The sequence below is a fragment of the Sarcophilus harrisii genome, chromosome 5 (genome assembly GCF_902635505.1).
Source record: "Sarcophilus harrisii chromosome 5, mSarHar1.11, whole genome shotgun sequence".
NCBI classification, from domain to species: Eukaryota; Metazoa; Chordata; class Mammalia; order Dasyuromorphia; family Dasyuridae; genus Sarcophilus; species Sarcophilus harrisii.
In genome coordinates, this window is record NC_045430.1 from 148,133,634 (window position 1) to 148,946,224 (window position 812,591).

Consider the following 812,591-nt stretch of genomic DNA (forward strand, 5'->3'; position numbering starts at 1 on the left):
AGATGTTTAGCACCATATATACCTTCTTCCTAAAAATAAAAGATCTTTTCTACATTTATAAAAGAGGATAGATAATGGACTAGAAGGAAACTTATAGATCATATTCTAATGCCTTCATTTTATAGATGATGAATATGAGGGATGGAGTGGTTAATTCACTTTCCCAATTTAACAGAAATTTGAATTTGAGCCAGGTTGTGAGGATATGAACACAGATTGTCTCTGACCATATCATGTTGCCTCATTGAAGAGATGATTATAGACTTTTAGGAATACTAATTTTTTAGGATTAAACAAGAAAGCTTTTTGCTAAAATATAGTACTTAAAGATGGCACTCCCACTTAGAGGAGAATCCCAGAGAGGGGCCTATCGAGTTATGGTTAGCCAAAGCAAAATTGTAAAGTAGGCAAAAATTGTGAGATTTGGAAGGTATCTCAGTTCATCCATTACCTCTGGTGGACACAAAACTCTTCTTTATAACTTCTCTGACAATGGATCATTTAACTTTTGCTTAAAGACCAGCAAAAATAGAAACTCACTTTTTATCAACTACATTGTCACTGCCCTAATTGTTAAAATATTTTTTATCCCTCTGACCTGAAATCCACTTGCCTGTGGATTTGTGAAATATACATTCTGAATACCTTTTCTGGGCTTTTGATCCCTTGATTGTATCCCTTCTCTTGATAACTAGTAGTCTCTGATTGTTTGCTTCTTTTCAATCAAAATTTTTTTCCTAGGTCCTTCATTCACCCTATGGTATAAATAGCTGGAAAACACTTAATGTCTTATGCTTTCTATGTCTATTTTAATACTGTCAGTTAAAAGTTAAAAAGTGAAGTTCTGATAGTGGAACTTTAAAAAGCAACAAGTGTAAGGGGAAATACATGGGTTTAGCAGGGCTTCTCTAGAACTCTAACATCACACCATATAGTCACTTGTCTATATTGTCATTATATTACACAGATATTATTCATAGATTTCAGTTGAATGGGTTCTGTGGTGATGAAGAAGGCCTTTGTATTTGAGGGAGAAAAGTTTTAAGGAGTAAGAAGCAGAGGGCAGGATCACAGTTTGAGCAAGCCAATATCAAAAATTGAGAATGTGGATGGATCAAAGATCTGAAAGTACCAGAGGTAACAAGTCATGTCTGAATTGTGAGCCAAGTAAAAATCTATATCACTACAAGATTTATGGAAAAGGGTAGTTCTTAGCTTCAGTTGGGTAGTTCTGTCTAAGGGAAAACAACAGAGTATTGAGACAAAAGAGTTTTCTCAATTTACAATACTCATTTAGTTTGTAGAGTTGTTTGTACTTATGCTTGTGACCAGTCCCAAACACTTGGGAAGTTTATACCTCACCTATTCCTTATTGTTCTCCATAATAGGTGCTAAATCTAAGCATCTAGTTTCATTCCAAATTGGCTAGACCTCACTGGAGCATTTGGTTCTTTTAAAGCCAGCAATTAGTTACATATTACCATTCACAGTCAATCTCTAAACATAACAAATTGTCCCAGGAAATTTTATGAAACAAACCTAGAAAGAAAAATGCCAAGGAATGTAAACTGATTGATTGGGTTCTGCCAATTTCAGTAGCTCAAAGCACCCAGTTAGCATCACTTTTCTGACATTATTTCCTATTCTAGAGTCTTACAAACAAATCTTAGTCAGCCAGAATTGAAGAGAATTTGAGTTTTGAGTAAATAACTGAAAAACACTAGATTACAGAATGGTTGATTTTGATTTTGCATTTTCAGCTGTTTTAAAAGACAATTTAGAATTTACACTTAATCTGATCAATTGTGCCCATTCAGCCATTCCTATGGTTATAATCAGGACAAATTGACTATGCCTTTGTTCTTTTGGTTATATTTTCTAGATATGACTTTAGGAAAAGAAAGTATAATTTTTTTACGATCTTTTGGTAAATCATTATAATTATCAGAGTTAAACATGGATTCATCTATTCTTCTTATTCTTCACTAAACCTATTGATTATTCCCTGGAAGCAAATTAGATACCTTTGAAACTATAGGAGCTTGTATAAGACACCAAATTTAGATCAACTACCACATCTTTTATAATGCCTTTTCCTGATTCCCTAATTCTCCCCTACAAATCACATTGTATAGATTTTGTATTTGTTTATCTGCTTACAACATGTTTAACCTATATTGGATTACTTGCTGTCTAGAGGAGGAGGATGGGGAGAAGAGAGGAAGAAAAATTTGGAACATGAGGTTTTGCAAGGTGAATGTTGAAAACTATCTTTGCATATATTTCAAAAATAAAAAGCTATTATTAGAATATTTATCTGCTTATATACTATCTCTCCTGAGTAGAAATAAATTCCTCCATGACAGGATGTATTTTCATTTTTGTCACTGCATCTCCTGTGCTTAGCACAGTGCTTGACACATTCTATATGCTTATATTATTGAATTGAACACAAGGATAGCATTTAATATAATGAAGCCACAACTCAACTAAATAATGCTCTGGTCCACTGAATACTATAGAACAGTGAGGTAGATCATTCCTTTGCCTTATAAGTCTATCATTGAAATGAAGTAAAACACAAAAAATATGTAACAAGAAAGATGAATAGCTTGTTCTGATGGGAAGCAAAGGAAATTTACTTTAGAAATAAAATTTTAAATTGATTCATCATTTTCAATGTTGCTGTTATTGTTTCTATATTCACTATCTTCTTCAGAGGTTTTTTTCTATGAAACCTAGAATGAAAACTGTGACAAGCAAGAAGCCATGAATCAGAATACAGATAAAAAGAGAGATAAAAGGACAACATGATTAGAGATATTTGTATAGTCCATAAGGACTATAGAACTAATGGGGTATTTGATCTTGGGGTACTGGGAATACTTATGATAGGAAGGGTAGACTCCATCTTCTGAGATACACAACTACTCATAGCAGAAGCATAGAAGGCATTAATAATGCTTGGTGTCTTTAAAAAATAGAATTATTTTATATTAAGTTCTGTCTAAAGCATTCATGTGATTTCACAGAAATTCTTTGGATTTGCTATTCCTGCCACACTTGCTATCTGGTTTGTCCTATTTCCATTATCAGGAGATTATTAAGCACCTATAACTGCTGGTTCTCTGTGAAGTTCTAAAAAAGGAGTATGGGAGGTTGCAAGAGAACAAAATTATTTGAGAGTACGAGAGACTTGTATCAAAGACAAGGAAGAAGAATCATAAAATACTGAATCCGACATGTCCAATTGAAAGAAAAAGGAAGCCTACATTTTAGCTAGAGTGAAAAGAGACAGAATTTTTTAAGGCAAAGTTAATATCCTTGTGAGCAATCACATAGATTGCTATTAAGAGTTCTGTGTTTTCATCTGTAATAGTGGTAGATTGCTTAATAACAAATAATTAATGCCTATTATTCAAAATAATAGTAATACATTTAGACTTGGAAAGTATTTTAGAGATCATCTAGTCTAATTCTTCCATTTTTAAGAGGTAATAGAAAAAAACAGAAGGGAAGTGACTTGTCAAAGATCATAGATGTGGCAAGAGGTAAAGTTGTGATTTAAACCCAAATCCAGCATTCAATCTGTTATGCCAACCTGCACTCTTTTTTTCAAAGGTCAAATATTCAATTCAGTCTGGTCATCTTAATGATCCAAAGCAAATTCAATTATTTATCTAGATATTAGCATTCCCTCCCTCTTGAAATTACTTTGCACTGATTGATATGTGTTTCATTTTTGTCTTAGATTCCCATATCCTATCACACTACCTTGAAAACAGGAGATTCTTAAGAAATATTTAATGAATCAAACCATCTGGAATAAAATTAATTGCTGAGCAAATGAACTTGTAAATGGTTGATCTGATCACAAAGAATTAAAGAATCTGACCTCAGAAGGGACCTTGGAAGATAGCTGGTCCACCCTGAACCTAAATTCCATATCACCCCAAAAAGTGCCAATCATTCCTTCATTCAAAAATTCAATGGAAACTGGGTAACTATAAAAATCCATTATAAGTGAGAGTGTAACAAACATGAGAGTACCTCTAGAACCTTAAAATACTGATTTAAAAAGTTGAAAATTATGAGGTTCCCCCAAAATAAATTATTCTAGTAATGCATCCTAAATATAACTTTTCTAAAGACAATTTAAGCAATAATGTTGTTTGTATCTTCTCCTTTCATTCCCCCACCCAGATCCCCTTTATGAATGTAAAGCTCCTCAGAGAGAAAAGACTCCTTTGCTTGCCCTTGTATCTGTAACACTTAACATAATTCCTAGCACATAGTGAACCCTCTATAAAAGTTTCTCTTTATTTTCCTTCCTCCCTCCCTCTTTCCCTTCCTTCCTTCCTTCCTTCCTTTCTTCCTTCCTTCCTTCCTTCCTTCCTTCCTCCCTCCCTCCCTCCCTTCCTTCCTTCCTTCCTCCCTCCCTTCCTTCCTTCTTTCCTTCCTCCCTTCCTCCCTTCCTCCTTTCCTTCCTTCCTTCCTTCCTTCCTTCCTTCCTTCCTTCCTTCCTTCCTTCCTTCCTTCCTTTCTTCCTTCCTTCCTTCCTTCCTTCCTCTCTTCCTCCTCCTTCCTCCTTTCCTTCCTTCCTTCCTTCCTTCCTTCCTCTCCTTCCTTCCCTCCTTCCTTCCTTCCTTTCCTTCCTCTCTTCCTCCCTTCCTCCTTTCCTTCCTTCCTTTCCTTCCTTCCTCTCCTTCCTTCCTTCCTTCCTTCCTTCCTTCCTTCCTCCCTTCCTTCCTTTCCTTCCTTTCCTTCCTCCCTTCCTTACTCCCTTCCTTCCTCCCTTCCTTCCTTCCTTCCTTCCTCCCTTCCTTCCTTCATTCTTTCCTTCCTCCTTCCTCCTTCCTCTTTTCCTTCCTCCCTTCCTCCCTTCCTCCCTTCCTCCCTTCCTTCCTTCCTTCCTTCCTCTTTTCCTTCCTCTCTTCCTCCCTTCCTCCTTTCCTTCCTTCCTTCCTTCCTTCCTTCCTTTCTTCCTTCCTTCCTTCCTTCCTTCCTTCCTCCCTCCCTCCCTCCCTTCCTTCCTTCCTTCCTCCCTCCCTTCCTTCCTTCTTTCCTTCCTCCCTTCCTCCCTTCCTCCCTCTTCCTTCCTTCCTTCCTTCCTTCCTTCCTTCCTTCCTTCCTTCCTTCCTTCCTTCCTTCCTTTCTTCCCTCTTCCTTCTCTGTCTTTCTTTCACACACATGTATACACACCTGCCATTTTTGGGGGGGAGTGGTGTTAAAAAGGATATGAATGCAAAAACATGAAGAACAGAGAGAGAAAATAGAGAAAAAACTCATGTGAACTAAATAATGACTTGGGCTCTTTATGAAAAAGAAAAGCCAAGTGACTTCCTGGCTTCCCTACCCCCACCTATTTTGTTGACTAAGTAGTTGATATTTCTGATAATATATTACTTACGAGGCAGGATTATATATCGTGTTTGTATGTTGTCTAGTGAAGAATTTCATTATTAATTCATCTTCTCACATACTATTTTATCAGCATATGAATCTTTCTAGCTATGAGGTATAAGACAAAACCAGATACAATTAAGAAAAGAATGAGTTTGGGGAAGTTTTCCTCAAATTCAAACAGATTGCAAATCTTGTTTCCATTGAATTCAATACCTACCCTAAGCACATGATTATTAAAGGAATCATACAAAGTTTTATCTAGGGTAAAGTTAATGGGAATAGAGGCTGGAGTAGAAAAGAAGTAGGGGATGTGCCTTCATAAAACCACGAAATGTATACAAAATATAATGAATGCTAAATTGATGGACTCTATACTGAATTATACTATGAATTTTCTGTAAAAGACTTCCAATAAAATCTAGGAACAATAATGTTTCCCCTATATATCCAGTAGATGTTGTTAATTCATTATTTCCATGTTTGATCATATTCAAATAATCCCATGCTAAAATGTTAACTCTAGCTAGGATTGTGGGTAATGGAAGGGGGAATGTGTGGAATATTAGAAGTCATATAATCCAATCCCCTTGTTTTATAAATAAGGAAATCGAGACTCCGAAAGATTAAATGTTTAGTCCAAGGCTACATAGGTTGTAAATAGCCAAGTCAGGATTCAAATCTATGTTCCCTGATAGCAATATCTAAGTAACCATTTTTGGTAATCCTATTAGGCTGGAAAAGTCCAAGCAACAGACAATATATATTGTCTAAGAACCACTATAGCCTAAAAAGAGTCTGTAATAGTCTACCCATCTCAACTACAGGTTGTGATATTAGCCAACATTAATTAAGGTCATTGAATAGAAGCTCAGTCTCTTTCTGACCTACTATATATCTCACATCTTGGGAGTTCTGGGTTTGGGACTCTCAAGTACTGGAAGATGAATTATCGCTTGTGTCAAGAGGTAAGACTCACTTGCTAATGGGAAGATCAGTTTTTTATTAGGCAAATTATATATAGAGGAACAATTGTGCCATTTCTTTCCTACATGGCCTTTTATTCAATTAGGTGACACAGTTGATAGAGTGCTGGGCCTGGAATCAAAAAGACTGATTTCAAATCTGGCCTCTGACACTTACTGTGGGACCCTGAGCAAGTCACTTAACACAATTTCCTCACCCGTAAAATAGTGATGATAATGTCTCTTCAACTCAGAGTTGTTGAGGTTTAAATGAGGTAACATTTATAAAACAGTATATCCTCTGACATATAGAAGATACTAAATAAAAGTGTATTTTCTTTCTTCATTTCAAAGGACCATGTGAAACACTACCAGGATCTGGGATATGTAGCATTTTGGATAGCTTCTACAAAACAAAAAATGCCCGGCTATTACTTAGCCCTCATAGTCCTAAGCTGGGGGCAACCTGAAGAGTGATTACTAGTACAAGAATTTTACAAAACAAGTACCAGGAGTTAGTTAATTTAATACTTTGAAATAGCTCCAAAGGGAAAGAGAATTACAGCATAGGTGAACTGCACAGTGTGACTGATCACAGCAGGGGAATCATATAATCTAACAATAATATTGTGTAAGCATAGAAGATATAATGTGTATAAAGTACACAATCATTCAAAGCTATAAACTAGAGATATTTTCCTCACTAAATTGCATTAAACATTTATATTTAGGTTAATGATGTCCCCTGGATTGCCATGGAGGCATTATCACTAGTAAGTTGGCTACAAGGCAATGTATTCTTTGGCATAACTCCTGCTCTATATCCAGTAGATATAATAGTTAATATTTAGATAGTGCTTTAAGGTTGCAAACCACTTTACAGAAATTGTCTCATTCAGTTTTCACCATGACCCCATGAAGTAGGTGCTAATATTATAGTCATTTTACAGATGAAAAATCAAGGTTGAAAGAGGCTATCTCTCTCTCTCTCTCTCTCAATCTCTCTCTCTCTCTCTCTCTCTCGCTCTCTCTCGCTCTTTCTCTCTCTCTCTCTTTGTGACTTGGCCAAGGAACTGAGAACTGAGTGGATGGATGCCCATCAATTGGAAATGGCTGAATAAATTATAGTATATTAATATATTAGAATACTACTGTTCTACAAGAAATGATGAAAGGCTGATTTCAGAAAAGCCTGGAGAGACTTACATGAATAGATGCTGAGTGAAGTGAGCAGAATCAGGAAAACATTGTACACAGTAATAACAAGATTATGTGATCATCAGATCATCAGATAGACTTGGCTCTTCTCAGCAATGCAATGATTGAAGATAATTCTAAAATGATCAAAGAGGCTACACATGTCCAAAGAAAGATCTGTGGAGTTTGTTTTTTCTTTCTCATGTTTTTTTTTCTTTTTGTTCTTTTCTTCTTTCACATGACTAATGTGGAAATGTTTAATATGATATATCAGACTCCTTGTTGTCTTGGGGAGGGAGAAAAAATTGGAAATAAAAATCTTGTAAAAGTGAATATTGAAAGCTTTACATGTATTTGGAAAAAATGTCATTAAGTGATGGGGGAAAGATCACATGGCAGGATACTCTCAGGAAAAACAACCAACCAATCAACCCTGGAAAGTCCTCCATGAACTCAAGCAAAGTGAAAATGTACTGTATACAAAATAGTAGCAATGTTCTGGGATGACCAGTGGTAAATGGCTTTGCTATTCTCAGGTACAATCACTACAACTCCTCTGAAGGACTTATGATGAATAATCCAATCTATACTGAGAGAAGGAACTGGTTATGTTTGAACATAGACTGAAGTACTCTCTCTTTTTTTAGCTTATTTTTTTCTTGAGGGTGTTTATTTTCAGGAGGGTAGGAAATTTATGTTTTCTTTCACAACTTGACTTTAATGGAAATGTTTTGCAAAACTTCACATGTAGTTGAGGGAACCTAGTAATGAAAATTTTTTAAAAAACAAAAGTAAAGGGGCAGCTAGATGGTGCAGTGATTAGAGCACCAGCCCTGAAGTCGGGAGGACTCAAGTTCAAATGTGACCTCAGACACTTAACACTCAGCTGTTGTGTGTGACTCTGGACAAGTCACTTAACCCCAATTGCCTCAGCAAAAACAAAACAAAACAAATATAAAAAAAGATTTTTTTTTGTTTTCGAATGTAATGGGGAAAATATTAAGTAAATAAATAAAAAACAAAAAGGATCATATGGACATATAGTTATATTCCATAGATATAGAGCTGAAAGGGAATTTAGAGATCATAAAGTGAGAAAAGTGAGGTTCAGAGAAGAGAATTGACTTTCTCACAAGGTGATACAGATAATATATGGCAGTTACCATTTGTACTCATGTCCCAGCACTCATTATATGACTCAGGATAGAACACTGAGTTAGAGTCCAAGAAAACCTTGATTAAAATCCTTCCTCATGCACACAAACACACACACACACACATATATATGATTATGATCCTGGGCAAGTCATTTAATCAATATCAACCTCAGTTTCCTCATCTGTAAAATAAAGGAATGAGATAAGTGTAATTTTAAAGTTTCTTTTGGTCCTATATCTATATTCCTATGGCTCTATCATTATCTTGGAATTTATGTAAGGGGCTTAATTTTGCTCCACTGAGTCAATATTTTTGTATTAACCAACCCAAAACACAGCAGCACCAAACATTTTCTATACTTCTTAGTCAAATGTATGACTGTGAAGGTGTCTGCCATAGGAAACCATCTGTAACAGCTTGCATTTTCCTTTCTTACAGTTTTATTATGGCTATCTCCAGTATATGTTTTGGTAATTTTCACAATGATTTTATAGAGATGAGAAAACAGCCATATAAGTCAGTAATTTCTGGTCTTTTTGACTACCTTTTATTTCTCTGTAATAATACCATCAATGATTTCAGGTTATCTTCAACTCTAGAGGCAATGTGGTGGACAGAGAATTGGTATTGAAGCCACAATGACCTACTGTCCTTTGCTTCTCTTTGTATCCCCGATGTAACTTAGCATAGTACCTACCACATAGTAGGCACTTAGTCAATGATTATTGATTAAGCGAATGACTTACCCAGGTTCATGTCCTGTTTCTCATAATGTATAACCTTCTGCAAATATTTAACTTCTCAGTACCTTTGGCAATTGTCTAAGACAAATTGCAGAGAAGATGACAACATACACTAATATAGGGAGTTAGGAATTCCATAAACTTGTGAAATCTAGATTTAGTCCTCATTTGTAATCAGCTCTAAATCTATTATCCTTTGGTCCTACAATCAAAGTTTAGAGGTCAACATTTAATGTTCTTTTCACTGTGGCAGGGCCTCTTGATAGATAAATTATTCAGCAATATTCCGAGTATTATTGTCAAGTTAAGGAGTTCTTAACTTTACATAAGATAAAGGAGTCTTAGGCTTGTCAAGTGTATTTACCAATGTCATGAAGGATCCATCCAGAGTTCAAATAGAAGAAATTTTTCACATAACTGGCAAGATCTACTCTATGGTTCTCTATTCAAATGACATTGTATTAGTTTTAACAAGACCTAGAACATTATAGACATTTTTCAATGAAATCACAATTGCTCAAAAAAAAGAAGAGATGAACAGGAAACAAAAAATCAACTGGATGAAGAATACCTACAATTATTCTATTGCCAACATTAAAATGTATTTAGATGGTCAGTCCATTGAGTTAGTCTATTATTACCTCTATCTTGGACAGCACAATATCTTGAACTGAATAGGAGGATAGCAGTCTGGATTTAATTTAGGAAATTTGCAGTGTTTACAATGATTTTGACTTACTTTCCAACACACATACATAAAGTATCTTTTTTAAAACAATATTTCTTGCTATGTGTATGCTAAACATCTTCAAAACATAAAATATCCTACCTAATCTTTGATGAATCAAAATTATAAGTAACTCAAAGGGAAATCTGATTTTGGGATGGAAGATATAATAGCATATTATTAATGGTTATTTATGTGAAAAACTTGGCATATGATAGATATCATCTAGAAAATATAGGCTCCAAAAAGGCAGTGGGCTAATAATATAGCAAGAGTGATGTACAACAAATGGACAGTCTTAGTACTGTACTGATAAGCACACCATATTAGATAGATAGATTTGAAGTGGATGAATCAATCATCTTTGAAGAGAGAGTTTATAGAAGAATATTCACAGGAATTATACAGGCTAGGTTCTATTGGATGAAAATCTTCATCTGTGAAACAATCTAGAATTAACAAAATTATTGATATATTCAATTATTGAAGTATACAGATTTTTAGGAACTGGTAACTATATGAAAATTAATAAAACTTCAAAAATGTATTTCTATACAAAATTTGATCCAATAGGAACCATCCAGACAAAGAAGAGAGATATTTAGCATGTATTTATTTCCCTGTACATTTACGTGCCCAGTCTCTATTGCAATGGGGATGATGGCACATTAAAAACATAATCCTATTATCAACTGGATCCTGCTTGATTTATGGAGAAATCTTTGAAATACTCAGCATGAGGCAGTATTAATTTGCTGTCACATCCTAAAAGAAAATAAAACTAATCTTGATTTCCAGATATAACAACAACAACTAAAAACCTAATGATAAAGAAATAAGCATTGCATTACTAAAGCTTTCTGTTGTAGAGATCAGGTCTGGTACTAATAGATCTTCATGTTAATAAGCTTGAAATAGATCAGATAGGAATTTTTATTTTCATTTTTTCTTCAAATTCTTATTTCACTATATAGCTTGGTTTATCTCGGAAATTCTAATTTCTTTTAGTTACTGAGTCTGTACTTGCTCACAAAGCTCTCCTAGAATTCACATCTGGGAAATAATCTGTCTCATCTGTAGTCCTTTCTACTGACTGAATGGCTCCTTCCATTGTGTCTATTTAAATGGGATACCCAGGCAAGCCTTCTTTTCATTTCTCACTACACTTCACTCAGGACTTCTCCATCATGTGGTTTATACTTTTCTTCCATTTTCCTACTTCCTTTTTGCTTCTTTTTATATATTGCCTTCTACCATTAAAATGAAAATTCCTTAAGAACTGATACTTTCTTTTTGTTTGTACTTGTATTTACAGTGCCTGATTATAATAAATGATTCTTAAATGATTATTGACAGACTTTGACCCAGAGCATATAGTGTTGTCAGAGGAATCTGGGACCAAAAATTTGGTCTGCAAATCATTATCTACAAAATAATAGTAAGAAGAAGAACTATTTGGCCTACATGCTCTTTTCCCATTCCTAATATTCCTTCAAGACTGAAATTATAGAATCTATGAACCAGCAACACAGTTCATATTTCATGCTGCATAGCATGGTGGAACTGTATTGAATCATGGGTTGGTCTCATTACTGACCCTGTGTGGCAGAAGAGAAGAAATATTTTTGAAGGGAGATGGTTTCCTTGGTTAAGTCTGAGATTTAATGTTCAATGTTTCTAATTCTATGCTGTTGATCAGACGAAAGCCTGGTTATTTCGCACATATGAATCATGTTATAGTTTCAAAATACTTTTCTATCATTAGCAACTTCTCAGTATGAATCAGACTAATTTTATTATGTCTTCCTAACAGAGCAAGAAATAGAAAGAAGGAGACATATCTTTTCCAGATTTATCACAGGGAACTGAAGGCAATTGCCTTCCTACATCCCTGAGGTTGATCTAATTCTAACAACAACAATAATAATACCTAGTATTTACATAATAATTTAAGGTTCACAAAGCATTTTAAAATTATTATTTTATCCTTAAAATAATGTTGTAAGGTGGGTGTTATTTTTATTCCCATTTACAGATAAGGAAACTGAGGCAGACAGAAGTTAATTGTTCAGAGGGTCATATGTGAATTCTGGTCTTCCTGAGTCTAGGTCCAGCACTCTATGCAACTAATTCTTGCTGCCTAATTCTATCCAAATATTTTAATTTGGTCTTATAATCAGCATGATTTCTGGAAATACAGGATATAGTTGTAGAGTATTGAGCAGGCCCAGGTAATTCCTAGTTTCTTGAACATGGGGAAGTCCAAATTGGTCCTAGAGATCTGCTGGGCAGAAAGATGGGGTTTATATAACCACAGTCTTCCCATCTCTGCAATGTGGGGAGAGAAGTGCATTCCTGTATTTTTTTATAAGGTCAATTTTGGTTATTAAAATTTCATAAAATTCACTTTTTATATATGTTGCTTTTGCTATTCTTTCCTTTTAGATTGTCAGTTCATTATATGCAGATGTGCATGTACATATGTATATTGTTTTATTGATTCTTATATCACTTTACATCAGTTCATATTAGTCTTCCTCTGCTTTTCTGTATTCTTAATTTTTCTTTAATATTAATTTGTGATATTTTATTTATATAATACAATTTGTTTTGCTATTTTCTGATTCTTCAGCACCTACTTTGTTTTGTTTCTTAAAAAAAGAAAAAGAAAAAATTAGTATATCATTACATTCCTCTGCACTTCCTAGACTTTTTCTTCCATGGGACAGAGACTATCTTATCATGGGAGTTTATTTTGCCCTTGAACTTCTCACACGAAATGTGTTTTCTGCCCCTTGACCCTTCCCTCTGTTGGCTGCTTTTCCCCAGAACTTCTAGTATAAGGAAAGCTCCTAGGTCAGTTATGTCTTCATTAAAGGGTTGGGTCTCATTCCTGATTCTCCAGACTTTCTCTCCCTCACATCTTCTCAGTTTCTGTTTGTCTCTCTTCCTTCCCATTAGGATGCATCCTCCTTGAAAACAGACAGGGACTATCTGTTTCTGCTCATATTTGTGTATCTAACCTTTAGGACAGTGCCTGACATGTACTAGGTACTTAATAATTGCTTGTTAACTGTAAATATTTTCCTATATGTGAAACATTTTATCTTTGATATCTTTAGAGTAATATGTCTAGCAGTAGAATTAAAGGGTCAAAAGTTAAAGACTTTTTAGTCACTTTCTTAGCATGATTTTAAATTGCTTTTTATAATACCTATACCACTTCATAACTCCAAGAACAATGTACCAGCATGGTTGCTTTCCTACAATCCTTTCAACACTCTTACTCATCCTTCATTCTTTACCTAGAATCAAATCCACCATGGAAATGTAATGAATTGAATAGCAATTTTGAAATCACTGCATTTGACTTCTTGCCAGGTACCAGTCTTTCAGGGTCATATTAAGTTAATGATAGAGCTAAAGTTCAAATCCAGAAATTGTCACTCTCAGACACTATTCCAGCCTGTCTCAATACCCTCATTGGTAAGAGGACTAATTAGACATGGATTTTTAAAAGAGACACTGTTTCACACAGCCAGGTGCTAGGGGATTTGGGAGCTTGGGACAGTCACTTGAAATTAATGTCAGCACTTCCTATAAAGCTATCTCTGTCCCAGTGATGGGTGGTCTTGCCAGATGGTCTTATAAATCCTATTATCCTCTCATGCCCTCTTCTTCTCTGTCCTACAGTCAAATTCTTCTGTGTTATCATTGTCTCTAGGAAAAGCAGAGAAAGAAAACTCTGCATAAGTCCTGCATACTTGAAACTAAAAGTATTGATGATGATGATAAAATAATCCAGCAGAGACATTAATATAATATAATCAAAGGGCCAGAAATATCATATTTTGCACATTCCCATCCTATTTTAAGGAGCTCTAAAAATTCTAAAACTTTCTATGGCAAAGGATTTGACTTCATCAACAGCAAAATTATTACTCCCACATAACTAAATTCTATTCTGGTACTATTTAAAACAATTTTCTCCCCTCTACTCAAGAGAAGTGTGACCATTGGTCACTATCTTCTTAAACATGTTTGTTTAATTGTTTTTTAGTCATATCCAATTCTTCGTGACCCCATTTGGGCTTTTCTTGGCAAAGATACTGGAGTGATTTCCCATTTCCTTCTTCAGCTTATTTTGCAGATGAGGAAACTGAGGCAAACATAATTAAGCAACTTGTCAAAGATCATTTCAGATTTGAATTTAGGAAAATGAGTCTTTCTGACTCCAGGTCTGGCACTTGATCTACTGTGCCACTTACCCGTCTATCTTCTTATATGAGACATCTCCAAAAGTTGTATGGGAGATTAGAAACTGAAATAGAATTTCATTCCCTGAGATGTTCTGGTATTTTAAGTAACTAGCCATGGGGAATGACACATGTCAACTTTGCATATCTTATAATATGTCTTCTGTCTTCATGTAGCAAAGTCTAATAAGGAACAAAAAGGATACCGATATAAATAATTGTATTATCCAACACAACAGAAACATACCAGAATTACAAAACAAAGTGTTCTGTTGTAATCTTGGGGAAAGTTGTTATGAATGTGAATGGAGGTGGATCAGGAAAATCTTTAAAATGAAATATGTCTGATTTTAAAAATGAACAGTAAAAGATTAGTTGATTAATTCATAAAGGTATGACCTTACAGAGACTATTTAAAGATACAGGAATATTTAAGGATCTAATTTGGCTAAAGCATTGAGTATAGAGTTAAATAAAATGTAATGAGATTTAGCATATAGTAATGAAGATGAAAAGGGAATATGATGGCCAGGTTATGAGTTTTTATTTTTTTAGTACCATATAGGGGAACTAGAACTTAGGAGGAAATAGGGAGCTACTGAAGATTTTTGAGAAAAAAAGTGATATGATCAGATTTATACACAAGAAAGAATATTGTGCTGTATCTTTAAAAAGTATTTATTTCCAAGTAAAATATTCTCTAACTATTGAGTATTTTAGTGCCATTGCTCACTCTACTAGATTTCATTTTTCAGGCTTATGGCATAAAAAGAAGGACCAGGGAATGAAATTGGAAAGAATGAGGAAAATTAATGTTGGGAAAGCAGAAAAAAGAAAAAAAGAAAGATTCAGATTGTGGAAAAACAACATGAAAGCAAAATACAATACCAATGTGAAATGGTGGGTAAAATAAATTATCTGGGTAGTTCAAAGCAAATACACATTTTGAAATATCTAGATAATTTGATGAAAAGTGGGCTTGGGCTGATTTATAAAACAGAAGCCTTTACAATTTTATTTGTTAAGGCATGAAATCTTTTAACATGGGTGGGGTGAGGGGAGACAAGGCATGTAAATAAATAAATATGTAGAGAGGAGAAGAAGAGAGGGAGGGAGAGGAGAAAGATGATGGAAAGAAGTTCAGTTAGAATTACAGAATAATATCATGAGCTCTTTGAGGAAAGGAACAGTCTTTTGGTTTTCTTTGCACCTTCAAGGTTTAGCAGTGCCTAGTACATAGAAGGTACTTAATGTTTATCAACAACAACAGCAAATCAGAACTAGATTGTACTTACAAATCATTTGCTGAAACTTTATTTTATTGATAAGTTAACTGAGTCTCTGAGAGAAATCAGAGTATTTTAGGATGATAGACCAAGAGATGGACAAAAGCTCAGAAGCCATATAGTCCGACCCCATTATTTTATAGATGAGGAAACTGGGGCACAAGGAGGTGAATTTATTTGCTCAAGGTCATGTAGGCAATAAGCATCAGAGACATAATTACTGAACCTTACCTGCCACTGTCATAGGTTAAGCAAAAGAAACTATATGGAGTCTAAGGCTTCTGGTTACAAGCGAGATATCATTTCCACTACACCACCAGTTTCACAGAATCGTAGCTTTTTGGTACAGAAAAGGACAATAAAGTTAAATTGTGAACGTACATCTTTGCATCTTGTTGGCAGTGTTTAATTTCTCTGCTATATTACCCTACACACCACTATACCACTTACTCTTGATGTGTGAATAGGGATCACTCATCAAGCCTAAATTTTTGGAAAGTCATTTGTTTATTAATAAGTTCCAACTGACATATGATTTTCTATATTGTACAGAATGCAACAAAACGGTGCTATAAAAGAGTAGATAACATAAAAAGTCACATGGAAAGAGACAATATTGGAATCTCGCTGAAGGAACCACTAAATTGGGCACATCTCTTCAAAACCTAGTTATCTGACTTTCCATTCATTTATTATTTCCTCCAGGAAAGTCTCATCAATCCCCAGAAGTGACCCGCGGTTCTTATAGGCTAGGCCAGCAGAGTTCAAACTCCGACGCATCTGAAAGAGTTGGAAAGTCTTCTGCTACAGGTCAGGCGATGAGAAGACCGGCCTAATTTCAGAGAGGTTCCTCCCGGGAAGTTTAACAAGCAGATGATGCATGTTTCTTTTTAATTATTATCATTATTTTTGAATACAGCAACTACCGGGGCTAAAGACGCTGCTTTCCTAATCGTTAAGTATTTACTTAATTTTTGCCAGCCCCCTTTCAACTTTTTCCTCTTTTCAGCAGCCACTTTGACTAAGTGAGCAGCTAGCGAGGGAGCCCGGTTCGGATTCCTCCGGCCTCGGGGTGGACAGCACTGGGACTGGGTTCAATTTGGGCTTTCTCCGCGCCCCTCTCTTCCTCACTCGTCGCTGACCCCTCCCTCACTAGCTTCCCCGCAAAGACTGAGAAAGGTTGAAGCACTTTGCTGCGTCGCAGTGAGAAGTGCCGGGAATAAGCCGGTCGTCGGGCCCAGAGCCCAGCACAACTCTGGGAATCCCCGGGAAGCCCGGCGCTCTCCAGTGGGGGCTGTCACTCTCTCCGGTGCTCTCCTCTCCTTCCCTCAGTGCTGCCGTCCCAGCCCGGCCTCCCTTCCTACCCTGCCCGGGGAGCGGCTTCTCCTGCCCGCTTCTGCCTGCCACGTGAGGGGCGTCCCCGGGCCTGCCGCGAACGCGAGGGGTTCGGGTTACTAGCAGCCGGCCGCGGTGCGCGCTTTCTCGTGCTGCCGCTCCGGCTCCGGCGTAACCCAAGCCCCGGCACCGCAGCTTTCCTGGGCAACTCGTGCCCGGCGCCTTATTGCCCAGCCGCGGATCTGCCACCTCCTGCTGCAGCAGCTGCAGCAGCTGCAGCAACAGCAGCATCAGCTGCGGGAGCAACCGCCGCGGGCAGCTGGAGTCAGAGAAAAGCGGAGTGGAGAAGAGCGAGGTGGGGGTTGGGGGAGTGGAGTGGCGGTGATCCGGGCTGGAGAAGCGGGAGGACAGGAGGAAGATCAGGGCGAGCAAAAGGGGGGATGCTCTGCCCTCCCCCCTGTCTCCTTCCGGGAGGGAGGATGCAGACTCTGAAACTGGCGCTGCTAGGCTGAGGCTGGAGCACTGGAGGTACAGCGCTGCTCCGTGTGTGTATGTGTGTGTACGTGTGTGTGCGCGTGTGTCTCCTGTGCATAAAGAGGTGAGGGGAGGGGGAGGGAGAGGAGGAGGAGGAGGAAGAGGAGGTGGCGGTGGTGGAGGAGGAGGAGAATGCCAGGAGCAGCAGCAGCAGCAGCCGCCGCCGCCGCTATGCTCCCAGCTCAGGAGGCTGCTAAGCTCTATCACACCAACTATGTACGGAACTCCCGGGCCATTGGCGTGCTCTGGGCCATCTTCACCATCTGCTTTGCCATCGTCAACGTGGTGTGCTTCATCCAGCCCTACTGGATCGGGGACGGCGTGGACACTCCTCAAGCGGGCTATTTCGGGCTCTTCCACTACTGCATCGGCAACGGCTTCTCCAGGGAACTGACCTGCCGGGGCAGCTTCACGGACTTCTCCACCCTGCCCTCCAGCGCCTTCAAAGCTGCCTCCTTCTTCATCGGGCTCTCCATGATGCTCATCATCGCCTGCATCGTCTGCTTTACCCTCTTCTTCTTCTGCAACACGGCCACCGTCTACAAAATCTGTGCCTGGATGCAGCTCACCTCCGGTAAGTGCCCGCCCGCCCCTCTCTCCTACGGGAGGGGAGGGAACTCGAGGTGTCCGGGGAGGGAAGTGGCAGAGCCCGGAAGGGGGCATGGGATGAGAGGAGATCATGAGGGGAGGTTTCTCTTTATGGAGAAACTTAATCGGACAAGGGTTGGGAAGAGAAGTGGACAAGGCCAGTACTCAGAAGTCATCCCCCCCTACCCCATCAGATGGCAAACCATCCCGCGGCGTTTGGGTGCCTTATAGAAAGAAGTCCAAGGGAAACCCACCTGAAGAGACCAGTTAGCTCCTAGTCAATTGTTGGGAAGAGTCCGTTTGGAAAGGTGAAAGAAGAGTCACTGAAATCCTCAAATTGGAGGAATCTGAGGGTGTGAGGGATAGGGAAAAGTGAAGAAAGAGAATTTGGGAAAGGTCTCTGGAGATTTTGGTCTTGAAAATTTTTTAATCAGCCTGTCTGATAAACCTGGAGCCTCTCTGGTCTATGTGTCTGTCATTGCTGGAGGGCAACTGAAGCCTTTGAGTGCTAGGGTTGGTTTGTGTCCATCTGCACCAGGCTGGTTAAATAAAAAATCCTTGGTTTACCTTGGACACTTGAAAATTCTCTACTGGTCTCAGTCTTTTAAATGACAAATGCAGAGTTCTTTGGAGATTTCCCAATGTCAAGTTTGTGATTCCTGCTTTTTGGCTGTCAAAATATCGTTTCTCTTCCCATCCCCACCAAGAAGGAGAAAGTCTTCTTGGGAGAAGGTTCAAGTGTGCTTTCCTTCATAATTCCACTTTGGGGAGTGCATTTAGGGAAGTAGAAAACAAAGAAAACTAATTTCATTTGCATTCCCTGGAAAGATTTTGCCTATTTGAGTGAGGCTTTGGCTAGGTGAAATAAATATTTAAAAAAATCAATTGCCAAGCATCAGAGTGACTTTTACCGCTCCCCCCAATAAATAATAAATCAATGCCTTAGTCATTTGAAGAGTTTAGAAGTAAAACTGTTTCTTTCTCGTTCTTTCCCTTCTTTTTGATCAACCTCTTTTGGAATCCCCTTTCTACTCTGACCCCCTTCTTTTCCAAACACTAACCCTGCTGTCTTAAGTTGATTGGCCCATTCCTGTCAAGATATATCAGAAAAAGTTGTCTAATTCCAACACGTCTGGTAGAATGTCCAAATAATGAATGCATTTCAGATAGTTAGGCTGTCTCATTTGTATTCCCTTTTATTTTTCTGATTTTTCAAAGGGGTTAGTTTTAAGATTTTATACTTTATCCTAAGAGCCTAGCACTGTTCTAGGGAGCAAGACTTCAGGTTCTGAATTTACAAGGCAATTTGACATATGGACCTCTCAGTATCTTGTCAGTGTTTGATTTCTCTTCTATTTCATCCTATATAATACTTTTTTGATATGAGAATGGCAAATCTCCTTGAGACTAAAACTGTGTGAAAGTCATTTCTTTTTATAAAAAAAAGTGTCCCAGTTGAATGATTATACCACACCACTCTAAATACCTGTATTGGAAGGATACCAAGAAATGGCCATGAATACATCGATATGGGAATTTTGAAATCCCTACAGAAGGATATTTGTTTTCCTCATAGGGGGAAAAAAGATATTTTCTCCACACTTTTTTTCCCCTGAACTACTGTCAACTTTAATGGCACTTTTATACATGGTATAACTTTAAAATTTATGCCAAAAAATAGACTCTTTGGAATGAATGTGTGCATAACAGAAACTCAGCTAGCATTGCTCTTTATTCCTATCCCTGGTTTGACCCTGGAGAGAAAAAGGACATGGAGGATGCAGATGTTTGGGGAGAGACGACCCTGCACAACTAATATAATTTCTGTCAGTCAACTGACCTATTTAGGTTTGCTGATTCAAATCAGACTCATTATTCAAACCACTGCAACTAACCTTGGATAAAGATATCTTGACATATGTTTATAAGATTTTATACATTAAAACCTAACCATAGTACGGCACTAGAAAGAGAAGTCATTTTTTTGGAGAAACTTCACAGAGCTTCAGTTCACAGCAAGCTGGGTTTGACTTTGAAAAGTATTCTTTTCCTTCTTGCTCAGGATTTAATGTTTTGAAGTTGCTTTTAGTATTTTATAAAGAATAACCATCAAGCATAAGAAAAGACACTTTAAATTTTAAAAAATGAGTGTCTTTTCCTTTGAAGTAGTGAAGAATGTATATTCTCAAGAATTTGACATAGATTTTTCTTTCAGATATTACTATGAAATGTTTAGGACTTCTCAAACTGAAATGATAGGAGAAACTTTTTTCTTCACATTTGGAAAAGTATATATCCATACATGTGTTTCAAACCTTTATTTAAAAAAATTCTGGATAAGACTTATGGAAAAATAATTGTATTTACTGAATCACTGAAAAGCACAATTTTTTTGTTACAGAATCAAATCACATTAATGCAGAATCAAATTAAATCAAAAGCAATAACATTCACTGTTTTGTTAATGAATATGGCATAAAAGGTCCTTCTAAAGGATAGCTATATTTAAAAAGGTTTTCCACTTTTATGAGCTTAATGATATCAACAAGACATTTTATAGTATATATTGTGAACTTAATTGAAAACTGTACACTGTTATCTTCTTACCTTTAATTGGTCTCTGGTACTTACCATCTACACGTATCTAGGCTAATCTTCCATGTAATTTGCCAAATATGAAAGACCAGATTTAATTCACCATTCATGTTTAGAGAATGTTTAACTCTTCTGGAAGTCAAATGATAAGTTTGTGTATTTAATTATCAAGGTTATTTCTGTTTTAATGGCAACACATCATACAAGTTCAGATCTAAAAAGTCCATATGGAATGATAAATATTGATGGTAATGAAAAACATATATTTTGTTCATTGCAAGTCCATTACCGAGAATCTTCCTCTTTTTTCCCCTCCTATTCCCATTTTGAACACTGGTTTGGGACCAGTACACTTGATTTATGATAATCACTGCTATTATCACAGATTTATATGACATTTAAAAATGTGTAAAGTAAGTTAGTCAACAAGTCAAGTTAAAAAACATTTATTAGGTACATAATATATTCTTGGCAATGTGTTGAGCAGTGGGTATGCAAAGAAAGGCAAAAAAGAGTTTCTTTTGCTTTCAAGGAAATCACAATGTAATGGAGAGACTAAACAACTAAGACAACATAACTGAAGCTCTGTGAACTTTCTCCAAAAATGACTTCCCTTTTTAGTGCCATAGTAAGGGTTAGAATTTAATGTGTAAAACCTTGTAAATATATATATCAAGATATCTTTATCCAAGGTTAGTTGCAGTGGTTTGAATAATGAATCTGATTTGAATCATCAGACCTAAATAGGTCACTTAACTGACAGAAATTAAATTATTTGTGCAGAGCAGTCTTTCTTCAAACATCTGCATACACAAGACATAAACAATTAAGTACGAATAAGATTTATACAGGGTAAGTTGGAGATTGATTTCAGAAGGAAGGCACAGGCATTAAGGGATACCAGTTAAGGCCTCTTACAAAAGAAGTTATTTTAGTCGAAATTTGAGGGAAGTCAAGGAAGCCAGAAAGCAGAGATAGTAAAAGAGAGAGTTCAGGGTCAGAAGATGTGTGAATGGGAAGGAGATCAGTGTCACTGGATTGAAGAGTAAATGGAGTAAAGGGGAATTAATGTATAAAAAGGTTGAAATATTAAGAAAGGGCCAAGTTATGAAGGTCTTTTAAAAGTCAAAAAGAGGATTTTGATCCTGGAGTTAATGTGGAATTATAAGAGTTTATTGACTAAGGGTATAGATAACATGATCAGACTAAAAGAACAGTTGGATATCTGAGTGAAAGGATGTATTGAAGTAAGAAATCTTGAAGAAGAGAAAGCAAACAAACCATTGCCCTAGTTCAGGCAGAAGGTAATGAGGGATTGCACCAGGATAGTGATATGGTCAGAGGACAGATACAAGAGATGTCCTGAAGGGTGACTTGACAGTAATTAAATTTGGGGTGGGATAGAGAATGAAGAGTCAAGGTTGACACCTTGGTTGAGAGCCTAATTAACAGGGAAGATGTTTATACTCTTGACAGTAATAGTGCAAATTAGAAAAGGTGAAGTTTGGGGAACAAGATAATTAGTTCTGTTTTGAACATGTTAAATTTAAGATGTCTATAGAGCATCCTATTTAAGATCCATTAAATAGTTAGAAATAAGAGCCTGGAGGTTAAGAGATAGGATGGGGATGGGGTAAATATATCTTTGTATCATTTATAGATTCTAACAATTGAATAGATGATTATCAAGCTAATTAATGTTGAAGGGGAAGAGAAAAGATCTCAAGACAAGGACTCTGGGATACCTATAGTATGCAATCACAAGCTTGATAAAGTTACAATGGAGAAGTATGAGCAATGTTCAGATAGATGGGAGGAGAATGAGGTGAGAATGGTATCTTGAAAATATAGAGAACATGAAGAAAATGTAAAAGAAAATGAAGAGAGTGTGAAGAAGAGAGTGATTGCTGATGTCAAAGGCTTCACAAAGGTCAACAAAGATGATGATTAAGAAAAGATCATTAGATTTGACAAATATGATTTCATTGATAACTGCAGAGAGCAATTTCAGTTGAAGTATGCTCAGCAGACTTCAGAGTTCAAAAGAAAGTTAGGGAAAAGGAAGTAGAGATACCAATTTTATACCTTTTTCTCAAGCAGTTTAGTTATAAAAAGGAGAAGAGATGCTGGATGATAGATAGCTTGTGGGGATAGAAGGATCAAGATAGGAAACATGAGTGTGTTTGTGGGCAATAGGGAAGAAGCCAGTAGGCAGAGAGATATTTAATATAAATGAGAGTGAGGATGATAGATGGGGAGATCTGGAGAATCTAAAAAGGAATGGGCTCATTTGTACATGAAGAAGGGTTTGCTTTAGCAAGGAGAAAGGTGACTTTTCATACAAGACAAGGGTAAAGGAAGAGATAGCGGTGGGGGAGAAGCATTTGAGTGATATAAAATTAGAAAGGGGTAAAGAGATAATCATGGACAAATGACCTCATTTTTTTCAGTTAAATAAGAAATGAGCTTTTTTTCATACATACATACATTCATATGTACTTTTATATACATTGCATTACTTGGTCCTCACACCAATCCTATGAATTTGGTACTATTATTATTCCCATTTAACAGATTAGTAAATTGAGTCAAAAAGAAATTAAGTGATTTTTTTCTTGTTTACATGGCTAGTCATTTTTTCAGACAGATTTGATTATAGGTCTTCCTGAGATAAAGTCACCTTAATGCTTATCTAATCTAATCAATCCATTGGTTGTTAACCTGAAGTCTATGGCCCTCAAGAAGTCTGCGGGTTGATTTGATAGGGGGCTGTAAGTTTAGATGAGAAAAATTATTTTTTTTGTTTCTACTAGCCCTAACTGAAGTTTTCTTCTCTATTTTAAAAACATTATTTTGAGAAGATTCCATAGGCTTTAGCAGATGCTAATGGGAATGATGACTCAGAAAAAAATTTGAGAACTTCTCATCTTGTCTAATTCCTTCCTCCTATTTTACATATTAGAAATTGAAAAATGAAGGTGCCCAAGTTCACTGCAGAATAAATAGCAAACCTGGAATTCAAACCTAGAATCTCTGATTCACTTCCAATGGTCTTTTTATTGCTTCATATGAAGTAACTTGTTCAAGATCATTGAAGTAGAAAAGAGAGTCAGGATTCAGTTCTAGACCTTTTGATGGAAAATTCCATGCTCTTTCTACTTTGCCATACTTGCCTGAAAACATTTTAATTTACTCCAAAAACATTTTTTAAACATGCTAGCCATGTTTGTTAGCACTGAAAACTTTATATGAAAACCATGTCATTTTTGATGCTGGTATGAGGTCCCTGACCTTCTCCTCCCTCTGTTTTCTTCAAATAATTATCAGCCTTCCTAGTGCAGAAACAAGTCACTGTTTCATTAACGCTTTCTTAATATATGGAAATTATGTGGATATGTTAATTAGTTTCATACACCATTGAGAAAAGGTTTAAAATTACATTCTTTTTTGTTTTATGATACCTAAAACTCTCAGTACAATATATAAAGTTATATATATGACATATAATTTTATATATTGTATTATATGCATTCAAAGAGAAAAGAATTTGATTACAATCTGTTTCCTTCCTATTGTGGAGAAAAGGTGAATCTCTAGTTATTCTTGTAGGTTAATAAACTGCTCCTATGTTGGTGAGGATGGAAAGAGAATGTCCTACTTTTAAGAATCTTGAGCCCTCCTTTTTTCCTTTTAGATTATAGATTAGAGAATTATCATTTTTCTTGAGTGTGATTGTGATTTTTTTTAAGGAGGACAATAAATTTTGTAATGTTTTACAGACTGCTTAATGTCTTAAATTAATTCAGAGGCATATATATAATCAGGGTAAACTGAAGAGCAAATTCAGGTGGCACATTTTCCTTTTGAATTTGGGGTGCTGCGTTTTTCACTAGCCGAAATCTCTAGATGGAACTGAAGATTTTGCATAAATCCAAGTACGGATCATTAAATTGAATCCAACCATTGAAAAACAAATGAAAGCCAAGATAGCCACAACCATCCCATCGTAAGCATCTGACAAATTCTAATGAAAGAGGTGAATCTCTCTGGCAAAGTTAGAAGAATTAATTACACGAATTCAATGACTATTGTGAGTAAGTTCACCATAGTGGAAACCATGTTTGCAGAAGAATCAGAAAATGTGGGCTCTGGGGCTCTCCTATTGACTCTGTCATTCACTTTTATGCAATCTTGGGCAAGTAATTTAGCCCAACCTGGGGTCCCACTTTTTTCATCTATGAAATAGAGATAATAATACTTTGATAACCTACTTGACTTGTCTAACAAGGTGTTTTTGAAACTAAAATAATATAATGTATGTAAAACACAATGCAAATGTTAATGTGTAGTAAATGGATGAGATACTCTTTCTGTTCTCGTATTCTAATGACCAGCTCCTTTTCTAAAATTACAAAATGATATTCTTTATGTGAAAATGAAGCTAAAAAATAAGAATACTTTAGAAATAGTTAAAAACACAACTACCTCTACTGATATTACTGGACTTGGCACATTGTTAGAGTTCAAGTAAAAGGAAAAAAATTAGACAAGCCTAATTTTAAACTCTTAGCATGCTATGGCTAGAAGTAAAGCTACATATCTTTGACAAATTCCTTCTTGGCATTAGTTCATTATTTGCTATCACTATGCTAATTTTCCCCTAGAAAAATCCTTTCTGACCCATGGAGTTTTTTTTTTGTTTTTTTTTTGTTTTTTTTTTGGTTAATCTATGATTTTATTGATGTGGCAAACACTCAATGAGAACTCCTAGTTTTACATCTTAGTCTCAGTTTGAGAGAATAGTTTGGGGCAATGAGAAATTGATTATCACATAGCCAGGTCTTTCTGACTTGAAAGTATGTTATCTATTAGGCTACTTGGAAGATGATAAATATGCCTAAGGAATTAATAATTCCCCTTGCAACTCTTCCTTTCTCCTATACCATTTTTACTTTGTTCAAATTTTAAATATCAAATAAGTACTTAAATCTAGTTCCTCTACTCGGGAGGACCCTGACCCATGTTAGACTTTCTGTGTCCCTGTTTAGATGACATTATGATAGGGAAAAGAGAGAAAGACCATTATCCTTTCTTTTCCATTATACCCCTATTTCTTTTCTATCAGTCTGGCCCCAGACTTTGACTACCTTGCTTGTCTATATCTTTAAGATTCAGAATCCAAGGTTGAGTATGGTTGGGATTTATCTCAGACTAAGAGAACTGAAGACTCTCTGATTTTACTGTTGTTGTAAGCTGCTTTTGCATGGTTTTACTGTTGTAAGCTGCTTTTCCTGACAACTGACGAGAACACTAGAATAGGGAAGTCTTTGCTCAGATGGAACTCATAACACCTTGAGTGGAGGAGCTGTGAAGAAGGCTGAAAGAGAAATTAGGCTCTATTGATACATTGTCAACCCTTTTCCTGGATGGAGAGTCAAAAGACCACAGGCAATGTATACTGATGAGAGCTAATCATAATAAATTTATTTAGTACTTTGATCTTTGCAAAATACTTTCTTCTACCCAGCTGCTACTAAAATTTTCATTGTGTGACAATATGTCCTACCTGCTAAAAAGTTTAGGTTTCTTTAATGTAGATTGAATTTTCAAGAAGTGTAATAAATTTATGTTATTTGAAATGAGTAATTTATAAACTTTTTCTCTTTAAAAATGGCACAAATAATTTGTCAGTTGAAGAAGTGTTGAAAAATATATTAATTTGTGTGTCAAAACAAACTATATTTCATTACACAGAGTAGTTTTTAAGTGAACATCTGTGAAAAAGAATGAAGAGCATAAACACACATAGTATGTGTTGTATGAGTATGTGTGTATATGTGTGTGGTGAGTTCTTCATTTAATAGATTTTTGCTAAAACAAAAATGCTAACAAGTCTCTTATATTGTATTGTACTTTAAAAGAATGATAATAATAATTATTATGCAATAAAAATGTTAAGCAAAATGTTTTCTATTTGAGAATGTGAGAATAAAAGGTTTATAATTACAGTTTTAATTTGGTAAAAGATAGGGTGTATTAACTGATATTCCTGATGTCCAATTTGTTACAATTTTTATATGTGCCTTAGAAATCTTTTTCAGTGAGGAAGATTTTAAATGAGAGAAGAAAAAGCCAATAGAGCTTATTCCTATAGGTGTAGCCTGTGGTATAGCTCACTTCTGTGTGTGGTGGGAAGAGATAAACCATGAAGAGAGCAATGGAAGGTCACACTGGTGTGAAATGAAAACAGTCTTCAGTAGAATTCTAATTCAATGGATTTAATAGGATGGCAATAAGAATGGTTTCAAATATGGAATATTTAGAAAATACTTGAACTTAGGGTGTCAGAAAACAAATCTAACTAATTTGAATTCTTTCTTATCATGATGAATTGACTGGCATCTTTTGCTTGATATGAAGAGGGACCAAGAAGCTGACCTCAACAGTAACTCAATTATATCAAGAAGAGCTTCATATTGGAAGAAAGGAGAGGCTTGTTTAACACAAATATAATGTTGATCTGAAAAACTATCAGGACATTGTAAAGGAAATATTATAACATCCCAAGTCCTCCTATACATACCCCATAAGTCATTTAGTTCCCAAAGCTTAAGTTAGTTGAGTCAAAATTTTCCTAAGATTTGGAAACTTTGGGATGGTCCAATGATGTGGTCTTTTCATTCTTGCTATTGCAGAATGCCTAGCACAAAATAAGTGCATAATAAATGCTTATTGATCGATTACATGTGCTTTGTAGGCTTGTTCACTGTTTAAATATAACAGGATGAAATGTCTTTTAAGAAAAAGGAAAATCCTTTTCCAAGTAGTATAAATAGCAACAATATGTCACCATTCTCAGAAAGGCAAAACTAAAGAAAACAATCCATTTTTTAATAGGAAGATTTTGATGCTGACACAAAGAACTTCATTGTGTATCTTTTAATACATGGGAGCTCTCCTACTCTAAGAAAACAAAATCCTATACTGTCTAGGGACTATCCAGTTAATCTCCATGGGGGAAAAGATACAATTTATAAGCCTAATGAAGTTTTCTAAGATTATAGGATTATAGGAAGTCAGAGCCAGAGGGGATGTTAGAAATCATTTGGCCTAACATCTTCATTTTTACAGATGAAAAGCTCATGTTAAATGGTTTGCCTAAGGTCATATAGCTAACCAGTGGCAAAATTAGGGTTAGAACCCAGAGCTCCAATGGAGTGCTCATTACTGCCTGCTAATTGCAATCAGTTCTATGATTCTGAAATAGGTCATCAGAACAAAAGGCTGTGGTAGAGAAAAAGGAAGCAGGCATATTGAAGCAGATGAAAAAGAAACTATAACTCAGAAACTGATATTGAGCTAATAAAGAGAACTCTGAATATCTTACAAAGGCAGGGAGAGCAATGAGCTTGGAGGCAGAGGATCTTGCTGGGCAAGTCACCTAATTTCTTTGCCTTTCAGTTTCCTCATCTGTAAATTGGAGATAATAATGCTTGTACTACCTACGTCACAGGAGTATTGTTAGGAAAGTGCTTTGTGAAATCTTATGTGAGCCAGGCAAATACAGTGATAGAAGACAGAACCAGTGACTGAGCTTTAGTAAGGAAGACTTGATTATATGAAACAAGTTCATATATTATTATCGCTTAAAATTTCAAGAATCCTTCAACAAGTATACAGGGGTATGCTCTAAACATCCCTAAGTGTGCTCCATAGAAGGGAAAGAGAAAAACTAATAGAAGGACAGGGCATTTGTAGCCCTGACAGAGGATTCAGTATTTGAAAACTAGCCAAGCCAAAATAAGATCTAGCTTTGAAAAATGACAAGGTCACAGCAGATCAAACCCCCAAAAGAAATAAAACACAACTATCTTCTCTGCTAGAAGAAGTGGTATTGAAAAGTCATGGAAGAAAACCCAGGACTGAAACTCTTGTGGCATTTGATAACATCATTGCTAAGAGAAATGTAATGGCAGTCTGACAAAGTGGATACCTGGGATAGACATTACTGTGTGGGAGAGTGTGTAAATCCTAATTACCAAGAAAAAGAAATTTCAGTTGAATCTCCTAAAAGGGGAAGCTATACTAGATATTAAGACCTGTGTATCTAAAGGGAGATATTAAAAATTACAGATTTTGAAACAAGCTAATCTAAGGAAAAAAATCACTGCACAAATCAGAAAACAAAATATTTTTTCCCTCTTAAATTTAGGTTCAGATTTGAAAATTTCACTGATTTTAGTAATGAATAAGAGTCTCTCCCATTAAAAATCTTTTTAATTCATGTATATCATATGAAACTGTATATTGAATTTATATATTGAATCAAGGCAGTTCAGTGAATAGAGTGCTGAACTTAGAGTAAGGAAGCCCTAAATCCAAATCTAGCCTCATAATTACTGCATGACTCTGGGAAAATCCTTTAACCTGTTGTCTGACCAAATTTCTTCATCTATAAAGTGGGATAATTAAAAATTCCTTCCTAGGGCTGTTTTGAGGGTAAAATAAGATATTATTTATAAGATTATTACCAAAAATTAAAGCAATATACAAATGCTAATATAAGATAGGGCATATTAGGTAATGTTTGTGCTTATTTTAAGACAAGGTAAAATTAAAAGTATTGAATTAAACTATTTTTTTTGAAAAATGTAAATTAGGATAAATTTGATCAATTAATAGATACAATGGGGAAAAATCTACCCAATCCAGAATTCATTTTGTCAGAGAATAATGTATGCTGTGGCTTTTTTCCCCTTTCCTACACATTTAAGACATTTTCCTGTGAAGTACTTTAAAATATTCTCAGGTATGTCAAGTCAGTGTTTGGTTATTTTATTTGGTGAGAAAATCAGAATGTATTGATTATGCTATAATAGATAATTTAAATCAATCATTCCCTTAAGTCTGGAATTCATTCACTCAAACTTTAGCTGTAACTAATTCTAAATAGAATTTTAGGATTGTAGAGCTCAAAGGAATATTAGATCTGGTTTATTTCTTCTTCATTATCCCTTGTTCTTGTGATTCCCATTATGCCATATTACTCTCTCTCTCTCTCTCTCTCACACACACACACACACACACATACACATACATGCACGCACACACCACACACACACACACACACACACACACATATATACACATTTTATGGGTGGCTAGGTGGATATGGTAGGCCTTGAGTCAGAAACACTTTACTAAGATGAGCCATAGTATCCCCTGATTCCCAATATTATTTGTTGTTATTATTTAATTTAAGATTAGGAACTCTTAGAGATCTAGAACTGTCAGCATATGTTGGTTTGTATAGTATCTGTGACATATTATTGAACAAATAAATATCTAAATATTTAATGAACACATTTTGTTGATGATGTAATGTTGGTAGTAATAATAGTGCTGATGATAAAGAAGTGACATATTCTAATAAGGGTAATTGTAAACTATAGTCAAGTACCCTAATGTGATATACCAAACCATCAATTAATTACCCTTACCGCCCAGCTCATGGTTTAAGTTTTGCAAAGTGTTTTATAAATGGTATTTCATTTTATCAACTAGATACAGCATTTCTAAATGCATTATATTTCCCTTTAAATGATTCTTCCCTTAAATTTCCCATTTTTGTTGATAGGACCACCATTCTTCCAAATTTCTCAACTTTGGAGTCGACATAATTTTCCCTCTCTTTAAATACCCAATATCCAATCAGTTGCCAAATCTGTTGTAAGATTAAAAAACCAAATTATTAACATTTCTTTCTTAGTTTGGTACTCCCACGTCTTTATGATTTCATTATATTAATTAATCCTCTTTGTGCATTTTGATGAGATGTCCTTTAGGACATTTTAAGCTTGCTTGTTAACTGTTCTTCAGACATGGCATCTCACTTCCAAGTTTTTTGTCTTTATACAAGTTATACAAGTTATTCCCCTATGAGAGTCATGCACTTTGTTCTCACAAAAAATTGCTAGGTTCCTTCAAAGTGCAAGTCAGGTGCCAATTTATATGGGAAACCTTTCCTTTTCTTCCAGTTATTATGATGCTCTTGGATCATAGAATAAAAGATAGATTTGAAAGGGATAATGATTAACAAGTGCTGAGCAAATAGTTGTTGAATTAAATTTCTGTAATTTTTGTTGTACAGGGCCTAGCAAAGCACCAGGCAACCAAGTGGCCCAGTGGATAGAGGGCTGGTCTCAGGAACACATGAGTTCAAACCAAACCTCACATACTTTTCAAATAATTATTTGACCTTTACATAAAGAAAATACAGGTCATTTTCCCTATGCATTTTAGAAAGAATTATGAAAATTGTTTCATAAATTTAATTGAATAAAGTAATGAAAAAAGGAATCACATTTTGAAAACTGTGCCTGAAAACTTTAATGGTGGTTTCACCTTATAAGTATTTAGGAGCTCCTATTCATTTTCCTAAATTATAGGGGAAAATAAGTAGACAACATTAAGATTAATTCTTTTTGTCTCATTACCAAAAGACAGATTGAAAAAGTTTAATTTCTAATGACAATATCATAGCGTAGGAACAAATTGAAAGTAGCAATTTTTCTGTTATGTTTAAGTATAGCTATCTGATGATTAGATTCCTAAAAATTATAGGAGTGATGTTTCATTGTAGCTCCAATAAGTAGACTAAGAGTTAACTTAAATTCTCATCATGTTATTATCTTCCAGACCACTGTATTTTAAGTAGCTCAGTCAGAAGTGGCCTCCAGAAGTGAATTCTGACGCATCCATATATTTAGCAAGGTAGGGACCCCTCCCCAACACATTTTTGCGTGAATCTCCTTGCCCTAATAGAAGAAGAGCTCTGAGGGGAATCCTGGATCTATGAGGCTTGCCTCCTCAACTGTTCTCTTTTATAGGTCCTGGCCTTAGAGCAATTTTCTTCTTTAATTAGTTTTTGACTAAAAAGGGGTGAAACTAGTGGTGAAGGGGGAAGGAAAGGAAGGAAGGGCAAAAAGAGAAAGGAATCTTAAAACTTGAATATATAGAGAGAAGAACCACCCTCTTATAAAGAAATAGTTCTAGGGTATTGAACCCTTCTGTCCCTAGAAATGCCTGAGCAATGACCACTTTTTTTTTTTAATCAGTTTTGTGGGTGCCTTAAATAGCCTTCCTTCCTGATTTCTAACTCTTACCAAGCTTTGCTTATTCTCCTGCTTCTTCTGGCTATCTCTTGCTTTAGGCTGCTTTTCCTATTGGCTCTTTATATCTTCCAATGAACAAAACTAGGATTTTCTGGTGGTTAGTGTCCTATCTGTACTTTGTAAGATAAAACTCAAGAAATCTCCTTTTATGTCAGGTGTGAACCTAACAGCATTTATATAGCATTCTCATATCAAATAGTTGATTTATAAATTTAATCAATTAGAATCTTTAAGCCTTTAAAAATATCAAAGTAATCAGATATAGAAAAGCTAATGAACCACAATGCTCTGCAATTAAATGGCCCAGTGGATAGACTGCTGGACTTAGACTAGAATAGTCCTGAATTTTAGATATTTTCCAGTGGCATGATCCTGAGAATGTCTCTTAGCCACTCTTAGTCTCTGTCCTCATCTGTAAATTGAGGATAATAATAGATCCTTCTTCACAGAGGTATTATGAGCCTAAAATGTGATAAAACACACAAAGCAATTTGTAAACTTTAAAAACACTATATAAATTCTAGGTATCATTACTACATTCATTACTTTGACTTCAGACAGATCATTTTGGCACACAAATTTTGAGAGAGAGTTATTTATTTGGTACTCAGGACAGTCTGTGTCTCTCTTTACTGTTTTATCTGAAAGATTATTTTTCTTCATATTTTTGTCAGTTTTCCTTAAACAAATATTCTTTTTCTGTTTCCCCCCTTCAGCAATCAAACTGTTTACATATGAAAGGGGGAAGTAGTTTACATCATAAGAGTACTGAAATTTCATTCCCAATGAAATTTTCTCAGGAACATTCAGGACAGAAATCGAGGTCCTTAAACCCCATCTCTTTTTCTTGTTCACAGGTCTTGGTTCCACATTTTGGTTTCAATTGCTTGCAAAAACAAGGTCATTGCCTTTTCACTTGAGAGCTACTTCAAGAAAATATTTCTTTCAGAAAGGGGGAAGAGGTTTAAGATATACCTGTCTTCAAGCATATGAAAGATGGTTATATAGGAGAGTTAGGTTTGTTCTTCTTTGCATCCAAAACAAATAAGTAGGAATTAAAGGTAGAAGTCATAAAGAATTATATTTTGGCTTGTTATAAAGAAAATTTCCTAATTGGACATAGCCATAAATGTAATGACTTACCTCTGGTGTGGTGGATTCCCTGTCACCAGAGGTCTTTAAACAAGGGATGAATGATCACTTCTTGGGCACATTCAATAAGGGATCCCTTTTGTTCTGCTATGAGTTGTACTAGATGACTTGCAAAATATATTCCAATTCAGAGATTCAACATTTGAATCTTTCTAAAAGGAATTAATCAGATTTTTTTTAAAAAGACTGGAGGCCCAACCTGCAATCCACTTGTTCAGAAAGTGTGAGCAGTTGAAATGCAAGAAGTTCCCCAAGGAATTGACTTACAAAAGCACAGTTTCTTGCTTAGTACCAAATCCTTTTTCATCTCATATTTTAAAAAAATTTCTTTCTCTCCTCACCTGCTTCTTGGGTCCTCTGGTCCCAATATATACCAAAGAATTCTGTGCCCAAATAGAACAAGTAGTAAATCTGAAATAGTACAAATTTTGTGGTTCAATATCACATATTAGTGTTGCTGTGGGATCTCTTAATATTGTATTGACCGAATTTAATATGCTTTTAGATTCAAGAACAAAGAAACAGAGTCAATGTGTGTTCATTTGAAAAGTGCTGTTCTCTTTCTTTGTGCACCATTGCAGAAATGATTTTAAAAATAGGACTTAGAAAAACTTAACAACCAAAAAAATAGTTGTGGTAGGCATTCCATAAACACTTTGTCTTAATCACGATAGATTTATTCAAAAAGGAGCATGATTTTCAGATTCATTTCAACAAACATTTAAAAACCATCCTTACCAAGCAGTCCTCAGCCTAGTCTCAGGGTAACAAATACAGTCCATTTGGAATTTATTTGTAAACTTTGTTCAAGAATATAGTTGCTGTGTTAAATGAAAAAAAAAAACAAACAAAAAACCCCAAATCGATATAAGGAAGGTAACAGGTTTCCTGTTATAGGAAACTATATTTTGTATACTTCTATACTTTGTAGTTTTTATTTTATCTTTTTTTTGAAAAGTAAAAATGTTTTCTAGGAAATTTTCCATGAGAATAAAACTGGTCCTCCAGTCGTTAGAAACTGTATTTTACTTTTATATTCCCAAGACTTAGCCCAGTAGCTGGCACATAGTAGGTGCTTAATAAATGCTTATTGACTAATGTACATACCTTAATTCAGAGAACTATCTTACTAATATTTGATATTGGTCAAAATGAAGACAGGGTCAAAGAACAGTGATTGCATTGCTCCAACTACCACACAAATGGAAAAAGTAACTCAGATGTACTGACGTTAGGTTAGTATCTTAATTATCTAAAAATATAATATTCAGTTCAGACTAGTGGATGGAATTCTCTAATCCTTATAGATAAATAACAGCTGGGGTTATAGTAAAATTACAGTTGTATAATCATTTTTCATACTGTCAACTTCTTTAGGGCAATTATGTCTGCACATTTATTTTCATCCCAAGATAGGAAATAACTTCAAATAAGTAAGGAGGAAGATGAAAAATCAATGGGTGAATTTGGATAAATATTGATGTCTCATAATCTCTACCCTTTCTAAATCACATCAATTAATCTTTACTTCTATTTCTCGCTTTTAAGCCAAAAAAGGAGCATGTCTTTGTTGTAGATTGTATTCACACTTTCCCTATAACAGTCCATCCAAATTCCTATAATTCTATGTCATTGGGTGAAATTTTGAGTGCTGGACATGATGGGGATATTTCTCATGAATGAAGATGATGGAAGGGGTGTTTTGTTTTGGATGGAAAGTTAAGGGTTGATGCCCTTATACCCTCTCCTTGAACAATATGTTTTTATTAATAAACATTCAATTGACTTCTCAATTTGAATCTTGATATTATCATTATAAAAGGACTATCAATATTACTCTAGTAAAATAATAGCTACCAACTCCAAAATGTAGCATAATGAAAATTTCCAAAGTTTCTTCAAAAAGTTTGATTGAAACCCAGAAAAAGAAATCAAGATAAGGATATATTCTCTTGTTGAGTTAGTTAATGAGACCTAAGATACCATATGATTCGGTCTGATTTAAGTCCCATTGGAAAAAAAAAAACAGGATCTATTTTTGAATCCAAGTATAGAAATGATAAATATGAACCAAACTTGATTATGCATTAACATTATGTGTGTGTATGAATATTAAATGACACATTCTAAATGGCTCACCTTGACAGCCTAGGCAAAAAGGATTAATCATGAAAAATATGTATATTTTTAAAGGAGACTGATATTTTAAGTGCAATTCTCTGTGGTCTCATCTTTAAAACAATAAAATGAAACATTAGGGAACTAAAAAACCACCAAACACCTGACAGTATAAACAATTTGAAAGCAGATTATTTGTCAGGGAAGAAAGTCTCTCAGTTCTTAAGCTGTAAGGTAGCTTAATCATCTGATTTTAGAGTCATACAAGGTGGGAAGAAATAGAGGACAAATGAGGAAGACACAGTTCAAGTAGCTAAACAGATGGGACTGACATGTGACAAAAACAGCAGTGATCTTGTGCACTTTCCATCACCACTGCTCCATTTACAGACTTTTAGATAATGGGAACAAGAGAGGAATTGTTAAATCAGTGCTTCATACATGGCAGAAAAGCCAGACTATTTAGGAGAGTCAAATAATGTCTTGAACAAATGTGGCTTGGATGTTCAAGTTGAAATTCTCAAGGAAAGGGAGAAAGAGGTAGATATAGAGGAAAAGACACAGACATAGGGATAGAAAATCAGTGCTGAGAAGCAAGAAAAAAACTATATTCATCCAAAAAAGAATGTTTTATTTGCAAGTAGAGAGAAAGACAATAGAAAATAATGAAAAATGAACTTGAATATCCTTCAAAACAGAGTAGCATCAATTTGCCCCTTCTTAAGGTAAAATAAAATTTTGTCACTAAGAAATATAACCAATTCTCTCCCTCTTCTTATAAGAAATGTTTTCCCCCATTTTATTTTGCAGTAGTTTATAAAAATAAGCTCTCAGAAAAGAAAAAAAATATTGTCTAGAACTGATCAAGTTATTTTAAGCAGACATTTGCTACTCAGGAAAAGGGTTCTAGAAGATAAATTACATTACAGTCTGATGTTTCTTGAAGAAAATGTTCTTTGTCTTTGAGTTTGTGATGATTTTATGATGTCAGGCTGCTATGGTAACTGCCATTTTACTAAAGAGTAACATTGATAATCAACTAAAATCTTGAACTTGTTGATGTGATCTTTTAGATCTCCTTGTTTCTCCTGTTATAGTGTTTTCTGTGCCATTTTGACAATTAGAAATGATGGTTGTATTACTTTACTCTCACATTTTTCATTTTCAGATATATCATAGCTGTGATGTCATACTAGACAGTTTAATTGTTCTGAAAAAATGTTTTTCACATTTTTTCCTATATGACAATCTAATGCATACTCCTAGATTTTTCTTTTTCTTTCATCAAAAAAGAAATTACTTAATCTTGGTTTCATAAGAAAGATGATAGATCAGATTTCCCATATTTGAAAATGGAATGCAACATATTTTTGAATGATATAGTTTGCTTGACTGTTTCTTCTTGTTTCTTGTTTCAAGGGAAATAGGGCCATTGGGAAACATTAATTTTTGAAACTCTTAAAGTAGAAATAAACATATTAAAATAGTTATTAAATTTGAGATTTTTATGACTGCCCTTTATGTCATTAACTTAAAGATGAGACGCAATATAATCCAAATCCACAGTAGGTCATAGCTATATATTAGGGTTTAAAGAATAATCATGATTTTAAAAGATAAATAATGATAAAACATATACCCTTCTCCTGGAGGGTGATAATCCAGACATGAAGAATAAAATACACATTCTCAGATATTGCCATTTATTAACCAGAGATAATTACTACATTTATTACCAGCGATCTTCTATAGAATGAAAATCATGGTAGGCCAGTGAATAATGAAAAAATACAAAGAAAGAGCATCAATAAAACATTAAAAATACTCAGAAGAAAACAAAAAGTACAGTAAAGGATGCAAAAAATAATTGTTTTATTACCTAGTTATTTTATATATAATTTGTATAAATGTATATATATATATATATATATATATATACATGCACACACATTTCTGAAAAAAACAAACTATGCAATAGAAATCCAGAGTTTCTTATATTGTCTTTTTTCAAGTCCTCTGAATATAAAAATATTTGTGTTTGGTTCTTATTTCTAAATTAAAATAAAAAAATTAAAAGCACTATCAGAGAGCAGCTAGGTGGTACAGTGGATAGAGCACCAGCCCAGAAGTCAGGAAGGACCCAGGAAGGCCTCAGACATTTAATGAGTCCTAGCTGTGTGACCTTGGGCAAATCACTTAGTCCCAATTGCCTCAGGGGAAAAAAAAACACTATCAGTAAGTCATATCTGATTTTCGTAACATACTTGTAAAGTAGGTAAAGGTAAGTTCAAGTAATATCATTTCCTTTTTATAGATGAAAAAACTGAATCTCAGAGAAGTTGAATGACTTGTCCAGTATACTAGAAAGTGAGTGATAGTCAAGACTTTAGAACTTTTGCTTTTTAGTCTGGTATCCTTTCTAAATTTGATGTGCCTCTTTAGATGATTGAAAATTGTTTTCCCATGATAGTCATTCTTTCCTCCATAATTATCCTAATGGCTGAGGTTGATTCTATCACTTTTCTAACCCTCATAACTATAACATTAGGCCTTGGGCAACTTCAATTTTATGCTTATTGAAATTTATTCAAATTTAAGTCAAAAAGAGGAATTTAGGAGAAGAAAGGCTATGCCTTCTCTTTATGATAACTTTACATTGGTAAAGTTTGAATGGCAATAATTGTTTGAATTCTTCTCAAACAAATTTGTTAAGAAATCTGTTGGGAGTAAGAAATTATTGTGATATATAATGTAACTGAAAAAGATAGGAATGGGGCAGATTTTTTGCTATGGAAAATCAAGATGAAAATTAACTTAATGAATTATAATTTTAATTGTACTTGTAGATTTTAAAGCCAGTTCTTATAGATTTAATGTTTAATTTTTGGTTGTTAATATAAACTGTCATAGAAAATGTATCCCTGAGTGTTTGAGCCTTTTTAAATTTTCTAAGATGAAAAATTCCAAGATATCCTGTAGGGATAATTTCAGCCTTTCATTTGCCCAATGTAATCAAGCAAATTTTCATTCTTGTGACAATACAAGAGCATCCTATTAGTAATTTCCATTCTTGACAACTTAGACTTTGTCTTGTTGATCTATTTCCTCTCCAACTTCCAAATACTTGCACCAAGGCAATATTCTTATAGCAAGAATCCCTCTCCCTCCCACTCTCCTTTTCCGCTTCATCACTTCTCTTTTTTACCTGCTCAGATTTAAATTTCTGGTGCCTACAGTCAGAGAACTCAACTATTCAGTACTTCCCCTCATGCCTCCATAATGCCATTCCTTAGATTTTGCACCTACTTTGCTTGTTCTTATCACTATGGCTAAACAGAGCTTTCCCTTATTTCTTTTATCTGCTACTTTTGACCTGGAGTTTGGTTAATGGTAGTTAATGTGCTATTCACTTTTTTTTTTTTTTTTTAGTAAGCTGTCTCTTCCTAACCTTAGTAACTCCTGGAGAGCTGGGGTCTCTAAAAGATCATTTTTGATGTTGTATAAATTTACAAAAAATGTAAGCCTAGCTTATCATGTGTTTACAATCTGTGATAGAGATATCTAGTTGGATAATGCAATTCAGTTCAATAGGTAATTATTATGTGCAATATACTACACTACCAAAGATGAAAAAACAACATGGGAAGCTTATATTCTACTGGGAGGAATCAGCAAGTGTACAGATAAGTGGGTATAAGAAATACACTTTATGAATCCAAAACATTTGAGGGATGGGAGCACTGATAATAGAGTAGGGTATAAGGTAATAGTTTATCTAAAAAGGTAATGACGGTCTCCGGCTCCATTTATCTTATTTGATTTACTTACAATAAATCTAAGGTAGATGCTATTCTTAAATCCATTTTACAGATGAGGAAACAATCTGAGAGAGGTTAAGTGACTTGTCTTGAATCATACTTTATGTGTTTGAGGCAAGGTAAGTCAAGTCTATTCAGCATCTTGACTTGCCTAAATCCATGGTAGACAAATTTGAGTGGTTTAATTTTAGGATAGAAATCTACCCCCCTCTCTAATCATAAGCAGTGTTATTCCTGGACATGTGTTATTTGTAGGTACAATATTGGCACAAGTTGATTGTACCTACCATAGCTACTCTTAGACATTCTCTCCTCCATAACTGTCATATAGCGTTAACCCCAGCTCCCCAGTTCTAGTATTTTTCTGCAGGTATTTTCAAAATGGTAAAAGCAAGCTTTGGAGCTGGCAGCTATGAATAAACTCTGTCACTCCAATCATATTTTCTGTGAGCCTGGTTCCAAGAGGAAGCTCTTTCTTCAGAGCTATACAAGGAGAGACTCGGCTTCATTCTTTTTTTAAGCTTTTTATTTTCAAAATATATGCACGGACAATTTTTCAATATTGACCCTTGTATAGCCTTGTGTTTCAGATTTCCCCTCCTTACCCCCACCCCGTCCCCTAGATGTTATGCGATCCAATATATGTTATACATGTTAAAATATATTTAAATCCAATATATGTAAACATATTTATATAATTGTCTTGCTGCACAAGAAAAATCAGATCAAAAAAGGAAAGGAAATGAATACAAAAACAAAATGCAAGTGAACAATAACAAAAAGAGTGAGAAAGTTGTGTTGTAATCCACATTCAGTTCCCACTGTTCTCTCTCTTCATCACTGAACAATTGGAACTGGCTTGAATCATCTCATTGCTGAAGAGAGCCATGTCCATCAGAATTGATCATCTTATAGTATTGTTGTTGAAGTGTATAATGAGCTCCTGGTTCTGCACATTTCACATTCACATACCACAATTTATTCACCCATTCCCCAACTGATGGGCAGCCACTTAGTTTCCAGTTTCTTGCCACTACAAAAAGGGCTGCGACAAACATTTTTTGTCAGCTTCATTCTTTAGTTCTGGATGGCACAGTGAGGATCAGAAGGACAGACACTTGGCACTTGGGTAGGACTGCTCTACTTTAAAAACTGTTGTCATGTTTACAAGCTATTTTTTGAGGAAACACATCAAATGAAATATTAAAAGAAATCAACTATTTTATGCTGTTATATTAGTCGATGTAGCTGGGAGATTATAGTCCATTGCAGAAAGAAGGGGAATCTATCTCCCCATTGCCAGAACTTTCAGATACAGTATGGCATCAGTGATGAAAAGCAGTAAATTAGAGTGGATAGGAATGCAGCAGTAGGAATGTAAGAAAGACAAAAAGAGAAAGATAATTTATGCAAGGGATCACCATTTAAAAAAAACTTTATAAAAATATTCTGTCATTGAATTATATTAGTCTTCTTTATTTATGTTTCCTTAGGCCTTGGTTTGATTCTGTGTTCTTGATAGATTCTATGATAAATTATTCATTTGTATATAAATAAAGATAGCAGAATCTGGATGTGAGAAGTGTTGAGCAGAATGAAAGTAATCACTGTAAGGTAAGAGGTAATCCTGCATAAGCACATAAAATCTGAATTATGACACTTTATTTTTTTGTACAACACCTTATTAGTCAGGAGTTAAATAGGCTGTGAGTTTCAGGACTTAAGAGGCCTAGGGAGAGGATATGTCCTGAAGGCATGGCATAACATTGGACAGATTTTAAAAAGTATGTGAGTATCAGTAAGACAAGATCAAACTAGGGATGTAGGCAGATCCAATGAAGTAAGAAGACACAAGTTATCTGTCATAAATAAAAACAGGTCTCAGTCTAAACTCTCAACCACAATCAGAATTCAGAAAAAATAAGATTACCAGAGCCAGAGTTCATAAGGGAAAGCCAGGGTTCAAACCAGAACAGTATGAATTAGGAGAAATAAAAGCCCATGGAAGACAAAATAAACTGTTGCTGAACAGAGGCTTCCTGAAGTCTCTTAGTATTTATTTATTAGTATTTATACCTGATTTGGGGACCCAGGAGCAAGAGCAGACAGAGAAAACCCTAGCAGTGTGGGCACATTAACTTCATATTAATTACTATTACCCTACTGTTGGGTAGATAGTAGATAATTATAGTACTTTAAATCTTAATGTTCAAAGACAATTTAGTATTCTTCTAGTTAAATGTCCGTTTGATATAGTCATCCACTTTCTACAAATTCCTGATAGATGATCACATTTATCTTCTTCTTGAAAACTTGTAGTGTAATGGAGTAAAAAGAATTTCAAGGCATCCCTGTTCCATTTTAGGATAGCTCAATTTGGTAGAGTTTTTCCCAAATTGAACTGATTTCTGCCACCCTGTAACTTCTGTCCTACTCTTGTTTTCTAAAGCCATACAATATGCAAAAGCAATTTCTTCTATATGACATCCCTTCATGTATTTGAAGATGGATATCATGCATTCTTAAGGTTTTTTTATCTCTAGAATAAAGATTCCTAATTTTTGTTTTTCACATATCGTGGTTTCTAATTTATGGAGACTTGAAAGTTGTCACCCTCAAGTCACAATCAAAATCACTTTTCTTTTTTGACAAACTCTTTTTGCTTTGTTGGTATCCTTTGTTCACCCAAAAAGTTTAAAAAAAACCAAGTCATTCCCAATGTTTACATATTCCTATAGAATCCTTCTCTTCTCTCTAAAGAAAAACAGTAAAGCAAAACTGACCAACCCTGGAATGTCAATATTTAAATATTGTACAGTGGAAATGGTTATGACCCTAGAATAAGAGGTCTTATATTCCAATTTTAGCTTTATGGTCAAACCATTTAACTTCCTTGGGTTTTAATGATCTCAACTGTAAAATGGGAGTGGAGGGAGGTGTTAGAAGAAATGATCTCCAAGCTCCATTACAGCTTTATATATATAATTCCTTAGTATAACAGTCCTCAATTTATGGTATGGATTCAAAGTATAGACTACTGGGATTTGCCAAGACCATTTCAGAGGTCTTCAGATATTCAGATTTACTTATTATATTCAAATATACTTAATATTAGTGAAAACTCTTTTCATAATAAGCCTAACTTTTCTTATTTTCAAATACAGTAAATGTTGATAAGATATAATTCATATAAACAAAAACTCTTTTCAGTCCTCAATAATTTTTAAGACAGTAAAATGGTCCTGAGACCAAAAAATCTGAGAACTACTGCCCTGGAGTATTATTTTTAAAATATACTGGAATATCTATCTTCAGAAAGAAGAAAGTTGTTTTTCATCATCTAAGACCAGAATTTGTGATTCATTGCATATAATTTGAGATCAGCTGTCTTTTAGTATTGTTTCCATTTATATTCTTTATGTTGTTCTCTTGGTTTTTCTTTTTTCACTTTGTATTAGTTCCCACAAATCTTCCCATGTTTCCCCAAAGTACTCATACGAACTGTTTCTTGTGTTGCAAAAACATTTTGTTACTTTCATATTCCAAATCTGTAATTTGTTCAGCTATTTCCTGTTAGAGCTTTCTAAGAGTATAAATTGAACTTTGTATTTCCTGTTTCATCTATATGGAGAAGCAAATAGCAAACCACTCCATTATCTTTGCCAAGAAAACCCTAGATGAATCAGGAAGAGTTGAACATGACTGAGCAACAATATCCAAGATATCGTTTATCTTTCTTATGATACAGTGAAACTATTTTCTATTTTTATTCTCTTACACTACATATTTCTAGGAAGCTAGAGATTACATTAGCTTTGATATGTAATTATTTGCTTTGGTAAATGCATGTTGATTAACTTGAAATCAGTTAGCATTTATTAAGCATTCATTGTGTATTTGGCACTGTACCGTGATCTTATAGATCTGACATGGATGTTTACTTTTGCTCACCAATTTTCATTGCAGAAGACATAGATCTAATAAAAAATCATACTGTGCTTACATTCATTCAGTGAATAAATATTTATTGAGTAATTTTTATGGGCAGGATATGGGGTAGGAGAAAGAATAAAACTCAAAGCCTCTGCCCTCAGGGAATTTATAGTAAAATGGAGGAAATTTACTTATATAGGAAGTAAAGCAGAGCATGATCAGTGTGCTTTAGAATAAATAATACTATGAAAGTTTAGAAGAAGGAGATAGATACAGTTGTAGGCAATTAGGAGTGACTTCATAGAGAATATGGCATTTGAATTCAGCAATGAAGATGGTATAAAAGACAGAAATGGTTATTGTCTCAGGAATAGGAAACAGTAAGAGAAAAGATATGGAAACAAAAAAGAGAACGTCAAAAGAGTAATTTAGTTTGGCTAAAGCATGAAATGTGTGAATGAAGTAAAGCTAGAAAAGTAGCTTAGAACCACATTGTGGAGTCTCTTGAACTCTAATCTATCTAGTTTAAATTTTAAACTATAGCAGGAAATATAGAAGCATTGAAGGTATTTGAGTGTAGTAGTGATTGAAGGATTATATATTAGGAAGATAAATCAATAAGGTATTGGAGAGAAAGGAGACTGAAACTGTTAAGAGACTGCTGTAATCTAAGGGATACTAGGGAATAAATTGAATGTTTTGCAGAGGTAGAATTGATACAATTTAATGCCTTATTGGTTCTGGTGAGTAAGAAAAAGGGAGACTTTATTATAAATAAAACAACATGTGTGTGTGTGTGTGTGTGTATGTGTGTGTGCCTTTGCACAAATGGCCCCAGTTGTCTAGAATGCACTTCCTCTTTACCTTTGCCTTGTGGCACTATAACTTCCTTGAAAGTACAGTTCAGGTCCCATCTCCTATATGATATCTTTCCTAAATTTACCAGCTATTAGCCTTCTTTTCCTCTTGATATTACTTTGTTTTAATTTTTAAATTTTGTATCATCTTACTTGGGTATTCATTTGTAGATTATGTACATGTGTTATGTTGCCAGTGGATTGGAAACTTTGAGAACAGGGATGGGATAATTTTTGTCTTTTTATCACATATAACACATAAAATGTCTTGGACATAATATGTACTTAATAAATATTAATATAATTCAATAAACAACTCATTCTCAAAAATATAAATTTTTTAAAAAATGATTCAAAAATTATTTTAGATCTTAATCTCATAGCAATAGTATAGAACCAAAGACTATCAGTGTCTGTCTAGGAGGGATTTACAAGAAATTTTCTGAATCTAGTTAGTCTGAAATGTGAATTAGTTGATATGTTTTATCACAAACACAGAGCCAATGTACACTCTCATTTTAATAAGAAATGTGGCATGATATAAATAGATAAATTTGTGGGAGGGATCATGTCATTCAGATTTATAATAAATACAGTCATTTCCACATACACACCAGCAGCTACAAGAGAAGCTAAAGTAGTTTCCATTGCCCTTTCATTTTCAGCTTTTAGAAATACTCTGGACAAAGGAGGAAGTGTACATCACAGACCAGCACAAAAGGATGGGCTTTGGGGGAAATGGAATAAAAAGAAAAAAAATTCATTTTGATTTTTACTGATAATATATTACATAGATCTACCAAATTAAGATATAATGATGTACAATATTGTGAGCATTAATAACAATGACAGTATTGAAGATTAAAGCAAAAATGTAGTGTTAGTAAAGTGATTTTATTAAGACATAGTCATTATAAAAAAGAAGATATGCTATAACTGAGGAGTGAAAAATGTGGTTGCTTTATACAAACACATTTTAATATTTGACCAGTGATTTGTACTCATAGAACTTAGAGAAAAATAGTGAAAGAGGAGCAGAAGAATTCACTATATTGTGTCACAGTGGTTTTTTGAATCTATAAGTGATATACACCTTTTTATTATGATGTACTATTTCTATTATATGGCAGCTTGGCAATGCAGTAGATAGGGGTGGGTCTGTAGTCTAGAAGACTAGAGTTCAAATCCTACCTGAGACATTTATGAGTGTGACTCTGTACAAATTACTTAACCTCTCTCAGGTTCCTAATCTATAAAATGGAGATATCAACAATACCTACTTCCCAGAGTTGTAAGGATAAAATGGATAATATTTGTAAAGCATTTTGCAAAACTTAAAGTGCTATCTAAATTCTAGTAATCATTTATATTTATATTCATATTTTATTTACTTTTTATAAAGTACTGAATGATGATACCCTTGCTGAGGAAGAAAAATCATTTTAGGTTAAAAAAAAACTTTTTCTCCTAATGCATCTGTGTTGAAGGTTTGAGATTAATATCCTAGGCCCCAGGGAACTTAAAACTGGCAACTTTAGTTACCTTAGTTGGTAGACTTGAGATCTTTGGAATCATTAGAGAGATGATTTTAGATCCTCACAACTTTACAGTGAACCTTGGTGATCTTGAACCTTAATTAGTATCAATGTTGGGATCCAGATCTTTGGTAGTAGTCTGGGGACTATTATGTTTGGTTCTGGACTTAAGGCCCATGAGCTTGATGATCATGGCCTTGGGAAAATTGGACTTTAATGCTAGCTTTGATGATCTCTATTCAAGCACTGATGATTCTGGCTTTGTTGCTCTATCTTTTTCAGTTTCTTCTTTTTATGCTTCTTAGCAAAGTTCCTCTTTCCCAGAAATTTGGGGATAATCTCTTTTAGAGGCTTACACCTCTGTGAATAGTTTAATGATGTCATTTCTGTACCACATATGTGATTAGTGGTGGACAGTATAGTTCCTAGATATGAACACCTTTACACTGTTGCTGCCTATGTTGTCAGATGCTCTTCAGAGCAGAAGTTTACTAAGTAGAAAAGAGAAAATGCAGATACATATTTTATAGAGTGAATAAATGTGTCTTGTATCAGAACTCTAACCATTTGGTCTCTCAACACAACTACCACAAACATTCTCATACACTAGGCTCAGGAATGTGAAAAGTACCTGAAAATCAACTTTTTAAAGAGCAATTCAATTGAGGGAGAGAAAAAACTTGTGCAGAGAACTTGAACCTTGAGATACAAAGCCCTTTGAGAGGAGAGAATTCAGACTATTATCCCAATTAATCCATCATGAGAAGACAAAATTCACAAAATTTTGGCCAATGTGAGTAAAGATTCTGAGACCATGAAGCCGCATTTCTGGATTAGGTCTCTGGGTAAGGGAGTAGGGTTAGGGAAGAGCATGTGTGGGATGTGGTTGCTGGTGGTAGAGCAAATACCATCTGGAAGCTTCTTATTTTAACTAATTATTCTTTTTAACTGAATGTAAAATTCAATTATTTCTTCTGCCGTAGTACTGGTGCTTTTAGAGATTTATAAATTTCAGCACCCTGGACAAAGTTCTGGTTATCTTACCTGAAATAACTTTATAACTCTGTCTTGAACAAACACACATGTATGTAGAATGTATGTCTGTATACATGAATGTGTTGTTATTTATCAAGTGCATGTAAATGTTGCTTGATTAAAAATAAAAATTTATTTAAAAGTATTCCTGAGTTCATAGTTTTGTAATATTTTTCCTATTCAGTGATACTGATACTGCAATTACTATTTTGTGTAGAGATGTAAAATTTGCATATTAAAAAGGAGCTTATCCATTTCTACTCAAAGAAAACTGTGCATATTTCTTTTTATTCCATTTCCTCCAAAGCTCATCCTTTTTGTGCTGGTCTGTTATGTACACTTCCTCCTTTGTCCAGAGTATTTCTAAAAGCTGAAAATGAAAGGGCAATGAAAACTATTTCAGCTTCTCTTGTAGCTGCTGGTGTGTAGGTGGAAATGATTGTATTTGTTATAAATCTGAATGACTTGGTCCCTCCCACAAATCCAAATTATTGGCCTCTTACTCCCCATAACTTCATTCAGCAACCCACAGTATGAAATCTACAGAAATGTGACATCTATTTTAATACTTCCTTTCACTAAGTAGACACATTCTTAGTATTCCATCATGCCAAGTCTAGAGCATCTAGGTGATTCAATGGATAGGGTTCTGGAACTGGAGTCAGAAAGACCAGAGTTTAAATTCAGGTCTTAGACACTTATTAGCTGTGTGATCCTGGACAAGTCACTTAATTCTGTCTCGTTTTTCTCATCTGTGAAATAAATTGGAGAAGGAAATGGTAAACCATTCTAGTATCTTTACCAAGAAAATCCCAAATAGGATCATGAAGAGTCAGACACAACTGAAATGACTGGACACCAACAAAGCTCTAGGAGCTATCATCCCTACTCTTGAGTTCAAAGTTCTCATGGTATATTCTGGACAAAGTGACATTTGTTCATTTTCACTTTCAGATCTCTGTGCTTTTGCTTAGGTCATCAGTCCTCTCAGAACAACAGTTTTGATCTTAAAGAAAAAGGACAGGAGGAAATCAAAGAATATTCTTTTTTCTTGACCCTCTATAAATTTTTACTGACTTTCTATTTATGGGCAAATGGCTGTCTTTCAAAATTATTTCAATGGGGATGTGTTAAAATTCTGCAAATAATTCTTGGAGTGAAAACTTATTGATCTATATGTAAAATGCCAGTGTCTTCTAAGACTTCTGAAGCCAGTTTTGTTATTAGATTTTGAAGATTAACATACACAAGAAGATGGACATTTGTATGTAGGACTAAATTAATGTCAAATGGAGTTGTCATCAAACATTATTATGTGCAGCCATTGACAACAGGACAAGAAATGAAACATGTATCAATTTTGATAGGCTATAATTTGAGTTGGGATTTTGTATGTTTATTTTTGTATTTGCAAGGGACTGACATCTGTTTTTGACAAGTGTCAGATTGTACTCTCTTATAGAGTGGAAATGGGCACTGGTAAGGACATTGCTCTTAATACTCACCCTGTGCATTGTAGCACAGACTTTATGCTGTCTTGAAAGTGGATTGAAGAATGAAATGATCATGCTGCTTGAAGAGCTCTCTTGATTGAGATATCCAAAGCAGCACACCACAATTTAGCTAACTGGAGTAAAAAGATGGTCATGAATCTGTGATCTGTTTGATAGGAAATTGAGATTTATTTCCTTGTACTTGCATTTACTTGGCTAGCAAGTGCATTTTTATTACTGTGACTTCTCTTTTTCCAATGAATATAGTACAATTGAAATTATACTTTATTGTCAAATGAGATGTGAGGATCTCTTGTAGGTACACATGTGGTGAACTTCAGCATAATAATCCTTTTGTATTGCTGGCATTTCAGAAAAATGTTTTAAAATTTTGTTGATAATGACAGTCACAGATGAGCTCCAAAGCATAGTAATGAGTTACCATGAAATCTGATCCTATCAGTACCCCTCAGCCAAAGAATGATGTGGACTTTTCCTTAATAGATGCTGTATAGGATATATACATATCAAGAGATTATGTGTTATAATAATAATATCTAGCATTTATATAAGCACTTAAAGTTTTCAAAATTTGTTATCATGTATATATACACATCAAATCTGGTGATGTATCTGAATATGTTATCTCATTTACTCCTCACAGGAAATATGTGAGATGGGTGCTATTATTGTCCCCATTTTACACATAAAGAAACGGAGAGAAATTAAGTCATTAGCCTAGAGTTAAAGAGCTGTGTAATACAGGATTTGAACTAATAGCTTCCTTAACTCCATTTCCAATATTCTATCCATTGTACCACCTTAGAATAGCTTAAAATATCTCACTTAATTGTGTATACTCTATTTAGAAAACGAATGTATAGTGGACCAAATTGTTCCATTGCAACTATTGCTCCCTTGCAGCAAGGTTTTGGAAGCTCTGTTACCAATTCCATACAAGTGGCATGATGTATATAGTGAATAGGTTGCTGGAATTAGGAATTCTTGGCTTCAGATTTCATCTGCTTTATATGTCTCATAGGATTCATCAGCTCTTCATTATGAAGTTTTAAAAAGGTTGTGATTTCATGGAGAAAAACCCACACCTAGATTTCTCTACACAGTTTATTAGGGAATTTTTTTTAGCATGGAGCAGGGATTTACTGATTTCTTAATGATTTGATATAACTTAAAGTTTTTAACTTGTTTTGTCTAAATATTACTAAAAACTAAAAAATCAGGAAAATGTTTACCTGGTATATTTAAACTATTTCTTTGGAAAGGAAATAAAGTTAAATAAAAAATAAAAAAAGTTTTTGCAGTTGTACTCTAGTCTAGTACAAAATATATTGTAGAAATGAGGTGCAACTTGCTAAATTAATTACCCTGAAGTTGTAATTATTAGATAAGTAGCCTAGTTAAACTAATGATAATTTTCTCTATAAACTTGTTTTTATACTCCTCCTCTCTCTTGGTTTCTTTCTTCCTCTCCTTGTCCCTTTACAAATGCAGTGATTACTCCTAGTTTGATTGTACTACCAGTGTACTTTCTCCCCCTCATCCAGGGACTTAATACATAGGTGCCAGATTTAATATAGACAGCACTTCTGATTGCAAGTAAACTAGCAGTCCTAACCTCTTCCATTAGCATGCACCACCACTTGGATTTCATCTCTCCTTAGAATCCCTAAAAGAGTGAGTGAGCCATTATTTAATTTAAAGGATACTACTACAATGTCTGCTTAGTCAAAAATATTTTTGTCACTGATCTTTCATTTATTATTGTTGTTCAGTTATATCCAATTCTTCATGACCCCATTTGAGGTTTTCTTGGCAAAGGTAGAGAAAAAGCTAGAGAGCTTTGCCATTTCCTTCTCCAGCTCATTTTACAGATAAGGAAATTGAGGCAAACAGAGTTAAGTGATTTGCCAAGACTCACATACTTATTAAGTATCTGAAACCATATTTGACTCAGGGAGATGAGTATTCCTGACTCCAGGCTCAACATTCTGTCCATTGCACCATTTAGTTGTCTTTCTGATTTTTTATAGTGTTTGAAATTATTTCTAACAGTCATTCCTTTACCTAATCAAACAATAGAATAAATGGTTAATAATACTCATTGAATAATTGAATGCTTTAACTACAGATTCTCATCAAAATACAAAAATATGATGTGAGACAGTTGACTTGTTATCACATTGTCACTAAGTGTTACTAACTGTAGCATGGATTATATTACCACTAGCTGAGATTTGGGGATTGAAGGAAAAGGGACACGTCAGTATGTCTGGATATAGGGCACTGTATTAGGATGTTGAGGCTCAAGTGGATAATGGGTTGTGTTAGGTAGTCACGGGTCAAAATGAGGAATAAACTTTTAAAAAATCATCTTTCTTTGAACTGCTGGGGGACAAGAGTAGACATGGATTGAGGAGTTCCATGACAAAGTCAATCTTTTCCAATTCTTTATAATTCCTCCTCAGACTGGTCCTGGCACAGAATACGTAGATTGGGTACAAGGAGTTGACGGATAATAAAACTCAAGACCCTTCCCTATCCTTATTCACTTTAAGGAATATTGCTTTTGGGGATATACATTTTAAAAATTAACTCATGGTTCTGTTTGCATATATTCCTTTCCTTAAAGATTTGTTGGCACAGTGCAATTTTGATACAGACTCTCTGGGGAAGAGAGCAGGGAGGCTTCTAGGCTTCAAATGCTTTGGAGGTCCATTTGCTAGACGAATTTCACACTCATTACTTGTCCCACTTTCAGACTTGAAACTAGCACAATATCAGTTCTTTTAAAGAGTGGTAGGAGAAAAAAAACATTGTTTCAGGGGGCCTTCTGGCAAAGCACATTGATTTTATTTATAGATTCCTATTGATTTTTGGTGTTACTTTAATCTGTGTTGGTGTGAAGTACGCAGGATAATTGCTGTAGATGGGAAAAGATACCTCCCAAATAGCAGGTGGTGTTGCATGTGGAAAATCTCACATGATTGATTTGGGTAAAGGAGCTTTAATTTTAAAATTGCTTTTGAACTTTTCATTATGTGGAAGGGAGAAAATGGGGAAGGGTAAGAGAGGATAATCACACTTGGCCCCTGGATATCTCCCAGTCTGTTGTGTGGATTAATGAGGTAATACATGTGTAGCATTTGGTATATCTTGAGCGATGACTCTACATAAATATTAGATATTAACCTGAATACCATGTAGAAGTACTTGGAAATAATATTTTTCATCCTCAGTTCCTAATTGAGAGGGTGTTACTATAATAATTTACATATGAGGGTTATATGCATATTGGTGATGGGAAGAAAAAGCAAGAGATTGGAAGAAGGGGGGAATTTTGGAGAGTGAGAAAAACCAACTTTTCAGATTTAGAGAAATTTTAGTGGGCTTGTGCATATTTCTTCTCTTTAATTCCATAATATTGAGTTGTAATATTGGAAAAGTTCTCTTTGGTAAGATTAAATGTAGACTTTCAACAGAAATTTGATTGAGATCCACTTCCTTTAAAGGGATGATCTTAAATATGGCCACTTGGGATATGTGAGTAAAAGGAACAGTTCTCAGCCCTGTAGTTGAGGGAGATACTGCTAGTGCTACAACCTGCATCACCATTGACTATTATTTATCTCTTTGGTTATTTCTCTAAGAAAAGATTCAAAAGTATGATTACTTAGAAGAACATTAAACTGGGAACTGAGTGACTTGGATTTTCATCTTAGCCCTTGTAATTCTATGTTTTCTTTGGTCCTTTACCAGTTATATTACAAATAATCTCTAGGGGGGAAATGTCATGAGATCTTTAGTATTTAGGAACATTTGGCCAGAAATAGATTGATTAAAATGCAAACTGCTACCAATTATTTAGGATCTGGTCACATAATCATAGAATTATAGACATAATTCTAATTAAAGTTAATCCAATTCATTATATATTTAGTATGTACTAATATGTGTGGAACATTGATTGTACCGAGTATTAACAAATATAATATTTCGCTAAGGAATAGTTTCTTCCCTCTTGGAGCTTAAAATTTTATAAGAGGTTAACACACTGAGAAAAACTTTCACAACATAATATATGATAACTGCAATAGAAGTCCCAAAGTGCTTTGTGAAGTCTGAGAGGAAAGAGGTCATTATTAATAGGTAGAATGAGGAGAGATTTCCAAATAGAGGAGGAAACATGAGAGAAGAATGATATTCTAGATATAGGCATAGCACACATGTAAAAAGGCTTGGAGGTAGGAAACCACAAGCTGTGTTCAGAAAAAAAATGAAAGTTCATTCTTATTTATAACTAATATTATGCTTCTTGTTTCTTATATTCTTGACTTGAAAAACCCTTTTTTATTGCTTACTTGCACTTTGGACTAGTGACCAGATTGTAAGAGAAAACCAGAGATGAAATTCATGTTGACCATTTCTTATTTTTACTAACATAAACAGTTTCAACATTCTGATGTGTGAGATCAATATGCAAGAGTTGTTTTAGTTTGGATTTCTACAAATATTAATGATTTGGAATAATTCTTATATAGCTATTGATTGTTTGGATTTCTTCCTTTGAGAACTAACTGTTCATATCCTTTAATCATTGACCAGTTGGGAAACAGCTCTTAATTTTATAAATTTGAATCAATTCCTTTTATTTCTTGGGAATTAGACTTCAAAGAAACTTGCTGCAAAAAATGTTCCTAGTTAGTTAGCTACTTCCCTTTTGATCTTACCTTTATTGGTTCTGTTTGTATAAAGCTTTTTCAAATTCATATAATCAAAATATATCAATTTTATTATCTATTAACTTCTTTATTACTTATTTTATATTATTGATTCTGCCATCATGAAATGCAAAATCTAGTTAGAGGAATAGAACACATACATGAATAACTACAATAGAATGCAGAACTTATAAATATATAAGAAAATCAGAGAAGTTTATATCACCTCTTCCCCTATTCATAGGTTTGAACAGTAACTTTGTTTCTCTAATTTATTTATCATGTTGTCTTTTATATTTAAATTATTCTTCCATTTAGAGCTTATTTTGTTATATGGTATGAAATATTAGTCTAAATCTAAATTTTCTAGAAAACTTTAAATTTTTCTACCAGTTGTTGTTAATAGTGATGAATCCTTATCCCAGTATCTTCCTTCTTATGGTTAATTCAATTCGTGGCTACAAGGCTAATAGGTTTTTGCTTCTATGTTGTATATACTTTATTATAAACATAGTTGACCAAATAATAACAAATACAATAAAATCTGTGATTATATCAATATATGTAGAAAAAACTTTTGACAAAATTTAATTCTTATTTCTATAAAAAAAATCTACTGGAAACAGAAATAAATCTTCCTTTTCTTAACATAGTTAATTTTATTATGTACAGTAAAAATGCTAGTATCACATGCTATGAGAATAAGTGAGTTTATGCCATAAAGATCGGGGATAAAACAAGGGATGTCCATTGTCTCCACTAATAAATATCATACTTGAAGTAGCAGATATCATATTAGCTATAGCAAAAAAGATAAGAAAAAGAAGTTTATGGAATAAGCCCAGGCAAAGAAAAAACAATGATCACTTTTTTTCAGATAATATATAGTTTATTTAGGGACTTTTAGAGAACCAGTTAACAAAGCAATTGAAATTTTTCTTATTCAGTGCCATACCAAGAATTCTTTTATAGAGCCAGAAAAAGAAATAAATAAATTCATTTGGAGGAGTAAAAAGTGAAAAATTTCAAGGGAAATAATGAAAATAAGTAGGAAGGTAGGACTCAAACTAAGCTACAAAGCAGTAATAATCACAGCTATTTGGCCTTGGTTAAAAACATAGGGAACTTTATTATTTTAAATGATTTTTCTAACTAGAGGCTAAGATCAATTATTTCTATGTGCTAAAAAATTACAAATGCTATCAATATTCTTTAAATTTTAATACCCAGTGGTAGGACCATAGTTATGACTATGTACTCATTTTTATCCAATATGAATTTATTAAGCACTTATTACATGTGGGACACTGTGCCAGGTTTTGATGTCATTGAATCTGCCATTATGAAATGCAAAGTCTATTTGGAGGAATAGAACATATACATGAATGACCACAATAGAATGTGGAACTTAATAAATATATAAGAAAATCAGAGAAATTTAAAATATTGTAGATGGTCCAAGGATAGAAAAATCAGTTTTGATTAGAAAGGTGATGGGAAGGAAAGTTTGGTGAATGAGATGGCATTTGAGTTGGGTCTCTAAGAATGGATTGGTGTGGTAGAGATAAGTGGGGAAAAGGCATTCCTGGCATAGTGAACAAGAGTCAGAGGCAGGAAAGTTCAAGGAATATGTTTATATGTGAGGAGTGTGTGTGTGTGTGTGTGTGTATTGTGTGAGCACGTGCGCGTTTAGGCCAGAAAGTAGTCCAGTTGACTTTGGCAAAGTCACTCTTCCACCTAAATTTCAATTTTTTCAGCTTTCATCTAGGGATAACAATATCAGTCTTATTCTACATTGTCTGCCTCAATAATTATTGTAATGATTTAATGAAATAACAAATGTGAAAGTATCCAAAATAGTTATTACTTTAAATCCTGAATCAAGATTTTCTTTGCACTTGGCCAATTTGTTGAAATGTTGTCCCATTTTCAGAATAATCAGACTTTTCCTGCAGCTTCTATCATAATTGGTTTATAGAGAACGTCTTTCATATATGAAAACTGTTTAATATTGTTCTGTTTTAAGATAATTTTCTAAAACACATAAAATTAAATGTTCTAAACCATCTCTGTCACTTTTAACTTACATCTTCTAGTAATTTGGTTTTGTATTTTATTAAATGACAATTTAAGATATATTATAGGATCTGTGAGATCCTGAAGTTCTTTTGCTATGGGACTCCCATAGGAAGGAAAGAGACACTCCTCTTATGATCCCCGCTTATTGATGGTGGCCTGATTTCTGTGCTGAATGTTAGGAATTCTAAATCAGAATTCATTCTATAGTCACATTTCTGACAATCAGTTCTGAATTACATCTTGTTATTTAACTCAGAAATATGTTTTGCTTTGTTTTAAGGAAATCAATGGGGGTAGAAGGGTGGCTACAGATTAAATGCTACTGGAGTGCATATAGCAACTTTTTCTAAGGTTATTAGGAAGGCAGCAAAGTCCTTTTTGATCATGTTGATCTATAATCTGAGGTGGTTGGATAGGTGACTTCCAAGGTGCCTTCTAGCTGTAAATGCTGTGATTTATGAGTATACAGCCACAGACAGCCACCAGATCTCACCAGGTAGCCTTTTTCCTTTACTAAGTTTTGAGACACTAAGACAAAGATAAAACAGAAAAACTATAAAATCTGTTATGGCTGAAGAAAGACTAGGAACACTATTTAATCTTTAACTGAAAAGGTTGGAGCAGAGGGGTTTCTCAAGTCCCTGAGCTAAACTATTGATTTTTTTTCTTTTCTCTTTTGGTAGAAATACTCTGTGAAATCCCTCTGAGACAGAAAAGCAGCTTTCTGAATGAACAGAGCCCAGCTGCTTTTGGTTAAATGATATAGAATCTCTTTGCTAAAATGTTATCCTTCCATTCTGGTGAAAGTAGGGACCTCAAAGGAAAAGGTTAGTCTGTAGGAAAGGTTAATAAAGGGGGGCCCTTTTGCCCTTTACTAGATATAGAAACCCAGGAAGGGAATGGTGACGCAAAATTGTACAGTTTTAAATGGGGAAACTCTGGTATAATCACAGGAATTAATGAAAGTAGTAAGACAAAAAAAAGTAGTAGTCAGATAAGGAGAGAATCATTCAAAAGACAGATACCTGAAAAAATGAGGAAGGCCTATTGATCTCTTCTTTGAAAGTGGCAAAATTTTATTTTTAATGAGAAAAATTGTTTTTAATCCCAACAGAGACATGAAGAATTATTTACAAGACTTTGAAAATTTGTGAAATAAGAAATTATGCAGTTTAAGGCCAAGGCACTGGAACATATAACTTTTTGAGGTTCCTTACTTCAGCTGTGGTTTTCCTTTTACTTTCATAGAACTCTTTCTGTGGGTTTTGAGGTTTATTGTCACTTAATAGAGTGAGATTTGCAAAGCTATCCCAAAAAGGCTAATTATTTTTTTTCCTAGGCATTAAGCCAACAGGCAAATTGTCGTCAAGTGAATGATGGTGACTGTTTTATGGCCATGTAGGTTAGACTTATCCCAGGCATAAATAAATAAGAAAATAGGAATGGAGCATATAACCTGGCAAATTTTGCTTTTTGTATAAAAATGCAGCTATTTAAATGACAGTATGAATATTGATTAATCTCTAACTTCTACTTTGAACAATGTAATGAATAATTTAGGGAAGGGATTCTTAACATGGAGTCTAAGAACTTATTTTATAAAAAACTTCAATAACTGTATTTCAATGTAATTGGTTTTCTTTGTTGTACCACTTCCGTTAATGCAACTATTAAGTAACTAGCATTTATATAGCATTTTAAAATTTGCAAAGTGCTTAACCATGTTAAATCATTTGATCCTCATAGCCCTGTGAGATTGGTATTATTATTCTTCCCATTTCACAGATGAAAAGACTGAGCGGTTATATGACTTGCACAGATAATATCTTAAGCAAGATTTAAACTCAGATTTTTTTTTTTCATTTGAGAAGATTTATTTGTGCTAACATTATTTCCCCCCCTTTTTATCGTTTCCTTTTTTTTCTGGTTATTCATGTACGTTGATTTTTTTAATGCACATTTCTTTATGAATCATGTTGGGAGAGAATAATCAGAAGAAAAGGTAAAAACCACAAGAGAAAAAAACAGAAGAAAAAGGAAAAAAATGAATGTAGCATATATTGATTTACATTCAATCTCCATGCTCCTCTCTCTGGATACAGATGGCATTTTCTATCCAAAGCTTATTGGAGTTGCCTTGGTCACTGAACTACTGAGAAGAATCAAATCTTTCATAGTTGATCATCACACAATACTTGTTTCATTTAGCAGCAGTTCGGGTAAATATTTCCAGGTCTTTCTAAAATCACCTTGTTCGTAATTTTTTAAATAGAACAATAATATTCCATTACTTTCATATACCATAACTTATTCAGCCATTCCCCTATTGAAGAACATCTAGTCATTTTCCAGTTCTTTGCCAGGTCTTCTTGACTTCAGATGCACATTTGCAATACAGAAGATAGATAAATACATTTATCACTTACTTCCTTACCTCCCAGCCAAAAGGGTTTGGCTAATTGACAGAACTCAGACAGAGGGAGAATACCATCACTCACATTGTTATTCTCTAAAATTCCCAAAGTGTTCTCTTAGTGGTTATCCACAATACAAATCAACTCCTGGAAAGTTAAAATACCTCAAATTTTGTGCTAGAATTACCGTCATGTCATGAATGTCATATCCTATGATTATAAACAGTAAGTGAGACATACAAGTGGGAGATATATATCTAATACATCTAATGTCACATCTCAGACAGTGTGTGTGTGTGTGTGTGTGTGTGTGTGTGTGTGTGTTTAAAAGTGGGGAAAAATAAATAGCTATTGACTGGGGAAATGGTGAATTATAGTCAGGAGAACAGAAGCCTTAGAGGTCTTTTGAATCTCTTATCTTCAAGTATCATATAGGAGAGAAACTTATTTTGTTTGGATAATGAAGGCAGAGGACAAGAGAAATATGTTAGACATTGCAATGAGGTGAATTTAGTTTTAATGGTAGGAAAAATCTTTCTAAGAAAAAGTTATCCCAAAGTAGAACTTCCCTAATTGGAAGTCTTCAGGCATAATCTGAATGGATACTTGACAAGAATTTTGTCTGGTTCTGGGTTGGACTGTGAGATCCCTTTTAGGTCTAAAGGATTCTATGCCCAGAAACCCTAGTCTTCTTTCCTGCATTAAGTCCCATCTATCCTTTCTCATAACTATCTCAGCAACTATATTCACTCACCAGGGAAAGAATTGTATGAGCTAAGTTCAGTGATACAAAGAGAATCATCACTATTGCTCCTTTTTTGTTTAAATGTGCTAGTTGATTGTAGACAAGCAGAAACACTGGGGAACTTGCCAGCATAATTGTGACTCATTCCTGCCATATTGCCTTTTCTGTTGTGTGAACAACTTCTTATTCAAAGTCCAAATCAGAATGGCCCCTGAAAGTCATTATTATAAACTGTCCTCTTTATCCATTAGAATATAACTTCAGCAGTTGTCAATCAGTTACTCTTTTATATAAAATGAAGATTCACAATGAATGTCTAAAGTGAAAATGCCCTATTACAATGGAAATAATGCTGGATTTGGAATCAGAAGATCTAACTTTATATCCTGATTTGATCAGTGAGTTACTTCTCTTATCTAAAAATGAGGAGGTTGAATTGTAAAACATTCATTCACTAAGTTTTTCATTATTAATTTTCTTATTATTGGGCATAAAGAAAAATATAGATCTGGTAAGCAACCATGAGGCTTACATATCACCCAATATCAAATGCTTTGTTTATGTTCCTGTAATACCTTTATTTAATTTTATTTACATATATATCTATACACATACATACACACAGAGAGACAGACATAATAAGAGACAAGATCCTTTTAAAACAGGAATTTTTTCTCGGTCTATTGAAGCCTATGGGCCTTTTCTCTGAATAGTATTTTTAAATGTCTAAGACAAAATAGAATTAGAAAGAGAACCAATTACAGTTGATTGAAATAAAGTTTTCAAAACTTTTTAAAAACTAGTTCATGAGTCCAGATTAAGAACATCTGTTCTAAAAGGATAATAAGACAATCAACCTGTTGTAAGGATAAAGAACTAATTGGTTCCATCCAGAAGGCTTTAGTAAGAATGGAACTAAAGCCTTCTTTAGGTCCTAGTAATAATCTATGGGCATTCTTACAGAGTAAACCTAGATCAAAGCAATTGATTAAAGAAAGGCAGTGTGGTAGAATGGATAAAGGGCTAGGTTAGAATTAGGAAAATCTAGGTTTATATCCTACTTCAGTCATTGCTTGCTGTGTGACTGATGGAGAGTTACTTAGCCACTTTGATACTTGGTTTTCTCATCTGTAAAATAAAAATGGTAACAGCACTTATCTCACAAGGTTGTTTTGAGGAGTAAATGGGATAATGTATGTAAAACACTGTTATTACTGCCTAAGTGGAGTTTGGGCAGAAGAACTTGAAGACCCACTTATATGGATGCAGTTAACAAAAGATCTATCAACCTGAGCTCCAATCTGTGAGGGTATAATCTTGTTTTAGTCACTACTGATTGAATTTCATGGTTCCCATACACACTATTCCCATGTTGACTAACTCTAGAGTGGTTTCATCTGATTGGATCTGCATTTACTTTTTCAATACTAAATCCCCTTTCAGGAATCATCCCTATATCAGAATCACTCTGGAACATTTTTCTCTCAGATCACATTACATATTTTATTGCTCAAATGTAGGCAATCTAAGTACTCAAGGCCCCTCGATTTGTAAATGCCTAGACATATCCTGTTCTTCTTTGGCCTTGAATCCAAAAGAACTTTAAATCTGGCTATGGAAGATATCCTATCAGTACCCCCAGTGCTTATCTCCTTTCCACTTGTGATTTTTTTTTTCCAGACTCAAAATTCAGCTGCATTTTTCCTGATCCTTAATAATTCTCTCCTTACTAGCATACCAGCTCTGGTTGCCCTTCCAAATCATTTCATCGTTAGCATTGCAGCAAAGTCAATAGGCTTAGTGAATTGACCATTGCTATAGCTTTATGGATATAGGGAGAATTTTCACTTAGCTGCATATATCCATGGCTCTCTTCACTTTCTTGTGAGTTTTCTTACCTTGATTCATCCTGATGTTGCTCAGACATACTAAGTTATAGAAAGGATGTGTCCCACCAACCAGTTATTTAAACCTCACTTAGCTCTCCTCTTAAAAATATCTAACAAAATCTTCAATCAAGCCTCTTGTCACCTTGATGATAAGGGAAAAAATATTCATTGGAATATGAGGAAGATGAGAACATATTTACAGGTAGAGTGCCAATGGTTGAAATGGAATGAAAATTTCATTTAAAAAAATTCTAATTAAGCAGCTAATGTGACCACAACAAAGTCTTAAGACATTGGGAAAACAGAAACAACATCTTAAGGGTTGTGGTAAAAGATGTGTTCAAACACATAAGACTTAGAGAATCTTTGTCTTTGAGATAGAATTAAAAGAGGTGAGAATTAATGAAAGTATGGCTAACATGTTGAAGAGAATATGTTGTAATACAGAGAGTTTCAGTGATGAGAGAGTTCTCATTGGATGACTGAATTCAATAAAGTCAACAATATGGTTTTGTGATATTTATTTATTTGTGATATGGCATTTGTGATATTAGTAGCCTTGGAGTAGAAATGGGAAAAAAATGAATGAGGAGATTGTCCAGGACTGGATATTGGTATAGTAAACAAAGGTACCCAAAATGGCAGCACTCAAATTATTGGCAATGGGAGTGAAAGATAGTGCAAAGGCTAATCAAACTAGAACTGTGTCTGATTAGGAAAATAAGAAAAGACTAGGAATCCCTGGTTCTCATTTTCAGTGAGAGGGAAGAGTAGATTAAGTAGATATCAGAGAGTAGAAGAGATTCAGAGTTGGGAGGCTCTTTTTATCAAATTGGAGTTTTGAATTCAACATGTTGGAAGTGGAGTGGTTCTAAGTGCTTCAAAGTAGACTTTATGAAAAAGAGATGAATGAAGTCCAAGAATATCAAAGTTAGGATATGAAAGTTGTCATCAACATAGAAGTAGAAGGAATGGATTTCTAAAAAAGAGAGTTGGTTGGTCTTAAAACACTTGCTTTTTCTTTCTGTACTTGTTACTGACTCAGTCAATCAGGTATAATTACATCTAACTTTATCCAGCTGTGTCTCCCATTTCAATAGGGAAGTTCTCTGCTGTAGTCCTAATGCACAATTATATTAGCAAATTTGTCTTTGTGAATATATTTCATGGTTATGGCTCTAGCCACATTCTTAATAAATCATTCCAAAATGTTCTGTAAATATAACATAGAGAAAATGAAACAAATGAGAAGCTGGTTAATTTGTATTAGTGATGGGTAAGTCCATTTGTGGCTTACTGAATTTTGAAAAATATCCAGGAATATGGAGGAAAACGAGGGTGGGAAGAAGAAAATGAAATAAATGAAGCTTACTGCACTATAGAGTGCTTTTTCCCATTTATTTTTGCCAAGTGTGGTTTGCTGTTAATTACATATTTATGATAATACTTTGTAGTTTCCTCGTGAATGTCCTGAAGCATGTTTTCTAAAAGTAATGAACATAGAATACCCTAAGCCCTCCAGCTACATTGCTCTTCCATTAAATCCCAGCTGAGAAGTGGGGTGAGACTGACTGCCAGGTTTTCAGTAAGAATTATAGAGTTTGTAGATTAACTTTTGTTGTGAGAATTAACTGGGCTGTGATGAATATCCAGTTGAAACTTTGAAGGAGAATACACTGATACCCGTTTGATAAAGTCTATGCACATTCTACTTTCTGTGCATTTGAATAATCATTATGGATTTGAAAAAGAACTATGACTGCCTACCTGAGGACAGAATTGTGTCCACTTTACAGCTGTATTCCAAATGATTTAAAGACATTGATGAGCTGTTATTAGCAATTTTTGTGCCCTGGGATAGAAGTACAAAGATACTTCTAGGATAAATGGCATGAAACACTCTTTGATTTCCTTTTAAAGACAGATTCAGTTGGGGGAAGTAGGAAAGAGAAATTCTAAAACCCCATAGAAAGAAGATAGGGACAATGGTAAAATATAAGATTGGAATGGGGAAAAATTTGTCTGGGACATTGCTACTAATTGGAGTATTTCAATTAATAATTTAAATGAATATTTCTTGCTAACTATCAAGAAGGAAAATAAACATTTCTTAAATGTTTACTATGTACTAGAGACACTATATGATGCATTTTACAATTATTACCACATTTAATCCTCACAACGACACTGGGAGGGTCTGTTATAATATCCATTTTACATTTGAGGAAAAGAAGGCAAATAGAACTCAAATGACTGGTTTGGTATAATAAATGTCTGAGGCTAGAATTAAACTTGGGTCTTTCTAACTACAGGCCTAGTATTCTACTGCGCCATCTACCAGGGTTAGAAGTTAATAAGTTCAGCTTTTTTAGCTGAAAAAGTACAAGTGTCAGCATCCTGGGGCTAATCACTGATTATCCTTCCTTACTTATGGCTTCAGGACAGTTATAATATAATAAGTAATTCTTTAGGCATGAGAAACCCATGCAGTATGTTTTCTTGGCACCCTATTTGAAAATATGCTGATCTCACTTTGACTAGATGATTTGTATTACTTATCACTTATTCAGATTAAAACATTTTGCTATAGCTTTCCTAGCTTCCAGGACATTTGAGTATGAGGGTATGTCTTCAATGTTGGAATTTGACTGTTACACTGGGGGTGAGAAACTGATAAAAATGGGAATTTTGAAATATAAAATGTGGCTAGTTCTTTACCAGCATTGAGATTCTACAAGTTAATATGTGTTATGTATATGCATGGAAACACAATATGGCTACCATTAGATACAAATATGTATATGTATACATATATGTATTTATATGTAATATCATTCCATATATGCTTATAATTGTCAGTTCTTTCTATAAATGCAGATAGTATTTCTCTTCATATATCCTTTGTAATTAATTTGGGTATTTATAATAATCAAAATGGTGTATTCATTCAAAGTTGTTACTAAAACAATAGTACAGTAGTCATCTTTAGCACATGGTTGGGGGGTAAGAAGTAAAAAAAGAAATTTATGTAATTTTATTATATATTTAAAGGGAATAGCATATAATAAGCTTTCACTTTCATGTATGACCATTTTTAAAAGATTTATACTGTTATAGAAATGCTTGTTTTATTCCATAAATTAAAAATAACAATATTTTTAAAAAAGAAACTCATATATGGAATGATTTTTTTCAGTGTTGGAAACTCATATCTATAATGCATTAGACAAAGCTTACAGAGAGTAAGTGACTTTCATTACCACAGTACCCATACCTCTCACTCCCTGTATGCAACAAACTCCTATGGCACACTAAAACCTCCAGGATCAAATATATTGGTTGTCAATGTCCTTCAGTCTTGTCCTTTTATACACTTCCCATCTTATTACAATCATCTCTGAGATTTCTTCTAATTTACTCTTTACCTTTCTTGAAAGAGAATAGTTCTTTGCATGTTATTTCTTATTTTAGAATGTGTGATCCTTGAAGACAGGCATTTTTTGCCTTTCTTTTAAAACCCAGTGTTTACTGCATTGTCTAGAACAGATTTGGCCCTTAACAATTACTAAAAAAATTATTGACATTCCATCATGAATAAACTGTCTTTCTGCCTATATATGTATGTGTGAATATGTATACACGTATACACACATACATAGACCACACATACACATATATGCGTATTGTATGTGTTTACACAGAATTAGACAAACAGGTTATTTAAAAGCTGAGTTGTCATGAAATTTCAGAACACAATGAATTGCAAAAAATTCTTCTCTCTCTGTGAGATGTGCAGACATATGGGTGTCTTAACTGAACATTTTTAAACATTTCCTTTAGTTGTACTCCCTACCTCTTAGTACTCAAAAACATGGGAGGGAAAATTGCATTTCAGTAATGGCCCATTTACAGTTAGGTACTTTCCAAGGCTGCTGCTTGTCTTCTGCATTCTGAAGTGCAGACATTCAGCCCAAGAAGCAGTTAGCAGATTTGTCATTGTAATTCTTTTACCATCATTTCTTGCCTCTTGCCTAACTTGCCTCTCATTGGGAATTCACTGCCTTTGCTTTGGCTGTTTGTCTGTAGAGGACAGTATTGAGTGAACCTGTCAGCTCATTAACAGTGGAGGAGGTGATTTAAACTTGTCACTAGGTATATGCTTTTGGACCCAGGAGGCCTAAATTACAAGACATTTTGAGAAGCAGCCTTTGACCAACAAGTCTGGTGCTTTTCAAATAGCATGTTCTTAGTGCATTTTAAAAACACTGGCTCACTTTTTGTAGCTGATGTGCCATATTTTTTTAGTTCAGAAAACTTCCTCTAAAAGACCCCAGGCTGGGAGATTAAGCCCATACTCAAAATAATCAGATCCAGGTCTTTTTCTCCCTTGTTTTTCTTGAACCTGGAAACAAGCATCATTATCAACAGAGGGACAAGATTTTCTTTCCAGTAGGTGGTGATATTCCAAGGGAGACATCCACAACATTAGAATGACTTGAGTGTAATTCTCTTTGAATGTAGAGGTGTGTGTGAACTATATGTATTCCCACAAGTCATTTTCAAATCATGGCTCAATTTGTCTTTTAAGCTCCATTTATCCTGACTTATTAGGGATCCCCATTATCACCCACCTGTTGGGATCTACCAGGTTTTGGAACCCATTCTCTCTGAAGGCAGTTATTTCTACTTAGCACACTTCTAATTGGAAGTTTTTCTTTACATTGAGTTGAAATTTACTTTTCTCTCACTTCCTCTCATTCAGGGAGAACATCTAATCTGTCTTCCAAGTGATGCTCTTCCAAATATTTGAAAAACAGATATATTTTGTCCTAAGGTGTGTGGGTGGGGTTTCCTCACTTTTTGTGTCATAAACCAATCATGGCAGTTTGGTAAAGCCTGTGGAAGCCTTCTAAGAATAAATGCATAAAACAAAATGCAGTTAATGGTCATTTAAGAACCTCTGGAAGCAGAGATGATCTGGCAAATTTCTTGCAACTGGCTTTTCAAACAGAAGATACTTTTGAATTTAATATGCTTTATTAGCATTTTCTCCACCAATTTCTTTTTTCAAATAGCTTTTTATTTACAAGTTATATGCATGGATAATTTTACAGCATTGACAATTGCCAAATTTTTTGTTCCAATTTTTCCCCTCCTCCCCACCCCCTCCCTTAGATGGCAGGATGACCAGTAGATGTTAAATATATTAAAGTATAAATTAACACAAAATAAGTATACATGTCCAAACTGTTATTTTGCTGTATGAAAAGAATCAGACTCTGAAATATTGTACAATTAGCCCATGAAGGAAATAAAAAATGCAGGCAGGCAAAAATATAGGGATTGGGAATTCAATGTAATGGTTCTTAGTCATCTCCCAGAGTTCTTTCACTGGGTGTAGCTGGTTCAGTTCATTACTGCTCCGTTGGAACTGATTTGGTTCATCTCATTGCTGAAGATGGCCAGGTCCATCAGAATTGATCATCATATAATATTGTTGTTGAAGTATATGATGATCTCCTGGCCCTGCTTGTTTCACTCAGCATCAGTTCGTGTAAGTCTCTCCAGGCCTTTCTGAAATCATCCTGTTGGTCATTTCTTACAGAACAATAATATTCCATAATATTCATATACCACAATTTATTCAGCCATTCTCCAATTGATACTCCACTAATTTCTTAAGCCTAGAATATCAAAAACCCACTAAGTCAAGCCTTTATTTTGGTGTTTGCCAGTTTCTAAGGTGTAAATGCTTTTTCTTAAAAAAAAAAAAAAACTACATTTGGCTGAACTGGTTCTTGCATACCCCCTACTACAGATCTATTTTCAGGCAAAATATACCTGATTCCTTAAAATGATCCTCATACAAGATTATTTATAAAGCCCTTCCCAATCCTGGTCACTCTCCATGAAGTCTCTCTAGCTAACGAAAGTTCTTTCTTCAATGTAGCCCATTAGATTGAACATAGTATTTCTTCAGATGTATTGTGACTAGAGAAGAGTTCAGGGGAATTATCATTGCCCTACTCTTGGACATTATTTATTTCCTAAGGTAGCCTAAAATTGCATTGTATTATTTTGTTGAACTTGCAGTTCATTACTATTCCCCAACTTTTTTTTTTCAAAGGAATTAGAACCTATCTATATCACCTTCTTATATCAATGAAGCTTTTTTTTAAATGCCAATGTTATTTTTACATTTATCTGCATTAAACTTCATCTTAAGAAAAGCCTACAGGAGACTCTAGATTGTCAAAGCCTTTTTTGAATTCTGACTGATTTACAGTATGTTAGTAATTTTTTTCCTAACCTTGTGCCAAATGAATCCCATCATTCTTTCCAACTCATTGATAAATAAGTTAGTCAGTATGGGACCAGGTGAGGCACCTAAGTGGTGCAGTGAATAGAGGGCACAGCCTGAAATCAGGAAGATCATCTTTTTGAATTCAAAGCTGTCTTAGACACTTAATAGCTCTGTGACCCTAGGCAAGTAACTTAACCATGTTTGCCTCAATTTCCTCATTTGTAAAATGAGCTGAAGAAAAAAAAAATTGGCAAACCACCCTAGTGTCTGCCAAGAAAATTCTAAATGGAGATAGACATAACTGAAGCAACTGAGTAACAGTTAGGACCAGGTACAAATTCCAGGGGTATGTTTTTTTAACAGACCATCTTCCAAGATGGCACCAAAGTAATAATGACATCTCTTTGTTTCCAGTCTTTCATCTAGTTCTGAACCATAGAATCACAGATGTAAAGCTAGAAAAAATTCTATGGTTTGATTGTTGAATCTCATTCTTTTACAAATGTGGAAACAGAGGCTCTGAGAGGCTGGATGACTTTTTTTTTTCAGGTCATGTCTTGGGATCCTAGGCTCACCAATGCTCGGTAAGCATTCCTACTCTATTTTTAGGTCACTGTGTTTCTGCTCCACCTCGCTAGAAGACATGGTGCTCTAGCTATCCCCTGAGGGATTAGTCTATAAGTACCCCCCATCTGGATCCTCCTCTTGGCTGTTCCTCAACTAGCTACATGTCATGTCACCATATGTGTACCTTTAACACAGTGCCTGGAAAATCACAGACTCTTAATGCATAGTTTTCATTCATCAATTCACAGGGATAGCAATCATCAGAGATGTGATTTGAACCCACTGACATGAGAGTCCAAGCTCTTTCAATTGTCCTATCCTGTTTCCCCAACTGTATGATTATTGCTTAACCCACATCTTTCCACTCTGTCTACAAAAAGAACATGAGAAGCATTGCTAAATGTTTTGATAAAATCTCAGTAAACTATATCCTTTCTTCTCTCAGTCTAGCAAACCCTGTCAAAAAAGGAAATGAGGTAGCCTGACACATTGTGTTCCTGGTGAAGCATTTTTATTTCTTTGTGATCTTACTTCTCTAGATATATTAATGTTTATAAATTAGGGACCCTACAGAGTCACAGGTAAAGTTGTTTATTTTTTTAAAGTATTTGTTTTGGAAATGATCTTTTATGATTTTATTATCTATTTCTTCTAGAACTGACAGATTGATGGTTTGAATCACTCTCTCTATTATCAACCATATTTTAAAATATATTTAGCACACTTGAGAGAAAGGAATATATATTTATAGTTTTTGTTTCAAGGATCATGTGACTCTTTGATTGATAACAGCTCACATTTATATGGTGCTTTAAAACTTGCAAAGCACTTTAGATGTACTGTCTGTGTCTGATGCCATGCTAGTTCTTGGCCCCTGTCTAATCTCATGAACTTTTTTCATGAAAACATAAAGAGGGGACAGGCAGATTTTCAAAGATAATTTTGTTCAGCAGACCACATCTTACAGTCCCATACTGAGTGAGAATCATTCTACTATCACCTTTATTGTTTTAACTTAACAAAGCATTTACTTTATTAGAGACATTCTGCTTTAAAAAGGACATCTGGGGGTCATGATGCCTCAGAGATGAAGACTTTTCTTCTCATAGTGGTGCCCTCACAATGATGAGAGGGGGAAGCAGGCACTAGGAGTGACATTTGGAATAGGTTTTCGGGGGGGGGGATTAGGAAAGATGGGAGAGAGGATAGCTTGTCTCTACTGCTCTCAGGACTATGTCTGAGGCAGTATGGCTCAGAGAATAAACTCTGCTGGGATTGTTCTCTTCATTCAATTGAATTTGTGCCAGCTGTCCAAATTTTTAGATTCTTCTTGTCAAGCAGGGAATCTCTCCTGCTTGAGATAAAATATGAAATTCTGGGACATATGCTTTAGAAATAAATGTATATTTATTTTGTATGTATATAATATATATTTATGATATACCATATTATTTATGTATGTATATATATATATATATATTATATATCTGCAAACAAGTTATATTCCCATTCCAATTCCCTAGACTGTATTTTCAGCCTGTAGAAAGATGTTGGGCACACAAAGAATTCTTAATAAATGCTTATTGATAAATTGATTGATACAGAGGTGCTTTTGTTCAATAGCTGCTAAATATGAACATCACATGAGGCCCAACACAGGGAAAAATGTTTCCCTCAAGTGTACACCAATGTCATGAAAAATGTTTCAAACAAATGAAATATTTGATATGAATGGCAAGGTTCTATAAATGTTCTTATTAGTAGGTGAAATGTTATTAATCATATCAAATCCCAGAATACCACAAAGCTTTGTTAGTGAAATATATAATTATTCAAAGGGATTACTTTAACCTCCCAACAATAGAAAAAAATTCTGAAATGGCTTAAAAAGGCATGGAGCAGCTATAGGGCACAATGGAGACCATGCTGGACTGGAGTTAGGAAAACCCGAGTTCAGATTCCATTTCAAACAATACCTGTGTGACTCTAGCAAGTTCCTACTTTGCCATTTCTGGACTCAGTTTCCTTATCTATAAAATGGGGATTTAATACTATAGCACTTAACTTCACAACTAAAATGGGAAGCAAAATTTAAAGCACTTTGAAAAATCCTGCACCTTCATATAAATACAAACTAAATTGCCCAGATTGTGACATTACAGCTGGATAGACCTCATAATTGAGTTAATTTGTTACTCCACTAATTATGGACTGATATTGTGGATATAAATATGTAATAAGCTGGACCCAGAGTTGAGTAGGAGGAAGAAATCTGAATAGATAGAATTTGGAAAATTGTGCGGTACTTTCAATGACTCTCACCTGTTTTTTTGTTGCAAAAAACTATATAATTTTAACATCAATATCCTGCATATGATGCTGTATGGCTTACATCATAGAACCTTTCTCATGGACTTTGACATTTATTCTACCCTTCTACCTTCTCTCTCCTCTCTTCAGCTCCCTTTTGTGGATTGCCTTTTATTATAAGAGTATAAAGTTCTCAGTAACAGTTGTTTTTGCTCTTGTAGTTGTCTTCTCAGTATTTAGCACAGTGCCTGTCACACATTAGGTGCTTAATAAATGTTTGCTGTCTTACCTTGTCTATACATTCTGGCCTTGCTGTTCCTTGTATAGAACATTCTCTCCTCTGCCTTTTGTACCTGTACAGAGGCTGTGCCCCATGAAGTTGCCCCCCTCCCCTTTACCTTCCCAACTCAGCTCAATTGTTATCTCCTACTTAAGCCTCTTCTTGATTTCAGCAGCTAGTGTGTCTTCAACTTAGTACTTGATTTCAGGAGTTGGTATATACTCAACTTGCTTTATATTCACTTTAAATATATTTTGCATATATTAACTGGTATATAGAGAGGCAGTATGGTATGCTGGTTAGAGAGTTGGCTTTGAAGTCACAAAGATCTGGATTTAAGTCCTGTCTTTCACACATTTTTGGCTTGATATCTATGGGTAAATCATCACAATGCAGTGTGCAATTCTTTGATTATAGTTGTCAGCATTAGTCGAGAAAGTTCCAGACACCATCCTTTATTTATTTATCTATCTATTTATATATCTATCTGTTGTTTCACCTGGTAAAACTTGAGGGTAGGGACTGTTTTGTCTTTATGACTTACATGATAGGTACTAAATACTTCTTAACTAATCAACTGAATGAAGAATCAAATGTTTTTTGTTTATTAAGATAGAATCAATTAATTTAATTTTTCTTGATGTATTTGGAGCTGTACTACATCCATGGCTTTCTAATTTTCTTCTTGAATAAATTATTCAGCGTAGACAAGTGTGACACTTCTCAGTACTCTACAAAGTTTTGATCTATTTCATTTCTTGATCCTGAACCTTATTTTTCCAACATATTCATATGTCTCTTTGTCTTATCTTTCTCATTCTGTATGTGTGTGTGTCTGTCTTTGTCTCTGTTTCTCTCATTGTGCCCTATGCCTGCTGTCTCATTGAAGTTACCAGATCACACAGCTGTATACTGACTTATTTTTAACTGATCTTTCTGAGGTCTTTATAGAATTTATCTCCTTCTTCTACTGCACATAAGCGGCACTTATGTTCTTGGTGAGTACATCAAAATAAATGAATAGGAACCTCACTTGCTATGTTAACTTGCTGCTTTCAGTGTTTCAATGAACTAACTCCTAATTTCTTTATTTAGATAACCATGGAAAATTTGTTGGGCATTGTTCACTCAATGGCAATTTCTTTATATCTTCTGGTTTTATTTATAGTCACAATATTAATATGCCCTAGCTTCTTTTTATATACTCTAAATTCCCATTAGAATGTAAGCTCCTTGGAACTAAGGAATCATTTTTTTTGCTTGTATTTAAATCCTCAGTGTTTACAGTACCTAATAATGCAATATCTAAATATAGTAATATCTTTGCAAAAGCTCTATACATCTATTCATTTATCCAGCTATCTAGCTATGTATATATCTTTTTCCACTACCAATTAGAAAGAAGGTGGGAGTTATAGAACTGAACCTCATGTTGAGTTTTTGTGTTTTCTATAAGTTATGATGGTCAAAAACTTTATTACTAAATGGCTGAGGTTTTAGTTATGGTCCTCAGGATCATCAAACTATCATTGAGTCCATACTTGAAAAGCTTCCCTCTTGGTAGAAACTTCCAGAGTTTTTGCTCTGCTGGTGTTATCTTTGAGACTGTAGGGTCGTCTCTTCCCCATGAATAAGCATTGGAGTAAGACTTTTATGGAGGGAGATTATAACTACCCCCATACCTCTCCACATCCATACACCTACACACCTTCTTAAAGAATTATGCAAATGAACTCTCAGGTTTCTGAAAAATATACATTTTTAATTTTCAAAACAAGTGACATTTTTTTTTTCTCAGTAAGAACTAATTAAGCTCTTACCAGCTACTATACTAAGCACTGAAGATGCAAAGAAAGGCCAAAAATAAAATTGATCTTTACCCTTAGGAAACTCTACATTCTAATGGAGTAGATAAATATTTAAGAAATAACATAACTTGATTTTTTCTTTGGGAGGCTTTTCATAATAGAGAGAAAAGAAGAATATCACGAATTGCTCATTTCCCCAAGTTTTTGGAAGATTAGGAGATTACAACTAATTCCATTAGAAGTAGAGGAAAACTGAGCACATCCATGTTGTTTCAGATGGCAGGGGATTTGATGCATTCTGACATCATGTAAAGTACCATGCCTTGTTTAATCACAGAATAGGAGGAAGCTTCTTGCTGACTCACTTGCCTTATGCTAATCCTCAAAGGTGCTTGAATTAAAAGGATCCCTGCTGGAGGTAGCTGGAAAAGGAAAAGCCAGGATGATGTAAATATGCTAATTATCTTACTGCAAATACCATTACATTGTTACATTTTCCTTTTATTTCTTGGCTTAGTCAATGCCTGGAGGGGCACACAGCCTCATCATTTGCAGGGGAAGTAGGGAAATTAAGTTTTAGAGTATTATAATGACATACATTGTAGAAAGGAAAGGAAAAGATTAAGGAAAGAAATATCAGAGACTCAATATCTGGAAAAAAAATCTTAATTATAAGACTATTTTATGCTGTGGAATCATTTTTAAAAGAAATGGGAGAAGCCTTATTGTTTGAAATACTTAAAACTGTGTAAGGACAAAATACACAAGTTATTATTAGGGAGAAATATACATGTTTGAGGAGTGGGTCAGTTGATCAAAATTAACTATCATCTGCAGTTTTTATAAAAATTGGAGAACTGACCACTGAATATTTTACTCTTTCATTACAAAAATCAACTCATGGCCCCATAGAATTATATATTACCTTTGGAATGATGTTTTTCCCTTATTCCAAATTTTTTACAATGTCTGCATATGTAGTCAAACTTAGTAAATCTTCTAAATATCTTATCATTGATAACTGGAGCCCCAGACATTACTGATATGCCAAATTTAGAAACATCTTACATCTTCATAGAAAATATTAGGTACGGTAGAAAGAATGCTAGATTTAGAGGGCCAGCATTCAAATCCTCTCTTACTTAATACCCATAAGACCATGCTAGTTGTATCTTCTTTTGAATCTGTAAAATGAGTATCTAAATAGATGATTTCTAAGTTTTCTTTCAGCTCTCTACTTGTGATCTCTAGTATCTGGTATGACTTTGTAAAAACAATGTAAAAAAAGAACTTTGTAAAAACATAAACTCTAAAATTACATTTTCCTTCAGCCTCTTTTTATAAATTGATCAGTGACTTATTCAGATGATTTCTATCCACATTTTATTTAATTCTTTTACCAGTACCGATATCACTGAGGCAATAGTAATGGCCTCTAAATCTTGTGTCATAAATTTATTATTATAAGAATATTCCACAATATGTTCCTTTACGTTGTGGAGAATCCTTCAAATAGAATTACCTTGCTCCTCCTGCTATAGCTCAAATTCCAATTAACTCCTAGAACCATGGATCTGAATAAAGGAAACTTCATCATCATCATTAACACTAATAACTGACCAACTGACATAGACAAGCAAGACTAAGAGTTCCAGGAATGGCAGTGTCCTTCAGATCACAGATCCTGTATGCAACCAGCTCCTGCAGAGTTGACTTCTAATCTTTATCCCATGAAGCAGAGAGTGAATTTGCTGGAGAATGAATCTGGCTCCTGCTTCTGCAGTTGATGAAGCCTCAAACTCCTTAGCAACCACAGCTATTGAAGCCCAAGAAAAGAAAGTTGACATCAAATTCTTGACTGTCAATTAGTCCAACACCAGAAACAGATTTAAAAAAAATCAGTAGAAATGACAGAAAAGAAGATTTATTGTCGTCTCCTTTGTTATTATATCATAAGGTCCACAGCACCCTTCTGTTTGATGTATTGCTAAAACTTTATTTACATGTTGTCTCCCTTACTACACTATGAGCTCCTGCAAAATAAGAGTCAGTTTTTGCTTTTCAATATGTATTTCTAAGTATTTAGCATCATGCTTTGCACATTGCAATTACTTAATAAATGCTTTTTCAATTGATTCATTTGTAAGGAACACCAGTTTGGGCCTGGATTGCTCTTAGCTCTTGTTACTTCCAACAAGCTAGTTTTGTTCCATGCATAGTCTGGGAAGTTAAGGCCCACTTAGGGCAGATCTAAAGATGCATTTTTGGTAGACTCTTGAAGCTACTCAAGAATATAATTACATTCTCAATTTGGAGTTCCAATCACTCTAGCGTCCCAAAGAATAAGGACTAACTCATGGCTCAATGTTACCATCTGGGTTATCTAGACTAGGTAGTGCCTTTGGGATTGGTGCAGAACAAACTAATGACTGGAATTAGTACCTTAATATTTGCTGCTTTGTTACACACTGAGATTGAATACCTTCCTAGTTCTATGATCCCAGAAAAGGAGTCCCAATAGGATAATGACTGACCGGAAGAAAATAACCTGAACTAATAAGGAACTTCATAGATGTAATCAAACATATTAATTGCACCAAGGGAGTAATAAGAAACCAAGATAGTCTAAATGGTACTAGATATTGGGCTTTTTTTGCAGTCTGCATTGGCTTCTGGGGAGACAGCCAATGAATAAATGCAATCAGGCCATCTAGTGAGAGTTTACAGAAATATAGGCAAATGCAAAGATAATAGTAGCTACTTGATTCTGGGGAGGAAGGAAAGAAACTGTGGATACAAGTGGACATAAAGACCATAACTTTCATAGAAAGAACTACTCAAAGATTTTATGAACCTAATGCACATTAGAAAGATAAGTATATATTTAAGTATTTGAGTTGATTGCATGGAAATTCTCTGCCTGGGTTCTCACAAGTGACCTAGATTTTAGCACAAACAGGATTTTCTATACATACATATGTATGAAGGAGATATTTTAATATGAACTTAAAGAGAATTTAAGCCATTGCTTTAGATAAATGAAAATGTTATTATAATATTGTAAATTTTAACTTGGTTTTAACTCCAAATTATTCTGTTGGCTACTTTTTATTAAGTAAAGTACTTATGCATCTTGGAGAAAGGAAAGAAAAGAATAAATTTTGTTAATAATAGTAGTATAATCTGCTTTTCAGAACACTACTTTTAGGTTTATAGGGATTAAATTCAATTATTAAAGTTTCTCAATAATAACTAAATAACAGCTCTGCAACCACCTAGGCTTAGAGTTTAGAAACATCTGAATTTAGTTCAATTCTAGTTCTTTCTAGGTAGATCTTTATTTTACCTCTCAGCATCAGGCTAACAATAACAATTTAAATATGGGACAGACTGATTAAAAGAGCTTATAAAAATGGAAAATGGACATATGAATTCAGTTATCAAAGAATATTTTAACTTCTGGTGAGTATAATTTCTTTTGTTTCCCCAAGAGATATAGTCATAGTTTAAACAAACTCACAGTATTAACTAGTTAAATTCCTCCTCTACCATTATCATAGATCCTAAGATTGATCTATTTAATTCTTCTTTATTTCTGTCCTTTCCTTTACTCTATTGCTCTCTAACTTTGTATCCTTTTATCTCATCTATTAGTTCTATGTCTTCATGATACTCTCCATGTGCCAGACTATGTTTGCTGCCACAGTTCCTGACTTGATTTTAATTTTTCAGCATCCATCTGAAAGCCAGATTATTTCTGCTTAACCTCACAGTGCCATACTCAGAAGTTCCTTCCTTTTCATAGCTCCCCAAATCCTCAAAATAAATAACCACAGTTTTTTATTTCTTTTCTTTTTTGTTTGTTTATTTGCTCTGGGATGGGTGAGCCAAGGGGCTATTCAAATTCTTTCAAAAATGCTGGGGTTCTTTCTGAATATATTTTCTGTAAGCATGCCTACTACAGTTGAGGATTAATATAGAATTATACGTTTTCCAGGATGAGAAAGACATTAAAGGTCAGTCATAAGATATATACTATTCAAGTTTCATGAAAATTATTACCTGTATTCTTCTTGAAGATCTTCAAGGTAGCCCATTTCACTTTTCAACAACTATAATTATTGAGAAATTTTTCTTTATACTGATTCCTTTTCATGCATTGCTTCTAGCTCTGTCCTTTCAGCTAAAAAAATATGTCCAAGATTTCTTCCATCTATCTCATAGTCCTTCAGATAACTGAAGGCATTTAGTTTTCATGTGTTTTCTCTTTTCCAGGCTAACTATTTTTGAATCATTAATTCTCTTACCTCTGAGACAAACTGTGAAGTAGGTATAGATTTTCCTTATTGCCTTTCCACTTTTCACCTCTGTGCCTCATCTTCTATTTGTGTACATCACTTACCATTTCTTATTTTCCTTTTCCAAACCAAGTGCTTTTGGCAGCCTTGTTCTCTGAATCTTTTCAGTTCCTTTTTATTCTGGGTCAAAATTTAATTGTTCTGTACCCACAAAGCTCGACTCTTTTACCTGTTTCTCTAGTATATTATATATAATAATGAATTCCCTATGTATATGTGCTTTATATCACTATTTTAGTATAAACTCCCAGGGATGATGACATATTAAACTTTTTCCAATCCTCCTACCCTTAATAATAACACTTATCACACTGTTTTACACATAGGAATTACTTAGTAAATGTTTGTTGAGTTTAACTTAATTGTAGTGGTAAACAATCTGATTATTTAATTGCTACTAATATATTAATGGTAATTAACATATTGATATTTTTCTTTCTCCAGATGCCATTTTTTTAATGTGAACATTTCTATAGATAATCTTTTGATTTACCAGAAGGATTCTGGCTATGGCAATTTCAAGAAGGCCAAAAAGAGATATCTGTTGTGGATATAGATAGCCTTTTAGTTACCATCAAATAATATGACAAAAGTCAGTTGCCTGCTATGCATATACATTGAACTGAACAGTTCTTTAATCATCAGTGGAAAGTAAAAAGAATATTATATTTGGATTTGGAATACCTGAGTTCAAGCTTAGCTTGATTGTTATCTAGCTGAATGTAATTAGACAAATCATACATTGAGTCTGTCTCATTTTAACAGTAAAATGTTATATATATTGAATATATATGAAGCACCTTTGAAATCTGTTAACTATTACATGAATACATGAGATGGTGGTATCCTTCATTATGTTCACATAGAATTTGCTACTGTTACTTTATCTTTATAAAAAATTTCTAAGAGTAAAAAGGATGACCAAATTTTTAAGAGTTTTTGTTTTTGTTAAACAGTTATGAGTAATGTAGAGATGTGAGAAGACATCTTCTTTCACAAGTTTGAAGAGGTGGGAGTGCCACAGATTTAGAACATTGCATATGATTTTAAATTTTACTGGATAAATTTATTAATTGTGCCGATCTTTATTCTCTTTTCTTCTTTTAGAAAAAAAATGTGCTATTTATTGAACAGGAAGGCTCTGGAAGGGGAGGGAGAGAAGAATACTGGGAGAAATTTAGGTTATATAAAACAAAAGAGAAAAATAAACTTTATTTTAAAAATAGTTACCATACTGTAGTTTTAACATTGGATTATCAACATTCTCTAAAATACATTGGCAGAAAACAACTTGCTTAAGCAGCATCAAGTTTAAATCACATCTGACTTCTGGGTAGGAGTAAAGCAGTTGATGGTTGTTGGAATTTTTATCCTTTGTTGACAGTGTTTGACTATATTGGAAGAGCCATAGAGAAGGTGGCAGACATTTCTTATGTTAAAAGGAAGTCTGCAAATAAACAGGAAATGTATATTTCTTGTGATCAAAGGGAACGGAGAAAAGGCAATGGATACTTATTAAAGATCATTTCTGTATTTTGTATATCACCTGAGTATTCATTCTTCTTGTCTCTTAGATCTACTGTTTAGCATATACCTAAGGGCGTTATCCCTAAAATTTCTTATCAGCTTCTTATTAGCAAGGCTTCCAACAATGGTCTTTGTCTGTCATGTGCCCCTTAAGGAGTTTTATATATTAGTGTCCATTGCCATTTAAAAAAAAGAAATATTACTCATCTAAGCTTATCTTTTTCATATATATGAGTGAGAAATAAGAATTGAACTAAAAGTAGAATATGGGTTTTAGAGAAGGAATAAAGTGTTTTGTTTTTTTTAAGCAGGGGTTGAGGAAAAACAGTAGAGATTAAGAAAATGAAAAAAAAAAAAAAAGAGTCAATGGAAAATAGAAGAGTTGCATAGCATGTATACCAGAAAGATAGAGTGATTCATTATGAGACAGATCAGAATGAGTTTTCTATTGAAATAAATACTGAAGAGCTTCCAGAGAACAAAGGGAAGAGTAGGAAAAAGAAGGGTGGAGCCAAGAGTCTTCATTCATCGAGAGGAATTCCAAAAGCTACATTCAGAGATAATGAAGTAGAGGTAGATGGTTATTTTTTGTTAATGCTAGGATGGAATATTTGTAACTTTGTACATTATAATGGTGCAGTAGATGTCACAAGAAGACATTTATTTCAACATGTCACATTTTCTTCTCCCAGTCTAAAAATTAAAAACAGTTATAATGTTATTTCTTATGGTGTATTACATTTGCCTTAAGATGATGCTAGTTTTCTATTCCACAATTTATTTTCCAAAAATTAACTTCCCAAGTAGAAAAGCATGTCTAGATAACAGTTTTTGCTTTAACGATTTTAGTGATCAAAATGAGTCAACAGTGTAACACAGTATCCAGAAAAAGCTAATGAGAACTTTGACAGCATTGAAAGAAGAATAGTTTCCAAAATGAGGGAAGCAAACAACTCCATTGTACATTGCCTCACTTGGACCTCATCTAAAGTATTGACTAGCAGTTCTAGATATCACATTTTTGGAAGAACTCTGACAGATTTGGATAAAAGTAGTCAGGATATTGAACGTACCCTAGTTTTTGGTGTTCAGTTATATCAGTTGTATCCAGCTCTACTGACTGCATTTAAGTTTTTCTTAGCAAAGATACTGGAGTAGTTTCCAGCTCATTTTACAGATGAGGAAACTGAGGTAAATAGGGTTAGGTGACTTACCAGAGTCACACACATCTAATATCTGAAGCCAAATTTGAACTCAGGTTTTCATGACTCCAGACCTGGTACTTCATATGCACTATATCACCTAGCTACTCTCCTTAATTTAAGAAAGTCAAATTTAAGTGGAAACAGCAGCCACTAAACTGGACATGAGAATCCTTTAGGCCACATATTTATGTCCAGTTTAGTGGCTGCTGTTTCCACTTAAATTTGATATATTAAATTGATATATTAAATTTGATATATTTGATATATAATATGATATATGTTTTATTGTATTTTATTTATTTTATTAAATATTTTCCAATTATGTTTTAATCTATTGGGGCTACACTTTGGGAATGTTGTGAGCCACATATAATCTGGGGGTTTGTGCTTGATACCTCTACTCTAGATCATGCCACAAGAGGATCAGTTAAATGAAGTAGTATTTTTAGAAGATTTAGGAGAAATGATAATTCTTCTACCATATAAAAGGCTATCAAGTGGAAGAGAACTTAAGAAAGGAAAGAAACAAGCATTTATTAATCACTGGCAATGTACCAGACATTGTGTTAAATATTTTTTACAAATATTATCTCCTTTGATTCTCACAAAACCCTGGGAAGCAGGTACTTTTATTATCCCTGTCTTATGGGTAAAGGAACTAAAGCAGACACAGGTTAAGTCACACAACTAATAAGCATTTGAGGCTAGATTTGAACTCAGCTCTTTCTGAGTACAGATCCAGTGCTCTCTACATTCTACCATCTAGCTGCATTTAGATATGTTCTTGGTCCCAGAGGACGGAACAATGAGCAGAGTATGAAAGATGAAGAGAGGCACATTTTAGCTCAATATAAGGGAGAACTTCATAACAATTAGAATTGTCCAAAAGCAAAATGGACTCTTTTAGGTGGTAGGAAACCCCTTCAAATAGAAGTCTTTAAGGAGAAGACAGCTGCCCACTTGTCAAGTATTTTGTAGAGGGGATTCTTGTAGATTTGTGTTAAACTAGGTTGGAAAGAAGAAAATAGGCGTTTATGAACCACCTGCTATGTTTCAGGCATCATTTATTTTACAATTATTATTTCATTTGATATTCCCAACAAACTTAGAGGTAGGTCCTATTATTATTCCAGTTTTATAGTTCAGGATATTGAGACAGAAGAAGGTAAATGACTTGCTCAATATCACACAGGTTAAAGTGTCTCATCTGGATTTGAACTCAGGTCCTCCTCATTCTGTCTTGTGATGTATCTACAATGCCATCTAGTTGCCAGATTGTCACAGAGATAGCTTTTAATGCAAAGAGTTTGTGATCCTGTTGGACAATTTATTTTCCATTGGTATGGTAGATAAGAATGCAAATTGGTAGATAAGAATGCAAATAGGTATTTGTGATTATTGTTAGCTTTTGCATTTTTTCTTTTCATTATTTTGTCATAATTGTGAAAGGCAGTATAACATCAAAGAGAGATGGCTTAATAGTCAGAAAGCCTTGAGTTTATTTCTATGTGATTTCCAGGCAAGTGATTAAATAACTCAATTCTTTAGACAATTTTCTAATTATAGCAATGAGATACCAGCTTTTGTTGGGAAAAGGAGTTTCCTCTTTTGGGAGTTCTCTATACAAATGAAATCATGGGTCTATGCCCTATTCCTATATCCCCCTTTATCATAAATAAGGTAATTTAGGTAAATTAGTTACGATATGTATTTATCACATCCTAAGGAATACTGTCATTCTACTCCATACCATGCTAATAGACTTTCCACCTATTTGTTTTTATTCACTTCCCCCTCTCCTCAAAAAGTATATACTACATATCCAACACAATAAAAGGTAATTTGGGAGTATACACAGTTTTAAGATCCTGCTCACAGACACTAAAATCTCACTGTAATTAACCTTGTGTTTTTCTTCCTAACTTGCTAAGTGGTCATATTAATTAATAATGTAACTATTAAGCAACAAGGAAAAAGTTTCACTTTGTTTCTGATTCCAGTCATTACATTCTTTTCATTGTGAAAGATCATTTCATGTAATTGTTTCTGCAATGTTTTCAGTCAGCCTTTTCAATTTTTTTTCTCATCTGTTCCCTACATTCTTTTTGATTCTGTCATTGGAATCATATATGGCAGCTTTACCCAGTCTCCTACTGATTGTCACTTGGATCATCACTGGAAGTGACAATTTTGCCACAGCCCACAGTCACTTCTTCAGCCCACTTCTAGCCTTCATCCTCTGTGACTATCCCAGAGATCATCTCATCATACTCTCATCAGTTTAACTTGCAGAAGGCTTAACAGTTTCAGCCTTGATATATAGTGAGTATCGGGGGGGAGTAATTGTGTAACAAGTGGAAAAAATTAATTGCATGGCAAATGAAACAATGAATCTCATGTGCATTCGTGTCTCCTCAATTTCTGCCCCATTTTTATAATGTTCAACTTTGACACTTCATAACAATTAATTTCTTTAACAGTCATTGTCAAGGACAACTGATAATCTGACCTAGACCATGAAGATAGAATTGTATATCTCTATGGCATTGATTTAGATTAAGTGCAAACTAAAAGAAGATTGTTTCCATTAGCTTGAACAGAGAGTTTCAATCTAAAGTTATGCCTTAGTATAATGTATCTTTAAAAGAAATTCCTTCTAAATTCACCCTATCCCATTTTGATAGTTTTATGAATGTTTTATGTTTTCTTTTAAGAATTAGGATGAATATGGAAGGGAACAGAAAAAATAAGGAGGAAGTTAAATGGACAAAAATTTTATAGAAAGAAAAGGGGGATGTCTGCGGTAAGAGATAAGAGAATGAATAAATGAACAAATGAAAATCATTTATTAAGCTCTTACTATGTTTTATGACTTGTGCTAAGCTAGATAGGTATAAATATCAAAAATAAGGAAAAAATTGTTTCACTGTAAAGTATATGACAAAACCCAGAAGGAAATCATCCACAGACCAGAGATCCTTGGGTAACATCAGTATGTCAAATGTCTGTGCCAAGTCTTTGGAGGTATATGAAGGATTTTAGGAGACAATAGCATAGAAAATGATTGTCCATCTAGTTGGAAGGAATAGAGATGGTGACAATCATCTCATCCAAAAGCCATAAGTAATCAAAGAATATAAAGATGATTGGAAGGGCTACTGGGGAAGAAAAGTTCACTGATGTCCTTAGATACCAATTGGAGAGAATAAAACATGGACAAAGGTGGATGGGGACTGGAACAGAGATGTAATCATAGTTACTCAAAGTCAGAAGTGGGGAGATTGGCTTCTTCCTTGAATTGTCCCCTATCCAGGGAAAATATCACATATCAATAATTAATTAAACATGGGGTGGAGAAAAAAATTTTCTGAATACTAACTCTAATGAGAATGGATTTGAATTGAGATAATTAATATAAGTATAAACTCAAAAGACCAGTTGGATTTTACTATATTTTGCTAAGATGATGCTAAGAGAAATCTGAAAACTGGTTAAAAGATTTATGACAGAAAGCCCAATCTTGGATCAGGAAACTAAATTCAGGGCCTGATAGAAAAATTGATTCTCTAATTCAACCAAGATCCCCAAAACTTATACTTTTATGTTATTTGCTATGTCCCCTCTTCTAATTCACTAAGCCATTAAGATATGGGTTTGAGTACTATCTTTTTTCCTTGAATATCTTAAATCAATTTCTTGGTTAAATAGCATATGGTAGAATGTCTCTATTAACTCTGGGGACTTACTTATTGTATTCTTACAATCCTGTCTTTCCTTTAAATTTGCATCTTTCCCATTAAGCCAGGTAATGACCACAGCCCTACAATTGCTATGAATCACAGATCTCCTGAGCAATATGTTCTCCTTGTCCATTCATGTTATTTTCAATGTTCAAGACTGTTTGGCAGCAGAGTAGGAAGAGTGGGGAAAGAATGGTAAGATGGCAGATGAGACAGCTTCTTTGCTGTGAAATAGGTGAAGCTATCACTCCAAAGAATCCCATACAGGCAAGTGATCTTGAGACAAATCTTGGGGACTGTAGTTGTCTTTGTAAGGAATCATGGGAACCTATCTTACCATGAAATAAATGCCATGACCTATTCGCACCTGGTACAAAGCCCCACTCACCTATAAGCTGGTTCTGATTCTTTCCCATGGGAATACTATAATAAACACATTAGCATATTGGAACTGTTCTTTTCTATAATCTTTTTTTTCAAAAAAGCACAATTACTCATGAAACATGGAGCATATAGGGAGTTAGGAGGATAATCCTAGCCAGTAAGCCACAGGACTTACCACCAGAGTCATGAGAAATAGTCTTATTACATTTTCTACAAGTTTCTGAGAGGTTTTGCTGTTGTTATAAAAGCACAGCCAGAGTTGGCCTTCTACTTTAGGATTAAAGTGTGCCTAATCTCCTAATAAGCTAAATACATTGACCGTATATAGCATCTTCTGCAAGATGGCATTAGTGACAATAGTTATATAGTCATTCCCATAAGGGATTGGAGGATTTGGAGTTTTTGTTTGTGTGGTTTTGTTTTGTTTTGTTTTGTTTTTTGGTCCAGATTTATGATTTTGTTGATATGGAGGCCTTCAGTGAGGAAATGTTTTCAACTTGTGCAGAATAATAATTTAACAATTTGTAGTCTACAATTTTTGGTCGTAGAAAGCTATCTAAAGCTATCATATAAATAATATGTGTCAGAAGTAGGCTTTGATTCCAGATTTCCTGAATGTAAAGTTGGCTCTCTCCACCAAGATATCCCTCAGGATATGTTGACCCTGGTAGGAATTTCATTGAAAGGGAGGAAGCAAGCCATTTTTGTCGTTTTAGCTACCATCATCAAGATGGCATTGTATCATTGGGATGAGGTCAATTCCATGATGGAAGTTTAACATTTTTGTTCCTCGGGGATGGTGGGAGATTGGCAGGCAAATTTTCTGGACACCTTACTGTGTCCTTGGTCTGGCCTGAGCTCACACATTTGATTTGACTGGAAATACTCGTTGATGTGATCATCAAAAGTCACAATAACTTTGTGAGGTCTTGAATAAGCCAACACAGTCTGTTTCTCACTTGTCATTGAAAAGATGCAACTTTCTATAGACTTTCTTCAAAAGAGACAGCCATAAGAATTAAGATACAGGAGCCCATCTAATGCTGATCCTTGGGGCACAGGCATTATGTCCATTTGAAGGGAAAACAATTAAGTCTGAATATTGGTCTCATATGTGACTATGATTACAAACGTTTTCTTTTCCTAGTTAATAATAACTAACTCTCTTCTACATTAATCAGATTCCAGGAGAAGTGCTTATAGGGCTGAGAAGTACTCGAACAATTGGGGAATACAGAAATAGCTGTGAAAGAATCCTTTCAGAGTTGTGTTTTAGACACATTAGTCTCCACAATGAGCCGTTTCTTTGCATTCAAGGTGTATCAAAAAAGGATCTGAAATGAACTATTTCTTAAATTACTGGAAAACCTTAGTATGCTTTGCTAGATCAGATTAACAGAAGTTTCTGAATTTCCCCAGATTTGATCAATGAATAGAACTGGTTGGTTGGGATTGGGATTTCTAGAACTACTTGAGTGGTTCATGTAAAGAAGACTTCACTGCACTTGGTGCAGTTGACTTGTACTAAGCATATACTAATTTTATATTTAGGTATATCCTTGGGAAGGGAACTTTGGTTTGAAATCTGGATAGAAGTTGTTTGCATCCAAATATCCTAAGCATTTTGTCTAGCAGTACTTGGAACCGAAGGTAATATTTCTCTTGTATTGAATTATGATTGGGGGATCATATAAGAAGATCCCCATAAGAGAATAGGTTATATTTAGATTCAGCACATTATGATACTTTCCAACTTTGACTTATAGGTTCTTCTATGACATTGATTTCAACCAAAGTGTACATATGTTGAGGAAACATAACTTCTCTGGGGGTCCTTAGTATTTCTAGCTCAAAACTATGTCCATAAAATTTGTACTATCTCCAAGTCCACCATAGGTGGGAAATCAGAACTAGTAGCTTGATCTCAATGGTTAGAAGTAATTAAGTTGTGGAATGGGATGTAAAAATGTGTGTACTCTCTCCCTCCCTGCTTCCTCCTCTTTCTCCCTCTCTCCTTCTTTCTCCTTCCTTCTTCTCTTCTTCCCTCCCCCTTTCTCTATTTCTCTGCCTCTATGCTCCGCCTTCTCTTGCTCACTCTCATTCTCTCTCTTGTTTTCTCTCATTCTCTATCTCTCTCTGTCTGTCTTTGTGTATCTCTCTGTTTCTTTCTCTTTCTCTCTCTCTCTTTCTCTCTCTCTCTCCTCCCCCCCTCTCTCTCACACACACACAGACACACACACACACATGTGTGTGTGTGTTTGCATCCTGTTGCCTAAAATACATCTTTGCATGGAATAGTAGGTACTTCAAATGTTTGTTGAATTGAATTGAATTAACAGGATTGTTAAAAGTCTTAGTGAGGACCAGAAGAACCCCTCTATTGGACTATTTTTAGAGAACGGTGGGACTTAGCAGACAGTCTCATTGAGGTAACTACTGTAGCCTTGACTCTAGAGAATATCCTTGGGAATAAAGATATACAGAAATTTGTAAAAATCCTCACAGAAGCAGAGTTCTGGAGATTCCAAGTGCTATTTTGGGCTAGGTTACTTAATTCAACTTCTACTTAAAAATTGTTTGCATTCATCAGATCATCAATTGGATTGGACAAGATAAATTGATTCCTTAGTGGTCTAGATCCATGACAAATTCAGTTTTATGGTTTGTGTTGCCTTCTATTTGGAGGAACAATTTGAATGATGGCAAGTAGTTCTTAAATGTTTTTAAGTCAAGACAATAAGCAAAAGAATACATACCCATATGCACATATACACATATCAAGCATAAATGTACTTCTTATAAGAGAAAGTTTTCTAAAAAGTTAGAGCTATCTAAAAATAAAATGGGTTACCTTAAGAAGTGCTGGGTTCCCCATTATTGGAAGTATTCAAGGAAAAGCTAAATGGCTTTTTAAAGGGTACATAATAGAGGAAATTCTTGTTCAGGTACAGATTGCACTAAATGACCTCCAAAGTTTCTTGACAATCCTGAAAAATTTGGGCCTATTATTTCTATTCTTTTTGCATATGACCACTACCCTGCAAGGACTGTAGTTAGAAAATGCAACTCAGTTCATCAACTTTTTTTTAACTTCTAGAAAAGAATTGATGAGAAAGCTTGTTGAAACGATTACTTAAGATAAGAACTTTTGAGTTTTTTCTGTAAAGTCAAACTTCATTTGTTTCCACAGGTTATATTTTTTATGGATTATATAATTTGTTATCTAAAAGTTTCAGAGCAAGTTCCTTTCTCTTTCTTGACCTCAATTACTTCATCTGTTAAATTGAAATGATTGGACCAGATCACCTCTGAAATCGTTCTAGCTCCGAAATTTATGTTCCTATAATCTGTGACAATTACTAATGGGTAATTAGGCCATTTTCTGTGGTATTTGCTGAAAGAATATAAACTGATTTTGATATTAGTCTGAACAAAATATAATTAAGAAGGTAAATTTACTGAGAAAATGCTCATAATGTATTCTAAAGCCATTTAAAGTGATTTTTCATTTTTTTCACTGTGTCATTATTTTAAAAAAATCATCACTTTCTTACATTTGCATGTATAACTTAAAAGTTTAGAGAAAGAAGGGACCTTATGGATCATTTTTAGACCAACACCTTCTTTTTACCCACAATGCAACTAAAGTTAAGAGAACAAAAGTGACTTATTCTAACAATGCAGAGAGTAAATAATCAAACTGGGACTTGAATATAGGTTTTCTCACTCCAAATCTGGGAGTCTTTTGATTACCATGATGTCCCTGTACTTGGGAGTCTAATATATGTCATTTATTTATTATCAGTAAATATTCATTTGTCATCCCATATACCCATTTCATATGTGTACATATAAAATGTACATATATGTGCAATTATTCATTAGTTTCATTTCCTTAACAACTTATTATAGTTAATAAAAAATTGACTATTATATTTTTTTGAATATACATTTTACCATGTTTCTAAAAGTAGGAAAAATGTGCATAGTATTTCATCGTCATTCTGTAGACAAGATTGAGACTATGAATTTCAGTTCTGGTTATAACTCTTAATGATGATTAGCAGTGTGATTTGTGAAAAGTTACTTAGCTTTTCTCCGAGAATTGTCTTAGTAACTATCCCTTTTCTTTTAGAAAGTATATTAGAAAAATTTTAAGAAGATAAATTTTAGATTAAAAATGATTAGACTTTACTTTTTCTCATATACAAGAAAAATTAAAGTGCTCTACAGAAGGTTTTGAGATACTAGAAGAGAAGGCAAAAATTGGTTTTCTTTCAAAAATAATTCCTTAGCAAACCATTGTTGCTCCCAGAACTGTTCTCTTGTGAATGGTTAAAATTAGAGAAAAAATATTTGGCATCATGTGTTAATGATGTTGTCATCAAATGCAACCATCCAGATCAATTTTGGCAGTACTCAGAGCAGTGGAAAATTATTAGTATTTGCTAAGAACCAAAACCAGTAGAGAAGAAAAATCTGTGTAATCCTATAGGTGTTTGGAGCTAAAAACCCCAAAACAGAAAGCCCAAAGTAAAATAAAATTGTACTTAAAACCAAACAAAGAGTAATTGGCAGCAGGTGTTTGTCAGAAATTCAATTTTGGAAATGCTAAATTTTTAGGAAAAATTAGGAAAGGTAAAATATAAATTCATTTGGAAGCAGGTGTGGAATTGATTGCCGTATAATAATCATTTTTGCCATTAATATTAGAGAAACTGGCACATGAGTTTAGTATGAGAATGGATTATAAACAAGAAATAAAGGATCCTGGGAGGAGCAAATAAATATCGAATATTATTAAAGAAACAGTGGAATTAATTTATAGTGAAAGATTAAAGTAGTACTCAGAGCCCATCTTTGTTCAGTCTTGACACAAAGGAATTATAATAGCATTCTACAAATATTTAACACTTGTACAATACCAAGAAGGGAATGAAAATTATTTATTGTGATGTCAGATGTGTATAACCAAGTGTACCCAGATATGCTTCAATTATTTCAATTATCAAGAAAAAAATTTTTTTTTATTATTTAAAACTATTGGATGGCCCAGTAGTCTCCCTCTGGAACTTTAAGAAGTTTTGAATATTGATGTGAGACTTAAACAAAAAATGAAAATATACTCCATTACTGCTTATTAAGCCTCTTCACTCCACCCACCAGTACTTTCATATATTGAATGACATAAGAAGGAAAAAATGATAAAAGGAAAAATTAAAAGCATGGCTGAAGAATAAGCCACTCTTCTTTTTTTCTGAATGTTTTCTTTTGTTTTTTTTTTCCCACAAATTTATCATCCATCATCAGTCATTTTTGCTTTGTTTATGAAATTAGTAACTAATTTTCTTAAATGTTACTTTGGAGAAACTGCTAAAAACCCTGATTATTGGGTGCTTTGCTGTAATGATTTATGCATTTTGTCATATAGCACTCTCATTGTACATAGAGTATCTCTTTCACTATAGTGCAGAAATTGTTTATAGCAAGTGTTACCCTAATCATTGGTACCAGGGTTATAATAATATTATAATAGAATTGAATGACTATATGGAGTTTTGGTTATTAATTTTAAATAGCTGACCTAGTTGGATTGCCTCAAATAGCCATTTAATTTCTGATTTCCTCAGTCTCTATGGAAATTAGATGAAGTATTTATTGTTTTTGCATTATGTTGTGTGAAGCAGAATATTTCTTTTTTGTAGAGATAACATTTTAATAAAATGGATTTGGAATTTTGTTTTCAACAAAAATGATAATGTCTTTCAGAGATTTTTTGGTTCACTTTGATATATAGTGCATTCAAATCCCATCTCTGATACTTAATTGCACGACACCAGAAAATTCACATAATAGCTCTGCCTTATAATAGTTCCCTAAAAACTTTTCTACCAAATCATAGATGAACTGTGGTCTATGGATATGAAGTTTTCTATTCTAGGTAACCCAAGGAACATGTATGTATTTTGGTAATTCAGTTTGGCTATCCATTAAGCTGTCTATCAGTCGATAGATATATTACACACACACACACACACACACACACACACACATGCCATAGCAACTCACCAAAGCCATTTACAAAGAAATAGAGGGTTTGTGGGATACATCCTAGACAGTGTTAGAGGAATGTTTGTGCCAATTAAACCATGGATTCTGGACTTATCATAGTAATAAAATAATGCACATGAAATTCCAATAATTAAATATATTTGTGACTTTAACTTGAGTTTCCTCCTCCCAAATAAAAATAGCAACCTATCTATACCTGTACATCCTATTTTTACTTTTGCCAGAGTTCTTTATAAAGTTCATCACGAAGAGGGGGAGAAGTGGTGGTTGTGTTGACATTTCACCCAATGGGTTGGAGGCCTGTCATTTTTTTTTAACATCAGGCTTTCCATCTCTTATCATGGATCTTGTCAAATGTCCAGTCCATCTTTTTTTTAATTTTGCATTTTCTTTGTAACTTCCTCCATGAGAGTTGTAAGGATCTCTGCAGTTATCTAATCTAAATTATATATGACTAAGATACCCTTTACAGCATACCTTGATCATAGTGTCATAGAGAGATCATCAGTTTTGAAATAAGGAAAAAATGAGTTTAAATCTCTACTTAGATGCTCAGCTGTGTGTAACAGGATCAATCACTAAATCTCTCTGCATTTCAATTTCTTCTATACAAAACAGAATTATCTTTTCACCTACCTCACAGGATTATTGTGAGGATCAAATAAAATGATCTCTCTTTTCTTTCCCTTTCTCTCTTTCTGTCTCTCTGTTTCATATACATAAAATATATGTATATATGTACACAGAACATATATATCACTCTTCCTCTTTCTATATATTATATATAACTCTATGTAGAGAGTAATACATATTATATATGAGTAATTATATATTACATATTATATTATATAATGAGTTTATATAGAGACAGATAGCAAACATTAAAAAAGCTATAGAAATGTTAATTACTTTTGTTTAGCAAATATTTAGTAGCACTATGTGCCAGAGTCTGAGCTAAATTCTGGGAATAAGAAGATAGAAATTAAATAATTCTTCACTTTCAAGGGGCATGGAAGAAACTACAAATACACAAACAAGTAGATGTAAGGTATATGATATATTATAGAAATAGATTTGGGGCAAGATTGATAATAACTGGAGTGGACATGGATCGGGAAAAGCCTGTTGCAACAGTGATGCTGAAGCTGAAGTTTGAAGGCAATTAGGGATTTGAATAGGGAGAGGTAAAAAGGAAAGGCATACTAGTCATGAGGGCTATCCTAAGTGCAAAGGAAGGCAAGAAAACATTATGTACAGGGAATAGAAAAAGACAGTATGATGAGAACATAGAAGAAAAAATGAGAGTAATATGAAATCTGTCTGTAAAGATAGTTTGAACACAGATTGTGAAGGAGTATAAATGTGAAACAGAGGAGCTTACATTTTATTCTAGTGCAATTAATAGACAATGTAGCACAGCAAATCTTTATTAAAAATTTGCTTTTTTTCCAGACATTGGACACACACGTATGAGCAAAAACTAAGACAGTTCTGAACAGCAAGACATTTACTTTCTAGTGGGCAAGGCAGAACACAAAAGGGAGCTGAAAATGGGGTTGATAGTTAAGTTCAGAAAGTCGGAAGCACAGGCAACAGAGGGATGGCCTGGGTAGATGGATATAGGTAGATGGATTTAAAAGAGCATATTTGAGAAAAGAATAACACTATAGAAGCTATTGCAAGAGTTTAGGCAAGAGATTATAAGAGCCTGAATTAGGGTGGTGGTTGTTTGAAGAAAAAGAACAAATGCATATGAAAAATGGTGTGGAGCTTTGACATATGATTGTATACTAGGGATATGAGAGAGAGTAAAAATTCCAGAGTGATTCTGAGGTTGCAAACTAGTGGTGCATTTAACAGAAATGTGGATAGATAGAATGGTAAATTTGAGTAAAAAAATTACTGAGTTCCTTTTTGAATATGTTACTCTGATATATCTATCAGACTTCTAAGAAGAATTAAGCAGATAGTTAATGATGTGGAATTGGAATTCAGGAAAGAAATCCCAGGAATGGTTATCTTGACTTGGAAGTCATCTTCATTGGGATCAAAATTAGACCCATGGAAGACTGCCCAGGATAGAGCATTGGGATATATACATAAATAAAGAGTGTGATGTGGACTTTCAAAGAAAAGTGAAAGAGCCTGAGAAAGATTGAGCAGAAAAGTAAGAGAAGAACATGAAAGTATAGTAACAAAAACATAGGGGAAAAAACACAGAGATGGGTAAACAATAGTGTAAAATCTTACAGGGTGCTTAAGAAAAAGAAACACTAAGAAGAGGTCACTGGATTAGGTAATTAATTGCACCTATGGGAGAGAATAAAATATTATTTGTGCTTTTTTTTAAAAAAAAAAAAAGATTATAGAAGAGAACAGTTTAAATCTATTAACATTTTATTTTGGTATTTGGTATGTTGTAATATTTTGTTATGGTACACTCATGGGAAAGAATCAGAACCAGTTTTTAATTGGAACTTTGTACCAGGTGCCAGAAAGACATGACATTTGCTTCCTTATAAGTTAGGTTTCCATGATTCCTTCCAAAGGCAATCGTAGCCTCAAGCTTTGTCTCTAGTCATCTGCCCTGAGTAGATTGCCTCTGTGGAACTCACTGAGGGAACAGACTTCCCCTACACCATGGCAGTGAAGTTGCCCCTAGGCTGCCTTGTCATTCTTTCCCCATTCCATTTCCTCACCCACCTTTTACCCTGATGTCACATGATCTTGAACACGGTTTTGCCTAGTTATGGTTCCTCAAAGGAAAATAGTGTTTGTCCATACTGATATTAACCTGAAAAAGTTGGCAATGTGCATGGATCATCTCCATTTTCACCTAACTTTTTATAATATTATTAATGAATGTATCTAAATATTCCATGAACATTTTCTGCTTTTACTTTTTAGAGTAAAGAAAAAATGAATCAAAAAGCATTTATTAAATGTTTATTACATGTGAGGCACAGTACTAAGCCATATAGTTCTGCCCTCCAGGAATTTATATCCTAATAAGGGAAACAACTTTTGGGAACAGTAGCAAAGGGAGGGTGGTCAGAGAAGTCACTGGGATGATGCATCGAACAAGAGAGCACTTAATGAATATATTTTTTCAAGTACCAGTAGTTATATTGATTTGATTATGGTTCTCAGAGCAAAAAAATAGAAAAGGGACGAGGAAGGGTCAGTACACATTCAGGTATCAGGCTGAAATATAGCCAGGCTAAGAAAGCATAACTGAATAGGGTTGGCTAGATGGAGTGAAGCTTTGAGAGCCCATTAGCACAGCCTGATTCTAGGATTGTGAATTCCTAGGTTCTTCCAATCTAAGCAACAGGGCAGAAAAATGCACTCCATTTATTTATTTCCTGCTAGATTAAGACTGCATTTCCCTTGATTTATTTATAAATTCCCTCCTTCAAGGTTCAAGGGCAATTCCTCTTTGAGTATGTTTGAGTTTGATAAAGAAGTTTGTGTTTATCTTAACCTTTCCCTTCTTGATTTTTATAATCAGTTATACATATTTTTCCAGGCAATCACCTCCCTTCTCGTCTATCCTATAATCTGAATAAATGAGGTGAAAATTAGATTTTAGCCTTCATTTTTTTTATCTTTTGTAGTGTCAATCTGGCTTATCACTGTGCTTGAATACTTTATTGATCAGGGTCCAAGTATACCTTTATAAAATAGGATTTTCTGTAAGTCACTTGCTTTCCTTATGTTTCTGAGAGCTGTGATTTATATACATTTAGAAAAGTTTAATAACCTAATTTATAAGATTTTTAAAAGCATATTATTGTATTTTGGGACAATAAAAACTTAAGACTTTTTAAATAAAGCTTTTTATTTTCAAAATAGTTTTCAACATTCACCCCTGCAAAACCTTGTGTTCGAAATTTTTTTTCCTCCTTCCTTTCTCCCCCAACACCTTCCCTAGATAGCAAGTAAAATAATATATGTTAAATATGTGCAAATCTTCTATATATATTTCCACAACTATCATGCTGCACAAGGAAAATAAGAACAAAAAGAAAAAAAATGAGAAAGAAAACAAAATGCAAGCAAACAACGGAGACAAAAAAATGAAAATACTATGTTGTGATCCATAGACAGTCCTCTCTCTGGATGCAGATGAGTCTCTCCATCACCAGTCTATTGGAACTGGCTTGAATCACCTTGCTGTTGAAAAGAGCTATATCCATCAGAATTGATCATTGTGTAATCTTGTTGTAGCTATATACAATATTCTCTTGGTTCTACTCACTTCACTTAGTATCAGTTCATATAAGTCTCTCTTTCTGAAATCATCCTGAATACTTATGACTCATCTGCTCATTGTAGTTAACAAATAAGCTTCTCTAAGAACATAGTGTGGGAACAAAATTCTTAAATCTCAATTGGTCTAGTCAAAAATAATCAGAAGTGTACAACAAAATTTTAAGGCTGTAGATTCTCAAACTGAAATGGAAAATAGCATTTGACAATGAAGCTCTCATAATGAATATGTTTAATGATGCATATTACCATATGTTTTTTCCTCTTATTTTTCAACATTAATAACACAGGAAAGCATAAGATTGAAAGTACTTTTCAATACTTATCTCAACTGCGTACCATAGTACTGGTATGACTTGGTGACACTGACATGATATCATTATAATCAATGGCTGTTTTAGAGACATTCATTACTCCCACATTTAAAATGGTGCTATTTGAATTTAAGTATTATAGAACAATACCAAGACTACATTACATAAAAAGAGAACAAAAAAAAAACTTGAAGATTTATTTCATGGCTTCTACAAGCTTGGTCACTTTATCATGTATCTCTTTCCATAGTCATAGAATCTCCAAATTGGACAGAATCTCTCAGAGCATCTAGTCACATCAATGAACACGAATCTTAGGCATTATAGCTCTGATATTTGGTTGTCCATCCTTTGCTAGAAGAGATCCTTTGATGGGATAATTATTGATCTAAAAATCATTGCATCTACAGGTCTTATTCTTCAGAGAATTATAGATGTATAGCTTGAAGGGATTGCAATGGCTATTTGGTTCAACCCCTTCTCTCAGAAACCGGGATATAGGGAAGGTAAACTAATACTTGTGTAAGGTCCCACGGAGTAGAGTAGAGTCAGTCTCCCACTGTCTTGTTATTTATCCTGGCAGAGTGTTAGTTCTCTCTTCAAAGTTTTTTACTATACCAAAGCTGGTTTCCCATCATTCTATATTGCCAACTTTAGTCCTAACACTACTTCTTGCTGTTCCCATGACTTGTTCTCTGACTTCATTCTCTTAAAAAAACAAACCAAAACAAAAAGCAGTCCTCCATGCCTAGAATAACCTTTCTCTACCGCCAGCTCTTAGAATCCTTAGTTTTTTAAAAGGCTCAACATACCTTCTCTTAGAACCCTTTTTTGATCTCCTTAGTAATGTGTCCCCTCCTTCCTTAAGTCATCTGTTTTGAATTATCTATGCATATTTTGTATCTTTCAATAAAATGTAAGCTCTTTGGGGTTAAAGACTTTTTTGGGGAGAAAGGCAGTAGCAACTAAGGAAGTAGGGCTAGCCTAGCACCTTGCCTTGATCTCAAGGATCTTTCATTGTACTGTGGGAGATATATTGGGTATATAAGTATAGAGAAAATCCATAGAAAACAAATACAATGTAATTTTTGAGGAAAGATACTAGCATCTGGGAGATCATTAAAATGTATCCCCTAAATATTGATAACTCTAAGCCAATCTCATATGAAAAGACTTATAAAGGCCATACAAAGACATAAATAGTTCACTGCCTTATGTGAGGGGAAAAGATCTGTGCAGCAGGATATTTAATACTGCAGTGGCAAATATGTACTGCAGGAAGATAATCACCCAACTGTCTTAATAAGTCAACCAGGAAGAAGCTAAAAAGGAAATGAACAAACATGGAATGTAAAACAATTGCAGAAGGACATGATTGGCAAATGAAGGTGTCTAACACTGACATAACTGAATAGTTCAATGACGTTCTGAAGGCTTTTCAGGAGGATGAGAGAATCAAATGGTGATGGAAATAGAAATGCTATAAGAGCCAACAAGAAGTGAGTTTAATAGAAAATGTCTCCTTTCTGTCTTGTAAACAATGAAGAACAGGAATGATCCTTTGACTGTGCATTCAGGAAATTAGGTTTATTCAAACTGAATTAGGTTCAGTAAGAACATTTCAATTAAAAGGCAATATGGAATTAGTTATGTGGAATAGGTTACATCTATGTTCTGAAGTTTTTTGGCTTGGTTTACTTTGAGGGGAATACATTGGCTTCTTGATTTATGACTTACAAACACAATTTTCGATTCTAAGAACCTTTTTTTTATAGATCATAATGTTGATAAATTACCTCCCAGGAATGAAAGAATTGCCAATACATTTGGTAGGTGGTACCTACTCTATCCTGAGCTTTACACTAGCAAAGTGCTAAGAAAGAAATATAAATAAGATATAGCACAGTGGGTGTGGGAAACATGCTGGTTGTGGCTGACCTGGGTTCAAATCCTATTTCTGACATTTCTGGTTAGTCTTTCAACAAATAACTTTACCTATTGGGCTTCTGTTGCCTCATTTGTCAAATAAGGGGGTTGGAACAAAGAGTCTCTGAGGTCCTGTCACTTTTATATCTATGCTCCTATAGTGCTAGAGCTGGAATGGCTTCCATGATCATTGACTCTAACCCTCTCATTTGTCAGATGAGGAACTAGATACCTAGAAAGGTAATGTCACTTTTCCATGGTCACAAAGAAAATAAGAAGCAGAATTTCAATTTGAATCCAGTTTATTTGACTCCAAATACAATGTACTTTTTACAATAAAAAGTGGTAGAAGTATTTAGCAAATAGTTAAAGATTTCCATGAGGTATAGCTTATAATTGTGAGGTAACAAAACTTGCAGAAATGAAGTCCCAAATTTGTAATACAACTTAAAGAGAAAAGGGCTAGGTCTCAGATCCCAATCTCTGGCCTTTGAGGCCAGAGGCTACATTTTTTTCTATTCTTTCACTAGAATCAGTCTTTGTATATATATTTTAATCTGGTTATTTGTTTACTTATTTCCAAATTTCTTTCTATTTATCAATTATTTTTAATAATATTGTAGTTTTTCATGATACTGATAGAATATAGACTCTTTAGCCATTCACTGTTGGGTATTCTGGTAGGTAGGCCATTGCTACCAAATAACCATAATAGAAAATAAAATAAAATACTTGAACAAAAGAGATGGGAAGTACTGTGTAAGATCTAAGGAAGAAAAATTCATTTTCATATTAAGAGAACAGGGAGATCTTCATAAAGGACAATCAGAAAGATTTTAGATCTTAATTGTAATAGGCAGAAAGTCCCAATACTATCCAATAATAATAATAATATGCAATAAGAATAATATCCACTAGAATTTATAGTGCTTTAAGGTATGCAAAGAACTTTTCATATTTCATTTCATTTGATTCTCCCAACAATCCTGTGGGGTAAGTGCTATTTATTTTGCACTATTTTGCAGCTGAATAAATTGAGGCTAAGTGACTTGCCTAGCATTACAAAGGTGGGAAGTCTGAGTCAAGGATTTTAATTCAGGTGAATACAAATCTAGTGCTCTATCCACTGCACCAATTCTATAGATGGAGTAAAAAATAAGATGACAGGATTTTTCTAAATTAAAAAATTTTTAATATTTGTAGAGGTGAAGGATTATCATCTTTCTCACAAAAATAAACAAACAAACTTTTTAAACTTTGGTAGTGTTCCACTGAACTTGGAAAATATTGTTTCAAAAATACAAATATATTGGATTACTTGAAATGTAGGCCAGAAAGTGGAGGAAAGGGAAGGAAAAAAATTTTGCAACACAATGTTTTGCAAAGTTGAATGTTGAAACTTATCTATGAATATGTTTTGAAAATAAAAAGATTTAATAATAAAAACAAAATGGAAATATATACTAAAAGATAGAAGTATTTAACAAACAAAAACATTGTTTCAACAGTGCTCAATGATGGCTTATATCTCTCTTGGGTTGCTATCATTTTAACAATAGCCAAGGATTTTTAAAGAACATGGGCAATAATAAAAAAGGAATATCAAAATGATTTTTCTTCTTAGAGGTAACATTTCAATTTTTAAAATAATCCTCAAATTTATATGAAGTTCTGAAGCAATCTAAGGAACTAGATTGAGTGACCTCAAGAAATACTTAGAAAATTAAAGTGCCCAGATGTTAAAGTTTTTTTTACCTTAAAAAGTATTTGAGGAGAAAAAGGACTACATATGCCATTATATGTAATTCCTCTTACTGATTGACAGACTGTTTTAGGTGAGTTAAAAAAAAAACAACAGAATAAACTAAGAGAACATTGGCAAAGTTTCAGAAGAAAAATGCTAGAACACTCTTCTTTGATCTAACATAGAGGGATTTCCCAGATCCTTTTTTTCTATCATAAAGAAAAAAAAAAGAAAAGAAAACATGGAAAATGCTTACTTGGGACCCTTTCAAAATCTACCTCTCTTTTGCTGATTATGCAGAAGCTTATTTTTAAATATATGTTATTTATCTTGTTAATTACTTCCCAATGACATGTAAAAATTTTACATTTGTTTAAAAATATTTTGAGTTTCAAATTCTTTCATGCCATATCATTCTTCTCCCCATCCTTGAGAAGCCAAGCAATTTTATATAGATTATACAGGTAAAGTCGTGTATAACATATTTCCACATTAGCCATGTTGCTAAAGAAAACAGGCAAAAAAAGAAAAAAATTATTAAAGTATACTTCAGTCTGAATTCAGAGTTCAAAAGTTCTCTCTCTGGCAGTTGATAGAATTTTTCAACATATGTCTTTTGAAATTTTCTAGGGTCATTGTTTCAATCAGAATAGCTAAGTCTTTCACAATTAATCATTCAGAATGAAGAAATATCAAATGCAAATTGTTGATCTTAACTGTGTACAATGTTCTTCTGGTTCTCCTCACTTTACTTTATATGAGGCCATATAAATCTTCCCAATGTTTTCTGGAACCATTCTGGAACCATACTTATCATTTCTTATAGCACAATAGTATTCCATCCCAATTATATAAAAACTTGTTAAGCCATTTCCTAATTGATGAACATCCCTTCAATTTCAAATTCTTTGCTCCTACAAAAAGAATGACTATAAATATTTTTGTTCAAATAAGTCTTTTTCTCTTTTCTTTTCTTTCTTTTGGATATAGACCTAGTTGAAGTATTTCTAGGTCAAATATACAGTTTTATAATTTTGGCTGTACTTTCAAATTGTTCTCCAGAATGTTTGGACTAATTTACAAGTCCAACAATAATGTATCAGTGTCTCAATTTTTTCACATCCTCTCCAGAATTTGTTACTTTCCTTTTTTGGGAGGAAGGGAAGCGCGGGGGTGGGGGGGGGTTATATTAGCTAATCTGAAAGGTGTGAAGTAGCATCTCAGAGTTGTTTTAATTTACATTTCTTTAATCTGGAGAGATTTGGAGCATTTTAATGTGACTATTGATAACTCTGATTTCTTCTTCTGAAGACTACCTGTTTATTTATATGCTTGGTGATTTGTAAAATGGGAAATGGCTCTTTTAAAAAAATAATTTGGTTTATAAACTCTTCCATTATTTATAGATCTGATAAACATATCTTTCCATGCTCCCATAATTTACTTGTATTATACCTTTTATATCTAAACCATTTACCCATTCTGACCTTATCCTGGTATACAGTATGAGACATCCTATTCCTAGTTTCTTCCAAACTGCTTTCCCTTTTCCCCAGATATTTTTCTTAAACAGTGCGTTCTTGTTTTAAATGTTTTTGTTTGGGATTATCAAATACTAGATTACTATGGTCATTTGCTCTTCTCTTCCACTGATCTTCCTCTCTATTTCTAAGCAAATACCAAATTGTTTTGGTGATTTACACTTGGTAATATAGTTTGACATCTAAACACTTAGGATACTTCGTTCACATTTTAAAAATTTATTTCCTTGATATTCTTGACCTTTTTTTTTCTTTCAGATTAATTTTGTTATTTTTTTCTAGCTCTAGAAAATAATTCTTTGGAAATTAAATTGGTATGACACTAAGTAAATTAACTTAGGTAGAATTGTCAATTTTATTATATTATCTTGACCTACCAATGAGAATTTGATATTTCTCCATTTAAAAAAAAATCTGATTTAATTCAAGTGAAAAATACTTTGTAATTGCATTCATCTACTCCCTAGGTTTGTCATGGCAGGTAGACTCCCAAGTATTTTATACTGACTGCAGGTATTTTAAATGGAATTTTTCTTTCTATTTCTTCTTTCTGAGTTTTGTTAGTAGTACATAGAAAAACTAATGATTTACGTGAGTTTATTTGATATCCTACAACTTTACTAAAGTTGTTAGTTGGTTCAGCTAGGTTTTTAGGTTAATCCAATAGGTTCTATAAGTATATGATCACATTATCTGCAAAGAACGATATTTTCACTTCCTCACTGCATAATTTTATTCCTTCACTTTCATTTTCTTATCTTATTTCTATAGCTTGCATTTCTTGTACAAGATTGGAGAATATTATGAAGATAATTGACACCTTTGTTTTTATCTCTGATCTTATGGTGACGACTTCAAATTTATGGCTATTAAAGATAATGCTTGATGATGATTTTAGATAAATACTACTTATTATTTTCAGCAAGACTCCATTAATTACTTTGCTTTACCCTTAGAAGTCTGTTTATATAAGCTTATTATACTGAAAAGAATATCAAATGGCAAAAAAAAATTAAAACTAGAATTATTTAAGCATTATTTTAAAATAAACTTTGGAAAAAGGAAAATTTCAGTCTTAAATAGTAGTGTTAAGTGAAATATCTGGACTTAGTGTGGGCAAGAAAAAGGCATCTCAATAGCCTACTTGTTACACAGATTTAATATTTAATTACATAGTCATGTTGTTCCAAATCAGAGCTCATTAAAAACAGCAATCAAGTTTTTGTAAAAATTCATTTCTATTTTATTTTCAGCTCTAATTTTTTCTTCTTTTCACCTCCCTCTTCTCTACTGAGAAAGTAAGACAAAAATCCATTATAAATATGTTTAAACAAACAAAACATGTATTCATCCCCCTCAAATGCTCTCTTAGACCAGTAACCTTCTGTAGGTGACTAGAATTTTTCATCATGAGTCCTTTAGATTGTGATTGGTCATTTCTTTTATCTTAAGCCTTTCAAGATGGTCCACATTATTGTCATTACTATTTAAATTATTTTCCTAGTTCTCACTTCATTTTGGGATGTTATACAAGTGTTCCCAGGATTCTATGAAGTCAGTCCCTTCATTTTTTCTAGTACAATACTACATTTATATACCATAGTTTGTTCAGCTATTTCCCAATTGCTCAGCAGCATCTCAGTTTTCATTTCTTTGCCACTATAATAAGAGCTATTATAAATATTTTTATACATATAGGTCTTTTTCCATTTGCTTTGATCTTTTTTTGATCTAGTAGCAGCATCTCTGGGTCAAAGGCTATGTACAATTTAAAGGTTATGTGTCATGAGTCATACTCCATTCCTCTCAGTGCCTCCCTGTGGTGAGTACATAGATTCACAGTAAAAACCACAAGAATTTCTTATTAATCATAAGAATCATAAATATTTCAGAGGATAAAAAAACTGTCATAGAGATAGCAAGATTTAAGGTCATGGTTTTTGATGGGTTAATGCCCACTGCAGATATATTTTCACCTTCCTAATGATACAATAAGAAGTTGAATTTTCTATTCAATAAAAATTGAAATCCCAAGAATTTCAAGATAATTAGATTAGATGGGTAAATATAAAATTATATTATAGTAAAATTGAAAATTTCAGTTTTAATTCTTTTATCTCTCTGCTTTGTAACTTTTCTAAAAATAGAATTTTCTTATAATTGAAGTCCAAAGTGATTGTACTTGATATGTGAAAAGGATTCTGTTTTTTGTTTGTCCTAGCCATGTTCATTGTGCAATTAGGATTTCCACTAAATAAAAAACTGATAGCAAGCTTAAAATGATCATCTTTATCAGAATAATTGATATTTTTTATTCTTTAATGAGAAAATCTTTGTTTAATTAGTTCTTTTCTTTCTTTTTCATTTTCAGCTTTTTTCCTTCCTCTCTAGATCTCTAAACACCTTTCACACCCTTAGGAGAACTAGCCAGAGTTACACTTGATCAATTTTGCCTTATGTCTACAAGAACAATTTTCATATTGATATCAGTAAAAATCCTATATAGTAAAGACTTTTCTGGGCTCTTCATAAAGGATCATGGGAGGATCTGCATTTTTGTGTAACACTTGACTGCCCAAATCTTCTAAGGATAGGGTACATTGAAATGGAACACAGCTGTCTTGATGTTTTGAAAGAATGTTGAAAAGAAGAGACTGTGTGCAATCAGATTTTTTAACCCCTCCCCCACACTTTCAAAAGACAATAATTTATAAATGTATAATTGAGGCTGGGAATGTCAAGTGCAGTTAAAATTTATGCCAAACTGGAGCAGAGCATGAATAAGATCCCACTGATCTTAGCAGCATATTCAGTGGTCCAAAATATGCTTATTGAAATCAACAAAAGAACTTTTAAAATATCTTAGTTGAGGGGCAGCTAGATGGCACAGTGGACAGAGCACTGACCCTGGAGTCAAGAGAACCTGATTTCCTATCCGGCTTTAGATACTTAAAACTTACTAGTTATGTGAACTTTTGTTAGGCCCCAATTGCTTCACAAAAAAAGAAAGAAAGAAATTATCATCACTGATATCTGAATTTTCTTACTGATTTAAAGAGAAACTTGACACCTGAGAATTTGACCAACTACTTTTGAGTTATAGTGTCACATTTGTGAATCTTAAATAATGTGATATTGTTAGTGAAAGAAGTTATTGACATTCAACATTCTTTGATATCAACTCAGAATAAGAGAATTCATTCTTGCCAATAAACAATTATAGAATAAAAATTATTGTAAGCACATTATTTTCATTCAGCCTAGGTTGCTACTGTTCTAAAGAAGCTAAGAAACGGAGAGGTAAAATTCAGATTCAGAACCCTAGTTTAGCAATTTCAAAACAGTATTTGCTCAAGCAATTCCTAAGAAATCAATTACTCAACAAATATGTATTGATCCCTGTTCTAGGCAGAGAATGAAACAAAACATTCTTTTTTTTTTTAATAGCCTTTTATTTACAGGATATATACGTGGGTAACTTTACAGCATTAACAATTGCCAAACCTCTTGTTCCAATTTTTCACCTCTTACCCCCCCACCCCCCTCCCCTAGATGGTAGGATGACCAGTAGATGTTAAATATATTAAAATATAAATTAGATACACAATAAGTATACATGACCAAAACGTTATTTTGCTGTACAAAAAGAATCAGACTCTGAAATATTGTACAATTAGCTTGTGAAGGAAATCAAAAATGCAGGTGTGCATAAATATAGGGATTGGGAGTTCAATGTAATGGTTTTTAGTCATCTCCCAGAGTTCTTTTTCTGGGCATAGCTAGTTCAGTTCATTACTGCTCCATTAGAAATGATTTGGTTGAACACGTTGCTGAGGATGGCCTGGTCCATCAGAACTGGTCATCATATAGTATTGTTGTTGAAGTATATAATGATCTCCTGGTCCTGCAACATTCTTTCTTTTTAAGGAATGGGGGAATCTAAATTAAGACAAAATGGGTCATCTGAGAAAATGCACATTTTCTTGTTGTTTATAATATTAATATTTTTAGATCTGTGCTTCCTCTTTAAAATGTACAGAACCTAAAATCATTTATTTATGCATATTTGTATTTATTCTCACTCATTTTTGCAACTATTTTGCATAGCTTGATGTGATACAATTAATGCCGAATTTTGGAGTTTGAATACCACCTCAGATACCTATCAGCCTTGTGTCCATGGGAAAATCACTTAAACTGCTTCAATTTCTTCATCTATAAAATGAGTGTAACAGGCTCAAAAAGGACTGTGATATAAAATGTATTGACCTTAAAATGCTATATAATATTGGCCATATTTATTATAGTTTGGGGCTATGGGACATACAAAAGTGAATGGAATTGCCCTTGTCCTTAAGGAGCCGGTATGGAGAGAAGTAAGGAAAAGAAAACAAGTTAGAAAAATCCCTTTCCATTTAGGATAATAAGAAAAGACTGTGAAGGATTTAATCTTCACTTTGTGAAGATTTAAGTTTGGCCTTAAATTATAGACAGGATTTAAAAAGTCATAGATTGAGGAAAAGGCATCAGAGGAAGGGAATGGAAGAGCAATGACAAGGAGGTAAGAAATCAAAAAGCATATTTGGGATACCATGGCCATGAGTAGGGGTATATTAAGGGATGAGAGGAGATAATAAAAATGGGGCCATATTGTGGAGGTACTTAAATGTCAGGCTATGAATTTTGTACTTTATTATGCAGGCAATTGGGTCCAAGTTACTCTAGTCATAGCAGCAGTAAAGAAAGATGACTTTGACTATAGAATTTTGAACTGAAAGGAATGAATTTTGATGATGCAGATTTAAGGCTGGAAGGGATCCCAAAGGCTATCAAATCAAACCCCGTCATTTTCCAGGCGAATCAGCCTAGGCACACAGAGATTAAGTAACTTGCTCAGACACGCATAAGAATTTTAAGGCCCTGAGAAAAACATTTTAGTTTCTGTGATTCAGTTCCTCAGCTGTAAAATAATGAGTTTGGATTTTTTGGGTCCTGGAGTCCTTTCTAGATTCAAAGTTATGATACCATGATCCTTTGAGATCAGTAACAGGTGGGTATCCTGTTTGTTTGTTTGTTTACTGTACCCTGGGGTTCCTGTGGTTAATTGGGTTCCATTTGCAGTACTTTTTAAATAAATGAGCCTCAGTTGGTTTGAATCTCTGAGAATACCTCTTAGATCACTTGCCAAAAATACACATTTTAAAAGTAAAACATCTATTTGGAATTAAAATAGCAAAGGAATAGATTATAGCTCTACAAGTGGAAAGGATTTTTAGAGGCTATGTAGTTCAACTACTTCATTTTATAGAAGAAATAACTGAAGACAAGTATGAGCAAACAAATTGCCTAAAATGACATGGAACAAATGATTAGATTGAGATTTGAATCCAGGTATTCTTCCTTCTAATGCAATGTTCTTTATACTATCTCACATGACTAAATGACTTCTAGGGATTTAAGTCTGGGTAGCAAAGAGTGGAGGGGAAAAATGCTGTGGGAAAAGAATCCTAGGGAAGATATCCCATCCTTTGAATAGAGAATGAATGTCCTTTGGGGCCAAGAGGGTTGGGGAAGATGAAGCCATATAGAATCTCTTGTCTAAATTTTGAACCATCCAGTAGTCAGACATCCTAGTCACAGCCGGATATCATCTTGTTCTATCAGCTCTCTCAGTTTATTCTCAGGCAGTCAGCAAGAAGGCTTAATGGATTTTGGCTTCCCCCATCCTTCCTATCCTGTCATGGATATTTCCTACATGAGGATCTCCATTCTTTGAAGGTATCTCATTCTGTAATTGCTCTCAAGGCTTATACATTATAGAGGAAGAAGTCAGGGAGATCCATCTTTAGTACAGAAAGTAAAGGGAAAGGATAGTTTTAGAGAAGAGCTAGAATTTGGAAGTTCATAGAGTCATTGATTTTGCCTTAAATGGAACCTTGGAGATCCTAGAATCATAGAATTTGAAAGCTGGAAGGTACCTTGATGGTCATGTAGTCCAGCTTTTACATAAAAGGAACTTGTATGGAGATAAGAAAAAAGAGCAATTTAGGGGAAAATGGGAAGAATTGGGGTGCAAAAATCCTGAATGGAGAGTTCTAAACTTTGAGGCCAGAAGAAGTGGATTCTTACTCTGCTACAAAGGCTTACACAATTGTACACATGCTAGACAAGTCCTTTAACTTCTCATGTCTAAGTTCTTTAAGGGCTAAATGACAGCTTTTCCTCCAAAGCTTTTCTAGTTCCCAAACTATCATCCTATAAACTTAAAATTATATGCTTGTCCTGTAACTGAGATGACTGTTTCCTCAACTATTCTCACCTTTAGGAAGGTCCAAGGGAGATGATTGGGGATTCAACCTCATTCTGTAAGGCAGTAGAGTAAGTGATGCATCTGTTGAAGCCTCATAAAATAGAGCCTCCTGAAAATGAAGAAAATGAATCTGATTTTTTGAAGAATTCACTAGCTGGGATTCTCTTTTAAGTTCAACCCTCCCCTTTGTAAGAAGACTGTGCTTTTCAAATGAAGATTCTTGGAAGTATGGCTGCTCTTTTTGTCTACCTTGCTGAGACTTAACTAGTATCATTACAGGAAAAATTGGCTCTCTGATTTAGCAGTTTCTGGATAGCTACTCACTGCTGAAGAGGCAAAAGACTCCTTCTCAGTTTCAGACATTATTGCTGTGGGAATCAGAGGAATGGCTTTTGTAATTCCTGGGAGCCTGGCTGCAAGAACCTACTGAAGAGGAAAAGGGGAGGGGGAATCCTTTCACTAAAGCATAGACGGGCTCTTAGAGAAGTTACATCACTGTTAAGACAGTCTTTCAATTCATTTCTTAAAATGTTTGCAGTTCTCCCTTAGAGGAAAGGTGATGTAAGCAAAATCAATTCATTTGAATGTACTCTTTGAAAGAGTAAATTGTAAACACTTTCTCACACACCAGTATAAAATTGATATATCATTCCAAGTTTTGATTTATTGTGTCTCTTGAAAAGTAATTCAAACCATGAAAAAAAAGGCTGACAAATTAGCCTTCATATGTATTTCTAGGTTAGACTAGAAAACTAAATAAAAGGATGTAAGGTTTTACCACCAACTCATTCCTACTTTACCTCAGTGACCCCATCTGTAAAAAGGGACTAAACCTGTAATTTCATTGGCTATGGGGATCTCTCAGGTGAGGACATTTCTTCTACCGATGTAGGTCAGCAGCTTTGTTAGATGCAGGTGTAAGAGAATTAGGGACAAAATGAAGCCCTGGCCAGTTAGTGGATAGCTAACAAAAGGTTTTCAACAAGGATATAAGTAGTACTTAGCTTTTCTGAATGTAGCCTATTTCATTGCCTCATGGAAACATATCTGGTCATTTGGGTGGGTAAATAATATGGTAACTCCCTATGGTAGCCAGAAATCCACAACATCAGGAGAAGAACAGTCTTCATGTGGCTAAGACTTTTTAAGCTCTCAGGTGAGCACAAAGCTGAGGAAGCAAGAGCCAAACTGGTGCTATTTCTATAGCTAATCCCTTTTGCAGAAAGGAAGAAAGAGAGTCTGTATCTATAGAGGGAAGGACTCGGAAACAAAGCCAATCTGGTCTTGAGATCACTTATTGCAGGAAAAGAACCCGCATTGTGAGGAAACATTGACAGATATTAATCCTGTCACAATCTTGTTTGAAAAATGTAATCTTAGAGAGTGGTCTAGATTAGGACTTGTTAAACTTTTCCCACTCACGACCCCTTTTTGCCTGAGAAATGTTTATGCTACCCTAGGTATATAGGTATCTAAATCAAACATTTATTGATGATAAATAAGAAATTTATTTTTAAAAAATTCTGTTACACATATAATTTTACTATTCATTAAAGATGAAAGCAAATTTGCATACTCATGAAATTGCTGTGCTTGTTTATTTTTATAAAAATAATTAAATCTTAGTGGAATATTTGACCTTTTACTGTTGCCAAATTTTTCACAACCCCTATGTTCAGTTACCTTATGTTCACAGTGTTGCAACCTACACTATAAGAAGCTTTGGTCTGCAATCAAGAGAACAAGTATATGTCCAAGACAAAACTTGAATTCAGATCTTCCTGAATTTGTTTATAGTTTTCTAGCTAATCTTCCAGATTGCATCTCTCCCTTTTGTAAAATATTATCTCACAGAAATATGACCAAGATTAATGAAGTAATGCTTATTAATCAGTTACTTGATCAATCAATAATTTACAAACCTTCCCAAATACATTGTATGCTCATAACAGTTCTTCCCACCTGAAATGCCCTTCCTAACTTTGCCACTTTGGTGAATTTATACATCCTTTAAATCACAGTAGAATAGAGAATTTCACAGTGATTGCTGTATCTTTTGAATTCATAGAAATTTTCTATTGTCCTTATTTGGTGATTAATCATGTACACTGCTCCCTGTGACAACTATTATATTGTTGTCTTGATTTTTAATCTGTTCCTTTGATTTTTATCAGTGTAGGAAGCAACCATTAAGAAATTCTCTAAATTAATTCAATTGAGTTCACTTTATAGTTTTAGAAAGCTGCATGAAGTATGGAGAGGTTAATGTGACTTGTACAAAGTTAGGATATGTCAGATGGAGGATCTAAACTGGCTCCATATGAAGCTGGCTGCCTATCCATTATCTCTTGTTATCTTTATTATTAATTATTATTTTTAAATATATAGGACTCTTTCCCCAACTGATTGTTAAGTCATTAAGCAATACAAGTTTAGTCAAGGCTGAGGTACATTACCAAGACTTATACTGGGCATTTGGCCAGGACTCCCAAAGTTATGATGTAAAATGGTCTGTAAGTAGAAGCTGAAATGACTTTCTCTCGTATCTCCTGATGGACTAGCCAGGTTTCAAATAATTTATTTCTCACATGTCTGACCTTGGACTTGGACTTTACTCATGGTCAGTGTTTAATGATCTTTGGCCTAAGGATTTTTTTCTCTTGACACCTCCTTGGAAACATATTTTCAGACAATCATTGGGGTCTCCTGGTAGAAGTCTCAAGATGAGTCCATGAACTTTGTTTTTTTACCTGGGAATTTGTTATTTGTTGTTCATTCATATTTGACTTTTTGTGACTCCATTTAGGTTTTCATGGCAAGAATACTGGAGTTACTTGCCATTTCTTTACCCCAGTTCATTTTACAAATAAGGAACTGAGTCTCTTGTCCAGGGACACACAGTTATTGTGAGGCTGGATTTGAATTTGGGAAGATGAGTCTTCCAGATTTAAGGTCCAGTACCCTATCTACTGCCCCACTGAGTACCCTACCTGGAAATTATTGAAAATTAAATGACCAAGAAAGGAAAACTTGTATCTTCTTAAAAGATTTTTTGTAATTTAATTTGACAAAGATTAAAACAAATGCCTCTAAGTAATGATTTTTACACAATTTGTACATCTATATCCATATTGTCTGCCTTATAGTAGGTACTTAATAATTGCTCATTGGTTGACTGATAAATATACATAAATTGGAGCTCCTTGAGGACAGGAATTGTTTTCTGCCTCTTTTTATATCCCCATAATTTACCATATTGCCCAGCACATAGGCTTTAATATTTTTATTGAATATTGATTAATTGTAATTCACAAATGCATTGTACCTTTTATTAATTCAATTAAGATAACTGATTACTAATTTTCCAATCCTACTTCCTTTTTACTCCACTCTTGTATTCTTTCCCTCTTTTCCAGCTTCTTTCCTCCTTTCCTTTCCCTCTTTATTTCCCCTATCCTCCTCTCTTTTTCTACCTTTATCCCTTTTTCTTCTTCCTTTTTCCCATTCCCTTTCTCCTTTATCCTTTCCTCCTTCAACCCCCCCCTTTTTTTTTTACTCTTCTCCTTTTTCCACACTAGGAAACAAAGCAACATTACCAAGAATGGTAAATAATTTTTTTTATATATTCAGAATATACTCTCCTGTGTTCTGTTTTTCAAACAACATTATTTCATATGAATGTTCTTTTGTATAGATATAATTAACCTATTTTTGCCAGCAGAAATGCCAGCAGAAAAATTCAACATATTCAAAATGGAACTTTTTGGGTAAGGGGGAGGGTAATTTCAATTAAATGAGCATTTATTAAGCATTTAAAGACAAAAGCAGAATAGTCCTTGTCCTCATAGAGCTTACTTTCTACTGGATAGATTCCCCCAAGTAGAATTCTGAGTTAGAAGTGTATAAATAGTTTTATATTTCTTCTAATTTCTTCTAACAGGATGCTACAAATTTATATACTACCAGCAATGACAACATATATCTATTTGTTCATAATTTCATGTTAGAGGGTTATTGTTTTTAATTGTTATTAATATTTAAATATGCATATAATTCCACCTGAAGTTATTTTAATTTGTATTTCTGGTGAGGCCCAAGTTGATTTACTGTTTGTTTTTCCTCAGGCATAAACCATTCATCTTCTTTAACCACTAATGAGGTAGAATCTACTTTTTGGCTATATATCTTTTTTTGTAGCTCTTTATATATTTTGTGTAGTAAGATTTGTCAGTTATTTGTGACATGTATTTTCCTTTCATTTTCTAGTTACTGTTCTGATATTTATAATTATCATTTATTTATTTATTATTATAAATTATAAATATTCTGAATATTTTATATACTTTCTAACACATTGATTTTGTCATTGATGGTATTGTTCATTTTCTTGGTAGTTGTAAATTTGTCTCCCCTCTAAAACTGAAACAAATATGCTATTATTTTTCCTATACATTTTGTTTAATTTTTTACCCTTTCATCTGAATGTATTTAGCAAATTTTTATTCAGCATTTACCATATGCAAGTAACCATGTTGGAAATTATATTTGGAACTTATCAGGTATACAATGTGCCATCTGAATTATAGCACTAATTGATCAATCAATTAATGAATCAGCAAGCACTTATCCCATGGTTACAAACTGCTAGAAATTATGTAGGCTCTGAATATATAAAGACAAAATTATATCCTATAACTCCAGAGCTAATATTTCCCTCATGAATTCCAAAAGCGGCAACCTATGTAGCAGAAAGAGTATTGTTGGAGGGCCAAAGAAAGAACAGACTCATCAATGAACTGTTGGAATTTAGATTGGTCCCACCATTCTGGAAAGTAATTTATAGCTCTACCAAAAATTGTGCCTGTTTTTGTTACATCAATATTACTGCTCGATATAAACCTTTAAAAACTCATGGACAAAATAAAAGGATAACTATGTCCAAAAACATTTATAGCAATACTTTTTGTTCCATAAGGAACATTGAAATGAAGAGTATTAAGAGTCCAACATAAACGAACTGTGTCATTAACTATTCTGAGCCTCAGCTTCCTAATTGGTTAAAAAAGGAAATACTAAATATTTTTCCTATCTATTTGACAGAGTTGTTACGAAGAAAGGATTTATAAAGCTTAAAGTGTGAAATATTGTTTTACAAAGTTAATTGTTTGTGCTTCTGCCAGTCCTCCCAAAAAATTAGTTAAGTAATAATTCCTTTTAACAATGTTTTATTAGTTCATCATAGAAGATGTTCTTATGATACTTTGATTTTCTATGTAAAATCCTTATTATATTCCCAAGTTTTTGTATTTTTACCTAAACACCTTCCTTATTAGGTAATTAGGTAATTAGGCAATGTTTTATATTTGGCAATTAAATTATATATATGTGTGTGTGTGTGTGTGTGTGTGTGTGTGTGTGTATTTTCCACTTAGCAAAAATCTGCTTTTTCTTCCTTCCAACCTATTAGCTCCCCAATTAAAAAAGAGAAAAACAAAACATCTCTTAACAAATATATATAATCAAACAAAACAAATTTCTAATTGGTCATGACCAAATAATATATCTGTTTTGTACTGTGACTCCTTTCTCTCTTCATCAGATTAATAGAATGCTGCCTCAGTAGCCTATGGAATCATAATTATAAGTGTTCATTGTGTAAACAAAGTTCCTATTTAATTTAAAGTTATTTGTCTTTATTATTATGATTCTCTTTTCTGGTTCTGTTCACTTCACTCTGCATCAGTTTTGTTTTGTTTTTTGTTTTGTTTTGGTTTTTTTGTTTTTTAGTTTTCTCAGATTTCTCTGAAACTATTTCCATCCTAATTTTTTATAGTATAATAGTATTCTATCACATTTATATCACATAACTAGTTCAATCCATTGATAAATACTCTTTCTGATTCTTATTCTTCACCATATCAATAAGGACTTACAAAAACATCCCTAACTCAAAGAGTTAGGGATGTTTTTATAAGTTCTTATTTGGAAGTTTTTCTTTACCCCTTACAACTAATCCCTCCCTTAATTTATTTCTCATTTCCCCTTCACCATTTCCCCCTTTTCCTTCTATTTTCCTGATCGGTGAAATGTATTTTGGTATCCAACTTTGTATGTGCATGCATATTCTTTCTTTCTTTTTTTTTTTGACTAGTTCAAAGGAGTGTGAGGATTAATTATCTGTCATTGCCTTCCATACTCTCTCCTCCTTATTTGTATAAATATCTATTTGCATGGCTTGATTATGAGAGAATTTATCCTAAATTGTTTTTCTTTCTTTCCCACCTTACTTTTCCTTCCTTCTTCCTATCCCCCAGTGAATTCCTCTTACCCTATTTCTATTCTTCTCTGAAACAAAACAGAACTATACCCAGGCCTTGTCTAATTAGACTCCTTGTATGACCTCTGATAATATTAGGGTTCAGAGAAGTCACATGTATCATCTCCCCATGTTTAAATTTAAACAGTTTGCCTTTTAGTTATTTAGTTAATTTTATTTAATTAGTTAGTTAAATATTTAATTATATTTATTTTAGTTATTCAGCTATTTAGTTATTTTAGTTAGTTATTTAGTTTGTCTTTCTATGTTTCTCTTTACTCCTGTTTTTGAATTTGAAAGTTTCTACACAGCTCTGGTCTTTCCATTAGGAGTACTTGGAAATGCTTTATTTTCTTAAAGATCTATTTTTCCCTTGTAGGATTACAATAGGTTTAGTTGGATAAATTAATCTTAATTGCAAACTTATATCCCTTGCCTTCTAGAATTTCATATTCCAATCTCTGTGCTTTGCAGTGGTGGTTGCTAAATTGTATGATGATTCTGACTGTGGGCCCTTGGTACTTACTTTCTGGCCACTTGGAGTATGTTTTTTTTTTTTTTAATTTTTGCATCAACAATTTGTAACTATGCCCAAAAGGCTATAAAACTGTGCATTTCATTTGATTTCTATTGGACTGGTAAATAAAAGAGATCATAAAAATATTTGGAGTAGCCCTTTTTTGTAATGACAAGAAACTGGAAACTGAGTGGATGCCCATCAATTGGGAAATGGCTGAATACGTTATAGCATATGAATGTAATGGAATATTATTGTTCTATAAGACATGATGAGCAGACTTGTTTCAAAAAAGCCTGCAAAGACTTACATGAACTGATGCTAAATTAAGTGAGCAGAACCAAGAGAACATTATACAACAGCAGTGACAAGATTATGAGATGATCAATTGTGATAGACTTGGCTCTTTTAAAAAATGAGATTATTTAAGGTAATTCCAATAGACGTGTAATGGAAAGAGCCAGTGTATCCAGAGAGAACTATGAAGATTGGATGTGGATCAAAGAATATTATTTTCACCTTTGTTGTTTTTCTTGATGTTTATTTGGTTTTTTCATTCCCATGTTTTTTCCCCTTTTGATCGGATTTTTTTTTTTTTTTGCAACATGAAGAATCTAAATTATGTTTAAAAGAATTGCACATGCTTAACCTATCTCAGATTGCTTACTGTCTAAGGGATGTAGGAGGGAGGAAGAGAGGGAGAAAACATTGGAACACAAGGTTTTGCAAATGTGAATGTTAAAAACTATATTTACATGTATTTGGAAAAAAATAAAATATTATCAATAAAAATTGTCCCATAAGCTCTAGTATTTGAATACAACGTTTCTTAGGAGTTTTCATTTCGGGGTTTCTTTCAGGAGATGACTGGTGGATTCTTTGTTTTCACTTTTTCTAATTCTAAAAGATCTGAACAATTTAAATTTTCTTTTACTGTTTCATGAATTATGAAGTCTTTTGTGGGTCATAGTGTTTAGTGTTTCTTAAGATTTTTCTTCTTTTTTCCTCTTTTTCCATGTATTTACTTTTGTTATGAGATACCTTGCATTTCTTCTTTTTCCCCATTCCATTCTTTTGTCTTTGCCATCTCCTGAAGTATTTGTCTTCTATTTTTGACTCATTCTGATTTTTAAAGAGTTAATTTCTTGGACAATGTTTTGTACCTTTTGTGTAAAGCTAGTGATCTTTCCAATACTTTCTTTTATGTTTCCTTCCATATTTATGCTTCATCCCATATTACTCTAATTTCATTTATAAAAAGAACAATTAAAAAGGTTCCATACCTAACACTTGATATACTTCTTTCAGGAATTCTAGTTGAATTTGTGTTGAAGTTCTATTTTTGTCTAAGACTTTCCTTATACAGGTTTATTTGTCTAGATTTATGTCTCAAGTATCTCTGTCACCATAATAACTTTTTATGATGGAATTCTTTTGTTTGCTAATTCTTTCAGCTTATTTGTTATATGTTTTGATAGCTGATAGAAGGAGTCAACTAAATAAACATTAAAAAAATAACTTGGTAATATTGCTCTCTTATTCTTCCAGATTAAAATCACTATGAATCTGTAAAATTCATATAAAATCCCAAATGGATTTTAATTGATATTGGATATATCTGTAAGTTAATTTTGGTAAAATGTTAATCTTTCCTTAACTCAGGTCCCTCAGTATAATATATCTCTCAGACAATTACAAGATTTAGATTAGCATTGGATCTTAGTCCAACTCTCATATTGCAGATGAGGAAACTGAGGCCCAGACAGGTCAAAATGATTTGTCCAGACTCACAGTGCAGTATTTGGAAGTGTTATTATTTGAAATTATGACTTCTGACTCAAAAACAAAAACTATGTTATTAATTTTTATTTTCCATTACAGATTTACAATTTTATTTGAATAAATATTTTACATCCATGAGCAAATTATTATTTAAGTATTTACTATTATTTGCTGCTATTGTAAATAGAGTTGCTAGCATATCATTCAAGGTACCCTGTAACCATCATTCATCATTTTTATGATGCAAATAAGCCACTATTTGCTCTGAACAAAATACTTTAAAAATTAAACATAGCAGTATTTTTCACTTATTGCACTTCTTAGTCATTTTTGTAACTATGATGATGTAGCTTGTTTTTGAAAATGATTTACAAAATCTGTTTGTTTCCTTCTTATGTTTCTCTCAGAATCCTAATACATGTGCAGAGTCTCTCATAAAGAAACTCAGATAATGTATTTTATGAGTTTCTAAGTATTTAAGTTGTCCTCATTAACTTGTTGCAGCCTCTTTATACTCACCATGTGTCTTTCCACTGTCTTTTCAGTTATTTGTAGATTTTAGTTCTTTTCAGATCATGGAGTTCCACAGTTAACCAACTGTAGTGCATTTCTAGGAGACTATTAGTGTCAGACAGATGGCCTTTTGCAACAGCAAGCAATTTGGGGTCATTGAAATCACCACACGATTTCCCAAATGCAATCCAGTTTATTATTCTCCTCCTACCAAATTCTAGGCCCAGATCATTATCCATCTGTGGAGTATATCAAGGATTCAATATTGATGTACTAGATCAACAGGCTGCTTGGGAAGTATGTATTTAAAAAATTTACTTTGTTTTTTCAGTGTAGACAATTAGACTAATAATATTGAGGGTATTGGCAGGGCTGTATAGTAGAATGATTGCTAAATTTAAAGACGTGAAATTCCTGAGTTCAGATCACACTTTTGGTGATTACTAACATTACAACTGTGGATAAGGCATTCATCTCTATTAATTATTTTTATTTTTAAAATGGGGAAAACAATGAAATAATGTATTTTGCAAACTTTAAAATGCTACGCCAGTATCAGTTATAATTATCATTATTCACTGAAAAGATAATAAATAATATTTCAGGGCTCAGTGGAATTAATGCAGTGATATATACAAATAGGAATATCACCAATATGTTTACTTTTGTTTGAATTCTTTGCAAGATTACCTTCCATTATATGACTAAAAACAAACAAAAAAAAACAACCTGGCAAATAAATACATATACACACACATATACATTAAATTAACTTTTGACTTACATATGTATGTATGTGTATATATGTATGAATATAATGAAGTATAAAAATATCAAATAGATATAGTTATATAGATTTTTCTATATCTATGTAATATAAAGAATTCCCATTGAGGGTATCCCAGTGCTAATAAAGATCTTCAACTTTTCTGTAATTCGTAGTTTTTGAAAGTAATTTAAACTGCCGAGGCAATAAGTAACATCCGCAGAATCACATAGTATCAGAGATTTGATATGAACTATAAACTTTCTTAACTATCTACCATAAATCATCTCTTTGAATATTCTGGATCTTATAATTAAAAGGATAGCTGGTGAAAGTCTAGGAAAGAAAGTAGTGAATGACTATGACTGCCTCAAGAACAAGTCATACTAGACTAACCTCATTTCCTTCTTTGACAAGGTTGCTGTAAAGGTGGATAAGGAAGGTTATATAAGCATTTCCAGGTGCCTCAAAAGTCTTAAAGCACTCTTTAAGCTAGATGGTGGGTAAATAGTGAAAGGTCTAGAAAGATGAGTCTTTCTCAGTTCAAATCTTGTTTCATACCCTTGTTAACTTTCCTCATCTATAAAATGAGCTGGAGAAAGAAATGACAAAGTATTCTAGTATCTTTGCCAAGACCACTGAAAATGAAGTCATGAAGAGTCAGACATGACTGAAAAATGATTGAACAAAAAACATTTTTGGCACACCATCTATTTTATTTATATTTTAGTAAAGTCTTTGATAAATTCTCATATAACTTTTGTGAACACTATGAGCATCTTGCCCATCTTGAGTTAGTTAATAGTAACAGAGCTTAATCAATGATCTGAAGTATAGTCATTTTTAATTTTCCCTCAGCTTCAAAGGGATGTCTCAGATACTTGTTCTTGGTTCTATGCTGTTTAACATTTTTATCAATAGCTTATATAAAGATATAGCTAGCATGGGTATGTAATCTGTGCATAAGAAAGTCAGAATAAATAAGTGATCTGTTAGATCAAAGAATCAGGACCCAAAAGGAACTTGGCAGACTAGATTATTGACCTAGATGAAATAAAGTGAAATTCAACTGAAATGCATGTAATGTTTTATATTTGTTATTTTGCAAGTACAGGGTGAGGAATGTGTGATTAAAATCAGTTTATCCATAAACGGTCTGGGTGAGGGGTAAGGGGATCAGTGGACTACAAGCTCCTTCTGGGTCCACTGTTTGTTAAGGAATCCTAAAAGCTAATGTAATCTTGGACTACATTAGCAGTGTGTTCAGGAGTTAGAAGGTGATTATATTATGGTATTCTTCCCCAGTTGGATATATATGTAGTGCTGTGTTGTAATAAGTATTGCATTCCTAGAAGGCATTGATAATTTGCAAACAAAACAAAATTAAAAACATAACAGATGGTGAAATAACTTGAGATAAAACCATAGGAAGAGTAGTTAGGTTGCTTAATGGATGAAGTACTGGATCTGGAATGAGAAAAACCTGAGTTTTCACATCCAGAATTAGACACTTACTAGCTGTGTGACCTTGGAAAAATCATTTAGCCTCAGTTTCTCATCTGTAAAATGCTAATAATAGCACCTGTCTTTCAGAGTTTTTGTGAGGAGCACTGAGATATTTTAAAGTGCTTTACAAATTTTAAAGTATTTTATAAATGCTCACTATTATTTTTATGGTTGTTAACATTTTTATTATTACTACAAAATGTGAAGAAACTGGAATTCTTTAGCCTGATGGAAATAAGACTTAGAAGTAACATGATAGTTTGGAGCTCTCCAAATTTAGATGCAATAATCAAAGAAAACAAACATGTATTAGGTGCATCTTGTGTGCCAAGTCATGGTGCTAAGACTTTCTGCTGCATGATTCCAGAGAGAAGAACTAGGAGACATAAGTAGAATTTTCAGAGAAGTATATTTTTGTCTTCATATTTGTAAAATTTCCTATATACAAGGGTTAATTGAAAGGGACATAATATACCTTAGCATGATGATGATGAATTTATTAAATGTACTTTCTCTGTTTGCCTGTCTGTCTTTCTCTCTATCTGTGTGTCTTTCTGCCTCTGTGTCTGTCTCTCTGTCTCTGTCTCTCAGTTGCTGAGGACATGAATACAAGAAAGCAAAAAAAAAAAGTTCCTAAATATAAGCTCAAAAAGATTATGTTTTTGAGGAGAGCTAGAAAGAGGGAGTTTACAAAAAGAGATGAGCAGGTAGGTGTTGCAGTAGATAGAGTTCTGGATCTGGAATCAGGAAGATTCATCTTCCTGAGTTCAAATCTAGCCTCAGAAACATTATCTCTGTGACCCTGGGAAAGTCACTAAACCTGTTTGCCTCAGTTTCCTCATCTGTAAAATGAACTGGAGAAGGAAATGGCAAATTACTCTAGCATCTTTAGCAAGAAAATCCCAAATAGGGCCATGAAGAGTTAGATATGACTGAAATTACTGGATAAAAAAGGAAGAGATGGACAGCAAGGTGAGTTTGTGTGATATAATAGAAATGGAAATGAAGTTGGAAGTCAGAAAACCCAGGCACAATCAAATTCCAAATTCTTTGTCTTGAACTGGTCATTTGAATTCTCAGGACTATTTGTGGTTCCTCCTCAAACTCAGAGGCAGTCTCTATATCTCTGGAGGATCCCAAGCATTTGTTCTTGGTCCTGGATTAGTTATCATGTTTATTAATGACGTGCATAAAAGTATGCCTAGGAATCTTGAAGGGCAATAGTGATAGCATGATTTTGAAATGCTCAGGAAGTAATGTGGACATCTCTGTTCTGGCAAAGATAAGATGAAATCTCACCCCTGACTCTGTAGCCCTCTGAAGAGTTCCTTTAATTTCTCCATTTTGAGTATGTAATCAAGTCAGCTATTCTTACTCTTTTACTTTTTTCCCAGTTCCACTCCTGACCTTCTAGATTTCTCTGTGTCCTCACATGTTTTCTGGCTTCTTCCCTCTTTTTTAGCTGCTTTCTAAAACATAGTTTTACCAGAGACTGTTAAATGATAGGTTTCCTTTCATTAAAGAAATATAACCGAAGTTTGGATAGCTTGCCAAGTGTGCCATAGAAAGGATTTCAGTCACACATAATGTAGATTAGAAAATTTCTGAAGTTCTTTCCATTTCTTAGGTTCTGTTATTTTATAAGATGTGTGTGTAATAAATAGATGTTATATAGTGTTAAAATATTTGTAAATGAGTTTTTACAAAGATTAGCTCATTTTTCTTCACAAAAACACTGGGAAGAGGAAGGTGCTATTATTATCCTTATTTTACAGATGAGAAAATGAGATAGAAAAAATATAAGTGAATTTTGCTGAGTTACACAGAAAATAAATGTGTACATCTGTATGTATGTGTATATCTATATAGGTATGCATGTGTATGAGTATGTATATATATTCATATCTGAATATACCTAAATATATCTAAATCTATGTACATATATAAGTACATATTATATATGTATATAATATAATTAAAGCCTACATTTCCTATTTATCTAGATATTAATATTAAGTGGAATATTTAATAAATATCTCTGAGTCTCATTTGCCATAGTCTCGCGATTTTATACACATGCCAAAAATACTCAAGGAGAAGCTTCAGTGTTGAATCAGGACTGTAAGTCAAATGTTTTCTTAAGTTAATAAGCACAGCAGGAGCTTATCTTTGCACCCCTCAAGATGACAGTAAAGAATTGGTATGCTCGCAGAAAATCTTCTATAAAAATAGCATGCATAAATGTTTTGTGGAAGCTTACTGTTCCCTCTCTGTGTTTTCATTAAAGTTACAGGTTACATATGTAGAAAATGTTCCTTAAAACATTGTATTGGCAGTTTTAAAAGCTGGTGTGTAATTGGGTAACTTCTGATGTTTTCTCCCAATATATAAAAAAAGAACAAATGGATGGCTTAGGGTAACTCTCCTGTGATGAGTTTATGGGAAAACATGGACAAGAACCAAATAGGATTTGAAATTATAGAGGTACTGAATGATCATCATTGGTGGAGGAGGTGTTCATGTTGATAAAATTGCTGTTCTATCAAAGTGACAAAGTGAGTTCATATAATTTGGAAATCAGATAGACCAGGGCAAGATAAAAAAGGAGTGTGACTTGCCTAAAGCCAATAAAGGACAGAGCTTGGATTTGAACCCATTTATAGGACCATAGGATTTTTCAGTGGTAAAGACAATTAAAATTATTCTAATTTCCAATCCAACTTTCTCATTCTACAGATGAAGAAACAGACCCAGAGAATTTAAATTACTTAATGAAGATAGGAAAGCCAAAATTTGATTATATCCCACTTCTGATTCCCTAGTTCAGTGCTTTTACTATTTTTCACAAACAAGCTTTTTATCCACCTTCTTACCATTGCACTTGTAGTCAAGCTGTAATTCTCATCTCCCTTCCTTCAGAACCTTGAATTCCACTCCTTATGATAAATTTTCTTTTTCTATTGCCATCTCCTCATATTATAGGATGCCTCCCCTGCTATTCCTTCTCTCTTTTGTGTTTTGTCTTGCCCAATTAGTATGCAAGCTTCTTGGGGACAAAAGACTGTCTTGTTTGATTTTATATTCCCAGCACTTAGCACAGTGTATTTTCTCTCTTTCCCTCTCTCCCTCCCTCCCTCCCTCCCTCCATGTCTGTCTCTATGTCTGTCTCTGTCTCTTTCTCTCTCTCTCTCTCTCTCTCTCTCTCTCTCTCTCTCTCACCCACCCACACACACACACATACACACATAAAGACTTAAAAGAAATGTTTAGTCTTTTATCTTTGAAACTCAAATACTTTTTACATTGTCAGTCTAATATCTGATATTTACACAGTGCCTTACACCACGTTATCCAGACTAATATGCACTTGGACCTTAGAAAGAAATAATGGAAAATTTTTCTACCCATTTTTAAGATGATGAAACTGAAGTTCTGAGAGTTTATATAGTTTGTCCCTAGTTGCAAAGCTAGTTAGTGTCAGATCCTACCATATATTCTTATCCCAAGTTCAGTGTACATTTTACAAGCCCACCCTAACAAGTGATTAGTTAACCTAATAACCTTCCTGCAAGAGAAAATGACTATTCTCAGTGAACTATTGTTACTTTTAGTTTTTCTGACTTTACAGCTCTTACTATCCATTCTTTGGCCCATTCATCTCTATTTACTGCTTTGTGATATTCCTTTTATTTGTTCATTAACTTTTGGAATATCTTTAACTTGTCTATACCTTTAGGTCTAGTCTCCCCAACTGGACTGCATATTCCTGAGGTATTTTAAGGCATCCAGGTAGTATAGTGTGTAGACTTGGAGTCAGGAAGACTTGCCTCAATTTCCTCATCAAGAAATTGAATATAATAATAGTATCAGTCTCATAGGGTAATTGTGAAGATAACTTAATATGGTTGAAGTGCTTTCTTCAAAACCTTATAGATAGTTGAGATCGCATAGATAGGATATATCTGTCTAATTTCTTCTTCAAGAACTTCTGAAATTTTTTATTCAATAGTTTTAATCAGCATAAAGAAGAGAAGAAAAAGAAGGGGAAGATTCTCTTCACATTTCATTTATTACCTGAGCTCAAAAATGTGACTTTATTTACATTCTTATTCCTTTTTCCTTTAAGCCTCATCACTAGAACAAGCTTTTTCCTAATAACACTGCTATTTTTTAAAATCAGAACCACTGAGAAACTGGTATATTGTTTGTTCAAACTTTTGACTCTGTATCTGTGGAAAAATTTATTTCAGTTGTAAATTTATTCTTTATCAAGAAACAGAATTTTCATTCACGGAAAAGACATAAAAAATCATGAATGTAACAGTTGATAATCTAATAATAATAATGATGATGATGATGGTACTAGTAATGAAAATATTATGATTTCATATGGATATGGTCTCATTTTCTGGCAACATTCTTTATATGTGTGCCTCTATAGATACTAAGCTGACTTTGAATGTCTGATCTTGATCAAATGAAATCAGACTGAACTGATTTGTCCACATTAAGTTACTTCTCTGTCATTGAATGCTGGATTTTGTTTCTCAAATAGACCTATTTCATTCTTCTCCTTTGTGGTGATTTTAGTTCTGTGGCTTTTGAAAATAAATATTATTGTATTGTACAAAGTAACAGCAATATTGTAATAATAATCAACTGTGAAAGACCTAGCTTCTCTCATCAATACAATGATCCATGACAAGTCCAAAGGACTCAGGATGAAAAATGCTTTCCACTCCAAAAGGAGAAATGATGAAATCTGAGTGCAGAATGAAACATAGTTTTTCCCCCAAATTTATTTTTCTTGCTTTTTTGCAGCTTGACTAATGTGGAAATGTATTTTACATGACTTCATATATATTATGAGTATCTGATTTCTTGCCTTCTCAATAAGTGGTAAAGGGGAAGAGTAAGGGAGAGAATGTGTAACTGAAATTAAAAAACAAAACTAAAAAGAGAATGGGCATTACTCTAATGAAATATGGAAGAGTTATAGTGTTTAAAAATCACTTTTCAGTGGTAGTGATATTTCAGTTATTGATAACCATGGGAAATTGGACATATCAAGATTCCTTTGAAATCATAAAGAATTGAGATCACAAGGTAGTACAAAAGAAACCATGTATATAAACCAAAAACTCTTAAGAACTGACAAAATTATTGCTGTGAAACAGCCTAATCAGCACTAGGAAAACAGGATCTTGAAAAGGAATCAATAGCTAGAAAAATTGGTATTTATTCCTCAACAGTTTGGTACAGGCTTCTTGAATTTGAAAGAATAGGGAGAAGGCCACTCTAAAAAGTTGCTAACGGTTGCAACAGAAAAAAACAAACAAAAACTTGTTTTGGATATTACAATACAAAGACAACAATTCTGAAGATTGGGAAAAGATCACTGTTACTGACAAAATTTACTTTTTCCATAAAGGCTATAGGAAAATTGTTGTCAGAAGAAGCCTGGAGGAGACTCTTAAGATTTTTTATACCTTCACCAGGCTATGAAATTCACATTCCCCCAACAAAAATATTGGACTCTTAAAAGTTGCACCTGGAAGATTTGACCCTACTATTGCAATGATTGACTCTGATAAATATATTAATGTATCAAGTAGCAGAATTGTTGTGGAATGATGGAATACGCCATTTGTCCAATTTGAAATGATTTTTTATCATTCAAGGTATAATGGAAGGTCAAGAAATGTATTCAAGAGATGGAGATAAATTTGCTTCAGTGGTTTGGAATGCACATTTGATTTAAACCCCATTAAAAACCTATAGAATGCTAGGAATTACATTCATAAATATAATCCTTGTTACTGGAGAGGGAGAGGCTGATGTTTTGCTTGAACTTCAGAATTCTAAATAGTAGGACTAATGCTGATGAGTGTCCACACTAGAGTGCAGTAGGGCTAAAGTGGATTGGGTATGCACTATAAGTCCAGCCTCGGTATTGTGAGCCCTTGGGAATAAAGAACTCCCAGGCTATCTAAGGAGAAATGGGTCTCGTTCACGTCAGAAATGGAGCAAGTCAATGCTTCTTTGAACTTTAGTGGTTGGATCAGACCTATGTGTGACTATTGTACTTCTAGCCAGGTAGAGAAAGGAAGACCGAGTCTCCAAAGAAGAAAGAAAATTAAAAGAAGACAACCCAAAATCTACAATCAAAATTAGACTTGAAAAAAATAAAGTTTTTGTTAAAGTCATGAAAAATAGCAAACATGGCAAAAATGTGTGAAAAATCTTATGAACACAGTACCAAATTATATAAAATAAGTGACTGAAGTTTACATAAAGCAGAATATAATGGGTGTTAAACTTGTTAAAAAATGAAAAAATGTAGAAAGGTTACTGGATACCAATAAATTTAATCATTTTATTTTGTACATGTTTTGCAAATAACTATTTGTCATTCCCTTTAGACCTGTTTCCTATTCTAATTTTCCCAAGAATATGTTCAGTGTGCCTAAAAATCTAAGTTTACATCCCAATATTCTTGTTTAATTATGACAAGCAATCATTTCATACACCTATGCAATAATCCAAAGAATATTAAATATAAAAGAAAACACAATAATAATATATTCACAAACCATTTCTATACAAATCCCACTAACATACAAGAATAAAGAAAAATAATAATAATTTGAGTAGTAATAGTAATAGCAGCAAACTACATTTGCATAGCCCATTATGATTTATATATAAAGCACTTTTCTTCATAACAAAATAAATTTGGTATTGTTATTGTACAGAACATGTTGGCTGGCAAAATGTGCTTTAGAAAAACACCCAGTATAATTGAGCTTGACTCACATCCAGGAACCATGTATCTGACTCCTCCATCAAATTCCTATAGTTAGTGCAATAGACAATGTCATCTGATCCTCAGCAGGAGTTGTCATATTAAAAGTCAAGTATCATAAATAGAATCTTTTTTTTAAATTGAATTTCCTAGCTGTATGTTACCAGTGTTTATGAGAACATATTAAGTTTTATGGGCTTATTTTGTAGTTTGTGTTTTTTTTTTCTAAACTCATTTTATTACAGATGATCATTTTTAGTTGATTTACTGGATTTTCCACTTTTTTATTTTTTTATATTTTTTATTTTTAAGTTTTTGAATTAAAAAATTTGTATTTTTTCTAATTTGCAAACATTCATTATTCTCTATTCCTCCTACCACTTTATCAAATTCGAAAAAGAGAAAAATGATTCCTTTGTAAGAAATATGCAGTCAAGCAAAACAAATTTTCCCATTATCCATGTCCAAAAATATTTGTCTAATTCTGCAACTTGCATCCTTTGTTTGTCTCTCAAGAGAGTTTATTAGAAGTAACATAGTATATCCTTACTTCCTGTCTTTAGAGAACATGAATATAATGCTTATTTGTTAAGTATAATATGGAATTTTGGATTTAAATGTGAAATATTAATCATGTCATGAAAGAAGTCCTCTTTAACTGTTGAAAAAACATTTTCAATCTTTAGTCAACCGCATTTATTAAGTGCCTATGAGTCTATTACTTGCTAAATGCTGGGGTAGAAAGAAAAACAAAATATATTGCTTATTTTTAAAGAGTTCAGTCTAATAGAGAAGATAATATGCAAAAATAATGCATAATAACATGATATATTCAAGATAAAGTAAGCTACAAAATGAAAAGCACTAGCATTAAGGGGGACCAAATGATAACAGCTAGTAATTCTTATATATGTTAATAAAAAGAGGCATTGAGTTTTATAAAATGTATTTATACTATTGAGATAATGATATAATTCTTACAATTTTCTTATTAATATGATTAATTTTGTATTATTCCTTTTCCTTATATTCTACCAATCTTATATTAGGAGGATAAATCTCCCTGATAAAAGTGAATAATGGTCTTAGGACATTACAAAGAGTAATATTCTACTGGCTAAGATTTTACTTAGGATTTTTGTATTTTAATTCATAAGTGGGATTGGCTTATAATTTCCTTTTTTGTTGTCTCAAGTTTGGGAATTAATATATATTTGATAATTGTCTGAAATACCATTAAATTTTATATTTTGAACAGTTTGGGTACATTTTTCCCCTTCAGATTTTACCCTGCTAACATTAAATTGTAGAATAAAGGAGTGAAAGATGACAGATTGCAGCATGAATCCTCTAATATTTATGAAATATTAAGAGAATCAAGAGAGGGCCTCAAATCAATTAGAGAGATACACATTCAAGGATTTGGGGAAAGATATGGGAAAGAACTGGATAGAATGGATGGAGAACATTGTGATCTGTCTCAGAGAGGGAAATGTTCATCCCAATGAGATCATGAATCCAATAAAGAAAAAAAGAAGAAGTTTTCTCTCAGAAAAGGTTAGGAAAAGACTTTGGAAAATAAAATTAATCTATGTAGAAATAAACATTTAGAATTTCCAGGTCACAGGAACTACAAAATGGTAGACTAGATAATATTTCTGAGTCCCATAAATTTTTATACCTCTCCAAAACAGAAATTGTGCCAAAGATAAAGCAACTTTAGTTGTTTCTGTGTTCTGACACTAAAAATGTCTAAGAATGAAAAATAAGTTAAAAAAAAGAAACTCCTATCTAAGAATTGATCCTGAGTTCACATAACATTTTTCCCTCTTAGTATTATCTTCAAGGTCATACAGGCTTATGCTGAAATCTACCCCTACACTGTGGTTTACCCTACTTTCTGTTCCTAAAGATGTGACAGCTCCAGGCTGTGGAAGTTTCCTTCAGTCTCTACAACAAACTTGGTCACAGACCTTGAGAACAAAAGACTGCGAGAGTCCACAATCCAGAAGTATCAATGCTGCAAAACTCTGAACTACTTACTGGCTGCTTTGAATTGCTGGTGTCAGTAGTCCCTGAACTTTCAGCAAAGGGACAAAGAACAAAGGTACACAGAGAAGGGCACATCACTAGGACAGGATATTGCGTCTGTGAACAGTTGTGCAGTGCTCCACCAAGCCTGAAAAAGAGCATAACACATCTCTGGAGCAAATTTTGACCATCTAAAAGTTGATTGGAGCAGACGCTAAAGATACTTATTTGTGAATTTCCCAATGTGTCAGGAATTGAGACACTGAAATCTAGCCTCTAGTGAGAGTCAAAAATAATCAAAAATAAGAAGAGAAAAAGACCAAAAGTATCAAAGATTAAAGGAAGAAGAAATCTCAGAGACCTTGAACATAAACACACACACACACACACACACACACACACACTCACACACACAGATACACACAGAGAGACATTCATATATTCAACAAGAAAAACAGCAACAAAAGTAGGAGATATGGCCTCCTGAATCATTGCTGCAAAATGAAGGAAAATGATCTAAAAATCGATGAGATAGAGATCCCTTTTGAATTAAAGGAGAACATGAAATCACAAAATGATATTCCTGAATAGCTTAAAAAAGAAATGAGAATTTTGAGAGCAGAATTTATGTCCTATCTAACAAAAATAGAAACAGCTAGGTGGCTCAGTGGATAAAACATTAGGCCTGGTATCAGAAAGACCTGAATTTAAATGTGGTCTCATACATTTCTGTAGCAATATGACTCTGGGCAAGTCATTTAAATTCTTTTTGCCTTAAGACTCTGCTTGACAGTATCTTTGCCAAGAAATCCCCATGTGGGGTCACAAAAAGTTGACATGACTGAACAATTCAATAACAACAGCAGCAGTAGTAGCAGCAACCAAAAAAAATAGTAAAATAGAAAAATTCAGATGTGCAATGGCAAGCCTACCAAATAAACAAAAGATGAATAATACATAGGGAACACAAAAAGAAAATGAAAAAAGAAACGATCTAGAAAAAGAGAAACAAAAAACAAAACATTAAAAGAAAAGATACTTATTATACAAGTAAAACATATAGATCTCAAAGATATAAAATTTAGAGACAGTTTAAGGATCAAATATCTCCCAATATGACAGGACAAAAACTCTTAATATCCTAATGAAGGAAATAATAAAAGGGAATTGCCTGGAACTTCAGAAATTTTTAAAATGAGGTTTCAATTGAAAGAATTCAAATTGCTTCCAGAAAAAAAAACCCAAAGCTGCAAACTCCAAGAAAATGTAATAATTCAATTTAAAAATTATAAATTTTATAAGCCATCAGGAGAAAGATCTACAAATTCAAAGGAAAGGATATTTAATGACTATTATTACCCACTAGAAAAAGAAGAAGGAATAGAATAACATGTTTCATGGAGTAAGAAAGCTCAGGATATAGCCTACGGTGACTTATCCTGCAAACCTGAGCCTAACTATACAGGGAAAAAAGATGGATGATCAACAATAATAAAAATAGTTTGAAATATTTTTGGGGAAAAATGAAGTTATTAATTGCATCTTGAACAACAGAAAAGCAGGAGACAATAAATTCAGTCAACCACAATAACAATGACAATTGAAAAAACAGTAAGAGATTTCCCTCTAACTCTGAAGAAGGAGATGGGTAAAGATGGAAATCTGGGAAATGCAACAATGGGAATGTGGACAGAGGGCATTATGCACAGAATCAGGCAATATCCTACTTTCTGGGAAATACTTCTTTTGTGGGACTACTTTACCACATGGGTGGGTATATGAAAGAGGGTTAGGGAAAGGAAGATAGAAAGGAATGAGTGATATATCAAGGTCTAATCAAGGGCTGTAAGTAAGAGGAAGGTTTCTTCAATGGTTTCAGAAAGAGAAGTCCCTACAGGATATTAAACATAAGTTATCTAGGAAAAAACTGACTTCTCAATTATAAACTTTTGGAAAAATTGGAAAACAGTGTGGCACAAATTATGCTTAAATAAATATATCAAACTTCACAATATATTCTAATAAAGTAATAATTCTAATATAATATGTGACTTTACTATTAAAAATAATATAAAAAATTAGAAAAGAAACATATCTCATAGCTCATAGGTTAGAGGGGTATTCCTTATTAAATAAGAGGTAGAGGTAATTACAAAAGATAAAATAAGTAACTAATTACTTGAAACTGAAAAGTTTCTTCAATATTGTTGTATCTAGAATAAGAAGGGAAATAATAAATGGGGGAACTTTATATCAGATTTCTCTGATGAGGTTTTGCTATCTAAGATATAAGTTCCATTCCCCTATAGATAAATGGTCAAAGGGTATGAACAAACAGTTCTTTAAAAAGAACTGCCAAATATATACAACCATATAAAAAATGTTTCAAATCACTAATAATTAAAGAAAATATAAATCTAAACAACTCTGAAGTTTTACTTTATCCTGCAATTTGGCAAAAATTACAAAAAAAAGATAGCAAAGTCAATGTTAGAGGTATTGTGGGAAGATAAATATGCTAATACATTGTTGGTGGAGATTTGAAATACTATGACCACTTGGGGAAGCATTTTGAAATTATGTAAACAAAGTGACTAAAATGTTTATTTCCTTTGAAAAAGAGACTACATTACTGGATTTATATCTCCAAAGTAGCCACTAATGAGAAAAAAAGGTTTCCATATACTCTAGAATGTTTAGAACAGCACTTTTTGTGATAAATAAGAATTGGAAACAAGGAGAGGGCCATCAATTAGGAAAAGGCAATTGTGGTACATGGATGTAACCGAATATTACTCTGCTATAAAAAGTGATGCATGTGATTAATACAGGGAAGCTTGAAAGATCTATATGAACTGATATAAAGTGATAAGAGTAGAGCCAAAAACATACACCCAAACCTCACAAAAATATGTTACAGTAACAATATAAAAGATACTATTCTATAGACAATGGCAGAAATAAGTTAGGAGAAAGAAAAGGAGGTAAATTCTCAATGAATAATAACAAAATACAGGTCAATGTCTCATTAATTGAAGACGGAAACTCTTATCTTACCTCTGAGAATTGCCATGAAATCCTTAGGTAACTGATTATTTTGCCAATTCCTATACATAATATATTTATATATTACATATATATTACATTATATATAATATATTTATATTTGCATTGCTAGGTGAATTTCCCTTTCTCTAAGAGAAGAATGGATTTTTATGGTGATGGATTGCAGGGTCCATACCCACTTTCATTATATCTAGATAGTATAACAAAAGTTGTACATGTGTTTACTTTTTGGTTAATTTATTGTTAATCCTCTGATATCTCTATCATCTGAATACTCTTCAAATACAATGTGAACATAGAAGACAATGTCTGCAAAGTTGCCGTGTCATTTGTCAGTTCTAATAAAGCTGCCTGCCTACTGTTGCTTACAAAATCAAGATTGTAGCTTAAATAGCAAGTGATCAGGGTGTGTGTTTATGTAACTGATACAATATAACATTAGACTCTTATCTGGTTTTTTGAAATGGTGTCTTCCATAGTTTGTCATTAGGCACAGGATTTTTCTGTGCTTTGTTAAGGATTTTGTTTTTATTATTTTTTGAGAAGAAAATAAAAGGATTATATCTTAGGTTAATTTGCATGTGATATTTCTGCTTTATTTAATATTTATGAAAAGGATAAAATTTAGAATTTGGTAGAACAAATATTGTAATTTGATATGTTGCCAAGAGCAACTTTTCCTCTGTATTTCCCTAATGAAGGCCTACTATATTCAGGGCACTGTGCTGAAGACCATGGGAAACAGGAAATTTGAGTTTAAATTCTCACATTAGTTTTGCATCCCATGGCTATATACTTTAACTTTCTGAGCCTCAACTTTTTCATTTGAAAAATGAGGGTGATAATAACAACAATATATATATGTAATTCAGTACAGTTCAACAAGGTGAGGAATAGGAAAAAAGGAAATAGGCACTGGACCTTTGAATTCATTGGTAGAGGGAACTCCTAGATGGAGCAACTCCCTGTACCAATGCAGATTGACACCTTTTTTTTGTATCTGATAATATTAGAGCTGCCTAGAATACTGAGGGGTTAAATGATTTACCCAAAGGTTACAAAACCAGCATACATACATATATGGGGGAGGGGGGAGGAGAGAGAAAGAGAGAGAGAGACAGACAGACAGACAGACACTGAGACTTGAAATCAGATCATCTTGCCTTTGAGGTCACTTATCTACTCTGCTATGCTTCCTATCACACAAATCAAGAAATGATTTTAACATACCTTTGAAATCCAATGTACTGTGCTATACTCTTAAACAGAGATTTAGAACATGTACCTGAAAATAAGTAAAAACAAAGAATATGCATAGTAATAGTAACACATCATAATTTCAAGATGGAATTTTTATTTGAGAACATTCATTCCAGAATGGACTGTTACATTATTTATTTAGAAAGGGTTTGTTAAGCAAATTAATAGGCAAAAGAGGTTGTGGGGACTTGTTTGATCTTCTTAAGTAAATAAAACAAATAATTCTAATAGACTAATTGTATGAAAAGATATTGTTTGTTACAAGTAAATCTTATCATTAAAGTGGTCTTAGAGTGTCTGTATATATAACCTTATTGCTGACATTTAGTTGGAATTGCTATGTGTACTTTAATAATATCAAAGCTGTATTTCTGTTCCATGAATAGATTTTTCATGAATTCAGTCTGACCTCCCCAACAGTTATCTGAATGGTAAGCTTTTTGCTGTAGAGAGATAGCTTTTGATGAGGATTTGGATTATAAGCAGACCAATGGTCCATGGGGGATCAGAGGTTCTATATCCTATTTCAATTTTAAATCATCTCATCCTTGGAGTACTTAACATATTATGCAGAGGGTCATAGGCAAGATAGCTTGGATTGTTCAATTCAGGCAATTACAAGTCAAAACAACTCATGCATTAGTTTTTGCTGGTGGCGAGAGCCTAGAATTCAAGATAATACCAGCAAAACCTCATGATTTTCATCAGGATAACAAAGTATAAGATTATAACATCACCTACTAATCTAAAACAAATGTAATTAAAATTGATGGAAAGTGATATTCCAGTAAATCAGATAATGCTTCAATGTCATAATGGTCTGGGATAGTAACATTTTACTCTGGTCACTTGTTTTCTAAACTTCACTTTAACCATCATTACTTCATTCAGCTTTGAGTAACAGCAGCTTAAATGACTGCCACTTCACTGTTGTCTATCTAAAACTTTTTAAATGAATATATAACACATTTAGCTTAATAACATGTTCTCAAAAATGCCAAATTTACCTCTATTGAAGAAAACACATATATGTGAAAGAAATGCTCTAAATTATACATTAATTATACTTTTTATAATTCTTGTGTGTTTGCCACTGTCTAATTACATTCTTCTGCCATCAGCCACTGCTTACCTTCAGGAGATATGAACTATAGAATCTTATTAGTTACTTCAGAAGTCAGTCAACAAGATAACTTAAGAAATCTGAAAAATGCCGGAAATATGGTACAGTGGAAATGTACTTAACTTGGAGTCAGAGGACCTGGGTTCAAATGCTGTCTCTGCTATCTATTATATGTTGGACCTTATTATACAAGTCCCTTAGCCTCTCTTGATCTTGATTTCCTCAAATGTAAAATGATTCATTTCTCTTTGAGCCATATTCCTGATTCCCCAGACTTTCTCTATCATGCTAAAGCAATTTTTTTCACTCTGGAATTTCACTCCATCCCTGAACTTCTTCCACTGGAATTGGTGGTAGTATTGGTTGTAGTCTTTAATTCAAAAAGGACCAATGACATCACCAAGGGGGATGCTTGATTGGTTACTTCCTCTCAGAACCTCCTTTTAAAGTAAGGAAAGTGCCCAAGTTGGACATATTTTTGTTTTTCACTAGGTTCCACTCCCGACTCTTCATATTTGCTTCACTGCCCCACCACAATAGTACCTTCTCCCTCCCCAATATTCAGTCCCTCAGCTTTTTTTATGCATTACCTTCTCATGCACAAAATAAATGAATGTGTTTAGCACAGCGCCTAGCATATATTAAGTGCTTCAAAAAACTTGTTGATTTGATCTGTTGAACTAGATGAACTAGAAGGATCTTTCCTATCGACATATGTTCAGTTCTGTAAACATCTATTAAATTCCTATTCTTGGGATATGCAGATAAAAAGAAAAACTATTCCTAAAGGCTACCCTCAATGAGTTTATACTTTACTGAGAGGATATAACATGTATAAAAGCAATTAGGTAAAACTTGTATTAAAGTCACATATTAAGATACTTTATGAGGAATTGTTATATAGGAAATATTCTTTGCTGCAATGATACCTTTGGGAGTTGAATTAATTCATTTTTTTCTTTAACACAGGTAAAAAGCCTAAATAACATTTCCTACATTAAATACAAATCACAGCTTCCAACTTAAAAATTGTTGCCATTCTCCACAGAGCTGAGAAACTCAGCTTCTTGTTGGTTAGAGGAGACCTTGATAGTTAATTTTAAAGAGGCTGCCACCTTCACAACTCTAAACCTCTGTGTGTCTGATCTTTGTCTCCTGTCTTACAGGAAGAGAGGGTCCTTCTTGTTAACATTAACTCTTCCAATAATCCCTATATCAATCATCCTCCTAAAAAAACCATTTTACATAGCAGAGTTAGAGGCAAAACTATTAAAGATTCCTTGTTCTCATCCCATCAATCATCCTAGATCTTTCATACACCTTCAGTCTCTTCCTCTTTATGGACTTGTTTCCCATTTGTCAGCAAAATTGCTCAAGTTTCCCCAATTATAGCAATATCTTCCCCTCGACTCTGTTGCTACCCAAACCACCAACCTATGATGCCTCTGCTCCCTTTCTGCTGAAGTAATAGTAAAGCTGTTTTTCCAGTCACTGTACTTTACTACTCCATCATCCGGAGATTCTTGCCATCTGTTGCATAGGCAGCTGTATAGTGTAGGGGATAGATTACTAAAATTGTAGTCAGGAAGACAAGTTGAAATTCTACCTGAGATACTTAAAAGCTATGGAACTCTGGGCAAGTCATTTCCTTATCCTTCATTTCTCCCTCTGTAAAAATGGAGAGATTATATCTACTTTCCAAATTGCTAGAATTGAAGAAGATAATATTTTTAAATGCCTTTAAAACCTTAAATTGCTATATGAATGCTAAACATTATGTTTTCCACCCTCTAACACTCTACTGAAACTATCCTTTCAGACACTAATAGTTACCCAGTTGCCAAATCCAAGCACCTTTACTCTTTCCATCTTCTTCTTGCCTGTTGGAAGCATTTGATACTATTTAATATTCTCTCCTCTCAGAGGAAAAGCACTGGCCTTGGAATCCAGGAAATTTGAGTTTAAATTCTCACATTAGTTTTGCATCCCATGGCTATATACTTTAACTTTCTGAGCCTCAACTTTTTCATTTGAAAAATGAGGGTGATAATAACAACACTTGTATTACCTACTGCTCAGGATTGTGAATTGGAAATGATTGACTAGTTAGAGCAATAAAGTAATAATTTATTGATAAATATCAACTTGGAGAAAAGCTGTGAAAACTGTAGTGGAAAACCTATCCTTGGACTTGTGCTATTCCACACCTCTATCAATTATTTAGACTAAGGAGTAGGTGACAAACTTATCAAATTTTAAGAAAACCACAAGTTGAGTAGGGGGGGGAGCTAACATGGTAGATAATGATTCAGTTCCCAGAACTCAATATAATATTTCAGATATGGTCTGATCAGGATAGAGGATCACAGGTTTTACCTCTCTTGTTTTTCTCATCATTCTTCTATTAAATATAGCCAAAGATCAAATTAACTTCAAAAAAGGCCATATTGTAATCCTGGTTTACATTCAAGATCTGGTAAAAATGTTAATTTCAAATGTTGTCTTCATCCTTTGAATTTTCACAGCACTGTTTGTACATCTTATTCATACATTCTTTTGTTTTGTTTTTAAATTATGACTTGCAGAATATTTTCTTGCTCACTCAAATTCTAGGTCTCTGATAAGACACCAGAGGTTGATTATTTCTTCTTATGCTAATTAGTGATAACTGGAAATTTAACAAATTTATAGATAGGGTAAGATTTGTCTTACACTAAGCTTGCAGAAAAAGAGATGAAACCTCTGGGACTGAAATAGTGGTGGCAAGTTTAAGTGCAGAATTTGATCATAAGATTGACCTTCAAATTCCTGTCCAAAAAGAATAAAGGATTCTCTGTACTCCTGAAAAATATAATTAAATCAATAACTATGAGACCAGTGTCAGTTTTGATTGTTGCTTTACTGATGTCGGGAGGTGTTAATCATTTTGTCCAACCCCATGTGTGTTTCTGCTGAGATAATTTTTGGTGTTCATGCACTGAAAAGCTGGCCCTGCCTATCTACCATCCCCAGTTCAAACTTTCAATTGTATCTATCCCATTTCATCTATCATTTAGTTAGTCAGTCAACATTGTGCAGTATCTGCTCTGAAGACTCACCTAGGACATGTTATATTTGGCATTATTAGCTAGAATTTCTTCACCAAATGAGAAAATGTGTAAGAGGCAATGTGGTATAGTATAGAGAGCACCCAGCTAAAAGTCAGGAGATCTGGTTTTACATACTGTATCCGATACTGCCTAGATGTATGAACAGAACAAGTAACTTAACCTTTGTGATTCTGAGTTTTCCTTCTCTATTAAAAAGAAACACCAGTGCTCTTTCACAGGGTTGTTGTTAGGAAAGTGTTTACAAATCTAAAAAAAGATGTGCAAATGTAATCTATTATAAAAGTCATCTTTTTGTAAAATCATTATTTGTTCAGTCATTTCAATCATATCTGATTCTTCATAACCCCACTTGGGTTTTCTTAGTAAAGATAATGGAGTGGTTTGCCCTTTCCTACTTCAGATCATTTTACAGCCAAAGAACTGGGGCAAACAGCATTAAGTGACTTGCCTGGGCTCACACATCTAGTAAATGTCTGAGGTCAGATTTGAACTCTGAAAAATTAAGAGTTCCTGATTCCAGATTCAGTACTTTAACTACTGTGCCACCTAGTGGCCTAAAATCATTGTATTAGATCAGAAAGTTTTAGAGCAAATTATAGTCAGTTTTACAAAAAACTTTACTGTTTCTTATATTACTATTCTTCCTGATTTTCCCCATATTTCAACAGCATGCAACAAAACCCTTTCTTTAGCTATAAAGGAGAGAAAACTCTTTGTGAATGTCTTCTGACCTTTATGCTTAAAAAAGAGCAAACATCAGAACAATAGGACGTACCATTGCACCCCTGGTTTCATCTTTGTGATGTTTTATCATTGAGACAGCTATGTAGCACAGTGAACAGAATGCTGGGCCTGGAATCAGACTAAAATTCAAATCCAGCCTCAAATATTTACTGGTTGTGTAATCCTATTTGTCAATTAACCTTTTTGTCTCAGTTTCCTCATCCATAAAAATGAGCTGGAAAAGGAATTGGCAACCTCCTCCAGTATTTTTATCAAGGAAATTCCACAGGGTCATAAAGGTCTGAGTAAAATAACTGAATGATGATTAAAACAACAAAAATGGGGATAATAGCAGCACCCACTTTGCAGACTGGTGAGGATCAATTGAAGTAATATTTACAAAGTGCTTAATAGAGTGCCTATTCATTCTCTCCTTTGATCCATCCCTCTCCATGTACTATCTAGCTAGAGCATGTCTAAACATTATATAGATATAAATATATCACTAAGTTCTTTATACTAAAACTGTAATGGGAATAACATTTTTCTTCACATAAAAATTTTCAGAGAAATTGAAGGATTATATGGTGAGTCAAGAAAATCAGATCTTTATAGGTTTATTTGTGTTTATTCTCTGAAGAACAAGTTTTTGAATTGGTTTCATTGTATTATGCTATTGAACTATGAAGGGATATCATAATCCAGATGGGGTAGATTCTTTTCTGAGAGGAAGACAGGATTCAAATGGATGATAAAACAATCTTGCTAGAATAAGATACAATAGAAAAGGAAAGTTACAAAGGTCACCTTCATATCTATAGTAACTCTATGGGAATGATTCAATTAAATTGTATAGTGCTGTAATATATTCAGTTTAATGTAAGGATGTGGATCTTTTTTCCCCCCTGAGGCAAGGGGTTAAGTGACTTGCCTAGGGTCACACAGCCAGATTTGAACTCGGGTCTTCCTGACTTCAGGGCTGGCGCTCTATCTATTATGCCATCTAGTTGCCAATGAATGTGGATCTTTTTAATACCTATAACTCCTATTACAAATAGATTTGTGGATGATAAATTTTTTAGACACGCACTTATAAATCATGTATTGTAGTTTTAAGCTGATATATATTTTCTAACATTTATAATCATAAAAAGACTGTCAAATACTCTATGTGTATATGCATATACATACACACATGTATGCTTAAAATAAAAAAAATCAGATAGGCATTATTTATTGATGAATTTTTATTAGTATATTTCTGCATCTCATATTTATAAATTCTTTTTAAAACTTTTAACTCCCATATTTTTGATCTAATACCATTACAGTTCAGGTAACGTAACATCTTAAAACCCAAATATATTAATGAAAACAAGATAAAACTCTTGCTATAATTTTATTATCATGTTTTCTCTTCAATTTTATTTGCTTTCAGAGTTTACCTTTTTAATTCTAGCTTGAAAATTTCTTCCTTTCTCCCCAGACACTCATAATTTTTATACTACCACATTTCTTAGGTTTATCAGATTATAAAAGTGTATCAAATCAATGAATCCTTCGTTAGGTGGTTGAATTTCCTCTTCACTACTCTCCATCTTGAAGATTTACCCAAAGATAGTTTATTTCTTATTGAATTTCTGTCAAAACATGCCTTTCTTTCTGCCTTTGTTTTACATAGTGAGTTCTTTAGCAGATTTTCACTTTGATTCTAGAGTGTATTCATTTAAAAATGAATTTTAATATGGCTTCTTTTAATTAGTAACCTAAATATGGGTGGGTCTAAGTTCTCAATTGTATATGCCAGGAAGAAGAGTGACACAGCTAATCCAGACTGTTTTTGACTTTGAAATATATTTTTCTCTTCATATAATTATATCTAAAATTAGAATAATGAAGACTATAAAGATGGAATAAGTTGGAAAGTAAGCCAGATTTCCAAATACTGTCTCCTTATCAATTTTTCCACCTTCTCAGTTCTATTCTATATTTTCAGACTTTGCCTAATGACTGAGTAGCATTGACTGCTGAGAGAATAATAATTGCTAAGTACTTGGCTGTTAAAAAAAGGCAAGGAGAAAAATGAATCTACCTAAAACAGATCAATTCAGTGAGTATCATTTAAAGACAATACATCTTTTAAAGACATTCTTACTGTTGAACATTACTCTTTGTTTAACCAAAACAAGTTATAGTCATTGGGCTGTGTTAAGTTTTGTTGGTGTTATAGTTCTAAACCATAAACTGAGGCAACACTTAAAAATAAAAAAAACCCTAAAATTTTCATTAAGTTTTATTTTTTGTATGTTATTCTAGCTTATTTTCCATGCTTTCTTCTTTTTAAAGATTTTTTTAAAGCCAGATAATGATTCTCCCTAATAGTAAAATCTTAAAAAAAATTTTTTTCTGCATTAAAATTAAAAGTAAAACTATTTGTCAGATATTGTCAAGAGTTGGGCTACATAGCCTCAAGAGAAAAATAAAATTAATTTTAATATCATCTTAGATATATTTTGCCAGTCAGAAAACATTTATTAGGTGCCAACTATGTGCCATGCACTCTGCTAAGCACCGAGGCAACAAAGAAAGGAAAAAGGCAATCCCTAATCTCAAGGAGCTCAGAATCTAATGGTGGAAACAAAATGTAAGGTATAGGAAATTAGGAAGAGAGTGAGAGGAATGGAAGTAAGTGAAGGCACTGTAGATAGCCTTTTCAACATGATTATCATGTCATAATTAACTAAGCAATTAGAAGATAATATTATCAGCTCTTGATGATAAAAATGGACAGTAACAAATTGAGTAATCAATATTAATATCTATATATCTTTATATGGGTATAGAAACATTTAATGGCATACAAGTTCAGCTAAGGGTTTTGTTCTCTTCCAAATTCATCAATTCCCACTTCTCAATAATCCCAGCTGGATGAATGGTTAACTCTGATTCTCTTAAGGGGAATTCATTCTAGACTGTTTATTTCTTTTGACTATATTTGTGAATATTAAAATCATTCAATGAGATAGGAATTGTTGGATTTCTCAGTTAAGAAAAGGAAAAGAAATATGACTAAATATGACCTTTGATTTTCCTAGAGTACTTTATCTGGAAATTCCCTTTCCTCCTTCCATGTTTCATATTTACATATACAAATGTAAAAAGGGGATAACACCCATTATAATGGAAACTCCTTGAAAGATCAATTTTCATCTTGGAATCCAAGGACCTTTCACAATGGCTTGCAATTTTCTGGGTGCTAACAAAGGTTTGTTACTTAGTTTATTTAGATTGAATCTGAAGGAGGTAATACATAAGATATACTATTATTAAGAGGAAATAACACTGAATTTGGAGTCAGAAGACCAAAGTTCGAATTACACTTCTACTTACATAACTTCAAGCCAGTCATAGCATTATTTCTTCATCTATAAGAATTGGAAGGGTTTAAATTGATTAGCTTCTGATGTTCCTTCCATATATAAATCCATAATCCTATGCAAATCTGGTTTTCTTTAAGGCCCCATTCATCTTTAAGTCAGTGACATTGACTTTTAAAGCTGTCTACTCCTCTCCACAAACTATGACACTGGCCTCTTTGATGTTCCTCTTATAATATATTCCATCTCCCAACTCCCATCCTTGTTACAATATTCTTTTTCCTCAACTCCACCTCCCTGCTTACCTGGCTTCCTTTTAAGTTTCAGATAAAATCCCACTTTGTGCGAGAAGCCCTTTTCAGTGTTCCCCCCTTTTTTGAGGCACACACACGTTAATGTATAATTGTTTGCTATTAGACTGAGAGCTCCTTAAGGAACTGTTTTTGCCTTTCATTATATCCTCAGCATTTAACATAATACCTGACACATAGGAAACTCTTAATGAAGGCTTCTTTCATCGATTTGGCTTTCCCTTATGTAGGAAATAAATTATGTGGGTTTGGTGATTGATGAGGTAGAATATAGGTTTTGAGGTTGGTGATTCTCTGAATGTTTCTTTAACCAGATGGTTCCGCAGGCTGGATGCCATATGACCATGTTGATACTTAGTAATATTATTTAATTGTGTGTTTATTAAAGCTTGCAATTTCTGGCTGCATATTGTGCCATTTTAAAGCATCTCCTTGGCTAACTGTGCATTTGAGGTGGTGATTGTTGTTTTTAGTATATCATGCAGGTTGGCAGTGATCACTTATTTTCTCCTGCTATATAGAAAGCCAAAAGCTGGAGGTTTCTTATTTTTGTGACCTTACTTTTCCACTACCCAAGCTAATTTTTCTTTAGCTAGTTTTCTTGTTTTAGACACATTTCAAAAATTGATATTTGTCATTTGATTTGATAGGTGATTTTGGGAACAGTGATTGGTACTGCATATAAGATCCCTGGGTCCTACCTTTGACTGATATGACCTTCAGCGAGTATCATATTTGCTTTGTGCTTCAGTTTCTTCCTTTATAAAAATGGGGAAAAGACACACAAGATAAATGTAAAAGATGTTTATAAAAATATGAAAAAAATTATGTACTTTTTTTCAGATAAACAATGCTTCCATTGGATTTCAGTGTCATGAAATTCTATCTTAGTAAAATACTAATTTATATTTCTGGGAAAGTCAGTGCTCTAAGCTCCTATTTAAGAATTTAAAGTGTAAAACAAAAGTTGATCCATTTTGATAAAGAGGTAATTCCTTGTGCAGCAACAATGAAATAACAGATCTGATTTTTTAAAAAAATGTTAGGATTAAAAACTAAACTAGTGAAAATGAAGTGGTATTATTTTCTTAAGGGAAATAATATTCTGTTCAACCTAGAATAACCTAAAGGAAACACTGGCATCAAAATACTTATACATAATATTATATATCACAGTTAGCTATATATGTGTCTTATTGTCCTGCTAGAATGTAAGCTCTATAAGGACAGGTCTGTGTCCTATCTAGACATTGTATCCTTTCCCAAATGTCTACATTGTGTTTTTGCACATATATTTCATGAATATTTGATGAATGATGAGAGAAAAGAAACAGAATTAACAGTTTCAGATGACAGAAAATCAGGATAAATCAGTCACCTCAGCGCTTACTACAATTCATTCTTCTCAAAATTAAAAAAAAAGAACTGGTGATCTTTTAAGCAGACATATTCAGAATTAATCTTAAAACTTAATTGTTCTTAAGTCACTGCTGTGGGAGATGTAAGTTCAGAAGAATGTTTTCCTAAAAGAGAGACAGCTGGGTTAGAAGTGACTGTGGATAGAACATAATTTTGAAGGTTATAGTGAGCAGAGTAGAAATTACAGTAATATAAAGCTAATTTACTGAAGCCTGACAGCTTGATTGATTTATTTAACTGAATGTACATTAATGTACAGTTTTAAGCTCCCTAACATCCACCTATCTTTACCACTTAATAGGGGTTATTTGAAAATTAACACAACCATTGTATAATTTGCAAGAGATAGGGAAACTATTCTTCAGCAATAATTTGCAATTTAACTCATACTTCTAATGAAACTGAGTTTTTCATGGAATATCATATTTCAGTGGTGGTAGCCAAGGGACAGATAATAGTTCAATGCCCACAGATTGCCAATAAGTAGGTAGAATTGTAAGTGCCTATACAGAATAGTTAGAACATTCAGGGATCTGTGCATTTGATGACCCTCTAACACCATATTTTTTGTCTAGGTTTCTGAGGAAAATAGAGAACAATGAAAGGAAGTTTATATAGGCAGGGGAAGGAAACATTTAGCTCTGAAATGACATTTAGCATTATCACCAAGGACTCCTAAAATGCCAGATTTATTTTGAGAATGCTTAAATCAAGTCTTAATGACCTGATACTACCTTTTTATTACAAACAAATATTATTCCTAGAGTTGTTGTTGTTGTTTTTAGTTTAAGATTAGGAAGAGAATGTGTTGAATCGAATTTTAGGAGTCCTCAGTCAAGTGTGGACTACAGTCAAATGGTCCTAGGACTTAAAAAGTATATCGGTATGCTGGATAGGAAGGCACAGGAGTGCAACATAACAATAGACAACTGTAGCAATTAGAGTCCCAGTATCTGAGTTTGAATTCTTGCTCTGCTATTTGGAGCCTTAGGTTTAGGGTTAGAATTGATTTTAAAATCCATTTAGTGCAGTCTTTTCATTTTACCAATTACTATCTGGATTCCAGTGAGATTGGATGACTTGCTCTTGATCACAAAGGTAGAATTTATGCTAGAATTCAGGTCTTCTGCTTTGAAAGCTTATATTCTGTCTCCTGTACAACCCTGAGGCTGTTCCCTGTTGATCTTGGAGAAGTCATTTAATGAAGCTCAGTCTCTCTGGAAATGTTTCCTTATTTGTAAAATGAGTGACTTAGATGAGGGACCTTCTAGCTCTAAAATTTATGCTTCTTAGAACATTTTCTAATTTAATTGCAGTAAAATTTTAAAGTAATTTTAAAAATTTTAGTCAATTTATCAATCTCTTGAGTAGATATTTCTGAATTCAGTTATTTAATATTCACTGGTGACCATAATCAACTTTCAGTTCATTTTCAGTGATTAATGAAATTGTGGCTCAAAGCCTCATCAGTATGTTGCTGTCTATACCTACATATTAAAGATATATATGTATGTGCCCAGTAAAGTCAAGGGTGCTGATCTTGCTTGATTCATTGTATTCATGCATGCAATTCCAAAGAGAATCTTGGGAGAAAAGTGGACTTTAAAACTCTTTTCCACAAATTTCTTGTGGAGTTTTTGTTTGGCAGAGCCCTCTAAAATCAGTTTGGGTAAGATAGGATGTCATTAACTATTAAAGAGCTTCATTAATATTTTCTAACCCTAAGTCAAAGAGAGGCTCGGTTCAGAGATACTGATATTGTTAGAATGAGAGAATGAATTCAAAAGAGAGACTAAATACATGCAAGTGATAATTAGCTTACTATGTCAGAAAAAACATTTGACTACTGGAAACCAACTCATTGGGAATTGAAAGACCTTTATCATTTATTGGAGAGAAAGCTATTTTCCCTTATGTTATGCCTTGTTACATAAAGATCCTTTTTTAACAAAAGGTAAGTAAGGTCTAGGATAAAAGAGAGGCAGCAGAGAAATTGTAGCAGTTGAAGATTATAGCTGAAATTTAGTGGGTTACAATAAAGAAGAGCGAGGAAAACTGGATAACAGGATATAACATTTAGCAGTGGAGATGTTACATTAAGAAACACTGCAATGTGGTGCCTGGTGTGAAGGCAGTCCAAAAGAGAGCAATGCTGGTGGAGAACAGGCTCATCAAAAGTAGTATGATGACCTCTCAGATTGTCTAAGATGACAGGAAAAGATAATGATAAATGTTGGAGGGATATGGAAAAACTAAGATACTAATGCATTGTTTCTGGACTTGTGAAATCATCCAATCATACTGGAGAACAATCTGAAACTATGCTGAAAGGTCTATAAAACTATAAAAAATATATAAACATATATATATATATATATATATATAATAAAAATAAAAATCCCTTTAACTCAGCAGTGCCATTATTGGGTGCGTATCCCAAGGAAATCATAAAGAAGGGAAAAGGACCCATGTGTGCAAAAATGTTTGTAGCAGCCCTTTTTGTTGTAGCAAAGAATTGGAAAATGAGGAAATGCTCATCAGTTGAGGAATGATTGAACAAGTTGTGATATATGAAGATAATAGAATATTATTTTTCTATAAAAATGATGCACAAGCTGATTTTATAAAGACCTGTAAAGATTTACATGAACTGGTGCTGAGCAAAACAAGCAGAACCAAGAATACATTATATATAATAATTGTACAATAATAACAAATAAGCAGTGATCACCTATGAAAGACTTGGTTCTTTAATGAATTTAGACTTCTTTTATCTCTAATATTCTGAGGTAATATGATACTCAAGTCAAACAAATGGAAATATACAGATGAAATTAAAACTTTTGAACATATCAGTCTTTTAAAAAAAATTTAATCCAGTATGAAAAGACACATTCCAGATAGTTTTCTTAATCTTTTTTTCTTTCTTTCTTTCTTTCTTTTTTTTTTTTTTTTTTTGGTAGAATAGACATTGCCACTTTCAAACCAATGGGACATAGTGGAAAAAGCAATGCATAAATTAAGTCCAGAAACCTGTATTCTCATCCCCACCCTGACACTTATTAATTATGTTACATTTCACCTCTGTGAATCTTGTTTTTCTCATCTATAAATAGTGAAAAATACTTAACACTGCTTTCCTCTCAGGGGTATGCTGAAGTTCACATTTGGAATGGGAAGGTATCATGAGGTGCAGTTGGGTTGAGTGGATAGAGGGAATCAAAAAAACTTAAATTCAAGTTCTTCCTCCACAACATATCTTTTGGATTTAATTAATAAGTCACTTTACATTTCAGTGTCCTTCTAATCAACTCTCTAAAACTATGAATCATGGAATAGTTGTCATGTTGATCTATATTGGTAGAGATGGTTTCCATATTAAGAGTCCTAGACATAACTGAAATCACAAATTTAGACTCCTACATTTGAAACAACAACAACAAAAAGTCAATCTATATAGGTAAATCTTTTCCTTTTTCTCCCCACCCCAAATCTGAAAACCTGAGAACCTTGTCCTGTTCTTTATTGAAAAACTTGAAGTACATTGCTACAATTTCAAAAGAAACAGACATATTCTGCCACCTTCCATTTCTTCAATTTGATTTCAGGTGAAGAAGTGACTCTTCTTGCCAAGGACAATCCCTTTACATGTACTGTTGCTTCTACCCCTTACCCCCTTCTCTATTTGATTGCCCTTTCTATCATCCCCATTTTCTATTTTGTCTTCATTTTCTCCCTATATACTAGTTTCTTCCTAGTGCCTACAAACATGCTCGAGTCTCCCCATTCTTCAAAAAATAAACCTCATTTTTTTGTAGAATATATACATCAGCTGTTACCCTACATCTCTCTGTTCTCATCTTTTAGAAATCCCTCTTTAATTAGTGCTTGCCTTCCTCTTACTTTCTTCTAAACTCTTTGAAATCTGCATTTCTGTCTCATAATTCAAAGGAAATTGTGCTGAGAATTTATCAGTTATCTCTTAGTTGATATACTTAATCCTCATCCTTCTTATCCCCTCTGTAGAATTTAACACTATTGGTTACTTTCTCTTCCTAGTTATTCTTTTTTTCTCCCAGGTTTTTAGTACACTAGTTTATCTGTCTGACTACTTTTCTCCATTCCCATTTGATGAATATTCATTGATGTCATGTTCACTCTCTTTGGATGTCATATAAATGCTAGGCTCCCTTTTATTTTTTCTCAATAGTTTCCTTCAAGTCACTTACTGATCAGATCATCTCTGCTAGGTTGAATTATCATCTCTATATACATGATTCTTAGATCTATATACACAACCCTAGTCTCTCTAAATAACTACAGTTCCATATCATGAACTAACTTTTGGACATCTCAAATAGCATGTTCCATAACTTTCTCAAATTCAAAAGATCCAGAACAAAGTTCATAACGTTTTCCCAAAACCTACCCCTCTTCCAAACTTTTTTATAATTGTTAAGGATATTACCATCCTCCCAGTCATCCAGGCTCTCAGTATTGATGTCATCCTCAAGATTTTGCTCTGAGATCCATTCCATTACTATGGTCTTTTAACACATACTCACATCTACATTCCCCTTATTTCTACTAAACAGCTACTGCCATAGTCTAGGACTTTATTACTTCTCACTAGGACTGCTGCAATTGTCTTCTAATTGATCTCTCTGCCCTAAGTCTCTCTGCACTCCAATACATCCCAGATTCAGCTGCTAAAGTATAGGTTTAAGCATGTCATCCTCCTCAATAAAATCCAGTGGTTTCCTATTACTTCCAAAATCAAATATAAAGTCCTTGCTGGCACTCAAAGCCCTTTATAACCTGGCCATTTTCTATCTTATATGAATCTTCCTACATTTTATTCTATAAGCCAGCCATGTTGGTATACATGCCATAACATAAGCACAACACTATATCTCTCATACCTCTACACATTTAAACTGACTATCTGTTCTGGAATGTTTTCCCTCCTCATCTCTGCTTCTTGATTTCCCTATTTTCTTTTAAGACTCACCTCAAATTCTACCTTCTACAGTAGGTCTTTCCCAGTCCCTTCCCCAACTTAACCTGCACCTATCTTCTCCTCTGATATAATCTTTCAGTGATTCTCTATGTATATTTGTATGGACCTAGTTTTGTTCACTAGCATTTTGTCTTCCCCATTAAAATATGAGCTCCACGAGAGCAGAGACTGTTTTGCATTTTTCTGTATCTTTAGCACTTAGCATAGTCCCTGGTAGATAGTAATAGTTTAATAAAGATTTGCTGACTGACTGACTTCCATTATCAATAATATAATACAAAGGCAAATACCACATACTACTGGAATTTTTTTTAAAAATCAAGCCAGTTTGAATGCCACCAATTCCCTGGCACCACACACACACACACACACACACACACACACACACACACACATTTTTCCTAGAAAGAAAATCAAATTAATAACATATATGAAAACGTTCTTTCTTTCCTTTTTCTACTATCAATCAGTAAACAATATATTCACCATTGCCTATGGTTCCATAGTCCAAAATAGTTGTAAGCAAACTTGAAAGCCTCACTAGGGAACAGGTTCACTTAGTTCCCTGGTGCATATACAAACTCTTTTATGTGATGACCCAATAATTATACAATTTTGGTAAATATGCATGGTTTAGCAAGTGTAGTAAAGTGAGAAGACTATAACCATAAGACTTAAAGCCATCACATTGTTCTTCATCAAGAAAATACTTAATTAGCCATTTTCCTAAAGGTAGCTGAGGGATGGACTTAGTTTCTAACATCAATGCACAAGAATTCTAATAATTCTTCATTATCTTCATTATCTGCTCTACATGTTTTGAAACTTCTGAAAATTAGAATAATATTATATACATAATATACATTATATACATAATTAAAGCATACAAATTATTTAATGGTAGTGTTCTTTGTAGATATTGATATTAGCAAGCATCTCTCAATGTTATTAACCTTTAAAATGCTGTTAAAAGCTAATGCAAGATGGGACCCAAAGTACTCACTTTTATTGCTTTGATTAAGAAGAAAATACCTCGATTATCTTTTAAATAAATTGATAAGGAAAATTTCAGAATATTTGGTTCAAAGGAAACTTTTTTCTTGATCACTATCAACCTGAAACAATTTTAAATGATAGAATTCTTTAAAACCTCTTAAGAATGACCTGTTTGTCAATGTTCATAAATGCAGTTGCTATTTTGAGGCTGTCCTTTTATAAAAACAGGTGAACTGACACAGATACACATTAGATAAAAATTAAGATGTCATGTCTTATGCTTTCAGTGGATTAATTTCCTTCAGAAGAAAATGATTGTGTTCCAATTGAGTGTAGTTTTTTTAAAGTGTATTTTAGTTTAAGTTATGTTTTAGCCTCCTTCCTGAGGGAAGAATCAAAGGCCAAATATTAGAATTCAGAACTTATAAAAATGATGCCATAGAGAGACAGTAGAGTTGCACCAGTGTGTAACACTCACAGTTTTCTAATAAAGTCATGCAATAGGAAGCATACTGAGTTTTTACCAACAGTAATGGCATTTTCCCAAAAATAGCTACCTTGCAACACTATGCTGTGGTGTCTTGATGTAATGTGTCATGCTGTTTCTTGCTTTTTCCCATGATGACATGATGCATATATTGAGTGCAGGTGTGACAATCTCAGTAAATTTAGCAATTCTCAGAGGGGCACAACAGTGGGAAATGAAAATAGTCATAGTAACGACTTCATAATGGGATCCTACAAACCATGCCAAAGCCTGCTTGCATTCTCTCACTTATTGTATAACATTCAAAGGCAACTCCAAAAAAAGGCAAATGTAATGGCATGAAAACTTGGCTATACCTCATAATATAGTAGACAAGGGCTTGGAATCTATTTTCCTCTACTCACCTTCTTAAAGTGGGAAGACTAAAACAGGTAGGTCCCAATTAATGTGAATAATGAATTCTATGAAGTTGTCATATGTATTCAAATTTACACTATTAAAATTGTGATTATATAAAATATAGTAATTGGTTATATTCCACCGAAAATATCTAATTCTATTTAAAATGTGACTATTTCATAATAGTTTAATCAAGACCTAGTTGCAGATTTGAAATCAGCCCTAGGTTCAGAATTTTTTTCATCAGATTTCATTCAGATATTTTTTCATCTTCAGTGACAGTATTGACTCAAAACTGTTTACCTCCTGAAAGAAGTAAATTTTTATCAGCCTTCTTACATAACTGAGCTATATCAGTGGAAATGAAGACTATAAAAGTCCTAGTCTAAGAGGCTCATGCATCGTTCCTTCCCCATTGTTATCTGTGCTTTAAATAGATGGAAGTCAGTCCTTGCTTTCAACCTAGCTGCTTCATGTAAACATGATAAGATTCTTTTCTTCCTAAATTTGTTGGTGTTCAGTTGTGTCCAACTCTTTGTTGTCCCATTTGGGATTTTCTTGGCAAAGATACTGGAGTGATTTGTTATTTCCTTTTCCAACTCATTTTCCAAATGAGGAAACTGAGGCAAACAGGATTAAGTGACTTCCCCAGGGTCATACACCTATCATGTAATAAGTGTCTGCGGATAGATTTGAACTCAGGAAAATGAGTCTTCTTGACAAAAGACCTGGCAATTTGTCTACTGAACTCCCTAGCTTCCCCAAGGTACACACATAAAAAATCCATTCCCTTGTAAATTAGAATAATAACATCATTGGTAAGGACACTTGGTAGGGAGGGATTATAGTAAGATAAGTTTCTCATTCTTCCCTCTCATATTTTCTTTTAAGGAATAAAAAAAATATTTCATCCAAAAATAGTGGTTTCCTATTAGAGCAGATAGATTGGTAGCCTATAGAGTGTGTCAGTTCATTTTATTTCCACCTTATTTTTCTACTGAGCTGCCTACAACTTTTAAAAAAAATCCATTTCATGGATATGACATAGAACCGAGATATCCCAGGAGAAGGTTCACTAAATGAAACTCCAAATGGTAGATGTTAAGTGGATTTAATTACTTTATTTTTCAATGTTCATTTCGGGGGGTAAAGATCTGAGTCATCTCTATGTTGCTGATTAATCTAAGAAAAATAATGAAGATGGAAAAATTATGGCAGTGATTTTATAACTTTATCATGTATGATCTTTTCAATAAAATTCCACCTTTTCCATAATCTACCTAAATTATTGTTTGCATTTTATTCAAATCAAGAATTTATTACAATTTTGTAGTAAAACATAAATTTGAATAATGAAAAAAATACAACTCAATCTACAGATTTATTTACTCATAAAAATCCATTGCAAACTCATTTAAAATAGGAAAATAACAGTACTAAAATGTGATGGGCTTGTTTTAAAATGCAAAACTTTGTTGCGTTGGGAGGGGTAGGAAAGGGAGGCAGGGAGAAAACATTTGGAATACAAAATTTGACAAAAATGAATGTTGAATGTGTTTGGAAAAATAAAATACTATTGAGAAAAAAAGATAAAATGCAAAGTTTCTTGAAGTATGCTTTCAGTGATGATTTTTTAATTCATAATCTTTTCCAACCACTAATTGGGTTTGATATTTTGTTCAATAATATCCTCTCTGATTTGCCTCTCTAACTTCCATTCACATTAGCAGAATGAGGCCACATAAGTACTGCCCACCACTCAGGGTTTCAGGTGTAGCTTCTGAAATTCTGGGTTTCTAATACTTTTATTCATGAGTCCTAACCAGTGTGCTTCTTCACCAACAATTGGTCAGACTGTCCTTTGGGCTTAGCTGGTTTACAAGTGCTAGAATAATTTATACTGATTCCAGGGAATTCTGGGACACTTTCCTTCTCTTTTTCTTATTAAGAGGTGCCCCTGTTTTGAATCTATAGATTTGGTTTAATCATGGAACAATTCATCTATTTCTCTACAATATTAGGCAGATTAAGTTCTGTTCAGTTAAAGTCCAAAGCAAAAGACAAAAAAGTGATGATTTTCTCCAGTGAATCCCCTAAAACCATGGTATACAGTACAGAAGATCTGGAAGGAGATTTTCTCTAGTAGATCCTTGTAAAATTATCACAGAAGAAGCCCTCACTTTTTGTGGCTACTTTTCCAAATCTCATTCATATTGATTGGCCAGATCTTGAGAGGTTAGCTAATAATAATTACCCTTAGGATTGTAAGAGTAAGCCTGATGGACTGGACTTCTACTTTTACTTCACTCACAAGCCACCAAAGATATGTTTTCCATCAACAGTCAACCAGCCAGACTTAATTGACTTTTGACAAAGACATTTATTAAGTAGATATAGTTATTTAAAATAATAATTATGTGAAACATTTCCCCAAAAGTCTGGAACATAAACTCATTTCAATATTTTATTTTTATTATGAAGTTAAATATGTGATAAAAAATGAACATTTCCATATAAATGTAGAACAGAAGAAAAATATACATAAAACAGTGCATCTCTATACTATATAGTTTGCTTTCCCTTTTAAGTATCTAAAAAATTCAGCATATGACTTTCAAAATTGCCCTGCATGTCTTCATTTCTGGATTTTCTCCTGTTCTCTTCTCATCATTTAAAAAGGACCCTCTCTTCTTTATCGCTATCCCTTTTCTGAAAATCTTATTGCTAGATTTTATCTTCTATATCTCACTTACCAAAACCAATATGGAAAACATATAACCCTTATAAAAATATACAGTCAATATACAATATATACAATAGATATACAATATATACAAGATATACAATAGATTTCCATATTAGTTATATCTAAAAATGTATATTTAATTCTACATTTTGAGTCTATCACTTTGTCAATAAATAGATGTTCCATCACAGGTCTAGAATCTATGGTTGGACACTTTACTAATTGTTTATCTGATTCTTCTTATTTCACTCTGCATCATTTAAAACTGTCATACTAAGTTTCTCTGAAATGGTCCCTTTCATTATAACTTAAAGCCTCAATAATTTTCAATTAAATTCACATGTCATGATTCACTCAGTCATTCCCCAGTTATTAGACCTTGCTTTTGTCTCCAATTCTTTGCTAAAATAAAAAGAGCCATTCTAAATAATTTTGTGCGTAAGTATATGTTTCTTTTTCTTTGATCTTTTTGAAGGATACGTAAAATAGTGGTAACAATGGGTCAAAGGTTATATACTGTTTAGTAATTATTTGACTGTAATTCCAACTTGTCTATTAATTGCTGTACTAATTTACAAAACCACCACTTGAATGCTATTGTGATTGTTTTCTTGCATCCCCTTCAATAACTGTAATTTCCCTTTTTTTGGTCATCTTTCCCAATTTGATAGTTATAAGAAGGAATCTTATATTTTTAAATGTTACTTATCTGAATATTAGTAATTTGTGAATTTTTCACAAGTTTTTTGTAGTTTTGAGTTCTTTCTTTGCAAACCATCTGTTCATTCCCTTTGCCCTTTTATCTATTCGGCTGTGACTTTTATTATGTACTTTAATCAATTCCATATATGTGTGGAATATCAGCCTTTATTAGAAAAATTTTGCTACAGATTTCCCCCACATATTTTCCTTTTTATCTTAATTGTCCTTGTATTTGTACATAAGCCTTTCAAATTTTTGAAATTAAAATTGTCCATTTTATGTTTTTTCATTTATCTTACCTGCTCATGAGTTCTTTCTCTATCCATAGTTGCAAAAGATAATTTCTTCCATGACTTCTATTTTTTGTGATATGATCTTTTATATCTAAGTCTTGTGTTTATTTGAATGGTCTTTGCATTTTTTTGAAGAAGGGGAGAAATCAGTTAACTGACCAAAATGAAAAATATAATAGATATTATAGCATTTAAAACTTCCATAAAAAGACAATCTGCCAACTTAATGTACAGTTGCTTAGGCAGTATTCTGAAAGTGATGGGGATGATCTTGCCTGCATTGAAATTTGACATACACCCACTCAGTCCTGACCCCATTATATATACTGTGTTAAATAATTGGTCTACTTCATTCCCCATTGGAGTGAATTCTTCATGCTTGTCTTGACCCTACTGACTTTGAATATTGTTTTCTTTGGGAAAGAAATGGATGCATTTATTCAGGAGCCAAACTAGAATATATGAACTGTGTTTTGATTATTCTTCCTCTCTTCTTCTTCTATCAAGAAAGTTGGATACTCTTTATAGATTGAAAACTGCATTAGGAAGAGTTTTTTTTATGATGATGTCATAGGGCACAAAAGTGAAAAAAAATGACATCTAACTCTGAAATAAAATTAAAATCTACTCTGATAGTGTTCCTTGTGGTTGTGGACTGGATTTTATCTCCAGCTATTTTTTTTTTTAGTCACTGGGAATAAGATATGTCACTTGCATCTTCAGTCTTCATTTTGAGCTCTTAATGCCCCTGCTTCTTTTTTCTTCCATAGGTTGAAACAGAGCAAAAAATATCATGACCTCTTGCCATACATTTGCCACAGTGATTGGTATCACTGATTGGTGTCCTTAAACAGGTATAGGATTACTATCACCTCTCATTTTCTCACTCCTCTGAATCTAGAATTTGTGTTAGTCTTAATTTTAAAATAAGAACATTGATATTGAACAATATTGAAAATGAACTACATTGAATTGACTATTAAACCGACTTATTCTAGCTCCCTTAGGATTCCTTCTTACAGGTTTTCAAGTTGTTTAAAAATCTTATGATCTAATTTGCTTCTTATCCCAACACTATGTAAATCATGACTTTAGCTGTTTACATGGTTAGAGATAGTCAAGAAAAGATTAAAATGAATCAATCCATGTTTGTACTGATTTCTTATGTAAATCTTATGTTTTGGATCGATTACTTATCAATTCAACCCTCCTCATGATTATATTTTATGACAGTGATGTCACATGACAAATACTTGCCTTTAAGATATTATAGGTTTGCCTCATAGGATGAGGGGAAGGAGGAACTTTCCTTTTACATATCTTTTCCTTAGATTAGGTATTATCATTTCTTTAGTTATACTTCTACATACATGTAGATACAATTATCCTTTTTACACACATGTTAATTCATTCAAGTTTTGATTTATTTTTTTCTTCTTAAGTGGGACAGAAATTAATGAGCTTGTAAGAATTTATATTCTGTCATTGAACCAGGAGTGAACAATCTGCCTCTCTCAAATTGTTTCTGTTAATCTTATAACTCACGTACCAATCTGATAGCTCACATATCAATACAAGAAGGTTGTGCTAATAATTTTTCTTCTTTTCTTTTTTTCTTTCCTGAGGCAATTGGGGTAAGTGACTTGCCCAGGGTCACACAGCTAGGAAGCATTAAGTATCTGAGGCCAGGTTTGAACTCTGGTCCTCCTGACTTCAGGGCTGGTGTTCTACCCACTGCACCAACTAGCTGCTCCACAAATTCTTTTTTTTCTGGAGTCAGTCTAGTTGAAAGACTTTGAAATAGGAGGCTTTTTCTCTGTACTGGAAGGAAACATTAGGAAGATATTAGCCAGGACCCTGTGGTCTCTGAAAAAAAAAAGGGGGCTTTCATTAAAAATGTCTAGAAGTGGTAAAACATGGAAAATACCTTCCCTTTCTTTTACTGATTCATCTATTCTTCAAGAAACTGTTGTTGTTGTTGTCCATTTGTTTCAGTCATATCTGACTGTTCATGACTCCATTTGGAGGTTTCTTGGCAAAGATAATGGAGTGATTTGTCATTTTGTCTTCATCTCATTTTTCAGATAGGAAAACTGAGGCAAACAGGGTTAAGTGACATGCTCAGGGTCATACAGCTAGTAAATATGGGAGACCTGATTTAAATTCAAGAATATGAATCTTCCTAATGCATAGATTAATCTGTAGCCACAGTGCTATTAAGGACCACGCCTAAGGATGAAGGGGCAGGTTGATTCTCCAAAAGCCCCCACAGTTGTGAATCGTAATACACTTGAAGGAATTGCAAATCATCCTTCACTGGCCCAGATGTTGTTTGTGAATTAGGAATGAAATAAATCTAAGGCAAGAAGGAAGAAGAGAGAGGTCAGAGAATTAACTGCCTCTCAGTCTCCTTGTATCACTATCATCCTTTCACATGAAGGGATCTATCTTACTGGACAGAATTAGTTACCCAGCAGCCACTAGCAAGTTGCTCCAAATGTGTACATTGGGTGCCAAAATGTGTACAATACTTTCTAGAGCCCCCACATTGGGGTGCCAAAATATACCATCCGGAGTAGCTCTCTGGAGGATCTTGGGAACCAGCCTGAGTCTTTGGTCTTAGTCTGGAGGAGTAATGAAGCAGGGACCCATGAAAATGGTCAAAGATGGAGTCTATTTCAAGTCCTCTCAGCCCCTAAATACATTAGAACCATTACATCACTACAGCACACTGCACAAGTGCTAACTATAAGCACCCTTGCTTCTAGTAGAACACTGATGGTCACATACCTCCTTCCCACCACTTCTCAGGAAGGGTGAGATGCTCCAAGGAGAGATGAGAGGCAATCATCAGCAGGTTCCCTCTGGGCTGAAGGGTTTTATATTTCATGGAGAGTTTCCCTACTGTCTGTGGCTTTCTATACTGTGCCACTTAGCAGCTCTCCCCCCTCACATATCAGTGTTTCTCAATTCAATAATAACTCAGCATTTTGCAAATTTTTAAGCTTCAGAATGACTCCAGGGATTCTGGAATGTCCCAGTATCTCCTCATTATCATAGACACAGAGGCTAATTTTTTAGGACCTAACTCCCTTTGGTTCTGTTCGTTTTCATATCTCCTTTTTAAAATTCAAACAACAAATATTTATTAAGATCTACTACACACATGTCTTTCTGGAACCAGAAGGGAACCGTAACTACAAGTGTTCATGGGTGAATATGGAGCCATGAACAGGGACAGAACCAGAATTGGACCAAAAGAAACTACTGAAATTATAATAGCTCAAAGGCAGGACTTGTAAGGTTGGAGTTTGGGTCAAAAGATTTCTGCTTACCAGGGAAGGTCATATGAATGTAGTATTTAATTGATTAATTTAGAAGTAACAAATGTCTCTCCAACCTCCAAGTCTCTGATCTTGGTTCTCTTTTCTCTTTAAAATCAGTTCTGCAGTGATTTTATACACTTCTATAAGTTTACTTATCACTCTGCAAATAACTCTCAAATCTATAATAGAATCTCAATATCTCTTTTAACTTTAACACATCAATTAAATTATAAACTCTTTGAAATCAAGGATTAACTTTTAGCTTTCTTTGCACACCTAGTATTTAAAGTGTCTGACACACAATAGATGCTTAATAAAAATTCTGGTTGACTAACCTCTGAGCTCTAGCGTCAGCTTTCCAACTACCTTCCAACAATCTTTCCGTCCATATATACTGCCGGCAACTTGTGGTCAAGATGTTAAAAACTGATCTAATCATGTTCCCTCCAGAATCTGTACCATGTCCCAAATCCTGTATTTTTTTCTATTTCCACTAATGATTCCAATATTCTTCCAGCCATTTAGGCTCCAACTCTTAGAGCCTGAAATAAAAAATCTTTGATTTTTACCTTCTGTCCTACATTTCCAATCAACTGTCATCATTCTGGGAAAATTACTTACTCTGCTTATCTCACTTTCTTCATTTGTAAAATCGTGATAGAATCTATCTCCCAAGATTGTCTGAGAACGAAATGAGTAAATATTTGTGAAGAACTTAGCAAATCTTAAAGCACTTATAAATGGTAATCAGTATGATGATGAAGATGAAGATGATAATAATATTATACCACCTTTTATCACATTTCTTACATCCCCTATACTCATACTATCATTACCTACATTTAGGCCTTAGATGTCTCCCACTGACCTTATTGCATTAATTTCTTGATTAACCTAATTAATCTCCCTAAATCTAGGCTCTGCCAAAATAATTTTAGACAGTTTTTTTTTCTTTTTTATTACAAACAATTATCATCAATAAATGCAATCATTTCAACATATCAAAACTAACAAGAGGTGTATATAAGAAATTATACATTTTTATTATGTTCAGTTTGTTTTTAAGGAAATATTTTATAATTTTATTGCTACATTATTGGAAATTCAGAGTTGATATAGTATTAATAATGAAGATTATCAATAATTAAATTTAATAGGATAGTAACATCCTAATGCATAGACTTAATTGTGTCATTCATTCCCTTGCTCAAAATCTTCACTGGTCTTTAAAATAAAACATAAAATTCTTAACTTGGCACTTTTGGATCCTTCTAAAATCTGTCTCAAACCTACTTTTCAAATATTACATCATTCCCTTTTGTGAAACCTATGTGACATTCAAACCAGTTTAATAGTTATCCCCCATCTAACCCTGCTGCTTCTACTTTCATGGGCAAGTCCCCAGGTCTGGAATACATGTACTCACTTCTTAGATTATCTTGATTAATTCTTCTCTTCCTTCAAGGCATAACTCAAGTGTTACATCCTCCATGAAATTTTTTCTGGCCCTTTTTGCCATTCTCAAATTTAAAAGTGTTTTTTATCCATCACAACACTTCCTATAGTACTTCAATCTTTTCTTTGCCCCCATAATATTGTACCATGCTTTATGTTTATTTCTCTACATATCCTATCCTTATAGAGGGTCATAAGTATCTTAAAAGGAGGGGCTTTGTACTGATTTTCATCACTGTATCTTAGGACATGTGTGTAGTAGATCTTAATAAATATTTGTTGTTTGAATTTTAAAAAGCAGATATGAAAACGAACAGAACCAAAGGGAGTTAGGGCCTAAAAAATTAGCCTCTGTGTCTATGATAATGAGGAGATACTGGGACATTCCAGAGAAACAGCAGCAGAGGATGGGGGACATGACACGTACAGATGATTACTTAATAGCTGCCTTTCATGATGATTAGTATGATGACAAGTTGGAAAGACAGGGAGATGACCTTGTCAGTAATGTTCCAGATCGAGATAAACTGCAGGGGACCAAAAATAGAAGCAGGGAGGACAATCAATCATCTAATTAACATTTATTGATTGCATACTATGTATAAAACACAGGTTCTACTGGGGATACCAGTGAGAAAAAAATCTAGTCAATGACTATTAGACCAAAAATCTCCAGAGGGCCTGTAATATAATCTTTTATGGAAGTAAAACTAGTTTGGTGTCACCACAATCAGCCCTAAACTTTCTCTTAACCTTCAGATTAACATCTCTAGTTTCCTATTAGACAGCTCTAAAATATGTAGATCCTGTAATGGGCTAAAGCTCGAGTTGATGCACTGAGGTCCCAAGCACATGAGGCTAAATAGTAATTGGACCATACTCTATTAATATATATGCTTGGAGAAAAAATGGCCCCGCCCACTCTCTGTGCAAGTCCTGATGTGTTGTATAGGAAATGACGATTTTGGTGGGTGGAGGCAGAGGAGCAGGAAGAGAGGCGGGGAGAGATGGCTGGCTGGTTTCTGGTCTGGCTGGCTTCTTGACTCAGTGGCACACATTGCTATTGTGGTCCTCCCTTCACCTCCGATCCCCCTTCACCTCCGATCCTTCTTCAACTCTACTGAGAATAAAGATTGAAGATTTTCCCTTAACCTGAATTCCTGACTCCGTGGTCATGTGTGGTCATCACAAGATCCCATACATATTTTAAAAGCTCTATGTTCAAAATTGAATTCTACCACTGGAAACTGAGTGGATGCCCATCAGTTGGAGAATGGCTGAATAAATTGTGGTATATGAATGTTATGGAATATTACTGTTCTGTAAGAAATGACCAACAGGATGATTTCAGAAAGGCCTGGAGAGACTTACACGAACTGATGCTGAGTGAAACGAGCAGGGCCAAGAGATCATTATATACTTCAACAACAATACTATATGATGACCAGTTCTGATGGACCTGGCCATCCTCAGCAAGGAGATCAACCAAATCATTTCCAATGGAGCAGTGATGAACTGAACCAGCTACGCCCAGAGAAAGAACTCTGGGAGATGACTAAAAACCATTACATTGAATTCCCAATCCCTATATTTTTGCCCACCTGCATTTTTGATTTCCTTCGCAGGCTAATTGTACAGTATTTCAGAGTCTGATTCTTTTTGTACAGCAAAATAACAGTTTGGTCATGTATACTTATTGTGTATCTAATTTGTATTTTAATATATTTTACATCTCCTGGTCATCCTGCCATCTGGGGGAGGGAGTAAGGGGTAGGAGGGGGAAGATTGGAACAAGAGGTTTGGCAATTGTCAATGTTGTAAAGTTACCCATGCATATAACCTGTAAATAAAAGGCTATTAAATAAAAAAAAAAGAAAAGAAAAGAAAAAAAATTTGAATTCTACCTTTCTGGCAACTCTCTCTCTCTCTTTCCTAACTTCCTTACTACTTTTGAGGGCAACTAACTTTGAAACCTGGGTATCATCCTTGACTCTTTACTCTCACTACCTGTCCTTTTCTACTCTTGCCAAATTCAAACATCTTTGTTTTATACTTCTTTCTGTCCTCTGACATTGTACCCTGGTGTAGGATTTAGTCACTCCATGCTTGAAGTATTGTAATACTCTTCTGCTTAGCTCCCTGCCCACTCCAGGCCATCTTCCATTCAACTGTCAAGTTGATCTGAAAGTGCAGATCTGACCATATCACTCAATCCCATTCCATAAGCTCCCAATGCCTTTTTAATCACTTTCAGGATGAAGTATAAAATCCTTTGTTTGACTTAAAAGCCCTTCATTACCTAATTCTTATCTATCTCACCAATGGTCTTACAAATTGTTCCATTTCATTTGGTCTACAATGCAGTGAAATTGGCATCCTTACTATTCCTTGAATAAACTGCTCTATTCCCTAACTCTGTGCATTTTCACTAACTATTCCCTATGCTTGGAATACTCTCTCTTTTCATTCGGAGTTATCCTGTCTTCCTTCAAGTCCCAGATAAAAGTCCTGTTTTCCATGAGAAGACATTCTTGATCCCTTTTATTGCTAGTGTCTTTCCTCTTTGTGTGTGTTTGTGTGTGAGTATATATATATATATATATACATATATATATACACATATGTAATAAATATGTCTTTCTATACACACACACACACATACACATATCTCCATGTCTCCATATATCTGTACACATACATCCATCTACAGGATGTCTATTTGTCTATCTCCCTCTCTATCCTGTTTGTACATAATTATCTTCTCAACTGGATTGTGTACTCTTTGAGAGCAGGAACTGACATATATATATATATATATATATATATATATATATATATATATATATATATATATCATCAACACTTAGCATAGTTTGTGGCACATTTAAAAAGCCACACACTATACTCTTAAAAATGTGTACTATCAGTTGGCAACCCAGTTATGGAGATCAAAAAGTTTTGTGATACAAAGATGATTCTAAGACTTCTTGACTGAAGCAGAACCAAGAGAACAATCCACATAAGAATGTCTCTCTGAAAGGCATCATCTGAAATGGTGGTGCAGTGGATAGAATGCTAAAGTTCAAATCAGGAAGACCTAAATTCAAACTTAGCTTCAGGCACTTATCAGCTGGCAGACTGAGCAAGCCATAGCCTCTTAAGTTTCCTTATTTGTAGAACAAGGAAGATCTGATTGTTTCTAAGATCCCTTCTCAAATCTGTGATCCCATGAATTAGATTAAATTCAAAGATCAATCTTGGTTCCATGATGATTTGTGCCATCTTCCCACCTGTAAATAAGACCATGGGTAAGTATTATTTCAGTTATTTTTCTTTTTTTATTTCATTTTAATGTTTTTCTTTTAACCAAGGTTAATGATGTCTATGTATATGGGGGTGGGTGGGACAGAGTTATTGGGAAGTGATTATAACATAAAAAAATCAATAAAGTTTTATTTCAAAAGAATATGTAAAAGAGTCATTTGCAATATGATTTCAGACAAATATCAAGAAAAGAGGTGGGTTTTATTGGGGAAAGAGTGCTACACCATTGTCAAATAGTCTTTAGGTAAAAGTAGAATAAAATTAGTATCATTGTTGAACAAAGGATCACATGGAAAAAGATTACTTTCTAGAGGACCTGAGCTAGGGAGAAATACAGAAGGCCATATCTTAAGCTTCCTGGTACCCCAAGGGAAGAAAGTAGTGAGCACAAGGTCTCTCAAAAAATGGCAGGGAACTCTTTGAGAATTGATGCTTCCTTTAGTTACTTGGGAGTTGAGGAGAGAGAGGGGGGAACCCTAATAAGATTGAATGCAGCCATATTAATGGAAATCACTAGGAGCCACTGTTGGGAGATAGAGAGCAGTTGTTACAATGGCAGTGGGGCCTTCTGTTGAGAGTTGTGGGGAGAAAGTGAGAGTGGGGTGTACAATGATGGCAGGCATCTTCTACATTCTTCTAGTCTTAGTTGCCTTATCTCTAAGAGATGACACTAATACTTGAAAGTCATTTTAATTGCTTTTAGCAAATTGACTGCATTTAATGAATGCCAAAAGAATGGAAAATAAAATTATAATCTGATTCTCAAGTTTATATTTTTATTTCACCTTAACAGTTTCCTTCCAAACATTATCTAGTTTGCTTTCTTTGAAACTTCAGTTTCTCTTTAAAGACACAAAGTGTTTAGACTGAGACTTTTAATTCATTGAAAATATAAGCTACTTAAAAACAACACTGTTCATTCCATATCACTTACACCTTATGAAAAATAATGATTGGCTTTATTAAAATTAGTTTACAGCTGCAAGCCAATCTAATATATATAATAATCTTGACTGTAGTGTGCAAATTTGATGGTTAACTCAAAGACTTCAGTTATTGAAACTGATCATGTATTTTAACCCTTTCAGGAAACCAGAAATCTTTAAAACTATATAAAAATAAATCTAGAATTTCAATGTCTGACATTCATATTCTCAGCATCTCAAAAATATAACAATGTCCTACTTCTGAGGCTGAACAAATATTAAGACTGATTGTAAAAAGAAATATTTAGAAATGTCAGAGCAGTCTCTCTATTTTCATAAAATATTGAGCATAATTATCCAGCAATAATTATCCTTACATTTTAATTGTTCAAAATAGAAGCTAAATTGGTTGATGATGAGAATTTTTATTTCTTATAAGTTAATTCAACTTGGCATGGAGTATGTAAGTGCTGGCAACATTCTTGTTATTTGCAGCAAATGTGAACCCATGTTCACTATGAATTACTTTACTAGTGTGTTTATTGCTCACCGAGTTAAATATTTGAAACTGTAGGACAGGGCATATAAATGAAATATGCTTTGTCTATTTCTCCTGCCAGTCCTTAACTAAAAATAATAAAAACACACATGCAAGTGTATTCAATTTATAAACCTTGAAATCAAGGGATTTTTAATTCTTTGTATCCCCACTGACAATCATAGTGAATAAATTAGTATGTAGCACTTCCTCTGGAGTTACTCTCCTGACTCCTACTTGAAATGGCAGTTTGGGTTCACAAAGGGCAATTCCTCCTCCTTTCAAATATCTTGAGAGATCCTCAAGAGACTATGGTTTCTATTACTGTCGTTAAGTAGCATCCATTCACTGTGTTTACCATTATCATTCAACCAGGAGAACTCTGTTAGCTTTTGGGAAAGCTAAACCCACAATAACCTTTCCTTTGCACACATGGTATCTGGGGAGAGTGGACACAAATTTAAAACACAGCAGTAGAAAGACACTTGTGCAGAAAACATGTGACATCAGTATTTCTGGAACCAGAAATTCTTATTTCCTTTCTTAGAGTTCTTTTTTATTCTTTTAACCTATTTCATTTAGTTTTTCAGTTCTGAGTTTTCTCCTTCCCCCTGCCTATCCCCTATTCTTTATGAAGGTATGAAAAATAAAACCCATTACACATATTTATAGTCATGCAAAGTAAATTGCCCCAATAGCTATATCCAGGAAGAAAAATAATATGAAAAATAAATAGCAGAAAATGTTTCAATCTGTTCTCTCACTCCACCCACTCTATTTGGAGGTGGAGAGAATGTTGAATTATTTATCCTTTTGAATTTTGGTTGGTTGTTCTAGAGTCACTGATACTAAGTTACTAAGGTTTAGATTTAGTAAGTCTACTAAGAGAACTCTTTAAAAATTGATTATCTTCATAGTATTGCTGTTACAATATAACTTCTGATAACTTCACCTTCATATGATCACACAAGTCTTATGTTTTTCTGAAACCTTCCCTTCATCTTTTCCTATAGTGCACTAGCATTCCTTCTCATTCATATACTATAGCTTATTCAACTATTCCTTAATTGGTAGAGATTCCTTAGTTTCTAATACTTTACTAAAACAGAGCCTATGAATGTTGTTGCATTTTTCTTTTTCCTTTGATCTCTTGGGTAGATATATGTGTGTGTACATACATACATATGTATGTATGTACACACACATATATCTACCTAGTAGTAGTATTTCTAGGTCAAAGGATGTGATTTGTCCTTCATTATCAAAGAGGAGTATGACATCAGCGAGGAGATGCCATATGCAAGTGAATTGGATGTAAGTGAGGAAAGGAGGTCTGGGCAAAGCCAGCTTCACTTTCTCCTCCAGGGCCATCTGGATTCAGTAGCAAAATAAAGATCAGGACACTTGCAGATGGCCCTGGATACTGTGGGAGACTTCGGGGAACGGAAAGATCCTTAGGGTTTCTGGCCAAAACAGAAGCAATTGCTATTGCATTCTACTCTGAGCCAATCAGGCCCAAACAATGATCCTTGTGAGCCTTGGCTTGAGACTCGTTGGGCCAATTAATGAAAGCCAGAGTGATCTGGGTTTAAAGTATCGTCCTTAAAAAAAGAAATCTAGCTTGTAAACCCTGAAATCTCTTGCAAGGTTCAATGATCAAAATTTATATTCCTTTGGGATGAGCACCCAAAGAAAAGGATATCATACCCTATGTGGTAGGAGGGGAAAAAAAGAAAAGGAAGGGAAGGGAAAGGGAGGGGGAAAAGGTAGGGAAATGGGAAGGGGAAAGGAAAGAAGTATATATACATAGTTTGATAGCATTTTGGGCTTTGTTCCAAATTGCTTTTCTGAATGATTGGATGGTTTTGCAGGTTCAATAACAGTTCCCTTATAGAATGTGTTTGGTGTTCAAATGTATTCATTGTTAATGAATTATAAGATAGAGTATTTGTTTGCTTATAATTGATTGGCTGTTTAACTTCATTCTCGAAGAGGAATGAAATGGCATCACTGTGTTAGAGTCGAGTTACAATGAGTCCGACTGGCAGATCAGATCAATAGGAGCTTAGAATGCTCTGCCCTAGGTTTGGACACAAATAGTCCCCATGAGCATTTGGGGTGGCTTCTCAAACTTTGCACATCTTGTGTTTGCCTTTGGGCTAATTCAATACTGCTTTTCTCATAGAGCACAGCACCTTCTCTGATGAGGGCACATCATGCTGGGCATTCCCATGCCAGTGTCTCCCATGTCATACAAGTGATTCTAAAGTTGAGATGCCTTGAGAGTGTCCTTGTATTTCTTTTTTCTGATTATCTTATAAAATATGTGACAAATAAGTATCTACTGAAGTTATCTGTATTTGAATGTGTTGTGTTAGACTGTGTTACAATAAGCTTCATTTACTATCAACTGCTATTTGGAAATACAAGTTAGCAATAAATGAGAATCTGCATCCAACAAAGATTCATAGCTTATTGGGCATCAACTCATCTTTTTTTTTGTTTATTATTTTGGCCATGTTGTTTTTTATATTTGTTCAATTTTGCCATCTATGATCTGTAAGCCATTACATCAGTTTCTAGGTTTATGCAAGCCAGTTTAGACCTTGGATATATTTCTTCTCCCTCCATCCTCCAAAAGAATCTATGTGGTTCTTCAAATTCATGATGCCATTCTGTATTTAAAACTTCTTGTGAAGAGAAATGAAATTTCTAGAGAGATAATCCCTTGGCATCTGCTGAGGCTCAATTTCACCCCAGAGATGTGAACATACTTCTAACCCTAGAGTATTATCACCCTGGAAGGAAAAGATATTTGGGATTGCTAGAGAGGTAACCACCTTCCCCCTCAAAGTTTCACTATCCAAATGACTTGTCTTAAGAGTGAAAGGCAACTTTTTGTAGTGGCAAGGACCTGGAAACTGAGTGGATGCCCATCAGTTGGAGAATAGCTGGTAAATTGTGGTATAAGAATGTTATGGAATCTTATAGTTCTGTAAGAAATGATCAGCAGGATGAATACAGAGAGGCTTGGAGAGACCTACATGAACTGATTCTAAGTGAAATGAGCAGAACCAGGAGATCATTGTACACAGCAACAATCAGATTATTCAATGATCAATTCTGATGGACGTGGCTCTTTTCAACACTGAAGTAATTCAGGCCAGTTCCAATGATCTTGTGATGAAGAGAGCCAGCTACATCCAAAGAGAGGACTGTGGGAACTGACGGTATATCACAACATAGCATATTTACTCTTTTTGTTGTTATTTTCTTGAATTTTATTTTTTTCTCATTTTTTTCCTTTTTGATCTTTTTTTTTGTATGTGCAGCAAGATAATTATATAGGTATGTATACATATATTGGATTTAGCATATATTTTACCATGTTTAACATACATGAGATTACTTGCCATCTAGGGGAGGGGATGGGGAAAGGGAAAAAAATAAAACATAAGATTTTGCAAAAATAAATCCATGCATATGTTTTGAAAATATCCATGCATATGTTTTGAAAATAAAGAGCTTTAATAAAATTTTTAAAAAGAGTAAAAGATAAAGATTATATCTTTGCTCCCTCATTTGGTGGCTTAATCCTTTTTCTCTTATGCAGGAGAGAAGCAGAGTCCTTTTCTCTTCTTCTAAGAGTCTAATGTTCCCAGGATTTCCCCTTTCTCTCTCTGATATATTGGGTTTGAGAAATGCACATTATTTGGCTGGGTGATTCTCTGCTCTTTTAGGAGGAGAATGAGATATAATAATCAAAGGACTTATCCAAGATCATAAGAGCCAGAATCTGAAAGCAGACGTTCTCTCTTCAAGTTGAAAGGTCTTTCTATGCTACTACATTATCCCCCCTGACATATTCCAAACAATAACAAGTTGTCATTGTATTAAGTCCTGATGTTTTAAGGAACAATCCTCAGGTAAAAATGGCTATGTTATTAAAAACAAACAAACAAACAAAAAACTTACCTGGATTGGAGTACAGAATAAGAAAATTGCTCAAAGAATGAGTGTCTATAAGCATGTTTCAGCCTAAAGCATATTTCCATGGAGAATAACAAATTCCCCAAAGTAGGATTTGACAAACTTTTCTTGCCTTTTAATCACTGAGAAATTTCCAGAGGAAGAGGACTTTGATTCACTCAGTTGCAATTTCTTTCAACCCACGGGAGATTAGTATTTAATAAGCACACATCAAACCTCTGCCCATTGGATATCAAAATGCTTTGATCTGGCCTCGAGTTAGCACAGAAAAAAATTAAAAATTATAGTTAGCTACTTCATATCTATCTGATTGATTTCTGGATTGGTTTCTGTAGATTGTTTGCAAATATTGTCATTTCACAATAGTTTGGACATGGAAAAGCATAGTCACACAGGGTCAGAGTTAGCAGACCACTTTTCTATGTCCAGAAGATTGTGTCCAACATGTTCTTTTAATACTGTACTATTGACACAAGAAGATTCCCTTATCTCTTTATCTACTATTACTTTCATGGAAATGGCCTATGGCGATACCCATACTACCTGTGGTTTTGAGGAGGATTAAGTAGTTTTACAAATTTGTGGAAGGATAATTACTCTGTGAATCCTACATATTAAGTTGTTATTTAGTAATTTTTCTGTCACATCTGACCCTTCATGAAACCATTTGGGGGTTTTCTTAGCAAAGACACTGGAGTCGTTTGCTATTTCTTTCTCCAGATTATTTCACAGATGAGGACCTGAAGCAAACAGAGTTGAGGAATTTGCCCAAGGTAACACAAGTAGTGTCTAAGGCTGTATTTGAACCCTAGTTCTCCTGACTCCAGGGGTAACACTCTATCCATTGCACCACCTAGCTTCCCATAGCAAAAAGTACCTATAGTCCAAGTCAGTTAAAAATCACTTTTTCTTTTCTCCTTTATTTACTTAATTCTTTTGCAAAATTGTTTAATTGCAAAAGTCCTTAAGATCATTTAATAGTTTGGGGTAAACCCGATTCTTTAAGCAATGACTCTGCTTTGTCCCTTAAAACATCAGTATTTGATCCCATGACAATCTGAGGTTAATCTGTAATTGCTTAGACTATGCCAGGGAAATGATATAATAGAATGAAAAGACTAACTTGGAGTCAGAGGATATATTTCAGTTTCTGGCTCCTACTACCTATATGATCTTGGACAAAATCATTATGTATCTTGTTCTCTTCCTAAAAGGATAAGACTGAATCAAATGTCTTCTCCACTTCCTTCATGTTTTCAAACCTAATAGCGATGAGCTTCAATTTATGTTACAGACTTCATGTCAGGAAAGGATTCAAATAAAGTCTGACCCTTCCCTCTAATTTTGGGGAGGGTACAAAATAGTGAGGAGTAATATGGTAGGTTATAAATGATATATGAAGGTTGATCAGATTTTTGCAGATTGAGTAGGATTAGATTGTTTGGCACATAATGTTCATGTGCTGCTAATACCCTTTCAATTACTGTGAATCTCCATGATTCAAAGTCAATATGCCCCTAAACCAACTTAAACAATAGTGGAATTTATGCATTCATTTCCTTATGAGAAATATTAAGTATATATATTCCAGATTTTCTTGAGTTCCATGGGAAATGTTCATTATCAGGCATATTTAAAGCCAGATTAGAATTTTTTTCTTTGGCAGTTGATTTATAGAGGATATTTTTCTTTTTAAAATATTTTATTTTTCTCTAATTAGATATTAAAATTATAACAATCTTTTTTAAATTTTGAGTTCCAACTTCTCTTCCTTTCTTTTGCCTCTCCCCCTTTAATGAAAAGGCAAGCAATTTGATATAGTATATGCATGTACAGTCATGCAAACCATATTTCCAAATTAGTCATCTTGTGAAAGAAAACAGACTGCAAGGAAAAAAAAACAAAAAAATGAAGAAAGCTTTTTAAAAAATATGTTTGATCCGCATTCAGACTTCATTGCTTTTTCCTCTGGAGGTGGATAGCATTTTCATCATGAGTCAGGATAACATTTTTCTTAACTTTCAAAATGTTAACTTATTTGTCATTCTAGTTTTAAAACTAATTTTGGCTTCACTATACAATTCTAGACCAACATTTCCTGTAGGGCATCAATTATAGTAATAGCAGTAATAGAAAAAAAATAGTAAAGAGAATAGCATTTCTTTTACTTCCATCCCATTTTTTTCAATGTTTAAATAAGAAACAAAGGTGGTATATGAAAAATAGGAGTCTGGTACAATGATGATGACAATGATGATAACAACAAGAACAACGATGATGATGATGAGTTATATAGCATTTTAAATCTGTTATCTAACCTGATACTCCAAAGAGCTCTGTGTGTTGGTGTTGCTAAAGAGAAAATGAATCTAAGATTAAGAGGATTTCACTACTGGAAAGTGGGTTCAAAGGTGGAAGGTGGGTTCCAAATCCAAGGTTTCCTGGTTCCAATTACAACTTTATATCTCCTAGATCAAAGGTAGACACAATTTTATACTCATGTAATTTTTTGGAAGTTTTTCATTGTTTTTATTCTCCTGTATTGATATGGCCATATTTATATATTTTTATTATAGTTTTTTATTTACAAGATATATTCATGGGTAATTTTTCAGCATTGACAATTGCAAAACCTTTTGTTCCAACTTTTCCCCTCCTTCCCCCCACCCCTTCCCCCAGATGGCAGATTGACCAATGCATGTTAAATATGTTGAAGTATAAGTTAAATACAATATATATATATATATATATATATATATATATATATATATATATGTTGGACATAGAATATATGTCCAAACAGTTATTTTGCTATACAAAAAGAATCGGACTTTGAAATAGTGTACAATTAGCCTGTGAAGGAAATTTAAAATGTAGGTGGACAAAGATACTCTTATGTAATTTTAGAAGAATCCTTAACTAGAGGAATGGAAGACTAGTATGTAAGAAACTGTTTTTCCTTGTAATATTCAGAGAGCTAGAAAACTGATTATTTGTTTTCTCTTTTTTCAATATTCTCATAATTTTCAGAAATATTTTTGGGAGAAATGATCTATTAGAATAGCTTCAGACAGTGCTTTTTTAAAAGGGATTTCTTTTTTTGTAGCCTTCTTTGTGAAATAATATTAGATTTGATAAGCACAGGAATTAAGGTTAATTGTTTCTTTTTTTATTCTGGGAAGTAGGGAATCTTTTCATTACTCAATTTTGGATAGATCCAGGAGGAAGTACTCATTCCATGTAATACTTGGCATATAAGACTGCGCCAAAGTGTCCATGATAACTTAGCCCATGCTATAGCTGAAAGGGCCCTTAAAAGAATTGCATATATTCTTTGGCCTGGTACCTTCCCCAAAAGAGAATGCAATATCAAAATGGGCAAGAAATCTTATGGTAATCTCTAGTTGTTTCTGTTATTTACTTTCTAGAGTTAGTGAACAAACCACATTCCTTTTCCTTCAATGTTTTTTATACTTTGCTTTCTATCCTTAAAACAGTTTCCTTGCTGGATCCTGGTCATCAGTGACTTAGACTAATGCAGTTCCTTGTCAGAACCCTCACTTCTAAGTGTCCTTGTCTTCTAGGTATCTAGAGGACTTAATGGATAGTCTGTGTGGGTACTATACTTAATGAATACCAGTTATGTGACCTTGGGTAAGTCACTTGAACTTGGTTTGCCTCATTTTCCCCATTTGCAACATGAGGATAATAAGTACACATGCATATATGCAGGGTTTTTGTGATGATAAAATGAAGTAATATGTGTAAAATACTTTGTAAGCCTTATATCATTATGTAAAAACTAGCTATTATTAGATAGTACCCTGAATTGATGGGAACATTTTTTCTTTCTACTTATTTCTTTGATTTAATTTATCTCAATCACTTCAGCTAAACGCTTGCCATTATAAATCATATTACCATTATTAAAAGTTATACCTACAAAATCAAGTTCCAGTTAGTAAGGATTAAAGTAGAGGCCGACTAATGGATTGTAATTCTGTTGTCTGACAAATGGTTTAGTTTAGAAGAGTTAATGAACAGGTTGTCTGCAGTGTGATAATTTTTTTCAACCATAACAACTCATAACAGTTCTTTTGAGTTAGAAAGGGATAGTGATATTTGTTTGTGGAAAGAAAATTCATAATGGCGAACTCACAGATCTTTAAATTGTTGAAGAATTTAAATAGCCTGATTTATTTTGGCAATTAATAAAATTCATTGCTTTTCCCTATCTTTTTCCATTCAAGCGATTTATTCAAATTCCAACTATACCATAATCTCCTTTATAACAAAAATGTATCAAAATCTTCCCTAGCATAGCTTTTACACTACACTAATAGTCACTCAAATCAATAAACATTCATCAAGCATCTACTATGTGCCAGACATTATGCTTAGCATTATAAAAAGGTAAAAGATATTTTTTGCCTTCAAGGAGCTAACAATCAAATAATATAATTTAATCTTATCATATATTAATCTGGATCTATTGTAACCTTTAGATACCATTTGAATATAGTTTATGAGTATTTATCAATAACATTTTCTCTTTGACAGCGATTTAGGGCTGTTCTACCCACTGCCAGTCTCCGCTTAACAACAGAAGATACTTCATATACAATCATATTGATTATGAATAGAAGGCTATATCCTAAAACTATAGTCATGGTAACCAGGGAGCTTCCACTCTCATCACCTGGAGTCTGAGCTGCAGCATTAGTAAGATGCAGCATGCAAAATTTTCCTATGTTGCTTATCTAATCTAAATAATTTCCAGTTTCACTTCACTACATTAGGGAGCTCATGTTTATGTCATCTTCTTCTTGATGAATTGGACTTGTACACCAATCACTAGCCAGGTCTTCTCTGCAGTTTTAGGACTAAGTACTGTTTTTCCCCCTGGGCAATAATTTAGGAGATAAAATATCACTCACAGGGTTTCCCATTTTAGTTCAATTTATGACTCATTACTGTGAGTTCAAATCTGGTCTTAGACACTTACTAGTTATGTCACCTGGGCAAGTTATTTAACCCAATTTGCTCCAGTTTCCTCATTTGTAATATGAGCTGGAAAAGGATATGGGGAACCCTTACAGTATCTTTAGCAAGAACACCTCAAATCTCATAGAAGTCAAACTTGATTGAAAAATGGACTTAACATCATCAACAACAAAAACAATCTGCAGAGTTTTGTCTTAGACTCCGAGAAAGACATAAATTACAGGCTTCTCAATAGGGTTAGGAGGATTCAGAAGTAGTCCCTGAGTTGGACTCAAGATGGTAATTACCTATGTGATATTGTCATTTTGACTCCCTACCTTGAGACAGCATGGTATAGTGGATGGTTCAACCTTCCTCAAATACTTAGTAGCAATATGTCACTGGAAAAATCAGTTAATCTTCCTGGGCATCAATTAACTCATCTGTAAAATTAAAAGGTTGCCCAGGTAGCCTCTAAGGCCCCTTCCAGTTCCAAATCTATGATTCCATGGGGGACAGAAATGATTGGAAAAAAAGGCAGTACTTTCCCAATCTGAGTAAAAATGCTATCATAGACCATAAGATCCTATAGAACAAGAAGTTTGTAATTAATTGTGAAAAAGACTGCACATACCATCATATCCAGCATTCTTTCTAATGCTCTTTGATCATGATGACCATCACTATCACTTTACCCAGTTGTGGAATGGGAGTGACAATATTTACTGACCTTGATGAAATGTAGCAAAGCATAACACATCCCTGTTTTGTAGATTTCTTAGGAAGTCTCAGATCATAGAAAGACAAAGCATTCATATTTTAATTAATAGGACCAGTAAACTGTATAATGCAATCTCACACTTAATATTTTCCATTTGGATTCATATAATGAAATTGAATTATATTAATGAGTATGTAGATAGTATGATTGAGAAATGATATGCTATAAAGTTGGGCTTTAATGCTTTAATCAAATGTTTTAGATTAATGTACATTTCTTATTCCCTTAGGTTAGTAAATACATGTTATATATTTCAGTAATTTATATTGTGAAAAACAATATGCCAACATTATGCCACTGATGAGTTTTTAGGGATATTTTTAAGATGTTGGGGGAAGGGTGTTTCAGAGAGAAGCTGATGAGTTAGAAATTTAGCCTCATTTGGAATTGCTGCACTAAAATACTGCCTACAAATGCTCTTTCATTTTAAAATGCTGCTGGCTAGTCTCTGATTGAACGCAAGGCCTGATTAGAATAAAATTTGCCCTTGTATTACAAGAATCATTTGTTTCAGAACCTACAAGAGATCAATAACAGACTTTAATGGCAATAATAAAAGAGATCCTGATCCCAAATAGCCCTCATTTTCATGAGAGCAACTTAGTTTTCATTCCTTTTTTGAACAAGAGTCAGTGAAATGTATTTTTTCAAACAAATGACTCAAAATCATATCCATATGTTCTCCAAAATATAAACCCAACTAATATATCTTCACAGTTCTGAGCTCAATTCCTTGAGTACTGTAGAAGAAACAAAAAAAACATATCAACTATAGCTTTCTCAACCCTTTTTTTCTGCACAATTCATTGTTGATTGCACTAAACTTTTACTCTGATGACAATAAAGATTTTCCCTCTAAAAATTCTTCCCAGTTTGATTGCTCAGTGTGCTATCCATGCATATCACCATTTCTTATTTGGAGCTCTAACAAAATTAGCTTCCAAACTTCAGGCTACTGAATAGATACTTCCTCTCACAAAATTTACTAGTATATCTAGGTCTCTCTCTCTCCCAATTCTCTCCTCTTCTAGTTGCCTCCAGTACTTTTCTTTGCCAAGTCAACATTTAATTAACACCTAAAACGTGAATACTATGCTACAAGTGGACAAATTGCTTAATGTCTCTGAGCTTCATAGAGTTTCCTCATTTGTAGAAGAGGGTAATTTTGCTGCCATTATGTGTCTCATAGGAGTATTTTATAGTGAGCGTCTTGAAAAACCTTAAAACACTAGTTAAATATGAAGTCTTTGGTGAGTTCAGTGCACCCTGTGAGCAAAGGGATGTGGGCAATGTATAATATATGTATGGATAATGAATGATGTACTGGCTTCATCATCCTTAATAGCCCAGAAATCAGCCAAACAGATGAATTGTAAGAAGTAAGGCACCTGCTTGGCATTTACCTTCTTTAGGAAGTAAATTCATAAGGTTGTATGACATCCCTATACCCATTATTCACCTTGATGGACATGCAGACACATTTTGCATTCCCCAAGCAAGTAGGTTTACTGCTTTTTGATAGTTTGACAGTTCATTGTTGTGATCTTTTAAAATCTATGTTCAAATTATAGTGTAAGAAAGGTACCAGGAGAAACACTTCTAACCCATCCCACATCTTCTAGAAGAAGCATATTTTGTCCATTCTCAAATAATGAGATGTTCTATTTTTGAAAACTTTTAAGATTGTCTTACCTGTATAGTAGAGAAAATGCTATTCCCCCTGCTTCTCATATACTACAACTAGTATTAACAATAGTAAAGATGATGATGATGATGATGACGTTTTCTTAGCCTTCTTCAAAGCCCATTCAAATACCTAAGAATTTCTTCTCTCTAGAAAATCTTACTTCTGTGTAAAGTAAATTCTCTTAGGCTGTAAATTAAACTCATTTTTTCATGTTCTTTTCTTAGTAGAGGTAGAAAAACATTATTTTTGATAATATCTAGCCATTATTCCCCACAGTTTTTCTTCTCTGATCAACATTCACTCATAGACAATAATGATGCCAGATGGGAAATTCAGACAGATGTGAACAACCATTACATAAAATAAAATGCTTAATGCTTTTTGCTTCTTGAAGAGTAAAAGACTTTGGGATACTGAATATTCATTCATTCAAAAGGCATTTATTAAATGCCCTCAGTGTTCCTAGTTCTATCAGAGAATTAAAGTGATATAAAGTTGAAGTTATATTTGTTTCTTTCCTTTGACTAGATGATGTTACTAGATTATGGGAAATAATATATTTTCTGTCCCCCTTTTGTAGAGAACGCTATGAGGTCTTCAAAGAAATTGATTGCTACTGGAAAAATTCAAGCCTTTTATTTTAAGAGTCACTAACTGAAAACAGATGGTTTTAACTCCCACTGTTCTCTCTTAGAATGAAGTTTTTCATATGCTTCTATAGGATGGATTCACTTCCTGGTCCCAGTGAATCTCATAATGCAACAATATGTACTTATAGGAACAAAAGTGAATTGGGCATATGCAATTATTATTTGGTGTATGCAATACTTCGTAGCCTCAAAAGCCTCATTTCCTGGAGAAGTTTCTAAACTACATATCTGATAGCTGAAATGTAGATAACTTTAGGGTTTATAGAGCCCTCCATGGACATTACCTCATTTTCAAAAGAGTACATATAAAATGAAACTTCTTATTCATCAAAGAATAAAAATTTCAATATATTACAATAATAAATGAAGATTTATATATGAAGCCATAAACTTGCTATATTACATTTGATTTTAATAAATGTATCATAAGAATTAAGTCAGTGACAAAATTTTCCTGCTTGTGTCTCCTTGAGAATTTCTTTTTCTTCTACTTTTCTAAATATTTTAAATATTTTGTTGATGATCTTTTCTTTTTTGCATTTTTATCAGTTACCACTAATTCACCTCAAAAACCACTCTCAAAAAAAGTGGGAGTTCTCCATTCTAATAGAACAATAAAAACAAATCAAGTACTGACCTTGTTTGAAGATATCTTTCATTACTCACTTATAGGCCTCTCTCTCTCTCAAGAGACTAGAGACATTCTACCTCCTCATTCCTCTGAAGTAATGACTAGCTAATGTGTTGATAGGAGTTCTGAAGTTTTCATCTGGTTTTCTTTTTCATCGGTGTGTTTATTATGTAAACTGATCTTTGGTTCTGCTATTTCATTTTACATTAACTTATAAAAATCTTCAAAATGAGCAATTTTGAAAAAAGTGATTATGGGAAAAGGAAACAACAACAAAATTTTCCCCTACCAACCTCTCCTAGGTGGCAATATCATAATTGGGAAGGGTTGTAAAGAGAAAGGTCAAATGAATTTGACCATATTAGTTGTACAAAATATTTCAGGAGCAAAGGCCCAGGGGAAAGACCTGGGGCTTTGTTATGTAATCATAAGCTCTGCTAAAGCAAGCAAGAAGTTTAAAGAAAGATAAAGACAAAAAAGAGAGTTTTGAAAGCAAAATATTGAAAGGATATGTGTATGTATATACACATACATATACATATAAGGCATTTGTATATATATGTAGACCAAAAATTCCTATTCCACAGCTTTCTCTCTCTCTCTCTCTCTCTCTTTCTCTCTCTCTCTCTCTCCCTCTTTTTCTATATATATGTGTGTGTGTGTGTGATTTATATGTGGAAATGTTCCTTTTTGTGTTTATTTATTTAAGAATAAATTATTTCATAAAAATAAAGTATATATTGTAGTGATATAGCTAATAGATCATTGTATTTGAAGTTGGGAAGATTTGAGTTCAAATCACTTTTAACCTTAGATATATGATCATGGGCAAATTACATAATCATTCTGAATTTCAGGCAGTTCTTTTTTATCTATTTACTATATTATGCAAGGTCTATGGTACATATTAGTAGAAGAAATACCTATACCTATCACTGAAGAATGTTGACTTAAGTATCTTACATTTATATAAGCACACTTCCTTTTCAAAGTGCTTTCTCCTATATTATCTCTTCATGGTAATCCTGTGATTTAGGAAAGATAGATGCAATTATTCTCTGGTGGAAACATGAGAAAACTGAGACCCAGCAAACATAACATATAAAAGATATTAATTTTCAGATATTTTGCCATTCTTGTTTGATAGCTCATCAGAAATTACGGAACATCCTTCTCATTGTGAATGTAAATTATATTATTAGTCACAGTGGGTGTATTTTGTTAAAATTTTTTATTGATGCCCTTTGTTTTTTGTATCACCGTACTTCCTCCATTGTCTTTCCCCTCTTCCTCTCAGAGAACTATTCTGTATAGCAAATAGTATTTTAAGGACAAAAAAGAAAAATATAAAAAATAAGTATCTTATCAATAATATATTGAGAAAGTCTGAAAATAAATGCATGTGTGACATTGGTGGACCTCTTACTTGTGCAAAGGGGCACTTTGGGATTGTCTTCTCACCTCTTCTTTTGAAGCTATGCTTGAACTTAATATTGCAATATTAATTCTTAAAATTTTTGTGTATAGACTTTTATCCATTTACATTATTGTAGGAATTGAGTAATTTTTAAAATTTGGTTCTTTGTTTCTTTTAAAAAATGTTTATATTTTTCATTTTTTAGGTTATAAATGTATTTTTTTCTCCCAGTTAAATTTAAAACATTTTTACATTTATTTTGAAAACTTTGAGTTGCAGATTCTCTCTCTGTTATCCTCACCTCCAGTCTCCAGTAAGGAAGCACATATGATGTGCAAAACATTTCCATAGAACTGACGTGAAAAGAAAACATAAATCTCCCCCAAAAAAATCCTCAAGAAAAATAAAGTTAAAAAAGAGAGGGGGAGTATGCTTCAGTCTGTATTTAGACGCAATTAGTTCTTTCTCTGGATATGGATAGGATTTTTCATCATAAGTCCTTCAGAGTATTAGTGGATCATTGTATTGCTGAGAATAGCAAAATCATGAATAGCTGACCATCCTACAACACTGCTATTAATTTGTACACAATAAATTTCACTGTGCTTGAGTTCATGGAGGACTTTACAGGTTTTTTCTGAAAGCATCCTGCTCATCATTTCCCACAGAACAATAATATTCCATCATAATCACATACCACAATTTATTCAGCCGTTCCTCAATTGATGGGCATCCCTTCAGTAAAGGACTAAGAAGAGAATTGTATTTTTGTACATTTGATCCTTTCCCCTTTTTTCAAAATTTCTTGGGATTCATTTGTCTCTGCTTATTTCAATCTGCACCACTTCATTAGGATCTTTCCATGCTTTTTTGTATCCATCACATTCATCATTATCTTTCAGTACAGTAATATTCCATTACATTCATGTACCACAATTTAATTACTTCCCAGTAAATAGATATCTACTTTGTTCCAAATTTCTTGGTACCACCAAAAGTTCTTCTATAAATATTTTGGTTTATACGGGAACTTTCTTCTTCACAATAATATCCTTATGGTTTAAGTCCTAAGGGGTATATTATGGAATCTCTGGATCAAAACGTGTGGATATTTTACTCACTTTGTTTTCTTTTTTCCAAATTTCTTTCCACAATGATTTTATCAATGCACAACTCCATCAAAAATGTTCTTATGTGACTATCTTTACATTACTTCTCCAATTACTAATTATTCTCATTTTTTGTTGTTTTTGCCAAATTATAGGATGTAAAGTGAAATCGCTAGTTCATATCTTTGCAAGAATAGGGAGTAAAATTTGACATAGATCAAGAAGAAAGTGAATAATATTGCTGGCAGCTAACATATGTTTTCAAAGTAGCAGCAACTAAATTTAAGGCATTTATATAGAAACAAAATAAGTCATGTCCTCAAAAAATATTAAATTTTACATGATGGAAGCAACATATGTTGTCATATGGCTAAAAAGGGAACATATGCATAATAGCAACAAAATTATTGGGGTGAGCTATGGGAGAGAAGAATGAAAAAATCAGTGAAGTCCTCTTGGAGATGGTGATACTTGATCTAGATCTTGAAGGGAACCAGGGATTCCAAGACAGAAAGGTGAAAAGAGAAAAACATTCCAGGAATAAGAGAGAAACTTTGAAGAGAAATCAAAATAGGATATAGAATGCCTTAAATTAAGCATCATCAAGATCCCCTCTATCATATAAATGAAGAATAGTTGAAAGGCCTTTTATCTCTGAAATGGAAAGTGGATTTTAATTAGAAAAACAAACACCAACTTAATTCTAAAGACTAACATCTATATTTTCAGAATATTTCAAAAACATGTAATTCTAAAGCTTGAAAATTGATTATTTTATAACATTGCTATGCAGAGGATTGCCTTTTTTCTATGGATCGCCACTTTAATTTCTTTTTAGTCATTTCATCAGAGTTATGTCTGAAAAGTAACAAATTATGATACATATTCTACCATTGTTCTATGCATAATATGCTCCAGAGTTGTTCATTTAGATTTAATATACATAAACTGGATATTTGGTATTGCGTGTTGAGGATGAAGAAATCTTTCACAACTAGTAGGCAATATTAGAAGTGTCTGAAAAACCCAGAAATAATTAACTATAAGTATTTAAACATAATGATAGAAAATGCTATTTTTTTGGTGTTGTAGGGATGAAAAACCATGAGACGTAATTGTAGGTCAAAGGGAAATTACTGTTTAACTCACCTTAACATAATTGAGAACTACTGTGTTTCTATCTGTATCTGTAATTTGTTCTTTGTGTCATAGGGGAAGTAAGGGAAGTAATGATCATGCCAAGATGCTCATAAAATTGAGGTTGAATTTTAAAAAGTTGATCTGTGTAAATAGCATGCTGCATAATTTAAATATTTATTTTTTAAAATGTTTACTAGGCAGTTGGTTTATCCTACTCTCTTTTGAATGATGGCTGCAGTTTCACTGACAAATATTTAACTAACCTAAGCACTTCAGTTTACTGTAATGCTTCAAAATTTTGGAATTCTGTATATTTTGTTTTTCTGAATAACTAAATATTTAAACTTTTGAACAATAAACCCTTTAAACATTTGAAATCTCTTCAAAGAGGCGGTTATCAAATTATTTCTCATAGAATCTTGACACTGTATATTAGTTCTCAGATAAAATTGTTAATGTTACTGCTATTTTTTATTAAATATTATATATGAAATAATGTCAATATATGCATACATAATAAGTATGACATTTTAAACATATGTATTAATTTGCTTTTTTCTATTTTTTGATACAGATACAATTTTACTTCAAAAATTTCTCAACCTACTACTTTGACATAGGCAAAATGGTAAAGAGGGTGGAATGCTGAACCTAGAGGCAGGAAGACCTGTATTCAAATATGCTGCTTTTACCACTTATTAATTATATAATTGTAGGAAGATTAGTTAATCTTTTTGAGCCTCAGCCAACTCCCTACTAAGTTGCAGAAAAAGTATAATTTATAGAGGTATAAGGCATTCCTCCATGACAAAATAGTAAACTGTTAATCTGATTCACATCATGCTTAATAATATTTTTTATATCTTCAACTCTCCAGGACAAGCATTTATGGGTTGACATTTTGTGTTGATTTTAAATGTGTTCAGTGGTTGAATTCTTTTGGGATATACAGCTTTATATATGTCATAAGTTTCTGTCTTACAAAAATATTTGGTGTAATTTAACCTTTTCTTGACACAAAGCTCATTAACCCACCATATATAATCAGAGTAAGTATGAATATAAATTAACATATTGTCTGTAGATTTAGCTCCCATTAAATATGAGAGAAAGGACTAAATACACACCTGGAGCTTACTTTCTTTAAATAATTCCTTGATAATGCTTTTTGTCCTGTGCTATTTTCATATAAGTTAAGCTTGCCTAGCTCATTGCCTACCTAAGACAGATAGTCTTTTCTCAAGAATAATTACTGATTTAACTATTGTTATGAGAAATGATGAGTAGCATGTTCTCAGAAAAATCTGGAAAGACTTACATGAACTGATGCAAAATGAAATGTACTGTGCATAAAATAACTGCAAAATTGCAAGATGATCAGCTGTGAATGATTTAGCGATTTTCAGTAATACAATGATCCAAGATAGCTCTGAAGGATTCATGATGAAAAATGCTATCCATCCCCAGAGAAAGACTTGCTGGTTTCTGAATACAGATTGAAGCATCATTTTTAACTTTATTTTTCTTGAGGGCTTTTTTCCTTCTCACTTATGGTCTATTTTTTCACAACATGACTATTATAGAAATGTTTTGCATTACTCTACATGTATAACTTATATTGAATTGCTTCTCTTCTCAATAAGGTGGGATGAGGAGGAAGGAAGGGAGATAATTTGGAACTAAAAGGTTTTTTAATGTTAATTTTTAAAAAATGTAACTGGCTGGGAGAAAATAAAATGATAAATAAAAAGGGAAAGAAAACAAGAATAATTACTAATTCAAAAGTTTAAGCAACCTTCATCACTACCTTGCAATTGTCTTAAGTTGATTTTTAATCAGAGTCTTTTGGTTTGTCAGAAACATTCAAATATTTGATTTAACCTGTTATTTCTTCATCACTAATGCACTGTACCAGTTCAAACTCGGTATTGTTTTCGATCAATACTTTTATCATATTTGCATGTTTATTAATGAAAGTTGAAAAAAGGGAGAGGGAGTATAATATTGTGAGAAGATCTGTAACTCTCAAGATAGAAATCTTAAGGTCAAATTCTGCTTCTGATACTACCTATATAACTTTGGTGAAGTCCCTTAAGCTTCCTGGGCATCCCTTTGTTCACATATAAAATGAAGGTGTTAGATTATATTATTATTAACATTCCTTCTAACTTCAAATGTATATGTTATGAATTAAAAATTTTATGAAGTTTTTTTTTCTAAATTCTTACTCTAAAATCTGGAAATACTTCATTATCATTACCAAAAACTATTGTTAAAAGTTTTCTTTAAAATTGCTGTAGAACATCTCAAGTCATAGCCACATAATAAATTTATTTCCTTAAGTTCTGTCAATGATCATTTTTGATATTCTAAATATGTTACTGGAGAAAAGCATTTTTATTGATTCCTTTAAAACAAATTTATAAATTACCAACCAACCAAAGAAGTCATGCTATTCTCAGAAAAACCTGTGCTTCTACACTGATCTTTTGCTAAAGGTAAAACTATTCAGAAGAAGAAAAAAATAAATATTTTTGCATTGGCTTGTGGTCTTTAAAGTAAAAACTTAATGTGTTATATGTTAAATTTTCCAGTCATGTATGGTTTTGGAAGTCTTTAACAGACAATAACAACAACCAACAACAATAGCACTGGTTCATATAAAAATTTAAATGTTACAGATTGCTTTCATAGATTATCTCATTTGATCCTCAGAACAACCCTTTAAGGGAGGTACTATTATTAGTACAATTTTATATGTGAGGAAAATAAAGTTGCAGAGACTGAGACTTGTTCCAGCTCATAGAACTATTAAGTGCCCAAGGATAATTTCCTTAAAAAAAACCAATTCTTTCTGAAGCTTTTCCTCACTTTTCACTAGAGTTAGTTTTAATTAAAGTCAGAAGATGGCTTTGACAATGCAGTCATTTCTATAATCCTCGCTTTAAAATGGGTTTGGACTACACAGCCTGGCTCTAAAGTCTAAATTTTTCTACCCTAATTTCATTTTCTTGAGAATTTATAATCTTTGAAATGAGGATAATATGAACTGTAATATATACCTAACACAGTTATTGTAAGGCTCAAAACAATATATGTATATAGAGTCCTTTGGAAATTATGTGTCATTTACATAGATAATCCTAATCAGTGTAGTTTTAAGCTGTAGCACTAGATGGACAAGAATATAAGTATACTTCAAAGGAATAAGCTGGGTCAAATAACACATTCCATTTTTTCTTATTCATAGGACAAAGGAAATAGAAATAGTAGAATGAAAATGTTTACTTGAAAGCAAAAAAATTACTCTACTTGGTAATAATTTTTAAAGTATATTTGCAAGATTGATATGCTGTCAAATATATATTTTTTGTAATCACTTCTTTAGGAACTGCATTTTTCGACACTTTTGAGTCAACTATTTGTAACAAAAACATTTTTTAGAAATGAATCATACATCTGTGATACAGCCAATGGAGTGTTAGAGGGGAGTTGATCTGGGGCTGTAGGAGCATCTGTATCTACAACCAAAATTGCTATAACTTTAAATTTGCCACAATCTCCATTAAGTTCTGTGAAGTCCAAGTTAGCACCCTAAATGCCTTAGAATCAGCCAGAGTCAGGATAAGCAAAAGTCCTTGGTCTTATTCTTGGTCTTTAGGGGTAGAAGTGAAGGGGATGGATGCAGGATCTCCATGACCTTCCTTCTCTGCATCAACTGCCAAAGTGACCCTGGCTTGTCTTACTCCACCCGCTAATCCCTCCCACAATTCTCTGTATACCCCAAAAGATCCAGCCAGCACAGAATAGTGGGAAGGGCCATTTTCCAAGCATATGCTAATAGAGTATTGTCCAATTGGTAATTAACCTTAAGTGCTCAGTTGTCTGGCCCCAATGTACTTACTCAGAGTTTCAGCCCTTTACAAAGTTCCTTATTCCCCTTTTAGACATATTCTCTGTGGTTAATGTTTAAATTATAATTTTTTTAAGTTTTTATAAAAATATAAATATTTAAAAGTTATTGATCTATTGTTAATAAAATCTATATCTAGAGCATTTAGAAAATGTATATGTAATCTCTTGTTTACTGTTTTCACCGAATAACACCTTGCTCTTTGGTCAAGAATATCTATTCCTTCCTTATTCTTGATGTAAAATATGATGGTATCTGATTTTGGGTTTGGATTGTGGATTTTGGGTTTTTTTTTTTTTTTGCTGGACTTTGAATATCTGAATAGAGGGTATTCATAGTAGTTCCAGACTTGGCTTTCTTGCATTGGATGAAGTCAGAGTCATTGGTGGCTTTGCTGTCAGTTTCAATATCCAAGTTTTATGTTCTTGCCAAGATATTTTCATTACTTTTGGAAGTTATCTATGGTTCTGAGGAATGACTCTAATTATTCTGCTTCTTTCCTTTGCAAGTCCCAAGGAGAGATCAAAGGATAACAAATCATTGCCACAGGTTAAATTATAGCCTTTGTTAGACAGTGGTTTCATTAACTCAGTACCTCCTTTCTAGATACACTGGTATTGTTATCTTGAATACTGTCTTTTCCCAGGGACCTATCTGTACAAAAATATTTGTAGCAGCTCTTTTAGTAGTAGCAAAGAATTGAAAAATGAGTAAATGTCAAATTGGGGAATGGCTGATTAAGATGTGTTGTATGAAGATAATGGAATATTATTGTTGTATAAAAAATGATGAACAGGTAGATTTTTGAAGGGCCTGGAAAGATTTACATGAACTGATGCTGAATGAAATAAGTAGAATCAGGAATACATTGTATATAATAACAGCAAGAATGTGTGATAATCAACTATGAAAGACTTGGTTCTTCTCAGTAGTTCAGTGATCCACAACAATTCCAATAGACTTTGGACCAAAAATGCCTTCTGCATCCAGAAAAAAAGAACGATGGAGATTGAATGTAAATCAAAACATGTTATGTTCACTTCTTTTTCCTGTTTTTTTTCTCTATTGGTTTTTCTCTTTTTCTCTCCCATCATGATTCATAAAGCATTTGTGTATTAAAAACAAATAAATTTTTCAAAAATAATATTGTCTTTTCCCAAGTAAGGGAGCTGAACAAATAGATGTTTTCAATGTCTCCTGACAGCCAAAATTTGAGATCAGATTTATGTCGTATTTAATGCACGTTAAATAAATTTACAGTGTGCCTTACAAGGCAGCAATTGCTTATTGACCATTGTGTGTGTGTGTGTATGTGTGTGTGTTCACACACATACATATATACATATACATACACAAGTATATGTATACACATATAAATATGCACGAGTGCATACACATGTGCATAAACATACAAGAAATAAGTGCCTTCTGACAATTTTCACTGAGGTGTCTATTGTGAAGATGCTAGACAAAATCTTGAGATAGATTTGATTTCCTTTCAGTTTTCAGGATAAAGTGAAGGTGTATTTATTTTATCTAGGAATTAGTGGTTTAGCATAGTTTTGTTGAACAAAAGAGAACCTTTGGGAAACTATTCCTTGTCCTTTTTGTGTCTAGATTTCTTCCACTGATCACACCATAGTAAGACCATAAGGCCAATTAAATTTTCTAATTTATCTAATATAATGGACCAGTTAGTACTACCTGTTACTCATTGTCCTTCAGAATTTGTACATTTCTGAATGGTTATAAATACTTGCTCACTAAATAAATTAGAAAAAAAACTGGACTTTCTCAGTGACATGGGCTATAGAATGTGTAGTAAGGCTAGATCAAAGCATAATAGTGTTTAGCTTTTGCAAATTTCTTCCAACTGCTTCAGATATATTCCATTGCCGAGAATAACCATCTTTACCTGTGAAGCAATATAACTCTTCATTTCTTTTGTTGCTAATTTGGTTCCAATGAGAATCACATTTCTCATTAACTTTTAGATTGTCAGCTGTAGAAGGAACTTCACTGATGGACTCATTATCAGGAGAGTCAGATAAAGAATATTCTTTTTCCATCCCATGCATTATGATTGAAGCATTTACATCACTGAATTCACTATCTTAAAGTTCACCACTGGATGAATAGATGAGCTATTCCACATTAGTTCTAAAATCTGTTCATTTCTCAGACATTTTATCAGTAAGAATAGAAAAAAGTATATTATTATGACCAGCATGCTATAAATTCTGAAAATTGGAAAAGCTATAAAAATAGAAAAATAAATTAAATAGAATTAGAAATTACATGCAAAAGTAAAATTTTTTTTATTAAATAAATACATTATTCACATAGTTTCATAAACATTTAATGAATTCTAATGTTGCTCCAAGGGAAAAGACTATTATAGGCACACACATACATATACACAGCTCAGTAGAAATTCATGCAGAATGATTTCCTCTTGTTTACAATAAACACATAAAATGCTTAAGCATATGTAATCATTTAACATTTAATACATTATTACCTATAAAATTGCTCATTTTCTTTCAGTTGAAAATTATTTAGAAGAAATATTGATAACAAAGATACTGAAAATGTCATGTCTAACACTGTATGTATAAATGGATACAACTGGTCCCTCCAGTACAAATAAACTTTAATAAGCTTAAAATGAAGCTAAGACTTTTGTAATACCCTACACTGTGTTAATTATAATAATGGTAAGGAAGATAATGTTGCTTTCATGTATATGTATATGCTTTCATGTGTGTGTGTGTGTGTGTGTGTGTATGTGAGAGAGAGAGAGAGAGAGAGAGAGAGAGAATGGATACAATTGATAAACTTTATTTTTTATTAATGCTTTTTATTTTCAAAACATATGCATAGATCATTGTCAACATTCACCTTTGCAAAACCTTTTGTTCCAATTTTTCCTTCCCTTTCTCACATGTCTCACCTAAACAGTAAGTAATCTAATATGTTAAACATGTACAATTCTTCTATCTATATATTTCCACATTTATTATGCTACATAAGAAAAATCAGATCGAAAAGGAGAGAAAATTAGAAAACAAGATACAAGCAAACAACAATTTGGAAAAGGAAACAATATTATGTTGTGATCCACACTCAGTTCCTGCAGTCCTCTCTCTAGGTGCAGATGGCTCTATTCATCACAAGACCAGTGGAACTGGCCTGAATCACCTTGTTGTTGAAAAAAAACATATCCATCAGAACTGATCATCATATAATCTTCCTGTTGCTGTGTACAATGTTCTCTTGGTTGGTTCTACTCACTTCACTTAGCATCATTTCATGTAAGTTCTCCAGACCTCTCTAAAATCATCCTGCTGATTGTTTCTTACAGAACAGTAATATTCCATAACATTCATATACCATAACTTATTCAGCCATTCTCCAGCTGATTGGCACCCAGTCAGTTTCCAGTTTCTTGCCACTACAAAAAGGGCTGTGAATAAACTTTAATAAGCTTAAAATGACACTAAGACTTTTGGAATACCCTTTATTGTGTTACTTATATAATGGTAAGAAAGAGGATGATTTTGCTTTTATGTATATGTGTGTGAGCATGTTTGTATGTGTGTGTATATATTATATATATATGAAATATGTATATGTATTTGTATGTAAATTCAGAGTATTTATTAGAGCACTTAACTGTACCACAGTGAATTCTCAGCATTAACTATTGTTCTGTACTGGTTAGTGTGCCTTAAAGTATCATTTGCAACCTGAAATATCTGTCATCTACTTTATATTTCCAATAGAAATGACCTATATATTGACTCTTTAAACAACAGTATTACTGTCTCTGTTTTCAGTTTCTTGGAAGTTCCACCAGTACATCTGGCATATTATTTTGAGATCAGTTTTCTTAAAGTATCATTTCATTCACATATTTCCATGCTCATAGGTTTTTAGTGTCTATTGATGAAGTACAAACTTTTTTATATTCAAGGGTCTCTATTTAGAGCTCTGAGTCTAAATTGTTAATTCAACTTTATCTTACACAAACTTTTGATGAACTGGTTTATTATATATTCCTTCTTCTATACCTTTTTAAAATTATTTCACTGTAGTTCACTCATTCTTTCCTTATTCAACAAATAATCATTGTACACTTGCCCATACACAAAGAGTCAGTCCTTTACAAAGCAGTCAAGAATAATCAATGATCTATCCCACAAATTACATGTTCTTGAAATATTCTGAGAGTTATATTATTGTTTGTTTTCTTCCTAGTCAAGGTACTATACTAGGTGGTATGATGAATTCAAAAACTGAATTCTGCCCTCAAGGAGTTTATACTCTAGTAGGAGAGGAATGTGTCTGTATAAATAATTACAACATGAAAAAATTATATGATAAATGTCATGAGAGAAAGAAAAGGGAACTACAGGTGATCAGAGAAGCATCACAGGTTCTTTGGTGTAGAACTGGAAAAGATCTTCAAAGTTTTCTATTCTAATCCCCTCATTATACAAATGAAGAACTGAGGCTCAATGTCTGGGCATAACTTGTTCCATATCATAGTTTGAGCTGAAAGGGACCTAAGAAATCATCAACTTCAGTTCCATCATTTCATAAATGAGAAAGCTAAACGTCATTGTGTCCCTAGTGTCAAACAATTAGTAGATATTTGAAAAAGGACTTGAATCCAGGCCTTCCTAACTCTAAGTCAGACACTCTAGCTCTCCTATCATGCTGATTTTCACAAGTAGGAAGTGGCAGATACAGGATTTGATTTCTAATAAGACTCTACATCTTGTTCTCTAGAGCTCACTTTTCTATTAGAAAAGCTCAGGGAGGGTTCACTGGAAGGATGCTAAGATAAAAGAGGGACAATGAGTAGGATTCGAATCAGCGTGAGAAGGTAGGGATGCAAGCTAAATCTCCAGCCAATTTCAAACTTCTTTTTTATCAATAATTTCAACCTTCAACCATTACCTTCCTACTTCCACTCCTCCCATATTTCCACTCCTTTTATGAAGTCACTTGATTTTAATAATCTGGAATACCCCACTCCATGGTTTTTCAATTACTTGGTTGAATGAGAATGAATAATCATTTTTTTCAATATTCAATATCCTTGTGCCACAAGCTTGATTTTAACTTTCTATAGAAGTTCTAATGAAATACTATATTTTTGAAAAACATATATTGCATTTATCAGATACATAAATTTAAACTTCTTCCAGATACTATCAACTCACAAACATTTGCTAAGCATCTACAAAGTGTCAGCACTATACTAGGTGCTGGATATACATATGTAAGAAAAGAAACAATCCCTATTTGAAAAATTATATTCTGATGGAGGAAGCAACAAAGGTATATACAGAATAACAATAAAGAAAATAAATATAAAACAGTTACCTATGTGCAAGAGATATCATTCTTATTCTTCATAGTTAGCTAATTCATTAATGAAGGTCCTTCTTAAATTCAAACTAATAGAAGCTACAACTGAACCTCTATCATTCTTATTTAACTGTTGGGCAATTATATTGGGCTTTTTATGAATCTTTCTTCTATAATTTATTATATTAGATATTCTTAGTTCTTATTATCTACAAATTTGATAAGTATGCCTTTTATATACAGTCATCCATGTTATTGATAAAAATGATAGTCAGAACTTGGCCTAGGAGAGATCCCTGTTGCCTTCTACTAGAGATTTTCTTTGAGGTTGATCTTTTAATTATTTATTTCTAGTTATTTAAGATGATTTGAATATACGTAAGTATATTTTCATTTGTTTCATTTTTACATGATCATAAGAGACTTTATCAAATTCAATTGACAGAAATTGCAAAGAGACAGATTTGAGTTTTAGATAAACAAAAAAAAAATTCTGGTAATTAAGTATAAAAAGTAGAATAACCTAGCTCTGAAAATAATGGGTTACCTATCATAAGAGAGCTCTAAGAAAAAATTTTTTAAATACTTGGATGACCACTTTTCATATATATTGTAGACAGAACCATAAATAATGAATGAAAAATGGGGCTTTGCCTCAGGGTGCTGACATCTATATTTTGGGAGTTGTGCTTACTTCCCACTGAGACCACTATCTCCAACCCTTACTTTGAAGTCTATCTTGTACCAAGTTATAGCATATCTGGCCCCAAGCTGCTACTTCCAGGGTCTGCTTACTTGAGCATTCTTTTCTCCAGACCCAGTTTCATTTTATAGTATTGTTTTGTTATTTGGTTTACATTATAGGACTTATTGATTTTACATACATATACTGATTTTGCTTATTTCACTATATATTGGCTAATACACATAAATGAGAAAGCTGAAGGTCAAAGAGAAAGCATGATTTCCTAGTGTCATACAATTAGTAGATATTTGAAAGCCTTCCTAACTCTAAGTCAGACATGACTTTAGCCCTCCTATCATCCTGATTTCTACAAGTAGGAGGTGGTAGATCCAGGATTTGATTTCTAATCAGACTCTACATCTTGTTCTCTAAAGCTCATTTTTCTATTAGAAAAGCTCAGGGAAAGTTCATTTACTTTGAAGTATGTCCTGTACCAAGTTGTAGTACATCTGCCCCTAAGCTACTACTTCAGGGTCTGCTTACTTGAGCATTCTTCTTTCAAGGCCCACTTTCACTTTATTGTATTCTTTTGTGATTTTGCTTACACTGTAGGAGTCACTGATTTTCACATACATATACTGATGCTACTTATTTCACTCTATAGTAGCTAATGCATATTTTGCTATGTTTTTCTGAAGTTCTCCTAGTCACTGTTTCTTATGGTACAACCTATTATATTTATTTTTATTATTTATTTAGCCATTTCTCCCCTTGATAGGCACTTACTTTGTTTCCAGTTCTTTGATACCACAAACTCCCTTTTTGTTGTCCTTAGCATTTAGTGCAAATATCATCTCATTTTGGGCTTTACCCTTCTTTATTGTTCTTACAAAGTCATGTCATCCTTTTGGTATTTGTTTTTAGTTGTCTGTCCTCATTTCCATCTTTTATACATTTCCTTTGAAAATCCAAATGCATTTCTGAACTTCTTCCTTAACAATCACATCAATCTTATTAAACACTTCCCCTTTTTCTTGCTCAAGAGAATCATTTGTAATTCCATTTAAAAAATTTCATGCTTGAGAACCTCCCCTTTCCCTTCAGTCATCTTCCCTTTTAGAAGCTTCAAACATGGCATTATACTTTCCCTGACTCTGAATTCTTTAAACTATATTCTTCTTAAGCTTAGGATCCATAAGAGAGCAAATTTGAATTCAGAAATACAAGTTCAAATCCTGTCTCAGACATTTATTATTTACATGGTCCTGAGAAATTCACTTGGACTTTCTGCAGTTTTCTCATTCTCAGAAGGGAGACTGGACTTAATGGTCTATAAGGTCCCTCCCAGCTCTAAACGTATGATCCGATAATCATAAATTCAAAAAAGGCCAAATCCAGAGCATTGCTTCCTATTTACCATTATTCACATGACACATTAGTTCTATCATAGTTGTTAGAATGATATATTAGTAAAGTCATTTCTAGTCATATGAAAAAATGCTCTTAATCACTATTGATTAGGGAAATGCAAATTAAGACACCTCTGAGATATCACTTCACATTTCTCAGATTGGTTAAAGTGACTGAAAAAGATAATAATATATGTTAGATATGGGAAAACTGGAATACTAATGCATTGTTGGTGAAGTTGTGAAATGATCCAAAAATTCTGGTGAGCAATTTGAAACGATGCCCAAAGGCTATAAAGCTGTGCATACTCTGTCTTTTTTGTCTCAACTTAATAATTAAGCTCCTTGGGGCAGGAACATTTTCATTTATGTTTCTATATATACAGAGCTTAGAAAATTTCCAGGCATATTGTAGACTTTTAAATTAATTGATTTTAATTGATGCATGGTGATTGATTGAATCAAATTTAGTCTATACAATCCCTTTTCTCTAATCCTCTACTCTCTCCGTTTAAATTTTTCTGAGGGGAAATATCTATATCTACTCTATCACATTTTTTCTCTGGAAACCTTTTGATCAGATCAGCCAATCATCAGACAAATATATGTTTTTTGTTTTTTGTTTTTTTTTTTGGTTTTCTTAATCCACTTTAGTTGTATTCTAGCCCTGACCAAAAACTCATTAGTTTTATTTCTTAAACCAAAAAGTGGAATCTCATTCTCTGAGATTATATTATTACTCACATGTTCATCTTTTCATATTTTCTAAAGTACTCAGCTCTGATCAGCAACAGTGATTGATACCTATTCATACCTTTTAGATCTTCAATTTTATACCCATCTCCTTAAAATCTCTAGGGAGCTTTTCCACATTCTTTCTGACAACATTTTGCAATATAGTATGTATCATAATAAAAAGATCTCCAAATTTACTGCTGCTACTTTTGGGATCTTAGCAAATCACTTCTCTGAACTCAGCTTATTCACCTATAAAAAATTAGGTTCCTGATAGTTATCAATCCAGTGATGTTATGAACTTAAATAAGCAGCAATCTTCAATTTTGGCAGCTGTCAATCATAGCTTAGATATATGCCTCGGAAACATAATGCCCCTTTTTCCTGCCTTTTTATCTCTTTAAGCCTTTGCCATCATCCCTATTCCCTTCCTTTTTTTTTTAAATGTCTTAATAAAGCTGTCCTGGACAATACCAACCCCATTATAAGTGCCTTTGATCCCTTACCCTTCTGTTTTCTCTAGCAGCTTGTCCCACTGTTATTCCCCCTTTCTAAACTTTAATTCTATTTACTAGTTCCTTTTTTATTATCTTCAGAAGTGCTTGACCCTAAATCCCTTAAAGGTGTTATTCTTTGTCTTTCCTCCCTTTTTTAGCCCAAGGCCTGGAAAAACCTTTCTGCTTTCATTACTTTCACTTTCTCTTCTCTCATTCCACACCCTTTAGTAGTCTAGTTTTCAGTCTTGTCACTCCACTGAAACTTCTCTCTCCAAGGTGACTAACCACTTCCAAGTTGTCAAATCTAATGGTATTTTCTCAGTCCTCATCTTTCTTTTTTGTTTAAAGTTCTCATGATTCTTGATCTCTGTGTAGCCTTTGACATTGTTGACTACCATCTTTTGCTAGATATCCACTTCCCTCTAAAGCTCTTTTGGCAGAGTTATGTCATTGTTCTGTTGCCTAAAGGAGAGTTGTTCCTTCTTAGTATCCTTTATTGAATTATCATCTAACTGTCTTTCCAGACTTCTATCCTGGACTCTTCCCTTCTCTCTCTGGATAACCTTATCTGCTTCCTTGGTTTTAATTCATATGTCTATTCAGATGAGTGACAGCTCTGTAAAAATGCTTGTCTATTGATTAGAAATGATGGACATCACAGTTCAAAAATTATCTGGTCTGATTTCCCATGGCAAACAGTTGCCTGCCACTCCAATATGTTTCCTTTTTTTGAGGTTAATAACCTTTTGAATCTTAAGGAATCTCTGAATCCCCAGCAATCTTTCTGTGGTGCATAAAAAGCTGATTCCTCTGTACTCATTGTATGTGGGAAGAGCGATATTTATGCAATTCCAATGGATTTTTTGCAATCTATGTCAATGGAGGATATCTTTTTCTTCTTTATTTATTTCCCCTAGATAACTGTTTTTGATCTCCCAGAGAACACATCTTCTTCCCTGATAAATTGAAAGAAATAGAAAAATATTTCTCCAACCAAGTTTTCTTCTCTCGCAGGTAGACCAATTAGCATTTTGTGGATCCATAACTGTTGATTGCTTATAACAGGAAATATATCCATGGAAATCTTCGCTGGTCAATGGAACATATTCTCTATACTGGCTGAAATTGAGAGCCTCTTTTATCTCTCATGACTACACTTATGGCTAACTGCCTATTTGCTATGATTATTTGCTGACCCACGGACCCCTGAGTGACATTTTTTAATAGTGTACTTTATCTGGCGATAGCTTGCCCAGGTGTTCATAATGATTAATTAGTAATTAGCAAACAACTGCCTGTGCCCTAATGCAAATAGTAGCTTCAGTCAACTAAAGTCAGTAAATATCTGAGAAACAGCTTTGTTAAAGAATTCCAAAATCACAGTAACTTCTCGTCTCTTCTTTCTTCTTACTGAACCATATCACCCACATATAGAGAAGCAGAGCCCTAAATAAAGAGCCCCTACCTTATGAGGTAATGAATTCTCTGTCACTGGAAATATTAAAGTAGAGATTAGGTAAGCAGAATTTAGAGATGCCGCAGACAGTGATCATGGATGAGTTTGGGTGAGGAGACTTCACAGTCTCCTACTTGGTGTGGTTAATTCATTTTCTGGATGATCAGTCTGTGAATGTTAGAATTAATAGAGAATTGTCACCATCATAGGGAAAGTACTGTGAATAGAGCATCAGCTGTAGAGTCAGGAGGACCTGAGTTCAAATCTGAATTTAGATTTGTGTCACTAGCTGTGTGACCCACGGACTTATCCCTATTTGCCTCAGTGTCCTTGTCTGTAAAATGAACTGGAGAAGAAAATGCCAATCCCAAAAGAGGTCACTCAGAGTCAGATAACAAAATGCCACCATTATGCATTTTTTTGGGGAAGGAATCTAGTCTGAATCTATAAAGTATGAAAAAAGCTTCTGGTGTAGAGACTCCCTTCACAGATACAGAATAACTAATAATTCAAGAGAAGCAAAGTGACTTAACCAGTGAGCCAATAGCAACACTGGGGATAGAGTTCAAGCCTCCTGATTCTAACTTCATTCTACTTTATTGTTTCCTTTCCATTAATATTGGAAAGAAACCTATCCACTTTTTTCCTTCTCCTATATGAAAAGGTGCATTAAGTCATTGGGTAAAATCATTCACTTATAACGACTGCAGATAGCTTCCACACTAGATAGTTCTCCAAGCAGCTAAATAAGCTATTAAAATGAATCAGTGTGCTGTGACATTTTCAACTCAGATCATCTCAACCAGGAATTTCAAACTTGGATCATAAAGTCAAAGATCTGGTGATATTAAGGAAGAGGGAACTTTAAGAATAATCTAGTTCAACTTTCATATTTTACAGATAAAGAAACCAAGGTCCAGAAAGGTTAAATAGTCTACCTAAGGTCACAGAGCTCAAGAGTAGGGGGCAGAAAAGCACTTGAGTTTCCACTGAATTGTTGGATTACTCATGAAGGCCAAAAAGAATAACAATATTACCAAACCTTGATTTCCATTTTTAAAAAGCATGTATTTATTAGAAAGAGAGAGAGAGAGAATGATTCTATATTAAAGCAAGGTAAAAGTGATACTTAAAGGAAGTGTTTTTAAGAAATGCTTTAGTCTCTGTATTTTATTTCATTCACTCAAGAGTGTTTTTGGAAAGCTTAGGACACAATGTAGAGAGATATAGGAAAATGAAGTAGTGATAGAAGTGCAAAGGAGACTAAAGTTTGGTCAGGGTCAACAGAGGATGATAAATAGGACCATAACAGAGCAAGGCAACCAAGGCATTTCCCTAAAATGCTGAATGTTAGAGGCACTGACAGCATTATTCTGGGCTATTTCCTTTCTTCCTCACCACTGGAATATCAGCTATTCCCTTTGAAACGCTTCTATTTCATTCCTATAGTGCCACTGCTGTCCTGTTGTCCTCTCTTCCCTCACAATTCCTGGCTAAAAGATTGATATGAAATTCCTCCATGTTGGTACTCAAGACTGAAATTAGACAAAATTTTGAAATAACTGAAGCAGAGAGAGAAAAGTAGATATAGTCCTAAACCCGGAGTCAAGAAGACCCAAGTTCAGATTTTACTTCATACACTTACTAATTGAGTGACCCTGGGCAAGTAATTTATCCTCCCTCACACTCAGTTTTATCAGCTAGACCAATATGGCCTCTGACTTATGTATGGCAAGAGTCAAATAGATTAAGCTATAGACAGAAGATTAAGGAATCAAATGAAAGTTTAATTTCAAAGTGAGAAAAATGGCTTGCAAACAAGAAAATGAACTTAACACATATGCCAGGGCCCCATCCCTGGTAGGGGGACCCATTTTAGTGTGGCTGAACTTTGATTTATAGATTTGTGATTAGACAAAGTGTCAAACAGTGTAGTATAGCAACAGTAGTAAAGCACAACAGCAAAAATAATGCAAGATTGTCTAGTGACAAAAAAAATCCATTTATAATTGGGCTTTATGTCAGAACTTGTAGATGCCTGAATTCAGGGACTATCAGGTCATCCAGAGAATGAGTGCAAAGGAGTCTTTACTGGGCCTTAGATTCTGGAAAACAGGTTTTCTTCTAATATTGTGAAACTCCCTCACCTTAAAAATGGGGGAAATAATAGCAGCTGTTTCAGAGGGTTACTATGAGCAAAAAAAATAAATGTCATAATACATTTAAAGTACTTCATAGATGTTTATTCTTATAATTGTTGTTATTGAATATATGGAGAGGATTTTCTTTATGTTGCTTATTAGGGCTGACCCTAGCCAAAATTGTGAAGTAGCTGCCAACTGGTATAGTTGTATAGTACTGAGTTCAAATTCTGAACCAGAGAACAAAATGGCAAACTACCCCAAATCTGTGTCAAGAAAACTCCAAATGGGGTCACAGAGCCTCAGACAGAACCGAAAGAACTGAACATCAGAGAGACCCTCTTGGATGGCTGATCCCTGGTCTGATGTTTCAATTGCTGGTAGGATGCTACAGCATGATACATTTCAATAATTATTTCTTAATGGTTATAGAATGATAATTTGGAACACAAAGTTTTACAAAAATGAATGTCAAAAACTATCTTTACATGTATTTGGAAAAATAAAATACTACAGAAAAAAATTTTTTAAAGATATGTATGAAAGACATATCAGTATTAAGAGCAAAATGATTATTTCCAGCTATGGCGATAGAGAAAGGCTTCCTAAGAGGCAGCATGGTATAGTGGGAAATACAGTGAATTTGGTATCAAAAGACTTGGGTTCAAATCTTAACCTTGCACAAATATGACTGTGAGCGGGCAATTCATTAACTTCTCTAAGTTTTCTGAACTACTTTCCAGCTCTAGAGATTTTAATTCTATTAAGGGAGAGCCCTATTTTCCCTATTTTCTCATTTTCTCTCCTCTCCAAATTGAAAAAAAAAAAAAAAAACAAATAGCCCTCTTCTATTTCCTTAGGGTGCTAATATCTATAATGGCAGTTGGTAGTAATAGACTAATCAAATATTCATACTCTGTTTCTTATCCTTGTTTAGATTACATAATGCCTTGGTTCATTTTAAGTGCACATTTCCCATGCTATAAAATAATATTAATGATAATTCACATTTAAATAGTGCTTTGTATTTTAAGCACTTAAGTAATAACAATCAATATATACATTATTCCTAGATTTGTAAAACTTTTAGTGTTTTTTTTCTCAGTTGAAACACATAACAACCCTGTGAGTTATATACTGCAGTTAAAATTATTCCCATTTTTACTGATGAGGAAGTTAAGTATCTAAGAAGTCAAATATTGAAGAAATTTCAGAGGCAGAATGCAGACCTGGGTCCTTCCTCTCTATGAGCACAGCACTTTTGTACCATAACAAGCCTTTGAAAAAGTAGTGCAAGTATTCCTACATTAAAGATCAGGGCATTAAGGCTCAAAGGAGGTAAGGGACTGGCCTATAACCAGATATCTAACTACTAAACTATGAGCCTGGGAATTAAATGCAATCTCTTGACTCTGAGACCAGGCTCTTGCTTGGATTCAGGCTATGGCTCTTCCATTAATTAGCCTTTTGAATTTGGACAACTCAGTTCAGCTCTTTGGGCTTCAGTGTCCTCATGTGGAAAATAAAACTGTTTAAAAGATCATCCCTCAAAATGATAGCACCTCCCCCCTACCTGCCACCCAGGAGTGCTTGTGACAATAAAATTACATTATATTTTAAAGCATTTTGCATATTTTCCTGGCACAGAGTAGGTGTTTCATAATAAATTATTGTTCATTTTCTCCTTTCATTTGTAAAACTTGATCTTGTGACTTGCCTAGAAATCTAGTTCCACATTTTCATGAGTTTGGTTTATCAAAAAATTTCCCTTATATTTCTATCATTTTCACTCTAGGTTGGCTCTTTAGGACCAAGGTGACCATGTCTAGTTCCCTTTCCATTTGGTGGGACTCCAAAAAATGAGTCAATCAAACTTGAAGACATCTGTTCTTTCTCCTTGTTTTGCAGGATAAACATTCCTAATTCCTTTATCGAATGTAATTTTCAGTCCACTTACCATCTTGGTCATTCTCCCCAAAATTCTCATACTTGTCAATGCTCTTCCTTAACGTGTTTAGAAAAAAACGTTCCTACTGAGATATGGATTGACCAGGCCAAAGTCCAAAAACAGGAGCTTACACTAATGATAATAATTACAATTACTACAACGATAGTATTGATCTAATGCTTTAAAGCTTGCAGAGCACTTTGGTCAGTCAGTCAAAAAGCATTTATTAAGCACTCATCATGTGCCTTGCACTGTGCTGAGATGGTAATGCAAATGCAAGCAAAAAAACAAAAAAAAAAAAGGCAATCTCTACCTGCATTTTTCTCTTGCCTAGGAAGGCAAGACATAAAAAGAAAGTAGAAAAGGGTTGGAAGGAGAGAAAGTACTTGGTTTTCTGGGGGAAGAAGAGGGTGAGAATGAAAAAGAAGCACTAAGAAGTGCACCCTAATGGGAATGAAGATACATTTGACTTTTGTCAAGTACTAAGTATACCTAAATGGTGGCTCTGGAAGAGTCAAAGGAAAGGAGAAGGTGCTCTGGAGTTGTGAGTTTCGAAGCCAGCATGATCTTTCAGGAGGAAGAGATTGAAGGGGCAGGATGAAAAAATCCAGAGACATGCATTTTATCCTCAGAACAACAGTGGGAGAGAGGTGCTATTATTATTCCTGTTGTAGAAGTGAGGAAATGGATAAAGGTTAAGTAACTTGCTCAGGACCACACAGGTGGGAGCTGTGTGAGGTAGGATTCAAATAGGTCTTTCAGGTTCCTGGTCCAGCCACCCAGATAAGAAGTGTACTGAAAAATATGATCATATTAGGTTTAAATCTTTCCTTTGACTTGTATTCTGTCTGGCATATGATCTTCAAGAAGTCCCTTCCCCCTTTCCTAACCTCAGCTACTTTGCCTGTTAAATCAGGATGATAATGACTGTATTCACTTCATAAGGTTGTTAGGAGGCTCAAATGAAATAAGGTATGCTAGGTACTTTGCAAACTTGAAAGTGTTTTATTACTGACAGCTCTAATTATCATTATTATTATTTCTCTATTAATACAACCTCGAATGCAATAATGGTAGGAAGTATGAGGGTTTCTTATGTCATCCTGCTGATTGCTATTTACCTTAGCACACTTACACTTTTTCCTCATGAATCATGGTCTAGCTGATGAGCGGAGCCCTGAAACTCTCTCTAAAACTCCTTGAAGGACAGATTCTCCTTGAAACCTGGCTTCTGTAAAGACCCCCGAGGGAAACAGGATAAACAGCTTCATTCTGTTATCCTGATAAACAGGCACTTCCCCCATTGATAACACTCACTACTGATTAAGCTTCCCATTGAATTAAAGATCAAACCTAGAGACACTCATTCAATTCTACTGACCAGCCCCCCATCAAGAGCAAAAACCCCGGTTTGTAGATAAAGTGATCCAACCTGGGGCTCTGTCCCTGCAGAGGACCTATTATGCCATCACTGGCATAGCAGCCACCTCTGCCTGCTGAAATGATATTCTCTTTCAGTGTTACTCTCTCTTTCCTCTCTCACCTATTTCCCTAACAAGACTTTATACTGCTCTGTTGGGATTTCTCTGCTAGAAACTCTCTATCTCTCTGTCAGGACTCCTCCACTAGAAAACTTTGTTTTTTTATCGGTCAAGCTTTTCTGGTTTGTAAATTCCTTTACAAAGGAACTCTGTGCCACCAGAAGGGGGTTCCCACAACTCCTTATCTTGCGCAGAATCCTAAGGGGATTTAGGGGAGCCAAACCTCTTTATTTGGTTCCCTGAACCCTGAACCTGCCACTAACCTCATTATCTAACTCTCTGACCACCAGGAACCCTAATCTCATCATTTGGTTCTCTGACTGGGAAACCCTAAATCTAATCTCATCATAGCCATGCTTTCTCCATCCTCAACTTGGGTAGTTCAATTTTTAAAAATGTAAGTATGAGTCTTATGCATTTATCCCTATTAAATTCCATCTTCTTAGATGTGGTCTATTATTCTAACCTACTGAAGAACTTTATGGTTCTTGAGTCTGTGATACAGTATGTTGCCTATTATTCTGATAGCTGCCATCAGCAAGTTAGATTGGATCTCCAAAGACAGCTTCCAGTCCTAAAATTATATAAGTCACCTCACCCATTGGGTTTCTGAATTTTAAATTATCCACTAGTTCAGAGAATTTGATTAGCAAAGGATTCTTGGATGGGTGCCTGATACTGTATGAGATACACAGTTTTGCAGATATGAAACCCTTTCTTTTGGGTAAAAATCCTTTAATTCTTGCCATGATAGAATGAATGCAAATGAGAAGTGGAACTGTTTTGTTTTTTTTTAAACAATATCTTCAGTAGTTATTTAAAAGATATTTGTTGATTGGTTAGTTGAATAATGACCCTGAATACATCTCCCAGTTGTGCTCAAATAGGGTCTTCAATAATTTGAGTTCTTCTTTGGCAGTTGTTGTCTCTAACCATCGTGATCTGTTTCGTAATTAAATAAAGATGGAATAAATGATCCATTTATCTCTAATAAAAGGGAGTAGGGAAAATATATCTCTTTTCAAAGCTCAACTTATTTGAATGTTTTTCCTCCTGGTCCCTTCTAAAAGTCTAAAACAGCAGTTGCTTGCAACTTTTGAACATTTGTGAACATTAAACAGCTATATAACCTAGAAGGCAGCTGGAATATATCCCAGCCTGCCATGTGCAACTTTTTCTCACTCCAGGTGTTCTCCCTTCTCGAATGACTGACTGCTCACACATTGGCTCTAGTCCAGTAAAAGAAAGGGAGGAAAAACCTAGGGACACACATTTACCACTATTTCAAATAAAGCCTTTTCTTTTTCCTAGTATTCATTTGTTGAGCAGCAACTGGCATCTACTAACATGCAAAAAAAAAAAAAATCAACAAAACCAAAGCAGTTGGTGCATGTAACATAAGTTCTTACTTTTCTTCATATATGTTTACAAAAAGAGAATTTCTATAGTAGTAGTCCTTATTTTAAAAACTATCTATTTTAGATTTATATCAGTTATCTATTTGTGGTTAATCCCATGTAAATAATGGGGCAAAAGACTCCTTAAGACACATTGGGAAAACTACTATCAGTGGATTTCTCCTTGTAATAGAGAGATGTACACTATGAGGGAAATCAATTTTGGAAGATGGAAGAACATAAAAAAGTTTTAAACTAGAATTTCTGTAAACTGAGGGTTTGACTTGGTAAAGGAATAAGATGGGATACTAAGAATTCTGGATAGCAGATAAAAATGGTTGAGAATCATTATCTGAGGTAATCAGGGAAAAAGAATGAGACATACTATTAATTATATCACACTGTTTATATATCTTTCATAAAGTGAGAGCAATAAAATTATTGGAAGTGATTTAATTAATTTGGTTCAATTCAGCAAACATATGTTAATAAGATCTTACAATGCATCATAACACATCTAGGTAGCTTAGTAGATAGAGTACCTGGGTTAGAATCAGGAAGACCTGATCCATATCAGGAATTTGGAAACAAGAGATTAAAATTCTAGGAAGAGGATATTGGAAGAATATTGTCCTTTGGGATCCATCTGCATAGAGAATAGGGTTATTATCTGAAGCCTATCATACATACATATTTAAAATTAATATTTACAAAGTGCTTTTATTAATTAAGACAATATAGGTATAAATTATTATAACTGATCCTGGAAGTCCTTTTTAGAAATAATGAATTATATGGTAGTTTTTCTTCTTTTTTTTTCTTTTTGAAAAAGAGAGAAGTATATTGGAGAGATAGTTCCCAATGGACATTTCACACACAATTTTTAAAAGCTTAACATTTACTTTTTAGTTTCAAGAGAAAAAATTTATGTGAGAAATTTTTAAAATAAACATATAGACAATCATATAAGTGATCATAAAATATATCTGTATTGTTTTCCTATTACTTCTCTCCCCTCCCAAAAAAAGCAATGGCTTCTGATTATATAGTATAATAATCAACATTTCAGGCAAATCAAAAGTAAATGGGAAGACACACCAGTGGGTAAATAAATTGGCATGTATTACCAGGGATTGCTTATAGTCAATAAAAGCTTACTAGACTTCAAACTCAGTATGATTCAACAGTGTGATATAGCAGCTAGAAAGTAAACCAAACCTAATACTTTCTTTTTGAAGTTACAAAGGCAATGTCCTAAGAAAGGCAATGGAAGTGCTAGTTCCTCTGTGTTAGGATTAAGTCCCTGGAATACCGTATTCGGTTCTGGATAACACATTAGATAGCCATTTTTTCTTTTGTTTCTGTTTATAGGTATAGAATTTGGAGTTTAAATTTCAGTTTAAGAAAGACTTTGATAAGCTGATACTATCCAAAGATGAAATCCTTAAGGTTATGTCATGATACAGGTTTCAAGAATTCTGTGTACTTACTCTGGAGAAGAGCAAACTTTAGGAGATCATGATGACTATCTTCATGCATTTGAAAGACTATTGTACTTTGCTCCAAAGGGGAAGACAAATGGTAGTGGGTAGAAGCTACAAAGGGACAAATTTAGGTTAGACATTAGAAAAACTTCTTAATTGTGGCTATCCCAAGGTGAAATAGATTGATTTGGGGAGGTCTTTAATTAGGGCAATTGATCACTTGGTCAGGCAACTGGTTGGAATCAGAAATCAATTCCTTCTCTAATATTTTATGATTCTGTGATTTGTTGTAAGATCCTTGACTTCTGAGAAAAATAGGGTGCACAGATGCTGATGATTAGGGGCAATTCAAAAGTCCTGTAGGGGAAGAATACTATCAAGGAAAGAGGGAATGTCATATTGAGTATAACCCACACAAGCTTTTTATATGGAGCATTAATATTGTCTAATGACTAAGAATTACTGTTTTCTTCTCCTGAATGTTTCATCTTCCTTAATAGCTTTTAAATTAATAGACTCAGTGTTGCTGAAAGAGAATCCTCATTAATGTGTCAAATAACATTTGGGCTATCATATAGTAAAGATTTTTTTTTTTACAAAAACACAATTCATGCTTAATCTTAGCTAAATATTTGAAATGGAAAGGCTTCACTGACCTTCTTGTGAAAGATGTAAAGCCTAGAAACCTAAGGCAGTCTTTTAGTCTTACTGTTTTTACTCATTGATGCAAAATGGGACATTGCATCTATAGACTGTAGTGTTCCATTTGGTTCCATTTGGAGCTAACCATTGGGCAGGGATGAGAGTGAAGCTCCATTGAATATCAGGAGTTACATCTTTCTTGAATATTTTTTCAAATAATTTATGGTATATTACTTTATCCTATTTGAGGGTCAGTAAACTCTTCTCACAGGAATAATAAAACTCACCCATATACAGAATTTTAAGACTTCTGTAGTGCTTTTCTTACAATATACCTGTGAGGTGGGAATTACAAGAGTTATTATCCATCTTTTATAGATGGTGAAATTAAGGTTTACAGAGATTAAATGATTAATCAAAGGTCACAGAAGGGTAATTATAACTGTTTGAATCAGAATATCTGACTCCAATTCTAGGCTTCTGTCCACTTCTCCACACTTTCTCTATGAGCTAATCGAGCTCTGTTGCTAGGCATCCCACCCTTCCATATTGCTTGGAGGAAGGGATCTGACTCATGAGAAGCTCTGGTATGGCTATTCTCAACTACAAAGATAAAAAGGACATCACTGGTTCAATCACATTAGGAAATTATACCCATGACATTGAAAGGCAGTTTGACAAAAATTGAAAGTGGACCCAAAATCAAAACATCAGTTTTGAGTTTTGTCTTCAGTACTTACCAGCAAATATTATGAATTATTAAAAATTATGAACAAATAATTTGACTTTTCTGAGCCTAAGATTATTTATCTATAAACTGGGAGGTAGTAACAATTGTACTCTCTACTTCCTGGTTACTATGAAGAAAGTACTTTGGAAACCTTAAAGTCTTGGGGGGATATCTGTTATTAATATATTACTCCATTTGTAATTTTTGGTCTGAAAAGTTTAAATATTTATAAATAAATGAGAGAAGTGGTAGCTTATATAGATTAAGGGACCCAGAAATAGACATTTCATTTAAGCTTTTATCATCAAATAAATCTAGTATTGATTGTCAACTGATTAGAAGTGATCAAAGTAATTTCTGCAGAGCTATCAGCCAAGAAGGAATCCCCAGGAGCAAAATAATCAATCTAGTTGCTTCTGGACAGGACTAAACTCAAATTATTCCAGAGAGACAACTATCTGATGACTGTAAAATGGCTATTCTTGTAAAATATACTTTCATCCTAGAATCTGTCTGCAGAACCCATTTTTTCTCAAGCTAAATAAATGTTGGAAGCATCAAGGAAATAAATGGGTAATACATGCCTGTGTTTGGGAAAATTTCAATATTTAGATGCTCACATATGCCATTATTCACTTTTATGGTTCATTCCTTTTTCTGAGAAGGGTACATGAAAGATCCTAGGAACAACAAAAATGGGAAATTTTCCCAAATTAATTGTCCATTATCTCTATTTATATTTTCTCCTTTTTGTTACAAAAGTCTATCCTAAATGTAATGGAATCTTTACCCTGAGCTCAATTTGATTATTCATTAATTTTTGCCTGAGACATCCATATCTTGAAAAGCTCAGTAATATTGCTTATCTCTATTTCTGCTTACTCTTACCTGTGCTCATCCTCCACATCAGCTTACCCTTAAGTGTATATCTTCTTTCCCTCATCCCCATTCCAATTTCTATTTCCATTTTAATTGTTATCTTCACTTATTGAAATATAGTGGAACAGACAGGAAAGATTGTCTTATTTTCTGATTTTTATATGCTCAGTGCTTGGGATATAGTAAGCACTTAATAAATCTTTTATTTATCAATCTTATTGCAATTTTCTCACCAAATTTTGAATACCTCTCAAATTGAAATGCCTAGAAGGCAGTGCACTATAGTATAGTTATCCCTTCCACAATGTGACTTTCCCCATCACAATTTCAATATATTCCAGGTTGGCATAAGCAATTAAATGGAAATTTTGGGGAGTTTTGTGGAAGCTGCAAATGACATGTGAGGGCCAGATGATGACAGAGAAAAAGTTTAGAAGCTCAGAAATGCATTACACATATAGTATTGTATAAAATGAACTTATTTTATCTTTTAATTCAATAATAATTCTGATTTCTTCTTTGGTACAAAGGGAGGATCAAACAATTTTAATGTACTTTCCAGATTGCAGGGGCATCGAGCTCCTAACCCTCCTGATGTATAAAAGATAATTGTAGAGAATGTACTAGATTAGAAATTAGGAAATCTGAGTTCTAGTACTGTTTCTTACTGATTGGCTGTTTGACACTGTCATGTTAAATCAGTTAACTTCCTGAGACTTCAGGATGTTTCTTTGTAAAAAAGAAACAAACAAACAAAAAGACAGTTCCCAAATATATATGACAGCTGCATATATGTTTTATCATTTAAAATTTTTAAAAATTTAAAGTTAATGCAAATCAACAAATACAAATATTCAAATAATCAAAGAAGAGAAAAATACTTATACACTAAAACTGTAAAGGTCTTGTGAAGATCGTGTATTTTAAAATCAGCACAAGACAGGAATTCAGGTTAGGGGAAAATCGTCAGTCTTTATTCTCAGTGAAGAAAGATCGGAGGTGGAAGAGAATCGGCGATAGCAATGTGTGCAGCTGAGTCAAGAAGCTAGCTCGACCAGCAGCCACACAACCAGCAGCTCGGAGTCCCGAACCCAGGCCCAATCTCTCCCAGCTTCTCTTCCTGTCTCTCTCTCTCTGCCTCCACCCACCAAAATTGTCATTTCCTATACAACACATCAGGACTTGCAGGGAGAGTGGGCAGGGACCATTCTTTATCCAATCATGTATATTAATAGAGTATAGCCCAATTACTAGTTAGCCTCACGTACTTGGGACCTCAGTGCATCAACTCAAGCCTCAGCCCATAACAAGGTCTGTTATTTTAAATGTACAATTAATTTTACCAAGCTAGTTATAAAACTGTGCTGTCAGCTTCAATGTTCCTTTATAAGCCCCACTTTTCTGTATATATTTTCTGGGTTTTGTCTTAATACAGTTTTCTGTATCTCTACACCCCACCAAATATATAGTAAACTTGCAGATATGTTCTTTTTTTTTTTTTTTTTTTACTTTTTTTTTTTATTTGATAGCCTTTTATTTACAGGTTATATGTATGGGTAACTTTACAGCATTAACAATTGCCAAACCTCTTGTTCCAATTTTTCACCTCTTACCCCCTACCCCCTCCCCCAGATGGCAAGATGACCAGTAGATGTTAAATATATTAAAATATAAATTAGATACACAATAAGTATACATGACCAAACCGTTATTTTGCTGTACAAAAAGAATCGGACTGTGAAATATTGTACAATTAGCTTGTGAAGAAAATAAAAAATGCAGGTGGGCAAAAATATAGGGATTGGGAATTCAATGTAATGGATTTTAGTCATCTCCCAGAGTTCTTTCTTTTTCTTTTTCTTTTTTTATTTAATAGCCTTTTATTTACAGGATATATGCATGGGTAACTTTACAGCATTAACAATTGCCAAATCTCTTGTTCCAATTTTTCACCTCTTACCCCCCACCCCCTCCCCCAGATGGCAGGATGACCAGTAGATGTTAAGTACATTAAAATATAAATTAGATACACAATAAGTATACATGACCAAAACGTTATTTTGCTGTACAAAAAGAATCAGACTCTGAAATATTGTACAATTAGCTTGTGAAGGAAATAAAAAATGCAGTTGGGCATAAATATAGGGATTGGGAATTCAATGTAATGGTTTTTAGTCATCTCCCAGAGTTCTTTCTCTGGGCATAGCTGGTTCAGTTCATTACTGCTCCATTGGAAATGATTTGGTTGATCTCGTTGCTGAGGATGGCCTGGTCCATCAGAACTGGTCATCATATAGTATTGTTGTTGAAGTATATAATGATCTCCTGGTCCTGCTCATTTCACTCAGCATCAGTTCGTGTAAGTCTCTCCAGGCCTTTCTGAAATCATCCTGTTGGTCATTTCTTACAGAACAGTAATATTCCATAACATTCATATACCATAATTTATTCAGCCATTCTCCAATTGATGGGCATCCATTCAGTTTCCAGTTTCTAGCCACTACAAAGAGGGCTGCCATAAACATTCGTACACATACAGGTCCCTTTCCCTTCTTTATGATCTCTTTGGGATATAAGCCCAGTAGTAACATGCAGATATGTTCTTATGTGTACTTTATGTTCATACAACAAAATGTAGATGAGCTCATTCTACATATAATGATTTAAACCCACAATAAAAAAGAAATAAATGTAACCAATTGCACTAATTAATCTCTTTACACATCACAAGGCTGTTGTGGAAAGAAAACCCTATAATTAATACCATAATTTCAATGCACTGAAACATAAATACACCATAACAATGAATTTTCATACTCTCTAAAAAATCTTTTAAATTTATTATTTATTTAAAACTTTTCTTTTTAAATTTTGTATTCTCTGCTTTTCCTTCCTTTTACCCCAGTCCCCATTCATTGAGAAGGCAAGCAATATGTGAAATTATGTAAAACATTTCTGTATTACTCATATTTTTTTTAAAAAGCAAGATAAACAAAGTGAAAATTCATACTTCAATTTGCATTCAAAGTTTATCAGTTCTCTTTCTGGAAGTGGATAGCAGTTTTCATCATGAATCTTTTGGTATAATCTTGGATCATTTTATTATCTAAGTAGCAAATCTTTCATAGTTGATCATTACACTGTCATTAACATTAACATTACACTGTTATTAACATTGTTATTACTTTGCAAAAGGATCTTCTAATACTTCCCACTTAAATTTTCATCAGTTCTTTTTTGAGTTGCCTCATCATTTCCCACAAACTTTTATACTTTTAAAGATACTTCTGAAAAATAAAAGTAATTGGAATTTAATGGCTATGTGAATTTCCATGAATATCTCCAGAGAAATTGTGCATATCTCTTCTGTACATGTCATTTCTTAAGGAAAATCATTCACTAAGATTTATCAGATATAATATTGGAAGAATATATTTAACTTTTCTCCAAAAAAATTACTTTTATGAGATGAAGAAAGGAAAAAAGGGAGAAAAGAAAGGAGAAATAAATGGAGCATGAGAGGAATGAAAAAGTAATGTCTTACAATGTACTAATATCATCATTTTACAGGTGAGTAAACTGAGGCACAAAAGGTTTAAGAGAAATGCCTAAAGTCACCCAAGTAACAAGTAAAGAAATCAAAATTTGATCCTACTTTTGGACACTAAAGCCAGTGCCCCTAGCTGCAATCATAGGATTGCTACCCACTTACAGAGTTATTGTGAGACAAGCACTTTGCAAAAAAAGGAACTTTGTTAAAAAGGAACTTACAGGTAAGTTGTTATTATTGCATATTAGTATGACTAAGCATAGATTGCTAAATTGTTAGACAACAAATTGAAGAAATTGAGGAATGAATGGAAATCACTTAACAAATCACAGAATTTCAGAACTGGAAAGGAACACAGTTGTCAAAATGACTAATACATGCATGAAAAGGAATTTTTTTCTATGACATGCCCAACAAGTGGCCAGTTGTTAGTCAATAAATATTAATAAATACCTACTACTAGGTATTATCATACAGCCTTTGCCTGAATATGGGGGAATCCTATGCATCTATATGCGTGTATTTCATTTTTGTGTAACCTTTAATTTTATTAAGCTTTCACCCACCTTAGGAGGGAATATGAGCTACATGTGCAAAAATGTTTGTGGATGCTCTCTTTTGTGCTAACAAAGAATTAGAAAATGAGAATATGTCCATTAATTGGGGAATGACTGAATAAGATGTGGTATTTCTAGGTAATGGAATATTATTGTTCTGTAAAAAATGAAGAACAAGATGGTTTTAGAAAGGTCTGGAAAGATTTACACAAACCGATGCTGAGCAAAACAAGTAGAACCTGAACATTGTATACAATAACAGCAAAAATGTGCAATGATCAACTATGAAAATCTTGGTTCTTCCTAAGAGTTCAGTGAGCCAAAACAATCCAAATAGACTTTGTACAAAAAAAATGCCATTTGCATCCAGAAAAAGAATTATGGAAAGTAAATCACATGCTATATTTACTTTTTTCCTATGTTTTTCTCTCCCATGACTTTTCCCTTTTGTTCTGATTTTTCTCTCTCAAAATGATTCATAAAACAATGTATTTTTAAAACAAATGAAAAAGATAAATTTAATTAAAAAAAGCTTTTCCTCACTTAAGTTAAGCTTACATTTACCTCTTTACAATCTTCTCCTGTTTGTCTTAGTTCTGCTATCTGGGACTGGACAGAAAACATTTAACTCTTCTTCCAAAAGATAGCTTTTCACATTTTTGAAGGCCAAATCCATGGAATTTTGAATTAAAAAGAAATAATTGATTTGCTGGGCCAGAGGATTAAGTGGTTAATAATGATTAAGATATGTTTAGGTAAAAACAAAACAAAAGTGACTGACATATTGCCTTTAAATAAAAAGAAAGACTTGGAGGAAATATATTTACTATCCAATGGCAACTATACCAAGAAGGGTGAGAATTTGCCTTAATCTTGCTTCAGAAGATATATTCCCATAAATGTCATTTTTATTATTTTGTATAATTTTTTCTTTTTTACATTATTAAAGTTACTGTCCATGTTGTTTTTCTAGCTTTGTTCATTTCACTTGGCATCAGTTCACATAAATCTTTTCATGATTCTCTGTAATCATCGTGCTACTGGTTTCTTACAATGCAGTAATATTTCATTACATTATTATGGATTACAACCTATTTAGCCATTTCTAAGATAATAAGCATCTACTTCATTTCTGGTATTTTACTATTACAAAAAGTACTACCCTAGATCTTTTGCAGTATGTAGAGCCTCTCTTTTTGTTAGTGACCTTGTACATGTCTCAAAATAGAATCTAATCCAGAGATTAGGGGCTCCAAATATTCTCCATCAAACTACACTCAGTTCACCTGACTCCTGACTGTGCTATTTTTATTAACTTCTGAGAAGATGTCTAATATGAGAATATATACTTAGAAATAAGAAGGAAATGCATTTACCTTTTTCAGCACAGTAGTTAGTGGATGCTAAATGGATTTCAATGAACCTTCTCTTCTTAAGGAACTAGTCAACCAGTTATTTTACTTGGAAATAGTTCTATATTATTAATTCCTTGATCCTCTTATACAGTGACATAACTTTTAAAATATACATTTCATATATGTAGTCTCCAAAGGAAAAGATAGGTGAATATATCCTTTTCATTTTAAAAAATCCCTTTAAATTTGCTGAGTCCTTAGTTTAGAAATTATCAGGTTCCTAATTGAATCCCAGGAGTTGTCATTTTCTAAAGTTGTTCACACTAAGAAAAGAAAAAAGTCTCTTAAAAATTGCTGGGCAATGCTGAGAGTAAGACACAAGTTAACTTACTACATAAGGATTAAGTTTCATTTATATCCATTTTGGTGTTAAAACTAATAGTCCCAATGCTCTTCTTCAAAGATGAAGTCAATAGGAATTTTATAGTGTGACTTTGGACAAGTCAGTTAATCTTTCTTAGCTTTATCTAAGGTTCTTCATCTGTGAAATGGGGCTAATAACACATCTTTCAAGTTCTGAGAATTAAATATTATACTCTTTGTAAATCGTTTTTGCAAATCTTGAAGTATTATATAAATGTCATATGGCTAAATTAAACATGTATTATTATTATTATCCCTAGTAATGGACAATAGCTTATCGTTTTTTTTTTAACAAAAGACCACAGTTCAAGACACACTCAGGACGTGCCATTGACTTAGAAATCCATACTCTTGCCCTTCTTCACTAAAGCAGAAACTGAAAAAATTTTTTCTTTGAGACATTCTCTCAACCTAGACAAGAATCAAGCTTTGTGAGAACTTTCCTTTTATACCATTAGGGAAAATCCTAGAACAGATGGTAAAGAATGCCACTTTAAATCCCAGCACTCCAAGTCCAAATTTCAGAAATAGTTCTCTTGCCCTTCATTAATGGCAAAATAAACATATTTCTAGCCCTGCTGCAGTGCAGCAGATATTTAGATGGTACTTACTTATGGAAGGATAAGATAAATTTTCTTTGCCTTGTTCTGAATCAGTTCACATCAGTTCAGCAGGTACTTACCACACACCTGCTATGTCTATTGTGCTAGACATTAGAGATACAAAGGCAAGAACAAAACTGTCCTTGCTCAAAAGAAGCATCTATTCTAGGGTGGTTGGGTTGGATACAATGGACAGAGATTAATAACTGTAAAATATGTAAAATTAATTTCAAAATATGGGAAAGAGTTTAACAAGGGAGGTAAGAGGGGGTTAGCATATGAAACTTGAGCTAAACCTTCAAAAGAATTGAAGGATTACAAGAACTCGAAGTGAGGAGGGAGAGCCTTCCAGGGATAAGGGACAGCTTGATAAAGAACCCCGAGAAGGAAAATGAAGTGTTATATAAAGAGAACAGCAATTTGACTAAAGTGCAGTGTGGTTAAAGGGTAAGTATTGTTAGATAAATCCAAAAAGATATCTAGATACAGATCTTGCTATTAAGAACTAGAGAAAGAAAATAGAAAATGTTGTTTTGTCTGTGTTGCTTTTTCTGTTTTCTCAATGGAGACCTAAACCTGGGCCAACCTCCTTGGATGAATGGAGTTAACTCAGGATAATTCAGTTACTATGTATAATTTATGGCAACAGAAATGCCCTATATCTAATGTCCTGGACACATACATGCTTTACAGAGAATTAGAGATTTCTGATAACTTTTTCTCCTTTTTCTCTTGTTTCTTTTCTTCTTTCTTTTCTATCTTGGTGGAGGGTGAGGACGTTAGGGAACACTTATCTTTTTCCATTAAAAAAAAACTTTCATAACCAACTAAAAAGATCACTTAGATATACACAATAGATAAAAAGAGGGTTATACGTGAAACTCCAAATCTCAATTATTTTTGTCTTCTTTTTCTTTTTAAGTATATAATAAGCTCATTATTTTCCTTCCAAAGCTGTCTTACTTGTCTATAAGTGCTCACAGCCTTCTTTTTGTTCTCTATGTTTAAAAATCACGTTTCAATGATCTTTTCTTTCTTTTCTATTCAGGCAACCTTATCCCAATCTCCCTTATCTTTTTCCACTCACTCCCAAAAAATGGAGGGGAAAAGGAAAACAGAACCTTTTAACAAAAATGCATTGTCAAGGAAAAGACTGCCACAGTGCCTCTGTCTGAAAGCATATTTCTTACTTTGCATTCTGAAATCATCACCTCTCTGTCAGGTAGTGGATAGCATGTTTTGTCATCAGTCATCTGGATTCAGAGTTGGTCATTGCATTGATGCTTAAGTCTTTTGAAAATTTTTATTTATGTAAAGCTGTTGTTACTGTGCAAATTGTTCTCCTCGTTCTGCTCACTGTATTCTGTATCACTTCATGCAAATCTTTTCAAGCTTCTTGAAAACCATTTCTTTAATAATTATTTACAGTGGACAAACATACCATTTATTCATATGCCATAATATAGTCAGCCATCTCCCAATTGATTCATGCATCCTTAACTCTGTTCTTTGGTGTAACAGAGATGCTATAGTTTTGAATATGTAAGTCCTTTTTTCTTTTCCTTTGATTCAATTATTTTTTTATGATTCTTTGCACAAGCAATATATCTAACAGACCAACTAGAACTCAATATCATTGCTTCCTGATAAAGACAGTAGAATGGAGAGTTGAGAGTGCTACAATTAGTTAAAACATAGGCATTTGTTTAAATGCTAGCCCTCACTATCTGTGTGATTTGGGGCTAGTCACAGAACTTCTTTGAGGTCTGGTTTTCTCATCTGCAAAATAAGGGAGTTTGATCTTCCCAGCTTTTAACAATAAGAACTTTTCCATATTATAGGAGCTACTTGGGTAATAACTATCAGTTACAAATAAAGTTAGGCATCCTCAAGTCATTGATGATGTTCTTTGGTGAGATTAAATAATTATTTCCCCCCTTCCCCATGTAGAGTGATACTTGAACCTTGATTCAGGTTATAAAGGGACACAGATTTGCTACATCCTTGTACTGTCTCTTGAGTTGCCACTAATTCATACTCACATTCCATGAAAAAGCATGGTCTAGAGGCAAACATGACATGTCACCATCAGATTCATAACATGGTTTCTGACAGACACCTCACTGGTCAGGTCACTGTGGATGTTGAAATCACATTGTTTCTTCACCTCCTGGGTGACACTTTTATATATTTTCAATACTTTATGTGTATTCCCTCAATTTAACCACCAAAACCCTCTAGTTTAATATTTAAATTTATGTTTGCACTCATTTCTTTTCCTCCTTTTTTTAGTGGTACATACAGAGAGTCTGTAGGATGGTAACTATAGCAACAGCAGAACAAGAGAAATGAGATTTCACCCCCCAAAATGCATATCATAGGGATGTTGGCTAAGAGCTGTCGATCTGCCAGCTTTATCACATACTAGGAAAAAGGATGCTTGTGTGTATTTCAGTTATTACTGTTATTTTCTACCATTTTAAAAATAAGATAATATTTTCCCATTTTTCTTTTCTTTTTAGATCCCTAAATTCATGATGTTCAAAAAATTATATTTGGGGATCAAATTTTTATCAAAATGGATAAAAATAATAATGCTTTGTTCTTATACATGAGTAAATCTTGTGTATGCACAAAATGTGGCAGGGGGAAGACCATTTGAGGCTTTGTTAATCTTTCTTGATGATAATAATAGTGGAAATCAGATAATTTATTCTTTCATTGTCACCATCCTAGGATCATCAGCTAAGAGAGTGAATTCTCTGGAATAGTCAAGGCCTACCAACATTGAGGAAGGAGAGGAATTACTTAGTTTTGTTTTGGGATTGTCGTGGAGTAGGATAGGACAAGTAGTAATAAGGTGCAACCATGAAAAGATAGCAAAGAGTCTGTGTTTCATTACTTGAAGTTTTAAATTATACAGAATAAAAAGGGAATTTATAAGTGAGATATAATCCTTTACCTTTTAAATAAGATAAAAACGATCTTCCACTTTTATAATTTTTTTGGATTGTCTTTTAAATTAATAGAAGTTGTAGGGGTTGGTGATAGTAGGATTCAAAGATGAATAGAAGGTACCACAGAGATCTCTGAAGTGTGTATATTGTCCAACCCTTTGCTGAATCATCCCTCCCTTTCCCCCCAACATATTTCCCAATATATGAAAAATCATGCTTCCCAAGTTATCTGATATCATTTTTGGATTGCTGTAATTGTCAGAGAATTCTTCATTAAGTGGAAGATAGAACATGGAATGTAAACATTATGGACTATAAGTTTTTTTTATTTACTGATTTTACATAATATTTATTAAACAATCTCAGAAGTCTCAGAAAAGGTGTGACTTTATATATTTCCTAAAATTAAAAGAAATATTTAAGAGGCAAATTGCTAAAATTGGGGTGCAATTTTATTTCCCTCCTCCTCTTTCTGATATTATTGATTTTTCCTTGTTGGGTGCCTCCTACTTTCTCTGTCTCTACTCACCCATTTTATTTTTTCCTTAAGCCACTCTTTGTGAGTGACTCTCATTTCCCCCCAAAAGGACTCATTTTTTCCTGAATTTGTCCTAGCCAAATTCACATCTATCATTTGCCCTCATCACATCTTACTTTAGATTATATGTGTCAATGTACAAGTTATATCCCCTTTCTCAGAATGTAAGGTTTTGAAGGGGAAAATTGTATGCTATGAAAAATTATTTTTGACCAGTTCCTCACATATAGTAATTACTTTATAAATATTTGTTAAATTAATTTGTTATACTAAAGAAATGGAAATAAAAGGTATAGATTTAGAGGATTTGGTTTAGAATTCTTTTATTTAAATTCTTTATCTGTAATCTCTAAGATTCTTTCTACCTTGAAATCTTTGATCAAATCACTCACTTTGGCTAGATTTTGTATTCCTTGACAGACATTTGGAGAAATAGTAGTCAAGAAAGATGAAAGATAATTGCCATACTTCAGACCTATAGCTACTATTTCAATGGTCTCCATTTTGAGTTACATTCAAAGTTTAAAATACCCCAAGCAATGTAATTCAAACAAAATTCAAGAGAAAATATTTTGTTAATGAAGCTGACTAATGACTTAATTAATCATACAAGACAAAGGTTCAGTTGTAAAAATCAATACTGTGTAGAAAAGGTCATTCCCAATGCTAAACTAAATAAAGCAGTAGTAGCACATAGTCAGTTACCAGTTTTGTGAAAAGATTTCAGCTTCCCAAGTTTCATTTTTACTTAAGTCTATTGAATTTCAGTTTCTTTTCCCTTTTGTCTACTTCATTTCATTCCCCCCAAATCCTTCGCTTTCCTTATTTTGCCTCTTCTCAGTGTTCCTGGATGTGGGAATTAAGAGTTTAATGCAATAAGGAGAGACAGACAGACACACACACACACACACACACACACACACACAAAGAGAGAGAGAGAGAGAGAGAGAGAGAGAGAGAGACAGAGAGACAGAGAGACAGAGAAAGACAAAGAGACAGAGACAGAGACAGCTCATTTATTATGGCCTCACGATGGCTTCATTATATGACAGTCACTTGTTGACTTGCCCTTTGCACTTCTAGTGCCTGGGAAATGTGTTCTTGCAAGACTTAGATCTTTTGCTGGTCTCTACAGAACGCAAAGGGGTATGCAGGTGAATTTCAGAGTGAATTTAGATGAGAAACATATTTTAATTTCAGTACAATTGGAGATACAATATGTATTGTTTTGTGCATTTAAAAATTATTCTGAGAAGGGATCCATAAGCTTCACCAACTGCTAAGGGGGTTCATGATACCAAAAATATTAAGAATCCATGATTTTAAGTGAAGATAACTTCCCACGCCGCCAAAGTTTCCATTATTTTGTGGGTATTCCCTCAACTATGATACCCTTCATAAGATGCCATAGCCCAAATATTTAGTAACTTCTGGCCAGCTTTCCAGTGATAATTCATTCCAAGTTTACCATAGGCAAGTCCTCGTATGTCAGATAAAGTCAATGACTTGGTCTGTTCCAAATTGGCAGAGCTTATCCCGGTGTTTATAATATACTAGCATAGCTTTATAAAGACAATGAGTCATCTCTACTACCTAATGTGGTGTCAGAATAGGGTTTAGGTGAAGGTTTAGGAGGTTAATGACTAAATAACGACATTTCAATGATTGTTCTCCTAAGTAATAAATAGGAGGGCCTGATACACTTGAGGTATTGTTGTTGTCATTGTAGGTGATTCAAAAATCTAAAGCCCAACTGCCATATCTCTTATAAAACTTCTCTTGTTGCTCCAGCTCTCTCCCTTTTCCAATTATCTTACTTTTTCTTATCTATACACAGTAAAATGTAAACTTTGAGGTTAGACACCTTATTTCTTTTCCCCCTACTTAGCACAGAATCCCTGTATCTTAAATGATTAATAAATATATGTATATATGAGTTTGATATACAAATGCAAAACTTTTTATTATTCTGTTTTTCTGTGCATATTGAAATGTTTGTGTTTGTGGATAATAAAAAAGAAATGTATTCAGAAAAAAGTATATGAAATTTGAATTTGAAGTGAATTCATCTATTCCCACTGTTCTTAAAAAGCTTCCAAACTAGTTACAGAAACATGATATTCTTTAAAGACCTGACAAGTTGAAGAGCAGCAAAGGAGATAAATAGTGGTTCAATAGAACAACACAAGCAATGGCGCAAGGCAGAACATGATTAATTGGCAACTCAGTGGTACAGGCAAACCCTCTATGGGATCAGAGGGGAGGGAGGGATCAGTGAGAGCTAATCATTAGAGGGAAGACTTCATAGGCTAGCAGAGCCTTGGAATAGACAGAAAATAGGGTAAAGGGTACTCCATTTGAGAAATTCTTCCTAAGTCAAAGACTCCCAAAACTGTCCCCAATATTTCAAATTATTTTGTAATCATGTTGACATGGAAGAAGCCTTTCCTCATGCTCAACCAAATCCTCTTATGCTTTCATGTAAGCCTGTTTCTTCATGTCTCTCTTTAGCAAATACAGAGAATAACTACTCAGCATCCTCACAAAGAATCCTCCTATACTCGAAAGCAATAATCAAGTCACCTGTTAGTCATTTTCTCTCCAGGCAAAGCAAGTCCAATTTCTTTCATCTTTTCTCAAAGGACCTATTTTCCATTCCTTTAATCATTCAGGTTGTTATTTCCTAGCCCTTCTCCTGTTTTTCTGCATTCATTTTAAAAATAGGATGACCCCAAATGGACACAATTCTTTAATAAAAAATGGGACCATGGAAGAATTTTTTCTAACCCCCTTAGCTCTTAATCTTTTTAAAAATAAGTTATACTGTAATGTTGATTTTTTGCCACAGTTTTGCTGACTTAGTTTATCAACAGCTATGATTTCCACTCTTTTTTTTCCTTCCATACATATACCTAGTCATCCATTTTCCCCATTTTTAAAAACATTTTTTCATTGAATTTTTTTCCTGATTTTTCCCCAAAGGGTCTTCAAAATTACTCTTGTAAAATTCCACCCAATTTTGATGTCTGTTTAATTCCCAGGTGATTTTGATTCCTTCTTTCATCTCTGTACTTCAGAATGATAGTAGTCTCACCTAACTAAAAATTAACTTTGTTTACAAATTTATAGAGCACTTTCCAGTCTTGATTTATTTGCCTAGGTTATCAATAGGACAGCTTTCTACTATATAAGCCTTACCCCAATCCATTTGAGTAACTGTTCTTCATACCCTGTATGGCACTCTATCTCCTATCTCTGTGCTTTCATATTTCAATGAAAAAAATTATGCCATTCACTAAGAGCACTCTATCTCCATATCTTCTGCCACTATCTTCTTATTCACACTTGTTTCACATGAAGAGATAGCCCTTCTCCCTGCCCAGGAATGTAATCCCATTCCATCCCATCTTCTCTGCAAGAATGCATTTCTATCATCCTCATTCTCTCATTGGGGATTCTCTCACTAATCTTTAATTTCTCAGTCTACTGACTGCTTCTCACTTTCAAGAACATCCTCAAAAAACCCTCAACTTATACATTTATCCTGGCTAGCTATCAACCTGTATCTCTTTCCCTTTTATGACTAAACCGCTTGAGAAGCCAGTCTACCATTGGGATCTCCATTTTCTTTCCTCTGAGTCTCTTCTTAGTGCTCTATAGTTTGACTTCAGACCTAATTATCTGACTAAAAGTGATTTCTCCAAAGTTACCAGTGCTCTCTTTATTGTCAGATCTCATGGTCTTTATTCAGTTCTCACCTTCTTCACCTGTCTATAGTCTTTGATCTATTGATCATCCCCTTCTTGATACTCTCTTCTCTATAGGGTCTTTCCTGACTCTCCTCCTACTTGTTTCACTACTCCTTTCAGTCTTCTTGCTACATCTTCACCCAGGTGATACCTGCTTACAATGAGAATTCCCCAAAGCTCAGTCCTGGGCCCTCTTTTCTCAATACACTATTTTGCTTGATGAAGTCAAGGGGATTGGTTTTGGGTTTTCTTCGTATCCTCAAGACTTAGCACAGTGTCTGGCACATAGGCAAAACTTAATATATATTTGTTGACTTTGTACTGATGACTGTACTTGACTTTGTACATTCCATATCTGGAATGAAATCTCTCTTCACTGCTGTCTCATAGAATCTTTCATTTCTCTTAAAATGCATTTCAAACATCATCTTCCACATGAAACTTTTCCTCATCCCCCCATCTCCTAGTGCTTCTTTCTCTCTAACCTTGTTTTCATTTTGCTTATATTTACTTTCAATATATTTATCTATGTACATGTTGCTTCCTACAATTGAATATAAAATACTTGATAGTAGTGACTTTTAAATTTGCATTTTTAGTATCTACAACTTGCTTAAAAATAGTAGGCAATTAATAAATATTTACTGATTGATTGTTATGTCGATTGGAATCAAAACATTTGAGTCACATTTCCTACATCCTCATCCATTCTCCATTCTCATAGCTATTACCCTAATTTAGACCCTCATCTGCTTACAGCTATCATAGCTTCCTTCTTATCTTCTTTGCTTCCAACAATTTCTTTCTCTAACATATCATTCACACAGTTGCCATAATAATCATACTAAGGCCTAGGTCTGACCATTAATATTTCTTTCCCCAAAAATTTTCAATTGTTTCCTATTGCCTTTAGGATAAAATTAATACCATGTACAATTTGACTCTTGCCTGCCTTCCAGGTGAGTTCTATATGATTCACCTTCAAATAGTCTATATTCAGCCAAACTGGAATATGTTCTTGGAAAATGTCACAGAAAACTTTCCCGCTGTGCTTAGAATGTATTATAAGGTTTTTAGACTTCTTTTCCTTCCAGTATTATATCAGATATAAATTCCTTTGTAAAGTTTTAAATTAAAAATAATAATAATAATTATAATTATTATTATAACAATGACAACAACCATGTATGTAATGCTGTAAGGGTTGCAAAATACCTTTCATCTTATCTTATTTTATCTTTACAACAAGGTAGGGACTCCATTTTACACATGAAGAAACCAAGGATGACAGAGACTAAATCACTTTCCTGAGATCACACAGCTACTAAATATCTGAAACAGTATTTGAGCTTAGAACTTAATAACTACTTATACAGGACTCTTAGCTACCATACTACCTAGCTGCCTAGAGGTAATTAATTTCCCCCATTTGTTATTTCTCATCCTTCAAATTATATTTATTTGTGTACAGATTAAATCCCCCTAGTAAAAATAAAGGCACCTTATAGAAAGAAGGTCTTTGTTTTCCTCCCACATGGTCTAGCACAATGTCTGGCATTCATTTGTTAAACAAAAATTGTTATGAACTGTGTGCCATGTATATTATGCAAGTTTCTGGGCATACAAAGTCAAAAGAAAAAAAAAAAGCTTACTTGGATTCCCATATTCTGGGAGATACAGGAAAGGGGAAATAATTGATATGCATAATGTAAATGTGAAATTTGTCCAAGACAAATATATGATGTATACAAATAGTAGAATCTCCTCTTATTGTTGAGGATATCATGAAAGCATTATGTAGCTATTGAATTGAACCATGAAAGAAGCCTGGAATTTTAAGAAACAAATATAGGGTGGTATACCGATTCTATACAAAGTTTCAGAGGTTTGATATGGAACTGACTTGAATATATTGTGCTTATAGTTTTATTCATCTTCCCTGATGTTATATCATTAGAAAGAAATAAAACTGGTCTTGAATAACTTGCTAATCAGAAAGCCATACTGGCTATTGGTTGCTAGTTGATTAAAAGAGGTAGGAAACCCAACCAAAAGAAAATTATCCTATTATGAATGGAGAAAAAAATTCAGCTGGAATTGGACTTTTGGAGTTAGGCAAAATATAGCAAAAGCACAGTGAATCCTCAGTGACTTTTTCTTGTGTCAATGTAGGCTGGTCCCACCAAAACAAAAATTCAGATGAGCAAGTATTAAAGAAAATTTATATTTTTTTCAAAGCATGAATCACTTGCCATTGGAATCTTTTACTTTCATTTCAGTGATTATGTTCAATCACATACAGGGGAAAACATTTTATCTAACCTGAATTTATTTTTAAAGCTGTCACATGTGAGCAAAGTATGGAAATGAAGGGCATCCGCAATTCTGATGTTGAAAAGTAAATTAGGAATAAATGATGATAATTAAAAAGTGCAACCATGTCTTCTCCTATATACATAAAAGTAATGAGAAAGAGCTACATTGAAAGAGCTATGAGAAATGAGGGTGACATATGCTTAGTGGGCTTCATATGAAAAGAGCATTATCACACTACCCATACTTCAGTGTTCTTTGGAGTTTTTTTTCGTTTGTTTTGTTTTGTCTTTTAGATGAACGAATGACTAAGCTGTTTTATGGGAGAGAAAATTAAACCTCCACTGGGATAATATTCGATAGGAGAATTGAAAAATATGAAAATAAAATTTTAAATGAACTTTCTATTCCAAGAGATGAATGAATGTCTCAGTAGAAATAACCAATGGTGTTCAAATGTCATGAATAAATGCAATTAACTAAAGCAGTCACTTGTCACAATTAACAAAGTATATCAGTGTAAATGAAAAACAAATCCCTTTCAAATACAATAATGAAAAAGCTATAAAAGTTACAGATGTAAAGATTATAAAGTTAACTTGCTGGCCAAAGCCCTCCAAAAGTCATGTTACATTCCTCTTCGTCCAAGAAAGACTGAACTCACAAAATTTATCTGTATTTCAAATATGTATATATATGAATATATATAAATATGTATGTATATATGTGTATATATACAAACATCTATAACCTTTGCCTTTAATAAATTTGTCACAAAATACAATAATTAAATAGTTAAAAATAAAATTTTAAATATTAGATTGTTTTCTTGAGCTCCCTGGAGCTGTAATTAGAGATAATAGAATTATTATGTCTCTTTAGGATATCTCTAACAATCCCACTGTGACCCAGTGTCTGCTCTTGCCAACACATCATTGCCTTTTTTTTTTTCAGCTCTGGACTGATAAACACCATTCTTGTGACTCCAGGGGGTTACTAGTCCTTGTCTTGGTCTCCAACTAATTCTCTATTTCCTTCTCTGATAATTCTTCTTTCTTCTCTTCCACTGGTTCAGGTCTCAGCCTCCTATCATTTTTTCTCTTACTTCACTTCCATTTATAACTTGAGCTACTCTTTCTATATAGATAAGTCCCAGATCTCCAGCTCTTTCCCCCCCTTTAAGCTCTACATTTCAAGCTGCCTCCTGAATATTTTCCTAATAAAACCTTAAATTCCATGCGACCTAAACCCAAACTCATTTTCATTCTTTCCTACTGATATCCCAATTTCTGTTAATGACAAAGTCATTCAGTCTCTCTGACTTAAACGAATGTCTCTTAAGATATAATCTATTGTGCCAAATACATTCTGAATAAATTCATTTAAACAAAAGACATTCCTAATCCAGATCCCATCTGGAGGGCCCAAACAGAGCAAACATTGTGGGGGAAAAAAAAAAAAAAAAAACCTTTGCTCTAACTTTGATGCCAGTGCTTCTTTTCCTGTTCATTTCTCCTGTCTGCCCACTGATCTATCCTGCTATCTATCTATCCCATTCCTCTCTTCTCCACATCACCTCTCCATTTCTCCCTACCCTTCTACTCCTCTTTTTCTCTTCCTTCCCTCTCCCTTTTCTTTTTCTTTCTTCCCCTTCCCTCTTCATTTACAAAAATATTTTCTCTCCCAACTTCTCTTTACCTCTATAGAAAAAAATATTTTAACAAATATGCATAATTAAGCAAAACATTTTCAGTTTGACACATACATTTCATTCTGTATCTTGTGTTCCTCATCTCTCTATTAATATTTGGGTAGCATGAGTGGTCCTTTAGAATCATGGTTGATCATTACATTGATCAGAGTTCTTAAGTCTTTCAAATTTTTCTTTACAGACAATTGTTATTTTAGACTTTTTTTTGCTTCTACTCATTTTACTAATATTTACTGAAATAAGGTTCATACATATTTCCCAGGTTTCCATGAAACTATCCTTTTAGTAATTTCTTATAGCACATTAGTAGTCTATTATATTCATATAACATAATGTGTTCAATTATTCTCCAGCTGATATATACCCACTTAGTTTCCTGTTTTCTGGCACTTCAAAACCAGCTCATATAAACTATTTTTATACACATAGATCCCTTTTCTTTTCCTTTAGTGTTTTTGGTAATTAGATCAAGTAATACTCTCATTGGTTAAAAGGATAGGGTATGCATATTTTATTCACTTTGAGGAAATATTATCATATGACTTTCCAAAATGACTGGACCAGTTCACAGTTTGGCCAGCAGTGTATTATTGTGCCTGTTTTTTCTCAGCCTCTCCAACATTTGTCATTTTTCTTTTAAACTTCTTTGCCATCTGAAGGGTGTGAAGTAGAATTTAAGAGTTGCCTTCATTTGCATTTCTCTAATTCTTAGTGATTTGTAACATTTTTAAGATTGTTGCCAGCTTGGATATTTTCTTTTGAGAAATGCCTTTTCAAGCCCTCTGGCCATTTATCAATTGAGAAGTACTTCTTATTCTTTTGAATCTAAATCAGTTCCATATATAGACTGATATAGCAGAGAAAGGACTAGACAACCATCTATCTATATCTATCTATATCTATTATCTTACCCTTTTAACCCAGTGAGACTATTACTAGATCTGATTCCCAATGAGACCAAAGGAAAAGGATCCATATGTATAAAAAATATTTATTTGAGCTAGTTTTGAAGCGATAGAAAACAGGAAATTAAATAGATATATATATCAATTGGTGGGGTAACTGAACACATCATATTATATAAATGTAATATAGATCTATCTATCTATCAAATAGCCCTTTAGCTGAAAAAAATACTGCAAATATTTTCCCAGTTAATTATTTCTCTTCTAATTTTAGTTACAATGGTTGTCTACTGCTTGCTGCTATACTATGCACTTTATTCTATACAAAACTGTGTTAACAGTATTAACATGAGGTCTTAGGAAATCAGAAATTCACTGGTAAAATCACAAGAAAAATCTAAAATAGTCTTGCTTTTATAGTCAACCTTTAAACCCTAAAATAATTGTTTAAAACACCTTTCATCCCATTAATCTGATTGACTAAGGAATTCCCTTTGATGTTCACCTCTTTAATAGCATCTTGTTTTGTATACAGGATTTGGCACTAAAAATAAAAACAGGAGCCCAACTTACCATTTTTTGTCATTTGATAGATAGTGACCTTAAGATATTTTTATAACTCTCTATGCAATTAGTGTACACAATTAGGGAGCACAGTTAGTTACCTCTGGTCAAAGAACTAAGATCATTATATTTTATAATATGCTAACTTTTGTTTTCTTCCAAATCTGGGATTCTGTTATTTATAGAGAGTTTCTGAAAAGAGAAAATGTTTTTTCACCAAGGCAGACAGAGAAAGGTTCTGCAGTTTATAATTTAAGAGAGCTACATGGATAACTGAGAGAAATTTTGGAAGTAAAAACTTGAACCCTGGTCTTCCTCACTCTAAGTCTGATGATTCCCAACATTATTGTACTGTTCCATTATTTCTCTACTATGAAAACTAGAGTTGAGAAAATGATGTTATGAGAAAAGGGAAAAAGGTAAATGGCTCAAAAAAGGTCAAACTTTTAAAAATCAGTGTTAAAGGGGTGCTTTGTGAGCATTTAGGCAAGAATGTGGTAATCACTGAGCCAGCTTGGCTTCATCAAAAACAGGGATCAATCAGTCAATCAATCAAGAAGCATTTCTGAAGGTCTTCCTATATTCTGGGCATGTGCTCAATACTGGGTATACAAAGAAAAGCAAAACAAAATCCTCCAGAAGTCCCAAACATAGCATTTCCATACTAATCTTATTTCCTCTTTCAGCAAGGTTACTAAGCTAATAGATCTGGGGCATGTGATACGTGTATGTCCTTCATCCTTCTCAGGTCATCCTGACTTCAAGCCTAACTGCCTAGATGTCCAAAGAGAGAGTATTTATCCTCATATGTGGTTAGATCTAAATGTCTCTTCCAACTCTAACATCCTGTTATTCTCTAGTAACAGCTCACATTTATCTAATAGCTTATAATTCCATTTAATTTCATTCAACAAACTTTTATTAAGCATCTACCTTGTCAGGTTTTGTACTAGATACAGGAATACAAAGATGATGATGATGGTGATGATGATGATGATGATATTATATGGTGTTTCAAGGATCTATTTAAGTGATTTATTCAGCAACATAAAACTAGTCATCCTTATAGCCAGAACTACTTCTGACTTGAAGGCCAATGTCTTTCACACTGTCGGTTACATGTTGGTGAGAGTCAAAAAGCATTTGCTAAGCACTTACTCTGTGCCAGGCCCTATGCTAAGTGCTAAGGATATAAAGAAACAGAAAAATATGACCCCTGACATCAAGGAACTCACCTTCTAATGTGAGGAGGGAGCATACAAATAACTATGTATATGTATATGTATGTATGTGTTCATATATATGTGTATATATGTATATATTTGTATGTGCAATATATATACATAGATATATATGAAGGTAATTTCATAGGGAAGGTACTAATAATCGAAAGAAATAGGAGAGTCCTTCTATAAAAGTCCATGGTTGGTACACTAGGAAAAATTTTTAAATTATCTACAACTGTATCTTGTTATGCTTTAAAATTATGTTATCGTTTATTTGTATTTTGAACTAGAATTCTTAGAGCATAAACCTCAGATAATTAGCTATTTGATGGAAACTGAAGACATGCTTTAGGAATGGTTTTGTCTAATTTTAAATATAAAATGAGAGAAGGAAGGAAGGAAGGAAGGAAGGAAGGAAGGAAGGAAGGAAGGAAGGAGGGAGGGAGGGAGGAGGGAGGAAGGGGAGAGAAGAAGGAAGGAAGGAAGGAAAGAAGGAAGGAAGGGAATAAGGAAGGAAGGAAGGAAAGAAGGAAGGAGGGAAGAAGGAAGGAAGGAAGGAAGGAAGGGAGGGAAGAAGGAAGGAAGGAAGGAAGGAGGAGGGAAGAAGGAAGGAAGGAAGGAAGGAAGGAAGGAAGGAAGGAAGGAAGGAAGGAAGGAAGGAAGGAAGGAAGGGGAGAGAAGAAGGAAGGAAGGAAGGAAAGAAGTAAGGGAGGGAAGAAGGAAGGAAGGAAGGAAATAAGGGAGGGAGGGAGGGAGAAGGGAAGGAAAGAATAAAGGAAGGAAGGGGAGGGAGGGAGGGAAGAAGGAAAGAAGGAAGCAAAAGAGGGAGACAGGGAAGGAGGAAAGGAAGGAGGGAGGGAAGGAGGTAGGAAGGGAAGAAAGAAGGAAGAAGGAGACGACAGACAACATGAGGTCCAGAAATTATACATCTATTGTTTTTCTCCCCCTAGAAAATAAAATATATTTTTGTAGTGGGCTATTAGCATGGAAAGTGCTATTTAGTGTGGGAAAAACAGTGACGACAGTAATTTAAGATGTTTGGTGATAATTAGAGTGAGTTATCTGATACAGTTCAGTTCAGTATATTAATATAAATGGAATTCCACTTTCGCCATGCCTAAGTCACTATCTGGGAGTAAACTGAGTGCCTGGGGAGGTCTGTTAACTTATTCAGGACACTAGGGTATCATTTAAGTGCATTACTATAGTTTTCAGTTACTCTAAATGGTACCCTAGTGGCCTTCAAGATCTAATTTGCCTCCCTCTGTGCTTAACTCACTCCCAATAAATATAGATCTTGAGTACATATGCTGTAGGTCAGGAATAGGCTGCCTTTTAAGGAATGGGGTGCCCGGGAGCTAAACCTCTGTCATTGGGCCAGGAAAAAAAGAAAAAAAGAATTCTGGAGTAGACTGGGTGCTTTTGAAAAATCCCCAATGTAAAATTAGCTTCCCCTACATGTTACTCAAATTGGTGATTCAGTAGGATTATAAGGATACTCTTTGAAAATGGCAGAGACCTTGGGAGGGTATAAATCTTTGGACACACTCCTTGTATGTAAATTACAAAGAACACTGGATTGTTTTTTCCCTTGCTCAGTTCTGGCTAACTGAGGCAATAGAAGTTTTGAGTAAGGATAAGGGGAGTACAAATGTAATTTTGGAGCCTAAATTACTTTTGGAGAGGGCAGTCATTGAGGCAGGGGCACATTAAATAGCCAGAAATCATAGTTCTTGATCATACTGATAAACAGGGGATTAATATACTTGTGACCTACCTAGATTTGGTCAAAATATATGATAATGCTTTCCATGTACTCTTGTGAAAAAGTGCAAAGTATTGGCTAAACATAAGTTCATCTGATAGTATAAACTTAATATAAGTCAACAGTATGACATGGCAGGCTGCTTGGGTTTCTTTAAGAGAAGTATATATGTAAGACTAAGGAGGTGACAGAGTTTGGCAATGCTACTCCCCATCATTCATATCTAGAGTATTGTGTTCAGTTTGGGGTAATATCTTAAAAAGAATAGGGCTTCAAGATCAGCTCAAGATTGGATCATTTAAAGGGACTAAGAATACTTATCTGGGAGAAAAGGACAGGGTAGAATGCTGCTGCTATTCACTGATTTCAATTGTGTTCTATTCTTCATGACCCATTTGGGGTTTTCAGTGTTAAAGATTACCAGAGCAGTTGCTGTTTTTTTTTTTTAATCTAGCTCATTTTATAGGTGAGGAACTGAGGCAAAGAGAATTAAGTGACTTGTCCACAAAGGATCACAAAGCTAATAATTGTATGAGGTCAAATTTGAATTCAGGAAGATATATTTTCCTGTTTCCAAACCCAATGCTCTATTCATTGCACCATCTAGCTACTTAATTTCACATGTTGAAGTAAAATGTTACTGTGATGAAAAATTTGAACAAAAAGTTACCAGTGGAATTTGCTGTATAGGAAAAAACTTTTTTTTTGACAATTAGTGCTATCCCAAAATGGAATGAGTTGTCTCAGCATCAAGGGAATTCCTTTTCAAGCAAAGGCTGAGTAGCCATTTATCGAGGATGTTGTATTCAATTTTCATTTTGATCCAGATTAGACTATCTGACTTCTGTGGTCCATTCTAATTTGGTGATGCCTATGGAAGAGGGCATTCCAAATGGAACTGGGGAAAATTTTAAGAGAGAGCCACAGATAATCTTATAGATTCTTGCAATTTGAAATGACCTCAAAGGCAATGAATTCTTTTTACAATATTGCTAACTAAGGATCACCAAATAAAAGAAAACTTCTCTGGAGCAAGGAACTGTTCTAGTTCATTGGAATTCACTATCTGATACTGTGATTTTCCATTTTAAGATCATTTTAATCATTAGCAAATTCTTAATTTACTTTGGAATTTTGCCTAGAAATCTCATTAGTGGTCAGTGATGTGACGCTAAAAACCATGGTACAAAGTCTTTTCAGTGGATGTTATGGTTTGCTTATTGTAGACTGATGTTTGTATTGTCTTTGTCAACTGATTTGTGCTCTCAGTAATATAGGTATATGCTCCAGAAGAGAAGCGCACCCCTGCCTCCTTCTGCTTTCTGATAATTGTATTTGTCCTCCCATACCATGCCACCATATCTAATTCTACCTTCATTCTGTTCCTCATATATGAAATCCAACCTTCCTCTCTACCTATTAATATCCTGTCCCTTGATACTCCATTCAAATATAACATTGGGCCTTTCTTTGCTTTCCCAGTTGGAGATGATATCTCTTTTATCTGATCTCATAGCACTCTAGACTTTTCTCATACAATTAAAATATTTTAACATGAATACATAGATTTACATTCATGGTTTAACTCCACCTACTAAATCAAAAAATACCTGAAGACAGAATGCATTTTTGGTAATTTTCTCCCAGACTTAGCACAACTAATTGTATATAATAAGTACTGTTTTCTGAATTATTTTTTCTCTAATGTTTTAATAACTCACTAAATTACTAAGTTACTCAATACTTAAGTACTTATTTAAGTAATACTTAAGTACTCACTTAAGTACATTAAGTTACTAACTAAGCTTTGCTTTATAAGATTTATTTATCCCTCAGGTAACTGAGTTTGAGAGCTTCCTTTACCAATGCAGATAAACAACTTCTGTATAAGTGAGTTGACAAGGTCACACAGTGAATATGTGCATAGAAAGAGTATCTTGACTTCACAGTGGGAATTTCAGACCCCATGGAATTCAGTGAGAATAGTATCTCATTGACAATCTGGCTTTTGCACTGATTGGAATTACACATGCTTTATGACCAGCACCATATACAATAAAACTTGCCTTAACAAGGAATAATATATTCTGATGGTTAGGGAACCAGTGGCATTGCTAATGTTTTAAGGACAAATTTAATTTACATTAGTCTTATGATTTTTAAAATTTTTAGGCTCTCAAAATAATCTGATTCCCCTTTCTTTTTAAGAATATTTCTGACTGTTACATATAGAATAGTTAAAGATATATGTAAAACACATAAAATAGCCTAAAATGTGACAAGGCAACTTAATTCAGTACAAAAAGCCCTATTTGGGAAGTCAGAGAATCTGTGTCTGATTCCTGAGATAGCCTCTCACCTATGTGACCTTGGGAAACTGCATGTCAGTTTTTTTCTAATGAAAAATGAAAGGTTTGGATCAGATAACCTCTGAACTCTAAATCTGTGATTCTCTAAAATGAGAGAAAGCAGTTCAGCTGAATATAAATAGAACAGCTGCTATTTTTGTTATTATTGCTTCGATTCAATTCAACTGTGCACCTCTCCCAAAAATTGCTGAAATGGTTTGTATGTATAGAAAACCTCTAAGAATTTTATTTAATATCTATTATAAGAATCATATTTAGGAACCAGAGATCATGAGTTCTAGTCCAATATGGACCAAGGTTACATAGTCAAAAATTGAATCCTATCTCTAACCTGCCATCTTGAAAATGTACTCGACTTATTAATAACAGGTCATGTTGTGAAATAGGCTGTATATGCCATTCTGATGGGTTGACTACACTGTTCAAATGCCAAACGCACGTTTGCCTGAAAGACTACAGGCTCTTACATGGAGCTCAGAAGAAGTGATAGATCTCTGAAAATTTTTGGAGTTGATTACGTGATATGGGAAAGATTGACAAAAGTCCATTCATTCAACATGGTGTGCCCTTACCAAAGAAGGTGCTGTGCTCTATGATCAAAACAGAATTGCAGTGACTCAAAAGAAACATGACATGCACATACTCAGAGACATCTCCACTCCAAATGTTCATGTGGACTATATTGTATCCCACCTGTGGTAGAACCTTTTGAACTTGTACTGCGCTCATCAGCCAGTTGGACACACTGTACTTTGACTTCAAAATAGCAATATCCTTTTGCTCCTTTTTGAGAATGAAGGACAATAACCTAGCAATGAACATCTGTCTATATTTTTTCAAGACTCATTTCATATATTATCTCTCCTAAATGCTACATCCCAGCCAAACTGGCCTCCTTGCTTGTCCCTATATATTTCATTCTGTCTCTTATTTCTGTGACTTTGCCACAGGCTCTCCTTCCTTCCTGAAACACTCTTCCTTTTCACTCTTCCACTTAGATTTTCCAGTTTTCTTCAAGACTCTTACTCACTTCCTACAAGATTAACTTTGCAGAATTATTTATCTAATTATGTATATACATATTCTTCCCCTACTACAATCACCTTTCCAACTCTTAGTAGAATTTAACTCCTGAGAGAAGGGATGATTTTGTTTTTATTTGTATCCCTTGTGCCTACTTTAATATACCTTGTAGGTGACTGATAAATACTTACTTAATCACGCATTTACTGAGTACCTACTATATGCCAGTCTCAGCTTAAGTGCTAGACAATATTACTTACAAATGTAAATATACAAGTTAATTAAGGGAAACCACTAATCTAAGGTAAATTTTTAAAAGCTTATGCAAAGAAAACTGGGGTTTCTATAATATGCTATATGTGAAGAAAGAATTTATTCTAAAACTGGCAAACAGACTCTGGAGTGGCACAGGGTTAGGAGATAGAACATTATCATTATAAATAACAAGTGGGCTCTTTGAGAAGGGGAGTGATATGTAATAGATCTATAAATATGAGCAAGAATTAAATTGCAAAACAATTTAAATTTTAAAAATAGGTAAATTTGATCCTAGAGGCAACAGGGAGTTGATAACATTTCTTGAGCAAAGAAGTAACATAATCCTTTTGCTTTCAAAATACCATTTTGAAAGCTGTGTGAAGAATGGATTAGATCAGGAAGATTAAAGAGGAGGAAGACTGTTACAATAGTTTGGGTAAGAGATGAGAAGGGCTAAAATAGGGCAGTAGGCCTGTGAATTAGAAAAAGGGGATGAATGTGAGAGATGTTGAATCAATTTTTCATAAAACTTAGCTTTTTAGATATGGGGGAGAATGGATATGGAAAGTGAGAGATCAAAGATAACTGCACAGTTGGAAGGATTAGCAATAGGAAAGTTAAGAGGAGAAAGAGTTTGATAGAAGGAAAGATAATAAATTCTGTTTGAGAAATGTTTAGTTTGCTGTGTTTCTGAGATTTCCGGTTGGAAACATCTATTAAGCAGTTGATGATAAAGTTGGAAGAGATGCTGAATATGTTGACTTAAGAGTTATCTACATAGATGTTGTAAAAATTGCTGAGATTGTTTTGAGAGAGAATGTTTTGGGAAAGAACAGAAGAGAACCCAGGACAAAATTTTGAAGAACAACCATTGGAAGTACAATATGGATAGAGAGAGGGCAGATAATATCGCAAAAGTTGGAGAAAGAACAACCAAAATAGTAGTGGGGGAAGAAGTTGTGTCAGGAAAAAATAAATGAACTAGAGAGGAAGAAGGATGGTTAATACTATTAAATATTCTATAAAGGTCAAGAAAGAAGAGGACTGAGAAAAAGCCCTATGAATTTGTCAATTAAATCACTCAGTAAACATTTATAAAATGCACCTGAGAGGTGACTGAGCTTTGTGATAGAGGAATTTCCTTTAAATCAGTGATTCTCAAAGTATACAATCCAGGGATTCCTGAGCATCCCCAGAATCCTTTTATAAAGTCATTGACAACTATTTTCATAATTATTTTCATAAGGATAACAAAGATTTTATCTAATTTCATATGTTGGTGAATATAACTCAAATAAACACAAATGCTTTAGGAGAAAAGATTTTTAAAATATTTTTTCTAAATGTAAAGGGGTCCTGAGACTAAAAAGTTTGAGATCCTCTACAATAGATCTGGGATCTATCTGGGAAAAGAGATCTGGGATCAGTCTTTAATCCTAACCTGGAGGTTAAGGCAAAGGCTTGGTATTTGGAGATTCTGACCCTATAGGATTATATGGAATTAAATTATTAATACACATTCAGTGAATGCCTGGTATTTTTTTCTTTAATTTAGTATTTCCCCCTATTAAATGTAAGAATAATTTCCAACATTTGTTTTAAAATTCAGTTCCATTGATATAGGTTATATACAGGTAGTCATGCAAAACATTTCCATATTAGTCATGTTGTGAAAGAAGGCACAGGCAAAAATAAAAACCCAAGAAAAATGAACATTAAAAAAGTATGTTTCAGTCTATTCAGCCTGTCTCAGTTCTTACTCTGGGGATGGATAGCATTTTTCATCATTTTGTCTTAAATCATTATATTGCTGAGAAAAGCTAAGTCATTCACAGTTCACCTTATGATACTGTACGTATAATGCTGTATCTGTGTATGTCTTCCTGGTTCTACTCATTTCATTTTGAATTGGTTCAAGTAAGTCATTCCAAGTTTTTCTGAGAGCATCATTTCTTACAGCACAATAGTATTCATATACCACAAATTATTCAGGTATTCCTCAAGTGATAGGCATTGCTTCAATTTCTAATTCTTTGCCACCAGAAAAGAACTGCTGTAGTATTTAGGTAGGGATAGTTCCAAATTGCTCTATTCACAGTTCTTTGCCACCAGAAAAGAACTGCTATAATATTTCAGCATAGTTCAAAATTGCTCTAGATAATTGTTGAATCCATTCTCTACCAACAATGCATTAATGTCCCAATTTTCCCACCTCCCCTCTTATATCTGTCATTTTCCTCTTCTGTTCTATTAGCCAATCTAATAGCTGTGAGGTATTGTGAGGAAATACCTCAGATATGTTTAAATTTGGATTCCTCCAATCACTATTGATAGTGATATTGACATTGATCAGTGGTGATTTAGAACATTTTTAATGGCTGTAGATAGCTTTGATTACTTCATCTAGAAACTCATTGTTCTCCTTTTTTGATCATCTATCAATTAGGGAATTCTTTTTTTGTTTGTTTTTGGTTTTTGTTTCTTGTTTTTAATTTTAATAGCCTTTTATTTACAGGTTATATGTATGGGTAACTTTACAGCATTGACAATTGCCAAACCTCTTGTTCCAATTTTTCCCCTCTTTCTCCCCACCCCCTCCCCCAGATGGCAGGATAGACCAGTATTAAAATATAAATTAGATACACAATAAGTATACATGACCAAACCGTTATTTTGCTTACAAAAAGCATTGGACTCTGAAATATTGTACAATTAGCCTGTGAAGGAAATCAAAAATGCAGGTGGGAAAAAATATAGGGACTGGGAATTCAATGTAATGGTTTTTAGTCATCTCCCAGAGTTCTTTTGCTGGGCATAGCTGGTTCAGTTCATTACTGCTCAATTGGAACTAATTTGGTTCATCTCATTGCTGAGGATGGCCAGGTCCATCAGAATTGGTCATCATATAGTATTGTTATTGAAATATATAATGATCTCTTGGCCCTGCTCATTTCACTCAGCATCAGTTCGTGTAAGTCTCTCCAGGTCTTTCTGAAATCATCCTGCTGGTCATTTCTTACAGAATAATAATAGGGAATACTTTTTTATAAACTAGACACATTTCACTATATGTTTGAGAAATGAGGCCTTTATCAGGGAAACTTCAATTTTTTTCAGTTTTGATTGCAAAATATTCAATTTGATTGCAAGATTCCTATCTCCCCACCATTTATTATATTCTCCCTCTCCTCAAAAATGTTTTGCTTCTGACTACTACCTTCCCCCCAATGCACCTTCCTTTCTATAAGCATTCCTTTGTATCTATTTCTCTTTCCCTCCTACTTTCCTAAAGGGTAAGATAGATTTTTTTACATAACCAGGTGTGTATATTACTCCCTTTTTGAGCCAAGTCTGATGAGAGTAAGGTTCAAGTGTTCCCACTATATCACCCATATTCCCGTCCACTATAAAAGCTATTTCTTGCTTCTTTTATGCAGGTAACTTATTATCCCATTTCTTTCCCTTTCTCCAAGTGGAATGTTTGTCTTATTCTAGCAATAGGGAAAACAAAGAAAACAGTAGTTGACTTCTAGTAGTTTATTGTCTACAGACAGAAGTTTAGATAAAGATGGGGTATGCTGAAAAAAAGATCACTCCTTGGAAGCCAGAACTCCAGAGTTCAAATCCCACCTTTAATGCATATGACCTTGAACAAATTCCCAAAGTTTCTTGAACCTCAATTTTCTCCTCTGTAAAAGAGGATGGTGAGATTAAATTACCTTTAAGCTCCTTCCTAGCTCTAAATTTATGAACCTAATAACAACACAAGGTAAAGCAGGCTGTGCTCAATAAATAGAACAACCAGTAAGAGACATAAAGGAGAGAATGCTCTCTGACGACCGAGCTGTTGAGCTCAGGGAAGATTTTGTGGGAAAAGGGAAAACCATAGCCAAACAATGAAAAAAAGGACTTGAGATATAGAGAAGAGGAGAAAAAAGCATTCAAATATACAAGCAAGGGGATAAATACTGGGTAAGCAACTTACCAAAGTGAGAATGCACTTGGAAATTTAAAGAATAATAAGTCAACAAGTTGATCTGGGGCATTGAAGGACAATTGGGTTCTTTTTTTGTTTGTTTGTTTGTTTAATTGGCTTCTTGAAGAACAAAACTAATTTGCAAAAGTTATAAGAATGGTTTCTGTTTAGGTACAATTTCATTTTAATACTAGTCACAAAACTGAACTTTATAGAAAAACTAACTTCAACACCTCCATAAGCCTGTGATTTCTTTAGCATAAGGACTACTCCTAATGCAGATATCAAATCTTCCAAGGCTTAGTAGATGGCGTCCACAAGAGTTACTAGAGCAAAAATAAAAATGCATCTCTTGACGGTTAATCTTTTTAATTATGAGTCTTCCATAATTTATCTAGATTGGTCCATAGATGACAGATTAATACTTTATTTCTGGGTCTTAAAGACTTTTACAATTTGGTAGAAATTGTGTTTTTAGCCATCTGCCTTGGAAAACTGAGAATTATTTTCCCCTTGCCATGAGTCACCTGAGAAAGATCTTGGTGAATATTATAAAATTTACTTTGATTTACTGATCCCCAGAATGATAAGAATTTCTTTCTACAGATAACCAGCTAATCAATTGGTATTGTAATCTCTTTTGATTCATCCATAAATTTGGATTTAAATGAGGCAGAGATGCCTGGAAAAATTTTTCCAGAGTCGTCACTGTCTAGTGGCAGACAGAGTCAAGATGACTGGAGATGACTTGAGGTGCATCAGATGACCTGGCTATCTTTGATGTCAAACCAAGCTCTAAGCATTCCCCGCCAGCTGCTTCATCCGCCTTCATGGCCATTGGAACAAAATGTTCTCATCCATCTATTTCACTGGGGAAGTCTTCACATACTTGGGATAGCCACCCCACCTAATTCACCATAGGGTTTGAGATCCCTCAACCTGGGTTAGCCCATCTACCAAAATGGCTTGCTGGAATATGGCCACTGGTGGGGCCACAGGTGAGAGGTAAATCAGATGGACTAGTTTTCCCTGAACACACCCCACACCCTAAAATGCTAAGATCTTTTCTTCAACTAAATTGCAAAGCATTTAGACTCTGCAGCAGAAAGCTCAATTCTCTTGGGCTGGCCACAATATTCAAATGCAAATGCTTTCCAAAAAAAGATTATTTTATGGAGAACTCACAAAAGCTCACATAGTGGTCAAAGAAATCAATACAGGAACACTCCCAAGTTCTCTCTAGAATTGATTATATAATTGAGACACACTGGCACAAGACCCCACCCAGCGTGGCTTGCCCTCATCAGAACAGGTGTTGTGCTATATGAACAAAGCAGAATTAAATTAGTTCTAAAAAAAGAGAGAGAGAGAGATGGGAAAAGTTAGAAAATTCACCCCAAATATATAAGAGCAGTTTGTACCCAACCTGTGGCAGAGCATTCCAAGCTTATATTAATCTGAGTAGTCACAGCCAAACACACTTTAATTTGACTGTAATGTGAGTGATATTATTCTGGTTCTTTTTGAGAGTGAAGGACAACAAGCAATCAACCAACCAGTTAATCAATTATATGTCAAGTAACATATGGATGATGTGAAATGTACTTACTAAAGACCTTAGAATATTATTTCCAGGTTTTTTTGGTCCATGTAATACCTGCAGTTTATCACTCCTGTCTAGCCATCTGCCACCAATTCTGCCATCTATCCACTGTTCACTCCCCTTTATCCCTAAACTCTATGTGTTCTTGTAACATAGAGACATATAAAGAGATGGATTTAGTATATACCTATCCATGTACCATAACTGCTCCTCCACATCATGGAACTATAGCCCAGAGCTGCATGTGGGTAATAGAGTTGCTAAATCAGTGCCACCTATACCTAGTGCAGCAAAGGATCCCTTACAATCTCTTTCTGACATTTGTCCAACCACTTTCCCATTCTGAGCTGAAGCTGCTGCTACTAATACTGTTGTCCAGAATGCCTCCAAGATCTTCTACTGGCACTATTGCTCTGATCCAGGCTGCCCCCCTCAACCCCAGTGTCACAGAGCTCTCTTGCTGACCTGCTAAGTTGTCTTAGACTGAAAAATTGTTTCACTCTGACTTTTTGTTGGCTTTGATGTTCCACAATTTGATTTGAGGAGTTATTTTAAAGTTGTTTGGAGGGGAATGGTTAGGAGAGTTCAGTTTGATGGCTGCTCATGTTCCATCATCTTGGCTCTACCTATCTATAAAAGTATTTTATTATTTTAAATTCACAAGCCTAAGTTAAGGACTCCTGAATTAAATGCTTTGTGGTTCTTAGCATTCTTTGTTGCCAGTTATGTCACTCTGTCACTATCACTGCAAAAGGAAAAAGGGGCTACATAGACTGTAGGAACATTGGGTCTTTTTTCTATATATCATAGTCTATTGAAGTCAATGGTTAAATCTCCAAGTATTCATCTTATTGGTGTTGAATTATTCCATACTTCAGTCCTCGTAATTAGAAAGAAGACATAATCCAATGTTGGAGCTATACTAAATCCTACCCACCTCCCAACACGGTAAAGTGCACTTGAGCTTGTCCACTTCATCAGTCTGCTTTTGGAACAGGTCTCAAGAACCCAAGCTCACCTTCATGCTATGATAAGATATCAAAGCATTATTCATAAGAGTTTATTTTAATGGAATACCAGATTTTATAACTGGAAGATACCTTATAAATAATTTAGTGTTACCCTATCATTTTCTGGATGAAGAGACTAAAGTCATGAAGGAAAAGTGACTTGCCCAACAAAAATAGCAAATAAGTGAGAAAGCCGGAAGGCAAGGGAGATAGAAAGCTAATGGAGAGTATTCCAAATATATACTGTGATATCCATGTTTGCCAAGTAGCAGTGAAGTTCTGTGTTGGACTGTGTTTTCCTGGGTCTGGCATGAAGGTTTTTAGCCTTAGGCTAATCCATCTGCTCAGTTTTTTTTCTTGGCCCTGGTAATTCCTGCTGCTGATTGGGACCTCATCTTTCTTACCTTCTGTTCTCACATTCCATCTGTCTCCAGCATCATTGCTTTGCTTCCAGGTATCAGCAAACACTTTGGTCTCAAGGCAGCCATATATTCTTTTTCATACTTGTAACAATTCTCTTTTTTGTCTCATCATTTTTGAACCCTTAATTTGAGTGTTACTCAGTAATCTGTCCATGACTTTCTCCAACTGCCAACAAAAATGTCAATCCATATGATCAACCAATCTATCTAAAACCAAGTTTATCATTATTTTCCTGAAAAGGACTCCTCATTTTACTTTTTTTTCCAGTGATACTTCCATTTCCTACTTATTGCCCACATAAAAACTCCAGGAATCATGTTTTTTTTTTCTTTTATCTCTTTCATCCAGTCAGTTTTCAAATGCTTTCCTTTTTCCCTTAGATTTGGATTTAACACCTGTCAAATCCATCCTCTGATCTCAATTTCTTCTCCCACTTTCCTAGAATAGATCCACATTACTGACCATTTGGACAATTGAAATAGCCTTCTGTTAAGTCTTCCCACTTTTATTTTCTTTTCCATTCAAATATGTCCCTAATATTATGCCTAAAATAGTCTATGATATACCATCTGGTCTACCATTTCTCTGCTCAGAAAAGTTAGTAGCTCCTTGTTGCTTCCAAATATAGTTCATATTCCTTTTCATGCCATTCAAAAGTCTGTATAATCTAGTATTACTTTACTTTTTCAACTTTGTAACTGTATATTTTACTTATCTCTTATCCCCAAGCAATATGGTCTATGTTATGCCCCCTGGATTAGCCTTATTTTCCTACCTTGATGTCTTTGATTAAGTAGTTCCCTATCTTGAAATGATCTCCCTCTCCTTAATGTGTTGAATTTCTATCAATCATTTAAAATCATAAAAAATATAAAATGTTATATACTACATGAAATTTTTCCTAATCCTTCCAGTTTAACAGTGATCCATCTTTGCACATTTTCTTTGCATATCTTTAACAGACCTTTCATTAAATACTTTGAATTATAGTTGCTTTGTCGCTTATCCTTTTTCTATACTGTGTGCTCCATGGGGGCAAGGCCCTGACTTAATCTAACCTGTGTGACTTCCTCAATATTTAACAAACTCAATATGCTATCTCATAAATGTATAAGAAGAATCTTCACAAATGCTTATTGAATAAATTAATGAAGTAGCTTTTTCAAGTGTCATATTTTCAATTCTTATATTTCAATATACCCTAAAGTATTCTGAATGGGGTTGATTCCAACTTTGATTTTTTTTTAAAAAGCCAGTGATAAATTGCATACATCAGTATCTCTGTTGTACTCTTGGCTTCTCAGCTAAAAGATAATGAGCTGTAGCCATATATATGGTAGTGAAAATATGAGAAAGTGATACAGTTCCCACAGTCATTTAAGCTTTTGTTGGAATAACAGTTCTCCTTTGAAGTGCAGTGGGAGTATTTTTCCCACTCAAAAAGAGTCAAGCTCCTCCATGTGTATCACACATCCTAGTCTGCAATATGTTGCTTATGTTTTAAGAATTTTTTAATTGCCAAATTCAATTCATTCTGAGGAAAGCAATTCTTCCCTTCTTTAATGTTCTGACTTCATAACTAATATTTATTAATGTAATTATGACATTTATTACAATCATCTTATTTTCCTTCTTGGAAAATAAGGGATTCTAGGAAATATGGAAATTCAATGACGTTCCAGTGAGAGGTCAAAGATGTTAAGATAGGACGTGCAAGTCTTCCACTAAATCCAACCTAAACTTGCTAGAATTTATAATCCCATTTGTTTTGTGATAGCACCTGAACTACTACCTTTCAAAGAATTAAGCCCTTAGGAACTTGTTTCATCTGCATAAACTTCTTACCCTGATGCTATGGGATACCAAGAAAATCTCATCGAATGATCATACTTTCATAGAAATGATATGAGTTTATCTACACAAATTAGGCAGTGATAGCATAAAAATAGACACAATTAACTACAGATGCCTAGCCACTTTTCTGACAATGCTTACCACCAAGGACTGGTACTGGATCCCTCAAAATTATTTATACCCTGTCTAATTTTATATATATGTTTGTATGCATGTATGTATATATATATGTATATATATATATATATATACATATTTTTTTTCATTTCACTAGGCAGAAAAGTTAGGGAAGTACCACATTCTCTATGGCTCTTAAAGAGTAGAAGACAATATCTTACTTCCACATCTCTCTTTAGGGAAATATTGACTTACTTTCTGTGGGTATACATTATTGCTGATTTACTCTATAAAAATTCAAGCACCTAGGATTCTCCATCTGCTTCCTGTGTGAATTTCAATAAGTCACTCCCTTTCTATAAACCTCAGTTTCCTCATCTATAAAGGAGGTGGTATTGAATGGCCTCTGAGGTCCCTCCCAAGTTTTTATCCCATGAATCCCTGAATGTTCTAGAACATACTACATCCTGATATGTCCATGTCTTTTTTCATGGAAGTACAATCAATTTGGCAGTAGGCATAGGATTCCTCTCACTATATGGAGTGTGGAGGGAAAAGAGGAGGAGTAGAAATTGAGAAAAATAAATCCTCCGGTTCCTCCTCAACTTCATAGAAAAGCTTCCTTATAGTCTCCCTACCCAATGGAGGGTAAAGCAGGATAAAATAGATCTTAGAAAATAGTAACAACAACATTAATATTTAGAGTAACTTAGACAATAATCAAAGAAAGTGGTTTCTCACCTGAGAATGCAGTCATAAATCTAACTTTATGCATGGTTTTTCTTTGAAGAGATTGATCTCCGTCCTTCTAAAAACAACTGAAGTCTGTTCCAAATTAATTCATTTCTCAAGAGAGTCTGTGCAAAGAATTTATGTAGAAAGCTGCAAATTAAATTAATAGCTTCCCTTAAAAGTCTGTAATGTATGCCTCCAAAAAGAAAACATTGATAAGCAGTCATGGGATGACAGATTTAGAAATAAAATAGCTTGGAAGTGTTCCACTCTTACTCCCTCACCCCATCCCCATTTTACCTATATAAAAACAATAATAAAAAGATCAAATTTCATCCTCAAGGTTACACAAGGAATAAGTAATAGAGCAAGACTTTGGACCCTTTGATTCCAAAGTCAGTGCTTTTCTTACTTAAACTATATTGCCTTCTTCACTATAACACAGATTCCACTGTTCAATATTCCAAAGGAAAAGGTTATCTCTCTAAAGGCAGTGAGTAGCAAATTGCTCATACCAATATTATTAGAAGTAGTTGTGATTTTATTCAGCACCAAAGAAAGAAGTTGTGGACAGTCTTGTCTCCTTTTTGAAGAATTAAAGTTGTAGTAATGAAAGATGAAAGGAAGGGGATAAATCTATGTTTATTGAAACAGCACACTTCCACTTTCTCAACCCTTTCTCCCTTCTTAAGAAACTCTATTTTATACTCTCCTCTCATCTATAGATAAAATTTCCTTCCCATCCATCTCTCTTAATATCCTAATTTCAGGTTCTAGAATTATAGCTGTAGATCCACACATATACACACACCCTCCATTCTTTTCATCTCCTGCTTCTTTATTATCACTATTCCCTTCACCTTTTCCTTAGTCTTACTTCATCTCATTTATACTTATTTGCTGTACTATAACTTTTAGAATACTCTTTCTATTGCAATCAACATTCTATATCCTATGAACTTTTCCTATCTTTTCATAGTAATTGAAACCTGGCTTTCTCCTTAGCATACAACATTATCAAAATACTTTATCATGGAATAGGAATACGCTTACTCCTTGATCTCTACAACGGCTTTGATCTGTGGTCTATCATTCAAAGACCTCTCCTTTTTTGAAGGACATATAATCCAATTACATCATATTCAAACCTGGTTCAATCTACCAACCTTGGAGTTACTCATCTTCTTCTAATCAATAAGCATTTATTAAATATTTATTATGTGCCAAAAATTGTTCTTGATGCTAAGGAAACAAATGTAAAATACATAGTCCCTTGCTTTGAGGAGCTTACATTTGGGGAGAAAGCATGTGCACATCTAAACATCAATAATTTCAGCATCCAATTTACAGTATTACTGTTCAGTTCATCTAGGCAGTATTACCGCCCTCTCTCTCATTTCAGTATGTGTTGCTGATCTTTTCTGTTATTTTCTTATTCTCCTAATCTACGCCTACCAATTCTGATTCATGTAGTCAATGCCCTGAACCATTGCAGGCTCGTTCCTTGCTTATAGGTGAGCTTACCCTGAAGAGTAATCCTACCTTCTATAGATACTTAAAAAAATAAACCAAAGTTTCACATACTCCAGGGTTAACAAAGAACATTTCACAAACCTTTTGAAAAATATCTGACCCATTGGAGTAACAATAATCCCCAAGTCAGTGATAGGCTAGCCTTACAATTAATCAAAAACTCTCTGCTTTGAAAGTGAAAATACAAGATCGTCATAGGAGAATCCTATTCAATTCAATAAACTTGTTTTGAACATCTGCTGTATGTAAGTAAAAATGTTAGGTTCTGGGGAGAAGTAGCAACAATTTAAAGGCTCTGAAAACTGATTGACATGGTGTCATAGGACCAGGGTTCCTAGTTTTTAAAATGAAAAAAATTAGATTATTTCCCCTGAAAAAGCCAATAAAGCTGCTTCTATGACTTGATTGTCTCCTGCCTTGCTTTAGGAAGCTTCCTGGTAATCTAACATCATAAAAAGTCCCAACAGGTTGGAGTCACTACTGCTCCTATATGATGTATGCCTGAAGATCAGACACATTTCTATATGGAGATGAGGATGGATACATCAGAGAGGTTAAGTGCTGCTATACCCTTATTGATAAAAGTGTCCCCAACATCTAACCCAACTAGAGTACTGGCAGTAGGTCCAGCTCTAACATATGGGGTATCCCCTCTAATGATTTAGATATCAGTCCACTCATTCTTACCCATCCTGTTCCAAAGACATACAGGTGTTTGTTTTTTTTTTTAGCAGGGACAGCAAGTGCTTGTATTTTAACATTGACCAAAAAAAAATTCTATGTACATTATCCTTTATTGCTAACTTAGTTTCCGACTCATGTAAATTCTAGAACTTTTATCCATGTCCTCCTATAAAATACCCAGAGAAGTCCCGTTAAAACCCTAGGAACTTTGCTTCTACCTTGACATTGTTTCTTTAGGGCATGGAAGTTATCTACCCATCATTCTCTATGAGACCAATCGATCTCTTTTTCTACTTAGACATCTTATTCAGTATATATGTTATCCCATTTTTCCTGTACAGTTTTTCTGTTGTAATGTCATGCAATCTGCTCATGCCTGCAATGCAAAGATAAATAAAATATAGTTGCTGTTGTCAGGGAACTTACTGTCTAGTAGTGGGCAATAAACCACATGTACAAATAGACACAAAATGCTCTGAGAGCTCACTGGTGGGATAGAACATAATATAGCTAAGAGAAGTAGCTACTGTATTGTCAGTGTTCCACAATGCATCTGATCAGTTCCAGAATTGTGCTTATAATAGAGCAAAAACAGCGTAATTTAAATTGAAGACAATTTTAATATCATCCTCAGTACTCATCATCTTTAATATTATGAAGTATGTAACTCATTCATAAAGTAGAGAAAACTACAATTCATTCCCCTCATCCCCTTTAGGTCTGTAACTGTCAATTCCCATGGAGTCCGAATATTGGTGCCATTTACTGGCTATATGAACTTGGGCAGGTTACTAAATCTTCTTGGACCTGACTTTACTCATCTGTAAAATGGGAGGGTTGGATTAAAGAAATGTTGAGGTCCTTTCAAGCTCTATGATTCTATGCCCCATTAACCTGTAAGTCATTTAAATTCCTAAAATTGTTTTCTCATTTCTAAAATGGAGAAAATAACATTGGCACCAACTACCTCCCTCACATGGTTATTTAAAGGATCAAATGAAATAAAATGTTGTGTTCTGGGAACTTGAAAGTGCGACGAATGTTAGTCATGCTTTAATTGTTAATTTTCTTAAACCTCAAATTCTTGTCTGTAAAATGGGGATAACAAAGTTAGCATTACCTATATTCCCGGGTTGTTTTGCAGATGTAATCTATCATTCCCTACATATGTCACTTTATGCAAACCACTTAATCTCAGTGGGAGTCAGTTTTATTATCTTCAAGATAAAGGAGTAGCACTTAATGATTTTACAATTCAAAATCTATATTCCTATGTATGTAAAGTAATTTTAAACCAAAATCCATTTTAAATTACTGATATTAGTATCATTTTCCCTACATCAATTAGAAAACTAAGAAGTTTTAGACTATGATTCTTAGTTTATTTCTGAATGCCTTAAAAAAAATCCATTGCACTTGTGAATAACTGGCTTTTCATAGTCGTTCACTCTGGAATATGACATGAAGCTTGCTTTCCTCTTTAACAGTGATTTTTTTAAGCATCAGGTTACAACTCAGCTGTGGCTATGATTGACAAAATATAGGTGCATTTGGGTATTTACTTATCCCTATAAAATTGTGCATGACAGGACAATGAGGGGTAGAACTAGGCGGATTGTCAACATACTTAAAATTTGGGAAAAACCAAGTATAGATCTGAAAATCTGATTTGTGAGATTCATAACTATTCATTCATTTCTTAACTATGGCTCGTTAAATTTAACAGTTGTATAACTTGGAATTCACAGATGACAACTGCAACATATTTTGGGTAATAAATTACTAGCTGCTTTAAGAAATGTGGCTGATTTAACAATGCTTTGTGGGGAAGTAATAGAAGCACTACAATCTGTCTTTCTACTGTTAAAGAGTTTATTTTAAGAGTTTAGATTGCCACAATAAATATTCTTTTAATCCTTAGGCATACAAGTAAGTCCACTCTCAAAGGCAGTCATTTACTTGTCTAGTAATAAACAGTAATTTATGATACCCAATATCGATTTACATTTATTCTTTAACTCTGTGGCAGTGGTGTAAAGCTGTTTGGTTGCTCTTGCTGAAAGTGCTATACAATTATCTGCTGTTTGAAACAAAAATACTGCCTGTGTTTAAAAAGAGGAAAAAAGGGAGTGAAAAAGATAGGAAGTTGGAGTAGGGCCTGAAGTTTATGTGAGTTGGAAACTCTTAAGTCAGTGATAATGAATACATTGCTAAACATAGAGACAGCAGCTATATGGCATGGTGGATAGAACACTTGTCTTGGAGGCAGGAAAATCTGAGTTCAAATCCTATCTCAGACAGGTAGCAGCTACATGACCCTAAGCAAGTCACTTAACCTCTCAACCCTCATTTTCCTCATCTGTAAAATGGGGAGAACAATAGAATCAACTTCACTGTGTTCTTCTGAAGAACAAATGATATAATGGAGAGCTTTGCAAATATTATATAACTACATGAATGCTAGCTAGTAGTAGTAGTAGTGATGGTGGTGGTGGTAATGGTAATAGTTATTAATGGTGATATAGTCATTATCACCAGGATAGTAGTAATAAATGTTCACTTCCTCTGCTAAAAACCATCAGTTCATGTCTTTAAAACTCTCTTTATCTATTCCATTGCTCTTACTGTTTCACCCGTTATTGGTGAATTGTTATTTTTATTATTAAAATTATATTATTATTAAATATTATTATTGGTTATTGTTTCTTCCCTGTGGTTCCCTACCCCATTGCAATTCATGTATCCAGGCATTTTGATTCATCTTGTGAAATAGGAACATTAGGGAATACTAGGGGCTCCATTGGACATATAAGCAACCACAGCATTCCAAATGCTACTAACCAAAAGATAAAATAAGGGTTGGCAAGAACCAATGGATCCTATCAATGATTTTCCTAGTAGGAGGGTTGAATTTGTACTTATTAACATACTCAAGATACTGATTAACTCTCTGACTTGGTATTTATATAATTAATTCACTGGCCTCTGAATGGGATTTATCTTTTGAGGGAAAACTTGAGAGCTGGAATTTTTACATTTCCCACAAGTTCTGGAAATCAAAAGAAAAAAAAATTTACTAGACCTAGTCATTCCCAACCTACTGCATGGGTTGGATTCAGTAGCAGCTGTGTATGTTAGGCTAGGATTTCCTTCCAAAGACCATATGCAGGTGTAGGAAATAAATCCACATGTGTTTGCATGTGGTTTTTGTACAATTTACAAAACTGAATTGACTGCAGCTTCTCTCATTGAAATTCAAAGTAATGCTACTGAGATATAATATGCAATTTCTGGAAATGGATGGGTATTGAATTATACCTGGTAGCGGTGGGGTAGGGACAATGCTGATTGTGCACTGGGAAAAGAGTAATAATGATATGGTCAGTTTACCAAGAGGCTGCCAAGGAACTAAGGAACAACTTTATATACTTTTCAATTCCACCTATGTTATTGCCAACTAACGGAGTAGTTACTTACTGAGAGGCCCTAACCTGGGCACTGCATTTCATTTCCAATTTAGCTGATCCTCTGCCTTTCTAGGAGTGATTTTTTGTTATATATATTTTGTATCTCTTTATTGAATGACAGCCTTAGTAGCATATTTCCTTGCTCTGTAAATTCCAGTGGCTCTCTATTGTCTCCAGGATCAAATATAAAGTCCTCTATTTTAAGTCCTTCATAATTTCACCTTATATCTTAAGCTCCAACCAGATTCTCCATCACTTATTCTCATACAATGACATCACTCTCTTTGTCAAAGTTCCTCTCGGTGGACACTCCATCTTCAGAGGGAGCATTTCCCCTACTTTCGTTCATTCCTGGAACTCTTTATCACCTTGTTTTGACCTCTTGGCTTTTTTTTTAAAATATCAGCTAAACTCACATGAAGCCTTTCTTCTTGAAGCCTTTCTTCATGAAGCCTTTCCCAATATTTTTAAATCTTTGTGCTTTCTTTCCCTCTAAAATCATCTTCAATGCATCCTCTATGCATCTTGGTTGTACCTAGTTTTTGCCCATTGTTTCCTCCCTTAAAGGGAGAGTTCCTTGAGAGCAGAAACTATCTTATTGCCTTCTTTGTACCTAAGCAGTGTTTAGGTAGTTAATCAAGGCTTGTTGACTTGGCTATGAGACTTTAAACAAGTGTTGCTGGCAATTCTCTACACCTATAAAATGCAAAATAGTTCCTAATCTGGAATTATAGAGTTTCTAAAACAATAGTCTTCTACACCAGTAAAATCTAGGAAGCAGACTTTTCTCTATTCCCTCTTCTCCTGCACTCCCCACCCCCCAAATAATAAATAAATAAGAATTTTATCCAAGGACAAAATGGTTTGGTAGGATACTGATCTTAGAGTAGGATATATTGAGGTTTGATCTTGGTTTCATCACACTAAGTAATGGCACATTAAGTATTACCATAGGCAAGTCATTGAACTTCCGTATCTATAAAATGGGAATAACAATATGTACCATTCCAGTCATTTTACAGGCTTCTTACAAGGATAAAATGGGACACTAGATGAAATGGCATTTTGTATGTTGTACAATGTTATATAAATGTAAGGGATTGTTATTTCTTGTCCACACAACATTATTGCCCCCAATTCCCAATTATATGTGGCTTTGGTACAGACTGGAAATGGGAGGTCTTTAATGGATCTTCAGCCAGAGTTTAGAAATAATCATCCTCATGATAAAGCATGTCATTAATTTTTCTAAAAATCTTTGTTCCCTTGATTTTTATCCTTACTATCATTAGTATCATCATTTCACTACATTACCAGACTAAATAATTCTCTACATCTCCTATTTAGTGTTTGCACCTTTTAAGTACTTATAGATTTCGTTTATATCATCATTTAATCATGTTTAGCCAAGATCTACACATTTAGTTTCTTCCCTATTTCTGCATCAATCCACTTTTCCATAAAGCTGAAGTTTTCTTTTGTATTCTGAACTGTTCTGCTGGTCCATACTTTGCTAAGAATAGCTAGCATTTATGTACTGTATTTTAGATTTGCAAAGTGCTTCCCATGTTACAGCAAATACTCCCACAGCATGAGTTGTGTGAAATAGGTGCTATTATTATTATCCCCATTTTACAGATGTTAATGAGATTAAGTCCTTGTCAGAGGGCTGCAGCCTCTTTAGGCTTCCCTCAATGCTAGCACAATTCTTTATACAGGCTAAAGTTGTTAATTTGATTCAAATGGAGCATATCAAGAGAGATTTCCTGAGAATTATCAGAAGAGGCAGCTTCTCCCTTTGCTGTCATATGATTCAAATCCTAAAATGGATCTGTAAATACAGAGATTGGGAGAGTTACTTTCCATGATGCGGATTGAAACCTGTATATTCCTGCCAGTCTTCTGTATGTTTATCCGTATTCTTTGATAGTTTGCCACAGGGGGTCTTTCCTGCATGCTAGAGGTCTTCCTCACTTTCTCCTAATGTTGTGAGGGTACCTGTGGAGCCCCCTGCTATCTATCTGTCATCTATGGCTTTTGATATATATACAACCTGTCTTAACTTACTATCATACAACTCCTTGACAATATCCCTTTTTCACCTATATTGCCTATCTCAGATATACATAGTATTTAGATAACCTCTATAGAGCATTCACCCAAATGTTTGTTGAAATATGGGTAATGGACATTCTTTATCTACTAGATCTTTCCTGTGTAAATGAAAAGCTAAAACTCTGGGGAATTAAAAAAATTTATCTCTGTCCATTATTAAATCTAAGTTTTTTTATGATGTTTCTCCCAATTTATTTGAAGTTTTTTAATTTTGAATTTTTTGAAAATAAATTTCCAATTTATTTGGAGCTTTTTCAAGAGCCTTGAGAAATCTCTTGGTGGTTTTTAGGAAGAATGGAATAATAGAATGCATTTGATTACTTTTTATTCTTGGATTTTGTTTGATTTCTCCTATCTTGAGAAAATTTGTGGCTAACCCAATTAATCACTACTTTGTACCTTTTTTCCCTATGACTTTATAACAATACTTCAGTAGGCCCTATAATCTCATCATTGTGCTTCCACTAATGCAGATCTTGATCATCCTCTGTCCATATTATCTTATGGATCCTCCATATTTGATCTACTACTCAACTTGTGGGAAGCTTTTCTATCAACTCATTATTCAGGATGTTCATCAGTTATTCTTCATTCTTATTACAGACTACCTTCTTTTTCTGATAATGCATTTCCCCAGGGATATGGCACATACCTGTTATTTCATGTAGCATTATTGACATATACTAGCCCTGACTGTTCCTACCATGGCACTGTCCACCAAATTATGGGTCATCTATAACTCTGGTTCTTTGGAAATTAAAGAGCTGTGAGATTCCTAACTATGTGCCATCATGAAGAGAACGTCTATGATTAAAATATGGGGCTTTGCTCTAGTAGCTTAAGATTTGCAGTTTCCCAAAATGCATCTGATCCTGCTCACTTTGTCCTATTTTATTTTAAGGACATCTCATTATCTCTTCTCAGTGACTCTACCTCCTATGTGTAATAATAGATTTATTATGAAACTGCATTTCATAAGACAGACAATAAACATTGCATAAAAAAACATATAATTTCCTGGAGTTTGATTCAGTTAGAACAATATCATTTGCAAATAGAAATATCAGGAGGACCTTCCCTTGACTAGAAAATCTGTCTCCCATTTGAACCCTATGTACATTATATCTCATGGCTAAAGTGACCACATTTTATAAGCTTACATCTCTATTTTTCACCTTAATGTTGTTCATTTATTTTAATCATGTCTCACCCTTCATGACTCTATTTAGGTTTTCTTGCAAAGATACTGGAGTAGTTTGCTATTTCCTCCTCCAGCTTAATTTTTACAGAGGAAGAACTGAGGCAAACAGGGTTAAGTGACTTGTCCAGAATCACACAGCTAATAAGTATGTAAGACTAGATTTGAACTCAGTCTGACTATTCATGGTGCCATCTAGCTCTCTCAATGTTATTCTTTATTTAGTATTATTAAATGGAGAATCATTGAACAGAGGTGGTCTCTGTGCTTATATCTGTCAAAAAGCTTTGTATAATTTTAACATGCATGAGATGCATTTTGGGAGAAAAGACTTTTAAGGGTACATTTTGCTCTAGTGAATAATCAATTCTTTTTCATAGAAAATTTTCATTTTCACTCCAATATTGAGAGCATGTATTCTTTGCTGCTTTCATTCATTGGTTGGTTTGCCACCCAGAGTGAAAGATGTGCCTTGACTGATGATAGTTATAGAAGATAGATTTTTGTACGTGTGCAAATGCTTAGTTTAAGAGTGACAGGGGAAAGAAGAAACAAGAAAGAAGAGCACACTGAGAAAAGGAAAAATAATGGTAAAAATTAGAAGCAGTTTCCTTTATTCCAAAAGTTTTCAGTTTTTTAAAGGAACAAATTTATTGAAAAACAGTAAGAGGGGGCAATTAGATGGCATGTGAATAGAGTGCCAGCCCTGGAGAAAGTGGGAGCTGAGTTCAAATCTGACCCCAGACACTTAATATATCTAGCTGTGTGACTGAGGCAAGTCACTTGACCCCAATTGCCTAAAAGTTTATTCTAAAGAAAAATAGTAAGAGAAGCTAAATTTATTAAATGCAACTATATAATGATTAAGTGGGAATATAACTGAAATTAAAAAGAAAGATCTTAGGTTAGAAAAAATAGCGATAATTAATTACAGTGTGCTCAGAATCACAGTCTCAGACTGAAGGAATATTGTAGTCATTTAGTCCAACCTGTACTTGGACAAAGATCTCCTCTATGATATTCAAAAATAATTTGTCATCCAGGATTTGTGGGGCAGCTATGTGGCAACAGTAGATAGAGTGGTGGGCCTAGAATCAGAAAGATACATCTTCCTGAGTTTAAATCTTCTTTCATTCACTTACTCTTGCCCTGTTTGCCTCTACTCATCATCCATAAAAATCAACTGGAGAAAGAAATGGTAAATCTCTCCAGTATCTTTGCCAAGAAAATCTCAAATGGTGTTACAAAGAGTTGGACACAGCTGAAATGATTGACCAATAAAATTTGTTTGAAGATCTCTGGTGAAAGAATATTCACTACTTCCCAAGAAAGGCCTTTCTATATTTGAATAGATTCAATTGCTAAGATGCTTTTCCTTATATAAAGCCCTCTCTGGTTTTCCATCCATTGATCCTAGTATTTCCATCTTTTCCCATCCTATGATAACTTGAAAATCACTGAAGGATTCAGTAGTTATAGCTTCTAGTCTTTTCAGTACTCTGTGATATAGTTCATCTGCACTTGTCTTGGTCACTTGGTCACTTGAACCCAACTGGGGCTTCTAAGTATTCTCTTATATCCCTTCTTGTTGGAGAGTTCTAATAATATATTAACTATATGCATTTTCACCTTCCCAAGTGAAAGATTATTCTGCTTGCCAAAGAAAACTGAAACAAAATATGAATTGAATGGTTATATTTCTTCTCTGAGGCCTAGAATTGTCTCATGCAGCCCAAGCAGGGAATTTATTCTTTCTTTGATCGTCTTCTTTTACTCAGTATAGTTTTTTTAAAAATGAAAGAAAAACTGTCCTATTTAATAATATCAAACTACATGATGAATTTTAGAAAGATTTTCAATAAAATATAAAAACAGTTAGCTAATATGTAGAAGATAAAATAATTAACTTTTCAGAGTTTTCTGGAAAGATTTTCTTTGAAAATCTTACTCATTTATCAATAATTATGGATTATTGAATAAGTTCTTTTCCTATGTAGATGTAGAAGCTGCATTATAAAAGTGTACCAAATAAAGGAGTCTTTTCTCTGAGAAGAAGATGTGAATTTGCAAATAATTAATAAAAGTTTCTTTCTAAGCTTTTTTTTTCTTAGAAGGCCAAAATCCCTACTCAGAGTCAAGTTTTTTGAATAAGCTACCTATGTAGTTCGAAAATTTCTCCTATTTGTTTGTATTGCCACTATTAGTGTTTTATTCCTTTGGATTAAGACTGTTTTCTATTAATGTGCAGATACCCATAGGATGACTTGTACATTAATTCTTTACCAGCCATTTAAATTTTAATGTGCATTAAGTAATTCTTTATCAGTAGCTAAAGGCAGAAAAAAAAAGTATGATAGAACCTTTTGGGTTAGATGGTGAAATGAAAGACTGTGAAGTTTTAAAAAGTGGCTGAAAAGGGGAAAAGGGTAGTTATATATGGTGATGATATTGTTTTCTTGATATTTATACTCTTCTCTGAGTAAGTGATCAAATCAATCTATTGCTACTAAAAAAGGGAAAAAAATGACATGAAAATCCACTATCCTTTGTTTCTTCTTGTAATTTTTTGATGACCCAGATGAAAATTCCCTTTCTTAGGTTCCTGTATGTGCCAAAATGTTTGTGGCAGCCCTGTTTGTAGTGGCTAGAAGCTGGAAAATGAATGGATGCCCATCAATTGGAGAATGGTTGGGTAAATTGTGGTATATGAATGTTATGGAATATTATTTTTCTGTAAGAAATGACCAGCAGGATGAATACAGAGAGGCTTGGAGAGACTTACATGAACTGATGCTAAGTGAAATGAGCAGAACTAGGAGATCTTTATATACTTCAACAACGATACTGTATGAAGATGTATTCTGATGGAAGTGGATTTCTTTGACAAAGAGACCTAATTCAGTTTCAATTGATCAATGATGGTCAGAAGCAGCTACACCCAAAGAAAGAACCCTGGGTAATGAATGTAAACTGTTTGCATTTTTGTTTTTCTTCCTGGGTTATTTCTACCTTCTGAATCCAATTCTTCCTGTGCAACAAGAGAACTGTTCGGTTCTGCACACATATATTGTAACTAAGATATACTGCGACATATTTAACATATATAGGACTGCTTGCCATCTGGGGGAGAGGGTGGAGGGAGGGAGGGGAAAAATCGGAACAGAAGTGAGTGCAAGGGATAATCTTGTAAAAAATTATCCTGGCATGGGTTCTGTCAATAAAAAGTTATTATAAAAAAAAGAAAAAAAGAAAATTCCCTTTCCTGGTGACCATGGTCCTACATGAATTATCTCCTTTGGAATGAATTTTTAAATTTATATGCCAAGTACCTGGGACAATTCTTTACATGAACTTGTTTAGTCATTTTTCAGTTATATCCAACTTTACATTATCCCATTTGGGGTTTTCTTTTTAAGTTGCTATTTTATTTTTCTCCCACTTACATATATATATATATATTGGCTGAGGCAATTGGGGTTGAGTGACTTGCCCAAGGTCACACAACTAGGAAGTATTAAGTGTCTGAGGCCAGATTTGAACTCAGGTTTTTCTGACTTCAGGCCTGGTGCTTTATCTACTGTGCCACCTAGCTGCCCCATAAAAACAATTTTTAATATCCATTCTTAAAAATTTTGAGTTCAAGTTTTCTCTCTCACTGCCTTATCCCATCTCCCCAAGACAGTAAACAATGTGATAGAGGCTAAACATGTTCAATCATGCAAAATATATTATAACCATATTAGTCATGTTGCAAAAGAAAACACAGAGCTAAATGAAAAAAAAAAAAACAGAAAGTGAAAAGTAGTATGAACCCAGATTTGATCATTTCTTCCTTTGGAAGTAGGCAACATTTTTCATCGTGAGTCTGCTAGAATTGTCTTGGATCATGGTATTGCTGAGAAAAGTTAAATCATTCACAGCTGATCATGTAGAATGTTGCTATAGCTGTATAAAACATTCTTTTGGTTCTCATTTCACTCTTCATTATTTCATGTAGATCTTTCCATGTTTTTCTGAAATCTATGCATCATGTTTTCAACTCATCATTACAAGCATATACTGTTCCCCAATTGATGAGCATCCCCACAATTTCCAACTTAACTACTATTAAAAGAGCTGCTATAAATATTTTTAAACAAATAGTCCCTCTTTTGTTAATTTCTTTGAGATGTAGACCTAGTATTATTGGTATTGCTGGATCAAAGAGAATGCGCAATTTTATAGCCCTTTGGTGTAGTTCCAAGTTGCTCTTCAGAATGATTAAATCATTTCACAACTCTACCAACAATGCATTAATGTCTCAATTTTCCCACATCCTCTTCAACATTTGTCATTTTCTTATTTTGTCCTATTAGCCAATCTGATAACTTCAAGGTGGTTCCTCAAAGTTGTATTAATTTGTATTTTACCATTTGGGTTTTTTTTGCAGAGATACTGGACTGGTATGCCAATTCCTTCTCTAACTTATTTTATAGATGAGGGAACTGAAGCAAATAAGGTGAAGAGACTTGGTCAGGATCACCCAGTTACTAAGTGTCTGAGGCCACATGTGGATTCAGGAAGACTCATCTTTTTAATTGCAGGGTCAGCACTCTATACACTGTTGGGACTTTAAGTAATGTAGTGGCTAGAATAGCAGTCTTAGAATCAGGAAGCCTGATTCCAGCCTCAAACAGTTTGGATGCTCAGCAAGTCACTTCACCCTGTTTGCCTCAGTTTTCTCATCTGTAAAATGAACTGAAGAAGGAAATGGAAGATACTCTGGTATCTTTGCCAAAGATGGAGTCATGTAAAATGGTATCATGAAGAGTTGGGCACAACACAAATGATTCCACAACAAACAATATGTGACCTTGGTCAATTCACTCAAACAACAAATACCTACTATGTGCTAGGCTCAGCCCATAAATGAAACAATCCCTGCAATTTAAAATTTTCTCTATTCTTTCCTTCCCCTGGTAGTGATCTAGAAGTGCAAGGAGAATACAAACCTAACATAGACAACTGAGGCAGTTATATTTAATAGAATAAATGACTAGATGTCATTAAAGACCAATGCCTTTTGTGATGTGACCAGTCCCAACAATTTCCTTAGCTAACTTCTACTACCTACAGATAAAGTCTAATAGAATTGCTTCTCTGAGATCTGTTTTCCAAGAAGTACAGTATGATTAGTCCTCTTGAATCCCCTAGGGAAAAAGTCTAAGGAATAAGTATACACACACACACACACGCACACGCACACACACACACACACACACAGAATAGAAAACAGACATTTGAAACCACACTGTCATTCAGAAGTTTTCTAAACTATTTGACATTATTATGTTTCTTTTTAAAATTGCTTTATATGGTATTGATTAATCATAACAAGATCCTAACTTTTTCAGAACAGCCAGTTTTTCCAGCTCACCAGCATCAGAATATACAATGAAACTATGATTTATACCTTCCTTTCAATTGTTTCAATTGGGTAGAAACTAGTTTCACTTAGCTCCAGGCTGCTTTATCAGAATTTCTGCCATATTTTAGTACTCTTTTAGATGATAACAGCTCCCTTTTTTGCAGTTATACTGGAAGAGTTGAGGGATAAGGTTAGGGAGGAATTTTGAAGACCAGAGCGGTATATAAGTTGATTTATTAATCTTTTTTTAACTACATTTTATATTGTACAATAGTCTTTGATCATTGACTAGATAAGAAATAAATATAATTATTCCTTTCACATCTCTGGGGTTAGAATTATAGTATCCCTACAATCTGGAAAATCCATGTAAAATATGTTTACCCTCCCTTTGTTCCAAATAAGTCATAATTTTTTTAATGGAGTGTAGAATCAAGAAAATTCATTTTTATGAATTCAAATCCAGCCACAAATACTTCTGAGTAAATTTCCTCATCTGTAAAATGAGATGGAGAAGGAAATGGCAAACTACACCTTATTGTAACATTTGGGTTAAATATTTGGTCAAAGACTCTGTGTCTCTTCTGGTCTTAATGAGTCATCTGTGACTTCCATAAAACTCATTCAAAATTTCCATTTAACTTATTATGCCAAAATTTTCATTTAATTATTATGCCAACTAAATATATTGAAACTGTCATGGGAAAAGACACAATGTAGAAGAGATAAATATGTTTTCACAAAAAAGAATCTCATTTCTTACATAATCTTTAACAGTCTTGTGTTCAAAAGACAGTTTATCCCTATGTTATTCACTCACACTGCTGATAGAATAAAATTTTGCTACAGTTTTGTTGAGGGCTTAGTCTGTTCTAGTTCCTTTAAGTATTTTCTCCCTGCTTTGTTCATTCTGAACATTTTTAGTACATATGAATTCATTTCCAAGTTATTCAAAAACATTTTCTATGACAATCACAAACACATTATATCAACCCAAAGCCAAATAAAGAAGCACTATCTAGTTTCCCAACATCAATTAATTTTTGTGTTTCTTTCAAAGAAAGTCTTCAATCTGATCCAACACTGATTTGATATTACTCAATGAATAACAATCACCTCTAGTGACCTCTGTGTAGTCATACTCTTTCCTTTGAAAGCTGATTTCAATTTTTAAAAAAATATTTATTTTCCAAACCACTTGAGCTTTAGCAAGAGTCCTTGTTATTTTTCTTTTATCATTTGTTGCATTACAACTGCAGGTGCTTCCCCAATCCGATTTGCATTGCTCCTTAGTTTGTAACTCTTTAAACTTTAATATCCTTTTGACGTAATAATCCATTCTCTTAGATCTTTTTCATCAGTATATAATCGAAATTCACCAAATTTATATGTGTAGAGGGTGTGGATGTGTGTATACATACAATTAAACAAATATTTCTATGAAGTTTCAGATATTAGATTCCATCCTCCATGTCTTTATTTTTTTTACCTTAGTCCATTAATTGATCCATTCATCTTTTTATTTAAACTCATTTTCAGTGAGAAACAGTCAAGGGATAAGTAAAAATTTTATCTGTTGAACCTTACAACCTCTTTAATGAGCCCTACCATTCTTAACACAAGAGATTGGCATCCCATCTGTTCAAGTAGAGACTATCTCCTCCAAATGGTTCTTATCTAGGAAGGCAGTCAGTCCTACACTTAGCCTCCATATGGTCACTCCTGTTTCCTAATCTAAAAAAAGATTCAATGTTGTGGGAGAGGGCTATATTTTCAATAACACTAGTATATAGAAATGATTTCTAAAAGCTTTCAACTCATCTTTTGTTTTCCCTTCTACTTCTGACATTTCTACTTCCCCCAAAAATAAAATAGCCAATAGAATCATCAACTATTAGGAAATGTAATCTCCTGCCATATTTCCCCATCTAGACTACTTTAAATGTGGCAAAATTAAAAACACATAGCTTCTTATGGCCTACCTCACCTCCATACCAATGGATCACTTTAAATAAATATTGATCACACAATCACTCAATAAATCAGAATAATCTCACCAAGCTATGTCTGAATGGAGACAGAGCTTCTGTGATCATTTTTCTGTCTTGACTGACAATACTGATTCCTAGATGTGAAATAGCACTTGATTTATTATATGCATCTATTTTAATTAAGATAGATAAAATTATTGGTCTGTCATTATGGTGCCCTAACATAGTCATTCATGGATGCAGACATCTTGAAACATGAGTGTGCACATGTGTATTCATAAAGGCTTATCTTCAGTTATATACTAGAAGGAAGGAATATGATTCACTCCTTTCCAATAATAACTCCTCTTCCCCATTTCTCCTCTAACACAAATGACAGTTGAACTGGGTAGACTTATCTAGGATGATTTATACTTAGTTCTTCCTATATACTAATTAACATACTAGAAGATCTTTTGAGGGCCTTCCCAATAAGGGACCTAGTCAGCTCAAACTGTCCCTGGAGAGCACATAGTTAAATTTTTAGTGTGATCATTTAAATCTGGAAAATTGGTAATCACTATTACTCACAGTTCAATTTATTGTTTTTGACAGTCTGAATTTGGAAAAAGTGTTAATTCAGACTAAATTTGAAAGTATGTCCTGAATACTTGTTTTGTTGTTCTTTAGAAAACATGGTTGTTAAAGTTTGCCAGCATATTCCTGCTTCCAGCACTTTCATTTGGATTTGAAATTAAAAGACCCTTCTCATTTGGGTAAAAACTATTCAGAAGCTAGAAAGATTTCCAGGCATTTTTAACTAAGGTTTTTTAAATAATTTACTGTATTGTGAACTGAAGTCATAATAGAGTTCCTAAGGCAAAGGATGGGTTATTGTGGATTCTTCCATGGAGAATAAAAACCTTCAGATTTTAGTTTAGGTGGCCACTTTGTCAAGGTGCTTTCCTTGGGCATATTCTATAATTATGTTAATCAAATTTGCAAGTGACCAAGGCATGTATTATCACGGAATGATCGATGCTAACATTTTCCATAAAAATAGCCTTTATTAGTCCACATTAACTTTGCAAATTAGAGTGTTGTGACAGCTGAAGAACTTGTGAGAAATGTGCTCTTAAATCCAGATATTAAAACCTTTGTGAGGGTAATATCACAGGATGCTAAAAATACTTTTGACACTTAGAAATGATAGTTCAAAAATTATTTGAGTGGGGAAGGGAGGGTAAGTGGTTCATTTGCTGTTTTCAGAGCAAAGGCCAGAGTTTAAAAATGGGTCTTACCAGCTTCTTTGTATGTTGTAACCATCTGTCTTGGTTCACATTGCCAGAATGCTTTTTTTAAGTGAATAAAATGACTGAATGAAGCATAAATATGTCTTTAAGTATACTGTCCATCACAATTTATAGATGCTTTCTTCAGGTCCAGAGCTTAACAGATTTCTTTGGCAATGGCAAAGATAAAGCCTTTCCTACAAATTCATATATAAAACTGGAGTATATAAGATTCCATGGAGACTGAGAATAGTACAGTGAGAATCAGTGATAGCTTTAGAGCTAAAGACCTACAATCAAGATCTTTAACTTTTGGGGGTCTCAGTTTCTTCATTTGTAAAATGAGGAATTTGGACTAGATGAGTTTTAAGGTCACATCCAATTTTCAACCTATGAACCCATGATTGTTTTCTTTGAAAGAGGAATTGAATCAAATAATAAGTTTATTATGATCATGGGTTAGGGATAGAATGCCTTCTATGTGCTATACATTTGAATGTGTGCTCTGAAGAAAATGTCAAAAAAATTATTCTGCCCATAAAGAGTCTCTAGTTTAATTGGGTAAATGAAGACACAAAACAAGTTACAAAACATAAACAAATAAAAAATCATAGTCTACAAAATAAACCTTCCCATATTACCTTATTGTATATTATACCTCTTATTTGTAAGGGATAAATAAAATGTTAAATTAAATTAAAGGAAGATTTCCAGACCATTTGACTCTCATTTTTCTCTCTGTAAAGTCTGCTTTCTTATATCATTTGTCCTGACAGCCCAGAAATACTGGATTCTCAATGTATTTTTAGATGATGAAGTAATATGGGAAGGCTATGGTCCTTTCCCTCTCCACCTAAAATCACAAGTGCTTAAGCTCCAAGACCCAAGGGAAAATTAAAAGTTTAAAGACTTTTTTTGTTATAATAACATAAATTGAGAACTGTAAGGAACTTCAGAGGGCATCTAGATCACATTCTTCTTTCACAGATTAGAAAACTGAGACACAGAAACAGTACATAATTTGTCACCTTTACAGAAGCAATAAGTCATAGAAAAAGATTGAAAGTGAGGTTCTCTGGTTCCTAATCCACTATGTTTTCCACCATTTTTGTGGCAGTGCTCTATACAACAATTTCCTTCTCAAAAGTTTTATCTTAGAGATAAATAACTAATTTACATGAACTGATGCTAAGTGAAGTAAGTAGAACCAAGAGAACATTGTACATGGCAATAACAAGATTATATGATGATCAATTCTGACAGATGTGGTTCTTTTCATTAGCCCAGGTGATTTGGGACAGTTCCAATGGTCTTGTGATGGAGAGAACCATCTTCACCCAGAAAGAGGATTGTGGGAACTGAGTGAGGACCACAACATAATATTTTCATTTTTTTGTTGTTTGATTGCATTTTGTTTTCTTTCTTATTTCTTCCTTTTTGATCTGATTTTTCTTGTGCAGGATAATTGTAAAAATATGTATAGAAGAATTGCACATATTTAACATATGTTGAATTACTTGCTATCTAGGGGGAGGGGAGAAGGGCAGAGGGAGGGAGAAAAAAAGTTGGACCACAAAGTTTTGCAAGAGTGAATGTTGAAAACTATGCATATGTTTTGAAAATAATTTTTTAAAAAGAAATGCATATCTAATTAAGAACACCAGAAAATCCTCTAAGCAATTTTTTTTAAATGAAATTCAAGAAATAGTGAGGAAAAGAAGAATTTTGGAAAGTCTAGATGCTCATGATTTTTTACATTGATTAATATTGTTATCAGGTTTTTTCCCCCTTTGGCAGTGAGAAGCTCATAGCTTACTTAATAAGGACTAGATCCTAGGCTTCAAAATTCTACCCTCTTTTCATCTCCATTTTAAAGGAAAGGTATTAGGAGACAAAACAAATAAATTATTAAAAATGTGATGATTGTTAAAATGATGTAAAATTAAGACATTTTTACTTATCAAAAAATGGATGAATTTATTAAAAATCAAAGAAGGCTCCCAAGAATGGCTAGGTTTTATGACTTGAAGAAAATGTTGGTATGGTAAATGGAAATAGGAGGAGAAAAAACTGTTGGCAGGCAGAGAAGAGAAAGCTGTAGTGGATAGGAGAAGGGAAAAAAAAAAACTAGTACTTATAACAGAAATAAAAGCAAGATTGGTTCTTCCTTTGGCTCTAGGTGTCTCTCTATTTGTCCTGTTTTATAAATTTTGTTTCCCTATTGAATTGTCTGCTCTATATTCCTGTCAAAGACTCCCTGACCAAGGGTACTTCTTACCACTTAACAAGGCTGTAAGCCCAATTTACTCCTCATGACTGACTAGGGAGGGAAATAGGCCTGTTCCAAACAGCAGCAATGGCCTAAGATACTGCTTTATTTATATTTATTTCTGTTTAGTGACTTCTGGTACTTTTTTTGGACTAACATGTTTATGAACACTCGGGTGTTTTAGTTTACAAGAGGGCTTCCCCAGAGTAGTAACATGGGTAAAATAACTTACAAACTTTTATAGTGTGGAACAGAGAACTGTTGCTGAAGGCCATGATTTCTTCTCCCTCATAAGACATCATATTTAGTGAGATAAGTAAAATGTTAGCCATATTTAAAGTGTTCTCTCAACAGAAATTGAAATATTGAAAAATAAATGGACATGAAAAATAACTGTAGACTCTTATAAAGCCAATAAACTCCTAAAGTTTATTCTGAGCAACTCTTAATGTTAACAGCAGGTTTAGAGACAAAAACTAAACAAAGAGTTAGAAAGACACAGGTAGAAGTCCTACCTCAACAGCTTTTGGCTACTGGGGAAGTCACTTACTCTCACCTTCAGTTTCCTTATCTATAAAATAAGATGGACTCATTGCTTCTAGTGTCTCTTATAGCTCTATGACCTATGACTTAAAAACCAGAAAATAGCAAGAGCCAATCCACCACCCATGTCTTCATTTTGTTCAATGAATATTCTCTCTATAATGATGCACAGAAAAATATTTTCAAAAGAACATATCAAACAAACTTGTAGAAACTTGTAGAGATATAACACAGAGGAGGGGTCAGAAAACAATTTGGAATAAATCTAGGATGAATAGTCCTGGACTATTTTTTAATGTAGATTCTTATAGGAAATGAAGGACATTGATGGAGAGAAGTGGGAAAGGGTTTTTTAGATAAAGGAGTACTAGCATATACAAGAATGAACAAGTTATTTATAGATGATAAGTTGATTGGCTTGACCAGAAGCAGATTCAGGTAGGGGAATAATAAAAAACGAGGTTAGTTGAGATTGAGATGTTGGAGAGAAATTTTTATTTAAATTCAAACAACATTTATTATGTTGTTAATTCTCATTTTGTGTTGTGTTTTTGCTTTTAAAACTGGAAGTAATAAGTAAACTAACCCTTAAATTCCAAAATATCTAACAAGAACATGAAGATATATGGGTGTACAGATATAGCTTAAATGATGAAACTGCTATTGTGATAATAATATCTAGTCATTTTGTGTCTGAATATATGGGCTTATAGATTCTGCTGTGATACTTAGCAAGGCTCCCTTGGAAGCTCTTCTTTAACATTCTCTATTCTGCCTATCTCTGGAAACACATACTGTTATGGATCTGTTACTTCAGAAGGCCAGTATGGAAATGTTACTTCTTCTACCCTTATTAAAAAAAAAAAAAAAAAAAAGGCAAGATCTAACTGATCCTTTCAAGCACTGTGCTTTATTTGTTTTTGTTTGCTTGTTTGTTTTTTGTTTTTGTTTTTGTGTTTGTGTGTGTGTGTGTGTGTGTGTGTGTGTGTATTGCTTATGAAATATCTTTATTAGGAAAAACCTGGTCAATCAATTAATTGGGTTGTTGGTTATAGAGTCCAAACAGTCAAGATTGCCTATTTACTGAACAAAGTTATGACCATGTCAATCACTTTTCAAAAATATTATTGACCTTCTTATTACTTCTAGCATAAAATACAAACAACTCTACCTTTCTATTTAACTTCCTTTACAGTCTGGCTTCAGATTCCTTCTTTCCTTTATAGGCTGTTTTCACATTTCTTCCCTACCCATACTTTGTGTCCAACCACACCGCTATTACCATACTACAATCCAAAATTCTGGCATGCTTGCTGATGTTCTACTTTCCATATCCATGTCTTTGCGTTGGATCTACCCCATGCTTGGGAATGTTCTCTCCTCTAACTTTTAGCTCTTGGAATCCATGGTTTCCTTCACTATTCAGGTTAAATTCTACCTTCAGCATAAAGCCTTTTGTGCTCATTCTAGCTACTAGGGTCTTTATTACTTACCAAGGTTACCTTCCACCTATTTTCTTGTATGTACAGATTCCCTCCCCTCCCCATATTAGACTGTAAGCTCTTTGAAGTCAAGGATTGTTTTTGTTTTCCTTTGTATTTAAAGGACTTAGCATAATTCTTGACATAGGTACTTTAAAAATGCTTGTTGGAAAAGATAATGACAAATGTTGGAATGGATGTGGGAAAACTGGGACACTAATAGATTGTTGGTGGAGTTGTGAACTTTGTAACTTTACCAAAAGGGCTATCAAACTCTTCACACCCCAAATTTGATCCAGCAGTGTCTCTACTGAGTTTATATTCCAAAGAGATCCTAAAGGAGGGAAAGGGATCCACATGTACAAAAATGTTTGTGGCAGCCCTTTTTGTAGTAGCAAGAAACTGGAAACTGAGTGGATGCCCATCAGTTGAAAAATGATTAAATAAGTTATGCTATATGAATGTAATAGGATATTATTGTTCTATAAGAAATGACCAGCAGGATGATTTCAGAGAGGCTTGGAGAGACTTACATGAACTGATGCAAAATCAGGAGATCATTGTACATGGAAACAAGATTATCCAATGATCAATTCTGATGGATGTGGCTCTTATAAACCAGTTCCAATAATCTTGTGATGAAGTGAACCATCTAAACCCAGAAGGAGGACTGTGGGAACTGAGTGTGGATCACAATATAGCATTTTCATTCTTTTTTATTGTTGTTTGTTTGCATTTTATTTTTTTTCTCATTTTTTTGATCTGATTTTTTTGTGCAGCAAGATAATTGTATAAATATGTGTGCATATATTAGATTTATCATATATTTTTCCATATTTAATGTATATTGGATTACTTGACATCTAGGGAAGACAGTGGGAGAAGGGAAGAACTGGCTTTGCAGGGTAAATGTTGAAAAATTATCCATGCATGTTTTGAAAATAAAAAATTTTAATTTAAAAAAGTGCTTGTTGATTCATTGAATTAATCGACCAACAAACTTTTTTTAAAAACTTACTACATACCAAGTATTGTGCAAAATCCTGAGAATATAAAGAAAAAATAAAATTGGTCACTACCCTAAAGGAACTTATATTCTATTAGATGTAGAAAGCACTACGTGAAATCTGAGAAAGAGAAGTTACTACCATAGTGGATGTGTAACCAGTGAATATCTCATTGAGGACATGGAATTTGGTTTATGATTTAAAGTATAGATTTAGTAAGAAGTGAAGAGGAAGTAGTGGAATTCTAGGCAAGGGAACAAAGAGAGTAAAAGTATAGCAGTAGAAAGTATGAGAAATATATATTTTTGTGACAAGTGGTAAATTGTATATGTTGATGAAGCTATTGGGTGTGGGATAATAACATAAGAAAAACATGTGGAAGAGCATCAGATAATAAAGATTCTTGAAAAGTTTAATTAGTAGTAGGCTCCAAAGATCAGAAGAATTTAGATCTGATCCAAAACACAACAGGGGTTCCTGTTTGAGAAATGGAATGAAGAAAATGCTTTTTGAAGAAAATTATTCTAGCTTGTCATGAAAGCTTCTAAGCAAAAGGAAGTGAATCTGGATTAGAGGCTGGACCTCTGCAAGGTCAGGCAAAGTCAATTTGAAATGAATTTGCTCAGATCAGTTCTCCAGAATTTAATAATAAGCCAGACTGTGGTTGAAAGAAAAATGATCAGGAGAACAATGGTGTCATTTATAAAACTGGGAAAACTGGAAAGAAGTGTCTTCATGTGAAGGTAAGAAGTTTGATGTTTTTATTTGCCCTTAAAAACAGGCTTTTTAGTAGAATGAAAGCTCTTTGAGGTCAGTGACTATTATAGTTTTTATCATCATATGTCCAGTTGATGTACATATCATCATATGTGCAGTTCCTTGCACATAACAAATGCTTAGCAAGCATTTGTTGGTTTGAATTTAGTTGAAATAAGTAGTTGAAACTGAAATTAGTTGAAATTGAAATTTTTAAATTAGTTGAAATAATTTCTATATCTCTAGTTAAAATACCATTGTCATACTTTCATTCTATCCCATTTTCTACATATTTTTTGGCAAGAAAATTTCTTTTGCAGACAGTATAACAAAGTTTCTTTTGTTGACAACACTTGAACTTCACAGTTTACTAAAATTACATTCTGTTTTAATAATTATTTTAATATTTTGAGTTCCAGATACTTCAAGGAAATGTATTAAAGGAGCAAGACACAAACCTGCATTATTTGTTGGACCAACGGACATCTATGTGCACAAGCTTAGTAACTGCAATAAACACTGGTTAGGCAATTACCTGACTATAATTTGCACACACAAAGGCAAGAATTTGGAATATTAAAGGATGAGATGCATTTTGGTAAAGACATCTGTTCTGTTATTCCTTAGAAACTTAACATGTTATTTTCACATTAACCCCAATCCTTGGAGTCATTTCTAAAATTCTTTCTAAGACAACCAGATTTGGAAACATTTGTAATTACTTCTATATTTGACAAAAAAGCTGTCCAGTATCATTTCTACTATATCATGACAAATATTAGAAAGATCATAGGTCAATTTTCCTCAAATCATTTTTAAATCATTATAGTCATCAATCAATAAGAATTTGTTAAGAACCTATACATGTGCCAGGCATATACAAAGTATAAAGAAAGCAAATAAAATGTAACATTGGGGAGAGGAGAGGCATTGGGCTGTAAAGACCTTTTTCTATTCAATTTTAGTTCAATTCAAGTTACCAAGTATCCCACAGACCCTACTCTATTTTAGGCAAAGTGCTCTAAACTTATGATGTGAAGACAATAATGACAAATCCCCTGCTCTCAAGAAGTTTTCATTCCACTAGGGGGATACATTCACAAAGATAAGTAACTTTGAAGTATAAACAATATAGCACTAAATAATTTCAAGAAGAAAATAGAATTCAAATCTGAAGGCTCCTCTGGCAAGGTATATTTGAACTATACTTTGAAGATTGCCAAGGATTCTAAGGGGTAGAGGTGAAACACCACAGTCATAGGGGACGAGCTATGTAAAGGTCAAGTGGGATGCAAAGGATAGCATTTTGTGTATGGGAGACAGCTAGCAGGCCAGTTTGATTGATTTATGGAGTCCCTGAAGGGCAATGCTACAAAATAAGCCTGAGTAAGTAGAAGCCTTCCTTATCATGGATGTCTTTTAGACATAATAGGAAACCGCTGAAGATTTTGAGTAAATGAATGAGAGATAGATTTTGGGAGTATTCATTTTATTAGCTCTGTAGAAAGAGAGAGGAGAAGGGAAGAACTGGAAATACATATGAGAACATGCACATATTTAAATATATAAAAAGAATATATGAAAAAGATACAGGGTAACCTACTTGGAGGTGGGGAGAAGGTGCTACTTTGCAAAGACATTTTCAGCTCAATTAAACTAACAATTTAACAACAACAAAAATAATTAGAGCATTTGCAATAGTCCAGATATGAGATGATGAGAGCTAGAAATAGACTGTGTGAGGAGAGAGAAAAGCATAATTGCAAGAGATACAGCATAGGTGACTGGTTAATGGGTAGAGGAAGAGAAAGGAGAGATTCAAGAATGCCTTTAAAATTCTATCTCAGGGTTCCTGGATTGATAGTCATGCCCTTAAAAGAAACAGTGGGAATAGTAGTATCTTTCAATATTATCTTACAGGATTATTGAGGGGATTACACAAGACAATGAAAGCAAAGGTATTTTGTAAACCTTAGAATTTGCTAGATAATTAGATATTACCTTTAAATGTCCTTTAGAAAGAGTGACTTTAGAAGACTTAGACTTGTTTTTATACACTGGCTGTAGGGGCAGATGAGCTTGTCAGAATTAGACAAATGGCACCAGTTCCATAGACCAATTGCCTTCTCTCCCTGATGCTGTAACATAAAATTAGTAATTTGAGTATAAAATTTAGAATAATACATAAGCAAAACACTAGCAATTTTCCTTTAGAATATATATCAAAATAGTCATGATCTCCTTCAGTTTTGAATTTGCTGAATTGGATGAAATTGTTTTAAATTGTCTGTATATGTGTTGTGTTTTTTAGTGATTCTCAGCTCACTTCTACTTTTAAAAGATTTATAATTCCCTCTTTAGATTGATTAGGGGTAATTGAATGCCATAAAAGTCACTCTGACATCTTTATTGTAAAAGTAAAAACTTCTCCACTTTTGGGTTTATTTTTTATCTTACTTTTCTTAAAATTTTGCTCCTCATACTAAAATATGAAAACTCTATGGACCCTACTACATAAACTCAGCACAGCCCTATTTTTTTATCTCTGGCATCTGGATTATTTATCCTGACCAAGGTCTTCCCTTTATTTTCCATTGCCAACTTTTGACCTATGTTTCCCGTGAGGATTCATTGAATAATCAACATTATACTGGTTTCTGCCTTTTGCATTAATGTGCCAAGGGTGTGCTATAGTGAGCTAGAATAAGCTCAGGGAATCTGATTGTTAAATTTTAGTCAGGAATATGTTTACATCAGAATGAGCAAATGATACAAATGAGGATTCACAGATTAAACTTAAAAGTGTATTATAAGAATGGTATTTTTTAAAAAAGCACTTGTTAAATATTTACCAGCACACTGCTATTGTGCCAGAAATAATTTAAACAGAAAAGAAAAACATTTTTATTATTCATCTCATTTTCCTCATCATCACCACGTAAGTCTGTTCATCTATATTCTTCTCCCAAGCTTCAATTTTGATCAAGCTTTGAACAAGCTTCCAATCCAAGCTTGTATAATGGAAGGGATGATTCTTCTATTGCTGTAAGCTTCTTTAATCATCACTTTCAATGTCTCTCCTTAATCCACTGGCTTCTGTATCCTCAAATTCTCCTGACTCTTAGAAATGGATATGAATCAGGGAATATAAATTTAAGTTCTTCTATTTTGCTCTATGATCTGGGGTGAGTCAGCTCACTTCTTTGGATCTCATTCTTCCTCTGTAATTGAGACAGTATAAGGAGATGATCTTTGTTATTATTTTTGAAGCGAACTATGATATCAGGGAAATGATGCCATGACATACAAGTGATTTGGATTTAAGTGAGAGAAGTCTGTGCCAGGTCACCTACCTCACTTTCCCCTCCAGCACCGAGTCCAGTGGCCAGATAGAGATCAGAGTGACTGGAAATGGTCCTGGATGAAATGGGAGATTTTGGCTTTTTTAAGTTAAGGTCTTCAACAGGTCTCAGTTTGACTGGAGTCACACCCATTCAGTGATTAAAGCTAGGTAACAATTGAGGCAAAGAATCTCTTCTTTATTTAATTTAAAAAAAGCTACATAAATAAATAAGTCTGGAAGGATCTCTAAAGTCCCTTGAATATATAAATTCCATGGTCCTATAAGAAATAATATAGATATTCCTACCTTTAACTTAGTGACCATTATCTTCCTTTGCCTCCCATCATCTTTTAGAATTAAAATAGAATTAGTTGCCAAATCTGAAACCACCTGAAGAAAAGAGATGCAGTTACTTATTAGCAAAGGAGCAAGAGGTGAACTTGTTCCCTGGAAAATTCCTCATCATATTTTCTTTTAGTCTCATCCAGAGGTATGTGGAAAATATTTAACAAAGTGGCTCCCCTAAAAAACATGCATGCATGACATACTTGTAAGTTTAATGTGTATTAACATTTTCTCCATCACTTTCTTGAATCTAGAAATCAACAGCAACAACAAAATTAAATCTTGAATTGTAGCATTTGCTGGTTTTTTAAGTGTAAATGTTCTTGCTGAAAATTAATCATCAGTTCTCATGATTCTGTATGAGCTGGCCTCAATACTCCTCTCATCCCATTTTAGTTTAATCACTTAGAACTTAGAACTTACAAAACCCATGATTAGAGCAAAACTGTCATCACCTAGATGGAAAAAGCAAATATTTTTTCTTCCTTCCCATGAGTTTTCTGAATCAATAGAATGAATGCAGTCATCTACAAGTCTATTATAAATAAGCAGATTAAATAGTAATGCTAAAGAAAATCATATAAACCTTTATATATATATATATATATATATATATATATATATATATATACCTATATATATATTTACATAGAGAGAGAGAGAAAAAGAAAGATAGAGACTTTCAGTTTTATAAAGTTACATACACACATACATACTAATCCTCACAATAATCTTGTGAAGGTAGATGCTATTATTAGAATACCCATTTTATAGATGAAGAAACTGGAAAGTGAGAACAGTTAACTAATATACCCAGGGTCACACAGCTAGTATGTGTTTCAAATACTTCCATTACTTCCTGATTCTAAAACTTGCCCTGCCTTTTGCCTTAAGAAGTAGACATTTTAATTATTAAGCCTATGCTCCATAGGTGATAACTAGATGACTTAGTGGATAGAGCACTGGACCCATAGTCATGAAGACCTGAGTTCAAATATGGCTTCAGAAAAAGGGGCAAGCCACTTGACTTCTGTTTACCTTAATCTATGGGAGAAGGAAATGGCAAACCACTCCAGTATCTTTGTGCCAAGAAATCTCAATAGTCCATAGAGTCACAAAGAGTCAGATAGGACTGAATGATTCAACAACAATAACAATGGCTCTTAGAGTTTAAAGAAAAAGGAAAAGACCCAGGGATGCAATATATATGTGTGGTGGTGGTCATCAATTGAGGAATGGCCACACAAATTATAGTATTATTTATTCCATTTGTGAATATATTATATTATGTGAATATAATGTATGCTGTTGCACAATAAGAAATGATGAAAGGTATGTTTTCAGTGAAACCTGAATAGAGTTGTAAAAATAGATGCAGAATGAAGTTATTGGAACAAGGAACACCAATTATTCAGTAACACCAACACTGTAAAAAACAAACAACTCTGAATGTTTAAAAAGTCTGATAAATAAAATTATCAACCACTATCTTGGAGGACTGATGATGAAGCAAGCTACCCATTTCTTGACAGAGGTGATGAACTCAGGATGTAGAAATGTGTTTGTTTGTATGCATAAGTGTGTATATATATATATATATATACATATATATATATACTTATAAATATTTTTGACATGGACAATTTGAGAATTCATTTGCTTGGTCTGTGTGTATGTGTTTCCCCAATCTACCCTTGTAGTGGTAGGGAGTTAGGTGGGAAGAAGAGAAAATTAACCTTTGTTAACTGAAAGATAAAATAGTTTTTTTAAAGAAAGCATTTAGATGTTTGTAAAATTTAATTGCATTAGGATTATAATTGTTTTCTCTCCCATATCAAGTCTCTTATACTTATTACATCTTATTCTTCATAGGATCTCCCCTATCTATTTCTACTTCAACCCTCACTGTTCTCTGACATCCTACTCTGACCAGCCTGACCCAATTGGGGAACCTTACTACTATTCCTTGCAATTTTCTGGCTTTGGATACAGTTTTCTGTGTTCCATGACATTTCACATGTTCTTTGGTCATTTTATAATTCTAAGAGATAAAGAAAAGACTATGAATGTAAATATGTGGATTTTCAATCTTTAATGGTAATTGTTTCTAGCTTTAAAAGTCATAGCAACACAAAGAACTTAAAAGAAGCTGTCTTACACTGTAATTTCATGGACATATAAAACTTGTTCCTTGAATAGGACACTCTAATATATTATGTCTAGGATTGACTTCCAGAGGGCATCTAACTCAGCTTGTCACTCTAGATCGAACTGAGCATTTACTCATCAGTCAGCATAAACAACTGAGTATTTACTCATCAGTCAGCATAAACGATGATATATGTTATTTTAAAATTATCCAGAAGAATTATTCAGCTTTTCAAAGTAAATCATTGAAATGTCTGACAATTCATGGCAGGAGTGATGATTTGAGAATATGAATATATAGATGGAATACAGGGGATATAAATTATTAAGGAAGAAAATGCTTCCCAAGGAATTGACTAAGATTATAGTGATCCAGAAAGTTAGCAGTTCAAAGGTAATAATATGACCTGTGTATCTCAACAATGATTTCTGATATGAGGAAAATGTGAAGGTCCTAACTAGCAGCCATGCCACAAAGCTCTTGCGTCTATATACATATTCTGGTTCTAGTTGTTTCCTCCATTAAAATATAAATTCCCATTACCCATTTGATAAATGATCAAAGTATGTGAACAAATAGTTTTCAAAAAGAGAAATTAGAGCTATCAATAGTCATATGAAAGAAAGCTCTCAATCACTATTGATTAGAGAAATGCACATTAAGACAATTTTGGGTACCACCTCACATCCATCAGATTAGTTGATTTAACAGAAAAGTAAAATGACAAGACCTGGAAGGGATATGGAAAAATGTAAACACTAACGCACTATCAATGGAGTTATGAATTGGTCCAACCATTCTGGAGAAAAATTTGGAATTATACTCAAAAGGCTATGAAACTATATATATATATCCTTTAACTCAACAATACCACTACTAGTTAAGAGATTAAAGAAAACAGAAAAAGATCAGCATATAAACAAATATTTTAGGACCTCTTTTTCTGATGGCAAAGGAATGGAAATTGAGGGGATGCCATCATTTGGGGGATGGCTGAATAAGTTGTGGCATATAGTTGTGATGAAATGCTATTATGCTATAAGAAATGACAAAAGGTTTCAGAAAAACCTGGGAAAACTTATTTGAAATGATGCCAACTTAAGAAAGCAGAACCAAGAGAACACTGTACACAATAATGAGAATGATCTGATCAAGTGTGAAAGATTTAGCTACTTTAATCAATACAATGGAATAATTCAGTTTCAAAGGATTCATGTTAAAAAAAATTGATATCTACTTCCTATAAACTCTGAGTACAGATTAAAGTATACTTTTTTCATTTCCTTTTCTTGATTTGTTTTTTGCAACATGATTAATATAAAAATATTTTTTCAATTAATTGCCATGTACAATATATATTATTTGTCTTCTCAATAGATGACGAACAGGCTGGATCATAAAAATCTAGAACAGATTTTTTTTTAATTAAAAATAAATAAATATTGAATAAACTTTTAAAAGAATATATGCTTCATTAGGATAGAAACTATTTTTGCCTTTCTTTGTATTTCCATTTTTATCAAATGCATAAAATATCATAAATAATAAATAAGACTTGTTAATTAAATGCTGGGCCATACCATTAGTAGTGTTATTTTTCTAGCTATCCTCTACTTGGCATTTGGCATCAAGCAAATCAAAAGTGGCAGCTGAGGTTCTGCCAGGAGGTACCACTGCTCTCCTTGATGTCATATTCCAAGAACATGAGAGAATAATTCTTGAAGGGAATATTTTGGGCCATTTCTTTATACATTTATCAAATATGTCTAACAAAGGATATGGCTAAAGCTATCATTTATAATTTTTAATAGACATAATGAAATTTACTATTATCTAAATAAGACTAAATTGAATTTGGTTCCCTGATTCACCAAGACTGAAAATAAATCTTTATATATAAATTTTCAAAAATAGAGCAAATATATGAGAATAGATTATGAAGACAATGAGTTGACACGTGAATACAAAAATTTAGCCAGAGTTTAAGCCACTTTTTTCCTATGTAATACTTGTATCTTACATTTAAAAGAAATGTTGCTAGAGAAAAGGGGAGGAAATATACCTCTTCCCCATCTTGAGGAAGGTTGGAAAATAATGAGTACAAAATATTGTATATCTTATCAGATGCATTTGTGTTAACTGTATTTCTTTATACAAATGAGGGTCCATCGGGTGGGGGTAGGGAATATGTTTAGAAATAACTGTGGTATGAAAACATAAGGCATTAGTATAACATTTTAAAATAAATGAATTAAAATTTTAAAAACATATTTAAATAAAACTCAGGATGCCAGAAACCAGTATCTTTGATCAAAAAACTCCTGCTCCAAAGTCTAACACAATGACCCTCTATTTGAATTATAAACATTTATTCTGCTGTTGCCTGTATGTATGTGAATGTAAATAAAATTATGTTAAACAAAATGAAAGTTGGAGAGGAAAATCGGTGAATGGAAAATAGAGAATGCATAAACATGTGTAGCCTAGCACATCTTCCAAACTGTTTAAAGAAGACTGTGGTGATTTTTTAATTAAGCATTCCATCTGTAACTGTTTTCTAGAGAACAATATCCACTTTAAATTCTCAAACAACAAGTAGTGTTTGAGGATTCCCTGCGGAGGTGGAAACTGGCTTGTATAAACTTATGCTGGATAGGCAATCCTCTCCAGGTAGGCATGGAGGAGAGTAATTATTTCCTCCCACCTCCCACTCCCATGTAGGACTAGAGGGACACTATGCAGAATGAGGTGGAATCAATTCTCAGACAGGTAACAAGCATTTATTTATTAACCATCTACTGCATTTTCAGTGATATGGGGGCAGGGGAAAGGAAATGGAGAAGAGTAGAAGGCATGGTCTCACAGGAGCTTAAAATCTCATTTAGGATAGCAATCTGTGCAGATATGAAACAGCTAGTGAGGGCCCAGGGTAGTATACCAACAGCAAGAATTCAGAGAAAAAGACATATACGTTTGTTACTGGTCAGGGCAGTTTTGTGGACAAGAAGTTATTTGAATTTTTTTAGAGAGGACAAGTTTTGAGATTGTGAGACAATGGGGAAAATATCATGAGGGGAATTCTACTATGCTATAAGAAGTGATGAGTTCAATGATCTTAGAAAAACATGGATAGGCTTGCATGAAATAATGAAAAAGGAAATAAGCAGAACCAACAGAAATTGTATATGGTGACAACCATAATGTTTTAAGAACAACATTAAGTAAATAAATCATTTTGACAATTACAAAAATCCAAATTAACTACAAAAGACATGTGAAGGAAGATGCTACCTCCATCCAAAGGATTAACTGATTTTTTAAAAGTATGTATAGAACAGTAACAGACACACATTTTATATTTATATGCATATATACATATTTGTATCTAACGTTAGCTATCTTTAGGGTGAAAGTAAAGTTAGGGTGGATGAAGGAAGAGTTAAAAGATAATTTAAATATACATTTTAAAAGAATGGCAAGTTGTACATAATGGATTTGCACTTTCATGTGTAATCATCTTTTTTAAAAAAATTGTTATACTATGCTACAGAAATATTTTATTTATTTTTTGAGTTCAAAATAAAATAAAGAAAAAAAGAAGAAAATGAACCTAGTATATGAAGAAGATAACAAGGAAAGATAACAATGCCTGACTGGAATAGGAGGTTTAAGGTGATAGAGTCACATATTACTTGGATAGTTATCTATAGTGACCATTTGATGGAAGAATGGACAATATAACCGACTGGACAATTTAACACATTATTTCCTGGTCTTCCTCAAGTCTCTCTCCTTTCCAGACCATCCTGTCCAAGAGTTGTCCTTGTAACTCTGCTTTTTAATAAACCCTAAATGCTTGTTAACTTCTAGGATCAAAGGTGAATTCAGAGCCTGGTCTTTGAAGCTCTCCAAATCTCTTGCCAGACTTGTATACTATACCTCTTCATGGATTTTACAATAGAGCCAATGGTTCTCTTGCTACTCCTCAGAGCCTTGGCCCTGCCACATCTCTAAAATGCACTCCCTTCTCTTAGAATCCCTGGATTCCTGTAAAGTTCAATTCAGGTATCATATCCTACATGAGACCTTTCTTGGTCTCCCTAGCTGCTTCTACCTTCTCTCCCACCTGACTCCCCAGAAATGGATATAATTTATATAGATTGATATGTGTATATGTTGTATCCTTGATAGAATAAAAGCTATTTTCAGGACACAGGTGATTTAATTTTTGTCTTTGTGATCCCATTGCATAACATAGGGCTTGATATATAGATACTTAATAAATGCTTATTCACTAAGTAATAAGACTTGATTCTGAATAATGGAAATTTCTTAAATAGGGAACTGACTTCTTGATAGAAAGAAGCTTAGTTAGGTATATTATCTTTACCCATAAGTAGCCATCTGTACAAATGACCAAAATGGACTATAATCAGACTAGTCCCATTGTAATCCAATTACCCCAAAGTACCTTCATGACTCTTTTATAAAATATATATATATGCATATATATATATATATATATTATTTTCTCAACATGTGACACTTAGTATGAGAGACATGGTTTCTGGCTAATTAATTACTTTATTAATAATGTTAGTATTTTATTAATAAAATAGGTCGGTACCACTCTCAAATGCTAAAGATGAATCATGGCAATGGGTATACAGTTTTTATGCTCTTAGAAAAAGGGTGTTCCTGAGTATGGCAATCAACTCTGATTGATTAACACTTAATATGAAGAATTAATATTACATAGAGAGGCAATCTAATCAAAGAATTACCTCCCTTCCTCCAAATGTGACTAAAGCACAATGATCTTTCCCAACTGGTTTGGATCTGAACAAGATGGTTAAGAAAGTTAATACAATTTTCTTATTAGCAATGTACTTCAGAGACTGAACAACTTATAGGCTTCTGGGAAAAAATCCTAGAAATTATCATTTCTTTCACATAGGTGTACAAATATTACCTACATGACACACAGCAGGTCTTCTTAAACTCTTTCCACTCATAATCCCCCTTTTTGCCTGAGAAATTTATACGTGATCCCAGGTATATTAGATATATAAAATATGTATACAAATCAAACATATACTGATAATAAATCATCATTTTTCAACTTCCATATTCAGTTATGAGACCTCACAGTGGGTCATGACCACAGTTTAAGAAGCTAGGACATAGTGGATAGAGAGTGCTGCTGTATATGGAATCAAAAAGACTTGAAATTCTTTCTCAAAACTCTGTGACCCTATTTCCTCATCTATAAAATGAGATACTAACACCACCTACTTCACAGGTTTATGAAGTCCAGAAGAAATAACATAGGTAAAGCACTTTGTAAGTCTTAAAGGGCTATATTAATATCAGTTATTATTATTATTATAACAATTATTATCACCTCTACCTAAAACACGTGTTTCTAGGAAAGACATTAAAAATATCAAAGGACACTGCTCCCAGGAGTACAGAAATTGTAGACATTCTGAGACATTTGCTTACTTCGAAGTTCAGAAATGGGAGGAATTATAAGAGGGTTTGAAGAGGAAAGAAGAGAAATATATATTTCATAGCACCCAGTTCTGTCTTGGGGATTGCCATGGAGTGACATTAAACCTTTTATCCTCTGTGCTTCTTCCACTCCTCTGCATCTGTCCAAATCCCACACCAGGAATGTTTATTTTCCTCTTCATCTCTGCATGTCAAAAATCCTCATTCTAGGCTCAGCTCAGATTCTACCTTCTGTGGGAATCTGTCCTTGGTTCCAAGCTTCAGGACATTGTGCTTGCTTCCTCTTCAGTTCTCTTTTTGCTTGCATATTAATGTGTCTATTATATCAAATTTAAACTCCTTCAGGGCAGTGTTACTTATTTTTGTGACTTTGTGTCTTTACTGTTTAGGACATAGTAGACATTTGTTAAATATGTTGAATTCAGTTAAATTAATTAGGAACCATCTTTTTTATTTCCAATTTATCATCATAAGTTAATATTAATTTCACAAAAATCTCGTTAACCCCATAGGCATAAGAAATATTCATGGCACATATTCATATATGCATTTATACATACATTGTACATATAATGCATACATACATATATGCAATTAAAGGTAGAGAAATTATTCTCTATCTTTAAAGATACCTTAAAGAAGTTCTTAAAGACATGTATCTTAAAGACCTCACCTATTGCAGTAGCCTGCTACTTGGTGCCTCTACCACAATCCTCACCCTGTTCCAGTCTATCTTTCAATCAGATGCAAAAGAGAGCTTTCCAAAGTAAAAATCAGATGGTGTCACTTCCCTATTCAGTAAATTCCAGCAGTTTCTTTTTTTACCTCCAAAATTAAATGTCAAATCCTCCATTTAAGGTTCAAACCCCTAACTTCATAACGCCCCCTCTTTCCAGTCTTTGTACTTGTTATATATCTCCCATATACTCTTAAATTTAATATCACTGTCCTCCTGGCTTTTCTTCATGCAAGGCTCTTCATTTCTCAACCTCCAGCATTTTCACTGTCTTATCTATCTGCCATGTGGCCCTCCTCATCCTCACCTTCTGGTTTCCTTGGCTTCCCTCAAGTCTCAGGTAAAATCCCATCTTTTATAAGGAGCCTTTCTGGATTCTGCACAATTTCAAAGCCTTCCCTCTATTCATTATCTCCAATTTGTCCTGGATACATTTGTTTTGTTTATAATTGTTTACATGGTGTCTCTCCATTAGACATGCATTACTTAGAAGAAGGGACTGTCTTTTGCCTTTCTTTTTAACTTCAGCACTTGACACTATTCTGGGAACATAGTAGATGCTTAATAAATATTTATTTGCTGGTTGAGATAGATTTATATTGTAAGAAAATTAATTGTCCTTGATGTTTCTTTTGACCCTATATTCCAGAAACAAGCACCACATCCCTTTAAATTAAAAAAAAAAAACTAATCTTTCCAACAGTATGAAATTTGCTCTAAATTTTCCAGTGCTCTCCTACTCCTCTCAATTGGTTATATTTAGCTCAGCTATAGAAGCTGACCTTTTCAACAGGCTGTATGACATGATGCACTCACCTGAATGGTTCTTAATAGACTTGAATGATGATAATATTCCTTCCTCCCCATTTCCCCTAAAGCTTTGCCCCCCCATGATAAAAACCTACAACACACACACGCACACACACACACACACACACACGAGTATTTGGGGGAGTTTCTGCATATTAATTAGGTAAAATAGAAGACATACTTCTGCAATCTGGCTAATAAAATGAATTAAAATAAGCTTGAGTTCTCTGAGATTTATTGAGAGCTGGATTTTTCACTGCCTTTGTGCTTAGCAGCTTATATTCATTGGCCTCTACAGTAAAGAGAACTGCATTAGGAGTCAGAAGATCTGGGTAAAATTCTTGGCTTTGCCACTTATTAGTATGTACACTTGGATAAAACACTAAACTAGTCTGGACTTCAGGTACAGCAGCTATAAAATGAGAGGAGGTAAATGAGGTTACCCCAACCTGCCTTCGGACTTGAAATCTATGATCTGAGGAACAATGAAGAGGTTATATACAAAATATGGCTCTGAGCTACCTTTTTAATCTTATTTCATGTTGAGTAGTCCAAACCACATGACCTGCTAGCTGCTCTCTATATACATAATTCTATTTCTCATTTTCATGCCTTTATTAAGATGTTTCCACATGTACTCCATCCTCATCTCTCTGCAGAGAATCTAAACCGTTTAGGGTTTTTAGGGGTCCTCAAACTTTTTAAATAGGGGGCCAGTTCACTATCCCTAACACTGTTGGAGGGCCAGACTGTAGTAAAAACAAAAACTTTGTTTTGTAGGCCTTTAAATAAAGGAACTTCATAGCCCTGGGTGAGGGGGATAATCGTCCTCAGCTGCCACATCTGGCCTGCGGGCCGTAGTTTGTGGACCCCTGAATTCTAAAGCTTCCTTCCAAGCAAAGACATTTAGGTACCATCTACTATATGAAATCTTTTCTTTTGCTCCTAGGTGAACGATCTCTCTGAATTTTTGTTATACATGGTATGCATAAGACATTACTTATCTAAAGCCACTGATCTATGGATTTTTATCTACCACAATAGAATATAAGATCCTTCAGGCAGGCACCTTTGTGTTTCTATTACTAGTGTCTAGCAGATGACTTGCCTTCCATAATCTATAATAAAAGTCTATTGAAATAAGTTGAACTGGATGATTGGATCTCCTTCCACACACTTTGTAAATTAAATCCCAGAGTTTTGTAGAATTTTATTTCCTGATGGTGGTTTGCAAAGGACAGCAAGGTTGGAAACTAGGGATTGGTTTGTAGTAATAGCAGGGGTGAGGAGATGGGGCTGGTTAAGAACTAGAGATTGGTTTGTAACAGTAGCCATAAATGCCTAGTTAGGACCCAGGGATCTGAATCTAAATCCTTTTTTCCTTGCTTAGCCATTTATTTATTTTGGTCACAGAAGCCTCTATCCCTTTGTCAGAGTAGTTATTCTGACAGTAATAGTTTGATTAGGATTAAAGTACCCAGTGCAATTATGCTATCTATTATGACAGCAATACTGCTGATAACAATGGTGATGATGATAAGGGAAAGGCTTTTTGTATAAGGGAATAAAAGGCCGGCTTTGCTCTCTTGCCACCTGGCATCCTAACCACTCAAAATTTTTTCCAGAATTCAGCAATCCTTTTTTAAATGAACAACCATATTGATTATTAGAATATTGAAATAAAAGGAACATTAGACAATAAAAGAAAAAAAATGATTAACTTTTGCTAGGGGATGATCATGGGCCTAGAAAATTGAGCCCAGCCATGTTACAAAAAGCTTCCTACTTTTTTGTGTCAGAATAAGAATTGGATCTATAGTCAAGAGCAGTTGGGTTTGATCTAACCCCAGACCAACTTGCTCTCCTACTTCCTTCTTATATGATGCTGGGTCTTGGGTTCTTTAGTTATAAAATGGGGATGTAGAATAAAAGAACTAAATTCCCTTTTGCCTCAAAAACTATAACATTAAGTCTGGAGAGCAGTTATGTCTCAGATTTCTGGATGAAGAGCCAGTACTCACTTTCAGGAGGGTCATATAATGTTAAATATTTGCTTTCTTTGGTGATAATAACCCTCCTTTGCATCCAATATTCTCTATTTTTTTTTGTGACAGGCTATGACAAAAGTTTAGTATTTTTCATTTGAATTAATTTAAGTACAGTATTTTTCTGAGAGATCAGAGAAAGAATAAAAAGGAAACATCTCTGTAGCCTGGAACCAGCATATATAAGGAATATAGGTCTGAAAAGATGGAAGACTCTCCTGAATGAAATCTTGATTCTACCGTTAAACGTAAATATAGAGAACAAGAAAAGAAGAAGGGTTGAATATGGCTGAAATGGCTACTTTGGGCAGAGCTTATTCATCAGATAAAATTTTAGAAGGATAATACAAAAGAGTAGCACAGCCCTACAGTAAGATTGAAATTTAGAGGGCCATTAGTAAACATAAGCATAAACATAGTTATGAGTATATGTGTGTATGTGTATGTGTTTTTTATGATGTATGTATGTATGTATGTATTGACTGGCTCCAGGCCAGAGAACTTGAATTCTTGGCTCTACAGCTTACCTACATAGTTGACCTTGGGCACATATCCAAGGTTGAGATAACTCTGCTAGCAAATGACACTGCTTTTCCTTAAGGAAAAGCCCCCCCCTTTTTTTTTATATCAATAGACTTTTGCTGGTACTTTTTAGACCTGGCTTGTGATTTCATTGGTGAAAGGAAACTCTCTCTAACAAATGTTATACAAATTATAGTCTTAGACAGTTGCTTATGGTACTGAGAGATTAAATAACTTTCCCAGGGTCACAGCGTTAATAGATGTCAGAGACAGGAACTAAAGCTAGACCTTCCTGAATCTAAGAACATAGTGCTTGTTGACTTCTCTGTTACTAGGACCAATCCACAATCTAGCCTAGGAGGATGTCAGAGTCCCTTATCTTCTAAGACTCTTTTGGTATTTGGAAGCTGAAGGTGATGAGAAGTGAAATGATTAGACCAGCTGCAAGAAGTAACATTCTCTTTTTGTTCCCCAGAATTCTTGTCTCCAGTATTTTGTATTACTGCATTAAGAAACAAATAGGAGCAATCTAGGTTCTTTCAACAATTCTAGATAGGTATCCCTATACAGAATCCAAATTCTAATCCTTGATACATACAGTCTGTGTGACCTGGACTCTGCTACTATCATTCAATAACCTTTCCTTCTTCTAGCTCACATAATCCATGTTGATCACCCATTCAGGATTCTGGTGATTGGTCTCTACCGATCTCTAGTACACTCTGCTTCCCCCTCTTCCTTTATCTTAGTACCTTCCTTTTCTTTCTTTCTTTCCTTCCTTCCTTGGTAAATTGATTCTGTATATTTCTGATTTGTATATAGTTGTTTACATATTACCTCTCCATTAAATACTGAGTTCTTTTAGAGCAGGAGATATTCCCCCACACACACACTCCTTTCTTTGTATCCTCAGCATTTAACAAACTTTCTGGTACACAGTAGATGCTTAATAAATGCTTCTCGCCTTGCCTTGTTGACTTAACCTTTTAGTTTAGGATTCTCTTCTAAGGTTACAAGTTACAAAGAAAGTGTTTGTTTGCAGGGGTAGAGGAAGTTCCCTCATCTAATCCCTATCCTAGGCCAATGAAATCATTCTTTGCAAAGGTTTTTAATGTGGCATCCATGAACTAATTTTTTAAAGTATTTTAATAATTGCTATTTAGTATAATTGGTTTTCTTAATAATATCATTCTCATAAATGATCTAGGTTTCAACAGATTTTCAAAAGGTCCTAGAGTACTAAAAATATTCCTCCTTAATATATCAATTGTGGTATACAAGCAAAAAAGTCTTAGAATATTTTAGCCAAGGTAGACAGACTTTCAGGTTTTCAAAATAAATGTCCATCAAAGCTAGATGAATTGACATTCAGATTAATGTTTTTCAATCATATCCGACTCTTCATGATCCCATTTGGAGTTTTCATAGAAAACTTCTTTTTCTAGCTCATTTTTCAGATAAGGAACTGAGACAATCTGAGCCAAGTGACTTGATCAGAGTTACACATCTAGTAAGTGTCTGAAGCCAGATTTGAACCCAGGAAGATGAGTCTTTTTGGTTCTCTATCCAGTGTGCCATCTTCAGATTAATAATATAATTCAAGATTTGACCCACAGAATAGGATCTGTGAGACATACATACATGTTCTCTCTCTTTCTCTCCTTCTCCCTGTCTTAGTCTGTCTATATGTTTGCTTCTCTAGCTCTCTCTCTCTCACTCTTTCATATTTTATTTTCTCCATTTGAAAAAAAAAAAAGCTTCCAGCCTTAGCAACAGGACAGAGAACTTCCTCTGGTATGTTTGATTTTTATGGTCTGTTGATAGGAGACCATTTGCCATGCCCCTTGTATCTAAATTCTCTCTCCAGGTTTAAGAAAAACTAATTGACCAGGCTGAGTGTGTGCCTTCCCTGAGGCACAGTTGGGTTAGAACTATGAATCTAAAACACATTTCATCCCCATATATTTGTTTTAGGCTTACTTATTTTGGTGCCTAACTGATTTATGCCTAGCCCCTCATGAGCCTTAAAGCAATTTACAGAATTAAAACCACAGAATATTGGGATCGTTTCACACCCTACCACCAGGCAATCACCTTTGCTGCCATGTTAACATCCCAGTTGCTATTGACATTGCATGCTGTGAAGTAAACATTAGAACTAAATTGGTCTAGGCCTAGAGCAATACTCTAGTAATCCTTTTCTCCTAGCTAGTGTCTCTATAGATTTTCTGGAATTTATTTTCTCTCTCTTTCTCTCTCTCTCTCTCTCTCTCTCTCTCTCTCTCTCTCTCTCTCTCTTTTTTTTCTCTCTCTGTATGTCTCTTTCTCTTTCCTTCTTCCCCTCCCTCCTTTCACTCCCTTCCTTATTTATGCTCTATGAAGTGCCTCATAAATACCATAAAGATTCTTTTTCTGACTAATAATAATTTATCACTAATAAACCATCCATTCTTTTGAATTCAGGGATTATCTGCGTGCTCTTTTGTGTGGTATAATGATGTCATAAAAGTTTCCCTTGTTTCTTTACTTTTGCTTAATTCATTATATTTTGAGGCAAAGCTGTTTTCAGGTGTTATTATTTTTATTTTGTTTTTAGTTATTATTTGTTTGTCAATTTATACACTATAAGAACCTTAAGGAGGGTAGAGATTGTTTAATTTTTTTTTTTTAGATCTGTGTACTCAGTACCTACACTGTACCTGATGTATTTGTTGCTATTCAGTTGTTTTTAGTTATGTTCAACTTTTCATGACCCCATCTGGGTTTTTCTTGGCAAAGATTATTGGAGCAGTTTGTTATTTCCTTCTCCAGCTCCATTTTACAGATAAAGAAACTGAGGCAAACAGGGTTAAATGACTTGCTCAGGATCATGCAACTAGTAAGTGTCTGAGGCCAGATCTGACTCAGGAACATGAGTCTTCCAGACCCCTGTGTTCTATCCACTGTTCCAGATAGCACATGTTTAATGACTTCTTACTGATTTTGTTATGATAAAAACAAATATAATGCAATTATCTTCATTTTCATTATGATAACACTACTCCTTTAAGGTTAAAGTTCCTTAAAAATATTACTTAACCGTGATCCCTGCATACTTCAAGGTCTCCAACTGCATTGTAAGTCAGCTAGATAACAAGCTTCTTGATATCTTCTCAAAGTGACCCATGTACTATTGTACAAAGTTCTCAATAAATGCCTGTTAACTAACTTCTTAGTAAATACATTAAAGGTAGAAATTCAATACTTAATGACTGATGATTGAATAGAGATCGCTTTTCCACTGAGGATGCCTGACAAGAAGACAAGCAATCAGTTCTAGTCATTAAAGAAGTAGAATTAAAAGCTACTAATTTAGGGAACATAAAGCTAGAGGATAACTGCAAAGTCATTTGTTCCAAGCTTTCATTTTATAGATAACAAAAGTGAAACCCAGAAGTGAGACATGATTGACCCAAGTGTACTCAGGCAAGTAAGGAACAGGGCTAGGTTTGGACCCATATCCCATGATTCCAAGTGGAGGACTCTGTTACTCTACCACACTCCCTGGGCATAATTCTGTGCTGTCTTGATATTTAAGTTAAAATTATGATTTTAAAAGCCATATTTTTACATGTCACTTTTCTACATTTTAAAAAATTATAATAGTTCAAAATACTGTAGCACTTCACAGGCTACAGAACATACAAATCCTTAAAATAGATATTGATATCAGATCAATGACAGAGTACTTTGAAGTTTATAAAATGTTTTCTTCACAATAAGCCCATGAGATATGCTAGTCTTATGCTCATTTCATGTATTAGGGGAGGGAGTATGATGTAGTTGAAATAACTCTGGTTCTAGAGTCAGTGGCTCTGGGTTCAAATATCCCCTCTAATCTTTATTGTCTTCAACCTTGAGCAAGCGGTTTGACCTTTATGGACTACATCTATATAATGAAGGAGTTGGATTGGGGTCTCCCAGGTCCCTTAAATTTGTCATACTAGAATCCTAAATGGAAACTTAGAAAGTTTAAATATACATAATCATGTGGTCATTAAATGGTAGCAGAAGAATTTGAACCTAGAATACCAGGTCAGGACAGATTGGAAATTCTAAGGACAGAGAATTTTTATCCCTTATATGTCTCTAGGGTAGATAGAGTGCCAAGCCTGAAATTAGGAAGACTTATCTTCTGAGATCAAATATGGCTTCAGGCACTTCATAGTTAGGTGACCTTTGACAAGTCACTTAATCCTATTTGCCTCAGTTCTCTGATCTGTAAAAAGAACTAGAGAAGGAAATGACAAACCACTCAAGTATCTTTGCCAAGAAAATCCCAAATGGGGTGACATAGAGTCAGAACCACTGGAAAACAACTAATGTCCATCAAATCAGTGTTAGCTAATGGTGTATTATATGTATTTCTGACATAGAATAAATCTTAGTCAGTTCCACAGAAGAGCAAGATTATTTTAGAACTTTCCAAAGACTAAAGAGCCTTTTTTATGAGTTTCATTATCTAAATCTACATCTAAAAACAAAAACTTAGGACAATGTTCATACTGTTCCACAGGTTGAGAAGGATAGCATAATTTCCTTTTTTATGTGAAGAAGCAGGGGTCAGGGGGAAAATAAGTAAAATATGAGTTTGAATTATATATGAATTTGAATTATTCATACTCTTCTTTCCAATTAGTAAATGCTGCAATGAAAAATACAGTGAAAGAAATCATAAGCTGGGAAAGCTAAACAACGAAATATACATGTGATGTATATTAGAGTAATGAGAAGTATATTTGGAGTCAGTTTATTCCTTCATCAATGAAGAATGTTATTAATTATTTAAGTTGTCAGTTGATTATAGAAAAGTACTAATCAGTGTTTGAAATTACCTGTGTGTTAAAGTGATAAGATGACAGACTCATTGAAATATATTAAGTCCTATGGGGATGGGAATGTTGGGGGTGGAATTCATTTCCTGTGCCTCATGGATATTTTGAGGAAAAATAAAATTCTAAGGAAAAATCTATTATTGAGGAAATTCTTTGCTTTAAAGATATGAGAGCAGAGGATCAGACATCCAGAATTGGAAAAGCCCTCAGAGGTGATTTTATATAAGCCTTTCATTTTACAGCAGGAAGAGCCAAGTTCAGATCTGGCTTCAGACACATACTAGCTGTGTGACCCTGAGCAGATCACTTAATCCTGTTTGCTCCAGATTCCTTTTCTATAAAATGGGGATAATAATAACATCTATCTCCTAGGGCTCTTGTGAGGAACAATTGAAACCCAATATTTGTCACATAATGGGAGCTGTATAAATATTTGTTATTTCTCTTCCCTTCTCCTTTTACAACTGAAAAAATTTAGGCCCAGACAGGTTAAAAAAAAAAAAAAAAAGCTTGGCCAACAAGGTAATAAGTAGTGAAACTGGGGTTTAAACAGATTTTCTCACTCCCAAACTAGCCTTCTGCATGATCTGTCAGAGAAGATATCCTTTTAGAAAGCACTGGTAAATTTGACAACTCAGTTGATACAGCCCAACTCATCTAAAATTAGTTCACTCGAGGGAAGATTTTCCTAAAGACAAAGAGAAAAAGGGAGATTGAGGGGGGACACAACTGAAAGGGAATTAAAGGTGGGAATGACAAAATCATTCCAAAAATAGAGTCTTTTTGCAAGGTGTAAAAACAAAAATAAGGTGCAAGATATTTATTGCCTTCTCAGGCACTTTTAGCAAACACTCAGTGTTGCTTCTAATGGATGGTAGGTGTGCCTGCTCTCCTTTCCCAAGCTTCCTGTCACACACCCTTCACTTGTTATAAGTAGCATTTCACCTCATCTTTAGTTCTCCCCTTTTGCCACATGACCTGGCCACTCTAATAAACTTATTTTGGAGGAATTGGCAATTTTGACCTCATGAGAAAATGTGATATGCAACAGCATTATATACAAATGCAAGGTCTAGAGAAGAACTGAACCCTCCATTGAAAAAAAGTGTCTCTTTTTTGTAACTTTCACAGTTCAACCATTTAATTAATAAGCATTTATTAAGTATCGTTCTGCCTCAGGCACCATGCTAGATGTGAAAAAGAAAAAAAAAAAAAAAAAAACAAGCATACCTGTTCTCAAGGAGCTTATATTCTATTGGGAGAAATAATATCTGCATATGTTCTTACATGCTAGGCAATTTTGAAGGGAAAGATTTTGGTATCTGGGCTGGGAAAGGGAGGATCAGAAAGGTCTTTGTGTAGAAAGTAGCATCATCAGCTGAGTTTGGAAGGAAATAAGGGATGCTATCAGACAGGTGAAAGAGGAGTGTATATCATGCATGGAGGCCAGACTGTGTGCAGAACTATAGACATGGAAAATGGGAATGTCATGTCAAAGAAACAGCAAAAAGGCCAATTGAGCTGCACTATTGAGTGCCAGAAGGGGAGAAACTGGATAATATTGCTGCAAAAAGTAGGTTGGAGCCAGTTAGATGAACAATCAGTCATTGGATACTTATTGAATATTGTGTGTCCAGCATTATTGTGGCACAGATAGTGCAATGCTAGATTTCCCCGTCCCAGTAAGCATAAGCAAATGTTCTACAATTTGGAATCTTTCACTGGAAATGGATATGTAAATGGCACCTTCCATTAGAGCATGCTCCTGGGGAGTTGTATGTTTTTAATTTTTAAGCAAACTTTTGTTCTCTCTTTATTAATATTATTTTAATTCATCAAACTAAAGAAACAAAAAAAAATTAAATTGACAACTGAACTTTGCTGTGAAAATGAAATACAAAACAGAAAAAACAACCAAAATAAACTGAGACATTAATGTGTACCAGTTCCCTTTAGTACTATTCATTTATGTTTATCCACATGCCATAGACAAAGATAGCTCTTGAATATTGTTCCTAGCTTTATGTCTGTACCATTTGAGATACTTTTAAATAAGACTTTCACAATCATAAAAAAGAAACAAAAACTATACATTCTACTTTACAACTGTCTCTTCTTCCAATTATGTTCAGCCAGTGACCTATCATAATTCCAAAGGTCTTAAGATGAAACATAATATTCACCTCCAGAAAGAGTAACAGATGGACTCAATTTAAAGCATATTCCAGTTACTTCTTTTTCTTGTTTTTTGGTTTTTTTTTTAATTTCCCCTTGGAAGATTTCTAATGCAGAGATTTGTTTTGGATGTCCATACATATTTGTAATGATTTTTATTTTTCTTTCCTTCTCAATGGATGGGGAAGAGGAAGAAGAATGAAAAGCATTTGAAATAAAAATAAAATGAAATTGAATTTAAAAAGCAAACTTTGCATGTGGTTTTTTTTATGTTTTATTACAGTGTCCTTGGCCAATGATCTTAGCATAGACTTTGCACATTTGATATAATCAGCATATCTTACTGTCTGAGAGCATTAAATTTTGAATTATTCCACACTATCTTTGAAGCTAATAAAAGTCACCCTTATGTAAGACTGTCCTATTAGATGGAACTATCTTCCCCTTGACACTTGGTAAGGATTTAAGTTTCTAAAGTGGTTTGAGTAAGGGAAGTTCCATGGAAATTAAAATATTCCTGCTTTTGACTTTATGGCTACTTTCAAACAATGACTTGCAGGTAGCAAAACCAAAATTTCCCACTGTTGAAATGGTTTTTCTCCACATATACACCAATAACCTTGACAGACCACTTGGATCTTCTGCAGTTTCTGATTGCCTGACCATAGTATATGGACTGAGTGTTAGCATAGTAATTCCCTGGACATTTCAGTGCATCATGAAGTCTTCCCCAGGTAATGACAATTCAGGGATAATTTTCATTGCCTTACCATGTTCTTATGTCTTTCCATTTAAATACATCTCAGTCAGGTGAGTCAGATCTGTGTGTTTATTTTGTTTATCAAAGAAAACCATAAGCAAGCATTCTTGGTTCTTGGATATTCTACAATTCTCCTTGATTTGAAAAAGGATTTACATTTACACCCATATGCACATGTACATGCACACACACACATACACATACACTGAAAGTACCCTTGAATACTCCTTGAGTCTTCTGACAGCAATGTAGAGATAACCCTTTATTGACAAGGAAACTGATGTAAAGAGTCGTTTTTCCCAGCTGGAAGGAGAGATTCATGAAGGGAAGCAGAAGCATCATTTAATAGGGGAAGCCCATGAACTTTGGTGGCCTGGGGAACAGACGTGAGTCAAGGCAAGTAGCCTTTGTAATTAACCACAAATGCAGACACTGCTGCCCTAAAATGAAGATAAGGGCTTGGAGCCTTCTCTGTCTCACTTACCTGCTTAAGGAGTGATCTATCACCAGTGATTATTGCTGTTACTTTGACTACCCAGTTATTGAGACCTGGCAAATGTATCCCATCTCCACTTCCCCTCTCATGCATCATGAGAGAGCAGTCTCATTTATTTGCTATTTATATTTTTATAATATACTTCAACAACAATACTATATGATGACCAGTTCTGATGGACCTGGCCATCCTCAGCAACGAGATCAACCAAATCATTTCCAATGGAGCAGTAATGAACTGAACCAGCTACGCCCAGAGAAAGAACTCTGGGTGATGTCTAAAAACCATTACATTGAATTCCCAATCCCTATATTTATGCCCACCTGCATTTTTGATTTCCTTCACAAGCTAATTGTACAATATTTCAGAGTCTGATTCTTTTTGTACAGCAAAATAACGGTTTGGTCATGTATACTTATTGTGTATCTAATTTATATTTTAATATATTTAACATCTACTGGTCATCCTGCCATCTGGGGGAGGGGGTGGGGGGTAAGAGGTGAAAAATTGGAACAAGAAGTTTGGCAATTGTTAATGCTGTAAAGTTACCCATGCGTATAACCTGTAAATAAAAGGCTATTAAATTAAATATATATATATATATATATTTATAATAGATTTTGTTCCCATATAAAGATAAGCTGATTTTCCTTGTATTCTAAATGAATGCTTACCATAAATGGATTGACCACACAATTAAGGAAGGACAAAAATATAGTGATGGGTCCATAGATTTCAATGTAATAGGGACCCTATGTTGCAGTTCTCTCTCTCCATCCTTTAATTTTCCTCTTATTCATCTCTCCCTCCTCATCTCTCTGTCTCTCTGTCTCTGTTTCTCTGTCTCTGTCTCTGTCTCTGTCTCTCTCTATCTCTATCTCTGTCTCTCTCTCTCTGTGTATGTGTCTCTCTGTCTCTCTCTGTCTCTCTCTCTGTCTCTGTCTCTGTCTCTGTCTCTCTGTCTCTGTCTCTGTTTGTCTCTCTGTCTCTCTCTCTCTCTCTCTCTCTCTCTCTCTCTCTCTCCCCCCCCCCCCCCCCATCCATCCCCTCTGTATTTTTCTCTCTTTCTCTCTTTCTGGATCCACCTTTTTTTCCCTTCCCCTAATAAAAGGTACCTTAAGGACTTAGTTTTGAGGCCAGACAAATCTGAGAGTAAAGAGAGAAGTAAGAGGCAGTCTTCTTCCCTTTGTATTATAATTGTGGGTACTCTCCAGAGGACTGAGCTCTTCCTATGATTTAGTCAGCACAAGAATCTGCCTCATTATTATCTGCCTTAAAACCAGGGTCAATCAGACAGCCACACCATAACATAAGGAGCCTTTTCCCCAAGAGCTCCCCTATGTAAGATTCTGTAACTTCCTATATCCTCCTCCTTTAATCCAATATCCCAGATGACAATCTCGCTTCTGAACCCAGAGTACTCAACAAAACTTTTAACTTCTCCATTAACAAAAACAATAGATGTGATCCTTTACCTATAAAATGCATCTGATCCATCGTGCCCAAGAAACCTGGAGTAGGAACTCTGGAGTAGAACTAGATTTGAAGTTTAAAGACCTGGGTTCAAGTTCTCTTTATTACCTATGTGACTGCATGTCATTTCACTTTTTTGGCCTCAGTTTCCCTCTCTATAAAAAGAGATGATTGGATTAAATGACTTCATTTAAATTTATGATCTCCATACAATGATACCCTTGCAAGTACAACTTTAATTAGGACTAATATATTATCTAGCTCAATCCATACCTGAACTGGAATCTTCTTTATAAATGCTTGAAAAATGATCTTAAACTTCTACTTGAAAATTTTAATTATGGAGGATTCATGACCTCCTGAGGCATCCAATCCCATTTCAAATGGCTCTGATTCTTAAGTAAGTTTTCTTTATATTATATTGAAATCTGCCTCTCTGAAATTTCCACCTATTAAACCTTTTCCTGATATCTAGGGACTGACTGGAATAAAGCTCATTTCTTTTCCTTTCTTTTCTTAAATTACCTTTTATTTTTTCAAATACATGCAAAGATAAGTTTTCAGTATTCACCTTTGCAAAACCTTGTATTCCAAATTTTCTCCCTCCAATCCCCCATCTACTCTCATAGATAACAAGCATTAAACATACAATTCTTCTAAGCATATTGCATATGTGTCATGCTTCCCAAAAAACAAACAGAACAAAAGGGGAAAATAAACGTGAAAAAGAAAAAAAACAACACAACAAACAACAACAATTCCCACCTCCCCCAAAAAGGTGAAAATACTACTCTTTGATCCACATTCAGTCTCCACAGTTCTCTCTCTGGATGAGGATGACACTTTCCATCACAAGTCTTTTGGAATTGCCTAGAATCACCTCATTGTTGAAAAGAGCCAAGCCTAACACAGTTGATTATCACATAATCCTGTTATTGCCGTGTACAATGTTCTCTTGGTTCCAATCACTTTGCTTAGCATCATCTCATGTAAGACTCTCCAGGCCTTTCTGAAATCATTCTGCTGGTCATTTCTTAGAAAACAATAATATTCCATAACATTCATATACCACAATTTATTCAGCCATTCTCCAACTTATGGGCATCTACTGAAATTCCAATTTTTTGTCACTACAAAAAGGGCTGTTACAAACTTTTTTGGACATGTGGCTTCTTTTCCCTTTTCCATGATCTCTTTGGGATACAGACCCAGGAGAGACACTGCTGGATCAAAGAGTATGAACAGTTTGATAGCCCTTTGGGCACAGTTCCAAATTGCTCTTCAGAATGATTGGATCAGTTTACAGCTCCATCCAGAAGGCAGGCTAATCTCTTTTCTACATGATAAGTCTTTAAATGTGTAGATAGCTATCATGGTCCCTTCATATCTTTTCTTCTCTAGATTATGCATTCCATTGATCCTTTTTTTTAACCTGATCACCCTGTTGACCAGTCTTTTCTGTCTGAAAATATCCCATTTTGCCAAAAAAAAAAAAATAATTTTTTTTTTTGGTGGTGAGTGAAAATCAGAGTTAGTGACTTGCCTAGTGTCACAGAGTTAATAAGCATCTGAGGCTGGATCTGAATTCAGGCCCCTCTGATTCCAGGGCGGGGCTATATTCATTATACTACTTAGGTGTATCTCAGCACTTTGAAACTTAAGTATATTTGTGATCTCAATTATAGATGTGCTAGACTGGCACAGATTTGTGATCTTTCTATTCTTTAATACCATCCTGAAAAATTATTATGCATGCCATTCCATAAATCCTTTATAAAGATTCACCCAATGAGATTGGGGCTTTATAACAGTGTATTGGGTACCACAGCATATACAAGTTATCTATACAATATCTCTATCTTTGGCTTACTCTATGACCATTTTCTAGTTGTATATATTTTTTATCTTTTACTTTTTGTTCATAGTTTTTTATTAGTAATATATGAAGCCCTATTCATAACTTCCATACCTCTCTCCATCTCTCTTTGAGTGACCTTTCAATTTAGGTTATGCAAGAATAATAGTATTCGGTGATTCACAGCCATATAGAATCACCACAAGAATGTTGACATTAAAAATCTGGGGGTTCATTTCATATCCATTGACAGAATTATCCCCTCTTTCATTCAGAACACTGTGCTTTTCTTCGTGTTTTAACTCAATGAAAAAGCATATTGATCCTTTTGTCTCTAATTTCGGTAACTAGCACTTGTGACTATACTAGATTTTTAAGGCATTATATATTATATAAATGTTTTTATACATATACACACTCACATATTCTAAAAAAGCATGTCTCTTTAAAAAGCTATATGGAAATCTTAAGATTAAAAGAAGTCTTGGAGACATTGGTGAAACTTCTCCTTGTTCAGATCATTTAACTTTAAATCCTAAGTTTTAAAAAGATTAAGCATAATTTGAGAAAGGTCACATAGGCAGTCAAAAAAAAAGTTAAGATTTGAATCCAAATCCTCTAACTCAAGTGAGTTTTTTTTTTTCACACTACAATTTTGCTGCCTATTCTGACTCATGCAGCCAAGAAGATATGGGGCAAAAGGACAAACCCAGAATTTGAAATCAGAAGACAAAAGCAAGTCCAGGGGTCTTCCATATTATTATTCAGTACTGTGAAGAAGTTTCCCGAGCTAGTTTCCTTACTTCTAAAATCAAAAGACTAATAATATGTATTGCTCAGAGTTGGGGGGAAGCATTTTGTAAACCATAAAACATTATAAAATGCAAGCTATTATTAGTCTGTAATGAATCCAGCATTTTTATATTATTCAGACATCCTGGAGTTCACCTGCTCAAAATGTTTTATGGAGAAGGAAGCAAATGTGAATGAGAGCTGTGTCTAAATTAAAATGTTATTTTGATTATATTTCATATTCATGCTTAAGTTCATCTTGTCTCAATGTTAAAACCTCTTCTGAGCCATTTCAGTAACTCTGCCTTAAATAGTTTATGATGTTAGTAATTCATACTTAGCATTTATACATAGTACCCTCAAGTGTATACTTTAGTATGTGTAATAAAGAGGCTGCAAATAAAATTAGAAACTTGTCACTTCATTCATAATCCCAACATCTTTCAACCTAGTTCTTAACATTTCCAAATTTGCAATTTTTTTGGCAAAAGTTTTTGCGTGGTATAGGGGTCCAGATAGTTTCACAAGACATAGAAATGTTGTAACAGAAGGAATTTTAGAGATGATATAGTTTCACCTCCCTCCCATTCTGTTCCAGAGAATGGTTATCCTCTCTCCATTTTGATGAGGAATTCATGACTTTTCAAGATATCCCATTTTATTTGGCTATGCTCAGATTATGAGAAAGTTTTTATTAGGTAATAGGATTATTCAAGGGACCTTGATCTATTCTTCTTGGGCTCATCCCATTGGATTATGAATGAAGTTAAGCTGAATTTGAGCTTCCTTGGCCACTTTCAGTGATACAATGAAAGATTTGTGCTTTGATATGAAACAACCCTCTTTGTGATCCTTTCATTTCCAATCAGTAGACATTAAAGAGGAAGAGACACTTCTGTCTTCTATCATGAACATGAACTTTTTATGAGATGCCCTTGGGCAATAGGGGAACATAACCTTTTATTTACTACCATCCAATATGGTGGAGGCATGGAAATGGTTGAAAGCATATGGGCTTCCGAGGAGAACTTGTCACTGGGAAAGGGAGAGGGAAAGATAATATTCTCCAGTCCATTATGGAAAGTCCTAGAGATACTTGTTCAAGAGCGAAGAAAAAAGTCAGTATGAACATAAATTATCTCTCCTTTAACATTTTCTGTGTGGCAAAGTACCTTTTAATTCCTCTCTCTTCCCTTACTTCCTTCACTGAGACCAAGAGATTAATAAGGGAATTGCCTCATTTTCCCAAAATGTAAATCCTTTAATGCTGATCCCTATTTGTCACTGGAAATGGCCAGCTCAATTCTATACATTTCAAATAGGGTTTGCTCTCCCTGGACAAGGCTAGGGGGACCCTGATTACCTCCATTTCAGCTTCAAGGGGTAGAGACTAGACCTATGATGTTATTGGTATTGAGAATTCCTAGATAAGGAAGCTTCTTCTACCAATGCATGTCAACATCTTCTCAAAAATTTAGTCTTAGAAATTTGCAGAGCACCCAGAGGATGCCTTGCTCACTATCACACAGGTAGTATATGTTAGAGGAGGGATTTAAAATCAAATATTTTAAACTCTCTCATCACATTGTGTTGCCTTTTATTACAATTATCTTTAGTCTAATTCTGTTACTTGGCAAATTTCACCCATTGTTATGCCCATTAGAGCAACACAAAATCTGATCGCTTTCTCATATAATAGTCCTTCAAATATTTCAGGTTAGTTTTCATGTTCTCCCATAACCTTTTCTGTTTGACTCCAAACCTTCTCAATTCTTTCATCTATTTCACATGTAAAATAATCTACAGACCTTTGTCCTCCTTGTCATCCTATCCTGGATATTTCACCTTTGCCAACATTCCTCTTAAAGGCTGGCACCCCGAACCAGACATGGTACTTCACGTGCTTTGCATTCAAGAAAGTCCAATAAGATTATTATGTACTGTTGGAAATGCCTTTATTTCTGTAAGGTAGAATTCTATAATGCCCAAGATTCTTTCCCTCTGAATTTCTGTCACAGCAGTTCTCCTCCATCTATATTTGTAGAATTGACTCTTAAAATCTAAATATAGGGGACAGTAGAAAGACCACATTAAAAAGACCAAGAGTTAAATGTCAAGATTCTCACTCTCTGACTGGCCTTGTGATCTTATTGTATCATTGCCCTGATTACCAAATACTTTTTGGACCCAGCCCCTTCAACTTTCAGTTTAGTCCTCATTTCACCGTACTACACATTTGTGGATCTTGAGTATTATGCTATCTCTCAAATGATAGCAAACTTGGTTCCACAAGTACATCCATAGGATCTTTTAAATATCTTCATACAGAATTTGACTGATCCTGGAGATGTGACCTTATTTAAAATGGGGAGGAAGCTCTCTTGTGGTTTTCCTTCTTATCTTGCATTCTCTTTTCCTCTAAAAAAATGTTTATTCTATGGTTTCCAGTTCAAGTACTGTATTCTTTGGGAATAGACTATTGTCTATTCACAAGCAAAATAAAAGTTGAGTAATTCTTCCTTCACTCTATAATCTATTAGCTTTATGCTGTCTTCCCCAGGCTGTCTTATACCAGTTTTTCTTTTTTTTTTTCCCCCAAACACAATATAAAGGGAGGAAAAGGTTTGGTTTTTGTTTTTCTTTTTGATTTGAAAGTCTCAGCCTATTCAGTAGTATAGCTTTCCTACTTCTGTTGTTACCAGTTCCTTCCACTTTTTTAGAAAAAAGAAATTATCCATCCATCTTTTTTATGTATATTCTTTTTAAAATCTAGAGCTCATCAGAGAACTCTTTCTCTCTGAAGCCATATTGATTTCTTTAGCTAGTTTCCTCTTTTCTCTATTATTCTTAATCATATAAGCAGAATATTGTTTTTAAGAGCTATCCATTCCTCCTAAGCCATTTGCACTTTGGGAATTTCTAGAAATGAGATCATAACTATCTTTTTTGACTTGAGTTTTTGAAATCTGCTTTATTATGGTTCAAGAAATCAGCCTATATTCATATTGCACATTAAGTTTTGCATAGCACTTTATGTACTTTGTTTCATTTGATCCTCTCAACTATTCTATGACATGGGTATTGTTACTACTCCCATTTCACATATGAGGAAACAAACTCCAAGAAATTAAATAACTTGACCAGTGCCATCCAAATGGTAAAAGTTTGAGGCAGTATTTGAACCTAGAAATTTAACCTAGATTTTAAGTCCTACTACCCACACTGCCTCTCAAGTTCATGGCTGTCTATGACCAGCATTGTCCTTCATTATTAAAATCTAAAAGATAATATGACTTCTTTTTCCCATAGTTTCTAGCAGTTTTGAATCACAAAAGGATTCTTCTTAGAATTAAATCTAGGGTAAGATGTAATTCCCTTCTGAGTAATGAAAATTATCAGCAAGGCAAATGAAGTACTTATCAGATGTGCTGATTTTAGCTCAAGAAGAGTTCTTAGCAGATGTCCCAATATCTCTCAGCAGTGCTACTATACCTTACTGGTTTCATGTCCAATATTATTAGGAAATCATTCCCATCCTTTCTGACCAGGCAGTATTCAGTTTACTTTTACAGTGATGTCACACAGAATCCGGGAATCATTCATTACCGGATCCTAGAAATGGAACCTGTACCTGACTAATAAACTCTCCCAAAACTTGCCCAATAAGTAGTCATTTAGTTCTCACTTCAAGACCTCTAGTGAAGGGGATCACACTGCCTTTTAATGTAGCTCATTTAAATTAATTTTTTCTTACATTTAACCAAAATTTGTCTGTCACTCCCCCCTGCTCCATTTTTTTCTATATGTAGCTGAGTCTATCCCCATTTATCCTCCATCAAGTACTCAACACAGTGCTTCTTCCTTCTAGTATATAGATTTCCATAGCTTCTTAATTGACAATCCTTTCTCTTAGATTTATTACTACTTAATAGGAAATATCCATGATTATATTTTAGTCATGGCGTCTATCTTAGCATATCTCAGTGGTATGTTTTTCCTTTTAAACTTCAAGTTCACTTTTAAAATGATTCATGTTCTATGTATCTTGAGGTCACAAGTACTGTTCCCAACTCCCTTCCTTGTTGATTGCTCTTGCGGCTTGCTGTATTGTATTACAGAATTAAAAAATTAAATATTACTGTATATAGCCTTTGATGGCCAGAATTCTTTCCCCTCTTGGCCTGTACCTCTTGAGCTTTAGGAGGCTATGACAGAGCTTTCTGAAGTTGTAGGATAAGTTTGAATTAATAATAATAATCCTCCTGGGATGTTAGCATTAGAGAGGGGAGAAGGACATGGACTCAGGCCAGTCGATGGATAGTCTGTTTTATTCAAAGAAATTGAAAATTCTACTTGAGGAGAAAAGGAATTTTATTGCCTGAAGGACTTAATTCATTTTTATTTAGCCTTTCAACTTTTGTGTCATTGAACTCTCAGCTTTTTCAATAGTTCTTCCTTTCACCAAACCTCAGGGCACATATTATACATTCCCCATCAATAACCATAACCTGATACCATATTTTGGTCATTTATTTCTTGGCCTTTCTTGAAAAGGAGCAATAAGTATATAGAAACACCATATTGAAGTAGATGACCATGCAGGTCCCTTACTTCCCATTCTTAGATTCTGTGATTTTGTCTGAAAAGTGGAAATAAAGGTATTTGGGAGCCAAAGACTGTGGTTTTAAATTCTGACTCTCTAACTTACCACCTCAGTGGTCTCAGCTGGATTCTTTACCTCTTTGGTGGCTGCTTTCTCTTGAGACTTGGTCTAAATGACGTCTAAGATTTGTTCTGCTTCTCTGATCCTAAGATATCTATGTCTAGTATCTTTTCCAGGTTACAAAAGAGATTCCAGGATTGCACTGACAAATAACATCAAATTAACACATCTTCACCATTTCACACTGAAGGGTTAATTTTCTGAGGTGATCAATTCAGTTAAAATACCAAATGGAGATTTAATCAGGTCCTTTTCCCAGTGCAATTCTCCCACCTACTTTGATCATACACATCCTGAGATGTACTGAATGGCTATTTCTTTCTTAGAGGTAAAAACTTCAAACTGAAGCTCTGGGAAATCTTATTAATGTCCCTGTTCTTCCACCTTCCTCCATATATGGAACTTTCTGATAAAATGTGATTAGTATGTGACAATCACCTTCTTTGCAAACACCATCATTTGTCCTATCCATCATGAAAATTGTTATGCAATGCAAAATCTGCACTCTTGCAAATTCTTTCGTTTACAAATTCCCCATCTGAGCTTTTGCTTTGGTCTTTTGTTAAAGATAGCAGCATTTCACTATAATTTTGGTGTCAGAGTAGATGAAACCCATCTACAGAAGAATGTGCATTGGAACTGGCAGGGAGTAGAATGATTGGCATTTGAAATAAAAGCTTATTGTGTCATAGCTTGAAAATATTTACTGGTAAATCAGATCTCTTGATTGTGTCCAAGCCAATATAAGAGTCATCGAGTTCTGTAAAATCCCTTTCCAAATAAGAAATTATAGAAACTCCCAAACAATTGAGAGTCTAATCAAGAGAGTTTCCTGACTATACCCAGAAGTCATTGGTTTATAGCCAGAATTATTAAAATACCTAATCAAGAAAAAGCATATATTGTCTCTTTAGAATGCCATGCTTCAAATGTTATAGAATGAATGCATTATATGTATACATTGATATACACCATCTAATTTTATACACTCACTGTTATCCAGAATAGCTCAGGGTTTTCGTGCTGCAGGTAGAGTGCCAGGCTTAGAGTCATGAAGACCTGATCTAGCCTCAGACATTTACTAGCTATGATCTTGGGCAAGTCATTTAACCCCCATTTGCCTCAGTTTATTATCCATAAAATGAGCTAGAGAAAGAAATGCCAACCCACTCCAATATCTTTTTAGGGAAACCCAAAAATGGATAATGAAGAGTTGAACATGACCAAAAATGACTGAACAATTATCTAAAATAGTCAGAAAATAGCCTATTGTGATTAATCAAGCTTTCTATTTAATAGATTATAGGTATTATGTCATATAGACATTGGTGATTTTTTTCAAAGAATATGATTAAAATATTTCACCAATAAAATTTACGAGGAGACAAAATGGTCTAGTCATGGAGGAGAGCTTATATAACTCAAATTTTCCACTAGTATCTTCCTGATACAGGAATAATTAAGGAATGCCCTTGTCACATTGAGAAGATCCACATAGTAAATCTATGACAGAATATGGTCAAGGCTTACATGGGATAGGAAAATGCACAGATGTCAGTCAGTTGATTAGTTAGCAAAAATTTATTAATTGTCTATTATGTGCCAGGATTAAATCATCTGGAGTATATGAGAATTTGTTAACTCTCAAATTACATTGAACATAATTGATATTTCTTGCATGTAACAATATTATTTTTATTTTTTAAGTTTTTGAAAATAAAAATATTTTGCAATGTAAAAAAGAATTTGGGACACCATCCCTGTGAATGAGTGCAAAACAAAAACAGAGAATGGGAAAAACAGTATCAATATCTTAAAGATGATGTTTACAAATAGGTAAATACTGCTGGAACTAAGATATGGTGTTTTGTTTTTAGATGAGACCAAGATACAACTTTCTGTTCCACAAAGGGTTGGGTCATGGGCTTCATTTTGAAACTCCTTTTACAGAAAAACAATTCTGCTTGCAACCTTTAGGCTTTTTTACACAAGAACGTTTTGAACTCATTAAGTTTGTACAACCAAAGAGACAAATGTAGTTAATGAAACAAAACTTGAGAAGGTGGTACATGTACTCACACACACAGATACAGACACAGACATACACACACACACCCCCATGCAAAATGGAGAGCAAAAATGTAGCCTTTGAACTCAAACTGCTTTATATCAATTTAGCACTGAGTTTTCAGATGACCAATTCATAAAAAATTTTAGCTAAAAGGGACATTAGGAATCATTTAGTCTAAATCCTTATTTTTATATTTGAATAAACTGAGACCCTAAGTAATCAATCAATTGGTTTGTTCAAGTTCAAAAACTAGTCAAGGTCAGGAACAAGGAAATAACTTGAGTCTCCAAATTCAACAAGCCAGTTGTAAGATGCTGTTACCAGTAAACGTTTGACTATACTATACATTCTGATAGGATGATAATTGCATTCTGTTTCAGTTTAAGAATGACCACTAATTTTGGAAAGAAACATAATAACAATTATTATTGTTAGAAAACAATAGGAAACAATAACAGAACTTTTTCATGAGAAGTTAAGGGATTCTATGACCTAAATTCACAGAAAATGAGCAACTTTTATTTGTTCAAACAGTCAAATGAATCTGTGATCTCACTGATTCAGTTCCCTCCAGTGATTCAGATCACTACACATCCATGAGGACACATATAGTACAATTCTAATCTCCATTCTCCCCAATGTTCACTATAAGGTGGCTCACTCAAGGGGCAGTAGCCTTTCTTTACTTTCTCCTAATAACACAAACATAGCAGTAGAGAACTTTAGCTGGAAGCCTGACATCAATTTTTTTTTAATTTTTATTTTCAATAAAGTTTTATTTTTTCCAAATACATGTAAAGATAGTTTTCAACATTCATTTTTTGTAAAATTTTTCTCCTCCCCTCTCTTATCTTTCCCATATTATATAGTTTAAATATGTGCAATTCTTATAAAAACATTTCCATATTTGTCATGTTGTGCAAGAAAAACCAAGCTAAGAGGATAAAAACCAAGAGAAACAGACAAAGAAAAAGATGAAAAGAGTATGCTTTAATCCTCATTCAGTCTCTGGATATAGTTCTCTGGATATGAATGACACTTTTCATCTCAAGTCTATTGAAATTGTTTACCATCAATTTTTATACATTATTGGTGGGTCAACCTCTTTTGAATATTAGAAAGAAGATGAGGAATCATCAGAGAGTACCCCAGGAATTCTGAGCACTGGGTCCAAGAAATATCTGATCACATAGCTGAGACTTCATGGAGTTCTTTGAACTTCTTAGCCATTGAATAACCCACCTGAGCCATCTTTTCACTTGGGGACTACTTAATATTTAATTTCAAGATTGTCTTGGTCTCCTATCTATCTGAGAAAAGAACACTAGTCCTCACAGAAACCACTGTTATCACTCCCAATAATTTCACTTGACCGATTTTGTCTGCTAACTTTCCCATTGTCCTTGCCTTGATCAGACAAAGTTTTGGTTTTGGTTTTGGTTTGTTTTTTTTTAATTAATGAAGGATTTTTTATTTAAAAATGCTAAGCAAATAGAATTAACAAAATGAAAAGAGGCAAGAATGATGAGAAAAAAGGGGAAAGAAGAGAAAAAGAAAGAAGGAGAATGGGAGAGGGAAAAACAATATGAAAACATGATTATAAAACGGTAGAAAGCATGATTTGATATGTAGTAAATACACTGACAATCTGGAATCTAGTTCTGGTTGTAAATCACTGCTCATGAATAGTAATATTGATATGGAAAGTAATAGAGTTTATACTTATATTATTATAAGGAATGTAAAACTTTCCTTATAATTCTACTTTTTTTTTCCCTTTAAATTCATTTCTGTACTTAATGACTCTCTATGGAACCTTACAAAGCACTATAAGCAAGATTCCCCTGATGCGTCAACTTTTAAAATGTCTCTAGGTCATTGGTTCTTAACTAGTTATAATTCAAGTCTGATAGAGAATTTTAGTAACATCATTCGATAACAATTTTTTTTACCCTGAAGACAAAATCAATGAGAAGTCATCAATAAAAGATTCCCAAGATTCCATAGAAGTTTGGGGAGTGTTATTGGAGCTAGATCTTTGCTGGTTTATATGAGTCGCTGGTCACCATACTAGACTGGGAAAACCAGTTGAGAATTTTCTCAGTGCTTTACAGACTTCAGGCAAAATATCTAAAATCTTTGTGTACCTCAGTTTCTCCACCAACTTTGTATAAATAAAGTCAGGAAACACTTTACTTGAATATTCCTGAAATCCACTATGTGCCATTAATTTTGTATGTAATAATATCATTAATATCAATTTTTAATTAAAATTAATAATAATATTTTGTTCCAATTTATCAGTCGTGTTCAACTTGTTGGGATTTATTTGGGGGTTTTCTTAGCAAAGATACTGGGGTGGTTTGCCATTTCCTTCTTTAATTCATTTTAAAAATGAGGAAACAGAAGCAAATAAGATTAAGTGACTTGCCTAGGATCACACAGTTAGTAAGTAGCTGAAGCGAGATTTGAATTTAGGAAGATGAATCTTCCCTAAACAATATATCCTAGATAGCATTTATATGTCATTTCAAGGTTTATAAAGTGGTTTTTATTATTTTGCTTTATCATCACAAAGACCCTACAGAGTAGAGGCCATTATTATACTGCATATAATATATATTATATGAAGAAACTGAGGTCAAAAGATTAACCTGGCCAGAGTGATCCAATTAATAAACTTCTAAGGCAGAATTCCAGCTTGAATCCTCTTGAGTCTATGTCCAGCATTCTAATTAAGCCCCCAAATTGCCCATCTGGAATGACAGTAGAACTCAACTCCACTGTCCTGCTTATATCTTCCTATTGGCATTCTCCTCCATGTCACTGAATTGCCACTTGGACAGATTCCCTGAACTGAATTCTTTTCATCTTTTCTCATGAGTCAGTAGCCTTAGGTTAATGACTTGTAACTGCCTTTCTTTGAATTCCCTCCAAGTTTTTCACCTCTTTCTGGCATTGAGATATCTTCAGTATAGCACTGTAACCTAAATAGAGTTAGCTTGATGTGAGAGGGGAAAATAACCATCTCTTTTTACTATGAACTATAACTTTTGTGTTTATGGAGTCCCAAACTTTTAGCCAATATATTTTAACATAAGCCCATAGGTAATTTACTTTTGATCATTATTCCTAGATCTCTTTTTTTGGCCATTTCCAATAGCTCCCTTCCTATTGGATGTCTTTGAATGAGATTATATAGTCTCTCCTCTGTTATATGAACTAACACTTATTGATGCATCATTAAATGACTAGAATTTGATACAATGAAAAATTACCCCATCACTGCAGAGGAATTGAATTCCAATCCTGCCTTTTTACTACCTGAAAGATTTTGGAAAAGTCACTTAACTGCCCTGTGCCTCAATTTTCTCATCTATAAAATAAGGGCATCATCTAGTGGAAATTTGATGGGAAACTACTAATTGTCAAAATGGATTCATTCTTCTTCTTGGTGTCAGAGAAACAATGATTTCACTTTATCAATCCTGAACTATATTATCTTCTTAAAGAAAATCAATTCTCTTCTGTTAAAATATTGTATCTAACAATAGAAGACTAAGATTTTTTTTCTCCCTGGATATGCCTTTTTGAAGCATCATGCCAAATGAAAGAAAATGGGCTTTTGTATCAGGGAAACCAGCGGTCCATTGGATATAAAGTATTTTTGTGCCAGAGTAAAGCAGGACTGAAGCTCAATAAGTGGAAGGTTGTGTAATTTTATTCATTAAACATTGCTTTCCTTATTTAAACTTGACCTTTAAGGTTTGCCAAATGAAATTTGGGCAATTAGAAAGCAGCGGTGATTTTGCATCATAAGGATATTTTGTCATGGTGATGGTTATTTTTTTTTTACCAAATATGCAGTGTATTCCACAAGTAAATTATGTGAGAGTCTCTCATTCACAATAAGAAAAGACCTCTCTGGTCTGTATACTTCAATGTCTCCTCAGAACTCCATGCAGATAAGATTTACAGCTGAAAAGATTCTTAAGAGATCATCTAATAGACTCCTTTGCATGTTTTATATTTCCTCAAACCCCTATAATTTCTTATTTTTAATTTCAACATATGAATGGAATTTTATCATATCACACAATCACACATAAACATATGTCTCTCACCTCCTCCCACCTCCCAGTTAATGATATGTTTCTATAAGTCATTCAATTGCATTATTCTCCAAGTTCTTGATATATCATTTCACATTGCTAGACAGTAATTCATCTGAAATCAATCTGAAGAGTTTTAGTGAACTCGAGTTCCATGCAGGGATGGGTTGGAGATAGATCAAAAAAAGATTTTTAAATTTTCATTTTCAGCATTTACATCTCAGAAAACAGCAAACACTACAAAACAGAGTTTGATGTATTGACTTTTGATTGACTGGACTTTAAAAGATTATGGAGAAAAATTTAATACTGTAGATTAAATTTAATCTGTGTACCTTTTTGGGGGATGAGAGCTGATTGTTAAACATTTACCAGCATATCCTTGCTTAAGTGTCTGTGTCAGTTAGTAAGCATTTATTAAGCACTCGTATGACATGAAATCCAGCAAAGCTAATGAGATCTTTGGCTAAGTTAATAAAAGTGTTGCATTCAGATCTGGAGAAGCGGTCATTCTGCTTTACTCTAGAACATATCTGGAATATTAAGGTCATTTGGGAGCACCACATTTTAAATGGCTTCAATTCCTTTCTTTCACATGTTAGTACTTAAAGTCATAAAACTAGTTTATATCAATGGGGGTTTGAACTTGGGTCTCCAGACCTTTACTACCACCAAAAATATATAATTGGAGATAATATCAAAGATTTCAGATGTGATTGATTGATTGAAATAAGTGAAATACATGTCACAATCTAGCCTCTTTTTTAACTTTAAAGACTTGTCTGATTTCAATTAATTTCGATGCCTGTTAAATAATATCAAGCTATACCTTATGCTTAAATAATAGAGGGAGTGTACTATGATGGAAAATGCTGGATCTAGTGTGAAGAATAGCTGAGTTCAAATTCCACTGCTAGGTTTTTACAGTTTGTGATTCTTTTGAGTTCCTTAAAGCCTAAGATGTAGTTACAAAATCACAGATAAAGAGCAGATGGGATGCTGTCTACATTGTTGGTTAATGGTTGTAGTTTCCACCCTAATGAAGTCATAGATCTTTGCTCATATTCACATATACCTTAATTTAGTTACATCATTGGGAATTGTGTAACAAAATGTTTAATGATCAACAATTCACAGACTCAGACTGAGAGTGTGCACCATGTTTCTTCCCATCATTATCAGAATATTTGAAAGGCAGGTTTATAAATTTCTCTCCATGGCTTATCCAATGACAGGCATCAGGATAGTCCCCGTAGGGTCTAATCATACTATTACCATTGCCAGAGTCTTTCACTAGCTTTCTATATAGATGATGCTTCATCTATAAGAGAGTAGGAAGAGGAGAGATGTCAGAGAAAATTACAGTCTACATTCAGAAATGGACATAGTCAGAAGAATGGACAACTTGTCCATAAGTACGCTTTAGGTTAACACAGAAACTTTTATTCCCATCTTATTTTGAATTTTTCCTAGCATCTTAATACTAAAAGATACCTTTGTGAACTATGGATTTCATTCTATTTGGGCAATGAAAATGGTTCAGTCAATTACACTTTCTGCATTTCAGACAATAGTAATGTTCATTCAAATTGTTTCTACCTCCTGCAGGGAGAGGTTTACATTCAAACATAAGCATTTTCAGAGAAATGCCTTATGGCATAAAAGATTGCAAAATACAGTTCTGCATTACATTTTAAAAACCCATAGACTTGATTTTCTAAGCCTGACTTCCTTCATATTTCCCCTTATATTCATTTGTAACTTATGTTATTAAGGTAGAGTACTAGCTGTGCCCCTCTAAAATCTGTTTCCTATCCCTTATTAACTACAGTGAAATAAAATTATATTATATGAAAGACTGCTGAAGAAAGGTTTACAAATAATTTGGAGACAAAAATCACTTAATCCTAAAGAATTTGTGGGTAAAACAATCATAGAAATTATGGACAATAATATGACAAAAATTTGGGGATGCATACAAAACAGTCTTTAGGGAAGGGGAAGAGATGGGAACAAGAATTTATCAAACACCGACTATGTGCTAGGCACTATGCTTCACAATGACCTTAGGAGAAAATTTATATCTCTAAATATTCTCATCAACAAAAATTGATAAACTGAGCATCCATTTTAAATAAGAACAACAACTATAAAACCAATAAATTAAATCACTCTAATTAAACATCAAAATAGAAAACTTGAAAATCAAGGAAGATAGCAATAAAATTGAAAGAAAAAACATTGAATAATAAAAACTAGAATCTATTTGGGGTAAAAGCAATAAAATAAACTACAAACAAATTTGATTAAAAAGTAGAATAGAGGAAAACCTCCTAGCAATACTAATGTCAGTACAGTGAAAAGTGAATAGTCTCCAGAATGTGAACCAAATGAAACTGATTTCGGTAAATAGGCACTGTCTCTTTTATGTCTTACTCTTTAGAAATCAATCATCAGAGGCCCCTTCAGCACTAAGACTGATGACATCTTCTTACAATTGTATGACACACCTAAAATAGCAATGCAACAAGACAAACTATTTTATTTGCTGTGGATTAGTGACAGAAATCTCTGGGTTCTGTTCCTCTGTGAAATAAAAGATGCTGCTCAGGAAGTAGCCACATGTGCATTTTACTTTTAATGGACTCCAGAGAAGAAACCAAATTGAGGAGGAATGGGAGGGACTGTGATTTAAGATAGGAAATGTAGAATAGTCGGATTTCCTATGAAGTAGGAAAACTACTTGTTTAGGGTTATTGTCAGAATAAAACTCAAAGGGGAGAGAAAGAGAGAGGAATTTTAGAGGGGAAATTTCCTGGAGAATAATTATGAATCATTTTTTGAGGTTCACATGTCCACAAAGTTGTGAAAAAGTCCTGGCTTCAAACAAGCGGGACTCCTACCGAAATCACATGCTGGGAGCCCTGAATGAGGCAATTGATGTCTCCTGCTTTAGCTATATTCTGTCCCAATTTATGATACCTCTCTTTTTGCTTGGAGGCTTATTATCCATGCCATTAAGTTGTAGCACACTCTCCTTTCTCCTCCTTTCTAGCAATAGATATTAATTTCTCTGTTTTCATCTAGGAGAATATGGAAGAGGAAAGAGTTCTGGGACCCTTCATATAAACTTGTTCCCCAAATAAAAGGAACCATCTTTTGAGGTCCCATATAATCTGTCTCTCACCATGCTTAGAAATTATTCCCTCTACCTTCTACCTCTGCCTGTTCAAGTTGTTCTTTTCTTCAAGATTCAAATCACTCTTCTCCATAAATCCGTTCTTCCCACTCTTCCCACTCCACAATCCCACAAGTAAAAATTATCTCTACTGCCTCAAATTTCTCACCCCCTTTTGTCTAGATCTCTCCTTTTTCATTTATCTCACAAACCTCTGTCAATTATTGATGAATTTGTTCTCTTCATCCTCTATATTATTAAATAATTCCTATGGTTTTCTTGATTCCTGATCATATGCTTCAGATTCCAGTTACCCATTGTGTCTTACCTTTCTGTATTTGTGCTTCTCTTGTCCCTTTTATATTTGTGCTTGGTTTCCACCTGCCTTCCTCAATTTCTGAGTCATTACTTATCATTATCTCTGGTCTCATGTGTGCTTTGCCTCTGTTTTATCTACCTAATTATCTGCCAAGTGACTTGGTCTGATTGTGCACATATTTAGTGTGATACAATCAAAAAACCATTGGCTAACATAGATGCAAATCTCACATCATATCTATGTAACTTTATATAAGAATTCTTCTTAAGACCCACTTTTCTTATTTGTAAAGTGAAGGTGATGAGCTAGATGGCTTCTGAGTTCTTTTCCAATTCTGGATCTGACTTTATGCTCTAGTCAATGATTCTTAAACCTATTTTTGCTCTTCATGAAGCTCTTTGGCCGCCTAATGAAACCCATAGACTCTCAGAATAATGTTTTTAAAATATGTAAAATAAAATACATAAGGTTACAAATGAAATGTAATATTAAAATTATAAAAAAAATTACCCATTGAATTTCACAGACTTCCTTGAAATATATCCTTAGATCTAAAATATATTCATGGACTCCCCCAAAATCTATCTATGACCACTGATTTTAAGAACTTTCACTACCATGCTTCCCTGTATCTCCCAGCCTTGTTTCAAAGCTCTTAGACACCCATCCTTCCCTATTCACAGCTAGGTGGGACAGTGGATAGAGTAGAAGAGTTGACATCAGAGAGATCTGAGTTTGAATGCTGCTTTGGATACTTAATAGCTATATGATACTTAGTAGTTATACTTCTTTCAGCTCCAATTTCCTATCTGCAAAATGGAGATCATAATAATGCCTACTTCACAGAATTATTACAAGATTCAAGCAAGATAACACAATTAAAGCATTTTTGAAACTTTGAAGAATGATATAAATGCTAGCTATTAAGGTGGCTAAAAGTAGGCACTGTGGAGCACTTAGATCTTGGTCAGAAATCAAATATACTAACGTCATACGCTATATTCTGGGCCATCACCGGTTGTCTCGACTTTTGTCTTGTTCCCAGAGTTTGGTGACTGGAAGAGAGAGTGAAACTGAAGGCTTTGAACAACTGTGCTTCACTTAAATCTAATTCATCCATAAATCAACATATGACTCTTGATGTTATTGGTCCTTTTCATAAACAAAGGGCAAACAATATTAACATTAATATTCCTGTAACCTATGAATATTAACTATTACTATAAACTACTACATATGGTCCACATGTCTTACTCATGTCACATGTCACATGTCTTATTCAGTCACCAAGTCAAGTCCAAAAGGCCACTTAGTCTTCTGGATTCAGTACTGCTAAATGGTTTAGAATTTCTAAATGATTAGATATTTTATATTTTTTGTTCCTCTTGACTAGGAATTAGATGTGGAGCCAAGATTCTGAAGGCATCCTTATATTCTTTTGAGCATCTACATACTCATGTGATTTAGCCCATTCAATTTTAAACTTAGTTTATATCCATCACCATTTATGCCTAGGCCTGATCAAGATAGTTGATGAAATCAGAAGTTGGAAGTCAGGTCCTTTAAATTTTATACAATATATGGATTGGTGGGTGGAATTGGACAATGTCAACCTAGAGAAGAGACTTAGAACTGACAGGTCAGGAAACCCAGGTTGTTTCCAAGTATTGGAAGAGCTATCATATCAAGATATATCATATCATATAATGAGGTCCCCAAGGGGTAGAGAAAGGATTAATTGGTGGAAAATTTAAAAAAAAAAAAAGGATAAATGTAGACTTGATATGAGAAAAAGTTCATCCTAATTAGAACAATCTAAATGTAGAATGGAATATCTCTGCAGTACTGGTTCCCCTTACCACAGGTCTGCAAAATGGGATTGAATGAGCCCTGCTAATGTATGTTGTTGAGAAAGTTATTTTTTTTGTATTATCAAACTAGATGATCAATGAAACTCTGAAACATATGATTCTGCATAATTACAGTCACTGAAGGGGAGATTAAAGGCTCCTTCCAAACTGGTGGAAGACTTAGAAATCATTCCCACTCAATCTGAAATGCTTGTTTACATGGCTTACTTTGCGACATAATCCAAGTACATTTCTTGATTTAAACAGCTTTTTAGTTTAGGAAAGTGAAATACCGGCAGCACAGGGTCTAGGGTCTCTCAGAAGAATTTTTATGAAAATTAAATCACCTTCCTTATAAACACATCAAGTAAGCAAAATTCCAGTAGTCATTTTATGCTAAATGATTTTCAGCTTGGCTGAAGTCCTGAGGAGTGCCTACTAAAAATACCTGAATTATATTCATGTAACCCAATAAAATACTCCAGTGGGGATGTTATCTCATCAATGTAGATATTCCCTCCAGAAAGATAGATTGTAACCCATTCATTCTGACTCACAAAGTGACAGTCTTGTGTATGGCCTCCCATTAATTCTCCAAAGGGAACTCAACTAGTGTTCTGTACACCTTCCTTGTTTGCTCTTGATTCTGTTAAGAATACCAAGGCAACCCTGGGGATGTATAATGGTCAGACTTTGCTCTTGTTATGTGACTACTCAACTTCTTGTTTCCTCTTAAAATTCTTTGTTGTTATTATTATCATTTCTTTTGTAATATGTTCCAAACTATTCCTTCTCACTATGTATTCTTTACTCTACTACTCTTTGAGTGATTTTCATTTTTAATTCTTCAGTTATTCTAGTACTCCATGAATTATAGTCATTTAATAATACTAGAAGAGTACTGGTCTTAAAAAGCTAGCTGGTGCAGTGGATAGAGTACCAGCCCTGGAGTCCAGAAGATCACAGTTTAAATCTGGTCTCAGGGGTTGACATTTAGAAGCTTTATGACCTTGGGCAAATAATTTAACCCCAATTAACTCACAAAAAAGTCATTTTTTGAGGGCAAAGGTTTGGGATGATTAAAATAATATTGATATTCCTCAAAGGCAATACAGGCATCTGTACTTTTCCAGTCCTGAGTTCTGCTCACTGTCCATTTACTAAGCTTGTCCAAGGTGTATGTAAGTATACAAGGAGCATGTAGGTGTATGTACACATACCTACATATACTTTTGTACAGTCACTTTATATTGAGCTTTCTGCCTTTATAACATAATTTGGAAAATGGACATGAATTACCAGAACCTTATGGAGAACCAATAAAACTACCATTGATGAAGATGAAGATATGATCAAAAGAGTACTCCTTTTAAAAAAAGGGACTGGGAACCTTGAATTTTCAGAATTATTCCTTTCATTTTTAGAAGAAGATTCTGGAAGCACATAATAAAAAGTCAATACCTAGAAAGAAACAAGAAATTGAACTGCTGTTAAAATATAGTTATCAAAATAAACCAGGCTAAAGCCATACTATTTTCTCTCTATTAAGGTGCTATTCTTAGAGATAGTGAAGTCATAGTAGATGAGATATAACCCAACTTTTGTAAGACTTCTGATTCCATTTCAAATGCTTAACTAGCAAATAAACATGGCAAATGTAAAACTGATTAGAAAACCATACTCAAAAAGTAATTTTTAGTTGTCTTGTGTTAGAGTTGGGAAAAGCATCTAGAAAACAGATTTGGTGACCGAATGTCACCAAATATTGGCTATTAAAGGAATCTTAGAAATTATGTGGACCAAAATCCTCATTTATAGAGAAGGACCCTGAAGCCCAAATTAACTAAGGGATATTCATGAACATGGACAAGAACTTATTCTCATAAGCTCCATTCATTCTGTTGCTATTTTGACTATATGTTGCCTATTGAAAGCAACATTAGAAATCAAATTTTATGCTGACAAGAACCTATATATCTATTATTTAATACAAAATTCCTTTATAATTCTCTGCCTCTCTTAGTAACCCAATTATCTCAATATTTATAGTCATAGTCATAGTTATAGTTAATTAATTCAGGAGCAGCTAGATCGTAGTAGATAGTGTCAGGCCTGAGACTCATCTTCCTGAGTTCAGATCTGGTCTTATACATGTACTGGTTGTGTAACCTGGACAAGTCACTTAATCTCGTTCACTTCAATTCCTCATCTGTAAAATGAGCTAGAGAAGGAAATGGCAAACCACTCCAACATCTTTGCTAAGAAAACTTCAAAATGGGGTCGCAAAGATTTGGACATGATTGAAATATTTGAACAAACTAGTGCACAACATTGCTCAAAGTAGTTTTGCCCCAATTATGTAATGACTAATTGATTTTTCTCCTTATATGAATTAGAGAGAAGTAACCAGAAACAAAAAGGATAGATTTCTTTAAAGATACATACATGATGTTGCAACATGATGTAATAATCAAATCCAGAAATTAGGAGGGAGAAAAAAGGGATAAATTTCTGGTAAATAAGGAAAAAATAAAAATCTAAGAGTCAAATGGGAACATTGACTGAACATGAGAAATTGATAACAATAATGAACCTGACGTCAGGTAATATTTTTTGCTGAGAAGCATCATATAGGTTTTGCTGGAGAGAAAAAAAACTTTTAAATTTTGTTTGTATATTGAAGCCCCAAAGGATAATCTCCCAAGGGTACTCTGACATCCTTCACCATGCATTCCTCTTTGTTTTCTCTCAGTTTGTTCCATAGCTCCTTTCTTCTATTTACATCTTTTCCCTCTTTTCTGCCCTCTGGTCTTCATCTAGCATCTTTTTCATGACTTCTAAGAGATCTTAATAATACTCAGAAAGGACTTTTTTGTTCAGTTCTTTCTGATTTTTCATGACCCCATTTGGAATTTTCTTGGCAAAGGTACTGGAGTGGTTTGCCATTTCCTTCTCCAGTTCATTTTACAGATAAGAAAACAGGGTTAAATGACTTGTTCAATGTCATAGTAGCTAGTAAATGTCTGAAGCTATACTTGAAGTCAGATCTTCCTGTTTCCAGGTCTGGTGCTTTATCCACTTCACCACCTAGCTTGTTTCTCAGAGAGGATATTATGTAGTAAATAAGGGCTTTGCTATCAGGGAAGTTCATTTAGTACCTTTGTTATTATTTGATCTTCGTTCTCTAAAAGAACCAATGACATAATAAAGGTGATGTTACTAATGTTCTAAATGTGCTAAAAAAAAAAAAAAAAAAAAAAAAAGTAAGAATATTAGCTCTACAATCCTTACTAGGTTACTATGAGGAAATTACTGATTACACTTTTTGAAATGTGAATTATCATTAGCCTTTCTTTGTCCTATTGAAGAACAGACCCACAACAGATCATATATGTAAAAAGCATGAAGCAGTATGACAAAGTGGGTAGAAAACTAGCCACAGAGCAAGAAAGACTTGGGTTTGAGTCTCAAATATCAAGTGACAAATGTTGGCCATGTGACTCCTCTCACCTCTTGACAGATATTATCGGTATAACCCTGAGCAACTCACTTAATGTTTTGGTGCTTTCAATAACTCTCAAAGAATAAACGTTGGAGAGGAGAATCATTTCCTCATCTGAAAGTTCTCCTATGTAAGTAATAGAATAAACAGTTATAATAGTTGCAATTTTCCAACCTTGCTGCACTCTGCAGATGCTAACTATTCTGGATATCTCTCTCTTCTCAGGAACCAAAGAAACATGTGAATGTATATGTTTTCTCATTTGATAAGAAATCAAAGGTCTAGTACCTCTCCCCTCATAAGAAAACACAGGTAGGACACTCTCATCATGCAATTCACTTCATCTAAATCAAAATATCAGCATTTCCAATGAGAGAATATCACTTCCTCAAATGTCTGCCAGAGGATTATTAGACATACATGAAGCATCAGAGCTTCCATTGTCCCTGGCATCATTTTTAACTTAACCCCACCTTTATTCAAACATGATAGCCAATGATGTAAGTCACTGAAAATATGCATTAACATGCCTCTTTGGTCTCCGATAAATTTGGAAGTTCGCTGAAGTCTTTAGATTTTGAGTATTTTGGCAGCTCATATTGTTCTACAATTTATCAGTTGATAACTTTTGTTGCCTCAGAGTCATCGTGTTTTCCCAAGTGGAGAACCTTTGGCTGTGCACTGGAAACATATGCGTTCCACAGCAATGAAAAGTTATTAAATCGGGACTGTGGGGGAATGTGGAGGAATGATCTGTTTGTCATTCCAGGGAAAACAATTTAGAACACTGTTTTTAAAAGCTTAACAAAATTACTTAAAATCTTTCAGAAAAACCACCAACCTTTTTCATCTGGTCCCCAAGGATTACATTTATCTTTGAGATCTAGTTGCTGCAAAACACTGATAATGCACAAATTCTGTGAGGTGTTAAATCTCCCTCTACCAGTGGCTTGCCGAATTAATCAAATTACCTTTTAAAGTTAATGCAGTCAGTGAGAAGAGTTTAATGATATTCAAAACCTTCATGGTAATAATTACAGATGAAGAGGGTCAGTCAGTTGAGAATTAATGCAAAAAGTGTACAGAATGATAATCTGAATGAATGTGTTGAAGCGTGCATAAAAAGCATGTGGAAAGTGAACCACAAAGGGGAATTCATTCACTTTTCTTTGAGAGAAGGGAATCAATGAAGGTTTGTTAGGATCTGAATTCAAAAAAAAAAAAAAAGAAAAACTGGAAGGCTCTAGCAGTTTGAGCAAGAGAAAGAGAAAGAGCAGAAAAGGAAGTTGGGGAGGCAAAAGAAGACTGGTTATTATTTCTTGCCATGGACACCTGCATCTGCCATTTTGGGGTGCTGAAAACAGCTGTTATCATTCAGCTACCACTTCCACCCACAAGTCTCTTCTCCCTGGTGTCATCTTTCCTCACACCTTTTTTATTTTCTATATCTATTTTTAAAAGGAAAGAAAACAGTACATAAATTATCCCTCCCACTCGAAAAAATAATTGATTGTAGGGAAGCATTACAAGCTGAAAAGCTGAGATGGCTTAAAGTAAAACACAGTTTTTTCCTCTGTTTTCTGCTTCCCCACCTAACTCCTCTTATCTAACAATTGAAAGGGATTTTTAAGGCCTTTTTTTTTTTTTTTTTTTGTTCCACTCTGTTAAATAATATCAAGCTTCCACATCTACACATTTTGGAGTTAGCATTGTCTATTTGCTATATTTTTATAGGAGCTACCACAGCAGATGGTGTGGTAACGTTTTTTAATTTGATTGGCTCAGTAAACAGATGTGTAACTCCTGTGTCCATGTGTTACATTAAATTCCTTCTGGATGTGAACATTAACCCAACCCTACAGTCTTCTAAATACACAATTTCTGAGACACTGTAGAATTGCAAGCGTGCCAGATACTCGAATAGACCCAATGAGCCACATCCTAAATCATGTGAGATAGTGAGAAGGACAGCCTTCGCAAAGAAAACTATGGAAACTTTTTTATGTGCATCTATGTTTCAAGGACATGAATTTGGAATTTTATAATTGAGATGTATGTGTGCCTGTGTGCTCAATTCTGACCTTATATACAGCCAATTCAGAAGATCACCTTTATAGTGAAATTTGAGTGCTAAAAGAAGGTTTTTTCAAATGGGGCTTGGAAGTATTGATTTTATTGTACATATGTGTATATGTATCTATTTCTATGTTGTAAGATGGGAGAGCGAGACAGAGAGAGGAAGGGAAAAGACAGGAAAAAAGAGAAGATGAGAAGAGAGGAAAGGAGAAAAGTGAAAAGTAGTGGAGAGAAGAAAGCAAAGGGATGAGAAGGGATAGGAGAAAGAAAGGAAGAGAGGGGATTAGGTGAGCAATAAGATTCTTTCTAACTATAAATCCTATTTCTCCTATTAATTCTACATGACCTGGAGCACAAAGTATCTGACTAACGCCCACCTAATACTCCCCAATATAGTCAAACTAGATTTAAATGTGATTGGGAAATATTTAACAAAATAAATAAAATCAGAGTAAAATATAGATGATGCTAATATGTGATTTTCTGATTCTATTATGTGGCTTCTAAACTACTTACTTCTGATTTACTGGGTCCATTTCTATTTTTTGTTTGCTTATAATATTCTTTGATGATGATTATTGTTGTTACTGTTATTATTAATTCATTATAATCCTCTTTTTTGGAATATGCCCAAACCTTTTCCTTCCTATAATGAACCCCTTGCTCCACTACATTTTGGATGATTTTCCCTTTTAGTTCTTTAAATTCTCTAGTACTCCATGAATTATAGTCATATAAAATATTGGAAAAGTATTGGTATTAAAATGAGGGGTCATTATGTGAGGGCGAAGTTTGGGATCATTCAAACACATATTTACACAGACAGACACACACCGTTGGGTTGATGCCTTGGAGATGGTGAATAATTTAAGATGTTTTTAACAACCACATAATTTCTTCTCACTATTGAAACCCTGTCATAAATTATTCTTGAAAAATGTGTGGGCCTGGACTTAAGAGAAATTTATCAACTCATCCACAAATACTTGGAGGTTCTCTGAGGGGAATTGTATGTACCATCTAATACTCTTAGTACCTCTCTACAAGGGTCAGCTCATAGTATATCAATAGTATGTGTAACTTGTTAGTGCACATACATAGTACACTGTCATGTTTAGAAAAGGAAAGACATCTAATGACATAAGACTACTACACCATTACAGACAGGATCCATCCTGCTTTCTCCCCCTCTGTCTGCAGAGCTCAAATCCACCTCAATTAAATTAAAAACCTCTTTTTTTTCTTTTCTTTTTTTGCTGAGGCAATTGGAACTAAAGTGACTTGTCCAGAGTCACACATACCCTCTTCTTTTAAATGTATTGACTTTGCTCAGCTCCATGCCATTGGAAATATCTTTCTTTGCATTTTCTCCCACAATAGCCACACCCCTGTTCCTTTCCCATTTCTACAACTAAACTGGGTTCCTTTACTTGAATGCTAACACCCCTTATGAATCAGATAAGCAGGGAGACCCATCAACGAGTTTTGCTATTTGTTATGGTAATGTCATTTAGAGGGAAGCAGTTAAAACTATTGGCTAAAAAGCAACATTAATTATCCATGAATTTAACAATATCCCTAGCCTGCACATATAAACACAGATAATTGAGAATTGCCTATAAATAGACTAGTTTCCTAAAGGGAAATCTCCATTCCCAGTTCTTTTCCCATTACACTTCTTGAATGAGCTCATGTGTTTGTAAAAAGCTTTGACTAGTCCTTTGATATTCTTAGATAATTACAAACCAGAGGTCTGAAAAGTATGTCCAACAAAAAATGACTTTCCAACAACTAATACATTTAAAAGGTAAAGAGAAAGCTATTTCAAGCATATCTTAGAGTATAGGTTTTAGTACAAAAATGAGTCTCACTAGTTATACACAGGATAAACAACTCATTGAGAATGTACCACAAACAGAAGAAAATGAGGCAATTAACTGTAAATAGTACACGTGGCTTGTTTTATTTGTTTATAATATTGTTCCTTGCTTCAGCTTGTTGTAAGACTGATTAGCTAATGTTCAACTAAAAACATCAGAAAACACCTGTTTGAGTACAAATGCACCTTTGGTTTCATGAGTGTATTTTCATAATTGACTTAATAAATTGAACTGAAAGTTGATAGTAAAGAAAATTGTGGCAAGTTTCAGGGAATATTAATCATTTATCTGGTAAATGTCAAACTTGATATGACTGAATGTTAAAATGATAGAGTTCTAAGAGGCATTAGATAGTCTCATTCCTTTATTTTAGAGATGAGAAGACTGAAGCTCAAAAAAGTGTAACAACTTTTCTTTGATCCTACAATCCAATCTAACCCAATAAATATTATGGTCCTATTATATGCAAATCATTGAAGACAAAGCAAAAATGATCTCTGCCCTCAAGGAGCTTATATTATCCTTGAGGGGGGAGGAGATATAACACAGAACAGAGAAGTCTAAATATGAATTCTTTTTCTTTTCAAATAATCAAACAATTAATTGTGGAGCTCAAGGCTTCTGTGGCACTTGCATCAAATCTTGAAGGAAAAGAAGGATTCTAACTTAATTTGACAAGCATAACATCACCATTATTAATAATAGTAAAAATTAATACTTCTAAAACAAAGTTTACAATAAACATTCCATTATATTATGTCAATTTATCTTCATGTTAATCCTTTGGAGTAGATGCTATTATTCTTGTTTTACAGATTTGGGAACTGAGGCTGAGGTCCCACTGATAATAAGTGTCTGAGGCAGGATTCAAAGTATTCTCTTTGACTCTAAGCCAAAGCTCTATTCACTGAATCATCTTGCTCATTGTAAAGCACTTCTTACACATATAAGACATGGTGTTTATGCTGGGAATTAAAAAACAAAAATAAAGCATTGCCTGCTCCCAAGAAACAAAAACAGAATAAACAGATAAGTCAATAGGAAAAAAAGTTCAAGGCGGAGCATGAAGAAGTAGGGAAATCTATACAGGTCCCTTTCCTGTAGGGGGAAGTAAACTGAGCTGAGCTCAGTATACTAAGCATTGCCTTGACAATAAGAGATCTTCAGAAGTACTACTGGCTGCCTAAAAGGGAATGGCTTGTCCTCAGTGGAATCCTGCCAAATCTGAATGTTTGTTTTTTATAAGATGCTGAGGAAGTACTTGAGATGAAGATGAGAAGGACATGGAGAACAGCCAGTGAAAGGCATGGAAATGGGAAATGGAATGTCAAGGAAAAATTAGTGGGCCATGTTGGCTGGAAGGAAGAAGAGAAGAAGGGAAGTAATGGGAAATTAGCCTAGAAAGTTAAGTGGAATCTCAGATTGTGGAGGGCTGTAAACATCAAATGCAAGAGTTTGCATTTCATAATAGGGAACCACCGAAGCCTTTTAAGGAAGGGATGATATAGTGATGATGAGGTTTGACGCAGGGCAGAGAGTTGTGGGAACCCCTTCTGTTCGGCGCAGGTCCTTTGTAAAAGAATTTACAAACGTGAAAAGTGAGACTGGCAAAAAGAAATTTTTTTGACACTGAGAAGTCAGCTTTTGCTAGGAGGCTAACTTGTGAGAGTGACAAAGTCCTAGCAGAGAGATAAAGAAAGGGTGTAGAGAAATCATGTCGGAGAGATAAACAGGGGCAAGGGTGTGTTAACACTGAGAAGCGAGGGTCTCTTCTCAGGGGGCAGGGTCCTGGCAGGCAGCTATGCCAAGGAGAGAGAAGGGTTCCTTGACAAGGCATGGTCCCTGCTTTGAGCCTCTGCTAGGTCCTGACAGAGAAGTAGGTGAGATAGATAAAGAGGGGTTAATGCTGAAAAGAGAATGTCTTCTCAGTGGCCAGGGGGTTCTTGGAGGTAGTTATGTCAAAGAGATGTCATTTGGGCTGGTGTGGTCCTGCTTTTAGGTCCTCTGCAAAGAAATGAGTTTAAAATTGCTGTTTTTATAAGGAAATCTGAGACAGAAGTTTCAATGTAAGGAGATTCCCTCAATGCTATCACTGCCCCCAGGCCTAGATTTCCAGTGGAATGGGAGCATTTACTGGGAGTGGTCCTGAGCCAATTTTTAGTACAACAGAGTTCAATAGAAATCTAGATCTCCAGCTAAATGAGACTACTTAAGTTTGAGCTAAGTAGGAGTGGTTCTGGACTCAACTCCATGGAGAATGTAGCTAGTGCCACCAAGACAACAGAATGAAACCATTTTATCTTGATTCCCTGAGGCAGACCTCTTCCAGTAGAGTTTCTCCAGAGTTCAAGGAGAGTTTCTCAAGTGTTTACCCAAAGTCAGGACAGTTTCAGGGTTCCCCCCATCAGTTAGACTTGCAACTGGGAAAAATAAATTTTGATATCTGCATTGATGATAGTTTGAAGAGGGAAGAATTTGGGATCAAGAATTCCAATTAGGAGACTGTTGTAGTATTCCAAGTAAGTGGTAATAATGTCCTAATCTGGATCATAGATGTTGTGAATAAAGAGAATAATGTTAAAGATGTTATGAAAATAGAATGTACTAAACTTGGCATTTGAAGGAGTGTGGGAGTTGAGAGAAAGGATGATGTCAAGGATGGCTGATTAGAAAGGTCATGGGAATCTCAACAAAGAAAGGAAAGCTTTTGGGGGGAGTAGTTTTAGTAAAGAAGGTAATTCTATTTTGGACATGTAGAATTTGAAATGTGTAAAATACATCTAGATAGAAATATCCAATGGGCAGTTCATAATGTAAGATTAGAATTTAGGAGAAAGATTAGGATTGGATTGATAAGTCTGAAAGTTATCTTATGAGATCACTGAAAGAAAGTATAGACACCATAGAGAAGAAGGTCCAGGTCATAGCAACTGTAGGAGACATTGATAGTTGGAGCAGAACTTGAATGATGATTCAGGAAAGAAAATTGAGAAATGTCCAGACAGGTAGTGGGACTCAGTGCCATAGTAAAATGAGGAGGACAATTAAATGTATCAAAAACTTTAGAAATCAAGAAAGATGAGGACTTCAAAAAGATCTAGAATTTAAGAGCTCAATAACTTTGAGGAAAGCAGTTATCTATTGAATGGTAAGATAAGGATCCATCTAAAAAATGTTGAGAAGTAAAAAAAAAAAAAAAAAAATGGAAGAGGAAAATATAGAGAACTTTTCTCTAAAGCCTTTTTCTGTGAAAGGGAGAAGAGGTAAAGAATCATATTTTAGAAGAATAATAAGATCAAATAAAGAATGGTCAATTGTGGTGTTTTTTCCCTAAAGGTGGGAATCCATATAGACAGCAATGAAGAAGCTAATATATAAGAAAAGGTGAAAAATAAGAAGGGGGTGTATGATAAAAAACAAACTTCCTCAATTGAAGGCACTCAAGAGCATAAGTAGAGAAGATAGGCTAGGCAAGCAGAAGGGTTTCTCTTCTTCAGAGAATAGGACAAATAAGGATCTCACCATCTTTTTAAAAATAAATGAAATTTTCTTTTCCCAATTGTTAATATAATGAGCTTTTGGTTAGGAATTAAACATTTCAAGCTATTCCCCTGGAAGATTTTTAAGAAATAGGAAGAAAGGGCAGCTATGTGGTGCAGTGGATAGAGCACCATCCCTGAAGTCAAGAGGACCTGAATTCAAATTTGGTCTCAGACACTTAACACTTCCTAGCTGTGTGACCCTGGCCAAGTCATTTAACCCCAATTGCTTCAGAGGGGAAAAAAAAGGAAATAGGAAGAAAAAATTCTGTGTAAATATTAAAAGGAAAACTATGTCAATGTTTCACATGAGTATAAGTTTTTAAATGATCTTTCCTTCAGGAAAGAATGGATAAAATATTCCCCCTTCCCAAACCAACTTTTATGGTAGAAATCTTTCAGTCATCCTAAAAGTACTAATGGGAAAAATAAGTATGGCAAACAAACTTATGTCCCTTCCTCCCATCCCATAGAATCTAGATCAGTCTTGATTGTCCTTAATAAATGTTTATTTGTTTTATTCCTCATCTCCACTTTTCATAGGACAAATAAGGAGAGAAAAACAGGTGGCATCAATAGATTTTTTAAATCATTGTAAAGAAGAAAATAAGAATTATAACTTGAGCAGTCCCCATTTTTTTGATAAAGTAGAAGACAAGGTCGTCAATTGAAAGATAGTAGAAGTTGAATGGTATGGATGATTCAAGGAAAGAAGAGAATATTTCTAACAAATTTTGCAGGAAGTGTGACTGAGAATCACTTGGAGAAAAATACAGTGATTGACATATAAGAGGGAATGCTTAGTTAAGAACTTAGCATAACTAGTAACAAGAACGGAAGAATAGAGAAAGTAGATGGTAAAAATAATGTTGGATTATGGTTTAGCTGGACAAAGGGGCATGAAAGTATAGATATAGTTGAATTGATCAAGAAAAGTTCCAGATTGAGAAGGAAAGAAGATGAGATCAGAGTGGACTGATGGACTAGAAGAACAGTGGGGTGGAGTGGTTAGAGACTGGAATAAGGATGAAAATACATTTAGGGTGAGGTGAAGAGAGAAATAAAGAGATGGGAGGATTTGTCTGATACAGACATTTCATTGTTCAGATTAATAGACATAAAATGGATATAGTGATGGTAAGATCAAAAGTATGGCCATGTGTGACTGAGGTTAAATACAAGAAACACGTAATGGGCAAAGAATAGGGAGATGAGCGGAGAGGTCAGAGTGTCTCAGATGAAAAGACATATTATGGATTGAAGTCCTCAAACACAGGGGTAGTGATTGAAAGGAAGATAAATTTGATGAACTAGTTGCTTAACTTCTTAATAAAGAAGAGAGAATGGTCTGGGAGTCTGTTGTTTAACTACAGGATCTGAATAGGATGGTACAAGAGGGGCATAGTGAACCTTAGGAGGAGAAGTGGCAGAAGTGGAAGTGATAGAAGCAAATGTGTTTACTTATCTTTCGGGCCCAGTGGATTGGGTAATATAAGAAAAAATCCACCTAGTTTAGCCGGGAATCTTACTCCTTCTAGAGGAGGCTGGGAAACAAGTTTCTAGCCTCATTATATATTATTCACATTCCTACACTTTACAGTCCAGTCACCCTAGCCTTCTCTCTACTCTTCACATATGGCACACTTCCTTCTCTGCCTTCAGGATTGGGTTTATGCATTACCTTCTTTTCAAGTCTTTCCTGGTGTCACCAATTGATAGTGCCCTCCAATCTTAATTAATTGTAAATGTTTATTAAATGCATATTATGTGCCAGGAACTATGCTAGCCCTACTTTCTTATGGGTAGGGGGTGGGCTGGAGGAAACAACATACAAATAAATTAATACATACAAAAGAAATACATAGAAGATGGAAAATAAACTCACATGATTAGGCACTAGCAGCTAGCAGAAGATGGGGTTTCAGTTTTATCTTAAAGGAAGCCAAGGAAACTGAAAGGCTGAGGGGAGGGGAGGAGAATATTCTGTCTGGAGGTACAGAAAGGAATGGCAAGTATTTGTACGTGTGTGTGTGTGTGTGTGTGTGTGTGTGTGTGGTACCTGTGGATGGTGTGTGTATAGTAGGCATTTGGCGATTCATTATTGGTAAAATGGTTGAAAGGAAGAAGTGAGATGAAGGGAACTTTGCAAACATAGAGATTCCAGAGAGAAACTTTTTTTTTTTTTAAGCAGGGATAGGTTTCCAGGGAGGTGAGAATAAGGAGATGGAAATATAAGAAAGTAGGGAGGGATAGCAATAGGTTTCTAGGGGTGAGAATAAAGGGATGGAAATATAAGAAAGTGGGGAGGGATAGCAATAGGTTTCCAGAGGTGAGAATAAGGAGATGGGAATATAAGAAAGTAGGGAGGGATAGCAATAGGTTTCTATAAGAAAGTGGGGAGGGATAGCAATAGGTTTCCAGGGGTGAGAATAAGGAGATGGGAATATAAGAAAGTGGGGAGGGATAGCAATAGGTTTCCAGGGGTGAGAATGAGGAGATGGGAATATAAGAAAGTAGGGAGGGAAAGCAATAGGTTTCCAGGGGTGAGAATAAAGGGATGGAAATATAAGAAAGTAGGGAGGGATAGCAATAGGGTTCCAGGGGTGAGAATGAGGAGATGGGAATATAAGAAAGTGGGGAGGGATAGCAATAGGTTTCCAGGGGTGAGAATGAGGAGATGGGAATATAAGAAAGTGGGGAGGGATAGCAATAGGTTTCCAGGGGTGAGAATGAGGAGATAGGAATATAAGAAAGTGGGGAGGGATAGCAATAGGTTTCCAGGGGTGAGAATAAGGAGATGGGAATATAAGAAAGTAGGGAGGGATAGCAATGAAAGGGGACTTTGCATGTAAAAAAACTGGGTAGCTGCTTTGTACCATAGGATTAAGGAAGAGAACAAGGTGGGAGTGGATGGTAAGTAAGGGATTCAAACAGAGGACTCCTGAAGTTTATTCTATTCCTTTTGCCATGCTGCCATTCAAAATACCTAACAAATACACCTATAAAATAAAACCTAAAATAGCCACACAGAAGCTCTATCTGCTCTCAGTACTCGTCAGCAGTGAGGGGCATCTCAATGAATAAATTAGCAAAGAAACATCAAGAATGTAGCAGTTTAGTACAGCTGACAATGAATAACACTCCAATCTCTTTTTATCTATTTCTTTTGAATGGAATCAGGTGCCAGTAATGAGAAATTCATCACTGCAATTTAGACAGCCAATGTAATGAACAGATGTTGGGTTTGGGGATGACAGGAGAGAAAGTCACCAGAAAAAGAAATCGATTCCAGCAGATTTAGACTTTAAACTATGGATGCAGTGTGAGTGTGTGTGTGTGTGCGGGTGCTGGGGGAGACGGTATGCTCATTTTGTATCAAAAAAGAATTTGGTCTTTTGAGACAAAGTATTAAATAATATAGGCCTTTCTCCTTTGATTCCTGAATCTTCAAGGCCTGTAGGTACACTTCATTTATTCTGTGACCTAAGATAGGTAAAATTGTCTGACAGATTTTAATAAATGTAGCTAGGAGGGCTAAATTTATTTAATTCACTTGGTGGGGGGAATCTAGGCAAAATTATCCATTGTTGAGATGAAGGAGATTGTATGGAGGTTGTTTCTTCTCTTTTGGTGTTTTTGCCATGGAAGGAGAGTAAGGGTAGGTCCTTCATCATAGAATCATGTGGTGCATGAGCCTAGTAAGAAACAATATGGAGGGAAACTGATGGTAGTATAAGTAAATGATCATTAAGAAGTTAGAAAGATAGATCAATGTGTTCATCCTCTTGGCTCTAGCCATTCTATGAATCTTCTTCTCTTAAGCCTTTATCATTCTGTGGTTCTTGCCCTAACTTATAGCTATAACTTTTCCTTCTCCAATATAATAATAACAATGAGAAGAAAGATGATGATAATAACTCATTTATAGAGCACTTTCAGATTTACAGAGCACTTTAATAAATTCTCTCATGTTATCTCTCACATATCCCTGGAGAGTAGGTGCTATTGTTATTCCCATTTAACAGAAAAGCAACTGAAACAGATAGTGGTTAAGTGCTTGCCTCATAGATAGTAAGAAGTTGAGACAGAATTTGAACTCATCCCTTGATCCCAAGTCCAAAACTCCATCCATTTTACCACTTAGTTGTATTTTTTCCTTACAATTCATTAATGTTAACAGTTTTAGTATTTTGGTCTTAGGCAACTTTACTTAATAAAGTTATAAAATTTGTATTCCATATATATATATTAAGTATAAAATATTTAATAAAATTATTTAAAATACATACATTGTATATATAAACTATCCGATCTATGATAATGACTTGTTGGCAATTGGGCAGGTTAAGTGAACTAAATAAAGAATGCCATGGTGTCAAAACCTGATCTGGAATTATAAACTTTAAAATTCTAATCTGTAACAAAAAGCAGCTGAGGCAAAGCTCTGAGAACAATCAATTTATTAGGGAGACTGGTAGTCCCTAAAAGAAATCAGATCCAAGACCTTCACTGCAGTTAAGGATGCCCCTACTCATGGGAATGGAAGTTTTTTTTAACTCTTAGGTCAGTAAAAATAAAAAATGAAGCAATATAATTCCATGATTGACCATCTTCAGAAATAGGGGAACTCCTCCAATTGGCTAAGGGAGAAAAATTATTGAGCTTCCAGGTTTAGCTTCCATATGTCATCTGGCCATCTCAGCAAGAGTTCTTACAGGTCATCAATCACTAGTATTTGGTCAGCAGCATTCTGGGGTTCAAGAACCCTATGACAAGGGATCAAGGTAGTTGTGGTTTTCAAGCAAAGGTCACTTAGAGGCAGAGGTAAGAAACTGCTATCATAGCAAATTCCTAACACAAGTTAATATAAGTCCTTATAACAGGTCTCATAGTATAAATCTGTCCAATAAGTTGATACAAGTAATATCATCAATTCATGGTAGGTTAATTGATTATGACTTATTCTTATAGTATTAACTATCGTAATTAAATCAAACATAATTCTATTCTGTTTAATTCGCTAACATGATCACTAATATCCATTGAATCACAGTAACTATTGATTAAATTCAGTAAGGATGTCAAATTATTTTCATAGAGAGTAGTCTAAGGGCAAGAAGCTAAACATCTGCCCCAGGCAAAAAAGATTATGAACAACAGTAAATTCACATTATAGAGAGTTTCCTGTTGGGTGTAAAGACTATCCAAATAGTCAGTAGGACTGACCTGAGGAAGTCAGCTTGTTTCCATTTGCTTTTAAAATATATTCACAATGTACTGAAAATCATACTGGGTTTTGAATCTGAAGACTTAAGTTCAAATCTGTACTGTGCCCTTTTATAATTGTGATTTTGGCCATAGGGGGTGAGCCACAGGGGGTGAACCTCAGGGGATGAGACTAGATAATCTTTAAGGTCCCTTCCAGTTTAAACATTATAAAATTATTGTGGCAAATTAAGCACCACGGTGTTCTGAGCTTGTTTCTTTCCATGAATATCTTAGATTAACAAGTAACTGATCCAAGCCTGAAACTTAGAATTTATAACTTTGTTCTTATTCCCAAGACTTTATTTCATTTTCCATTAAAATGCAACCAGTTAAGGAGAATCATCTCTTTTATTCTTTCCCACTGAAATGTGTAAAGTGGTGATTTATTCCTTTGCTAAATTTGTGCTGTATCAGTTACAAAGTCATCCAACTAATAGTTTGATAAATGGAGCCATAAGATATTACAATAATAATAGTCTGCCTTAAAAGATTATAATCAGTTACTCAGTTCACGTACATAACACAATAAAATATTCCTTTCCTTTTTATTTTCCTTTTGGTGAGATTTTTTACTTCCTATTTTTATAAGGTTTTTTTCCTCTAAAATTTAGGCAGTCGTTCTATATAAAATGTTCATAACACCCGTTTTTATAGCTAATTACAAATCTAAATTTCTATGTATCATTCTTGAATTTCAGAGTTTCATACAGTTAGGTGGCATAGATTTATAGATAGATAATATCAGTAAATATAACAGATGATTTCACCATATGCAATCTAAGCTTAATCAAAGTTGATGATAAAGATAGACCATGAAGAACTGGATAATTCTTATTCTTTGTATATATTACTTCACACTAATTAAATAAAGTATAGCAATTAATATATATATTTGGATAAATAGGAGTGGCAGTATTAAATAATGAGAGGTAATAATAATAACTAGCATTTATATAGTATTTTGAAGGTTGCAAAGCACTTTAAAAATATTATTTCACATTATCCTCACAATTCTAAGAAGTTGGGTGCTATTATTATCCTCATGTAACAGATGAGCAGACTAGGACATGTAAAAAACTTGGTTAACTTGTCCAGGGTCACACACCTAGTAAATGCCTGGAGATAGTTTTGAATTCACTTCTTCCTGACTCCAAGGTTTACACTCTGATGTGCATCTACTGCCTAAATTATAGAACATTTAATCATGTCTAAATTCTAGGATATTCTCAAAGGAATTCAAATTTGTTATTCAGAGCAAACATAATAATAAGAACTAAGGCAACAAACTATCTCCTAGAAAATATCCCATTTAAATTCAAATTCAACAAACATTTATTATTGTCTACTATGTATAACACATTGTGCCAGCTAACAAGCACATAAAGACAAAACATTTTCTTCCCTCAAGGAGTTTATATTCTATTGAATGATTATCATGAATAGATTCTTTTAATTCTTCAACTATTTATTATATCCACTATGTGAAAAGCACTGTATTCTCTGTTATTGTGACTAAAGAGAAGGAAATTCTGTTTCATGTTCATATAGAGCTTATAGCCTGGGGATGGAGGGAGGGTGGGTAGGAAAAGGTCTTTCAATAATCAAGGATTTATTAAACACCTGCTTTGTGCCATATACTGTTCTAGATGTTCTAAGTAGAGAAACAATGAATGAAGCATTCCTTGCCCTCAAGGAGCTTACATTCTGTCAAAAAGCCAGGTATGAATGCCAGTAACTCCAGGTATAATTTTAAAGAGCAGAAAAATCAATTTGCGCGATCTTGGACAGATTTTGGTTTCTTCAGATGTAAAATTAGTGTATTAGATTTGATCATTTGTAGTTCTAGTACGTGTTCCTGAGATCTTATTAATTAAGGGCCCCTGGTGATCATGGTCTTCAAAAAACCAATGGATTTCAAGAAAGAATATCTAGAAAGACTCTCATACTCTCATGAAAGAAATAGCTCCAGAACCAGGAGGTCATTATACACTTCAACAACAATACTGTATGAGGATGTATCCTGATGGAAGTGGGTCTCTTCAACAAAGAGAAGATCTAATTCAGTTCCAATTGATCAATGATGGACAGAATCAGCTACACCCAGAGAAGGAACACTAGGAAATGAGTGTGAACTGTTTGCATTTTTTGTTTTTCTTCTCAGATTATTTTTACCTTCTGAATCCAATTCTTCCTGTGCAACAAGAGACCTGTTCAGTTCTGCAGACATATATTGTATCTAGGATATACTATAACATATTTAACATGTATAAGACTGCTTGCCATCTAGGGGAGGGGATGGAGGGAGGGAAGGAAAAAGTCAGAAAAGAAGTGAGTGCAAGGGATAATATTATAAAAAAATCACCTATGCATATGTACTGTCAATAAAAAGTTATTACAAAAAAAGAAATAGCTCCAAGAGCTGTCATTCAGCAATGATGGATTTTCCCCTTATTAGATAGCTGATGCTGACCAGATCATTTTAGCTCTCATGTTCAGATGCCAATAGAAGTCTTTAAAGTTCCTTATAAATTTGAGATTCTATATTTCTGTTAGTGGACAGTATACCAGTTCCAAAATAAATATAGTGGCACACAAGATAGATAAGAAATTAAGTATTTATGTGTGGCAGGCTCTGATCAGCCCAAGCTGACACTATGACTAAGATATATACTCAAAAGGAAATAAGCATTGTAATAATCAAAATAGGAACAAGCAAGAAAATGCAATAGATAAGGAGGAAAAGGAGCAGAAAAAATAACAGGATTATAAAAGTAAAATGGTAGATACTGTTTTGACTCTTGATTCTCTTGGCTGCTAAAACAACCCCTGAATGATGGAAGTATTTAGCGGTTTAGGTTAAAGAAACGGAAAAGTTATTCCTTTATTAACATAATGAAGCCCTCACTTTGTGTTGGCTGCTTTGAGATTGGGACCAGGGGTAAGCATGAAGGAGCAAGAGAGACATGAGTCCAGTTACTCTCTGGAACTGTTTTTAGGCTCTCCCTGTCTTTGGCAACTTCTCTTAAACAGTAAATATTTATTTTAGCAGTTAAATACTTTAAAAATTATATTTGCTTGGTTGGAGTCAGTCACTTGTGGAATCTGAATACTTAACAGCATCCTAAACTTCCTAGAATAGTTGGACAAAGGCATTGGCTTTTATTCAGTAGAGAATAGGGTGCCTTTTGAGACTGTTGAGTAATGGGTTGAAGTGACCCAATCTATCCTTTGGCAACATTTATCTGGTATCAATGTGTAAGATAGATTATAGGTCAGGAGCAGAAAGATCAATTTTTAAGACTACAGCAAAAGTCCAAGTTACAAGTAATAAATGCCAGAAGTGAGAGTAGAATCAATTTGGATTCAAACACATATTAAGCTTGTAATATGTTCAAGGCATTTTGCTTGGTAGCGAAGATGCAAAGGGAAAAAATGACATTCTTTATCCTTGAGAAGTTTACAATTTAATAAGATGAGTTTTAACATGTGCATAAATATGATAGAGTAGAACATGAGTGAATAGCAACAGGTGGATATGAGACAGTGTAGTGGAAACAACAGAATTCATTAACTGAATTAGAATGTAAAGTAGCAATCCCAAATTGTGTGAATGAATATGCATGATTTATATTTAATAGTGCTAAACTTTTTGTAAGATTGCAGTTATATTTTTTTGAATATAAGTAGACTTCTCAATGGATGAAAAATTCACTCTTAAGCCTATGGGCTCCCTTTATTTGTTTACCAGAGCAGCTAGATGGCACTGAATAGAATTCCAGGTTTGGAGTCAAGAAGGCTCATCTTTTTGACTTCAAATTTAGCCTCAGGCTCTCACTAGTTATTTAATTCTGTTTGCCTCAGTTTGTCCTCGTCTAAAAAATAAGCTGGAAAAGGAAATAACAAGCCACTCTAGTATTTTTGCCAAGAAAATCCCAAATGGGGTCACAGAGTCAGATACTATTGAAAAAAAAACTAAACAAGAACAACAAAATTTGTTGTTCATGCTTAGTACAAAAAAAAAAAATAGCCTAATCTGTCCAAATGATCATAATTTATGTATTAATGAATTCATGTTTCACAATAGACTTCTTTCTTGCAATCTTTTCCCAAAGGCTTTAATACATCCCTTTTGAGCTTTTAGAATGAATAGATATTTATAGTACCTAGTCAACATAGCAAATGGAGCGCAAGACTTAAAAGACTCAGGAAGCAATTCAAATTTTGTCCCAGATACATATTAGCTTTGTGACTTCTAGGCAAGGGATCAGTTTCCTCAACTGTAAAATGAAGATAATAGCACTTACCTCACAGGGTTTTATGAGAACCAAAAAAGATTTTATATATATAATATACTTTACAAATTTTAAAATAGCATATAAATTTTAGTTACAATTATTTTTGTTTCTATTAGCTTTTTAACCATCTTGTTTTTCATATTCTGCAAAATAAAAACTTGAGTTCCTAAGTGATGGTAAAGAGTCTTAAGAACTTAGAAGAGATGTTAACAATAGTCAATATGCTCATATTCTGTGAATGAGTAAACTGAGAACAAAAAAGGTAGACTAGGTTATACAAGGTCACACCATGAATTAGTGATAGAACTAAACTGATAATTTTCTACTACAGTAACTATTAGATTCCACCTTAGAACTAGAAGATTATTTTCTTAATGTCTGTTAAGTTGATTAAGTTAGTGATATCTTATATAATACTAATATAGCATACATCCTAGAACAAAAGGATCTTGGCCAGTTATTCTTTTACCTTTCTATAAGATCAGATGTTGTTTTTCGGTCATTTTCAGTCGTGTTTGACTCTGATTCCATTTGGAATTTTCCTTTGCAAAGATACTGAAGTAATTTGCCATTGCCTTCTCCAGTTCATTTTATAGATGAGGAAACTGAGGCAAATAGGGTTAAAATACTTGCTCAGAATCACATAGCTAGGAAGTGTCTGAGGCCAGATTTGGTCTCAGGAAGATGAGTCTTCCTCACTCCAATCCAGCATTCTATCCACTGTGCCACCTAGCTATTCCAAAATCAGCTTAGGATAATTGTATTGAAAAGACTCACAACACTTTCATGTGGCTCATGGGTGTTAGTGACTATGTTTTCCAATTCACAAAGAGTTAAAGTCTTCAATGAGTAGGAGACCAGGGATCCAGGTCATGAACTTCCTGAATTTTCAAATACAGGTTCAGACTTCCCTGTCTATTCACTACTCACCAAGAAAATGTTCCTGCCAGATGATCTGTGGCAGAAAGGAAGCCTGGCTAGAAAACTTATGATAAGGATCTATGAAATCTAGAGGGTTTGGCCAGATGGGACAGGGCTGGAGAGAGTCTCAATTAATATTTTTAAAGGCAGTGAAAGCCCTTCTACAGTTAATAGAGCAATTAATTCTACAAACTTCTCGGCTTCTCCAACTGCAGCGTTTCATAAGCTCAATTATTTTAACCCTTTGATTTCAGCACCTGACAAGTATCCTTTAAATTTCCTCAACACTTTCCTCAAAACTTAATTAAGAATTTTTCCTTTATTTTGTCTACCCCAAACAGCATGACCAGAGTACTTTATCCCTTGGGTATTGACCTTGAGATTTTGCCACTCTTGTCATCTAGGCAAAAATCCAGATTCAGTAATGATCAGCAAATATGCTATATCAGTAAGTAGATTAAATAGTTCATTAAGATTTTAGGAAGAAATGTTATCTATGTTTTGGAGGGGTCATCCTCATCATATTAATAATTTCATTTCATTGAATATTTTCTAGCCTAATCAGTTCTAAAGTTAATCACTTATTCTTTAAGACATCTTCAGAATATTAAAAAAAACATCAAAATATATTTGGTTAATCTAAACGTAATTTGTTTTTCTTCATATATTTACCTTCTAAAGGTATACACACACACACTTACATGCAGCATAAACCAGTTGATAAATAGGTTTCTGTTTTGTTTTGCTTCCAGGGGAAGATAGTATAGTAAAGCTCCCATTATTAAACTTGAAGGACGCAGAATCAATGGTCTTCAGTGTAATGCCAATAGAAGTGTTTTATACAAAGGTATCTCTGAAATAAGTCAGCCAAGTTTGACTTTGGTTAAAAGAAAGTACTAAATTGTTCATTTCATCTTGCTCTCTAATAGTTATGGTAATGCCTGGATTTATAAATTTTCTAAAAACACTGCAATGTCTCTATAACAAAGTCAGGCATAGGGATTTTTTAATTTACAAAAGTTTATATATAACATGGGGAAGCCAAGTGGACTGGGTTTTTAAGGATTTTGAGGAACCAGAATAAAGGCAGGAAACGCTTGTTTTTCAATATTGGGTCAGAAATAGAGAAACCTATTAACTGGGGAGGAAAAGGAATTCTGAGTGGAAGAAGAAGAGCACCCATAATGGTATAGGAGATAACACTGGCAAATGGTGAGGGGAATAGTGGAGTCTTTGGCAGTAGCGTATGGTACCATGGAAAAGGCAGTTGTGAGTTCAAGATGGCATCAATTGGAGGGAAGCCAATGGCAGAAGAAGTTATATCAATGGAAACTGCGAATTATGGCAGAAACCCATTGTTTCAAAGACTTCCCAAGAATAAGTTACAGCTTAGGGAAAATTCTTTCATGGAATTTAGAGCTGAAAGGCAAATGGGGCCATGCCCTTCCTTTTAAAGGTGAGGAAAAAAATGATTGGAGAGGCCAGAGAGAATAAGCAGTAGAGACTAGATTTTGACTCTAAATACAAACAAACCCTCCTAATTGATTAATTATAACAACATTAACAACAATAATCAATAAATAGCTAATGATAATAGATAATATTTATATGATAATATTTGTGGGATACTGTACTAAGTACTTTACAAATATTATCTCATCTGATCCTCACAACATTATTATTATTATTTCCATTTTTAAATTGAGTTCTTTAATGAATTGATCAGGATTCTAGAGTACAAATGGATAACTACTCAACATTTAGATTTAGCAGGTACTGTTTCCAAAAATGAAGTAGGTTCCTATTTGACTTAGACTTGACACAAAATGAATGCTTTCACTGTACCTTAATAATCTTTTTTTTGTGCCAAACAAATTAAAAAATCACACTAAAGACCAGGTATTTTGATAATATGAAACTATTGATGTACATTATCTTCTTTGAGTCCTACAACAACCTTGTAAGGTAATATTAAAGCAAATATTATCCCCTTTTTAATTGATGGAGGGATAACATGGTGTAAAGGCTGGCTGGCTTTGAATTCAATTCCCTCATCTGACACCCACTGGCTATGTGATTGTGGGCAAGTCACTTCAATATGGAGTGTTCTAGGCCACTTTTTAAGACAAGCTAAAGATCAAGGATCAGTTACCTTTGGTAGAGGGAAGTCACTGACATGAAATGATGGATCCCAGCTCCCAAAAATTCATTTTTAAGGAAACTGCTTCAAGTGTTTAAATGAATTGTCCAGAATGACATAACTTTTTACAGAGACATGGTTCAAAGCTAGGTCTTTCTGACTTTAGGTTTAATGCTCTATCTCCTGTACTATACAACTTTATTCCGATTTTTTAGTCATAGCTACTTGTGACAAAAGATAATAATTCAAACAGTATATTTGAATATCATATATTTCCCAGGATTCTGTGATCTCCTAGGTGTTTGTGTTGATTTATTTTGGTATCAGTCCAGATTTAGGAATTGATTTTTGCAAGAAGGACCTATGCTGTTAGCACTTCAAATTATTTATACTTATTTCTTAAGAAATTTGAAGAACTTTTCACAATAATAATTAAAACTATAAAATTTGCAGAAGATGCATGCTGTAATATTCTAGCCATATGGAACCTTAGCATTGCAAGTGGTTAAACAACTTTCTCAAAGCAAAATCTTAATTCAGTAGAAAAATCTTGAGGAGAATAACATGTCCCCATTGTAAACTCCTTTTTTTGGCAGGTATTGGGGTCTGGGCAGAAAGTGAGAGAAAAAGCAAATAATCACAAGGTAGGAAGAGAATGACCTTAAATTCCTAGAGATATCTCCAAGTAGAATGGGTTGCCCCAGAGGAATGAGTTTTCTGTCATCAGACTTTGAAATAAATGGTAGAGGATTACTTTGCAGAGGAGATCCTCATTCAGGTTTGAGTTCACTGCTGAGGTCCCTTTTTACTCATTCTGTGATTGTGGGATCCTGCAGTAATGGATTTTTCCACTTCATTATTGAACTGCTGAGGATGCTAGAGCATGCCAACTAGCCTCAAAATCATTCCTCTGCAAAATAGTGCTGATGCAGGGGAAAAAAATGAGCTACCATTCTTGGGATCCTGACAATCATTCCAAGTTAAGCATTGAGGGCACTGAGAATCAAGTAGCACTTTATTAATATAAAGAAAATCATCACATTACTATTGGAACTAACCTTCCCCTTTATGAGTTAATTACTCAAAATATTTAGCTAAACAAGACATTTAAATAAATATATTTCTATTTCTTCCTGGAAATATCTAGATCCAAGTGACTAAATGTTAAATGGACATTATTAATATAAAACTATAAAAGTGGTTGGTAGGAGAGATGAGGACAGCTTAATATAGAGTTTATGATACTGATTAATGTTCTTAAATTTTTGGATTGAAATTCTCAAGTGATATTAAAATCTTTCATTTTGTGACAGGACAATTTCACTGGGAATAAGATATTTTTCTTCAGGCTCAGTGATCTGATCAAGAAAACTTTAAAGTGAAAATGGAAGAGAAGGGAGAATAATACTCAAAACAAAACAAAAACAAAAAATAAGTTTGATAACATGGAGAGAAACAGGTACAAAATAGGGGGGGAAATAGACGTGAAAATCTCCAGAAGTTTCCAGGAGAAAGTAACTTAAAAAAAGGCAGAAAAAATATTCATTATCTTAGACATCTATTTATCAATGAACAAAGTCTGAATAATAAACAATGAGAGCTAAGCTTTAGGAGAGCAGATTCCAAAAAGTTTTGATTTGATCCCATGACCAAAAGTTCTAAAAAAAATAAATAAATAAGTATTTTTAAGAATTTAAGAATTAAATTCCTAAGAAAAGCATGAATAAGCTTGATGGGGAAAAAAAGGGAGACACATGAAAAGAAACCACAGTGATGGATCAGGGAACCCGCAGAGGACTTTAGACTTTAAGTGGATATGTACAACAAATGGAAGTCAGGGAAGTTAACAGAAAATCAATCAATGAACAATCATTACATAATTACTGTATGCCAAGCACTGAGGAGAAATACAAAATAATTGCAAAGTCTTTTAAGTGAATCAGGAAGTGAACGAGAGGTGAGAGTAGGTGCAAAATGTGATTTTTTTTTTGGGGGGGGGGGGGGGGAATGTAGCCAATGAGGCTATTTGTTGCTATATCACACATAATTCCTATAAAAGTTTTACCACCACCACCACCACTCCATACCTCCAGGCTGGCAGAAGTGGAAGAGAAAATAGATTTTATCAATTGTAATATTAAATTAAATGTATGTGCTATATAAATGTAAATATTATCAAGAGACAGAGACAGACAGAGACAGAAAGACAGACAGACAAACAAAAGTCTTAAGACTACCTATCATGAAGGACTAACTTCCTAGCTTAACATTTTCTCTTATAGAGTAAAAGATAATGACTCAGTCTGAACCTTTTCAAGTTTACACTGGTTAACAGAACCCTAACGGTCCAGGGGTCCTCAAACTTTTTAAATAGGGGGCCAGTTCACTGTCCCTCAGACTGTTGGAGGGCCAGATTATAGTAAAAACAAAAACTTTGTTTTGTGGACCTTTAAATAAAGAAACTTCATAGCCCTGGGTGAGGGGGATAATCATCCTCAGCTGCTGCATCTGGCCCACGGGGCCGTAGTTTGAGGACCCCTGCAACCCATCAAAGGCTGATTCCCTTTGTGATTTGTTAAGACTGAGTCACACCATGATGGGACCCTTATAACTGAAAAACTGACCAGAAAGAACAGGTTCCAGCTCTGGGATTCTTGTTCTGCCCAAGAATTGACAATAATCCTTTAGACGCCAAATATTACAGAAGGAAATTTCAGGTTGATAAATTAACTCACACACTAAGATGGATATAGGTGGTATCTCAATATAGGATAGTATATAAATTACTAGCCTTGGAGTCAAGAAGATATCAAGTCTCACCTTTGCTATAATCTGTGTGCTTGTGGGGAAGCCATTCAATCTTTCCAAGCTCTAGGGAGTTTGCTAAGTGTAGGGAACTTGCTGAGTCTATAAGTGCAGAGAAGGCACCAACCTGTATTGATAAAGGAATCTTTCATTGGATGCTCTCTTTGCTGATGCCATCAGAAGTATAGTCCCTATCTCATGATTATTTCCAGTAAACAAATTACCCTGACTGGAGGAATCCATGAATAATTCAATCTGCAGCTTACCTTGATTTCTCTAAAACTAAGTCATCAGCCTGAAAGTCACTAGGATCAACCTGTGCCCCAATACGGCCTTAACTAATTCTGTTCCTCTTAAGGAATGCTGGAGGTTGGGGAGGAGATTGGAAGCAACTGTCCCAGGTAGCTGACTGATTGATTAAAAACTATAATGGAGAAATGAACAAAAGTAAGTATCACTTGCTATTTGGACTAGATAGGACCATGTTAACAAATGACAGAGAGAGCACAAAATCACTCAGCTCCATTTTTGCATATTTTCTTCAATCATCAGAATAATTTTCAAACCAGAGAGGCTAACAAACCATAGGAAGGGGGGAACTGAAAACAAAAATAAATGAGAAGATGGCCAGGCACCTAGAGGACTTCATGAGTTGGAATCAGTTGACAAAATAAATTACTGAATTTATAATCACAAATTCTGACAAGATAGGGGAGGCAAATTTAATTGGAGGGGGACTCATCTGGATTACAAGAAAGCCTTGGTATCTTAAGACGTTCACATTACTGATGATTCTAGGGTTTGTTGTTATTGTTTAACTTTTTGTGGCCCCTTTTGGGGTACCCCTCTGTGAAAGACATGGATTTGATCCCAAGGTCTCTTTGTGATATATTGTGGGTCTTTATGGATAAAGGCATGCTCAGCAAGGGGACAGTCCATTTCAAACACAATCTAACCCATATTCCCTAACTTTTAAATCCCTCCTTGCAGGAGAAAAGCCAGGGAGAAGTGGTAAACAGGGATCATGATAGTAAAGAGAGGCAGATCTCAGGAGTGGGTCACAGGAAAGTGATGGGATCCTTGGGATGGCAGTGCCAGGCCAGAAAGGGATCTGAAGGAATCACGCTCTGTGGTATAGGGCTTCCACAGAACAACAAGATAAAGAAGGTTAGAGGACCACTGGAGGAAACAAACATGTCCCTGGATACTGACACTGTGAGTCAAAGGTTGATGTCATTTTTGACTCTGTGAGTGCTAAAATTCTGTGATTGTGACTACTAAGCTAGATACAGTGATTTTTAAAAATACAGAAACTACTGAAAGAGCTGCAGTTCTAAAGATGGACCAAAGTCATCCTGTTTTTTAAAGAGATGCTACAAACTATAGACAGGCAGAATTGGCTTCAATCGCTGTCAAAAAGCTAGAATAGATTATTAAGGTTTTATCAACATTGAGGATGCATTTGGAGATACATAAATGAAAATGTTGTTTACTGTGCAAAAAGAACCGTTCCTCGAATCCAACCATTTTGGAGAGTAGTTTGGAACTATGCTCAAAAAGTTATCAAACTGTGCATACCCTTTGATCCAGCAGTGTTACTACTGGGATTATATCCCAAAGAGATTATAAAGAAGGGAAAGGGACCTGTATGTGCACGAATGTTTGTGGCAGCCCTTTTTGTAGTGGCTAAAAACTGGAAACTGAATGGATGTCCATCAGTTGGAGAATGGCTGAATAAATTGTGGTATATGAATATTATGGAATATTACTGTTCTGTAAGAAATGACCAACAGGATGATTTCAGAAAGGCCTGGAGAGACTTACACGAACTGATGCTGAGTGAAATGAGCAGGACCAGGAGATCATTATATACTTCAACAACAATACTATATGATGACCAGTTCTGATGGACCAGGCCATCCTCAGCAACGAGATCAACCAAATCATTTCTAATGGAGCAGTAATGAACTGAACTAGCTATGCCCAGAAAAAGAACTCTGGGAGATGACTAAAAACCATTACATTGAATTCCCAATCCCTATATTTATGCACACCTGCATTTTTGATTTCCTTCACAAGCTAATTGTACAATATTTCAGAGTCTGATTCTTTTTGTACAGCAAAATAACGTTTTGGTCATGTATACTTATTGTGTATCTAATTTATATTTTAATATATTTAACATCTACTGGTCATCCTGCCATCTAGGGGAGGGGGTGGGGGGGGTAAGAGGTGAAAAATTGGAACAAGAAGTTTGGCAATTGTTAATGCTGTAAAGTTACCCATGCATATATCCTGTAAATAAAAGGCTATTAAAAAAAAAAAAAAGAACTGTTCCTATATAGTTCCCAAGAAATTTCTCTGCATAAGGATTGAGGAAGGGGTTGGATCCAAAATGAGGTAGTGGTTTAGAATGTCTTCCTGGATTATGAGCAAGGGAAGGGTATCACCAATAATTAAATAATGATGATAGAGTTAACAGTGAAATACCCAACAGCAATAACATATTGCAAACAGCCTTAATTTACCCACTACCCATAAAAAGGAAGTAAACATTTACTTCCTGCCAAGCTTGTTTACCACCTCTTCCTGGTTTTGTCAGGGAAATGAGGAAGGCATCTGGGAAATGGTGAAAACAAAATAATGTTTAATTAGTTTTTAAATATTTTGAATGAAAACATTAAAAGAAAATTTCATCTTTAGTTTTTTTTTTAAATGAAAACAGCTATATTCATAAGACTCAATGTTGTTTGCATTCTCAGTGTTTCAATAAGGCATTGTAGGCTTGAAGGAGAAAATGTAACTATTTATAAAATAAAAGCAAAATTTCCATTATAATGCTATAATCAATTGTTCTAGTGTTGATTTCCAGATTTCCAGAGACTAGATCCTATATAAGATCAGTTTAAATTTTGGAACAATAATATAACATAGCAACATAACATTCCCTATGATTGTGTAATTTCTAGAGGCTCTTTGTCAAGTAGACTCTCCAGTTCAATCTATTAAATTTATTTGTTAAAGCGGAACTAAATAAGATATATAAATAGTCTAATTTAAAGGAAGTGATACCCCTTACTCAAAAATATCTTCCTTCAAGTGTGCTACATCATCATGCCTTTTTCCTAGCCTGAAATGCTAACCATGGACGTCACTCCTTTCGATGACATAATAAAGACATATGCAGCATCACTACAAAGTTATAGTTAGATGTCTGTATGTTGTTTAACCTTCGAATCCTCTTTATTATTATTTTTCAATTGTGTCTGACTCTTTGTGACCCCATTTGGGGTTTTCTTGGCAGAGATACTAGAGTAGTTCACCATTTCCTTCTCCAGCTTATTTTATAGATAAGAAACTGAAGCAAACAGGGCTAAATGGCTTGCCCAGGTGACAGAGCCTGTAAGTGTTTGAGGCCAGATTTCAACTCAAAAAGAGGAATCTTCCTAACTCTAGGTCTGGCACTTTAGCCACAGTACATCTAGCAGCTCCATCAACCCATCTAACCCTCTACATGCAGCAAATTAGAGTTCTGTTTATCACTTGTACTTCTTGGATTTTATAAGATAATGGACCAAAAGGTAAGTATATTTGAATGGAAGCTAGAAGAAAATATGGACTGGAGACAAGCTGTTCAGATACACGCCAAAGTGAAAAGAGAAAGAACAAGAAGGGAAGGGAATGAGAAGGAAGGCAATGGAAGAGAAAGCAAGGGAAGAAAAGGCAAGAGAAAGCAGAGAAGGAGAGGGAAGTAAAGGCAAAGCAAGAGAAGGAAAGGAAAAGAAAGAGAAGGGAATAAGCATTTATGTGGCATTGGATTTGAACTAAGGTCTTCCTGACTCCAAACTTCTATCAATTTACACTACCAAAGTGACAGGTGTCACAATAAAGGAATAAATTAGGAAAGGATATCAGGGATGAACTTACAGATTTAACCTCACATTTTCCTAGCTCTGTGACCCTGGCAATTCATTTAACTTCTGTTTGCCTCAATTTCCTTACCTATAAAATGGGAATAATAATTGCATCTACCTCCCAGGGGTTGTTGTGAGAATTAAATGATATTTGTAAAGAGTTTAGCACAGTTTGTGGCACACAGATTCCCTAAGACATAAAAAGACTTTTGCATGACTTCAAAAACTTGCGGGGATCATTGGATTCCCTGACATGTGAAGCAATGGACAATAGATTGGTTTTGGACTATCTCTTGGCTGCTAAAGAAGGTGTATCTGTGAATGTTTACATACCTTCCTTCTAGGACTTCTGGCGATCTTTTCCAACACCATGTTGATTTATATTGTTTGCTATTCCACTACTTGAGTGTACAATTCATGTTTGTTACACCACACCGAGCCTGCACTGACTGTGGGGAGAGTCATCCCTAATAGCCTCTGCGTTATTGCTATGTGCTTGTGTAATACCTCCCATGCTGATGGGTTTGTGCATAATAAGACTCTTCAGCCCAGAAACCCGCTAGCAACCCCCATTTCCCTTTGGTGCTTTTCATCTCCCTTCCTGAGAAGTCAGGGGGGTCGTGATCACCTCCTTTTCGGTGCTTTCACCTCCTTTCCTGAGAAGTCAGGGAGGGTGTGATCACCTCTCCTTGGGGGCTCTGACCTCCCTGAGGAGTCAAGGATGGCATGACCACGTGTGTTCTAAAACAAAAGAAAGCAGATGTAATGGGCTGAGGCTTGAGTTGATGCACTGAGGTCCCAAGCACGTGAGGCTAGATAGTAATTAGACTATACTCTATTAATATATATGCTTGGAGAAAGAATGGCCACTGCCCACTCTCTGTGCAAGTCCTGATATGTTGTATTGGAAATGATGATTTTGGTGGGTGGAGAGACAGGGGCAGGAAGGGAGCCTGGGAGAGATTGCTGACTGGGTTCGGTTCTGGTGGCTGCTGGTCTGGTGGCTTCTGGTCTGGCTAGCTTCTTGACTCAGCTGCACACATTGCTATTGCTGATTCCCTTCTACCTCCAATCTTTCTTCATCTCTATTGAGAATAAAAGATTGAAGATTTCCCCCTAACCTGAATTCCTGACTCCAGCTGATTTTAAAATATGCGGTCATCACAGTAAATACTATATAAATACTAGCTATCATCATAATCAATTTGCTAATTCCAGGCCTAACACTGTATCCACCATACTATAGAGCAGCAGCCTCTTTAATCCTCTAATATAATCACTGAGACTGTCTTCTAAAAATAATAGTAAAAGGAAAAATAAATTAATCTATAACATACACTTTAATTTGTAATGGTAAAAAAAAAAAAAAAAAAAAACCTGGAAATAGCTTGTATGTCCAATTCATTATGTAAAAGCAGCTTGGTTATAGTGAGGAGAGAAAAAGCTTTGGAGTCAGAGCCTCACAATACATATTGTGAATACCTCTTCATTACCTCAATACTTTGGGCAACTCAGTTCATCTCTATAAAATGAAGGGGCTGAACTATATGTCCTTGAAGGTCCCATTCAGCTCTAAAGCCATGATTCTATGATTATAATAGAATGATATTGCACCACAAATAGAAAGCCTCTAAAGGACTATAAAAGGGCTTACAAAGAAAGCAGAATTAAAAGCATGTTGCACATTGACTATAATACACATGTCCAACAACAACATCGAATAAGTATACAAATGCAAAAGCAGAGAAAGATACAAAGAGGCCATTTTGGAACTTAGTTCCTTAAGGCATTTTTTTTTTGAGTTCAGCAGATATTTTAGATTTTTTCTTGAAATAACTCAATAAAAAAGCAATATTGGTATTTCAAATTAAGGGATTTGGCAAGATTAGATAGATAACTATATAAAAAGCAGAGAAGAGGCAAAAAAAATAATTCATTTTTCACTCATTCAGCTAGCACTCGGGATTGAAAGTTAATTAAGGAGAAAAAGAGGGAAAAAGGAGAGGGTCAAAAGTAGAAGATATTAGAAATTTTTAAAAGGAGAAGAACAGCAGAAGAAAAAGATTTAGCTAGAGCTAGTACTGGTAATGATTTAATAATTACAATAATAGGAAAGGGATGGCTGCAAATGTGTGATTTTAAAAGAATGATTGATTCAAAGCATTCAAAAGGAAGGAGAAAATTGGCAGAAATTTTTCATGACTAGGCATAGCTGACTTTGAAGTCAGAAAGATCCAGGTCCAAATGCCATTTCTGGGACATCCTAACTATTGGACTCTGGGAAAGTCACTTAACTTTTCCATGATGTAGAAAATTCTGGAAAATGATGAACTATATCAGCAAACTTAACTGTGAGAGAAATTATCCTTTCTTATATTAATAACCAATTATTGAATTAGGATTAGAGAGTTTGCTATTTCTTCATCCAGAAATCAGCCCTTATGGACAATCTTCATCAAAGACTTACTCAGACTAAGATCTAATAAAAACCAGTAAAAGAAATTCCAAGACTATGCAAATGAGTGGATTCTTGCTCATTGTGTTTACTCAAACATGTTTGGGAAAATGTGGATTTTCCCTTTGTCAGAAAGGTGATATGGAAATAGATAAATCCCCTTGACCAAGATTGGATGCTCAGGGTCCTATATCTCAGGACCCTTATTAGAATATAACCCATTTCATTGTTTTTGTTTTCAGCAAAATTGTTTTCTTCATTAATTTCTTTATTCTGTCTTTATTTTTGTAGAGTTCTATTTTTCCAAAGACAATTTTCAACATTCACTTTTGTAAAACTTTGCATTCCAAATTTTTCTCCTTCTCTCCTTACTCCCCCCTCCCCAAGACAGTAAGAAATCTGATACAGGTTAAACATGTGCAGCTCTTCTAAACATATTTCCATATTCATCATGCTGCACAAGAAAAAATATAATCAAAAGGGAAAAAATATGAGAAAAAAAAACAAGCCAACGACAACAACAAAAAGGTAAAAGATACTTTTCTTTCCTCCATATTTAGTCTCCATAGTTCTCTCTCTGGATGAGGGTGGCAATTTCTATCTCAAATCTATTGGAATTGCCTTGAAATATATCATTGTTTAAAAGAGCCAGGTCTATCATAGTTGATCATCACATAATATTATTGTTACTGTGCACAATGGTCTCTTAGTTCTGCTCTCTTCATTTAACATCAGCTGATGTAAGTCCAGATTTTTCAGTAATCATTATTTCTTATACAATAATATTCCATTATATTTATATACCATAACTTATTCAGCCATTTCCCAACTGATGGGCATATATTTAATTTCCAGTTCCTTGCTACTACAAAAAGGGCTGCTACAAACATTTTTGTACATGTGGGATCTAAAGACAATGCTGGATCCCTTACAGGATTGCACAGTTTGATAGCCCTTTAGACATAGTATCAAAATGCTCTTCAGAATGATTGGATCATTCTGTGATTCTATCAACAATTCATTAATGTCCCAGTTTTCTCACACTCTTCCAGTATTTACCATTGTTTTTTCCTGTCATTTTAGCCAATCTGAGAGGTGTGAAGTATACCTCCTAGTTGTCTTAATTTGCATTTCTCTAATCAATAGTGATTTAGAGTATTTTTTCATATGACTAGAAATGGCTTTAAATTCTTCATCTGAAAAATTGTCAGTTTTTATCCTTTGACCATTTTCTCTCATTAATTGTTAATCATTCAGAGTTGATTAACATCCTCAGGAACACCCACTCTTCCAAGGGCATATAAACTATGAGTCTACCACCATTATTTTGCATTTGAGAGTGCCATTGAACTTTTTTATTAATAAAAGGTTATCATTATTATAAAATGGTTGTTTACCCATAAACTATATGGCTCAAAACTTTTTAAGTGTCACAACTCGAAGTTCCCAAAGTTGCCCTTTTCTAAGAACCTGATGGACTTAATAGAGTAAATGATATCATAATAATCTATTTTCCTTTTCTTGGATAAGAACCTTATTTTCCTTCTTTTGAAGGGTTACTTAGTTACAAAAATTGATTTGAAAATAGCTGAAGCTGAGAGAGTTATGGATGGGCAGAGAGATTTACTCAGTATCTGAAAACTAGTGGGCTATAGACCTAAGAAGAATGAATTCCAGGTGGTAGCCCTATCTTAAAAGGTACTAGCTGCTAATGCCAGGAAATGTTTAATGCTCCCTTTGGTGAGATGTAGCAGAAAGAGCACTGGATTTGAATTAAAAAGATCTCATTTCTTATCCTTAATTTACCTCTTTGTGACCTTGGAAGAGTTACTTAACTCCTCTAGGCTTGTTTCCTCATCTTTCAAAGGCAGGAGATGACCAATATTACCTCAAAAGTCTCTTCCAACTCTATATCTATTGTATCTTGATTTGGTTTGTTTCTTTCATGCTATTTTTAATTAACATACATTTTTCTCACTGTCCCGCCACTACCCCCCATTTAAAAGAAAAAAAGAAAAACAAAACTCCTGTAATAAATATGTACAATCAATTAAAATAAGTTCCACATTATCCATATGATTTATTTTAGTCTTAGTAAAATAAAACAAAAACATTATCATGACTTTAAAAGTTTGAAAGATTTCTATATAAATTCAATATGTGATTCTGCTCTAATAAGTAAAGGCTTCAGATTCTACATATGCACTGATCTGGATGGCAGATCAATCAAAGTGATTTACCTGTGATTCACCTTATAACTGGAGCCAATTACAATATAGTTCATTTATTACAACCACATTGTAATAAATATTATGAGAAACATCTAGCAAAAGATTTTGACAAAACATTTAACTGTAAAACACAATATGGGGATTAAGATGTTACTGCAATTAATGATGTCACCAGTCTTTGCAATAAATGGCATTTAACTATAATGACTATGGCTAAATGGCACTCCTTTGACCTTCCTCTCACTTCTCTTCCTTTGCTATCTTTGTAAATCTAATGAGTTGGAATTAGTGTGTGGCACTAATCAATCAGTTTGTTCTTTCCAGAATTTTCTTGCCAGTATTTTCCCTGTAATGTGCTCCTCTTGGTGGTTTCCATGCTTATAATTAAGAAGTACAATTAGAGGATTCCACTTGGAAACATTCAGGCTAAGACTTCTGCTGACCAAAGACACTACTGTACCTTTAGTGAAAACATCCTCAGAATTCTTGTGTAATTACCTGTTTGCTCCTATTTTGGAAAATGGTTGTGATACATGTATAAGAATTCTCACAAAGGCTTTTCATACTTATATGCAGTTAGTGAAAATCTGTATGAAATATGAACTAGCAAAATCATTGACAGTACCAGAAAATGTTACCCTACAGTGGCAGTCTCAGTGAAAGGAGAATGGCTCTTCACAGTGAGTTAATAGGGTTGGAGGCACCTTAGGGACCTTTTCTAGTTCATACCTCGTTTATAGATGAAAAAACAGGACCACTGATGTCAAGAGACTTGCTATGGCCACATAAGATTTGAAGCCTGGTCCTCTCGCTTCAAATTCAGTGTTTCTTGTTTCCTCTTCTATTTCATACACATACACACACACACACACACACACACACACACACACACTCTGCATCTCTTAGTTCTTTTTTTAAAAAATATCCATAGAAAGTTAAGGAACTCCCCACTTGGTTCAAGTGCCATCTATGATTTTAAAAATATCTGCTATTTAAGAAAAATATATGTCTTTATTATCTCGTCTTAGAATATGATCTTGTGTATTTATAAAATATTATATTAGGGACTTAAGAGGGTATGGTCTTTCAATGGTAGCCACTTTTCAAACAGCCTCCTTTGGGACCCATAGAAAGGTAGAAATGGCCACTGGGTAAATGGCTTCTCAAGAATGTATCTCTATGGAGCACAGGATGTAAGATGTTAATAGTCAGCAGCCCCACATCCTCATGACCTGCTAAAGCAGAAATTCTTTAGGGACATTAAAAATTGCAGCATTTGCAATAAGATAACCAATGCAGGAAAAGAGAGAGAAACAGTGGACCAAATCCAAGGGAGCAGGCAGGAGCAAGCACCAAACACAAGCTGGGAAAAACAGGAGCTAGAAAGAGCAATAGTCAAAACTAGAAAAGGTGACAGTGTGAGAGCTGGCAGGGACCTGAGCAGCCTCCATGAGCCACTCTCGTTTTACAGTTGAGGAATATGTCAAGCAGTCCTTGCACATAATCACCAAGGAGGGATCCCATACAAGGTTTTCTGGGTCTAGGTTCAGTCCCTCATCTTTATGCCTTTCCTGATATTTGATGCTTGGGAGGCAGCTAGGTGGCACAGCAGATAGAGTGCTGAATCTGGAATCAGGAAGACCCAATTTCAGAGTGGCTTCAGATACTAGCTGTGTCTCCCTGGGCAAATCAATGTTTTCCTCAGTTTCCTTAGCTGCAAAATGAAAGTGATCATGCTATCTACCTTGCAAGGTTATCGTGAGGATCAAATAGATGTTTATAAAGTGCTTGACACAGTTCCTAGAACTTATAAAGTGTTTATTATATCTAGTACTACATATAATATATACGTTATTATTATATATAGTACTGTAAGTGTTTATTCCTTTCCCCTAGTATCTATTAAGAGACTGAACAGCAAAAATACCAGTGAGCCCTAGGTCAATAGCCTGGATCTTTTGGTTCAAATCTGGTTCTTGCACTTAACAGTTGGGAGACATCACTGAGACTCCTTTTCATCATTTGGAAAATAGATGATAATAATAAGTTTCACTATCTATCTAATAAGGTTGTTCTAAAGAAAGCATTCTATTAGTCCTAAAACTATAAGCAGATAAGAGATGATGAGCTAGATGCTCTCAGAAAAACTCGGAAAGTCTCACATGAGCTAATCCAAAGTGAAATGAGTAAAACCAGAAGAACATCGTACGCAGTAACAGCAATGTTGTAAGTTGATCAGTTGTGAATAATTTAGCTATTCTCAGCAATAAAATGATTCAGGACAATTCCCAAGGACTCATGATGAAAAATACTATCTATCTGATTGTGCCTGAATACAGATTGAAGCATATATTTTCTTTCTTTTTCTTGTTTTTTTTTATTCTGAACTGTATTTTCTTTTATATGACTAATACAGAAAGGTGTTTTGCATGACTATGCATGTGTATAACTTATATCAAATTGCTTGACTTCTCAGTGAGGAGGGTAAGGCTTAAGAAAGAATTTGGAACTCAATTTTTTAAATGAAAGTTGAAAATTGTCTTTACATGTAATGGGGGGAGAATTAAAAGAATTTTTAAAAAGATATAAGTGGACAGTGAAGGCAAGTTGTCACTTAACAAAGAATGCTTGCTTGCCTGTGGAATCCTTTTTTGTAGATTAGAATTTCATTGATTCATTCAGAAAATTTTCTAGAATTTAAGTTTTTTTACAATTTTCTCTAAATGACTAAAGGAACACCAAAAATAATAAAAGTGTCTGTGAGTTCTGTGTGTCATAAATTCAAATGAATATGATAGCTGTAAGTAAACATTATGAAAAATATTAACTAATAAATATCAATTAAATTTTAAAAATAAAGCGAGATAGGTGGAACATTTGTTGAAATATATGCAATTTCCACTGGAACATTTATCTAATATTGTAATAAAATCACAGCTCTGGATCAAAATTTAGTCAATGAAGACAGAGAGAGGGAAATTGATATAAAGTAGCAATTCAACACAATTCAACATAATTCCTATGGAATTAGCAATCTGAGAACAAAAGTAAAAGATTAATGCTTTGTTTAAAATCAAGTACGTTAGAAAAAAACTAGACCCAGTAACTTGAAGCTATAGAAATCCTTGTAAAACATTGATCGCCTTTATGTGCATTGCCAAGTTTATTAACAAACTGGTAATGAATTTTTTCTAACAATTAGACACAAGCAGAATTTCATGAAATATTAGAATTTTATCTTTTAATATTAGTTGTCTTTTCTCTCCAAACAAGTATATTAATATGAAATATAATTCAAAAAGCCTATCTTTCCTTATGCTTCATATACAACAGAAGTCTCTGCTATTGACAAGTAGAAAAGATGATGTTTCACACCTGTCATCTTTTAGCATTCCATTTCCAAATTTTGGCACCACAATATAGCTGGTAGTAAGATTCCTTTTTATAGCCAAAAGACAAATTTCCTTCTCCCAAAGCCTGCGATTAAAAATGGCAACCATCCATTAGTATATCATGTCAGTGATAGTGCTTTGTAGCCATCAGAAATACTAAAGCTAGTTCCATAAAAAAGATGGCAATGCCGGTGTAACAGTATATTTAGAATTGCAACTAGTAGGGGGTTTATGTGGAATTTCCCCATGGGATGGGAATTTAGTGGAGAAAAAAACCAAGTTTAGCACCTAGTAAGCAAGGCTATCAGTCAAGTTAGGAAACAACTATATAGTGTGCTTCCTCCCCAACTATTCCTCCAGCTTCTACAATCCATTCCCTAATTCGGCCTCATCAACAGTGGCCCTCAATGACTTCACTCATAGTTGATGGTCTTCCCTATACAAGGTCATGTGCTAAATTTTCCTACATCATGAGGCTTTATGTGTTATGGTTTCCTTCACGTATACAACTGAAATTTGGTTTGAGATTTTTTTTTTTAATTTGTTTTTAAAAGTTGATTCAAAAGTAGTTTTCATATTCTTTGCCCTGGGTGAGTTTTGTGATGTACATCCAAGATGACAAAATTCATAATTAAGACTCAAAATCAATTGAAAATGAAAATTTAAAGTCCTGATAATTTGAATTCATTCAACATGATGTTTTCTGTTTTTTCCCAACATACTGAAGGAAAACTCCTATTGGTCTCTTTCGGAGTTTAAATGTTTCAAAGAATCAATGATTCTCAGAAAAGCCTTAGTTTTCATTTCAGACTTTCAGTTTGTGATTTCCATAAGAGAGGTATGTTTCTATGTTCCTTATTCCTCATATCTGTCCAAGTGGCTAAAGATGACAGAAATATATGACAGTAACTTCATATTGTTTCATAAGCCCAAAGAGGAAGTCACTGTCATTTATATCAAATGATTTAAAATATTTCCCTCACTTGAAACCTTATCTCTATAAACAATAGGACACAACAGTGATGTATTGGCCCATCCTAATCCATCAAGTGACACATCTCTTGGCTGGATTTTTTGATAAAAGAACAATCCAATTCTAGAGCCCCAGAAACACCCAAGGATGACTCCTTGGAACTGGATCATTGTTAACAACCTATTTCCTTTAAGCTGATTGTTCTCTCATGGTCCTAGCTTTAATGAGAAGTTTTTTTCAAACAAGTTTGTGTAATCTGATTTAATTGTCAGAAATAACAAATCATCAAAGAACTAGAAACTCTGATGTCTCACTAAATTTAAGAGAAAAGAATACTTCAATGAAGTAGAAATGCTTTTTGAAATGAACTGAAAAGCAGAAACATTTATTTAAAAAAAACCTGGATCCAGGTGGATCTCTCATGATAAAAATAATTTCTGTTATGAAGATCATTCTCTTTATGACTTAACTAACTATTGTTAAAAAGAAACTCATTCATTCATTCATTTATCAAATAAGAATTTTTCCCCAGGTGCTGAAAAAGTCCCCTTTCTTTTTTTCAAATAGGATACATTGGTTAGAATTTGTTGTTCATTTCCTCATGCTTATGGGAATCTGAATAAGTGAAATTCACCTAATTGATATTCTTCTCTGATCTGGCAAAGCGTGCTATATAGATATGGGACCAAATGGAAGCCATGGGGCTAGAGGAAGCATCTCAATTTATCACTATCACCCCAGTATGTTTTCTTCTCAACAATAACATAAAACCTCTAGTTATGATTAAGCCAAAAATATGGCAAAAAATTAACACATTCCCTGCTAATTCAATTCATAATAAAAGAATAGGCTCTGCTTGAATGAGGGGAAGCTGGAGGGATTTTTTTCACCATGAATAAGTTGAATGTAAGGAAGCCCCCCACCCATTGAGTATGTGACAGATTTATGAGAGAACTTAAGTAAGAGTCAAACAGGATGGGTGGGCATGAATGGATTGCCATCTGTGCCACTGGAATTATTTACCATAAAAATGAGATCATTATTCATTGAAGTTTATAAGTTGCTCTTTTTATATCACTGAGTGGTGAGATTTTTTTTAAAGAGATTCTTTGACAGATGACTTTGACAGTCTCATGAAATGTCACCATTATTTGTAGTCTCTTTCAACTATCTCTCTTAAAATTCTTCTGATACCATTTTTATGGCAGGATTTTTCCTTCAAATGTTTTGTTTTTTACAATTTTTTTACGATGTGGGTTTTTTTTTGTTTTAAGATCTAACTTCTCTCCTCTCCCTTCCCACTCCCCTTATTGAGAAGGCAAATAATTTGGTATAGGTTATAGATGTAAAATCATGCGAAATATATTTCCATATTAGTCATATGAAAGAAAAAGCAGGCCAAAAAGGAAAAAAATGAATAAAGTTTTAAAAAGAAATATGATTTGATTTCAATTCAAACTCCATTAGTCCTTTTTCTGAGGGTAAATAGCATTTTTCATCATAAATCCTTTGGAATTGTCTTAAATTATTGTATGAGATTAGCTAAATCATTCACATATGATAATTGTACAATATTGCTGTTGCTACATGTAATGTCCTCATTCTGTTCACTTAACTTTGCATCAATTCATGTAAGTCTTTTCAGGTATTTTTGAAATCAGCTTGCTTATCACTTTGTTATAGCACAATAATATTCCATTACAATCATATACTGCAGCTTGGTTAGCCATTTCCCAATTGATAGGCATCCCTTCTAATTTCCAATTTTTTGCCAGCATGAAAAGAGCTGCTAAAATCATTGTATACATATGGATCCTTTTCCTTAAAAAAAAAATTATTGGAATATAGACATGGTGACGCTATTGCTGGATCAAAATAGTATGGATAATTTTATAGCCCTTTGAGTATAGTAGAAAATTGCTCTCCAGAAAGGTTGGAGCAGTTCACAACTTTAACAACAGTACTTTAATGTCTCAGCTTTCTCACATCCTCTCCAACATTTGTAATTTTTTAAATTTTCTGTGATACTAGTCAATTTGATTGGGATAAAGTGATAGCTCAGATGTGTTTTAATTTGCATTTCTGTAATCTAAAGTGATTTAGAGAATTTTTTCATATGACTACAGATAGCTTTGATTTCTTTGTCTAAAAACTACTAGTTTTTATCCTTTGTTCATATCCTTTGACCATCTATCAATTGGGGAATCACTTCTGTTCTTATAAATTTCACCTAGTTTTCTATATATTTGTGAAATGAAGTCTTTATCAGAGAAACTTGCTGTAAAAAAAATCCCCTGTCAATTAAATTATCAAAGCAAAAAAAATTAATTAATTTTAAAAATCCCCTAGTTTGCTATTCTCTTTCTAATCATGGCTATATTGATTTTGTTTGGACAAAACCATTTTAATTTAATTTAATAAAACTATCCATTTTATATTCCATAATGCTCTCTGTCTCTTGTTTGATCATAAATTTTTTTCTTATCCATAGATGTAACAGGTGAACTATTTCTTGCTCTCCTAATTTGCTTATGATATTTTCATTAAGTTAATTTTGCTTATATCATGTTTATGACAGAATATTAAAAATGTCCTAATAGAAATCCTCCCTCTAATCTCTATTCATGTTGTTTCATGCAATTTCCTGTAACTGTGCTGTTGTGTAAATGAACTTCTACTTTTCTAGGGCTGTTAGATGGTATAGTAGATAAAGTCCCAGGGACTATCTGACTTCAAACATTTATTAACTGTATGACTCTGGCCAAATCACTTAACCCCATTTACCTCAGTTTCTTCATCTATAAAATGAGCTAGAAAAGGAAATAGCAAAAAAGAGTTGGACACAACTAAAAATGACAGAACAACAACGAAATGTATTAATATTAAAACTATACTTCCTCAAAATGTAGTCTGTCTTTGGTGATTTAAAATGTACCCCAGGATTCTAGGGTAGAGTAGCAGTGATTTTGGTTAATGGAATGCTAGCTAAACTCATTTGTACTATATATGTGATTATATTTCCTCATACTTTTTGTTTCTGTCATTATCTAAACATTTGGGACCAAATTATTAATATCTTTGGACTCTAAGAACTGGTTTTATGGGAAGGAAATAATAATAATAATATATCCTTTATATGTGCTGAATGAATGTTAGGTTTGATAGTAAGTTTGATATTGAATGACAGTTTTTATGTTATGGTCTTGTGACCTACAGACAAATGTATAAGAAATGTGATTATAAGTCATTATTCTATTTCAGTGTATTTTATCTATGTGAGTATTGCTTTGGTGATGCAGACTGAAAAGTAGATATGACTGCCCCTACTTTGACATGTGAAAATTTTCATGTAAATCCTATATGGGGGGACATGTCCAACATTATAGGGGTCTTCTGGTTCTTTTGAAAGGTTTACTTAAAATTTTGAATTTCTGCTTATTAATTTTAATTCCCCTAAATTCTATTCATTCCCCTAAATTCATTCTAACAAAAGTAGTTAGCCTTTTATTCATCCCTTTTTGGTGTCATTACCATAGTTGATTTCAATCATTTATCAGGGACATTCTTTATTTCTACAATTTTAGTCTGGGTAACTTTTTAAATCTTTTATAAATCAACATCTATTTTACTTAGCAATCATTCTCTATTTGTATTACATTTTTATAGCTTTGTCTAACATCCCATGGTTCTTTGTTATAATATCTCTAGGAAATAGTAATTTTTTTATCTCTACCAACATCTACATATATATATACACATATAAAACATGTGAATATATATGCTATATAATATGCGTATGGTAGATATGTATACATAAATATGTACACATATATCATGTACAAATCAGTAATTATATATTTCTTAGGAAATTATGACCCAGAATTCTTGAAGTATCCCCTTTCTAGGAAATTTGAAATGGCAACAGTTCCTGGGGATAGAAAGGCAGCAGATTTGTGGCTCTGATAAAATATCAAGCTAAATTAACTATCCAAACATACTTTTTGGAAAGAGGTTTTTGATAGCTCAAGTAATAATGTTGAAATAGCTATGAAGTTGAAAGCTGTGGTTATGAATAGACAAAAACCTTACTAGGGCTTTCTTATACAATGAAAGAGAATCTAGATTTTTTTGTTTGACATTCTCTATAAAGTTTGGGATAGATTTGTTTGGGAAATGGATTTATGTTATGGGATAAAGGGATGTTACTTTAAATAGCTAGGCTTTCCCCCAACTACTCATTTCATGCTTTGTTGTAAAAAAATAATCAGACTTGACCCAAAGGAAGGAACACTGAATTTGGAATCAAGTTTCAAATCTTGTCTCTGCTTTGAGATCTGTGTTATCTTGGGAAAGAAAGTTTCTTTTGCTTGGCCTCTATTTCCTCATTTGTAAAATTAGAGGATTGGTTTAGATGATTTCTAATGCCCTTGCCAGCCATGAATCTGATGATTTTATCAACTCAGTTAATTGAAAACCTAGTTACCCCTAACCACTGAAAAACCACAAAGGTACAATAATTTTGAGAGCTGCCTGGAACACTGAGAGACTAAATTACTTTCTCAGGATTCCAAGTGTGTATTAGTTGTAGAACTTCAAAATCTACTTTTTTCTGCTGCAAATTTTTATAACCTGTATAATGTAGTACATTTTATATTAGACATGAAGGATGTCTTCCTTCATGTTGTCTCTGAATTTGCCTGAATAACCATGAGCTCTGTGTGAGCTGTGTTTTATTCTGGGTAAAGGAGGTTCATTATTCAAAAGCACCTTGCTATTTGTAATTCCCCCATTTACAAATATGGCATCTGAATTAGTTTGCACCAGCCCAGACCCCTAAGCTATATGAGGGGTTTGAAGGGGCAGCTACTTAAAAGATCAAAGGTGGTGATAAAAATTAAAGGACAAACCACTTGATGAGGAATACCAGAGGTTTTAAGATATGGATGCAGGTCACTTAATCTTATAGTCATGAAGGAAAAATTAATGCAACACACTGGTTCATTGCTAGATTTCTTATAAGGAATTACAATAATATCTCTGTAGCAACCTCAGTCAAGCAAAACAAAACAAAACAAAACTTCACAGATTCTCACATAGTATTCGAACCTCAGATGTTCCTTTCTATTAATTATGAAGGGAGAAATGGCATAAAGAGATAAGACTCCTTTGCGGATAGCTAGAAGCTTCGAAAGTCTGCCAACTCTTACTTTGGGGCCCTCATTGTTCTAGGTGCTGCACTTTATGAACCCAAAACACACATGTACATACTCCATACATCAACTCATGAAAAATTTCATTTTTCCATATTAAAATAAATAAAATAAAATTCCATTCCATTTCTATATTCCCTGAACTAAAATATACCTAACTCAGCAACTGAGATATGGACAGTCATTTTGCTTTGCCAATAGAGAGGGATTTTGATGCATTCTCCTCAACCTTCCCTCTACCCAATTCATTCAGTTGTCTTTTCTTGTCCAGTCAACCTCCAAATATTTCATAAACCCACCTCTTCTCTAGCCAACACAGCCACATCCCTAATCCATCTTGCCAGGACCCTTATATATAGCACCCTGTCGTCTGTCTTTTTTTTCTCTGATGCATTCTCCATGTAGATGCCTAATTGATATTCCAAAAGCAAATATTTGACCATGTCACTTTCCTGCTCAAGAAGCACCACTGGCTCTCTCTTTCCTATAGGATCAAATACAAACTCCTCATTTAGGCATTTAAAGCCCTTTACAATCTTGTTCCAGCCAGCCTTTCCAAAAGGTATAGGTAAAGGAGAGCTTTCTTTCTCTGTTCAATAATGTGCATAAGGATAGAGGTGGAAAATTTAATATTATGTACAGAAAAACATGTTCAAGTTTTTAAAAAAGAGGTTAGGATCATGGCAAAATAGAAAGAATAAAAGATTCATTCCTCTAGTCCAAAGATAGATAGCAGGGTAGATAAGCAGTAAGAGATTTTGATTATGAAATTGTTGCTTTTTGGAATAGGATTACAGATTCAAAAAAAATACTGGCAGGAAAAAATGTTCAATGTTAATAATAGCTACATGAATATTATTTAACATTTCTGTAGACTTTTGTCAGGCAGCTAGGTGGTACAATGGATAGGGCACTGGGCCTGGAATCAGAAAAGCTCATCTCCTTGAGTTCAAATCTGGTCCTCAGATATCTGGGTTGTTTGCCTCAATTCTTTATCTGTAAAATGAGATGAAAAAGGAAATCAGTGTCTGTGTTCAGCAAACTCCAAATGTGATCATGAACAGACACAGATGAATTAAAAATAGAATTTTATTTGCATAAAGTTCTTTATCATCATTGGTGTTTTATTCAAGACAACTTATAAAGGAAAAATTTTCAAGTGACTATCATTACATTTTTATATCAAAATAGATGTTTTTTTTTTCCTAAGCTAAATTTTTTTTAATATCAATTCATTTAATATATAAACTCATAGAAATAATTTTAGGTTTCAAAGAGGCCTTAGAGATTATCTACCTCATCCCTTCATTTTACAGATGAAAAAACAATTTATTTTTAAATTTATATTTTGTAGAAATGTCATAGAATAAATTTTCCTATACTGCCCCCTTGTCAATCCCATTTTCTTTTCACTTCTTTGAAGATATGCTTTCTCTACCTTTTACAAACATGATTCCATGGTTATTTCTATATTAAAATTCTTTCGAAGCATCTGTGTTAGTTTTAAATAATTTAGGTTTATGGCCATCCCGTGATGTTTTGATTCCTTTTGCTTTATTCATAAGCAGATCTTCCACTCCTGTTTTTATCCTCTAATGTAGCAATTTTATTAGCATAATCTGTACCATTTTTTCCCCTTATAGTTTCACTTCCCCTATAGTGGTTGAGGAGGGGAGAGGCCTCTCCCAGAATCTCTGAAAGACTCCTGGCTTCCAAACCATTATTTCTCTTCAAGAGACACTAGAGACTGACTTTGTAAAGCCAATTGCCATTTTTTTATTCATCATGATCAACTTTTTTTTTCCCCAGTTGGAAGCTTAATACATGTTCTCCCATCTTCCACTGATACTCACATTTGTAGACAAACCTCTCCTCCATGTCAAAGTTTCCAAGAATAGTCTTACATTAAATAGAGGTATATGGTGGAGGACAGTTATGTAAGCATATGAATCCAAGTTCACAACCAACTTTGACAATTTTCACAGACTTTTCAGATTCCCTTGAGAGGTAGTTTAGTTTAGAGCTAAGTCCAAAGTTAGGACAGCATAAGTTTAAGTCCTGTCTCTGATATCTACTGATTGTATGAACCTGAAAAAGTTCCTTAACCTTTCGTTTCTAGACAACTCTCTAAGACTATATAAATTGCAAAGAAAGTGCCAACTTGTATTAGAATTTTTTCACTTGAAAATTCCTTATATCAATGAAATCACAAGTCCAATCCCTATCTCTATCCCTTCAGATTCTCAGCTCCATTTATTTAACAAGCAAAATTAATTAAGTTACTTGCCAAGGTAATTAGTTATAAAGTTCATTGACTCTAGATATCCTGTGGTGATTGCCTTTCCTGTGTGGAAGGATGATCACGAGACCCTGAACAATTTAATGTTACAAAGAAATAGGACTTTAATTAAATCTTCCTGTAGAGAGTGTAGATGTGTCCCTTGTACCTCCTTGAAAGAATTGGGGACATCTAGCAGACACATTTCCAACCCATTCCCCAATAATATATAGGTCTTTAGTTGGGGATCATTATAATATCAAAGAATTGTACTTTAGTAATCTCAAGTTTATTTCTTTCAAAGGAGAATTCAAAGCACAAGATGGTACTATGAGTCTGGAAGGTGAAACTGGAAGGAAAAGGAGAATAATTGGGAAATTTGATTATGAACTATTGTGAATCACTTGGTTTTGCGTTTTTCCTAAAGAGTAAAATAGAGGCTGTCCTGTATCTAATAAGCACTGTTAGCTACCCTGAGTGCACATTTAATAAGTGAGGGCACTTTACCTCCACATATGTACATGGAGGAGTGGACACCAGCTACAACCCAAGATTTCCAAAGGAAAATCTGGGCAGAAGAAAATGAACCAAAGAAATAGATTGGAGGCTTATGTCGGGGAGGATCTTTGAGACTGAACCAGGTCTATATAATACCAAAATTGGGGCCTTAAACTATACATTATATCTGTTTTATAGAAAATGGCATTTTGATAAAAGACTTCAGTTAAGCTTCTTGACTTTCAGAAAAAAAATTAGGGAGTTGTAGATAATATCAAGTGATTGAAAAGTAGAATTTAACATTTGAGTTTCCTTTTTCTTTTTCAAATCAAGCAAATCTTAAGTACTTACTATGCGCAAAATATTACACAAAGACAAAAACCAGAAAGAACCTCTGTCTTCAATAGTATTCTTATAGAATTCTCATATACAACTAATTCTTACCTTAAAGTTTGCAAAGTATTTTATATCTGTTATCTCACTTGATTCTGTGAAGCAGATACTACTATTATCCTCATTTTTATAGATGAGGATACTGTCATAAAGAGAGGGTAAAACATTCATTCAGTCAGGGTTTAAAGCAGGATTTGAATTCAGATTTTCTAGACTCCACATCTAACATTCTAACACCATCCCACCCAGCTGTCTCTATTTATTCAAGAAGCTTACATTTAGCATGAGAATTTATATATGATGGAGGGGATAGAAATCATTGAATCACAGAATTTCTGAGTTGTAATGAACTTTTTTTTTTAATTTTTATTTAATAGCCTTTTATTTACAGGTTATATGCATGGGTAACTTTACAGCATTAACAATTGCCAAACCTCTTGTTCCAATTTTTCACCTCTTACCCCCCCACCCCCTCCCCTAGATGGCAGGATGACCAGTAGATGTTAAATACATTAAAATATGAATTAGATACACAATAAGTATACATGACCAAAACGTTATTTTGCTGTACAAAAAGAATCAGACTTTGAAATATTGTACAATTAGCTTGTGAAGGAAATCAAAAATGCAGGTGGGCATAGATATAGGGATTGGGAATTCAATGTAATGGTTTTTAGTCATCTCCCAGAGTTCTTTCTCTGGGTGTAGCTGGTGCAGTTCTGTAATGAACTTCTAAGGCTATCTTCTCTAAGGAAGAAGTTTCCCCTTTATAACAGACCTGACAAATAGTCTTGATGCTTTTCCTCCTCCTAAGAAATTCCATTACACTTTGGGATAGTTCTAATTATAATGGATCTTCAATTTGTCTCTTTGGAATTTTTACCTGATGTTCTTAGTTATCCCCTTTGGGGCCCCGCCGAATGAGTTTAGTCTCTCGTCCAGAGGAGAGCTCATCAATCCTTGAACAGCAATATCACTGCTTTCTCACTCCCCACTCCATTCTTTTCTAAAAATTTTCCCTTGGAAGTTTTCCAATTTGTCAATGTCCTTCTTAATTGTGAGGTCAAAAACTGACCACAATTTCATAGCTGCATTCTAACCAGGGCACAGTGTAATTCCTTACTTCTCCCTTGATGGGTCATCCAATCTACCTTGATGGGTCACCTAACCTACCTTGATGAGTCACTGCTAGGCCATCAAATTGGAGTACTGTTTTTACTTTTTTCCTCAAATCTAATTTGCATAAAACCTTGTACAGCAATCTAAGTGTGTTGTAGTTGACCTCCCTATCTGCTTCCAGTAGGAGATGGGTGTGAAAATAAAGATTTTGCAATTGATCTTTAGCAGAAACTTTTTTTGTGTTATATAACTGAGTGACTCTTGAATTCAAATATTGTCTCAAAGATTTACTGCTTATGTGACTAGACATGTCATTCAATTTCTCTGTACCTTAGTTTCCTTACTTGTAAAATGAAACATTAAATCCTTGAAACTTCCTTCATACTCTATATGTATAATGCTGTGATATTACTCTTTCTGAATGTGGTTCTTTAAATTTTCTAAAAATCCCTATTTATTTTCTTCTTGATTGGCCATCAGCCTTTCACAATAAGTATTTATTGGATATAATAACTGGGTGTAACTAGTTTCTAGTGCATAACTGTGTGATACATATTTCCCCCTTGAAAGGAATTAATTTTACTTTTGCATTTTGGGGGATCCTTGATTTGGAGTCCAGGAACCTGGTTTCATATCCTGCCTGTGTTGTCCATTAAATATGTGTGATTCTGAATCTCATTTCCTTCATTTGCCAAAATGAGAGGGCTGAACAAAATAATTTCTAAGATCCCTTTCCAATACTAAATCTATTTTCCCAGCATTTGTACATTGAGGTTAATACTATTTGTACCACCTGCCTCACAAAAGAAATGTGGAGAAAGTCCTTTTTAATTATTATAGTGTTTTCTACATGCCAAATATTAATATTAGAAGCATGGCCTATATCTGGACTATTTAGTGTCCATCCATTTGGAATGATTTAGATGAACACTGACCAGAATAAACATGGTGATTTTTGGAAGACTCTCTCTTACCTAGAAACCTTGCCTAACAAAAGTGAATTGTACACATCTTTTGAATGAAACAATGCTGGGAATTAAATATGGTATAGATACCTATCATTAATATTAAGTTGATTCAACCTCTTGCCAGTTATTATTTTTTTCTTTTATGAAATTACTTTATATTTACTTACTTGAGGATGTATCATATTTTCTGCCCTCCTCCCCAGAAGAATATCAACTCTCTGAAGGAAGAGACATTTTCATTTTTATCTATATTGTACCTATACTTAGCATAGTGCTCATATTAGGCCCTTAATAAGTATTTGTTGATTTGAAGTGCAATATGGCCACATTAGAAGGCTATACCTTATTTTCTTTTATAAGGCATTAATCACACTAACTTTATCTTCTTCCATCACACATTGATAATTTTAAAGGGTCAGATACCCTTACTCTGAATTGTGATATTTATTTGAAAACAAAGCACATAGTTACATTAAACATTCAGAAAACTATCACTGCAAATTGTCAACTTGGTAAAATCAACAAAATCACTTTTTTCTTTTTTTTATGTTTGTTCTATAAGCAAAATTTAGCACCTTTCACAGAGGTCAGACTGTCAGTTCTAGACACAAAAATTCTCCTCTTCATAGGGATAAGCCCAGCAGCAGAGGAAGAAATAATACATAGTATTTCTCATCTTCAAAGTGCCTTGCACACATTCATTAACCCTGTGCTTCAGTACCTTTGGAAGGGAAGTGGAAGAAAATCACATTGCCTGTTTATTCTCTAACCTTACCACTGAGACTGCCAACTTCTGTCATCAGTGGTGCTGATTCCTCTGTTTTTGAGGTTCTTGCTGTGAAAACCCACACAGTTCCCTTAGGCCATTCATTCCCCTCAAATTGCAAACAGCTTTTCATGTGGCACTTCCTAGTACCCAACATGAACTTGGACTTCAAAGTAGAATTTTCATTTATCTGCAGAACTACCATTTATTCTTCACACAGGACCACTCTCTTACCTATACCACTTTCTGATAATTATGAGAGCTATACTGACCAATACAAAACTGATGCCCCAATTGAAAGACTCCATGAGAGGGAAAAAATTTTAAATAAATAAATGAAAAAAGAAAAAAAGTAAGAGTCCATGGTTCAGGGATGAGTCCTTATTTTAAACCTTTCTTAATACCTAAACCTCATTCAGTGAAAATAAACATTACACTATACCTAGAAAATCCTTTGTATATTGATAGAAATATAGTATAGTATAGTATATAGATATAGAAAGTAGTATTTAATTCTGCAAACACTTGATATTATGTTCAAAGTACTGTGGTATATGCTAGAGATAAAAAGGCAAAAGACCTGTCAAGAAATGTAAGTTCTCTGAGGACAGAACTATTTCACTTTTCTATTTGTATGTCCACTTTCTAGGAAAACATCTAGCATGTAGATTATTTTTAAAATGCTAATTAATTCCTTCATTAATTGATTCTCTTTGGGGACACAAAACATCCACATAAAAAAGTAAATATGCATGACAATTTGAGAAAATATTTTTTGTTGTTCAGTCGTTCAGTTGTGTCCAACTCTTTGTGACCTCATAGATCATATAACATCAGTGATGTAGATGGGCTTTTCTTGGCAAAGATACTGCAAAGATTTTTCCATTCCCTTCTCCCAAGGAAATATAGAGCCCAAGTAACTGAAAACTTCATTAGATTGTAGGATCACAGATATAGAGCTAGAAAGGAGCTTAAAGATCATACATCCATATCTCTAATTTTACAGATAAAGAAAGTGAGGCTCCCAAAAAAGGGAAGTTATTTAGTCACACTTACAGAAATAAAAAATAGCAGATTAATATTTGAACTTAGATCTTTGGAGTCCAAATACCTTGTTAGTTTTACTATACCAAATTAAAGTATAATTTTGATTGAATGTTGGAAGAAGCTAAGGATTTTAAGAAAAGTTATGTATAAAAAATGTGTGTGTGTGTTGGTGTGTGATCTCATTTGCAGGGGTGGAAGAGAGAAATAGGCAAAGACAGAGAGACAGAAAGGCAGAAATAGAGGAAGAGTCAGAGAGAGAGAGTTGATACACACAAAGGGACAGATAGAGAGACAGAGAAAGGAAAGATTTATTTCTTAAGACTAAGGTCAATATTTTAGAAAGAACCTTCATGCTTCAACACCACTTTCAACAACTATTCTAAATGAACCCTTGGAAGAATGAATGGAACTGCCAAAGATTTTAATTTATTACAGCAGAATGGCATAGAACCTAAAGGAAAAGCACCTAGTTAAAGCTAAGTAGTCAATATCACTCTCCATTATCCCCACCTCCTGAATAAACTCAGTGAAACCCTATATCAAATACAAAATCTTCTGGCACTCAAAGTCCTTCACAACCCAGTCTCCTCCAGACTTTCCTTCTTATACCTTATTACCTCCTACATACTCTTCAGTCCAATGACACTGGCTGTTCCACAAACAAGATGGCCCATCTTTTGACTCCATGCACTTCTTCTTCTTCTCTCCTATACCTGGAATGCTCTCCCTCCCTATCTCTTCCTCTAACTCCCAAGTAAAGTTCCACTGTTTACAAGAAACCTTCCTAAACTCTCTTAACTGGTATTTTCTCTCTTAATTATTGCCTATTTATCCTGTATATATATTATTTGTACAATTTTATTTGCTTTTTTCTCCCCCATTAAATTGTGAGCTCTTAGAGAACAAGACCTCTCTTTTTCCTCTCTTTTCATCCACAAGGCTTCACACAGTGCCTGCTGCATAATAGGAGTTTAATAAAATACTTATTAGCCGACTGGAGGACTAAATACTCAATCATCAACTTTATTAGACAGTAAGTTACAGAAGAATAGTCATCTGTCATGGAACAAGTATTTTCTTCACTGGGAGGTTAAATACTTGTCATCTTCCATTCCTCACAACATCATTTTTATGGGGTATTTTTTGGCAAAAATACTGGAGTGGATTGCTCTTTATTTCTCCAATCTCCCCATTTTACATTTGAGGAAACTGAGGCAAACAGGTTAAGTGACTTGCCCAACAGATTAAGTGTCTGAGGCTACATTTGAAGTTGTTCCTCAGGCTCAGCTCTCTATCCATTGAATCATCTAGCTGCTCCCCCCACCCCGAAGTATCTTACACTGATGAAATCACAGATTAGGGGAAAGTCAATCGAGGGCTTTTTAAAGTTATGTTTGTGTGAGGATTGGAACAGTTAGCATTGTTACATCTTTGTGAAGGAGAGGATGAGACAATGTCACTCTTTGAAAGGGATGAAGAAAGTGGCAACCTATCTCCCTGCTGTTGAGCATCTTTTGTAGGTGACTTAGCTTGTTTTAAACTAATGCTGGTAAGGCTCACCATGCCTTAAAATCCCATTGACATCAGGTTTGGCCATCAATAGCAATCAAAAGCTTAATTGCCTCTATGAATGATAGTGTACTAAAAAACATTTTTTGAAAATTTGCTGAACAGCACTTGGGGAAATAGCAACTCTGGGACAGTTATTGATTGCTTTAGAATCTGTGTCATTAGGATAAGGGATTTAGCTAATAAATGTTCCCTTTGCTTGGCCTGACTTAGTGAAAAGTGTCTAGGAGCCTCTTTGAATAGTCAATTACAATGAATTTCCTGGCCCTCTGAATGTTAGAAAGTCAGTGGTATTTAAAAAAAATAGACACAGGAAAACATTCTTTGAAGAGAATTTAAGTTGGTATCACCTAGCTCATTAAAGTGAAATTTCAACAATTCCAGTTCCAATTAAAGGGACTCTGACTAATTGTAACCAAATGTTGTTATCTGTTAAAAGAAGCAAATCTCACCCCTAGTCTCTGCTTGTAGCTCAGAAGTGGAGCCTCTGAAACTTCAGATCAGGACTTTGAAAGGAGATGGTAAATGGAAACCCTCCTTGACACTGGACATGAAGCAGGCTTTTTTCAAATACAAACGATTAATGTCTCATCTTAATCATGCCAAATATTAGTACATACTAAACGTTAAATTATGATCTCTGGGAATAGCTCCTTTTGAAGGTCCCAAGTGTGGTTGCTGGGAAAAAGCACCGTCTTGTCCTGTGGTATTTCCAGCATAGGCTTATAATTTCACTGGTAGGCCATGAGGTGAAGTAATGAATTGAATGCTGGGCAGTCAGGAGAATGTTAGTTTAAATGCAACTTAGACACTTACAAGCTGTGTGACCTTGGACAAGCCACCTAACCCTATTTGCTTCAGTTTTATCCCCTGTAAGCTGGAAAGGAACTGGCAAGCCACTCTAGTATCTTTGCCAAGAAAACTCAAAAAAAGGTCATTAAGGTTCAGACACAACTGATGGGATTGAATAATAACAATAACTTCCTGATTCTGAGACCTTGAATCAAGTTCAGTGATATGCCTGTGGTCACACAGACGATGTTTATGAGAGGCAAGACTTGAATTCGGGTCTCTGCAGCAGTAGCCTCTCCAGTTTTTCATGTTGTCCCTGCCTTTATCATTAATTTTTAAAAAATAAAATATTATCATTTTCACTCTACAAGTAAATATGTATTACCAACCAATGAATGACAAGCCTTTCTATTCATTAATCTTCTTTTCCATTTAAATGTTCTCCTTTATTTGTTCTTCTCCCTCATTGCCCTTTGCATTCAAAGAGGTTGCTTCTAAGGGCATAAATCTTCATGTGCACCAGTGTGCTTGTGAAACCTGATGAGTACCCCACATTCATTTTCACATCATTCGTTTCTGCTCAGTCTCTTCACTGGTTTGTTAATACCTGGCTCTCTCATTGTACCTCTGCCTTTTCAAATGCCTTGAATGCAGAGTTACCTCCGGTCAAAATGGGCCACTTCAGCCCTGATTGCAGCATTCTGAGACTGATCTGCCGGGTACTCCTGCAATATTGATGCAGCCCCATTTGAGCATCTCCTTCTGTCATTCTTTATAGCATTTCTCCTGCAGGCGCTGCTCACTGTTGCTTCAGCTCTCCATACCAGGGCTATTTAGCATTCCTGCTGTCATCTGTCATTGACATATGTCCAACCCAGCAGAACACAACTTTAGCATTGGTGGCTTGGCTAGGCTCCAACCCAAGGGGTGTAAACTGGCCCTGTCACTAGCTGCATGGGTGGTGCTGATTGAATTGCTTAAGATGTAACGTATCATGACTATGGAAAACCTAAGTCCTCCAGCTTTTGAAAAGGTTAGACGTGACTTTGTACACAAACTTGATGCTTCATTGGTGGCTCCCTTTTCATTCTCATTAGTCTTCTGAAAGATGTAAAAACCATCTTAATCCAGTTTTCCATCTTTTGATTCTCAGTAGACAACTAGTGAATGTACCACATAGACACTGGTTGCTAAAATCAACTCTTGAAAGTCCCAGTTTAAGCGCTATAGATGATGGTATTAGCTGATGCTCACTGCATTGAGTATCACAGATAAAGTGCCATGAGAAGAAAAGGCAATAAGAATGGAAAACATTGTCTCAAATTTCAAAGAGTTTTAAATTAAGTTGAAGTAATGCAATAAACACATGAAAAAGATTTCAGAATATTTACAAAATAATATCTAAATTAGTTTAGAATTAGAGTTTAATGGCTAGATTGTTGGGCAGGAAGAGATGCCTACTGATCCTGCCTGTGATACTTACTAGCTATGTGAACATGGGGAAGTTCCCAAAACTTAATTTGTCTCAGGGAACTCAAGTATAAATTCACTGACTAATAGATTATAATTTTGTCAGTGGAATGGTGATCCCCACACTGAGAGCTCCCCACACTGTCAAAATCAGAGATATTTGATATGTTCTCAAATACAAATGAAAGCATTCAATTTTGAATATCTGCATGAATTATATATAAGTTCTTAGGGATTGTGGGGTAAAGAAGCAACTAAAACAGATTTCAGAAAAACTTACAAAAATTTATGTGAACTGATGTTAACTGAAGTGAGCAGAACTAGTGGAGCATTGTATATAGTAATAGCAACATTGTGTGATAATCAGCTATAAATGACTTAGCTCTTATCAGCAATACAATGATCTAAGACAGTTCCAAAAGACTTATGATGAAAAATTATTTCCATATCCAGAGGAAGAATTGATAGAGTCTTACTGCAGATTGAAGCACACTGTTTTCACTTTCTTATTTTTAAAATATTTTAACCATTTTGTTCTGTTTCTTCTTCACAACATGACTAAAATGAATATATATATATATATATATTTTTTTTTTAAAAAGGAAGCAGCTAAAGGTGGGATTGTTAATGAAGGAGATTTGCATGAAGGAATAAAATTTTGATCATCTTCCCAGAAAAGAATGACTTTGTGTGGTTTCAAGGAGAGAAAAGATCATACAATTAGCTGGAAGGGTATGTACAAAGACATGGAGGTAGAATCAAAACAGCTAACCTGGAAGGCTAGCTAACTAGTGGTTTGAGGTATCGCTCCCAGGGCTCTTAGGAATGACAAATAGATTTCCTTGACTGAAGTAAAATTCTATGAAGAGAAGCAATGAAAAATAGTATTCAAGTCTCCATTGTCCTCAAAAGTGATGACTCTTATCACTCTGAAATCTTATGGTTCTTTGTCTCCTCCTTTTGCACTTATAATTAGCGGTTCTCCAATCTTATTTACCCAACTTGCTTGTGAATTCCTTAAGAGCAGAGGCTGTGTCATTCATTTTTACATCACCAGAGAATAAATAAATCAGTTCATTTAACCAATCAAGCACTCAACAAGTTTTAAGATCCAGTTGAATTATTTTTATTTCTTGAAGCATTAATTTATAAAAAAGCAAACCCCAAAACCTTAGTATGAATGAACGAATGAAATGAGCATCTATTAAGCTCTTTCTACATACAACTGTACTAAATGCCAAAGAAACTAATAGAAAAGTAAAACTCTCTCTGCTCTCAAAAAACTCATTCTAATAAGAGAGACAACCCAGGTTTCAGCTACAAGTCATATAGAAAGGTCTCATGCTCTTTAAGGAACAATAACAAAACATGTGGTCATGTATTTTCTTTAGTATTCTTTCCACATATAAAAACCATGTCCATTTGATGTCAAACCATTTGATAATGACAAGGACTTGATAATAAGAATGTTCTTTTTAGGGTCTTCAGTAGCTGTAGCCCTTGTAGAAGCCTTTGCCAGAAAACATCTTCACATGGATTGCTTCCTTGGATGATAGCTATCAGGATGGGGCTAGAAGAAGGATCAGTGATAAATTGGTAGGGGAAGAGGGAAGGCTGCCACAATTAGTACTTTTGAGTATGACTCTCCATTGGTAGCAGTTCAGGGTGGTGAAAAAGAAAGCAAGCTCTTCTCCACAATAATTACTCTCCTAAATATGGCATGGGCTACAATAGAAGCAAGACTAGTGGTATGTGAGGGACACTGTTAGTCATACTAAATTCATTAAGGTGAGAGGAGGAGTGGTAATCTGACTTCATATGACACTTTGTTTACACTTATGGTACTAATTGATCTACTGATCCAAGATCTAGACCTAAGAAATCTAGAATGATGTATTTTTTCTAACAGAACTTACTTATGTTTTAAATGTTTAATATGTTATAGTAATTTGTATATGTGTCTTATCTCTCAAGTCATCTCCTTTGTGAATACTTTCCTAATTCCCACTGGATTCCAGCAACTGTCTCATTCCCCGCTACTACCAAAAAAAGTATCATGGCAAATGAGTAAGGATGGGTGTGTGTGTGTGGTTCAGTGGATAGAGTACTGGGCTTGGAATCAGGAAAACTCATCTTCATGAATTGAAACCCAGACTTAGATAATAACTTTGTGACCCCAAGGAAGTCATTTAAATCCTGTTCACTTAAGTTTCCTCATTTGTAAATGAGCTAAAAAAGGAAATAGCAAAATGTTTGCAAAAAAAATGATTGAAATGATTCAACAACAACAACATTGAATAAGGAGCTGGTCTCAAAGCTAGAAACTCCTGAGCTTAAATCTTATTATTATCACATCTTGACACCATGACTGTGGCCAAATCGTTTAAATTCTCAAGTGTTCTAGGCAATTTCTTTTCATTTGACATAAAATTATCAATCTGTCTTGAGTATCAATCTGTCTTGATAGAGGGAGTTTCCTCACCTAATATTTCAATTTGCCAATGAAATCACAAGTCTTCCTTCTATCCTTGTCTTTATAATTTGTAATGCTTGCTTTTTTGTGCACATGCTGCTTCCCATTTTTTTGAGATTAAACATTATTTCAATTTTGTTTTTTTTTTCATCTGAAGTGCCTAGCCAGTGCCTAATATAATAAGTAGTCATTTAATTTGATTGCCAATTTATTAATTGGGTCATTTATTTGCAGGACCCATGTCTTAAGTTCCCTGGTAGTCACCATAGTTCTCACAAAATGCTTTACAAACACTGGGCATTCAGGAACTGCCAATAGATTGATGGATTGAAGAATGGATAGATGGGTAGAAAGATGGATGGATGGATGGATGGATGGATGGATGGATGGACAAACAAACAAATGAACTAACACAGTGAAGACCCTTCTCTACAGTTCTCTAGTCCCTTAGGAAAAAAGAAGAGTAATAGTAATGTAGGTTCTGTTTAGGGATTAGTAGCCATTGACTTTCTGAAGCAAACCAAACTTTCTAGCAAAGGAGAAATGCTGGGAGGGGTTGGGTTTTTGTTGAAGGCATTTCCCAAAACAATTTTTTAAAACACTCCAATGCTAGATATCCAAATAATTAAATTCCAACATATAATTATATTGCATAAAAGAATTACTAATACAACTATTTGGCTATGCCCTTTTAGAACTTAGATATTATAATTACAATAAAGGAAGAGTACTTAATGATTCATTTTAAAATATTATGTGAATTCTCTGCCTAAAAATTATTGCAGACCTATAAAATGAAGCAGTTATCTATATTTAACTATTATTAAATGGCCTGATTAATTTTTAAAGGAATTTATGAACAATATCTATTTTATGAATGTTTTAAGAGACTTATCTCAAACTTTCTGCCTTTCTATAAAAATAACTGTTGAATTAAATCAAAATTATATGTAAGTCAGGGCAACAAGTTATATTCAAAATGTTACATGTGGCAAGTACTCAAAGGTTAAATACTGCTCAGTAGATTTTTTTTATTTCAAAGATATAAAGAGAAATACATGGGCTTTGCAATGCTTTGCAAATAAATGTGTTATTTATATATATATATATATATATATATATATATATATATGCAATGGATAATTATGATGATGGTTTGATTTTTGGATGGTCAAATACATGAGAGAGTTAGGTTTAAAGAGTCTTAGTCAAATAATTGTTTTGCCCTCATGTAACCTTGAACAATCAATACAGGGAAAACATTTACTATCTGATAGGGACTGTGCTAAGCATTAAGGATAGAGAGAAAAAAATCTAAAACAACCCTAAAATAGCTGAGTAAGTGATTTATCTTTTGTTTGCTGCAGTTTCCTCATTTGTAAAATGAAAATATTGGATCATATGAGCCCTAAGGATCTTCAAGCTCTAAATATGTGATACTTCTAAATCTATGTGTATATACATATATATACATAAGTGTGTATATGTACATCTATATATACATGCATTTGTCATGTTGAAAATATAAAATTATTGATATATAAAATATGTATGTATATGTGTATATTTTTCACAATACTCTTGTTTTCTATCCATAGCTTTGACAAACACACACATACATGATTGTATACACATGTGTATCTGTCTATCCATCTGTCTTTCAAAGCCATGGATAGGAAACAAGAATATTCTGAAGTCCAACTAAAGATTTTACTTTGACTTTTTGACTTTCTTTTCTTTTGACTTCTGCCTTTCTATCTCAATTTCCTAATTGTAACAGCAATTTACTTGACTTCAGACTTCCAATTCCAAAGCACAATAACTTAGTTTGTTCCTAATTGTATACTGACAATTGCATCTGACAATATAGAATTTCATAAGAAAAAAACATAACTTGATTGATATTGAACCTACTTGTGATGTTCATGTGCATCCACTCTCTGCTAATGAAAAGTGAATTCATGGGAGAGTATACCACAAGTTTATAAGGTAGATGTTTTGCTATTACTTTTCTACCCATGCTATCTCATCAAATACCTTTTTGGAATTACTTGTCTCTTCAAAATATTGAAAAATAAGCACATCACTGGGAGCTCATGACCAATGTCATCTTACAAATATAAACCTCAGAATACCTTGAACTTCACTCAGAGGAAATCATCTTACAAGATGGGGAGATAACCCCCAGATGTTCACTCTGGAGAACAGAGGATTAGCTCCAACAAGATCAATCTGTGGCAGAATCCCCACGTGAATTAATTAGTTCTAACAAATTTCACTGAAAATTATAGTCAAAATGGTTCAGGAGGATTTTTTCCATCTGTGATTATGGAGACAGTCTACATTTAAAAATTAGTCACTTTGATAACATGCTACATCTTAAAGTGTCCTACTTATGGCTAAAGAAGTGGGCAGCACATCTCCTTATTCCTTGTAATAGTAAAGAAGAAGTCTTTCTGTTAATCATCAGAGTTTGAAATTTTTATTGGATATTTACATGAACTTAGAAATTTCTTATGCAGTAGCTATGCTAGAGGGGAAAGGACTCAGATTTTTTTGGAACTAGGCCAGCCACATTTTATTAAAGAAGGTTAAACACGGCATTTTTAAATGTAGCTAGTAGGGTTGACACCTATGATGTTAACTTTTCTCAATAACTTCAAGAAAACTAAAAGATTACAGGAAGGAATCAAAAAATTTCTATGTTAGAAGGTACCTCTGCAACTCTCTAGTTCAAGCCATACACCACTGTTACCACCCTCCCAAAAAACAAAACAAACAAACAAACTTTGCTACCACAAGCATAATAGCTCATTCATCTATCCTTATGCTTGAAGACCTCAAATAGGTGGAAAACCACTATCTCCTAGGGGTCCCCAAACTACAGCCTGCGGGCCAGATGAGGCAGCTGAGGACGATTATCCCCCTCACCCAGGGTTATTAAGTCTCTTTATTTAAAGGCCCACAAAACAAAGTTTTTGTTTTTACTATAGTCCGGCCCTCCAATAGTCTGAGGGACAGTGAACTGGCCCCCTATTTAAAAAGTTTCATGACCTCTGTTAGGGTATCCTGTTTTATTTTGGCATTACTAGAAAGACTTGGAGATTGTTTTAATTTTTTTTCCACTTTACAACAAACCTAGACGTGCTTCTTTGAAACATTTCGGAAGTCAAAGAGAGTAAATTTAATCTTCTTCTATAAAGACAGACTTTCAGGTACTTGAATAGAGCGTTCATATCTCCTCCCCCTAAAAAAAAAAACCCTCTTGTCAAGTCTAAACATTCCCAGTTCCTTCGTTTATATAGCATAGACTTAAAGCCCTTCACCATCCTTGTTCCTCCTCTGGCCACTATCAGACTTATCCATATCTTTTCTAGGGATATGCAAACTGAACAGAATATTCCAGATGTGACTTGACTGGGGGACAGTACAATGTGAGAACCATCACCTTTATAATCCTTAAAAGATTAACCTTTCATTCTTTGGTTGTTACTACTCACCAAGACAGGTAGAAGTTTAGGCACTATGATGGCAAATTACCATCGCCTTCCTGTCATTCAATAGTTTCTTCACACATTGACCAAGATCTTGAATTCTATATCTCAAATCTTTACCAGCTGCGTGATTAACCTCATACTGTACTAGTCTCTTAAAATGTCTGTTTTAAAGAAAATGGGACCCAATGATTTAGGATCAGGATGCTTAAACTAGTTAAAAAGCGAAAGTTTCACTCAAACAACCAAACAACTTGTTTGACTAATTATTTCACATAATTGGCTGGCTGTTTGACGTGGAGACACAGTCTATTTCAGTAATTCATTATTATTATTTTTGCGGAGGCAATTGGGGTTAAGTGACTTGCCCAGGGTCACACAGCTAGGAAGTGTTAAGTGTCTGAGGACAGATTTGAACTCAGGTCCTCCTGACTCAGGGCTGGTGCTCTATCCACTGTGCCCACCCTTTTATTCTTAAACTATGCATCATTGATGCATTAAACTGTTAATACGTAGTAACTTAAAATGAGCGCAGATATATGCTATTTACTCATTAGAAATGACTGTTAGATTTTTTTTACTATTTGTTCTTAAAAAAAATTTTTTTTGGCAGGAGGAAACGGAAGTGTGTATTTCAAAAATAAAATCACATAACCTATATTTTTGATCACAGCTGTAATCCATAAGCAACGTACAACAGATTAGTGACTTAATATTTACCTTTATATACCAAATTTGTCCTGTGAGTTAAGAATGCTCATCAAAGTATATACAATAATTCACCTGAAATAAGTGATGCTCTACTGTGTATTTGGAAACTTGCTTGAATTTTTCATCTGTCAAAAATTCTTAATTATCCTATGATCATTTTGTAGACTGAGGAAGTTTAGGGAAATATTTTAAATCAATCAAGAAATATTTAAGAGCCTATTTTGTGCCACTGGGTTTGTTCTAAGTGCTGAAGATATAAAAAGAGGCCAAGATGGTCCCTCCCTCAAAGGGCTTATAATCTAGGTAGGAAAAAAATTAATGCTGGAAAATTATAGGAGGTTTTAAAAGATGTGACTTTCCAAATGACAGATGTCTTTATATGCTATGCAAGAACCAGAAAATATGGAAATAGTGATGAATAGCAAGAGACTTTCATCTGCCTAGAGGCAAATGTAAGGGTCATGTGGGTAGTCTCAGAAAGAATCATGTATGATCATATATGAACATAGTATCATGTATGAAAATCAGATTCTAAATTAAGCAATGCATTTTAGGAAAAGCTTATGCTTGACCATTAAGAAAATGCATCTTCATTCCAACGTATGGCAGAACTTGACTGAATTGGCTGGAGAATTCATTTTAATAAATAGAGTCAATTCTTAAATAATTTGACTAATAGAGAAGGAAGACATTCTTCACATAGTCCAAAATATAAAATGGAAAAAAATTGGGGCACTGAGGACATACTATGTAAACATTAATAGAAGTAACTGACTTTCCATTCTTGAACACAGAAAAGAAATGGGGAAATGTGTCATTTTCTTCTGATTCATTATATGAGAGATCATGTACTCATTATATGCTTAATACACTATGAGACACACTCTGTTCATTGATTTTGCTTATCTTTGTTAAAAGAGAAAGTTCACTTTGGGTATAGATATAAGGTTGCATCTGGAAACAGGAATGTAAAAACCAAAAGCATTCATAAATTTTTTCTTCTTTTTAAATAATTGATATTGGTTACATTTTTACTTAGAATGAATCATATGATTTTGGGGGGCACTTTTAGTTGCTAAATGATGTTTTGTTTTGATTACTAAGAAAACCAGTTGATGTTTCATGAATGTAGCTATTCATGATATGTAGAGTGGTAGGGAAAAAATGAAATCCATAAAAAAATTTTTAAGAACATTTTTAGTATCAGATTATTTTCTTACCAATCAACCCACTTCCAAGGTGGAATGGAAAATAACTAAGGAAGAACCAAAATTAAGAAAAAGAAAATATGAGCAGGAGTAAACATAATATTTTCTTGATTCTGAAAGCTATAATTCATGAATACTTCAGTCTGTGGGACTATAGGGATAATAAATAATTTTTAACTTTTTTGTTTTTCATGGCTAAGGATCATGATATGAGTCAGCTAGATGGCATAGTAGATAGAGCACTGGACTTAGTATCAGGAAGACCTAAATTTAATCTCATTTCACACAACAGCTATGAGACAAATCACTTAATCTCTATGGGCCTTAGTTCTCTCATCTTTAAAATGAGAAGGTGGGACTTGACTTTATGATTGCTTCCAGCTCTATGTATCTATGATCATATAATTTAATCTTCTAGCAAGGGTAACAGATGACTAGGGGTCAGAGTGTGTACTCCAATGGTAACCTGCTGATGTCAAGAGAATTCAAGAAGGAATTCTAGAATATCAAATGAAATTTGTGGCAAATTCATAAAAATAACATGAAAGAATCACACAGGATGAGTGAGAGTGTTTGAATTTCACTTAGTGTTATCAGAGGGAATATTCACATCAGTGAACTCACAATTCCATTATATCATTCCATTACATTTTTTATGCCAGAGGCCATTTGGATATTTATAACATCATTCATGGGCTGTACAAAATTGTCAACTTATGGAACTCAAGCAGTAGGAGATTGTTGTTGCTAGTTTTCAAGCTCATCATCACCTGCAGTTGCCTTAGAAATGATTTCACTACTCTTATACAATCCACCAATCAGATGTTCATGACCCTGCTTCACAGTATTGGAAAATAAGCAAACTAATGTCAGAGTTGGACTTCAAATACAGTCTTCAGACAATGGTTTCCATTGCATCATGGGTGTACTTGGAAGATGTATCAGGTGTGCTGGCACTAGGAAAATCTACATACTGTCCTGGACTACCTCTTAAATATTTGATGTGAAGGCTATGAAAAACATTATACTTCATATATTGTAGAATGAGGAAACATAATCATTTGACTTTTTTATGGAAATAGACTGAACAAATAGCAAAAGCTGTTGTTCTAAGTATTAATTAGTGTTCACTGTCAATGATCTTCATTTTTTTATTATTTGGAAGTAGAAGTGAGTAAATAGGAAAATCGGAGCTAATGCCTTTTAAGGAATTTGTTCAGTGTTGAATGCTTCTCTTTTAATTAAAGAAAACAAATTTTATTGATATGTTTTGTTTTATATTACATGTACAGAGATTCCCACTTTAAGAGAGATCTCTTGTAACAAAGTAAAATACTTAAGGAAAATTAGAGCAACCTCAAATCAAAGTATGTGCAATATTCTACACCTTACTATCACACACACACATATCTATTTTTAAAAATTAACAAAAATGTATTTTCTTTCTCTCCTACCCTACACCCAATTAATAAAAAGAAAAGAAAAACAAATTCCTTGTTATAAAAAATATACATAAATGACTCAAATGAAAAGATATGAGAAGAAAGCCCCAATTCACCCCTTTTTGCACATAGAAGGCCTACAGGAATTACATATTATCCATGTTTTTGGACTTTTTCAATGTATTGATCAATTGTGTTGATTTCTTTCTTCTTAGACATATTATTTGTTATATGTTATGGCTCTCTGGAAGGGTGAGGGGAGATGAATGCTACAGATAATTCTGATGATGTAAGAAATAGAAAATATCAATTAAAACTTATTTAAAATATACATTGTCAAGTAAAACAAATTCCCTCAATGGTTGTATATAAACATATACATATGCACATATATATATATATATATATATATTTATATACACATACACACATCTGTCTTTTTTTACTTTAAATCCATCCTGTATCTCTTATAGATTGCATTTTTAATTATTGTTCCTCTGGAATCACAGATGACTATTGGATTGATCACAGTTCTTACAGTTTCCAAAGTTGTTGGTTTTTACCATGTTGTTCTTGTATAAATTTCTAAAGGATCTCCTCATTTCACTGTTCATCAGATTATAAAAATCTTCAAAATTGTTCATTTTTCTAATATTGATGTTTCTCCTTCTGAAGAACCCAGTCCTTTGAAAATGAGAGATTTCCTGTGGTGACTAGCTGGTGTTTGTTTTTTATTGATGTACTTTGACCTCAGTGACAAATTTAGTCCAACATTGAAGAGGAAAAGTTTTATACAGAAAAAGAAATAAATGAGGAAGATTATACTATCTTCTGTTTAGGATGCTGAATAAAATATTCATTCAAATACAGGGAGGATTAAATTTTATCAAACCTTCCTTTTGTTATTTATACATGCATAGAAAGGCCTACCATATGAATTTTGCGGGGATTATTCCTATTCAGATTGTGTTAGCCAATAAAAATTGAAGTACTGTGGAAATAAGAAAAAGCAGTTGAACTTATATGCCCAGAAATAACAAAGCAGAAAGTAAGGACAGTAAATCTAGTTATTTTTCTTAATGTACAACATATTCAAATGATTTTATATTATGGCTTCCTAAATTTTCCAAACTAACATAGTCTATTTTTTTCCCAAGAATTTTTGTTTGTTCTTTTAGCTGCCCTTGCTAAATATTGTGAAGAACAATGGCAAATTGGGATACTTCCAAAAAGAAATTGCCCTCCCTTTAACCTCAATTCCCAATAAGTGTTTCATTTAGACAATTAAGTATGACAGTGGAAAGAACAGTGTTTCTAGAGTTAAAGGATCCGGGTACAGGTTCATTCTACCTTGTAACCCACTTAAACCCTATGGACCTCGGTTTCTTTCTTTTTTAAATAATAGCCTTTTATTTTCAAAATACATGCAAAGATAGTTTTCAACTCTAATTCTTGCAAAATCTTGTATTCCAAATTTTTTCTCTCTTTCTTCCCACCACCTTCTTCCCTAGAAGGCAAATAATCCAATTTATGTTAAACATGTCATTATTCTGTACATATTACTACATTTATCATGCTGCACAAGAAAAATCAGATCAAAAGGGGAAAAAATGAGAAAGAAAACAAAACTCAAGCAAATAACAACAAAAAATACTATGTTGTAATCCACACTCAGTCCCTGCAGTCCTCTCTCTGGATACAGATGGCTTTCTTCATCACAAGATCATTGGAACTAGCCTGAATCACTTATTGTTGAAAAGAACCACATCCATCAGAATTGATCGTCATATAATCTTGCTGTTGCTAATTACAATGTTCTCCTGGTTCTACTCACTTCACTTAGCATTAGTTCATGTAAGTCTCTTCAGGCCGTTCTGAAATTGTCCTGCTGATCCTTTCTTATAGAACGATAATATTTCATTACATTTATATATTTGGCCATTCCTCAACTGATGAGTATGCAGTTTCCAGTTCCTTGTCACTACAAAAAGTGTTGCTACAAACATGTTTGCCCATGTGGGTCCTTTTCCCTTTTTTATGATTTCTTTGGGATACAGACCCAGTAGAGATGCTGCTGGATCAAAGAGTATGTACAGTTTTATAGTCCTTTGGACATAGTTCCATATTGCTTTCTAGAGTGGTTGAATCAGTTCACAATTTTGCCAACAATGTATTAGTGTCCAAGTTTTCCCACATCTCCTCCAATATTTATCTTTATTTTTTCCTATCACCTTAACCAATCTGACAGGTATATAATGTTACCTCACAGTTGTCTTAACTTTCATTTCTCTGATCAATAGTGATTTAGAGGAGTTTTTCATTTTAATGTCTTCATCTGAAAATTGTCTGTTCATATCTTTTGATCATTTATCAACTGGGGAATGGTTTGTATTCTTATAAATTTGAGTCATTTTTCTATATCTTTTAAAAATGATTTCAGTTTCTTAATTTGTAAAATAAAAGACTTAGACTGCACAGCTTCTGATTTCTCTTGAAAGTATCTATGAATGAATAAAAGAGATTTTTCCCTTTGCTATTAATAAAATGGAAGATTTCTTCTCCATGTTCATTATCAAAATCAGTTGGTCAACAACTCAGTGATCCAAAGGATTGAGCACTAGGTCTGGAGTCAGGAAAACCTAAGTTCAAATCCAGGCTGAGAAACATAATAACCATGTGATTCTGGACAACTTCCTTAATTTCTGTTTGCCTCAGTTTCCTTATTTATAAAATGGACATAAAAACAGTAACTACTTTCCAGGGTTGAGCAGCTCAAATGAGATAACTAGGGTTTTTTCTTGTTAATTTTTTTTGTTGTTTTTAGCAAAGAAACCTACTTATCCACATTGATATCAAAACAGAAATCAAGGAAAGTATGTCAGAATATGTGCAAACAATTCAGATTGAAGGTGCTATCCCATTTTGAGAGAAATAATTCACTCGAGATAGAAAGGTTCTCTCTTACTCAAGTGGAAATTCCCAAGAACTCTAATGTAGCAGAGTGGCAACAAGGACATGATGAAGACTACTACCTACTCTTATGTAAGCTTTCTCTCAAGGCCCTGAAGAGAGGTTGGAATCTGATAAATCCTCTCTCTTAATACTGGAAACCTAGAAAACTAGCAGATACTATAGCAACTGAATTTCTTGTCTCTCTCCTTTTCTGCCAACTACATGAAATAATAATTGTAAAGTACTTAAACAGTATCTGATTCATAGCAAGAACCATGTAAATGCTAATTGTTCTTAAGCATTAACTGTATGCCAAGCACTATGTAAGCCAAATGTTGGAGATATAAAGAAGAAAAAAAAATCTCACAATCCTGTAGCCAAGGGGCATACATCTTAATGATGGAGACTATATGTAAGTACTCGATCATCAAATATTTATTAAGAGCATACTATATGCCAAACATTGTGTGAAATGTCTAGACACATAATACATACATATATATATATATATATATATATATATATACACATGAGAGAGAGAGAGAGAGAGAGAGAGAGAGAGAGAAGATGAAAGTAGTAAATTTTTAAAGGATGGCATCATTTGGAGAAAACTGGAAAGACTTGAACAAAAAAGAATTTATGACAAGTCTTAAAGGAAATCAGATAAACTAAGAGGCATAAATGAAAGGGCAGAGCCTTTCAGGTATGAAGAACAGTCATTGCATAGTCATGGGGCCAGGAATTGGGCTATTGTATGTTGGCTAATGTAGCTGGATTGTAGAATATAGGTAATAAAGTATCATAAGTATGTTAAAGCAGGAAGGATCCAGGTCATGAGGAACTTTATATTTAGAATAGAAGGATTTATATTTGTTCATGAAAGTAATCAGGGTAACATTGTTAATCTTATACGTTCATAAAATCACCTTGGCTTAATGAAAAATGTAGTAAAAAGGAATAAGTTGTGGTATATGAAGATAGTGGAATATTATTATTCTATAAAAAAATGATGAACAACGTGATTTTAGAAAAGCCTGGGAAGATTTATATGAACTGATGCTGCAGGAATCAAGCAGAACCAATAATACATTGTACACAATGACAACAAGAATGTGCAACAATCAACTATGAGAGACTTGGTTCTTCTTAGTGGTTCAATGATCCAAAGTAATCCCAATAGACTTGGGACAGAAAATGCCATCTGCGTTCAGAAAAAGAACTATGGAGATTGAATATAAATCAGCACATGCTTTTTAAAAATGCATTAAAATGTAGAAAGCCAATCCAGTGATCCAGACAAAAATAACTTTTTCAACTCTGTATCACCCATTCACTCTCCTGGACCCCGAATATCAGCCATCATTCCACATATACAAGAAGAGGACTTCACATCATTTTTCCATCTGATGACAACAAACATCTGGTCAATTCTGTTTTCTCTTCACCAGCTGGTATCCTTAGAATGAACTTCAGCCCTGCAGCTATTTCAATGAGGTTATTTTTTTCTCATTTTGCTTTATAGCAAAAAGTAATTTTCTATTTTGTTCTGTGCAGTTTTTATAACATAAATATTATATATTTTTACCTTAAACTTTGCATGTTTTAATCAAGCTTCTACTGAGTTCTCCTCAGTAGAATCTGAGTTCTCCCAGGTATGGCTGCAAGGATCTAAAGGACACTTTAGAGAGGCATTTATCTGGTGAAGTCTGTTCTTTCATCAGGACATTTTTCAGAGAAGAAGATGCCTTTAGCTTACTAGAAACTAGAATTATTCTCTTTTCTGAAACTGAGATGCTTTCATAGTATCTGGCTTCATAGAACCAGTTTTGGATGGAACTCTAGAAGACATTTTGTTCTAGTCTTTCATTTTACAGAAGAGGAAAGTGCCAAGGATCACACAAGTGGTAAATATCAGAAATGGGATTTGCACACTCTCCCTTTGTCTGCAGAACCTTTCACATTGACTCAGTACTTCTATTTCTATTACCTTTATTTTCCCTTTATTTATGAGATTATGAACTCCGTCAACTATGATATTTTTGCCATTCTTTGCCTGTCCACCAGTTAGCACAGAGACTAGTATATAAAATACCCTTGATAAATACTTATTGACTTGGTATGTGTTACATAGATGACCATATTGAAGAACCTTTTTTTTCAGGTACAAATGTTTAAAACACATCTTATTTAATTTATTTTTAACTCGGCACTGTAAAAAGAAATATTCCTGTTATGGATTCCAGTTGAGTTTTGAGTCATTGTCATATTTCTTATTTTCTGGCACATAAAAAAGTTCAAATTCAATTAAATAAATATTGATTGATCACCTATTCTGTGGATGGGTGTACACATGCACACAAAGGTGTCTAGATCTAGACCTAGACATGATAATAAATACAAAGATGAAGATAGATCCATTGTTCAAGTATATAAAGCTTTGAAATGGATTCATGATTTAGGTCTAAAGGAAAATACTATAAGAAAATTGGAGAACTAGAATCAAAACAAACAATTCTGATTACATCAAATTAAAAAGTTTTTGCACAAAGATTGCCAATACAAGGGCAGCTAGGTGATGCAGTGGATAGAGATCCAGCCCTGAAGTCAGGAGAACCTGAGTTCAAATCTGATCTCAGACACTTAACACTTCCTAGCTGTGTGATCCTGGGCAAGTCACTTAACCCCAATAGCATCAGGAAAGAGAGAGAGAGAGAGAGAGAGAGAGAGAGAGAGAGAGAGAGGGAGGGAGGGAGGGAGGGGAGGAGGAAGGAAGGAAGGAAGGAAGGAAGGAAGGAAGGAAGGAAGGGAAGGAAGGAAGGAAGGAAGGAAGAAAATAAAGAGAGAGAGAGAAAAGAAAGAGAGAGAAAAAATGAGAAAGAGAGAAAGAAAAAAGAAAGAGAGAGAAAGAAATGAGAAAGAAGGAAGGAAGGAAAAAAGAAAGAGAGAAAGAGAAAGAAAGAAAAAGAAAGAAAGAAAAAGAGAAAAAAAGTTAATACAACTAAGATTAAAAGGAAGCAGAAACATGGGAAATAATTTTTACAGTCAGTGTTTCTGATAAAGGCCTTATTTCTAAAATATATAGAGAACTAAGTCAAATTTAGAACAATATAAGTCATTCCCCAATTGATAAATGATAAAAGGATATAAACAGGCAATTTTCAGATAAAGAAACTAAGACCATTTATACTCATATGAAAAAATGGCCTAAATCACTATTGATTAGACAGTCTTTCCCAAACTTTTGACATATGTGCACCCCTTGTCAAAACAATGGATTGTATTTTAATAACAATCAAAATATATTTTTTTCTTTCTTGGTACATACACAAAATAATAATAAATGAAAAATAAAGTTATTCATAATAAAATATAAATCCATGCCAGAAGGTTTGTCGCATGTGGAATAAGAGCAATTGTTGGAATTGGCTTCAGATGGATTCTTGAAAAGTAAACATAAGGAGTGTACTTCAACATCATTCTGGTTACAAATACAACATGTGTATCCTGTTTTAACAGAAAAAGTTCTGAAATACATCTTACCTTTTCCAACTTCATATTTATGTGAAGTTGCTTTTTCAGCATTGTAGACATTAAGTCGGAAAAAAAGAACAGACTATTGGACTTGGAGCTGCATCTCAGATTAAAATTAACAACCAGGGAACCAAATTATGACGATCTATTATCTCAGCACAAACAATTTCATCCTTCTATATAAAAATAATCAAAATCAGTAGGACTTACTAAAGCACATAACAAACCTTTCCTATAAGAAAAATCATACAAAAGCTAAAAATACACAGGTGCCTGGAGAAGCCACTAACTATTAACAAAGTAAATTATCTCTGTAACGAAGTGCGGTATACTCATGCCATGTCACACCAGACCATCTCATGCCTCACAAGATTGTCTTGACTTGACTCATGAGAACGTAGAATTAGATGCAGCTAAGCATGGTGCAGTGCATATCCTCACCAAACTCCAGTGCAATGGGTACCCCCACCAAACTCTTCTTGTACCCCTGGGGGGTATAAGTACCAAACTTTGGGAAACACTGGATTAGAGAAATACAAATTAAAATAATTCTGAGATACCAAGACTATAAAAAGACATACCCTTTGATCCACCAGTGCCACTATTAAGTCTGTATCTCAAAAAGATCATAAAAGAGGGAAAGGATACCACATGTGCAAAAATATTAGTAGCAGTTGTTTTTGTGGTGGCAAGAAAAAATTGAAAATTGAGTGGACATCCATCGGTTGGAAATGGCTGAATAAGTTATGGTATATAAATGTAATGTAATAATATTATTATTCTATAAGAAATGATGAGTGGGCTGATTTTGGAAAAGCATGGATGATGAGTGAAATAAGCAGAACCAGAAGAACATTGTACACAATAACAGCAAGATCAATTATGATAGATTTACCTCTTCTCAGCAAAACAAGAATCCAAGACAATTCCAACATATTTGAGATGGAAAATGACATCTGCATCCAGAGGGAGAATTATGAAGGTTGAAGCATACCATTTTCATGTTTGGGAGGGGGGGAGATTGGCTTTTCCTTTTTCATTTTTTCTCATTTTGTTCTGATTTTTTTTCACAACATGACAAATATGGAAATATATTTTAAATGATTATACAAATATAACCTATATCAAATGGCTTACTGTCTTGGGGAGGGGAGAGATAAAAGAGAAAAATAAGTTTGGAATTCAAAATCTTATAAGAAAAAGAATGTTGAAACAATATTTACATGTAATTGGAAAGATAATATACTGTTGAGGGCAAGGGGGAAAGGAGTACAACTTAAGAAAAGTACACAAAAATCTGTAGTATGACATGTGACCAGTGCTATTAGAAAGGTCTAAGCAATAAAATGTAAATTCTCCAAGAAAGCAAGGGAGAAAGAGAAGTAAGCATGAAGGGTTAAGAGACTCTTGTAGTTTCCCTTCCATATGTGCAGCTGGTTTTGATGAATTCTTTTTAAGGTCTAGGTTTGATATGTGATAGATATAGATAGATAGATAGATAGATAGATAGATAGATTCATACATAGATATATACATAAATATATAAATAGATTATACATAGACACATAAATACATGGGTAGATACATAATTAGAAAAATAGATTCATACATAGATTAAAAAGATGATACATGGATACATAGACACAAAGTTAGAAAGATCCATAGTTAAATACATAGACACACAGATAGATACATAGTGAGATACTATATTAATATACATAGATAGATATATAGATGGGATGTATAGTAGGATAAGAGAGACTGAAAGAGAAAGTGCATTTATTATGGCCTCATAGGACTCAAGGAAGGCTTCAAAGAGGAACAACATCGCGAAGGATTTTGACAGAAATGAGAGAGGAAGACATTCCATTCAGAATAGATAGCATAAATGAACAAACTAAGGCAGGAAAAGATGAAGTATATCTAAGAACAGTGAAAACTTGATTTGCATGGAGTATGGAGTATTTGTGAGGAGAGGAGGATTGGATGGATTTGTGGGAAATTAATCTAGAACTCAAAGTCAGAGACAGATTGGGGAATTTAGTCTACATTTCAGGCAAGAAAGAGCCATTGATAGTTTTTGTACAGGGGACTAACATAATCAAATGTATGCTTTAGGAAACTCTGTGGTGGTGGCATGCAAACTGAATTGGAAAAGATTCAAATTTGAGTCAGGGAAACCAAGGAAGAGGCTACTAAAAATAACCAGGGGGAATAGTCAGGACCTGAGTGAGGGCTGTGAGATTGGGAATGAAGAGTTCAATGCACTATCCTCAGAAACATCCTGTGGTTGTGACTCTTATAGTTCAATCACATGGACAACCTTCCCTGCAACATTCATATCATGCTGTTATAAGTTGCTAAAGTGGTGAGGAAAATCTAATGCTTATATATTGGAGGTACAGGATACCTATTTGCTTTTTCTAATCCTGTTCCCTTCTATTTCTAAGCCTTTGCTTCTTCTTATCTACATACCTGGAATGAGCTTCCTTTCTTTTCAGTCAGTTGAAGTCCCTCATTTCCTAGTGAAGGGGGCGGGGGGGAGGAGGGTTGTTTGTTTGATGTGGGTCTTTTGTTTCTTTTATTTTGTTCTTTTGATACCCATACTACATCAGTAATTACTTAAATTCTCTACATTGCTTGACGTGTAGAGATCTAACCTGCTCTAGAATCCAGATCACTTTGAGCTGGAGAAGAACCCAACTAATTTCTGAGTCTACTGTTGCAAGTCCTCTCAAAAAAAAAAAAAAAAAAAAAAAAAAAAAAAAGGGGCTAGTGTCTTTACCATGTCTATTTTGAGAGATAATTTTTTTTATCTTGCTCTTGTCCTTGTGATAGATTTGTTTAGCTCCTTTTGAGACATGTTTCAGTTTGATTCAAAAAGCACTATTTGCCCACCAGTCAAGCTTTTCAATATCTTACTCTCCATTCTCCTTATTGTTCCTTTGCTTTTTAAGAGAAAAAGAAATGACAAAAATACACCTCATGTAAGTGGTAATTCAACAATATAATTCTTAATAAACAATATTAGAGTTTAAATAGGAGCAATAAAAAAAAGAGCCCTTGTTCTATAGCAAATGTTCAATAGCTGATGTGGCTGGATGGGTCTCATGATTGAAAAAGCTTCCAAGGCTTGCCAAACACATTGCTCCAAAAGATCATTTTTTCCAAAAATGTCATTTGGCATGTATTTTATTGTGAATTAAGTAAATTTTACTTTAAGCTAAATATTGTGACTCATGCACCTGGAAAATAAAAACAGATATATATTCAAACAGTTACAAAAAGCTTTCCCATAAATATTAAACAGTTCTAACCATGGTATAAAATTTGTTTTTAATTAAACTTTAATTCTTTGAGGAGCTTTTAAAGTTATATCACCTACAAATTTTAATTTCTCCTCTGTGTACAAAGTAGGGTCCAGCTGTTCTTTCTATTGTCATTTCTCAAAGAGCAAATTGATGTTGCAAAGAACATCAAGAACAAAGTGAGTAATGTCCAAATGTTGTTGAACAAATCCATTTCAGTCATCAATTCATTGTCCTTAGTTTTATCCACTGACACTCTCAAGATAATTGGTTTTATTTATTGATGAGGAGGTTTTCTATATATTTATATTTTTAAATAACTTTTGCACCAACTCATGAAATCATAGTGAACAAGGAAATTGATCTAACATCTACATTTGAAAATCAAAGTGGATGAAAACCACATTATTACCTAGATTAAGACATTTACTTTGTTGGGCCGCCATTTGAGTTAGTATTAGAGAAATGCAACACATGAATAAAACATGGGTCTAAAATTGAGTCATAGGAGGAGATTGAATTGGACTAATTTGGGAAGATGCTTAGTTTCCAAACTAACAATGGGAAAGATAATTTGTTTAAAATCAATATTCTCTTAATGATGCAATATAGCTGTAAAACATAGAACATAATGATTCTAAAATGGCTAAAACTATAAATTAACTTAAGGTTAATGGAAAGACACCTGTTTGATATAAACAGGATTGTGTTTCACTAGCAACTTGCATGCAACATGTAGATTGAAAACTGCCATTCAGGATATATATATATTTTAGTAAGAGTTGTGACCTGATTACATATCAAGAAGGAGAAACAAGTTAAGCATTTCCAGGAGTGCATGAGCCACAGGATGAAAAGAATAAAAAGGCATGGAGAAAGAAGTTGCATCCTTCTTTGGTGAAGAAAGTATTCACTGCAATTATATCATATATCACCAAAAGTTTCACAAGATCAATTAAAATTTTTTTTCTCTTTCAAAGCTTCCTACCTTGAACTACTTAAACCAATGTACATAAATAAGAAAATTTCCAGGTGAAATGTATTATTTCTTTGTTTTGAAACAGTTGTTGTATTGGTCTTATCCATGCCATTATGATGGAATGAAAAGGTTTTGGGATTGTCAAAAAAACCTGGGTTCAGGTTCTATCACTAATTAGCCTGTGCCATTAGACAAATTACTCTTAGCCTCAGTTTTTTTTAAACCATCATAAGAGAGAGCAGGTAATCATTTTATATGCATTCAGCCAATCAACATGCATTCATTTATTAAGTTTTCACTAATGTCTTTACAATAATACCAGCCATGGCAAGTTCTCATTTGTATGTTTTATTCTTGCAAGTCTCTAACTCCTCTAAGTCTTGTATCCTGGCTCCAGTTTCAAAGTGATTATTCTTAAATTTCCCTTGCCAGGACCCTGCCTTGCCTTTCCACTATTTCTGATTCTGTCTCCTGGGTAATGAACTAGCTCCAAACTCAATACTGTCAGGGCATGTCCTTGCAGACCCCAAGGAAACCTTTCAGATGTAGCTGGTCTGTCCCTAATCAACATGCAACACATCTTCTATTGATTTCTGTTATAAAGGAACCTTTTTTTTTTTTTTCATTTGTAAAAAGTTGGCCCCAATCCCCTCGAAGGTCACATCTAATTTTAAATCTGTGTTCTTGCCGATCCTATGAAAGTCAGATGTTTATTTATCAGATTTTCTCAAAGTGGGCATCCCTAGTATTTTGTCCTTAACCGTCTTATTTTAAATTTTACAGTCATAAAAAAACTCAACACACCTATATAAGCAGTAGAATTACTGTCCCAGGAGAATCTCCTCCAAAGGAGATGACTCTTTACAAGTACATATTTAATGGCATTCCTTAATGTTGTTAGAGCTTACAATGTTCTAATACCCCATGCATTATTGATATTGATCACATCATCAACACTATTATAAGTGGAAATAAAATAATATGGCAGATTAGCAAACTTTCCCAAAGCTATGAAATGGAGACTTTCATTAACTTTTGTGAAAAAGCACTAGAAATAAGATGACATGAAAATAGTAGATCTGAACTCTTGGTATGAAAGCTACTTAGTTTCCATTGGAGGCAAAGATTTTTTTAAATCTCTGTAAGAAAAATGTCACAGAGTAGTTTGGAACTATGCTCAAAAAGTTATCAAACTGTGCATACCCTTTGATCCAGCAATGTTACTATGGGCTTATATCCCAAAGAGATTATAAAGAAGGGAAAGGGACCTGTATGTGCATGAATGTTTGTGGCAGCCCTTTTTGTAGTGGCTAGAAACTGGAAACTGAGTGGATGCCCATCAATTGGAGAATGGCTGAATAAATTGTGGTATATGAATATTATGGAATATTACTGTTCTGTAAGAAATGACCAACAGGATGATTTCAGAAAGGCCTGGAGAGACTTACACAAACTGATGCTGAGTGAAATGAGCAGGACCGGGAGATCATTATATACTTCAACAACAATACTATATGATAACCAGTTCTGATGGACCTGGCCATCCTCAGCAACGAGATCAACCAAATCATTTCCAATGGAGCAGTAATGAACGGAACCAGCTACGCCCAGAGAAAGAACTCTGGGAGATGACTAAAAACTATTACATTGAATTCCCAATCCCTATATTTATGCCCATCTGCATTTTTTATTTCCTTCACAAGCTAATTGTACAATATTTCAGAGTCTGATTCTTTTTGTACAGCAAAATAACGTTTTGGTCATGTATACTTATTGTGTATCTAATTTATATTTTAATATATTTAACATCTACTGGTCATCCTGCCATCTGGGAGAGGGGGTAGGGGGTAAGAGGTGAAAAATTGGAACAAAAGATTTGGCAATTGTTAATGCTGTAAAGTTACCCATGCATATAACCTGTAAATAAAAGGCTATTAAATAAAAAAAAAAGTCACAAATGAAAAGCTTCTCCAAGCATGCTTTTAAAGTAGAGCATTAAACACTAAAGCAAATTGTTGAACGGACATGGGCAAATTATGATTATTCTAATCAAACATACAAATAGAGGGAAATTTGCTAGCTAATGTTTATAAGCCAAATCATTAGTCACTAAGTATACTTTTCAGGGGTGTAATGTGGTTAGGGCAGAGCAGAGAAAGCTGGATTTACTGGCTTATTATTCATAGTCTTCCCCCAAACTCTTTCTCTAAGTGCCACACCATGATATAAAGGTGACTCTTGGTTTTCAAAAGAAATGCTAGCAGAACTCAAATTCTGAAAAACTTTTGAATATGTTTCTGGCTACAAACTATGCATTTGTGATCTATGGATTAGTTTCACTAAAGACAAAGAAACATCTCCAGAAAGTTGGTTAAAAGACATAGAATCTTATGAAGTAGTTAAAAATATCAGTTTTGGAATGTTCCTTACCCCTGGACCACAATTGCCTGACAAGAGGACACTGTTGAAGGAAATGAACCATATTCAAGTCAAGACGTATGAGAGCAGGGACTGGTGTCTTATCTAAACTTTGTATCTTCCCCAAGACCTAGCATAGCACTCTACAGAGAAAAGAATTTTAAAAGTATTTGAATTGTTGAATTGAATGTCTATGCTCTTGTGATGAATAAAACATGGATAAATAAAGAAGTCATGATTAAGTTGAAGGACAGGTCATAAGTTTTCCTCAGAGACAAAGGAGTTCCTTAAGTTGGTCTTATCATTCACTAAGGGAAAATAAGAAGTATCATCTTGTTGAATCCTTACAAAGTGTTAAGTCATTAGAGTTGATAGAGACAATAATTATCTAATTTAGCATGGTTCAGTATGATTGATCTGATCCTACCAGGAGATGTTATGGGCCAGAACTTGAAACAAAGTACTATGTAGAACTGATAGAAACAATGCTTGTGTTCACACCTTTAGAGAGCTCATATAAAAGCAAGAAGTTCTTAGGGCCAGAGAGCACTCTGGGAGGAAACCCATAATCCCACTCTCAGATCCCACAATCCCATTCTCAGAGAAGGAGTATAAATAGAGCTTCAGTGAGCCAGTCAAGTTAGTTCAGAGAGAAGCCCTCTCTCAGAGGCAAGACAGATTCATTCCAATTTTCACCTTGGTGCTGGCTGGAGACATTCTGAGTTGAGCTAGAGGAGTCAGATCCATTCCATTTTCCACCTTAGTGCTGGCTGGAGGCTGAAGGACAAACCTTTGGATTTGGAGACATTTGGAGGAAGCTCTTGGAACCAAGCAGAGAGATAGGCCACCAAGAAAACTAACCAGGCTATATTGAAGGACACAATTAAAGATCTGAACTTTTATCACCTGGCTGTGTTTTGATGTGATTATTACTTTTAACTGAAACTAAGGCTGCCTCCAGAAAACCTCCCCGAGAAACCTGCTCCCAGAGAGAACCGTTATATTTTAGAAAAGAAGAACACCACATCATCTCATGGCTTTTTTCTTGGGATGTTCAAGATTACCATAAGCAAACAATACCAAGAAAATAATTGTAAATTGTATGCCAGGATTCATGACAAAATGTTATGAAGAACTTGACCAAATCCACCAGATTAAATTAAAATAAAGTTAGATGGTCAATGACTTGGAAGTAAAAATAAACATGTTGAAAAATATAGTTCAGAACTAAGGAATTAATCTATATATTATGAATGATTTCTTGAAAAATAGTGCTAAATAACCCTGGGCTTGGTAAGATTATTTTGCTATGATATAGGAAAAAAATGAAATTGGCCATAATTTAATAGAGAGGATATAACTAGTTACCAATAGTAGAGTAAACTGTCCCTGTACAATCAGATCATCAATTGCTTAAAGGAAAATTCAAACTAAATTCTCAATGTGAATCATAGACTCTTAATAGGTAGAAGGAATCTCAGAGTTCATCTAGTTCTACTTAGTCATTTTCCTAACCAATTTTCTACAACATACCCAACAAGTAGCCATGCTGACTCTTCTTGAAAACATTATTGAAAGAAAATCCACTGCTCACAAGAAACTAGATGTACTTTTGATTCACTTTAATTGTTGATAGAATCTCCCTATCTCAAACCTAAATCTGCTTCTTAACATCTGCTAATTTTTATTCACAGTTCTGCCCTTTGAGAAGAAGTAGAACAAAGCTAATCTTTTTTCTATATGATAATCCTACAAATGCTTGAATAGCAACTTCTCCTGGCTCAAAGGCCTAATTATCTCAAATAGTCTGTGTTTGGAACATTTTATAAGCTTCTTACCCATATCTACCTCACTCTTTTAAACATGACCAAGTTTGTTTATGCATTTCCTACATTGTGATGACCAGGATAAAATATAGTATTCCCAAAATGACCTGGCCTGTCTTATTTCCATCATAATAATATGATACCTAGGATTTATGTAGTATGTAATATGTGCCAGATATTATGCTAAGCCCTTACAATTATCTTATTTTGCTCACAACAACCCTGGAGAAAATAGAGATTAAGTAACTTGTCCAGTGTTACACAGAAATTGTGTGGGACTAAAGATGAATTCGAGTCTTCTTGCTTCTAGGCCCAATACTTTATCTTTTGTTGCCTAATTGCCTTATTCTAGTTCCTATAGCCTGGGATAACATTAGCTTCCCCCACCTTTTTTTTTTTTTTTTTTTTTTTGGCCTCCATGTGTAGTACCTAGGGAACTTTTCTGACAAGTGAGCCCCAAGAAAAGATATTCCAGAATCAAGGCATTGTCTGTGTCAGCACTTACTTATAATCACAGCTCATAAGCTCTAAGCAATGGGCAAATTTTCATCAAGAAGCCAGAGGACCCATTTGATGAACACAAAAGACGTACAATTGTTGTTTAGTCATATCTGACTTTTCATGACCCTATTTGGTTGTTGTTTTTTTGCAAAGATTCTGAAGTGGTTTGTCATTTCTTTCTCCATCTCATTTTGCAGATGAGGAAACTGAGACAGAGTTAAGTCACTTGCCCAGAGTTACTCAGATAAAAACAGAATGAGACCAGATTTGAACTCAGGAAGATAACTCTTCATAACTCTAGGCCTGGACTAAGTCTGTTGTACCACCTAAATGCCACAGAATTAAAGAAACAATAAAACCCCATCCCCGCCCCCATGAAAACGTGGGACATACTCTCTCACAAGTTATCAGGACCCTGGTGAGGGAGAGCACACCAAAAGAGAACATGTGTGACTGACAAGGACAATGAGAAAAACATGTGGAATTGAGGCAAATGAGATTAAGTGACTTGCCGAGTCACATAGCCAGTCTGAGGTTGAATTTGAGGATTAATCATTCTGATTCCAAGGCCAATGCTCTATTCACTGCACCACCAAGCTGCCTTTTCTTATACTTACTCATGATAGAAGAATTGTAGATTAATTCACAGATGTGTAAGGTGTAAGAGTGCAAGGTAAGAGTATAAAAAAATTCTAGAGATTTCAAATTCTTCATTCATTCTTTCATTCATTCAACAAATGTATAAGACAATTACAGAGAAGAGAAGCTAAATAGATGTCAGTGGACCTGGATGAACCCAAATAAATTTAAGAAGTCAGCATGTTCCTCTGTTGAATTCCCCTACATATTTAAGAGGATCAAAAGTTAGGGAATTGTCCTAAACCCTCCTTATTGAAGAACTTCCTCTTCATGTATCAAAAGGAGAACAAAAGAATTAGGATAACCTTAGGGCAAGTCATTTAATTTCTTTGATCTTCGATTTCCTAATTTGCAAAATGAGGAGATTGGACCACATCACCTCTGATGTTCCTTTAAATTGTAAGGAAGCTGAGGATCACTTATGTGAAAAGTAGTATAGCAAAGTACAGTTCTGATGCACCTAAAGGAAAATGATAATTAAATAAATTCACCCCAGAGAGGAATCTGAGCATTTATCTAGGTGAAATCTGATAGAGGTTTATGATAGTCAGGCCAGAGGGAAATACTCAACCATTCTGTAAGACATTATGAAGGAAATGGGCTGTCATTTTGAATTCAGTCTCCACAGGTTATCTAGAAAGGGCCATGAATTGCTGCTCTCTGACTTATTAATCTTTTTGGACAGGCTCATTAGTATAGCTTCACAGGTCTTCCCCACAACAACCAGTCATCTCTAAGATGTTATCTCATCTTATAATAGGTAGCAAGGAAATTAATTAATAATTGACTTTGCATGCCTTCTAATTAAAATGAAATAAATTCTAAAAGTCTGTGATATTTGGTTCTGTGGAAGGCCTCTAATGAGCTGATTTGGGAATGATCTTAGAGATGGAGTCTTACCTCCATCACTTAAGTCAAATATTTTCCATCTCAGGAATCAAAGCGTGGCTATAATTCACCTTAGAGGACATCTCAGAAAAAAATGCGCATTCCTTCCTTGAAAACTGAAACTCTTTTGTTTTTGTCTTTGTAGCCATGGATAAAAAGCATAGTGGCTTACACCTTTTAGATGCTTAATGAGTGTTTGTGGAATTGAATTGACGTCTCATATGCAAGCCTTCAGTGGTGAACAAATAAAAAAAAACAAGCATAACTCCATATTATCTCTGTTATTAGAAAAGCCAAATGATACTGTGACGTGCTGTCATATTTATAAAGAGGGCTTTTCTTCTCAGAGTGCCTAGAGAACTTTATATACCTACACACATACTGGCTGCCAGGAGAAGACCCCCACTCCTTTCCATCTCTTGCTACTCTTACATTACATCTTCTACATACAAGAGAAATATTCAGGTGTATCGATCATCAGTTAATAATTGTTAATCTACACTCAGAACTGGCTGTCCAAGTAGTGCAGTTGGTAGAGTGCTGGGCTTGATGTCAGGAACATTCATCTTCCTGTCTTCAAATCTGGCTTCAGACACTTACTGAGTGTCTGAGTGATCTCAAATTATTTAATTTTATTTGCCTCAGTTTCCTCATATGTAAAATTATCTGGAGAAGGAAATAAGCAACCACTCTGGTGTCTCTGCCAAGAAAACCTCAAATAGGATCATGAAGAGTCAGACAGGAGTAAAAAGCAACTGAACAACAACATTCAGAACTAAGAGAGAAAAGTGGAAATTGATCATTGAATGGAATAGCATGAACTGTTGGTACAAAGTCCCTTAAATTGACGAATACCAAATATTAAAATTTAGTATTTGGAATGACTTGAGGGACGAAAAGGTAGGAATCTAATATGTAAAAAGATTGTCATAAAAATTCCTTTTCTTGTACTATGAATTAAAGAAGGGGATCACAAAGATTTTGTGTTTAGGAATTATGTCTATGGATTTCATTGGTATCCAAAGCTCCCGGATGCAGCAAATCCCTCCATCAAAACAAGTTGGCATCATCTTCTCAACTTAGAGAGTTTCCTAGAACACTGAGAAATTAAGTTATTTTCCCAGGACTTCTTAGCTATTATGTATTAGAGAAGAGACCTAAATAAAGATCTCCTAGTTTAATGTGTAAGAAGAGACTATCCTTCAGCATCCCTAAAACTATATATTTTTTCACAAATGGACATGCCTTCTAATGGAGAGAGTTATGAGACAGAGGGAGAAAAATAAATGGAAACAGGCAGAAATTAAAGAAGGGATTTCGATAGAATTATTTCAGATGAAATAAAGAGATCGGGATCATAAGATAAAAAGATCTGGAAAGAATCTTGAGGGCTACATAATCTAAATCCCTCTTTTTACAAATGAGGAAACTGAGGCCCAGGGAAATAAAACAAATTTTCCAAGAAGTAAATGGAAGAGTTTGGATTCAAATGGAATTCCTCTGACTTCCAAGACTCTAAGAATAGAGAAAAATTAGATTAGTTATGTTTGGCTCCATAAAGTAGACATGGGAACAATAGATGGGGTTTGCAAAGAGGTAGATTTAGACTTAATTTAAAGGAATGTTTTCTAACAACTAGAGTTGTTCAAGAGTAGGATGTCTCAGAAGGTTGAGAGTTCTCCATCACTGAAAGTAATTCAAGAAATTACTAGTTGAAGATGTTTTACTATAAAGAAGATTCCTGCTTAGGTATGGATTGGAATAGATGCTGTCAAAAATTCTATGAGATTATTGTCACTTAATGTTTCTGGATTTTTATCAAGTACTACCTTGTAGTCAAGGTTACCTAATAAAACAATTAAAAGATATTGTGACTAGGAACCAGACCTGGGGCTTCATTGCTATAGAACATGTCCATATGAGAAAAATACCTACTCTGAAATGTATTATCTTAGAAAATTAAGAATCTGAAAAGTTTAGAGATTTGCCACAGAACATAGAACCTGCATGTAACAGAAGTGGGACTTAAGTTTAGGTCTTGCTCATTTCAAGAGTCACTGGCTATCTCCTACTCCATACTGACTTTCATGATGTTACTAGTAACTAATAAAATGGCTAAAAGATCTTGTGATTATGGAATGCAAAGGAAATATTCCATATCAATGCTAAGTATGTACATAAAGCACATTGTTACTTTATCCAAATTTGTTAACCTTCTTCTATTTATTAACCTTTTAATTTCTGTCCTCTTGCTTAAGCTATTTCTATGCCTAGAATATTTCTTCCCTTTCTCTTCACTTACTGAATACCCTACTGCTCCTTTATAACTTAAATAACACCCCCTCTATAAATCTTTCCCTGATCTCTCCAGCTAATCTAACCCAATCTGATTTTTTTTTCATTTCTCTAATCCATTAATACAGCCTTGTATATTATGATAATCTATGTTTCTTATCCTATAGTGGATTGTAATCTATCTGGGCAGAAAACATATCTTGCCTAAACTTTGGATCTGTCCTCGTACCTACTACCTAGGAGACTGCTTAGTGGTTAAGCCCTTAATACTTATTTTTTTGGTTTTTCATAATTCTTAAAGTTAAATTAGTCTATCCAAAGAGGATATTTCCTTGTTAAAGACTATGCTCCCCTAACACATGAATTTCTCCCATTTTCTTTTCAGTGACATGTACTAACCATCTGGCTTGTGGTGAATGCTGTAGAATGCTTCTGGGAGGTACAAATGTGTTAATTGCTAGGTAGAATGTCCTTTGGGGAGATACAGATGTGGGGGGAATGCTATAAAATGCCCTTTGGGGAGATATAAATGACACTGAAAATACAGCCCTTGCCCTGAAAGAGTTTCTAAAAATTAAAGTTGGAAAAGAGCTTGGAGAGCCCCTAGTCAAGCCCTCTAATTTTACATTTGAGGAAATTAACATCATAGAGAGAAAGTAACTAGTCCAAAAGGATAATGGACACTAAACGCCAAAGCCAAAATTGGAATTCAGATCATCTGACTCTTCAACTAGTGTTCTTCCATTACACTATTTTAATAGACAAAGTCAGAAAAAAACTATTTATCCATACCTGATCAATAATGCCCTCGGGTGGACTATCCAGTCCCACAAGTATGTAAACTTTAAGGCTAAGGGACAATATCTTATAAAAGGGAGTCTACTAAGAATTCATATTTGATAGTAAAAATTAGATTTGTATATCTGTAGCACTAATTCTTGCTGAAGGTGTGGTAAAACCTCTTAGAAAATTACATATGGCAGAAGGGGCATATGTCCAATGCTGGAGTTACGTTGGAGTGCAGCCACAATCATAATGGAGCCAAGTGAATAACACTTCATGGGGTGGATATTGAAGGGGAACTTTAGCCAACAGAAATAATGAAGATCTATTATGGGATTCATAAAAGAAGAAAATAAGACCATGGTTTAAAGGACTACATGCAGAAGCTTTTTGCCTACCAAACAACCTAGTGACATACAGTTTCTCCATCTGCAGATGATGAAAATATCAACTAACTATTAGGGCTCTTAGACTGACAGGTAGGTCAAATCAAGACTTGATGTTCTTTGCCATTTAGGTGATAATACTTCTGGAGTGATTTTAAAAATATGACTAGATGTAGGGAGTAAATTACAAGATGTATAGGAATAAGATATTCAAGAGATTAAAACTCCTTAAGAGAAAATGGCTGTGCAACATCTACTCTGTAATGGTTTTACAATGGGCAACAGATTACAAGTATATGGAGCATATGGGGAGGATTGTGGAGTGAAATATAAGTGTTAGTAAAAGCAAAAGTAAAAAAAAAAAAAAAGAAAAAAGATGGCTGTGAAACATTTAAATGATACATAGGAGATAGTTCATAAGAAGGGCAAAAACAGGCAGGGCAATGTGATTGTTACCCTGTTAAAATCAATATATACCTTTTAAAATCAAGTTGTACATAATATAAAGATTTATGGTTTCATACACATCATCCTCTTTTTCTGTTCTTTGTACCTAAATATAGTCATGATTTTGATGTTCATAAAATGTTGACAGAAACAAAAACACCACCAACAATGTTATGAAGTTGTTCCTCTGTGCCGAGATTTCAATAGCTCCCACTATAACCAGGGGTTTTTATTTATAAAGAATAAATGAAAAAAGGAGCATATGATATGATCCCTGCCCTATAGGTGCATCTGGATGCCTGTATTTAAGGGCATACAATCTAATTGTAGGGAGAAAATACAAACATATTTGTATCAGCAGAGAACAATAAAAATCCACTTTTATATTGCACCTTGAAGTTTATAAAGTAAGGTTCAGTTAGAGCATGACAAGTTTAATGTGTCTCTGAATTTGAAATATTCACTAGGCAATTGATGATTCAGGCCAGAAACTCAGGGGAAAAAACTGAGATTGAACATATAGATCTTGGAGTCATCTGCTTTGAAATAGCCATTAAACCACTGAGACCTAATAAGGTTACTAAGAGACTATGTGTGTATGGAGAAGAAAAGAAATCCTCAGACTTTTGAAGAACATTCATAATTGTTGTTGCTATTCAGTCATTCTAGTTGTATGCAATTTTGTCACTCCATTTAGGGGTTTTCTTGGCAAAGATAGTATAGTGATTTGCCATTTCCTTCTCCAGTTCATTTTACAGATAAGGAAACTGAGGTAAACAGGAGTCAGTGACCTGCCTAGGGTCACAGTTGGTAAGTATCTGAGACTGTATTTAAACTTAGAGCTTCCTGACTCCTGGCTCAAATTCCAACCACTGTGCCACCTAATCACCCCTCACCTATAATTAGGAGATGCAATATGGACAAGCTAGCAAAGGAGACTGAGAAAGAATAGACAAATAGGTGGGAGATGAATGACAGGAAAGGAGTGCTATGAAAATCCAGAAAAGAGGGGGATCAACAGACTGGAATGCAGCAGGTAGGTTGAGAAGGATTAGGATTAAGGGGGGGAAAACTATCCAAATTGGAATTTAAGAAATCACTGATAACATTGGAGAGTGCAATTTCAGATGAATGATGAGGTCAGAATACTGATTGCAAGGAGGTTCAAAAACAAATGATTAGAGAGGAAATCAATGTATATAATGAGTATATAATGATAGATGGACTGTAAGTATGTAAATAGGTTTTTCAAGGAAGGAAAGGGATAGAGAAGATATAATATGATAGCTAGGGGCTGGTTGAGCAGAGTTTGATGAATTTTTTTTAAGCATCAAGGGAACTCAGGCATGTTGGAGGCAATAAGGAAGGAAATAATTGAAGCATTGGTTTAGAGATTAGAAACTGGACAAGGGGAAAATTATTGAAGGTGCCATCTGCTCACAAAAAAAAGGGCATGGAATTAATTACACAGGTAGAAAAAGATTGTCCTTGACAAAAAGGGCCACCTCTTTCTCACAGATGGGAGGAAGGAGTCGAGTGTAGAACTCTCAAGGGTTTTTGAGGTAAAATTATTGAGAAAAGAAGAAACTCATGTCTAATACTCGCAGTTTGTAGTATAATGTCAAGACAGTTTTGACTCCCTAAGTTCCATTTAGTGATATAGGAATAGGAATGGTGAAAGCATACAGTGGGAGTAATATAGAACTGACATCTGGCAAGAGAAAAGCAGTAGATATAACTTCTCTTGCCAGGCTTCAGCCCTGAATTATTCCTTGCACCATCCTGAGAACCTAATTTGGTGTCATTAGCCACAATTCCACAAAACATGAATATCTTGATTTATTACAAAAGAAAGACAAATACATGTGAGAACTTCTCATAGCAAGTACAAAGGAACCCATAATACAGGCAGAGCCTTGGGTATTTTTTGTCACAACAGAAATGGGAAATTACTGGAGGAGAAGGAAGGGGAAGGGGAGAAATTCCTTAAAGCTGAGTCATGAGCAAAGTAAAGCCTGAGTGGAGCTCTCCAGGGAATTGTTAGACCGTGAAGGCAGTAGGATAGACTTGCTTCTGTGAAAAGTCCCAGCTACCCAAATGCTTTATCAGGCAGAGTTAGGTAGTACAGGTTTATAGCTGACCTGACTTCAAAGGCACTGGGAATTTAATGGAGTTCAATTGCAAAAGATAACATATTAGTTTAGATGGGATTTCACCTCTGGAAATTAGGGTGACTCAAGAAAACAAATTCAGAAGGCCCTTCACAAGGTCTTGTCAAATAGCTGGTGCTCAATTCCACAGTTATGTATCCCCATGACCAACCAACATCCTTAACTCCCAGGCCACAGAAATCTAATTAAGGGCAGCTTTTAAGAGGAAAAAAGAAGGAAGATCACGGAGTCCTAAATCTAGAGTAAGGCAGGATCTTAGATGTTATCTAGTACCCAAAGTTTGAAATCTTTTTTGGTCCTTCTTCCAGTTGGCTCTCAGTAAAACCATACTACATACTCCTGTGTAATATAAAAGGAAATAAATTCTAGAGTTCACCATGCTTATACAAATTAGAAAAAAATAAAATAAAAAATAAGCATAAATGGTATTACTTATAAACTCTCTCCTCTTCCATTACCATTCAATTACCTTAAATATTTCTTATGGTGAAAATATGCACTACAAAGGATGGGTACATTAGTGCCATGTGGACTGAGTTCAGCATTGATCCCAAATATATTTAGAAATTACCCTTTCCATTCTCCAAACTTTTTACCCAGAACTTTTTACACTGTATATTTCTCCAGAAGCTTGCCCAACTCAGCATGATCACCTGCAAACTGTTCTTCTCCTTCTAGCCAAGAAAAAGACTGCAGCTTAGTCTAGTGGATGCAGAACTAATTTGTAGCTTGGCATCCCCCCAAATCCATGGTCCCAGATACATTCCATCAAACCCTGGTGCCAACAGATCCCATTCAGAGCTGGATGATGGTGGCTCTCTTGTGACAGTATTTTTTGCCCACTACTTAAACTTAATTGGGAGCAACTTCCTGCATGACAAGCCTCCCATTAAAAAAAAATTTCAGGATGACACCTAAAATCTGTCCCATTCACTCAATGCCAAGAAATTCCTGACTCATTTCCAAGGGAAAAACAACTTGCAGAACCAACAAGTAGGCAGTTCCAACTCCCCTAGAACTGTAACTTCACATGCTATTTAATTAATAGGTTTCTTACTCAACTGAATTATTTAAGAAAGGGAATGGGAAGGCAGAGGCTTGGTCCATCGGCTGCCCTCTACTCTGCTCTGTTGTCTTTATTGCCTATATCATTTGCAGAACCTGACCAGGGGGATTTCTTTTTACAATTCCAATGGGACTTTGCTCCTTCTTGGATAATGCCAGAATAAGAATTGTTTAGAACTCAAATACATTACTAAGTCTAGGGCAACTTAGGCAGGATGCTGAAAGTATGATATATTTTGAAGCGTATATCCTTTTGGTAAGGTTCCCAAGGGAGACTGTCAAGTCTCCATTCTTGGAGTTATTTAGGAAGAAACCAGATAAATATCTACAATGAATTCCTTGGTCATTTACCCACCTGAACGTGGAAAATTGGAACAGATGATTTTCTGAGATCTCCTCCTGGTGTAGAGCCTACTGATATAAAAAGTGCTTTAAACTTTGCAAATCTCTATCTATCTATATCCCTTGAATGTTATAATAATTTTGCAAGATAACTACTAGCACAGAGGAACTGAGAACTTTTGAGAGATAACTCTAAATAGATTTTCCTTATACTACTATACAATTTATTTTGTGTATTAAAGACATTATCCTACAAAAGGGCCCATAAGTTTTACCATTATATAAAATCTCCCTAAATCAGGCTTTTTTCTAGTCAAGCTAACTCATTTACAATTCCTAACTACCCAAAACTGTGTAATTCAATTTCTCCCATCTTGAAGACCTTACACTTGGTATTTTCCTCACTTAGTCAGCAACGTTCCTTAGTTCTTTTCTCAAAATATCTTATTTTCTTCTTAAACAACAGCAACAACAACAACATCCCAAATTGCTCAAAACTCACCTGATCTGGAGGATCTTATCTTATGGCATTTACCCATGATTTCTTCAAAGACTTCAGCAACACACAACATTTAGATACATGTATCTCTGCAGTTAAGTTATCATGGATTGATTTAATACATTTTTTCTTATCATTTTTTTAGTTGTACAAGATATTTTTTTTGTCTGAACTGCTTCTCCCATAAGATTATGGGTTCTTTGTGTCCAAGACTTCAAGTTCTGTCTTTTTTATATCCACTCAATATATAGTGTGTGCATCCAGTAAATGTTTTTGACTAGTGAAGATTCTTGCGAATACAGATAATGGTATACACAGTAGTAACAGACACAGCTAACACTATTATCTTCCCAGCATGGCAGCTTTGACTACAGAAAGTAAATAAAGGTTTGAGCTGGGAATTATTCAATGTATACAGTTATGGGTAGCATCCATGAAGAGCATTCTCAGGGGTGACCCCTTAAGTACCAGAGTCACAGGCATAATGAAGCATCCAATACTTTGGATCATCACAAATGACTCGTATATGGACAGAGATGCACAATGAATTTCATTATGCAGAATTACATGTAGTATAGAATTTTGTTGTAAGCAATTGACTGAAGATGATTTCATTGAGCACTTACAGAATACATTAGTTATAGACTATCTTTTGCTGCAATGGGGGACCTACCTGTATTAGAAAACATATTATCTTTTCTCCTGCCTTTCTTTATCTTTCATTTAAACCAAGCTCTAGCTACACTCCCATTCAGTGCTGGTTTCCTTGGTTACCAATGACTTTCTGTTATTCATTTGTGGATTTTGGGTGTTAAACAAAATATCTCCCTGCTTTTGTGTTGCCTTGACAAAGGTTAGAGGTAGCGATTATACTTTTTTGTCTCGAGAAAAGCAATGCATTTTTTTTCCAGTAAGATTATTACAGTGAAAATAGACTAGCAAATGACTTGCTTGAATTTTCATTATTGAAGAAGACTTATTTCTTTTCGTCATAGGTTTGAGGATTTTTGACATTTGGTTTAGAATGTTATAATCAGCCTGGCTGTGCTGAAAGGATCATTTAGGCCTTTCTATACAAACAAAATAGGCTTAAGTATGGTTTACTTTTTCATTTAAGTCTATATAATATACTTGAATTGCCTGAATTTGATGTAAATAACAATAGTAGTTCACTTTTGCAAGAATATTGGAGGGATAGCAACTCTGCCATTTATGTAGCAAAAGTATCTTCACCCCCATTTTACAAATGAGAACACTGAGGCTCAGAGAGATGTGAAGTGACTGACTTGGGACCATCACAGTTATGGAGGTTCAAAGTCAGAATCTGAATCCATGTCTTGATTCTGAGGCCTCTGAGGCCAGGGCTCTTTTCCATACAGGATACTAAGACTTGGGAAAAGAAGAGATATGAACTACACTTATCCTTACATTAATGTTAAGTATTGTTCCACTCAACAGTGTGCTAAAATGAGCTTAACACAAGTGAATGATGATTAAGCATGTAAAGGGCACATCTTTTCTATACAGCAAGTCATGGGGATGGATTATATTATGAGATATGTAATCTAAAAAAAATTCAAGTTTTGCAGTAATACTTCCAGAGATGCAGCCTGTTTCAAAAGTTTTCACATTCTTAAGATTAAGACAAAAGAAATATCATTTAGAGATCCTTTAGTTTAGCATCCTCATGTGAAGAATGAGGAAAAAGAAATGAAAAGAAAGAAAATAACAAGTCCCCAAGCCAGTTGGTAAAAGAGTTCACCCTAGACTGCCCTCCTTCTGACTCACTGTCCAATGGTTTGTAGTTTCTTCTGCATTCTGTGCTGTCTCTGTTCATGCTTCCTATGTTTTTGGACACTTTATTCTTTTTCATTTTATTTGATTTTGATTTTTTTCTCAAAAGTATTTTATTCCCCCCAATATATGTAAAGGTAGTTTTCAACATTTTTTTTGGTAGAACTTTGTTCCAAATTTTTCTCCCTCCCTCCCTTTTCCCCAAGAGAGCAACCAACCTGATATAGATTAAACATATACAATCCTTATTTCCATGTTTGTCATGTTGGGGCACTTAACTCTTAAAAAAAAGAACTTTTACTTGCTGTTTTCGTGGTATATTCCTATTTATTATGTAACATGTCTATTTTGATGTTTCATTATGGAAAAGTTGTAACTGTAAAATAGTGATGCTGTTATAATATATTAAATTATACCACCTTCAAATTCTTTCTCCAGTGTTCCATCCTCTTCCCTCAAAAAGAAGGCTCCCTTGAATGTGATGTCTAATAATAACAATACATTAGCTAAATATTTACTCATTTTTGTCACAATTCAACATGACTTATTTGTGCCTAAGGATATGTTCCTTCTCAATATTACTATTCTGAAGGGTTCTATATTAATTTAACATTCATAGAGAATGCTTTAATTTTTAAAACACTTCATTCCATTTTATGATTTTTATAATGATCCCAAAGTAATCTCTATGTCCATATTCTTAAAATTAGATGGCATGTTTATTGAAGATTTTCATTATGTTTCAGGATTTCTACACTCCACAGCACCAAAGGATCATTAGAGCAACTGAAGCCAGCCTAAAAGCTCTAGGAAAGGAAACTGCCAAGAACTGTCTTTAGTGACACTTGAGCATATTCAAATTATACATATATAAAGTCTCTCAAAATACACAACTTAAAAATTAAAACTTTGGACTTGAGTTATTCAGAAGAATAATCATTTGGCATATGTATGCAAGTAAGTGCATATAGATACAAATATATATGATGGAGACAGCATGGTATGGCAGATGACCTTAATATACCAAGAAAGTACATTAGCTCAAGTTCTCGCTCTGACACATATTGGATGTTTCCCTTAGCAAGTCACATAGCTTCTCAGGGTCTCAAACTGTACCCACAAACATTAAATTAAAGGAGTTGTAAGCATGCATGAATCAGATTATAATGTAATTGGAAAATACTTAAAATAAGAATACAATAAAATATAGATAATGTTAATATGTGTTTTCTTAATATGCAGCTAGCAGGAATCCTTATGTACAGTTTTGTGGCCCCCGTTTAAATATGAGTTTGACAATATTACTCTTAAATTAGGTATGAATTGCAATCTGTATTGGTGGTGGGAGCTTCTTCACCTGAAGTGCCTAAGAGCAATGAAATCATAGGAATGCCCTTGTCCTGTGCTCATTGATGTAAAGGGCTCCCTTTTAGATTGGTACCTCTCTGCTGTCTTAGGGATAAAAGTCCCAGGGTACAAAGAGAGTGAATAATTTGCCCGGGTCTCACAACCAGTATTTGTCAGAAGCAAGATATGAAACTATATATGTACCTGACTTTGTGATTAGCTCTCTTACTACCACATTATACCGCCTCATCAAAATGTACATATAGACATGTGTATATGGATGTATATTTGTATAAATGTATGTATTATTCAATCTGGGATCTAAACATGAATTTAAAATATACACTCAGAGTCTTATTACTCAAGACAACCAGACTATCAACTAGTAACCAGAAGCCCTATATAACTTTAACCTTGCTGGGTTGTTCAAGTTGGGAGACATAGAGCTCACAACATTCTTTTGTGTAGCCTAAAACAGATTAAAATGTAAAAAGATTTAACAAAATAAATAAAAACATAATACAATATAGATAATGTTACATTTTAAAATTCAATCAATATGCAGCCCTCAGGAATCGTTTTATATAGTTTGCTGCCAACCTTCTCCCCTCACCCCCCAACAATTTCTTTTTGAGTTTGACATCACAGCTGCACAGTGCTTGTTTCATATAAACCTTGATGATGGGCAGGCAATAGTTCATTTGGAGACATGAACAATCCTGAGACATAGACTTCAAAAAAAAGAGTGATGGATAAAGCTACTTGCTCTCTGGTCAACACATTCATCTCCCTTCCAATAAAGACTTTGGACAATAAATGACCCTGAGTTTGATACAGATTTCCCCATTATTTGTGTTCCAGATTAAGCCTCCGTGACACTGCCTTACCATTCCCTCATCATGCCCCACCTGTTAAAGTTTCTGTTGACTCTTTATATGTTGTCTTCCCTCATTAGAATGGTCAGAGATTTGCTTGCTCATATTGTATTCCCAGAATTTAGCTCAGTGCCTTGCACATAGGAAGTGCTTAATAAATTCAGTTACAGAAAAAAAAAAAAAAAAAAAAAAGAAAAGCAATATAGTACTTAGCATCTCACATGTAAGGTGTTGGAGATCACTTAGCTGGTAGGGGAAAAATATAGATAGATAGATAGATAGATAGATAGATAGATAGATGGTGGCTAACGAGTTAAGTGGTAGGATTTTGGTTATTACCACCCAGAGATGAAATTACATATATTTTCTAGGAAAAATGCTCTGCTAGTTACACATTTGCTAAATGTAGTGAGTTTAGGTTAGTTTTTAAGGAAGCATATACTTGTGAATTTTTGCTTAACATTATTTAAGCTATCTGTTCATCTACATGGGTGGTATTATTGGAAAAACATTTTACAAAATATGTGTTAATGGTACATGATTATACAGTTTTTCAGTACTTCAAAAGTGCATGATTTTATTGGTATAGGTATCCACAGCATCCATCAGTGCAGACCCAAACCTCTCTATATCTTAGTAAAAAATATTCATATGTTTCTGAGGCCAGATTGATATTGAAGAATCTTCAACCAAACAAATCAAAACGTGATTATCAGTCTGTTATTGATAGGCTTTATTGTACTTAGACAAGATTTTTTTTTAATAATAGAAGTAGTCAACTCTCATTAGATCCATATGCAAGCTAGGCAGAAGAATTAATGTGACCTTGAGTCAGGGACATCTGATACCTACAGGTACTTAACATTTCTCTGGCTAAGTTAATAACAGTATCTCTTTTCTTAAGATCACTGTAGAACCAAATAGGTTAGCATGAGTAAAAAAACAAAACAGAACAAAACAAAACAAAAAAAAATTCCACAAGGCTTACAACAGTATATAAATAATAAGTTTTTTGCAAAGACTTTCCAGTTGAAAAGGTTGAGGGAGAACTTAAAGGATACACAGTCACCCAAAAAATAGACATATTAGGACTTGAATGAGTGGGAGACCATTTGGCAGGGAGGTAATGGATTCAAGTTGCAGAAGGAAGCATATGTACTTGGACATAGACAATGAGGGAGTTTGTTATAACTGTACATATCCAAAAGCGTTTTGTTTCTTATTTTATCTTTCTTATTAAGTCAATACATAGACAGTAGGGAGCCTTATGTACATACAACTTGTTTGTTGTTTATTCGATTGTGTCAAACCCTTCTTGACTCCTTTTGGGTTTATTTGTTTCTTTTTTTTTTTTTAAGCAAAGATAATAATAGAATGGGTTTGCCATTTTCTTCTCCAGTTCATTTTTACAGATCAGGAAACTAAGGCAAACAGCGTTAGGCAGCTTGCCCCGGTCCACACAGCTATTAAGTGGGTTACATTGGAACTCGGGATGATGAGTCTTATTCTAGTCCTAGCACTAGATGTCTGGGACTAGACACGATGTCACCACCTGGTGGTACAGCTAAGTGGTCCCCATTCCTATTTGAATTTGATACTACTACTCTTCATAGATGAGTTGCAAGCTTTATTAGTAGAGGGAAAAAAAAAAATATTTGCTCATTTGAATAAAATATAATAATTTGAATAAAGTAAAATAATTTAAAAATGAAATGAAATAAAAAGACTTTAATAGAGGATTCATCAATTAACATCTTTTTGTTGTTTATTAGTGGCAGCTAGGTGCCACAATGAATAATAGAGCATTACTTGAATCAGGAAGACATATTCCTGACTGCAAATCTATCTGGCCTCAGACACTTCCTAACCATGTCACTCCAAGCAAGTCACCTAACCCTGTTTACCTCAGTTTCTCCATGTGTAAAATGACATGGAGATGGAAAGGGCAAACCCCTTCAGCATCCTTGCCATGAGAATACCAAAATGGGGTCATGGACTGTGAGATTCTACATCTACAAATTGTTAGTTCTTATTAATACCATACTCCCCTGTATAGTTGATTAAGGAACTGACCTTAGGGTCAAGAAGTTCACATTCTCTTTCAGACACAGACTGGCTATGTGATCTAGAACAAGTCATTTAACCTCCCAGTGCCTTAAGCAACTCTCCAAGTCTATAATTTGCAGAGAAGTTTCTGATATCCTTTGGTAAAAAGTAAAAATAAAAGGTTTCCTCTTCAAGAATGAAATTATAATCTAAAAATCTAAATCTAAAAATAATTTATCACCTTTCTTTCTGCTGATGTCCTTACATTTATGCAATATATTACAAACTAATAGAAAATAATGGAAGTCAAGAAATATTTTATTTCTTGAAGGAAAATGATTATAGATAATTATGGATTCCTATCCCAGCAACCCCAGCAATATTCTGGACTTGTTTTTTTTCAACTTTTAACTTTACTTCAAATAGGATTTCTTAAAGTAAGACTACCTTTATCCTTCTCAAATAGTAAATAACTTTTTTTTACCTTAGCCTTCATTAGTACTTTTTTATTTCCTTTGATATTTTTATTCACCTGTTATTTTGGTATTTTATACTAGTATCATCACAAGGATCATGAGATAATAGATTTAGAGCTACCAAGGATCTTTTTAAGCCATCTAATCTAATTCCTTTAATTCATGTGTGGCATTAAGTTCCACTTTTGGGTTACTTCACTTACCTCAACCTATATTTGACAACCTATATACTGACAAGTCTGATTTTCTGAGAGAGGGGGTTAGCAAGGCTATCATGCTTCTACAACTCTATTCAGCTGCCATGGTTCTGAGCATCCCCATGATATGGGATAAGAATCTAACTACATTGAACATAGCACAGTGTTCCATATGCAATAGTAGTTTAATATATTCATTTTGGCTGAACTGTATTAGATTGCTGCATCTGTAAAATAAATCATTTGGTCTAAATGATCTCTAAGCAAGCTTGCTCCTTGGAAGGAAAGTTCTGGCAGATCTAGGATAGCATTCTAAAAAGCAGAGATATCACCTTGCCAACAAAGGTCCATGTAATCAAAGATATGATTTTTCCAGTAGCAGTTTTATAACTGTTGAGAATTGGACTGTAAGGAAAGCTAAGTACCACAGAATCAATGCTTAAGAATTGTGGTGCTGCTTCTTAACAATGGGATGATTCAGACCAATCCCAAAGATCTTGTGATGAAGAGAACCATCTCCATCCAGAGAGAGGATTGTGGAAACTGAGTGTGGAACACAACATAGCATTCTAACTCTTTTTATTGTGTTTGCTTGTATTTTATTTTCTTTCTCATTTTTTTCTTTTTTGATTAGATTTTTCTTGTGCAGCAAGATAATTGTATAAATATATGTGCATATATTGGATTTAACATATATTTTTACTATGTTTAACATATATTGGATTACTTGCTATCTGGGGAAGGGATGGGAAGCAGTGGGGGAAAGATTGCAACACAAGGTTTTTGCAAGGGTTAATGTGGAAAAATTATCCATGCATATTTTTTGAAAATTAAAAAGCTTTAATAAAAAAAGAAAAAGAAAGAATTGTGGTGCTGGAGAAGACTTTTGAAGTCCTTTGCACAGCAAGGAGATCAAATCAATCAATACTTAAAGAAATAAATTCAGATAAAATACTGAACCTGAAAGTTAAATACTTTATTCATCTAATGAAAAGAGAGGACTCACTGGAAAAGATCTTGGAGAAGGGGACAATAGAGAATGAGATAGATAAAATGTCATGGAAACAATGAATATGAACTTAGATAGACTTTGAGAAACAGGGAGGATAGAAAGGCCAGCTGTACAGTGGTCCACAAGGTCAGGAAGAGTCACACATGCCTGAATATCTAAATAACAACCATCTCTAAGGTTCCTTCTACCTTTAGATCTGTGATTCTCCAAGCCTCTGATATTCATTAATAGTTGGAAGAGAAAATGGTATTTTATCAAAGTACAAACTAAAAAGAGTACCTTGTTCCCAGTTATCACGCCTGCTTTTTTTATTATTATTATGCCTGCTCTATATGAGGGCTGTTAGTATTTTAACTGTTCTAAACCATGTGTTGTTAATGGCATTAAGAAGGTAATGGCATGAATTTGTCAACTGAGATAGTAATAATTGTTTGAATTCTTGCTGAGGATTGAAAATCAAAACAAATGTTTGTATACATTATACTTAAAGCTTTCACATTGGAAATTCTTCTCTCTGACCAAAAATTTCCTCTGCCTCCACATTTTTTTTATATTTCAATTCATTCTTCCCTACTTTTCCTTGCCCATTACTGCAGTCTTTGGATCTGAGTGCTAGAGCTATTTCCCAACTACATAATTTTTTAAAAGCTCTATTTTCTTTTCCATTTTAACTAAACTCCTTTCCCTAGTTCATAGTCACAATCAACTCATTCTACCCTATAGATAACAAATCTCTCATTTTGACAAGCAAATAATGAACTGTATTATTTGGCTAGTGACTTGCCACCATTAAGCAGTCTTGATGATATGTAGGTTCACTTAATCAAGTGTTTTTCAATAGATACTAAAAAAATTATTTCTCTGCTCTCTCTTTGGCAGAATAAAAACATGCTATTAAATCATAAAGCACTCATGAGAAGGGAATTATATGTGGGTGCTAAATCATAAGGGTACAATTATGAAGAGCTTTCAGATATATTTTTGTGGTGTTATAGGGAAGATCACTTAATATCTGGAAAATGGCTGGTTGGTACAAAGAACCTGGGTACATAGTAGGTGCTTCATAAATATTTACTGATTGATTTCGCCTGACTATTAATTACTCATTGGGTAACTTCAGGAAAGTTATGACTTTTATGAGCCTATTTGCTCCCTATAATTTAGTAATAATAATAATAATAATAATACCTGTGAACTCCACAAGATTTTAAGGATCAAATGACATGATACACATGAAAACATTGTGAAAAACTGAAAATATGAAATAGCAAGTATGAAATAGCAAATATTACAAAACCTATATGGTCAAGTATATTCATGTTTTTGCATATTTTAATGACTATATGTACATACACACATAAATACACATGCATACTTTTATTTGTTTTGGTTCAGACTTGTGATTTCATTAGTCTGCAGAATTCCCAATATTGAAACCAACAGAGATCAAAAATTCATTTGTCACTCGGAGTCTTAGAGTACTTTTTGTACTGCTGAAAGGTTGAAGTTAGTCCATAACTGGTCCATAGTCTCACTGATTTTCTATCATGTATGCATCTCTTATACATAAGAGAGAGAAATGATAACCATATCTTCCTGCTGCCAACCCCATGGTACATCTTTTTAGATACATACACACATGTTCAAAGTAGAGAATTACAGAACTAAACTCAAACACATCTTTCAACTTCTCACATCTGATTTCTCCTTTTCAAGTGGATTAAAGAAATCATATTTACACATTTGATTTTGGGAATCTTGAATATGACAATATAATATTAAAGTTTTAACCCTTATCTGAAGTATCCTAGAAGTAGTTCTCTTCTTCATTCTTATAATTATTGGATTCAGCTTAGTCAGGTACTTTAGACAATTTAATTTCCTTCATTTTTCAGATGAAGAAATTGAGGCTCAGAGATTTTAAGTGATTCTATCATGGCTTTAATAAGTGATATGATAGCATTTGAAATTGGATCTACTTCCTTTGAAGTTTTCCACTATAATATGCTACCTCTTACTATTTATTAACTAATTTATTAACTAAATGAATAGTTTCTGAATATCAATCATGTAGAAGATACCAGAAGGTAAGAGGGGAAAAGGTTTTATGACAATTATATAATACTATAGTATAAAGAAACATAGATAGGGATTGTTAGAGTTGATTTTTTCATATGCCCTAAGACAAGACACATAATTGCAAGATCATTTCATATTGTGATACTCATGAAAAGCATCTTCAAAAAGATTACTATGTCTGTGAAATAATCACACATTGTGCATAATATCAGTTGCAGAAAGTATAGAAGTTCTTTATAATGGGTAAAGAAATTCTACAAAGAATTTGTTAAGACCACCTAAATTAAATTCACATACACTTTACTACTTATTGTCTTGAATACAAAGGCAAAAATAGATGAACATAGTGAGGGATACATTGTAAGTGTTACTAAGGAATAGGAACTAAAAGTGACCAAAGATTTGTACATAATACAGAAGTCACACATGTTTACTTCATGAATACTTTCTTCAAGAAAAGAAGCAATAAACATTAGACAGGAGTACCAAATAACATCACAAAAAAAATGAAAGTAATATAGGTTAACACAAAATAAAAGATTTGTTACTGATATGTGTCATTCCTGAGATATCAGTCTATGTATTATCATATTACTGACTTATGAAAGAAAAGATCAGTTATCATAAAGCTATAAAAAAAAAGAACAATAATGAGAAACAGATAAGGAATGTTTCCAGCTATGGAAACAATTGAAACAACTCAAAACTGATATACTCAACCAATTATTGATAATATAAATGAATAGTGAATAGTAGGAAGGATATCTACTAATCAGTCAATCAGGATTTATTAACAGATTATGTGTCAGGCACTGTGCAAAGTAAACAATGGAGGTTTAGTAATGAAAGGCAAGAGTTAATCTCTGCTCTTTAGGAGCTCAAGATCCTAGTGGAGAAGACAACAATCAAATATGTACAATCTCTATATAGGACAAATAGGAAATAATTAACATAGTGAAGGCCCTGGAATTAAGAGAGACTGGGGGAGCCTTCATGTAGAAGATGGGTTTTTGTTTGGGACTTGAATTATAATGATTTTATAAAATTTTTGTGATGTAGATCAATTATCATAACAAAGAGACTGAAAGCGTCTAAAGAGCACCATAGTCAGTAAATACTTAATTTACTTGCCAAGTGGAAAGAAATGATGGTCAGAAATAACACTAATTTCAAATATAACCTTGTTTATAAAATCTTACAAAGAATAATAATGGAAGATTGTGAGCAGTTTCATACAGTAGGGAGAAGCCAGTTTCAAAAATTCTTGGTAAGAGCCCAAAATAAAGTCATCCGAAAGGCATCCAAAGATGAAAATGGATGGAAGTCAAAAGCATGAGAAAAATGAAAAAGGTCTTCAAAATTGTCATAGAAAACTTTTTTTTTTTTTTTACCATCAACGACAATAAATGTAACACCCTTAGACTCAAAGTCTAAGATTCTAACCCATTCACCCAAATGTGCTCATAGAAGAAATATAAATAGCACAAACAAGATTAGGAAAGCATTCAAATTAAATCAAATTTACTCAGAGTAAAGGCAGTACAATTGTGAAGACATGAAGCAAAGGGTGAGACCACTTCAAAAAAAGTCTGAAGGAAAAATTGGTGAGATAATGAAAATATTAAAGGTGTGGAAATAATTGTCACTCTATTAATAGCCTTCCAAAAATGGCTAAAATTATGCTACTATTAACCTATATGCCTACTTTCCCATATACATTTATGTATGTATATATTTTAATGAAAATCACCTCTAAAGGCATTGGGAGCATCCTTAATGAATTTATTGGAAAATTTTCACAAATGATATTTCATAGTGGAGCACATTTTTACCATCACACAAATAACAGATTCTGTTCACTCTGTTTGTGAACTCAAGGCCTCACTTTAATTTTTTGTTTGCCCTGAAGTCAGGAGGACCTGAGTTCAAGATTCAGCCCCTTACCACTTCCTAGCTGTGTGACCCTAGGCAAGTCACCTAAGCCCAATTACCTCAGAAAAAAAGAATATACATTACCCAGATCAGAATAGTCAGGTGAATAAGTACTTTTATGAGACTTATTTATCACTCTTCATATCTGGAACAGATAATACAAATGGACAATGAGTTGGACCTGGCATCAGTCAATAAAAGGAGATCTAGCTTACCTTTAGGAAAAATTTTAATTCTTTTAAGATCCCAGATTTCCCCCAGAAGTAAAGGTTCAGTTTTTTAATCCCATTATTCTACATGGGTTGTTATTTGGCTACAAGACACACAACATAACAATAGTATCTAAAGAGTTCAAAATTAGCATCACAGATAATAGTTAATGGATACATGTACATTAATTGTCAGCTTTGAAGAAATTATAACATGTAACAAATGAAGGAGAGAGTTTCAAAGATAATAGGAATTAAAGATATAATCAAGAATATAAAAAAAGGTACATTAATCAGTTGGCACAGGTGAGGGATGATAAACAGATGATTTGAATTCTCCTCTGAGATCCTTAAGATTTCAGGAGAGAGGAAAGAAGACTTCATGCAATGGGTAAACTCATAGAAGGCAGGATATACACAAGAATCATTGAAGATGAAGCGTCATAGATGACTTTCAATCTCCACTTTTGGAAGAAATGTCTAAATTAATGAAGTTGCTGGTCCATTTGTGTATATTTTAGTATGAGCACTTCATAAGAGATTGTCTGTGAAACCTAGATTTGTCTTTAATAAAAGGAACCGAATTATTTCTTTAACAATGATTTTACAATTGGACCATTTATCTGTGAGCATGTTTCTAAACATAGTAAATCATTTGGCAAGTGTCCACACAGCCTTTTGACTGTATTTAAGGAGTAAAATCAAGCTGTGTGTTTGCCCCTACTGTTGCTATTTTCACAGCATGGCTTTAACCATGCCATAAATTCTGCCCTAAAGGACTAAAACAAGTAGGTCTTGACTGATATTAATGATAAATGCTTTGCCCTAAACATCACATATCCATATGTAGTCTTATTTGGAACAGTCTGATTTTTTTAAAACATTCTTTCATCCCATATATATTGTTTTGCATTGAGAAGAATCCCTTAGGATATCAAGATAAATATGCTTAATGCTTTATGCATTATCACTATCTGCTTTTAATTAGGTGTCTAGTTTGATTTATAGATAACAGATCAATTTCTCCATATGTATGCATACATATGCATATATAATAAATGTACTACATAGAAGCAAGCAATATGATTTCTATACAAAAATAAAATTCATTTCCTTTGTTACAAAATCAATTAATGAACATTTCAGCACTTACTTTGTGCAAAGTAATGTCCTAGGCACCTGGAGAAATACAAAGTTTATGTGAGGCATAATCCCAGCCTTCATGGAACTAATGGACGATTAGGAGATAAATATAAACATGATACTTTGTGACATACATTGAAGAATTATAAAGCAAAATCTTTTCTTAATGAATTGAGAGAACAAATATCATTTCCTGAAATGGTTTGATATCAAATAATTCTAATGAATGATTCTTTTAGGAAACAGAGTATATTATTATTATTCTAAATATTGCTCAAGGTGAAGGGCAAACTAGCTAATATTGTTATAAAATCCTAGAAGATTATAGATACCACAGAAGTTATAGTCCCATCATTGTAAATATTTACAATTTTCCCTAATACCATGTACAATTTAATTATAATCATACTTACCCATATTAAAAGAAAAAGGGCATGTTTCTTTCTCTATATCTACTAGAATTCTCTTGACCCTCACCCTCTCAGATACCATGAATAAAAGCTGAATTTCTTGAGCTTTATGAGATGGATGTACTAGAGCCAGCTTGAACCAGTTTGGAGAACCAGTTATTAAATTTTAAATGATTATTCACAACCTCTGAAATTGGCTACTGCTACACATTGGGGCTTGATTTTATGTTATAGTAATTGTCTATATGTAAGAAAGGGATAGAGGATATGTTAATAATGAAAATTAAACATTAAAAATGTGTCAGGTACCTTTTTAAAAAAAAAAGAATCAGTTGTTTAAGTCCTCTACATCTTCTGTTTCCCTAAACACCTCACCTAAAGAGTCTTATTGCAACTATTCTTTAACTATTTTACCTCCTACTCTGGGTTTGAGTCAGGAGAATTCCCAAATAATGAGGCTAAGGATTACATTATTAAGGGCAATACCATTAGGCAACAAATATTCTTTAACATGTTCCTTCATTCATTCAGTGGTGGTCATTATTACTGTTAAGAAAGAAAGGAAATCCAAAAAAGAGAGAAGTAGAAGAGAGAAAGATATCTTTTCACCTTGATTCCATCCTCTCTTTAAACCATAGATAGCTGAGTGAGCACATTCCCTTGTTTTCCTCCTCCCCCTCTCCCCCCCCCCGCACCCCCCCCCATGATTTCTTAATTGTACCATAAATTTGTTTTTGACTGAGAAACTTTAGCTCCGTGGATGATTGGGCCACAGATCATCATGGGTGCTTCCTACATCCTAGCCATTGCAATGAAGGAAATCACTGTGACCTACTATGAATCTTGGAGTCCAGATTTGTGTCCTTGCCTCAGCTTTTGAACCAGATCTTTGGCTTTATTAACCTTGATAATCCAAAAGTACCTAAATGCCCCATTTCCTGTGACCTTTTATCCTCTTGACCTTCAAAGAAGTAATTTGGAATCATGCATCTCAGATCCATGTTGGGTTTTAGAAATGATTTCCTTCTACAATTCTGTCTTCAACCAGGAACTTTTTTTTTTTTTTTTTTAAACAAAACCTGACTAACAATGAGTGATCAGCACACCATCTGCTTTGTCAGCACAGTTGAACTGATTTACCCAATGCTAGTTTCAGGATTAGATTTCTTTCTGATCAATCTCAGTTTGGACAAATGATCAATCTTTTTAGCTGCAGAAGCAGTAAGGGGGAGAAAAATGTAGTGATATGTATTTGCGTTATTCAAAGTTCCCTCTATTTCCAAGAACTAGGGGATAACTTTTGAATTATCTGTGTATTGTAAACAATTTATCTTCACAATTACAGTAGTGCTTGTTATTGAGATTGCCATCTTTTAAATAATTTGTATCATGAAATGTCTGTGCTGGAGGGAGCTGTAAAGGTGCTATGTAAGCAATACAAAATCAGCTTCCTACTCACCTTATGCTGAAATGTGAGGCTTTCTGAAAATCGGTTACTCATTTCAGGAAAAAGCCTGAAGTATTACCTTGAAAATAATTTTAAAATATGGTAGATTTATACAGACTAGAGACATAGATTTGGGGCTCAGCTCCACAGAGATGATAGTTAAAAACATGAGAATGAGATTGTCAAGGGAATAAATGTAAAGATAGTGAATATTCACCTTAAAGGTTTGAAAAAGACAAAGAAATAGTTACAGAGGTAGAAGGAGGACTATGAGAATATACAGGTCTAAGAGTGGGGAAGAAAATACATAGGACACAGAGAGCAAATATTACCTAAAGAGCTTATTAAAAAGGGGTGATCAAAAGTATCAAAATATGTAGAGAGACAAAGAGGATGTGCATGGAGGAAAAAAGGGCACTGGATTTTGTAACTGGGAAATCATTGAAGACCAAATAGAAAGAGAAGTCTCAGTGCAATTTTAGCTGCAAGAAGGAGAGGATAAAATTTTTAGAAAGGAATTAAAGGTCAATCATTCAAGCAATAAATATTTATTAAGGACTTATTTTATATCACATACTGTATTAAGCACTTGCAAACAACTTTTTCAAAAAATTAAGGATTGAATAGGGGATGAGAGAAAGTAATAGCAGAATAAGATAAAGGGTTAGCCTTAGTAGTAGGAAGGCTATGTCTTCTATTACCATAAAGAAAAAGAGAACATGGTAATTGTGTGAAATTTTGAATAATGAAAGAGAAATGAAGCCATATTGAATGACTTCAAAGTTCTTTGACAAGAAGAGGATTCAGGGGAAGAAGAATTTCATTCTTTTTTACAAGAAATGTTACAGGGGAAAAGAAAGCAGTTTGGCAGAAATTAGGTTTAGACCAATTGCTTTTAACGGGCACGCGCGCGCGCGCACACACACACACACACACACACACATACACACACTGAATAACATAAATATGAAAAGGTTCAACATAAAAACATCAGAAAAGATGAAATTGAGTTTTTACAACTCAAGTTCAGGGAAAGTTCGGTTTTTTGAAGTCACAAATCTGCCAGACACATAAATTTAAGATTATCCTAAATCCAAGTTTTGTTCTGCTTGGAGAGAAATGTTCAAACTGGCAGAGTACCCTTATGCCATCAGACTTCTTTCTAATACAAGACATTTTGAAGAGCTATTTATAGGAATCTTATTTTAAAGAAAGGTTACAATATGATTTCAAAAAACAAGTTTGGGTTAATATTCCACTCCATCTGATCTAGAGATTATAATCAGTACTGTTTTTATTTTTTGTCATAAAGCCCTTGGCAATCTGGTAAAGCTTATAAATATTTACTCAAAATAATGTTTTTAAAAGCGCAACATAAAATATATTGAGTGACCAAAAAATCCAACTTTATTAAAATACAATTATCAAAGTTTGTTTATAAAAAACAAATTCAAGGGTCCCAGGTGAAGAATTCCAGAGCTAAGAGAGTAATGGACACAGAATCTTCTCTTATTATTGCCATTCAGTCACGTTGACTCTTCCTGAGCCCATTTGGGGTTTTCTTGGCAAAGATACTAGAGTGGTTTGCCATTTCCTTCTCCAGCTCATTTTACAGATGAAGAACCTGTGACTTGCCTAGGGTCATGCAGCTAATAAGTATCTGAAGCTGGATTTGAATTCAGGTCTTTCAGACTCCAGACCTGAGCCTCTCATCTTCCCCTAATTTTCTCTTAAAAACCATTTGAATATTTTTTTGGCTATTATATTTGTGTCCTCTTGAAGTATTCTAAATTGTCTCTTTCTCTCTGTTATTAATACCATAATACTTTCCACTGGAAAAAAAGGTCATTCCTTTAAATAGATCATAATTCTAATCCTTAAAGAAGATGATGAAAACAATCATCTTAACTAAGCAAGGGATAACAGTAATAAGAATAAGAATAGCTGCTAGAATTTATAAACCTAAGATTTATAAAGAGCTTTACAAATATTAACTCATTAGATCTTCACAACAACTCCAGGAAGTGGGTACTATATTTATTCCCATTTTAAGGTTGAGGAAAATGAGGTAGACAGAAGTCAAATGACTTGCCGGGGCCACAAACTAATACATGTTGGAGGTCATATTTGAAAATTCACTTCTACCAAGACTCTAGGTTCAGAGTTTTATCTAATAAGATATTTTAAGTTTAGCTACCATCCATTGTCCTGGGTTTTTAGCTTTTGTAATTGACCTTTTACATTTTCCTAAAGGGATATGTCTGAAAAAGGACTTAAGATGGAGAAATATTTGAAACTTAAAAAAAGTTTTTATTGTACTTCCAGATTTCCCTTCTTTTTGTGCTAAGTACAACTACTTGAAGCATAACTCTATTAATTCTAGTGTCTTATTTTTGTATCTGCTAACCAGTGCCAAGATATATTGTTGTAGTTGGCCAAAGATAAAGAATATTTTGCATTTTATTTTAAAACATTAGATGCAATAAAACAATGAGATTGGCAAAACAACTATTCTGGATGCTATAACACCATGCCAAGTGACATTTCCTTGAATAGGGTTATTTTTTCAACCCATTTCACATTTGGAACAGACAAGACCTAGGATATTCAACTTGGGTATCTAACTCCTGAATCTCCTGAACAGTAGTCAGAAGACTATGCAGACCAGCAAAGCTGTCTGAGGTTGAGATGGTCAAATTTAAAAGCAATTAGAAATTTAAAGTACTTTTATCCTGCTGGTCATGTGGCCAGTAGCTAGCCTAATCCCCTTATCCAGCTATTACAAAGTGGATATTGTGAATCTAGGCAATGACTCTTCTAATAGAGTAAAAGTATAATGAGAAGTGTGCTCAAGCCAATTTGAATCTCCTGAGCTAAATGTTAAAATTTCAGTGTGAGCATTTATATCCTAGAAATTAGCAAATACTATAAATTGGGGCATTGTTTATTATTTTGTTGAGTGTTTAGATTTGTGATGGGAAAATATTAATAATATAGATTATATTTAAATGTGTCATGTGTGCATTTTCAGATATGTATAGTCTATTATTAAACATTTCCCAGCACATTGCTCTAGAATGTACCTTCTGATTTTTATATAATCCAATAAATTTTTTAAGCACAACACCTGTATCTTTACCCCATGTATATGTGAGCATATGTATGTGTTTGGTTGGATTTGCATTGCATCTGTAGGCTTACAAAGGTTAGAAAACCCATTAATTCCCTATTCCACACCAATTATCTATCTGAAGTTATTCCAGAACTACTTCTAAATAAATTAGGCTGTCTCAGCAGTCTGGTATCTCACACATCAAGTGGGACTATTCAGTCCTATATACATTTTCTCAATATCCATGAGTTGGGGATCATTCTTTCAGAGAAAAATTCTTATCCAAATAATAGGAAAGTATAAAAGACAAAAAAAAACAATTTTAACTACAAAATTAAGAAACTTTTGCACAATAAAATAAAAGAATAGAAATTGGGGGGAGGGGAGAAAGTGGGAAAGAGTCTGATGTCTAAGATTCAAATATAGAAGATCAAAAGTTATTCCACAATAAATATATAGTTAAAGATTCTAAACAATTATCTTTTTTTAAAGTTAAGCATTTATTAAATGTTTAATATATGCTAGCTACTATAATAAATACTGAGGATACAAAGACAACAATTAATCATAAATTCTAATGGAAGTACTATGGTTATGTTTATGCTCATTTTACAGAAGAGGAAAAAAAGCTAAGTTAAGGACAATCAGATCTTTATTAGGTATTCACAGTGGGTCAGGCATTGTACTACACATTGAAGATACAAAGGCTTGTCCTTAAAGAGCTTACATTCCATAGGGGAGACAACCTTATAAACACAAACATACACATAAATAGGTTCCATATATACAGACATACAAACATACATAGTCATATATATGTATGTATAGACACATATATTATACAAAATAAATACAATATAAATATAAGATAGTATAAGGGAGGGATTTAAGAGATCATACAAGGTCTATATGTAGAAAAAGGAATGAGCTGAGACTTAGAGGCAGGAATCATTCCAGGCAGGGGAGGAAGTCAAAAAAAGGCACAAATACAAGAAATATTGCACCATGCTTAAGGGACAACAAGAATATCAGTTGGGATGGATCAGGGAGTCATGGGAAGTAAGTGCAATATATAATGAGACTGGAAAGGTGAGTTGAGATCAGATTATACTTTAATGTTACATTATGAAAATATAACATAAATATGTATGTGTGTGTATATATATATATATATATATATATATATATATATACATATAGGAAGTGTTAAGTATCTGAGGTCAGATTTGAACTTGGGTCCTCCTGATTTCAGGACTGGTGCTCTATCCCCTGAGCCACCTAGCTGTCCCCTATATGTACTTTTAACATTTAAAATGAAGGGCTTTAAAAGCCAGAGTTGATATTTTGTCTGAGTCACAGAGTTAAATAGTTAAGTGACATAGGCAGATCTCAACCTTAAAAAAAAAAAAATCACTATATGGAGAGAGTGTGTTGGAGTTGGGAAAGACTTATGACCGAGAGACAAGTGAAAATGAGTCTGAAATATATATTTTAAAAATAAGGATGATAAATTATAAATGTCCATATGAAAATATTTCCCAAAAAGGAATTAGAATAACTGAGATTTCATCTCACATTGTATAAATTAGAAACATGGATCAAAGTTAGAGGAATTCTGTAAAGATGGGCATACTATTAAATACCTGAAGGAGCTATGGATTTGTCTAGCCACTTTATATATCATTTTGGAATTATGTAAGAAAATTGTTAGTTTTGACTCAAAAATTCTACTCCTGAGCTCAAAAACAGGAACAAGGAGCTGTCTAATCCATACCAATATACCTTTAACAACCCTAAAGATGTGTTAACAAAAAAATAGAAATCAAGTAAGTTCACATTGATTAAGGACTGACTAAAAAAAAAAAAAAACCAAATATCACTGTAATGTGAAAGTGTTATACAGTAAGAAATTCTGAATATAAGAAATTCAAGAAAACATGGGTAGATTTATATAAACTGATATATGGTTGAATAAATAGAACCAAAAAATAATATCTACAAAGACTACAACAAATAAAAACACCATATAAACTCAAATTATTGAGTAACTAAAATAACTAATAAAGGTTGTGTATATTTTCAGATGCAGTCACTATATTTCTGTTTTCTGCTGAATTATTTTTCTTTGTCAGAAGTCAGAATTCATTACAGAAGTTTTTCTTTTTCCGCACTCTATCCCCCACACTCAAGAAAACCCTATAATGTTTAATAATCTGTTAGTAAAGAGAGATGAGAATGTTGTTAGTGAAGATTTGTACAACCTTTGAGGGGAATGAGATAAGAAGTCTATAAAAGTAAGAAATAGGCAGTAGAAATGAAGTCTTACCTGAATACTTTGAATTTGTCATGGGTAAAGAAAGATCAACTTCACAATTGTCTCCTGCAGTGTTCAGCAGCCCTGAAAAAAAAGCTGAGAAATCAGATGGTAGAAAGCACAAATGGATGAGAATATTAAGATTAAAAATGGGAAAATTTCAGGGTAAAGGTGTCCTTGAGTATTATCTAGTAAAATATTAAAAAGATCAGCTATAGGTTAAGGCTTAATAGAAAAGTGAATGATGCTAGAGTATAGGAAGTAAACTGGAAGAATAAAGATAAATCAAGGAGCTAAAGATCATATTAGGGGGTAAAAAGTAGATTATGTATGATTGAGAGTAGAAAGAGAAAGAATGATAGTAGATTATGGTTGTAAAGCAAAATTTTGAAATTCAAGATTTTAGAGATAGTCCAGTTGTAAGAGGTATGAGCTATAAGTATGAGGCACCCTAGGTGGTGATGTTGATGAAAAGACTGATTTGGAGTCAGGAAAACTCCACAGACAACCTTGATAATTGTTAGATTTGTGGTCTTGAATAAATCATTTAACCTCCCTCAGTCTTAAAGCCCTATTCTGTAAAATGTGGATATCTCACAGGATTATGGTGGGAATCAAATGAGATAACAGATTTTAAAAGCATTTACAAATCTTGAAACTCTGTATAAATACTAGATGATATTAATTATTCTTCTAAGTAGATGATTGAGGTGAGAAGGAAAACATTCTAGGAATTGAGGAACTTGATTTGTAGGGGCAGATTTCCAGAGGGATTATCAATATGAATACTGACATCCCAAAGGATGGTGTCAGGAGATATTGTTGAGAAAAAAAAAAGTATTAAATTTATTCTAAAAATTGAGAGTCAATTTTATATGTAATATAAAGAAACTTGCATATAATGTCCTGAGCAATTAGAGATGATGAAAGTTTAGAATTAGTCAAAGTAACTAAAGATGGTGATTCTATAAGAAAAAAGATCCTGGCCTTGAAGAAAAAACATGGAGTAACTGAAAAGCTGTCATGAGAAAAAAAGATAAAACTCATTCAGTTTAACCCCAGAGGGCAGAATTAGAAATAATTGTTAGAATTTGCAAAAAGAAGTATTTAAAGGCATCCCCAAGAATTATTTCTGATAATTAGAGGTGTCTAAAAATAGAACTACCTGAAGAAGTAATAGGATCTTCTTCATTCAATGAGTTCAGGAAAAGACCAGATAGTTATATATACACCATATCTTATAATGAGCACCTCATGTGTAGGTCAAACCAAATAGCCAGAGGTCAATTCTGGTTTTCCAATTCTATAATCCTGTCAAGGACACCAAGGTTTTAATACTAACTCAAATATTGACTACCTAATTAATGAGTGACTTGATGAGTAACTTTGCTTCTCTGTACCTTAGGAATTAGCCTATCAGGCCGGTTTTAAGGAAATCACTTTGTAAACCTTAGAACAAGATAGATTTGTAAGGTATTATTACTCAGAGATAAGATGATTCATTTTCATTCAAAGCATCAGGAAGTCCTTGAGCCTAAGAGGCAAGACTGTAAATAGCAGCAGGCCTCTCCATTAGTTGAGTTATTAAGAGTAAAGTAGCAATATTTGGAGTTTATCTCATAACTTTCAAGGTCAATTACATAGATACATAGGAATATTCTATTTATTCAAAATTTGTGAAAGTTAAAATGACAAGAATTCATTTTGCAGTGTTTTGTGATTTTCATTGATATTTATGATTTTTGGATGGAGCCCTGGGAATCATGAGATCTCAGAATTAAAAGAAAAAGTTGTTGGTCGTGTCATCAAATGATGCAGGGGTCCTCAAACTACTGCTGTGGGCCAGATGCAGCAGCTGAGGATGTTTATCCCCCTGACCCAGGGCTATGAAGTTTCTTTATTTAAAGGCCCACAAAACGAAGTTTTTGTTTTTACCATAGTCCAGCCCTCCAACAGTCTGAGGGACAGTGAAATGGCCCCCTATTTAAAAAGTTTGAGGACCCCTGATTCTAGACTTTGCAAAAAGTCTCTAATGAGGGACAACCTTATAAGCCAACCCCTTAAACTTACAGACAGTACTAACTGCTAGGAACTTTTCCTTATATGAGTCTTAAGTTTGACTCTTTATAACCTCTAACTATCATTCCCACTTCTGCCCAATGAGGTCAAGTAAAAGAAGTCAAATTTCTTTTCCATATGATGGCCTTTCAAATACTTGAAGGCAGCTATCATGTCTCTTTTTTTTTTTTCAGTCATGTCTGACTTTTCAAGACCCCACTTGGGATTTTCTTGAAAAATACTAGAATACAAGAAATTGCCATTTCCTTCTCCAGCCCAATTTACAGAAGAGGCAATTGAGGAAAATGATTAAGTCATTTGCCCAGAATCATACCAGATAAGTATCTGAGGTCAGATTTGAACTCTTCCTGACTCTAAGCTCAACACTCTCCACTGTGGTGACATCTACCTGCCAATTCTTATCTCTCATTTACATCAAATAAACATACTCTGTTCGCCAACCAGTTATCACATGGTTTGATCTATATTTCTTCACTGGCTTGGTCATCTTCTTTTAAATGCTCTCCATCTCATCAGTGTTTTCCCTATAAAGTGGTGCCCTGGACTGAACACACAATACTAAAGGTCTGGTCCACCAAGGACTAAGTTCAAGACTATTATTTTCTGGCCCTAAACATAACGTTTTTCATAATGAATTCTAAGATTATATTAACTTTGTTTGCTCCCATATTATAATGTTGGCTCAGGCTGAATGCACAAATCTTTTAGCGATGAACTTCTATCTAGAGTGCTTCCCATATCTTGTTCTTGTGAATTATTTTTTAGCTCATTAAAAATACTATACAATTATTCTCATTGAGTTTCATCTTAGAGGCAGTATGCATAGTGGATAGAGAGGCAGTCTTGTTAGTAAAAAAATGGAGGTTGGGGAGTTCCTCTGACATGTACTGATTCTTATTCTGAACAAGTCACCTCTAGTTTTACCAGGCTCCTCTCTAAGGCTAAATGTTGCAGAACAGGTGTCAACTTGAATAGAAAAGGGAAATTTCCTGCATTTCCTTTACCAATGAAATTTTAAAAATTGTATTAGCTTAATTCCACTGTTCTACTTTGTCCACATTTTTCTAAATCCTGACTCTGTCTTTGTATTAGCTTTCCCTCCCAGTGTTTTATAATCTGCAACTTTGATAACCATGACATCTATGCGATTATTTCAGTCACTGATACCTTACTTCACAGGAAACCTCCTCCCAAGATAGCATCAAAAAAGGATGCTCTTTGATCTGACAATTAAGGATTAAGGATTACTCTTTGATCTGACAATTCACCCAACTGAACCATCATCCAGTCTACTTTTCTTCATCTTTTCCATAAGGATATCATGAGAGGCTTTATAAAATGTTCATTTAAAATTTAGATAAATAATTTCTCTCCCATCCCCCTGAGCTACTAGTCAAGTAACTATCAAAAATAAGTAAAGTTAGTCTGGCATGTCCTGCTCATGATGGAACTATTGGTGATTAGTATTCCCTTTTCTAAATATTCAGTAACTCTCCTTTTAATAATTTGCCCTAAAATTATGCCAAGAATAGAAATAAAATTCATTGTCTTCTAGTTTGTAAATTACTAGTTCTCCCATATATATCATTCCCATTTCCCCTTTCATGCCTTTGTATAAGTCATCACCATATCTAGAATTTAAGTCTTCTTACCCCCATCTCATAGAACACCTTGCTTCTCCAAGGAACAACTTAGTGATGTAAGACTTTTTCTATGTCCTATACTGCCCTCCTCTAAGTAAGTGGCATTTTCTTTCTCTTAAATTAACCAATATAATTTTTTTTATAGTTTTTTTGGTTTTGTAATTTAATCCACCAATAGAATGTAAGCTCTTTAAAGGCAGAAACCAGCTCATTTTTCATTTTGTAAGCCCAACACCTAGCATTGTGTCTTGCACATAGTAGGCACTTAATAAATGGTGTGAAATTGAATTAAAGCGCTTGTAATACAATTAATTAAAAGGTATAGAAAATAAGCTCCTACAATGCTTGTTATTTGTTGACTTAATTTTTAAATAAAGCATTTGATTCCACAAAGCATAATGTCGCCTTAAAGCAACTTTTTTTTGTATTGTGATAACAACTTTATGTAATTGGTTTCCTTTGTTTTTATGCTTTTTAAAATATTATTATGAGAATGGGTCTGTAGGGTTCCACAAACCACACAAAATGATTAACAACCCCTAGGTTAAAGACTTTCCTTCAAAAAAGTGTCTCATAAGTATGTCAGAATCATAGATGACTTGAAAATGCAACAGATATAATTTTGTTCAATAGTCCTCTGATTATTAATATAAAACAAGATACAAATTGAAGAGAAATATCCTTGCCAAACCTGCACGCTAAATTTATAGATGATGTCCAGCATAGAGAATAAATGAAATGAAGTTAAATTTAGTAAATGTTTATTAAAAATGCATTTTCTGAAGAAAGAGATGTCCTCCAGATGTTGCTCTTTGAGGATGACTCTGTGGTGATTGTACTGAACCTGGGAGTAGTGCCCAAATTATTCAAAACACTTAAACTTTTTAACTACATTTGAAATGTCAAGAAAAACCAAAGAAAACTTATTGCTAAGACTATAGTCTATTTTTGGATGGATACTTGGTGACTCATGTGTGTATGTGTGTGTACATATGTATATGTTATGTGTATGTGTCTGTGTCTATGAGTGTGAAAATCATTTGATACCACAATCTGTGAAGCATTAACATGGTAGATTACTCAACTTGAATTGAATAATTTAAAAGTGTATGTTGGCACAAAAAGCTTATAATATGTTACTAATGAATCATTGCATACTCAAAAGAAGTGAATGGAAAAGAAGGTAGGGATAATTGATAGACAGCCTGCATAGTCCATTGTAATATCTAGAGATTTGTATAAACCATATAATAACAAAAGATTTAGAGGAAGACTTATGTTGCTATGTTGTGTAGATCTCTTTTGTAGGATTGTGGGGAAAGAGGAATATATTCCACACCAAATTAAAGATCATGGAGGAGTCATGATTTGCACCAATAGATGGATTACCCACATTGATTAGATCACAAATCTATGGGAGGGAAATCCAAATCTTAATGTAATATTGTTTTCTCACAAGAGTATTTTAATCTGCAATTTGACAATAACAAAAATTCTTGGGCCAAGTTTATAAAAATTCTCTTCTAAGTAGTTTCCACTGCAAGTAATTGATTTCATATTGGAAAATGACCCATATTATAAGTTGAAATGTTGTTGTCTTTTGGAAAGGCTCTAATGAAAAGTGATGGTTTATGTAGATAGAATTACTTTATTTTATAGTTTCCATCAGTATATTTAGCAGGCGGGTTCATCTATAAAAATCAACCACTGAATTGTTTTCATTGTTTAATTCTCAACAGAGAAGGTTAGCAAAACATTATTCAGAGATTAAAAAACACATTATAATTATAACAATCCATTCAACACCAAAAAAGGCTTATTAAGAATTTAACTGTAAAAAAAATGTCAGGAAAGTCTCAGCTGTAGTTCCCACAGCAACCATGTCTCATTTCCACCTCACATTTCTATAATACAATTACATTTAGACCTGAATTGTGTTCAAAAGAGCAAGAGTTATAGTTATAGGTTACAAAATACTCATTTCCCTTGTTTATAACTTTACCAACAGAAAAGAAAGCTTGGTTTCAATGAGATTTCCCATATGTTTTATGTTTGCTCCAAGATTATTTCAGAAACTAGGACAAAAGAACACCATATCTCTAATGAATTTTGGGTTGAGGAAAGAATTCATCTTTCTCTTGCCAGTTTTATCTTCTTTTTCCCCCTTAGCACTCAAATTGATAGGTGACTTCCCAATATGTTAGTCTCAAATGCCTTCTATGATTGAGAAATGTGGGATAGCAAATTTCCCTGCTTTCCCTTCTCTTGCTCTCCAGAATAACAATCACAAATTCCATTCAGACTTTTCAGACTTTCTGGGAAAGAATAACTTCCTAGAAGACAGTAATTGTATCTTCTTTCTCTACTCTCACTATCTAAAGCAGTACCTTGTACATAATAGGTATTTGTCTTTTGTTAAATTGAATACTATAAAGATTTTCATATTCTTTCACTTCATAGTCAGTTTCCCTCACCCAAAACAATAATCTTATCTTAGTGTTCAATACTTATATACTGTATCATTGGCTATCCTGTATATTCAGATTTTTAAAACAGATTTATTTTCTTCTGGGATATATGGGGATAGAGAACTAGCATCCTAGTGTAAGACCTGCCAAGTTCTTTTCACAGATACTCATTCACATTTGACATTCATTTGTACCCAACTCTCTCCTATGACTCCAAGCAGCTGTAATATTTACATCCTGACAAAACCATCAGGCAGGTTGGGAGTGACTGACAGGCTTCAGAGCCATTGGTGAGTTAGGGGGATGTCTGCCCAAGTTTGTAAAGACTTTCCCTGGAAGAATGGGCAGATGGAGAATAATTTCTTCCAATGGTCATGAAGGTAATAGAAGCAGTTGGTATGGAGTGCTTAGAGCTTGCTCAGACATCAAAAATGCCAAGGTCATCTACCACAGCCTGGGACATCACTAGTCATCTTGAATTTTGTCTTGACATTGGACTTTTCAGTGACTCTGGAAGATATGCCTTTGTAAAGTTCTGCCTCACTTAAGTACAACTCATCTACAAACCAAAATGTCATCTCATGATGTCATTAGTCCTCTTTGAAAATGAAGACTAATCAAAATTTTCTTCTCTAGTCTATCTATGGTTTGTTGGGTAAATAGGTTTCCAGGTAAATGATGTACTTGAAACATAAAAAAACATGATCTAAACATGAAGATAAACCTTCAATCTTTGGTTATAACTGGATTGGAAGTTAATAAGCTTTTCCACTGGACCATGTTTCATTTTAAAGATTTTTTTGAAATTATAAATTATAAAAGACTCAACTACAAAAAAATTGATTATAGATTTGAACCCAGTATAAAATCAAAAGTATTAAAACAGCTAAATATTAATATTAACTAGTGTTGATTACCATTAATTTTAATTCTGAGCAAAATTTAAAGAAATACATCTATCAATAGTTTCCTGTCTCATGCACTCATTTTTATTCCCAATCAATATTTGATCAAAACTCAGTTTTGATTCAGTGGAATATGCATTTCCAATTTAACCCAAACTCTTTTTAGATTTTGGATCATCAACGCCAATGTTTCTTACTAACCTTAATTCACAGTACACCCCTTCTGTTATTCTATAGTTTGGTCAGACTGATTTGCTCATTGAACTCTGATCACATGCTCCCTTCTCCCACTTCAGTGCATACACATTTTCAGTGCATATATATTTGCATATATTGTCCTAGAAAATATCCTCCCCCAAACTCTACATGTTGAAATTTTCCTCTTCTTTCACAGCTCAAATACCACTTCCTTCATAGAGCCTTGCCTGAACTTCCAACTAGAATTCCAACTAGAACCTTTCATGCTATTCTTTGACTTCTTTTTGCCACTTAATTATTCGTATCTACATTCATACCCACCCATGTTGCTATATTTCTCTCTCCTCTATATTATATGATTGTTTTCATCTTTTTGTCCCCAGTTCCCATTATATTGTCTGGAATATAGTATGTATTTAGTTAGCAGTTTGAATTGGATTCTTCTATGAGACCTTAAAACTTAAAGTAACTTTGTGTATTTTTTTCTGTTCATGTAATAAAAGATCAAGAGACTGCTTTCTTTTCATCCCAGACTAATTCTTTGAGAGTTCAAGCTTCTTAAATTGCCTTCCACACTCAGACTCAGAAAAATCATGCAGGTAAAGGTGATCTGTGCTTCCCAACATGATGCCCTGATGTCACCCTTCCAAGAGGGTATGTGACACATCACGATCTCTGTTTAATTTTACCTCTTTACTCATTGAAGTTAAGGTTCAGGTTTGATAATTGAAATATATTTATAGATAATTTATCCCCTTTCCAATTCCTGCAAGTTTCTTGACATTTTAGAACCTGATCTAATCTTTAACAGAGACTGAAAGTTATCAACATCTCAGCCTGGATGATAATATAACATAAAACACATTTAGAGCAATTGATTGATTAAACAAGTATAAAATTGTGGTTTCATGTCTCGAATGAAATTTTCCAAAACACTAATTTGGTACTATTCAGACTAATCTAATTTGCCTATGTGAAATTTAGAGGTAGCATATTAATTCAAAAATGTATTAGAAGTATATGTCCCCACACACTACTCAATATATGTACAAATATGTACCACATATTCTCATTTAACATTGTTTGTTAGATAAACATTGCCTTTCATTTTCACATGACTCAGGGATGACTTGTAGACTTTTCTGTCCTAAAGATGTTTATAATATACCCTCTGGATAGTTTTTTGGGTCCATATTGCAGATTTACTGTATGGATCATAAGATTTTTTGACCCAAACTAATAAGGTTCAGTTGGTTTCTTATATTGTAGTAGAATCAATTATTTTTTCTCCTTTGTTTTCAAAGAGGATTAATGACATCATGGGATAATGTTCTAACTTTTGTGTGAATTGGATTTAAATGAGACAGAATTGCACAAACACATCAGCTCACTCTGTCTTCCAGAGCCATCAAAGTCAGTGGCAAGACAAAATTCAAGATGACTGGTAATGATCTGTGACACAATGAATGACTTGACATTTTGTTGTCTGACTAAGCACTCCATAGCAACTGCTTCAATTGCCTCCATGACCATTGGAGCAAAATGTTCTTATCCATTCATTCTTCCAGAGAACATCTTTAAATGTTTGGGGTAGACATTTCCCTACATCAGTGAGGTCCAATGATTACCTTCAACCTGATTTAGTCCATCTTCCAAGATGGTTTACTGGGGTGTGGCTCCTACACATGCTACAGCCTCTTGAAGCCACAGGTGAGAATTGAGCATCTGTTAGATACCAGTGAGAACTTAGCAGTCCCATTCTTGAGGAGCCCCAGTCATACTCTCAGGTGATTCACAGTTTAATCATCTTTCCAGCCTATCTCACCTCTCTACTAGCTTCATTTTCCCTGCCCCAAAATATGGGAACCCTCTTTCCCTCCTGATTTCCAATTTCCTTTTTATATCTTTTGTCTTCCCTATTAGATTGTAAACTCCTTAAGAGTCAGGATTATCTTGTTTTCTTGCATTTTAAACCCTGAATTTTAGTGCAATGACTGGAATATAGTAAGTGCTTAATAAATGTTCAAACTATCTACCTGTTTTCTACATTTAACAAATGAGAAAAATAATAATTATTATGAATAATATATAAGTAAAGTGTACTAATAAATAAATGCCTGAAATTGGAGTCAGAAAGACGTCAGTTCATGTACAACTTTTGCCACTTTCTGTGTGAAAATCATTTAACCTCTGTGCCACAGGCAGCTCTTAGAACTTATCTAATAAATCAGATAATAGTTAAGGCTGAAATCCTTTAAGTTCCCCACCCTGAATTCACAGATCTTGTATATGTGTATTTAAAATAAGGTATTGTACAGGTACAATATAGTTTATTAGTAGCAATAACCATTTACATTTATATAGCAAAACACTTTTCCTATAATAAAACTTCAAGATAGACATGCAATTCTAATAATAGTCATTTTATGGGAGACACATCTGTGGCAGCTAGAGATAGGACTCCAACCCACATTGGCTCCAGCCAATGTCCATTTCCTTGCTGTATGCTACAACTACACATGAATTTCTTCTCTGATTCTTCCCACATCCCTGTGGAATAGATAGGCTATTTTCAGATAAGTTAACTAAGGTCCAGAATGATTAAGGCACTTGACCACCAGACATACAGTTCCAGTGGCATACCACTGGATTTGATATTTTTTTTCTGCCATTCCTCAAAATTGGGAGTTTTTTCTTCCTCCATTTTTTCTCCTCCTGACTTTTTTTTTTTAAATGAACTTCTATGGATCAAATTGCAGCATCTAACAGCTTTAGCAATCCTGGGAAACAGAATGGCAGCACACTATGTATGATTTTTTTGGTCACACTTGAGCTAATGTATTGTGTAAAGAATATGATATTCAAAAGTATAATTATGCCCTATCAAAAACATCAAAAGTAAAGGCAAAAAAAAAAAAATCAGAGTCTTCATGTAATGCATCTCACTTCAAAATACAAGCAAGAGAATGCAAATATTATTCAAGCATGCTCTGAAAGCAGCATATATATTCCCCCTTTACTTATGGTATAATAAAGTAAATAGCTGTCAAGTTAACAATTGAAAATAACAAATTGAAAAAAAGCACAACATGCATGAGCTTATATTATAGTGTGTACTTTTTTGAGTTTGTATATTTTATTAGGAAACTTAACCTTGCCCTGGCCTTAATTGAATTTCTTAGAAGTCTTTTCATACAAAGATGAACAAAAGGAAGACACGGGGTTTATGGAGTTGTTTTTATAAGTGTGAAATAGGAAAACCTCTGGCTTCGCTAATGTTAACATTTGAATGCAGAGTTAATTGCAACATAATGAAGGTCTAATTGAAATTTTTATTCATGCATGATCATTCTGTCTAAATTTTTCTACTGTAATTTAATTTTTTCAGACTATAATAGATTAACTTAAGTACTATAACATTTAGTAATTTGTGTTAAGTGGAAAAAAGGATGTCAATTTTCACCTAATGTTATAGCTTAAAAAGAATTTTAGCCAATTTCCTTGAGCCTTTTCCAGGAAAATTAAGTGATGACCTAAAGAAAATAGCACAGTATGTGTCAGCTTACTTCTGCCATTTACTGGCTATATAACTATAGGCAAGTCATTCACCAGAGATGATCTTCTTCCTCATTGTGGAATAAGAAAATCAATACCCACATTATCTCACTCAGTAGGTTGTTGCGAGGATCAAATAAGAAAATTACCAAATGAACAAATGCTTTAGTGATCATAAAGCACTATACAAACAAAAGTCCTTATTATGAACTTTCTCAAACTTTTATTTCAGTAATGTCTGACTCTTTGTGACCCCATTTGGGATTTTCTTGGCAATGATACTGGAGCAGTTTGCTATTTCCTTCTTCAGTATATTTTACAGATGAGGAGACTGAGGCAAACAGAGTTAAGTGATTTATCCTGGGTGACATAGCTAGCTAGTACATATATATACATGTCTAATATGTATACACACATGCATATTTGGTTTCACATATAATCATAAGTATATATGTTTATGAAACCAAATCTATGAGGATTCAGCAACATTATATCAGTTTTCAAATTAAACTTTTTTATTCTATTCATCATTACCTAGAAAAGTAGCAACCTGTTTTACTAGTTCTATTATTCAATTTTAACAAGCATTATTTATTCTTTTACTCTATCTTGCTTAAACCAGGAAATTATAGATAATCATTACTAAACCATTTACTAAATGAATTAGAATCCAAAGACAGGGAAAACAGCTGATCTATAATGCAAACATAGGGAACACAGGTGATATAGACCTCGAAGACAGGGAAAACAGATGATCTGGAATGCAAAGACAGTAAATAGCTGATCTAGAACACAAAGATAGGGGAAATTGTTCATTGAGAAGATAGAGGGACCTGCAGGCAATCTAGAACACAGAGAGTATGGGTGATCTAGAACACAATTACAGGGTTGGTGGTCTAGAACACAGGGATGTGAGTGATTTAGAACACAAAGTCAGGGGTGATCTAGGAGGCACAGGTGATCTAGAATGCAATGCCAGGGAAAGCTGGTGATCTAGAATGCAAAAGACAAGGGAAATGGTTGGGCTAGAACACAGGGAACACAGGCAAACTACAGCTCAAAGAGAGGGGAAATGGATGGTCTTGAATGCAAAAGGATGGGGAAAATTGGTGATCTAGAACACAAAAACAGGGGGAAATGGATGATCTAGAAGGCAAAGACAGGAAAGCAGATGGTCTAGAACACAATATCAGGGGAAGCAGCCAATCTAGAACACAAGTACAGGGAAAGCAGCTGGTTTTCCCTCCACCCTCCTGTAATTCCAGTTTTCTGCTTGGATATGTATTTGCAAGCTTATTTTTATCCTCAACTGATATGCTGATATATGTATTTGATTATGCCATGTGCTTTGACACTAATTTTAATTTGCACCACTGTTAATTCAGGCTTCAATTTAATTCACATGGAATATTTTTTAGCCTTCTAAAGTAGGCAAATATTTCCCAAATCAGTTTACTTTAAATGGATTTTAAGTATGTTTAGAGAAGAAAGACATGGGTAATGATTAATGGCTGAGGGGTATCAGAGCTGCCTTGGGTATGCGTGGTTATTATTGGTCAGATACATTATTCTGAACTGAGGATCTCAGGAAACAAAGGGAGCACAAATTTCTCCCTTGTGGTTTGACTTGAAAGTGGCTTTGCCTTTATGTATGGAAGCTATTAGTCTCCCATGCATGCCAAAACAACATACCAGGATTTCCTTCTAAAATTTAATTAAATGCTGGTACAGTTTTGGGAGGAATCCATTAGTTCTGTTATTCAGGACCCAGGACTTCCTAGATTTTGATTTTCTGTAATATCCATTTGGCTTTAAAAAACTATTACAATGTTACAACTGGTAAATCTGGTTAAGGATATTTCTCCCCATTATGTGAGGTTTGCAGATTGCTTCTTATCCCAGTACTACAAAGGAATATAACTTAATGAGCCTTCCCAATTCAAGAGTAGTCAATCTCATCATCATAGACTTGGTGATAAGGAAAGTATGGGATAGAAATGCATAAAAAACACAAACAATGAGTCAAATCATATACATACACACACATACATGTATATATATAAAACCATTTTCTACCCTGATGCCCTCATACTATTTATAGCAGTTTTTAGTAAAATGAGGAGATGGAATTAAGTGATTTCTAAAATTCCAAAAATCTATAATCTAACTGTTGGACATTCCTAGATCTGACTTTATAGCATCTTCAACAGTTTGAAAAGACCTTTTCAAGGTCGTATTCTAAAGAACATCTTTAGATCATCTCCTGTTGATCTCCTGTTCTAAAGAGGGGTGTTTGCATGGGTCACAAAGTTTGGCATCTAAACATAGGTCCTTACATTCCAAATCCAATCTACTTTTTTCCATGTTGTCCCATTTTGAATGGGTCAAGCTTCTGCCAAGGATATCCCAGAGCTATTCACATTCTTTCTGATTTTCACCTACAGAGTCTTTAAACCTGGAAGTAGGAATCTTTGAATCCTCTTTCTTCCCACATCTAATGTGCAACTGATTTCTATTCTTTCCAGCTTGGCAGTATTTCTCAACCATCCGCTTTTCCCATTCATACTGCCACCATTCATACTGTTCACCGGGATTATTCCAATAACTTTCTAATTACTTTTCTTTTCAACAATATCTCCCTCTTTGATCCATCCTATAAACTGCTGCAAGATTAATCTTAACAAAGAATGACTCTTGTCCCTTGCTCAAAATCTTTCAATGGTTACCTAATAAAGTCCAAACCCTTTTCCCTATCATAAAAGGCTTTTCACAATTCAGCCCCAAATTACTTATCCAGTTTGCTTTATGATGAATAATAAATCCTTTCAAACTGCAACTTCAAACTTAAATATAAAACAAGAAAAGGAAAATAAATTACCATGTATACAACAGAACATAAGAGAGGATTCAATACAAATATTATACGTTGTTTTCAAAGCTGCCCAGCTTTTCTTTGCCTCTTTCTGGATTTTCTTTTGTTCTCTTCTGTGCAATTTTTACTTTATTTTTTTTCTCCTCTCCCTTCCCAAATCCCACCAATACCCTTAAGAAGGCTATAATTAAGCACGGTTATAAATACATATACAAAGATATTTATAAACATACACATATATACACTCATACATATATACATATGACCGGACTATACTTATTGACTTCTATTAGCTATTTCTTTGAAGGTAGAGTGCTTATTCCTTAAAAAGTCCAAGTCATTCCATGTTTTTCTAAATAAAACAAGTCATCATTTCCTTCACCATAGCAATATTCCAAACCAATCATATCTATCTGAGAGATTGTTAATAAAAGTTTTTCCCCCAATTTTTTACGTTCTTTCTATTCTTGACTGCATAGGTTTTATATATATAAGAAAAATGTAACTTAGAATAATCAAAATTATCCATTATATACTTCAACTATTCTCTCCTCTTATATTACAGGTTCAGGATTGATATTGTGTAATCTGTTTCCTTTACATGTTTTTCCCCTAGTTTCTTTTAAGGCCTTTTGTTGTTTTATATGATCTTTGTTATTATTTTTTCTAACTTTTAATAATTTAATTGGGATCACATTGAATAAATAGCTTAGGTAAATTTTTCATTTTTTATTATATTAGCTTTATCCATTCATGAATAACAAATATTACTTCAATTATTTATAGCTGACTTTATATTTTAAAAATGGTTTTTGTTTATGTCCATTCCTGTGTATGTTTTGGCAGGTATGCTCTCAGTATTTTATACCGTCTAGTTATTTTAAATGGTCTGAAACAGTATTAAATATTATTGCTGACACTATAGTTTCTCTATTTTTTTTATTAAATCTATTTTTGCTTTAACTTTGGCTGAGATCATGATTACTACTCTGATTTTCTGTATAATAAATTCTACTCCTGACATTTATTTCATCTTTGTGGGTAGCTCTCATTTTTATAGCATTTCCTGAAAGCAACACATGGTTGAATTTGAAATCTGTTTTCAGTTTCTATCTTATGGGTAAATTCATCCCATTCACATTCTAAACTATTATTCTCTCCCTCCTACCCCATACTTTATTATCTTATTTATTTCTATATTTAAAAGATATTTATATATTTCTAGATATATATGTTGCTTCTCTTTAATCTATTACTTATGAGAATGAAATTGTATCACTCCCTACCCTCCCTCATACTAGCTTTTTCTGTATCAATTTTTTATTTTATGCTTCATTTGTGAGATAATTGTTCCTGTTTAACCTTTTCCTACAGTTTTATTTTATTAAATCTCCTCATCAAAAACACCTCAGCCCAAGCTTTTTTTTCAAACTACTCAAATAATGATGACAGTCATAAAAGTACTAATCATTTTCACATATAAGAAATGAACATTTTGATGTCATTGATTCCTTTATAATTCATTTTTAATATTTGCCTTATTTCTCCTAGGTGTTATATGTCAAATTTTCACTTAAGTCCTGCTGTTTTTTTTTTATTTTATTAAAACTTTTTATTTACAAAACATATGCATGAGTAATTTTTCAAAATTGACCCTGACAAAACTTTCTATTCCAAATAGAAAGGCTATCCCTGCTTTTCTTTCTTCACCTGAAGCATTACATATTCTGCTCCAGGCCTTTACCTTCACTCTGTATATACCACTGTGCTTTAAATGTGTTTCTTGTAAACAACTAATTGTAGGATTCTGGCTTTTAATTCAATCTGCTATCCACTTTCATTTTATGGGAGAATTCATCCCATTCACATTCACAGTTAAAATAACTAATTCTGTATTTTTTGCCATCTTATTTACCCTAACTTGTGCATTGTTGTTTCCTTTCCCCCTTCCCTCATCCCCAGTTTTTTGCTTTTGATGACCACCTCCCTTAAACAGTCCTCCCGCTTTAGAGCACCCCCCCTTTTTACACCTTTCCCCTAATTCTTCTGTTTTCCCTTATATTAGTCTTTCCCTTACTTCTCCCCCTTTCCCTCCTACTTCCCTATGAGGTGAGAAAAGTTTCTCTATGAAACCAGATATGCCTGATATTCTCTGTTAGAGCCAAATCTAATGAGAGTAAGATTCATACAATGCTCATCTCCCTCCCTTCTTTCTCTCAATTATAATAGGTTTTCTTTGCCTCTTCATGAGATATAATTTCCCTTATTTTACCTCATTTTCCCTCTTTTTCCAGTATGATTCTCTTTCCACCAATAGTTTCTTTTTCATATTATCATAATAAAATAAAATTATACCCATGTTCTCTAAATATATCTATAATAAAACTATAGTTCTCAAGAGTTCTTTCCTTTTTATCTTTTTTTTTTATGCTTCTCTTGAGTTCTTTTTAGAGAACAAATTTTTTGTTCAGTTCTGGTCTTTTCATTAGAAAGAAGTGAAATTCACCTATATCATTGAATGTACATCTTCTTTCCTGAAAGATAATGCTAACTTTAGCTGGATAGTTTATTCTTGGCTGTAATCCAAGTTCCTTTACCTTTCAGAATATCAGATTCCAGGCCCTTTGATCCTTAAAGGTGGAAGCTGCTAGGTCCTGGGTAATCCTAATTGTGACTCCTTGGTATTTAAATTGTTTCTTTCTGGCTACTTGCAATATGTTTTCCTTGGTGCAATAGTTCTGAAATTTAGCAATGATTTAATTGAGGATTTAATTTTGGGGTCTCTTTCAGGAGGTGATTGGTGGATTCTTTAGATGACTATTTTACCTTCTGATTCTAATCTCAGGGCAGTTTCCTTTTATGATTTCCTGTAAGATAATGTCTAGGTTCTTTTTTTTTTTCATCACAGCTTTCAGGAAGTACAATAATCCTTAGATTGTTTCTCCTAGCTCTATTTTCCAGGTCAGTTGTTTTTCCTAGGAGACATTTCATATTTTCTTCTACTTTTTTATTTTTGTGTGTATTTGTTTGACTGATTCTTGAAGTCTTATTGAGTCATTTACTTCCATTTGTGCAATTCTAATTTTTAGTGTATTATTTTCTTCAGTTAGCTTTTTTAGCTTCTTTTGCAATTGGCCAATTGTATCTTTTTGTTCATTGTATTTTTTTTTCCATTTCACAAATTTTGTTTTTCAGTGAATTGGTGTCTTTTTCATGTCTTTTGCAGGGCATTATATGCTTTTTCCATTGCTTCTTACAATAATCATTTCCCAATTTTTTTTCTAACTCTCTTTTAAGGTACTTTATGCAATCTTCCAAGAAAGCCTTGTGAAATGGGGACCAGCTCATGTCTCTCTTTAGGGCTTCATCTTTGCCTTTAAGAACTTCAGGATTTAGGTCTGTTCTTCTTCTCTCCATAAAAGCTGTCTATAGTGAGAGGTTTGTGTGTGTGTGTGTGTGTGTGTGTGTGTGTGTGTATTTATTCATTTTTTAAGACTTGAGGTCTATTCAATGCAAAGGAGTGATAGTTGCTTTAATTTGCCTTGGGGTAGTTCTGCTGACTGATTTCCAGTGCTGGGTAATGGCAGCTAGGTCTGGTGTTCTTCCAGGCTTCAGAGGTTTACAATTTGCCTTTGACAAAATGCAAATCTGCCAAATCACCTGCTTGCAACCAGGACAGAGTGGCCTAAGAAGCTCCAGATTATTCCCAGGTGGGTGTAAACTACAATGCTCTGAATGTTGGTTTGAGAGAAGGTCAAAGGGAGTCACAGAGAGTCATGACTGCTCTCCACCATCTTGGCTCCACCCCCAGGAATAGTCCTGATGTTTTTGTTACAAAAAACCTGAAATTTTTTCAGTTCATTAAATGTCCTTTTTTATTTTTCATTTAGGTACATAGTTAACTTTGCTGGGTCTGTTATCTTTGATCATAAACCCAGCTCTTTTGCTCTACAAAATATGCTTTCTAAGTCTTATGGTACTTCAATGTAGTAGCTGCTAGGTCTTATTTAATCCTTCTTGTAGCTCTAGATATTTAAATTGTTGGGGGGGGGGAAGGATTAATTTGTTGCTTCCAATATTTTTCCTTTAACCTGGAAGTTTTAAAACTTGGATATGGTATACCTGTAAGTTTTCCTCCTATGATTTCTTTTAGGTGATAATCAGTGGATTTTTTAAATTTCTGCTTTGCCTTCTTGTTCTAAAACTTAAGAGAAATTTTTCTTGATAATTTATTGTAAAACTATATCAAGATTCTTTTTATTGTAATTTTCAGGTAATCCAACTGTTCTTATATTACTTGTGTTATTACTCCTTGCTCTGTTCTACATTTGTTCTCCAGCTCCATTGTTTTTTGGTGAGATATTTCACATTCTCTTCTATTTTTCCATTCTTTAGATTTTGTTTTATTATTTCTTGGTGTCTTAGAATGTCATTAAGTCCCTTTTGCCCAATTCTAATTTTCAAGCAATTATTTTCTTCCTTAATTTTTTGGTTCTTTATTTCAAATTGGTTAATTTTCTTTTCATAATTTTCTTGATTTTTCTTAGATTACTCTTGTTTGTTCCTAATTTTTCCATGATCTCTCTATTTGATTTTTAAAATCCTTTTTAAGTTCCTCCAAGAATTCATTTTATACTTGGGACCATTTGACATTTCTAATTGAAAAAGGAGTGGATTTTATGCTCTATTATCTCCTTCTGAATATGAATCCAGATCTTCTCTTCCCCACAGTAGCTATCTATGCCTGAATTCTTTTTCCTTTGCTTACTCATTTTTGTTTGTTTGTATTATTTTGTTTTTTAGCAGTTATACATGTAACCAAGTTATAGGTTGTTATGGGCCAGAACTCTTGTACTTAAAACAAGGATTCTTACAAGGTGAAATTAATAAGACAATGGTTATCTAGTTTAGCTTGATGATTAATAGTTCTCTAGTTCAGTACATGTGCTTAGTACTTAATAAAGTTCTACAAGATTCACACCTATGATGATGTAATTATAACAGAGTATATAACAGCCAGCAGGGACTGAGAGGCAGATTCATTCCTTAGTCCACCTTTGTGGTGGCTGGAGGCTGAAGCACAGGCCAGGGACTGAGAGACAGATTCATTCACTCCATCTCACACCACCTTGGTGGCAGGCTCTCCTTCTTAGCTTCTCCACTGAAACCAAGACTCTGGAAGGCTCTAAGAAAGCTAGCAGGGGCCCCAGGCAAGGAAATTAGATTGTGAAGGAGATAATAAAGGATTTGGACTTTATCCCTGGCTATTCTTGTGGTGATTACTTGTACTGAAATGAAGGCTGCTCCCAAAACCTCCAGAAAACCAAACAAGAACACTACAATAGGTATATGAATGGTGCTCCAAGTCTCAGACCCTTCTTACTGTTATTTTCTGAGATCTTTTCTGGGCATTACCCTCTCCATTCCTAAGACATGGCTAGGGCCCCCAACCATACTGTCCCACATATGATCTTGCTCCCTTGGTCTCTTGAGTGACTATAAACTATAGTTGCCCTCTGTTCTGGTTCTGAAACTAGAGACTGATCTCTTGCAAGTATCCACAGGGCTCCTGCCCATCACTCCTCACTGGGCTAGCTCCTTCTTTCCTACAGCCACAACTCAGGATGGATTTGGTCTACACAACTGTACTTAGCAGCCCCAACAGTGGAAAGTCTTTCAGTCTTCTGCTCAGCTGTCATTCCCATATTGTCCATGAAATGACACTTCCTAAAACCTCCCAACTCCAACTACCCAAAGACTGGTTGTTTGTGATTCTGCAGTCAGCCTGAAGTTATTTGCTCTTCCCTTAGGCTCAATCTCTGCCCCCTAGAAGTTAGGTCTTTCTTGGGTCTTCTGCTTAATCCTAACTTTTGTCTATTTCTGCTGCTCAACACTCCTTCTAAGGTGTCTTTTTTTTTTTTTTTTTTGTCAAGGAAATTTGGAGACATGAAAGTTTTCTGACCTACTCTGCTATTTTCCTAGAATTCTCTCTACACTCTTTTCTGCCTACGGTGTTTAGTCAACCTGAAGTGTTCATTCTCCAAATACATGCTTTGTTTTCCATGTTTATGCCTTTATTCCCTCTGTTCCTAGTGCCCAGATCATCTCTCTCCTCATTTTCCTTCTTCAAGTATCTTTGTCTCTTAAGGAAATCCTAAATGATGCCAGAAAGAGTTGGACGTGATTTAAACAACTGAACAACAATCTGTAAAATGATCTTCAACATGAGTTTGAGTGGTCAATATAAACAGTAAAAGAGAACTGATTTGTTTTACCATCCATGTATACATGTTGCTTACCATTCCACTTTCATGACATTTCTTCTAGGAGATTCTCTTGTTTTTAACTTTGAAGTAAATTTTAGCTCAAATCAGCACTTTGTTTTCAATCCAATCATCTCCTCTCCCACGATCCTAATAAATATAACAGTAGCAGAGAAGACACCAATCATATTCCATATTCCGTGTATGAAAGTGAAAAATATTGGCAAAACTTTATATATTTAGTGTTCTAGAACTTGAATCCTTGCCAGACAATTGATATTCTAAATGATTATTGTTCAATGGCATGGGTAAATACCATGTTTTATGGAGACTCTAATTGACAATGTCAGTGATTGGCTTTGAAAGAGAGAGTGTTATATAAACTAATTGTTATATAAACCAATCCCATCCTCCCCCACATCAAGTATAGAATAAGCTCTGGTGACCTTTACAACACATAAATGGTTATGGTATTGCCATCTACTTTGGAGAATCAAAAAAGGATTGTTGGATTTTTTTCTTTTTTAAAAAATTTGTTTTTGAGAGGTAGTATAATAAAGTGGATAGGGAAGACAAATTCTAATCTATTCTCAGATGTTTACTAGTTTCATGACTGGGAGTTAGTTGCCCTAGGCCTCAGTTTCCTAATTTGTAAAATAAGGCAGTTGGACAAGATAGCTTCCAAGATTCCTTTTCTTTGAGTTCTATGATCCTTTTGAAGGTAAGGGCCCATTCAAAATCAATTATGCTATCCACAATTCTATAAGAGACTAGTCTCTCTCAAACAGGTATTCTTTCTTTGTTTGTATAGCAGCAGTCAATTGAAGGGTAGGCACTTTAATCAAGTCCACAGTGCAGTAAAAACCTCTCAACTCTAATTTTCTGGCAACTCAGGGAAAATATTACAGATAGCAAAATAGAATAAATTGAGGGAAAATTAGGTAGGATATTGTTAGCGATTCTTTGAGACCAACATTAAAGTATACTGCAACCACTGACTGAAGTATTCATTATGGATTTTCTGCCAAACTTGTTTTCCCAAGGGGCAGAAGGCTTTTGCTTAGTCCCTATTGTTAGTTTTAATCAGTTCCCCCCACTCCCCCCAAAAAAAAACTCTTCTAGAAGGTAGCATAAGGGTAGCTCTGGCTCAAATAGCCCCTGCAAGGAATATTTTAAAAACTAGCTTGGTGATTCTGGGCAAGTCAGTTAAATTCTGTTTCCTTCATTTTCCTCTTCTGTAAAATGGAGATAATAATAACATCTACTTCCCAAGGTTGTTGTGAGGTTCAAATGAAGTGATATATGTAAAATGCTTTGCATAGCTTAAAATGCTACTTATTATGTTCATGCTGATGGTTGTTGCTGCTGTGGCTGTTATAGTAGGAATAAAAAAAAATTGGCTAGAAATTAGGAAGTTACTAATCAAGGACTCTAACTCATAAAATCAAATATATTCACCTGAAAGCTTAGAGCTTCCATAAAACATGGCATTTACCTACAGTTTCTACCCAGCAAATACTCTGCACTTAAAGGAATTACATACTTGCTGATGATCAGATCTTCAGCTTGTTCTGACTATTCTGTGTAGAGAAAACACAAAAGGCAGTGGAAAGAAAATCAATCTAAAACAAGGCAAAGAAGAGAGAGGGTACCTTTTTCAGTAGATTAAAAACTGCAAATTATATACATATATATATAAATTTTCATAATATAAAGAGGCTCATGAATTTCATTTTATATATTTTCTTTTCAAAGAAAACTTAATTTAATATTTAAACTAGTAATGCAACTCTTAAAAAGTAGGGTTTGTTCCCATATAAAATCCCCTCACAAAGATTATTACAGAGAAGCTGAAATATTTTATAAAAGGCCTATTGCTCTGCATTCATTATGTAATTGATTATCACTGTCAGAGTCTGATAGTAGTACATTATTGCTAAGTAATAATATTGGTGGAGAAAAGCTATCATTTCAGACTAGCCTTGGGGCGTTTAAGTTAAAGCTCAAAATTACATGGTATTTCTGAATGTTATCATCCTTTGGTATGGAAATAAAGATGTTACAAATGTTCTGTTCTCTAAAGCGACTTCAGTTCACATCTATCTCCCATAGCAAGTGTCACTTTTAGATGGACAGGAAAAATTCAAGAATATAGGAGATAAAAATAAATAAATAAACGAATGAATGAATAAAAATAAAAAAAGAATATAGGAGATGTGGCTTCTGCAAGATAAAGCTTCTGAGGAGGGTCCACAAATTTAAAAAAAGGAAATGAATTATCTTAGTGTTTTCCTCATAGTGGGGGTTAAAGTGAAGAAGGAATAGCATAACAAATGGTGGGAGCAAAGTTCATTCCAGAGTGCTTTATCCCAATTCAGAATGCACGGTGGGAAATGAGGCTCCAGAGGAGAATTAAAACACTTCCTTCTCGTTCTTTTGCACTTTAAGGCCAGCTTCAGAAGTGACAAATGTGCCCCAGCTACCTTTTTATGGCAATCTGTTGAAAACAAGGAACAGTGTAGATGACTGAACATAAGAGATTTGACCTAAGTCTGTGAAAGATCAGTTTTTCAAAGACTCATCTTCAGTGTACATGATGGCCAAACAATGCCAGTTGTTATATAAACAAAACATCACCCCTGCAAAATAAATAAATAAATGTTGAGTTTTTATTGAATTGATTCTTTTCTCAACTAAACTAATAATGAGTTTTCACATGGCATTGACAATTTGTTTCTCCATTGTGTCTGTCCAAGCCTACATTCCTATAATTCATATAAATTAAACAATGAAAAGTAGAAGTACAAGAGAGAGCCCCTCATCTCAAAGTTAACTGGGCCAGCATATTTTTTGAAACCTTGCTCTTTTGATAAGAAATAAAATAGAAAGATGTAAATAACAGAAAACAGAAGTAAATTTTGTAAGGGAAGCCACAAAGGACTGGTGGGAGGAAGAAAATCAAGGACCTTGCATCTCAGCTTCTGCAAGTTCTGGAAAAATTCTAAAGAGATGCTGGATGGAATCCAGTGGGATGAGGTAAGAAAAGACATGGGGAAAAATGGAATGTGTTCAGAGGAAAATTAATGTTTACCCAAGGGAAATACATGGCATGTAGCAATAAGTGAATTAAGAAAAGCATGGATTGCTCTTGGGGGGGGGGGGGGGAGAAGCAATTGAAGATCAGCAAAAGACCTATGCGGGATAAAGAGTATCACGTACAAAGGGGAAAAAGTTTAAAAGAATATAGCTGAGAGAGAAAAGGGGATCATTTCTCTAATTTAAGCTTTCACAGGGAGAAATGACAACTTTCAGACATAAAAGCTGCCAAAGGTTACAAAGAATCCTCTGGAAGGGCATGGGTTAATTTAGGTAAAGGGGAGAGGTGGAAGTGGCAGTAGAAAGTAGGGAAGATGTAAATTAATTCTTTGCTTCAGTAATCTCAAGAGAGGGGAGAGGACTGATTCAAGAGATGGAACTCATTTTACTTAAAAGAAGAAAAGAATACAGGAAGAAAATCACGGCAGATAAAGCTTCAGTCAGATCGGCTCTCCTTCCAAGTCCTAATACCAGAATTTGTTTCAAGAGTAAATCTTTGTGTGGTTCTAGAAGAAGCTGAGGATGGGCTGGGGAAGGGAAGACAATTCTCAGAGCTCAAAAAAAGACGCGAAAGACTTAAGTATGAGAAAGGAATGTGAATTTAATAAGAGGGGAGCAAAAAAGAGAAGGAGCAGGGATGTGGCTGGTTAAGGTTGTAGGGAGAAACCTAATTTTGACCTATACCAAATTAATTTGTGGGTGCTGCCAGATGGAATAACATGTCTCATAAACCTAATCCAACCAATTTGTTAGGAAATAATTCTGTTCTGAAAACTGTGAGAGAGCGAATGGGACACTAAGGGAGCAATTTATTTCAACTCCAGGCAATCCTTTGATAGAGCACAGTACTAAGAAATAATCTGTAGGGGCTTACAGGGGTCAGACCATTTGAGTGAGAGAAAAGTATTGCTTCCAGGAAGAAAGACAAAGAGCAATTGTTAATAAGAGGAAATCACAAAGCAGTCTTATCATAAGGAAGGTGCTTTGATACTCAGTATTGAGATGTGCTATTTGTTATAATTAACTAATATTTGAAAAGTGTCTGGTGATTTTTATACACTTTAAAGATCCATAAATTAGCATGTACAAAAGATACTTCCTGGATGACTATTAGGAAAATAAACACAACATTTTTAAAGGTCAAAAGAAAGAAAGAATGCTGGTCCCAACCAAAGAGATTGCAAATTTCTAAATGCACCAAATGAACAAAACTCTGAATATATGGAAATAGAACTATTACGTTGCAAATATGGTAACTTTTTTGACATTTAAAATTTCAGTGTATCTCAGAGACTTAACTCTTCCACATGATCTCAGGATCTCAAAATCTAGGGATAAAAATTATTATTAAATTTTGCTTCTCTACCTAATTCATCCATAATAGGGAGAGGCTCTTTTTTTTTCCTTTTTGTTAGTAGAATATTCAAGATCTTAATTTGTATACTTCATCTCATCAGTGGATCTTAGCTATCATCAGTGGGTACTCCCTTTATTTGTACAGATTGAACCACAGTATGTAAGTCTCCTTCTCATGCTGGACTTTTTTGTTCCTTTTTTCTTCCATAAACTCTCCATAAAGAATTTACTCTATGTGTTACGGAAATTCTTAAACTTCTTTCACTCACAGTCCCTTTTAACCCAAGAAATTTTTATGTGATGTATATATAGGTGTATAAAATAGATATGCAAATCAAACATTTACAGATAATAAATCATCATTTCACAACTCTTAGATGCAATTACAAGACCCCCATGTGTGCTTGTGACCCACAGTTTAAGAAAATGGTTGTTAGAAGCCCTCCTCCAGAAGTTTTATAAATATTTCATGGATTTCAGTGTAACATCCTGCTAATTCATATTTTATCTCTCTTATCTTACTTATCTCCCAAATCACTTATTATTTTCTCATGGCCATGTTTCACCCCCATACTCCAACTAACCATCAATCTATCTACAGGGGTCACTTTGTCACTTGTCTGCTGCCTATTGTCCCACTTTTTGACATCTGGATGTACCCTCCCACCAGATCTGCCCTTTCTCACCCATCTTCTTCCTTATCTTTTCCATTTCCTGGAAAATGAAAATCAAGCTCTCATGCTTCATTCCATATTTTTGCTTTCTATTTCTTGCTTGCTCTAGCACAATAAACAATTCAATAATATCATTCATTTTTTTAAAGTATGTCTTTTGATTTCCCTATATATCAATTCTGTGACTTCCTGGGGGAAAAAAATTCCTTCCCTGTACATCAATCACTCTCCTATATGTATTACTATTCCTTATTAGAATGTAAGTTCCTTGAGATTTAAAAGTTGAAGGGATACCCATAAATTGAGGAATGGATGAATATATGGGATATTATTGTTCCACAATAAATGATGAGCATGCTGATTTCAGAAAAGCCTGAAAAAAACTTAAATGAATTGGTGCTGAGTGATCAGAAACAGACCATTGTACATAGTAAGAGCTAACATTGTGTGATGATCAATCATGATAGATTTGGCTCTTTTTCAACTATATAGTGATCCAAGGCAGTTCTGATAAACCTGTGATAGGAAATACCATCCACATCCAGAGAAAGTGGTATAGAAACTGAATGTGGATCAAAGAATACTATTTTTACTTTTTTATTTTTTCTTTCTCATGATTTTTCCCTTTTGTTCTGATTTTTCTTTCATAAATCACTAATATGGAAATTTTTCTTAAATAATTGTACATTTGTGACCTATATTAGATTTCTGGTGGGGGGGGGAAAGAAAGGAGGGAAGGGAAAAATTTGGAACTCAAAAATCTTACAAAAATGAATGTTGAAAACTATCTCTATATGTAAATGAAAAATAATAAAGTACTATTAAATGAGGGGAGGAAGAGGAAGTACATAAGTTCCTTGAAAGTAGAAACTGTTTGCTCTTCTTGTATTTATATTACCAGCATTGGGCATAGTGTCCATCATACAGTAAATTTTTTTTTCACTTACTTGCTAATTCAGATGCTTTAAGTCATTGTTGATAATATAATAAAATTTACTTAGTACTTGGCATATTGCCTGGCACATAGTAACCACTATTTAAATATTAGCTATTATTATTATTATTATTATTTATGCTCACCATTACTCTTCTTTGAATCATATACAATTGTGATCTTTTGAGATTGTAGTATTTAATCTATAATGTATTAATGTATTAATATATGAAGATTTACAACTACATAGCATCATCTGTAGAATATTTGTGTTTAAAAAGATGTGATTTTGGAGGAGTATTTAAGGGTCATTAAAAATACTATATAGTTTCCCATATACAACCCAGCCTCATATTTCCCTTATATTCAAATTCAGGGTCCAGCTTATAGTCCATTTTAAAGTGTCTCTCCTGGATTAATTTACTAATTCAATGAACTGTCTGCTCAAATGAATGTTATAATCTAACATTATATATTCTTTAATTACTTTGTTTTTCCTATATGAATATCTAGGTTATTTTTTAGAGTGACTCTGGATCTCCTTCTTGATTGCTAATAGTCATAGTATTCCAGGGCTTGATGCAATCAGTCCAGCACCCGGTGACAAATAGGATTATCTATAACACTTTAGAAAGAAAAAATTAGGACTATCCCTGTTGCATAACTTATGCATACTACATCTCTGCAACAGGAAGGAGAGATATTTAACAAATTAGGATGAAATGTATTAAATGGAAAGTAAAGTGCTGTTACATAATATACTGATTGCTTCTGAAATTCTTTCATTTGCTTTTCATGAATTTCATTCCAATTTTGAAGAGTGAGTTTCTTGATAGCTCATTACTGAGCTTTTGTTTTTGTTTTATTTTGGTTTTTTAGTGCTCTGGGAAAAAAGAAAACAATCAGATCCTGAATAAATCCTTAATTCTGGTATTTTTGTTCTGTGTATAACTTTTTCTATAACATACAATTTTGCAAGAATTATTCCAGTAATTATTTTAGCATATTGTATTTCACTATATTCTTGACAATGCATTCTCATTTACAGCATATCTATCTATAGAATAGGTGGTCTAAATTTAGAAGAATTCTCCTCTGATCTTATTTTAAGAGGAAAGGGATAAATCACTAATAGTATTTGTTTCTCTTTTTTCTTCTTTAAAACAACAACAACAACAAAACAATGAAACTGTCCAGATTCTCTCTTTGAAATGAGATTTTTACAACTTTCAGAGTAATGTTATATCTCCTCTTCACAACACCAGCTATATCTACAATGAGTCATTATAGGATCATGGATCAGCTTCCATTGTGAGGATTATATTCATGAAATAGTAAGAGGCAAACTCCAGACTTATAGAAAATCACAGAAATTCTCTGGAAGAGCTCTCAATAAACATCTAGTCTAACTTTGTTTTGCAGATGAAGAAACTGAGACTTCCATAAACCTAAAGGATTTGCTTGAGCCTTTATAAATAAGGGGCAATAGGTGATGCAGTGGATAGAGTGTTGGACCTAGACTCAGGAGGACTTATCTTCATAAATTTAAATCTAGTCTCAGACACTTACTAGCTGTGTAATCTTGGTTAGGTCATTGGTCCTTGGTTAGGTCATTTATTTGGAATTGTTATTTAATTTCCAGTTGGTTTTTAATCCCTGCTGGCCCTTTATTGAATATAATATTATTGCATCGTGATCTGAAAAGGAAGCATTTACTATTTGTGCCTTTCTGCATTTAATTGTGAGATTTGTATGCTTTAATTCATGGTCAGTTTTTGTGTAGGTTCCATGTACTAACGAGAAAAGAGTATATTCCTTTCTGTCCCTATTTAATTTTCTCCCAGAGGTCTATCATATCTGGGTTTTCTAGAATTCTATTAACCTCTCTAATTTCTTTCTTGTTTATTTTGTGGTAAGATTTGTCTGATTCTGAAAAAGGAAGCTTGAGGTCTCCCACTAATACAGTTTTGCTATCTATTTCTTCCTGTAACTGGATTAATATCTTCTCTAGCAATCTGAGTGCTCTACTACTTGGTGCATATACATTTAGAATCCTTACTACTTCATTGTTTATGGTACCCTTTATCAAGATATACTTTCTTTCCTTATCTCTTTTAATTAGATTTAATTTTACTTTTACTTTATCTGAGGTCAGAATGGCTACCCCTGCTTTTTTTTTTTTTTTGCTTCTGCTGAAGCATAATAAATTCTACTCTAGCCTTTTATCTTTACTCTATATGTATCTCTCTATGTCTACACATTATTTCCAAGACTGACTGTTATCCATGCTTTTTTATAAATTTCCTTTTGTACTCTTTTGTACATTTTTTAAAAATGTTTCAATGTTTCTTTTTTGACATCACTATCCTCTTCTGTATATTCCTCCCCAATTAAAAACTGACAGAAAAAAATCAGAGGAGGGGAAAGAAGTCTTGTAATACATGAGCATAGTCAAGAAAAAAAGATTCCTCATAGTTGGAATAGCCAATATTCTTTCTGTACATTATTCATTACCTCTATGTTAGCAGATAAGTAATGGGTACTGCCACAAGTCCCCTAGTCATATAGTTTGTTGCTGCATTGATCAGCATTCTCAACTTTCAAAGTTATTTTTCTTTACAATGTTTCTATAATTGTAGAAATTGCTATCCTGGTTGTTTACTTCATTCTGTTGGTTCATATTACCCAGAATTTTCTGCAGTCATCTCTCTAATTATTTCTTATCCACAATAATATTCTCTTTCATTTATACTCCACAAAGTATTCAGCCATTCCTCAATTATCTAAGAGACAATCTTAAGGCATATCTTTAAATTTTAGTTTCTTGCTTTTGTTTTTTTCTTCCAAATAAATTCTAAAATAATATTGTCAAATAACAAGTCAAGGAAACAATCCATAATTTCATCTAAGAGAATGACAATAATGAAATAACATACCAAAACCTATGGGATACAGTCAAAACAGTTCTTAGGGGAAATTTCATATCTCTAAATTGTTATATGAATAAAATAGAGAAAGAGGAGATCAATGAATTGGGCATGCAACTAAAAAAGTTAGAAAAAAGAACAAATTAAAACACCCCAATTAAATACCAAATTAGAAATTTTGAAACTCAAAGGAGATAATAACAAAACTGAAACTAAGAAAACTATTGACCTAATTAGTAACTAAAAACTGGTTTCATGAAAAAACCAACAAAATAGATAAATATTTGGTTAATTTGCTTAGAAAAAGGAAAGAATAAAACCAAATTACTAGCATCAAAAATGAAAAGGGTGAATTTATAGCCATGAGAAAAAGAAATTAAAGCAATAATTATGATCTATGTTGCCCAATTGTATGGTGGCAAATCTGACAATCTAACCAAAATGGATGAATATCTTAAAAATATAAATTCTCCAGATTAATAGAAGAGAAAATAAATTACTTAAGTAGTCCCATTAAAAAAAAAGAAATTTGGCAAGCCATCAATGAACTCTCTAAGAACAAATCCCCAGGGCCAGATGGATTTACAAGTGAATTCTATCAAACATTTAAAGAATAATTAATTCCAGTGGTTCTCAAACTTTTGTTTTCAGTATCTTTATCCTATTAAAAATTATTGAGGATATCTCCAAAGCATTTTTGTTTATCTGGATTATATTTATAGACATTTAACATATTGGAAATAAAAACTATTTTTGAATTTGTAGATACTCTAAAAGGGTTTCAGAGATCCTCAGGATTCTCTGGATCATACTGTGAGAACCACTGATGTAAACTATTTGGAAAAATAGGTAAAGAAGGAGATTTGTCAAATTCCTTCTGTAACACAAATATGGTACTGATCCTTAAAGCAGGAAGAGCTACATTAAAGAAAATTACAGACCAATCTTCCTAATGAATATTGATGCAAAAATTTTAAATAAAATATTAGCAAAAAGATTTATACCAGGAATGGAGGGCTGGTTCATATCAGGAAAACTATCTCCATAGTCAACCATATTAATAACAAAACCAATATAAGTCATATGATAATCTTGATAGATGAAGAAAAAGCTTTTGACAAAATGCAGCACCCATTCCTACTAAAAACACTAGAAAGCAGAGGAATAATGTAATTTTCTTTAAAATAATAAGCAATATCTGTCTAAAACCAATAGCAAGCATCATTCGTATGGAGAGAAGCTGGATGCATTCCCAATAAAATTATGACCACTATTGTTCAATTTTGTACTAGAAGTGTTGGCTTTAGCAATAGAAAAAGAAAAAGAGATTAGAGGAATTAGAATAGACAATGAGGAACTAAAATTATCACTCTTTGCAGATAATATTATGATATAGTTAGAGAATCCTAGAAAATCATCCCCAAACCTACTTGAAACAATTAATAGTTTCAGCAAATTTGTACAATATAAAATTTATCCACACAAATCATCGGCATTTCTACATAAAACTAAGAAAGCCCAGTAACAAGAGATAGAAGGAGAAATTCTACTTAAAATAACTAGACAAGAGCATCAGCCTTGAAGTAGGAAGATCTGAGCTCAAATATGACCTCAGACACTTAATACTTCCAAGCTGTGTCATCCTGAGCAAGTCATTTAACCCCAATTGTCTCAGGAAAAAAAAAAAAACTAGACCAAATAAAATATTTGGGTATGTACCTGCCAAGACAAACCCAGTCTGTGTATGTACACCCCAATTGTATATGAACACAATTACAAAATACTTTTCACACGAAGTCAGATGTAAACAGTAGAAAAAATATCAATTGCTCATGGGTAGGCTGAGCTAATATAATAAAAATGATAATTTTTCCCAGATTAGTCTATTTGTTCAGTGCCATACCAATCAAACTGCCAAAAAATTAGTATATAGAGCTAGAAAAAATAAAAAAAATTCATCTGGAAGAGCAAAAGATCAAAAATATCAATGAAATTAATGAAAAAAATGTAAAGGATGATGGCTTTAGATCTGAAACTATATTATAAAGCATCACTTATCAAAACCATCTGGTACTGGATAAGAAATAGAGTGGTGGTCAGTGGAATGGGTATTGATACTGTGATACCTGTGACACAATAGTCAATGCCTATAGTAATCTAATATTTGATAACCCCCAAACTTCAGCTTCTGGAAAAAGAAATTACTATTTCACAAAAATTGCTGAGAAGCCTGGGAAATAAAATGAGGGAAACGACATATATCTACCTTTCATACTAGATACCAAAATAAGATCAAAATGAATACTTGATTTGGGTATAAAGGGTGATATCATAAACATATTAGGAGAGCAAGAGATAATTTACCTATCAGACCTTTGGAGAAGGGAGGAATTTATGCCCAAAGAAGAACTAGAGAATATTATGAATGCAAAATGGATAACTTTAGTTACATTAAATTAAAAAGTTTTTGCACAAACAAAACAGAAATAAGATTAAAGGGGAAGTACAAATCTGGGGGGAAAATTTTCACAATCAATGTTTCTGACAAAGGTCTCATTTCTAAAATATATTAAAGAACTGTGTCAAACTGATAAGAATATGTATGTCATTCCCCAATTGATAAATTGATAAATTCGTTAAAGGAGATGAACAGACAATTTTTGTATGACAAAATTAAAACCATTTATAATCATATGAAAAAATGCTCTAAATCACTATTGATTAGAGGAATACAAATTTTTTTTTTATTTAATAGCCTTTTATTTACAGGATATATGCATGGGTAACTTTACAGCATTAACAATTGCCAAACCTCTTGTTCCAATTTTTCACCTCTTACCCCCCCCCTCACCCCCTCCCCTAGATGGCAGGATGACCAGTAGATGTTAAATATATTAAAATATAAATTAGATACACAATAAGTATACATGACCAAAACGTTATTTTGCTGTACAAAGAATCAGACTCTGAAATATTGTACAATTAGCTTGTGAAGGAAATCAAAAATGCAGGTGGGCATAAATATAGGGATTGGGAATTCAATGTAATGGTTTTTCGTCATCTCCCAGAGTTCTTTTTTCTGGGCATAGCTGGTTCATTTCATTACTGCTCCATTGGAAATGATTTGGTTGATCTCGTTGCTGAGGATGGCCTGGTCCATCAGAACTGGTCATCATATAGTATTGTTGGATATTGTTGAATATATAATAATTGGAAATTGTTTTTTCTTTCTTTTAAACTTCATCATAACCACTTTAAAGATTAGGAAGTTTGTTTTGCTTATAACTATTGCCTCTTGGGTATTATCATCTCCTTAACTGTATCCTTCCTTATTTCTAGTAATTTCCATGCTCCAGTTTGATATATTTCTACATTAAATTCTCCATGTGTATGTTTAACCCTCTATTCTCAATTTTATATGTGATAAAAGTTAATCCAATCTCTATTCTCTTTCTTCCATGTTCAGGTACTTTTTTCTCAAGAACACAATTATAAGAAATGACAGATTATTTTAATTTTTCTTACATCCCTCAGCACAGAACCAATCTATTCCCCCAGTACTACTTTTTCTTATTTATCTTTGTCAATAGCATTTGAAGACATTAAAGTTCTGAAAAACTTCCTTTCCTCTTATTAGAATATTAGCACTGCATCATCACAGTTTCTCCCAATTGCTCAAATAAATTTGTCTTTCTTGATTTATTTTGGATTTTGTGTTTTATATTTGAAAATTCCTGCTGAATTCTGGCATTTTCATCAGAAATGTTTAAAAATCCTTTATTTCATTAAAAGTAATTTTTTCTCTCTAGGGTGATATTCAGTTTTCAGACTGAATCATTTTTTTTTTGTAAGTCTATCTTTCTAACGCTTTTGGAATATTGTATTTCAAGATCTTCTCTCATTAAAAACAGAAGCTACCAGATCTTGGGTAATCCTGCTTATGGTTACTGGTACTTAAACTGTTTCTCTCTGGATGCCTGAATTACTTTTCATTGATGTGGAAACTCTGGATTTTGACTATGACATTATTAGGACTCTTCATTTTGGGGGTTCCTTTAAGAAGGTGATTAGTGCATTGTCATTATGTTTACTTTGTCCACTAGTTCTAAACAAAAATGCATAGCTTTCATTTGTGACTTCTTGAAACGTAATATCTAAAATTTCTTTAATGGTTTTCAGCTGATCCAATGATTTTTAAATGATCTGTTTTGATCTTTCCCCCCACTTCAATTTAGACATCAAATATCATGTTTTCTTCTATTTTTTTTTCAGTGTTTGAGTTTGCTCTAATATATTTTTATCTTATGTGGGTATTGATTTCTATTTGGTTTCCTCTGGTTTTCAGGAAGTTTATGACTTGGGTAAATTGTACCATTTTTTTCTCCTAAGTTATTTATTTTTATCCATTTCCTTCCTCCAGAGTTTAATTTCATATTTTTAACCTTGTGCTCCATTTCTTCTAAGAATGTGTGTAATTCTTCTGAAAAATCTTCTTTTTTCAAATTTCAGTCTTTGAATATAGTTGCTATGAAGTCATTCTATCCTTTTTATACTCAGGAATATTTTCTTTCTTTTACTCATCTCTCCAGTTTTAGTTCCTGAATTGGGACTTTGTGCCATCTCCAGGTAACAACCTTTGCTGCACTCTTAAGTCACTTCAGTTCCTTTACTGACCTTCACCTCTCAGAGTTAGGACCCTAGTGATCTTTGAAATTCAAAGCACCGTATCTTCAGGGTCCTCTCTGAAGTTTTGGGATATTATTAGGACTTCAGAACTCCTGATTATTTATCACTTCCCACTGCACTGCATCTCTTGAGGTTTCCAAGGTCTCCAACCTTGAGGTCTTCTAACCCACCTGGAATTTTGTTGGGAGTGTCCACCATCCTCATTCCCTGACACAGAGTCTTGCAGCAGGCAGCCAGAAGTCCTAAACTATTCATTATTTCTTCTTTGTATCATAATTAGCTCCTAACATTTTGCTTAATAAATACTTGTTGAAAAATAACTGTATAAATATGTATACAAATATTGTATTTAACATGTTTAACATATATGGGACTACCTGCCATCTAGGAGAGGGAGTGGAAGGAAGCAAGGGAAAAGTTGAAACAGAAGTTTTTGCAAGGGTCAATGTTGAAAAATTACCCATGCATATGTTTTGTACATAAAAAGCTATAATAAAAAAAAGAGGACCAATTTTTTAAAAAAGGAAGAAAAAGAAAGTACCACAAGTAAAAAAAATAATAAACCAACTAAATAAATAAATACGTGTTGATTTGTTAATTAATACATTTTAATTTAATTAAAGTGAACAAATAAGGCCCATCCCATCATTTAAAAGACCACAATTTCCTCCTGCCTAATTTCAGAGTTGTATTAATTCATTTTCATTAAGCTTTTGCCAGTTTGGGGTTAATCTGGTAAGGGTCATAAGTGCAATAGGTTTTTAAATTCCCAAAATGAAATTAGTACCCACTTTCATAAAACCCAAGTGTCATTATCTTTAGTTAAAGAGAAGATTGGGGAAGGAAGGTCAGGGAGATCAGCCAATTCATAAGTAGTTAAAAGATTCCACTCACATGATAAATCAGTGCAATTTTTCCCCCCTTTTTACACTACCAAATCTTGAAAGAATGTTCATCAGCCATGCTCCTAGCAGGTTAAATCCATGTGTTAGAAATTAAATCTCTTTTATGATTTCTTTCATTGACAATTTGATGCTAGGTTAAGTTTCATTTTTTTGCCAACAGAAGGTATTTTTTCCCTTCAGTGTAAGGATTGCCTTTCCAATACCACACACCTTTTCAGATTTCACCTGCCAACCCTAAAACATAATTTTATCAACTTATCCAGGTATGTCTGTCATGTGTCAAAGTCAGAAAATGTGGCAAGAGATAGGAAGGAGTCTTTATCAGGATATTTAAAATCTTGACTTCTTGTTTTCGTTTTGGACCTGTTCCCTCCTGTCTCCTTTCCTCTCCTCTAGGTCCATCCCTTTTATCCCTACAGCCCCTTCCTAAATAACTGGGAGTGGGAGGGAACAGTAATACTTCTTTTGAAATCTCAAAGTAAATACTTCTCACTAAATAAAAATATTATTGACAGGTTTAGAATACAGGGTATTTTTTCTATTTAATTCCCATAAATAAATGACATTCACATAGACATTTAGAGTTTCTAGATGTTATTTCATTTGAGCCTCACAAATTTATAAGGTATATACTACAAGTGTTTTATAACCATTTTTCAGATAAGATACATTTCAAGTTATCCTTTATGGTCTAATTTTTTAAAAAGATGAAAAGAAGAACTTTTATAATGGAAATAACAGTGTCTCGAGTCAATAGATCATATTCAAATTTCACCTCTTGACATTTACCACCTTTTTCATCTTATGTCAGTCACTTAGACCTCTTGAGTTTTGATATAACTTTTAAAGGTCCTTCCAGTTCTAGATTTATGATTCCATTGAGTTAAAAGGGCTAATAAAAATGAAGGTAGAAAAGACTTTCTGTTCTCTTGCAGTTCTATGTTTTAAATGTAATTATTTTCTTAGAATAACATTAAGCATACTAAGAGAGAGGAGAGGCAGTCAAATAAAAAAAAAAGGAATCGAGCATAAATGGAATAGAAGGTGCTTATCTAATCCAGGGGTTCTCAACATTTTTCATGTCATGGACTCCTTTGACTATCTGGGGAAGTCTAATCTCCTCTCAGAATCACATTTTACATACATAAAAATAAAATACCTAAGACTATAAAGAAAAGAAAACCAACTATATTAAATATGTTTATAATTTTAAAAATTCTCACCCCAAGTTAAGAGTTCCCGATCTAATTCAGTCCACTGATCTTATAGATGAGGACATTGAAGTCCAAAGAAATTAAGTCATTTAACTCAAGATCGCATAACTAATAAATGCTAGAATCAAATGCAAACTCAAGTCTTTTAACATAAAATTAAGGCTCTTTCCATTATATAATAGCAACTCTCAAGGAATACTAATTTTTTTTTGTAAAATAACATCCAAAAGATCTAGGATACCCTGGCAAATAAAAGAGAATGAAACTTCTTCAGGCTTTCTGGGAATTCAGTTCATAGGAGCTCAGTTAGCTGCAGGGATGTTTGAATATGCCCAAAAGAGGTACACACACATACACATAAGAGGAAACTTTGGGACTTTCTTTTTTTTTATTTTAATTTTTTTTATTTAAAAAAGTTAATTTCTATTTCAAATACTTGCTAAATTATTAATTTCAAAATTTCATTCATTATTAAATTCATTCCATTATTTTGCTGGAAAGACTGGGGGAGGCAGAGGGAAGGATAGGTTTAGGACCTGTGTTTTCAATGACCTAGGAAACTATCAGTGCAATTTAAATTCTTGAAATTATACACATACATGTATGTTATATAAGTATGTATATATATATATATACATATAGAAAGAGAGGGAAATATAAATATAGATATAGTGTTTTACAAACTTTAAATAATAATATGTTAATAATCATTATTATTCGAGTCTTCATAGGAATGGAAAAGTTAATGACTTACCCAGAGTCTCATGGCCAGTATGTATCAGAGGCAGGGTTCAAATTCAAGTTTTTTAGACTCCCAGGCCAGCTCTCTATTTGCAATTTTACACTGATACTTAGCGAAGACCCAAATTTAAAAAAAAAACTAAAACTAAAACTAAATAGAGGGTTTCAATGAAGAATTAGCATGAGTACTGAATTCATAATTAGATGACCTGGATTTGAATCCTGGATCTGCCACATACTATCCACATCAACTTAGGTAATCTTTTAACTTTTCTAGGGCCATGGTTCCTTATCTGTAAAATGAAGATATTAGACTCAAAGATCACCAAGGTCATTTCCTGCTCCAAATTGATGATCTTATAGTCCTTTGTGGAAAAGTATCATATCATAGATATATATATATATATATATATATATATATACTTGTAAAATTATATAATTTATAAGTAAATCAAATACATACATTATAAACATGTATATTTGTAACATATAGATATATTTTAAACTTTAAAATATGAGTCTGAAAAGGGATCCTTAGTCTTCACTGGAAAGACACATTTTTTTTTAAATCCTGCTTATTAAGGCTATCTAATTGAATGCCTTTAGTTTAAAAACAAGCAAACTGTGGCCAAATGAGTTTAAATCCTTTGTCCAAGGTCAAATAGGTATAAGTTTCAGATTCAGACCACCACATTTCCTCTCCCACCTTAACTAATTTTTATTTATTTGTTTATTTATTCATTCATTTTTGCCATTAAGTGTTCCTAAGTCTTTAAAGCGAATTGTCAAGAGAAGCAAAGAAATATGTCTAAGAAGAAAAGAAATAGCAAGCATAGGGCTGTACCAGTGCCAAAGAGTGTTTTAGGAAAGGTACAGATCAAGGGACACTGTTTACAGAGGGTCCTTCCAGTTATCAATGTGCTTATGTCCATTTCAAATGAGTTAAGTGGTTTTTGATGCCATCCTCATAATGAGAAGTGAAATGCTAGTTGCCAGACTGGCACTGTATGGTAATGGGATTACTTGACCTTGTCCAATGCAGTCAATAGATGACTTAGCTAGTGAGTCAGAGAATGAGAGTGCTGGATCTGACTCCCACTCTTTAACACACACTTCTAGAGGAAGACCTACTCACACATGTTGAATTATTTATGTATGCACGATATCTTATATTTAGTGTCTCAGAGCACCAATTGATATATTCATAAATTTAATTTTTATTTTAAACAGAACTGGGAGGTAAAAACATAACAGGCCCCTGATAGGGGGAATCTACACTTTACAAATATGATGACGGGCGTGCAGACTTATTAGCACACACCAAATAACTGGTGGAAAAGGAATAAACTCCACTGCTTTAAGCCCCTATAATAACAAGTGGAAGAAAGACATTGCAAGGAAGGTCAGTAATATAATGTAACTAATTAGGGTGCAGGATAATCATTTTTCAAATTAAGGTCTTGTGCCTTGCTCATCAAAATATGGACTGAGACAAAGGTCCCTGCTCCAAACTTCAAACATACAGAAATTGTGAAAAGCAAACACATCAGTCATTAATTCATTCGTTTACTGATAAGTTATATTGAATTCAATAAAAGTAGAAGAGGTTAATTAAAGTAAACAAATGGTAAGACTTTTCAGAAGTCTAAATAGGACTCCAATAAAGGAATTACTTAATTACTCTTCCTTGATGTCAGGATTGGCCCCTGTTCTCCTTTTAGTTCCAACATATTTAAGTACTGTACCATAGGTATGGCTAGGAACGCAGTTCAATTACATATGGAAATTAATTCATGTATGCTTATTTAAATGGAACAAGCAGCTAATTGGGAATAGAGAAAAAGGTGGCTTGATTTTTTTCCTCATTTAAAAAAACAGCCCAGTTGTTTTGATCTCTTGTAAGCCCATCCCAGAGAATATGTATATTGATATATCTATACATTAAACCTCATTAATTCTCATTCCACCAATTTAAAATTTGTGATTATTTTAATACTGAACTATAGTATACCTTTGCATTATCTAAGTAGGGAGGGGAAAGAGATTGGCTAAGTCAATTAGCAGTATAAACTCAGGAAATGTTTAATCTGCTTTAGAGGAAAGACTAATAAACAGTTTCCAGGCTTCATTTTAACAGCAGCTTTTGCATTAAAACAATGAAATTGCTAATTACAAATGATTCTTATTTATTTTTTAAGCACTTAGAAGATTCTAAAAGGACAGACCCAGCTACTCTTCTTCCAGTCTTGTCAGCAATGTTATTGTATGAACTTTGTGGGTAATTAATACTCTTGGATATCAGGATTGGAAATCAGATGAACTCCCACATTAAAGACTAATTTACATCAATCTATAACTAAATACACTTATGTCAAGGAATATGCTTTGCCCCATGCAATACAATCAAATCCTTGTTATAATGGAGTTCTACTATATATAGTTACTCTTCTTTAAGAAATTCTGCCACTAATTCTCTTCCTTTGTCCTTCAGTCATTGCAACCTATACATCTTTCTAGTGCAAAAAATATATATATATATAGTCATCCCTCCTTGTTAATACGGGCCTTCATCAACTTACTATCCATGGACTATTACAGTAGCCTGCAAATTGGTCCTCTTGTCTCAAATATCTCCCTTTCCCAATCCATTCATCAATCAATTGCCAATATGATTTTCCTAAAGATTAATTCTACCTGTGTCACTTCTCGACTCAAATAAATCTAGTCTATTATAATAATTTGCACACTAGTTGGTCTCATTCTAATTTATTCTTGTCATTGCCTCTACATTCCATCTTTTCATCCTGCTCTCATGATTAGAAGTTTCTAATGTATCATTCAAAAAAATCTTCAGTGGCTCTCCCTTCATTTGTCGTCCTCAAGTCATTTTAATTGAATCTCACTGTTCTGTGATCTCACTGGGGGTTTTCTTGGCAAAGAAACTGGATTGGTTTGCCATTTTATTTTTCATTTTCTATTCCAGATGAGGAAACTGAAGTAAAGAGTTAAATGACTTGCCAAGGGACACAAATCTACTTAATATCTGAGGCTAAATTTGAACTTAAGTTCTCCTGACTCCATGTCTAGGACCCTATCCATTGTGCCATTTAACTGCCCTCTCCCTACTTTGCCTGTAGGATAAAATATAGTCTTTTTTTTTTTTTCTGAAAGCAAACAATATCATCTTTTGTTTTATTTTTAAGCAGTATTTCATTTTTCCACATACATGCAAAGCGAGTTTTCAAATTTATCTTTGCAAAACCTTGTGTTCCAAATTTTTCTCCCTTTCTTCCTTCCTTCCTCCTCCCCAAGACAACATGCAAGCTGATATAGATCAAACACATGCAATAAAATAGAAAGTCTTACTCCTGGCATCCAAAGCCCCCTACAATCTTTCTCTAAACCATCTTTTTAGCCTTATCTTACACTACTTCCCATAACTTAGTCTGTGTTCCAGCCAAATTGGACTATTCCTTGTTCTATTTATTTCTCACTCTCCTTTTTACAACTTGCTCTTCTCATCTCCATATTTTTGCTCATACTGTATTTCTGAAATGGGAAATTCTTCCTTTAAGTCTCTATAGAGATCCTTCCCCACAGCTGAGGAAATAAACCATTTCACAAACTAAGTACTAATTAGCAGCAGCTGCCTAAATTCATCAGACCTTTAACCCAATGTGAACTTTTATCTCAGCCCTTTTCTGAGCACAAGTAATGTTAAGTGAGTAAGTCTGAGGTGTGCCTGATAAATATTTAACAACTAAAATCTGAAGAGGGAGGAATGCATACACATACTTTTATACACACTTTGTTTAGTCTAGAAAATCAACAAAACAATAAATCAAGCTGGGGCGACTAGGTGACTCGGTGGATAGAACATCAGCTCTGAAGTCAGGAGGACCTGAGTTCAAATTTAGCCTCAGACACTTAATATTTCCTGGCTGTGTGACCCTGGGGAAGTTACTTAATCCCAATTGCCTCAGGAAAAAAAAAAAAAACAATAAATCAAGCCTTGATTTGTAATAATTACTGATTTCTGAGGCTTAAGTGTTCTCCTTAAACTTTAACATTGGGTTGTTTTAAGTGGACTAGAGTTGGCTCTAGTACACTCCAGAGATTTTGTGTTACCCTTGCATATAACATAAAGTGTATTCACATAATGGACTTTTAAACAATGTTTGTTAAGTTGAGAGATATGTTATTTTTCTCAATCACTATCCCATTTCCCAATTTGAGCAAATTAATATTTATTTCTTTTTTAATATTTCTCTTTCCTTCTCTAGTTCTATTTCCTACCACAAAAAAAAAAAATAATAATAATAATAATAGTTTTCCCTCAGTTAACTAGCTAACACACATATGAATCTCCAGACTATGTAAGGACATAGCTCTGCATGCACATGTCACAACTGATTCCCTTGAAGGTGTAAATTCTTTTACTTAGAGTGGATTAAAGGTAAGTGGCATCTTGACAGAATTGAGAAGCTCTTTTATTTTTCTCCAAACTTTTTGTCTCTTTATTTCTTCCCTGTTGGCTTCTGCAATTGTTTAATCTCCCCTCCCACCCACATTCCCTTGTTGACAGTTCTTTCTGACATTTTAGGACAGTTGCAAAGGCCTTTCAAATTACCATTAAGTTTTAATACCAAAAATTTACCTGAGGACAATTAAGTTTTTTCAGTATACTCCAACCCACCAGTACTTCATATCCCAGGTGGACAAGTTACCTACTTTCCCAGAGGTAACAAGTATTATGACTACTGTTCCCATTTTCTATTTGCTGATGAAGAAGCTCTAAGGATGATGAGTGTATCTCTCTTACCAGGTGTTTCATTACAGTGACAGACAATCTATGTGTGAAGGTTCCCCCCTTAGTAACTTGGCAACTCGGTTGGCATCAATTTTGTCAATTACTGTATGCCTGAATAATTGATAGAGTTAAGTGAATGCAGGCTCCTCTCTCCACCAGGTTCCCCTCGAGTGCTTCAGCAACATAAGGCAATTTATCATGCTTTTTGTGCAACAGTGCAGAGACTTCGTAAAGAATGAATTTAGACGTCCTCTTTCCTTTCAGAAAATAAGTGCTTATCAGTTTCCCCAAGCTAACAGCCTTAATTAGGGCAGCTGAACTACTGATATCTATAGACCCGGTTATTAATGTCATCCCCAACTTCCCCCACTCTAACCCCCACCATTCACTTCATCCATATTTCTTCATTTTCCTTGGGAAAAAACCAATTATAAACATTTGTGGCTTTTTATTAAAGGCGTTTTCTTTAACAGATTAGATAGATCTCTTTGGCCAGAGAAGAGCTTGTATAATTACTTACTCTGAGGAGCAATTAGCCACTTTTGTACTTATTTGGAAAATGAAAGTTACTATAGGTATGTGCAGCATCTGCCCGAATAATCTCCTTTCAGAATTTGGAAGCTCCTCAGTACTTTGGGAAATGTATAAAATTAAATCAGTGGTCAGGTACATGTTGGATCTTGGACATGTTCTGTGTACTCAAAGCTGTTTTTTTTTTTTTCTAGAGCCTTTATATATTCTCCAATTTCTTCTCTCCTCAGTTTGAGTTAGTATGTTTTCATTTCCCTTTCTCTTCAAGTCTTTTCTTAAGTAGGCTTCAAGAAAGACAACAGGTTAAAAGAGGATATAGCTGTCATTTCTGGGTGACATTGCCTTTTAAAGTGAATATGCCAAAATTTTATTTAATTGAAATATAACATTTATTTAAATACCACAGAGAATCATGGATTTAGAGCTGGGAGTGTCTTTAGACATCAATTTATCCAATTAATCTAGTCTATCATTTAAGTGAGTGAATCATTTCTGTATCACTGACCCCTTTGTCAATCTAATGAAACCTATAGACCTCATCTCACAATATGCTTTTAGGTGCATAAAAGAAAGGATATAACATTACAGAAGAAAGCAACTTCATTAAAATACAGTCATCAAAATATTTTAAAAGCAAATTCACAGCTTCCTGGTTAAAAACCCTGTTCTATTCCAAATCTCTCTAGATCAGGACAACACTCACAGAGAGGTAAAATTACTTACCCAAAATTATACATAACAAGAGTCAGGATTCAAACTCAATCCTTCTAGTTGTTCCTTAAAAAATAGAAGTATGTCAGTGGAAAAACAAAGAGGAAAGAGAATCTGAAGAAGTAAAAGGGAAATCCTAACCTGTGTTAAAGGTTTGGGGTAGGAGAAATGTATCTTTGAAAATGAAAGGAAGAAAAAGTGTCATTGAATAATTGGAGTCTTATCATAAAAGGAGAGCTTTACCCTCCAAGAAAGAAACAGCTTTTTGTGTTCCAAGGAATGACTATAAATCAGAACTTTCGTAACTGAGTCAAGTACTCTCAGTTATAAAGGCAGAGTGTGTGGGGCAGATACCTTCCCACTGGGCAAAGGAAACAGCAAATCCACAGTATCAGAGGAAGCTCACTTTTTGGAAAGACCAATAAGTGAAAGAAATAGAAGAACCACAAACTAAGTATTGGCTAGCATTCTATGGTAACTAATAATTCTTTTGATCTAGAACCTGGATGCTAAACCCTATTATTTCTTTGCATTTTAATAGCTGCAAGTGATATCACCCTCTAAACTCAGTGCTCTGGAACAAAGGCTTAGTTGCCCTACCTAGTGATAGCTTTGGGGCAGCTGGGTGGCTCAGTGAATAGAATTCCAGGCTTAGAGTGTTAGGAAGACTTATTTTTTTTCAGTTTAAATCTAGCCTCAGACACTTAGCAGCTCTGTGGTCCTGGGCAAGTCACTTAACCCTATTTGCCTTAGTTTACTCATCTGAAAAATAGTCTACAGAAGGAAATAGAAAAACCTTCCAGGATTTCTGCCAAGAAAACCCTAAATATGGTCATGAAGAACTGGACATTTTTGAACTATACAACAAAAGTAAAATCTTGATTTATTAATTATTTATATATTTTATATTTATTTATATATCTATAATATGTTATATGTATTTATCTATTTATTAATTATAATTATTATTTAATTACATAAATAATAATTAAATAATTAAATGTGACAAGTAATAAAATAATTAGAAATATATATTAATTATTCTTGATTTAAACTGTTTTCAAAATGTAAGTAAAATTCCAAAATCACATGCTCTTTTAAAAATCCTTATTTCATATTTTGGCTCCATCTAAATCTCTATGTTCTGAGACAAAGAAAGTCTCCAAGTATCCTACCTAGTTCTAGTTCTAATGTGAATTCATGGCAGGAGAGAGGCTATCCAGTATGGGTCTGAAGAACAATAGGCAAGGATTCAAAGTAAAAGGGGCCTCTAAGGCCATCTTAGTCTAACAACTCATTGTATAAATGAAGAAACTGAGTCTTACAGAGGTTAAATGTTTTTTGCTTAAGATCATCTGACTGGTAAAATGAAACGGTGGTATTTGATCCCATGTTTCAGTGACTCCACATCTAGCACTTTTCACTGAGAGGGCTACTGAGTTAGATGGGCTGGTAAAATTATAAAGAAAATTCCTGCTTGAAGACTAATATGGAAAAGTGTTTTGCATGACTGAACATCTATAACCTGTATCAAATTGCTTGTCTTCTCAATTAGGGGCACATGAGGATGGTGGGAGAGAATATGGAATTCAGAATTGTGAAAAAGAAAGGTTAAGAATTATTTTTATGTATAATAGGAAAAAACAAAATGCTAAAATTAGATAAAACAAAATAAAATAAGAGGATATGAGCTACTTAGAGGCAAGAATGACCTTAACTTTTATATTTGTAACCCAATTGCTTAGCAAAGTTAATGACATATAGTAAGTATAGGAAGAAAGAGGAGGAGAAGGAGAAGGAGGAGGAGGACAAATGGAAAGAAGAGGAAGAGAAAAAAGAGGAGGGCAAAAGCAAAAAGAAAAAAGTGAAAGAAGAGGAGGAAGAAAAGAAGGAGAAGAAGAAAGAGGAGAAGGAGGAATAGAAGAATAAAAGAAGGAAAAAAGAAGAAGATGAAGAGGAAAAAGGTGGAAGAGGAAAAGAAGGAAGAATAGAAAAAGAAAATGATGATGATGACAGTGGTGGTGGTGGTAGTGATGATAATGATTCCTGTTTAGACTTTAGTCATTCTTTATTTGTATCCAACTCTTTGTGATCCTTTTGTAGTTTTCTTGGCATAAGTACTGTAATGATTTGCTATTTTCTTCTCTAGCTTACTTTACAAATGAGGAAACTGAGGCAAATAAATTTATATGACTTGCCCTGAGTCACACAGTTAGTAAGTGTCTAAGGCCAGATTTGAAATAAGAGAAAGGAGTCTTCCTGACTCCAGGGCTGACTCTCTATCCTAAAGCACCACCTAACAGTCTCTGTCTGGGCTAGGGGACTTCTAAGGTTCTTTCCAGCTCTGAAACTCTACAATGTATCCATATAAGAGGATGTTGTAATGAAATGTAAAAGACTAAGTATAAAGAAATTAGAAAAAGTTAGAAATCATGAAAAAATTAAAAAGCAGAACCAGAAAAACAGAGTATTTACTAAGTCTAATTATACAAAAGGAGACATACAAATAAATAATTTGTCAAAGAAAGCTATTAGAGATCCAAAAGCAATATCTGAGATGGTTAAGAACATCATTTTTATTTTGAACTTTTGAAATTCACTTTTTTACAAATATAAATGTTTCCAAAGCAAACTTATTTGATTTTGCTTGGATTTAATGTCTTTTAAAATTAACTATAGTAGAAATGTGAACTGGAGGCATGGAACATTGAATTCAGGGAATATTTCCTCTGGGTTCCTAGGCCTAGAGATGATTCATTCTGTTTCTTTCCTTTTTACCCCATTTCAAGACAAAAGGACACAAAAGAAGAAGTTCTTTTGTATAATCAGATTTTCAGAGGAACCTCAGGGGCATTTCAACTCCTCACTTTCACTTACTTTAAACATCCAATCTTTTAACAAATCTTGTCATTTCTATCTTCATAACACTTCTCCTGTGGCATTTCACTCATCCAATTCTGAACTCTGATTCCAACCTCATTAACTCTCCCCTGAACTATATGCATTATTATTGTTGAGTTTTTTCAGTCATGTGTGATTCTTTATGACCTCATAGACCTCCATCCATGTACTTAGCCATTTTCTTCTCCAGGGGAAGACAGAGGTTAAGTAACTTGCCTGAACTCACACAGCTAAGAAGTTTCTGAAGCTGAGTTTGAATTGAGGTTTTCCTGACTCCAAGCCCAGTGCTCTATCCACTGCACCACCTAGCTGCCCCCTCACCTGAACTGACAATAGTCATTTAATTGGCCTTCCAAGTCTCCAATCTCTTCTCTTCCCAGCACATCTTCCATTTAACTGCTAAACTGATCTTCCTCAAGTGTAGGTCTCCATGTCACTCTCTTATCTCAATAAACTCAGGTGATTCCCCATAACCTCCAGGATTCAGTGTAAACTCTTTAAGTTTAGCATTTAAAGTTCTTCACAATCTGGCCTCTTCCTACCTTTCCTTTCCTGATTATGTTTTACTCCATTACACATATATCCTCAATAATTAATGTACAACGTCCCTTTTCAAATATAACACCTCCATTGCCATAACAGCAAAAATAATGATAATAACAACAATTAGATAGTGTAGTGGATAGAGTGCCAGGCCTAGAGTCAGGAAGACTCATCTTCCTGAGCTTAAGTTTTCTGTGTGACCATATGCAAGTCAATTAATACTGTCTGCCTTAGTGTCCTCATCTGTAAAGTAAGCTAGAAAAAGGTATCATGAATCTTTGCCAAGAAAACCCCAAATTGGGCCATGAAGAATCAGACAGCCATGTCAAATTATAATTATAAATTATAATATCTAGCATTAATACAGAGCCTATCGTGTGCCAAATACTATTCTAAGTATTTTATAAATATTATTTCATTTAATCCTCACAACCATGTGAGGTAGATGCTATTGTTAACCTCATTTGACAGTGAAGGAACTGAGATAGAAGTTGCCCAGGGTTACACAGCTAGTGAGTATCTGGATTTGAACTCAGGTGTTTCTAACCCCAGATCTAGCACTCTTACCATCTAGCTGCCTTTAGGAAAGCAATGACCTGTCAAAATCATAATTTTAAGCTTTAAGAGCAACACTATGGTACAAAGTAAATTACTAGTCCTAGAGAAACAGTTCCATGCTTTGTTCTGTTTTTTAACAGACTGTGTAATTTCCAACAGGTCACTTAATTTCTCTGGACTTTCATTTCTTCACCTGGAAAAATGAAAGGTCTGGACTAGGTGGTCTGTAACATCACATGCAGTTTGGACAGTCTATAATTTGACCCAAAATCCATGCGGGAACCTCTAATGCATATGATTTGGCCAATAATTGCCTAGGAACCAGATGTTTTTAGGACCATCATCCTACAAGTCCTGACTTCCAATGGAGCTGCCCAGCCTTGCCCAATGAAAGAAAATTGGGAAATTCTATTTGCAGAAGGGCTGATTTTAGCTCAAACTTAAAGGAAGAAACTGGACTGCTGGAGCATTCCAGACATAGGACATAAGGAAATAACCACCAAAAATCTGTGGATCCAGAAGATGGGGTGTCACATGTGAGGGACAGGAACAAGGGCAGTGTCACTGTATAAAATGTATAAAAGCCTGGAAAGGTAGGAATAATCCAGGTTGTGAAGTTCGTCAAAAAAAAAAAAAAATACTTGGTCCTGAAGATAATAGGGAGCCATATTAAATGGGAACAGGGGTAACTGTTTGATACTTCAGGAAGTTTGATAACTGGGTGGAAGATGGGACTAGAGTGAGAGGTTGACCATCCAGCAAGCTGTGCTAATAATTCAAGCATGAGGTGATGAGGGTCTAACATCAGTGGTTGGACCATTGCTGATTGTTCTTGGGTTTTGTGGGGTTTTTTAACACAAGAACTTTTCTTTCTGGAAAAAAAAATCATTTAATCTACATAAAACAATAAAAATGTTTATCCCAGTTAAAATAGCAAATAACCCACCTTTCACAATTGCAGCTTTTATACTTTTTTAAATAAATTAAGTCTCATGACTTAGCTCCCCCAAAACATAGCTCATGTTATAGAGAGCTCACATATTTTAGAATCATTAGATGTTAGAACTAGAAGGAACTTTAAAGATTATTGGAAACAAGGACCTTTGGTAGTCCAAAAAACTTAGCTTTTCATGTGATAGGCTAATATCTCCTTTTACCTGCCATCTTTTTCTGGGATCTTTTACAACCACACCTTTTTATGCTGGAAATATCTATATTCTATGTTGTATTCCCCTTGGTGCCTTCTTTCCCGTGGCATTGGAGTTGAGAAACCTTCTCTTCATCATCTCTCCTTCCTCCACCAACCAAAATTCTCTGATCTTTGCTGCTTTATTGCTGCCCCAACCATTGGGTTCCCTGAATGCCCTAAATGTGAGATACCTTCCTTCTTATGGATGTGTTATCAATTCGTTGCCCTAGACTTGGCCCCAGTGTCTACATAAACATGTAAAGGGGGGAAGATAGAAATGTGCCACCTGGCTATGGATTTAAACTCAACAAAATTATTCAACTTCCTCTAAATCAAACAACTACTTGTGATGTAGATGGCCATGTGATACAATACAAAAAGCCCTGTAAAAGCAGCTTAGGATATTTTCCCAATTTCACTTCTTGAGCCCTCAGCTTCCTCAACAAAAACATGAGAAGACTGAACTTGAGACCCCCTAGAGTCCTCTCCCACTCTAATCGTTTATTACAATTAGTCCACAAAAGGTACCTAAATTCCTAGAATCCATCCCAGGTTAATAGATAAAGTTTGTTATATGAATGAATCCCTACTATCAGACTTTTGATCAGATCCTTTGTAGTATCCATTTACTTGGCAATAGTATTTTTTAAGGGCCAGAAAACATTTTGTTACCTGGTGGGATAGAAATAATTGTTGGGTTTGGAATCAGAGGACCTGGGATCAAATGCTGGCTCTTCTACTTCATAGCTCTGTGATCTTGAACAATACATTTGACTTCTCTGGAATTCAGTTTCTTCATCTAGAAAATGTGCTTTGGACTAGAAGAGCTCTAAGGACTATTTCAGATCTAAATCAATGGGCCTTTTATCATCTCATTCTTCTTTTAAGCTAACATGTCTTGTTCAATAGTGTGGTGCTTGTTCAACTATTAAGAAGCCCCCGCCCATAAGTCCCCAGAACTCTATTGTATTTAGACTCTAGCAATGGGTTATTGTCCACATCAGCAAGTTGATCTCACTAACCAAAGAGATACCAAACCAGAAACCTAGACTAATGGGGAATCAGAAATCAGTTTGCTAAATCTTTACTTTCTTTTTTTAAATAATAGCTTTTTATTTTTCAAAATACATTCTGAGATAGTTTTCAATATTCACCCTTGCAAAATCTTGTGTTCCAAATTTTTCTCCTTCCCTCCTCTCCCTTTCCCTTCCCCTACACAGTACACAACCCAATATAGGTAAACATGTGCAATTCTTCTAAACATTTTCCCACATTTATCAACCTGTATCAGAAAAGTCAGATCAAAAAGGAAAAAATGAGTAAGAAAAAAACAAGCAATCAAACAACAACCACCTCTTAACATTTATTGAGGATCCCTCAAAGAACTTTTGTTTACATGGATTTTATCCATCAATATATACTATGTTAGAAATTAAAACATCTTTGAATTGTTATGAAAATAATTTTGACCTTTTAGATCTCCTTAAAGGGTTTTAGGATTTCCCAGATATTTCCAGACCACACTTTGAGAACCTTGGATGAAATGGAAAGAATTCTGATTTTCCTTAAGTGCAGATCTAACCATGTCAACCCATACTCAACCAACTCTTCAGGCTCCAAGATAAAATATTTGCCTCTAAGATAAAATATTAACTCTTCTGTTGAGTTTTTAAACCCCTTATACAACCTTACTCCTCAAATTTAACTCGTATTGATTCTTTCATATTTATTCTCTGTGTATGATCTTTGCCCCTTCTTTGGCTCACATTCTTTGATTATTCAGCCTCAAGGTACTCACACCCTCAGGATACTGAGTCTTACAGTGTAAAACACATCTTTCTAAAATAATGGCCAAAGCTCAGTACAGCATCATGACACTTGACAACTTGCTCAGTATCCATGCTTGCAAGGAACAAAGTGATAATCCTTTTCACTGGCTTTAGAGATTGACCCATACTACTTGATCATACCAGTATAACATACCTATCTTTCAGTAGTCACTAAAAACTTTATTGAAGAAGTAATTAGAATCTTTAGAATTTTTTATGTACCCTCAAAACTATAAACTTCTAAAGAAGTTACCTTCTGTAACCTAATTATTATAGTTTGAATACAACTTATTTTCAAACTAAATAATCTACTTTTAGAGAACTGAAGTGAATTTAAGCAGTGATAACAACAGCCATATGGAGAGAACTTATCTGAATTCTTTTATTTCATGTCATTCAATTGAAAGAACCTAATAGGTGCATGACATTATACTAGGTAAAGACAAAATGAAATAGTCCTTACCATCAAGAAGCTTACATTCTACCGGAGAGATATACAGCATATATACATCTAAGTAAATAGAAAATATATATACAAAATACTAAGGAACTTTAAGAGGAAAAAACTCTTCATAAGTAGGGGCAGAGGGAGGGAGAAGAATTAGAAAAGATCTCATAGAGGAAGAAGATGGCCCTGAGGAAAGTATGTGATTCCAAGAGGCATTCTCTCCATGAAGAAAGAGTGGATTTAAGCATGAGGGAATCACTTCTCAAAGGTATGGAGGAATAAAATGTAATATTATATATAAGGAATAGGTAGAAGGTGAATTTGATTGAAATTCAGTATTCACAAATGGGAATAATATGAAATAGTACTTGAGAGGAACTTGAGAGCCAGAGTTCAGGCATTCTTAAATTACAGGAAATTACACTGATGATATTTGAGTAGGAATCTGGCAAAGTCTGATATAATTTTAGGAATATCCATTTAATAGATTTGTGGAGGGTAAATGTAAGAAAGGATATTTTGGATGCAGCAAAACAGGCAAATCAACTAAAAGACTATTGCAGTAGCTTAAGCAAGAAGCAATGAGAATTTGTAACAGATTTATTGTGGTTCAAAGAGAGACAAGAGTACAGTTGCTAGAGATGTTAAGAAGGTAAAATCAGTAGAGCTCAGCAGCTGATTAGCTGTGGGGCATGGGAACTTGAAGACCGCTTAGGTTGTAACTTATGTGATTGATGGTGTCATAGACAAAAACAAGAAAGTTAAGACTAGAAGTGAGTTTGGGGAGAAAAATACTATTATGGATTACATGGGTTTTTTTTTTTTATTTTGAGTTTGAGAGATGAGGACTCTCATCTCCAAAATGATATTTTTACATATGAAGGCTTCCTAGGATCCCTTAAATAATATTGATATTTCAGTTTCTAATAAAGTTTTGCAGCACCAATTTCCACGATGAATATTTTCCATTTCAGCTGTTATCACAGCCCTTTAAAAATCAATGTTGTGTCCTCGTTCTGTAGTGTTATGAATTAATTCTTGGCAAAATTAGCAATGGAAGTCAAAAGGAAATGTTTGATGTGTTACTCTTTCTTAAAGATGCTCCCTTTCAGATAACCCAGGCTTCTCCCTATAAAGCTCAATGTCAGAGTCTAAGTTTTTGTAAAGACTCATTAGAGGATCTTTGCTTTTAAGATAACCAGAACAAACACCCAGATAGGGTTGTTGTGATAAACATTGGTCCTTTGAGTGATATCTTGTAAAATAGTCATTTATAGAATGATCCAGAGAGATGTTAATAAAGTGAGGGTTATATGAACACTTTCCCATTTTTCTCTTTGTGTTTTTTTCCCTTTCTAAGCTGCCTGTCTTGTACTTGGCTGTATGATTTTCCCTGATGGCTGGGATTCAGACGAGGTAAAACGGATGTGCGGTGAAAAGACAGACAAGTACACACTTGGGGCTTGTTCAGTCCGCTGGGCATACATCTTGGCTATTATTGGAATCTTGGATGCCCTGATTCTCTCGTTTCTGGCATTTGTGCTTGGTAACCGACAAGACAGCTTGATGGCAGAGGAACTGAAGGCAGAAAACAAAGGTAAGAGTGCTTTAGGGAACTATCTCTGGGCAGCCTCAAGGACAAAATTTAAATGGTGGTTTCCCTCCCCACCCCCCACCATTAAATACCAGTGTATTCCCTGTAATTCTAATTGGTTGCATCATCTAATACACAATAATTTATTTTTGCTTAATTCTTTCAAATGGTATCAATTTAGGATTTTCCCCTACAAGCTCAAAATAAGAGCCTATTTGCCTAGACATTTCCAAAGCTTCTATTCCATTGACACCATTTAACTAGCCCTCTTCTAATTTTTTTTCTTTCTATCTCATTGTCCCATTCTGATTTGATGTTGATGCTTGTAAATATGGGGATGCCTTAATGTTTTATCTATTTAGATAAATGGAGAAGTAATTGTGTCAGTCTCTAGAAAAACATGTTTTTAAATTACTTGTGTACCAGATTAACATAAATTCCCAGAAAGGCATAACCTTTACCAACTTTATTGTAAAATTAATTTCAAAGTATTAATTTCAGGCTTTGTTCTGTAGGATTGATACAGTGATATTCAATATTCAGATCATGAGCTTATCAATGGAAATGTTTCCACCAACACTACAAACTATTCCCTGACTGCCTATCCTATACAACCTCTGTTCGTGTCTGTGAGATGGTATTACTGACTCCAAATCATTAAATCTGGAAGTTAAATTAATTTCATAGTTGGCCATGTTTAAAACCAATCATTGGATAACCAGAAGGCCTAGGACCATCTCAGGGAGAAATTTCTTACCCCAAACACTAAAAACCAGGATAGTAAATAAAGAAACAGTGAATGATCATAAATAATCCAGTAGGTCAATAATTGGTAACAGTACAAGCAGTTGTTCAAAATGGGTCTTTTAATTTTCTTGCTATATTTCTAATCATATTTCTTGTAAAAAAAAAATTTCAGCCCGTCCTTTGCTACCAATTTAAATTCATTTAAGTAGAGAATCATCATCAGCTGCTACTATTTGAACTTATATCACCACCTTCAAATGATCTTTCTCTAGTTTTATTTTTGTTTTGTTTTTATTATAATCTGGAATAAAACATTCAAAAATAAGAAACTTAGCTTCCTACTTCAAATTGTCATTTAATTGAAAAATCCCCACATAAATTTTAATATGTATTAATATCCCTACATGATATTAATCTACAACTAGATCTACATCTACAACTAGAAAATTGTGTTCTAAGAAACTGTGAAACAGGGAGATTCATGAGTGCAGTAATCACTTAATGAAGTTTTTATATCCCTGATTAAGTAATCTAGAAATAATATAATTGACTAAGTAGCAACAGATTGGTATGTTATACTCTGCCACTAGTGAGTATGTTTTCATTTCAAAAATAGCACTGTGTGCTGGGTTTTGGGTGCTGGATTCTGAATGGTGCTACAATAAAGTCGACTTAGATACTGATAATTTCCAGGAAAACCATAATAATATTGCTATTTTCAGTAACTAACAGAACACATGATGGCATCAATCTTGATGAATTGATATAAAACATTAATAGTGCATTTTTACTTCAATGAATCTATTAGGTCTTTGATTTTTGAGCCTACTGCTGAACGACCTGTACCTTCTCATCTTCTGAAATTCCTACCATATTAGCCTATGAGTTTTCCATAAATCATCTGCTCAACAAATAGAAGGAGGTCTGTTCTGAGTTATTTTAACATTCAGTTTTGTTATGATCTGAGTCTATAGTTACTGTTGTTATAAATAAATATTACTAGAAATAATAATAAAAACTATTATTTATGGGTGTTATTATTACCAGTAAGAACAATATTAATAATAACCTCATTGTCAGTTATTATAGCAATAATACCGACTGTTTATAATTTTAACACACTTTTATATCCACTAACTTACTGGAGTTAGTGCCAATAATCTTTATGGTACTTGATGAAATAAAATAATATGTGTCCAGTCCCTGAAAAAAAAAAAATCTTAGTCTCCCCTGTCTTCCTTTAAAATTCAGCCCAAATCCTTCCACTGTAAGTGCCTTCCCCTTGAAATTCCCTTCCATTTGTAGAGTATGTATCTTGTATGAACAGTTGTTGGCATTTTGTCTCCTCATTAAAAGGGAATTCTTCAAAGGCACAGACCTTTTTTGGTCTTCTTTGTATCCCTAGATCTTAGCACAGCGCCTGGTACGTAGTTATTACTATTTGTCCTTCATTCTTGAAAAGGAGCCATGACATTAGGAAGTAGGTGCCATGACATGTAAGTGAATTGGATTTAAGTGAGGGAGGGCTGTGCAAGGTCACCTTCCTCACTTTCCCCTCCACAACCATATGGATCACAGCAAGCACTTACTAAATGCTTTTCTGACTATTTGATTGACTGACTAGAAAGAGCTAAGTTCATTTGTGTTTTTTGTTCTGAAATACCAGCTTTAGACTTCAGAAAAGCTCTATAGTGGAATAGTTTGTGTGTCTATCTTCTATATAATAATAGAGGCAGAACATTTTTTCCTCAGGAGTTAGTATATTCATTATATACTCAAGCAACTATTTTTTTTAAAAACCCTCCAAAGGAAATATCACTCAATTCTGGATGAGAGAGGAAAAGTAAGAAATTAGGAAAAGGGAAAGCAAGTTAGCAACAACAACAAAAAAGGTCATCGGTGGCTGGCCAATTGGAGGTCTTGATCTATTCCTTAAAAGATAGTAATCCACCACTCAGTTCTGCAATATGCAAGAAGAAATGACCAGGAGGTGAGAAGAATGGGAAGTATATAAGCATTTATATAACCCTCATTCTGTGCTAAAAAAATTTACAAAAATTATCTCATTTGATTTTCACAACAAGCACACGAAATTGGTGCTATTCATATTATTATTTTCTTTTTAAGTTAAAGAAACTGAGGTAAACAGAGGTTAAGTAATTTGCTCAGGGTCACACAGCTCATGTCTGAGGTCAAATTTTAATTCAGATCTTCCTGACTTTAGGCCCAGTACTCTATCCACTCTGCAACCTAGCTAACCTCCCCCTAAATGTATTCCATCTTTATCTGATCATTGTAGGCTATTACTGCATGAGAGAAAACAATAAGTCTTGAAACTGAATGAGGTATAAGAGAAAGAGCAGTGACCTCAGAGACTTGAGATGCTTTTTGCTTCTATGACTCTTAAGCAAATGACTTAAGGAATATTCAATTTGTATGTCTATAAAATGGAGATAATTACCTAGCTTGCAGGTTAAACATTTGTATTATTACCTACTTCAGAGAGTACTTGTAAAAGTTTTGTGAAAGTTACTGTGTGTTTTAGTCATTTTTATTTGCTAAAAAAAAAAAAAGAGGCGCTGTAGTAGACAAACAAAATAGCTACACTGAGGCAGAAAGACCCACCTTCAAGTCTCACAATTGAGTTGTGTGAGGAGGAGTCACACAATTTCTCAATGACATTCTAACAAATTCTGACACTAGAAATTGCAGAAGTAGTTTCCTTCCAGGGATGCTCTCTATACCCCAGATGCATTCACTTATCTCATCCCATACCCCAAAAAAGGCAGGTAAAAATTATTATAGACACAGTAATATACTCCAGCTACCATAAAATCTGGATGTGACTTTTCTGAAAACTAGAAAATCTACCTCTAGATAAATTAAATTGAATGATAATGATGCTGGCAACTTAGAAAACATTTTGCTATACCTTCCTATTTCATATCATATGTATTTTTTTAAATCATTCATTTCAGGGCAGCTAGGTGGTGCAGTGGCTAGAACATGAGCCCTAAACTCAGGAGGACCTGAGTTCAAATCTAGTTTCAGACACTTAACACCTCCTAGCTGCATGACCTTGGGCTTAACCCCAATTGCCTAAGGGGTAAAAATCATTCATTTCCCAAGTTTTTATATAATTTTTATAAAGAAGCAGGTAATTCCCCACATGATATCTGTAAGTTATCGTTTCTTCCTTTCCATTACAGTTAAAGTATTATCTGGACAATTTTTTAAAAAGATTTATTCTTGAATGTTGGAAATTCATATCAATTTTGCTAATTGTTACTAGTTTCAGTTGGGGTAGAATCTATTAAAGAAGAAAAGTAAAGCTAAAAACAGAAATGAGGTTTGAGAACCGTTTGTATCTTGCTGCCTCTCTATTACTATTAAACAGCAATTTCTGCTATCAAAGCCCAGTTTCATTTCATTTACTTTGTTAGATCAGATGCATTCAAAAAAGAAGCAATCTTTAGACTGCTTTGACAAAAACAAACAAACAAAAACCAACATGTCAATAGCCCATTTTTGTTGTACTCCTAAAAATCAGAAAGGTGGCATGGAAAAGTGAATAGGGAACTGGGCTTGAAGCCAAAAGACCAGGATTCAAGTTCTGCTTCTGACATCAGCTCTGGTGGCTGGTGATCTTTAGAGTCATTTAACTCCTTGATGGTCTAGGTTATTCCATAACTCTACAAGTCTCTGAAAAGGAGCCAATCCTGAGGAATTTTTTAAGAGGGGCATTTCCTTACCCAGGAGATCCTGTTAACAATGACATCAAAGAGTCCAGGTCCCATCCTATTGAAATCAGTTTAATATGTTCTATTTCCTCCATTGTGCCAATGGAGGAACAACCATGTGTACTTCTGAACTTTCCTCAACAGTAATATAGATGCAATTAGGCTAGAATTTATAAGTTATGCACCAAATATGACCATATCTACTCATCTAAAAATAGTACCAGTTCTCTTATTATTGGCCCAAGGAGTACAAGTCAAGAGTAAAAAAAAGTATTCCTTCTTGTTTTCAACTTTAACTATATGATTTCTCAATGAGAGCGCAACAGTCAGCATTTAACCTTACTATTCAGCTTAATAATATATTTTAACATTTTGAACTGTGAAGCCAATTAATTATGGAAAATTAAAGTTTTATCCAAATGAAAAGAAGAAAATGAAAAGCTTCATTTTCAATTTATCTTATTAATTACAAAAGGACAAATAATTACATTTTCCAAAGATCCCACACTATAAATATCTCTCTACTTGTCAGATGTCGCTCATAAAGAAGCCTCTTTCTACATATAGATAGAGGGTCTTAGGGAGCTACTTATCAAATAATTGAGTTCTCCAGAGAGCACATCGGAAGGCTATTTGACTTTCTATATTTAACTGTATTTTCCTCTTTTGTATTTTAGCTAACAAGAGGTAACTTAAGCCATTTATATAGAGGGCTTAAGCTTTTTATAATCATATGACACAGGACTAGTATGAATTCCACTTTATTTGAATAAATAATTGTGAATTACTTCAAAAATTGTTTTGTAACCACAATCTATCATGCTCTTTCAAATGAACTCAGCAAAATTTAACATGGCAACTACTAGGTATCACAGTGCATAGAGCTCTAGGTCTAGCATTAGGAAGACTCATCTTCCTGAGTTCATACCTGGCTTCAGACACTTAATAACTGGGTGACCCTGAGCAAATTATTTAACTCTGCATGCCTCAGTTTCCTCATCTGTAAAATGAACTGGAGAAGAAAATGGCAAACCAATTCAGTGTCTTTGCCAAGAAAACCCAAAGTGGGGTTATGAGAAGTCAGAAAGAACTGAAAAACAATTGAACAATATGAAGATAGCCAGAGAAGATAGTCATGGAATTGGGAGATGGAGTATTATGTGTGAAGAATAGCAAGAAGACCTATAATAATTGCATTGGAAAGGAGAAAGTAGAAAAGAGAAATGTATAAATATATAGGGAAAATATGTATAAATAAGTAGAATAAATATGTATAAAAAAAGTAGAAAGGAGCCTGATTGTTAAGGACTTTAAAAGTAGAAAAGGGTAGTTTGTATTTGATCCTGGAGATAATAGGATGCCATTGGAGTTTATTGAAAAGGAAGAATCACATGGTCATACCTGCACTTTTGAAAGATCACAGTTGGCAGCTAAGTAGATGATGGATGAGAGTGAAGAGAGATTTGTAGCAAGGAGATCAACCAGAAGGCCTTTGTAGTAGTCAAAGTGTTAAAGATACAAAGTGATAAGGGCTTGCACCAGAGTGGTGGTTATGTAAGTACAAAGAAAGGAACATATGAAAAAAAAAAAAGCCGCAGAAATAGAAGTGACAGAATTTGACAATAGATTGGATATGTGGAGTGTGTGCAAAAGGGATCCTGAAGATGTCATGAAAGATAGTGTGCCTGAGTGACTGTGAGGATGTTGGTAACCCCAACAAAGAAAAGGGAGTCAATAAGAGGGGAGAGATTTGATGAAAAGAAAATGAACTCAGTTTTGGACATGTTGACTTGAAGATACCTACAGAACACCCAGTTTAAATTCTGCTAGATAGTGGGAGATACAAGATTGGACATTAACAGAAAGGTAGATCTGAGAAGCATCTACATAAAAATGGTAATTGAATCCATATAAGCTGATATGATCACTGAGTTAAAGAGAGAGAGAAAGAAGAGAAGAAAACTCAGGACAAAGTCTTGGAAGAACCCACAGATAATTATGTTTTTGATGAAGATTCAGAAAAGGAAACTGAGAAGAAATGGTTAGAGAGATTGGAGGAGAACCAAGAAAGAGCAATGTCATAAAAACCAAGAATGTCACAAAAACCTGATTGTAGGTAGCTTTCTCAGTGAGATTATCTATGACAAGAAAGATATCATGACTAGAATTTGACAAAAAGACACACTGAGGCAAATCTCTTTGCAAGATAACATTTATTAACAAAGGTATGCTCCCTGCCAAGAAATGGGTCTGTGGATTGCCTCCACTTATGGCAAAGATCGGAGCAAAAAGATAGTCCCCTTTTATAGGTTTTGGGGCATACAGAACAAAGAAAATAGATGAGATGAGACCATGGGATTGAGGGCAACAGAATTGGTTACAAAGGTGAGATACGAGGCACACAATATGAAGGGTTGGGATTTTTGTAATGGGGGCTGGCAACAACCTCTACCCCTTCTTCTCTCATGAGACTAAGAAATGTTCATTGTTTGATTGCAAGTGCCAGATAACAGCCCAGACTTTTGGACAGTAAATCAAACATCTTTGAAGAATAGCTTAGTAGGATAAAGATCTTAGACTCAACTTCCTTGCTTTCACATACATTCACCAAGGTCAGTTCAATTCCTTGAGACAAGAAGAGCTGGATTTTTAAACTTAACACAAGATAGGCCATCCGAATTCTGACAAAGTTGTCTCTGACAGAAAAAGAAATATGACTTATGCATTTACAGGAAAAGCATTTACAGGACAAAAATCAATTAATTGTAAATAAGATCAATAAATAAAGGATATAGGATCAAGCATAATCTTTTCAGAGGAGTGATATAAAGTGCTCTCCAGGATAGTCAGAATGAGTCAGAGACTTTTTTAAGAATTTAGTACATCAGATATGTTTAACCCTTCTCTTTCCCTCATTTTATCTAATTTAAAAAAAGAAATTTCCGTTAGTTTTCCTTATCAGTGTCATCTTCTTTTGAACTGAATACTTCTGCCTTGCTTTCATCCTCTGCATGTTTTTTTTAAAAAATCTACAAAAGTAATTTGAATTTTCTTCACATCCACATGCATCTCTTTAGACAATTCCCTTTTTTCTTTATTATTAGAACTGTTATTCTTCCAGTTCTCAAAATTTTATTCTTGAGTGTATCTCATCCTTGCTAGGCTGACTTCCTCCATGGAAATTTATTCTGTGACTAGCTAGGTTTTCTCTAAACACTTCAAAATCTATTCTCTCCAAATCTACAGTGAATGTCAGACTCTTCCTGGTTTTTTCCCTCCATCTATCTTACAAATATTAAGATGGAGTGGTAACTCATCCCCCAAGTTAAATTTCCCCTCAAAGTTTATCTTTAATGTAGGATATATAGATTTGAGATTCATTTTTATGAAGATTATAATTGAATCTTTGGGAGATATTAGGTTTTACCTAAGGAAGAGGGACTATGAAAGAGCTTTAGGGGGAATATGACACTTAGTGGGTGGAACATGAATAATAATCCAAGAATGGAAACTGATATGAAATAGAAAAACAAAGAGGAAACCTGTGAGCCTGTGGAGTAGCAGATTGTAGGAGTAATTCATTTTTGGTCTTAGAATGACATGACTGGAGAGAGACAAGAGGCAAGAGAAAGCAACGTCATAGAAGCAAAGGGAAAAGAATATGCAGTATAAGGTAGAGATCAACAATGTCAGAAGCTTTTAGAAGGGTGATGAGAATTCATAAAAGGTCATTGTATTTAGCTGTTTAAAAACATTAGTAACTTTAGAGAGAGGAATTTTAGCTAAGAGGTAAGAATAGAAATAAGATTGGAAAGGATTGGAAAGTAAATGGTAGATGAGGAAATTTAAGAAAACAGTATAGAAAATTTTTATCAGATTGGTTATGAAAGGGGGTGGGAGAGAGGGAGGAGAAAGAAGAGAGAGGGAGAGGGAGAGGGAAAGAGAGAGAGAGGGATGGAAAGAGGAAGAGAGGGAGAAAGAAGAAAAGAGAGAGATAGGGAAGGAAAGAGAGAGAAGGGGGAAGAGAGAGGGAAAGAGAGAGAGTAGGAAGGAGGGAGGGAAATGGAAGGAGGGAAGGAAAAAGAAGGAGGAAGAGAGAGGGAGGGAGAGAAGAGAAGGAGGTATTCCTAGAAGAGAAAAGAAGGTTTGGGATTCAGAACACAGAGAAGAGGATTGGCACATCTATTCATCAGAAATTGGGACAAAGTGGGAGAGAACAAAGAACAATGATGAGTTTTGATGAGGAAAAAAGGGAGTTGATGAGGAAAAAAAACCTCAGTTTTTTTTTTATAACATCCTCTCCTGAGTAATATGGAGGAAGTGATGGAGTAGGAAGATTGAGAAGGAAAAGAAACAATTAGATTGGCCTATGTGGATGAAATGATAAACTGAAGAAGAATAAAAAGGCTGACATGCCAGAGTACGGGCTCAGTGGAGATAAACTAAAACGTATGCATGGTAACCCAGTCAGTAAGATTGTATGCCCATCTCTAATAACATTCAGCAGCATAGGAGAAAAAGTTGGAAAGGTAGAGGTTGCAAAAAGCTCTTTAATTCCGGGCTTAGTTTATTGTCCACCTGCTGTACTTGTCTAAGATACATGTGGACTATTCCTCATAATCTCAACAATATGTATTCTTTGTATTCCAATTTATTATTGTATATATTGTTTGACCAATCTCTTTTGAGTCTTGATGAACCCCATTAAATAACTTTTATACTATTCTAGGACTCAATGCAATCAGCACAATGCCATTTACAAACAGGAACACAGGGAGGTTTTCACTATCTGCGGGAAATTTTTCTTTCATTTAGACTCTGCACAGGCTATCATCCATGACAATGAAGAATGAATACTTTTGGCAAGCACATGTATGCTTTTTTATGCCTTGACTGATAGTAACAATCAGGCAATCTTTAAGCAAAATACTATGGTTATATCTATCAAGGAATTTTTATGTGACCTTGTCTTCTAGAACAACAAAAAGCATGTACATTTGCCCTGAGCTCATCAATACTGATATTTTTAATTTGGATGCAAATTGCTATCTACCTATGTATTCTCATGCTATGTGATTCTTTCCCATGTCTTCCCATAAGTCTTCGATAGCCCTTCAAATATTTTAATGCAACTTTCATATATTTTCTTCTTGTTTTCTCCTTTTTGAAGCAAATACCTCCAGTTTCTTCAACTATTCCTCACATAAAATAATTTCCAGATTTCTCATTGACCTGGTCACTCTTCATCCATTTTAACTGTTCCTCTTAACTTGAGGTTCAGAACTGAAAAGAATACTTTGGATAAGGGAAACTCCATTATCTCTTTCTACTTTGGGAAAATTAGACAGGACTTGCATTCAGGATGTTGTTAAGGTGTTAGCTTATTCTGCTTTTACTGTTCTTCCCCAAGTAAAACATATAGTGGGTGGTTCAGATGCCACTTTTTAGCAGGTAAGGAGTAGGGCAAAGGAGTGTTTGGAATAAGGGAAGTAAGTCTCTTTTTCTCAGAATCATGAAATGCAAATGTTTTCATTGTAACTCACTATATGAGACATAATCTTCCAGCTTCATTCTGTAGAAGGCAGCAGAGGATGATGCAGGCCTCTACCTATTAGTACCAAACTTGCTTTTGCATAGTTAAGTACATAGTAGGCAAGAATGAACCCTATCTGACTGACATCCCTACCTAACACTTCTGAATATGAACCCAGGATGCCGGATGACCAGCTACATTTGTCCTGTCTAGACCCCAACCCATGATGCACTTGTCTGTTGTCCTACAGACAAAAGTAATTCATTCCAGAGAAGGTTATAATGGGAGGGGGAAAGAAAAGCTAAATTGGATGTAAATATGAATGGTAAAAAGTAAGTGAAAATGAATAAAAAACAGCTTGAGTAAAAATGATTTTTTAAAATATTTTGGAGTTTAATAGAGTATCATAAACTCTGACTTGGACATCATCAGCTTTTTCTGATAATTGGATTTTTGTTCAGTAGATTCTTCTTCAAAATATATTTTATAACATTTTGAAACATTTCATATATGTTCTCATTTGAGCCTCACATCAACTCTTTGTAGACCAAGTTTTATTATCCCCATTTTAACATATGAGAAAACCAAACAGTGATTTGCCTAAAGCATATAACTAGCTAAAAACATTAGAAAACAAAAGTCAGCCCTTTCCAACTTGCAGCCCTAAATTCTAGAGGACTGAGGGGAGAGGGTAAAAATGAGAGGTGGGAAGAAGATGGGAAGAGGGCAAGAGAATGTGATCAACCAAATCAAAGGGTGGGGTGACTTCCCCACTCTTGCTTTGATAGCTAATGGTGGAGTTTATCACTCCCCTATGCATTAACCTCTGGTGGCTCCCTATTCACTTTAAGATCAAATACTATTTTGCTTTCATTTCACCCTTTTAAAATTTCTATTTTTGTATAAGTTTTATACTGTGTACTGTGTATGTCTATCTATATAAATATAATTTTATTATGTTTATTATATTATATTATTATATAGTTTTTTTCATAGATTAAAAACAAGGAGCAGAATTAGATTAAGGTCAATAATTTTTTAAGAGAAACATTTTTGTAATACTCTTACTTTTTTGAAGAGACATATTATATTTTAAAATTTATTTCAAGTGTTGCCAGACAGATTTATATCCATGTCATTAATACTAATTTGTGCATTTATATTATTTTATTTTATTTATTAATAGTATTAAAACTACATACTTTTGTATATATGCTTTGTATTATAAATTATGTTGTATTAAAGCTGATTTCTATTAAATTATATTAAAGCCAAAATTCACATAATTATCAGTTGTGTCTAGAAGTTCTGAAATAATACATGTGTGACCTAAGAAATGAAGGGCCCTGTGGAGCCCTGTAGCTTTCTTCTATTACCACAGGAACATGATGAATTTATCACCTCAGTCCTTGGGGAAACCAAGAAGAACCCAACCCTTAAAGGATAGACGTAGGGTAAAAGATAGGAGAGGCAGGAAAAAAGGGAGAAGGAAGCGTGTCCGTTTTTATGGATCCTTGGGGATAACAGGGATCAGGGTATAGAGAGCAGAGGGTAGGAAGAGAATGGATAGAATATCCCAGGGAGAGAAAGGAAACCCAAGAGGAACATCTCAGGTCTCTGTGCTATGAATAGTGAGGTTAAAGGAAAGGGTAGCCTGGGAGCTCTAGTTCTAAGTAATCCTATTAGCCTCCAAGTTAGCCATTTATTTCTAACAAGTACTAATGGAAAATAAGCCCTCTGAAGGCAGTCTCCTCAAGCTCATCACAGTGCCTTATATATAGAAGATATTTGACAGATTTTGAATTTCAATTTCAATTTATCTTGGTCATGAGAAAAGAAGCACAGAGACATAGATTCATTCATTTATTAAACCCCTAGACTGTATTTTAAGCACCACATGGGTCTCTATTGTTAAAGGTTAATTCCCCTGGGCTAAATGAGATTTAATATTTTATGTTAAATTACATGCCAATACCTTCTAGCTCAGAGGAGACTTCCCCCCATTTTCATTCCAGTCCTAGATTTTTGGACTAGATATGCTCATCACTAGAATTCTAATTTCAGTAGATTTGGAAAAGTGAGAAAGAGCCACTTAGACAGTGAATATAGCTCCATTACCATTTTTTAACCCAATATCCCTAAAAATTGGATTTGACAAGAGCAAATCAGAATACCACCCACCCCAATCAAAATAGATTCCAAACAATCTGTGATTATTCCCTTCTGTATTGTGACTTTCCCCATTGGGTTTCCATATATTGTGGATCCACATAAGAGATAGGAATTTGGGGAGAGTTTTGCAGAAGCTGTAGATGACATGTGAAAGCCAACAGACCTCACAGAAAAAGTTTAGAAACCTAGAAATGCATAATATATATATATATATATATTATTGTATAAGATCAACATATTTTACCTTTTAATACCGTAATAATTCAGACTTCTCTAGTACGAAGAAAGTCCAAAAAACTTTACGTGGATTTCCTAGATTTCAGGGGCATCACACCACCCCTCCCAACCCACATGTATTGTTTAAAAAAAATGTAGGTCTATGAGAAAAGGAAAAAAAAATACACTGAAAAGGCTAAAAATATATTACAAATAATTGTAATTTAAATTTTCCACCATTATTTTAAATTTTCTTGAAGTTGATTTAATTGAAAATCTCTAAACCTCCCCGACATTTTATTGTTTTCAAAGTGATGAGACATACCAAAACAGTAAATATTAATGAGACACAGAAGCAATTTCATGCATATTTTTTGGTGTCTACGTTGCCAGTCTATGGCCTTGTCTTTTTCTTTCTTTTAAGATCTGTCCTAATTTCAGGTTTCTGAACTGAAGATAATTTTAATGGTTGCCCCAGCATGTGTAAGCTAAGAAGTACAAGATTGCCTTCTTTTAAATGGGTTATTTTTATCTTGCCAGGTAATACTGTTTCACCCTTTCAAGCATGTTGCTTTTGTTTCAGTGCAAATCTATTATTTCTAACCTTTGCAGTTGCTACAGCCACTTTTAATGACTATTTCTAAATTTCTCCAACAAAATCCTACGCTAATGCCTTGCTCAGCACAGTGGAGAACACTGGCTTCTTGAAGAATGTGCTACTGTTTCTTTCTGTATCTACAGCAAAAGAAACACGAGATGTGCAAATTTAGAGACATCTCCACTCCAAATGTTCCTATGGACTATTTGTGCCCGACCCATAGTAGAGCCTTCCAAGCTTACATCTGTCTGATCAGGCACAGTTGGGCTCTGACGTTGGAGTGTCATTTTGGTCTTCTGCAAGAACAAAGAACAACAATCAGTTCCTACATAGTCTCTGTAGGTGGTATAAAATAAAAAGATTTTCCATACAATCCCAGTTACAGATTACAGCGCTGATTATCCAAGAATTAGCCCAGCTCATTTGAGGGAGGCTTGTCACTAGGAGTTTGACCACCTGCTGATGAATTTTGTTTTGGCCATTACTTGGGGAGCCCTCATTAATGCAAGGGATGGTGAAGGAGGGGGTTAGAATGAGTATTCAAATTGATGAAAACAATCCTTGAAGTATTGGAGAAGTGGTTATTAACTTCTAATAATGATGACAATAGCGAGCATTTATATAGTACTTTAATTTGTAAAACACTTTATTTCTCTTATTTTATTTGAAACTCACCACAACCTTGGGCACTAGATGCTATAATTGTCCTCATTGTACAGAAGAGGAAACAGGCATAGATTTACACTGGCCACTTAACTAACAAGTGTCTGTGACAGGATTTAAAATCAGGTCTCTGACTTCAAATCAAGTTCTCTAGAATGCAAGATCCTTGAGGGAAGAAGCTGTTTTCACTTTTATTTATATCTCCACTACTTGGTATAACATCTGGTACACAGTAAGTGTTTAATAAATACTAATTTATTGACTGGCTGCTACAATATTATGGATTTAAAACAAATAAAAATGGGATTTCTAAACTGCATATAGGTATCTCTATAGATATATATCAAGTTAGAAAACTATATGTTAACATTACTTATGTTTTGTTGCATTTTTATGTTGTTAAATATTTCTTATTGTTTTCTTGTTAGGCCATTTCATTCATGCCCAACTCCATGGACCCATTTGGGGTTTTCTTGGCACAAATACCAAAGTAGTTTGCATTCCCTTCTCCAGTTCATTTTACAGTTGAGGAAACTGAGGCAAATATTTTTAATAATTTAATAATTCTTTATTTTAACCTCACATGGGAGCCATTCAAGAGAAGTGCATACCATATATTTGGTACTTCTGCACTACAGTACCTATTTGTTACCAATATATCATTTATAAGAGTTCTCTCCAGCACCTAACCTACTTACACAAAGCATCTAATCTTATTTTTATGTTGTTTTCTACATATCCCATAGTAGTTTATCTGCTGAGTACTTTCGAACACTATGCTTAGTGTATATGACCTGCTACTTCTGCCTTCATATCTTTGTATCATTTACCCCCCATGGAAGTTAATCAGTTGATCAATCAATAAACATTTATTGAGTGAAATATACTTCTTTCTCACCTCAGTCTTACATAATCCTTAGGTTTTTCAAAGTTTGCATTTAGTTTTTAATAAACACTCCTTGAAATTACTTTGAATTGATTCAAACCTGTGAGCATGTTGCATTTCTTCCTAGTAAAACATAAGCTCCTTGAGGGAAGAGATGGTTTCATTTTTGTTTTTCTATCCCTAGGTCCTTGCAAAGTATTTTGCCCATAATAAGCATCCATCAAATTGAATTTAATATGGAAAGGTCAGAAATATTCTTGGTTCTAATTTTAGTGATCTCCTTGTGATTCTGTTTTGAAACCATTTCCTCCCCAAAAAGCCATATGATCAGCAAGCTATGCAGAATTGGTCCTGCCAAAATGATGGAGATATTCAGTGTCAATCATCAGATCTGGCCTCAGAGCAAGTATACAAATTTAAGCTGAACAGAAAGTGAAATTTCAGCAGGGGGCAAAATGCTTCAAACCCCACATGAAAGAAAAAGATGATTTTGAAAAATTCTGAACAGTTTTTTTAAATATCTGTTTTATGTCAAGTCATCGTTTTTTCCCCTTTTGATATCAAGGAACACTTTGGAAATGAAATGATGACTAACACTTTCTCTTTTTTCATTTGATGTAAGTGCCCTTCATTTTGTAACAGGGCACTGTATTCGTGTCCTTGACACTTGGCAAAGAAGACACAAACTCAATTCCAAATAAAATACTGCATAGCTCTAAAAACGTCATCATGTTTTGAAGATCCAAGGAATCTGAATACTGTTCTGCTACTACCTGTTTCTGTGCCTATGGACAAATCACTTCTGAGGCTCACTGAATGAGTCTCAGTCTCCTTATCTGTAAAATGTAATTGGAGGGCTAGCTGTCTAAGGTGTCTATCTGGTCCCACATTTTATTTGTTTATCACTGGTCCTACATTCTATGACTGTAGGCTGGCATTGGTTGGGAATTTCTCCTTTAGAAAATGAATGGATGCTTAATTACAGGGTAAGGCTCAAATACCCAGCTTTTAGGACAGGCAGAGGTGAATAAGGTTTAAGTAATATAGATAAGCTGCCCTAAGACAGTTTGAAGCATAAGGTTTCATAGTGTAGCCCATAGAGAAAGAAAAGTGATGTAGGTAACACTGAAACCGTGTTTTATCTGGGATTGCCATTAATTGGCAACCATTTATTTAGTACATGATGCTGAGGATATAAAGAAAAATTGAAAAAAGACCCTGTCCTCATGGAGCTCCAATTCTACTGCAGAAGTTGTTAATTTGGATAAAAAAAAAATGTCTTTATATAAATATAACTGGTTTCCTGTGTAATCCTGTGTAATTTGTTTTATGCATTTTAAAAACAATATTCTTAAAAGAGGCCCACAGGCTTCCCTAGACTGCCAAAGAGGTCCATAACCCCCCAAAGTGTGTGAAATGAGGGAGAAAATAGGTACCTAAATATGTGAAACATAAAATAATCTTATAAAAAAAAGTTCTAGTATATGGAGAGGACTGAGAAAGACTTTCTGGTTTTGAGCTAAACACCAAAGAAAGTCATAGATTTTTAAGGCATGAGATAAGAAGAAAGATCATTCTAGACATGGGGGACAGTTTATATAAAGGCAGAGAGAAAGGAAAGGGAACATCATAAGCAGGGGTTTGCCAAAGTCATCTCAAACTGGCCCCCTGAAAGGTGGTTGTTAAATTCTTATTGTGATCATGTGCAGCATGGAAATCAACAAAAGTTACAAATCAGGACTTGATTTATTATTATTTTCTTGATTGTTTAAACTTAATAAAATAATGGTAATATATCCATAATAAAGATTAAACTTAAAAGTGTATCGTGCATATATTTTCCTTTTGTGAGCTAGTTGTTAACTATTTATCTGCACACTCTTGGTTGTATGTGAAGAACAATGGGTCCCATATGGCTGGATGGTACAGTGAATGGGGGAGATTCTATCTGTATGGCCACCTTCCACAGTTGGAGAACAAAGGTTCTCCTCCATAAGTAAATGACTGATTTTATGAGTCCTTCTGGCCAAAAACATTCCCCCTTGATGTTCAAACTTACGGCAAGGAACATCCAAAACTTGGCTTGTTTTAAGCTCTTTAATACCCATTCTCTTTGATACTATCCTATACCCCAAAGCTTTATACCTTGGTGAAAAGAGTGTTCAGAATTTGTGCTGGCTTATATAAAATCTAGGGCAGCTAAGTGTCACAGTGGATAGGGCACATTGGACTTGAAATCAGAAAGATGGCTTATGATTTCAAATCCAGCCTCATTTACTTGCTATGGGAATCTGGACAAGTCATGTAACCCTGCTTGCCTCAGTTTCCTCATCTGTAAAATGAGCTATTCCAGTATCTCTGCCAAGAGGATTTCAAATGGGATCACAAAGAATTGGACACAATTGAAATTATAGAAAAACAGCACATAGAATTTTAAGAACTCAGTCTCCTCATTACACAATGAGGCATCAGAATAGAACTTTAGAGGAGAATTTAGACAACTGTGGGATGCAAAATAAAGTTTTCTTAGATTATGTGGACCAGATTTGTTGAGTGTATGTCATGTGTTAATTTATTTTTCTAATTGCTTTATTTTAAACTTATAATTATAGAACATTGGAGAAATATTCTTAAGAGATTAAAGAACATTTTTCTGCTGATTCTTTGATCATGAGATCTAAGAGCAAAGATACAAAATTAAGCAAAAGGGTCGGGGGTGGGAGGGAACAAAAAGCCCTTGAAGCCCCATGGAAGGGAAATTGTCTATATTCCTGACATTACTGTTGCTGAGCTCTGTCCTTGTGGAGGGTCTACCAATTGATTCTCTAAAAACACAGTATTTACCTATTTTCTTGCTTGTATTACTTGCTATACTGTTTTTGTCATCTCGGTGCCTGACTTCATAATGGAGAACAATCAACCTGCCCTCAGCCAACATTACTCATCTGCCTTATTAACTTGATGGTGTCACATCTGCTATTGTGACTAGAATAATGTGCAGTTTAAATACTAAAAACTACAATATGATGCATTCAGAAAGTCTGATGCATAAATCAGCTGTTCAAACCCAAAGGAGCGAGTATGACCATGTTGCCAAGGGACCCAGAGGACAGAGTTGTAGAGGGCAGGGCACGGAAGGGTTATGGAGCTAAATATCAGTTATACAAACACATGTTCTAACAGAGTCACTTGAGAGACTGTCACTGAAAAAAAAAAAGCCTCAGAGAGGTCAATAAATACCCTTTGAAACAGCGAACAGGTATTGCCAGATGCAGAAACTCAAAATGGTAGTGAAAGAAGGTTCAGTTTGAAGCATTTATGGGTTATTGTAGGTTGGGATAAAACAACAACAACAACAACAAAAATTCCTTCCAGCCCCAGAAGTCACAGTACAAAATTCTGGAGAAGGGAAGCTATTGAGCGGACAAGAAGTCATGAAATCATCAGATCCATACTGGCCCTGTTGAACTGATGGAGAATTCAGCATTGTCTGTATATCAGTGAGTCATCCACCATTAATTAAATATAACCTGCATGCTGGACACTGGGCTGGGCACTAGGAATAAAAAAGACTGTGACCTTCAGGAGCTTACATTCTAATGGAGGAAACATATACAGATATATAAAAACACATACAAGACAAATACAAACTTTGAGGAGTGAGAGGCACTAGTAACTGCAGGAGACCAGGGAAGGTTTCATTCAGAAAAGGGCACCCAAACAGTGGTTCCCAGAGGTGGAGTTAAGGAGGGAGGATCTCTTGTAGTGAGCATTTAGATTCCAGTGGAGCACATAGTGAAGTTGCAGAAGAGGAGATAAAAAGAATAGTTGGTTTAGGATGTTGGGCTCATTGAAAAGAGAAGAGTTTGCAATCACACTCACTTGAAAATCTCAGAGTCATAAATAACTAAAGCTCGAATGTACTGTTTGAACTGACTTATTCTTGAGGAAATAATTGTCCAAAACTTTGTTTAGCCAACAATGTTGTGCTCAAATCTTGCTTTTCTGGGCTTCCTTAAGAAGGGGTATTTGTCCAATGGCCACCAAATGAATATTGTGCGTTGGACCTCTTGGTTTCCTCTAGAATCATACTGGAAATTATTGTATTCAAAAGTAGCCCTTTGACCACTTGCCATCTTGTTCTGTTCCTACCTCCCAGAACATTCCTGAAATCATCATTCATAATAACAGTAGCTGACATTTATAGAGTACTTTAGATTTTTGCAAGTCACAATATATACATTATCTCATTTGATCTTTACAAGATATGGCTTTGTCTTAAAACAAATAGATAGATCTCTTTCCCCTCCCTCTTCTACCTCTTCTATTCCCTCCCTTTCTGTCTGTCTCTGTCTCTCTATCTCTTTCCCACTCCCCTCTCAATAAAAATGTAAGTTTTTCCTTCCAAGTTCATAGGCCCTCAGGTTAAGAATCCCTGATATAGAAGAATTTTACAGATGAGAAAACAGAAGTTCAGAAAGATTAGGTAATTTGTCCAGAGTCACATTGAGAATTTAAGATGAGATTTCAACCCTAGCCAAGTTCATTGTATTTTCCTCTGTACCATGCTGTCTGCAGTTTGGTTTTTACTCTAACATTTTTGAGAAATATGACCAAAAATAATCATCAGATATTAAAGTTGCCCATTGGAAGAACGATGTGCTCAAAATAAGAAAACTGTATCTACTTTATAAAAGGGCATTCGAAATTTCCAGTGGGCTGATAAGTATGTAGCCTAAGATAAGCTTCTTTAAACTCTATGGACATATGCCAAGAAAGAAAATAGAGATTCAAATGGTTTTTTTTCATATATCAAGAGCCATTTTCTCCTTCATAAGTCATACTTTAGGTCTTATATGCCTGTTGCATTAGCACAATTCATTCTTCTATGAATATTAAGTCAGGAACATCTCCCAATAATAAATTTCCTTGCCCATTCATCATGATGCAGGAGATGCTATTCTCAGGGAGTACCAAGAAGGGTTAAGTTCATTTTTTTTCTCTGAGTGCTAGCAGTTTCCTATAATACATAGGAAAAGAGCAATAAAAAACTAGAACTTCAGACATAGGGGACTTCCTCAATATGGAATCACACTCATTATCTTTGAGCCAGATTGTCAGAGCTTTTGTTCTAAATGTATTTTCTTTAGTTCAGAAACATTTTTCCAAGTGTTTCTTCTAGAACCATAATATATGATCCTTTTTTAGGGTGACCAAAATCATAAAATCACAGGGTTAGAAAGTTGAAAGATAATTCAGGAACCATCTAGTTTAACATAGTAAGACATCCAATAAGTGGTCAGTTATCCTCTGTTAAAGATGGTCCCAGAATGTCAACCCATTCTTGAAGACATCCATTCTAAGTACAGGTCTATGGTTAGGAACTATTTTTTCTGATATCATTGCTACTTCTCTTCCCACCTCCCAGTTTCTATCTATTGTTCCAGTCTTCCAAGTCTAATTGTTCTTGTATATGACAGCCCTTCAGATACCTAAAGATAGTTCTCATGCCCTCCCTGAATCTTCTTTTCTACTTAAAATATTCCAGTTTTCTTCTATTGATCCTTACATATCATGAACTTGAGAGTTTTTGTTATCCTGCTTTGCACTCTCTCAGAAACTTTCCAACTAAGTATGATACAAATGTAGTTTCTTCACTCCACCAGCACCCTCTCTTCATAATTATGGGATAGGTGGGGTAGAGGAGTCATCAAAGTTCAGTGACACAAAACAAAGGAAAAGAAAATAGTTCTTTAAGAGCAGAAGAAAGAGAGGATGGAGTCAAGATAGCTAAGAAAAAGCAGAGACTCCCCTGAGTATTCCCCAGAACCCTTCTAAACACCCTCAAATAATGCCAGAAAGCAATTCTTGGAGGACAAGAACCCACCAAAGTTCAGGATGAAATAATTTTCCAGCCAAAGACAACTTAGAAAGGTCTGTCACACCAGAGTGAGAATAGAGCACAGCCCAGCACAGAACATGCCAGCCCAGCCCCAGCCCCAGTAAACCAGGTACAGGCCTTGAGAACCATTGAATCTGCAGTAGCAGCAACAACTTCCAGAGCTCAGCCCAAGATGCTAAGTAGAATCAAACAGCTGATGAAAAGGAGATTATAGGGATCTCTTTGCTAGCACTGAGACAGGACTCTATCACTTTACCTATATCCAGATCCAAGTCAAGGACCCAGGTAGCAGCCCCAGACCAAAAAGAAGCACCAGCACACAAAAGCTTGTGACCACAGTGGAACAGAGACCCTGATCACAGTTTCAGGGCAGAAAGGAGTGCTTGTGGTTGCTCACAGATCACAACACAGGTGAAGAAAGTAATAAACTCACCTCTCCTTATGTCATAACAACTTGGAAGGACTGAAAATTTGCAGGTGCCTAGAAGTACCTCTGAAAATAGCTACACAAGACCTCTGAAGTATGGGACAATATGCTCTCCATCTTGGAAGCAGAGACCTACTTTAACAAAGAATTAAAAGTCAAGAAATAGGCTGTGAAAATTAGCAAATAACAGAAAAAAAAATCTCACCATAGAAAGTTACTATGGTGACAAGGAAGATCAAAGCACATATTCAGAAGGACATAATAATGCCTAAACTCTTACATCCAAAGTCTCCCAGAAAAATATGAATTGGTCTCAGGCCATAGAAGAGCTCAAAAAGGATTTTAAAAATCAAGTAAGTGAGGCAGAGGAAAAATTGGGAAGAGAAATGAGAGTCATGGCAGAAAAGAATGAAAAAAGAGTCAACAGCTTAGTAAAGAAGACAAATACATGCCACACCAAAATGCTATGGGAAAATAACATCTTAAAAACACACTAGGCTGAATGGCACAAAAAAATACAAAAAGTCCTTTAAAAAGCACAATTGGTCAAATGGAAAAACAAAGGCACAAAATTCACTGAATAAAAAACTCTTTAAAAGTAGGATCGATCAAATGGGAAAGAAGATACAAAAATTCAGTGGAGAAAATAATCTTTTTATTAAGTATCTTATGATTTTCATTTTTCTGTTTATCTTTGGTATACTTTTTTTGTCTTATATTCAAAAGTCAAATTCTGTATTCAGCTCTGGTCTTTTCCTTAGGAATGCTTGAAGGACTTCTTTTTCATTGAATATCCACTTCTTCCCCTGCAGGATTAAATTTGATTTTTCTGGATAGCAGATTTTTGGGTTGTAATACTAGCTTTGCCCCCCAAATATCATATTCTAAGCCCCCTGATCCTTTTATGTAGAAGCTGTTAAATCCTGTATTAGTCTAATTGGCTCCACAATATTTGAGTGCTTTTTTTCTAGCTACTTGCAATATTTTCTTCTTGAGTTGAGAGCTGTGACGTTCCTGGAGTTTTCAGTTTGGGGTCTCTTTTGGTATAGAAATCTATCTTACCCTACAGAAAGTAGTAGGAAAAGAGTATAGGAGAAGGGAATAGGTGATAAATGGAGGGCAGGTTGGGGTAAGGAGTAGGCAAAAGCAAAACACTTTTGAAGAGGAACAAGGTAAAAGGAGAAAGAAAATAGAATAAATAGGAGAGAGGTGGGGTTGGAATAGAAGGGAGGGAAATAAAATTAGCAATGGTAACTGTGAAAAAATATGAAGCAATGGAAAATGTCAAACATTTCCAGAGAAAAAGCTATGGAGACTGAACACATTCAAATCATACTATTTTCATTTTTTTGAAATTTGTTTTTTTTTTCTTTTTTTCTTTCTTGTGGGTTTTTCCCTTTTTTTCCTGAATTTTCTTTTACAATATGACTAATATGCAAATGTTTAATATGATTGCACATGTATAACATAGATTGCTTGCTGTCTTTAGAAGGGAGAAGAATAGGGAGAAAGGAGAGGGATTAGAGGAAGGGAGAAAAAATTAACTCAAAATCTTACAAAAATGAATGCTGAAAACTATTTTTACATGTAATTGGAAAAAATAAAATATTGTTAGTGTGGAAAAAACAATTCTGTGGTATTTTGTCATACATATTAAATTGTGTAATGGGACAGAAAAGGAAAATGACAAATATTGGAGGAAATATCGGAAAAATAAGACATTAATGCACTGCTTGATGGAGTTGTGAACTGATTGGATCATTCTGTAGGGCAATTTGAAACTATATCCAAAGGACTATAAAATCACTCATACTCTTTGACCTACTAGTTCTGTATCCCAAAGGAGATTTAAAAAAATAAGAAAAGGACCTATTTGTACAAAAATATTTATAACAGCTCTTTTCTGATTGCAAAGTATTGGAAATTGAGGGGATGCCCATCATTAGGGAATGTCTGAAAAAGTTGTGGTATCTGATTGTGATGCAATACTATTATGCTATAAGAAAGATGAGCAGGATGCTCTCAGAAAAACTGGAAAGACTCCCATGAGCTGATGCAAAATGAAATGTACTGTGTATGTAAAAGGATCAGTTGTGAATTAACTTAGCTATTTTATTCTCAGTAATACAATGATCCAAGACAACTCTGAAAGACTTATGATGAAAAATGCTATCCATATCCAGAAAAAGAACCGATGGTGTCTGAATACAGATTGAATACACTTTTTAAACTTTATTTTTCTTGAGCGTGTTTTTGTCTATGATTTCTTTCAAAACATGACTATTATGGAAATGTTTATGTGACTACACATATATAACCTATATTGAATTGCTTGCATTCTTCATGAAGGGTAAGGGAAGGGAAAAAGGAAGAGAATTTGGAATTCAAAGTTTTAAAAACAAATGTCAACAGTTATTTTTACATATATCTGGAGGAAAATAAAATAATAAATAATTTTTAAAGAGGAGAAGGAAAGTTAAAGTATGTGATGAAACAGACAAGATGTTGAACAGAGTAATCAATCAACAAGAATTCATTAACCACATACTATGTGTCAGGTATTATTCTAAGTACTGTGATACAGAAGGAAGAAGGAAATAATAGAATAATCCCTGCCTGCACTTTTCTTTACTCTTTCAGAAATGTACACTTGAAGAGGAGTGGTCAATCAATCCAACCAATGAACACAGTTAGCTACAGTTAGCAGTTATAAAAATGACTGAAAGTTTCTATCTTTGACATGATGTGAAAGGAAACATAACATCACTCATAGTCAGCTCTGGCTCCTGGACTTCTCCTAGCTGCCCACCTCTGATACACTATTTTCCCTTTCAAACCTCCAAGCTTTGAGTTGAGCAGTACTTACAAACTGAGTTCTATTTCTTTTACTTCTTAAATGCTGAAGCTAACAATAATAGCTAACATTTATCCATTGCTTACTATGTGCTAGGTCTATTTGAAACTCCCAACAATTCTGGGAGGTAGGTGCTATTATTATTCCCATTTTCAGTTGAAAAGAGTAAATGGATTTCCCAAGGTCATACACTAGGAAATACCAGAGGTCAGATCTAAACTCAGATGTTCTTTGCCCAAACCCCATATTCTATTCACTGTGCCATATAGCTATTCTTTCCCCACTATTTAGAAGAATACTGCTGAACTCTCTAGTTCCTGGAATCCCTGGATTCTAAATATGTCTATATATTTGTGGAGCAGTTTAAGTCTAGACTGCATATATGTACCCACTCATTAAATGTTTTATATGCATTTGTTTTATACAGAGAGAGTATACAGTATAAAATATGCAAATATTTACAGTATAAGTATGTAAATGTTTCCATCTGGTCATGTAATATGTTTTATTATTATTATTTATTATTATATTTTATTATTATTATATTTTATTTTTATAAATTATGTATTTATTATTATTGCAATTTTATTATTTTATTTTTGCAATACTATCTTAATAGAGTTTAGAGAAATATAGCTGCTTTGGGGGAAAAAAATGGAGCTTCTCCCAGCTGGGGACTCAAAACTCATTATAATTAGCTAAATGCACATTAACTATATCCAATAGACTAACAAGATAAGTGTAACCACCCAGTGAGAGACAGAGTTAGAATAATAAACCTTGCCTATTCCCTAAGAAACACTGAGAGCCCAGCATTTCCCCGGTATAATACTTACCTGAATAGGTAGAACCAGATAGATCACAGAACTTCACAGAACTGAGTTCCTTTTTAGTGACTAAGGAGCCTATAACCACTGGAGCAATGTTACCTGGTGCTTAAACAAGATAAAGAATGAAAATGGGAATGAGGATAAAGAAAGAGACAGATAGAGACAATGAGACAGAGACAAATATCAAACAAAATGCTTTAGGAAAATGTAAGGCAGCAAAGAATACAAGCAAAGGGTAGGGTAACTAAAATCTGCTCTGACATCATAGGAGGAATTATGTATCTTGCTAATACATGTGTATATATGCATATATATATATATATACACACACACACATATGTGTATGTCTAGTGAGGTATGTGTATATATATACATACATATCAGGAAGATTTATCTTCATGGATTCAAATCTGTCATCAAATACTAACTGTGACTCTGGGAAATTCACTTAACCCAGTTTGCCTCAGTTTACTGACCTGTAAAATGAACTAGAGAAGGAAATGGCAAACCATTCTAGTATCTATTCCAAGAAAATCCCAAATGGAGTCACAAAGTCAGACACAACAAAATAAAACAACAACAAATGCGTGTGTACACACACACACACACTCAAAGATATGTCATATATTTATAAGCCATTCTAAATTGTCTTTCATACTCTCCTTTTTAGTCAACTGACCTGATAGATATTCCCTTTATATATAAAATCATCCAACTCTTGCCTCTGTTCTTTACTCACACTCTGTCATCTGAAATGGTGTCTCTTCTTACTTCTCTTCCCAAAATCCTTTGCTTCAAAGTACAATTCAGATGCTTACAAGATATCTTTCATGATCCCATTAATTATTGAAACTTTTCTTCATGAAAATATTTTGCATGTACTTTTTGCTTACTTATCTATTTAGATATTATATCCTCTAGTATAAGGTAAGTTCCTCAAGGAAAAGAATGATTTTTTTTTGTCCTTATATTTCCAGTACTCAGTGCCTTGAATATATATTGAGCTTAATAGATGTCTGTCATACAGAATTGAATTGCATTGAATCACTAGAAGATTTGCTCCATTAGAAGAAGCTCAGGCTGATAGGTAGATAAGGAACAATCACAAGCTTGAATCTTCTAAAGGGGTCTGTCTCTGAATAATTGGATGAAAGATAAGAACACTTAGCTAAGCACATGAAACAATAAAAATAGAAAATCTTCCAAATAGAAAGAAGGGAAATTACTCTCTCCCCTGATTGGCAAGAGTTAAATGTTGCTAAATCATTGACTGTCTATACCATGGTAAGAACATCTCATTTTTTCCTCACTAAGCATTGTAAATAAACTTAGTGCAAGCAGAAGTAATAAGAAATGAAGCCTGATACAGGAATAAACCTTAAAGGAAGAGAGTGTAGATCTATATTCAGTTGTCTTCCATATTGGAAAGCAAAGAAATTCTTACTTGAGCCTGTAATGTTTTCTTTAATTCACTTGCCCTGCCTACTAGATAAAATTCTAAGAACTCACCCATTATTTATAACTCTGTCAAAAAAGCAGAATAACCCTCATTCATGCACATTCTTTAAAGTACTTTTCCCCCAAGGTGAGGAGTTATTGTTCTCATTCTACATATAAGAAAACTGAAACCAGAGAGGTTCAATAACTTCCCAGAGTCATGCTAGAATTTACAGAACTTACTTACAGAACTAGAACTTACACCCAGGTCTTTGACTGTGTGAAATAATTCATTTGTACCCTTATTCTATTGCCATAAGTATTAATCAGTTTGATATGATTTCATAGAGGTAGAAATTATATTAGGACTTAGAGCTGTGCCCTGCAGATTGTAAATTCACTTGTGTAATCATAGGTAGCTAACTAAAGGACCTCTGTCCTTGTGTTTCCTTGTTATGGTGACCAAGTCCAATATGGTGGAAGTGATACAATTTCATGGAAAATTTCACAATGTATTTTTTATACTTCTGGACCACTATCTCTTATGCAACATGAGCCTGTGACAATCTTATGACTCTTTTATGACCACTTGGTCAGTGGCCCCATGTTTCGCTCAATCCAAATTGCTGGCATATCATTTTTTTGGCTGATACATTATTTTTTGCCCTCAAAACAAGGTCTGTCAACCACAAGGATTCTCTATTTTGTGTAGTCCCTCTAGAACATTCAAGTATCAAATCTGGTATCAAGTCTTATAAAAATAAGGCCCTAGAAGAAAGGGGCATCTCAGATTATGAGAAAGTGCTGGAGTCCATTTAATTGGAGGGAACCATGAACTCTTTAATAAAGTGCCATTGACTTAGAGCTCTGCCTCAGTGGTTTTTCTTGCAGATTGGGCAATTATGATCCGCACATGGCTCCAGATCTAGCAGTGCCCTTTTTATTACACTATAATGTTAATAATAACTACCATCCTCTCAAAAAACCTTGTTTTTGTTTTCCTTACTTCTGCAATACTTCAAAGATCTATAATTTGATCAAAATGAGTTCATACTTCACTGAAGCAGATCACAATCTTCCCATGACTTAGTAAATAATCTTCATAATTTGCCACAGCCTAAAAATTCATCACTTGGTTGATAGCCTTCTGGTAATGAGCTTCTTGGAATGTAGCTGAGCTTGTCCACAAAGAACAGACCTGCAGTTCACATCTGACTGATACTAAAAGCTTATTCAAATGGGAGGAACCTGAAATAGTTTGGACTCAGTTGTCATACACTTCAAGAAGCTCAGCTCTCCTCCATAAGATACTGTAATAGAACTTCAGGGGAAGATGGCTTCTTTGATAAATATTATATTGTAACTCTTGGTTGAACAATCTTAGCTGTTAAATCTAAATTTATGCCAGTTCTGATATGGAAGGATTGAATGAGGGGACAGCAATTTGGAATTGCCATTTAGGTGCCAAGTAAAAATAGTCACTCAAAATGAAATGGCCATGTGTGATTTATAACTTGTGTGAGCAGACTTTGTTGTAATTATCATGGTATGTAAGAGAGGGAAGGCAATTTTATTACCCAGTCAGATATAGCCTATTAGCAAAGGCAGTCCTAAGAAGAATAAGCAACTACCAACATTATATCAACTCTTGAAAGGTGATAAAATATCCCTTCCACCAACTCCAAAAAAAATAAATAAATAAATAAAAAGCAAAAACAAACAAAAGAACGAACTTGCCATGGTCCCCAAATGTTACCACCATATCATACTTCCTTTTAAAGTATAAAATGTTACTTGATAGAAGGTATGAGAATATATTTAACCAGACAGTCAATAAATATCAGTCATATATCAGGCATATTTGAAACTTCTTTTTAGCTCAACTGCACATATTAAGAAATAAATATTTCTCTAATCTTTTCCAGATTTAACTTTGAGGAAACTAAATAGAACAAAAGCTAAGGGCTTTTTTGGAGAAATGGATTAATGCTTCTCTAAATAAGAATTTAGCCTCCCAAAGTAATTGATGCCTAAATATAGATTCCCAAAAAGAAGCCTTTCCCTTCTATCCTTGATGGAGGGAAATAATCAAGAAAGGCATTCTTGCTCTGGAATGTTAACTTTGGAACTGCCTTTTAAGATATTATAACACTTTCCAACTAATGATTCCTATAAATGTACACTAAAATTGTCTTGGGGTAGAAAGAGATGCCTGAGTTCATGGGCAAACCACATATGCCATTTTGGACATTGCCCTCTCCAAGTTAGAAGTGGTTTGTATTTAGAATAATGATAAATTTAGTGAAATATTTTAGGCACATTTTGTCTAAAATGCAAAATGCAATATTTTTTTTCTTCTAGGGGGCCAACATATAAATCATTAATACATTATCAGTCATTAACACCATGTTGTGTTGATTTTATTGGAGTAGCTCTAGTAAAGCTGAAAATGAATGGAACACAGGAATAGGAGGTATATTTAAGTCTAAAAGAAGAAGAGTGAAATGTCTAAAAGAGAGAGGACAGTTCTGGAACAAGAATAGGGAGAAGTTAGAATAGAATGGGGGGAACATCATCAAAGTACTAGCTGGAAGGCCCAGGGATATTTAGGTGAGAAAAGGCACCAAAAGAGAAGAAGGATGGTAGAGTATTCAATTTGGAGCTTTAGAACAATGAAATTGATAGATTATCTTTTCTGCCACTATGAATTTAGACAAGTCATGGAATGTCTCTGGGCAGCAGCTTTAACATTCATAAAACAAGGAGGATGTGCTGAATGATTTCCAACTATAACATTCTGTGATCCTAGGAGAAAGAAAATGGAATAGGAGAGAACCCTCTATCAACAAGCATTAGTTAAATGCCTGTTTTTAAATCCTGCCTCAGAAACACAGTAACCATGTGATCCTGAGCAAGCCACTTAATCTTTCTCAGCCTCAGTTTCCTCATCTGTAAAATGGGAATAGATAATAACTCCTACTTTATCGAGTTGTTGTAAAGATAAAATGAGATAACTTATGTAAAGTATTTCACAAATATTCAGATGTTATATAATTGCAAGCTATCATTAGGAGCTGGGGATACAAATGGCAAAAGTGCATTTCAGATATTCTGTATAAATAGAAACATTAAATAAGATAAATAATAATAGATATGCTAGGAAGGAGACAAGAAGAAGAAGAGAAAGAGGTCAAAAAAGGACTTATTACTTTCTAGCACCAAAACAAGGCAAAGATTTAAGTCACACAGAAATGCAGAGGATGAAAGATGCTGATAGATAAATAGATAGATAGATAAATAGATAGATAGATCATCTTTTTGTTAGGAAAAGAATAAAAGGCCAAGAATGACTTCAACCCTGCAACACTGAAAACCATCACTTCTTTTCTACACTAAAAACAAACTCTCACAATTTCCAAGGGACTTCCCAGAATTTTTTTTTCAGGACTAGAGTTTTGCTATACTTAATATTTTTTGAAATAACTGGGACACATTATATTTTATATATATACTGACATTTCACTGCAACTATACTTATCGAGACAAATTTTGACCTATCCCATTCATGCCCTACATTGATCCATCTGCCAGTGAAGAATCTAGGCTTCCTTTTTAAAATTTCCTTTTTGACTTCCTATCATAAGCCATAATGGGACTGAACATGCATCACTAGACAGGATGCTTCCTGACTGTAAAAAAGTCTCAACAGCCCACTTATTCTTACCTTGACTACAAGCACGGCTCCTCCTGCCCAATCTGCTCTTGTCCTTTTCGAATTGAATAAACACCACGATAATCAAGTCTCAAGTGAATTAGCTGGGCAGATGTCAATAATACAATAAAACTCCTCTTTCCTTAGCCACAGTTTTACAAAGACTGTAGAGAAGTATTGTAAATAATGGGAAAGTATAAATGGATTTTGGTTAACAATTTAATATCAGTAAGGTACATTATAAGTACTGGGAGAAATGGCCAATACTGACTTCCCTCATTTCAAATAAATCAATAGAGCCTTCTCAAGGGGCATTTTATTCTAAATTCCTTCCCAGCATTTTTCTTGAATTATTACAGTAATAATAGCTCATATTTATATATTGCCTTAAAATTGACAGAGTAGTATTGTCACAACAACCCTATGAGTTAAATAGTGCAAATATTAATTTATGCATGAGGTAACTTAAGTTCAGAGACAGGATTTAAATATAAATCTTGATTCTATCTTTCTTTCTACTACAACTGACTATTACATCTTTTCTGAAAGATAATGATAAATTATGTTCTTGCCCATGATGGAAGAGGGGAGGGGGGAATGTTTCATTCTCATTAACTTCTGGAATAAGGTTATCTATCTGCTTGATTGCTAGAAGAAAGTTGTTACTGTTTGTTATATTATTATTCAGTCATGTACAACTTTTCATGACCCACTGAGGGTTTTCTTGGCAAAGATTCTGGAGTGATTTACCATTTCCTTCCCCAGCCTATTTTGTAGATGAGAAAACTGAAGCAAGCAGACTTAAGTGAGTTGGCCAGGATCACACAGCTAGTAAGTGTCTGAGGTTAAACTTGAACTCAGGAAGATGAGTGTTTCTGATTCCATTCCGGCACTCTAGCCAAGAGGTCACTTAGCTGAAACGCCTCATTTTTAGGGTTCCAGTGATTAGCACATTAGCACATCAGCTCCATTTAACCACTTAAAATTGGATTCATTTTTACAAAGAGATTTTTTACTTCAAAGATACAGTATGAACAAAATTACAAACATTTCCCCCAATCCCCTGGGGACATAATTCCCTTACATTTACTGCATCATTCTCTGAGGATGATTGGCTTTATGGTCTAATACTCAATTCCCTCATAACATTAGTCCTAGAAAATTCAAATCCAAAATCTGGTATAATACCCAAGTCTTTGTTCCATAGGGTTTGCCGGTGGATTGGCTGCAACCTCTGGCCTGGATCCCTGATCCCTGGGGGTTTAGCTCCCAGGTCAGAGACTTTACTCTCTGGACCTAGAATGGTTGGAAAGAAAGGCCAAAAAACCAGGCCTGACTCTCTGGACCAAATGGCCTAATGGGGGAAAAAAGAACACATCTCTCAGGACTGTTCCCCTTAGCATGCTGAGAGTGAAGGAGTGGTTCATCCTCACATGTAAGTGCAGGCCACCTGAGTTGTTTAGTTAAATTCTTTTAAAGATTTTTGACTCTTCTACTACACAGTCCTTGGAAAAGGCTGCTCCCACCCATATGGCAGAGCAGCACAGTATGTCCACAACTTTTCCCATCTCCTAGAAGCAGGTCCCCTAGTATTTTCCACACAATTGATACTATTTTAGGTAGTTTAAACATGATCCAATCACCCATTACATATATGCTTTATAGAGCTGAAGTTTACCATTTAATGATGTCAGAAGAACTATAAATTAACCATATCACATGGCAACGCATTAATGAGCTATAAATTAAATATTAGAAAATAGATGACTAAAAACAAATGCCATGGAGAGTTGGGGCTGGTGAGGAACCTGATCCTAAAAGTTAGAGCCACTATGTAAGGAATTCCACTCCCTCTTCCTTTCACAGAAGAAAAGACTAAGTTTCAGAGAATCTCTTAGTAATTTACCTGAAGCCACATGGATAGCAGATTAGAGATGAAATCTGAACTCCGGGTATCTGGCTTTAGATTCAGTAATCTTGTCATCAGGCCAGATGCTGTTGTTCTACAGGCAAAAACAAGACTGTTCTAAAATCTGTTCTAAACACAACAAATGCTACATGTTCTACTAGTAACCGAGGAAGTTAAGGATTGTGGCACAAAGTCTAACAATCAATGTGGTCACTGCAACAAACCTGTCAAAATGCACATGCTTTCCAGTACATTCTGTGTATGATCTCAAGACCAAACCTTTGTTGAAGCTAAGAAAATGCAGATTTCAATGAACTAAGAGATATACTCCTTGCCTCCACTCTTTTAAAAAATGTCTCTCTTACACCCTCCAGCACCAAAAATGTGTTGTCTATTTTAAATTTAATTCAGTCTTGCCATTTCACCCAGTATTTCAGAGCTAATCATTAAGAGCTATAAAATAACACATTTTCTTTTCACCTTCCCCAGCTCCTCAGGCAATATAAAATAAGTTATTTCTAAAATTTCAAAACCATCTGCTGACTTTCCCCCCATTTCCTCCACACACACACACCCAACTTTTTTTTTTCATTTTAATATAAGCAAACATGATTTTGGGAAATAGTGGTGTCTAAATCTAACCATAAGTTACCCTTAACCCTTTGGAATCTTGATTTCTTAAAAGGTTAGAATGCTGACTAATCCCACACCCAGCCACTGGCTACTGGCTAATCTGGAAATGAAGGGAATCAACAGCTATAGGTCATTCCATGTAAAGTATAAATGAAGAGTTCTCTTTTTCTGAAAGGAGAAAGGAACTGTGACTGATTCACAAGGGTCTTTTAAAGAATAAATAAAGCTCTTTTTCCAGAGCCAGGGAAAATTCCTACTTCTGTCCTACAAAAGGTATTTTCTTATTACAAATATAAACATCAAAAATCCTGGCATTTCATAGTAGCATTTTGTTTATTCATGAGCAACATCCTTAATATGAATTCCAAATACAGCAAAATCTTCTTCCACTATTGTACTCAATTCATTCTTTCTCTCTTGCTGCTGAGATGAAAATGAAATCTGATTTTTAAAATTTAAAGGGAAAACTGCAAAACTGTGCTGAAGGTGTAGCATGTAGACTAGGCCCTTGCACACACTGTTGCTTAGCTATTAAGGTAGCTGTGGATGCAGATACTTAGATAAATAGATAAAATGTGAGAGACGCTTCTATGGATCTGCAATCTCATTGATTTAAGTACCACCTGCAACAAAATGATTCACAATCTGTCTGTGCCTTAGAATATGGTAGGTCTAAGAAGAGTTGGACAAGACCAGTTGATAATTATTAGCTAATTATTAGATAGCCAAACATTAAAAAGTCTATTAATCAATCATCAACTAATTATCAGCTGACAGCACATTAAAATTGATCCTGTCAGTTGATTAGTTAATTAAGCATCCACTCCTTCATACACTGTTCTATGTCTTGCCCCTCTACTTGGACTACCACCTCACCTCTTCACTGACAGCCTAGAATCTGTCTCTGGATCACTTAACTCTGGTTATTTTGTTGTGGTCCAGTCAACCACATCATTTCCTAGTTGTAACATGCCACATGTCTTTACCTTTTCTTCTCCCCTTATGTATTATTTTCTTTTGTTAGAATGCTAGCTTCTTGAAGGCAAGGATTATCTTGCTTGAATATATTTGTATGCCCAGCAAGTCATACGTGTCTGGAATGTTATAAGGGTTTAATACATGGTTTATCTATCCATCCATCTATCCATATATCTATCTAACCATCTATTTATTTATCTGTCCATTTATTCATCCATCTACCCATCCATCTATCTGTCCATCCACCTATCTTTCTATCCATTCAGATATCTATCCACTATCAATTTACCCATTCACCTATCTATCTATCTATATCCTTCTTTAATAAGGAGTCCTCCTAAATTACCTGACAGCCTTCTAGATTATTTGACATTATATGGATTCCTACACAATGGAAAGAATAATCACTAATATATATTATAATGATGTTAAAATCAAATAGAAATGGGAGCCACTAGACCATACATAGGGCAGTTAGGTGCATAATGGTTAGAGCAATGGTCTTGAAGTCAGCAGGACCTGAGTTCAAATCCAGCTTCAGACACTGATTAGTGATGTGATCCTGGGCAAGTCATTTAACTTTGCTTCAATTAAGATTTGCTTCAATTTCTCCATCTGTAAAATGAGCTGGAAAAGGAAACAGCAGATATTGCAGTGTCTTTGTCAACAAAACCTCAAATGGGGTTATGAAGAGTCAGACACAATTGAACAACTCAACAACAAACCATATATGGGGATCTTTGTGGACCACATATTGACTTTGATTTTCAATGTAATATTATCTATATTTTACTGATTTTTATTTGTTTGGTTAAATATTTCCCAATTACATTTTAATCTGGTTCAGGCAGCACTTGGGAAGTGTTTTGGGTTGTATGAAGCCTACAAGCTGCTAATTTGATACCACTGATTTATTACATACTCATTGAGTATTTATATGAAACATGAAGAAATCAGTTTCTTTTTTTTCTCATAGAAAATAAAACAAAAAAATGAAAGAAGTTAGCACCATAACCGCCACATAGTAGGCACTTAATAAATCAATTCTGCAATTTTCTATAGCAAATTACTATCACAAAACATTGTGGTCACAATTTTGTGAGAGAGTGGTACGAGGATTAATTTTTCTTTTTCTATAAATGAAAAAATAGCTTTAGAGCAGTTCATATGACTTACCTAAGAAACAGAGAGTGTTCTCAGTAGAATGAGAAAGCAAACCCTCATCTCTTAATTCTACTGAGCATTCTTTCTATATAGCAGACCAAATCATAGTCTGTCTCTTTGATCAGCTATAAAGAAAGCATTATTTCTTTTCCATCTGACTGCTGCCCCCCTGGGCAATATGACTCATTTCATTTCTCAGCTGCTTGCTTTGCACAAGGATGATGAAGTCATTTTACTGGAGAGTTGACTTGCAGACCTTCAGGACTGGATGATGTAAATATTCCTCAAAAGAGAACAACAGAGTATTTTTAGTAGGACACTTTCTGTATTTTTTTCCGCATGTGCCATCTCTGTAAAAGTTGTGTTTCTTGAGAAAACTGAAATCACAGAGACTACACCTTCCCAAAATACTCTGACTCCCAAGTTCTTTTAGAGATTTGAACATGATTCTGTTGTTTTGAGTGTTTGAGGAGAATGAAAACAGGAAATTGTCAGTCACTTGAAACATCTCAGCTCAGTTAATAATAGAGATTTTTTTTTCTCTATGCAATATATTTGATTGACAGACTGTTTCATGGACAGATTTTTAAGACACTGAAAGGCGAACTGACATCTGAGGGAATAGCCTTTCAATTTCTTTTGTAAAGCAAGAGAAGATAGTGGCTGCTCGTGCTTGAAGGATTTCTATTTGCTGAAAACTGGCTCAGAATGGTTGATCAAATCTTTGGAATACATACCTAAGAAAACATTGTCTTGGGAAAATATATTCTTTTAAATGTTTGAGCTTTAATATATAGGGGGAGGGAGAAATTTATAGATGATTATAATGGCTAGCCTTTATACAAGTTCTTTAAGTTTTGAAAAGCCCTTTGTATATATTATCTGATCTGATTTTCACAATTCTGGGGGGTAGTTGCTTTTACCCCATTTTACAGTTTAAGAAACTGAAGCTGGTAGAGCTTCACAAACATGGTTAATTTGTAAGGCAGGAATTTAATTACACTTTTCTGATTCTTGATCCAGCACTCTCTCTATTTTGCCACCTTGCTGCTAAGAAATCAATTTAATAAGAATATGAAACTCCTACAAACCCTATGCTAGGTGTTAAAGATACACAAACAAATAATAATAATAATAATACCTGTCTTCAAGAAAATTAAATTCTATTGAGTAGAAATAACTTAGACACAGATAAGCAAATCCACCCTCCCTTCTCTCCCTCTAAAAATTGTCCAAAACTGTTTTCTTTAACCAAGCCTGTGAACGAATTGGTGAAGGGAGCTCCTGGCAATTACTTCATTGCCAGCAGCAACTCCAAAATGTATGTCCTTCAAAAGTTGAAGAGACCAGGGAACAACTGAGTGATTTGCAGAGGGATATAAAAAGACCAGGCATCCTCAAACCCTGTTCTGCCTCACTCCAAGCCCCGAGCCACTCCTCTAAGCTGCCTTTCTGAACAGTCACACTGGACACTGGAGCAACACTATTGCTCCACCTAGTTTGATCCAGCTATTGGAGCAGGAACTTTAAAAGACGCTAAAGACACCAGAATGAGAAGGGAAAACATTCCGGACAAAAGCATAGCTGCATGTCGTGAATAGAAAAGCAACAATAGACTCATTTGACCAACACTTACAGTGAATAAAGAGGGAAAATATGAAATCAGTCCAGAAAGATAAATTGGTTCCAAATTGGGAAGAATTTTAAATATTCAACAGTGGAATTGTAGCTTAAAGTTAATAAGAAAGATGCTAAAATTTTTTGAGTAAAGAATGACTCAAGCAAATCCTATGATTTATGAATATCTATTTTGTAGCTAAGTGGTACAGTGAATAGAGCACAGGGCCTGGCATGAGAAGGACCTGCATTCAAATTCAACTTCAGACACTATCTGTGTGATTCTGAGTAAATCACTTAATTCTGTCTCAGTTTCCTCATCTGGAATATGAGTTGGAAAAAGAGATATCAAGCCACCCTAACGTCTCTGACAAGAAACCTTCCCTCTCCCTTGGCACACCAAAAAAGGGAATCACCGAGGGTTGGACATGCCTGAAAAATGACTGAACAACAATATTTGGCAGCTACGAAGAGGATGAATTAAAGTGGGAATCCAGTAGAGGGAGAGAGACCATTTAGGAGGCCATTATAATTGGTGGTACAGTAGCAGACAGAGCAAAAATCATCTCCACTCATCTGATCTATATTTTGCTTTTGGATCCAGAAGACTCTAAAGGAGAAAATGAGACTGGTGACTTTATACAACCTTCCCTCACTTCAATTCAATTCACTTGCATGTTACGGCATTACCTCCCTGATGTCATAGTCTTCTTCAAGAATAAAGGACATACAATAAGAAAGAGCACTAGGTCTGAAGTCAGGATGATATGAGTTCCTATAAACTTCCGACACTAGCTGTGTGACTGGACAAATCACTCACCATTTGCCTACCTTCCTCATCTGTTAAATGGGAACAATAACAGTAATATTTGTAGAGGGACTTTCAGACTTTAAAAGAGTTATGTATATGCTAGATGGTAGTAGTCTTGGCTGTTACAGTCATCCAGGTGAAAGAAATTAGGGTCTAATTGAGAGTAATGGCCATATGAGTAGATAAATGGATAAGGAAAGAGATTGAGCTTGTGTTTCCTTAGTGTAGGGTGCTTCCATCAATAGTCAGTCACTCACAACACCAGCAGTGAGGAATTTCCTCCATCAGTACAGTTTGATACTTTTTCCGCAACTTCTTATCCTAAAAAATTAACAGGGTCATGGGGAGGTTAAGAAATTTGCCCAGGTTCACATTTTCAGTATATGTTAGAGGCCAGTCAAAACTCTTTGGATTTTCCCCCAGAGGTTTGAGCATCCTTGTCAAGTGTCCTTGTTAGTAAAGAAAACTGGTTTTTAACCACTAAGTTTAATTTAATTTCACTGTGATGTCTGTGACTTCGTTGATGTCCCTACTGGCCTCTGAATGATGAGCATTTTAATAAGCCTCATAATTTCACAGCAACCTGCCTGCAAGATGTTATAAGGAGTAACTGAGAAAAAAATATAAAACACTTAAACAATCATCGCACAGACGATGGAGAGATGATAACTATTCCAGCCCAGGAGTCAAAGAATAACTTCTATAGAAGAGCAAAAGCCTAAGCCTCAGATATCCAATGATACTGGGGAGGGTGGGATGGTAGGGAGAGGGTTGTCTGAATCCATGAACCAACCCCTTGATGGAATGGAGTCAGAGAAAATCTCCCCTCAGCTCAAAGCCCATTAATTTTAATAGACTCAAAACTCTACTTTGAAAAGAGTCAAATACTTAACTTTCTTAGTTTGGGATGCTCAGGTAATTTAAACAAACTTATCTACTAACAAGTATCCTTGATGAAAATAGCTAGCATTTATTAGTACTCAAAGTTTTTAAACACTTTATTTTTTATTTCATTTGATCTTAAGGACCTGGCTGGGCCATTACTGGCCTTCTTGATTTTTTTGGCTTAGTATGGACTCTGAGGGCTCTGGAGGAGAGAGTGGGGCCAATGACTTTGCCCAGCTCTGCCTCACTTAAATCCAACTCATGAGCAAGTCTAGACATCAGCCTCTTGATGTCATTGTCACCACTTTATTAGCTATGGGAGCTGGGACAAATTATTTAATTTCTTTTGGCATTAATTTCTTCATCTACAAAAGGGGGATAATAGCATCCAACCCAGGGATTCCTGAGGACAAATTCAACATTCTAGACACTGTGCTATCTCTCCTTTATTGAGAGATCATGAGAGTAGAAAAGCACTGGCCTTTACCTTAAGAAAACTAGGTTCAGGGCAGCTAGGTGATGCAGTGAGTAAAGCACCAGCCCTGAAGTCAGGGGGACCTGAGTTCAAATCTGGCCTCAGACATTTAACACTTCCTGACTGTGTGACCCTAGACAAGTCACTTAACTCCAATTGCCTCAGCAAAAAAAAAAAAAAAAAAATAGGTACCTGGGTTCAAATCATCTCAGACAGTTATGGGCTTTGTAATCTCAGGAAAATTATTTATCTCTCTGATTTCAGGTTTTTGATCAAATTTTAAGTTAAAATTTATTGATTTTTAAATCAGATTTTAAATTTCAGATTTCAATCTTTCTAATTTATCAGATTTCTTTTCTTTCTTTCTTTTTTTTTTTTTTTTTTTTCTGAGGGAATTGGAGTTAAGTGACTTGCCTAGGGTCACACAGTTAGAAGTGTTAAATGTCTGAGGTCAGATTTGAACTCAGATCCTCCAGACTTCAGGGCTGGTGTTCTATCCACTGAACTACCTACCTGCCTCTAATTTCTGAGATTTCCTACCTTTAAAATGGCAATACTAGTCCTTGTATAACTTACCAGACACCTATGGGCTTTGTAATCTCAAGCAAATTACTTTTCCCCCTGATTTTAGATTTTCAATCAAATTTTTAGGATTAAATTAAAATGTACTTATTTTTAAATATTAGATTTTAAATTTCAGATTTTTGGATTTTTTATCTAATTTCTCAGATTTCCTACCTTTAAAATAACAATACTAGTACTTCACAGATTATTTTGAGAAAATATATGGTAAATTTTAAAGACCTATATAAATCTGGCTATTTTTATTTAGAAACACCAGAATATATAAGATTGTTTTAGTCTGTGGATCTATGATGTGTAGATGAGAAACCTCAACAAAAATAAGAAATTTAAGATCACAAAGCAAAGAAGTAGCAAAAAACTGGAATTATAACCACTATGTCCTGCCAATGATGGTCTATATCCTGGATTCACAATAGCAGCATCTCTTCTCCCTCCCCCCCCTCCCCCCAGAAAATGAATTCTTCTCCCCATCAGATTTCATGCTGACAGTCAGGCATTCTAGGCAGAGTTCTTTCATCTGCTCTGTAATCCTAACTCCCTCTTAGCCAATTAGGAAGCTTTATGATTGCTGGAGGGCTCTTCGTGATCCAAGCACACATTCCTAATTAAGCATCATTTATGTAACCACTCCCATTCTTAACCAGTGGGAGAAAGGAACACAAGAAACTCCTTAAGATGGTCATATGGTTTTTCTCATCATTCAAAACAGGTTCAATTTAATCCAATCCCTATTTAATAAAATGCATGTCTTTCTTCAATCAGGCACTCTTTGGGGAAGAAGTTAGCAAATTTAGGGGCAGCTATGTGGTACACAGAATAGAATGAGGGGCCTGGAGTCAGAAAGACTCATCTTCCTGAATTCAAATCCAACTTCAAGTCACTCAACTTTGTTTGCCTCGATTAAAAAAAACAAGTATACTTACACTTTAAAAGATAATCATTTGCTTAATGTAAATAAGATTTCAGTCTCATTGATATTTATTAATGTAATATATAATGTCAATATAATTAATATCAAAATGAGCCATTTATTAATGTATTTTTAATTGTTTCATTGTCCACATTTATGTGTGAATTTCTGAGACTATGGATAGGAAGACCTAAATTCCAATGCTACATACACTACTTATTATTTGTGTAGCCTTCATCATGCAACAATATCTTTGAGTCACAATTTCTTCATATGTAAAATGAAAACTCTGCCATACAGAGTTGTTGTGAAGACTGAATTAAATCATTTACAGAAAAGTGATTTATAAGTTGTAAAACACTATGAAAATAAAAGATATCTTTAAAAATAAGCCTTCATTGGATATTGAGCTAGAGAAGGAATTGGTAAACTACTCAAGTATCTTTGCCAAGAAAATGCTAAGTGGGATCATAAAGAGTTGGACACAGCTGAAAAACTTAGAAACCCTGCTCCCTTCCTCAACCCAGAAGACGGATCACGTTTTATTTTTGAGACTTAACATCGTAGAATGGAATTTTGGATGGGCTTGAAGTCTGGCAGGCCTACAGTTAAATCCTGCTTCTAATACTCACTAGTTGTCATGGACATGTCCCTTACTTCTCTGAACAGTGTCTTCACCTGTAAAATGGGGCTAATGCTCTCTCAGATACCTTCCTCACAAAGTTGTCATGAGTTTTCAAGGGCAATTATATGCAAAATGCTTTACAAATCTGAAAGGTGCTAAGTATCACTTATTGGGACTTTGATAAAATTATGCAGATGATTTTTATATGACTCTTTTATATGAGACTCGTTCAAATTTTCAAATATTGAGTGGCATTTTTCTTAACTAAGTGATAGTCACTAAAGCCCTCACCTCAGCTTAGAAACGTGCTTTCTGAAGTTGAAATTTAACCTATTGTATTTGAATTGCCTCTGCTGGGCTCAAGAAGCAAGAAATTATTTACTTTTACACTTGACTGCTGGTTTCCTTACTTCTTGAATTATTAAGTAGCATGAGAGTACTTTCATTCTTTCCATACTTTGACCTGTAGCCTCTGCAATTCTTGCAGAGATTGTAGGGAATTGTGTCCTCTCCTTCCCTCCTGTTTATTTTTCCTCCTTTTTTCCTTAAATCCCTCTAATCTGAAAAATTGAATGAAAAAAATACCAACCCCCAAATGCTCTCTTAACAGAATCTGATTCCCACTTATCTCTCCTATTTATTTTTTCTCCTTTTTTTGTTTGTTTTAATTTGTTTTGTTTGTAAAAGCTTCCTATTCTAAAGTTAAAAGAACGATAACAAAACAGAAACCACTAAATGCCAAATGCCCTTTAAACAGAGCCTGATTCTCATCTATTTCTCCAATTTATTTTTCCTTCTTTTTTTTCTATTGGTTTTAATTTGTCTTGGTTTTTTTTAAGTCTCTTATGCTGGATAGTTAAAATTAAAATAACAACAACAACACTAAATGCCAAACGCCCTTTTAGCACAACATAAATCTAATTAAGGTGGATGTTACTGGGTTTTTCCCCCACTCCCACCTCCATAAGGTCAGAGCTCACCCAGGTCTCTGAACCCTACTAGGAATCGTGTCAAAATGGATATCAGCATTTAAGAAAAAAAAAGGCCACAGATTGAGGTATTTTCATCACAGGCTTCATTATAAGATGGGGAAACATCTGTGTGTTCAAAATAGAAAAGAAAGGCAGCCAGCCAAGAAGTCTTATTTTCTCAGTTATCTCAAAGATGACATAAACAAAGAGTGAGGGACTTGGAGAAATCAACAACAGAACATAGATGGAATGAAAGCATATTGCTCCTTTACTAATTCAGACTAGTTGCCTTTCTTCTTCACTTCAGAATTTTTAGCTCATGTTCTAACCTGAAAGTTTATCTTTTCTGAAAAATTAAATTTTAAAAGCAGGAAACTGCACTTTTAAAATTCTAGAAGTGGGGCAGGGTTTTTAAGGGGAGGGTCCTACATTTGTTATTGTTTTATGAGATAGATTTTTACTGGAAGCAGCACAGTTGAAAAGCCAAAGGATTAAATTCTAATGGATCTTCAAAAAAAAAGAGAGAGAAGACACCAAATGTTTAAGAGAAAGCATTAGAGATTTTATTTTCTTCAAAGGTGACCAAGAAAATGATAATAGTCAATCCATAAGCTAACTTCCTCAGATTCATAAAAATCTTTAGAAAAGTAATCTGCTCATGAATAAAGGGATCATAGAATCATAGATTTAGAGAGCATTAAACTCAACCTCCCTCATTTTACAGATGAAAAAATGGAGGCATAACTGGTTAAGCAACTTAGGAAGCAATTAGTAAGTGAGTAATCTAATAAGTAATACTAGTAAATTATCCTGAGGCAGGATTTGAATCCAGATCTCCCTGACTCCAGATTCAGCATCCACTTTGCCATTCAGCTGTCTAATCATTTTCCTTCTTGAAAATGAAATGGTCAATTCTTCGATTTATAAATGGTCAGACAGACAATTTTCAGATGAAGAAATTGAAACCATTTCTAGTCATATGAAAAGAAGGTGCTCTAAATCACTATTGATCAGAGAAATGCAAATTAAGACAACTTTGAGGTACCATTACATACCTCTCAGATTGGCTAAGACGACAGAAAAAGATAATGATGAATGTTGGAGGGGATGCAGGAAAACTGGAACATTGATGCATTGTTGGTGTTGTTTTTCCAACCATTCTGGAGAGCAATGTGGAACTATGCCCAAAGGGCTCTCAAAATGTGCATATCTTTTGATCCAGCAGCATTTCTACTGGGCCTATATCTCAAAGAGATCATAAAGGAGGGAAAGGGACCCATATGTGCAAAAATGTTTGTGGCAGCCCTCTTTGTAGTCGAAGAAAGTGGAAACTGAGTGGTACCCATCAGTTGGGGAATGGCTGAATAAATTATGGTATATGAATGTTATGGAATAATATTGTTCTATAAGAAACAAAAGCAGGATAATTTCAGAAAGTCCTGGAGAGACTTACATGAACTGATGGTGGATGAAATGAGCAGAACCAGTAGATCATTGTACACAACAAGATTATATGATGATCAATTCTGATGGACATGGCTCTTTCCACAATGAGATGATGGAGGCTAGTTCCAATAATCTTGTGATGAACAGAGAGAATTGTGGGAACTGAATGTAGATCACAATATAGCGTTTTCACTCTTTTGGTTCTTGTTTGCTTGCATTTTGTTTTCTTTCTCATTTTTCCCCTTTTTGATGTGACTTTTCTTGTTGCAACAAGATAATTGTGTATATATGTATGTGTGTATACATATAATGGATTTAACAAATATTTTAACATGTTTAACATATATTGGGTTACTTGTCATTTGAGAGAGGGGCATAGGGAAGGGAAAGAAAATTTGGAACACAAGGTTTTGCAAGGGTTAGTGTTGAAAATTTATCCATTTTTGAATAATTTTTTGAAAATAAAAAGCTTTAATAAAAAAAAGAAAATGAAATGGTCAGCATTCTACAAGTAATATTCCATAGAAGACTATGGCTTTATGATCTTTAATCCTTTGAAAGGTATAATAAAAATAACTTTGTTTGCTGATATAATTATTAATAGCAAATATGATGTTTCCCTGAGTTCAAATCACACCTGCAGCACTTATTAGACACATGAACCTGCAAAAATCACTTAACCCCATTTGCTTCAATTTCTTCATTTGTAAAATGAGATAGAGAAGGAAATGGCAAACTATTCCAATATCCCTGCCACAAAAAACCTATATGGAGTAACAAGAAGGCAGACATGACTAAATCAACCAAACAACAAAAATAATATAAAATAGAAGACTTATTTTGTCACCATCATGAAGAATGTCCAGCACAAAGTAAAAATTAAAAAGAGATTCCCTATGGATGTTAAGGTTCTCTAAATCAGTGGAGTGTCAAACTCAAATAAAAATAAAGAGATACATTCAGGAAATATATTGACTTTAAAAAATCACATACTAGCATTATATATGTTCTCGGATATTTTTATTTTGTTAAATTTTTCCCAATTACACTTTAATCTGGGTCTAAACATACCAGGAAATGTCCTGAAGACTAAGTTTTTGACACCTCTGTTCTAAATTGTCTTGTTTATGGATATCATTGTGCTAATTGCATAAAGCACATAAACATCACAATCTATTCAATGAGAGCTATGGAATCAAATTCAAAAAAGTTTCACTTCACCATCCATAGAGGAACAAAAAGAGTGAATAAAATCTTTATTGGTTATTGGCTAACCAATGAAATGCAGCTGGATTGATAGTCTATGCAGCTTGTCTAGTAATATATACAGACAAAGGGAATGGGCAATAAACTACCCTCAGAGTTGAAAAGGAAAACAGTGGGCTGAATTTCTATTAGCTTTTTTGCCTCTATTACTTTTAAGGACCCCAAACTTCTCTCTGAAATTCATCTTTTTAACATCAAAATAGAACACTCTAGTGGTATCCCTAAAATTTCAAGAGTTCTAGAGGAAGTGTCCCAGCACCTTAAACACTTTTGCCAACTCTATGAAGGATTAATGAGAGGACGTAGGCAAAAATCACTAAAAACTGAAAGTCTTGAATGGGTTGCAATTTGCATCTGTGAACGTAGTAGCAACATTAATGAGATTATAGATCTGTATCCAAGGCTCACATAAGTGTACATTATAATGAAGGAATGGAAGCTGTTCTGAAATAAACCCCTTTCTCTAAAACAAGTTTTATTTTTCCCAAACTATTTAGGAGAAAGAACACTAATTCAGTCTTTTAACCAAAAATCTCTAACATGCATGAACAAAATCAATCCAGCTAGGAGGATGATAAAGAAAAAAATGTTTGCATCAAATATTTCCAATAAGTATCTGACAACCCAGATATATAGGGAACCAACTTAAATAAATAGACCATGAGCCATTTTCCAACCAGTAAGTGGTTAAAAGATAAAAAGAAATAGGAATTTTTTAAAATGCAAACTATTAACAATCACATGATAGATTTCTAAAATAATTAATAACAAGAAATGCAAATAAAAACTCTAAATTTTACCACACTTGTTTGTAAATTGGCTAGATGGAAAAAGATAGAACTAGTCAATTCTGAAAGGGCCATAGAAGGTCCAACTAATACATTAATTAAGCTTGAATTAATCCAACTATCCTGGAAAGCAATTTGGAATTATACTTTAAAATTAACTTGAAAATCCGTTATTGTTGTTTCTGTTTTTACCCAGAGACTCCACTACTAGATATATAATCCAAGAAGGTCAAAGACAATCGATCAGCAAGCATTTATTTAGAACTTAATTCCCAGGCATTGTGCTGTGTTATAGGTCAAACATGAGTTAGAACTTGCTCCCAAGGAGCTTATATTTTAACAGGTTAGATAACTCATACATACACAAGTTGGCTCAAAATATATATGCTATGAATTCAGGATAATTGTTGGAAAGGGAACAGTAGTTACTACAGGAATTATGAATTTTGAAAGAAAAAAGATTCTAAGCAGGGTTGAAGAGAGAGTATATTCCAGGCATGGGGTAAAGAGGTGGGAGGTAGAATGCCTTGTCTGAGGAAGGCTAAGAAAGATCAGTGGGACCAGGTTACAAAAGACTTTAAATGCCAAATACAGGACTTTATATTTGATCCTAGAGATAAAGAGTTACTGGAGATGATTGAGTAGAAGAGAGGGATGACATAACTAGATGTATGCTCTAGTAAAATAATTTTGGCAGCTGTGAATGATGAATTGGAATGAAAATACTCTGGAGACAAGGAGATCATTTAGAAGGCAGGAAGTGCAGAGAGCTTGAACTCAAGGGAAATTTTATGAATTCAAAGAAAGGAACATTTTGTAGGAGATGTTGAAGAGAGAGAAACGACAAGATTTGGCCATTGGTTGAATATGTAAGGGTAAGTGAGAGTGAACAATCAAGGATGACATCAAGATTATAAACCTGAGTAACTAAAAGTATGGTGGTGTCCTGAATAGTAATAAGAAAGTTCCAAACAATTGTAGGTTTTAGGAAAAAGATTCCATTTTGGATATTTGAGTTTAAGATGCTTGTAGGACAACCAGTTTGAGATGTCCAATAGGGAGTTTGTGATGCAAGAGATGTTCACAAGAGCAAAATTGGGTGTACGTGTGTGTGCGCATATACATATTAATCAGAGCCAGAGAAATTGGGGTTTAAGGCATGATACTAGCCCATAAACCCCAAGATATCTTGCAAGATTTCAGCAGTCAAATACATTTCTTTGAGCAGAGCATCTGCAGGTAAGAGTATGATATCCTGTGTTGACAGAGGGAAGGGAAAGAAATGAAAAAAGAAAAGAAAAGAAAAAAAAAAACTATTTTTGCCTGAATGGCCAGTTCCAGTTGAATCCCCAGTGAGGTAGCTCCTCTGGCTTTCATTAATTGGCCAACAACAGATCCCAGGCCAGACCCCACTTGAGAATTGTTTGGGCATCGATTGGCTCAGAATGGATGTAATTTGCAATTGTTTCTGTTTTGACCAGAAATCCTTAGGTCTTCCCCTCCCAGATTTCTATTACATACATACATACATACATACATACATACATATATATGTGTATTTAGGTAAAAGAGGCCATTCTCTGCCTCATTTTTTACCTAGCCTTAATTATTGATTGGAGGTTGCCGCAGTTAAACTGACACCTATTAAAGATTTTAACTTTAAAATATCAAGGTCTCCCTCTGAATCCAGGGCCATCTCCAGTTGTCATGATTTATGTCTTGCCACTGGACCCAGATGGCTCTAGAGGATAAAGTGAGGCTGGTGACTTTCGATAGCCTTCCCTCGCTTATATTTAATTCACTTTCATGTCATCGGTATCATTTCCCTGATATCATGATCCTCTTTGAGAACAAAGGACAAACAACATAGGCATATATAATAACACATGTGTGTATACATGTGTGCCTAGTAATATTATGGCTAAGTCAAACAGTATATACAGTTTAGCAAGTATTGAGGTTCAATTCCACATTGTTTTTCAGAACAGACTTGTTTTTATTTTACTATAAGCCCCCCAACATTTATCATCTTTTTCTTTTTGTCTTTGCCAAATTGATAGGTATAAAATTCTGAACCTCAGAATTCTTTAATTTGCATTTCTCTTCTTACTACTGATTTGGATCATTTTAAATGTAGTTATTGATTATTTAGCATTTCTTCCTTCAAAAGCTTTTTAATCGTCTCTATTTCTATATTGTCCTTATCTATTTTTATCTATATGAATCTATATAAATGTTATCTATATGAAATATATCGGTGATCTATATGAAGATCAGGTCTTTGTCACATTTTTATAGTTAATAAAATTCCCAATTAACTTTCTCTCTTCTAAATCTAACTGCATTAATTTTGCTGGTACAAAAACTTTTCAATTTTAATTCATTAGAATTGTCCATTTAGTTTTCTATAATTACATCTATTGTGAAAGATATCTCCATCCCAAATTCAGTGCTTTTCCCATCACACTATGATTGCCTATTAGAGATACTTATTTTCTCCTTGTATATGAGTTCGATTTTTTTTTACCAGATAAAGAATTGAGCCACTCAGGAGTGGGAGTGTTACAAAGAATTCTGAGGCAATCATGATACTAGAATCATGAATCTGAATCACTTTCTGATTATGGATATTGCAGCACTTCAACCTTCAACTACATTCATTCATTGTTCCCTACTTTCAGACTCCTAACTTAAGATCTTCTGTAGAAACTAGAGGATGGCTGGAGTTATATTAGCTTTCTAGTGATGGTCTTGCTTGTGAGAGAAATTGTAGGGTTCTTTAAAAAAAAAATGAAAGTAATTCCAAGCATGGCAGGCCAGAGGGAAAATGAAAAAGGACCCTAATTCAGTAGCTATATGCTTCAGGAAAGGAGTTTGATCCTAACTTTATATGATTCTGGGTGAATGGGGATCATGAAAGGGAAGAATTTTGAACAGGGTTTGTCCACATGGCATAATATTTGGCATCTTTGGGAAGGAGAAGCCAAGATGACAGAATAAAGGGGATTCACCTGAGATCTCCTCCCAAAATCTCCAAATGTCTTTAAATAACGAGTCTAAACAAATTATAGAGTGGCAGAATTCACAAAAAGGCAGAGTGAAACAATTTTCCAGCCCAAGGCAATTTAGATGGTCAGCAGGAAATGTCTGTTGCAACAGGGTGAGAGAGAACCTCTTTCTCACAACACAGACTGGGCCAGCAGACTGAGTCCCAGCAAAGCAGGAGCAGGTCTGGATAGGTTTGGGAGGGAGAGATGGAATCAGTAGCAGTTGTGGCTTCCAGAACTCTCAGTTCACATATGGTAAAGGGATCAATAGTATATCTGAAGGAGATTTACAGGGGTCTCTTTGCTAGCATTAGGGAGAAGTCTCTGTTGCATTGCCTATATTTGGATCTGGGTCCCAGTCCTAAGTCTTAGTCTAGAACAGAAGAGCTTGCCACCACCCAAGATCAGAGGCCCTGGTCACAGTTTCAGAATTGGAAAGAATCCTTGTGGTTGCTCACAAACTATTGCACAAATACAGGAGAGTAGTAAACACACCTCTCCCTAGATCATACTGCTTTATCCCTATGTTTTCTAGTATTTTTAATAGGAATGGGTGTTGTATTTTGTCAAAAAGCTTTTTCTGCATCTAGTGAAATTATCATATGATTTCTGTTGGTTTTGTTATTGATATGGTCTATTATGGCAATAGTTTTCCTGATATCAAACCAACCCTGAATTGCTGATATAAATCCCATTTGATCATAGTGTATTATCCTGCTGATAAGTTGTAATCTCTTTTCTAATATTTTATTTAAAATTTTTGTATCAATATTCATTAGGGAGATTGGTCTGTACTTTTCTTTCTCTGTTGTGGCTCTTCCTGGTTTAAGTATCATTACCATATTTGTGTCGCAGAAGGAATTTGGCAAGATTCTTTCTTTGCCTATTTTTCCAAATAGTTTACACAATATTGGAATTAATTGTTCTTTAAATGTTTGGTAGAATTCACTTGTAAATGCATCAGGCCCTGGAGATTTTTTCTTAAGGAGTTCACTGATGGCTTGTTCATTTTTTTTCTAGAATAGGACCATTTAAGTAAGTTATTTCCTTTTGTGTTCATCTGGGAAATTTATATTTTTGTAACTATTGATCCATTTCTATTAGATTGTCAGACTTGATAGCATACAGTTGGACAAAATAGCTCCTAGTTATTACTTTAATTTCTCTTTTCATTGGTAGTAAGTTCACCTTTTTCATTTTTGATTCTGACAATTTGATTTTTTCTTTCCTTTTTCTAATCAAATTAACCAAAAGCTTATCTATTTTGTTTATCTATCATATGTTTCATAAAACCAGCTTTTAGTTTCATTAATTAAGTCAGTAGTTTTCTTAGTTTCAATTTTGTTAATCTCTCCTTTGAGTTTCAGAATTTCCAATTTGGTATTTGGTTGGGGTTTTTTAATTTATTCTTTTTCTTGATGTTTTTAGTTGCATGCCCAATTCATTGATCTTCTCTTTCTCATTTTATTCATATAACCATTTAGAGATAGAAAATTTCCCATAAGTACTGCTTTGGCTGCATCCCCATAGGTTTCGGTATGCTGTCTCATTACTATCATTCTCTTACATGAAATTATGGATTGTTTCTGTGATTTGTTGTTTGATTCATTCATTCTTTAGAATTAGATTATTTAATTTCCAATTGTTTTTTAGTCTCTCTTTTCTTTGCCCTTTATTGAATATAATTTTATTGCATCATGGTCTAAAAAGGACACATTTACCATTTCTTCCTTTCTGCATTTAATTGTGAGGTTTTTATGCACTAATACATAGTCATTTTTGTGTAGGCGCCACATACTATGAGAAAAAGGCATATTCCTTTCTGTCCTATTCAATTTTCTCCAGAGCTCTATCATATATAGGTTTTCTATTGACTTCCCTAGTTTCTTTCTTGTTTATTTTGTGGTTAGATTTAGTTGATTCTGAATGGGAAAGGTTGGGGTCTCCCACTAACTCTGAAGTTCTTCCACTTGGGAAGCAGAGTTCAATTTAGCATAGAGTTAAAAGTCAAGAAATATCCTGGGAAGAGAGCAAACAACAGAAAACATTCTGATTCTAGAAAGATACCATTGTGAAAAGGAAGATCAAAACATACTCTCAGAAGAATACAACAAAGTCCAAATTCCTGCATCCAAAGCTTCAAAGAAAAATATGGATTGGTCACAGTCCAAGAAAGAGTTTTAAAGGGATCTTAAGAATCAAGTAAAAGAAGTGAAGGAAAAATTGGGAAAAGAAATGAGAGTGATGCAAGAAAATCATGAAAGATGAATCACCAGCTTAATAAAGAGGCACATAAAATACTAAAGAAAATAACACCTTAAAAACAGAATAACAAAAATCCAATGATGAAAATAATATCATGAAAATCAGAATTGGACAAATGGAAAAAGAAGCACAACAATTCACTGAAGAAAAAAAGTAGAATAGGCCAGTTGGAAAAGGAGGTACAAAAGCTCACTGAAGAAAATAATTCCCTAAAGGTTAGAACTGAGCAAAGGAAGTTAAGCTAATGGCTTTATGGGAAATCAAAAAACAATAAAAACAAAAGAATGAAAAAATAGAAGAAAATATGAAATATCTCTGGCTGACCTGAAAATAGATCCAGGAGAGAAAATTTAAGGATTATTGGACTACTTGTAAGTCACAATCAAAAAAAAAACAAAACCTAGACATCATCTTTCAAGAAATTATCAAGGAAAACTGCCCTTACATTCTAGAACCAGAAGGTAAAATAGACATTGAAAGAATCTACCAATTACCTCCTGAAAGATATCCCCAAATGAAAACTCCCAGGAATATTATAGTCAAATTCCCTATCTCCCAGATCGAAAAGAAACTATTGCAAGTAACCAAAAAGAAAAAAATTCAAATATTGTGGAGCCACAGTAAGTATAATATAGTATTTAGCAACTTCTACATTAAAGGTTGGGGAGCTTGGAATGTTATTTTGGAGGGCAAAAGAGCTAATGTTACAATCAAGAATCTCCTTTCCAGCAAAACTGAATTTAATCCTAAAAGGAGAAATGGATATTTAATGAAATAGAGGATTTCAAGCATTCCTGATGAAAATGCCAAAGCTGAATAGAAATTTTAACTTTCAAATATAAAATGCAAAATAACCATTAAAAAGGTAAACAGGAAAGAGAAATCATAAGGTGATGTTATAATTATTTTAAAAAGTAAAATTAAATTAAGGAATGATAAAGAAGAATACACTGGAAGAAAAGAGAGTTAGATAATATAAAAGAGGCTTGAAAAAGGTTTTACAGTGAAGGGGGAAATGGAGTTAGTGGAGAGGGCAACATATGAACTCTCATCAGAACTGCCTCAGAGGAAATAATATACACTTGGGTGATGAAATCTATATTACTATATAGGAAAACAAAAAGGGAAGTGGAAAAAAGAGCAGGGGACTGATAGAAGGAAGGGAGTTCAGAAGAGGTTAAACTCAAAAGCAAAATATTTTTGAGAATGGAACTAATAAAAGAAGAGAGTAGGATAAAGAGGGGAAATAGGATTGAGAGAAATACATAGTTGATAATCATTGCTGTGAAAAAAGTTTGCTTTTTTTAACAATGAGTTTCTCTGATAAAACCCTCATTTCTCAAGCATAGAAAACTGAGTCAAATTTATAGAAATAAGTCATTCTTCAATTGATAAATGGTCAAACAGGCATTTTTCAAAAAAGTAATCTAAGACTATCTGTAATCATATAAAAATGCTCTAAACCACTATCATTGAGAAAAATACAAATTAAAACAACACTGAACTATTACATCCCATCTGTCAAACTGGATAATATGACAGAAAAGAAAAATAACAAATGTTGGAGAGGATATGGAAAAATTAATCTACTATTGTGAAATTGTATACTGATTAAATCATTCTGAAGAATAATTTGTAGTGATGCCCAAAGATCCATGCATATCCTTTGATTCAGCAATACCATTGCTGGGTCTGTATCCCAAAGAGATAAAAAACAAAAAGAAAGAGGATGGATGTGTGCACAGATATTTATAGCATCTCTTTCAATGGTGGCAAAAAATTGGAAATTGAGGGGATTCTATCAATTAGGGAAGACTAAACAAAATTGTGGTATGTGATTAAAGTGGATTACTACTATTCTTTAAGAAATGGTAACCAGGATGCTCTCAGAAAACCATAGAAAGATTTACATGAACTGATGTAGAGTAAAATGAGCAGAACCAGGAGAACACCGTACATGGTAATATATATATATATATATATATATATATATATATATATATATATATAGTATGATGATCTACGATGAATAACAGCTATTCTCAACAATGCAATGGTCCATCAGAGAAAGAACTGGTAGAGCCTGAATGCAGATCAAAGATACTTTTTCTTTCCTTTATTTTTCTTGGGGACTTTTTGTCTATGTTTTCATTCACAGAATGGCTTACATGTAAATGTGTTTTGTATGACTACATATGTATAACCTATGTCAAATTGCCTACCTTCTCAATGGGAGGGGAATAGAAGGAGGGGGAGAATTTGTAATTCAAAATTTGAAAAAAATGTTAAAAATGTTTTTACATATAACTGCAAAAAATATGTTAAATAAGACATTTGGCATCTTTGATTCACTGAAAAGGAATAAACATATTAAATATATTCCCTCATTAAATCAAGTGTTTATTTTTTATTAAAATTGTTAGGAAGAGGGGTAATTTACCACCAAAAAATCCAATTCTACATTGTAAGACTTTCTCCACCTTACTAAGAATGTTTGTCAGCCCTAGGTAGGGGGAATAAAAACATTTTTTGGTGCAGAAAATCTTTGACGTAGTAAACACTGTTACTATTCCTTCTTTGAGGAAAGAGCACAAAGAAGAAAGCAGAAGTCAAAATGAATCTTCCTGTTTTACCTGCTTCCAGTGGGAGATCTGAGACCCAGGGTGTGTAAGTGGTATCACCTTTGTGAATTTGCTTCTAGGGAAAGTGGTAAAATGTCTGTGATATTGACATGGCATGACATGCTAAAACAAATGAGTTTTGAATGTTCTTTCTCTGTGATACAATTCACAGCACACTAAGTCCTTTATTTGATCTAAAGAAGTAGTGTGGAATGGGGAGGGCAGGTAGAGAAGAAGTAGGCTTAGCTAAGGTCAAGAGAGACCTGAACTTAAATGTAGTCTTTGATATTAGCCATGTGACCTTGGACTACGTGACTTAACTTGCATGAGCCTCAGTCCCTTATAACTAAGGGTGTCTTGGAGCCTGCTAACTTACTGTTTAAATTTTCAGTGTAATTATTTAACTTCAAAAATTGGCAACCACTACAAATCAATGCATGGTTTTTTGTTAATTAAATAGACAAGAAGTCAATAAAGAAAAATTCATAATTTAAGTTAGACTTAAAAGTGTGTTCTTTGTACATTTTTTTCAGAGTTGATTATTAAATATTTGCCACCACTTTCCTGTCTGTATCTGTAAAATGGGAATGTCAAGGATGCTTGTAAAAACCTACCCACAACGTTGCAATAAAGAAGATATTTTGTCACCCTTACAAAGGTGGATGGTGTCATCAGTAAAATGCTCATTTTTCAACTCAGGAAAATCTGAGTTCTAATCCTATCTCGGTCACTTTCTAGCTAGGCAATGCTGGGCAAATCATTTGATCTCATCAGTTTCTTCAACTGTCAAATAGAGTTACCAATAATACGTACTTTCCAGGGTGATTGCAAAGATCAAAATTATATAACATGTGTCTAAACATATATGTATTGTGTATATATACACATATACACACACATTGCTTGCTATTATTATTGGCACTTGACTTAAAAGAGGATACAAGCAAGCCTTGTTTATTACACTTCAGTTTATTGTGCAGATATTGTGTTTTTTACAAATTGAAGTTTTGCAACAGTCCTGCCTTAAGCAAGTCTATGGTGTCATGTTTCCAACATGTGTTCACATCATGTCCTAGTGAAAAACTTTGGTAATTCTCTCAATAACTTGAATTATTTCATTATTGTTATATCTGTTACGGTGATCTGTAACCAGTGACCTTTTACATTACTATTGCAATTGTCTGGGGGTACCACAAATAATACCCATTTAAGATAGTGAACTTAATAAATGTTATATGTGTCCTGACTACCAACTGACCCTCCATTCCCCATCCTCTAGCCTCTCTATTCCCTGAGATATTGAACAATATTGAAATCAGACCTACAGTTAATAATTCTATAATGCCCTCTTAGTGTTCAAGTGAAAAAAAAGAGTTAATCAATTCAACAAACTTCATTGTTTTCTTTTTTAAAGAAATTACCACAGCCATCCCAGCTTTCAGCAGCTGATATTCAGTCACCAGCCATAAAGATTATGACAAGATCCTCCACCTGCAATAGATATATATCTGAAAACTCATGTGATGGCATTTTTAATTAAAATATATACATTAGTTTTTAAAAGACAACACTATTGCATACTTAGATTATGGTATAATATAAACATAACTTTTACATGCAGTGGGAAACCAAAAACTTCCCATGACTCACTTTATTGTGATATTTGCTTTATTGCAGTGGTCTAGAAGCAAACCTGCCATATCTCTCCATGGTATACCTATATAGCATTTTTGCAAGAAATTTCTGAACTATACAGGCCACTTCACTACATGCCCCCTCAATGCAGTACTTCGGCTCAAACATGTATAACTATGTTGCTCTAATATTTGCAAGGATTTAGTGAGAAGCAAAACATCTTGTGTTTCTTTTCATATGATTATCATCAAGTTATATCCTAAAACAAAAACAAAAACATAACAGTTCACATATGAGAAATAAACAATGACAGCAAGCACCTAGTAGTACCTACTGTGTGCTAGGCAGTGGGGATATAAAGACAAAATCGAATAATCCCTGGTCTCAAGGAAGTTACCTACTGACATAAATAAGGTAATAATGTATATAAAACCATTCAACTGAAACCACCCTCAAAATGTGGCAGTATATGGCAATCTTGATCTTCCCTGACATCTCTGTAGAACTTGACACTATCTATCATCCTATCCTAGAAATTCTCTCCTTTATGGGTTTTCATAATGTGACTCTTCTCTCCTAGTTTTCTTTCTATTTTACCTTGCTTTACAGTTTACTTTACTGATTATTCATCTGTATCATCTCCACTAATCATAGGTGTCCCCAAACTTCTGTCTTGGGTCCCTCTTGAGCTCATCTCTTTCCACCTCGAGGGATTATCATCCCTATGCAGATAATTCTCAGATCTAAATATCCAGTCTTAGCCATGCATCTCCAGCTGTCTCTTAGATATCTAAAATTAGACATCTAAAAATTGAGGATGTCCCATAAGCACCTCAAATTCAATAAACCCAGATTTAGTATCTTTGTCCCCAAGTCCTCCCCATACTGAGCTTTCCTAGAATTGCTAAGAGAAAACTATCTTTTTTTTTTTTTTGGCTGAAGCAATTGGGGTTAAATGACTCGCCCAGGGTCACACAGCTAGGAAGTATTAAGTGTCTGAGGTCACATTTGAACTCAGGTCCTCCTAACTTCAGAGCTGGTACTCTAGCCACTGTGCCACCTAGCTGCCCTGAGCAATACTATCTTCCCAGTCATCCTTGACTCATCATTCTCACATTCCCTTCATACCTAGTTCAATAAGTCTTGCCATTTGAGCCTTCACTACATTCCTTTTCCCCTTTTCCCTTTCTCTTTCATTTTTCCATTTCAAACAACCTCTTTTCCCATTCAAAGAACTACAATTCTAGTTCAGACCTTTATCACACTTTACCTGGACTACTGGTCTCAAAAGTCTCTCTATTCCAATGCAACCTCCACTAAATTAACAAAGGAATTTTTTTCTAAAGTGTAGGTCTAACGCTATCACCCTCTTGTTCCAGGGGTTCCTGTTACCCTCTGGATCAAATATAAAAATTTCTATTTTGCATTTAAACTTTTCACAATCTGGCCTCTTGCTACATCTCTAATAGATCCTTAATATACCATGGAGGGAAGTAAGGTATTCAGCTCTATTGGTTTACAAGAAGATCCATGAAAATAGCATTCCATTTCCCATCTCCATACTTTTGGCTGTCCCCTATGCCTGCTGCCACTTCACCTGTTTCTTAGTTTCCCTGGATTCTTTTAAGATTAGCTCAAAAGTCACCTTCTCCAAAAGGTCTTCTCCCTTCCACCAGCTGCTAATACCTTCCCATTTCAAATTAAGTCCCACCAATTACATATATATTTTTGTACTTACCTATTTACTTAAATTCAATCTCCCTCTTTTGAATGTATAATTCTTGAAAATAGGAACTGGTTTTGTTCTGTTTCATTTCTCTCTTTCTTTGTATCCCCAGTACTTAGCATAGTGCCTAGTACATAATAAACAATAAATGATGACTGACTGACTAAAAATAAATACAGAGTAATTTAGGAGAGATGTGCTAACATCTGGTTGTAGGAGGTAGTACTTAAACTAAGCTTTTTGGGGGGCTAAGGTTTCTAAGAGTTAGAAATAAAGAGGAAAGACATCCCAGGTGTAGGAGATAGCTTATACAATGACTAATGCAAAAACGAAAACAACTCTCCCACAAAAACAACAACAACAACAACAACAAATAGATTGGAATTCAATGTGATTATGGTTACTTATAATGAGGAATAAAGTGGGTGATGCCTGAATTTTCATTAACCCATTTCCTTCTCCATTATGCCATTGTTGTTCATTCCCTTGAGTTATGTCTGATTCTTCATGACCCTTTTTGGAATTTTCTTGGCAAATATAGTGGAGGGGGTTGCTATTTCTTTTTCTAGTTCATTTTTACAGATGAGAAAACTGAGGCAAACAAAGTTAAATGATTTACTTAGGATCACACAGCTAGAGTCTAAGGCCAAATTTGAAGTCATGAAGATGAATATTCATGATTCCAAGCCCAGTGCTCTATTGACAGCATCACCTACTGCTCTTCTTATGCCATATTTGATTTTTTAAAGCATCTTCTCTGAAATCCTTATTAAGGTTAACTGGACTCAGTGGCATAATGCAAAAAACAACAATAACAATAACAGCTGTAGCTCTGAAGCCACAGGAATTAGGCTGAAATAAAAATCCTTTTACTTGAATACTCATGACTTTGAACAACCCATTTATTTTTTTCTGGGCCTTGGTTTTCGTTATCTGTGAAATGAAAATTGAACCAGGTTATCTCTAAGATCCTTCCGGATCTTGATACTATAAATCTTAGTCATTTTTCAAATCTTTCTAATTCATCAATTTAAAGTTGGAAAATAAAATGGTCCCTACCTTCTGCTTCAAAACCTCCAGTGATAGGGAACCCCAAGCAGAGCATTCCCATTTTGGCTAGCTCTAGTTGTTGAGGAAACTTCTCTTCACTGATTCTATGCCACTTCTTTCCATTTTTCTTAGATTTGTCCTCTAAAATCAAGCAGACTAAGTCTAATCTCTCTTCCTCATGACAGTTAAAATACTTAAATATAGTTATCTTATCTCCCCACATCTTTTATTCTCCAGGCTGAACAACCCCAATTCATTTAGGTAATCTTTACATGACGTGTTCTCTAGGCTGCTCACCATCTAAATGAGTGCTTCCTACATGCAGAACCCCTGTGTCTGATGCTAGGAATGTTGCTATAATCTAGGAACAGCTACTTAAGTAACTAGGAAAGAAAATGAGAGAGAGCCACCCAGAGGGAAATGTTGTTGACTCACTGGCTACCCTATTTTTTTTCTTTGTAAATATCCCTGTAAAAGGGAGGTCTTTGAGGAACATACTGGGAAGAGGAGTAGGTTTGATTTGACTTGAGAATGAGCCTTTGCATTGTTTCTCTGATGAAAGAAAATCTGGCTACAGCCTCAGAAAGCCTTTGAAGTTTACCCTTACACTTGTTTCTCTGAAAAGGCACAAAAAAGAATTAAGATGATAGATCCCTGACGCAGACAAGTCACATTTCTCCATCTAAAGATTCAAGGGATCATCAGTGCCTTAATTTACCCTGACTTTTGCTGAAGTCTTTAGTAGATAATGGTTAAAAAACCTAGAAAAATAAATGCATCTAGTAGATTATACACAACCTTTTCTTCCCTGAATAGTTTAACTCAGAGATATAAGGTGCTGACTGTACAACTTTATGTCAAATGGAAAGTAGACTTAGGGGATCGGGGAACAGCAAAACAAGCTTCCTTATAAGAATGATGTTTTAAAATTAGTCTTTGCATATGAAAGCACATTTAATTTCTTTCTCATACACAGACATACAAAACTTGGAGAATAGGATATGTAAAGGGAAAATACAAGGAAAGACTGGACAGGTGAAGCACCAGATTCAAGAAGATCTTGGATAACAATCAGTAAGGAATTTAAACTTTATTCAACAGGTCATAGGGAGCCACTGAAGACTATTATGACAAAAGGTAGAGAAATCCGATACTTGTGTAAAGGATGATTTGGAAAGAGAAAGTAGAGGCAACAAGAGGAAACTATTATAGAAGCCCAGGCAGAGGATAACAAGGATCTGTATTTGGGTAGTGGCAATAGGAATAGTAAGCAGGAAGCTGAGGTAAGAAGTGTTGTATAGAAGGAATAAATACAACTTGGTAACTGATTAGTGATCAGAGGGAAGAGATAGGGAAGAATAAAAAAAAAAATCAAGATTTTGAATATGGGTGAACCCTTGCTTTACAGAGTATGGTAGAGGGGGAGATAATCCTTTCAAATCCTAATCTGAAAGAGATGATAAAACACAAATAGAACCAAATTTGGTACATCTATTTATTTAACAAGAGTACAGAACTCACATTTATATGGTACTTTACAACTTACAGAGAACTCTCATCACCACAAATCTAAGAGTTGGTAGTTTACTAATGCAGTTTTCTGAAGTTCACTTTAATTTATCTTTTTCTATCTTTTTCTGTTTTTTTGCTAGTCTGCTGGAAAAGTAGTCAGATGACCTTAAAAGGTAGTTGTACCGTGGTATTCTTTCTGTTGGAGGATGGGAAGGCATTGACATGAAGAATTTATCTCTAGTTATCACTTTTAGAAGTGTTAGAATCTTTCCTTTCAACCAAACTTTTACAGAAATTGTCATAATACCAAGAGAAATTCAAAAGTGCTTTCCTCACTATCATACAATAGTTACAGAGCATCTATTGCATATGAGATGCAATATGAAGTATGCAAAAAATACTAAATTTCTGTGAGCTATGCAGTAATTTGGCCCACAGTGACCTTGCAGCAAGAGTATGGAGCCCCATGACAGAAGACTCAATTATTATAATTCTCTCCCAGCAGGGGTATCATTGGCATTTTCCATTACTTGCAGCTTGAGTTGAATACAGATATCTATTTGTACAGTTTGTACAGCAGAGACTATGGTTCTATCCTCATATCAGATTATTTTCCTTTTCCTGTTCTGGCTCTAAGAATACAGAGCATTGGATGTCTCCATTGGATGTCAGGGCTAGCCCAGCCCTTCAAAGGTCCTCCTTCCATTCAGAAAACTTCTGAGTTTCTCTACATTCTTGGCTCCCATAACTGTGGTTTGCTCACTGATTCTTTGTTGCTATATTATCAAGCTGTAACATACTTATTACTTGAATGTGTGGGTATAGACATTTTTATAAAAATGTATAACATGATTCTGAAAATAACTCCTTTGAAAGATGCCATATTGCAGGAAAACTACTTTTGGTATTTCATTATTCTAGAAAACAATTAAAGCCCAGGAGACATAGGAAGTCACTTTGAAAGGGAAGAGTTGTATAGCAGCCAACAGAATTATCTGCCTTGCAATGTGCTCAGAGATCTACCAAATCCAACTTCAGGCTGGTTATGGCCTCATTCTTCTCAGGTCTCATTCTCATTTCCTCCTCTTTAAAAATGAAGGAACTGATCTCTGAAGTCCTTTCCAGTTCTCTGTATCTATGATCCTCCTGAGAATTTAAACTCTTTGGGATTATTTAATTTTTGTCTTTATATACCCAGTGCCTACCAATGTATCTTAACAAAGACTAAATCAGAAGACAGCCAGATGACATAATAGATAGAACACCAGTCAGGAGGATCTGAACTCAAATTTATCCTCAGATACAACACTTACTAGCAGTATGATCCTATTGCCTTGCCAAAAACAACAACAAAGACTGAGTAAAGACAGAAGCCCTGGTGGAAAAGACATACCACTGAAGAAATCTGCCACCTTAAAAGGTTCTACTACCACGTTGTACTGGTATGGAGAAGTAATTGGACAAGTAAGCATTCTTTCTGAATCATGTCTGTTTTGGCTAATAGTACATTGCTTTTTGTTAGGGAGCATTGCTCTTAAGAAGAAAAGGAAAAAATTACTACGGAATGAGTTAAATTTCAACCAGAAAAACAAAACAGGGAAACTGCAATTTTCTATCTCAACAAGGTGCAATTGTGTTGCCTGATGAATTGGTCTCAGGAAGCTTTATTTTGATTGTGCTGTGCCTATGGGAGATCTAAGTGTGACTCTCTGCCGTCTCAGCCTCTGCCTGGCTCTCCCATTAGTACTTACAGTACTGCACAGCAAAACAAGTCAATTTGCCTCTCAGTTAGATTCTTCCCTGGAATAGCAAATAGGAGAAATGCAATATGGCAGGAGCCAAGGATATCGCCATCTCTTGGGCAGATGAGTATTCTTCTTCTTTCTTTATTTTTAATGGCATGACTAGCCATTAAAACTACCTCAAGGTTCTCACTATTACATCCTAGCAATATCACCATTGCATGGGATCCAGAAGAAATTCTTCTTCAGTTTTCATCACATCCTCTCTCTCAGTCAGTCTTATCTCAGTAAGCAATGCAATTGGGAACACCAGCTCTCTTGGATTAGCTATAACCGCAAGAAAATTCCCCATCCAGGGAGATGCAGAACAACTTTGCAGTGAAGGGCAAAGAATCTATCCACATGGGATCAATGTATAGAATTAAGGAGGGTAGTGAGCATCAAGTGACCTAGGACAATAGATGCTATACCAGACAGGAGAACCATTGTTTGGCCCAATATGGAAAGGGCAGCAAAGTTGATTGGTTAAAAAAATGTGCTCGGTTTGAATAAATATATAAAGCAAGTAAATGTTTGTAATACATAAAGTGAATGGAAGGAGATGGGAACGATATAAGGAGAAGGGAAATTACCAGTTCTCCCCTGCTTCTGATAATGAAATAACCAGGGAAAATCAATATTAATTAGAATAGCAATGGGATGGAGTGAATATGGAGGTGAAGCTAGTTGATCAGACTAGGGGTAAAGATCATAGCAGAGATAGGGGAGAGTAATTATTCATCTCTGGCTCTCAGGACCTCAGATTTCTTGGAAAGTTTTAATTCAGGTCCCATCTCCTACAAAGCCTTTCCTAATCCTCTAAACTGTTAGCATCTCCCTCCTGCAAACTTCCTTTGCATTTCTTTTGTATATGTTTGTATACTTTTATTTCCTTGACAGGAGAGAATTTCTTGAGAGGAGAGACTGTCTCCTTTTGGTCTTCTTATCCCATTCCTCTAGCCTGTCATATAGTCAGCAATTAATAAATGCTCATTGACTACTTGATTGATTATTAAATAGAACAATTTTAATAAGAGAAACTGTAACAGCTTTCCAGAAAAATTACATAAACTCTAGTGGTTCTTCCTTATATCCAGGATCAAACAAAAATGCTCTGACATTTAAAACACTACTAAACCTGACCCCACTTTACTTTTACAATCCTTTTTACACATTCCCTCTTTACAACCAAACTTTACAATGCATCAACACCAGTCTACTTACTCCTCCCCCATCTCCTCAAATCCATTTTGGGCCATTCCTCACACCTGGAATATTTAAGGGCTTTTCTGATCTTTTCTTCTCTTTCCCTCCCTTCCCATAGAAAATCCAAAAAAACTATGAGCAATTTAGCCTGTATAAAAATAGACTAAAAGACTTTTCACTCTTTTCTAACAGAGGTTCTAATTTAAGATTCTTTTAAAAGTTATATGCACACATTCATATATATATATATACATATATAAGTTTATATGCATGTGTGTGTGCAATATGTTCATTTGTGCATTATACAAAAAGAATGAGAAGGGATAGAAAGGAGTGAAGGACATATATACATTTTATATTTTATATGTATTTACATTTATGTAATGTGTATATTATTAGATTAATATCATATATTATATATGTCTGTGTATATGTATATATATATATATATATATAAAACATATAATATACATATATAGCTGACTGACATATGTTCTGTGACTCTCAGTAAATCAATATACATTTTCAATACTCCTGTAATATCTCTATTACTCTAATCTGTAGAAAAGATGTCCCTCTATTTGGTACAGAGTTTCCTTACTGCAAGCTCCCTATACCAATGAAATGACAGGCCTACTTCCTACCCGGTTCTCCCACACACACAATCTCTTTGGCTCTTCTCTGTCTCTGTCTCTGTCTCTTTGCCTCTCTCTCTCTCTCTGCCTCTCTTTCTATTTCTGTGTGTGTGTCTATCTCTGTCTCTCTTTCTCTACCCCTTTCTTTCTAAATGTATATAACATATACAAATATATACAAAGACACGTGTATATGAGTATCTGTATAACAGAAGCCATTCTTGATTTCCTGTGTGAATGACCAACATATGAATGGTATAGAAAGCAATATTTCTTTTCCCAAGTATGTGAATGAGTTGTGATTCAGATTCGTATGTACATATTATTTCATATCTCTATGGAAGCTGAATTAGATTTGTTTGGCCCAAGAAGACAGAATCAGGTGTAATCAATGAGAAGTTTCAAAAGCCAAATTTAGGCTTGATGTCAGGAAAAATCTAATAGTTGGAGCTATCCAAGGTAGAGTGGACTTCCTCTCCAGGTCTCTTTCATTGGAATTTTAAAGCAAATTAGATGTCCAGCTTCAGGGTGTGCCATCATGAGAATTCTTGTTCAGGTATGCATGGAACTAAGTAAGTGCACATTCTAGGTGCACATTACTTCACATCTCTTCTAGTCTTCCCACTAGTTATCACCTCCCACTAATGTTCATAATTAAGTGATTCTTGAAAGTCTTATTAGAGAATTCTTTAGATACAAAATGAGACCATATAATCCAAAAACTGACCAAAGGTACTTAGAACCTCTAGTTGACAAGAAGTCCTAAATACCTAAATCTTTCCAATTTCACACTGGAAAGCCAAGAGCACAGTGTTCGTTTTCTTTATAGTTCCTAGAAGAGTTCAGAATGATTCTGTGTTGCAAATAGCCTCTCCAGATGTTTTTATTTTTCAAAGTGACATTATACACTTTTCCTTTTAAAAGTTAGAAATGTCTCTGCAGCCCTCTGAACTTTGAGGGGAGAGGAGATGGTGTTATAATCATTTGACCTACAACAAATGAAATTTAAAGCAATGATCAAATTGGGATGGCCCTGGGCACAGGGAAGATGATATTAAGCTATTACCATGGTAACTCACCAGGAAGACCTGTTTCACTCTTTGGGGTTAGTTTCCTGAGTCAAGGGACTAGTAAGTGGTAGAGTAGAAATTCCTCAGAGCAAAGAACCTGGAGGTTAGATTTAGATGCAGTTGATAGAGACTGTGTGTCATGGCAGTCAGAAAATGAACTCCAAAGGATGACACATAGCTATCAAGAGAATCTGAAAACCCTGATGTGGCCATTTGGTGATAGTATTCACCCCAGAGAGGAGACTGAAAAAAGGTCCGAGAATACAAAGAACAGCTGGAAGAGCCAGATTAACTGAACTGCGTTCATCTCTGTTTATTAGGAGTGACATGCCAACAGAGTTTATTCTTTTCTGTTGCTATTTATGTAGGAACTAGGTAAAGTTTGCATTTCAACTCGTCTAAAATTGGTTTTAGGAATGCTCTGTCTATTTCTCATTCCTTTTAGAAAGCATTCTCAAGCTTGCTTTATTAGACTGCTTTGCATTTCCAAAGCACCTTTCATTTGATTCTCCAAGTACAAATACTAATTAAGCAAAGCTTTGCAGCTTCTCTATGAAGTAATATGAAATTTTGCAAAGGAAGAGATTGTACCAAATGACTTGGCTAAATCACTGTAAGACCTGAGAATAAAACCTAGATCCTGTAGCTCTGAGCCCCCTTCTCTAACTAATCAATCATTGGACTGACTCCTTTCCCCACTTCCTTAAGATAAAGTATTTTGTTACCCGTAATACTCAAAAAATATCACCCCTAGGTAAAGATGAGAAACAAATTTCACTCTTTTTTGAAAGTATATTCAGAATGATTAATATGGAAATATTTAAATGATTGTACATGTATAACATATTGGATTGCTTACTGTCTGGATCAGGGAGGAAGAAGGGATAGAATTTGGAACTCAAAACTTAAAAAAAAGGTTAAAAATAAATAAAATAAAACATTTTTATTTTATTTTATACATATATACATATATATTAAAAGAAAGTAGATTCAAATTTTTTAGCTTCTCATTCTCACACTCTCCTAGTTAAACTCCTAAATTCTGAAGTCTATATTTTCTTCCTCTTAAACTACTTATTAAGAGTTTTTAGCAATAGACCTTCTTTTCCTCCATCCTACTTCTCTCTACTCCCTGACCTCATTCTATGTGGGCCCATGAAATAATTCAGTATTAACCTTATACTTGAGCACAAGATAAAAAAATAAGAATGTTTTGAGAAAACTCCATAATTTATCAAGGCAATAAATAAAATCCTTTGAAATAGTCCTAAAACATGAAAAGTTCTGGATATTCCCACAATTCCTCTGGTGAAGAAGAAACTAGAGAATTCTGCCTTAAGATAATTACTAGGAGAGTGTATTATCATGAGGTTATCATGATAATGGCAGACAATGGCATAATTTCCATATACCATGATCCCACTTCATAGATTTACAGAATCTCAGAATCCCTCAACAAATGGTTATTCATCCTCCCCTGAAGGACCTCCAGTGATGAAGAGCCCTTGACACTCTATATTAATACAGAGACTCACCTGCTACCTCTCAGATCAACCCACTTCCTTTTTATCACCCTACTTTAATCATTTGGAATATGGTTCTTTTATCAAATCAAAATTTGTTTCCACTCTTTGTTACTTGTTCTATAGACCCAAGCAGAATAGAGTTGAATCCTATTTCTAAAAGATAGCCCCTAGGATACTTGAAGACATCATTTTTTCTCCCTCTAAATAAGCTCCAAACTAAACACCCCCCACCTCCCCACCCCCATTCTCTATGGTATTGTCTCCAAGACTTTGAGCTTTTTGGTCAACTGCCTTAGGATATACACATTGCTCTCTACTCTCTTTCTTACTTATTATGTAGAATACATATAATAAATATGGCTGAAAAACTGACAGATCACTTCTATGGATACCATCAAGAAGAACACTACAGTCAAATGTATCATCAAGAAAACAGAGACAGGAAGATGACTGCCTGAATAGTTACACTCATGGGTTGTTTTGGTTTGGTTTCCTTTACCTTTAGCCAAGTTTTTACTTTTGTTTCCTTTGTGCATCAAAGAACAATGTCCAATCAAGTCCTCACCAAGAGGTGAGATTAAAAATAAAAGCTCACTTTGGCAATTATTTCAAATTTTGTTCTTTGATTTCTGCAGTTCTTGAAATTATGCATTAAAATTATGCATTAAAAATATCCATCCTCTAAAGGGACCAGTATGTGCCAAAATGTTTGTGGCAACCCTGTTTGTAGTGTCTAGAAGCTGGAAACTGAGTGGATGCCCATCAATTGGAGAATGGTTGGATAAATTGTGGTATATGAATGTTATGGAATATTATTGTTCTGTAAGAAATGACCAGCAGGATGAATACAGAGAAGCTTGGAGAGAATTACATGAACTGATGCTAAGTGAAATGAGCAGAATCAAGACATCATTATATACGTCAACACAACACAACGATACTGTATCAACACAACACAACGATACTGTATGAGGATGTAATCTGATGGAAGTGGATTTCTTTGACAAAGAGACCTAATTCAGTTTCAATTTATCAAGGATGGACAGAAGCAGCTACACCCAAAGAAAAAAACACTGGGAAATGAATGTAAACTGTTTGCATTTTTGTTTTTCTTCCCGGGTTATTTCTACCTTCTGAATCCAATTCTCCCTGTGCAACAAGAAAACTGTTTGGATCTGCACACATACATTGTATCTAGGATATACTAGGACATATTCAACATATATAGGACTGCTTGCCATCTAGGGGAGGGGGTGGAGGGTGGGAGGGAAAAATCAAACATAAGTGAGTGCAAGGGATAATGTTGTAAAAAAAAAAAAAAAAAACTACCCAGGCATGGATTCTGTCAATAAAAAGTTACTATAATAAAGAAAAAAAATATATCCATCCTCATTCTTTAATAAGAACTCCTTGCTTATTGACATGTTATAAGAACTTCAGGAAGGTAACATGACCTTAGGGGAAATCCAGGAGGACCTGGCTTTAAATCTTTCCTCTAACATGGACTAGCTATATGACTTTGAGCACTTCTCATTGTCCCCCAGTACTAAGGTTACCCTAAGGTTGCCAGAGGGAAACTTAAGGTCACCAAAAAGCCATGGAAGAAGAATACACAGAGAAGAAATCACATATTCTACCAAAAATAAATATATAAAAATAACTTAAAGAGCCTCAGAAATAGTATGAGAACAAGGGCATTTCAGAGAAAAGGTAGACCTTCTACTGACTCAACTACTATGACTATCTCGGAAAAAAAAAAAAATATATATATATATATATGAGTGGAATAAATGGGATATGACTGCTATTCCACAAGCTGGAAGAGACTTTAGAAGCCATTGAGTCCAAGTCTCGCATTGTATAGATGAGGAAAATCTGAGAAAGGTGAAGTGATTTTTATAATGTTTTAAATTTTTTTAATTTATGGATTTTTAATTAGAATGTCTTTTAAATTATGGAATAAAGCACACATTTCCATGACATAGTACAATAAAAAAAGTTTGCATATGAAATTGTAAATATATTATATACAATTTGCTACTCCTTTCAAATATACAACAAAATTATCATATAAATTTCTTTTTTTTTCTTTCCTGCCCCCCCCCACCCTAGAGATACTCAGCTAATAAATATCTGGAGTGGTATTTGTAGCCAAATCTTGCTGACTCTCCAAGTCCATACGATATCTATCTGCTACTATATGCTACCTTCCATCTGTACTTTGTCAGAAAGTTATATTTTCATTACCATGAAGAGAATTCAAAATATATGGCTGCTAGACCTCCAGTAATGGCAAATTACTCTGTGGCTTTTGCCACAGAGGGAGCATTCCTACCAAAATGATACCCGAGCAGATAAGAAAGGGTCTTATCCCATATATTCCACAAGATTTTCCTTCTCAGTCCTCTCACTGACCCTATGTGTTAGTAGTTGAGCTGGCAAATAGCTTCTATTTATAATCTTGGTCTTTAGTAGTTTGTCTTGTTTTTAGAACTGGAGAACTGGACAATCGGCTTAGGGGAATCTGGAAATTTGCTCTGAATGCTTTTACTGACTCCATGACAGAAAATTGTTACCAGAGGGCAACGTCTCGCTGGCCTATTTGCACCGCCTTCACAGACCAGTCTCTAGTAAATAGAAAGCCATTCTTAGAATTGGCACTCTTATTAAGGAGCTCTATAGATGCAGGCCTGGCTCTATCTCTTTCTCAGGGATGCTCCCATTACAGCTAAAGTAAGTGTTTGTAAGCAGCCGGATGCCATGTAATAGGACAAGATACTCAAAGAATATAGTGGTAAAACCACATACCTTCTACTTTAGTGGACCTTCCCAGTAAAACAATCATTGGTTGTTCCCAAACTAATTGATTTCTCTCTTTGTTTGACTTGTTTCAAGCAATGACAAATATGTCTAGGAAGGCTCTCCCCAGTTCAGAGATTCGTTTGTCAGCACTTCCCAGGGATAGAAGATTATTCCCAGCTCCCTCCCTTAAACATGCTGATTTGTTTCAATACATCCTTTTTTTTTCACCTTTTCCATCAAAATAAAATGTTCGTCCCTCCTAGTGGGATTATTCTATTACAGTCCTTCTTTGTTCTATAATCTATCATATAAATGTTAATCAAAATATTCATGTTCCTACACTATAGCAAGTCTCTGAAAAATGATGGAAAGCTTCACATATATTCATCTTTTGTTTTTTATTATCCTTGTGATGTCTTCAGTGTAGGAATCTCCTAATGAACTCTCTCTCTCTCTACCGATGCAAATTGACACCTGCACCACAATTTAAATTTTTAGATAGAATATGGGGTCACTAGATCAATGACTTGTTCTGGTCCACAGCCAGGGTATGTCAGAGGTATGAGTTGAGCCTAAGCCTCTGAATCAGAGACAAGCTTTCCAGCCACTATGCTATACTACCTCCAGATCAAATTATAAATTCATGAAATCTCAAATTTGGGAGGGGATTTGGAAATTATCTAGTCTTCATTGACCAAGGTAAGTATCCTCTCTTAACCCGCCTGATATGTGGTCATCTAGCTTCTGAATTGTTTTTGGTTTTTTGGATACAGAGAAGGGGAACTTTTAAAATTTAATTTCTAATCTCCTTTTCCATGGAAATAAAACCTGTTTATAGTTTAGTGTACATCAGCTTTGTAATGATGGTAATATATCATCTTTAATGTCTTTTCTACAGGCAAAATGTCATATCAGTGGCTGATGTCAAACCATTTGACAATGTCAAAAATATCTCCATGAAAGTGTCTTCCTAGAATTGGGAATGCAAAAATAAGGCTAGTAATGGGACTAGTGGTCTTTCAGAGTTCTTGACCCACTAATGACAGTTACTCAGCAATTAGGGTTGATGGTGGTGAGGAAAACAGATCCCTGCTCCACAATGATTTCTCCCTTCAGTGATGGCCATGGTGTATCCACCAAAAGTAGCACCAGTAATCTGAGGAATGCTTTATTCCTGAAGCTCTTTGATTCAGAGATCTGAGTTTTTTTCTATTAGGATCTGAAAGAGACAGAAGTCAAGGTGATGATGGTGGATTAATGTGTCTGGCACATTTTACTTCCTGTCTTTTCCTCAAGGTATCTTCCTACATCCTTAATCATGAGAGCTTCACATATAATCAACCTGTCCTCGGTCCTTTCCTCTATTGAGTCTTAAGAATGGAGACAGAAAATTCTGAATCTGTTTCTCTATCTTTTGCTTTCAGGGCCCAAAACAGGACCAAGTTCCTCTGTCTTTTGGTTATCCTTGCCCAAGAACTGGGGTAAAGGAAGGCAAAACATAGAGATTAGTTCTGGCTTCATACTTAACAATGAAATGGAAGTTTATTCTAAAATAGAATTATTCGTTGTAAAAAAGAAAAATGTGCCTATTATCATTCTTTGCATATTTAAGAAGGGACATTGAAAAGCTAGGGTGGGTTCACCAGAGAATAAGGGACATTGAAACCACATCAAGATATGAAATCTTATGTTTGGCTTTTAAAAGTCTTCATAACCTGGCCCCTTCCTACCTTGACTTCCTTCAAGTCTCATCTAAACTTCCATCTACTGCATGAAAACTTTCCCACACTTCCTTAATCTTAGCAGTTTTCTTCTAAGATTATGTCCAATTTATTTTGTATGAATAAGTTGTTTGCATAATTATTTTCATGTTCTCTCTCATTAGACTGTGAGTTATTTGAGGGCAGGAGCTATTTTTACCTTTTTAAAAATCCCTAATACTTAGTACACTGCAAGACATATAGTAGGCACTTAATAAATGCTTGCAGAGTAATACCTTGTTAGAGCAATTAAGGATATCTGACATATAGAAGATACACATATAAGTCTGTCTTCAGACTTAAGGGTTGTCATATAAACTTTGTTTGACCCAACAGTATAGAACCTAGAATCAAGAATAGAAGACATATTTAGGGTCAGGATAAGGAAAAATTCTCTTATGAAGCTGTCTACAAATGGAAGGAGCTGCTCAGTAGTTGATAAATTCATTGTCACAGGGAACATTCAAATGGAAGCCGAATGAATAACTGTCAAGGATATTGTGAAAGGGTTGAACAAAGGCTTGAGTTAGAAACTTCCTAGCTCTAAGATTATATAATATTGATGCAGTTTTCCTGTGGAATAACTGTATATTCAGTACTTCTTTTCTGCCTTGCTACTTAGGTTCATGTCACTGCCTATGAGTTGAATGTTCCCATCTCCTAAATTCTGCCTTTTGAAATCCTTCCCATTCCACAAGACTTAGTTCATATAACATTTCCTTTAAAAACCTACTTATCTACCCTTAATTAGAAATGGTATTTTCTTTCTCCAGTTTTTCATATCTATCTCTTTTCTCTCTCTGTAAAGTTAATCTAGGTTTGGAAGTCACATTTCAACAGGCATATTCTTAAAGAGGGTGGATACAAGTTTATTACTTCTCAGAACCTTGACTTAAATAAGACATGAGAGAAGAGGAAGCTCATAGCACAAAAGTAATACACAATTAATAGATAGTGGGCACTATAACAAACAAACAACATACAATATGCATCATCACCACTCTAAAGAAACACCAACGTATGATTTCCTTGGCTGGGAGGACACAGCTATTCAGAATCTCAAGTGAGAACCATTGCTAGGCAAGTTTATTCAAGACTTCCTAGCCCAAATCCTCAAAGTCCCTTTCCCCTAAGAGGTTTTTATAGGCTGAGAACAAAGAAAGCACTACCCTAAATATTTTCATTTCATATGTGACTCTTAAGATAAAGCAGCCTTCCAAGTACAGGATTCTCCATCACAAGAAGCTCACCAAGGAGAATATTTTTTCCATTCCTTTAGGGGGATTATGTTTACTCCAGAAACTGACCAAGTTTCTGGTGTAAACACAGGTCTGCCATAAAGAATACTCATTAATTAAGGCACCAGGAGGGTAGCAGACCCTTCTCATGCTTCCTGAGATTCTATCAGATAACTGAGCTTGTTCCAAAGTTCTCAGCAAACAAATTTACACAAAGGCATGCCCAAGACTCACTGGACTAGGATTCCTTACACTCCCCCAACTATCCCTTCTTTTCTCCTCTCCTCTCCTTATATCATCGACCCTTTGGGGCAGTCTAGTGCAGCCAAAAACTCCTCAGAATTATGTTTCCAAATGTGTAAAATAAAAATATAATATTACAAAATACACCAAAGGCTAGTGAAAATATCAAAGTATTTCATTTTTCCCATTTAAATTCCCTGATCCAAAGCAGGTTAAGAACCTTCATCTTAGAAAGCTGCCTGGGTCAATGAGAGGTTAATAGACTTGCCCACTTTCATAGAACCAGCATGAATCAAAGGTAAGAGTCTGAACTGAGTTGATCCTGATTCTGAGCCACTACTGCCTTTCATCCCTTTCATGTGCTCTTATTATATTGTATTCTGAACTTTAATTATATGTTGTTGTTACTGTTCAGTCATGTTCAATGCATCATGACCCCATTTGGGATTTTCTTGGCAAAAAATACCTGAGTGGCTTGCTATTTCCTTCTCCAGCTCATTTTACAGATAAGGAAACTGAGGTAAACCTTGTCCAAGGTCATGCAAATAGTAAGTATCTGAGGCCAGATTTAGATGAATCTTCCTGATTCCTAGCCCAGCACTCAATCCAAAAAATTGAGCTATATACAGGTATATATGTATGTATACCTAAGTTTAGCTACATACACTTAGCTATATACAGGTATATATGTATGTATGTATACCTAAGTGTGTGTAATATATAATGTGTGCATATATACACACATATATATGCATATGTATAAACACTATCTAGAGTATTATATATTTGTGTATATTTATACTAATGAATTTTAAACTCTCTGAGAGAAAAGACCCTGTCTTAGCAATTATGGTATAATAGGCATTGAATGCACAAACCATTTTCTCAGGAAAACATTGCAAGTAAAATGAGGCAAGGAAATATTACCAGACTTTCCTAAAGCCTCACAGCTGGCTAGTAATGGAGTCAGCATTTTAACCTAAAGTCTTTTGATTTTCAGTCATGTCCTCTTTCCACTAAGTCCTAATAAGAAATGACAGTTCTATAAGCAGGCTTGCACAGTGCAGCATGGACACCGAGGTAGGCAATCAGGGGCTGCCGCTTTGTGCTCAGTCCCTGAGAAGGCCGCCTCCTTCACCTAGCTCTTGTAAACGTGCCAGAATTCAGCCTTCAGTGTCCTTTTCCAATCTACTCCTTCCCTAGCTCACTTAACTGGAAGAGAGTAAATTGTGCTCTGCAAAGTGAATAGAAATGCCCAGGAGAGACAAAGTTTAAAAAAAAAATGAGAAACTCACTTCTCCTGCTGCCCCCAGGCTAGCCGAGGCCTGGTATGCCACCTTGTGAGTGTGAGGATCCCCCACTGAATGTTAATGTCAAGCCTTTCTCTTCTGAACAATTGCTGCTTTAAAGACAGACTCCCCTACACATTCGGTGGGTAGGGAGCATGACTAGGACCTAAATTCTGCAATCAAACATATTCAAAATTTAGGTTCTGTGCAATTTACCTAAGATTAACTTTATTAAGTAATTATCTGGTTCAGAAAGCTGTTACAGCACCAAAGACCAGAATGTCAGGAGGCTCTAGGGGAGATTTGTTGGGGATGGCAAGAGCACTTGGAGAAGCTGAGGTAGAGAAAGGGCTTCTTTTTCCCCAAAAATATTAAAAGGTTTTAACTAAGTTATTTTCTTACTTATAGCTTTTCCTTGAAACAAATGCCCACTTCATTTTGACCATAAGTGCTTTGGCACCTGGGCCACTAGACTGTGGTGAACAGTGAATGCTTTTGAGGGCTCTTTCCTTGCATCCCAATCCCTCAAGCTTTTTCAAGTTCCTAAGGACTACTGAGGAAACTAGGTGGCACAGTGGATAGAGTACTAGGCCAGCAGTAAGGAAGAGTTGTCTTTCTGAGTTCAAATCTGGCCTTTCTAGCTGTGTGGCCCTGGGCAATCCCCTTCATCCTGTTTACCTCAGTTTCCCCAGCTGTAAAATGAGCAGGAGAAGGAAATGGCAAATCAGTCCAGTATTTTCACCAAGACAACTCCAAATGGCATCATGAAGACTAGGATATAAATGAAATGACTAAACAACAAGGACCACAGGGTTGTTTTTTGATGTATGTGCTCAATCCTACCAGTAGGACAGCTGACAGGATCTCCGTCCGCCATGGATGAACCCAGGAGGACCCTCTTTCCTACAATGCACCCTTTTCTTAATCATCTCATGACTCTACCACCCTTCAAAACAGGGCTCAAGTGCTTCCTCCTATATGCAGCCTCTCATAACCCTTCAGTTATTATATCCTTTAAATGGCTTTGAACTACCTTGTATATATTGGGTATTTATTTACTATATATAATGTTAATAAGCAACATGGAACAACACCAGGAAAATCTCTGCGCAAACTCTATCTCAGTGTATACTGAATGCATAATGCAGGACAGGTCACTTAACTTCAGTCCTCTGGCTATATCTTGAGAAAAAAGTGCTAATGTGTATTGGTAGATAGAATTTATTTATCTGGGAGTTCCTTGAGTCCCTATTTTGAATACTTATTTACTCATTTATGTATGTGTTGAATGTAAGCTCCTTGAGGGTGATTTCTATACTAGCATCTAGTTTATTCATGGGCATTATCTAACTGAGTTCCAATCTAGCCTCAGACACTTACTAGTGGTGTGACCTTGGGTAAGTCACTTAATTCTGTTTGCCTCAGTTTCTTCATCTGTAAAATGAACTGGAAAGGAAATGGCAAATCACTCTAGTATATTTGCCAAGAAAATCCCAAATGGGGTCACAGAGAGTCAGATGTGACCTGAACAACTGAACAATAACATCCCATACAGTGCCATGCACACAGTAGGTATTTAGTAAATTCAGTCATGCCCTCTTTCCACTAAGCCCTAATAAGAAATGACAGTTCTATAAGCGGGCTTGCACACTGCAGCATGGACACTGAGGTAGGCAATCAAGGGCTGCCATTCTGTGCTCAGTCCCTGAGAAGGCCACCTCCTTCTCCTAGCTCTTGTAAATGTGCCAGAATTCAATCTTCAGTGTCATTTTCCAATCTACTCCTTCCCTAGCTGAGTGGTTTGCTATTTCCTTCTCCAGCTCATTTTATAGATAAGGAAACTGAGGTAAACCTTGCCCAAGGTCATGCAAATAGTAAGTATCTGAGGCCAGATTTAGATGAAACTTCCTGACTCCTAGCCCAGCACTCAATCCACTGTATCACTTAGCTATATACAGGTATATATGTATGTATACCTAAGTGTGTGTAATATATAGTGTGTGCATATATACACACATATATATGCATATATATAACATATATTGTTGAATTTAATAGAATTTAACCTCCTAATCTTGGCTATTAATAAGAGGATTTTCTATTGAGGGAAAGAGAGAATAGGAAATCAAAGCTTATCTATCAAAAGAAAGACAGTGAAATGTTAGGGACTGCAGCAGTAAGATGAAATGATACAGGGACTCTGCCTCAGTGGCTGCCTGCCTATCATTCTTATAGTCATTTCTGGACTGTTCATATTAATGATGAGGGAGCAATAGTGAACAATCTAAAAATCATGCATTAATTCATTCTTTCTGGAAGGCAATCTGGCAAAGTATAACAGGAGCTATAAAACTGTCCATACAGTTTGATCTAGCAATTCCGCTCTGGGGAAGAAGTCTCCAAGGAAATAGTCCCAAAGGAGGGGGGTAAAAGGCATTCATAGCAGCACTACTTCTAGTAGAAAGAAATATGATTAATCTAAATGCCCCATAGCAGTAGAGTGACGAAACAAATTGTAGCATATTAGCACATGGAAACACTGCACAGGTTTTTTTAAATGACAAGTATGTAAATTATGATAATACATAGAAATGTTTGCATGAAATAATTTTAAGTGAGAAAGGAAGAATAAAAATAGTATTGCACACTAATTATAACTGCAGAAAAGGGCAGCTTCTATTTTCTTATTTATAGTAAATAAAATGGGTAAATTATGCTGTTAGGAGCTTTCATCTAGTAAGGAAAGATAAGATGGATGGGTGAATATTACACCTCCATTCAAATATCATAAGGGCCTACAAATGTTATGAGTTCACTTAAGGGAGAAATTATTGGGATTGGACCTGGCTGAATCAATCCACTAAACACAGGAAGTATTTCCATTGGGATATAACACAGTTACAATAAATGATACTGAGTATCTAAGAACTAATTTTATCACTGAGACATGAGGACAAATTAAAACTAAACAATGCTGCTACCACTGTTTTGTTATTGATGATGATGGTGGTGGTGTGGTGGTGGTGATGACAATATATTTATATGAGCGCTTTAAAGTTTGCTAAATATCTTACAAATATTATGTTACTTGATCCTTAAAACCTGGGGGAAAGGTCCTGTTGTTTCCAGGTCCACTTTATAGATGAGAAAACTGAGACATACCTTAATTAAATGACTTGTCCAAAGGCACACAGTTGTTAAGTGTCTGAAGCTGAATTGGATTCAGGTTTTTTCACTCCAGGACCAGCATTCTTTCCACTGTGGCTCCCCGCTATCATAAGTGACAACTCCAGCAAAGATGAAGGGAAGGATGGGAGAATAATTAAACAAATACAGTAACAAATTCAAAAGGCCCAAAGATCTCCTAATATAAAGAATTTGTTCACCTTAGGTTGATATAATTAAGTAACTGAGACCCCAAGCTCTAATTTATCAATCATGTATTCATCTTCAAAATTATATTAGCTAGCTTTCTTCTTATAGACACCTGTTTATGCAAGTTATGTAAGCATAAATGTTAAACACTTCTGTTAACTAACCAGTACCAAACACGGGGAGAGAAATAGATGAAGGGGTCCTTGGATATTCTTGAGGGTAATTTAATTGTTTTGAATTCCCTTAGCAAACACCAGTCATAGGGTGGGAAGGTATATTGTGGCTGGGAAAGCAAAAGCTGGTATGAAACAAATATAACATATAAAGGACCCTTACGTGAGTACTACTGGAGTTACATATTGCCAAGGGACCATTTCCAACAATCCCCAAGGGATTCTTCCTCAGGGCTATAAAAAATGAAATACATGCATTGATGAGCAGACAATAGCATTGCCTTTCCAGTGACATATAGTATCCTTCCTTTGGAGAAAATAGCAAGGTGAGTACCCTTATCTTCTAGAGTGAAACTTGCCAAAAATGTGCAGTTTTCCCCCAATTAAATACCAAAAAGTTAACTGGAGATAAAATATTTCTACAAGTAACCTCTAAGATATTTATCCCATTCACAGATAATCAAAGGACTCACTTCCAAACAGATACTTTGTATCTTGGATCATCTCAAGCATGAGCATCAATAGTTCTCAACAGTAAGATTCTAATTCCTTCAAATTTTAGGGAGAGAAGAAACCTCATACATAATGTATTTCAAGCTATAACTGAGCAGGAATCCCCCATCCAAAATTCCTGTTTAACATCATCCAATTCAGCCTCTACTTAAAGACCTTCATTTGTTAAGAACTTTGCAATTTTCAAAGTAGCTTCTTCCATTTTCGTTCTGCTCTAATTGTTAAGTTTTTCTTTATGTCAAGCTAAATTTCCATCCTTTAGTCTTAGCTCTGTCCTCTAGGGCAAATAGATTAAGTCTAATCCCTCTTTAACAGGACAGTCCTTTAAACAATTAATGGCAACCATCACATTTTGCAATCCCCAGGTTATACATCCTCTTTATACATGGTATAGTTTGGAGGGTTTGTGTGTGTTTGTTATTCAACCAATCTTGGTCACCCTGCTCTGTACAATCTCGAGCTTACCAATATCCTTCATAAAATATGGCATCAACCTCAACTCAGTATTCTAAATGTGTTCTAACCAGAGCAGAGAAACCTTCCTTGTTCTGTCCACTATGCTTCCCTAAAGTACATGAAGAGACACAGTGCACAAAAGAAGGGCTGCTCGTCCATTTTTGGTGTTTGCTTGATACCCAACTCCCATCTGTGGCTCCAAGAAGCTGTGCAGCAAGAAGCATGCTACAGCATGTCCAGTGGCCCCATTCCAGTAATACTGTCTGCACAGATGGCCTAAACCAGCTTGAGGGTCACCAATAGGTCTCAAATCCATCAGCTATTTCAAGCACATGAAAACTTCCCCCAGTGAAATGGATAGGTAAGAACAATTTGTTCCTATAACCATGAAGGTGGTTAAAGCAGATGATGTGGAACATTTAGAGCTTGGTCAAACGTTGAAGATTCCAAGGTGATCCGCTGCATCCTGGACCATCACCAGTCATTCTTATTCTTGTCTTGCCACTGGACTTCATGGTTCTGGAAGAAAGAATGAGGCTGATGACTCATGCAACTCTGCCTCAATTAAATACAATTCACTCCAGAGTCAAGACATTATCCCATGATAAAATTGGTTCTCTTCACAAATGAAGGATAAACAACTATATTGCTCTATGAATGCAATATATGATTTCATTAATTCTTCTGGCCAAAACATCATCCTGTGAATGGTATAGGAAAAAGAAGCTTGGATTGAGAATTGCAAATTCTGAGTCTGAATCCATTTGAAACATTTCTTACCTCATTGTCCCTAACCAAAGTATATTACCTCTCTTTGTCTAAGTTCCCTCATCTGAAAAATAAAAGAATTGGACTAAATGAACTAATTTCAAATTGAGATCCTATGATCCTCATTTTGAGCTTATAAACTCTAAACTGCTAAAATCTTTTTGGTATAAATTATTAGCTAGCTTTGTCATAACTTTACTCCTAGAATATTAGACCTAGAAGGGATCTTTAGAGATCATCTAGTCCAGCATCAATTGAGGTGACATTTTGATAGGTTACCACTTCACACCCTCAGGTAATCAAAAATGTGCATCTAATACTGCCAGCCTCATTGTATACTTTGCTTTACAAATTTTCTCTGTATATGACATTCCATCTACCTTATCTTTGCTTTTGAAAATGCAATATTCCCCATTTTTGAAATGCCATAATGAAATAGGAACAGCCAAGTGGATCTTTGGATAAAGCACTGAGCCTGGAATCAGAAGGCCTTAACTAGTTGTATGACTGTGAACAAGCCTTTTAAGTCCATTTGCCTCAGCTTCCCCATCTGTAAAAAATGATCTGAAAAAGAACATGGCAAACCACTTCAGTATCTTTGCCAAGAAAGCCTCAAATTGGGTAAAAAAAAAACAAAAAAAAAAACAGTGGGACATGACTGAAACCAATGAATAACAATACAACAGCACTTTAAAATGCTTATTTGATTTTCACAACAAGCAAGGAGTTAGATGCTATTATTATATCCTTTTATAGATAAGGAAACTGAGGCAAACAGATGTTAAGTGACTTGTCCAGTGTCAAACAGCTAGTAAGTGTCTGAGGCCAGATTTGAAATTATACTTTCAAGACTTTAGGCCCACTCTGTCCACTGGGTCACCTTATTGTCCTCCTTCCTCACCTCCCTGTTTTCCTTTGAGATTTAGCTAGTGCCTATATTTCTTCCATAACTACTCCTGAGATGTTAATGTACTCCTCTAGGAAATTACATTGCATTTACATTTTATATTTTATGGGGGTTTTTTGCATTTATATATGAGGTTCCTCCTACCAAAAAAATGGAAATAAGTCCTCTAAGGCATGGACTTTCATTTTTATTTTTATATCCTCAAGCATCATCTTTCATAGTCCCTTGGTACATAAGTAAATGCTTAATAAATGCCTTTTGAATGAATTTGTTCGATTGTCATGTCCTATTCTTCATGACCCCATTTGGGGTTTTCTTGGCAAAGACACTGGAGTAGTTTGCCCTTTCCTTCTCCATCTCATTTCACAAATGAGCAAACTAAGGCAAACAGGGCAAAGTCGCTTGGCCCAGGTCACACAGCTAGTAAGTAAGTGTCCAAGACTGGATTTGAATTCAGGTCTTCCTTACTCTTACATTTGGTGCTCTATTCACTGTACCACCTATTTGTCCCTTTGAATAATCCCCTATCCCCCATCTTAGAGACAAGGATATTCTGGCCTAGAGGCTTAAAGGTAGTTGCCTAAGTTCACACAGATAGTTAGGGGCAGAGGCAAGACTAAAACATCCTGATTTCCACTCCAGAATTCTGTCACACTACCTCTACAATGTTATATGAATGCTTATCGAAAGTCTGGTTACCCAAGTAAACATGATTCATTACATCTTTCCATGTTCACATAGAGCTAAGATCTGTCTGTCCACTTTATGCATAGCAAATGGTCAGGTCATTAGAAGGAACATGTTGGACAGAATCTTTCAGGCAATTTAATTCAACTATTACATTTTGATGGGTTATAAACCTACAGCTCCAAGGAAAACTGCCCAACACCAGCCAGCAAGCAAACTGCCAATCTTTCCTAATGGTTAAAAGGTAATGTTCTTTTTTAAAAACTTTTTTTAAATTCCCTGATAATTTATAGGGATTGAAATTTGAAGAGAAAATCACCTCGTTTTGTTTTCAGAGATAAAGTTCTACAGGAGTGAAACTTTGTGTAATGTCAAATCTGGTAGATATTTATAGTGAGATTTCCTGAACTGTTTCATTTTCTAATTCTCATTTCTTTGTTACAAGGGATAGTTCAATGGGTGGGGGAATTATATTTCTACATTTAGAAATATAATAATAACAACAATAACATCAACAATAGAGAGCATTTACATGGAATTTTTTCAGAAAGGAAAAATCAAAGTTTCTAAGCAACAGAAAGTCAGAGGAGGTTGTTGAGTTTAAAGTGTCCAGGCTGTAGAAACTATAGAATCTAAAGAACAAGGTCTAAATAATCTTACAAAGGGGCAACTAAGTGGCGCTGTGGATAGAGCACCAGCCCTGAAGTCAAGAGGAACTAAGTTAAAATCTGGTCTCAGATACTTAACACTACCTAGCTATGTAACCCTGGGCAAGTCACTTAATCCCAATTGCCTCAGCAAATAAATGAACAAATGAATAAATGAGTGAATATAGATAGATAGATAGATAACCTCACAAAGTTTCTGGACTCATCCCCCTCAAGCAGGCAACTACTGCAGGAAGGTAATTAGAACCTCCACAGTACAACTTACCACCCTTTTTTTATAGTTGAGGCTACACCAGAGGGTTTTTTTTAAATAATTTTTATGACCTATTTCTTTCTTTATACTTTTTTATCAGAATATAACAAACACATGATTGCATTGCATCTTAATGTTCAGTTTATCAGGTTACTTACAGAAAACTGCATTGTAAATCTAGAAAGAGCCTGCCCAGCTTTTCCAAAGGGTATCCATGGTTAAATGCACATGGGAGGTCACTTAGCCAGACCAAAGGATAACCTGGTGGATAGGCAACATGGTTCAGGGGTATCCACAATATGGCAAAATATCTAAAGCAAGACCCCCAGAAGGTTGAAGTTGACCAGCGTGGCCAGTTTATAGAAGGTCCATGAATCACAAGAGGAATGTTTAGTCTGAAGGAAAAATAAGGGGGACATGATAGCATGACAGGTTTGGATGGGTTGCATGCAGCTACAATAGGGATTATACATCCTTAAAGAGAGTAAATGTCCATTGGTGAGCTCTCAGATGCTTTCAAGTATGGAAGTTATTGAGCATTAGTTGCATGAATGATACAAGGTAAAATATTTCTCCAAAGTGTTGAAAGGTTAGAAATCAATAGGTTTGCAATCTAAGTAAATTCTGAACAGACACAGACACAGATACACACACACACATACATACACACACACACAAACACAAACACATACACATATTGTGGATATTGGTGAACAAAACCTAAGAAAGAAATTTCTGCCATCCCACTGTATCCAAATAGCATAGAATGTTGGGATTGGAACCCAACAATCATCCAGTTCAATCCATACCAGGAAAGAATCCCCCATATCCTACAAATGGTCAACAACTTGAAGGGCCTCCAACAAAAAGAACCCAGCATCTCCAAAGCTAGTCCATTCCACTTTTGGACAGTCCTAATCCTAAGGAAAATTTCCTGATATCAAACATAAATTTGTCATTTTGCCTCTTCCACTCATTGGCCCTGGTTCTGCCTTCTGGAGCCATGTAGATGAAGTCTATACTTGAATGCAACTATCATGTCTTCTGTGAATCTCTTCTTACATAAACTAGACTATACTAAACACCCTTCAACCAATCCTCTTATCAAATGGATTTATGACATGGAGTCCCTGTTGCCCTCCTCTGAATATATCCTTCTTAAACTGTGAATCCCAGAACTGAACACAATTCTCCATTTGTAGGCAGTAAGGTGGGACAGTTGAGAAAGCAGTGGACCTGATGTCAAGAAGACCTAAATTTAAATCCAACTTCAGATGTCAAGATAACCCAAGTTCAAATCCAACCTCAAATCCAACTCTCTCCTCTGGACAAATCACAGCCTTTCTGCCTCACCTATCTCATCTACAAAATTGGGATAACAATAGCTTCTACCTCCCAGAATATTACGACAATAGAATAAAATATGTAAAGCACTATGCAAATCTTAAGGTTTATATATAAATGCTAGCTATCATTATCATCATCATCATCAGTAGTGATCTGACTAGGGAAGAGTACAGAGGAACATTATTCCCCAAAAAAGTAACACCTTTTTTAATGCAGCCCTAGATTTCATTAGATTTTTTTTTTTTTGACTTCTACATCAAATTGCTGACTCATACTGAGCTGTCAGCCCTCTGGATCTTTTTCAGACAGATCACCATCTAACCATACCTCCTCCATCCTGTACTTATGAAGCTGGGTTTTTTTTTTTAACCCAAATATAAGACTTTACTTTTAATCTCTATTGAATTCCATCTTATTAGATTCAGGCTGTTACTCTGACCTGCCAAGAACTTTTTGGATCCTGACTCTGTCACCCAATGTGTTAGCTATGCCTTTAGCTTTGTGACATTTATAAATCGGATGAACGTGCCATCTCTGCCATTATCCAAGTCATCAATGAAAACATTAACTAGCCTAGAGCTAAGCACAGATCCCTGGGGAATTACACTAGAGACATTTTGCCAAATCAACATTGAACCATTAACAACTACGTTTCTGATCTTGCTATTTAGTCTTTTCTGAGTCCATCTAATACAGCAGATTCTTAATCTGGGAAACATGAACTTGTATTTAAAAAAACACATATTTAGATAGATAATCATATCTCTATTAATTAGTTTCTTCTGAAACCCTATGCATTTAATTTTATTTATTTAAAAACTTGAGGTTCATAGGCTCCACCAGACTAACTGAAGGATCCTGATATACAAAGAAAGGTTAAGAACATTTGTTTGTCATTCTCATCTAGCCCATATCACTCCCTCTTTCTTAGCCCCCCCCCAGAAAATAGTGAGTACTTAATGAAATCCTTTATTAAAATATAGACAGACTCTATCTCCAACATTCCTTTGATGTATTAGCTTAGAAACTCAGTCAGAAAAGGAAATAAGATTCTAGTCTGGCCTGACCTCTTCTTGATGAAGCCATGCCTAGCTCTGTAGGATTAGAAAATGAAATAAAAGTGTGGCTGTAAACTCACATGGATAAGAAAGATGTATTTTCAAATATGATCCTTTAGTCTGTTATCATAATTGTGATCACCAAGCAACAAGAATGAAACCTGAAAGGAAAAAAGGGAAAATGAGGCAATTCAAAAATAAACCTAGACTTGTGGGAGAGGGATGCCTTTGGAAGCATATGCCCAGGTGTTTCTTCCTCACATTCGGTCCCATTTCCCAAGCCCTTCTATTCAGACTTTCCCCAGATGCACATTCTGTCTGAAACCCCAGTCAAATGAAATCATCATCTGATTCCACTACAAACGCTATCCAGATTGGTCTATGTAGAAAACTTGGAAGAGGTATAGGTGTGATGTTCAAAATGATGCTATGGAGTTTGTTTAAGTGTTTTATTTTCAATGTGTATTCCAAAAACTGTTTTCTTCTTAGGTTCAATCTCTCATTTTACCTTCTGAAAGGACCTTGAAGATGGGCTATGACATTAATGCATAACTTCGTGATGGAAAAAGCCTGCCAAAATATTTCTGATACAAATGGAAAATATACACAAGAGAGGATATAAATAGATGTGCAGATACCTCTGCACCTCCGATTTAGCTGTGAAAATTTGAGTACATCACTTAGCCTCTCTGAGCCTCTTCATCCTTTTTTAACCTTTCAAAAATATTTTAACCTAAAAGAAGATTTTTTCACCTTTTAAAATGGTAAATATCTGAGGTTCCTAGTCTTTTTTCATCTTGCCTATCCCTTGCCTATAGTCCTCAATTCAATGTGAAAAGAACAAATATATAAAGCACTATGCATTTGTTGATAATAAAGATATTAATTAATTTCCCATACCCCCTTGGGATACATGTACTCCATGTTGGGAACCTGAAGACTAAATACTTTGTAAGGTATCTTCCAGTTCCAATTTCCAAGAACCATGAGCCTTTCATGATCAGAAATCCCCAGTAGATCCTCATTGCATGAAGAATCACTGTCAAATTACTTAATTTGACATTCAAAGTCTTCCATGATCTGATCCCAGTTCACCTTATGAATTGTCTGCCATTATTCCCTAATATGTACCCTACACTTTGGCCAAAGTCAACTATTCACTACTCCTTGAACATTTTCCAGATGTTCCCATCTTTGAACCTTTGGTTATTCTGTTCCCCTGGCCTGGAATTCCAGCCCTCCCCCATCTTACACTTAATTTTGATCTGTTAAAGTCTCTCTTAATACTTTCAACCTGACAGGATCTCTCCCTAATCTGAATTGTAAACGTCTTTAGTCTTCTTTCTTAGAGCACTGAATACATTCATCTGGTATTGTATATAGTCATACCTTTCTTGAGAAACAACATAGAGTTGTACATAGAGGATTGACCTCGGAGACAGTCCTGCCTCTGGCACATATTGACTGTGTGAACTTAGACATATCACTTAAATTAATAGTATTTCAAGCAACTCTTCACACAAACTGAAAAGGTAGCACTGACCTGGATTGACAGAGAAGTTTTCTTATCTGGAAATTCATTATATCAGTGAAATCCTGTAACTAGGTCCTATTCCTATGTTCCTATATTACCTCTTTTAGTGGATTCCATCCTCCTTGAAGGCAGAAACCCCAAAGAATTAGGTCCTTTTAAATTTCCTACAGAGCTCAACACAGTATCTTGGTGCATAGTAAATGCTCATATAGTAAATGTTCAATGATGAAAAAATGTAGTGGGCTCTACCCTGGAGAGCCTTTTCCCTTGCAAAGACAATTTCAACCCAAGCCTCTAAGAAACCTTAAGTGGTTCTGAAATTCTAATGATTCTATGAGTTACTTGACCTTTGTGAGTGTTAGGAAGGGTGAACAAAAGAAAAAAGACTAGTGTTTTTTACTCTGATCTACCAAGTAGCCTTGGGCAAAAAATATCTGTGTTTCCATTTCCTTGCCAGTAAAATAGATCTCTCACTAATTCCCCACAGGAGAAATTCTCATTATGATTTCAGTTCTAGCTACAGAATCTTCCATCTCTTAAAAAAAAAAAAAAAACAAACTCCAAGTTATTTTTGGTGTTTTCTATCCTTGGGCAGCTAGAAGATTGGGCTTCAGAGACTTGCAGGAATCTTACTTTAAATTTCCCTGAAGCCTTTTGGCAGTCATATCTCTAGTCTACATGGTCATGTTTCCAATGCTGCTGTTGCAGTGATGCCCTGGCAAGTCAAGAAAAGCTGACAGTCAGAAGCTTGATGGACATAATGAGGTACTGGGTTTTTCTTAAGGATAAACTTCTAGGTTGTCACATCTGCAGTGTCTCATTTCTCCTCTGAGCTGCTAATTATTCCCTCCCCCTGATCCAAAGACCTAAAAGGTAACCTCCACTGAAATCCTCGGTGTCTGATTGCCAAAACTTCAGAGAAGAGAACAGCTCTTCTCAGTTCAGCTGGGAAAAAAGGGGAAAATCATCCACTCAGCATCACTCAGCAACTGCTTCCAGGCATTTGTATGGGATGATTTGGGGGGGGGGGGGGGGGGGGGGGAGGAGGTGGAGGAGACACACTGGATTTTAAGTCAGAACAGCTGGGTTTTAGCTCTGGCTTTGCCACTAACTACCTGTATGACCTCAAGCTTGACCTCTCTGGACATCAATTTATTCATTTGTAGAGGACTGTTGACCTCAGTGACCCCTAGAGCCCGTTCATGGATAAAGTTCTGTGATTCCAGGAAACACTGTAATAGCTGATAAATCCCTTCTTCCTATCTCATAATGAGTGGAAATATACTGTCACTAACTTATTTTTAGGATCAAGACTTATTCACGAAGCAAGGATAGAAAAAGATGCTTTTGTTTTTCTTTTTTATTTCCTGAACTGAAATAGGCTCCTGTACACCGACTGATAGAACATCATTTTGATAACAGGTAGGAGAACCATTTCTGAGGTCCCATTTGTCTTCTTAGAGGTCACAGAGCCAGATATTTAGAGATGAAAGAGACCTCAGAAGTCATCAAGACTAACCCCCTCATCTCTACAGATGGGAAAACTCAGTCCAAGAGAGTAAAGAGACTTGACTCAGTTTACAGGGTAAATGGCAGAATTGAGAATTTGAACCCAGAATCACTAGCCTCAAATTCACAATTCTTCCCATGGTATCATCCTTCCTTATACATTTGTGCCTTCTTTGTCCCAAAAGTATGTGGCTTCCCATACTTGTGATAAGGGAGTATAGGAGCTTCCAGTAAGAAAGCAAATTTTAAGTTGCATACTTTGACCAGAAAATGTTGTGTAATGATACAGAGAGAAGGGAGGATCAGAAGTGCGGCTTTTTTATAACCACTGAACGCCTTCCTGCAAGGAATACAGTCTCCCGTCATTGCTGGACACACAACAGACATTTCATAAATACTCATGGAAGGTCAGTGATTCCATAAAAATGTACTGAGAACCTATTAATACATAACTCACATTTATACAGTGCTTTAAAGTGGATAAAGCCTTCTCTCCACAACAATTCTATAAAGTAGACTCTACAAGTAATCTTCATCATCATCATCATCATCATCATCACCCTCACCATTATCCCCATTTAACCAGTGATCCAGTGACACTCACTCCCAGTAAGTTACTTTGTATTAGTCACTTCAACTCTCAGGGCCTCTGTTTCCCCAACTATAAAATGAAGGGATTGGACTGGATGGACTTTCCATGTTCCCTTGACCCCATGATGGTGAGATCTTCAGAGATGAAACAGCTCAGCCATGTAGCAAGCAGCAGTCTTCTGCCTCAAAACCCATTGGTCTTTCTACTATACTTTTTTGCCCTTCAAAGCTTACTATGGACGAAGGATCCTGCTAGTTGCTGTGAGGAATTAAGCAAGAATAAGACCGCAAGTCCAGAGGAATTGGTCTTTTAGCAGAAAGAAAGAGATCATAGGTACAAAATGAGCAATATGTGGCCATTGAGCAGGGCATTGTGGGGATTTTTTCTAGTTACAAGGAATAAAAATACTTTTTTATTTGGGGTAGAAGGAGGGAATTGGATAAGTTCAGGGGGTTAGTGACAGCAAAAAGAAGAAAAATAAGAAAAAATATATCATACAAGCAGTTGGAGGTATATAGATAGAGTTTGGGGCTTGGGCTCAGAAAGACCTGCATACAAAATCTATCCTCAGATAGATATGTGACCCTGAGCTAGTCATTTAGTCCCTGTGTGAGTTGGTTTCCCCATCAGTAAAATGGGGATAATAATAGCCCCTACCCCCTCAGAGATGTTGGGAGACTAAATGAGATGATTGTAAACCCACTTTACACAATACCTAGCAAATGATAAGTGCTATATAAATGCTAGCTATTATTATTTTACTAAATTCATTTTTTAAAAACATTTTAAATGCACAAATGAGAATGAGAGGACTCAGAAGGAGACACAGATAAGCAGAATAGTTTTGAAATTAATGTGAAATTTATTATATACTTTTTAAAATACAATCTATATGTAATCAATATTTGTGGTGTTATAGGCAATCCCATTTTTCTATTCTTTGTATGTAGAAATGTTCTTACCTATTGGCAACAAATGGCACAATAGATAGAGTACTGGGCATGGAGTCAGAAAGAACTGAGTTCAAATCCAGTTTCAGATACTTTCTGTCTGTGTGACACTGAATAGTCACTTAACATCTGATCCTTTCAATTTCCTTGAATGTAAAATGGGAAAAATTATAGTACCTACCTCCCAAGATTGTTGTAAGAATCAAATGAGACAATATTCACAAAAAAGTGTGAATATTAGCACTTTTGTACGCAGTGTACATAATAGGTGCTATGTTAATATTTACTCCCTTCCCTTCTTCATTATTGGGGTTTATCAAGTTCAAAATATTTTTTTAAAAAGAAACAAATATATGTAAACAGCTCCTATACACATAAATATTAGGATCTAATAAGAGAAGTGAAATTAAAACAAAACAAAACCCTTTTTCAGAAAGTAGAATGTGAAAGTGCAATCATAGACCCACAAGTTGCTCTGTTGATTTAGAGAAGCAAAAGATCTTACTTGGGTGGATGGTATTTGAGTTGTACCTTCAAGGATAGGCCATGCTAGATAGAAGTTATCCAGAATAAATACATGAAGGTGAGGAAACACAGGACATATTCAGGAACCTGTACTGGTCCAGTCTTTCTGAACATGAGGTATGGGCCCAGTGGGAGCAATATGAAGGGAAATAAGACTGAAAAAGGAAGTTGGGGCCAGATCATAAAAAGCATTCATTGAATGTTTGTGTAGTGCCTTTCTTGGAATAGGCTGAGTGCATCATTCTTCCCTCAAGCTGATAAGTTTTAACTGTCATCTCTGTGGGCCATTCAGCCTTTACACAATATAGCATCCTCGTGTGTCTATGATGGATGGCACAATTCAATTAAGTATCATGGCTCAGGTAGGCTGTCATCAGGTATCTGTCATCAGGGCTGTCAATCTCTTTAGATGATCCCATCTTCTACTGTCTATAAGATACATCTTGAAGTGAATTTACAAAGAGCTGAGATTATCCACAGCTGGCCTTCCTTGTAGACGGATGACAATTCGCCTACATCATGGGATTTGAGAGACCTAAGAAAACCTCCTAAAAAGAAAAAAATCTTTCTTTCTGATTTCCTATAATATATTAATTTTTACCATTAGAGACTCATTCCTTTAAGCATTTCCCTCTACAGTTTCCTTGGTAAGGATAATGCACCAAGGTATGAACACCTGAATGCAAATTCATTTATCAGATTCTCTACCTTCCTGGGTTTTGAGGAAGAGGGGGAAATTGAGGTAACATGAGCATTGTGAATAGAAGTAGCTCTGAAGAGTACATAGCCTTCCCAAAATACCTTGAGTTTACTAGCTAGATTTCTTTCTTAAGGACCATGCCTTAAATCCAAATCATTCTGACTCTCATTGATTGGCCAACAATAGGTCCTAGACCAAGTTTCAGTTGGTCCTGGTTTGGGTCCTATTTGACTCAGAATGAATGTAAATAGCAATTATTTCTGTTTTGGTCAGAACCATTCCGTTTGGGTTTTCCTCTCTCTATTTATTTATTTAGATTTTTTTGACTAGGTGAAAGAGGCCATTCTTTGCTTCAATTTTAATCACTGAATGGGTGCGATCTTGGTCACCTGTTAAAGACCTTAGCTTAAAAAGGCCATGGTCTCCCACTTCATCCAAGCCCTTCTCCAGTCATCCTGATCTATGTCTTGCCTCTGGACCCAAATGGAGGGGAAAATGAGGCAGGTGACCTTGCACAGCCCTCTCTCACTTAAATCCGATCATTAGCATGTCATGGAATCATCTCCCTCATGTCACAGGCTTCTTGGAGAACAAAGAACAATCATAACATTTTGTAAATGTTTTCAGGGATGGTGAATAGATCACAGTTCCCAAAGTATCTCCCCCACTATCTGTCACAGTGCCCCAAATCTCACCGTTACGAATTAATTCTAGAAATCTTAGAGTTGAAAGGGACATCAGAGCCTTCTAGTCCAAAACATTCCTAGAAGAGAATTCCTCTTACATTACTCCCAACAAGTGGTCTTCTACACTCTGCTGGAAGATCTCCAGAGAGAAGAAATCAACTCTAATATGTTCGTTCATTCCAGTGCTGAATTGTTCTACTTGTTAGGAAGTGATCCTCTCCATCTTTATTATAATTACTTCACACATTCTATGGTGGGGCCAGATTCTCCTGGCCATTCCCCATGTATGATAGCCTTTCTCTTATCTCCTCACCTTTGATCTGTCTGGATTCTCCCCACCCCCAGGACAACAATGTGGTCTCTCCTCCACTCTGTCTCTTAGAATCCCTGCTTCTCCTCAAAACTCAGCTCAGATATCATCTTCTTCATGACGTCTTTCCTGATCCCCTAGCTACTAATGCCATCCCCTACCCCACCTCACGCTCAATAAAAATCACCTTGTATTCATGTCATATATATTTTCTGTATATTTAGGTAGCACATACTCTGTAACTTTCCCAACACCTACTGATACTGATGACTCAGAGTTATAGAGCCTGATCTTCAGGATTCTAGGAGTAGCCCTGAGAAATTAAAGGTTTTCTTTTTATTGCTAGAGTCTTCATCAGTGTCTTCCTTCCATGATAATTGGTCAATTATCAATTAACTAGCCAGATTTGTTAGCTTTTAGAAAGGCGTATTTAGTAAGGTGGTACATAATAAGAAAGATTGGCAACGAGATCAACCAAATCATTTCTAATGGAGCAGTAATGAACTGAACTAGCTATGCCCAGAAAAATAACTCTGGGAGATGACTAAAAACCATTACATTAAATTCCCAATCCCTATATTTATGCACACATGCATTTTTGATTTCCTTCACAAGCTAATTGTACAATAATTCAGAGTCTGATTCTTTTTGTACAGCAAAATAATGTTTTGGTCATGTATACTTATTGTGTATCTAAGTTATATTTTAATATATTTAACATCTACTGGTCATCCTGCCATCTAGGGGAGGGGGTGGGGAGGGTAAGAGGTGAAAAATTGGAACAAGAGGTTTCGCAATTGTTAATGCTGTAAAGTTACCCATGTATATATCCTGTAAATAAAAGGCTATTAAATAAAAAAAATAAAAAATAAAAAATAAAATGTGAATATCTGCTGTTAAAAAAAAATAAAAAATAAACTGTATATCTATATTTAAGATTCCTTTAATGATATAACAAAAATAGTTATTTATTGACCTTCTCATAATAAACATTAAGTGATGCAAAAAAAAAAAAAAGATTGGTACAAAATTTCCTCCCAGTACTTCATGACACAGTTTCCTACAAGTATGCTTAGAATTCAGAAGAAAATGGGTTTAAGATTGTAGAGTGCATGTGGCAAAAATAATAATAATAATAATTCAGATCTCCTTTGCTCCCCTTTCTGGGATTCTCAAGCATATGATTGATGATTATGTCTGCATCAGGAACTGATAACAAACCAGATGTGATGTTAGAAAGCAAATTCATAGAGACTTCAGCAAGAAATTACATTATATTTAAGGGGAAATTCTTGAGATTTGTTTTAATCAGCCAAAATCTGCCTTTTCACCACTTCCTCCCAAATCCAATTGAGAATACACGATTTCCTGAAATATCGGGTCTAGGCTCTTTGCGGGGGAGGGGGATATACATTTAGATAATCCAATGATTCTTAAAATTTTTTTCTCTTTGATCTGTTTTCCAGGGCACTTCTTTTTGCTACAAGAAGTCTTATATTTTCTTTTATTTTATTTTTAGTCTTTCAACAGTTTAATATTTCTGGTTGCCTTATGGATTCAATAGCTCCTTTTGGGTTGTTCGATTTTCTTGCTTGAAAATGTTTTTGTGGCTATTGTGTCAAGTTGTTAATTCCCTTACCAGTGTTTTCTTCTCTCTTTCATTTCTTTCCTCAATTATTCTCGTTTTATTTATAAAAAATATTTCTTAATTCAGTTTTAAAATTGTTGCTTTATCTTGCCCAGGAACTATAACTGGATTTGTGCCCAAGGTGTACTTGTAGAAGTTTTGTCTCCAGCATCCTTCTCTGCCATCTTAATATCTCATGGTAGAGTTCTTTTATCTTCTTTCCATTCTCCCACATTACTACTTGACATCAATTTGAATGTTAGGACTGATATTTGCTATACTTCTATATGGAAACTCTAGGTTGATCCTGTTGATGCTTTCCTGGGCTGTTGAGTGTTATGTTATTCCAGGATCTCAGGGATATATTGAAGACTTGAAAGCTTTCAGTGCTCCCAAAGTGGTTCGATGTAGGATCATATCATTTTGCTCTCCTCTGGCCTCAGCCTGAAAATTCCTGACCTGAGTTTGGGATACTGTTGCTGGACTCCATGTCAATGCTGTAAAATTACCCATGCATATAACTTGTAAATAAAAAGCTATTAAAATTTTAAAAAAGAAAGTTCTGTTGGTTCAAAGTACCAAAATTGTAGGCTTCTCTTTCATCTGAGATTCCTGCCCTGTTACTGGGATTTCATCATATTGCTGCCTATCGTTCTATCATACTAATTCCACATTAGATTATGAGCTTCTTGAGGGCAGGGGCTTAATGAAAGTTCATTGACTGACTACTTCCCTATTAAGCACATGTCTTAAAAAGAAGTGATCCTTGACAAAATCCTTGAGGTATAAGTTGTTTTCCACTGGACCTTACTAAACTTCAAAATTGACTAATTGGTTCCAGCACTAAAGCCAAATCATTTGAGCCAATCATCCTCTAATTCCTATTTGAGCAATTTCTCCATCCCTTGCGTCCTAGGGTATGTCCTGTTTACTGTGATTTATTCCAGAATACCATTGCAATAATGACACATTGACAGTGTAAGAAGAATCTGGGTCTTGTAATTGTGAAATCTAAATAAGGCATAATTAGCCTGTCTAGCATCTATCACAAAAGTGATGATATTTTGCAAACTATTAATTAATTTTTCACAATAACAGGAAGAAGATATAATACAAAGATGTAAAAGATAAAATGCAGAGATGTAAAATGCTGAGAGGCACAGTGTAATAGGTGGAGTACTAGACTCAGAATCGAGAACTTGAATTTGAATCCTAATTCAGACTCTTAATTTGTTTTTTACCTTTTGTTTTATGTTATCTTCATTTCTAAATATGTCCCTCCCCACACTCTATTCAGCAAGCCATCCGTTATTATGAAGAATGTCCTTTTTAAAAAAATAGGAAAAATGGTTCAGCAAAAGTAATCCTTATTGACATGAGTGATCATTAATGTAATCCCTATAGTAGAAAATAAAGAAGTTTTAATAATGCTAATGTCAAGTGTTATCACGAAACATAGGAAGGAACTTTTTTCTGCTTTCTCCATAGAGAGATATAACTAAGAAACTGGGGACAGTTTTTATCAAAGTGAATCAATTACTGACTCTCAGTCCTTTTAAATATAATCTTGTGGTGCACAAAAACACACTTTTGTATGAAAACTTTAACAAATCACTTGAGAACTTGAGAAAGAGAATATGTTCCTTTCGGGAGAAACTGATCCTCAGAAAGCCTGCTCTCTAATTCAACAGGTTCAACAGTAGGGATATCTTATGGTATAGTGGAATGAACACTGGATCTGGAATTAGGGTATTTGAGCTAGAATCCTGGCTCTGACATTTAACACAGTGAACAGAAGAAAAATTATTTAACTTCAGTGAGTGTAAGTTTCTTCATCTATAAAATGGGTATAATGAAAATTGCATTCCCTAGCTCATGTTACGATAATGAAAGTATTTTCCAAGCCTAAAAATATTTCATAAGTGGACAATGTTATTATTATTAGTCATAGAAAGGCAGCCTTTCCTCATTCTCTTAAGTAACAATTGGTGTTTGCTCTCAAAGTGCAGAGATATTATTGAGGAAAACCCATCCAGACAGAGTGAATAGAATAGAGGGAGAAGTCCAGAAAATGTAAATTCAAACCCTGCCTCGTGTATTGAGAAGTTGTGTGACTCTGGGCAAATCTCTTAATGTCTTCCAACCTGAGATTTTTCTGCTGTAAAATGGGGATAATATTAGTCCCTAATATTCATAGGATCATTGTGAGGATCAAATGAAATGATGTTTAAAGTGGTTTACATGATTGCATGTTTATAATCTTTATTGATTGTTTACTGTTTCAGGAAGGGGAAAGGGACAGAATTTAGAATTCAGAACTTTTTTAAACGTTAAAAAATTATTTTAGCATGTAATTGTGAAAAAATATCTAATTTTAAAATGGAGTGCTACAAACCTCAAAGTGTTATATAAATGCAGAGATAAAATGTAGCCAGGCATGTAAAATGCTCATCTTGATAGTTGGAAAGTTATTTTGTCCAACACCCCTGCCTCAACAACAGATAATCTAAATTCCACTTGAATGCTTCCAATGATGGAAAACTCACTATTTCATTTTTTAAATAGCTCTAATTGTTAGGAAGTTTCTCTTATATTAAAATGAAATTTGTTTCTCTATTGATTATTACCCATTGGCAATAATCCTTCAGTTATTCAAAAAACTATGTTCTATGGTGGAGAAATCACATCTGAAGTATTGTGTTTATTTCTGGTCACTATATTTTTAAAGGAACATGTATTCCCCAGAAGAGTGTCTAGACAGGGGAGAAAAGGATGGTGAGAATTGAGATTAATCTGTGCAAGGGTACGTTAAGGATCTGGGAATGTTTAGTTGAAAAAAAAAAAGTAGAGACTGAGAAGGGAGGTCTACAAGGGAGACATGAATGACAACTGTCTTCAAGTATTTGAAGAATTGTCATATTGAAAAAAAGATTCAGCTTGTTCTCCTTGGCCCCAGAGGGCAGAACTGAGAGCAGAGGCAGAACTAGGCTTGATGACAATTAAACTTCTTAACAATTAGAGCTGTGCAGAAGTGGAAAAGGAGTAAAATAATTGGAATATAATTGGTTCCCCTTCACTGGAGAGCTTAGAGCAAAGTCTGAATGATTATTATTTAGGGGCGCCATTACAATGAGTCTCAGTCAAGTAAAGGTTAGTCAGTCAAATCAATAAGTATTTAAATGCCTACTATGTAGCAGGCACTGTGCTAAGCTCTAAGGTTATAAAGAAAGACTAAAATCAATCTCTGCCCACCACAAACTCACAATCTAATGAGACAGAAAACATGCAAATTACCATGTACAAATAAACTATATTCAGGATAAATAGATAAAAAATAAGCAACAGAGAGGGAGGACACTAAAATTAAGAGGGAGTGAGAAATTCTCTATGGCTGTTGAATTCCCTCAGAATCTATGATTTCTCTTAATTACCAAGCTTTCTTTTGTTAAAGTTAACAATGTGGTATAGTTTGTTAACGTTAATAAATATAACAAAATTGATAAGTTAAATAATCAATATTTTCTTCAAATTATCCTGTGAGATTTTGTCATTTGTCTCTGTACCAACTCCAATTACCATCCAATTAATCACTTTTCCTTTTCTTAACTCTGGTACATCTATTTTACTATTGAATGTTGGAAACGTTTTTGGCCTTCATTTTTTTATTTAAGCCTCTTGGCATGTAATTTGACCTTTCCAAAAAATGCATCTATTTTTATATTCCATAAATGAATAAATGTAGCAAAAGCTATTTTATTCACTTTTTTGGTTTAATGGAAAGAATACTTGAGTTATATAGTCAGGGTTGTTGCCTTTAAGTTCTGCTTTTACCAACTATTTGGCCATCAATGAATCCCTTTATTTGTTTCTTTCCTTGTCTGAGAAATCATATAATATTTATTCTGAGTACCTCACAGGGAATATTAGAGGAAAGCTCTTGGCAAAATATAAAGCGATATAAAATATGAGCTAATATAATAATAATAGCTAGTAGCATTTATATAACACTTTAGAATTTGCATATGTAAAAAAGCACTTTACATAAGTAATAAATTCACTTTAGTACTCAATACAAACTAGGGAGGCAGGTGCTGTTATTATATCCTCATTATAAGAAAAGGAAAGTAAAGCAAAGAAAGGTTATGTAATTTATCCAGGGTCATAATGCTAATTATTATTAATGAAGCTAGTTAATGTCTGAATCCAAATTTGAACTCAGATCTCCCTAACTCCATCCAGAGCACTCTGTACTGTTCCACCTAGCTGCTTGGTTCTTATTTGGCATAGTGGATAGAGAATTGAATTCAAAGTCAAAAAGAATCTAGTTCAAATTTCATTTCTAATGGGTACCAGGTGTGTGACCTCAAGTGATCCACGTAGCTTCCCAGGCAACTTTTTTAGACAATAAGTTGCAGAAAAGATTATTAAAGGGAGTTTCCTCATCCAGAAGTTCTCTATATCAATGGGAAAAAATAGGTTAAGTATCTATTTCTATTGTAACTAGAACATAACCATTTTTACATTATTCCACTTGTACTTTTTGCAGAGTTCTTTTAATGACCCTAAATGTTTCACAGAAGCAAAGGTCTATCTTTTTAATATATTCTACTGGAATTATAAATCTATGAGACATGGAACATGTCTTTGAAGAATTCATAATGAATATTATTCAGAAAGCAAGGAGAGGTATTGGGAGCTTGTCAGTGGGCTGCAACACACAACAAATAAATTACAATGACCTGGAATTGAGGATGTCATCAAGGAAATGTATAATCAAATGGGACAATCATCAAATCAAATGTATAATCCAAGAAAATGGATTCATCACTTGGTCAGAGTGAAGTATAACTGGGTAAGCCACCTATGTGCCCCAATAGTTTTCTCGAAAGATCAGGAGAAAGTAAGAAAGGCCTCAAGAACACCAAGTATCATGGTGGATTAGGGGGAAAAAATAGTCCAAAATCATACAGGTTGGGCAGATGTCCATGAAGTAGATGGATTCTTAGAGGAACTATTATCCTTAGAGGAAGTATCCACATGGATGGGGTCACAGATTCATTTGAGTGGTTTTTACACTGCACACGTGGGAGAGTTTTGCAATTATTTTCATTATTTTGGTGACTTGTTGAAATGTGGCTGTTGTGACTGCATATTAATGTTCAACCCATCTCAAGTACAATCACATCTCCTTGCTGATGGAACAAATAGAGGTCCCTAAAACAATAGAAGGCATGAAAACAATGGCTTTAGAACCATTCTGTTTTTTGCATTCTTTCTCATTCCATACTGGGATATGTAACTTATCTCTGGTGGGTCTCTATGAATTGTTTGTAATGCCATAGCAAGAGAAAAAAAGGGGAAGTCATTTCTTTCTAACAAATCTTGAAGAGGAGAGAGGGCTGAGAAATAATTTGTTTATATCAATGTTCTCTATGGATTCCTGTTTCTGTTCCTATGATCTTTCACATATCATGTAGTTCAATTAAATTATAAAATGATACCCACAAAATCCCCTGCAACTTTATTAATAAGCATTTGACACATATCTATCAAGTGACACATGCAAACCATTCATGGAAGTTTTTCTCTGGAAGTTATCAATATAATTGATGTTCCATCTGAAATATTGCCAACTCTAGTTTCTCTAGATAGTCTCTTCAGTTAACTTAATTCCTTCTTTCTTCACAATTCATTTTTTTACCAATCATCAATGTGGAGATACAGAGGGTGAAGGGAGTAGGGTTGGGGAGGATGGACCTTGCAGAAGACAATAAAAACCTATCTCTATTCTTTTTGTTTCTATGCTGCTGAGTATGTGGCCATGAATGGAGTAAAAAGTAAATTTTCTCTTCATTTAGACTCTTTTTGCATCAGTTTTCTTGTCTGTACAATGGGAATAATGAAGATAAATAAGGTCAAATATATCAATATAATTTAAACTCCTTGAAGTTAGTTCCTGGCATAGTGCCTGGAGGAAAATAGGCACTTAATACACTTTTATAAAAAAATGACTATAAGCCATACTTTCAATTCACTTACAGAAAAGAATTCTTTAAAAGTTTCTTTTATTGTTGTGTTTTATTGTTCTTTTATTGTTTTATTGTTTGTTACGATTGGTAGTTTATTATCAGTTGAAATAGTCTGCCCTTGTCCTCCATGCTTTTTCTAGTGTAATTGGACAATCCTTATGTGCATATTTCCTTCTAATAATTGAGCCATAGCCATGTATGCTCAACCAAGGTTGAGGTGTGATTGCTTCAGATTTTCTCGACTTCAGGGAAATTTTTCAGATTGTTCACAAAACAAACTCCCCTTGAAAAAAATACAAAAGAAAATTCAAGAGGCTGGGAATCAAGCCTGTAGGAAACATTTCTATTGACATGGCTAATTCTGGAATAATTAAAGAGAGTTTAATTAATCATGGAGTTAAGTATAGAGAAAGGGATCTTGGCAGCCTTATGCTCCTGGGTGGAGATTATCAGTCCCCTGCCAGTACCATTCTCCTTTATCATCACAAGCTTTTTAGTTCTCTATGGAAAAACCACATGACTTTAATCTTTGGGGGACCTGGCCATCCTGAAAGTGCTGCATCACCATCATCCATACTCCCCCAGCCACCCAGATTTCACATGCTCATCAGCACCTCCCAGATGAACTATGGGCTGATCATGATGGGGGCAGGCTGGGGTGAGTGATTTTGAAGCAGGTTTTTGCCAAGAGTAAGCATATTTCTGAGCCCCATTTGGAGCTCTCAGTAAGAGAAATCCCCTCCAGCCCCCACATAAGAATACCTGTACCAAGGAGATTAACTACATCCAAAGCAATGGCAATTGTTTCTAAGCTGGTAAGAGACTAGCAGCGACATGGTTCAAGGACTGGAAGCTTAAAAGGAAGGGAAGGCTGATTCCCAGGGGGTCACTCTACTCAGAGCCTTGAACTCCATCCTCATCCCCCCACCCCCTATCCTGCCCTGTCAATAAGCCTCTTGGGTTACAGCTGCAGGATTTCTATTAGACTAGAAGTATTGGAAACACATTTCTAAGGAAACTATCTCCTTGAAGAAAAATACGTTGGTAACGTTTGCCCCCAGCAGTGTCATTACAAAAGTCAAATCTGGAAAGATTCATCATCATATGCTGGCTAAGTTCCTGCCTTGAGAACACATAGGCTTCAATGTGAAAAATACGTCCCTGAAGGATATTTAGCAGGGCAATGTGACTGGAAACAATAAAAATGATTCTACCGTGGAAGCTGGCAGCTTCCTAGAACTCCAGAATTGTCCTAAGTCATCAGGCCAGTTAGAATGTGTGAAGTGATTATTATAAAGATGGAGAGGATCACTTCCTGACAATTAGAACTATATAGCAGGGGAATGAATGACCATATTGGAGTTGATTTCTTCTCACTGGAGATCTTCCAACAGAGGTTAGGGGACTGCTTGTTGGAAGTAATGTAAAAGGAATTCTTTTCCAGGCATGTTTTGGACTAGAAGGCTCCTATGTTCCTTCCAGCTCTAAGATTCTGTGTTTCTAGAATGTATTATAATAGTGAGACTTGGGGCACTGTGATAGTGGGAACTATTACCTGTTCAGCATCCCTGAAATCACTCTACAAAATGTTGTGGTTGTTTATTCTTTGTCCTCCAAGAGGCATCAGGGAGATGATTCCATAACATGCAAGTGATTGGATTTAAGTGAGGGAGACTGTGCAAGATCGCCTACTTCCCTTTCCCCTCCAGAGCCATCTGGGTTCAGTGGTAAGATATAGATCAAGATAATTGGAGATGGACATGGATGAAATGGGAGATCAAGGACGTTTTAATCTGAGGTCTTCGACTCCCATGCAATATTGCCACAAACCTACGTCTAGGACGAGTTTGCTGAGCTAAGAACTCTAGCAAAAAGCTGGAGGACAACTTTAAAGCGCTGATATCTAGGGATATTGCCATTATTCAAGTAATTCATGGAAAATCTGCATAATCAGGTGAGAAGTTGAACTGAGTGTCCACCATCAGGTCATTTTGTTGTCCACAACAAGAGGAAGACAGTAACTGTTGGTGTTTGCAAGTCATTTTGGCAAAAATCACAAAGTCTGCCATTAAGACCAGCAAGAAGTGAATGCTGCCTCAGTCCCTCCATTGCTTCTTTCTTTTCTAGACTTTTCAAGACCTATATCTATCTGATATTTTCTAGTCAACTCTTGAATTCATTCTTATATGTGAACTTTAGTATGGGGATCAGGAAAGCAAAAAACTAGCTCTTTTGTATCTTTGTAAATAGAAGTTTTAAAAATTATTTTAATTTATGAAATAAGTTACCTATTGCCTTTTGCTTCCTATTTCTGAAATGTTAATATCTTTCATAGAATCTCAGAGCTAGATGAGACCTCAAAGGCCATCGGATTCAACCTATATCTGAGTAGGAATTCCTTCTAAATTTCTCCATCTGTATTCCACTTAAAGACCCCCATTAATGGGGAATGCTCTCTTAAAACAATCCATTTCACTTCAGATAGCTTTACTTGTTAAGAAATATTTCTTTGAGAAGATCTAACTTAGTTTCAATTGATCAAGGATGGACAGAAGCAGCTACACCCAAAGAAAGAACATTAAGAAATGAATGTAAACTGCTTGCATTTTTGTTCTTCTTCCCGTGTGTATACCTTCTAAATCCAATTCTCCCTGAGCAACAAGAGAACTGTTCGGTTCTGCACACATATATTGTATCCAAGATCTACTGTAACCTATTTAACATGTATAGGACTGCTTGCCATCTGGGGGAGGGGGTGGAGGGAGGGAAGGGAAAAATCGGAACAGAAGTGAGGGCAAGGGATAATGTAAAAAATTACCCTGACATGGGTTCTGTCAATAAAAAGTTATTAAAAAAAAAAAAAAGAAAACACATGTGAAGTTATGTAAAATAATTTCATAAAAGGCAAGTTGTGAAAGAAAACAGATTCCCCCACCCTAATGAAAATAAAAACCTTCATGAAAAATTTTTTTAAAAAAAGAAAAAAAGAAATATTTCTTTGTATTCAGTCAGTCAAGGAGCATAAATGAAAAATAGACTGGATTGGAGAAGGACTTAAAGCAGGGAGACCATTTAGGAGACAGCTAGAGTAGATGAGATAAATGATGAAGAGGGCATGAACTAGGCTGCTGGCTGTGTGGGTAAAAGAAAAGACTTAGATGCTGGAGATGTGTAGGTAGAAACAACAAGAACTGAAAGCTAATTAGATAGTTGAGTGTGGGAGTTTGGAACAAAGGATAATACCCAAGTTGTGAACCTGAGTTTCTAGGATAATTTCTTAGGAGGGAAATCAGGAAGAAGGATGGGTCTATGGAAAAACATTCTGTTTCAGTCATTTTGAGTTTGAGGTACAGTATCTATAGACATCCAATTTGAAATATCCAATAGCCAATGGGAAATGCATTAGAATTCAGGAAAGAGAGTAGAGCTGGATTATAAATCTGGGAACTGTATACTCAGGAATGATAATTAAACCCATGAAAGCTAATGAAGTCACTAAGTGAAAGAGCATAAAGAGAAAAGAAAAGAGAACCCAGGAGAGAGTCTTGGAGAATTCTCACAGTTAAGGGTCATAATATGGATGATGAGGCAGCAAACACAATGAAGAAGCGGTCAGACACATGGACAGAAAACTAATAAAGAGTGATGAATCAAGATCTATTTCTCTGACACTTCCACCATAATTCTGTCCTCCAGAGATCAGGACAACAGACCTTCTCATAGACTTTAAAATATTGAAAGCAATCATATCCTCACTATGTCTTTTTCAGGATGGACATCCTTGAATGAACTGGTCTTTAATCTCTTCACTGTCCTGTTCACACTCCTTTTGATACACTTTAGCTAGCCAATGTCTTTCTCAAAATGTCATCTGATCTGATGTGGTCTACCCAAGACAGAAAGTGAGAGGGATAATTATATCCCTCCCTGAGCTTCTATTAAAGTTAATTTTGGGGGCTATGGCATCACAGTATGGACTCTTCTTGAGATTATAGTCTACCAAAAGGCCTGTGAGCTTCATAGATCACAGCAAAATTGTGTTTTATGGTCATTCCCCTGCAAACCGCTTCATCTTAATTCACTAAGGTGTTACCAATGATTTATCACAATATAGCTTCTGTTTGCTCGGTGACCTTAAGACAATATTCTCCTTGCCCACATGTAATTCACATTTCCATTGGAGCTTAGCACCTTTGTCCTTTGCTAACACAATATGATATCTAGGTCTCCTAGCAGCTTCCCACTACTGAACAAAATGCCTTTAACCTGACTCAAACCAGGGAAACACTATCTGATGACTTCTAAAGGTGATATAAAAGTTCTCCAGTCTAAGCTTTAAAATGGTTTGGAGGTTTTTTAGTGGGGGGAAGTACACAAGCTCTTTGGCTCTGTCTTCTTTGGAAGATCATTTAAACCAGTCCTTCTGCCTCCAAGGACAGGGCTACCCAGGGTCTGGCTATTGAGGGACAGTGGAAGCACAATTCAAAATACCTGCAGCTTGAGAAAATAAGTGACACAAGGAAAGCTTCAGATTTGTGTTCAAAGTCTGAATGACAAAGAATTCTGATTGACTAGAAATTCCTCCCATCCACTCACGTCGGAGACACAAGCTGCCAGAGTCACACACCAACTATAGGCAGACACAGGTAAGCTCTTGGCAGGGGAACAAACAGATTGAATTGCTCATTATTGAGTGGGATGATAGTCAGTGGCATGGAAGATCCAGTCCTCAATGCCTTCTGGACAGCAAATCTTTCTGCCCTATAGTTCTGATAACTATTACAAAGCATATTGAAGGCAAGCTAATCCTCTTTTCATCTGCTAGCCATTTCAATCCAACCTGACATGGTGCTCTCCAGCACTAAATTGCTTTTGCACCATTGGTTCTTACAGTCTGAGGAACAGAAACAGCAGTAGAGTATTGCCTTCAGACAAAAAGGCACAGCATTGGACCAGGTATTCTCCCAAGGAGCCTTCGAGTTCTGTGATATTATACAGTCCTTTTCCCTCAACCACATAGGGCATTTTTTGTTTGTCTGTCTGTCTATATTGCTGTTATTCATTAACTCATTGTACAGGAAAACTGGACAGTTATTTGGTCAGAACAACCCAAAGTAGGTAATGGCACAACCAAACTCTGCTACCTGCTTAAATAAGTAATAATAACTAGAAAAGCAGCCTGGGATAATGTATACCAAGATGTAGTTAGGAAGAACTGAGTTCAAATCCTATTTCTAATACATGTCAGCTCTAGAACTCTGGACCAATCACTTAACTTCATGGTGTCCTCTTTAGGTTACAAATTACAGAGCAGGTGTAACCCTGTGCTCCTAGGTAAAGGGAATTTTCTCATCTGGAGTTCCCCATATCAATTAAATCATTGTTTAATTGTTCCAATAATATGTTGTTTTTATTATTAAGTCATTTCAGTTGTGTCCAATTCTCTGTAACCCCATTTGGGATTTCCTTGGCAAAGATACTGGAATGATTTGCTATTTCCTTTTCCAACTCATTTTACAGATGAGGAAACTGAGGTGAACAGCATTAAATGACTTGCCATGGGTTACCCAGAGAGTGAACAAATTTAAACTCAGGAAGATCCATCTTCCTGATTCCAGGCCTAGCACTCTATCCACTGTGCCATCTAGCTGCCCTCAAATAAATAATAACTCCTTGAATTTTTATAACACATTCAGGAACAGTGTGCTTCACTCATAATTCTGCTGGGTTGGCAGTGCAGGTACTATAATGACAGTGTTACAGAGGTTATAAAGAGCTGGATTGGGATGCCAGCTCTAATCCTTGGGAGGATCCCAAGTTTCCCCTCTCTAAAAAGAGATGGTCTCAGAGATTCCCCATCCTCTAGGTTGAACTCCTGCCTCAGACACAAGTGGCTCAGTGGCCTGAGACAAATCACTTAACAAATCTCTTAAGAGCAGGAGTTGCAGAGCAGGTACATTGAAGGAAGGAACTTCTTCACCAAGGAGTTGCACATACCAAGGAAATTCCACAGCCAACCCTTAATGATGCTTTGTACCTAATCTTAAAAGCATGTAAATCTCAGTTATTATGCTTACAGAGCTAGAGCTCTTCCTGTGACATAATGTAGTCTGTCTTCTCATGCCTACTGAATAATGCCAGTATAATTTCTCTCCCCCTTTCCAACCTATCACTCATATAGTTTTGAAGAGGAACTACTGGGAATTTCTTGAAGGAAGCTCAGCAAAGGGAGGTATGGAATAAACCTTGACACTTGGATGCCATGATGGCCATTAGTTTCTATCTGATGCTATTCTCTACCATTTAAAAATACTCTCAGCAGAAGCATTGTATAACCAGGCTTCAAGAAAGACAGGTAGCCTTATTAGGTCTCCTTTTTCAAGGAAAACATCAGAAAAGGAAGGGGGAACAAATTTAAATAAAATTTTACTTTAAAAAGAGCAAAAAATGAGAAAACCTGAACTCTATGTAATGGAGAATGAGAGATGTACTCCACAGGCTATTCATCGTGAATAAAATTAGATATAACTCCATTTATAATTTTGTCCCTGAAAGAGTAAGAGGTTCTGGTGCAAAAGTAATATCAGCAGTGAATAAGCATCACGTATGTCACAGTGACTTGAAATGAGAAGCAGCTAAAATTTGCCTGCTGTCAGCGTTGAACTCATATTTAGAGACATAACTACCTTTACAATTACAGAGGAGAAAGACTTGATGTGGCCCCTGTCCAGAAACTAGCTAGGACAAGAACTACATCCCTCTCTTCACCTACTACTACCAACAACAAAAAACCTTCCCCTTACACTGTGGGGCAGGGAAACATTTCAGTCCTCCTTCTTCCAAAAGATGGCTTCCTGTACCTGTATTTCCCCTGAGTATCTTTAAGCAGCTATGTTCCCAGTTTCAGAAGACAATTCAAAGAGTTACCAGCTAGAACCCTTTGTAAATCAAACTCTTGAACTAGAATTTGAAATTTCTTGTTATGTATTTCTTTCCCCTGCTTTGATTTGAAGTTATAGGTATTTGAACTCCCTGGTATGTCTAATCATCTTCCTCCATGTGAATACTATAACCTATCCTAGTAAAGCAAAGAAAATATCAGCATGGGGAAGAGATTTTGGTTGAAAGGTCCAAGTGAGGTACCCTTTGTAAGAAGTTTACTTTTATTTTCTTATCTTTCCAAACAATACAGGATTCCTCAGTGGATAGCCCCTTTTGATGGAACCAGATGCCCCCTAGAAAGGATAAAACTTATTTCCTTTTCTTCTAATTGCCATGATACCTAGCATGTTCCAAGTCAGGCAGAAAGTCATAGGTCAGAACAAGGAATAATGTAGTTTTTCAATACCTTATCACTGCCTATAATGCTGTGGTAATAAATATCATTAGATTATGGTCCCTTCTCTATAAAGAACTCAAATATCTTTACAAACATTATGCCATTTCTCCTTTCATTGTGCAGAGGTAGAAGTTGCTTCAACCAAAGTATTTTACGAAGGAAAATCCTGAAAGAAAAGCAGTTATCAGAAAGCTAGAGAAGTCTATGGTCCCAAATTTGAAAATTATCTTTTATGCTTAACATTCATAGGACTAGTGGGGGCCAACTTAGAGTTTTATAGTAGTGAGGCACACATGTAAAAAGTACATGTGGCAAAGGTGACTCACCAATAGTACTACATGAGCAAACTCTTTCTCTCTTCAGAAAATCCACATGAAGTTTCCCTTACATGCAGTGTCTCTGAAGGGTCAGGTAGTCAGGTGGATTCCCAGGATCTGTTCATCTTCATAACTGACTCTCTTCTCTGCTACCAGGGATCACAGTCTTTGAAGATTTTGTTTCCTAAGAATCCTGTCTGTCTGGAATTTGTCCAGACTCCCCACTGGTTGCATTCTCTCTTGATGGAACTTCCCAGTAGTTCCTCTTCCAAATTATATGACTGATAGTTTGGAAAGGGAAAGAGAAATTATCTCCTCCTCCTCTTACCCTTGAAGGAGTTTCCTCTATAGTAGAACTCTCACAGATTTTGGCTCCTTAAAGTCCCAAGCACATGAATGGTTGTTTTGCTCAGCTGATAAAATCGTTCCTTTCTTAACCAGAACAAGATGTTTATATCTCACAAAAGGAAGGAAGCTTCTTTACCCTTAATTCAATACCTCTTTAATAAATAACCTTAATTGATACTTTAATGTTTGTAAAGTGCTTTCCATATATTATTTCATTTGATTTTTACAGTAGGTGCTATTATTATTCCTGTTTTAGAGATGAGGAAACTGAGGCAAGCAGAGGTTAAGTGACTGTCCAAACAGTTAATAATATAATTAATAAGTACTTAAGGCAGGATTTAAATTTGAGTCTTCCTGACTGCAAGTCCACTAGACCACATAGTTATCTCTCTAACAATTTGTGATTACATTTTGAGTTTTCTGGGATTGTCCAAATTAAATTTCCTAATGCTTAAATTCACACAGCACTGGCTCCAATACAGCTTTGACTCTAACAGGTTTTGCTGACTAATCTGTCCCTTGCTTCCCATCAGAGGGTATTGCCTATTAGCAAACATTTAGGTTTTGGGTTGTCTTTCCCTGGATCCTCTCCAGATTAACCAAGAGACAGAATAATACAATGAAACAGACTACTGAATCGGCAGCCATAAGAAGAGGCTTCTAGTCTCTTTTTTCCTATGAACTAGCTGCATGACTTTGGACAGATCACTTCATTTTTCTGGATTTCATGTTCTTCATCCATTTAATTCAGGGCTTGGACTACCTGACTTCTAATGACCTTTCTTACTCTGACACAGAATGATTCTTCTAACTACCAATTTTGGCATTTGATGAATGGTTAGCATTCAACATTCTTGCCAATAGTGATGCAAATAATAATCAGATAATAGGCAGAGTTGCTGTGAGTCTTCCAAAAAGAACAACGAACTAGTAGCTGTGTAAATTAGCTGAATGGAGGATGATGTCAAATAGTTGGAACAACAGCATTGGTATTCCTAGCAGTGAAGGAGTCATCCGGTCCACAGTCATCATCACCTCAAACTTTAAAAGCAGATATCCATCAGAGAGCTAGTAATGTGTAAAAAACATTAAATTTTAGAATATACTTTTCTCTCATAGAACATTTTAAATACCTAGGTTTAAAATGGGTTTCTACAGCAATTTCTATAGCTACATGAACTTCAGACCAAGTTTTGGGTTTCCTGTGTAGCAATGTCTCTTCTTCTTCCTTCAATCTTGAGTAAAAGGTGACTGGCAAGGTGCCTAATTGACAGTCAGGGAGAATCAGCTTTTCTATTTATTCTCACAGAACAGTTGCCAATCACATCACAACTGATGGAAGAGGATCGGGGCTTGGGACATAAGGGAGTTGCTGGGGTGATAAGAGAAATTCCTGCCACCTCCATTTGACAAGAAAATGAAGTATATCTCCCTCAAGACTTTTCCTCCAATTACTGATGTCTCTTATCCTTGTTTACAAAGCCCCTTACAGTTAGCTCTGGAAAATGAGAATGGGGAGAAGGTAGGCAGAAAAGAACAACTCAATCTCCAACATCCATGCAAATGGCTAAATTAGCAGTGATTGAAACTATACAGATCCTATCCCAACTTCATTTTAACCAATTAGTTTAATCTTATTCTTCCAGCAAGTCTTTAGTAGGATGTCAACCAGATAGCCAGAGTGGAAAATTTTGAGTTTTATCCTATCTTTGGAGCTAACCAAAATCATAGGATCTCCTTAGGATCAAAGATCTCAGATACTATTTAGTCTAAATCTTTCATTTTTCAGATGAGGAAACTGAGATATGGCAGATTAAATTATTTGCTCAAGGCTACACAGAAAACAAATATCAAAGACAAAAGTTTAGCCTAAGTCATACCAGTCATGTTCTTTCTTAACTGCACAATGATATTAGCTCAGTATCCCCCGTTTTAAAGATGAAATAATTGATACTCAGAAGGATTAAGTGAACTTACCCAAAGTTATACCCAATCAGAGCCTCTTACTCCATGTCTAGTGCTTTTTCAAAACAGAATTATCCTTCAAAATACAAAATACCTTATTCTAACCACCTTTTAATGCTTACAAAATAGACAAAAATAAAAAGAGAGAAATAAACAAAAGGTAGCCATATGTAGTAAAGGAAGCAAATGATTTAGATATTTCACTAAAATAATCATTTAATGAATTGACACAAAAATCAAGAAAATAGAAGCAGAATAATATTCACCATATATAAGTATTGTAAATTAAAATTACACTACAAGACAACTGATTCCAAAGTAATTTCAATGAACAGTTTTGGTCCCAGAGAATAAATGACAAAACATACTACTACTCCTCTCTTCACAGAGAAGCAAAGAATTATAGAAGTCAAGTATTATACATGCTAGCAGGTTCAGATGGTTTGTTGGATGGTTTTGCTTGTTTCTCTTTTATCATGTTGGAAATTCAGTGGGAAAGAGACAATGTCAGGAAATGACTGTGATGTAAAAAACCAAAAGTTCATCCATATAACATTTTTGGTTAAAAAAAAGAAAAGGAGAATCATATGTAGCAATCATTGCCTGAGTAATAGATCCACAGTAAAGAAATCTTGTATCCCTATCTTTAAAACTGCCCTAGAGAGGAGGTAATTTGGCCTGTCACCACCACCCTCCTCCAGCTGCCTGAAGAAATTACACACAGAAAGCTGTGACAAGTGAGCTCATTGATGGTGGACATTCCCCTCTGGATCACAAGGATGGTCTTCTACTGCAAACACAGAAGTGTATTATTTAGTCTTTCAGTAAACAGGAGGAGAAACAATGAAATAAAAGGAATGCAAATCATAAGCTGCTACATAAGATCCTAATTACCATAATTTGACCCATCCTCCTTCCCATTGCCGGAAAGTCAGCCTTCTGGATGACAGGGAGCCAAGCATGCTAGATAACAGCCTTCTGTTCCCTTTCCCTCTCTGTGTCCCTCTTTGTCTCTGTCCCTCTTTCTTAAATTATGTGGATTAAGACAGCCATTCTCATATCTGTTTGTAAGTCATAAATGTATTAGTAAATGCTTCGTATAATTAGGTAAAAGGTGCTGAGAAAGAAAAGCAGTTTTGCTTTATATCTGTAGTCCTACAGAAATCTACTCTCAGCCTGAGGGACATTTTGGGAAGATCCTGTCAGAAATATCCATGGAAACATCTTGATAGGGTTCAAATACAGTAAATCTGGAGAATTCTGGTCTTCCTGACTATGAGTCAGTGTATTAATAATTCAGAGCTGATCAACATTAAAATCTGAAATGTTCAAAAATGTTCCTTTCTGGAACCCAGTTCCAGCACCAGGTGACTTTTCTCCCATGTAATCCCCACCTTATCCCTTCCCTTTAAGGGTCAAAATACTTTTTAAAGCCCATCAGCAGTTCAACCTTTTGGATTTATGTTGGCCAATGAGCCAGGTTGGAAAACATGTTTTGGCTCAACAAACTATTAATTTCATCCCTGTCTGAATTCACCTGAGATCTCCTGGTATTTAACCATAATAGAGAGGTATCTAAAAAGCAGCTTGTTTCTTCCCAGCAATGATTTTTTCCAGGGCTCATGCTGCCTTTTGTTTTGACAAGTAATATGGAAATGAGCTAGACTGTCATCACGGGCTCAGATACTGCATGTGATGGAATTTTTCAGTGGCCCTGGCAACCTTAGAGCAGAGCCTGCAAAGGCCTAAAGGGTGCAGAGCCAATTGGGGAGTTGTGAAAGCAGAAGCATTCAATCACGGAGCTCTAGGCACGCACTCCACGGAGCAAGTGCCCCACTGACCTTTGGTGTGTTAAGGCATTAGTGCAGGCTGGTTTAGCTTCAGCAATATGGAGTCAGGATGTAGCTCAGCAGTAATTTAGAATACTGATAAAGTAGGGTCCGTTCTTGAAAAGGGGGGGACCCTCCAAGCAGCCCATGGCTTCCTGTCAGAAGCTAGTCAGAGCAGGCTGCTCCATCAGGGCACTCCGAGTGAGCCGGGACCTAGGGCCCAGCTAATTAAGCGAGCCTCAGGTAGCAGGCTCCTAGCAGGTGCAAGCTCCAAGCCACAAGGTGAGTCAACAATGGGAACGGTGTCTGAAGGCCTCTGGTGCTAGAGCTAAGTTCACTTTTGGAAGGTCGAGTCTTGTGTAGGAAAGAGATGGAAGTTCAACTAACCAGCTCCAGATCAAAATCAGGAAATCCGAATCAGGAACAGCTCCAAGCAAACTGACTGTCGCCATGACCCAGGGATCTCAAAGGAAGAGAGAGACAGGGAAAAAGAAGTCTGCTGGCACAGCAAGAAAAAAGAGAGAGAGGCTGCAAGCCATGATCCGAGAGGAAACATTTTTGAGACGTTTCAGTTTGGTCTGACTCTGCCTGACCCCATTTGAGGTTTTCTTGGCAGAGGTTCTGGTGTGATTTGCATTCCCTTTCTAGCTCATCTTACAGATGAGGAAACTGAGGCAAATAGGCCAGTATCTGAAGCCAAATTTGAATTCAGTTCTTCCTGATTCCAGATCCAGGGCTCTATCTACTGTGCCATTAGTCCCCACACACACAAGTATATATACATATACTTGTGCATTTATTTTTTATTTTTTATTAAAGCTTTTTATTTTTAAAACATATGCACGGATAACTCTCATCTAGTTAATCTAAAATGGCTTTATAAGTAATAGACGATATAGATAATCCGAGGTTGTGTGTAAAACCTCACTATATATATAAATATGACGTGTGTATAATTAACTGCCCTCTACTCTAATGTTATACTCCTTTCTAGCTATTTATGTATAGAAAAAGGTTAACAACTATATATATATATATATATATATATATATTCAAAAATCAGAGCCAACCCCACAGCTTCCTAAATTAAAGATGTTAGCTAACTTGACCTATTATTGTTTAAGTAATGAGGTCCTTTCTTTAGGATAAACAAAAACATCCATTATTCTTCCATTGTTTCTTTATACACGTGAGGTAATAAGAAGAAAATCACTTAATATGCATACCATAAGTGCTTATGTCTCCATGTCTCCAATCTGGTTCACTTTAGACCTTTCCACAGTCATGCAAACTCCTGAATTCAGCATTATGGGATCATCAAATTGTTTAGATCTGAAGAGACATCAGAGATTATCTAAAATACCTTTAGGCTAAAAAATATCAGCTCTGTGATGGCAAGGATGGTTCTGTTTTGTCTTTGTATCCCTGGCAGAGGGCCTGGATCTAGTATAGCTTGAGGCGTGCCATTTTGTAGCTCTTAGTCTCCATTTCTTCTCTTCACATGTGTTCATTCAGCCAACATTTATTAAAAATCTATTCATTCAATAAGTACCCTATGCTAGGTGCAAAGTATACCAAGACAAAAATGAAATAGTCCTTGCCACTAAGGAGCTTTTAGGCAGGGCCATGTTGCTAAATGTTTAACAATCAGTTTCCTAAAAAGCAAAATATACACACAACATCCTTTTAGATTTAATATGCATTGATAATTGTGGAAATACATGTTTAACATATATTGGATTACTTGCCTTCTGGGGGAAAGAGCAGGGGAAAGGGAGGGAAAAATTTGGAACCAAGATTTTTCAAGGGCAAATGTTGAGAGTTATCCGTGCATAAGTTTTAAAAATAAAAAGCTTTAATAAAAAATAATTTTTTTTAAAAGTACATTCAAGATGAGAATAGGTGAGCCTCTAGGTAGCTAGCTTTACACAGAGCATGGATGATTACCTCAGGCACTGGTTTGAGGTAGAGGGCTGGGCCAAATGTCACAATTTCCTTTTATTGAAAATCATTTAAATTTAACTTTTAAAAAGCACCAAAGAAAGTTGAATATGCATTTTCTCCATCCTTGTTTAAGTCTTTAAGACAATCAACAGAATAATCATTCAAGCCCTGATTGGTAGGTTTGACAATTTCTGAGATGTAAATATACTGAACATTTAACAATCACTTCTCACAAGCCACTGAGTAAGTGCCAGCATACCTTTGCTTATATTTTACTGAGTGAATATACAAGATAATTGAAAACCAAATAAATATAAGATAAATTTATTATTAGCATTTAAATAACAAAGTAATTTTAATGGGAAAACACTAACTGGGAGTAGCCAAGAAAGGTCTTTTATAATAAGAGATGGAATATGAGCTGAACCTTGAAAAATTTAGGGATTCTAACAGCCACTGTCAAGAAAGGAATGGCCAATAAGGAAGAAGGTAAATGTCACATGCCAGAGAGGAAGAAGATAAATGTCACATGCTGCAGAACAGAAGGTAGGTAAGTTTAGCAAAAAGAGAAATATATGAGTGGAAATAATGGGAAGTAAACCTGGAAATTTAGACCGAAGCCAGAATGTGAAAGGCTTTAAATGCCAAGCTGAGTATGTGTTGTTTTCAAGAGGAAGTAGGATCAGAAGAATTGAGTTTGGAAAACATCTGAAATAAGGTGCTGGAACTCCTTGAGCAGGAGAATGATACATGCCTTAGGAACATAGCATCATCATGGTGGAAGAATAAGAGAAGGGAGAAACTATGAGCAAAAAGACCAATTAGGAGAGTATTCAAATGATCCAAGTAAGAAGTGATGAGGACATTAACTAGATTGGTGGCTAGGTGAGTGCAATAAAGGGTATGGATGCAGAGATAATGCTATGTTTAATATGGGTTGGCCTTGGTAAATTATTTAATATGGGGGAGGAAAACAAGGGAGATAGAGGAGTTAAGAATTTCTCCATAGTTTCGAACCCAGCTGTACAAAAAAATTGGCAATGTCTTTGACAGAGATAGAGAAGTTCAGAAGAGTTTTAGGAAAGCCCCAAGCTAGCCAGATGTAGAGTGTACTGCTATAATCCCTGCTAATGTAGTAGCTAAAGCTAGTGGATCTCTAAAGCTCAAGAGTTCTGAATGTCAGTGGATTAAGCCAATTTGATGTCCACTTTAAGTCTAGCAACAATTTGATGAGCCTGGGGGTATTGGGAGAAAGGAGTAAGAGCTAGCAGTCTGCCTAAGGAAGGAAGAACTGTCTCAGGCCAAAAATAGATGTGATCAAAGCTCCGGGACAGGACTCACAAGTGGCTGCAGCAATACTACACTAGTTGAGATAGGAATACCTAGTCTCAAAAAAAGGAGAAAAGGGAAGAGGAGCAAAAGGAGGAGAAGGAGAAGAGAGAAAAGGAAGGCAAGGAAGAGAAAGGAGGAAGAAGAGAAGGAAGAATAAAGAAGGTTGTCATCTCATATAACTTGAGTCCACTATGAAATAGAATCCATTGTTTCTCTTAAGATTTAAAGAATGTTTTCACATCTGTGAAATCTCTGCAAGTGATAACAGCCTCTGCCTCCTCATAAGCCAAATCTACTGAAAATACAGAAAAAAAAAGTTCTCTTTGTAAAAATCTGTGATGTCATCAAATAGTTCAACATCTGAAACTGATGTGATTTTATTCTTGGAAATAACACAAAAGAGGATTTATTGCTATCTATTTTTACCCTAAGGACCCCTGGGCTCTTCCATCCATTTTGTAGCAACTGACCATCCTCTGTCAACAATCATCAACCATTAGAACATGAGTTCCTTGAGAGCAGGCATTGGTTGGCTTTTTTATTTGTATCATCAGAGTTCATTGGCCATAGAAACTTTTCAATAAATGGTTTTTTATTCATTTGTTCCATTTCACAGATGTAGAAACTGAGATTTTAAAAAGTTAAGTGATTTTCTCAGATAAACCTCAACTCTGTCTCCTATATTTCCTGGCTTTCTTCAAGTCCCACATAAAATCTACCTTAAGCATGAAGCCTTTCATGATTCTCTTTAATTCTAGTGCTTTTCCTCTAGTAGAAGAGTTTTTACTGCAGTGCAAAATGATCAGTACTGAATTGGTGAAGTTGTAGATGCTGTAGAAAATCCTGGAATCATCACAGATATTGGGATGAAGGCAGTTAGAATTGAATCTTACAATCAATTCATTGAGTTGTTGCCAAGCCTGGAGTTCATCTCACTGGACCAGATGTTTCGAGAAGTACTTAAGGGTTGTGCACATGTTAATCTGAGTGTATGTACGGGGACTGGAGTTTCATCAGCCCTTGTGAGCAACCAAAATTCCAATAATGAAAATAACAATCATCAAAACAACAACCCCAATGTGCCCAACAATAATCCCCGACAGGCCAATGACCAAAAGGAAGAGAATGAGATGCACCAGGATGGACAGGCTGAAGAGCAGCAGATTGCCGCTGAGGCACTGAATGAGATGGAAGAAATGCCTCAGGAAGATGGAGAGAGTAGAAATGAACCATAACCAGGCTGTTTTTCCCATGGAGGTTGATGGAGGACCCAATGGTCTTCAGCCTGCTCCAAAAGCACCACCAATTACTATTCACGATTCAGACAGTGAAGATGAGGAAGAGAGTATGGGAGCCCCTGGAAGCCACATTGCTAAGAACAGTTCTCAGAACTACTCTGACAAAGAGAGCCGGTAGAATCCAGGTAACCCCCAGTGAGTGGAAAAGGTAAGTTGCCACTTAGAAAGAGATATAACTCCTCTCATTAAATGGGCCAGTTGAAGTCATCCTCCATTGAGTAAAATAATTGTGAGAAGGGCTGCTCAATCACAAATGAACAGATCAAAGCAAATGTGAAAGCAGCCAGTGATATGTCTGAGAAAAAGAAAAACAAAGATGTTTATCTCAGTTGGGACAACAGCTCAGGTTCTGTGGGTATCTCCCCCTCATGCAATGCTGCTTCTCAAAGCCCTGACTTTGTAAGGACTGTAACTGGCAACTCTGGTGAGCCTGAAGACCCAAGCCCCAGATCCATCCCAGCCATCTGTCCTCCTTGTAAGACTGAGGGTTCAGGGCAGTTGGTAGAGAAAATTCAGTTTCTTCCAGATGCTCTTGCAGTAGATCTCAGGGACCACAGAGCAGACTGAGCAGATGTTCTGATGAGGAACGACTTTCCACCAACGATCCCAATGGCATAGGATCAGAAGTCTCCTTTAGGACTCTCCCACATGATGGGTTTTGAAGCCCAGATAATGACAAGAGGATTAATGGGAATGTTTATGGAGATGACAGGAGAGGAAGCTCCCAATCTGAGAATTTTTGAAATGAAGTATGATGAAGACTTCCCTCAAAGACCTCTAACAAGGACCAGGAGCAAACTTTCTCATGTAGCATTGGTATCTGAGTCAGAGGTTGCTAAACCAAAGCCACATCATGCAATGAAGCAGAAAAGGTCAGCTGATAAGTCCACGAACACCAGCAGTCCTATTATTGAGGATGATCATGTGCAGATTCTTGTCTTAAAATTCAAAAATCTTGTTGGAATCACATTGACCAACTGTGGAATCACAGATCTAGTAATAAAAGATTATCCTAAGATTGTGTTCATTCATGCTATAAGATATCAAGCCCTGAAGCACTTGAAAATTTAAAAAAAAAAAAAAGTCTGAGTACTGTAGCATAGGAAAACACAATTGGAGAGGGTGGAATAAGATTTTCTATATGAGACTGTACTTTCTATTTTTTAATAAAACATTACAGTTTCCACATTTCTCCCATTTATCCTGTATATATCTTAAATGTCCATAGTTTTTTGCATGCTGTCTCCCCCATTTTGAGAGCATTTGCCTTTCTTTGTATCCACAGCACTTTGCACAGTAGTACCACTACTAATACTTGTTGGGCTGACTTTACCTTCAGCAAATACATCCAATGATGATTTTCATCATTTATAAAAAGACTAAAGACAAGCAACATGCATCCATTTCTGTTTCAAAAATGGGAAAGATTGCCTGATCATTTCTTTGGAAGTAGCTATCTTTGGAGGCACAATGGATAGATTGTTAGTTCTGGAATCAGGAAGACTTGAATCCAAATATAATCTCAAAAACTATGTGGCACCTCGAAAAATCATTCATCTCTGCTTGCCTCAATATGTAGATAATAACAGCATCCATCTTACAGGGTTGTTGTGAGCATCAAATGAGAAAATATTTGCAAAGTGCTTAGCACAGTGCCCAGCACATAGTAGGTACTATATAAATGCTTATTCTCTCCCTCTTTCACTGAGTAACTACTATAAAAAGCCCTTGACCCTCGCTGTCTCCTGTATTAATATATCATGATGCATTCCATTCAGAGATGGGAGACTTCCAGGGGGCCTGGCTGCTCATTAATAATCCCATCTCCTGTCCTGCGCTTCACTAGCTTTATCCTTATTGATGTCAGCAGCAAAGGCTCTGCTGTCACAGGAGGTTATTTGAGTTGTTGTGTACGCATCTGCTCTTGTGGTCTTAGTTTTACTTCTCTCTTTATGGTTTCCATCATTCTTTATTGCTTCCCGCAGACTGTGTCCTGAAGCCTCTCATTTTCTTCTCACTTTTACCTTGATTAATGCCCTTCATAAGTTTTCCTTCCCTCTCCCTTGTTGTACAGTAACTGCCCAGGCAGCTTCTTAGCTGTAGAGCTCACATTCAAGGAGATAGCCTTCTCCATCTTCCCTTTTAACAATTATGTCAACCAATGTCATTCTTCTAACCCTTGGGCATATAGGCGCTCAGTTTCCTTTATTCTGGGTGACTTTTCACCCTTATGTAATGGAGGACTTTGTTACTGCTATATCTCTGAGCTGAAAATTTTCACTGTGTCTGTTAGAAGGCTAAGGATTCATTATCAAAGGGGCAGAATCCCTGATGGCTGGAGAAGGGCTGATTATCCTTAAAGAAGAAATAAAGAAAACAATCCAATACATATCTAGCTCTTGTCCTGAAAATCCATCTCATATAATAATTGATTTTTGCTTCTGTCTTTTTCAAGCACTCCTCTACATAAGGAAGAAAATAAGTAAAATAATGTTCCATCTTGGGGAGGGAGGCAGTTGGGTAAAGAAGAGTGAGAAAAATGATTATTAATAACCAATTATTTGGAGAAGTCCAGAGCTTCTCTTTTTTCTTTACTCCTTATTTCAAACTTCAGTCTCTTAGATGATATTGAATTAATTTTCTCCTACATCTGTAGTCTTATCCCACCCAATTTTACAAGGAATTTAATCTAAGATGGGAAAACCCATTGTGGTCTACACAGGTTTGGGTGGAGATAAATTCTTTGAGTAGATTGCCCAATTTAAAAGTAAATAACATAATCAAAGTTCATTAGAATAAGCTCAGCCCTTCATAGTAAATAATATTCATTCTCTTTCATTACTTGTTAACCAATCAAAGTTGATTGTGACCCTCCAGAACACCACTTTTCAAAGGGCACATACACCATGAGCTTGCCTCCATGGGGATCTTTGGCATTTGAGAGTGCCACTGACTTCCTTTATTAAAATGTTCACTAATAAAATGACTAATTACCCAGAAATTACAAATCTCTTGAACTTTTTAAATATCACAGAAGAGAGAACTGGGATCTGCTTAGACCAGAAAAGACTTGAGTTCAGGTCCTATCTCTGCCACATTAATAGCTATTCAGGGGTCCTCAAACTTTTTAAATAGGGGGCCAGTTCATTGTCCCTCTGACTGTGGGAGGGCTGGACTATAGTAAAAACAAAAACTTTGTTTTGTGGGTCTTTAAATAAAGAAACTTCATATCCCTGGGTGAGGGGGAATAAACGTCCTCAGCTGCTGCATCTGGCCCAGGGGCCGTAGTTTGAGGACCCCTGAATATGATTCAACCCCTTACTGTCCTAGGCAAGTCCAAGATTATGAGTTGCAGAGAAAATGCAGCCCTGCATCAGTAAGAGGAGTTTTCTCCTCCAGCAGTTCTCTGTACCAATGAAACAAATCCAGTCCTCACAGTATCTAGGTAAGTACATATTTGCTTAGCAGGGCTTCCTTAGAAATCAGATGGAATTCAAATCCATTGTCTCTGTTTGTTTTTTACTGACTCAGAAAATGTTCAGCACACTTCCAATCCTCTTAGCTATACAAAATCAAGATCCACTTGCATGAAAGAGATCTTCCCTCCTCTTCTTGATCTTTCATGGCCTTAGAATAGCTGCCACTGAGTTTGGCTTTAGAATCATAATGCATATGAATGGAAACTGAGGCAAAGCTTCACTCACGCAGAATGATGATCCCCATGAGGGAGCTAGGAATGCATTATACCCTTCTCACCATGGTCTGCTGAACTCAGCCAGATCCAACAATTTAGCACTTTTCATAAGCGCATAGGTGTGAAGTTTGGTTGTGCAAATTCACTACGCCACTGGCTGAAATTGATAGTATCATTCCAGGATTTTGATTGATTAGTAGCACCTCATAGAATACTTAGGTCATTCAGAGTTTAAGTGACTTTCTGGGGATCACACAGCTAGTAAGTGTCAGAGGAGAGAGATGAACCCTCAAAATGCCAATTTTGGTGTTTTACTAGATTGTGACTTGAGGTGCTTATTACTTGAATCACAAATTCTCGACCCTTTAAGCTTGCTGGGCCTTTTTAAGCCATATTTTCATTTCTTATCAATGGTTCAGTTATCTCCTTGATGAGAACTTGCATGACGAGCACAGCAAGTAAATACATGTTTCAGCCTGCAGTCATGCTTAGCTCTCAGTTGGAATGACGCAAATATCTAAAGCCCTTGAGAGGGAACTAGAAATGCTGCTTCCTGCCCCTTTCCTTCTGGAGTGAAGAAGAAAAAGAAAGAATTCATATATGCTAATGCATACAGTATGGGTTACCAGGAATCATGCTATCAGATTTCAGGGGATCATTTTCCCCCTAATTATTAAATGCCTATTCTGGTTAAAGATAGAAGTATATATAATATATATATAATTTAATATAATATAATATATATATAATTTAACAGATATCGAATGATCAAATTGGTATGTTTGGGCCCTTGTTAGTCATAAGTGGCAATTTAAATACACCAAATTCCAAGAAAGAAAATGTTAGCTTGCCAAAATCACCATCAACCAACTTATGTAAAACTCAATGAACCTCAATTCATAAAATTTTAATTTCACTTAAACATTAGAAATATAATTCTAATTATATTAGAATAATTAGGCCAGGTCTGGCCCGGGGCAAAATTGTTAAGTAGACCAGGTTTGTGATCTGTCACCTCTGACTTCCCTGTGTTTCTTTCTCACCTCCTGACTGAAGCCTTCAGATACTCAAGTATGTTCATGTTGCTTTGCAGGATTACCCATTGCAAGATGCTACTCAGATGTATACATTTTGAGCAGAAATTCTCTCCATTCTTCCCTCCATACAAACTCTCATTCTCTAACTTACTCTGATCATAGTTATTAAGAGAAAATTATCCAAGTGAACTCATTTATTGAAATTACTCTTCCTTCTTCATGGGAAATTTGTAAGTTGGAACTACAAAGATTTGCATCTCTAACAGTAAAGTTTTATTGGATTTTTGAAGAGGGCACATTTATGATGAGGAAGACCTTCCTGATGGTTTATAAGTGACAATAGACTTGGGGTCAGTAGGACTTGACTTCAAATACTGGCTCAGACACTTGACTACTGGCAAATTGGTTAACTGCTCTGAGTTTCAGTTTTCCTATCTGTAAAATGGGGATTCTGATAATATTACCTGCCTTACTGGGTTGTTGGGAGGATTCAACAATATAATATAGATAAAATTCTTTGAAAAAAGTATTAAAATTGCTTTGAAAATGTTAGCCATATTATTATCATTATCATTACTCAAAACTGAATAAAAATACCACCTTCTGCTTGTAGCTTTCTCTGATCCTTCCACCTGTCACCACTCTCTACTTCCTCAAATTATTTAGTATGTACTTTTCCATGTGCATATCAGAGATTCCCAGAATATAAGCTCTCTCAGGATAATGGCTGTTTTTCCATTTTGGCCCTTTCTCAGCATATAGCAGAGTGCCTTTTACATAAAAGATGCAAGTAAATAATTATCTATTGGATTCAATATGAATACTTTCCAAAAACCGTTTAAGAAAGTTAACTGAATTGGAATGAATCCCACAAAATATTAATCAAAGTTGAGGAATATAGAGTGGTTTTAGGTCCTGAAATGATTAAGCCCCAAAGGAAAAATAAAGCAAATATAGCCATAGACTTTGCAGAGAGAAGGCTATAGCCCTCTTGGATGAGATGATCTGTGCAATAGAAAAATCATTGACTTTAACTTCTTATCCTACCAGGTCATACCAAAGTTCTAAAATGATACATTTTTTTCCCTCACTGATCCTCACCACCTTCTTTTTGCTCCTTCCTTCCTTTTTTTTATTTTCTTTGACCTTGGGATTCCATGCCTACTGCAACCTTTACCATTACAATGCAGTCACCTTGAAAAGCTTGGATCAAAGCAAGAGCAAAAGAGATAAAACTCCAAAGTCTTCCAGGATTAGGCTAAATCATAGCCCAAAGTTATCCTTCTATTTTTCATTTCTAAGAAAAGTTGTGACCAGTCTCAATCTTTTTTTTCTTTTTCCTTTTTGTTTTAACCTATCCATTGCTTCAACCATGCTGTCTGTTTTCTGACACTCTCCTTATTAGCAAGACTGGCCCACAGATCCCAATTCTCATTATCTGCACCAAGTTATTCAGATTCACCCTTGTGTCCTGTGTCACCTAACCTGAAATCTAGCCTCTTTCTCTATCTGGGGCTCCTGGAATTCTAAGGCTCTGCATAGTATTTCAATCACATTGCATAGTAAACTATGATATGTCTCATGATGAGGCAATAAAGAAACGACAGGTGGTGCATTTATGGGTGATTAAAGCCTGCCTGCCACAGGCAGCGTTATAATGCATGAGGCTGACAGCACAGAAATCGAAGTAATCCCCAGCGAGAAAACTGCCTTGGTTGTCATATGGCTATTATTATATGGAAGTTTCACAAAGAAGGCAGAATCAGGACAAAATAACAGACCCTCTTTCCCAAAAGGGACTGTGTGTGTGTGTGCCCATATGTATATGTATTGTGTGGAGGGAGGGAGAGAGAGAGACAGTGGCAGAGAGATACAGAGACACACAGAGAGATAGAGAGAAATAGACAGACACAGACAGAGACAGAGAAATAGAGAGATCGAGACAGAGACAGACAGAAACAGAGAGAGGGATGTGCTGAATTTTGACCACACATCAGAAAACTCTGTTTATGTTTGTAAATTCTGGGGCTAAAACGTTATAATGCTCTCGTTCATACTTAACGTAGAAGAGAATCAAAACTAAGTTAGGAAAAGCTTCCTTTGAGAACCCTTTCCTCTTCTGAATTATTCATTCAGGATCCCAGTCATTCTGCTAGGAAAGAAAATGCACTGAGGGCTTCTCTTAAGAATCCCCAATTAAACTCCATCTGCAAATACCTGTGTTGACCATAAAAGGGAATGGTTCTAAATATAGCCATGTTTTTTTTGTTTTTCTGGAAGCTTAGGGTGTGCAAGATCATGGAACATGTTCAGGAGATAGCTCAAAGAATCATATATTGATCGATGACAGGGACCTCAGAAGCGAATAGAACCAAGCTTTCATTTTACATTTGAGGAAATCGAGACCTGAAGATAGTGACTGGCTTTTCCAAGGTCACCTGGACAATAAGTGGTAGAGACGGGATTAGAATTTACTTCTTCCAACTACAGACCTAGCACATTGATGGTGATGAGTTCAAGTTTTATATGGCAGTTGTGCCATATAGAAATAGGAACCACTAAACATAAATAAGGATCCCTGTGGGCCTCATATTAACTGGGAGAAGTCACATATTAACATTATCTATGTCTTACTATGTTTTTGTTTTGTTTTTAATATTCTCCAAAGACATCATCTGGTTCAGGCTGCACTCGGGAATGTTGTGACCCAAATGTTGTGAGTTTGACACCTTTGGGCTACAGCAGAGAGTACATGTTGGCAAGGAGTAGAATGTAAAAGAAAGGAATAAAAAATTATTGAGGGCCTTGAAAATAACTAGAAGAGTGAAAAAAGTAAAATCATCAAGACTGAATAAGTGGAGATAAATCTGGCAACAATACGAAGGCTAGATTGGAGAGTATGTGAAATTAAAAATGGCAAGACTAGTTAGGAAAACATTATGATAATCTAGATAGAATGTATTAGGACATAGCAGTCCTAGCAGAGTAGTAGCAGAAAGAATAGAAAGAAGTATATAGATATAAGAAATGCATTATAGTAAAGGTGGAATCCAAAGGGTTTGGCAGCTCATTAGATGATGGAGATAAGATGAAAACTAACATTTCAGCCATGGAAGACCAAATAATTGGTGGCATCATTGATATAAATAGAGAAGTCAAAAAGAAAAAGAAATTTCAATGAAACAATAATATATACTGGGACACTAAGAGGACATTGAAATGGCTGATAAAGATATTAATCCAGAACTCAAAAAAGAGATCATGCTTGGAGATGTAAAAGAAGAAGTCATGTGTAAAAAGGAAATAATTGAAGTGATGGGGAATAAGAAAGATTGCCAAAGGCAGACTAGACAGAGAGAAGAAAATAAAGTCATGGAACTTAATAAACTCAGTAGCCAATATAAATAATTAGCAAATTGATCACTCTATGTTCAGTTGACATATCTATCTTATAAGATATTGTTTTATTAATTAATTTATTAATTTATCATTAATTATCAATAATCATTAATTATCATTAATTTATCATTAATTATTAAATAGATCACTAATAATCTAAATATATGTGCAAATGAAAATGTTGAAAAAAGTGGGTCCTTCCTATAAAATACAATAATTATGACTATCATACTATCATTTACTTGTAGGCATTACAAATGACACAGTGGAGAGAGCACCAGTCCTGTAGGTCAGAAAGACCTATCTTCAAACTTGAGCTCAGATACTTACTTGTTGTGTGATCCTAGGCAAGTCACTTAACTCTGCTTCAGTTTCTTAATCTATAAAATGAACTGGAGAAGGAAATGGCAAATCATTCCAGTATCTTTGCCAAGAAAACCCTAAATGAGGTCATGAAGAGTCAGACATGATTGGAAACAAATAAACAACAAAATAGGAATTAATTACTATAATGCAAGCAGAATATCTGACTTAAAGGATTTGCTATCAGTTCACAATATTGTGACATGATTCTCTTCCATATCCTTATATCCATCTTTTCCACCTCCTTTATTATCTTCCCTACATCCATTAGCCATCTTGCTTTCAATTTTTGTTGAATCCCTTTCATCCAAAAGTTACCAATGCCTATTAACTAAACAATATTTTTGCCATCTTACATGTATTTCCCAAATGTTCAGGACTGATCTTGTCAATATAAATATATTCTAATCATTAATTCATTATGAATGGTAGATGGGAATTGTTATTCATTAATGAAATTTCCAATTATTCCTACCTGATTATGTTAGCTAGAATGTGATCTTCCCCCTCTTTTATTGATGTCTTTCATTTTTAAATCATGTTGATTTCTGGATATATCCTTACATCTGTCCTTCTCCAATGAAATTTCCCTTATGAGGGAAAAAAAGATTTTTAAAAGAGAAAAAAAATTATCAAAACTTATAGACTGTATTTGACAGCTTATGCAACATTCCACCCCCATTGTCTCCTAACTCTTCAGTGAAAAAAGCAAGACATAATTTCTCAATTCTTTCCAGGACGAGTCTTACTCATTTTAATTATACACTATTCCATTTTATTTCATTATTCCTTTGGTTTCTCTTATATGCAGGTTATTCTTTTGATTCTCTTAACTTCACTCTGTATCAGTTCATATAAATCCTCCCATGCTTTTCTGAAATTTTCTTATTTGTCATTTCTTAAAACAGAATAATATTCCATTACTTCCATATATGACTTAGTTCAGCCATCCCCCATACAATAGGCATCTACTTTGTTTCCATTTCTTTGTGATCAAAGAAAAAGTGCTGGTAACACTAACACTCTTAAAGGGAAATGGTAATAAATTATATCATTTATCTATAATCCAAAGAATTTATTTAGCATATCCAATTCATTTAGAAAATTAAAAATCTAGTTAACCAGTTTTATATTCTGCCTACCCACCTACTTATTCCAGTAAATAGGAAAGTGGAGAATGTAAGACACATGGAGTCACTGGCAAGGATTTGAGCTTCAACATGTCACGGGCATCTTCAAGAATGAAGGACAAACAACAAGAACATGGTAGTACCAAGAAGCACCAGTACCTCTAGTATCCTTTGTGAGTAGCATTAGTTCATTCGATCCTCACAATAACTCCATGAGATAGAACCTATGGATATTATTATCCCCATTTTACAGATAATACAACCAAAATTCAGTAAGTATTATTGATCATTTATTCATGATTAATTATCACGTAGACTGCCAAAACAGTATGGCAGCTTCAAATATCAGGGAAACCCCTGAGCATTACCTGGAGAATTCTTCAGCCAGGGTTAGAAATTACCAAGAGAATATTTAAACTCAACAAAATCATTTCCACATTCCTGGCAGCATCCATCATCTGTCCATCAATCAGCCAAAAAGTATTAAGTACCTACTGTGTGTCAGGTACTATGCTAGTGCTGTGGATACAAAGAATAGAACAATCCTTGCTTCCAAGAAGCTAATATGCTGTTACTGGAGAGAAGTACATATATAAATGTGCAGACAATAATAAGAACAATAATAACAAAGATAAAGCACTTTAAGACTTATGAAGTATTTTACAAATATCACATTTTATCTTCAGAATAACTGCATTTTACAAAGAAGCAAACTAGGGCAAACAGAGGTTAAATAGCCAATTCAGAATCAAACCTTTAGTAGGTTTCTGAGATCCAAATTGAATCCGACCATAGACCCAGTATTCTATCCACCGTACAACCCAGCCACTTCACAAATACATGATATTTAAATACAAAACAGTAAGGAGGGCACTGGCGAATGGAGCATTCAGAAAAGCTTCATGTAGGATGTACCTGAGCTATATCCTAAGGAAAGAAAAGGATTCTCTGAGGTGAATGTGAAAAGTGACAACAATCCAGGCACTGAAGAGAGCCGATGCAAGTGCATGAAGATGGGAGCTGAAGTTCCGTGTGTGAGAAATACAGAGAAGGTCCATTTGGTTCTACTAAGGAGGCAAAGCATCTGCCTCATATCCAATGAGGTTGGAAACATAATCTGAGACCAGAGCTTTTGAAACTCAATGGAAGACTTAGATTTTGTTCCAGAGGTAAAAGGGAGTTTATTGAGTAGGTCAGAAATTCACTTAAGGATAGTGGGGGAAACTGAAAGCAGGGAGACCAGCATGATAGTGGAGTGCTCTGGGACCAGTTAGGATACAATTTCTAATAGAAGAACAGAAAAATCAAGTAGCCAGATACATCCCAATCCATCACCACCACTAGACAAAACTATTCCAAGTTACTATACTGACAGTAGGGTAGTGGAATTATTTTTTAGTTATCAGACAGTGTGATGTTCTACATTATGATTTGATTTCCATAGATACACTAGCAAATCAGAACATCTGTCTTTACCAATAACAAGAGATATGAATATGTAAATTTGATTCGTGTTAAATCTTATTAAGTGTTTACTATTGACAAGGCACTGTATTCATTTCTGAGGATAGAATGTCAGAAAGTGAAATAGTCCTTATTTCTATTTTTAATTTCTTTCTATGCCATTGCACTAAGCCTCTGAAGACTTTCCTTTGTTGCCACCTTATAACCAGAATAAAAGAAATCTATTTTAGTGACTGTATAATAAGGGTAGTCTGCAGGTTTAATATGTATACTGTGAAGAGTAAAATTTCAAAATTTCTTTTAAACATTTTATCTTTTCAACTTCCTAACGTGAATATAGGGAAAAGGAAGGAAGGAAAAGAGGAGAGAAGAAGGGAGGGTGGGAGGAGGGGAGGGAGAAAGGAAAGAAAGAAAAAACAGAAAGGAGGGAAGAGAGGGTAAAAAGAAAGAAGAGAAGAGGAAAGGAAGGGAGGAAGGAAGGAAGAGGGAGGAAGCAAGGAAGGAAACAAGGAGAAAGAAAGGGAGGGAAGGAAGGAAGGAAGGAAGGAAGGAAGGAAGGAAGGAAGGAAGGAAGGAAGGAAGGAAGGAAGGAAGGAAAGAAGAAACATTTATTAAAAGCCCACTTTGTTCTAAACACAGTAACAAGCACTTCACAAATATTATCTCATTTGATCTTCAAAACAATCTTAGGAGGTAGAGATGTACAAGCAAAAGTCAGAAAGCTGATTATCTGATCATTTTCTCCTCTCAGTATTCCTATCACTGGTTTGCCACTAAAACTTCATATATATAGTGAGCTCTTCAAGAACAGGAATTGTCTTATCTATTTCTACTTTAAGTATTTTGCACACAAAAAAAATGTTTCATAAATGCTTTCTCATTCAGTCAATCAATATAAATCCTTTACAGGTCTGTGTTTGTGTATGTGTGTATAGGACATTTTACACTAAAATGATAAAAACCACTCTGTCAGTGTTTGTACTTCATCATAATATAAAAAGAAAAACTCTTTCTAAATATCAATCATTTAAATTTAGGCTAGAGCCAGGCACTATTTTGAAAGAGATCCTCTCAGAAATATAGGCCTTCTTGATATATAGTTAGGTCAGATTAATATGAATAGTGAATCCCCTGAGGTGATAATAATGAATCCTCTGAGGTGGTCACATTATTTGAATTCATGCTGCATATTTCCACTGGGTTCAAACCAATTATTAAATTTTACATAATTACAACTTTGAATAAGGAGAATTTGAAGATGGGACCACTTCAGGGGAAATCATTATTTGCACTAATCAGAACCTAAATGTAATTCATAAGAACCAGATCTTTCAAGTTCCATTTACAGTAATGATTCCTAAGGAATTGGCCACGAATTCTTCCAGTTTTGTTTTTTCTTGCTTCAAGTACCACTCTCCTTCAGTAGGATTCAGTTCATATTGTCCTCTGGGTATGGAGAGCCACTAGTAGAATCCATTCACTCTTTTGAAAATTAAACAATAGGGCAGTACAGGAACCCAACTTTCTAGGTATACAGGGAAGAACCTAAACTCCAAAATAATGCCCCCCTCTCCTCTGTCCAAGCTCAATATGAGCCAGCACTACTACATAACAGTTTAAAAAAAAAGGACTAACATGATTTTGAGCTGCATTAATAGAAGCACAGTGTTGAAAAGAAGGGAGATGAGTGTCACTGCACTGTGCCCTGGTCATGTCACTTCTGTGTACTGTCAGCAGGCAATCACAATGTCATGAGATTTATTTGAAAATAAGCATTATTACAGGGGAAATGAACATACATGCGGAGCCCAAAGAGTTCATAATCCATATGGAAATTGCATATTTACAACTGCAGGACAAAGAAAGGAGATAATAGAAGAAGGAGCGTGATATGGGAGGGAAAAAAGTGCAATTAAGGTGAGAAAAGAACACAACCCCTCCCAAAGGGAAGGAAGCAAGATAGTGACAAAAGCTGGGAACTGCTAAATTAGAAGGATAAAGTGATCTGTATTTCTACAGAGTCACTGAGGCACAAGCAAATTTTCCAACCTGGCATAGACTGACTGACATTCGTCTTGACTCCCAGTGATACATAAAGAGTCCAGTTTGGGATACAAACAGCAAATTGTGTCATCCAGGGACAGGTTGGGGGGGGGGGGGGGGGTTTGTCCTTGATACATTCAGAGCCTCCTCCATTGGGTCTAGTGGTTCTGAAATGTATGGCAGCCCAAGAAATCAGCTTCAAGAGCCACCTTAATGGCACTTTATAATACTGTAATATTCAGTTCTGAATGGCACAGGTTAGGAAGGAAATTGATAAATTGGGAATATGTCTGAAAGAGTGTGACTCCTGGGGGGGAAGGAATTTAACATCATACCAAAGAAATGGGCCCAGAAAAGACAAAAGAAGACATAATCAGTGGGTTATATAGCAATGACATAAACTTCTAGCAGGAATATCGGTGATGGTAGATGGCAATCATTCCTACCCTGTGATGATGCTCATCATTCCTTAGTCACTGTTTGTAGTGACTACTGGTCACAGTACTACAAGGTAGTACATGAATGATAAACTGCTTTATTTTGCAAACGGGGAAGAAGAATCATTTTCATCTCCTGATATTCTATAAAAATAACATATGTGTAGCATTTAGATCTGCAGAGCATTTTATATATGTTATATCTCAATTCTCAAGACAATATAGGATAAGTAGGTGCTATTATTACCCCCATTTTCGAAATGAGGAAACTGAAGGCAACAAAGATGGGATGATTTGCTCAGGATCATGTAGGTAATGAGTGACTGAGGCCAGATTTGAATTCAGGTCTTCCTGATTGTGGAGTTAGCACTCTATCCCCTGAGCCATCAGCTGCCTATACCTCACATCGCATAAATTTCTGTATTTGTAAATACAGGATAACTTGACTTTAAAGAGTGAGGGAAATTATTTATATTGTTTACTTCATGTACCTTCTTGAGAGAACAGAACTTATTAGATCCAAAATATAAGTGGACATATGAAAAAAGTGAAAAACCCCTTCTCAATGATAAATGAAGCTGCATCCTCACTCCTAAGATTTGAACAGATATGATTTCTTAATAAGTATCTTTGCCAACAAAATAAAAAACTACATTTGAACTGACAGCCTGTTCCACCTAGCCTTTCCCATACTCACCAGCATGTCATAATACATCAGCCAGAGTTTGAATAAAAGTTATACATTTTCCATATTTGTTAAGTTTCTTACTTGTCCATAACCTCACTTCCTTCCATTCCAGCATGATTCCATGCTGACCCTGGGATCCCATGTCCTGCCCTAAGCTGCTGAGTTGTGTGAGCCAGTCAGTTATTTCCTAAGATTGCTTCTTAAAGGGGTGCATTTGCTGAAGATAATCAGATATTTTATACCAAGTACAAATGTGAGCTTTAGCAGGAACTTTTTTATATTTCCTTGGATTTGAAATCATCACCTTTGATCTTAATTTTAGTCCTCTCTGGTAACCATGGTTTCAGAGACCTTCTTTCAGTTACTGTGACCTCTTACATAAAGAAGATGCTGGATTTAATCTCTTAAACCCCAACTGAGATTCTACATTGGCCTGGGTTGCAGCTTAGTTAGAGAGTGAACTCCAGACCCTGCTTTCAGAGGCATATTGTTGCTATCAGGGCTGGATGAATTCATTTTCAGCAAATTTGACTTGGCAAAGAGCTCATCCCTAAACATAGATCCAGTTTGAGTAACAGCTCACCTAGCCATTTCTGCTTTCTCCCTGCTGGGTTCCTCGCCTGCAGCCTGTAGTCATTCCACACAGCCATGTGGTCTGAGACTGGACATGTCTCCATTATTGAGGTATTTTTCCTTCCTTCTTCCATCTGAGTGAACAGGGAAAATAAAAAATCTCTGCTTCAGAATATATTCTTTGTGTATATTCTCAAAATTGAGGTAGAAATGATCAAAGTCAAGTTATGACATGGAATGAAATAACTCAGTTGTGTAATGTATAATCCTGTAACCAACTTTTTAAAGAACAGAGGGCCAATGAGACCTCTCTCAAATGAGTTTGGACATGATTTGTTCCTGATTGTCTTAGCTATGATAATAGCTTTTGAAACACACATGCACCTTGCTGAGGAATGATTTTGCAAGGATTAAAACAGTAGGATAAAATGGTGATTACATGAAAATCCAAATGAACAAGACTGGCTCTCATTCGGCCGATGTTTTCAATCAATCAGTCAATATTTATTAAGTGCCTACTACGTGCAAGCACTGTACAATGCTGAGGATGCTCATGTGCCAAGTATGTCACAAGTGCTGAGTATACCCCAAAAGACCTCATTTGGTTTGGTCGTGAGGATAGAAGATCAATAAATTTGAAATTCACAAGCCAGTAAAGAGGATAGTAATTGGGAAAGACCAAAGGAGAAACAGATGGATAACCAGGGCGAGAGTGGCAGTGGCCAAGGAGAAGAGAATTCTAGAGGGGTTTGCTCTCATTTTGCATGAAGCAGATAACATAAAAATATGAGGTTCATCCTGGTTTTTCTTGAGGAACTTGGGAACCAGGAGGAAATGCCAGGAACTCTAAGGATTAGGACCAGAACCCCATCCCCTCCTCTTCTTTGAGAAGGAAGCAGCAACCCAAGTTCAGGGCTTTGAGGGAGAGGGAGAAGGAAAGGAAGGATCTTCCAGAGGCTCCCCATGGGCTTAAATTATCTTTGGAAAAGGTCATTCATTTAGAAGTTTGCTTTCTTTTTTCTCTCTTCAATAAAACTTTGAGCTCCTTAAAAATAGGAGCTGTTTTTGATCTTGACTTTTGATACTTTTCTGATATCTGACAGCACTTAGCACAGTTTATGGGACATAGTAGGTATTTAATAAATGCTTTTTGATTTATTACATGCTTGCAGGTAGAAAGTAAGTCTCACTGATTTACTTCAATGACCTTCCCAGTGGAGGACACTATGTGTGTATTTCTCCATTTACTTGGGTGGAGGTTGTCTGACTTCAAGGACAATTCTCTAGACACTACCCTATCCTTCCTCACACTTTTTAATATGTATTTCTTTACTATCTATCACTTTACTTTTGTAATATTTTCCACTTTTTATTGCATAGTTACAAATGCTTCCAGTCATCTTTCAATAAGGTCTGATTCTTCATGGCCCCTTTTGGAGTTTTCTTGACAAAAATACTAGAGTAGTTTGTCATTTCCTTCCCCATCTCATTTAACAGATGAGGAAACTGAGGCAAACAAGGTTAAGTGACTTGCTCAGTGTCGGACAGCTAGCAAGTGTCTGAGACCAGCCTTCCTGAGTCAGGCTTAATACCCTATATCTCCTGTACCACTGAGCTATCCTCCAAATGCTTAGTAGGGAACATATCTTATAGATGCTTAAAAAATACTCGTTGATAAGTTTACTGACATACATGACTTGAAATCAAGAAAATCATTGGGTAGCAAAACTGAAAGAGATGTTCTGGCTCATTCAATATACCCACTTTTTTATAGGTGAGGAAGCTCAAACCTAACAAGTAAAATAAAGTATCCAAAGTCTCAGACCTAATTAGAGCTAGAATCCGCTCTTCCATCTCCTAGATTTATGTTAGGGTTGATCTAACTGAATACTTGGATATTATATCTAAATCCCACACTAAAATTTCCTTGCCTCCATTTGACACTAGCAATTCAATCATACATCTCTTAAATCTTCACCTACTTTTAAAAAAGCTTTTAGTAGCATTTTTCCAATTACATGTAAAGATAATTTTTAACATTCATTTAAATAAAATTTTGCGGTCCAAATTTTCACTTTTCATTCCTCCCATTCTTCCCCCAAAGACAGTAAGCAATTTGATATTGATTATGTATGTGAAATCATGTTGTGATAAAAGAAGTCCATATTAGTCATGTTGTGAAAAAAGAAACTGAACAAAAGGAAAAAAACCACACACACCAAAAAAATAAAAATAAAAATAGTATGTCTCAATCTGCATTCAAATTCCATCACTTCATTCTTTCTATGTGGATAGCATTTTTCATCATGAGTCTTTTAGAATTGTCTTAGACCATTGTGTAGCTGAGAATGGCTAAGTCAGTCAAAGTTAATCATCACACAATGTTGTTGTTATTGTATACAGTGATCTCCAGGTTCTGCTCACTTCACATCAGTTCATAAAAGTCTTTCCAGGGTTTTTCCAAAATTTACTTGCTTGTCATTTCTTACAGCACAATTGTATTATATTCATATTCCTCATCTTATTCAGTCCTACCCCAATTAATGAACATCCCCTGAATTTCCAATTGTTTGCCTCTACAGAGAGAGCTGCTTTAAATGGTTTTACACATTTAGGTCCTTTCTCCTTTTTTAAAATCTCTTTGGGACACAGACCTAATAGTAGTGCTGCTGGATCAAAGGGTATGCACAATTTTATAGCCCTTTGGACCTAGTTCCAAATTGCTCTCCAGAATGGTTGGATCAATTCAGAACTCCATCCAACAGTGCATTAATGTCCCAATTTTTCCACATCCCTTCCAACATTTATCATTTTCCTTTTCTATCATATCAGTTTATTTGATAGATGTGAAGTAGCTTCTCAAAGCTGTTTTAATTTTCATTTCTCTAATCACTAGTGATTTGGAGAATTTTTTAGATGACATATGAGCTTCAATTTTTTAATCTGAAAACTGCTTATTCATATCCTTTGATCATTTATCAGTTGCTTCTACTTTTGTAAAATATGTACATGCCTCATATAAAATGTGTATGTGTAGTTTATCTTAAAGTTTAAACGAGACTCATAAGAGGCATAGATAGATCTGTTGTTGTTGTTGTCCATTTTCAAAGAGGACCAAAGACGACCAAATGACATCATTACGTTAGAATCGAGTTACCATTCATCTGACTGTGGTTGATCAGACCAATAACAAGCTCAGAATGTTCTACCACAAGTTGAACACAAATAAATGTAAGCTCTGAGGAGACATTGCCTAAAACAGTCTGAGAACTCTAGGTAAAGGTAGGTTGAGGGGAAGCAATCAGGACCTCAAGAGAGGTAATCCTCAAGAGAGAGAGGGTCACTATTATAAAAATCATGAAATGCATTCAGAAGAGCTGGAGGAAGTGACAAGGAAAGTATCTCCTAAGGCTGAAAGATTCTCCACTCCCCCTACTCCCCCAGAAGCCAATCCCCACCCTCTGGGACTGAATGTCCTTAAACCCATTTGTGTTTTAGCAAGGCTCATCATCCCTCTGTGTTTTGTTTTCTCAAATCTTCAAAGGTGATTCCAGCAGGTCTCCTGGGAAATCCACTGAGCTGTCACAGTCCTTGCAGGGAAAATGCTCTTCCTTAGGTCTAACCTCATTTGTAGAATTCCCTGCCTGCCTGTGACAGCTGACCTTCGGAGTATGGTGAAAGGCATACATCTTTAAATGTGTGTCTTATTGATGGCAGTCTCTGCTCCGGTTTGTTAATGCATTTTAATCCACTCTGATTCCTCTCTACTTGCACCCTGGGGTGATTGTATCATTAAGGACACAATTTTATAAATAAATAACCTAAATCAGAGCAGTACAGATTAATGATGCAGGAGGAGGGGAGGGGAAGGCAAAGGAAGGAACTGCAGCAAAACCAGGCAGACAGAGGAGAACCCTTGCTACTCCCGGGGTTGGTACTGTCTGTTAGGAGGGTTCCAAACCTCCCTTCTACTTTTGTCTCCCACCCCTAACTCCCCCTCCCCCTCTGCCCAATAAAGAGAAAAGACGAGGAATCCCTGTATCATCTGAGGACTAGGGCTTAGAGATCCCATTGCTCATTGTTCAGGTCTCCTCTTTTATCATCTGTAGAACTATGAATATTGAAATTTATATTTTTGTCTCTATTCCCTTCTTTTAGGGTAGCTATGATCAGATTTCTAAGCCCTCAGTAGGGTCACCAAACAATGCTATAGAAATTTAGAGGGAGGCAATGACTCTGTCAGACACACCCCCACCCCCCCCCCCCCATCATATTTATTTCATGTGACTTGAAAGCTGGACAAAACCCCCAACTGTTTCCATTGTTATTAAATGGATTAGATTCCAGTTTCAGCTGATCCTTATAAATGCAGTTTGACAGGGTTTCATCTCAAATATGTCCAGAAGCAATAATTGCAATGATGATGGACACCACCACCTTTCTAGAGAGATTATCTTAAAACTGGGATCCACCCTCCCAACCCTGACAAAGCATTAGCATACTGCCTACAGGATCAACTGGCTTCTGAGCAATGTCTCCTGCCTCTCACTATCAGCTCAGCGATTTGAGCAAACATCCATCTCTGGCTTTTTATCTTTCTCTAAAGAAATTCACACCTATGGCTCATTTAGGCCTGAAAAACCAGTACCTCTGTGGAATCCTTGTATTCAGTCTTGCATGGGAGCCTCCTACCTGGCTCTTTCTGTTATACAAAGAAACCTTGCTTCTTGGTTCTGAATGATTTCTCAGTGTTCCCAGAAGAAAAATCTTTGCAGTCGGAAGCCTGTACTTTTTTTTTTTTCCCTCCTCTCATAAAGAGCAGCAGTTGTATTACCCTTGTAATATAAAGTACATGTGCTTCAGCACTAATACCCTGAGTCACAGCATCCAAATTAATCGCTTTAAATGCTGCTCACAGTGAAGGCTTTTGCTCCAGAATGGTCAGGACCATTCAGAAATTCAGTAGTTTTATATGGCTGCATACTTTCATCAGGATTTCCTGTTATCTTTTCAAAATCTTGTCTTCAAGGCCAGATTCTTGTAGCCAAAACTGAGGGTTTCAAAAAATTAAGGATTAATATCAACACCGGAAGATGCGGAGCTATGGAAAATCTTCAGCAAGTCAGAGCAACATCCTATATCACAGTCTTTGTAAGGAGTGTGAAATAGAGAAGCAATGAGCAAAATGAGAGAACTGTGACATTCTTTTTTTCAAAAAAAAAATAAGGGTGTAAGGAAGCTGTCTCCCTGTTGCTCCATTTCCTGACGTGCTTCACATTTGCAGCTACCTATTCAGAACACTGGGCAGAATTCTCTTGAGGAAAATTGGGCTCATAAGGACATTTGCACCCTCTCTCATATACACATCTGGGCATGTTACATCTGAAAATTGGAAAATACACATGCATTCAGACACCATGCAAAGGGGAGAAAAAGGGAAATGAAAAAATAGAAAGCACATTTGTCACTTTCAGGGGGAAGGAAGGGAGGAAAATTTATACAGGCAGCTTTTCCTGATTCATTTTTTAAATGAATGAAGGGGTTATCCTTCACTCAAATACCAGGTTTCCAGCTTAAAGCTCCAATGTCATTTCTGAACTGCTAAAATACTTTTCTGAGGCTGATTAGAAAGGGCAAGATAGTTCTGAGGGCCAGGGGCATGTTTTTACAGGTAGGGTAAAACAAGTCAAGCCACAGGCAAAAACTTCAGGAGCTCTTGATACTGGTAGTCTGACCTGCAACCAAATCCAGGCAGGTGGACTTGCTCTTCAGTGCCTTCCCTTCTTTCCTACCATCTTCTTTAAGTTTCTATGTCTCCCTTTCTATTGTCTTTTCCATCCACATACACTCAAGCACTGAATTCAATTCAACAAATAATCATTAGGTACCTCAGTATTTAGGGGAAAGTTGTGACAGACTTTGGATTTCTCCAATGTCGAGAATTCCTGGTATGAAATCTCTTTCCCCAGGAAAAATTCATAGCTTAAGACTTAAAGAACCCTTTGGGTCTTGGAAAGGTTATCTAAATTTAGGTTTTCTTAATTCCAATGTTGGTTCTCTAACTACTTCTCCAGTGGTATCAAACTCAAATAGAAAGGGGTAAGGGAAGTGTGGAAAAGGGCTCTAAAACCCACAAATTAACGTTCTCTATGTTGTATTATATTTTCATTTATTTTGTTAATTATTTTCCAATTACAATTTAGCTATGGTCCTCAGGATTAATTTAGTGTTTCTCAAACTTTTTTTGTTCCTGAAACAACAATCTTTGTTATGAAGACTTGGGGCATAGTGAAAGGCTGGTACCACCAAACTTGGCTACTCAGGAGACTCATGTAATTTCCCTTCCACAAGAACAACTGTCTTTGTAAGGTCTAGATTTGATGATGTGTGATGATGGGGGGAGGGGGGGAGGGAGAAAGAGGGAGAGACAGAGACAGAAAGACAGAGAGATGAGACAGATAGATGGAAGGACAGATAGAAAAGAAAGAGGGGGAATTTATAAAGCACTTACTCTGTGTGATACTGTGCTGTGTTGGGAAAATTAAAAAACAAGACAATAACTGTACTAAAGGAGCTTACTTTCTAATAGAAGAAAATTAGCATATGAGTATTGGGCAAATTTTGGTTTTTTAGTATTATATTTACTGAGTACAATTTGTTTTTGTAAATTTTATTTGTAATAATGTGACATCCAAAATCTCTCAGCATACCTAATGAAACTCATAGCACACACTTTGAGAAACTACTAACATTAATTAAATGGACTAAAGTATTCAGTGCTGGTTAATTGTGCTACTCTTCCCATCCTTTTAAAAAAGCGATCTGAAAAAGAAATACTTTAAATCAAAAAGAATGTCTAATATTGGATTTTTCAACACTATGGCAGGTAAGTAGGAGAAAAACTTTCCACTGCTGGGATAGGAATGAAGGGCAGAAGTCTTTTGCTATACTACTTACTCCTAAAACTAGCCTTATTACAAATATAGCCTCGTTGATCTCTGTGTACAGAAATCTGTGATTATAGTTGGCCCTGAGCAGCTACTTGCTCAGTCTGAGATACTTGGGCTTAGAAAAGAGAGGATGCTGACCCCATAGAATTACAACTGTCATTCTGAGTCCCAAGATCTGCAATATAAAAGCAACAAAGAGATAATAGGGAAACTTCCATTGCTCAGTTCTCATTTGCAAGGTCTGATTCCATAAAAGGGATGTCTCCATATTCAAGGACACAGGGAAGAATGCAAGGGAGAATCAACCCAGAATGGCTAAAAAGTTTTCGTATTCATCATTCACCTTATTTTCCCTCTCTATTCTCTGTACTTTCCAACTCTCCTCTCTCTCCTATTTCCCTACTAGCATCCTGTGTAATGATTGATCTAGTTCCTACTTTCCCCCCAAGGCCAACCCTATACCTCTGACCATCTATCCCCTCTGACTAGCTTCACCCCAACGGCTAGGACTAACAGCCTTCAGGCCTGGATCCTGAAGTCCATAGTTATACTATTCCCTCACTCTCTCTCCTTCTTTAACTGGCCTTCTCCCTAGTTCATTAAAAGGCAATCTAGTATATTCAAAGGACACCGAATTTGTAGTCATAGAACTGACTGCTCCTTACTCTCTGTGATCTTAAATAAGTCTTCTATAACTGGCACAGTTCCAAAGTGCCAAAATTAAAGACCCGTAGATCTGAGTTCCACCCACCCCTAACAAGTATTTAACTAGCTGTGTGACCCTAGGTAAGTCACTTAAACTCTCCCACTCTCAATTTCTTTATCTGTAAAATAAAATAAGGGATTTGCCTCAGTGGCCACCATTGTGGTTTCTGGCTCCAAATCTCTGATCCTATCATCTTAAATTGTGAGTGACAACTGTATCCAGTTGGTAACTAAAAGCAGAGGTCATAAAAAAAAATTCCCTACTGACTCCCTTTGATGTTGGTTATCAATGTGGCAAGACTTCTGCTTTCTCCTGAGTCCTGAGACTAGTGTGATATAGTGTATAAAATATAAGATGTGGGTTCAAATCCTGCTTCAGATACTTCCTAGCTGTGTGACTGGGAAAATCACTTAACTGCTCAATGCCTTGGGCATTTCTGTAAGGGACAGAACAGTTGCAGAATTGTTGCCAATGGGTCTGTATGGTTTCCTCTCTAGGAGTTCCTTTTGCTATTATAATCAGAGAACCAAAGGGGATATTATCTGTCTGGACTCCTTCCTGTTATGTACTTAAAATTATAAAATTATTTTAAAAAGTACTGTTATGTACTTAAAATTTCCCCTGTCTAGCCTTTGGGGTGCTACCCTCCCAAAAATGTTTGGGTAAATTTAAGTCAAGTTTCCTGACTCCTTGTGATGTCTGAAAGACTGAGCAGGAAGGAGAGAGGAAAGAACATACACAGTCTATGGGGTGTGACTAGTGACTCAGAGGATTCCTCTGAGGCTTCACGGATCATTACCTATTAGCCCATAGGCCCCCTGCCTGAGAAAGCATCCAAGCCTGGGGAGCCATCTGCAAGAAAGCGGGAGTGGAGCCAAAAGAAAACTCCATCGGATTCAGAAGCACTTGCAGCTGTGGGCAAGAGCAGGCTTGGAGAGAGCTCAGACTGAAGTGAGAACTGAGGGAAGGAAATGTGGAGATTCACTTGATTTTGAAATGAAATCTAAGGACACTTTGTCACCATCCACCCAGCCCTGCCCCAAAGCCACAATGTAAAACCCTGATGACTTTGCCCAGATTAGCTGAGTGTTGAGGGGCCATTAGCAACCATCTTAAAGACTTCCTCTGAGAGTTAGAGAGGCTTTTGCAGTCTTGTATAGACAGAGGTTACAGGAATTGAGATTGGTTTAACTATAAATGAGGCCCCAATAACAAACCAAGTCAGGTTTTAGAGGACCAATCTAGCTAATTACAAAGAGACATCATCAGGAGGTGAGTCACATGACAATGTTTTGTTTCTTTTTGTTTGTTTGGAGGTTTTTTAGCCCTGACAACCTATGAAAGTAGGAAAAAATTCACTCCCGTGAAGTCCCACCTACACAGTGACAGTGGCTTAAGTGACAAAAAAAGGGAGACATAGACAATTAAACAGTTTGTAGACAGTTGATAAATTTCATTTTGGACAACATTATACGATGATCAATTCTGATGGATGTGGCTCTCTTAAATAATGAGATGATTCAGACCAGTTCCAATGATTTTGTGATGAAGAGAGCCATCTACATCCAGAGAGAGGACTGTGGGAATTGAGGGTGGGTCATAATGTTGAGGTGTAGACCACATGTTGAGGTCTAGATTTGGGGTACCTAAATGAAATTAGGGTTTAGTTAAGGTCTAGTGGCAGGTTTGGGGTACAGGGAGTCAAACAGAGTTCCCCTGCAACCCCCTTGGATTCGGCACAAGGATACGGCGGTATATGAGGTCTAGTAGTGGCGCGGAATTCCCAATAAAAGCATTTATTGGCCCGGAGAGCTAGATTGATAAAAAAGGTTTATTATTGAGTTTAGGAGTAGGAGATAGGTGAAGGTAGAGATAAGGAAGGCACTGGACAGAGGGTCCAGTGGACAGAGGGTCCTCACATGGCGACCATGTTTGGAATCTCTGCAAAGAGGAGGTCCCAGTGCGGGCCCTTTTAAGTCAGAGACTTAGCTCGAGGGGCTTTGGGGTGTAGCCCCAAAGTTGGCTCAGATCCGGGTGGAGCTGGGACAGGTCCGGATCTTCTATTGGAATTCAAAGGGACCAGGATTTGTGAGTCAAAGGGTAATTTACATTAACTAGGGGGGGGTTGGGAATCAAAGATTGAAATCTTTCCCGCATCAATAACATAGTATTTTCACTCTTTTTGTTGTTGTTTGCTTGCATTTTATTTTCTTTCTCATTTTTTCACATTCTGCTCTATTTTTCTTATGCAGCAAGATAATTGTTAAATATGTATGCATATATTGGATTTAACATATATTGGATTACTTGCCATCTAGAGGAGGAGTTGGGGAAGGGGGAGAAAATTGGAACACAAGGTTTAGCAAGGATTAATATTGAAAATTTATCCATGCATGTGTTTTGAAAATAAAAAGCTTTAATAAAAAATAAAGTTCAGTTTGAATATTGACACTATAAATATGAGATCTTTCTCTAATGACCTGCAAGTGGACATAATGCAAGAGCAACCTTCATCATTGTCAGGAACTCAAAAGTCAATGATATGATGATGGTGAAAATGATAAGGATGAGAATGATAACTAGTACATGCATAGTGATGTTTACATGTTATCCCTCTTGATCTGCTCAACAACCCAGTAAGATAGATATTATTACATACTTTACAGATGCAGAAACAATGAGCCCAGGAAATGTTAAGTAATTTGACTAAAGTCAACAAGATAATACATGTCTGAGGCAGGATTTCAACTCATCTTCTTGATCCCTGGTCCAGGACTCCCTCCATTGAGCCACCTCATTCACAGATCTATTTGAGCCCTGATTTAAAACTATTGCACCAGAACACTTTGTAGCAAAATTCTCCCCTTTCTATTCTTACAAACCAAAGACAGGAGAGCTGGAAGACAGCCGGGGTTGGCAACAAGGTGAATAAACTAACTAGCGCCAGGAGGCTTCAAGTGAAAACCCATTTAGAAACAACGAGCAACTCAAGGAAGAAGAGAGGGGAAACATTGAGAGAAAGTACATTAAGTATCATGATCAAAAGCTGGAAAATTTCCCAAGAGTTCTTCCGGAGAACAACTCCACTGTGGGATTGTGGAGAGGGCAATAAGCTACAAACAGCAGGAAGGTGAAAACATGGAGAGAATATGGCATGAAAGGATCTGATTTAGAACAAGGTGAAAATATCACATTGGAAGAAATAAAGAGGTGTCTGGGCCAGAGACTTACCAATATTAGAAAAAGGAGGGGCAGGGTAGAGACATCTCCAAGGTACGCCTGAAAAAGTAGGGAGGAGTCTGCTTTCAGGACAACACAGTTAACATTTGACCCTATTTGGAAATTCATGGGACCTAGAGATCAGTCTGAGCTCTGGCCCTAACTAGCTGTATGACCTCAGGCAGGCTGCTAAATCTTTCTGGGCATCTGTTGTCTCATCTGGAAAATAATAGGATTCGACTTAGATGATCTTTATAGCTCTGATATTCTTTGACTCCGTGACTCTCTGGCCTTCTATTTACTTGTCTCCGAGTGAAAAATCATCTTTTTTAAATTGTGTTGATTAAATAGCTTAGTGCTGGCTCCCTTCTGAGTTTAATTTCTGATTAAGTGACTCATTGAATCTCAGGACTTCCTTATTTTAAAAAAAAAAAAAATCCCGTTTTCTTTTCACTGGCAGCGTTAGCCCGAGTAGATATTATACTATAAATTACACTATAGCTTTGTAAAGCATGACTTAGAAACATTAAATATCTCATAAGTGCCTTAAAATTAATTTGATCTTGAATGTGTCCGTGTATGAATGGGTTTGACATAAGCCTTTCAATTTTACGGTCCACTTCAGGGAGTACACGAACCACAAAGCGTAAATCAGTCTCCACATTTGCTGATAGTGCTCACTAAGCTACTGGAAGGAACGTGGCTAACAAACTCTTCAAACAAAGACATAAACATTTGCACTCAATAAGGATTCAAGTTTTAATGGCTGTGACTAAAGCTTTGTTCATGTTTTTGACCTATTCCAGAAATTCACATTGTATCTTCTTAATGTTGTTGTTATTACTCAGTGAGATCCACTCTTCATGTACCCCTTTTGAGGTTTTCTTGGCAAAGATAATGGAATGCTTTGCCATTTCCTTTTCCTGTTCATTTTACAGATGAGGAAATTGAGGCAGATTTTAAATGACTTGCCCAGAGTCACATTGCTAGAAAGTTTCCAAGGCCAGATTTCAACTCAGGAAAATGAGTCTTGTTGACTTCAGACCCGGCGCTCTATCACCCACCTATCCTCCATTTTGTCTATATATGCACAAATGGAAATGAAGAATTAAGGCGTGTTGTTTAATTAGCCTTGACTACCCCACACCTGGCCTTCCCTTTTATTCCCCTTAAAAAAGAAAAAAGCTCATTACCACTGAAGCCTAGACTGTAAGTGATGGAGATAATACTGATCTGCTTTGGTAAAGGGAATTTCTTTCCCCCGGAGTTCCCTATCCCAATAAAATTACAGATCCAGTCTCTATCCCTATCCTCATTTAGGTAATTGAGGCAGACATGTTGTTTAGACTTAGGTTAACTTGGTTTTGTACATGGAGACTCATGTACAGTGTAACTGGTAAAGTAAAGTTAAAAGAAAAGCCACAAGAGGTTTGAGGAAAATGAGTTCTCTCTGTGATTGATTGGTTCAATATTTACTGAATGGCCATCATAGACTAGCCGCCTTGCAGAAAGCCTGTGGGCTTTGACAGTTAGCAAATTTATCAACTCGTAACAGAAAACAGTTAAGAAGCTGGCGAGGAGGGCAGGGAAGAGTTGGGGTGGAGGGGTGGGGAGCAGAAGGAAGGAAGCATAGAGAAAGGGCTGCATTCTCTCCTTGCTTCGGTTTTAGGGCCCCACCTCTGGCATGAAGCATTTCCTGCTATCCAACTGCTAATGTCCTTCTAAAATGACCTTGTATTTAACTACTATAAATATGTAATTTGGATAAGCTATATTTATATAAAATAATATCAATACTTAAATTATATTTGTATAAAATAGTATGCTTATGTAAAGAATACTCTACATCCTATAGTATGCTAAATATAAATATATACTTGTATAAAATATGAATATATATTTATTAACTTTATGTTATATATTCTATATATATTTGCATATTTATTGATTTTATGCTATATATATTTATATATAAATATATAACATATATTTAATAATTTTATGCTATACATATATATATATATATATATATTTGTAATTGCTTGCTGTCTTCCTCTTTAGAATGTAAGCTCCTTGTGAGTAGGATTATTTCATTCTTTTTACTGATTTCCCAGAGCCTGGCACATAGTGCACACTTATATTTTTTTTTATTTTTTATCATTAAATCTTTTTATTTCAAAATATATGCATATATAATTTTCAACATTCACCCTTGCAAAACCTTGTGTTCCAATTTTTTTCCCTCTCCTCCTCCTACTCCCTCTCCTGGACAGCAAGTAATCCAATATATGTTAAACATTGCAATTCTTCTATACATATTTCCACAATTATCATACCACACAAGAAAAAATCAGATCAGAAAGGGAAAAATGAGAAAGAAAACAAAATACAGTGCTTATTATATTCTTAATAAAGATTGTTTGATTGATTGAAAAAAAAAAAAAAAACCAAAGTAGTGAGGAAGAATAAACCAGTTATTTCCAGCAATGGCTTTTGTAAGAAATGAAGATGCAAGTCTTAGAATCCAAATAACTAAGACCAAGTCTTTGATCCAAGTTCAAAATTAAGCTCTGATTTTAATCTTAGCTGCAAGATCCCAGGAGGATCACTCAACTTCCTTTTCTAAGCCTCAATTTCTTCAATCTTAAAATAACATTTGCACTCCCTATCTCCTAGAGCTGCTGTTAGGAAAGGACTTTTTTGAACCAAAAGATGCTCTATAAGTTACTATTGTGGTTGTTAGTATCATCAGTACCAAGTGATGCTGTAATGCTGCTGATCTCCCAGAGTAGGGATCAGTTACTGACCTCTTTGGTCCCAAGTATCTCAATTGGGCATAATCAAAGAAAGAAGCAGAAAGGGAGAAGAAAATAAATGGCAGAGAACGGAAGGAGTGGAAACAGCAGAGATAGAAAAAAGAAAATGTTGTATTTAAATCCCATGGTGCCTCTGGGGCTTGCCATGATGGCTGGTGGCACAGGATGCCGGGCCCTAGCCTAGCAAATGAAGAGTTTCATTTTATTTCAGAAAAGGAAAATTATGAATATAAAGTTCTCATTCTTTTAATAACTTTTCTCCAATAACATGATATATTTATAGCTATAACTTTGTAATTTTGCATTCGTTTTCATTTTTACAAATTAAAAATTATGCTCCTACTGAAACTGGGTTATCTTAATCAAATGGTATAACATAAGGATGCATCTTTTTTTAATAAAAAAAATTATCCATGCATAAGAGGCATATGGAAATTAGCTAAAGAGAGTTTTGATGAGAAAACAGTTGAAACAGTTCTATGTTCCACTGATTACTAGAATGTTTAATTCAGGTAATTCTATCTTAGGTACCAAAAATTAACTGAAAGTGTCATCTCCTCCACGGGGAGCTGGCATGTGCCAGTGGTTAAGGTGATCTCCTCTTGAGGGAAGACAAGGAAGATTCAAATTTGGATTCAAACAAGCCTAGCATCAGATGGAATGGAATAAGTGGCTGAGTGGAGCTTTAGAAATTATACATAATAAAAATAGCAACAATAACAGTAACAAGAACAAGAAGGACTAACATTTGTGTAGTGCTTGCTATGTGCCAGGCACTATGTTAAGTGCTTTACAATTTTATTTCATAATGTCTGCAAATGGATATTTGACCTTTACTGGATGCATTCCTTGATTCCATCCCTGCCTTTCCCTGAGTTCCAATCATGATCAAAAGGCTATATTTGCTTTATGCCCTTTTATCTCAACTGTGCTGGTAAAATTATGATCTTGAACAAAAAGAGCTCCCTCCATTAAGCTATCAACCCTTCACTGTATATGTCAATACTTTTTTAACTTAGAAAAATATTGCATTTAAAGAAACATGGCAAGACATCAGAATTGGGAGTTTAAAGCACTAGATTCTTCTTGCTTGGGAGTGTTTTGTGGTGGGGGATGAAGAGGATTGCTGAGAATATCAGTTAGAAGGAACCTCAGTCAGGAGTGATCTAGTTCTAAAGTCTATTTGATCTCAGTTTGTCAACAATATGCCTGTAAAGAATCATAGGATCGTTGATTTAAAGCTGGAAATGAGCCCAAAGACATCCTTCCCAAAGACATCCTAGTCCAACTCCTTCCTTCATTTTTAACAGACAAGAAAACTGAAGATCAGAGAGGTTTAGTGGCTTAGAGGTGAGTATTTTCTGAACATTCTACCAAGGAAAATTTGTCAGATCCAGGCAAAGGTAATAAGGAGAATTATCTAATATTAACCCCTAAAAGTAAAAAGAATAATACACTGAACTTTGGCCTTCCGTGATGACTTGGATCCACATATGATGAACAAATGGAAGCATAAAGTAAGCTAAAGGCTAAGAGTATTGAAACTTCATCTAAAACGCCTTCCTTAGGCATCTCTTTCCATCTGGTGACCTGGATCTTGTGTAACTCAAGACAAATCATATCTCTCTAAACTATAATTTTGCAAAGTACTTTAACTATTGGAACTGTGCAGAATAGAATAATAATCTATATTGTGCATCTTAAGTGCCAGAATTGTACAAATATGAATTAGGACCAATTCAGGCAAATCCTTTTTTACCTTTTGAACCTTAGTTTCCTCATTTTTAAAATAAGAGGTTTGGACTTAATTATCTTTAAGGCCCTTTAAGTCCAGTTCTAAATACTGTGGCCTATAAACTCTTACTTATCTGAAGACTAATTTCGATAACTTGTGAATTTTATTCTTTGCATTTCCTCTTTGCCTTTTGAACATTTGTGTGTGTGTCAATGTACCCAATGAACAATGATATACTACAAAGACATGATTAAACAGGTTAGTAGAATTTGTACAATTTCCTAGTAATGAAAAAATGTCTTGCCTGAGGTATCAAAAAAATTCAAATAGTAGGAAACTCATTAGAGTCATGCTATTCTTCCTTATAACATCTGGTTAGAGTTCTGGTGCAGAAGAACACTAAAAATATTTACTGCCATGAAAGTTTGAATATTTGTATTCTTTGTGAAATTGGGCAGCATATTGGCTAAAGATCTGGTTTCAAAGCCAAGAAGAACTGGGTTCAAATTTGACTTCAGAACCATATAACCTATAAGATCCTGAACAATGTGTGACTGTTTGAGGTAATTCTCTAAGGCTTTAAGTTGCCAGAAAAGTATATATCTGCATGTATAGAGTAAATGTCCATACCTGAAAGTTTCCTAGATTGGTGAAATCACAAGTACAGGACCTATCCCTACCTCTCATTAATGTAAATTAACAAGCATTGATTGTATTCTTAATTATTCAATTCACTACCACTGGAACACTGTATAATATCTTTTAGGGAAGTTACTAGAAAATGTATAACTATGTAAGACAAATTCTGCCCTCAGTTACACAGTTAATGACTTTAATTCACAAGTTTTCAAGCACATATCTGAAGGCAGAATTTGCTGCATAACCAATATTGATTCCTCTCAAATGGGTCACAGTGTATAGTATTTCCATAAAATAAATTTAGTGTAGAAAATTGAGTTATAAAGCATTTCTTTTATTCTGTAATTTCTCTTTTAGAATACATTTCTATCAGCTTCAGAATTCCTTTCTCTGCCACAGCTCACCACCTTATCTCCTCATCTTTCCATTCAGTATTTCTTACCTCAGCCAAAGGTCAAACTGAATGTTTAGAAATAACCGAATTCCCAGTAGTATTTTTTTATACCTTTCATACCTAATCAGAATCCAGATCCATACTCCAGAAATCTTCTTCTCTGTCCTTTTGCCTCAAAATCTTAAATGCCCTTGCTTTCACTTACATTTTTGCCCTAAGAATAGACATTTTCTATGGTATCGCTCTCCTGCCTCTATGTCATAATAACAGATTTTTTTTTACATCAATATTATTAGAACTGGAAGTCCACCTAGCGAGTCGGGGGCTGACAGGACTAATAGGTCTTGTTTGTTATTGTTCCTCCTTCATTTTTAAAGAGGGCCAGTGGTATCAGGAGGGTGATGTCTTGACTTTCAAATGACTTGTATTTAAGTGAGACAGACCTTTGCAAAGTCATCACCTTCACTCTCTCCTCCAGAGTCCACTGGAGTCCAATGGCAAGACCTAGGTCAGGAGAGCCAGAGATGATTCCAGATGCAGTGGGAGACCTGGACTCTTAGTTAAGATCTCTCCTGGGTCTCAGTTTGTCTGGGTCAACACCATTCAGTAATTAAAGATTTGATAAGAAATGAGGCAAAAGAAGACCTAGTTTGCCTTCACAAGAGAATCCATCTCAGAGAAGATCCTCGGAGTTTTCTCCCTACTAGGGATAAGTAGGCAAGGAAGCATTTTGTTTTGTCTCCAGAAAATCACACGCCTTTCTCAGGGAAAGATTATCATTTCAAGTCTCATTATCATACTGCTAACTCATATACAGATTATACACCTCCTTTGGCATATACAGAATATAAACAAACTGAATACCTGGGCATTTTGAAAGGGTTTAGAAGTGTGGAAAGATTTGGAAGGCCCTAATAGCTAGAGGATTCAAGAAAAGCTTCATGTAAAAAAGGGGCATCCGAACTGAGTTTTAAAAGAAACCAGGTGGAGTCAGAGGTAAGGAGGTATGTACTCCAGTCATATTCACAAAGATAGAAGGTAGTGTCATCCCTGAGGAACATCAAGCAACCCACTACAGCTGGACCAAACAGGATACATGGAGAGTGGAGAGGAGAAATATGTATAAGAAAAATGGGAATGTAGAAAAGGGCAGGTTATGTGAAGATTTAATTGCTAAATGGAGAATTTTATCTGTGATCCTAGAGGAAATATTGAGCCATTCATTGAAAGTTAGATATTCTGGCTAGACTCCAAGTATCTACAATACCTATAATTGCATCCTGGACAAAAGTCCATAAAAACTACACTGTTGCTTTCCAAGAAACTTGGAACTAAAACTTTTTTCTTTAGGTGAAGAATCTCAAAATTCAACCACATCATGGTAGTTACAGTGGCGGTTTACAAAATGAAACTAACTCAGAATAACAAAGCATTTGCTGTGTAAAGTGATAATAATGTTTATAAAGATGGTTCCGTTGATTCCTGTGCTTTTTTCTCAGAGGATTTTTTCTATTCCAGTGCTTCATCAGGGCATAGAGGGGACCATGGGTTCTTAAAGACTATGCCAAAGGTATGCAGGCTCTAACATGTTTTGTGTACCATGTTTAAGAGGCTCCCCATAAGATTCCAGCACAGAGTGTGTCTACTATCTGAGTGCCATTGTGGCTAAAAAAAAAAAAAAAAAAAGAGGTTCCTTACCAGGAGATGGGCCAAAGAGAATGAATCCTTTGCCTCATAAAATAAGATAAACATTTGAAACTGTTGTAAGTCCTTTAGGTCTTCTACTTAAACAGTGACAGTGGAGGAAGGTAGAAAAGAGACAGAAAGTGCTAGGATTCACAGTTTTGAGATCATCCATGGCCATTAACTTAATTTTGGGTACTCTGACAACTTTTATATGATATCCAAAGAGTTAACATACTATAGCAAGAATTGAATCACTTTCATATTGACTTTCTTGCTATGTATTAAACTGAAAAACATAAGTCAGCTCAATAGAAGGATGGTTCATGGATTCTTCTTTCAAAGTCAGAGAGTTGGAGGGGTTTCATTGTGTGACCAAGACAGACCAACAAAGCATCATTTCAACCAATTTTTCTGTAGCACACTCTTCCAATGTTTTTGTTCATCCTCTTTTGAACAGTACATTTTCAATACCCTTCCTACAATGTGGAGTACCCAGAGTTCATTCATATAGAATGAATGTGGTGTGCATAGGGCAGAATATAAGGAAATCAACATCTCCCTCAAACTGAAGGTCTTTTTTCTAAGTTTCTTTTCATTATAATTTGAATTATTCCCATGACTGTTCTCTTTCTTTGAGATCTCTTATTTAACCTTGTGATAATAACAGTGGGTTCTTACTTGATTTTTAAAAATATGTCATTAATCCATTTGAAGATGACCTTGGGAAGGTTTTATATGGTTTCTATTTTATCTGTGTTGCTTCTGTTTACTTACTCCAATATATTTTAATTGTATCTACATTTCTAATTTTCAGTTTTGTTTTGTTTTTATTTTATTGTGTGTATATGGGGGTTTGAAAAGGGAAGGAGTATTAATTGTTTTTCTTTTCATTGATTTTGTTCAAGGGATCTGTGAGGATCTAGTTCCCATTGATCCTCTTATTTTGGTATCTTGACTAGAAAATTTGGTGTCTACTAATCATCATGGAAAAAAATAATAAAGACAATACATAAAACAGATAATGACATGCAATTGGATGGACAGCCTGTTGAATTAATCCATCAATACCTGTGATTCCCAGGATTACACATATACTTGGGCCAGACACTTCTGATGGGCAGTGAGCTACATCTAATATTGAATAGAAGAAAGAAAACAGGCTGGGTCAGATTTGATAAATTGTACATTGCTTTTAAAGATCCCAGATTTCTACCTGATTCCAAAGTCCATCATTTCAACAAGAATATTTTCTTAGTGATGCTATATCATGAAAAACCATGATTACATAGAGAAAATACATGGTAATATGTGGTAAATATATGTAAGTAGGCTGCAACATAATCTTGCCAATGATGAATTAGCAGCAAAAAGTGTCATAAGTCATATCACCAGGGACTTCTATATCCAGAGAAAAAGGTGAACTAGTGATTTAACAACAGTGAGGGATGGATAGTAGAGGTATTACTAGTGTAGTATTGTACTATTCACAAAACATTCAAAACTAAGAAGAAAGCCTCCATTATGTCAACCATCTTCCATAGAGAATTTATGGAAGAATATGAACAAAAAATTCACAGGATAGGAAAGCATGGATGGGTTTTGGCTTTCTGTACCCACACCATAGATCACAGATCCATGAGACATCAACGGTGGGTAGAAAGCTGTCCATTAAAGTTAGGTCTCAGACCCTTACTAGCAATATGACTCTAAACAAATCATTTTATCTCATTAGGCCCCAGTTCCCTCATCTGTAAAATGAGGGGGTAGAACTTGAAGACCTCTAAAATCTCCTCCAGCTGTAAACCTATTGTGTTATGAAAGTCTTCCCAGAAGTAGCAGAATTGCACTGTTTTAGCCACACATTCTTGCTCTGATCTATGAGTGATCCACACAATATGCATTTATGAAATGGCTCATTAAGAGTAAGGTTGAATTCTGTTGTCAGAGAACTAAGCAACTGCTGGCTGGAATATATGGGAATCACACTATCCCCTTAACCTTATTAACATCATTCTTGAACCTGTTTAGCTAACCATCTCTTCTGGGAGGAAGGGCATAGGGGCATCTATTTCTTGACTTATCTTTTTAACCCAAGGCTTGTTACCAGAGTTCAGAGATTTTATGAAGTAGTTTGAGACTGAGAGGTTTCTCGGTGATTGTTTCTTTGACTCATGCTCTGACCCAAAGTTCCCCCTAGGAACATCAGAATTTTACTAATTTCTAGCTCTCCCAAAGGGACCTTCAGTTTCCAAGGTATAGAAAATCAAGTGTCTTTCATCCAATAAAGAATACAGAAAGAACTCATAGTCCATCCCAGAAGCAATCGAGAAAGGTTTCCCTTTCAGTAAATCCTGCTTTTTCCTAAGCCACTACACTGTGAAAGTTACAAGCTTTGTCCTCTATGTTATATCCCATTTTAAGTATTCTCTGATTCTGGTCCTTCAATGATCCTTGACCCAGGGTTACTGGCCACACACATTGTTCTCCCTACTTTGACATGTTGCCCCCCGACTGCTACCTCCTTGGCTTCTTTCTCTCTAGTTAATGAAATCACAGTTCCATCCAAGGTGATATCAGTTCAAGTGGGACCTTAGAATAAACTACCCCCTGGCTTACAATAAGGCCCTGTCGCTTTACTGCCATGGTACCATCCTTCAGTTACTCCTGGGTCACCACTACTTTTTTGTCATCAAAGGAAGATGATGGAAAGGAACCGGCACTTATTAAGTACCTACTTTGGGACAGACACTGTGCTTAGTGCTGGGGCAATGCCCATTCAGTAATTACAGGCTAGGTAAGAATTGAGGCAAAAGTAGACCAAATTTGCCTTCACAAAAAAAGGAGAAAAAAAGAGGAGGAAAGGATTGGGGAAAAGAGAAGAAGGAGGAAGAGAAGAAGAAGCAGCTAACATTTAGATGGTCCCTACTATCTTCCAGAAAATGTGCTAGTGCTTTACAACTGTTAATTCATTTGATCCTCACCACAATCCTGTGAGATCAGTGTAGCTATTATCCCCATTTACATCTGAGGAAACTGAGATAAACAGAGGTAAGTGGCTTACCCAGGGTGACAAAGCCAAGAAATGTTTGAGATCAGGTATGAACTTCACTCTTCCCAACCATGAACTATGTACTATATACACTATGGTTCCACCTCATTGCCCCCACATCCATTTCCTACCACTTCTATTGCCACCATCTAATTCCTGCTTCCTCTGGAAGAAATATGACAACTCATTTGGAATAAAACAATCTGGTGCAACATGCTTTTGATCTAGGCAATAAATTTACATCGCCCCATGATGTCATTGGTCCTCTTCAAAAACAAAGGGCAAACAACAACAAATTTCTAGGTTTTTTGTTAATCAAATCCACAACCCTATCCTGCCAACACACAAAAGAACATTCAGAAGGATGAGAAGACTTCCTGATTTACTCATCTCGGGCCACAGTCCTCAGCCGAGTGAGATGACCAGATTCCATACATCTCTTCCCTTCCTCATGATATAAACAGTATCAGCACTTCCCTCTGAGTCTTTTCAGGATTGGAGAAATGCATTTCTACCCCTTTCCATGTACCTTGCTGAATCCTGTCATTGTGTTCATTTAGTTTTGTCAACTTTTTGTGACACCATTTGGTATTTTCTTGGCAAAGACACCAGAGTGGTTTGCCATTTCCTTCTTTAGTTTATTTGACTAAATAAACTAAAAAATTTATTTGAGGAAACTGAGGCAAACAGGGTGAAGTGACTGGTCTAGAGACCCAGGGCTAGTAAGTGTCTGAGGTCAGATTTGAACTCAGAAAGATGAGTCTTCCCGACTTCAGGGCCAGCACAATATTCACTGCACCACCTAGCCCCTCTTTCTGTCATAGAATCAGCTTACATAGTGGCCAGCCATGCAAATCACCCTCATGCTCAAAGGAGATTTATGAAATTCCTAGAAACAAGTGAGGAAAAGAAGTAAGGGTGGCTACCACTACAGGCCTGCCACAATGCCCTATTAAGGTCCTTGAAGATGTTTTATTCTTCTTTATATCTCCCATAACATCTAGCATATTACCTTGAATACTGGAGGAAATTTGGTGCAATGGAAAGACTACTTGATTTGGATTTGGATTGCAAGGACTCAGCATCTCTGCTCTGCCACTTATTACCTGTGTGACCCCATTCAAGACTCCATCTCTCTGGGTTTCAAGTTTCCTCATTATGAAATATGTATTGAATGAATGAATAAGTGAGTGAGTGAATAGCCGGCTTCCTAGACACTAGGGAGAGGAGACAGAGTGGTCCAGTAGGAGTCAAGATTCTAGAGTTAGAAAATTCCGGTTCAGATTCTGCCTTCAGTGCTTACTATCTGGCTGGAAATCTCTTAATTTCCCTGAATTTTGAGAAGGTTGGACGAAGACTAGCCACTGTGAAGGCGTCCATGCTGCCTCACAAAGAAAATCAAACCAAATGATACCCCTTTCCCAAGTTCTTTTTTCCAACAAGACTTAGCTGAAGTGCCCAGTAGAACTATTTTCAATAACCTGGCCATATAACCTATATAAATGATACCTTTCTACTGTTAGGAAAATTATTTGAATTTTTGCAAGCAGTTTAGCTATTTCTTTACAGTACATCAGTTGTTCATTTGCATTTAAATCAAGGCAGATCTTCGTATCTAAATTAAATGATGGTTTTATGTGGTTGGATGAACAACTTGAACATAAAAGGACACACAGAACTCAAATTTTATTATGTTTTTGTAAGAAGGATAATTAACCTCTGCATATCACAAATCCGTTTTGAATGCTAATGGCTTGCATGTTTATGTTTTATATTATATATTTCAGAATCTAAATACTATTGTGTAAATTACATGCAGCACACAATTTGCTTTTGCATCAGAAGGTTAAAACACAGCCAATGGCACATGGAAATGTATTATTTTGACAGAGTAGTGTGGATTGGAGGTCACACCTTAAAAACAGATTTCCCACAAAACCTCAAAATATCCATTTGTCTTAAGAAAATATCATAATGACTGGTGAGAAATGTAAAGCTATTTACATTTCTGCTGTGAAGATGAATTAAGGTGGGTGGGATAGAATTTTCGTTATTCTGCAAGGCCGGAGAAAATGAAGGCAGGGAGAAAAGAAAGATATGCTCTCTTAGGGAAGTTCCAGGAGGTCACTAGTACCCTGGGAGATGGCAGAAGACCAAAATGCCTGAAGAAAAAGAAAGCCACTTCCTAAAAGAAATCCAAGGAACATTTCCAGTCTTTTAGCAGATGAGAGGAGGACAATGAGGCAGGATTAAATCCGTAACTTTGTACCAAAATAATGTCTTGTGTAGGGTCTGGTCTTTAAAACACATTTTAATTATCTGATTCAGAAAGCACCCCTTTCATGTCTACTATGGTCAGTGCATAGGGTAGGAAGGCCAGAGGCTACATGTCAGGAAACTACAGGTCACCATCATCACTTCCTTCTGAAAAACTGGTATTTCCATTCAGTTGGCATTCCGACAAATGGCATTCTGCTGCATGGACTATGGTTCAGCTGAGGCAGATTTTGATTAGACGGCATGAAAATTGACCAAAAATTAAAAAGAAAAAGATTTCCATACAAAAGGAATAGTAGCTCCTCATAATTAGGAATGCTTGTGGTTCGGACAAATCCAATTAATGGGATAAGAGACAGAGGGAAGAGGAAACTAGAAGTTGAAAACAATCTGTCCCAGATACAGGTGTTCAGGAAGAGGGAATAACCTGTTTCCCAGAGAGCCCAGCTCATGACCCTCTAGAATAGCTACAACACTGCACACCCAGGGAAGAAATAGAGTGGAGAGAGAGGTAGGTCTTCCCAGAAAGGAGCCAGAGTAAGATCCTGAAGGTGGCAGCTTAGGTCTAGATAAGGAGACCATAAGGTGTGGAAACACTAAGCCAGAGTGTATAGTAAGAACCCCCCCCTCTCTCTCTTTCTCTCTCTCTCTCTTTCTCTCTTTCTCTCTCTCCCTCTCTCTCTTTCTCTCTCTCTCTGTCTTTCTCTTTCTCTCTCTCTCTTTCTCCCTCTCTCTCTGTCTCTCTGTTTCTCTCTCTCTTTCTCTCTCTCTCTTTCTCCCTCTCTCTTTCTCTCTCTCTCTGTCTCTCACTCTCTTTCTCTCTTTCTCTTTCTCTCTCTTTCTCTCTCTCTCTTTCTATTCCTCTCTTCTCTCTCTCTATTTCTCTCTTCTCTCTCTCTCTGTATTTCTCTGTGTCTCTCTGTGTCTCTCTGTCTCTGTCTCTCTCTGACTCTCTCTCTTTCTCTCTCTCTCTCTCTCTCTCTCTCTCTCTCTCTCACACACACACACACACACACACACACACACACACACACACATTGACTTTCTGCCCATGGTCACCCTGCCCTAGTTATAAATTTTATATAAACCCAAGTAAACTTTTAACTGGAACAATGGATAGGAGAGAATTAAGAATCAGCGCAATACCATGGAACATAAAAAGTAAAGACGACATGAAAAAGGTATAAATTGAGGAAGAATTTCTTCCCTGGAAGCAGAGAGTCTTTTGTAAAGATTGTGTATGGTCTGGCAATGAAGGAAGAACATGGGATCTCTTCTCAGGGGATAATGAGGGCTTTCCTAATGTTATTTCTGATTTATTTGTACTGTATTTTCCCACTAGATATAGTTGAAACACTATGTTATCCTCCCATACCAAGAACATTGTTGTGAGGATTATAGCAATAAATACAAGAAATATCTATTATGCTACTGCTGTGTGCATGTCACTATTCCAAGTGCTAGGGATAATATAAGTGGTCCAAATAAGACCCAGGCTTTGATTTCAAGGAGCTTACAGCCTTACTAGGAATAATACACTAGTACAGAAGCATAATACAAAAAATTCATGAGGTCACAGTGAATTTAGTTGTAGAAGGAAACTCAGAAGCCAACTTAGTCTGATTTCCTCATTTTCACAGCGTTTCAAAGCAATATGTGAGATCATTACCAAGTGGGGAAGGAGAAATGAGAATGGCCAAGGAAATCAGGGAAGGTTTCCTGGAAGAGGTACAAATTTGATAGGTATGGCAATTTTGATAATTAAATCTAATTCATTGCTTGAGATAATAGCTAATATTTATGTAGCAGAATTTGTGGCAGCTGGGTAGCACATAAAATAGAGTTCTGGTCTTGGAGTCAAGAGGACTGAGTTTGAGTCTGGCCTCAAACACTTGGGTAAGTCACTTAATCCTATTTGCCTCAGTTTCTTCATCTATAAAACAAGCCGGAAAAGGAAATGGCAAACCATTTCAATATCTTTGTCAAGAAAACCCCAAATGGGATCTCAAAGACTCAGACATGATTAAAATGACTGAACAACATTTATACAGTGCTTTAAGATTGGCAATACACTCTACATGTGTTATATCATTTGATCCTCACAACAATTCTGGAAGGTAGATTATTATTATTATTATTATTGCCCTTTACAGGTGAGGAAACTGAGACTATGATTTGTCCAGGGTCACATAATTAGGAAGTATGTGAGGAAGGATTTTAACTCAGGGGTTCCAAATTTCAAGTCCACCATTGAAGTCACCTCAGATTCTACTGTAAATGCTGCATTCTCTGAATAACCAAACCTTTATTACTTAAAAATAAAAATAAATATCTTGGAGCATTGTTCCCTATGAAAGGTCTCTGGAATCACATTCATTTTTACTAGAATTCTATTTTATTTCTGTTCCTTTTATGCCTGCCTTCCTCAGCTAGGTTCTAAGGGTCCAGTGGTCCACGCAGTTGGAAGAAGAAAGAATCACTCAGTTTCTGCAGGTTCACCTATTATCTACTATAACCAAGAAAGCAGGAGCTTAAACTACAGCATACTAAATTCCCAAGGTTTATTGTAGATCATTCCAGAAGATGAAAATACATACTAAAAAAGGAAACTCTGATGTATTTTTTAAGTGCCAAATGAATAAGACATCTGAGCACTCAAGTATGTGCAAGGTAAATGGACATTTAGCAAATGTACCTACTTTTCTGAGTGGTATATTATAAATAAATAAACTTACATACTTAATCCCAACATCAAAATGGGCTCATCAGTTTGACAAGACTGGATTATTTTCATGACAGTAAGTCCTCTGTGTCATTACTACACAAAGGCAAGAATATGCATGAATTCTGGGTCCACTGCCCAATAGTCATAGATAATAAACACATATTAAGTGACTGTCATATACCAGGCATTGTGCTAAGCACTGAGGAAATAAATGAAAAAAAAAAAAAGAAAAGACAATTCTCCCCTCAAGGAGCTTATATTCTACAAAAGGAAGCTGAAAGAGGCATGGGAAGGGGAACCTGAATAGCTCCTACTAGAAGGAGTCAAAACTAAGCAAAGCAGCTGACATGCTGAAATAAAGCTAACTGCAAAATTCTGCCTCCAGAAAGGGAAGCATAGAGAGCAGTTTGATGCTCAACCTTCCAATAAAAGGGAAGAGGCAAATGAGGATGCTGAGGTGCTGAATGTCAACATAGAATCAGTCTCCATGAAGGTGAGATTTCAGGTGATGAACTTATCCTGGGGAAAGCAAGATTTTCATGGAATCAAAACTAGGCAAAGAAGCTGATGGGAATACATGGTATGAAATGTATTTATATCAAAAACATGTACATCAATGATAACTATGTTTAAAGCAGCCATTTGTGTAGGAGAAAAGATGTTTCATAGACCTGTTGATATTATCTATCAATTATAATACTCCCTAACATTTATAAATCACTTAATGTGCCAGGCACTGGGTGAAGCAATTTTGATCTCATTTAATCCTCACAACCATCCTGAGAAGTAGGTGCTATTATTAACCTCATTTTACAGTTAAATTGAGGTAAATAAAGATTGTGATTTGCCCAAGTTCACACAGCTGGTAAATTTCTGAAGCTCAATATGATCTCAGATCTTCCCAAGGTGGCACAGTAGATAGAGTGCCAGACAGGAGTCAGGAAGATTATCTTACTGAATTCAAATCAAGCTTCAGATACTTTCTAGCTGGGTGACACTGGATATGTCACTTAACCCTATTTGCCTCAATTTTCTCATCTGTAAAATGAGCCAGAAAAGGAAATGGTAAAAACATTTCAGTATCTTTACCAAGAAAATCCCAAATGGGGTCATGAAGAGCTATTACTGAAAACAACTGAACAACAGCTTTTTGGCCCCAAACACATCATTCTATTCACTGAGTGACTTACTTACCCCAGTAGAATAGAAGCTCTTTGAAGCTCAGAACTTTTCATTTTTTTAAAAATTTGCATTCTCTATGCCTATTATGAATGATAGGGATAGGGACCAGGCATCTGATCTGTTGGTCTACAAAACCCTCAGTTGAGGAAATTTCACTTCCCAATGCAGGTCAGCATTTTCTTTTTAATTTATAATTTAGATTTTGACTAAAGCACAAAAATTATCAGTGACTAGCATACTTGAATCTAGACCATCCTAGCTTAAAAACTCCATCCCTCTCCACTAGACCATACTGTCTTTCCCTTGGCAGAAAGAAAAAATTTAAGAAGTATTTGTTGAAATTATATTTTGCTTTTAATGGTCGCTTCCCTACATTCTCCCAGATATTTCAAATGTTTTTATGCTAATTACATTTCCTTTTTGTTCCCCTATTCTAAGATTAGAATGAATTCCACAATGCTGAAAGAATTCATTTTAAAATGGGTCCTGAACACATTTATCTCAAATATGTCACTTTTTAGCTAATCAATAAGAGAATACTGTGCTCTGCCAAATCAAAACCAGTCTACATTCCTATGGTACCCACGAGTGATACCATTTTGATCCCAAACAATTGTTCAAATTGCTATCGCATCCCAATTTTCAAGTTTATTTCCTTCTTCTTTCTCTCTATATCCCTTCTTTTATTTCTACTACTCCCTGGATTTTCTAATTTCTACTCTTTGTTTTTCTTCCCTGCCTATGCCTTAGACCCATCTATAGCTCTCATGGGCAACTGTTCAGCCCCAGTAATATTTATGTCCCAAAGTGCTTTGGTATGGGATTTCTTCTTCATTGGTGGAGAGGAATATCCTGCTCTGCATGAAGGATGGAGTAGAGTTGTTGAGAGTGGAAGAGCTTCAGTTCTCAGTCAGTCCCTACTTTGGGGATGCTTTAAGTGGGAGTCTCCCCAGGTGCTTCTGGCTCCTCCCACTAAAGGAAAAGAAGGCAGGAGGAATAGTGGGAAGAAGAAGGAAAGGGAAGGAAGGAAGGAAGGAAGGAAGGAAGGAAGGAAGGAAGGAAGGAAGGAAGGAAGGAAGGAAGGAAGGAAGGAAGGAAGGAAGGAAGGAAGGAAAGGAGGGAGGGAGGGAGGGAGAAGAAAGGGAAAAAGAAAAAAAGAGAGAGCTCTCAATGAATGAGAATCATTAGATTGTAAGCTCTTTGAGGGTTTTTGCCTCACTTTGTCTCTCCAACACTTTGTAAAGTGTCTGCACATAGCAGGAGTTTAATATATATTTGTTGATGGATAAATGATAGAAAGGCCTTAATGTTTTAAGTCAATTATAGGTTCTCAGCTAAGAAAATGGAAAGAGGAGAAGCCATGGGAGGTTTGAGGAAGGAGGAAAGTGGTTGGAAAAGCTGCTGCAGTGAATGAGATAGTTAATTGATGAAGGCAAAATTGAAAATATGTTATCAAGAAGAATCCATGTCTCAGAGAGAACCAGAAGATGGGAAAAATGTTTATGGTGAAGCAAGCTTGGCACCTACAGAGCAGGAACTCCAGAAAGCAAACCCTTTAAGTCCCAAGTCCCATACTTTTCCCAATTATATCACTGCTTCTACAAGAAGAAATGCTTTCCCCTTGACCTTACTTTAAAATCTCTGGGAGTCTCATCTCATGAAATGTGTGCCATTGCCTCAGCCACAATTAGGATTGCACATATAATCTTTTGAACAAAATGTAATCTTTTCTGGAGTCAAAGAAGCCTTTCAAGGGTTTGTAGTTAAGACCTTGCCACAAAGGTGACCTAGATTGAAGTCATAATAGGAATAATATATTAGACTTCAAGCTCATCTGCTTAATTCTTCTTTACTTTTATTCCATCAAAGTGGTCTCATCCACATAACTACAGCTGTTACTGCTTCTCCTGACAATCCTAATTCTAGCTTTTGATTCATCTAGCCTGGATTTCCCAGGCTATAGTCTGCATATAAGTTAAATAAGTGAGGTGACAAGAGATTGTTTTGTTGCACTCCTTTTCCTATCTTACACCCATCTTTTGTTCCAAGCTTTGCTTCTTGTGTCTACATCAGCCTAATCCTTTGTGTTGCTGCCTTTCTCCTCCTCTGGGAGACTCTGTCTCTCTCTGTATCAGGATGCTTGGAACAAACAAGCCCCGCAGCTCCTGCCAGTGAGGGAGCAGCTGACAAGACACTGACCACAGTAATACTTCTCATGGGTCTCTACGAGTACTAGAGAGTAGGGAGGAAGCAATCAGGGCCCTTTGTAACCTAGCCCATTTCCACCTTTCCCATCTCCATACACTTTTCTCCCTGCCACATATACTTCAATGCAGTGATATTGGTCTCCTGTCTGTCTTACAAACCAGATCAGATCCAAGCATTTTGTTGAATTGTTCCCCAGACCTAGAATGCTCTCCCTCTTCCACTCCAATATTGAAATACCTGGATTCCTTTGAGATCCAACTAAAATTTCCTCTTGTTCTGGAGACCTTCCTGAGCCCTTTTAATTCTAGTTCCTTCCCTCTACTAATTATTTCCTATTTATCCTGTATATAACTAGCTTTGTATAAATTTGTTGTCAATTTGACTCCACCAACAGCTTGAGCTTTTTCCTCGATTTGTATCCCCAGTGCCTGGGACATAGTAAGCATTTAATAAATCTTTATTGGTTGATTGATTGAGGCTAGCATCCACAGACTGATAAACTGATCATTATTTGATATTGATATTTTTTAATTGTTTGGCATAGAATAAGCATTGTGGTAATCTTAAGAAATGTATGGGCAAACTTTTGACATGTTGGCAGCCACCCACAGTCACCATGTGTGTCATACAGTCTCTGAGAGACAAGTGAACTTTGTGAAGAGTATGAGGTTGCTTGTGGGGAGAGAGATGAGTTAAAGGCTAAAAAACAGGGACAGGGCAATATTGCTGCCATTTTTTGCCTTGGATCTTCTCCTGAATTTGCATTCTGATATGTTTTAAGGATTCCCAACAGTTTGTGTCAATGTAGATTCGTGACTTGGCTATTGCAATACTCTGATACAGTCAGAAACAGTATGGGGAAGCAACTAATGAAGTTAGATCCAATTTGGTAATAGTCATTTGCATTATATAGGCTCAGTTTTCATTTGGTTTCTTGTCCATGAGCATACTAATATGAATAGTTAGCATTTATATCACTATTTAAGACTTGGAAAGTATTTTTAAAATATAATCTCCTTTATTCATAACCACCTTGGGGAAGGAAGGAGCTATTATTATCTTCATTTTACAAATGAGGAAACTGAGGCACACAACTGTTATGTAACTTTCTGAGGTAGGTTTTGAATTCACTCCTTCCTGGGATTCCATTCTAGGGTTCCATTCCCTGTGTCATCTAATTCTTCCTAGTACCAGGAGAGGTGCCAGAATGAGGTGGGAAAGGATTCTCTCATTTCTTCTTAATTTTTCTCTTTCTCCCTTCCCTCATCAGTCTTTTTATATAACTAGCCATAATAGAAATGAAGCATGTTTTTTATTGTTTGTTGAGTTATTGAATAAAATTTTATGTTCTGTGTCGGTAATTTTCTAAGTAAATGAGTGGATCATTTTATATTTCTTTTAAAAGAGAAAAAGGTAAATTAAACTTTACATATATGGTTTTAAATTGATTGCATCTCATTGTGAGTGAATGACCCTCAATGGAAATGTTTCTTTCCTGTGACACTAGAAAAAGCAAAACCAAAAGGAAAAAAAAAAACAGAAAGCCTAGTCTCTGTGGATTGTGATACTTGTTATATTCTATTTATTGTGCTGCTCTAAAATTCTATCTGGACCCGTGATTTCTTTGCTTCAATGAACTCTGTAGGAGGAAGCTTCCCTATTTGAGACAGATGGTGGTGTAGTGGATAGAGCCCTGGACCCCGAATGAGAAAGATCTGAGTTCAAGTCCAGTTTCAAATACGATGGCTCTGGACAAATCATTTAACCTCAATCTACCTCATTTTCTTCAATTCTCCAATGGATATCTTACACAGCCTACCTCAAAGACTTGTTGGGAGGATGAAATATGATAACTACTACTGTCTACTGCCTCACTGATAGAGACATTGCAAGTCCATCCAATCTTCCCATTTTACAGATGAGAAAGCAAATCCAAAGGGGGACAAAAAATCACACACAGGTTATAAATACTGAAACTGCTCATGAATAACGTGGGTTCCCACAGAAGATAATGAGTTTTACATGACTCCAGATTTTTAAGAAGAAGCTAAATGGTCATTGGAAAGGTTGTCCTACAAAGGCTACTATGCTTGGACTAAATAGCCTCTGGAGTCCTTGGATCCCAATCCAAAGGACAATTAGGCGTTTTCCCCAGAGTTTGGAATATAACCTGAATTTTCTCCAGGTATCCAGCTCTGAAAAGCCTACCTAGTGGTTTGGCAGGCAGGGAATTTGCCTAGTTTTTTGGGGGGGAGTTATCTCCACCACAACCTCAAATTCATCATTTCTGTTGTTCTACCTTCACTGTTTTCAATAGTATTTTATTTTCCAAATACATGTAAAGAAGCTTTCAACAATTATTTTTGTAAGACTTTGTGTTCCAAATTTTTTCTTCCTCCATCCCTTATATTTAACCAATATCAGATTGTTTGCCCCACTCCCCAAGACAGTAAACAATCTGATATTGGTTAAATACGTGCACTCCTTTTAAATATATCTACTTGGTTGTTTTCGAAGTGGACCAATGACATCATGGGTGATATTCATACTTGTCCATGAATTTGGATTAGAATGAGGCAGTGTTGCACAAAGTCATCAGCTTCACTCTCCCTTCCAGAGTCATTAGAGTCCAATAGCAGGACAAAAATCACTATGACTGGCAATGACCCAGGATGTAGTGAATGCTCTTGGGATCTTCAATGCTCCAAGCTGGAAATGTCCCATAGCACCCACTTCAGTCACTTTCATGACAGTTGTCCTTGTCCATCCATTCCACCAGGAAAAGTCTCCACATGTCCACCCCTAATTCACCAACAGGTTTCAGGCCTATAAGAGACCTTCTGCTGGTTTAGCCCATCTGTCAAGGTGGCTTACCAGGATGTGGCTGCTGTACCTGCCATGGCTCCTTGGTGAAAATTGGATGAAAATGGACACCAAAGATTGATGATCAGCCCCAAAAAGAGTGTGATGGGCCCTCACAGAAAAGGTGTTAATACTCCCTGAATACCCCATACAATCCCATTATTTTTGTACTGCATATTTAGAGATATTGCTGGTTGATTCATTTTTTTCTAATATCCTTTCTATTATTTTGAATGAAATGATTCCATGCAGATCCAGTACAGAGCTCTGCATTCTTGGATCAAATGTTATTCTTCTCGCATAAATCCTTTAGAAGACAAGGACTCAGACTCTCCTGAATATGAGCTTACTTTGGTATCATTTACTTCAAAGCCATGTTGTATTTTCCATCTTCATTATAATTTAGTTAATTACTTAATAATTCTGTCTAACTATCTCTATTTGTACAAATACTAATTAGACAGTTTTCCTGGTTAGAAATACTTTTGCTTATGTATCTATGTACCTCTTTGCTTCTTTTTCCCATTTGTATTTTTGCATGAACTACATACATGTTAATCTCCCCAGTACTCACACATACAACAGGTGCATGAAGCAGTTCAGCAAGTCTCTCTTCTTAAGACATTGCACCTATGATTTGTGCTTTTCAAACAATACCTGGGCATTGGATGGAATCCAATTCAGCATTTGAAGACATACTTTTCCAGCCAGGTAGTTAACAGTACTTTGCACATAGTAAGCACTTAATAAATGCTTAATTCAGTTATTCATTAACTCAGCTTAGGTTTTATCACCTTTAAAAGGAAGGGGTGAGGTATAAAATATTGTTATTCTATCATTTTCCCCTTTCAGATGAAATAAAATCATTCACGAGAATGCTTAAAGTTTCCACAGTCAGAAGAGCCCTCAACATTTCTGAAAGAGTCAAAGGAGGGGGGTTGTTCCCCAGATTGAAAATCCTATTGACCAGGAGGAACCTATTAACCCAAACTTTCTACAATTTTCTAAATGTATGAGTAATGCTATATTAATCAAGCAACCAATGGACATTTATTAAGCACCTCCTTATGCAGTCAGTGTGCTAAATACCAAGGATACAAAGACAGAAGAACAACAGTACTTGCTCTCAAGGGACTTACATTTTTAAAAAGTATACCTACCCAACAAGAGCTTACAATCTAGTCAGCTGCTCATTTCAAGGAGGATTTGGCTTAGGATGGATTTTCATTTCCATACAGTCAAACATTGTCTTCATAAATAAATGGGAGCTTAAAAGTTTAAAAGATTTTTTTCTTTTTTTTTTAAGCTAAGTAAATTGACTCTTGGGTCCTGTCTTCCACCTGAAAACGCTAGAGTCATTTCAACTCATCACTTCCAAACAATCACCACGTCAACTGTTCATTCTTTTGAGAAAAGCTGGATAAAAAGGACAGAGATACAGAAAGAGATCAATGGTATTAGCATTATTCAAAAGCTTTCTTCCACTTAAAAGTGACAGAATCACACAAGGAGTGAAATGATACTGGGGAGCTGGATGATGCAGTGAATAGAGTACTGGCCCTGGTCAGGAGGACCTGAGTTCAAATCCAACCTCAAACACTTAACACTTCCTAGCTGTGCGACCTGAACAAGTCACTTAACCCCAATTGCCTTGAGGGAAAAAAGGAACTAAGAGATAGTATTAAAAGAATTAGAAGAACCCTTAGCTCAGGAAAGCAGATAAATGAGGCTAGGAAAAAATAATAGGAAAATGGACATATTAAGAGATAGAAATAAGCTAGAAATATAAGGCCCCCAGAAATAGAAATAAGCTAGAAATAAAAGGTCCCCAGAAATAGAAATAAGCTAGAAATAGAGGGTCCGCAAAATCATAGGATCTGTCCCCAAAATTATAAGATCTCTGTGCTAGAAGGAACCCAAGAGATTGTCTGATCCCTAAACAGGATTCTCCTCTAAAAATATTTATAAGTGGTCATCTTTTCTATCAGATTTCTATCAATAGGTAATCACTAGTACTCATCAGTTGGGGAATGACTGAAGAAATTATAGCACATGAACAATAGCAATGGAATAATGCTGTGCCACAAGAAACAATGAAAGGCAGTTTCAAAGAAAACTGGAAAAACTTAAATGAACTAGTGTAGAATGGAAGAAGGAAAGCCAGATCAATTTTTACAGGAACATCACCACTGTAAAATCAGGTAATTTAAAAAAAAAAAAAAAAAAAGAACTCTGGATCAGCAAAATGACCAACCTTCATTCCAGAGGACTAAAGATGAAGCATGCTACCTACCTCTTAAGGGGAGATAGTGGACTCAACATATCGACTGAAACATAGCTTTTGGATATATTCAATGTAGTAATTTGTTCTACTTTTTATACATATTTATTATACAGATGAGACTGGGTTTGGATTTTTTGTAGGGTGGGAAAGAGATAAGAAGGAGAGAAAAGTTTGTTCAATAAAAAATTCAATTTTAAAAATTAAATTCAAAGCAATCTACTCCGTCTTTGGACAGATCTACTTGTGAAGAGCTTGTTCCTTTTCAATTGTTGTTCTTCAGTCATGTCTGATTCTAGTTTTCTTGACAGATACTGGAGTGGTTTGCCATTTCCTGCTCCAACTGATTTTACAGATGAGGAACTGAGGGAAACAGGGTAAAATGACTTGCTCAGAGTCACATAGCTAGGATGTGCCTATGGCCAGATTTGCATTGAGGAAGAGGAGTCTTCCTGACTTCAGGTCTGGTGCCATTCCCTGCACTGTGTAGGTAGCAATCTTCAATTGTTCTTTTACTTTTTTTTGGCAAGGCAATTGGCATTAAGTGACTTGTCCAAGGTCTCACAGCTAATAAGAGTAAAGTGTCTGAGACCAGATTTGAACTCAGGGATCATTCCTTACATCATATCTAAACTGGCTTTTCTTCAACCTTCTCCCCTAAAGCTTCATTTTGTCTTTTGGGAACAAGAAGAATAAATTACAATCCCTCTTCCACAGAATAACAAGCAAAATATTTAAGGAAAGCCATCATATTTCTCCTAACTTTCCTTTTCTTCAGACTAAATATTTCTACTTCTTCCAAGGGCTCCTCATCCATTATTATCTTAAGTCTCTTTCCTCATTCTGGTTACTGTCCTTGGATACCATCCAACTTATCAATGTGCTCCTAAACTTTGGGGCTCAAAACTGAACACTAATACTCCAAATATAAGCTGATCAGGATGGAATACCGAATGACTCTTAGACCCAGATACTCTCCTCCTCTTAATCCAGTCGAAGACTAGATTAGCTTCTTTGGCCTCTCTAATACACTTATTGACTCACACTGATCTTGTAAGTCATGAAAATTCTCAGTGGCAGGAAATTCATTTACAAAAGGCTATATTTAATACCAGGTGGCTTCAAACAAGGAAACTTTTTAAATGGGTTATTTTACATATGTAAATCTGAGATAATCAATATTGAAAGAAAAATTAAAATGTATCTTTAAAAATGTTCTTACAGAAACATAAATGATACTGTTGCCAATTTTGCAGAAATTATGAGTACTACATATGAACACAGAGTAATGTGTATAAATAAATAGTGTCTATGAAAAATGAACGTTCACCTCAGCTATTGACTTTCCATCACAAATAAACATTAATCAGGAGAGTCGTGTTATTTTTGAGTGAGGGTGAGAGGGTGACTGCTCATAAAAGGAGCCAACTGGAGGCTTAAATTTCAGTGCTAACCCAGAGGGCAGATGTGTGCCCACACTGAAGCATAACAATCCCCCAGAAAATGTTTCCATGCTGTGGTTCTGATGATGCTTTTCTCCCATTGGCTTCTTGGCTTGCCATAAGTTCTGTGCTTCTGGTTAAGTTCCTGTTCTCTGGATAAGCCACAGGCAATTTTCTATCCCCTTGTCTTCTCACACCGAACAGGATACCCCAAAATGAGCTGTTTTTAACCTTAAAAAACCCCCACTATGTGAAATCTCTATTTTACCTTAACCATTTTGTTTTTCCCTCCTAACCTGTCAGATGATGGAAATGCTTAAAACAAACTAAGGTAGTATGAGACGGAATCATGTAAGTGTGAGCATGGCACCCCTGGGGGCTACGCTGGTTTGTATGCTTCCGCTTAATTATCCTGCATGTCTTTTCTGCTTTTCTCCTGAGATTCCTGCATTAGGCGCTTGACGCTTAGAGAGCATGAGCCGTCCACTGCTTTTAAGCAATAGATCCTGCGTCTCTATTCCTAATTTTATGTGTTTTTAATGACATCATCCCTCTCTGACAATCCCTGGCACGTGTGTAAGAGCCAAAGTGCTTGCAGCTGTAAGCCTGGCACCTTCTGAATGAGGTGGGGGAGGTGGGGGGAAGGCCGGTAATCCCGAGGGGTTGTGTATAGTTACTGTCTTCTGACAACAAGCCCCCCAGATCAACCTTCCTTAGAATTCTGCTCCTGTGTTCCTTGCTGCTCACTGCGACATACTTCTCCATAGTGTGGATACATATCATACAAGCTTCTTCATGCAGCTGATCATCCTATACAAAAGCCCTTTGGTATGTGGTACGCTCTTACAGGGGCTTCTATCCCAAGGAGATTATGATTCTTTGTAAGGGTAGATGCTATATGAATAAATATATAGATAATATATTTTAATATATGTGTGTATATATACATATATATATATATATATATATATATATGCCATGATAAAGAGTTGAAATGAGCCATGGAGAAAGTATATTCTTTTTACTTGTTTAGCTTCTATTGGTTAGTGAGAAGCAACATTATGGGATAGAGAAAGGGTCAAATCCGGAAGACCTGGATGTGCATCCATGAGCAAATCTCTTAACATTTCAGTTCTTCAGGAAATTCTCTGAGACAATAAGATATTTGCAATGAGTTGCAGAACCACAGCATTGGAAAAAGTGAACACATCACAAGTTCCCTAGACCATTAAACCAACAAGTATAACCAAAATGCATACATATTTATATTTGTATGAATACAAAATACACATATGCATAAATGTGTAATATATGCATATATATTTATGTGTGCATTCATTGTGTTTATAAGTGTATAACTTATGGTGTTAACAAAAACTAGACCTATGATTTCAGAATTCATTAGTAGAGAAAATTCCCAGAAAAGGAACATACAGTATCAATGAAGATCAGCCCCTGTTCTGCAGTTTAGACTTTTAGAGAACTTCCTTTTAGGTCCTGAGAGATTAATGTTTTGCCCATTGTCATAATTAGTATAAGTCAGAAGAGGAACGGAGAAAAACAGGGACAGAGAGAGAGGTAAGACCAAGGAGAGGGAGAAATAGATTCAGAGCCAGAGAGACACACAGAGAGAAAGCATCATCTGAGCTTCCCAGACACAAACATGTAAATCTTTCTTATATTCTTTGATTCTGCTTAAAATGGGGGACACATTAAGCCAAAATTTGTATATGCTTTCCCCAATTTAGGAAAAAAGTTTTTCTCAGATGATAGGTTTTGAGCTGAAATGGGTATTAGAAGCCCCTAAGTCCAACCTCTTCATTTTATGGATGAGGAAACTGAGGCTTGGAGCATTTAAGTTATTTGCTCAGGGTCACACAACTAGTATTTGATTTAAATTCAGGTCTTCCAGGTTCTTTCTGACTCTTAAGTTCAGTGTTTTATGTATCATACCATGTTGCTTTACAAAAATTTGGTTGTAAGTCTGTCACTTGGATTTGCATTTTTTAATATAAAAACATATTTTAAATGGTGATTAAGTTATCCAGCTAGCCCCTGCAAGCCAATTAACTCATGATATAATCGTACTCTAACAGTACAAGTCAGGGAACAGAGAACCACATTGGTACAGTTTCTCCTTGCTTTTCATGGTGCAGCTTCCTATGAACAATTTTGAAATGGACTGTTGGTCTTTGTATCCCTTTCGCTCCCTTTCTGTATCCCTCTCCTAACATCCCTCTCACCACCTTACCCATGCCCTCATGCTGTTCTAAACCAATGGTGTCAAACTCAGATAAAAATGGGGGCCACTAAATCATTTATAAAGATCCCTTGAAACCAAATATTGACTTAGAAAATCATACCTTTATATTATACATATATATTATTAATACTTCAATATATCAAAAAGGGATAGGAATGTCACTTTTATCTGGTTTGGACTACACATGAGACTGTTCATGGTTCATGTGGTTCATGGACTGTTTTTGCCACTTACCATGGCAGCAACTCAGAGCCAATCCATGATCCATAATAACCAACCTTTGCCTTCCCAGTCACAAATCCCATTCCCTCATCTTACAAAGTATCAGAAAGACAGCAATTGGACTGAATTGATTCATACTGAGGGATTCTTAACTAGTCCACTGATATTTGAATTCTTAAAGGAAGATTGCTTTGTTAACCCCATATCAACACTTAATTCAGGGGAGTGGGGAGGCAAAAAATCTGCCAGTCCTGCCTAGCAATCTGACCCTGTTTTTAGCCCCTTTTCTATTCCAGTTTTTTTTTTCTTTTAGAAGCAAATAGATGGCACACTAGATAGAATGCTGGTTCTAGAATCAGAAAGACCTGAATTCAAATCAGGGCCTCTCTACCCTGGGCAAATGACTTAAATGTTCCATGCCTCAGTTTCCTGATCTGTAAAATGAAGATGATAACAGAATCTATTTCATAGGGCTGTTGTGAGACTCAAATAAGATATCTTGTAAAAAGTGCTTAGCACAGTACCTGGCACATAGTAGGTACTTTATAAATGCTTATTCTCTTTTCTTTCACTTTTACTTAGGCAATTATGTGCATTGAAAAGAGTATTGGATCTGGAATCCTCAAATACTTATTATCAGTATAATCCTGGACTAGTCACTTAAACTCTGCCTGCCTCAGTTTTCTCATCTCTAAAGTAGGCATAATAATAGTATCTCCCTGTGAAGATAAATGAGATAATATTTATGAAGCCATTTGTAAGTCATAAAGTGCTATCTTAAAAGTAGCCACTGTTACTACGTTTATTTTTTTCTAAATTTCTTAAAAGTTCAATTTTTTTTTCATAGCACCTCCAGGGTAGGTTCAGTCATGAATAAGAGGAAGAAATCAGGACATAATCAGCAGCCATCAGGAATTGTTAATCTAGAGTCTTTGAATTGTCTTCCTTTGTGATAGTATGCACTTTACTTCATATATTTAAATACATTATTCTGAAAAGGATTCATAGAATTCACCTAATAAGAGTCCATAAATCAAAAGCCCCTGATGTATGTGAATGGGCTATTTTTAATTTGGATATTGTAAGTCATGGATAACCTACATATTCAGTCCCAAATGTGGATTTTATAAATTCATATTTATAAAATAGATAATTTAGAGAAAAGAGTGTTCCTTACTTTACAAAAGGATATATTGTGAGATTATTTTAACTATGTGATCACCCTGTGCATTTAAATTGTTTCTCTGTTCAAATATTCAGTACATCAACAATACTTTAGCAATAATGTCCCTCTTCTGTAAAAATGGAAAAAGTATTTCTTGGTTAAGTACTCTTTGCTTTTCTTAAGCCCTCACACAAGTTTGGGGTGTGCAATAAAAAGGATTAGGGTGAGTTTTACAGTTTCGTTCTCCTAAATAACCTGAACTTAAAAGACTACTATCCCTCAGAGACAAAGGTTTCTCTTTGACTCACAAGAAAAAGAGAAAATGTCAAAGTCCACAGCCCTAATTTGACACAGGAAGGAACTGTACCCCAGAGATACTCAGAGACTTGCTCAAAGTCACACAGAAGATCTCTAGGGATCCCCAGTACAGGATTCTGTCACTCCTTGCACCTCTTGAGACTTTGAAAAGTTGGTAGAAAGCTTTGATAGAAGGAGCAATGAACTGAGGATCAAGAAATCTAGATTCTAGTACTAGTTCTACCTGTGTGACTTTAAGAAAGCCACTTCATTTCTCTAGACCTGTTTCCACATTTATAAAATGGAAAGATTGGATTAATTGATCTGTAAAATCTTATGGTTATAAGGACTTAGATGTTTCTCATACTGTTGACTCTCAATATAAAGGAATACAAGACTCAATTTTTTTTTGCTGAGGCAATTGGGGTCAACTGACTTGCCTAGGGTTACACAGATAAGTGTCTGAAATCAGATTTGAACTCAGGTCCTCTGGACTTCAAAGCTGATGCTCTAACCACTGCACCACCTAGCTGCCCCAAGATTTAATATTTTAAAAGATGGGTCTCTCTGTAGGAATAATGGAAAATATGGAGCTGAGGCTATTAGCAATGAGAGTCACTTATGGAAAAACCTTTATGCTCCCTAATAAGATCCTTGAAATGAGAATTAGAAAGCATGGGGAAGAATAGGGGGAGAGAGAGAGGGAAAGAAAGAGGGAGAAATAGAGGGAGGCGGAGGATTGAAGGGAGAAAGAGATGTCTATATTGTTTTTAAATATATTACCAAAAATTTATAAAAATATGGATATATCCCTTACTTTGAACTGTTGGCATATTATCAAAAAGTTACATATGTCAGTATTTTTTTTGAGAACTTAATCCTATGTTAAGTGCATTGAAGTAATTTGCTTTTAAAGTAAATCCTTCTTCTTTTTCATAAAGCAAAGAATCACACTAATTCATCACATTTGTAAATCCAGGTTTTCATCTATCAGGCTTGAGTTAAAGCAGGGTACAAGCAGGTGAGAAAGTCTACCTCTCCAAATCTCCCTTTATTATCTCTGACGGTCAGCATTACTCAGTCACATGAAGGATACTTTGGGATGTGACAGTAATGTAGCAGAAGGGACTCACCCTTACACTCTGTACATACAAGTTAGTGATTTCCCTACTTGTTCCATCTTTTTGGTTTGCTGCTATTAAAATGGGGGCAAATACAGACCCTTCTCCCTTTTCTCCTGTGACAATAATACTAATAGCATTGGGGAGAGGTGATGCTATTCCTGAACAAAGCAAACATCTAGTCAGCCTGTTAATAATATTTTTGCATGGAAACAAGAATTTGTAGAACCAAATTGCATTCTGGTTAAGAACAAGATTACCAAGCTCTTCTCATACAAATGCTTCTGTTACACACCAGGGGGATTTGAGGATTATCTGTGTCCTATTCCATTCTTTGGTTTGGGTTTGGTATTTTGTTGGACAATCATTGTCTTGATGGGACCTCTAGTGATCACATTTTTAACTGCAGGAAATCTGGAGAAAGAAAACAACAGCATCTCAGAAGTGTCTGATGGCCATGAGGCCGGGGTGGGGGACAATTGAATCCAATCAATATTTAATATATACCTACTATGTGCAAGACAGCTTGCCACATGACAGGAATTGCACATATTGACATGACAAAGGTCATTCTCTCATAGATCTTACAATATAATGGAGTAAGGTATAGTATAAATATTTGTTGTTCAGTCATTTTTTCAGTGGTGTCTGAATCTGTGATTACATCTGGTATTCTTAACAAAAATATTACAGTTGTTTGCCATTTTCTTCTTCAGCTCATTTTAAAATGAGGAAACTGAGGCAAATAGAGCTAATTGAGTTACTCCGGGTCACATAGCTAGGAAGTGTCTGAGGGCAGATATAATAACTACATATAGGCTCTGGATTTGTTGTCCAAAGACGGGTTCTAATCCTAGCTCTCTTGTTTTCTATGTGAACTTAGATGAGTCAATTAATCTTTCTGAAACTCAGTTTGGTTTTGTGTAAAATGAACTGAAATAGCAAATGGACCAATATAGCTTAGCCACATAATGTTGAAAGGTAGTAACTTGTAAAAAGACTGGAAAAAAAGAAACAGGTCAAATTATAAAGAGCTTTAAATGCCAGAGGAGTTTATATTTGACCCTAGAAGTAATAGGAGGCCACTGGGAGTTTATTGAGTAGTGGAGTAAATGAAGAATTAACATGCAGGAATGAAACTCTAGGTGAGGTTAAGTAGCATCAATCAGCAGTGAACCCAGTCATTACAATTTCATGATTTCTTCCAGAAGCATTTGACAGTTTGCTAATGCCCTCCTCAATTTACGTAGCTCTGTGTTATATTTCCCCCAGCAAACTCTAAGTTCCTTGACATCAGAGACCATGGCATTATTTTTCTTTCTATCACTAGCACCTTACACATAGTAGGTGTTTAGAAAATGGTTTTTTGAAGTGTCTGTTAGAAATTGGAGCTGAGAAAACAAATGGTAGAAGTTGCCCAGTGCTGAAAGTTATAGGAGCAGATAAGGTGGCAACTTGGGGGAGGGTGCTATTGATTGCCCATGACCCAGTGGCAGCAGCCAGGGAAGCCCCTGACATGACCAGGCAGTAACGTCATAGAATGGAGAATATAAGTAAATATCGTAGAGTCCCAAATTTGTACAGATGAGGTTGAGAATCAGACAAGTGCTCGATTCCACCACTTCATCTGTTTTTGCTTTTTGATTTCAGACATACTTTCCCAACCTAGGAGCCCTACTCCAACAGCCAATCTTTGTAATCATTTTAGCCCCTTGGATTTAGTGACCCACAGATATCCTGGTTTCAGCCTGGTCTAGATTTTCCTTTTAACCTAGTTTCCCCCTAAATTTGGCCCCCACCTGTTCTGCCTGAGACATGATCTGCCCTTTCCTCCAGCCTAGGAAAGTGACACATGTCCTGGGCACAACATAATTGACTATAGGGTTAAATCCAAGTAGGGACAGGAAAGAAGGTTTAACAGGGTTGATAAGAATGGGAGAACAGAGATCTGAGGGACCAGTGGTCACCATGAGGACTAAGAACAAATATGGGGAAACGTGGAAATAATCAGAAAGCAATTTGGAGAGTCCAAGATCTTAAAGGCAGAGCATTTTTGAAAGGAGGTTTTATGACTAAGGCAGGGCAGCTGGGTGGCAGAGTGAACAGAATGCTAGACTTGGAGTTAGGAAGACCAATCATTTTGACTTCAAATCTAGCTTCAAACATTACTAAGCTGGGTGACCCTGGGCATGTCACTTAACCCTGTTTGCCTTCATTTTCTCATCTGTTAAAAAATGAGCTGGAGGAAAAAAATGGTAAATCACTCTTTGAAGAAAACTCCAAATGGGGTCATGGAGAGTAGACAGGACTGAAAAAAGAACTTAACAACAAAGTACTAAGATGTGAGTAACTAGTTGAGGGTTAAAACAAAGCTGAGTCCAGAGAATAGCAAGTAAGCCAATTGGCTAGAGTGCAGAGTACTTCAAAGGGAGTTACATGGAATAAGTCTGGAAAAGCAAATTGTGACAGGATTTAAATGCTGAGCAGCAGTGTTTGGGGACCCCACCTCTCTGAAGCAGGCACCTTAGCTCCCTCTATTCAATACTGTTCCCACACTTCACCACTTCTGAAAGAGAACTCGGGCTAGGAACAGATTGTTTTTAAAGAGGTCACATTGTTCCTTTGACTAATTTGTTTTTTGCCATGACTGTGAGGGAAAACTCACTGGAGAGAGCATTATCTTCTGAAAAAGAAATCTTTCTCTGGAAGGAGAAATTAATTCTGGGGAGGACAGGGAGAACAGGAAGCACAGTGGCCCATCTTGGGCACATTTCCTCTCAGTGGTCTTCCATCCATGAGCCCGAGGCTGCTGGTACATCACTGATTTGCCTTGTATCGCTTGGTACAGAAGGCAAACCTCTCGGATCCAAATTGTGGTTTTATTAGACATTAAGAGGTAATGGTCTATAGCCTTATTTGGCATTAGAGTATTATTATTAACTATGTAGTGGGGCCCTCTCTAGGCCTCTGTTTACCCTCTAAAACCTTCTTCATAGAGTTGTTATGCTTTTGCTCCTTCAGGACAGGGCTATGTTAAATTTGTTTTTGGAATCTCAGTGCCTGGTACATAGTGTGAACTTGTATGTGAAAAGTGAAAAGGTAAAAGTAAGTTGTTGATCATTGTTGTTCAGTCGTTTCAATTATGTTTGACTTTTTGTGGTCTCATTTGGGGTTTTCTTAACAAAGATATTGGAAGGGTTTGCCATTTTCTTCTCCAGTTCATTTTACAAATGAGGAAACTGAGGCAAACAGTGTTAAGTGACTTGCCCAGAATCGAACAGCTAGTAAGTATCTGAGATGGGACTTGAACTTAGGAAGATGAGTCTTCCTGCCTCCAGACCCAATACGTTGTGCATTATGGCATCATCATAAAGTATTTTGTTAACTATTAAATACTATACCCAGCCAAGACAGCATTACCAATGGTCTTTGATAAGGATTTACATTTTCCCTCCATTTCCAATGAACCTTTAGAGAACTGATGACATTTCTACCCCCCCCCCAAGAAAAATGGAAATAAAAGTGCTTTTCAGTCCATTCAAGGTCATGATAGAATCAACAATTTTAGAGCAGAAGTAGACCTTTGAGATTGTCTCATTGGACTCCCCACCCAGTTCAATTCATATAACTTCTTCACAGTCATCATGTATTTGTTACTCTGAGTGAACAGGACATAAACTTTGATGAGCACAAGCTAATGTATAGTCCCAGCGCTTTACCTTCTCACTTGGTCTTCAACCACTAAATCTGGGAGCTTCCCAGAAAGAGATTTCCCATTCCATTCCCTATTTCTGAGATCTCACTTCCCACTGCTGTCTTCTTACTTGCCTCCTAATGGAATGAGGTAGTGGGTGGAAAGGCTAATACACTGGACATAAGCCAATGACAGTTATAGTGTCCAATTTTCATAAACTTAAAATAAAAAGAATGATACAAGCATAATCTACTCTTTAGAGTAGAGTAAAAGTTCTTCACTTTCATCAGTGAATGGAAAGAAGACAGCATGGGCAGCTTGGGAAAAGAACTTTTTTTTTCTGACAAGTGATTTTGGCAGACCTGTCAAAATACAGAAAAGGATATTGTTTTCCTTCCTTTTCCCCCCTTTCTTTTTCTTTCTTCCTTCTTTAAGAAATGAATTTAGAATCAGAAGTTGTTCAGTTGTTTTTTCTATCTGACTTTTCATGACCCCAGCTGGAATTTTCTTGGTAAAAATACTGGCATGATATGCCATATTTTTCTGCAGCTTATTTTATAGAAAAGGAAAATGAGTCAGTCAAAGAGGATTGAGGATCACACTGCAAATGGCTGAGGCTTAAGTTGAATTCAAGTCTTCTTGACTCCAGGCCCAGCCCTCTATCCCCTGTGCCTCCTAACTGCCCAGAATCAGAAATTGGTTCAAATTCTTGTTCTGCCACTTAGAAGCCTCAGTTTCTACATCTGAAAAATGAGCCAATAACGCTTCTAACATACCTTCTGACTCAAGTCTGTGATCATAGTCCTTCCTTCTTTCTCTGTTTTCTTTCCTTTTTCTCCTTCCCCATCCTTCTTCATTCACACCTTCTTTCTCTACCTTCTTTCTCTTCTTTCCCACTATTCCTCCTAGAAGTATCTTTAAGATCACTGTTGTTATTGTAGTTTATCCTTCACTGGAAGAGGACCATGACATCAAGGAGGAGATGCCGTGACATGCAAGTGAATTGGATTTAAGAGAGGGAGGATTGTGCAAGGTCATCTGCCTCACTTTCCCCCCCAGAGCCTTTGGGTCCAGTGGCAAATTATAGATCAAGACATTGGCCCTGGATGCCTTTTTAAGACCTTTCTAAATTAGGTCTTCAGCAGGTCTCAAATGATCAGAGGCCTCCCACATTTAGTGACTAAAATGAAGTAGCAATTTGAGGCAAGGAATCTCCTCTTTCACTTAATCCAAGAAAAAGAAATACAAATAAAGAAATAAATCTGGGAGGGGATGACCCTCATAGGATCTCTAATAATACCTTCTACCTATACTGGACTTAAAATTGCTTATTGTCTAGTCTTTTCAGTCACATCTGACTTTTCATGTCCCCAATTAAGGTTTTCTTGGCAAAAATATTAGGAGTGGTTTACCATTTCCTTCTCCAATTTATTTCCCAGATGTGGAAGCTGAGGTAAACAGAGTTAAAATGACTTAGATGGGCATCTGAGGTCAGATTTGAACTCAGCTCTTCCTGATTCCAGGCCTTGCCTTCTATTTACTGCAGCACCTAATTGCTATAAAATGCTTAACTAATCACTACTCAACAGCTCTTGGAGATAGACAGATATGGCACCCTCCCTCTGAGAAGCTCAAGGAGCTTTCCTAACATTAACCACAGAATAACCATTAATCCTGCCTATCAGGAATTTTAAATTAATTAATTTAAAAATATAATTAAGAGTCAGGTCTTGGCAATCTCATAAAGATAAAAGCAAAAAAGGAAGGAGATAAGGAGGAGGTATAACACTCATCCCTCAGGGTGGTCTTTGTTTTGTTACTTATTAACTGTCAGTAATGGACACAGATTATTGCCTTGGAGGAGGTAAGGGAAAGAAAACTGTGTTAGTGTCATTGGAAGCTGAAAAAAGAAAAGAGAAAAGGAGGAAAAAAGGAAAAATTAGACAGAATATAAAGCAACCACACAGAGTGAAAAACAAAAGGAGAAGGTAGTTCTCCCAAAAGTATGATTGCCTATTCCAAACTACCTGATCTCAATTCAGGAATCAGTATCCTTCATCAATCAATCAATAAGAATTTATAAAGTATCTACTATGTGCCAGGCATTAGGATATAGAGAAAGGGAAAGAAGGAAGGAAGGAATGAAAGAAGGTAGGAAGAAAGGAAGGAAAGAAGGTAGGAAGGAAGGAAGGAAGGAAGGAAGGAAGGAAGGAAGGAAGGAAGGAAGGAGACTAAAATATTAACAAAAGCTATTAAAAAACATAAAAGTTTATATGGAATATATGAAATAAAATATTACAGGATTCAGGGTCATCGAAATTTAGGTTCAAATCTCACCTCTGCCAACTTTCTAGCTATGTGACTCTGGACAAATTACTGAACTTGTCAGAATATTCATTTCTTTCTCTATAAAATGTGCTTTCTGACGCTGAGTCGTGCCTTCCCCACCACAACTAGGTGGGCTCCAGTTCCTTCTGATGCTAAATCTGTGATTTCTGTCACTCTAAGTCACTTAATGTCACTGGGCTGCAAATATGTTTGAAAATACATCTTCAAGTTATATGACTATTCATATCAACTACAAAGAAAGGGGCCGTCTATCTCCAAGGAAAGAACTGAGAATTGGAATATGGAATTATGGATATATGGAGTTATTATGTATTATGTGATTTTACATATATATCTTTGCTAAATGTTGGTCTTTTCTACTGCAGGGTTGGGAAGGAGGAGGAAGGGAAACAGTTTGAAATTCAAATGTCATGAAAATAAATAAATAAATGAATGAATGAAGAAAGGAGGAGGAGGAGGAATAAGAGGAATAAAGGAAATAAATCGCACTCCCCCAAAAAAGAAAAAATTTCAGTTTTTCCCATCTAAATGCACCTTTCTCTGCAACTGTTGCTAACTTGAATAATCTCCTTAGTCAAGAATATGAGGCTTAATATATTTTTTGTAAAATGCATCATCAGCAAAATGAAGTGATTGGACTTGAAAATCTCTACATTCCCTTCCATTTCTAAATCCTGCAATGCTCAATATCCTCTGATTCTAATTTTGTGTAGGGGAAAGGGAGGTTCCCATCCTGATTAAGGCAGTGTCTTCATTACACATTGACTTCCCTTTACAGTAAGATATATTCAGCTGTAATTCTGCAGTCTGGGAAATCAACACCAGGAGTGCTCATTTAATGCTGAGAAATCACATGGACAACTTGGAGTTTACTGATCTATAGCTAAGCATATTTCCAAACCCATTGTCCTTCCCATGCAGGAGAGAAATCTCAGAAGGAAATCACAACCCAAATATACCGAGGCTCAGCTCAGCTCCAGAGTGAATATGAGTAATTGGGGCTTTAAGCAAAAAGTAAAATTTGCTTACATTTGCATAATGGAGTTTGATGGTTTCTAAGTGATAGTTGAGAGAATCTCTTTCAAGATGGTAGTTTTTTTTTTTTTAATCATAGGACAATTCATCTATTTTAGCCTGTTTGCCATTTTCCTTCTTCAAGTTTGGGGACTCTGGTAGGTTGCATGAGTCTTGAGGAGTTATGCAAAGTTTCAGTTATAATGTGAGGAAATTTTGAACTAGAATGGGAATCATGATTTATAGCAGGAATTCTTTACTGTTTTGTGTCAGATACTCTGTCTCCCTTCCTTCCTCTTCCTCCTCCTCTTTCTCCTCTTCCTCCTCCTCCTCGTCCTTCTTCATCTTTCTCCTTCTCTTCTCTTTCTCTGTCTCTCTCTGTCTCCTCTCTATGCGTGTGTCTCTCTTTGCCTCCCTCCCTCCCTCTCTCTGTTTCTCTGTCTCTCTCTGTTTTTCTCTCTCCGACACCCCTCCCACAAACACATATCCCACTGGCAGTCAGGTAAATCCTGGGGATTCCTCTAATAACATTTAAAATATATAAGGATTACAAAGAAAATCAATTGTTAAAATAAAAATTTAATTTTCCCTACCCGTGCTCACAGATGCCCTTAAACATTTATGAACACCTTCATGGTCTATGTACCCCACACTAAGAACCCTTGTTCTAGATCAGAAAAGACCTCATCTTGGCTAAGCTCCTCTTTCAAGAGAAAAGGAAACTGAGGTACAGAGAGGTCCTGTACGTTTTAAACTTTTAACTCAACATATACTTTTAAAATGTCAGAGTTGGAATTTGACTCCAAAAATCATTATATAGCTTCTACTATACCGGCTTCTCTCCAAAAAACAGAGGCAAGAATACAGCTATTTGTCCAGATAGAATTGGGGGTAGCAGAACAGGGATTCCATATTTAGAAGAAGAAAAAAAAATTGCCCTCGTTTCTTCCCTCAAGCTCAGAAGAAACTTCTTCCAAAAATTCCCTCTCAAAACAACCCCTTCTGTAATTTGGAGATTCCTCTCCATTGAACAGGAGTATAACACTGCCTAAATGCACCTTTCTCTGCAACTGTTGTGAACTTGAATAATCTCCTTAGGCAAGAATATGAGGCTTAATATATTTCCTGTAAACTACCCCATTCTCCTTGAGCAGCTTATCCCAGCTCTGCGAATTATAGAAATTCCATTCCTGGCAGCAACAGCCTGTTAAATTGGTTTTGATTAGTAATTGAATCTTAAGACCCTTTCAAGGCAACATTCATAACAACAGATTAGTGGGGTGAGTGATGTCATACAGCACTGTACAGCGATGGGATAGATTGCCATAACTGGAAGTGAAATTCAAACACCCCTGACCTGACTTGGTGACTTCCATTCCTCTGCAAAATTGAACATAAAGATAAACAAAGTTTGCTCTCTCCCTTGAGACTGTGATGGGTCCAACTCAGGTATCCAAGTAATTGAATTGCCAGGCTACCCTTGCATGGACTTTCTTCTTCTTGTACGTGGAACTGGGAGTGCCAGTCAGAGACTAACATCTCACATTTAACTTCAGCAGCTTTTAAATTATTTATAATGATGTTTTAGAATATTTATGTCTATAGCCCTAAAGGAGTCAATACAAGCCTTCTGAAATGTCAAGTGGGGAGGGGAAAAAAGACCCAAAAGAATAATTTTTCTGAATTTTTTTTCAATCGTGTTTGTTTTTAATTATCTACAAACCTTTCTGATAATTGTACTCCCCTGAACTATATTTATGTTTGAATAATGAAAGAACTTGCTGGGGCAAGAATCTTTCCCAAATATATATTTCTAGCCTGCAACTGTTCCCATAAACTTAAGCAATTTACCTTATTTAAGAACTTAAAAGTATTTTAAAATTTTTATTAACCTTAAGTAGGTACATCTGGGTGTAGTAAGCAAATTTTTCTTAATGAATTTACATTGTGCTTTATTAAGCTCTTAGACATTGAAAATACTTTTCAGGTATTAATAAATGTTCATATTATCCCATGAGGAGTGATATCAAAGTGCCTTGGAGAATGGTGAATATACTGGAAACCTGACCTTCCCTGTTGACTTGGAACCAGGAAGACCAAGATTCAAACAAGCTGTAACATTCATATGAGTGTGCCCATGTTGTTATTTCCTTGTTCAATAAAGATGGGGAAAATGGGGGGAAAGAAGAATAAAATAATTTAGGGGGAGATCTAGAAAAAAAATCTGTTTTTCAGGTCTACTTTGCTATAAGTTGAGCCAAAAGTGGACTATTTTAAAGGGTTGTGTTGTCTCTATCATCCCTTTCCTTCAACCAATCATCAATCCTTAGCAAAAGTCCAATACCTGGAACTACCATGAACTACACCTCGGGAAGACAGCATGAAAGACATTCTGAACTGGAAGAAAAGAGCTTATCACATCTATTAGCTTTAATGAGTCATTCTTTTTTATAAAAAAAAACAATTTTATTTTATTTTTAGTTCTAAATTCTCTCCCTCTCACCTCTCCATTTCCCAACAATTCATAAAGCAATAAAAGCAAAACTTATTACAAATAAATAATCAAGCAAAATGAATATATCTACTTCAGCCTGATTCTTCTGGATATAGATCCATCTGAAGGATGATAGCATATTTCAACATGAGTTCTCTGAATATGTGGTTAGTCATTGTATAGATCAAAGTTCCTAAATCTTTATCTTTATAATATTTTTGTTATTATGGACATCCTTCTCCTGGTTATGCTTGCTTCACTTTGCATCAGTTCATTCAGTTAACTAATTATTGTTAATAACTAGTTGTCAAGTTCAATTGTTTCTGTGCTGCTTAAGATATGTAAGTATTGTCGATATAAATTTGGCGCACTGAGGCAACATTCTAATCCCCCTGCCCTAGTTATACCTCAGTTTCTTAGTTATGCTGTGATTTTTTTGAGTCAAGTAAGAGCCATCTTTGACAACTAAGTAGTACCATGTAGAGAGCCCCGGGCTTGGGACTAGGAAGTCTCATCTTTCTGAATTCAAATCTGGCCTCAAACATTTACTAGCTATGCAAGCCTAGACAAATCCCTTAACCCATTTGCCTCAGTTTCCTCATCTACAAAATGAACTGAAGAACTGTAATGGCAAATTACTTCAGAGTCTTTGCCCAGAAAACCCCAAATGAGGACATCAAGAGTCGGTCACAGTTGAAGCCACCAAACAACAGTCATCAGTACAAGTTATCAGGGTGTCAAACTCAGATAGAAACTTTACACAAAGACCCCCAGGCCTCATATTAACTTAGAAAACCACATATCAATATTTTCTATGCTTTATTTTTATTCATTTTATAATTTTGATTTTTTTGTTATTATTTTGTTACTTCATTTATTTTGTTGCATCTTTATTTATTTTGTTCAATTTATTTCCCAGTCATATTTTAATTTGATTTGGGTTATACTCAGAATGATTGTAGGTCACATAGTTGACCCCTCTGTTTTATGGTATTCCATTTGCCACCAAGCTCACAGTGAACTGCAGGTGAAATGCTGGAACCTAACTTTTATGGCAAATTTTGGCACCCACTTTATCAAAACATTCCCAGAAAAGTACATTATTTTGATGTGCGAACCAATTCTGCCCTATTCAGCAGTTCTTACTCAGGGTTACTCACTCCCGGGGCCAGTGTATTTGTACCTAAATCCTTTTAATCCTCTTGTCTAGAGAGTTATAACTTTTTCTTTTAATACCTTTCAATGAGCAATGGAGTCAGGGCTTGCCCTTCCCTGACAGCTGTAAAATTTATTGAGCTCAGAAAACCGGGCCCCTGTAATATGCTCCTCAGTGAGCAGAGCCTAGAACCATGATCAAGAAAAGCAGGACTTTTCCTAGGTAAGTGTTCCACAATAAGATCGAGTCTATACAGGATTTCCAGTCAATCATTAATATCAAACCAAAATGAGGCACCAAAGTCTGTGTCTCATATTGTTTCATGTCATTGAAGAAAGCCTGTGAAAGCATTCTACTTTTAATATTAAAAAATGAGAAAATACTTTTTAAAAAAAATTATCTAGAATAAAATCATAGATTTAGAAGTAGCATGGACCTTAAAAATCACCTATTCCAATTAACCTTGTTTCACAGATGGGAAAGGTGAGGACTAAAGGTGCTAGGATTTGTCCAAAATCTCAGAGATCATGGTGGCAGAGCTGGAATTCAAACTCAGTTCCTGAGACCCTATTTCCTTTTTTTTTCCTTTCAGGGCTCATGGATCCTAGTGAGGGAAATAACAAATATGATGTAAGAATACATACAACAGAAACATTAGGTTATTCATTGTCATTGTTCAGTTGTGTCTGACTCTTCATTTGGAGTTTCCTTGGCAAAAATACTGGAATGGTTTGCTTCATGACTTCCAGGTCATTTGACAGATGAGGAAACTGAGGCAAATAGGATAAAGTGACTTGCCTAAGTCACACAGCTGGAAAGTGTCTGAGTCTGATTTGAACTCAGGGAGGGGAGCCTCCTTGACTCCAGGTTCAGTACTCTATGATGCCACCTAGCGCCCTACCTAGCATGTGGAAGATACTCCTTAGTGGAAGTTTGATGGACTAAATAAAGTCCAAATACCTGAGGTCCACTTGTCCTCAACAATGTTGCCAAATCCTAAAATACGTAGCACTTAGGGGCTTCCCAAGCTTGTGACCTGATTTATGGAGGCAGCTCAGTGTCATGGTGGCCAAAGCCCTGGATTTGTCATCAGGGAGGTCTCGGTTCAAATCTCATCTCAGATACTTCCTATCTGGACAAATCATTTAACCTCGGTTTGCCCAAATTTCTTCACCAGCAAAATGAGAATAATAATAACAATAATATCATCTCCTAGAGATGTAGTGAAACTAAGATGAGATAATATTTTAAAGCACTTTGCTAACCTTAAATCACTATATAAATGGTCGTCATTATTTCTTTCCCATGTGAAGATCTCTCCTCTTACATTTAAGAAGAAACTTAGCATGATAAGTATAGGTGCATGTGACTTCCAACCATGAATATATGCTGATAGTACATGGCTCCTTTTCATCTATGTTTATCTAAGGATAACAGAAAATTGCATTACTAGTCATTAAATATAACATTTTTAAAATATATAAGCATAGGCACATATGTCAGCATCCACATGTTTAATCTCCAAATAGGAGAAAGAGTAGCAAAGAGATTTTAAAACATTTTCTCAAGATCACCCTGGAGATAGCTCAGAGACAGTCTTGGTAGATGAATGGAGTTTTCCACTCAGCCAAGTAGTGGAACCTCCATTTATAAATCTGCCCTCTTACCATCAAGCCAAGTTTCATCTCTTCCTTGTCCCTTTTGCCTTCCCTGTTAAAACCTATATTTGGAGTTCCTGAACTGGAGTGAGAAATATATACCTGGGATTTCATCAGAAAGAGAAACTTCTGGGGTAGAAGTTACCTCCACCAAAGCAGATAGAACACATACTGTCTTAAAGAGTTGATGAAGTCTTGAAAGGTTAAAAGAACTTTTCTATGGTCACATTATTAGAGGAAGTGTTTGAAACTGTGGAGGCTTCCTAAGTCCAAGACTAACCACCTTCTCACCCTACATGTTCACCATTATTACTGGAGCAAGAAGTAACCTTTATGAGCAGTGTGATTTCATGAGTTAGAAATTTAGAAACCTGAAATTCTATTCAATTTAAGATGTTATTAATCCATTAAAAATCTTATAATAATAAATTGTCAATTTTGCCATTGAATTCCTCCAACAGCACTTTCAGCATCTTTAATTTACTACCAAGAAATCAGACTTTATAACATTTATAAGCAGTTTCTCCCTTCTGTCTCTTTTCAGATTCATTAGAGACTTATGGAGTATGCTAATGGTCCTTCTAGGAGTAGTCAAGATTTTTCTATTTTTCTTTTTTTAAAAAGAAAAATGTGTTTTGATCTAGAGTATTTTTCATTAAATACAGTTTCTAGAAAGAGTGATATCTCAAACTTTTCCATTACAGCCTTATTTTTCAGCCTTCAATTGTATGTTACTTATGTGTAGAAGTGAGGGGGGAAGGTGTTGTGCAAGAACATCATGTTCCCATGAACCCAGGGTGTCCTTGCAGAGAAGATCTCAGACATTTATACTGAGTTCAAATGTCAAATGTAAAGTCTCAAGAAGAAAAGAAAGGTTAAAATAAGCACTGCTTATTTACAAGGTAAAATATGTTCTGGATTTAAAATATAATAAATAGAAAATAAGGAGAGTAGACAAATTCACATTCTCAAAGGAATGTTGTTTCAGTATCATATAGACCAAATGTTTTACATTTATGTCCATGTAGTATACAAAGACACTTCATTAGCATAGGAAAAAGAAAAAGGAAGAAAGAAAAATCACATCCAGTGGTACTAAGTCCTTTGCTCAGCTCCATTTGTCTTAGCTGTGACCCCATTCAAGACCCCAGTCAAGAGAACCCATTTGATATGTATATCAGAAATTTCTCGCTCCCATCCTTTATACCTGTTCAAAGGGCATCAGTTCCTGTTTTATTAGACCCACAGAAGTATAGCAATTAATCTTCCTCATCATTGTCATGATCTTGTTCATTCATTTCACTAGTCTTGCAGCGATGATTAAATATTGGCTCAAACTTGAACAAGGCAAAAAGGTGTCAGTCTAGTTTGCGATATGGTGTAAGGTTCTGGGATTGAGTTTAATAGCCTCTTCTTGTGAATCAGACTGGTTTCTATGACCCATTGTCTAGGTTTTCTGGCTAGTCTTGAAAGTGTTGGGGCAGTTACTCTCTTCAGCTCAACCATCTCCCCTGTAATTTCTTTTTAATTGCCAGAGTTGTGAAAGGAAGAAGATTCATTTCATCAAGGCAGGGGAAGGGGGAATTGCAGATCCAATTTCATTTACCTGTGTCACAATTGAAGCCTCACTCATTTTCTCTGAAATGCCGCCTTTTCTAATGACTATACCAGTCATCTTCCTCCAAATCTAGGGCCCATAGAGAGCCACTCTCCGGCTATGACCCAATACCTACCAGATGAAATCTGAATAAAATTAAAATCATTAAGGGAAAATTCCCCATAGTACATCATGCAACCTGAAGTGTATGTGTGGAAGAGTTAGTCTCCTACATGGTGTCTAGCTGATAATAAGAGTGGAATTATAAGATTACAGTGTGAAGAACTTTGGGACTCCCCTCTTGGAAATGAGCATTTTTTATTGGTGAGGAGAAACTCTCCTAAGCAGTCCTAGACCATGTTTCTCATTATTATCTACTCAGCCTTTTACTCTGGCTATCTTGTCACCTGCCCTGCAGCCACATGCAACCCGTCCCTTCTCTTCACCTCTTAATCTTGGAAAAGAAATCAAATCAGAACTACCATTTCTTATAGAAAAGGCAAGACAATAGTCATTTATAATTCTACTCACCACACTTGGGACCTACCCTCCAGGCCAAAACTCCTTTCACTGGACAAGATTCCTATATTTGTGTTGTTTCTTTCTATTAGAATGTAAGCCCCTTGAGGGTAAGCACTAACTTATTTTGCATTTATAACCCCAGTAACTTATATAGTGCTTGACACATAAGCAGTGCTATTAGTGGAGTCAATAGTATAAGTCTATTAGTCATTTAATTTTGAAATTCTCACCTTGCAAGTTTAATAGACACTGTTTTCATTTATCAATTCATATATAAACATTGATTATGGGCCTTGTGGCTTTTTTTAAGAACTAGAGAGCCAGTGACATTCCCCCCAATATTCCCTCTCTTTTAATTCCTGCTGGTGAGGGGTCAGAAAGATATAAATAATTGGAGAAGATTTCTGTAAAAGTTAAGGAGTCTGGCATATTTGTACATCTTTTCAGTTTCACTTACCTGTTATCAGAAAGAAGGCAAGTCTGTTTTATAACTGCTCAGTCCTTTTTAATCATGTCCTACACCTTGTGGTCCAATTTGGGGGTTTTCTTGGCAAAGATACTAGAGTAATTTCCTTCTTTAGATCATTTGACAGATGAGGAAATTGAGGCAAACAGGATTAAGGGACTTAGCCAGGGTCACACAGCTAGGAAGTGTCATGAAGATGAGTTTTTCTGACTCCAGACCCAGCATTCTATCCACTTTGCTGCATGTCTGCTTGCAATTGCCCAGATTCCACTGAAGATAGATTTTCTCTTGAGATTCATACTCCTTCACCCTTCAGACTCATTAATCTTGGTGAAATTTCTTAGCAAGACAACAATGGCTAAGGAGCAGTTACTAGGAAGAATTGCTGCAGTGAAGAAACTGAACGTGGATCTTTTCCATTTCTATGAAGGAAAACTAACTGTTGGTCTCAGTATTACTAGAATGGTTGAAAGTGCCAATGGCATAATTCATAGTAATTTCTATCTGTGATCTAGTCTTTGATTAGTTATAGACTTCTTTGGTGTTGTTATTCAATTAACAAGCAGTTATTTTCTCTCTTTCAGCCTCTTAACATCAGCACCGGCACCACCATCCCACACACATTCATAATACATGTATATATGATAGAAGGGAAAGGAAGCAAAACAAAAAGCTTGTGACAAATATGAATAGTCAAGCAAAATAAATTTCCAGGTTTTCCATGTCCAACAATAGGTTTGGTATTCTGCATATCTATTTCATCATCTCTCTGTTGGGAGGTAGCTAGCATTCTTCATCATCAGTTCTCTGACATCATGGCTAGTCATTTCAATGGTCAGAGTTCTTTCAAAGTTTTTCATTTTTACAGTGTTATTGTTGTAATATGAGCCATTCTGGATCTGCTCACTTAAGCATGGATCAAATCAAAAAAAGTCTTCTGAGATTTCTCTGAAACCATCCCCTTTTGTCATTTGCTATGGCACAATATTATACCGTATACTGTATTCCTATATATAAATTTATAGATGAATATCTGAGTAGTACAATGGATAGAGCTCTAGGCCTAAAAGCAAGAAGACCTGAATTCAAATCCATCCTCACACACTTATTAGTGATCCTAAGCAAGTCATTTTAACCCTGTTTGCCTCAGTTTTCTCATCTGTAAAATGAGGTAAAGGAAATGGCAAATCACTGCAGTATCTTTACCAAGAAAATCTCAAATGGGGACGTAAAGCTTTGGACTGAACAACAACAAATTTGTTGTAATTTATTCAGTCATTCCCCAATTAATGAACACTCCTTATTTTCCAGTCCTTTGCTACAGCCTTTTATTATAGGGTCTGGCTCAATTTGAGTTCTTCCTATTGTCCAAATAGGATAACATGTCATTCTCACTCTCACAGAGAATCCCCTCTCCCTGAGTTTTGCCTGCCTAGGATCTGTCCAGCACTCCCACTTCTGAATCATCAATGTCGGAACCTCTTCCTTTAAAACAGGTGCTTAGAGCCACAACCCCATTAAGACTTTGTGGCATGTGATCTGGCCGTGAGCTGATGCTCAGATTGACCTCTTCTTGAGGCTCTTTGTCCATGTGACAACATACAACTCCAGACTTATTTAAGTATTTTGGAACAGAGTATATATTTGAAGAATTTAACTCCTGAGAAATAACCTTCATGTTTTCATGCTCATGCACTAGCCTATTATATTGAGTCCAAGTGGCTTTCATGTAATAACCATTCATTGAAGTTATACTTAACCTCTCATTTTTTTCCTTTTGGTTTCTTAGCAATGATCCAGATCTTGGAAGAGAAAAAAAAAAGACAAGAGTAGAAACAATTTTATTATTGATTCTAAAAGTTGTTTTTTATTTTTTCATTTTGGTTTGGCTTGACCTCTTTTGACTTTTATCTGTCTTCATCTCCAAAATCCAATAAAATGAGCAATGCAAAATGGAAAAGGGAAAAAAAGTCCTTCAGTGGAGACATTGAGTCTTATTTTTATAAATATATTGAATTTTATACTGGCTAAATAAACATCATCAAACCTCCCCCATTTTCAAAATGCTTCTGTAAACTAGCATATTACTAGATGATAAAAAATAAAGTACCTTGTTCTGCACAATATCATAGCATCTCAGAGTTGGAAAGAACCTCAAAGCTTACCTACCCCAAACCATACCTTTTTAAGAATACCCTCTACAAAATCTGTTTAAATATCTCCAGGTTCACTTTTGGATAGCTCAAATGGTTTGGGTGTTATTTTAATTCATTTCAACAAACATTTAACATTTAAAAAACCTTCTGTGATCCAGTCAGTCAACAAGAATTTTATTAAGGACCTACTATGTGCCAGGGACCTACTATGTGCCAGGGACTGTGATAAGTGCTAGAGATACAAAGAAAGTAAAAGAGAGTACCTCACCTCAAGGATCTCAGTGTCTAATATATAAAGCACCCATGATACTACAGAGATAAATATTTGTTATAATCCTTGCTAACAAGGAACTTATTAAGACTTCTTTTATTTTGTAAAATTAAGGAGTTGGATTAGATGGTCTTTGATGACCCTTCTAATTCTAGATCTAAAATATGACCATATTTTTTAAAAAAGATAATACATTATCTCTCAAATATGCTAACCAAAATATTGATTCTAATCTAGTGTGGGCTCTTCAAATATCCATTCTCTTTATTTGAACCTCTTTAGAAGGAATCATTAATCATTATTGTGTGTGATCTGACAAGGGCTTGACCCATGACTATAAGTTTTCCATAGCTGGTGATAGTACTTACCTCCCATACTTTGAACCTGTGCTTGTTCACCATACAAAACAGTCCATCTCTCTTATCTCTGATCCACTGAATTCCATGCCTAGAATGTTTGGCTTCCTGGGATATCCATCTTTCTCTTTAGATTTTGGTTTGTGTCACATTAAGTGAGCTTTTCTGATTTCCTGGTACTATAAGAGATCAATGGAGAGGAAATTGCTGTGTATTCTTTTTTCATTTTGTATATGTACTAAATTGATATATCTGTAAACATTTATTCTCCCTAATAGAATGTTAGCTCCTTGAGGACAAGAACTATTTCATTTGCATTTGTATTTTTTGTTTGCCTAGTGCATGTCCAAAGAATTTTAGATTTAAAGGTAGAAGGGACATTAGAAACCACCTAATTGGATCCACTAATTTTACTGAGACCTTTAGAGGTGAAGTGATTTGCTCAGTGTCACACAAGATGTTAATAACAGAGGCAGGATCTAAACCCAGGTCCTCTAATTCCAAAACTGACCTCCTTCCATTGCTCAATACTTACTAAATGTTTATTAATTGAGTAGTTGATGTCTAGCATTCAGAAATGTAAGGTAACAGCATGGGAATGCAAGAACTAATCATAAACATGGAATATTTTATTCCCTCAACCCAGGTACCCTGATGATGCCATGTAAAACCCTAATATTTAGGATTAATATTGCCCCCCTTGAGATACAGAAACTTCAACTGTGGACAACTTCAACCACCACTAGAATTTCCTATGTTAAGAAGAGATGAGTTAACACATGGTTAACCTGAGCAGTTCTTGATACTTTCTCATAGATCTGGGAAGAAAATATCTTCTCCACTGATCCTATTTTTATCCTAAAGAGAAAGTAAAATTACACTTCATAAACCTGAGATCAACTGAGTCACTTAATTTTTTAATTAAAGCTTTTTATTTTCAAAATGTATATTTGGATACTTTTCAACATTCACCCTTACAAAACCTTGTGTTCTAATTTTTTCTCTCCTTTCCCCCCATCCCCTCCACTAGATGGCAAGTGATGCAATGTATGTTAAATATGTGCAATTCTTCTATAAATATTTCCATAAATATCATCCTGCACATTACTTAATTTCTATCTCAGTTTTCTCCTCTATATAAAAGCAAATAATAATTGTGAGCAGCTAGGTGACGCAGTGGATAAAAGTGCTGAATCTGGAATCAGTAAAATTCATTTTCCTCAGTTCAAATCTGGCCTTGGACACTTATTAGCTGTGTAACTTTGGTCAAGTCACTTCACCCTGTTTTCCTCAGTTCCCTCATCTGTAAAATAACTTGGGAGAAGGAATGGCAAACCACTCCAGTATCTTTGCCAAGAAAACTCTAAATGGGATCATTTAGAGTTGGACACGATTGAAAAATAACTGAACAACTAATAATAATTGTATCTACTGCACAGGGTTAGGGAGATTGAATAAAATAAAATATGTAAGGCATTTTGCAACTGAAAAGACTTTATAAATGCTACCTATTTTTTATCTACTAATTCTTTATCTATTTCTCTCTTTTCCTTTTTATTATTTTCTTTCCTCATCTTTGATTTTTCTTTCTATTTCTATCAGAAAAAAAAAAACAAGCCTGGAGAGGATAACAGAGGACTATGTAATCCTACTCTCCTACCCCCAGAATGGTAATAATCTAAGAAATAATAAAATATATGAAATATATAGAGTTCTAAGGCTCACAGAGGTTTTCCTCAAAACAACCCTTTGAATTTGTGATAGAGAGAGCCATCTACATCCAGAAAGAGGACTGTGGGGACTGAGTGTGGATCACAACATAGTATTTTATCTTTTTTGTTGTTGCTTGCTTTTTTTTTCTTTCTCATTTTTTTTCCCTTTTTGATCTTATTTTTCTAGTGCAGCATGATATTTGTGGAAATAGGTGTAGAAGAATTGCACATGTTTATCATATATTGGGTCATTTGCTGTCTAGGGGAGGACATGGGGGGCAAGGAAGGAGAAAAATTTAGAATACAAGGTTTTGCAAGGGTGAATATTGAAAACTATCTTTGCATGTATTTTGAAAATAAATAAGCTATTATAAAAAATAACCCTTTGAGGTAGGTAATGTGCAATTGCTTTTTTGCAGACAAAGGAACAGTTTCAGAGAAATTAAATGGCTTGCTTAAAGTCACACTGCTAATATGTGGCAGAGCCTCAACTCAAAGACAAGTCTTCTGAATCTAAGTCCAGTTTTCTTTTCACTGTCCTATAAATACCTTATTCAAAAATATGGTGGGGAGACAGCTAGATGGCCCAGTGGATAGAGCACCAGACCTGAAGTGGAGAGGACTTGAGTTCAAATAAAGCCTCAGACACTTAACATTTCCTAGCTGTGTGACCCTAGGCAAGTCACTTAGCCCTAACTCCCTCATCAAAATATAGACATAGTGAAAATCTGTCAGAAAAAAAATGGCTCATTGCTAAGGACACAGCAGTGTTTTGGGAATATGCTAGATTTGTATTCAGAGGACCTAGCTTCACACTGGATCCACCATTTTCTTCCTTAGTGCTCTTGGATAAGTCACTTTATTTTGTAGTCTTTGTTCCTCATTTATAGGATGAGGATGTTGGACTACATGGTCTTTACATTCTCTTCCAATCTTCTGTCTGATTCTAGGGGATGTATATATTCTGTAGGTCAAATTAATGCCCCCAAACATAATAATTACATTCAATAAAGGTTTCCGTCTATCCCTCCTTCCCCAACAGCAAAAAGGGAGATTTCTCAATAGTCCTTACTGGTCTACACAATGCTTCCCAATCATCTGACTATTTTTTTAAGAGCTGTGAAATAGAAAACTGGATTTAAGACACGTTATCTGGGCTCCAGTCCTGATTCTACCACTAACTAACAAGTGAGATTGGAAAATCACTTCCCCTTCATCCTGATGGCCTGCTATTAGGTAATTTTTTATTATGCCATTTATTTAGGCATATGTTGACCATGACAAGGTCAAGCAGTGCTCTTATCAGGAACCATCCGAAATACTTCATAATAGTATTTGGAGATCTTGAAAAAAACATCACTGAATAGTCTCACTAATCTTAACACCTAAATGTGAATTTGTTGTTCACTTGTTTCAGTCATGTCTGATTCTTCGTGGCCCCATTTGGGGTTTTCTTGGCAAAGAGACTAGACTGGTTGGCCATTTCTTTCTCCACCCATCTTACAGATGAGAAAACTGAAGCAAACAGAGATAAATGACTTGCCCAGAGTCACACACAGATAGTCAGTGTCTGAAATAGGATTTGAGCTCAGGAAGATGAGTCTTCCTGACTCCAGGTCCTATATTCCATCTACTACACCCCACCTAGCTGCTGCTAACATGTAAGTTAGAGAGAACTAAATCTATTTTATTGTTGTTGTTGAATCATTTTTCAGTCATGTCTGTGATCCCATTTGGGATTTTTTTGGCTAAAATACTAGAGTGGGTTGCCATTTTCTTCTCCAGCTCATTTTACAAATGAGGAAACTGAGGCAAACAGGATCAAGTGACTTGCCCAGGGTCACACATCTAGAGAGCAATTGAGGCTGGATTTGACCTCAGGTGTTCCTGACTCCAGGTTCAGGGCTCTATCCACTGAGCCTCCTAGCTACCCTATCTCTATAGAATATACAGAACTAAATCTACAAAGTATATAGTGACACGCACTTAATTAGAGAAGTACCTTTTGGTGTAGTGAGGAGAGTGCTGACCCTGGGATCAGGAAGTGCCAGATTCAAATCCTGCCTCTAAAATTTACTAGTTTTATGACCCCACTCATCTCTGTAAGCCATGGGGCTTTTCTCTTAACTCACAGATGGGCCACATTCATCTAAGGAGTCTCCTGCTTGTGCATGTAGGAAATAGTAGTATTCGTTGTTGAACATTATGCAGAGATGGCAGCTGCTTTCATCTAACTGATCTGATTCTTCTTATTCTTTGAATGTTTAAGATATTAACCTCAATATGGATATCAAATTAATTTGGACAAATCATAATTGATGTCAATTAGCTGTAGCTGAAGTGCATTTCCACTTCATACTACAATCCACAACTGTACATAATTGCCATCTAATTTATTTGCTTTAATTAATATTTGACTTATATGAAAAGAGATAGAGGAGATTTCTCAAGAGTGTCTTTCTGCCTACAGTATTTTAATCCAACCTAAAAAGTAATCTTTAGCATTCGAGATAGTTCTTTCCTTGTTTAAAATGCATACTGTTTCCAAAGGAGCTCAGAGTCATAACATATACATGTTAATTTTGGCTCATCCATTGCCCCCAATCCCATGTCATTAAAACTCTGCAGTAATATTGTTCTTGCTGGGAATAATTTTACATGAATTATCCACTCTGCTTTGCTAGATAAATCAATCACTTAGTTCCCATCTGCAGAGGAGGCCCTGAGTAACACTCTGAGGAAGCAGAGTGTATCCATTCAGTTCTTCTTTCTTTGCTTTTCCTTATTCCCCTCATTCTACAATCTCCTCCCCCATCTTATGTGCCTGGGCCTTCATAATGCTTCTTGGTTACTCAGAGTACCTCAAGGTTATAACCCTCCCACATCTGTCCTTCCCTCTTAATTCCCATACTCAGAGAATTTCCCTGATTTTTTCTTTGCTCTTCTCCAATAAAATCATTTGTTCTGTAGTGATTGATGATTATCTGATAAATGAATTCACAATGAGGTGTTAATGGCAGATAATAGCTTAATCTGTCATTTCTTATGGAAAATATACTTGCATTTCCAGGCTTTCACTGTCTTAAGGCAATGAGTGCCAAATAGTGTACATTTTCGGCCCAATGACAGGTGAGGGAGATACTTTGAATCTGGGGAACCCTTTTTGAATCCTTTAAATCACCACTATTCCACTTATATCTGAGATTGGCAAATTAGGCCCTATCTATTCAACATTTTATCAATGGCTCTGATGATGAAGTGGAAGGCAAGCTTACCAAATTTAAGAATGGCACAAAAGTAAAAGGAACAGCAACTGCTTGGCTAACAGAATCGGTATCCAAAAAGACTGACAGGCCCACACAATGAGTCTAGACCAGTGATGAACATGTAACAGGTATAAATGCAGACTAATGCTAAGGTTCAAAAGAGATCAACTGCCCAAGAACAGGACATTGGAGTTCTAGCTTAATAGCCCTTCATTCAGAAAATGACATAGGAGTGTCAGTGCTCTGTGAGCTCCTTAGAAATCAATCAGTATGTCATCAATGCAGAAAAAGCTGATGCAATACTGCATCCAGAAACAGGAAAGCCCTAGTCTCCCTATACTCTGTGCTGGTCAGAAACAACTGTGGTATCTTGTCCTATTTAGGGTACTATACTTTGAGAAGAGCATTGACAAACTATAATTCAGAATCCAGCATGATCAGGTTGAAGAGAAGATTTAACATCATGTCACCTGAAGATTGTTTAAGGAACATGGGATCTTTAACCTGAAAAAAAGACTTGAGGAGGTTATGCTAACTGAGTTCAGCTATCTGAAGGATAGTCATGGGGCAAAGGTATTAGTCTTATTCAGGGAAGTCCTAGATGATAGAATTAGGATTGGTAATAGAAGTGGGAGGGGAGCAGATTTAGACTTAATTGGCTAAAGCTCAGGGCTGCCCCAAAATGGAAGCCTCCAAACTTGGGCAATGAGGAATTCCCCAATGGAAGAGGTATTTAAGTAGAAGCTAAATAGTGATCTGCCAGGAAGAGAGATTTCTGTCCTAGGTGGAAGTTTGGAAAGGATAGGGTTTGGGGGGAGGGTATTTTTTTGCTCCGAACCTATGATTTCATTGGTACATAGAATTCCCAGTGAGGAAGATCCTCTTGCTATAACAGTTCAGCAACTGTTCTACAACTTAATGGTCTTAGAGACCTTGTGCAAGGCAGCACAAATTATCAGAGAGGTGAAGTGATTGGGATTATTTTCTAAGAACTTAGTGACTCACCCAAGGTCACACAGCCAGTGCTTATCAGAAGAACTTGAACCGAACTTACTTTGCCTCTTAAGTTAATTCTCTCCATGTAACTTCTCCAAAGTCCCTTAGGAATGGAAGAGAACTAGACTGGGCATTTCAGCTGCAATAGGAAGCTCCCCATTAGGAAATTCGCTCTGCCAATGCAATAACATCTCCTCTGAAATTTAGTCTTACAGTTTCTTGGAGCATTGAGAGATTAAGTGACTTGTCCAATGGTCTTGAACCCAGAACTTCTTGACTCAGAAACCAATTCTGTCACTACTGCATCTTGCTGCCCCTTAGAAGAGCACTTACAATTCTACCATTCTGTAATTCTCTCTAGATAGAGCACTATAGATATTGATTTATATTTATGTGCGTGTATGTATGTATGCATGTGTGTTTGTGTATGTATGACAAGGTTTGCTTACTCCTTGGGGCAAATCCTTTGGAGTGGTAGCAGAAAGGATGGCAGCAACTCTGGGGCTCTGGAAAATAGAATTATCAAGGACTGAACCCCTATTCCTCGAAGTACTTTAGCTCTAGTCTTCTCAATAATAATAGGATTTTACTAATGTTTATGCCCTCCTTTTGGGAACAAAGTTTATATTTGATAGGCTGTTCCCAATACTTTGCCTGTCACATGGAAAACCTATAACTCAAGAGCTCAAGTCATTTGACAATTTGCTATCATGCCCCTTTTTCAGAGTAAACAAAAATTCCATGAAATCTAAATCAGTTACCCAGAGGTATTGATGATATAAAGAAGTCACATAATGGATGTTTAGAGTACTGAACTTGGAAATCAAGAAATTGTTGTTATTAGGTTATATCTAACTCTTTGTGGTCCCATTTAGAGTTTTCTTGGCAAGGATACAGGAGTGGTTTGCCGTTCCTTCTCCAGCTCATTTTGCAAATGAGGAAACTGAGATAAATAGGGTTAAGTGACTTGCTCAAGGTCACATAATTAGGAAGTGTCTGAGACCAGTTCCTCCTAACTCCAGTCCCAGCATTCTGTCCCCTTTGCCACCCACCTACTCAAAAAGACCTGAGTTCACATCCTGCTGTGTGATCTTGAGCAAGTAACTTAACCTCATTTCAACTCTCAGCTCCAGTTTTGTTATATGTAAAATAGGGATCATAATTTTGCCAAGCATACAGGAGCAAATGAGGCAATGTTTACACAGTACTTTGCAAACTGTACAGCTCTATTTAAATGCTATTATTTTAGAGAACAGAAATTAGGACAGAGACAAGTGAGGTACCAAGTTTGATTTAATTGAAAGAATAGGGTGCCCAAAAGCATTCTCTAACCTTAGCCATGGTAAGGATGGTGACTCATCATTTTCACATCATTTCTTTCAGGAGCATCCTGAATGTCAGTCCAAGGTATAACACAGGTAAAATAAGATATAAGGATTATCTACAAAAGACCATAAATTTGTAAAGATTAAATAGTAATAATAATAATAATAATTTATTTCCTAAAGGTGTTTCTTACCAGATGAAACTTAAATTAAGCTTTATTGTAGCAATGATGAATATGATGAACTGTATTGTAAGTAAGCCTATTTTTAGCCAGCAAGTGGCAGTGGCAGACAGATGTTAAAAATAGAAGCAAGTCTTCATAGAACACAGAAGCCTGGGGAGATTTTCCTTCTTGATTAATGGAAATGAAACCCAGTGCCCGCAGCCTAAATGGTTGTAAGAGAAGGTGCAAGGAGCTGTAATCAGGTTACAAAGCTTGTGACTGGTAATTTGGAAATTAGTGTGTAATGTGTCACTGACTCGGAGTTTTCAGGGCCACGTCCTCTGGCTTCATTTCCTCAGGATTGCTTTGATTGTCAGCAGTTGGAGCCCGTCTGTTTGCTCAGGTGGGAGAAGTGATGTTTTCGGGGCCATCTTTTAGTGCCCTAGTGTTGAGCTGCATTTCCCTTTCACCAGCAAACCTGTGCCCCAGCAGGGTTATATAACATATTAGTGCCCACCAGGGGACACCAAAGCCATGTGGTCTTGAAACAGTTACTGTGAAAGGCTACTATTCTGATTAATTGCACAGACTGTCGGGAGAGGTGTTCCCCAGGCTTGCCGCTCCCTCCTGATTCCATGGTAACCCAGCATCCCTATACACTAATCCTAGGAGCCAAACATCACCCATGGATGCACATACTATACATACTCACAAACATACATGTTCACTCATGCAGAGAAACAGGCACATATACACATATGCACACACTCTACTTGTCTTCTCTGACTCCTGATCCTCTGGGGCAAGGATCTCATATTCATTCATAGGAACTGTAGCTTTTTAGAGCTAGAAAATTGCTTAGAGATCATCAGACACACTCCTGACTTGAGATCTGTAAATCTGGGAGTCTTTTTTATTTTTAGTTTATTTAATTTATTTTTATTTTTAATAACACATTTTGATGACTGTTTTCATGTAATTGGTTTCCATAGAAAACCTATTTATTTTGTTGTAAGCATTTAAAATCATTATTCTAAGAAGGGGCCCATAGGATGCCTCCGACTGTTTGAGAAGTCCATTATACACAACTACACATACACACATACAGTTGAAAACCCTTAATCTCACTTTACAGATAAAGATGCTTAGTCTCAACAAAGTTAACTGACTTGTCTGAGGTTACAAAAGTGCCCAAATCAGACTGAGACACAGAAAGTGGATGATTAGCTATAAGCAGGAGCAGGTCCTACTTTCAACAAATTGCCTTGAAAACTCAAGAACTTGATTGCCCCTACTCCTGGCCCAAAACAACTAGGTGGTGCAGTGGATAGACACTGGGCTTGAAATTATAAAGAATCATGTTCATAAGAGGTTTGGCAATTGTTAATGCTGTAAAGTTACCCATGTATATATCCTGTAAATAAAAGGCTATTAAATAAAAAAAAAAATTTTGGTCAAAGCTCAAAAAAAAAAAAAAAAAGAAAAAAAATAAATTCAATCCAGTTAGGGGTTAAATATTTGTCACATTATTGACTGATCTATTCTCAGACTCATTGCTTGACTTGATGTTAGATAACATCTTATTATTAAAAATATCGAGAATAATTTTAGTAATAAAAAAAAAAAAGAATCATGTTCATGAGTTCAAATCTGGCCTCAGACACTTACTGTCTCTTATGATCCTGGCAAGTCACTTAACTGTCTACCTCACTTTCTTCATATATAAAATGAGCTGAAGAAGAAAATGGCAAACCACTGCAGTATCTTTGCCAAGAAAATCCCAAATAGGATCATGAAAGACAAACAACTGAAACAATAACATCCCTCCAATCTATAACATATCCTTGGAAATGAGTCTTGAAGGAACCAGAGAAACTGCCTCAATTTCCTCATCTATCAAAGGAACTGGGGAAGGAAATGGAAAACCACTTCAATATCTTTGCCAACAAAACCCCAAATGGGGTTGTGAAGAGAAACAATAACAACATCCCCTATCTATAATATGTCCTTGGGCAAGTGTCTTGGAGGGACCAGAGAAGATTTCAATAGCCCACAGAGATTATGTTAAAGAATTGAATCATAATAGCCTATATCATAGATCTGACTGGAAAGTCAGATCTATGATATAGGATATTATGTCACTGAATCCAGCCATTTCTTTTAACAGATAAGGAAACTGAGACCCAAAGTTTGCGGCCATCTTGAGAAAATTACAAAGTAGACAAAATTTGACTTTGCTGATGTCTTACCCTACCCATCCCAACCAATGTTAACATTTGGGCTACTCCCCACTACACCTTTTTCCAGAATTACTTTTCCCCCATCCCTCTTCCATTTCTCATCTTCCAATCAAACTCCTATTTCCTTAGAGCAATTGGTCTCATCCAGGTGTTAGGAGGAAAGATAATCTGATTATCTGATTAAAATCATTTGTAAACTGAGGGGCTTAACTCTTTCTGGATTGTATGCATTTTTAAAACATTTGTTAATCAAAAGGAATATCTAAATAGTGAAATGTATATATGCAGAGTTGATGTTTTGGGGCAGGAGAAAGTTGCTCCTTCCTGGCAATCCCCAAGCCTAAAATCAAGGGTCAGGACTCTAGCATCCCAACACTGATCAGGTATTGATCTTTAGTATTATTTGTTTAATTTTAATTCCTTCTTCTCTCAATAAGAAAAAAATGTACTTTAAATTGTCTTGGATCTCCATTCTTAGATGTTTTCTTTGTCTAGATATGGACCACAGGATTTAGATCTGGAAGAGATTTTAGAAAACATTGAATAACTTCCTTGTTTTACACATGAGGAATTAAGGCCCAAAGCAGGGAAGTGATTTGAGTATACCAACCACTCCCTACCCAATCCTACCTCTGCCTTCGCAAAAGGGATCTGGTGCTGCCTGCTGTGTGGTATCTAGGAATCCAGGATACCTATAAAGATGGAGGTATGATGAAGGCATCTTCCTGGATCACCTGGAGAGAAAGGAACAAAAGCAGTGTTGAATGAACTGATGGAAGAAAGGGAAAAACAGCCCAAGTAGCCAGCCTGAGCACCATAAAGAGCTGGAAGGAAGTCTGCATTCTAGGACTTACTGACTGACCCTAAGTCAAACTATATGGGCTCAGAATCAACTCTCTAAGATTTTAATTGCAAAGCAACTCTTAATATTCGTTGGTAGAAGACATTTCCTCACTGCTAGTTCTCAATATCAAATTGAGGACTGTCTGTCTCTTCCCTTTGAACACATCTCTAAGCACTACTCTCAGATCAGTGCCCCCAAAAAGTACATAACATTTCATTCTCAGAATTTAGATTAATTTTTTTAAGTTTCTTTTCATATAGAATTTCCTGCCTTGCCTCTTACACAGGAGACAGTATAATGTAACAGAAAGATAACCAGATGTGAAGTCAGAAGACCTGGGTTCAAATCCCTCACCTGCTAATTATAGACTGTAGGAAAATCACTTCCCTGCTTTGGGCCTTAATTTCTTCAGTTGTAAAATGAGAGAATTATTCAATGTTTTCTAAAATCTCTTCCAGATCTAAATCCTGTGATCCATATCTAGGCAAGGAAAACATGTAAGAATGGTGCTCCAAGATAATTGAAGGTGCATTTTTATTCTTATTGAGAGAAGAATTAAAATTAAACAATTGCTACAAAAGATAAAGAATATAACTCCATTTCAATTAGTCAGTCGGGGTTTTTGGTTCTCAAACAGGCAATGTTCCTCTGAAAAAGCCAGGGAGAGAGTCAGAAAACCCATTGCATCCCTTGAAAACCCTGGGATGGCACAGTCAATGGGAAAATAGCATTGCCTAGCTACATAAGGGCTCCTAACTACCCCTGCACTCTGGCTTGAAATACCATAAAGGTATTTGAAAGCCCAGCACTATGAACCTCAAAAAGTCAAGCGGGCCTAACGAGGGAAGGTGGCGATCAGGACAGGAACCCAGGAAATACAGGCAAGACTACACAGGGCTGACCACTCCATTCAAAAGTGCAACAGGGGGCTGAGCCTAAACTTCACAGAAAGATTCAGTTTGTGGAAATAAAGCTGCAGAAATATGTAAACTAGAGAAGATACCAACTAGTGATATGTGTGTGCACATGCGTGCATGCATGTGTGCACATGTGCTGAAAGACACAGAGACAGAGAGATCCCCAAAAAAGTAACTCTTTTAACAACTGCAAATAAATATTCAAAGGTGAAAAATGTATTTTCCCACAAGGACTACATGTAAAGCTAAAAGAAAAATTTTTAAATCATATATTTCTGGAGAAAATATTGAGAATGAAAGAAATAGCTTAGAATAGAAAGTAGCAAAACTTAACCAAGTAATTGATTCCCTAAAAAGTAGAATAGAGCAAACACAAGTAAGGATTCTGTGATATAGCAAGACATATTAGGAAAAAATCAGAAGAGAAAAATTAAAGAAATTATAAAATATCTATTTTTTTTAAACAATGACCTAGAAAACCAGTCAAGGAGAGATAATTTAAAAATAATTGGACATCTTAAAAATTGTGGCTGTACACTATATTTTAAGAATATATAAACAAATATGTTTTTAAAATAAAATAAACTACACAGAGTTTTTAGAATCAGAGAGTAAAAATACAAAAAATCTAATGATCTCCTGAAAGAAACTCCAAAATAAAAAATCATAGCCAGAATCTAAAGTTCCTATATCAAATAAAAATATTGCAAATAATTGGATAGAGAGAAGGAAGGGGATTAGGGGAAGGGAGGAAACAGTTTTAGTATCAAGGAATTATACATGATCACACAAGACATCCATCTTCTAATCTAATTGAGAGAGCTTAGAAAACACTCTTCCATATGGCAAAGGATACAGTCTTACAATCAAGAATAATTTCTCCTATAAAGTATAATCCTACCAAAGGGAAAAAGTATTTTTAATGGAAGAGGACATTAAAGCATTTCTGATTAAAAGAATAGAGCTGAAAAGAAACATTGAAATACAAAAACAAGAATCCAGAGAATCCTCGAAAAGTAAATATAGTCATGCAATTGGAAAGGGCTTTATAATGATTGTGCTGCTTTCATTCTAATAGATAGAAGAAATAAGTGGCCCTTCAAAACCTTAATGTTTAATAAGAGAAATAGAAATCCTAGGGGGAATTGGTGAATAAATTATGGAATATGAATATTAGGAATGTCACTGCATTTAACAGATAACTAAAGAGACAGTTTTAAAGAATCCTGGTGTAAAAAGAAGTGAACAGAATAAGAACAATTTATGAAGGAACAGCATTCTAAAGAAAACCAATTTTGAAAAACTTAAGAACTCTGACTAACACAATGAACAATGTCCTCAGGGAACTATGATGAATCATGTTACCCACTTCCTGACAGAGAGGTGATGGACTCAAAGTGTAAAAAGAGCCATACACTTTTATACATTGTCACTGTATGCATTTGCTTTGCTTGGTTATGTTTTTGAAGGCTCCCACCCCCACCCTTTCACTCAGTTTTTAAATGTGGAGAGGGCCATTGAGGGGAAGGAGAATTAGTCAAAAAAAGAAGACTATTGAAATGTTTTTAAACTTACCCAGAAGAGAATAAAAAGGAATTCAAAGTACAGCTTTGAGTGTAATCTGTAAAATTTATCACATAATTTTTAAGTATACTGTATAACTTGGAGATTCACAGTTTCTTATATAATTTTTTGGTATTCTCCTATATGTATGGAAATAAAATTAATCTTTTTTGGTGCTTAAGTTCCAAATGAAAAATTATTTTTTTAAAAGAAAGCTTGTTAAATTTGTTATATTCTTTTTTAAATTACATAATAGATATTTTCTATTTTCTATATATTTTATATGAGAGATTTGCTTTTCAAATTTAGAGTATTACTAGAGATTTGCATTTCTCCATATAATCTTTTTCTATTCTATTTTATATGAAGAAATATTTTTTGCTATTCATTAAATTCAGAATTTTAAAAGTTATTTTTTTAAATGAGATAAAAATAAAGACTGAGAATGAAGGAAAATGTGGCAATTAAGAAATATTGGTAATTTTGGCAAGAGCAATTTCAGTTCATTGACAAGATTGGAAGCCAAACTGCAAGGGATTAAGAAGTTGGTGAGAGAAAAGGAAGTTAAGGCAAGGAGCATAGAAAATTTTATCCAGAAGTTTGGCTGTGAAAGGTGGAAGATATATAGAATGACAATTTGAAGGGATAGCAGAGTCAAAGTTTTTTGTTTTTGTTTTAAGAATAGAATCCAGATTGGCTAACATGGCAGGAAAAGATAATAATAAATAAAGGAGAAGATGTGGGAAAACTGGGACACTAATACATTATTGATAGAGTTGTGAAATTATTCAACCATTCTGGAGAGCATTTTGGAACTTTGCCCAAAGAGCTATCAAACTGTGCATACCCTTTGATCCAGCAGTGTCTCTACTGGGTCTGTATCCTAAAGAGATCATAAAAAAGGGAAAAGGACCCACATGTGCAAAAATGTTTGTGACAGCTCTTTTTGTAGTGGCAAGAAACTGGAAACTGAGTGGATGCCCATCAATTGGAGAATGATTAAATAAGTTATGGTATGTGGATGAATGGAATATCATTGTTCTATAAGAAATGACCAACAGGATGATTTCAGAAAAGCCTGGAGAGACTTTCATGAACTGATGCTGAGTGAAGTGAGTGGAGCCAAGAGAACTTTGTATACAGCAACAACAAGATTATGTGATGATCAACTGTGATGGATGTGGCTCTTTTCAACAATGAGATGATTCAGGCCAATTCCAATAGACTTGTGATGGAGAGAACCATCTGAATCCAGAGAGAGAGAGGACTATGGGAACTGAATGCAGATCACAACATAGTATTTTCACCTTTTTGTAATTGTCATTGTTGTTGTTTGCTTGGTTTTTTTCTTTCTCATTTTTTCTCTTTTGATCTGAATTTTCTTGTGCAGCATGATAAATGTGGAAATGTGCTTAGAAGAATTGCATGTGCTTAACCTATATTGGATTACTTGCTGTCTAATGGAGGCAGGAAGAAGAAGGGAGGGAGAAAAGGCGAACATTTTGGAATGCAAAATTTTGCCAGGGTGACTGTTGAAATAATTTGTATGTATTTTAAAAAGTAAAAAGTATAAAGCTCCTTAAAAAATAAAGAATAGGAGAGATTGAGGCATGTTTATAGGAACATGGGAAGGAGTCAGTGGGTTGGGGAAGATTGAAGGAAAAAACAAGATTAGAAATTAGAAAAAAGAAGTTTAAAGGGGAAAAAATAGGCAGAAAATCAATGGTACAAATTGAGGATTTGGCTTTAATGAGGAAGAGGAGGGCTATCTCTTCTTCAGAAACTGAAATAAAGGAAGAAGGGAGATGACAACAAGTAGAGCAAGCTCACCATGGATGCCTTCTATTATCTCATTAAAATATATGGTGAGAGGGCAGGGGAAAGGATGAAGTAGAAGGTGTGAAAGGAGAAAATATACAGGGCAGCTAGATGGTAGGATAGCTTACCGACCCTGGAATCAAGAAGACTTGAGTTCAAATGTGGGATCAGACACTTAACACTTATTAGCTGTGTGACTATAGGAAATCACTTAATCTCAACAGTCGCTCAAAATAGCAAAGTAAAAAACAAAACAAAGCATGTATCTAAAAAAAGAAAGGAGAAAATGTGATCAACCAGTGTGGGAAATTAAAAAGAAAATATGACGATGATGATATTCACTACATCACTACATACATACATATATGTATATATGCAGTTACATATGTATATGCATAAATTTCAGTCTTAACAATCAGTAAAGTACTACTCATCCTCTTTTTGCACATAAGAAAGCTGAGAAAGAGAGATGTTAAGTGGCTAGCTAGGGTTACATAACTAGTAATTAGAGAAAAGCAAAATATTGTCTTACATCGCTGAGGGCTCAGTTGAGATTAAACAGCATGAACTGAAGTCCTTTTTTTGGACCAAATTCTGATGTCCTCAGGAAAAACTGAGGCTTGTTCTGAAAACAAGCCAAAGAGATTTTTTGATCAACCATTGCTTCTCCCTTCCTCTGCCAATATCCTTCCAAGATCAGTAACCATCCAAGACAGTAACTAGGCTAATAACATCAAAGATTGGGGCCAATTAACAGATAGTTTACAAAAATAAATAATAGCAATGGTTAAAAAAAAATTAGTAATGCAAAGCTACATTAATGCAATTCTTTACGCTGCTTCCTCCACATAGAGTAGCAACTTTTAGAAATCACAGAAAAACTCATTGGGGTCCTGCTTCGAAGCAATGTAGCATTGGGAAAAATGCTTAGTTCCAGACTTAGTTCCAGAAATAGCTAAGGCTCAGAAAGTTCATTAGTTTTCTCACATCTTAAAAGTGGCCAAAAAAAAAAAATCATAGCATTTTCTCTTCTGCTGCCAAGGGCTCCCTTACCCTGGGAACTACTTCCCATAAATGATATCCAAGAAGGGTATCATCAACCTTTACTGGCAGCACATTGACATTGGCTCCACAGGGGTATACTGAGAAATAAAAATGATCCCGTTTTATAGAAAGCAACTGAAGTGGGGAAAAGGTTAACATCTAACTATAAAAGCCCATTACCTTTCCCTAAAAGCATTTTCTAAAAATGAATACTCTCCCTTGAGGGGGTCTTTTATATGAAAAAAGTCTCATGGAAACATTCTTAAGAGCCCCAGATAAGAATCAATACTCTGGAAGTATGTTTTCAATCATGTCATCTTACTTCAGACCACAGTGCATCAGGCATCTTTGATTCCTCCTCCTTAATGCGTGCAATCTATTACAAATTCTTGTCAATTGGATCTCTATGATTTTGTTCCATTATAATCCACCATCATCAGCCTATAAGGCTGATAGGTGACAGTGGATAGGGTGCAGGAAGACTCATCTTCCTGAGTTCAAATCCAGTCTTAGGTACTTCCTAGCTGAGGGGCCCTAGGCAAGTCACTTCACCCTGTTTGCCTCAGTTTCCTCATCTGTCAAATGAGCTGGAAATATTCCAATATCTTTGCCTAGAAAACTCCAAATAGGGGTCACAAAGAGCCAGACATGACAAAAAAAAAAAGTTTGAACAACAAATTATAGCCTAATCGAGGTTCTTAGCACCACCTAACTAGACCATTGTATTGGACCTTTGATAGGTCACCTTGGCCTCTATCTTTTCTATGCATTGCTGCCATATCACAGTCCTCTGACTGAAATAATAATTGTAAAGTGCTTAGCACAGCAACTGGCCTATAACACTATAAAAATGTTAGTTATTATTATTATAAGTAATATCATATCACTCCTCTGTTCACAAACCTGCTCTGGATTCTTATCTTTTATCAAGCGCCTTGGCTAAGAGTCCAATATCCTCTATATTTTATCTCACACAACATTCTTCTAGGCTATGCTATGCTCTTGCCGAGTTGTATTACTCCTGTGATTCAAATACCTCCCATTATCTTTCTACCACTTTATTTTTGACCTTCAGTTCCCTCTACCTGGAATACTTTTTGCTCAGTTGCCTCCTCCCCAGAAAACCTCCCCATTTTTTGAAATCTATCAAATATCACATTTTCCAGAAACCTTTCCCTAATATTTCCATCTCGAAATTATTTCTTGCTTATTTGAAAACAAATTGGAGAAGTACTCAAAATGCTAAAGTGCTAAAGAAGGAGAAATGGAGTCCAAATTCTTTCATTTGGGGCATTAACACTTCTTTCAGTGTAGGTCCTCTGAGAATCACTTGTAACCCTAGACCTTTACAATGTGGTTTGAACAACCCTTACAGCTTTTTCTCATACCACTCTCCTTTACATGCTATCTACCCTACTACCAAATGGGACTGCTCACCATATCTCTTTCATATTGTTATGCTCTCCCATATCCATGAGTTTTTCTCATGCTGTTCACTATACCAGGAAGGCCCTTTCCCTGCCCCATCTGCTCCCACTGAAGTCTTATCTATGCTTTAAGACCCAGCTCAAATCCCACCCAAATACCCCAGATTGTACTGATCTTTTTCCTTCTCTTGAACCTTGCAGGTGCCCTCCCATACATATCCTCTGCAATGGTGGTCATGTATATAAAGTAACAGAACTTAGAGCTGACAAAGGTCTTAGAGATCATGTAGTTCAGTTCCACCATTTTACAGATAAGGAAATAGATTCTGAAAGAAACTGTGTCATCTCCTCAGTTAGATTATAAACTGCATGAAAACAAGAACTGTGCCTTATTTGATATTTGTATTTTCTAGCACCTAACAGTGCTAAGTACATAATAGGGACTTAATACATACCTTGATTATGAACTCCATGAAGACAAAAACTACATCTCAGTTTAATCTGTTTTCCCCAGCACCTCCAGTAGGTGCTTAATACATGTCTTTTGGTGTTCCTGGAAATTTGGCCTTTCATTTAGATGCTCCATCCCTCATAATGTGCTCCCAATAGCCACCTTTGCTGCAGTCTACCTGGTTTCAGCTAAGTATAAATTCATTCACTAGTAAATGATCACATGAACTTGGTTTGATATTTTTTTATTTTTATCATGTTTGTGAGAACGCTCATCCCTAAAATGACAGAAAAACCAAGAACATAAAGTGTCCATGATTGAAAAGTTCTCTTACTAAATTCTCATCAATTTACTCACTATTGTACTTCATGTTATAGTAACAATTTAAGTTTTTAAAAATAGGTCAAGCTGTTACCTTCCACCAGGTAAATTACACCTGTTTCAGAAATGATGAAAGTGCTGTACATTTCTTCTTATTAAATAATAATTCAGAATATGTTTCCTGAAGGTTTTCTTTCCCTCTCTCTTCATTCTCCAATCATTTCTTGGCAACAGGAAGATTCTAGGAGGCACATTTTAATTGAGGACTACTTTACAGTCTAGCACATGATTAAAGGAATGTGGGGGTTTGACATAACCTAGTTTAACATAGCAATCTCAATCTCTGTACCTAAAGTTGGACTGCTTCCTCAAAGGACAAATTTCCAGGATATTTTGCCACTAGGAGAGCTTCCCTTGTGTAGCAACCCATCTCTCTTCACTAAAAAAAATGTTAAAAGCATAATAGTTAGGTTATCCATATAGACTATAGGATGAGCACTCTGTTGCTTATTCAGTTAGTCTGATTTTAACATAGACTACTGGTGTAAAATGTCTTAGAGAGATACATTCAAGAAAAGTTTCAAAATTGTCCCTATACTTGTAACTTTAAAGTTAATGAGGCTACCCCTAAAAGAGGGTCTAGTATAGAGTCTTGAGGGGTACCCACAAGTCAGGAGCAATACTTTTATAAAGATCATACAAAGGAGACCAAGAAGAAGCAGTTGGATAGGCAGGAAGAGAGCCAAAAATGCAATGAGAAGAGGGTGATCAGCAATGTTTAGTGATAAAGAGAAGTGAAAAAAAATGGCTAAGAAAAAACTGGATTTGGCAATTAAGTCATTGGTAATTGTGGAGAGAACAATTTTAGTTGAGTAATAAGATTGGAGGTCAGACTGCAAGAGCTGAGAAATGAGCTGGAGGAACAAGAGGTAATCCAAGGGGGCACAGCAGCCATTTTGAAAATAACACTCCAGGAAGAAGACATTCTCCCAGGGGATGAGCTTAAAGTTGGGTTTAGTTGAGCATTTGGGGATGGCTAGTCCTTTTTTTTTCTTTTCACCTGAAAGAAGGAGGAAATATCCACCTCAGCAATTATGGAAATATTGAAAGGATCTCTGAAGGTAGTTAATATTCCACTTCTTTAGAAATGAGAACAAGTAAGAAAGAGACTATGTTCTGTGCCCCTATACTCATACGCCCTTGGAAAGGGAGTGTTCCTGAGGGTAGCAATTGCCTCTGATTAATTAACAAATAATAAAAGAGACTGAATATTATTATGAGAGGTAGGCTCATTCCAGGAAAGGCATTGGGGTATATGAAACTGAATACTCAGTCTTGATCAAAGAAACTTTCAATATCCTCACAAAATTGACAAAAGGATGTATCCACATTTTCCCAGACTTGTCTGAATAAACATGATGAATAAAAATCCGCCAATTTGCCTAAACTTAGAATGTCTTATTCTCTTTGATTAGATCTTATCCCTCCTGGATGGATAAGTCTTTTGCAAGATTTCCTACAATGGTTGATTTCTGGATGAAGACATGGAAAACCACTTAGTCCTAATTCAAAAACTGATTATTAATATGTAAAAGAAATAATCACTTCTCTTACGTTCCATGCTCAAGAAATTGAAGACCCTATATAGGTGTGCATGGACCTTGGGCCAGAATTGTCATGTCATTGCCAATTTCCTTAGGAGGAAATGATTTACCCAACATTGCACAGCTAGTAAACAACAAATTTGAGATTCATATCCTAGTGTTCTGAAACAAGAGCTCACTACCCTTAGTCCTGTTCTAGAATGCTTTGCCTTAAAGCAGGACATCAAAAATGGATCTTATGTGAACATCAGAAGCAAAAAAAAATCAAACCTCTTGCCTCCCTTATGATAATGCCAGTCTTAAGATGTGCCAGCCCAGTAGGATCACTTCAGTTCATCTATTGTCCATTTCTACTTAAACCTTCAACCTATAGAAAAATCATCCAAATATCACATTCTAGATTTGCCTTACATCTTTCCAGAAATGGCATTCCCTCATAGGCCAAGAACATTTTGAACAAATCATTCAGTCATTTTTCAGTCATATCTGGCTCTTCATCAGAAGAAAACTCACTTGGGGTTTTCTTGACAAAGATACTGGAATGATATGCCATTTCCTTCTCCAGCGCAGAAACTAAGGCAAACAGGGAGAAATAACTTACCCAGGGTCACATAACTAGGAAGTGTTTGAGGCCAAATTTGAACTCAGAAAGATGAGTCCTTTTGGCTTCGGGCCCTGCAGTACGTCCATTGTGCCACCTACCTGCCCCCCCTAAGCACAGTATCTGGTACTTAATAAATGCTTTTTTCTTTCCTCTTTCCTAAGCATAAGATGCCTGAGAATAACAAAAATACACCAATAGAAATGCACCCATGTAAAACTGTGAGAATTCCAGAAGAGTATAGGTAAAAGACAGATTCATCTCAATTGTTAACATTAGCCGAGGGAATCATTTTCTGGGATTGCAGCAAGATTACTGATTCTTTTTCATTTATCCTTCAGGATGAGGACCTCCTGTTAGGCTTTTTTGTATCCCCTTAATAAGTGTCCAAGATATTCATATTAAACTAAGAAATGAATGAATGAATGACTAAAGGAGTATTAAAAGAGAAATAGTAGATACACTAAAATGTGTTAGAAAAGAAAGTTATATAAAGTGAGCACTAACCAATAGAACATGGAAGGTATATTTACACTTCTAGTGCCTGAAGATGGTGCTTAAAGACAAGCCCTCCTCCACAGCAAATCATGGACTCGTGTTGCACAGGAGCTTCCAAGAATGAAAAGTGAAAGTCTATAAATATGGGGCTGGAGATTGGGGAATAGGGAGGAGTTTCATTTTTACTAACATGGATACCCTGGTTCTTACAACTATGCAAGATGCTATTAGGAAGGTTGAAGCATCTGTAGGAGAAGCTAATTAGAACAAACCAACACTAGAAGTTCCCTTGAACCATAAGGTAGCCTGTTGAAGTAAAGTAAATATGCACATGTGTCTTTACAGAAATTCCAGATTGTTTGGAACTCAAAAAATACTACATACCAGAATTGTAATGCATTTGGGGAGAAAAAAAAAGAGCAACAATTCACTAGTATTTAAAACCTATTGAAAGAAATCTGGACAGCTACTGCTCTTTTTTTTTAATTCCATTTTTTAAGGTCACCAAAGTTTTCTCCTTAAGAGCCCAAAGGGGGGGAATTGCAGAATAAAACTCTCAGAGAGTGAAGATTCTATCTTCATTATAGAAATGCCATGGTGGAGTGAGTTAAAGGTTAAAACCAAGCCTAGGGGTTTGACTATAATGTGATTTTGCTATATAATTGGATAATCAGCTATCCCCCGTGCTTCAGTTTTCCCATATGTCAAATGGCAATACTCATTTTTACCACCTTCTACATGGAAAAGTTTTGAACAGTCTCACCCAGAGGCAGAATGGATGGTTGTCTATAAAATATCACTCAGGCACTAGGAAAACTTCTCTGTTCAAGAATATCTTTCCCTACATTGCCTGAAATTTCTCACTTCAATTTATTAAGCTGCCTAAAAGTCCACCCATGATAGAGATGCATGATAACAAATTTCTTTTTTAAAAACACCATTTGTATGTACCATTCACACCCTAATCTGAATTAGTTTAGTAGGATTATTTTTCCTCCAATGCAATTGAGATGTACTGAGTAAATGGGAATTTAAATGGGAGTTTTAATAAGACAGAGATGAAGTAAAAAAAGATAAGAGAGAAAGAGAACCTATGGGTCTGAAAAACAACAGAGAAAAGGAATTGTGAGGGTTCAATGAGCAGCTTTCCCATTTATCAATTTTGTCCTCTTTGCATCTCAAACTATAAAGTATATCCAAAGGGACTTATGGATGTGAAGGAATTACCTCCCTTTGTACTGTATGTCTCTGGAGACATTAGAGGGATTTCAGTAAGAACAATTGAATTTCATAATTTCCATGTGGCTGAGTTTGTTTTAAAATCAGACTATGTTTTAATTGGCATAGGAAACTCTAGTGCAGAAACTCCCTCTATCAATATGGATTAGCTCTTTCTCTTCAATCTATAGTTACTTGAAGCCCAGAGCAGTTAAGTGACTTCCCAAGATCACACAGCCAGGGTCAGATTCAGGGCCTGCCCATATGTCTTTCTGCTACCAAGGTTAGCCCTCTAACCCATAAAGAAATGCTTCTTTCTGTATTATGTGAATGAAAACACTGACCTTTCTAGGGACATAATTTAATCCATCATATAGCCAAATCTGGGGCAGCTAGGTGGTCCAGAAGATAAATTTATTAGAATAGAGGTCATTCCCTAATTGATAAATGGTCAAAGGATATGAGCAGGCAGTTTTCAAATGAAGAAATTAAAGCTATCTAAAATCTATTAGATTATCTATTAGAGAAATGCAATTAAAACAACTCTAAGGTACCAGTCAGGGAGGTTCATCTTTCTGAGTTCAAATCTGGCCTCAGATACTTCCTAGTTGTATGACCATGTTCAAGTCACTTAACCTCTGTTGGACTCAGTTTTCTCATATGAAAAATGAGCTGGAAAAGTAAATAGCAAACCCCTCCAGTATCTTTGCCAAGAAAATGCCAAATGGGTCAGACATGACTGGAAACAAAGAAACAACATAGTAATCAAATCCATAGCATTAAGGGGAGACTATATGAGATTTACTATCAGAATATTACTGTAATGTCTTAGGCCCCTTATCATTTGAGTGTCTGTCTATTCCATATACTGGGTATATCTGTGTGTCTGTATATTCCATAGAAATGCTTCCCTGCCATATATTTTATTGATTTTAGCTACCAATAGCATTCACACACACACACAAACCTTCCATCTTGTAGAACTTCCTCACTATTTTGTGTGGTACAGATCAGATCCCCTTGGAAATTTTCTCAGAATAATTTTTTAAAATGCACAAAATAAAATGCCTACATTTACAAATAAAACCAAGTATATTGAAGTAGCCAAATAGTTATGTGACTAAGTTCATGGGCCCCAGGTTAAGGAAGCCTGATGGGAACTTTGTCCAAAATAAAGTGCTCGTTCCAGAACCCTTCCCGTGACCTTCACTGACAATCACTCTCAAGAACTTTGGTCTAAATTTGTGATGATGGCTCCTAAGAAACAGTGGGGGCTTTTTATTTTGTTAGCTGTCACAATAGGGAGAATACTATAGGGAAACCTTAGGAGCTGCCTCTTTCCATACAGCTATATGATATACCTTGCTGGCAGGAAGTATTTGTTAGATGCTGACAACATCCTTGACATTCACAGACACAGGTGCTGCTTGCTTACAGCAGTGTGTGTCTGTATATGCCATAGAATGCTTTCTTGCCATTTAGCTTGATTTTTAGCTTGCCATTTTCTTGATTTTAGCTACCAACAGCAGAGAGAGAGACAGACAGACAGACAGACAGAGACAGAGAGAGCCGAGAGCCTGAGGGTATTTTTTTAAAATTCCCACTTGTCCTCTACTGAACCAAAAAATGCATTCATCATCACAAAGGATGCTTTCAAAAAAAAAAAAGGATGCAGACTTCCCAGAGTTATTTCATTTTTGTGTATCCCAAATTCTGTGTCCTTGTTTCATTGTTTTATTTCTATATTTTGGATTTGGGCAGGGTAGGGTGTGGAAGAAGAGAGGAGAAGATTGCAGAAAGGAGAGTATATCACTGAGGTTTCCCCCAGCAGCAGCAACAATAGCCACCACCAAAAATGTCTCTCTCCATCCTGAAAGCTTTCTACCCTGTTTTACCAAGCACATGTTTGTTTCACTCCCAGGTTTGAAAAAGCATTCAGGGAGCAAGAATTTAACCATCTCTCCAACTGGAAAATGTTTACAGTTACTGGAAAATAGATGCCACAAAGTAACCACTTTTTAGCCTGATTTCCACGTGACAGCAATAGGTCCAGAGCCAAGGGCAGAGAAACATGGCTAAGGTTGTGTGTGCACCAGAGAGGAATATTATGATGAAACTTCAGGTACTGCTTCAGATGGAGGTCTCACTTCCCACATACCCCACACCCTCCCTGTGGTTTAGGGGAAGCTTTCCCTGCTGGTACACTCTAGCCAGATAACTCAGCTTTTCGAGGGCATTAAAGAGCTATATGGGGAAAAGTGGGGATGTGAGCAGTGTTGAGCAGCTTGGCTAGAACTTGGCTATAACAATCTGGGTCTCCACTTCTGCCTCTTTTGGCAAATTAGTGGCCCCATCTACCCTTTCTCTGGGGAATGTCTCTGGGAGATTGGGACCCTTTAACTGTCTCATGAGCTCCATGTTCATACTAAAACTAGTTCAAGGAATATTTTTAAAGAGGGGTTCTGAGTAATTGTGAGAGTTCCTATAAATTTATTAACTAAGTGTCATAGTAGATAAAATGCTGGACTGAAAGGTAAAAAGATCTAGGTTTAAATCCTCCTCAAACTACTATTTTGTGATCTTGGGCAAATGACTGAATATCTCAATCTTAGTTTCCTCATCTGAAAGTGGAAAATAATATTGCCTACTTCACAGAGGTGTTGTGAAACTCCAAGGAAATAACATGCAAAAGTGTTATACAAACCATAAAACACCACATACACACTAGATATAAATTTGATCAGGCAGTCCACATCACAGCAGAAGATTGCCCAGTGGTAGACATCATCATGGTACTGCTCTCTAGCCTCAGTAATATTCATGGCTACCACCTGAAGAATAGGAAGGGAAAGCAAAAAAGAAAGGAGGGGGAAAAGGGAAAACAAGACAGAAAAGGAAAGAACTACATATGATAGAGAGTGATAAGGGTAGCAATAAAAAAAACCATCTTGGATACTGTAGATTTTCTCATCTATGTGTGCCTCAGGGTAGAGCATATCTATCCAGCTTTCTTGAATCACAGTCACACTGACCAGAGAGCTAGTGCCATTTTGTAAAGAACTTTCAGTCCAGATGCACAAAGCCAAGGCTCTTTGTGGCTCCATGCCATTGTTCTCCCTTGACACACCAAGAGTCTGCCCAAGTGGAAAAAAAAATGTCCTTCCAACTCATCCTCCAATCTACTCTGACTATAGTGAGGATGAGAGAGAGCCAAGATGACCCATAGGCTGTGTTGCAAAATATTTCAGAGGGGGGTCTGTTTTATGATCTCCCTTTTCTCGATCCCCCATATTGGGCAACAAAGTGCTAGCACCAAACCCTTTGCAGAAGCAAGAGGAATAGCCCTGTTGGTTGTCAAAGAGGGAACAGCTTGTGTTATCACTCTCTCCAGCAAGATCCTAGGAAGCCGATCTGTTTCCCTTACTGTTCCCTCCTTCATTATTGAAGAATACACTGATGGGAAGTGGAGATGGAGTCAGGGCCCTTCTCTCACCCTGATGATTTCCCATGACTGTAGTTTTAAATGCATGGAGTGTTGTGCTGCTAGCAGAGTCCGCATCCTGGTTCCTGAGGCGCATTCCTAATAAGGATATTTATGAGGATTATTGAGCTGCTGCAGACACCTCAGCTGACAGAGTTCTGGCATTCCCCACAAGTGCATCTGATTTCTCAAGGAGAAAGACACATGCTAGTAGTCCCACTGATTTGCTGACAATCTGATATCATAAATTTCATGAGTTCTCTCTCCTTCAAAGAGCTTTTCCTTTGGCATTCTCATATTTTGCCGACAATCAGATCATACCTGCTTTGACTTGGGAGCTGGAATTATTTGTGGAACTAAGCTCCCTTACTCCCAGGTATCACAGAATCAGTACAATGGGTTGTGAGTAGAAAAAAGTATTTAAATGTTTTTAGGAAAGAGAATTCATGCCCTAGAAGTGAAAAAAACAAGGGAGAATTCAGTTAGTCTCCCATGGCCCAGCTTATGTCCTACAACTTGACTGAGAATATTTGCTGACCAAAAAAAAAGGAATCTGACTTAGTGACAATGACATTTATACATTGTTCCCAAAGTATTTTAGTATTTTACTTCAGGATAAGAAGAAAGCTAGTCAAAGACTGAGGGGAGGCCCATAGATGGAATGAGTCATATTACAAGGCTTGAAGTTTAAGAGGCTGAAGGGGCAACGAGAAAGTTACTCACATGACCTCAATCTTGCCTTTACTGATTCCCTCAACCATCTGTTCTTTAGTTCTGATTATTTAAAATCCTTAATTATAATCCAGACTCAAGCTAACAAGGGCCTGAAAAAGAAGAATGGTCATATGGCTGGAGAAGGGATGAATGTGAAAGAATATTGCATTTTTTGTTGATGTGATAACAAAGAATTGAAAACAAATTAGATGCCCACCAATTGATGGTGCATTTCTGGTACATGACTATAAAGAATTTTGCTGTACTATAAGAAATAACTAATTCAGTGGATAAAGAAAAGTGTGGACAGATCTAAATGAACTGATACGAAGCAAAATAACCAGAGCCAAAAAAATATATACTTTTTTTTTTTTGAGGCAATTGGGTTAAGTGACTTGCTCAGGATCACATAGCTAAGAAATATTAAGTGTCTAAGGTCAGATTTGAACTCAGATTCTCCTGACTTCAGGACTGGTGCTCTATCCAGCTGTCTTGAAAACAATATACTCATTGAGTACAACATAAATGGAAAGAACAATCACAAAAAAAAATCAAAAATGGATGTTGCCAAAATTGTTTAAAAGAGAGAGAGAAGACATTCTTCCCCACTTTTTTGAAAGATGGAAGGTCCACAAGTATTGCACTTTATATATTTTGCAGATCATTTCAATGTGTTGATCTGTTATGATGATTTTTTTCTGGGGTTTTTTTTGTCTTTACAAAATAGGTTTTCTTATATGGGAAGACTTTCTGGGAAGGGATGGGAGAGGATTACTGTGTGGTATTTAAAAAAGAGAGAGATCAACACAAATTTTTTTAAAGTCTCTGGTGACCTTGAAAATAGCATTTATGAAAGAGTAGAGAAAATAAAGGCTACATTATTAGAGTTTATTCTGGACTTCCCAGACAGATAGAGAATGAGGATGATGGAACACAGATGATTTCCTCATAAATATTCCAAATCAGCTGCCAAGATGTAGTTATGATAAAAGACTTCAACTATCAGTACATCACCTTCTAGAAGTCTCATTCTTTTAAAAGAAGAGCATCTCATAAATTCTTGTTGGGAGCTCTCAGTGAGGAACTCTCTAAGCCAATAAAAATCATATCCTGATCTGCCAGTCATAGTCTTTAAATGGTTGCTAGGAAACCCTTGTGGTTAAGTGACTGGACAAGGGTCAAATGATTAGTGTGAGGTAAAAAGAGGATTTAAACACAGATCTTTGTGAGTCCAAGATCAGCTCTCTTTAGCCATATCACATCATTGTTATTTATTCACTTTAGTGATGTTCAAGTCTTTGTGACCCCAATTTGGGGTTTTCTTAGCAAAGATACTAGAGTAGTTTGCTATTTCCTTCTCTAACTCATTTTATAAATGAGGAAACTGAAGCAATAAGAGAGATCTGCTCAGGATGATACAACTAGGAAGTATCTGAGGCCAAATTTGAACTCAGATTTTCCTGATTCCAAGTCAGGTGCTCCATGCACTTTGCCACCACTGCCACACCATGCTGTGACTTGGTTCAAATTGTTTCAAGACTTGTAGCATGAGATGAATCCAATAAAGTCCCTTTCTAGGGTCTCATTATAATGTGGAGGTAACTATGGATTCTTGAAGGTGGTACCAGTGGAGCCCAAGCTCTGGTTTTAAGTACATAGGCATTGATAAGCCATCTGAAAAAGGACATGCCCCACTAAGTGAAAGAGGTTCTTTAGCCACAGGCTAGCTGCCAAGAGAAGAAGTCTTTCATGGTAATTTATTTTTGCCATAAGAATTCAGGAGACTATCTACTAAGGTCCATAGAACATTGCTGTCTGCCTCAATGGAGGGTATACTTCCTCATTCAAGAAACTGTGCATCATTGACATACTGAAAAATGTAAAAAAAAAAAAAAAAAAAAAAAAAAAAGGTTTCACATAAATATACACTTATCTTATGCTGTTACAAGATATGGGCCGATGGACAGAAATTGTTGTTGTTTAGTTGTTTTTCAGTTATGTCCTATTCACCATGACCTCATTTGGAGTATTCTTGTCAAAGATGTAGCAATGGTTTGCCATTTCCTTCTCCAACTCATTTTACAGATGAGGAAACCGAGGCAAACAAGATCAAGGGATTTGCCCAGGTTCACACAGCTAGTAAGTATCTGAAGTTGGATTTGAACTCCGGTCTCCCTAACTTCAAACCTGGAGCTCTATCCACTACACCACCTAGCTGGTCCAAAGAAAGATCTGTCTGGAGTGACATAAAAATTATATTCCCTAAAAACACCAGATTATTCTTTAGTATAATGTAGTTTTCCGGCTATCAAAAACCGGAATATGCTATCTCATAAGAAAGTCTAGAGTGAGGGTTCTTAACCTTCTTGTGTGTGTGTTGTGGACCCCACTAGCAGTCTGGCAAAAGCCATGACCCCTTCTCAAAATAATGCTTTTAAATTCATAGGATTACAAAGGAAACCAATTCTACTGATAATCAGCTGTTAAATTTTTTTGAAGTTCATAGACCCCAGGCTAAGAACGCCTGCCTAAAAGCTGGATGGCCACTTCCCAGGAATGTCATAAGGGGTATTTATATAGAGAGTTTAGTTTGGGGCTAGATGCCTTCCCACAGTGCTAAATTTTTATCATCCTTTCCTTTGTTACTATCATCCCAACTACAACAGAATACTGAAAAATCCACACTCCTTGGATTTTCTACAAATTAATCAAATTTTCTTGTGGCATTTTGAAAATCTTGGATTCTTACAGGGAAGCTATGGATGATAATCAAGTCAATAAACATTTGCAAAGTACTTACTATGTGCTAAGCACTGTGACAAGCATGATGGAATAATACAAATTTTGGCTGAAACAGATCTGTTTCTGTTTCTACCATCTCTGTAGCAAATAATTTTTATCATCATCTCTGAGTTAATGAATGTCATTATTAATCTTAACCATATCCTCATATTTACCTATGCTTATCCTGTCCACTAAGGCCCCATTCAGTTATTCTCTTTATATGGAAGTGATGGAGAGAAATGTAATTGGAGCCAGAATATCCAGATGTAAATTCTGACTCTGACGCTTAGCACCTGTGTGATTTTAGGCAGGTACTTATCCTCTCTCTGTCTCAGATTTCTCAACTATAAAATAATGATTCCTTCCAATCTTAGGTCTATGATTTTCCTACTGGATTTTTGGATGTTTCCATTGCTCCTCTGAAGATTTAAACAGATTTATTCCATCACTTTGTTTTCCTATGATATTTTCCATACAGTAAATGTCTGATAGATATTTATCGAATCTCATTAAGTTGGTCCAAAAGTGCTTTTTCCTGGATCTTCCAAGGTCTAGAGAGTTTCTCATAATATCACACAGTTGATGACTGACCAATTATGAAGGAAATTCCAAAGAGACATATCTTAGATTGGCATACAGACATATCCTGGCAATTAGAAATATCCAAAAGTTAAATGGGCTGCCTCAGTACATTAGGCATTTCCCATCACCGGAAGCCTTCAAGCAGAGGTTAGATAACCATTTGTTAGGGATATATAGAACCTAAGCAGTAGCTATTTATTATTATTATTATTATTACATCGTTTTTGTTATTATGTTAGAAAGGGCTCTGCTAGGGCAGTAGAGGTTGTGTTAAATTGTCATTGAGTTCTCTGGGGCATTTACTGAATGGTTTTATTCCCTTCTATGGAGGGAACTTTGATACATGCATCGATTAAATCTTGGCTGCTAATGGTCCCAATTCTATTTGGTTTAGATAGCAGGCATAAGATTCAAATGTTGTGTTTTATTACAGCGAATTCCACAATGGGTGATTAGAACACATCCTCAAGAAAGGATCATTAAATTAACAGTAAAAACAAAACAAAACAAAACAAAAAAACATGATGCCTGATAACTCAAGTATCTAGATTCAGGCACTAACTCCCTCAGGAGACTTTCTAGGAAATAGAAAAGCCTCACCTGTTTCTCAATTATGTTGCACAAGAGAAAATTAGCTAGCAGCTTTAAGGACCCAGGGTTTACATAATTTAAAAGCATGAATCACTGAAAGGAGAGATACCGGTGAGGTTTTTTTTAAGTGTATATTAATCATCAAGGGCAGGTAGGTGGCACAGTACATAAAGTACTGAGCCTGAAGTCAGGAAGACTCATCATTTTCCTGAATTCAAATCTACCCTCTAATATTTTCTAGTTTTATGACTCTGGGCAAGTCACTTAACCCTGTTTACTTCAGTTTCCTCTGCTGTAAAATGAGCTGGAGAAGGAAATGACAAACCCCTCCAATATCTATTCTAAGAAAATCCCAAATGGGGTCATGAAGAGTTGAACATGACTAAAAATGACTGAACAAATCATTCTTCTTATGAATAGCAACCAATCAACAAGTATTTATTGAATTCCTACTATGTGCCAGTATTAAAAAATTCCTTACAAAGAGCTTACATTAACAATGGTAGAGATAATAAATACAAATAAAATTTTAAACAGCATATATATAAAGCTAATATATGTGTGTGTGTGTGTGTGTGTACACACACACACACACACACACACACACACATATATGAGTTAAATACATAATAATTTGAGAGGGAGAATGCCAGCAGTTGGAGAAAAGTGAAAAGACTTCATGCAGAAAATGGTGTCTGAGCTACAGCTTAATGGAAAAGAGGATTTCTTTGAAATGGATGTAAGACAGGAGTCCATTTCAAGAATGCCAGAACAAAGGTATAGAGAAAGAAGATGGAGTGCTATATGTGAAAAAATGGAGAAAGCCAGTTTGTCTAAATCACAGAGTGTGGGAAGGCAAATAATGTCCACTTAGGTTTGAAAGGTAGATTGGGGCCAGGCCGTAGAGGACTCTAAAAACTAAGCAAAGGAATTTATATTTGATTCTAAAATCACAGGTAAGCCACTGGGGCTGATTGAGTAATGGGATCACATGGTCAGATCTTCACTTAAGTATCATTACCTTGACAGCAATATGTAGGGTTAACTAAAATGGTAAGAGAATTGAGACAAGGAGACCAAAAAAGAGGTTGTTTCAATAATTTAAGTGAACACTATTGAGACAATGTAATGAGATGACAGAAAAATTTTGAAGAGTATCTGACACCGGATAAAAAGTATTTTAAGAAAAAAGAGACACAAAATAGATGAGTATATAAACATACTTAGATGTTTTAATGGATCCAAGATATTACTAACATGAGATCCTTCCACCAATATAGATTATGACCTCTCATGCCTTCTCATCTTACATGACTGTATTCATATTCTATAAACTTTGCAAAAAGAATCTTCCCAATGAACTTAAGGATTTCTTCTGTTTCTTTTAATATTCTCTTGATAACTCCACGATATTGAGGCAATTCATCTGTTACCCCTACTGCATAATTAGTCCACTTTCTAATCATACATATTCTTGGTATCCTTTATTATTCTTTTCACATATAAGTCATTATTGATCATATATTGCTGTCTAATTATACTCAACAGAAATGTTTCCATTGCCTGCTGGGTCACCTCTAACTTTTATTATTCTAAGATCAAATGTTACAAGATCAGTAGCCATATATCATCATGAAGGATTTGTGTAACAAAAGATCCCTTTTCTGCCAAAAAAAAATATACCTTTGGATCAGGGGCAGCTAGATGGCACAATGGATAGAGCATCAGCCCTGAAGTTAGAAGGACCTGAGTTCAAAGCCAGCCTGAGGACATTTAACACTTATTAACTGTGTAATCCTGAATCTTTGGACTACAATTGCTGTGTCCCCCAAATATATATATATATATATATATATATATATGTACATATATATCTTTTGATCATTGTACAGTATATAAAATTCCATCTATTCCCCCTCTCCTTATTCAATTCTAGAATCATCTATCTTCTCTAATATTTGTCTAAGTCCAAGATATTAGCATTAGCAAATTAACTCAATGGAATATTCATCCAACTTCCATTTCTGTATAATTTACATCTCCAGTAGAGCTTAGACCTTTTATTTTAAGAGTAAGATTTAAACCTTACACAGGATTTCCTATTATTTCTTCATCCATTTGCCTTTTTGTGCCTTTTATAAACATGAATATGTAAAGATTGTCTGTGTGGACAAGAAAGGATGCCTTTTTTTTGGAATTTGTTCAGAACAGACTTTCCGACACTGTCAGATACCTTCAAAGGTATCTTTCCCTGTGTTTGGCCTCTTACTATTGATAAATGGTTAAACAAAGTTCACTTTGTAGTTATGATCTTCTATGTCGATCTTCTATATGAAGCTTATATGATCTTAATATATGAATGGGAAGCACCTTGTTAAAGGGGAGCCTTTAAGGTTGAATTCTGCTTTGTTGAGTCAAATGCTTTATCAAAAAGTAAACACTTTAAAATCTTGAAGTCTTATCTATTTCTTTAGTTTGGTGACTGTGCAGGTACAGTTTGCTACCACCAAAAGACCAAATTTAACCTCTTCCCATCTCATATCTTCAGATCATCCTGAGTATGATATTATTAGGATAAACCATTCTCTTTAAAATGTAGTGAGATAAAAATTACTAGGGCAATTGCCAGGGGAATGCTGAAGGCCAAGCAGATCTCCATGTTCCTCCTCTCACTCATCCCTAAATCCCTAAAATCCCTAATAAATCATCCCAGAAGTATAATATATGTTGTCTGTCCCAACATATTATAATCATCTTGAGGGCAAAGAATATTTAACTTTAGGCCATGTATCCTTGATACCCCACCCAGTATTTGGCACTAGTAGGTATCTGATAAACTCTTGTTGATTAACTGATTAATATTTTGTGAATAAATATTTAATGATCTGTTTTTCATATTAAGTTAAATAAAATGCAGCAAGTGTTTTGGAACATGGTAGGCATATAGTCCTGTAGTTCTTGAAATTTTACTGGTTGCTATCTGGATAATAATAGCATGTAAAATATTTTCCATTCCTATAAATCTCTTATTCTTTAAGAGTTTGACAATTATTGTCAATTATTTCCTGACTACCTCTAAGACTTTACCAAGTTCAGCAGTTTTCTACTGAATGTGCTCATTTAGGTTCAGCTCCTTTCCCCAACCTTATCCTAAGTGGCATTTGGTAATTCAAATATCGAGTATTGAGGTGTCCAAATCCAAATGTAGTTTGGTTCCTTGATTGGATGAGAAGAGATAACTACAGAAATTCTGACAAATCACTTCATTCCTATTAGTTGTCTCCCTTCCTCTTTCAACTATAAACACAAGGATATCTTGGGGGGAGAAGTAAACATAAAAATATAACAGTAACCATTTAAAAATAAATTTTTCATGCATCTTATGACAGCTGGGTTGATGGACAATTGCTGCTCATGAAATAGATTGGGGCACTATTTACTTTTAATTTCCACTTAAGTAAAAAAATGTTTCACTAAGGAAGTAGACTAAGAAGATCTTGAGAAAGCATTTGAAGAAGGTAAGGCAAGGCAGACTTTGAGTGGGGAGTGAGGTATGAAGAAAAAACACAAAGTCAGAAAGCGAAATGTCAGGTATCAGAATCAGACAGGGACATAATGAGATTCCCTTAACACAGAGGAAGGAGGGAGAGATAAGAAGCTAAGTATATAATAGCAAAAAAATCCAGAGGCATTTGTCATGTTTAAAGACGAATAAATATTCTCATTATAAATAGTCTAGTTTCATGTGTAGCTATATTCTTCCTTGAATTTTCTAAAGAACCATCACAACGAAGAATTCTACTGCTTGAGCATAAGAGAATTGGAGAAATATAAAAGTAGGATGAAATAAATTTAGACCATGTTTGGATATCTAGTCACCAATGTGTGAATTTGAGAATATTACACACAAATTTTCAAGATTCACCATATTTGTGAAAGGTACTAAAAGCTGATGGTGCTTCATCATAACCCCTCCCTCGACAGCTATGCCCTGAGCCTGCCTTCCAGATGAGACTCCTCTCCTCACTTCAAAAGAGCCCCATGTATACCTACTTTATATGAAGTCTCTTTAACAGAATCACTCAGAGCAAGGATTCAGCTTCTGATGGTATAAGTATCTTCTATAGGTGCCCTGAGAGGCTTTAAAGGTCTACATGTAGGCTGATTTTATCTACCAATTTTCTTGCTTTTAATAGTTTCCACAGCTACATCCATGTTCCTTAATTGTGGAAAGGTTGAGGAAGGGATGCGGGGGAAGTTGTTCATGAATTAACAATCAAAATTTCATCTTATGAATTACTTACATTCTGAGAAAAGGTCATATGGGAATGTATTGTGCCTAATGTCAAGTCTAATTGTCGGTTGCACACAAGAATAGAACAAAATTATCTGGGCCTGGCACTTAAGCCATTTTCTGCCCCTTATTTGCACAGAAAGTCCAAGAGAGTGACATGCAGAACAGTTTTAATTAGCATTCTCCAATTCTCCTGCTTTGCCAAAGAGGATGCTGAGAGAGCCACAAATTGGGGGTAAGGGTAAGAAGAGACAATATGCAAGTAGGAATAAAAATGACAGAATAGGGTAGGAGAGCAAGAATGAGAAAAAGGCCAGCTTTGGGGGAGAGCCCTAGATAAAGCCCCTTGCTTGCTGTTATTTTGTAAAGTGAACAAATTACAGGAAGGAAAATACCTAAGATGTGTGTTTCAACCAGAGTCCCTGTATTTCTGCCTCTCCTTTCTGGGGTATTAAGTAAGTTGACAGGCCCTTTCAGATTCATTCATGCCCTCTCTTAAAATAGGGCTGAATCCTCAGGTATCCTTCCCTCAATTTTGTGCCAATCAAGGCTGAGTGTGCTGCTAGAAATGAACCTTTATCTCAGTGCCTCAAAAACTTATTCCCCAAAATATAATGGTGGAGCCGCTATTTATGAAATTCTTGTCACAAGCAAGGTACTGTGCTATGTACTGAAGATACAGAGCCCATAGTGTGAAGTCTCTGGCCTCAAAGGCTTTAAATCCTAATTGCCTAAAGGTCCTTCCCTTCTTTTATGTGCTAGCCTCCACTAGCAATCTGGTAAAGTCTATGGACCCTTTCTTAGAAGAACATTTTTAAAATATTGAAGGAAATGCTCAGTTTCACCTAGGATTTGGTGAAAACAGAGATGTAATTTTTATTTCACATCCAAGTTCACAGAATACCTGAAGTCTGTGCATGGACTCCCAGGTTAAGAACCCTTCCACTAGAAGATACTGAAGGTATTTGAGGATGGAAGGTTTCAAAGCCAAGGTCTGGTAACACTCCCTATATGAGATTTTTCCCTATTCCCCTTAGTTATTGATGGTCTTTCCTGACCCCAAATTGTTTTGTTATTTTCTTGCCTGTGTGCAAGTTGCAGAGTATGTAATCTCTTTGAAAGAAGGGTCTGTATGGATTGCATATTTGTATTCCCAGGACCTGGGACAGTGCCTTACATTTAGTACACCTTATAAGTGTTTGTTGAATTGCATTGTATTCATGAAAACGTTAAGATCTGAGCTACATCAGAAAGGAAAGCACAGATTCAAAGAGGAAGAATTGAATCAGGAGGGCAAAGAAAACATGGGGGTACAGCTTTTTATAGCATGTAGAAGTAGGAAATGGAATGTCAAGTACAAGGAATAGCCAGTAGTCTCATTTGGGTAGAGTATAGAATGTGCCAAGAAGAAGAATATGAAAGGTTTGAAAGATAGATTAGAGATAAAGGTAGATTAGACTTCAGTCTTGTGAAGGCTGAAGAGTTTGTATAATACTCTAGAGACAATAGGAAGCCCCTGAAGATTTATTGAGCAGAGGAATAACATGTTGATATCTATGCCTTCAAAAGATTATTTTAGTAGACTTATAGAGGAAGGATTAGAAAGGTAAGAACTTGGGGCCAGCTGTGGCACAGCGAATAGAGCATTGGCCCTGGTGTCAGGAGGAACTAAATTCAAATACCACCTTAGACACTTACTATCTGTGTGATCCTGGGTCAAGTCGCTTAACCCCAATTGAGAAAAAATAGGTCAGGGGAGAGCCTGGAAATGAAGAAACCAATTAAGAAATTCTTATCATAGTTCAGGCAAGAAGCTCTTATGTGTCTCTAGGAGTAGAGACAAGAAGAGAGATGCAAGAGATATTTTAGAGATTTGGCAGCTAATTAGACAGAGAATAATTGATGGGATGAGGATGGGAAGTTGATGAATTCAGTTTTAGGCAACCGAGTTTGAGATGCAAAAGAGAATTCCACATAGGGATGTCCAAAAGGCAGTTGGGATACCAAAGCTCAGGAAGAAGTTTAGGGTAGCATTTGTAAAGTTGGGAGTCATCTTTCCTAAACTCAAGGCTAAGTAGGTACATAATGAGGCTGTATGCCCTTAGAGAAGGGGATCACTTATAGCAGCATGCTACTAGTTACCTAAACTGCATTCAGGGTCTTGTTTTTAAATATTTTCATAGGATTTGTTTGTTTTGACTGAAATGGATAAGAAGGTTATGTCTTATTTTGCCGAAAGAGTCCCTCATACAGTGGAAGTTATGAGGAATTCAGTTTTTGGAACGCAAGATGTTTTTATGCAAACCAGATCTTGCTTTCTGTACCTAGATTGCTGTTGGCTCAGGCACTGACTCTACCAGAGAAAGAACTAGAGGCTACATTCTGCCTTCTTCTATAAGATCTCACTATCTGAGCACCAGGCAATGGAACAACCAGTGCCAATAGATACAGTCAACAGTTTATCACAAAACCCATTTTTAAAATGGATTGTTATATTACAGCTGTGGCTTCAGTTTTGGTAACTTTATTACCCTAGCTAGAGGCAGCATGGATTAGTGGCTAGAACTTGCCTTCAAGCCAGGAAGACCTAGATTCAAATCCTGATTCTAACATGTACTGTCTGTGTTTTGCAATGCGTTAGATAGCTCTATGCAACTAGAATTTACAGAGAAAAGATGACCTGAATGGGTAGAGGGAGTTTCATCATCTGGGAGTTCCCTAAACCAAAAATACAAATTCAGTCACTATCCTCTCCCTATTATATTAACTGTGGTTTTGTAAAACTAGATTTTTAATAATAAAGATCATAATACAATAAGTGGTTTCAAGTCATATTGACTTTTCGGGACTCCATTTGAGAGGTTTTTTTGGCAAAAATCCTTCTCCAGCTCATTTTACAGATGAGGAAACTGAGGCAAGCAGGATTAAGTGACTTACTCAGGGTTATACAGCTAGTAAGTTTCTGAGGCAAGATTTGAACTGATGAAAATGAGCCTGCCTAACTCAAGTTCTGGCACTATCCAGTACAATACCTTGCTGCCCAAATAATATATAATAACACAGATATCATATTTCTGGTTGGCATAAAGAAAGGTGATATAATTCCATCCATGTCTAGGGTGTTTTTTTCCTTCTTATAATTTAAATCAACATTTATTATTACAGAGGTGGGAAACCCCTAGTTGTGGTGTATTGCATGCCTTTTCAGACTTTTTCAGCATATTGTTCATTTTTACTCATCTTTCCTGTCTTTCTTTTTTTTTTCTTTAAAAATAATGATTTTTTTTCTTAAAGGGGGTGACTTTTGGGGAAAGGAAAAGTAAGGGATATTGAAAAAAATTCTGGAGTTGTAGAAAGAATTCCAAAAATATTTTGTTTTCTAAAGGATAAAAATTTATTTTAAAAAATTATTAATTACCTACTATATTTTAGGACAGTGGATACCAAGATTGAAACTCAGTTCCTGCTCTCAAGGAGTTTACATTCTACTCAGTGACAGGGGGGGAAAAGAATACAACATGTACATGGAGAAGTACAAAAATTTATGCAAAAGAATGCAAAATAGCTTCAAGGAGGAGAGAGAGCTAATAAGGTACAGAAGCTCCCCAAAATTTTTTATTCCTTGAAATCTTTTCAACCAAAAAAAGAAAATATGTTGTAAACCCCAAGGGTAATTTAATATACAATTCATAATATTCTTTTAGACTTACCCATCAAGTATTTATAATAACTACAATAACTTTTGCTCAAAAAAGCTCTAATTTGCTGCAGAAACAAAACCTATAATGCTTCAAATATGCACATGCTTTTTGTTGCAGAAAATGTATTTATAATGTAATTAGTCGGTTCTTTACTCCTTAAGGAGTCATGAAGGAATTTTTAGCAATACCCTGCTAGACATATGGTGGAGAGCCACTAAATGGGAACCACTGAACTAAAAAATATGAGAAAAGGCCTTTTGTCAGAAATGGTGATTGAGTATTGTTTTGAAGAAGCTGAGGTTTCCAAGAGGTGGATGTGATAAGGGTGGATATTCCAGCTTCCAGTCTTCTACAGAGACCTGAAGGGATAGATGGAATGTCAAAGAGTTTTTAACTGGATTAATATGAAACAGTAATTGGGAGTCAAATTGTACTGGTCTTTAAATGACATGCTGTCTGTACTTTATCCTAAAAGCAGTGTAGGGCTAGTGTATATTTCTGAGTAAGACAATAACATTGTCCAACTTTTATTAGAAAATAGCATTTATCAACTAAGCAAGGATAGTTTAGCAAGAGCAAAGACAAGAAGCAGGGGGACCAATAATACATCTACTGCAAAAGTCCATGTAAGAGAAGAGTCAAGCCTGAAGTAGGATAAAAACCATAAGCTGAAAAAGAGATGTGAGAAATCCTAAGGAGGAAGAATTTATAATACTTGACAAATGATTGGGTATTGTGGAATAAGGGAGAGGGATGAGACAAGGATGTCTTCAAGGTTGTGAACCAGGAGGGTGAGAAGAAAGATGGATGATGGTGCTCTCAATAGAACTAAGAATCAATCTGTCTTTAGAAGAATAGACTTGAGGGACATAGAATGATTTCTGCTTTGGACATACTAAAGTTGTCGTGCCTTTTGAGCATCTAAGTGGATTGACATAGCAGGCAGCTGGAAGTGCAAGCTCAGCTTCAGAGGTGAGACTAGAACTAGAAATAGAGATTCAGAAGTCATCTGCATGGAACAGATAATAATGCTTTTCATGTTTTCAATGTGCTTGAGATATTTTGTCTCAATCAACTTTTGTCTCAACATTATGCACAATGTCTATTCCTTGAAGAGTTAAATCTCCGTTCTCTTCAGAGAATACTGTAGTATGGCAAAAAGAATTTGCCACTTGGAAAAAGGAATGACTGTGTTCAAATTCCACCTTTGAGAACTTGCTGCCTTGATGGCAATGAACAAATCATTGAACTTTTCTGAGCTTCCATTTCTTCAAAAAAGTAAGAATAAGAATACCTGAAGTACCTACTTTAACAGATTGCTGTTGGAATTCAATGAGATAAAGAGATAATATATTTAAAGTGCTTTATAAAACTTGAAGTGTTTATATAAATGTCAGCCCTAGACTGATAGTCAAGATCAGGAAATAAAACCAACCTAGGTCTTTCATTATTAAAATTCTACCTCTCTGTTTCAATGCTAGAGACCATCAGTCTCACTTTCCCCAGAGTCCTCAAATGGTCTATAGGAAAGAAAGGCAAAATCAGGGTATGGGAAACATGTCGATGTTTCCATCTTTGGATCTTCCATCCTTGTGTCTTTGCACAGGTAGTGTTCACTATCTGTCTCAATATCTTTGCATCTCTCTGTTTCTATCTCCCTCCCTTCCCCCCTCTCCCTTTCTCTCTGTCTCCCTTTCTTACACACACACACACACACACACACAAATCCCTTTAAAATATAAAATATAAGTCCCTTGAGGGCAAGGCTGAGATTAATTTTTATCTGTGTATCTCCAATCTCCATCTCCATTATGCAGCACAGTATCTTGAGCATAGCAGGTGCTTTATAAATTTTTGTCGAATTTAATTATCACAATATCATAATAGATTTAACACAGAAAGGGACCTTAGTGGCCATCTATTCCAAAAGTGAGGAAGGTGAGACCCAATGAGGTTGTAATTTGCATAAGGACCCTTAGGTTCTTAGGTTCATGGCAGTAATAATCAGTATTTTATTTACCTCAGTGAATTATTTTAAGACTCATATGAGATACCACAAACCGTACAGACTTTCATCAATGCATACTACTTCTATAGAATCTGAAGTCTAATAGTTTCTACTATTAGATGTTCAGCTTCCTTTGATTCCATTGTATTCAAGTTCTCAAATAAAGTCTCTCAGGCGGCTTGGTGTGAGGTGGATACAGTTTATTGGATTCTGGATTTGAAAACATGTAGGAAAGAATGACCAATAACTTGAGCATGCATCCTTGGGCCTTGGGAAGATGCAGCCTGGGAATTCTTTTACCATTCATTAGCATAACAAAGATCCAGTAAGTGAGTCTGCTTTAAAATATAAAAAAAAAAAAATCTTCCCGCTCACATAGAAACGTTTTACAATCCCCCACGCAGGGATGGCATCCCAGCTACACTAATCACTGGAGCTCTGTGCCCTAATTGAATAGGTCAGGTAAGAACAATCAACATTCACTGGAGTGTGGGCCCCACAGGAGACCTTTCAAAGTCTGTAAAAAGAAAAAAAATTCAACGACATTGCATTTAGGTGGTATGGACAATGTGGTCCTTGCAAATGCTGCTCTCATTAACTGTGATTTAAGTGACAGCTTCCAAAAGGATTTGCAGAAAACCCTTCCAACATGAAACACCAGCAAGCCAGAAGCACATGACCCACTACAAGGGCAGCCCCGCCTGAACAAAGATTCAGTGCAGTGAATGACTTATTTATACAGGTTCTGCTCTGCACAGACTTGGGAGGTGTGACATCTATTAAATTGCCTCTTTTGAGCTGCACAGCCATTCACAGTGTATGGGAAATGTTAGCCAAAGTTTTGAAGAGAACAAAATGTTTTACAGAGTGACAACCCCAAAGCTCTCACATAGACAGTGTCACTATTGCTGTAAAACGCTGTCCGTGTCTCATGGAGCCAAAAGAGTGAAAAAGGAAAGGGGAAGAGGGGAGAAAGAAGCTCTTCTCTCTTCCCATCCAATAGATCTGTGAGAATAATTGGAATGCCTGATCATTACTAGGACAAATTGTCACCATTAAGGAAATTCTTAGTGAAGCCAAGTACCTGTATTGATCTTTGTTTCCCCTCTAAATCTATGTTGTAACAGAGAGAGATGCTATAATGGAAACCAGTCAACCCTCACCTCTTAAGGATACTTTCCCAGATTCTAAGGGTTTAGTTTTATAGAGTACTGATGAAATACTCCCATTGGTTCAGACCCATGATGATTCATAATTTTAGGTTTAAGCCAAGAATGTCAAATTCAAATAGAAAGGGACCCCTGTGAGCTGCATATTAATGAAGAAAACCACAAGTTAACATTATATAGAACTGTTTTATTTATTTTGCTAAATGTTTCCCAATTATATTTTATTCTAATTTGGGGGCACTTGGATGTTTTACAAAAGCATCCTGTAGACCAGAAATTTGTTACCTTTGTGCTAGGTCATCAATCCTCAACCAATAAACATTTATAAAGATCCTACCATGTACTCTAACCTTCCTAGACAACTATCTCCCAGTAGAGTCAAGAGTTTAAGATATTGTCATTGTAGCATTTAGGCAGGTTTTCAAAGCGTGTATATCTCATTTGATTCTCACAACAATGCTATGAGGTAGCTGTTATCATTATTCCTACTTTATAGATTATGAAATTGAAGCTGAGAGACATCTGAAGGAATATTTGAACTGAGGACATTCTAAGTCCTATTCCAATATTCTGACATCCAGTTGCTATAAACATCTTTGGATAAGTACGTCTTTTTCCTGGTCATCAGGAATTTGAGAGGCTAAATGAATCGTAATGCAAATATGGCCAACATAGTGATTGGTGAAAGATGAAATGAATACAAAATAATGGGGAAGAAGAAATAAAGTTAGAATGCTACAGAGCTCCAGACCTGAATTCAGTGGATGGAACTCAGCTTCCATATGGGGGAACCAGCAAAGATCTGGGTGAAATCTCCTTCCTGGTCATCTGCTCTAAGAAAGCCCAATGTTTATCAGCAGCTCATTTTATTTGTAGCTATGGCTTCCTCCATTATGGTTTAGAGAACTCCCTATGTAACTTTTAGAATCCTAGAACAGTTTGAGGAGTGGAATGCTAGGGATGGAGGTCATGAAGAACCAGAGATAAAAACTATAGTTTGCATAAAATAATTTGTATTATGACTAAAGGAGTAGCTGATGATCTCATAACAAAATTGTGGAATGACTCAGTTATCCAAAAAAAGGAGATATAACAATATCACAGTAGGGAAATTCTTTCATTACATGGTGAATGTATTTGGTAGAACTATGTTATAGGACAGAAACCCTTGAAGAGTTGAATCTTAATTTTTAAGATAATTTTATTCACCTCTGCCAGATTGAGAACTTCTAAAACCATGAATGACTTGGGGTCCATAATTAGACTGACAGTGGGAGGGTACGTCATAATGCCGAAGGCTCTTTCAGAGGAAGAGAACAGGCTCAGTAGTGTAGGGCCCAGCTTCTTAAAATATGGTTTGCACCCACATATAACTCATGTAACTGATGGTAACTGAAAACATCATGAAATTATGATTTATTATCAATAAATGTTTGTCTTGTGTATTTATTTTATATGCCTATATCCTTGGGTCATGTAAAAACTTCTTGGGCAAAAAGGGGTTGCAAGTGAAAAAAGTTTAAGAAGCACTGGTTTAGGGGAAGACAGCATGGGACAGAAAACCTATCAATTGCTTGAGTCTGTCTACCACATCCAGAAGGCATCTTGAGCTTGGAACTGGGGAAAATCTGTATTTTAATCCAGGATGACTACCACCCAAAGTGGCTGGGGTTAAAGCAGAGGCTATAACAGGCCTGGTCATGAATCTACTCATGGAGTTATTGGCCCTTGAATAGTCTTCATATATTTTCACATGATGGCAGACAATATAAGGCCCCAGAATCCTAAATGACCTTAGGCAGGATTTAGAGAAAGGCCATATAGTATAGCACATGAATACAGAGCTAGGACTGCAGATGAAGCAGTCCATATGACCCAGAGTCTTCCTGTTGGGCAGTCATACAGATGGAGATCTCAGCTGGGTCTGCATGTAGGGATAAAGCCAGACAAAAATGTCTATGTTTCTCTGGGATTGCACTACCTTAAGGCAGATGGCAGTTCGCTTATGTCTGCCTCTCTATACCTTAGGGGAAAATAATGTCAATGAAAAAAAGAAAACTTTCTAAAATCAGAAGACATGACAGTTGGCTTATTTTTGGCTCCCCATATCTGAGGTAGAAATAGTGTCAATGAAAAAAAAAAAAAAACTTTCCACAATCAAAAGACATGGATTCAAATCCCCCTTCTCATACATACTTCCTTTGATCTTAGGTAAGTTATGTACCCTCTGTCAGTCTCAGTTTCCTTATCACCTAAATGAGGAACTGAGCAAGATGGTTTTTAAGGTCTCTCCCAGCTTTCAATCTATGATTCAGATAGGAGTTTTAGAAGAGGATAAAAATCAAATGGTTGTGATTAGCATGTGTCCCCTCCCCTCATCAGATTCATCCGATTATCCATCGGATAATGAAACAATTATTATTAACAAAAGAAAAAGAAAAAGGAAAAGGGCAAAGTGGAACTGGTATTGGTTCAACTGTCAAGAGGTATTGAAGTCTTTCCACTTCCCGTGATCAATTTTTGCTCTGAGTGCAGACCCCCCCACTTTTATTCATCTCTGCCAGATTGAGAATCCAAGACAAGATGCTACCTTAATAAAAGACCAGTAGCCACACAAGTTTCTTCAACAAGCTGCACTTGACTAGAATGACAGAAATAGGAGAAAATGAGAATAGTGGGAAATGACTTGTCAACTTGCATTGTCTGCTGCCACAAATGTGAATGCAAAATTTCAAATTATCCTTCTTGTGCTTTTTTTTACTCAGTTTTATTTAGTTAATTTTTAGTTATCTGGAACTTTTGTTTTTCTTTCCTTCCGTCTTAAACCTTAAAATTAATTTGTGAGTAATTTAACCCCCAATTCCCCAGGGTACTAGTAAAAGAATTTCAATTTCTCAAACAGATTCACTTTTCTCATATATTGACAAAAAGAGAGGTGCTGTCTCTGGCTAAATCAGATCTCCACTGCCTATGGGCTTAAATGTTAAATCTGTACACAACAAACACACAAAAAACTTGTTCTTTTAGAGTTTCCTATATTTTAAGCAATAAAAGCTCACCTCCAAATTATACAAGTTTATTGATTTGCCTGAGGGAAGATACCAAATTAAGCAATCCTATAGTTATTTTGAAGATAGTGGATAAGTAACTAAAGCATATATGTAGCCTTCCAGCAAGAAAACAAAAACCAAAAATTGAGGAAACTGGATCAGAGACATTAACTGACTTGCTGAGAATCACACTTTTAGTAAGTATCTAAGGCAGGACTCAAATCTAGGTCTTCCTGATTATTTGTCCATTGTTCTTCAGTCATCTTTCAGTCATGTCCAACTCTTCCTGACCCCATTTGGGGTTTTCTCAGCAAAAATACTGGAGTAGTTTGCTATTTCCCTCTCCAACTCATTTTACTGATAGAGAAACTAAGGCAAACAGTAAAATGTCTTAGCCCAGGGTCATACAACTAGTGTCTGATTTTAATTCCCACTGTGCTACCTAGCTGCTCTCAAGCAATTTCTTCACTATACTACACATACAGCATCTCTGCCCAAGTTGGGCGGAAGGGGGAATGTTGCCACCAACCTGGACATCTGTCCTTCATCAACTGGGGACCTGCCTCATGAATTAGGACCTACTAGTTGTGGAACATGAAAGTACTTTGTAACTGCAGTGTGCTAACCAAAGGTACCATATTGTTATGACTAAGAGAGATGCCCTTCCTTTGGAGAGGTCTGTTGGGGTTAGCCCAGCAGCCCTTTCTTATAAATTTCTAACCTGCAGAGAAATTTTCTGCTCTGAAGAAAGCCCTACACCCTTATCAAGAGGATTCATAAACCAAATGTTTACTTGATCTCTAGGATTAATTCAAGCCAAAGTCCTCTCTAGCTTCTTCAGGATGTGATTTGTGTATGTATACTCAGTGTCCTAAGAACATTTATGTCAGAAGGCCACAATGTGGCTGAATTGACTGCTTTACTTATTCCTATAAATTCTAAGAGTTAGATATTTTCATGCATAATTCTCCTGTGTGGATGCAACCATTTACAAATGCAAGAAAAAGAAATGTTCCTTAGAAATGGAAAAAAAAAAAAGATTAGATTCTTTATTCCTGTATGACATAACAATTCAACAAATCAACATACAATAAAAAAATAATTTTTTTGTTTTTTTCCTACATGGTCAATTATAAATGTATTTTAAAATGTCAAAAAAGAAAGGGGGAACAAACTGCCTTCCTCTCTCTCTCTCTTCATTCAATTCAAGTCATCCAAATTCCTGAACTACAATCAATCATTTGCTATCCCTGTTTTCTCTCCTGTATTCCCCTTTGATTTGGTTTTCTTCCTCCCAAATCCCTTCCCAGAGTTCTCCTTGGTAAGTGTGGTACACTGTGTGTAAATCAGACATACCCATAATCAGTCTTCTGTGACCTTGGGTAAGATTTCTTAAGGTAGTAATAATAACAAGAAAAAGAATAGCTGGCATTTAAACATTTAAGGCATGCAAAGTGCTTTATATACTGTTTCTGAGGCAGAGTATTCTAGGATTGTGGACTGTGCTCATACAGACCTAATTTGGAATTCTATACAGCATAAGCTTGGGGGAATGAAGCTGGGGCGGGGAAGAAGGAAGGATAGACCACCCTTTGTTCAAGGATGCACCAGCACAACATAAGAATCCAATGATTGTTCGGGAACCTGTACTACTTAGCATAAAAAGATATTCTCTTCCACAGGGGTTCTGCCTACATGAAGCAATTTGAGGAAACCATTATAGTCCAATCATCATTATGACATCATCATATTCCAATTACCTTCACTTGGTTCTGGGAGCTCGTTAGGCTAGTTGTGAAGAATCTGATTGAGAAAAGTCTATTAAAATCAGAGTGTGGGCAATTTTTTTCGATGTATTTGTAAAACAGCTGGCAGACAAATACTATAAATGAGGCTAAATTTCCCCAGTAGTTCCCCAGCCACCCATTCAGAAAGCATCATCCAATTCTGAAATAGGGAAATGATTAGGACTAGACTGGGTTCCCATTGTTTTCTCAGAGTTTGCTCTGTTTCAGGAGGCCCAGTGATGGAAAAACATACTCATAAGAAAACAATTCCAGAGCCCAGCACAGCAGGGGAAGGGTGATGGAGGCGGCTGTAAAAGGAGCCACCTACAGAAGCTTTTTTTTTTTTTTTTTTTTTTTTTTTTTTTTTTTTTTTTTTTTTTTTTGCAATATCTGATCACAGGCAGAGCTTCCCATCTGCCTGTTGAAGCCTGTTTAAAACCTAGGCTGTAAGTCACAGAAAACACAGTCAATGGGATACTGGAATCCTGACAGGAGAAAGCAATGGGGAAGAGTCAGGGAGAAAATGGATTTGAAGTCAGACAGCATGGGTTCCAATCTTACTTTTTACCAGTCTAACCTTCAGCAAATCATTTGATCTCTCTGGATCTAAATTCCTCATGGGTAAAATGAGGGGGTTACTCAGAGGTTCTTAACCTGGGGTTGTTGGATTTTTCATATATATACACATATATATGTATACACATATAATATACACATATATGTCTATATAGTATGTATATCTATACATACACATACAAATACACACCTAAATATATATCAATATATACATTGTATATGGGTGTGTATATATAGGTATATATTTGTGTGTATATGTATATATGTGTGTATAGACATATATATACATATACACATACATACACACTTATACATATATATTCATAAATATACATATGTGTATATTTGTGTATATGTATACATACATATATAATATTAAAATATATACATGTATACATGTGTGTATGTGGGGTCTGTATCTATAAGTATGTGTGTGTATATATTTATACACACACACACACACACATTCACACATATAATCCATCTAAATATAATTGTTTTCCTCTGTAATCCCACACGCCTTTAGAAACCTAACTCTGAGAAGGGACCCCCAGGCTTCCCCAAACCAACAAAAGGGATAAAGACCCCCTGATCTGAGAGAAGTCGGGTTCCTTCCGGCTCTAAGTCTGTGACCTTAACCGCGGCTCCGGCAGATGGGGGACGGAGAGCACAGGGTCGGAAGGCTGAGCCCCAGACGGAGTCTGGAGAATGAGTGTCCTGTGTGAGTGCAGGGACCACATAGCTACAGACATCGGGACCGGTCAGTCAGTCCTGAGCTCCCGGCCTGAAACAGACAAATGTGAACAACGATGTACAAACAAGCTGCAGACAGGATAAATTAGAGGGGGTCAAGAGGGAAGGCACCAGAATTAAAGAGGGTTAGGAAGGGCCCCCATCGGAAGGGGGGGGGGGTTAATTAGGACTTAAAGGCAGCCAGGAGCCAGAGGACATGTCTTCTTAGAACGAGCCACCAAACATTTTTGCCATCCCAGTCCAGAGCAGGAAAACAAAGCCCATTAAGTGAGTTCCCAGTAAGATAAGCGAGACCTGAGCCTATGTGTGGACTCCCAGACTGACGCCATCACTCCCGCCCCAGCTCCTCCACAGGGAGTTTTTGCCCCTGTATCACTTGCCCATGTGTTTAACTTGACTGGTTTCATTGCATACCAGTCTGTGAAGCTGGCCTAAAACAACAGGTTGTCCATGTTCCATGTGGCCCTGCCCAGCTCCCAGTTCCATAGTTGGAAAGGTAAGGTCGCCTCTGTTTCAGGAGGGAAAGACAGTCAAAAGGAAACATTTCCATAATGTGTGCAGTGTGCAGTGCTCCATCCTAGAATGTGATCTGTCTGGTTATACATTTTTATTGTAAGAGTTTTGTTGTTCCTGGGGGGAGGAGGCTGGAAATGCTTAGAAATTGAAAAGAATAAAATTTTTGAAAAATGGTGTCCGATTTTAAGCAAACAAAGAACATATCGATATGAAAAGCTTGGGTTAGAACGTCTGTGCAGTCTGGGATAGCATGCCTTGTCATAATCTGAAACCCTGGCCAAACGAGACTCCTTGAGCAGCTAGCTCAAAGTTTCTAAATGGGACATAAAAATGTCTCAGTCTCTTTTTGATGAGGAAGAGGCAGTGCATTTTAACCCATTTGCTGTGGTGGCTTTCCTATGCTGAATACTTTATGCAGAAAACAAAATCATCCTTCCTGGCAGAAAATGACCTGTTTCTCCTCTCTGTTTTATCCAGTTCTGCTAAGCCAATATTCTCTAGAATGAGCACAAAACAACATGAATAACAGCTTTTATACATCAACATCAAATGCAAAGAAGCTTAGGAGAGGACCGAAGAAAGAGATGAATGTGGACAAGTGTGGAACATCCAACTGTCAAGAACTTCGTTCTAAATCTGGATCAGCAAACACAGAAGAGATTCCTTGGAGGGAGGGAATGGGAGAGGAGAGAGAGAGAGAGAGAGAGAGAGAGAGAGAGAGAGAGAGAGAGAGAGAGAGAGAGATGAAATCATGGATTAAACACCAGCTCATTAGAAATTGTCATTGAATAAGATCTTCAGAAGAAGTGCATGAGAAGTCACATTCGGGAAACATTTTAAAAACTGGGGGACATAGTTGTTGCTAGATTAACATGTAAAATATATATATGTATTGAAAAGGTTTGTAAATTGTCCTTTTTTAATTAAACTGAAAAAAACAAAAAGCTTTAAACTTTCAACATTATAGAGGCAGTCAATTCTAAACTATTCCTATCTCAATAGCCAAGAGACTGATCAAGTATCATTTATTAAGGAAGCATCATATTAAATAAATCTGGATGTTTTCATCATATAGGAGACATGACTTTTACATCTCTGACCTTCATTTATTTCATTGTGTAATTAGTTATAAGTACTTGGTTATTAACATATGTAAAGCTTCTAACTTTTTACAATGTCTATGTTGTTTAATCTGTCTGTAAAAATTAACTATATTGAGAAAGTGTTTTTGGCATATACTCTACCAAGCTGTATATGACAGAAAATACAAGTGATGAATAGCATAGCTTCCCAAACAACCGAGACATCTCTGTCTTCAGGCAACAGCAACAAGGAACTCTGAAAAATATAGAAATCACATTTTCACCTTGAATGCTCACATGTTATATATAGGCTGCTATTAAATACTTTTCTATTTCTTCCTAGTATGTGCATAGGAAATTAATATACTTTATAAGTAGATATCTAAAACCTCTCTGATTTTCTTTTCCACATAACATCCAAGGCTCATATGCTGTAAAACCTAACCTAAGGGCACTCCTCCTTCTTTAAAAAATTCTAATCAACCAAACCTATTTCTAAAAGATAGTAAAAGATTCTAACAGTATATTTAATTTAATAGCTTTAGGAATCAATGAAACTATACATATATAAGGTCAAAGAAGCTTATTAGAAATAAGTTGCTTTTCTTTTTTTATCAAGTTGGGATTCAAAACATTCAAGCATTTTTATTGGTTGTTTCACAGTTAGAAGTAGTTACAAACTAAATAGGTTTTTTCTTTAAATGCTTAACACACACACCCTTTTGTTTTTACATATCCCAGTATTTGACCCTAGTAGAACCATCCTTTTTAAGAAACAAACAAACAAATAAAAGGCAAAACCAATCAATAGTAAAATTGTGTCCAATGGGGAAGGCAACATTCTCTACCTGAAATCTTCTCAGTCACTACCCTCAACCCCAAACTGAGATGATGGATATTATATCATCTGTCTTCCAGTATCAAGATTGAATATTTAGGTGTATTTTTTTAAGTTTATTGCCTCTCCAGTCCCTTCTCCCTATACACATATACATACCATACACCCGATCCCAACAATAACAATAAAGAAAAATATTAATAAAAAACTGATTCCCTGAGAATCTAATTAAACACAAGTTAAAATGTATGTGCTGAAATAATCAGCATAAATTTAACCATGCATTTTATAGGGCTTAAAAGTATAGACTCACATATAGCACTCTTTTCATCCATAGCCTCTAAATGAGAGTAAATCAGCCAAACCGTAATTTAATAATCCAGTGAAGTATACTAAATCTAGTCCTTCTGTTTGTTATTGAAGTAAACCTAGATAGAGTAGAATATGAAAAAGTGGTACAAATGAAGCTCGTTTTCTCTTGCCGTTTATCCATGAGGTCCATGCTGAGTACTTTGCTGAGTGGTATGTTTTCCAAGTGTTTCTTAGTTCTACTATCATTATGGTATCCAACCCATTACTTTTGTGCCCTACTTCAAGAAAACTCAATTTATAAACCATGATGATTTCCCAAATCAATAAATTACAGGGTGATTCTTCATTTCACAGAAGAATTCAGTACCATAGGTTTCCTTTAAGTAGCCAACCCCACTTATTCATTTAGAATATCCAATTGCAAAGTCTCTACCTACACACAACTTTCCAAGAAGACATCTGCTACATAAAGGGAGGTACCTCTGTATTTTATCTATACATGAAATGGAAGGCCCTGGCTTTCTGTATTCCATGTAAATTATTGAACACATGTAGAGTTATGCATCCCTAATGGTGATGTAAAAAATGTATAATAAAAAAGCACTTTCTAGACACATACAAACATTGGGGGAGGGGGGAGTTTTAAAAGTTGCCATGAAAACTTAGTGTAATTTAACATTACACTTCAGAGTGCTCTGAAGATAGGTCAGTGACAATGTACCATTTGTACATAGACAAAACAAACCGTCACAAATATGTAAATCACTAAATGTGAATTGAGTATAAGACATACATTTTTAACTTTTTAAAAGGTGACTCCCTTTCTCATTCTGTTCCCATTGTACCTCGTCCAAAATGTTGTGTGTAAGTTTTTTAAGGTCCAGGAAATGTAAAGAAAATTGTTGGAATACCTGACTTTCTGTATAAAAATAAAAATAAGTTTTTGTTACTAAGATGAATGTCTGGTCTTACCATGCCTCAAAAAGGCCAATGATGGCTTTCCAGGGTAGTACCTGAAGCAATGGCTTCCCTTCTGTCATCGTTCATGATTCATTGAGAAACGGTTGGTACTGACAGAAACATCACTCTTCTGGAAATCCTTGCTGCTGCTGAATTTCACTCATCAACAGTCACACCTTGGAACCATGGGAAAAAAGGTAAGATTAAGATTTCCAAAGTCTATCCTGGCCCATACTAGACAAGCCTTCAGTTGTTTATCTATAAAGAGTAAATTCTGACATAAAGCTTCCAGTTGTTCATATACAATTGTGTCTGGAATATACTGAATAATTGGCTCTATTTTGTATTTTGTGTACTTGGACACCATCCTTTTCCCTCATCAAGTAACATCAATCCACATAAATCTATTGGTGCTTCAGTGAGAGCCACAAGAATTACAATGCAATATCAGAAACAATCCCAGTGCCCATGAAGTTAAAAGTTGGGGGAGTGAGAACATATATATGAAAAATTAACAGGAACACAAGGCAATATATAGCATACCATATGAGTATTTTCACTGGCCTCCTATTAGAATTACATCAACTGCCTCTCCTGGCCTTGGAGACAGACCCTTTGCTTTGTCATTACCAGATTACTCTTCCAGTCTTTTTTCATATTATTTAACTCTATGTTCCTGACAAACTAGACATCTCAACACCAATTCTCACATGGCTTCCTATTGACTCCATGCCTTTGATGGCACAATTACCACATGCTTGGAATAGACTGCCACCTGTTCCATGAAGATTTCCCAGATCTTCCCAGCTGAAAATGACTTTCCCCTTCTTTTTTTTCCCTTCTATTTTTGCCTGGACCTCTCCCTTGACATTCACTACCTCATGTTACCATTTCCCTCATGGACATGTCTTATTCCCCCTATTAAATTATATGATATTTGTTTTAGCATATTTTGTTGTGATGGTGATCAAAGTGAATTAAAACTGGCAAACTGAATGTTGCAAGCAAAAAAAATTAGCATAGGAGTTCAGAGAGTGGAAAAATCACAGTAAGATAAAATAGTGAGGAAAAAGCTGAGATTTTTTTAAATACTTATTTTATTTTATGATTACATTTGAGTCTCAAGTTATTTCTTTCCCTCCCTCCCAACCCCACATTAGAGAAGACCAACATTTGACACAAATAAATGTATGTACATATGTATATGTAATATATATATACATATATATAATATTTATATGAAACAATATACACATTGTTCCACATATCAGTTCTTTTTTTTGGAAGTAAATACCATCTTCCTTCACACATTCTTTATAATTGATTTGACTGTTCATCTAATTCAGAATAAGTTAGTCATTCACATTTACTCTTCCAACAATATTGCTATTACTGTGTACTTGGTTCTGCTCATTCACTCTTTATTATTTCATACAAGTCTTTCCATGTTTTTTTAATCAATTTGTTCATCATTTCTTAACAGCACAATAATATTCCATCATAATCATATGCCACAATTTATTCAGCCACTGATGGGCATCCTCTCAGTTTCCATTTCTTTGCCACCACAAAGAAAGCTACTAAAAGTATTTTAGAACATATAGTTTCCTCTCCTTTTTCCCTACTCACCTTGGGAAACAGATTTAATAGTGATATTGCTGGATCAAAGGGTATACACAATTTTAGAACTCTTTGGGCATAATTCCAGATTGCTCTCCAAAATAGTTGGATCAATTTGTAGTTCTGCAGCCATGTATTAGAATCTCAATTTTAGGACCTGAGATTTTAATTGGGCTTAGAAAGATGGGTAGAATTCAAATGAACAAAGGGAAGAGAAGGATCCTTGGGTCAAAAATAGGTGAGCAGAGCTAGAAATCCAAAAGAGAATTATAGAATGAATATACCAAATACCAATTCATCAAATTAGTCGTTACTAAATTACAAAGTAATTTGGGGGAAAGTGCATGGAACATGAATTTTTGAAGAAGAGAAACAAAAATATGAGATGTAATTTGGAGATTCTGTAATCCACACTTTCCTACCCCCATTTTACAGATGAAGAAACAGTTGGCTTGTTCACAGATAATCATTGTCAGAGTTGGGATTCAAACCCAGATCTTCTGATTCCAAATCAAAAACTCCATTTATAGGAGAAAATGCACAGTCCCTGCCCTCAGTGTTGCTTCCATTGTACTACATGCGCGTGATTATTTGAGTAAGGGGAGAATATTAATACCTGAGAGATCAGGAGAGGCTTCCTGTAGGTCATGGAACCTAACCTGACACTTCCTGACCCATTTAGCAAAGAAGATGGAAGTTGAGGAAGGTTAGAATTCCATTGTCAGTTGGGTCCAACAGCTCATTCAATAAAATGTCCATTTAGCAGGGAAGATAGTCACACACGAGCCAGCTTTGACTGGAAATCTGAGGGCTGAAGAGGAGTTACATACAGTAAGTCCAGAAAGGAAGACCAGGTGGTTCTGAGGGGCTTCCAAGACTAAGCCAAAGGGTTGGTATTTTCTCCTAGGCATAACAGGGAGCCCCTGAAGATTTCTGAGCACTCATAACACAGCCACATAGTTTTGCTGTAAATATCATTTTGACAGCAGTATGGAGTAATATTGAGCAAGTGCAGATTAGGAATCCGTGGTGAGGGCTCCAACTGTCAAAGGGTGATTTCCAAGGATAAAGAAAGGCCTGAATAGGAATTTACCTGCAGATTTATATTCAGGCCAACATGTATGTCTGAAATGATCTTTACCGCCTTAGTGAGGCTGGGGAGGGAAAGGGATCACAGAAGGAAATCTATCATTTTGGGACCCAATGTCATTCCATCCAAGAAGCTCTAGAAGAATCACAGCTCTTATCGGCAAGCTATCTTGTTGTCTTACTCCAGGCAAGGGGGAAAGGATCAGAGAATCCTCCAAATGGGAGATGCATGGCATCCTGCCCTCAAGTTACAGAATACCTTGGACTTTCTTGTTTTTCTCCAGGATGGGAAAGGATAGATGCCCATGCTTGGAATTTATTCCTTCCTCAACCCTATCTAATCAGGAATCCTCCAGTCCTGGCACCCTGGCCCCATAGTGACTGCCTTTCCACTTGAGAAAAATCTTAAGTGGATCAGGGCTAGGCATAGGGACACAAAGTCAAGGCCATATAGAGCCTCATTTCCAGCATCCCCATACTCCCTCTTGGCTTCTCCCATCCTGTGCTCAGTTTCTAAATCTATCCCCTGCATAGAGCTATGAACCACACTCCACTCAGCTTAGGCAGGCATCCCCCAAAATAATGGAGTTTCTGCAGGTTCTTGATGAGCAGATGCCTGGTTCCATATTCCTTAAACACTGTAAAGTATGGAAGCTTATCAAACTAAATTTGCTGTAGGATAGAAGTGTAGACAGTCCTATATCTCCCAAGTATGGCCCTGAAACATCCTCAGCATGGCTTCAGGCCAGTAAGGTAATCCGTACCTTGTCCTAATTAAGACAAAGGCCAACTCTCTCTAAACATCTTCTGACTCTGGACAAATCACAATTTCTATGGATTTTCATTTATGAGAGACAGATACACACAGAGAGAGACAGAGACAGAGGCAGAGAAATGGAAGGAAGGAAGGAAGGAAAGTAGGAAGGGAAAAGGGAGGGAAGGGAAGGAAGGGAGGGAGAGAAGGAAGGAAGGGAAAGAAGGAAGGAAAGAAAGGAGAAAAGGGAAAGAAGGAAGAGAGGAAAGGAGGGAAGGAAGGAAGGAAGGAGGAAAGGAAAGAAGGAAGGAAGGGAGGAGGAAAGGAAAGAAGGAAGGAAAGGAGGAAGGGAAGGAAAGAAGGAAGGAAGGGAGGAAGGAAGGGAGGGAGGGAGAGAAGGAAAGATGAAGGAAAAAAGAAGGAAGGGAGGGAGAAAGGGAAGGAGGGAGAAAAGGAAGAGAGAAGGGAAGGGAGAGAAGGAAGGGAGGAGAGAAGGGAGAAGGGAAGGGAGGAGGGAAAGGAAGAGGAAAGGGAAAAAGGAAGGAAAAAAGGAAGGGAGGGAAGGAGAAAAAGAAGAAAAATGCAGAGGGAAAGAACTATACTTTATGATTCTCTTTATATAAATCATAGATTGAGAGGTAAGAGGAACCATATGTATATATTCATTCAGATGCTAGTGATTTTCCTCCCTCTCAATTATTTTGCATTTATTCTGTTTATAATTACATATAGACAACTAGATGGCTCAGTGGGTAAAATGCAGAGCCTGAAGTCAGGTCAGGAAGACTTCCCCTTCATGAGCATCATGACTTCAGACATTTCCTGGCTTTGTGACCCTAGACAAGTTACTTAACTCTCCCTCATCTTTCTCATCTGTAAAATGAGCTGAAGAAGGAAATGGCAAATCCCTCCAGTATCTTTGCCAAGAAAACCCCAAATGGAATCACAAAGAGTCAGATAGAACTGAACAACAACAAAAATGTTTACATACCTACATAATGTCTCCCCAAAATGTTGCTTGAGATCAGTACTGTTTTATTTTTATCTTTGTATTCCCAGTAGGGAAACAAGATGGCTAATTTTGGGATTAGGATCAGAGATCTAGAGCTGTAAAGGTCTCTCCTTTCATAGATGAGGAAACTGAAATCTAAGGAGTTTCCAAGATTTCCCCAAGCAAAGTCCCAAAAGGTAGTAAGCAGTCATCAGTGGCAGAATTTGAACCCTATTCTTTGATCCCAAAGCCCCCATTCTTGGCCCTGTATCTGCTGCTAGTTGATTGACTGTTCTCGGCCAGTGGTATCAAACTCAAAATTAAAACAGGGGACCACTACACCATACATTGGGATTCCTTCAAGGCTCACATTTATTTGTTAAATATTTCCCAATTAACTTTTAATCTACTTCAGGCTGTACTCAGGAGTGTTTTGGATTGCATGTTTGACACCTCTGATCTAAGCCATCAACTCATTTTATACATGAAGAAATTGAAATTTAGAGGTGTTAAATTACTTGCCCAAGGTCACATGTCTAAGTAGCAGAGCAAGATTCATTCCTAGTCTGCCATCTTGACTACAACCCAATGGTCCAAGTAGCCCCTGCCTAGTTTACCATATCCCACCTCTACAAGCTAGGCTTTTAACTGTTCATAGTTACTTATATAAGTTAATTTATTCCAAGTGTAATCCTAAGAGTCACCATATTAGGCCCATGATGAGGCAGATTTAGAGTTCCAATTTGTAGTAAGTCTGCTCTTGGAAATACATGCAACATGAATGTTTCATAATTATGACTCCAGTTAGAGAATCCTACCCCATTCTAAATTATATGATATTTCCTTGCCTCAGGAGATAAATAAAAAGCAGGAATCTATGCAGATCCAGGCCATTTTTATCCCCATGTATTCCTTCTGATCGAAGCTAGATGTACATCTAAAAACAGAATAGAGAATTTTAAGAATAATAGCATTCTACCAGTATGATTATCATCCTAATGGAAATGCTCCCAAAAATCAAAACAAGGAGTTTTTGGAAGGTGCCCCACCAATAATTATTTGCTTGAATAGGTGCTATTATCCTCATCTTATAGATTCAGAAACTGAGTAAGAAATAAAGTGACTTGAACAGGGTCACACATAGACTCCCTCAATTGTTGAAGTACCAAGAGTAGGAATTATTATCTAAATCCTTAGATAAGGATTATTATTATTTTCCATTCAAGAAATGAAGCCCAGTAATATGAACAGTTTCAAGCTAAAACTAAAGAAACTGCCAACATGTAAAAAGAATCACAGGAACCTAGACTGGAAGCTGGAAGAAACCTTCCTTGGCTTGATGATGTCTAATTCCCTCCCACAGAGTGGAAAATATTTGAGAAAATATCACTTAATAGCTTGTGAGCCTCTTGAAAGCAGGGACAGGTTTTGTACCTTTCTTTGTATTTGTTGTTTTTTCATTCAATTGTGGCCAAATTTTTCTGATTACATTTTGGGGTTTTCTTGGCCAAGATATTGGACTAGTTAGCCATTCCCTTTCCAATTCATTTTACAAATGAGGAAACTGAGGCAAACAGGGTTAAGGGATTTGTCCAGGATCAGACAGCTAATAAGGGTCTGAGGTCAGATTTGAATCCAGGAAGATGGGTCTCCCTGACTCCAGACCTGGCACTCTATTCCATTGTACCACCCAGCTGTCTCTTTCTTTATATCCTCAGCACAAGACAATAACCAACACTTAGTTAGCGCTTAATAAACGCTTGTCATTTATTTTTTTTATTTTATAAATCTTTTATTAATAAATGCCTGATTGCAGTCACCTACTCAAGGTCACATAGTAATGGCAGAACCAGGATTCAAACTTAAATCCTAAACCCATCTAATTAAAAAAAATAAACAAAACTAAAAATCCCAGAAATCTATGCAGATCCAGGTCATTTTTACCTCTCGCTAAAAGAAGCATAAACAGGCATTCCTTCTGAGAACTATAGGAGCAAAGCTCAAAACTAGAGGTATATCTGAAGACTAGAAAAAAAATAATTTAATAAAAACAAAATGGAGAATTTTAAGAATAATAGCATTATACCTGTATGGTTATCATCATACTTCTCTCTCCAAATCCTGACCCCATCTGATATCCTAGCTGCCTTTATAACTTTCTGGGTGACTTACTATAAATTATTCCTCTTCCCTGAGTCTCTATTATTGTGATTTCCAAATTCAAAGCTATAAGGAGTCTCAGAAATCTAATGACAGGGAAGCTAGGGCTGCCACAGTACACAGAACAGTGGGCCTGAAGTCAGGAAGACTCATTTTTCTAAGTTCAAATCTGACCTTAGACACTTCCTAGCAATGTGACCCTGAGCTGTGTAACCCTGTTTGCCTCAGTTTTCCCATCTGTAAAATGAGTTGGAGAAGAACATGGCAAAGCATTCCAGTACCTTTGCCAAGAAAATCCCAAATGGGGACATGAAGAGCCAGACACAACTGACATGACTCAATAAAAACAAAAAGTCTCAGAAATATTGGAATACAAGGTTTTGCAAGGATTAATGTTGGAAAATTATCCATATATATGTTTTGAAAATAAAAGATTTTAATAAAACAAATAAATAAATAAAATAAAAAGTCTCATGAAGTCACTTAGCTATTCACACAAAAAAGAGTAAATATGAGAGCCAGGATCCAAACTTAGGCCTTCTGGCTCCAAATCATATTCTGTCCACTCAACCTTTAGATTCATAAGGAATTGGAAGAGAGATGATCTCTAAGGTCCCCTCCGGCCCTAATATTCCATAATCCATGATCTATGTCACATTATGTTCATAGGATGAAGAAATATTTGATTTTTCATGGTTGGGTACCTAGAAAATTTCCAGAAAAATTGCCTATCAAAGCTGTAAAAGAACAAATGCCTCCTGCAAATATATTCTGACAGCTTTCCTGGTACTAAAGCCCTACTCTTGCATTTTCTCACTTCTATTTTAGCAGAGCATTGGAGTTCTCCTCCCAATGATTAAAATCAATTCTGAGTTAAATACAGTTACCCTGATCATGTCAAAAGTGATGAAGGTATTTTCCAGGATCTTACCCTGCTCGCTTTATTTAGAATTTATTTAGAATTATTTATTTAGAATGGTGAAATGTTTTTAAGTTGGTTTTTGCTGCCATCTGGTGGCAAATTCTATTACTCAGTCACTATCACACATTGATGGGAGTGATTTTTTTTTCCAAATTTATTGGATTCAACTTAATAAGTGAACACTCTTAAACAACACAATTGAACCATACTTGTTGTTTATTTTTTTGAGATGGTAAGACTAGGTCTCCCTATTTTCCTCAGACTGGAAGTGCCACTTTTAGACCCAATTTCATTACTATTCAACATGGAAATTTTGATCCATGCTATTTATTGCCCTTCCATGGGCAGTCTCGTAGTCCTGTGTTTTTAAGGTTCACCGTAATGGCTCCCTACTTAGTAGTGATATCTATTGATTTTAGCCCTAATGCAGTTCAGGACTTCCCAACTCAAGTGATCTACCAACCTCCCCATTGCACTGAGATGGGGATTTAAGTCACCCATACTTGGCCCCACTTTGCATTTTTTAAAATTCTCATTTTTACTGTCATTTTAACAATCATCAAGAATCACAAACATTCCGATATACAAAGAAGACAAAAATGAAGGGTTGGTTATGAAACTATGAACCTCTGATACATTGGAGTTTTTATAATTTATTAAATTTAACAGGGCAGATGAAGGGAAAGGAATACCATTTATATAGTGCTCAGTATATGGATGGAGTTCTGGACCTGGAGTCAGGAAAACTTGAGTCTCAGCTGTGTGGCCCTGGGGGAGTCTTTTAACCCTGTTTGCTTCGGTTTCCTCATCTGCAAAATGAGCTGGAGTAGAAAATGGCAAACCACTCCAATATCTTTGCCAAGAAAATCTTACAAGGGATTCCAAAAAGTCACAAACAACTGAAAAATTACTGAACAACAATATGTGCTAAGCACTGTGCTAAGTGCTTTACAAATATAATCTCATTTTAGTAGCAACATGATATCCCTGTTTATTTCCAGTGGAAAATCTGTTTTCTGTGTATTTTTTTATGTTTTATTGATGTTCTTTCCTTTCTTTTCACTCTGTTAATATTTATCAATTACAGGTGGTAAGTTGTACAAACAGAACAATCCAATATAACAAACATTTTGAAAATATTTACTTTAGGCAAGGCTTTAAGCTAGGTTCTAGAGATAAAAGTAAAAAAAGAAAGTCACTTCTTTTCTTTAAGACCTCAGATATATGTTATAAAACAAATTTTTTTCTTTTTTAAAAATTGTATTTTATTTATGAAATAAAATAAGCATTTTATACCATTTGTAATAAAAAAAAATGATGATTGCACAAGAAACTGAAAATCTATTATATTTAACTTGCTATTCCTTTTAAATATATAATAAAGTTATGTAAATTTCTTTTTTTTTCTCTTCCCTCCCTTCTCTCTAGAGGTGGCTACCATTTAGACACAATTGTGTGTGTTTATAAAAAAATCTATATATATTTCTATTATTTCAGTTCTTTCTTTGAAGATAGAATCTTCCTGCATACATCCTTGTAGTTAATTAGGGTATTTATAATAGTCAAAATTACTTATTTGTTCCAGTTATTCTTGCAACAGTATTGCTGTTACTGTGCATGATCTTCTCTTGGTTCTGTTTATTTAGCTTTTCATTATTCCATGCTTTAATAAAAATCAATGAGCTCATCATTTCTTATAGCACAGATATATTCCATCATTTAAAAAAAAAGCCTTTTTTTCTTTAAAAGTTGTGTCAATCCAGTGAAATTGGTATCCCCCATCCCTTAGCAATGTTTTTAATCTAATGGTTGTTCCTGTAAATGAAAGCTTTTGGTTGTTTGGTTTGCTCTGGTTCCCCAGATCACAGACAACTATAATCTAGACTGACTATGATTTGATAATGCTATTTTGTATGGACAATTTTATATCATAACAAAAAAAAAGAATGTTGGATTAAATGAAATTACATTTGATTTTGATTTCCACATCTTTATAATTAGGAGGACACAGAGATGTCTGTGTGGTCTATCAAACAAGGATGATAACTATTGTACTATTATAAGGAAAACACACGTTAGAAACTAAAGACTACCAGAGGATCTGACATTTATATAATGCTCTTGGATTTAGAAAGTGTTTTACAAACATTTGATGCTCATGGCAATCTTGTGAGGTTATTAATACAACTATCATTATACCCTTTTTTCTGATAAGGAAAATGAACCTAGGAGAGGGGAACCAGTTGACTTTTCTTTAATCACACAACTAATAAGTATCAGAGACAAGATTCAAATCCAGGTCTCTGTGAGTTCCAGAACTCTTTCTTCTGCACGTTCATTTCTTTTTTTCATAAAGTAGCAGTCCCTGAACTACTGAGTTTAATTTTGCAAAAGAAAAGAACAAGGAAAAAGAGTCTTTCAAATATTTCTGATTCAGTTGAAATCATCTCACAATCTTCTTATAAATGAAAGGAAAAGAGATTCTCTCCAAGGCTGCCTGGTGGAGAAAGGGACTGATCATCACTGGACCTAGAGTCAGAAAAACCTGAGTTCTAATCCAACCTCAGATACTTATCAGCTCTGTGACCTTGGCCAATGCAGTTCACCTTTATCTGTCTCAGGTTCTTCAACAGTAAAATGGTGGTTATAATATTACCTATCCCTCAGAATTGTTAGGAGAAGCAAATAAAAATAATATTTATAATATTCTTAATACAGTGTAAGCACTTAAAAATGTGTTTTCATTCTCATTCTCTATTCTCAAAACCACACCAAAGAACCATCATTTTAAAAAATACCAAATTTCAGAGATTAAGTGACTTTCTCAGGATCACACATCAGGCTTGATTTGAACCCTTCCTTTCAGAGGCCAGACCCTCTATCCATTGTACCACATAACGCTGCATTACCTCATTATGTAAGACATTCTCCCTATTCTCACTTCTCAATCCTGCCTTCTTGAAAATGCCTTAGTGTAGGAGAGAGCCAGAAATGTATTTTAAAATTAAACATTTGAACTCTGTTTACAGTTATACTCAAATGCTTTGCCAATAAATATTGCACTTCAGGCAATCTCTTTTGCTTGAACTGTCTATCTGCATCCAGATTTTCCAGCTTTGTATTTCCCAGGAGCCTGTTGCCTCCATCCTCAGGATTAGAACCTGTTGATAAAATGAAAGAAATCTGAAGTTTCCGACGAGTTTTATAGTATTTCCTGTTGCACCATTTTTATGTAAACAAGAATTTATTATTTTTATATTACATATCTTATCATGGAATAAGGATTTTTAAAATGAGTGATTTTCTAAGTGAAGGAAGCTCCCAAAGAAAAACTCTACCAAAAGCAGATCAGCACCTTCAACGATGATGATGATGATGATGATGATGATGTTTATATAGCATTTACTATAAGCCAGGCTCTGTGCTAAGTGCTTTATCTTTTTTTGATCTTCACATGAAGTGGGTGCTATTATTATCCCCATTAAAAGGGAACTTAAGTGACTTGCCCAGGATCACACAGTTAAAACATATCTCAAGCTATATTTAAACTGAGGTCTTCCTTCTTCAGACCCATCATTGCATTCACTGTACCAAGAGCAAGAGTGAGTAAGAAATTAAATGATTTTTTTCTAGCTAAAAAAAGCCAGGAGTGCATTTTAGATTGAATTGGATTGGATTGGATTGGATTGAATCTTCCAGGCTCCAAAGTCAACCACTCATCCATTATGCCATCTTGCCTTTCTAGGCTGAGAATATGAATCAGTCAACAAACATTTATTAAGTGCCTACTGTGTGCCAAGCACTATGCTAAGTGCTGAGGATATAAACAAACATAAAAATGGGAACAAAACAGTTCCTTCCTTGCAGGAGCTCACAGTCTAATGAGAGAAAAGAGGTGAAAACAACTGTGTACAAACGGGATACAAACTGTGTACAATTACGGGATAAATTAGAAGTAATCAAAATAGGGGGAGGGCACTGGAACTAAGAGGAATCGGGAAAGGCTTTCTGTAGAAGGCGGGATTTTAGCTGGGATACTAAATGGAAATGGAGATAAGGAGACAGAGTGTTGGGGAGGAGGACAGTCAGTGAAAATCCTCAAGGTTGTTCAAGGAAAAGAAAAAAGAAAAAAGACCAGAATCACTGGATCACAGAATATGTGTGGATATATGGGAGAGGCAGGGGCAACTGGGGGGGTAAAGTACTATTTAAGGAAACTGGAAAGGTAGAAAAAGTCCAGGTGATGGAGGGCTTTGAATGCTGGAGGGTTTTCCATTTGATCCTTGAAGCAACAGCGAGCCATTAGAATTTCTTGAATGGAGGGGGACGTGGTCAAACCTGAACTTTAGAAAGACCACTTTGATAGATGAGTGGAGGATGAACAAAAGTGGAAAGAGATTTCAAATAGACCCTGGTCTCAAGGATCATATACACAAAAAGAGAAAGAAAGAGAGGGGAGAAGGGGAAGGAAAGAAGGAAAAAAAAGGAAGGAAGGAAAGAGAAAAAGAAATGGGGGAGGGGAGGAGGAGCTTTACTAGATGACTCTTAAGATTCTAAGATGCTAAAATGGTAGATTGAGAAATTGAAGAAACCCTGGAAGTTTTGATTGCCATTTGTGGAATTCAATAGATTTTAGATAGTCCCAGACTTCAAGGAATGTAGATACATATAGGTAAACACAAATTATATCCTGTAGCACTCAAAGTTAAAAAGTGGTGGTAGAGAAAAGGGAGAGTGAATAGTAGTTACTAGACTTTATATCAATTCAATGGAATAAAACAAATATTTATTGTAGTCACCTACTGTATACACTGATATGATGGTATAAATATAGAAAGATGTAAAACTGCATAGTCCTTTCCCTAAAGGAGTTTATAATCTAGTGGGAGGAAGAATAAAACATGTATGCAAATGACTAAAAAAAACTAAAAAAATTAAACATTAATTAAAATTTAATAAGTTCATTATTATTTAGTTGTTTCAGGCACTTCATGACCCTGCTGGGGTTTTCTTGGCAAAGACACTGGAGTGGTTTACCATTTCCTTCTCCAGCTCATTTTACAGATGAGGAAACTGAGGCAGACAGGATTAAGTGACTTAACTTACAGCCAATAAATATCCAGATTTGAACTCATGAAGAGTTCATGAGGCACTTCCTGCCTTTCCAGTCTTCTTACACCATACTTTATCATCTCACTTGCCCCCTGGCCTGCCATCCCCAGCCACACATATTCTGTGAGCCAGTGATTTTGGTCTTTTTTCTTGTTGTTGTTCCTTGAACAAGACACTCCATCTTCCAGCCCTGAGCATTTTCACTGGCTGTCCCCCATACCTGGAACACATCTCCTCATCTCCACCTCCTGTCTTCCCTGTCTTTCCTGACTCCAAGCCCAGCACAATCCACTGTGCCATTTAGCTGCCCCAATAAATCCATGGAGATGAGAGTTTGGGAAAGGAGCAATGACTTGTAGGAAAATTATCTCAACAGACATAGAAGTGAAAGGAGTCTATTTAATGTTTCAGCAAGCACTTATGAAGTATCTTCTATGATCCAATCATTGTACCTGACATTGAAGATATAAACAAAAATAGAGCAGTCTTTGGATTCAGTGGAGAAAGCACAGGCTCTAGAGAGAAAGTCAAACCACAGTTGGATTGAACCCAGCTCAGAGTTGAGTTCAATTCCCACCTTGATGTTCACCACATATGTGACCTTGGCAAATTATTTAATCTCCCTGGTCCTCGTTCTCATCTTAAAGAACTGAGATCAGATTAGATAGCTTCTGAGATCTCTTACACCTATAAATCCATAGGGAGCTTGTTCCAGGCATGGGCAGCAGCCCATATGAATGCACAGAGATGAAAGAGGACAATTGAAGCTCAGAGAAAACAGGTATAGAGAGCAGCCTGTTTAACTGGATAGTGTAGTTTTAGGATCAAGTATCACCCATTGGAAACTGGACAAAACAAAACCAACATCTGTTTCTTCATTGTGTTCTTGAGAATGAAAACAAGATAACATACTACTAATAAAAAAAATCTAATGATATCCAATAAGCTAGTCAAAGTCTATTATTAAATTTGGCTCCCATTTAACTTACTTTAAGGAAACCAGAAAAGCTGACTCTCAACCCTCATCTCACCACCCCCAAAGTAAAATCAAAACTTTTTCTTGTTTGGCTGCTCTACAAAAGGTTAGTCATGGCAGGCATAAAAACATGTAGGAGAAATAATTGTGAATTTTTTTTTAGGACTGAACTTTTTGTTTAAAAAAGAAAGGCATAGGGGCAGCTAGGTGGTGCAATGGGTAGAGCACCAGCCCTGAAGTCAGGAGGACCTGAGTTCAAATATGGCCTCAGACACATAACATTTCCTAGTTCTGCCCCTGGGCAAGTCACTTAACCCCAATTGCCTCAGGGGGAAAAAGGCATTAAGTGATGAGCAGGCTGATTTCAGAAAAGACTGAAAAAACTTACATGAACTGATGCTGAATGAAGTGAGCAGAGCCAGGAAATCACTGTATACAATAAGAGCACAGTTATGTGATGATCAACTGTGATAGACTCATCTCTTGTCCACAAGTGGGAATCCAAGATAAATCTAAAGACTTGGGATTAATAATGCCATCTGCATCAAGAAGGAGAACTATGGAGATTGAATGCAGATCAAAGCATACTGTTGTCACCCTTTTTTGTTTGCTTTTTCTTTTTCATGGTTTTTCCCTTTTATTTTGATTTTTCTTTCACAGCATGCCAAATAAGGAAATATGCTTAAAATGATTATCTATATCTGATTGCTTATTGTCTTAAGGGGGGCAGGAAGTAATGAAGAGGGGGAAAAAATTGGAACTCAAAATTTTACAAAAATATATGTTGAAAACTATCTTTACATATAATTGGAAAAATAAAATACTATTTTTAAAAAGGCAATATTACAAGGACTCATGATGGAAAATGCTATCCAAAGATAAAGAACTGATAGAATCAAAATATACTATTTTATTTTATTTTTTCAGCTTTTTTTCCTTTTGGTCTGTTTCTTCTTTTATAATATGACTAAAATAGAAATATGTTTTACATGAGTGTGTACTTACATGAGAGTGTACATACATAATTTATATCAAATTTAAGAAGGGGAGAGAAAGAAGAGAAGGAGGGGAGAAAATTTGGAACTTCTTTTTTAAATGAATATTAAAAATTGTCTTTACATGTAATTGGAAAAATAAAATGCTATTTTAAAAGGCAATAACAAATTAATTGAATGTCTAAATTACTGAATTAAGCTCAAATAAACTTGTTGGAAAATATTTCTTCAAGGATTAAAAATCTTGAAGAATAACAAATATCACATAAAAGAACCATTGAATATTTGAGTCTGGGAATCTCTGACCCTGAGTGACAATAAAGAGAAATAAACTGGGTAAAAGCTTGCTTATCTGTATCCTCTTCAAAAGCTTCCTTGTGTAAAATTTTCTAACTTCATGATAAGGGAAAATATTAAGGAAGATCATGTAAGGTGAATGACTCATATTAGTCTTTCTTCAAAGTTCCTTATTGCAGAATTAGTACAATTTGTCATTAGTGTCTCAGAATGTAAGTGAAGGTGAGTGTAGGGAAATTTCATTACAGTTTAGAAAAAGCTCTGAGATTTATAATCCAGAAAGGATTTATTCTTAGTCTGTGGTACCCCAGGAAGTTAGTGAACAAGCTTGGGTCTGCTTGGGGATAGACCCGAGGATATTTGCTCTGTCTGAAGTTAGCATATAAATCTTCAGATTGATAAGGCAGAGTGTCAGACAATTTTCAAATAAGAGATGCATTGTGTGCTCTCAGAAAGGTCTTACTATCACAGACTCATCTGCACCTAAGTACTAACATCCTATCTCCCCAACTACTAGAAAAGCTTCAAGTATATCCACAGATTATAGAAGCTAAGGACAGAAGGAAATAAGAGGGGGAAAGGAGAAAGGCAAGATGTAGATGATGACAGACAGTTCCACCAGTGGAATCATTACCTGAGCATACCACTTTGGCTACAGCAACACTGAATTTAGAGAAACCAAATTAGTGCTTCAGGTACTGGGGATATAGCTAAAGATTCCTCACTTGAAAGGCTGATGTGAAGGCAGAATGGGCCATATAACCACACTCCTAACTCCTCTGGAAAATGTGATTTATTGAAACTGGAGCAAGAGTCTCTTCTTCCCCTGATTTCCTGAGCTCTAATAGTCTGGATGACGTCCTTCTAAGTAAAGGCTTTTAGGAAAAGCATAGGAATGGAAGTGCTAGAAGCATTGTTGCATTATGGACAAAATGTTGAATTTGGGAGTTGAATTTAGGGAGGCCAGAATTAAAATTCTGTCTCCCACACTTTAACACTGTGCGGCTCTGGTTAAGTTATTTAAACTATTTGGATGTCAGTTTTCTCATCTAAAAAACAAGGGGTGTGTATTTTATAACCTCCAAGATCTCTTCCAGATCCAGTTCTATAATCCTCTGACTGTCCTGGCCCCCATTTTCTTCTCTCTCTTCAACCTCTTGGTGATTTCTTCAGCTTCTGTGAGTTCAAATATCATCTCTTGCAAATGATTCCCAGATATCTATATGCAACCTCATCTAAAATCCAGTTCTACATTCTCACCCACCATCGACCTAAATGTTACTGAGTTATCCCAAACTCAAATTCAAAATTCCATTTCGAATTCACTATCTTGTATCCTAAATGGACTCATCCCCCAAACTCCTCTATTTCCATTGAGGTCATCATTGAGGTCCTGGGTTCAGAATCCTATATCTAATAAGTCGCTGACTCCTGTTGCTTTCTTCTACAACATCTTGTATCCATTTCCTTTTCATGTGGTCATCATCCTATCTCAAGTGCCATCCTATTGCACCATCCTTCTAATTGGGTTCCCAGCAAATGTATACCTCTCCAATCCATTCTCCCTACAACTGCCAAACTGATCTTTCTAAAGCATGTCTGCTATCTTACTCACATGCTTGAGAAACTTCAACAGCTCCCTGTTGCCTCTAGAATATTATACAAATTCAGCAGTGAAATCCTTCGCAATCTGTCTCTAATTTATTCCCAGATTTTTTTCATACCCAACAACTGCATTCAATTAGGGGATATCAATCAATCATAACCATTTATTAAGCGCTCGGTTAAATTGATCTATTTAGTATTCTCTGAACTGACTTCCATTTCCTGCTTTTATTTCTTTGTATCAGTTATACTTTATTTCTGAATCCTTCTCACTTGCACTTATTAGAACTCCTAGCTTTCTTTAAAGCTCAGTTATGAACTACCACATATGTGAAGCTTCTCCTGTTTCCTTTAATTGTTAATGTCCTTCCTCATTTCATATGCACTTTTATGTTTCCATGTTGGATCCCTCCAGTAGAATGTAAACTGAAGGCAGGAACTTATATTCATTTTGCCTTTGTATGCCCAGTGCCTTAGGATAGTCCAAAGTAAACATTTAAATACTTGTTGGATTGAACTGGCTTGGAAGCTAGCAGGGAATCTGCAGAGGTTAGCTAACTTTAGTGACTTTGAAACAAAGGGAAACATAGGGGATCTCAATAAGAAACACATTAGAAAATATGGTTTAAGATAAAAAAAAAAAGAAAGAAAGAAAGTAGTCAAATATTAGAATACAGAGATGCATCTTTTGAGCTAGTGTTGAGAATTTCTGATTTTCTATTCCTCCAATTGAGTTTTGTTTTCCCACTACCTACCACACAAGTAAAAACTTCCTACTTATAACTGCCAATCTGTATCTTGAGATCAACATTGAGACATACTCACAGCAGGAAGAGTCTCCTGGCCATTAAGAACAAAGCAACCACTTTGTTTCTAATATTCTAATTACCAATGTGGGAGTTAGGTTGTTGTAGGTTTCTGGTCTGAATCACCCATGAGAAACAAATGAATTTGCCAAAATTCATTTAACACAAAACAGGTACTACTTGTTCCTCTTTAAATCTCCCTACTGTTGGCATAATGACACCTAAATATTGAACAGCTCAACATTCTTTTGCCATGCTTGGCCATGGTGCTGAAATAACATAGTCCCTTTATTATTGTTGTCTAAGTCCCCAGAAACAATTTAAACTCACTCATCTGTAGATTGTAACTCTGAGTCAGTCAGTCTTAACACAATATAGCTCAATCCTCCTGCTATTCCTGGCCATGGTACTGAAATAAGAGTTCCTTACATAACATAGTTGGAACCCCTAGGAACAATTCAAATTCATTCTTCTGTAGATTCTAACTCTGACTCAGTCAGTCTGATACCATTTATTTACTTACACCTACTAAATTCAGAGGTTGAGACATCGTCTCATAAGAACACTTGAAACTCCTTGTGGAATAGCACATTGCTTTCCCAGGTTCTATAACCTTTCTTCAACTAGACCTATGGGAATGATCCTTCAATAGACCGATATCTCTCTCTTGTCATCTAAGACATAAATAGTCAAAATATTCAGATTAAGGCTTTAGAGTTTTGGTTGACTCTTTGTCTTGTATCTTTGCAACATTCCCAAGATTTTTATTTTCTGCAGAAACATTTCATTTTATTAGACTCCACAGGACATACAGCAATCATGTGATTCTCTTGGTTAATGGTGATTACAAATAACTCTGATAAAGGAATGATCAAATAATTTTAAAAATAAGCATTGCTAGCATGATGATAATAAAGAGATCAATGAGTTTCAACTACTGTGCTGTTTTAGATATCAGCAAGAGAATATACATAGCAGCTTTTTATAACAAAATCAGTTAGCTTCAGAAGATAATTCTCCTAAATAACCCAAGAAAATTTGTCAAAAAAAAAAAGACTAAAATTCTAATCAGCAAATTCACTAATAAGGTTTTATTGAGATAATCTTTTTATTGTTATTGTCATGTTCAACTTTTTGTGACCTCATCTGGGATTTTCTTCACAAATATACTAAAGTGATTTGCCAGTTTCTTTCTCTAACTCATCTTATAGATGAGGAAACAGTCAAATAAGGTTAAGGTTAAGATAGCTGAGAAGTGTGAGACCAAATTTGAACTCAGGAAGATGAATCTTCCAGACTCTGGGCCCAGCACTCTATCCATTGCACCATCTAACTACCTCCAAATTACAATGCATATCTTTATTGAATATTCTTCTCCTTCTATGAATTCTCCTTTTCTTTACTGTTGAATGAGCAATAAAAGTCTCATTCCAAACCATTATTGAACATAAACTACCAGGGGACTTCCCTGAATTAAATTAAATCCAGCCTAGAACTTCCATCCAATTTCATGGAGACATATGTATGCAATAAAATGACTTCTTTGGTACTTATGTGAAGCTTTCTGCACAATCAGTTCCCCCATAACAACTCATTGCTATTTTCTTAGATGATATTACTTATAACCCTCCATCCTCTTCCTCATGATATTTTGCAAATACATTTATTTTTGGTGTTTCCCTTGACTGTCATATCTTTCTAATATGTTTACTAATCAAAATGGTTTTTTCTATTCTTTTTTACTTCCTTGTTGTGTCACTTTACAAATTGGTTGACTTCTATAGGAATTGCTGATATTTAATGTAGATGGACTTTCCTTCATCCATTTCTCATTTTTTGTCATCATACCATACTTAAACAGATTAGTTTGTACCTACATCTTCTTTACTTTATCTTTCTTTTACGATAATGTTCACTTTTACTTTTTTCTAATAGCCTAATATTCTGTCTATTCATAAATAGTTAATTTGGAAATAACTCCCACATTGGTAATTAGTTGTTTTCTATGTGTTAGGATAGATCTGGGTTATTTTTCATTATATTTCCTGTGCCTTCTGTCTCTATTCTTAGAGAAAATACTTGACTGTCTACTGGGGGAAGGGGAGAATCTTTGTATTAGTTATCTCTGATAAAAACTTAATATCCATAACATATAGGCAAATGACACAAATATATTAAATCAAGATCCATTCCACAATAAAAGTTGTCAAAGTATGAACGGTTTTCAGAATAAGAATTACAAATTAACATTAACCATATGACAAAATGCTCCAAGTCATTAATAATAAAGGTAATGCAAATTATGCACTATTGCACTATGCATTCTTATGCATCTGAGATTCTGCCTTATACCCATCAGACTGGAAAAAAATACATATGGGCAAATAAAAACAGTCAATATTGGAGAAGCTGTAGGAAAACAGGCATACAGATATTCTGGTGTTGTTCATCAAACCATTCCTGGAGGAAAAAAATTAAAACTATTTGAGTACCAACCCTGAAGTCAGGAGGACCTGCAATCAAATCCCACCTCAGGCACTTTAAAACTTACTAGCTGTGTGATCCTGAGCAAGTAAGTTATTCCAATTGCTTCACCAAAAAAATAAATAAAAGCTAATCATATCTTTCAACCCAACACAATACCCCCTACCTTGGGACATTTTTCCCAAGAATATCAATGACAAATACTATATTTGTAAAATGCTCATAGCATTTTTGTGAGAACCAAAAAAAAAAAGGAAAAGAAATAAGTACCTATTGATTGGGAAATGGCTGAATCAATTGTGGTATATAAATTTAATGGAATATCATTGTACCATAAGAAATTATGAATATGAAAAATTCCCCATAGAAACATGGGGAAATTATATCAATGGATACTGAGTAAACAAGGCAAAGCCAAGAGAACAATATATACAATGCTATAAAACTGTAAGACTAAAAAGCAACTTAATTCTGATGAATTGCAATAAACAATTTGATTCTAGAGATCTGAAATCAATCTCCCTTTCAGGAAAAAAAATAGATCAATGAATATGCAACGCAATATATTCTGCCAGATACGGTTTATGTTTCAAATGATTCTCTTTAATTTTTTTGTGGTGTTGTTTTCCACAGAGAAGGGTTCAATGGGATAATTGATGCCAGGAAACTAAGAGAAAATGACTAATACAAAATGCAACAGTAAAATTTACTCTTTAAAAAACAATAATCATGATATAAAGACCTAGTGCATCTCTATATTCTAATATTTGACCACTCTTTTTTTATTCTGAACCATATTTTCTAATGTGTTTCTTATTGAGATCCCCTATGTTTCTCTTTGTTTCAAAGTCACTAAATATGAAGATAGATGTTAAACTGATTTGGAGAATACCATCATATTCTTTGTTGAATTTCTCTGCCTTTTCATCTTCTGCAATAAGCCTTGCCACATCAACTCAATTATCTTCATGCCGATCTTTTTGTTATGTTCAATGCCCCCTGGCCTCCCTTTCTCTTGACCACCTTTCTAAATAACAGAAAAAACCTGGAAATGACCTGTTAAGTTCCAGCTAACAATTGGTAACAAGCTTAGAATGAACAGCAAGTTTAATAGTAAATTCTCTCAGAAATACAGAACTTTGTCTCCTCCAAGATAACATCTTCTTTACCTCCCATCCTCTCAGATCATAGATATAACCCCTCCTTTATCCCATCCTTACTCAACCAAAGGGTCAGCGTTACGTGCCTTATTTGCCATTCACCTTCATTATGATAACATTGCATGTAATGGTATAGTCCTGAACATTCCCAGTCCAATCTTTACAAAGCAGATGCCTTTGACATCAATTTTACCATGGCCTGAGGTTGTTTTGGCCAGTCCCTTATAATCTGGCATTTTTTGTATGTCAGGGGGATAATTCCATTTCTATTAGTGTTCAAAAAGGTTTGCTTTTGTATGGTTCTACAAGTTTTTTTTTTCTTGTCAGGACCTGTTTTATATAAAAGCTAAAATGCATTAAAAAAAATAATTAAGCTACATGGTTACAGATGTACAAGAGCTATCAAAACCTAAAAATTTTAGCATATTATTTCCTTCAGAAAAAAACCTATATTATCTACATTCAGGTTTCATGGACATGAGTGTATTAGGAATATATACAATAACAGAAATGGCACTAAAGAGACAATAACAGATTCCCTGGTCATCCTTGAACTAAATCCCATCCTCTCCTTCCATCAGAGGTCATTCTGCTTTTGTCTCCGGTGGCAACCATATCACCTTGAACTAATGTATTCTTTCTTCTCCTATAATCACTATTAGGGGACCTTAATGAATCACTCAGTTTCATAAATTTGATAAACTGGCTTTAATTTAGACTTCATCTCTAAATAGTACCCTAAACTAGAACCTCTCCTCAATGTAAATAAATTCAATAAGCAGTAATAAAATACACTGTACCAGGCACTGACTAAGTTTTTGGAGATATAAAAACAAAAATGAAATAGCCCCTGCTCTCAAAAAGCTGAATATATGACTGTTACATTTTGCCAAAAGTCTCCTGGTCTCCCTATTTACTGGTGCTTTCTCCCTAAGGTTACCAGTATCTGCTTTGTACTGTTTGTCTCTTAATATACATTAAGATGGTAGAGTACTGACACATAGCAGACAATTAATAAAGGCTTGTTAATTGACTGGTTGCCTCACCAACTTGCAGTTTTTCCAAGAAGTGCTCATATATATGGGTGTGTATGTGTGTGCATATATGCGGATAGATAGATAAATAATCAAGAGGTGGCTATAATTTACACGAGACTGAACTATTCTCCCCCCAAAAAAAAACATGAAAAGATGGTCAAAATATATACATAAATACATGTGTGTATACATACATATGTATAATTACATATACACATAGATATGACATATATAGGCTTAGATATCAATATATCTTGTATAATTCATCAAAAGGGAGTTTGTGCCCTTTGAAAAGCTGCATACTTTTTAAAAAATCTAAACACTAGTTTTCTTTCACTTTGGAAATTTCAGCCAAATATGGATTCCTTGGGAGAGGGAAAATTATCTAGATATATTATATTTGCTCCACTTCAATTGCTGAAATTTTCATTTTAACTATAGTTCTTCTGGGTTCCATGTGACATAAGAGATCTGCTTTTGAAAAAGCAGAAAAGGCAAAGCTCTTTGGAAACTGGTTATGACCAGATGGTGTTGCTACTGAGCCACAGATGGTTTTAATGTTGTTGGCTCTCTGTGAGGTAAAGAGCCACTTTCAGCCTGGGAGTAAGAAACCAGACTTTCTAAACACTAACTCAGATCTTCTGTTTTTACCCCACTTTCCACCTCCCCTAGTCTGCTTCTGCTTCCCATCTCCCCATTCCCCCATTTTGGAATAGAAGTTTTAATTAGTGAAAAGAATAGGTTTTCCTTTTTTCTCTACCAGTTTTTAATAGAAACAGCACAGATTTTGTGAAAAATCCTCCTCTGCCAGACACAAGACCATCATTTATTGTTAGTCATGTTCAACTTTTTGTGACCTCATCTGGGATTTTCTTCACAAATATACTCCTCCTATTTACTAGGTATTTATATTGATGTGTCAGTAAAGAGTCTGCAAGTAACTAATTAATATTCCCTTGGAGGAAAAATCCTTTGAAAGGAAATGTGACAGGAGAAGGAAGAGAAAGCTATAAAGCAGACATACTCTTTAATGCAGCAATCTTCTTATTGGGATTTTGCCCCAAAGAAATCATTTTAGGAATTCTATTTTCCCAAGAGCTTTATGGCTGTACTATTTATAATATAAATTATAAAGTAGATTTTATTCATTTTTATATTTAAACATAAATAAATATATTTATTTTTCTCATATCATGATTATTTGGGAGGGGACTTGTACAGAAATCTATTTGTTTGTTTTCTTGATAGGATTTTATTTTTCCAAAAACACATAGTTTTCAACATTCATTTGTAAGATTTTTCTCCTCCAAATGTTTTCTCCCTTCCTCCCTCACCATTCCCCTTCCCTAGATAGCAAGCAATCTGAGATAGGTTAAATATTGTACAGAAATCTTTCAAGTACCCTGTCATTGCCAAGTTTGGTGGCATCTACTTTATAGCCAAATTACATTGATGGGAAATATTTTATATTCGGTACAAACCTTCACTGAATCACAGAATTTCAGGGGTGGAAGGGTCCCCAGTAGCCAAGTGATCACAATTTGAACCAAGACTCCCTGTCTTTCCTGCCCACCAACAAAGTCATTCCAAATAAATGGAGAAGTATTGATTGAGCACCTATTATGTACCCAGAGTTGTGCGGGATGCAAAAGTAGAACCTGGCCCCAGCAGGTAAGGAGCTGAAACCCTAACTAAATAGAAAGCATTCTCTCAACTAATGCCTAAAATTTATAGCCTCTTCCCTAGAGCCATAATTAAGAAAAAATTAAATATATATATTTATAAACTGGATATAATTTAAATACCCCAAGGCTGGGGAATGGCTAAATGACTTGTGATACATCAATGTAATGTCATTGTCATCAATAAGTATCTAGGCTGTCTCACTTGAAAGTGAGCTTCTCTTCCCAGAATTTTTAATTTCCTTCAAGGCTCAGCTCAAGGGTCATCTCACATGAGACCTTTCCTGATTCCCCACCAGTTGCTTCCATCTCTCTTCCCCTAGAACTACCTGGTAATTATTTGTAGCTATAAATGTACTTGAGAGGTGCAATAACAGCAGAGAGCTAGCCTTGGAACCATGAAAACTATGGTTCTAGTCCCCATAAGTAGAGAACTTGTGATTCTGGGCAAGCGACTTAGCCTCTTGGTGCTGAAAATAACTTTCTGAAGCTCCAAGGTGAAGGTCTGCAGGGATAGATGGAATTTCCTCCCCTGAAAGCGTCCTATACAAATGAAATCTCACTCCTTTTCCCTATACATGTAACTTGTTGTCTCCCAAGAGAGAATACAAACTTTTCCAAGGCAGAATTATTTCATTTTTGTCTTTGTATTCCCAGACATTCATATAGTGCCTGGCATATAGTAGGTGCTTAATAAATGTTTTCTGATTGATTAGTCATCACCATCACCACCACTGTAGCTGCTGCACTTTTGCAAGATGCTTTAAAGGCATAATCTCATTTGGTCCTTATTACATAGATGAGGAAATTGAGGCTCATGGAGTCCAAACAACTTTTCCAGGGTTTCACTACTGGTAGGCACTTAGGGTAGATTTGAACACCAGGTCTTCCTGAATCCAAATCCAGCACTCAATTTGCATTCTCTATGATATAGCTGGGAATTTTATTAGTTGGCATAGTAGATAGAGTATTGATGCTGGAGTCAAGAAAAATTGAGTTCAAATCTTGCTTCCAACACTCACTACTATGGGACCCTGGGCAAGTCACTTCACCCTGTTTGCCTCAGTTTACCCACCTGTAAAATGATCTGGAGAAGGAAATGGCCAACCATTCTCTTTGCCAAAAAAAAAACTTCAAACCAAGTCACAAAGAGTCAGACACAATTGAAATATCTGAACAACAAAATGGAGCTAGAAGAGACTTTAAACTTTATTTTATCCAGGATTGTCATTTTATAGAGGAGGAATCACAGATTCAGAAAAGAAAGTGAGTGACCCAAGTTCCTCTAATTCTTGATCCATTGAAATGCCAGAGCTGAAATTATAGAGAACGATAAGCAGAAAGAACACAAAGAAAGAAAGAATCATATCTACGTAATGCAGAGGATAAAAAAGCAGAATTAGACCTAATATTTATTTACACATTGGTGACAACCATATTTTAAAAATCTAAATGTATACTAATAGTAATATTTTGACTCACGAATAAATTTATTTTTATTATCAAAATGATTACATAAATGCACAGTTTGTCAAAATAGAAGCAGATGTTGAATGATATCTTGTCAGGCATTGTATTGAGGACAATCATTTTGAGCTATGGGATTGGACTTGACCAACTCTGAGGTCTCTCTCAACTCTAAAACTTTGAGGTTCTGTGAAAATTATTTTTTAATAATTATTATTGACTTCTTTAATACAATGAAAAAATTAGTTATTATTGGTCTTTTAGCTAATTTAGCAGATACATCAGTTGAGAGAGTTTCTTATTCACAGGAATTATGTATGCCAATTATATCATAAGTTTAGTAACTATCCTATTTCTAAAATATATATAATATATATGTTTATATATATGTAAAGATATCACATGTGTGTATATAATATTTTCTGTTCCATCATGCTACAAAATGATTATAAATTATCTCTTTAACACTAAAATCACATTGATTACTTCCTGTTTCCAAACCCTCATCAAATATCTTTTTTCTTTATAACCTCCCATTTATAAGTGAATTTAGCTATTCTTATTACAAGTCTATCTATAAATGTCTTCTACAAACTACATATGTCTCCAGTAAAACATAGCTGCACCCTCTTTGACTCCAGTGTTGGTTCCTATTGCTTTGGTCAGACACCTTTCTATATACTTCTGTATACTTCACAGTGAAGTTATCACTGGCCAATCCCATTTCCTCGGGATCTTCTTCTACTTGTCTAGTTTCAGATGTTTTCCAATATTTTCCAAAATATTTAAAGGCCTATAATCTGTATCTTCTTCACATATTCCTTGGAGATCCCCACTTTCCAGGTGTAAATTTCCAGGCATGACACAAAATCAGTCAATCAGTCAATCTATATGAATGTTAAGTTCATAGTCAAAACCTAATCAGTTCCCAAGATGTTCTTGTTTTCTTCCCCATTTCAAGAAAAGGGAGAGACTCCAACTGAGCTTGATGAACTTTAGTTTCATATCTTCTGCCATGAATAGGGAGTATCCATTTATAACTCAAAATCCAAATCTGTATGTGGTCCTTATTTTAGAGAAAGGGAATGTTATGAAGTTATTCCTTAAGTGAACTACTTGAGAGAATTTTCAACTTCACAAAAATAGTGTAATAATCAAAAATACATATATTCCCATGGGATTATTTTTAACTTTTATCTCATTTAACTTTTCAAAGAAAACTACCATAATTTAATTGGTGTTTTTCTTGAAAAATGATTAACTTGAAAAATCAAATGAGATAATGAATGGAAAATGTTTTTCAAAACATTAAAGCAATACAAAATGAAAAACAAATAATTAGCTTAGGGCAGCTAGGTGACATAGTGGATAAAGCACCAGTCTTGAAGTAGGAGGACCTGAGTTCAAATCTGCCCTCAGACACTTTAATACATCCTACTGTGTGACTCTGGGCAAGTCACTTCCCAATTGCCTCAACAACAACAACAACAACAACAACAACAACAAAAAAAAAAAAAAAAAAAAAAAAAAAAAGATTAGCTTTACTTTTCTTACACATCTCATTTGCTTACTTAAAAAATCCTAGGGAGTTAGAATCTGAAACATAATAACTAAAAGAACAAGAAATTGGCTACTTTTGAAGGTTAATGGACCAATAACTAAAATCCTTAAGTGGCTACAAAACTCAACCTGTACCAAATTTTTCAATTGGAATATATCATGCTACATAAGCTAAGAAGAAATTTAATGGCTAAAAAAGCTGTGTCCTAATGCTGACTGGTTGCCCTTCAGAAGGCTATTTATACTTCCTGTATTTCATTCGATCTGACCTACAGACCATGAGCAAGTTTGTCTTGAACCCTTCAGGCTCTAAGAGAGTGTAACGATCGGAACAATATGATGTTAACAAATTATAAAGACATCATTCTAGGATGCATTGACCAATAAATCCTTGTTCAGTAATGGCTGATTCTTTGTGATCTCCTTTGGCAAAGATACTGGAGGGGTTGGCCATTTCTTTCTCCATGTCACTCTACAGAGGAGGAAACTGAGGTAATCAGGGTGAAGTGATTTGCGCCCTGCCATATAGTTATAAATGTCTGAGGCCAGATGTGAACTTGGATCTTCCTGCTTACAGACCCAGCACTCTAGCCGCTGTTACCTACCTCCCTAGTAACAATTTCTATTTAGTGATTTTCTCCTGCTGTCAGCTGTAGAATCATGATGATATTTTTATTAATTATCTCTTTCTACCCCACTGTGCCAACTAGGGGCCCTCACAATAATTTCTATCTAATAATTTTTTTCTGCTGCCAATTGCAGATTCATCATGATCTCTTTCTGAATTGAGATGCAAAGCACCTTTATACAGCCAGTGTTTCTGATAAAGGTCTCATTTCTAAAATAAATAGAGCACCATCCCTGAAGTCAGGAGAACCTGAGTTCAAATTTGATCTCAAACACTTAATATTTCCTGGCTGTATGACCCTGGGCAAGTCACTTAACCCCAATTACCTCAGCAAAAATAATAATAATAATAATAATAAATAAAATAGAGAACTGAGACAAATTTATAATAATATAAGTCATTCCCCAATTGATAAGTGGACAAAGGATATGAACAGAGTTTTCAGAAGAAAAAAATTAAAGCCATTTATAGTCATATGAGAAAATGCTCTAAATCATTCTTGATGAGAGCAATGCAAATTAAAACATCTCCAAGGAACTTCCTCACATCTATCAGATTGGCTAATTTAACAGAAAATGAAACAATAAATATGGAAGAGGATGTGAGAAAATTGAAACACTATTTCATTGTTGGTGGAGTTGTGAACTGATCCAACCATTCTGGAGGGCAATTTGGAACTATGCCGAAAGGGATATTAAACTGTGTATACTCTTTGGTCTAGAAATACCACTACTAGGTCTATATCCCAGAGAGATCATAAGAAATGAAAAAGAACCCAAATGTACAAACATGTTTGTAGCAGTTTTCTTTGTGGTAGTAAAGAACTAGAAATAGAGGAGATGCCCATCAATTGAGGAGTGGTTGAACAAATTGTGTCATATGAACATTATGGAATATTATTAGAAATGATGAGCTGCAAAAAGTTATCAAACTGTGCATACCCTTTGATCCAGCAGTGTTACTACTGGGATTATATCCCAAAGAGATTATAAAGAAGGGAAAGGGACCTGTATGTGCACGAATGTTTGTGGCAGCCCTTTTTGTAGTGGCTAGAAACTGGAAACTGAATGGATGTCCATCAGTTGGAGAATGGCTGAATAAATTGTGGTATATGAAAATTATGGAATATTACTGTTCTGTAAGAAATGACCAACAGGATGATTTCAGAAAGGCCTGGAGAGACTTACACGAACTGATGCTGAGTGAAATGAGCAGGACCAGGAGATCATTATATACTTCAACAACAATACTAGATGATGAACAGTTCTGATGGATCAGGCCATCCTCAGCAACGAGATCAACCAAATCATTTCTAATGGAGCAGTAATGAACTGAACTAGCTATACCCAGAAAAAGAACTCTGGGAGATGACTAAAAACCATTACATTGAATTCCCAATCCCTATATTTATGCACACCTGCATCTTTGATTTCCTTCACAAGCTAATTGTACAATAATTCAGAGTCTGATTCTTTTTGTACAGCAAAATAATGTTTTGGTCATGTATACTTATTGTGTATCTAAGTTATATTTTAATATATTTAACATCTACTGGTCATCCTGCCATTTAGGGGAGGGGGTGGGGGGGTAAGAGGTGAAAAATTGGAACAAGAGGTTTGGCAATTGTTAATGCTGTAAAGTTACCCATGTATATATCCTGTAAATAAAAGGCTATTAAATAAAAAATAAAAAAAAAAAAAAAAAAAAAGAAATGATGAGCTGGTGGATTTCAGAAAAAACCAGGAAAGACTTAACATGAACTGTTGCTGAGTAAACTGAACAGAACCAGAACATTGTACACAGTAACAACAATATTAGACAATATTAGACAAATAATCAACTTTGACAGACTTTGTTCTTCACAGCAACACTAAAATAAGATAATTTTAAGACTCATGAAGGAAAATGCTGTTCACATCCAAAGGAAAAACTATGGCATCTAAATGCCAATTGAAGCATACTGTTTTCACTTTTTTTTTCTTTCTCGTAGTTTTTCCCTTTTGTTCTGATTCTTCTTTCACAGCATGCCTAATGTAGATATATGTTTAATATGATTGTACATGTATAATCTCTATCAAATTGATTGCTCTCTTGAGGAGGGGGAAGGGAGAGAGAGAGGGAGAAAAAATGGAAATCACTATATTACCAAAGTAAATGCTGAAAATCAATAAATAGTTTATTAATTGATCAGCTCCAGGGACTATACATATATCATTCAAAGGGACCTGGCTCTAGACATACTCCCCAGAACAGATAGTCACATATACATAACATTTTTTCATTTTAAAAAATAATAATAGATTTTACTGCAACTTCCCTTGAAAAAAATTTAATAAAGATATGCAAAGCACTATTTCTGAATGGAAAAGGGGTGTGAATGGGAAGGACATTGTGGCAGCTCAGCTAGTAATTATTTCTTTAAAATCCCCAGAAGATTAAATAGATAGATAGATAGACAGACATAGATATATATTACTAAAAATTTAAATGTCATATTCACTGTTACTTTCAATCCATGTTTATTCTTTCTTATTAGGATGAAACAGTTTTCACCTTGACATAAGAAAAAACTTGGGTTTTTGTTTCAAAACTTTGTTCTGAAAAAGATCATATATCAATTCTGAAAGCCCCAAGTGAGCTGCCTTATGAGATGATGGGTCACCTACCTTTCATAGTCTTCAAGTAGAAACTGGATGATCAGCTGCTGGGAAATGTGATAGAGGGATTTCTGTCTATGCACATGTTGGGCATGAAGAACTCTATGACCCCTTCCAAGTCTAAGGTTTTTTGGTTTTGTGGAGATGTAACAGAACCCAATGAAAACTTGGGGATTCAGCTGACATCATGCAGTTGCAGAAACGAGTGGAGAATACTTAGCCTTAGATTTTAAAGCAAAACACACTCTGTGGGAGCGATGGACAACCATTTTACCTTCACCTCAGCTTGTTCACTGAAAACCAAAAAGCAAAAAACTGTGATATAACCACAATATTCCAGCAGATGGCACAATGCTCTTGGTGATGAGGATTCAAAGGCAAAAAGGAGCTACCCTCAAGGAGCTTATATAATCATCACGTCAGATGATAGCCTCCAAAAAGATCTAGGCAGAGCCTAAAATTACAGGTTAATTCTAATAACAAATGTTTTCTGTTAAGCATGATAAAATTTAGTAGAGATAAATATAAAGTCATATGCCTGGCCTCAAAAATATTCAGTAATTAGTTCTGAATGGAGAAGTGTGTATAGCTCAGCAACAGTTCATTCAAAAATACCAAAATAAATAAATAAACAAATCTAAGGGTCTGAGGGAATTATGGATGAACAATGGGAAATAGAAGCCAAAGAAGCAAATGTGATTGGTCTAAACTAAAAGTAAAGCGTCTGGAGCAAAGGGGTGATAACTATGCTGTCACCCGCCATGATCAGACAATAGACAAAATACTCTTTTTAGTTCTAAATCCCACACTTTGGGAAGGCCATTACCAAAATAGAGAATACCCAGAGGGAATACAGGATGAGGGAAAGACTAGCAACCATGACATAGAAGAGTGTTTGAAAAAGAACTAGTCATGTTTCACCTAAAGAAAAGATGGGAAGTACATATCTGCCTTAGTTTGTTGTTGTTCCATCATTTCAATAGTTCCTGACTTTTTGTGATCTCATTTGTGGTTTTCTTGGCAGAGACCCTGGAGAGGTTTGCCATTTCCTTCACCAGTTTATTTTACAGATGAGGAAACTGAGGTAAACAGGATGAAGTGACTCAGACACAACCCAGTAAGTGGGTCTGAGATCGGACTTGAATTCAGGTCTTTCTGACTCCAGCCCTGGGGCTCTATTCACTGCATTACTTTGTTCATGTCAGAAAGGGACTAAACTTATTTTGCTTGAACTAGAGGGAAGTAATAGGCATGGATGGGATTTAGAGAAATGCAGATTTCCATTTTATATTAAAAAAAATAAATTTAATAATTCTCCAAGTGGGCAGGTTTTCCATCATTAACATCTTCAAGCAGAGAGTGGGGAGCAACTTATTAAAGATGTTATTCAAAACTCTCTATTCAGATAGAGTTTAGACTAGTTCAGGGCTTTTTAAACCTTTTCTACTCTTAACTCCTTTTTGTTCAAAATATTTTACATGACCCTGAGTATATAGGGCTATAAAACAGGTATAAAATAAAACATTTACTGATAACAATCCATTATTTTGAAAATCCCCCATTCAGTTATGAGACCCTACATCACAACCCACAGTTTAAGAAGTTCAGAACTAGATAATCTAGTTCCAGAAAGAAAAGTCAGAAAACCAAAGGTAGAAGATGCATTAAAAAATAGCATTATTGATGGAACAAGGATATGAGAAAGTCAGAAAAGAAATGGGATTGAAAACATCAGTAGAAAACTGACATTAGAAAGGAGGAAGGATACCGCTTTGTTTGAGATAGATAGAAAGGAGGAATGGAAGGAGTAATGTAGGAAAAAATGGGGTGAAGAGAAAACTCTTCACTAATGAGATTGGAAACTTGAGGCAACTAGAAAAAATCTGGAATTTCTGCTGAGATAGGACTCTACTTACTGCAATACTGCAGGATCCTGTGATTTTATCAGTATCTCCCTTTACTGATACTAATCAAAGTATCACCATGTCTTAATAAATGAATTAATGAACCACTGGTACCAAAAGACCTGATCATCTGGTAGCCAAATAGCTGGAATGGAGCATCTCAAACCTAAACAAAGCTAATTCTTAGATCAAAAATATACAGTATGTCACTGGACCACTACTCAGATCTTGTCAGTTTGATAGGACTTTTAAAGCATCTAAAAAAATTGAGAGACAGTGTGGTACAATTGAAAGAGTACTAAACATTTCCATTAAATTTTAGAATTGTGAGCATACACTCAGTAACCATAATATTGTAATGATAATCAACTGCAAAAGACTTAGCTACTCTAAAACAATGACCCAAGGTTATTCCAAATGACTCATGTTGAAAAATGTTTATCTCCAAAAATAATTTTAGATGAACTTTAAGTATAGATTGAAGCATTTTTTCCACTTTATTTTTCTTCCTTTTTGTTGCTATTTTTTGGGGGAACATAACTAATATGATTTGTATGACTTCATATGTATGTATAAGTGATATCATACAGGCAAAAGGGAGTGAATTTGGAACTCAATTTTTTAAAACAAATGCAGGTTGAAAATAAAAAATATATTTGGAAAAATAATAAACTAATAATAAGGTATGTATTTGAGGAAGGGGTGGGTGGAAATATCCTGCTTTTATTACTTTCTCCAACAAAACAGCATGCTGGGAGCAAAAGTAGAGCATTGAGAGGCATGGTATGAACAAGGAAATCTAGAACATCAATAACATGGCTCTTATTTGTATATGGTATTTTCATATGGTTTCCCTAATTAGACTGTGAACTCCTCAAGAACAAGGATTGTCTTGTGTTTCCTAGCATTCTCATTGCTTAGTTCAGTTGTTGGCACATTGTGCACATTTAATAAATGCTTATTGACAGGCTGGGAGCCATGACATCAAGGCTGGGAGTAGGGAAAGAAGTTAGACCAGAACTGAACTGAAGAACTGGGACAATAGAGAAGTGTCAAGGGATCATTTATCATAATTGAAGAGAGAACAAGTTTTGCAGGATTAGGCGGTGGGAAAGTCTGTGGTTAAAGGAAGGTATTTCAAAGGTTGGGATTTTGATGGTGGAGAAATTCCAAGTTATGACAAAGCTTAAGACATGGCTAGACTTATTAGCAGAAGAAGTGGAAAAAAGTAATTGAATTATGGAACCTAAGAGCTGGAAGAGACTTTCAAGACTATTTAGTCCAAGACATTTCTGAACAAGAATCTCTAGCATACGTTTCAAAACAATTAAAGTTGTTGAGAGATGGTTAGAGGAATAATCATTAGCAATTAGCAGTGGGCAATAAGGAGTATACCAACCATCTTGCCTCAAACCATGAGTCAAGGGAAATGAAAAATAGAGTAGCAGAAAGTAGAGTCATTTTCAGTGGGAAAGCAGGTTTCTGTAAATGTGAGGGGGAAAGAAGAATTGTGGGGAAAAGATTTGGATGGTAAATTCCAGTGTAGGGTAGAATTCTATTGAAACAGAAATGCTGAAAGGGATAATTTCGAAGAAACATAGATTTGAATGAATTAATGCAGAATGAAATCAGCAGAAAAGAAGAATAATCTGTAAATAGCATTAGAAAAACTAAAAAGTGTGAAAGACCTTAGAACTCTGACAATATTCAATGACTCTGACAGTTCAGTGGCCACCCCATAATTCCAGAGGATCCAATACTTCATTGATAGACTCAAGATGTAGGATGAGATTTACGTTTTGTGGCCAGTGTAGAAATTTATTTTGCTTGATTGTGCTTGATTTTTTTAATTGGAGAGAGTGGAGGGATGGAGAGAAAACACAAGTGTATTTGAAAAACAATAAGGAGACATGTTAGGGAAAATTAAGAGCAGTTAGCACTTCACAACACAGCACCAACCATGAAGACGGAAAACCAGCTTATAGAAAGTTTGGCATGAGACTCAACTAAATCAGATTATCCCAAGTCATTTATAGATAAAACTAGAATGAAAAGAAATAGATACAAAAGGATGAATGTCCTTACAGAAGGACTAGCACCTCCGGTGTGAAGGCTTGCTGAATCTTTTTCAGGGCTGCTCATCTACCTTTTGTGTCCACCTTTCAACCAGCTCTTACCTGTGGCTCCAAAAAGCTATAACAAAAGCTTCCTGCCTGATGAAGCAAGGTGGCTAGGCATTTGATGTTTTTATTTAGCATCTGTTAGTTTTTCAGTTAAGTACCAAGGAATTAAAAGAACATGTGATTGAGGACTAGTGTAAAAGGTGATGAAGGGAGACCAATGGAGGGGAAAAGAAGGGGGATGAAAGAGAAGAAAGAAAGGGAGGAAACAAAGAAAGAAGGAAGGAAGGAAGGAAGGAACGAACGAAGGAGAGAAGGAGGAAGAATCAAGAAACGGAAAGAAGAATCAAGAAATGGAAAGAAAAAAGAAATAGAAAGCAAAGGCTACTGAGTTTGCCTAACTATTTTGCATTTTCATTAATATGTTTTCCTTCCTCTAGCTCACCCCACCCTGTCAAAGTCCCGTTCCCATTCTCAGCACCCTGACTCCACCCCTGCCCCAGTATACCCCCTGAGTCTGAGCTATGTGTATATAGGTCATTGAGAACACACATTGTTATCTGGATTCTTGAATGAGACAATAGTCTCATTCAGCCCTGGGACCAAACCATGGATCTATTTGGTCCCAGTAAATCTCTCTCATTAAGTAAATTATTAAATACTCTCTATTCTCTATCTTGCTTCAGTTTCTCTGGCATAACACCAAGGGTTAAATTGTCAGTGTGGGTAGTGTGAGTAAGGAATCACCAAATGCCATAAATCAGGGTTTGAGTTATTGTTTTGTTGATTACCTAGATTTAAGAAGGTAATGGAAAAAAGTAATACATTAATTGATATTTGAATATATGATTGAATAATTAATCATTAATAACGACTGATTGATTGATAGCAATTAAATTTAAGTATCATAGTGTATTTTCCTTCCCAGAGCCAGCTGTTAAATATTTACCAGCATACCCCTGCTTTATCTCACTTTATACCATCACACTCTACTTTTTGTATATATTTTTTATATATATTTTACCTATAATTAAATTGTGACCGCATCAAATGTTGGAATATTTGCCATCTTCCATTTTCCATTTGAGCAACTGGGAAGAAAATAAAAATGTGCCAGTCCGAAGAGATGCAAATATTGATGGATATGGCCCATATTTGGGAAAGTGTGTAAAGGATGGAGGAAAGAAAAGGCCTCCAGAAAGGGAATAATCAACAAGGAGAGAAGAGAGTTCTTTGGTAGTCCCAAGTCCTCATCTTCACACTGAGCGGAGACTCATCCCAGCCTGGGGCAAAAAAATAAATAAATGAATGAATGAATAAGTAAATAAGTAAGTAAATAGGATGTTCCTGCTATCCCTATGGAGGGTTGTTTTTCTCCCTCTAGGATCCAAACTCTTTATTATAAGGGTTAAGTTCCCTTTTTGGGAACTGCCCTTGCAGACTGGCCCTAACAAATCCCCAAATTCTGTCGTGCCCCGGTCCACCATGTATTACTTGTGTGTTCTGCCCAGGCAGCCAGGAAGGCAGTTAGTTGGAGGACTTGGGAGCCTAGGGAGAGATTTCCTGCAGTCAGCTCCAGCAGGAAGCCGCCCAGGTGAGCTGGAGAAGAAGCTGGATGGATCTGGCCCTGATGAATGAGAATCGGTCCCAAAGTTCTCCTCTCTTCGACTGGGGATGATGGAAAAGAGGCAAACAGAGAAACAGAAAGAGACAGGAACCAAGGAACAGGGATAGGGATAGAACAGAACAGATAAAGACAGAGAGAATCAGAGGGACAGGTACAAACAGAGACAAAAATCCAGACCAGGATAAACATAAGCACCCAGATGATGCGTGGGAAACAACCTACCTTCCCCTTCCTCCTCACAGGAGATCTAACCTGGCCTGAGGAGAGGGAGTTTCACTTTCTTAAACGACTCTGGAGATTTTCACACAGCTCTCCCCGCAATCAGAAGCTGCATTTGTGTGAGCCCGGCTGGGAGTGCCCACAGTACACACTTAATACTCCAGGGACAGAGCCCCGCCGCCCCCCTCCCCGTCGTCTCCGGCCCCCGAGGGCTGAGTCCGGGTGCTCACCCTGACCTCCTGAAAAAGATTTTAGCTTGCCAGAGCAACGCTGCAGGGGCCTGCATGAATTCAGAGGCCCTGGACAAAGTTCAGAGGCCCAAGCCAAGGCCTTGGTGCTGGGGGGACGACAAAGGAAGTGGAGCAGAGGAAACAAGTTCTGATATTAGTAACCCAGCTGCAGATCAGATTTTGACAGCTGCTGAGAGGAAGTGGTTGGGTGGGAGAGAGGGTGTGGGCCCTCACAGCTCGGTTTGACAGGTCCTTGCTTTGGTTTAGTATGTTTTATTTATTTAGACATTTCTATGCAGGTGGGGGAGGGAAGGGCAGAGAGCTTATAAGGAAGTACAGTGCCTTCCTCTTTCTAGACTCAACCAAAGGCTGCACCTCCTCCTGAAATGAAAAAAAAAAAAAAAAATGAAAAAAGTAATAATGTTCCACAGCTTCTTTTAGTTAATCGCCCTCCTTTAAGGTGATGACTCTCCAGAAAATCCCTATTCCCTGACAATTCAGAAATTGGGGTCAGGGGAGATATTCCCACCCTTTGTTATTCATTCACTTGTTTCAGTCATGTCTGATTTTTTGTGATCCCATTTGGAATTTTCTTGGCAAATTTGCTGGAGTGGTTTGCCCATTTTACAAGTGAGGAAACTGAGGCAGACTCAGTGTCACTGAGTCAGCACTGTGAGGCTGGATTTGAATTTGTCTTCCAACGCTCTATCCACTGTGCCCATAATCTACCTTACCCACCCAAATTATGTAGTCTCAAGTGTAGGGCTGCAACCCTGACATTCAGGAAAATTATAATTAGGAGAAATCATTATAATTAGGATAACTAGGTATAATCATTCCCAATTAGCAAAGAAGCCAGGGACACAACGAACAGCAAAAAAAAATAAGTCAGTGCCTCCAAAGAGCTCATGGCCTGATAGGGGAGAAAATACCAACATCCATGCGGAAACAAAATAATAGGTAGGATCTTGGAGAAAAGGCACTAACTAGTATTAGTGGGATCAGGAAAAGTTTGCAAAGATGTGATTTTACCTGGGACCTGAAGAAAGTCATGGTAGCCAGCCAGCAGAATGAAGATAGAATTCAATACAAGAAGGAAAGCCACTTTGACTTCCTCTGGGACTCTGTTTCCTCATTTATAAAATGAAGGGGCCAGTCTACAAGGGTAATTCCCAAAGAGGGAATTTGACATTAACCCTTATAATAAAGAGTTTGGATCCTGGGGGGAGGGGAGGAGAGGAGGAGGGAAGGGAGAGAACAATCCTCTATAGGGATATCACCCTATTTACTTATTTATTTATTTACTTACTTATTCATTCGTTCATTCATTTGTGGGGGTTTTTTTGTTTTTTGTTTTTGTTTTTTGTTTGTCCCTTAGCATCTTATATGGATGCTGCTAAAATATCTTCCAGTTCTAAATCTATGAACCTAATTTTAGCAATGAGAGGAGTATAGATTCCTCAACAATCCTTTTGGCAACTTTTTGGTTCCAGAAATACTTCCATGGGGCAACTAAATGGCAGAGTGGTTAGTTCAAATCCAGTCTCAGATACTTAACAAATTAGCTGTGTGACAGGAGGCAAGTCATTTAACCCTAATTGCTTTGGGGTAGGGGAGAAAGGAGTTACAGACATACTTCCACCAGGGTTTCTAGCCACCATTCTTCAAGTATATGAGAAAAATAAAATATACACCAGACTCCAGTGTTAAATTTTTTTATTTTATTATTTTACTTTCTCTCCTTTTTAATCCTTTCCCCAAAAGGAAAAGAAAACACAAATAAAATAAATTCTCTCATTGGCCATGTCCGAAAACATCCATCTCCTTCTTCACTGTGATATTGCAAGGAGTATGCTTCATCATAGACCCTTCAGACCATTAAGTCACCAAATTGATCAGAATTCTTAAATCTTTCAAAGTTGTTTATCTTTACAATGTTGTTATGATTACATACATTTTTCTCCTGATTCTTCTCATTTCATTCTGCATTAGTTCTTAGAAGTCTTCCAAGGTTTCTCTAAAACCATACCTTTCATCATTTCTTACCAAACAACAATATTCATTACGTTTTATATCATAAATTGTTCAGCTATTCCTCCACTGGTGAGTACCTCCTTAGTTTCTAGTTCTTTGCCACTACAAAAATAATATATAAATATATATATATATACAATATAGACAAACAGACATGCATATAATGCATTAAAAATATTATTTTACATATGGGTCCTTTTCCTTTCTTTGACTTTTTTTGGGGGGTATTAATAGTATTTTCAGTAACTTTACGGGGGTGGGGGTAGAGGGAGGGTAACCCAGTTTTAAGCATGCTCAGTTTGCCTAACTAGCATCTTCTACCTGGCTAATAGTAGGTACTGTGGGTGGGAGGAGCCTCTTTGATTGGTTATTTACATCTTTAATATATAATGGTGGGCTGCTCTTTCCACCATCCTTTTTCTGTACCCCTAGCTTCCATGAAGTACCACCCCTCACCGATACCAGCTCCAAGAAATGAGCCTCATTATTTCTGTTCTATGTTGTTTGTCCCCTGGCCCTGCAATGGAGAACAAACTCTGGAGAATAGGATTGCAGCTGGGCTGGTACAGCAAGTCATCCTGGCATGGAAGCCCCAGGAAGCCAGATAACTTGGGGCTTAAGTCCCAGTAGGGTTTATGGACTTCCATTTGGGACTTTATAGGAATCTAAACCTAGGCTATGAACCTAGGTCTCTTCATCTCCTAAGAAACAGAGATGGCACAGGGAGGAAGAAGGGAATGTGCTTCTCACATATTGGGGGAAGTATGTTCAATTTTACCTTATTCTTCTATAAAAACTGTGTTACAAGGGCATAGTTTCCAATTGCTTTCCAAAATGCCTGGAATAATTCACAGCTCAATCAATAGTACTATTATTTATGCCTTCCATAAATTCTGCAACCTTTATTATTTTTTTTGGCCAGATTTGTCACTCTGATGGATGTGAGACAGGATGACAGGGGTTCTTAATTATACATTATTCTGATTATTAGTGGTTTAGAGTATTTCTTCCATTTCACCTTTGTTAGCTTGGATTTTTTCCTTTGAAAATTGCCTATTACTATCTTTTGAACATTTATCAGTTGAGGAGTGAATTTTGTCTTTGAATCTACTCCTTATTTATCTTGGACTTGAGACCCAAACAGAAAAACTTGTTGCAAAGATTTTTTTCTCCCATTACAGACCTAAGTTTCTGATCACAATCTAATGAGACTCTAGAATCAGACTGAGTATTAGGGAATAGGAGAACAGAGTTGGGGAGTCTCTTCCTTCCTATTACTTGTCCTGTTTCCTTTTAGGCACTCACTCCATATCCCTATAGGGGATCACCATCAGTACTACTTTTCTCCCTCTACTGTGATTACCAAGATTTTCCCTCCTTTCCCAAGCTAATTTTAAAACAAGCATTTTGTCTCTTTATGGTAGTTGAATAAAGTAGATATCAAGTGTTTCCTTTCCCTGAGTCAAAACTTTTAATCTAGATCTGGTTGTGCACTAACTTTCAAATTGAAATCATTGCTGATCAGGTGTTTTCTACCCTCCAGAAGTGGTTACAGCTGAATCAGACTATTTAGAAAGCCTTCGTGCTGATGCTCTAATTGAACAAAGTATTTTTTGCCCATGAATCGGTGGAAATATTAAAATAGGGTGTCAAAATTAGGCACTAGCTTTATCACCAGGGAATACTGAAGGGGGAACACTTCTTTGAAATGGCCTGGTTAAATAAGTATTGAGGGGAATCAGGAGGACAAGCAAACATGATTCCAGAAGATCATAAATAAAGTATGCTACCCACCTTCTGGCAAAGAATTAATAGATTCAAGATGCAGAATGAGCCATATGGTTTTGGACATGGACAATATGTGAGTCTGTTTTGCTTGACTATGTCATGAAGGTTTTAGTGTGTGTGTGTGTGTGTGTGTGTGTGTGTGTGTGTGTGTTTTAATTAGGACCAAAGGAAGGAAAGGAAATACTTATTCACTGAAGAAAAAAAAAGGTAAGCAAATGTTAGTTTCCATTGGCGACAGTGTTGCTTTCCACTGTCTGTCTAATCTTTGTTCTTTGAGTTTTGGGGTTAAGAAACGAGATTTCTGAGTTGTGTGAAGACAAGTTTGTAAAATGCTCAAGAACATTTGCCACAAAGCCCTGATTAGCATGATTTTGCCCAGATGACCTGATAATACTGTATTTCATGCTATAAACATATAGTGATTGCATTCAAAGAGCTGGCTTTTAAAAAATCAAGTCCAGTCAACGGAAATATCATTGTAAAAACACAAAGGACTGATTGCTTTCATGCAGGCTCCACAGATCTTAGCCACAAACCTCCGAGCTGGTTTTTAATCCTTGTTCCTTCCCCCCCAAAAAAAAAATTGTTGGGAATGCAGTTAGATGCTCTGACTTAAGAGCACAATACTTCCAAAGAATTAACAGTAGATTTCCCACTTTTTTGACAAGTCTGAAAGGAACAATGAGATGTCCCAGAGCCAAGATCAGGCCAGATAAGGCATCTCTGCAACAGCAAAAACTGATGGACAAATTATCATTCATCAACTGGTAGAAAAGGAAGTATGTCACTGTTGTGTTACTGGGGTAACCAGAGGCAATGGTCAACAAACCACAGAAGGCAATGTGGTTGAAAAACAAGGAAGGTTCAGGCTGTTGCTATCAGAAGGCTTATAAAACATTAACTAGTGGGCATGTGCTCCTATTTTTCTCTTTGGAAAGATATAGTATCTAAAAATCTCAAAGGCAACAAATGGGGGGTAGGAGTGGGAGGGAAACATAGGTCGAAGATCAACTCAGTAATTCTAGATTTAAGAGGAAGACAGAATGTTCATTGTTTTCTGGTTTATGATTGGCTAGCATGTGAAAGTATGTAGAACCAGAGCAATTGGCAAAAGAGCAAAGAGGCAAAGTGAAAGTTGATATAGGGAAAAACTTCCTAAAAATGAGAATTTTCTAAAAGTAAAAAAGGATAATTCAAGAGATAATGGGTTCCTCTTTACTGAAATCTTCAACCAGAGGTTAGGTGACCACTTTGGGGATATGTTTAGAGCAAGACTTCTTAAACTTTTTCCATTTTGATTTCTTGTCACCCAAGAAATTTTTACACTAGCCCAGGTATAGAGGCATATAAAATAAGTATACAAATGAAATCCCTGTTGGTAATAAGCCATAATTTTGTGACAACCACATTCAGTTATGGGACTCCACCCACAGTTTAAGAGCAGCATTCTTTTTTGGGTGGGAATTAGACTAGATTGACCAATGAAGTCCCTTCTAATTCTGAAATTCTGTGATTCAGTGTAGTCTATTATTGGTATGGGATTCTCTCCTTGTTGATGGAAATCATTGTGAGGGGCAAAGTTGGTCTAAGTGGGAGAGAAGAGAAATTCAATGTCCTCACCTTTTGGGTGTTTCTGGCTTCCCACGTGTACAGGGAACACCAGAGAAAATCTGGGATTCCAACCTCTCTTCAGGGCTGCGAAAAGAAAGACTAGGAGCTGATGTAAGAAGAACTGGGATCTACAACAGCTGCTTACCTACGCTTGCAACACTAGACATTTCAGGGAATTTCTCCTTTGCATGAGATCCGGGGTCTCTGACTTAGCCGTAAATTTTCTCTGATTTCTGTTTTGCTAACAATCTGGACAAATTGCTATTTGCAATGTATTTTTTTCATTGAGGAAATCGTGTAGCAGGAAGGGAGTCAAGCCTTGTATGTAAAGCTTGGAAATGACCATCAAGAATTTAGCTTGAACCTTAAAATCAAATTCCTAGCCCGATGGTATTTAAAGAGGTCAGAGAAATATTTCTATCTCTGAGGAGCCTCTGGCCACAACCACCTGCTCCTCTTCCTGGCAGGAATCAATTTTCTTTGAAGAATGGTGCAGGGAGGAAACATTAGAGATGTATCTATTCTTGACTCCCTTCAAGACAAATTGAGACGGCAATGCTACATAAAAGTGTTTTTAATCTATGTGAACTCAGAGCAAACTGAATTTGAAGCTGGGTCATATTTAATCAGAGGCCAAAGGATAGAGGGGCAGAAAAGCTAACCTTTGGCTAGTAGAAGGGATTCTTAATCTGGGGCTAAGATTTCAGGGATAGGGAAAATTTTATCTGCATATTCATTAGTTGCTGACTGAAAATAAGCCTTTCTTTCCATCATTAATGTCAGCAAAAATTATATTATTAGACTTCCCATTTTGCCAAATGTATCTAAGACACAAAAAAGATCAATGGTCCAATAGAAAGTGTCTGTATTGTTAAACTCTAAAATCCGTGTTCATTTTTATATTTTCTCAATGACCATAGCCAATTAAATACTGGTAAATGAAGGTATATGAATGAATAAATGAATGAGTTGCTTGGATGCCTGGCTTCTATTCCCAGCTTTATTGAAGAGTACCTATGTCACCCAGAGTAAATTATTTAACCTATGATTCCCTATTTCTCTCCTTCTTTTTCTTCTCCCTCCCAACTCTGCCAGTCAATATAAAATTTTTGAGATTATTCGATAAGGATGATCCAAAATAAAAGTTTTATATATATGGTCTGGACTAATTAAAAATAACTTCACAGAATCCAAGATAGTATTTTTTATAACAGGTTTGGTGAAGAATTCCTAATTATGTCCTCAGCTAACACATCATTAAATAATGTCTGTGGAAGGTGTGATCCCATTCATATCATTTAACTTGAATATGTCTTATTAATATGTGCAAGGGACAATCCCACAATGTTTTTATAAGATAAGAAAGCAGATAAGAGAGTTCATAATTGATGATATCTTCTTATATTCTTTTTTTAAAAAGTACTATCTGTGAACTTTTACATTCTTTTGGAATCCTTTCCCCCTTAAAGTATCTTGAGAATGAACCCTTCCAAGTTAATTTGCCTTTGACTTGCAATATCAAAAAACTATAAAGATATGAGATGTCCAACAAACAGCAGATAGCTAAACAAATAATATTCTATGTAAATGTGATAGAATATTATTTCACAACAATAAATATGAAGAATTCAAAGATATAAGGGAAGACATATGAAATGACAGTAAAATAAAAGCAGAACCAAAAGAATAAAATATACATATAATGCAGCTATATAATTAAAGATACCAAGAATAATAAATCTATGTAATATACATCTAAAAGGAGGTCAAAAAGGAAAGCAAGGATAATGATTTAAATACCACGTAAAGTCAATATACATATTTTTGAGAGCAGGATCCCCTTTATAGTATGGGTTATTTTATCCCTACATAGTATCTGGCATCTTGTAGGTTTTTAATAAATATTTGATGATTGTTTAATGGTACACATTCAATCATTTATGATCTCTTAAGGATTTTTTGTTTCATCTTATCTGCTTGTTTTTTTTTTTTTTTTTTTCTTTGCCCTTATTAATATATTCTTGTCAATTCACCCAACCAGGAACTGTAGCTGCCACTCACTGGGCCAATCCACTGACTGATTGGCAAGGAAACTTTGATCTGTTTCTGACCTGGGCCAGTCCAATTTTCCTTTGGTGACCGGGTCTCCCTCAACTTCTAGAGGTTTGGCAGCATCTAATCTTAGCCTTTCTGAAGATCATAACTCCCTACCACTAACAGCTTACTATTGGTACACACTACCCCAACTGACTCCAAAAAATCAATTAATTAAATTGTGAAGCTTTTGGCATAGATTTGTATGACAAGTATTTGGCCAGATCCAGTTCTTCTTTCCATCTTCCTTTATATTTAAATGACATGATCACTTCCTTAAATTATACATTAAGTACTGTAGTGGTAGGGACAAATGTGAGGTTATCCTTGATGAAAATATAAAAAACAAAGCAAACTTTTGAAGATTCTTTTCTTCTTTTTTAAACATAGAAAGGAAAAAATACATAAAAAAGAAAAAAATACAGAAAGGGTTCTTATAATAGGAAAGAACTGTTATTCCTCCTTGCCCTCCTTTCATTTCTACTTCCAACTTCAAGGTTCCTCCATGTGGCTATCCCACCCCCATTTTCCATCCCTACTCCCCATTCTCAGCATGAAACAACACTCTGTCTCTTCCCCTCTGCCATCTCTCTCTCGGTTTGTGGTTCCTGCAGCTCTCATTATCCTAGAACCTCTCTGATCCTACCCTGTTGTCATTGAAGCTGCTTCTCCTTGAGCTGGTGGCTGCACAACTGATTGAGGAATGAACAGTCTACTTTGCTGATTATGTATTGATTTAAAATATAGACAACTATATTGTTTTTAACTTGGTCAAGTAAAATTCAGCCTTAAGAATATTTCTAAAAGATCTAGGCCTGATTCTGAGGACCCAATAGTAGCCTGTGACTTATCATTGTTTGTTTATTTGGGTTTTTTGAAATCTATACTCAAATCTATCCATCTCACTCAGAAGTTATTCTTTGCTTAAATCTAGGGTTTCCTTCCGAGAATTATGGTTTTATTTTAATTCTTTCCCAAGAACACAGCACCAGGAATGTATTTATATTTTCCTTCCACAAGCCAGAGATACAGCAACCACTTTTTTAGTGATCTGCAGTAAAGACATTCAATTCATTTTAATTTAACAAACATTTTAAAAATACATACTCTATGCCTGGATACTCTGCTAGGCTCTGGGGAAGTACAAAATGAAAAACAGTCTCTACCCTTACTGCCTGCCCTTAAGGAGTTTACCCTCCACTGGGGTGGAGGGAGAGAGCAATATTTACCGAGCTCAGCAAACACAAGATAATTTTAAGGTGTGAACACTAATAACAAAAAAATGATCAGGAAAGGCTCCCCATGGAAGGTAGCACTGGAGTTGAGTGAAGCTAAGGCTTCTAAAGGCAGTGTATTCTAGGCATTTTGGACAAAGATTTCGAGGCTAGAGATAGTTACAATTTTAGGGAATAACAAATAGTCCAGTCTGGCTAGAGCATATGAGTATATGCAGGACAGTAATAAGAAATCTGTCTGAAAAGTAGTTTCTGTGGGTGATGAAAACCTTTAAATGCCAACATTAGTTCATTTTTTATTCTAGAAGTAATAGGGAACCATTGAAGATTCTTTAGTAAGGGAGTGGCAGAATAGGCTTTAGGAAGTATATATCTGGCAGTTAAATAGGAGATGGATTGGAGAGGGGAGAGACTGGAAGCAGAGACTATTTGGAAAGTTACTACCATAGTCTGGGGGAGTAAGCTAACAAGCACCAGGACCATGGTAGAGCTTGTGGGAGGTATGCAAGAATAGAGGAAGAATAGATAAATTTTGGTAACTGATGATAACTGGGGAGTATGTTAAAGAGTCAGAAATAAATGACACCAAGAGAGACAAGAGGGAGAAATATGCTCAGCTAAGAATCAGGGGTGATCAGAGGATTATAGATTTAGAGTTGAAATGGACCTTGGGGCCATCAAATTTAATCTGTTCATTTTAAAGATGATGAAAACTGAGGCAGGAAGAGGTTCCGTCACTCAGGAAACACATAGGTAGTGAGTGTCTATCAAGGGCTTCCTGCCTGAGTCCAACATTCTCTTCGTGACACTATGTTCCCTGGTGTCATGGGAAATCTATTGCTCCGAGTGTCTGTCTGTCTCTCAGTTTCTGTGTGTGTGTCTCTCTGTCTCTCTGTGTGTTTCTCTCTCTCTGTTGTTCTCTCTCTCTCTCTCTCTCTCTCTCTCTCACACACACACACACACACACACACACACACACACACACTGCATCCCCTCATTGATGTGAATTTTTAGAATACTCTAAACTATCTCCTCAGGGAAACAGACAGTAATGTAAATGCACACTGAGTACATTATGACATGCTGCTGAATAGACATCCTATAGGTTGTATATGCATCTTGGATGGGTGATGCATTTATTCATTTTTTTTCTTTTCTAATATTTCTTCTTCCTTCTTAAATTTTTAAGTACTATTTTTTTCTAATTATATACAAAAACGATTTTTAACATTTTTTTTATTATAGCTTTTTATTTACAAGATATATGCATGGGTAATTTTTCAGCACTGACAATTGCAAAACCCTTTGTTACAATTTTTCCCCTCCTTCCTCCCACTCCCCTGGCAGGTTGACCAATACATGTTATATATGTTAAAGTATATAACATTTATTTTTTTTTAATTTTGAGTTCCAAATTTTTTCTCTCTCTCTCCCTAAAGCTCCTCTCCCTAAGATGGTAAAGAATTTGATATAGACTATGTATGTGCAATCACATAAAGTCTATTTCATATTAGTCGTGTCAGGAAAGAAGAAATACTTTGCACGAGGAAAAAAACATGAAAAAAAATTAAAAGTGAACATTGTATGCAACAATCTGTATTCAAACTTCATCAGTTCTTTATTTGAATTTGAATAGGATTTTTCATCATTAGTCTTTTAAAATTGTCTTGGATCATTGTATTGCTGAGAACAGCTTAATCAATCATAGTTGATCATTTTTGTTGTTACTTTGTATAATGTTCTCCTGGTTCTGCTCAATCCACTTTGATGCATATGTTCATTGAGCTGGGCCTGGAAATGAGAAAGAAGGAAAGACTAGATCTGGATCTTATATAGGAAATTTCTGAGTGCATTTTTCCCCCTTAAAGACAAAAAGCACCAGGCAGTTGGCATAGGGCTGACTCAGCTGAATGTTTTCAATCCCTTGTGGCTGCAGAAGCCCATCTCTAGAGCATCCTGGTGATGCTATAAAATATCACAGTCTTAAAGACTCATAATTACAAGCAATACAAAAGGTAATGAAAAAGTACATCATAGCTATAAATAAGTTAAAGGATGTTGCAAATGATGACTTGCATGCAAGAGTCAAGTCCACAAGCTTTTATTAAGCTCTATTTTGTGTCAAGCACTCTGCAAAGTGCTGGGGATATGAAAAAAGACCATCCTTAATCTCAAGAAACTCACAGGAGCAGTATGTAAACAATTATGTACAAATAAGACATAAACAGAACAAATGCAAAGTAAATTCAGAGGAAAAGACATTATATAAAAGAGGAATGGGGAAAACTTCTTGCAGAAAGGAGAAATCTAGAAGATAGAGATGAGAAGGGAGAGAATTTCAGGCATGGAGAAAAGCCAATGAAAATGTATGGAGTCAAGAGTTAAGTATGTTCTATTACATTGTTGGTGGAATTGTGAACACATCCAGCCATTGTGGAGAGTGATTTGGAACTATGCTCAAAAAGTTATCAAACTGTGCATACCCTTTGATCCAGCAGTGTCTCTACTGGGCTTGTATCACAAAGAGATCTTAAAGGAGAGAAAAGGACCCACATGTGCAAAAATGTTTGTGACAGCCCTTTTTGTAGTAGCCAGAAACTGAGTGGATGCCCATCAGTTGGAGAATGGCTGAATAAATTGTGGTATATGAATGTTATGGAATATTATTCTTCTATAAGAAATGACCAGCAGGATGAATACAGAGAGGCCTGGAGAGACTTACATGAACTGATGCTGAGTGAAATGAGCAAGACCAGGAGATCATTACATACTTCAACAACAATACTATATGATGATCAATTCTGATGGACCTGGCCATCCTCAGCAATGAGATGAACCAAATCAGTTCCAATAGAGAAGTAATGAATTGAACCAGCTACACCCAGCGAAAGAACTCAGAAAAATGAGTGTGAACCACCACATAGAATTCCCAATCTCTCTATTTTTGTCCGCCTACATTTTTTATTTCCTTCACAGGTTAATTGTACATTATTTCAAAGTCTGATTCTTCTTGTCCAGCAAAATAACTGTATGGATATGTATATGTATGTGTATAACATATACTTTAACGTATTTAACATGTATTTAACATGTATTGGTCTACCTGCTATCTGGGAGAGGGGGTGGGAGGAAGGAAGGGAAAAAGTGGAACAAAAGATTTTGCAATTGTCAATGCTGAAAAATTACCCATGCATATATCTTGTACATAAAAAGCTATAAAATTAAAAAAAAAAAAAGAGTTTAGTGTGTTGCAGGGAGGAGCAGTGGAGGACTCTAAATTGATTGGTGAAGAGGAGTAAGATAGAGGAAGGGGCCAGGTTGTGAAGTGTTTTAGCCAAATTTGTTGTTCATTTATGTCCAACTCTATATGACCCCATAGACCTTAGCAAACAACCCCATCTTAGCAAAGATACTGGAGTGATTTGCCTTTTCCTTCTCCAGTGGATTTTGCTTGCCCAAGGTCACATAGCTACTCTGTGTCTGGGAATAGATTTGAACTCAGATCTTCCTGACTCCAGGCCCTGTATTCTATCTCCTAAGCCATCTATCTACCTTCCAAAGCCAAATAGAGTTTATTAAATTTATTAAATACAAGAAGTAGCATTGAGTTGAGGCTGAATTTCACTTTATCTTGTCCTGTCTCAGGCCTATTTCATAGCCATCTCCAGTTTCCACCTCACCCCCCCAACCTCAGCTTTCTAACTCTACTCCTGAGAATAACCAAATCAACATTATCCATGTAGCTGCATTATGTTCAGTTCTGAAGGCTATAATATTTTTAGTTTACTGACTTCTTTTATTTTAATATGGAGGTCACTTTTGGTTACATCTCTTTCCTGCCCTTTTACTCTCTGAATTCCTGGTCCAAAATCCAAACTGCTTCTTCCCAGCTATCACTCATCCGTATGTGTTGTCATCACCATTAAAATGTAGGCTCCTTGAGGTCAGGGACTGTCTTGTTTGCTTGAATTTGTATGCTCAGAAGTTAACACATGTAATAAAAGCTTTTTCACTCATTCATTGAGGATATAAAATATTAGAAAAAGTGGGGACTGAAGTGATGATTGTTGTAGTAAGACTAAGAGATAATAGATCATGACTTTAAACACCTAACAAGAGGAAAGCATCCCACACATTTAATCTGGGTATGACTACACTGATTTTTTTGTTGTTACTGTGTATAATGTTCAAATAGACAAATACCACAAAGATATTTTTATTAAATCCTTTATTAGAAATTTGTCATTAACTATCACTAAAAATAATATCCAATAACATTTAAAAACCAGAAAAATCAAAGCTTCAAGTATACATAAATCAATTCCTTTAGAAATGCTTATTCTATATACATTTTGCCACATACTCAATAAGACAACATATCCAGCAAGATTTTATTTATAATAAAAATTTTTAAAAGAAGATTTTTTAGAAGCAGTTCCTAAAATTAACCATTATATCAACACTGAATGAATTAAAAAGCATTTATTCTACACTTACTGTATTCAATGCTCTGAGAATACAAAGAGAAAAAAATCTGCTGTCAAAAAATAGGAAAAGATATCACATATAGGAGATTTCGGGTGCAAATCAGTGGAAAAATTCAGTAGTTCTTAGAATACACCAGCCAGATGATTTTATTAAGTGTTATTTCCATCGTTAAAACCATATCTGTTTTTGATGTTGAGCTACTTAACAATGCCAAGAAATTAGTTGGTGAAAATGTTCTTTCCTGAGCTTTTATTTATTTTTTAAATTAATTTTTTCAAACAAAAATCAACTTTTCCCTCTTCCCTCCCCCACAGAAAAAAATTTAGAAACCCCAAATATCTTTTACAACCATGTATAGTTAAGCAAAACAAACATCCCTTTTGACTATATTTAAATATATATATAATCTACATTCAGTCCATCTCCATCATGTTTCATCATGAATCTTCTGGAATTGAATGATTGATCAGAGTTCTAAAGTCTTTCAAAGCATTTTGTCTTCACAATAATACTTCTTATATGATTTGTCCTCCTGGTTTGCTCAGTTCAATCTGCATCAATTCCTATAAGACTTCAAGGATTTTTCTGAAACTGTCCTCCTTTACCATTTCTTTCTATAACATTCATTTACTGTAACTTGGTCAGCAATTCCCCAGGTACCCCTTTCCTTTCCAATTTTTTGCCGCTATAAAAAAGCTACTATAAATATTTATATACATATGGATTTTTTCTTCTTTTGATCTCTTAGCAGTTTAGACCATTAATGGTGGCATATCTGGTTCAGAGATGTGTAGTTTAATAATTTTGGGGGCATAGTTCCAAAGTATTTTCCAGAATAGTTGGACCACTTCAGTTCCAGAAACAGTCCATTAATCTTTGTTTTCCCACAGCCGGTCAAATATTCATTTTCTCTTATTTGTCACCTTTACTAATCTTATGGGTGTAAAGTGGAATCTCTGAGTTATTTTAATTTGCATTTTCCCATTTATTAGTGATTCAGATAATTTTTTGTTATAATTTATCTTAAATTTCTTCCTCAGAAACCTGCCATTTCATATTCTTTGACTATCATTTGGGGAATGGAGTTTATTCTGTTAAATTTGAATCAATTACCCATATATCTTATAAATAAAACCTTACATAGGGAAATTTGCTACAAGTATCTTGTCCCATTTACCTCCTGTCTTCTAATTTTAGCTGTATTGATTTTGTTGGCATAAAAATATCTTTATGTAATCAAAATTGTCCATTCTACTTTATGTATTCCTCTTTCTTATTTGGTCATAATCTTTTCTCCTTTTCATAGATAGGATATATAATGTTTTCCTTGCCTTTATAATTTCTTTATGAACTTTCTTGGGTCTATATTATATATACATATAGATATACATCTATATGTATACCTATTTTTATCTAAATATCATCCACACACATATAGATGTGTGTGTATGCACACATATCAGACCTTTCATTGAATGGTTGGAGATCATAGGCATAGAATATTGCAAAATATTGTCAAAATCTGAAACATATGCACTATTCTATGTCTGTAGTCTCCCACTTCTGCAATGAAAGGAAGGGGATGCATTTATCAACTTTTTCCTGAGCTTGGTCATTATATCTCCTGTCCCAACTTCTCTAATTAGCAGACAAGAATTTATTTTCTTCTGGCTATCTTCTCCGAATCAAAGAATCTCTGAGGCAGAAGAGAACTTATCTAGTTCATTCTGTACTGGACAGGAATTTAGTGTACATATAACATCATTGCAAAGTAGTGTTACATACTCTAAAGATGGTAGCTATCCGCCTCTGCTTGAAGATATGCACTGATGAAATACTCACCATCTCCTAAGGTAAATCACTATGGGAACTGCAGGGAAATTTTCCTTCTATTTAGTTGAAATCTACATTCCATCCTTATCCATGCTACTTCTTATCTCCACTCCCTTGTCTCTACTTTTCCACTCCTGCTTCAGCAGGATTCTCACCTGAGACAGTCTCCACCTTTGCAGTTCTTGCAGTTGGTGACTTCTTATCAGGAAGCCCCATTTTAAGGAAGTGCCCAAGCCCACCATGATTACTTCTCTCCCTTTTCATATCCTGTTTTCCCATTAGAATGTAACTCCTAACTGTAGAGATCATACTTTGTTGTTTGGATTTGTATTCCCAACTAAGCATACTGCCTGATGCCAAGCAAGTGCTTAATAAATGCCGGAGCTCTGTGCTCTACTAGTTCTCATGCTCTCTTCCCTCCCCCCAATAAAGGAAGAATTCCATATAGATGGGGCTTTCCAGATGCTCCTCCTGTTTAGAGAAGATATTTTGCTAAGTGTATAAAAACCATGATGGAACATCCTCCATGAGATCCATAATTTCTTAAGAGATTGACCCAACAAACTATATGGGGGAAAATAAAACAGAGGAATGGCATCTATTTCTAAACTGTAACACCCAACTGAAAAGTCAGTTATGAAGAGGGACAAAGAAATGGGTCAGGAAATGAATTAGGAGGAAGCAAACAGGCTGCATTTCACTTAGGAAATAGCATGTTGTTTTTTAAAGAATGTCAAGTTTCTCTCCAACTCAAAAATTTGTCTTTTAACACAGATGTTCTCTCAATGTGCAACATGGCAGTGAATACTGAAATATTATCCTCTCTAAAAAATCAAAGCTGAAAGTGATAAAGATAAAGGATACATAGGCTACAGTCTATTTCCAGTGATGATCAGTGTGTAAGAAGCATAAAGGATATATCACTATATGACAAAAAAATGAAAAGGGTCAGTTGAGGGGCAGGGTGTAGAAAGGAGAGAATCTTAGAAAAACAGATGAATAATTTGTTCCAATGGTATCACAAAATGTAAAAAGACTGAGGAAGGTCCCTAGCACATTGGGTGGATCTTTTATTGGCCATCTATAACAGACTAATACAAAAATTTCATGGGCTGAGCAGGCATAGGTGAATTGCATCAATGAAGGAGAAATCACATCTATGAGATCACATATTCTTTGAATTATTGAAATAATATAAAATGTTAAGGGGCATGCCAACATAGGAAAGAATTATAGGTTATATATTTCCATCTTATGTTCAGCTATGGCAAATCTCCATATGTCTTGGAAGAAGAGAAGGCTTTTTCAGCAGAATTAGAAGGTATTTCTGTCTCAGAATATAAGTTGGTATATGAGAAAATATGGGAAATTGAAAATTTTAGGAAGGCAGGAGCATAATGGATCAGAATAGAAAGAACAATTTTTACTTTTACCTTTAATTCTACATGCATTTTTAAAATGCTATCTACTTGGTTGCTAGGCAAGGGATAAAAATGTGATGACCGCATATTTTAAAATCAGCTGGAGTCAGGAATTCAGATTAAGGGAAAATCTTCAATCTTTATTCTCAGTAGAGGTGAAGAAGGATCGGAGGTGAGGGGGGATCACGATTGCAATGTGTGCAGCTGCAACAGGTAGCCAGCCAGCAGTCTCTCCCCTCCTCTCTTCCTGCCCCTCTGCCTCCACCCACCAAAATCGTCATTTCCTATATAATCCATCAGGACTTGCACAAAGAGTGGGCAGGGGCCATTCTTTCTCCAAGCATATATATTAATAGAGTATAGTCCAATTACTATTTAGCTTCATGTGCTTGGGACCTCAGTGCATCAACTCGAGCTTCAGCCCATTACATAAAAAGGCAAAAATTAAGCAGGTCCTTCAGAGTAGTTTTCATTCTACTAAGGGAATTCTATATGTACACAGATGTAAATACAAAATATGTAAAAAATCATTTCAGTAAATGTGGACTACAAAGTAGAATCAGGAAAATCCTCATGTTGGCTATAGCACCTAAGCAGTATCTTAAAGGAAAGTAAAGATTTCCATAGGTAGAGATGAAGAAGGAAAGCATTACAAGAGGGAAGCAAGAACATGGGAAATTTTATGTAACCTTTACCTTTTTTTTTTTTCTTTACCTAATGCTTAAAGAAAATTCATGACTCTGTGAATAGTGCCAGGCTTGTATTCAAGAAGATCCATTACACTCTCTGCTGTGTGACTCTGGACAAGTCAGAATTGATCAATAAATATAAATTAAGTGCCTAGTGTGTGCCAGGCACTATACTAAGTGCTAGGGATGCAAAGAAAGGTATAATACAGCTCCTGACCTCAAGGAACTTACAGTCTAATTGGGAAAGACATAAAAAGAAATCTAAAAGGCAAGGGAAAATTCTGCAGCAGGTTGGGAAATTATCTAAAGAGGTGTGAATTACAGAATTGAATTCAACTTGCAGAATGGTGAATTTCTGGAGATTATGAAATCTAGGATGACACCCAGATGGAGAATAAGGTGAATTCCCAGGGGGTCTTTCTTAAATGGGCTTAAGAAGTCAGACACAACTTAACAGCAGGATTTTTCTCCTAAGACATAGATAAATAGTGATATATATTGGTAAAAGGAATCCTATCTCTGCCTTCTCCTTTCTTCCCACCCCCTAATTCAATAGAAACTATAGATCCTACATTTATTCCTTAAGTCTCCTTAGCAAGAAGATTGGTGTTTATGTCTGGTGTTCCGTAAGTATTTGACAAATGTTTGTTTCCTTGTTTCCTTTTTTCTTTTCAAAAAGTCTTCTTTGACCACCACAGATGATTTAGTTACCTGGTTAACTCATTCATTCAACATTTAAGCACCTACTACATGTAAAGTATTTTGCTAGGCACTAGGAAAGATAAAGGTGCCCAATGAGTCCATAATATTGTAGGCCCCGTGGCCATGCCCTCTATTTACCTTTCCTCATTTTGATGGGATGAATAAGACCCCAGCAAAGAATATCCCAGGTCCTTGGTAACTAGATGGGTCACAGGGTTACAGGGGGTAACTAGATGGGGTCTACTTTTGTTGAATTTAAGTGGAATTTAAATGGACCTTTGTTGCAGTAGGTCCTACCAGAATTCCCACAGTAACTCCCAGAGGCAAGAAGGGAGAGACTTTGATTATCTTGTCCTGAAGTGGGCCTTTTGTTGTCCTGAAGCAGGCTTTTGTTTCAATGGGCCCTTGAGAATTCCTTGCTTTGACATAATTATCATTACCATTGTTCATTGACCAAAATCAATATAACTGCAGTGACTGTATCCAATCAGGCCAAATTTTCCTACTTTTTCTACTAACTCTTTTTAGGAACTTAGCCTGCCTACTAAGTTCCACAATGGCTAATGCATTAGGAACTTATGCCTGTTTCCTAAGCATTACAATAGTGGGTTCTTTAGGATTTGCCTGCCTTACGGCATCTTTTTCCTTGTTAGGGCTAGTTCCTTTGGAATTTAGCTCATCTTATGGCATCTTCCCACTTATCAATGATGAGTTTCACTATGGAATTTAGCCCTCATCTTTCCCCTTATATAATCCCTTTTTGGAATTTAACCCCCAAACAATGGCATAATAATAAAATCTGTGCCTCTTGATTCAGAAATGTTCTAAGCCTATAAATTCTTTTGAGATATCTTGTATTGACTTGAAACCCCCAAATTTGAAAACTGTCATATGTTTACCATCTCTTTTTCTGTATAGATAAGCATATGCCCATCTAGAATTGACCAACATTATTACTAACACATCTTCATCAATCATAATTATCATCACTGACATTTTAAGAGCTCCTTGAAGTTTTCAAAGTGTGTTACATATGCTATCTTTTTGCTCATTTAAAACCAATCTCCACTGCAGAATCATAAAATCCCACTGTTTGCCCGTTTGTCATTTATGTGTAGTGCTAACATCCCTCTCCCAACCTAGTTATTTTGCCTTACACACTTTGTCCCAATAGAAAGAACTGAAGACAGGAGAGACCTAGATCTGAATCCTGTCTGTGACTCTGTGCTGGGTCTGCATCCCAGAGATCATAAAAAAGGGGAAAGGACCCACAAGTGCAAAAATGTTTGTAGCAGCCCTTTTTGCAGTGACAAGGAACTGGAAATTGACTCAGTTGGGGAATGAGTAAGTGAGTAAGTCATGGTATATTAATGTAATAGAATATTATTGGTCTATAAAAAATGATGAGCAGGCTGATTTCAGAAAAGCCTGGAAAGACTTACATGAACTGATACTAAGTGAAATGAGTAGAACCAAGAGAACATTGTACACAGCAGCAGCAACAAGATTATATGATGATCAGTTGTGATGATTTGGTTCTTTTTTCAATAGTGAGGTGATTCATGGCATTTTCAATAGATTTGTGATAAAAGAGCTGTCTATATCCAGAGAAAAACTATGGAGACTAAATGTGGATCAAAGCATAGTATTTTCACTTTTTTGTTGTCATTTGCTTTTTTTTTCTTTCTCTTGGTTTTTTTCCCCCTTTTGATTTGGTTTTTCTTGCTGCACAACAGATGTGGAAATATGTTTAGAAGAATTACACATGTTTAACCTATATTGGATTTCTTGATTCTAAAGGAGCGGGAGAAAGAAAGAGAGGGAAAAAAATTTTGAACACAAATTTTTGCAGAGGTGAATACTGAAAACTATCTTAGCTTTTAATTTTTCTAAATACATTCAATTGTAAGACTTTATAGTGGGACATCTGCTATAAATGAGAGATACTGTTATTATGCTGTCTCCTTAATTAGAACATAAGACCATAAAGGTGAGAACTATGTATCATATACCCATTTGTTCAATAAACATTTATTAGTCACTTCTTTTATTCAAGATTCAGATTTATCATAATGTCTTACACATAATAGAGACAGGGAAATAGGGACTGGACCTGTGATTTAATTGGAATATATAACTCTCATATTACATGCAATAACAGCCAATAAACAAATACGTGTTTTCACTGTTGAGGATGAAAACTATGGTTCTATTTTAGTGCAATGTTTGACACATAATAAGACTTAATAGCCTCAACTTAAATTTGACCTCCTTACTGATTCTCCCAGTAGTTAATGCATCCCTCTTACCAATCACTGTGTATTAGTAAACAGGAAGATTATTTGATAATGGAATTTAAATGGATCTTTGTTGCAGTCCTACTAGGTGGTGCAGGGAAAAGAGAGCACCAGTCCTGAAATCAGGAGGACCTGAGTTCAAATCTGTTCTCAAGACACTTAACACTTCTTGGCTATGTGACTCTGGGCAAGTCACTTAACCCCAATTGCCTCAGAAAAAAAAAAAAAGATTATATGATAATCAACTATGATAGACTTAGCTCTCATCAGCAATACGGTGATCCAAGACGATTCCAAAAATTTTGGGAGGGAAAATATCATCTGAATCCAGAGAGAGAACTATAGAGACTGAATATGGATTGAAGCATACTATTTTCACCTTTTATTTTTTTTTTTGGGGGGGGGGGGAGTTCTTTCTTGTGGTTTTTACCTTTTATTCTGATTTTCTTTCACAACATGATTAATATGAAAATATATTTAAAATAATTGTACATATGTAACCTAAAATCAGATTGCTTGCTTGAGGAGGGGGGAGGTAAAGAAGGGGGAAAAATTTTGGAACTCAAAATCTTACAAAAATGAATGTTGAAAACTATCTTTACAAATAATTGGGGGAAATAAAATATTATTGAAATTTTTAAAAATCACTGTGTATTTTTTAATAGCCTTTAAATATTTACCTCTGAACATGTTGCATTTCTCCAAAACAAAAGCAAGCTCCTTGAAGCAGGAATTGTTTCATTTTTGTCTTCATATTTCTTCCAATTCCTAGCTTAGAGGCTGGCATATAGTAGGCAACTAATAAATGCTTTTTTGTTTCAAAGGTGGATTTACTAGTTAAATGTGTGTCCCTGAGGAAGAGAATCAAGAGCCTTAAAATAGCTCTCATTTTAATGCTATTTTTCCTTGAGATTATGTTTTCAAATATGTAACTTTCATAGCTATGTGAATACTTGTATATGCTTTTACTTTTTAAACTCAGAATATTCTATTAATTGATGCCACTGACCTGTAACTCATATTGAGTTTGTAGTCCATGATAATGTCAATATATTTTCTGATGTATATGTTTTCCCTTCAAAATTCCATCTTATTAATTCTGTTTCAGTATTCTAATCCATCAAGATAGGGTTTCTTAAATCTTGACTCTGCCATCCAGTGCTTTAGCTATTTTTTCTAATTTTGTGTCATTTGCAAATTTGGTCTACTTTTGCTTTTTTTTTTTTCCCTCAAGTCACTGATAAAAATGTCAGACAGCACAGTGCCAAGTCCAGAATCCTGGAACAAGACCACTAGAGACCCAATTCAAGTTAATATAAGATGATTAATGACTGTTCTTTGGGTCTGGCCTTTCAGTCATTTCAGAAACTGCACAATTGCACCATTGATTCACCCATTTCTGTATGTTTTTTTCCTAAAGAATAGCAGGAGACATCAAATCCTTTGGTAAAGTCTAAGTAAATTGTCACATTCTTCTGATCTGCCATTTTAATAATACCCTTTCACATAGGGAAAGCAAGTTTGCCTGATATGATGTTTTTGATGAAGCTAAGTGAGACTCTATGATCTTGGTTTGCCTTTCTAGTTGTTCATTCTAGAAATCTTCAGTTAATCAAAGTCAAGCCTATAGTTTTCAGGCTTCATTCTTATCATAAAACTGAGGCCATTTCCCCTTCTCCAATGCTGTTCACAATCTTTAAGTTATCACACTGGCTTAGTGGCCATTTCTGCGTTATTTCAATACCCTAGCATGGAGTTCAAATGGCCCAGATGACTTGGCTGAGAGTAGCCAGGGTGTGTTCTTTCTCCTTTTGGCAACTACTCCTCAGTAGACTTTTTTTTTTTTGTTCTGTCCCAATCCTCCTTGACAGGGAAAATGAGTCAATTAGCTCTGCCTTCTTGCTTTCACCATTTAATTATCCCATCTTCCCCAACAAGTGGTTTTACCTTTCGCTAGTACTATATTTTTCTTCAACAAAGCTTTAAAAATATATAGATTTTTTTTTTTATCTTTACCCTTCGTTGCCAGTCTCAGACCATGCTTCTGAATTCATCTGTTCTATCCTTTAATATAGATTCTTTCTGTGTGTGTATACATAAATATATATGCATTCAAACATACATATTGTATACATAATACACACACACATGTGTATGTGTGTTTTTAGATAGTCTGCAAATGAGTCCCTGTTCATCTACATTGTTCTTTTTAGACCATTTACTCAAATATCTTTTCACTGTAATTGTTTTTCCTTATGTCTTGAGAATATTACTTGCCAGAAAGAACCAATGAAGGTATATATGCACTGACCCATAGGTCCTAAATATTAGAAATCATGGGGATCCCAACAGAGAAGATAAGATAATCTATAACATGAAGAAAAGCAGTATATGGAGATCCTTTGAAGAGTTTGACATAGGTAGGGGCGGTGGGGAAAGCAATGTATCCTTGAACCAATCCTACCTACCTAGAATGAATATGTATGACTGGAGGTAAACTTAGTTGTAGTATGAATATTTATGAGCAATGACAATGGTCAAAAAAAGCACATTCTAAATGAGATACTGAACATTTGCTTCTAACTATATGATGTCCTAACGCACATATAAGTGAAAAGAATCAGATTATGGACACTGTAGGGTGCAGTGATGGTGGTGAAAATGTACCAGAACATGAGTTTCAATTTATTATCCCTACTACCTCTAATATAATTTCACTTGGGAAAGAAAGTCTTTAAAGTTAAGCTAGTATAACCTGAATCTTCAAAGGCCATTTATACAGGACTCTCCTTCTTGGTGAAGATTGATTACTCAGTGTTCTGTACTTGCATAAGAGGTAAAGTAGTTAAAAGCTTGAGAAGAAAAAAATTGATTGTGATCTGGTTTCCAGCTTTGAAAGAGAAGATTGCTCAGTTTGAGACTCTCTTTAGGTTTCTAAAGCAAAAGAAAGACTCTGGCAAAAGGCCAAAATTAAAAGAGCCAGAATTCTCTATTATGTCCTTATCCCAGTTTGTTGTAATATAAATTTCAAGAAATTACCTCTTTGGTGAGATCTGAAACTCCCTCTAAGCTAAACTCTTGCTTTCAATGGGAGAGCTCCTTCACTTTGTATTTTTCTGGAATATATTCTCAAAAATATACTTTCTCTGATTTCTGCTTTGCTATTGATGTGGATAAATGGGCTTATTTGCTCTTTGGTATGTCTGTTCATTGTGAAACTGGCATATAGTAGGAAAGAAGCCAAGCCTTAGATATATAGTTTGGGGCACTCCTTCCCCATTAGGAGATAGTGATCGAGAATGCAACTTTTGAATTTAAAAATTATTTCCAGGAGGGTTCTGGGAAGATGGCAGAGTAGGTTAGTAAGTTTCAAGCTCTCCCTATTTCCCCTACAAATAGAACATATTTGTGCCTCAGGGTTAGATTGGTGAAAAATAAAAACAATTTAGGGAAAACAGGGGTCCCTCTGATGCAATTGCTATAAGATCTGAAGAAAGACCCCAGGCCAGGATTAACCTATGTGAAGTACAACAACTCAGGGCTTACTCCTCAGAAACATCCAGTGGGGAGCACTGGGGTAAGCCGGGTAAGCAGGAACCACAGACTTTCACCTCCTAGACTGTTTCTCCAGTCAGGGTTTGAGTCTGGGAAGACAGAGTGAACCTTGGCTGATTGGGAACACCAGGGCAGCTGTGCTGCCCGTCTTGGCCCTGGGGGAGAAGGAATCAGAAACCCTGGTGGGTGCAGAGGCAGCAGGGCAGGGACATTGCTGGCTGTGGACACTTGAAGGAGGGTGGAGCTCTTGGCTTGGGGTTTCTGGTCCGAGTGGAGAACTGAAAGAAGCTTCAGGCAACATTCCTCCACCCCAGCATTAGAGGTGTTTAGACTAATACCTCTTATTAAAAAAAATAAGTGAACGTCATTATTGAAACATATTAGGGGATTAGGGAAGACTAGGATTCATCTTCTGGGGAGGACACTTAAAAAAAAGCTTCTACCCCAAAGAGTAATGTAAAATGGCTCCCTGCCCAGAGAGAATTTATATAACTCAAAAAAAGAATTTAAAAAATCAAATAAAATGAGATACATTAAGGAAAAACTAAAGAAAAAAATTAACCATCCAAGAAAAACAAGAAGATTAAGGGGGGGGGGGGGGGGGGAGTTAATCAATTAGAAAAGGAGGTATAAAGTCTCAAAGATGAAAATAACTCTTTGAAAATTAGAATTGGGCAAAGGGAAGCCAGTGAAGCTATAAGACCAAGAAATTACAAAACAGATTATAAAGAATGAGAAAACAGAACAGAATGTGAAACAACTCATAAGAATAACAACAAATCTGGAGAACAGATCAAGAAAAGAAAATATAAGGATAATTGGACTGCCAGAAAGCTGGGACCAAAAAAAGAAAACCTTGACATAATAATGCAGGAAATAATCTTAGAAAATTGTCCTGGAGTGACAGAACATGAGGGGAAAGTAGAAATAGGAAAAAAAAAAAAAAAAAATCCACCAATCGCTACCTCAAAGAGATTTTTTGTGCTAAACACATAGGAATATTATTGCCAACTTTCAAAAACTCCAGATCAAAGAGAAAATTTTGCAAGAAACCAGAAAAAAAAACAATTCAAATATATGCGAGCTACAATTAGAATTGCACAAGATTTATCAGCAGCTACAGTACAAGATTGCAGTTCTTAGAATCACATCTATAGACAAGAAAAAATCTGTAGCCAAAAATATCGTATCCAGCAAAATTATAATTTTTAGTGAGAAAAAAATGGACATTCAACAAATTTACATATTTTTAGGACTTCCTGTCAACCAAACCCTGAACTTAACAGAAAATTCAACATATAGGAACCAATATCAAAGAGCAATTTTAGGAAACTCAGTGTGGACAAACTAAGTCTTTAAATATGGACAAACTGTTTATGTTTCTTCTACATGGGAAATGTTTACTTTATGTTTAAGATTTACATCAACAATAAGTAAAATTTACATTCAAAAGAAAGACTGGCAGAATCAAGGTAAAAATGTAATCAGATTATACAAATGAAGTGCAGAGGACATAGATGCATTAGAGGGGGAAGGAGGACTTAGAGTTTTGAAAATCTACTCACATCGGGAATGGGTTCAATAGGTAACAATACATAAATTCATGAAGGATATAGCACCTTCCAAAATCTATAAATGAATAAGAGGGGAAGGATGGGAGGAGGGGGAAGCAAAGGGTGAGGGAAGAAGATAAGGGAGGGAGCCATGGGTGGGGGGGAAGTTAAATAATAGTAAGTCAAATTACAGAGCAGAATTTAATGATAGAGGCAGCAGGGATAGAAAATATGTATGTATGTGCAGTGTGTGGGTGTGAGTGTGTGTATATATGTATATATCTACATATGTATGCATAAATATATCCTTTCTTAACTATAGCTTGCTTGAAATTGAAGGATACTCTTTTAAATTTTCTTTTTCTTGGGAGGGCTTTTTTTGTCTGTGTTTTCTTTCACACCATAACTCATATGGAAATATGTTTTGTGTGACTGCCTATACATAATACATATAAATACCTACAACAAATGACTTGCCTTCTAAATGAGGAGAGAAGGGGAGGAAAGAGGGGAAGGAAAAAAGGAGAAAATATGAAACTTAACCTTAAAAAAAAGAATATTAAAATATTTTTCATGTAATTAAAAAAAGAATAAATCATTACCTTATTTCACTTCCCTAAGGAACCTGGAGTTCATGCAGCAGATTTACCATATGTGAGTGTAGTCATGTACAGTCATGTCTCACTTCCCTCACTTACAAAATGTGGATATTGAACAATATGGTTTCTAAAGTTCTTTCCAGCCATAAATCTATAATCTTGTGATCCAGCGAATGTCTTAGGTGACAAATTAAGAAGCATCTATGAAGTAATGTATGTCAGGTAAAATGTTAAACACTTTAAGAATAAATAAACACAAAAGCTCAAAAAAAAAACTATAGCTTGCTTGGGGATGGTGGGGAAAATGAAAGGGGGTAAAAAGAATAAAGTAAATAAGGTGTGCAGCAGAGAACAAAAGAACAATTCATAAGGAAGTAAAGAGAAGATGGACACTGGTGAATATAATTTCTTCTACATATTATATATATATATATATAGGTATTTGATTGTTATATATTTTGAATCCTCCCTGATATTCTTTCTGCTGGGCACATGATAATATTCTCTTTTGTTTCATTTTGTTTTGTATTGCTTTTCTATTTTTTCAAATAAAATAAATTTTGGGGGGAAAAGACAAAAAAAAGTTAATAAATCATGTCATGGAAAAAAGAAATAAAAATAATTTCCTCTAGACTAACAATATTTAAGGGAGCATAAAGACATAGTTGTAGCCCATTACCTTCACTCTCTGAGAGTGACCAACTTTTGGTCCCAACCTCCTGTTTTCTCTCCTGGCAATAATCAGTTTCCCTTAGAAAAGAGTGGAGGGAACGAATTCTAGAAATATTTATTTTTGCCTCTCTGCCCCGCATTTAAACAAACCCACATGGATATCTACATGAACAAAACACACAACACACTCCCACATCTCTACACTATAATCCTGTCCAAGCTCCTTATACTATGAAGATTGCTAAAACAATTCCTAACTCCCATTTGCCAGAAACTAAGCTCTTAGGAGCAGGTATTTCCTTTTATCTAAATTTGGTATCTTCTTACAACAGCAATAAAACACTGTTCTGTGTGCAGCAGGGGTTAAAATAATATTTGCAAATTGAAAAGAGCCAAGTTAAACTAAGGTAAAAGGTTAAAGAGTAAATAAAAAATGAAGTCCAAGAAACTGACTTCCAGATTTTGTGTAATTTATCCAAATCTCACAAGATGTGACATTGTTTTGTCTTAAATGGAGACTTGGAAACAATTTAAAATCAATCTTTATTTCTTGGGCCAATAAACCTGATAAATAAGAGGCCTAGAACTTTATTTTTTAAGTTTCGTGCCATTTTTCTCTGGTCATTTGTTTATCATGCATTGCTATGGTGAGAAAGAGTTGTACAACTATGTCTTCCAAGTCTGCACTGAACATCTTTTCCTATCAGACCTTTGTTTTCTTTCTCTTTCTCTTTCTCTCTCTCTCAACTCAGTTTTCTCATTCTCTCAGAGAATCGTTTCAAATATTCTTTTTGCCCTATAAATCCCTCTATGCTTTGGACCCTTATTCTGACCAATCTACTTAACAAAATTCTTGTTTATGTTCCCCTGTAAGCCAACTTTCTATAAAAGACATTTTAATTTCTTTTCAGTTATATGTCTTAGAGGATTTTTTAGTCCTCAAGTTTGCTTCCTAAATAAATTATAACTTTCTGTTCCAATGAAATTACTGAGAATGTCTTTAATTTTGTTTAGACTAGAAATTTTAAAAAATTGATAAATTTTTTTAACACAATAGACACTGCCTAATAAATAATCTACCCCTCTTACAAAGTATGTTCCTTAAAATAAAAAAAACAAAATTATAGATCATTAACAGAAAGGAGGTATATGCTTTCTTTAACTAGGACAATATATTATTAATTGATCATTTCATTTGATTGGGGTCTTATCTTAATATTATTGCAGTCTGGTGTTTGGTATTTTAATTCTGCTTCCTCTCCTCCCACCCATATCTCTTGGGATCATAGATTTAGATGGGACTTTAGAAGTCATATTATCCAACGCCCTCATTTTATAAAGAAGTTAAATGGCTTGCCCAAGATTACACAAGTAGCAAGCTATAGATCTTAGTTTTGAACTAGGGCTGAGAGTTCAATCACCTATCATCTGACTCCAGATGAAAAATCCTTTTCCATTGTATCACACTGCCTGCTTCCGATGTTTTTGAGAAGTCTTCATATTTTCCATTTCTTGTGACAAGAAAATATTCTGTTGTATTTGTATACTTAAAATCAGCTCAGTTTCTTTCCAAATGTTGAACAAGTATTTCAATTCCAAGTTTTTTTTGACAACACAATTATATTATGAACTTGTTTTTCATTTCATGTGCTTTTTCTTAGTGTCTGAGACTACCCTGGAATATAGTTCCAAGGAATGAAAATATTTTTGTATCGTTCCAAACTGTTTAACAGATCAGGGGAGTGAGTGGGAGTTCTTCAAACCAGCCCTTAGAAAATAATCGAGACCTGTTTTATATCAGATATTTTCTTTGTAAATTTTTATAATTATCTTTTGCACTAGGTTCATCCTCAATTCAGTTTTCTGACAATTTGACTCAGATGGTTTGACTATCTGTGAAATGTTCACTCATCTCCACCATTTCCCCTTCTAGTATAAATCCTCTAATTTAAGCAAGAGATCAGAGATCACAGAAGGTCACATGCAGAGTGGCTCTTTATAGGTTCCTTGAAAGCTAATTTACAAACATCATACTATTAGACTGTTATTTTTGGAAAAGAAAAATTTGAGCAAACCCAAGTTCATATAAATTAGGAAACAGAATTTAAATTTCTGTCTAAAAATATGCACATTTATATCTTATCACATACTAACAAACTTCATAGCTACTTTGGCTTCAAATCATACATCTTTTCCTCCCTGACAATTTCTATTTCCTTAGTATATTCCCAAATAAATTAAAACGGAAAAGACTACATTGTGGCCCTTTTATGATCATTGCCAATGACTCCAAATCCTCTATACAAGAATTATAGTAGATATGATTTTTTTATTAAAGCTTTTTCATTTTCAAAACATATGCATGGATAATTTTTCAACACTGACTCTTGCAACCTTGTGTTCCAAATTTTTCACCCCCTTTCCCCGACCCCCTCTCTTAGATGGCAAGTAATCCAATATATGTTAAACACATGCAATTCTTATATACGTATTTCTACAAATAACATGCTGCACAAGAAAAATCAAATCAAAAAGGAAAAAAATGAGAAAGGAAACAAAATGCAAGCAAACAACAATAAAAAGAGTGAAAATGCTATGCTGTGATCCACATGCAGTCCCTACAGGCCTCTCTCTGGGTGTAGATGATTCTCTTCATCACAAGATCATTGGTACCGGCCTGAGTCATCTCATTGTTGACTAGAGCCACGTCCATCAGAATTGATTTTCATATAATCCTGTTGCTATGTACAGTGATATTCTGGTTCTGCTCATTTCACTCAGCATCAGTTCTTGTAGGTCTCTCCAGGACTCTCTGAAATCATCCTGCTGGTCATTTCTTACAGAACAATAATATTCCATAACATTCATGTACCATAATTTATTCAGCCATTCTCCAATTGATGAGTATCCACTCAGTTTCCAGTTTTTTGCCACTACAAAAAGGGTTGCTACAAATATTTTTACACATGTGAGTCCCTTCCCCTCCTTTTTGATTTCCTTGGGATATAGACCTATTAATGGCACTACTGGGTCAAAGAATATGCACAGTTTGATAGCCCTTTGGGCATAGTTCCAGATTATTCTCTAGAATGGTTGGGTCATTTTCACAATTCCACCAACAATGCATTAGTATCCCACTTTTCCTACACTCCTCCAACATTTATCATTATTTTTTCCTGTTTTCTTAGCTGACAGGTGTGTAGTGATATCTCAGAATTGTCTTAATTTGCATTTCTCTGATCAATAGTGATTTGGAACACTCTTTCATATGACCAGAAATGGTTTCAATTTCTTCATCTGAAAATTGTCTGTTCATATCCTTTGACCATTTATCAATTGCAGGAATGGCTTGAATTCTTATAAATTTGAGTCAATTCTCTATATATTTTAGAAATCAGAACCCTTAAATGTAAATTTTTCCACAGTTTATTGCTTCCTTTTACTCTTGTCTGCATTGATCTTGTTTGTACAAAAACATTTTAACTTAATATAATCAAAATTATTTTGTATTCAATATTGTACTCCAATTATTCTCTGGCCAGAAATTCCTTTCTTTTCCACAGATTTCTCTCTTAGATCTGTATTCTTTGTTCTTCTAATTTGCTTTTAATATCACTCTTTGTCTAAATCATGAACCCATTTTGACCTTGTCTTGCTATACAGTGTTAAGTGTGGGTCAATGCCTAGTTTCTGCCCTACTAATTTCAAATTTTCCCAGCAGTTTTTGTCAAATAGTGAATTCTTATCCAAAAGCTGGGATCTTTGGGATTGTCAAAGACTAGATTACTATAGTCATTGATTATTTTGTCCTGTGAACCTAACTTATTCCACTGATCATCTACTCTATTTCTTAGCTAGTACTAAATGATTTTGATGACTACTATTTTATAATATAGTTTTAAGTCTGGTACAGCTAGGAAACCTTCATTTGCTTTTTTTTTTTCATTAATTTCCTTGAAATTGTTGACCTTTTGTTTTTTGAGATGAACTTTGTTATTTTTTTTAGATCTGTAAAATAATTTCTTGATTTGATTGATATGGCACTGAATAAGTAGATTAATTTATGTAGTATTGTTATTTTTATTATATTCACTTGACCTACCCATGAGCACTTGATTTTTTCCAGTTCATTAGATCTGACTTTGTGTGGAAAGTGTTTTGTAATTGTGTTCATTTAGTTCCTGACTTTGCCTTGGCAAGTAAACTCCCAAATATTTTATATTATCTACAGTTATAATAAATGGAATTTCTCTTTGTATCTTTTTTTTGTATTCTGCTGCTGGATTTGTTGGTAATATATAAAAATGCCAGTTTGTCTGGATTTATTTTATATTCTGCAACTTTGCTAAAGTTGTGAATTGTTTCTAGTAGTTTTTTAGTTGATTCTCCAGAATTCTCTAAGTATACCATCATGTCATCCACAAAGAATGATAATTTGGTTTCTTCATTACTTATTCTAATTCCTATAATTTTTTTCTTCCCTTACTGCCAAAGCTAACATTTCTAATACAGTGTTGAATAGTAATAGTGATAGTGGACAACCTTGTTTCACCTCTGATCTTATTAGGAATGGTTCTAGTTTATCCCCATTATATATGATGTTTGCTGATGGTTTTACATAAATGCTACTGATCATTTTAATTTATTTCTATACTCTCTAGTGTTTTTAATAGGGATGGGTGTTGGATTTTGTCAAATGCTTTGTTCTGAATCTATTTAAATAATCACATGATTTTTATTTGTTTGGTTATTGATATTATGCTAATAATTTTCCTAATATTGAACCAGTTATGAATTCTTGGCATAAATCCTACTTGGTCATGGTGTATTATCCTGGGGATGATTTGCTGTAATCTTTTTGTTAATATTTTATTTAAGATTTTTTCATCAATATTCATTAGGGAAATTGGTCTATAATTTTCTTTCTGTTTTGACCCTACCTGATTTCAGTCAGCACCATATCTGTGTCATAAAAGGAATTGGTAGGATTCCTTCTTTCCCTATTTTTTCAAATACTTTGCATAGTATTGGAATTAATCATTCTTTAAATGTTTGGTAGAATTCACATATAAGTCCATCTGGCCCTAGAGATTTTTTTTTTATGGAATTGATTAATAGCTTGTTCAATTTCTTTTTTCTAAAATGGGACTGTTTAAGTAATTTATTTCCTCTTCTGTTAATCTGAGGAATATATATATATATATATATATATATATATATCTTGTCCTCCATTTCACTTAGATTATCAGATTTATTGACATATAGTTGGGCAGAAAATAATTCCTAATTATTGCTCCAATTTCCTCTTCATTGGTAGAAAGTTCTCCCTTTTCATTTTTGATACTAACAATTTGATTTTCTTCTTTACTTTTTCTAATCAGATTAACTAAAGGTTTATCTATTCTAATTTTTTCATATAACCAATTAGTTTTTTTATTAATTCAATAGTTTTCTTACTTTCAATTTTATTACTCTCACCTTTTACTTTCAGAATTTCAAATTTGATGCTTAATTGGAGGTTTTTAATTTGTTTTTTTCTAGCTTTTTTAGTTGCAAGCCCAATTCATTGATCTTTTCTTTCGCTATTTTATGCAAATAAGCTAGGATAGACATAAAATTTCCCCTAATAACTGCTTTGGCTGCGTCCTATAAATTTTGATATGTTGTCTCATTATTGTCAAGTAGCAGAAAGAATATTTAACCTGGAGCCTCTGATTTTAGTCCCAGCACTTTTCCCACTGTACCATGCTACCTCACATTGTGAAAAGGAAAAGTGCCACTGATGAAACTTCACTATTAATTTTGCTTTACTTTTGGGCAGCAGGTGCTAGGAGGAGGGTTACTTTTGGGGGTGGATTTTTTAAAGCAATACAGATTGATAGTTAAGTCCTATTCATCCTGTTTATCATTAGTAATATGGAAGAAAGAAACCTCTGTTAGGTGAAAGTAAAAACAATTAATAAAAGTGGAGAATTTAAATTCAAGAAGCTAGAGAATAAGATGTTCATAGATTTAACTATAACCAGCTTCAATAAAGGATTGCAATACCATAAACCCTTGTTAATTTAATACAGGTTTATTCAATAGCACATGATTCAAAGCAACTTCTGTTCCCTAACCAGCATCTTAAAAAGGCTTAATCTATAAAGATGGATAATTTAACATTCCAAGAAATCAGATCTGGGGAAGGAGGTTCTTCTGGTTGGATAACTTCTTGCATCAGAAAATAGCTGTGATACAATCAGAAGGAAATCAGCATTTGTGAGGAACCCCGTGAAAGCAACAGCAACCTCTTTTCTTTTCCCCTTCTGATATAGGATCTAAAGATAGTGAAATACCCACAAGGAAGGGAGGGGAGTAAGAAGAAAAATGTAGAAAAGTTAAATAGACCTGTAACTAGAACTCAAGTCTAAGGCAATTTCACATTTCAGGGTTGATCAGTGCCTAGAAAGTCTATTTTGTGGGCCAAGATTGATTGGGAAAACAAGTGCCTTTAAGACACAGTCTTCCATTGTTTACAGTTATAGGAGGAGTGAAAGATAATCTGCTGATGAATAATTCTGTTTCCTTACCTTTTTTTAAGGACCTAGGGGTCCTGGCTTTGCTCCTTCCTCCTCCCTACCAATCTCTGATCTAGTGAAAGACTGTGATCTCCATTATATAAAAGAGAGAAGTGTGCCTGCTTTCTCAGATGCTGGTAGTTGGGGCAAAGGCTTTAACACCTAGCTCTACTTTAGTCCCGGAATAGCTTTGGAGTTAGAGGACCTGGATTTAAAACCTAGCTCTCCCTCTTAATACTTATGTGACATTGGGCAATTCTCTTAAATTCTCTGGTTCTCAGTTTCTTTACTATAAAATGAAGACATGGGCTAAATGACTTCTAACATACTTTCCAAATCTGTGTTGCAATGGTCTTAACCTTCCACATTGATCATTTTCCTCCCAACTTTAAGTGTATTTATTTAGTCCACATTGTTTTATGAATTGTGCTGGGAGAGAAAAATAAAAGCAAAATGGAAAAACCATGGGAGAGATAAAAAAAAATAGAAAAAAGAAGTGAATATAGCATGTGTTGATTTATATTCAATCTGCTTAATTGTTTTTCTGGATGCAGATGGCATTTTCTGTCCAAAGTCTATTGGAATTGCTTTGGATCACTGACCCACTGTGAAGAACCAAGTCTTTCATAATTGATCATCACACATTCTTGCTGTTATTGTGTGTAATGTATTCCTGGTTCTCTCAGCATCAGTTCATGTAAATCTTTACAGGCCTTTCTAAAATCAGCTTGTTCATCATTTCTTATAGAACAATAAAATTCTATTACATTAATGTACCACAATTTATTCAGCCATTCTCCAATTGATAGGCATCCTCTCATTTTCCAGTTTCTGGCCACTACAAAGAAGGCTGCCACAAACATTCATACACATACAGATCCCTTTCCTTTCTTTGAGATCTCTTTGGGATATAAGCCCAGTAGTAACACTGCTGGATCAAAGGGTATGCACAGTTTAACAACTTTTTGAGCATAGTTCCACATTGCTTTCCAGAATGGTTGGATTCATTCACAGTTCCACCAACAATGTATCAGTGTCCCAGTTTTCTCACATCCCCTCCAACATTCCGCATTATCTTTCCCTGTCATTCTAGCCCATCTGAGAGGTGTGTAGTGGTATCTCAGGGTTGTCTTAATTTGCATTTCTCTGATTAATAATGACTTGGAGCATCTTTTTGTATGACTACAGATGGCTTTATTTTTGTCATCGGAAAATAGTCTGTTCATATCCTTTTGACATTTATCAATTGGGAAATGGCTTGAATTCTTATAAATTTGACACATAGATCATCAAAACTCATCTGTGAAGTTGCTTTCCCCAGTAGAATGCAAGCTTCCCATGGACAGTTCCATTTTTTTTTTTTGTCTTGGTGTACCTAATACTTAGTAGAGCACTTGGCACATAGTAAGGATTTAATAGACAGCTGGTATATTAAATCAATTACAATAAATTTGAATCATCCCTTTGAGAAAGGACTGCTAGAAATTAAGACAGTGGCCAGAAACTGGAAATAGTGTATGTCCATCAATTGGAGAATGGCTGAATAAGTTATGGTATATGAATGCTATGGAATACTAACGACCAGTAGAATGATTTCAGAGATGCTTGGAGAGACCTACATGAACTGATGCTGAGTGAAATGAGCAGAACCAGGAGATCATTGTACACAGCGACAACAAAACTATACGATGATCAGTTCTGAGGGACATGGCTCTTTCCAACAATGAGATGATTCAGATATGTTCCAATAATCTTGTGATGGAGAGAGCCATCTGCACTCAGAAAGAGACTGTGGGAACAGAGTGTAGATCACAACACAGCATTTTCACTCTTTTTTGTTGTTGTTTGCTTGCATTTTGTTTTCTTTATCATTTTGTTATATGCCACAGTTCTCTTTTATTGTCCTGACTCAGTTTTCCTAATTATCCTGACTCAGTCCTGACTCGGTTTCCCTAATTGTTCTGCTCAGTCCTGCAAAACCTCCCCTCCCTCTTAATCAGGATAAAAGATCTTATGTTTTAGAATATCAGACTGCCTCTCCCCATCCCAAGCTATCAGAATATCAGATACTGTCCTATCAAGATGTTTTTCCCCATCTCCGGGGTTCCTCCCCTCATTATGTCATCCCTCTCTGGTGCCTTCCCCCCATCCTGTCAGAGTCCTTTTCCCACTCTCAGAACTCCCTGACTCTGCCCCCGTCTCAGTCTACCCCAAGTCTGAACCACATGTGTATATATGTCATTGAGAACTCACATTTTTTGCTGGATTCTTGGAGACAATAGTCTCATTCAGCCCTGAGACCAAAGCATGGATCCATTTGGTCCCAATAAATCTCTCTTTTAAATAAATTATTAGTCTCTCATCTCTATCTTGCCTCAGTTTCTCCAGCATTACATTTTGGAGGATTGCCACTGAGATATTAGAAAATGAGCAGGATTAGAGAATAGAGACATTTGGGTTTTTGCCTTGGGCCACAGGGCAGCTAGAGATCTGAGTTCTTGGCTGGAGAGGCTGGCCCTCTGGATTTTTTTCCAGAGTCTCTGGGAAAGAGCAGTTTTCAGTCACAACTGTGCCTGAAGCCTGATGGTGGACACTCCATTTTGGTTACAAGCGGGTAAGTCTGGATGTCCTAGGGCCTGTTCTATTCTGTCTATGCTAGTATCTGGATTCCCAGAATAATGAAATGCTGATGGGCATAAATTCTGGGAATAAGTCCTCTGGACACAGGGGAACCTACATGGTGTCTAAGACACATCTGGTTCTGTGTGCCAGTTGGCACAACTCTGGGCATTCCAGAGTACAAATCTGGCTGTCTTTTTAAGACCATCTGGCTCTGGTTTTGAAGGCAGAGAAATGCACCAAATGCTTGAAAGCCTAAAAAAGCTCCCTTTGGATTCTGACAGGGAAGACTCTTGAGCTGACACTTCCCTCAGGGCTATTCTAAGGTTTCCAGATAGCCCCTGGTCTCTGTGTTAAATGTTTTGACTGCATAGTCTATACCTGTGTGTTCTGTGTGACTTGTTTGTCCATCCTCTTCATTGGGAGCTCTGCTAAATTAAGAAATTTGGGAATTGGTTATTTCAATGTTGCAACTATACTTAGTATAAAATTTGCTTGTAGTTTTAAACTTTTAAAAACTAGCACTCATGTTTATCTTTGAAGTAGTTTAAAATTCAAACATGGCTTGGGTTGAGCTAGCCTAGAAAAGGCCTCTGGAGAACAAAAGGAGTTTATACTAATTGCTTTAAACTCTGAGAAAACATTTGATTAGGAATTTTAGGATGATTCTGAAATTGTGGGAAATAATTTTACTACTGCCTTTGCATGCCAGATTTGTTCTGAGTATTCTTTTGGGCAGTTTTAAAATTGTGGGAAATAATTTTACTGTTGCCTATGTAAGCTAACTTGCCTGAAAGGGATCATGTGTCTCTAATTAGGTAAAGAAAGGTCTGACTTTTCTAAAGGCTCCAACTCTGATCAAAGTTGGAGCTTAGGAGAACTCCATTGGGAATAATGGCCACGTGGGGCCAGAGAGAATTTAAAAACAAACAAACAAACATGTTTAGTGAAATTCATTATTTGAAATATGATAGGAAAAACAGTTTTATATTATGGGGAATTTAACACTGTATTTGATTGGATTTTAAATTAAAATATAGGTTATTAAAACAAAATGCCAGTAGCTTACCTTGGGAGGTTGTGTTTGTATATCCCTACTTAGATGGTATGTTGCTTTCTAAAAGAACTGGGTAATTTGTAACTGAGTTATGTCTTAAAAATGTGTCAGCTCTGTTGGGCATGTATAAGTTTTATGAAATTTGGTTCAAAATTTTTTGTGAATCTTGAAGTTTTAAGTTTTAAAAAAAAGTGATTTAAAGACAAGGGACAAGAGAGATTGATTTGCAAAAGCAATTAATAGTTTATTTTTTTATTTTATTATTTTTTATTTAATAGCCTTTTATTTACAGGTTATATGCATGGGTAACTTTACAGCATTAACAATTGCCAAACCTCTTGTTCCAATTTTTCACCTCTTACCCCCTCTCTCCTCCCCCACATGGCAGGACGACCAGTAGATGTTAAATATATTAAAATATAAATTAGATACACAATAAGTATACATGACTAAACCGTTATTTTGCTGTACAAAAAGAATCAGACTCTGAAATATTGTACAATTAGCTTGTGAAGGAAATCAAAAATGCAGGTGGGCATAAATATGGGGATTGGGAATTCAATGTAATGGTTTTTAGTCATCTCCCAGAGTTCTTTCTCTGGGCGTAGCTGGTTCAGTTCATTACTGCTCCACTGGAAATGATTTGGTTGATCTCCTTGCTGAGGATGGCCAGGTCCATCAGAACTGGTCATCATATAGTATTGTGTTGAAGTATATAATGATCTCCTGGTCCTGCTCATTTCACTCAGCATCAGCTCGTGTAAGTCTCTCCAGGCCTTTCTGAAATCATCCTGTTGGTCATTTCTTACAGAACAGTAATATTCCATAATATTCATATACCACAATTTATTCAGCCATTCTCCAACTGATGGACATCCATTCAGTTTCCAGTTTCTAGACACTACAAAAAGGGCTGCCACAAACATTCGTGCACATACAGGACCTTTTCCCTTCTTTATAATCTCTTTGGGATATAAGCTCAGTAGTAACACTGCTGGATCAAAGGGTATGCACAGTTACGATAACTTTTTGAGCATAGTTCCAAACTACTCTCCAGAAGGGTTGGATTCGTTCACAATTCCACCAACAATGCATCAATGTCCCAGTTTTCCCACATCCCCTCCAACAATCATCATTATTTTTTCCTGTCATCTTAGCCAATCTGACAGGTGTGTAGTGGTGGAATTAATAGTTTAAATGGAGCATCTAGTATTGATTTGGGAATGTTTAAAGTATGTTGGAGAACGTTTTAGCAAGCAGGCATTGGGAGGAGAAAGTGAAGTTGGGTGGGGTAGGGAGAATGGGCTTGCCTTCCCTCCCCCCTGCCTCTTTGGAGGTAGAGTTGGGGGAAGGGCAGCCACGTGGAACTCCCCCTCCACTAAGTGTGTTCCAGCCTCTTTCTGCAGAAGCGTGGCTTTGGTAAAGGATTTCAAGAGATAGGCCCACTTTTAAGTTAATTGACTGATCTATAATTTGGTAGGGCTATTTCTGAAAATTTAAAGGATATTTTAAAGAATCTTTCAGATTCTTTTATGTGGAATTGGGTATTCTGTACAAGTTTAATTGATTGTATCCTGAGGTTATGACCATCATTTAAAAGGCTTCTGAAAATAATAGTTTTTCCTTGTCCTTTTGAAAATGTTTCTGTTAAATATGAAAGATAACTCGTGAACTTACTGAAACAAATTTATTAGTTATCAATATGAGGTTATGGTATTTCTAAAAAATTTAACAGTTTTAAAAACCTCTTGGATTCTTTTATGTGGCAGTAGGATATTCTGTATAGGATATTCTAAGTTTTAATTGATTGTATTGGGTCATCCTGAGGTCATTTAAAGAGCCTCTGAAAATAATATTTTTGTCCCTTTTGAAAATGTTTCTGTTATGGACAATATGCAATTTGGAATATTTATCTAGTATTGGGTATTTTAAAGCAAAATGATTTGTATGTATAATGTTCACTTATGGAAACATCTACTTAGATATGAAAGAAGTGAACTTACTGAGACAAATTCTTACTGTTACAAATATAAGGTTATGGCAAATATCTGTTTAGGATTTATCTGAAACTGGTTAATGGGATTTGTTATTGGAAGTAAAATTTCTTCGGCTTGTAGTTAATATTATTTGGGAGTTTAAAAAGCTCCATTGGGACAATTATCTGGAGAAAACTGGGTTAAAGTGGCTTATCTATCTCATATGAGCTTAGGGATCAGTTTTGATTGCTTATGTTATGTTATAGTTATGACCCTGCATTTTTCCTCCTGTAATTAATTTCTATAATCAGAGCAATGGTCGATAAGAAACTTAATGCAATTCAATTATTTCATACCTTGCTGTTTACAACCTGGTTATATGTAATCATTATATCCTAAATACTTGGCAAATGAGTATTTATCCTGGTCATCTATCTGTTACTGAATATTTGTGTCTATGGATATTCAGGTTTTTAAAGGTTTCTAAATAATGAGAGGACAGTTAGCACAGTGAGACCTGACTTCCATTAATTTATGGGGACTATGGCTGACATCCATTTGTCTGCCTGTGAAGAAAACTTATTAAGCTGCTGGCCAATTCATACTTCACATTTTGTATCAGTCTATTCTAACCTTTATTTGTTAGACTTGTGTTTTTTGTTCTAGATTTTGTCAAATTACAGGTATTGACTTGCTTCTGAGAACCTAGATCAGCTTTGATTGTCAGTACACTAGGCCACAACACACGTATCCCCTGCATGGACTGAGAGCCTCCTTCTAGTGCCCAGCCTAAAGCAGTTTTTAATGAAGCTTTGTCCCTTATCCCTGATGGACTAATATGGGAAATTTAGGAACCCTGATTGGGTCATCTATTATTGTGTGTTTAAATTTTGGGATGGATTTGTTAAAACATATAACTACTGTTATATGTTTGAGAGATTTTTAAGAAACTCACTGTACTTATCTGGTATGTATAGGAATTTTGATTCACTCTTGGGATTTATATGTGGGATGGTTATTTGATAATTCCTTTCTGTGAGAAAAAAAAGGGAAGAAGAAACTGGTTAGGAAATTGGGGAAATGGATGTATTTTTCTTAGGTATTTCTGCCGCACCCCTATCTTCAGATTTAATTGGAAGTCCTTTAAACAGTCCTTTTCGGTTTTACTCCCTGCTTAAAATTTATTGGACTATGATTTGCTAGTTATGTTTTAACTTTGAAATCCCTTATTCTGTTGGAACTGCTCTGGCAGACTCAGTTTTGGGGATTATTTTTTAGAAACAACCAGAAATCAGACACCTGTCCTGGGACTGGCCATCTCTCTGAAGTGTTTTTCCACTCCTCTTACCCCAGTTCTTTAATTAGTATTTCAGCAGTTTGGTATCAGCCCTCTAATAGTTCGGGGTTGCCTGCCTTAGTCTAACTGCATAATTTGCTCAGCAATCTGGATCCTAATAGCAGCTCCTGTTCTATCCGAGGGGAAAGGTGGAGCTACTCCAGGACCCACTTTTTTCCCCTTTGAGTCCCTGACAGAATTGGGGTGCCATCTTAGGATGGGCAGCAGGACTGTCTTGAGCACCAGTATAAGCAGAGGCTGAGTTAAGTACACAAATGACCACAGATCTAACTCAGAGTGAACTGTCCATTTCAAATTGGATTCTCTAGCTGAGATGCTCCCTAACCGCAGAGGACCTGAACAAGGAGGGCTGTGTATCTCCCTAAATGAGGAATGCTGTTTTTATGCTCATAGCTCTGGGGTTATCAGGGAGAGACTAGTCCTTGCCATAAGTCCTTGCATTTTTCTAGTTTTCTTTTGGTTTATTTGCTTTACATATGGTTGGTCAAAATTATGGTGCTAAGACCTTCTAGAGGAAGGTAATTCAGTGATTTGAATATTCAGAAGAGAGAGTATGGAATGTTATTCCAAAGTTCTCTTTTATTGTCCTGACTCAGTTTCCCTAATTATCCTGATTCAGTCCTGCCTCAATTTCCCTAATTGTTTTGCCTGAGTTTATAATTGTTCTGCTCATTCCTGCAAAACCACCCCTCCCTCTTAATCAGAATATTTGATAAGGATAAAAGATCTTACGTTTTAGAATATCAGAATGCCTCTCCCCCTCCCAAGCTATCAGAATATCAGATACCGTCTTATCAAGATGCCTCTCCTCATCTCTAGGGGTTCCTCCTCCAGAGGAACCCTCCCTCCATTATGTCATTCCATCCCAGTGGCTCGCTCCACCCTATAAGAGTCCCATTCCCACTCTCAGCACCCTGACTCTGCCCTGCTTCAGTCTAACCTCTGAGTTTGAGCCATGTGTATATATGTCATTGTGAACTCACATGTGGGATTCTTGGAGACAATAGTCTTATTCAGCCCTGGGATTGAACCATGGATCCATTTGGTCCCAGTAAATCTCTCCCTTTTAAATAAATTATTAAATACTCTCTAATCTCTATCTTGCCTCAGTTTCTCCAGCATTACAATTTTTTTCCCTTTTTGATCTGATTTTTCTTGTGTGGCAAGATAATTGTAAGAAATGAGTATAGAAGAATTGCATGTGTTTAACATTTATTGGATTACTTGCCATATAGGGGAGGGGATAAAGGGAAGGAGAGGAAAAATTTGGAACATAAGGGTAAATGTTGAAAAATTATCCATGCATATGTTTTGAAAATGAAAAGCTTTAATAAAAAAAAAAGAAGAAGGGACTGCTAGGATTCTGATTTATTAATCTTTGACACTCTAATACTACCTTTTTGAATTTTTTTAATTGAAGAAAACTAAAATAAGAAAAGGGTGAGAAACCCAAAGCACCCAGATCTCAAGAAACTTGGCTTTCAACTAGCTTTTCCCAAGTAATCCTGACTCCACATGCTATTCTACCTCACCAATACTTTTTTTTTTTTTTTCCCTTTTCTGCAAGGGAGGAAAGAAATGGGGGGAAAAAAAGACTTCAGTTTTTAAGAAGTAAATTGACAAGTTCTGTTTTGAATCTTTTCATTCTTATATATCACCCTTCCCTTGAATTTCATACTTCCTAAACATACGGTACAAATCAGCAAAATTATTCACAGTACTTTCCATGCCTCAGAGGGAGATCTTACAAGACAGGAAGTTGTTCTTGGAACTAGAAACAGAGCCTTCTGACATCATTTTTTTTTTTAAAGCTAACTTCCGCAAATCGCTACTTTCCTATTTCCCTGTCTCCATCAGAGGGTGGGGCATACACCTTTTAAATGTAGTTTTCCTGTCTCCTGCTTAATTTCCTTCTCAAAACAGAAAAGTATTTATTTTTCTTTAGCTGGATTTATCCATTGCAATGCAGCAAATGGAGTAATTTAGTTAAATTTATATTTTAAAAAGATACCAATTATATAGTGATAATATTGTCTCAGCAGAATCTTGCCTGTTTTCCATTGTCCCCAATTCTCAAGTGTACATTGCTTTTAGGGCAAAAGGTTAATTTTCAATGCCACCATCAGCACACCTGTCTCCCTCAAGAGAAAGTCGTGTTGGTTCAAAATAATTAGTCTTGCTTTGTGAACCAAAAGCAGGTCACAGATTACCATTCTTCCTCTTTGGTTGTGGCAAGTATCAGTTGTTGCTATGGGTTGTGAGCCTGAAATGTGCCCATTTTAGGTATAAGGGAAATGTTTTTCAATCCAGGATATTGTGCATTGTTGATAATTTTTAGAAGGGAATTTGTTTCCTTAATGAATTTATATAGGGCTTTTACACAGGAAATAACTGTGTGTGTGTGTGTATGGCTTGAGTCACATATTTGTTCCATGAAAATTCAGATGTATACAAATGAAAGATAAAAGTAAGCACATACATACTACTTTAAAAAAATTATTTTTTTGTGTGTACATGCATATGAAAGGCCAGGTATGGCTAGAGTATGGGGAGAGATTTAAGACTTTGCCCCCTGGATTTGGCTTTCTCTCTTCTTCCCTTCCTCAAAAAGATTATTAAAATAGGAAAGTGAAAGGGAGAGAGCAGGTTCAATTTGGGAAATTAGTAAACTCCATCCTTTCAAATGATTCAAAATTTCAAAAATTAGAGCTTTTGAATAGTTATGGGGAATTAGCAACTACCTGGGCAAGAAATGGGTACAGAAATTAAAATATAGAGGCATTGGGAAATAAGTACTAAAATTTTAATGAGGTATCAGAGACAAGGACTCTAGACCAGAAAGTTTTATTCAAAGAAAAGATTAAACCTGAGTATACTTGGAGAAGAACTCTGCTCAGTGTCCAAAGAAGTTTGGAGATCAGGGGGAAAAAAAAGATCTCTGGAAAGAGTCTACTCAAGACTGGCTATTCCTCAAAGCAGAAAAAAACGAGAAAGTGTGTTCATTTGTATTCCCACCCTCACCTCAGGAACATTTTTTCTGGTATGGTGACTGAAGCAAAGGTTACTGCTCTGGAGCTTTGAGTAGAATCAATAGCAAAATAAATCCCTTTTCTCTAGAGCAGACACAACACTACAACCTAGGAAGGCTGAGATTAGATGCACAGAAACTCCACAGTCACATGCCTGGAAGCATCATTCAAGGACTATGCGTTCAATGGAAAACAGTGGGGAGCAGCATGGTGATATTAACAGGAGAAACCAATTGTTCTACACAGTATTGGAAGCATGAATTGTCCCTCAACATGAATGTCAGGCCACATCCCCTAAACTGCTCTTTTTACATGATCATGATGTGTTTACTCTTTCCACAAGTGAAGTGAAATTGTGTGTTTGTGTGTGAATGAGTATGTTCCAGTTTTATAAGAGGAAAGAAGTTGTGTTGCTATTTTGAAAAAATATCCTATTTCAATAAAGGCCTTATGGATGACTAGAGATAGGATAACCGCCCTCTTCTCCTTAATACTCTTCCCTGTTTTTGGTAGTAATATTCTCACTTACATTTCTCCTTAGCTCTATTTGATGGTTAATCATCCACATCATGACCCATAACTATGGGTGTTCCCCATGGTCCTAAACCTGGGGCACTTATTTTGTCCTCTAAAAGTCTCTCTTACACACTTTATCTCTGTTGCTGTCTGTGTCTCTATCTCTGTCTCCTTTTTTCTTTTTCTCTGTGTTTCTCTCTCTCTCAATAATATCATCAGCTCTCTTATGATTGGCATTGCTATTTGCAGGGGTGGCTGGTACCTTCTTTGTATTCCTAGTGCTCAGCGTGTGCCTGGGTTCTTCTTGTTATAGCCTTCCTTTAGGAAGAGGACCAAAGTGACATCATGATGTTAGAGTTGAGTTACAGTGTGTCTGACTGTGGCTGATCAGAACAATATGATCTCAGAATGCTCTGCCATAGGTTGGACACAAATAGTCCATATAAACCTTTGGGGTAGATTCTCCAATTTTGCATATTTCGTGTTTCCTTGGGGTAATCCAATTCTGCTTTCCTCAGAGCATAGCCTCCTCTCTAAAAAGGACACACCATGCTGGATGGCTCTGCACCAGTGTCTCCCATGTCATATAATCAATTCTTAAGTTCTTTAGAGATACCTTGAGGGTATCCTTGTATGGCTTTTTCTGACCACTGTGTGAGCTCTTGCTCTAGGTGAGTTCTCCATTAAATGTCTTTTTGACAACAGTGCATTTGATATTCGAACAATGTGGCTAGCCCAGCAGAGTTGTGCTCTCTGCAGTAGAGCTGGAATGCTTAGCACTTTATTTTGGGAAAGGACCTCAGTGTCTGGTATCTTGTTTGGGAGATCTTCAGAATCTTCCTAAGACAATTTAAATGGAAGCGATTCGTTTCCAGGCACAACACTGGGATACTGCCCAGGTTTCCCAGGCATACAACAATGAGGTCAGCACAGCAGCTCTGTAGACCTTCAGTTTGGTAGACAGTCTAATTAATCCCTCTCCTCTCCCACACTTTCCTTCCAAGTATCCCAAACACTGAGCTAGCTCTGGCAATGCATATGTCAATCTCATTATCAATGTGGATACCCCTAGAAAGTATACTGCCAAGGCAAGTGAACTTATCCACAGCATTCAAAACTTCTCCATTTACTGTAACTGATGGTTCCTCATATGCATGCGCTGTACTGTTAATTGCTAGGCCAAAATTCACACAGGCTGCAGAGAATTAATCCATACTTTGTTGCTTTGGAGGCTGAATTGAGTACAATCATCTGCAAACAAAAAAATTGTGCACCAGCACTCCTTCCACTTTGGTTTAGGCTTTTCAAACTTAGTCTTTTCAAACTGAAGAATGTACCATCAGTAAGATAACTGAGTCCATCCTTGTCCTCATTGAAGGCAACATGGCTGAAAACATGCCAAAAAGCATGGGAACAAGCACACAGCCTTGTTTCACTACACTGGTGACTGGGAAAGCTTGAGAGTATTGCCCATTGCCCAGAACTTAGGCAAGTGTGTCATCATGGAATTGACATACTAAGCTGATGAACTTCTCTGGGCAATCGAATTTTGATCTAATTTTCCATAAGCCCTCATGACTGACATTGAAGGACTTGGTCAGGTCCTCAAATGTTAAATGCAGACCTCTGTCTGCTCCTTGAATTTTTTCTGGACTTGTCGGGTAGCAAACACCATATTGACTATTCCTTGGCCCCTTCTGAAGGCACACTGGCTCTCAGGTAGATGACCTTTTTCTAGGTGTAGGATCAGCCTATTAAGGAAGACCAGTAAGAATTTTGCCAAGCAATGACTAAGAGAACCCCCTATGATTGTTATGAGACAATCTATTTCCTTTATCTTTATAAAGATGGACAATGGACTTCTTGCCATGAAACATGGAAAATTTTAGTCAGCTTTTATATGAGCAATGAACACCCTCCCACACTGCCTTGTAAAGCTCAGCTGGAATAGAATCAGCACTCAATGTTTTACCATATGAAAGTTGCCTAATGGCATTCAAAACCTTTTCTTCAGTTGGAACTTCAGCTAGAGAGTGATTGATTTCAATTTGGGGTAAACACTTAGTAGCTTCAGCATTGATTGATGATGGAGTGCTGAGAACACTAAATCCTAATCTCTTCCAAACTTCCCTATTTCTGTCAAAGTCACCTCCAGTCTTCCAGATTCATAAGTTTGGCAGTATCTTGGACTCTTTCCCTCCCTTTCATCCCCACATATCCAGTTCATCACAGCATCTCTGGTATCTAATCCTTTCTCTCTACTAGTACAGCTAACACTTTGAGGGTATTTGAGGTCTGAGAGTCATAACCACTGGCCTAGAAGATTAGCCTTCTAATTGATCAACTTGTATCAAACCTCTTCCTGATCTAGTCTGTTCTGTACACTGCTGACAAACAAATTCTCCTTCAGTTTAGATCTGACAATGTGACTTCCCTACTCAACCCAATTTAACTCCAATGGCTTCCTAAAGCCTATATAATAAATGTAAGTTATTCTGTTTAGTTTTTAAAGTTCTGCAAATTAATGCTCTACAAAATCTGGCTCAAACCTAACTTCCTAGCCTCATTTAGAAACTACCCAACTTCTGACAATCAGTCCAAATCTGCTTTCTCTCTGTTCTTCACTTGAAATACTCCTGGTATGCATCCTCTCCTCACTTGTTGTTCACAGACTCTCTCTGTCTCTGTCTCTCCCTTTCTCACTCTTAATGCGCCGTATTCACTATGAAGGCTTTCCTGATTCCTCTAATTTCTTAGTACCCTTCCTTTTTCTTAATTATATATTTATTTGATTACTGTATATACATACATATGTATCAGTTGTGCATTTATATTGTATGTATTTTTACATATACTTTACTTGTATCTCCCATTAGAATGTAAGTTCATCATGAATAGGAGATGCTTCATTCTCCATATCTGTATCGCCAGCACCAAGCATAATGCTTGGCACATAATAAGGATTAACAGCAGGAGTCCATGCTGTTTCTTTGTCCCAAAGCACCCAGTGCAGAGGGAGTGTGTGGAAGGAGTTGGGATGGGAGGGGCGGGGGGTGTTTAAGACTAAAGTTGAGTGGATTGTCTTATTAAACCTGAGAAGCCAATTATTTTAATCTCCCAAAGAGATTTCCTATTGCAGATGCCACTATTTAGAACAGCTGAATACTGGAACTGTCCAGAATTCGGAGTTTCCTGTATAGCCCTGGCACTAAAAAATCTGGTCACCATTCAGTTGAGTAAACTATTCAGGGTTGTCAAGGATAGAAGGGGGATGGGGGTAGAAAGAGAAAGCTTTCATTGTTCCTAAGAATTTGTATTCCTCCTTTTCCAAAGAGGCCTAGATATTTGAATGGACTGTGGGCACAAAAACAGTCTGTGAATGAGTTTTCATTTATATACCTATTTCTATCAGGACAGTAAAATTCCATTATAAGCTTACCACTATAATGTCATGAATTTAATTTTATTGGGGATCAGCTCATATTCCCTCTATACTTTGGAAACCATTAGAGTTTTTTCAATGGCACAGAAAACTTTCATAAAGTAGAGGTTATTCTATGGCACTGTAATAGATTTATACTCCTTTTGAAATACCCTTAAAAGCCTTTGGGTCAGGTTTATTTGGCCAAGTTGCCTCAAAATATTTCCTCTACATTCCCTCTTCAGTTTAAATTTCTATTTTTTATTTTTGTTTCTTTTGTTTCCTTTAATCCCTCCCTGAAGATGCATATAATTTTTTAATAGAAATGGGTTTCCCTTCCCTCCTTCCCAATACCTTGTATTGGAAAAAACTAAAAATATTTCCTGTAAGAAATGCACAGAGGTTTTCTTAAAATGTGATTTCAATTTCCATGAAAATAGAAATGTTTTATTTTGCCAAGTTTTTTCAGTTAGGTATGCTTAGTTTGTTTTTATCAATTGTTACACAGTTTATTCAGAATCTTTCTAGGCCAGATTAGTAACTTAAATGGTGTTGTCCATGAACATATCATTGTTGTGATTATGAATAAACCCCAGATTACATTTTAATGAAAAACTTTTTTGGGAAGAATTTCTTCAAGATAACCAACTAAACAAAATCTGATAGGCAGTCCTCAACTATCCACATTCACCTGACTGCCCACAGGAAATGAACTTTTCAATTTCTTATTGGTATCATAGACTCTGTTTACTTACTCTCCCCTTGCAAAATAGTTTTTAAATGGACTAATTTCCTAAATATTTTAAACCAAAACATTTACATGCTTTCCACAATTCCCAAAAAACACTGAAGACTTATTGTCAGAAAAGAGCTTAGGCTGATGCAGCACATGAACCTAGGATGTAAATTAATCTAGTCCAATCAAGGAGACCTGAGGTAGCTTTCTAGCTCCTCCTATGTTAAATCTTCATAGACAGCTTTGTTATGTGGGTGAAAATGTTAGAAATCCCTAGTAATAGCCTTATAATTGAATAGTTGTTTAAAAATCATGTTCAAGTTGTGATTATCCAACCATTCCATTGTTCCCTTACACCAGAGATATGGACTGGGCCAGTGATTTATAGGTATAGGACTTCTGAAAGAAGAAACATGTATCAATACAGACTTGCAATTTATTGTATTAAAGAACTGCAGGAGGCTTTGAGAGATTAATGATTTATTCAAGAATATATAGCCAGTAAGGACCACTGGTAAGATGAGTTCAGGTCATCCTGATTCAGTCTGACTCACTAACCACAATTCCCTACTTCCTCATTCATTTAAAAAAAAAACTTTTTTTTTGTTAATATCACAAATTTCTCTGTATATACACGTACATTCTCCAACCCCAAACCACCTCCAATGAATCCTTCCTTACAAAACATTAAAAGTCAAGGGAAATCTAACAATGCCTCCATTTAGCTCCATAGAAATTTTTTTCTTCTACCTATTTTCAGGTGTTTGGGTTGTTTTTTTTGGGGGGGGGAGTGAAATTTTTCTTTATGGAACTTTAAAAAATTTATTTAATGTAAAAAAGAAGAAGACAGAAAAGAAAAATTAAAAAACAAAACAAGCCATTGTCATGCCTCATAGAACATTAGGGAGAATTCAAAATATGTAATTATAAATTTTCATTTCAAGAAAGCATATGTAATAATGGAAGGGATTATATATTCATGACTATCTTTTCTTTGCTTCCTTGTAGGTTATTCTTTTGTTCTCTGCTGTCCAGTTTTTATTCTTTTTCCCCTTAATTAATATGTATGTATTCATCATATATACCACATGTATACCTATACACATACATATGCATTCACACATATGTAGACATGTATTAAACTATTATTAATATGGCTGACATATAATAGATTTTTTTCCCTAATGAATTCTACTCCCGATTCTTATATAGTGCTTGTGTATATCTCTTATTTCCTATCCCTGCTAATTCTATTCCTTAACTTGCCTTGCTATTAGTTAACTTCCCCCTACTCATGGATCCCTCCCTTATCTTCTCTCCCCAGCTTTTCCCTCCCTTTTTATTCCATTTCCATTAATCTTCAAACCTCAACCCACTGTCTTTAATCAAAACACCCTTCTGTGCCCCATCTTATCTTATGGCACCCTCTCCCTCCTATTTTGTTCCTTTCTCAGTAACCTACATACTCTTCTATACCCCAACTTATCTTATTCCCTTCCCCCTTCCCTTATAGATTTGGAGAGTGCTATACTCTTCATGGTATCTATCTTCCATAGACATCTGAACTCCAAAGTTCAACAATTTATTCTGAGTTCAGTTGCTTCTTTTATTTTTTACTTATGTTACAGTAGTTATTCTGTATATGATTTTCCTTGTTCTCTTTCTTTCACTCTCCAGAAGTTCATTCAGATGTTCCCATAGCTATTCCTCCTATCTACTGATGACTATAATATTCCATCACATTCACGTATCATTTGTCCAAGCATTACCTGATTACTTGGTTTCATTTGGTTTCCAGGTTTTGCTACTATGTACCTAACTTCTGAAAGTTTACATGCACAAATGAGGTTCTTCTATTATTTTTACTTTCTTAATTGCACAGGAATGAGAATTTTTTTTATTCTTACTATGCCCATTTTTACCAATGAACTGAAACCTATTTCAGCATCTCCCCAGATACTAACTAGCCTTTAAATGGAACTGACTGCATGGGGACCTGAAGAAAATGATAAAACTTCTGCCTCTTCAGCCTTCCTCTCTAATGTGTTTTGCTTGGACGGTATAATCTGGAGTCAGATTCATAAATGTTGCCCTTATACATACAGGGCATACAGAACCTAGCATTGACCAGGTTCCTGTGATGAGGTGAAGGTGTAAATTGGGAGGGAGTGAAAGTCTTTAGGACAAAGCTCAGTTCGAGGGAGTGCGGGAAGGAGGAAGAACTATAATTCAAAAAGGCAAACAATTCTTAAGAGAGTACACACTTGGCATAAATGAATAGCTACACGGGTTAGAAAGAAGGGTGGTTGGAAGGGTCACTGAGTGAGCTTGTGGGCCAAGATGGGTTGTGGCTCAAGATCTGCCACTTTTACTCAGCTAGTGACTGTGCTGAACACTGAGGACACGGGCTCTAAGAACCTTCTTTGTGACTGTCTATCTCTTATGAACTTACAGAGCCACGGCTCAGATTCCCAGCTCTCCGTCTGGGATTTACATTTTACTCATGGAGACTAAATAGAAGCAGCTTGGTTTCCTCTGACATTTTCTCCTAGAAAACAAAATGGTTTCCACAGTTGGCGACAGGATTGGAAGAGTTTTTATGGGTAATAGATTGAGACCTAAAAGGCGCTTCAGAAGTCACCCTTAATTGAACAAAAAGTCAGCCTAGGAAACCTTCATGGAGTGAAGTTCCTGGAAGAAACTTGTCAATAGCGGTATGGTTTTAGATTGTTTCTTTGACTGGTGGATACCTTCACTGTCTTCATGCCCTTCTCTATGTAAAGCATTGTTGTTGCTTGCTTCACAAGAGGTCAAACATAGGGCAAAAGGGAAACAACACTGAGCAGGATCCAAGGAGATATGGTTGTCAGAATTTTCTGATGCTTTCCTGATTCCTGGGGTCTTGAGTCTTAAATGTGGGGAGTGGATGTGGGATGAGGTGAAGAAGGGACACACATTAAAGGAGTGTTTTATGGTTGTTGGACTTTTGTTTTAGTGTTTTGTCATTTTCCTAGACCATTTGGCATGGGAGCTGGTGTTTATGTAGGGCTAGGCTGAACATTTTTTAAGATGCAAATTAGGTATGAGAAAAATTTGTGATTTTTCACAATTATCTAAATGTATGTAATGAATATACTAATAATTTACATTATTCAGAGCTGCCTCTTCTGACTTGGGAATTGTCTTAACAATGCAACTTGAAACAATTGATCCATCCTTGACAATGCTCCTGTGTATATTAGATGAAGTGAAACACAGACTGTACAACCTGCTCCCATCACAGAACTCTAGTCCTGTCCTCCCCCAAGTAATGATCCCCATAATTTGAAACAATCCTTCACGAACTGTTCCCACAGACTGGAGAACACCCATATTGCCCTCAATTTGTGGGATTGTCATAGGAAAACACTCAGGCCCTGAAATTGATTGTATTGTATCCCTTCCCATTTATTATTTGTGTATAAATCTCTCTTTCCTGAAGAAGGAAAGGTCTCTTGTCTAGAACTTCCAGTTTGAAAACTGTATTCTTCACTCTGAAAGCGATTAAAGCTGCTAATTGATCTCTAAAACCCATCTCTGCTTTGTGTGGCTCCAGTCATCCACAGTTTGGAGGTCAAGACAGTAAAATTTATTTAAGAGGTAACAAGGTAATACTGAAAATGTATAAGGAAATAGTACTGAGACTTTTCATCCTTGCTAGTTTGTAGTCATCATTATAATACAATTGGGCATTCACAGAAAAAAGATAATTTTCATCTTTATCACTTTGTAATTTTAAATATCTTTGATTGCCTTGATGGGTCCATCCTCTACTGAATGGATCTCAACCTTTGTCTACCTTTGGTAAATTGATGTTTATTTGATTTGATGACGCATTAAATTGGATTACTTTGCGAATTGCTGTGTGCCTGTGCCCAATATTCTGGTGATGACCTTTCTGAACATAATTGCATAAGCCCTGGAGTGACAGTCCATTACCTGGCCCCTCCTCTGAGCCTCTCTTACTTGGGAGGGCTGATAAGGTCTTATGTTGCACTGGCTCAGTTTTAGGGATGCTGAGGCATCAAGAGTATCTTGGGTAGAACTTTGATATTCATGTATTCATTCAACAAATGCTTTATTATATGCCTACTATCAGCCAGGCACTTTTTTATTATATGGGCTAAATAATGTAATAAATGAGCAGAACTAACTTCCATATTTAAAAGGTAGTGTTTTTTGATTATATGCTATTTGTAATAATCCAATCTGTTCCCTACATTATGAATATAAGACAAAGGTGAAATACTCTGCCTTCAATGAACTTGTGATCTATTGCAGGAGTGGTGGTAATAAAGATATATAAACAACTGAAAAATAAATACAAAATAATTTGTAGTGAGAAAGGGAGCAACTAGGGAATTGGGGAAGCTTAACATAACAAAGAGCAGTTAACCCCTTTTAAAGTACACTAGGGATTCTGGGAGAGAGACAAAAGCATACATTCCAGATATGTTAGTTTGTGCAAACGTAGAGTGAGAGGAAGAAGGAATGTTATGTATAGGACCTAGCAAACAGGCCAAATTTTTCTGGGATGTCAAATATGTGAATGAGAGTAACAAGTCGGGAAGATTAAATTGGAGCAAGATTGTAAACGATTTAACATGTTAAATAGAAGAATTTTTATTTTATCCTACAGGCAGTAGAAAGCCACTGAGCCTTCTTGGGTAAGGGAGTTACATGATTAAGCTTATTCTTTTTTTAAGTCAATTTAGTGTATGATAGACAAACTAAAGAGAGGAGAGATTGACTATAAGAAGGTCAGTTAAGAGGCTACTGTTAATAGTTCAGAATGTGGGGAGGTAGGAGGGAGAAGACAATGGGTAGATAATGAGCTTTTAGACAAGCTGATTCTGAGGTGTCAGGGGGATATATACTTTTTAATACTCCATGGGCAGCTGATAATACAGGACTGGATCCAGGAAATAAGGGTTGGATATAGATTCATCTATCCAGATGAATAGGTTGAAAAAGTTAGAAGATACATGAGAAGCCTTCTAATCAAATTCCCTTTTATAAGGAAATTTCAGGCCTAGGGACACTGACTTGATTAAAGATACATGGGTGGTAAACATCAGAAACAGAATTTGAATCTAAGTCTTCTAACTTCAAGAGTAATCTTTCCTACTTTGACCTGGAAGTTGATGAGATCACAGGAAGGATAGAGAAGAGGAAAGGGACCATTAAATAGCTAAATTGAGATTAAGTCCAGATTAGTATAAATAATGAATTTCTCCTAAATGGTAAAAGGTATGTAAATTTTGCATGATTTGTTGTTATTATATAGTAACTGGTTCCTGCCTAATGGAAGTCTGCATTGTCAGTGTGAAGATTCATTATTTACAGTAATCTGAACCTAGTAGACTGGAATCCCAGGGTATATCTATATATATAGGAGTAACAGGAATGATGATCCAGTTTTCATATGAATAAAAACATAGCCTGTAAATCCTTGTAACTTGGGCCTAACTACAACATTCTCCAAAAACTATATTAACATATAATTATACCATCATTATAATTCTTATTGTGCTGGTTTCTTAAAGTTCCCTTCTGTGGTCAGTGAACTTTACCATTCAAATATATGGTAGTATTTAGATCACATAAGCAAATATTTATTTTTGAATATCTATAATACAAGGCATTACTGGACACTGTAAGGGATATAATTAAAATAAAGCTTAGTTTTTGCCCTCAAGGAACTTATGTTCTAGCTGGATAGCATTATTATTATTATTGTCATTATTATTTTTACCATCTGTGATCTCCCACTGCATCGTGGACCATCTCCAATGATCTGATCTAATTCTGGCCACTGGACCCAGATGGCTCCAGTGAAGAAAGTGAGACTGGTTATTCTACACAGCCCTTCCTCACTTAAATCCAATTCACTTTCAGAACAAAGGATAAACAACAGCATCTGTGATAACCTGTCATGGTTAATTCAACTAGGATATAAAAAACTATTTAAGGAAAGGACACATAAGCAATACAATTACTCATTTCTTCAAAGGTCAAGCATGTTTAGTTATTTTGTGCATGAAATGGTGGATCAGATTGGTTATTCATGTCACTGTGGTTTTATAATGCTTTTAATTGCTACTGTAAGCCAGAGAGTTCCTGATCTCTAGGAAGATGAGACCCTTCAACTGCAAAAATGAATGGATTGGGTATGGTGATCTCTAAAGCTCAAGATCATATGACATCCCAGACTTTTCTAGATATTTCAGATTCTCCAATTTTTCCATTTATCAATTATTCAAAAATATTAAATGCTTTCTATGGGTTTTTCTCATGTTTAAAATGAAGATATTTATACATCAAAAAGTAATTTAGAAAGCATTTTGCAAAATTTAAAGCGTTGCATAATTGCATCTCTCCTACCAAGCTGTTAAGGCTATGAAGGCAGGGATTATGTCATCTTCCCCTAGGTCCTCGCAAAATTTGGTATGAAGTATGGATGCAGGAAGGTAAAAATGTTCATGGACATTGAATTGGCTACTCAATATTCATCATCTTTCAATTATATATCGCTTTTTAGGGCTTGTAAAATGTTCCACATACATTACATTTTTGATCTGATGTTAGAAAACAATGAAGTTGAAAATTGAGTGATTTCTGACTTTAATCATTCAATCTTGGGAAACAATATTCTTTTATTCTATCCAAATTAATTTCACTTTTGGAGAATGTAAATATTGTATTTATATAAAATTCTTTTTTAAATTCAGGTCCAGATATTAAATATATCAAGTTTAAGCAAAAAGATATTTATTTACCCCATCACTAAAAATGAACTTGGATTTGACCATTGTTTTCCAATTATTATCATAGGATGGGTGGACTTGTTATTTTAAAGAATTTACACTAGAGGGCACTAAATGCCAAGTTTTGACTATGAAAACATGTATGGCTGTTCATTGTATACTATATATTGTATAATAAAAAACTTTTTTATTTTAGATCAAAAACACGTCTTCCAATATGTGATGTAGTTTACAGTGGCTGAGATAGCATTTATCTTCACAATGATTTTCATGAAATCAAAATTTAGAATTGGTGGCCATGTTTATTCATCTTTCCCTAGTTTTTTTCAAGAGTGAATGGTTCATGATAACTCTCCTAAATAAAAGAGTTTTGACCTTTTAAGCTGAATCAATTCTGAAATTCTCCACTCAAATGGTTTTGATAGTCAAGTACAATAAACACAAAAAGACAGCCCTTTCCCCCTTTTCCTAGACTACAAGAAAGTGATATAGGTTCCAATTCCATAGCTCAACTTGAAAAAGTCATCTGTATTACTTCTCAGGAAGAATCAAGTTCAAATTTTGCTTGACATTCAATAGCTGTGTGACTCTGGGCAAGTCATTTAATTTCATAGCCTCAATTTCCTTATGTGAGAAGAGGATAAGAAGAACACTCTCTCTTACAAGGCTGCTAGGAGAATAAAATTAGACAACATGCATCTTGCAAACCCTATAGTGATGATGATGATGCTAGTTATTAGCATTAGATCCTCCAGGGCAGGGGAATCAGGTAATGAGTCATAAGCTCAAGGATTTGTTTTTTGGGTTTTTTCCCCCAATTTTTATTAATTTAGTTTTACTTCCCCCATGAATTATTAAAGAAAAAAGGCACACCTTTTGGCTAGCATAGGTTGATATTGTGGTGCCAAGTTTTCCATCAATGTGAATACTCCATTCACAGAGGATGTTGCAATTCTTGTCCATATTTTAATTTCCCATGAAACAGCTAATATGACTTCAGCAAAGATTCGACAAATTGCTAGTTCAGTTGGAAAACAAAGCAAAAAACAAAAAAAATACAAAAACACTTCCTCTTCTTGAAAAAATTCAAAATTACTATTTCTAAAACCTTTCCCCTCATTTTGGTCTAGATTTGTGATTTCATCAGTGAAGGAATATCTACCACTGGTTTATAATCAAGAACTTATGATTTAGTTTTGGAGAGTTGCTGGCTTGCTAAGTAAGTTAAGTAACTATAACTAGCTCATAGTCACTCAATGTTAGAAGTTGATCTTATGTTCAGATTTTCTTGACCCTAAGGCAGGTGACACTTGTGCCAATATGCCATACAGCTTCCCAAAAATCAGGCTTCAATGAACACTTGTGATTGATGCTATGTACCAACTTGCAACAACAGAGTGGTTTAGAATCAGGCTTTTATGATGAAAGGTTTTTTTCCTGTTGTCTTTCTCTACACGACCCAATGGTTTTGAAAGTGCCTTACATACACTGTTTCCATTTTTTTCTGAAGGACAATTAGTGTGAGACATACAACATGGTAAACCAAAGTATGTCCTCTTTTGGGATTAGCTCTTTGAAAAACAAGAGTACAGTTTATCAGTCAGCCTCTATAATAGTAAGAAGAATGCTATCTCTTTATCTCTGAGACAAAAGCTAGATGAACGCTTTGGATTAGTTTCTAAATCTAGATGAGTACCTTGGGATCAGTTTCTATGTTCCCAAAATGTAATGGGTCTGAAAGATTATAAACTTGAAGAAAAGGTGATATTAAATGTGATACCTATTATATATAACACGTATCTAGAATTTCAAAATAAAAGGAACCTTAAATAAGACCTACATAAGTTAAATGACTAAACCAAAATCACACAGGTAGTAATAAAGTACTAGGACCTTTTTTACCCTAGGACAGCTCCAAAATTTCATGTTCTTCCCACTATACTATAGCTCTTTCAATCTCCTATAGAGCACATTAAAGTGATTTGTAGACTGAGGTAATCTTTTAAAGTGTTTAAAATTTGGTTTTCTACCTTAAAAAAAAAAAAAGCACATTAATTTCCTTTACCTTAAGTAGGTCATCTCACAGGTACTTAAAAAAATTTTTTTTTTCCTGAAGCAATTGAGGTTAAGTGACTTGCTCAGGGTCACATAGCTAGGAAGTATTAAATGTCTGAGGTCGAATTTGAACTCAGGTATTCTTGACTTGAGGGCTGGTACTCCATCCACTGTACCATCTAGCTACCCCTGTTTTTTTTTTTTTTTTTTTTTAATAGCTTTTTATTTTCAAAATACACGCAAAGAAAGTTTTCAACATTTACCCTTGCAAAACTTCATGTTCCAAATTTTCTTCCCCTTCCCCCCTCTCCTAGACAACATGGGCAGCAATTCGTATATATATATTTCCACTTTTATCATGGTTCACAAGAAAAATCAGGTCAAAAAGAAGAAAACAAAAAACAAAAACATCTTAAATCTCAAAATTATGCATCTCATAATATTTTCTCTATCTTCTTTGGCCATAAATTCTTTTACCATAGATCTGAGAGGTAGACTATCTCTTGTTCTCCTAATTTGCTTATAGTTTTACGTTTTATGTCTAAATCATAAACTCATTTCGACCTTATTTTGATATAGGGTGTTGAATGCTGGTCAATGTCTAGTTTCTTCCAGGAAGTATTCTTAAATAATTCCCAACAGTAGAAGTGTTAGAAGAAATATAATCTTGTTTATGTGAAGCTGTTCATGAATGATGAGGGAAATGGGTTGAGGACTGAGTAAGAAAGGGAGAAAGGGCATAAAGGAGGAAAAGAAAGTGAAAACTAAAAATAAAAAAAAAATTGTGAAAATCTAGACCTCAGGTAAATAAATGTGCAAGATCTGGATGAAGGAAATAAATAATGCTATTTTTCAATCTCTGCAGTCTTAGGGAATACTGACTGGGGCATTCCTTTTTGGGGAAGGCAAACATAGATGGAATCCTGTTTAGAGGGTTCCTCTCCATTACAGCTGCAGATGACTCACTCACACCAGGCAACTCCTTTAGTAATCCTGCCAAGTTCTAGCCAGTCAGGGCCAAATTGTGAGGATAGTTGAGGTATTTCTTTATCTCAGGGTCTACTTTCCCTCTAGGGAGACTAGTCTCCTCCCTTCTTCACCCCCTCTGACCCCAAGGCCAAGCAGGATTAGTTTATTGTTGGCAACCTCTAGTCCTTGGAGCTTCCTACTTCTGGAGGGAAGAGGAGGAAGACCGGAAGGAAACCATGCTCTCCTATAAACACTGTTCAACCTAATGACCACTTTACTTCCTGCTTTTGCTAACCATTTCAGTCAGAAAATACTAAGAAGGGGCAGCAGTTCTGCCAAGCAGAATTTAAAGTGTAATAAAGGGTAGATAGCTTTTTTGCAGGTTGGTGAACCAAGACTTTGCTTGCCTTTTTCCTCAGCGTTCCTAATATTCCTCTCTCCTAGCTCTCCATATTGGCCTCTCCCATATTCTGAGTTTACTTAATCCCTCTTCATGACACAGGAAGCTGCTTCAGTTAACGCCCTATACAGCTCCTCCAAGCCCTAGTGACTGCCAACTCAGAAGTTAAGCAGCACTTCAGCAACTAAGTGACTTGCTAGTTATAGTCTGTTACAAAAGACATATGCTTGATAGAAAGGATTCTGGATTCTTTAAGAAGGGAGCAAGGGAGGGAAGAGACAAATGCTGAGGAATGAAAAATGAGGTTGTCTCATTAAGTCTGAAGGGGATGTGGATTCTGTATATATTGCTTTATTTCTCTTGCACAACTCTGGGTAATTCTTTCCATCAGTTCTCAAAGTTGGGATATAAAAAAGCCACACAATATGATTTGACAAACGTTTATTAAGAAATTCAATGGCTAATCCAATCAGTAAACAATTTAAGTGCTACCCAGAAGTTCAGCTACTTTGTATCCACCTATGCCCAAAAATCCAAAGTCCTAAGTCCCTCTTAAATGTAGCTTTGTGAGGCAGATCTAAAAACTATAGTTTATTCTACAAAAAAACAATAATAAGAAATCAAGATTTTAAGAGTAGGAATATTGGAAAATATTGGAAAAAGAAAAACCAGTTGAGGTAATTACAATTATGTAGGTTATAAGGCCTAAATTCAAATGATGGCATGTTAGACAGGAGGATGTGAGAAATTCTGAGTTTATTCAATAGGGATTGGCAAAAACTGAGTTTGAGAGAGAGGTGGAGCCAGGTAGAATTAGCTTGGTTTGATTTAAAAGATGTCATCAATAGAAAAGGAGAACTTGAAAGAAAAGTTAGGTGATAAGTTTATGATGTTTTAGATATGTTGAGTTAAATGTACCAGTGAGACATTTAAGATACATTGAGAAATATGAACTTGAGCTTTTGGAGGAAAAGAAAAAAAAAAAAAAAAAAAAAAAAAAAGGCCGAATGATGAATATGTACTTAGGAATCACAGGTGTAAAGCATTGAAAAGAGGCAAGACATGAGATCACCCAAGTAGACAATGTCTGGGGTCTGGAACAATGACTTGGGGAACACTAATTCTTTCTCTTTTAGTCAAAATGGTTTGAAACTCAGGTCTAGGATGCTCCATGGAAAAATACAACAAATGATCCATTCCAGTACTATAAAACTTGAGACTTTGAAAAAAGATCATTAAGACAGCTCTGGAAATGTTTGTGTTTTCCCAAAGTAACACAGGATTTGGCAACAAAGAAAGTGGAAAACCCTCTATGAACGTTAGTGCTGGAGAATTTTGCTCCATCCCCACATCCTAATCCTAATTCATAATTATATCAACTAGGCATTCAATTTTAATCCTTAGTCTCAAAAGAATAGATATGTTGAGTTTGGGTTTAAGAAATGATAGGCAGGGAGGATTCTGAGAAGATGATAGAGTAAGTTGGTAAATTTTAAGCTCTCCAGATTTCTCCCACAAATAGAACAAATTTGCACCTCAAGACCAACCTAGACTGGTGAAAAACCAATCAGATTTGGGGCAGAGTAGAAGTGTGCTCTGAATATAACCAGATTAGATCTAAAGAAAGACACTGGGGCTGGGGATTAACCTATCAAAAGTACAGACACTTCTGGGTTAGCTCCACAGAAACATTAAAGGGGTGATCCATTGGGCTAGCTAGCTGTGGCTGGAGCCTCAGCAGGAACCACAGAGATTTTTACCTCCCAGACTGTTGGTTCTTTGAGTCCCAGAAGACTGAGGCAACCTCAGCAGAACACCAAGTCCAGCACCAGGGTAAGGATGGGATTCTGGGTGAGAAGGAACTAGTACTAGGTGCTGAAAACTCAATTGAGTTTCAGAGGCAGTGGGGCAGACATGCTGCTGCCTGTGGACACTTGTAGGAGGGTGGAGCTCTTGGTTTGGGGTTCCTGGTCAGAGTGGAGAACTGAAGAGAAGTTTGAGGCACCTTTCCCCACTCCACGATCAGAGGTGCTTACACTAATACTTTTTTTTTTATTTTTAAAAACTAGATCAGCAAAGAAGAACTCCACCATTGAAACATATTATGGGAATAGGGAAGACCAGGGTTCATCTTCATAGGACACTTAAGTTAAAAACAAACAAACAAGCAAAAAAAAAAACAAAGTTTTTACCCCAAAGAATAATGTGAAATGGCTCTCTGCCCAAAGAGAATTTATAGATCTCAAAAAAGAATTTGAAAATCAAATATGGCAGTGAGGAAAAACAAACAAAAATCCAAGGAAAATAAGCTTATGAAAAAAAAAGTTAACCAAAGGAAGTACAGAGTCTCAAAAATGAAAATAATGTTTTGAAAATTAGAATTGGGTAAGGGAAAGCCTGTGAACCTTATGAAAGACCAAGAAATGACAAAACAGATCTTTATGAAAAATGAGAAAATATAAGCGAATGTGAAACATAAGAAAAACAATATCATATCCAGCAAAATTATACATAATTTTGAATGAGAAAAAAAATGGATATTCAACGAACTTGTAGATTTTCAGGGCTTTTTAATCAACCAAACTCTGAACATAACAGAAAATTTAGCATATGAGTCAATATGAAAAATCAATTTTAAGGAATATAACATGGATATAGGAAAATTTATATTACATCACATTCACATCAACAATAAGATAGCTTAAAAGATTGGCAAAATCAAGATAAAAATAGTAATTGTTATGCAAATGAGGTGCAGAGAAGAATAGACACAGAGGCATTAGAAGGGGGAGGACTCATAGTTTTGAAAACCTACTCACATGGGAAATGTCTTCAATAGGCAACACTATATCTATACCATGAAGGGTACAGCACTCTCCAAAATTCATAAAGAAATGAAAGAGGAGTGATGGGTGGATGGGGAAGCAAAGGGTGAAGGGAGGGATGCTTGGGTGGGAGGAGGTTAAACAATAGCAAGACAAGTTATGGAGCATTTAACGAAAGAGGCAGCAAGGATAGAAAAGCCCTTTATGGGGTATGTATATGTGTCTATATGTTTGTGTATATGTGTGTACACACACCCACACCTACATCTACATAAATATATCTTTCCTTAAGTGTAGTTTATTTGGGAATGATGGTAGGGATGAAAGGGGGAAAAAGAATAAAGTAAATGAGGTGTACAGCAGAGAGCCAAAGAACAATTTCACAAGGAATTAAAGAATAAAAGGGACAACCATGAATATATTTTTTCTATTAATATGTAAACTTTCTTGATCTGGTAATTTGTTGTTATATATTTTAAATCCTCCCTGTTTTCCTGTGGGGCACATGACAATGTTCTCCTTTGCTTTATTTTATTTTGTATTTTTTTCTTACTGTTTTTTTCCCCAAATAAAAAATATATATATATATATATTTTTTTTTTAATAAGCAAAGTAGTGCCACTCCCAGCTGGTGTGACTTTCAGCAAGTTACTTGACACTTAAGTTTCTGTCTGTAAAATGGAGGACAACCTCTAAAGATACTTTTCAACCTTAAATTCATAAACACTTCTTATCCTATATGGGAATGTTCTGATGATATAAACCTATGATCCAGAGCTCCAGACAGACTAGTCTATTTGGTAAAGGGCCTGATATCTAACCCAAAGGCTCACTGAATGGAATAATAAAGTAGCCACTGAGTTTTCATCAAAGAACAAATTCTGCAATTGGGTTAAAACTAATGTTCGTAATAAGTGAAAACTTTTTAAATGGTTATCTAAATATGTTCAATAACAAAACAGTCATATCACTTGAACAAATAAATACTTGCTAGAACTGTTTCTCTAGTTGATCCCAGGTTCTTCTGGCAGTCTATGGGTTTTAGATAATTAGGTTAAGAAAAATCTGTTGAAGAGAAATGGCCACTATCCAAACTTTGTGAAGACTTCCTTTTGGTGAAACAATAATATAGCCAAAAGGACCATTCTGGTTAACACCAGGCAATTTTTAAAATGGCTTGACAATACAGACACTTTCCCAATAAATATATCCTCTCCCACCTCAAAAGTACTCTCCACAAAAACCCTAATAGTGATTTCAACTGATATTACATATTTTCTAATTTTGTCATTTACCAACTGTTAACAAAATGTGTGCCATATGTGCCCTTACATCTGATATTGTATTGTTTTTTAGAATTGTCTTTCTTTATAGCATGAGTCATTGGTATAGTTCTCTCCTGGATTTGTTTTCTTTTCCCAGCACCACTTTGCAAGTTTTCCCCATGTTTTCTACATCCTTTGTAGTTGCCATTCCTTCAAGCCAAAGGAAAAAAAAAAAAAAAGATATCTGAAGCCTGTTATTAAATACTTTGTTGTTTCAGTAATATTAACAAGTCTGTTGGCAACAATGAATTCTAAATAAAAATAGCTCAAATTCACTGAACCAGTTTTAAATTGCTTTACCATTTTGCAATTGAAATTGACTGCAAGTTTAAGGTCTTTATTCCACTGAACTAAGTCCCATTACTTCTCACTAACCCAAATACTCCTGATATTCAATAGGTACTGGAGTTTAAATTTATTATTACCAAGTGAGTGAGGATCCTATGTAAATTAAGCTAGACTGGTTCTTTAACAACAGACATACTCAATGGGCTTCATGTAAAGCCTTTCTAGTTTGGCAGGACCTGTCAGAACTTGTACTCTGTAGTCACAGCCTTTAAGAACTCGGTGTTCTCAGTGTTACTGACCTACTTCAAAGGCAAAAAAAAAAAAAAAAAAAGGCCTTTTGAAGATGTTAAGTATAGCTAGAACCAAGTTATAAATTGTTACAACCAGACAGTTAGCAACACCGTCAATAACCTATCTTTCAAAAATAAGGAAAATGTAAATAGAAGTATACAGATCAATATAATGAAACTTTAAAATTATTCAAAACCATATCTTTTCCATTTAAAGGTACAGCTTTTTCAAATAACTCAATTGCAAATGAACTTTATTTTGCCTTCTGGGTTAAAAGGGCCCTATAGCTAATTAAGCAGTAGAATATATCAACAACTGATATATCAAATTTTTATATGCTTAAGAAGTTTATTGATGTCTCTTGTTTTTATATCAGCCATGACTGGAGTGTGGAAGTACCACATCCTCAGTAAGTCCCAAAGAAACTTCTATTTCAACAAATTATAGTAAATACATTTGACAATGTACATATTTTACTACAGTCCCCCTACTTTTCAGTGAAGAATTATGTTTCATTCTTCAAGGCACAATGGTTTTTCAATTATTCATTTCACTTCCTTTCACTAATATTTTCATTTATGTGGCTGTAGTCATATTAATATTTGGCTTCTTTTTTCACTCTACCAGTTTGTAAATACCTTTCTACTTTTCTCTGATGTGTTTCTGTCTATGACCCCTTTGGAATAAATGTCCAATAATGAAGATCAGTGAGTCAGAGATTATGAAAAGCTTAATCACACTGACACAAAAACGACACTCAGAACTTGGCTAATTCACTGTTCCATCAACAGTGTACCAGTGTGTCCAGCTTTCTACCATCTAATCAACATTGACTCAAATATTTGTGTGCACAATCTGCTCCTAATAACACATTATCATTTATATCATTTATCATTTAATGTTTGCAAAGGGCTTTACAGATGTTCTCATTTGATTCTCACAATTCTGTGATGCTATTATTCCCATTTTATAGATGAGAAAACTGAAATTAAGTGCTTTCTCCAGGTCACAAAGATACTCATTAAGTAAGTGTCTCAGGCAGGATTACAACAAAGGTCCTTCCTGACTCCTAATTCAATGTGCCATCCACTGTTCCACCTAGTTGCCCAATTCTAAAAGAAGTTATATTAATATTTAGTGGTACCTAGTTCTAGAAGTTTACAAAATTATATTTAACACTGAAATTTTGCTAAGAATCTGACTAGCCAATCTTGTTTGAAAATTTTAGGCTTTCAAGCAGAATACCTTGGACCCATACTGTTATTTTGCCACATTTACATGTTTAGAAAGAAGGTATTTGCACTTTCCCTATGGAGACCATTCCACAGGGATCAACTAACCCTAAATAAACTTGAGTTATTTATGAGCAGTAACTTCTTTAAATTTACAAGGATAAACTAAGGAAAATATTCATCTAGTTAAAAGTACATCATTTTTATGGAGCCTAGCAAAGTTTAATACTACATAAAGAGTCCTTATTAAAAATTGCTAGAATATCAATTAGTAGATAGGAGCATTAACCCTTCAAAACCCATGATATAATTTCTGGCTTGGCAAATCAGATACACTTTGTTACTCTTTAGTATTAGATCTCATAGTAGGCTCATGGATGGACAAAATATATTCCTAACTAGAAGGCAATTTTGTGGACTTCCTCTTTTCTGTAAATATAAATAATAAAGATAAATACCTGTCAATAAATAGGATTAAAATAGTTCATTCTCATTAAGGAGATCTTTGTGAGAAATGTGTTAAATGTTACATGCAATTTAGAATGGCAGTCTCTAAGGTGGTAAAATTTTGGATAAAGTCCCTTCCAAATGATAAAAAATGACAAGTTATTTTTAAGTATTCTTTTTCATTATCTTTAAATGTAGAATGCCTCTCCTTATTTGGAAAGCTTTCCTCTTTAGTGTGTCTTAGTATATCTACTTTCAAATTCAAATCTACATAAGAGATTTATGTCTATTACCATTGCCTTTAAATATGAATGATAGCCTATATTAAAAACAATAAAAAAACCAAAAACATTGTCATAACCCTTTGGAGCCTTACTTTTTTATCATTTGTAAAATTACAAAGTTGGACTATGTTGGAAACAAAATTCTGAAACCAAAGAGTGAAATGAATGAACAGACTGCTTAAGAATGAAGCAGTTTAAACCTTTAATATGCTTCTGTAGGAAGCAGCTGTGAAGGTCAATGGAGAACAGTTAGCCTTATCACTTTACCCACCACAAGTCCCTCCCTCAGTTCCCCATTGGCTGGGTACAACTAGATTTACATGGTTCTTGGTTAGACTTCAGGTTACTACTTGGTATGCTCTCTCCTCTTCCCCCACATATATTAGATGTTTAGAAAATGCTTGCCCAATTGATGGAGAAGTTAATATTCATAAAGCAATTAAGCATGTGTACACCATCTAGGCTATTACCTTTGTCCTACTTTCAGCTTCTTTAACCACACAACCAATTTTACCCAGTTGTAGCTGGTTTCAGGAACTCCCTTCCTCTGAACTAGTTTCTGTTTAAGTGATATGGTTTTCCTCTATGGAAACATAACTGTATTGTTTCTTACAATTGCTCTTTCTTTTATATTGAACTAGTTTTTGTTCAGTCAAGGTGGTCTCAGACAGGCCACAATTAGGGAGGTTGATAGAGCCATTGCTTGTCATTTGTAAAACCATGATTCTAACCAATTTATTATAGGATTGTAGGTGCCCAAGTTTTGTGCTAATTCTTCTGATAATGCTTAAGTCCCTGTAAGGCTTTAGTTGGAGTCCCATCAGGTACAGTTATTATTTGGAATAAAAAAAACTACATCATCTACCTCCTAACATTTTACAGACTCCCCCTTTCTCTGCTAATATATCTAGAGCCAATCTTGTTTTCCCAAGTCTGACTAGTAGAGGCTAATTGTTCTACTACTCCTTTAGTTGGTATAATTGATAAACTGTTATTGATTATAATAAAAGTCATTTATCCAATCAACATTTTTATAATGACTCATCAAAAGAGGAAGTTGGTTTCTAGCCGAAAACTCATCAGGAACTCCTTGAGGGATCCAATGCTGTAGAAGTATATTCATTCATCAAAGGACCCATATGTGGTCTCTATGAAAAGACTTCTCTTATTCTTAATCCTCCTTTTTCTTTGGTTTCTTTCTCAAATGCCAGGGTAAACGGAATGGCTAATTGAACCAATGCAAAGGTTCCTGCCAATTTGTAGGCATGGTTGGTTGGAAAGTAGTTCCACCAAAGATCTGTTTGAGGTATAGTCATACCTAAGAAATTGCCAATGCTATTCTGAATCTCACATTCCGGTTCAACTACAGGCTTCAAAGTTCTCAGGTTATGGAATCCCTTGCTCTGTTGTGAAGCTCAAGCTGAGTAATTCCCAGGTTCAGGGAGACAGACAGTTATAGCCTTAATAATCCCCTTATTCATAGAAGGAATAGGACAAAACACAATTCTTGCCTGGTGTCATTTTGAAACAAGGCTATACATTTGTACGTTGATTGCCATATTTACATGTTTAGAAAGAGTATTTGCACTTTCCCTATAGAGATCATTTCCACAGGAATCAATTAACCCTAAACAAATGAGTAATTCATGAGCAATAACTTCAAAGATTAACTATGGAAAATATTGCATGTAGTTAAAATTAAGCACAACATTTTCATGGAGCCTAATAAAGCTTAAAGTTCATATTCCCAATGGGAATGGTACTATTCAGGTTGTTGGGCGATTTGAAGCACATAAGTAACTCTTATTTAGACTATTCATAGTGTATATTTTATCCATCCCACAGCTATTTGTATCCCCACATCCTGACTCAATGTCTAATAAGTGTGCTTAATGTCTTTAATCTCTACTGCTTTGAATTGAGGGGCCACTGGTGGCAGTGGAAATGGGAATACACTGCTTGAGGTCTCAGAAATATTCTAGTTTTACTCCTATTCTTCATACTAGGTCTGGCAGGGGCATATATTTCTAATCCATAACTCCAGCTATGTTGAAACTGGCATTTTAAATTGTAATGGGGTTACATTTCTATTTGACAATCAAGTCTAGCTGAAAGTCCTTTTGCAAAAATGATAGAATTAGTTAACCCTAACTTGCCATTATTGGCACTTGCTGATCTTCACGCATTAGTCATGAACCACAAATCTCACTTTCCACATGGTTTATTGCATTTCACTGGGTTCATGCTATTCAGGTCACATATTTTTCTTCTTCATATGTTGTGTTCTAATTATAAGATTACAGTTGACTTTCACATAAATCCAGTCACAGCCTGCTTGGACACATTGGTCTTAAAAGATAATTTTTTTTTTTTTTTTAATTACTGGTTACAATCTAAGCTACTTTTGGAGTAAGTGCTTGATGGTAGAGTCCAGGACCTGGCTCTCTGGGATATAGTATCTTTCAATCTTATTCAGGTAATTTTCTTCCTAAAACACCTTAATGGCTCCTGAGTTGTCTGGCAAGTCCAGATGGTAGATGACCCTTTTTATTCTAGTTCAGCTTTTCTCTGCCATCCAAACTAGTTTCTGTCATTGAGTATTTGAAACCATCCTTCCTGGTCAGGCTGTTACTTGAGTCCTTTCAAGACTTGATCAGGACCTCATCTCCTGGTTGAAAGCAGCTAATAGCAAACTCCAGATGCAGGGTCTGAGCTAGCTGACCTTTCTCCTTAAGGACTAAGAGAGATGAAGATACTGCTAATATATAATTCCTTAAAAAGTCTATCCTTCATCTCAAAGGTAGGCAATTCTTTACCACCATGCTCCCCCCTCCCCAATCCTTCCCATAAAGATAATCCAAACAGCATTTCATAAAGAGATAATCCAATATTCTACCTAGGAACAGTTCTAATCCTGAGCAGAGCAATGGGTAAACATTTAGACCAAGGTAACCTAGTTTCTATAATTAATTTAGTAATCTGTTTCTGTAAAATTTGATTCATTTTTTTTTAAAAAAATACACCCAGAAGATGGAGGATGCCAAGGAGCAAGTAATTGTCAGGGCAATTAATTCTCAATATTTTCATTGTTCCTTTTAACAGCTTTGAAGTGAAGTATGTAGTATATCTGAATTTTTTTTTTTTTTTTTTAAACCAAACCATATCTAGGGATGAGTTGTTCTAAAATGATCTTGCTAACTCTAGATGTCATGATGGAGCTTAAAGAAAAGGCTTCTTCTATCCATCCAGTTAAATGATCAACTATAACACCAGTAAATATTTTACTTTTCTCACAAGAGTCATTTTAGTAAAGATGATTTGAATACTCTATAAAGGTCTTAGGGCCTAGCTTTCTTTCTCCCTTTAAAAGTTTTCTCAAAACTTTGTCACTTTCTGACAAGTTAGACATCCTTCACTATTTTACCACTGTGTATATTCCCAAACACCCAATAAATTTCTTAAAATGGTATCACACATTGCCTAGGCTTGCCAATGAGTCCCTTGATGTATTTTGTAAATCTCTCTAGATGTGTATTTGTTTAATACTGTCCTTCCACATGGAAGGAGCCATCAACCCCCAGAGATTCTTGTGACTTCCATGTTTTTCATCTTTGGAAAACATGGCTTCAACCCTGGGAAGGGTACAAAGTTTCCTAGTGATCTCAGATTTACAAGCAGCTCCTCTATCCAATTCACCCGCTGCCCAATTTCCTACAGCTTCCAGATTATTTCTCTTCTAATGTTCTTTAATATGTATAATAGCTACTTCTTCTGGGAAGAATTGTCTATTTAATTCCCCATGTACCTAAGAAAATGTGCTATTTTTTCCTTTACTAGACTTCTTTCAAATGAAATTTTTCCAAAGGTACATACAATTCCATAAGCATACTTAGAAATCAGTATATGCTGTTCTGTCAGTCCCTTTGCAACAATTTTAAAGGTTGATTTACTACAAAGAATTCATAAGTCTTGGGGGGCAGCTAGTTAGTGCAGTCGTTAGAGCACCAGCCCTTAAGTCAGGAGGTCTGGAGTTCAAATGTGACCTTAGACACAACACTTCCTAGCTGTGTGAACCTCGTCAAGTCACTTAACCCCAATTGCCTCAAGGGAAATAATTATTAGTCTCTGTTGACAATTTGTAGACAATTGTTCTGCCTCTAACAAATTTCTGCTTTCCTCATCCACGTATGCATATTCATATCATTATCTTTTTGCATCACTCCTGAAGACCTGCTATAAAAAATTTTCTTCCCTTCTGAAAAAGGACATCTCTCAATGTCCAGTTATGTTACATTACTGGTTAAATAGCCTCACCCTTTTGTAAAAAGACAGCAGGATTCAGGGTACTATTAGCAAGTCATCCTTCTTTATCAAGATTGCTTCGTATTTCAAATTCCTAGTGTCGGCTACCTTGCTGCCCTGATTCAATAAAGTTCATATTTAATGAGGCATGCTAAATACTAATGCTCATCTACTTTCTACTCTCTTATACCAATAAGATAATGGCTGCCACAGTTTTTGGGCCATCCTCTAAGTATTGTGTTCAATAATTTGAAAAGCCATTGGCCACTTTTGCTCTATGATTAATACCCTCAGTACTGCTCCTTTGATCCACCATGGCAAACAAATGAAAAGGCTTGTTCAAGGTGAGCAATGCCAACAGTGATTACTTGTGTCAAGAGTGCATTTTAAATTTTTAAACTAGTTTTTTCTTCCTTAGTAGCCCACCATAATGGATTGGACTCTTCTTCACAGTATTTGACACACTCCTTTGTTTTTCTAGGGATAAGAGTCCATCCATAATCTACCATATCCAACCAGCCCCAGAAATAATCTTAGTTCTCTTGGTCTATGGTAGGGGCAATTCCACAATCCCTTTAATCCTTTCGGGATTCCCCCCCATCAATGTCCTTAATATCAGATTTCAAATTCTACAAACTGCAATTTCTTCTGTGATACTCTTAATCCTTGATATGCCAGGAAATTTGGTATATCTATATAGTGGCTTTAATAACTTCATTTCTCTTTTTACCAGTTAACAAATACATGCTGATATATCCTCTGAGGGGGCACAAATTGTCATAATTTTTCTAAAACTTGTCCAAATAGTTTAAGGGACTCAGTAAATCGTTGGGGAAGGATTGTCCAATGGATAATGTTTTCTCAATCTTGTGATGTTCCCAAGTAAAAACAAACAGGCCTCTGCTTCCTTCATCCAGTAGCCAAGGCTAAAATGCATCCCCTTTACCTATCTACTTACACTAAACTGTTTTGGTGAGGTAGTTTTTATACTGAGGAGTGTATAATGGTTCAGGACCATGGGTGATGTCAGACTTGCACAATTTTATTTACCGCCTTCAGATCTTGGTCCATCTGCTATGTACCATCTAGTTTCCTGATTGTTAAGACTAGGGTGTTGGATGGGGACATTTCCAGGAGCCCATCCCAAATCAACCCTTCTATTAACAGGTTGCAATCTTAATTTCCCTTCTAATGGCATAGGATCTTGTTTTAACCCAATCTCGCCTGCAGTTTTCAAATTTTTAAGGGAGGAATCTGTAAATCAGCCATTTCCTTCTCTAAACCACACTTCCAGATCTACTTCTTTTTCATCCTCCCTCTGAAGAGGATACATTTCAACCAATTCTTGTTTTTTTATTTAGGATTGAAATTGAAAGTCGTAGATAATCAAATCCCACCCCAATTAATTACTTCCTACTTTAGGAATATATAATAATTGAATTGTGGATGCATTGTTTTTCCCCCCAAGAGATTTAACCCGCTCTATTATGGGTACATACAAATCTTCTCCCTTTATGCTTCCCCCCATCACCTTTAAAGTATTTTTGCTTCACTCAAGTTCTTCATTTCTTTTTTTAAAGCATTTCCCCATATCTCCATAGGAATTTTCTTCAGGGGGAACATAGGGACACCTTCTCTCTGTCTCTCTCAAGATCGTTCTGGCATTGGGCCAATTTTCTCTTTAATCCACTAGAAGGGCCTGAAGAATATTGTCAGAAGATTCCCCTTCACTTCTTTTATCTTTCCCTCTGGGAAGGGAAGTCATTCTTTCCCCTTTCTATCATATAAAAAAACACTTTGGCCACTTCTGTATCTCCTCCTTTCTAACAAGAGGCATAGTCTGACTCCTCCAGATCAAATAATTGTTCATTACATAATTATTGCATACAGAATTTAGGGCTCAACACAATCAATAGCTCATACTTTGGCCAAAATACTGAAGGTGACATAATAAGATTTTCTGATCAAATGCAAAAAAAAAAAAAAAAAAAAAAAAAAATCATGTCCAGGTTTGCCAAACCTGGTAATATATTTAGATCCCAATTTCTTACCTCCATCTGCACAGACTTGCATGGTGTCAGTTGTTTCACTTTCTTACTCATTCACTGCTTCACTTACTCTTTAGCAGTCAGAATGGAGAGGTCACCACCAATGTTAACAAAGTTCTCAAACTCGGAGCCACCGTTCCATTCTTTAGTGGTGGCCAACTCCAAATCAATAATCAATCCCAGATGAACCCCCAAATTGTTGGAAACAAAATTCTGAACGCTAAAAAGGCGAAGTAAATGAACAAACTCAGGATGAGTGAAGCAGTTTAAACCTTTAATATGTTCCAGCAGGAAGTGGGTGTGAAGGAGAAGCATGCATATATACATACATACACTGCATAAATGAAAACAAGCCTTATATCACTTTTCCCCATCACAAGTCCCTCTTTCAGTTCCCCACTGCCTGGATTCAACAAGGTTTATGTGATTCTTAGTCAGATTTCTTCAAGTTACTCCTTGGCATGTTTTCATCTTCTGCCACATAACATTCTATATTTTAAAAATGGCTGCCCAATTTCATGTAGAGGTGGAGAAATTAATATTCAAAAAGCAATTAAGCATGTGTACTCCAGCTAGGCTATAACCTTTGTACTACTTCCAAGCTTCTTTATCCACACAACCGGTTTTACTCCGTTCTGACTGGTTTCAGGAGCTCCCTTTGTCTGTACTATTTCCCATTTCAGCCATCTGGTTTTCCTCTATAGAAATATATCTATCATTTCTCACAGACTATAATTTTCAAGCATCTCATCTATAAAATCATAGGATTTTATTTCTTAGCTTTACATAACACTTTTCCTTCAACAAACTTTAAAATAATACTTAATGGGAGAAGCAATCACAATTCTTAGATGAGAGTACTTTCACTTTTCCAATGCTGTGTGATACTCCAAAATTTTCTGATTCTGGTTTATTACCTATTAGTCAAAATAAAATACTTACAACTTCTTGAAGCTTCAGTTTCCTCATCTATAAAGCAGAAATACTTTCCCCTCATAGAATCATTGGAAAAAAACAATTGCAAACCTTTGAGATTATAAAAGTGTAAAATTATTATCACCTTTTAAACTTGAGTTATGAAATACTTTCTAAAGTATAAAGACCATCAAAGTGTCAATTATGAGTTTTTAATCAGTTCTCAACTTGAACTTAAAAGAGTCAAACAGGATCTGATAATAAAGATTTTTATAGAATAAAAACACAAGTACACAGAAAAAGTAAACAAAATTTGCCAAAAAAAGATTTTATATTTAAAATCTATAAGCTAATCCAAATCATAGATTTAAAGTTGGAAGTTACACCTTATAGATAGTTTGACCGATCTGG

At 35.1% G+C, this 812,591-nt stretch overlaps 1 protein-coding gene, 2 long non-coding RNA genes and 1 pseudogene across 7 annotated transcripts; 2 read left to right on the forward strand and 2 right to left on the reverse strand.

The window, feature by feature from the left end:
• Window positions 1-17,723: 17,723 nt before the first annotated feature.
• LHFPL3 (LHFPL tetraspan subfamily member 3) lies at window positions 17,724-704,042 on the forward strand. 2 transcript variants are annotated; one of them, XM_031938708.1, is made up of 4 exons: window positions 17,724-18,178; window positions 465,584-465,820; window positions 630,345-630,392; window positions 701,335-704,042. In XM_031938708.1, exons 1-3 carry the CDS (start codon window positions 17,737-17,739, stop codon window positions 630,359-630,361), a joined length of 696 nt encoding a protein of 231 aa, XP_031794568.1. In that variant the 5' UTR covers window positions 17,724-17,736; the 3' UTR covers window positions 630,362-630,392; window positions 701,335-704,042. The 2 variants fall into 2 exon arrangements, with proteins under 2 accessions (XP_031794568.1, XP_031794567.1); XM_031938707.1 differs by lacking the exon at window positions 630,345-630,392.
• On the reverse strand, window positions 405,587-498,605 carry LOC116419338. 2 transcript variants are annotated; one of them, XR_004229619.1, is made up of 7 exons: window positions 497,441-498,605; window positions 490,392-490,490; window positions 435,714-435,792; window positions 434,207-434,320; window positions 414,200-414,271; window positions 406,915-406,940; window positions 405,587-405,697 (listed from the first exon to the last, which is right to left on the reverse strand). It is a non-coding gene; the product is annotated as an uncharacterized LOC116419338 (long non-coding RNA). The 2 variants fall into 2 exon arrangements; XR_004229618.1 differs by lacking the exons at window positions 405,587-405,697; window positions 406,915-406,940 and adding an exon at window positions 413,278-414,086.
• Window positions 541,072-570,645, reverse strand: LOC116419337. Of its 3 annotated transcripts, none has more exons than XR_004229617.1 (4): window positions 570,336-570,645; window positions 548,289-548,369; window positions 542,025-543,039; window positions 541,072-541,785 (listed from the first exon to the last, which is right to left on the reverse strand). It is a non-coding gene; the product is annotated as an uncharacterized LOC116419337 (long non-coding RNA). The 3 variants fall into 3 exon arrangements; XR_004229616.1 differs by having other exon boundaries at window positions 541,072-541,290; window positions 541,715-543,039; XR_004229615.1 differs by having other exon boundaries at window positions 541,072-543,039.
• LOC100921882 lies at window positions 578,381-580,213 on the forward strand (annotated as a pseudogene).
• Window positions 704,043-812,591: the final 108,549 nt, after the last annotated feature.

Excerpts from the sequence above, each read along its gene's own strand:
- LHFPL3 (XM_031938707.1), top strand. The coding sequence starts at position 17,737 with ATGCCAGGAGCAGCAGCAGCAGCAGCCGCCGCCGCCGCTATGCTCCCA. Across the intron at positions 18,179-465,583 it reads CTGGATGCAGCTCACCTCCG|CTGCCTGTCTTGTACTTGGC; the intron begins GTAAGTGCCCGC and ends TCCCTTTCTAAG. Across the intron at positions 465,821-701,334 it reads ACTGAAGGCAGAAAACAAAG|TTCTGCTAAGCCAATATTCT; the intron begins GTAAGAGTGCTT and ends TGTTTTATCCAG.